This window comes from Parasteatoda tepidariorum, chromosome 3 (assembly GCF_982258835.1).
Source record: "Parasteatoda tepidariorum strain Cologne lab strain chromosome 3, Ptep-v5.0, whole genome shotgun sequence".
Taxonomy (NCBI): domain Eukaryota; kingdom Metazoa; phylum Arthropoda; class Arachnida; order Araneae; family Theridiidae; genus Parasteatoda; species Parasteatoda tepidariorum.
The window spans coordinates 109,761,532-110,895,678 of record NC_141757.1 but is presented as its reverse complement, the minus strand read 5'-3'; the positions used below and the strand labels follow the sequence as shown (position 1 = coordinate 110,895,678).

The 1,134,147-nt window shown below is 29.3% G+C and overlaps 15 protein-coding genes and 2 long non-coding RNA genes across 47 annotated transcripts; 8 read left to right on the top strand and 9 right to left on the bottom strand.

Moving 5' to 3' along the window:
• Window positions 1-32,268: 32,268 nt before the first annotated feature.
• On the bottom strand, window positions 32,269-56,397 carry LOC147814165 (uncharacterized). The gene is made up of 4 exons (XM_087158495.1): window positions 56,129-56,397; window positions 51,287-51,534; window positions 35,198-35,441; window positions 32,269-33,119 (listed from the first exon to the last, which is right to left on the bottom strand). The coding sequence occupies exons 1-3, from the start codon at window positions 56,265-56,267 to the stop codon at window positions 35,433-35,435; spliced, it is 396 nt and encodes a 131-aa protein (XP_087014621.1). The 5' UTR covers window positions 56,268-56,397; the 3' UTR covers window positions 32,269-33,119; window positions 35,198-35,432.
• Window positions 56,398-72,637: 16,240 nt separating this feature from the next.
• On the bottom strand, window positions 72,638-98,171 carry LOC107444498 (endoplasmic reticulum metallopeptidase 1). Of its 2 annotated transcripts, none has more exons than XM_016058648.3 (14): window positions 97,442-98,171; window positions 95,363-95,490; window positions 94,258-94,363; window positions 91,950-92,096; window positions 89,200-89,292; window positions 88,903-89,106; window positions 86,796-87,022; window positions 85,041-85,227; window positions 83,945-84,135; window positions 82,486-82,641; window positions 80,259-80,458; window positions 78,363-78,478; window positions 77,033-77,208; window positions 72,638-74,864 (listed from the first exon to the last, which is right to left on the bottom strand). In XM_016058648.3, exons 1-14 carry the CDS (start codon window positions 98,013-98,015, stop codon window positions 74,694-74,696), a joined length of 2,676 nt encoding a protein of 891 aa, XP_015914134.1. In that variant the 5' UTR covers window positions 98,016-98,171; the 3' UTR covers window positions 72,638-74,693. The 2 variants fall into 2 exon arrangements, with proteins under 2 accessions (XP_015914134.1, XP_015914135.1); XM_016058649.3 differs by having other exon boundaries at window positions 97,067-98,115.
• Window positions 98,172-100,578: 2,407 nt separating this feature from the next.
• Window positions 100,579-113,646, bottom strand: LOC107444499 (uncharacterized). The gene is made up of 2 exons (XM_087159936.1): window positions 113,481-113,646; window positions 100,579-102,722 (listed from the first exon to the last, which is right to left on the bottom strand). The coding sequence occupies exon 2, from the start codon at window positions 102,708-102,710 to the stop codon at window positions 102,300-102,302; it is 411 nt and encodes a 136-aa protein (XP_087016062.1). The 5' UTR covers window positions 102,711-102,722; window positions 113,481-113,646; the 3' UTR covers window positions 100,579-102,299.
• A 3,612-nt stretch (window positions 113,647-117,258) lies between these two features.
• LOC147814164 (uncharacterized) lies at window positions 117,259-117,873 on the top strand. The gene has a single exon (XM_087160237.1). It carries the CDS (start codon window positions 117,259-117,261, stop codon window positions 117,871-117,873), a length of 615 nt encoding a protein of 204 aa, XP_087016363.1.
• Window positions 117,874-121,617: 3,744 nt separating this feature from the next.
• LOC147814163 (uncharacterized) lies at window positions 121,618-159,108 on the top strand. Its single transcript, XR_015432700.1, has 3 exons — window positions 121,618-122,178; window positions 125,861-125,946; window positions 158,875-159,108. It is a non-coding gene; the product is annotated as an uncharacterized LOC147814163 (long non-coding RNA).
• Window positions 138,067-200,967, bottom strand: LOC107444495 (inhibitor of Bruton tyrosine kinase). 4 transcript variants are annotated; one of them, XR_015432698.1, is made up of 26 exons: window positions 200,659-200,963; window positions 199,080-199,392; window positions 197,698-197,908; window positions 196,221-196,317; window positions 194,544-194,668; window positions 193,442-193,645; window positions 188,284-188,479; window positions 186,939-187,110; window positions 186,365-186,488; window positions 181,616-181,980; window positions 180,210-180,315; window positions 178,158-178,373; window positions 169,653-169,759; window positions 168,763-168,849; window positions 168,511-168,631; window positions 168,311-168,407; window positions 167,353-167,454; window positions 165,994-166,111; window positions 164,496-164,556; window positions 162,563-162,853; window positions 161,522-161,700; window positions 160,115-160,225; window positions 158,891-158,968; window positions 157,624-157,715; window positions 153,224-153,395; window positions 138,067-138,298 (listed from the first exon to the last, which is right to left on the bottom strand). XR_015432698.1 is itself a non-coding variant. In XM_087159934.1 (25 exons), exons 2-25 carry the CDS (start codon window positions 199,193-199,195, stop codon window positions 138,170-138,172), a joined length of 3,585 nt encoding a protein of 1,194 aa, XP_087016060.1. In that variant the 5' UTR covers window positions 199,196-199,392; window positions 200,659-200,967; the 3' UTR covers window positions 138,067-138,169. The 4 variants fall into 4 exon arrangements, 2 of the variants coding, with proteins under 2 accessions (XP_087016060.1, XP_087016061.1); XM_087159934.1 differs by lacking the exon at window positions 157,624-157,715 and having other exon boundaries at window positions 200,659-200,967; XM_087159935.1 differs by lacking the exons at window positions 157,624-157,715; window positions 158,891-158,968.
• A 40,955-nt stretch (window positions 200,968-241,922) lies between these two features.
• On the bottom strand, window positions 241,923-706,860 carry Dgk (diacyl glycerol kinase 1). 8 transcript variants are annotated; one of them, XM_087159924.1, is made up of 29 exons: window positions 706,566-706,860; window positions 610,562-610,627; window positions 497,504-497,541; window positions 463,338-463,539; window positions 446,862-446,941; window positions 419,882-420,034; window positions 409,637-409,859; window positions 383,856-383,993; window positions 378,493-378,618; window positions 350,766-350,815; window positions 314,877-314,951; window positions 309,323-309,442; window positions 303,879-303,996; window positions 302,865-302,953; window positions 294,234-294,350; window positions 288,430-288,528; window positions 284,227-284,343; window positions 274,519-274,613; window positions 270,053-270,127; window positions 267,278-267,363; window positions 265,138-265,227; window positions 261,843-262,006; window positions 260,843-260,907; window positions 256,031-256,121; window positions 254,722-254,920; window positions 253,821-253,941; window positions 249,264-249,324; window positions 248,262-248,385; window positions 241,923-242,615 (listed from the first exon to the last, which is right to left on the bottom strand). In XM_087159924.1, the coding sequence occupies exons 4-28, from the start codon at window positions 463,420-463,422 to the stop codon at window positions 248,287-248,289; spliced, it is 2,736 nt and encodes a 911-aa protein (XP_087016050.1). In that variant the 5' UTR covers window positions 463,423-463,539; window positions 497,504-497,541; window positions 610,562-610,627; window positions 706,566-706,860; the 3' UTR covers window positions 241,923-242,615; window positions 248,262-248,286. The 8 variants fall into 8 exon arrangements, with proteins under 8 accessions (XP_087016050.1, XP_087016052.1, XP_087016054.1 ...); XM_087159926.1 differs by having other exon boundaries at window positions 284,254-284,343; XM_087159928.1 differs by having other exon boundaries at window positions 409,664-409,859.
• On the top strand, window positions 690,373-745,085 carry LOC107440374 (uncharacterized). Of its 2 annotated transcripts, none has more exons than XM_087159933.1 (5): window positions 690,373-690,485; window positions 734,797-734,926; window positions 739,808-739,947; window positions 743,021-743,183; window positions 744,761-745,085. In XM_087159933.1, the coding sequence occupies exons 1-5, from the start codon at window positions 690,458-690,460 to the stop codon at window positions 744,975-744,977; spliced, it is 678 nt and encodes a 225-aa protein (XP_087016059.1). In that variant the 5' UTR covers window positions 690,373-690,457; the 3' UTR covers window positions 744,978-745,085. The 2 variants fall into 2 exon arrangements, with proteins under 2 accessions (XP_087016059.1, XP_087016058.1); XM_087159932.1 differs by lacking the exon at window positions 690,373-690,485 and adding an exon at window positions 731,096-731,333.
• A 6,446-nt stretch (window positions 745,086-751,531) lies between these two features.
• On the bottom strand, window positions 751,532-758,921 carry LOC107440356 (uncharacterized). Its single transcript, XM_043038912.3, has 5 exons — window positions 758,809-758,921; window positions 756,516-756,630; window positions 754,588-754,736; window positions 753,092-753,230; window positions 751,532-751,899 (listed from the first exon to the last, which is right to left on the bottom strand). Exons 1-5 carry the CDS (start codon window positions 758,846-758,848, stop codon window positions 751,620-751,622), a joined length of 723 nt encoding a protein of 240 aa, XP_042894846.2. The 5' UTR covers window positions 758,849-758,921; the 3' UTR covers window positions 751,532-751,619.
• Window positions 758,922-800,394: 41,473 nt separating this feature from the next.
• On the bottom strand, window positions 800,395-805,563 carry LOC147814162 (uncharacterized). The gene is made up of 2 exons (XM_087160236.1): window positions 801,537-805,563; window positions 800,395-801,020 (listed from the first exon to the last, which is right to left on the bottom strand). Exons 1-2 carry the CDS (start codon window positions 805,561-805,563, stop codon window positions 800,395-800,397), a joined length of 4,653 nt encoding a protein of 1,550 aa, XP_087016362.1.
• A 73,437-nt stretch (window positions 805,564-879,000) lies between these two features.
• LOC107454789 (SPARC-related modular calcium-binding protein 2) lies at window positions 879,001-906,485 on the top strand. The gene is made up of 8 exons (XM_016072085.5): window positions 879,001-879,315; window positions 884,981-885,082; window positions 887,309-887,414; window positions 893,924-894,000; window positions 898,971-899,147; window positions 901,796-901,976; window positions 905,556-905,647; window positions 906,105-906,485. Exons 1-8 carry the CDS (start codon window positions 879,114-879,116, stop codon window positions 906,230-906,232), a joined length of 1,065 nt encoding a protein of 354 aa, XP_015927571.3. The 5' UTR covers window positions 879,001-879,113; the 3' UTR covers window positions 906,233-906,485.
• Window positions 906,486-907,105: 620 nt separating this feature from the next.
• Window positions 907,106-929,290, bottom strand: LOC107454794 (isoaspartyl peptidase/L-asparaginase). 7 transcript variants are annotated; one of them, XM_071184354.2, is made up of 7 exons: window positions 928,921-929,116; window positions 928,430-928,661; window positions 927,534-927,884; window positions 926,104-926,246; window positions 921,729-921,889; window positions 913,738-913,967; window positions 907,106-907,675 (listed from the first exon to the last, which is right to left on the bottom strand). In XM_071184354.2, exons 3-7 carry the CDS (start codon window positions 927,847-927,849, stop codon window positions 907,455-907,457), a joined length of 1,071 nt encoding a protein of 356 aa, XP_071040455.1. In that variant the 5' UTR covers window positions 927,850-927,884; window positions 928,430-928,661; window positions 928,921-929,116; the 3' UTR covers window positions 907,106-907,454. The 7 variants fall into 7 exon arrangements, with proteins under 7 accessions (XP_071040455.1, XP_015927584.1, XP_015927583.1 ...); XM_016072098.5 differs by lacking the exon at window positions 928,430-928,661 and having other exon boundaries at window positions 927,534-927,734; window positions 928,921-929,290; XM_016072097.5 differs by lacking the exon at window positions 928,430-928,661 and having other exon boundaries at window positions 928,921-929,179.
• A 35,592-nt stretch (window positions 929,291-964,882) lies between these two features.
• On the top strand, window positions 964,883-974,396 carry LOC107454796 (membrane-associated transporter protein). 2 transcript variants are annotated; one of them, XM_016072100.4, is made up of 5 exons: window positions 964,883-965,043; window positions 966,571-967,938; window positions 970,059-970,391; window positions 971,809-971,984; window positions 973,534-974,396. In XM_016072100.4, the coding sequence occupies exons 1-5, from the start codon at window positions 965,007-965,009 to the stop codon at window positions 973,753-973,755; spliced, it is 2,136 nt and encodes a 711-aa protein (XP_015927586.3). In that variant the 5' UTR covers window positions 964,883-965,006; the 3' UTR covers window positions 973,756-974,396. The 2 variants fall into 2 exon arrangements, with proteins under 2 accessions (XP_015927586.3, XP_015927587.3); XM_016072101.4 differs by having other exon boundaries at window positions 964,886-965,043; window positions 966,571-967,836.
• Window positions 974,397-982,766: 8,370 nt separating this feature from the next.
• On the top strand, window positions 982,767-998,972 carry LOC107454792 (uncharacterized). 2 transcript variants are annotated; one of them, XM_071184337.2, is made up of 5 exons: window positions 982,767-982,954; window positions 987,684-989,735; window positions 991,904-992,236; window positions 994,473-994,648; window positions 998,648-998,972. In XM_071184337.2, exons 2-5 carry the CDS (start codon window positions 987,701-987,703, stop codon window positions 998,867-998,869), a joined length of 2,766 nt encoding a protein of 921 aa, XP_071040438.1. In that variant the 5' UTR covers window positions 982,767-982,954; window positions 987,684-987,700; the 3' UTR covers window positions 998,870-998,972. The 2 variants fall into 2 exon arrangements, with proteins under 2 accessions (XP_071040438.1, XP_015927581.1); XM_016072095.5 differs by lacking the exon at window positions 982,767-982,954 and adding an exon at window positions 984,506-985,045.
• A 1,378-nt stretch (window positions 998,973-1,000,350) lies between these two features.
• Window positions 1,000,351-1,131,117, bottom strand: LOC107454790 (uncharacterized). 11 transcript variants are annotated; one of them, XM_087159916.1, is made up of 41 exons: window positions 1,130,855-1,131,117; window positions 1,128,661-1,128,903; window positions 1,127,750-1,127,850; window positions 1,126,965-1,127,116; window positions 1,120,847-1,120,926; window positions 1,115,208-1,115,375; window positions 1,114,417-1,114,521; window positions 1,108,779-1,108,861; window positions 1,105,428-1,105,554; window positions 1,103,811-1,103,945; window positions 1,101,922-1,102,207; window positions 1,099,407-1,099,515; window positions 1,096,446-1,096,668; window positions 1,089,995-1,090,137; window positions 1,071,140-1,072,069; window positions 1,067,245-1,067,353; window positions 1,067,127-1,067,158; window positions 1,064,362-1,064,395; window positions 1,060,297-1,060,340; window positions 1,058,912-1,059,002; window positions 1,050,104-1,052,956; window positions 1,043,686-1,043,769; window positions 1,043,537-1,043,584; window positions 1,043,429-1,043,454; window positions 1,039,918-1,039,971; window positions 1,039,537-1,039,788; window positions 1,035,875-1,036,079; window positions 1,032,294-1,032,462; window positions 1,026,783-1,027,480; window positions 1,025,493-1,025,539; window positions 1,025,097-1,025,145; window positions 1,024,514-1,024,554; window positions 1,021,308-1,021,578; window positions 1,019,705-1,019,870; window positions 1,017,697-1,018,382; window positions 1,012,431-1,012,523; window positions 1,009,617-1,009,654; window positions 1,007,972-1,008,080; window positions 1,005,389-1,006,034; window positions 1,002,850-1,003,064; window positions 1,000,351-1,000,578 (listed from the first exon to the last, which is right to left on the bottom strand). In XM_087159916.1, the coding sequence occupies exons 2-41, from the start codon at window positions 1,128,707-1,128,709 to the stop codon at window positions 1,000,520-1,000,522; spliced, it is 9,810 nt and encodes a 3,269-aa protein (XP_087016042.1). In that variant the 5' UTR covers window positions 1,128,710-1,128,903; window positions 1,130,855-1,131,117; the 3' UTR covers window positions 1,000,351-1,000,519. The 11 variants fall into 11 exon arrangements, with proteins under 11 accessions (XP_087016042.1, XP_015927572.3, XP_087016044.1 ...); XM_016072086.5 differs by having other exon boundaries at window positions 1,130,706-1,131,113; XM_087159918.1 differs by having other exon boundaries at window positions 1,024,514-1,024,551; window positions 1,130,706-1,131,113.
• Window positions 1,076,845-1,086,380, top strand: LOC107454793 (uncharacterized). The gene is made up of 3 exons (XM_016072096.4): window positions 1,076,845-1,077,423; window positions 1,082,122-1,082,611; window positions 1,085,424-1,086,380. Exons 1-2 carry the CDS (start codon window positions 1,077,043-1,077,045, stop codon window positions 1,082,590-1,082,592), a joined length of 852 nt encoding a protein of 283 aa, XP_015927582.1. The 5' UTR covers window positions 1,076,845-1,077,042; the 3' UTR covers window positions 1,082,593-1,082,611; window positions 1,085,424-1,086,380.
• A 317-nt stretch (window positions 1,131,118-1,131,434) lies between the features above and the next one.
• LOC147814161 (uncharacterized) lies at window positions 1,131,435-1,133,770 on the top strand. The gene is made up of 2 exons (XR_015432697.1): window positions 1,131,435-1,131,573; window positions 1,133,542-1,133,770. It is a non-coding gene; the product is annotated as an uncharacterized LOC147814161 (long non-coding RNA).
• The last annotated feature ends 377 nt before the right edge of the window (window positions 1,133,771-1,134,147 follow it).

Here is a 1,134,147-nt window from a genome sequence, read left to right as displayed (position 1 = left end):
CAAATGTTATTACTTCTTTTTAATTTTGATATATCATTTTATATCATATGTCATATGGTAACCAAATTATATATAGACAGAGCAATATTTTCATCAAAGTCTTAATTTTATATTAAATCCATTTTTTGATGTTATCAAACCTACGAAATACAATTTTCAGTGTCTCACTTAATTCCATCATACCCGTCGTTCTATATACCGGATAATAATAATAATCTGAATCAAAATATTTTGGTTTTATTTGATGACCTACATTCTTAATAGCTACTTTTAATTTTTTTTCTTTGAAAGACAATATCAATAGAACTCTTTTGGCTTTAAGATTGTTGTTTTTATCATTTAATTAACTTAAATAACGAATGAGGCATGTTTTATCATCAATTTTCAAGTTCATCATATCCAATTTTAAAAGTTCTATAGTTAATTTGTTTTTGTTTAGTTCAAGTAAAATGATAAAACTATATTATTTAGTCAATCAAAAATTTTTCTAAGTAAATTTTTTAGAATTTTAAAATGTATGTACGAAAAACAAGTTATTTCTTAAAAATAATTTCTGAAAGCTAAAAATATGCAAAAATGATATTAATCATAAAAGTATACATAAAAAATTATAACTTATTTTAAGATTCTGACTGAAAGAGAAAAAATAAGTCCCCGGCGCAGGAACAGACGATATTTTAAATTAGAAATTTTATTACATTAAATTAAGAGAGACCTCAAGCACAAAAATATACTTCCTCTGAATAAACATTTTTAGTGTTAACGAATTTGGATTTTTAATCCTTAAAATATCACAATATACTACTATCATAATGTTGAAGTGATCGCCATGTCAAAAACATTGTTCCAATTGTTTAGTCAAAGTTCCAGTCCTTTTATTTTCATTTTCTCTTTTTTTTTTCATTTTTCGGTGTAGCTGGAACTGTTTAGGCTGATAAAAAATTCCACTAACTGTAAAACTCTTTCTCCAAAAATTTCATGCAAAACATACTGTTATAGATAAGTCATTATTATTTATTATTTAATTTATGCTGGGAAAAGTTTTGTACTGTAAAGTATAAAAAATTTTATGTCATTTTAAATGATGTAATTTCAAGTAAAAAAATCTGAACTAAAGCGTCTGAATTGTTACTGAGGACAGAAATTTCAAAGATATCGGGGTTTGGAAATATTCCCAAACTATTCTGCCGATTTTGCGTAAGTGTTTTTTTCTTCATTTAATAATATAGTTTAAAATAAGATGAATACTTGCATATTTCACTCTTCTATACATTTGTGACTATTATTAATTAAAATTAAGTAATTATATTTATTCTTACAAAGTTATATTTTCTATTAAATTTTCTTTGTATAAACGAGTCTTATAACTGTGTGTACAATTTTTTTCAACATATTAACAACAGTCAACATATTACTTTCAAAACCATTAAAATTGAAACGTAATGAAATTTCAATTACTAAAATCAAAGTAGTGTAGGGTGTTTCGCTTTGCTTTCATTTTATAAACATAGCATTTATACGAAAAGTATTATATACTCTAGGTTTAGAGCTTTAATTCACAGGAAGTAACGCCTACAAAATTGTTTATTACAGATATGTTATTAAATTAAAAACTTAAGTTAGTTTATTCTCTAGTTTTTATTTATTCATTTTAAGTGAATGAGCGGCAAAGAATATTTTTGCTTGGGCTTGGAAATTAGCTTATATAAATCTTGAACGACTTTTTTCCACTTCAAATAATAGTTTCATAGTTCGAAAAATGACACATTTTGGATTCTCCTAAGATTATTTGTACACTTTATTAGCTTTTAAGTATAACTCTGTAACTACTTGTGCACACTCAATTATTATAAAACTTGTTCTCGAGAAAATTGATGTTATGCACATAAAAAATTTATAATACTTAATTATTTCTGTAATTTAAATGGGAAAACTATGAAACAGATATATTTAATCGTAACAATACATACAACTATACAAGTAATTTGAAAATATTAAATCGGACAATCGGGCGGAACTTGGCATCCCCCCCCCCCCCAGTCAAAGAAAAGTTGTCACGCCACTGATTATTAATCTTGTTCAGATGTATTCTTAATATAAAAAGTAAACAATCTCTCTTTTTTACAGTGGTAATTTATCTTTCCTGAAAATTAAAATTACATCAATATTGTTTTATAATGTATATTCTACAACAATCATGTTTACTAATTAATTACAATTATATTTTTTTCTACGTAATTCTATACACTGATAATGTTTTTAAAACACAATATTTTACTGTCAAATTTAAACAAAGTCATATTGTATAAAATTGAGTAGTTTAAAAAATTAACTAATATTAAAAGTCTAGTAAATTATTGTTCCCAAAAATTTGAACTTATATTTTTAAAATATTAATCTTATTAACTGTGTTTTATCTTAGTTAATTTTAAAAATAGTATGGTGTATGTAGACTGTTTCAAAAAAAATGATGTGATCTTTTTTTCTTTGATGAACTACGAGGCCTGAACTGATTGAAACTTTTTGAATTTATATAATCAGATCATGTTTTTTTTTAATTCCTTTTTAGCGCATGCGCAGCATAAAAGAACTACTTGAAATACTCATATCTTGCGCGGTTTTTGGCAATTTTTTTAAATCTTTAAATCAATACATTTTTAATTAATTTTAAATTGCAACAAAAAGTTTGCTTAATTCCATTGAATATTTTTAAAGTTATAGCAAAAAGCCATAAAACAAATAATTTGCTTTTTTTAAATAAAAAAACCATCATATCTCGAGTAATATTTACGCTAGGTTTACGAAATGTTATGCAGTTACTAAAAACAACAACTTAAGTAATTGGTACAAGTTCCAAGCTTATTGCTTGATTTTCTGGCATCTGGCATAGGGTGTTAAAAAACTTGTAATTTTTCATTACTTATTATAGGTTTCTAAAACCTCTGAAAGCTATAAATTTTATAATTATTTAATTTAAAATTATATCCATTCTTTTCTTTTTCTCGGAATTTTCATTTTGGACGCGAGTACTAACACTTGATTTCATGTCAAAAGGTACAAAAACTGAAACATTTTAATAAAACAATGATTTGATGCTGTTAAAAGTTAATATTTGTATCGAAACGTTTTAAAATATAAACAGTTCAATTTCACATTTAACAATAAATTTAAAAATTTTAACAGCAAATTTAAACATTTAGTAATTTTAACAGTTATATGATAGAAAGTTATATTTATAAATTTTTAGCAAATAAAATTAAATCTTAACAAAATGTGCTGAAAAGAGTAACGAGAATTTTAAAAACAAAATCTTTTTTTTAATCGATTTTTAGGAAGAAACAAAACTAAAATGATTCAGATAGATGCATAGGACTTGTTAAACGAAGTGATAGTGTAATGAACCATCAAGTAATTAACAGAAAATTGCTGTTTTATGCTCTACACCCGTTTTCTTTTCTGATACAAGATCAAGCTGTCTTGTTGTTCAATTCCCCATGAAAATAATAGAGGTACTTTTCATGTTTCAGGATTTTTTTTCTCCAAATTTTGAAAAAATATATCCATCTTGATTGCTAAAAATACTATATTGACAACACGTGGTGGTATAATCTTTAGGGGTTGCTAAAGAGATGTTTCATTCGCCAAATGCTTGGCGATGGACATTTGCTAAAATTCAAGAGTCCCCACTTCAAAGATCTATTCATAACAATACATTTTCCCCTTTGACACATTGATGAATCATATCTATTGTTATGACCCTCAACCCCACCTTCAGGTTGGAAAATCCTAGGATGGACAGAGCACAGCCCGAATGAAAGAAATGGTCAAAAGCTGACTCCCTACAGTTTCCCCAGATGGTAAACTCACAAAAGGGTTTAGATTAGCTTTTTACACCATTTCATCAAACAAGTGAAATATTAACATACATTGCAAAATGACAGAATATTTTTTTTTTCTGGTCAACTTATAAGGGTTTTAGAATAGAATTTCATAATACTCCTTGACAAAATTGACTTATTTCAACATATATTCTTACAATATACAAGATAGACAGGTGGTCAAGTTACAAAGGTTTTGCTTCTTTATTATGTAGGAAAATTACCATTCTTGATGATTGAGGTCAACTTATGTAGGTGTAAAACTTACAAGTGTGGTCAACTTGGTAGGTTTCACTGTATAAATAAATCATTAATATTCTTGTTTTTTTATTACTAATTATTAGGAGAAATTTGTATACATAATTTCTTCAAAACGTGTGTTAAAACTATGATTATAAGTTATTTAAGTAGAAAAAAGTCAAATGGAGTAAAAGAACAATTTTTGAGGTGATGATTTTAAAAATAGCACGTTTTTCAAATCTTTTTACAATTTTTTATTTTAGTAGTTGTATAACAAAACAAGGCATATCGAACATTTTCCTGATATAGCAATATTTTTTTGAACTGTGCAAAAGTTGAGAAATCATACAAACAACTTTTAAAGCAAATATTTTCAAATTTTTAAGACAAAAGGGTAACTTAAAAGGGTTAGCGCGCAAGAGTAACTTTGAATGTTGAAATAAAATTGCATGCCCATAGTTTTTTGTTCATTTAAAAATCAAAACAATCTGTTAAATTTTTCCCCTGTGCGCACATACGCATTTACTTTTCATTATTCGAAAAAATAAGAAGCAATAAAAAAAAATAAAATTAATAATTTATCTTCATTTTTCGTAAACAATAGTATTTTTAGTAAATAGTCAGCTGTTCGGCTTCGAATGATATTGTGTGTGATCAGTAGAATATTTTTAATTTCTTAACAAGATTTAATTCTCAGATAGCTGGCAATAATTCTAAGTTTTCTTACAATAAGAACTTAGCAATAATTTACAAAGTAATTTTATTTTAAAGAAAAACATAAGTCAAAGTGCTTAAACGATTGATTAGTATATTATTGGAAAATAATATACATTATAGAATTTAAAAAATTTGCATTAAAATTCAATAAAAAAGTTAGAAAAATAATTCTGCGAAACACGCACAGACAGGTAATTTACAAATTTATTTTAAGATTAAGGCAATATATAAGATGTAAAGAAGTTTTAAGAAACTCTACTCTAAAGTCAGCAGCACGACAGCCCAAGGAGGGCCAAGGCCTACTGTGCCCATCTCAGTTTTCTTGACCTAGGGCTCTGGGTTGCAGGAGCAGATGTTCCGGTCAGGTAGTCAGCCGAACGCGGAACCCCCAGTGTTTAGTTCCCAAGCATGCTTGGTACTTATTTATCGACCCACTGAAGGGATGAAAGGCTGAGTCAGCCTTGCTCGGCCCGAGGATCGAACCAAGGATCCGTGGCACGACAGTGCGAAGCGCTACCGCTCTGCCACCGGGCGAAGTTTTAAGATGATTAAAAATGTTGGCTACGCATTCGTATTAATAATTATAAAATATATATTCAAGAAATTGATAAATATATTATTCCAAATCTATGCATACGTATGTATATTATTGAAATTGTATCAGTTATTAAAAAAGAAAATCAAAAAATGAAAAATAATCACATTAAGTAAGCACAATCTGGTGCATAATCATATTCTATCAGAAGCACGCTTTTATAAAACTAGACATTCCCTGAATAAAGTGTTTTTATTCAAAATGTTTTATTCATAATTTCTTTACTAAATTGCAAATAAATTATTAAATGACTAAAAAAGAAACATCGTATTTTATAATTTAAAAGAAATAAAAATAAAAAGATTAGCAAACGATTATTAGCGAAAAAAATATGAATGAAATTTTACGCCACTCGCGCGAAGTCAAGTTCCTCGCAAGTTTGTCGCATTTTAATATTAATCGCCCCACTTAAATATTTTTTCATTGTCGCCAAATTATTTTTTTAAAAATAATTTTAATTTTTCTCAGCTTCTAATAAATAAAAACAGTTGAAACTTTAGATTTTTCAATTGAAAAATATGTAGATTAATATGGCATAAAAAAATTCACACCTTATAATTCAAAAATTTTTCATTCTCAATTTAATTAACTTATAAAAAATAATAAATAATTATTAAAAATTATTTTTTTCGTGAAATTATCTTTGGGTAAATGAGTTTTATGAATTGGTGTAATTTTTTTTTTGAATTGCTTCATTAGCTTTTAAAATATGACTGAATACGCAAAAAGAGAAATTAACATTAAGGGGTCCAAACTTTGAATGCCTCTCCTGACCAAACTATGGGGACCACATTTCCCAGATTGCGACTACCCCTTATATTTTGAAGATAAGGATTCCAAATATGTGGAAAAAAATATGTGTTTATTCAGAGAAAGTACGTTTTTATGTCTGATTTCGTAACTTAATTATTAGTTACCACTAATTAATTAGCATATTTGAGGTCACCCCCAGGAACCATTAAGATTGACACTTAGATCGTGAAAATCCGATCATTAGAACAAAAGTTATTCAGGGTCATATCTTTCTTTTTTGCGGACTGTACAGTGCATAGAAAAAAAAAACGATCTACGTTGAATAATTTATGATTTAGTGGTTAGATCTTTACGTTCTGGAACTCTCAAGGATTCGAGGAGGTGGCTTCAAAAAAATTGATTAATTAATGCAGACGATATTTTAAATTACGAAATCAGACACAAAAACCTAATTTCCCTGAATAAACATATCTTTTTTTTTTCTACTGATTCGAATTTTTGACTCTCAAAATATAGGGAATAGTCTCAATCTGGGATATGTGGTTCCGATAGTTTGGTCAGGCGAGCAATCCAAAGTTTTGACCCCTTAATATTACTTTTTGCGTATTTCTCCATGTGTTGAGATTTTTTCAGTGAATTGAAAAATTTTTGCACATGATTATAAATTTGTTTTTCCGAAGATAATTCAATAGAACAATACATTTTAGCAAAAATTTTTCACTTTTTTTAATAATTGACGAAAAATATTTTGATAGTACGATATACAATTTTTACATCATTTTAAAGAATATATACATGGCAAAATGCAAAATATGAGTGACCTTGCTCGAATAGTTTCTCAGAAATCAAATTTTAAATTAAATTAAATTAATGAATTAAACTTTAAATTTCAATTTCTCAGGCACTATGTGATCTATTTCACTCAAACTTTGCATTTTGTCATGAAAAATTAAATTCTTTGAAATTATATAAAAAAATTTTATACCTTACAGGTCAAAAACTTTTCGATTATTATTAAATAAAATATTGAAAAATAATAAATGCTCACTAAAAGCTATTATTGACATGGATTTACATGCGTGCAACATGCAATTTTTTAAAGAATTAAATTAAGAAAATATATTTTGCTGATATATTTCACAAATAGTAGTTCTCAGTTTAAATATAGCAATATATTAAAACAACCAGTACGTAATCACGATGAATGATGGAAACATGATCCAGACTGTCATGTTTACTTCATTTATCATATTCTCTACACAATATTCTATAACATTTTTTGAACTAGAATAGTGGATTAGATACAAATACACCACGTGTGATGGAAGGAGAATGCAAATTAAAAACTTTTTATAATCAACCTTTTTTACAAATTCGAAACTAATATAAAAAGTTTATATATATATATATATATATATATATATATATATATATATATATATATATATATATATATATATATATATATATATATTTTAATAAACTGTTGTTTGTTATTTTTTACTTATTATTTCCCCCCCCTTTTTTTCATATGTCTATTATTTTTCTTTGTTTTGTTCTTGATTTTGAACTTATATATATATATATATATATATATATATATATATATATATATATATATATATATATATATATATATATATATATATATATATATATATATATATATATATATATATATATATATATATATATATATATATATACAGGGAGATTCTAAAAAGATGGGCAAAATTTTAGGAAGTGATAGTACACACCCAAGCAAACAATTTTATCAAAGAATGCATGGTCGAAAACAAAACGCAAAACCGCTAGAGGGCGTCAAAGTTTATGTTCTTATATGAGGCAAAAACACACAAAGAACGATGAAGTTAAGATATAAAAGCAAATTTAATGGCATGTGATTACAATAAGTGTTCAAAACAGTGGCCGGCAGCGGCTATGCACGCAGTACAACGGCGAAGAAAAGATAGGCGAACATTCTGAAACACACCAACTTCCCCTGCAGCGGCCGAAAGCTTGGCGACAAGTAACGCAGCGCAGTGACTCGCAACAGGAATGGAGCTTTAACGTTTGCATGAAACAACTTTCCAAATGCGCCAGTACCTTTGCTTTTTGTTTTCGACCATGCATTCTTTGATAAAAATTGTTTTCTTGGGTGTGTACTATCACTTCCTAAAATTTTGCCCATCTTTTTAGAATCACCCTGTATATATATTTAAATAATTAATAACAATACCCTACTTTGAGTACACTAAACTAAATTATGCTAATAGAGCATCATGTTTTCGGTATTTAAAACATCACAGCAGATTAGTAAAACAGATGAAAATTATTAAAAATTGTGCACATGTTTCATTTTGAAAGTTGCTACGAGTCATGTTGTAACAGATCTTACTGTCCCAAGGTGCAATCCCCAATTACACGGTTTAAATAAAATCAAAATTGTGGTCAATCTGAATTAACTATCATTATTTATTAACATCGGAAAATTTTTCTTCCATAATCAAATAAAATTAAGTTGAATAGTTTATTAAATTCTTATACAGATAAATGAAGCTAGAGGGAAGAAATGCTTCGAAATGATGAACGTTTGTTTTTTCTCCAAGATATTAATCTAATGCTTAGGATGCAAGCATTTGCTGCGATTTCAGCCGTTAATTAAGGTTCTAATAATAAATGATAATAAATGCAATTTATATTCTTAGAAATGTAAGATTATTACGTGATGCAGGAAAGTAAATATAAAGCAAATCTAATACATCTAGTAAAGCGAAAATCGCAAACATTTATTTTACGAAGAATGACGCTTGCCACATTTTTTTTTCATAGAATTTATGGATCATATTATTATTTCATAGATCATATTATTATTTTTTCTCAAAACTAGTTCTGTTCCTTGGATAATATAAGAGTTCTTAAATTAATATTTAAATCTGCGATGTAACTTATCTTAAATGCGGAACTTAAAACTTGATTTCGGGAGAAAATAGAGAGAACAACCATTAAGAACGGTGCCAAGCTTCTTCACTCAATCAATCTGAATTGTTGCTTTTTATTTCGCCTTTCTTACTATTGATTACACAGGTTTGAACAATTTGGGTTCTTTTTTCTTGCTTAAATATTAGTATCCCTAATGAATGTACTTTATAATTTTACTTCCGACAAGTATTCTTAAACAACATCAGAAGGGATTACTGAACAATATGTATACTGGCTAATGTTAAATGTACTCGAAAAAAAAACTCGACAACGTTTAAAACTTTGTAAACAACGAAATTAAACGATAAATAATAATGCTTTCATCTCTCTCTATTACTTTAATACTGCCACTTTAACGTATCACAACAGGTCTGACGGATTAATTGCTTTTAAAAATGATACGTAGGTTATGTTTTTTGCCCATAATGGTTTACCATTATTAGTAACATTTAAAAAGAGAATAAGCATCCACTATAAAATAGATTAAAATACGAAAGCTTATTATAAGCGAGCAAAGTGAGCTCGAATTTCTATCAAGTATCGTGGAATTGGAGAGTAGCTACCAATATATTAAAAAGTATTGTTATCACGAAATTTTAGAAGTTTCTTTTCCGCATTGTCAAAAATAATTGAAATATCCCGCAAACGAGCAGTTATAAGAGTGAAAAAGAAAAGCCAAAACAATAAAAGGCTTTTATAAAAATATACAGTTTTAGCATTAATTTATAATTCTGTAATAAGAAAAATATTTTTTTCTCTAACTTCACTAGGAATTTTTAGACACATTAAATATATAAAATGAGGTTGTACTATGTACAAAGTGTAAAGAAACTCCAAAATGAAAACTTTTCGTCTTTTAAGTCAACATTGTAAAAATTCCGAAACAAATTACCGTATAAAATATCTGCATGTCATTGCAAGAGCAGAGGATTAAACAACCTAGTTCTCCTTTATTTATGTTTATAATTAGTGAATCAGGGTGAAAATATTTTTAAATGGGATAATCATTTCTGCACAAAGAAAGTTAGATATAAATAACCAAAAGAGTAATTATAAAATACCACACAAGCGAAACAAGACAGACAAATATGATGATTCGAACTAAGAAAAGTTCGAAAGTTAGGAGTCGTATTTAAGTAAAAAGTTTTGAAAATATGAAAAGAAAGTAAAAATTTCTTTCAAAATCTATGAGAAATAAATTTGATTATGTAATAATAATTTTTTTCCAATTATTTAAACGGGATATTTAAACGCAAGAAAAATCCTATTCTCTTATTCAGTTATACATTTAAATTTTATGCAATAAATAGAATCAATAAAAAATTTAAAAGCATTCACCTTTTTTATGCGATTAATTGATGTCTAATTGAGAAGACTGATTTCATAAAAGATTTTCAGAGAGATTTTCCAACAAGTTTTATCGTCCGAATGGATGGAGGACGAATTGCCATAGAAACCAGTATCCTTCAAGTATAAATCGTGGCGCATCACCAGATGGAGCTGTGTTTAGGAGTAGAATTTAAAGTTTTCATCACACAATTTTCGAGTCAAAAACTTTGTATATCTTTCGATAATATAAGAATTGTATAAGGTAATCTGGCAAACGAATTATATGATACGATGCCTGGAAATTAGCACAGAACTATATGCGTTTTGTTATCATCAGTATGTTTCTTACTAATGAAGGCCATGAAAACATTTGCCGTTGAATAATTCAGTACTGCAACATCTGCTGTAAACAATTTTTGATATTATTCCTTTAGAAATTTTATTTGTAAGTCAAAAATAATTACAAATTTATGATAAATGTGCACTGTAAAAAATGAAACCTATTTTGGAATGTTACCCAAAATGAAATTACACCAAACTCCAATATAGGCTTAATTTGCGAACTTAAGACTGTCGGGGCCCGTAATATTTAATCGGGAGCAGTAATGTGTAATCAGGACCCAAAAAGCAAACACAGATTTCATTTCTGGTCTGAATAAGGACAGCAATTATTTTGCATGTAAATTGCAGAAATTTTACTCAATTTCGATACATAACAGAAAAATGAATACCATTTTTGTAATCAGAAAACATTTTTGTGAATAAACACAATTTTTGTCATTTTAAATAAAGTAGGGTTCAATTTAAATTTAAATTTTTTACAAATACCCCTATCTTTTTTTTTCCTTTTTTAATGGCGGGCACTTGGAGTTTGCCCCATTGGCCACAGAAATGCCAGAACTGCTACTCTCTTCTCGTTACCCAGTAGGCACCTGTGGCGAAGCCACGGCGGTGGAGCAGCGTCACCCACGTCACACAACCACAAACCCATTTATAGGGCGGGTCACATTCACACAAAGGAGAAAGGACATAGAACACAGTGAGAGAAAGAAACATCCATCCCCTGAGCAGGATTCGAACCCGCTGTCAATGGCCCCGCAGTCAGACACGCTAACCACTCTGCCATCTGGTTGGCAATACCCCTATCTTGTGATCTGCAATTTCCATCATCAATAAATTAGTCTTTTGCTTACGTAACTTTTTAAGTCTTAAAAAATCTATGTAAAGTGCAAAACTATAATGTTTTGATGGTGCATTTGCATTAGTTTAATGACTTTTGTGTCTTCAGATTTCATAATCACAAAAATACTGTTAAAACTGCCAAATTTGTTATAATTAGACAAAAGAAAAAGTTAAATATTTGCTGCAAATGTTAGAGATATTTTTTGAAAACTAGTTATCAACAATTTATTTAACATCTTTTATTAAGCTCTCTTTAATTGTTTTTTTCCAATCGTAAAAACCCTCGATTTTATACAACTTAATAGTTGTATGCAACTATAGATTTCAAAAACTCTTGCAAATCTATGTTGGGAAAAAATGGTTTTCTCAAGAAGTATAAATTTGAGATTATTTAATCTTTCGATCTTTATTTCAAATTTACATTATAGAAATTATCATTATTATTGTGAAATTAGTATTATATGTGCAATTAATGACCGGCAAAATTGGAATTTTTCCACTGATAACCAGTTTGATATTAAATTAATGTTTAGAGTTTCCTTATTTTCTGTGAGCAAGTAATTATTCACAAAAAATTTATGTATTACATATTTTTATATTTTTTAAATTATTTTAAAAAGTTAATATCCATATTTCCAAAGCTTGTTTTGTAGTGATTTAATGATGTGTGAAATGATTTATATAAGGCAAAATTAATTTTTAGTCTTGTATTATGAAGTTTTATGCTGCAGTTATTTCATATATAGTAGTCTATCGACAATGGTCAACCTTCATCTATGTTAAAATACTCCAACATAGAATCGAGTTAACATGTCTTATACACCTAGTGAATTGGAATAGTATTTTTGTAGTGGTAGACACTCTACAGGATGCCTAAATATTGTTATGATTTTTTTAAATCAATCTTGCAAGAGAAATTTAACTAAAGACAACGTTTTAAAAGCGTAAACACGTGTAGGTGTCATGTGGATACAACTTCATTAATAAGACAAATGTCAAAGGATGGCAAAACAGAGGTCCTATAATTTGATATAAATTACATCATGCTAATTGAAATAAATATGCAATTTAAGAGAAACAACGTTAAACTAACAAAATTATAATGATTGAAATTTATTTTTGATCAACATTAAAATTTAAAATCGTAATGATTTTTAAATGTGGGAAATATATGGTGCATGAGTAAAATCATTTACAATGAAATGCTAATTTTTGATGCGGATGAAATTTTTCAAAAATCGAGATCAATGTATGAAATGCATTTATATCTATATCAATGCGGTTTGAGCATTATAAATGTATTTCATAATCTGGTTTCTGATTGAGTTTCTAGAAGCAAAAAATGTCCACACTGGGGATAGCAAATTAAGGTAAATTTCATAAACATCAAAAAAGGTTTGATTGGATGTTGAAGTATGACGGAGTTCCTAGCAACCGGCTTTCAACTCCTCTCTGTTTTCACCCACAATCATATCTGCCATGTTGTTTATTACGTACGTTTCCTATACTGTGATTTGTCATTTGTGATTTTTTTTCCTCTGTTAAATAATTATCTGCGACTCTTCAGGTGTGCATACTTTTAGTTTTAATTTTTATTAAGGATTCTAAAAATACATTTATTAAAGTCGCTTAGTACATAACACTCTGTCTAAATACCAACAACGCCCTAAATATTCATACATTCAGTCTTATTAAAATAAAAGACTAAAAAACTGTAATTCATAACTAATATTTTTGACATTTTGCTTTATACGCCACATTATTTCAGAAAAAACCTCTAATTGTTTAAGCTCTTTAAACTATACATCAAACTACTCTTAAATGGAAATTCCACTATTGTATATTATTATAATTGTATTGTTAAATGCATATTATTATAATGTTGAATAATAATCGTATTGCTTTATTATAAACTTAGCCGCCTAAGGCGGCCAGCTGTCCGCCACGCTAAAGGTTTTCACAAATAAAGTTTTTTAAATCATAGCAGGAAATCTGAAGATTAGTGGACAATTAAAGTGTTCCTGTCCTGCAATTTTGTCTTCATATCCAGATGAACAGCAACAAATATATCAAAGCGAAGCGTTCTGTTTACGTATCGAATATGTTGCCGCATTTTTAATACAAAAGTTAAACTTTTCTCCACTTTGATAAATGTAAACTACTGCGAATCTTACAATTAAATTATTAATTCCTTCGCATATTATGGGTTTAAGTTGTCGAAAATTAATATTTCAATTGTAAGGTTCGCATTAGCATACATCTATAAGAATGGAGAAAAGTAGAAGCATTTTTTAATAGTTTTTTGAATATGGCTCTTTGAAGACGAAAAAGCATTGATTTTCTTACAAAATTACTGATAACTAAAAAACTAATCCAAATTTTTGAAAAAGAAAAAAATACTTCTTCATTATTGTAAAACACAATTATGTGCCGAGTTTCGTGCCTGGGCGAGGCTTCTGGGGCGATATATTGTGATTACAGACAGACAGACAGACAAACAGACACACACGCAGCCGCGTTTATTATTATGTATAGATTGTGATGTATAATGTTAGGAAAATTTATCTTTTAACTATTGTAACGGTATAAGGTTTTTAAGGTGCAAGTTGCCTTAATATTTATGTTTTCTATATGATTAAGAAAATACTAATATTGTTTGAACTATTGCTGTTGAAACTTACAAATTTTAAAAAAAATAGCGACTTTTATGTACCGGCTCTAATTTAGAGTTACCGCTCATATACATTGAATTTCTAATTTATTATGGATACCTTAAGGTTTCATGCGAAAAGGCATCACAGTCATCCGAGAACTAGATAAGAAATAGAATTTTGTAGAAACCTGATAAAATCAGAATTGTCATGTCTGCTTTTTCCCAGATTCTTTAATAAAATATCTTGAATTATCGGCCATGCTCAGGCCCCTCTTCCCCACTGGGCACTATGGGCACGTGCCCAGGGCCCCGCGATCGAATGGGGCCCCCTAGTTCCTGCCAGATTACCAAATGATAATCGATACATTATTACCGAAAAACATTAATTTTGAAAAATCTGATGATAATGACTTACTACAATACCTACGCTTATTATATTAGCTTTAGTTTGCCGCATGCGGATAGCTATACCTTGTACAACATAGCTTGAACTTTTTGACAGATGGGTCAGTGATGGGAAACAGAAAATATCTATTGGTGTAAAAAATGTGTTGGCTAAATATGTGGCTGTATGTATGTTTTAAACTATTCAAAATAAATAAATTCATTCGTCAATCAATTTTATTGCACTAGACATAAAAACATTGTGTAGGTAAGAAACCATTGTTTTCAGTTTTTCTATTTAAATTTTACCTCGAAGCAATAAAAACCACTTAAGACTTTCGGAAAATGCTTGAGTCCTTAACAGGTACTTTTATGTTGTGTGTCTATTCTTATGATTATTATCAATTTTTAATATTATTAAAATAAGAAGATATTGTTCGTCGTTGCAAAGTTATATCGATTTCAGATTTGACATCCGTCAAAAAGAAAGATCAAACTAATAAATAAACAGGGTATAATACTCCACTCTCTCTCTCAAAAATGAGTTTTTCCGATATTAGTATGTTTAGGTTAATTTAAATACCTATATGTAAGTATAAGAATACAATTTTAAAAAAAAATATTAAATTAAAAAAAGAATTATTTGATGCGGTGTGGTTTATGTCTTAAAGAAACCTATTCGAACGTCATTCGTAATACCAAAGACAAAAAAGGGGAATTCCCGATTCCCGATCGTCATTTGACTTGACGAACGGGAATTCCCTTCAAGTATTTGTCTGCGATGTTGTGGCGTTTGTTTTGTTTGTAGTTGTTAGTTTGTTACTGACTGTGCTCGAGCTCTGATAAAAAAAATAGTATTGTTTGATTAAATCGTCGTTTTGTCTGTTTTGTGTTAGCGAATATTTTCGTTATAAAATTAATTAAATAGTGAATTATAATATAAAATGTCGAAACGGTCATATCCTAGTGGATCTGAAAAAAGGAAAAAAGCTCTACATCAGAAAGAAGTAATTGAAAAGTTACCAAAATTAACATCATATTTTACTACTACTACTGGAGAAACTTCTGTAAGTAGCAATCAACTCATAAATGTCCCACATGATGACTCAGCTCAATTACAAATTGCGGGAATTTCTAAACCTTCATGTTCCAATTTTGAAAAAGAGATTGAATCAGAAAGCGACTATTCCTACGACGAAAGTGCAACGACTTCAGTGACTTCACTAAAACCGACAACTCCAACTGTGTCAATTGAACAGCAGTTTTCCAACACAGAAGAATTAATATCGCACGATCCCGCCGATTATTTTCACGAAAAGTTTGTTGAAATAAATCGCGAAATTTTAATTCGTAAGGGAACAGTATATTTTCAAAATAAAGATTCTGACTTTTCCGAGGCATCCAGAACATACAAAGATGGTAATAAATTAGTAACGAGATATTTCAACAAAGCATTATTTATTCGCAAATTAAAGAACAATGAAAGCGTCGAAAGAAAATGGTTGCTGTATTCGCCTTCCAAATGCTCTGTATTTTGTTTTTCATGCTGCTTATTTAACCCAACTGATGTTAATCTTTGCTCTCGGAATGGATGTAATGATTGGAAGCATATTAATCACATAATTTTAACACATGAAAATAGCCCAGCGCATAAGCAATCTATGATGACTTATCTGGCACGAAGTAAAGCGGTTGGTAGAGTAGATATAGACTTATTATCTCAACATCAAAAGGAAGTGGATTACTGGAGAAACGTACTTAAACGGATTGTAGCTGTTGTAAAATTTTTGGCATCGAGAGGGCTTCCATTTCGCGGCGACAATGAAATCCTAGGATCTCCAAACAATGGAAATTATTTGGGTTGTGTGGAATTATTGAGTGAATTTGATCCATTTCTTGCAGATCACTTAAAAAAATTTGGGAATCCTGGAAAGGGTAACATTTCTTATTTATCAGCAAATATCTGTAATGAGTTTATTGAAGTAATGGGAAAACAGGTTCTAAAAAAATTATAAATGAAGTTAAATCAGCAAAATATTTTTCCATAAGCGTTGACAGTACGCCCGATCTGTCTCATATTGACCAGCTAACTTTCATCATTCGATACGTAAAAGACTGTGTTCCTGTTGAAAGGTTTTTGAAATTTATACCTATTAAAGAACATAAATCTAAGTATTTAGCGGAGACCATCTTAAATTTTTTAGAGATACATGATATTCCCATAAAAGATTGCAGAGGACAAAGCTACGACAATGCTTCAAATATGTCGGGAAAGTATAGTGGTCTACAAACAAGAATCAAGGAAAAATGTGAATTTGCCACCTTTATACCATGTGCAGGACATTCACTAAACTTGGTAGGTGTCCATGCTGCTGGGTGTGTACCGGAGGCATCACAGTTTTTTGAAATAGTTCAGAAAGTGTACAACTTTTTTTCGGGCTCTACCCACAGATGGAATATGTTAACAGAACATTTAGGTTCAAAAAAAGTTGTTAAGAGTCTTTCACAAACCAGATGGTCAGCCCGAGCTGATGCAGTAAGTGCTTTGCATGGGGGTTATAAAAGAATATTAGAAGCTTTAATCACCATCGCAAACGATACTGAACAGGCACGAGAAACAAGAGACGAAGCCCTTAGTCTGTCTAGAAAAATGGGAAATCTAGAATTTATTATACTGACGGAAATCTGGAGCACTATATTGGAAAGAATAGACAAAACAAGTAATTATCTTCAGAAAGAAACAATAACACTGGACGTTGCAACCAATTTGTTGACTTCACTTTATGATTTTATTACTAACCTCAGGGATAAATTTGATAACTTCGAATCATCTGCCAAAGAAAATAACCCAGAATCTGACTACAAGGATCTATCTCAAAGAACAAGACGTAGAAGCTCACGGCAGAGTTTTTTTTATGGCTCTGCGCCATCAGTCCAATTGAATGGAAAAGAGCGATTCAACGTAGAAACCTTTCTCCCAATAATCGATACCTTGAGTGTTCATCTAAAACAGCGACAAAGTTCATATGAGATCGTCAGTCAACGTTTTAGTTTATTTTTTCACTTAAAAACTCTGAATTCCGAAGAGATACGACAAGGATGCAAAGAATTTTCTCAAATCTATCACGAAGATGTAAATGAAAAAGAGTTAGAAATAGAATGTCAACATTTAAAAGAATACTTAATAAATGTTCAGAGTGAAAATGAAGCATCTAACAGTGTACAGGAAGTATATAATCTATTAAAGCAAAACAAAATTGAAGACACATTTCCTAACGTAGAAATTGCATTGAGAATATTTTTAAGCATGATGGTAACTAACTGCAGCGGAGAACGCTTCTTCTCCAAATTGAAACGAATAAAAAATGAATTAAGAAGTACAATGCTTCAAGAGAGATTAAATAGTTTGTCGCTGATGTCCATAGAATGTGATATTCTCAATACCATAGATTTTGAAGAAGTGATTAACGATTTTGCTCATCTTAAATCTAGAAGGGTACCTTTGCAATCAACATAGAATTAATCTAAGGATTTTAAGTTAAGCGAGTTACTTTTGTAGATTATTTTTTATATTTCCTATTTTTTTATAGCTAGTAACTAAATAAAAATAAATTTAGAACCTTGTTTGTCTTTCTTTATCTATTGTAACTAAATAGTGTTTTCTCAAGGTCATAGGGGCCCCATGATCCTAATGTGCCCAGGGCCTCAAATAGTTTAAAGACGGCCCTGGCCATGCTGGTGTACTTTTTTATTGCGCCTCTCTTAGTTTTTATCCAACGTGGGGTTGTTCTGCCATTTTCTATCAGAGACTCTGCATTTTTTCTGCAATTCACTTTTGAAATCATTTTCAATGGGCAAGAAATAGGATATCTCTGAAATAAAATTAATTTCTCACCTCGTGAGGAATCTCGCATTTCCACGGTTGTATGACGACACATTTTGCTCTATTTTTTGTTTTAGATTTGACTTTTTACACGTGTTTATCCCTTGGATAATTTTTCTCGTTTGTCAATTTAAAACAAATTGGGCGAAAAATAGCTCTTTTTTTAATCTGTCTGGCTTTCCTTTCTTTGTTGTGAAAATAAATAAAAAACTTAACGATTATAACGAAAGTGCTAAAGCAGTGTTTTGTATAATAGGAAAAATTAACATCTGAAACTTCTTATATAGTCATAAAAAATAAAATCTAACTGATTACATAACTCACATTCAATATATATGGTGTAACGAATACAGAAAATGCAATGATAACAAAAATTATTCTTTTTAAAATAAATCATTTAATGAATGCAATAGTTTCAAACATATTTTGTTAATGCATAAAAAATAAATATTGTGGTTATAATAACAAATATATTCATGATATAGTAAATTATACAAAACAGATATGTAATGAATAAACCAGGTTTTTCATTAATACATAAAAAGAAGTAATATTATACGAATTATAAGCATTAGTAAATGATACAAAACATATACTATAACATGAATAAATTAGCGAAGCAATCTGCAAACAAACTGATTACTCGTTAGACAATTGAATGTCACTTCATATACATATACATGCATTGTACAGTCCGCAAAAAAAAAAACGAATCACCCTGAATAACTTTCGTTCTAATGATCGGATTTTCACGAACTAAGTGTCAATCTTAATGGTTCCTGGGGGTGACCTCAAATATGTTAATTAATTAGTGCTAACTATTAATTAAGTTACGAAATCAGACACAAAAACGTACTTTCTCTGAATAAACATATAATTTTTTTTACATATTTGGAATCTAGACCCTTGAATTAGTGGGGGTAGACAAAATTTTAAAAAAATTGGGTGGTAAATTGGGCCGCAATAAATGTTTATATATTTGGCGATAGTCCAGAAAACCGCCAAAAAAAGTCGCCTGCGCAAATAAATATTTTAAGATAACCCATTGACTAATTCAAAAGAGGAGTGCTTAATTTTACTAGGTTGCTACGCAACCAAACTCTGATAGTAAAAAAATTGAAATAATGTTCAGTGATTGCTCGGAGGGGCTTAATTTATTGTTAATAGAAAATATCTCGAAGTTTCCAGGCCATAAACAATTTTTTTAGGGGATTTCTGTCCAAAAAGCAAAAAAAATATTATTTTAATCTCCTTTGAAAAGTAAATTTGAATCGATTTATAAATTATTTATGATAGTTTTTAGAATTTAAATACATGAACTTTTTATCTGATATTGTTTAGATTACACTGTTTTTACTATATTTATTCGAGGATTTTATACTAAAATAAAATGAGCATAACTTATTATAGCTATATACAAAATTTTAGGGATAATCATTTTTACAGTTTTAATCGAGTCTTCTAGGCAAGAAAATTTGAAGAAAAAAAAAGTGCTTGAAAAATAAAATGTAGATTCTAATGCACATTCACAAGGCTTTCTATAATTTACGATATTTCTTTTTTCTATAACTCAAGGAATTGCTGAATGTTTAGTGGCATTTTAAAAAGATTGAAATATGTTATGTTTAAGAATAAGATATTGAAATAATATGTTGCAAATTGTAGGATTCATTGCTTAAAAAATCGCTTCATTCTACTAGATATTTAGGTTACATCGTTTCCTTTGGATAAATATGATCAGCAAATAGCATCCTCATGTTTCGATACATTCTGAAACTTATACGTTCGCAAATTCACCATAAAATGTCGCACAGCATATTCTTCAATTACGATAAGCTACATTTACCACCTAATACTGCTACTATGGTTATTTTTGCTTTCTTAGATATATCTGATGATCTCTTTTTAAACAGAGCTCGTAAGATCCTTAAGATACTGAAATGGGGGCACAAAAACTTAAGAGATAAAATATTTAATTTCATTAACTCAAAATATCTGGTGTCAAAATGTTAATTTTTAAGTTAAATATAACTTTTACAATATTGATGTTCTTACATTTTTAAAGACCATATGAATCCTGATAAAATATTTAAATGAATATGTTTACTTTAACTAGTGTAAAATCCTTATCAAAATAATGATCAAGACCCAAATGTAAAACAGTATAATTGACGATAAAAACTCAACTGGCTTCAAAACATATGAAGAGGGAAGTAAAAGTCGACATGTTTCGAGTTTTCAAATATAATCGCCCATTCTCAAGACTTGTCAGGCTTGATAACTTGTGACTTTTATTATTGGACGCTCAAAACATGTCTATTTTTATTATCATCTATTATTTTTTTAAATCAATGAAGTTTTTATATTTTCGATTCAGTTTCTTGGGATTATCCATTTAGTTACACAACATATTAAATTATTTCACTCGATATTAAAATAAGTTTTACATATGTTATAGGCACAGGTTCTTAGATTGAAAAAATAATAATTCACTACTTTGTAAAAAAATTAATGCAGTAAAAAAATTTTTTTTTTTTTTTTTTTTTTTGCTGCAAGCCTTAACATTTTAGTTTAAGGTCATAAAAAAATTCCGTTTACAATTGAAATTTCAAAAGTCGAATGTGAAAATGGAATGTCCCCTAGTACCAGGAATCGAAATTAAATAGTAACAAGGACAACTTTTTTAAACAAGTTAGCGTTTCCGTCCTACTCGAAGTTGTTTGAAAAGGTATTTTTTATATATCGATTCCAAAGTTTATTCTACATATATTTCAGGGTATACTTTCGGAGTATTTCGATCGAGTTTATTTTTACACCCTTATTTGCTTAAAATTATTAAATAATTTACTTAAAATAAATTATTCAAGCTACATGATTTAATGCATTTATAGTATAATAATAAACGGAGCTTCCGATGCATATCCTTAACCTTAATACCGCTATCATTAAATAAATGGAGTAAGCTTAGATAAATAATAAAAGTTAATTTTTCCCTCGTGTAATTTTCAAGGAATAATATGTTTCGATCAAACAGATTTCATTCTGGAAATAGCGAAATTATTGAGTAGGTCCCTTGTAGCAATATCATTCTTATCCTCTTTTGACGAAATATAGGAAAAATTAGTTTTCACAGTTTCTGTAAAAAGTATGTTAGCCTACTTGCCACGTTTTTTTTTAAAAATTTTTTTTATTAAAATAAAGTCGGAAATTGTGTATTGTGTGCGCAGCTTCGGAATCCTTACAAATTTCAATTTTTAGTATTTCCTGATTAACAAAATAAGGCATTTTCCTGATAACAAATTATACTACAATAATATCTTGGAAATCATGCTAAAGTAAAAAATTAAACAAAATAGTTTAGTATATTATCAGAAAAAAAAATCTACTTGGTATCATAAAGAGTAAAAGATATAATGAAATAATTAGTGAATCACACGTGGTCAGATAATTAAAAATTTAATTTCACAACTAAGATAGTAGGACGACATTTAAGATACTGAGATATTTTAAGACACTAAAAAAATTGGTTACGTATTCCACAGCTTTTTATGTTCGGTATCTTTATCCACTTTGTAGTGACTTATAAAACATCAACACTATTTTAGATAATCTAAGTTGAAGTCACAAGAAACAAAAAAAAGAAGACAATCAATAATTTATATTCTTTTTTCAAAAAAATAGTATGCTAAGTAAATAATCAGCTGTTTTGCATTAAATAATTTTAAACAGCTGAATGTTTTTAATTTCTTAACAAGGTTTTATTCTTAGCTAGCAGACAATAATTCTTTAAAAAAAAACTTGACTATAATTTGAAAAGGAAACCTAAATTAAAGAAAATCTAAATTAAAGTTCTAAAAAAATTATTAGTATATTAATGAAGAAATAATAAACGTAAAATGGAAAAGAATAAGAATTTTAAAATGTTAAAATTTTATTAAATAGTTGGTAAAATAGTTCTGCGATACACTTCCGGAAATTTCTTTTAAAATTAGGATGATATAGGGTAAACCAACAAATGAAGGAGCATTTCATAGATATTTCTTAGAAATAAGATTTTAAACATTTTAATTTAGATTGATTGGTAAGAGTAGCTTACTACCTAACAATAGGAAGTCCTTTAACAATGCATTTAGTTATCTGGTCTTTGAGTCTTCTCTGGAAAAAGTTTTGAATTTGTTAGTATCTGTTCAACGCCTTGTTTCTTTGACAAAATTATAAGGTCAGTGTTTGTTGTTATCCGTTTAAACTACAATTAATTGCATATAATAATGCTTTTTCTTTTCATTGTGAAAAAAAGAATTCAAAATATGGTCATTGAAGTTACGTTTTATTTATTTTAAGCATCATAACATAAGCAAGTACTGAGATTAGGGGGTGTTTATTAACTGGATTACAGAACGATGAAAAACCAATGTATAAACAAGTGTTCCTTTACTGGGATTTTTTCAAGTTAATGAAAATAAAAGAAAAATTTTAATTTTCTTGTAACTTTTGTCATATTATAAATAAAAATTATGTTAAAAATAAAAAAACAACAACTTCTAACCAGTGAAGGAACAGGCATGTTCCTTCACTGAGAATAGATTTCCCAGTGAATGAATAGTATGTGTGAAATATGATTTTACTGGGATAATTAGTAGTTCAGCGACATAGAGGACTCCTAAAATTCAGTTAAATGTTGTATGAATAGTTCCTATAACTATTTCATTTAAATATGCAAATTTAATTGCTAAATTTATTTAAAGAATTATAATAATAATTAATTTATTATTTATCTTTATAAATGTAGTGATTAGTTATTACATCATACCTTAGACTCCTTAATAAACTATGTTTATTAACTAAATATAACAACTAAATATAATAATAAAAGCTTGAATGGAATCTTTGCAGGATTTTGTGCCAATAATTAGCTAAATTATTATCCTATTGCCGTCTTTAATGTCCTAACGGGAACTGGTAGGAAAAATCCATTTAAAGACAATTATCTAGGTGAAAAATGGGTGAAGTTTTTTTAAGGTGACATCCACCGATAACTCAGTGCAATGCGAAGATAATTTCAAAAGGCAAAACTTCCCTTAGAGAATAATATTCGAAATACTGGTTTTAAGAACTTCAGAGAATCTTTAGGATGGAAGTAGCCCTGGCATCCTTTTATAAAGTGATTGTGAAACAAGAGTTGAATACTGCCCTTAAACGGGAAAAATCTGCGGCCTTAAAAATTATAAGGATTTATATTCTAAAGTACCTAGGAAAGAAAAAGTACCTCCATTGGTAGTTTTTCCTTACAGAAGAATTCGTAGAGATACTACAGAATCAGTCCCTGCTACATATTTCATTGCAAAAAAGCTATTCATGAAATGAAACGATGACCGCAGCAACATTTTACAAATATATTGCAAATGTTTCTACCCATGGCTAATTAAAAATGCAATCAAATTCCTAATTTTGCTTCTTCTGGATAGGTATAAATCTCATATCAATTTGAAACTGAGCAAGTTTTGTTCCTCAAAACAAATTTTCTGGTTTAGTTTTCTACGTAATTCTTGGAAATCCCGTTAGATCTTGAAAACAAAAGAATTGTAAAACAATATGTCTAGAAAATTTTACATCCATTTTTAAATAAGATTTGAGGCATCAACTGATGAAGTTAAAATGCTTTTATGAAATGCGATATTTTTTCATTCGATGTAGAAAACGTTGACTGTAACAAATGCATGCAAAACAGACACCAAGAGTTTATGAGCAAGACAACTTATCAACAAAACACATGCTTCGAGAGTAACGATGCGCTATTTCTTCAGAAGCTTGAGAAGGAAATCTCACAAGTTATGTTGCAAATTTTTAAAGGAACATTGACAGAAAAGTTTAATCTCCCAAATATCCAATAGCCTGCGCTTTTCTCAATATTGAAGAATTTATTTCAAAAAGAACAATTGTATAATCAAATTTTGGCTCTGAAGCTGAGATAACTAACATTAATAATGAAAGTATCTTGAAAACCGATTTTGAGATAAGTCCTCTTGAGGCATTGTTAGTTGCAAAAACGATTGGTTTCATAAGTAACTACTAGATATAAGTCAATGAGAGATGGGTTTTACTCAAACTTCGAAACTTCCTTTTTCTCATTTATTATCCAGTGAGGAATTCTGGAAATGGAACTGGAAAATCAAAAGAAATTTCGAAGATACATTTACATTGGCCAAAAATTTGGAAAAAAGAGGAAGGTTAAATCAAAAGAAAAAGAAATAAATTACTCATGACGAAGAGGAAAAAAAATACTTAAAAAGATTTAAAAAAAAGCTTAAAAAATATGAGGAAAAGATTAAACAAAAAAATGATCGAATTATAATAATAATAAAAACGTCATCAGATTACACAATGATAAACATTCATAATTTAGAACGGACTATTAAACTGTGAGAAAAAAATGAAAAACATTTTTTTAAAATTATGTATTCAAACATATTTTACTTTCCATTCCATGACTGAAAAAAAAGTAAAATTTTCCACATTAACTATGGTTATATGTCGTAATTCCAAGAAAAATCTTGTTTTTAGACATTTGTGTGGCCTATGGATTCCTAACGAGCATCAAACATTATCAAAATTAAGTGTTCATTCTCTGAAAAATTTAGTGTTTATTCACTGGTAAGAACTGTTCCTTCACTTGGTCATCTTACTACTTATTATTTAAACCACCAAAAGCTTAAAACAATATTATGTAAGTTATCTAACTTTTTTTACATAATTTGCATTTAATTACAAATATGTCGAAACCATCATTTAGCTAAAATTAAAAATTTTGAAATTTTTATGAATTTTTTTTAAAGGCAAGCTAAGCTTAAGTGTTCCTTCATTGTTTAGTTTACCCTATAAGATGTTGAGAAATTTGCGATGTTGTGAGAGATGTTTAAAAATGTTGACTACGTATTTTTATTAATATTTATAAAATATATATTCAAGAAATTGATAAATATATTATTTCAAATCTATGCATACGTATGTATATTATTGAAATTGTATCAGTTATTGAAAAACAAAATAAAAAAAATAAAAAATAATCATATTAAATAAGCACAATCTATCAGAAGCACGCTTTTTTAAAACTAGACATTTGTTGAATAAAGTGTTTTTTATTCAAAATTCTTTACTAAATTGCAAATAAATTATTAAATGACTAAAAAAGAAACATCGTATTTTATAGTGTGAAAGAAATAAAAATAAAAAGATTAGCAAACGATTATTAGCGAAAAAAATATGAATGAAATTTTATGCTAAGCGCGCGAAGTCAAGTTCCTCGCAAGTTTATCACATTTTAATATTAATCGCCCCAATTAGTTATTTCTTTATTGTCGCCAAATTATTTTTTTAAAAATAATTAATTTTAATTTTTCTCAGCTTCTAATAAATAAAAACAGTTGAAACTTCAGATTTTTCAATTGAAAAATATGTAGATTAATATGGTATAAAAAAATTCATACCTTATAATTCAATATTTTTTCATACTCACTTTAATTAAATAATAAAAAATAATAAATAATTATTAAAAATTATTTTTTGCATGAAATTATCTTTGGGTAAATGAGTTTTATGAGTGGGTGCAATTTTTTTCTGAATTGCTTCATTAGTTTTGAAAATATGACTGAAAACGCAAAAAGCGAAATTAACATTAAGGGGTACGAACTTTGAATCGCTCTCCTGACCAAACTATGGGGACCACATTTCCCAGATTGCGGCTACCCCCTATATTTTGAAGATAAGAAATCCAAATATGTAAAAAAAAATGCATGTTTATTCAGAGAAAGTACGTTTTTGTGTCTGATTTCGTAACTTAATTAATAGTTAGCACTAATTAATTAGCATATTTGAGGTCACCCCCAGGAACCATTAAGATTGACACTTAGTTCGTGAAAATCCGATCATTAGAACGAAAGTTATTCAGGGTGATTCGTTTTTTTTTTTGCGGACTGTACAAATATATGGGGATACTTAAGAAATATTAGTTGTAAAATAGTAAAACACAGAGACATGATAAAAACAATTCAATGGCAAGCAAAATTAAACACAAAAAATAAATATAAAGCCCTAACATATGTAAGATAATGTAAAAAAGCATTGCAAGAGCCTAAGTGGAATTAAAATAAAAAACTAATGAGAATGTAAACGCTGATAAAAGTACCAGACAGCCGGAAATTAAAAAACTTAATAAATTCAGATAGATAATGGCATAGGCGTTTGCAATAAATTGTTTTTGACCAAGAATGAGATCGAAAAAATATTAAAATAAGTAGCCAAAGTTTGCGAAAGATTCCACTTGTAGTGGATGACACGTTAATATGGCGGTCTGATACTCTAAGCCTAAATCAATGGAACATCTGATTTTAAACACTCAAAAATGGAAAAATTGGCCACCCGGAGGCCGGAAAAGACTCACCAGGAATGCCTTGTGGGTTTACATGTTGAATTTAATTAACTTCGGGGTGAAATAATGGATATTTATTTCTTTTAGAAGATGTTTTTGAGGACTCCATAGAAGTTGTTGTTTCGTTGGTGGAGATCTAGATCAACTTTTCTCTATGGTATACTGCCATACAAATCTTTAAGGTTACCATTGGCCTATGGTATACTGCCATACAAATTTCTGTGGTTGCCATAGGCCAATGGTGACGTGCCATACAAATCCTTATGGTTACCATTAGTCTATGGTATACTGCCATACAAATATTTATGGTAGCCATAGGCTTTTGGGGTTTTGCCATACAAATCTCTATGGTAACCATAGGCGTATGGTATCTTGCCATATAAATTTCTATGGTAGCCATAGGCTTATGGGGTTGTGCCATACAAATCTCTATGGTAGCCATAGGCTTATGGTGTTGTGCCATACAAATCTCTATGGTAACCATAGGCGTATGGTATCTTGCCATACAAATTTCTATGGTAGCCATAAGTTGCCATAGATTACCATAGGCTTCTCTATGGCAAATTTTCCTAAGGGATAGGCTAGCATATTGGCCATACCTTTCTTCAGAGGGGGGGGTAAATAAATCAACTGAATCAAACTTGTATGAAACAGTCTCTTGTTGTCATGCTTGATAATTTGTAATGTGGGCGATTCCATGAAAAGTGGTCCTGAGTGACTAAATATTCAAAATTATCGTAAAAACAAAAAGGACAGAATTTTGGAATCTAGAAGATGTAAATTTTTAATTTTTAAGATGTTTTTTTTAATTATGAAAAATATTTATTTAAATTCTAACAAAAGGTGGAACACTCTAAATTTTAACAGGAGTTCTCTACTTTGTCATGTTATATTCTAGTGCAGCTCTGAAAATATTGAAGAGCAATAAAATAGTTTTTAGCAATATATATAGCTATTTTATTCTTTTAACATTGTTTTATATATTTTTTTAATTTGGTCTAAATTTTTTTGAGTGATTAAAAGTTGATTATTCAAGATAATCTAATTTCTCAGTAACAATTATAATTGTGCATTTTTTTCTGCAAAAACTTCGGCAAGATAGAAAATTTTAAAAATTTTTGTTTTATAAATTAAAAAGGCAAGATATTCAACGGAAAGCATCCTCGAATTAAATCTACCAATAGTTGAAGTTTAAGAATTAATTTTATTCAAGGTAAAACACACGTAACAAAAAGTTACGCGTGTTACTGTTATGAGTGTTGGAGGTACTTATACACTTTATTTATTTAAATTTAAAAAAAATTGAAATCACGTTCTTTCACTCTTTATAACCGCCGCCCAACTTCAATTCCACCAAATATGGAATTGTAAGATTCAGATTTTTTTGGACAATCAGGTCGGTATACGCATTAATTAAAAATCAACGTAATCAGATGATAATTTTGGAAATTGTTTTCCTGAACTTCTATTTGTTATATGTTTATTTTTAAGTAAAATATTTCAACTGCATTTGCTAAATTATTATAAAATGGATAGGTTTAAAATCTAGTCATTATCTGGAGTTAAAAGAATAAGAAGATGGAGAAAAAAAGAAAAAAACATCGGATTCTGCACTTCAAAGGCAAGAAAATAAAGAAAGTTAGACTTGAACATTCAAGACAGATTGATAATGATGTAAAAGGTTCACCACTAAGTATTTCAGAGGAACTTAATTATTAATAAATGAATTTTCCTCAAAAGTGAGATTCTTTATACTATGCTTGTATTGAAACAAGAGTTGGCTGTCTGGATCATTAAGGAAAAATCTGGCAATAAAAAGAAAGAACAATGTTTCTAAGAGAAGCTTATACTGCTTTTTGTCAGTTGCATCCTGAACATTGTTTAATTTTCCAAATTTCGTGCTTTATGACCAAAAAATGTATTGCTCCTCTACCATTGCTCTTAGACTCTTATCTATTGCTCTTAGACTTAATGCAAATATCATGAAATTTCTATTCTTTTACTGAAAGGCTAAAATCAAGTTCATGACAATACATGGTGATGGTAAAAGTATTTTTGTAAATAAAGTGAAAGAAATCTTGGATCTAGTTGTTGGAAGGGTGCTTGTGATACTTACAAAAAATTGCTCATTATTTGTCATAGGTTTCTAACAATCTTTTATTGTAGTTTGGTAACGACGGAAAAAAGATGACAATTGCTCATAATAATAAAGAAATATATGATGGTAAATGTGCAAGAAGAATGTTTTGAAATTACTCTTAAAAATTGAACTAACTTTCAAAAATACGTACGAATTAAAAGAATCCAAGGTGATGCTTTCGAAAAGAACATATCTAGCATTAAAATCAGGGTAGTTCAAGTTGACTTTGCAATGGCATATTCTTTTGAATATCAAAACGAATTTCACTCAGCATTATGCTATCTAGCCTCTGTTCCGTTATTCCCAGCATCCTTTGACGATACTTGTTTTTCATTTACAATATCCGATACAAAAGATAAAAGGCACTTTTATTTTGAGATTGTTTCAAAAGCTGTTTAAAAATTATTCTACTTGAGAAGATGAGCTAACCGAAACTTTCTATAGTGATTAGCCAAGTTAAAAATTTAAAAATAAATATATGGTTGAATTATTTCATCTTTTGTGAATCAGCATATAAAAAAGAAATTCATTTGGAAATATTTCACCATATCACATGGTGCTTTGTATGGGATAGGTGTGTAATACAAAATCTTTGAAGCAAAGAAAAAGGTAAAATCAATTTAACAGTAGTGTTGTTATACAAAAAAAAGTTGACTTGTTATACAATGTTGTTTGCAAAACCAATCAACTCATACCTAATACAACAGTATTACATGTTAGCCAAAATGAAATAAAGATTTTAATTGAAAAGATCAATCCATTTCAACTGTAATACAAAGTATAAAATCTATGCACAAGTATCTCTAGATACTTGAATAATATGCATAGATGCACAGATTGTGGCACACAAATAGTCAGTTTGTCAGTTTCTGTCGCCTCCTGATACGTTGTAATCAGAAGAGCTCCTATAACTGAAATTAAAACGAGATGTGCTCTGTCTTGGTCTTATTATTGACGCAAATGCACACGCTTGTAAATTTAAAATACAATATATGCAGAAAATTATTGGAAAATATGCTTATTTTATGTTTCCAGACAGAAATTATTTTGAGGAAATAGATGTGCAAACAATTTGCTATGTTTTACTCTCTAAACCAGAATAAAGAAGGGGTGCAACTTTCTTTCCAAACCATTTACTATTTCATTTGTGAAACTAAATTGTTTTTCTTCTGTTAATTTAAAATAAATAAATGTTTTAGTTTAACATTTACTTTTCAGTTGAAATATTCACAGAGGGTAACAAATATAATGTTCAGTTAACACACGTAACGCACCAATTTCACCAAATAAAAAAGTTTTTACTGTTGGGAAAAAAATTTAAAAATCACTAAACACGACTAAAAAATATCTTAATTTTACACAAAAAATATCTTACCTTTACACATTTATACTTCACAGAATTAAATGAATATATTCAAAGTTTCAAATATAATATTCAAATATAATATTCATTATAAAGGGTAACACACGTAACAAAATTTCAGAATTTTTTTTTTAATCTCCATCAAATTAGTTTGCACCTTCTATCTTCTTTTTGCAAACTTAAAACACATGTAGATTTAACAGCAAATTAAGAAAAACATAAAAAATATATCCAACAAATTTATTATAATGAGTGTTACTACTTGAGTGTTGAAATGTGTCGCGCAAAAGTAACACACGTAACAAAAGAATCACCCCGCTCGCATATAAATGGGAGGAAAAAGCCCCAGAAAAAACACTCTATAACAACCCGAAAAATAAGGCATCGAAAAAAATGGACTGGAATAAAAAAAAGTTGATAAACAGTAATAAAAAAAAGGAATTCATTCGCTATGCAAAACTGAACAAAAATTTAAATATACAGTTAAATATTATTTGAAAAACTAATTTATGTGTAAGCATTAGTTTATAGCTTGCGAAAAAAAAATTTTACACGAAAGTTTAATTCAACTATTAGGAATCTTAAGAGCTTAAAAAATAATCTCAAATCCAATAATTTAATCTATCTTATTGTGATATAATAATCTTGTACAAATAAAATTTTGAAAATTGCCTCGATGGGAAACACATTATCAGTTTTGTTAATAATTTTAATTTAAAACACGGTTGACCCGCTGAGATCACCGTTGATTACTGTTATGATGATACCATCACAAGAGATACGTAATTAAAAACAGATATAATTGTGTACGTAAATTGGTTGTGAAACTAACATACATTTTAAAATAAGCACATTAATACTTACAATTAAATTAATACATCATAACTTTCAATTAATGCATCAGTTTTGCTTTACTGGAGAAAAAAAGAAATAATCTTTTTTTTCCAGTATTGTTTTTTTCGTGTTCTTTTTTACGATGTTAATTTTATCGTCTGAAAATTATGCGATACAAAATATTACTCAGAATTAACAGTGAAGTAAGCAAGGGATTTGCATCGTGTTTATATCTTAGATTATTATTTAAATTAAAAAGAAAAATCTGTATTTATATTTGTGTTTGCTGTATGGGGGTGGGGATTATAGGGTGGGGGTCCGTGTGATTCCTAGAGAGGTTGATAACCCCTGTACACCAAGATAAATGGGAAAAAAACTGAAAATTCTAATTTATTTAACTCTGAATTATTTCATTGTTCCTAAACTTTTAACACATTTATGCATCATTTAAAATTTTTTGCAGTACTTGGTCGAATAAGTTTTAAATATTTTTCAAAAAGAAAATTATTTAAAAATAATAAAAACAAGCAGAAAATTTTTAAATTTATATAAAAATAAATAATAATAACAATTCTTAATAAAAAGGAAATTTTTATTTATATATAATAGCTTTTTGCATAAAATATGACATAGGTTTTAAAAACAACAGATAAATCGATTAGTTTTATTTCTAAAATGATGCAAAAAAGCATTTACAATTTTTCTCTAGTGAATGCGTTTTATAAATTTTTATTTCCTGTAATTTCAATTAACATTCATTGTCAGAATGTTATGAACAAATGAATGGCTGAAGGATACCATGCAGTTATTTGCTAACATAAACCTAAAAATGAACTGCAAACTTATAATCGTACAGATACTTTCTAAGACGTGATGTAAGATTAAATAAAAAACAGCATATTTTGAATGATTTTTTTTCATTTTTATTTAGATGTAGATTTTTAAAGAATCTCAGATTGTGATTGAACCCTTTATTTATTTAATTTTACTTAGATATGGATGCACAATATTATAAAGCTTGTAAAAATATCTATAAATCAGCTAAAAGATTTATTTTTTAATCCACTACTCATTTTTTTATAAAAACTTGCACGTTTATCTGTGGGAACATTAAAGCTTTCATAATTACATAATGTTATCAGATTTATTAACATTACCAAATTTGTTTGGCCCCAAATGATGGAAAAAGCACTGTTAGAAATGTCTCGCAAAAAATGATTAAATAGAAATGTATTTAATTCCTATTTTACCACAATAAATAAAAGCAAACAAATAACCATAAAAGAAAAGATAGTAAGTAACCCTAATTTTATCCATGCCAATTAGAACCACCTTATGCAGCCACTTAGTTCCACTTAGTTAGTTAGTATTTAGCCACAAAATGTTTAGTATTTGCCATTTATTATGAGCGATGGCATTACTAGATAAACTAACTGAGTCACATACCACGATTTACTTGACAAAACACAATTTAACCACAGCATAGCTCTAATACTCATTTGCTCATTGTCTAACAAAAAGCCTGATATAACCTAACTGTCAAATTTCCTTTTAATGGCTTCGAAACAATGCTAGTTGTATATGGTTTCAAAATTGTATAGTTTTGTTTCGCAGCTTTGCAACCATACCAGTTTCAAACCAGTAAAAATAACGAAATGTTCCTCTTATTTAAAAGATATTGAGGCTTCTCTTATAATTCATGCTAGTATAACAGTGTGGAACGCCATTTCTAAACAGTTTTGACAGTCTTCATCTTTCCGTCTGAAAAGGAAAAATGACTATAAGGAAAATAGATCAATAAGTTTTTTTTAGTACCTAACACAATTGAAGGATTCAAGTTTTAATTTATCATAGATATATGACAAAAGATGATTGCTTACAGTAATGTAGCATATGTAAAGTGTAGACTTTGAAGTTTACACTACCCAGGTAGTAAGACTACGTTATTTAACAGAAATATGCAATGTAATACTGACTTGCTAAAAAGCGCTAGACCCTTCAATCCTATCATCTAAATATTAAAGCTAATATTAAAGCTAATATTAAATAGTATTCGATTTAACATTCGAACTTCTAAAACTTATTAATTTTTGGTCCAGCGTAATTTTTTTTTGAGAAAGGGCACCCTATAATATTATTAAGTAAATAATTTATTAATGAAAGAAAACAATAAATTAAAATATTTCTTAAAATATCATTTCTCACCAAGCCAATTATATGCCAGAAAATGCAAGAAAATATTAGTGGAAGTAAATTCGGTTTGATAACAATAAACTGAAAAAACTTTTTAATTGTTGTGTTGCAGCTTCATCAAGATTGTTTATATTGGTCGATAATTGGAATAAATCGCTTCGAGGGTATTTATAATTAAATATTTTTCCTTAAACTTCCAAAATTTCAATGATAGTTACATAAAACATTAAATTAGTATTGTAGGTAGTGTTTTTCCTTCAGTTAAAAATTAGCTAAAGGTGTAATAAAGCACTTCAAAGTATAATGTGTTAGAGAGAATGATGTTATAAAAGCTTTCAAATGTACAGTTTACCAGAAAAGTTTTATATATATATATATATATATATATGGGTCATTCTCACTGAAAAGGTATAAATAGACTAAAAAAATTTCTTGAATTAAAATAATTAAAAATGTGATAAAAATTACATAAATGCCTTTATTTATTTTTGTTATATGTCTTTATAATAATGGTCAAGTTTTCGATTTTATTTTTTGTAAGATTTAAAATATTTTAAATTCTGCCTTATCCACGGAGGAAATGTAATAGTCAACAGAGGAGACATTTTATGTTATAAAATATAATATGTCAATTAGGACTAATTCATTAATTATTGGGTACAACTGATATGAGTTCAACATTAATAAGCAAATAATAAAATATTTCATTATTAGACATAGAGCTACTTCCGATTAATCATGCTGCTATGAAAGGAAACATCCATTTTTAACCTAGGTGTACAATTTTTTAAGTAACTCTTACTGAATATTAATAAATTAAAATGTAAAGACTATTGAAATAAAAATTCAGATTCCACTTGAAAGTTGAGTGTTGAGGATATTCTTTTATGAACATTTTATGCAAGTCAAACTTACTGCCATCCAAATAACGTTTTTGTTTTTTCTCATTTCTTCTTGTTATTGTTTCTTTTTTCCCTGGTCACAAACGGCTTGCTCTATCAATTTCTAGAAATTTCGGTACATTTAATCACGATTTTTCTGTTAAATTTTTTCCTGATACAGATTTTAAAGTTTCTTGCTCTCTTTTTTTACTTTCTTCAAACAACATAGGGTTTTCTTTTAACTTCTGTCTAGCTTGTCTCATACTAAGTTTTTTCTGTTCCCTTCTCTTTTGCATTTGAACATTTGATTGCTTTCTTTTTTTACATTTTGGTTTTGCCTTTTTTTTTCGTAAAATTTGAAGAGAAAAAAAAATGTTAAACATCACAGAAATTATTTAGAAAAATTGCCTGTACTTACTTCTCCGATAAGAAAAAGTTAAACTTAATTGATTTTCTTTAAAAACGCAAACAAATTAACACATTTGTTTCGTTTTAAAAAATATCAATTAAAAGAAAATAGTTTTTTTAATTATTAAAATTGTATTATGGTTATCTAACACATTGTCTCTTCCATTGACTGAGTCTTCTCCTTCGTGGACTTGTTATGTCCAAGGAGAGGAAGTCAACGGAGGAGACAAAAACTAGTTCTTGAATTTTACTGATTTTTGATTTTAAAGTTACAAAAATGCCGCAGTTCTTTTTATTAAATATACTATTTTTGCAATCTAAAATTTATCTATCAAAAATAAAATAACTTTTTCTTACCTTCTTTATGATGTCCACAGAGAATACGGTAAGAACTTTGCCAAACCCCAGTTGAACACAAGGTGCAGTTTTGCAAGATTTTCCCTACCAGAAATACTGATCGCCGATGGAGTTAACTTCACTTTTCGCTCATCATTCATTTGAAAATGATCTAAATAAATTATTTTGCTTTCATTAAAATCCAGTGTCTGTCTTCCTGCTCGGTTCGACTGCATCATTTTACAAGTCGACAGGATTATAAGACCTGATGAAACAGGCACAGGATTATTATAAATGCTAAAATGCTTCTTCAAAATATATTTTTAAAAAGAAATAAAATGAAAGAACACCCTGCTACTACGCTGAAAGATTAAGTCTATTAACGAAGGGATCGAAATTGGACTTAACAGTGCAATGCCAAAAATCATCGGCTGATTTTTAAACTCATTCTTTTCTTCACGGCTACTTCAAACTAGAATAGAATACTGAGCAGTTTATTTCCAATGCTGCGAAAAAAATTGAATTTGGATGAACCTTGACCCTGGGCTCTCGACATTTTCCCCTCCTACTCAGAAATCGAAAGAAAAATCGTCCATAATTTCTCCATCACTTTCGGTGTTAGTTTCTGCGAAGAAAATTGGTTTATTCCCCTATTAACTGTCGTGTTTACTTTTGGATTGGAGAGAAAGCACTAAGAAGAAAAAACCGGCGTTTCGTTTGCTTCACCTTTTCGAGAAATTCATGCCATTAAAAACCTGTTCGACATTTTCGTTTTCCATGTCTATTTCAATATAACAGCAATTTCCAGAAGTTCATGTTGGTGAGTGATGGTGGCACTTTGTTTTTGGCTAAAGTGGTGATGGTGAGTGAGCTTGATCATGTTTATTGGTGAAATTTTGTGAACAAAGTCGGATAAGTGCTATAGAAGGCTTCTTTAAGGGGATTAATATTTTACTTATTTTATTTCAATTAGACAAATTTGACAAATCGTGCTCTGATTTTTTTAATCGCTTTCGAAATTTTTAAACGTGAATGCTTTGAATCATTCACGCTCATATCTTGAAATTTGAACATATAATTTTATGGTTATTGAAATTTATATTTCGAAAATATTTCTATTTATTGATATTATTATTTAATAGTTTACCATATTATTTGTTTAAATTAAAATAATAATACTTAAATTTAGTGTTATCATCATATATTTTTTTTCACTTTTGATTCAGTATGATTATAATTTTTATTAATAATTTAAGGGAACTATTTGCATTATATATCTCAGTGTATATTATATTGATTGTAGAAGTAAAATTTAAATTTTTATTTTATTATGGTGTTTAAGAAAAATATGCTATTCATATATTTAATTTTTTTTTCTTCTAAATGTTCTCTAAATGCTAATTATTGAAATTTGATTATTTTAATGCCCTTACTGAGTGGCAGAAATTACAAATTTAATATGGAAGAAAATGCTAAAACCAATACAGTAATTCTGAAAATGAATTAAATGATAATTTACAGAAATTAAGTATAGATCAAAATGTGCAGGATAAACCAGACATACTAATCTTTGAGTCTGACATTGGTGTTCAATTCATATCCTGGCTCAAACATTTCGAAAAGCAAACTATAATTGCTAAACTAAATGAGGAATTTAAAGTCAAAAAGTTTCAAAAATTCATAAAAGGTTCGGCTTTGAAATTGTATATTAATAACTGCCTAAATTGTAATTCATATCAGGAAATAGCTGGAATTTTTCAAGAGTATTTTTTTCACCTCCCTTTGGCTTTAATGATTTTCAAAATTTAAAATTTTCTGGCCAGGCTAAAGACCTAAATTCATATTTTATCGAAAAGGTAGAGTTAGGTCGATAAATAAATTTATATAATGATCATATAATTGAGGATCTGTCTATAGATTTGTTCCCCCAAATTAAAACACTTTTGGCTTTAAAAGAACCTAAAATCCCGATTGAATGGCTCACAATTGTTTCGAAAATAATACATGATGTACCTACGGTCTTACCCCAAACTGAAACTAAACAAAAATTACCAGAATCCAAATTAAATGGGTATAGACCACAATATCAAAGCTGGACGCCAAGGAAGCTATTCATTAATAACTCAGGTAATCCAAATTATAATCCTCAACAAATTCAAAAATTTTCCCGCCAAGTCAAAGTTATAACCAACAATCAAAATTTAGACCTAGAATTCAAAACGAAAGTGAAAAATTTCAAAAAAATAAACAACAAACAAGTCATTTCACCCAGGCGTCTCAGGAGTTGCCTCCTAAGCCATGTAAATACTGTGGTAAGCTATGAATAATCAATGCTTATCATTGGGGCCAAACCTAACTCTTTTTTGGCTGAGAATCAAACCCAGCCTAAACAAAAAAGTGACCAACCACAAAATTGACAATTAATAGTGTCCGGATACATACAAAATAAAGATGAAAACTATAAAAGTGACAAATACCCGATTATGACAAATAAAACTATCCTGTTAAATATTGATACAGGTAGTACATTAAATATCAGCCCAACTAAACTTTTTGAGAAACTTAATGCCCACAAAGAAAGAAAAAACTTCGTTAATGTAAAACAAACAAAAGGTATTTTGCAACTTAACCAATCTTGTACTTTAAATTTCAAAATTGGAAATATAGCTAGGTCAGTGGAATTTTATGTTTTAAATACTGATCTACCTTATGCCATATTGGAGAATGTGTTAAACGGGTTGTAATGTAAAATCTGAGAAGAGTGATCACCTTTTCTGATTATAAAAGCATTTGTCCTTACACATTTTCCCCCCTGAAATCCTGGTTAATGTTTGCAATAAAAATACCAATAAAGAAAGTGGAAAAAAAGTCTAATTAAAGAAAAACAAAATGAAAATGTTTAAGAAAAGAAAATTTTAGACATGAAAAAAATAAGAATAAAATTAAAATGTAAACTAAGTGAGTTTAAAGAAAAATAAAACAAATAAATAGACTTAAAATAAAGATTTAAGTAGCAAAACTGAAAATAATCTTGAATTTCTAAATATTCTTGATACTAAATGTGATAATGGTATGCAACATTGTCAAAATCATGTTGACGGAATCATGCAAATATAACAATGAATAATGAAAAAAATTCCTAACTTCAGGAATTTTAAGAGATTTTTCAGAGACTTTTGATAAAAATAAATAGGATATAGAGACAATAAAAATTGAACCTCAAAAGGTAAGATTACCATTAGACTTACCAGTGTCATTTTTTTATGAAAATAAAAATACTGAAGTCATAAACTTCAGAATAATGACCATTGTGTCAATTTGCTTTACATTTTATTTTCAAACAAAGAAAACAATCCTGAATACAAATTTCAGATTGAAATTTTTTCGACAAAAAGTGTCAATTTGTATTTTTATATATCATATGACTTGTATTTTCATATATTTAATCTTTCATGTTTTTGAATATTTGCATTTTTAAGAAAATTTTCATAGATTTTCTTATCTAAGTGAAAAGTTTACTTATTGTGATTCACAAGGGACTGAAAAAAACTTAAATCACAGAAACTGTTAAAAATGAAGAACTAAGACTTTAAATTGTTGGTAGCGCTACTTAAATTTTTTTTTCTTCCTCGAACACTTTATGAAAAAAAAATTTTACATTGTGTACAAATGTGTATTTTTTTATAAGTCATATTACTTTATATCTTGTTGATATCACAAATATTTTTTTTTTCATTTTAATTGCGTTATCATAGGGGAAGTTTTGCAAAGGGATAATTTTTAAAACTTTTAGATATTATTAAAAATTTTTCAGTGAGGGGGGGGATATAACATAAAAAGCTTCTATTAACCTTTTATGTTATTTTCCCTGGTATAAAACTTCATCCTAATTAATTATTCAAATCGAAACACTTTCTCATACTTTTAAAAAGCCACATCCTGTTCCTAAATCTATCTTTGACTCAAGTGTGCATAATTATAAGTAAAGACATTTTTCCCTTTAATCTTCATGGGAATCACTCGACCTATTTCATAAACCAATAGTAATTTCTAAGATTTCTAAGATAATATATATATATATATATATATATATATATATATATATATATATATATATATATATATATATATATATATATATATATATATATATATATATATATATATATATATATATATATATATATATATATATATATATGATACTTTAATCAGGAGAGTGGATAAATGTTTGATCCTCTTAATGTTAATTTCGCTTTAGCAATTTTAAAAAAATGCACTCCTTCATGAAACGTATTTACCCAGAGATGATTTCATGCAAACAGTAAGTTTTAATAATTATTTATTTTTTTATAATTTAAATGAATTGTAGATGAAAAAATTTTGAGTGATAAGGCATAAATTTCTTTTATACCATGTGACTCTACGTACTTTTCAATTGCAAAATCTAATGCTCCAACTGTTATTTAATAGAAGCCGAAAAAAATTAAAATCAATTATTTTTAAGAAAAAAACAATTTGGAGAAAATATAGAAATATCTAAATGGGGCAATTTGTATTTAAACGTGGTTAATTCACGAGGAACTTGACTTACGTAAGTATAGCGTACAATTTCATTTATATTTTTTACGCAGATAGCCGAATGATGATCTTTTTTTTTTAATTATAAAATACGATGTTTCTATTAAGACATCTGAAATTTTTTTCGTAATTTATCAGAAAGATTTTAATAAAACATTATATTCAATGAAAATTAGGTTTCATAAGAACATGTTTCTGATATAATGTGGTTATGTATCTTCCTTTTTTAATAGGTTAATTGAATAACTGATACAATTCTTTTTAATAGGTTAATTGGATAACTGATACAAATTTAATAATATACAGACGTATATATTTATTAATTTCTTCCATGTATATTTTATAATTATCAAGCAATTGCAACTGAACTGAAGATAAAAGTCTTATAAAGTGTATCGTTATATCGTGTAATATTGTAAAATCCACGATAATTTTGTGAAATTGTGTTTTGATATTTCATGTAACTATAAAGGGAATAGATATGCTGAATACGTAGCCACCATTTTTAAGCATCTTAAAATTTCTCAACAAGTTATATATCGACTTAAACGTCCTAATCTTAAAATTAAATTTTTAATAATCGAGCTGAGTGTTCTTCACACTACTACTTTACAAACTATTTAATTATATTTTTTCATTTTTCCCAATTTTATTCTGTACACTACCGCATAGATTACTTTTTCAATAATATACTAATATATTTCTTTTAGTATTTTAATTTAGATTTTTCTTTAAACTAAAGGCTCGGTATTAAATTCTTTATAAAAGGAAGCTTAGAATTATTGGTAAATAAACCTTTTGAGAATAAATCCAATGAAAAAGAGGAAGAAAAAAAGTTATCACACAATGTTCCAGTTCAAAAGAACCATAAAGGAACATATGAAGAAAATTTCCACAGAAATTCTTACTGACTGTTAATACTGTTGACTTAGTTTAGACATGTCAATTAATCCTCCATTGTGACTTAAAGATTCTCGTACACAATTTTTGTCCACAATAGACAGATTATTTCAAGAAAATGTTTTCTTATTGCTTACATGTTACATTTCACAAAAGGAGTTCTTTGAAAACTCCCACACAATCGGAGGCGGAAAAGGTAGAAGAAAATAACTTAACAGAATTAAAACTCTTTAAGTCGAATCAGTGATAGAAAACTATTAAATTAAGCCTTATTCTATTTTCGTTTGTAGTTCACAAATTATTGATATTGACTAATATGCATTCATTTAAAAAATTAAATATAGTTAGTATTCTGTCTTAAATGTAGTTTTCAAATGTTTCTTGTGAAGTTGTATGAAAAAGCTTTTTAAATTTCCTATTCTTAGGCAGTTTAATGCAAAAATAAAACAACATAATTTGTTTTTTAATAAAAACATCAATCTCATCTTTATCTTTAATTTGTAAAATTTTCGAATTGTTTGAAATAAATTTTACTTTTATTGGCATAATTAAAATTAAGAGCATTTATCGTGAATTAATCCTAATATAGGACTATTTCCACAAGTAGAGAAATGCTTTTTTAGATGCATAAAACTTAAAAATGCAAGACAATATTACAAAATTCATTGAAATAGTGATCATTGAAAATATTCAGAAACCAAACCGGAGTCAATGTTTGCATATAAAAAAATTTTTGAATTATAATAATTTTAAAACTAATATTTTTTTAAAAAATTTTGTTTGTACTTTTGGAATTTGTTGTAATGAACTAATTTGTTGATTAAATTCTATAATAATCTAATTTTAATTTAAGGAAATAAGTAAAAAAATAAAAAAGTGTACTGGTAACCACTTGAAAACCATTAAATTTAAAATTATATTTTGTTTTTATAAAATTTAAAAAATATTATTCGAATTTTATATAATGAAGTTTTTTTTTATTTTTTTACTTTATTAATAATTAAAAATTTAGCACAAAAGTTTTTATTTCTAAATTATTCAAATAATGAACTAAATGTTTATATGTTAAAAATTGAAAAAGGATAAAAAAATATTTTTAATTCAAATCAAAGAAATAAACCTTTTGAATTTTTTTTTCAATGCTAACTATGATTTAATTAAATGAAGCATATTTTTTATTTATTTTAAGACTTCAATGCCAACAAATTTAATTTTGGTACAAAAAATATTTGGTGTAGTAACATCAAATAAATTATTGAAATTATTTAGAAAAACGCTCATATGGTTGACAAAAATATTGCTTGTCAAAATAAAGAAATGGTTTAAGGTATTTTGCTAATTAAAAACAATTAGATTTCGTAATATTACATAACTTTTTGAAAAAAAAAGAATAAGTGTACGGAATAGAGTACCTATTCCCGTTCTTCGTCTCACACCAAATTAAACTTCATAATATGAACAAGGAACCTCGACCTATGCTTATTGGTTCATAGCTTCCTGTATAAGAAAGAAGAAAAAAAACATAGCATTTCCTTAGGGAATAAAACCTTTTTCTCTACCAAAAGAAAAGTGATACAGCCACTAATCTCAAATCATAAGACCATCAATAGTTCGCCCCCTCCTCCATGTATGGCTTGCCGACTACTACTAATACTAAATATTTCCAGAAAGAAAGTAAGAGCAATCGTGGAAGCAAGCAATCGTGAAAGCAAGCAATCGTGGAAGCAAGCATTCGTGGAAACTCACAGAGACTGAACAGGGTGTCAAAGTACACCAAAAATGTCAGAATAATAATAGCCTTCAAATACTTTAAGATGGGATGAACTTTCTAAGAATTGTATACATATGTACAGTGGCCGAAAAAAAGATATCACCCTGAAAAACTTTCATTCTAATGATCAGATTTTCACGTACTAAGTGTCAATCTTAATGGGTCCTGGGGCTGATCTCAAATATGCAAGTCATTTAGAGCTAACTATTTTTCAAAATTGGACACAAAAAAGTACTTTCTCTGAATAAACATATATATATGTAATACAAAAGTTATAAAAGATACTTTTGTATTAATAAAAGCATTGAAACTTGTACGTGTTCATAAAATGCAGATTTTCTATTTTGGGACTTCAAGGCTAAAAACTTGCCAATGAATAATAATTAGATTTATATTTCAAAAGAGAAGTTATTTTAAGATCTTTCACTTCCATATAAGGAAAGATTAAACGATTTTCTATGAGTAATAAATAATTTTGATGAGGCGTAAGAATACAGAAAAGGCAATAATGACTGGCCTCTTCACACTTTTTAATCATCCTATAAAACGCAGGACAGAATGTTTTTGTGTGTCTTTTTGTTGTTTATAATGCCTAACTAAACTACGTCAGTTTAGACAGGATATGGGTCTCCCTCTCCAGCTTGGAGGGGGCTGAGATGTATGCTTTCACCATCGTTAGTAAATAAAAAAGATTATGCAGAAAAGGACTTCATTTTTCCTGTGATGTGGAGAATTAATCAAATAAATATCGGGGTTGTTGCCCTGTTATTTCAAGCCGCACAGGATTGTGGCTTCGCGGAAGAAACTTAGCAATTCTATATATTGGGAACTAGGCCTAACATGACTGCTACCTCGTCGAGAAGGAAGGATGAGTTTTCACCCCCTTGGATTGAAGAGAAAAACTTCATTGGACTCATGATAGAGATTAAAAAGTTTTCGATTGTGGGGAAAAAGAGAATCGCAGAAGGTTCCCATCCTAGACACCCGGAAGAAATCGCCTAACTCCGTTCTGAAGGATTCCTCATCCTTTAGTCAAAAATCTGTTCCTTATCGCTACTGGAATACTGATGCCTGGAGACAAATCGTTCGCTTTTGTCTGAGTCCTCATAAAGGATTTGTGACTGTCCTTAGTGCCCAAGAAACACAGTTGAAGTGTGCGATTTATAGAGGAGTTTGTGCTTTATTAAAAGTCCTAATCAAGAAAGCGACGTGAAAAAAAAAAGAAAAAGTATAGTAAAGGAACCACCATTTATGTGCGAGATTTATATTAGAAATATTAGAGGAGCTCTTTGCTCCTATGGAAAATTCCTTTATAGGAAAAAGATTTCATTTTCTCCTTCGAAGTGTGACAAAAAGTGCTTTTTTTTAGTACAAAAAATAAATCCCGTGCATATCTGCATTTTTTTTTCTCGTCGATAATGAATAATTTTTATTGCATATTTTAGTAATCTAAATTTTTTATTATTACGAATCTTTGAATGAGTAATTATAGTAGAATATGAAATGCATTTTTGTCTTTTTATTGTTATTTTTTATGATATAATAGTGTATTTATACGGCTTTTAAAATGTTTTTAAAAGAAATAGATGTGGTTCAAACGTCAATTAAAGTAGCGAAGGCAAATAAAATTAAGTTATTATTTAAACTTTTATTTTCCAATGAAATATCACGTTTAAACAGTAACAAAATTCTAAATTTTTCTGAATTTTCTTTTGAACCTAACGATGATGAATTTTCAAACAAACTGAAAGAAATTTGTGATAATTTTAATTTTTCGGAATTAGTCAAAATTTCAGACATTCTAAATATTTCCAGTGAGTCCAATATTTCATATTCCAAATGAAATCGCTAAACATATTTTAAATTGTTTATGTGATTTTAATTACTTAAAAAATTCTATTGTTATTGAAAATCCCTCCGAAGATGAGGAGGAAGCTACTCAGTTTGAAAGTAAACAAACTCAAACTGATTTTGAACCACATTTACCAACTAAAACTTATGTAAATAAATTTACACAAGTTAGTTTAAATTCTATCTGTACAAAAAGTAGTGTTAATGAAGATATGGTATCCTATAGTCAAAGTTCTAGTAATAATATAAATAGGGAAAATGACGCAAAATTAATAGTTAGTTTTTCAGATATTGAAGCAGTTACCCCTATGTTTAATGGAAACCGTTATGGCAATATAAATTCTTGGTTTGAAAATTTTGAAACTCATGCTAATTTATTTAAATTGTCTGATATGCAAAAATGTTTATTTGCAAAAAGATGTTTAAAAGGAAATGCCTTAACTTTAATTTGAAGTGAAACTCAGTTAAATTCGAATGAAAAATTAAAAAATCTTTTGCTTGAAGAATTTGGACTTAGTTGCAATAGTGCAGAAGTACATGCAATGTTGCAAAAAAGAAAACAAAGGTATAATGAAACTCTTCAAGAATATTTCCTAAAAATGAAAGAAATAGCTACTCAAAGTGATGTTGATGACTTAGCTCTAATCACTTACATAATTCAAGGAATACCAGTCCAAACAAATAATAAAACAATTCTTTATGGAGCCAGTAATCATTTTGAATTTAAACAAAAACTTAAACTTTATGAAAAGATTAAAAGTGACTTAGATAAAAATAAATTTCAAGCTAATAAGGGACCATATGTGAAGAAGTTAGAAAACCCGAAATATGACATTAAGTGCTTTTGTAATGCCCCAGGACATAAAGCCCCGGCTTGTCCTAAAAATAAAAATGTAACCCTAAATGGGACTAAACCCAAAATGCATCATACAACACAGGAGAACCCATTAAATCAATGTAAATATTGCTCAAAGAAAGGACTTTTGAATCAATTTCACATGAGCTCCACGTGTGTAAACAACCCTAATAATGTAGTTGATGTAAACATCCAAAATGTGACAAATAACCAATAGCAATTACTAATATCCGGATATAAAGTTGAAAACGAGTACTTAAATGGATATAAAGTGGAAATAAATACCTAAAGGGACGTCCAAATAAAAATGTAAACAAAGAGATATTATTGAATGTTGATACCGGGTCAACATTGAATGTAATACCAAAAGATTTGGTGTTAAAATTAAATATTCCTTTTAAAAAATATGAGGAATTAATAGTTACCCAAACGAAAGGACAACTAACACTTAACAAAATTTGTGAGTTTCTCCTTAAGATAGGCAAAATTGTTAAGTCAGTTAAGTTTTTTGTAATTGATACTGATTTACCATATGCTTTACTAGGGTTGCAGACTTGAAAAGATTTTTGTTTGTTTATTCATTGTTTCGGGCCAGTTGTTACTCAATTTGGTAAGAGATTGATCACCTCTGCTAATTCTAACAGTGACAACTTATCTTTGCACATTAGACAGCAAAATTCTCAAAATGTTAAGGTTAAAAATGTTGAAAAAAAGAAAGTTAAAGATGTTTCAGTAAAAGTAAACATTGAAAAAAATAATGTAAAGGGTAATAAAAATAAAAGAAAGGAAAAATAGGAAAAAGAAAAAATTTCCAAAAATTTCAAATGATTCGAAGATAGATCTAGGTAATGGGTGCGCACATTATCAGGGTAATATCGACGATAAAATAAAAAATGAGAGCGAGATAAAAAATACGGACTTAAAAGAAATTTTAAAAAGTTATGATGATATTTTAGCGAAACATAAACATGACGTAGGAGAAATCAGAATGGAACCGCAAAGAGTCAGGTTAACCTCAGATTTACCTATATCTCTAAGACCGTACAAAACATCCCCAAAACAAAAACAAGAAATTGAATTACAAATAGAGGAATTGTTAAAAAATAACATTATAAAAGAAAGTTCATCCCCTTATGCTGCCCCAGTAACTTTAGTGTTTAAAAAAGATGAAAATAAAAAGAGTCGTTTATGTATTGACTTTAGGAAATTAAATCAAATTACAAAAACAGATTCTGAACCTCTACCTTTAATACAAACTTCAATTGAAAAATTGTCTAATAGTACCGTAAACCGGGGCGAGTCTACCCATTTTTTCAGTTTGTCAACTTTCAAGTGGTCAAACTTTTGTAAATATTAAAGAAAAAATGCCTTTAATAGGTGTTTCGGAATCGCTATTTATCCCTCTTTAAAGCTGTGAAATCGATTTTAGAAAATATTAACAGTTACGCTGTTACTGTATATTTTTATAGAACAGTTGACAAATCTCTCGTATGGGGCGAGTCTACCCATTCTACTAAAATGAATGTTAACATTGTAAATAATCAAATTTTACTATTAAATTGTTATTTTAGTTACTATATAGGATATTTATGAAGTAGAATTCATAACTTTATTATATATTCCATTTTTTTATTCATAAAATTACACAAATTGAGTATTTGATCGATTATTACTTTTTGATCACAGTTTTGTTTTTATAATCATTAACATTATAAAATAACATTTTTTTCTGATTATTGTTGATAAAAATAAATTAAAATTAATATAAATTTACAATTAAATAATTAATAAATAATAATAATTAAAGATTATTAACAAAATCATAGCATTTTTTGTAACATTTAAATCCATTTGTTTTTTTAATATAATTTCGAACCATCTGTAATAATAAATAATAATTTATTTAACTTGCATTAAATAAAAAAAGTTAATTTTGTAATATAAAAATTGAAAAAATAGGTAAAATAAACATATTTTAGATTTACATTTATATTTGACCTATAAATTTTCTTATTAATGATAAATTTATCAATGCAGAATTAAAATAATATACTCAAATTCCGTTAAAATGGCTTAATTTCAATATAAACAAAGTTCTAAATTATATTATTATGCTTTATTAAAACTAAATACGAATGGGTAGACTCGCCCCGCGAATTCTGGCTTTTTGTTTACAGCAGCAAAACTTACATTCTTTTTGATTTTTTTCATATAAAATTAATGTAATTTTAGTCTTAGATAAGTTTATCACCTAACCAAAGTGAAAATAGTAATAATAATAATATACTTACGGAGCACCAACTAAAAGTTTGCTGATTTTCAATGCAAATCTCTCAAAAGACGTTTGAACAGGTCGGTTAAAAAGACACCAAATAAATAAAAACGGATCAAACTAATACAACGCCATCTTCCTTAGAGTCTGAACTAAGTGATCCGTCGGTAAATTTTTTTTTATTTGCAATTTAAAATAGTGAAAATTAAATAAAACTAAAATGGGTAGACTCGCCCCGGTTTACGGTACTTGAATTTCGTTTTGTTTAAGTTCCCTGTCCGCTGCCTGTACCCTTTCTTCTACGGCTGTAGTTATTAAATTTTTGACAAATTCTGAATCATTTTTAAATATCTCAATAGATTCAATTTTTTCTTTTAATTTAACTATATTTTCGCTGCTGTCTGCAATCCCTCCTATTTCCTCTAATACTTTTACTAGGTCTTCTTTCTTTGAGTTTTTATACATTTTAAAAATAGAAAGTTCCTACTTTGATTGAAGAGACTCCCAATATCTAATGGTGTAATACAATGTTTTGATAAATCGTTGATTCAAACCAGATGATTCGAATTCAGGGCTGAAAGCCTATATATAGCAAGACGGAAAAGAGCAAAAACTGGTACGAAAGGCATTTCATTCTAGCATTTTTTTCGAGAAACATTAAATTTCTGTAACTACCGAAATTTTTTTACCATTTTAGCATATACATAAAACAGCTTCTTTCTTTATAGAAAAGTAGATATAACTGATTAATTAAAACAGGGAATAGTTTAACTTCTCCCGAAAACATGTAAAAACTGAAATGGGCTTACTACCAGATTTTCCCATGTTCGGATCTCGCTTCTCTTCTCCACAAATTCAAGGATCACCGCTGCCATTCACGGCAGATTCAAGACGGAATTTAACACAGTTTTCTTTGAAACAACATTCGTTCGAATGTTAAAATAAATCTACTGCTCACACACGAGAGTAGAATTGCACTTGAATGTTGGTTTTTAATCTACTGCTCCTACACGAAAGTAGAATTGCAATCTATTTCGCTCCACACAAATTCGGTTCGTATTCCCGTCACGGGATTCCTAAAGTTACTTAGCTCCACTACAATTTTTGTCCATATCCCCTTCACGGGATTTTAAAGGAGATTTGGTTACACAAATTTAGTCCGTATCCCCTTCACAGGATTTCAAAAGTTATTTAGTTCACAAATTTGGTCAGTATCCCCTTAATGGGATTTCAAAAATTATAGCTCGGTATTTTCACATCCCGGCCGAGCCCCCATTATCTGCAGGAGTTTGTGGAGCAAGAGAGGAAAAAAAGGCAATAGTTTAATAATGAAACTTAGCATTTAATGAAGAAAAAAGGAAATAAGTTTAACAGCGATATCATGAACAGTGAGAGCTGCCTACACGCAGCGTTGCGAGGATGAACAATGAATGCTAAATTAGATTGTTCTATATAAAAAGAGTTAGAGTTAGGACTGGGCTATAAATCGATGTATCGAGACATATCGATTTAACGCATATATCGGCAAGACGATACAGCGACTTTCATTCAAGGCGATGCATCAGAAATCTGATTTAAGCCGTCGAGTAAAGACAACGAGCGCAAAACGATATAGCGATATAAGATAGCGATACGCAAGGATATAAGATAACGATATAGCGATATAAGACTCTCTTCTCTTACGTTCCGATGTCGACTCGCGCTGTGGAAGACGATGTTCGTTTCGTTACGTTGAAATGGCCTTGATTGGTGAGCTGTAGAATCAGAATCAGAGTTTTGAGAACACATATCGCTATATCGCATGTTCCTTTTCGCACCTCTTAGCTTTTTTTTTTCTTTGTCGCGACTTTTCTTGTAGATTATTTTCAGTGGGACTAACTTCGTGATCGCCGATGTTACCTTGTTCTGAAGGCAATCTATTATTGAAAAGAATATATAAAGAAGAGTTTCTTCATTAATTAGATAAGTTTTTTTTTAAAAAAACTTCTTTTATTTTTAAATGTGAAAATTATCGGCAATCTAATTTAGGAGCCCATAATGAATTGAATTTGTTAGGTTATATTTTTAATTTCTATTAATTTATTAAAAACTTTTTGGATGAAACTTCTAATAATTTAACGAGTTTTTATTACTGATTTTAAATTTATAAATCTTGTTGTTTTTATTTTTAGATTAAAACAAAAGAAGTTAGAAGTTAAAACAAAATTTATTTTTGTCATTTGGAGTTAGACATAGGTCGATCAACTTTGTTTATACAAAAAATTTGAAAGGTTTGCGTATTTTATTCATTTTTTTAAATCATTTAGCACTTCGTTTTATTAGAGAGTATAATAATTTTTTTTTAAATATTCTTTTCATATTATTTGTTAATTAGCTAAATATATTATCGAATATCAAATTTTTTTTTATTTTTAAGAAATTAAATCTTACTTTGTTTTTCGGTCATTATTTAATTTAATTTAATTATTTATCTGAAATGATAAGGTCCCGCAGTGGACTGATCGTTAAGACATGGTTCCCTGCAGATCACCGAGGTCAAGCATCACTGGCTGCGATCAGTGTGCGGGTGAGTGATCACTTGGATCAGTCTGCGTAGGGACCGAGGGTGTGCGGTATGGATCCTCGTTAAACTGTTCTACCGTAAAGTGCTCGACTTCGTGTGCAGGTCATCCAGCTACCAAAGCGGGGGTGCCATCCCATCTGCAGAGGATCAAAATTGTGATGGCATGCCTTCGGATCATCCTCAGGGATGTTTCCCAGACCGTCGCCAATAGCCCATTGTGCAGCTCTAGTGTGACATAAATGAACTATAATAGAACTATAATAACTGAAATGATAATAATAAAAAATAGTGTTTTGAAAGCGTTTTTTTTTTCTAAAATTTATTTAGCACTTTGTTTTAAACATACAAATAATTTTTAACGTTTCATTTAGAAATTGAACATTACGATCGAACTTAATAATTATGTAATTATTTATGCATAATAGTACAAGAAAATATTAATTTGTAAAAAACGCTTTAAAAAAGTTTTTAACACTTTGTTTTACGCGTATTATGAACTTCTAAACAAACATTTCAATAAATATTTTAAGTAAGATTTGAACATAGTAGTCAATTTATTTAATATCTTTCTTAAACAAAACATACATATCTTCAAATTTATAAATTGATTTAAACCAATCTGAGTATGAAGTTTTGATAGAAATCTGACTTTCTGTGCCTTACAAGTAAATGAAATTCAAAAATACTATATCGCGATACATCGCTATATCGCGATGCAAAACTGACGATGCATCACGATATATAATTTCCAATATCACCCAGTCCTAGTTAGAGTCATTATCAATTCGGGACTTTTCCCGTCTGGACTCTATGGCACCATTTTATTAAGGTTAATTTATTAAATTTAATGTTTCTAGCATTCATTTTTACTTCATTTTTCATGTTCATTTATTATTTTATCTTTTTACACATTCTCGAACCCACATACTTGTTTGATTATCGAACCTTCAATCATGCTCCATTTGTAACGCTGCGTAGGTTACTGATATTATAGTTTTCGAGTATTTCAACTTGTATATGGAGTAATTTAATTAAATCAAAAAAGTTAGCTTATAATTATAAAAATGTTATTGCCTCAAATGCACTTACCCTGATTGCATGTTTGATTAAATTATACAAAGAAGATTTTTTTTTAAAAAAACTATAAAAAAGCAGTTATAAAAAAATTAGGTTTGATACTTGAAAATCATAAATAATCTTCTTTCCAAACAAATCTTATTTTAATAGAATTCATTAATTGAAATAAAATCTGTGTTGCGAAGATCAGACCTGGGAATAGAATGGGTTAAGGATTTTTTTGTAAATTTTGAACTTACAAAAACTGGACTGTTTGTCGTTAACTTGGCTATAAATCCATGAACGATAATTGCAGTTTTATGATTTGGATTAAAATTGCACCTCCTGAAAGCTTCTTCTGTAGGTTGAAGGTCACAAGAATCCTGCGCATTCGATCGAGTAAAAAGCATGTACTTCAAGTTCGGATCTGCGCCACCAAAAACTGAATAGATCAGACGAGAAAAACCACCGCAAAAACTGAACTTATCATCACTGACTTGGCAAAAACCTGTTTAAAATAATATGAAATTCAGAAATACTGTAATGATAATTATATTCATTCACATAAGAACTGTTCTAAGTTGAACCACAGGATTGGTACCTCAACCATGATACTGTGCATTTTTTTATGTCTGTAATAAAGTGATAAATTGAACCATGCTTCTGAACAAGTTTGACCATAATATCGTGCAATCTTAAATTTAGATGGCTTAAATTGCAGGGTAATAAAGTTCATTTAAGTGATGTATAAAAGTTTCAGATAATGTATCCTCTTTTGCGATTTAGTGTGCTCCAAAATATCTAAAATTTTAATAATTACTACAACCCAGGAACAAAGTTAAGCTGTTGTTCGGTCTTAAACTATCAAATAAAGTTCATTGTTGATGTAAAAGATAAAATAAATATATTAATTACTAAACATTTGAAAAGTGAAGAAATTTCTGCAAGATTTTTAATTTTTTTTCCTTATTCTTTAAAAAAAAACATTGATCGCCATGTAACCAACAGAAATATCTTATGTTTTTGTGTTATAACTCTGAATGCATCACTGACGGATCAACTTACATTTAACGCGCTCAATCCTAATTTTAGATGGTTTGAATGACATGATAATAGAGTTTTCTAAAATTTACAGGTGTCCTTATTTGCGGTTTAGTGAGCTCTAAGAAAGTGAAAAGTATGCACTTCAAATTTGGGTCTTCGCCACCAAACACTGAATAGTATAGACGAGAAAATCTACCACAAAAACACTGAATTCACCATTCCTGAACCAGCAAAAACCTGCTTAAAACAATATAAAATTCAAACAATAAAGTGATGTTAATTATATTGTGTAGTGAGCAATTTAAAAAAGTTAATACATTGAATAATTTTTGATCTAACGATATATTTTTCACGTTGCCATTGCGAATTTTAATGGTTCCTGAGGTGACCTTAAATATGATAATCGATTTATGCAGACGATGCTTTAAAAGAAAGAAAAACAGATTCAAAAACGAATTGATATGTTTTTATGTGTTTTTTATATGTTTTTTTTAAAAAAACTGATATGCTTTAAATCAATATTTTTTTCTAACTGGTTTGGATTATTTCTGAGCCTTTAATTATGAGGGTAATCAAAATATGGAAAACGTGATCTCAAAAATTTGACCAGAGGAGCACTCGGAAGTTTGGATCTCTTAATGTTAATTTTACTTTTCTTATATTTCGTCGTATCTCGAGAACTTATGAAGTGAATTTAAAAAAAATATGCACACACTTATAACATTCGTTTAAGCAAAATTATTAAGTCAAACATGCAACAAATATTTTTTTAATAATTACTTATTACTCTTAGTCATTTTATTTATTGATAGTTTGAAAATGTTTTTAATAGTAAGGTATACAAAATTTCTGCATTTTATAGATCGTAATTTCAAATGGCAAAATACAAAACTAGATTTAAATCAGTTCAATCAAATCAAATTAATCTTGAGAAATATAAGATTGAACATACGACGTTTTTGAAATTTTATTACTCAAAAACTATTCAACCGATTTCGTACAACTTTTGTATTTTGCAAATTAAAATTACATTCTTCAAAATGAAATAAAATTTTGCAAATGTTTGTGAAAATTTCTAAATTTTTGTAAAAATTTATAAATCTTGGTAAAAAAAAAAAGCCAAATTTGATGTAAATACTTAGGTTACAGAAAATTTGTCTTTTATTTTGGCACTCGAGTCAGTCTTCTGCTGCCCATTATAGACATATTTCGCCATTCCATGTCCCGCATTGATGCTAGCCGCTATTTTAAGCAATATTACTGATAATTTTACACACACGTTGGCAGTGTAAGTGGCCATGGTGAGCTTATGCCTGAAATTAGGTATTATCCAGCCACTTCTCGGCACACTCTTCTGTAGAATGCTCTCATAATTTCCAAAAATGGAATGTCCCCTGTGTCTTGCCCAACTTCCATCCTACGTTCAAAGGTTGTTGATTTTCATCTTGCGGTCATAATTACGTCCGAAACATTCTCAGATGAATAACTTGAACACAAATAAAAGTCTTGCACTACACATATATACATTTTGCACGCGATACTACTGCTATATGTATATTGCTATCCCATGACTTTTCTCACCTCAGTATATAGCAGATAATGTGATGTCATCAGCATTTTAAATGGTCCAGTAAAGTAATATTTGAATTGTGGAAAAATCTTTCATGATTTAAAATGGGTAGAAGAGATATCCCTTGAATTCTCTATATTGCAATCTTTCAAACAAATAGCACAGTTACAGGGAAAGATTAATTGATTTGATGGATTCAGAAAATGTGTTCTGCCGGATCATGTGGACAAATAACAGAAAGATTTAATTATCGACTATGTCAACCTTCATCTATCAAAAGGTACCTCATGATTGAATCAAGTTAACATGTCTTATATATTAGTGATTCGGTATTTAATATTTATAGTGGTAGTTACACCACATTACTCTTCTTCCAGAATTATATCTGTGATGGAATTCTATGAATGAATACCACTAGCTGATTTATGCTTTTTTTTTTCTTCCTTCTATTTATTTATATACATTGTTTCTTTTTTTATTAACCGAAAGACTTTTATTACTTCACCGGATTTTTTTTTTTTTTTGTGTGTGTGTGTGTGTTCTGTATTTTAAGTAAATCAACTGTTTAATGTGGTTCATCCATTGATGATGGTAAGTTCTTATCACTTCCGCAGGTCACCATTGAAGTGTTGTTTTATCACCTTAATACAGGTGAGACTTATTCAGAAGGTTAGCAAATATTTATTCACCTAAGCTGTTCCTTCATCTATTAAAAGGTACCACCAAGATATCATGTGTTATATACTAGTGAATTGGTATTTAATATTTATAGTGGTAGTTACACCACAAAGTAATTCATATTTATTTAATCTTTTGCTTTATGCGAACTTATTTCTGTATAAAACTAATGAAAAAATGGTAAAACAAAGTTGTTTTCAATAGAGTGTATTTTATTTTATTTTATTTTATTTTATAAACGTCGTTGAACACCCGGTCCAATTTTGGGTTTACGATTACTAATGTATAACTCCGTAGTAAATAATAATTCCACAGTTATTTTTAAACTTGTCGACTTGTAATTTTGAACCCAATTCAGAAGACAAGGGAACTCCCGGATCAAGTATTGGGAGAAATTTACCTTTGTGGAAGACTTTTTAATTGAACTAAACAGCATTTGCGTTACATGGAGAGGAACACCTCCCACAGTTAGCCTGGTGGGAGGAGGATTCCAACCCAATATCTCTTGTTTTGTTTTTTATGACTCTTTAGATTTTCATTTTAACCATAAATTACTTAGAGCAACTCCTGTGATGTGCAAACTGCTGATATTTGTCAACGCAATTATTAGAGTAGAAACTTTCTAAATCGTTTTAATTTTCAACAATTTTTTTTTTTCTTCTTACTCTTCAAATAGCATTCATTTTAAAGCAAATTTTTTTAAAAACGTTTTGGAGGCAAGCATGTTAAATCGCTATTAAAGTTGTCGTCATCAAAATGGATTCGACAACCGCACGACTTTAGTATCTTTCTTTTAACATTTTATCCCGATAATGAATGATATTGGCTAATAATAAATACGCTATCGCTTATTTAAAATATGTTTTTATTAATTTATTAAAACTTTAAATTATATTATATTAAAACGTGTAGAGTTTTGTTAAAAATAATGTTAAAATACATGCAGAACTTGTCACTTATTTGCAATGAAAACATAAACAAACAAGTAGCAAAAGAATACAAAAGTAATTAAAATTAGACTTAAAATACTCGATTAATATCAACACAATTTATGTTATATTAATACTTGTTTTTGCCAAAAATAAATTAAAATGAAAAAAAGTAGCTAAGAAGTTTTTTTTTTAGAATAAAATACAATTTAACATACATAAAGATTCAAACAGATAACAAAATATTTTTCTTATTTAAGTTACTACTTTATAAATAATGTACACATTTAAATTCGGAAACATTGTAAAATTTACATGGCCACTTTTAATGTCAAATGAAAGTGGTAAATATTAATGCTTGTTCCATCGTATTGAAAGTACTTTATGTTTATATTGAAAATTATACCATTACATAAATATATTCTATCTTTAAAATTCATAATATATATTTAAAGATAATAGTTAATCAGAAACTAGAAAGTATGTCTCGCACTGTGAAAAATTCCAGATCAAATTACGATTAAGTACCGGTACTTACAGTATAAAGTACTAGGTACATCATACGAAAAATCTATTTCACCGTAAAATCCATTTTTTTCGTAAAATAATATGCCGTAATATTTACAAAAATAAAGATTTAATTAGAGTGATTAATAGATTTTACGCTAATCATTACTGTAAAAATTATGGTACATCAGATTTTTTTTGTTCCGCAAGATCTCACCGTAAAAAGTATCGGCACCTTGAGTGCCGGTATTTTTTACCGAAATTTGATCCAGAATTATTTACAATATGTAGATGAATGGCCTGACAGTGCACATTTTTTAATCTATTACAGACTGTAATGTATACACTGGAAAATATTTGAGAATTGTAATTACCTGATGCAAGAATAGTACACAATATTACTAAAAAAAACATCTCTCTCCTTCCTACAGTTATTTTGAAAACCATCTTAAGTGTTTCGTTTACCACATACCAATGTGAATTTCTAATTAAATTCGAATCAATAAATAGCATATGAATAATCCACTTATCACATCTTATTTAATTTGAAAAGCTGAAAAATTATACATAAAATAATTTCGATTCGCTTTACGACTGTTATTGTTTAAACATGCCACGTTACGCGATACGCTGTTTGCTCGTTAAAGTGTAAGCTGAACCAAATTCCAGATAATATTCTACAGCTAGACATCACGCGTGTTCTTATGGTTTCAAGCAAAAAGATAAACATTCCCTTATTCTGTATCGAAATTAGACTTTCATTAAGGCATTATAAAAGGTGAAACAGTTAATCTTCGCAGCGGGCAAATACAGCAATAAAACTAAGATTTTGTCTTTCTGCGTGTCTCTCTTATAATTTCAAAACCGTTTTTGTTAACGTCCCGATATCAGGACTGGAAAAACAATTCTAGATCCTAAAAAACGCTAAAATACGTTCGGCAGAGACGGTTGAAAAATAACTTTTTGATTTAGTATTAGTCATTGTTTTAAATTAAATAAAGATGATTCTAATTTTTTTTCCCAAGTATTTTTAAGATAATATAAATCGTGTTTGCTAATACGGGAAATAATTGAAAAATAAACAATTAAATAAAAATAACACAATAATATTTAGCCCAAGTGAATATAAATTAATAAAATAAATACATTATTTCAAGTAAATAAATATACCAGTTAAACAAAGCGGCAATAAATATTATAAAGAATAATTAAATGACATTTCTAGGAATTGGGGAATTATAATTCGAATATATATTACGTGAAAGAAGTGGTAGTTAATTCAAATCAGCGCATATCAATAAATTATTACAAATTATAATTTTTGTTATAATGTCATATTAAAAGAAATTGAATTACATCATTGTAGGCCATTTCCAACAAATTATAACAAAATTAATTTAAGAAATTACAAAATGAAAAATAAAAGTAATGCAATATTAAAGTTAATTATAAATATAAACATTAAAATTATAAAAAAAAATATTATATATATGGTAAACAATACTGCAGGAAGTAAAATTAAAATTATGAAGAAATATTTGTTTAAAATTTTTACCATTTAAAAATTTTACGGTATTTTCAATAAGTCTTTTATAAACATCACGGAATTTTTACATGCCGTAGAAAGTAATATAATTTTAATTCAATCATTGTAAGGGCATTTTGAGCCATTGCAGTTGTACCCAATTGGAAGTTAATGTAACCGAAACATTTCTGTGGTTAGAAAAATAAATCATCTTAAAGAAAAATAAAGTTAAAAATAAATTTTTATATTCGAATAGTCACGAAACAGAATTATTAAATTAAAAAGTTAGCCATTACATTGATTGTTAAGATAAGAATAAAAGTATTTATATAAAATGTGATAAAAATTCCATAATTGATTTAATTAACTGAGAATAGGATAAAAAATTAAATTTATAAAATTAAATTTATGAAAAATTAAATTTATGTAAGACATTTTAAATACTAGGAAATAAGTAATGGTATCAAAAAAGCATTCTTTTTTATTAAAAAGAATCGAAATGAAGAGTTTTATTGAAACTTTAATCAGAAATAAATTATCAACGCAAGGCATAAAATAGTTTATAAGAATAGATAATACCTTCGATTACTGTAAGAGCTCCTTTATTACAAATTTATTCCACAGAATTTAGATTTGTGTTCAATAACAGCAAGAATGGAGGTAGTAAACGAACCACCGTTTACTACCTCATCCAGATCTAAATAAATAAGAAAGTATGTAATATTTACATGTTGAAAGCGGATAAATACTTAAATCTTAGAACAGTGATCCAAATCACTTGGTTAGAGTCAGTAATCCGGTTCTTGAATCGAATTATTGCCTGATTCAATTGATTCAGACACGTCACTGTGATTCGAGTCATATGATGTGACATTGTGGTTCGAATTGGAAAATTAATCCGAGTCGCAAACTTCAAATAATTCGAATCATGAAACCTGTGTAAACTGTGTTCGCACAATTTAAACATACAAAAACATTGTTTGGCTGTATGTTTTTAAATTATCTTTAATGTTTTTAAAAAATTTAATCTGACCACTTACTTATTTTGAGTTAACTTATTTCGTTAAGTTTATAATTGATTATAATCATTCGTTGACTTTGTCTCATAATACACAATATCCGTCATATGGGACAAAGTTTGGTATTTGGAAAAGTTTTATCATTTAAAAAATAATATTATAAGATTATTTTTTGAGTTTGTAAGCCTTTAAAAAGTAATTGCTTATGTAAAAATATAACTGGACTTACCCCCGTCGGTCGATAATTTTAATTATAATAAAAATTATAAGAAAAATATGAAATTCGATTCAAATAATCTTTAAGAAAGTTTTGTGGCATATCTTATTATTTGAGTTTAGTGGACTCCTTTTCATGGCTGAAGTAAAAAGAATTACAAATATTCCACAATATGAGAAAAATACTAAGAAATTAAATTCATCATTTTTTATGCAATCATTAAAAACAACTAAAAAGAAGTTAGTTAAATTTAGTTAAATGAATTTATTTTAAAATTAGTTTATTGCATTTTTGAGTTTATCATTATTTTTTTTCAGAAAAATATTTCAAGTACAAAGAGCAAAGGATCACATGCTAAAGCTATAAAAAAATGCATTTAAAAAATTTAAAACTTTCTGAAAATTACATTTTTGAGCATAAAAAGTACAAAATTCCGCAATACGTATAAAAGAGTACAATTCTTCAGAGCTACATTGCTATGCGTGATAGTTTATTATTAATATTATGCTTGATAATATTATTAGTTCAAAATACTATACAAATCTTTTTCACTAACATTTAACAGAATGGATTAACTAAAGTTAACATTTAATAACAAAATAGTCATTCATTCACTATTAAAAAAAACGTATTTATATGAAAACGTAATATTTAAAAAATTTTCTTTTTGAATAATTAAACAAGTTTTAGGTATATATGTATGCACAGTCCAGTCACATTAATGTGACTGGACTGATACGTGTATATATACTATATATATATATATCCAGTATATATATGTATATATACCATAGTGGACTAATATATGTATGCATATACAGGTTGTAGACTATATAATGGAAACACTTCTATACTAATGCATTTTTTCATTCATTCTTAAAATAATCATCTTGCAACTTCTGAAGTGGTTGCATCATGCAATTTCTCATACTTATCAATGCAGCTTAAAAATTTTAAAGTTTTGAGGAACTGAGAGTAGTTTTTGAACATTATATGCCAATAAGTATATGCATATTCTATATATATATATATATATATATATATATATATATATATATATATATATATATATATATATATATATATATATATATATATATATATATATATATATATATATATATATATATATATAATATATATATATATATATATATATATATATATATATATATATATATATATATATATATATATATATATATATATATATATATATATATATATATATATATATATATATATATATATATATATATATATATATATATATATATATATATATATATATATATATATATATATATATATATATATATATATATATATATATATATATATATATATATATATATATATATATATATATATATATATATATAGGAAATGTATCACGCTATAAGTAATTTCTCTGAAACTTCAAAAATAAAAAACTCTCATTTAATGTAACATTATTGAAAAATGGAATGTGAATTCAAAATGAAAGTGTTCTTCAATATAGAAGTTTTAAATTCCATCAAGAAAAGCTTGTTTAGAGCTGAAGTCGTAATACTTCAACCCTGTTCTGCAAATCTGTGCAATAAAATGCCAAATTTGAGCTAATTGACAAACTTATATTAATTGGCTGTGCACATTGACCTGAAGGGAAAAAACTCACAGATTATGAAATATATGTATTAACGTACTTTTTAGTTTTGCCTTAATTAACAGAGAGCCGCGATGGCTATAGGAATAGAGCCTTCCAATGAGGTGAACCGGGCTCGAATCCCAGGATGATGGGTCGATGCAAAGCCGCATCCGGCTTGCATCAACCATAGTGCTGACGCGAAATATCCTCAGTGGTATCCTCAGACGTAGTTCCATCAAAAAGTCCTCAACGAAGGCAAATTTCTCCCAATTTCTCAAAAATGTCAAGAATATGTATTTCAAAATATTAATTCGAATTTGATGAATTCGAAGGTAGATATCGAATTAAGTGAGAACTTTTATGTTGATTCAACCAGGTTGGAGCTTCCTGTATTGATGGATTAACGTCAGGTAATTGAGGAATTTCGCAATCCCTGCTAAATAAATTATTGCTCTGATTTTCACAAGTGTAGTTTTTTTTTTTGGTTGGTTGGTCTCAATTCATATCGTAACATTGTAAACACTCAAAAATGTGTTGTTATATTTTCATACAATAACAACTGTAAACACTCAAGAATTTATCGTTCTCTATTATTCATAATTTAACAGTCCTAAATTCTTAAAAATTTGTCATTCGCTATTCATATTATAACAATTTTCTGTACAAATTCGTTGTAAGACAAGGTTTCTCAAAATTAAATAAAAATGTTTTAAAAATAACTCCAAAACTAATGTAATCGAATTCGAAAATCGCACGCATTCATTCTTTAGTATAATGAATTAAAAATTGAAACAGTATTATAATCATTTTGGAGCAAAATATGTAGTCTTAAAATTGATGTGGGGAAGGAAATGAAGTGTGAGACATTGGCTGGCAACGGAATTAGAAAAAAAAGGACCTCCTAGTTCGTAGTAGGATGCTCTAACCATAGTTGTACACCCCAATCCATCGAAAGTTATACAATGGCCGTCCGTCGCAATAACACATCATGACATTCCATTTTCTTAAAAGTTTTTAAGATATAGCGAATTGAGTGAGTAATTAAATTTAAAATTCCGACCCACTGATTAAGCTACTGAGACTTTATTTTTTTAAATTGCAACCCTTTAATCTATTAAAACTAAAATTTAGTGTGTCAAGTGTTGTCATTGTGGTGGTCACTTTATAAAGCTTTTTAACTCTTCCTAGGCTGGGGTGCACAACCATGATGGTTACAGTATCCTTCTTAAAACCTGAAGATCCTTGGTTTGAATCCTGCAGGAAACCATCGTTTTCACATAATTCCCCTTCGACAATGTTTTTGATGCCTTTTGCTCAAAAATGAGTATAATATATTGTTTCAATTTTCATGTCAAATGTACTCAATACGTGGGATTTTCAAATGCAGCTATAGTTGTTTTGTAGCTATTTTGACAGACCCTTTTTTACAGTGTTGTAACAGTTATAAATACCCAAAAATGTATCATTCTCTGTACATATTGTAACAGTACTCAATTGATATTGTAACGGTTGTAAATACTCAAAAATTTTTCGTTCTCCATTCATATCGTAGCAGTTGTAAATATTCAAAAATGTGCCATTTTCGACCAAATCCAATTTTTTCATAATTTTAGAAATCATTTTGTATTGAGTGAAAATTATTATTTATCATTTCATTTACTTAAAATAATTGACAAGATGGGCAAACTAATAAAAGTATTTGAAAACATGGAGAATGTGAATTTAAAAAGGAAACTATATCGTTCTAAAATTGAACTATATCGTTCTAAATTTAAATAAAATATTTGTAGAAATAATCCTGCAACCTATTTTTAGTTTGAGAAGTATGACTGGTCGGGGAAGTAAAATATTTTACCATGATTATAATGTTTTCACTCAAAATATTTGACCTAATTTTTTATTTTATTTTATGCAGTTCTTCAACAAATGAGGCAATTTACAAGTAAGATATATTAAAAAATATAAATAATTATTTAGTTAATGGTTCACTTGCAGTTTAGTTCACATGCATGAGAGTTGAGTCCTGAAAATATGAAACTTGTATTTTACTTTCTGTGACTCTTTTTAAATGCTTTTTTTTATTTTGCATACATTTAATTTATTTGTATTTTTATATTTTCAGGAAAAAGAAGAAGTAATAAAATCTTATTTATCAGAAGCTGAAAAGAGACTGGCTGAGCCTGATATAGCAGCTGTTTGTATCTATTTAATATTAATTAAAAGTTATGTTTTGTAAAATTATTTTAAACGAGTTTCATTGTTAATTTAAATTAATATTGCATATGACTTCATATGGCATGCATTTTTAGTGTTACATGTAAGGATAATTTTCCTATAGCATATATGGTGAATATCTTTATATAACATGCTTTACAGCAAAAATTATGAATGTGATTTTTATTTCCAGTACTTTTCGATCCACACTTCATAGGAACTGTTGCCAAAACATGTTAAACTCTTTTTTTATTAATTTACTTATTTTTATTATTTTTTCTTTTTTTTACTATTTTTTTATAACATTGAAGAAATCACTCTTCCATTTTTACAGGCAGTACTAATATGTTTATGTGAGGCAGAGCCAAGATGGCTCACATAAACTCATTAATACTGCCTGTAAAAAGTAATGCCTGTAATACTGTAGTACTACCTGTAATACTTAAAGACCTGCTCCACCACAGAACTAACAAAAAAAATATCTCTTATGATAAACAAATCATGGGTTAATCTCCCATGTCATTGGGCTGGTATTTTGATGTATTTTTTATGGTTATTTTTTTGTATACAATATAACTGAGAGTTTGTGTACTCAAATTGCTAGGTTATTGAGTTGAACATTGATATAGTCATAAATCTAATGTGGAATAGAATGTGAAGTAGGATGGTTCAAAGGACAGAGAGCTCTATTTACCAATACGGTGACTCATCAATTGAATCTCATCAATGGCTGATTAATTTACGTACTGCTTTGCCCAACACTAACCACAGTGCTGATGTTAAGTAATCCCAGTTGTAGAGAGATTCTGTTTACAGATTTATTATATTATTTTAATAATGTCAGTAATGATTCTGTTGTATACAATAATAAATAAAATATACATTCTAATATGCTCTTAGTCTTAATGATAAAAATTATAATAAATGTTTCTTGTATAGTTGTAAATTACCTAAGGCAACTTCATATAGATGTTCGCTCGTTGTAATATCAGAATTTATTATTTTGCCTATTATTTGTGTTAATTCAGAGATGCCGCTGCCATCGCATTGCTTTTGGTAGTTCCCTTCTTCCTAAAAGGGTTTTTTTTTTTTTAATATTCTAACCGGCAACAAGCAAGGTTGTCCAGCTTAAGATCATCTGTTTATGTTTTGTTAACTAATTTTTAATAAATGTTATTAAGTTTGATTTTGGTGTTTATTCAATAAGTCCATACTCACGAACCGCTGATACTACACTGTCGCACAAGTATAAGATTTGTTATGTATCTATTTGAATAATAATATTCGAGCTGTTTATATTGCTAACCATGATCCAAATAATGTCCGACTATAACTACTGTAAATTTCGAAAGAAATTGAAATCTGAATACTGATGCCGTACTGAATAGCGCGTTTTGTGTGTGAATAATATACTACACTGGTTATCATAAATTAAGGAAAATTCACAAAAATCGCGATAACTCAAGAAATTACACATGGAATTTTATGAAACTTACCCACAATATACAACACATAGTAAGGTATTAAACAACATAAAAAGAAATTATCAGACATTAATAGTAGTATAGAAATTAGCACATGTATAAAATAAACAAATTGGAAGTATCGGTTTGCAATAGAAAAAGTACCTTTAATATGGAATATGATTGCCTCTAGAAGCAATACAGCACAAACAGCGATGTGTGATGCTTTCAATTATGCGGTCTATCAGTTCAATAGGAAGTGAGAGCCATTGCTCTTGTAAAGCAGTTGCAAGCGTGGCAAGGGTCTGAGGGGGCGGATTGATGGCAGATACACGCCTCCCTAGAGCATCCCAAACGTGCTCGATAGGATTCAAGTCCGGGGATCGAGCTGGCCACTCCATGCGAGTAATTGTTTCCTGTTGAAGATAATCATCAACAATGCGAGCTCTGTGTGGTCTTGCATTATCGTCCTGTAACAGGAAGCAATCACCAATTGCCCCGGCATATGGGCGCACATAAGCATCAAGGATGTTGTCTCGATAAACCTGAGCATTCACGGTTCCCCTTGGAAAGACATGGAGGTATGTGCGCCCTCCTAAGGATATGCCTCCCCAAACACAGACACTGCCTCTTCCGTATGCATCTCTTTCACGGATGTTTGATGGATGATAACGGGTCCCAGGTTCTCTCCATATCAAATAACGTCTACTGTCACTTTCTAGACTAAACCTGGACTCATCCGTAAAGAGAACAGGCCTCCATTGATCTGACGTCCAGTGGACATGTTGTCGGGCCCACTGCAAACGGTCTCTCCTATGGCGTGATGTGAGCGGCACGCAAATGGCTGGTCGTCTCGCATACAGACCACCTTCGTGGAGCCTTCTGCGCACAGTTGACGTTGACACCAACCTTCCGGTGGCTACAGCAAGAGAGGATCTAAGATGTGTCGGAGTAGCGGTTCTATTCCTGCGTGCACTTAATGTCAAATATCGGTCATCGGCACTGGTCGTAACAGTTGGCCGTCCTTGACTGAACCTCCTAGATGCCGAATCTGTGGTTTGAAATTGCCTCCAAAGTCTATGAACCACAGATGGACTCACATTTAGCCATCTGGCCACTTCTGATTGACTCTGCCCTGCCTCTAGTCTCCCGATGGCTCTCCATCGTAGTTCTTCAGGCAAATGATGCCTAGAGGTCATTATTACGAATTGGCTATCTCAGATTTTCAATGTCGCAATCACAGTAAAATTTGTGTGCTTTCTCTCAAACTTGGACTTTTATGCTCCAGGCAGATGACGTAAGCCGAGTGCAGCGCCACTAATTTGCATATTGCAATTTTACTCAGCTACTCTTAGTGGACAACATATGCAAATTTTGCACGGTTTGGCTTACTTTTGAAAGAGTTATCGCTATTTTTGTGATTTTTCCTTAATTTATGATAACCAGTGTATTTTCATAACTGTTAGTTTGCGACAGTTATTCGTGACTGCTTAGTCAAGTTAAACCCATTCTTACACCATTACTCATTGTGCTAATTCTGAAAATGGCAGAGAATCTCAGAATGCGGAAAAACCACAGTTTAAAATAAAAAGCAATTGTGATAGTTTTTTAATATTTAAAAAGCAATTCCAACGTTGCCTTATCTGAACTCATAAAAGTTGACTGAAATTGAAAATTATTCATTGATAAATTTAGTCTAGGTGCAAAAATCGCGTCAAATTGGCGATTTTTTTTTTTTAAAGTTTAATAACTTTAAAAATATTTAAGGTATTTGTCAGTTCACTCTAAAGCCCAGATAATTCTTTACAGTGAAATTGTTTTTTATAGTTTAAAATTATATCTTTGTCTCAAGGCACTTAAACTGCTTTTTTTTTCCTTAACGAAAAGGCTTCGAAAAATACATTGTGAAATAACAATATCACGAAAAGAGTAAAGAGAAATAACAATGTCACGGACAGAGTAAAGAGAAATAACAATGTCACGAATAGAGTAAAGAGAAATAACAATGTCACGAATAAAAGATAGCTCCCGAGAATCAAGGAAAAAAAACGAATTTCATACGTGTTGATTAGATTTATATTTCAGATTAAATTCCTATATTAGATTTGGGATTACACTGAATTGCACGTAGAGATTAATAGCAAAAAAGCTGGTATACGAATTTTGGAAATCGAGAAGTCATTATTTTATAAAAACAAACCCTTCACTATTTGAGTTTAGTGAGAAATGTTTTTTACAATCGTAGAAAACTAGCGAAAAAATTTGTAAACGTTCAAATTTTTTTAAAATTTTCAAGACTCTGAAGTGCATGACCTTTTTATTTCTTTTTAAATATGTCTGTTTTAATTATTTATAGATAGTGGAGGAGAAAATCCTTTTAAATCTGATTTATTACATAAAATATTACAGGAAAAGTTTTGAACCACTGAAAAAAACTATTTTCGGAAACAATGTAATACCGTAGTAGGTGTAACATATGTCAAATCAAGTTACTCTGGGCAAAAAAAAAATTTTTGTTTTTTATTGATTTTTAACTGAACATAAATATTTTCGTTTTGTTTATTTCAAATCTGCGAACGGTTTCTCGCTACAAGCTACAGTTTTTATGAAATTCAATAACAAATTCCTAACCAGGATTTTTTTTAAATTGACTAGAGCGAATATCAAGTATCCCCCCCCCCACTCTTCTTACTACCACTCCCCATGAAGCAGATAAGTGGAGACACATAGTATTCACTCGAGTGAATGTTTAAAAAAATGGTAATATATCGTTGAATTATATAAAAACTATAACTCATATGGAGATCATCATACAAATTTGAAATCAGCGACGCTAAAATATCTAAGATCCCTTCAAAACTCTCAGGCAACAAAAAAAAAGTTCCTTAGTGTAATAATCGCTTTTATCCAAAGAAACAAATTTTAAAATGAAACCATAAAAATAAAATATTAAAATAACTCACGAGGTCAGAAAGCGTTATGAGTTATCGATATTTAAACAGTAAATTATACTATTTATATTATCATAAGTAATAAATATTCTTGACCTAATCAAGCTATAAATTAAATTTTTTTTTACTGTTTAATAAATATTAATAAAAAGTGTAAATAGTAAAGTTATCAATGATACTTCAGAATGAAAATACTTACAATAACCAATATCTGTCAGCATTATTCATGAGAACAAGTTTTATAATATAAATACTCTGATACTATTTACTAAAATGAAATGAAAACAGATAACAATAATGCTTTCTTAATTAACCTTTAATCTCTATTGAATTACTTTTGTCATATAAGTAGTGATATGCGAAAAACGAACGAATCGATATTTTAATCAACTCTTTTTTGTGAATCGATTCATCAAGTTCGTTTTTAAAAAATAATCGATTCTTTTTTTTTGTCAATATTTGGTATTCTACACTGTATAAGCTTATTCAGGGTTAGTACTTATACTGACTAAAAACTCGCATATGCGGGTGATTCTCGCGAAATATGACAATTTACAGTCTCTTGCTCCGAGATCTAATACTATACTACTAAAAGAAATTTTTTCGTTAAATTTAAATAAATAGCATTGCTGTTAGCATTTTAAAATGACCTTGTACAGCATAGACTGTTTTGTATATTTATAAAATTTAATTGAATTTCAAAATATCATTTTTCTGCTCGTTAGGGGGCATAAATTACTGTTAAAGTGTTTGAAAAAAGTAAACGGTATCAAAATTTTTTTGGATTGAGAGAGAAAATACACAGGACTTGAAGTAACATTAATAGAAATACCTTCAAGCTTTAACTTTAACAGGTTTTAATGTTCTCTATACCCGTCCTCCTTAATTGTTATTTGACAATTTTGTTTTTAAATCACATTGACCTACTGCTATGAAAGAGTATACGTTTATTGTTCAGTAATAATACAACAAAATATGTTAAGGACGGTCCTTTCGTCCCACTCTGTAAATATAAAATCATGCACGTTCTCTGATTGGTATATTTTTGACGTTCTTATTCATAGATGATTCAGTGTTACACTAAATTAAATGCTGTATTTTTTATAGTCTTGTGTATGTGTTTAATCAATGGGGACTAGCTGACAGCTGGTAAATAAATGCAACTCAATTTATAGTATAATATTTTATTTCAATAAAATAAAGTTTAAAAAAAAACAATTATGACTATAAATTAAATACTTAAACAACACTATCAACATGAACAGATTATAGATAGGAAATATTATTATGAACACTCCTTTTAGAATTCATATGAAAACATTCCTTTTTTAACTTTAAAATAACAGTAAATAGTCAAAATCCTTAAAGTTGATTGTCTACTTATTATTACTATAACATTTGAGAAATAGAAGAAAACCCCATATTAGCTTTTCGTAGAAGAGCAGATTTAGGACAATGCTATATAGGTTGAAACTTTTCTGATTAAATATTTTTAAATGTCTCCTTCATATTCATTAATAACAATGAAAATATGTATAAATATTAAATAATTTAACTTATTCACTACCTTAAAGTCTATGAATTCTGTTTCGATTAGTTGTAAAAAGATTATTTTAGGAATAAAAAATTCTTTTCACTATACGACTTAAATATTCATCATTCTTCAGCTAGTCAAGAAGACATATCGAGTAGTTTATTTTTTTCCTATTTAACTAGTGAGTAAATAACTATTTTACTAATACCTATTTCGGTATAAATTCCCAAGGACTACAAATTTCACTTTGGCTAAGACTGAAATAACAATCAAAAACTAATTTATTAACCTGTTTACATTAAGGAAATTAAGTTTAAGCATGAGATGGGTTATGTGGTTCATTTCTTTTCTGAAAACACGACCAAGTTTATAAGGATCGAGTTTTAATATTTAGAACTAGTAAATAATGATGCATTTGTTCATTTTGCAAGGGTGCCACTCCAAAAAAATGTCAACACTGAACTTTTTTGACTAATTAACACGGTCTAGCATTGCTTAGCAAAATTTTCAGAAATTAATAGCTTATTGACTGCCAAATTTACCTTTCCACAAGAATGGTCCTCAAATCAATGATTTGTTTATTTTTTCTTAAGACAATATTTTTCTTCATTTTATTACTCTATTTTTACAGCAAACAAAACAAATATAACAGTTAACTTATTATATCATTTTAGAGTAATCACTGAATAAATACCTTGAATCCATTCATATCTCTACTTATTTTTCACTTCATCCTTCCCTTAGCTCTAGAAATTTCATAATAAAAACAATCAATCTTAATTTAACTTCCATTAGCATTTCAAAACATCAGAAGGAAAAAACAGCAATAATTATGAAAAAGAGTAATTATTTTTAAAAAATTATTTTAAACAAAAAATATTTGTTACATTTCTTAAAAAATATATATATATATTATTAATTTAAAAAACAAATTGAAAATAGATTTTAATTGGAGGACTAAATTTAGACCACTGACTTTTTTTTTCCCAAGACTAATTTGAGTCCTGAGGACTGATGAGTGGCCCCCCATGCATTTTGAAATTCAATCCATTCAGGTAATAAGCTAAATTATTATTATTATTTATTAAAATACTACAAGATCAATGTTGTATTTACTTCATACTGTGTGTAAATTTAATAAGAAAAAAAAAAAGCAAACTTGCAGAGTTCCAAGTTTTTTTTTCCGAATAGATTATTAAGACAGTTTTGTTCAGCATAACGGATATTCATAACCAGAGATTTAAATAAAAATTTATTTATTTTCCAATGTTTTCATAAAACTTTTTTACTAATTTTTATTTATTTTGTGTACAGTATGGGACTCCAATACAAGAATGTTTGGGATTCAATGATTCCACTTACATGTTAGATGCAAACAACTTAATACGATATGCAATAAAAAAGTATAACTAGAATAATAAACAGGAAGATAATACTCTTTCTTTACTAATCCATTCCTTTTTCTTAAGAATAGAATTATTTTTAAACGTCATTTTTAATTGTTTGCAATGTTTCTTTTCCTTTAGTTCCTGTAATTTATAGTTAGCAGTCCTTGATTACTAGGTTTGGGTTCCTTGTTGCAATCAGTGCAGCAATCACAATATAAACCATAAAGTACAGTAAAATATTAATATAATTCTAAAAAGCATTTTTGTAACAAAAATATTTTGCATTCGCATGGGGCTTTTACAAATCTATGTAGGTCTCAACATAAGGAGTTTCATTATTTAAGAATGTTTTTGTTAAAAAAATATTAACACAACCAGTACATCACATTAAAACACTCTACTACTCATATAAAATAGAGATCTTGCACAAAAAATAAATAATTAAAAATTACATATAACTCTTTGGTATTTATAAAGGTTTACAAATTTAGACAAAGGCACATTAAATAAAATATTTAGTAAACTTTATAAGACAAACAAACATAATTATATTTTTAATGAAAAGAGATTAATACTAGAATAAAGATTTGTAGAAAAAATAATGATATTAAATGCATATTAGCAATTATAAAAATTATCTCTTTATTCTTTACTTTAACTCTGGAAAAAGTTTGAGAGAATTTTTATTCAGTTAATTAATTAAATAAGCAAAAGGAAAATTGTAGGAACATAATTATATTTTTAGCAGAAATACATTTATTATTCCCTTATTTTCCTAACATCTTAAGAATTAAATTTTCAAATAATTATGCATAGCTAAAAACAATGACAAATAAAAAAGTGAGATAAATATTACCCACAATCATAATTAAAAAAAAAAAATATTTCAAGGCCTTGACTTTCTTATGTTTTTTTCCCCTTTACAAAACGGTACATTTTATTGAAAGGCAAGACTTAAATCTAAGTTTTGAAAAAACACAATTTTAAAAAAAAATTCCTTTCAAAATAAAGTTTAAAGAAAAATTAGAAGAAAATATAACAATTATCCTTACATTAAAAAGGAATAATGAAGTTCAAGTGTTGCATCTATACTTGCAAGTAAACAAGTGTTGTATCTAAGCTTGCAAGCAATTTATTTAATGCTTGTGACTATTTTTACATTGGGTTGGCTTTTTTATTATCATCACCGAATTTATTTTTTGTCTTAATAATTAATATTATGTCATCTGTTGCTTTCAATAAAATTTAACACACATAACTTTCTTTACTAAGCTCTGGTTTTAACAATTTTGTCCTTTAATTTATTTTTCTGGAGTCCACAAACCGCTTCATTTGTTTTTGAAAACCGAAAATTAATATTAAAGAAAACATAGATAAGCAATAAGCAACTAAAATTTAGAACTCAAGTTTAATTAAAAAAAAAAAAAAAAGAAAGAAACAGAGATCACGTGATTTATGAAAGCATATGAACCTGTGAAGTTTAATAACAAGGTAAGAGAAGATATTTAATAACTCATTCACTTTATCTTATAATGAATGAATGGTCCCACACAAAGGTTACAACAGAAAATAAGTTGAGCAATTCTGTGAACAAAAGAAACAACGCTAATGACAACTTCTACTAAATTTTTCGTACGTCAATTATTTTGTTTGAAGATAAAAATGGAAGACAGTAACTGTCGGTAAAAAATTCCTTTAGATAATAAAGTAAAGCAAATTTAACACGTCAAGTGTGTTATACATTAAATGAACAATTAAAAAGTTTTTGAAGTCAACAACAATTTTAAAATTAATATTTTAATATATAAAATGTTTCATTCATTTAGTATGAACATTAATTCCATTAGACCCAAACTTATACAGTGAAACCTCCAGGAAAGACCACCTCTGTGTATCGACCACTTTTGGAGGGCATGGAATTTTTCTCCCATAGACTTTGCGTTGAAGAAAACCTCTGCCAAGACCGGACAAACCACTGCACCAAATGCAGAAAAGGTAAAATAAGGAAATATGAAAAAATAACAACAAAAAAAAATACTTACAAAACAAATAAGTGGATTCAAAATATTTGTGAATGGGTCTTTTTTTTTTTCTTCTTTTTTTTTTTGACGATCTTTAAAAGAGATTGACAACCTAATGTTGCAATGTCAGAGTGCACTAAAGACTATTCTATCAAGGATTTATTTTCAGAATTCAAAGTTAAAATTAGAAAAAAAGTTAGTTTATAAAAAAAACTAATCATCTCAAACAAACAAACCTCTTCTCAATTTTTAAAGCTAACTAATTTTTATGATACAAAATTAAATGCAAACTTAAACAAAAAACATAAATGTTTTTTTTATTTAAAAAAGTTCTTCATAATTGGTAAATTGAAATTTTACGTATAATTATATCAGTAAAGGTCAATTTAATTGACGCTAAGTTTTATGCATCAATTCAGTTCTCATGACGCCAACAACAGTGGCATTTCCGCACGAAGAAAATTACAATGAATAAAATTAAAATCATGTGTCTCCTATAACATTTTGAAGTCAATGAAAGTAACTCCCAAGGATGACCAACCTCTATTAACAACCAATTTACTCTCGAACAGAGAGTCATTGCTTCCGAGAGGTTTTTCACTGTAATCTTCAGCTATTTAATATCAGACATAAAACTGTTTATATATACTTAAAAACATGCTCAATTTTTGGAGAGCTATTATATTTTTCATTCCAAATATTGTAATGAGTCATCTAATATAGTTTGAAAATTTTATACATTAGAAGAAAGCATTTAGAATGCATAAGGATAAAAAATAAAATAAAAAATAGTTAATAAATGCCAGCAACAAACTATCTAAATATTTTTCTAGATTTAAAATATTTTTTATAATATCTGGTTATATAATAAAATGAATGCATTTATTTTTTTCACAATTTTAATGTAATGACACTTTAGCGAAATTGCATAAAGACTTCTTTATTAAATCAGCAATTCTCTTTTAAACTGCAGAAAGAGAAACCAACTTGTTAACAGGAAGTAACTAGGTACCAACCTTGAATATATTTTGGGGCAAAATGCAAGCTAACTAGCAAGAAACATAAATCTCTCTATTTAGTACGAAATGCCAAAACATTTTTAAACATAACCTTCATTGCATCAATCGAGTATCACAAAAATGAAACAAATTATATTTCTTACATGCAATCACCTATAATCATAACTTTTGTTTAATGTGCATATATTTTAAACAAGAAAGAAAAGTTAAAGTGCATCTTAAAAGTTGAACATTCATGTAAAATAATAAATGTTAATAAAATTATACTTCAATATTTTCACAAATAAAAAGTAGAGAAATTATTTCTAGAACTGAGATGGCTAGGCCTCACTCTGGGCTGTCATGCCATTGAAGAAGTATTTCTAGAACTTTTTAAATTGTACACAACATAAAAGTACTGTAGTCATTCACAATAAAATAGAACACAATTTATAAAAGAGCAAATGATATATAGTTAGAAGACATTTGTTCCATTTAAATACAGTAAAAAGCACTTTGACCAGCATGTTACCTAGAGCCTTTGTGCTCTTGGTAACATTTTGCATAATTACAATTGTAAAACATTTGCATAATTTTGCAAATGACATGTTCTACTTTATTGTAATGCAGCACAATGACACCAATTGTTATTTAAACCAATAGTAATTCCTTTAAAGAAATCGTTTTAAGTATTTATGGCACAATATATAAAAAATTACATAAAAAAATCATTTGTCTCATGAATCAATCAAAAATTTGTTTGATTCATTGCACATAAAAAAAAAATTTTATGCAAAAGACAATGACATCTAATGAATAACAACAATCAATAAAATTTAAGCTATTAAAACAAATACTCTACAAAGTAGCCAATAAAAAAGTATAACAAAATGTATCATCACAATAAAATAATAAAGATTGAACATAAATCTAATAATTTATTCAGAGATTGATGGCCACTTGACTGGTTAAGTTAGGTCTGTGAGACCTTGTACCAAGTTATTAAACTTAATTATGCCCCTAAGTTGTGAGATGTTACTTTCTATTAATATTTTTTAATTGTTGGATTTTTTATTGGAAAATTTAATTTCTCTGATATTTTAATCTGCGAAAAATAATTTTTTGACGATTAAATAACCTCGTAAAGTAACTTGAACAAACAAGGAAACTGAATAATTTAAACAATATTACTTTACATTACCAAAATAAAGTAATGTAATAATTTTTGCATTACGTATTTGAGAACAAATCAATTAGCGAAAAAAATATATTCATATGTTAGCATTTTTTCTTCTTCTTAATACAAAGCAGAAAGACATCAGTTATTTATGAACTGATTAATGAGAAGTATATAAATAACAAAAATGTTACGTTTGATACTTTAACAAATAAAATTCTTTACCATAATTTAAATATCAAGAAAAGACAATCATGTCAGTGTATACCATTATAATAAACTTGCATTCACCATACTTCAGCAGAAAAGAGTATTACCAGATGCTAAAAATTTAGAGCTTGCTTTCACATGGAATAAGAACCTCATTTGCAATAAGATTAATATCCTCAATTTAAAGTTAATTTATAAATGTGACTTATCAAGTTATTGAATGCAACAGAATTACTAGTGCATCAAGCCTGTCTCTATGAATTACAAATAATAATAAGTGTAGAGTAGTACCAACAATTTACAGCTGATATTTTCAAAGATAGCCCATTTTTCCAATCTCAAGGCGATGAGAGATACTATGAATATACAGTATAAGATAATTTTTTTAAAAATTAAAATTTTGACTTTAAGTTAAAAGTGAGATACAAGAACAAATACCATAAACATATAAAATTTAATAAACATACATTTTGCAGACTAATGGACTTGAAAAACAAAAACTAAAAAATAATGGTTGATGATGTTATTTTGGACTGGGAAAATTCATATACAATGAGAATGAATTCAATTCTATATCTATAATTAACTATAAGGGTCAAAAGACGAACATATCTAAAGTACATGTCCATGGCGTCGCATGTGTCCACGACGGTATTCGCTTCAAAAATGCCGGAAAATCGCCCGTTAGTAGGTCATGGCCATGAAGATAGTGTGTGATAAAACTGACATCAATGAGAGGATTATCTTTTATGTATTCCTTTGATACCTACAAAGAAATAAATTATTTATATTTGGGCAAAAGAATTAACTGAATTAATAAATTAGTAAAAACAACATTAAACTAATTTGTAATGGCAAATATCATGCAAAAGAATATATCTTCTTGTATTCCAATATTCTGAAAGGTGTTTTATTTTATATATATGCAGAGTTAGTTTTTTAATTTTTTCTATTTCAACAATATCTTGTCAAAATTCAGCAATACACAAGGCCATTAAATTGAACAAAAACATCCTTTATAGGGCATGACTAAATAAAATGTATCATTTTAAGTGAGTAACAAGCAAAATATTTTGTTAATTGGTAAAGTTGGTAGGATTGGCTTTGCTAAATTCAGAAATTCGTAATTAATGTAGTTCAATTATTATTAGTTCAGTTGGATCATCATGGCTTCCACTTCTGCTAAAAGCCAGCATGTTATACATGAAAGAAAATCCTAATAATGTGTATAAGTTAAAGACTTTATAAAGCTTGTATAGGAATCAACAGAATTCAACTTGGAAAATCATGAAATCAGCAAACAATTTAGAATTAGGTCTTGCTTCGTAAAAAGAATTTATTTCATAAAGGAGTGAAAGAAAAATGCTATCTGGAGGAATAGTTCAAAGGAGAAGCACAGAAATCAAAAGAATATCTTCAAACCTACTTGACAAAAGTCATTTATTAAAACGTTATATTAAATTAAAGTACTATTATTCAAAAAGAAACAAGCCATGGATTTTCATAATTTACAAATGAAAATAGATTAAAATTGACGTTAGTGCTTTAATTTAAATTATCCAAAATCAGTTCAAATCAAATTATTTTATTAAATCGAGGTCCTACTGAATTTATATTTTTCAAGAATTTATCTTATTGATAAGATATTTAAATCCAAACGTAAATTCAAATTCTTAAGTGAAATTAATTAAACAGGAGGTAGAAAAATAAAAATAACCATAACTACATTAATTCAAATTCAAATTGGAACAGCGCACAAGGCAGCTAAAACCAAATTCAAATCATATAAACTAGTAATAATATAATTTTACTCAAAAATAATTTAAATATAATTTTAAAAAATTTAAATAAAGTTGTGTGTTTACAGAGCAGCACTTCATCAGGGGACACACTGTCTGTAAACACACAGAAGCCTTTCTGTTGTTAGTGGCAAAGCCAAAACTAACAGTGCCTCGAGGCCCCTAATGAAAATACAAGCATAAAGAATAATAATAATTACCACATTAAATAAATATTTACCATTATAACATTCATATAAATTTGCAATATAATCACCTTTACTGAAACAAATATACAAAACACTTAGAAGGCATAAAAAAAAAACGCCCCCAAAGCACATATAAATATTCAAAACAGTTACAGTTAGTAAAAATGAAAAAGAAATTCCTTATATATACCAAATCAGCTCAAAAAATAATGTGCTGACACCTAGATAAAAATCGACAAATTAAAGAGCTATAGAATCCAAGTGCTGCCATCTGTCTAAAAAATCCCAACAGAATATTTTGAAAAAGAAAACATAATCCCAATAAATTTTTTTAAATAAAAACAAAATCCCAATAAATAACAAGATGAAAACCAAATAGTTCACCGTCTAGTCCTGCTTAGACGGGCTTCAATATCGGCCAATTTAATAGGATTTGTTTAAAATTTCTTTAATCAAAACAACAAAATTATTAAAGTTGAAAGGAAATTTATTTTTCTTTAGACTGTTTTTTAATACCTCAATAGCGGTCAAAAAATCTATACGGTTATTACAAATGAATTTGAATCTCAATATTTGACCAAATACAATATTCTTGAAAATTTTATAATAAAGGTTGGAATAAAAAAAAATTTTAAATTATATTTAAATTATTTTTGAGTAAAATTATATTATTACTAGTTTAAGATATTTAAAGTAAGAAAAAATAAGTCTTAAATTTTTACTAATAGCTCATAAAAAGGAAATTATAAATTACGTATTATAAGAATTTTTTGCATTTGTTCAGTGAAAAAAAAAGTTTTTTTTTTTTGTTTTCTTCTACTATTTATGATTTTTAAGAGTTTCAACTAAATAATTTACACATTAGTTGGTGTTGAAACCATACATTCTTACTTCATGAAACCTAAAGCACATCTATTAGGTTAAGATGTAATAAAAAATATGCATACTGTTAAGTCAATTGAAAATGACCATGGTTCTTTGTATTCGCCATAAGAATAAAATATGAAATAAGTTGGTCTGTCAACCCAATCTAAACTGCGAAGTGGTGGTTCCTTAGTCACATTCCATTTGGACAATGTAACACCTGCACGGGGGGAGATAATTACCGTTTGATGATCAGGACCTAAAGTTAACAAAAAATTATTTATTTAATAAACACTTAACTACTGTAATTAAATTGTTCATTTAATATGTTTATCACTAAAGTGTACAGTTATGAGAAATAAATATGTTTTAGATTTAAAGAATTAAAAACAAAAAAAATTGGTATAAACATATAAGAATATATAAATAGATATGTTTCGGTATATTTTATTGTAAGGCTTAAAAAAATTGTGCACTGTACAAACTTCAAGCAAACAAAATCTTGTTTCTTTTGGTGTCAGTTGACTAAAAATATTTTAAGGACGAGGCACAGAGACTTTTTATCATAGGTTCCAAACGTCAATTAATTATTTATCATAAGTTTTACTTTTAATAAACTATTAGGTTTTATCATTTAACAATACTATTTATTACTTATCATAGGTTACAAATGTCAATCTGTCATAATTTACTTTAAAAATGCTTTTTTAGATGCCACTTAAAATTTATAAATTTCAAAAATTTAAACAATGTGAAATAAAGAAATATGTAAAACAAACAAAACCTTTTTTATTCACATAAGTTATTCACTAAGTATTTTAACAACCAATTACAAAAAATAACTATTCATCCTGTATTTCAAATGTCAATTTGTAAGGTTGATTTATTATTTATCATTAGCTCCAAAGGTAATTATTATTTATCATAGGTTTATCATTAGGTATTATCATTATCATTCATCATTAGGTAATTATTATTTATCATAGGTTTTACAATTTATTAATTATTAGGTTTTACTATTCATTAGGTTTTATTACCTAATAAGTCATTTTATTAATTATCATAGCTCCCAAATGTCAATCTGTCATATTTTGTTTAAGGAATACTTTAGATGGCATTTAAAATTCACGAATTTTAAAAATTTAAACACTGTAAAATGAAGAAATATGTGAAACAAATAAAACTCTTTTCATTCGTATAAGTTATTTTTAAGTATTTGTTTAACAACTAATTACAAAAAATAACTATTTATCCTGTACTTCAAATGTCAATTTTTAAGTAGTCGTAGATATTTGGTTTAAAAATGATATAATATTGTAGAATTTGCACAGCTCAGACAAACAAGATCCCTTTTATTCATATTAGTATAGCACAAAAATATCAACAAATGATTACAGAAAATAAATTATTTACCATGTGTTCTAAATGTCACTTTGTAGGTATTTGGTTTTAAGAACACTTTTGAAACTATTTCAAATTTATGACTTCCATGAATTTTTGGTTTTGCAGCAGGCACATAGTAACTTATGCTAGAAAAAAAAAGTAAAATAAACTTAATTTAAACATATTTACAAATATATATATATATATATATCAATCATTTATATTAAAAATAAGTATCTAAGAAATAATATTTTAAAAAAATATCTAACAAATAAACATTTCCTAACTAAAATGAAATGATATTTTAAACTTATACAGCAATGTGAAAAGGTGATTAAATCTTTTATGATTTTAACCTTTTTTAATATGGACATTATGTTAGACTTAACTTGCAAATAAATTTTTTTTTCTTACTATAAGTGATTTTTTAACATGTGAAGAGCTGTTTGTCTCGATTTCGATTTCTGGTCATAGAAAAATCATGGTTAAAACAAAACATAGAAACAAAACAAGCTAACAAAAAAATTTACATTGTTTATTAAGAGCTTATAGTATCTCTTATAACTACAGGCTACTTTTACAAATACAATAAACCTAACAAGAAAAATTCTAAATTTTACAATTTTCAAAAATATCAATATTTAGTAAAAAAGCTTTTAAACTGTTACAAGAATACCATAGCACGATTGAAATAGCATTTGCTACCTAGTTTTAGTTTAACAAAAGATAGTAAAAAAAATATTTTGCATAATAAAATCACTGTTTTGGCAAACAAGATAATTAGTCTTGAAAGAAATGTAAGAAAAACATTGTTCACAAACATGTAACAGTAATTAATACACTAAAAAAATGAATTCTTTACAAACAATTTAAAAAAGAATCAAGCAAAGATATCAACTGTTATGATTTCTGCAAGATATTTTAGAAAGTAATCTAACACTGAATTCTGATGTATTATTTTAACAAGCCCATGAGATAACTAGTTCAAAGTGGCATTTCATAGATATATTTGGAGTTATAATCTGTGGTATTGGACAAAATCAAATTTAAAAGAAATTTACAAATACAATTAAATGTTTAAACATAGAATTTGCTATCACTACAAAACTTTTCCATACAAAGCAGACCCAGGCTGGTATTTTCAAATAAATTGAGGACTGGTAGGGTATTACAATATTGGAACAGTAATTACAAATTAATAATTTATTTCAATAATATTTAAAGCAGTTTAGAAAAGATTCATTTGAAATGTTTAGAAAACTTATATTGCAGATAAAAACATCAACCAGGGCCCGTCTATAAATGATGTCATGCTTGGATGGGTGGGAGGGGGTTTGTAAAATTGCTACATTTTGTGAGTAGGGGAAACAGGGGGTAATAAGAAATGTGACATAGTATCATTACTAGATTATTCATTAAAATAAATTCCTACCTAATCATTGTCATGCTCAGAAATGCCATTAAAACTTAGTTAAAGTTTAACCCACTGGAGGTTTAGAAAATGGGCAAAATTGAGAGAATGTTTCTCCCCAAAACACTATTCTTCTATCTAATAACATAGAAAAACCGGTTTTGTTATGCGGAAAGTTAAATTACAACTTTTTACGCGCAGAACCGTTAGTAGCTTAAATAAAATCTATAATATAACTGATAAAAAGTGTTTTGTTTTTAAACTGCTAGTATATGATTATGCATTAAAACTTGAAAGGTGACAAGGTTGTAGTGGATAAAGTGAAGTATGACATTTCGTGACAAGGGCACATAAATATTGAAACAAAAGTGTGACATTATTTATGGATAGCCTATTAACAGAAGATTTAACAAGGACCTCATCTAAGTACCAAGTGACAAATAAACTTTTATAAATACAGGTTTCATGAATAAAAATATGCTTTATGAAAATTGTTTAATCATATTATGAATTACCTCAATAAAGAAATAACTGGCATATAAAAAGGCATTCCACAAGCTAATTCTTTATCACAATCAATGGGCTCCAAATCTTTTGTTTCTTCTATGAAAGATTTTAACATTTTTGGACCATTGTAATCAAGAGGAACAACCCAATAACCAGAATCTGTAGAAGTTACACTTCCACTTCTGTTGTAAAATGTGCGTTCAGTATGCTATGTAAAAAAAAAAAAAAAAAATTCTTAAAAGTAGAATTTAGGTAAATTATAAAATTTCAGAAACCTGAATATAATGGAACGAATTGTCTAATACAAATCACCCATTATTATATTACCTGGAAATAAACAATAAAAATTGAGTCAACAAAAAAGTAGAAACTTAAATTAAGTAAACAACCTTTTTCTGTAATACCTTTTCTGTTTAATGATAAAAGCAAATCAAAGCAGAAAAACTCGAAAACAGAATTTTCATTAAAACGTCCAATGTCTCCATTCAAAATTTTGATCTTTCAGAATCCATCAATTTGTGATTGAAAGATTCAATCACAAATTGTGGGGAAAGATTCAATCACTATCAAAGATTCACGTGGATAGTTCAACAATTCCTGAAGTTTAAAGTTATAATGTATTTCGCCCCCCTAAATATCATCAAATTAAGTTTTTTAAAGTTAGTATGTTTAACTAAATTTTGTCACATATTCATATTATTTTTATTGATGAATTAACTTTTTATAGCTGTAGATTATTTCTAATATGAATTTTTTTTAAAAATAAATTTAATCTAAGCAAAAAGTTGCTTTAATATTAAAAAGACCCATCGATATCAGTCACTGACTCATGCGGTTTGAGGAAAAAGCGATCACTAATTTATTAGTGATCACTTTTTCAATTAAATATCTATAAAAAAAAGCACATAAAAAGCAATCAGAGCACTTTATAATTAATTAATACACTTCAATTGTGTTAATAAAAGACCATGTTAATTGCAATTTTTTAAAAAGAAAAAATGCTTAGTTTATCAACAAATTCAAATATTTCAAAATTAGTTCAGAAATGAAAACTAGAGAAAAAAAAAATCAAAGGTATTTTTCTAAAATTTATTAACAATCTAATTTGAAGTAATATTTCAGTCAATATAAAATAAATCAGTGTTATATTTATATTTTAAATTACAAAACAGGTCCACATAATTTCTTTCTTTTTCAAACTGTAACTTTTTTAAAAGCTTATAACATAAAGACATTGATTTTGAAATTTCCTAAACATACACTCTAAGAAGAGCTAGACTTAAATCATCTTTAGACTAATGGAATATTTCAAGGAATTTTCAAAAATATGTAATGATTACTTACCAAATTAAACTGTTATTTCACAAAAAAAAAAAAAAAAAAAAAAAAAATGCTTGTGTCACAATATAAAAAATAGTTTGTTCTCACAACAACTCTACCACAGAAATTCGTCTTCGATTAGAATTTAGTTTAAATATTTAATTTAAATACAGTAAAACCACATTCAATCATTTCTAACCATTACTTAAGAATGATAGATACGAGAAAACGATGAATGCGACCCAGCTCAAACTAATGAATAATAATTTTAAAATGTACGAAAATTTATAAATTTCCTATAAGTATTAAAAAATTTTAATTAAAAAACTTGTGTAGATACTGCAAAAATATTTTAAGCTGCAAAAGAAGGAAGTATAAATATATTTAGTTATTTAAAATACTTGGAAATTTTAGACATTTGTTACAGATTGCTGTTCATTTTCTGAAAGTGTGCGTAAATGCACAAAGTTTCTCATTGTGGCCTTCTGCAAATATTTGCTATTGGTGGTTGTGTCAAATTCAGTCTTCATCTGTATCTCTTTGCATTTCTTAAGCTACTGCAACCATTTTTTGAATTGATAACACTACAAGTTTCAACCTTTCGATCAATTAATGTATTAACATCAAACCTGTTGTTTGAAGCATTTTACCTACATGATAAAAAAATTAACATGATAAAAAGAATAAAAATGCATTTTCGAAAAAGGGAAATGAAGCACTTTTTAAAAACACCCAATGAAAAAAGCACCTTAAAGGGCTTTTAAAAAACCAAAATTAAAATAAGGACCTTTAAGCACTTTTGAAAAATGCTATGCACTATGATATGAAAAAACGAAAAATGTGGGAAGGATGGATCGAGGTTTGACTATATTCAGTTTAAAATAGAATATAAAAAAAGTGATTTTCTAAACTTACTAAAACATATAATCTCATAGGAGCTGGACCTTCATTATCACCAGAATATGGGAAGCCAAGTGGAGTGAAAGACACTAGTAAGAAAGTGATAGCAAAGATGAACAGTAATACTGTTATCACTTTACGAGTAGATTTCATAACTTGGATCATAGAGAACTAAAAAAATTACATTTGAAATTATCAGTATGATTAGTTAAGAAAATTTGTTTATTTTTATTTAAGATTTTTATTTTATTGCAGCAAAACTATTTTTAAACTTATATAATTTAGATGGTACACAGGAAGTTACATATGTAAAAACTTATCAGAAGGACATGATTAAAGGTCATTATTAATCTAAGTCCTTATATTCTTGGTCTTAGTCGATAGCCTATATATTATTTGTTTAAATCAACAAATAAAACAGTTTTCAATAAAAAAAATGTTTTGTATACAAACAGTATATGTTTTTCACATTACTTTTTTCATTGTGTATTTTTCTTTAAAAAACATTTCTCGTATTGTCAGGAAAACATTTGGCAGTATGTTATTGTTTCATAAAATGATTTGACCTATTTGTTATTTTATGGCAGAATCATAACTATTAAATTAATAAGATTGCATTATCATGTATAATTTGGGGATATTCTTAAAATAGTGCCTGGTAGCAATATGACATATCCCATTTCTTGAAATTGGTATCTTCCACACTCTCTTCTGTATGCTCCCCATTGTTAGAGGGAAATGGGAATGATTTGAGGGGGGAAATTGAATTTTTTCTAGGCAGACAAGCAAGTCATTGCTTCTGATGTATTTTTTTCAGAATTGAGTGAGACCAATACCAAGAGAATGAAAATAATAGTTAAGAAGTTATAAAGGTTCTATGCATAAAAAGTACAATTTTGTAATTGTACTTATTTACGCATCTGATATTGCTATGTCAATGTATTTACAATTATATTATCTCATTAAAGTTCTTAAACAAATTATTTTAATTTAGACTAACAAGTTTTCGAATCCAGTTAGATACATGATTTTTGATGCATAAATATTTTGAAATTGTCATTGGGAAATACAAATTATCAATGTGAAGAATATTAAATACATTTATCACATTACAAGAATTAAAAATATGTAATTGTAAGGATGGATTTTAAAAATTAAATATTTAAAAAAAAATATTTAAAAATTTAAATTAAATTAAAATGATTAAATAAAATAAATTAAATTAAATATTTAATTACAAAATAATAAAATTAAATATTTTGAAAACTAAATTGTAAAATGGATTTTAAACTTTACAATAAAATAAATGTTTAACAATAAAAACTAACTCTTGTTATTGTTTTCTGAAAAAATAAAATGGATAAAGTTACATAGCCAATACTTAATAGAGAGAAAGTTATTATAATCAAAGCAGCAAGCAATTATAAATAATATATTTCTTTCAAATGTGAAGGTATAATATTAAAACTCCTACCATATAGGTTGTAGACAAGAAAACTAGTGAAGTAGTAAACACTCCAACAAGTATATCAGGATTAATCATTGCACCAATGCGACCCATTATTGGGACAAAGACATTGTACATAGACCATACACAGTAAAATAACAAAGACAAAGGAATAAGCTGCATAGAAATATGAACAAGCAAATGAGTTTCACGTGTTCCTGAAAAAATAAGATTCAAGATTAGAAGAAAGGAAGAAATGTAGAGATAGATGCTTTGGTTTCTCTTAAGAATTAAAACAAAGCAAGCGAAGCAAGATAAATCATATGGGGAAGGCAAAAGATTAAAGGGAATGCCCGTTGCTTTTTATATCTGTCAAATGTATAGCAAAAATATTATCAGCTTTTAAATATAATTTAGAAACACGTGGTATTTCGTTATAAAACATATAAAGATGTATTGCATGTAAAAACAAATCTTTTTATAACATAAAAAAGAGTAAATTGTTTTCAAAATTACCTCGAAAAAATTGAAAATTTTAATTAAGATCATATTTAAATGAAAGGGACACATTAGACTCACAATTTGCATCCAACATTTAACCACCTACCAAAATAATCCTCGTAAAAAAAAGGTAAAAGAATCGTTCTTCAAATATATTGATTGGCATATAAAAAAAGCAGTCTTTTAAATTCTCCTCACATCAGCTATCTGAAAATATTCAGATGGTGTACATAAACAAAAGTTAATGCTATCAATAATTTAGTAAAGATTCCAACTCATTTTTAAACATTTATTTTGACTTATTATTTAAACTAATTTATTTAAGTTAAAACCATAAACCAATCTTTAATGCTTTATAAAAAAAATCCTGATTTATTTTAATAAAATAAAACTTTACAAATAAATTTATTAGCACAAATTTTAGTTTTTGTTATGACCAATGAATTTCAAAATTTTACCTGAAAGTAATAAGTACATTTAAAGGGCTGAAAATGTGACTAATTTATCTTGAAAAATAAATTTCTGAGCTATGCCCAATTTAAATTTTGTTTTTCAGAGAGTATAATCAATCCCTTATAAGACAAACTTAAATTCAAAATGAAGTGAAAAGAATAGAACCCACCTTTTGAACCAACAAGACTAAACATATTGCCAAATAGACCCCGTATCACAGTAGGAAAAAGAACCCAGGCACAACAGATGAATGAAGAATTGAGTCTAGTTAGTTCTAACAGGAGAAGAAACATCATCCACACAAGACGAGCTGCATCAAAATAAACATCCTCTTGAAGCCACTTTGTCCTCAAACTCTGAAAATGTTTTAAATTATAAACATTATTCAATAAAAACTGCAAACATTTTAAAGATACTTTGCTAGAAAATTAAGACGTATTCATTTTTAACAATATAAATTCTAACGAAAATACCATTAAAAAATTTATATAAGTACAATGATAGTCATAAGAAAAAATAGCAGCTGTGTTTCCAGGATTAAACGAAAAAAAAAATGCAAAAAAAAAAATGTCTAAAGTGAACCACGACATGAATAAAGCACAAATCAAGTACAGATACGGTTCATTTCTGTACTAGATTTGTGCTTTATTCACATTTGTTACTTTAGTCAACTGTATCATAATTTTAGACTTAAGTATCTCTACTGATGTTAAATGCAATACAAAGTTAAAATAAAATAAACATATAAAAAAAGCTTTCAAACATCATTTAAAAAATATGATTTGTTACATTATTGTTAAAATTATTGTTACATTATTGTTGTTACACAGCATAAAATTGTGACATTTGATTGTTGCTCAAATATTAAAAAATCATACAAGTAAAATAAATTGCACCTTTTAAATGTCTCTCGAGTGAATAAAAGATTTTAAATTATAAGCTTACATCAACAAAAAGTATAGTTATAACATTTACAGGGGTGCCACTTTAAAAAAATTTCAAGACTGAACTTATTTTTTGACCAAATGATATTGTCTAGCATTGTTTACCAAACTTTTAGAATTTTATAGCTCACTGACACCAACATTTATCTTTCCTTGATAATAGCCTACATATTAAATCAATCGTTTGATTATTTTTTCTAAAAAAAAAACTTCTTTATTTTATGTTTTTTTAGCAAACAAAACGAAAATAACAGCTAACCTTGTATATTTTTACTGCACAATTATGACTGAACAACCTGAAACCATTCATATCTCTATTTTTCACATCACCGTTACTTATTTTTTTGTTCTAGCACTATAATTTCCTTTTTTTTAAATAAATAATCTTGATTTAACGTTGGCCAGCATCACAATAGGTTAGGGTAGGGGAAGCAAACTTGAGCAGATTTAGATTCAGCAATAGTACAAATTTAATTACACAAGTAGATGAAGTTCAATCAATTCCATCTGTCAATAATTTAAGAATAAGATTTAGTGAAGCTGACAAAAAGATAAATAACAGTCCTGACATCATTACCATATCATATGTTTTCATTAAGATATAATTTATTTTTCTTTCTATTTTGTCCAAAATTTTTTTTAAATTTCTAATGAAAAAAAAAGAAAATTTTATTTAATTGATAGAATTTGTCCATTGATTTTTCTCAAGACTGATTTCAGTCTCCAGGACTGAAGAGTGGCACCCATGCATTTATACTTTTATATGCTAAGTAATAAACATATAAGGTTATACCAAATTTCATTTTTATGCCATGGTATTCATGTAATTTAACCAAAGCTGCCATAATGTTAAAAAAAAAAATGTAATGAGACACAACATATGTGTCTCATGGCAGCTAATGTGTTAAAATAATAAAAGAAATGTTTTTTGTATTAAAAGATCTAAGAAATTAGTTAGAATGGAATATAAATATCCTTACTTCATCTTTTCTAACAGCTAAGCTATGAAAATATATAATAGCTGCAGTAGAGGAACAGCCATAGAGTCCAACAATTAAATAAGGTGATCTGTACCATGACATAGCAGCATTGAAAAGATCCAAAAAGGTTGCTATAATAATGCATATCAAAATGGCTCCAACAAAGGACCCAATATGAACAGCAGCAGCCTTCATAACTAAATTAATTCTGGTCTTTAAAGATATCCCTATTAAAAAAATTTATATTTATTTTAAAAAACACATTTAAATAAATAATTGTTAAATTGAGAATCAAAAATAAGAATGAACTCTTCTAATAAACATGCTTGAAATTTTATTTCATAACATTTTAGTGAGAAGATAAGACTAAGTACTTTTACTATTCACTTTTAAAGAGTAAATAGGTTGGAGTATAGAATAGGATGCTCATTGGATTGGATTGGATTTACTGTCTAATTTTACTATTATAAATGTACTATTATTCTGATCCTGGTAACTTCTTATTATAAAATAACACTTTTAAGTAATTTTTATGTTTTCTGTAAGAATATAAAAAGTAGCTAAACTAAGAGGGGCACTAGATTGTAAACTTTTACATCCCCAGCACTAAGCTTAACAAAATTGTCAGTATAACCTCCCGAGAGGAATTAAACGATCACTCGTATTTTTGTAATTAAGAGTTAAAAAGATTTACATTTTCATAAATATTTACTTACTACTATATACTTTAAATTGAAACACTTACTATTAAATATAGCTTTAGCAGAATGAAAACTCTTGTTGGATACAACTATTTACAGTTTACAATAAAGGAATGTGATAGTATAAAATGTGGATTATCACTTTTTATAATGGGAAACCTTTTTATAAGTCTTCTGTTTTCAAGCTCAGATTAATAAGCAAAGTTTCTCCTAACTCTACTTTCAACAGTTAACTGTTATTTTATAAAAAATGGAGTTCAGTATTTACATTTTATACATCGGTTGACCCAACAATGGCAAACAAGTCGAAAGAGTTATGAAAGACAAACAAAAGATAGAAGAGTACAGTTTACTGCATTCTGCTTAGGAAACCTTGTACAATAAGACTTGAGCCCTAATTATCCATTGAAGACATTAAAAATTATTTTGCACATGATCGATCACTGATTTTCTTAAAAGAGTAAATGAACATTTTAGTTTTCTCCTAATCATTTGTTGTTTCAGTGATTTAGACTAAAACTAAAGATTTCTGTTTCATGTTTAAAATATATAAACATGTATAAATACATTTTAAAATTATTTTTCGCATAACCGTCTTGTTTTTTTAATTATTTATTTAATTTATTTATTTTTTGATTATCTGTGGTGCCCTTACATTATAATTCCATGGGTAATTGCGGCTCTGCTGTATTAGTTTTCACCGAGTTTCAAATTTCATTACAATCAATTATTTAAAAAATCCGAGAATCGTAACAGAGTTTCAAAATCAGTTATTTTTCGTGTTCATGCCTTAATTTTTTTGAAGTTTTTTTCGGATTATCACTGATATTTGTTATCTGCCATGCTTCTGTCACCCAATTCCATGAAAAATCGGGGCTGAACTGTTTATTTTCATTGAGTTTCAAATTCAGTAACAAAGTTCATCATCAGATGGAATTGCTGACAGGAAAAACATTGTTTTCTGCTGCATGTCGGCCCATTCCAAATGAAATATTCACATAGACATCTTCTAATTTTGTCCTCAAACTGTGCCACATTGTTGATGAAAACAGAATCTTTTTAATGGATTCTTCTTTTATAGTTTTATCAATGAAAGGCATCATTTGTTAGTAAACATTTAAACTATTTTTTATTTTTTTTAAAAATAAAGCAGAATGCAGCAAGTCGTACATCCCATTCTTCTCTAATTAAATGTTTTGATATTTCTGTGATACCAGGAAGTAAACTTCTTAAGATTTTAATGGTAGTATTGTAAATATTTCAAAAGACTGCATTTAAAACACTTTTTTTTGTCAGGCACATTCTAAAGAAAAAGGGAGCGAAGATACTAAGAAAAACTGAAGCATTTTTAAAATTATTTTTTTAATCCAATTTATAACTATCAAAGAATAACAATATAATTTTACCTGAAATTCGGTTTCTGTAGAGCATGTCAACAAAGGAAAGGATAAGAATTAGAAAATTGATAGCAGTTGCCACGCTAATTCGATAAACCACCATAAAGATTCCCATGAAATCAAAGAACACTAACTGCAACTTCGATTGTTTTTCAACACTTGTCATGTCAGGGGAATTTAAAGCATTATGGATCAAGTTGAGAAGATTTAATCCTGGGGGGGGAAAAGGACAACAATTAAATAGGGACATAGTTATTACAGAATAACAGAAAATACGCAAAAGTTTAAAAAAGTAATATACATTACCAGCCTGCTGTATAGCACCAACAGTTATTGCTTCAGGCACATCGAATTGTGTATGATACACATATCCATTTTTCACATAAGCAAAGTCCAACCCTAAAAGAAAATTATTTTTAATGTCAATATATTCTTTATTTTTTTAAAATACTAAATTAAAGAAAATTTGAAACTTCTTCTTTTATTATAAAAAAAAATATTTAAATACATTATAATATTTCCTCTGGACAATTTAAATTTAGTAAAATAAGTTTAAGTTTTTTGCTTAAAAGAAACAAACTATAACTTTATTCTAGCAATATTCTGCAGGGTGTTTAAATTAGACAACATTGAAGGCTACATATTAATATTGCTATCAATACACCAGTAGATATTAATATAATTATTATTTGCAAATATAATAGATCTATCTTATTATTTGCAAAATATAATAGATCATTTGGGAAAACATATTCAAAATTCAGCATTAACTTTCCAAACAATTAGAAAAATAAAAAACTGCTCAAGCTCTGATTAAATAAAAACTCTCAACTTCTTAAAGATAATGTATAACAAAAACTTTTAAATATTCATTCTCAAATGCCTCCTCTATCAGCTTCTATTTAATATAATATAGATGATACTTGCATAGTTTTGCAAAATCACACTGAGGGTCTCTTTGTCAAAATTAAGAGAAAGTCAAAATAAATAGAAATATGATTGGTAAACAATATGCTAAAGATGTGGACAATTTTTTTTTAAATTTTTTCAAAGATCATTCTATATTCCACTGTTATGAATCTTGCTACATTATTAGAGAATACTGTCAAGTATTTATTGTAAAGAGGTTTTATTAATAAAAAAAAGGTTTATTTTGACTTTACATACCTTTTTCATTAAGCTGTATTTTGTGTCTTCTATCCGCGCTAGCATTTAAATGCAACATTATGGCACACACTATATTTTGCAAGGACCATTATTGTATTTTAGATAAAGTAGTTTAAAAATAATTGCTAATTTTGCTTTTACAAGTTACGCAACAGAGTTTTAATGGAAACAAAAGTTCTGTGCACATTGTAGCATTAATAAAAAACAACAAGAACAGAAGTTTAAAAAGGTACAATTGTGGAAATAGGAGATAAGGAGACAGATTCTTTTTAATTTTACATTCTTAATAGTCAAACGAGATTGCGTAGCATAACAGTATTGTAAGTCATGGATAGTATGGTAAGTAAAATAGATATATTAGTAAGTTGTAAAATCTACTAATCACATTTTTATTGATTAATTCGAAAAAGCTTAGCCTCAATTATTTTTTAGCTAGAGCGATACTTTTAACTGCCTGACTAATATAGGTTTCTGGACAAGGAGAAAAAAAATCGCAATATAAGGACTTGCAAAAGCAATAAAGTTATAATAGTTTAAGTTTACATACTTTTTTAAGCTTCATTTTTATTGAATGTTTTACTAAATATGTCAAATCTATACCTTTGAGCCATGATGGCTAAGGGGATAGAGCGTTCGACTTCCAAGGAGATGAACTTGGCTCAAATCCCAGCAATAGCTGGTCGATACAAATTCCGCACCCGGCTTGCACCGACCACAGTGCTGACATAAAATATCCTCAGTGGTAAACGAATCATGGGTTAGAGTCCCCTTGCCGTCAAGCTAAGCTTGGGAGGTTTTCGTGGTTTTCCTGTCCATGTAACGCAAATGCGGGTTAGTTCCATCAAAAAGTCCTCTATGAAGAAAAATTTCTCCCAACACTTGATCCGGGAGTTCCCCTGTCTTCCGGATTGGGTTTAAAATTACAAGGATACGGAGTTGTACATTAGTAGTCGTAAACCAAAAAAATTGGGTTGGTTGTTCAACGACAGTTATAAAATAAAATCTATACCTTTAGCTTTAAGTTTAGAAATTTTGCAGGCACATGAATAACAAAAAAAGATTTAGAGCTTTCAGTGGATGTCAGGATTAGTAAAATTATGTTATTTCTACCTTATTATTTATTCACTTTAATGTAACAAGGGTTACTCAATTTTTCTATTTATTTCCATGCTACAGTTTGTTTGAGGGATTGAATGTTTAAGGTGATTCGGAATGTCTTTCGAATACATAATAAAATGGTGCCTTGATTTTACTTCTATGATGAAAATAATTACTTACAAAATACATTTAGCAGATTCTGTAACAGCTTCTTCATTTAATACTAGCTCTACTTTAAATAAAATTAAAAGTAATTAACTTTAAGGCCAAAAAGGTTAGAGTTTCAAAAATATGAAATAAAGTCATTCTTTTCTGCCTATATGTGATGCTATACTACTTCACAAGCATGCCATAAATATAAAAAAATGATGATTTTCACTAAAGTATTAATAGAAAAAAAATAAACATGGTAACAAAAGCTAACTTTATAAACCTATAAAAATATATCTAACCTTATAAAAGCTTTTTTGAAAATTTAAAAGAGTATATCTTAAAATATGTATCTATGTACCTGATATGTATTTATGCATAGGCAATTTATAATTTTTTTATTACTTGTAATCAGGTCATAATTTATAATACATATCCCAAATTATGAACATTATAACTTGTATTACAATTATAATAATAATTAAAAACAATTTATTATTAAAGTGGGCACAATGGTTATAAGGCATCGTGATTTATGATTAAAAGTAATCATGACTTCAATTGATTAACTCTGTTCTGCTATAAACAATGTGTAATAAATCATATTTAAAGTGAAATTATATCAGTTTAAATATACTTACCCGGTATTTCTCCAAAATGTTCAAATATCCTGTAATCTGTATCTGATGGAATCAGACCATTCTGAAAAATATCTTGGGCAACTACGGATCCCTGAGGGTACGGTGTATTGTTGGCATAAGCCATTAACAACCATGTTCTTTCCCTGTCTGAAATAAAAATAGATATTTTAAAAATACTACAAAATAAAAATAAAAAGAATTAAAAAAAAAAGACAAATGTTCCTTTGTAAATATAAGATACAAAAAATATATGAAAAAAAAATAATGCTCAAAAATCAGGACTTGGTGTATTTTAGGGGGTGCTGGTATCTCAGGGTAGCTACTGAGATCTGGAGAAAAAAATTCCCTGCACGTATTATATACAATATATTAATAGGTAACTCTTTGGAGCTATATAAGGATAAAGATTACAGTTTTAGCTGCCAGAAAAACTTGGAGAAATAAGAAACAGCTCGACATCTTTAAATATTCTATAAATTGCACTTTGAGATGTCTGCATTTTAAAAAGACAAAAATAAGAAATAAAACTCCCTGATTTTCCCCAGTTTGTAAGGAACAATTCAAAATTCTTTGCATTTTCCCTGTTATTTTAGCTGATTTTAAAATTCCCTGTATTTTCCAGGTTTTTCCTATTTTCCCAGTAAAGTAGCAACCCTGTATCTTTATTAAAAAGAAATGTCTATAGGTAGATATAATTTAATACTATACAATGTGCGCTTATATTGCAATTTCACATAGCCAACTATTCTTAATTTAACACAAATATAATATTTAAGTTAACAATCTGCTATGGCAATGTTGGTTCATTAGTAATTGCATAATATAGGTAGCCGTTTGAATAAGAAAACAAAACGAATTTTAATGAAACACTGATAAAAAAACTAGTTTTTAGATAACATGCTTGCGGAGTTACAGAATGTTCTTAAATAAAACATTTTAACTGGAGAAAAAAAATGGAATGCCTTTGATTATTCTCAATTTGCATGTATCATCGATTACATTATGTGTAATGTTTTGAAAATGTACATAAATTAGCCATAAGAAAATGTGATTATCTCATTTTACTTTTAATTCAAACATTATCAATTATATTTTCTTTCCAATAATTAATAATATATAGGTAAATGAAAGAATTTCATGGTTGGGTAAACTCACATCGACTTTCGGACATAATTTTGTTCAAAAAACTTAATTTGTTCACATTATTGCTTTTAGAAAAACTGAATACTGTGTAACATAATATTTCAAGTAAAACAACCCTATTTTAAGTACTTTGATTAAATGCACGAATTTTTAAAATCTTGTAGGTTAGTTAACACAAAAAATTGTTTTATAAAATACAATATTTATAAATTAAAAACTATATAGAAAAATATCTAATGTAGTATGAGTTCCACTAATTATAGAAACAGATAAAATCAAATATATTTGTAATTTTAATAAGATTTTAATTTTAATTTTTTTAAAAACTAAATAAAAATAAAGAAAGAAAGAAACAAATTTATCCAAGTTATTTGATTATTGCAGCAATTAAGTAATTTACTAAATTTAACAACAAGCAACTTATTGATATGTTATCTTGTTGATATTGATATTTGAAATTCATTGATAGTTTTTTATGAACATTACACAATTACATTTATTTTGATTTAAAATCAAAAATATGTAAAAACAGAATACATACAAATATGGTTTCGTGTATTGAGAGTATGAATTAATTATGCGGAAAGTTTGTTTGAAAGAGTCGCATTGACTGTTTACTCAAACATAGAGAAATAGTAACTTAGAAGTTATAGCCTTTATCAGCACCTTTCTTAAATGAAATACAAAACAAAATACTATTATGTAGATACAGCAAATTTTCCTGTTTAATCATAAAAATGTAAAAACAGATCCAATATGTAAGTTTCCAATATGTAAAAACAGAATACATACAAATATGGTTTCGTGTATTGAAAGTATGAATTAATTATGCGGAATGTTTGTTTGAAAGAGTCGCATTGACTGTTTACTCAAACATAGAGAAATAGTAACTTAGAAGTTATAGCCTTTATCAGCACCTTTCTTAAATGAAATACAAAATACTATTATGTAGATACAGCAAATTTTCCTGTTTAATCAAATATATACACAAAAAATGATAAAAGTATGTCTAATAAATTTTAATTCATAAAAAAATACACCGAATTATAAGTATCAAGTATTTAACTTATAAAAAAATCCCAAAATTAACTTATATTTCCCATATTAAAAACACGTAGCAAAACTAAGATTTTTTTTTTTAAAAATAAATAAATAAGAATAATACCAGCTTGAAAAAGCATCTGTTTGCCCCCAGCACCGCAAGCTTCCATATTTACGAAACCAACAACTGATTTCGCCCATGGGTGTTCAGTTATAAATCCATGAGCAGCCTAAGAATATAAAAGCAGAATAAAATTATTTTGGGAAAAACACTGACAAGCACAATAAAATATATAAATTTGAACAAAAATATATAGAAATAGTACATAAATAAAGACCAGTAAAAAATTATTAATTAAAAAAAATCTTGTCATATCAGTACTGTTAATATTCCAGAAATTCCATTAAGAAGTTACAATTGTAAGTTTAGTAAGAAAAGTTGGAGCCTTGAAAGCTACGTAGAAAAAATTATGTTTTAAGATGAGTTCGAAAAACGGAAACTAACAAACTTTGCTCAATTCTGGTTTACATAAATATATACATATTATAGTAATTGGTTAGATTTTTTAGAAATGCTGAAAAAGATTAAAAAACTAAAATAAAATTCTTTCTGATGAAGGACCAGAAAAATTTGATTACTTGAAAAATTAGAAATTAAGCCTTTGAATATTTTTCACTGACTAGTTAAATTAAAACCCATTAAAATATTCATTATTAAAGCTTGTGAACTTAAAATGTAACTTCCCAACTTCAAACATAATTTATAAATTTAAAGATGTATAAAAAGTTTTTTAAGTAAATTAACATTCTGACACAAAATATTTCTAGAGTTTTGCTATTATTAATATTTATTTTGGATAATGTAGTGCATTTAATTTCAAAAAAAAATTTTAATTTTATTTTTATATCCGTCGTCGAACAGCCAACCCAATTTCGTATTTACGACTACTAATGTTCACCTCCGTAGCCTTGTAGTTTTGAACCAATACAGAAGACAAGGAAACTCCTGGATCAGTACCCCTAGAGGTATGATTTGTTACAAGAGCATGGAGGACTCTGTGACTCGACAGATTTAACGTGCATCAGTCACCATTTACTACACTGGGAGTCTCCGGACGGCGGGGATCGAACCCACAAACTCTTGGACACGGGCCCAGTGCCCTACCAACCAGGCTATCCCGGCCTTTCAACAAAATTATTGAACATTTACAAATATGAAAATTTCCCACCTGCAGTATATTTTCTTCTGCTCCATTGAATAAGAATATAACTTCATTTGGAAGAGCCTGATCATGTTGAGAAAGAGATAGCAAAACTTCTAGCATCACAGCACAGCTTACAACATTATCACTAGAACCTGCACAAATATTTTACATCTATTATTCAAATAATAAATGATCACTAGAAACAACAATAAAGGTAAATAATTTATAACTAAATTGAAATTAAACCTTAATATTCTGGAAAATATTACCTAGATCGGACATTAAAGTTTTAAATAAATATTTTCTTAATAGGTTAGGGAGGTATTTTATTTATGTCGCACTAAAGCTGCACAATGGGCAATTGGCGACGGTCTAGGAAATATGTCTGAGGATGATCCAAGCCATCACAATTTTGATCCTCTGTAGAGGGGATGGCTCCTCCGCTTTGGTAGCCCAAAGACCTGCATGTGAAATAGAGCACTTTACGGTAGAATATTTTCTTATTAATGCAATTTTGAAAACTCTTACATAAACATTTATAGCTAAAAATAGAGTAAAGAAAATTCTTAAAAAAAGTCTTTAAAACCCTAACAGGTTAAAGAGATTTTGAGTGGGAAGAACCATAAATTTATTTTACTACTGTAGAATACTTTTAAAAATTATTTAAACATATAACACTTTTATACTTACAGATTTATAATGAACCAAGAACTGAAAATGTTTTCTAAATGACAAAAACTTACAAATGATGAGTGTAGCTGTTTTTTACATGCCTCGTATTTAGTCTTTCACAATGTGTTTCTATAAAAAAAAAGTGTCTTTTTTTTTTGTCATAGCATAACAAGATTATGATTTTTTTAAAGATACTTTGAGAACTTCAAACACCTTAACTGAAGCTTGAAAAAGTTTCACTATAAAATAACTTAATTGATCCTTTTTTTTTAATTAAAAAGAAAATTACTATTAAAAAGGGAATTTGAACTTATTTTCTAACAGTTTCTTTGATGCCCCATTATGACAATTTACTGTTAATATTATGATAATTTAGATTTAGAAAGGTGTTTGCAATATTAAAATAAAATGTGATTTCAAAAATTGAGTTTGAGAACTAAGAATTAGTATGATTTTGATTATCGTAATATTTATTGTGAAAAAAATCCTTTTCAATAATTTTTTTTACAGATGCATTGGAGTAAAAAACTATGTATTAAAATGTTCATTATGTCCATCATTAACAGGATAAAAAATTAAAAACAATTTCAAAATGTCAGTTAAAAACAGCTATTATAATTCAAACAATAATGTAATTTTGCTAGTAAAAGATTATAAGAAAAAATATAAATGAAACTTATTACACAAAATTACATCTTACAAATAAAATATTTTTATTTAATTTTATTACCCGCACTCAATGATAAAGTGAAGAAAACTGGTTAAAAAATTATAACTTATTCATATTACTTTTAAATAGATTTTAAAAATATTCCTTCATTTTGGCAATAGTGGCTCCACGATTAATAATATTGGCCCTTAGTATGACTTTTACTAGTTTGATTGACTTGGTGTTTATCTGAAAATGATTGAATATCCTGGTATTAATCATTATTAATATAATTCATTATTATTAATTTTATTACTAGCAATTATGACACAAAATTTGAATCTCACATTACTAGTATTTTATAAAATATATTACACTCTTTTTTTTAAAAAAAAATTTATTGTTACCTAAACTGATAATAAAAATTCTTTTGCAGAAATTGTGTGCGATCTGTTGAAACATAACAATTATTGTATCTGAAGTTTGTTTTGTAATGATGAATATTACTTCCACCATACAGAAACTTTGTTTAAAAAAACAGCACAGTATTTCTTTGCATCAATAACTGCTTATTGATAATTATATCCTGGTTGGATTGATTGGCCATTGATAATTATATCATGATCCCAAATCATCCTTAATTTTGAGGCTTACTAATAATGTTTCAATTTGATTATTGGTACAATCAAAGTGTAAAAATGTTGAATAGGGTTTAAATGGCTCAAGTCAAGTCACAAAAATTCCCAGAACAAACGTATTACATTTAATTTAACTATATGTACCTGGACTAGTAGGCACAGAATCAAAATGGCAGTTTATCACAAGGCTTTTACTATTGGCTTTATTAGGTCCGATTTTAGCGATGACATTCTTAACATCGTGATAACACGAAACCATTCCATCTTTGAACGTCAAGGGAAAGCACCCACTGGTTTTTTGAATATCAACTTCAATTTTATTAAAAGGCTTAGAGTGAGTTTTTATGTAATGCAACTGTCTGGTGATATAATCAACAGCAACAACTTCATTTTCGTAGCTCCCGGTAGGTTTTGGACCGATGCTGCTGAGTTCTACAACAAAGTTCCGGGCTCGTTCTTCGCTAAATTGAAATGATCGAAGTTTCTCAACATTTTTAAGTGATGCAACAGACACAGGCGCGGGAAATCTAATTAAATCACTATAGAGTACCAAGCAGAATATAGCTAAATACAATATAAAAATCACGATCCAAGTTCGGTCAGTAATGAGTGGTGGACATCGTTTTTTACCGAAGTCTTCATCGCTGAATATTGAATTCTGAGATGCACCACCCGCTGTCAAAACAGGTCTTGTCCTTTGCCTCACGTTTGTATTCATATTTTTTAATTATTTACATAATATTAAAAAACCAAAAGCGAAGTTGCGCGAGCAAAACTACTTCTTGAGTGTCTTTCCTTCGAACACTACTATCACATTTAAACAAGCAGAAGGAAAAATAGCAAAACTAAACTGTCTGTGGTCACGGTTACGTGTAGATCGCGTTTATCAGTCATGACTTGGAAAAAAAAACTACTTGTGTCAACCTCACAATTTGATTAAACACCTTGAGAGTGTGAGATCAGGCTTATGAGATTTTGATAATATTTTCCAATTCAGTGTAAATCCATTACGTCTCGTTCAAGAAACGTTTACGAAATATTCTGTTAAAAAATATGACAATTTCATAGATAAAAGTTTGATTCCCTGTTCTTGATAAAACTTTGAAACTAAGCTGATCAACTTCCTCGAGAAACTAAAAAACTTGTAGTAAAATTTCTGTACGAATATTTGAAACCTAACTACTTTATCTTTCCAAATTAACGTTCTTTGAATTGAGATTCCTCACGGGGATTCTCCAACAGAAATCCACACACACATATATATATATATATATATATATATATATATATATATATATATATATATATATATATATATATATATATATATATATATATATATATATATATATATATATATATATATATATATATATATATATATATATATATACACGTCACATCAGAGCTGCACAATAGGCTATTGGCGACGGTCTGGGAAACATCCCTGAGGATGATCCGAAGATATGCCATCACAATTTTGATCCTCTGCAGAGAGGATGCCCCCCCCCCGCTTCCGTAGCCCGCCGACCTGCTAGCGAAGGCGAGCACTTTTCGGTAGAACTGTTTAACGAGAACCAATACCGCACACCCTCGGTCCCTACGCAGACTGATAGTGGCCACCCGCCCGCACACTGACCGCAGCCAGTGATGCTTGACTTCGGTGATCCGTGGGACGCGTCTGGTAAGGAGGCCCCGAACGAGACCCAGATTTAATTTTCTGTAAATTGTAATTTTCTCCTTCTTAAAAGTATTGTTTGCTTTAAAAATATAAGTAAAGGTTATTTTTCATTAATTATTTATTCTTAGGTTAATTTTCTCTAAGTAAAAGTTCTATTAAAGATAAAGAAAAAAAGTATGCAGCAGAAAAACCACTTGTTTTGCATTGAATAGAATGAGGCATTTTCCAGGGAAGATCCTTCCTGTAAGGAATAACGGTTCAGGAAAACATCCAACAAATAAGTCAATATTCTCAAAAGGTGACAAGAGAAAAACGAGGGAAAGCGTGACCTTGTAGAATGACTATAAGTTCATATTTTGTGTCAATTGAGCCTGTGTGTCAAACGTTCTCTTAATATAATGTGAATATGCTGATACAAATCTTATTTACTGAGAAAATATTTCTATTCCGTCTCAAAATGTAATTTAAATTCATTCAAATCTCGCCGGATTCTTTTTAAGATATCTTATATAGAAACAAGACTGAAATATCAATTTCCAAGATTAATTACCAAAATCTTAGTAAATTTTAAAGAAAAGTGATTTGACAACAAATTTCCTTCTATTGCTAATGCTATGAAAGCTAAAATAGAATTTCAAAAACTAATAAAACAAAATTTATTTTTGAATTTTTTTTTCTTTTTCAATATGCTGTATGCTGCTAACCATCCAAATAAGTCACGTATATAAAAATCTCAATGTTGAAATTTTTGACACTTACCTTGATTTTTCAGTAGTTCGGCAATATACACTTATGCAATATTTTACATATTTTGTTCGATGTTTTACATATTTTGTTACAATATTTTACATATTTAAAATCATTATTAGAAGATTTTTCTGGGAAACTAAAGACGTTTTGTTTTATTATTTTCTTTAAAAATATTTGCTACTAGCGGGCTTGATAACTTCTTTATTCATCTGATTTATCTAACGTTATCTATTGGCTATCCAGGGTTAAGCCAATATTATTTGCAATTTAGGAGCTCTTGGGTTATAGGATCATCTGTGGGTGACTGCATTTCCGAATTGTCGCCAACAGGAGCATTCTTCACTAATGAGCGATAATAGAAGAATTTTTATATTTCGATGTATTGTCAAAAAATATTAATATTTAACAGTATATTACTATAGTTTATTTCGTTTTTATGTAAACAGATGTTTTCTTCACCCATTTAAAAACTATCAGCACACACAATATCATAAGTGAATGCCACGATTTGCCCACGCTAATATCGCTTGCAGGTATCCAAGTGATTTAGTTGCAGTAATTTTTACTTACAGCAATACCGTCATGAACAATATATCGCACCTTGGCAAGAAAAGTGACAAAAGTCAAAAAACAGTAGTTTTGAGGTTATGTCAATAAAAAATATGTATGACTCGTAATTTATCCAGCTGAGGGCAGTTGTGTCAGTTTTGTGTCTATTTCCGAACAAGTTTTATAGTATTCTTTGATTTTTCTCAAATGCTGCATTTTAGAGTAATGACACTGTTCTTGTCGGGGTGCGATATAATGCATATTTTAAACCACAAAAAAGATTTCAACAACAATTCATATCTGATTTTTTCTTCTAAAATTTATTCATAATGGGATGTTTCAAGATGTAAGAAAATAAATAATTTTGTAATAAAAAAAATTATGTTACTATTACTATTCTCTCAAAATTGTAATAAAGTATAAAACAGGTAATGGCGAACATTTTCAAAGAACTAATATTGTACCATCAAACATTCAAGATAAAAAAAAACTAACTAAATTTCAATACATTGGTTTTAGCTTGCACAGAATTGAAATGATGCAACTTGGAAAGTAAGAAAAAAAAATTGTCTTGAAAGCTTATTAAAGAAATTAAAATGTCTTTATGCTTTTCTCTTTGACAGAACAGGTTTGCCATTGTAGTGGTCTTCTATCCAGTTTTTGCACTACATAGCATTGTGCATAGCATGGAAGATTGAATTTACCTTCTTTAGCATTCGCATATCCGTGGAAAAGTTGGAGCATTTTGTGTTCATAATAACAGAGCCAATACTCGAAGATCAGGGGAAAAAAAATTGGAATATTAATAGCAAATTGCCACTTTCCAATTAGTGTTTTCGATATGGAAATGAATTTAATTTCCTAACGATGACCGTTTTCACAGGAAGAATATTACTCCAATTAATAATCAAAATTAAAACGTATAATATAAAACTGCCAATAAATATAATCTGTTTTGAAGTATTGATAAGGTTTTTAAATGAAGATATTCAAGAAACTCTTGGTGGCTTCAAATTGAGTGTTTTGCGCTCCAGAATAACAGCTCTGACTGAAAACACACTTCCCGCATCTCTGTAAAATTTAGGACATTTACGTTCGAAATTAAAACCACTGTTTCCCTTGTAGCTGCAATGTCAAGAGAACAACTTTCCAATTATTGCTTATGCAATGGGAATTGTTTCGATTTTAGAACGATGGGGATTATAGAAAATAAATATAATACTAATCAATCAAATGATATAAAATAATAAAATTCAATTTGAAGCACAGATTCGAAGCACAGCAAGCAGTAGATAAGAAAACCTTGGTAACTTCCAATCTAGTGTTTTGCTCTACAGTTAACACCACTGACAGATATCAGATCTTTGATGACTTCGAATGACGGAAGTCACTTCACGTAGCTCTAGAAAATCTTGAGGTAATATGTTCGAAATAAAAACCACTGTTAGACTATACCACTGTAAACATTTCGCTTTCATATCGTAAATATTCTCTTTTCCTTTTTTCTTGCTATGCCAAGAAAGCCGCTTTCCAATTATTAGTTATGCGATGGAAATTAATTCGATTTTAGAACAATGGCCATTTTCAAAGATTATTATATACCAATCAATAATCAAATGAAAAAAAAAATCAAATAAATAAAACTGTCAATAAATAAAATCCATTTTGAAATACTGAATATGTTTTTAAACTTAAGACATTTAAGAGAATCTTGGTTACCTCAAATCTAGGGTTTTTCATTTCAGAATTACGGCATTGACAGACTTCTCACATCTCTGAAAGAGTTGGAACAATTATTTTCGAAATAAAAACATATTTGACTGTAAAAATCCATGTTCTAAATTGCAAATCTTCATTTTTTCATTGTTGCTAAGGTGAAAGGGAGGGGAAAAAATGATCAAAATGGCTATTTTCAGAGAATGAATAATGACCAGTTCATAAAATTACACAAGCTAACTGAATTTCGATGCAAAGCAGTCAATAAATAAAAACTTTATCGAAATTGCAATTATGAGAAGGTATTTAAGTAAATCTGGTGAACATTTGTTGTTTAAAAGGCACTATAATTTCTTTCAGGGACGTTTTAATCATTCTTTGAAGAACTTCTCCGGCTATTGTGGCTTCCAATCCAGTATTTTGCATCCCAGTAAACAGCGTTGACAAAAGACGAAGTTTACCCATTCCAGGAAAACTTAAAGGATTTATAATCGAATTGTCAGAACCACTCATTAACGATGAAAATCTGGTTGTTGATTGCATATTATCACCGCTCCATTGTTGCTGTGGTTGTAAGGAGTTAAAAGACTGACCGCCAGACATAAACTGTGGAGATATGCGTGCAGATTCCAATATGGGTATAATAGCTAGTACGATAATGAAGAGCATTTTTATAAACCTGGCAGCCGATGGATTCTTTGCTTGAAAAGATGTCATCTTGACCACAAACTGAAATTGAAAACAGTATGAGACATTAGATGATTATAAAATATAGTTTTTTGTTGAAAGTAAATTTGATAGGTTAAATTTTTTGATTTTGTAATTTATGTTTTTTTATTGTTAAAGTACAGGAAAACTGATGTTCTGTAATCACCACTCTTTAAATATTTTTAGAATTTTTGTCAAAAATAAATTAAAAAAAAGTATGCACATGAAATGTAAAGGGGAAAACAATGTTTTTAAAATCTGATGAATCATTGAGAAAGACAAGAATTAAAAATATCAAAAATAGAATGCTGGAGGAAATAGAGGAGCTGGAATGTGATTATTAGGAACACGTCTTTTCCAGTAGTCAAATTGGTTTTGATAATTTTAATACCGCCTTCTTCAATAGCGATTCTTCAAACTTTGTTTCCTTTCCTAGCTTAAATAATAATTTTCTTTCTCTTAATGCATACTTTTTGGACTTTATATCGTATTTATATTTTATCAAGAAAGCGCGACCAAGTTCATTTTCTTAGTTTATTTTAGTTCGTTTTCTTAATTTATTTTATATCTTATACTGAATTGCAATCATATAATTTTATGATGCTAACAGAAATTTCCAATCTAATTAATACTCATGCTGAATTACAATAATGACTATAATGTAAGCATCAGAAAAGTACACTAAAACTACAATGTTACAATGTAGAAACCATGTAGGGTGTTCCGAAATGACCGCCCTTATACATATTACAAATTAAAATAAAAAATGTATTTGCGTAGGGAGATTCAAATTTATGATTAACTGAGGAACAAACAAAAACGCTCAATAGATCTGTTGAATCACTAAAGAGGAGGGCAGAATGAAAGTTGTTTCTTTTAGGAGGAGACTTGGAGGTGTTTTTAACTTTCGCCTTTCAACATTGTTTTCTCCATGAATAAATAGGTTTCGATACATTCGATCTTGTTTTCTTCATTAGTGAATCTTTAGATTTCGATAGCTTATATTTCGTAGATTAGAAATAATTATTTGCCACTCCGAACATGCATACTTTTCTTCATTTTTAAGTATGATTCTAAAAATATATATTAAGGGTGGTTATTAAGGAACACTCTGTATTTTAAAAAAAAAATGTATTCTAACTAAGCTATTAAAACGGTGATACAAACTAAGTCTGGCGGGGAAAAAAGAAAGGAAATGATCATTGAGATATCGTGGCACCCCATGTTATATCTAAAGAAGGTTAAACCTAGGCCTATCTCACATAAAAGCGCTTTGAAATGGAAGTGAAAGATAAAAATCAGTCAACTAGTTAGATTGCAGCCTTAATTGAAATAAGCTATCCAATTCGGCATGCATTCTGGATAAGCCACTTGGTTTAAGTTGGAATAAGTAATGAATAACCTTGTTCTTCAATTCAAATTCTCAAGGTCATTTCCACTAGAAATGTCTAGAAGGAGTTACTCTGGCAAGTATGTCTTTTAAGTTTTCAGACGCTTACATTTCTTTAAAGTAGTTAGCAATTTAGAAAGAACTATATAGGTAGTTTTTTTTGTGTGACTTAGAGCAATAACCTTCTAAAAGATTACAAGCATTCATGAATAAATGAAAATGTAGTTTGTAGATGTGTGAAAAGTGGGAACAAGAACGTTTATTAGTCAAGAAATTAGCATTTTAACCTTTAAAAAGTAAAGTTAAATTGCGTATACCAATTGGGTTAACGAAATGAGTGATTATGACGAAACTAATGTAGATAAATAAAACTATATGACGAAACTAATGAACTAAAATGATTTAGTTTGAAATTAGAGAAAAAGATGTTTAAAATAAAGTCTTTTAAACAGAAAATTTTTTGTCTTAGAGAGATAGTAATTCTACAGATGTTCAGATTTTTTTTTGGGGGGGGGGGATCTATCGTCGTATCAAAACAAAATAAAATTTTATTGTTGGAATTATGGCCTAAAACCGATTTTTTTCCCTCCATTTTTAAATTCTTATTCAGTGCAAATTCAGATTTTTAAAATTTCGATTATAAGAAGATAGGCAGCCAGATTAAAGATCAAAATCGTAACAGCGAGAAATAGAAATTAAATTGTACTGACATGTTTCTTTCAAACCTGGGCTAAACGCTTTACAGCTCAAGAAGCAGAGTTTCAAAACAAATCATAAAATGTTTTTTTATTTATATATAAAGAATATTAGTGATAATATCAAAGCGTCGAATCGAAGGGCTCGTGTCAACAGTAATAAGCCGCGCTTTTTCCATAGGTGACATTTCTATACCTGTTTCTCAGTATTGTTTCTAGATATCATTATATTTGCCTTAAAACCTTTGCTAAAGTCAAAGGATTCACTGAGTATCGAAAAACTAGAGGCAGATGTACTACTACATATCCAGGGTAACAAATCAAACTGTATGATGAACTATATGTGTTAAAAAAAAGTAAAAAAAAGGAGAAACTAAATTATTATAGGACTCCATTTTTGTGAAAATATTGATTAATTGAATATCAAATAAGTTATTAATTAGAATTTCCTGGACTATATGGATTAAAGTAGGAAATTATTTTGTTTTATTGGAAGCAAAATAGTAAGAAGGCTGGCTAGCTTGTGAAGAAATTCAATTAATTCTATGTAGTAGTTTTGGCTTTGTGCGCTTTCATATATGGATAGTGAAAAGCAGAATATTTGGCATATTTTACTTCTTTATTGTCAAGAAAATATGTGGAGATGTGTGGAGCCAAATCGTGGATAAACCAGAGCCAAAACATTATAAAATTTCGATCCGGCAAAATTTTGATTAAGATGTACGAAGATGCATCAAGGCCAATTTAAGCTGATAAAGACATTAACTAAGACAATAAAGGCATTAATTAAGATTGGCAAATAGCTTGTGAGATTGCTAAGACATTAAATTTAATGAATCATTTAAAAAGCATAAGGTTTAAAAGCTCTAAGCTCAACGTTCTTAAGGTAAGAAATTTTTGCCGTCGCGTCGATGTTTGTAAACGCTTCTCTGATGTCACGAAAATTTTAAATTTTTAAAGCGTATCATCACTGGCGATGAGAAATGGATTGCCTACAACAATGTAGTGGTTTCTACAAAAGTGTTTAGACGGTAAAACATAGCAAACAAATAGTTTAATATAACATAGAACAAACATAACAAGGAAGAAACGTGGCAAAATATTTCAACAAGTACAGTATATGCAAAGCAAATAGTTTATGTTCCTTTTGATTCTTTACTTCAATTAAGGAGGTTTTTTTGCCATCAAAGAACAAAACGATTACGCTTCTGTCAGAAAGATGGCAGAAGGTATTGGACCAGAATAATCAATATATGATTCAATAAAATATTTATTCACAGTAAGAAAATCGCCTTTCATTTTCATTAAAAAAAGAAATTACTATCCGAACAACCCAATAAAATATGGGTAAAAAGGTTGAGAACAGTTTCTATTTCAGTGTAAGTTTTGATTAGTTGCATAATTTATTAATTAAAAGAATTTTCACAATAACGCGAATTGGGGAATAGTTTTTCTAGACTTTTCTTGAAAGCAAAACTGATTGCAATTAAGACGTGAATTATAAACCATATTTCTTAAAACAATGAAAAACAAAAGTTCGGAAAAAAAGTGAGCCCAATTTCTATTCCGCTGAAAGCTTTGGAAAACGGCGATACGATTGCTGCTGAAAGTTAAATGAAGGTTTTCAGCTGTGTGATTTTAACTGATTTATGATGTTAACAAAAACGGAGAAAAAACGCTTCAATCAAGGCTACTACTTTTACACAATAAAATCAATATCTCTTTTTCCTCCTTTATTCTTTCCTCATTCAGTTTATAAAGTTGAGGAATATGATTTTATCTCGATTAAAATGTTATACGTAACTGAAAAAACAAACATTTGAGAGTTATCCACGGGCCATTTTACTGTGTTCGTTTTTTACCCAAATTTCTCATTTGCACAAGTACAATGGAAGTTTTGTTTTTATGTTTACTCTTGTTTTGTTTATGATGTTATGGTTATGGTGATTTCATTGATCCTTACTTTATATATGCAATTATACCGGGTTGTTAGGAGCAAAATTTGAATACTCTCCGAATAATGAATAACAAAAGGATAAAATTATTAGTAAAAGTTCTCATTTTTCTATGAAACAAATTCCATGCTGAATATTGTTCGCATTTATTAGCTCTTAATTTCTTTTTGTTCGTTTTCGAAGAGGCGAAGTTAACATCATTCATTCTTTCTGGAATTTTGTTTTTAAACAGTTTTTGTCTATTTAGTTATCGGTGTTGCCGCTGTGACAGTTGATCGTTACAGAACCCTGGATATAGAATATTTTTTTTTGCTCTCTTTTGTTATTGTTTGGTCCTTTGGTTGCACAAGTACACTTGTAAACAAAGTTACGATAAGGAATAATACGAATGAAAGAAACAAAACAAAATATGGGACATAAATTCTTATCTTAACCGCCCAGAATAGAATTTTCTGAATTGGTTTCCTCTGGAACCTAGAAAAATTTTAACTTTTAAAAATTACCACAAGTAAAATTAACTTTTAAAAATTAAAACATATATATATATATTTGTAGCTTTTTAGAAAAACTTTATTTTTTGGTTCTTTGAAGCTGCGGATGATATTAATTTAGAGTTATTAGTGTTCGAACACTTCTCAATAATGGTAGTTGACAACTTTTTTACAAATTACTGCAAACATATTTAAGACGCTTTGAATTTTTTGCCCTATTCGAGACTTAATGTACAACAATATTAGTGTTAATTGAGTCATAAAGATATCCTAGTCACTAATTGTCAACTCCGAAGGCTTCCCAGCGTCCCACATGGTAGTTCAAAAGGCATTGGTTCGGCATTGAGGTTCAGATTGGTCCATTGCTAGCAGATAATAATTCAGAAGATTCAATTACCAATTCAAAAAGATTCAATTACCAATTCAAAAAAATTCAATTACCAATTCAAAAAAAGTCAATTACCAATTCAAAAAAAGTCAATTACCAATTCAAAAAAAGTCAATTACCAATTCAAAAAAAGTCAATTACCAATTCAAAAAAATTCAATTACCAATTCGAAAAAGATTTAATTTTGACTTGAGAAGAATTTTTAACTCGAATTTTGTTTCATTTCTTTTATTCTATATTCTTCCACTAGTAAGTTCTGTGGTGGTTGATTTTTTAATTTCTTAAAAAGATATTTTGTGGCAAGGAAAAAGTATAAAAAACTCTATTCATTAGTCATTATTACAGAACGAAATTTTTATAGATTAAAATTTCTCGAAATTAGTTTACCTTAATCTATTGCTTCACAAGTTCCGATATTTGATTTTTAAAATTTAGTTATTTATTTTTAAAATGTTTATTTATATCTAAGCGGATTCTGCAAATATTGATTACAATTCCTTCATCTAGTTAATTATAAAATGTTTCGGATATCAAATATTATAAATCTTTTTTTATTATCTTTAATGTAATCTTAAGCGAAAGTTTTATTCAACTAATGTTCTATGACAATTCTCATTTCAAAGTTCATAATACATAGATTGAGATAAGATTTTTCTATAATTGGCAACAACATGAATTTTTTTTCGAATTATTTTTCTTAAAAAACTATTTGTGATGAAGCATTTTAAACAATTAATCGCAGATAACTAAATATTCGTCAAACGGCCTTTAAACTTTTACAAATTTTGCGAAGTCAGATTGCTATTGTAATACTTCAATTTATTCAAAGATTGCAATTGTTAAATTTTATCGGTTATATAATTAGATGTGTAGATTGCAAATGATACTTTTGTTGATACGGTGCAATACTACATAACTTAAAAACTTCAAATTACGAAAGCGATGGAATAAAAAAAAAAGCAATTATTAGTTCAAGTAGTAACTTAAAAACTTTTAGAAAGATTTTTGTAAGTGGTAGGGAAAGAAAAATTAATTAATTTCAGGCAGAAATTTGAATGTTTTAAGACGAAAAACAATAAAATATTTATGTTGTAACAAAAAATATTTGAACAATAAAATTGTTGTGTCGTTGTAGGTATTGTTTTTACAGTGAAAAATACCAGGGGGACTGATCCGCGTACTAAAATGCAAATGCGGAGTTGAAATTTGGCACGAAAAATAAAAAATATTCTCATTCGTTAATTTAACGATATTTTTTTTTCGGAATCCCAATTTGTTCGAAAGTTTTCGGAATTTTAAGTTATTTTATTTTTTATTTTGCTTTCAATATGGAATATTTATCCATTGTTGTAGAAATATTTATATTTCTCTTTCGAGATGTTTATGTTATAAGCTCATGTTTGAGTTATGTCAAAAGTAAAGATTATGTCAAAAGTAAAAAAAAAGATTAGAAGTTACCTGACATAAATCTTAAAATTTTTATCAGCGTTTTTAAAAGCATAAAAGACTCAAGATATATAAACTGTTTCCCGTTATATAATAAAATAATTTGAACTTGTATATATTAAAAGATTATCATTATATATTGTTTAAAATAACTTCTCATTTATTGTTCACAAATGTGTCACATTCTATATTCCTAAACATTTTTTTCCAGCACAGTTGATTATTTTTCAAATACAAGTAATGTTCATTTCACTAAGATTGACATCTTAACAAAAATTCTCGTTCATAAATTATAATAATTATATAAAACAAAATGTTTTTTTCAAAAAAATTATTGACTTTTAAGCTAAAACGAAAATCAAAGATGAATGAGAAGCAACTACATACTAAGGTTAGAGAGTGTATCAACCTATTATTTTGATAAAATTTTTGTAAAAATAAGTAAAAAATTTCCTTATGCTACGCTTATTTGTTCGATATAAATAAAAGGAAACCTGAAAATAGCGTGTTTTCAATTTGTAGTTTACGATAGTGATAGCAGTAGCACTGAAAATTAGTTCATTAGGGTGAAACAAATTGTTTTATTATTTTTATTTACTCTCTCAGCTCGAAGTAAAATATAAAGTTTTAACGAGATAAAAAGTTCAGAAACAATTTTTGTTTTGATTGATATTTGTTAGTAATTTAATGGTTTGATTGCCATCATTATGACCGCTAAGCGTCATCGAAGTTTTTTATTCCTTGTTCCTCAAAGCTTTTGTTTCTTATTAAAACTTCCTATTAAAAACTCTTTCCTGGTGCTCCTACAATTACGCTCCTTAAAGCTGACAGAAAATCGAATGAAATTAACAATCGAGGTTTTAATGAATTACTAAATTTTATGAGATTGTATTATTGGATAATAAATGTGAGCATGTGCCTATGAAAAGTTCTTGCATCCACAATTCGATTGGACCGATAACCATATTTTAAAATCAGCCAGCTGCATGCAGTTGTTATGGAATGTCTGAGAGATAAAATAAATTATGAATGTTTTCAAAGGCTCTTTTATTCGAAATAATTCCTTTTGAGCCTGAACTCTTTGACGTAGACATTTTATGGAACATATTTTCCATACTTCTCTTATTATTTTGAATTAATTTAGGTCAAAATAACCGAAAAATATTTAATTTAGAATTTTAATAATTTATGAAATGCACCGGCGTCTTTGCTTTAAAGTAAACTTAACAAAACACGGCTCCCTTTCAGACAATATTTTTCGAATTTGCACTTTATTTAGATCTAAGAGAAACAGTTATTAATGATTGGAATTTCTTTAATTTTTAAAATCAATTATTGATAAATTTTTGAATGTGAACGAGAAAAATGTTTTTCTAACTATTTATTATTTTTGATTTTATGTATTAGTTCAAATATAATTCCGATACTCTAACAAATTTTTTTAGTAACTATTAGACTGTTTCTTATAATTAAAAAATAACAATATAAAGATATTTTTGCTTATAATTTGAGCGATGGAAAGAATTTTTTTTTTAAGAATTAAAAAAATATATATATATTTTCGCTTGTAATTTGAGCCACAAAAAGAAACATTAAACACGCACCGGTGTCTCATTTTAGTAAAGGGCTAAGGTTTCCAGTATCGCCTGTTAATAAACCACTCCTGACCATAAGTATTTGCAAACTGCGTCTTAAAAAACGCTAACCTAATGGACGCACACAAAACCTTGAGTTACTCGAATACGTAACGGTTACATATAATTTTATGTTATACAAATATTTGTATATGAATTGGATATTACTGAAGTTCAGAAGGTGTTAATCATTACCTAGCTAAGCTGCTGAATGAAACTAGGTTATTACGGTAATGTGCCCATTAACGGTTTCCTCATCGTTAAAGTTCAAAAGTTTGATTCTCTTATTCTGATTTAATTATTTTGACTTTATTCTTCAGATATCAAAAAACAAGTAAATGACATGTTTATTTCATCAATTGCAATAATACTTTAAATCTTTTGATTGGTTGTATCATATTTTCTCAAGTAATTGACGATTGATTCGATTATCCAAAGTGTTGATTGCTCGATTGTAGCCATTTGGTTTTTTAAACAGCGAAAAATAAATAAAATTTTGCTGATTGCGTACAGTAACGTTGCGGTTGTTCCTAAAAAGACCTTATTTTCACTTTAACAAGTGCTTAATAGACAATTTGCAGATTGCCTGGCAAATGATGTGAAGATTATTTAGGTAGTTTTATAATTTTATAATCGTCGTTGAACAGCCGACCCAATGTTCGGGTTTACTACTTCTATTGTTCAACTCGGTAGCCTTGTCATTTTGAACCCAATCCAGAAGATAAGGGTACTCCTGGATCAAGTATTGGGATAAATTTGCCTTCGTGGAGGACTTTTTGATGGAACTAACCCGCATTTGCGTTACTTGGAGAGGAAGACCACGAGAACCTCCCACGGTTAGTCTGATGGCAAGGGGACTCTAACCCATGATCCGTCGCTGATTCGAAAACTGTTCACCTGCACATTGCGTAGATAATTTGTAGAATAATTGATTTCATAACTATACAGATAACACATTTATTTTATAGGAAAATATCTTGAAAACAGGAATCTCACATAAAAGGATGCTGAAAGGAATGCCAATTTTAAAAAAATGAAAATTGTATAATATTGAGTTTTCAGAATATTTAATTCTTCAAAATATAATTTTATTAAAAAAAAGGGAGATTTAACATAGAGTCATCTATTTTTAACCGTATTGCTAAAAAAACTACGCGTTGTAATAAGAGTAGAATTCAGCCGTCAAACTTGTTAAATTAGTAAGAAGTTGACCGCAAAATTTTGATTCATCAAATGAGTAAATTATGAGCATTATATACATTAAAGAATTTATAAAAGAATGCTCATTCTAACATCAGGTTTAATACCTTTAAAAACACTTTTTTGCATTCAATTCAAAATTAAATACTCTTTTATTTTATCTAAAATGTTTATTTCTGAACTTTTAAAATTTCCAAATTTCTCTTCAAAAACCTTAATTTGGTTTCCTTTAATATTAACTAAATTTCTGCTTTATGTTCGGAAGTAATTACCAATAAGAACTCGTTATCTTATAATCAATCACCTTGTATGTTTAGAAATCTTAGAAATAATCTGCGGGGAAGAAAAACAATTCTTGCTCATTTTCTCATAGGTAAATTTTTGTCAGCACTTTAACTTAAAAAATAGCTCAATCTAATTCACTGATTATTTAAACGTACCTTTTAATAATTTTTTTTTTTTGGATCACATAGTATTGTTTATACTTTTATTTCTTATAATTATTGGTAGAGAATGTATATCATTCCCGCACTTTTATTATGTTCAAGTTTCGAATTTTCAAAAATTAATAGTAATCCTCATTTATTTTCGCTAATTGTAATAATTTTTGCTTACACTTTTAAGCTTGAAAATAACTAAATGTAGTACAATAGTTTTGATTTTTTGAGATCGCACAGTATTATTTCTTACTTTCATCTCTATTTTTTTTACTGTGAATATTTTTTTTTTCAAAAATGTTTCAACAATTAATATTTAACTACTTGACTATGTGTAGCGAATTTTTTGTTCTTTTAAAAACTTATACGTGAAAAACTAATGAATTTGATTTTTAAATTGTGTTGTATTTATTCGTATTTTAAGTACATACAAACACCCAGTTAAGTTTTATATACCTTTTAAAATACTTACATTTATGTGCACACGTAGAATTGAATTGAATGATTAGTTTAATTTCTTAAGGACCGGATGCAGCTGTACTGCACCAAACTCAAGGAATGTAAAAATTGTAGTCATTAGTTAATTTGTGCAAATAATCAAATTAATCTTAAATTTAAAAAAAAAATTGAGAAACTTTGTGTGATGGAAAAACAAAAAGAAAATTAAAAGTAAATCTTATCATACGCTAATTTATATAAAAAATGCAAACCTTTTCATATTTACTTCCGTTTACTTCGTAACATTGCCAATAAAAAGCTCACGCACTTTTTGGTGTGTTTAGCACATAAATTTATTAAAAACAATTTTTTATAAACATTGCTTTAAGCCTTTCAAGCTAAAAACAGTATTGAAACTTGCTAACTTTTCAGTTCATAAGCAAAATTAATTTCAAAGTATTAATTTAAACAGAGCAATATATACTCATAGGCTATAACATAAATAATATCAGACACTAGGTTAATTTATTTTGATTTATTTATAAATGAAATATTTTTAAACTTATTTAGGTTGTTGATGAAATTCATATCGAAAGTTCATAATAAGAAAATAGTTACGCATTATAATTAACAAGCATGATTTCTCAAAATAATTTTGTCACAAAACATAATATAAAAGCATAATAACAGTTTAGTTTCACTTACCGTTTTTTTTTATTGAAAACTCTAAAAACGCTAGAACTTACAAAAATTCAAACGTAATGCTACACGAGTCAGGGGCATTGAATTGTTTAATAGATGCACTTCCGGTGTCTCAATTTCATCGATTTGAAACCCTTTACAACGCAAGTTGTAAAGTATCGGAAGTAGAATCGATACTCGATTAGATAATACCTTTCCAAACTTCTGAAATCTGTATTACGTAATAGATTTCCCTGGTCGCACGGTTTTGCCGATCCTTTGAAAGCTCGGCTGAGTGGAGGTAGCGGGTTCGAAACCCACCGCATAACTGGCAGTATCTTTGTGATGTCTTTCTCTAATTAATGCTATCGGTTCTTCTGTTTGCCAAGAACTTATAAGCCGTGCTTTGTATTTCTACCCAAGCCTATATATGAAATAATATAGTCCCGCAGTGGTCTGATAGTAAAGACACGGTTCCCAATAGAACACCGAAATCACTGGCTGCGGTCAATAAGCAGGTGGATGACCACTTTGATCAGCCTGCGTAGGGGGACCAAGGGTGCGTGGTATCGATCCTCGTTAAACTGTTCTACAGTAAAATGTTCGACTTCGCGCACAGGTCGTCGAGCTACCAAAGGAGGGGAGCCATCCCTTCTACAGAGGCTCAAAATTGCGATTTCATGTCTTCGGATCATCCTCCGGGATGTTTCGCAGGCCGTTGCCAATTGCCCATTGTGCAGCGCTAGTGCGACGTAAATTAACAACAACAACAACAACGTCGCACTAGCGCTGCACAATGGGCAATTGGCAACGGTCTGCGAAACATCCCGGAGGATGATCCGAAGACATTAAATCGCAATTTTGAGCCTCTGCGGAGGGGATGGCACCCCCGCTTCGGTAGCCCGACGACCTGCGCGCGAAGTCGAGCACTTTACGGTAGCACAGTTTAACGAGGACCAATACCGCACACCCTCGGTCCCTACGCAGACTGAGCTAGTGCGACGTTAATAAAGTACCTACCTACCATATGTAACAATAAATAATCAAGAAATATTCCGCATTGAAGTTCTAAATTAAGGACTAGTATGTTTTTTTTAAAAAAAATTTTTAAACGTTTTTGTAAGTGCTTATGTTCATGAATGAGTTAGGGATTAAACCTGAAACCGTCTTCGTCAGAGTACGTGATTTCAGACTTAACACCATCTTGACTTTATTCTCAATCAGTCATTCATGAATTGTTCATTCATAACTGCAGGATTGTGCGCTCCATACAAAAAACGGTTCTCAAGCTCATGTCAAATTGAAAAAGTGGCCACCCTTGATGAGTGATCTCAATGTTCCGCTAAAAGCTTTACAGCATGAAGGTAGTGGGTTCAAATCTCATCGCAACCCTGTTTCTATCTATCTTTCGCCTACGTGTGCTACCTATTCTTCAATTTACCTATAAGCCGTACTTTACTGATTACACAAGCCTGTATATTTTTTATAAGAATAAATAAATAGATTGAAGATATCTATTAATAATATTAATTGTGTTCAAATATAGAAATTATTAATTAATTAATAATAATTATGTTTGAAAATTACTGTAGAACATAAAAAAATAAGAAATGCAATCCAGTGCTGAGGTGAGAATCTATTATGCACCCCCCTCAGGGACAGCGGAACCGGGGGTGGGGAGAGGGGCATATCCCTCTCACATTTTATAGATTATGTGACTACGATTACAATTTTTCACCCAATATTTCTGTAATGAAATTTACAATTAAATAAAAACACATAATTTTATTGTGTCTAAATTTGAAAATATAAATAAATAAACGTCTCTATTTCGAGCGAGGTTTAACATTTTCTTGGTGAAAACTGCCATTTAATTATCCCGTACTATCGCCCCCCCCCCGTAGAGGAAATATACATTCCTATTACTGATCGATGGGAAGATTCTTGGTTTTAAATGTCACGGCAAAACAGAATATTAAAAATAAAAAAAAATAAAAAAACAGCGAAACAGAATATTAAAAATAAAAAAAAATAAAAAAACAGCGAAACAGAATAGAAAAAAAATACTGGATTCATCTTTATTACTTAACGGTACAGACTTGTGTGCTCAATTAAGGCTTCTAAAGCTTTGTCAAGTAGAAGGACAAATTACGGAGAAGGTAAGTACGAAGGTACATCCAGGGTAAAAGAGGGATACGAACCCGCTACTTACACGTGGGCGATACTGCTTGGCCAGGCACGCCCCGACGCCTCTTTGTATTTATTTATTGTTTCTCATGCAGATGCAAGCTTGCGTGCTCATTACAAAGCACGGCTAATAAGCCTTTATCAAGTAAAAGACCAAATAGCACAAATTAAAGAAGGACATCAAAAAGACGCATTCAGGGTTACTGTGGAATTCGAACTCAATATCTTCAGATAGCACAGGGATGATTTGGACGATCAGTATCGCCGTCCAGGCGCTCTGTAGTGTCGAGGTAGCGGGTTCAAATCCCACAGTAACCTTGGATGAATCTTCATTCTGTCCTTTGAATTGTACTATATGTCTTAATAGCCTAGAGGACAAAGGCTTATAAGCCATACATATATAATTGAGCACTCAAGCCTGCATGCATGTGTACCAGTAAATAAATAAATAAATTTATGCCTGTCTTTTTCTGTTTGGCAAGGCTTCTTTGTGTAGGGGACAAAACTCCGCATAAGTATATATGAATGAATAATTTAAATTGTATAGATGTGCACAAGTCATCCATGGTGTATATTAATAAAAAGAGATAACTAATTGTGACATTGAGTCACCGAATTCTCAATATTCTGTTGGGATTGTGACCTAAAAATTAGGCCGACCCCCTGACCTCTCTCCTGTGACGCCTCACTGTCTGTCGACCTTCACGCCTGTGACCTTCGGCAGCCTTTGATGTTAGCACCTGGAGGGTGGTTAGCTGCAGTCACAGTTTGTGAATAATTGTAATTTGATTTTTCGCAGTTAGTCTGCGGCGGCACCGCCAAATGGGCAGTAACGCTTAAGATAAGACCGCCATTTGGCGGAGGACTTGACTGTGGCAACCCTGGTATGCAGGGAGAAAAACATTTCTTCCCTCGCAGTCTGCTTTACATATGGCTTAGTGAATGTTCCTGGCGATGTGCCGTACTCTACCATTTTTGTGTTTATTATTAATTAACTAATTATTATGTAACCTTCCTTAGATATTAAATTAAACTTAAATATTATGGCTAGCTGGTGATTTCATATTATTTAACTTAAAAACTTATTTTCTTCTTTTTGGGCACGTTGTACCCCACGTGCCTCATTGGTGACCCTTAATTCTGTTCTCGCTTCTTCTGATTTTTTAATTCGATCTGTCATAATCTTTCTTTAAACGCAACAGCTATGCCTAATTTTCATAAAAATACATTATATAATGAAATTTAATCGCTATCCTCTGTTTATTTTCTTTCCATTTACTAAATATGTGCGCATGGATACACACGAGGATTATGGTTTCATCGCGGAAATTTACAGGTATGTGATCGATTATTTTTTCCTATCTGCGATTGGTCTGTAATTGCGTTATGCTATTTCTATTTTATTATTAATATTTATTGCTTCAATTTTTGGTTATTTATGCATTATTAAAATTTCGCCTAACCTATTTGGTTTCAATCCGACAACGGATTATTAAGCTACTTTTAAATTTCTATTATGATTCAATGATATTATTTAAAGCATTATAAATTTCTCGACAGTAAGGCATAATTTAGGTGTTTTCGGTTATCAATTTATGTTTATATTTCTTAAAAAATGCCCGGATCGGAAGACCAGACAAATACCGACTGTAACGTACCGACTACAGAGTCTCAAGTGTCGCATGTTGCGGTGAAAATTCCGCCGTTGTGGAAAAATAATGTTAAACTTTGGTTTATTCAAGTAGAAAGTAATTTCGCCCTTGCTAAAATTACCAGTGATATCACTAAGTACAATCATCTCATTTCTTCTATTGATCCTGAAACGTTATCGGCTGTTTCCGACATTTTATTTAACCCTCCCGCATTAGATAAGTACGCGGCCTTAAAAGCCAGAATAATAACAGAATTTTCAGATTCAGAGCATGAACAAATCCGCAGACTAATTTCCGAACTTCATTTAGGAGATGACAAACCGTCTCACCTGCTACGAAAAATGAGAGAATTAGGAGGGAAATGTATTACAGATGAATTTCTGAAAACTTTATGGCTACAAAGATTGCCATCCGAAGTGCAAGCGATATTATCTATCAGCACCGAATCACTCGATAATTTGGCGAAAATGGCCGACAAAATTTCGGAAGTGCGCACAACCCCAAATAATCACGTGTTTGCTGTGGAGCGATCTTCTCCTGCATACCCCCCAACCCCAACAATATTTCCTCTCCATTAGGAGAGCTTGGGGCTTTACGTAGCGAAATCGCTGCTTTGAGTAAACAGGTTGAGCGACTATCTCGCGAAAAAACAAGATATCCATTTTCCAGGAATCCTCTCCCTAGGGAGCGCAGTTTTTCCCGTAGCACATCTCGCAATCGAACCACTGGTTATTGTTTTTACCATGCGCGATTTAAAAACAATGCTCGAAAGTGTTGAGAACCTTGCTCTTTTCCTCGAGAATCAACGAATCAGGAAAACTTACAATAGCGACTGTCGATCAAGACTTGTCGACAGTCGCTCGCTCATGCCGTTTACATGTTTTCGATAATAAATCAAATTTAAAATTCTTAATAGATTCGGGTTCAGATGTTTCATGCATACCACCGACGTCTAAAGCTAAAAATATGAAATCTGACTCCTTACAATTATTTGCAGCGAATAACTCAAAAATTTTTACTTATGGCACAAAATTATTGCATGTAAATTTAGGACTTAGGCGGCATTTTTCTTGGAAATTTCTAATCGCTGATGTGCCCGTGCCCATTATAGGAGCAGGTTTTTTAAGAAATTTCGATCTTTTAATTGATTTAAAACTCAGTAGGCTTATTGATAATGTTACAAAATTGTCCAGCACTGGTTCAATTTCTAATCGTGTCAATTACTATTCGGTAAAGCTTATTGCTGAGGATTCACCATATATCAATATCCTTAAAGAATTTCCGGACCTATTAAAAGTGAAAGCTAATTTAAGTAATATTAAGCATAGCACGGTCCACTATATTGAGACGAATGGACCTCCCGTACACAGCAAACCACGACGATTAAGCCCTAAATTATACGAAGAGGTAAAAAAGGAATTTCAATTCATGATTGAGCAGGGTATTTGCCGACCATCAAAATCGGCGTGGTCATCACCTCTTCATGTCGTTTCAAAAAGCTCTGGTGACATACGCCCAGTAGGCGATTATCGTCAATTAAATGCTCGTACAGAGCCGGATCGTTATCCTATCCCTCATTTGCAAGATTTTAATAATACGCTGAGCGGAAGGAAGATTTATTCAAAAATCGATATCGTTCGTGCTTATCATCACATTCAGGTACACCCAGACCATATTCCGAAAACTGCGGTCTGCACACCATTCGGTCTTTTCGAATTTCCATTTTTAAATTTTGGCCTTTGTGGTGCTGCACAAACCTTTCAAAGGCTTATGAATGAGGTTTTAGGCGACTTAAAATTTTGTTACGTGTACCTGGACGATATTTTGATATTTAGTGTAACAGATGACGAGCATAAAACTCACTTACGTTTTGTTTTTGAAAGGTTAAATTCGTATGGTCTAACAATAAATGTTGCTAAATGTGTTTTTGGCGTTACCGAAATCTCTTTTTTAGGACACTTAATTAATGAAAATGGAACTAAACCCCTACCGAACAAAGTCGAGCCGATCCTTAATTTTCCACTTCCGAAAACAATTAAAGATCTTCAGAGGTTTCTAGGTTTTTTAAATTTTTACCGTAGATTTTTACCTAATGTAGCCCAAAATCAGGTACATTTAACGTCTTACTTAAAGGGAGCAAGGAAAAACGATAAAACAAAGCTTGTTTTGTCAGCAGCAGCGCAAGACGAATTTAAGAATTGCAAAATATTAGTTGCGAACGCAGTTCTTTTAGCTCACCCAACGAAAGACGCGCCATTAATTTTACAAGTTGACGCGTCAGATTTTGCAATCGGCGGGGCACTGTCGCAACTAGTTAACGAAAATTTACAACCCCTCGCATTTTTTTCTAGAAAACTTTCGCAAACAGAAAGAAATTACAGCGCCTATGACCGAGAGCTATTGGCCGCATATGCGGCGATTAAGCACTTTAGACATATGTTAGAAGCACGGAATTTTTCATTGCTAACCGATCATAAACCATTGACATTCGCACTCCGTCAGCGCCAGGATAAATATTCACCACGACAATCTAGACAATTAGATTTCATATCTCAGTTCACATCTGATATACGCCACATAAAAGGATCCGAGAATATTGCCGCTGATGTGCTTTCGCGAATCGAGAGTATAAGCATGCCCAGCTCTGTAGATTACGAAGGTCTCGCTAAAGCGCAGCAAACCGATTCGGAATTGAAAAATTTACTGGAAAATTCCGAAGTTTTGCAGTTGAAAAAAATTACCTTACCACATTGTGATTTACCTATTTACTGCGACTTATCAACGGGTACAGCGCGTCCTTTTATATCGCAACCTTTTCGCGAGAAAATATTTGTTTCTCTGCATAATTTGTCTCACCCCGGTATTCGTGCGACTTCTAAGCTAATATGTTCTCGGTTTGTTTGGCCTTCCATCCGAAAAGATTGCGTGAACTGGGCTCGGCAATGTATTCCTTGCCGAAAGTCCAAGACAACGCGACACACTAAAACACCGTTAGGGAAATTTTCAGACCAGTCGCAGAGGTTCGATCACGTCCATCTCGACCTCGTTGGCCCTCTTCCTCCTTCTCAGGGTAATTACTATTGTTTAACAATGATAGATCGATATACAAGATGGCCTGAGGCGGTACCCATATCAGATATAACAGCTAATACCATAGCGCAGACTTTTTATAACCAATGGATAACGAGATTTGGATGTCCAACTGTTATTACAACAGACCAAGGACGGCAATTCGAAAGCGGACTCTTTCATGAACTTTCACAGCTGTTGGGAATAAAGAAAATTCGAACTTCTCCCTACCACCCACAATCAAATGGACTTATTGAAGGATTTCATCGTCCGTTAAAAGCAAACTTAAAAGCCTACGACACTGACCAATGGGCATTCGCCCTTCCAACAATATTATTGGGTTTTCGCTCGGTGTTCAAGGAGGGCGTTGAAGCGACAACTGCTGAGCTCGTCTATGGAAAGAGCATACGCCTTCCAGGTGAATTCTTTGATCCCACTCCTGCAGAGTCTTCGTCCAAGCAACTCCTGGAGGATCTCAGACGACACTTTGCCAGCGTACGCCCGGTACCAACTTCCAGTCATGGTCAGCGAACTACGTTTATTCACCCAGGACTCAGAGTAACGTCTCATGTGTTTGTGCGTCATGACGGGGTCAGGAAACCCCTCCAAGCGCCATATGACGGACCGTTCGAAGTTCTTAAACGACATGAAAAAACTTTTGAGCTGCAGGTTAAAGGGAAAAGACAGACAATCTCGATTGACAGGCTCAAACCAGCATTTTTGGCTGAAACACCTAAAGTTTTAACAAGTTCCAGTGCTAAAACGGACAAACAAACAACCCGTTGTGGTCGGGTGGTGCAAACCCCCCGACGTTACGTCACCTTTCGCTGACACTGCAGGGGGAGTGTGCGGCGGCACCGCCAAATGGGCAGTAACGCTTAAGATAAGACCGCCATTTGGCGGAGGACTTGACTGTGGCAACCCTGGTATGCAGGGAGAAAAACATTTCTTCCCTCGCAGTCTGCTTTACATATGGCTTAGTGAATGTTCCTGGCGATGTGCCGTACTCTACCATTTTTGTGTTTATTATTAATTAACTAATTATTATGTAACCTTCTTTAGATATTAAATTAAACTTAAATATTATGGCTAGCTGGTGATTTCATATTATTTAATTTAAAAATTTATTTTCTTCTTTTTGGGCACGTTGTACCCCACGTGCCTCAAGTCTATTCACTTCAAGTCCCATTTTAGGGAGTTTAACTTCCACTTCTTGCTGTTTCTATAAATATCGCCCATTTTTTTGAGCGGGCGCATTCGAATTAACTTCCGTATTAATACTCTACGATCCCTTAACAGGGATTTTTCATTTTTCCCCCTCCTCTCTTTGAGAGACGGAGTTTCTTTTTTAATTTTTGCAAGTGGCGTTCTTGTTCCGCCATTGCAGCTACATCGACATGTTGGCGATACGATCCTTTATTCTTTCTGTACCGAGGAGTTTTTCAAGGACTCAAAGTTGATTATTTTGGAACCACCTGATCTTCCTGATGAAACATGACATATCCAATTCATTCTTCTTTAATATTTAGTGCTGTCACCCCCCACAGCCTTTTCGAATTTTTAAGCTGTCTCCAGTTCCTCCCACCGGACTTAGTAATGAAAGAAGGCCTGGCCAGTGTGGAATGCTGTCCGGGGTGTTCATCCCTGTTCTGTAGAATCCCCTGATGCTCAACAAAAAATAAAGAAAATCCTTTTTTAGTGAACTGTAAAGTGTGTTTTTTTTTTCTTCTGCTCAATACAGACTCTGTGCGAATTTGGATTTCTCTTTCCCTTTAGGAGTACCTCCATTTTATTGTGATTGTGCTTACCCACAGGTATGTTTTCTTATCTCTATAATTTCATGTAGTTTTTTTAAGTTTACAAGTGTTGTTGCGGCACTTCATGTCTGCCACTATAGTAAATGAGATCATGAGCCATCATAAATGTTTTAAAAACCATATACTTTTCTCTTAAATTTTTGATTTATTAATTTATTTTATACTTTTTAATCTCTTTTCCCAACCTAACACTATGAATTGTTCATAGATTTTTTAGATCATCACATTGCAAAGCAAAACTTCAGATTTTTTGAAAAGACCATATATTGTGACACCGCAGGATTCAACGAAATTTTTACTCTTGAAAACTTAAGAGAAGACATAAACCTCAGGCCGATTGCAGCTCATTTTTGTAGTGACATAATTTTAACTAAAATACAAAATATTTAATTTCCTTTTATTCCAATTACCAGAAAGAACCACCTTAAAGGTTAAATACAAGATGAATGAGAAAAAGGCCGCTAACGGCCCCAGGCGCCCAGTTATATTTCGATGATGATGATGAATATGAATTGTTAGAAATACACTAAACGTTTTGTCACCCTACAAAAATTGTACTGGTGGTCTGTTAGCTATGTGACAAAGGTGAGTGATTAGTTATGAAATATATATTTATTATAATAACATCAAGTTTAATATTATAATAACGTAGTAAAACTAATTTGAGAATCATTATTAGTACTGATGTAATAAAATTTAAATAAATTATATATATATATATATATATATATATATATATATATATATATATATATATATATATATATATATATATATATGTAAAATGATGCAGTCGGACCGAGCAGGAAAACAGACACAGGATTTTAATGAAATCAGAGTAACTTTTATTTGATCATTCTTAGTTGAGTGGGAGCAAAGAAGTGATGTTTACTCCATCAGCAAACAGTCTTTCTGGTAGGGAAAATCTTGCAAAAAATCCGGAAATGCCTCTATTTAGGGAAGAGAGGGAAATCTCAGAAATTACTATTGGTTAATTAAATAGATCACGCGATTCCCACAAAGCTTAAAAGGAAAAATATCTTTATTTAAATTTATGTATAGTTGGTTAAAAATAGATTTAGAAACAGGATGTGGTTTTTTTAAAAGTATTATAAAGTGCTTCGATTTGAAGAATTAAGTAGTAATAAATTAGGAGTTGTTTTATAACGAAGAAACTAACATAAAAAGATTAATTGAAGCTTTTTATGTTTTACTTACACGCACACACACACATATTTATATACACACATATATATATATATATAATATTGATGATTTCTATTTAAAAAATATTAATATGCAAAGAAATTATGAGAGGATTACGGATCGGTGAAGTAATTCTGCCATAATTTGTTGGCATTTTGATACCTTGGAAAAAAAAATCAACATTTGAAGCTTCATGGTTTAGTTTTGACCTGAACTTATTTTTGTACTATACTTAAAATTTGAAATTACTACTACAGTTGAACGTGACTAGTTTCTCCGACAGCGTTTTTTTAAAGATTTTAAAGAAAAAAAAACACCCTAAAAAAAAGAAGTACATGGAATTAGTTAAGAAAAATAAAAAGTCAAATTTATAAAATAATAGTTATTGAAAATGAACTAAGGCAGAATTATAGGGGAAATATGGGAGTATTTTTTTAAAAAAATTTTATAAGCACTTATTGCTAAGCATTTCCACATGATTTTGTAAAGCTCGAGAATTTTAATATGTATTAATACGACATTCGAATCATGCATTAAAATATGCACTTTATTTGTGCATCAAATAAATGGCACACAAATATAAGAAGCACCGCAACTCTAGGAGTTCTTTTTATTTTTTTAATCGTTTTTTCAACAGTTACTGCTACGCTTTTGCACGGGATGACGAAAATCTTGGTATTTTTAATCTGATATTATAACGACTTGCGATTTTCGAATCAGGCATTTTAATGATAACTTTCGACGTGTTTTATTTGTGCCGATTTCATCGTCAATCCAAGTTGTTTTTCAATTGTTTTTCTTCTTTTTTTTATTTTTCAGTTAAGCTTTTCCACATTTTTGCTTAAATTCTAAATGTTTTTAATGCACTATTGTTATAACCAACGAGGAAGGTTATAACACTCGAAATTCGATCACGGGTTTCTAACACTGTTTTTGAACTTAGTTTCTAATTTTTTGCAGCCTAAAATTTCTTTTAAAAAACAGTTTTAAGAGTTAACAATCATAAAATCACTTATAATTCACTAAATATGAATGCCCTAAAGCTAAAAATATACTGAACCGAACCTCAACTCAATGTTGAATCTTATTTAGAGCTATAATGCTTTAGTTTTATTTTAAATAATTTTAGACCCCATACATTGTTTTTAATTAAAATATAATCGCATTTATGTTGTTTAATAAAATATTTATCTATTTTTTATTTTCATTTAAGAACATTAGAGGTAATTGGTTTTAAAATCAACTTTAGTATTACGTACTATGATGAAAAAAAAAAAAAAACAAAAAACAAACATCACTTTTACCCCGTCGTTATATTTTTTTTTGTGACAAATCTGTTCTTCGATTAGAAAGCAATATTTTACTTTTCAAAAGTATAAGTTTGGTACTTTTCAGTTTAAAATAAATTTTAACAATTAGAACAGTTTAATTTCATACAAATATTTTATTAAGTTGACTGATAAAAAGATTTGCGTTAAATGTGTAAAAATTATCATAATTGCAGTAAACATGTCTAAGTACTTGGGCATGCGACTTTTTTTTTATTATCAAGAAAGGGTTGTGCACCCATACATATAAATTACAATAAAAATATTTTTTTTCCTTTGTAAGATATTTTTTAATTCACTTTTCAAATAATAATAACTCTTAATTAAACTTTGATAATATTAATGTAATAAAGTGAATAAATTTCTCGTATTATTATGATGAATTTCACTTAACTGTGGTAATTTATGAAGTGCATGCAATGTTCCACATTAGTACTTTACTAAAATCCACCTTTCAATCGCAATTATTAATTCCTTATTAACTAAAATTAAAATAAAAATAATGATTATAAATACCCGAATGTATCTTCATCGTGTTTTTGTTTCATATTAAAATTTAAAAAAAAGTTCAAGTCTAATATAGGGCGCATTTATAAATCTTGCAAGGGGTGCACCTAAGTTCATGTACGCCACTGTCTGGATCACACGCCAACCTTCATTGTTCAAGAGTAACAGTAAACAGTGCACAGGCGTCGTCATGGCATGGTTTGCTACGGCGACTGCTGCTATATGATAATTTTTTAGGATTTTTTTTTTCAAGAGTAACATCAAACAGCAGCGGTTGCCATAGCAACGCATGCAATGACGACGCATGCGCACTGTTTACTGTTACTCTTGGACACTCATTTATGTAAAAAATGTCCTTCATTGCGTTTATTTATTTATTTTTAGTTCGTTTGTTTCCTATTAACATTTAAAAACTTTAGGCATTGGTAAGTTAAGTATACATACAATGATGATCTTATAATGAGTTAACGCAGAGATGCATACTCCTACTTATTTGAACTAGTCAATGAAAATGTAGCTTTTTTTTTAAAATTTAGAAAATAAAGAATATTTTATTTGTGGATTTAAAATATTTTCAAACATTCTTACGTTGTTATTTAGGAATGTTCTTAATTTTAATAATCTGTCTTATATTTCAGGAAAAACTTCATAATGCCATTGATTACATATTGGAAAGGTTTCGACAAACGAAGTGGGTTTAACAAGCCAGCAATCAAAATTTGAAGTAAGACAGCTTAATTATGATCCTTTTTTTCCCTAAAAAAAAAGGTAAATTGATTCCAATTGCTTATCAGCTAATATTGATACTAAAAATGTTTAAATTGTTCAGTCATGTGCAGCTAAAAATTTATATCGTTTATTGGAAAAACAAATACTATAATATAATTTGTAGCCACACGCTTTCAATTTGACAATCGAGCTCAGAACGCTTTTTTATTCTACTGTTTATGACTGCCATATGAAATAGAGAGTCCGTCGTATGTTTAAAGTGAAATTTATCACATTTTGTCACAGTTTTTTCATGAAAACTTTCGTCGGCTGTAACCGTCATTTGCTCATCACATAATTTTTTCTCCCGCGGAACAAGTGATGGAATGTCACATATATGTGATGCATTACCGAATAATTTTTATAAGTTTAAAATAAGCATAAAAATGTAAAACCTTTTAAAGAAGGATGACTTTCATGGCGTTGTAGCAGTGGAGCGAGAATAAGTCTCCCGTTAAGATTACATTTTAGTTCGAGAAAATCCTATCACTAGATCAAAAGTTATTGATGGTGGTCAATTTTTTAATTTTATCACTGTTTTTATACTGATGTTACTTATGCACACAGTTAAAAAATTCATTTCAACATTAACTAAATTTCGACATAAAGAAATTGAATAAATATATACTCGCATGCTGTGATTTAAAAACTTAAAAATGATAATTTTGAATATTAATTAATAATAAAGAAATCGAGAATTTAACTTTTCTATAGACTGAAAAATTCTTGCCATTAAAAGCTTAAATTGGGATAACTTATTAAGAATTCGCGATCGCAACGAACTATAGGGGGCGTTGTTGTATGAGACGCATACCTGCGATTTCTATATGAACCGTCATTCAGTTACTCTGGAGACGTCTTTAATGTAGCGTGTAACATTGCAACGTTCCTTCTTTAATGTGGCTTATTAAATTTAAAAAAGACAATTTTTTGATATTCTTTCTTATACAACCGAAAACAAGTAGGTATCTCTTTTTTTTTTAACGAAGGAACATCCAAAACACATCTGAAAAATATTTGTAAATAAACAGAAAAAAATATGTATCTTCTTATTAGAGTTAAAACCTAATGCCTGAGAAATAGTTTTACTAAATTTAATGATATAACCTGAAAGGCCTATTTAAACTTTACATTCCATAGTTTTAAGAATCATATTACTTCAAACATTAAAATAAGCAAAAAGTATACATAAGCTTCATAATTTTATGTAATTTAATTTTGTAAATAAAGTTTTTTGACAAGTAATTTTATCAAAAAATTTTAAGTTTTAATAAAAATCATTACTTAGAAACTGAAAAACGTAAAGTAAAGAATGCTTACGATACAAAACAAAACAAAAAACATTTCTAAAAATTCCTTATATTAAAATAAACAACTTTCATGTTTTTTCTTTTTTGATTCATAATCGGACGTAGAAAACCATTCTATAGAAAACTATCATCAAGAAAAAAACTACTTAAAAGTAAAATTTTTTATTTTATAAAAATTAACACTTACCTGCTTTATAAATCAGAAGAATTCCAAAATGATTTGTTCTTCGATTTTTGTTACCATTTTTTTGTGCTACGAAAATGCGTCTTTGGGTTTTGCCAAAAATAGAACAAGATGCAATTTTATTTTTTCTGGAGCGAAATATTTTGCCCATTGTCCACCGAAATCCGATAAACTGCTTTGAATAAACTTTTTAAATAAAGTAGTATTTCGTTTTATGATTTGTCACAAAAATTTTAGGTGTAGATTGGCGGCATTTAAAGACAGTCAAATCTGTAGCTGCTGTGGCGTTAATACATAAGTACCGAATTTTTATTCATACTTTTCTGAATCATATAACTTGAAACATTAGAATATGCAAGAAGTATACATAAACACATAATGTTATACCATTTATGTTTTCAAAAAAAGTATTTTGACAACAATTTTTATCAAAAAATTATAAACTATGAAACGGAAAATAAGGAATTCTTAGGATAAAAAAGGAATTGTTTTCACTACAGCGCGAGAATCTCGCATATTTTTTTCTTTTCTCGCATTAAAAAATGATTACCGCGAGAAATTCGCGTATTCTATAAATCAATTTCAAAATTCGCGAAATTCTCGCATTTTGGAAAAAGTTTCGAATTACGTCATTTAGAATAAAATCCGTTTCACTTTTCTTCCTGGATCTTCATTATTTTCAACACTTGCCCCGTTATCTAGCTTCCCTATTTACCAGTAGGTATTGTTCAGAACCTTTTCGAACAACAGAACACAACCCCTCCGAACCACGGAACCCCTTTCAGAACACATTTCTCTGCAATCACGTGTTTACTGTAGGTATGGTTTTTCAGGGTCTGGTTCATTTCATCGACAATCACTTCATCGACAGGCCATTTCATCGACACCACTTCATCGACAGGCCATTTCATCGACTAGGTCATTTCGTCGACAGGCCGTTTCCTCGACAGGGTTGTTTCGTCGACAGGCCATTTCGTCGACAAGTCATTTCGTCGACAGGGTTATTTCATCGACAAGTCATTTCGTCGACAGGGTCATTTCGTCGACAGGGTCATTTCGTCGACAAGTCATTTCGTCGACAGGGTCATTTCGTCGACAAGTCATTTCGTCGACAGGGTCATTTCGTCGACAGGGTCATTTCGTCGACAGGGTCATTTCTTCGACAAGTCATTTCGTCGACAGGGTCATTTCGTCGACAAGTCATTTCGTCGACAGGGTCTTTTCATTGACAGGGTCGTTTCGTCGACAAGGTCATTTCGTCGACAGGGTCATTTCGTCGACAAGTCATTTCGTCGACAAGTCATTTCGTTGACAGGGTCTTTTCATTTACAGGATCATTTCGTCGACAGGGTCATTTCGTCGACAAGTCATTTCGTTGACAGGGTCTTTTCATTGACAGGGTCATTTCCTCGACAGGGTCATTTCGTTGCTAGTGTCATGCGTAATTTTGAAACTATTTTAGAGATTTAATCTAAATATTTCTATTATTAATTAAAAAATGCACTTATTTAATTTTATACTAAAGTAAAATTCTTTATGGCGGTTTATTGTTCCAATTGCACTAAAAGAAGATCGCTTTTTAAATTAATTAATAGGTAGTTGAGAAGCGTTTAAACGGTTGATGCATCGAAATCTACTTTTCTATATCTAAATCGTAATAGCTCGACACTTATTTTTAGGATAGGTAAGGATTGTCTTCAGAACATTACCAAGCATGATATCCGGACCGTGGTTGCAGTTAATATAGTGTGACGTAAACAATAAAATTGTTTTTAATATCAAATCAAATTAATAAAATATATTTTTAGAATTAAAAGTAATAAAAATATATTACAATGAAAATTTATAGACACTATTTCAAGGAGAGGAAAGGTATATTTATTGCTGTAAAAATTTTCAACATTTTTACATAAATTTTAACAAAAACATAGACATCAGTCGAATTCTCACAGAAATGAAAATAATCATAGACCTAATTATTATATCTGCGTAAGTAGAAAAAAAATTCTAGGTTTTTTATGATGGTAAAGTGATTTCTTAATGTTCACTTTAATTGCAATTTTAAACTTTTTGTTCAGCATCTTTAACATTAGGACAGGAATATGCGTATTCGAACAATCGAATTGAGTCTTAGTTTCGTTACTACTATTAGAGATTTCGAAGAACAATAGGAACACAAACTTGATGTTTAGGTATTTACCGAGGCGGTTGTAGATTCCCACAATATTTAAAGTTCTACTCACCTTACCAAAATTGTTTAGAAGCACGGGCGTAACGTTGCAAGCCTGTTAGTGTTTGGTCTTCACAAAATATGTATTTTCTATGAATAGTGAATTTAATAATAGTATTAATTATTCAATTCTAATCTAATACTATCAAATTATACTATTTTTGAATTATACTATAATTATAATTAAATAATAATAGTATAATTTAATAAGAATAATAATAGTAGTAAGTAAATGATGAATTAATTCATTTTTTATTTGCAGGATTTAAATTAGACACATTTTGCTTAAAAGAAAATTAACAAAAAGTCGAGCTTGGAATTTAAACGTAAGAATAAATAACTCCTACTCTACAAAAAAGAAAAAAAAAATCTTGCAATTAAAATTTGACCAATTTTTTACTAGTATAATTGCTGAAATTTTTAACTGATTTTCTACACAGGATGAAAACACAATTTTCAAACGCTTACTGACCACTATTAGCACGACTTATCGCCAATCAAAATTTTGATTATTTTCTGCCTGAACAAGCCAGGAGACTCAAAACTAAAATGCAGAAAAAATGAAAATAAAAAATGCATATGTATTTAAAATATCAAGTTTGCTCAATAGACTACAAATGAGAAAAACAATTTATAAAAATTTTCACGCATAGCAAAAACCACAAGGGCAAAATTTCACAAAATATTCTATCAACATTCAAAATTCCACTTTTTTCGTTTTGGTAACAAAAATTCACATTTCTTTATCAGGACAGAAAAACATTTTAACATTTGAGTAAAAAAACAAGTTTGCTAAACTTATTTTAACAAAACATTAATGAGAATAAAATCAGATACATATAGATAACTCTCCTCAATTATAAACTCAAAAGTCAATTTATTTGTTATATCGTAGTAAATTGCGTTTTTTTCCCAAATGTTTTAGATCATAAAAACCAATTAGACAGGTTTCCTCCCCTCCTCTGATTTAGAACCATTTTTTATATCATTTCGATTGCATCGCATACCGAGGATGTGGAGTCATTGTGATTTTTATCTCTTTTTTTTTTTTACATTAACGAAGTTTTTTTATAAGGTAAAAAAACTTATAAATGTTTAGGGAACATATAGGATAAAATACATATTAAACTATTAAATGCCAAAACGTTATAAATAATTAATTAAATAAGAAATAAAATAAACTGGAAATGCGAGAACAAGATTTTTGTTTCAAATAATATTTCATTTAAATTTCACAAGAATTATCAGAAACTTCCCTCTTCAGCAGAATAGCTGACAAAGACATGAGGAAGAGGATTAGAACAAAAATTTTTATCAACATTATTTCTCAATATGTTTTCCAAGTTGGATTTTCATTTTATTTTTCCCCTCATGCATTTTTTTCCCAAGATTTTTATAATACCAGGAAGTTCAGCCCGTTGCTCACTTCGCTCGCCAACCTTCGTAATAGCCACTCATACAACTTAGTTTGTTTTTTTCCTATATCGATCTTTCTTTTAAAGAGAAAATATATAAATATTGAAATTTCATGTAAGAAAATTTTATTAATATGTCAATAGTAACAAAATTAACGATTACTTGCATATGAAAAAAAATCAACTGAGCTTGAAAAAAATAAATATCTAAACACAGGGAATATATAAATTTTTGATAAAACAAGAAGTAATCTTACTAGCTAACTATCTAAAAGGTTTGTGTTTTTCGGATTAAATTCTTTGTAAACATCACCATTGTTATCATTGCAAAAGTTAGTTCCTTTTCCTTCTCTTTTTTTTTGGACAAGATTTTAAACTGTATTAATGCGTTTTACTCATTGCGGGGGAACGTTATATAAGTATAATTTTCTTTTTTATCGACAGAAAATTTTTGCAGCTGAAATGGCCTGTTGACGAAAAAACCTTGTTATTGAAATTATCTATCGACCACATGGTTTCATTATCTCACAGATTCATTTTATACCGTCTTTTTTTCCTTCCTAATTTCACCCGTCATTCACTCCCTACATCAAGAATCATTCACAATAGTTGTTGCACTTGCTTTTGCGATGATAATCTACAATAATGTACATTAAAAATTAATCTTAGAAACAAATGTGTTAAATATGATTAGAAAAAAATTGTGTAATATACAACTTAAATGTGTAAAATACAATTAATGTTTCGTTTTTGCAACGTGATATGAATAGAGGAGTAGGCAATTTTCAAATGAAATGCTTTTTTCCGGCAACTTCAACATACTATTAAGATTTTGCATCAGGCTAGGCTTAAAAAATTTCATCAGAAATATACTAAATTACAAAAAAGTGCAAGGGGCATAACGTCTATTGTAAAAGAATCATAAGACTAGTTTCAAAATTACGCATGACTTTGCCTACAAAATAATCTTCTCTTAATATTGTCGACGAAATGACCCCTGTTGACAAAATGACCCTGTCGACAAAATGACCCTGTCGACAAAATGAACCTGTCGACAAAGTGACCCTGTCGACGAAATAACCCTGTCGACGAAATGACCCCGTCGACGAAATGATATGACGATGAAATGACCCTGTCGATGAAACGATCATATCGACGAAATGACTTGTCGACGAAATGACTTGTCGACGAAATGACCCTGTCGACGAAATGACTTGTCGACGAAATAACTTGTCGACGAAATGACTTGTCGACGAAATGACCCTGTCGACGAAATGACCCTGTCGACGAAATGACTTGTCGACGAAATGACCCTGTCGACGAAACAACCCTGTCGAGGAAACGGCCTGTCGACGAAATGACCTAGTCGATGAAACGGCCTGTCGATGAAGTGGTGTCGATGAAATGGTGTGTCGATGAAGTGATTGTCGATGAAATGAATGCGACCCGGTTTTTCATGTAAGACGCTCAAATTTTTTTATGCACTAATGTAAGATGGACAAATACCTAGTAAAGGCAAAATCTTCTATGATGATGCAGCAAAAATATTCAATGCTTTAAAAAATAGAAGACGTTAAAAATGTATTATAATAAAAGAAATGATTTTTTTTCCAAGTCTATTTGTATTTTTTCAGTTTTTAGAAATATCACTTAACTTTCTGAAAACTCACCCTGTTTTTGAGAAAGGGTGAGAAATTCTCACCCATTTTTCTTCTATGATGAAAACACTGAGGATTTTAAGAATTCTTTACATTGAAATAAAAACTTTCATATAGTTTCTTTTCTTATAGTTCTTAATCAGACGTAAGAAACCATTCTGTAGAGAACTATCATCAAATAGGAAAAAAAAGTTTTACAAGCTAATTTTTTATTATAAAAATCATAACACTTACCTTCTTTATAAATCCGTTGAGTTCCAAATGAAATGTTCTTCGTTTGAAAGTTTTATTTTCAAATAATGTGTGCATAGATTATCCCTTTATTACTTTTAGATAACATACCACACATCAAAATTTTATAATTGTAAGATCTCGATATGAATTTGAATATGTAGCTTAAAAACAGAACAGCTGAATTCTAGTTGAAATGATCTATTCTTTCAAAACTAAGAAATACTTACCAAGAAAACGATAAAAAAAATTTATTAATCATCAGCACTATTTCAAGTAATTTGGTTGATTCTTTATTGTTGTTTTCCGAATTATATAGATACAGAAATATATACTGTTCTATAACAAAGAAGAATTCTATAACTATTGCAGTTCTTGACGTTCTGAATTCACATTTCTTTATTGGAATGACGAAAGTAATGTTGACTTCATTTTAATTTGTAATGAATTGAAGACAGAAAAAATTATTTTACCTTAATATACAACTGTAACAGCAAGTGATCATGAAATTGTAAGTTATGTTGTTGGTAATAGAAAGGTTAAAATTATTGAGAAATTGTTCTTCAAATGCTTGGCGTGTTCTGCTTCAATATTTGGCATGTTCTGGTTAGTTTTTTCAAGTTCTTCAGCTGTTCCTTAGGGAAATTTTGATTTTTATTTGCTGCTAAGAAAATGGCGTCCGTCATGGGCAATGATTTTTATGGAACTAAATGAAAACGTGATAAATTAATGTCTGATATTTACAGGCTCCCGATAGAGGGCGTACTCGAGCGTTGCGATCGCGAATAGAAATAGGAAATAGTTTCTAAAAATAAAACTTTAAATATCGTAAATTTCCGAATAATAGCCGAAAAGTTTTAGAAAACTTTCGAAAGCTAAAGTTTGAGAAGGGTCGCCTTATAATTGGGTTCACTAAGAAAAATTTCAGGAGGTCATCGCCACTAGAAATATTTCTTTTATCGAACATTAACGATAATTAGTAAATATCGCGAAACGTACATGCAAAACATAAAATAATAGTTAATAATACCTAAATTAAAAAAGAATTGAAAAAGGAACACATAAAAAGGGTAATTTGTAAGGAATGAGCCGCGATGGCTGGTCGTCACGCATTCCGCACTCGATTTGCACCGACCACAGTGCTGACGCAAAATATCCTCAGTGGTAGACGGACCATGGGTTGGAGCCTCTTTACCATCGGGCTTACAGTGGGAGGTTTCCCTCTCTATGTAACGCAAATGCGGTTTAGTTGCATCAAAAAGTTCTTTACGAAGGCAAAATTTCTCCAAATGCGTGATCCAGGAGTTTCCTTGTCTTCTGGACTGGGTTCAAAATGACAGGGCTACGGAATTGAACATTAGTAGTCGTAAACTCAAAATTGGGTCTGCTGTTCACAACGACGGTTATAAAATAAAATTTGAAAGGAATACTATTGCTTTTTAATCTTCTATTTACGAATTCGTAAGATTTATGTCTCTTTTACCCACAATGCAACCGTTGTTACAAGAGAGGGGGTACTTTTTTTATTTATTTCCAAGCGTACCATGCTTTTCTTTTTTTTTTTTTTAAAGTCTGTTTGAATTTGAACGAGTTGCAAAATTCTACGGCTTATACACGAATGAGTTTATGTTCGGAAATATACGGCGGTTTATTTTAATATAATATTAACAGAAACAAAATAAAGTTATTGTTAAAGCTATACAAATTCTTTAAAATTAATTAAAATAACTTATTTTGTGTCTAAATGTTTGAAAATTCTCCTTTCATAACAATTATGAAATGATTATATTTATAGTTAGTTAAGAGGTTTTTATTTTTGCCCCCAACATTAATTGAACAGCTTGGTGAATGAGCAATGCTAGATAGTATCATAAAACATTCTGAATTTTCGCAACTATACAGCCAGCTGTAAGTATAGAACATTAAGCTGCCGTGACAATAATTCTTTTACTAAAGCGTCTACGAATGGGAAAAAAATATATTGCTATTTCTTTTTATTTTAAAGGTGATTTTTTCCACTTCACTGTAAGTTTGTTCATTCAGTTATCCAATTCTAATAAAAATAGAATAAATAATCTTTAACTCTTAAGTCTAGTACCAATTTTTTTCGACTGCGAAACCTTAAATTTATCGAGCTTCTTTTGGCGTATCCCAGAGACTTAATGAATAAATTTAATTAACAATTGCGAATACATTAATTGGGTATAATATGAAAAAAACACAACTACTTCGATTTAGTAGGAACAACATATGACGCAATGCTAAACGAATGGAATTTAGTTGTTGTTTATTTAGTTATTGTTATTAGTAGTTGTTGTTATTTGTTTTAGTTGTTGTTATTTATTTAGTTGTATTTAGTTTCAATAACTTTTCTTAATAATGCAATAAAATCTGGCGAGCAGCTATTTAAACTATCGAACACTTCGTTTGTTTATTTGTGACTTGAAGTTAGGCTCGCAGAAAATGACGTTCATGGGTTAAATTTAGTAGGAACAACACAACCTGTGACGTAGGCTATATTATACCCAATTAACGAAAGTCTATCAACTATTTCGAAAATATTTACCCCATCAGCAAAATAACTTGGGCTCTTATTGGGCCAACATTCATGAATCTTGGCTCAATAAAGGTTCAAAGGGCCGTTATTTTTACTATTCATCCTATATTTTACAGCCACTTTAGAACCAATGTCGGTCCTATGTAGAATTGTCAGACGCAACCGATATTTTATATCCATTATTTAGCCAATATAGGTTCTATGTTGGTCAATGTAGGCCCTATATTGGCCTTTCTAGGACCCATGTCACAAAATATTGACATCCCAGTATGGGCCCCCCCAGTGCAGTATTGGTTTCTTATAGGATTATTTAAAGCATAACATAACTGTGGCCAAGGAAAAATCGTGACTGAGTAAAGAATGAAATTTTTTCATTATAACAATATTAGTCTTAAAATTGGTTTTTATGTCAGGCAGTTGAATTCGCAGGTCTGGAGCGGCCTATAGTTGACTTCTTAATTTGATTTTAATGGCATGTATAAATGGAAAATGAATGAGCTGAAATATAGTTACCATTAAAATAAAAACGAAGAAAATGAACGTCGAGGAAGATTATCAGAGAAACTTACTTTTTCATTGTTGAATTTGGTTATTTTTTATTTGATTCGAAATACTAATGGAATTTTTCATTATTTACTTATTATGTGGATATAAGAAAAAAAACACTGCTTTGAAATTTCTCTCTTCACAAGCAATTAAATTAAATAATTTCATAAAAATAAACGAAAATATTAAATGAATATTGGAATATAATTGGATATAAATTTAATTACAGGTTTCGAAAATCAATATTGATTGTAAAAAATTCTTAACCCATGTAACCTTTTCGCAGAACACCATTTGGAGAACGCCGGTCTAGTAGACTAAAAACGAATATAATTTTTGTCAGACATGTAACGAAATAAGTAGGAAGCAGAATTTTCGAAAGAATTGCGTGGTATTGATGGAAGTTAATTTCATAAGTGATTCTGCGTTTGACAAAAATAAAATAATTTTCTCCTTTTTAATTCCTTCTAAAAACGCAAATATTATATATTTTTTTTTAGTTTTGTGTCAGTTAGTTCAGGTTGGAAAGGGGTCGAAATTACGATTAGAGATGAATTTTTTGTCGCGGTCAAAGTATCGAAACTGGTTAGTCATCAGACATAAGAGCTCCAGTGGATATTTGAGTATAGTTTGTCTATAGAAAAAACTCCCATCGCCGCAAAGGGACATACATTTCCTCTGAGAGAGGAAAAGTAGGGGAATATTTGGTAGCAGTTTTCACCGAGGAAATGTTAAAACTCACTTCAATTAGAGAAATTTTTTTTCTTTAAATTCAGACACAAAAAAGATGATCTGTTTTTCTCTTAATTGTAAATTAAATGACACGAATATTGAGCGAAAAATTGTCATTTTAGAAGGGGCACTGCCACCTTTTTTTCCTTCATTCAATGTCTATAAGAGACATGGTAGCATTGTCAGTTAGTAATAACCCCTTGAAGTTGAGCTTATGTTTTCCCATTAATGGTAGAACTCCCTCCCCATCCAGTTGAAAAAATATTTAATAAACATAGAATCTTAAATATAGGCGTAATTAACAATTCGAGCCTAAGTTGAATAGTGTACTTCCTCTTATTAAATACTGAATTTTATTAATTTAAAATTTTTTTTTGAACTTGTTTCTTCTGTTATGGTGCATATTTTGATTTTTGAATTTTAACCCCTAGCGATGTGAGTACTTTTTAAATGCTATTTAAATTAATACAAACCTTCATAATTTAAAATACAAAAAAATAAAATATGTAATAACTAAAAATCATAAAATAATGTAATTAAATACTAAGAAATAAAAAGAATTAGTGACTTCTGATGTTCCGTCAGAGGGAACATCACAGAGAAAAGCAGATGTTCCGGTTAAGTGGTCAGCCGAACGCGAAACTCCAGGTGTTTAGTTCCTAAGCATGCTTGGTACTCATTTATCGACCCACTGAAGGGATGAAAGTCCGAGTCAACCTTGCCCGGCCCGAGGATCGAACCCAGGACCTGTGGCACGGGAGCGCTACCACTCAGCCACCGGGTCTGATAACCATTCTCAACAATTATTTTCATCCTTTTTTGTTTTTATTTCGATAATATTTCTGCTCAGTCATTTTTAAATTAATACACACATTAAAATCGAATTGAGAACTAAACAAGATGCAGCTCCAGACCTGTTAATGAGCCAATATGCTGTTAATTCAAAACTAATATTGATACAACTATAGGATGAAATTTTTTTATTTTTCATTCATTCTTTAACTATTTTCCAAGTAATTCTTTCGTTTGTTAATATATTCACAATTGTTGCTCAAGTGCCGTAGTACTGCTACAAGAAGCTCGATCAATTAGCGTTCACAGCCGAAACATTGGCAACTGAGCAGTTCTAGTTTTTTTAAAATTTGATATTACACCATAAGCTGAGATAGTTTAGTTTAAGATGAATTTGATAGTCTAATTAAAAGAGTGACACTGAATTTTTCTCATTTATTTCACTAAAACAAATAATCTTTAACAACTTTTATTAAACATGTGTATATATGTACAACAGAAAATAAGGAGGGAAAACTCAAACATTAATATTTTCTTTTCCAAACTGGACTGGCTATCTCTTCTGGCTGCACTCTAGACACAGTAATCTTTTCTTTGTGGTTTACATTAATATTATACATTGCACACAATTCTTCAATAGCTTGGTCTTCAATCTTTAAGGGGGAAAAAACATAATTTTTTTATAACAAAAACACTTTGGGGTGATCTATTCTAAAATCACTGACCACTGTTAAGGGTTGCATTATATTGAACGAAAAAGAGTCTTAATTAGTTTGGAAGTCTTATTTCATTTCAAACTAGGTGTGACAGGGGGAAAAATAAAAATTTCTGCTGGTGCTTGTAACTATTGAACTTGAATAGGCTGCTATTACACTAACCTAATTTCAACCAATACCACATATCACACAACATAGCCTCATTTTTATGGGCTCTATCTTTAAAAAGGGCTTGGTAGGACTGCCACATAATTTGGAATGCAGTCAGATGATGTGGTCAGCACCTGAGATGGCAACCCTCTCTCTTTCGCACGAGAAGACTTTCAGCCATGCCCATCTTGCTGTGTACAGTCCGCAAAAAAAAAAACGAATCACCCTGAATAACTTTCGTTCTAATGATCGGATTTTCACGAACTAAGTGTCAATCTTAATGGTTCTTGGGGGTGACCTCAAATATGCTAATTAATTACTGCTAACTATTAATTAATATACGAAATCAGACCCAAAAACGTACTTTCTCTGAATAAACATATAATTTTTTTTACATATTTGAAATCTAGACACTTGAATTAGGGGGGGTAGACAAAATTTTGAAAAAATTGGGTCGTAAATTGGGTTGCAATAAAGGTTTATATATTTGGCGATAGTCCAGAAAACCGCCAAAAAAAAGTCGCCTGCGCAAATGAATATTTTAAGATAACCCATTGACTAATTCAAAAGAGGAAAGCTTAATTTTACTAGGTTGCTAGGCAACCATGCTGTGACTATAAAAAAATTGAAATAATGTTTTGTGATTGCTCAGAGATGTTTAATTCATTGTTAATAGAAAATATCTCGAAGTTTCTAGGCAATCGACAATTTTTAAGCTGATTTCTGTCTAAAAAGCAAAAAAAAATTTATTTTAGTGCCCTTTGAAAGGAAAATTTGAATCGATTTATAAATTATTTATGATTTTCTAAGTTTTTAGAATTTAAATACATGAACTTTTTATCTGATATTGTTTAGATTATGCTGTTTTTGCTAAATTTATTCGAGGATTTCATACTAAAATCAAATTAACATAACTTATTACAGCTATATACAAAAGTTTAGGGATGATCATTTTTACAGCTTTAACCCCTTGGGGACGGGTGATTCATGAAAGCATTCGTACAAAATCAGGATGTAAATAAATAAAAAACGGTAGCTTAAATGCAGGCGTTGCTAATTTCTCAGACTTACTTTGCCTTGAATTTAATTATTGTTAGTTTAATCATATATATAATCAATGTTAATTCAAAGTATAACTATATTTTATTTTGAACTAACTAATGGAGAATTAAATAAATGAAACAATTATAACCCCGCCCACAAATAAACTGCTAAAGAATTACTTTGATTACCAGTTTTATCTTTTTACCCTGGTTGATACTGTTTTATGCTGTCACGTATTTGTGACAGTCGGCGCGAAAGGGTTAATCGAGTCTTCTAGGCAAGAAAGTTTGAAGGAAAAAAAGTGCTTGAAAAATAAAATGTAGATTGTATAGTAATTCTAATGCACATTCACAAAATTTTCTGTAATTTATGATATTTCTTTTTTCTATAAATCAAGGAATTGCTGAATGTTTAGTAGCATTTTAAAGACATTAAAATATGTTATGTTTAAGAATAAGACATTGAAATAATGTGTTGCATATTGCATGATTCGTTGTTTATAAAATCGCTTCATTCTGCTAGATATTTAGGCTACATGGTTTTCTTTGGATAAAGATGATTAGCAAATAGCATCCTCGTGTTTCGATGCATTCTGAAACTTACGTTCGCAAATTCACCATACAATGTCGCACAGCATATTCTTCAATTAAGATAAGCTACATTTACCACCAAATACTGCTACTATGATTATTTATGTTTTCTGTTATATATATCTGATACTCTCCTTTTAAACAGAGCTAGTAAGATCTTTAAGATACTGAAATGGGGCCCAAAAACTTAAAAGATAAAATATTTAATTTCATTAACTCAAAATATCCGGTCTTAAAATTTTAATTTTTAAGTTAAATATAACTTTTACAATATTGATGTTCTTACGTTTTTAAACACCACATAAATCCTGTTAAAACATTAAAATGCATATGTTTACTTTAACAAGTGTAAAATCTTTATCAAAATAATGATCAAGACTCAAATGTAAAACAGTATATTTGACGATAAAAACTCAACTGGATTCAAAACATATGAAGAGGGAAGTAAAAGTCGACATGCTTCGAGCGTTCTAATATAATCGCCCATTCTCAAGACTTGTCAGGCTTGAATAACTTGTGACTTTCATTATTGGACGCTCAAAACATGTCTACTTTTATAATCATCTATTATTTTTTTAAATCAATGAAATTTTTATATTTTCGATTCAGTTTCTTGGGATTATTCATTTTGTTACACAACATATTAAATTATTTCACTCGACATTAAAATAAGTTTTGAAAAGGTATTTATTATATATCGATGCCAAAGTTTATTCTACATATATTTTAGGGTATACTTTCGGAGTATTTTGATCGAGTTTATTTTTACACCTTTATTTGCTTAAAATAAATTATTCAAGCTACATGATTTAATGCATTTATAGTTTAATAGTAAACGGGGCTTCCATCGCATATTCTTAACCTTAATACCGCTATCATTAAATAAATGGAATAAGCTTAGATAAATAATAAAAGCTAATTTTTTCCTCGTTTTAATTTTCAAGGAATAATATGTTTCGATCAAACAGATTTCATTCTGGAAATAGCGAAATTATTGAGTGGGTCCCTTGGAGCAATATCATTCTTATCCTCTTTTGACGAAATATAGGAAAAATTAGTTTTCACAGTTTCTGTAAAAAGTATGTCAGCCTTCTTGCCACGTTTTTTTTATTTTTTTTTTATTAAAATAAGTTCGGAAATTGCGTATTTCTTATAGCATTTTTTAAAAATCAGATGACTATAAAATAGGCACGGCTTCGGAATCTTCTTGCAAATTTCAATTTTTAGTATTTCCTGCGTAACAAAATGAGGCATTTTCCTGATAACAAATTATACTACAATATCTTGGCAATAGTGCCAAAGTAAAAAATTAAACAAAATAGTTTTGTATATTATCAGGAAAAAAATGTACTTGGTATCATAAAGAAAGAGTAAAAGATATAATGAAATAATTAGTGAATCACACGTGGTCAGATAATTAAAAATTTAATTTCACAACTAAGATGTTAGGACGACATTTAAGGTACTGAGATATTTTAAGACGCTTAAAAATTTGGCTACGTATTCGACAGCTTTTTATGTTCTGTATCTTTATACTCTTTGTAGCAGGGTTTGTTGATTTAAATCAGCTTGATTTAAATCACGATTTAAATCATGATTTAAATCAAATGATTTTTTTAAGAAAATCATTGATTTAAATCAACAAATTTCTTTGATATATATTGATTATAAAAGTTAAAAAACAGTGTTTTAAATTATTGATACTTTTATTATTTTCTTTTCTTAGTTTCAAAATTTATTTTAATGAATTGTTGCATTAATTAATTTTTGTTAACGAAATTACTTTCTTTCTTGGTGTGTGTTAAATTGCAACATATTTGAAATTACATTTTTAAAAATCTTTTGATTCTTGAGATTGAAAGTATAGATTAAAGTAAACATTTAATGCTGTCTTAATATAGACTAGCATAGCTGTAGAAAGTTATTATTAAACATGAATTTTTTCAAAAAATAATGTAAATATTGTTAATTAAAATTCTACCCTTTGAAAGAAAAAAGCGTGGAATTAAAATCTGCATTATATTTTATTGGTGGAAAATGTATATTTCTTAAACTTGAGGTTATATTAAAAAGAAATTGCCCTAACTTGCCAAAAATAGAAAGAAAAAAAAGGCCAATTCAGATAATTTTTTCCTGATATGTCATTCTTCCCTTTCAAACTCTTTCAAAGTCTATTTGAAGCAGTAGGGTTATTAACTGGTATTTTTTTCTCATAATATGTTTACAGTATCTTTGACATCTGATTTTCTATATAGAAATTTTGTGGAAAATAATTTCTATGAGTGCATTGATTTAAAAAAAATTTTTTTTTAAGCTTAATTTATCTATTTTGATATAGAATTAAAAATGAATATTTTAATATAAAAATATATAGATTAAATATCTATTTATTTTCTGATGAATGACTATATTTATAACACAATCTATTACATTTATTTTGTCATTTTAAAAATCAAGAGAAAAAAAAAGAAATTTTAAATTAAAATTATGGTTTGTTAATTGAAGCTTTGTTTTAATAGTTAAAGTACAGGGGCCTGTCCAAGTGAAATTTACCACCGTTTACCGATACCTTCACAAATTTAACTTTAGGAAAAACGGTAGAATAACTTAACAAAATACTTTTTTCTTAAAAATTTTTTTTTCGTTTCTCGTAAGAAACAATAAATCCAATTTTTTAACGTATTTTTGTTGATTTTTTATTATAATTTTTAATTTTCAGAAATTATGTCTAAATTTTCACAAAATAGTTATCTCTCAGAAAAACCGAGACAGACCCATAAATTATTCCTTAAATTCTCTATTTCAACTAGTCTTAAAATTTCAATCATGCATTTGTTTCAAAATGGTTGCTATGCATTCAATGCTATGTATTATAATGAACTATTATTTTAGTAAGTTAAAATATTGTTCTAAATATTGTTATAATATAGTTTTAATATTAATTTAATTTTGATTAAGCATTTATAAAGTTTTTTTAAATCATAAATTAAAGTTCTTACAGTGAATTTGAATAAAAATAAAAAAAATCTGATTTAAATCAAAAAATCCGATTTAAATCAAAAAAGTCACGAATCCTGCTTTGTAGTGACTTATAAAACATAAAATTATTTTAGATAATCTTTGTTGAAGTCACGAGAAAAAAAAAAGACAATCAATAATTTATACTCTTGTTTCAAAAAAATATAGTATGCTTAGTAAATAATCAGCTGTTTTGCATTAAATAATTTTAAACAGCGGAATGTTTTTAATTTCTTAACAAGGTTTTATTCTTAACTAGCAGACAATAATTCTTTTTAAGAAAACTTGACTATAATTCAGAAAGGAACTTTACTTTAAAGAAAACCTAAATTAAAGAACTGAAAAAATTGATTAGTATATTAATGAAGAAATAATAAACGTAAAAGGGTAAAGAATAAGATTCTTAAAAATGTCAAAATTTACTTAAATAATTGGTAAAATAGTTCTACGAAACTCTTGTGAAACACTTCCGGAAATTTCTTTTAAGATTAAGACGATATAGGGTAAACCAACCAGTGATGGAACACACCCCAGTGAAGGAACATTTCATAGATATTTTTTAAAGATAAGATTTTAAACGTTTTAATTTAGATTGATTGGTAACAGTAGCTTACTACCTAACAATAGGAAGTCATCTAACAATGCATTGAGTTACCTGGTCTTTGAGTCTTCTCTGAAAAAAGTTTTGAATTTGTTAGTATCTATTCAACGCCTTGTTTCTTTGACACAATTATAAGGTCAGCGGTGGTAGTTATCCGTTTGAAGTACAATTAATTGCATATAATAATGCTTTTTTTCTCATTGTGAAAAAGAGAAATCAAAATATGGTTATTGAAGTAACGTTTTATTTATTTCAAGCATCATAACATAAGCAAGTACTGAGATTAGGGGGTGCTTATTAACTGGATTACCAAACGATGAAAAACCAATAAATAAACAAGTGTTCCTTTATAGGGATTTTTTTCAAGTTAATGAAAATAAAAGAAAATTTTTAATTTTCCTGTACTTTTAGTCATATTATACATCAAAATTATGTCAAAAGAACAAAAAACAACTTCTAACCAGTGAAGGAACAGGCAGGTTTCTTCACTGGGAATAGATTTCCCAGTGAATGAACAGTATGTGTGAAATATGATTTTACATGGATAGTTAGTAGTTCTGCGATATAGAGGACACCTGAAATTCAGTTAAATGTTGTATGAATAGTTCCTATAACAATTTCATTTCAAAATGCAAATTTAATTGCTAAATTTATTTAAAGAATTATAATAATAATTTATTATCGTTATAAATGTAGTGATTAGTTATTACGTCATACCTTAGACACCTTAATAAGCTATGTTTATTCACTAAATATAATAATAAAAGCTTGAATAGAAAATTTCTTTGCAGACCTTTGTGCTAATAATTAGCTAAGTTATTGCGGTCTTTAACGTCCAGTCGGGAACTGGTAGGAAAAATCCATTTAAAGACAATCATCCAGGTGAAAAATGGGTGAAGTTTTTTTTAAGGCGACATCCACCGATAACTGCGAAGATAATTTCAAAAGGCAAAACTTCCCTTAGAGAATAATATTCGAAATACTGATTTCAAGAGCTTTAGATGAATCTTTAGGAGGGAAGTAGCCCTGGCATCCTTTTAGAAAGTGATTGCATTTACAATGTGAACGAAACAAGAGTTGAATACTGCCCTTAAACGGGAAAAATCCTTGGCCCTAAAAATTCTAAGGATTTATATTCTTAAATACCTAGGAAAGAAAAAGTACCTCCATTGGTAGTTTTTTCTTATTGAAGAATTCTTTGAGATATTACAGAATCCGTCCCTACTATATATTTCATTGGAAAAAGCGATTCATGAAATGAAACAATGACCGAAGCAAAATTTTACAAATATATTGCAAATGTTTCTACCCATGGCTGATTAAAAATGCTATCAAATACCCTATTTTGCTTGTTTTGGATAGGTATAAATCTCATATCAATTTGAAACTGAGCAAGTTATGTTCATCAAGACCAATTTTGTGGTTTAGTTTTCTACCTAATTCAGGGAAATCTCCCGTTAGATCTTAAAAGAATTGTAAAGCAATATGTCGAAAAAACTTTACATCCATTTTTAAATAAGATTTTGAGGCATCAACTGATGAAGTTAAAATGCTTTTATGAAATGCGATATTTTTCCATTCGATGTAAAAAAAAACGTTGACTTTAACAAATGCATGCAAAACAGACACCAAGAGTTAATGAGCAAGACAACTTATCAACAAAATACATGCTTCGAGAGTAACGATGCACTATTTCTTCAGAAGCTTGAGATGGAAATCTCACAAGTTATGTTGCAAATTTTTAAAGGAACATTGATGACAGAAAAGTTTAATCTCCCAAATATCCAATAGCCTGTGCTTTTCTCAATATTGAAGAATTTATTTCAAAAAGAACATCTGGTTAATCAAATTTTGGCACTGAAGCTGATACAACTAACATTGACAATGAAAGTATCTTGAAAACTGGTTTTGATATAAGTCCTCTTGAGGCATTGTTAGTTGCAAAAACAATTGGTTCCATAAGTAAATGGTAAGTACTGCTGAAGGCCCACTAGATATAAGTCAATGAGAGATGGATTTTACTCAAACTTCGAAACTCCTTTTAATCATTTATTATCCAGTGAGGAATTCTAGAAATGGTACTGGAAAATCAAAAGAAATTTCGAAAATACATTTACATTGGCCAAAAATTTGGTAAAAAGAGGAAGGTTAAATCAAAAGAAAAAAATTACTTTTTTGCATTAACTTCAGAAAAAAAGAACGAAAATTTTAAGAGATTGAATGAGCTGAAAAAAAAGTTAAAGCAGAAAATATGACGAAGAGAAAATAAAAGCACTTAAAAAGATAACAAAATAGCTTAAAAAATATGGGGAAAAGAGTAAACAAAAAAGTGATCTAATTATAATAATAAAAAAAACATCATCGGATTACGCAATGATAAACATTCATAATTTAGAACAGACTATTAAACTGTGAGAAAAAAAAACGAAAAACATTTTTTTTAAAATTATGTATTCAAACATATTTCACTTTCCATTCCATGACTGAAAAAAAAAGTAACATTTTTCACGTTAATTGTGGTTATATGTTGTAATTCCAAGAAAAATCTTGTTTTTAGACATTTGTGGGGGCCTAAGGATTCCTAACGAGCATCAAACATTCTCTAAATTAAGTGATCATTCACTGGAAAATTTAGTGTTTATTCACTGGTAAGAACTGCTCCTTCACTTGGTTATCTTACTACTTATTATTTAAACCACCAAAAGCTTAAAACAATATTATGTAAGTTATCTAAATATTTTTTACATAATTTGTATTTAATAACAAATGTGTCGACACAATCATTTAGCTAAAATTACAAATTTTTATGATTTTTTCTTAAAGGCAAGCTAAGCGTAAGTGTTCCTTCATTCGTTAATTTACCCTATAAGATGTTGAGAAATTTGCGATGTTGTGAGAGATGCTTAAAAATGTTGACTACGTATTTTTATTAATATTTATGATATATATATTCAAAAAACTGATAAACATATTATTCCAAATCTATGCATACGTATGTATATTATTGAAATTGTATCAGTTATTGAAAAACAAAATCAAAAATAATCATATTAAATAAGCACAATCTGGTGTATAATCATATTCTATCAGAAGATCATATCATATCCACATTTATACAACTAGGCATTCCTCGAATAAAGTGTTTTTTATTCAAAATGTTTTATTCAAATTTCTTTACTAAATTGCAAATAAATTATTAAGCTACTAAAAAGGAAACATTGTATTTTATAGTTAGAAATAAATAAAAATAAAAAGATTAGCAAACGATTATTAGCGAAAAAAATATGAATGAAATTTTACACTACGCGCGAAGTCAAGTTCCTCACAAGTTTATCACAATTTAATATTAATCGCCCCGTTTAATCATTTCTTTATTGTCGCCAAATTATTTTTTTAAAAATAATTAATTTTAATTTTTCTCAGCTTCTAATAAATAAAAACAGTTTGAACTTTAGATTTTTCAATTGAAAAATATGTAGATTAATATGGTATAAAAAAATTTATACCTTATAATTCAAAATTTTTTCATCCTCAATTTAATTAAATAATAAAAAATAATTAATAATTATTAAAAATTATTTTTTTCATGAAATTATCTTTGGGTAAATGAGTTTTATGAGTGGGTGCAATTTTCCTTAAATTGCTTTATTAGTTTTGAAAATATGACTAAAAACGTGAAAAGTGAAATTAACATTAAGGGGTACGAACTTTGGATCGCTCTCCTGACCAAACTATGGGGACCATATTTCCCAGATTGCGGCTACCCCCTATATTTTGAAGGTTAAAAATCCAAATATGTAAAAAAAAATATATGTTTATTCAGAGAAAGTACGTTTTTGGGTCTGATTTCGTAACTTAATTAATAGTTAACACTAATTAATTAGCATATTTGAGGTCACCCCCAAGAACCATTAAGATTGACACTTAGTTCGTGAAAATCCGATCATTAGAACGAAAGTTATTCAGGGTGATTCGTTTTTTTTTTTTGCGGACTGTACACACACTGGATGTTTAGACAGGTGGCAGAATTAAAACTCATGATTCCAGCAGTGTCTTAAAAGAACTGTACCATTTGAATACAACCTTTGATATCATCCTACAGCCCAAATAATTGCTCTTACATCTTTTCTCAAAATTCAATCAAAGTATGAAATTGATTTAAGCAAATTTAAAGAAAAAAATAATAAGTAATAATAAGTCAAAATGGAAAAGAGCTAAAACCAAATTTGTCTTACGCCCTTTTGCTTGTTTTTGGTTTCTATCTTTTCATTTAAATTGTCTCAAAAGTAGTATAAAATAAATGGGGTACAAGCTGAACAGATAGACTACAAAGTAAAACTTAAAACTGTTAGTACTTATTCACAGTTAAAGATCATAGTGGAAGAACACGCAAAGTGAAAATTCTAGAGCTTATTTTTTTTACAATTTGGTTTGTGAAATTATTATAGGCATTACATTATTTCCTATCTTTTAAAATATCTCTAATGTCATAAATTTAACCTTTTTTTAATCATTTTTAATAAAATTATAATTAAAATAATTAAGCTTTTCAATTTTTATCACTTTTCATAAAAAGGGAATGTAAATACTTTAATTTGTTTCTTAACAATCAATGTAACACCTAACTATTTAATTCTATAACAAGTGAATTAATTCAGTGATGTAACTAAAGTGAATATCAAAATCTATTTTTAACTTCATTTTTTTAAAAAGCTATTTTATTTCTTAAACCACAGGTTTTCGGTTACAGGGCTATATTAAATTCTCAGTCGTTTGTTGGAGATTAGGCTGTAGCCATGTTTAAAATTTAATATTAATAACATAGGATTGGCTTTGTTTTTGGCGCTATATTATCTATTGATAACTCGCCAGCTTTGGATCTCTTCCCATGCCCCTAAGTGTTTGCTAGTAACTAGTCATTCACTGTTAATTTAAACTCCTTGGGGTCAGGACTAGAGGTTTTTGGATTTTGATGGCCCCTTAATCTGACTAATAATTACAAAAAATAAAATAAAATGATCTGTCTTATAAAATTACTCTCTTTGTCTCGATAAAAGTTAATATTTTATTTAGTTAAAATGGCCATATTTGTTCCTTTTTAAGAATGCTCTCTAAATAAAACAAGTTTGTTTGATATATCACTGCAATAATCCTTCTTTCAGTACAAACGCAATGTACTAGGAATTTACACCACTACTACTACTACAATCCTGTTTCCATAAAACTGAATCCTGGTTTTTGGCACATCCCAAACCCCACCAGTCTTAATGATAAGAATTTTTTATTACAAGTGAATGAATAGTTACTAACGGATACTTAGGAGCATGGAAAGAGACTAAAAAATGGCGAGTTATCAATAGATAATATGGTCAAAAACAAAGACAACTCAGAGTTATTAATATAAAATTTTAAATAATCTATCTACAGCCTAATCACCCGAAAGACTGCAAGAATTTAATATAACCCTGCAGCCTAAACATTTTTGTGGTTAGAGAAACAAAGCAGCTTAATGAAAATAAAGTTTAAAATAGATTTTGATATGAGATTTAGTCAAATTCATGAGTTATACATTTGTATTGAATTAAAAAGCCGTTACACAATCAATAAGAGAAGAATAAAAGTATTTATATTCACTTTTTATAAAATGTGATAAAATAAACAATAGGTTTAATTTAGTTATAACAGTATTAAGAATGATTAAATAAAATTAAATTTATGAAATTAGAGAAATTTTAAAAGCTAGGAAAAATGATAGCATCACATGGTTAATGTCAGAAAGCTTGATTCAAAACATATTTATTGAATACTATCATATTTATGGCAAAATATATTAATGTTCTAAATTTATGGCCAACGACAGTAAGTTCTTTAAATCAGAAACTTTCAACAACTTAAAATTAAAATGAGAATTCAGTATTCATATCTCCTGTTTGTTCTTGAGCAGACTGTCAGGTATAGATGCCAGCATGAAATGTTCCCAACCAGAATAAAAAAGACAAAATTAATAGCCAAATTATTTTAGCAGTTTATTTATGGGTGGGGAAGCTGTTTGATTTATTTAATTCATCACTACTTAGTTCAAAACGAAAATTATATAGTTACACTTTGAACATTGATTAATGTGAAAGCAAAATAAGTTTGTCAAGCTAGAGTTTTTTATTTTTTCTTATCCTAATTCTGTAAGAATGCATTTATGACTAAGAAGAAGGTAATCCACAGTAATGAATTACGGATTAAGCTCTAAAAAACTTGAAAAAAGAATGTTAGAAAGAAAGTTTAAATACAGGGTTGCCACAGGAAAAAAATGAACAAAATAGTTGCTTTTAGTAGTCTAAAGCATGAAAATAGTTGGCTAAATAAGAACAAAAATTTCGCAAAAATAAGACTAAAATTTTATTAAATGACTTAATTGTCATATACCATGATTAGGACTGGGCGATATTAGAAATTATATATCGTGATATATCGTCAGTTTTGCATCGCGATATAGCGATGTATCGCGATATAGTATTTTTGAATTTCATTTACTTTAAGGCACAGAAAGTCAGATTTCTATCAAGACTTCATACGCATATTGATTTAAATCAATTTATAAATTTGAAAATATATATGTTTTGCTAAAGAAAGATATTAAATAAATTGACTAAGATGTACAAATCTTACTTAAAATATTTATTGAAAAAATGTGTGTAGATACAGAATGAAATATTTGCACTTCTTTATCGTTTATAAGGTATAAGCAGTCTTAATTTAAGTTAACCCCTAAAACACCCTTAATGAAAAAAAATATTGTTATTAAACAAAAGTCGATTTTAAAATTTCAAAATATATTTTAATTAAAATAAAAGTTAGATTGACTAAAAGCCGAAGTTTAAAATTAAAAATGTTCGAATTTTAAGCTAAAAAGTAAACATAAGATTTGTAATAATTTCTTAAAATTTTTGTTCTCTGAAAGATTTCTCAGTTTAAAAATAAAAAGGGAATTTTATAAAGATATCTAGCTGAAATTATTGAAAGAAAATTTAAAAAATTAAAAAAAAGCTTGTTAAGAAATTCATTATACACTTAAAACAAAGTGTTAAAAATATTTTTTTTTTTTTAAAAAAAAAACTTTTTTTAACAAATCAATATTTGCTTGTACTATTATGCGTAAATAATTACAGAATTATTAAGTTCGATCGTAATGTTCAAATTCTTAATGAAGAAGTAAACACAAGTTTTGTTATATTTTCTAAAAATGATCACGCAAATAACAAAAGATTTCTTAGTTTAAAAATAAAAAAATAAATAAAAGTGAAATTTATCAATATATTTACCTAACAGCATGGGAACAAAATTTAAAATATAAGTTCGTTAAAAAATTATTTGTATGCTTAAAACAAAGAGCTAAATAAATTTTAGAAAAAAAAATGCTTCGTAAACACTATTTTTATTATTATTTCATATAAATAATTAAATTAAATTAAATAATGACCGAATTATGAACGAAAAACAAAGTAAGGCAAAGTTTCTTAATTAAATTCTTAAAAATAAAAACAAAAGAATTGTGATATTCGGTAATATATTTAGCTAATTAACTAATAATATAAAACGAAAATTAAAAAAAAATAATGATTTTACTCTCTAATAAAACGAAGTAGTAATTGATAAAAAAAAGAAATGAATAAAGTTCGCAAACTTTTCAAATTCTTTTGAACAAATAAAGTTTATTGACTTATGTCCAAAAAATAAGTTTTGTTTTAACTTTATTTCTAAAAATAAAAACAACTCAAGATTTATAAATTTAAAATCAGTAATAGAAGCCCATTAAATTATTAGAAGTTTTATCCGAAAGGTTTTTAATAAATTAAAAGAAAGTAAAAAAATAACCTAACAAATTAATTTACTTTGTAATTTAATTCCTTATGGGTGCCTTAAATTAGATTTCCGATAATTTTCACATTTAAAAATATAAAAAAAGTTTTGTCAGAAAATAAATAAAAAACTTACCTAATTAATGAAGAAACTTTTCTTTATAAATTCTTTTCAATAATAGATTGCGTTCAGAACAAGCTTACGATGGCGATCACGAAGTTAATCCCATTGAAAATAATCTACAAGAAACGATTTCAAATCGCGAAGTTGCGAAAACGAACATGTGATATAACGATATAAGTTCTCAAAAGTGATTCTGATTCTACCGCTCATCAGTCAAGGCCGTCTCAACATAACGAAACAATATCGTCTTCCACAGCGCGAGTTGGCATCGGAACGTAAGAGAAAGTCCTTGCGTGTATCGCTATATCGCTAAATCGTTATATCGTCTTCTTCACTCTACGGCTTAAATCAGATTTCTGATGCATCGCTTGGAATGAAAGTCGCTGTATCGGTTTGCCGATATAGGCGTTAAATCGATATGTCGCGATATATCGATTTATAGCCCAGTCCTAACCATGATACATTTAGCCAAGTTGGTGGCAAATACGATAATTTTTATGTAAACGCTAGTGTTCTAGCACTAAATTTTTAGATAAAAAAATTAGTATATTTGCTGAAAATTAAATACTTTTAATTACTAGAATTCATTAAAAAAAAACACACTTTTTCTAAGAAATTTTCTCCTTCATCAATAATTGATTTAGCAAATATATATATATATATATATATATGGAAAGTGATTACTCAAATTCAAAATTCATGCATTGTATTAAAAATTGGAATTTTTAAAATCATGCAGAATTTCTTAGCAATAACTGTTCAAAAGGCCATCGAGAGATGAAATAGACTTAGAATCTATGCAAATTGAACGCATTAAAAAGATATTACTCAAATTTGCAATCTAAAACTTTTTATTTTTTAATGCTTATTATTTATTTAATTCTTTTAAATTTTATTATTTTTATTTTACATTTCCTAAGAAAAGAAATTCAGTGTCTTCAGAAGATTTCGCGGGCTGCAGGTTTTCAACCCAATTATGCTAAAAAAACATTGCTAGGAGTACAGAAAAGTCTCCTAATAGTCTCCTTTTCCTGAAAATAGTTGCGTTTTTAGTCTTTTCAGGCATAAAAAGTTGCCATAGTCTCCTCATGCTGAAAATAGTTGCATTTTAGTCGCCCGTGGCAATCCTGAAATAGAATCAACTGTTTTTAAATGGAACTTCATGAAAAAAAAAAGCTCTTTAAGTTAATAATTATGCTTAAAAAATCGTTTTCTTTTAGTCATCCATTTTGTTTCAACTTTCTAGAAGTATAGAATAACAAAATTAATCCCTCCTTAATCTAACACTGAAAAAGTCGAAAACATGGGGTGCATTTTTAATGCACAAAGTGGCGACTAACAGAAAATTTTTTGAAACACTATTTTTTTTAAATATTTAGCAGCCCTGTGACCGATGATGACCGTAAATTTTGCCTTGTACAAGGAAACCATACTGACAATACCGCAATGAGATTGAAAAGTCGTAATAATATATATACTCACATTAATAAGATGCAAAGGCTTAATTTTAGGGTTGAGGGTTCGCCGTTGTTTCTGCTCTTCGGCTTTTTGAATATCATGAAGACTTATTACCACATCTTTTGTATTCTCTTGACTAGGAGCTATCTTATTAGCACTAACTTCTGGCAAAGATTTCAGTGGATTGGAAAATGGGCTGCAAAAATTAATACCTGGTTTAAAAATTTATTATTACTATTATAATACTTTTAAAAGAAAATGTGTATATAATCTAGCAATTCAAAAAGAAGCTTTTTAAAAATTGTTCATGAGCTAAAAATCAACTGTAAAAGAACAAGAGAATTGAGTTAACTTCAACTAACAAAATAACTTGTAATTTTTTAAGTTTCTGAACCGTAATTCGTTAAACTAATATAAGAAAAAATGCTGATAAAAATTATATTCATTGATTTATACATAGAGCTAATTACATTTTCGCATACCTACTAAAAAAGCGTTACTTTTTTAGTCATAAAAAAGTCTACAATAGGTAATTTTTTAATCTAAATTGATTCCCATGTTAAACTGTGTAATTTTAACTGTGTGTAAACTTAGATATACAAAATTCATAGATATACGAAATACATTCTTAGATATACAAAAATTTTAGTTAACTTAAATTTGTTCTTCATAGGTACAACAGCCACTTGCAGGCCTTGGTTGCCTCACCCACACACCCTTTTTACTGTCTTTTCTAAGGCAGTGACACTTTTCCAATTTTTATTCTCAATAATTTTTTTGATATGATTCAACTATCCAGTTGGCAGTTTTCTTTCAGCTTGGTAGATCCTTCAGGATTTTAGATCATGGTGGGATTGTTTTCCGAGTTTCCCCAAACATGTCCCAGCTACCATAATCAAAATTGTAACCTGAACTGTGTCTTTTGTGGTTGTCTATAAAGCTTGTACGGTTAAAAGGTATTTAATTTTTATGAAATAATTCATTTAAAAAGGATCATATAAATAATTGCAAAATAATTTTATTAAAAAAATATTACAATCAATAAATAGATTCAAAAAGCTCTAAACATATTTAAAATAACAGTTAAAAATTACTTCAGTAAGCTGCCAATTAAAACAGAATTAACTTTGTAATGATTTGCATATTTTTTTTGGAATATTATGGAGGTTGTGTTTTTTTGGAATATTATGGAGGTATTATGTGTAGCTCGTTTTTATGAATGAAACTGAGAGTTTCTTTCCCAAGGAAAGAGCCGCACACTCTCCCGCTAGTATCGGGCAACTGATACGTATCGATCAGGGAAAGTAACACGGCGACAAGATCGAGTATACTGATCAGGTTTCTTTAAATTGTATGGGAAATCCTTTGGTTGATTCCCTTATGTTGAGGGAGGAGTTTGGATCTTGTTTGGTTCGGATGGACATATTTGAATTGCTGTTTGTACTCTGTAAATAAAAATAGTCTGTTCTTTATCACGTATGAGGAGAGTGAAATGTTTTTCATTTCTCCATCATAAAGAGGTGGTAAAGGTTTTCAAACAGAGTTCCAACAAATAAATATGAGAGAACAATTTTTAAGTTCAGGATGTTAAAAATTTGAGGATTAACAAGATGTGACATAGGTCTTGTTTAAGATCATCATTTAGAGTTGAAATAAAGAAATCACCAGGTAAGCCTAAAGTATAACCATAGACTAGTTTAGCAGGGGAAGCTTTGATTCTTTTTTTAACTGTGGAATGCAAACTGAGGTGAACCGCTGGTAGAACATCTATCAAGTCTGTTGTCGCATTGCAAAGCGACTTTGAGCGGCCAGTGAAAATCTTCTAACAAACCACTGTTTTGTGGGCGAAAGCTTTTCTTTCGGCAGCGTTCAATTCTAAAAAAGTTTGTCAGACTGTGGAATAATGATGATTCAAAATTTATTTCTCTATCATTGCCCTAGAAAAGAAAAATTAGGTGCCCTCAGTATACATTTTGAGACATCAGACGTGAAACTGTAATTTTGGAGTAGTTTAAAAACTACAGTGAGATGCTGAATATGCTCCTATTTGGAATTGTTAAAGACTAAAATATCATCTAAGTACCAATAACAAAAAGGGCGATCTTAAAATATTTAATCCATAAAATGCAGAAATGTCTGGGCAGCATTACAGAGTTAGAAATTTAGAAAAGGAATCTCAAATAAGCTGAAGGGGTGGCTATTGCCGTTTTAGGTATATCAGCCTCATTCACTGGGATATGATAGTATGCTCGAACGATATATTGATTTCCCTTAGACAGTATACGCAAAATCATGCAATGCCATATCTATCCGAATTTAAGAGTCGATAATCTCGAACTGGTCGTTTTGAAATCTGACCTTCTTTGCACATTGTTGAAAATTCGCTCTAACTGCTTTGAAAACTTTCGGATGTCAGATTACAATGAACAAATGGACCTGTCCTTTCGATGTGATGAATGGTAGAATGTTTAATGGATTTCCTTTCTTGTGATGGGTTAGTAATGTTCGAAAATTCTTGTAATAAGTTTTGAAAAGGCATACTATTAGAAATAGTTTTAACTGAGCACTGGAAGAGTGAGCAAAATAGCTGCATGACTTAATAGTGTTTGAATCAATAAGACATTTATTTTTCAGATCAACAAGTAAAGCATAATGCGTTAAAAAATCTGCACCAATAATCGGCGAGGTGACATTCGCGAGAATGAAATCCCAGCAAAACGAACGACCAAGATATAATTTTAAATGTTTCGCTCTGTACGTTTTAATCAGCGAGTTATTTTTGTTATATAAGTATTTGTAATTTTAGTGATGAGTTTGTACTCAATATTAAATTTAGTTCAGGATTGTCACGTTGCAAATCAGCTATTTCGTCACAGTCCACTGCAGTAGGAGTACAAATTGTTTCAACTCGAGATAAAATATCAGCAGATATATTTTCTGCACCTTTAATAAAACAAATGTGGGTGCCGAACTGACTGATGAAATCAAGATTTCGATGCTGACATGGTGAACATTTGTTCCATTTCTGATGGAAAGCATACATTAAGGGTTTATGATCAGCATACATAATGAATAACTGTGCTCCAAACATAGATCTAAAATGTTTAATTGACAAATATACCTCGAGCGATTACCGATCATAAGGACTAATGCATTTCCTTAAAAGTAAGTTTTTTTAGAGAAAAAACCCTGAGAGGTTTTAGGTACCAATTGATCATTGTACCAACTGATTGGCATTGTACCAATCAGTTGGTACAATGCCCCACAAACTGCGAAACTGAGATTTCTTGTGCAAGACGAAGTGAGAATCAGGTGAAGGATGGGCAAGAAGCATTGATGCCTTACAGTTCTCGAAAGTTTTGGTAGCTGAAATCTTCACAATTATTTTCTCAAGGCCGGGATAGCCTGGTTGGCTATCCTGGTACTAGGCCCATGTCCAAGTAGTCGTTGGTTTGATCCATGATCGCCGAAGACTCCCCGTGTTGTAAATGGTGACTGCTGTACGTTAAATCTGGCAAGTCACAAAGTCCTCCATGTTCTCATAACAAATCATACCTCAGGGGTTACTGATCCAGGAGTTTCCTTGTCTTCTGGATTGGTTTAAAATTACAAGGCTACAGAGTTGAACATCAGTAGTCGTTGTTGTTGTTGTTTTTTATCCTCTAATTGTCTGACGAAGTCAGACAAGATCCAGTAGGTTGTTGACCCTCAAAAAGTCGATTACAAGAAGTGGAGAAGCATGTAAGTCCTCCTTGGAAAGGCCCAAACAGTCGAGGATATGTTCTGCTGAGGCCTGCTGGGCTTCACATTTGGAGCAGACTGCATAAGTCTTTCTTCCTTCAAAGTACGAGAGACTATTCGTGTGTCCACTTGCCAGTCTGGAAATAGCTGTTTGAGATGCTCTATCACCTATATGAACAACTGAAAAGCCCGGTTCCTTGGCCGCATACCAATGATGAGAGGGGGGATCCTCCACTTCTTTGATAGATGGCTTTTGATATTGGACTGATACTCTGAAAAGGTAAGGGCTGAGGACGAAGATGTTAAATGACTACAGCCCTCCTTGGCCAAGCGATCCGCTTGCTCATTTCCAAAGATGTCAACGTGGGATGGTATCCACTGAAGATGAACGTCTAGGTGCTTTGAAATAAGTTGAAGTTTAAGAAGGATGGAGATGCTTGTTTTGTCTCCAACTTTAGTCCAGTTGGTAAGGTGTTGAATTCATCAGTAGTCGTAAACAGAAAAACTGGGTCGGCTGTTCAACGACAGATTTAAAATAAAATATAAAAAATTCTTTTCACAATGCTAGACATCTATTTTTTAACAATTAGTTAAGTTTTTTTTTCCAAGGAGGGTCTAAATAAATCGCATTTAGTTCAAACCTTTAAAATTTATGCATATAAAAAAATGTTTATGTTACATACTATATTAGTCTCTAAGTTTGAAACAAGCTGTTGGCTGGTAACGCAGTCATTTTTATTTTCAGGACCAACTTTAAAATGGAACTTCCCGACATCTAGATGAAAAATGTTAAGATTTATAATTTTTTATTATCATGAATTCCAAATGTTTTAGTAAATTTACATAGTCATTTTAACTAACAAAAACCTTGAAACATTCTCTAGAATAACAAGGCTCAAAATTATGTGCAAAGAAAAACAACATTTGAATAAAACTTACGGAGATATTTTTGCATTTGCAAATAATCTCAGCATAAATGTTTATTGGTAACTTTCGGATGTGGTCTGAACATGCCTATCTCGATATGAACTCGCCTAGTTTGATGGATGTGAACAGTTGATTTCCTATTTGTGACTGCGACATCGTCCTCCTTACCCTGTTACTACCCAGTCTCAATCACACACAACAGGAGCATATACACACTCAACTGCTAATTGCAACAGAACAGCGATCACGCCCACAATCATGATCTTAATACAGCTCTCATGAACAGCACTCTAAGTCCGGTGATTTTATTACAATTCTCCCAGCCTTTCGTAAAAATGGCAATGAATCAACTTGTGGTATCCATTCATCGAATGCTATCACAGATAAAATTCTAGTTAGGGAGTAGCGTAAATACCACTACAATTATTAAATTTTTATTCACAAGTACATAAGACAGGAGGTCTACCAGGAGGTGCCTTTTGATAGATGATGGGTTGACATTGTCGGTAGTCAGCCGCACAATATATTATTGCAACAAACTTTATTTCTTTCATTGCAGTGTTAATTGTAGAAAAGATACAAGATTGTGCAACAGCTACAAATTTAATAAATCTTGAATCAAGATTTATTAACTCTTAAGGATTTGAATACATCTTGAGAAACTGTCATATACTTTGCAATTCTTTATACTAAAAACAATAAAAAAAATTTGGGGCATTTTTTAATGAATAAAATGAGGAAATTCTATAGTTTTTGTGATAAAACAATATTTTGCAAACATGATTTGTTTAATTAACTCTGTAATTTGCCCATTTGTAAATCATCAGAAAACTAGGTGTAATAAATCTTTTCATGTGTTAATTGAATAACTATATTGTTTTCATAAAAAAATTACACTATTTTAATTTCATATTGAATTTAAATACATTTACCCAGAGCTATTAGCAATAAAATCAACCATCAACAAAAAGGAAAAGTAATTATTCCTATTATTATCTTATTCACAGAAAATCGATATCATACTTGGTTGAAGGCCATTCTTGTCTAGAAAGAGAATCCCAGAAAGAAGGCGAAGGAGGAGACTGTTCAGGTAATTTTGCCCTAAAAAGGAGGAAAAAAATGACATCAAACGAAGTATAAATGTATATTTAGTCTAAAATGTTTTGTAACATAACTGTGATTTAATTAGTGCAACTGTTTCATACTTTTTTTAATATAAGTAAAAAATGTTACATCAGTAATGAGTATATCTTAATTTTAAAAAAAATACATGAAGCTAAGCTCTACATTGTTCCTTTTTTTTATCAATGTAGGTAAAACAGAAAAGACTATATACACACAAATTACAATTCCTCATTTATAATATAAAAAAGGGAGGCATAACAAGTTAGATAAAATAAAAACAAAGAATGTGCAACAAACTTAAGTTGTTTCTGTCCTTTAGATGAAACTTTGTTATTCTGTATATTATAATAATAATCGTTGTTAAATGGCCAACCCAATTTTTTTTGTTTGGCTGTTTAACAAGTATTGAACGTTAGTAGGCACATAATAACTTTCAACTCCGTAGCCTTGTAAGTTTAAACCCAATCCAATAGACAAGGAAACTCCTGGATCAAGTATTGGGAGAAATTTGCCTTTATGGAGGACTTTTTGATGGAACTAACCCGCATTTGTGTTACATGGTTAGGAAAACTATGAAACTTTCCAAGGTTAGTCTGACGGCGAGAGGGGCTAATGATACGTCTACCACTGAGGATATTTTACGCAAGTACTGTAGTCGGTGTGAATCAGATGGGGGAATTTCAATTGACCAGCCATCTCTGGGATTCGAACACGGTTCACCTCATTAGATGGCGAACCCTCTATCCCTTCAGCCATCACGGTCTGTATAAAGAGAAATGGTCCATAATGTATAGTTTCTGAGGAGAAGTTATCAAGCTTTTCATGAACTCTCTAATGCATTTAGAGCCTCCTAACTCCGGGAAGGAAGATAAAACTTATATCACAAACAACGCCAAGTTGTCTGCGGTCTCACTGCCAATGAGAGTACCTTTTCTAAGTTGTTACTGAGTACTGTTTAATGTGGAGTTTTGGGGAAAGCGGTGTGTGGTAAACAAAAAATGGATTATTATTTCCGGCCAAAATTATACAAGAAGCACATATTTTCATCTTAAAGAAACTTTCCATGTTGTAGTGTGTGTTGTTACAGTTAATGTTATTAAAAGTCAACAAATGGATGCATACCATGGGCATCTACTAGGTGGGCTACAAGAGGTCTGGAGAATGTCCCCGATAGGCTTGGTCATTTTTTTCTGTTTTTGTGACAAATGAGGCATCCGTTTTATAGCTACACTGCTACAATTAAAACATAGAGAATAATGTAATAACATACTGCAATTTTAAATTATTAGTTTTCAAATCATAATTGCCTGAAGAAAATTTTGATAATATAAGAACATAAAAAAGAAAATACATACACAGAGATCGTTTCACTTGTTTGTTACGTTGGAACCTTTTTATAAAAAATTTAGACTGTAATTATTTATTTTATATTTAAAAAAAAAACCCTTTTTTTTACCAAACTCCTTTGAGCCATTGTGACTAAGTGAGGAAAAAATTATAAACTGTAGAATTCTATTTTAATGCTAGTGACGTTAAATTAAAAAAAAAAAAAGAATTTAAAACATAGAAGCAGTTTCAAAGCAAAACAACAAAATTCTTACAATAAAATTGGAAAAACAGTTGTTGGATACTGGCAAAATTTTATAGATTAAAACCTAGTTTGGCTTTTGATTAATTCTCATAAATCTCCAAATTAAGACCTATAATGTTAACTATTTAACTTTGTCAACAATCAAGAACTGTTTTTTATACCTCCCCATGCAAAAAAAAAAAAAAAAATGATGCATTTTAGATTGAGTTTACAACCCGTTTTTTAGATATACATAGTGTTGCATTTTTTAAAAAGGAATTTTTAAATATTTAAGATAAAAGCAGTCTGATCTTATTTATTACAAACTTACATTCCACATGTAGTCATTGTGTTACTGTTTTAAAAAAATATTAGATATTAGCGCTTCGTATATACAATTTTTAATTCCAATTAAATCGACACCAAGTTTTGCCGGTCACAAATTATAAGAGACAAGATATGCTACTATTTGTTTAATTAAAGAAAGCCTGCAGTCTGCTTATGAAACAAAAAAAAACAATTTTCAAAGAAGGGAATTTTTAATATTTTCTTTGCTTCTTTGAGTAAAAACATGTCTTAAATGCTTATAGTATACAATTACTTGAAACAATTAAACCTCGTAACTATAGCCACCAACAATGCTCTGGAAAAAAGAGTTCTTTAGTTGGACAGTCAGTGGTAGATAACATGAGATGATTTTTTCTCACAATAAATCACCAAAATAAAGAAAAAAAAAGAAAAAAAGACTTAATTACAAAACCTTATATAGAACAATTTTAATAAGGGAGGTTTGGAGAGCAAATAGATTTTATACTAAATAAGAAGCAGTTAACTTTATTAAAAGTAAAATAACTTAAAGACTGAACCAATTTTGTAATGCTTACTTGACTAGAATTGTTCATCTTCAATTTTTCATAACATTTCAATGAATAACAATAATCATTATGAATTATGCTTACCTTGATTTCTTCTGAAGGACTATTAATTCCTTTTCTTTTGACATTATCGTATCCAAACTTGCAACTTCTTCGTAGGTGGGGCATTTCATTATCCACTGCCCTTGTTTATCAACTTTAGGACTTATGGGAATCGGTTTAGTTTCTTTGCCATTGGGGGATGGCCAGATAGGTGGTTCAAGCTAAAACGAATCAAAGAGCTTTTATTATTTGACATAATAAATAATTAACATCTAATTGTCAATTATGTCATATTAACAAACACTTTTTTACCTTTTAATATATGAAACTAGGTCTATATAATAAATTATCGAAAAAACAGCATTCTATTTTTCAGTAGTAATTTATAATTTTTAAAAACGTGCATTAATTTTAATATTTTGTTAAAAGAATATAGATATTAAATGAGCAAGAGCTGGAATAGCTTCACTAAGTCAAACTGACACAATTAAGAACCGTTGCAAAACATTTTAATAGCATTTAAAATTTTGTGTCATTCATTAAAATAAAAATTTAACTTCTACCAAAATTTTTAAAATTGAATAATAAACATTACTTTCAGGCATGTTATGTACAAATTCAATTGAATGCATCTAAAAATTATTTAATTGAGTATCTAATGAAAATTGTATAATTTAAAATAAGAACTCATGTTGGAGTAAAAAACCATGTAAAACTAACAATATCATAATCATTATATCATTTTTAGTTCATTAAGCAACTAGATGTTTGAAAATTTCAAATTTTTATTTCTTTTGAAGAAATCATTTTAAATGGAAAACAAGTCAAACTGATATTAATAATTAGAGTTACAACTCTGCTGATATTAGATTTTTTTTTTTATAAAATTAGTCAGAGCATTCTTGAAAAAGAATTGCTGGCAAACAAGAAGGTTATTTTTCTTTTTCACAAACATGACAAAATGGGGTTAATTCAAGTTTGAAAAGAACAAAAAAACTCAAAATTTGAAAAGGTATAAAGTCTATTAACTGTATACAACAAAATGGATGATTTTTCAATGATTATACAAATGAAAAATTGTACCTTATTTTCAGCAGTTTCTGGAGTCACAAAATCGAGAATTATATTCTGATTACCATTAGCTGGGCTGCTATTAGAATTGACACTGTCTTTAGCATGCGGAGCTACTTCTTTAGTTTCTGAGCGCCAAGAGTTTGTCCTACGTCTATTTTTGGTTCTATTTTCATGAGATTCAGATCTAGATCTCTCAAAACTGTACAAGTCACTCACAGGAAACTGCTTTTCCAGATTTACCAGATCTTCACGGGAAGGTGCATTACCTGAGATGAATCTTCTTTTATGCATGCCAGGTACCTATAAGTATAATATAGTGTTTGATACAGTCACAGATGAAAGTAGAATATTGACTAGCAAAATTGTAAAGATACATAAAAATATACATGTTACAGATTAAGCAAGATTAAAAAATAAACCTAAGTTGAACCAGGTAAAGTGAGGATTTCTATCCCTAGTCAGTTAAAGCTTTAAGAATCTCTAAGCCTTAAGAACCTTTAACCAGTTAATACTATGTCTAATTCTATTAAATTATTGCCTGAAGTTGCATGACATATGTTAAAAGAGCAATATATCATTCGGTAATTCATAAATGAACCTTGTACAGTATACTTGTCTGGTCTGTGCTTCTTGTTTAAAAGAATTCACAATGCACATTGCCCAATATTCCTTACCTTGCTATTTTTTGAAGGTTATGGGATAGTTCCTGAAACATTTTTTGCATTATATTATAAACACTTCTAATCTGACAATAAAACAATATAATTTTCAACATATATATTGTAGTTTAAGGAAAAAAAATAGGAAAAAGAAATGTATAATGAACTATGTAAACTGTGCTGCAGCGTAACTGAAAAAACAATGCAAGTGTTTCACGATTGATTCCAAGAAAAGTGGCATGACAACTTTTCTCCTTGATTTGCCATTTTTTAATTCCGCAAGCTCTTTACTACTTCTTCTAAATTTTGCCCCTTTTTCTACTATTTGAACGACCACTATATATACCATTATTATGTTAAAATATTTCAAATTTTGATGATAAAATTATTAACATTTACACTAGTCAAAGAGCAATTTTGATTCTAATCAATGAAATTGATCAAAATGTTTAAAGTCATATCTTAGCCCGTGGCCAAATTCAAATTGAACTGAGGAGTCTTTTCTAAGAAATTGGTTTGTTTGCTTGAATTTTCTTTCCCAGAAAATTTTAAAAACATTTAAAAATAATAATAGTAATAAAGGTAAAATACTCAATGACAAATTAAAAAAAGTGCTTTCTTAAAAAAATACACAAAGATTGGAAATTTTCATATGGGGAAGTACATAATTATTTGTATATAATTGGGTGCTTGCTCTTCAAGAAGACCTCCTATATCCACACATGTGACCTATGACGTCAGCTAATCTTTATCAGCAGAATAGCATTTAAGTTGAGTCTCTCTACATAAGTTAGAATGTTAATTAATGATAAGTTAATTAAATACAGAGCTCTATTGCATATCAAATTAGTTGAAATATAATTCTTTCACTTAGACTTATTATTTGTTTATGTTTTGTGTACCTGGAAACTTCGATACATAATCAGTTTTTTTATGTTTTACCTGTCCTTGTGTTAAGTCTCTGAGTAAATATATAGTGAGAAAATTTAAACCTTTGTGAAAGAATTCAGAATGTGTCCCTTAAGAGAATTGATACTTGACGGGCTTGACTTACTCAAAACAGAATGGAAAGAATAGTTGCTAACTTAAACAAATGCCACTTTTCAACAATCAATCAGTATCGAGATACCCACATTACGTCACTGTTGCTGCTAATGTAACATATAAAAGTAATAGTAATAATTTGCAACTGTCACATACACCAAAATTCTAACAAAATACTGTTAAACTTCTTAGAAAGTAAATTTCATACTTCACTTAAATGGAAAAAAGGGTTTATTTACCATATTTCTGTAATAAGTAGTCAATTCCTCCATGACATCATCACTCAAAACTTCAAGAACTCTGAAATATTACATAGATAATAAAATTTCAGTTCTGGAATAAATTTTTAGTTGCAATAAATAACAATAAGAGATGCATTCACACACAGTGCCAACATTATTTTATAATCAATTTCTATTAATTTTAAAACAATGATTCAGTTTCTTTAGAAGCATTTTTCTTAATTTTGTTTCTAAAAAACGATTTAAATTTTTTTTCAATGGATGCTTTGAATAAAATTCTATTCGTTAACAATCAATACAATTGTCTACATAATTTAAAACAAATCGAAAGAAAATTTGTGCACACAAATGCTTGAATAAAACAATATTTTATGATCAGCATTGAATGAAAAAATGTTTTGTGAGCAAAAATTCTCTTAAAAATCAATATAATAGCTCACATAATTCGAAACGAATATTAGTTTTGCAGTGCAGTACCAAATCCACATGTTATCCAGACAATTAGAAGAATTTTAACAATAACTCCTTAAAAAATATACACATATATATATTTCCATCAAAAGTCTCATAACAAAAATTTTATCAAATTTTAAAATGTTTTCCACCTCTTATTTTTGACAGTTAACCTAATTATTTAGCAAATAAAATTGTTTCTGCTTACTGTACTCATTATTTTAGAAAAAAACAGGGTCTTTAATTTCAGTTACATTTTTAACATCATATTTTCAAAAATAAATTTAAATAACTGGAAATTCATTACATAATTGGTAATTCATTAACAATTACGTAATTCATTCATAACTTGTAATTCATTACAAGTTTGATCAGCAAACAGGATATTATATTGTCAGCTTTTTTTGAGTATATATATAGACAACTATACCTGCCAACTTTGGAAAAATAAAGTAATGGTGATTTTACTAGCAACATTTTTTAGGCTACGAGTAAAGTTTTGATACATCATGTATAATCTAATCATGTCAAAAATAATCGTGTGCATAATCAATTTTTGAATTTTGACATGTGCATAAGTAATTAAGTCAAAAAAGATAAATTCAAAATTGGAAATAATATAAGCACTTACATTTAGTGAAGTAAAAAAAATATAGATGTAATTCTGAATCTAAAGAAGATTTTTTTAAACCATTATTTAAACTATAATCACTCAACATACTGCAGTATTGACTATAGCACTAGCTGTTGAGGAATAAGAGAAGTATTTTTGCCATCAGCAGATATTTTATCTCCAAATCTTTTTTAAAAAATTTCTTCAACAATACGGAGAAATGTGAGAATATATGGGTAAACAGCAGATAGTCATAAAATACAGGAGACTCGGCAGGTATGACACTACAACTAAGAAAAGAAATAGTGTAGAACAAATTTTAAATATGAAATAATTATCCATAAATTAGATTTTTTTAGTGCCTCTTACTGCTTATTTTAGAAAATGGTATAGTTAAGCATTGATAAATACTGAGGGTAATTTACTTACTTAGATTCTATCATAGCAGCTAAATTGAGACAAATAAATTGCATACAAGATCTCTTTAACTGTAAAGCATTGTACAAAGATGAAATTTCTAGAAGCTCTGCAGAGTTTTTTAAGGTAACTAGGAAGAAAAAATATAAGCAATGCATAACTTATTCAAAATTTAATGACTAAATTTAAATTGCTATATTGGAATGAATAGTTCAGTATGGAAGCTCTAATAGACTTTAAAATAACATTGCATCTATGAAATAGCAAATGGGACTTCACGTATTGGTCATTAAAATGAAATGGTCGCTGAAATGGGGTATCATATTAAAGAGTGTAAACTATGTCGAATTCTACTCAATAACTCATGATAAATGTTAAAATATGTAAATATGAGAAACTGAAAAAAGTTGGTTTAGTTTTTTTCCCTATACAAAATGGGTGCTACTCTAAGAAGAATTCAAGACTGAACTTATTTTTTGAAAAATTAATATGACACATCATTGTTTACTGGAAACTTATAGCTTACTGACCCAAAATTTACCTTTTCATGACAATGGCTTTAATAATTTCGTTTTATTAAAAAAATTTTCTTTATTTAATACATTTTAGAAACAAAACAAAAATAGCAAGTAATCTTGTATACTTTTTACATCTATAACTGAATAAAAAAACCACTAACTTTCTTCTGAAACCATTCATATCTCTACTTATTTTGTAACCATTCATATCTCTACCTTTTAATTATCTTGCATTTGAATCACTAGAAATTTTGTTCACATCATTTCATATTTAAGTTTATATTGTTTTGCTTTTCTATGAAAAAAATTCTTTGCTTTTCTATGGAATAGAAAAGAAAATGAAGTTTCAGAATAGTTTGTTGGAAGGGAGAAAGATGACATATCTTAACTTTTTTTTATTTCTTTGTTACCAGATCATTTTAAAATTTTTTTCCCTTTGCTTTTTTTTTATTTCTTTGTTCTATCAGATCATTTTTTTTTCAGAATTGTTAGAGTAGAAACAAAATTATGGTAAATTTATTGCAAACAACTTAATTTCATAAATTTTGGTTAGGGGAAAAAAACTTATTTTAAACAGATTACTATGAATATTGTCAAAAAGAGTTATTTTTATTACTTAATAGTAAGACTGTAATCTTGACTACGAAATCATAATAATTATGAATTAATCATAATAGTTGCACCCTTATAAATATATATACATATTATTAACATTAGGTCTCGGTGGAAAAATCCTACAAATTGTTTGTAATATGCCATATTTAATACATGGGGTTTGACTATTTAATTAAACTGCTATAACCAAAAATGAATAAAAAAACATGAGAAATAGAAATGAAATTGATTAACGTACTAAGTCTAACTAAAGATACTTCACACATCTCTTTTAATACAGGAATGATTAACTGATCAGCAAAAATGAGTGTCTGAGAAAGATAATTAACATCATCAGATGCTGAAAAATAACAAACAAAAATAAGTATATGGCACAAGATATTCATACACTCTTCATTTTGAATGTTTATACTAATTTTCAAACTGAATAAAAACAGTTATGCTTAATACAAATATTCTATGTCATCAGGTGTTACAAAAATGAATATATGTACAACGGTATTAGATTTTAGTTTGTATCAATTGAGGCTATAAGTGCAATAGTGAATCAACCTCTTTTTATACATTGGCTAAAAAGTGTTGAACACAAAAAAAAATATCTGTGAATGTTTTCCGAAGATTCAAAGCGTTTAGTAGTAAAAACATAAACTATGTTTATGCTAGTTAATAACTTTTATTTTGCAACAATATCTGAAACTGATGCATAGCACTGTTCAATTATGTGAGAGGTAATTTTTATTTTGAAACATAATAATCTCTCCTTTAAATCACAAATGCATTAGCCTACTTTTGCACTTATATTACCAACTTAGTAAAACGGCCACTAAAGAATTTAACGGAAGAAAATATTTAGTGCCATTAAAAGAAAATGAATGTCAGAATTTATAAATATATCAAGAAAATGTTTATAAAACCTAATTCAATTTTTTAAAATTGAAAACAACTCTACACATAAAACTTAATCCATCAAATGAGTGTTCAATACCTCCAGTTGATCATTCAAGTTTCCAAAATGTCATTTAATATGTTTTTCAGTTAAACTTTTCAAATTTATTCAAGAGAGTTATGACAAACGTCTTCTTTAATAGTGACATTCAATAATAAAATAATAGTTTTGAAACTAGCAAACAATACTTAGAAAACACTTATTATTTATTTAAAAATATACAATAAAGACTATCATAAAGTTAAAATACCATTGACTTTAGCACTGTCATCTAAGTAAAGGTAGTCTAAAATGGCTTCCAACACTTGAGATGGAATAGGCAAATTTATCTGTTCCAGATTTGCAGTCTGAAAATTTAACATGTCATTTAAACATGTAAACAATTTAAAGTCAGGAACATGGAATAATTATAAATGGAAAAGATCAGTGAAATAAATGAAGTATATTTACCTCAGACCAGCATGTGTTCAGCATACTATGAAAATAGTCAAGCCTGGCTATCAGGATACATTTGTGACATTTGAAAACAACTCCATCAGAAGAGATTAAACAAGCATCATGTAAGGTGGATCTAGGGAGTAAATAAATAAAGACAGAGTAAATAAAGATAATAATATAATAAATAAATGACGTAAATAAATAAAGACAATAATAGATGAATCAGTTTGGAGAAAGGGAAGAACAAAAAAAAAAAAAACTTACAAATAATTTCTTTTAAAGATCAAGTCCTTTGGAGGATCAGCATCAGAGGTATAAATTCTGCCATCAATCAATTTCACATTTTCTAATCTGAAACAAACTGAATTATTGACATGCCTGCAGCAAGGCAGATGGCCACTTTTTTGAGTTGTAAAAAAATTAAATGCAATGACAAGATAGATTAACATAATGATAATAATAATTTAAGAAAACAATAAAATAAATGCTTTGCTTAAAAATGTATGCAACAAACTTAATTCTTGTGTTTCATAATCAGCAAAAAATTTATGCGTGTAGCAAATACTATAACAATATTTTTGTTTAAATGTATGTTCTTTACAGCATGAGAAGAGTCCAAGTTATTTAAACTTTCAACAAGAAGATGAATTGATTACTAATAGTTGAACAGGTCAGTAAGTACATAAAAAAAATCAAATTATCTTGTAATAATGGAATTGTCAGTAACAAAGTTATAACTAAATAATATATATATAAGTTGGGCAAACACTTAACAAAAGTAAAACTGGTAATGAAGGATAAAATATGATTTCCCAATTTAAGAAATAAAATTTTCAGTCATTAAGTTTTTCAATAATTTTGACATTTAGGAAAATAGAACAAAATTTTGCTGTAAATAATAAATTTTAACCAAAAAATAATTTCCACTTACATTTACTAAAAAAGAATTTAGAATTTAATGATTATACATCAATCTAATGGTTTTTCATTTTTTTTCCGCATCCTCTAGATATTATATTATTACTCTCTTCATTTTAAGGAGAATTTAATCAAGGAGTTTGCTCCAGGCATGCCATTGTTTTCGAAATACATTAATACTTTTATTGTCATTATTTTATTTGATTATTATAATCATACATAAGAAAGTATACTACCTTTTAGCTAAATAATTTAGGCCAAGTTTTTTAGACAATTCTAAAAGGATCAGGACAGGGCTGGCAGCTTTCGAAGATTTAGTACCAGATTTCTTCTTCTTTCCATTCTTGAGAGAAAAATTTGAATCATTACTATTGATAAAAAAGATTAATCTAAACTATTTACAAAATATTAAAAAGACTTTTCCAATATGACCTATTAATCTTCTTTAATTATCAAATTATATATAAATTTTTGGCATCAAAACATACAGCAATTTTTACAATGCTAATAACTTATCTCTATTGTCATAATATTTTTGGAGTTTAATTAAATTTATTTTTCAAATATCAAAATTTAAAACCTTTCCTTGAGATTAAGTGAAAAGAATTAAGAAATCTTTTTGCTACTATATTGGCATATTGTCTGTAAATTTCATAGTTTTATTATAGAGCAAATTTTGTAATTTATTTTTCTAAAATGAATTCATAATTGGAGCAGTAATAAAATCTATTCGATAAGGGAAGAATAAAATCAATAACAAGGGACAGTAAAATCTTTTTGAAGCACAAAAAACACCATATTATAAGTTTTTTTTAATTTTTTTTTTTTAAATTGACCCAGTAAATGAATGCTTTAATGCATCAGATGATAATCAGATGATAAGTCCATAAATCAGATGATAGAAAAATCTTGCGATAAATGATTTTTTATTTATTTATTTAATTTTACTTAGAGTTTAAATTTTGATAAATAGAAAACAAAATAAAAATACTGCTTAATTAATAATAAAAAGCAGTTTTTAATTTGTTTTAAAAAGCAGTCTTCAATTAATATTTTTAATGTAGTCTATATAAACATAAACTGACAGTACTCATTTCTTTTCAAAGTTTTTTTATAAAAGCTATACAAAAAAATACAATTATTTCACAATTAAATCTGAAATACACGCATATATTTCTTTTATCATAAAATGTACTTTAATTTAAAGAGTATTTTTATTTTATTTTATTGTGATATTTCATATAACAATAAAAACTGACCATTTTTAGTAGGGATGAGATTGGCCAAAAGGCAAAAAAGCTGAATTTCCAAGCAAGTAAATTTTACATAAGCGCAATCGGTTAATAATAAATTCCAGACAGTTTAAGATAATAAATAACAATGTGTTGACATAAAATTGTGTAGTAATTTATTATTATATAAATGATTACATCGATACTTAACATTTAGTAAAAAGAAAAATTACCAATTGAAAAAATAAAGCTAGAAATTATATTTTTCCTCAGTTCACATAAGAGACAATTATTACTTGAGAAACTGTCTGGTTTAGCAAATTAAAACCACTGAGAACATACATTAACATTCCATTTCTGTTAATAAATACTGTTACATGATTTAAAGCAAATATATCAGTAACATGACTTTTTAAATTATTTTGAAAAGAAAATCAACTTTTACAATTGGAAAATCACTATGTTTATATTATAATCTGATCTAATTAGAGCCCTGTGAAACATATCAATAACTGTGAAGTAGAAATATATAGTAACTCCTAAACATACAAAAATTGCTATTTTAGCTTGAAAAATTACATGATAATCAGCAACTGTTTAGATAATTATTTTTCATTTGATAAGAACTTTGCATTTTATAGCATAAATAACAGCAACATTATTTTTTAAATTTTGCATTTTGATGCTGAGTTAATTAACTATTTTTCCAAAAGTTTCGCTGATGTTGAAACACCTTCATATACTAATAATCGTCGATAGAAAAACAGTCATCTTTAGAGTAACTAAATCAAGAAAAATTTACTTCTTATAAGAATCGCAATAGTTGATCTTAAAATTGCGCGAATGCAAATTGCAATCCTGGATTTTAAAATAGCGTGAATATGAATCACGATTATGGATTTTGAAATCACGTGAGTATGAAACTAGATATACGATTTTGAAAATGACAAAATACAAACTGCGATATAAAATTTTTAAATCGCGTAAATACAAATCACGATTCATAATTTTTAGATCGCGTAAATACGAATCATGATGCGTAAATTTTAAATTGCATAAATAAGAATTATGAGGCATAATTTTGAATGCAAATCCCAATGCCTTATTTTTAAAGCACGTATAAGACGAAAATCGATGTTTGATATTATAACCGCATGAGCGAATCACGAGATTGGATTTTAAACTCTTGTGAATACGAATCGTTACAATAGGTTTTTAAAAAGGCGTACATACAAATCACGATATCGGATTTTAAATCTCGTAAATAAGAATCGCAACACGAAACTTTTAAATCACGTAAAAACGAAAAGCTATGCTTGATATTAAAATCGCGAGAATAAGAATCGAGATATTAGCAGATTCCAGGCTTGCGACTTCTAAAAGATTTGTCTGAAGCAGCGTCGTTTGAATTACGAAAATACGAGCTATCTGGCTGCCGGGTAAAAATGTGGAAAATCTTATCATCTGTGCGTAAAAGCGGAGAAAATAGCTAAAATAAGTAAAAATGTGGAAAGGGTTGGTAGCTTTGTAGTTTGAATTTTCTGTTTACCGTTGAAAATCGGAAATAAAAATAATTATTATATTTCAGTGGCTGAATTTTCAGAAAAAGCGGAATATTTATTTAAAAAAAAGCGAAATTCAAAGAGAATCAGAGTTTCTGATAAAAAGGCAGAAATTCGAGAGACAAAAGCAGTGCCGTAACTTCACCCTTCGGGGCCCTGGGGCTCAAATTTTTGCCGGGGCCCTTTCTAAAACTTTGTATACTCCATCTCTAATCGTCATTTTAGCTATTTATGTATCATGTTGATTAATATATTTATGAAAATAAGTCACTTGTTCACATAGAAATGGGATTACAAAATATTGTAAGTTGTAAATTTAACCCTAGAATGTAAAATGTTACATTTAAAAAAATTAATTTTTAATTACAAAACACAAATAAGTGACTTCAAGGCATCTAAAAATAATTACAAAACACATACTAAATACAGATTTTAAATGTATTTAATGGTTCTAGTTTGGTAGATAGATTTATACACTTAGGTTTGTTGAGAAAGATTATAATACATCAGTTTGCATTAAAATACATGTCTAGAATAAAGATTTCATATTTAAAATTTTACATTAGTTTCAGTTTTTGAAAAATATTTAAAGTAAATTGTAAAATAGATTTCATAGTAATAAAATTTTTTAAAAAAGGTGAAAAGAAATTTTTTTTTATATAAAATAAAAAAAAGTCATAAAATGATATTTACAATTATTAGTACAAAATATAAATCCATCCATAATTTGAAACACAGTCCACTAAATTTGCTAATCTATTATTCATTAATAAAAATTAAATAATAAATTATAACAATTTTAAAATTGCTGAACATAAATCTTTCTAAAATCAGAAATAAAAAATTTCAAAACTTAAAATTAATTTCTCCTGGCCTTAGTTGCCGCAAATTCATCAATTATATCGCTGAAATCAATATTTCGTGCTCTTTCGTTTTCAATAAACAATAGAGTAAGTCCATTCAATCGATCCTGTCTCATCGAACTTCTCAAATAATTTTTCATAAGTTTCAATTTTGAGAAAGTATAACAACAAGTATAATCTCTACACACTGTCACACATACATCCTTAATCCATTATAGTGATTTTTGTTAGTAACTGACAATTTTTAATGTTTTTTTCTTTTCTTATTTCAAATTTTATTGTCGTAATCTAAATGTAAATACTCAAAGTCATTAACTTCTCTGTTAATTTCTTAATTCAGTGAGATTTTCATACAAAAATTTCCTTCAATTTTAGTTCAAATAGGGGAAAAATTAATTATCTCATACACATTTTATAGATAAGCAATTACATTTAAAAGAGATGTTTAACAACTATTTATATTTTAGACTTTCCTTTCCTCCTAAACCAGTCGTTTATCATCATATAGGTCAGTCATTTTAGATATAAAATAAAGTTTCAGAGCTTCCAAGTGTAAAAGTTATTTTTTTTCAAGTGTTACATTAGAATACTAGGAATAAGCATAAGAAATTTTTATGATATAGTATAGTATAGTTACGCTAGAATTTTCTTTCAAATGTTAAAGGGTAGGATATATTAATTTTAAGACATTATTAATATGAGGAAAAGAAAGAAGAAACAAAATATCTCGATTTGACTAAGATTTCTTACATTTTGAGAAACGAACAAACTGTGCTTTTAGAAAAAGATTCTAAGTTTGAATTTTAACGTTTTGTCTGCATATTAAGACATTTTTACGTATTTTCGCTTTTTACATATTCTTGTCATCTAATTTATTGTAACCAAGATTTTAAACGTATGATTACTAGGAAATAAAATTTTTATAATTTATTTTTGGTTATTTCAATAACGTATCATGAATTTCTATCATCTTTAATTAATAAGTTAAACATATTTTTTCATTACATAATTTAAATTCACATGCATTCCTTCATACATAACAAGCTAGATAGTTTTAAATGGCTTTTAAATCACTTTTCATTTTGACGATTATTTATTGATATGTGTATGCAAAATTGCTTGATAACATTTGTTTTATCGAATTAAAAAATAAACTTTTGTGATGGAATGCAAATTAATTTACATTTCAAATGTTTCAAGAAAAGCTTGTAGATATTTCTAGAATTAAGTAGTAGATCACGTAAGGAAAGATTTTCGATCAAAGTTTTAATACATAATTAAATGAGATGTAATTCAAGCTGATAGGATAAATAGTTTTGATGTTTTGAAGTTATGATGGTCTTCTTCACAATGAGTGCATTTCAAAGACAGTACTTTTTGTACACACACATGAAAAAAAGAAACATTTCAACTTTTCAAATATAAGCACTGTTGTTTCGTATTTTGTTTTATTTGGTTCAGTGATTTAAAATACAGACGAAATACTACCTCATTTGTCTGTATAGCATAGCAATGTAAGATAAATAAGTTCTAGTACAAAATGGTATTTGTTGTACAGGGTCCTAAAAATATATTAATATTTTGAGAAGAATTCATTCATGAATATTTTGCCTATCGAAACTTCTGAACAGACAAAATAACAAATAAATATATGTATTTATGATGTCATGTAATGTCATATATGATAAAAAATTATGACAAGAAACTAATATTTTTTAATATTCCAAAAAGGTTTTCTCTTATTTTTCCAAAACGAAAAATAAGAAGAAAACCTTTTTAATGGTTTGTCATGGCAATGAATTTTATCTGATTTGGATTTCTATATTGAAAAATACAATAGCTTTGAACAAAACATTTCAATGAATATCTTAAATATTGGTTGCAAAGAAAATCATATTCACAATGGAAAAAAAAAATTCTCAAAACTAGAAAGAAAAAAAAGTGGAAACTTGAATTAATTTAATCTTAAGTGTAATGTTTTACGCATCTTGTTCCAATATTGAAAACGGAAAATAAAGTAATTCAATTGATAAACAGAAATGTTCACACATTTTGAAGAAATTATTAAATGTAATTCTGATGGTCGGATAAATTCCTTTCCTACATCAGCAATATTTATAGTTTCAGTATAAAAATTTTCAGAAATGTATACTTTCAACTGAGAAAAATAATGCATGAAAAAAGTTCTCAGAAAGTTTTTATCACAAGATAATTACTTTGATGATCCTATAACAGTTTTATTTAAAAAAAAGAAAAAACACTATATTAAGTGCGCTCAACACTACCTCTTTCCTCAAATGTTATGGAAACAAATTGTGCCATTTTTGAAAATATGATTTTTTTTTCTAATTAAAGCTGTTTTTAATAATAATATTTTAGTTAAACGTTTGTAGCAAATATATTTCTTCGTTATTTTAATATTTGAAGTATAAGTTAAGGTTAATTTTTTGTATTAGAATAAAGATTACTTTTGTTTATATAAATTAGTGTTGCAAAAACAACAGAGATAGTCAAATAAATGAGACAGAATAAATGTGCAACGGGTTTGATGTCTTAGCACCGCTCAATATAATGTGGTTATCATATAAGATAAGAATGAAATAGTAAATTTAAAAGAAGATTAATTGCATTCTCAACCTAATCGTGATATTTCCTTGCTTTTTGAATTAACATATTTTCTTTTTTTTCTCTCTTAAGTATATAAAACTAAAAGATGTACCATTTTTGTCAGTGAAACCAAGGAATTTGAAATTAGCTTAATTTTAATGCACTGTAGATAATGCTGATCTTAAAGAATCTATTAAAGTCTCTCATAAAAGTAGAAAGAAATATCAAAACAACCTAATGAAATATTTTCTTCGAAGAACTTTTTTTTTATTGATTGAAAAACAATGGCTTATTTAAACCAAAATACTTTAAATGATGAGATATTTTCAGTTATTCTCAACAAAACAATGTTTATAGCGTTTTATTAAATTAAATGCGATTTTTTAATTAAATTAAATATGTTTTTTTTAAACAAAATCAAAGTTTGCTTTTCAATTTTGAATGAAAGCAAAATTGTTAAAAAGCATAAAAAATCAAATTTCCAATTTTAAAAATTTAATGGTCTTAATTTTAAAAATATAAAATAAGAACAAAATGTATTACATAAAAGCAATTTGATATAGGAATATAAAAAAAGCAATTCCAACAGTACATTAATACGCAGTTTTGAATGTATTAAATAATTTAATGTAAACAATTGCTTACCTCCTTAGAAATCAATTTCCTTTTCGTTTTGATGTAATCCAAAGTAATGACATTTATATTTTAAAAAAAGTTGCAAATAATTTTAATTAGAATCAATTAAAGTTAAATTTTAATTTGAAAGATTGAACAAAATAAAAGTTAACAAAAAATCTATATTTGAATTAAAAATAGTTAACTTAAATGAAGCAATTAAAGAAGCTAAAAATTGAAGTTTAGCAGAGAGTGATTCCCACGTTTCTTTCAGAAAAAATATGCCAACAAAAGTAATCCCCTTCGATCCCTATAAAGCTTGCTTCTGTTTTCCTAGAACATCTAGATAATTGCTTGTTTAAGACAACTGTGACTAAGCGACAAATGCATGGTTCTGGAAATATATGATATTTTATGAAAGGGCAAAAAGCCTAGGGTCGTAAAGCCCAGGGCAATTTAAAGAAGTCAAAGGAAGGACATTTTCCCATGGTGTAAAAGGAGATGCCTATATTTTGAGGGGTCAGATAACTGTCTCGGTTGGTGATCTGCAAGTGTTGAGAGTCAAGGAATGCTTTAAAATATATGTCAGTGAAGGATGCATTTTATTACACCAGGGAAGGGTAAAAGAGAGGCAACTATTTTAGTTTCCTAAACACTTGTCTTATTTTTTTATGCTGAGCCCTTCTTTTGGTTAAATTTAAATTTTAAAATTTTTTCTTAATAAATTAGAAATTGTCATATGTGGAAGAAAATTCAAACAAAACCGACGTATTTGTCTAGGTTGGGGGGGGGGAGTTCTACTTTATTTTTTTATTTGAAAAATAGCTTCAAAAGGTGAAAAAAATAGTAGTTTCTTTGTCTGAAATTGCTAATTCTATTTTATAAACAAAAATTACTTTATTGTAGTGAATGTCAATGTTTCAGACGGAATGACGCTCATCAATTAAATTTACGAGGAAAATAAAGTTTGCTACTTGAAAAATAGCTTAAAAGTTGAAAAAAATGAGTTAAATAATAATTTTACTTTATTTACGTGAATGTCTGAATTACAGAAGAAGCAAAGTACTTTCTTAGATCCCTCGTTTTTATTTAAGAGGAAAATAAAATTTTCTACTTGGAAAATATCTTTAAATTTGCTTTTCCTTAAAAAAAAATTTAAGCAGATTTCTCTTCTTTATTTGGAGGAAAATTAAGTTTTCTATTTGGAAAATAACTTAAATGTTGAAAAAAATAGCTTTTTTCTTTTTCTGAATGTATTAATTCTGCTAGAACTTACTTTTGAGAATGTCTAAATTTCAGAAGGGGTGAAGCACTTCTTTACAATTTTGAAACAAAATAAAGTTTTCTACCCTCAAAAAATAAAGATATTTTCCCACTTTCACTTTACTCTCCCAAATTTCAAAAGGCACCTTATTTGCCCATTCAAGTTAATTTCAGAACAACATAAAGTTTCTTATTAGGGGTATAGCTTCAAAAATGAATTTTCCGTTCCTCTTTTCTGTGAAGCGTTTTTGCTCTTTTGAGGAAGATAAATAATTCTCGGAAAGAGTCGTTCACCCTATGTTAAAGTCGATTGTAACTACGAAAAAGAAGAATTTAGCAAATCTTCACACAATCTCTTTCATATATATATATATATATAGTTAAACTATTTTGAAGAAATGTCGCGTGGTCCCTTCATATGGGGCCCCCTTGACCATCGGGGCCCCGGCGTAGTTACGGCCCTGGACAAAAGTGAAAAAAAGCGGAAAAATCTCATCCCTGTTTTATTCAAACACTTAAAGTAAGTATTAAAGGCATTTATTTTTAACATATGATTAACTCTCTTAGATAACACTAGAAAGAAAAATAAAACAACTAACCTCTTTATTGATTCCCCATTTCACTTCAAATCCACTGATTAAAAAATCACAGTTATTTGTATAAATAAATTTCATAGCGTGCTCAAAAGCTTCAGCTTTTGTATTTTCTAGTTGCATTATGCCATTTACACAAGCCTCTTTATTGAACTGTTTCTTGAAATATTCAGAGCGGGAAGCTAAGATATACTTATGAGCAGCAAATTCTCTTTTATCTACCTGAAAATTAAAACAGAATTAGGAGGAAATCAAACCATTAAAATTGTAATCACTTTTTTCCCTGCAAATAAATTAAATAAAAATCATTAAAAGTGAGTTCTGGAACTTTTGCAAGGGTGATTGTGAGCCCAACTCAAAAATCCTGAAAATTTCTTGAGTAAAATCATTAATGACGCATTTCAAAAAATTTATGTCTCTATAAATTTAAATCATTGATATTTTCACAACATGAAATTCTAAATAAATTATATGCAGCATAATTTAACTGAATAATTACGTATAAGTTTACTTTCATCTCTAATCACATTTATTGTTCTACCAAAAAAATATTTACAATTACTGCTAAATATAAATTCCAGTTCCAATATTTTTAAATAAAATATACAAGAATTTTTATACATAAATGAGATAGATGATTTCTTGAAACTTCTCAAACTTGGATTCTAGGAAATTTTCGAACCTCAGTTGGCAAAAAATCCAGGAATCCGGATTTATTTCGCAGCACAATCATCTCTGCTTTTGACACAAAATACTTAGGTTTTATTTATTATCATAGTTGGCCAGACAGCCCAATGTGGGTCAATGCCTTCCTCTGAAGATTTCTCCATAAAGACTTCCGATTTATCTTTGATCTCCAATTCTTTTCATTAATTGCAAGAAAATCAGACTCCACAGAATCAACCCATCTCAACTGTGGCCTCCCCTGCTTTCTCGTTCCAGTAGGTCTAAAAAGCAATATCTTTTTTACTGTATTCACATCAATCATTCAAATCACATCGGTCATCCAATTCATTCTATTTATTTTTATGTATTTAATAATATCAGGTTGTTCTTGTAATCTTGTACAGTTCAAAGTTAAATCTTATTCTCCAGTTATTGCTTTCACATTCACACCACCATGTATACTCCGCAAAATCTTTCTCTCAAACATTGCGATACAATATTCCACCAGTTTTGCAGTTTTGTCATTGTCCAAGCTTCAGAAGGTGTATGTCAAGACCGGCCTGACAAGAGTTTTGTAAATTAAGATTATGATTTGTAAATTAAATTTTTTCTAGAAAGAAACCTAGATTTAATAAAACTTCTCGGCCTATTTGTCAGATAGAGTAGGTTTTTTATTTCAGGAGACATTCTGTTATCAATAGTAATAATTGATTCTAAGTAAGTAAAACTCCTTACTGTTTCAAATCTATTTCAAGATAGGGGTCTGGGACTCTGTTTCTTGAGAATAACATATCGGTTATATTCATTAACATAAATTAAACTAATTATGGGAAATCAATTTTTTGCTAGCTTAACTAAATAGATTATGTACCCCTAGCCCTTTGGTGTAAGCCACACCTTTAGTAACAGAGCTAGAGTGCTAACATACATGGTTCTTTGTGTGTTATACATGGTTCTTTGCTTACATATGTATGGTATTTGTTATATGTATGGATAAAATCTGAGATAAAACTTAATTCTTAAAAAAAACAACTTTATACTGATAAACGTTGAAAAAAACTTAAGTAAAAATGCCAGATCTGTTTATATTAGTGTGGTAATAAAATAAATACTTTAGAGACAATATAATACATAGTTTTTTAAGTACAAAAAAAAACTTTTGTTTTTAATAGTTTTCTAACAATTTCAAATACTATGACATCGATAATGATTTAAAAATTATAAAAATATATTTTAAAGGTAGGCAAAAAAAAAAAAAATTGAAAGGTGCAAAATATTATTTTAGTCACATCATCGACAATCAGCTGCATAACCTTATTCCAGTTATACAGCAGACTGAATATATTCATTATAACAATATATTCAGTGCATAACATTTACTGTGCACAATACCTTCACAATGATGTCATGGAATTCATCTTGAACATGAGTTTCTGATAAAAGTCTCGCAAAATCTTGAAGCATTCTGGAATTTGAAAGCCACGGTACTTCAATTAACCTAAAAAAATAAAATTAAAAAAAAGTATTACTGGTTACATAAATATTTTCAAGATTTAACACATATACCTCAAATTATACAAATGTAATAAAACCATTTATAATTATAGATAATATAATTTTTTTAAAAATATTTCCTTAAACATTAAATTTTAACATCACATTTTTAAAAATGCTTGAAATTTATAAAAACATTTAAATTATAATTTGTTGATAAAATTTTAGAAAAATAAATTATTTGATTTTTTAATATTAAAAATAAAAACTCAATCGTTTGATCTTTCTACACCAACAATATTTTTCTACAACAAACAGTGAAAACAAAAAATCTTTTATAATAAACACTTTGAAACAGTGATAGAAAATTATTATTATATTGAGCTAGTTTAACAAAAGTATCTTTTACTTAAATAACATTATAAATTAAATAGCATAAACTATGCAAACATATGATTTTGAAAAGGAACAAAAACATTAACTTGCTTTCATTTAATGCACAATAAACAACCCCTTTTATCTAAATGAAAATGGAGATCGCAACTTACGATTGTTATATTGTGAGTGCTAAAATGGCAAAAATGTTTACCTATAATTATATACTAGACCACCTAAAATAAAAATCTAGGGATTTGTTTTTCTGTTCATTCAACAGGAATTCAAGATATTTTACGTATACTATCTGATAACATCAAAATTTTTTTTTGGTATAAATAACTATGAAATCTGTGGCTAAATTAAATGCTTCCTTGCAAAATGATTCTTTAAATGATTCATTGTTAATTTTGTTTCGAAAACAAAATAAAAATTCAGAAACTTTTTTTCAAAATATTGACAACTTAAGCTAAATTTTAGTTGAATGAATGGTTTAGTGCGAATGCTTTAATGGGCACTAAAATGAAATTGCATCTTTGGAGTAGAGAATGGAACTTTATGTATGGGTCGTTTTAATGGAAGGGTTGCTGTAGTGGGTGTGAATACTAAGGAATGTAGACTGTACTGACAGTATAATTTCAAAAGATATTAAGAAAAATGACTGATATAAAACACTTTCTTACAGTTGTAATTTTAATAAATGTAGGAAAATTATCATTGCAATTCGAATTGTCTGCAGAGTTTTTCTGAATAACTAATTTTCATCTGAAATCACCATATTCAAACAAATAATACACCATATAAAACCAACATTTGCAACACATAACATGGGTATATAAGATACAAATTATGATATACAGTACAAGAATTATGAGGTACATTATAAGATACAAGTTATGAGAAAATATATTGCATTTAAAACTAAATACCCCATTTTTGGATTGGATTGCAAAACAGCAAAATTTCTTCCCTTAGAGTCACTAGTTATGGATGTTGCTCGATAAATGTTAGGTAATTTCTTGGGTTTGATAAAGTGACAGTCATCAGTGTCAAGCAGAATGACCAATCCTGAAGAAGCTCGGTTAGAGAAATTAGAAGGAGGGTGTAAAGTTGAAGGTGGGGGAGCGGCTCTTTTCCCCTTAAATGGTACTATTTGTCCTAAATAACCTTCATTTTTTGTAGAAATAAGGCCAACAGAATAGTGGTTTATATGAATATCAGAAACTAAAATTTCTTTTTGAGAAGTAAATATGCATCTTCTTAAATAGGGATCACTTTGTCGCCAAAGATAAACCTAGGAAAAAAACAATAAGCAATATTAGTATTAATTTAAAGCTGAAAATATTTAAACATGTTAAATATCATAAATGAAGTTTTTTAATTTTTGTTTTGTTACTGCCAACGCCTTTTTAAGCATGGTTGGCATGATTTAAATCATGATTTTAAACTACTTGATGTTCGTAAATAAACCATTGATACAAGTCAAAAATTTTTCTCATATAGTACAACTTATTAATACCTTTATGCCAATATTTCTGAAATGTCGAACTGCTATCTATCCATGCTTCATCAATGTAGACCATTTGACAGAGCATTCTTTGACGTTTTTGCATTTTCAAAGAAATTTGCTCAGCCAAAATATCTAATATTGTTATACATGGTTTTTCAATTAATATTTCTCTTTTATAAGCACACTTCTTAAACTGAAAGTTGAATGTAGAATATTTCTTAGATTTTATTTTCCACAATTTAATTTCTCCTTTAACCTTTTCCCATCAAATTCTCTTTTTCCCTGGAGCACAAGAATCAATTTTAGAATGGAAGAGACATTCTTCTCTTTAAGGTAGAAATCATGAATTGTTTGGTGTCATTCGTTTCTCCATTTCTGGATGATTCTTCTTTCCTAAAAAGGGTACAGAGAATGTCACCTTCTCCTAAATAGGAGATTTATCTTATAATATTTTTTTGAGCATAGTTCAACAGACCAGATGCGATGGAGGCTCGTCTTAAAGATAGTTGTTTCCACAGAAAAATATTTTTTCCCCAACTACAGTGCAAATTTTTCTAGTTTGCGAGTTTAATGTCTCACCTTTCTTGAAAAGGAAAAGCATCACAATTAAAACAAACAAGATAAAATTAACAACAATTAAAACGAACAAACAAAAATTAAAAAAAAATTAATGATTAAACAATTAAAACAACAAGAAACAATTTTTAAAAAAATGAAAGCTGTTTTTAAGATAATGAGAAACAAGAGAGTAAAAGAAAGATGAGTTTCTAACAGTGCCACTAATGCAGTCAAACTTGGATAATTTGAAGGGCAAGGGGCCTCTGTGAAACTTCAAATTATCCAAACTTCGAATTATCCAAACAATGTTATTTTTATGTCTTAAAATAATTACTCGTAACAGACATTGCGAGACAAAGATTGTTTATTAATTTTAAATTAAAACGTTAAAAGTTTTAAAAATATTTAGCTATATCAGATTGCTTTAAAGAGCTTGCTTGATTTTTTCTAACAAAATCTTCAAGAATATTTATAGCTCTAAACACAGCTTCACTTACGTCAGATTGTCCTTCTGCATAGCGTCGATATTCTGATGAATGAACGACTGCCTCACTTGAAGTTGGAATTGGCCTCTGTTCTTCTACCTCATCTTCAATATCTCCTTCGTATTCTGTTGTAATATTCTTATTGTTTAGAACTTCAGATAGAATATCTGTATCCGATAACTCTCCACAAATGTCTATATTTTCATCCATACTGACGTAATCATTGAACAGAATGTTGTCTTCCCATGCAACTGGGGGAGGTAAATTTTCTTCATTGAAAAGATCGCTAGGGACAGTGTTCCTGATGAATCCTGCCTTCCGAAAACAATTTGCTATTGTTTTTTGGCTGACTTTGGACCATGCATTTAAACACATTCTTGAAGCATCGAGGAGAGTAATGGGAAGCTTTTGAGAAGATTCAGTAAGGAGGTGTTGAACGACTAGACATCTGTAAAAATGCTTCAGATTTTTAACGATGCCTTGATCCATTGGTTGCACCACTGATGTCATGTTTGGCGGGAAAAAAAACAACCGTGATATTTTCCATAGTGGGTATCGATTTATGAGCAGTGCAGTTATCAATAAACAGGATGATTATTCTGTTTTTTCTTTGGTATGTGCGATTTAGATCAAGTAGCCATTCTTCAAAAATATGCGCCGTTATCCATGCTTTTGTGTTAGAATGGTATTCTATAGGCTTTGATTTGACATTTTTAAAACACCGTGGACTTTGTGATTTTCCAATCATCAGTAATGGTAATTTCTCAGTGCCATCCATGTTTGATCCAGCAAGTAAGGTGATTCTATCTTTACTATGTTTTCCACCACTACATTTTTCACCTTTAAAAGTAAGAGTCTTTGCAGGGGTACATTTGAAAAAAAGTCCTGTCTCATCGACATTAAAAATGTCTCTGTCCTGTGTATACTCAATAATTTCGGCAACTTTTTCCCCCCACTCATTTGCTGCACCTTGGTTCACACTTGAGCTTTCACCACACACAGACTTGAAAGACTTGCTTTTCTTTCCTTAAAACCATCTAACCATTCGGAGCTTGCTTTGAAGCTGCTGTTACCTAAGCTGATAGCAAATTCTTCAGCTTTTGCACGAACAAGAGTTCCACTGAGAGGGATGTTCTTGTCCCGTGCTTGTTTAAACCACTTTGAAACACACTCGTCCACATCAGGATAATCAGGCTTTCTAGCTCGCTTGCGATTTCCATTAGATTTCAAAATTCTTTATTCTTCAAAGAAGTCGAAAGAGTGTTAGGCGCTATTCCAAACTCTTTTGCGATGATGCATTTTTTTAACACCCTTTTCTACTTCTCGAGTTACAGCAATTTTTTCATCGAAAGATAAGGTTTTATACGGGACACGGAGCTTACTAAATGACATGCTGGTACTGAACTATCACTACAAAACTAATATCACAATGTAGAAAACTCAAGTAATATCGACTACAGCCCTAGTGTTTAATGCCATGATTATACACCAGTTTCCCGGAGTCGGATGCAAGGTGATCTCATGAAAAAAATAAACGCACCACTATTGGAGGAACACCTGTCAATCAACTGTCCGATGACCATTGAAGGACGACTCACGTAGACATAACTTTTTTCAAGATCATGAAGACTCGCCTAGCCGGTGACAATTTTTTTCTCCTCCGCTCCGACCAATGCATCCTATCACGTGATTGGAAATACCCTTCCCGTCGTCCTTTCTCCCTCCCCCTTGTCATATCTAAAAAAAATTCCATAATAGCTGAAAATAACCAGAATACTTCTCAAAAATAACTGCATTTAAACTAGATTCTGTCATTTTTGAAAGGGTAAAAACTTTGAATTAAAGAAGTTGGATTTCGAAATAACCAAGATTTTTTAGCATTAACTGAATATACACGCGTCTAGGGAAGTAGAAAAGCTTCAAATTATACACGAATTCGAATTAAAGATGTTCGAATTATCCAAGTTTGACTGTACTAGGAGAACAAAGATTAACATGCTGATTTGTGCCAAGCCTAGATCAAGACAAACATCCACAGCACAACTTTATTTGAAGTTTTTTTTTTTTTTAAAAAATAACGCCTGCCATCGTCTTCTCAGACATAAGGCGTCTTGCAGTCCAATACAATACTGAAGTAGCTCCAGAAGGTGAGAGGGCACAAAAGTCATTAGAGGAACGAATGTCAAGAAGAGAGGGGCAATCAAATAAATGCTCCCCAGTCATAGGCGAAGTGTTACAGAGCACACAAAGAGGTGAATTGACCAAGTTAATTTTAAATAAATGGGCCTGCAAGTAGTCATGTCCAGTAATTAATCTAAGGCAAGCAACTCCCTCAGCTCTGGGAAGGAGGGAAAGGTGAGAGCGCTGCTGGTCATCAAGAAGGCTAGCCCAGGATTTTCCATCAGCTAAGTCCCTAAGAGCAGATATTGTTCTGTGCCTGCATTTGCTCTTAAGAAGCCGCCTTGCATTTTTAAGGGGAACTGGATGAGAAAATGGATGCAGTGCTGAAGCCTCTCTAGCCAACATGTCAGCCCGTTCATTTCCGTAAATGCCACAGGGGCCAGGGATCCACTGGTGGACTACCTCTCTTCCAGAACAAAGAAGAGAGTCAATGCGTTGTTTACACTTAAATTCGAGTTCAGACGGATATAAATTATAATCAGAAATGGTCTGAATAGCAGCCTGAGAATCGACAAAGATAACAATGTTTTGTTCAGATGGTACTTTATTTGAAGTGACTTCCTAACCATAGCCTCGCCACAATACGATACGGCTGTTTCTCCCAAAAGCCGCGCAATAAAGTAGCAGTTTAAATAACAATAACATTCACCACAAAAGGAATCTTATAAGCAAAAATACATAAAAGATTTGCATTGTTTATGCATCATTCTTTTTTATCTTTTAAGTTCTGGTGGTTAAAATTATGAAGTACAACAAAGTTTCAATAACTAGTACAAGAAAATTCGCAAAAAATTGTAAAAAAAAACAAACAAACAAAAAACATATTAAATGCTTACTTTTTGATCAAACATATTTATTAATTTTATCAGAGTTACTAAAAATAAAACAAGTATCGCAACACATAGTGAGGATAAAAAAAATTTTTATATCAAGTTTTTTGTTACTTTTCCTGAATTCGCAAGTAGCAGCACTTTTAGTTCTAAGCCTCCTCCTTCTCTTACGCCTGCAGCATCAACTCGTGAATCCAAATGGCCACCCACAACAGACAATTTCTGGATGTCCAATTGCCTAAATTTAACAGATTATCCAGTTTAAATGATTATATTTCTCAATCAAACTTAGTTAATAAGGTTTTCAAACAAAAATGTCCAAAGTTTTAAAAATATTTAAAATGTTGAGAGAAAAAGTTAAACAAATGCTCTTTGCAAAAAAGTAATATACTTTGCTAAATAGAAGGACATAACACTCCAGATGTGCACAAGGAAAATAAATTGCATAACAACAAAGATTACAACATTTATAATTTTTTTTAGAAATCTTAAGTTTAAGTAACTAAAAGCATTGGGGAAATAGGACATGTTGAATTTTTGTATGATTAAAATTAATACGCTATAACATATAATCCCTAAAAATAAAAACTATTTACAGAGTAGCCTACTTTGTATAAATATTTATTATTTGAATTAATGAGAGCTTAATTATTTATAAATTGTTCAAAAATAGAACTTTAACATTTACCTTGATGCTATTTTTCGTATCTGGTACTCATGGAGAACATAAATTTCACCACGGTTAGTTGCACAAACAGTAGCTCCATCACTCACTTCAACATGAGTTATCTTGCAGTTCTCAGAATATAAACCAGATACCTGTCTGGGATGAATTTGAGTACGGTCTCCCTTTGCATGGCCTGTGTACATAACATATACAGATGATAATTCAATAGTAAAAGATGATGAGAAACTATTTTTACTAAAAATCAAAGCTTTTCCTTATTAATATGAATATGAATTAATATACAACAGTATGAATATGAATAAATATGAATTAATATACAACAGTTTAACCTCGCCATAGTAAGCACTCAGTTGTAGTTACGATTTTAGTGGTCATATCCAAACTTTTATTTAACTAATATGATTTCATAAGCTTATAGAGCTCAGATAAGAAATCGGCAGTTTGTTTAAAGGGGACTTAAATTTTCTTTATGCAGATATTTAAATAAATGTTACAAAGCTTTTAGTTTAAGTCATAAGTTTAAAAGTATATAATTATGACTTTAAATTAAAAATTGAAGTTAATCACATTATAACAAAACGCTTAAATGAGTCATTTTGCTGGAATGAAATATGAGAGAGATATTTCAAAATCAGGCACATGGGAGAGTAAATTAGGGTGTGTAGTCAGATTTTGCAACAAAAAGTAAGCACCTCTTAAGCATTGAAAAATACTTTAAAGCACTTTTTTTGACATAAAAAAACTATAATTAAGTTATATGTTATTAAAGGTATGTGTATTCTATTGTTTTAATCTTTTATACACACTTTACCCTACAATAATTGATGAGACACTAAGTTTTTGATATTTTTTTAAATTTTATAAAAAACACCTAGAGAGTCATTTTATAACTTTAAAGGTGTTTAGATCACGCAATTTCTCATACTTGTTAACAAAGTTTAAAGAGGTTTGATTGACTAGCAATAAATTATAAGGGAAAAAATGAAAATAGTCTAAGCTAAAACTTTATATGAAAAAAGATTTAGCATAAAAAAACTAGAAATATTTCTCTAATTACTATATTCCAAACATAATAAAATAAACAAAACATAGATAAAGCACAATTTGAATTTAATTAATAAAGAATAGAAATTCATACACAGAATAACATAGATAATTTCTAGCATGCAATAAACTTGCTCAAACAACAAAATTATAGTTTCATATTTTTGAAACAAGTTTCATCTTATATAACAATAAATAAAGTTATCAAAAACATGTGACATAGAAAATTATAAAAAATGAACAGATTTATAGAGAGAACAGAAAAGGTAATAATTAATAATGAAATAATATATGAAAATACCCAGTTGTCCAGCATTTAGTCCAAAAGTATAGACACTGTCAAGAGTATAAATAACTGAATGAAATCTAGCAGCCTTGACTCCTATAACTTTATTTCCTTTCAAAAATTTCAGCGATATTGGCTTTGGACTTAAAACTTTGTCAGTAGGAGGAATATGGCCAAGAACATGATAAACATTATGTCCACAACTCCAAACCTTTTTTTACATTAAAAAAACATTAGTAATCGTAAAATTAGATAGAAATTATAATTATAAATTTCTTTTTCAAACAAAACAGTATTTATTTAATGACCACTGAATATACAATTTCTTTGAGTAGAGCTTCAGTTTTAAAATTAACGTTCTTATTTTTTTAATCCATTAACCCACTGGCGGTTAAGGAAATGGGCAAAATTGGGAGAATGTTTCTCCCCTACACACAGTTCCCCTATCAGTTAACATGGGAAAACCGGTTTTGCTATGCAGAGAAGACTGCAGGTTAAAATGCGACTTTTTACGTGCAGAACCGTCAGTGGGTTAAAGAGCAATTTTTTTCAAATGATGTTATGTTAAAATACTTGTGGGATTGAGATTAATCTATAAAACGAAATTTACTTAGCTTACTACCAAATTAATTTGATTTTAAGTAAAGATGCAATGATTAATGATTAGGCAGAATAGTTAAATATTGAATATTTGGCTGAGAAATCATTCGAATATCAACATTTTTAAAATAATATTTAATAAATATTTTTTATACATAAATAAATTAAGTCATTACTGAAAAAAAATCAAAACTTAGTTCTATGAATGGTAAGTTTAAAAAATTCCATATTCCTTTTATATTTATAATACAGTACAATATCCGGTATCTATGTAGGTTCGGAAAATAGATCGTCAAACAAAGATCAAAACTAACTTCATTCAATAAAAAGTAACATTAATATTTAATTCAGTACTGTTTAATTTTTATTTAATCAACTTAAAAATATTCACAAGAGATGGTAAAGGACAAAATAAACAGACGATAATCGGAAAAGAACCTGATAATAATTAAAGCAATCATAATTAAAAATAAATAACTTGAAAAATAATGTAAAACATTTCATAAACTAAATAAGAAGGTTGGAGATAAAAATTCCATGATTGCTAAGTCTTAATTTAACACCCATCATAGCAATCCAGAGTGAAAAACTATGATTGAGTCTGATTATCTTAGTAGCATTTTGCAAGATTTGTTGAAGGGACGGACAATATATGTCAAATGAAATTCTAGTCAGAATTAGAGATGGCTAATATTTTCTGGAACAGGTATTTGTCACCTGTTATTTAATCGTACCTGTTATAAAAATAACAGGTTACTTCCAAAGGCCTGTTCCAAAATACTAGGCAAACAATTATCTTGCCAAAAATTTATTGCTTGGCCACCGTAAGCTCATATATATTGTAAAAATGAAGAATGGCAATAGCGGTTATGTTTTAGTTTCAGTTTCGATTTTGTGATGTAAAGATTATTATTTTGCAGAATAATACGATATGTGCGTGAGTGTAGTAAGTTACGAGTGTACTTATATTATCAATAAATATTGTTTTTGTTTTCTATGAAGATTTTATTAATGTTTATTCAGCAACATTCGAAGCCAACACACGCTATATCGAAACAGCCTGTTATTTTATCACAGGCTAGTATTTTGGAACAGGCGATATTTTGTCACAGCTAGTATTTCGGAACAGGCAGTATTTTGTCACAGGCTAGTATTTTGGAACAGGCGATATTTTTTCACAGCCTAGTATTTTGGAACAGCCGATATTTTGGAACAGGCTAGTATTTTGGAACAGGCGATATTTTGTCACAGGCTAGTATTTTGGAACAGGCAGTATTTTGTCACAGCCTAGTATTTTGGAACAGATGGTATTTTTTCACAGGCTAGTATTTTGAAACATATGGTATTTTGTCACAGGCTAGTATTTTGGAACAGGTGAAGCAGGTTAGTATTTTTGAACAAATTTGTATTCAGGAATAGGCAAGAATTTTGTGATAGCTTTGTCTACTATTATGCAGGTTAAGTTTATTTGTAGGAATGTTGGGTAAGCGATGACCAGTCCCCCTGCCCTTTTGATGCTCGGGCAAGGGGGAGGGGTGCTTATAATTGCATTTTCCTTCTTTTAATTTTTTTTTCTGTGATGCAAAAAGTAGAAGCATTTGAATATTTTTTCTAATTTTTTTGATATTGATACATATTTCCTACATGTAAAATAGAAAAAAATTTCTTACAAAATACGAGTCTTATTGTCTCATTTTTTCTGTCCTTTGTCTTACTCTCTCTCTCTTTCACCTTTTTTTTTTCTTTTTTTAAGGCAATAAATATTTTAACTTTTTATTTCGTTATTAGAAGGATGTGTTAAAATTGTTAAAACTATATTTAGCATGCGAATTCAAGCTATATTTAAACACTTTATTTTCTTTGTAGGCAAACTATATTATCAAACACTATATTTTTTCTCCCTATCTTTATCCTTTTTTACATCTTCTACTTTAAAATGCTGAACTTATGACGAAGCATGAAGGGTAGTTAAATAGTACTCAGAAGATAAAGGGTAGTAGAATATATGTAAATATTTAAGCAAAATATTTTATGAATGTGATTTAATAATGAAGCTTAGTTATAAAGTTTTAGGGGTGATTAAATTTATATATTTTATACATTTAATGAAAAATTCAAAATATGTTGTTTGAAATAGTGAGTTGCTCCCTATAAAGTAACTACGGCCTACATTTACTTAAAAATGCTCCAATCTTTTTGTCTCTTTTTTTCCGCCTACTGTATTTACTGCACTAATTACAATTGTCTTCTGGGGGACATCTAATCAAGTAGTTTACTTTGAGAATCCGGACAACTCTTTACGCCATTGGTCCCCTAACTTTCGGACCATCTCCCTAGCTTTCGCTGCTATCGGCGGCTTTCTTTTCGAGGTCGAGATCGACCGTGACCTTCGAGGTTACAAATTGACTCTATCAATATTTTTACATGAAGGCGTGTCCTTTATTTCCCTCGCAGTTATTTGTTGTAATAATTCAATCAATGTTCTATGTGAAGAGTGATTTGAAATTGCGTTGAATTTCGTCCACTCGCATAGAAATAGATGTCCCTCTGGCATTGCCTATTATTTTGTTGCGTAAAAGATTTATTTACTTTGAATATTTGAAGAAAATAAATAATATACTATTTTTAAATGATAATATTCTGCAGGAAAGGGAAAAATCTATTACAGTTAATTTGGCGTATTTATTTTTTTTCTTCCTGTTTTGAATTTTCTTTTGACATTAAAATTACCATTAAGGCTACATAGTATGTGATATTTTGATATTAATGTGCTGATTGTTTTGAAAGAAAAATATTATTTAAATAATCCAAGAAAAGTTAAGAATTGTTAAAACGACTTGTTTCTTTAAAAATTATGCTAAATTCGCATGCAGTTAGATTATTTTTAGGTATTAGGTTATATTTAATTTCATTTTTGTCAAATTTAAAATTCTAGAAGACAACTAAGCCCTATTTCTTTTCTTTATATAAAATGAAAAAATGCTGTCTATTTTGTCACAGATACAGAATATAATGTGCTATTCTTAAATTGTTTTTATTAAAAAATAATAATACACTATGTTGTATTTTAAGTTCAGAAATAAATTTTTTTTTAAATTTCTAATTTAGCTCAATATTAATGAAGTTCCATTTTTTATTCCTCTGATAGAAATGAAAAGATTCTGGTTATATCGTCAAACAGAATGTAATAGGGAACTCCTATATCCTTTTTATTTAGAAACAAGTAATATATCTTTTCTCGGAGCCTAAACAATCGAGAATAAAAGAGAAATTTATGTGTAACTGCTTTTTTTTTTGTTTAAAAAATAACTAGAAAAAACTTCACGATACTCTTAGAAAAAAAAATATGTATTTTCTAATTTTGTCAAATTAATAGAAAAATATGTATCTGCTACAAAAATACTTGCCAGTCTAAACTATATTTCTGGCTGCTGTCAGTATGCCGGTGGGTGACCACTTGGATCAGTGTGCGTAGGGACCGAGGATGTGCGGTATTGGTCCTCATTAAACTGTTCTACCGTAAAGTGCTCGACTTCGCGTGCAGGTCGTCGGGCTACCGAAGCAGGGGTGCTATCCCCTCTGCAGAGGATCAAAATTGTAATGCCTTGTCTTCGGATCATTTTCAAGGATGTTTCTCAGACCATCGCCAATAGCCCATTGTGCAGCTCTAGTACAGCGTAAATTAACTACTGCAACAACAATTAAATTATCTTTCAAATGTAAAAAAGTTGGAAATTTTTTTCCTTAGACCTGTTATTTTGGAACAGGTATTTGGAACAGGTATTATTTTGTATGGTAACAGCTGGAACCTGTTATTTGAAAATACCTGTTATTGCCCATCACTAGTCAGAATACACAAATGAAACAGAAAAAATAAAAATCAATCTGAAACTTCAGAAATTTTTTTTAAGGCTAAACATCTCAGTTTTTCACTCATGAATAAATTTTTACTGTAACCCACATTTGTGAAAACAAAGTTCTTCATTCATTTTGGTGGGAAAATAGATTCTCATTGACATTTCAAATTTAATGAAGGATTATTACACTTCTCATAACCTTATAAAGCAGTGTTCCCCAACCCCCGGTCCGTGGATCAAATGGTACCGGGCCGCACATTTCATTGAAACTGAATTTAAATTCCTAGGTTTATACCAAAAATTAAAAATATCTGTGTTCCATTATTTTATTTATTTAAAAAAAAGGGCTCCCGAAGGTAGTGGCATAAATTTTTTAACGTTTTAAAACGATTACCCTCAGATGGAAAAATCTCATTGCAAAGAAACAAGCTCAGGGTTCCCATTAATTTATTGTTCTAGTAAATTAAAATGTTAAATCACTTTATATTTATTTTTTGGTTTAACTGTATTTTATTTTGAAGGCATGTTTAAATACAATTAATAAATCAAAATAATCTAAAATATAAACAATTAACGTCCCCACCCCCTCCTACGGGCCGCGGTAAAATTATCAAACGTTGACAGGTCCGCAGTGATAAAAAGGTTGGGGAACACTGTTATAAAGGGTTAAAATACATTAAACTAAAATGTGGAATAAATATAGCAAAATCTGATACCTGTCCATTTTCTAGTAATAAAATCAAATGATCTTGTCCAGTAGCTACTTGAACACAAGAATGAGACCCTAACCCTTTGACAGGTGATGGTACTAAGGATATATCTTCAGTTTCTTGTCCTAATCGACCACCATGGCCATATCCACAGGTATACACTTTACCATTTGTTGATAAGAAAGCACTGTGAAATTTGCATATTTGAACCTATGTTAGAAAAAGAAACATATTTTAGGAAATGTTCTTTTTTTTACTGAGATATATTATACAGTTTTTTTTTTTGATTATACAACATTAGTTTATTATACAACATTATTAAGGGCCATTTTAATTTAGCTTCCTTCAGAAACTTTGATTATTTCAGAAAGTAAATATTTGTTAAGATATGTTTACTTTTTAATATTTTTCTATGCCATCACAAATATTGTTATAAATTATGTTTAACATCAGAAGCATTCTTTGTATAATTAACTATTTATAATGACAACACACACAATACAAATTTAAATTAAAAGCAAAAATGTTGACTTTTACATTTCAAAATTTAATATTTACTAATATTGTTTTTATCATTTGCATTTTTTTTTAAATTTTTCATAGCAGTATTCATGCTAAGTTTAAAACAATTAAGTTGATTTTTTTTGACAAAATAAATCGAACCAAAGATAATAAAAAGGTAAAATTTTTAACACCTTTTTGACAAAATAAAATGAACCAAAGATAATAAAAAGGTACAATTTTTAATACTTGTGCAAAGATAAAATTAATAAAGATATTTAGATTGAAAAAAAAAGGGCTGAGTTAAAATTCAAATGAAAAACAAGAAACACACAAATTCCATTGTATGTACAAACTATAAATATAACAACAATATTTGGAGCTGTTTTGTGCAGTTTTATGCTCTTTAAAATATGAATCTACTGTTAGGAATAGACATAAATCATGCTTTTTGAATAATTGTATGAATATGTAAGTGAAAGTAAAATATTAAAAAAAAAAAAACTTGTATTAAACACAAAATATATAATTTAAGATCTTACTAAACAAACCAGTTTTTTGACAATGAAATTAAATTTTGAAATAAAATAGATCATACTGCACAAACCTGCTTTATGTCAATGAAATCTTTGCGAAAAACTTCTAAAATTTCAGGAGCAACTCTATTTTGAGAATTACCTAAACCTAGGTTGTAGTTAAAATTTAAGCCCCAAGCATAAACATCAGATGGATCTAAAAAAACATAAGAAACTGATTTACTGAAGAAAAAAAATAAACCTCAGAAATTTGCACAAAATACAAAGGTTTGTAATTTAATGTAACAAAAAATAATTAATAAAAAAATTCACAGATGTATATTGTATTTGAAGAATACACATTACAGTCAATGCTTGTCGTTAATTTGGGAATTTGCTAATTTTATGAACTGGTTCTTTGGGCCCAAACATTATAACTCAGAACTTATGTTAAAATTTGCAGTTCATATAATTTTATCAATTTTGTAAACCTAAATTTCTTTTAGAATTGTTTGAGAGAAATAATAATAGTAAAAAATAAATAAATTAATTAAGCTTTTTCCCAGTCAGCAATGCCTGGTTACATGGAAGTGAAATTTTTGTAATAATTTGAACTAGAAACAAATCACACTTAATGAGTAAAAAAACTAAACTCATATTTTCATGAACTTGCCGACTGGGCTCAAACATTATAATACAGAACTTAAATTAAAATTTGCAATTTATACAAAACTATCAACTTTGTAAACATAAATAACTCTAATAGGTGTTTGCAAAAAAATAATAACAAAAAATATGTGAAGCTATTTCTTAGTCAGGTATGCCCGGTCACAAGATAATGAAATTTTTGTCTCACTTTGACCAAAAAGCAAATCACTTAAAAAGTTATACAGTAATCTCTTAAATAAAGATTACCCAGACTGCAGCTATTTTTAGAGTCCAGAATATGCCAAAAGAGGTTTGTTTGTTGAAAGAAAATACATTTTTATTTATAATTTTGTATCTTAATCATCTGTACAATATAATCGGCTAATCTTACCCCATAAAACTATGGAGATGGCATCTTAATAAGTAAAAGACCTGATAACAAGGTTGAATGTTATTCAGTGAGCAATATTTTTTTTATTGCATCATGAATGATTATCCCATTTTCTACATTATACACTAGTGTTATTTATTTGTAAACAACCATCTAAACATTTTTTTGTACAATTTGTAACATATTAAGTCATCTGTACAATTTAATCAGCATATTTTAATGCGGTCCAAACCCCTGAAACAGTGGAGACTGCACCTTAATAAGTAATAATCTGTTAACTGGGTAGAAAGTAATGCAATATATATTATTTTTTATTGCATATTTCTAGTGCACCATAAATGGCACAAGCATTTTGTGCACGAATGATAAACTAGTAGATTATGGTACCATAATTTACAAATATTTAAACATTTTTATGCATAACTTTGTAACTTAATAAATTATGTGTACTATTTAATTGGCCTATAATAATTAGAACACCTAAAATAATGGCAACTGAATCTTAATAAATAAAAATCTTATCACTAGGTCGAAAGTTATTCAATGAGTTACATTCTTTTAATGGCATTGTAATACTGCATATTTTTTTTAATGCACCATTTGTAAATTGTATGCAATGAAATATAAACTAGAGGATAATGGTACCATATTTTACAAATATCTAAACATTAGAAGTGCGCATGACTAATCATAAACAAATATATTAGCAGGTAGATAAAACATTCAGTACCAGAAGGAATATATTCAATGTAAGGAAGGCGATCTTTCATTACTAAATCAAGAGGAGTAAAGCCTTCATGATCTACAGAGCGTAGATTTGCACCATTCTGTAAAAAAAATATATAAGAAATACAATAAACAACCAGTAGAAGAAAACAATATATAATTTATAAAACTAAAGAACGCTTTTAATGCTATGACACTTAAAAGAAGAAGAAAAAAAAGGGGTGGGGGTGGGAAACAGTTCATGTTTTTCCTTCCTTTTTGTATCAGAAAACTTTCGTTAATTTGGTTGCTTCAAAAATATTTCTGCAAATTTGGTTATTACACCAGAATATTTCTGTTAATTTGGTTGCTTTATCATATAATTATTCTGATCCATTAAAATAAAACTGATGTTCAGGTATAAAATCATAAACTGATCAGAAAGTGTTTTCTTTTACAATATTTTTATTGGGTTTAACATTATCTTAAATTCAATAAAATTTATGATATTGTTTGATATTGATATATTCAACATTTCCCCTTCAGCAACTTAACTTATGAATAAGTTTGAGTAATTCAAACTTATGAATAAGTTTAGTAAGTGGTAAGCAATAATTCTCTTAAAAATAAACTGCAGAAAAATAAAAATCTCTCTCTTTTTTCTAAAGTGCTAGATAATTGTTCTCTTAACTAAGCAATGTTCCTATACTTACTAATACTTAACAGTACTGCTTTTATTTTAAGTCTACATGGAAAAACACACTTCAGTTTAAATGTAAGCAATTATTTCATTTATGACACTTATTAGATTTTATATTTTTCGCAAGGAAAAAATCCTTCAAATTAATGTTGAATTTCAACAATTATTTCTGAGGTATAATTCTTTTAATAAATATGTACAGAAAAATTTTCTTGTTTGAAACTAATTGTAAACTTTTTTATATTCAATTTTTTTTTTAATATCATGACTAAGCACATAATTTTGAAATTTAGGCCCAATTATTCATGTACCTCTGATTTGATGTCATGGATTTGCACTAATGATGTTATCATTATTCTGGGTTAAATATTTTTCTAGTTCAAATACTTCAATGATAGGTGCAAGTAAAGACCAATATTAAAATACCCTTATAATAATTACTATTTATATCTAGTCTAAATATAAGTTCATATTAAATATAGAATAATGCGAGTTGTGCAAAACACCATTGTTTTGAATGAATAATATTGAATAAAATGAATAATATTGTTTCAAACTATTATTATTCAGTAACTTTTTATTTATTCATTTATTTTTTTAAAGGTCTGATGCCAGTTAAGTTCTGCCTGTTTGATATAGAATGCTATCTATCAATATTTTGAAAGTATATCTAATTAAAATAATTGATTTTTTAATTATTAGCAAATTTAACTAAAAATACAAGTTCAATAAGCATATTCACACACAGAAAATTAAATGATACAGACAACACAATGTAGGGGAAATAAGTAATGAAACATACCATGCAAAGTACCCTAGCAGAAGCAAGCTGTCCATAGAAGAAACTACGATGCAAAGAAGACCAACCAGATTCATGATCTTTTATATCAAAATCTATATGAACTTGTTTAATCAACCACTCCACAATCTCCCACTTACCATTACTGGAAGCAGCATGAAGAAGATTTCGTCCTAACTCATCAGTGACAGTGGCAAAATTATGACAAAGCCACCTAAAAAAAAAAAATTTCACTTAAAATAACCTATAACAGTCTTTCTTTAAAATATAACGTTTTAATAAAAAAGAACAATTATTTTAGAACAGTTATCAATTTAGCAACTGTCACTGATACAACCTAACACATCAATGACAGTGGCAAAATTTCATATACAGTACAGAACCCGTTATCCGTAAATCAGAAAACCGGAAAACCAAAAAATCGGAACGAAATTCGATAAATTTTCCAGCCTTTTTTTAAATAAAATGTTTTTTTCCTCATAAGATTTTAGGATTTTTCTTTCTACTTTGAAAGATGTTTATCTTACTTTTTTTTTTTGGAAATAATCATTAGTGTATTACTTAATCGTTTTTTCTTCTTTTTAAGATTATTTCCAAAAAAAATTTTTTTAGTTGGGTTTAACAATAAAAAAGAACGGCTTTTTGTAGCGATTCGGAAAACCGGAAAAATCAGTTATTCGGAATAGCGATGGTCCCGATCGTTCCGGATAATCGGTTCCCTACTGTATATATATATTTTAAATAATAAGTCTTCTTTAACTAAAAAATAATAACAAGGATAACAGTTCTTTTAAATACTGTAAAATATATTTTTTAATTAAAAAAAAATTATTTTAGCAAAGTCAGTATGGTAGGTAAAGTCTTAGTCTTAAACCTAGGTTTGATTCTCTCAAGTAAAAGGTTTATATCCGTTTAGATTACTTTTTATCAGATCTTGTCTTAATGTTATTTTCGAAACCAATCTAATACAATATCCATAGTGAAAGACCCACGCACAGTTGCATATATTTGATATTATAGTAATATCATGACTGCATGCTTCAGATTTTATCCTCATTACTCACTTTATCACAGATGCTGCAAATGGTGGCTATTCTAAAAACATTGCCTTATAGTTTTTTTTCCTTTCAGAAAGCAGCACCATCTGTTGATAAATTATAAAACTGATATTTAAACTTTACAAGAAAAATTTCCAGTTCCCTTAGCATAGCATAGCAAACCATAAATTTCTATTTTTTTTTTCTTCAATTGTTTTTTAAAATTACCTGTCACCTAAGAATGAATTCATTTAGCATTTTGGGGACACTTTGTGATTCTCAAACATAAATTCAACAAGCATTGTTGGAACTCTTGGTAATTCTTAAGCATAAATTCATATAACTTACACAGCATACGCTTTTAACTGAGATGGAGTAGCAGTACAAACACATCCTTGAATAAGATTTGCATGAACAAAAGATTTACATCTTGGAGTACAATCCCTTTCTAGCTGATGTTCCATTTATAAATCTGCTTCTTGGAATCTCTTGTTATAAGTATAAAATTGTGCGTTGAAAAATTGGAAAAAAATAAAAATATAATTGAAAACTAAAGAAAAATAATAAAGAAAAATAAAATCATAAATTTATTTCAGCATTCCCCCCATGGGGATGCTGTTCCTAGATCACACTTTTGAAAGCCATAATGGTTGAATTGCACCTATAAAAAATAAAAACTTACAATTAACGAAAAATGATAATATTCAATTAAAATAACATAATTCAAATATATTTTTATAAGTTGACATGAGTTAACAGATTGAAAGAAAAAGTAATATAACGGAAGAAAAATTAATAAATTTCATTAATAAATGCTTTTCTATTTATGTTTAATTATTTTAAATAATATGTTTAAAAAATAACTTAATAATTTTGATATAGCATATAAATTCACCCAAATTAAAATAAAATATTGCCTATTCATATTTTTATGAAATTGCTGCAAAGGTGTAATAGATTGCATTATAAGGCAGTTTAAAAAATTTATAATATTCAACATCAAAAATTTCTAAATTGCCGGATTAAAATTTCGCAAAGCAGATTTAGCACTGATGTTGTATCAATACATCTTATCCATATACATCAGATAAATATTTTCCTGTTCGAACAGCATTTTTTCCTTTTTAATATTAAAAAAGCAAAATATTCTGATATGTAACTTTTCACTCTCTTTATTTGAAAAAGCAACAACCAAAAACTACTGCATAGAATCACTCAAACTTTTTCACAAGCAAACCTAGCCATATATAATGATTATGCGGTTTACATGTCAAGTTGGCAGTAAATAAATACAATTAACTTTTCTGTTTGGAAAAAATAAAATTATTCTTTGAACAACCCAACATTTGTTTCAAATGAAAAATTTATTAATATATAGACATTGGTTCTAAAGTTTCGACCTTACTTAAGAAATAGATTTTAGATAGAGTAGTATAGATAATAAAAATTATATAATAATTAGGTATGCATAAAATATTAAATTAACTTACACTTTTTAATATGAATATAATTAAGTAACATCTTATAAAAGCACTTTAACCAGCAAAATTGCTTAGGATAATAAAAAAATAATTGTTTACACTTTAAAATATTCCAATTATGTGTGATTATATACAGATATATAAACATATATGTGTGTGAGTACATATATCTGTACGTATTGTTTTATTCATTATTATATTTCAAAAAATATTTCAAGTGTCAATCTAGGATTTCTATCTGAGACTTGCCTTATAAAAAAGAAATCTTTACCCAAACAAAAATGACAGACGACACAATTAAATAATTATTTCAAAAAAAATAATAATAAATAAATAAAATAAATACACCAATTAACTAAAGCATAAATCTCGAAAGTAACACTATCTCATATAAATTATTATTTTTTATCAAAACTTATAAATAGAAAAATTGAAATATGACGTACAATTCAGAAGAAATTAAGGAACACGCTGTCAGATCGGTTTGACAAATAAAAATATTTTGCTGGATTAGACATTTTAATGTTTACACAGCTTCTCAAATAAATAAAGAACGAAGATAATAATAAAATAGCTACATTCAATAATGATTTGAAATCTTATCTTAATTCTATTTTTCTAAAATAGAAACTGATGTTATATAATTAGAGAGCAAAATATAAGTTCAAGACTTCGATTTGGAACGATACAAACAAATTGCATCACCAAGATCAATTTACGCGACGAAAGGATCATCGGAACGATTTAGATTGTCTATTTCTTTCTCTCTTTAGAAAGCTGCTTTTGCTAGCCGTAAACTTTTAATATTCCTTAAAAATTTGCAACAGCAATGATTTATAGATGGCGCTTTGCAAAATCTGCCCTCCAAATCATCACTGCTAAATCTGTCAAAAAGAGAAAAATTAAAAATAGCAATTTTGTTTGCTCTAATCTTAATGCCTTAAAATAATTGCTGAAAGTATTGAAATATTGTGTAAATTTTAAAATATAATTTAATCAAGGCTGTTGCTTGGCTGACCGCTTTTTTAATAAATAGAGGCATTTGATTGGTCGATTACATCATCGTTTTCATCGTTATCGCTTAATCGTTTTGTCAGGTTTACTAGAATGGCGCTTTTAGCATTTTTGCTTGGCAGAATTTTAATAACGCGCATGCTCAGTTTGATAATTTATTTAAACCAATCGAAGTACTTCGTAGACAATGAATATAGATGCTTGTATCCTCTCCTTTGCTTGCGTATACTCAAACAAAGACATAAAGATGGAAAGATCAATCACTGTACCAAACAGATGTCAGGGTGAACGAAACATTGGACACATCACCGGTCTCTATTTTTTTTATTTGATTTTCATAAATTGTTATGATAAATAATAACATTCTGTCTCTGTGCCAGAAAAATCTGAACAAATTTTTTTTAAAGATTTATAATTTGTAAATTTTAAATGAAAAAATTAATGTATTTTAAAAAATTGATTTTTATATTGTTCTGAAATTCAAATACTTGAAATAAATATTAAAAAAACAATTTAAGTGCTTATTAAAAATATATAAAAAATATAAAAGTAACTAAAATATAAATAAAATAATTAAAATAAAATAGAACAGTTTTATAAGCAATCTAAGCTGCCCAAAGCATTTAATTTCATGAAGAACAATAAATTGGAAAATGTTAATAATTGCTGAGATAGAGTCTCATAATTGCCTGTTAGCGTTCAGTTAGTTAGTTATTAAAACTTTTTCATGGTTTTCATTTGTGCGTAATCTAAATTCTAATTATTTTCATTCAAGAAGTCTTTCAAAATATAATTTCATTCCTGTATTTAAATTACAAGTAACTTTGATATCTGGGTGGCCTACAAAAATTCAAAAAAGTACAAAAAAAATTTAGAGCATTTCACAGCATTTACTATTTATCAAAGATGATTAAAAAAAAATTATTGATTATTAAAAAATAATTTTATTGCGATAATCAACATTAAGCTGGAAACCTATTACTATTAAGCAATTTAAAAGACTTTTTCGTGGTTTTCCTTCGCATGTAACACAAATTTGATTACTTTAATTTAATCTTCATTAAAATAAATTATTCTTATAACTTTCATGAATATGATTGTATTCTGATACTTAAATTGTTAATTACTTTGATCTCTGAATTGAATTAAGCATAATAAGGGTGTTTCATTACATTCACAAAATAAAAAAGCTCACACTTTGATTTCTGGGTTGAGTTAATAAGAAGAGCTTTTCGTTCTGTTCAGAAAGATGGTACCCTATCTATTAAGGATAATAACAATGAAAAAATGTTTATCTATAATTTTTACTCCGATACTTAAATTGCAAATTATTTTATTTTATATACCAATAACAGCGATCTGAAAAACATTTTTGTCTGTTTTTCATAGCGTGTAACGCGAAATTTGATAATTTTAATTTCAATTTAATCTTGATTATAATTAATTATTTTTACAACTTAATTATTTATTAACTTAATTATTTTAACTTAATTTATAATTAATTAATTAAAATAATTAATTAACTTAATTATTTTAACTTAACTTTAATTTATTTATAACTTAATTATTTTTATAAACATAATTATTTTTATAACGTAAATATGGTTTTATTCCGATACTAAAATAGCGAGTTACTTTGATTTTCGGTTAAAAACTACAAAAATTTGAATAACATCTCGTTATAGTCACAAAGAAGTCTCTCAAAGATGCTGAAAAATGATTCATTATAAAAAAAAATTCATTGCGATTACTGAACTTCTAAATGGAATCAAGCCATCTGAAAGATATTTTCGTGGTTTCCCTTCACGTATAATGCAAAATATGATTGTTTTCTCAAATTTTTATTCAAGCAAGGAAGAAAAATATTTATACCATTATTAACCACTCCAAAAACCAGAGTAAATGCTTTATTATAAAACTGATACGTCCAGAATTTGGAATTATGATGAACTTGCCTGTATAATTTGATTCAATAAACTGATTTATTTTCTGCTTCCCTTCTTACCATTATTATTATTTTTTTTTAAGTGAAAAATGATTCTTCTACATTACTGTTAGAAAATTTGACGGTTCATCAGGTTGTCTTTTGTCAACATCTGAATAAAATTCGAGCAAATAGTATTATATTTGTAATGGCGAAAATATCCAAATGATAAAATAAACATGAACTTTTTTTACAGTGTTAAAATTAAAAAACTTAAGTACTCGGGTTCCTATGATTTTATTATTTTACTAATAACTTATTCTAGTATGTTATATTGAAATATCTGATATATGTTATATTGAAATATCTGATATATGTATTTTGAAATATCTGATATATGTATATTGAAATATCTGATATATCTGGAGAAAAAAAAATTTCTAACCAAATGTTCTTTGAGTCAGGAAGAGACAAAAAATACCTGTTGATTTTTTTGAAATATGCTTTCTATCACAAACGCCTTAAAATTTTGTTCTCGATAAAAATAATTTCAGATGATTTTAATCCTTCATCTCTTATTAACCTCGTTATATCATGCTTTTGATCAAAGTTCAGCAGCGTGTGCGTTCTTTCTCTCCTAAATATTAATTTGATCCCTACACACGTTTTTTATTCCATTACTTATAAGGATTCGTAAAATATATATTAACTGCCCGGATTAGAGAACAACTGAATTATCTTCTTCAAAAATGGCAGTTATTTAATTTAAATTTGATACTTTTGTGTGTGATCATATCTCAGTGTCAACCATATCGGTGTCACGTATCAATGACATCCAATAAAAATCTAACTGTCAATGAACTTAACTGAGGAGAAGGAATTAACTGAATGCTTAATAAAATAAGAGCTTTCTTTGATGATATGTTTTTTAAATTAGTGGTGAAATCGTCTAATAATTATTTTTAAAAATCGTTGCAAGAAAGGTTTGCAAGCGTATTTTTTTTTTCAGACTCATGCGAGTTAATTCAAATCAAATAAATATACTATATGTACTCTCTTTTTCTTTCTTCCGGATTCTAACGAATTAAATAGTATTCATACTTATCAAGGTATTTTACAACAAAGTGCTAACATAGTACAAAGGTACATATACTTGTATTGATTTCTGTGTATAGATTTTTTTTTCCTTCTATATTTGCTTTCGGAAATTTAGCTGTATAATATTTTATACCCAATTATGTAATTCTGTTGCGATCGTAATTTTTCTTAGAAAATTATTATTTAGATGATTAGTTGAATAATTATTAAGTACGTTAAGAAGAGGTTTGGAAAAAAAAGTAATCAATATCATGCGTAAATGCTTTGGTTTTTTTTCCTTCTTTTTTTAATAATGTGTTACGTTTGTTTTTTTAAATCATTCATTGCCACTTATTTAATTTAATTACATATAATGTCAGGATAAAAGCATATCTCAGTTTTTACATAAGCACGTGAGAATGTTTTTTTTTTCATGAAGTTTTCCTGCTGGTTTGTGTTTAGAGTGATAAATATTTGTTTCAAAACTATAATTTATGTATCTGCAACTGTATCTCAGGACTGACGTTTAGCAGTTAATTCAATAACTAGCATTTTATTCAAGTGTTCCACACGCACCCGTAACTCTCTAGAAACTACATTAAGAGGCACTACTCATGCATGTTCGTATCATATGCTAAATGAACACCAGTTATTTATTCTTCTAAGAATATGGTGTTTGTTTTACTTGCAAATTTCAGATCCCCATTTGTAGAGCACCCTGTTGACATGAATGAAATATTGTAAAACTCATATTGAATATAACTGTATGATATATTCTATATAGTGATTAACTCTTCTTTACTTGAATTTTTTTTCTAGTTAGCTAACTCTAGCAGAGATGACTTATGTGTCCTTTTTTTAGAATTGAACCTTTATCAATAATAATGATTTTTTATATGATTGGTCTGGGCATTAAATGAAATAAATATAAGTATATCGATTATCACTAAATGTCAAGTTTACAACGATGTATTGCAAATTTATTCAATTTCTTTTATTCGTTATGCAAGTCAATTTCCTGAAATTTTGAAATTTTTTTTTATTCAAATTGACACTATTTAGCGATAAAAAAATCTTTGGATGCATTCTCAGATGTATAAAACAAGCTTTTAAAAATTTTATATAAATTTTACTCAGGTATTTGATAACTTCTTTAATATTTACATGATTTCGTTATAATTTTTTTCTACAAATAACTAATTAATAACTGTTGTTATATTCATTTAGTAAAGTTAATAAACAGTATACGATTTGATAATTAAGAGTTCATTTAGAGCAGAAAACAGAACAGGAATAAATTTAACTTCATCATAGTTATATTCTCTAAACAATAACTGCCTTTTTTTTTCCGTAAAAAAATCACTGAATTTTAAAAATAAAACTATTTTTTTTAAGAAAATAAGATCAAGGCAGAAGAGATTAGATAAACAATATATAATTGATTTTAACAAATTAAATTTAGATATTAAAAAAAAAACTTATAAGGATGGAAAATTTCTTTCTGAAATTAGATATTTGCGTAGATAAACTATTTCAGCTTAAAAATTGGGTTTTAACTTCTAAAATAAATTGATATAAATTAATACATTTAGTTATATTTTTTAATCAAACCATTTTATGTAAAATAATATGTTTCTTAAAAATCTAGCAAATCTTTTTCGTGCATAACATGACCCTGTTTAATCATAACGAACAACTGAAAATGTGTTTCGCTCATTATAATTATGTTAAGTCAAGCGTTAAGGCTAAATTAAATACTATATAAAAATATTTAAAAAATTTTCGCTTTTTTTTTAATTGTTATGTCTTTCTGTCTTGTGCATATTCCACAATGTGGTTAAGCACTGATTAATTCATTGTTTGCTTTTTTCAGTCCATACGAAGAAAAGGTATTCTGCTCACATGCTATAAATAAAAAGTGAATTTTGCAATCGTTCTTGAGGCACATTTCAGGATTTAAAAAAAAAAAAAAAAAAACGAGTAACTCCTTAAATTTTCAGCGCAGTACAAAGAACAATAAAAAATACATACTCTAAATATTCCTCTACCGGTAATTTAAGAGTTTACGGTCTTCAGTAACACGGCTGAAAAGGAGACATGAAAACCTTTTTGTAAAGTTATATCACAAAAATTTTACTACATTTTTAATTAATACTAGAAAGACTGAAACTTAGTATTACCTATATTGCACTCTGAAAAAGTATTACTATGCATTCTGAAGGAGTAACTAATGCGTAAAAAAATTAATTTATGTAATTTTCACCCATACTGCCCTTTTACCTATAGTATTTTTACCTATATACCTATATTGCCCAAAAGCAGTCAAAATGATTGCATTCTGAAAGAATGGCTAATGTGTAAAAAAATTAATTTATGTAATTTTTATAATTTTTTATATTATCTACAGTTATATAACAAGCTAATAATAAATATTAAGGGAATAAAAATTACTTCACTTGGGAAAAAAATTTATGCATTATTATTCGTACAATTTTTGAAAATGAAAAAGCGGTCAAAATGACTTCCTTAGGCAATCTAGTGTTAAGTAAGATTTGTATATGCATTTTACACGGCATGAATATTACTTTTTTATGCGCAATGAATCTGAAATAAAGTTAATTAAGTTTTAGTGCTACTTAAAGGGAGAAAGAAAAAAAATTTTTAATTAAGAAATTTTCTACTTTACTATTAAGTTATAGTATAATGTTTAAATTTAGGATACATTTATCCTATTAAATATTAATAGCGGATTGTAAATTTGAGATGTTATAAACTGGTTAAAATCACAGAGCTTAAATTAACTTTGTATATACACAGCGTGCGGTCCTCAAGTTTGATTTATTAGATTTTGCTATTTTTACTAGCACTATTATGCGAATAAAAAGATGTTAGATCAAAATTCTAAATCTTTTGATTCTTCAAATCGATTTTTACAAAATCTTTGAATTGATATTTTCTATCAACAAAGATCTTCTGAAGAGATGACTGAAAACTAAATATCAGGACAAATGAGGATAGTTTTATATGCAACCAATTTATCAATTTTGTTCGTATCCATCCTTTTATTATTGTTTTGTCTTAAATTTCTCCTTAAATCATCTTAGAGGCTATGTAAACAAGAAATGATTGGTTGTAGACAAGACATTAATATATAATTTATTAAAGAAATACATAAAATAATAAAAAAATTATTTAAAATTATCAAGATTTCTGGAGAAGTTTATTTTTTATACACTCAAGAGCCAAAACATTATGACCACCCCTACATTTTGCAACGAACTCTCCTGGATGACGTGGAAGGTACGTGATCAGGTGGAAGTGGTATTAACTGTTGCTGGAGAGTTTGAAGAATCATTCTTTCACTTACTTCTGTGTGTGATAGGAAAGGCTGCGGATCTAAGCGACTTTGATAGAGAGCAGATTGTAAGGGCTCGAAGGCTCGGAACAAGTATTTCCGAAACTGCATGACTCGTGGGTTGTTCGCGATCTACAGTTGTTAGTGCTTATGCAAAGTGGATGAATGACGGTGAAGCCAGCAGTAGACGACATGGTGTTGGACTTTCACACGCTATCAAAGAAAGAGGTCGTCGGGGATTGTTTCGCTTGGTGAAGCAAAACCGGAGCCAGACAGTGGCTCAGCTGACAGCCCAATACAATGCAGGGTCAAGTAGAGTAGTATCAGAGCACACTGTTCAGCGGGCACTGTTGGATATGGGGCTACGCAGCAAACGTCCCACTCGTGTGCCTTTGCTAACCAAGCGTCATCGCCAACTACGCCTGCGCTGGGCCCGGGAACATCGCGACTGGTCCATGAATCAGTGGCAGAGAGTTGCCTGGTCAGATGAATCATGGTTTATCATTCATCCCACCGTGGCAGTGTCAGGATACGCTGTCTTCCAGGCGAACAGTTGCTCCCTCAATGTACTGTAGGTCATACACAGGCAGTGGTGACGGTATCATGCTTTGGGGGACGTTCTCTTGGGCGTCACTGGGGCCCGTGGTTGTGGCAGAGCAGACCATGAATGCTACAGGGTATCTGAACATCATTGCGGACCAGTTGCACCCTTACATGGCCTCTGTTTTTCCAGCTAGAAATGGAATTTTCCTACAGGTCAACGCTCCGTGTCACAAGGCTCAAATTGTGCTGGACTGGTTCCAGGAACATGACGCTGAATTCCAGTTAATGTCCTGGCCACTTATCTCACCGGATCTCAATCCGATAGAACACATTTGGGATGTCATGAAACGGCAGCTCAGAGTTCAAAGACCACTGAGTCGCAATATCTCGGATTTGTGTGACCGTTGCTTAAACATCTGGTACAATCTGTCTCCGGCCATCTACCAAGGACTTGTGGCATCCATGCCAAGGCGGGTTGCAACTGTGTTACGGGCTAAAGGTGAGCCAACTCGTTATTAAGAGGTGGTCATAATGTTTTGGCTCTTGAGTGTATCATTACAACGTTAATTATTATACCGGTTGTTCATTCATTAGTTCGATAACGAATCCGTAAAAACTTGTTGCAACATTTCCCATATTTCAATAGCATTTCGGAGCATACTTCTACGAATTTGATATCTGGTCCTAAACTTTTTGTTACAATAAATTTCGGTTGTAATGTAAAATTTAATTTTAAAAGAACAATTTTTTTTAAATTAGAATATTACACCGATAAGGAAATTCAAACATTGATAATATAATTTGAACTTTTATTCCTTAATATTTATATTTTTCGTAGGATGTGAAAATATTCTAAGTCTAATATTCTAACTAATATTTACAAATAAATTCATTCTAATGAAACCCTACATAAAAGGCATTGTATGCTATTTTGTAATATTATTAAAATTTTTACCGTCCCGCAGTGGACGTTAAGACACGGTTCCCAGCAGATCACCGAAGTCAGTGTGCGGGTGGGTGACCACTTGGATCAGTCTGCGTAGGGACCGAGGGTGTGCGGTATTGGTCCTCGCTAAACTGTGCTACCGTAAAGTGCTCGACTTCGCGCGCAGGTCGTCGGGCTACCGAAGCGGGGTGCCATCCCTTCCGCAGAGGATCAAAATTGTGATGGCATGTCTTCGGATCATCCTCCGGGATGTTTCCCGACCGTCGCCAATAGCCCATTGTGCAGCTCTAGTGCGACGTAAATTAACAACAACCAAGTAAAAAACTTTATTTGAATTAAAATAAATAATTTAATTCTTTGTTAAAACATTTAGCAGTTTTTTTTTATAATTCTATTTTAAAACAGAATAGGTAAATCCTACAAAGGTAATTGGACCTTTTTACTCTCATTTAAAATAGTATTGTTACTTGTGACTAATGACATAGATAATGAAATGTTTAAATAATTATTATTAATGGCTTGGTTAGGAATAAAATTTATGGTATTTATTTATGCAGCAAGACTAAACTACAAAAATTTAAGGAAATGAAGACAAAATCAGACGAAATTGGAAAAACCCATTCCTTGAAAAAACCTGAATCGGTTCTTTCAGGGATTCGATATTTTTTTTATTTTTTTTTAAAGTTTTTTAAAGTAATAAATGCATTTATCCAATACTGCATTATTTATAAGTATATTGTGTTATGCCTAAAAGTTTCATAAGAATTTCCATGTTCTTTAATATTAAAACTTTCATTATGTCAAGAGAAAAATAAAACAAGATATCTTTAATTTATAAGTAATTGAACTATATACCTACCCTGGAAAAAGGACATTATATAATTCTGAAGAACAGCATTTTTATGTATAGAACTGAGGAGCAAAGAGCCAGCATAACTCACTCCTATACATATGCTTCCAATACATTTATATTTGTAAGTAGACTTGTTAACACAATGTATAGGAAAAAGGGAAATTTCTTACTTTTTATTAAAATATTAATGGTAGAAAACGTTTTTATGAAATACTTTTTAAATAGTCTAATAAAACAACTTTAATTAATTGCCTAAAATATTTTACCACTGAAAAAATTAAGTTAAAAATTCCCAACCCTGGTTTTTTGCTCCATAATTAGCTGAATTTCATGGCTCTGATAAATTTTTTTAATAAATATTTTAGAACTTTCGTTCAATCATTATGGAAAGAGATACACACACACACACATATATATTATTTAGAAAATAATTTGTGGTACATTGTTAGTATGCATTTGCATTTCATATTAAAATATTGATACTGATAATATTGATATTGAGCTAATTGATAATGTTCATGAAAAATCATAGTAATTGTTAAATTTTCTACACTTTAATTACAGCCTAGCATAAATTTTTATAAATAGTGAAGCAAACAGATTCTTCTAATTAGAAGAAAACGATCACAGTACAGCTTACAAAAAAGTCACTTAAGTTCTAAAATTCCACTCATGAAAAGATTTCTGAAAATTGTAATAATCTGTAAAAAAAAAAAAAAATTAAAAGCATTATATTTATAAAGATAACCCTGAATCAATTTTCTTAACTCAATCAAATTAATATAGAGTCAATATAAAATATACTACTATATAATATATAAATTCTGTAAATAACCCATGCATTATTAAATATATCTTTAAAACTAATTTAAATGTATACTAAATCAATATTTCCACTTCCTTCATAATGTTGATTTGGAGTACCCAGAATTTTTGAAGAATCAAAACTGGAATTTCAACAAGCACTGACCTGGCAATTCTGATAATTCTCAGGTCAGAGTAGTTAAAAATTCAGTGGATGAAAGAGCCTTTTTTTCTACATTTAAGGATGCATCACATTAACTGATGATCATAACAACCTGGAACAAAACTATTAGCATTGCAACTGCATATACAAAACATGAAACACAACTTGTGCTTTTTCAATTATTAAAATTAATGAGCTCTTAATATTAATTTAAAAGTATTATTTATAGTAGTAATGTAATCATAGCATCATTAAACAAGTAATGAAGTATGTAAACAGAAAACTTTAACACATGTAATCTAAATTTTAAAAAGTAGCAATATAATAAAATGTAAAACAATTTTTTATACCATTTGAAGATATTTATACAAAGAAAATTGGTAACTTATTAATGGTAATTTTAAATTTAGGGTGTAATATACTAATTTAACCTTCAAAAGAGGAAAAAAAAAACTGATTTCTTCCCAACCGTGTATTATTAAAGTATAACTTATTAGTCATTCATATTTCCTTTCAAATAATATTCAATATACACAAGTAACTAATTCAAATATGCATATTTTCATACTATTATAAGTAACTATATCCAATATAATAATTAGAAGCACAAAAAATTGCTTTACCCCACATAGATATAATGCAATGAAAAAGACACCTAATTAATTATAATGTAAGAGATTAAAATATCTACAAATATAAAATATGTCGGAGGTGCATACCAATTTTAGATTTATGCAGAGAGGCAGCAACAATAAATGACTAGCAAGTGAAATTGTCACACTAACAATTATTTAGGCAAGAAATGTGACACTTATACTTACTCAGCATCAACACAAGTCTTTGACAGCATGTATTCCAGTAGGTATTTCTATTCCGACAAATTATGGTCATAACAAGCAATTTCATCACTCCCATTTAAGACAAAGACATGCTGAAGGAGCTTTTAAAGGATACACCTGATTAGTTGATGAAAAGAAAGTCTCAACTTGCAACAAATCTAGATATGCAAAACACGAAGACGCACAAATTACAATTTGTGATACAATTGCTACTTACTTGTGCTTCTTCTCAACTATTCAAATTCTATACTAGTCTCTCCATATTATTCTGAACTATAATATTAGATTTAAAAATGTCATTTACAGAAATGTTTAATAAGTAGAATCTTACAAATAATAAAAAACGTAAACACAAAATCTAAAACTTTAATGTATGTAAAATTTAATAAAGGCAATAAGACATAGTAAAAGTACATTGAAATTCTTCATATTTCTTGCAATTAATTGTTTTACTCACTACAACAAAAAATAATTTGGACTTTTAACCACAAAAAATGTGTAAAAAATAATGATGCGACAATAATGAAACAAAATTTGATGAGATACCATATTAATAATTATGTAAGATATTAAAATACATATAAATTATATATACATATATTTTTAATAGAATTTTCTTCATATAAAACTATAAATATTAATAATAGATAAGGTTAATATAAAATATAGTACAACGTAATATATTAACTCCGTAAACAAACCAAGATTAAATATATCTTTAAAACAAATTAAAATTTATACTTATTCAATATCATAACTTCCTTCTTAATGTTGATTTGATAGAAAACTGGACACGACGGATCAAAACTGGAATTTCAACAAGCACTGACCTGGAAATCGTAATAATTCTCAGGCCAGCATGGTTGAAAATTCAGTCGATGAAGGAGCCTTCTCTCTACATTTAAGGATGCATCACAATAACTGATGATCATAACAACCTGGAAGAAAACTAAAAGCATTGCAACTGGATAAACAAAACATGAAGCACAAATTGTGATACAACAGAACTTGTTCTTTTCGATTATTGATTCATGAACCCTTAATATTATTCAAAATTTTAATATTAATTTAAAAATATCATTTATAGTAGTAATGTTATTCTTGCATCATCAAACAAATAATGAAGTATGTAAGCATAAAAACTTTAGCACATGTAATCCAAATTTCAAAAACTAGCAATATAATAAAATCTACATTTTAAATTACCAAGTCCATGATTAATTCCAAGAATTTTTCAAAACTTTACAAAACACAACACTCTGACAAAAACACAACAGCAAATTTAAAAAAGCATTATAACAACATTAATTGAAATGATTGGTATAGCCAAAACTGTTGTAATCTGCATCCTCAGTTGATTTTTAATTTAAAAAACAGAATAAATAAAGAGTTGAAGCAATAAAATAGCTGAAAAATACAAAAGCAATTAATTTCTTTTTTGCAAAATTATATTCTAAAAATACTTCTCTTGCTCATTGATAAGGAAAGAAATACTTGATTTTTCAGTTCTAATTTTAGAATAAAAAAAATAAAAAAATTGCCAATGACTGGCTTGCTTCAACTTGCTAAATCAAGGAAAGTTGATAACTTCTTATTGGTAACTTTAAGTTTAGGGTGTAACATACTATTAATTTAACCTTTTATTCAAAAGAGAAAAAAAGGGGCTTCTTTTCAACTTTGTATTGTTAAAGTGTAACTTAAGAAATAAATAAATAATGGTTTCAAGAGAAATAAATAATGGTTTCTACATCTAAACTGCTAGTAATAAACTGTGCTACTGGATAACTATGCCCAAACTATGTAACTGTAGTTTATTTGAAAACATGATAAATATTTGTGTTATGAATTATGCTAATACTACTAAATCAGCAAGTAAAATTTAAAATAGAATCAAATATTAAAAAACAAACCTCATATTTCTTTTAGACTGCCTCTTATACCACACAACTTGCAAACTTAATTCTGGTTTTTCCGATCAGACAGTAACAGACTGATGGCTGAAATAAGAAATTTTTAAAAAAATAACATAAACAACTAACTTTCTGATACAAGAACTATGTTAACCTTAAAGGGGAAAATACAAATCTTTAAAAAATAACCACAGCATCAAACCAATATTAACAAAAATATGGTTTAATAATAAAAGTTTATAAACTTTTCATTGCTTTTTTTTCTGTTTTCTTCTTTAGCCCATATGTCATTTAGGGAGAAAAAAGAGACCTTACATTACTTTGAAAGTTTTATAAGTAAAAATCAACCATGTTGAATACTTATGCATGATAATTCATTTATTAAGAGGTAAGATTTAAATACTTTTAAAATCTTTCACCATTTTTAGAGATTGAATGCTAAAATAATAAATTTCTAAAATTGATAAAGCAAATAGAATAAATAATTTTTAAAATAATTAATATAAAAAATATATTAATAAATTTATTGTTTAATAATAATAGAGGAAGATAATAACCAGCAAAACATTGACTTTTTCTTAACCTACATTTGATTAAAGACAAATACTGATAAACATTAAAAGATATTTATTTTGACTTTTATTATTTTATTAAAATTTTAATTTGCAAACAGAATACTACAACAATATAGTTGAAGAAAAAAAACTAAAACACTTAAAATGCCACAGTTAATATACAATTAGTTGAATAATCAAAATAAAAAACATTATACTAGTAGCAATAGTACTAACTACTGATACTAACTGAAATACTCGTATTGGCTCCTCTTAATCTGTCTGTCATTTAAGCTAAAAAAAGAATAAAATTAGATGAATCTCTGTGCAATAGACAAATTTTTATTACAGTAATCTCTCTACTTAGTTTTGTATAATGTTACTTTGTATATACCAAATATATTTAAAGTGAAAGAGTATTTATAATTCAGGGGCAATGTTCTTAGCGATCTTCCCTCTGTCCCTCAGGGGCAGAACCACAACCGTTGTGAGAATTAGTACTTAAATTAACTAATAACATTCTATTGCCTCTAAACATTTTTCTCCATTGTGTAAAGTAGTATAAAGAAGAATATCAGGGAAAAAAACTTTCTACTGAATATTTTTCCTTACAGCATCAAACTGCTAAGTCTGATGCAGTTCTTTGACTACTCTCTCTTGTTTGAATGGGCTGAGTTGTGGTGATCAGACTTAAATGTCAAGACAAGAGTACAATGTTTTCATGAATCTAGTTAACATATATATAAGTAAACATAAAGTCGTGTATACATACACTTTCTTTTTAGCAACTTAGTCATGCATTCTTCACAGACTGAATATTGCCCTGTCAGTTTTAATGAATGCCATCTTTGCTAATACATTCATCTGCTAAGGTTAAACATTTAAGAAAACAGTTAAATATGTCACCATGGAATCCCTTAGTAAAAAGAGTAAAGGGGACAGAAGTACAGAAGAAATAAGCAAGGTTTGGTTTACATAGTAGTTTTTGACTTAAACATTAACGGTAAAAAATCTTGGAATTTTGAGAAAATAAAAATTATAGATAGAAAAAAATATAAATAGTTTGTAGTAAATGGAAAATTTAATTTCAAATTAAAATCTAAATAAGTTAATTTAAATTGTTATTAATTTGTTAATATGAGTTATATTCTAAAGAAATATAATAATTTTATATGCATTTGAAATAAAAATTAAATTATGTGTACAAATTGTTTTGCACATAAATGTGATACATATAGAATAAAATTTCTTGATTATAGTATGCATGCTCATAATTTATGTAATAGTTTAGATAATCTAAAAGAATAATAAGAGCAGTAATTGTGAACGAAAATGATAAATATTATCTAAAATTCAAAATAAGAATTTTTCTGTTTCTTTACAGATTCATATTTAGAATTTCTTTTTAACATAAGTTTATAATAAAATTGAAACAAAACTATTTTGAATATGATTTAAGAACTCTCCCCTGTTATGAAGAAAATTCAATACAAAAGCTTCCTATCAAAATAAAATTTAATTAATATATTTTCTAGAAAAAAAATCTCTTTGTATTATGTCTCTGAAATAAACGTAAATCAACTCATCATTTAAATTTAAGAAATTTCATTACTAAACTGCGTTGCTAATTTTAGACAATCTAACTAAAGATTTCTGGAAACATGGAAAAACTTTGATAAATGAAAATTTTTTCTTTTGGTTTATGATTTTCAAAAATACATAAATTTTACACATAAAGGAAAACAAACTATGTAATTTAAATTCTAAATCTTTGCATTTTCAGGAAATTTAGTATGATCTCTTAATATTAACAAAATCTCATGATTTTTTAAAATATAATGCTTTTAAAACATACACTTATATTATAAATCTTTAATTAATAAGAATTACCTGTAAATAAAATTTTCATGATGACAAAATATAAAATCCAGCTCAATCAAATCTAGAAAATGGCTTTGAAAAATAATTTTGTTTATGATATGACAGGAAACTATAGATGCAAAATAACTGATTTCAGTCAGTGATAACTGATAGTTGCAATATATGGGTAGCAAGTAAAAATATCCAAGGCATTTTGAATTAATTGAGCAAATGGTGCAGCTCTTAGCATTCGAAAGAACATTGGAGATAATATAGTAAATTTACAATTAAAAATATGACTTACCTAGCGAATTCGTTTCATTGCTTAATCATTCCGAGTACGTCCAGCTCAAACATTTTCGCCATTTTCAATCACGTTCAAAAAGCGGGCATCCAAGCAGTTGGCGATAGATTTCGTTTGGCAATCACCCATTTCAGCTGATCGCCAAAGTTTAGGGTTATAAGAGGGCGGTCAGCCAAGACAGTGCGTTTAATCAAATCATAAGTGAGATATATCGTGGAAATAAAGAATACAATTTATTAGTTATTGCTTATATGCGATTACCATTTCCATTAGGCACATATACTGAGGAGAAAAAAATGGTATACCAGATTAATATCATTAAGAGCCATCACAAGTAAAAAGAAATGAAACAACACGACTTTGGCATGGATGCATGCTTAAGACCACCCACACCAAATCTCTGCTGGACAGTCCACAATTCGCGATCGCAACGCTCGAGTACGCCCTCTATCGGGAGCCGGTAAATATCAGACATTAATTTATCACGTTTTCATTTAGTTCCATCAAAGTCATCGGCCATGACGGACGCCATTTTCTTAGCAGCAAATAAAAATCAAAATTTCCCTAAGGAACAGCTGAAGAACTTGAAAAAACTAACCAGAACATGCCAAACATTGAAGTAGAACACGCCAAGCATTTGAAGAACAATTTCACAATAATTTTTACCTTTCTATTACCAACAACATAACTTACAATTTCATGATCACTTGCTGTTACAGATGTGTATATTACGGTAAAATAATTTTTTCTGTCTTCAATTCATTACAAATTAAAATGAAGTCAACATTGCTTTCGTCATTCCAATAAAGAAACGTGAATTCAGAACGTCAAGAACTGCAATAGTTATAGAATTCTTCTTTGTTATAGAACAGTATATATTTCTGTATCTATATAATTCGGAAAACAACAATAAAGAATCAATCAAATTACTTGAAATAGTGTCATTTGTGCTGATGATTAATAAATTTTTTATCGTTTCCTTGGTAAGTATAATGAAAGAATAAGAATTTGGTAAGAATAGATAATTTCAACTAGAATTCAGCTGTTCTGTTTTTTAACTACATATTCAAATTCATATCGAGATCTTACAATTATAAAATTTTGATGTGTGGTATGTTATCTAAAAGTAATAAAGGGATAATCTATGCACATATTATTTGAAAATAAAACTTTCAAACGAAGAACATTTCATTTGGAACTCTTCGGATTTATAAAGAAGGTAAGTGTTACGATTTTTATAATAAAAAATTACCTTGCAAAACTTTTTTTTCTTATTTGATGATAGTTCTCTACAGAATGGTTTCTTACGTCTGATTAAGAACTATAAGAATAATAAGAAACTATATGAAAGTTTTTATTTCAATGTAAAGAATTCTTAAAATCGTTTTTTATCCTAAGAATTCTTTATTTTCAGTTTTATAGTTTATAATTTTTTGATAAAAATTGTTATCAAAATACTTTTTTTGAAAACGTAAATGGTATAACATTATGTGTTTATGTATACTTCTTGCATATTCTAATGTTTCAAGCAATATGATTCAGAAAAGTATGAATAAAAATTCGGTACTTATGTATTAACGCCACAGCAGCTACAGATTTGGCTGTTTTTAAGTGCCGCCAATCTACACCTAAAATTTTTGTGACAAATCATATAACGAAACACTTTATTTAAAATCAAAGTAGTTTATCGTATTTCGGTGGACAATGGGCAAAATATTTCGCTACACAAAAAATAAAATTGCATCTTGTTCTATTTTTGGCAAATCCCAAAGACGCATTTTCGTAGCACTAAAAAATGGTAACAAAAATCGAAGAACAAATCATTTTGGAATTCCTCTGATTTATAAGCAGGTAAGTGTTAATTTTTATAAAATAAAAAATTTTACTTTTAAGTAGTTTTTTTCTTGATGATAGTTTTCTATAGAATGGTTTTCTACGTCCGATTATGAATCAAAAAAGAAAAAACATGAAAGTTGTTTATTTTAATATAAGGAATTTTTAGAATTGTTTCTTTTTGTTTTGTATCGTAAGCATTCTTTACTTTACGTTTTTCAGATTCTAAATAATGATTTTTATTAAAACTTAAAATTTTTTGATAAAATTACTTGTCAAGAAACTTTATTTACAAAATCAAATTACATAAAATTATGAAGCTTATGTATACTTTTTGCTTATTTTAATGTTTGAGGTAATAATGATTTTTAAAACTATGGAATGTAAAGTTTAAATAGGCCTTTCAGGTTATATCATTAAATTTAGAAAAACTATTTCTCAGGCATTAGGTTTTAACTCTAATAAGAAGATACATATTTTTTTCTGTTTATTTACAAATATTTTTCAGATGTGTTTTGGATGTTCCTTTTTTTAAAAAAAAGAGATACCATCTTGTTTTCTGTTGTATAAGAAAGGATATCAAACATTTTTCTTTTTTAAATTTAATAAGCCACATTAAAGAAGGAACGTTACAATGCTACACGCTACATTAAAGACGTCTCCAGAGTAACTGAATGACGGTTCATATAGAAATCGCAGGTATGCGTCTCATACAACAACGCCCCCTATAGTTCGTTGCGATCGCGAATTCCGTAAAAGTGCGAACAAGAGGAAATCTCTTCTGAACAAAGCGTTATGCAATGCATCCAAATATGTTCATTGATGCTCTTACCAAGGAATTTAGATTGCCAATGGAAGTGTTTAAAGGCAAAAATATGTTTCTGCAGTCACTGATTCACACCATTTTTCTTCTGTAATTGGATTAATGTATATTTAAAATAAATGTAATAATTGAGTGATTCATTATATATTTATAATATTGGATAATGCACATTTAACATAAAAGGTTATATGTATTTTGTATGTGATGTATTTTGTCACCTGTCGAAATCGAACGACAGGTCAACAATAGTACACAAATGGGCCTTCAGGTCCGAAATCCAATATCAATTTTGGTTCTATTAATAGATCGCATGCAGACACTTTCTGATATTCTTGGTTTAAACTCCGAGATGAATTTGGAAAGGCTGCATATCTTTCACGTTTAAAGATTCACTTTATTCACCGTTATTTTTTCCCCCTGCAGCAACAGGCTCAGAGATATATGTTTTATCATCATCAATATTCACGATTTGGTTTACTCATGAAATGGTAACAAGCAAAAATTCAAATTTTTCGTTAGCCTGGAGATGAATTCAATTTTAATCTATTCAAAAGTCGAAAATTCAAATTTTATCGTTAGCCTGATCCCCAAGAGTGAATTGGAAGAAAAAAAACCAAAAGTTTTATTTTCTAAAATAAGTGCAGAAAAGAAACCTAATGTAAAAATAAGAAAATTGATAAATTTTTGGTTTAAAAATTGGTTAATTTCTTCTAGTCGCGGATCGCACTTTAAATTTTTAAAAACTGACAAAGTTGACCATTTTTCCTAAATTTTTTTAATAGCACTGAAAATTACACAATCGACATGTTATAGTTTCTTATGATTATTGTTTAAAAAGGGAAAATGTTAACAAATAATTTTTTTTTCAATACATGTTAGTCGCATGTTGTGTTTGAAAAACGCGAAACCCAACTTTTCCAAGTTTCTTGCTTTATACCATCGTGGCATATCAGCTGTTATGTAATGAATCAAAAAGGATAATTATTAGACAGGGTTTTGAGTTTCACGTAACTGGGGCAAGGAAAAATTTCAACCACAGAAAATTATCAAAAAACGTTTTTCTTCCCCCGATGCCGTTTTTAAGAAAAGTACAAATTTTCAATTGAAACAAATAGCAAACGTGTCAATTTTTCAAGGAAACCAGGGCACCAGAAAAATAGAGCTATGTATAATGCTGGTGCATCAAAGCATCCCTCTCTACAGTGTCTAACGAATGAATTATTCTATTAATAACTGTTTATCATAGTTCCTAGAAATTCGTACAATTGTGATCTAGACAGTGAATTATTCAAGCTGAAGTTAGTTGTATTTAAAAGTAGAATAATTCTGTTTCGCGGCTTCCGAAACAGGTTTGACACATTTCTCGTATATTGTAAAAAATTTGATGTACATTATTTTTTAAGTAATAAAATGTTATTATCAATATTATTACAATAAGTAGACAATATCAATATCATCCTCATATGCTTTCAGTATAGCCTTGGGTGAGGTTAAAACAGAAAATTACCCCGTAAAATTACTTTAATATAATCTGCAGCATCAAAATTCATTTTAGATTTTACGGAGTATCTTATAAATTTTCTTTCATAGACGAAGTACACCACGTTTTAGAATGCATTTTAGAGTTGCAATCGTAACCATCAGTATATTTTCCGTGTAGGTAAAATAAACAAATAAATAAAAAAATAATGATAAATAAATAATAATAAATAAATAAAAAATATTTCAATCAATTACTGGATTCAAAATTTGAAGTAAATCATGAAATATATAATGATATTTGAAAATCATTTTAGCCACCAATAAAATGTTTCTTTGTTTTTATGTTAAAACACGCATGTATGAGTCATTTCCCGATGAAAGTAACCATTTTTTTTTCTTTAAAATTTTCAGAAGGATTAAACTAATATTAATTACAGCCTAGAAAGCGACATAAGTACTACCAAGGATTCAATGCAGTTGATTGAAATTGTCTACACATACGAATCATGTTATTGTAATTATTTTATAAAAACACTTTACAAGCAGGGATATAAGGAACGCGTGGAACACACTGCAAAAAAGTTGGAGGAATTAAAATGTTTTAATTAGTTCTTACTCCAAAAAATCCCCCCCCCCAAATTTATGGAAATATGTTCTTATGTTACAACTATCGAGCTGAAATCCTATAATCAATGTGAAATGAATAAAAACGAATTAAATTTTAAAAAGCCTTGTGAAACATTTGTCAAAACTTAATTTTTTCAAGACCACAGAAACCCTCTTTAAAGAAATTAAAAACATTGCTTATTATCTCACCAAGAGGTTATCTTATAAGGCGGCCAATGGAAAATGGCGTGAAATTTGAAAAAATTTATATAATTCCCTTTTTTTTAAAGCACTTTGACCAATCTGTGTACATAAAATTAATAATGATATTTAACTATATTTCCCTTCTTTAAACCGTAAATTAGGCATGAGAAACTATAGCATGTTGATTGCACGATTTTAAGTGGCATTCCCCCTTTAACTCAGATGGGACAACAGATGCCCCTTTTATGTATTTTTATTTCTGACGCTCTAATTACAAGCAAAAATATATTTTGGTATTTTTTAATTATCAAAAACAGTCAAATAATTACTATAAAAATCTCTTTTATAAGCCTTTGCACTAAAATAAAAAATAATAATAATAATAAAAAAAAAAAAAAAAAGCAGTTTGAAATTTGTTTTTCAAAAAATGTATCAATAACTGATTTTGTGAACGCAAAGAAATTTCAATGATGAATTACTGTTTTTTTTTAGTTCTAAATGACTTGAAAAATTATTGTTTGGAAGTGAGCCGTGTTTAGAAGATTTTACCTCAAACGCAGAAAAAGACACCGGTGTTTCACAACAATAAATTATTAACGTGTTACTATATTTTTGACTTATTTTGACCTAAATTAATACAAAATAATGAAAATAATATGAACAATACTTATAATAAAAATTCTGCTTCAAAGGGTTAAAAAAATTTAAGAAAAATGTTCACTTTTGTCCTTTTTTAATAAATTTCGAATGCAATACGTGACTGAAAGATGAAAACCGGTTTTAAAACTTTTTAAATGAATTTCCTTCTTTTTACAAAATATATCTTTTCCGCACTTTGTTTAAAAAATAAAAACTTGTTTTTTTTAGGCCTATCCTAATGTCCTATCATTTTAAAGTCGACTATACAACACTACATTTAAACTTAGTTAAATCCTAATAATTTGAATTTGCCATTGTAGCGTGAAAAACCGATCAAATAACTTTGTCAGACAACCGCCTTGTACTCTGATGGGTCGTATATAGCCGTAATTTGCATACGCCCTCTTTTATCAGCTTTTTTGGCTCTTCAATGTATATAACAACGATTGTCTTACAACTCTTTTATTTCGATTTAATTTCGATCTGGTATGAAATTTATAATCATCAAAAATAGGATTCACCTTAAATATTCGATTGTAGAGGTCAATTCAATCTCATATATTATTTATTAGTAAAATTAAAAAAAAAAAAAAATTAAACGTTTTTTTCTTGATTTCGTTTAACTTTTAGATTTTGTTACTTGAAATCACATACTTTAGATTAAAGTAACACAATTTGTGTACTTTAAAATTCAAAAATTTTTTCGATCTTTATAAAACTAATAAAACATATTAAACAAGGCTAAAGCAAGTTAATGCATAATAGTTATATATAAATTTTATATTTGTGTGCAAACATATTTTCTTTTATTTAAATAGTTTCAAAGGTATGGCGAAATACGCAAAAAGTGAGTTTTACATAATGTGTAACAATTTTCAACCGTTCACCTGAATAAATTATTTGATTACAATTTTCAAATTGCAGCTTTTTCCCCTTCTTATGAAGGTAGAAAAAAAAAGTACGTTTCTTTGGAAAAGTACGTTTTTGTGCCCGATTGCGTGAGTTAAAACGTCGTATGCACCAACTGATTGGAATATTTAAGATCTATTCCTTGAATAGAGGGCGTAAAAATTCGATAAATAGATCTAAAGTTATTCACAGTTCCATTTTCTATTTCCTTTTTACATATTTTTTCGTTTCTTTTCATAGTTATGCTAACTTTTCATATTCGATGGAGAGCATTTTTCGTCTGAATAAATTTATTCAGAGAAAATATTCTGAAAAAACTCTATCGATATTTAAAATTTTTTAATAAAAGTTTTCGCACTAGAGAATTTCTTTTAACAGGCATTATTACTTAAAAAAAAAGTAGGGTTTCCCATAAAAGCTTAAAATTTTTCTTTTAAATTTTTACCTTTTCGTCAGCTGATAGTGGATTGTAGTCCTCTCTCTATAAATACCTTTAAACACCCACACATACATACATTGTTCTTTAAAGCTACCATTTTTATAAACAATACTATTACATTTTCTTCAATACAAATATCTTACAAGGGAAACTAGGGAAGTGTGACTCGCCAATTTTGAAATAAACTAGTGGGATGTATGCCTTATGAGGAATAATTTTAGGAGGCAACATTCGTTTCGGCCCATAGAAGGTCCTATGAGAGATCAAAAATAATTCAATATATAGAAAAATCAGTATTTTATTACTTCAATGCAGACTATTAGTTATTGTAATTGTCTCATACTCCAATTAATTTGTAATTAATTGGAAAATTAATTGCTTTCACGTACTATATAATGCATATTTATTGTTAAAATTGATTTTGAAAATTTTATGTATCTGCAGTTTTTCAGAAAAACCTGTTAGGTTAATTTTAAAAAAAAAATTGACATCAAATTTTTTAAATTTTTTTTTCAAAAAGCTTTCTAAATTAATTGGAGTATGTAATTGCAAATCAATTAATTACTTAATAATTTCTGATTAATTTATTAATTAAAAAATAATTAATTATCCAATTAATTACAAATTAGTTGGATTATGAGACAATTACAATAACTAATAGTCTGCATTGAAGTAATAAAATACCGATTTTTCCATATATTGAATTATTTTTGATCTCTCACAAGACCTTCTATGGGCCGAAACGAATGTTGCCCCCTAAAATTGTTCCTCATAAGGCATACATCCCACTAGTTTATTTCAAAATTGGCGATTCACACTTCCCTAGTTTCCCTTGTTAGAGAACTAGATTAAATCTTATGAAATATTGTTATTGTTAAAATTTTCTATAATTAAATTTAAAAAAAAAATGTGCTGAAAAATTGAAAGTATACAGGGTATGGACGTAATTATGGAAACACTTCCATTTTTAACATCCATACTTTTAGCAGCACATTTTTGGAAGATTTTAGATGGTAAAACTGTCAGCACCATTTGAAAGGTCACGCTTGAAGGTTTTAGTAATGATGTCATTTTTACCCATGCAAGATTTGAAGAGTCAAAAACTTTTTTCTAGTTTTAATACCAGAAATTCTGGAATCATTCTATAGGATAGAAATATTTATGGTAGAACGCTTTTTTAGTTATAGTGGCATTGGAAAAGAGAAGAGGATTTTAACTTGCTACATTAATTTAGGATAATGCAAATTTTGCATGTAATGAAGAACGCCTTTTCTTAAAGCTTCAAGCGTGATATTTCTAATTGTTCCAACAGTTTTTCAATGTAAAATCTTCCAAACACTCTTTTCGCTAAAAGAAAGATTGTTTACATAGTTTAAGTATAGAAAGTATTTCCATAATTTTGTCCAATCTTTGTGATTAAATTATGTATGATGAAATGTTAATGTTTTCAGAGAATAAAATGAGTAACAGCATTAAGTTTTAAACAAATGTGTTTTTATTACACTAAAATCTGTAGTCTGCAACAATACAAGTAGAAGCAAGATCAATTTATACAAATATAAAGAAATAATATATTTACAGCGTCTAATTCCCCTGAAAAGAATTTTTTTTTAATAAACATCTGATATTGTAACGAAGTAATTATGTAAAGTGTGTTTTTATTTTTATTGATTGGAGTTTCAAAACGGACAGGAAAAAAATAGGAAAAATTTGTTTAAAAAATTAAAATTATTTTTTTATATAATATTTTTGGAGCCATTAATTAAACTGAAAGTGAGATGAACCAATATTTGTGAAAAGGATATCATTTTTTTTGTTGCTTTAAAGAAAAAAAAAAAACTCATTTTCGTGCTTTCTGAATGTCAGGTAGATACTTGTAGAACATAATTACTTTAGGTTGAGATTAAAAACATTCTTTAGAACTCAAAGTAGTCAGGTTTTTTTTAACAAAAAATAAATAAAAAACATAACAAGAACAAAGCATACTTGAATTACTTTAGAATTAGGTCTAAGGTTCAAAAGATTTTGTAGAATAATTATCATAACAGTTGCTAGTAATTGCTATTAAAACGAACTTAAAAAAATATTTTATAAAACACAAAATGGAGTATATAATTAATAAAATTTTTTAAATTTATTATTCATGAGTAATTCAAAATATTAAGTGGAATGCAAAATGACTATATTTTATATTTTATGTATATTTAAGCAAAAATTTTGAATTTTAATTTTTTAAGTGTATTTTAAAATATCTTAATTTTAATTTCATTTTTTAATATTTTAATGGTTATTTTGTTGATAACAAAATGGCTCATATTAATAAAATAACAACAAAATTTAATATTTAAAAATAACTAAATAGAAAAAACGCAAAATGATGTACGTTAAAGTGGTTACTTACTAAAGTTCCTTAAAGTGGATTGTAAAATAATTTTCTAAAATTCGAGGGTTTAAAATTAAAACATTCTGTATGAATCGAAAAAATAGAAAACTAAAAAAAAGTTATAAAATAAAGCAATATGACTTAAAATCTTTGCACAGAAAAAAAATTTACTTTCAAAGTTTATAATATGACATACTTATATTCAGCTTTTAATGAAGGGTAATACACATTTAATTCACAAAATTTTTAACAGTCTCAGAAAGAGGGTACAATGATAATGCACAAAGTCAATCAGCAATAATGCATAACCTTAATATGTTAGAGGATATGTAGACAATTATACATGTAAAGATGACCAAATACACAGAAGAAATATACAATAACAATCCCTTTCAGTATATTTTCATCTTGTAAATAATCTGCATTTTTTCTCTCCAGTTTATTAATTTAATAGGTTTTTCTCCATTATTTTGTTGCTAAATTGTGCCACAATCACTTCTTTTTAGAGAGTGAAGACAATATTTGACATTTATCTATAAGCATAGATAGGTCAAAAGCTGTTTTGGAAATAAAAGTAGCAACGATCACAATTTGGCATTGTTGTTCATCAACACATTGCATTAGCATTTATATAAGTTTTCATGTATAAGCAGTAAATAGTAATGGAATCAAAGGATTATAGAATTTTAAGCTGCTCCCAAGGTAAATAATAGTAATAACATAAACAAAGTATAATGTATATTTTAAATATTAGGTGTTTCCTATGAATTATGCGTTGATTTAAGAGTGTTGAATACAGGGTGTTCTGAAATCACGGCCATTGATGTTTAGAATACTGACAGTGTATGAAAATACGATGTTGTATTGTATATATTATCATAACGTAATGCATCTTATAGAATGCCCGGTGCTTTAAGACTAAGTATGAATTGTTATATACTTTACATAAGCATAATGCGGAATGAAAATTACTATTTTTACTGAAAATTATTATTGTGTGTTAGGAGATGTATTTTATTTTTAACCTGTTTTTCATTTGGTATTCCACAGATCACATAATGTTTAATCGTTTCATACTTTAATAGATAGGCATATACTTCTAGAATAATTGCAAAAAATATACAAAACATACATACATTAAGAGTATTAAATTAATATTTAATTGGAAAGAAATATCAAAGCGTATAAAAATTTGGGCAAGTAGAATTGATTGCAATCGGCTCAAAATAAAAACACACAATAATAATAATAATGAAACACATTCATTTGAGAATTAAGAAAAAAGAAGTAACTTATGTATATTCGTCAGAGATTGATAACATTTACTTCCACGGTAATTGTGAATACTTCAAGAACCTTAGTCAGAAGGGAAAAAATAATTACCCACCTGAACGCAGTGTCTTGGGAAATGTAGAAAAAAAATTATGAAGTAAAATTTAAGAGATTATGAACAACAGTTATACATAAATGATCCATTTGCGAAAAATTTGCAAAAACGTTTCGAAGAATGAATCTGTAAATATTCATTTATGATACTATTAATAAGTAGTTCTTAAGTCAATATAGAGAATTTTTCACTTTACAGGTAGCGCAGTCATTTTTATTTTACTAAACAATTAATGTTATTTTCTTGGATAAATTTTTTTTTTCTTAGCTGTATTGTAATACACATTTCACATTTTTCATGGGCGTTAAGACCAAAATTTCTGAAAATTTCGAACACGAGTTTGTAAATCGGACAACGTTTAGAATAAAAGAAATTTCAAGAGCTTGCTGATAAGATGTATTGCTCACCTGGAGCTTGAACAAGTCAACAGCTGAACGTTCACAGTGAGTATGAAAATGTGAACAGCTGCCTACATCAGCCTTTAGAGGTCAGTAGGCTATAAACTACAAAACAACAGAACAAAATTTAAAGTAGCAAAAATGAAATGATTTATTGGATAAAAATAAATCTAGAGCTGCATTGACTTACGATAAGAGTAAAAAATATTGTATTATATAGTGTTTTTCAATAGTTAGGCAAAAAATGCTTTGTTAATAATAAATTTTTTTTGTTGCTCCATATTAGGTATTAAGATTATATAATATGAAGCTTAAAAACAATTGTTTCATTTATTTCAAATAGTTAATAAATTAAAATAATTAAAAACGTTGATTAACGAGAAGATAAAGAAAGAAAGTTTAAACTAAATTATTTATGTTTATAATTATTAAAAACTACTAAATTATTTATAATCATTGTAAACTAATAAATTTATCTCGATATATTTATCCCTGTTTTTTGTTTATTGTTTAAATCGCTTTATGTTATTTCAGAGAAAAGCAATGGTTTCACTCATGCCTGATTTCGAACTTCTGTTACATTAGAATCCTTCTCTAAAAAAACTAAATCATTAAAAAAAATATAAAAAATTAAATTAATTATCGTTTGCTGAAAAATAATTCAGCAAACGATAAAAGTTACAGTTCTGTTTTTTTATTTTAATCATTGTATGCTATTTAAATTATAGCTTGATAATAAGTGGCTTTTATTTTAAATAACTAATTTTAATAACTAATTTTCGAGACTGACTAACAGAAAAAAAAGTAATCAAAGTGCTATTGACCACTGACAGTTTTGAAAAAATACGCAAATTCTATTTTTTTAAAAATAAAATTTAGATTAAAAGATAGAACAAATTTGCAAATATAAAATAAAGTTGGTAACATATTTTATATTTCAATGCTTTTATGTTATTATGTAAAGAAGTATGGAGAGCAAGATTTAGATCCATCAGAAATAGAGCAAAATGTTTAAGAAAAAATCTTCGTTTCTTTGGAATTATATCTTAAAAATCTTAAATGTAATGTAATTCTAATTTTCGAATAATATATAGGTAAAAATTATTTGTGTTTAAACTTGAAACCCTATTTTAGCCTCATGTAATTGTATATCAGATTATATTATTTAGTGTATAAAAACATTTTATTCATTGAAAATGTGTTTTAAATATATTAAATACATGTTTAACCATTTGCATGACCAAAATTCAGCAAGTTTTACAAAAAAAAAAAAGAAAAATTAACCAGGTTAACTATTAATCACAAAGTTCATTAAATTCTCAAACAAGCTTCAGAAGTTTAACTTAAAAAAAAAATAGGCTGGTAATTTCATGATTACTTCTCAAATTCTTAAGTTTTTTTTCCAGGAAAGATGTTTAGAAATTTTAACACTCCGCTTAGGCATTTAAAAATTTATATTTTTATAAGTATAATGAAATCGATAATTTTTTAAATATAAAATTTCCTGAAAGTAAAGCAGTATAGGTATAATATTTTGTAATCACTACCCCACCTTTCATGCGAATTTTAAAAATCTTTGTCAAAAATAATGTCAAAAAAAAAATACACACGTTAGGATTTACAAAACATTATCAAAGACATTATAAAAGGAAAACGTTATCAAAATCTGGCATATGACTAACTAGGAAGAAGAGATTAAAAGCATCCAACCTATTTTATTGTCGAGGAGATTGATGGAAGGAAAAAACCGACTATTAGCAACATTTATTTAAATCTCATCTGGTAATCAATTTAATTTTAATATTTTTCAATTCTTCTTCTTCAAAAGTGATTCGCCAATGCTTTTATTGCGTCTTAATTGAAATATTAGCTTGCGACCCCTAACATATATAATTAGGTACCTGCAGCTTGAAAAAAAAGAAGAGTGCTGTAATCAGCTGTTAGGCTCAGTTTATTATCACGCTGAATCAATTTTAGAATCAGATTTAATTGGGTATCTCCATGCGACGTTAGGCGTGGGTGTCGAACCTGTTTGGTTGTAGAATGGTGGCATTAACAAAGGTTACGATTCGGTGGCCAATCAGGATCAACGCACATGCATGACGTCCCTTACAGGTACCCAATTGGCAGTTTTCAAAATCTTTGGTCAACTAAAATAAACGAAACATAATAGCATGCGAATATAAGGAGCAGTAGATAAAATTCTATAAACCGAATAAACATTACAATAACCTATCATTAAAGACGATAACGATATTTACATACGCTATAAGATATAATATATGATTATGTAAATATTAGATTAATTTCCATGTTCTCTACTTATTACATTAAAATGTTTAAAGCAAGCCTGCCTTCTCAAAATCCTATAACTTGAAAGACAGTAAAAGTAGAATCAAAATTTTATTAATAGAACATTTGTAAATAGATAAATTCCTGCACTTCAGCTTATAGAGTAAATAACTTCTTGTAAAAAACGTGATGTAAGGCTTTAATGAACTACAAAAATCTAATGAACTAAAGATAGGTGGGAAAATTTAGGATATTTTTCATTCAGCAGAAGCAAAACATACGAGTTTAGGAGTAAAGAGAATAATTTTACTATTTTTGGAAAATTATAATAGTTTAATAACAATAGTAAATTACAAAAGAAAAATTAAAAGTTGTTCATATTTTTTAATCACTTTAGAAGCAAATTAATAACTTTTATTAGACATTTTTTATATTTATGCCTAGTTACTAATAATAAACATTTAATATTTGTCAAGTTTTAAGACCAGATGAATCAGTTTTAAGAATTTTTCTAAAGGGAAAGAAAACTTAATTTTGATATTTATGAATGCATTTTATTATTCATTTTTCGTAAATTAATTAAAAATAAACAACATAAATTTACCGTTTTTTTTTAGAAATTTTAATAGATACAACTAATGCCATAAGGAATGGTTGACTGAATGTAAACAATAACAAGCTTCCGAAAACCGGAAGAAATTCAGAAAACTTCCGGTGTATCCCTCCGCTTATGTTACGCTTACAGGCTTAATATTCTAAAAAGTTTTATTATTGTGATCTGTGTTTAAATTTTTACGTAAAATTTTACCATTCATAAGAGTTTTCTGTAATTTATAAATTCTAACAGGTCGTAAGCCTGAAACAAATTTAACAAAATTAATATCATAGCATAACTGAAGGGAAAGGTTAGCTATGTTTTGAGTGTTATCCCTTAATAATTATATTTGCGTAAAGTAGCACCGTTTGTTATTTTTTGGGTACCATCATAGCTATGTTGGGGAGTCTTACGAATTCATTTGTCGTTTGTTTCGTTGAAAGTTAGATTGAAAGAACGTGTTTCATTGAAAACACAACAAGTATAATAATATTGGATGGTGCGTTTTTTCAAGCTTTCAGGCGTAAAGTAGTAACCCGAATTTTAACCCCTCTGCGCTTAGCTTCACACCCTCAACCATATGTGTACACGTATTTTTTAAGAAAAACAGTTTATTTTTGATTTCTCTAGATTTGATATTCTAAAAAAGTGACATTAAAACCCTGCCATAATGAATAACTTTTCTAAAACGTGACGTTAGAGTCCAACCATTTAAATAGAGAACAACTCCACAAACAAAAAATGTAAAATCGTTTGCAAAAGAAAAAAAAAAAAGAGGAAAAAAATCAGTCGAACTATTTTTGGATTAAAAATTGTGTAGGACAGTTTGTTAGTTTTGATAGCTATTTCGTGTTGATTTTTTGAAACTTTTATATTAATTTCTTTACCTTAATGCTTTTGCAAACGGTACTAGTTTTAATATCGCAAAACGAATAAGTAAAGGTATGATTTCATCTATAAGAGTTATGAAACAAAAATACACATTCTAAGTGATGTGAAATTGAAGATAGATAACAAACTAAAGAATTGTAGAATAGAATCTCGTATAGTATTAGAGAACGATTCAAAAACGAAATACTTTGTAATCGTGCCAGTTAAATGGTGAACGATTCTTAAAAATTAAAATTTTTTTTATGCTCCATAATTTAGAAAAACATTATTTTTTAAACCAACATTTTTTGAGTTAAACATTGTTGAGGGGAATTGTTAGTTAAGTTCTTACAGGCATTTAGTTTTGCTTTTGAGATAAATTTTTCTTTCTTAGATGGGTTTGCAATAATCTGTTATTTTTACAACGCAAAATGGGTAACCATTGACTATGACTATATAATACATATTTTTTTATGTACCTATAATATTTACGCATAAAATTTAAAAAACTTTAAAAAAACTTAAATGCAGATTTATCTGGTTTTCAAACTAGACATTTCAAAGTGTTATTAATTAATTAGATAATCGTAAATTTTCGTTAGAGCAAAAAGTAAAACCATAGAAAAAATAAAGTAAATATTTATAAATTATTAAACTTGCAAGATTAATGAACTACAGTACTAGTTATAGTAAAGGGTACAATAAAAGTTTAATTATAAACGAACAAGCGTTAGGGTAACATATTTATAAGTATGTACGTAAGATATAAATAAATTGTTAAAACTAATGCCTTACATTTATACGTTAAAAACATTTTACACCTTACAGCATTATTTTATTATGACAATTACAATAATTTCCTAAATTTTCCCGAAATATAAATTACCAAAGCTATCATCTATATATTATTTCCAATGGTTCTTGGGCTTGTATTTACTCTGCCAAAAATATGTCTTTTTCGCAGAATGTTGCGAACAAAACAGAGTCTTTTTGGCTTATGGGCTCTAAAATCTGTAACAAACTGTATCTAAGAGGACGGTATTTTAAAGTTTCTTTCGTGTATACAATTTTATTCTAAATAGGCGGAACTGTAGGATTATCAAACAGGATTTCAAATATTACGAATTTCATTATACGCGTTTACTTCTTTGATTTAACAGAAGTTAATAAAAATAAATGTTAAATCAATGAAAAATACAATAAAAATGAAACTTTTAAGAAAAGTGAATAAATAAACATCAATTCGAATAAAATTGATTTCATTTTCAGCTTGTTCTTAAGGGGAGGTACAAAATTTATAGCCATTTAAGTTAAATTAGTTTTAAGTTTCTTCTATTTTTTAAAAAAAAAAACTTATTATAATATCTTGTTAACAAAAATAAAATTAACAAACATTTTTAATAAAATAAAGAACAATAAATAAAAACTCTTAAACAAAGTAGGACAATAAACTTTATGAAGAAATTAAAATAAATTGTTAAAATTATTTAATTATAAATACAATATAAAGCGTACTTGACACATAAAAAAGATTTACCATTAGAAGAACTTAAAAAAAGAATTTCGAAAGCTTGATTTACCGTATATTTCCGAATATAAACCGAAATGAGTGAGTAAAAAAAAGTTTGTAATACACTTATTTCTAATTTTTATACATTATGCAAATTTAATGACTGAAAATTATCGATATTGCAGTTCTTTTATTGCTATTAATATTATTTTTTTTTAACGGGAATAGAGTCGTTGGATACGCTATTCTGCCACTGGAGACTTGAAGCAATAACATTTTATGAACTTCACATTCATATGCATGTCCCAGAGTAATTGCTTGCCAATGTGCCAGTTATTTCTGAATATGCGTACAGTCAGCAAAAAAAAAAAGATATCACCCTGAATAACTTTTGTTCTAATGATCGGATTTTCACGATCTAAGTGTCAATCTTAATGGTTCCCGGGGGTGACCTCAAATATGCTAATTAATTAGTGCTAACTATTAATTAAGTTACGAAATCAGACACAAAAACGTACTTTCTCTGAATAAACATGTATTTTTTTTACATATTTGGATTCCTGACCTTCAAAATAGGGGGGGTAGACAAAATTTCGAAAAAAATGGGTTGTAAATTAGGTGGCAATAAGGATTTATATATCTGGCGATGGTTTAAAAATATACCAAATTACCTCGCCATAGAAGGGGAAATAATTTATAACAACCATAAAGAAACTGAATGAATGACAAGATGGGAAAAGATAGTGCTTCTCGTTGCTAAGCAACCAAAAGAATTTTTCGCGTTGCTTTCTGGGCTTTTTTTTTTTTTTTTTTAAATCTCCTTTAAAAAGGAAATTTAAATAAATTAATAAATTATTTTTGATTCTCCAAGATTACAGAATCTTTGAATTTTTATCTGACATTATTTATTTTTTTAAAGCTGTTTTAATGTAATTTGTATGACAGTTTTGAATTAAAACCAAATTTTCATAAGTTATCATAAATTTATGAAGGGTTGTAGGGTTAAATGCTTTTGCCCCTCACTTCGAGTTTCTTAGGAAAGGAAAAAAAAAAGCAATCAAGCAAAGGTGGACCTGAAAAAAGATAGTTATTCTGATGCATAATCGCAAAATTTTATAGAAATCACGGTATTTATTTTCGATAAAATTGTAAAACTTAATAAATGTTATATGGCATTTTAAAAGCATTTTGATATATATATATATATATATATATATATATATATATATATATATATATATATATATATATATATATATATATATATATATATATATATATATATATCATAATAAATAAAAACAAAAAAAAAACACGAAAAAAATTACGAAAAATAATAAGTTTTATTTATTGCGCATAAGCTGCAAGTAAATAGAACTCATAAAATAAGTAAATAAGTTCAAAATGTAGAAAAAACTTGGGAAAAATTACAGAACAATAAAAAAGGGGGGAAGAAAAATAATAATAAAAAATAAAACTGCAAGAAACCGGAAAAAAAATTCCGAAAAAAGGATTTATTTTATTTTAGTAGTTGTTTAACAAAACAAGGCATATCGAACATTTTCCTGATATAGCAATATTTTTTTAAACTGTGCAAAAGTTGAGAAATCATACAAACAACTTTTAAAGAAAATATTTTCAACTTTTTAAGACAAAAGGGTAACTTAAAAGGGTTAGCGCACAAGATTAACTTTGAATGTTGAATTAAAATTGCATGCCCATAGTTTTTTGTTCATTTAAAAAACAAAACAATCTGTTAAATTTTTCCCCTGTGCGCACATACGCATTTACTTTTCATTACTCGAATAAATAAGAAGCAATAAAAAAAATAAAATTAAAAATTTATCTTCATTTTTCGTAAACAATAGTATTTTTAGTAAATAGTCAGCTGTTCTGCTTCGAATGATATTGTGTGTGATCAGTAGAATATTTTTAATTTCTTAACAAGATTTAATTCTCAGATAGCTGGCAATAATTCTAAGTTTTCTTTCAATAAGAACTTAGCAATAATTTAAAAAGTAATTTTATTTTAAAGAAAAACATAAATTAAAGTACTTAAATGATTGATTAGTATATTATTGGAAAAAAATATACATAATAGAATTTAAAAAAAATTGCATTAAAATTCAATAAAAAAGTTAGAAAAATAATTCTGCGAAACACGCACAGATAGGTAATTTACAAATTTATTTTAAGATTAAGGCGATATATAAGATGTAAAGAAGTTTTAAAAAACTCTACTCTAAACTCAGCTGCACGACAGCCCATGGAGGGCCAAGGCCTACTGTGCCCACCTCAGTTTTCTGGACCTAGGGTTCTGGGGTGCAGGAGCAGATGTTCCGGTCAGGTGGTCAGCCGAACGCGGAACCCCCAGTGTTTAGTTCCCAATCATGCTTCGTATTTATTTATCGACCCACTGAAGGGATGAAAGGCTGAGTCAGCCTTGCCCGGCCCGAGGAACGACATCGCGAAGCGCTACCGCTCAGCCACCGGGCGAAGTTTTAAGATGATTAAAAATGTTGACTACGCATTCGTATTAATGATTATAAAATATATATTCAAGAAATTGATAAATATATTATTCCAAATCTATGCATACGTATGTATATTATTGAAATTGTATCAGTTATTGAAAAAGAAAATCAAAAATTAAAAAATAATCACATTAAGTAAGCACAATCTGGTGCATAATCATATTCTATCAGATGCACGCCTTTATAAAACTAGACATTCGTTGAATAAAGTGTTTTTTATTCAAAATGCTTTATTCATAATTTCTTTACTGAATTACAAATAAATTATTAAATGACTAAAAAGAAACATCGTATTTTATAGTTTGAAAGAAATAAAAATAAAAAGATTAGCAAACGATTATTAGCGAAAAAAATATGAATGAAATTTTACACTACGCGCGCGAAGTCAAGTTCCTCGCAAGTTTATCACATTTTAAATATTAATCGCCCCATTTAATCATTTTTTTATTGTCGCCAAATTATTTTTTTAAAAATAATTAATTTTAATTTTTTTCAGATTCTAATAAATAAAAACAGTTGAAACTTTAGATTTTTCTATTGAAAAATATGTAGATTATTATGGTATAAAAAAATTCATACCTTATAATTCAATATTTTTTCATCCTCACTTTAATTAAATAATAAAAAATAATAAATAAATATTAAAAATTATTTTTTTCATGAAATTATCTTTGGGTAAATGAGTCTTATGAGTGGGTGCAATTGTTTTTTGAATTGCTTCATTAGTTTTGAAAATATGACTGAAAACGCAAAAAGCGAAATTAACATTAAGGGGTACGAACTTTGGATCGCTCTCCTGACCAAACTATGGGGACCACATTTCCCAGATTGCGGCTACCCCCTATATTTTGAAGGTCAGGAATCCAAATATGTAAAAAAAAATACATGTTTATTCAGAGAAAGTACGTTTTTGTGTCTGATTTCGTAACTTAATTAATAGTTAGCACTAATTAATTAGTATATTTGAGGTCACCCCCGGGAACCATTAAGATTGACACTTAGATCGTGAAAATCCGTTCATTAGAACAAAAGTTATTCAGGGTGATATCTTTTTTTTTTTGCTGACTGTACATAAAAGTGAAGAACAATGTAGATTTTCACGTCGTATTAAGCACGTTTTCGAAGTTCATTGTACGCAGGAGCAACGAAGAACCGAAGCATTTCTGCAATTTTTCGCGTTGCACAGAACTTGCGTGTGGATACTAAGTAAAAGCAAGCTAAATTCATCTATTGCCATAAATCTGAATCATTTTTAGTGTACGTTTAACTTTTTCGCTTGCCTGGAGTTTTGTTAAGTTATTCTTGTTATATTGTTAAAGAAACTGCAGAACATATGTGTGACTGCTTCGCGAAAATGCTAAATTTCTCCATTGATCTAAATCTCAAACATTTTTATTATACGTTCAACTCTTTCGCCTGCCGGATGGTTTGCAAAGTCAATTATTGTAGTTTGGTAACAGAAAAGCTTACACATTATTTGGATTATACATGAAAATATACGGTAATTTGAATGAATAGAATCAAAAATATTGCCATTATATCGGGAATGAAACCCTTTTTGAATGAAACCTTCAGTTCCTCAGTATTAAATACCATTAAGTGAGAAGTGCAGATATCTTTAAAATAATGTGCGTGAAGAAATTAAAATTATATTTACAAAATAAATGACAGAATGAACAAAGTTCGAACTAAATTACTTTTGCCTTTTGCATGATGCATCTAATCTGCATTCTAACTAAAAGATTTACAGTGCTTTTAGACTAAGAAAATACAATAATTCTATGACTATAAAAGTCATGAAAGTTTACTTTTTGAAAGTTTTGCTCCATTGTTCCCAGTACGATTTCAGTTCAAAAATTATTTGTCACAAATGTAACAGTATATCATAAACAAATGATTTCAACATAATACATTACTAATAAAATACATTTAAGATGTACAAGAGCTACTTTCAAGAACAAGGTCATTTGTGAAATTTTGCACTAAAAATACACTCAGAAGCTCTGAATTTGCAATCATTGGAAAACCATCATTAAATATCATGAAATATTAAGAAAATGGTGTTTTTTTAAATGTTTAAAACACTGTACATCTATAGCGATATAAAAATTTTTCATAACATTAACCCTTTTAATACGAATGTTTTTTTTTTCAATTAAAAAAAAAAAAAGAAAAATGAGAATAAAAAAAGACGAGTTCTGTAACATGAAACAAACAGAGTGTGCTCCAAATTTTTCAAACAGTTTAAATCATTGCCATTCGTAAAAAGTTAAAATCTTTTAATTTGTTTAACACCAAAGAGGACATATTTCCCCTTTCTTTTCCATGGACACAAACGAATTAAAGCTCTATAAAATGCTTAAATAACACACTTTTAGCTGTAATGGAAATATAAAGCAGTGTGTTAACTGTATTTTTATTGTAATATTTTTACTGAAATGGAAATTCATTTGAATCTATGCATTGAGAATATGATTGTTGCCATTCACGCAAATCAAATGCAATGGGAATCGACACTAAGTTCCGAAAAATGACGGTTCGAATATTATTACTCATTAAAAATTTCAACCCAGTTCTATCTCTCAGAAATATATTGAAATAGCTTGAAAAAAATATTACAAAATAAAGAATTATGATGGAGTAACTATTGCGGATTCAATCTACAGTTGCAACGTGCGAGAAAAATTGAATTCATTGATAGTTGATTGATTTTTTATTTCTAAATTGATTGATCAAATTGTAATATTTGAAATTCACTATATCCAGCGTTTTGGATTGATACGTAATTTATTATGTTTATTGTAGTAGTCAGCTTTTTTAGTGCTTTATACGTTGTTTCCTAATTCATCCTAATTATTGCTTAAAAGAGCTGACGAGTTTTTTTTTTCTTCTCAAATATAGAACTGCTGTGCAATAGAAAAATCAACGTAAGCGACAAAAAATTAAAAATTGAGATTTTTATATATTTGACATCTCTGTATGATAAACTAGATATGCTGCAAAAATACTTTTTTTTTCTAAAATAAATTTTGTTTTCATCAGTTTTGTAAAATTCTATTATAGCGTTGAAAAAAGTTGTCAAGTCACTTTTTTCGGAATCTATCATGAAGCAAAGATAGGTTGTTTTTTCAATTGTACGGCAGAGATATGGTTCGATTTTTATCGGACAAAATTTGTAAGCAAGTCCGAGATTAATTTTGTAATAATTTTATAAATCTAAAATATTATAAATTTAAAATAAAAAAAATCCTTGCAGAAAATTGACACGATAATATGGTTTAAGGTGCCAGCATTATAGTTCAATGTTGAATCCATTTTTCTGAGAGTGTAGTACTAAGAATAAATAAAAATGCGATTTTCAAGCAAATTTTCTCGATGCGTTAATGAAATTTGTCTAAGAGAATAAAATTAAAAAAATTTTTTTTACAGCAAGTTAGCACGATATTACGGTTCAATGTTGAACCGATTTCTCTGATAATTTAGTACTAAATAAATTGAAACACCATTTTTTGCAGCAAATTTGCACGATATTACGGGTTAACGTTGAACAGGTTTTTCTGAAAGCGTGAAATTTAAAATAAATCGTTGCAACAAATTAGTACGATATTATGATTCAGGTTACAAAATTATGCTTCAGTTTAAAATGTATTTTTCCGAGAGTGTAGTACTCGAAATAAATCAAAACATCATTTTGTACATAACTTCCACGATTATTATGGCTTAGCTTTGAACAGATTTTTCGGAGAGTGAAGATTTTAAACTACATCGTAGCAGCAAATTAGCACGATAGTTTGGACCAGAGTACCAATATTATTGAACAGATTTTTCTGAGAATGTAGTTCTTAGAACAAATTGAAACACCATTTTGCAGCAAATTCGGACGATATTACGGTTGAACCGATTTTTCAGCAAATTTAGTATCAAATAAATCAAAGCACCATTTTCTTGCAGCGAATTCAGACGATATTATGGATTAACGTTGAACGGAGTTTTATGAGAGGGTAGTATTTAAAGCCATTCGAAACACTATTTTGAGGCAAATTAGCATAACATTATGGTTCAACGTAGAACCGATTTTTCTGAGAGAGTAGTAATTAATAAATCGAAGCACCATTTTGCAGCATATTGATCTATTATTATGGTTCAAGGTACCAATACAAAAGTTGAATCGGATTTTCTTTGAGAGAAGGATTTGGAATGAATCGAAACACCATTTTCTTTCTCACTCATCGATATTCAATGATAACTTTTAAGGTTAAGGTTCAAACTATCCTTGGTCATCAAATTCTTATTATATAACAGTCAAAAGTGAACAGTAAGGAATAGTTAAACAGGCATTTAATGTATGGAATGGTCAATTGATATATCAATATTTTGGCACCATAGTTAAAAACTTGAAAATGTTTATTAACAAGCAGTTTAAATATACTTTAGCAATACGTTCTTTTTTTACAGATAAACTTTAACAGAAAATGTCATCTTAAGTTTTCAAGTTTAGTTCGCATTATTTGTGATTACAGATGAATCTGTATTTCATAAGTGCTTAGATAACTCAATAAAAAGTGTTACATAATTTAGATTCATTAACTATCACACAATATGATTACATTGTTATGACCTAGTCATATAAAGGATACTAGTGACTTTTTCTAATGATATTGATATGGTTGGTTTGTTAAATTTAGTTACATTATAATAAAGCAAATTTCAAGAATTATGTTTTTTGGAACAAATACTGGGCTATTATGCAAAAACAGCCATGCAACAAGGTATGTGATCAAAACAAAATATTCCGACATAAGTAAGACTTCACGAGAAAAATATTTACAAAATTGTACCACTTTATTATGATTTTTAAATAACATTCTTTATTAAGGAGAAACCTTATGAGGAAACTTTTTTTAAAATTGTTTTTATTTTTTGCTGCCAAAAATGCAACGCCCAGTGAAGCTTCAACGTAAACAGTGCTGCGATGTTCAAAATCCTATGAAAATTATAAAATTTACAGATTTATTGTTTGATCGATCAGACAATAAAACGTGATAAAGACATTTAAATGTCCTTTATCACTATTTTAGTTTGTCAGTGAAAATTCAAATCGCTCGATCAAAGAATAGACCCGAAAGTATGCAGCTTGCATCTTTTTTTCCTTTTAAATCGGAAAATGAGATTTTTTGTTCGTTATTTGCAGCAAATTTTCTTCAAGAATGCCCTGTTATTAGAAATACTTTCTTCAAGAGACATTCACTTAATTTCCAAGTTTTGGCATCATTTTTATTGCATAAATTGTACTGCCAAATGAAATCCCGTTTTGAACTATTTTCGATATTCGAAGTCATCAGAAAATTATAACATTAACAGGAATATTCTCTGAATAGAAGATAATAAGCATAAGTGCTAGGTTGCGTCAGAATAGAGATTTCTTAAATAAATTAGGTGTGATTTGTCAGTTATCTCAATTTTAAATGTCAGTTATCTCAAATTTAAAGAATAGACCTAAAAGTATGGAGCTGTACGAAATGTCTCGTTCTTTTTTTAAACCGGAAAACAAGTTCTTTTTATCTGTTTGCAAATTTTCTTCAACAATGACTGATTATTACAAATATTTTTTTTCACTGTGTTGTATCCATTCAATTCGGAAGCTATATTAATAAACTATTACAAAAATTGTTTTGCTCTGGAGTGTTTTTTCATAGCAAAGTAAAGGGGGAAAAAACTACATTTCCTCAGGTGAAAAAACACCCAGGTTTTAATTTCGATAAGGCGATTTTAACAATTTTTTTTCAAAAGAATTAATAAAATTATTGGTTTACGAGTAGCGGACTTGCCCAATCAGAAAACGTTCGAGATATGATAGTGTTTAGCTAATACTTCGTTTAATAGCTTTAATTCGTTCATAACCGTGATCACATATACCTGATGACAGGACTCTATCTCCATCTCCCTTTGCAGCTCCAGATATCATATATGAGACGAGTTTTTCCAATTCCAGCGGTCCGTAACCACGCGGACGTGACTTCAATTTCGAACGTTTATTTAAATTTTTAAACAACAATAGACGGCGGTTATATTTTAGAATGTTTCACATGGGATTGATATTCAATCTGCGATTTCGGAACCGAGTAATTTAATTTTATTTGATCCGGGGTATTTAAACATGTATACAATTGTCGGGAAGATGTGATACGTGAACTACTGGGTTTTTGTTTATATTTTGATGGAATGGGAAAGGGATGTTATGCCTATTGGTTTATGTGATATCTTATGGGTCAGTTTCGTAATTCTTTTTAAACATCGTGAACAATTTATGACCGGTTATTATTAAGGAACTATAGAAGATAATAAACTGTAAATTTCAGTATATTTAACCGCAGTATGATTTTATATGAATTTTTAAATGAAATTAAGGTCAACGGCGCTCGCATGCGTACGTATGCTCTCGAAGCATGGTGACCGAGGGGAAGTGCTACTTTCTCCTTTTGCTGGTTCTTAATCTTATTTCGTTATAATCTTGATTTTTGAATAAAGAAAAAAAAAACTGTTTCTAGGGCACTACATCAAAAACACTATTTCTTCATTTTATTTCTTCATAATCTTTACTTCCAAACATTGGAGAAAAAAAAAAGAATGATACAAGAGCACTATTTTTTCATCATTTCATTTCTTTACAATCTTGACGTTCGAATATCGAAAAAAAAAACTATTTCAAGGGCCCAAGATCGAAAAAACTATTTCTTCATTTTATTTCTTTATTATTTTGACTTTCGAATATTGAAAAAAAAAAAAGTCTTTCAAGAGTACTAGATTAAAGCCATCATTATTTTTCTTCCTATTTCCTTACAATCTTGATTTTCGAATATTGAAAAAAAAAAAAAAAAAAAAAAAAACGAACAAGGAACTGTTTCAAGGGCACTAGATTATACAAAAACCCAAATTATGCAAAAATGAAAGTATCACCGATTTGACAATTTTTAAGTTAGGGTTCCTCCTTGACAGTGGCATCGAATGTTACTGCTTGAGTCACACTATTTCTCTATGTCACTACAGAATGAAAGTTAACAATGAAATGGATGAGAATCGTTCACAAAAGTGAATATCTTATAAATATGGTTATTCTTACAGTACATAACAAATAGGAATATAATATAAGGAGGATATACATAAGTGAAGCTATTTTGTACATTTCTTTGTACACAACTATTGATACACTGACCATGAAAAACTTGAATTAAAAGATGATAAAAAAATGAAAGAAAATACTGCTTGTTTCTGAGATTCATGTGCCTTACGCTTGTTTTCATTTATTATTGTAGAAATTGAAGCACTGTCCAGAAATATCTATTGATTTGCTATCTGAAAAGATTAAAAAAAATTATTGAAACATGTAAGACATACAGTATTTTGTGAATTTTTTAAAAATCTATTTTTTCTTCACATTTGCAACATTTGTTCAAGCATATGTTACAGTTTAAGTGTATAAATAAGTTATTTCACTGGTTATCTAGTTAATGTGTTAACTAAGTTAATGTGTTATCTAGTTAATGTGTTAACTGAGTTAAAACTATAATAAGAAGAATTAAACGGTTTAAAATATTATTACAACTAGCCCTTTCTGTGACGTATTTTTTTTCCTCCGAATTTCCGATCTAAAAAAAGCATTTTTTTATTCTTTAATATTAATATATGTTCTATCCTGATTTCGAAAATGTAAAATATGTTTGTCAACAAGGAATTTTTTGCTTGACTTATAGGTGGTGAAATGTTCCGTCCAATGATCTCCCGTTTTCCCTGCAAGGCACCCAAGTTTTGACTTAAACACTCTGGTAACATATTTATTAACTCTATTGCTTTAAGGTGTTTAAGATAAATATCTGCATGAAATAACCATTAAAAAAGAAAAAAATTATTTTGGGAAATAAATTTTACTTGATATATCAAGACTATCATCTTCCGATTGAGAGATAATGAATTCATATTCTCGGACTCACTCTTTGAATATATCATAACTATTTTGACATGCAACAGGTAACACTAATGAAAGCGAAACTACAGAAAGTACAAAATGAGTTTGATTTCAATTCAAGGCGAAAAATCAAACTGCGAAAATTATGAAGAAATTGGGACTAGTTGCGCCGTCTTTTAGTAGTAGTTAGAGATACAAATATAATTGCGAGATTTAAAGAGACGTGTAAGTAGCGACGAATTCAATTTCAATAATGCAATTTTTTTTTCGTCGCATGAAATACGACGTCAACCCTACGGGCACAAAAACGCCAAAAGTATGAGATGTGACGCCGACAAATAAGGGGTTAAAGAAACTAACATAAAGTCATATATTTATTTTTTAGTGTCTAAAGAATTAGCTTAATACAATCAACAAATTAGCTGGTAAAATAAGGAATACTATCTCTTGAACTTTGATATGGACTAAGTTAATGCGTCTATCACCTAGCTTAACAGCGGAAAACATTTGATTCCGCACTTTAATGGGTTACACTAGTCAATCGCTGCAGGTTAGTTAAATAATAGACATATTAATGGCTTTCGAGCTTTAGCGGTAACACATAAGATCATATTTCGTAACGAAAGAGTAGAAATTCCAATGAAAGAGTCAGAAAAGTATATTGGCGAAATAAGCCTTCATAAATTACAATAGTTGTTTTTGCAACAAAAAAAGTGCAGACACCATACCTTTTTCAATTTCTAACCGATTTGATTTAAAATCTTACAGTTATATATGCACTACAATTTTCGCTTGAGGTTGTTGTTTTGATTAAGGTTATAGCTTTTGCCTGTACTGAGACAAACTTAACCTACAAACATTGTTTATACTGCAACGGCCACCAAAAGATGGCGCTGCACGCGCTGATTTACAATCAAAATCACAAACACCTCTCCTTCACATTGGTACGATGTGCAATGTTCCGCCACTATGGAATAATTTAAATTAATATTGATTACAATCTTGTTAAAAAGGACAAACGATTCAATTAAAAGTATGAAGAATTCAGTCATATTTAAACAGGAAAGCGATTCTGAAAACTTATATTGTTAAAAAAATTTTTAAAAGAAAAGAAGAAGAAAAAAATCAGTTTAGTTCACTAATTCACTTGTGATAACAACATTTTTATCATTTAAACATTTTTATTTTAAGCCTTCGTCATATTTCTGCTTCTTTTATTTTTTCAGAGTCTATATTTCTAATTTTTACACTCGTTAACAGGGTTGCTACAGAAAAAAAATGAACAAAATATTTGCTTTTAGTAGCCTAAAGCATGAAAATAGTTGCTGAAAACTATAAAAATAGTTGCTTAAATGAAAATTTTTTTTTTCAATAATATGAAAATTTTATTAAATGACTTGATTGTCATATACCATGATCCTTTTAGTCAAGTTGGTGTCAAATATGATAATTTTTAAATAAACGTTAGTGTTCTAGCACTAAATTTTTATATCGAAAAAATTAGTATATTTGCAGAAAACTAAATACTTTCCATTGCTAGAGAATTCACTAAAAAAACACTTTTTCATTAAAAAAGAAACATACTTTTTCTAAAAAAATTCGTAGTAGTAGACAAAGTAGACTTACAATGGAATCTGAGCAAATTGAGCGCATTAAAAAGTGATGCCTCAAATTTGCAATTCAAAATTTTCAACATATTTTACTTTTTAAGAAAAAAAAATTAATTGTGTTTAGAATCTCCCGTCGGCTGCAGGTTGTCAACCCAATTTATGCTAAAAAACGTAGTTAGGAGTACAGACAAGTCTCCCAATAGTCGTTTTTCCTGAAAATAGTTGCTTTTTAAGGCAAAAAAAAAGTTGAAATAGTCGCCTCAGGCTGAAAATAGTTGCAAATAGTCGCATTTGAGTCAACTGTGTCAACTCTGTTTAAAGATAATGTAAAAATATTTTTATATATTAAAATTATGCGGAAAATTTCTTCACCTCGCTCATAAATAGTTGATAATTATTTTTAGGAACTTAAACTTTTGTCTTCTTTTATAAATACTTCGTAGCAGAGGATAAATAATTTATGACTTTTATCGTTTTTGACCTTTTACATATTTCTAACATTTGAAAGTTGTGCAAAATAATATTAGATTTTTTGATGCAATCTATTATTATGTATTCTTGGGTTGTTTTTATTGTTTCTTATATTGTATGTGTTCGCGTAGTATTTGAGTAATTAAGTAGCAGAAAAATATGCCAAATTTAGCGATAAAAAGCGTTATTTGGTAATAACATTAGAAAATAACGTGAACAGGAGGGAAGAGCCTTGATAATGCTTAAAGTATAATTTACGCCAAGTTTAATTGAATGATAAACTGAAATTGCAATAAAATAGTCGAAAACCCAAAAATTGTGTCAGTTGTTCAACAACGGTTACTAAATATAAAATGAAATTATGCTGCAGAGAGCCGTGGTGGCTCAAGGGATTGAGCGCTAGCCTCCCAAAGAAGTGATCTGGGTTTGAATCCCAGCGATGGCAGGTGGAGACGAATTCCGCATCCGGCTCCCACCGATCACAGTGCTGACGTAAAATATCCTTAGTGGTAGACGAATCATGTGTGAGAGTCCATTTGTCGTCAGGCTAACCGTGTGAGGTTTTCTTCTCCATGCAGCCAAATACTGGTTAGTTCCATCAAAAATACCTCCACGAAGGTAAATTCCCCCCAATACTTGATCCAGAAGTTCCCCTGTCTTCTGGATTGGATTCAAAATGACAAGGCTACGAAGTTTAACATTAGTAACCGTAAACTCAAAACTTGCGCCGGTTGTTCAACGACGGGCTGTTTTAAAATAAAATAAAATAGGTTGTTAAATTTTGAATGTAATTGGTTGAAAATTTAAATACTCTTGTCACTCCGAAAATGATGAAAAAGACTTTTTAAATGTGGAAAGATTTGAATTGATGATTTTCGTGTATTAGTACCAATCACTGGAGCGTCTAAAGTTATTTCAGAATTCTTTTCTTCATCTCTGCTTAGCACTCTTTTAGATACTTTTTAGGCAGAAAATATTGTCCTTCACTTCCTTCTACGTTTTTTTATAGTAAAGGTTACATTTTGATGAAAATAAGCCGATGCCGTCACTTGCAAATTTTGAAATTCTGTAACTGTAGCGGCGAGAGCTGTATAATCGTTTTTAACACTATTTTTGGACTCATACTTTATTACATAAATTTTCATAAAATTTTATTCTATTCTATCGAACGGGAAGCTAGCGAAGAAGTCACATATTAATGAAGTTATAGTTACTGTTATTAACAATGACATTTCTATTAAAGTATTAAGAAAGTTGTTTAAAAACAAACTGAACATAAAAAATTGGAATTTTAATTTTTAAAGTCTTTGTTTATGAAAACTAATAATTTAAATGTATGAAAACTTCGAAAAGACCGAGAAGGATTACCAAGCAAAGTAATTTGAAACTTATAAAATATTGAAACAAATTTAAAAAAACAATAATGCTACTAGTAGAAAAAGACTTAATTAAATTAATTAATTAACTCTTGCCGATAAAAAAGTATGCTTGAAATCTGAAAAAAAAAAGTGGAATTAAGGATAAAAAAATACTTAAAAAGCACGACTTACTAAAGAATTTTCTTATGGAAAGATCAAAGACCTGAAATTTTTTTCTACTATTAAGATCAAACGAAGTAAAAATAAACAAATTCCTGATTACTTTTAATCCGAAATTTTTTTCTAAGGTTGAATTATTTTAACGTATCACATTGAGAGTATGGTATTAACAACCTTAAGGAAAAAAAAAACATTGGTATGATAACATACCCAGCGAATAATTAATGTTTTCAAAAGGAGTTAATTTATATATTTTGAGTTAATTTATATAATAATAAATTGAAGATTTTCTCTATCTATGTGTTTCTTTCATAACTCCAGAACCGTTTGGGCTAGCGTCCTGAAATTCGGACAGTGGATGAAAAGAGCACTTTTAGTCCTCAATCCTAAAAATCATTCTCAAGACACGTTTGTAAAATGGAAACTCTCATTGGCTAGAACTAGACACTGATATAAATTAAACTGAGGATGATTCTGTTTATCGAGTGTTTTAATGATAAAATCAATGATGTTTGCCAGATTAGAACAACCATGAATAAAAAAAAATCGTGCTGAATTATTTTTTTTATCCGTTATGTCATATAAAGTCAATGATGAATGTGAAAGTGCTTAATATAAGTGAACGACGCCCCCAAATGAGCATTTCTGAAATTATAAGAGACTACGTGTTTAATTTTTTAAAAAATAATTATTCCTTTATAAATATTATTTATAGTAAAACTTTAAAAAGAATAATTCCATAAGATTAAGAAAGGAAAACTAATAAGTATAGGAATTTTATAATTGTAGGCAGAATTGTTTCAATTCGCTTAAAAAGTTTTCGGTTGATGGGGAAGTACGCAAAAAGTAAAATTAACATGAAGGGGTCCAAACTTTAAACCGCTCTTCTGACCAATCATATTTCTCAGATTGCGACTACCCCCTATAATTCGAGGGTCAGAAATACGAATCCGTTGAGAAAAAAAAGTGTATTTATTCAGAGAAAGTACGTTTTTGTGTCATATTTCGTAACTTAAAATATCGTCTGCACTTATTAATTAGAATATTTGAGGTCACCCCCCTTGAACCATTAAGATTGAGTCCTAGAACGTGAAGATCCGATTATTAGATCAGAAGTCATTCAGAGTGGTCGTTTTTTTTGGCGCACTGCACACATTACTGAAAACTCTTGATTTTGCACTTTAATAAAGCAATAAGTAATAATAATATGCATAGTGTCAGCTGATAACATGCATTTTATTATTACTTTTGTATTATTATTACTTGAGACAATAATATGCATATTGCTTATTTGTTTTTATACAGCCAAGTAATAAGTAATATGCATACTGAATGCATTTTGAAGTTAAGTTCACGCTATTTAAAATGTCGAGGTTCATTTTTGATGTATGGAAGAAGAAATAAAGGCTATACTCACGGAATATGATGAGAAGTTGGCACGATTATTTCCTCTTCTTGAAAAAGAAAAAAGGAAACTTTGATTTTCGAGTGGGTTGGGGAGCCATGAGCATCGTCATCTGGTTTTTCTGGCTAATGTGAATCTAAAATAAGAAAGAAAAACGTCGCATTTTAGTTGCAGAACATTTTCTTTGGCATTTTTGTTATAAAATATTCGGTTCTAAGGGTTTTGTAAAACAATTTTAATAATTAAAACAACTCTTTCGCAGATAAAAATCGATGCACTTGGAATATTTGTAACACGTTAATTTTTTTATTTCAGGGATTAAATTGTGATATAAGCATATTTTATGGGACATTTTAACTATTGTTTCAATATATCAAATTAGGATATCAATAGTTTTTTTTGTAGCCTTTAGTATTTATTTTTGATTTTTAAACTTTGATATCAATATATTTTTATAGAGTCTTAGAACAATTGGTAATCACGCAATTTAGTAAAATTTAATTTGGAATGAATCAAATAAAATTGGCAATATATTGTGACTCTAAGCATACATATCTATACAAATCCATTCAAACATATAGCATCATACTCTAGTCTAAACACATACGCTAATGTTTAGAAAGATTTTCCCCAATGGTTGTAAAATAGATATTAACTTTGTCCCAAAATTCCCAGTAAGTAATTTGATTTAACCAATACTCAAATTTTATTGTTAAGTCTCCTTTTTAATTGCTTGAATTATTTATATAACGCGATAGTCTCAATCGACTCAAGAAGTATTTATAGAATCTCTCTGGTCCTATATCTCAAAAATAAACACACCAACTTACAGCATAACAAAATTAAAAGTGAAAAAATGAATTCTATACAAATTATCAAACAGCAGCGGTCGCCATAGCAATGCATCCGCACTGCTTACTATTACTCTTGATTATTGCAGTTGAAAAGCGTGATGACGCCATCAAATTCAAACCAAAACCCATTTTGCAAATGGGTAATAACACATATACTTACAGTGCAAGGTGGCTGAATCCAAGGTTCACCGTCTATTTGCATTGGAAAACGTTTTTTCGTCCTGAAAAAAAAGCCCAAAAAACTTTAGAATTGATATACATCGGTGTTAAAAAATAACAGAATTTAAAGATCTCATCAATCATCACTAGAATCATTGCAGTATTCTATGATATTGATATTTTTTTTATAGGGGCATGCGCCTTTCACCAGAATTAACGCTCTTCCAATTGCGCATGCGCAATTCTTACATACGGGAGCGTACAGAATGCAAATTAAAAGTGAGAAATCACCCTAATATTCTTTCGTTCGGTTTCTCTTTTTTTGATTTCATGGCTAACCTCTGTTATCCCAATGTATTCTGTTATCATAATGTCATAGTCGAATTTAGAATTCTCAGACTTGTCTCCAATGTCAGGGGTCAATTACATACTGTCCATTGTCCGAGAAATCAATCTTTATGACAGTGACAGTTTGAGGGTCTGAGTAGACAACAAGTTGGATAGTCGCATACCAATAAGGGACATAATTTGCAAGTCTTAAAACGAGTCACTGTCCCTGATGTGAGGCATAAGGATAATGTCTTGGAAAAGAATGAAAATGGATATTTCAAGATTAAGCTTCGTTTTCATGGTCAATTTTGGTTTACCAGGAGTGTTTTGCATTAAATCATGATTTTCTTTTAATGGATAACAACGCGTTGTCACCTAGAGTTTTTGTTTTTTTCAATCAGGGATTTTTTGGAAACTGGAGATAGCTAAGAAATGAAGAATATATAATTTCGGTCAGGTACCCAGATCTCAACCCTGTAGAGTATGTCTGGTACGCTCTAACAAGGAGGGCAACAATAACTCACAACTCCCTTCTCTTGATCTTTAAGGGTTTAAAAACAGCAGTACGAGTAGGATCAAATGCGACAGAAAATCTTAAACTGTCATAGATTCTTTATTGAATTACGGTAGGGGTCTACGAATCACTGAAAGTACAGCCATGCTCCCGATTAACTCATTTTTCTTGTTTGATTCTGTTACGAATATTCCCTACCTTCATACTCCGAAGAGTGGTGTTGCACACGATCATGTTTGAGTATTATAACTGTTTAATTGTTATTTTGTTAGTATTGTATCAATCCTATCAAAATTAATTTAAGGCTGTTTTTCGAAGGCTCAGTCGCGTTTATTGCAACGTTTATATAACGTTTTATTGTAAAAAATATGTTGTTTTCGTAACTGCCATGAGTTTGCACAGTTGTTTATGACTGACAGGACAAGTTTAATCAATCTTTAGTCGGGGTCCTCGAAGATAGTTCTGAAAATAGAGCAAAACGTCACTATGTTTTCATTTTATTTTATAACCGTCATTGAACAACCAACTTAACAAAAATTGTTTTGATGGTTTATTCCTGACAACCGATAAGAATTCCCATTAAACCATCATGGAAATGTATAGTTTGTTGGGCAGCCGATCCAATTTTGGGTTTCTACTAATGTTCAACTCCGTAGCCTTGTAATTTTGAACCAAACCCAGAAGACAAGGAACTCCTGGATCACGTATTGGGAGAAATTGACCTTAGTGGAAGTCTTTTGGATGGATCTAACCCGCATTTGAGTTATATGGGGAGAAAAACCACAAAAAACTTCCACGGTTAGCTTGATGGCATGGGGACTCTAACCCATGATCCGTCTACCACTGAGGATATTTTATGACAGTGTAAGCCGTATGCGGAATTCGTATCGACCAGCCATCACTGGGATTCGAACCCGGTTCCATTGGAAGGCGAACTCTCTATCCCCTGAGTCATCAGTTCTCAAATGTCGCGTTTGTGATCTAATTTTGGTACTTTTCAGTTAGACAGGCGTTTCATATGACAAATGTGAAATCATTTTATAGAAAAATGCAATACTAAATTTTTTTATAGTAAGTAATGTAAAATCGTTTTTAAGATAAACTATACGCTCATATATTTTTGAAAAATTTTAATATTAGTATTACAATTTTATACACTTTGGTAACAAAAGGACATTTTTCTAAGTATCTTACAGAGTCTTAATGTCATAAAATTTGCCAAAAAACTATTCTTAAAAACTTAAAATAGAAAGTGATTCTCTTATTGAACATTTAAAAAATAGTTTGATAGAAAGATCGCATTTTGTTTATTTGTTTTCAAATACTATAAAAAAGAGTGCAAAAAACCTTTATGGAGAGGGAAAGGTTGTAAAATATTGGGTGTACAAATTAGTTCGGCCCGTTTTTCTTGTGATCAAAAATGCATTTGTTTCAGAACAAAATGAGTGAACAGATTAATCAAAGTATTGTCCATCGCTGGCTACTACTTTTTCCCACCTCTCAGTCAAATTTTCGAATTCCATCTCGAAAAAATGTCTAGTCTTTTGAGGCGTTTGGTGCCAATTTTCGATTTCTGTGAAAGAAGTAAACTGGTGACCAGCCAAATCGTGCTGCATCCGTCGGAACCACCAGTAATCAGAAGGAGCAATGTCCAGCGAATACAGCGGGTGTGGTAAGGCATCCCACTTGAACTTTTCTAAATAATTTTTAACTACTTTTGCGACATCAGGCCGACCGTTATTAGGCAGAAGAATAACTTTGACATGTCTTTGTTCGTATTCCGGCCGTTTTTCTCGTAATGCACGGCTCAAACAAATTAATTGTAGCCTATACCGATCGCCCGTAATGGCATCACCAGGTTGTAACAGCTAATAGTATACAAAACTATTAACTATTCTTCCTTCACCATTCTTGAAACGTCGAAACCATTTCCTATATGATTTATCAGTTGGAGCATTGTCACCATAAACTTCTACAAGCATTCGATGGTGTTCAGCTGTACTTTTCGTCCAATTAAAGCAGAAGCATAAAACCTCCCGCAAAAATCCCGCTTAGTTACCACAAAACTTGACATACTCAACAAAGTAAAAAACAGTGTTTTTGTATGAAACTCAAAGCGATATAAACTGAATAGTATTGACAGATGTTTAACCTCTCTGAAACCACCGAAACCAGCTGCCATCATGAAACATTTATAACAGCAGAGCCATCTCTTAAAAACGGACTGAACTAATTTGTACTCCCAATAGCTCTAAGAACATTTTGTAAAATATGAAAACTAATAACGATAATTAAAAAGGCATACAATTATGTTAGTTGAATTGGTGGCGAAACGTTTAAAATAAAAAGGAAACTAATAAGTAAGGCTGAAAGAATTGAAATGGCAGCCAAAAACATATTCAGGAAAATTGCATTCCAGACTTATTCTTAGAATGCTTTGGAGCGTGACATTCTTTTGTCAACCAGTCAGCTTTAATTCCTTTACCCAAAATCGATTACAAGTAGTGGTGTTAACTTTGATCACAATAGCCTTAGAATCTTTTGTAAATCTAATACGAAAACATGTTTATACATACTGATTAACACATCCAAAGGCATCTTGAATAAATATTTTTGGCACAGCAGACAAATAATGAGATTGAACGAAATAACCAATCTTATTTTCAAAGTACGAAGATATTCGAATAGATTATTTCCAGAAATGCATGAAAAAAAAAGAAGTTTTTTTTTTCTTCGTCCTTTTATTGTACAATAATGGGGTGTTTTTAAAAATCTGCTGCTCCTAACTTATTTTTTCCCTAAAACTTTGGAAAGACAAAAATGTTTCTTAAATTTAAAACATTATTAAACATTCTTATATAAAATTTTTTTTTTAAAAAACAAGGGTGCAGGTTTTTTTTTCCTTCTAAGCTGTTTTCATCGTAAAAAATCAATTTATTTATAAAAAAGTGTCTTATAAGTTAAAAAAACTATTCAGTTAAAATAAGCTACAAAAGTGTATATAATATAAGGGTATTTTTTGAAACATAAACGTTCTTTAAATTTAGTGAAAAAAATAGTAATTCACTTATTTTATTTTATGATTTATTTGATTTATTAATTAAAAAAAAATGTTGGAAAACTTCTTTAAATATGTTTTAAAATTTATTTATATCCAGGTTGATTTCTGACTACGAAATACGCTTAGTTTCATCAGATACCATTTAAAGCGTAATTTCGTTTAAAACGGAGAATTTCCAAAGTTCTAGAACCCAAAATTAAATAATATTAATTTAAATTATATAAGCTGGTCTCAGTGGGAACGGTAAGTTGAAGATGACAGTAAAAGATGTGAAAATATGTTTAAGATGGAAATGTTTTTCTGATTTATGCAAACTGCCTTTGCAGGAACACTTTTTGTGCATAGAATGAATATGAAAAGTTAAATAAAATTCAGGGAACTTGGAACATAAATGGATAAATTAATGCAGAATAAAAGTAGACTTATCATGTAACTGGATAAACCAGTAAAAGGGTGGGTTAAAATAAAAAGGTGGAATAATAAAAAGGTGGGTTAAATTAAAAGTAAAATTAAAAAGTTAGTAATTTAAAGGTAAAAATAAAAAGGTGGGTTAATATTGATTTTTCAATTAAATGTCTCAAACTTTTTTCAATAAACTTTGACTCGTATGTTAGTACGTCAATTGACACTATAAGTGAGGAAAAAAGATTTACCTTATCACAACAGAGGAACACTGGGCCAGCCGGCGTCCCGAAGCGCGAAGACCAGCTTTCACTTGACCTACATGCATACAATTTTCCAATCCTATTACTTCAATCATACGATCTCCTATATCTGCAAACACATAGATTGCACATGATTTGACATAAATCAGTGAATCTTAAATTCATTTTAACAACTGTTTGTCTTTGAGTCTATTTTCGCTATTACGTTATGTGTTTTCAGAAGCATTGCAATACATATTTCATAAAAATAAATAAAAGTTAAAAAAATTTTAGTGTTAAGTTTTGCTTAGAATGACATTACAAATCTAAAACAATCTTTATAGAACTTCTATGTGTAATGTTAGGTGGATGCAACTTAATAAGTTGATGATTCGGAACTTTCTGTTAGACTGACGACTTTCCTTAGACCAACTTTTCACCTACACCTATTTGTTGTCGTGTAACCAGATAGCTGTTTAAAAAAAAACTGAAACACGGATTAACCAACTTCATTCACAGAATCTCGTCGAAAAACAATCAGAGGGTTACTTCAATAATCTTTCACCGTTTCAGATGTCATTTTCTCCATCTTCTAGTACAAAATATGTTAAATTCCTGTCCCGGTCCTGCAACTGCTTGTCAGCAAGAAAGGATTTCAAGTGTTTGAAAAGATGAGTTACCTGGTTTCGAGTTTCGAGGTTTAGGGGGTGGTGGCAAAAAACTTTCCATTGCAACTCCTAAGGTATTGTTGTCTGTCACGCGCAGTGTGTAGTTGTGCATTGTGAAAAGTAACCAGGAAATTAAAGAAATTCCAGGAAAGCGTCGCTATGGTGAAATTGTATTTTGTTTAAAATTTTAGTGTCATAAACTAATGAATAAATGACTCAAATTGATTTAAAAAGAGACTTACCTTGAATGGCTGAACTGAGATCAATTGAATTAAAACTACTGGAAGAGTTCTCTCTATCTTTTTTACGTTTGGACCGAGTTCTTTTTTTCTGGGCACTGTCTCCCCAGAGATTGGACCCTCCGTAAATACTTGGGATGTTTAGAACAGCTATACCTTGCAGAGATGGTCCATTTGCCAAGTCTAAGGATACGCCATCACACTAAATCAAATAAATTTACTTGCAGATCCATGTTTGGGCATAATATTAAAAAAAAGTAATTACATTTAAAAAAGTTGAAAACGAATGTAATAAGTCAAAATATGCTTAACACTACATCTACTGTATATATATCGCTGCTGAATTTTCTATTTCGAAAATATACGAATTGTGCACTTGAGGTAGGTGCTTTTATTTACGTCGCACTAGAGTTGCACAATAGGCTATTGGCGACTGTCTGGGGAACATCCCTGAGGATGATCTGAAGACATGCGATCGTAATTTTGATCTTCTGCAGAGGGGATGGCTACCCTGCTTTGGCAGCCCGACGAACTGGGTGCGAATTGTGCACTTGAAAAAAATGAAAATAGTTTAAATACGTGCCTAAGAAAACGGACATATCTTAATATGTGCTTTTAAAAAATGAAGAAAAAAAGTGAAGTTTCAGATGCATATAGAATTTTTTTTCAAAATGCGCGTTAAAATGGTTTGGCTTTAAATAAAAAAGATATGACTCGCATTGAGAAAATGGACAAAGTGTTTATAAACTACAGTTATGATTATCGCATTTTATTTTGTAACCAGTGTTTAACAGTCTACCTAATTCTCAGTTTACGACTATCAATGTACAACCCCTAGCCTTGCAATTTTGTACCCAACCCAGAAGACAAGGTGAACTAGGACTGGATCAAGTATTGGGAGAATTTGGCCTTTGTGGAGGAATTTTTGATGGCACTAATTTTTCGAACGCGCATTTGCGCGTTCGAAAAAACAGTTTTTTTTTAAATTTCTTTTTTATAAATTTAAATCATGCAATAATCATAGAATTAAGTTGAAAGTTGGTTTAATACACTGTAAAAAAATCCATCCCTATCCATTCACAATCAAAAATTCATCCGTAAAATCCATTTTTACCGTACAATATTATGCAGTAATTTATGCAATTGCAGTAATTTATTTCCATAATTATGCAGTTATTTATGCTGAATGCGAGTTAATGAAATCTCACATTTATGTTGAATTTAAATCTAATTAGTTCTAGTTCATTACCCAGTAATCTGCTTATAAAAATATGCTTATTAATTTAATAGTTTTGAAAAAATATTCACTTACCATAATATCAACATCTTCGTGTAAGTTTTTACAGGTAGCAAAAAATGTTTCGGATGTTGCAAATTCAAAATACCACATTTTGTTCTTCATCCTAAAAAGAGAAAATTTTTGAATAAAATAGGAGTAACACAGATAAAAACATAATAGGTATGGTCGTTGACTCTTCTTAGGCACTACAGTCGGTTACCGGTCAAGGCCGTCTCAGTCAGTTTACCCCATCTAGATCTATTTGATGATCTATCCTCTATTAACTGTCAAGTCCCTTAACCACTTCTCTACTCTATCTAACTATCCTACCAACTAGGTCTTCCTCTTTTTCTTTTCCCCTCTGGTGTTTTTAAGGTTATTCTTTTAAACAGGAATTTAATCGCTTATACAACTCCAATTCAAAATATTAGAATAATGATAAATAAAGCACATAGTGGTTTGAGATATGCATTTATTTTGGTAAAAATGAATACCTGAGAATTTTGAAGTGTGTTATCACATTCTACATGTTTTGTAGATGAACATAACATAAATAAATTATTATGATATTGCAAAAGTTCTTACAATGAATTTTTTCTAAAAATTCTAAAAATTAGAATAATTTTCACAGTAGTTCAAAAAATTAGAATAACATGAACAAAAATAGCATAATTCATTTAAATTAAATCTGCATGAATGGTTAATACTTAGTGGCATCTCCCTTAGCTTTAATAACGTCACGCAAACGATTTTGGATACGATGCACTACTTTTTTGCAGTCATCTTTGCTGATAGTTGCCCAAACGGATTTCACGCTTTCTATGAGTTCATTTTTGTCCTTTGGAGCTAAATCCTGAAGACGTTTCTTCATTAAACCCCATATATTCTCTATGGGGTTCAAATCGGGTGAATTGGCCGGCCAAGGAAGTAATTTGACTTTATTGTTAGTAAGCCAAGTAGTGGTGGCGTTTGACGTGTGGCAAGATGCAGAGTCTTGTTGGAAGATAAAATCATCCTCAAATAGATCTTCCGATGACGGAATCATAAAATGTTCAAGTATCTCCTTGTATACTTCAGAATTTACCCTTCCTTTCAAAATGCACAGCTTTCCTAAGCCCTCAGCACCCATACACCCCCAAATCATTACAGAAGTGCTAAACTTCACTGAGCCTTTCAAGCAATCTGTGGTAAAAGCTTCTTGCTTGCAACGCCAAACACGGACACCCTGATGACCGTGGGAAACGCAAAACATCGATTCATCGCTAAAAAGTACGTTATTCCAGTCCTGAATACCCCATTGCAATCTGTCTTTGCACCACCTCACTCTGGCTCGTTTTTGTTTGCGTGTAAGTAACGGCTTTTTCTTGGGCACACGTGATTGAAAATCAAGTTCATGGAGTCGTCGTAGTGTGGTAGATGTTGAGGCATCCACTCCTTGTTCTCTCCACTTTCTACTTATGAATCTCAAGCTCTGGAAGCGATTTTTAGTGACGACACGTTTCAGCATTCTGTCTTGTCTCAGTGTGGTTATTCGTTTACGACCACTATTTGAGCGATTATTTTTAAAACTTTGATTTGTAGAATAATCTTTTAAAATTTTACTTACAGTTCCTTGAGAGCAATTCACTTTTTTGGCAATCATTTGTTGACTAATTCCCTCATTGCGTAGAGTCACAATCGCTGTCTTGGTAGTGTCCGGTATGTCTTTCGTTCGACCCATTTTAACTCCCAACTAACTAAATCTGATTTTCAAACGAGCCTTTTTATACGCGTACTAGCTCTACAGTGGCGCAACTTATGCAAATTTTATGATTAACGTTGACCAAGCATACAATTTTACAGATATTCTAATATTTTGAATCGCCTCTGGAAATATTTTAATATTTTGAAAAATTTCAATATTTTTTTATAAAATCTCTAACACTTCTTTAGGTGCGTGTGAACAATAATATTATACGTCAACTAATTGTGGACGGTTAATAATATTTCCGCTCGCCACCGTTGTTTATTTTTAAAGATATCACGCATTTTATAAGGTAATACAATGCCTTTTTTGGTTATTCTAATATTTTGAATTGGAGTTGTACATGACTAGCCACTTTATTTGAAAAACCTAGATCATTTTAACTATGTAAGGTTCTTTGTATTTTAATTGTAATTCATGGTTGTAAAGAATTCGGTTCGGGTTTCTCTAACTGCACCAAAAAATTTTGTTAACATTTGTGTCTCGAAAGCTATCCGTTTCTTTTCGTCTGCTTTGCTAATTGCTCAAAATTCGCTGCCCTATAAAACTACTGGCCCTACTAGTGTCTTGTAGAACTGTATTTTTGTTTCACAATTTATGTATTTAGATTTGAACTGGTTTCTCAATCCATGATAGCATCGGTTCGCCATGTTGATTCTATTTTTGATTTCAATTTTTATGTCATTATTATTGCTTACTATAGTACCTAAATATTTAAATTGAGTCACTTGTTCAAACTCATATTTATTAATTTTTAGTGGTTGCAGATTTGTGATTCTATTTGCTAATGCCATGAATTTAGTTATATTTTTGCTGACTACCCTTCCATATACTATAGGTTTATAATAATTTTTATTCATTCACAAATGGATTTGTCCATTCACGTATCATAAATTATCAATATAATAATGCACACATTTATTAATACAGTGAAAACAGTTAAGTTGACAAATTTTGTAAATTCACCACCCTTGTAAGTTGATCTTTATTGTCAAGAAATGAGTTTCTTGTGTTATAAAAAGAGAGCAAAATCTTTGCTATCTAACCACATACTTGTTTTTTATGTTGACCAGTGAGATCAGTCAAATTCATTTCTGGAGTTTCATTATCTGGCTCTTCAAAACCTTTAATAAGTAGAGCAGAAAAAGGATATTTTCTATGCTATATTTTATAGTATTAGCCTTCGACTGAATTGGTAAAATAGACTTCAAAGTTATTCTAATCGATTTTGAACCGTATGGAAAAACTATCGAGAGTTTTTGTAACTAATAGTTAAGAAAAAAAAATTAAATTTCATGCCATAGAAATGGTTAAAATTGTAATTATTCTAACAGTATATATGTTTTTCGTATACTTTTTATAATAAATAATTAGCTAAAACAAATCAGTATATTTTTAAATTTACGTATCTAACTTATTCTGGTTCCAAATCTCATTTGTTAAGATTAATGAAATATTTGATAAATAAAATTTTAAAGTCACGTGAAAAAGTTTTGCCCTTTGATTGGTGGATACATAAGAATTGTATGAATAATATGATACACACAAGCATAATATGATTTTTATAGGAATGACATAATGTAAGAATAGATTGAAAAAACGATTCATCTCTCTAAGAGAACAATATACACCAATCAGTGCACCAAAGCAGTGCACACCAGGCAACACGTGATCAATTTACACTGGTTTCATTTTACTACGATTTATGGATTCATTTATGTACCAATTTTCAAATTCCATTTCTTTATTCCATCAATATTTTTTCCTTCATTCACTAGCTATTTAAAAAGCATTCCTGGTAACGATGATTGCAAGATAAGCAATTCATAAAAATATTAAACGACGACAGTTAATGAATGACGATATCTTAACTTCATCTCCTCTTACATTAGACTCACATAGGTGAAAAAAACCTTTTTATTAACTGCCAGCTGCGGTATACCTTTACTTAATCTTCCGAAAGGTTACCCACAGGGCAATTTCGTACTGAATGTTTTAGCTACATGTATTATATTCTTATTAAATAACAGTGATAAAATCTGCTCATTAACAAGAAATAACCTAACAAAGCAGTCTAGTAGAAGTGCGAAATGTCAAATGTTAAAAAAGAGAAAAAAGGCATATATTTATACTTTTAATGTTAAATTGAGTTTTATCCAATAATGTTTGATTAGAAATTTTGCCCAAAGAGCGCTAGAGTGAACATTTTATCCATGAATAAACATCAAAGCACAGCGATTCCCTATGAGTGTTCAGTGGACAATTACAGGGGTTCCGAAAGTTAGGATTCTTTATGATTAACTATAATTATATTTCCATCCAATCATTAATCTATAATAAACTTAATATTTTGGTTGTTTATATGAATTTATGTAAAATGCCAATGAAAAAAAAGAAGCAAAATATATTGAATATTGAAATATATCACTAACAGTATACTGAATATTCTATGAAAAGAACATGTATTTATAAAAAAAAATCAGTAAGTATTTCTCTTTGAGCTTTTAAATTCAAAATAAAATAACTATATTCAATAATGAAGAATTACATTTCTCTGATAACTATTCTCAAAGTTTAGAACAATTTGTTTATGAAAACCGTAATTTAGCGTATTTTATTCATTTTCATCATATTATGCACCTAGAATAAATTCGTAATTTCATACTTCACATTAAATATTTTCAGAGCAAACAATGTTTTCTTTTTGTTTTCTGATTAGTATATTCACAGCACCTGATGAACTTTTTTTTATAATGCTGGGAGTTGTTCATTTAGGGTTACATAGACGAAAAAGTGAGCGCTAGAGTGAACGTTTTATCTAATTATAAACGTTAGAGAAATTTTTTTCTCCATTACGGAACGTTAAAAGAAAACTTTTATCCATTTAAATTATTCTGTTTATTCAGAGAGGATTAGAAATATATCCAAAAAAGAACGAGGCATTAATCTTATTCAGACAAGAGCTTAAAGTTGTAATAGATATTTAAATATTTAAAAAATACTGGTTTACCCACGGAAAACTACATACTGCACAAAGGTAGTGCATTAAATTAAAGAAGTCAAACAAAAATTAAAAATAATTTAATATTTATTATACTTACCGACTGTTAAATTTCTCAGGATGCTTTTCTCTTTCTGAATGAAACTTAATTGCTATAGACGCATCCTGTAACATATAATGAAAAGTTGATTTGGCAACATTGATTTTTAAAACTTAAGAAACAAATGCTCACCATGATGACTTTAAAATTGTTAAATTGAAAGTTTTGCTTCTAAAACATACTTTCATTTGTTAAAAATAAAAAAATTCTGGGAGTAAATTAAGCAAACTTATATTTTTCAAATTATGAAAAAATTACACTGAACTTAGATGAGAGAAAAAAGTTTACAGATACCGAAACAATTCAGAGCCAAAAACAGTTGCATAAATAAAATAAAAGATTTGAAGTTCATAAACAATTTAGTAATATACGTTTGTGTATATAACTGATTGACAACTAAAAGTAGTAAACAAGAACTATATCTTTACAAACTAAAAAATAAAAATATTTAACTGAACTTTAAAACATACTGTACAGACACGTAAGTTTATAAAAGTATATTTCATTAATTAAAAAAATATGTAGATCATATTTAAAAATTTTTCAGTTTTTTGAATAAATTTTTAAAATAAATTTTAAAATCATTAAGTATTGATAAATAATTTTGCATAAAAAATAATATGGTAAATATAACTCTATTGAAGTATTTATTGAGTTAAATTATAAAATAATTGTTCACTTTTGATTCTACAATGATAGTAAGAATTAAAAAAAATAATATCAGATTAATATTCGTACTTACAATATTAAGCAATTACCATAATCATAAGGGTATTAAGTAATTATGAAATAATGATATCAAATTATAATCATGCAAAAAGTAATATAAAAAAGCAATCAGAAAATTAATAGTATAAACTAAGAATCAAAAAATAATAATATCAAATAATAATCAAAGTATTATTACACTAACATTACGAAATACTTATTGAAAATTGCTCGGTGCAATTGTTTTAACAATAATCGTGATAATTTAAAGATTGAAGAGCATCACACTTACCACACCAATGGAAAAGTAATTATTGAAAATGGTGCACGGTATGGGATCTCCTTTCTCTTCAGTACTTCCGCAAGAACTAATTTCAATTTTCCACCTGTCCATAGGACATGGAACGGATTTTTCTAATTTCTTTAGAATTTTAGGAAGACTTTCATTTTCATAACCTGCATAAACAAAATAATGCACTCCAGATATAGCTACAGGCAACTTTTTTGAGTGTAATTGGACATTCGTGAAAAATGTTTGTGATTTAAAATTGTTGTGTAATACTTTTGCGAATTATAGAAGCTTTCATTAAAAATATACCATAAAAAGTTTTAGATACGATTTTGCTACAGATTTGAAAACAATCTCTATGTCTTAAGGAATAAAGCGTTTGCTTTTGGTAAGATAGGTTACTATTAGGAAAAATCGTTATTGCTTAAAATTGCTACAGAGATGAAATACACAACAAAACAAAATGAATTTGAAATAATGCTTTCTTTTACCATAACAATACTTTAATAAATCAATTAAATATTACAATATTACAAGTTATATTTATTTTTAGGCAGAAAAAGATACGTAGGAATAGAGCATTAAAGAAATCTAATTACTACATTAAAATAATTGAAAAATGAATTAAATGCATTAAATAATTAAATTTTTAGAGTATTCAATTATAACAAAAGTCTGACGCCTTTTCTTGACTGTAAGACTAAGATACAGATGAAAATATACTACTAATATAACAAATAAACATTTTAGGTACCTTTATTATTTTTTTTAATGCTGATTCGCAGAAAAATATTTCTTTAAGGGCGTCGGGGACATATTTTTAATTTTTTTTTAAAAAAAATTCTTAAAACTCATTTTTTTGGTATACTTGTTCAATTTAATAAGTTTACAAAATTTTTAAAAAATGGTGCTTTTAAAATTTGATATAATTAAAAATATTGTGTTTCAATAAAAAAAATATGAATTATTTTCTTAAAAAATTACATTTGCGCAAGCATTAATAAAAAAAGAAAAGAATATTTCTATTTCTTAAGAAATCGTATATTTTATTTTCGAATCGAATATATATATAATCGAAATTTCTGAAATTTTAAAAAAAGTAGGAAGTTACATTGTCCAAATATGCAATATCAAACTTTCACTGAGTTATCGTTTTTAATTTTTGACATATAAATTAAAACAATTCTTTTAAAAAACTAAGCAGCAAATTGTTTCTGTAAAACGGTTAGAAAGGCAGAAATCGTTTTGAAAAAATCATTTTGTAAAAATAATTCCGTACTAATTAACTTTTGGAATAGTTTCCTAAATTCTAAATATAAACTTTAAGAGCTATAAGCAGAACAATTTTTAACTGACGATAAAAATAATTATACCTTTTAAAAAAAATCACGATCTATAATACTTTATAACGATCCACTCTGAGGTCATCACAACGCGTTTCTCTTGTCCCAACTGCCTACAGAACCCTATAGCAACGCTTAATGAAAACGGTTAGTTGATTCAGCAGAGGTGAATAGTTGACACTCTATGGAATATTATGTAGTTTCTTTTTCATATTTTTTATTTACTTCTGTACGCTTATATTTGTGTTATAAATAAATAATAATTATTCGTGATTTGTTGTTTTAAAATTTAGTTTTTAGACTTTATTTCAATCAAAATTAAGATTAAATTGCTTGAATTAATGTTGCATAACATTTTTTAATCAACTCCGAATTTTTTATTTTACATTTTAGATTTATAATACAAGAAAATTATTTAGCCCGGTGTATTAATACTCTTTCATATAATAAATTTTACGATAATCAGAGAGAAGAAAAAAATCTACATTAATAACGTTTTTCTGTATTTATTCTTCCATTTGTTTAAAAGGAAGAATAGAAGAATTAGAGAATTCTTCCATAAAAGAGTTAGAAGAAATCTTCCATTTGTTTAAAAGGAAGTTTATTTTCTGTATTTATTCTTCCATCGTTTCCATTTGTTTTGTTAATAGTGCATTTCACCCATGTTGGTACGAATTAAATTCAACACTGAAATAGATACTAAGAACAAGAAAAATGACAAGAAATTGAAATATTTAAATGAAATCGTAATTTACTTTGTAAAATGTATTTTTGTCTTAATTAACAAACAACAGTTTTAACGAATTATCATCAAAGCAATTCATTGCTAATAAAGAAATTGCATCCTAATAAAGAAATTGATTAATAAAAAAACAAATGACCAAACGATTGGAAAATTTTATAAATTGAATTAAAATTAATAAAAAATAACGATAAACTTATTAAATTATCAATCTAACAGATACCATTGAGTGGAGCTAAAACAATTTGGGCCAGACAATTGCCATTTTGGCACTCATCAATAAAAAACACGTTGACTTTTTACATGCTCTGACGTTAGAGTTGGAACTCTTTATATATTTCTTTGTGTATAAAATATTTGGCGTAAATCATTAACATCAGTTCAAGTTTAGGTGTATGTTCTCTTTATAAATAAAAGAAAAATTTCACAGCAGAACAATTCTAACGTGACAGTAAAAATATGTAAACTTTTTTGAAAAATATTAGGCGCAAATCAATCAAGTTTAAGTGTATGTTCTCATTACAAAATAAAAAAAAAAGAATGCTTGCTAGTTTCAATTAGCAAATAATTTCCTCAATCGAAAAAATTTACTCAACGATAGATTTCTTCAACTAAGTTTAATACGCAAATATTGTTTTAAAGTAAGTCATTCATTAAAATTTGTATGTAAGAAATAATTCCTTAAAAACTCAAACGATTTGATAACTGACACACTTTTGGAATAGTTTTCTAAATTTTATTTAATTATTATTAGCAGACGTTTCTGAAGTGTGACGTGATAATAAAAATTCTCACTTTTTTTTAAAGCAGAATTGTTGTAAATCATGAACGTCAATTCACGTTTATCTACGCGTTCTCTTTACAAAAAGAAAAGAAAAAAAGCTACTGCTTGTTTTAACAATCAAATGATTCGTATGGAATGACTTCTACAAATATTTTACTTCCCCTTTTCGTTATCTTTGTTACATCCATCTGTTTACACAGCCTGTTCCAGCCTATTTTTTTTCTTCCCTAAAGACATATTTGAGTACTTTGAAGGAATAGGAATGTGGAATTTCTTTTCTTCCCTTTCCTAAATTTACTACATTAGTCTGAATAACAGGAAGAAAGAATTATTGATTGGGATAATGCAGTAGGAGATTGTCTTCTTGTGAAAGTAGAGATTTTTTTGAGAATAGTTTTTGGGTAAAAAACATGTTGAATTGGTACATACCTGGACCCCAGCCTAAGCATCTGGCTAGATCATTACCAGTTCCCAAGGGCAAAATGGCAAGAGGAGGCGGGCTAGCGAAATTCATTTTGTCTGAAATAAAGGATTCATATTATTTACATTTGATGGCAATAGAGAGTATGAAACATGTAACAAAATATTGCTATTTTATATATGCAGCTGTTTGTTCATTTGATTTGAATGATGCCGCAAATGACATAATAAAAATGAATCGAAATTATAGAAATATGAAAATAAATTCAAGTGGTATTTCAGAAAATTTAATTTAGAAATTTTAAATAAATAAATAAAGATCATTTTCCTTTTTTTAAAATTCTTTATGAAAAGAAATTAACGGAACTGTTGTGGGGAATTATAAATCAACTATGTCAACCTTTATCTATCAGAAGGTGCCTCATGATAGAATTAAGTTAACATGTCTTATACATTGGTGATTCGGTATTTAATATTTGTAGTGGTAGTTACGCCACATTACTCCCCTTCCAGAATTATATCTGGGGTAGAATTCGATGAACGGATACCACTAGTTGATTCATGCTGTTTATTTATTTATAAAATTTTTGCTCATTATACTTTTTCTTCATTTTTTTGTTTATAGCTAAATTTTCTTCCTTCATTTTTCGTTTATAGCATTTTGCTCATTTTTTTTTTCTATATTGTTTATTACCGAGAGACTTTATTTACTTCACCGGATCTTTTTTCTTTTCTTTGAGCACTTAATATTAAGCAAATCAACTGTTTAATGCGGACCATCCATCATGTTAGCTAGTTCATGTCACGTCCGCATGGCACAGCTATAAAGTATTATCAATATTTTATCAACATATTTTTTTCTCATTAAAAAATTACTGCGATTCCTACATTGTAGTTCAACAACTACAATTTTATAGGAGTATACTTGATTTATTGGACTTAAACGGATTACCTCGAATATTTTTTTAAAAAAATATATTAATTTTGTAAGAAAAGAATTGTTCATTTGGCGAGAACTTTCCCTCTGAAATGTAAATCAGTATAATCAAATAATAATTCGAAGTTTTTATACATTTTAAGAGTCCAAATGATGCAGGGTTAGAGTAATTTTTTCATATTAAAATGTTAGATACAAGTGATTTTAGTTTTCTCTAATGCGTTGCTTTTCCAGCAGAAAGACATTTTCCGTCATTTTGCTTATTAGAGAAAATTGTGGCTAAAGAAGGTCAAACTTAACCTTCCAGTCTTGAGTTAAAGTTATTGTTATAAAGTTACAAAATCTTCGAAAAAATACGCTAAAAAGCTTCTATATTAAGACGACATCGATGTTGAAAAAATGCTTTCATTGGATTCACTTCAAGAAGACCTCGCTTACCCACGCATGTGACGTCAGCTATTCTTCATCTGCAAAATGGCGTATTAAAGCTGATCTAAGTTTTTCTACATAAGTTAGAATGTTATTTAACGATAACTTAAATGCAAAACCGTATCGCACATCGAATGAGTTAAAATATAATTCTTTCTCGTCTACTTCATTTAATTAACTTCAGATTTATTATTTGTTTATGTATTTCATTGTAACCGTGATATATTTTAATTTTGTGTACCTGGCAACTTCGATGCATAATCAGTTTGCTTAGATTTTACATGGCTTCATACCTGTCTTTGTGTAAATATATAGTGAAAGAATTGAATTCTCTGAGAAAGAATCTTTGTGAAAGAATTTAGACTTAAGAGAAATAATACTTGACGAGCTTGGCTTACCCGGAATAGAATGGAAAGAACAGTTGCTAACGTAAACAAATGCCACGTTTCAACAACCAATCAGAATCGAGATACCCACACTACGTTACTTGCAGGTATCGCATTGAGAACACGACTGCATAAATAATGTCACCGAACACTTTTTAATTTTATGAGTTATTTTTTGGGCATAATAAGAATTATTATCAAAGAACTGTGCAGCAGGAAAATTTTGATAATTGTAAGATTCATAAAAAAATTTTATCACAATTTTTATGAAAATTTAAATGCGAAGTTTATATAAGTTCTAGAAAATAACAGGTTTTAATGCTAAGTTTTAATTTTAGTTTAATTTATTAATTAAACTAAATAAGAAAGAAAAATTAAAAATTTTAATTTAATTTACCTATTGTATCTAACACCCAACCGACAGTTCCATCTCCACCACAGCAAAGAACCCTGAAATTTTGCACATCTTTGTACATTTGCAGCCTGAAATAAAATAATATATCACAGGAAAATAATTAATTTATTGTGAAAAACATTAAACAATTAAAACATTAATTCAAATATGAATGAAAACATAAAATTGAACAAACAAAACGGTATTAAATATGAATTAATTCATAAATATCATACTCCACTAAATCACAAATATTTTTTAATGCATTAACATGAATGAAGGTTAAATTTTATTTCATGGCACAGTAATATAAAAAAAAATTGGGTAAAAATGTAACAGTTTTGCAGATAATTTTTTTAACGAGACTAATCGATACTCGCTTAATAAATAACTGACTCTTTTAGTAAGTATAATGTTACACCCTTAATTTGATTATTACTCATTTGCAGAGTTAACCAAATTTTCAACTTCGTGAAATAGATGTGTATGGAAGTAACATTGAATTCATAGTCTCAGAGCATTCTGTTTTCTCTGCCAGGTCCCCAATCGTTTTACGAATTTTTTGCAGAATTCGGCTTAAACGCTCTTTATCTAACTACTGAACTTGACGATCAGAACGAGGTGTTTTTAAAATTTCCAATTTTAGATTTGACATACCGATCGTGTACAGTTCTTTCAGTTTTTGACACATTATATACATACTAGTTGCTATTCACAACCACAAAATTTACGATAATTGATTGATTTATTAAACTCAAGGATGTAGTTCAGCCTCTGACTTGGACATCTCTTCTCTATGATAAGTAGCCACGCTTAATATAACAGTATTTAAATTCAAATTTTATATATAATTTGGATGTTTATAAAGCTCAAAGAAATTTACAAAACAAATTGTGTTTTGGTAATTAATGAATCTTATTTTGCTTATGTTTTGGTTCACCAAATAATATCTAAAAATATTGTGTTATTTTTATTTGTATCCTCGTCTACTTTTTTACATGGGCGTTGGTGTGGATACGCGTTGGTTCCACTCAATAAGAAATGGGCGTTGGTTCCACTTATAGCGCTATATGTTGTTGGTTCCACTCAATAAGAAATGGGCGTTGGTTCCACTCAATAAGAAATCTCAAAAAATACCTCTCAATATTTCAGCCAAAGAAGGAAAATTTTCTGTGTATTTTAATGCCGTCATCCTCAAAATCTGGATCCCTGCGTTACCCATGCTTTTGAAATAGCTTAACTCCTCAGTTGCTAAATTCGGATGTTTTGACTTTAGGAAACTAACGTTTAAAATTTAAGAAAATTTGTCACAAAATTGACGTTTAGATAAAAAATCAACAACTGAAAATATTACATATTGAAATGTGTTCTAAGACCAAAGAAATAGATTTTTTTTAAAAACTTTTTTTAAAACTAACGCCCCCTGATCGCTAACGCTCGCCAACCCCCGAAAATTGCTACGCAATCTTATATGGTTTGCTTCGCAAACCAAGCTCGCTTCGCTCTCTACTAACTTAGGTACATTACAAATGCACAAAATTCTAAGAATTCAAAACAATCATTCAAATCCATATAAAAACTTTTTTTAAAAGAAAATTACTTCTTCTAAAATCTTTTTAGTAAATAAGAAGTCATTAAAATAAATTTGAATTCAAATAAATGACATGTAATTCGTTAAAGCTATTAGAAATGTGCTATAGTATAATTCGTGATATAAATCAAAAATCGTCAAATAAATTCGTAATATATAAATTCGTGAAAAAAAGCGCTTTCGACAAAATACTAAAATAGAGATCTATCGACAAAGACTACTCACTTCTGCCTAGCTTAATAGTATGAGATTGCAGCAGCTGATGCCCTCTGGTTATTTCAGTTTTCGGTTTTAAAAGAGCTATATGTTAAGCCACCTCAGTAGATTTGGCATGTGACATTTTTAGCGGCAATCATTGGTCGATTCGCCGTGTAAGAGAAATAGTAACGTAAACAAAAGAAAGCAAACGTTGCCACCGGCGGAAAAGGAATACAGCTAAAATTTGGGAGCCACGTAAGAGAATTATACATATTAGATGATATTTGTCCATATCACAAATATCACGAATAAACACTGATACCGCTAAGACAAACAAAGTCTTTCGAATCATCTAAATCAATACGTCAAAAACATTGTATGATCTTCGAAATGATATATTTTAAAAAAATCAAAGGGAACTTAATTGTTAACTCAATAAATAAGATAAATTAATTTTGTTGCTAGCGACAAGTAATTTTTTTATAAAAGTGTTATTGGATACAATAGACAATCTATTTTATATTTTACTTAAACAATGTTTGAGTAATGTAGTAAAAGCAACATAATTGAGTTATGATATTTATTATCACATTAAAATTGGAAAAATAATTTTGACTACCCATGTATATTTCGCACTCTTTCAAAGTGCTGCTCAAATATACTGTTCATAATTTGCTTTCAAGAGAAAAAAAAATAATTTTAATAAAAATAATTTAAGAACATATTAACATTAAATCAAGATATAAGTTAATTTTTTAATGCATATATCTTGTCGATAATATTTTTTTTATCACTCACTTATTAGCTAAGATTTTAAATGACACACGTAATAAGTAATTAAGAATCTCACAGGAAAAAAAGAGCAATGCTTATACAGCATTCCATAGATAATTAGGATTTCTAGAAAATATCAAGCTGTCAAACCTTATCAGGCAAATAAATAAAAATAAAGAAAAAGCAAACAAGTTAAGGGAGAGAGATGCACTTACCCAGCCATAGGGCCGCCTTTAGCTAAATTGTAAACTTGCCTAGGGTTAAGTAAATATTGGAACTTTCGCAATATCCTGAAATGAGAATTTGAGATATTAAAACGGATGCAATTTGAAATTCTTCTCGATAGTGATATATTAGAACAAGTTTCTCATTAAAAAAATTTCGTATGATTTCTTGTCACTAAGCTAAGTAGTTACATATATTTCTGGAGAATTTCGGAAAACAATAAAGGATGTTTTTCAGCGTTACTGATATTTGCAGTGTCCTTAGTTAACCAGAGAATTTGTATGATAAAAATAATTTGGAGAAATATTCACACTGCATGTTTACTTTGGATTGTTTAATCATTGTACTGAAAATGTAAAAATCTATAAATATCTATAGTTGGTTGTAACACATAAGGAATTGTATCTTAGCCTAATAAATCATGGAAAATGTTAAACTTCTTTTTTTAAATATTTGACGTTTACGAACATTAAGAAAATGTATGTTCAAAAAAATATTTGACGGTCATGAACATTAATTAAGAAAGTGAAATTTCAAAAAAATATTTAACATTCATGAACAATATTTAAAAGTAATATTAAGCCTGGGAATTTGTTTGATAAATAATTTGGAGAAATATTCACACTGCATGTTTACTTTGGATTGTTTAATCATTGTACTGAAAATGTAAAAATCTATAAATATCTATAGTTGGTTGTAACACATAAGGAATTGTATCTTAGCCTAATAAATCATGGAAAATGTTAAACTTCTTTTTTTAAATATTTGACGTTTACGAACATTAAGAAAATGTATGTTCAAAAAAATATTTGACGGTCATGAACATTAATTAAGAAAGTGAAATTTCAAAAAAATATTTAACATTCATGAACAATATTTAAAAGTAATATTAAGTCTGGGAATTTGTTTGATAAATAATTTGGAGAAATATTCACACTGCATGTTTACTTTGGATTGTTTAATCATTGTACTGAAAATGTAAAAATCTATAAATATCTACAGTTGGTTGTAACACATAAGGAATTGTATCTTATCCTAATAAATCATAGAAAATGTTACGGGTTTTTAAAAAAAAAAATATTTGACGTTTTGAAACATTAAGAAAATGTATTTTCAAAAAAAATATTTTATGGTCATGAACATTAGTTAAGAAAGTGTAATTTCAAAGAAAATATTTAACATTCATAACCATTAATTAAAAAAATGGTTTTTTTCAAAAAAAATATTTGACATTCATGAATATGAATTAATAAAATGTATCATTTGTGTAGTATAAAATGTGTTTTTTTTTAAGTATTGGAGACATTTCTTCGTGTTAAGGTTTTTAAACAGTTGACGTTCGTGACTATAATTTTAGGAAATGTTTCTTCTTATGTAAAATATTAAATTGGGAAAAATAGCAGCTTTTTTAATTTTATATTTGATGTTCCTGAACATTACTTCTATAAACTTTTAGAAATTCTATCATTTTCACGAAAGAACAGCGGTATTTTGAAGAAAAAAATTATTTCACGTTACTGCAAATCAAGAGAAATTTAAGATTCCTATTAATTATTTGCTACATAATTATTTTATGAAATTATTTTTTATATAAATAGAAAAATGTTTTAGAAAAATTGTTGATACTGTTTTTTATATAAATAATATTTTAAATATTTCAGAGTAAGAAAATAAACACTATTTTTTATGCAAACGATCATATAAATCATGCATTTTTGAAGTCATTCTCTATTTTTCAACTTTAATTCTATGAATAAAAGAAAAAATGTGACATTTAAAGGGTGATAAATTATTCTAAAGCCACAATTTGTAAGTAATGAAAAGCTGATTTTATCTAACTCTTTATCAAAAGGATTAAATGCTTAGTTTATTTAAGATTTAATCATTCTTTCTTAATACAACGCTTTCTAACCGATTCAGCTTGAGTTAAATATAATTGTTCGTTTTGTTTTTTAAAAATTTAAATATCTTTAAATGCTTCTTTAAAAGTATCAGTAGAATCTTATAAAAATATCTATTTTATTTGTTAATTAGTTGAGAAAGATTTATATTTACTAGATATTCGTATCATTTAACCGTTATTCGGCAGATTTTAAGAATCAAGATTTGTACGCAAATTAGATTGGACAAAACATTTAATTTATTATTATTATTTTTTAGATTAAAGCGGAATTCTTTACTACGAAATGTTTTACATTTTAATCAAATGCTGTTAATTCAATTGTTTTAAAAATAAAATGCATTCATTAATACTTTTAATTGAATAGTTTGTCTTAGTCAGAAAATGCGCTTTGTTTTCAAGTCAACAAACAAATTGGGCTTAAAAAATATCAATAATATCACCACTGCAATTTAACTAATGGAATTCATTATTGAATGACATTAATCAAAAATTTCAAAACGTTCATTGAACATTTTAAGAGACCTTATTTTAAATAATTATTATGATATGATTTTTCAGTCATTTTTAGATGCATTATTATCATGTTATATCAAAGATATAAAAATGTTCTCTCAATTAAGATGACAAAAAAATTTCCTGAGTAAAAAAAAATCAGTTGCAAAGCTTAAAAATTAAAAAAAATAATATTTGTTTTGTTTGAAAGTAATCTTCATAAATAGCATTTAAAATAATTCAGTGATTTTTAAGAAGCAGCGTTAAAATGAAGATCAATATGCATTTGACAGAGCAAATTATCTATTAAAAAGTAAATAGTTAACTTTACAGTTATAAAATTAATATTATTTTTTTAAACAGTTATGAAATAGTTTTTAAATTTATTGTTAATATACGTAAGACATGCGAACCTTAAATAAAACTCACAGTTATTTAAAATTAAATTTAAGGTACAATTAATGAAAAAAGCTACAAGAAAAAAGAAAGATATTGATTTAAATTTATTGTAATTTAAAAAAATAAAGTATTTGTAATTTATTAAGTAATTTAAAAATAATTTCATTCATTTTCAAGTAAATAAAAAAGGAAACAAAAGTTTAAAATTTACAATAAATAACTTCTTGAAAAAGTTTCCTTTTAAGAAAAAGGATTATAATATAAATTAATGAAAGCAATTTGAAATACAGTAACAAGTGTATTCTTTATTTTAGAAACCTTCTATTACTTCATTAAAAAATGAAGATTTCGTAAAATTTGTGAAATAGAAAAAAGTTTATGCATAAAAAATTTAATTAAGGAAATATAATTAATGAATTTTTTTTATTTTTAATCGTATCTTTTTAAATCAACTGAGGGAATTAAGATGACTAGTTTTTTTATTAGTTCTGAACAATAGAAATATTTGGAATATTTTTTGAAATAAAATTAAGTTTTTCCCATTTCAGGATAAGTGATTAAAAACAAACATAATGCTTGGAAATAATGATACACCTTCTTATTTTTTTAGAAAGAAAAATATTAACTGTTTACATTATTTTAAGGAAGTTTTTTTACTGTTTATTTGTTTCAAAGTAATTTATCGGGTAAATATATTAAAGAAAAATTATTAATTTTCAAACGCATTTTAAATTTTATGATTTAAATGTAAGGTGATCAGAATATCATATAGTATATTGAAAAAAAGTAATATAAAAACATTAATAATTCTGATGAAATAAAAGTTTATTTGTTTAAGATCTGAGGTTTAACGAATAATATTTACTTTCAATTTTTATTTATCACCATTAACCTGTTTAAACAACATAAATGGTTTAAACATACAAAAGCAATTTTTTATCATGAATTTTTAAAATTTTTTTAAACATTTTTCGTTATAGACTTATGTTTTTGGTAGTTTATGTTATGAATTTGTTCGCTTAATACATTGGTATTGCGTTGCAGAAGTTTGAAAGTGTTTATAACACATGGTCGCGTACATTGCAAAAAGAGTTGCATTTATGTTTCTTTAACATTTGTAATTTCCCTCAAAGGTAACATAACTTATGAATGCTTTCAAATACAGATTTTTGTGATGTAATCTGAGAATGCTAAAAAATAAACGAAACATTCTTAAGATAAGATATTATATGAAGTTTAAGAAACATAAAGGAACGGTTCAGACTAGTGTTGCAATAAGTGGTTCGCAACGTTTTAGGAATGTTTAAGAAAATATTATGTTTTACAGACTAAATAGAGTAGTTTCTGAGAATGTTTGAAACTTTCTACTGCTTCCAATGCTTCATAAAGCCGCTATCAGTGAACCTTTAAAATTTGAAGTGTACTACTATGTATGATATTGATGTATAATACTACATGATCAGTATGATTTGATTGAGAGTATATATATATATATATATATATATATATATATATATATATATATATATATATATATATATATATATATATATATATATATATATATATATATATATATATATATATATATATATATATATATATTACTTGACCCAGTAAGATTTGTAGTAAAGAACCAATAAGATTTAAAATTTACTTTACCTCATTCCTTGTCTCCCACCACTTTTTGGATTGATGAGAACAAGAAGAGGATGTGTACTTGGAAGAGAGGTGATTTGGAATGACATAGCGGAGCCCTAAAATATATTATGTAAACTTTAAATAAAGTGCTCCAAATAAAGAAAAAAGTATGATATATAATGCCATAAACCAGGGTATATTGCTTAAAAGAGTAATAAAGCTTTTTAAGTGGAATTTTGATACAATGCATATGTTAGGCACCATCTGGACATTATATAGATGGTCAATTTTTTTAAAAAAAAGATTAAAGATTAAGAGGGGTTCAAAATGTTTCTAATGATGCTTTAAAGTTGGACATTTTAAGCAAATAATTTAAAAGAATTTATGTAGGAGTGAATGGTGCAGAGAGCTTTTGACACTGGTTACTTAAATTTGAATTCCAATCATAGTTATAGCCGATTAAGTTACAAGCCATTTCTGTCAAGTATACAGTGGAGAGGTTTTGTGGTTTTTTCCTCTTTTATCAGTGATCGTCAAACCGTCGATCACATGTTACCAGTAGCTTACGGGGATATTTTTGGAACCTTTCGTTAAATTTATTTTATACGTTCCAGAAATGTTAGTTTGTAGGCATTTAATGAAATGTAATATTTTGTTTTAAAAAAGTTGGGAAAGATTTTGTTTGGTACTACTTCAGAGCAGGATTTAAAAAGGGCAAGGTAGTTCATACGCTTGTATATGGTACACAAATGCCAATTAGTTTCACATAAAAACGTCCACCAAGAAGTTCAGTTGCTTCTGAAAATTGTATCAAGAAATTACTTGTCTTTTATGTCGGGCACAGTATTACAATATCATGATGATAAACAACAGTTAACACTTAATTTGTTGCTTTTTCAATGGGTGGGACAAAATGTTTCAGTCACTCCTTCACATCAACAAAAAATAACAAAACAATGAAAAAGATATTTATAATTGATTTTGTTACCCATGACATTGTTCCAATACAGATCCTGTTTTGTCCCAAGTTTAGTTTTCAATGTAATTGTAATTTCGAAACGTTGTTAAAATGTTTGAAATGTTTTTTAAAAATAGCAACGTATAACAATGTGTCCAGTTTTTTTTGTCCATCTATAACAATGTGTCCACTTTTTGTAGGAAAAACCATATAATGAATTTAAGCATCTTAAACCTTCGCATAAACTATAAACACACTTCGCCTTTTAATTTTTCCCTCTTAGTTTCCAAATGTTCTGAACCCCCCCCCCCCACCTAAAAAAAGCCAAAACTTTTACAGAACACAACTTAATGCATACCATTCTACAAATATACATGTATACACTCTTGTAGGTAATTAAGAGTCTTGACAGTAAGTTGTAAGTAACAAATTAAATAAAAGTTCTTTAAGAAAATCGTTTTGCACTGCTCAAATTGATTTCATACGGACCTGGAAGGACTAATTTTTTCATTAAACTTTATGCCAAGCATTTTAGTAAAAGCAGCTTTGGTGAAAGGGGACTATTTTTATGCCGGTAGGCAATTTAATTAGAGACCTAATCTGTTATTAGACTTAGCAGAGCTACTGCATCAGGCACTTAAGCTAATTTTCCCTTCGCAGACTAATTTTTTCCCTACTTCTCTCGGAAATCCTAAAAGAAAAATATCTGAGGACAGAGATTATTAGATTTTCCCCAGTCTTGCTTTGATTATATATGCAGGTTGATTGTCACATCCAGGAGCAGTTATTTTTTGCATTGCACTTTAAAAAAAAGGAAGCTTTTTTTTTGCTGAGGAAATTTAGTTTTTAATAAAATATGGTGATCTCTCTCTCTAATTTAGCGCTTATTTAATCTTCGAGATACAGCCGAAAATCAATATGTAGAAAACAAATTTTAACTTTGTAAAAACCAATATCTTTCTTTTTGACTAAATCAGTGAAATTATAGGGAGAAAAGCGTAGTATGATGTCATATATTTTGTATTAAGGATCCCGAAAGGAAATTGATTTTTCCCCCTCAATCTCCTAGGTGATGATGAAGTTTAAGGAATTGATTTTGCTTATACCAAATTATTATTATTAATTTTTTTGAGAACTTGAAAGTACAAGAAACTTTCTAGCACTTTTTTCTTGAAGAATTGTGTGGTCTTAAAAGAACTTAATAGCATTTTTATTTTCTCTCTAGTATTAAATTTAATTTCGAAAAACTCTTTTCTCAGAAATGTTCTAGTGATGATGTTAGGAGCCATGAAATTTCTTCTAGTGAAATAAAAATTTACTCGTAGGAAATATATATCTTTCAACTGTCGACAGAAATTTCCAGAAGAGTTCAGTCAATAGAATTATTTTGGAAGGATATAAGAAATAAGAAAGGTTGACAAGTGGCAAATGGAACATACTTTTTTGAGAACAAAAAGTTACTTCTGTATTAACAGACTCTCCGAAAGATCAGAGCAACATTGAATCATAATACTGATACCATGAACCCTAATATGGAGAACATTTTACTAGAATTCAGTAAGTTAAATTGAACATATCTCCGTCCAAGTTGAACAGTACTATTGGGCAATCAATTTAAGAAAATTGATAATATAGTTCACGTTTGCTCAAATACGAGGTTGCAATAACTTTGAACAATATTATGGTTCAACATGTACCAAAATTCCTAACAATGTAAAAAAAAGAAATTGAAATTATTTATTTGACGATAATTTTTTTTCATCAGGATAGCACAAAAATCACAAGTCATGCACCGTGGATAAACCCGTCCATAAACACTTCTTTACACGATTAATATGTTATATATATATTCCTCACGGATTTTTTTCCATCTTTTTTCTCACACGGCTACTGTGGTTTTTCTAGTTTTATTCATCTTTATTTTGTTCTTATTTTTCGTTGGTAAACTTTACACTTTATATTTCAAATCAATTTTGCTTCTTCTCATTCACGTCTGGTAAGTCTTGAAAATGAGCGCCTTTCTTTGAGAGCTTGAAACACATCGACTATTGCGTCAGTTTCTTGAGATCATTTATTTCACGTTCAGGTTGTTTGCATGTAGTGGTGGAAAAATTCGTTTTTTTTTAATTTATTGAATCAATTATAAAATGTTAAATTGAAAAATTTACCTTAATATTCAAATTAAAATGTTCCAATAAATCAGAACAAGATGGCAGGTATGGTAATGTATTTCGATAACTTTCCATTTGACCGTCATTGACCATAACAGTTGCATTAAACTGTTATTCAAGTTTTCAATCAATAAGGTTTCTCTCGAGCATAGTAGTTTCACACGGTTTGAAGGAACATTCTCTCCTCACTAAAAAGGCACACACGCCTTTAAAAACGATTTATATACCTCCTAAAAATTTTTCTTCTCACCCAAAATGTCACCATGACTTCGAAAAAGATTCTTTTGCTTTATAAAAGGTTACCTCTAGCTTAAAAGTTTTATATGAATTCAAAAAAGGATTCTCTTTTACTTTAGAAGCTCATCATTTGCCAGAAATGTTTAAGTTCCTTTCGGAAATGTTTCTTCTCACGCAAAGAGAATTCCTTTTCTTTACAGGACTCACAAGCTTTTCTCACCAATGCCATCACATACTTACAAATTTGCGTGATAGTTATTTGTATCATTAAGTTATTATTGTATCATTTAATCTTGTTGCATGATTATTTGCATCATTAGGCTTATGTAAAAGATTGTTTTCCACAGAGTTGGTCACAAAATTAGTTCATAGTTATGATATCGACTATAGTTATTGATAGTTATGATATAATGTAGACTTTAATGAAAACCTAGAATTGATTATATTACTCCGAACAACAGAGCATTCAAATTCGCGATAAAACTAATTTACAACTTGCACCCATTTAAAAAAAATCACATGGTGTTATGAGCGATTGACCAGAAAAGACTAAAGTTATGTGACTTGGCATTTTATCGCTGGTGATACTATTTTCTGTTTAAAGCACTATATTGTATTTCTTTTTCTATAAACATGCTACAGCACTTGGATGTGTATCCTTGGACAGGATGAGTCAAATATGAGTGATAGAGTTATTTGCATTATAATAAAATATAATCTGGATGATCGTCATTTTTTAATTACAAATTAAATATTGCTGGAGTAATTTCAGACGTCGTTAAAATGCAAATAATAAAATATGGAATTAAAGTTAAAACGCAAATTAAAAAGAAGAACAATATAAACTTGTTAACAATTCAAACTAATCTGTAATTTAAACTAATATAAAATTTATGATAAAATGCATTTTAAACTAATATACAAGTCAAATTAGATTATATTAATTATGCAATAAAATCATTAATTCATATTAGATTAATTATGCAATAAAAGATTAACATACGAGAACAATTATACAATTTATATTACGTTACAATTAAAATTTATGTACAAGTTAAAATAGTTTAACACTTTAAATGACTGCAGAGTTTAAATAAATATAATTATTTAAAAAAAATTTAATTTTTCAAATTATAACTATTTTAAAAGAAATAAGCCTTAAAAATATTTTGACGCCAATAATGTCCTAAGCCGGATTTCACAAATTTACATTAAGCTGAATAACAAACTGACATTAAGTTTAATTTGCTTGACTCTAACTATAATTGAATTGTCACATAAAGAAAATATATCTTACACGCTTTAAGAGTAGTTTCTTTTATTGTATAACTGAAGAGACTATATTCTAATTCTCATAGCACATAAAAATTTAAAATGAGTCAATTAAATTTAACTAAACATATATATTCTAAATATAGCCGTAAAACCTATTATTATACAGCATAAAAAACTTAACGACAAGCAGTAAAGGAAATTGCATGCCAAAAATTCTTTCATTATTTTAACTTTTTTAATTAAACAAATGAAATGAGGTTCGTAAATTGAGAGATGACGTTCACAGAAGTATATCATTCATCATTTTTGTAGTAGTAAAAAACTTAATTAATTTCAAAAGTAATTAGATTTTTGTTGCAAAACATTGCTTATAAAAGTTGAAATAAAATATTTGCGATTTTTTTTGCGAAGAATAAATAGATAAATTAAGATTAACAACTTTAACAAGACACACAGCATTTTTAAAGATTTTTTAAGAAGATATTTTTGTAAAAGAACTTCTGTAATTATGTGAAAAGTGGATTGATAAATTTTGGAAACGAAAAATATATTTCAAGCTTTCTTAGGTTTTTAAATTGTATTTTAATATCAATTTATGAGTAAATTGTAATTAAACTAGAAGTCGATAGTTTTCTTTATGAAAGTTCTTTTGTATTGAAAATATAGATTTTAATATTTAAAACTAATGTAATTCCATTGAAAAAACTTTTAATATATTAAATATGATTAAAACTAATAAAAGTACAAATTTTAAAACGCCATTGTTTTTACACAAGTTTTTAAGAGAAAGTAAATATAATTTTTAAAATATATTAATAACGAAATTAATAAAATAAGTTAAAGAATGAAATGGTTTAAGTGGAAAAAAATGAATAAATGAATTAATTGGTAAAGTTTTTCAGCATAAAAGATAATTAAAATAAAATAAAGCATACGTCTTCAAATTCCGGTGCTTTCCTTTCATAAAAATAGTTAAGAAAAAATACATATGATTTTTAAAATTTAGTAGTAACAAAATTAACAAGTTAAAAAACGATCCGGCGTTGTAAAATTAAATGGTTCTTCTTTAAAAAACTGCAATTAAAATAGTAAATAGAAATTTTCAATAATAAAATTAATAATTAGAAAATTGCATAAGAGACAAATAAAAGTAACAGATTTAAAATTTAATAAATTTGGAAAGTTTAGAATATTTAAACTGAGTCGCCGTCTATAAGATCACGGAACATAATTTTTGAAAAAACAATTATTTGAAATCTAATTTCATTATAAAAATTTTCAGAGGGAATATAATATGATAAAAATATATATATTTTTCGAGATGGTATGAGATATTACGTAAATTTTAATTTGCTTCCGTTATTCTTTCGTTTAACACTATTTATGCAAGAAAATGCTAATGGCTACATCGAAATAAATAAAATGGTACCATTCAAACATGGGGTATTACTAAAAACAATGGGCTTTTACTGATGAGCTGTACATAAATTGTATAACTTTACAACCACTACATGAATAAACTGTTAAGTTATGTTACCGATGAACCTTACATTCACAACATGAATATAGTTGTTAAACGATGAACCTTATATACCCTACATGAATAAGCTGTTAATCGATAAATCTTACATTCACTACACGTATTAACTGTTAAACAATGAACCTTACGTCTACATGATAAGCTGTTAAACGATGAATCTTACATTCACTACATGAAAAAAGCTATTAAACGATGAACCTTACACACCCTACATGAATAAGATGTTAACAGATGAACCTTACATTCACTACAAGGATATAACTATTAAACAATGAACTTTACATGCCCGTACATGAATAAGCTGTTAATCAATAAAACTTACATTCACTACATATATAAAGCTGATACGATTAACTTTATATTCACTACATGAATATAGCTGTTAAACAATAGATTTTACATACCATGCACAAATAAGCTGTTAAACGATGAACCTTACATTAACTACACGAATACACCTGTTAAACAATGAACTTTACATACCCTACATGAATAAGCTGTTAAGCTGTGTTACCGATGAACCTTACATTCACTACATGAATACAGTTGTTAAACGATGAACCTTACATGCCCTACACGAATAAGCTGTTAGCAGATGAGCCTTACATTCACTACATGAATATAGCTGTTAAAAGATTAACCTTACATTCACTACGTGGATAAAGCTACTGAATGATGAATCTTACATTAATATAGCTGTTAAACGATGAACTTTATATTCACTAAATGAATATAGCTGCTAAACAATGAATTATACATATCATGCACGAATAAGCTGTTAATCGATGAACTTTATATTCCCTACATGGATAAAGCTGTTAAACGATGAACCTTACATTAACTACATGAATATAGGTATTAGACAATGAACTTTACATAAATAAGCTGTTAATCGATGAACCTTACATTCACTACATGTATAAATCTGTTAAACGATAAACCTATATTCACTACATGAATACAGCTGTTAACCGATGAACCTTACATTCATTATACGAATAAAGCTGTTAAGCGATGAATCTTACATCCACTACATGAATAAGCTGTTAAACGATGGTAAGAATCAAATAGCGTCGTTGACCGTTGGTAATAATGAAGGTTTTATAATTCCGTAATTTTTAAAAGTTAACTTATAAATGTTAAAATCCTGGTTATGTTTCTGGAATATTTTGTTAGATAAAATAGTTCTTACCGATTAAAAATATGCAATAATAAATTTTGCAGATTATCTAAATAAACTTAAATTAAAAAATAAATTTTTCAAAAAAAATATTAAGCGGACGCCTCTATATCGGAAAAAAAAATTATTTTATTTAGATGGTGCCTCTATGCATAGTTGCATTTTCTTCAAATAAATAAACTCTAGAGTAAGCAAAAAATATATCGTGAATAGCTTTTGTTTTAATTATCAGATTTTTACTTACTAAGTAAACTTAGTGATTCAAAGCTTATAAGTAAGCTTGAATTACTAAGCTTACTAAGTAAGCTTAGTTATTCAAGCTATCTAATTTTAAATAAGTAAATATAAAAAAAATCAAAGAAGTCGGACGAATAGTTTTTGAAAAATGAAAATTTAAGAATACAGTTTTTTGGAAATCTTATGGTTGGATATCAATTCGACAGATTGTGTTTTTAAAAGAAGATTAATTTTTCCTTTTTATTATCTTTTAAAAAATATTATATCGTGACATATTCAGAATAAAAATAATTTGTGCCATGGGGAATATTTTATTTTATTTTATAACCGTCGTTGAACAGCCAAACCCAAATTTGAGTTTACGACTACCCAATGTTTAACTACGTAGCCTTGTAATTTTTTAACCCAATACAAAAGACAAGGGAACTCCTGGATCAGTACCCTCAGAGGTAATGACTTGTTATGGGAACTTGGAGGACTTCGTGACCCCGACAGATTTAACTTGCACCAGTCACCATTTAATATACGAGGATTCTTCGATCGGCTGGATTCGAACTCTCGTTCCCAACCAGGCTATCCCGGCCCTTTATGGCGAATATTGCTATCTTGACAAAAAGATAGATTTATTCGAGAAAGGATACTATTTATTTTTTTATTCTATTGTAAATTATGGCTTGCCCACTATGCCAAGGACACAAACTGCACTATTTCTCAAACCAACAATAATAAATCCTCATCAATCTTACAAAGGTTGCTACCCAGAGAGAAAATATTATTTTATAGAATTGACGTTCTATAACTTCCGGTATTCGTTACCTGTAAAGTTAAAATAACTATAATCGTGATCTACATCTATACAATTTACATGCCTGGTTTCTACTTAGTAGCTTTGAGCTTTTTTACTTGTGCTATACATTTGATTCCTCTATTTGCTTATCATTTATGCTAAAATTGAAAATGTATCTACAGGGTGAAACCAGAACAGGAGTCCGTAATTTCTTTGTTGCTTTATACTTACCAGTTTTTTTTGCATGAAAAATTTTCTTAAGTTCATTTTAAGTTGAGACCTTCGGAAAGTTTCAAAGGAGTAAAAGAATTTGACGTGAGTTAAAAATGTGTTCAAAAAATTCATAGAAAGATTGATACAGGTTAGGGGTGAAATTCCAAAAGAAGTAGTGCGAGCGAACAGCTGTAATGAGTTTTACCAATCATTTGTTTAAAGTTATAAATGAAAATGGGAAAAGATTTGAACTTTCATGCAATAAGTCAGTAGCATAGATCTGCATTAATTAATAAAAAACAAATGTAGAATATCTCTCTTTTTAATTACTTAAGACTTTATTTTAGAGACGCTTATTCTGGTAGACCCTGTACAATGGATACAAAATATCTCTACATTTCAGATAATTTACAAAGCAATAGCCTGTTAGCACATTGGAGTTTAACATCATACATCGAATAAATACCAGGTGTCCCAAAAATTATTCTTGCATTGAAAACAGTAGGAAATATAGATGTTTCATTTAGTTCTGAGTTCCGTTAAAGAAACTCTATTAATTTTTTCTAAATATCAAACTTAGTTATAAAGTTCGTCAACAGATGACGCTGCTAACTAAAAAAACTGTAATATAATCTATTTAAACTGACCCCTAATTGCAGGAACTACGTTTTGCAGTATGAGGACACTCCAGCAAATATTTAATTTTAGTAATCTGATATTTAACTAAAGACATTATTTTACAGTTTTTCTGGTCGGAATCCTTATTTTGAAGCACCATAACTATTAATTAAACTTTTCGAGAACAGTAAGGTTTCTTAAGCAGAGCGCAGCAAAACGTACTTTACAATTTCCTTCTGTTCTTACTTGAATTGACTTTTAAATCGTCGATCATTTTTGAGACTCCTGGTAGTTCCTAGTGCAAAGATCAATTTTAAATAACTAAGTGCGAAAGCTGTTAATATTTAAAGCTGGCATTCGAGCAATGTTAGTTATTGAGAGGATACAAAAGCAGTATGAGCATACAGATGCACTAAAGTGAGCAACTTTCTGTGATCAGCCAACCAACAAAAGCTCGTGATTCCAAGTTATCTACAGGCAGGCGAAAGCATACATGATATTATGTAATCTTACTTCAGGTGTTTCAGGTAGTAAACTTACAGCTCCTTGGTTGTTTTCGCCACCAACCAGACTAGAATCCGTTCGGCTAAGATTCTTTTTGTGGCCCGTTGAAACGCTTCGCTGCCGTTCCTAAAGAAAAGAATCATAAAACTATTTCAAATACCGTATTTTATGATCTTATTATGAAGTATGTCATATATGAATATTATGTCATATATGAAAAGCACCAAAAATGAAATTTATATTGAAGTGTTGCACATTTGCGACAATCTACAAACTTACACACTGTCGACATCAACACAAATTACAGAGCGTTGTGAAAGCACTTAAAGTATGCAGGAATCTAAGGCACCAAAACAATATTTTTGTACCCTAAAATTCAATTTATTATAAAGCATATTGTACTGTATTGTAACATGATCATTGGGAGAATTATATTGGATTTACAGTAAAGCATTGTGACCAGATGAATTATTGAATAATGGGTGTCTCACGAAATAACAAGTCATATGCTTAACATATGAAAATTAAAATTTTATTATAGTGTTAATTAATTAACTAATACACTTAAGACAATGCAGTATTATACGCTTTGTGACATTAACACAAACTAACTACATAGACTTGTGCAAGTGTTTAAAGTATGCAAGAATCTAAGGCACCGAAACAATATTTTAGTGTTTAATAAGTACACTAAAATTCAATTAATTATAAAGCATATTGCTGTATGATCATTGGGTGAATTATATTGAATTTACAGTAAAGCCTTGTGACCAGATGAATCATTGAATAATGGGTGTCTCACGAAATGACAAGTAATTTGCTTAACATATGAAAATTAACATAATTCATGAAAATAAATGTATTATAGCTTTAATTCAACAAATAACACACTTACAGCAATGTATTATTAGACGTTTATAAACTTACACTTTTGCGATATAGTATCACATGCAGTGTTATACAAATGTTGAAAGTATGCAATAATTTAAGTTATCAAAACAATATTTTTGATGTTATTGAGTTCGATAAAATCCAATTTATTATAATACACATTACTTTATTTGTGTGAATTACGTTGGATTTACAGTAAAGCATTGTAACCAGATGAATCCTTGAATTATGGGTATCTCACTAAGGGTCAAGTCATACGCTTAATACGTAAAAATTAAAATTGTATTATAGTCTTCATTTACTAACACACTTACTACATGTAGTATTATATGCTTACAAATTTACACACTTGAGATACAAATTAATACTCGCAGTGTTATGCAAACACTTAAAGTATGTAGAAATTTAAGGCATCGAAGCAATATTTTTGATCTTAGTGAGATACAATTTAATTTAATACAATGCACATTAGTTTATTCCGGATAATTGAGTGAATTACATTGGATTCAGAATAAAGCATAGAGGTCACGAAATGGCAATTGATATGCTGAAGACTCAAAAATGAAAATTGTATTTTAGCGTTATTTCATGAAAAAATACACTGAAACAAACAACACTCCTGGGAACATCAGTAGTAGTTTCAAATGTATAATTCAGAAATAAAAAGTAGTTTTTAATTTTTATGGATTATAGGTACAGGATTCAAAAAATTTCCTTTTTGTGTTATTTTTTATTACTCTATTTTAAAATAGGTTACACTGCATTTTACTAACGTGTTTTGAGTTAAATAATTACTATTTATATGCGTTTTATTTAGGAATATTTTGTGAAATTCCTAAAAGTAAGTTAAGGTTAAGTGGTGAGCTTGAAAATTAGATTTAAAATTGTTATTATTTGTAGACATTCCTTTCAATAACGCATTCTTTAAACATTATTCAACATAGTTTTATTTCTGTGGTATTAATTAGTAAAAAAGAAAAAAATTATTAAAAAGAATTAATGTAAATTTTAATCAAAATCTAATTAAGTCCATACTTTCAAATCAAAATCTAATTAAGTCCTAACCTAACTTTATGCTTCTTATTCTCATACTAAATATTTAATTCTAAAATTAATATTCTCTTTACAAAATTATTTTAATATGTTCTTTGACTATAACAAAATTATTTGTATTTTGGTTTTCAATATCAATAAAATTTAATGAAATAAATTCTTTTGAAAGATAAGTAAAATATTTCATTACAATTTTCAAGATTAAAATTGTTCTTATCAATTTTTTAAAGAAAAAAAAGTGTTTTTCATCAAATGATTTTTAGTTACAAAGAATAACGTCTTTTTTCTGGCTTGATATTTTTTTTTCATTAAGGGCTATTTTGTTTAAAAACAAAAAAAAATTTTTCCGCTTAAAATCTTATATTGTTTTTTTTCGAACTCAGTATTTAAATTAAACTGTTCTTTAAGAACTACACTTTTGAGCAGAAGTAATATTTTTATTTTATTTTATATTTTACAACCGTCGTTGAACAGCCGACCTAATATTTTGGGTTTACGGCTACTCATGTTCAACTCTGCAGCCTTGTCATTGTGAACCCAATCCAGAAGACAAGGGAACTCCTGGATCAAGTATTGGGAGAAATTTGCCTTCGTGGAGAACTTTTCGATGGAACTAACCCACATTTGCGTTACATGGAGAGGAAAAAAGCAAAAACCTCCCACGGTTGGTCTGATGGTGAGGGGACTCTAACCCATGATCCGTCTACCATTGAGGATATTTGTACGTCAGCACTGTGGTTGGTGCGAGCCGGGTGCGGAATTCGCATCGACCAGCCTTTGCTAGGATTCGAACCCGGTTTACCTTATTGGAAGGCAAACGATCTATCTCTTTAGCCATCACGACTTTGCAGCAGAAGTAATATGAAAGATTTGTAGTAAATGTAAGATTTCATTTATCGGATAACATTGGAAAATAATGTTTAACAAGGAAAGCACCTGTACTATCACGCACTATTCAGGTTGGATTTTTTTTTATGATTTTAAATCATATATTAAATTTAATCTCTATCGAAGCAATTATTAAGCTTTAAATTGCATAAAACTGAAGATTTTAAATTAAATTTCCAAGTTTAATTCCTACAGTCAACGAAGAACAGTGTCGAATAAAAAGGTTACATTATGCCTTTTTTTCTTAATCGAAAAGTGCATTGCACTTAACGTAAAACTATGGTTTAAACTATCTATACATTTTTAAAAACTTTTGGTGTTGAAAACATTTTGTAGAGGGAATCTAAAATTGTGCATGTAGTCCCATTTTCCTTGTTATTATTTTATTTATTTGTTTGTTTACTTACTAACAACACAAATTTCTATTTACATTCGAAACAATTTATGGCTTAATCGCAAAAGCATTTTCTTTCGATAAAACAAAGACATTTTTATTAATATATTTACACTAATTCTTTAAAACAATTGTTATTTCGTCATTTTTATATAATTCCTTGCAAGATAATTACATTTATGAACTTTGTAATGTATTTAGTTTACCTCAAACCAAAAATGGTGGCAACTATACACCAAATTATTAGAATGGCATTCAATCTTGCATAAAAGAATTATCATAGCTTTAAAATGGATAATTGGTTCAAATGTTATAAAAGCTATTAAATATTTTTAAAAATTGTCTCACTGACGTTATTTTTCACGTAGAAGAAAATCAACACTTCTCTATTTTTGCGAGTCTAAATAAGATCGTTCTAAATATTTTAAAAATTGGATCACAAACGCGCTCCTCGTTTTTTTCACGAAGCGATTTCATTTTCCTCATATTAACGTTTTGTACTTTGCTATAAAGCGTTGACCTAGAATAGGTTAAACTTAACCTAACATTCATGAATAACTATTGCAAACTGACAGGTGTAATAAAAATACCAGATTGTTTGGAAAGGAAAAAAAAGACGTTATTTCATGTGACGACATGCACTGTCAAAAATTCTAAATCAAATTACGGTAAAAAGTATCGGCACTCAGGGTACTGGTACTTTACACCAAAAAACCATTTTCAACATGTTACGGAACAAAGAATCTTATAAACCGTAATTTTTACAGTAATATTCACTTAATTAGAGTGATTCTGTGATTTTACGGTAATTGGTAAAAATGTATTTTAAGGTGGAAATAGATTTTACCGATAATATAGCCAAAGTGCCGATATTTAATACCGTAATTTGAACCGGCATTTTTTATATCCTTAAAAATAGATATTTTGTTTTTAATCATTTAACGTAAATTAAAGTAATAAGCGTAAAGTAAGGGTTGCATACTTACGAGTACTATGGGGCATATGCATGTAGGAGGTAAGATATGATCCCTGTGTTCTCCAAGAGTACATTCAGGCTTTACCTGTGAGGCACAATGGTTGTGGAGCTAATAATAAAAGGCATTCTTTTAAATTCTATTACGTGCCTGATACTCTATTTTTTAAACTCATAAGTAAAACTATACAAAGAAATAAAACAGTCGTTCACGAATTGATTGAAAAGTTTTCAAAATTGTTCAATTAGAAAATGAATTTATCCTCAGAAAGTTAAGAATGATTCAATAAAAAATATCAGAACAAACAATTAAAAAAAAATAGTTTTTACGAAACAATTTTTAACATGTTAAAACATGTTTTAAACATGTAACATGTTCTATTAAAAACTATACTACTACATGTTATAGTCATCACATGGTATTACTTTCGGCTGTTTATATTTTAGAATATTAGCATCTGTATGAAGTGTTTTGTACAAGGAAAATAAAAACAATTCAGTGAGTTTAAAATTCGAAATGAAGATTTAATTCCAAACCTAAGATGTAGCTGAAAAGTTGATTGAAGTATAAGACAGAGACATATTTGAAAGATTTAAAAAAAGTCTACCCTTTTTTCCTTCTTTAAAAAAAAGCCACTTGAATGAGATTTCTCAATCTAATAAAAATTACTATAAAACAGTGAACAATTCTCAACATTTGAGTATTATTCTGTGCTCAAACAATGTGCTTTAGAGACGTTTCAACTTTTTTAAAGGAAATAAATGATAAAAACGTTTAATTCTTACTAAACTGTAGCATTTTTTCTTACTGATTTTTAAAATTTCGATAATTAGCATTATTGAATGTTAGTCAACTTACAATAGTTATAAAAATCAAAGTTGTATGATATGATGCATTTTCGTAAAAAAATAGAAGTATTTAAAATCAGTCAAATAAATTTTTTTTATACTATTTTGATATATTTTCAACTATTTATAAAAATATGAACACATCTAATAATGTTTTTTTATTATTCTCAAAAGTGGCATTGAGACACATAGTTTGAGTTTAAAAATAAAGATTGATATATAATTTCTAACGTAGTGCTGTTACTAAACAGCAGGTATATGTTTATGTAACATTTCGTGGCGAGTGACAAAAGCCTTTATACTGAAATAAAAAAAATTAGTCAAATTGAGTTTATAATAAAATGTAGAAAATATCTGCAATGAATCATGCAAAGCATTTTTATCACATTTTTACATGCGTTGTAATATTAAACATGCACATTTTGCGAACAACATGTTGCTTTTACAAAACTTTATAATAAACCATCGATAAAAGTGGGTTCTTCATTTCATTAAAATAAACACACGATATCTGTATTTTATCAGACAAAGATGCTCATAGATAAAGGAATAAAACAAAAAAGTTACGTACGTATTCATTTAATTTGAAAAAAAGGCATGGAGTTTTTTGACAATGAAATTGTTATGCATTAGTTTTTTATGAAATAGAACTTAACAGAATACAATACAAAATTACTAATATATATATATATATATATATATATATATATATATATATATATATTTAGCCTCCTTGACAGTTAATAAATCACCCTAAAATAGAAAATGAATTTAGCAAGGGAAAAAATATGCTAAATAAATCAATAGATTTTAATCTTTAACTTATTTTATAAATCTATCCATATTTAAATAACGTCTGACGGAAAAAAATCGAAACCTGTTTGATTGCTGGAAGAGATAGATAGGAATTTAAAGTGCCTTCAAGTTTCACCAAGGAATTCAAATTGGTTTTAATTATTCATCTTTTTCACTGTCACTTTGACAGATTTCAACAGCGGTTTTAATTTTTTTCTATTATATATTAATTAGCGCCCCAGCCCAACTTTCCATACTTTTTGACTTCAATTTGGATAAGTATTCTAAATATAAACAATAAAGGATGAATTTTAGAGAATACCTTTGCAAGAGGCTTTTAGAATTCAAATCATAATTTCAGATAAAAAATGTAATTTTATTGTAATGCAATATTACATAACTTTTATAATCTTAATTCATACTTCATTCAAATCTTTTAATATATTGTTGCTGAAAATTTATGAATATAGAAAAGTGGTAATTTTGTTTTTAAAACTGTATGGAACTTCTTTTTACCCTGATAGGCAAAAGAAATATTTATTTAAAAATACCTACAAACTAGGCAAGGTTTTACGCAGTAACTACCTTTAATATTTCTTAGAATTCTTATTAAATATTGTAGTAAAAAACACTAATCATATTAGAATAGCAAGTTAACATTTAACAAGACAAAAACAAAAAAGATATTGAAATCAGAGAAATCACTATTAAGAAAGGTGGGACTGAAAACACAAATACACTGTTTGATTGCTAGATGAAACACTGAAGTAGTTTATATAGTAATTTTTTCAATTTCTCTCTGTCTCCTCTAACAATCAAACACGCTTAACTATTTGTGTAATCATTAGAATTAAACTAAAAGAAGAAGGCATTTTGGCAATGTGTTATAACATAAATTGTGTTATACCTATTCAAATTTAAATTTGAAATAATCGAATAAGAATTTGTATTAAAATCATTAAATTTGATTTGATTCTTATGAGCATTTTAAGGACTTCTCCATGCAAGTTGAAACAATTCATGCAACATATATTTTCACGAGATTTAAAAGAAAAATTATGCATTTATAGAAATATTTATAGCGTGAAAGTATTTCAAGCATTATCCACTTTGAAAGTATAATATTTTATACCTGTTATAATGTACTCATTAGCAGAATAATCAGTTACAGTAACGAAACATGCGAAGAAAATTTCTCGAAAATTCTTTTTTTTTTTAATTGTAGATTTAAAATAAGAAACATTGAAAAGTATACATGAAGCACGTCAGGAAATATATTGGTGTCCAAAATTAAAATTACAAACACACTTTTTGGAATAAATTTTGATGCTATGCACCGTTATGTAGATTATATCACCGTTATGTAATATTTTCACCGTTATGTAGAATAACGGTGAAAATATTTACCAAGTAAAATTCGTAGATAACGCAAAAACAACGGAACAAGTTCATAAATATCTAGAGATGTCGGAAATAACGCGGAAGAAAAAGAAAAGCTTTGATATGACTGAAGTTTAAAAGAAGGAAGAAACGATTAAATAAGTCCAGAAATGTCTAAAAATTTAAGAATAACATAGAAAGAACAGAATCAACACAAATAAAATCATCTTATGCAAATCCTTTCGGGAAGATAAAAATATTTACCCATATAAGCATCCACATTGGATGACAACATTACATTACATTATTGACGACATTATTTTTTAAAAATATAATCTAATATTATTTATGGCCGTAGACTCGATACTATAAATAAAATATCGAAACATTTTTGGTAAATAAAATGTTTCTACAAATCTTTTTTTGTAGAATAATACATCTATTTCCCCTTCGTCTCGTAAATCGAAGAAATAAAGGAAGTTTGGCAAATTTCTTCCAGATTCAGTAAATTTGTGTCTCAAGTAAATTTGTGTAAATAAGTGTTTAGTCATAAGTTTTGTTCGTATGAAGGGCTAACCCATAATTATCTGTCTCATTTCAACAACGCAATCAAAATGCTTAATGCATGCGAATAAAATTATTTATGCTGTTATACTTGCTCAAATCAGCCATAGTGCTGGCGTAAAATATCTGCATAGATCATGGGTTTGGAACTTCTCGTCGTTGGGCAAACCACGGGAGATTTCGAGATTTTCCTCTCCATGTAACGAAATGCGGGTTAGTTTAATCAAAAAGTCCTCCAAGGAGGCTAGTTTGTTCCAATGCGAGATCCAAGAGTCTTCCATTGTCTTCTGGATTGGGTTCAAATTGATAAGGCTACGGAGTTGAACATTGATATTCGTAACCTCAGAATTGGGTTGGCTGTTAGAGGCCAGTGTTAAAATAAAATCAAAACATCATAATTCCAAATTGCATGCGTTTTATATTTTAGTTTTGGACACCAAGTTAGTGGAATGAGTTTTATCTTTTTTAAAGTTGAATCGTTTAGTCCAGAAACCTGCTTACTAGGACATTAAGGATGTTTTCACTAATTAAAATAAAAAGAAATTATCGGTTGAGTTACTTAAACTTGAAGAAAAGTTTTAATTGTAAGTTAAATGCTATTTTTTGCTGAAAAGAGTTTAGTGGCTTTCAAGAAAAATAATTTACTTACTAAATTTAAAAAAAGTGCCAATTTGGCAGGCATTTTTCCCCTTTGATAAAAATATTTAAAATAAATGTATGATTCTCAATTTTTCCATATTTTTATGAACTCAAACAATGCAATGAGGTAATTTTTCAAACATTATAATAATAAGACCACAAAAAATTTTCAATTTTAAAAGAATTATCTTTTCTTTAAGCTGATAGTTTTCGCTATTTTCATAATCAGCATAGCACTTGTTAGCGAGGGAAAAAAATTAACCCATTAATATTGTCATTGTTATAAATTTATAACAGTCATAAAAATAACATAATGTTCGTTAAGAAAATAACATTTGAAATATAACCTAAAAAAATGTCGGCAGGTTTCTGAATGAACTGATTCACTTGCTTACAAACAGCGGATAAAATAGAAGTCATCATATTCCATGCAAGGCACATTTAAACACGAATTCAACAGCATCGGAATCGAATCAGGCCACGATATCAAACAATAACCACACAAAACAGTGGAAATGAAGAATCAATCATACTGGATGAATCCATGGATCTTGGTTCCTTTTTGTTTCAACTTCAGTTCAGACCGTCGACGACTTGAAGAACCCATAAACTATACGACTTGTTCGACAACTTTTGCGTTATCAACCAAGTTGTTGAAAAGTCGTATAGGCTATGAACCCGTTATTCGTTGAAATAAAGAAACTTCTGCGAGCTGCTCAGCTTTCTGGTGTACGCAACAGCTCTCTGATGCACGCAATATTAAAGCAAACTTTGGTACTGCCAGCTTTTATTGAAATTTATTATGTACTGCAACAGTACCATTGTGGTAGTTTGTAACTAATGAAGCCGGAGCTGCATGGAGCGGATCTATTTTAGTTTTTAAGAATACTTCATACAGATGAAGGCATGGTCATACTTATTATAGTATAAATGAAAGATTTATTGGGCAACAATGACAAACCAACCATTTTTCTGTTAGTTTTGGACATTTATTTGAAAAGCAATTATGCAACAAGCCACATTTTTTCACAAAACTGGTGTTGTATTCCCTGCAGATACAGTTTTCGTTCAAAAGATGCCTTATAACACTACCCGTAATAAATAATTTTAAAATTCTTTTCAAAGTTATACAAATTTGAGCTTGTTAATTAATATGCGAATAAGGGTAAAAACAATATCAAAATTATTAGAAAATGAACGGCATATCTAATAACTATTTTTGTTTCAATTTTATTCAATAATCAATATTTTTATGTCCTTAATTCTGCCTTTCACAGTGATGAATCATGATAATGATTTGTAAAAGTTTGATTACCTTTTTTAATTTTTTGCATGATAATTTGCGAATTTTTGACAAGAATTAAAAAAATGACAACATCCTGAGGAGTTTTCTTGAATAAAACTCCGAGTATAAATAATAAAAAATAAAGCACTAAGAAAAGAAGCTAGACATTTTTCAAGTGTGGCTTGTCATTGTTTTCCATTGGACCTATCAAAATAATTGCCTGATTGAAGTGTATATAAGAACTGAAACAATCGACAAATGTTTAAAATAAGTTGTTAATGTAAAAGGCTAAAATTATAACCTACAGTCATGTGGCACCAACGGCAGTGTAGTCCAGTTATGCCATTATAGGATTTTATAGGCTTCTTGCATTTACTGCATTTCCCTATGCAGTTACCCTCCGTCCAATGGTGAGTCAATGTCTAAAAATAAAAATTAATATATTTTAGAAGTTCTCTAAAAATTAAAAGAACTAATAATTTACTTCTTTAAAAACACCATAGAGAAGTGAGCGTAATAATTCTATTAAACAGATGATTTGGAAAACAATTATTTATGGGAATTAGTATGTAATACATTTTGTTTCTCCCTTCGATTTCAGGGTACAGATCCTACCAAGCTTTTATGGTTATTGACAATTTTTTTTAAATTTCTTTACCATATTTGAATCAATGAAGTAAGGAAATTTCTTGTTTTATTCTGGTCTTCTATTCGTAGCTGTTCGTGATCTTTTTAACAGAAATAAGTAGTTCCACACTGTCGTATGAAGAGCACGGCGAAACAAGTCTGAACATCCTAATATTGAAAGTGAATTAGATCAATGAAATTTTTAATAAGCTCGTTGCTCTATAAAACAAGTTTTTAAAATAAATATTAAAGAAATAAATATTTTTAAGTACTATATACATTAATAAAATGCAAAATAATTTTCAAAGACTTTGCATGATCGTAATAAAATGCAAAGCAAAGAAATAAAGTTTCTCACAAAGAACTCTTTTCCTGTTTATATTAGCCACCATAAAAAGATCGAGGGATTTTTTGGTTCGATTTCAGAGGGTGGAAAATGAAGCCTGAAATCGAGAATATCTTAGAAAATACAACAGAGTTGCACATGCGAGTGCAAGAATCCCACCGAACCCGCTCAGTATATGCACATGCGGACTTCCAAATATTTCATCAGACATGTAACATGATTAGTATACATTACGAACCGATGGTAAATGATTGTGGTTGAATGAATTGTAAAAACGTTGAATGGAACTATGTAAAGACTACGCTTTTGCATAATACGCAGCGAAAATCGACATGGAAAAAAAAAATCTCATTTACGAAAAGGGAACACTCATGAGAACACTCATTTCAGAAAAACCCCATGAGAGAAGCACCTTTAAGTTTTTTAAAATAACGAAAATTGAAAATAAGCACCTTAAAGCACTTTTCAAAAACGCTACGCATCAGGATTGAGTATTTTGCAATACTCAGTCAAATTGATTGTTTTATTGGTGTGATATTCGTTGATGTAGTACTAATGATTTGGTTTATGTACTATAGTGATGTGCATTTACAGCTAAACAGTAAGGCCTATCAATAATGTCGCAAGGGAAAAAAGTGTTCTATTGAGAAATGTAAGGAAAATATGACAACATTATGTGAAATATCCGTAGTACCGTGAAGCGTCCAGGAAAGACCACCTCTACGTAGCGACCTCTTCTATTTACGACCACTTTCGGGAGACATGGAATTTCTTCCATAGACTTTGTGTTGAAGAAAACCTTTAGCGGAGACCATTAAAACCTCTCCCAGAAACCGGTAAAACCTCTGCGCCAAGTGTGGAAAAGATCAAATAAGGAAACGCGAAAAAATATACATATAAAGAAAATATTAACAAGACAATTAAGAAGAATAAAATATATTCTAAATACTTGTGAGTGAAGAAAACCATTAGTAGAGACCATTAAAACCTCTGCATCAAATGTGGAAAAGGTCAAATAAGGAAACGCGAAAAAATTTATATAAAACGAAAATATCAACAAGACAAATAAGTAGAATAAAATATAATCTAAATATTTGTGAGTGACGAAAACCATTAGTAGAGACCATTAAAACCTCTGCATCAAATGTGGAAAAGGTCAAATAAGGAAACGCGAAAAAATTTATATAAAACGAAAATATCAACAAGACAAATAAGTAGAATAAAATATAATCTAAATATTTGTGAGTGACGAAAACCATTAGTAGAGACCATTAAAACCTCTGCATCAAATGTGGAAAAGGTCAAATAAAGAAACGCGAAAAAATTTATATAAAACGAAAATATCAACAAGACAAATAAGTAGAATAAAATATAATCTAAATATTTGAGAGTGACGAAAACCATTAGTAGAGACCATTAAAACCTCTGCATCAAATGTGGAAAAGGTCAAATAAGGAAAGGCGAAAAAATTGATATAAAACGAAAATATCAACAAGACAAATAAGTAGAATAAAATATAATCTAAATATTTGTGAGTGACGAAAACCATTAGTAGAGACCATTAAAACCTCTGCATCAAATGTGGAAAAGGTCAAATAAGGAAACGCGAAAAAATTTATATAAAACGAAAATATCAACAAGACAAATAAGTAGAATAAAATATAATCTAAATATTTGTGAGTGACGAAAACCATTAGTAGAGACCATTAAAACCTCTGCATCAAATGTGGAAAAGGTCAAATAAGGAAACGCGAAAAAATTTATATAAAACGAAAATATCAACAAGACAAATAAGTAGAATAAAATATAATCTAAATATTTGTGAGTGACGAAAACCATTAGTAGAGACCATTAAAACCTCTGCATCAAATGTGGAAAAGGTCAAATAAGGAAACGCGAAAAAATTTATATAAAACGAAAATATCAACAAGACAAATAAGTAGAATAAAATATAATCTAAATATTTGTGAGTGACGAAAACCATTAGTAGAGACCATTAAAACCTCTGCATCAAATGTGGAAAAGATCAAATAAGGAAACGCGAAAAAATATACATATAAAGAAAATATTAACAAGACAATTAAGAAGAATAAAATATATTCTAAATACTTGTGAGTGAAGAAAACCATTAGTAGAGACCATTAAAACCTCTGCATCAAATGTGGAAAAGGTCAAATAAGGAAACGCGAAAAAATTTATATAAAACGAAAATATCAACAAGACAAATAAGTAGAATAAAATATAATCTAAATATTTGTGAGTGACGAAAACCATTAGTAGAGACCATTAAAACCTCTGCATCAAATGTGGAAAAGATCAAATAAGGAAACGCGAAAAAATATACATATAAAGAAAATATTAACAAGACAATTAAGAAGAATAAAATATATTCTAAATACTTGTGAGTGAAGAAAACCATTAGTAGAGACCATTAAAACCTCTGCATCAAATGTGGAAAAGGTCAAATAAGGAAACGCGAAAAAATTTATATAAAACGAAAATATCAACAAGACAAATAAGTAGAATAAAATATAATCTAAATATTTGTGAGTGACGAAAACCATTAGTAGAGACCATTAAAACCTCTGCATCAAATGTGGAAAAGGTCAAATAAGGAAACGCGAAGAAATATATATAAAAAGAAAATATGAACAAGACAAATAAGTAGAATAAAATACATTCTAAATATATAGAGGGTTTTTCTGACGATCTCTAAAAGAGATCGAAAAATCTCATATTGCACTCAGAGTGCACTAAAAACGATGCTATCAATGATTTATTTTTAGAGTTGAAAATAGAACATATATAAAGATAGAATATATATAGGAAGATATATAAAGATAGAATGTAAAACCTAATTGTTTTTTCAAGAAGTTTCATTAAAATATAATTATTATTACTTTGTTATGGCAGAAGTAGTAATTTCTGTAAAAAGAAAATATTTCCGCTCAAACTGTCACGTAAGTGCAAATTGCAATTTGAGTTTCACGCTAAATACAATATTGCAAGTAGATATATAATCATTGAAGTTTATTATAACATTACGGAGTAATAGTCTAAAACTCACTTCATTAAGATGGATTGGAGCTCATAGAGTTTAGTAATCCGTTCAAAATCGGAATTAACGGATATTAAGGGTTAATTATAATATCAGAATTACTGCAAGGTATCTTATTTTCTATGACAGATTTCTGGACGGACGTATTAAAACCAGCTTTGATTTCTATTATTTGCTAACTTTCTAAGCCGAATTCATTATATTAGTAATACGAATTCAAACAGTTTTTAATTAAGTTTGAATTCAATTTATTGTATTTTAATTAAAATGAGTTGTAATACAACAAGACAAATAAGTAAAATACGCACAAAAATCTTAATTTTTTTTTTGTGAAAGTTTATAAAAATGTGTTTTGTTTGGTTAAAATTTTTAGAAGTCGCAATGACATTTTTATTTACTACTAGCTGAATACCCGTTCTCTGCATGGGGTAAATCAGTGCTGCGAAAAACTGTAAAATAATGCTCTAAACTGAAAGGCATATACCGACACAAAAAGAGCTTGATGGAAGAACCATGCAAGTGACATTTTTAGGGGAATTAATGAATCAGAGAATATAGAAAAAAGTGGTTGTATAAATATGGGTATGTTTAATGTAGCAGAACTGTTTTCGCCCTCACTTTAATCTTAATATAACTAATCCACATTAGATTTTAGAATTATTGCTTGGTAGTGGTAAATAAAATAAAGCAAACAATTATTAGTCCCGTATTCTAATAAATTGGTAGTAATATAGTTCGGTTACAACTTTTTTTTTGTTCTGAAAATGTCGCTTACCTAGTTCTTTCACTAAGCTTTTCAAATAATATAGCTAAAATAATTTTTTTTAAAATTCAATATTAATCGTTACTCTTATTGGTAGCTTTACGTTATTGAAGTAAGCAAAACTTTTGCAGTTCATCCCGTTAGAATAAAGACAAAATGTATTTAGTATTACTTGGCATGATGCTATCGCTAACGGTAAACTCATGATAGTCAACATTTACCTCTATCAAGTAATTTTCTCCTGAACATATGCCTTTCAAGAATACGTAAAACACTTATATCCAAAGCATCAATATTAAAACTGCTTAGTATTGGTGAAGTTTTTATAATCACCAAATATTACAATGTAATATTTCGTACATATATTAGAATATTTGGTACTGGTTACATTATCCTTCAACAATTAAGTTTTATGCAACATGCATTTGTCAGCTGCAGTCAACGAAAGCCAGTATTTAAAAAAAGAAAAATAGATTTCTTATTAGTATTTGATAAGGAATTTCGAGCAGGAACTTTTCTCTATCTGATCCATATTTTGCCGTTAAATTATTTATAAGTAGGGGTGGAAAAAAGTTCTTTTAATTCGAATTCTTTAAAATATTAATAACCTATTTTTGCGACCATTGGAAAAAAATATTTTCTGAAACTACAGAAAACCTGCAGTAGAATACTTATTAAAACTGCACCAATTACCATAATACCAGTAATACATATTACCATCGATGGTTACTTCCTACGGTTCTCCTGAATGAATTTCCCATTAACCTTTTCTCCATTAATTTTGCCTTTTAACACATAGTTTATTTTATTATTAAGCATTAGTGTTAATAATAATATGGCGATTTCTTACGGTTCCCCGTAACAAATAAGTATCCTATTTGCCATTATTTTTGCTTGTTAGTACGTCTCGATCCTGATTGGTTGTTAAAACGTAGCATTTGTTTACGTTAACAGCTGTTCTTTCCATTCTATTTCGAGTAAGTCAAGCCCCTCAAGTATCAATTCTCTTAAGCGACACATTCTATATTCTTTCACAACGATTTCAATTTCCTTCTCTAAATCTTACTTAACACAAATACAACCATCAAATCATGTAAAACACAAACAAACTAATTATCGAAGTTACCAAGTACACAAATCAAAAATATGTCACTGTTACAATGAAATGCATAAAAGAAAATTATAAACTTAAGTTGAGTAAAAGACGTAGAAGAGAAAGAATTATATTTTAAGAAACTCGATATGCGATTAGGTCTTGTATTTAATTGAATTCACGATAATTAACATTCTAACTTATGTGGAGAAACTTAGCTTGACTTTAACGTGCAATCTTGTTTATAAACCATCAGCTGGAGTTGAGGACATAAGGGACACACCCACCCACATGTAGACAAACAGTCATTTATTTATATGTTGTTGTTGTTAATTTGCGTCACACTAGAGCTGCACAATGGGCTATTGGCGACGGTCTGGGAAACATCTCAGAGGATGCTCCGAAGGCATGCCATCACAATTTCGATACTCTGCGGAGGGGATCATTTATATATATATATATATATATATCTTTGAAATATCAAAAAATTCATTACAACCTTTATTAGAGCCTTACAATTACGTTTCTGCAATAAGAAAATGTCAAGTTATTTCATGAATTTTGAAAATAAAAAGACTAAAACATAAGTGAAATGCTTTGTGTTGTATTTGTTAATGAGTAAATTGGATGGTAAATTATCATGAGATAATAAATGAATAGAACTATAAGTTAATTTTAATTTTTTAAAAGTTTTAAAGCGAATTTTTCTCAAAATGAAAGAAAAAAAAAATGAGAGTAAATTAAATAATTTCAAAATTTTGTAAGACATTTTGATTACGAACAAGCCCCATAGCAATTAAAGGAAACTAATTAAAAAAAAAGGAAGATATTTTTTGATTGAAAGTAGAGTTAATTGAAACTCAGAGAAACGAATAGGCAATTTCCTGCAATCATATCGCTTTTTCGAAATCCAATTAACTTTTTTGTTTTTGTTTCATTTCTAGTGCATATTTTAATCCATTCCCACTTTATATTATGTCCTCTGAATTAAAATGAAATGAATCGTCGAAAATATATTACATTGTATACATGTCTCATTTCTTAACTTATAAAAATGTGATATTGAATGGGCTTTTAATGAAAACTGAAGGAATATTTATTACATTTTGCTTCAAAAAAGTATAACGCACCTCTTAAATTAAATCTAAAACCTGAAGTTGAATAGATTTTTTTGCATAATGAAACGCCATTAAATTAAACATAGGTATTTAAAAAAATATCTATACAAAGACACTAGGCAAAATAAAACTTTTTCGATTTAAGCATCATTTTAGAGACAGTTTCACTAGTTGTCAGTTACTTTGATTAGTTTTCGGCTTTTTTAATTTGCCAGTTAAAAGAAAAAGATTTGAAATTATGCAGAATTTTTGAAATTATTCAACAATTTGAAATTATTCAACAATTTTGTTGAATAATGCATAAATGGGTATAAATGAGTACTTAAAAACATGGCGTGAATGCTGTAGAGAGCGCTGTGTAGGGCAATCGAAACAAGCCGATAGTGCAGGAAGCTGATCGTTGCCGCTTATCGTCACGAGTGGAATGGTAGAGGTGAACCTGTTCTATGGCCGCTGCAATTACCAGATCTGTTTATTCTGCATGGATTTCTTTCAGTGAAGTTACTTAAAAGCATCATCAAAGATACCCTTCTGAACTCCGACGCCAATCTCGTTCACAGATTGACTTAAAACGTTGCTGGAGACATTTATGGAAGGACCGAAAAGTGGCGCCTGAAAGCAGTCTTCTGACGTCATAAGGTAGGAAAAAGGCTTGCCAAATCTATGCACATATACAAATCTATTGCTTGCCCCCTTTACACGAGGCCTGTCATCAGGCTCTAGCTTGCTTTAAAGCAAACAACTTCGCCGAGCTAAGACAACTTCGAATCTGGCTGGAATTCAGGCGAGTGATGATTGGGTCTTAGCGTCACGTGGTTATTTTTCGCTCATCCAGGTAGGGTAGTTAACACAAGGAATGTTGTTAATTTTACAAGCCTTTTTTCAAGCTTGTGACGTCAGAAGAGTGCCTTCAGATTCCTTTTTTTTCAGCTCTTGTGTTAATAGGTTGTAAAAAGTTCATCTTGCAAAGATAGGCGAAAATTTACCACGTGACGCTTGGTGCCAATCATCTCGCACCTATTTTCCGACCTGTCTTGGCAAAGTCTTCACCATACAAAGCTTGTCTGAAAGCATTCTAGGAGAATTGGTAGCTAAAAAATCAGATTTTCGTTCTTCTTATGACGTCATGCGTCTGATGTCAGCCCTCGTGCAAATAGGGAGTAAGTTATTCCTTGTGGCTGACGATGCCTTATGATGCGTTTTCGCTTTTTAAGCATTTGCTGTGACACGTTCATTTAAAAAAAAGAACTTGTTATAGCGCGGCTTTGAAGGGAACTTCTCCAGACTAAAAATCTGGAGCTGCCTGCTATGGTAACAAGTGAGAGTACATCTCTAATGGGGGTTAAATGGCGGAAAGAAGGTGTCAATTGGTTTACTCACGCCGACCTATGTCAAGATTCAGACAAAACTATTCACCCTTATTCGAAGTGTCCTTTCCTCGTAACCATAGTACCTGCCACGACGCGAGAGAGGTGTCTGGAGAAGGTTCTCTTGAAAACCGCACTATACATTTGTCTTTGTCCCTTTGGTTTATTTTTCTACTTTTTTTACTCTTCAGGATTTTCCCTCTGCTTTCCAGGGATTTTTACCGCGAATCATTTCTTAATTATCCTCTCTTATTAAATTTTGGTCAGCTATTTTCCAAAAACACTTTATATATGTAGAACTGACTGACCCCTTACTATTTGAAAATTTACAAATTTTGGCTTAACAGTTCGGTTTGCTTTTACTAAAAGATATCATTCAAATACGATCGGCAATTCTTTTGCCAAATCAATATAATAGTCCTGTAGGTAAACTAATATGTTTATATAATTTGTCAAGAATAAATACTTATGTTGAAGGTTTTCATTGATTTGCAAAGATAGAATAAACATTTGTTATATGCTGAAGTTAGCTATATTATTTGCCAAGATAGAGTAAACACTTACGTGGGAGGTTTTCTTTGATTTGACGTATGTGCTTATGCAAGAAGCAGGAGCTCTTTGAACGCATCTTTCATGTACGGTATACTTGCAAACTGTAAAACAAAAAATAATGAGTATACGTTTCAGAATAAGAAAAATAATTTAAAAATGTCTTATGAGTGAGTATGATAATAATTTCAGCTTATAACAATGGTAATTTTTGATAACAAATGTTTTAAATGATTAATTGTGACAAAAGTAAAACTTCTTGCACTTTGATACTTGACTATTTTTTAAATAGAAAAAAATACCCTTCTCTCCTAAGGAAGTCGAATTAAGCTTATTACGATTATCATTAACTTAATTCTACAATTTGATTTTATGAAGAATTTAATTAACATTCAAAATAATCTTAGCAATTGCCCGGCTGTATGGTGGTCAGGGAGCTGACCTCATGCCAGAAAGGTCCTGTGTTCGAATCCCAGACAAGGCAGCAGGGATATTTTTACTTTCTTTTTACTGTACTATCTGCCCTTTTTACTGTGCGAGCAGCTTTGGTCCACCTAATAGGGTGCCCCTGAAAAAGTGGTCAACATATTTGTCTTTCTGATACTCGAGTAACGAATGGCAATATCCGTTTGGGCATTGAAATATGTTAGCAATACAGGAAAAAAAACAAAAATATTAGCGCAAATATTTAATCGGTTTCTAAACGTCGTTATTAGTTTACAAAAGATTAATTTTTTTACAATTAGAATCAATTCGAGTTATTTTATGTAATTAATAATTGCATTAATTACCAGAATTAATTAGCATTTGTTGCTTTTGAGCAGCTGAGATTGCCAAACACATTGTGCTATAAATTTTAATAATCACTATTCTATATTTTATATTTATCCGTACTAATGTGATAAGAAACTAAAATGCGAGTATGTGATAAACAGTTGCAAAGTAAAATTTTTTTATAAAGAGAATAGAAAATAAATAAACAATTCTGAATTTTAGTTGAATTGCACAACTATAAATGTGAAAACTTACAGATGCAACACAGTCCTTTCTTTCCAAGACCAACTAGCATATTGAGGCATAAATTACAATAGGCAGGTCTGTTGAAATGTTTAAGTCGCCAAACATGATTTCCATCATCTTTGACATTCTACAAAAAATAATATGCATTTCAATATGCAACTTAAATTGAATTACGCATTTTAAAAAGTGCAATGCATCACATAATATCATATACATCATAATATGCTTTGTGAATCTTCAAATGTATTATACTCTTAAAATACGTATTTTACTTCTTAATGGATTTATTTTTTAAAATTATATAAATATGTATTTTACAAAACATGCATTTTCCCTCTTAAAATATATTATAGATTTTAAAATATACTGTACGTCTCCTTTCTTCATGGTTTACACAGCTTTACTAATTTTAAAATAGAAACAATCTAATTTATATTTGTCTAGGAATATTTATGAAATGCTGGAAAATGAGTCCCAAATAATGCAAGTGTTATTTACATAATCACTGTAACGGAACATAGATAGTATAAAATAAAATAAAATTTTAAGCATAAAATAAAATTAATTTTCGAGTTTATTGTTTCAAATAAGTAATCATACTTTTTCAAAAAGAATTTATTTATTCCTTATAAGCAAATATAATAGCACAAAAGAATAATTTATTTGAAATACAATGTTTGTGTATTAAAAGATTAATTACATAAAATCGTTTGAGACTAGAATTTCCATGATTATTTTTTAAAATAAATCATTGTGCTTCAAAGAATGGCAATACTTTTGGTAAGGTAAATAACATGACAAAAATTTAACTATTACTTAAGATCTGAAAAGCAAGGGTTAAATAAATTTTGAAATTTGTTTAAAGATTTATAAATTATTAAAAAAGCAAATATTTCTCAAAAAGCAAATTATTTCGCTTAACCCATATCGATAAAGAATACAGATATATTAAACATTCGTTATTGTATCTTTAAAATGACTTCATGATGAATTGAGGAATTTCAAATTAAGCTAACCTATTGTAACTTGAGTAGAAATGTGAAAATGTCATTGTTTTTTTTTTTTAAAAAAATAATTTATTTTAAATTAATGTTCCTAATAATTTATTATCAAATGGTTATTAATTGATGGTGTTAATGACTATTGATAATTAGAAACGTTTTAACATTTACTTTAAATTTAGAATATTTCAGACGTAATACTTAAAATTCAGATAATTCGTATTCAAATAGTATTTTGCCTTTTCAGTGCTTTTTTTTTAAAGTTATTAAAAATTTTAACAAAAAAAATCTAATCCAAAAATCTTATTTTTCTGTTTGGTACAATTTTCCAAAAGAACAAATTGGGGAAATTGGTTGAGTAAAATACCTCTAACGCTTTGATGGTTAATGTGTTTTTATCTGAGTGAAACACTATTTAGTATTTTTGCAGCCATCAGCGATACAATTATCTGCAATCGAAAATAAAATTCATACTTTCAATAAGGGAAAATTGAAAGTATGAATTTTATTTTTGATTCCAGATAATTGGGTACATGCAACTCGAGAAGAAGAAGACAGCTAAAATTAACTGGTTGTGTATAAACAAGATGGCGTATTACAGTTATTAGGTTTGGTGTATTATCCCGCTGAATCAACTTTTGAATCAAATTTAATTTAGCTGCAGATTAGGTTCGGCACCCACACATGGCATCACTTACAGGGTCACATATGATAATAATTGTGATAATAAAAACTTTATGGTATTGATCCTTATGATTTTTAACTATTTCAGAAGGTAATTAACTTCTAATTTAAAGTCATATAGGATAAAAAAGACATGCAAAATTGTGGGGTTTGATATCCTTTTATTTTGCTATTTATAAGCAATACACTAAAATGAAAGAGATATATTTTTAAATTTTTTTAAAGAGTTTCGCAATATTCATTAACTTTCTTGGGCATTAGTAAAGAATAAAATTTTAATGAGCTTTATATATTTTTAAAAAAATTTAAGTTATTTTTAGACTTTTACTTACTTATTTGTATTTAAAAGTGAATGTAATGCCATTGTGACCTTTTGTTTTTATCTAAAAACCGATTTCATTAGTCCATTTACTTTGTTTCTAATCTTTTAAGAACTTTGACTTAATCTTCAAAACATCAGGAAGTCCTTAATGATGTGGGAAAAAAGTTATGAAGCTACTCATGTATTAAACACAAAATGGTTAAAAAAAGTGTCTCAACTTCAAAAAAATGCTCTGATGGCAAAAAAGTTCTGATGGCGTTAGGAAGCTTCCAAGAAGAGAAATGATAAATAAATTCACCTGATCAAAACTTTTTTCACGGAAATAAAATGCTGAAAAATGTCTTTCTTGTTATAATTAGATGTTATATTAATATATTTTTTTCTGACTTAATCTTCAGAACTTTGTGTTTGACTTTTACGCAATGATGAGAAAAAATAATGGCGTATTTTTTTGGCAGACTTTAATTTATTTATTTTAATTGAGTATAAAAATTAAGCAAGTTCGTATTAAAAATTACTCAAAAGTTGAAAAAAAAGAATTTTATTTTATTTAAAGTTTTTTTTTAAAAAAATCTAATTTATTACTTTCACATTTTTTTATTCATATTGATGAAAACAGTGCAATTGATTAGGTGATTTTATCCCCTTAATTAATACAGGGGATGCGGTTTTATTACAGAAAAATAAAATTATGAAAAACTAGCCATCGTCTATAATAGGGCCTAAAAATAAATAACGCTTCTCAAAAACGCCACTACAAACTTATATTTTATTTTATAACTGACGTTAAACTGCCGACTCAATTCGGAGTTTACGACTATCATTATTCAACTTCTTATCCTTGTAGTTTTGTATCCAATCCAGAAAGTAAAAGAACTCCTGTATCAAGCATCGAGACAAACTAGCCTCCGTGGAGGACTTTTTGATGAAACTAAGCCGCAGTTGCGTTAAATGGAGAGGAATAGCTCCCTCGGTTAGCCGGACAGTAAGAGGATTCTAACCCATGATCCGTCTACCACTGAGAATATTTTATGCAAGCACTGTGGTCGGTGCGAGCTGGGAGTAGAATTCGTATAGCCCAGCAAATGCTGGGATTCGGACCTGGATCATTGGGAGACGACCAAATAATAAGGACTTTTGGGGGACATTGTAATTGTTTAGAATATCTCTATGTTTTTGAGACGCTGTAGATTTCGCTTTTTGATTGAGCTTTCGCCTCCCAATGAGATGACCCAGGTTCGAATCTCAGCCGTGGCTGGTTGGTGCAAATTCTTCTCCCGACTCTCACTGAACATAGTTCTAACGTAAAATATCATTTGTGGAAGACAGATCATGGGTTGGACTCCCCTTACCGTCGGAATAACCGTGGGAGGTTTTCGTGGTTTTTCTCTCCATACAACGCAATTGCTGGTGAGTTCTATCAGAAAGTTCTCCACGAAGGCTAATTTGCCCCAAAATTCAGGGATTCGACTGTCTTCTGGGTTGGGTTCAAAATTACAAGGCTACAAATTTGAACATCGTTAGTCGTAAACTCAAAATTGGGTCAGCTGTTCAACGCCGTTTAAAATAAAGTATTTCTATGTTAAATAACGTAGATTTTTTCTTTTTTTGGAAAATTCGATGTTTATTGGAAATTTCGGACAGCCTGCACCATTCGTTTAAAACTTATAACATTGAGCCTTGTAGACACTTTGAAGAGTGACGTCAGCAGTTTGCAATAAACCGTATTTTCCAATTAGCTTACGACATATAGATCTAGCATAGATATACATTCATGTTTCAACTATTCCACAAATCGCATAAAATTTTGAATACAGGATGTAGGATTTAGATATAATAATTTTCTAACTGTTTAAACAATCATGCAATTGAATAATAATCAGTATCGTTACAGTCACTAAATATAGAGTACTATATTAAACATTCATTACAGGGAGAAGTACATACTCTATTCTCGAATGCCAGATTAAATATTTCAGATCCAATTCCATTCATAATCCCAACTTCTAGCTTGGAGGTGAATTAGAGCAATTAAAATTACAGCATGATAAGTTAGCACCAATTAGACGGGGATTTCCATTTTCTACACGAGAATTACGATTATGACGTATTTACAGTTCTCCACCAATCATTCGGAAAGGCATCGAATTTTGCCCCGACTACGAAAACAGAGTTGTGCAATTAATTTTGCATAATAACGCTTGACGCACAAACTCAGCAACCTGGATTGGGTTACCTCATTAGTCGATTAATAATAACTAAATTAGAGGCGGTAATGCGAAATATGGAAGAATTTGTTTGAGACTTCGGATTGATTAATATCCTCTTTCACTTTAATTGATATTCTAAAACGTCTTTAAAAGATGAGTCTGTTATGGCGAATATTGATAGCAATAAAAACAGATAATCTGAAGTGGAAATAATTAACCAATCATATTTACTAAATTAATTGACATTAAAAAACAACTATTCGTCTAATAAAAAGCTGCACCTAAAGATTTAACTGTAAATTACTATACACTGTGAAAAAATCTGGGTCAAATTACTGTGAAAAGTACCGATACTCTAGGTGCCATATCTTACTGAATCCAATCCCAACAGTGGATCTGAACAATTAACAATCTGAAGTAGAAATAGTTAACCAATCATATTTCCTAAATTAATTGACATTCAAAAACAACTATTCGTCTAATAAAAAGCTGCATCTTAAGATTTAACTGTAAATTACTATACACTGTGAAAAAATCTGGGTCAAATTACGGTGAAAAGTACCGATACTCTAGGTGCCATATCTTACTGAATCCAATCCCAACAGTGGATCTGAACAATTAACAATCTGAAGTGGAAATAGTTAACCAATCATATTTCCTAAATTAATTGACATTAAAAAACAACCATTCGTCTAATAAAAAGCTGCACCTAAAGATTTAACTGTAAATTACTATACACTGTGAAAAAATCTGGGTCAAATTACGGTGAAAAGTACCGATACTCTAGGTGCCATATCTTACTGAATCTAATCCCAACAGTGGATCTGAACAATTAACAATCTGAAGTGGAAATAGTTAACCAATCATATTTCCTAAATTAATTGACATTAAAAAACAACCATTCGTCTAATAAAAAGCTGCACCTAAAGATTTAACTGTAAATTACTATACACTGTGAAAAAATCTGGGTCAAATTACGGTGAAAAGTACCGATACTCTAGGTGCCATATCTTACTGAATCCAATCCCAACAGTGGATCTGAACAATTAACAATCTGAAGTAGAAATAGTTAACTAGTTAACCAATCATATTTCCTAAATCAATTGACATTCAAAAACAAATATTCGTCTATAAAAAAGTGTACATAAAGATTTACCTGTATATTATTATACACTGAAAAAAATTTTAGGTCAAATTACGGTAAAAAGTACCGGCACTCTAGGTGCCGTATCTTACCGAATCCAATCCCAACAGTACAAGCAGCGGTATAGTTGTCAATCCTCCTCTTTTCCATTCGTCTAAGGAAACGGTGCCATCTGCATCGTAATCTATCTCGACCATCATATCTTGCAAAATCTATAAATATCAGAAAATTGAATTTTACAAAAATAAAACTATTCACAAAGATGCACTTTTTATGATTGATTTTAAAGGAGGAGCAAATGTTGCGAATATTATATGAATTACAGCAGTGAATATATACCATTTAAAAAGATACACTTGTTTAATTATTGATATTAAAGGAAAAGCAAATGCTGTGAATATTGTATGAATTTCAGCAATAAATATATACCTTTTAAAAGGAACACTTGTTGAGATTGATATTAAAAGAGAAGCAAATGCTGTGAATATTGCATGAATTTCAGCCGTGAATATTGTATTCATTTCAGCAATGAATATATACCGTTTAAAAAGATGCACTTTTTATGATTGACATTAAAAGAGAAACAAATGTTGTGAATATTTTATGAATTTTTGCAGAGATAATGAACCATTTAAAAAGATACACTTATTATAATTGATATTAAAAGAGAAGAAGTGTTGAATTTTTAATTTGAAATGTATGAATATCAGCAATTAATATGTTTATTTATCTACTCGTAGTTAATGAAACCGAAAATGATAGACAAATTAGATATTATATTTAAAATACTATAAATATATTTGGGTCGTACACAAATCTGCTGCGGCAGTTTACCATTTACAGGGCAATGTTTTCTAACTGCTACGTCAAAATATTTTTGGGATTGAGAATGATTTATTAGCAGAAATTAATCTAGCTCATTTTCTAGAATTAATAGAATTTTTAAGACTACTTATTAGGTGAGAATATAAAAATTCTATTTACTGTGAGAAATTGGCTATATGCTTATAAATAGTTATAAATTCTTATTATTATTCTGAAGTTATAAATTCTTTGTTTCAAACTACAAATAAACTTAATGAGAAATGATCAAACACAAAATAGAAAATAATTGCCCGTTGATGGCTTTCTTCTTGACCCCATGTTTACCTTTACAGTTAGCCACTATTATGCAACAAAACCTTTCATTGAATTTTTTTTGTTGCATTTTTTAAAGTTATAAGAAGATTTAATCTCACATCATAGATGGAAAAAGACATCTAAAAATACACATGGATAATTAACAATTAATTTGGTTAGTGGAAAGTACGGTCTCATAAAGGGTTAACGAAAAAAAGTAGTAAAAATCATAATATCTATTTCTACTTTTCATGCATTTTGCGTGAAAGTTATTCATTTAAGATTTGAAAATAACGTGCAAAAAAACTTTTATACTGATTTATTGTTTCGTTCTAAATGTTCCTAAATAAATAAAAACTTAAAAACTACGTTTGAAACCCCTTAGTTTCAAATGTACTCTGTAAATGTTCTTTCTGCTTTTTTTAAACTTTCTTGTTAGAAATTCTTTTAAAGATGCCAAACTTTTCTTATAAAATGATTTAACGATAGAAGAAACAATTTTCTTCAATACTGTGATTCAAGAGCATTTTTGTGAGTAAAAAATTATAGTTCAAAAATCTAGTAAAATAATTCAGTGGATTATATTCAACTGTTCAATGCAAATACATTGATGTGCTGGAAAAATACAAAAATTGGAAAAGCTAATTTAATCAGATGGCTACACTGTCGGCAAACAAAAAATCTTAACAAGATCAATGCAACCAGCGTTAGGTTTTTTTTGTTGCCGGTACTTAGTCCTAAGTCAATTATAGTACGGTTAATTATTCCATGAATTAAAATTTTGGCAGACCTTAATTAAAAGCAAAATGTTTCTAAAAATATTCTAAAGCAATATTTATACATCTTCAGCCTTAAAGCGAACTTTTTTTATTTTTGATTAACCTGATTTTTTAAGTTCATAAATAGGTTATTTTATGCCTCAAGTTTCATGAAAAATAATGAAGGTATTAATTAAACATCTTTTTATTTACACGAAGTTAGAATGCTCCTTAGAATATAATAATTTTAAATAATTCTGATAACTTTCAATGTTTTTAACTCTATAATCTCAAATTTTATGAACCTTATATCGATATACAAGATACCTTATGTTCCAAGCTTCATTGACGTAATATTTAAAACTTTAAGTAATTATTAATAAAAAAACTATTTTTTTTATCAAGGGTAATTAAAATACTCTTTATAATATAATAATTTTAAATAATTTTATTTATATTTAATGTTTTATTACAATTGTTTTTTCAATGCTTTAACCTAATTTTCATCCATATCAAAAATTCCTTACTGTACCAAATTAATAAAAAGTAATATTTAAAATTCCAGAAGATATTAATTAAAACAGTTTACAAGTTCACGTAATTCAATATTTTGAATAATTTTAATAAATTTTAATTTTTTTATAGCTAGAAATCTAACATTCTGTACAATATATTCATAAACAAGATGTCTTGCATACCAATTTCATAAAAAAATAATATCGAAAATTTAAAAAGTTATTAATTAAAAAATCTTGTTTTACAAAACGTAATTAAAATTTCCTCAATAATACAAAAGATTCTAATTAATTTTTAATTTTTATTAGAATTTCTTTTCAATGCTTTAATCTAAATTTTGTGCATCGTATGTGTATATGCAAGATACCTAATGTACTAAGTTTCATAAAAAATATTTAAAATTCGAGAAGACATTAATTGAAACACTTTTTTAATTACACGCAATTAAAATGACCCTTATGCAATGATTTTAATAATTTTAATGCTAGAAATCTAATTTTGTGTACAATATATTTATAAACAAAAAACCTTGTGCACCAACAAACATACAAAATATTATTAAAAATTTAAAAAGTTATTCACTAAAGCGCTTTTTTAATTATATATAATTACGATGCCTATTTTAATGAAATGTTTAAAAATTAGTTTAAAATTTTTTTTCTAAGTTTTAGTGACAAATACTATTTCTGTTAAAATTTTACATCAAATGTTTATAAAAATACGTAGCACGGCAAAAAAAAGAAAAAAAAACAAGTTTGAAAGGTCACTACAATTGCGAGTATCGGCACTATGTAATCACGAAAATTTAAAAAGAAAAGGAAGGCATTTACACTTTAATTTGCAATCTTTAAACACTGCCCCGCCCTCATCAAAAATACCTTCCGCATTTTAATACTTTTTTTTTAATGTGTTATCATGCTTGTATGATGTTGCACTATCTTTATACATAACACAAATGCAAATTAGAATTAGTAACATATGTTCCTTTTATAATATAAAATAAAGAGAAATAAATCACATGAAAAATCATTTCATTTCAGATATCAGCGTAAGAAATTGAAAAGCATTGAAAAAGCATGCGCAGACTATTTTCCCGGATATGACGGTTGAAATTGCACACCCAATCAAAACCCAACGCGAACCTTGGAATTAAAGCCCGGAGCTTAGCAAATAACCGTTGCTTATGGGCAAGAGCTCAGCTTCATACGATAAAAAATAAAATTTAAAAAAATATGAGCTACAAATCATTAGAATTTGTCAACAAACAGTACTAGATTAAAGGGAACACAAAGCCAAAATCAGCATTTTCAAACAATTTGACAGTTTAAAAGAAAAAAAAAAAAAAAAAAAAAACATTTATATCTAGCTTTACAGACAGAAAATTTTGAGTAAATAAAAAAATCTATATAAATTTATAGTTTGTTGTAATATGCATAAAAAATATAATTTATTTATGCAATAAACGTTTTGTCCGGCATACTAATTTTTATCCGATTTGATTAATATTTTTTCATACATTTAATATAAGCTAATAAATTAAGGGAATTTTAGTCTCAATGAATGCAGTCTCAATTGTACAGTGTGCAAAATAAAAAACGGACTACCCTGAAAAACTTTTGATCTAATGATCGGATTTCCACGTTCTAGGACTCAATCTTAACGGTTTGTGAAGGTGACCTCAAACATGCTAATTAACTAATGCAGACAACATTTAAAATAACGAAATCAGTGACAAAAATGGAGACACTATTTCCCATATTGCGACTACCCCATGTAATCTGTGAGTAACAAATCCGAATCCGATGAGTAAAAGATATGTTTATTCAGAGAAAATACGTTTTTGTGTCTGACTTCGTAACTGCATTAATTAATTAGCATTTCGGCTACGGAACCCTAAATAATCAACCTTCTTTTAGTGGAAAACAAACTTTATAAATTGGCTTATTAAGGTGATTGTAAGCGTTATAACCTTAAAAAAAATACCGTTTTTAAAGTATTTAATTAGAAAAATGAAGATTTTTCATCGTTTTATCATTTATAATCTTAAATTAGATTGCATGTCCGACAGTAAAATTTGATTTGAAAAGCGAATTATTGGAAATATTAATGGAATATTTAATAAATGCTTGTTATTGACATAATTTAATTCAATTAATGTTATTAGAAATTAATATTTTCCTGTAAAAAGTGTCATTTCTATTTCAATGGCATTTTACTTGAAATAATTTATAAAGGCATCCGCAAGATTAAATAAATTATAAATTATTGGGTTTATCTAAATATAGACAGTGGTTTCAAAACTCATTATTGGAACCCCTTAACTCTTTCAGGGATTTGGGGAACACCTTTTGGGAACCCCTAGAACGTGAAGATTCAATTATTAGATCAAAACTTATTCAGGGTGGTCCGTTTTTAATTTTGCACATTCTTCATAATTACATAAAAACTGGTTTTTTTCCCCCTTTCTTTTTAAAAAAAGCATTTGCGGTTGCACCAGCTTTTAAAATGTGTCATAGAAAATTCTCAATTTTGATAGTAACTTGAGTTTATTTGTAATGAACCAACTTACACAATTATTGAGAATGTAATTTGGTTCAATATATATGATTACACACTACATATGCTTAATCATTACATATGGGCCGGGATAGCCTGGTTGGTAGGGAGTTGGACCCATGGCCAAGAGGTAGTGAGTTCGATTTCCTCCGGCCGAAGACTCCCCGTGTAGTAAGTGGTGACTGATGCACGTTAAATCTGTAGAGTCGCAAAGTCCTCCAAAATTCCCATAACAAATCAATACCTCTGGGGGTACTGATCCAGGAGTTTCCTTGTCTTCTGGATTGGTTCAAAATGGCAAGGCTACGGAGTTGAACATTAGTAGTCGTAAACCCAAAATTGGGTCGACTGTTCAACGACGGACATAAAGTAAAGCATAAAAGTACTTCTGAGGGTACTGATTGGGAGATTGATCGTTCTCTGGTTCAGGTCTAAATTACAATCTGTGGGAGAATGAATGGATGTATGAATGGGCCAGCCCTTTGAAACGGGCAGTGACGTGTGTGTGTGGCCGAAGTCGTATTGTTGGCCATTAGATAGTACTACTGAAAAACAAGAAACGCCCCCTCTGCTTTAAATTCGCTTGGTTTAACCAGGCAGGTTTGCTGGCATTTGCAAGTGGCATTAGAAACAACAACTTACTTCATATTATATCTAAATTATTAATAATTAAAGTCTGACATTTATTATTACTTACAGGCTTTAATTCAGTGACATCCCAGCCGAGGTATTCTGCTACTGTCATCATTTGATTAACTATGCAGTCCATTTCCTAGAAGAAAATATAAGTTCTATAAATTAATCGTATTTAATCGACATTTTTTATTAAAAATGATTTTTTTTATCAGGCAAGTACATCTGTTTAAATCAAAGGAATTCTGCAAAAGTTAGTGAGTTAAAAATTATAGACTTATGTTTTAATGTAACAAAGAAAAAGAAAGAAAAAGAAAAAAAAAAGTAAAAAAAAAGCTTATATTTAAATTTTCAGTATAAACTTTATAATAAAATTTATTTAGTATAAAATTTATTTTAGTGCAAAATTTAAACTATAATAATATTCGGCCAATTTCTTATAAATTTTGTATTATATCATTTGAAATTTCATGGTTTGAAAATTGTCAAATTCAAACTTTTCGCCTGTCGTATAGAGAAGTAATATAAAACATAATATTCAATAAAAATATTTTTTCTTACTAATTGATAAAAATACTATTGGGAAAATGAGTTTCATAAGTGGGTGTAATAATTTTTTGAATTTCATTCTTAGTTTCAATGATTCGACCAAAAAACACGAGGAAGGAAATTAACATTAGGGGCCATAACTTTTGACCGCTCTCCTGACTAAACCATTGGGGCCATATTTTCTAGAATATTTTTATGGGCCAAAATCCAACTTTCATGTTTATTATAACAAGTTTGTAAAACAAGTTTTGTTTATTATAACAAGGGTCCTTATATATAACAGGGGTCGCGTAAATGTTGCGAGAAACTTCAAAGGGACTTAAGGCACATCATCATGTTTAAAACTGCATAGGAACCCATACTCGGAAATGTCGTCATAAGCGGATAGAGGCTCTTTCCTATTATGACCTGTTCGAAAGCGCCCCTAGTGGCCTACGACGACATTTCCGGGAATGGGTTATTTTGCATGTGCATGGATGGGATGGAAATACGCATAGAATGTGCCCTAACTTCCCTAGAGGTTTGCCGCGGTATTTACGTGACTCCTGTTATATATTGCGCTTTTAAAATTTTACATTTAACGTACATTAAACTGTACATTTTAAATAAACAATTTTGATAAATTTTTATAGTGTAAGGTAGCTTTTACATCATATTTACTAAAATCAATACTTTTAATGACGAACATATTAATGAAGAGTGTTAAATTGCAAAATGAATAAAATTATACCGAGTTTATCCAAATGATCAAAAGTCTTTTTTAAAAAAAAAACTAAATCTATGCATTTTAACTTTATGTGCGCAGTTAATTCTTTTTGATAATGTCTTTATCTGAACATTAAAAGAACAAGTCTTTACTTAATGCATATCAAACTATTGAAAAAATGTTAAAAGAAAAGCTTAAGCTTAGAAATTTCAAAAGCGATAAAAATTTCGGTGCTATTTTCTTCTTTATTTTCATTCCGTATTCTCATTCCGTAAATTAAAAACGAAATTTTTTTCAACCATATTAATTTTCTCTTCTTTTGAAGAATCTTATATTCACTAATTAAGAAGGTTATTCGCCAAGACAAACTCGATTAATAAAGGAGACTTATGACGTTTTGTTTCTTATTAATTAAATTCAGCTATAACATGGACGTCTCGAATGCTCTAATTTTTCGAAAAGTGAAGTATATTGATGTTTTATAAAGATATCAAAAAACATATTTTCAAGATTTTAATTGCTTTCGGAAAAAATTGTCTATCACAGCTTTAGTTTAAAAAGAATCAAGTAACATGAAAAATACATAAAACTTGTATTTGAATTTTACATTATTATGAAGATAAGAAAATAAAAAGGAATCTTTTACTAGAATGTATTTTTATTGTTAATGGGAAATTGATTAAGGCTTACCTTTTTGAACTAATTGGATATTACTAATGGATTTACGAAATTATAATTCATAGGTTGTTAATAATGTAATTTAATTAGTAAAAAAAAACGCAGTAGTGAAGATAATTCGATTCTATTAAATAAGAGTTTTGTGGTGAATACTGTTCGGATAGTTAAAAATCGTTTAAGCTTTGCTCGATACTCTTAAAACAATTTATAAATTAAAAGACTGTTAAGATAATATCGCAAAAGAAGTATGCACAATATAGGAAGAAAATATTACTGTTTCTTTTCTGAAGTTAGCATTCGAGGATTCCACATCAAAACTGCTTCAGGTAAAGAATAATTTTGTAGATTAATTGTATATAGAATGTTGCAAGGTTTTAATTTTCACTAGCTTACACAAATGTTTATTTAAGATTCACAAAAAAATAAACATTTATTTAAGCATTTTGTTTAGTGAATTCGCTCTTATAGTACAGAAAAATATTATTCAAACCTGACAAAACAAACCTACCTATAGTTTGTCTACGGTAAGAACTCCCCCCGCTACAAAGTCTGAGGCCATCTGCTGTTATGGAAATAAGAATAGCGCATTCCAGGGATGTAAGCTTCTCTTTACTCTAGGGCTAACACAATAAACTGAAGATTTCTCTCTCCGACCAGTGCCAAAACCTGTCCTAAACAATGACCCCACACCCCTGATTGAAATAGTTATACCTCGTTACCATAGTCACCGCCACGGGTCCAGACGAATGGCTAGGGGAGTTCTTACTTCATATAAACTATAGTAAAATGTAATTAAGTACCATCCTCTAAGCAAATGGTAAAAGGCTGCACGGTACACACCCTCGAGCATTGAGTTTTGGAAAGATGAAGCGCAGAAACTTAAATACTGCAATCCAATCCAAAAATAGTGAGTTATTGTTACATGTGCATTTTCGACGAACTGAATGAAACTAAATTCGAATTGATGTAATATATTTTTTTGAAAAGTGTATAGGAAAGCAAATTAAAAATACATATTAACCCTCCGACATCTAAATTATTCACAAATAGCAGGCAACCTCACGGCAAAGGTTGTATTTCCATTTTCATTTGGTTGGTATAAAAAGGTTAAGTAATTTATCCTTTTTTTTAACAATAGTCGAACTATTAGTCTGACGAGCTTGTTACCTTAAATATTGAATTAAGGCAAGCAGAAAACTTAACAAAAAAAATTTTTTTTTTATAAAAAACTTTCACTGTAAACCTTGTTTTTGCCTTTTTTTCATTCTAACTTTGTTCAGGCTCCAAATGGGGCAGTATTCAACTTCATATCTATGGGAACAAGCTTGTTTGTGAAGTACTCAAAGTATTGAAATACACAAAGTTAGTATGGGAAATATAAAAGCCCACTGTTGTCCAAAAAGTGACTGATGATTTAAAAAATCAACTAAATAAAAGTTGCTAAAAATGTACGTTGCATTGAGTCTTAATTAAAAAACTAGAGAAATTTATACTCACTAAATTTCAAAATTAATTAAGAAGTTTGTCAACAGTGGGCTCTGCAAACTGAAGAAAACTATTAAACAGTGTTTTTAAATTAACTCCCTTTTTCGAAGAAGTAACATGGTGCAGTTTAAGGAAAATTAAAGAACAAATGTGCAGATATTTCACTATGAATATTCACATATGCTGCATAAAGCATTGATTAATGCTGTTGAACAAATATTGCTCCATCTACAGAACAAATTTTCGACTCATTTTGAAACTTCGCTAGATAACGACCTGGTTTAAGATAATAGTTAGTCTATTTTCTGATGGTAATTTGCAACTAATTAAAATTAATATTTAACTGAAAAATATCGTAACATAAACTCACAGTTATTTTAAGAACTATAGGTGAGTTTTGCAATTTTCAAATTTATAAAATAGGAATTTTCGGAAAAGCAATTTTCAAAAAAAGAATTACTATCCTTAAAAGAAAACTACATTGTAAAAAGATTTTAAGAAATTATTTAGCTGATTATAAATTGAAGATTAGAGTACTTCGCGAATAAATACATACATACTGTTTTTACACATAACATTTAACATGTATTCTAATAATCCATTTATAAACAAAAAGCTGTTACTTCCTCCCACATATAAAGTAAAATTTAAGTAAGTAAAAAAAAAATCTAAAATCTGACGATTTATGATAATTTTAAAGGAGAAGTTAAAGTCATCAGGATCACTTTCTTTGTCATATTAATTTAATTTGCAGCTACTCTAATTTTAACTGGTTAGGATTGTAAGAAGGACAGAACAACGACTTATTAAGTTCAAAATTTTTATGCTAGCTCTAAATAGGTGGGATATAGGAATCATCGTACCTTAAGATTTTGAATTTCACTTTTAAATACCTGTTTGTGTTTTACTTGAGTAAAATATTGAATATTAAAACTGTATGTCCTGAACGTTGTTAGAACAGCAAGGGCATTATAAGAACAGAACACCCTATGTACTGTGACGTCAATTTTAATGATCCTGCAAATCAAAATTAAAATAACATCAAGGGTAGAGGGTGAAAAATGGTTCCTTTAAGTTCCCTGGCCAAATTCTTATTTTTCTGTACTAAATTTGGAAATTTTTTTTTCTTTTGTCAGACTGTTATTTTTTAAATATTTCATTTTTGTTTTAATTAACATCACCAAAATATTGAAGATTTTTTTTATGAAATTCGTTTCATAAGATATCTTGTATGTATGTAGAAGGCACACAAGAAAAATAGGTTTCCAGAATCAAAAATATAAAAGTTCGATTTCAAGTTTCACTCTCTCTTTAAGTTTTAGACATATGATCACGTTTATTAAGTATTCGTGTCATTGTTTTAATTTCTAAAACTATTTTATTTTATTTTGTCAGCTTAGTGAAAGCAGAAAATAATAACTAACAACAATAGTGCTCTAGCAAACAATCCAGGTTTTGCCAATTTGTGATTTAGCTCTAAAGAGTTCAAACCAGTAGAAATTTCCCTTATGCGGAGCTTGAAAGATTCATTATCTCGAGACTACTTAAAACTGTTCCATTGTTCCAAAGTTCCCTAACGAGAGGCATTCCTCTTAAAATGAGCCACTTTACCTGAGAAATACGGTAGGGATTTAACCCCATGAAAACAAAAACCCCAATCCTTATCCCCTTCATTAAACTTCATCCGCTGCAGAGGTCAACAGAGAGGTGGATGAGGGAAGAAGAAAGCCCACATTGACTCTCTATAACAGAAACAAGATTCTGATGAAGATCAATGGGCTGTAATCTGTTGGAGAAGACATGTTGCTGAAAACCCAATCAAGGGGTTGCTTGTAATCTTCCACTTGGACAAAACTAAGCTCCATTCCCCTCCCCAGCTACTCATTGATCTTCAGAGGACACGCCTCAGTGAAGGTCTTGTCTTCCGTTAGTAAGTCTCCCTGTCCATTCTCAGTCAAGAGATATATATATGTCTGCACAGATAGCAATAAAACATTCTTTTTTGTACCTTTTTTACGTGCTCAGCTTTTAAGTGTTGGATATTTATGAAGGTGTTCAGATGAATTCGTTTAACATTGTTTTTATGTATACATCTTTTTTCGATTTTTCAATATATATATATATATATATATATATATATATATATATATATATATATATATATATATATATATATATATATATATATATATATATATATATATATATATATATATATATATATATATATATATATATCCCTGGCCAAATTTCAGAGAAGCACTATAAGATTACATGCAAAATCTCAATTATCAGATGATACTATACCAGGGCTAAAGAGAATAGAAGGGCTGGTTCACTCCTTTGAAGTATCTCTTGCCGCGCCGATCCTCCGACGTCACTCTAGTGACGTCACTTTGGCGCAAAGCCCGCACTTTTACTTCAAGAACGGAGCGTTTGGCCTTACTAGTTCTAACTAATATTGGATCATTTCTTTTTGCGAGATATTCTAAGACATTTGTTATTTTCTATAATGACTTTCCTCTGTTTTTGCTGTGAATTTACAAGAATTTAAAACTATTATCGAAATGCCAGTTTGCGCGATTGCAACTTGCAAAAATTCTGATATAAAAACAAAAGGAAAAAGTATAATTTTTCGCGTGTTCCCTAAAGTAAATGAACAACTATGTAAAGAATGGATTCCGAAATGACACAGTTAATATAAAACCGCAATACGTTTATTCTGTCGTAAAGAACTTTTATAAAAATTCATTATCTAAATAGAAACAGCCTCGTTACTTCATAAAGAAAGGCAGGTGAAAAGAATTAAAAAATAGATAAAGTCAAAGAAAATTAAAATGTAAGTAAAAAGTATAAATAAAATATATAGTATATAGTTGAAATTCTCCTAATTTCATAACATATTTTTTAATGTAGTTATTCTAAATATTTATGATTTTTTTTAAAAATTATATTCTCTTCAATTTAAATATCTATATATTATATCATCGTAAATTTAAATGTCTATAAACAATTGTAAAATTTCTGATGTCATTATGAACCTAAATTATTATTTTGTTTCAGTAATTAGCGTTTAAGGTTGATGTTTCCTAATGATTAAGTATGAACAAATTGCTATTAACGACATATTTTAAAATCAGGGATTCTAAATTTAACTTAACTTATCCTTATAAAAGAATATGTAGATAAAAAAAGTGTCGATATATGCCTTCATTTTTCTTAATAGTTAAAGTTAAAACTGAACTTTTTAAAATAAAGTATTTATAGTGTCATTTTCACCAACTAGCAAAACATTTTTATAAGTTTAAAATGGTATTTTTTTTAATATAATAACCAAGAAAGTTTTTTTTGAACTATGTTTATGAACGGAAATAATGTGTTAATTACGTAAAGTTTGAAAGCTAGAAAAAGTCTAACTTATTTTTACAAAGAGAAAGATGCAAAGTTATCATAATATCTTTGCTTGCGATCTCCGAGATCTGTGGACACAGTGACGTCATGAGGAGGGAAATCGTAGCTTCAGCTCTAAGAGCGGAGTGAACTAGCCCTCTCTTTAGGCCTGATACTATACAGCTTTATTGTTTTTACGCGACTGAAATCGGTTTGTTCTTGTTTACGTTCGTGTATAAATTGCTGAAATGAGACGATATACAATATAAATTCGACAATTGGATAAATTAGATGATATATTATATAAATATAGAATCATATTATAAATATAGAATTATATTATATAAATATTTATTATGTCAGGTATTATATTAGTATATTATGATAATTAGACCAAATTATTAGACGCACTGTAGTGTTTTAATAATTGCATGGTTTTGCACGAGTTTGTATGCAATACTCTTATACATAAACATAAATGTAATGGGTTTTTATCGATGAGATTTTTTATATACTTCCCATTTCTATTTATTTTTAACGTATTGCATTGCAATGTGTTAACCAATCAATACACGAACATGAACAAGCGTAAACCGGTTTCAGCCGCGAAAAAGCACTAAAGTTGTAGAGTATCACCTAATAATTAAGATTTTGCATAAAATCTTACACTGCGTCTAATAATTTTGCCAGGAACTGTATATATATATATATATATATATATATATATATATATATATATATATATATATATATATATCTTTATATATAAGAAGAGAGTGGAATGATAACACACAGCCAATCACAGAAGGCTTCTGGTTAGTAACGCACAAGACAGCCATTTAAAATTGAGAACGCATGTGTGTGAAAGGTGATAATTTTTAATAATGCTGCCAAAAACTAGAAAATACAAACTGACCTCAAATAAAACTCAAAGGCCTTCAAATCAAATAATTAAGAAAACTCTACTATTACGTTTATAAAAAGGAAGATTTATTAACTCAACAACAAAATTATAACATCGCCATTCCAAAAAAACAAACAAATCTCACACGTTACGTAAAGCTATAAGAAGACCAGACGATTATTTATGCGAACGATTATATATGATTATTATAATGAACTAAACTTTATGCACACGATTTTTATGATGTCATTAGATAAAAGCTTCATTAACGCAATATTATCCAGTGTTTATTAATAATTTTGAGGGGCAATGTAAAAAGATAGTTGTTTTAAAGTTTTATAATAAAATGTTTGTTTTGATAGAACGCAGTTATTTATTTCAGAATTACAATATATTTTAATAGCTTTGATAAATCGGGTAGAGTTATTGGAAGCACGAATTAACACTCTATCAGAAAAATATTTACATTCCAAATTATCAAAATATATTGAACAGAGTTTACTTTAAAATACTTATATCTTATGTAAAAAATAGATCACCGTGAATATCTTACGCGATATCAACAGCGACATATAGCTGAACATAATTTAGCAGCACAAAATTACCGGGAAAATAATCGTAGTGCTATCAATACGCGACAGTGGAATGCGCGGCGAAGAAACGTTGAGAGTCAAGATGTTTAAATGAAAGCGAATATTATGGAAAAGAAATTGATAAAAAATGTTGTATATAAGGAGGTTTTAATTTTCCTTACTTTTAGTTGTTTCTTACTTACTTTCAAAAAATCGTTCAGCCGGAAATGTTAATTAACAGTTCATATATGTTTGAGATATTTCTTAAATAAAGCATAAAAGTGCAAATCATTGATACACAAAATAATGTGAAAAGAAAAATTAATGAAAAATGTACATATCTAGGTTTTGTGAATATTCAGAGATCTATTGTAAATAATTTTTAACTTTATTGTTTTCACCTTCTTTTTTATAACATATCAGGCAAAAATGTTTATTGATCATCGATAACATAATTATTTCATTTCATATTTGTTTTTTTATTAGTATTCAGTATGAGAAAAAAATTAAATTGCTTAATTTAATTTGTCGAATTTCAGTTACATATGTTTCTATTATATAATTTGCTTTTTGTCTGATTGAAACTAAAATATTTTGTCAGTTGACAGTATTGAAGTTAATTGGGCAATTACTTGACATGGTATTTGCTTGAAATATTACTCAGCATCAGCTTATTAATATTACATGTTTTAATTTGCTTGGCATATTTTAAAGTTCTTTTTTCATAAGGTTTCAATTTTTTTCAGTTTAAAATTTAAATTACTGGGGGGGGGATGAAGCACCATATAGGGAGCTTCCGGCATCCTATAAGATCATCAATGATTTGAATTAGGCTCTGCCACGCGTGCTTCGAAATCAGAAATTGATTTCCTGCTAATGCCCTATAGTAATGTGTTTAATAATATTGTTTCTTCGCTTTATATAAGTTTATAATATTGTTTGTATTAAAATTGCTTTATATAAGCTTATAATGCTGATAATAAGCACCTCTGAGATTTTACAATCCTATCATATTCTCTCTTTGTGATGTTGGTGTAAAAAAATTGCCAGATAATCTCCAGGAAAACGACTTTAATTTTGTTCGCGAAGCAAACAAAAATGTAATAGCGTAGCAATTATCGGGGGTTGGAGAGCTGTAGCGAGCAGGGGGCGGAGCCCTCTAGAATATATATGAATTGACAAACGGTTGATAAGGTGAAGTCGATAACCGGCTTTTTACTCATGTATATAGACTCTGACTTATAAACAGTCACCCTATGAATAAAGAAAAACCAGTAATTTTTTTTTTTAACTTTAGAATTATTCAAATAATGAGCTTTAAGGTTGTTCTTTGAAAGGTTTAAAAATACTAATCTTATTTTACTTTATTTTCAGTTTAAATCTTTTTTGTTTTGATTTATTTAACTTTTTTAACTTTATTTCTTATTCTGGACAAATGGTTTTAACATTCTTCCAAATATAGAAGGCAGCACTAATCTTTAAATTCCCATAAATTTTATTAAATCTTTCCATGCTAAAAGCTGACTCTATTTTCTCCTTTACAAACTGTTACTGTTAGTTTAGTCAATCTATTCTACATGATTTTTTTTATTTTCCTTTGTTTCCTTCTTTGTTTTACTTTCCTTCTTGACTAACTTACAATTACAATATTATTTCTTTTTTTTTAGGTATCGTTGTATTATGAAGAGTAATTATTATCGTAGATTATAATTACTCTTCATAGATTAATTAGTCTTTATTACGAAATACCTCATTTTCGGAAAAATAATGCAACCAGAAAAAAATTTAAGTGTTGGAGGTTCATGATGGTGTAGATAAGCATTTTTAACCTCATTTTAAAGTAAATATTTTGAGACTTTTAGATCGTTTCTCAAATTATTAATAGTTTTACGTAAGGGGATCAGTTGAAATAATTTTTTAATACAGGAATTATTTTGAATATTGTAATGCCTGGTTTGCCCGAAAGAGGGAGCTAGGAAAAACTTCACCCATGATCCTCTCGGATTCTTCTGTAGAACGTTTTGTTTACAAGTAGATGTGTATATGTAGTACGAAAATGTTGTTTGATATTTGTTAGTGTTGTGTTTGTATTTTTTATATTAATTAAAATGTTATAAAAATAACATAGAGAGCTAGCCTGGTTTATTATAGTGGCGGCCCACCTATGGGGCCCGAAGTCGTCATTTTTATGCCTTCGGTCAAGAACCGAAAATAGTGATGTAGTGCAAATTTGCATCGCTTTCGTTTTCGTCATGATTCGTTTTCAAAATAGTTTTCGTCGAAATACCAAAGATAGGTAAACGTATACCTAAATCTGTTGCTCTTATGAAGTTCTACAATGTGAATACGTTCAATAAGTTAGGTATTTCCGAATTAGAAATCCGAAGCGGGGATTTCGAAAATAATGATGCAGAATCAAACCTGCAGAAATTAATGCAGAATCAAACCTACAATTATTAAAATATGCAAGTAATGTTAAATATTTAAATTTTGGGCCGGCCGGCCAAACCAAAGCAAAGTAAAAAAAAAAAAAAAAAAAAAAAAAAAGGAAGATAGGTTCTTTTTTTTTCAGGAGAAAAGAAAGAAGATATATCTATTAAATAAAAATTTGCGGTTTGTTCTTTTGAATGATGACGTAATGTTTTTGATGCTTTGTTTTGAATATTTAAAAGAACACTAATTTTTAAAGGAAATTTATTTTGTAGATTATTGCTATTGATTTTATTTATATTGTTGGTATTGATATTATTGGTATTATTTTGTAGATGATTGGTATTTATATTGTTGGTATTGCTATTATTGGTATTATTTTGTAGATGATTGGTATTTATATTGTTGGTATTGATATTATTGGTATTATATTTGTTCATTATTGGTATTGATATTTTAATTTGTTTAAGAATTAATTTTATTATGAGTACTGTTTTATTGCTATAAAGATTTAGTAGTTTATTATCTCAAGATAAAAGTGTGAACTGTTATATAATGCACAAAATTATATATTTTATATGGTAATTAATATTTAAATGAATATTAATTAAGGTGTTAATTTGAAATTAAGTTTGTTAAATATCTTAATGAGTGGTATAAATTTCACCTTTTATTAGTGAAAAGTAAATATTATTTTAGGCACTGAATGTTTTATATCATGTATTGAAATAGTTAACAAAGCTCATGGGTGAAGGTAAGTTTTAACGAATTTTTAGTCTTTTTCTCATGTTGTTATTAGAGGATTTTTAGGGAAAATAATTTTTTTTGTCAAAATGTCTGAAATTGACAAGGCGCGTAAGGATATTTTATATCAGGTAGCACTTGAGATGGAATTGGACGTTCTACCAACCATGAAAGTTGCAAAATTGCGCGAGCTTATAAAATCCTCCCCTCTGTTTAAAGACGAGGTCTTCGTAAATTCACTGGTCAAAAATATAGTTGAATTACGTGAGGAAGAACAACGTAAGGCAGACACCGAATTGGAAGAGAAACGTAGACAACAAGAATTCGAGTTAGAAAAACAAAAGATGGAAATGAATTTTGAGTTGGAAAAACTCAAACTGCAAGCTACAGAACCTAAAGGTGCGGAGACTGGAAGCGTAGTACATCCGACGTCTTATTCTGAGACCAGAGTAGATATTCAAAAGTTACTGCCTCCATTTAAAGCCGAAACTGATGATATTACCCTATTTCTGATATTGCTGGAAAGGCAGCTAAAGTTGGCAAAAGTGCCTGAGCAACTTTGGGTTTCCCACCTGTTAAGTCTGATACCAAGTTCGATTTCTACCCTCATAGCCCGTGAGTCTGAAGAAAATGCTTCAAATTTTAACTATGTAAAAGATTTGCTTCTCAAGCGTTTCAAATTGAGTTCCGAGAAATTTAGGCAATTATTTTTTGCTCATCGCAAGCAAAAAGAAAGCACCTGGCGTGATCATTATTTTGAACTGAGAGCTTATTTCGAGAATTGGTTGAATGAGCTGAATGTTACCACTTTTAAGGATCTTCAGAATCTGATCATTGCGGATCAAATAAAAAGAAGAGTTCCTCCTGATTGCAAGGAACATCTGTTGGATGAGTGGGAACAATTAAACTCGCCAGATACTTTAGCTGATAAGCTTGACGCCTACGACAACCTTAGATCCACTTATGTAAGGAAGGATACTGCTGTTAAAAGTAAGAGAGAAATCTTATCTCAGGATAGTTACTCGAAATTAAATAAGCCTAATTATGCAGTAAAAAGAAACGAGTTTTCCTCGAATAAAGAATCGAAGATATCTTGTTATGGTTGTGGAAAACCAGGGTTTATAAGAAAGAAATGCCCTAATTGTTCCGTTGCAGAACAGAAAGAAACTGTTGAAGCAAGGAAGGTAATGCTCTATAGTTGTAATACTTCGACCGGGTCAACTCCGAATATACCTATTACGATCTGCAATAAGGAGGTATATGTCTGTGCAGACACAGGAGCAAACCGTTGTATTGCAGGTGAACGCATGTTTGAACTATTCAAGGAAAATCAAGTAGCATTGAAAAAGCACACTCATAATGTTACATTAGCTGATGGTGTGACCCAATCTAGAGAAACTTTGTCAGCTGTACTGCCAGTAACTATTGAAGGTAGAATTATTGAAACAGAATTTATAGTTTTACCTGAAGCTAAAGGTAACAGAACCTTGATGGGTATAAATTTTTTAAAGAAGGCTAATATAGTATTAGCAGCATCAACCAAGTCTTGGTATTTTGGTGATAATCCTAAGAAAAGGTATTCACTAGTTGAGGATTGCGAATCCACTGAACGCATTCCTGTAGCGAAGGTTGAAGTTAACCAATTTGCTTTGCGTAAGGATGAAGGAAAAGGTCTTACGCCTGATCAAAGAAATCAAATTAATGCTCTTCTTAAAAAGTATGAAAGATGCTTTCAACTAGGGGGAGAAGTTACTCCATTCGCCGAACATCATATTGAGACGGGAAATAATCCTCCTGTTGCAACGCCACCATACAGAATGACGCCTGTTAAAAAAGAAATTCTCAGGAAAGAACTAGACAATCTCTTGGCTCAAGGTGTCATTGAAGAATGCGAGTCACCATACGCTTCACCTGTGGTTCTTGTGCCTAAACCGGATGGTAGCATGAGGTTATGTATCGATTACCGCAAACTTAATTCCCTCACTGTACCAGATACATATCCTTTACCATTAATGGATGAATTATTGCATGAGGCTAAGCATACACCTTATATGTCAACATTAGACCTTAGATCTGGTTATCACCAAATTGCAGTTTATCCACCAGATCAGGATAAAACAGCATTTGTTTGTCCCTATGGAACTTTCCGGTACTTAAGGATGCCGTTTGGTCTACGAAATGCTCCAGCCACATTCCAAAGGTTGATTGATCGTTTCAGAAGAGGCTTGAAGGATATATTAGCTTTATCTTATCTTGATGACATATTTGTTTTGTCAGACACTTTTGAGAACCATCTCTCCGATCTTCAAGCAGTGTTTGAGAGGCTCATCGAATTTAAGCTGAATGCTAAACGAGAGAAATGCCACTTTGCTTGCGAAAAAGTAAAGTACTTGGGACACTGGATAACGCCTAATGGATTAGAACTTGATCCTGCTAAAGTGGAAGCTATAAACAATATACCCCAACCGAAAAATGTAAAGCAAGTGCAATCCTTTTTACAATCTTGCTCGTGGTATCGACGTTTTATCCCGAACTTTGCTGATATTTCGCGGCCACTCAGTTATCTAACAAAGAAGAGAGCCATTTGGAATTGGGGAAAAGCAGAACAACAAGCTTTTGAAACTCTCAAGAAATGTCTTGTTACTCCTCCTGTATTGAAACAAGCTGATTGTAAGAAACCATTCATCTTAAGAACTGATGCTAGTAACTATGCCTTAGGGGCAGTGCTTTTACAAGGAGAGGATAAGACAAATGAACATCCTATAGAATATGCCAGTCGACTTCTCACAGCAGCTGAAAGAAATTACTCAACCACAGAAAGAGAAGCATTAGCTGTCGTGTGGGCGCTTGATAAATTCCGCGGTTATATAGAAGGCCAAGAAATCACTGTAGCGACAGACCATCAACCATTAAAGTGGTTGATGAATTTAAAGTCACCGTCTGGAAGATTAGCCCGCTGGTCCTTGAAAATTCAACCTTATAACCTAAAGATCGAATATTTTCCTGGAAAATCGAATGTAGTAGCTGATATGTTGTCTCGACCTGTCTGTGATACTGAAGTAAACAATACAGAAATCTGTAATTTTGTGAGCGTAGATATGCCATCAAGAAGTCCTGCTAGCATTCGTGATGCTCAGCTAAAGGATGAAAATATTAAGAAAATAATCGAATGTTTTGAAAATAATAAGAAGGATGAAGATTTTGTGAACTGGTCAGATAAAGGAAATTTGATGAATCAAGGGATACTCTATAGATATGCCCCAGACTCCGATGCAGAAGAAGCTCAACTTGTAATACCTTCCCAAGAAAGAGAAACTATCATGAAATTGCATCACGATTCTCCTACTGCTGGTCATTTTGGAGAGAAAGGAACTTACCAACGTATTTCTCAGAGATACTATTGGACCGGCATGAGATCTTATATTGAAAATTATGTCAAGAAATGTCCTGAATGCTGTCGTTTCAAAGCAACCAATCAAAAACCTTCTGGACTCCTAAGAACTCCGGCGTACGCTCAACGATTCGAGACTTTGAGTATAGATTTATTTGGACCGTTACCAGAAAGTAAAGAAGGCCACAAGTGGATCTTTATTATTGAAGATTGCGCAACTAAATGGGTGGAACTGTTTTCTCTTGTCTCAGCCACTGCACATGAGTGTGCAACTAAACTTATTGAAGAAGTTTTCCTGAGGTACGGAATCCCAAGGAAATTAATTAGTGATAATGGCCCACAATTTGTTAGTGCTGTGCTGCAACAGGTTTGTTGTACACTGGACATTGATCAAATCCTAACTCCACTTTACCATCCACAAGCAAATCCAGTCGAAAGAAAAAATCGAGACTTAAAACCTCGTCTTGCTATCCTTGTGGGAGATTCACATGATTCTTGGTCTGAAAAACTACCAAGCATTCGTTTCGCTCTTAATTCTTCTAAATCAGATACAACTGGACATACTGCTGCATATTTGCAGTTTGGGCGTGAATTGAGGACAATTGATGATGTAGCCTACGATCTAAAAGCTGTTCTGGACAATGATAACTTTGTTCCGGAAATTACGCCGTACTTGAAGAGATTGGCCTCAATCTCTAAGACTGTTAAGGAACGCGTTGAAATGAAACAGGACCAGAGAAAGACTTATTATGACCGGAACCGTAAAAAACTGTATTTTACTCCTGGCCAAAAGGTTTGGGTTGCTTTACATCCAATTAGCAGAGCTCACAACAAAAAAACAGCAAAATTTATGCCAAAACGCGACGGCCCTTATGTGATCCTAACTCAAAGATCACCAGTTTCATACGAGGTGGCCAGTTTGGACAGTCCTAAGACACCTATAGGAACTTACCATGTTTCGGCATTAAGACCGTTCGTTGAAATGGAGACTACTCCAATTGCTCCTCTGCGAAAAAGAGGAAGACCGAAGAAAAATGCTGTTTTAAAAGCGAGACGCTAATTAAAACAGAGGGGGAGGATGTAATGCCTGGTTTGCCCGAAAGAGGGAGCTAGGAAAAACTTCACCCATGATCCTCTCGGATTCTTCTGTAGAACGTTTTGTTTACAAGTAGATGTGTATATGTAGTACGAAAATGTTGTTTGATATTTGTTAGTGTTGTGTTTGTATTTTTTATATTAATTAAAATGTTATAAAAATAACATAGAGAGCTAGCCTGGTTTATTATAATATGTTTTTAACAAGCAGGAAACATAATCTAAAACTGCTGACAAATCTTCTATGAGACATTTTAAAGAAATTCAACTCGAAATTGTTTTAAAAAAAATGTGACTTTTAGATTTTTTTTATAGTTGAACATTTTTTTAATTGGTTTTTTAAATCAAATCATCCGTCATTTTTTAGACAACTATGGTCTTTAGTATTCTGTATAAATTTTCCAGTTAGAATATTACTAATTTATAATCTTTAGTATATATATATATATGTAACATAAAAAGCTTCAATTAATCTTTTTATGTTAGTTTCTTTTATAAAACTTCATCCTAATTAATTATTCTAAACGAAATACTTTCTCACACTTTTAAAAGCCACATCCTGTTCTTAAATCTATTTTTGGCTCAAGTATGCATTTAATTAAGAGCAGGACATTTTTCCCTTTGCTTTTGTGTGGGAAACGTTCGATCTATTTCATAAACCAATAGCAACTACTAAGATTTCCCTCTTTCCCTAAATTAAGACATTTTACGGATTTTACTTTGCAAGATTTTCCCTAACATATAACCAAGGAGAGCAACTTTTCGTGTGCACTTTCACTCACTCTCATGACTGCTCTTGTCTAATAATTAATAAATAAATTTTGTACGCTCCTTCCCGACCTATGACCTGTTTTAATCCTTCCACTCGACAACGACGTTATAAGTCGCCAGGATTTAACGATCGGGAAGGGGTACAGTTCGTACGGTACATTAAAGATATTTAATATCTCATTTGAAATTAAATAAATCAACTTCGGAAGAGGGTACATCAAAAATATGGAATAACTTCAAATCATTTTTTCAAATGGACATTTAGTAAATAAGCAGTCAAATTCTTCTTCAACTTATGGCAATAATTAATTCATCTAGTATCTTCATCAAAAAATAAACTCTTCAAAACTTTTTGTTTATTATAAATGATACCTACGCACAGTGGAACTAAACGATCATCGGTTTTCCATATGTCTATGCTGCATATTTTGTCTACGTTCCTGAGACTACTAGAAAGCTGAGCTTTAATTTCTTTCCTTGGACTAAAAAGAAAAACTGCATCGAACTCCTACTGATAATTAAAATGTTTTTATTGAAACCCTATCCTTTTGAGAAAGCATTGATTTTGCCACTCTTAAGTGCTGAGCTGGATCTTATCGTCGATGAATTGTTTTCCCACCCCGGAATGGTTTACGATGGTCTCCTTAGATCAGTGTGTTCCAAACTGTGGGGCGCGCCCCCCTAGGGGGGCGCGAGACTATTGCAGGGGGGGGGCACGCAGCTGATTCCAAAATATCATTTTCGAATACAAACCAAAAAAGTCGAATATGTGTCAAAAAAATTAACCAGAAAAACGGTTATACGTAATCCACAATCCTCGCCGCGAATTTCTCGGGTATAAATGCTAAAAAATCCATCCATACTCTTGCTGGAACGAAAACATCTTGCTTTCCCGTTTGGAGCCGAGCGCGAGGAAACACTAGACAAGCACTCGGATCATCCCGGGTATTCTCGGGGTTACTCCCGCCAAACTTCAGTAAACAGAAGCAGGCAGCAGGCCCCAACAAGGCTTATGAGCCAAGGCCGTCGTTAATTCGATGACGTTAGCGCTCATTACATCTGGTGTGGAACTATCATCAATTGCGCGCGACTGCGGGGTTTTTCAAACTCGGACGACGCGACTACACCTGGATGCGTGCGCCCAGACGAGAACAGACACGCGGCATTTCGTTAAGAAACGTTGGTTAAACTCGACCGTTTCCACGCAGATTGTCTACAAACTCGCTTTGGTACACTTCTAAATTAATATTGAGGTAAATTTCAAAACTGTTATAAAGTATTTTTATTTGATTTAAAATAATAACCCTTTTAGATGGATAAATACGTAACTGGGTTGAAAAGAAAATTGAATGAAGCAGAAGCAGACGGCAAAAGAAGAGGTAACAAAAATAGCGGAACATCTTCGCAAAATAGTAAACCTAAATGTAGAAAATATGATCCAATGTACTTATCATTTGGATTTACATGTAAAGTCATTAATGGCCAAGAACGACCAATGTGTTTGCTGTGTCTGAATACTTTGGCCTCAGACAGCATGAAACCAAATAAATTAAAACGGCATCTCGAAAACGTACATTGCAGATCACGTTGGCAAGACAATAGAATTTTTCCAAAGAAAATTGGAGAATTTAAATAAACAAAAAGAAATGTTTTCAAAGACCATGTCTGTTACACAAAAAGCATTACTTGCGTCTTATAAGGTTTCTTATAGAATTGCTAAATGCAAAAAACCCCATGTAATAGGAGAAACTTTAGTGCTACCTGCAGCTATTGACATGGTAGCTACGATGCTAGGTGAATCATATGCTGATCAACTTAAAATCATTCCACTTGCAGATAATACGGTGGGAAGACGAATATCCGATATATCTGAAGATCTTTGCGATCAATTAATAGAAAAAGTAAAACTATCTTCTTCCGCGTTGCAAGTAGATGAGGCTACAGATGTTCTTAAGGATGCACACTTGATTACATATGTAAGATTTGTTGTGGAAACTGATGTTAGAGAAGACATGTTATTCTGTAACCCTATTGAAGGCAATACTACAGCAAGTGAAGTTTTTAATATGATTGATAAATTTTTCAATGAATATAACATTCTGTGGGAGAACTGTGTTGGACTATGCACAGATGGAGCTCCATCTATGGCAGGAAAAAACGCTGGTCTACAGGCACTAGTTCGAAAGGTGGCTCCTCGGGCAAGTTGGACGCATTGCATGATTCATAGACAATCACTTGTTTCAAGAGATATGGGTGAAGATTTACTAACAGTATTTCAAGTTATTATAAGAGTTGTAAATTTTATCAAAAATAGCCCATTAAGAGGAAGGCTTTTCGCAAAATTGTGTAATGACATGGGTTCAGAATATACATCACTTCTATATTATTGTGAGGCACGTTGGCTTTCTCGTTCCAAAGTACTTCAAAGGGTGTTTGAGCTAAAAGAAGAGATCGCCATATTCCTTACTGATAATAATAGAGATGAAGCAAACTTGTTTTATGACACGAAATTCCTTGTAAAACTTGCGTATTTAGTGGATATTTTTCTAAGACTCAGTACTTTAAATAAATCAATGCAAGGGCCTCAAATTCATGCTTTTGTCCAGAAAGACAAGGTTACTGCATTTATGAGAAAATTGGAACTGTGGATAATAAGTTTGAAAAATAATAACTTTGACATGTTTCCCACTTTTAAAATTACCTGTCTTGCAGATGAAATAGAAGAAAGTAAAGTTTTTAATTATAAACACTTGACCAGTTTAAGGGAGCAATTCTCGTTTTACTTTAAAGATCTTGACATGTCCAAATATGAATGGATTAGAAACCCGTTTGTGATTGAAAAATATGATGATTTTGGCCTTACGACAGCAGAGCAGGAAATGATAATTGACTTATCTAGTGACAGCACATTAAAGCAGATGTTTCAACACGAAAATAATATTGTCACGTTTTGGTTACGAGTAAAGGACGAGTTTCCTACTTTAACAAATAAAGCTTTAGAAATTTTATTGCCCTTTGTAACATCTTACTTATGTGAAACTGGGTTTTCTGCAGTAGCTGTCTTAAAGACAAAGTATCGATCTTGCTTAAAGATTGAAAAGGAACTGAGAACCGCGATATCTTCAATGATACCACGGTTTGACAAAATTTGTGCTGAAAAACAAGCTCACCCTTCACATTAAATTTTTATAATGTTGTATTCTATTTTTTGTACTTTTCTAAGATTTGTTTTTATTACATTATATTATTATTTCTTAAAACAGATAATTATTTTTTATGTATTTTTATACATAATATTGTATATTATTTTGTAGCCCATTAAATAAATTACAATATCAGATGAGTGTTTATGAAATTGGATTGCTAGAAAAATTAAGGGGGGCACAACAAATTTTTTTTCCAAAGAGGGGGGGGCGCAGGTACAAAAAGTTTGGAAAGCACTGCCTTAGATGTTTGACATTCCTCTCCCACCTACTCAGAACTCAAAGAAAAATAAGCTTCAATTTCTCCATTCAATGTTAATTTACGATTCATCTTAACGAAGAAACAAATTTTTTCCCTAGCAGCTCTCGTCTTTGGTTTTGGAATTGTGTTCACGGAATTTCAACGCACTCTCATCTCTGATGTTGTGATTTTCAAAATATCTTGGACTAATTCGAACTTTTTCATGTATCCTTTTGTGTTTATTTTTTTTTACAATTCTCATAAAACAATTTTTTGAATTTTTATTGATTATTATTTTAATTTTTTTTCATTCTTGATGTTTCAATTGAAGCAATTATTTTTTAAATATTAATCGTATTTACTGTTGAAATTTTTTTTCTTGAAATATTTATTTTCAGTGAATTGATTGTCATAAGAATTGTCTCGAGAAATTATTTTCAAATTTATTGTTTTATATGTTACAGCTTCTATGATTTATTGATTAGTTGAATTTATGTTTTTGTTTTACTGTAGTGTTTAGGATTAAGATGAAAATGCCATTTAAATTTTTTTCTCTTCGTAATGCAACTGCAGTAATTATTGAAATTCAATTTTGATATATGAATGCAATTACGGTGTGGCAAAAATTAAATCAAGAAATGTTAAAACTAATACAAATAGTTTGGAAAAATGAATAAAATACTTGTTAGAATTTAAATTGAAATGTGAAACCAGACATTAATGCTTTAGTTCAACGTTGGTAATTAGTTCATAGCTCAGATATGTCCATAAATAAACAAAGTCTCTTATTGCTGAGTGACAATTCCAGCATACAGATAGGAAAATGATCAAACACAAATTGAAAAGTATTAGTAACCAAATTCACTTCTAAAACACGTTAGAAATAGAAATGAAAATATTTGAATTCCCTAACAATTGTGACAAATTAAATTTTCAATTAAGATCTATGCACAAAAATTACTTTAAAAAATATCCAAACTAAAATTTTGAAAAGAAAAAGAAATATTTATGTCCAAGAAAAAAGAAAGATAGAAACGAAAAAAAAAAAAATCCAAATATTTTGCTATTAAAGTGACAAAAAATGAAAGGTAAATAAAGTGAAATAAAGACAATACTAAAATCTTGGACTTGACAATAACAACCACTGTGTCATTTTTTTTATTTTGTTTTCAAACAAGGTAAACAATACTCAAATCTAATTTCAGATTGAAATTTTTCCTGTATAACTTTTTTTTGTATTTTGTGTTTTACATTTTAAATTATACATTTCTAACACATGTTTATAAATTTTTGTCATCTTGATTGAAGAGTTAACTTAAATATTTTTTTTATGAAGAATACTTCTTATAGTGAAAAAGCTGTGTTTTGATTTTTAAACAAAAGACTTTTGAATCTGAAAAAACTGTTAAGTCAAAAAAACTGTTGAAAAGGAAAATTTTAAATTAGCTGATGATGCTACTACAGATTTTTAATTGTGTTAAAATTTTTACAATGAGAACATATGTAAATGTTTTATAAGTTATATTACTTTTATATATTGTTACCATTACAAATTTGGTTATTTTATTTGTACTTCTACCATAGGGAAGATTTTGCAAATGGATAATTTCAAAATTTTTGGATTCTAATTAGACAATTTTGGCGAAGGGGGATGTAACATAAAAAGCTTCAATTAATCTTTTTATGTTAGTTTCTTTTATAAAACTTCATCCTAATTAATTATTCTAAACGAAATACTTTCTCACACTTTTAAAAGCCACATCCTGTTCTTAAATCTATTTTTGGCTCAAGTATGCATTTAATTAAGAGCAGGACATTTTTCCCTTTGCTCTTGTGTGGGAAACGTTCGATCTATTTCATAAACCAATAGCAACTACTAAGATTTCCCTCTTTCCCTAAATTAAGACATTTTACGGATTTTACTTTGCAAGATTTTCCCTAACATATAACCAAGGAGCACAACTTTTCGTGTGCACTTTCACTCACTCTCATGACTGCTCTTGTCTAATAATTAATAAATAAATTTTGTACGCTCCTTCCCGACCTATGACCTGTTTTAATCCTTCCACTCGGCAACGACGTTATATATATATATATATATATATATATATATATACACAAATTAACATGAAAAACATGAATAAAATAAAAATAAAAGACTAAATGGTAGAGAAACAAGAATGGTATAAGCAAATAGTCGTTGTCAAGACACATCTAATTGCCATAAATAATGCGATATTTCTGAATAAAGAATAATTATCCTAAGATAAAAATTATTCTTTATATGTGTCGATATCGCAAAAAACCTTATTTTGAAAAAAATCATGAAATAAAAGAAAAATGTAATAGGAAATCAAACTTACCGGCGTGAATTAAAACGCGGTTTAGGTTTAAAAGTACAATAATAAAACAGTTAACAAAAATCGCGAAGATGTAAAATATTGCTTATAGCTTGAATCGAATATAATAAAATTTAAAAAAAAAAACATTTGATCGAAGAAGAAGAAAAAAATGTTTAGGTAAAATATTAGTGCTGCCATCTATGAGAAACAATTAGTAAAAAGGTGATAATAATAATTGTAGATATATATATATATATATATATATATATATATATATATATATATATATATATATATATATATATATATATATATATATATATATATATATCTACAATTATTCAATTCCAATTCCCTAGAATGTGAGACATGTTAACTAGCTTCTATCTGGAGTTACCTTTGAATAGGTGATGATGGTTGACTTGGTCGGTAGCTTAGCCCCACAAGGAATATTACTTTTGAAATAGAAAATTTATTCAAAGATACTTGAATTTCTAATGGAAAAGTACTTTTTTTGCTATTTGCACAACTGCTTTACGCATCACTTTATTGATTGAGATTCGAAATAAATAAAGAAGAAGAAAAAAAGAAGCTGAGAAGATGAATGGAAGAAATCAGAGAAGAAATTTTGTTTTGCCCGAATGGAAGATTACATGCTAACTCATTATAAGCTAAGCCATGATTATATTTTGCAACATGAGACATCCATAGATCTCGATTCCAGTTTGTAGCTGAATGAGTTTCTTGTATTCATTTCCTTTTTAGGCCTAATTTTTTCTTATAACTTAAGGCTTCTATGATTTCTAATAAGAAAATATAGAACATTTTTGTTTTAATATTTCCTGTTTGCTAAAAGTAAGCACGTAAGCCTATTAAACTTAAAATTTCACAATGGCATTGTATATTTCGCGAGAAAAAGGTTAAACATAGAATTTTTATTAAATATTTTGTTGTTTGAATAGTTTATGCTTAGTACATAGAACTTCAATTAAAATTTTCACTATAAATCTGATACTATTTTGCACTATAAATCTGATACTTCAAACTTGATATCACCTAAGTTTTAATTCAAATACCTTAGAATGATACTTCAAATTTTAGTTCACAGAAAATTCAATGTAAACACTTTGTTTTATAAATACCATACACAAATTTAATATCTCGCAAACTTTAATTTAAATGTTTTCCATTGAAACTTGATATTTCAAATTGGATGCCCTGCACTAATTCAAATGCTAAGCGCTATAAATCTGATTCTACAAATTTGATGTCCCGTAAATAGGGAACGCTGTAAATCGAATGTCATAAATTTTAAACTTAAATGTTTTACTCTTTGAAACAGGAATTTGAAATTTAATGTCAAATGAGTCTTTAGCGTCATAATTCAACTAATTTGCTCTTTAAATCAGATACATTTGATATCATATAATTTTAAATTTAAAATACTCTACGTGGTATACCTCGCAATAGCATGAAAATTTATACTAAAAATCACATAAAATTTTATTTGAATACTTTAATCCATAAATTTAATTTTTATTTCTTGAAATTTGATTATCAATAACCTTTCCAGTTAGTTTAAAATTTAGAAACAATGTAGGAAATTTTTTTTATAGTAATACAAATAATTGCCGTCAGATTTTTAGTATTCTAAAAGTACAGAAAGGGAACTACAATTTGAATGTTTTTCCATAAAAAATAATTGATTGAACAAACCATTCTAGCATACATGTTATTTCTCCTATAATAAAGTAATTTAAAACTGTCACTGGTTTCTATTATTTTCAAAAAAAAATTATCTCATTTCAGAGTGAAAATGTCCTGTTAATTTCAAGCTGAAAATGATCCCTTTTTATAGAGATAAGTGTTCTATAATTTTTAAGGTGAAAATTATCCCATCTTATAATGAAAAATGCTCTGTTAATTTCAAACTGAAAATGATCCCTTTTTATTGTGATAAGTGTTTCATAATTTTTAAAGTGGAAATTATTCCATTTCAGAGTGAAAAGTGTTCGGTTAATTTGAAACTGTAAATGATTCCTCCTGATCATTTTGCTAAGTGTTTTAAAATTTTTAAAATGGAAATTATCCAATTTCACAGTGAAAAGTGTTATGTTACTTTCAAACTGTAAATGATCCCTTTTCATTGTGATTGGATGAAATTCATTTTTATTCTCTAATTTTCAGTGTAAAAAATATTTCATTTTAAAGTGAAAATCGTATACTTAATTTTAAACTAGAAATGAAACCTCTTCATTGTGATTGTTCCATTATTCAAATACTGCCTGATTGTTTATTTATTTCTGAAATATAAAGTGTTCGATTTCATTAATGAAAAGAGTTTTATTTTTTTCAAAGTAAATATAATCGTATTTTAAAGTAAAGAGCATTCTATTATTCTTATAAGAGAAAAATGCAATGAAAAGTGTCCGCCTTATAGTGAGGATTATATAAAACTATCATACCATATATTTTTACTTATAAATTTTTTAATGAAATTTTTTTATTAATTTTGATTAAATTTAATAATAGTGAATCATTTTTTCATGTAGTTTAATATTTATGAATCATATTGCATAAAATGTAACGCCAATTATTTTGATCAAAGTGAAAACAGCGCAAAGTTCAAATAATTGCCATCTTAAAATTTACGTAGTTTTAAAACCAAGTGCAGTATACACTACCTCAATGCAGATAAATTTCTCTTAAATAAAATGCTTAAGCTTTATTCCTGAGTCCTCATGATGAAAATATAATAAGGATGCAGTTAAGGACTAACAGTATAATTATACCATAGAGAATTTAACGGGTTTGCGATTACTAACTTCGTTAAAGTAATGTAACCATTAAAAGTTCCCATATGGGATGCAATTTAAATTAAGAAATTCAATTTTTGCGCCTCACATTTAAATTGATCCTATTAACTAAATTAATCATAGGGGTTTTCAACTTCCTACTAGATTAGGAAGACATCTAACTAATAATAGTTAAGCCATTAAACCGAAGACGCTGCGTCGTAGAAGAAAATTGCACCAATACGATTTCCTCGTTTTGCTATTGGATCAACAGAAATGTGTTTTACTTTTATGGTTTCTTTACCTAATCTTCATTCCAACAAAACCTAAAAAGAATAATATCGATCGTATAAAACCGAGGATTAGGAGACTCTTTCGTTTTCTTCTTACTTGGAAGAAGAGAGAAACCGAGATTTTTCGATAGTTGATTGGATATTACGTAGTTAGAGGTAATGACGTCATACATCAGATTGAAAGGAAGTGAAGACATATTGTTCCCTGATTGGTTGACCATCTGTTCATTTCCTTAGTTCTGATATAGGATAATAGAAGGTTATCAGAAAAGAATGCATTTAGGGACAGAATTGGAATTTATATTAATATATGTAAACAATTTTAAGGGTACAGAGCTCAAAGTTTCCCAGGTATTAAAAAATCGACGAGGTTAGGGTAGAAAAGAAAAAAATAATTTGATTTAGGAATATGTTAAGCGGAAATAAATGAGTGATTGATAAACAATCGAATTGCTTGGTATTTGATTTATAACTGTTTTCTGGAATTATGTTTCCCATGCACTTCTTAAAAGAACATTTCAAACAATGATAAAAATAATTTTTTGAGGTGTAATTTTTTAACAATAGATATAAATTAAAATTTTTGTCCATAAATCTGTGAAATAATTTAATATGTATTTAAAAAAAAACTTACTTGGAAAGTGTATAATGGTTCATTATTACTCTATTCAAAAACCAGTTTAGGGCTTTGATTTTTTGGAATTTAAACTATGACTTAACTTAAATAAAAAAAATTCAGAGAAACGGGAGTATTTTAATAAAAATTTCATTCGTTTCCTAAAGATACAAATTGGAAATAGCAGTTGACATGTTTCAATTTTTTAAAAACAGGCGCTTAGCTACTGTGTTTTTTCTAGTTTTGCTTCTCACTTTATTTTCCACTTTTACGTAGACAGCTTTACATTTTATGTTCCAAATCAAGTTTGTTTCTTTCTTTTCATGTCTGGTAAGTCTTGTAAACGGGCTCCTGAAGATTTTCATCAAGTAGTATGGCCAACTTAATTGAACCGAGTTAGCACAAATTCGATGTTTTTGCAGATATTTCACTTTACTTCAGTGCCCATTAATAAGGGCCGGGACAGCCTGGTTGGTAGGGCACTGTGCCTATGTCCAAGAGTTCGTGGGTTCAATCGCCACCGGCCGAAAACTGCCCGTGTAGTAAATGGTGACTCATGCACGCTAAATCTGACTAGTCGCAAAATTCTCCATGTTCCCATAACAAATCAATACCTCTGGGGGTGTCTTTGTCTTCCGGATTATAGTCCATTGTGCAGCTCTAGTGCAACGTAAATTAACAACAACAACAAAATCTTCCGGATATGTGAAAAATTACAAGGCTACGCAGTTGAACATTAGCCGACGTAAACCCAAAATTGGGTCGGCTGTTCAACGATGGATATAAAATAAAATAAAAATACAATGAGCGAGAAACGAAACTAAGGAAAAAATATATAAAGTTTTTCTTTCCAACTACAAATTTTCGATGTGTGGCTCCCCCTTCTGTTACATAAATAACAGTTAACCTATATTAAAATGCGTCCCACACATTTTAAAATTTCACAGAGTCAATGATTCCTGGTGTTTCTCAAACAAATTTTTTAAATTTGTGCAGAGGTTTTGTCCTAGATAGATCATAAGCTGTCTCTTTGATGTAACCCCTCCTCCTAAAAAAGTAAAAAAAAAGGATGCGCAAGGTATGAGGTTCTTTTTAAGGGCCCTTTTTTGGAATCACTAATGCTGAAATCTCAGCAAGAATGTAAACGACATACATGTGTAGATTAGGAGCCAATTGAGGGAAACTACAAAATGTATTGAATGAGTTTTAGTACAGATTTGAAGTTAGATGTGTTACATATGGGTCATACGTCGGTACAGAATTTTTTTTAAAAATATTTTCCTTCAATTTTGCATATTACTTATTGTGATATGTGTAGTAGTTTTGAAAATGTAAATGTTTAAAATCAGGTCCTTTCATCACTGTAATTTAAAAGTGTATCTATCTTAGGGACCGTTCACACTGCATGCGAAAAAAATCGCGTATACAAATTCGAAGACGCAAAAGAAAACCTGATTGATGAAATGTATTGACCCATGAAAAACTTGCCAATAAGGTTTTCGTTCGCATTTCCGGATTCGTATGCGTAATTTTTTCTGCATGCAGTGAGTGGTGGTTTTTAAAAATTTATAACGGCAAAATGTTAAAAAAGTCATGTGACAGGGTATGAATTTTATCACCCAGATTTCTAGACGTTAGCTTAATGTTTTTCATAAGGTGGCTCTGCAGATATTTAACGTTTAAATATAAGAAAAATACTTAAGAATAATAAATTTGAAAGTTTTAAAATATTTTAACGAAGGAAAATGTTATTTTAAAGTTTTCGAAATGTCCACCATCAGCAGTGAACCGAGCTAAATCCCGAAAAATAAACAATCGATTAAAAGAATAGCTGTACGGATGCTCGAACCAGTCATCATTCGATCATTACTCGAACTCACTATCATAAACACTCATGTTACATAAAAACAATCTAACACATGCATCAAAACGCAATGGAAAGAACAGTCGAATGAATTTGTAGTGCCATCTGTTGGACATTTTTTTAAATTTAAGTAGGAAAGCTAGCAAAAATAATTTATGGCCTGCCACATGAATTTGCTGTAAGAATGTAAGCACCTTCAGAACTGAAATCCCAATACTTCTTTAATCCGTTTTTAATATTTTCTGAAATTCATGAAATATACTACTTAACTTAAAAATTTAGTTTGAATGTACCGTGTACACAAAATCCATGATATAATAAAAATAGGTCAGTCTGAGCTATTGCTCGCGTTATAACTTTTCAGCAGATTGTTTAGTAAGTATTGGATAGAAATTTTACATGACAACTGATTTTTAAAAAATCGCTCCGAATTGTGGATAGCGATTTAATATTAATAAAAATCAATTAATTGGATTTATAATTTGAAAATTTCTGTTCAGAAAAACCGATAGATCATTACTGCAATAAATTTTTAATGAGAAAGAGCCTATATATTTTGAGATATTTAGCATCAATCTCTCTTATAAAATACAATTAGTTTATGCATCTTTAATGGTACGAATTGGAAGCAAGCAATAAATCTTTTTAGTGTAAAGTGCTGACAACCAAACGAAAGAAGCAATATGAGTGGAAAACAAATAGTTTGTCAATAGAATATTTCGAAATCACTGTCTTCGATATTTATTTTTAGGATCTAAATTAACAATGAAATTATTAATCATAATTATTAATAACAAGGAAAAATTGTTTTAAATTCAACGATAAGCTCGTAATTTATAAAATTTTTTCTGATTTCGCACAATGATGAGTTGGAGTATTTTTTTAAACCATTTAAAAATCAGATCACAAACGCTTTTCATTTTCATAAAACTGTGGCGTTTCTTCATGATGATACTTTGCGCCATTTTCATAAATTGCGTAGATTGTGTTGGATAAAGATAGACAAATCCAAACCTAATAGTTGCGAACAGCTGCTAGAAACTCACAACAAATGTGAAAAAAATACATCCACACTCTGAGATTTTTCTTAAAAAAGCTTTATTTAATGTGACGATAGAACCTTCGGAAAAAAACCCATAAGTGCGAACCAAATCAGGATTTTTTCCTTTCCCAATTTTATCCAGTAGAGAGATAAACAAAACTTTTAAAATAGATGAAACAAAATATTAAATCCACATAAAAATAAAAAGCTATTATAAACTAATTCTTTTCGATAACATTTTACTGCATTACATCATTAAAATACCTCTAACGGTGTATTTAGGAAAAACAGCAAAACAATACTAGTATCTTACAGAAAATTGACAAAAATATTACAAGAGAGAACCTCTCCTTAAGTACAGTAAAAACTGAAAAAGAATAAAAGCCACGAGATTCCAGACGGCTACTCCTGCCTCATCCAACCAAAAAGAAGAGAAAGGCTCTGAAGTCAATAGATGTCTACGAAATGAAGTGATAGTTCTTCATCTATTTCTTTAACATAGCAACTATATCCGAGGATTGACGGAAATATTGCTTTGCTATATAATCTTGTCGTAAAGAATTACTTGGGGTTCAGAAGGGATGAATAGCTAATATATTTTACAAAGTAATGAAACTTTTTTTTTAAAAGTCGCCAATTTGGTGTGACTTTGCTACCTATATAAAATGCATTAAAATCAACACATAATTCTCGTTTTTTTTTTAAGAAAATTTAATGGATCCAGACAATGCAGTGTTGGAGTAACTTATGAAATAGTTTATTTTATAACCGTCGTTGAACAGCCAACCCAATTTTGTGTTTACGACTATCAATGTTCAATGCCGTTGCCTTGTAATTTTGAATCCAATCCAGAAGACAAGGTTACTCCAGGATCAAGTATTGGGAGAAATTTTGCCTTCGTGGAGGACTTTTTTAAGGAACTAACCCGCATTTGCGTTACACGGAGAGGAAAACCACAGAAACCTCCCACGGTTAATCTGACGGCAAAGGACTCTACCCCGTGATAATATGAAATATTAAAAAATAAGAACAAAAACACTTTTCATTTTCACCTAACAGTGGCTTTTCTTTACATTGGCATTTTGCCCCATTTTCACAATTTGCACTGGGGGACAATTGCACAATTTGAAATATAAGCACATTTTAACCAAACAGTCAAGAAACACAGTTACACACTCTTCAATATAGCATGTTATTTGCTAAAAAGTATTATTTTTCGCGTAAGCTTTCGAAACATCTCCAGCCAATCAAATTGGGATTTATATTTCACCCAATTTAATGCAGAGCTTTATCCACAACCCTAAACAAAACGTTTGAGCAAAATATTCGATCCACATTGAAATAAAAAGCCATTGTAAAGTAATTCTCTTCCGTAAACATAATACTCCTATTATATCATTAAAATACCCCTAATGGTATATTTAGGGAAAGCAACAAAACAATATCTGACATATCCGAGTATCTTACAGAAAATTGATGAAAATAGTACAAGGAAAATAAAATACCAGAGGGAACTTCTACTTAAGTACAGTGAAAACCCCAAAAGAATTAAGGATCCCGGAGACTTGATGGTCCCGCCTAACTCATCCAACAAAGAAGGGGAGGGAAAACTCTGAAGTCAATAAACGTCCACGAAATGAAATGATGGGCCTTCATCTATTTCTTTGCCGAAGTAAATATATCCGTGGATTGACGGAAATATTGCTTTCTAGTACCGTGGCTCTTCCTCCGGTTTGGGAGGAAAAAACAAGTTTTTTTTTTAGAGGAAAGCTTGCGGGTGGTAAAAAAAGGAAGTTTTATGGGCAATTATGCCCTGAGAAGGATTATCTTAAGCAACAAATAGCCTCGGAGAGAATTGATTAAATAAAAGCGATATTTGCGCTAAATGCTTGATTGATAAAATATAGCCCTTTGATTTAAGAAAAAAAAATCTTCACAAAGAAGCTTTTTATGAGTGTTTAGAGAACTTAGAAAAATATTTATCTATCAATTAGCTGCAAGAATAAAGATTGTCAGTTTTAAAACTATTATTATTTTTTTATGCTTAAAACTTAGGTTATATTGTACGAATTGTTACTATATATTAATAATATTAATAAATATTAATATATAATATTAATATACATTGTTAATATATGTTAATATATACTCTATAATTCTGGTACGCAATTGAATAGTATATGATACTGTGAAATATTCAAATAATACTATAATTTTAGATTATTTTTCACGTAGATGGGTTGCAAATTATCACTAAATTTGAAATCGGTGAAATAAAAGAACCCTTTAACTGTAAAAAATCAAGTCACGTGTAAAAAATCAATCAAGATCAAGTCACGGTGAAAAGTACCAGCACTTAGGGTCACTACTTTTTACTGTAAAATCCATTTTTTCAGGAACATGCTACAAAACAAAAATCTAAAATAGCGTAATTATTACAGTAATAATTACCGTAGAATCACTGAATCAGTCTGATTAAATGAATATCACTGTAAAAGTTAGGGTATAATATTTCGCGAAAAAAATTAATTTTACGGTAAAATGGTTTTTACGGATGATGTATTAAAAGTGCCGGTTCTTTGTACCGTAAGTTGATCAGGAATTTTTTACAGTGTACCAGGTTTGAATCATAATTACTCGATTTGTGTCCTGCTTCGTACCGACCACCTCGCTCCAAATGCACACTTATCATAAGAAGTAGTAAGAACAATCCCGAGCTTGATTGTCGTGCCAAACATCGCATTTTTTCAATAATGGTAAACGATTCTTTAAGTATCTATTTAGACTTGTTTCCTGATTCACACATGTTCATTAATTCCACAAAAGTGAAAATCAATTCTCGACAGATTCATGAGTTTCCCAAGAGTACTTTCCGTTTGAAATCGAAAATCGCTCTGACATCCCCCAAAATTTTACACTGCTCGAGAAATTCTGTCTGAAATTTAAAAAAAAAATTAGTAATTGTCTAGATGCCGAATAAGCTTCAATTTGTAAAAGAAATCTTCTGTAGTTTAAGCTACAAAAAAACATTAACTTTTGAACCATTAAAAAGCTGCCTTTAATCAAAAACTTTTTCTTTCACTGTTGCCAAAGACAAATTTCATAGAAATCTTAAAAGTAAAGAAAGCTTCTTTTTATTAGGGGACACAAAAAAACTAAACAGTTTAATACATTTTTATTAACAAAAATTATGATGATTCCGTGTGAACATAGTCAACAGTTGATTTGCTATTTGTGATTGCAACATTGTTCTCCTTGCGCTGTTGCAAGTCAGTCTCGAACACACACAACGAAGGCCTGTACACACTAGACCGGTAATAGCAATATAGGAAACAACGCACACAACTATGATCTTAATTCAGCTCTCACCACCAGCTCTCAAAGTCCCGTGATCTTAATACAACTCTCTCTCGGCGTCTAAAAAAACAGCTATGAATCAACTAGTGATAAAGATTAATCGAATTTTATGCCAGATAAAATTCTGGTTTGGGATTATTGTAGCGTAGCTACCACTGCCACTGCAATGATTCAATTCCTATTCACTAGTGTATAAGACGCATTAACTCGATTCTTTCTAGAGGTACCTTTAGAGAGATGACGGTTGTCTAGCTCCACAAAGTAAGTACATTGTTGGTAGTCTAGCCTCACAGAGAAACCCATTTCCCAAAAATACACTGCTCAAAACAATTAAAGGATATTGAGGTAGAGGGTAAATCTTGCACCAGGAGAATTATTTGAATGATGAATACATTATCGACAGACGTAGTAGGCTATACGAGATGAAAATGACATTTGTTTGGCAGAAAAAAATGTGTTTTGTTCAACATTGGGGTTCAGAAGGAAAAAGATATGATTTGTGCATATGAGAAAAAAATAATAAAAAGGTGTTTCCTGAAAAGAAAATCGTTTTTAGTAGGGAGTATGGTTTTCCCGGATAAAGTTGAATACCTTTGATGCATCGAGTTAATGAGGTGATTAATGAGGGGCTGGGATATTCTGTCCCTCTCCTCCAGAAGAGCTCTTTCCAGTTCTTGGAGAGTTTGTGGAGGTAGTAGGCGTCCAGTGATTCGTCTGCCTAGGATGTCCTAAAATTGTTCGATTGGGATCATGCTGGCCAATCCATTCATGTGATTCCTTCCTCCAAAAGGAAACCATTCACCAGTTAGAACGATGGGGCCTGCAATTGTCGTCCTTTAACATGAAGTCATCTCCAATTGCTGCAGCTTAAAGGACTACAGTAGATCTCAGTATCTCATTATTATGTAGGAGACCGGTCAGAGCTCCATTTCAAATTATATGGAGATCAGTGCGCCTATCAATGGAGGTGCCAGTATAAACTATCACACCCCACCGCTAAATCTTACACATTCGTGCACGAATGCAGGATTATTTCAGTGCCTCGTTGTCCCAGATGAAAATAAGCCTATTATCTGTGTGAACAGAAAAACGGGACTCATCAGAGTATAGCGTGAATGTGGTTTCGGACAGTCTGTGTTGAAACTGTGGTGCCAGTAGTCAAGCGAAGGTGTTGTTGAAAAAGAATGGCATACACATTTCGGTGACTCCGAGCCGTTAGCGCAAATAACGGTCTTCATTGGGATTTGTTGCACGTCTACGCCCTTGACCAGATCTTCGGTCTGTATTTCCAGTCTCCAAAAAAACGTTCCAGATCCTGAAGATCACATTCTGCGAAACTCCAATTGCTTCTGCTGCTTCAGCTTGTGTTTGGTCTCTCTCTAACCGGCCAACAACTCTTCAAGCTTCTGATTCGGTGAACTAACTTCGTTGAGACATTGCACTCATCGTAACAACAAGCTTTCTGCACGTCGATTATTCTTTTCCGCTTTGTCTTACATTAAGTTGAAAGCCAAATCAAATTCACTGCCGCTAAAGCGTCGTCTTCGACGTCGAACTCAAAATTTGCATATTGCGAAATTAGAAAATAGGAAAAATTTGCATTTGTGACTCACTTCGATTTCATGCAAAAAAAATAGCTTGTGATGATGATATCACAATACCCTCAAGTTTTAACCTTTTGGCATTTGTCTAAATTTATAATGTCCCTTTTGCGACGGTACCTTGCACCCAGTTTTTCTTAACTGCAACCGTGAGCTTGGCTAAGCCGGTTGCCCGGATGGACGCTAACATTCGATTTGTGTTGGTGCTCGAAGTAAGTGAGCGGGAACCTTATTCGCTTTCTTCTCTGCATGCTCAGGAGATAATTCTCTGCATGCTCAGGAGATAAAAGTTTATTCTCTATTTCTAAATATTTATGTGTTACTGAAACTGGGCATTTATGCGAATTTAGTAATTCGAATAGATTTACCAATTTTTATACATTGATTTTTGGAGATTAACGGCATAGCATGCAGAGAAGGGGAAACGTGCTATCTTCGAAGCTGCAGAGTGTTTTTATGGAGTAGTTCCAGTGCTTCATAGTGCCTTTAATTTGTGATCTTCCTATAAATAAAAGAAAAAATGATGCCGAAGTTGTTAGTCATCATTTCCATTCATGACCAGTGAACCTGAAGTTTACTGCACTATACCACGTGCCTGATGCAGCTGATACGACATCGCTTATACCGTTATTTAATACATGACTTACAATATCTATTAACTGTTTTGAGCAGTGTATTAACATTCGGCATCCTTGTTTCCAAATACCATTATTTAAGTGAGTGTTCACCCCGTCTGAGAACTTAACCTTCACTTAAATGGACAATAAATTTAACGAATTATAATTATAAATGAATAGCATGAGGAAATTTCACTCTCTTTTAATGAATTAATTCTATCTTTCCCCTCGCAGACACTTGTAAGTCCGACATTACATGGTTAAATTTATTTGCTATCATGGTGACAGTATTTTCATAGTACATTCAATAATTATCGGAAAAATTTACCGTATGTTTAAAAAAAGCGAACCACAGGTCCTGGGTTCGATCCTCTGGCTGGGCAAGGTTGACTCAGCCTTTCATCCCTTCAGTGGGTCGATAAACGAGTACCAAGCATGCTTGGGAACTAAACACTGGGGGTTCCGCGTTCGGCTGACCACATAACCGGAACATCTGCTCTTGCAGCCTAGAGCCCAAGGTCAAGAAAACTGAGATGGACACAGTAGGCCTTGGCCCTCTATGGGCTGTCGCGCCAATGAGTTTAGTTTTTTCAGCCATTAAAAGGAGTTTGAACCCGAGACAAGCAAGCTTTCTTTATAAATCTAGCACCCGACTTAGTTTTAAAAAGACAAGAACGATCATAAAATCCCGGACGAATGAAAATAAAGTTTCTATGGCTTTCCACTAACGCACTATTGAGATTTTCATATACTGATAAATCAACGATTACGTGGAAAGGTTAACATCCGTTTTGAAGGCGGAAACTGACCTGTCGACTTTTTGACAGGGGTGTTAGCTAGAAGAAATATGATATTCATTCTGCTGCTAAGTTGAAATGTGTAAAATATGTCATCCGCACTTAATCTGTACTACACCCCTATTATATTGAGGTTTTTCCACTCACCCTTTTTGACTGCTTGCCAGTTTCCCATATTATACGTTGGCGATCAGCAATTTATTGTAAAAATTAAATTATGCCGAAAAAAGAAACACAATTGACAGTAATATTTACTTTAGAAGCTCCCTGAATTTTTTACAGCAGCAGTTTACTCAAAAATAAATCCTTATCGGAACTTCGCCTAATAAATTTAACGAAATCAACCCCGTTTTTAAATCATCATGTTGCTAATAAGTTATGAACATTAAAGAAATATAAATCTAACATCATCAAAATCATATCATTCTTTACACAAAAGTCATAATCAAGTTACTTAAGACTTCACTTACATTGTTATCTAGATAGCCATTTCCATCTGTATCGTAAAGGCGAAATGTAACTAAAAAAGAGAAGATAATTAATGTCTCAGGCACAAGATAATATTTTAATTTCAATGAATTTATTAAATATTCATAAAATACAAATTTTTTTTAAAAAGAGATATGATTTTATCCAACACAGAAGGAATTCTAAGAGGTTGTTGTGTTCGTTGAAATTTCATAGAATAGAATTTATTATATAGGTTAAATATACTAAATGAATATTTTTTTGTTAATTTTAAGTTACTGGTCGGAAAATTTTTTAAATGGGCTGTTTCACCTTTTTTTTCTTTACAAAACCCTTTGATAGGTGGATCAACTCTTTTCGATACAGAAATTAAAAACTGTATAAATGGGATATCCCAATATTTTTCCAGTGGGTCATTTGATGACCTCCGGATTATGGGTTGATGACTATCGATATTTACAGCAAGTCTTAGTTTCCAAATGTTTTTTGGCTGTGGAACCCTAAATGATCGATCTTTTTGGCGGAATCCAGATTTAATAATTAAAGATCATTAGAAATTCTAAACACATTAACTAATAAGACTACTATATATTTTGAAAATATTAAATGTGAGGAATGTAATGTTTTGATTTTTTTAACCAAGGGTTGTCTTAAAATTAGGTTTTATGTCCGGCAGTTGAATTCGTAAGCTTAAAACGGCATTTAGTTTAGTTCTAAATTAACTTTTGTTGTATATATAAGTTGAAAATAATATTAAACAAATAATAAGTAAAAGCTGATGTTAAGATAAGGTTATGGTTTCGTTGAACTGAAAACGAAAGGGAATTTTTATAAGAGCTGAGAATGGACATCAAAGAAGCATATTTTTTAATCATTGAATTAATTTTATGTTGAACTGAAAATCTCGACGAGGAAAATATAAATTTAATTTTGTATAAATGCAGATACTTTACAACTCATTGTTATTAATAAAAAATCTATAAATGCCTATTATATTATTAAATTAAGTTATTTCTTTTTTTTGGGCAATTTTCTTTTTCTTTTTGCATAAAAAGAAACGTGAAATTAAATAAATATTGTGTTTTTGATCGGATCTAAAAAATTAAGGGTTCCGAAAATCATTGCTGTTAAATTTTTTTTAACTCCATGGAACACGTTTCGGGAACCTCTGGTCTACAGGTATGAAGACCAGTTTTAATCTAATATGCTTCTTATTTCTACTAGTCAGCGGTGTTCCGAAAAAAAAACTGCTTTAACCACCCGTAATTTTTTAATAAATGTTTTAAAATAAGATTTAAATTCTTACACAGCTTAGCAAAACGTTGCTACAAGATCATTTTTAAGACAAAAAAATGTAATTATGTTTAAGTAGATCACAACTTATAGAGCTAACGTTTCTTAATCTCAGTTTAGAACTTGTTTTCCAATTTCGATCAACTAAAGACGTCAAACACTCATTTGAGATACAACATGCTTTCAAGGGATTCATCTAATGACCAGATTTTCTATTACAAAGATGGTAAACTCAATGAATTGAAAAGGTAGTTTTAAAAAGACTTTCCAGCAATGAAATAAATAACGACACCTAAGTCAAAATTCTTGATGCTCCCATGAATACATTTTGATGGTTCATGTTTGTTTCAAGGAGTGCAAAGTAGATCTACCTCCTCGTAGTGCACTCCGGGCAACGCTCTGCGGCTAAGTGATCTACAGCCTTCAGCAATTTCTTGCTACAATGCAGTTGCAGCCTTCCGCTTATATACAGGCCACGATTGTCTTTCTACTCACTTATACCGCATAGGCCTTTCCACCACGCCTTTTTGTCCACTTTGTAAATCTGGAGAGAAATCGGGCAGGGACCACCTGCTTCTATGTGGGCCCCTTCATGGATACACTGAGTCCTCAAGATATTGGGAAGCAAGAGAACTTTTAAGGGAATGACTTCGGTCTTCTTTCTTTGTTATCCTACGTACATTTGTATTCGTTATTTATTTCATCTTTCTATTTATACCTTTTGCCTTGCCATTAGAAATAAAAACAATGTCTGTTTAAATGCGATTCTTGATGGTCCAACATCATTTGATGGTCACCATCATCCAACATTTTCCATTACGCATTCATGGTTTTTGATGTGCCAACAAACTTCCATCATTCCATGATGGAAAATGCTACTTTAATACTATGATGGTTAACCATCAAGAGACCAACGATACATAGACCAATAATTCATGATGACCCGTGATTGTTCCAACTATACATTTCCATAATATTTTAATGGTAATTCTTGTTGGTTCTTTGGAATGTACCATCAAAACAATTCGGATTTTTTTTTATGTTGGACCATCATAAATCAGTACGAATTCCTACATCGGGATGATGGTTGTTCATGATCGCTCCAACGTTTGATTTTTAAGAAACTATGATGGAAATTTCTGATGCTTCAGCATGAGCAAAGGATCAAAACAAGTTGCTATTCTTATATTTGACCATCATAAATCAATCCGAATTCCTACATTGGGGTGATGGTTACTCATGTTGGTTACCATCAAACAATATAATGGTTCATGACGGAATTATTGATGGTTACCATTAAGACAACGTTGGTCCAAGCTCTGAGAAATTCGCAAAAGAATATTGATAAAAATATAAGTCCTAATACATTGCAGTCTGTAATAAAAAAAAGCTGTTTGTGTGTCTGCCTGTGAATGTGGCTCTTATATAATTCCAGAACCACTTTTGCTTGAATTTTCATCAGCCGGAGAAAAGGACAATTTTAGCCCTTTTTTCCTGCTGTCAAAATCCTTTAATCTTAAAAATCATTTAAAAATTACAAATAGTTGATTGGAGAGACAAGTTTAAAAAATGAGTTTTTTTATTAGGTTTAACACTAAGCATTGTTACAAATAAGACTTCAAAAATATTTTTTTTTCCTTTCCCAATTATTTAAAAGATAATATTAGACACGCTTGTTTACTTACATCTCTGTTCATTCGAAAATTGATTTTATTGCTTGATTTATTTAGTGATGATAATTTAGTTAATTTTTTTTATTCGTTATGTCAGTTAAAATCGAGGATAAGCATGCATGGTACGTGGTGGTTACGTCGCCGCAGTAGTATTTTTAAGGTTATCTGAAAGTTTATTTAGCTATTTGTTTAACATGGTTACTCGAAGCTCTTTCGCAAAGTAAAAAAATCCATAGTTTAAGCGTCTCATATATGAAGCAAAGCTATAATTTTAAACTATGCCATCTTGCCATAAAACTGGGCTTTAGATCGAAAGGAAGTAATTAAACTTTTTTTAAAAATTGCAAGTCTGAGACATTTTCCAAACTAGATGAAAAATATCAAAATAATAGCATTATTCACATATTTTTGCAAATTTTTATAAGTGCAGATAATGCAGCATTGGAGTAAGTTTTTAAATAATATAAAAATTGAACCACAAATGCTTCTATCTTTTCAAAACTGTGACTTTTCACTCGATTGATGTTTTCCATTTTGAGAATAAAAATAGAGGGCGCTGTTTAAAGATAGGCTAAACTTCCCCTAACAGTCCGAAATAACTCTTTCAAACTTAAAGCAGCTATAAAAATAGCATATTATTCGCAAAAAAGCATCATTCCATGCGAAGACAGAGCCTTCGATGTATTCTATATAATAATGTTTAATATTCAGTAGTTTAATTATTATATTAGAATAACAGTAAAATGCATACGTACGTATGTAAAGTAACATAAAAAAAATGAAGCACATTTACTTATCTTGTTTTGTAATGTTAAAAATAAAACACAATTTCCTGTTTGTAAGGGGGAAAAACCAATTTTCTCTCGGATTTCATAACTTAATTCTTCGAGGATGAACTACTATATAATGAGTGAAATTTTCATGAAAAATAAGTATTTATCATAAATAAGTACTTTTTTTTGGAGCTTAATAAAACACCACATCATTGTTTATTAATTTTTAATTAACAGCATCCATCATTCTAGTTCGATTCTTAATATTACTTTTTACGTTATATGGATAAAAAAGATCTGTTTCACAAATCACAAACGTTTTCAATATAAATCCTTTTAATTTTCTTTCAATTTCTATTTTTCACATTGTTTTAAATATGAAAAAGTGTTCAAAAAGAAAAGAAAAGTTTTGTAATGTAAGTTTCGGAATCACTTAAGTTTAATGACAAGAAAAAACGAAACAAATAATCCTGTCCTCGAGAATAACGCATTTCATTCATCCTTTTATAGAAAAATAATAGCATTATTTCTTTATAAATAACAAAGAAAGTCCCGAAATCTTATAACTTTTTGTTTTAGAAACCCCATTTAAAATAGTCCACTACACATTTTTAAAAATATCAAAAGTGTAAGTAAAAGCAGACATATTTGTTACTCATTGCTTCATAGAACAAAATTAAACAAATTTCTCTCTATTTTTTGTTTGTTTGCTTTCATTAATAAAATTTTTTATCAATATTCTTGCGCAAACAACACCTGCCAGTATATTCTAAGCATTAAGAGAAATAAAAAAGTTGTGTTACATTATTGAGTTTAGCTTTTCGCATCTGCATCGCTTTGTATTTATACTTTCCTCGTATATCATCAGTTAAAAGAGTTGGAAAAGTTTCTATTCGCACATTTCAGAGAGATATAGTGCACCTGATCCCCATAAAAATGCTAGCTTTTATTGCTTTTACAAGACCTTATATTAGCACCTTTTTCCGAACATCCCATTAAGATGACTGTCTCATTCAAACATGAGAACAGAAATAATTTTATTCGTTTGAAATACATTTAGTAAAGATTTTTTAATTTTTTATAGGAAAGATGTATTACGTCATGTAATCATTCATTAACACACTTTACAAGAAATATTGAGGAAATATTGAGGCAATTTAAGGTAGTATAGGATAGATAGATAATGTCATGCCATACTTTATTAAGATACTGTATAAAAAAATATAGTGAAAATATTGAAATATAGAGGCAATTTAAAGTAATAAAGGAAAGAAATTATATTATGTCATCCTTTATTAATACGCTGTATAAGAAATATTGAAATATCGAGGAAATTTAAAGTAGTATGGGAAATATATATTCTGTCATGTCATAATTTATAAATATAATGCATCAGAAATATTGAGGAAAAACTGAGGCAATTTAAAACAGTATAAAAAAGATATATTAAGTCCTCATTTATTAATATACTGTATAAGAAATATTGTGGGAATTTAAAGTGGAACAGGAAATTTATATTATGTCATGTTATCATTTATTGATAAACTGTATAAGAATTATTGAGGAAATTTAAAATATCATAGGAAAGATATATTATGTCATTTATTAATCTTGTTAGATTACTATCATGTTATCATTTATTAATGTACTGTATAAGAAATATTCAAGCGTGAATATATAGATATTCCATTAATTTAGATAGAATTAAAATGAGTCATGAAATATTACTAGTACAATGCGTAAAAAAAGCAGAACACCTGTGATAATGAATCGAACATTTAATAATAAAAATAATTATCAATTATAAAAATTTTTTTAATGTAAATACATTTGCATAAATGAATTATGCAATCGGAAGCAAAAAATTGCATTCTTTGTTATTGTTGTTGTTAACTAAACATGTTGATAATCAAACATGCTGAAACAAGTAAAAAGTAAAATTAACAATCAGTGGATCAAACTATCGAAAACTCTTCTTACTTAGCTATTGGAATCATATTTTTCAGATTGCGGCTAATCCCATGTGAAAAGTTAAATAAAACAGTAAATAAAAGTTAAAAAAACCAATAAACAATAAAATTAGGAATAAAAATTAAAAGTATAAATATACACAATTATAAACTAATATTGAAATAAACACTTTCGGAGCTGACGAATCACCATAGAGGTTAATTAGAACAATTGTTAATTTAAAAGAATCACTATCTTGTCAAATAAAACAGTGTCTGACAATGTTAATCTCTGAACACCAGCAGTTTGTTTTCTTTAACAATCAAACTGGTACGATATCTTTCAATTTCACTTATCTCGATAAAGTATTATATGAGTTGGATAACATTTTTGTTATATTATTGAATATTAATATGAAAGCTTTATGCGTACAATGCTTGCAGAGCTTTTCAATAAGAGAGGTTATTTTGATGAATGCTGTATATTTTTTCCATTGTATTTTTAACAAATCTCTTTACAATTTTTGCAAGCAGAATAGAAAATTTATATAAATCATAAAAAGTCGGCATGGTTTAAGGTTTTGAACGCTTGCCTAATATTGAGACATCACAGGTTTAGAATTTGTTGATAAATACTCCCAGTTGACACCGACCACATTATTTACGAAGAATATTCCATGTTGTAGACTGATCACCGGGTTAGAAGCCTTCATTTATAGGCTAACACCATGGAGAGGCTTTTCGTGGTTTTCTCCTCTTTACAATTGAGATCCGGGTTAGCTCAATCAAAAAGTTATCCACTAAAGCGAGTAGGTTCTAATGTCAGTTCTCTTGTCTTATGGGTTGGGTGCAAAATTACTAGGCTTAAAAAATGATAGCTGTAAATCTGAGATCAATCAATATGGGGAATAAAGCATAATATATATATATATGTAATGTTAAAACAATTATATATTAAATATAATCCTTAAATAGAGCATTTATCCAACGCGCAAACGTTTAAAAACCTTTCCCACAAGAAAGTAATAATATTGATCTAATTATCTCAAAAAATGTGATGATGTGGCTTTAGCAGCTTGGGAAATTGATCAGTCCCACGCTACTGAGACCCATTAACATTTAAGTATATTGTCCAGAAAGATATAAAAACCCTCTTTCCAAGGTCAAATGTGCTATTCTATACCTATCCACCAGCATGTAAGGTTGTCATTCTGGGGCTCTTGCCCTTACTTTAATAAAATTATATTATGATTCCTGCATTTTCCTGTATCTTTTTCAAGAAGCACCGGCCACACTACGAACTTACAATGTTTAGGCTTTCAAAGCGTAACAGATAAGTCGGCAGTGATAGTTTCCTGTCGTGAAAAATTATTATTGAAAACTGAAAATGATATTTAATTTAAAAATGGAATACATCTTTTAATGATCTACTTTCTCTTCGAAAATGATTCGTAACCTTGGATTAGAAATTCGAATGCGTGGGTGTGGTTAAGAAGAACGAGGACTGTTATTTCTCTCTTTGTTTTGTCTACTTCTTGCTTTAATCACCGATTAGAACTTTATTTTGATGACTTTGGAGTTAAGAAACAGAAAAATTAAACGAACAATGTCGGATTCTGAAGAGAAACAGGTGGACGCTCCAGTGCGCGTTAATATTTCTCCGTGTGAGGATAAAAATAATTTTACCAACTGGATCAAGTATTTCAATAAAAAATGTGAAATTCTACATTTGGAAGGAAACTGGAAAATAAATAACATATCTGAATACCTGAAAAAAAAATTATTTACCTTCTACGTAAAAGAATGCATAGAAATGGAAGAATAGACCTACTCCCCAGCATCGGTACAGAATGGAGCAGCCAAGGCAGTGGATTCCCCAAAATCAGTACAGAATGCAGCAGCCAAGGTTTGTGAATTCTTTTAATTGCTATGGAGTACCCCAGCATGATTCCCAGCCTCCGCAACCCAGCAATAACAACAGCTGGCCATCAAATGACTATTTATGTGTGACATCGCGAGTGAACAATAAGAATTTACTAACTATATTGGACACAGTATCCAACATCACTATAATTCCGAAACATTTTATAGGACAATCAAAAAAACATTTGAACTCTACTAGGATTTTAATTTCGCAATTTCAAGGAAATATCAAAGGAAACCTCCAAAAGGTAAGTGTTAAAATAGGAAGCATTACAAAAGTAATAACATGCGCCTTTATAGACACCCCTCATTCTGTAACTCAATTTCCTCCTGCTTATTTAATGTATGGAAAATTACCTTGTGATTCTCTTGTAAATCAAAATATTTATTCTCCAGTTGATGAAGCAAGAAAAATAGCTGCTCAAAATACCCAAGAGTTTTTTAAGAAAACCAAAATTCGTTATGACACTCATTTTTTGGAACCTAATTTTAAAGTTAATGATTTAGTAATTTACGAAGAATTCCATTATCCTAACACAAGGAAATTAAGTTCACCATATTCTGGTCCATACAAAATTTTAAAGAAATTATCTGAGGTGTCATTTGAAATTGATAAACCTAATTTTCTCACTAAGAAAGAATCAGAAATAGTACATGTAAACAAATTAAGGAAATTTTATCCAAGTCAACAGTTTCAATTGTATGTAAAAAATTCACAATAGCTTTTCAATGCTGGTATTCTCATATGTTTTTCATTTTTTATTTTCTGCCCCTATTTTTGGAGTCCCGTTATTTTTTTTTAATGCATCTATGTCTGAATTTTTTTATTACATGATGTTTGAGAGTTACTTCGGAAAATTTAGGTAAATTTCCTAAATTTTATTTTGCAAATGAAATATATAGAAATGGTTTTTTGAACCGTGGGACTCCTCACATAGAATGTTTCTTTACTGATGTTTTCTCCTCAATTAAGGATCAAGCATGAGTAAACAAACTTAAAACCCTATTTTTTTCCGTCTAGTTTGGAATATTTTACCCAACTTAGACTATCAATTGTTATCAATGGATAACGCTTATATTTTTATTATTTTGGAATAAAGCATATCATTTTCAACAAAGATTTATTATGCACTTTGTATGTAAATTTTTATGCTATCGAAGAATTTAATTATTATGTGGAAAAGTAAACATTTTAAACTAGATTGCTTATATTATTTGTATTACTTGTATTATTTTATTTGTATTGATTTCTTCAAGTGTATGTCATATGTTGTGAATAATTCTACACAATATTTGTGAAAATACATAATTACTAATGAGAAAGTAATAAAAACCATGTAAATGATAAGTGAATTTTAATGACTTCATGAATAATAATTGTTTTAAGAATGAAACAATGATGATAAAGACTGCAAACATTCTTTTCCTCTTCTTACATGGACGAATAATTCAATAAATTTAGGCCTGAACAATGGATCCAGTTTATTTCAAGAGAAGAACTTTTCAAAAGTTGTGAAAGTTTGGTTTGATTTATATTTATTTTAGATATGTCATGGTATATTTTGTTTTAGATATTCTAGAGTTGTTTTGATATTTTTTAATCTTTTCAACAGGAAAAGGAAAAATGTACATAATCATTATTAATTATTATAAAGTTATTAATTATTGTTGTTCAAAGTTATGCAGAAATATTTAGTTACTTTTATAGAAATGTTGCTGTGTAATACTTTACTTATAAATGTATAATATTGGACAATATACCAAAAATAATAAATTTTAATTTGAGGTCGCGTGAAGGGGGAAGTTCTGACCAATAGGCTAGCATATTGATCAGACCTTTCTTCAGAGGGGGGGAATATTATGTAATGTTAAAACAATTATATATTAAATATAATCCTTAAATAGAGCATTTATCCAACGCGCAAACGTTTAAAAACCTTTCCCACAAGAAAGTAATAATATTGATCTAATTATCTCAAAAAATGTGATGATGTGGCTTTAGCAGCTTGGGAAATTGATCAGTCCCACGCTACTGAGACCCATTAACATTTAAGTATATTGTCCAGAAAGATATAAAAACCCTCTTTCCAAGGTCAAATGTGCTATTCTATACCTATCCACCAGCATGTAAGGTTGTCATTCTGGGGCTCTTGCCCTTACTTTAATAAAATTATATTATGATTCCTGCATTTTCCTGTATCTTTTTCAAGAAGCACCGGCCACACTACGAACTTACAATGTTTAGGCTTTCAAAGCGTAACATATATATATATATATATATATATATATATATATATATATATACAAAGAGAGAGAGATAAAATGTAATTTAAAACATTCCCTAGAGACTGATCATTTAGCACCTTAACAGTGAAATAATTTTCAAAGTATTTGTAACTAGAATATAGAAATTTTACACGGCACAAGAATATATTTGAAACAGAATAATTAAGTGGCATCATCAGACTAAAGCATTGCTCTTCCATGGTGTCAAATAAAGTATAGGATTGAAAAGTTCTGTCTAAGAGGGTTAGGAAAGAGTTCTTTCTTCAGATTATTCTCGTGGAAATAGAAGGTGCGGCTGAAGCGCTTCACAAGGCTCACTCTAATTAGTTCCTTGTTATCTCTTTCACCAAATGGCCGATCTAATCAGCAACGTCTGATCTGTGAACGACTCAGAGATTCAAAGAATTTTAGAGAATCTTAAATCTTTCGGATTCTCTAGTGATTATAGTTAATTTCTATAGTGATTTTGCACGCGTGTCGGGAAGAAATTCGGTCGTTTCAAACAAATGGTTATTGACTTTTTTCTATTGAACGTAAAGAATAGTGTTAAATTTCTTTTTTGAAATTAAAATTGTATATATGGAGTGATAGAATTAAATGGTGTTTAGCAAATGGGGCTTAAAGCGTAGTTGGAAATAGTTAAGGATATTAATTTGTAGAGAAGGAAAAAAACATATTTGAAAACATATGCATGATCTTTCGAGAAAACAACAAAAACAGAAACAAAATCTAATGAATCCACTGTAAAAGGTTGAAAAATATAAACAAGTTAAAACGGCGGAGTCATTATTAAATGAAGATGGTCAGAAACACTTCATCAAACAATCGAATTCATATATATTTTTTTACATATTTTTTTCTTCTTTGACAAATATTCTTAAAATACATATTATGGGCTATGATTAGGGAACACTCTGCATTTTTAAGTTTTTAAATAAAGAAGTAATTTATAAAATTAAGGGATATTAAGTTAAAGAAAAAGTGATTAATGAAATGCGATAATTAGAAAACACTTTTATTTTTTCTCAGTCAAATGAATTCATGCATCCTATATTATTTGATTTTATTTTTGACAAAGATTTTCAAAGACCATATTATGCTTTAAAGAAGTAGTAATTAATAAAGTGATTGATATAAGTTGTGGATAAAGCTAATGCCATTGTCACGAGTCGCTATAGCTCAAAAGATAGAGCATTCGACTCCAAATCAAGTGATACAGGTTCGAATCCCAGTGGTTACAGGTTGATAAGAATTCTGCACCTGGCTATCAAGGACCACAGTGCGGAAATGAAATCTATCCTCAATGGTAGACGGATCATGGGTTAGATAAAATACCCTTTCTGTTGGGCTAACCGTGGGAGGTTTTTGTGGTTATCATCTCCATGAAACGAAAATGCGGGTTAATTCCAACAAAAAGTCCTGCACGAAGACTGGTTTGTCATAATTCTAAACCCCGGGAGTTCTCTTGTTTTCTGGGTTAGGTTCGAAATTACAAGGCTACGGAACTGAACGTTGATACTCGTAAATTCAGAATGGGGTCTTCTGTTCAGCGCCGGTAATAAAATAATATTGCCAAAGGTCACGGAGATTAATAGAAGGCGATGATTAAGAAAAAAAATTACCAACTTTTCTCAGACAATCGAAATTATGCATCAACTTTTTTTTGACTAGGGTTTCGAAAAACTATATTGTGGGTGGTGACTAAAGGTCTGGTTTCTTAGGACAAGCGCCTTATCTGGGCGTCAGCGGGACGTCAACGTCCCGCTGCCACCAACAAAATACTGGTTTGTTAGCTCAAGGCCTGGTTTCTTAGAAATAGCGCCTTATCTGGGCGTCAGCGGAAAGTTGACGTAGAGCTGACGCTAAAAAAATACTTTTTTGTTAGCTCAGCGTGAGCAGTCGGTCCAACGCAGACATTATCTGTCATTGCGCATGCGTTAATAACGTAAACAAATATTTATTTTGAATTTGTATTGATTTTGTTGTTGTCGACCAGTGTTTTAGAGAACAAATAATGACTTTATCCAAGAAAAAACACATTATAGCTGAGCTAAATGGAGAGTGCTATATTTAATGAAGAAGCTATGTTCAATGTCAAAATCAAAATCCTGGCTGATTTCAAGGCGCTGTTGGATGTTGTCCGCTATTGCTTCTGTGGTTAACGTCACGTTGTAATCCAACTGCAGTTGAGTTGGACGACTATTGTAGTTCAAGATGAGCGTTCGATGACGTATACTATCAAACTCACAAATGGACCAATCAGAGGTTAGCGCTGATTTCCAGCTGACGGCGTCCTGTCCTAAGAAACCAGGCCTTAAGAAAGACTCTGTATTTTTAAGTTTTAATATAAAGTAATTAATGAATTAATTGATATTAAGTCAAGGATAATAAAGCTTTATAATGAACGATGAAATCAGCGATCATTATAAAGACGAAGAAAAAAGCAGTTTCATGTATCATCCTTTTTTTTAATTCATTTCTAATAAGAAATTAATGTATATATATATATATATATATATAGAGAGAGAGAGAGAGAGAGAGAGAGAGAGAGTGCTTTCTGATATTGTATCAATAAAGCCAGAGCAAAATATATTAATACAATAGTGTGAGGAGAACTCAAAAATTTTTTTTATAAAAATTACAACAAATAAAAAAAAACACAAAAAGTAAAAATAAGTAAAAATAACACGTAAAAACAGAAAATAAAATAAAATAAAAAGAAAAAACAGTAAAAATAGACTATAAAGCGAGTAGCGAAATCAGAATAGACCGCATCAGATCAACTTACATGGACGGAAATTTTTCAAGAATGATTTAAAAATGTTTTCACAGAAATATTGCCAGATTACAAAATATGAAAACAAAAGCGCAAATCGAGTGTAACAAGAGGGTTTTAAAGTGTCGTTCTTACTGCATTGCTGAAGTGATTTGTTATTCTGTGCATTGATTTGTTAGTTGCCAAGGATGGGCCCGAAATGGATGTGCGCAAGGTAATATTATACTGGATAAATTTAAAAATTGACCATAAATAGTTTTAGAAAATAGATGTTTATTTAAGAAAAAATATAAAATAGAAAAGAGAAACATAAATTGCCTGTTTCGCCTTTGCCTGCGTAAATTGCCTTTTTTTTATTTGATGTAATTTTTATAAAAAATTTTTTTGAGTGCTCCTCACACTATTGTATTAATATATTTTGCTTTGGCTTTATTGATACAATATCAGAAAGCACTCTGTTTTACGGATATAATCGTGTGGGCTGACGAAAAGATTATATCTTTTTCTTTCCGTTTTTTTTCTAGTTTTTTAAATAAAATACCAGCTTTATTATTTTTTTTTAAACTGTTGTTTGTCATTTTTTTACTTATTATTTCCCCCTTTTTTCATATGTCTTTAATTTTTCTCCGTTTTATTCTTCATTTTGAACTTATCAAATTTGTTCTGCTTACTTGCAGCTTAAGCGCAATAAATGAAACTTATTGTTTTTCTTAACTTTCTTCGTGTTTTCTTGTATTTATTTATTTATTATATATATATATATATATATATATATATATATATATATATATATATATATATATATATATATATATATATATATATATTATTGGCGGTGACTAAGGAACTTCCTGCACTTTTATGTTTCAATAAATCATATAGATCAAAGAAATATATATTAAATTAAGGATAAAGGTATATGAAGCTAAATTGCTAAGTTTTTCTGTAATTACCTGTAGGTATACATCAACAGGTAAGTATAGAAAAAAAAAAAGAAATATAAAAGCAAACGAAATTCCAACTGCATCTAGAATTTCGTGAAAAAGTGAAGCAACTTATACTTATTTAATCTCTCCGTCTAGCTATTGGTTGCCAGTTATTTTTCTCCACTATATTGGGTGGGTGATTGAAGGAAAAAAAGAACAGACTGATGAAAACATTCCAGAATACTCGAAAACATTCGTAGAAATAAAACTCTTGTCTGAATATATGTTTGCAATCTTCAACAGCCAGAGTAGAAAAAAAATTTGGCTTATTTTTGGGGGTTTAAGTTGTTTTTCTGCCGAAATTGTGCTTCCAAGGGAATTTTATAAAACTAAATATGTGAAAACAGCTCAAGAATTTCGAAAAGAAGGTTGATATCAGAAGAATTCCTTTCTCAATAGCTAGAAAAACAACAATTCCAAATGTCAATCATTTTATTAAAAATGAATATTTATATTTTTCATTTATATGCAAAGCTGAAGCAGTCTCGATCAAATGTCCCCTTAAAAACATCTATATATTAAGAACGTCTCTCTCACTCTCTCTCTCTCTTGCTATATATATATATATATATATATATATATATATATATATATATATATATATATATATATATATATATATATATATATATATATATATGTAATAACAGGGCTACAACCCTGTTATCAGTGTTGTAGTTAGCTTGAAATAATTGCAGTCTTAAGCCATCATACGTTCTAAACAGGTTTATTTAAATGTAGGCTGGTATTGCTAACAATTCACGTCCCCACTCCTGCAAACGAGGGGGAGTGGACAAGAATGAAGCAATTCCGGAACAGCTTATTTGGATCACATCATGATGAAAAGGACACGCAAAACTATGCGTTCTTACGTTTTATACCAACACAGATTTGAAGCAAAAAGGCACACTTCGTACATTCCTTGTAACCTTACGCATTAAGGAAAATCATTTCTACTTCCTAATATGGAAGTGAAAAAGGGAACGATTCTAAAAATAACTCATCCTTTGAAATAGAAATCTATTTATATTTCAATGGTATGCTTTCAGCCTTGAATTCCCAAAATAGAATCTCTCTACGCTTATTCTTTAACAAAGACAAAAGTATTTACTTTTTGTATTATATATATATATATATATATTTATATATATATATATATATATATATATATATATATATATATATATATATATATATATATATATATATATATATATATATATATATATATATATATATATATATATATATATATATATATATATATGTATATATATATATATATATATTGTTGTTGTTGTTGTTAATTTACGTCGCACTAGAGCTGCAACGGTCTGGGAAACACCCCGGAGGATGATCCGAACACATGCCATCACAATTTTTGATCCTCTGCGGAGGGGATGGCACCCCCGCTTCGGTAGCCCGACGACCTGCGCGCGAAGTCGAGCACTTTGCGGTAGCACAGTTTAACGAGGACCAATACCGCACACCCTCGATCCCTACGCAGGCTGATCCAAGTGGTCACCCACCTGCACACTGACAGCAGCCAGTGATGCTTGACTTCGGTGATCTGCTGAGAACCGTGTCTTAACGATCAGTCCACTACGGGACCTATATATATATATATATATATATATATATATATATATATATATATATATATATATATATATATATATATATATATATTTATATATATATATATATATATATATATATATATATATATATATATATATATATATATATATATATATATATATATATATATATATATATATATATATATATATATATATATATATATATATATATATATATATATGTATAGGGTGATTCTAAAATATAGGACAAAATTTTACGAAGTGATAGTACAAACCCAAGCAAACAATTTTTATCAAAGAATGCATGGTCGAAAACAAAACGCAAAGGTGCTGGCGCATTTGGAAAGTTGTTTGATGCAAACGATGCATTTCGTTCCAGCAAAACGCAGCACCAACTCATTACGTTCAAGAAGTGCGAAACAATGTGGATGTAACCTTTCCAAACCAATGGATTGGGCGAGGTGATCCTACAGCTTGGCTACCGTGCTAGCCAGATCTTTCATGTCTGGATTTCTTTTTGTGGGGACAGCTGGATCCTCTTATGCATTAGACTCCCATTGAATCTGCAGAAGAACTTGTCGCAGAGCTTTCGGCCGCTGCAGGGAAAACTCGTGATATGCCTGGTGTGTTTCAGAATGTTAGCCTATGTTTTCTTCGCCGTTGTACAGCGCGTATAGCCGCTGCCGGCCACTGTTTTGAACACTTATTGTAATCACATGCCATTAAATTTGCTTTTATAACTTAACTTCATCGTTCTTTGTTTGTTTTTGCCTTATATAAGAACATAAACTTTGACGCAATCTAGCGGTTTTGCGTTTTGTTTTTGACCATGCATTCTTTGATAAAAATTGTTTGCTTGGGTAAGTACTACCACTTCCTAAAATTTTGCCCATCTTATTAGAATCACCCTGTATATCAGAGTCACCCTGTATATCTTTTCAGAGTAGATAAACTTTCAATTTATTGTAAGTTTATTTGAAGTAGAAAAGATTTCGATTTGATGTAAGTCAGGCAAAGTTTATTTATCATTTTTTCCATGCGATCTGGCTGCAGTGTCTTGCGAAAGAAAATATGTAAATGACAATCTTTTAATGATTAGTTTTGCAATAATTAAAAACCACTCATAGATCCTTAAAAATCCGTTATTAGATGAAGTGCGTTTAACGTAGCACCTTTTTGATATATGAAGGTAAATGATATATCTATAAAATGTATTTTAATAGTGTAGAATTTTAGTTGTTTACGTTTATGTTAAGTAAACATTTAAACATGATATAGTTACATCTTCACGAATACATTGTTTCCTTAGAGTTGCGATAAATAATAACTGTCGTTGTTTAATTTTATATGTTTTTAGTGAAAATCATCATTTTCAAAATGGAAATATCTTACTATGGTACATACATTATTTAAAATAAGAAAAATCTGCGTTTCATAGTGGAAAGTAACCATCTGAATAATAGAAAACAATGATTTTGTAGATAAAAAAATACTAATTAGTTATAAAAAATGGTTGACGGTATTCTCCTTAATACTACAAAATGTCCGTTTATGATTAAATATAGAAAGTGCCCGTTTTATAATTAAAAATAATTAGAATGACAAACCTTTTCTTGTGTGCATATTTTCAAGCACATTTTTTACTATTGAGAAAATTACTTTATAGTAAAATAATTCTTTTTATTGTATATGGTTTAGTGAGCAAAAAAAATTTTTTTACCAAAGAGAATTTAAGTGTAAATGTAAATGATCCAAATAAAACTATTTCAGTTAACTGTATAAGACTTAAAACAAAAATAAAAGTGATAAATTGAAAGTCTTGTTAAGTTAAAACAACTTCCACTCCAGTATTTTAAATCGTTTTAAAATTTAACATCACAAAAAGTAAAAACTTTAACGTTACGAAAAATTTTGCCTTAAAGCAAATTTGGGGATTATAAAATCTAAATGGTTATAATAAAAGAACGTTTAAAGTACAGTTAGTTACACTACGAATTTTCAAGTTTAGGTAATTTTAATTACACATATAAAATAGAAAATAATGAAAATAAAATAAATAAAAAAAAACGCTCAGCATAAAGAGTAACTAGTAGACGGATTAAGATGATTTTACAAAAATGTACAAAATTAACATAAAATTCATTTTAAAGACCTTTCATTTTTAATTTATTTTAACGTACTTGTAAATATTGCGAAATAAATTAAATTGTCAACAGTCATTTTATTTTATTTTATAACCGTCGTTGAATAGCCACCCAGTTTTTTTGGGTTAACGACTACTAATGTTCAACTCCGTATCCTTGTAAGTTTAAACCCACTCCAGAAAACTCTTGGACCAAGTATTGGTAGAAATTTGCCTCAATGGAGGACTTTTGGATGGAACTAATCCACATTTGCATTACATGGAGAGGAAAACCACAAAAACCTGACTACCACTGAGGATATTTTACGGCAGCACTGTGGTCGGTGCAAGCCTGATTCGTATCGACCAACCATTGCTGGGATTCGAACCGGGTTAACCTCATTGGAAAGCGAACACTTTATCCCTTTTGTGAATGTCTCTTAAAATGCCCAACTAAGCGTGGAAATTAATCTATCAAACGAAAAGTGTTAAGAAGCTTGAAATTTCTCTCGAGCTATATTATTATCATCTGATGTAGTCTTTATGACGTATTAAAGAGAAGATTGTTGTTGTTGTTGACGTATGCCTGTTGAGGCAGAGGGGAAGCGATTATTCTTGTTTTCCAGTGGCGCCATCTATGGCCAAGAATTCGACTTCTGCCACACCATACGTCACACCCGTTTGCAGGGCGGATCCATTCAAGTTGTTGTTGTCTAGCGGAGCTAGACCAGGTTCATGAGTCCATTCATCCTCAGGAAATCAAAAAACAAGACCGGGTCTAGCAGAAAATCCTCCTTTTCAAAATCCACACAGCTAAGGAGGTGGGCTGGGCTGGCTGCACTGGAGAAACATTTGTTGCAGGTGGGATAGACCTTTCGCTGCTGTTCATGACTCATGCACTTTATGTGACCGGTGATGAATCTAGAGAACGCGGTCTGATCGCCTCTATTATCTCTGAAGGTCAAAGCACGACCCGGCTTATCCCTAGAGTACCAGATATGTACTGGGGGAGTATTCCAGACAAGCTGGACACCTTTCTTTCCAATGGAGTGAATTTCCGAGGATGTGAGTGCCAAACATTCCGGCAGAGGTTCATTTGTGCCAAGTTTTGATAGCGAGCCAGCGATCTCATTCCCGTATAGACCAACGTGGGAAGGAATCCATTGCAAATAAATATCCCGCTTCACGGAAAGTTTACTGAAAGTTGTAGGATTGCCGTTTCAGCGCTATCGCCGACTCTGGGCCATGCACTCAAATATTGGATCGAGCTTCTACTATCCGTTAGGATTCAGATAGGGTCTAGCAGCGAATCCTCTTCAATTGCATGCAGTCCTGCCTCTATAGCAAAAAGCTCCGATCGGAAAACAGAACAAGAATCCGGGTTTCTCATTTTAATGTTGATATCGCCATCAGGTCTCTTGATGTAGACTCCACTTCCAGTACGATTTCGGTCGTCCCAACTACCATCTGTATAAGCGCAGAGGCCCTCCTCTGGGATGTTGTTAATTATATCGAGAGCCAGTTGTTGCAGCAATTCAGGAGCGTCTGAAGTTTTATTTGTGCTTAATGCCAAATCCGGACTGAAGTGTACTCTTGGAAACCCACGTGAGGGGTCAAAGCAAGTCTTAAGGGAATGTTGTTCGACTTCTAATTAGACTGTATTTAGGGAAATTGCACGTGAAAAAGGGCTATCTCTTCTTAGTCCCTGATTATTGGTTCAATGTAGGAGGTAGTCAGCTGTTCTTTGCTGGGCCCCATAACTAAGTAGTTTACTAAAATATTTAATTAGACAATTCTCTCTTCTTATATTTAATGGCGGAAGGTTTGCTTCAAATAACACAGTTTCACCAGGTCAGGAAACATCCATTCATTCATCCACACATCGTAATTTTGACTTGAATCAGAGAACGATCGATCTCCAATCCAATACCCCAAGAGGTATTTATTTGTTATGGGAACATGGAGGACTTTCGCGACTCGACAGATTTAACATGCACCAGTCACTTTACTACACGGGGAGTCTTTGGCCGGCGGGGTTCGAGCCCACGAACTCTCAGACATGGGCCCAGTTCCCTACCGACCAGGCTATCAAGGCTATTAATTATTCATAATCGCTAGCGTGTGATCTCTTTGAATATCCCGCTTTTATTTAGAAATATTCTTAAAAGAAATAACCTATTTAATAATTGAAAGTGTCCGTTTTGTATTAAGTTTTTTTCCTACTAAACACTGTAAAATATCCGTTATACATTGTAAAAAATCCCAAGTTATGAAAAATGTCCGGTTGCTAGTGGAGAGTAATTATTACAAATTAGACAATTTTTTTTCGATTGCATCAAATAAAACATTATTTTAAGTTGAATAAAATTAATGAAGTAGTTTTTCTATTTTGTTATAAAATAATATGCTTGTTATGAGAGTAAAAAGAGAATTAAAATGCAAATAAAACGAAACTAAATAAAACTATTCTATATTTTAAACTGAAGTGCAAGTTTAACTGCGTCAGATGATAAAAATGCTTCCATCTAGAAAAGACAACTAACTTAAAAAGTTTTTGCAAAATAAAACACTCACTTAAACTCGAGTATTTCAAATCGTCTCTAAGTCCAAATTGTAAATAGCAAAAAAATTAAGTATTTAAAAGCTTTTACGTTACGCAAAAACCGAAAAGCTTTGCATTCAGGAAAATTTGTGGATTAAAGTAAAATCTAAATGTTTACAGTAAAAGAACGCTTTACAAATTAAGAGATTTTAAAGTGGAACTAGTTACGCTGCAAATTTTTAAGCTTCGGTAATTTTAATTACATACAAAGTTAAAAATAATAAAACTGATAAAAAACACTCTTAACATCAAAGTAATTACTAGATAGATATTATAATTAATTTTTAAAATGGCTTTACGAACACTCAAAGAAATAAACGAAAATACGTTTCATTTTAAAGACAGTTCGTTTATTTTATTTTAACGCACTTACGCGTTCGCAAACACAGCTGGATAAATGAAATCAGTAACAGTCACTTGAGAATGGCTCTTCAATGTTCAGCTAAGCATGGAAAATCACGCATTAAACGATAAGCGTTAAAAGGTTAGAGATTTCTCCGGAAGCCATTATTATCTGATGTAGTTTTTATGATGTATTAGAGAGATGATTAATTATTCACAACTGAAAGCATCTCTCTTTGTGGATTTCCCTTTTGCTCTGAGCATGAGTTTAAATATTTTGTTTCAATATGGAATAAGATGGCAGGCGAGTATTGTTAGTATACTTTTGGGAGTTATTGATGAAGAGATTGGGTAATGAAAACAGTTTTTATTTCTGGAATCAGCTGTCAAACACTACTATATTTGAAGAAAATATTCAACAGGTTTTATTCTTAGGACTGAATAAAAGCAAATTATAACTTTGTTAAAACAGAAAATGAACATAAAAGACTAAAGATAAATTTTTTTATAGAAAGTTTAAATATTTGTTGCTAAAACTCGGTTAATAATGTTGTTGCTGTCGTAGGCCATTTAGGCAAGTGGTGCGATAGTTATAACGCCACCTATGGCGCCACCTATGGCCAAGAATTCGATTTCTGCCACACTCATACGTCACAACCGTTTATAGATTCATACATCAAGTAAATTCATCCGAATATAGTAATTTTGACCTGAATCCGAGAACTATCCATCTCCAATTCAGTACTCTCAGAAATATAATTAATTATGGAAGCATGGAGGACTTCGTGACCCGGCAGAATTAACGTGCATCAGTCACTATTTACTACAAGGGGAGTCTTTGGCTGGCTGGGTTCGAACACCCGTTCTCACGAACATGAGTCCAGCTCCCTGCCAACCAGACCTCTGTTACTAATAAATCCATTATTACATCAATATTTTTGCCATAAGTTTTATTTTACGAAAATGTGATTTTAAGAGCTGTAGGCAATAATTGTTTGGGGGGGGGGGCCTTTTCTCTACCAAACGTATGTTTTTAAATATCTATACTATTTAATGTTACTGGTTTTAAAGATAATTTAGTAATCTATATAAACTTAAAAATAATGTGGAACTTTGATGAGCAAAATTCTTTCAAACTTTCTTAATTTAAATTTTTGGGCTAAATGAATTGGGGATAAATAAAAACTTCAGATAAAAACTGAAATAAAAAATGGGAAAAAAGAACTTATCTAATTTCGTTGAAAGCATTAATGGCTAAAAAAATTACTTTTCACGCTTAATTTCTGAATTGTTTCTTATAACGTGAAAATTTAGTTCTATTTTCACCAGAAGCTTGAAGTTTCAGCTATGAGTTTTTTAAAAAAAAGTTGCAGTTTATTTTAGAATTATATGGCACTGATTTCTTTTAGAAAATATTCCATGTCCAAAAAGTATAGATTTCAAGGAACCAATTTGTTAGATTGTTTTTTTTTTAATAATTTCATCAAACGTTAAGCGATTTGATCAGACATTCATAATCTTTGTCCCAATTTCAAATTTGTGTGATTATGTCAAAATCAGTTTCTTTACTGGCCAGACTAACTTCAAATTCCAGAAACATTTTCCTCCAAAATCTGATTAGAAAATGAAATCTGATGCTTCGAGAGCGTGTTTTGACTTTTTCTACGGTGCAAATGTATAGGATAAGTTTATTAAGTGTCAATGTAATAATGTTATAGCATAACTTTCAGTAAAACAGAAGGTTTCGACTGTTATTTTAAAAACTAAGTCTAAGCTCAATTCCAAAGTGCGTGACACCATTTAAAAGTATGACTTTTGAAGAAAATATTGAAGAAAATATAGTTATTATGAATATAGAAAAATATAGGTATAAATGAATATTTAAAAAATATAGGTTTTGCCGATTAAATTTTAGAAATATATATCCTTGAAACGTCAAAATTTCAGTCCCATCTTATACTTCAAATATAATAGATCGACTATGTGGTTTGTGGAATGATTTAAGTCTGAGTGATGATAGTGCAAATGAGAGTGATATATTTCTAAAGCGTTAGAATTAAGTTTTAATTTATATTAAACATACCATTTCGACCATCATTTACGTAGTAGAAACTCAACTCTAAAGTGTATGACACCTTTTTAAAGAATGACTTTTGTAGAAATGTATTCGCGAAAATATTAGTTTTAAAAATACTGCTGAGGTTTTGCGATGCAAATTTGAAAAATAAACTCACCCTGTGACGTTGAATTTCAGTCATATTTTCGCCAAAAACATAATATTTCGACTATCTCGTATAACGTAAAATTCCAGTCAAAATTTCGCTTAAAATATATTTCAACTATTCTGTGTAACGTCAAATCCCAGTCACATTTTCGCATAAAACTTAGTATTTTGACTATCCTTTGTAACGCTAAATTTCAGTCACATTTTCACTTATAACATAATATTTCCACTATCCCGCGTAACGCTAAATTTAAATTACATTTTCACCTTAAACATGATATTTTAACTATGATGAAATATGTTTATAAAGCACCTGTGCAAAAGTTTGCTTAGTTTTAAATTTAAGCACGAGATTTTGATTATCATTTACATACAAATAAAAGTGGCGCTCAACTTTAAAAGTACTTTATAATAACATTTTATCGAATGATCGATTCACAAATAAGCATGTCACCAATTTTAAATGGAAAGTACTAAGATTATGTAAAAAATGACAAGATTTCACACTGATTGGAATAATTGCTTTAAATTAATTAAAACAGTGAAAGATTTCGAACGCAAACGAAAAATAATATGAAAAAAAGGATAAATATTAAACTATGTCATAAAACTCAAATTACTAACTATTCTCCAACGAATTCTCTTCTCTCTTCAATTTTATTCGAACAGAAAATGTAACTCATTTTCAGTTCTTGTTCGAAAACCTTTTGAAAAATTTGACAAATAGGAATAAAATCTCTTCTTTGATTGGTTCAGGCTTGCGAAGGGAAAATATTCTCGTCTAAAGAGGATGTTCCAGTACAAACGGTAAATGAAATTGCATTCCTTTTCTCATGCTTTCTCAAATAAAAGGTAAAATGTCACCCTCTTCTTCGAGAAGAATTCTCTCGAAGATTCTTGCCATCTTTTAGAGTAGAATTTATTCTTTCTTTTATTTTGTGTCATTAAAGGTGTCTTCAATCAATGGAAATATCGGAAGAATATTTACACTTATTACTTTTTTTTTGTTGCTGTTCTATGCATTTCGAATAATGGAATTTTTATATTTTTAATAAACCCATTTTTCATATCATTATTTGAAAAGTATATTTTCAAAAGTAGATTTTTTTCAACGACTTTCGAAACGAAAATGAATGTTTATCAAAACTGCTGTTAATGTTGAGAATATTTTGATATAAAATATCTTTTCTTATAAATAGTTTTATATATAGTTATATTTTATGCATATAGTTACAGAGTTACATGTAGCTTTAATTTATGCGTTTTTCATTCAGAATTAATCTGAATATAAACGAATTTTAAATCAGAGTTTGGGACTGCAGTAAATACATTTTCAAATGTAATATCATATATCTTTATACAAGTTTTTTGAAGCTTCGTATTTTCTTTCTCAAACTAATTTATTTTAAAGGAATGCAAATAACTTTGATTTTAGTATTTGCATAGGTGATTACATTTAATGCATTGTATGTTTTCATGGAAAAAAATTGAAAGCATTTCATGAAATAACATATAACCAGCAAATGCTTTACAAACCAATACATTCAAATTGTTTCACCAATATAATGTTTTTTCTCTTCTAAAATACTAAATTAAGTCATTAAAAGGATGCATATTACAAATTAAATGACTGAGGTTTAATTGAATGTTATGTAATGGAGAACGAAAAGTTTTCTAGTTTAGTAGTAGTTAAAAAATACTTAATGCGAATTCTCTCCTCCCCCCCTCCGCTGTAGAAAACAAACATTTATATATTTTTCACTTTTTTTGCAAACGATTTAGAACGGACTAAACAGTTTCGGAACTATGCGCCATGCAGTTCCTAAGACTGACATTTTTTCCCGTTTTGTTTTTTAAATAGTGAGCATTAGACATGGTTTAAAGATAAGAATAATCAAATCATTCTTAAGTCGGGTAAATTAGAAATCAAAATTTAAAGCAGGTCAGACAGTAAGTATGAATGTTTCATTTCAACTACAGATAAATATCTAAAGATATTCTACTCTAATGTTAGAACTTGTAAAAAAGCAAAGAAATTAAAGCAGCGACTTTTCCCTAACTATTAACTACTAATTGAACAATGAGTGTATCGTTTGCTTTTACCATTTTTGATTCCATTAATAAAATTATCTTTAATCGTTTAATTAGTTGTTTTATTTTAATTCAATAAATATTCGTCCTTTAAAAGATTCGGAGTGTTAGTGACATAGAATGCATCAACATTTTTTAGCGTAAGAAACTATTTGATTTCAATGTTTGAGCCATAAGCGATAATGCCTAAAAACGATCCACTTTGACATCATCATGACAGTTTTCTTGAAGCTTCTCCTGACCATACTGACCACTGCTCCCTCTAGTAACATTTAATGAAAATGGTTAGTTGATACAGTTGATTAAAATAGTTGACACTCTACCACTTCTAATTCAGTCTATGTCATATTTTTATTTACTTAATTCGATTATGTTTTTGAATGAATAAACAGTAATTCTTTGTGATTTATTGTCTTAAGGCCTGGTTTCTTAGGACAGGACGCCGTCAGCTGGAAATCAGCGCTAACCTCTGATTGGTCCATTTGTGAGTTTGATAGTATACGTCATCGAACGCTCATCTTGAACTACAATTGGCGTCCAACTCAACTGCAGTTGGATTACAACGTGACGTTAACCACAGAAGCAATGGCGGACAGCATCCAACAGCACATTGAAATCAGCCAAGATTTTGATTTTGACATTAAACATAGCTTCTTCATTAATCATAGCACTCTTCATTTAGCTCAGCTATAATGTGTTTTTTCTTGGACAAAGTCATTATTTGTTCTCTAAAACACTGGTCGACAAAAACAAAATCAATACAAATTCAAAATAAATATTTGTTTACGTTATTAACGCATGCGAAATGAGAGATAATGTCTGCGTTGGACGGACTGCTCACGCTGAGCTAACAAAAAAGTATTTTTTTGGCGTCAGCTCTACATCAACTTTCCGCTGACGCCCAGATAAGGCGCTAGTTCTAAGAAACCAGGCTTTGAGCTAACAAACCAGTATTTTGTTGGCGTCAGCGGGACGTTGACGTCCCGCTGACGCCCAGATAAGGCGCTAGTCCTAAGAAACCAGACCTTTAGAAGTATAATACTTTCTGATCTATTTCAAATGTTTTATTTTAGATTTCTGTTCTATTATAAGCAAAAAGTGTTTCTTTCATGTTTTTTTTACTCTTGTCTATTCACATTTATGTAAAATTTTGCTATAAACAGAGAAAAGATAAATGTATGTTAATAACGTTTTCCGTATTTATTCTTCTAAATTGGTTTGAAGGGAATAATTGTGCATGCTATCCATGAAATAAATATAACAAAAAGAAAAATGATAGAACTCAAAATATTTGAAATAAATCGTAATTTACTTTACAGTATGTACTTTTGTCATCAAAAACACGCGACATCCTAAAAGAATTAACATATAAGCATTTCACAGAAGTAAAATAAAATTGATACCCAAATAAATACAAAGAACTTCATAAACTCGATCAAAAACAAAAAATGAAAGCGATAAGTTCATCATTCTAACTAGTATTGCCTTTTGCCGTAAGATAGCGCTAAAAACGTTATGGCCTAAGTGTTGCCATTTTTGCACGCATCCGTAAGAAATCTGAAAAATCATGTCGCTTTTTTATATGCTCTATCATTAGAATGAAAACTTTTGATATCTTTGTTTGCGGTTTTATTTTTACTATTCTTTTCTTGCTTTTAAACTAATTTTTTTGGTTCATTATGAAGCATATATGTTTGATAGGCACGATTTTAAGTAAAAAAAAAAAAAAAAACGTGTTATTTCGTATAATTGATAAACCCGTTTTGCATATTTACCAACTTTAAACTACATTTTCATTTTTGTTTTTAGTAGAATTAATCATTGCCCATTGTTAAGGAAAATAAAAATAAATAAATTAACAGTAGTAAATAACATAAGATATTTATTAAGTTGTAGATTTTTTACTCATCAAATCTGCACAGTAGAGCGTCTTTAAGTGTTATTCTTCTATGATTTAAATATATTTTTTTTAAATATTTTATTTCATAACTGATGTTGAAAAGCCAACCCAATTCCAAGTTTACGACTTTCGATGTTCAACTACATTGCCAATAATTTTGAACCCAATCCAGAAGACAAGGGAACTCTTGGACGATGTATTGGGAGAAATTTGCCTCCGTGGAAGACTTTTGGATGTAACTAATCCGCATTGCATGGAGAGGATGAAAACAAAAACCTCTCACGGTTAGCTTACGGCAACGCGATTCAAACCCATGATCCGTCCACCACTGAGGATATTTTAAAGTCAGCACTGTGGTTGGTTCGAACCGGGAGCAGAATTCATATATATCATCCACCGCTGGCATTTACATCTCCTCATTTACAGGCGAACGCTCTATACACTGAAATAAGGCGGTTCTTATATTGTTAATTTTATTTTATCTTATAACAGGCATTAAACAGCCAACCCAATTCTGAGTTTACGACTATCAATGCTCAACTTCGTAGTCTTGTATTTCTTATTCCAACCCTGAAGACAAGGGAACTTGCCATTGGTGAACCTATCTTCGGTGAACCTATCATTTATCAGCCATTGGTGGAACCTATCTTTCTTTCGTGGAGAACTATTTAATGGATCTAAGCCACATTTGCGTTGCATGGAAAGTAAAACCTAGAAAACTAGCCATTGACGGGATTCGAACCTGGGTTAACTCAATGAGAGGCGAATGCTCTATCCCCTCAGCCACCGCGGATCTTATATTTTTTATAGACAGTCTTTCTACTTGTTGATTCTACGCAGAATGAAAGAAAACAATATTTTAACGCATATTTATGTACAAACCTTAATAAAAAAATTTTCAAAGTAATAAAAAAATACATTTAAACTTATTAAATTGCTTGAAAAGACATTATTCTTCACGTGGAAAGTTCAGAATTGAAAATAAAGGTACGTCTCGTAACTTATTCTTCCCAACGTAAATGATCCCCTTTGTTTTTTTGAGATAACCATAAGTGTACTTTAGTGGTAATCATCGCAATAAAAAAAATGTTGGCAATATTTCTAAAGACATGGAAAAAAAGTGGATCGAGAAGTGTATTTCATTCTAAATTGAGATTAGTGGTGGGCAATAAAGTGAAAGCTTACATTCGAGTTTGTCCTCGGGGCGACCTCCTTCTAAAAGTGAAAGATAGCAAACGATATCCTTCAGAGGAACACGCAAGGAATATACATCAACATGACTGCTGGCTTTCCGAAGAGGTTTCAATTCCACTAGAAGAAGATACATTTGAAAAGATGAAGGAATTTGTTACTTTACGAACACACATTTTTAAAATACATTAAATGAACATTTGGGGAATTTTAGATAGAAAGATTATGAATCTAACAAAGTACTATTTAACCAGGGATCTGTCCAGACATTTTGTGAAAGGTCCTGTTTTCGTAAAATTGTGAAAAAAACTATTCATAATTTGTGAATATAAAATAAGCGTTAAGTCACATTCTTTCAACCAGGTTCCTGATATTGTGAATTTGTGCAAATAGGGTCCAGTTATTGCAAAAATTGCTAAAACCCTTTTCAAGAAGTTTTTAAATTGTAAATAGATACAAGATTCTGCTCAACAATTGCTACCTTTAAATTAGAGATGCAACATACAAATATTTGGTATTTAGCCTATACGCAGAATATTCATTTCGGGCGAATAATGGAAACAAAATCATTCACATTTTTAATAATTTCAATTCACATATTTTAAATAACACAACTTAGTAATGTATCACTTTTAATGTGTTACGTATTAAATAAACTTAAACAACTCTTAAATTTTTAATATTTTATTTAAAAAATTGCCAGAAATTAATTTTTATGCGCATAATATTCTATTAACTAATTTTATGAATAAACATAAATGGATCAATTGTTTATTTACAAAAAAAAATTATGATTTAATATTAATAAGAATGTGCACACGCTGCTTGTAAAAGTAGAATCATTTTCTTAGAATACTACTTTTGGAATTTAAACTTAGGGAAACTTAGTTTGTCTCGAACCGTCTTTCTCTCCCCCCCCCCCCCGGGAAGGGTTTATTCGATTAACAAAACAATAATGAAGATAAACAAATTTGTGAAGGGTCCGATTAAAAGGTAAATTATTGTGTGAAGGGTCCGTTTTTATGAAAATATATTTTGTGAAGGGTCCGTTAACGGACCCAAATTTCTTCAAAACAGGCCCTTGATTTAACTGAAATACTGTGCTGATATATATTACATTTCCAAGTTAACACTACACTATCGGATTAAATTACGGTTTCAACTACCAGCAATTTGGGTGCATCATCCGTTGACCGCAAAATTATCCATTTTAACCGTCAAGTTCATTTTTACCGAAATATACTATACCGTAATTTGTACAATAATATTTATTTAAATAGAGTGATTCAATGATTTTATGGTAATTATTATAGTAAAAATTACGGTACATTAGATTTTTTGTTTCGTAACTTGTTTCGGCACAAATGTATTATTAAGGTAAAATTGACCGACACTCTGAGTGCCGGTACTTTTCACCTAAATTTGATCCAGAATTTTTTATAGAGTACGTTACAGTTGTTACACGTTATAATAAAGATGTAATATACTAAAGATAATTTTTTCCATTTTTACTCATTATAACATATGTTGAAAGGTATAAATGCGTTTTGTTATTTGCAGATATTTTGGAATATAAAAAGCTAATACTTAACTTTGTACAAAAACTCTTTATCCAACTTTATCTTTGAGACCTGGGTAATGGGGGCATAAAAAAACTCGAACGGTAATATTCGTAAAATCTCCAGACAAAGCATTTTATAATATATATTTTTTTAAATGGTTCCAAAAAAAAGAAAGAAAAAAAAGACAAATTCATAGTAAAGAAAAAAAAATTCTTGGCAACAAGGGTGAGTTTAATAGCAAAAAGAAATCGAACATCGTAGCCCAGGTGTTCGATTCGCCTTTTGGATTCTTTCGGTTAAAGTTAAAATACGACCAAAGATCTAAGATTTTCTTCTTCTTTTTTTGTAATTTTATAATATTATAAAAGTGCGTTATTTTTTCACAAAGCACTGGGTTTCTATCGTGATGCTAGTCCACTTTGGGAGAGTTTGATTATTAACTAGCATCTCTTTCGAACTTTCAAACATTTTCAAAGAAAACTTAGGAACTTTGGTAAGATGAATTAATAAACCTAAATCATACTTAATGTATTTAAAAAAAACTTAAAACTTTGCGAGCTGTTAAGATGCAATCATGGTTTATTTCATGGTTTATCGTGACTCAAAATTACTTTTGGTCTAAAAATATCTCGACCTATTTGAAACATTAAAAAAATTTCAACACGTTCCAAAATATAACATTTTGTAATGTTTTTGAGAAAATATTGTTATAATATTTGTCGGAAATAGAAATAAGAATTTAATAGACCATACATTAAAGAGTTTTCATTTTAAACAAGTTACTTATGAAAACTTTGTTATTAAATCCAATTGAATTTCATCCATATGCTTTGAAAAATAGATACTCAAAATTCACGAAATATTCTTTGTTTTTAACGAAACGTTACCAATAAAATGCTTTGATTTAATATTTTGTTAAATATAGATAATTACTGTTTTCACTAGTTTGATCATAAAAATCCCCTCCCTTAAAAATATATACATAAAAACTATTGATTATGAAATACTATTCAAAATAAAAGTAGAATATTCGAACGAGTTCTTAGTCATCACCACACTGTAAACAATTCCTTATCAAATTTCGGTAAAATCCCTTTTTACCAAAACAAACAACAAACAAAAATCTGATATACCATAATTTTTGCAATTATTATTACAATGATAGTACAATAATTATTAAAATAACTAAATCACCCTAATTCAATAAATATTACTGTAAAAATTAGAATAAAATATTTTATGATCAAAATTGATTTTATAGATGATGCACCCAAAGTGCCAGTATACTTTATACCGCAATTGATCCGAAGTTTTATGAAGATGATTTAAATTTGGGAAACATTTGATTAAAAAGTACTTTAACTCCACCATCCCGTAGTAAAGTGTAACCAGCTTGTTATGAAATAAGATTAAAAAAAAGTTGGAGAATTGCTAGATTGCACTGACATGGCATGTAAGTAAAAAAATATTCTTCTCCAAATATTTAAGAGTACGCATTGCATGAAAAAATAAATAACTTCGTAATGGAATAATTGTTATAAAAACAAACTACAGATTGAGGATTTGTGAGTTTTATTTGCTGGAAGTTTAATTGACATTAGTTGTAGATTTTAAATTACGAGTACAAATTTAAATTCATTCTGAATAAGTTGGTGAAATAATTTCGATTTTGAAACATTTAATTGTCATAACAAAATACTGAACACTTGAATGGAAATTCTGAATGCTTAAGTAGCTAACAAATAACTTTGAAAATAATCCTTTTCACAACTAATTAAAGAAGCTTGTTTTAAGTATTCATCAATTGTGTGTAAAATCAAAAACACGATAGTCGATCACTTAATTTTAAAAGGTAATTAAGTTTTCGCACTTTAATACTTCCTTAATTAAATAACTTGAGACAAAATAATAAGCTATTTTCCGTCAGCTAGCTATGAAAGTTACTCTTAATTGGCATTTTATGAACGAAGTGGTTTAAAAAGTCTCGGAAAACTATCAAAACTTTGACACTATATCGTTGTTATTTAATGGAAGTAGTTTTTGAGATAGCTTAAGGTGAAACATATGGCATGAAAATGAAAGAATTTCGGGATTTTAAATCCGTAATTAAAGTTCTAGATAAGTAAGAAAATTATTGATAATAGAGTAAGTTTTACTACACACTATGTGACGCAATTTTTCTATATAAAAGTTTATTATTATCTGGAAATTTTTTTTTAAAATCCATAAATGAATGGCTGAAAATGAATCAAACTTCGACATCATTCTTTGTCGATTCTTCATCTCGAAGAGAATTCGTTATTATAGTTTAAGGATGTAAAAGAATCGCTTATTAAAATCAGCAATTCTGCACTATAATATTTTTTCTTTTATAAATACAATAAGCAATCAAAATTCTATTTTTGTTAAAAAGATATTTGGAAGAATCTTTTTTGGAGCAATTTATTATTTTGAGCAATATATTTAGAGCAATTTTTTTTGTTCCAATTATATTTATTTGCAACACCCTACCAGATAAAGTGGGAAAATAAAACATTATAAATACGTAAAATAAAACGCAATCCGAATAAATGCATTTTACAAATTAAAACAATCAAATTACATATAACTTTGGAAGAGCATTTTAAATAAATAATTCCAAGAAACTGAAGCAGTAAGATATTACCTGATAGAAAATTTGATAAGGTTCAAAAAAATATTTTCAGTCTTTATTTATTCATTCATTTTTTTGAAGCGTATCAAGTTTTCTATCAGGTAATATGCAAATGCATGTTATCTGATATGCGATGTAAAAAAAAGTAACGATTTAATTTAAAAGTTTCTGTGCGAGATGTCGTAAATTAAAGTTGCCATTGCTCATTTTGGAGAATAACTTGACAATTATCCAAGCTGCACCACAAAATTTGGTCTAACCTTCACACAAACAAAATTTCTGCATATATAGACCCGGTGAAACGAAACAAGAACTCTCAACTTTTCAACTTTTACTTCAGATATTATGAAAATTTCTCTCAAAAAATCTTTCTAAATTTTTTATTAATTATGCATTTTTTATTGTGTTGGCATACCTAATTTTATTTTATTTGCTTCGTACAGAAATGTCCAGGCCAGAGGTTGCTGTGCCTAATCACATGGTTGGCGTGTTAATGTTACATCCTTTTTTGGCTCAGTTTTTAATCATACTTAATCAATTTTCGAATCGGATTTAATTGAATACCTGCAAGCGACGTCATGCGTAGGTGTCAAATCTGATTGGATGCTGAATCGTGACATAAAGAAATACCACGATCCAATTATTATTCAATTAATTGGATACCTGCAACCGTCGGTAAATCGTGGAATTTTTCGATTTGACCCACATATGCCAATCAGGTTCGACCCATGCCCGTGACGTCACCTAAACGTATTCAATTGAATTTGATTTCAATTACAGGAATGGCTACAATTGTCACACTTCTTCTCGAGTTGTAAGTACACAGTTACAGCTAAAGCTTAGTTGTCAATGGCAACCAGTTGTTTGCACTATTCTACTCTGAAATGAAACGTATACCAATCGGTTCCTACCAGTAACTTAATTGACCACTGATAAATTTTCAGTTGGTAGGTAACTGAAGTTACATCAGCTTTGAGATATTAATATAAGAAAGAATTATTTTGATTGCTTACCTTATTTAAAAAGAAATAATGAAAGAAATAGTGCAAAAGCTTTGAAAAAAACAAAACTTAAACACTTAAAGAAAAAAAAAAGGCTTGCAATAATGTAATTAAAACTGACAGGCTCTGTTCGGTACTAACCATTGTGAACCAGTATGGAACTATTAGATTTCCTAGAGGAATTCCTAGAGACTTGGCTGTGGTTTGGAGAGGAGTCTGATGATTTTTGATCAGTATAGTTAGCTGTGACCGTAACCATTGGGTGAACAGATGCACTTCCTGAAAAAGAGGAAAACGTTTTATGCTAATAACTTCTTCTAATAGCCTTCAATGAAAATCTATTTCATATAATATATAAAAATTTCTTATTCAAGTATGACTAAGAATTGGGTACTTGAGCTTCAAGAAGATTACTGATATCCACACATGTGACATGTCAGCGCCATCAGATGGCTTATAAGCAAAATGGCGTGTTACAGTTCAGCTAAGTTTCTCCACAAGGCACAGTGGGCCAGCATCCAAGGTTTCGTGGTCAAAATTAGTATTTCGATAAAACTTGTTTCAAAATTTGGTCGGTTTTATTTAGAGATTTCATGTGCAGGTAAATTAAATGCAGGCGAACAAAAAATATACATACATACATACATACCTACATACATATATATATATATATATATATATATATATATATATATATATATATATATATATATATATATATATATATATATATATATATATATATATATATATATATATATATATATATATATATATATATATATATATATATATATATATATATATATATATATATATATATATATATAAGTTCAAAATGAAGAATAAAACAAAGAAAAATTAAAGACATATGAAAAAAAGGGGGTGGGAAATAATAAGTAAAAAAAAATAACAAACAACATTTTATTAAAAAAAAAAAAAAAAAAATAATAAATAAATAAAATGTTAATTAAAAAACCGGAAAAAAAGCCGGGAAAAAAAGATATAATCTTTTCTTCAGCCCACACGATTATATCCGCAAAACAGAGTGCTTTCTGATATTGTATCAATAAAGCCAAAGCAAAATATATTAATACAATAGTGTGAGGAGCACTCAAAAAATTTTTTTAGAAAATAACTACATAAAAATAGATCATAAAAAGTAAAAATAACATGTAGAAACAGATCATAAAATAAAATAAAAAGTAAAAACATTAAAAAGGGGGGACTATAAAGCGAGTAGCAAAATCATAACAACTTACTTGGACGGATATTTTTCAAGAATGATTTAAAAATGTTTTCGCAGAAAGATTGCCAGATTACAAAATATGAAAACAAAAGATGAAAACAAAAGCGCAAATAGAGTGTAACAAGAGGGTTTTAAAGTGTCGTTCTTACTGCACTGCTGAAGTGATTTGTTATTTTGAGTTTTGATTTGTTAGTTACCAAGGATGGGCCCGAAATGGATGTGCGCAAGGTAATATTATACTGGATAATTTTAAAAATTGATCATAAATAGTTTTAGAAGATAGATGTTTATTTAAGAAAAAATATAAAATAGAAAAGAGAAACATAAATTGCCTGCTTTGCAAATAATTTTAGCCGCGGATTTGCACGATATGGATTAGCACATAGAAAAATTATTTAAATTATCAAAGAAAGAATTTTAATAGATAATTTTAACACAGATTTGGCCGAAATGGATTTGCACATGGAAAAATTAACAAAGAAAAAATTTTAGCAGATAATTTTAACCACGGATTTGCCCAAAATGGATTTGCACATGGAAAATTGTATAAATTAATAAAGAAATTTTTAGCAAACAATTTTATCCACGGATTTGCCCGAAATGGATTTGCACATGGAAAAACTGTATAGATTAACAAAGGAAATTATTTAGCAAAGGAATTTTTAGTAAATAATTCTAACCACAGATTTGCCCGAAATGGATTTGCACATGGAAAGATTAACAAAGAAAAAAATTTTTAGTACATAATTTTAGCCACGGATTTGCCCGAAATGGATTTGCACATGGAAAATTGTATAAATTAATAAAGAAATTTTTAGCAAACAATTTTATCCACGGATTTGCCCGAAAAACTGTATAGATTAACAAAGGAAATTATTTAGTAAAGGAATTTTTGGTAAATAATTCTAACCACATTGTTTTTCTTAACTTTCTTAGTGTTTTCTTGTATTTATTTATTTATATATATGTATATAACGAATATTACTATAACTCGATTTTTTTATGAGGTCCCGACCCTTTTATCTTCAATTTCATGCTAATTATTCTCGATTACTCGAATTTTACTCCCTTTAACTCGATTTTTTTGGGATCTTTTAAAGCAAGAAAAAAAAAAAACGTTGGAGCTGATATCTTGCCCCTTCTTTTGCAACACACACACAGTGTCTTTCGCACTCTTCATGGAGAAGCTAAAACTGTCCCTCTTGAAGTATGTGAACAGTGGTTAAATGAAACGTTACCAAATTTACTTCAAAGATAGTTAAAATAATGTTTTCAATATTGATGAAATGGGTTTATTTTTTAAATGTCTTCCAAATAAGACTATGATGTTTAAGGATGAAAACTGCTCAGGGGGTAAAATGAGCAAGGAACGTTTGATTGTCCTAGTTGGAGGAAATGCGTCTGGGACAGAAAAATTGCCCTTACTTGTTATCGGAAAATACCAAAATCCCCGATGTTTCAAGAATGTAAAAACGTATCGCAACGCAGTAAAACGAATGTAAAAACGCAGTTTTGGATGACATCAGTTTTATTTGAAGACTATGTAAGAAAATTGGATCTGAAATTCTTCGCAAAAAGGGAAAAGTGATACTCTTTATGGATAAATGCACAGCGCATAGCGATCTACCTAGTTTGAAAGCAGTAAACTTGCAGTTTCTCCCGCCAAACACAACAGCAAAGTTGCAGCCGATGGACCAGGGTATCATAAAGTGCTTCAAACAGTCTTCTCGTAAATGGCTTGTCAGAAAAATGATCTTAAATATTGTAAGCATTCAGAAGATTTGTAATTAATAAGCATTAATTAAATTATCCGACAATATTTTAAAAGTCCAAAATCGAAACTAACGATAAGTCGAACTTCCGATATGTCGAAGTTTTTCGTCAGTCCTATCAGATTCGAGTTATCGCGAATTCACTGTATATATATATATATATATATATATATATATATATATATATATATATATATATATATATATATATATATATATATATATATATATATATATATATATATATATATATATATATATATATATATATATATATATATATATATATATATATATATATATATATATATATATATATATATATATATATATATATATATATATATATAGTACGTTTAAATAATTAAATATAGGAATGAAAATATAATAATTTTCGTAATTTTATATTAAAAATGAAAAGCAAAATATATTTCCGAAGTAATATTACAAAATAACGCGAAAACATGAAAAATGACTTAATTTTTGTTTTTCGGTATATTTAGTCCACCTTTGCAATATGGGCAAAATGGGGCAGGTTTTTTCGAAAGAAGAAACATCAAAGAAGACAACAACAAAAAAGTTTAGCTAATTACCTCGTGGAACTTTTTGGAGATAAGTTTCGAAAGTGATTCAAACATTGTAAAATGTCAAATGATAAGATATAAACTATAAGTTTGTCAAGAGTATTAACTAATCCAACAAATTGAAAAATTGCACTATAATTTCAGACTAATTACTCTGATAAAAATGCAACAGAAAGGTGAAATTCCTATATATATTTCTGAAATATAAATTTTAAAGTCAAATTAAAAAAGAAAAAATTAGCATATTTTTCACTACATTGTACTCTTGTCGGTCCGAAAAGTAAATTATAATGTTTGGAATGATTATGGATACTTAACTTGGGCGAAATTAAAGCTGTCTAAACATATTTTAGATGAAATTTAATTTTTGACTTTTTGAAAGATCATGGTCTTCTGGTCTACTGTGCAAGGGTTAGAATTAGTTAACGTGAAGTTAATTAAATGCAGTGCTGCATCGCACATCAAATTTGTTAAAAAAATTCTTTCTCGTCTAAGTCTTTTACTTAATTTAGATTTATTAGTTGTTTATGTATTTTATTGTAACCATTATATATTTTTATTTTGGATATCTGGCAACTTCGATGCATAATTAGTTTGCTTATGTTAAACATGGCTTCGTGTCTGTCTTTGTGTTAAGTAAGAAATATTTAGTCAAAGAATTGAAATCTGTGTGAAGGAATATAAAAGGTGTTATTTAAGGGAAGTTGTACTTGATGGGCTTGGTTTACTTGAAATAGAATGGAAAGAACAGTTGCTCGCGTAAACAAATGCCACGTTTCAACAACCAATCAGGATCGAAATACGCACACTACGTCAATTGCAGGTTTCCTATTAGGTGCAAATTGTTAAAACTAGTAGATTCTTTTTATTTGAGTATGCGTAAGTTGTAAAATAAAATTTGTTCTATAATAGCGACATAACAGTCAACGACACAGATTCTAACATACAATTTACACATACTCAAACAACAAATAAATAGAAACAAGGCAAAGTAGGTATTTTATTTGCGTCACACTAGAGCTGCATAATGGGGTAATGACGACAGTTTAGGAAACGTCCCTGAGGATGATCCGAAGACATGCTTTCACAATTTTGTGATGGCCACTACCTCATTTTAGACATATATCTGAAGGGGATGGAAATTTTCTCCAGACCCATGATACTGCTTGGAAACCGACCACAGGACATTCAATTTAACAGATTTTCCTAGCACGTATATCGCATGTACTCGGTGGCTCTTAGGAAAGGCGAGAATCGAACCCCGGTCCATCCGGAACACTTGGCTACCACGGTCCAGTGGTCTGACACACAAGTATCACACCAGTATTATAACTGATGACGCAAGTAAATAAATTCTTGTATCCACCTATGGATCTTATTTATCAAAAGTTAGTTTCATGGAAATAAATAGTTTCTAAAAATAATTTATTCTTCTTTATCATTTCATTTAATAATAGTTGAAAAATATTTTAATTGTAAGACACACAAACTTTTACACCAGTTTATATTACGTAATTTAAAATTATAAGACTAAAAATTTGAATGAAATTGGTTGAACAGTTTTTGAGTTATATAGTTTCAAAGGAGTCGTAATTTTAATTTCTGATTAATCACAAATTGTTCCACTCAAAAATCGCTCAAAATTAGTATTTTATCATTTAAAATTGCGTAATTTAATAAGGTGTAAAAACTTGCCCACCTTAAAATCCAATTTTTTATTAAAATTAAACAAAAAATAAATATTTTTTTCATGAAACTATCCTTGAGAAAATGAGTTCCATAAGTGACAGCAAGAAATATTTAAATTGCACAATCAGTTTTAAAGATATGATAAAAAGAAAGAAATCAATGTTACTAAACTTTCGTATATTCTCATGGCTGTTATCGGCATCATATTTTCCAAATTGAGAATATATTTTGATGGTTAAAAATCTAAATCCATCAGAAATTACTTATTTTGTGCCTTATTTTAGTAACTTTTTTTAATAATTAGTGCTACTTAATCAGTTTAAGATAAACTCTATGAACATTTAAGATTTGTTCTAAGCATGTAAAAATCTGTTCATTAGAACAGAAGTTATTCGGGGTGATATTTTTTTTCCAATCACTTCTGAACACTTCATATTTCATTGTTATGTTTGGGCTATTTACATTTTTTTCAAAAAAGTTGGATTTTATGTTATATTGTTAAGGTAGTTTAAAATGTTTGTCAGAAAGTCTGAAAAAAAATAATTGAAGTAATTAATTTTTTTTCTTTTCTTTTACTAGCAAAAAGGATCACACTATTTATTGTATTCTATTGATACAATAGTGATATTGATACAATAGTGAAACTCACTAATAGTATTATATTGATATATTTTGCTTTGGCTATATTAATGGCTTTGGTTAGAAAGCACTCTATTGCGCGGATATAATCGTGTGAGCTGTCGACGAGAATATATCTATTCCTTATTTTGTTTTCTGGCTTTTCAATATTTCAAAAAAAGCTTTTGAAACGAATTTTAATTATTTCAAAATAATTAAAATTATTTTTTCCAAAATCTCGATAAAAATAAACTAATTAAAGCAGGCGAATATATATATGAAATTTAATAACTGTTAAATTAATTAGATGTAGAATAATAATGTTGACGTTTCATTGGCATTTACAACAAAGGAAAGTATTACGACAAGTGATAAAAATAGCAATGCGAACGAATGTTTGGGGCTCTGTGAGGTCCAAACTTATGTTTTTCTAGAAAAATATTGGGAGTAAATTCCAGAATTATATTTAATTAGCTTGAAGGTGACTTTTAATGCAGCTTCTAAAAATATGAGGAACTTTCAAATAACGGTGGTTGGACTGCTCAATTTTTTTGCAACAGCTGGGCCTGAAATTTCTGGCACGCCTCTTCGATGATTTTAACTCTGCATAACTTGTACCCAGGGGCCCCCATCAGGGGGGAAGGTGGGCGCACGATGCACCCACTTAAAGCTGGGGGGGGGAATTTTTACACTTAATAAAACGAATAGTTTGGGGGGGATTTAGACGAGAGATTTTTTTTAAGTAGATAAATAAAAGAAGCAACTGGCCATTTTCAGGCATACATAACTTGATAAATTTTTTTGGGGGGGATGAATGCTCCCAAGAGCATGGGAGCCGCTTAGATGGGGGCCGCTGCTTGTACCTTATAAAAATTCTTCTCGAATAGGAAAATATTTAAACTTTATAACTATTAATACAATTAATTTGCACTTAACAAGTGTTAGTATTAATTAATACTGTTATTAAGAAAATTTTAATTTACATGCATATATTTTAATGAACACTTAGTGGAATGTAATATATTATTTAATAAAGCATTTTTGTAGCAATACTTAAAGAAATAAATTTCAACAAATATTATTGCACGGAATATCCAAATCGCATTGAAATCGTTCACAAAATTCTTGTATAGGAGCTGCATATGAATAATACATAAAATAAATATACATAGAATTATATTTATGAAAATATATTTCTTGCATATTTACGAACACATTATAAAATAAATTGGTTTGTCTTTCTCAGTTAATATCTTCAATAATTGCAACTTAAATAAATAAATTTGGTTTTGAAATTTAAGAATTAAAATAATTTTAATGCACTTATTTAATGTTTTCCTATTGATGAAATTTAAGGCGCTTAACTTTAATGTTAAAAAACTCCTTAAAAGATATTTTTGAAACGAAATAGAGATAGTTTAATAAACGATGCAGAAAATAGGGTCTTTGAAATTCTAAAAAGTAAATAAGAAATTTTAAAGTAAAAAGTTTAAATGAATTGAGGTAAAAAGTTTAAATTTTTGTAAAATCTTTTTTTACCAAAACGTGACTTATGCCTTTTAAGCAAATTAAGGAAGAATTAAGCATAAATTTACAAAATTTTTAGGTTGTTTGAAGTAAAATCTTACAATAATGTTCATTCAACCGATTTAGTGTCTTAAATCGCTATATACATTAGTTACATCTTAGATTTCACTCATTAATTACAACAATTTGCTATAAGTCATTAATTTTTCTCTGCCTTCTTTCTACAGTTAAAAAAATTAAATTTTTAAGTATAGTAATAAGGAAATGTGATTTATTGCTCTAAATAGTAAAAAAACTACGCCTTTTTTTAAAAAGTAGTTAAGCTACGCATTGTATATTTTTTTAAATAAAATTAAGCTTTGCATTATTTTTTCAAAAAGCTTAAGTCACTCATTGTTTTTAACAATAGTAAACCGGACAAGGCACTGTATCTTAATAAAAATTAAGACTTGCATTGCTTTTCACAGTTAGACCACGATTTGTTTTATAAATAGTAAAGCCACGTAATGTTTTAAATAATAGTTTATATATATATATATATATATATATATATATATATATATATATATATATATATATATATATATATATATATATATATATATATATATATATATATATATATATATATATATATATATAAAAGTTCAAACTGTAGAGAAAACATGGAAAAAATTATAGAATAATGAAAAGAGAAGAAGAAAAGAAGAAATTATAAAAATAAAATGAAATAACATAATAACATAACTTAATAACATATAATAAATAAATAAAATAAAATAAAATAAAATTTTTGAAAAAATTTATAAATATCCGGGGGAAAAAGATATAGTCTCTTCATTAGCTCACACGATTATATCCGCAAAAAAAGTAGTGCTTTCTAATAATGTATCAATGAAGCCAAAGCAAAATATATCAATACAATAGTGTGAGGAGCATTCAAAAAACTTTTTGAAACAAAATAGAATACAGTAAGTAATAAATATCACGTAAAAACAGAAAATAAAATGTAAAGAAAAAAAACAGAACAAAACAATAGAAGAAATCTATAATTTCTTTATTAATAAATTACTATAATTTTACTATATTTCATGAATAGGAAAATAAATTTTTTTACATTTTATTTTATGCTTTTTCGTGATATTTATTGCTCAATGTGTTCTATTTTGTTTCAAGAATTTTTGAGTGCTTCTCATGCTATTGCATTGATATATTTTGCTTTTTCTATATTAATACAATATTAGAAAGCACTCCTTTTGGCGGATATAATCGTGTGAGCTGATGAACAGATTATATCTTTTTTCCCCCAGATATTTATAAAATTTTTATTTTACTTTTAACTTATGTTATTTTATTTTATTTTAATAATTTTCTTCCATATATATATATATATATATATATATATATATATATATATATATATATACAGACGTGCCAACCTAGCAAAATTAACATTCAGGAGTTTCCCTAACAAGAATTCAGGAGATTTCAGGAGGGGTAAAAAAAGGTGCATGGTATGCAACATTTGGCACTTCTAAGGAATTTTAAGTAAAAAATTTATTAAATATAAGAATGCAAGAAATTTTACACACTAATAGAGCAATAATTGTTTAAAAATATTAAATGGAAATAAAATAATTAAACACAGATTTAGCAACACAAAACTATATTAGGTAGATACTTTTTAAATAAATACCATTTCCTTAATAAAACATTATTCAAAAACCCGACACTGTAATAAAAATACACAAAAACTTTTAAAAAATAAACAAATTGAATAAGTATTTTATTTTAAAAAACCAATTCAATACTAATGTCTGTACAATAAAGAACCAATTATCCGGGATGCTCGGGACCATCGCTATCCCGGATGTCTTAATTTCCCGGTTTCCTGGATCGACAAAAAAGTGTCGTTAATCGATGTTTTATCAAACCCAAATTACAAGGAAAAAATGTAAACACATTTTAAAGTAAGAGAAAAAAGAAAAGCACTCCTAAATCTAAAAAGGAAAAAAATTGTAGAAAAATAAAATTTAAAAGAATAAAAAAATTTGCAAGTTTAGACAAGAAAAACAAGTTTAAAAAATAATTACGATTCCTAAATCAACTAATAAACAAAACCAATGATTAAATAACGCAATATATTTCATGGGGGGGGGCGAAAATAAAAGGAAAACCTATTAATCTAAATAAAAACAACACTTGAAAATTATCGAACCGAAACGATAGTTAAAAAACGGCACTAGCATAAATATTAAAACCTAGAACAAGGCAAGATCAACGGACTTTAAAAAAAAAAAATAAAACTAATGAAAAAATTTGGTAATACAAATAATTTTATTGAGTGCAAAATTTATCATGAAAAAGAAAAAAAAAACGTAGCGGAATCAGAAAAACGAAACTGCAATCTGCTTCATAAAATAATTGAATGCTTAAATTAATAAACAATTCTCCTTTTTTTTTTTTTTTTTTTTTTTTTTTATAAAAACGCGATTTTTAATTAAAGCAGGTGTGATTCCACATCAAGAAAAACTTGCGAATGATACCGCACTTCCAAAGAATCAGAATTTATTCAAAAGAAAAACATTTTATTTTTATTAATCGATGTCAAATAGATAAATATATTTTTCTCTTTCATCTTCTGTTCACTGATATGCATGTGCAATGCATTTTCCCCACCCCCTCGTAAATCAAACTAGCAAACGAAATCATCATGCCACTCCTTTGAGTTTAACGACCTAAAAGAGAATAAAGATCTAAAATCTTCAAGGTCGCGGAAGAAATGACGTTTCTCTGGGTAAACGGGGAAAAAAATTCTTCCCTTCCTCACATTTTCCTCTACTCAACTTCAAGGATTAGTCCAGTTTCCGCTTTTTTTTCTTCATATCGTTTTAATTCAAAATGGCGGGAGAACCGAGCAAATTTTTTTTCCGGATTATCTGGATACCAGATAAATGGTTCTCTACTGTATGCATGAAAAAAAGAGTTGCAGACTTAGCTCTCCGCAATTAAGTCTTGCTAAAGTCATTGGTACATGATTTGTTGAAATTGATCCATACTTCCGTTTCGACTTAAGACATCCTTGAATTATTTTTTTTTAAATATACGAAGACTAAACGAATAATTGATATCACGTTGCTAGTTTACGAGCTTGTTGCCAACCGTGGAAAAATACGCATTAAAAACTATAAAAACAGCAAGATACAATATCAATTCCAACTATCGAGAGTACGAGTTTCCCCACTCCTGAACGGACGTCACTCGATAACGACATGTGACGTCATTGCATTCAACTCCACACGAAAGAAGAGGAAGATTTCACCCACCCCCAGTGTAAGGGGGCGGGTGAAATAGGAGTGTTTTTAGAGGTAACGTTGAAGAGGGGGGAAAATAAAGCATGTTCAGCTACGCTTCAGGCAGATGGTAGTTTGATAAGAGGGGATGGAATTCAAGCTGAAAGAAAAACTTACCTTCGCACTCGCGGAAAAATTAGGTAATTTTGAGTTTGGCCGTCGATCGCAGTAAAATTCGGGAGTTTTTCAAATCAATTCCGGAGGGCGGGAGAATAACTCAAAATTCGGGAGACTCCCGCAAAATGCGGGAGAGTTGGCACGTCTGTATATATATATATATATATATATATATATATATATATATATATATATATATATATATATATATATATATATATATATATATATATATATATATATATATATATATATATATATATATATATATATATATATATATATATATATATATTAAATGGGCCTTATTGTAAAAATTAAAGTGTAAAATTTCACAGCAATAATAGATGGATTTCACGAATACTTCACCCAGGGTGCCAGTACTTTTTACCGTAATTTGATTCAGAATGTTTACAGTATAAGTAATGGTTTTAATAATGCATAGTTAAACCACGCACTGTCTTTATAAAATTTGATAATATTTGTAAAATTTGAAATTAAATAATTATATGCTTAAATGACGAGTTGTTGAAAAAAATTTCATGAAATAGCAAATAAAAGAATGCATTTCAGTCAGACACAAAATCAAAGCGTTTAAAGCAAAAACGAAAGCTATCTTTTTTTAATAACATTAATTTTAACTTTCTTCTCAGTTTATTGATTTTTTTGCAAAACAATTTTAGCAAAATTTAAGAATGAACCTTCTAATTTAACTTGCTAAAGAAAAATGAAACTAATTTATTATTTATTATGTTTTACAGTTTTATTTTTGTTCTTTTTCCTTACCAGATAAAGTAATTTGTTACGTTCGAGAACAGAGAAGGAAAAAAAACAATGACGATTTTACTAATTAATGCCAAGTAACAACTATTTATAAAATAAATGAAAGTGACTTGATATATGTGCCCAGAAGGTGATAATTAATAGCCCTGAGATCGATGAACGGGTTTAACTTCTCTGACCTAAATCACGTGATTAATTAGTTAATTAATTCCACTCAAGATTCAGTTAGTTTCGTTTTGAAACAGACATCGATTCGATTACACAGGAGTTTCATTAAACAAGATATCTACATTCAAATTAATTGGGAATTTTTATCTTAATTACTTGATAAGAGGTGTTCTTTCCAAGAATAAATATCTGTTCCTACTAATATTTGCTATTATTAATAATCGCAAGTTATACATTGTTTATATATTTCTGAATAAATATCATGTATTCTTTGTGGGATATAAACAACTATAATTATAGCTTGTTTTGTTTTATAGCTGCGTTCAAACCAGTTAATTTGTAACACTGGTCAGTATTTGACAACAGCACTTTAATGTTCATAAAGAACAACAAGTGTTGTAAATATGTGATAACATTTCTGTTAGACAAATATACAAGCCAAACAAATATATAATTTCTGTTCTGCCAAACATACAAATCTTAACCATTTACGGGCCAATACCGCTCTATAAGCGGTATAGCACTATGACATACTGGGTCCAATGCCACGTAAATGGTAGCAAAAATTATATTATGATTTTATGACATTCATTTTGGTAATAAATAAATTTTATTATAAATAATTATATTATTAAAATTGTACTTCGTGATAAGTGAACGGGAAACCTTGGACTGTTGTGGGTTAATACCCAGATTACCAAAAAGGTTAATACGAGTATATATATATATATATATATATATATATATATATATATATATATATATATATATATATATATATATATATATAAAATTTGAAGTTTCAATGACATTAGCATTTTTTTTAAAAAAAAGTAACGTTGAGTGAAAATAATATGTATTTTACCGTTTTATACTTTTATTTCAAAACAATATTAACTATGCTACACAATTTATGTTACAGTTTTCAATTTTAACAATGGACAGTTAGACCATAGATAGAATATTAAACTGTTCTTTGCCAGTAGTAAAAAATCTTATATGTTATGAGTTCGTTGCTTGCATGTTATTTGCAATGTAAAGATAAGTTTAATATATACGGTAGTTAATTTTCTTTTATTTTTAAAAGTATAACCCCTTGACTTGCTAAGAAATGTTGCAATTGCTTAAAAAAATATATATATATATTGTTTTAAATTCTAAAAATTAATGAGTGTACTTATGTATCATAAATTTCACAAAATGAAAAATTGAACATAATGCATTTAATAGATTGCAGTTACTTCTCAAGATCAAAATTTCAAATCTTTTTATACAGTGAAAATAACACGACTTTCCATTTTGTCTGGAAAAATGTGCTTTGGTCTTTAAACTAACGCATTACAGGAAAAAAAAGAAAAATAATAAATGAGAAAACTAAAAAAGAACGAAAGAAAAAATGAATTGAAAAACAGAATAACGGAATATATATTTTGGGCGAAATATAACACTGGACCCTGCGCTGAATTCTAAAATTTAAGTTGAAGTATTATAGTAAGTCCTTTATTTTATACGTGGTGAGCATCCTTTAAAAAGAAATAAACTACAGTATTTCAGAAAAGATAAAAATTTATAAACTAGAGTATTTACACGGAAAAGTTGCTTTGGTATTAGGTGGATAGAAGCATTTTTATATAAAAAGGATAATAGGCTTCATTTTTTTTAATTAAGAAATATTGTCTTCATTAAATTATAACTCTGCAAAGTGTTTTTGCTTTGAAAATATTAAGTAAATGCTACTATATTGTTATCATATTTACTGCATTAATAACTATTCAGTTTTTATAATTCATGTGAGAAATTTTGTTAAAAAATTAAAAAAAAATTTTAAAAAAATCATAATTGATACAATTTAAAAAAACGAATTTTCTTTATTGCTAAAAATATAATGAAAACAAAATAATAATAATAAAAAATATAAATATTAATTATTTTTAAGAAGTTAGGGAGTATTTCAGTACAGGAGTCTCCAATGAAAATTTTAATATCAATTAATTGCAATACTTTTTATTCCATTTTCATGAAAACCTGTTGAGATTATGTATATAACAGCTTATCTAATTAAAAAGTGTCCTCTTAAAAAAAACGCTATAAAACGCATATAACGTAAGTAAAAAATATATAGCGCTTTTAAAAACTAGTTTATGGTCACTTTAATGGCCATTACGTAGTAAAATAAGATATTTTACACACTCTAAATATTTCTTTGTTAGATTAGAGTTAGTTATCGGCAAAAAGAGTTTTGGTGACTGTAAAAATAATATTTCACCCGTAAAGCTATCATGACCTTAGAAATACATGTTTTATCTTATAATTTTCCCGTACAATACAGCAGCTGGCCGTAAATTAACTTTATGCTTGTGATAGTTACCTACATTTCAGCCTTAACGTTGTTTGAGAATGAGATGATTTGCTGTTCAGCTGGGGAACAAGTCTGAGAAGTGTAGTGCTGTCATCTGTGGAGGAGCGTGGAAATTACATGTTCGTTGCCCGTAGCCTACCAACGTGGAGGGAATGCGAGAAAGATGATCTTAGATGGCAGTTGGGATTGAATCTGAGATATTCGGGATTGTCGAAAAATGTAACCAGCATGAAAAAGGAACATTAATTGTACATCCCCGAATAGGGCGAGTTAAAACGATTTACATAGTAGCCTCGGCAAAATGAAGTTTTTTGAGATCCAACTACTACTAATAAGACTAATTTATTTCAAATAAACAAAATGTAGAATTCAGTTTTGATCATAGAATACTTTGAGTTTAGAAGTCGAATAAGTACTATAACTTCAAGTAAAAGAATAATTTTTAAGTACAATAATTTCCTTAATTTATACTTCATTCTTATGCGTGCAAACAATTGTCGTTAAGGCAAAGGTAAAAAGCGATTAATAAAAATATATTTAAATTGGAAATTGCAAAAATACAGATTTATTGAACAACAAAATTTTTAGCAGAAATTTAAATAACAAAATTGGATCAAACATTCCACAAAAGGAGATTTTTGCCACCCATGGTGAGAATAGCCTCCATAAAAGTGTAAATTTACTAAAAATAGGAGGTGCCTCTGCCTCGCTCGACAACTAATTTGAACCAATGAAACCATTTAACAATGAATACCATTATTTTGAAAAATAAAGATATACGTAAGTGTAAGTTGTTAGGTGCTCACGTTTCGTTTTAATCGTTATTTCAAAATTTAATTCAAGAAAATCAAATATTTAAAGTTTATTTTGAATTTTTATAATCTATTTTAATCGGATCGTTACAGCTTCTGGGCTTTTACATTTACAGTTGATTCAACTATTTAAGTGAACAGCGCGTACTACAAGGATTTTCTTAGTTGATTGTAAGTAATCATTTCAAAAATATATAAATAATTGCATTGTACTTAAATTATTAGTTGGCATTATATTTTCTAGAAATGATGCCTGTATGCAGAGATGCCAACTGCTAAGATTTCTCCGAAATATTTTATTAAGCCAATTTCCGAGAATTTACTAAGCAGACTACCGAGAATTCTTTCTAGTTATTTATAGATAGATTTTGGGTAAAACTACTTGTAAAAGTTCGATTTCGTTTTCTTTGAATGGTTGGATTAAAGAACATATCATCTGTTGTTGACATTGTTTTTCTGTACTCTAAGTCACAGAAGTATTATTCCCTCATAATTTTTATTATATTTTAATGCTTTCAGTATAAGTTTCAATAATCCTATACTTACAATTTGGAAAACAACGATCTTTTTTAATTTATAAAGACATGTTTGTTTTTTATTTTTAAATTGCATTTATTTAATATTTATAAGACTTTCTTCGAAGAATAGAACACATTTCCGCAGCAATTCGGACACAAAATTTCGCAATATTTCTCCTATATCTTTCCGTTTATTTCAGATTGCATTTTCTTCCATTTTTTAAAAAAAAATTAGATTAAATTGTTACTATTTTTTAAACTTAATAAGTCTTTTACTATATATATCACTTACATTACACTTACAACACTACATATCATATTACTTTAAAAAAAGTGTTATAATGTTTTTAAAGGGTTCATAAAGTTTCCTTTACTTATAGATTATATTTGTTTCTTATAATCAAAGTAAAATGGTAACACAAGAATATTAAGGATATAATATGTAGTTTATAACGAACCATTGCAACAGTTTAGTTTTTCAAAGAAAAGTAGTATCATTAAAGTGACATTAACAGTAATTTTTTTCACTAAATAATTAACTTTATTTTAAGAATAAAAAAAACAATAGGCATCATATTTGACCTTATTTAATTACGAAGCATACGCATTCGTATAACGTATACAAAATTCTCCAAATATTCCAATGATTTATATTTATCCTTTTCTTTAAAAACAACTATTAAAACTAATTAAATTTAAATAGTTTCAAAAAGTATTTTTTTTTAAAAAGAAACTTCTTATGCAGGTTGATCTAAATTCCTATAGTTTGAATACGGAGTTCGGATTCCTGAAAAATCGAAATTTAAAAAAGTCGTATAATTAAAATTTCAATTCTCAGGAACTACTCGATCAATTACTAATTTTGTATGTATGCCTTACAATTCAAATTTTTTTTCTAACCATTATTAAATAAAATATTAAATATTTACGAAAAAGTTATTTTTAGACAATTTATAAAATAACATACGGCCTTTATAATTGTGCGTTAAATTTTTTCAATCCACTTGAAAAGCTCTCTAGTCATTTCTCTGATTCCGGCAACTCCCTATATTTTGGAGTTCAGAAATCCGAATCCGACGAAAAAATAGCAGGTTTATTCAAAGAAAGTGCGTTTCCGTGTCCGATTTGGAAACTTAAAATATCACCCCTGCGCTTTTAATTAGCATATTTGAAGTCACCCCTTTGAACCATTAAGAATGAGTCCTAGAAGGTGAAGATCCGATCATTAGATCAAAAGTTATCAGGGTGGTCATTTTTTTTTTTTTTTTTGCGCACTGAACGTCTGAAAATTTATAATTCAAATCTGTTTATTTTTTGTGTGCTTTATCTCTAATTTATTCCATCATAATGCGAAGAGGATCCTTCATAATTTGATTTTATTAAATAGAACAGAATGTATTCTGATCTATTTCTTTACTCTTTGCCTTTCTTTCACTGTTATCAAATTAATTATTCCCAGATATTCTTAAAATAAAACATCAACTTCTTCTAAATTATTTCTCATTAAAGAATGTATTTTTGTCTCTATTTAGTACAGAATTTTGTACGAAAATATAAATATATATATATATATTTTCTTATTATCTGTTATTATATAAACTTTGTAAAATTTAATTGTATTAAGAGCTTTGGTTTTTTATTGAACAGATAAACTAACAAAAATGTTTAATTTATTGCAGCAATTTTATTTGTAATTGCCATAACGAATCGTGATTATTTATACTGTGATCCTTAATGAATTTATTATATCGCTATGATTTTATTGTTTTGATGTTCGCAAAGCATGAGTAATTAAAAAAAAATAATTTTCCTTCAGTTTTGATTTTAAAAATATTGTGTAATCATTCGGTTATGTTATAGTTCTTCTTTAAACTAGAGCTACATTTGTTGTGTGTGCGTACTTTTGTTACCAAAATTATATTTGTAAAACTTTAAAATATAATTGTGCTTAAATTGTCAGAATTTTTATTGACAACTGAAAAAACGCTATAGAATCTTCTATAAATATGATAAAACAGACTTTTTGTTTCTAATCAATGATGATTATGAATACACTTGAATGCATTACAATTAAAAAGAGATAATTTTATTGAAATAGTTAATCTTTATTTATTTATTAATCTATCTTTATTCAAATACAACGCAATCTTTTTGCAATATTGCCAAAAGGGTTATATACTTCAAACAATATTTTTATTTCGTATTGTATAACAAAAGAAAGAGAATATAAATATTTTAAGAAGGGCGCCAGGACGAGACTTGCCATAGGCTCATCTTTCCATAGACACGCCTATGTTCATGCTGGTTATAACATCAGACTACGGGCAAAAAACGCATCGGTGCCATGTCTCTCAAACACTTTCTACGTCAATGAATACGTAACTCTTTCAATCCTCGACAAATGGCTGCACTACACTAGATCAATTCGTTTCACAATTCGCCTTGATTCGATAAACAAATCAACCGAGTTTAAAACAACGTCAAAACCCGAATTAAAGATTATTCATACGGGCAGAAAGATCATTTACGGTAATCGACCAAAATTTAAGGGAAGACTATTTGCTTTACGGGCATTCAGTTATTTTTACGGTCAGAGACTGAATTACTTTTCATCGGTCACTGACCGTAATTCAGCTGTGAGAGTAATTGAGAGAGAGTGCCACGATCGCACTTTCAGTGTTTGCAATAAATGTAGCTCTGAGTATTATGAAATTTTGAATCGTAAAAAAATTTCATGTATATCGTTTTTTTTTTTTTTTTTTTTTTTTTTTTTTTTTTTGAAACGTGCAATGAAACTTTTCGTTTAAATTCTAGTTAATTTTCTTCTTGAAGTTTAAATCTTTGAAACGAATTTTACAAAGAAGAATTTTTTAAGGTATTTCTTATATTTTATCATACGTTAAAGAATCTATAACCAGGAAAAGTACTGATTTTTCAAATAATATGTTCTTTTAAAAATGACTTTTTAAAAATTCGTGTCACACGAAAAAATACTATTTATTTTTTGTGTGGATTTTTTTCAAAAAAAAAAAACTTATCTAATAATTAACGCAGAAAAACAATTCGTTCGCTATTTCAGCTGGTTTAAATAATAAGAAAACTCGATAGTTCATTAAATGATTTCATGTAATAAAAAAGTTGTAAGAAACATGCTTGTTAAGTTCCAAATTAACTGAATATTATTTAAAAAGTACTGCTGGCTTTAATATATCTATTCATGTAGAGTTTTAATGGCGTATTACATAAAATGCTATTAGTAAATGAAGAAAAAGCAGAGTAAATAATATAGCAAACAGTAGAGTAAGAAAAAAATAAATAGGTAAGCAATATGGTCAGTAGTAATGTAAGTGATATAGCAATTACTAGTGTAGTAGTTTACCGGGCACAGTAAGTAATAGTGTAATAATGTAAGTAATATATTAAATAATAGTGATGTAGTGTGAGTAAAATGAGTTATAAAAGATAATCATGTCTGGAATCAAGTTTTATTACTGTCGCGTATTCCTTGATAAACGCCCAAGTCTACGGTAGTCTTAAGCTGGAACCACACTATCGATTTGATGTTTGATTAGCGGCATCAATAAACAAAATTTTGCTTGAAAATGTCAAGTTTCTAGTATTCGTTTGCTTCAAACTATTTTTATATAATAGATTTAACTGGAGTTCATATATCTAAAGATGTTGTGATAGTCAGTTCCACAACTCACTAGTAGATTAGTTCACAGGAGAGAATGACAGCGGCATTAGTATAGTTGGCTTGGTTCGCTAAAATATAGCTTTCACACACCACATCAAAATCCTATTCATTATATTAAATTTCGTTTCTTTTTTATATAAAAAAAACCCCGAGAGGTGGCATTCAATTACGTTAAAAATGCGCAAATTATTTCTTCTTCATCTTTTAACTTTCCTTTCGTACGTTTGAAAAAAGTTCAACTAACAGCAACTTCTTAACAACAAGAAAACTAACAGAAGATTTAATTTTTTTTTAAAACTTGTATTAACATAAATGACTTAAACTAACTGGCTGGTACATCTATCATATCTATCATAGTTTATAAAACGAATTATTTCACAAAATATAGAAATAGTTAACACTTAGTTCGTTATACACACAATACCAACAATTATTAGTATATAAATTCATAAATCTAAACACATAGAGGAGAGTGGGTAGAGGGTTGAGACCGGGTACCTCTATTATGTCGAAATTAATTCTGTGATCTAGAGGGAAAACTCTGAATTACACTTTTCTAGATCAGAAGAAGAATCTAATATATTGGCGCTTTGTTGTTGATTCATTCACGGTGCAATTGTTGATAAGTTTGTATCACTATGTCGACTCTCAAATGTTCTTTTTTTTTAAAACTAGCCTTATTTATGGGTTATTACAGTTATAAAAATTATTTTTAGTCCTTCTTATTATACGTTTACTAAAAATTCATACCATAGCAAACATAAGGATTCAGTCTAAGAGTAGCACTGTTCTGTTTCGCTTCAATAAGCTCTACTCTCGATGTAACACTGGGTACTACCCATTCCTGCACCGAGTACTATCTCACCCAGTTTTACACAGAGTCCGGGTACTATTCCACCCTCCTTGATGCTGCTGATGCCATAAAAGTTCCATTGCTACGCGGGAGGAAAATAACTACCTCACATACAAATTACATGCATAATATTCTTAAGTTATCGCATAAAATAGAAATGTCTGCCACTTTTTCACCGAAGTTCTTGTATTTCTAAATTTTTCATAGAGTCCCCCATATGCACCCGGTCTTACCCGAACCACTAGTCTCAACCGCTCTGTTCTACTACTAGTGGGGTAGACAGAGTGACTTTCTCCTGAAAAGAAATCATTAATAAAAAATGTAGTACCTCTATGACTTTTAAGGAATGATATTTTCTACACAACTAAACAACTTTATTTGTTTCTGACAATTTCTATTTCGAGCATTTTAGCTCCGACAGCTTTTCGAATCTTAGCTACCCGGTCTTAAATGACTTTTCTTTATGTTGTTAATACATAAAGTTTAAAGGGAAGTTTAGGGATGCATAGGGAAACTCTGTATTTACATTTTCCATCAAAATTAAGTTAAAAGTGGCTGTAAAAGTGTATAGCACATTTTCTTCACACGATTTTCAGTTTCTTCTGTAATTCTTAAAATAGTTCTTATAGAAATGTGAATGCATAGTATTAGTTCTTAAAGAAATGGTAATGGATAGTATTAGTTCTTATAGAAATGGAAATGAAGAGTAGAGTAGTTCTTAAAGAAATGGGAATGGATAGTAACAGTTCATATAGAAATGTGAATGCATAGTATTAGTTCTTATAGAAATGGGAATGAAGAGTAGAGTAGCTTTTAAAGAAATGGGAATGGATAGTAATAGTTCTTATAGAAATGTGAATGCATAGTATTAGTTCTTATAGAAATGGAAATGAAGAGTAGAGTAGTTCCTAAAGAAATGAGAATGGATAGTAATAGTTCATATAGAAATGTGAATGCATAGTATTAGTTCTTACAGAAATGGGAATGAAGAGTAGAGTAGTTCTTAAAGAAATGGGAATGGATAGTAATAGTTCTTAAAAAAATGGGAATTGATAGTATTAGTTCTTATAGAAATGGAAATGAAGAGTATAGTAGTTCTTAAAGAAATGGGAATGGATAGTAATAGTTCATATAGAAATGTGAATGCATAGTATTAGTTCTTATAGAAATGGGAATGAAGAGTATAGTAGCTCTTAAAGAAATGGGAATGGATAGTAATAGTTCTTATAGAAATGTGAATGCATAGTTGTTATTACTGTTGTTACTAATTCCCATCTGGTCTGACTCCGTCAGACCAGATCAATAAATCCGTCGACATTTAGGAAGTCCGAAACTAAAAGGAGAGAGAAATGAATGACGTTCCAGTTCAGCCATAAACAGTTCAAGATATGCTCAGTTGATGCCTGGTTTTGTTGGCATTTAGGGCAAGGAGGAAAGATCTTTTGATTGGCAGAAAATGTGAGACTTTTCAGGTGTCCACTGGCCAGTCGAGATAAGCAAGTGTTGGTCTGCCTGTCACCAGGAAGAGATACAGAGAGTCCTGGTCTTTTGCTTTATACTAGTAGTGAATAGGAGGAAGCAGCCACATTTGTTTGTTCTGGGCCTTTTTCCTTGCTAAAAGTTCAAGGTATGTAAGCTCTGAGGTGGAGGGGACTGGATGATCTAGTACCTTCTTTGCAAGAGTGTCTGCCAACTCGCTTCCGTGGATATCGACGTGGGACGGGATCCATTAAAAGTGGACATCATGCTGCTGGGAATCGAGCTTTACTTTTTGCGAGATCGAAAGGCCCAATTTTTGAGGTGCTGAATTGAACTACGGCTGTCGAATAGTATCCAAGCATTTCCAAAGTGCCCTTCACTCAAGATTTTCTCTAGTCTCCTGTCGATTGCAATTAGTTCGCTTCGAAAGACGGAACAAAAATCAGGGTTGTGTTGATGAAGAGTGTAGGTGTAGTTCTCTCGAGGTGTTTCAATAAACGCTCCACTGCCTGTCTATCCATTTTACTGCCATCAGTGTATATTTTGATGTCGTTTGGAGGGATTTTATTGATGATTTCCAGGGACAATTGTCTGAGGAAGTCAGGCACACAGTCTTTCTTATCAAGTGTGGTAGGGAGGGTTTCATGGAAACTAACATTGGAAAGATCCAAGCAAGTACTGAGATTGCAATGAAGATAAAGAGGTTCAATGTTTTCAGCGATTAACAGTTGTAATTATCATGACTAAAAGGACTGTTTTTCTTTAGCCTTTGATTGCAGGTCCAATAATTTATGTAGATAAAGCAGTTAAATTGCCTTGGTCTAAACTGGAAAGTGTATTGAAATATTTCACTAAATTAGCTTGCCTTTTAAAGTTAAGAGGATGCAGATCTGCTTCGTAAAGGACGATCTCTGAAGGACAGCTACGTTTCAATCCAGTGATGATGCGAGCGGCGCTCAGTTGAACCTTTTCCAATTTGCTTAAGTTAGATTGAGAAGCACAGCAGTAGACAGGATAGCCATATTCTAGAATTGGCCTAATAAGAGCCTGATAGGAAGTCCTAAGAGTAGTTGCATCTGCTCCCCAATCCCTACCAGCAATACACTTAATAATATTTTGGCGCTTCCTGGCCTTCGAGACAATATAATCAATATGTTTGTTACTTGTAAATTCGGGATCGAGAATGTATCCCAGGTATTTTGGGTGTTTCGCGTAGGAGAGCTTCTGGTGTTTGAGAAACAAGGATGGTTCATATTTATTAAGTCGCCTATTGGTAGTGAAGAAGGTGGTTACCGATTTGGTTGAAACTCAATTTGAGTTCATCTGCGTACTTGGATAGAGCTTCTAATGAGATGTTGAGTCTCGACTCAAGCTCGACAACGTCATCCCCGCTGACCCAAAGAGCAATATCATCAGCACACATTCCGATGCGAGACCCAAGAGAAACAGTTTTCTCAATTCCGGTCATGTACAGAGTAAAAAGAGTTGGACTGAGGACAGTTCTCTGGGGGACACCCTGGCTGAGATGAACCGAATTTGAGAGAGTTCCATTGAACTTCACCCTGATATGGTGAATGTATAGTATTAGTTCTTTTAGAAATGGGAATGAAGAGTATAGTAGTTCTTAAAGAAATGGGAATGGATAGTAATAGTTCATACAGAAATGTGAATGCATTGTATTAGCTCTTATAGAAATGGAAATGAAGAGTACAGTAGTTCTTAAAGAAACGGGAATGGATAGTAATAGTTCTTATAGAAATGTGATTGCATAGTATTAGTACTTATAGAAGGGTATAGTAGTTCTTAAAATAAATGGGAATGCACAGTGGAAGTTTTTATAGAAATATGAATGTATAGTACAGTGGCGTACGCAGAATTTTTTCAAGGGGGTGTTCATAATTTTCTGAAACTACTAAAAGACATTCGAATCTGTTATAAAGCACTATTATTTCCCTAATTTAGACAGCTAGACAATTTTGACTTTTTATTTAGACAACATTGTTTAGTTAAATTTTGATTTGATTTTTTAAGTTTAAGAACAAAATGTAATATTTTCAAAAAAAAGTTTAATATCATATGGGTGGAAAGTAACACTTTGAGGGCCACTTTCACATTCATCAGATTTTGTTATGCTAGAAACGTTTTCTTCAACGGAAGTATCACATTTCTGTACAACAGAAAAACTTACATTGGTACTAGATGCTGTCACCTCACTAATTTCAGATCGTGATTTTGTCTCAAAATAATTAAAAATTGCTAAATTCTTGCGTTAAAAATTGTTAAATCCTAAAGATCCAAGAACAGCAAATATACGTATATATTGGCTCAGAAATATCCGCTATGCTACGATCTCAAAGTTTCGAGCTGGAATGAATAACTTCAACGAGCACAGTATCTCTGGTATTGTTACTGATTTCTTCATTAGTCGAAATACTGGCGACGACGGTTTCGACGACTGAATGAACATTTTGTTAAGACAAAACAAAACAGATTTAGCGACAAGCTCCAAAAGACAAGCGGCAGAGATAACTCTTAGTCTGACTAACTAACTCCACTGTACTCCGTTCCCCCTTTTATATAATTTTTCACCGCGTCTCCAAAATTCTCGAATTGTCTCAAAGACGACAGAATGTCTAGGATTCCAGAATCATCACGTAAAGACCTCGCGAATGACAGCCAGTCTCGAAAACTATACTGGCAGGACAGAAAGGAACCAGTTCATAACAGTATCACGTCAATTTGGTATCAAAAGTACAATCCTATTATAGTAAATGTTTTTTCAGTATTCTGAGAAATACCGTGAGAAAAAAAGAAGGGCATAAGGTTAATAAAAATATATAGTCTTAAAAAATAATAGCTCGCATAATTTCTACTAAAATTTTATTTTTGCCATTTTGTCTGAGCTCAAGGGGGGTGTTTAAACCCCTAAACCCCTCCCTTGCGTACGCCACTGGTATAGTATTATAGTTCTTATAAAAATGTGACTGCATAATGGTAGTTTTTATAGAAATGGGAGTGTTAGGTATATTAGCTCTTTCAGAAATATGAATACATAGCAGTGGTTCTTATAGAAATGGTAGTTCTATGAAAACTAGAGAGTAGTAGCTCGTTAACACTTTGAAGCATATGGGGCACTGGTGTCCTTTTTACATATTTTTTGTAACGCTCTAATTACATGCAAAAATATATTTTGGTGTTTCTTAATAAAAAACACAGTCTAATAGTTACTAAAAAAATCTGTTAGATTATCGGAATTATATTTGTACAAAATAAAAAATCCAAAAAGGGTAGATTGAATTTTTTTCCCGATCCTATACAAAAATTTATCAATAACTGATATTGTAAATTAAAGAAATTTCGATGATAAATAAATGTTTTCTTACATCTAAATAACTGCAAATAAGCGCAAATTTGAAAAATTATTGTTTGGAAGTGAGCCGTGTTTGGAAGATTTTGCCTTAAAAGCAAAAAAAATAGATTAGGTGTTTGTTTCATGCTGTATTTCATAACAGAAAGTCATTAAAATGCAAAATATAATATTTTTCTCTTAATCTGACCTTAATTAATTGAAAATAATGAAAAAAGTGTGAAAAATATGTTTAATAAAAATTCAGCTTTAAAGGTTAAGAAATGTGAGGTCATAGTTTTTGTTTTTATAGATATGAGAATGTAGGATATTTCAATACTTAAAAGAAATGTAAATACATACTATAGTAGTTCTTACAGAAATGTGAAATTTGTAAAAATTTCTGCATTTCCATAATAAAAGTTCTTATCGAAATGTAAATGCAGGGAATGAAGTTGTTCGTGTAAAAATGTGAATGCATGGTAGTAGTTTTTTAAAACAAAATGGAGAATGGAGGGTTTAGTAGTTCTTATACAAATGTGAATGCAGTATTTCCCTCATACTTTAATAATTAGGTGACTTAAAAGAAATGCAAATGCATACTAGTAGTTCTTATAGAAATATGAAATATGTGGAAAAGACTATTTCTATCGTAGTAATTCTTATAGAAATGGGAATGTAGGTGTATAGTGGTTCGTGTAGAAATGTGAATGCATAGTTTTTTTTTTTTTTTTTTTTTTTTTTTTTTTTTTTTTTGGTTTTTATAGATATGAGAATGCAGATATTTCAATGCAGGATGCATAGAAGTAGTTTTTTTCTAAAATAAAAAATGGAGAATGTAGGATAAAATAGTTCTAATAGAAGTGTGAATGCATAGTTGTAATTCTTATAGAAATCGGAACGTAGGGTATAGAAATGTGAATACAGTGTTTCCCTTAACAATAAGGGGGACATTGGAAAACACTCATAAAATAGAAATTGTTAGAAACCTTCACTACCTGCTCTACCTCGGGGATTAGACTCACTGTCACATCTGTGATGTCCCAAAGAATGGAGCTTCTCCGTAAAAGATTGGAATTTTTCAGCCAAACTGCTCAGGTGCTTCTCTTCTTTTACGGGGGTGTGGTCTTTGGCAAGCTCAGGGAGGGAGCCCCCACCTCCTCCCGCCGTTGTGTGGGACGTGATGGGGGCGCACGCAGCAGTCGACGTCACCGCCGCCATCTGCAAATTCAAAATTAAAAATATTTAAAATAAATCAATATGTTAATTTTTGCAAAAGTATTGAGAAAAAATTGATAGGGTAAAAATAGTTTTGATTATTTTTTTTCCAGCTAAGCTTTCCGTTTGATCAAAAAGAAGCTTTACCTTAAAGTGGGACAGACAAGTGGTACCGTTCTTATACCCAGATCAGTGTTCGGTAAATGGTGGCTCACGAGCCACACGTGATATTTTTGTTGTTTGAGAGCTAGTACTTCGATTAAGAATGTTTGATAGAGACTTTGGAGCACAGTTTTCTAAGCACTGGTCTATATGTCAATCGGTAAATGAAATTGCTAAAGCTGTTACTTAAACAAGTTCTTCTAGTTCCAATAACAGTACACCAATGATGCATAATTAATTATGGTAATAGGTACAGATTAAAACACGGAATAAGTTTTGCATTTAAAAGTTAAATTAATGGGGGAAGTATTTTTAATAAGTTTTAAAATATGCTTGTATTGGTACCAAGATAATTTCCATAGGTATTGTGAAAAAAAGTTTTTACGACCCAATGAAAGGGATGAATACCGGAGAAAATTGTTGATTATGATAATTTTTGATTTTCAGAAGTTGATCTCAAGCTATAGTACTATTTTAAATGAAATTGGATATAATTAATTTTAATTTTGGAGGGAAGGAACGAACATATTTTGGTTAAAATAATCACATGGAGGGCAACAAATAAAAAAATTGAGTGGAACTGTTTTATCGAAATGAATTATGTCGGTAAATGTTCATCAGTTTTGAGCGTAATTTTGTAGTATTAATAATACAGATTTATAAATAACGCACTTTTTTTTCTCCCCGTTCGAAGAACGAGTATTCAGCTAGTCAATAATATAAATAAATCTTGCTTGTTATTACAAGATATAATAACAGATAAACGTAATAATAAATAGACAAAATAACAGACAAACATAATAAGTTATAGATACAATAACACAGCTAGTCAATATTATAAATTAATCTATACTTGTCATTTACAGGATACAATAACAAACAGATATAATAACACAGCTAGTCAATAATATAAACGAGTCTATGTTTGTTATTACAATGCATAATAATAAACATATATAATAACATAGCCAGTCAATAATAAAAATGAATCTGTGTTTGTTATTACATATATATAATAACATAGCTATTCAATAATATAAATAAATCTATGTTTGTTATTACAAGATTCAATAATAAACCGATATAATATCATAGTCAGTCAATAATATAAACGAAACTATGTTAGTTATTATTCAATAACTTCTAAAATCAATGGAATAAGTATATCATTGTTTGTGATAGAAAGAATATATTATTACGTCTACAATAAAATCATTTATAGATTTAATTATTTTCTTAATGTATAAATTCCAAACAAAAAATACCTTTTTAGCGTTAATTTCTTTTATTTCATTGAAAACAATTTTCGCTATCAGACAATATTAAAAAAAATAATAATTATGAAAATACCCAAAACCAATCCCAGATCATTTAATTGTTACTCAAAATGGACTAACAATTAATTTCTTTAGAAACAATTTTCATTCGTATATTCTCAAAACTAAATTATTTTTTTTTAGTAACAGCAATCCCCGATTTCATTTTAAAAAAAAGAAGAAAGAACTCAAAGCCATTAGATAAAAGGAGTGCTTAAAACTAAAACCGCAACAAGAGTAAAAAGAAGAAAGAAAAGAAGAAAAAAAAAGAAGAATTTGTCGCGAAATTCTCTTAGTTAAGAAAACTAAATTAGCAGGAGTTTATGATAATCTTTTCTAATGAAGGTTTTCCCAGATAATGGTGTGCCTCTAAAAAAATGTGCCTTTTACTCTTTTAAAGTGAGGCATTTTAAAAGTGGATGAATGCATGTATGAGACACTGACATAGTCAAAAGAACTTTTCGGTCTGTTAATTTTTTTTCGATATTCTAATTTCTTTTCTACAAAGAGAGGAGTTAGTGAAAACACCCCTTTGTGTTAATGAAGAAAAGAAAAAAAAGAGATTACACAGGATTTAATTGTATTTTGTTTAGAATAATCAATTGAGCTTTTTAAAAAAATTGCGATTCTTCCCTTTAACGTCGTTCAGTAAACATGGATTTCAATAGAAGGTTTTCTTTCATGATGTTAGGAAGAAAAAAAATCTTATTTTAGCTGCATTACAGTATTTCCTAACTGTTCTATTGTTGTAAGTCAACCAATATCTATCGGAGCCTAATGGCTTTTGAACAATGTATTGCGTTTAACTTGTACGCAAAATTATAAATGTGTCATATCGATTTGTGGGACAAGAATAAAGTCCCTTCAGCTGAAGACTATAAGTTAAGCGACGGAATTTTTTGCGGCATAATTTTTAAAAGTTGAAAAGTCCATTCGGAGCTAAGTGTCGTTTATTATTTTTTTTACGACTTTAATAATCATCATTTCATTTTAAAATTTAATGGAATTATAGTATTAGATTATGTAATACAAATACTCAAATGAATAAACTTACGCTAATATTTTTAAATTCATTCCAACACTAATCCTTCAATATCTCAATATAGGAAATATGACTTCCATAGGAATAGAATATATTGAATATGGGTATAATGTGTAAGTATTATTTGTTCTAATATAAAGACCATAATTATTCATTGTTAATACTGTTTTTCAATTGGTGTTTGTTTCATTTGAACTAGCACAATTTAAAAAAAAAAAGCTATTCCTGAATATTTGGTAGACATAGCCATGTTTAAAGCAGCGTCTTCCATACTAATAATTAAAATGATGCAAAATTTTAATTTGAAAGTGAACTATTAAATGAATAATCCCAAAAAACTGGAATGGAAAGATATACTGGGTGATTTAAAAACGTTCTTTACTTCACAATTATGAAGATGGAAACAAAAGTTGTGTTACACATTGTAACAATAATTTTTGAGGCACTAATAAGACTTTGAATTCTTCACACTCTTTATTGATAAGAACTTTTCACACTCCACGGTTTGTTCTACTTTGAATTCTTCACACTCTTTATTGATAAGAACTTTTCACACTCCACGGTTTATTCTAATAATGTTTTTGGACAAGTCTTCAGATTCTCATGACTATGGTTCAGGATTCTAGGAGCAGATAGAGCCGAATTCCAACTCGAGGGCAGAGACACCTACATCGAGATTTTGGGAAGGAAGTATTGGAATGGTGGCAACGACAGTGAAGAGTCCCTTTTGAAGTAATTTGATACCTCAGTCGATGATGTGAGTTGGTGAGGAGCGGAGGCTTCGGCCTGCCGTTGTTCTCTCCAAGAACGTGGAGCAACGTTTGAGTTTCAATGAAATGAAATTGTGATAATTTTCAGGATCCATCTTGATCCGTAAAGTTTATAGCAGAATACAATGATCTAAATTAATTTTTGATTTCTATATTAATGTAAAAATATTAGAAATATTCATTTTTCGTGTACTCGTGACCTCAATTTGTTATGATGGAATAAATTTGTGTAAGTAAATCTTTTGTCGTTTTCTTAGGATTATGATTCTTTTTTATTTCAGCTTAATTTACTTATATCTAAATTTAATATATTTATTTTCCAGAGACTCTTTTTAGCTTTGTACTACCACTAAATTGTTAAGTTAACCACCACGTGTGGTAGTAAATTTAATCAGTTAATTGCTAGGTTGTTTAGGATGATTGTATCCAATATTTTATCTAATTCTATTAATACGGCTAATTTGATTAAGTTTTATCTAATGATTTTCTCTTTGTTCATTAATGATATTCTACTTCATCACCATAAACTTTAATTCTTTTTTTACACCACACAGCGCATAATAAGTTGGCATGTTTGGGAGCTGCTTTCATGAAATGTTTCTTATCGAATCATGAAAACCGGCGCTTATTTTTGAGCTCTCAAAAAATGCCAACTTTTATTATAATTTTCATAATTTTGAAGGAATTAAAGTATTATCAAGTATATAAAGGTCATTGTCATCCAGGATACGTGAACTGTTACGATGCTTGTGATGCAAAAAGGCGATAATCGATAACAATGAAGCAAACTGCCAATATTATATACCGATGTTGCAAATGCGAAACAAATGGGTTAATCATTAAAAAAAAATCAAATTTTGTTTTTAAAACCATGAGACTGCAGCTTTCTCTCCAAAGCTCAACTCTAATTTTGCGATTTTTGGAAAATACTAAAATTTTTATTGTGATAGAATTATCCAGATTAAACTCAGAATGTTGGCCAACGATTCAGCAATTTCTTCTTAGTTTCTTTACAACATTTGTCGCCAATTCAAATGATTTTTAATTTTTTTGTTTAAACACTTAACGTGAAGGAACATGTGCAAAACAATAGTCGTTTTAATTGAGCATTAAACTTACATTATGGAATGTAGTATTTTTTAAACCTCAGACGTACAAATAATACTAAGTACATATATTACAAAATTCGGTTGAAAATTAGGAAGTCCATAATTTTTACGATGATCATTTTATAATGATAGTGGACGAACAGAAGTATTATTTGTGGTAATTTAATGTTGAATTTTAATATTGTCAAAACGGCAACATACATTGACGTGTACAGTCAGATTCTCGATGTTACATTTACAACCTCTTTTGACAACTATAGTACAATATAATTTTTGCTTAGACCTATTAGACTATTTCATTTTTGTAAAGCTAAACATGGGTAATAAATTTTTAATTATCATTGGCATCTCAAGGTCACATTTTCTACCTTCGTCTCCCTGAAAGTCAACAACGTTACTCTTTTTATTCACACGGCAGTTAAGGAGTATCTGCAAACCAAAACTGAGCAGTGGTGGTGAGAGAGAGCACTCGCCTCTCATTGAGGTCACCCAGGCCAGGTTCGAATCCCAGCGATGGCTGTCGACACGAATTCCGTACCCGGTTTGAATCGATCACAGTGCTGACGTAAAATATTCTTAGTGGTAGACGGATCATGGGTTAGAGTCCCCTTTCCGTCAAACTAACCGTGGGAGATTTTCGTAGTTTTCCTCTCCATGTAATGTAAATGTGGGTTACTTCACTCAAAAAATCTTTCCCGACCCAAATTTCTTCCAATACGCATAATTATACATATACGAATATTATATGACAAGAGAACTCCAGGCGTTTCCTTGGATTGGGTTCAAAATTACAAGGCTACAGAGCTGAACATTGGCAGTCACAAACTGAAAATTAGGTCGGTTGTTCAACGACGGTGATGTATAGATAGATATAACCCATAACTTTATGTTATTATAATGTTATAATAATAAAGTACTGCCGTGGAGAAAAAGTCAGATTAGTGGATACCATGGTAACGCCTGTATTATATTTACAAAGAACATAGTATTTCTATCTTAAAACTGCAGACCAAATGAGTCGTACCTGAGTATAAGCTAACCATGGTACATTTTTTTAAAAGCTACCCTAACAATTGCGTAACCGGGATATCTCTCCGATCTGTCGGCAAAATGTTAATTTAATATATTATAGAATATTTTAGAGTTTCCAAAACGGGTTTTTAAAAGGATTTGTTTTACTCCATTTATATTTACCCCTAATTAAAATAGTTTCTCAAAATAACAGATTCCATTATAATTATTTCTTTTTTCGAATCTAACTTCTCAATCTGGTCAGAAATTCGATCGATACTGCTTATAATAGAGTTCCCTGCCCCACGAAAGTGCAAAGAAAAAAGAAAATTCATTTGCTGATCGGAACGGTAAAGGAAACCGTTCTTCGTTCCATTTCTGATTCAGAGAAAAAGCAAGCGATACGCCTCACACGTCCTTTTCAAACTAGTTTCTTCCGCCATCTTAATGGAATCACGAAACGACACGTGATGGCTCTAAGAGGGAGCAGAATAAGTATACGAACGACTATTAAAGAACTTTTTTCTTTTTCGTGTGGTTTTAGTGAACCTAATCGCAGATATACACAGAGACTTCACTTCTCCATCGATGGGCTATAATTTCGAAGGTTTTTCTCTGATACTTTTTACAGTCATTACTTCCGTACTTCGGGAGTTGTTCTACGAGTGTTGGAAAGTATTTTCATTCGAAACTTTATTTTACCGCATTTCGAGTCACGTTGAAACTATAGAACACATTGAATGGAAAGAGAAACATTTTAAACAACGATTCGAAAGATATGAACCGTGTATTTGAGTTTTACAGATATACTAAACAGAGATAAGCAAGAGATTTAGATAGGTGAGAGTGATTTTTACTGACAAAAGAAACTCAAACACTTAAAGTAACTTTTTTTAAAATTAAATCCCTTGGACACTAGAAAAGGCTTTAATAGTTTTAATTGCCATCACTAAACAACTCAGAGAAATTTTTATGAAAATGTTCTCAGAAAATCTGAAAACATTTGACTCACTGTTTTAATCTACTTTTTCTTCAAATTCTCTATAAGCTTTATTTTCCACAGAAAATCTTCAAAATGAATTCTCCAAATTTTCTGCAAAATTAGGCTTAAAAAGTGGGTCAGATAAATTCCGATTTTTCCTCTAATTTTATTGATGATCTATTAAGTCTTTAAAATAACTTTGTCTATGAAAGATTTTCGGATGTTTCAAAGGAAAATGACTATAACCTTTAAAATAACTGGGAAATGTTTACGAATCTGAGCACATTATAAGTAAAAGTAAATGCAAAATTTCCGAAGAAACTCTTAAAAGTATGACATTTTCTGAAGAAACACTTAAGATATTTTGTAGAGAGGTAGAACAAAGGATAATTTTTAGGAATTTATCTAATGATCTGAATGGTGCCATTTCAAGATAATATTTCATCACGGAGAAATAATTTGGAAAAAAATATTCCGTGATTAAATATAATCTTTCTCCAAATAAATGGTTTCTTAGAATAGGCTTGATTCAATAGATTTAAATGCAAAGGGATAGATACTATAAATAAATTTATAAATTTATCTAATGATCTGGATGATATCGCTCCATGATTATATTTTGGAAATCATTACCCCATGACGTTTCCATGACTACTCTATTTTCTTCAAATTACTATTCATCAATCCACTAGAACAGGTTTCAGGACATTTAGAATTAGATAGGTTAATTGTATATCTAATCTGCATGATGCTAATCTAGAATCATAGTTCACAGTTGAAAAATTAATTTGGGAACCAATTCTTGAGGCTTCAATCTAAAGTTTCTTCATTGGACCACTAGAACAGGTTTAAATACATTTAACCCTTTTATTATTTATGGTAGTCCGCTCCGCTGAAATGAATTCACTGAACGGTGCACCACGTCGCAAAGTGTGCACATTGCACGTCGGTAAGCTAATATTTGGATATTTGGAAATTTGAGATGACATTTGGAGATTTTGTGAAAATTAAATAAAAATACAATTCGGAATAATTCAGAAATATGACAGTAATTTAATTCAGTATGATAAATTTTAAAACAAGGGTCCTCAAAACTATATTACTGTTTCACACTCATACTTAGATTTTCGTCTTTTGTCTTTTGCACTGCAAATGACGCACTTTCTATTTCGGTTTTTTTTCCTACAGATCTATAACCGAAGGAAAATGTCTTTCCGACTTAAAAAGACTTAAGCGCTTTCAATTTTATTTTATTTTATAACCGTCGTTGAACAGCCGACCCAATTTCATGGGTTTACGACTACATACGTTCAACTCCGTAGCCTTGTAATTTTGAACCAATCCAGAAGACAAGGAAATTCCTGGATCAGTACCCCCAGAGGTATTGATTTGTTGTGGGAACATAGAGGACATGGAGACTCGACAGATTTAATGTGCATCAGTCACCATTTACTACACGGGGAGTCTTCGGCCGGCGAGGATCGAACCCACGACCTCTTGGATATGGGCCCAGCGCCCTGCCTACCAGGCTATCCCGGCCCTGAAGCGCTTTCAATTATCCATATTATTGATCTGATATAGGCCAATGGAATATTAGACAGTAACAGTCTGAAGCAAACTGTTGGTTATTAAACAGTATCACGCTGACGCAGGCCAAATACAGCGCTCCTACGCATGCAATTCGTCACGTGGATGTGGGATAATTATGGCGCTCATACACGCAGGACTTCAGCGTGATGCAGGCTATATACGGCGCTCGTACCCAACGGAAACACGTGTATGTTGGCTATATATGACGTTCGTACACACAGGACGTCACGTGGATGCTGGCTAAATACGGCTCTCGTACATAAGAGAAAAGAGTGGATGTTGACTAATTACGACACTCGTTCACACAGAGCATTGGATGCCGGCTAATTTCGATGCTTGCTACGAAAGGGTAAGAAGTAAAAAAGCGTTCAGTATGAGCGAATATCTCTAATGATCTGAGTGATGTCAATTCAGAATTGCATTTCACCGGTGAAAAATGTTTGGAAACTTATACTTCATGTTTTAATCTAAATTTTCCTTAAGTTACAGTTCGATAGACCACTAGAACAGGCTCCAATAATCTACTTTTACGTTTAGATTAGTGGACAATTTTAATGATCAGAATTGTGTCACTCAAATTTTCCAGTTTAGTTTTTATAGTTGAAAAATTATTTTAAAATAATACTTTATGTTTTCTTCAAGTGTCCTTGACTAAAAATATTCCGAAGAATATTTATCTTCCCAGATTATTTTGAAAGATGAAAAATGATTTAGAAAATGGTACTCCAGGTCTACATATAACATTAAAGATACAAAATGATTTGTATAAAAGCACTTTAGGTTTTGACACACATCTATTAAAAAATATCAGTAGTGTAACGTAGAGAAAATATCATAAATGTAGATTACACCCATTCGTGTTTGCATATGACGTTATCATTGATAGGATTGGATGTTTGACCTTTTAGAGTAGTCTGGAATAGCAATTATCGTTTGTTTTGGTGCAATTTAGAAAATTACTTTCTCACATTTTGAATAGTTAGGAGTGAGAATAGTTAGGAAGCAATCATTTTGCTCATAAATGCAGATTAAGAGTACAATTCGAGAGAATTAAAGGAGAGTTAGAACGGATTAAGAGCTTAACGTTTTTATTCTTTAAATATATGGCACGCTTGAGATCATTGTGTGTTGCAGCGTAGGTAATTGGTGAACTGTATTCACTTAAAAGTGTATCTTTCTAACACTCTATAATATAAAGTTGCAGGGTAAATAGAGTTTCAAACTGATTCAGTGGATATAACTCGCAAAAAATGGTTATGCAACCGGTACTCTCTACGGTCCTATTGACCCCTTTAGGACCGGCGAAAATAAAAGTACTTCCACATCCGCATACTCCGAGAGTATACGCAATAATGAGTATGCATACATACTAATTCGACATGCGAAACGAGAGGACCGTATTGAGACAGGTCCTTGTCATCTTAAACCGCTAGAGTCAGAAAGACTCGTTTTATGCATGGTACTGTGATCATGGTATACTCATAATAGCTGATAAGATAACATCTGATACTCATAATATCTAATCATAATGATATCTTATGAATTTAGGTAGGTACTGAACTTTCGTTCTTCACCTCGGAAGATTACGTTAACGTTACCCAGTGTTCACCTGTGAGCCTAAGTCACGGAGGCGAGCGACATTATCCACGCCACACTGCGACAAGTGCCCGTTCATAGGATAGGCCAAATTCCCACATCACACACAACAGAGGGTAACACAGAGATAAACATTCATGCCCTGAGCGGGATTCGAGCCTGCAGCCATTGGTTTCACTGTTAGGCACGCTAACCACTCGGCCACCTGGTCGTCAGGAATTAAAAGTGAGTTATATTTCTTCATATTGATTAAAAGTAGACGTATATAAGAAGTAATAAGATTTCGCAAGATTGCAATAAGTTTCAATTTGGCACTTTAAGATTGAGGAGAATTCGGACGAATTTAAAGCTCAACGTGACTTATATGTGTATCAGGGATTCATCATACTTATCAAAAATAAAAATAAAAACAAAAGTTATCTTCTGAATTAAAAACAGAATCCTTACTTTAAGTAGCCTTCCGTCGACTGTCTGCATAGCTTGAGTATTGTTGGTGGGCCTCTTAACAAAGGATAGGAAAAGTCGGGTGACCAGGTCTCTGGGAGTTTCAATCTCCAGGTATGAATCCATAAACTGTTGAAAACCCTCATAGTCAATGTCCTGGAATAACACACAATCATTGTTTTGATAACAGTAAAAGTTTCACAAATATTTAATTTATCATCGAATTCAAGAGGAATTACTTTATTTTGTTTTATAACCGTCGTTGAACAACCGACACAATTTCTCGTGTTTGTGACTACTAATGTTCAACCCCGAAGCCTAGTCATTTTGAACCCAATCCAGAAGACAAGGGAACTCCTGGATCAAGTATTTTAAGAAATTTTCCTTCTTGGAGGACTTTTTGATAGAATTAACCCGCATTTGAGGAAGACATGGAGAGAAAAACCACGAAAACCTCCTACGGTTAGTCTGACGCCAAAGGGATTCTAACCCATGATCCATCTACCCCTGAGGTTATTTTACGTCAGCACTGTGGTCGGTGCAAGCCAGATACGGAATTCGTACCGACCAGCATCACGGCTCAAGAAGTATTATGTGGTTTAAAATAAATTTGAAGTTTTCTGAGATCTACTCCCTGTTTTTGGCTAGTATAAACACCATTTGGATGACCTCGCTCGGACGTGCTTGGTATGCTGCTGAGTCCAGTGGACTGTCATTGCAGTGCCCCGATCCAAGACTTTATCAGACCACTCTATCTAGACTTAGGACTGGTCACATTAAGAGTCTAATTTCGAACGGAAATGAGAAGACTTATGCTGTTCTGTCATTGCTTCTCCCTCTCATATCTTAGATTGTATTGGTGCCTCTATGGGGCAGCTGTTGACTGAGGGGGATGCGGTTTTTGATTTAATTTTGTGACATGTTCTGCAGGACTTAGTTTGTCAAAGCCAAGAGGGATAAGCAACAACAAGTTTAAAGTTGCGCAAATCAAAGTTAAATGGTCCATAGTTCAGCAAAACTATCTGGATTTCTATTTCTACCTGATAGATTTCTCTACAGATTTTTTTTGAAATACCTTTGCAATTCGTGACTTTCTCTTTAGAGAATTTACTTGTAGAGCGTTTGTAGTTCAAGAAAGCATTCATGGAACATGGTGTTTTATTAGGAATAGCTAGAGTGTTAGTCTCATACATTTAGTTAGATTTGCAAGAAAAATCCTAAGGCAGAAGTACCCAACAATTACAATTAGTTAGCCATTTTATGACAACTGGAATTATGGGATCATTAGCTGCTAGGAAAAGAGTCCTTCTTTAGACGACGAAGAAGTGAGATAAGCGAAAACAAAGTTTCTGCTCTCGCTTACAAAAACCCAAGAAACGAACGAAAAATGGCCCTTCCAATTTGAACAAGATTGATGGCATTTTGATCACGTTTTGAAACAGCTAAAGTTTGTTTTCTCTGATCTGGTAAAATAAACAGGGATAAGTGGGAAAAAAAGATGTTGATTATTTATTTTAACATATGAAGTTCATCAATATTAAAAAAAACTTCATTTTCATTCAATTTCTTAAACTAGTACTTTTACGGATCGTAAAGCTTTGGAGTGCACAATTTTAAACTTACCCTTTACACAACCTTACTTGTTTTTTTGTTTCTAAGCATGGAACAAAGTTCGTTACCAGCTACACTTAAACAGTGCGCCAACTAAAATAAGAAACAAACATGATAGCACCAAAAAATACCTTCTGCTCTAACGATCGGAATTTCTCCAACTAAGTACCAATCTTTATAGTTCAAAGCGGTGACCTCAAATATGATAACTGATTGGTGCTAACGACTGATTAATTTACGGAATCAGACTTTGGAAATGAGCTTTCTCTAAACATCCATGCCTTTTTTTAGACTACTTTGGATTGGTTCGAATACGTAACGATTTCATCTTATTTTGCTGAATAAGGAAAAAATTCCCAGTCCCCATTAGGGAAAAAAGCGTCTTTTTTTTATGTTGAACAAGATAAAGGCAAATATTGGCGTTTCGGCTATAAGGTCGGTATACTATAAAGTTGTAAGGTATATATTTCGCAAAAAATGAAAAAAAAAGTCTGACGTTGTCTATTTATTGCGTTATAAACATACACCAATGAATGTTGTAATTCATGTAATATTTTTCAAAGTCATAAAAATATCGATCGGTTCTCATACGTAACGACTTTTTTAATGCAAGAAAGAAATTCCCACTTTTTATCCCCCACATATGGGGAAAAAACTATAGCTTCTTTCGATGGGGATCAGGATTGCGGCATAGTTATGTTTTGGCTATAAGGTCGGTTAACAGTCAACTTTGCAACGTCAATTAGTAAAAAAAAATATCCGGTATTGTCTATTTATAGCGTCATTAACATTCATTTGCGAATGTTACTATCTATACAATATTTTTAATACCATACGAATATCAAAACAAAAGTCAGATACAACGCAAGTTTAGTTTTAATTTTTTTCGCTGACACAGAATTTTTTTTCTCTCAATATTTTAGGATAAGGAAAAGTAGAATGGAAAACCCATTTAATAGATGTGAGAAAACCGAAAGATCCGTTAACGACTTGTTCAGATCATTTTTATGGGTTTTTGGCCGGTCATTCAAGACCTTTATTTCGAAACAAGTTCCAAAGGGGGCAAATGAATTTTCGAAAGGAGATAAAATCAAGTAAAAAATACACTTTTACGAACGATTCCTTTGATCTTTAGTTAGATAAAAGCCAACAAATTTATAGTGGAATACTTTAATTCAGCAATTCATTTTATAATAAGGAAATTGCCCTGCGCTGCGAATTTTTTTTCTTCTTTTCAGATTAGGGCTTTATGACTTAAGTTTAAGTACTGAGCAAAATCCCTTTCACTGTTGTAAAATATAATGACATTCAATAAAGTTATTTCGTGGAGATTAGGAACTAATGTAAATAATAAAAAATTTAAATGCTTTGAAATACGATTTTCGAATTAAATTTAAAAATAAGCTACTTTGTATTCGGTTCATTAATTATAACGATCACCCAATCAGCCAACATTGAATATTGAAATAGTTAATCTCGAACTCCAATATAATTTGAAAAATAGTTTATGTGAAGTATTTAATGAACAAATTAAAAATGCTTTATTTTTACACGTTTTGCATATTCTAATCTAATGCACAAAAATTTTTTTTAAAAATACTATTTATTTTAATTTGACCACGAATAATGATCAAAATAATTTTAACTAAATTTTTAAATTCAATTTTGCACCGAATGAGAAAGAATTTATTTAAAAGAATTTGCTTATGGATATTGTTACTGCAATTCATGCGATTATTATCTTACTGAAACTCACAAAATAACCGAAAATTTGAAAATTCGATTAAAGAAAAACGATAAAAGATGGAAATATACGGTTTGTTACTTGATGCTTAGGAAACGAAGCGCAAGTTTCAAGATTCATCACAATGTTAGTCAACAGATGGCACTGCAAACAGAGTGAACTTGATAATTACTTTGAAAGCATTGAAATATTTAAATTAGTGATTAGTATATTAACCGTTGATTTTTGTAGATTCTGTCGATAAAAATTTTATGATGCTATAAGACTTTCTCTAACACTTGAATACCATTTAAAAATTAAGTTCATGATAATATTTTATGGAAAGAGTTTATCGATAGAACAAAATAGACAATTACAAAGAAATAAATAAACAAAAAAAATTTAATAGTTTTAATAAGAATTTTTTTTTTCCTCTTGCTCTCTACAAGTGTTTGGAGAAAATAAAAGAGTAGAAATGCAGAAAAATTTTGAAAAACAATGAAATAAGCACATTTTCTTAGGGCACAAACATTCAATTGCAGATACAAAAATAAAGCAAAATAATGTCTCACATTTAGAAGATGTATTTTTATTACTTTACGGTAGAATAAATAAATTTGGAATAGCGCTGCCTAAAAGTAGGTGACCCGGAGAAAAAAAACAGAATCAGGAAAATGAGCTTACGCGAAAAACGTTTAACACCTGCGACATTTTTGCCTGCTCCAACGACCACAAGGAAAAAAAATCCTAATGTTTTTGTGGTAGGGGGTGAAACGAGGGAAAAAAGTACACACAATTCCTTATCACGTTAAATGTCTTGCTGTTCCCCTCCCCCTTTTATGAAGATGGTTTGTTAAAAAAAAATAAGAATGGGGATTTTATACAAATTAAAATGTTTTATATCTTATATTCTTATTCAGGAAATGTTGTCAGTGATGGTCATTGATATGTGGTAAAAGTATAATTAGGATTGAAACATAAGGTGTGAACTGAAGAATTAAGTTATTATTGGTCTCAACTGTTCTGAAAATGTCCTTCATTCACACAGAGAGTTAAAAAAATTTTGAGGCTAGCACTATGAAATGAAACAGAAATAAGAAATCAAGGTTGCTTTATGTCTATAAAAAGTTCGCATAAAAAACTGGCTCTATAAAAAGTTTTGTTGCATAAAAAGCTATCGGAAACTCAAAAAATTTAATTGCTCATAAGTACTAATTTTTAAATCAATAAATGTATGAAAAAAAAATGTTAAGTGATTCACTATGAAGACCCGGTGACAAGACGCATTAATATTCATACAAATTGCATCATCTTTTATGTACATGAAGTTTATGAATGGCTGCAAGTAGTTGAACATAACCATTTCAGTAAACCTTAGGATCTAGTCTATGTGCAGTCCAACTATTATGCAACTATCACCAGATTGAATAGTACCTTGTTGACATTTTGGGTCCATGAGTTCCTGGGGCCTGTTCCACACTCACCACATCAGCTCTGACCACCTGAAATAGTGACTTATCTGACCAAGCTACAGTTTTCCAGTATTCTAGTGTTCAACTAATATGGTCACGAGCACAGAGAGGCACTGGATGGGATGTCCTCCTTTTAGCAAAGACACTCGAATCGGTCTTCTGCCGTCATACAACAAATGTCATAACAGACACGTACATTTCATGCTCGGCATTGATGCTTGCGGTTATATCACTCAATGTTACTTGTCTGTTAACACTGACAACTCTATGTACATGTCGGCGGTCGGTGGTTAAGTGCATGCGGTTGGCTACTGCGTTGCACATGGTGGGAGGCTATGTCTGAAATTGGGTATTCTCAACACTCCCTTGACACTGTAAATTTTACGAACGTTAAATTTTCTCACAATTTCCGAAATCAAATGTCCTATGCGCCTATTCCAACTTCCATTCAACGTTCAAAGTCTGTTAATTCTCGTCTCGCGGTCATAGTTATATCAGAAGCATTCTCAGATGAAAAATTTGAACACAAATGGAAATCCTGCCAGTGCACTATCCATATATGCATTTTGTAGGCGATACTACTACCATCTGTATATTTGCATAGTGTTATCTCACGCCTTTTGTCATCTCAGTGTTTTCCCTTAAAAATTCTACGTAACCGAATTTTCTAAAAATACCTAATAATTTAAAAAATCAATTTAAGAAAAACGGGAAGAAAATGTACAGCTTGTTGCGTTCTGCTAAGAAGGAAAGCTTTTATTTATTCACGCAAAAAATCTAAATTACTTACTAAGTTCGTAATCAGATGGCACTGCTTATTAAAAAGCTTTAAAATAATGTTTTCAAGATGATTACTCCTTGCAATAACACAGTGACGTAGTTAGATGACAAATGTGCTATGCTAATATTTCAATTAGAATGGTGTTTCATGAGATAGAGTACATAGCTATATAGTTTTTTAACTATAGGTGCCATCTTCTTAAGTACTTAGTAATTAATTTTGAATTGTGATGAAAAATATTATTCTGTTCATTAAAGCAGAACTCATCTGATCATGAAATTCGATCTCTTTTCCTTAATTGGTATTTAAAACCGGTACATCGACCCATTTTGGGACACCCTTCGCATTATTTTTAAATTAACTACAAAGAATATTTCTTTAGATCATTAAAGCATCATTGGAAAAAAAATTGCAAGAAAAATAAAGAAGAATTTGAAAGTAAATTCTTTAACAATATTTCAGTTCTCAATATGCTATAATTACAAATTTAAAGGTTTACATCAACCAATTTTTCGATAAGTAAAATATTTAAGGTACTTATATGGCATTATTAAGGTTGTGTGGCAAAATAAAAAATAATTAAAAATAACCAGTAATCCAGCTCATCTTTCTATCACAATTTATTATTTTTTCAATAAATAATTTTCTATAACATTTAATCTTTTGTTATTGTTTATTGTACTGTAAGAAATTAATTTGTCTTTTTCTAAAAAAATGTTAATCCATCATTACGAACTAAAACAAAATCGAAAGTTTTTATTTTATTTTTATTTTATGTAATATTTTCTTAATTTATAATTTAAGAATTTGCAGACGATATATTTATAAAACAAATTATTAGGATTTCCTTCCATGCTATGGATCAGTTTATCAGATCCTCAAATAACGTACAAATTCTATCATTTTTTTCCCTTATGCTTAGAAAAAAACAAAAGAAAAAAACAAGTAGAATTTTAAAGGGAATAAATTGAAATTCAAAACGAGTTCTTTCTATTCTCCTTAAATAAACAACGTAGTATGTAGTTGGTAATTGAATTTTTGATGATAAATTAAAAAGAGGAAAGAGGTTTACTCTTGTAAAGGTTTAGAGTTTTATTTTGTTGTGTTTCGAAACACAAAAAAAGAAAACAAAATTAAGTCTTCTTTTATGTAAAAGCATATTTGAGTTATGTTAAAGTTCTGATAGAATTCTAAGACAAAAAATATTTATTTTATTTTTATTTTAATAGAATATACTTGCTGTTAATGGTAAGAAAGTATACCTTTGGAAATTAAATAATACAAGTTTTTATTTAAGTTCAATTTAATTACCTAAAAATTATTAATACATTCGATATAACATGTAATTTTTAAATAAATAAACTGATTTTGTACTCATTTGTACTATTTTTGACTTAAACCTATTTATACGTCTGGCATAGCCTTTTAGATTTGTCAACTAGACATTGTTTTGTAGGTACTTTTTATGCTAGGTATAATAAAATCAAAATAGTTTATAAGAAATTTGGTTTTACGTATGAATGTTCTAATTGTTGACGCTCAACAGAGATAACTTTTGATCCAATAATCGCATTTTTACGTACTAAGAATCAAGCGTAATTGTTTGGGGCTCTAATATTAAATAAAAAAAATTTATAATCGCGTACAAAAAATTTTCGATTCATCTATAAAATTCTCGAGATATTGCGAAATAGGCAAAAAGTAGAAGTAACATTAAGGGGTCCATCGAAATTATTACCGAATTATTAATTTTTAGTTTATTGAATTTATCACAAAAAAATTCAATCTATAAACAATACTTCACTTGTGTAAATAGCAATGAGTAAGTACAAAATTGCACTTTCAAAACGCAGAAACTCGTATAAATTTTAAATTATAAGTTTCTTCGACTTTGTTCCCGTTTCTCCGACTAAACGTGAAAGTACATGGAAACATTCCTAGATAGATTTGAAAACAAAACAGTACCTTTTTTACACAGAAAATCATAGTAACTTCGAAATAATTAGTCTTTTTTTATCGCCTTGACATCAAAACTGGATTGTGTGAATTTTTCGAATTTTTTTTATCGCCTTGATATCAAAACTGGATTGTGTGAATTACCGTCAGTATTTTAATTTTTCTTATCGCCTTGACATCAAAACTGGATTGTATGAATTACTGTCAGTATTTTGAATTTTTTTTTTATCGCCTTGACATCAAAACTGGATTGTGTGAATTACCGTCAGTATTTTGAGTTTTTTTTATCACCTCGACTTCAAAAGTAGATTGTGTGAATTACCGTCAGTATTTTGAAATTTTTTTTTATCGCCTTGACACCGAAACTGGATTGGGTGAATTACCGTCAGTATTTTGAAATTTCTTTTATCGCCTTGACACCGAAACTGGATTGCGTGAATTACCGTCAGTATTTTGGACTTTTTTTTTATCGCCTTGACATCAAAACTGGATTGTGTGAATTACCATCAGTATTTTGAATTTTTTTATTGCTTTGACGTCATAACTGTATTGTGTGAATTACCGTCAGTATTTTGAGTTTTTTTTATCGCCTCGTCATCAAAAGTAGATTGTGTGAATTACCGCCAGTAGTTTGAAATTTTTTTTTATCGCGTTGACACCGAAACTGGATTGGGTGAATTACCGTCAGTATTTTGAAAATTTTTTTATCGCCTTGACACCGAAACTGGATTGCGTGAATTACCGTCAGTATTTTGGACTTTTTTTTTATCGCCTTGACATCAAAACTGGATTGTGTGAATTACCGTCAGTTTTTTTGATTTTTTTTATCGACTTGATATGAAAACTGATTAGAGTAAATTTCTGTTAATATTTTGAATTTCATTTTGCACTATGCATTTTAGTAGAATCATAAAATTTCCTAATCAGTTTCAAAATTTTTACCCTACATTTCAGTCCTATTATTCGTAAACAATGTTTCGATCATATTTTATTTACTTCTGTTTATTTAATTCTGACATATGATAAATTCTATCTTAAACATAGGAAATAAAAATTCGGTAGTGATAAATTATTGAAAATCATTCATATGGTAATCAAAACTATTAACACTTATCTATAGTTGTTTTTATACTAGTTCAAAAGGATTAATGATACAATTTTCCTGCATGAATACATACTTTATTGGAAAACATGAACATAAATTTAATTACAAGAAAAACTTTGAGAAATTAATATATATATAAATTAAATCGCATTTTGCTCTACAAAATACTTTTTTGTCTTCTTTAACACACGGGTTCCTTAAAGAGTTAACATCTAAGCATTTTATGGAATTAAAATAAAATGAATAACCAAACGATTACAGTTAACTTCATTAATTCAATTAAAAATATTTCATTTTATAACCGTTGTTGAACAACTGTCCCAAATTTAGGTTTAAGACTACCTTTGTTCAACCCCGTAGCCTTGTCATTTTGAACCCAATCTAGAAGGCAAGGGAATTCCTGGATCAAGCATCGGAAGGAAATTTGCCTTCGTGAAGGACTTTTTGATGGAACTAACCCGCATTTGAGTTATATGGAGAGGTAAACCATGCAAACCTGTCACTGTTAGTCTGGCGTAAAGGGAATTCAAACCCATGATCAGTCTACCACTGAGGATATTTACGTCAGCACTATGGCCAGTGCTTGCTGAGTGCAGAATTCGTATCGACCAGCCATCGCTGGGATTCGAACTCGGCTTACCTCATTGGAAAGCGAATGCTCTATTCCCTGAGCCACCGCGACTCAATTGAAGTTATTAAGAATAGAAAATGAATCGTTTTCTTTTAATTCAAAATATGAAAAGAAAACGATTTATTTTTTGTCTGAATAATAATTAAGCTTCTAACGATAGCGTGAAGCTGAACTCATCTGAGTCTTATCAGATATCTTTTGTTTGACAAAAATAAATAAATAAAAATTCCGTTTTTTTTTACTTGTTCTAGCACTAGAGTAGTAAATGGGTATCTTCCGCGAATTGAAGCTTGTGGATTTCGCTCCAAATCTCTTCAACTTTAGAGAATTTTCTCGTACAAATGTTGACCGTTGTTATTCTTTAACGGCTGATGTTTCGATTGATTCCAGTCACAATTTTTACCTGCCGAAATTATTTTTTAGTTAATAATAATTATTTTAACACTATTTTAAATATTTTTTCTGAAAATTAAGCTAAAATGAAGTTAAAAACTTAAAGAACAATAAAATACAGGGCACGATTTTTACTAACTAGTGAACATTTTTACTTGAATGTGGTATGATCGTTCTACTTTATATGCACGGATCAAATTCTCAATTTCTAAATATATACCTTACTAGAGGGCTCCGCTCCCTGCTCGCTACCGCTCGCCAACCCCCGATAATTGCTACGCAATTACACTTTTGTTCGCTTCGTGAACAAAATCAAAGTCGTTTTTTTTGGAGATTAGCTGGCAATTTTTCTGCATAGAGAGAATATGATAGGATTGTAATATGTCAGAGGTTCTTGTTATCAGCATTATAATGTTATATGAAGCAATTTTAATACAAACAAAAATTTAAACTTATATTAAGCGAGGAAGCAATATTATAGCAATAACAAATTACTATAGGGCATTAGCCGGAGATTAATCTCCGTATTCGAAGCACACGTGGCAGAGCCTTAACTCGGGTAGACTATATTTAAGGGTGCCCCTTGATTCTCACCAAGTTGTAATAGCGATTGATCACCAAGCTGGGCGATGTTGAAACCCAATCGTGATTCTGATTGGTTTAGATTTTAGCGTTATTTTTAAATGTTCAACGGTATATGTAATTTCAGAGGTCCGCTAGTTCTAAGTTGGATACCGGCTGGTAAGATTACTTTTTCTTCTGGTCAATAAGATTGAAGGTATGTGGGAAGTCATAAAAAGGGACTTTAGAAAAAATGTCATCGCCAGTCGGGTACCACAGACGCAATTTTCGATTCGAATTTCGCCGAATTTATGTGGCGATGAAGGTACACAGATTATATTCATGATAAATTTAGACAGTATCTAACTGCTATTAGAGAATTCGGTGCACCTAAATCTGAGGATATTCAAGCTTAAAGAAGAAGTGAGTTGTTTTTTTCCTTTTCTTTCTGTGCTTACTTCATTAATTTTTGTTTCGATTCAAAATGCATTTTCTTGGGTTTATTAATTTTGCTCATATCGGGTTCATTGCAATTTCATAAAGTTTTGGTCCATGTTTTGTTGAAATTTTCCAATGTTTTATTGAAATATCATTATATTTTGGCAGTCATTCCTGTTACCACGGTGTTCCGCGCAATCAGGAATGGCGCCAAACATAAGTCGCCAATTTCGCTAAGGGGAAACCCATATATATTTTTACCCCTTCTAACTCAAATCATTGTTGATCTTATAGGATGCCGGACGCTCCCTATAGGGTGCTTCATCTCCCCCCTACAGTAATTTAAATTTTAAACTGAAAACAATTAAAACCTAATGAAAAAAACTTCAAAATATGGCAAACAAATTAAAACCTGTAATATTAATAAGTTGATGCTGAGTAATATTTCAAAAGCAAAACCCATTGCAAGTAATTGCCCAATTAACTACAATACTGTCAACTGACAAAATATTTTAGTTTCAATCAGACAAAAAGCAAATTATATAATAAAAGTATATGTGACTGAAATTTGACAAATTAAATTAAGCAATTTAATTTTTTTGTCACATTGAATACTAATAAAAAAACAAATGTAAAATAAAATAATTATGTTATCAATGATCAAAAATTTTTTTGTCTGAATTGTTATAAAAAAATAAGGTGAAAACAATAAAATTAAAAATTATTTACAATAGATCTCTGAATATTCACAAAACCTAGCTATGTACATTTTTGATTGATTTTTCTTTTCACATCATTTTGTGTACCAATGATTTGCACTTTTATGCATTATTTAAGAAATATCTGAAACAAATATGAACTGTTAATTAATATTTCTGGCTGAATGATTTTTTGAAAGTAAGTAAAAAACAATTAAAAGTAAGAAAAAACAATGATAAAATTAAAAATTATTTACAACTCCTTATATACAACATTTTTGTATCAATTTCTTTTCCATATTATTCGTTTTCATTTAAACGTCTTGACTTTTCAACGTTTCTTTGCTGCGCATTTCGTTGTCGCGTATTGTTAGTACTGCGATTATTTTCTCGGTAATTTTGTACTGCTAAATTATGTTCAGTCCTATGTCGCTGTTGATATCTCCTAAGATATTCACGGCGATCCATTTTTTATAAGAGATATAAGTATTTTAAAGTAAACTCTGTTCAATATATTTCACACATTCAATACAAGATAAAAATCGCAACTAGATTTAGCTGGTAAGTTTAGTTGTAACATTTCTGCAGACAGCATTATTAAAAATTATTACCTTCACACACATGCGTTCCCAATTTTGATTGGCTGTTTTGTGCGTTACTAACCAGAAGTCTTCAGTGATTGGCTATGTGTTATCATTCCACTCTCTTCTTATATATAAAGACATGAATTTTCATTTTGATGAAAAAGTGACGAAAATTAGTGTCAGAGCAGCGTCGCAAAGTATTTTGTATTAAAATGAAAAATTGTTTTTCAGAAACATTTGAGATCTGCATAAAATCGTTTATTTATAACAGAGAGAGAAGGAATGAATATCTCCAATCTTCTCTTAAGATAAAACCTGATTGAATCTTTTAGTCTGTTTTTGAACGACATCTTTATAACAGTTTGTAGCCGGCACCAAAAGCTCGGTGTTGGGAAACTGACCAACTTTATACTTATTTCGATATGAGTATGATGAAAGCTTTGTTTCATCATGGTTGCTTAGCAATATAGAATGTAATTAGATTTGATTCTATTAAAATGTGTTAGTTTTTATTAGATGGTTATGAGTGTTGTCTCTTATTTGAGCGATTTAAAATTAAACAATTTCTTTTTTAATCTTAATTTTCTCTCTCATTGTTTTAATTTTTCTTTTTGCAATCGTTGCGAGATAAATACAACTGGTGATAATCGTATTCAGTCTTCCAATTTGATGCGCGTTCAATATTTTAGCAATGCACCGGTTTTTGATCTTTCCTGCTTCTAAAAGATATGGAAGCAATAAACATTGATAAAAGTATATTTTGTATCATACATTAAAGTTTGAAAGTTGTTGAGACACATGAAAGGAGTTTTTCTATGAAACATTAAGCACGTATTTCAACATCCATAAAATTCGCCATTTTTCAGTACATTCTAAATGTTTTTTTTTTCAAAGCTGAAAGCGATCTATCGTAAAAATAGCAGTAAACGGATATCAAAAATCTAAACATGTTTATTCCTGATATGCAGCATAAAATAGCAGCACTTATAAAAGGGGAGCTTCCTGTTTTGTTTGTTCTAGAAAAAGGAATAGTTTAGAAGGTTTTCGTATCAGCTCAACAGACGATAGGGATATGCAAATTTTGGATTTATATTCTAAAAGATTTATTTTGATAAAGTTATTGGAGATGTAAAGAGGATTTTATCACAGCACAGTTCGCTTAATAACAAATTTGTATAACAAAAGCTCTATTTATGTGTGTCTTCTTTTTTTTTCAAACACCGAGTTTGTAATGAATTTCATAAAGGCATGCAAAATAGAAAGTTTCAGTAGAAATAAATTTTAATAAAAGATGGGAAAATATTCATGACTTATATTTGAATAACTGACGAAACAGATGCCTCTCATTTGAGGTCTGATATTTTGAAAATATGTGATAAAGATTTTCCAAGAAAATTAAAAGCAATTTTTCAAAATTTCATGCATGAATTCATGTGTATACAAAATATTTCCTGATTTTATATTTAATATCATTCATGTATTCAAAATTGAGAATAGTGAAGAGCTGAAATGTTTTTGCTTACTATTGAAAAAGTATAAGAAAATTCTGTGTTTATACTGAGGGGATTTTTATTATCGACTATGTCAACCTTCATCTATCAAAAGGTACTTCAAGAGGGAATCAAGTTTGTTTGCCTTATATGCTAGTGAATTGGTATTTAATGTTTATAGTGGTAGTTACGCCACAATACCTTCGTAAAAAAAGTGGGATGAAAACTGGCAGAATGCGGTAAAATTTACCTTATTTCTGTCTTTATGGAAACATCAAAAAGATTAGTTATTTTTACCGAAGAGTTTTTCTAATGATTTTGGTATAGTTAACAAAAAATATGGTTTAATAATATGTTTTAAAATTTAGTAAATGTGGTAAAATTTGGACATTTTATTATCATACCTTCGCATAATATAGAAACCATTTATTCGTATGAATTTACTTTTCAGTTTCGTACTTTTTACGAAACGCGTGGTAATACGAACTATAATTTTAAAAATCAGAATTTCCGTTAAACTATTACCGTGCTAGCAAAAAAAAAAAAAAAAAAAAAAAAAAAAAAAAACTACCAAATGAATGGTTTAAATACCGTATATTTTGGGTTTTATTAACAAAATTATGTTTTTTTTTGTTATTACCAGAAATATTCTTACCATACACTGTATGGTAAGAATATTTCTGGTAATAACAAATTATTCTGAAAAAACTATCTTACTGTATGGCATACAGTAAGATAGTTTTTTCAGAATAATTTTCTCCTTGTGATAACTAATTCGCTATGAACAGCACATACTTTATACGTACTGTTTACCTAATTCTGAACAATGATAGTCCTGTTTGAAAAAAGAATCTATCACTAATTGTGAGGAATAATTTTTTGATTTGAAACATTAACATTTATTAACATTTGTCTTAAGATAGAATATGCAGAAAGCTACTTCTTTGCAAATTGTTCTACACCGACAGAACTCGAGTGTTAAAAAGTTCGAAATCTAAGATTTGCAGATTTTTTTTTGTATAAAATAACGTATGAAACGTTTATTACAAGTTAGTATACCTGGCGTCTCAAAATTATTGAATCGAAATGATTGACCCAATGATTTGAAAAAATGTTATAAAAAATGCGACAAAAATTTATGGTTTGTCGTATTCTGATTGTGGATCCAGAGATTTATTCTAACCAGCAAAAAAAAAAAATAAATAAATAATAATTACTAAGTCACAGTCGCTTCCGACTAAAAAAAATTCGAGCACAGTGCTTCCTGCTGAATATCAAACCACTCCAATGGAAACATTTGCAGCGAAATCTGTTAATTTTGTTCACTGGTTGGTGCTACAAGTTTTGATCATTGGTGAAGGGTGAGCAGGGACTAATATTTTAGAGAGTTTTTATCGGTGAGCATTGCGAGTATCATCTATTTGCAAACTTAGTAACTAATGAGGAAGCTTGATGAAAATAGTTAAAACTTTTCCATCGCAGCAGATATATAATTTTTTAAATCAGTTTTATATACAGCTCTTATTGGTTGCCAGTAACACCTGTTGATTAGCTTTGAACTTATTTCATAACAGGATGAAAAAATTATGCCTTTTATAAAATTTTTTTCAATTGTTTTCGTTTTTTTAAATCATTGACAATTTCACGGGCTTTTTAGAGCTAACAGACAGTAAAGATTTAGTAGTTAATGCAATTTCTGGCCAATGTCTCAATTTTGTTTTCCCATTTTAAGGGTAAAGGTAAAAGTTCATTTCATTTGTAAAAATAGAGTACTGTAAGGCATTTATAAAGTTAGAGAGGAAACAAAATATTGAATATAATAGGCGATATATAAAAGGAAAATATTGCAACAACATTAAACAGGAATAAATTCTATTAAGATTTAAAATTTCCCTTCACTAAAATAAATTTCTAAATAAATTTCCCAAAATAAAAAAGTTTTTTTGCCTTAAATATCGTGATTTTCATGCAATTCATTGAATAAAAAAATCAAACGGTTATAGCAGAAGAAAATTTGCACAATTATTTTACAAAATTAAGAAAAAAAATAAGATTTAAATTTTTTGAATTTGTATAAATATTGAAATTGTTACAAAATTAAAAAACCTAATAAATTATACCAAGTACATGCGAATAAGATTACAATTAATTAAAAAAAATATGCTGCAAGGGAAGAAAACAAGTGCATAATTTATAATTGAAATTTTACGAATTCGTATAATTATTGAACTCGCCACAAAATAAAGAAATAAAGTACATACGAATAAGATTCCAATTCATTAAAACATTTAAAAAAGATACTACATAGGAAGAAAACACGGTAATAATTTGTAATTTAAATTTTACGAATTCCAATAAGCATTAAAATTGTTATAAAACAAAAAAAGAAGAAGAAAAAAAAATTATTCTGAGTACATACGAACAAAATTGAAATTTATTGAAAAATAAAAATAAATTCTTCATTGGAAGAAAATGGTACAATTTTTTTACAAATTAGAAATAAAAGAATAATTTACAATTAAATTTTGTACGAATTCGTATGTATTTCATAATCTTAAAACATGAAAATAAATATTGCTTTAAATTTCAATGGATGGTTAAATTTTTTTAATATATGAATAAATTAAAATAGATAGAATGAAAACCCTAAAAATGCTCTTATATGCAAGATTTAAATTTGAAGGAAAATTCATGTCTATAACTCATACAAACTTTATAAAGCAAACCAGAAGTAACTAAATATACAGCAAAACTTTAAAATGAAAAGAATAACTTTTTTTCTCTTTATTCAGGAAAATAAAATGTTCCTCCAAAAATTCTAGCGTCAGAAAAGGCAGGCGAAATATGTGCATATGTTTCGACTTTTTCCTGCCTTTTTCTTCGATGGAGGATATATTTGTTATTCACGATCCGTAATATTTTACAAGTTTTGGTCCTTTCACTTTTGATTTACATATCTATTTTTTCGATGCCTTCTATTTTGAAACTTGAAAATATGCGAGAAATGACACATTTTGAAGCTCCTTATATATTTGCAGCGCTTTAAATCTTTTATTATTGCATTTTAGCTCGAAAATTTGGGTTTCTTAAAAGATAAAAGGAAAAAAAGAAGAGATTTCGCTCCCAGGTCATTTTTAGCGGGGAAATGTATGTTCGAATTTATGCCTGGAATAATATTTTATTCGAAATATGTTATTAACGATGAAGGATAGTATTAATCTAATCATGTGTTATAAATTTTAGGACCTAAAGAAATATTGTTAAAGCATAAATCTTTGGGGTAAGTGTATTTTTGTCACATATTTTATGCTAGGATGGAATGAAGTAAATAATTTTTTTTTATTCTGAGCAAACTATTCTTGTTCTTTCGATATTTTCGATATTTTATCTAAAATGAAATAGGTTTCTTCTTTGGGTGTTTTCTCGAAAATTTAAATTAAGGTTTTGAATGATTTAAAAAAAAAACTTTCTAATAATAAAAATAAATAAATTCGAAGCAATGGAATCACATAGCTATTATTATTATTATTAATTTAAATGCATCGAAAGAAAATTTTAAGAGAACAGTGAACAGCAAAATCATTCAAAACGTCTACTATTTAATCATTTTATTTTTGGATTTTTCTTGAAAAATACATTAGTTAATCAGTTTTTACAAATTTAAAGTGCTTAAAAAATGAAGTAAATTCTTCAATAGTTCAGTTTGAGTTGAAGTGGCTCAGAGAATAGAGCACTCGTCTCTCAATGAGGTAACCCAGGTTCGAATCCCAGGAATAGCAGGTCGATACGAAATCTGCTCCCGCTAGCACCAATCACAGTGTTGACGTAAAATAATTTTAGTGGTAGATGGCTCATGGGTTAGAATTTCCTTGTTATTGAACTAACCAATGGAAGTTTTCGTGGTTTCTCTTTTCAAGTAATGCAAATGAGGGTTACAGTTCCATAAAAAGTCATTCATGAAGGATAATTAGTCTTCTGGTTAGGGTTCAAAGTTCAATAGCCACAGAGTTGAATACTGATAGTCGAAACTTAAAATTGGTTCGGTTATTCAACGCAAGTTTTAGATTAACATTAAATAAAACACTTCAGTCAACAAGCATAAGCCAAAAAAGGCTATCATGTGATTAATTATATAAGTTTGTGATACGTTATAATTTAAATAATTGTCATCACATTCATGCGAACAATAGTTCTGTTTACATAATTATAAACCCTTTTATAATTATAAATCCAGTTTATCTTTTAACCTACAGTACTTTTGATTAACTGGAGTTAAAGCAAATAGTTCTTCATTCCAAATCCAGCAAAATTTTCTTCCACTGTAATTGTAATTCGACACCACCATCCTGGTTTCGAAACAGTAGAAAGTGCTTCACTATAGTGTAGACACGATCATAAGTTTACTTATTAAACATTATAAACGCTCTTATTTCCGTTGCTTTTATTTTATTTCTCAATGCCTAAGCCTGATAAATAAAATCATTTTAATTTTGAATTCAGAAATTGAAATCGTAAAGAATTAGAGGGTGAACATAATACTTTGTGGTAAGTAAAACGTTTTCGATTCAGAATTATGGATAAAGGGTAAATACTGTTGTACTTTAAAAAATGGGAAGCTCTGAGAGGAAAAAATAGGTAATTAAAATTTAAAATCAGATATAGCATATCATCGTAATTTTTTTTAAAGAAATGTTAATAGATTCATTAAACAAACAACGAGTAATTTTTAGTCCAAAAGCTTCTAAATCCTACAGTTACACAAGAAATAATTTGAAAATCAAACGTGTAAAAGTTCTAAAATAATCAGTCTAATAATTCTGAAGAAAAAATAATTCTAATCTGAGAAAAAAAAATTTCATTACGTAGGCGTTTGATACTAGTAATTTAATAAAACTTTAATGCTTGTCAGAAACTTGAATATCGAAAAATAATTAATCAAAGTCATCCCCGTGTATTGCTTTTTGAATTTTGAAAACTTTTCTTAAGTTTCTTCGTGAAAAAAATTAGAACTCTTAATATTTAGATGGAAATTTATTTTTTTTTAAAAAGAAATTTTACATCAATTCCTAATTACACTTAAGAACTACTAAAAAGTAACGAAACACGGAAACATAAAAAATAAAAATAAATTTATGTTAAAGAAAGCACGTTATATTTGCAGATATTTCATTTAAATGAATTGACTAAATGAAAATATAATATCTTAAATTTCTTGCAAATGCGACGAAATCAAAATTTGAAAGATTCGCGCTTTAAACGAGAAAAACAACAATGAAGAAAGGAGAGAAATTTCGACCCATATAAACTGCGCCAAGAATAATTAGCATTTTACTCCTTTTTTTCTTTCTTTGCTACTTTTTTTTTTTTGCCCACGCATGCAACTATGTTCGTCAAATAATTAGAAACAAAAATAGTGTGAGTTTACCACAAACTGATGAAGTCAAAAGAAATAACTGAGATATTATTATGAAGATTAATTAATAATCCTTAAATTCAAAGAATTAAACTCTGTTGGTTCTGAATTTTAATTGGGAGCGGATAATTAGATGTCATTGGGTATCCGCAAGTTAGGTCATCATAGATAAACCGTGGTATTTGTTGATTCAGAGGCCAATCAGGTTCAACATACACGCCTGACGTCGCTTACAGGTATCCAATTAAATCTGATTTAAATCACGTGGTTAGACATAATTCACTTCACTTCTTTTGTAGCAGTAAGTACCTAATTGCATTGGCAAAAGCAAAATTCAAAATAAGCGTATTTTTATTTTAAAGAAGTGGAATTTCGTTTATTCTGGTTGTATATTCTAGAACTCAAAGAATTCGTTTGAAGAATTTACGCAGAAACCATATTTATCTAAGCAATAAGAGAAATGTAAAGTGATACATTTTTAAGAGAATTGTCCAATTGGTTTCCAAACATAGTTTTAAACTATCCTATTTTAATAACAACATTCCGAGAGGTATGCATAAAACTTCGTTACAAATTGCATAATATTTATGTTTAGTAACATCTAATCTCTCTCCTACTTAATATTTTAATCTTATTTTGACGTCAAACGAGAGTTTATATAAAATGAAGACTTCGAGAAAGATAAATATGTATTTCTACGGCAAATAAATAATTACTTTTTAAAACTAAAAAGCAATAAAGTTATTTGCAAATAAAGAACCTAAAATTGCAACAGTTTCCGAATAAATTAGAATTTCAAAAAAAAAAAAAAAAAAAAAAAAAAAAAAACTCGAGTTAAATTCATAAACAAAAAATGCTTCTTTCATTACGTCGAACTTCAAGCCTGTAGTTGCGAAACAAAATGTAATTAAGTTGATCACTCAAAACAGAGGCGATGCTTATGATTTTTCAATACATAGAAAATGTCTCTTATTATTATGTACTTTAAATACTAGGGTATCAAGGCTGTTTTTTTTTTTGTATCTCTTTTTATATTTTGGAATATATCTTCTTCCTTTCCGATTCTAAATCGGAAATTTCTCGACTTCCAACTCGACAGACTCAAACAGTTATCTTTCTAAATTCTCCAGAGAGATGATGATGCCGAAGCTTAAAATGACATTTACGTCGAGGCTCTATCTTTTCGAGGTAGGTCCCCTGTCTTCTCCGTCATTTAAAAAAAAGATCCGTGGTCAAGAAGCCTTCGCCATATTTACCCTGAATTGCAAGGAGACGCGGAGTCATGTTTACCATGCTTTCTGAGAGAAACTCCAGGAGATAAAAAAAAAAAGCCCATCTTCCAGAGGAATGGCTTAGAAGAGGGAGAAGTAATGGACATAAAAGTAAATGTTGCCTCAGGACCTGACAATAACGCATTTTTTTATTTAAATATTTTAGGAGGCAAAAGGGGATTTTGCTGTGAGGATGTTTTTTCCTTCCAGGGCTGTTTGCAAATACAGTTCTCCTCGCATTAAAAAGCAAATATATGGGAAATATATGAATACCTTTATATGGAGAAGGATGACAATTTGGGGTTGAGTAGTCGTAATATGTTCACACAACGAAAGGGTATAGGCACAATTTAATAATGCATGCGTGTATTATGTGCGTAGCTATTTTTCTAATTTATTTTCTTTTATGTAATACGCGATAAGAAATTTATTTTACTGATATCAATATCACGGTGATGTTTTTGACTATTTATTATCTTGTAGCAGTTTGTATTATGAATTTCAATTGTTTTCAGATCCATTAAGAGTTGCAATTTGGTTTTTTTATGCGGTAGTGTGTATGTTTAAAATATTAGACATCAGAATAGTTTGATTTTGAAGACAATTGAAGTGATTGTTTGAATCTAAATAGAATTTAGAATTAGTTTTTTTCCCATAAGGAACTATTTTATTTTCTATTATATTGTTTCGGTGCAAATATTGTACAACTTGACAACAACCAATGATTGTTTAGGAACAATGATTGCTTAAATATCTTTAAAACCAATGATTGTTAAGTTCAATGATAAGTTAAGGATTGAATGTATGAATAGTTGGTGATAGAAACAAGAAGAGATTCGAGCATTTTTGAAAGAACTTTATGTCTTTTATGAAAACCTTTAAACTTTTGACGCAGAATGTTTACTAAATATATTTTCATACTTTTTAATTACTTTGCATTAATTTAGGTCAAAATAAGTGAAAAAATATTACATTTAGTATTTTAATATTTTATGGTTATGAAACACAGGTGTCTTTTTTCAGTGTTGAAGGCAAAATCTTTCAAAAACGTTTGACTTCCTAAAATTAATTTTTCAAATTTGCATTTTTCTGTTATAAGAGAAACAGTCATTAAACGTTGAATTTTCTTTAATTTTCAAAATCAATTATTGATAAATTTTTAAATATGAACAAAAATATTTTTTTTTTCAAAATACTTTTTTTGATTTAATATTTTAGCACAAATATAATTCCGATAATGTAACAGATTTTCTCAGTAAGTATTATTCTGCTTTTTATAATTTACCAAAATACGTTTTTACTTGTGATTAGAACATCAGAAAAAAGATATAAAAGGGAAACCGGTTTCGCATCTGCGTCTAAGAGTTAAGAGCAACATCTCTGGTTTTAAGTTGAATTTTAATATCCATTTTCTCAAGTTTAATTTTCTTTTTCGACTCTTGATTAAGGGTATCATTGTGCAAATTTTTTTTTAAAAAATTTAGAAAGTAAATAATTTGTTTAACTTTGGGCTAAGTAGAACTTCTTCTAATTTCCACCCCCAATACTTTAAGAAAGAATATTGCGATTATTAGTTTTAGATATTACACAATTGTATGCACCTAAATTTTAAAAATTTACTTCTATTTTTGTTTAAAGTAATTTGAATGAAGTTATAAAACTGTTTATACTTAAACCAGATTATAATAAACATATTTTCTTTAAATACAGAAAGAACCAACCGAAAAAAGCATAATAATAAATAAGATTTTTAAAAATACTGAATGTTGAACTGTATTGATATAATTTTGTTAAAGAAAAACGTTAATAGATTGAAATACCTCAAGCTGTATTTTATTGACAATGACTGGGCGTCGACCTTGTATAAAAATGTATAGTCAAAATTATGAGAATATGGTAAAATGTACCGTGTTTCTGGTTCTATGGGAACTTCAAAAAGCTCGTTAATTTGCGATTCGGTAGTGATTTTGGTAAAATTAAATATGCTTCTATAATATGTGATAATGTTTGGTAAATGTGGTAAAAATAGGTAATTTTATCATGAAACCTCATTATATCCTTTATCATTAGAGAATAGCATAAAAACTTTTTATTAGGTTAAATTTAATCTTCAGTTTTGTATGTTTTACTAAATATGTAGTAATAAGAGTTATAACTTTGATAACCATAATTTCCCCGTAAACAGTTACCATATGAACGGAAATACTGCCGAATGAATGGTTTATTCTACCAGAAATGTCATTGTCATATTACACGGTAATTTTAATATAATTTTTTCATGTAGTATAAAAAATGCAAATTTTAAATACATCTGCGAAAATTAAATAAGGGCGGTTAAGAATATATTTAATTTTTTCCTTTCCATCTATAATCCTTTGACGGTTGAGTTCGGTCACGAGAAGAAGAAAGAGGCTATTTTGTAATTTGGGGCATTAAATAATCAGTAACATGATTTAACAAAAAAAAAAAAAAAAAAAAGAGTTACAGTAAAATTGTATCTTCCTAATGAAAAAAAAGCTGAAAATAATTTCGGAACAAACTTTAAATGCTAGAAAATAAAATAATTAAAAAACTTTTAAAAAAACACAAGATTTAAGAAAAACATTATCCATATAGTTATTAGATATTTTGAAATTTGCATTTTTTTATTACATTTAATTGCATATAATTACATTTCATAAATACCTTACAAATTCGTCATAAATATTTACAATTTTTAAACGCGACTAAAAATAACTTTGTTATTTTACTTTAAAATCTTTTCATTCTTTTAGTCCATTAGAATTTAATTTTACACTTGAAAAACTTTTCGCATTATAAACCACACAGGATTAAATGAGTTTTCATAGACAGTATCAGCTCTAGGCAATTCTTTTTCTTCTATTCATCGTTAATAGGCAATTTGTATGCATCACTCTTTACCTATTATTCAGCGATAAATTAAATTTATAAATAGCGATCGTTAAAGTTTATTTAAATTAGTTCAGTTATCGTATCACTGACTTATTTGCATATAGAAAAAGATTTTTTCTAAAAAAGCTGGAATTCAATCGTTTTACAGAATTTTATCAAGCAAATAAAATTTAGCAAATACTATTATTTCAAATGGAATTACTGCCTTAGGAAAACTAATTTAAATAAATTATTCTGAATTATTTAGTAATTATTGAGAAAATTACGATTTTAGTTGAATAGAAATATAATGGCTTTCAATAATAAATTCAAGATCTTGACAAATATGAGAATTTAAATTATGTTTTCTAAATCATAGGATCGAATAGCTACAAGCGAAATTCAAGAATTGTATATTTCCTTAATTAAGCAAATGTCGCAATATTTCAGCTCATTTCTACATGTTGCAATATTTATTTGCTAACGTATCTAAGAGCGTATTGAGTATTAATATTTCTTAACGTAATTATAATAGGAAGTTAAAATTAATGAATATAATTAGCCAAGAAAATAAATTCTATTTATGAGATATTGTTTCACAAATAATTACCCTTTGTGATCAATGTATTGTAGATATTTTATGTTTTTTCTGATTTATCATCGAATTTCAGAATAACAAAGAAATTTATCTTAAATTAATACCCAGAGAGAAATAAGTGATGTGATTACTGGTTTCTTATAATCTTGAAATACAAACAAATTAAATATGAAACGAAAAACCTTTATTACCTTCAATAAATTAACTTAATTTCCTTTAATCTGATTCTCTTTAATTAATATCCTACTTAGTTATTTCTTTCTTAATTTTCTTTCTCTACAGTTTCTATAAAGATGTGTAGTTTTAAGAAGAATTTATTTTCAATGCTGTCTGAGCTGTAATGTTAATTAAAACTGTGCTTGTGTCATACAAATGTGCGGTAAAAATAAATGTAACTAAGATTAATAATATTGTAAAAGTGTTTAAAATAATGTAAAATAAAGTATGCGGCAAAATTATGGCAGCAATTGTAGTTTAAAGTTTCACGGAAACGACATAAAATATAAGTATTTTTAGGGAATACATATTAAAAATGACGCAAAATAAATATTTTTTGAGATAAATGTCATTATTTAATTTTGTAATTTTTTTTCCTCAAATTTATAGTGTTATTTCAAAAAAGACTTTTAATTGGTATTTCGATCATTAGAATTTTTAATAATATTAAATCTTGCGAATTCCACTTAATTTTATTTTCAATACAATTACTAAATAATCTTCATTAATCTAATTGTTTCTCACTATTTTTCAGAAATATAACTCTCAAATTTGACGATTTTAGTAATCCAAAAGCTGCAATTCCTTATAATTGACTATCGTTTCGTCAAAAAAAATTTTTGATACTATAAATAATAATTTTGAGACTATTCTCAAAAATAAAACTATGACATTTGATGATTTAGCAATCCTTGAGCTACATTTCGTTAACTTAGGGAATTTCTTCGTCACAAAATCACGTTGTTTGTGACGAAATGGGAACTCTCACATAATAAATAACGAAACTGTTTCATCAACTTATCGTAGTGCATTTTGGGAGATAGTTAACTAGAAGGACGAAACTAAGATGAAGACTAGATGATTGAAAATAAAGAACCGAAATAAGTCGATCAGTCTGAAAGTCAAGCAGGTGATCTCCTCCTATCAGGAAGATTCCGGGTTGGAATCCCGCTTAGAACATGGGTCAAACATATCTCTCTGTTATATTTCTCTATCTGTTATATATATGACATTCTATTCTCTTTATCATTAAAGTAACATTAACTTAGCTTTATAATGCCCACGATAAAGTGATTATTAGAAATTACTCTTGACGAAATTCGTTTCTTCGAAGAAGTGAGGAAATTTATTTTGTCACTTTGACGAAAAGCTCGCTCGAAACATATACCAAGAAACAGTTTTGTTAAAATCGAAATTGAGTATCCATTTTTTACAGTGATATTGTTAAAATTTGTAATTTTTTAAATTTAAAATTTGTAATTAATGAAATTTATAGCATTATTCTAAAATATATTATTTTTATTTTTTGCGTGTTTTTATCATTTATCATCTTAATAATGCTAAGCCTTTTGTGAATTCTACTAAAATTTCTTTTACAATACACGTGCTAAATAACCTTCACTAATCTAATTGCTTCTCTCTGTCTCTCTCTCAAAAAAAGAACTCTGATATTTAACGATTTAGTAATCCAAAGGCTGTATTTCTTTATTTTTGACGATCATTTTGCCACAAGATCACGTTTTTTTCTGACGATATGCTCGTATATGATACTCTGATTAAAATGCTTCGTCAATTTTACGTTTCAATTTCTTTCGAACGATTTTTATTTGATTAAAAACTTTCTTTGTAAATTAGATGGCACTGGGGTTAAAGAGATGGCTCGTTTCCCAGATTTGAATCTTGATGATGAGTGATAAATTATTACGTATAACTCAGTTTATTTCGGGTTGCATTTCCTAAGCAATTTGTGATTCGATGCATAACGTAAGAACTATGATTTCTGATAAATCCTCGAAAAAAGTGAAGGCAATAATTTCCTTAATTTAAATAAATGCCTTTCCTTCATTTAAATTTAAATAAATGTTCATTCAAAGCATTTTCTAGAAAATGATTTTGTCAAAAATGTACAGTATCCATTCTAAATATATGTCACATCTTATATACAAATATCAAATAAAGTAACAACATATTTTTAAAAAAAAAATTCGTTACTTATTTATAAAATTTAGAACTATGGCTAATTTGAGAAGCTGTTCACTCGAAGAATTTCCCGAAAAATGTTACAGTATCTATTCTAAATATATATCATATCTTGTATACAAATATTAAATAAGGAAACAACATATTTTTTTACAGAAATTTGGTTCTTTTTCTTATAAAATGTAGAGCTATGGTTAATTTGACAAACTGCTCACTCGAAGCATTATTCAAAAAAGAAAAAAAATGGTTTCGTCAAAAACGTGTAAAGTATTCATTCGAAATATATATCATATCTTACAAATAAATATCAAATAAATGAGCAACATATTTATTAAAGAATTTTCGTTCTCATTTCTATAAAATCTAGAACTCTGGCTAATTTGACAAACTTTTCACTCGAAGCATTTTCCACAAAATGGTTTCGTTAAAAACGTACAGTATTCATTTGAAATATATATCACATCTTACATACAAATATCAAGAAAGGAACAACATATTTTTAAAAAAATGTTCTTTCTTTTTCTTACAAACTTTCATTGCATTAATTAGAATTGAAGAGGAATTCAATTTCAATGAGTTGCAAAAGAAAGAATGAAAAAAAGAAAGGAGACAAGATTAAAATAGTCCCAATGTTTTTTTTTCTAAAATTAATTACTTAAGGAATAATCATAGTAACTCTAGATTTCATGGGAAATCAAATTTAGAAATAAAGTTTATTTCATCAGTTTGAAGATAAAAGAAAATCAATGAGAGCAATAAGATGAATTCAGGGAAAAAATTAAACTGTTTTATTACAATAGTAACATTTAGATTAATATGAGGGACAGGAAGAATTTTCGAGCTACTTTTTCTCAGAAACTGTATCGCACTTAACGAATTTATTAGAAATTAATTTAGCTAAATAATCAGTTACTGTTTATTTTAAAGAGCCACCTTTTCTCGGAAACTGTATCGCACTTAACGAATTTATTAGAAATTAATTTAGCTAAATAATCAGTTACTGTTTATTTTCTAAAAGGTTAAACAAACAATTCCAGGTATAAAACTACCGTTTGATAATCATACATGTCTTTCGAAGAAAAAGTGTATAAATGACGATTCTAAAAGTAAATAGTTATATGTACCTTATAAGTTTAGAATTTTTTCTTCGAAAAGGAAATAAATACTTACTCCTTCAGGGTTGTATTTCGACAAGGGATTATTTTCTTCTTTGAATTCCTTGAGGACATCTGATAATTTCTTCGAGGAATCTGAAATTTATAAATCTAACTTTAAGGACAAAATATAAAGACACTAAAGACATAAAAAATATCCGACTAAACATTCTATTGAAAAATTATTTAAAACTATCAAAATGAATTTGATTTTGCTGATCTGCGTGCAGATTAAGTTAAAGTTGAAGAACAGAACAGAAATAAAGGATCGAAAGAATTTCATTCCTCTTCACCGATCCACTAAGATCTATCACTTAATTATTAGATATAGTAAATAATGTGTGTAACGGTTTTTAAATATAGTTTGTTTAATTATATTCAAAAACATTGTCCATAATTACTTAGCCATTTGTTTGATTGCGACATAACCTATGAAATACTCGTAAAAGGCCATTGTTTGCGATCAGGATCAGTTGCGCCATACACATCTAGACTACAGGGTCGGAACTTCCCATTTGAATTTCTGAAGAAATTCCTTAAGTACTTTGTGGTATGGCATTGTCACGTAACGTGATGATTCCACTTACTTAGAAAACTTACTAGCAAATTTGATTTAATTGCCTTTCTGAACTTTGATAACATTTACGATAATCATTGACTCTACTTTCAGGAAGCTAAAAAGAACTGAACAATTGATCTGACTGTTGAATGTTGTTTTCAGAAACATAATCATTGAACCGACAGTTGCTCGATTATCATCCTTTCATTATTGCTTGCGCATCTTTTTGTAACGCTAACGTCAAGTCAATCGCCATTTTTGTTAGATAACATGTTTGTGCTTAATGGCCTTTGTCTCTTTCTTTATTTTCGGTAGTAAACAGATCTACAATATATATATTTAAAGTTAGAACTACTGAAATAAAAAAAATAAATCATTGATTTAATGGCATATGCCTCCTTATTTATTGACTGTACCAAATATGTATATCTAAAAAGAGAAGGCTTAAAATCATTGTTTGTGAACTGGATGTACCGCATCGGGTTTTTTTTTCAGCATTTGCTTAACATATCTATAGTTTAATGGCATTTGCCTTTTCATTTTTTTACTGTACCAAAAGGATCTAAAAAGCGAAGGTTTAAAGTCATTGATTGCGTATCTTATGTATCGGGTTGGATGTTTGTTAGCATATCATTGGTTAAATAGCATCTTCTAATTATTTATTGACTGTACCAAATAGATTAAAAAAGTGTAGGCTTATATTGATTGTTTGTATATTGGATGTATGTGATCGGTTTTATTTTTAGTATTTTCTGAACATATCGTTGGTTTAATGACATCTGCCTCAGTATTTATTACTGTACTGACTGTACCAAATAGATTTAAAAAGTGTAGTTTTAAAGTCACTGTTTGCGCATCGGATGTAGCGGATCCGGTGCTATTTAGCATTCACTTAACATATCATTGGTTAAATGGCATCTGCCTAAGTATTTATTACTGGACTGACTGTACTAAATAGATCTAAAAAGTGAAAGTTTGAAACCATTGATTGCGTATCCTATGTATCGTGTTGGATGTTTCTTTTATCATATTATTGGTTTAACGGCAATTGCCTAATTATTTATTTACTGTACTGTAATTATGTATTACTGAACTGACTGTACCAAATAGATCTAAAAAGTGCAGGTTTAAAGTAATTCTTTGAGTACTGGATGAATCGGATAGGGTGGTTCTTAGCATCTGCTTAACATATCATTGGGTTAATAGCATCTGCCTAAGTATTTATTACTGGACTGACTGTACTAAATAGATCTAAAAAGTGAAGGTTTGAAATCATTGACGCGTATCTTATGTATCGTGTTGGATGTTTCTTTTATCATATTATTGGTTTAACGGCAATTGCCTAATTATTTATTTACTGTACTGTAATTATGTATTATTGTACTGACTGTATCAAATAGATCTAAAAAGTGCAGGTCTAAAGTAATTCCTTGCGTACTGGATGTATCGGAATGGGTGATTCTTAGCATCTGCTTAACATATCATTGGGTTAATGGCATCTGCCTAAGTATTTATTACTGGACTGACTGTACTAAATAGATCTAAAAAATGAAGGTTTGAAATCATTGATTGTGTATCTTATGTATCGTGCTGGATGTTTCTTTTATAATATTATTGGTTTAACGGCAATTGCCTAATTATTTATTTACTGTACTGTAATTATGTATTACTGAACTGACTGTACCAAATAGATCTAAAAAGTGTAGGTTTAAAGACATTGTTTACGTATAAGATATATCGGGTCAAGTGTTTTTTAGCTTTTGCTTAACATATCATTGATTTAATGACATCTGTCTAATTATATATTGATTGTACCAAATAGATCTAAAAAGTGTATTTTTATAGGCTTTGTTTTCGTATCGGATGTATTGGATTGGAAGATTTTTAGCATTTGCTTTACATATCATTCGCTTAATGGCATCTGCTTTATTATTTATTAACTGTACTAAATAGATTTACAAAGTGTACGTATAAAGTTAGAGATAGAACTAAAATTATATAGAATCGGATGCTTTTTAACACTTGCGTAACTCATAATTGATTTATTATTATCTGTTTTATTATTTATTGACTGTTCCAAACAAATCTACACTGAGAAAAAATATTGTCAAAACTGCCAGAATATGGCAAAGTTTACAGTGTTCCTGGCTCAATAGGAACACCAAAAACCTCTGTAAGTTTTACCTTAGTTTTTGAAAAATTAAATAAGGTTTTATAATATGTTTATGATAAAGTTTGTAAATGGGGTAAAAATGTGATAATTTTAGCATGAAACCTTAGAGCATCGCAGATGAACCATTTATTTGGTTAAATTTACTTGTCAGTTTTGTTTTTTTGCTAAGTGTGTAGTAATAAGAACTTTAATTTTGAAAACCATAATTTTCGGTAAAACTGCTACCATATGAAAAGAATAAAGTAAGATCTTGTGCAGTCTGCAGAAGTAGATAGAGTGGCGCTTAAGAATTGCTTCTTAAAATAATATTTCTTTTATTTCCTTTGTCTTAGTATTTCTAGAGTGCATCCAAACAGATCGATATATTGTCTTCTAGTGCTTTTAAAATTATAGTTTCGCGTAGTCTTAGTAACTGATGGAGTGCTTTATAATTTTTTCGAATTCCACCATCAACTTGAAGCAATGATTTATGTTAAAAAAGATTCACAAAATATCGCAACTTCTAATGTGATATATATATATATATATATATATATAAGTAAGTTCAAAATGAAGAATAAAACAAAGAAAAATTATAGACATATGAAAAAAAGGGGGTGGGAAATAATAAGTAAAAAAATAACAAACAACATTTTATTAAAAAAAAAAAAAAAATGAAATGTTAATTAAGAAACCGGAAAATTTTTTTTTCTTTTTATTTCATTTTATTATCTGTTTTTACATGTTATTTTTACTTTTTATGATCTATTTTTTTGTAGTTATTTTATAAAAATTTTTTTTGAGTGCTCCTCACACTATTGTATTAATATATTTTGCTTTGGCTTTATTGATACAATATCAGAAAGCACTCTGTTTTGCGGATATAATCGTGTCGGCTGAAGAAAAGATTATATCTTTTTTTTCCGGTTTTTTTTAATTAAAATTTAATTTTTTTTTTTTTTTTTTTTTTTAAATAAAATGATGTTTGTTATTTTTTTACTTATTATTTCCCACCCCCTTTTTTTCATATGTCTATAATTTTTCTTTGTTTTATTCTTCATTTTGAACTTATTTAATGAGTGCTGTTTACTTGCAGCTTAAGCGCAATAAATGAAACTTATTTCTTAACTTTCTTAGTGTTTTCTTGCATTTATTTATTATATATATATATATATATATATATATATATATATATATATATATATATATATATATATATATATATATATATATATATATATATATATATATATATATATATATATATATATATATATATATATATATATATATATATATATATATATATATATATATATATATATATATATATATATATATATATATATATATATATATATATATAAATATATATATATATATATATATATATATATATATATATATATATATATATATATATATATATATATATATATATATATATATATATATATATATCCTTGCTACGTACCTAATCTTGCCAGAATCTATTGTTCAAAGAAGAACATTTCTAGTTAAAATTATTCTTGTTATGGATGATCTGAATTTACTTTTGTCCTGTCCAACATTCTCGACATCTCTGCTGTTCTAATTATGCTCGACACGATTAATACGGCTTCAAAAGACTTCTAGATCTGTTAGAATACATTTCTGATTTATAAGATTTTAAGAATATTTGTAGTATATAAAATATTTGTGCCATCTTTAAATCTAATCGTTATTTTTTAGTTTATATTTTAATAGGAATAGTAAAATTCTTCTGCTAAGCATATTTTTCACAGTGCTAATTTTAAATAAAAAAAAGTTGAGCTTCAAACTTAAAATTTTGACTTTAATCAAAACTTTGATTGATTGGCAAAATAAGCATCGTGCTTTACATATTGGTACAATTTATATGGAATATTATGAAAACAAAACAGTTCAGAATTTCTATGGTATAAACCTTAACAATTCACTTGAATATAATTCATTCACAGAAATCACATCAAAAAATTAAAATATTGTTAAGCATAACCTTTTATCAACAATAAGTCATGAAAATCAATGACTGTAAAGGACCAAATGCCATTACAAAAGAATTAGTTAAAAAAAAAAAAGAAAAAAGAAAATATATATATATATATATATATATATATATATATATATATATATATATATATATATATATATATATATATATATATATATATATATATATATATATATATATATATATGAAGAATATGATATTATATATGATATATATCATTTAATATATATACATGATATATTCAAAATGAAGAATAAAACAAAGAAAAATTAAAGACATATGAAAAACAAGAAGAAAAAAAAGAATGATAAGTAAAAAAATAAAAAACAAGTTTCAAAAAAAAAAAAAGGATTAAATTTTATTTAAAAAACCGGAACTTTCTTCGTGTTTTCTTCTATTTATTTATTTATTATATATATTTATATATGTATATGCAAATTCTAAATATAGATTTCGTATCCTCACAGAGCGAAAATAAAGTTATATTAATAACGTATATAAAATAGAAATATTATTGATACAATAATTATTCGAAATATCATGTGTTTCTATGTATAAAATAAAATATTACGAAAAAAAATCGGAAAAAGTAAAGATATTTTTCACAGTAAATATTTTCCCTTCACTGATAGATATATCTGGTTAAGTCCTTACATAGTAACTATACCATTTGAGGTAAAAACCCTTTCTAAAATCAGTCTTTTCGCTCATATAGTACCATCCAGCAATAAAATACGACACAGTTCTAAGAATAGAAATTTTATATCAAGACTGCGAAGAAATAAAGTTATCTTTAGCCAATACAGATTTACATAAGATAGTGATTCATACGAAATTATTCATATGTTCCTATGTTTTAACGAATAATTTAAATAACTAGTAAAGGTATTATCCATAGTCATCAATTCACCATTTCAATATACATACACGGTAACAATCATGTACGGTAACATCAAAATATACAAGCTAAAATCGATTCCCAAATCAATTTTATTGCTCAAATAGTACCACCCAGCAATAAGACACGTCACAATTCTAAGAATAGAAATTTTATGTCACCAGGGGAAAATAAAGTTATATTTAGCCAACATCGATTCATATAAGATAGTAATTCATACGAAATCCCACATGTTCCCAAGTTTCAACATCTAACCCACGTAAGAAAAAAGTTAAAGAAAGAAGTAAAAGTATTCCCTGTAGTTGCCAGAAGATGAAGGAGATCTGTCAAAAAACAACTATGGGCGTGATATCAGGAAATGCATTCAATTGGATATCATTTCCGATATTCTACAGCGTTTGGAGCAGGCAGCGGAAATGGATCTTAAGTCGGAAACGATGAACCGAGGATTTTCAATCGCTTTTCATCCGAATGAAGAGATGCAGAAGTGAAGGAAAAATGTGTTCTGGGCAAGCTATAAAGTACACAAGGGGTCATGCTGTCATTTCAGAAAAGTTTTTGTCAGGATTAGATTTCATTTTTAAAATGAATAGTTATATTTTATTTAGATTAGATCCTTAAACATATGCAACACTCGCTTAGTTGACTTTTTAGATGACGATAGTTTATATAAACCCAGTTCAATTATGTTAACTTTATTTATGTTTTTTGCAACCCTCTAACGAGTGAATTTGTATTTTGACCCACATTTTTTCCCTACATGATAAAACCAGTTTACCCATAGACTGAGAAAAAATGGCTAAAAATATATTTCCAAAAAATACAGTGTGTTCCCCACCCTTAAATTCACATTTTCAGAATCCTTGTAAAAATGAAGTAAAAAAGTAAACACGTTAGATGCCGTAAATAAATAAAATTGCTAAGCAAAGGAAATACAAAAATACCTTCCAAATACCAAATTTTACAAAATTTGCCAAATTTTATCACATCTTATAAAACTATATATATTTTTAAATTACAAAAGGCCTTCGGTGAAAGTAACTGAGCTTTTTGTTGCTTCCATTCTGCCAGAAACACGGTAAATTTTTCAATATTCTGGCCGTACTACTTTTCTCAGTGTTAACTTAAAATAAAATTTTAATGTTTATATTAAGCTTTAAATACATTTAACTTTCTAATAAATTAAAACTATCAAAACAAACTCCAGAAAAGAAATGTGAAAGAAAAGAATTCGAGAGGTAAAAACACTATGAGCGTTAGATTCGGGTTAAAATATAATAACAGCAGTTTTTTTGTTGAGGTTTCTGAAAAAAGAAGAAAAAAAACCTTTCCTTCTTATAAAAATCCATTTTCAGGAAAAAAGATAACCTACTTGACATAACCTACTTCAAACATTATATAATATTTATAACAGTGGTGGATTTCTAAAATGCATAAGAATTTTACTGAAATAACATTTTTCTGGTCCATTATATAATATCTATTTTATTATATATGACAATATGGTAGATAAATGAATAACTTGCATCGCGTTTAGGGATTGACATTAGATTACATTCAACTACACAGAAAAAAATTCAACCCCTGCGTATTCTAATATTTTAAACTTTTAGAAAATTCCGATTTAATGAAGACATCAATTTTACAACATTCTTGTTATAATGCGTTTTAATCTAATACTTTCTTACCATTTATTTTAGGGATTATGACTATTAAAGCTCAACTCCGCAACTTTTCAATTTCGAACTCAAACCAGACGACAAGGCAGCTTCTGGGCATTAGGGCTAACTAGTTGCCGTGGAGGACTTTTAGATGGAACCGGCATTTGCGTTAACCGGAGAGAGTTGTTGCTGTTAATTTACGTCGCACTAGAGCTGCACAATGGGCTATTGGCGACGGTCTGGGAAACATCCCGGAGGATGATCCGAAGACATGCCATCGCAATTTTGATCCTCTGCGGAGGGGATAGCACCCCCGCTTCGGTAGCCCGACGACCTGCGTGCGAAGTCGAACACTTTACGGCAGCACAGTTTAACGAGAACCCATACCGCACACCCTCGGTCCCTACGCAGACTGATCCAAGTGTACCCGGAGGGAGAAACTACGAATTCCTTTCATGGTTAGCGCGACGGCCAGGGAATATCAGCCCCTGATCCGATGAGAATATTTTACGTCAGCACTGCAATCTGTGCGAGAAAGAAGCAGAATTCATATTGATGGACCATCGCTGGTCTCCTCATTGGAAGGCGAGTGCTCTATCCGAACAATTGTATCTCTGTTATTCTTAATTAATTTTATAAATGGTATCAAACTTAACTGATAGGTGGATAATTTAGAAGTACGCATTTTGAATTGAACTCAAAGAAAAAACTTAACAACCGCATACTGGTTCAAAGTATCTTCTAAAAATGTAAAAAGTTCACATTTTTAGTCAGAGTCGTGGTGGCTCAGTGGATAGAACACTCGCCTCCCAATGAGGCGACCCGGGTTCGAATCCAAGCGATGGCTGGTTGGTATGAATCGCGCCGACAATAGTGCTAATATCCTCAATGGTAGTCGGATCCTGGGTTAGAGTCCCCTTGAAGTCAGGTTGAATGTGGGAGATTTTCATGGTTTTCCTCTCCATGTAACGCAAATGCATGTTATTTTCATCAAAAGGTCCATCATAAAGGCAAATTTCTCCCAATATTTCATCCAGGAGTTTCCTTGTCGTCTGGATTAAGTTCAAAATTACAAGGATACGAGGTTAGACATTGGTAGTCGTGAATTCAGAATTGTATCGGATGTTCAACGAAGGTTATTAAATAAAAGAAAAAAAAACTTTTAGTGAAAAAGTGAATTTGTAAATCAATCGAAGTTTCCGATCGAGGCAATATACTTTCTAAAACTTTCATTTTTAAACCGACTGAACTGTTTTTGCTTTAGCTTTTGATTCGTCATCGTTTATTGAGCAGAATCCCTAAAGATAAATGTTCTAAAAGTGGAAATAGCGGTAAAGTTATTCGAGAAAGAAAAAAAAAACACTGATGGTTTTACTCAGAAAAAAAGAAAAGCTTTAATATATTTTACAGCCGTTTTTCTTTATTAAATTCATTAGTGGAATTTCTTAAGACATTTGTTTTAATTAAAATAATTCATCAAGAAAACAGTTCTCTTTTTTCAAATAAAGTTTTTCTGCAATTCATTAAACCGTTTCGAGAAAAAAAGTTATAAATAATCTGAATGAAGTAACACATTAATTTAATTAATTCATTAGATTAATTGTGTAGTAAATAAGATTGTTTAATTTATTTAATTCTAAAAACAGAACCCACGAACCCACTTTTTCACCCACGATTAAACATTAAAAAATACATATAACGTCGTTAAAATAGTTCTAAAAGTATTTAAAAGAGGGATTCTCTTTCTTTTTAAAATTAATAAAAGTGTTAGCTTCATTTAAAAAATTAATAGAAAGTATTGTTTAAATATAAATGAAATAACTTGAGATAAAAATGTAAATTAATTGATATTTCATTTCGTATATCCACAAAATAAATGATCAATAAAATATCATCAATGTTTAAAACAAAATGGTTTAGAAACTAAGAATCACAACTCTGTTCTATATGTGATATAACTATAAGTAAAAGAATTATTCTAAACAAAACATAACGTATATCTTTTTAATTTTTATAAAAGCCAATATTTTCTTTTTTATCTTAAATGATAATTATTTAATAAATTGGATCAAACTATTACATACATATGAAAGTTTTTACGTTTTATTCGTAGGACTTAATATATTTTTTCAAATCGGGAAATACTGGAGGAGTTAAAAAAATGAAACATTAATAATATGAACAATTGGAAATAATTATTTTTTTCTTCAATCGTGTTTAATAAATTGGATCAAACTATCACAAGCACATGACATTTTTTACGTTTTATTCCAAACACTTAAAATATATTTTCAAATTGAGAAGTACTGGAGGAGTTAAAAAAATAAAACATTAATAATATGAACAATTGGAAATAAATTTATTTTGTTTAATCATATTTACTATCTATTTTTTAATTTTGCATACAATGATATTGCGTAGGAATTAAGGTAGGTCTGTTAAAAGCAGTAGCACAAACTACACACAGTGAAAAAACATTCTGGTAAAATTACCACACTGTGTGGTAGAAACATTTCTGGTGAAAAAAACATAATTCTAGTACTGAAATCAAAATACACTTTTTTCTAAACCATTCATGTAGTAACTTTTTCTGTAATATTTACGGTAATAATTAACCGGGAATTCTGGTTTACAAAATTAATTTTGTCACACATTAAAAATAAAATATAAAACTGAAAAGTAAATTTTACCGAATAAATGGTTTTTATATCTTTCTCTGAGCTATCATTATGAAATTACCAAATCTTATCACATATTATAAACTATATTTTAATGTTAATCTTACCAAAATTATTATCAAAGCCATTCGGTAAAAATTACCAAGCTTTCTTGTGTTTCTTCAGAGCTAGAAACACGGTGAATTTTACCCTATTCTGGTAAGTTTGAAAGTGCCCTTTTTATTCTCAGTGTACATATTTTGAACGAGATATGCTTTAAATAAAAACTTGACGTATCTAAAGAAATATGTTTCGAATTACGTATGTAAGCAGAAGCGTTTTGTATGAATTGAACATATTCATTCATAGGTTTGAATATTACAATGTATATAAGTAAATTAATTTGGATAGTTAAACACTGATACACGTTATTTTAAGTAATAATTTGATTTCATTAGCATAATCCGCGTAAGCCAATAATCTCAAAAAGCGAATGTACCAAATGTTTAACTAAGTATTGATCAAAGCAATTTGCTTATAATATTGTCAACTGTGTGTTATACAATTTCAGGTTTCATCAAAGGTCAATAACGTATAAGAATAATAGCACGATCATGCTTCATCTAAATTATGTTTGTAATTAGCTCATTTGCATATTCAATAAGCGAGCCACTCCAAAATCTAGTTATTGAATTTAAATTTTCCCAGGATATTTATTATCTTTTCAAACAGTAAAACACATTTACCCTACCTAATGCTTTATGCATGGAAGCATTTCTTAATGGGTTGGATTTAAAAATATTTATTTGGATTTAAGCATTAATTATTTTTATAAAGAGTTTACTTTCTTTTTAAGCATGATTGAATAGTTTAAACAGTCTGAAGCGTTTCCAACCCGTAAAGGATATAAAATATTTGTGCGAGAAGTCATTTTCTCATTTTTTCTTAAAAAGTAGAAAAAAATATTTCCCAGATATGGGAATTTTAATATTTAAATCCTTTACAATTGGGTACTTCAAGAAGAAGAAGACCCCCCATACCCACAGGTGACTTAAGACGTCAGCGCCAGCTTTATCTGCAAAATGGGTTATAAAAGTTGAGCTAAGTTTATCGACATAAGTTAGAATGTTAATTAACGTTAAGTTAATTAAATACAGAATCATATAGAATATCGAATGAGTTGAAACATAATTCTTTCTTGTCTACTTTTTTTACTTAATTTAGATTTATTAGTTGTTTATGTATTTTATCGTAACCGTGATATATTTTTATTTCGGGTATCTGGCAACTTCGATGCATAATTAGTTTGTTTATGTTAAACATGGCTTCGTGTCTGTTTTTGTGTTAAGTCTATGCGTAAATATAAAGTGAAAGAATTGAAATCTTTGAGAAAGAATCTTTGTGAAGGATTATAGAATGTATCACTTGAGAGAATTGATACTTGACGGTCTTGGCTTGCTCGAAATAAAAAGGAGAGAGAAGTTGATAACGTACAGAAATGTTACGTTTCAACAACCAATCAGGATTGAGATACCCATACTAAGTCATTTGCAGGTATACAATTGAATTCTCAAGAAAGTATTCTCAACAACGTCTCTTTATTTTCATGAAGTCAAGAATAGTGTGAATGTTATATAATATAAAATAAAGTTGAAAAAGATAATTTTCATGAGACTTGAAAAGAAAATAAGTAGAAAATGCTTTTAATTTAAAAAAAAAAATTATAAGTCTGAGTAAGTAAGGTGGAGGAAAAAACTTTACTAGCGTATTGTACAGTGCTTTCCGTCATATAACCAAAATCTCGAAAAATCTTATCTAACATACGTCTAATCTTGCTAAATATTAATCAACAAATAGTTCAAATCTTGGTAAATCGTATTCAACACGTCATCTAAATCTTAGTGAATCTTATCAACAATATGCTTTAAATTATGGGAAATAATGTGTAATATATAATCTTTAATTGCAATCTTGTAAATTTATTTACCAACATATTCAAAGATTTAAATCTTGTGAAAAACTGCACAACATCTAATATTTTAGGAAAACTTATCCTACATATATAAAAGTAAAAAGAAATAGATCAAATGATATTTGTATTGTGATTCGAATTTTTTTAAAGTAGTTGGGAAATGGATACAATATCCCCCCCCCCCAAAAAAAAAGTGCGGAAAGAAAATTATTGGGTCAATTTGCATATAATACTTCTTATATGTAACAAAAAAAAACACACACACTTTTTCACTTTCAGTTTTCAACAACAATAAAAGAAGAAAAATTATTTTAGTACAAGAATTCTTTTGTCTCTTTACACAAACAGTGTACATGGCTTTGACAAGACTAACAAGTTGACTTAAAACTTTAAAAAAAAGTAATAAAAAAGAGACACTCTTTTTGTTCTGAGTCTTGTCTGGTTAAAGAATATAGTAATTAGGACTGAAAAAAACTAGGCAAGGAAAAAAAAGTGTGATTCGAGTTTGATACAATACGACCAGTACATAATGGACAAAAAAACTTTAGTGACATGTTTTTTTTTTATTTTGAAAAATACATATATTTATAATTTTTAATTGAAAATGTTTCTCTCAGATTAAAATTACAATCCATGATTATAATAATTTTCGATAATCACTCTTTTTTTAAGATTCAGTAATAATATATTTTTATTATATTCACTTAATGTGCAACGGGTTCAAAAACTCATTTTTATGCATTAATTAAAATTTAATAAGCTGTTCTGGCAAAAGAAAAACATTAATAAAGATTTTAATGCCCTCATTAAAGACGAAAAAGGCTCTCCTTCTGCACATAAATTCTCCATAAATCCTCCCTTTTTATTCATAAGGTATGTTACTTTTGAAGAGAGTGATTTTAGTTTTATTCAACTAATTAGGTGCTCTTTGAGAAGAAACTAAGGTCACTATAGAATTTCACATCTGTATTTTACTTTTTTTTGGGTTCATTGGAGAAAGAATTTTATAGTAGTGGTTAAGAAAAACTATACTTTTTGTAGTTAACTACTTTAAAAAAAAACGAAAAAGTGATTTTCTAACTTTTTTTGAACCGTGATCATCACTTCACTACTTTTCTGAGTTTCATGTTGCTGGAGAACTTAATTTACACCCATGTTCAAAATTGTTTTGAATATTAAATCAACTTATTTAAACATGATGAAACGTTAAGAAATATTAATTCATGTTTGCACGAACCAGTTTGTTATTCTGAACAAAATTTTTTTTTAAAGATTTGTTCCAATTTCTTACACCTGTTACGGTAGCGTATATTTATTTTAAGAAAGCTATGGAATTTTCAAATACTTGCGATTTTGTTAAGCGTTTAATGCTTTTTTTTATTTCCTCTAAAAAATGAAGGACATCAAAATTTGAGAGAAAATATGTTTTATGACGTATATACCGTTGAAAATAGTTATCAGGAATCGCTACAAACTACTGTTTTTTACATAACCCTACTAGCTATACTCCTTTAAAATATAGCATACAGCACTAAAGACTACGAAAGAACTAGCCACTACTGAAGTTTCGCTACACTGTAAAAACTGTGGTGCAGTACCTATCCAAATTTAGTGTTGAAAAACTCTAAAAATTGTGTGAATGACTACTTTACTTTAAATGAATACTGAATCGAACGCTATTCCACTCTTCAAAAAGTGCAGTTAAATCTTAATACCATTGATTTATAAAGTTTATACCCATCTGCAGCTCGTTGGCGAAGAAAGTTGTGTTTCTTGGAGCTAAATTTGGCGAATCATTATTGTATATTTAAACTATTTAACAAAATTCTTTTGTGAAATGATTGTAGCAAGCATTAAGCGTATAACTAAGGCTTTTGGACCATTATTGGAAGTTTAAAGGCAGCGAATAATTGTGAAATTTCAAGAAAGTGACGAGATGGCGGTTTGCTTACATGTTTACTGGTGAAATTTGATTTATTCTTGTCGGATTGAAAAGGCAAGCTGGTCATAGCTTATTTAATGACAAATAAGCTTCAAACCTATTTTCTGATTAAGAATATCGATTATGTCAATTATTTTCCGAATAATTTCATTCTTCTTGCCGAATAAATTTGACAAACTACTCATATAAACTGTTATAAAATGCATGTATGCTTTTAATTTTATAATAAAAATATTTATGTTCTCATAAGACCTACATAAATCTGCATATTGTATAAAGTAATTTTATAATATTTAATTTCTATTTTTTATGGTTTTGTTCAAATTCATAATAATATTGCGTCTGTGGTGTGTATATGTTTGATTAACAAACTGATTTTATTCTAAGAAATATTGTATGCTTGCATCCTAAATCTATGATCCTTGCTTCAAATTGAGGTAAAAGCATCTCTACTGATTCTTATGCGTATCACATCATACTATATAATTATAAATTTTAGTGTTACTGAATGACAAACATGGTGGTGGCTATTTTACACCAAATAGTGTAAAAAACATTTCAGGGTGTTTCTCTATACCAGGAACTGTCCTCTGTTTTGATGTAGTGGAACTCCTTTTTTAGTACTCAGATTAGATACACGATATACTGTACTTGTAGCGCGTTACTTCCGATTGCTGATAGATTATTTGGATTTTTTTTCTAACCTTACTGATATTGAGAATATATTTGATTCAAATCAAGGCTATATTCAAAAACATGTACATTTCAATCAATTTGTAACGAACATTTTTATTAATAGTGCAATTTATTAAGTAATTGTTAGACTTTTGGCAATTTTATAATTCTATTTTCTTACATGGAGTCTGATACTATTTTGGAAATTTTAGATTCGATTCGCCATACTCATGACAAGCAAGTTGAAAAAAAAATAAAAACTGAAAAATTCCGTTTAAAAATTGTTAAGAAGCATAAATAGTTTTTATTGAATTAAAGGAAACATAAATGGAAGTAAATAAAAAATTAAGAAAATCTTAATGTATTAATAACGGTTTTATTGAGTTGAAGAAAATTCAAGGAAAAAAAAACAAAAGCTGAAAAATTCTGTTAAAATTTATAGAAACTATAAATTATCTATTAAACTAGGGAAGATTAAAAAAAATTGAAGTCAAAAAAGTCTTCGAAAGGCAATTGTTTATTGTTGTTTTATTTAGCTTGACAGCATAAAGAGGAGATGCAAAAACTGTTGCTAACTATTTCTCATTCCTATTTATGAAAACAAAACTTGATTATTTGAATAATTACTCCTATTTTCGTGTTTCGCTTTTTAAAGGGACGCTATACAGCGGAGAAAAATTCTTTGAAAATTCTCCTTAACCTACATAAGTAATTTGAAATGCAACATATAGAAGAAGTGAGCTCAGGTAAACGTAGAGTAATCCATGAAGTTTCAAATTCATCAGAATTTGCTATTGAAAAGTTTCTCTCGTGGTATAGCGTCCTATTGATGGACATACAAACATTCCACCCATAACAACAGGAAAACAACATGAACAACAATTCGCCATTTAGAGAGTCCAGGAAAAGATTAAGAGCAGACGTCGACAAACAGACGTAATTTAAATGCCTATTGAAAAAAAATCTACTAGTTTAATTAACATTAAAAAGTTATAACCATAAAGATATCACAATGTTTACCACTGAAAAAATTTAGAACTAACGTAGTTTGATTTACGGACACAGAGAAACAAAGTATAATCGAAAGTAGCAGAATATAGCAACATGTGTTTAGCTACGGGAACACTAAAAAGCTCGGTAAATTTAAATAAACAATAAAACATTTTTTAATGTGTATTAAAACTTGGTAAAATCTGATAATTACTATCGTGATACCTTACCTTCGAGTATGACATATAAACTATTTATTCGGTTAAATTTACTTCATAGTTTCGTATTTTTTTATATATAAATACGTAATTATATATAATGTTTTTTTATACAATGTGTAAACCATAATTTCCTATAATTCGTTATTGTATGAATAGTTTAAATACCGTATGTACTATTTTTATTACCAGAATTACATTTTCTTACCCGAAATGTCTATACGATACAGTGCCAGAATATTTCTTTCCAGTCAACTTTTATAATAAAATATAGACAAGATTTCTCCACCTACGAAAAAATTAGCAAAAACACTGAATAATTCTCTTAATTTTCGCAAATTCTTACGAATCCAGGTAATGCAGCCCTAGCATAACTCTTCAAATAGCTAAAAAAAATCAGGAACTCTTTTTATTCTCATAACACTGCCTTTTCTTCATTTTCAGAATTAGTGAGAGCTAAGGACACGCTAAACTTGACCTAATAGTCGCGATCAACTGTTGCACCCTCACGGCAGTTAAGAAATTAGCATATAATTTAAAAAATAGCGTTACTTCACGCGATAACAGAAACTTCAAAAAACAATATGAAGCGACTGTGCATTTCATTTTCTTTTCTTCAAATCATCAGTTCAATTCATTTCATTAATATCGTTTTAAGTCCTAATTGTAGTGGTTAATATATTAAAATCTAATGTTTTTGGTTGTGATGATCAAAGAGAGCTAGAAGTATACTTACATTGAATGTAATCTTGTAACTGCTGAAACTCTGCTGGTGAGAGTTTTTCCCACTTCAGACTCGTAGGTGGGGCTTGACTCGGCATTTTCCTTGAAGTGTCACCCACACTTGTGTTTCACCCGAAACGGACGGATGAAAACGCCGAGCATCTCCGAACCAAAGATTTGTGGATGCTTTCAAAGAACTGGATAATTCTCATTTCCTGGAAGATAAAAATTAAACATTTGATGCGGATTTCGATTAAGATTTTCAGGAGCAGTTTTTGACACAACTTAAAAATTAAATAAAGTTTACGAATGAATGAGTTTCATTAGATTTATAATTACTTTTATTATTTGCAGATTTATTAACTATGCCATATTTTAATTTACGATATCTGTCAGAGATAGAGTTAAGAAAAATGCAATCGAGTAAAATTATTTGCAATATCTATTGTTATTAGCAAATATTAACTATTTATTTATTATATTATATGACCAATTATTTGACGTTTTGATTACACCTTAATCAAAACACACGTAATTAACACGCACGTAATCAAATCATTGCACATAATCAATTATCTGCAATTTTGATTATGCACACGCGTCATCAACAATTTTGATCGCACGCACTTAAATCATTACACTAATCAACAAAAACGTAACAAAATCATTACACGTAATCAACAATTATTTGCAATTTTGATTAAACATCATGAAATTTTAAAATGTAAATAAAACAAGTTTGATTACACGTAATCAAAACACACGTAATCTAATCATTAGACGCAATTAACACAAACGCAAGCAAATCATTAAACCAATAATTATTTACAATTTTGATTACACATAATCAAATCATAACACATAATGAACAATTTAGATTACACTTAATCAAAATACACTTAATTAAGCCATTACACGTAATCAACACATCGATAATCAAATATTTATATACGCAATCAATAAATATTTGCCATTTTGATTACATATAATCAAATCAGAACACATAATCAATAATTTTGATAACACACAATCAAAATTAACAATCGTGAATCCCATTTACATTAGATTAATCATAATTTGCAATCATAATTCAATATTTTTTTATAATGATTATTATTGTGATTTGGCAAAATATGATTATTTATAATCACAATTTAGAATTGTAATCGCTAATTATTATTACTTTCACGTTTAGAAGAAACTCTGGTAATGGTAAAATTAAAGCATATTTGCGTAGTGCATCTGTAAAGACATATTTTTTTCCTAAATTTGGAAAGGAAAGTATTATATTTCAAAGCACGGGAAAATTACTGATGCAATAAAATTATTACGCTAAAAAAAAGTAGTTGACTAAATTGAGAAGAATGTGAATGATTAAACTTTCAAATTATGTAAGCTTTGGGATAATATATTTGCCTATTGTTTACACGTATTTCCCATTGTAGGTCATTTTCATTACTGATGCAACGTATGGCTAGATACCTGTTTTGAGCAATCGTAGTTTTTTTTTTAAAATTTCAAAAATTGGGACTTAATAAAAAATATTTCCATAAATTATTTCCTCCTGGATATAATCAAAATCGGAAACACTTCATATTCATCAACTTTATGGCAGTAAGATGAATCCCCATATACTTCAGAAAATCAATAAGTAAAATACTTCAATTTCCTTTTTAACATTTAAAAAATATTTATAAACCCTTAAGGGTATATCAAAAATTAAGAAGTATATCAAAAGTAATTTTACCCTTATAAATATAGGGTAAAATTTTAATTAGTGAATGTTAAAAAAAAATTAATTGTATTTTGGATTATTTTTAATCAAGTATGTATTTGATATCACTATATACTAATAAACTGACTAATTAATAACTTATGTGCTATTAGCAAATGAAATTTATGCTGTTTTATTTCTGATTCATTAGTATATACTAATATCCAAAAGTAGAAGTTCATTTCCACCCATTAGCAAAATGGGTGTTGTTTTGGGTTTGATGGCGTGCGCACCTTATTTGTACGTCATAACACTTTTTAACTGTGTTCAAGAGTAATAGTAAACAGTGCGCATGCGTCGTCATTGCATGCGTTACTATGGTGACCGCTGGTGTTTGATAATTTTTTTAGAATTCTGTTTTTGATTTTAAATTTTGTTATGCACTAAGTTGGTGAGTTTATTTTTGAGATATGGGACTAGAGAAATCCCATAAATATTTCTTGAGTTGTGAATAAAAGAGAATTTCATCATTTGAACGATATTTTTTTTTTCTAATTAAAAATCAGAAATTCTAACCTACAGCTCAAACTGGATCGTTTTCAATATTAATTTAGGTGAATATCTCAAATAATGAGAGTCCCAAGTTGATCGACACGGTCCCAAAGGTTAAAATTGAAGCAAGAAGAAAAAAGACGATGCCAGGGCCTAAACTAACCGAGGCTGAAAAAGCTAAAGATAACGAACGTAGACTGGATAGCGTTATACACAAACGGGAAAACGAAGGGATTCTGTTCATAAACGCAACCGTAAAGCCCGTTCTTCATAAAACAAAGGGGATCATGAAAATGAATGGAATCGTAAACGACGTCACAAGAAGCGTCATCTCACAGACTTGAATGATACTGCCCAAGTTCAGAGCCTGACAAAAGCAGGGGCATACGGGGCAGTTGCCCCGGCTCCACATCAGAGGGGGCCCCAAAATCGAATTGAAAGTTTATTTTAGGTTTATTTCATTAAAGAACTTTTTTTAGACAAAATATCAGTACAGTGTAAAATCCGTCAGTTTTATTTTAGCCTCTTCATTACTCTATCGTGCGAACACAAAAAATCTGTATTTCGAAAATCCATGGCTTTCTAGTGCTGAATTCAACTAAATTTTTGCAATTACGATGGACAAATTTGGCCAATCAAAAGCCTGTATTTTTACATCTAGCAATATACGATATGTTTACAAGAATACAAGCTTCTGATTGGCTTGATGGAGCCTTCGTATTTGCGAACATTTGGCACGATGGACATAGAATTGTCAGAAAAACAATAAAATGGACAGAACGATATTTCGTTCGATCATTGGAGGATAGGGGGGACTTTATAACTATTTTAGGTTCCAGTACATTTTCTAGTTATCTATGTATAATGAGGTGAAAAATTTAGATACCTACATAAAATTCAAATCTTCACTACTGTGAGTAATGAAGCAGAGGGGGCCCCAAAGAATTTTTTTGCCATGGGCCCCAATTAGGCTAAGTCGGGCCCTGCCCAAGGTACAGGTGCGGAGGACCAAAAACATGAAAGCAAACGGATAAACGGAAAAACTCGAATCGCAAACGCATGCGTGAAGCCCGTTCTTCACAAGACTACCTGGATTTGAAAATGAATTGAGGCGTAAACGTCGCAAGATGCAACAAAGCGAAGATTTAAGTGATGATGCCCGAGATCCATACTATATCGTCCTTGAGAAACTCATTTTTAAGGAAATTGAAGATGTTCCAATACACCAATGCCATTGTTGTGATAGATTGTGGTTTTCAAAACAAATGACAAAATCTCCTAACAACAAAATTAGACAACAACCATTTTGCCAATGGGTAACCTGTGAGCTATCACAGTTTTTTTTCCTTTTGTCTTGATTAACCTTTGTATGCCAAGCCACAAAATGTGGTGGTGCATATTCATCTACACATAGCGGGTACTTTTTGTTGTTTTGATTACACTTTTAATGCTTAATAAATAGTTGATTTTCATACAAAAGTATAATTTGATGTAATCGCTTCTCTGTTATAATTTTCATTCTAAAAAACCACGGTAAATGAATCAACAGCAGTCCCATTTAATTAACCGTGAAGTTAACTGTAAAGAATATTTTTTTAAAGAATTATTAGAGTAACAAAAAATATTGATTACAATTCTTGCAATACAATACATTTGCCAGAAAAAATAATATAGTAAAGAATACGATGACGATTATTTAAATCACATAATGAAAAATTTATATGTTCTTAAAATACAAATACCATTCACTAAATTACATTTATTTTCAACCTCTAAATTATGTTAAATTATGCTAAATTAGATACAATTTATCATACATACCTACGTCTGTATGATAAATTATATCATTTTAATTTGTATGTTTGCATTTTGAATTATTATATATTTGAATTATTATATATTTCATTTATATTTCTTTTCAGATTCTGCTTGCTGATTTAGTTTTCAAAACTTTAGAATCAGGAATTAATAATGGAAATTAGGTTTTAGTAATGGAATGAATCAATGTGTAGTTATAACTTAATCAATTATTAATAGATTAATTTCATAAGTCGAATGAATCAATTATCAATATATAAATTTGTAAAATTAAACGGAAATTTGTTTTAAAGAGTTATTATACTGATAAGATATGATGAGAATTTTCAGGTATTCAGAAACATTCATAACTGTGATCAATAAACTTAAGTAAAACTGTTTAGAAAATAAATAAGCAATGCCTTCAAAAATGTGTTGGTTGAAATAAACAAGAAACCTGAAATCTATAATTCAATAAATTCAGCACGAGTAAGCTCTGGGAATTTTATGCGGAATTGGAAAGAAATAGACATTAACTTATGAAGTAAACAAATAACTTTAAAAAAATTGGATATAGTTAAACGACAAATGAAAAGATCTGCAATATTGCAACGTTATGGAATCATATAGAATTTTTCTTATACAAACACGACATAAACGAATATATGCTTAAAAAGCTACAACAAATTAATGCTACACTGAGAAAAAACAACTTTCGTAAAATTATCGTACTGTATGATAATGGCATTTCTGGTTAAAAACAAAAAACCTGACGTAATCCTGATTTATAAAAACGAAATAAACGGTACTTAAACCATTCATTTGGTAATTTTTCCGTTCATGTGGTAACGTTTTACTGGCAATTTTTGTTTTCAAAATTAATGTTCATATTATCAGAAGTTTAGTAAAAAAAATACCAAAATCAAAAACAAACTTAACCAAATAAATGCTTTTTATGTCATGATAAAATAATCAAACTTTTCATGTTTACCGTATTTTATCACATATTATAAAACCTTAATTTATCTTTAATTTTACCAAAATCATTACTAAACCCTTTCAGTAAAAGTTACCGATATTTTTCTCAGAAAGCCAGAAACTCAGTAAATGCTACCATATTCTGGTAGTTTTGACCATACTTTTTTTTACAGTGTATAATTAGCTTCTAGGATTTAAAAGTCATAATTTTACAGTCGAAAAAAAACGTAAAACTTAAGCATATAAGTTCATCACAAATTAAGCTTGAATCACGTGTTTTTTTGGCAACAAATAGTGATAGCTCAATAATTAAGATAAACACTTACTTCGAATATTTTAAAATGTTTTACATAAAAAATATAGTTTAGTTTTGGAAGCATAAAACAATATGATTATTGATGAGATAAAGACGAAGTTTCAGCAAATATATACTTCGATAATTAAGGAAATCGCGTTAATTCTCGTAAATCACAATCACACGAATTTCAGAAGCAAACAAGGCGAGTGGAAAAAAAAGCTATTTGTACAGTATTAAAAAAAACGAAATCATATAACCTAAATCTCAAACGTCACACTAGTTAATACCACATATAATTACAACTAGGAATAAACAATCCATCTTTTTAAACCCTAAATACATCAAGTTGATGTATCAGTTTAATCATATTTACTTTCGTAGTTTATCATACGTCAAATCAAAAAATATCATTAACTATGGCACGTTTCAACAAACTAACATTTTTCTCAAAAGAAAATTACGTAATATCAAATCTCGATAAAATGTAGAAGAATAAATGAACATTTTGAGAGCATAAGGTTTCTATTTCTATATCTTAAGCAATGAGATAGGAAATTCTCGAAATAAACATACCTCCAGAGGCTAAGACATCAATACTGTTTACCACAGAATATGTCAAGCTGATATATTGACTTACGAATACTTATTTTCATGATGCCTCTAGAGGCGAAGGATTTGGCGAAATAGATGATTACATATGAGAAAAGGAGTATCGATTGGCACTCTTTTTTTTTCTCAATCGAAAGCGTTTAAGTTCCTTGCGAAATTCATTCTTTCCCCTCGGAAGGCAATACGCTTTTTAATATAAGCTCCATGATGCTAGAGGGCAAGTTCATGACGTTTTTAGTTAAAATTCTCACGCCAAAAACTGCATTTTTTTTCTCCGTCAAATATTGCTTTAAATAAATAAAATATGTTTTGTTTCCTACTTTTTGAGATGAGTTATTATCGAGCAAAATATATCTTTTAAAAAGTATATTAGGAAAACTATTCTAATTAAAAAAGCACAAATTAAATCTTAGCGTTTACGTTATTAACAGATCGTAAATGCTGCAGAGATAAAAATTTTACAGATAAAAATCAAGATAACGTTGATTTTCTATCAAAGTAAAAAGAGTTTCAGTAGCAAAATTTATTATTTTTTTTAAACTGTTCATTTCCCTCAAAAAAGCAAGTGTTGTCGTCAATATTCTGTGTTTATAACCATATAATTTATTTATTTAAAAGTTAATGACATTATTCATTAATAAGCGGCTCAATGATTCACTTATTTTTGATTCATTACTTCCTCAATATAACATTTTTCTCACCTATAAGTACGTTAATTCACTAATTCCATGATTCACCCGTTCTCTAATACACTCATCGATGATTCGTTTATTCACTGCTTTGTTCGATTTCTACCCTCTAAATTTAATTCATTTATTCACTCAACATATCAATAATATAGTATAACTAGGAGTAGATCAGATCTAGGAGATCAATGAATGAATACTAATATTATTCAATCTCAAAAGGTTTTAAAAATCGAGCTATGATTTTATTTTTATTCATGTCAAAGACGGATGTTCGTCTTTGACATAGTTTATGATTTATGTCAAAGACGGATATTTTGGTATGGGTTATTTTGTCACAGTCATTTTCAAGATGGAGTAAATTAATTGTCAGCTAATCTTGAAGTAAAGAGGTTTTTTAATAATGCTGCTGTGAGCGAATTATGGCCGAACAAAAATATTACGAAAAAATATCAAATGTTACTTTTATATTAGCATGTTAATTCTATGTTAACGAAACAGAGAAATAAATTGAACGTGGAGCGAGTTGTGATTGAAACTAACAGATTTAGAGTCAAACAAATACCAGATAGCAGTGTAAGGTTTATTTCATTGTCAGCAACAATCCCAAAGCCCAACAAGACTTTTAAATTATTAGAAAATAAACCTTGCAAGCTTGAAAAAAAAATAATGTTGCTAGTTTATGCGCTATGAGGTTCGCATTAAGCTTCCATAAACAATCCTTTTATATCGATATTGAATCTGCCTTTACAAAACAAGGCTAGGAAAACCTTCAGATATCGAGGATAAATCATCATTTGCACACCAAAAGTAGAAAGAGCTCTCAAACCGTGGATAAATTCGCCCTCTCAATGTTTATGTTAGATTTTATGACCATCAATATAACAAGGTTTATTAGCATAGGCTTTCATAAACTTTTTTTTTGTGTCAAATGGCTGGTCCTGAACATATGTTCTTCACCTCGGAAGATGCCGGAAGTGTTACTCATTTGACGTTACCCAATGGGCATCCGTGAACCTAAGTCACGGAGGCGAGCAACATTACCCACGCCACACTGCCACAGACACCCGTTTATAGGGTGGGCCACATTCACACATAACAGAGGACAACACGCAGAGAGAAACATCCATGCCCAAAGCGGGATTCGAACCCGCAGCCATTAGCTTCGCAGTCAGGCACGTTAACCGCTCGGCCACCTGGCCGGTGTTTTTATAAACTTTCTTTACACTCTTAAAGTGGAGATTGGTCTGATTATTAAATTTTCAACACAATGAATTTAGATGCTTTTCTTAAATCTTTAAGGAAAAAAGCTTGGTATACTAATATTTCTACTAAGTTTTAAAAAAATATACAAGTCAACGTTTTAATGCAAACCAAATTCAAATGGAAAACGTTGTCGTAATACGTTGGTCGTAAGGTTGCCTGCTATCTGGAATTACCTATCTAGCACACGCTTCTCATTTATTATTGTAAAAATTTGATTTTGTCAAAATAAAATAATTCATTTAAGACACAGGTAAGTTTTTCTTTTTTCAATCATATTTTATGTGAAGGGGTTCGATCAGAGAATAATAAAATTTTGGGGCGTCGATCATCAATAAAGTTTGGTTGCCCTGCTCTTGACTAACATAAGTTGATAAACTTAGAAATAGAGAAATGGAATAGGAAATGGGAAAAAAAAACGAAGAATGAATAGGATAGAGGCTTCGTATACTATTCATCACAAACTATTCATCATTTTTTTTCATCCGTGTCGCACTTTTTATTAAACTTAATATATTTCTAACTAATGATAGTTAGGATACGTTGGGATCCAATCCCTTATTATTATCGCACTGAGCGTTAATATCACCATTGTTGAACCACCTGGAGATGTTTGAACCATCAGTTGTAGTTTAAGCGAGTCGGAAACTGTCAGAGCAGAAAAAAAAGGAAGCTCTTAATTCTCCATCAGAAAAACATTTTTCACTAAAAGACAGGTTTTTTCTTAGAACAATGTTTATTATATGTTAAAGCATTTTCAACCATCGCAATCTATTTCAAATCAAAGAGTATCTAAAAAAGCAGGAAACTGTCTTGTGGATCTTTATTGAAATATGAATGCTATTGTTACTGACTTACTGCTACTCTTTTGATGTTACGTTTAATATCTTGATTGTTAACGTCACATTGCAGCTACATTAAAGGGTCTATTTTAGACGATTTGTATTGGTAGTTCTAAGTTGGGATATATTATTGTACAACTTGAATTTGATTACACGATACTAATCAGCATGAATAAAACATGGTTTAAGTAAATTTAACAAATCATTAATGTTGCAGCAAATTCGCTGGTTCAAGCTACCGAAATTATGTCATTGTAATCAATTAGTTTCTAGCAGCGACCAATAAGAATACGTTATTACTGAAATGATAATTAATAACATCCAATGGGAATAGTATAAATAACTGGTTGCCATTCACAATCACAAAATTGCGGAAATTGATTTAATTATACTAGGCAAGTGAAATAGTTCAGCCACTGGCTTGGACATCTCTATATTTTGTGTTACAAATGGGGCGTCATTGGCTCTGGGGACGGTGGGTGCATGCGGCTCTCCATAAGTAAAAAAAAATCAAAAAGTGTCCTAACACCAATATTTTTTTTAAAAATGTTATTAATCAGCTTACTGTTCTTAGTTTTGATTATTTAAAACAAATTAAGAAATTAAAAATAAATTATTCAGCAAATATTTAACAGATAGAAGAAATTTTAATTTTTCAATTTTTTTTCTTAAACGATAAAATTTTTATAACAATTGCAATTATATATTTGAATTTTGTCTGTGACCGCCAGTGATGTTACATATGAAAATAAAAGTAGACAATGAAACAGAAACTCACAAAACAAACATAGTTTCGGTTCGACAATGCAGAACCTTCTTCAGTCACCCAACTCAGAATGCGATTCGTTCTCTCAGTCCTTCTGTGCTTCAACACTGACAAATGTTCTGCATTGTATAACCGAAACTCTAGAATGTCTATTAATTATGGTTTTATTTGTTGCTTTATTCACCTTGTCTGACTTTAATTTTAGCTTAGAAGAGCTTGAAAGTAATAACTGGATTATAACTTGTAACCATAATTGGAATAATTTATTTAAGCAATTTTTTAAATAATTAAATACACAATTTCAGAATGAATTCTCATTTATTTATTCAAGTCATACAGCAACCCGTAGTATCGTTACACTCGAGATAAAATATCCAACTGATAGTCCAGCACATGACGACGTTCTTTTTATCAGATCATGGAAAGAAATCGAAGCAAATTAAAAAAAAATAATTAATGGTTTAGTAAAACAAATGCCAGATAAAAGCGAATTTTTAATCAAAATGAGACCATTTTTTTCAGTTCCTCAGTATTGCCCAGAGATTTGTCAAACGTAATGAAATTCTATGAAATGTCTTAAATGACAGAAAAACATCGTATTCCCATTTTCAATCAATTTATCATTGGATTTTTAATGAATGCCAGAAATAATTACCAACACGACATTTCTAACATAAAAACTAATTACTTTCTCTTAAGCCATAATTAATTTCTTAACGTCATAACTTACTATTGACAACTTTTAACAATAGACAGAAGAACTTCCCTTTCGAAATCTTCTCAAACAAGAGATGAAAATCCCTACAAAAAAGAAAAGAAATCCCTAAGTATTTTCTCGCTTTGACATACCTAAGTCCATTCTAGCAGAACTATAAGTTATGCTTTTATGTGCTTTCAAAGCAATCTTCCAGTCAATAGCAAAAGGGAAAAGACATTCACGCCCCCTTCTCTGTCAGGGAAAATTAATGTCTTCAATCCGGTTTCTCTTCGAACTTGTCCCTAAGGGAATAGATTTTCTCTCTCTGTGGTCGTGTTTTCCCCATGACCATTTCGTAAGTTGGGGTCTTTTAAGATCTGTCCGCACTTTTAAATAACTTGGCGAGAGAAAAGGTGGTTTAAGAAAAAGTATTTCACTTAAACATTGATTTCACACGTAGAAAAAATAAAACATTTAAAAAGGATTTAATCTGTAAGCTCTGAAACAAAAGAAATATACATATATAATTTTAAAATCCTAAGATAAATTGAAATGAAACATGGGAAATATATTTAATTTCATACTATGAGAACTTCATTTACTTTGAAAAAGGTAGTAAGAGTTGACATGGTTTAAACACTCGAAAATAGGTGCCCATTGTGAAGCAAGATGCGAATGAGGAAAACAAAAAAGATTTAAAAGATGAAGTATAAAATTTCTAACGAAAAAAAGGAAAATAAATAATGGTGTAAAGCAAAACTAGATAAACTGTGGTAGACGAGAGTTTTTTATTTTATTTTATAACCGTCGTTGAACAGCAGACCCAAGTTTAGGTTTACGACAACTCATGTTCAACTCCGTAGCCATTTGATCCATTTTGAACCCAATTCAGAAGACAAGGAAACTCTTGGATCAAGTATTGAGAGAAATTTGCCTTCGTGGAGGAGTTTATGACGGAACTAGCATTTGAGTTGCAGGAAGAAGAAAATCACGAAAACCTCTCTCTCTTAGCCAGACGGCAAGGAGACTCTAACCCATGATCCGTCTACCACTGAAGATATTTTACATCAGAGCTGTGGTCAGTGCGAGCCGGGTGCGCAATTCGTATCGACCAGCTATCTCTGGGATTCGAACCAGGTTCACCTCAATAGAAGGCAAGCGCTCTATCCGCTGAGCTGCCAAGGCTCTTAGCCGAGAGTTAATCGTTTTCGTTAGCTTCTTTACGTTTTATGTTTCAAATCTCTTTCTCATTTACACCTGCCCAGTGTTGAGAATGGGCGCCTACTTTTGAGCACTTTTAAAGCCTTCATATTATTTTTTTGAAGCAAATAAAGCTTTCCAATTCTCAATCATATCTTTCCGCTTCAGTTTCTTGAATTTTTCCTTTTATGAAAGCAATTGTTCTAAAAGCCTTTTGGAATCTAAAATGGGATTTTGCAGTCATTTTCACACGATTAGTTTTATCACAGTTGATAAGTTCTTCATAAGAATTGGATTTCAAGCAAAAACATATGCTTGCTTAATTTTTCAATTTTGAATTTTTCTCTGAAGACAAGTTAATCTTCGTCACGCAGACAATAGAAAAGATCATCCGTATGGACACTGGAAATGACCTGCACAAAAGCATCACCGTGGTAACACCAGGTGTGAATACTTGGATAAGATCGATGACATCGCAGAGTAAGGGTGGACAAAGCAAGAGAAGAAGTTCAGTTTTTCGAATAATTAACTGGCTAGGTTAACAGCTCAGTATCGCCATGTAATACCAGACACAACATTTTAAAAGGAGAGCAACTTACTCAGATGTAACAGAGCATCATATGCGCATTAGAAGAAGTGATAATTAAGAGTCTGAACCGGTTGTCGTACGATTCTAAGCATGAGTTCAGTTCTTCCCACCTACCGCCATTTTATTATTATTTCGTTCCTTCTCAAAATGTACTAGCAGTTTTAATCCGTGCTATTTATTAATATCTTAATGAATAGCGCAGTGTTGTTTATAAATAGTGCAAAAATGTAGCAGCTAACCGATCACTAATGAAAAGAAAAAAACTTTATTTCTCTTCTCTTTTCCCAGTAGTCCTTCGGTGGAGAGGTGGAGGTAATTTAGTTTTAAGAGCCTTTGTTGCTGTTCACTTAAATGACATTTTTTCTTTGTACATAGGTAACATACCAACCATTGATAACCAGTTTACGTTATGTCTATGAAATCTAGCCTTCTTCCACTATGCATATTCTTTAGGCAAAGGAACTGCTACACCCATTCTTCAGCAAAATACTCTTAAGACAAGATAAACTAGTAAGTCCATGGACAACGTGTGATGGGAGGAACCTCGTAACTGCTTCGTTCTTTTTGCAAATATTTACTTTAAGTTTTGTTCCTATTCAAAACCAGGAAAGAGGTTCACCCGGTTCTGTTACGCAACGAGCTCTGGTTGTTACATTGTGAGAAGTGGACCAAGAAACTTCAAAACCGGTATTTGCTGAGGTTTAGAAAAAAAGTTAAGGCAACTATTTACATATAGTTTATAAGCGCGATAAACAGTTAACTTTGCTGCTTCACAAAATAAAAAATACTATCATCTATCCATCGAGATCTAATAGCGAATGGCAACAAAGCACACCTGACATTACATTTTACCAATTGACGCCTAAGTTATAACGAGCAATGTGGATAATGACCAATGGTAAGTAAGAAAAGATCAACGGATTAAGCGATTAATTGGCAGATGTAGGTAATGATAACGATAAGTAGAAATCCTAAATGTTTACTTGCACTATCAGTTCTTGTTGAGCAGACCGTAGTGGTCCATTATAGAGAGCGTTGAAGAGAAATATCACACGAAAAGTTCCAAAAGATTAAATGGGGCGCAAGGAATTTACAATCAACCTACCACGAGTTATTTAAATATTTGCTCAGTCCTTGGTGAGGTCTGGAAGAACTATAACAAGCAACTAGACATCACAATAAATCAAATACGGGTTTCTTGTGTAGCGAAACGTTCATTTTTCTACAACACTATTATTTTTAATTTGTAACTAAATATGTTTACCAGATTCGTTTCTTAGCACACATCAGTTGCATTAGCTTAGTAAACGTAACAGATTCTTGCTAAACTTAATTGCACACTAACGCTCCTGACATCTTGATGGTTGGGAAAAATATATTTTGGACAATTTCCCAAAATCCTTTTACTTCTTTAATACATGTTTGACAACAACAGATCCTTTCCTTTTCCCTTCACTTCCAGAATATAGGTGCATTGTTACAGGTAACTATAATATGGGTACCCTTAAGAATTTATTGCGATCTCAATAAGTTGCTTAACTGAACCATATTCCCGTTCTCGTTAAACATAGTATTATTAGACCAAGTAGATAATAAGGAACACATTCAACTTAACACCATTGCAGCAAATGTACGATACGTAACGATATTAGCGTTCGCAACACTAGTATGACATTAGCGTTCAATATTTTCCGAAATTCCAAATAAGTTTATTGGGATTTCACTAAAATATTTTCTTGAAATATATTATAACAAATATAGATATGATGTTTTAAAACGGAGGAAGTTAAAATGGTTTTTAATATCAATATCATGTTTCAAAACCGAAAACGTAAACAATTCAAATAGTTGACCACTTGTTTAAGGAAGAAAATCTCTGTAACCTGATCATCTGTCTATCTCGTGTCTCAACAAATGAAATAAATCCTCCTCGGGGAATTATCGAATGTTATCATAAACCCTTTGTAAGTTGATCGGAAGAAGAAAAAAACTTCTTCAGCAAATTTTTATGCCAATATGTTATGTATTAGAATTACGGAAATGGTGAAGTTGAATTAAAAGTCAACTTAAACTGCTTTGTGACTTGATGACATAGAAAAACTATTATTGATTTTGTAACAATGATGCATAATAAATGTATAACAAAATAAATTTTCAAGTTTAAATTAATATAGTATTAAGCTAACTTATTACATATATATATATATATTTGTGCATTGATATTGAAAGAAATATTGTTAATAGTTTATAACTGAAAAACACTTAATTGTTACTGTATACAACTATATGATTAACGCAGTGTATATAAAAATAACATTAAGTTGATCACCCGTTGATTCCTAAAAGCAATTTCACAGTTAGTGGTTAACTTACACATGTTTCACTATATAATTAATAACTGAAAAGCCACATTAATTGGTGAAGCATAAGAATTGTATGGATAGCTTGATGTATATAAGAACAGCCTGATAAAAAAATTACTATCAATAATAACTATGAATCTATAAGATGACCTTCCGTCTAGGTTGATCACTAAAGCAATTGTACTGGTTGGGGTCAACTTAAATAGGTTTTAATATACATCATTCGAGCATTGAAAAAGAAAAACTGAAAAACAATTAGACTAGATATGGTTAAATGATGGATAGTTAAACTTGCCTTTGCTCGCAGAATGTTTTCAATTTTTGAAAAAATATTTACTTGATATTAGGATTTTTCATTTTTAATGATTTAGTTGAAAAATTTTTTTCTCAACGAAGTTAAAAATTCTTACATTTTTAACATCATTTAAACAACTCATAAGTAATTTTGCATTTTAATAACAAAAAAAATTAAAAGCTAATATCTTCTGCACTAAATCAAAAATGATATTACTCAATCCCAAGAATTAAATATTAAACTTTAAACATAAAAATTTTTTGTTTCGAGGAGCAATTGAAAAAAAAAATAGTAATAAATTTAGAAAGTAATTTTTGACGTAAGAAATATAAACAAAACTTTTACTTTATCAAACATACAAGCAGCTACTTTACTTCAATTTCAGCTTAAAATTGCTTTATTCAGTTGAAAGATTATGAACGCCAACTACAAAAACTTATATCGTAAAAGATTAATCAAGCCCATTACCGGATTGAATTTCTTGATGCAAGTTTATATTCAACCAACTTTCTTCACAAAATACCTCCTCTAGGGAATAAAAAGTACTTCCTTAGTATGTTATTCATTAAGACATTATGAACGGTTTTTCTTCTGAAAGATGTTCTTGTCATGTAGTATAAGATTTCAAGTACCACGGCTGTTTTATTTTGTTTATGTAAGTGGATTGAACAAATTGCAGAATTCGAAACCCTTTCCCATTTATTGTAAGTAAAAGCCCCTTAATTATCAATGTTTCATCATTAAAGTATCATTATGGGATTCTTAAAAAAAGATAAATTATTTAACAAAAAAGTCAGAATGATTATTTTTGCACTGTGGTAAAAGGACTTTTTAGAAGTTATCTTTAAAAATATCATAAAATCGAGTAAACATTAGAATATGAATGCCAAGTCTCTTTGGTATGAGGAATAGATGCATTTTCAAAAAAGGTTTTTGATTATTTATTACGAATAGATATTTGATATAATGTCATTAATGTATCGTTATGTATTTATTGGGCATATTTCAAGCAATATTCGTGAAAATTTTTAAAATACCGTTAGGAAATTAGAAGAAATTTGAATAAAAATATCGTTAAAATTTTGCATGGTGAAAAGTTAAACTCATGATGCATTAAAAAATTTGCTACAGCATACTATAGCTTAGTTTAAAAAAATACGTTTTCGTTTACCACCTTATTAGGTTGTAAAAATGTGCATTGATAAAAGGTTCAAAATATTATTATAGGGTGTAGTTATGTTTCAAAGTTGAAGTGTTTGCTTTCCGGGTGAATAATATATGAAGAAATTGTAAGCAACTTACTTGTTTTAACTGCACGGAGAAAAAAATTTAGGTAAAAATACAAAACTGAAAAGTTAATGGGTTTTATGCCATGCTCTAAGGTATCATTAAATTATCAAATTTTACCGCATTTTATAAGACAATATTAATCTGTTAATTATATCAAAATCATTACCACAGAACTTTGGTAAAAATTGCCGTGCTTTATGGTACTCCCATAAAGTCAGAAACACGGCAAATTGTGCCATATTCTAGTAGTTTCGACAATACTTTTTTTTTCTTAGTGTGAGAACTTGACGTGACGGTAAAACTTGTGTTTTAATAATTAAAATCAAAAAAATGATTATCTTCCTAATAATTATAAATGTAACTGATTTTATTTATAAGATTTAAATGTAACTAAATCTAACTAAAAAGTGCTTCTTTCTCATTATTGTTAATTTTTCGTAATATAAATGATCATATCATAAAAAATAATGTTTAAAATTTTAAGTTGAAAAGAAATCATTCTATATTTGAACCATTTAATTAAATCTTAATAATTTCAATTGCTAATGCATTAAAACGAGATTGGGTAACTTTTACTTAATAAATAATTCGATTTAAAGGCATTTCCCTGTTTTTAAACGTATTAAAAAATAAACATATTCACACCCATAATAATTTACATACAAAACTCCTTAAATCGAACATAAATTTAATTATTTTAAACACAAAGTTGAATTTTTTGAATTTCAGTTTATTGGATTTTCATCAGAAAAATTATCTCCAAAATAAATCGCAGTCAACCGTTGTAGAGAAATCCGAAAATCTCATAACTTGTCGCATTTATTGAGAAATAAAGGAAACCTGTTTTGCGATGTCAAAGTTAATGCTTTCTGACAGACACTGGGCTCTGTAAAGATTTGTCTTTAGCTCCTATTTTTCAGGCTTTTATCCTGAAAAGCTATCTTAATCTCATTTTGACAAATCCTCAACTTGAAAGATTTCTAAAGAGAGTAAAAGATGAACGGTGTAAGGAAAAAAAAAAAGCAGATTATGATTTTTATTTTTAGCCCCCCCCCCCTCTCTCTCTGTTCATCTTTACGCAAATCTTTTTATCTCATGTGTAAAATACAGCGGTGCATTTAAAGTGTCTTTGATTAAATAGAACAAGACAGAGAATATGGATTTTTTTTCTTGAAAGAAAATGCAATTAAAATATGTTTTTATTTTATGCTAAATTTAAAGTTATTAGAGTTTTGTGAAAAAACGAAAGTAAATCTGATTTACATTTGGGGGAAACGTGCATTTGCGTTGACAAACAGGTTGTTCTATTTTACGCGCAATATTTTCAAGCCAAGGAATGTTAGATATTTTTGAAGCTTGTTCATATATAATGTCGATCAAATTTTATACAATCTTAAGTTGATGCGAAATTTAACAACAATATCGTTCAAATTCTATACAATCTTAATATGTTACTAAATGCAACTACCTAGTACAAATTTTGTACTATCTAAGTTTAGTATTAAATTTAAACATAATGTTCGTCAAATTTTATTGATACTTTTTAATTATAATATTGCTCAATCATAAAATTGTACAAGCTTTATACAATATTAATATGATGTTAAATATCACTATATCATCGTTAAAATTTTACGCAATCCTAATATGGTGTCAAATTTAATTATAATACCCCTCAAATTTCATACAATCTTAATGTATTTATTAATATAACTATATCGTACAAATTTTGTACTGTCTACATATAATATTAAATTTAACCCTAATACCGCACAAATTTTATACAATCTTAATATATTGCAAAATCTTAACTATAATATTGTTCAAATTTTATAAAATCCTAATATGGTGCTAAATTTAATTATAAAATCGAACAAATTTTATACAATCTTAATATAGTGTTAACTATATCGTACAAATTTTATACATTCTTAATATGATATTAAATTTTTAAAGAGACTATCGTTAAAATGTTTAGCATTCCTAATATAATACTAAATGTATGTACAATATCGTTCAAATTTTATACTATATCTTAATATGGTACTAGATTTAACCATATTATCTTATTTCTTATACTTGATTATATGATATTATGTTTCATTGTTGAACAGATCCCTCTGAGATTGTATGAGGTCTATAGCGAGAAATATAACAGGTTTATAATTTAAGTAACACTATCGTATAACTTAAACTTAATTACTCGATACCAAAATTTTATTTGAGAAGAAACATAATTTAACACCTCAGGAAGGTTTCACAAAACAACTTGCATTGCATTATTGTTAAAGCTTACCATATTAAGGGTTCAAAATTGAACAGATTGTATGAACGAATTAATATGAGGTTTGGAAATTATATAAATAAATAGAATGTTATTCCATTCGTAATTCTAGTTTACACAGTAAGAAAAAAGTCTAATGAAAACTGGAAAAATATGGCAAAATTTACCGTGTTTCCGGCTCTGTGGAAACATCAAAAATCTCAGTGATTTTTACAAAAAAGAGCTTTGGTAAGATTAACAATAAAATATGGAACACATGAAAAAAATTTGGTAAATGAAGTAAAATTTGGTAGATTATCGTGATACCTTAGAGTATGGCATAGAAGACATTTATTCTGCTAAGCTTACTTTCCAGTTATGTACTTTTTACTAAATATGTGGTAAAAAGAACTCTAATTTTGATAACCAGAATATCTCGTAAACCGTTACAATATGAATGGATTCGTATATTTAATACCGTATATTTGAAATTTATTAACCATTTTTTTTATACCAGAAATGTTATTACTATACAGTGAGATAATTTTATCAGAATTTCTTTCTCCGTGCACAAACAGGCAAGCAAAAATTCGTTTTCATCATTAATATGTTTAAATTTAATTTGTTTGTTATGACTGAACTTAGATATCTGATGGAAAAAAAATAATATTGATTGAATAAAGAGGGTATTTTCTGCAGCATTACTTTTTTTATTAACGGTTTTTTAGTTACTAAAACAAATTTTAAAGCAAAGAATTTTCGAATAATTCAGCTAAAACACTCCAAAGATTAAATGCGTTTCAATGAAATTCTTCGGCAAGTCAAAGCATATTTAATTTTGAAAATTAAATTTTAATTCTCGAAGAGTTCTCAGAAAGTAGAATCTTATCACAAATTTAAGTATTTTACTCCGACAAATAAGTTTAAATTTAATGTTTAAAGAATTTTGTTGAACACATTTATAATTCTGTCAAATGACAGGAATTACGCTTCTATTAGTACTTAAAACATTTGTTTATTTGTTGAAAAAGAAGTAAAAAAAAAGAATCAGTTTGGAGAGTCATGTTGCTAACGGGCCAATGTAACAATTTTCCTTCATTTTTATAATAGTTCCTAGATGTTCACAAAGGAAAATAAAAGAAATAAACTTTAGTAGGATTATTTAAAAACATACTTTACAAATGATAGAACTAGTTAAGTGGTATTATATTGCGTGAAAAAATTGTGTAAAAAGTAATCCATTGTTTTGTTGCATATCAAATAAAAATATCTAAATAACAGCGCAATTGTAACGATCCAATTTCAACGATCAAATGCTTTCTTTTTAAAATTTTCAAAATTGTAATTTTAAAAAATTTAAAATTTTGTGAACTTTTGTCATTTTGAACGCTTGGTCCTTTATGTTGTTAAGAATAAGAAATACTGAGGCAAATACAGCTGAGCAGAAAATACGAAATATATAATAACTACAATTTTAAATTTTAAAGGTATCAATCTTAAAAAGAAATACCAATAAAATTCAAAAATAAATATAAATTATTTTTGAAAAATATATATATCATCGCTAATTTCTCAGACGACATATTTATAAGGAGAGCACATATTTTAAGAAAAGCACTTCAACATTCATAAAAGCATAAGTATACAAAATACCCATAATTTTTTATCAAGAAACTAAAAATATTTCTTCAATTCCTCAGTTTAACCGCCTTAAGTATATAAAAGATGTTCAATTTTTGAGATATTTCTCAGAAATAGAGACATCATTAAGCATATAAAAAATCTGAAATAAATAATACACAATTGATGGTGAAATATTTTTATGCGAATCTCTAACAATGCGCTTTCAATCGCAGAGCAGGAGAATCATTTAAAAGCAATAAAAATGTTTAAACTGAAATGTTAGATACACTTGAATAAATACTAATAGAAGTGGTGCAATCGTTAAAATGACGATTCTTGAAAAAATGCATTTATTTAAAATGGAGAAACGTGTATGTAAAATCAGAAGAGGATGGAAGAAAAAAAAAATTAAAAATGAACTCTGGGCTGCGTTTCAAAAAAGCTCAACGAGCCTTAAAATACATAAAATGGTTTTTTTCCCCTCCTTTTTTATATTTACTTCGGTATGCAATAAATTGCAACCTTTAATTTTTGCTTTTCGTTTTGTTTTTTGTTTTGTTGGTTTTAAGTCGGTATAGTATTTATTTTGTATAACTTTAAAGGTAATTATTATTTATTTATTTGATGATTATGTTTTTAGTTTGTTACGATAATATTGGTTTGTTTTAATAGTATTGATGCAGTGCGTTTTTTGAGCTTCAGTTATGCGTAATAGAAAAACTACCAAGACTTCTTTGGGGCTGAGATAGCCTGATAGACAGGACGCTGGACTCACTCTTGTGAGAATGGGAACTCGAATCCATCCGGACAAAAATTCCCCGTGTAGTAAAATGGTGACTGGTGCACGGAAAAGTTGTCGAGTCACAAAGTCCTCCATGGTCCCATAACAAGTTATACCTTAGGAGGTACAGAATAAAACATTGATCGTACTCTGGGTTCAGGGCAAAATTACGATCTGTGATGAATGAATAGATGTGTGAATGGGTCCACCCTATAAAACGGGTGTGATGTATGGGTGTGGCAGAAGTTCAATTCTTAACCATAGATGGCGCCAAAGAACAATCACACACCCTCTGCCGAAAACAACAACCAAGACTTCTAATGTAGTCGCAGTCTATATACTAAACCGAAATAAGAACAGTCATCATTGATAAATTGTTGCGCTTTAATAGCTTTGCGGTGGCACTTATTGGTTTAGTACGATATTAAACAACTGAATTCCTCCTTATCGTTTTAGAATAGGTTTTTTATGTTGAGATTTTGTCTGATGCTGCGGGTTTTGATGTCATCGACCTTTTAATATGCAAGGTGTTTCGTAAAGACTGTTCTTAATATGTATTTCAAGAATTCTTAACAAAATTGAGGAATGTATGTTCTTTGTGCGTCGCGCAAGCTTTGTATGAATGAAACGTTTACAAAAATCACAATCGAAATCTGATAAATCACAAATGAGGAATGCAAATCTGTAAAGCTCCAAATCCTGTTTGATTCCGGAAGGAAACTGAGAAGAAGTAAAAGATTATTTGAAAGTCCTCAAAATTTTAATCTACAATCAAAATGTTTTTAAATCCTCTGTTCATTAGTCTTTTTTAATTGTGATTAGGTAGATTTAGATAGCATTTTTGATTTTCTCCGCTAAAACATTACATGGAGCCCAAATGTATTTTGTCATTATTTTTGATAAAAATTCTAAAAATATATACCACGATTGTTTTCTACGGATTACCTTGTCGTAAACAATAAAAAGAACAGAATTTCATTTTTTAAATACTTTCTTCACATTTATTAATGATCTTTGGTACAGGGTGTTTAATTGATTACTGATTGATTTTGGATTTAAAAATTTCGGAAACAAAGGATTATAGAGGAATTAAAGAAACGTATGTCTATTGTGAAGGCTGTAAAAATTTTGGAACTTAGTTACCAACAGGTGGCGCTGTACGCCGCACAGATTTTTTCTAAAGAACACAAATACCGTAAAACTGTAGTCAAATTGTAATATTCTAGTACAAGAAACACACTTTGTTCAATAGAATACACGGCTTTAACCTCCTAAACCTGGAAGACTATCTCTTTTCACGTTTTAATAACAGATCTGATCTTACTGGTCATTGATTGCTTGACGGGTCATCTGTTGTCAAATTTTGTAACTATATTCCAAATTTTTTTACTAAACTCACAATTTTCAAAATAAAAAAACATTGCTTGTTTTATTTTTCTTCGCCCTTCTTTTCCAAGTTTTTTTAATTTTGAAATTAATTAGTCATACCCTAGGCATCTTGTATAAGATTGATTTAGAATGATAGTAAATATTTAAATTTTTAATATAGTCTAAAAAAAGTCGCTAATTTTTCTGATGCAGTTGATAGTTTATTATTTAATTCATACTAGAAAAGAAGAAAATAATTTTTGTTCTTTTTTATAAACTCTCCAAACTTTATTACTTTTTCATTGCTCTCATTGCTGTATTCATTAACTTCCGTTAATTTATGCCCTAAACTAAGTTCTAAACTAAATTTTGTTTTTAAATTCAGATTTCAGATATGTTAAGGAGATTAGAAACTTATAACTATAAATCTTAATTTATATATACTCAAAAAGATTTTGGTTTAAACGTTAAAAAATTTCTAAAATTCTAAACCCATTTTTTGATAGATGTAAATAAAATAAAAACATAGTAGTAAGAACAAATTGAGTTACGCAATTAAATTGCAGCTATATTGCTTTAATTTTTTTTGAAAATTCGAAGAAATATTTTAAAAATATCATATTAAGTATTTTTGAGTGTAAAAATATGTAGCGTTAATTTTTAATTTTCTCGGTGCCTTAGAATAACATTTTGTCTTCGAAAGTTGGTAAAAGAAAAGACGCAAAAAACAAAACGGCTTAGATATACCACTTTTAAAAAAACAACAACGAAATGTTGACAACCGCAAGTTAGTCATTTAATTATAAATGAAATATACTCGACGAATTACGGATTCTTCATGTTCCTGGATGCTTTCCAAGAAATCATTGGCTTAGGAAACAATCTGTCTACTATAGCAGATCACAAATCCAACCAACAAAATTCTAAAATGGCTAATTTTATCAAGCAAACATTCTGCATGGAACACAATTTCCAGCTATCAAATTTTATTACCATCTCCTGTTTCACAAATGCGTGAAGAAACGGGAGTTGAACTGGAGATGTCGAGTAGAATCGGTTCAACCGCTGTTGCACAAAACCAGGACAAGTTTCTAGTTCAAATTGAACTGAAAGTGTTTCTTTTTTTTTTTCAAACTGAAAACTGAAATAACTGGAAAAACGAAATAAATTTACGATTGCAAATGGCAGAACATTTTCTCGGATAGAATTCATTGGTATTATCGAAATAGAAGTTTTATAGTTGAGATCAGAATCGCTTGCGACATGTGAGAAAAATATCTTTGCAAATTCCGATTTACAGTTGAGCATAGGATGTGTTTTGGCACGGGAACTTTTTGTTGTTGTTTTGTTTTGTTTACTTCTCAATGACGGACCAATTGAAGAAAATGTTTTCCTTTTGTCTCAATAAAATCTGAAATAAAGTTTTTCATTTGTCTCTAAGGATTTGGAGCTGAAAAAATAAAAGTTTGAAGCTTACGAAAAAAAGAGCCATCACTACGATGCCAACAGCAAACAAGATTGCATTTTACAAAAGAGATAGTTTAATATGTTACGTCTAAATTCTCTAGAGATAAAGAGGAAACTATAAAATGTCGCAAATCTGCCTATATATATATATATATATATATATATATATATATATATATATATATATATATATATATATATATATATATATATATATATATATATATATATATATATATATATATATATATATATATATATATATATATATATATATATATATATATATATATATATATATATATATATATATATAACGTCGTTGCCGAGTGGAAGGATTAAAACAGGTCATAGGTCGGGAAGGAGGGTACAAAATTTATTTATTAATTATTAGACAAGAGCAGTCATGAGAATGAGTGAAAGTGCACATGAAAAGTTGCGCTCCTTGGTTATATGTTAGGGAAAATCTTGCAAAGTAAAATCCGTAAAATGTCTTAATTTAGGGAAAGAGGGAAATCTTAGTAGTTGCTATTGGTTTATGAAAGAGATCGCGCGTTTCCCACACAAAGCAAGGGAAATATGTCCTGCTCTTAATTAAATGCATAGTTGAGCCAAAAATAGATTTAAGAACAGGATGTGGCTTTTAAAAGTGTGAGAAAGTATTTCAAATAGAATAATTAATTAGGAATAAAGTAGGAGTTGTTTTATAGCAAAGAAACTAACATAAAAAGATTAATTGAAGCTTTTTATGTTACATCCCCCTTCGCCAAAATTGTTCAATTAGAATCCAAAAATTTTGAAATTATCCATTTGCAAAATCTTCCCTATGGTAGAAGTACAAATAAAATAACCAAATTTGTAATGGTAACAATGTATAAAAGTAATATTATTATAAAACATTTACATATGTTCTCATTGTAAAAATTTTAACACAATTAAAAACCTGTAGTAGCTTTATCAGCAAATTTAAAATTTTCATTTTCAACAGTTTTTTTTTCTGAATTAACAGCTTTTTCAATTTCAAAAGTATTTTGTTTAAAGATCACAACACAGCTTTTTCACTATAAGAAGTATTCTTCATAAAAACACTATTTAAGTTAACTCTTCAATCAAGATGACAAAAATTTATAAACATGTGTTAGAAATGTGTAATTTAAAATGTAAAACACAAAATACAAAAAAAAGTTATACAGGAAAAATTTCAATCTGAAATTAGATTTGAGTATTGTTTACCTTGTTTGAAAACAAAATAAAAAAAATGACACAGTGGTTGTTATTGTCAAGTCCAAGATTTTAGTATTGTCTTTATTTCACTTTATTTATTATTTACCTTACATATTTATCACTTTAATAGCAAAATATCCACAAAAATTTTTAATTTTATTTTACTTATTTTTTTTATGTCCAAAATTTGCCTTCTTTAACAATTTTGCTTTTCCTCTCTTATTTTTCTTTTCTTTTCTCTTTTATTTTTCTTTTCTTTGTATTTCCTCTATATATTTATTTATACTTTTTCTTTATTGGTATTTTTATTGCAATTATTAACCCGGATTTCAGGAAATATGTAAAGACAAATTGCTTTTATAATCAGAAAAGGTGATCAGTCTTCTCAGATTTTGCATTACAACCTGTTTAACAACAATCACTAATTGAAATCCAAAACAAACTTTCAAATTTCATATGGTATTAAGGTAAATCAGTGTTTAGTTTTTGACTGATCTAGCTATTTTCCTTATTTTTAATCTGAAGGGCAAGCTTGGTTAATTTGCAAATTACCTTTTTTTTTTTTTATCATTTAAATCTTTCATTCTTTCTTTTTGGACATAATTTTTTCTTTTTTTAAATTTTACTTCGGATATTTTTTTAAAGTAATTTTTGTGCAGAGATCTTAATTGATAATTTAATTTGTCACAATTGTTAGGGAATTCAAATATTTTCATTTCTATTTCTTACGTGTTTTTGAAGTGAATTTGGTTACTAATACTTTTCAATTTTTGTTTGATCATTTTCCTATCTGTATGCTGGAATTAAACATCAGAAATAAAGAAACGATTTGTTTATGGAAATTACTGAGCTAGAACAGAGCTATGAACTAATTACCAACGTTGGACTCAAGCATTAGTGTCTGGTTGAACTTCAATTTAAATTCGAACAACAAAATTTTATTCATTTTTCCAAACTATTTGTATTAGTTTTAACATTTCTTGATTTAATTTTTGCCACACCGTAATTGCATTCATATATCAAAATTGAATTTCAATAATTATTGTAGTTGCAGTACGAAGAGAAAAATATTTAAATAGCATTTTCATCTTAATCCTAAACACTACAGTAAAACAAAAACATAAATTAAACTAATCAATAAATCATAGAAGCTGTAACACATAAAACAATAAATTTGAAAATAATTTCTCGAAACATTTCTTATGACAATCAATTCACTAAAAATAAAAATTTCAAGAAAAAAAATTTCAACAGTAAATACGATTAATGTATAAAAAGTAGTTTCACTTTGAAATATCAAAAATGATAAAAAATTTAAAATAATAATCAATAAAAATTCAAGAAATTGTTTTATGAGAATTGTAAAAAAATATAAACGCAAAGGATACGTGAAAAAGTTCGAATTAGCCCAAGATATTTTGAAAACCACAACATCAGAGATGAGACTGCGTTGAAATTCCGTGAACACAATTCCAAAAACAAAGACGAGAGCTGCTAGGGAAAAAATTTGTTTCTTCGTTAAGATGAATAGTAAATTAACATTGAATGGAGAAATTGAAGCTTATTTTTCTTTGAGTTCTGAGTAGGTGGAAGAGGAATGTCAAACATCTAAGGAGACCATCATAATTCCGGGGTGTGAAAACAATTCATCGACGATAAAATCCAGCTCAGCACTTAAGAGTGGCAAAATCAACGCTTTCTCAAAGGGATAGGGTTTCAATAAAACATTTTAATTATCAGGAGTTCGATGCAGTTTTTCTTTTTAGTCCAAGGAAGAAAATTGAAGCTCAGCTTTCTAGTAGTCTCAGGAACGTAGACAAAATATGCAGCATAGACATGTGGAAAACCGATGATCGTTTTGTTCCACTGTGCGTAGGTATCATTTATAATAAACAAAAAGTTTTGAAGAGTTTATTTTTTTGATGAAGATACTGGGTGAATTAATTATTGCCATAAGTTGAAGAAGAATTTGACTGCTTATTTACCAAACGTCCATTTGAAAAAATGATTTGAAGTTATTCCATATTTTTGATGTACCCTCTTCCGAAGTTGATTTATTTATTTTCAAATGATATATTTAATATCTTTAATGTACCGTACGAACTGTACCCCTTCCCGACCGTTCAATCCTGGCGACTTATAACGTCGTTGCCGAGTGGAAGGATTAAAACAGGTCATAGGTCGGGAAGGAGGGTACAAAATTTATTTATTAATTATTAGACAAGAGCAGTCATGAGAATGAGTGAAAGTGCACATGAAAAGTTGCGCTCCTTGGTTATATGTTAGGGAAAATCTTGCAAAGTAAAATCCGTAAAATGTCTTAATTTAGGGAAAGAGGGAAATCTTAGTAGTTGCTATTGGTTTATGAAAGAGATCGCGCGTTTCCCACACAAAGCAAGGGAAATATGTCCTGCTCTTAATTAAATGCATAGTTGAGCCAAAAATAGATTTAAGAACAGGATGTGACTTTTAAAAGTGTGAGAAAGTATTTCAAATAGAATAATTAATTAGGAATAAAGTAGGAGTTGTTTTATAGCAAAGAAACTAACATAAAAAGATTAATTGAAGCTTTTTATGTTACATATATATATATATATATATATATATATATATATATATATATATATATATATCTATATATATATATATATATATATATATAAACTGCTGTTTGTAGAAAATGCAACACCATGAAGGAATCATCAGAATCAAATGAAATTCGCAGCAAATGTCAATTATAGGATATTATGCAAATTAATAAAGTTTCAGAGCCATCGCGCGTGCGTGGCGCGCGCAGCGCCCTCTGAATTGATGCTGAAAGCGTATAAATAAAGTGCTGTAGCGGGACGTTGAAAATAGTCTATGATTATTTGTTAGTGGCAAACGTTTAGTGAGACCTGAGTATGACTCCACGACGGAAGAATAAGAAATTCAAGCAACTTACGGAGTTTGAACGAGGGAGGATAATCGGCCTTCGAGAAGGAGGATTTTTCTATCGCGCAATAGCAGCTCGTATGCAGCGGAACAGTTCCACAGTGATGCGAGTTTGGAAGCAGTGGACCGACGAGCACCGAACAACTCGAAAAACAGGCACTGGACGACAGAAGGTGACGTCAGAGCGCGATGATCGACACCTGCTCCGCATGGCGGTGAATGATCGCACAGCTTCCTCCAGGCAGCTGGCAGCACATTGGTCTACTGCTACAGGTGTACAATTGTCGGCTTCGTCAATTCGTCGTCGTCTGCTGCGCCGTGGATTGCGTGCAAGGGTGCCATTATACAGGATTCCCCTCACGGCGGATCATCGACGGCTGCGTCGGCAGTGGGCTCTTGAGCACAGAGACTGGCGAGCTGATTGGCACCAAGTTGTCTTTTCAGATGAATCACGCTTCAATTTGTGGACCCATGATGGCCGTGTTCGTGTTAGACGTTATGCCGGTCAACGCTGCCTTCCTGAGTGTATTATTGAACGACATAGTGGTCGAACACCCGGAGTTATGGTCTGGGGTGCGATTTCGTATCATGGACGATCCAATTTGATACGAATTGAGGGTAATCTCAATAGCAACAGATACGTCCGTGAAGTGCTACAGCCCGAAGTCGTTCCTTTCCTTCAAGGCATCCCTGGAGCTATCTTTCAGCAGGATAATGCACGTCCACATGTTGCGCGGACTGTTAGAGACTTCTGTTCAGCACAACGCATGCAACTTCTTCCTTGGCCTGCTTATTCGCCGGATATGTCGCCTATTGAGCACGTGTGGGATATGGTTGGTCGGCGTCTCACTCGTGATCCGCGTCCTGCAGTTTCCAAAGACGAACTTTGGTTGCGCATACAAGCGATATGGAATTCTCTTCCTCAAGCAGATATTCAACATCTGTTTGACTCCATGCCACGTCGTATAGCAGCACTTATTGCAGCGCGTGGTGGCTGCACCAAATACTGATTTCGGACGCTTAATTTGTTTCTTTTGTTTTGAAAATTTCATCATTTATTTGTATCAGTACAAGTCGTTTCTGCATTAAATTTCATTTGATTCTGATGATTCTTTCATGGTGTTGCATTTTCTACAAACAGCAGTTTATATATATAACATAAGAAGCGTCAACTAATCTTTTTATGTTATTCTCTTATCTAAATCGTTTTCTTAGTTTATTATTTAAAACGAAAGTTTCTTTCTCACACTCTTTAGTTTTCACATTCTGTCTTTTAATCTATTTTTATTACAAGTATGCATTAATTAGCATTTTAACTTTTATACCTCTAACTAGTTGAAAAGCCTTCTTCCCTCAACCTATTTAATTGACCAATATTAAGATTTCCCTAAATACTCGAGAAGAAGTAAAGTGATTACTATGCATAATCACTTTACTTCTTCTCGACTCAAGTACCCGATTGACACTCTGATCATATCTGGCAGAATCCTATCAATTTATAGCTGGAATATAGAGCTGGGGGGGGGAGGTTGTGAGAAAAGATTTTTGTTCTGTATTAAATTTCTATATTAAGACTTTATAAAAAATTCACATATGTACACCAGAGTATTTCTTTATTAGTTCAAACACATATTCTCTACCATTTATATATTTGATATTAAACATATATTATTTACCTGTAAATGAAAATATAATGGAATTTATGAATATAAACAAAGTTTTTAAAGACAAGAAGGTGGGTATCAACAGCGGATAGAAGCACTAAACGTACATAAATTATATAGATTTGTACTCACATTTAAGACTTAGATCAGTAAGTCTGAAATCCTGGATCTTAATAATATGAAAAATTTTTAACAGAAAAAAAATCTAGTTGATAAATTTAAATTCCACTTTAGTTAATATTTAAATGTTTAATACGAATGTAAATACCGAATTTAACATTTAACATAAGTACTTATTTACTTGGTTATTCTGCGTCAATAGCTTCCTAAAGTTAAATTACTTTATTTTGATTTTTTTTAGTTCAAATTGTATTATTTATTTTTTTAGATCTGCGTATTCCTTTAACCTAAATAAATTTATGGCAGTTAAATTATCTCTCCAAGTGAGGTTTCTAATAACGTAATAACGTTAATACATTATAACGTTAATAGAGCTTACACATAACTTAATAACGTTTCACTTCGGCGAAATGAAACGGATAATAAATAAGTAATATTTATATTTATTATCTTATAAATAAATCTAATTGGCTCGCAATAGATCGTTTTAATTTTTAACATAACGATAATCAATAAAAGCGAGTAACTAAGTAGATCGAATTCAACGAAGTTGTTAATTTGTTTTACTGTCCATCGAAGGAGTTATTGAACTAATTAGCATATTTTACTTGTTTAAAATATTAGTATGCACTGTACTGAATATTTTATTAACAAATCCACCACGATATCCTTTTTCATCAAATCTGAAAAATTGAGAATAAACGTACAAGATCTGAAAGAGCGAACATGCAAGAGTCGAAAATTTAAATCACTCTCACTTGTCAGTATGAGTTTATACATATATATGTTTTTGATTGTACAATTTTATTTTTCGAAGCACTTGAAATTCTACTTATTTAAAAATACAGATGGGTCGTCGGAGGTGGCTAGTAGGGAATATAATAAACTTTTTTGTTAATTCCCTTCTGAGCTGGTACTTTTATTTAACAAAATTGACTTCATAAATTATTACCTTCATGTCAGCTAATTTTCGAAAAATGCATTTAGTTAGGCTTAGAAATAGCTGTTTTTATCGTAATGAATGACTTGGCGACTTACTTGGAGAGCTTGTTCCCAAATAGTAAAATTACGATAAATTTTAATTATTTTAAATAAATATTATTTCTAACAATTCTAAATATTCCAAAAATTCTAAATAAATTATTTCTAAGCCTATTTGTATGAAATTTTTGATAGTTAGAAAACATAAAGTTAGCAATAAGCTAACATGATTTAGATAATTAGAAAAAAAAACTAATAATAAATTAATATGATTCAGATTATTAGAAAATATAAACTTATAAGCTAATATGATTTAGATAATTAGAAAAAAGAACTAATTGTAAACTAATATGATTTAGATTAATAGAAAACTGAAATTTATAAACTAACATGAAACAGATAATAAGAAAACATAGAATTTATAATAAACTAATATGATTTCGTTAATTTTAAAATAGAAAATTAACAACTAGAAAACGTAAAATTCAGCACGACGTCAAAGGCAGGATCCATAGCCATAGGGAGGAAAACTAGCGGCGATTACACCCATGAGTTTGCTTTACAATTACAATTTTCATTAATTATGATGTGTCTTCACTCGTATCATATTTTATCAAAACAATAATGCAAATAACCAGGTTACAAAAGTAAAATTAGGTTTAAAAGTGATAGTAGAGATATTTAAAGGAAAAGAGTTTGAAATAATAGTTTTACTAGTCTTAAAGAAATCTAGTTTTTTTAAAGGAAAAAAATAAGAAAAATTGAAGATAAATGTAAAGAATGGCTAATATCTTAACATGGAAAATAGCTAGTAAGATAGAAAACAAGTAAATATAAAAAGTTAAATGTGGTAGATAGCACTTTCGGTCTTGCAGACAAAAAGATTTATCAGAGTTAAGACGACTATTGTACTGTTGACGTTATGCAGGTAGCAGTTTCAGAATGAAGCTTGAGAAAAACGTTAGTATTTCTCGACAAATGATTTAATTCAAAATTTCAAGTGTATCATCTGCCGCATTTTTTCAGCTTTAGACTGATTGGGTTTCCTATTCATCAACCGTATTAAGAATAAAACTTGTTATATGTATTTTATTTCTAAAGAAAAAAGAAGAAAAAAAGTAATTCATATCATTTTAATTTATAGCTTTCCATCTAGTTTCGCAAAATAAAATAAAATTTTAGGCTTATCTTTCAAGACTGGATAAAGAAACTAATAAAATGAGAAAAAAAAACAACACTTTTTGAGTAATAATCGCAATATTTTATTAACCCAAATTTTTCCTTTTCATTCATTTAAAAAACATATTTTTCATAAAAATTTTTTATTTTTATGCATAGTCAGACATGATAGAGTGCATAGATGCAAGCTTACGAGCATTTGGAATCATTAGAGCTTTCAAATTATACGTTTAAGAGCATATCAACAAATGTTAATTTTTGTGATGTATTTTATAGTATTAACAAAAATTTATTCGATAAAAAATAAAACTAATATGGAAGGATAAAAGAAACATATTTTTTTACGAAATGAAAGATGCGTCTATTTCACTTTATTTGTTGTCTGTTGAAGTATCCGCTTTCTTTAAATAACTCATTTTTATTACAAATTTTTTTGAAGGTCCACTTGTGTTTTTTTTTTTTTCAAATTTTATCAGGCGTAATAGTATTGATTAAATGGCTTAGATAAAAATCTATCAAATTGTTTATTTAATTAAAAAAATTATTGAACTGTAAAAACAAAATACAAGCGTGATTTATTTAATTTTGAGATTAAAATAAAAGGCTTTAATTTGATATACGCAGGGAAAAAAGAATAATTTAAAAATCGTCTGCTTATTTGATCTTATGAGTATTTTATTGTTTCTTGCGTAAAATGAGTATCTCTTCAAGTGAGCCTACAAAGCATTAATAATGCATTGTCAGAGTATTTCATTGTTTACAGAGCCAAATGAGTATATCTCCAAGTGAGCTTACAAAACAATAATAATGTATTGCCGAAGTATTTTATTGTTTACAGTGCCAAATGAGTATCTCTCCAAGTGAGCTTACAAAACAATAATAATGTATTGCCGAAGTATTTTATTGTTTACAGTTCAATAAGATACTATAAGAGTAATATAATGTAAAAAATGAGAGTAAGTAAGATTACATAAATTAATTTCTAGACATGAGATTTAAATTTTCATCGGCTCATAAAACGCCGGGGGGTATTATTTCTTTAACAATGTAAAATATAACAGAATAAAATTTAAGACTTAATAAATGAGTTTATATATGAAACTTTTTTTCTCTTAGATTAATACTTCATAATAATTTGACTAACTGAACAAGTTTTGTTTATACTCATCAGTAATTATGCGGCGTGTTATTCTTCTTCAAAGAAAAAAAAAGAGAATAATATAATGTAAAATTATTATGTGAATTACATAAATTAGACCAATTACTCATATTTAAATTGTAAGATTATATAAATTCATATTAAAGTTGAGTTAATATTATTGTACACCGAGAAAAAAAGTATGGTTAAAACTACCAAAATATGGTACAATTTACCGCGTTTCTGGCTCTATGAGAACATCAAAAAGTTCAGATCGATAATTTTTACTCAAGCCCTTTGGAAATAATTTTAGTAAAATTAACAATAAAATATGGTATTATAACCTGTGATACAATTTGGTAATTGTGGTAAAATTTGGTAATTTTATTATGATACTTTAGACAGCATGGAATAAAAAACAGTTATTCGGTTAAAATTACATTTCAGTTTTGTGTTTTTTACTAACGTGTGGTAATAAGAACTAATTTGAAAACCAGAATTTTCAGTAAACCGTTACCAAATAAACAAATTACTAAATGAATGGTTTAAATACCGTATTGTTTGGTTTTATGAACCAGAATTATGACTTTTCTTAACAGAAATGTCATTACCATACAGTGCGGCAATTTTAGCAGAAATTTTTTACATGTTATATGTTCAAAAATGTACATTGTTTTGCATATAATTTTAACTTAAAAACAAGGCAATTAAAAATTATCTTTATAAAATATTTTATGAATAAATTACTGAGAAAACGAATATTTGGTATCGTACAGTATTTTGCGCACCATTTAGGAAATTAAAGTAAACCGCAGTTTAAACCTTGTTTTCATAACAATCTTCGTTCGAAAAGTACACAGAAAATTAATTAAAGCTCCTTCACTGAACCCTACAAGGAAATACAATCCCATTATACACTTTATGGAATAGATTGTGGGCATAAACTTTTCAGAAATAAAATAGTAAGTCCTGTTGGTGTACAAGATTTTAAGAATCTGTAAAAATACGCCGCAGCAAACAAACAAAATTAAACATGTAAAATGAATTTATCATTTATGTACTTAGGGTTTTATTTTAAAAGAGTCCTATTTTTGTAAGAATAGGTTGTTTAAACATGATCTTGAAACCTCCATTTAATGCAGACACAATATATTTAAAATGAGAATAACTTTTTGACCAAGAAAAGTTGAGTAATGATTTTTTTTTTATTCAAGTACATATTTTTACGATTTCCAATTTGATATCATGACATATGATATGAATGACAATTTCTTCGCAGTAAACAGAGAGTCAGTGAAATATAGCTCGAGATTGTACATATGTATGTCGTATTGTTAGCTATAAATAAATGTTCGTAAATTGTTTTTTAATTTTTTTTTTTAATTTTATAAAAATTATTTCTGTATTCAAAATTATCACAAATGCTTCGACAACTAACAAAAATGTATGAACTAATGAAAAAATTAAATCATTATATAATAAAAAAATCATTAATTACCTACTGATTTCGTTGAATGTCAACATTCAAAACTCTACCTGGAAAAGAAATTTCTATGATTATCATTTGAACATTCATAACACTACATAGTATTTTCATTAACTAGTCAATTCTAATGGAATATAAATTTACTGTACTATAACAGTAAAGAAATAAGACGAACATCAGATACAGTATTTATAAATTTACTACCAACTCGTATTGATAAAATTCCTACATGAAATTTACTTACGCAAAAATTTGTTTGAATTTTATTTGAATTTAAAGAAATAGGCAATGAAAAATAAATGGACGGTAATGATTTCAAAAATGCTTCTTTCATAAAGTTTAAATTTTATTTTGATAAAATTGAAAAATTTTGCAGAATAATACGTTGACATTTTTAAGAATTTGAAAAACCATAACTTCAGAATACACAAATATGACAAAAAATTGCTTAAAAACTTTTTTATTTTTGCATTTCAATTTAAATAAACATTATGAGCTTTATGTACAGGGTGTTCCTCGAAGTTCGCATTTAATATGTACTTTTGTAATACTTTGCAGAAGTAATGGATGAAATAGATTAAGGAAGAATGAAATATAAACCTACTAGGTGGCTTCGCCCCCTGTTCGCTGGCGCTCGTCACCCCTCGGAACTGCTTTCGCAGTTCACTTCGGATTGCTTTGCAATCCGATGCTCGCTTTACTCGCTCATTGGATACGTTCCTAACGTCTAGCTTTTGTATACTTTTTTGAACACTGAAGTTCCGAAAACTTTTCACGGTAGAAAATTCTAAACCTGTGCATTTCAATATTAATTTGAAATTGCAAACAGTTCACATATTTTTCTTAATCACACTATTCTAAATTTCAGTTGTTGAGAAAAGTGACTGTTGTAAGTTTTGTTTTAAAGTCTTTCCCACCAGAGGGCTAAAACCATGTGTTGTAAAACAATATGAAATAGTACTGAAAGCCGGATGTAAAGCATCAGCTTCGATGAAGATAATTTTGTGCGAAATTTTTTGATAATTCGATGAGAATTCACCCGATTAGACATGATTCTCACTACGCGCTCTTGCGCGCCGAAGCCTATCGATTAAAACGTATTAGCGTTTTATATAATGTAGATTAGCCCATATGATGCTCACTACGTGCTCTTGCTCGCCGAAGCCCATAAATTAAAAATGAAAACTGTTGCCAACGCGAGAAAAGAAATATCATCGGTTTTATTGATACATACGTATTAGCGTTTTATATAATATAGATGCTTTACCAGTTCAAGTTAAGAATCGCTAATTTTTTTCTGTTATAACTCGAAACAGTATGTCTAATATTATTCAGACATTAGCCGTTTTCGTTGAAGAAAAACTTTTGAGTGTAGGGAATACTGAACAATTGTATATTGTATGTTTTCCCGCAATCTTAAAAAAGAACATTCATGTAGGCAATGCCGGACATTAGCTCTTAACCCCGGAAAAAAAAAACAATGTAGTGAATGCTAACACCGTACGCAGTTTGTTCGGTACTATACCAAACAAGGGTTAGTTATATATTACTTAACAAAATAATGCTTTATCAAAATATCTAACTCTAATTTTGGTCGTTAGCAGACTAATATTGATTATAACTAGTTTTTGCTGATTAAGTGTGGATAGGTAAAATATATTCCCGGGCTTTAACCGACTAGGAATACTAATTATGTTAAATCTAGGTTTACCTCTCGTTTTTTCCCTCCAAAACATGCCTATTTTTTCATTTTTTAAAATTTATTTTTTTAGTGACTAGCAAATTCAAAAGCTAAATAAAACATTAGTTTTGTGAATAGCATGGGGAAAGCTATTTATTCAGCATATTTAACCTCTTTTAGTATAAATATATATATTAAGAATAATCTTAGATGCAAATGTAAACTATTACGTCTTTAAGACTTGAGATTAAACATTGTATTACAAATAATGAACATTATAATCCGTAAAATTGTTTCAGCTCGTTTATAGGAATATACAATGAAGCTAACACATAAAACTACGTAGTTGGTTATTAAAATAACGCGTAGTAAATACTACCCTTTACAAATGCTTTGAACTCCTTACATTTCGAAACAAACAATAAACAACCGTATTCATTCCAATTATCCTAAATGCGTAATAATTTGCATTTGCAGAATAATTAATTCAATCAATTAATTCTACTGCTAAATAATCATTGATATCGCGTCAAATAATATTTAATCTAATTTTTACAAACACCAAATCCGAGAATTCGGTACGGAAACTCTAGAACGGTTTTTATAAGTCCAAAGATATCCTTCGCTACATCGTCACCAGTTAATTTAAAAGAACGCAAACATGCGATTGCTAATAAAGAACAAACATTGGCCGTTCGTATTATTGGATTGTGGAAAATTGAATTTCGTAATTTTTAAACACACATCTGGAGACACTGTAATTAATTATGGAAAACTTAATTTCTGGAACTAAATTAATCAGATAAAGAGGCGTTTCTAGAAATTAAATTCCAACTATTTCAACAGAACAAGGAATTTTTGTTTTTGGAGGGAAGGAGAATCATTGTAATGAACATTGAGAGAATGAATGTTTATCAAACTGAACAAATCTAAATCTTCATTAGTGTCGGGAAATCTTTAAAATACACTCAAGGGGGGGGGGGAGGTGCTGACGTGAGTTCTAAAATTCAAGAGAAGCGCACACCTTGAATAAATTATTCTGCGAAATACGAATGCAAAAAGGCGTGAAACAAGATACATTTTAACAATTACATTTGGTAATAGCATTTTCAATTTATGCAGAATTGAAATTTGAAAATCTAAATTTGCGACACTGTAAAATTAAATTCTGGTAGTTCCGTCTTGTATTTCAAATATGACTTGCAAATTTGTACCTGCGTAACTGAATTCAAAAATAGTTAGTTAATAGTTAGAAAATGTTTACGCCGAATCGATTACATGAAAGTAAAACTAATAGTTTAGTTCAAAGGATGTTTTATGCATTATTATAATTTTTTGATTTAACAATGCCAAACTAGAAGCTTAAATGTAAGTAAAAATTTTTATACTTCATACATAAAAGACTTTTACACATTGGTTTTTTATTTTTTATTTAGTGAAATAGATATTTTATATGCATTTATTATTTAAATTTAGTGCCAAATAAGTTTGCATTTTTTTTCTTTGCAAATTTCATAAGAAAAATGCTTTGAAGAGTTGTGTCATAGAAACAGCCATAGCAATGCATAGTTAAATTTATTCAAGCGTATTACCTCAACTTGTATAGAACTATGACTTTAAAAATAACAATACGGTTCATTTTTTTTCTAACACTGTTGCTACAGCTATGTACAAATATAATATTTTTTACACATATTCAAGGAGTACCTGGATATATTGAATACGCTTATTGCATATGTTATTTCTAAAGTGAAAATAATTATAAAATTGGGCATGTGCCACTGCAATGCATAGTTAAATTAATTTAAGCGGATTACCTCAACTTGTATATAGCTATCTGGTTTAGAAATATGACTTTAAAAATGACGATGCGGCTCAATTTTTTCTGACACTGTTGCTTCAACTATGTACAAAGACAATATTTTATGACACATATTCAAGGAGTACCGAGATATACTGAATACGACTTTTGTATACGTGATTTTTGAAATTAAACTAATCATAAAATTAGGCAAGTACTATTGGCTTTTCTCTAAAAATAAATAAATAAATTTACACAAAATTTTGCAACATGTTGTTAAAAAAAAAGATACCTCTTATTGCATGGTGGTGAAAAAAAGCAAAGACTTCAAATTTGTTTCAAAATTTAATGCTACTACAAGAATATTGCTGTTGGTTTGAACAATAATTAATTAACGGTTTTTTCCTAAATTACAGCATTATCTCTAAATTTTTTAATCGGCATCTAGAGCACCGTCTTCAGCTGTAAGGTTTGGGATTCTACAGCAGTTTCATTAACGATTAAGTCTGTTCTAACTTAAAAAATTATCGACGGATTTTCAAAAAAAAAAAACGCAATATCTAAACAATTTATCGACGGCTTTTTCAAAAGATAACGATGTCATACATATCCCAAAGTTTTTTTTAATAAGAATCATATTCACAAATACTAACTTGAGATCTCTAAAATTTGAGATTCCATTGTAGTTTTAAAAGCGATTAAGCCTATTTTGAAATAATTTATTGACAGTTGTTTCAAAAGATAACCCAATGATTAAGTGTTTTTATCAAACATTCACATACTTACCTAGGATCTAAGGTTAGGGTTTCTATAGCAGTTTCATGAACAAATAAGCCTATTCTGACAGAGCAATTTATCGACGGCTTTTTCGATAGATACGCTATTTTTTGTCTCTAACTGTTTCAATAAGAATCATATTTAGAAATATTTACTTAAGATGTAAGATTTGGGATTCTATAGCAGTTTTATAAGAGATTAAACCTATTCTGACGTATCACATCATCATTTCTGACATAGCACTTTATCGACGGCTTTTTCGAAATATAACTGCTATGGCATGTTCTTATATGTTTTAATGAAGATCATAATCAGAAATAATGTGAAGTTTAGGATTCTATGTGCAGTTTCTTAAATGATCAAGCTTACTCCATGCATTATCATTACTATCAATCATGAGTTCATTTAACGATCCAAATTTAATATTAAATCTTAAAATAAATACTAAAGGGAAATACACAGATACACTAACATAAAGAGAATTTTTTATTTAACTAATACAAAATATAGTTTTTAAGCTAAAAATAAAATATAAAAATAGCAACTAACTGGTCCTCTTAAATAGAAAGCGGTTAAAAATATTTTAGCTCCCAAGTTATTGAAACTCTGGTCATTTCTCGCGAAATATATTTTCTTTTGGAGCGAGGATAGAAAAGATTACAGAGAAAACAATAATAGTCTTCTTCTCTATGATGTACGATTAAGTTTCGGAAAAAAGAACCTACTGTAGCGAAGACAACCAACAATTTATTATGTATTTCATTTCTTTTTTGCCAACAGCAACTCAAATCTGAGAACCACTTAGGGAAAAAAACTACTTATTTGCCGTATGAAGGGATAAAGAAAATAATATGGGGAGAATATTTTCTAAAAATGTTTACTCTCTTCTCATTGAAACTTTTGGAGCATGAAATTTAGAAAAAAAGAAAATAATGTACATATTGTAACAGTGTATAAACGAGTCAATTCTGTGGGTTATTTTTAAATTCGGCACATCTCAGTCTCTAAAAATTTATGTATTAGTTTTTAGTAAGGTAAAATTGTGTGTTTACTTTAACAAATGATGAAGTATGTATTTGATAAGGTTACAAACAAAATTATTCCTCGAAATTGAGTTGTATGTTCTTGTCAGTAAAGATACTGAAAAAACTATACCTTATTTAGAAGCACATAAAAAATGAAAGAAAAATAATACGTCAATGCTGCTAGCTATTTTTGAATTTAGCACAGTAGTTTTAAAACTTAGTTTTAGTAGTATAAAATTGTGTGTTTCATTTTTTTAGCCACTGAGCCATTACGGCTCCTGAATTATTACTGTAATTATTAATTTTCTGAAATCACGGTTTGTAATCTTACAATTACAAAAATCGAATACCATTCGTGTTTATAATTTATATTTGTATGAAAAGGTAAACAATTAAAAAGTCATAGTTTTATTTTCGTAATAGTTTAATATTAAAGATAGCCGCAATTGAAAGAAAGATGAGAAATATTCCATTAACCGAACAGGTATTTATTGGTTTGAAAAAAAAATGAGTCACATATTTAGAATTATAAAGAGTATTGAGATATTTTATCAGAAATAAAGTAAAATATATTTGGAAGTTCTAGAATATTTTTTTTAATTCTTCACTGAAACCTTTCAATGCATAATCTAACATAATCATCAGTTTATTTCAATCCGTGGTTGAAAATATTATACGAAAAAAGGATCTTTTCAAAAGGAGGATAACTTGGGGCAAAAATTAAAAGGATGATAATTTTTATTCAGCTTCCTTAAAAAGAAATAGGATTCAAGAATTTAATGAATATTTAATCGCAAGAAACTCATATAACTGCGGTTGAACACTTTGCATATTAATAATATTCGACAATGAAAATTTTATACCAATGAGGATATAAATTTTTATTTCGCTGAAGAACGCCTTTAGGCTCTGATTCATTTACATATTTCTCGTTTCGAGATAGCACAGAAAATGTGTTTACTATATTAAATTTAATGCGCGGTTTAATTTATTTGAAAAGAAATTCATATTAAGATGAGATCACAACTGAGATTTAATATATTATAATTCAATAATTATTAAAAGATAAAACACTTAGAAAACCACAATATTATTTATTATTTTTGTGATTAAATTTTAATAGTAATTGAACTATTGAGAGTAAAAATATAAAGTTAACGCATTGTTGGACTAATCGTTTTCTTACAACTACAGCCCATAGCAGGCCAGCCCAACGAGTTCCTTCCAACTGATTAAAATTCCTGTTCTTTTTTTCAATAAGTTACTTTCAATTTTTTTCATCTTTTTCAATGTCATCAAGCTTAGCTGTGATGGCTATGGGGATGTAGCGTTCGCCTTCTAATAAGGTGAAACTGATTCGAACCCCAGCGATGCCTGGTATTTAAGAATTCCGCATCCGGCTAACACCGACCAGAGTTTCGTGGTTTACCTCTCCATGTAACGCAAATGCAGGTTAATTTCATCAAAAAGTCCACCATGAAGGCCGATTTCTCAAAATACTTGATCCAGGATCTTCCTTGTCTTCTAGATTAGGTTCAAAATTACAAGACTACGGAGTTGGACATCAGTAGTTGTAAACACAGAATTGGATCAGCTGTTGAACGCCGGTTATGAAATAAAATAAAATATTATCAAGCCACTTGAGTGGTTAAGATTTCTTATTCGGGTTCACGTGGTGATTTGTACTATATCTAGTAGCCTATATCGATTATAAATTTCATATTGTGTCGAGATTTCGCCAGACATTATTTTCTTGGATAGCTCGGAATATTTTGTGCAGTATTTTTCTTTAAAGAAAGAGTAGCTTGGATAAAATTAGTATCAGTAGTCCTCTAAGGTAGCTTTCGCTGCTATAGACCCTTAGGAAAATTTGCCATAGGTTTGCCATAAAAAATGCCATGGGATATTCCTATGGGGTTTTGCCTATGGTAAAGTTTTGCCATATACGAATGGCAAAATTTTGACATACATGTATGGCAAAATTTTACCATAGGCAAAACCCCATAGGAATATCCTATGGCATTTTTTTATATGACATATTTTTGCCACAAAACTAAGGTCTGCTAAAGGAAGAAATTTTTCCATAGGCTGGTACACCTTTGCCATGCAGCTATGGCAACATTTCTCCATTGGTATTTTGCCATAGAGTTATACATCCAAAAATAATTACCATTTAACTGCAAGAATCTTTTGCAGATCTATGGATATTAAAAAGGAAAACTTAATGATTGCAAAATAAATATATATCCCAGCTTGATTGGAAAACTTTGGCAAGCAAAGCTTTTTTTTATTTGCTTTCTTCGTATTGATAAACTTCCCCATTTTCATAGAAATATAATTGCAGAATGCCTTCTGAATGCTGTTCTTCAGATAAATTTTTAACAGTTAGTAGTTCGGCTTTAGACTGATCCTTTTCCAAAATACATTTTTCAAATTTGATTTGCTGATTGCTTGGCGAGGAAATTTCCATACATAAAATTCTAAATATTTTCTTTTACTTAATACTAGTTAACAATCCTGAAAAAAATTTCGTAAAATGCTAAAGAAAATACATTGTTTAACTGTCGTTATATTGTCGAATCATTGTTAAATTAGCCTAATCAAAATTATAATGATTTAGGCCTAAATAAAAAGAAATTATAAAAATTTGTATATTTGTATATTTGTTGCATTATAAAAAGAAATTATAAAAATTTGTATTCAATAGTATCTAAAGATTTTGCTTTTTTTCATAGGATTTTCGATTCTTTTTCATCGACTCATACTTTAGTTTGTATGCATTTGGTACTGTTTTCAGTTACATCGGGAAACTTGCTTCGGACATATAACAAAAAAATCGACCCACCAAGAAGGAGTTGTTCGATTTAAACTAAATTTGGTGAATAGGAAGACAATGCACAGAATAGTACATGATTAAAATTTCAGAACAATTGAACAATTTATTGAAGAGTTACAATAACAAGTTCAATAAGGTGTTGACCCGCCTCTAGCCTGGATACAAGCTGCCACACGGCATGACATAGACCGATAAAGCTCCCGGATGGTCTCTTTCGGTATTTCCTGCCAAATTCGATCCAATTGTCGAACGAGGTCATCAACATTCCGGGCCAGATGCAATCGCCTTCCCATCATATCCCAGACATGCTCGATGGGAGAGAGATCTGGTGATATGGCAGGCCAAGGAAGAGTTTGACAAGTTTGCAGACAGTTCATAGCAACACGTGCCGTATGTGGTCTGGCATTGTCCGGCTGAAAAACCAGCCCAGGGAGCTGCAAAAGGAGCGGTAACAAAACAGGTCTTAGGATGTCGTCGATATACCGCTGTGCAGTATGTGTACCTCTAATGACGACCAAAAGGGTCCGGCTGTCAAAGGAAATGGCACCCCAGACCATAATGCCTTGTTGAGTGCCGGTGTGGTGTGCAATAGTGAAGGCAGGATCCCCCCTCTGCTCTGTGCGTCTCCAAACACGTCTTCGATGATCGTCAGGACACATTTGGAAGCGGGATTCGTCGCTAAAGACTATACGTCCCCAGTCGGCATCATTCCAGCCTGATCGCGTCTTTTTTTTACAGATTTTGCGCGTCTTAGTGCGTACTTGGTGCGTCGATTTTTTTGTTATAGAGTGTATAAACTTATAAATTAAATATTCTTGAAACAGTTTAATTGAAAAACTAGAACAGAAGTAAGGAAATTATTCAAGTTTCTGCTTAAATCTTCTTTTTCTCAATCACAGAAAGGCCGAGTGAAAAATTTTCATTGCAAAAGATTAATGGTATTGAGACACATTCAAGGCAGATGAAAATGGAAATACAAAAAAAAAATTTCAAATAATTTTATTTTTTCTAGCATAAATCATAGGATCCTTAAAGTAAAATCTAAATTAAACAACAGCCCAAATTTTTTTTCAAGTACAAATTTGAACTAAACTATTATATAATTGTCGAGTTTTTATTACTTCATAACTTCGAATCATTACTTAGAAATTATTTATTACTTCTTCTATACTCTCTTAAATACTATACTTATCTACATTAAACTTTTTAAAATCACCATTCTTGTGGTGTTGTTAATATTTACAAGATCTAGTGTCAAACCTCACCTATGATACTAGATTTAATATCTTAAGAGAAGAAAGAATTATCAATAAAAGGATTTTGTTCATTAATATTAAAGGAAAGCTTATTTTCTGAAAGAATGTAAATTTCTAATTAAAAATCACTATGTTATTTTTTAGTAAGTGGTGTAAAAGAACAAAATAAAGAGACCACAATAGAACGTATAAGGCAAGTGTTGCCACTTTAGATAGATAAATACTATTGATTTATTGTGACTAGTGAGACAAATGTATATGCAGATAGTGTAGGTCAATTACCATTTTTAATTGTTAGAGAAAACCAAAGAATTTTAGCAAATACACAACAAAATGCTATCGCTGTAAGTCACATACAGAATCTCCATAACTCCACCGCTGTTTAACGCCAAATTTGCATTTTTATTTCCAGTACAGCGCCATCTGAATACAAATTATCTCTTGACAATCTCATGTTTTATTCAAAACTGGTATCAAGTTCGAAAACTGACGAGCAGGGATTAAAATAAACAAATATAGGAAGAAAAGGATAAAATTTCTTAACTCTAGTTTTCGCCATCATCACTCCTCATCTTTAAGACGGTGAAATCTGCAGAACTTGATGGGCTACTTCTGCAGATAGGTTCCAAAAGCAGTTCATTTTCTCTCATATAAATGCATCACGTGATTTTAAGGCTTCATGAATTGATTCAGACTTTTAAGACGTTCGTGGTGGAAAGTCTTAAGATAGAGAAGTTTCGGTTTTATTCGCACTGCTTGAACTTGTGCTTAAAGTTAGAGAGTATTTGATTTTAAATAAATTTTTTTCCCTGAAGAAGTACAATTTTTTTTAAAATCTAAACGTTTACAGCCTTTTTGAGAGTTTGATTTCTGTACTCTGTGCTAATTTTGAAATTAAATACAATCGAAATGTTTTATTTTCTCTCCACTTTAGCACAATTCAATTATTTTAGGTTTCATATTTTTTAATACTATTTAATAATAAGACATAATTATAAATAAATAATAATCAATCTTAAATATAATAATCAATTCAACAATAAATAATATAATCTGACTTTTAAGAGAATCGTGGTGGAAAATCGTAAGAATGAGAAGTTCCAATTTTATTCGCATTGCTTGAATTTGTGCTTAGAGTTTGAGAATATTTTATTCTAAATATCTTTTCCTTAAAAAAACAACAATTTTTTTTAGAATCCAGACACTTATTTTCTTCTGAGAGAGTTTGATATCTGTACGCTGTACAATATTTGAAAATATATAAAAACTTATAATCGAAATGTTTGTTTTCAATTCACTTACAGCACGATACAATAATTATAAATTTCCTATTTTTTAATACCTTTTAATAATAAGAAATAACAATTAGTAAAATAATAATTAATCTTAAATATAATAATCAATCCACCAATAAATAATATAAACAAATCAATATAGAAGTAATAATCGATCTTCAGCTTCTCCTCAAGGAAAAAAATCTCATTTACTATGTTAAGTTCATTTTGTAATTAAAACCTAATTTTCACATTTTAAATATTTAAATAACAATCTATTCCTTGTAATCGAAAACAAAAACTACCACTCTGAAACGCAAGATTGCAAAACAATACACGTACTTGATCGAACACCCAAATTTGTAGAATTGTTTTCGAGAATGAAATTTTAAATATACGAATTTTAAAAATAGATCATTCCAAAATTATTCGACTGATTTTGTTCAAATTTTAAAATTTTTCATTTAAAGTTACATACAGTAAAAAAGTTGCAAAAATTTGAATAAATTGCCATTAAAAATGTTTCAAATAATTATTTGAAATTGTCATTTACACGGAAATTTATCTGCGAATAATCGAACTTTATAATTGCGTGCAAAAATATTTCGATTCGTTAAAAAAAATTTCAGATACAGCGAAATAAGAAAAAAAAAATGAAATCGACATTAAGGGGTTCAAATTATCAACCATCCTTTAGAAATCAATTTTCTAGATTGCGACTGCCCCCTATTTGAGTATCTCAAACCCATTCATACCGAAAACAAACGTACGTTTATTCGAAGAAAAGTATATTTTTGTATCTGATTTCGTAACTTTCCACCAAGATCAAGATAGGCCCTTAAAAAGATTGAACCATTAAGATTGGCCTTTAAAATTCCAATCATTAGATCAAAAAGTATTCATTCTTTTTTGCAAACTGTACCCCTTGAGACGTGGTGGCTCAGGGAATAGAGCGTTCGCCTCTCTGTCAGGTGCCCTGAGTTCGAATCTCAGCGATCACTGGTTGATACAAATTACGCATTCGGCTCTCACAGACAACAGTGCTGACATAAAAGTATCCTCAGTGGTAGACGGATCGTTGCTTGCAGTCTCTTCACCATTAAGCTAATCGTGGAAGGTTTTCATGGTTTTCCTCTTTGTGTAACGCTAATGGGGGTTAGTTCCATCCAAAAACGCCTTCACGAACACAGATTTTACCGAATACTTATCCAAAAGTACCCTTGTCTTCTAGGATGGGTTCAAATTACAAAGCTACTGAGTTAAACATCGGTAGTTTTAAACTGAAAATATCGTCGGTTGTTCAACGACGGTCATAAAATAAAACAAAAAGGGGGAGATTTCCGGATTGTGATCTGTGGCAGAATAATCGCTAAGTCTGGGCAACTTCCGGGCAGTGGCCCGCGAGAAACCAAAAAAAAAAAAAAAAACATCATAGAAATGAACCAACCCAACTCGAAAGGTATAACTTGTAGTCACCCTCAGACAAATATCTAGATCAGGGATGGCGAACCAATGGCACGCGTGCCATTTATGGCACGCGACACAATATTTTGGGCACTCCACCGATCACAATTGTTGTTACACTATGAATTGTTGTTACACAAATGTTATTACGCTATGAAGCATATGCAACAATTAAATTAAAATTCACAAAAACAAACAAAATAATAAACAATCATCAATAAAAAAATTACAAATTAATACTAAAAAAACAGTTAATAACCGTAAAAAACAGGCTAACAATAAATAACTAGCAAAAAAAATCAACAGTCGTGCTTAAACTAACTTCTTACAACCTAATATAAGTAAGTTATTGGTCATCTAATCTGCAACAACAGAAGTCACACTGATGTTACTTTAAGTTGAATTACGTGTATAACTGAGACATTGCAAAATGTATTTTCTTTTCAATGTAAATAAAGAGTTTTGAGTTGATAGTATTTAGTATTATTATTTTCCCAATAATCATGAAGTCAAAATTATCTGACGGCACGTCTATGACCTCATTAAGCAATTTTTTTAGAGAAAATGGCACGTTGGTGTATAAAGGTTCGCCACCCTTGATCTAGATATATATTTTTTTTTTAAAGTTCTCAAGTTTAAAATCTATTTGGCACCTTGGCGATTGTAATTGGCGCGACAGATCACGATACGGAAATATCCCCATAAAAAGAAAGCTTGTCTGGAGCTTCAAGCGTGGCATATTGCCAAAAACTGACCCATCATCGTTTCTTTCGGTCTTGATAAATTAAAGCAAACCTAGCACGTGCGCAAATGCTCGGAAGGTCTCTAGGCATAAAAATACATTGAAAATGTAACTGATACATAATTAAAATATTCGTTTTTAGATTGTTTTAAAGTAAAATCAATCCAATCACATATAAATCGTTAAAAAATGCTTTCACAATGCAAACAGTAAACTTAACATAAGAAACGGGTAACAAATATAAACGCACAAAACACTAAGAAGAAATTAATAAAATTTACAAACATGATAAATAATCCTTTTTTAGGTTATTCTTTTTGTGCAATTCCAAACAAATAAGATAACATTAAGTACGAGTATCTTCATTAGTTTTCATTTAATTAGAAAAAAATTAGCTACAATTTAGAGCAACACAATTGTCGTATTTTCCTTTTTGCTAATTCAATAAAAATGAATATTTTATTCGAAAAAGTAGAGTTTATTAATTAATTCTAATAAAGTTAGATAAATATTAATCAAAAAATGAATAATTAATGAATATAAAAATTAATAGTGATATAAATATTAGAGTTATTGACTTAAGTCAAAAAATACAACTTAATTAATAAAAATTAGTATCATATTTTACCTTATATCAAAAAAGAAACGATTTCTCAGTAAATGAATTGCAACAATGCATTGATATTCAAATTCATTAACCTTAGAAAATAATGGTTAATTCTATTAACCTAATGCTAACTGTAATTAAACAAGAAAGAAAAGTCGATTTGGGGGAATTAGATATTAATGCACGTGTAAAAAAATAGTTCTGAATACGTTTTTTTTATATGATTTATTTATTTGATTATGTTAGATATATACTAGGGATTACATTATAAGAATTGTAATTAACAAATGACAGAAAAATAGTTCAGTTAAATATTACAAAATAAATTATTCACTTTACTTTTAACTAAAATTTTCAGTCATTTCATAACTTTAAAATACATTTCACTTTAAAGTTCTTGTTTCTTATATACCTACACACTCAAAAAATCAATAAATAAAACTGTTGTACCATGGTATAAGTACCTTTGAGTCATATTATTTTTCAACACGAAGTAAGTAAGGCATGTTCTTTAGGGGAGAGTGGGGTCAATTGTAACGGGGTACGATTGTAACACAGCAAAAATTTCGAGTTCTAGATTTGGTTCCTAGGTGGTGCACAAGGTGTATTTAATAAATCTACATGTACACCCCTGCTGGCAACCATTTTTACGTACTTTTGAAAGAGTTAGATCACAAAAGATATTTTCATGCTACGTATGTACTTTTTTTGGTATTAAAATATTATATTGTAACAAAGTAATTTTGTTTAAACAAATAAAAATTATTAACCGAATATGGAAGCAGACATCTTAATTAAGATTTCAATTAAAAAACAATTAGTTTTGTTAATTAACTAGCATTGTTTTTAACAAATGAAGCTGAAATGGCGTCTTGGGGACGATGGTAACAATAAGTAAAGCGACGATTGTAACAGATGAAAATAAATAGTCTTATGTTTACAAACCAATACTTAACTCTTTAAGAACCACCAATAGTTTCCTATATCATTTATGTTATGTTGCATGTGCATTATTTTATTTGTCACCTTTCACAGCATAAATTAAAATTTTTAACCCCTTAAAGTTAAAAGTTTAACCCTTTAGGTCTCTGCTCATTATTATTTTTACTCCTAAAATATCACTACTATTTTGATCAATAAAAAAATATATCACAACTATGATAATATGTATAATTAACTATGTTTTAGTTGAATTTATAAACTGTTACAATTGACCCCGTAAGTGGGGACAATTGTAACAAGTGCACGATTGTCAAAAATTGTTAATAACTAATACAATAACATTTAAAATAAGGTATTTATCTATTTTTCTAGTAGAGGATAGTCTACTTTACTCGTCTGCCAATTAATACTATTAATATATTGGATTTTTTGTTAGTTAAAAATAGTTAAGTAAAAAATTTTACAATTGACCCCACTCTCCCTTACTGGTCAATTTTTAGAAAATTTTTAAACGTAAATTTGAAATTGACGCTTATCTTTTTAAACTAGTATAGAGCAATATATATTTACTTTCTTAAAACAAATGCTAGAGCAAATAGTTTTTTTTCTCATATGCAATTAAAATATGACCCTTTCTTTTAAATATTATTAAAATTCAAGAAATTAAAAAAAATATTTTTTATAGAGATTTTTTTTAGATTTTATTATACATTATTATTTGCTACAGTAAAAAAAACTTACTTTTTTGAAATGGACTATAATTTTAATATTTAGATAAAACGCAATTGTAATGATGAACAGTTTTTTTTATGCTCTTAATCTGCAGAAAGTGATTGCATCTTCAAGCAAAATTAGACGCGTAAAAGTTTAACTATTTTCGATCGTTCGTTTTCAAGATTCTACTAAGATCCACTAAAATAAATGTGTTAGTTTAAATAGTCTAAATTTGACAATCACCAACTTTAAACTGCATCTACAAAGGTTTCATACCAACAGAAGTTTTAAATGGTTCTATAAAAGTTGAAAAATAGTTTGAAATGCACCTCGGAGTTAAAAAGAAATCGCAATTTTCGATAGATAATGCCCAGGGCTAAAGAGAAGATATAGAAGGGCTGGTTCATTCCTTACTCAAAGCTGAAGCTACGATTCCCCACCTCATGACGTCACGCGGCACAGATCTCAAATATCACAACTCTAGGATATGAAAATTTTGCTGTTTATACTTTCTGCAAGAAATGAGTTAAATGTTCGACACTTTTCTGATAAAAGCTGTCAAACTTTACACTACTAACAAATTATTTTTGTTCAAAAATATGGTATTCAAGCATTTTCTTGGTATTCCTAATAGCATTAAAAAATAATATTTTGAAGTTAGAAATATATCTAAATGGTGGTCGTCATCGTTTCATTATTGTTTTCTAATTTTAGTTTTTAACTTTTACTGTTAAATTAGAGAAAGCATATAAGATCACTTACATAGTAACATATTGTCCGATAACAATATGTAACTGTAAAAGTGACCTTATAATGTGTTAATTAGGATACCTAATTTAATATATTTTCCTATATATAATTAAAATAGCAAAATTTTTGTATACATTATCAATAAGAAACAAAAATCTTAAATGCTAATTACTAAAAAAAATAATCTTTGGGCATATAGTAATGGAAATATTACACTTGCTCATAAATATTTAAAATTAAAGCGTTATAATTAAAACTTATAAATATTTTGAATAATGGCATTAAATAATGTAAAATAATATTGGAAGAGTTTTTAAGCATCAATAACTTTTATTTTTGAAGTTCAAGATTTTATTTTCTTTGAACTTGCATATTTTTTTTCCTGTTTTCTGTTTAAGTTACCAGACAGTATCGATTTCAACGACGAAATTAAAAGTTCTTAAACTTCTAAACGAAAAACGTAATGCTTTTTATTCACAGCGAGATAAATTTTATAATTCATTTGATGTCACATACATTTTACATTCATACATTCATTTTATGTCACCTTTATATTTTCTTTATATTCTAAGTAAAACATAAAAATTACGTTTTTTAATTTTATGTTCTATATTAATTATCTTACGGGAGGCTATATGATTTTTGACTACTACAGTAAATTTTTGCAATCAGGTGAGAAGAATATCACTTCAAAGTAAAAAAAAATATAGAAAACAATGAACGTATTGAAATAAGTTTAAAAAAAGAATACTAGTCGCATGCGAAAGAATTCATTTTTAAAGCAAGAAAATGATGCTGAGCCGCCGTGACGTCACTGAAATGAAATCAGAAGCTCGGAGCGGCACGAGTCTCTTCAAAAGAGTGACTTATGATTACATGGGGTTTTCAAATTCGACTGTTGCTTGTTTCGCAACTATTTTGACACAGTTTTGCTCAATTTTGAGAAACACTGTTTTACAATATATCCAAATTTAACTCGCGTATACTTACATTATGATTCATTGATGGCACCGTAATTTCAAAATGAAAAAAAAGGCAAATTGCTTAAAATGGATGTATCTCAAAAATACACGTCAGAATAAAAAAAAATAAAAATAAATATATATAAAAATCTATATTTAATGACACCAAACTCGAGCCTACTGTCGGTATACAGCTACAAGACTGGGATATATATATATATATATATATATATATATATATATATATATATATATATATATAATAACAGGGCTACATCTCTGTTATCATTGGTGTATTTATCTTAAGAAATGCAGTCAAAGCCATATTAAGTTATCAAAAGGTTTATTAAAAGATATGCTGGTGGTTATAACAGTTCACATCCGCCCTCCACAAGGGAGGGGGAGTGGACAAGACTCCGGATGGTTCCGGCAGATGTTTATTGGAACACGTTATTCAGCAATAGACATGCGAAAACCTTCGGTCTTGCATTAAAAAGTACAGAGATTGGTGTAATTAGGTTCCCGTCGTACATGCCTTAGTAACTGTACGCACTATGGCAAATCATTTACTGTTTTCTAATATGGAAGTGAAAAAGGGACAAGATTCTAAAAATAACTCCTCCTTTGAAATATAAATCTAATTATTATTCAATGGTATGTTTTCAGCCTTGAATTCCCAAAATAGAATATCTCTACTCTTACTCTTTAACAAAGATATTTTATAAAACTGAAAGAGTTTTAATTCTTTTATTAATACAAAAGTATTTATTATTTCTGTATTATATATATATATATATATATATATATATTATTATACCTCACGGCTTTTAACCGTTAACTATTTCTACACTTCCCTGACTCGCTATTATACTCATGCGTATTTTAAAATTTTTAATTGGATGCGTATTAAACGCACGCTTTCAATCGTTCGCCTCTTTCATATCTCAAACACACTGTTTAAGTTTTATACAATATGATTTGGGAAAATTCTGAAATATACTATGAAATTTAAGTATATAGAGAAAGAAAATAAAAAATAACTTTACGTTCCCCTTTTAAACTCTATTTCAAAGATACTGCTCGGTAAATCCTAACCGCGATGGAACTTTCATTCCTAACCAAACCTTTCATTGGCTGCAAATCGAATTGAATATCAAAACTCCATCTTGACAGGCCGTGGAACAACTCTACAATCATCTCTGCGAAAAAATACGTATTTCTTTGGCGTGTAAGTTGTTAAAGCAATATAATTCAATATATTTTACTTTGAAATCTTTTACTTCTGATACAAAATCACCCTCTAACAATACAAAAGAGATAAAGTACCCAGTCTCCTTTTTTCGGTCTAAATGGAAATATAAGTTGCAGTTCTGTTCATTTTTTTTTCTCTAGTCCCACAAAGAAGCGTTCTAGAATTTCCAAAAGAGACACGTTCTTTGGAATGACGTTCTATTGCAACTCTAGCTCTACCATTTGGAAACCTCGTTAGCGATGTCTTTTTTATTTTGCCTCTTTTGATATTTCTGCCCCACATTTTTTTTTTCAAAGAAAGACATTGTGGTGGTATTTGTAAAGTTGTTTCAATTTCTTTTCAGATCAAGTATATTAAAATGGTAGGGATTCTTCTATGTTTCTTTCGGGCTATTTGATTATAAAATCGTGACGTGATAAGTTAAAGGTTCTCATTTTTTTTATTTGAAAAAAAAACGAATCTAAAAGAAGCTTTCTACAATTGTAAATGCATCTTAGCGCTCGACCATTGAATAAAATATATAAAAAAAATTTTAATTTCGCAAAAGTGAACAATTAAAAGAGTCATCGTATGAAAAATAATTTTTGTTCTGATATTAAAAGCTTCTTTTAATAAATAAATTGTGCGCTTAACCCTTTGAAGCAGATGGAACACCGGTATCCCTTTTATATAAAAAAATTTTCTGATACTCTAATTACAAGCAAAAATATATTTTTGTATTTTTTAACTAAAAGAAAACAGTCTGATAGCTACGAAAAAAAATTTGTTACATTATAGGAATTAAATTTGTACAAACATATAAAAGACAAAAAAAAATTGTTTCCTTTATATTCAAAAATTCATCAATAATTCATTTTGTAAATCAAAGAAATTTCTATGATGAATAACTGTTTCCCTTAGATAGTGTAAATTTGAAACAAAAACATTATTTTTTAGAAGTGAGACGTATTTGGAAGACTTTACCTTTAACACAAAAAAAGACACTGATGGTGTTTCTTGCTGTATTTTATGATCATAAAGTATTAAAATTCTAAACATAATATTTTCTCACTTATTTTGACCAAAATTAATACAAAATAAAGAAAAAGTATAAAAAATTTTCTTTAACAAAATAAATTTCTGCTTTAAAGGGCGTTTCAAAACTCGCGTAATAAGTAGTTTTGATTAAAAAAAATTCATTTTTTTTTAAATGAAAAATTGATTTTCGTTTATTCATAAATTATACAATCTAAGATTGTATATGAAATGGCGTATCAAATAAATTTTTTGACGGTTTTGTTGGATCATACATATTTTTTTAAAAAAAAAATCCAATAATCTTTTTGGCATTCCATAAAATAATAAGCATTTTAGTTTTCAAATTCATTATTAATACCATAAACGAATCGAGTTAGAAACTAAAAAACAAAAACTAAAATTAATACATAATGTGATTACTCGTAATGGAAAAGAAATCAACGTAAAAAGTAAAAACCAACTATTAAATTTCATTCTAAAAAGACGTACGATAAAATGCTTTCAAGAATATTAAATTAATGTCACCGTAAAATTCTTTACATAAAAATTTTCTAATTTCAAAGCTGCTAAAAGAATGAAGACAATTTTCTCATGTTTCAATAAAAATATGTTATTTCTCGAAAAATGTCATTCGTTAAAAATGTTCTTTTAATACTCGAAAAATGGTTACATTTAAAAAACAGTACCATCGTTAATAAAAATCCCCTAGAGACAAAAAGTTCTTAAACCCATTTGTTTTTTTCCCCCTAAAACTAAAGTTAAGAATCCCTACAAAAGGGAACGTTAAACTTATTACTTTATATCATTACTTTCTTTCAATGTGGGGAAGAAAAAAAAAGAATATCGACTTTCTTTCCCTACTTAAGCTAATGGAAGACGTTCTGTTTCAATTTTGAGAAAGCAATTAACGTATTTAGTTGTTGAATTCCCGTCTCTCCTCATTAAAAAAAGAAAAGAAAAGATTTTGTTCTCATTTACTTGAACTCAATATCTTCATTCATGTTAAATACTTGTTTAACTAAGAACCTTATTCTCCGTGTAAGTTAGTATTTGTTTTCGGTGAAAATGATGGTGTGTTCGGTGCTAATCATTAACAAACTCCTTAAACAAAGTTTTAAGTACCAATTCTTTCCTCTGATAATGAACTCCCTTAAAATATGCTGAACTTTTTCAATTACAAAGATTATGGAAAAAGAGAGATTTGCTTAAACTGATGGTAAGTTGAAGTTATTGATACATTGTCAGAGAGTTAATACATCTGGGATGGGTTTCGTTACAAGATGTGTTTATTTGTATCCATTATGCTTTAAAAAGTTGTCAGCAGGAAAATCTGGATTGAAAAATAATTGTAAGTCAGTTCTTATATTTTGACAATATCAAAATATTTTTTGCATACATTATTTTGCTTTCTAAAAAGTTTTCTTTTCAATTTGTTTCTCAAAATTTAATAGGCTTGCTTTTATGTCCTAATATACGTATATTAAATACTGAAGATTGAAAATGTATTAATATTAAAGATTGGAAATTTGTTAAAAGAAAAGATTTTGTTCTCATTAACTAGAACACAATATGTCCATTAAAGTTAATTGCTTGTGTCGTACCTTATTCATCCAGTAGTATTTGTAAGTATTAGGTTTGGTGAAAATGATGGTATGTTTCGTGCCAATCATTAACGAACTCCTTAGAGTTTTAAGTACCAATTCTTTCCTCTGATAATGAACTACGTTAAAATATGCTAAATTTCTCCAATTACAAGGATTGTGGAAAAGAGAAATTTGCTTAAACTGATGGTAAGTTAAAGTTATTGATACATTGTCAGAGATTTGATACATCTAGGATGAGTTTCGTAACAAGATGTGTTTATTTGCATTCATTATGCCTTAAAAGGTTGTTGTTGGATTGAAAAATAATTAATAGTTAGTTCTTACATTTTGTCTAAATCAAATGCACATATTACCTGAGATTCCATAAAATGTTTTCAATTTTTTTAAAATAATTTTAATGGGTTTGCTTCTATGCCCTGAAATACGCATATTAAATATCAGAAATTCGTCAATATTAAATATCGAAGATAGGAAATTTGCTAAAAGAAAAGATTTTGTTCTCGTTAACTTGAGCACAATATCTTCATTAATGTTAAATGCTTGTTTCATTAAGAACCTTATCCCCTCTACCTTAAAAGGCTATCTGCGATGAATTCTGGATTGTATAATAATTGTAATTTAGTCTTCATATTTTTTTTCCAATCAAAAATTGTTTGCATGCATAAATTTGTTTCCAGAAAGTTGTTTCGCTTTCAAACTGCTCATGATTTGAGGGGTTTAATTTTCTGTACCGAAATCGTGGGTTTAATATTACAGATTGAAAGCTTGTCGAAAGATTTTGTCCTTGTTTACTTGAACTCAATATCTTCATTAATGTTAAATGCTTGTTTAAATAAGAACTTTATTCATCCTTTATATAATATTTGTTTTGGTGAGGACGATAGCAATGGTTTTATGCACGTCATTAACAAATTCCTTTCACGAAAATTGAAGTTCGAATACTTTCACAGATATTAATTACTCTGATAAAATCTGAAGAATTTTTCCAATTGCAAATATTATTTAAAATAAAGATTTGCTTCAGCGGATGGAAAATTAAAGTTATTGAGATAGTCAGGAGATACATTTAGTATTGAAGTGTTTATTACTATTTATTATGTCTTAAAAGGTTGCCCACGCAATATTTTAAATTGAAAAAGAAATTTTTGGCTGGTTCTTAAACTTATTTTTTTTTATTGAAACGCTTTACATTGATAAATTTTTTTCCCACAAAGCCTTCCTTTAAAAATTGCTTATAAAATGAGAGAGTTTTTTCCTATCTCCCTCCGCTTATATGACTAAAAATTTGCATTCGACGTAAGTCTGGGAAATTTATTAAATTAAACAATAGTTTGAAAAACATATTTCACATTTTAAAAAGTCTAAACACTGGGGAGATAGCCATAAAAGGCATTTTTTTCATCTGGCCTAAAGTTATTAAAGAATAAAAGCAATTTTTCTTATACATTTACTTGAACCCCTGGATTCGTTTTTATCTATTAAATCATCCTCAGAAATAAGTAAAATTATAGAATAGCAGAGCAGAATTGTAATATATATATATATATATATAATATAATATATATATATATAATAATATAATAATATATATATATATATATATATATATATATATATATATATATATATATATATATATATATATATATATATATATATATATATATATATATATATATATATATATATATATATAATAATATATATATATGTGGGAATCCAACCTCCACTACAGCAGCGCCAACCCACTTATGTCAGATTCCAGCTAAACGCTCAGACGGAGCGGTTGTGTTATTTCCATTGTTGTTGTTTTTTCATTAAATTTGTTATTACAAAAGCGTAGTTATTTCAACTATACCTGACGTCAACCTCCACATATATATAATAATATAATAATAATAATATATATATATATATATATATATATATATATATATATATATATATATATTATAATTCTGCTCTTTGCAAGCAACCGCTTTCATTTTACAATTGGTCAAGCTAGTTTTCTTTTTTTACAACCGAATTGAATATCCATCCCAATTTTGAGTTTACGATCAATTGTGTTCAGCTATGTAGCCTTGTATTTTAAAACCCAACCTACAAGACAAGGGAACTTCTGGATCAAACATTTATATAAACTAGCCATGGTGGAGAACTTTTTGATTGAACTAACCCGCATATGCGTTGAGGAAACCCACGAAAGCCCAAGTGGTTAGTCCGACGACACATGAATTCCATTCCATGATGCGTCTTCCACTGAGTTTGGTTCGACCCGGAAATAGAATTCGTATCCACCAGTAACCTGGGTATCCTGGTCTAACAAATCCTGGCCAAACTAATTGGAAAAGTCTTTATTATTTTATAATCAGCCTGAAAATTTCTTATTCTAAACCTTTCATTTGAAATCACATTTCTTATTGTTGTAATTTTGTTTTAAATTAACAAGAATGAATGTTTTGAATTTTGGTGAATTCACAATCTGTATTAAAATATTTTTCGTGTGTCACCAAGTAAGGATTTAAAATTCCCACATCATTGCGTATATCTCTATTTCATTTAATTTAGTTAACTCAAGTACATAGCGCCTTAATAATGACTATATGAATTTTCTTATTGCTGCTAATGGCTTATTAATACTTTATTTACTTATTTCAGTAATACATAGTTTATTATAATTGACTTAGAATTTTTCACGTTATTTTTAACATGTGTATTTGAAAAAATGAGGCAGGATTATTATAAAATTCCTACAATATTATCTCATCTCAAGCTTCACAGAGGCTACGGACCTATGACCATTGTAGAAAAGTGAATTTTGAAAGAGTAATAGAGTAATAATTTGTAGAAACTTGCAATAAGTTTCTTAATAGACTATCTCTTAAATTTTTTCAGAGTGAATTATATAAATGAATGTTTTGTAACAAATTTTTTAACTGTCGTTGAGCAGACAACCCAATTTTGAGTTTACGACTATTGATGCTCAACTCCGTAGCTTTGCAATTTTGAACCCAATCCAGAAGACAAGGTAAATCCAGGATAAAGTATTTTATTTTTATTTTATATCCGTAGTTGAACAGCCGACCCAATTTTTGGTTTACTACTACTAATGTTCACCTCCGTAAGCCTTGTAATTTTGAACCAATCCAGAACACAAGGAAACTCCTGGATCAGTACTACCAGAGGTATGATTTGTTATGGAAATATGGAAGACTATGTGAGTCGACAGATTTAACGTGCATTAGTCACCGTTTACTACACGGGGAGTCTTCAGCCGGAGGGGATCGATCCCACGAACTCTTAGACACGTGCCCAGTGCTCTACCAACCAGGCTATCCCTGCCTGGATAAAGTATTGGGACAAACTGGAAGACATTGATAGGAACTAACCCGCATTTGCGTTACATTGAGAAGAAAACCAAGAAAAGTTCCCACTGTTCGCCTGTCGGCAAGGGTATTCTAATCCATGATCCGTCTACGACTGAGGATATTTTACGTCAGCACTGTGGTCGGTGTGAACAGGAAGAATTCTGCATCGGAATTCGTTGCTGGATTCGTATCAAACAGGCACCCCTGGGATTCGATCATGGGAGACGAACGCTCTATCCCCTGTACTAAAAAAGATATGAACATTGAGCATTGCGAACATTTAAATTAATGTTAAAATACTCAGAATGAACATACATTTTCTTATTTTAGACACGCTATTTGATCTGAGCACAATTTTTTTTTAAATTTTTTTTTAAAGTAAAGTTATGCATTGTTAAAGCGTACTGTAAGTTATTTAATTAAAGAAAAGTAGCTAACACTGTTTTGCGGACTAAGTGTTAATTTGTTTGCTGAATTAATTATTTTCAATTATTGTTTCAGCATTGAATATCTTGTGCATTCAGATTTGATATTGGAATGTTCAAAATTAATCTGTAGTTTTCCAACAAAAAAAAGAATCTTATAAGAATCCTCAAACATTAAAAAATATTTTAGAAAAAATTTGAACCTGGGCGACGTATCGTATTTAGTAATCATTTAAATAAATCAAGAGCATTGATTAGGACAGGGAACTGTCCTTACATCAGAAAGGTCCTAGGTTCGAATCCCGGGCAAGGCATGGATATTTCTTTCTCTCTCTGTGTGTTCTATGTCCTTTCTCCTTTGTGTGTGAATGTGACCCGCCCTATAAACGGGTTGTGGTTGTGTGAATGGCTTGGCAGAAGTCGAATTCCTGGCCATAGATGGGGCCACTGAAAAGCAGGAACAATCACACCCCCCTGCCTAAACAGGCATACGACAAAAAAAAAAAAAAAAAAAAAAAAAAAAAAAAAACAGGAGTATAGATGTCCGTAATATCTTAGAAACAATACTGGCAGTGTTTAATTCTTTGTAAAATCATGAAGAAATTTAATTTCTTTAACATTTTATTATGATAATACCTAAAACTAATGCAAAAATATTAATAGTCAAAATTATTCCTAAAACACTTTCTTAAACATGATATAAGGGAAATTCTAATCTCAAATTGATTGATATTAGATCAGAAGGAACGGAATGCATTGTTAAAATATAAGTTGATGAAAACCAGATGCCCAAAAAACCCAGACGCTTGTTCATCAGTTGCAACAGCTATTGCAAACCAGGGGTCATGAACTAATCGATCAGCTTATCAAGATGACTCGTGACTACCTAGGGAACAGGAATCCAGGTTTCACGGTCGTACTCCCGTTAAATTATTTCATATACGAAACTCAACATAAGCTTACGAAAATCGCGATCTCTAAAGTCCGTGATCTACAGTCTCTTGCCAAATCAATCGACGCATTATCAGATTCTATGTAAAATCTTAATTATCAGCATTTACTAAACAGCATTATTGTTTACTAAACAGCATTATTGTATTAAAATGAGGCGATATATAATATAAATTTGACGATTGGATAAACTAGACGATATATTTGATAAATATAGAATATTTATTACATCAGGTATTATATTATTATATTGTAATAATTAGATCAAATTATTCGACGCACTGTAGTTATTTAATAATTGCATGTTTTGCACAAGTTTATATGCAATACTTTTATATTCAAACATACATGTAATGGGTTTTTATTAAGGAGATAATTTATAAACTTCCTATTTGTATTTATTTTTAACGTATTGCATTACAATGTTAACCCATTGATACACGAACGTAAACTAGTGCAAACCAGTTTCAGTCACGCAAAAATAAGAACGCTGTATAGTATGACCTGATAATTAAGATTTTACATAGAATCTTACAGTGCTTCGAATAATTTGGCCATGGACTGTATAAAACATTAAAGTGCGTCGATTAGCTGCAAAATCTAGAGCAAACACTGGATAACAATTTTGCCGATTATTACTAACCGTAAACAACTGATGCACGTTAAATCTGTCGAGTCTCAAAGTCCTCCATGTTCCCACAACAAATCAATACCTCTGGGGGTACTGATCCAGGAGTTTCCTTGTCTTCCGGATTGGTTCAAAATTACAATGCTACGGAGTTGAACGTAAGTAATCGTAAACCCATGAAATTGGGTCGGCTGTTCAATGACGGTTATAAAATAAAATAAAAACCGTAAACAGAAGTTAAAAAAATTCAGTGTTCATGAATCCTGTAGTTTTCTAACTTGTTTAAGTCGGTTGATCATCTTTAAGTCCGTTGATTCAAGTCTTTAAATTCGTTGGTTAATCTCAATTATAATAGCAAACAAGGGGTCATGTGTTACATTATTTACATTGTTTCATAGTAAAATGGACTTAACATTATGTGCATTGCTGATTAGTAAGTTTGACTCGAAATTGTTTGTTAGTTGAAGTTAAATTAAGATTTTATTGCCCCATGATGTAGTAAAGGCGCCTTGAGAGCAGATTTATTTTCTTTTTATAAACTTTGAAACCAAATTATACGATAAAAAGAAGCTCGTATTGTTTTACAGCGAAAGATAAAATAAGTGGTTATGAATAATTCTATTAACTGAGAAAAATTGAACTAAATTAGTGAGATCTTATTAAGTAAATTAAGGACAAAAGCAAAGCTTAAACCACTCTGTTTCAAAACTGAAAAAATGAAAGATTAAAGTACAGTAAATCATCATTATTTAAAATTCTACGACAGCAATTTGTAACAAAATTCCCAACTTCTCTGAAACAATTTTCATAACTTTAACGGATTAAAATAAATCTGATAATATGCTCTTTATTTCATTGCGAGGAAGGGGGAATTTATTATCGATGCATATTGTTTTACAGCAACAAAACTGTTTGAGAGGTAAAATAATGAACTGAATTATTAACATTGAATACGAGACATAGTAGATTTGATTTTTAAATACAAAAAAAATATCTGAGATAAAAACTATTTTGAATTATTTAAATAAAGATTACTATTTGTTGATTTTTTTTAGAAATTTATAATATTTAAAATGCAATTTAAAATAAAAGCTTCATATAAAGTTACTACTTAATGCGGAAATTGTATACGAGCACTGCAATGGAAGTTATAATTCGAAAGAGTTTCTCAGAACAAACAACAAATTAATGCCTTCTTCCAAAGAAATTCCACCTACGCAAAATCGAAAATACGATCCGCATGAAGAATTCCAGTTCTAGGGAATTTGATTATTTTGAAGAAAATTGTGCCTTTTTTTCTTCGGTCGCTTCTTTGAAATAGGCTTGGTGAATTCACTGGAATTTTTGTGATCAAATTCTAAGATATTTATTTGAAAACAAGAAAAAGAATCCCTAGTTTTATAGAGCTGTACCACATACTTCCAACTTATTTTCTTTGAAAAATTTTTTAAAGCTAACCTTGAAAGCTTAATAGATAAAGAAAGCTTAATAGATCTTCGGCTTTTAGAGCTTTACCCCATTTCTTTCAAGTTATTTTCTTTGAAAAAAAACGTAAAAGCTTGTTTTGAAAGCTTAATAGTAAAAAAAATCTTAATAGATCTTTGGTTTATAGAGTTGTACCATCTACTTTCAACTTGTTTTCTTACAAATAAAATGTAAAAGCTTGTTTTGAAAGCTTAATAGGTATGAAAAGTTCCGAATATGGGATGATAGGAGAAGTTTGGCCAATTTTCATAAATATGGGGTAATCTGCAATAACCGCCTTTGATATACCGCTTTTTGAATCCTTATGAAAAGTGAAGGGGAAAAATACGCTTACTAGAGATGGCGAAATAATATTTTTGCGACTGAAAGACAATATTTTGTCTAGCGAAATCTGTCACTTTGCTAGTGAGGATGTCGGTATAAAAACATCAAAAGCAGTTTGATTGTTTGGTGAAACTTAAACTTGTTTCTGATATTTGCCTTTTAACCCATCTCTGTTTAATAAGGTAATCTAAACGGTTTCAATATTTTTAGTTCTGCCTTCCTCAGTTGTGGTTCTTGAAATTTTGATAATGTTTTATATGCTCCTTTCTTAAAGATTAATTTGTAATATTTTTTATCTTATAACCGTCGTTGAACAGTCAACCCAATTATGAATTTACGACAACCAATGTTCAACTCCGTATCCTTGTATTTTGAATCCAATCCAGAAGACAAGTGAACTCTTGGATCAAGTATTGGAAGAAACTTTGTCTTCGTAGAGGGCCTTTTGATAGAACTAACCCGCATTTGCATTAAACGGAGAGGAAAACCTCGAAAACCTCTAATGGTTGTCCTGACGACAAGATGACTCTAACCCATGATCCGCCTACCACTGAGGATATTTCACGTCAGCACTGTGGTCGGTGCGAGCCAGGTGCTGAAATATATCACATATACAAATTTTTAACACTTGATGGAGGAAAGGGATTGTGTACTTATTTTGCAAAGATAAAAATGTTGTTTTATTCCGATGATTTTATTTCCTTATTGATTAGCATAAAACTTAAAGAATTCTCAAAGAAAAGTTCGTGTTCAACGCTGATTTTAAATCCAATAAATAGCATTTTTAGTTTAAATACAAATACACTTTTTTGTTATATATAATTCCGATAACGAGTTATGATTATTAATCCGTTGGGTGGATTTTAGAGTTTGAATAGTAACACACTGTTTAATTATACGTAATTCGTGATTATTAATCCATTAGGAAGGCTTTTTAACTTGAACACTAATACATTTTTTCTATTGTATGTAATTCCTATAATGACTCACGATTTTTAATCCATTAGATAGATTTTAGTATAATTTCTAAGACTTTTTTATTATATATGATTCCAACAATTCATTATATCGATTTCATAGTTTAATTTCTAATATACGTTTTTATTATCTGTAATTCTTCTAAGTAATATTTAATACATATGAAAGATCTTATTGCTAAAATCTAATACACTCTTTTGTACATAGTTTACAGAATCATCAAATGCGATTATTGATCCATTAAATAGGTTTTGCAGCTTAACTAATAAGATTTTATTTATTTTATATATTCCAATAATCAGTTGCGTTTAATTATACATTCTATAGATTTGATAGATTAAACACTAATCTCTTTTTTATTACATATATAATTACTTTAATCAGTTCGATTATTTACCCGATAGATAGATTTTGCAGCTTTTAACACTTATACACTTTTTTCGTTTTATTTATGATTCCCATAAACAGTTACTATTATTAATCCATTACATATATATTTTAAGACTTAAACTAGTTTATAACTGAAACACATAACAGCACTTTTTTATATACTATATGATTCCTTAAATCAGTTGCTATGTTTTATCTATTACATTTCATAGGTTGAATAATAATAAAAAAAAATTTCTCACTCAACTTTTATGAAAATAATTATAATAACATTCCTAAATACAGAATAATTCAAAACAGACATATATTCCTTTCTAACTCATAATCACAATTCACCTTCGACCTTAAACTTAAAAAGCAATTTTTACAAAATCATTTTAAATCCCACAAAAAATAAAAAAGCTGCATGTTCAGCAAAAATGAGTAGTTTGAATGACTTTTCTAAGACCTAATTTACCGTAAAGCTGAACACGCCAAATGAACCACCACCACCACACATGTACCCGGATTTGTTGCAGAAAATATCAAGCTGGGGCATTACGATCACAGTTAAGTGAAACGAACGCCTCATTTAACGTTTATGAAGAGTAATGGGAATCTCAATTCAGAAGTTTTAGGTGCGAGTTAAGTATGGATACTGCCCATATACGTAATGCTGGTCATACATAGGTTCTGGAAGTATTTAACACCCATATTTCACATATCCGCTTAATGTTACGAGAAAGCGTAAGGGGTAATGGGGATACTTCTACATCGCGACTTCGATTTCTTTTCGAAAAAGGAAGCTTATCGTCGAGTAAAACGGAAATTTGCCGTTTGTTTTGTGTCACTAAATCGAAGATGGTATACATTTTACTTTCATAATTTGCGATAATTTAATTCATTAAATGGTATCTATTTAAATTATTTTAATTATCATTATCCATCTAAACTATTTTATCTATGTATTTTTTCTTTAATGTATGCTGTCAAACTTGTTGTTGGCAGTTCAGGATTAATAATATAACAAAGTTAATGAAAAAGTTTTCTCTTCTTTTTTCTTTTTAAAAAAGGGCTGCTTGATTACAAGTTGAAAAGTTTCTATAAAAAGCCATTGTTACAGGCTTGACATAGATTTAGCGAGTAATTATTCATAAACTTCTTAAAAATTCTTTTATTGAAACCATTAAAAAAAAATTCATTTCAAATTTTTAAAAACTTATAGTAAATAAGTGTTAAATAATTGCAAAATCTTTAAACTTTAACGCAAAGGGGAGCGCCCATGGAACACAAAGAATTTATGTAAACACTTAAGCACTGTGGGCAGTCACCAAAAAGTTAATAATAAATATATCTTTGATGGTTTTCTTGCCATGTCTGACATTGTTATACATTCAAATGTTAGGTATTTAAGTGAAGTAGTTGGATAAATCAGCCAACATACGTTTGCTTTTCCATTTCAAATATTGTTAGGGTTCAAAATGAATTTCGAACCTTCAGACTCTCTGATTTTGCAACAGTGTTCCAAACTGGATTATGGGCTATCTACCAGTCAATAACAAGGATTTTAACACAAAGCTTAACAGAAACAGTAACACTTTTTTCCGATTCACTATCAAGTCTACAGGCCCTTGAGAACACTGACAATTCTAATTACATAACTGATGCAATCAAAAAGATATACAAACCAAACATCCATCTTAACTGGATAAAAGCGCACGTGGAAATGAGGGTAACGAGGCGGCTGACCAACTGGCCAAATCCGCGTGTGAAGAACCCTATATCGACATTCATGAAATTCAAACGAAAGGGACTACACTAGAAGGGAATTAACAAACTTATTGATCAACGAATGGCAGAGAAGATGGGACAGTGAGGAAAAGGGTAGACTTACCCATCAATTAATTCCATGAGTTAACACCAACAAAATAATAGCAAATTCCTTTCTTATTAATTCCTAACAAATCACGGGGCTCACAGAGAGCACCAGGCTAGATTTTTTTGGCAAGGAAGCACTCTGTGACTCCTGCAATACTTTTAAAAATTTGCAACATATTTTAATAAATTGCGGCAAATTTCGAGACCTTCGACAAAAAAATTTTCCTGGACATTTAAATTACACCCGACTTAAATTATTTTGGAAAGCAGGTGAAAGTCAAACAGGGAATCATTAAAATAATGGAAAGCCTTTTCCTTACAAGGGAACTTGACTAGACGGCGTCAACAAATGTATGCTTTACAATTAACGAGTTCTACATTTCATGAGATGCATTAATTGTATCTTACTGTTAACAATTTTCTGTATGTTAACAGTATTATTACTATTTTTTTAATATATGTATTTATTTATTTATTTATTTTTATCTGGTAACCTTCGCAAATACTATATTTGTTTTCGTTAGAAATAATTTTCGAATTTTTGATTAATTTATTGTTCAAAATTTTGTCAAATTTTCTAACTTTTCATGTTTTGAGTTTCTTCTTGTTTGTGGATATTTCTCTACGGCTGCCTCGCACTAACTCTTCTTTTTGAAATTGTATCTGTTTTCATGGGCTTTGGACAAATTCTGGTACTTTTCATCATCATAATATGTTTGTCACCTTTTTTCAATGTTTTTTATTTTTTTTATTGATGCCTCGCCTATTATGTTTGAACACTCACGCCCCTAAATTTTATTTTCTGAGTAACTACTTTTGTTAATTTGTGGGCGACGCTGCTCTACCGCCGTGGCTTCACCACAGGTGCCCACTGGGTAACGAGATGAGAGTAGCAGTTATTAGGCATTAGAGGCCAATGGGACAATACATCCCAAGTGTCCGCCATTAAAAAAAAAAAAAATTTAAAAAACTTTTGTTAATTTTAAGATTTCTTTACATTCTTTGAGGCCTTCTGGTTGGGGGCAGGGAATCTTTGGATCTTGGGGAGGTCGCTGCTCATCGCGCGGCGCCCAACCAACATCAACCAGGGTTTTCCCTGGGTGTTGCTTCTGCCTCCCTTGCCCATTTTTCCGACGTGTTGCCATGGATCGCCACCAAGCCTACCTTTTTTAATCCTCTTTTTCTTTTGCTGAGAGGTCACGTGCGCGCACTATGTGCGAGTCTACAGTATTTTCCGGATGCCCCCTGACGGGGGTGAGAGGGGGTTAAGCTTGGTTTTCAAATAATGTGCATTGTATGTAATCAATAAAGAGTAAGAAAATTGAACTTGCACTTTATCGTGCAATTAGTTGAGTTATGACGCTATTGATAGAGAGCCAAGGAATAACTAAATAAAAAGTGGGGTCATTCAAAGAACTAAATTGTTGCCAAGCGAACCATTAAATAGATTTTAACTCATGTTGCTCAGATGCCTTCCTGTAATTAATATGTGTCCGTTCAGCTTTTATTAACGTTTTGCGTTTCATTTATTTTTTATCATATCTTTAATTTTAAAAATGAGAAAATTATATGCCTAAAAATTATCGAAGAGAGGCACGAGAACAAAACGCTACCAAAACTCATAGTTTCTCATAGCAGAGGAAAATAATAATAGTAATAATAATAAATACTAGTGGGCTGTGCCCCCTGCTCGCTAACGCTCGGCAACCCCCGAAAATTGCTACGCAATGTTATATGGTTTGCTTCGCAAACCAAGCTCCCTTCGCTCGCTACTAACTTAGGTACATTGCAAATGCACAAAATTCTAAGAATTCAAAACAATCATTCAAATTTATATAACAACTTTTTTTTTAAAAAAAAATTACATCTTTTTAGTAAATACTAAGTCATTAAAATAAATTTGAATTCAAATAAATGACATGTAATTCGTTAAACCTATTAGAAATGTGCTATAGTATAAAATCTTAAGATAAAATTTCTAAAACTGATATCTCTTTAAAAAGGTTAAAATTTTGGCTATAATTAAGTATATTAAAAATTTAAATAAGAGAAATTGCAATGGAAAAACCCTGCATAAACAAAACATTGAATTTCGGAAGAAATCTCGCTTGGTGAGAATGCTCTCTCTTGTCAAAAAATACAAAATAAACTGACCTCAAATAAAACTCCAAGGACTTCGAATCAAATAATTAAGGAAACTACTGTCACGTTTAATATAAAAGGAAGGTTTATTAACTAAACAATAAAATTACAGCATCGCAGTTCCAAAAAACAAATCTCACACTCACTCAAAAAAACAATTTACCTTCTAATTAGTCACCATAGCAACCACAAAACTCTTCTCGTTACCATCTATAAACTGATATATAATAAATAAATTATTTAACAAAAAGTACGATGCGCATAAGCACATAATATTTTACACTCTGGTTATTTCAGTTTCCGTTTTTAGAAGCGCTATATGTTGAGCCACCCAAACTAGATTTGGCATGTGACATTTTTAGCGGCAATTATTGGTTGATTTTCTAGCGTTGCCATTCGGAGAGTTGCAATGAGGCTTTTTTTTTATCACCGTGTAAGAGAAATATATATATATAGAAAATAAATTATTTAACAAAAAATACGATGCGCATAAGCACATAATATTTTACACTCTGGTTATTTCAGTTTCCATTTTTAGAAGCGCTATATGTTGATCCACCAAATCTAGATTTGGCATGTGACATTTTTAGCGGCAATTATTGGTTGATTTTCTAGCGTTGCCATTCGGAGAGTTGTAATGAGGCTTTTTTTTATCGCCGTGTAAGAGAAATATATATATAGATACTTAATCTGAAATTTTGGTAATTTTTCAACTCTGTTTTAATTATATTTGTTCCATTTGAAGGCCATAAATGAAACTTTCATTAAAAAAATTATTAAGTAATAAAATACGATTCCCTACAAAATGAAGAAAATTGTGATCACCGCAAGACTATCACAGGTTACACAATGGTTGTGTTCACACAGGTTGCCCACAGGTTGCCAAACGGTTGTGTTCTAATTTTTTTGGGAGAAAGAAACTTTATTGTGTTTTCACCTTGGACATCTTTAACTGTTAATCCTGAACTGCTCGGTACACAGTTTCACAGACATATTTAAAAGCAGCTCAGACGCATTTTGTGTAAATTCTTTTGATGACTGAATAGACATTGAGCAGCCAATCGAGATAAATATTAACATTTTCGGATGGATACAATGGTGTTTGATGGATATTGTAAGCTGCATCAGACACCCGTTTCGGATTCACAAGTTCATACATGAAATATGATTTGAAAGCTAGGCTTTTTTTCAATTTCACATGAATAGTGAATGAATCATTTATATGGCATGAAAGACATTCAACGGTCTTGTGCAAGTTTTTGGGTACGTTGACAATGGATTATTTTATCCCCAACTGGTAATCAACACCCAGTTCTCGTATTTGCATGAAAGGGGTTCGGAGAGTCACCATTCGCTCTTCGGTAGGGTTCAATTCTCTCAACCACTATGGTACTTTTGTGAGGGACGAGCTTCATGCTTACGTTTGCGAAAAGAATCCCTTCGTTTTTCCCTTTGTGTGTAACGCTTAAGGTATTCCCGTCTACACTCTTTGGTTTTGGCTTTTTCAGTCTCGGTAAGTTTAGGCCTTGGCATCGTTTTTTTCTTGCTTCAACTCTAACTTTTGGGACCGTGTCAATCATTTTGGATCCTCTTTATTTGTGATATTCACTTGAATTAGTCTTGAAAACGATCCAGTTTGAACTGTAGGTTAGAATTTCTGATTCTTAATTAAAACAATAAAAACAAAAATATCGTTCAAATGATGAAATTCTCTTTTATTCACAACTCAAGAAAAATTTATGGGATCTCTCTATGGTCCCCTATCTCACAAATAAACTCACCCACTTAATGCATAACAAAATTAAAAGTGAAAAAAACAATTCTAAAAAAATTATTAAACAGCAGCGGTCGCCATAGTAACGCATGTGCACTGTTTACTATTACTCTTGATTATTGTAGTAGAAAAGTGAGGACGCCATGAAATACAAGCCAAGGCCCATTTTGCCTGCTGGTAAAAAATAATAAAAATAATTAAAGGTTAGCCAATCATTTTTGTGCATTATTCTTTTATTTTTGATAATCCTACCGATTTGGGTTTAGAACGCAACCTCATATAACGAGTAAAATGATCCCTGCTTACCTTTATAAACGGTTACGACTAAATATTTTTTTTTCACCATACGCCGAAAATCAATTTAGTTTCTTATAAATAAATAGTTTCGCATTTTGAGTTTTTAGAAATTAATTTTCATACAAGAGACTAAATAAACTAAATTAAAAGAATATTTTTTTAAAAAATTCAATTAATCGGTATGGAGTTTCATGTTTATTCTATTCCTTTTTATTATTAAAAAAATGGAAAACTATGTTTTTTGGTAATATTAACGCCTATTTTCCCGATTCATGTGTTCCTAGTTGAGGTAGGAGAAGGAAATAGTTTCATTTCAGGCGATAGGGGTAAAATGATCACTATTCCCGTGAGATGGTGATTTCATATTTGATGTTATAAACTAATTAAATTTAAAATAAATGATTTTAAAATAAAAACTATAGGTCCAATATAAAACAATAAAATATTTTTATTTAGAAATATTCTTTTTTTTATTAGTTGGTATGAATTTTTTTTTTAAAAATTAGATCTTTTTTATTACGATAAAAAGCAGATTAAGGTAAACATCAGTGCATGGAATAAGAATTATTTTTGACACGGTTATTATTCATAATTGTACTGAGGAACAAATTTTTTGTTGCATTTATCCAAATATTCTCTCTTGACAAATTAATGATGGCAGGGATTCAAATCCCCACATTAATAAGTTTTGCTAACAATGCTACAGATTTTTTTAAATAGCATATTAGTCCATTGTTTTATCGAAATGTGCAAGTTTAAAAACGTTGTAAGTAACAGGGGGTCGTATAAATGTTACCACAATCCTCTAGGCCATCATCAAGATCATCTAGAATTATCAGAATCAAAATTGGATAGCAACTTATGCCCAGAAAGGTCGTCGTCCATGGCAATAAGGAGCGTTTTCTTATTATAACTTGTCGCCATGAGTTGTAACTGGCACCTTTAGCCATGTATGACGAAATTATCGGACATATCTCGTATCTATGCAGTTTTATTCCTGATGATATGCCCTAACTCACTAGATGTTTGCTGCAACATTTATGCGACCCCTTGTTATATAGAATGTTTTTAAACGTATGCATTTCAACAAAAAATAGACTAAAAAAGTGATTAAAAAACTATAGCGTGGATATAAAAATCGATTACTGATTTGAAATCAATGACGTAAAAATATGCAAGATCCGTTAAAAAAATTTAATGCAGCAAAAAGAAAAGAAAATAAAAAGATTAATAATAATATTATAATGATTTATTCCCTAGTAGTATTAATAAAAATATTATTAATCCGGATAGGAACAAAATAATAATGAATTTGCCTTTCACTGTCGACAATGGGATACCAGCACATGACGTAGCGAGGGTATTTCGATCCTGATTAGTTGCTGAAACGTGGCATTTGTTTACGTTATCAACTGCTCTTTACATTCTGTTTCGAATAAGCCAAGCCCGTCAAGTATCAATTTTCTCAAGTGTCACATTCTATATTCTTACACAAACATTTTAATTATTTATATTTCTTTACCCAAAGACAGGCAGGAAGCCATGTAGAATATAAACATACTGATTATGCATCGAAATTGCTTGGTACACAAAGCAAAAATATGTCACGGTTACCATAAAATACATAAACAATTAATAAATCGAAATTTCAATAAATTCGATATGCACTATGGCACTGTATTTAATTTATTCCACGTTAATTAACATTTTAAATTATGCGGAGAAACTTAGCTCAACTTTAACACACCACTTAAACGATCAGCTGGCGTCATGGGTCACATGTGTATAGTAATCTTCTTTTTGAAGTGCAAGTCCCCCAATTGCCTGTTATTCCTTACACTGGGGTTTTAACAAAGTGCCGGTATTTATTTATATTGTTCATTTTTTAATATTAAGTGATACTTCTCGTTATTGTCTACCCTGGTGCAACGTAATCGCGTATTGATATAATAATAACAATCAATTTTTAATAATAACCCATTAAAGGGACATTTGTGTTTAATAGAAATGATTAATTTACCGAATCGAGAAAGAGTTATTCTATTTGCTCTTTAACTTAGCAATATTTCTGTAAAAACTGAAAATTTTTAAACCAGTCATGGAAATCTTAAGACTCATCACTTAGAACTAAGCAAACCAACAACCCCTTTCTACCTCACCTGTTTAAAGCGGACAATTTTAAATTGCTGCCTCAAATCAGGGCTAAAAAGAATAGATTCTATTCTCTTTAGCCCTGTCCTCAAATAAGGTCACTTTTTCACTACACCGATTTTTTTAAGGCTAAGAGCCAATTCCCGTTATTCCCTACCTTGATGTTTTGCCAATATACTCTAATATACTATAATATCTTTTCCTTTATATAAGTGCTTTTTTTCAATTAAATATATTTTTTTAATGATTTGAACTCATTGAATAATTCTCAATTTATAATATAATAATATATGATCTAAAACGGTTGCAAGAGCAGTTTGTTACGATTTTCTGTCTGATCAACAGAGGGCGCTGTAATTATTAACAATAATTCTTCTTCAGTATCACTTGTATGACAGGCAACGAATTAGAATGAAAAGCTTATTTAAAAGCCTTCTAAATGTCAAACCATCATGTTGTTTTGTTTCATTGTTCAAATTTGTTAAGTTTGATTGTTATTAAAATTGACCTATTTATTCATAGCACCATTTTACACTGAACTGTTCTACAATGCAGTTTTAGAAACTGGAGGATAATCGCAAGCTGGCGTAATAGTCTTCGTAAAAAAAAAAAAAAAAAAAAAAAAAAAAAAAAAAAAAAAAACGAAACATAACAAAGAATTGAATAAAATTACATTCTAAATATTTCTGGAAATATTAAAAAAAAACTTTCACATTTAATTTTCCAAAAAATAATTTTACATTTTAAACTGTCCTTTTAACATTTTATAGACGATTGAGTTTCCTCATAAAAGCTAAGAAATCAAAGCCCAGAGAGGAAAAAAAATAAAACCGTATCTTGAAAATATGACACTAAATTAACTTCGATGCAACTCGGAAATAAATACTCAGTATCCAATAAAAATGAAGCTTCTTTTGACTGATTTTCCCGTTTCTGCCGTTGTCATGGAAACCTCATCGACACTGACAGCGATAGACAGGTCAGCGTCCACAAGGAAGTTGACGCTGTCAATGCTACGTGCTTTTCTAACATCAACTATTCCACAAACTACCCGCTTGCAGGCCTGTCAAATGCTTTTCCAATAGGATATGAAGTTTTTGAAGTAAATGCTGGGAGGCTTGATCATGGAGTTAAACGAGGAGAGAGTTTAGCATGTTTCTGTAATATAAACATCAGATGACGTTTAGAAGTTCAATCTATCCATCAACTGAACTTTGTTCTAAAATATCGATTTGAGAACAGCAAATGTGATGAATATTTTTGGCGTAACCAGCATAAAATGTAGCACATAAACTGATATTGGGTGGTTTAAAATGACTTATTATTTAAATATGTATTGTGTGGTTGCTTGATCGTGGAGTAAATGAGGAGAGAGTTCGTCGAAAGTTTAGAAGGTTTCTGTAATATAAACAACAAATGGCGTTCAATGTATGCATCAACAAAACTTTATTTCAAAGTTATGGTTTGTAAGGACTCGAAAAAATGTTTTTAGCAACATCAACTATCTTTTGTTCTAAAATAAGAGTTTGAGAAAAGTAAATGGGATGGATATTTTTCTGTAACACTATTTGTGTTCAATGTACCACAAACTGATATAGCGAAAGTTCTAACTAAACGTTTCCATATGTATTGCATGAATGCTTGATCTGGAAGTAAACAAGAAGATAATCAAGCGTGTTTCTGTAATATAAGCACCCAATGACATTTGTAAGTTCAATTTATTCATTAATTTCTATTTGTTTTAACCATTTTGCATTACCTGCTGCTCTTATCGACGCTCGGCTCTAAATTTGATTATTAGCAGAACCAATGCTCTCGATGTTGACCATCATCTTTACGACTTCATTTCCCTTTGACTGAATCTTAGCAACTGTCATGTATGTTGCAGCAACTGACATAGTTATTTCCGCAACCTTTATTTATCTATCGTTTCTTTATAGAAAACATTTGACCTGATTGATAATTATGATTCTATTTATAAGGATCCATTGATCTGTTATTCTTATGTTATTATTAATACTTTTTTTTTTGCTTGTCATTTAGGTAGTATTTTGTAAATTGGGATTTTTACTTTTAGTATCTCACTTTGAATGTTCAGGCTGTTACCGAAGAGAAATAAATGTATCTTTTGTTTTTAAATAAATGCCACGGTGGAGCTTCACCGGGTCCCACGGCCGTTACGGACCCGTGTCCCCTCTCCTGGGAGGATCTTTCAAGACGACGGGTCTGTCATTCTCCTAATACCCCTTTAAACGGGATGGCTATTTTTAGTATCAGCAACAAAACTTATTTCTAAAGTAACAATCGTCGCTAGCGGTGTACCATGACATTTTCGGTCATAAGTAGCTATGCAGTTCTCAATTCTTTTGATGCGTCGACCTTCCTTTAAAGCTTGTATCAATATTTATGGAATAGTCTAAATAAAAAAAAAAATTAAGGTCCTCAACAAACTGGTTTCTTTTTAATGGATATTACCCAAAATATTTAATCTGACTCTCTGATTTGAGGCACTTGGTGCAATATTGTTTATCTAACAACGCGTTCTGTGAAAATATCATACTCTAAGACTAACGGTGAATTCCCAAACATATTAATTAAATTAAAAATTCATGCGCTATCATTTTAATAACAACAAAAGCCTCACCCGCATCATGAAACATATTACAAAGAAGTAACTCCATCTTCATTTAATTTTTAATGGAATTTCTTTTGTTCTTTTAGCTTTAAAAATGCAACGCGCCATTTTTACGAAATGTGACACACTGAAATTGCATGAAACCTTTTAACGGGGTATTATTAATTTTACGAACAAAAGGCGGAAATTCAGAAACTGAAGACGCAGAAACAAAAGGACAAAATTTTCAAGAAAGTTTTGTGTCGTCTTCTGATTTGAAAATAAAAAAAGAAGACAAAAGCAAGGATATTGAATAAATATGAATTCCAAAGTAAATGTGCTGCAACCCAAAGTCTCGGGGCTATTCGTTCAATTTGAATTCCTAATATGGAGTGACTGGAATATTGCAGGAATACCGCGAATGGTGATTAAATATTCAAATAGGTTGTAGTCAAGATGATAATACAATTTGCAAATTGAATTTTTAACTAAAGGCGGAATGTGCGGTTGTGCTTCTTACTCTTTTAAAGTACTAACTTGCAGTTGTTTTATTCGCTTAATTTTTCTATTTTATTTTACTCTGGATGTAAAATTTGCAATTATATTGAAAAATGAACCAGCGTACGATTTTAATGATTTTTCAGACAGAATATTTCGCAAAGTGAAAAATTTTTCATATCGATCGGGTTAATTTTAAAATATCTTTTATCTATTAAGAGTTCATGGTCTTAAAGAAAAATATAAAAACCATTGTAAATATTTTGTTTGAAAGATGCTTATCCTTCTTTTATTTTAAGCATCTTTTATTTTAAGTATCTTTTATTTATCCTTAAATATTTTTGTCTTTAAGTATTTTTTGTTTTATTTTTTGAAGTATTAATCTTTAATTTCTATAGAGTTTTTTTAAATTTTATTCTTTGATATTTTTAGTTTTTATGTTTATATGTATTGAACAAAACAAGAGTTCATGGCCTTAAAGAAAAATATAAAAATTATTGTAAATATTTTTTTTGAAAGATATAGCTATGTTTGAAAATATCTTTTATTTTAAGTATCTTTTATCTATTTTTAAATATTTTTTTCTGTTTCTGATGTATTAATCTCTAGCTTCGACAGGGTTTGTTTATTTTCTAGTTTGATTTTTGTTAGTTTTAATATTTATTTATATTGAATGAAACAGTTCATGACTTGAAAGAAAAACATAAAAACTATTGCAAATATTTTGTTTATAAGTCTGAAATATGCTTATAAGTATCTTTTATCGTTTATTTTAAGTATCTTCTATCTAACTTTAAATAATTTTATCTTTAAATAACTTTTTTTTGTTTCATGATGTATTAATCTGTAATTTCTATAAAGTATTTTTTTATTTTCTTCATCGATATTTTAGTTTTTATGTTTATATGTATTGAACAAAACTAAAGTTCATGGCTGAAAAGAAAACAAAAAAAGAATTGTATATATTTTGTTTGAATTATATAGCCATGCGTTATAGAAACCAAATACATTAAATCTTTAGTTTATATAAAAACATTCATAGATTTCACTCATTCAGAGATTTAAAATAAATAACGACATAAAGAAGTAGATCGATTGTAACTAATAATTTCAACTCCGTAACCTTGTAATTTTATTCCTAAACCAGAAGACAAGAAAACTCCTGGAACAAAGTATTGGGTGAAACTCGCCATTATGGGAAACTTTCGGATGAAACAAAGCCGCACACCTGCAATTGCGTTACATAGGCAATACATAGTAAAAAACCATACCATATGGTTATCTGAAAGGTTAGGCGATTCTAACGCACCATCCATCTATTAATAATAACACTATACATAAGCATGGCAATTGATGCTAATCGTCACTGCATCGCCGGGATTTGAGCCTGGGGCAACTAATCTGAGGCGAGTGGAGTGCACTATTGGTCTAATTAGATTGGAAAAGTGCCGAGTTTGAATGGAAAGGTAAAACAACAAATCGAAAATTTTGGTACAGTTTAGAGAATAACTTTTACCGTCAGGTATTTTTTCCGAAGAAAAAGAAGACATTAACGGTATACAAGTTATTCAAATATTAATTTCCTTAAAGTATAATTTTAGATTCCTTAACATTTATGAAGATAAAACTCCATAAACATTGAGGTCATAAATTCATATTTAAGCAATGAAAAAGCGAAAACATTATGAAAAGCTGAGGAGTTCACTATTGGAGAATATGAAATAAGGTGAAAATTCATTATCAGAAATGGATTCTACGAGTAATTTTCTCCATATATCAAGCTGCTTTCGAAATTTTTTTTCTCGTTTTCTCCAATAATTTCTTATTAAATTTTTTTAGCTCAACAAAAATATTTCAGTATATCTATTAAAGCTAAAATAATGTAGGAAAAGTGAATATTGTTTTTGTATTAAGCACTTGAAATTAAGTTTTAATTTTACTGTAATTATTTTGACTGCACCATTTGTTTTCCGAATTACTTCGATTCAAACTCATTGAAAAAACAATATAATGGTGAGTTAGTAAAAATGACTCAAATAATTTTTTATATTTGAATTAGATGTCGATTTCTCTAGAACGAGTTCAAATTTTTAAAAAGGATTAAATCTAAGCCAACTGAATCTTGAGGCGATTAAATACTATTAAAATGAAAACTTATGTTAAATATGATATATGACGAAGTAACTTAAGTTTAGTCCCGGTGTTGACTGATTGTTAAGACATTGTTCCCAGCAGATCACCGAAGTCGATCATTACTAGCTGCTGTCAGTGTGCGGGTGGATGACCATTTGGATCAGTCTGAGAAGGGTCCGAGGCTCTGCGGTATTGGCCCTCGTTAAGCTGCTCTACCGTAAAGTGGCTCTCAGCTGAGGACCACAATTGTGATGGCATGTCTTCGGATCATCCTGAGGGATTTTTACAAACCATCACCAATAGTCCATTGTGCAGCTCTGGAGCGACGTAAATAAACAACTTGAACTACAAGTAAAACTCCTCATAGAATAAAACTATTAAAGTTATATTAAATAACTTTCACTCTAATTATTTTTAATATCATTTTTTAATCTCTTAAGATCACTTCTACCTCTTCTGTTTCATCTCATACAAAGTCAAAATAAACATTGGTCAAAATAATCAAAACAATTCAGTACTCCAACTAAAATAAAAACGAGAAAAACATCTCTATTTTTCTCCACAGATTATACATTCGTTTTGAAGTAGATCAACTGAATCTAAAGGCGATTAAATACTATAAGAATGGAGCTTCTTATTAAATGTGATATATTGCAGAACAAGTCAAGATCATCATTGTATAAAACTATTAAAATTGTGTTAAATAATGTTTACTTTAATTTAAAACCATTTTTTAATCTCTTCCGAACACTTCTACTTCTTCTGTTTCATTTCATACAAGGTCAAAATATACATTGGTCAAAATAATCAAAACAATTCATTTTTCCAACTGAAATAAAAGCTCTCCGAAGAGGATGATGTAGGCCATCTGAATGTTGAGGCGATTAAATGTGAGGATGAGACCAAATAACCGGAGAAAAGCTTTTAGGCTAGGGATCGGAAACATGCTGTTCGGGTCTTACTTCCTCTTCCATTAACATTAGAAGGGTTGAAGATATAAGACCATGTACAACTCAATAAACGTCTTGCTATTGAACAATAGGAAAGCACACTTTTAGCTAGGTTATTTTCTTCACGGAATGTACTCTAACGGAAAATGTTAGAGAAAATCCCGAGTTGCTAATAACGTCAGGCTATTTTCTGTAACAGGGACCGCAATACATGAGTACAAAAATTGGTTTCATTTATTTAGCTACACATCTGTAAGAAAATGCGATTTAATGCTCTAAACTGTGCTATAACACATAGATTTCATCTTACAATTTACCCAAGGAAACTAAACATTATATAGATAATTTATAATTTTTTTTAAAAAATAATTAAATAATTTAAATAATTAAAGTAAGATTGGATGGTTAAACAAATAAATTATTATTGCACGAAAATGTAATATAAGTGGAATTGTTTATTTTACACTTATTTTATAATAATTTGCTATTAGTTCTTTATCAATTTTTTATTAAATAAAATATTTATACATGGTATTACATAATCACAACTCTTAATGTATCACTATTTATTAATTCAACTCTATTTTAAGAATCCTTGTTAAAAATAAATTGAAAGACATATGCATACTAGGCGTCTCAGAATGATATTTAGAGATGGAAAAGAAAAACAAAAGAGGTATCGATATTTGCCGAATTATTACAGAGGAAGACGAGATTGAAAATTTCAAATCTTGTTCGATTGGAAGAAACAGAGAGTAGCTTGAAAAACACATCTGAATTTCTTCGCAAAGCTGGACCTCGTTTTGATATTTTTTTATTCTCTTTCCGTCACTAGCCATTATGTAGATTGTGACAACGGTTTTTCCTTTTTTTTCAGGCTTAAATATTAATTTGCAACTGTCTATAAATAAGCTATTTTGCTTTTATTTAAGAAAGGGTTCTAAAAATCTATATTTAAGGGTAGTCATTAAGGAACGCACTGTAATGTAAATTTACCTAACGTTTAACAAGTTAAATTTTGAAAAGGGATTATAATATGTTTTTAAGTTTATGTGTTATCCTTTAATTAACTTTTTGTAATTAAATAAATTGTTTAAGCATGTAGTTTGTTCCATAGTAGGGTAAAATTACACATCTGCTTTTCAAAATAAATAAATAGCTGAAATATAAAAGATTATAAAATAAATGATTCAAGTGCACTATTTATTTTATGCTTCACAGTTAAGTTTTTGTAAGAAAATGGTTTTAATTAAATTTCTCGCTCTTCAGTTACAATTTTCATCACTGGGAAAAAAGGTGTAGTCGAAATACCAGAATATGATAAAGTTTACCGTGTTTCTGTCTCTATGGGAACAGCAAGGAGCTCAGTAATTTTTACCGAAGCCCTTTGGCAGTAATTTTGGAAAATTTAAGGTTTTATAATAAGTGATAAAATTTAGTAATTTCATCATGATGCTTCAGAACATGGCATGGAAACAATTTATTTGGTTAAATTTACTTTTGTATTTTTTGAATAAATTTGAGGTCAATAAATACTATAGTTTGGAAAACTTGAATTCTCGCCGAGCTGTTACCATATGAAGGCAAAAAATACCAACTGAATGATTTTTATGAATGAACTGAATGAAAGTTTTATTACCACACAGTACGGTAATTTTACCAGAATTTATTTTCCACTAAGCGTTATTTTAATGAAGCTAAAAAAAATATGTATTCTGATTTTTTTCAACGTATGTTCAGTAAAATGATAGTAGGAAAAAAATCATATTTGGTAATGTGAAATAATTATATATAATGTTTAACCGTTATTACAGTGTCTAAACCTTAATACAATGGCAAGTGAACCAATTTATTGTACTTAATAAACTTTAACATATGATTCCGTGGTTCATTTTGTACAAAAAAAAACGGTTTAATTTAATACTGTACCGAGCACAGGGGTTTGTTTCCATTGGAAATGAATGAAACTCCTTAAGAATCCAAAATTTTATTGGTAGAAAGTTTCCGAAGATTTATAACTCTCAATTTCAGCTCAAATAACAGCGTAACACAGCAAAGCACAGGCCTACAACCTCAGACGCGTCAATGATTTTATTCCGGTCAGAACACTAGTACAGTCACAAGCAGATGACTATTCTCAATTGAGGTACACTCCTATATATATAGGGTTGGCAACGAAACAGCAAAACTTTCGACATGATTCTAGGCGATTCTCACAAAACTTGGCAAATATTGGTCCCTACCGCTTTGAAACTCGTAGTTTTCAAAACAATTATTTTGTCACCAAAATGCTCACCAAGATTATCGCCAACTAGGCAAAAATTTCACCAAACCGAGTTTTCCATAAGAAATGCATTAGGCGTTATTTTTTTCTTCTAAATTACGTTAGGATTCCGCATCTTTCTTGCAAATGTTTTAATCAAAATGCTTATTTAGAGACCTTCTGTGATATTTAGTCTCATAAGAAAGAATATTTACGAAACTACGCAAATATTTATACATTTGTAAACATGTCTTATAAAATTTGTAGTGAATTTGTCCCATATTCTGAGCCTTTCAACAATTATGCTTTTCCCCATATTATGTTTCGACAATCAAAAGACTTTTCTTATGGTGTATCGTTATTGTATTTTTGAGTATCGATGCGCAATGCATTAAAAAGCTTTTATTTTAAATCATTCAAACCATCTCTTTTTGTTCTAAACAAAAAAAATATTTTAAAAATATATATATAAAAAGACGAAAATCATTCTCAAATAAGAAAAAAATATCTTAAGATAATTTGCCCGGAGTTCTTAAAGCCATTCTTTATCTTTCCATTTAAACAGTTAAAAATGAGCGCTAATTACTGGCATCGCTTTATCTACCTGAGTTATTGCTTACAAAATGAATTAGAAACTTTAGAATCTATTTCATTTCACTTTAAAAAAGATGAATGCTCCTTAACCCTCTTAACAAGAAATTAAAAAAGAGCAATGTTCATATCTTTTGAAAGCAGCGAAACCTATTTGAGTAATTGTTAAAATATATATAATAAATCATCTTTTTATTTTTTCTCCAGCCGAAAATTCTGAAACATTTATAATGAAATATTTTTAATAATATATTAGATTTTACCAACACAAGAAAAGATAATCGCGTAAAGTTATGTTCCCGTTTATGATGCCTGATAATAAATGTGCATAATTATGTTCACTTACTTTGGAAAGGCACATTGATGTATCGTTTATATTTAGTATAATCAGTTAAACTAAATCATCAGTTAATGTTCCTATCGTTTGTTGTTGTTTCTAATGACACTTGGGCAACCACAAAATACACTTGCAGCTATTAGTCTTCAGAAATTCAGCAAATTAAGTCAAGAAGGCGTACCTTTCTTTCGACAAGAGAGCACCGCATGGGTGAAAGTACGTCTTGGTACAGAATCCCACGGATAAATGACAGCAGCACTCATTCTTCAATTAAAATATATATCAAATGAGGAAAGAATATTTTTCCAGATCCCTGTACCCATGGTACTGTTCAACGACGTACCACAGGACCGATTCCATAGATTTTACGAACACGTATATTACATATACTCTGCGGATCTCAGCAGCTGAATCGAGGGTCGAATTCCATCTCCTTCAAACCGGAGCCCGATTCTCTAACCACTGGGCAACTAAGGTGCATAAATATCTAATTCTGAGCCATGGTGGTTTAGGGGATAGACCGCTCGCCCTCTAATGAGGTGAACTGAGTTCGAATACCAGCGATGACTGGTCGATTCGAATTTCGCACCCGTCTAGCATTGATCACAGTGCCGGCGTTAAATATCCTCAGTGGTAAACGGATCATGGGGTAGAGTCCCCTTGCCTTCAGGTTAACCGTGGGAGGTTTTCCTCTCCAATGCAAATGCGGTTTAGTTTCCTCCGTGAAGGAAAATTTTCCCCCTATACTTGATCCAGGAGTTCCCTTGTTTTCTGGATTGGGTTCAAAATTAAAAGGTTACGGATTTGAATTTCAGTAGTCGTAAACCCAAGAAATCGGGTCGGCAGTTCAATGACGGTTATAAAATAAAATATCTGATTCTAATTATACGAAGAAAATACTCTATCATTTTGTAGGCAACGCCATTTTTCTTTAAATTTCCACATTCCTTATGCCATTTAATGTTTTTGATGGTATGTCCTAGGAAATATTTGAAAAAGGATGTTTTTGTACGAGTAAATTTATATTAATTTTCATGCATCAATGTAAACCAAATTAACTCATTTTTTTTGGTTTGATAAAATTTATATTGATTAAAAAAAACAAAGTTTATATTATAGTAAATTTTGTTTGAAAAGAATAATTTTCTATGAGACAATAAGAAAACACTATAATAAATAATTTGCATTATTTCATTCAATTATTTATCTATTAAAGAATGAGAGCTCTCAAGCTTTTATATTTAAGAATAAAATTGATTTATTTTACGTGATCGAAAAAATATTATCAATAATGTATCAAAAACCCAGTTAATATTTAAATTAGAAAAATTGTTTTTTTTTCTTTTAATATTTACAGTCACAATTTTTTTAAAGCATTATTTCTGTAGACGAATTTGGTAATTTGGTAATGAAAAACGAAAAAAAAAGCTGCTACGGATTTAAAATATTTATTATGAAATAATTAAGATGATAGAAATTTTAAAATGATAAAGTTTTTCTTTAGTCTTATTACACTTGCCATTGTTAGCGTTATACTTACAGATTTATCTGCAAAGAAACTATAACTTTCATATTTGTTTGCCAAAATTTACTATTTCTGTTAATAAATATTAGTTAAAATAACTAATCCTTATTGTTCCTAACAATGTTTTTACTCCATTTTGAAAATACAATCTGTTCAAAAAGTGTGCCTGAAAATTTATATAAGCTTTAAAAAAAAGAACAAGTGCTAACATTTTTAAAAATGAAAACACATTTCGAGACAAAATAAAAAAAATTAAAAAATATTTTCTGTTAAACTAAAAAACTCTCCTCTAAAGTTGTCTTCAAGATTTATATGCAAATTAGGACCATATTACTGTTTCAAAGCTACCAACTTCAAAGCTATAATATAAACCATAAAAGCAATTAAGCAGCTGAAAATACATGAATGATAATTGAAAATACATTGTATCTCTAAAACTGTTCACAAACTTTACAAATTACACACCATTATTAAAATTTTCTAAAAAAGAAAAATATTTTCTATCAAAATAAATTAAAAATAACAAAAAATTAATATGTTTTTTTTTTCCAAATATACTGAATTGAAAACATAATATGATAGACAATTAATAATACGATATTCGAAAATTAGAACCATGTTACTGCTTCAAAAGTACATATCTGGGAGCTAAAATATAACTTCATTATAATTAGCTAAAAATAACTCTTTTTCCTAAAACTGTACACATATCTTACAAAATGCAAGTACAAAAATGCTGACATTTATCGAAAAGGAAGCATATCTTTAACCGAGAAGAAATATTCTTAAAAAGTAAAAAGATTATTTTTTGCTTTGAAACTAAATTAAATTAAAACATATTTAAAATTCTACATAAACCTTACAAAATAAACGCAAACACTAAAATTTTCAAAAAAAAAAAAACATTTTTTTTTTTTTTAAATCGACGAAAAAAATTAAATATATCAAGAAATTAATACGTTTTTGCTGGAAAAAAAAATTAACCAAAAGCATAATATCGTGGAAAATAGAAATTATGTTGAGCTTTAATAATACCATATGCCTAAATTAGATTCGTGTCAAAGCTACATATTTGAGAGCTAAAATATAGCTTCATTCTAATTAGCTCAAAATGATTTTTTTTTCCTAAAGCTGTACACATATTTTGCAAAATGTATTCTCACGAATGTTCACATTTACCAAAAGGTAAGTATATTTTTAACCGAGGAAAAATATTGTTCAAAAACAAAAAGACATAAATATGTTATTGTTTCGCAAACACAACATCTAGATTAATCTAGATTAAAAACATAACATTCATAAATAAAAAAAATGCTGCATTCCCTTAAATTTATGCGGAAATTAGAATTATGTTGATGTTTCAAAGAGAAATTTTGTTCATTTATGAATTCCGTACGTAATTCCATGCATAATAATGTTAAGGATCGGGAACATGTCCAAGAAACGTGTTAAACTTCTTTTACATAAGAGAGCTATGTTTTTGGAATTTATTCGAGATAACAAAATAATATTTTCCCTTATTATCATTCTGCTTTGCTTTCATCAGTTACGAATTTCTCTTTTGCTTCAAAAAACCAAATAAAGCTTAAGTTTTGCATTCATGTAATGTAAATTACTTACTTAAAATTAAAATATACTGTTTATCTTCATTCCATACTATCAAATAATTTACACTTGAATTAAACTTACAATTTTAATACTATGTCGTCAAGCCTTTCATCAGTTTGTATTCTGCATACATACATTTAGAAGCATTTTTTTTCTTTCTGTTTTTTTTACAGAAAACAGTGTCAAAAATTGAAAACGTTTTTTCTCATTCTTAAACTTTACTTTTCTTAAACTTCAAAATTCCAAATTGAGAATAGCAATTTTTCCAAATCAGACTTCAAAATGTCAAAGAGTTAGAATGTTTTTCCTTTTTCTACTTTGTTCATACACTTGAAATAAGTTTTCAAATTTTTTTTTTGAAAAGGCATAAATTATGTTACATTACATCTGTAGAACTAGATGATATGAATATATTAGATTACATTAAAAGTATCGTAAAGGTAACAATTACACATACACACACATGCATATATATAAGTTCAAAATGAAGAATAAAACAAAGAAAAATTATAGACATATGAAAAAAAAAGGGGGGAATAATAAGTAAGAAAATAACATACAACAGTTTATATATAAAAAAAAGGATGAAATTTTATTTAAAAAACCGGGAAAAAAAGATATAATCTTTTCATCAGCCCACACGATTATATCCGCAAAACAAAGTGCTTTCTGATATTGTATCAATAAAGCCAAAGCAAAATATATTAATACAATAGTGTGAGGAGCAGATAAAAAAAATTTTATAAAAATTACAACAAATAAAATAGATCATTAAAATTATTTATGGTCAATTTTAAAATTATCCAGTATAATATTACCTTGCGCACATCCATTTCAGGCCCATCCTTGGTAACTAACAAATCAATGCTCAGAATAACAAATCACTTCAGCAGTTCAGTAAGAACGACACTTTAAAACCCTCTTGTTACACTCAATTCGCGCTTTTGTTTTCATATTTTGTAATCTGGCAATCTTTCTGCGAAAACATTTTTAAATCATTCTTGAAAAATTTTCCGTCCATGTAAGTTGATCTGATTTTGCTACTCGTTTTATGTCCATTTTTATTGTTTTTTCTTTTTCTTTTCTTTTATTTTATTTTCTGTTTATACATGTTATTTTTATTTTTTGTGATCTATTTTATCTGTTGTAATTTTTATAAAAATTTTTTTTGAGTGCTTCTCACACTATTGTATTAATATATTTTGCTTTGGCTTTATTGATACAATATCAGAAAGCACTCTGTTTTGCGGATATAATCGTGTGGGCTGATGAAAAGATTACATCTTTTTTTCCGGTTTTTTAAATAAAATTTCATCCTTTTTTTTAAAATTGTTTTTATAAACTGTTGTATGTTATTTTCTTACTTATTATTCCCCCCCCCCTTTTTTTCTTCATATGTCTATAATTTTTCTTTGTTTTATTCTTCATTTTGAACTTATCTAATGAATTCTGTTTACTTGCAGCTTAAGCGCAATAAATGAAACTTATTGTTTTTCTTAACTTTCTTCGTGTTTTCTTGTATTTATTTATTTATTTATATATATATTCACATTCTTATATGCTTAGTTCCAAGAATATATATTTATTATAAACGACAATTTGGAGGGCAAATTAATCTTTTATACATATAGCTGATTTTATCCAACCTAGTACACAAAGAAAAAAAGTTCTAAAAAAATTACATTACTGTATGGTAATGACATTTCTGGTAAAGAAAAAAAAGCATAATTTTGGGACTAATAAAACAAAAATACACGGTATTTAAACCGTTCATTTGGTTTGTATGGTAACGGTTTACCGGAAATTCTGTATTTCAAAATAGTTCTTATTACTACACATTTCGTAAAAAATACAAAACTAAAATCGCGACTTTGGGTCTCAATATTAAGTAGAAAAAGTTTCTAATTTAATTTATTGAGCCGTGATGGCCCAGGGGATAGAGTGTACACATTCCAATAAGGATAACCGGGTTCGAATCCCAGTGATGGCTGCTCAATACAAATTCCTCATTCAGCTTGTAGCGACTACAGTTCTGCCATGAAATATCCTCAGTGGTAGACGGATCATGGCTAGAGTCCCCTTGCTTTCATGCTAACCATGGTTGGTTTTCGTGGTTTTCCTCTCCATGTAAAATACTTTTGATATATGGAAAGTTGTGGTCATAGGTTTTACTGTTTCTATGTCATTTTAATCAACACTTTAGAGAAGACAGGTTTGTGGTGAGTATCTGAGAAAGGCACTTTAATTGTGGTGAAACGATATTTGTGAACAAATACATAATTTTGCGAAATAAATTTATTTTTCTAATAAAATACGTAAGTTAGTTCATTAAGTAAACCGAAGTTATTCTAGTAAGTATACTGTAGTTAGTTTGGGCTTATTTATGAAATATCTGAGAATGACATCTAAATTGGTTAGAAGATAGTTACGACAAAGTACATAATTAAGCTAAACAAACTAATTTTTTCACAATAAAATACTGAAATTACAGAATTATACTAAAATTAGTTTATTAAGTATACCTCAGCTAGTTTGTGTTAGTTTATGGAGTATCTGTGAAATAAATCTCAATTGGAGTAAAAACAATAGTGACTAAATATATAATTTAATCAAATAAGTTTCTTTTCCTAAAAAAATACAGTAGATTTTAGAAAAAAATATCCATTTGAAATTTAAAATTTATCTATTACCAGCCACTAGTTACATATAATGGAAATTTAATAAAGATAATCGTATTCTAAAAAACTTAAATAAAAATATTGTGATACTTGCACTGATATTCAATGATTTTGGTTTCTGGACTAAGTATAAGACCAATATAGAAGAAACTAACAGATGTGAAACAGAAATTTATACTTGTAACTACATGATGTGTCTTTTTCCAACGACAACTTAAAAGATAATTTAATCGATATCGGATTCAATTACCATCTTAAAGGCAGAAATACTTTTCAGCAACCATCATTCCTAATGACGAATTTCCGAGCTAAATTAACTCATCTCGGAGAAAATCTTGAACCGTGTAAGACCGAACACATCTCAAGTTTCCGAACCAGAATACAACGTTCGAAATCTTCTCGCTTTTAATTCTAATCTAGCTAAATTCTAGAAATAAGTTGTAACATATAATTTCTCTCCCCGGCGGCTAAGCGGAATTAGAAAAGCGGAACTTTCTAAAGGAGGGGGTTGCAGACGATACTGGATGTAATTTTTATCATGAAAACTGGCAGTTTCAGAAAGATTACTAATTATCAGGAGGAGTTTAAGCCACTAGCATGTAAAGACCAAAATCTCAACATCAATAATAAATCTTCCTGACAGGCTTAGTTAGTTTTTGAATATGTATGACCTGATTTACTAACTCATTTAGTAGCGTTATTTGCTAAAAATATGTTATTTGAGAGCAGTTTAAAAGTTAAAACTGTCGACTCTGTTAAAATGTATTAAATATTTGAAGGCATTATCTGAGCAGAAGGTTTACTCCATCTTTGTTCACATCAGTGTTCACTTAAATACCCGTTGATTTAATCATCGGATTTTCACTAAGTTCTACTGTAATGGTTTGAGAGACTCATCTTTACGCTGATATATTATAGAAGACGACATTTTGATATGAGAAACCAGACAGAAAAACAGGGACTGCGGAATCGGGGGGGGAGAGGTTTCACCCCCTCACATTTTGTAAATGAAAGGTCACAGTCCCTTCTAAAATGTATAATTTTCACTCAATATTTGCGTAATTAAATTTATAATTTAAAAAAAAATCGATAAATTTTTTTGTGTTCGAATTCTAAAAAAAAGTTCTCTATTTCAAGGGAGCTATAACATTTCCTTGGAGAAATTACTACCACATTATCCCTTACTGATCCCCCTCCCCCCGCAGGTGGAATATATGGTCTTATTGCTGACAAATGGGGAATACTCTAGGTTTCAAGCGAAGAGGATGGAAAAAAAAGTGAGAGATAGATAATTTTAAGGTAAACAATTTCTTTTATTAATTTTATTTTGATCTTAAAACAATTTGAATCATGAAGTTAAAATTGCAAGTTCGAATTTTTTATTGCCATTTTGTGAGTTCTGGTTATTTAAACCCGGTAAATAATAATAATAATAATAATAATAATAATAATATATATATATATATATATATATATATATATATATATATATATATATATATATATATATATATATATATATATATATATATATATATATAGGGGGGCCCCTCCCCCCACTTTAGAGATGCTTCCGTGGTCACTGCACAAAAATAACTTTATCTGAAAAAGAACACGCATTTTTTTAAAGGATTTTTGACCATTGAAATATGAAAGTTAGCTACATTCTTGAAAATAGGGTCCAAATAGTTAAGATAGGATATTACTTGAGAATTGGGGACTCTTAATGAAAGCGAAAAAATTCCAACCACTTTCCTGTCTAAACTATGGGGATCATGTTTTCAAGATTGCTGCTACCACCTCTATATTGAACGTCACGTATTCAAATAAAAAAAAAAAATGAAGTAAGATGAAAGAAGGACATGTTTACCCAGCGAAAGTAAGTTTTTGAGTCTGGTTCCGTATCTTAAAATACGATCTACATTAATTGACATATTTAAGGCTAGACTCTAGTAATTGATGCTTAAATGCGTGAAAAACCGACCCATCGATCAAAAGTTATTAAGGTGCTCGCAATTTTTAAACCCTTTACGATGTTATCCTAAAGTCTACTGTCGAGTGCATAGTTATATCTACTCCTACCGTGGTTTATTTAGTTCGTTTACTATATTGGTTGAAAGTATTTCGATTACATTTATTAAAATGCACCCAACCATTTACAAGGATCTAAAAAATTACACAAATTAATTCAGCTGTTTGACACATTTTGAAACACAGATTAAAAATATCTAAATTGTCAGAATAATTTTGTAATGAATGCTTTTCGAATCAGTGCATCGACAAAATAATTAGACGAACGAGTTGCTGTTTCTAAAATTGTGACCTGTAACAGAAAAGTTAATTATGTTTCATCTGTCACACAATTTACTTTATATACTTATTCATTATAAGCTCCTTAAAAAAATTTTGAAGACAGCTTTTCTGTTTGTTTTCTAAAGAAAGTCCAAAATGTATGCAAGATTTGAATTTTTGAGCTAGTTGCGTAACAAAAAGTTGCCAACGGAAAAACAACAGAGGAGCAGCTGACAATTTCATAGTTATCAAAATTATTTAAGTGTAAAAACATTTGAGACTAGAGCGACCCACCCTCATAAAATTGTCTGGCAACTTAACTTACCAAAAAATGTATCCAAAAAAACATAATAATCGGGTAGAATATCATTTTGACAAAAAAAGTGATTTGCAATCTTGTTTATAGCATGCTTGAAACCATAAAATAATTGCTGAAAAGTAAGAGCAAGCATGGAAACTAGTTGTAAAATAATTTAAAAAACGATAAAGGTCGCACAGTGAGCGAAACGGAATGGCAAGAACTAGACATTTAACTGACTGTTTTAGTCAATTAATAATGAGGGTGAGAAACTGAGAAAACTCGGTTTGTTAATAAAACAGCTTTACACCGTCAAATATACAGAGAAAGTCTGTAAAAAGAATGGACATATTTTCCGCACGAGAATAATGGTTAAAAACAGGAAAAAAATCTGATTTTTCTTTAAAGCTGATTTTTTACTGCTAATATGTAATTTTTTTCTGCAGAAATTAGAGTTAATTTTTACAACGGTCATACTCTTATATTGTATACTTAATGGATCCATAAAAATTAACAATTTTTAATTAAAAACATCCGTCTTCAATGAGAATGGCTAGTTGCGTAAATTTCGGAATACACTATATTTCTAAAACAATTTTATTTCATTCACAAAAAAAGAATTTTAAACTAAGAACATAAAGCTAATCTGTTTATTATCATTAACTTAAAAATCATAAATTCATATCTATGAATGTTGAGCTATTTTTGTCAACAGAATTGAAATCAATTAGATTCAAAAAGCGACTAACGCTTGGCTAATGACAACTTATAAAAAATGACCACCCTTTCCTGTTTATGACCTCTTCGTGCTTGAATGAAATATCTTTGAAGGAAAGAAAAGGAAAAAAAAAATGTTATTGCTTTTGTTTCTCTTTTCTATCATTGAGATGTGGTCCGAAAGCGAGGAGGGGGGAAAAAATAGAAAGGGAAAGTGCATCATCTACTTCCTATAATACATTCTCTTCATTTATCAAACTCAAACGAGAAGCATTGCATTGAGGTGACTAGTGATATATTTTCTATCATCTTCTTCATTTTCTGGCGATCGAAGATCACTCGGAAAGAAATGGAGTTTATGAAACGAAGTAACAACTGAAGGCGGTACACGTAATGAACTAAAAAGCAATAAGAATTTATATCTGTTCATGTTACCCGGTTGCGGTTATTTTTGTTGGTTAGCATTTTTATCGTTTTGCTTATAGAGAACGATAATTGAAAGCGTAGTTGAGTTAGAGAGCTTAACGTGATTTTTCGTAGATCTTTCGCCTAGGAAAGTAAAAAAAAAAGACGCAGTTTGAGTGCCTTATACTTGAAGCGAAGCTATAATTTCGAACTATATATGCTGCGTTATCGTTAAGAATTAGCTGGGCATCAAAACGGGTCAATAACGCAAACATCTTAAAAAATATTAAACTTTTTCAAAAGACGCCAATTTGGCGATTTTTTTCCCCCAACCAGATGATAGTTATTAAAATCAGTACTTTATTCTCCTTTTTTGCAAATTTTTATAAGTCCAGATAACACAGCATTAAAGAAAGTTTTTAATTATTGAAACGGCAGACCATAAACGCTTTACATTTTCTCAAAACTGTGTCTTTTCTCCATATTGACGTTTTGTGCCATTTTCAGAATAAACATGGATGACATTGTCTAAATATAAGGTAAATTTTGACAGTCAAGTTATAAGTGATTGTCACTAACTCACGGCAGTTTTGAAAATGCATGTTATCCGCAATGAAAGGCATAACTTAATACATCGAGAGAGCCTTCAAAAAACAGCTTTTTTAGTGTAAATGAATGTTCTATATGTTAAGCGCTCTATAGATTTAGATAGTGAGCAGATTCACTAGTATGATTCGTTAAAGTGCCAAAAAATGCTTCATTTCACACATTATCTAGGTAATTTGTAAACTACCTAGATAATCTGCACATTACCTACTAAGCACTGGTTAAATTGAAAATAAAATCTTTGCTGGAGCAACAGCATCAATAGGAACATTTTCAATACTCTTAAATTAACATAATGTTCCTCATTTATTTTTTGCTGTATAAAAAATCAAGCTACTATAATCAAACCATCAACACATTAGGTAATAGAATCAATCATCAATCAGTTTTAGAATTATAATACAAAGAATCAAACTGTTTAAGCTATTATTACAATTAAGAAAATTAACGCAATATCATGCATTTTTTTTTCGATGTCTAAAGAATAAAGTCAAAACAATCAACAAATTAGTCGATAGAACCGGAAAAGCAAGTTTTTGAACTTCAACGATACGGAAGCCGTTAATAATATGCACATATCATATAGATAAAATGCGGAAGACTAATGAGTCTGCACTCTATCCAACAGATCTGCAGATTAGTGAGGGAAAGTGCACATTAACCGATTTTGAGCTTCAGAGGTAACAGTTATTTTGTTGAATATAGTAAGCAATGTAATATAAAGCTCGATTTATAATAAGATGTGCTAAATAAGCTTTACCATAAAGGGATCGCTCATAAATGATGTCACGTTTGGAAAAGAGAAAGGGGATTCGCAAGGGAGAGTGGGTGGGTGTTGTTGGTGGGAAGGGAGTAATCAGAAGTGTAACATCTCACATTTTGGTTAAATAAGACATTTAAAGTCAGTAAATAAAATATTTTTTCATCAAAATAATTACATGTGTACTACTTATTATAATTATGCTTACACACATCATTAAAACATACACTCTATAACAAAAAATCGAAGCACCAAGAAGGAGTTGTCCGATTAAAACGAAAATTGATGGATAGGAAGACAATGTACAGAATAGTAAATGATTAAAATTTCAGAACAATTGAATAATTTATTACAGAGTTACAGTAACAAGTTCAATAAGGTGTTGACCCGTCTCTAGTCTGGATACAAGCTGCCACACGGCGTGGCATAGACCGATAAAGCTCCCGGATGGTCTCTTGTGGTATTTCCTGCCAAAATCGATCCAATTGTCGAACGAGGTCATCAACATTCCGGTGCCAACAATCGTCTTCCCATCATATCCCAGACATGCTCGATGAGAAAGAGATCTGGTGATCTGGCAGGCCAAGGAAGAGTTTGACAAGCTTGCAGACAGTTCATAGCAGCAAGTGCCGTATGTGGTCTGGCATTGTCCTGCTGAAAAACCAGCCCAGGGCCCTGCAAAAGGAACGGTAGCAAAACAGGTCTTAGGATGTCGCCGACGTACCGCTGTGCAGTAAACGTACCTCTAATGACGACCAAAGGGGTCCGGCTGTCAAAGGAAATGGCACCCCAGACCATAATGCCTTGCAGAAGGCCGGTGTGGCGTGCAATAGTGAAGGCAGGATCCCCCCTTTGCCCTGTGCGTCTCCAAACACGTCTTCGATGATCGTCAGGACACAGTTGGAAGCGGGATTCGTCGCTAAAAACTATACGTCCCCAGTCGACATCATTCCAGCCTGATCGAGCGTCGATTTTGCGCGTCTTAGTGCGCTCTTGGTGCGTCGATTTTTTGTTATAGAGTGTAGTTGAAATTTATGAAACATACACAATAACATACATTTGTTTTTGAACAGCAAATATATGTTTATGTAATAGATCGTGACATGTGACAAGATGGGGGGATGTATGGTGAAGTGTGACACTATGTGACAAAAGAGAAAAGGGGAAACGAAATATTGAGGAAGAGTGTGATATCATTCGCGGATTATTCCTAAAATAAGTTCTTAAATTTTACACAACCTACTGATTTTACTGTAAAATAAATATACAGTTAGTTTACATTTTCCATAAGATACGATAAGCCATTTTATGTGGTAAGCTTTAAATTTTGTAGAACTTTCTGACTCTTCTATAGAACAAATCTATAGTAAAATAAAATTATATTTTCCTCGATATAGTTAAAATAAAGTTATACATTAGAAAATCTAGTGACTTCTTCAGTAAATAAATTTTACAATAGACATATTAAATAAGATTTCCTTAAGATAAGCTTCTAAATTTTGTACAAATTACTGATTCAATTGTAAAATAAATTTAATGTAAATTTACATTTTACGTGATAAATATTAGATGAACTCTTTCCTTTTCAAACGTTTTCTTTTACTGAATCTACATTTCAGTAAATTCGATTGAAGAATTATCTACTTTAGAATAAAAATGTTATTTAAGAATTCTTGATGTCATGAATGAATTTACGAAATGAGATTTTAAAAAGTTTATTGTTTCAATGTATGATTCTAAACATAAATACTATTTAAAATTTTAAATGCGTTGGATAAAATTTACGACATATTTTTAGTTCAAAAAATATTCATCAATAATATATAAACTGGAAAAAGCTAATTTTCAATAAAAACATAAATGTAGTTTTTACATATGCACTTAAAATGAACGAGCTAAAATAACCCAATTTGAGTTAAATTCATTCGAGTCTACTGAAATAACTCATGCTTGAGTGCATAATTGTGCATAATTTTAACTCGAACTTGAGTGAACTTCAGTCATATCTTATGGACCATCAGTATTATTTGAGTGGATAGTTTTAACCTGAACTTATTGAATTTCAATCATTTTTGATTCATAGTTAGCATTCTTTGAATGATTTTATTTGAATCATACTAGAGTTATTTCTATAATTTTTTTTTAATGTTTTCACTTGAACGTCATTCAAATACATTTATGTTAAAATTCTTCCCTTTCAGACTATTCATTGAATCCATTATTGCCTATCATAAATAAGATTAGAAGGAAATTATTTAAAACATGAGTCGCAGAAATAATTTATCAGTATTTCTTTGCCTTAAATGTTATAGATGGTATGTTCGGTAATTAATAAATTTCTATTCTTAATTTTAAAACTCAACTGTGAAAGTCAAGAACAAAAGTCAAAGCTTAGTAATTCATTTGTTTTTAACAATTAATGTACTAAATATAATCGCAAAATAAAGCTTTTCAGATCTTAGATTTTGGTAGTTTTGTGACAGATTTAAGTACAAAAATTTAGGAATTTTTACCTTTTTATGACAAAAATTTTGTAGTTTTTTATTAACAGTTTTCTAAATGATTTTTCATTTCTTATTTGGATACAAATAGTAATTAAAAAGATTTCTAAGTATGTTAAATCGTACTTAACCATTTCAATCCTAGCTCTTTAGAGCATAACTTTGATAACAAAAACAACCGTGTCCCCCCAACCTACATTCCCCTTTACTTGGATCCAAATTTTTCTTGTTATTACTTCTTTTATTAAAGGGTTTGCAAATTTATACTTATAAAAAATGTTTAGATATTGGTAAAAGGCAAGAGCAGAAAGTAATTTTTATCATTCAGTTGCTAAGATGTAATTTACAAATGGACTGAATGAAATTTAATTATAATTAAAATATCTTCGGTAATTTTAACTTGCTTTTACATAACGTTATATGCACGTGTAACAGAACTCTAAAAATCACAATAAGTTATCAACGATAGTTATTAAAAATATATAACTTTCATGTTAGGCTTGTTTCATGTTCATTGTAATGCTTTGCGGTCATTGTCTATTGACACTCAAAGGCAGAGATGCCAATATGCTCCGCTTTGTGGATTTGAATAACAGTCGCGTTGCTCATAGCGACATTTAAATAGTTCAAATCTATATTACTTTGCCCATGCCGCTTTGCTCAAATTGTTTTAAAGTGAGCCTTGTGAAACATTGGTGAAGAGAAACAATTTGATACAGGTCTTAGCTTTTAAGTCTTTATCACTTTATAAATTATTATTTTTTTTACCAGAAGTGGTGCAATCTCTGCAAAAGTAATTGGTGCCTGAGAGCTATGATACAACTACAAAGGGTGAATACTAAAAAAGGGTGACTTCTAATATAAAATTACATTAGTGAATAGAACAGGAAAATTACAGAAAAAAAGACATTTTATTTCATACATTTACTCTAGAGAACAGAATAGTTTAATTTTCGACAGTACCGTTAGAAGCACATTATTATTTAGATCATAGAGGAAGGAAAAGGAAGTTGAGCTTCCTTTACTGTGGATGACCTTAAAAAACAAAGTGATTCTTAAATAATGAATCAATGGCTCTTATGGAGCGAGAACTTACATCATCAATCACCTTTTCCCAAACGACTTTGTCCGAGTCGCGATGGCTCGGGGGATAGAGCGTTCGCCTTCCAATGACGGAATCGGGGATCGAATCCCAGCGATGGTGGGTCAATACGAATTCCACACCCGTCTCGCACCGACCACAGTGCTGATGTGAAATATCCTCGGTGATAAAAAGGATCGTGATTTAGAGTCCCTTTGCTAACAGGCTTACCGTGGGAGGCTCCGGGGGTTTTCCTCTCCATGTAACGCAAATGCGGATTAGTTCCATAGAAAAGTCCGTCTTCACTAAGCAAAGGGGAAAATGTCTTACTTTTAATTAATGCATACTTGAGTCAAAAATAGATTAAAGGACAGGATGTGAATTTAAAAGTGTGAGAAAGCGTTTTGTTTTGAATAACAGATTAAGATTGAGAAAAGGATTTACATAAAATTATTAATCGAAGCTTTTTTTTATTATATATATATATATATATATATATGTATATATATATATATATATATATATATATATATATATATATATATATATATATATATATATATATAATAACAGGGCTACATCTCTGTTATCATTGGTGTAATCATATTAAGAAATGCAGTCAAAAGCCATCATATGACATAAAAGGCTATATTTAACGTTATGCTGGTGGTTATAACAGTTCACATCCGCAATCCTCAAAGGAGGGGGTGTGGACAAGACTCCGGATGGTTCCGGCAGATGTTTATTGGAACACGTTATTCAGCAAGAGACATGCGAAAACCTTCGCTCTCACATTAAATACTACAGAGATTGGTGTAATTAGGTTCCAGTCGTATATGCCTTTGTAACTCTACGCAGTATGGAAAATCATTTACTGCTTCCTAATATGGAAGTGAAAGAGGGACAAGATTCTAAAAATAACTCCTCCTTTCAAATATAAATTTAATTATTATTCAATGGTATGTTTTCAGCCTTGAATTCCCAAAATAGAATAGTTCTACGCTTACTGTTTAACAAAGACATGTTATGAAACCGAAAGAGTTTTAATTCTTTTATTGATACAAAAGTATTTATTATTTTTGTATTATATATATATATATATATATATATATATATATATATATATATATATATATATATATATATATATATATATATATATATATATATATATATATATATATATATATATATATATATATATATATATATATATATATATATATATATATATATATATATATATATATATATACGTAAATAGCAAAAAAGAAAAAAATTAGAGATATTTTAATGTTGTATATTGAAGTGTTACGTAATTAACATTGAAACAGATCAGATTCAAAACACAATAAAATCATGCCGAATCACACTTTAAGACAGTAACTCTCTTTTTCAATTTCTGACTTTTCTTCTTTGAAAAAAATATATTTGAAAGGAAAAAATATTATTGCTTATGTTTCTCCTTCTGTCTCAGAGATGTGGTCCAAATGCAAAAAAAAAAGAAAGGAAAAGTGCTTCTTCTGCTTGCTATGATGCGTTCTTTTCATCTATCTAACTCAAACGAGAAGCATTGCATGAAGTGACTAGTAATATATTTTCTACCATCTTCTTCATTTTCTATCTTTTGACGATCACCCCTAGTGAAATGGGGTTTTATGAAAAGAGGCAACAGCAAAGACGTGGAGCGTGTAATGCACTAAAAAGCAATAAGAGATCGCATCCGTTCGAGCTAAAAATGTGCCATTTCTTTCATAGTTTGCATTTTTTTTCCCGTTTTTAAAAGAGGGACTTTAAAAGTAGTTTTACGCAATACCGTTTAGGGAATATGGTCATGAATGAAATTTAAATTTTTTTTCTTTCTCTGGCGTACAAAATTTCGTAACAGTGTGTGTTTAAGTGAGTTTTTCGAATAAAAATAAGTTATAAAATAACCTTATCTAAACAGCAAACGATTTTATTACGAGTCATAATGTTTAATTTTTTTGTTAATAAAATGAATATTTTGAAAGCCGTTTATATTGATATCATTTAATATGCTAATAAAATTAATAAAAAATAATTTTCTTCTTAGGTTGAAAATATAGTTATTGTGTGTTTTACGCGAAAAAAATTACTAAAAGAATATGATTTCTATAACAAACTATAGTTTTTCTCACCTTTACTTTTCTTTTATAGAACGTACGACACTTTGGGAAAAGGAACTATATTTTATACGGAAAATTTTATACGCTATATAATTTCATTTTTTTTTAATTTATAAAATAAACATTAAATGTATTCATATCATATGTTTATGAAATTACTAAAATTTTATTTTCCTCTAACGTGGGAATTTTTTTTGCTGTTTTTTTTTAAACCGAAAATAGAATTTCTAAACCATGCAAAAGTTTTACTAATCTATGTTTTTTTCATTTTAGTTTCTTTTTAATTTTATTTGGAAAAAACAACACTATTTTATACAGCTTACGATTATTTTACAAGTGTAGAGTTTCATTTTTTTCTGCTTATAAAATAGACTTTATATGTGTTTCTTCACATTTATAAAATTGAGAATATATCCTTCTGAACTCTATTTTATGCAGCATACGATAGTTTTACAAGTCGTCAACAGTTTCATTTTTTCCGTTTATAAGTTAAACTTTATATGTGGTTATGATAACATTTCGTTTAAAAACATATATTCGGGAAATTGATATAAATTTTCCCCCCTCTAATGAGGAAAATTTTGTTACCTTGCATCTTATTATAATAAGCTATAAAAATACACGATATTTATAACATACTATAGTTTTACTAACCTATATTTTCCATTTTTTTCTTTAATAAAAAGAAGGACTTGAAAGTGGATTTATACTGCTTTGAGGAACACGCTAATAACTATAAGAGACAAAACAATTTTATAGTTAATAAATTTTGAATAGTTTTGCGAATCTACAATTTTAATTTAATGTTCTGTAGACTGAAAATTTCGATAAGAACTTCGTAGCATCATGTTCATGAATTTAGTTTTTAGCAACGTGTTTATAAATATAATTTAAACTTGTTCTCTTATAACCTGAAAAAATTGTAATTTCAACAAAAAAAATATAGGGGCGATTCTTTCGTTACGTGTGTTACTTTTACACGACATATTTCAACTTTAACACTTATTATAATAAACTTGTTAGATATTTTTTATGTTTTTCTTAATTTGTTGTTAAATCTATATGTGTTGTAAGTTTACAAAACGAAGATTGAGGGCGCAAATTAATTTGATGTTGAAAAAAAAAATTTCTGAAATTTTGTTACGTGTGTTACCCTTTATAATGCTAGATATTTGAAACTTCGAATATATTCATTTAATTCTGTGAAGTATAAAGGCAAAAAATTAAGATATTTTCCTTTATAGAGAGATACAATATCGAAGCTGTGTTTAGTGATTTTTAAAAGTTTCTTGCAACAGTAAAAACATCTTTATTTTGGTGAAATTGGTGCGTTACGTGTGTTAACTGAACGTTACGTGTGTTAACTGAACGTTACGTGTGTTACCCTCTGTGAATATTTCAACTGAGAAGTCATAAATGTTGCACTAAAACATTTATTTATTTTAATTTAGCGGAAGAAAAACCATTTATTTTAGCAAATAAAATAGTTAATGATCTGGAAAGATGGTTGTAGCCCTTCTTTATACTGGTTTAGAGAGTAAAACATAGCAAATCCTAGGCACATCTTTTCCTTCAAAATCATTTCTGTTTGGAAACAAAAATATGCATATTTTCCAATTATTTTATGCAAATATTGCATTTTAAGTTTACAAGCATGTGCATTTGCGTCAATAATGTTCCCGAGATAGAGCATATGTCGTTTTAATTTCAGTTATAGGCGCACTTCTGATCAGGAGGGAACAGAAATTGACTTACTGACTATTTGTGTGCCACAATGTGCATCTATGCATCTTATTCAAGTATCTAACGATACTCATGCATAGATTTTATACTTTGTATTACCGTTGCCATGTATTGATCTTTTCGATTAATATCTTTATTTCCTTTTGGCTAATATATAATACTGTTGTATTAGGCATGAGTTGATTGGTTAGCTTTGCAAACAACACTGGATAGCAAATAAATTTTTTTGTATAACAACACAATGATATAAATAACTTTGCTTTTTGCTTCGCTTTCAAGATTTTGTACTACACATCTATCCCATAGAAGGAACTTCTGCATGTGATATCGTAAAATATTTCCAAATTAATTTCTTTTTTTATATTTTGATTGACAAAATATGAAATAATTCAACCATATATTTATTTTTGAATTCTTAACTTGACTTATTACTATAGAAGGTTTCTGTTAGCTCATCTTCTGAAGTAGAATCGCTTTTAAACAGTCTTAAAATAAAAGTGTAGACATTGTTTCACCTTTGTCTTTGCCTTAGGAAAATATTGTAAAGGACTCTATTTTAAACTCTTTAGGAGAGTATCGTCTAAGACAACAGCTGCTGTGAATAACGGAACTGTGGCTGGATAGCATAATGCTGATTGAAATTCGTTTTGATATTCAAAAGAATATGTCTCTGCAAAGTCAACTTGAATTTCCCTGGTTTTAATGCTAGATATATTTGTTTGGAGAGTATCACCTCGGATTCTTTTAACTCTTACGTATTATTGAAAGTTAGTCCAATTTTCAAGAGTTATTTCAAAACATTCTTCTTGCACATTTGCCATTATATATTTTTTATTTTGAGCTATTGTCATCTTTTTCTCATCGTTACCAAACTACAATAAATGATGGTTAGAAACCTATAACAAGCAATGAGAAATTTTTGTAAGTACCAGAAGCCCCCTTCCAGCAAATAGATCCAAAATTTCTTTTACTTTATATACATAAATACTTCTACCATCACCATGTATTGTCATAAACTTAATTTTAGCCTTCCAATTAAAGAATAAAAATTTCATGATATTTACTTTGATTCTAAGTTTTACAGTAGCAATAAATTTTTTAGTCATAAAGCACTAAATATGGGAAATTAAACAATGTTTAGGATGCAACTGACAAAAATCAGTATAAGCCTCTCTTAGAAACATTGTTAGATAGTTCTTTCATTTTATTGCCCGTTTTTCCCCGTAATAATCCAGAGAACCAGCTCTTGTTTCAATACAAGCATAGTATAAACAATCTAACTTTTGAAGAAAATCCATTTATTAATAATTAAGTTCATCTGAAATACTTAGTGGTGAACCTTTTACATCATTATCAATCTGTTTTGAAAGTTCAAGTCTAACTTTCATTATTTCCTTATTTTCTTTCCTTTGAAGTGCAGAATCTTATGCTCTTTTCTTTTTTTCTTCATCTTCTTATTCTTTTAAATCCAGATAAGGACACTATTTTAAGCTTATCCATTTTATAATAATCTAGCAAATGCAGTCGAAATATTCTACTTAAACATAAACGTATAACAAATAGAAGTTTGGGAAAACAATTTCCAAAAGTTTCAAAATTATCGTCTTATTATGCTGTTTTTTTATTAATGCTTATACCGACCTGATTTTACAAAAAACCACAATCTTACAATTCCGTATTTGTGGCATTGAAGTTGCGTGGCGGTTATAAAAAATGTCCGAACATGATTTAAATCTTTTATTGAAAATAAATAAATAATTAAAGTGTATAAGTACCTCTAACACACATAACAGTAACGCGCATAACTTTTCGTTACGTGTGTTACCTTGAATAAAATTAATTATAAAATTTTAACTATTGGCAGTTTTAATTCGAGAATTTTTTCCCTAGCATATCTTGCCTTCTTAATTTATAAAACAAAAAATTTTTAAATTTTCTTTTTTACTAAAGTTTTTACAGAAAAAAATGCAAAATTATGTTACGTGTGTTACTGGGAAATTAGACTATCTTGATTAATCGACCTTCAAACAAGCAAAAAAATTTAGGCCAAATTAAAAAAATACATTAAACAATGATAAAAGAGTAAAATAGTTATATTTATTACTAAAAACTATTTTATTGTTCCTTAATATTTTAAGAACTCCATTGGAATATAACATAACAAAGAAGAGAACTCCTGTTAAAATTCATAGTGTTCCACCTTTTGTTTGAATTCACATAAATATTTTTTGTAATTCAAAAAACTATCTTAACTATTAAAAAATGTACATCTTCTAGATTCCGAAATTGTGTCATTTTTGATTTTACGATAATTTTGAAAATTTAGTCACTCAGGACCACTTTTCGTGGAATCGCCCATAGTGTGAAATAGAACAAGATTTTTATGGCATGGATTCTGAAATTTTTTAATTTTAACATTCATTTACAAAGTTTCAATTGTCTTTCTTTGTTTATGAACAAAATATGATGCACTAAAAACAGTTTATGCATTTTTAAATCTCGTTAAAATGTTTTAATCAATGTATATGGGCAGGATAAAAGACAGAACGCCGTGTTGCAGAGAGTGTTGACCTCATATTTGACAATTATTCTAAAAATATCTTGCTAAATTAAGGATGTCACAAAACAAAATCCATATAGGCTAAAAAAATTCCAGATCAAATTGCAATGAAAAGTACCGGCACTCTGGGTACAGGTACTATTCACCGTAAAGTCCATTTTTACCGAAATACGTTAAGGAGCAACAGGTTTGATACAACGTAATTTTACGGCGAAAAATTACTGAATCACTGTAATTTAAATATGGGAAAAATTACGGTATAATATTTACTGTAAAAATGGACTTTACGGATGATGCACCTAACGTGCTCTTACTTTATACCTTAATTTGATTCGGAATTTTTTTACAGTGTACTACGTTGCGTTTTGTATGGGTAATTATTTTCGAATATATATATCCAAGTCGTTAGGAATTTTTGTGCTAAGGAATAATAAAATAAATATTTTATTGAGTTCGTCTTTTGCTTAAATCGATGTCCATCTCCTTCTGTCTCACGAACAACGTTTTGCAAATTAGAACGTTTTTCAACGTTTCAGAAATTATTATAATTTAAAAGCTGCTGATTAGGGGAAAACATTTGTACTCTAAATAATCCATTGGTTAAAAATAAGAATTAGGTAAAATAAAGTAGCTTCACGGTGGAAAAAAATTAACAGCATGTTTTTTTTTTCTAATAAAGAGTCAACATTTTAAACTCCTCATCTTCAAAACTGAACATATTTACAAAAATGAAACAGTGTTTCTTTTTGGAATTATTGCTAAACGGCAATAAATATCCCCTTATAGCATTAGGTTGAGGACTAGTAAAAATATTCCATTTTTTTTCATTATTATTGTATGATTTTTTTGAACAATTTTTGTCATGATCTACTGAAACTCATGATGGATGGACTTCATGACGACCTTTTATGTCTTCGGTAATTTTTTGATTTTTTTTTCTGTGGCGAACGTATATCCCCGTTCGCCACTATCTTTTCGCCAATTTACGTCCTTTTCTGAACTAACTCAATAAACCAATCTCTACTTTTTGTGCCCTTCTTTCCTTTTATTAAAGGCCACGAGGTCTGGTGTATCCTAAGTTTTCGGAGACAAGCCAGCCTGGCTAATAAATATCCAACGGCCAGATTCTCGTAAATTAATCTTCCTGATAACGCAAGCTAGGGAAGATGGTTTTCATCATTTTATTACGCTGGTGTCAGTGTTGAGACCACAAATAGTGTTATAACTTGTGTTCAGTTTTGTTTTCTTTAAAAAAAATAATGATAATAGAAATTTTTTGCTACCATTCCTCCGCTGCTTTATAGCTTTTAGTTCTCAAGCTTCTTCCGAAATTAGCCTGTTGAATCAACATAGTGCAATTGATATTATTCAGAACTTTTCTAATGTGTCTACAACTTGTTGCTTAATTAGAAAAACGTTTTCTTATATGGGTTTTGTGTAAGGAAAATTAATGAAAAATAACGTCGTTGACTGTTATATCAAAATAAATTATAGATTAACCAGAGGAACAATTTTTTGTTGCATTTATACAAAAACTTGATTTTGTTCTCAAACTTCTTCCGAAATTAGCCTGTTGAATCAACATAGTGCAATTGATATTATTCAGAACTTTTCTAATGTGTCTACAACTTGTTGCTTAATTAGAAAAACGTTTTCTTATATGGGTTTTGTGTAAGGAAAATTAATGAAAAATAACGTCGTTGACTGTTATATCAAAATAAATTATAGATTAACCAGAGGAACAATTTTTTGTTGCATTTATACAAAAACTTGATTTTGTTCTCAAACTTCTTCCGAAATTAGCCTGTTGAATCAACATAGTGCAATTGATATTATTCAGAACTTTTCTAATGTGTCTACAACTTGTTGCTTAATTAGAAAAACGTTTTCTTATATGGGTTTTGTGTAAGGAAAATTAATGAAAAATAACGTCGTTGACTGTTATATCAAAATAAATTATAGATTAACCAGAGGAACAATTTTTTGTTGCATTTATACAAAAACTTGATTTTGTTCTCAAACTTCTTCCGAAATTAGCCTGTTGAATCAACATAGTGCAATTGATATTATTCAGAACTTTTCTAATGTGTCTACAACTTGTTGCTTAATTAGAAAAACGTTTTCTTATATGGGTTTTGTGTAAGGAAAATTAATGAAAAATAACGTCGTTGACTGTTATATCAAAATAAATTATAGATTAACCAGAGGAACAATTTTTTGTTGCATTTATACAAAAACTTGATTTTGTTCTCAAACTTCTTCCGAAATTAGCCTGTTGAATCAACATAGTGCAATTGATATTATTCAGAACTTTTCTAATGTATCTACAACTTGTTGCTTAATTAGAAAAACGTTTTCTTATATGGGTTTTGTGTAAGGAAAATTAATGAAAAATAACGTCGTTGACTGTTATATCAAAATAAATTATAGATTAACCAGAGGAACAATTTTTTGTTGCATTTATACAAAAACTTGATTTTGTTCTCAAACTTCTTCCGAAATTAGCCTGTTGAATCAACATAGTGCAATTGATATTATTCAGAACTTTTCTAATGTGTCTACAACTTGTTGCTTAATTAGAAAAACGTTTTCTTATATGGGTTTTGTGTAAGGAAAATTAAAGAAAAATAACGTCATTGACTGTTATACCAAAATAAAATACAGATTAACCTGGGAAAAAATTTTGTTGCATTTGTACAAAAACTTGATTTCGCCTAATTCGAGTATGGAGATTTCAAATCTGAAATTAACTTTGATCCTAAAGCTACAGATATTTTTCAAGAATGACATTTTTAGTATATTATTTGTCTAAATGCATAAGTTATAAAGCGTTATATATTTTATTTCATTTCACAACATTTATGCTATGTAACATGGACGGCATAAATGTTGTGACAAACTTCTAAAAGAGTTTGTGCATATCATCAGGATTAAAATTGCATTATAATCCATTCCCGGAAATATCACCGAACGCAGATAGGAGCACTTCCAAATTATAACCTGTTCAAAAGCACACGAAGAAACGGTTCTTATTAGGGAATCCCCTCTAGTGGCGTATGACACCCTTTCCAGGTGATGTGGTGCCCTAAGTTCCCTACAAGTTTGTCGCAACATTTACGTGACCCCCGATTACATATAACTCTTTTAAATTTATACATTTCGACAAACTATAGACTAAAAATGTCATTTTAAACATAAACTATATCTTTAAAAGAGAAACCGATTGCAGATTTGAAATCAGTGACACGAAAGTATTTAAGATCTATTAAAAAAATCACATGCAGTAGAGAAAAAATATTTCCCCAATTGATATTAACTATTTTTATGAACGATTCATCTATTCAATAGTACGCTTATTCATTGATTAGCATACATACTGCTTTGACTATTCATTAAATTATATTCTTCGGTTTTCCTATTTACTACTTATGCTACCAGTAAGTGATTCGCTTTGTCATTCGTTTATTTATACGCAAATAGACTGAATAGGTAACACACTGATTCACTGAACAGCCGGTTTCTTTCTTTATTCATTCGCAATATCAAGGATTATTTATAGCGATTAAACGACTATAGTTAGGTTTTTCCTCGTAATAATACGGATAAAAACTAAGCCTTGAATTCTGTTTGAAATATTCAATTTATTTTGAAATATTAATTAAAGGTAACAATAAAAATTAGTACAAGAGTGAAAAATTGCAAAATTATATTTTTTTGCCCAAACAAAATTGACACAAAATATAACACTGAACAACAGCCCATTAACGATATAACGGTAAACTGGCTGGCATCAAAATGGATCGGTGTTTTGTAAAATGACTGCGTCCGTTCGAACATTTTTTTTTTTATCACAACAAGGGATCGGATTGAATCGAATGTAAATTTAGTAACATAAAAGCCGCATGAGTCAAAACAGTGCTGACTTCAAGATCGATTTTTTTTTTTTTACATTAGACGTACTATACACTAAATATCGAAATGAAACTGGAAGCTACGTCTGATATATAATGAAAATAAAAGAGAAATGAGGGGAGGGGGGGAAACAAGGAAGGGGAGAAACGGATTATTAAAGTACATCAGAGCCATAGAAAACTAACGTATCCAAAAGAGATAAATGCCACATTGTAAAAAATTCTGAATTAGATTACGGTAAAAAGTACAGGCACTCAGGGTGCTGGTACTTTTTGCAAACAACACAAAAATAAAATCTGATAAACCGTAAATTTTATAGTAAATAAAATCATTACATTCACTGAATCACTCTAATTAAATAACTTTGATTGTAAAAATGGTGGTATAATATTTTATAGTAAAAGTGGATTCTACAGTAAAATGGAGTTTACGGATGATGCATGGAAAGTGCCAGTACTTTATACCATAATTTGTTTCGGAATTTTTTCCAGAGCGTAAGAGGGAATGTTGAGGATGCAACTCATTCATCAGCTTAGTTTTAAATTTGAAATTTGCAAAATAATCCTTTTCAGATGGAATGAGTTTTGTTTTTCGCCATTGTATTATGGAAATTTTCTCTAACAGAGAATTCAAGGGAATGGACGCGTCAAAACAGAATAAAATGTTTTACATAAATTTGGTATACATTCAACACTACTAAACTTGCAACCACAGAAAGATCATATTGTTTTGTTTTTTTTTGAAAAAAATATTGTTCAGGTATATCTAATGAAAGCGTTAGACAATTTCAATGGGTCATACTTTTTAGAATTGTGATTAATAGTGAGGTTCATTTATATTAGGCTTAAGGGCAGTCGGTAGGGCATATACCAATAATGCTAAAACTTACCTTTTTTCGATGTAACTTTTCACAGCATCTGAACATGATATTGCTTCAATTTTTTTGACAGCATATTTACACATACATGTTTATTCTGTGATAAATCTTAATACATATCTTTGGCAGAAATTTTTTTTAACAAAAACATGAGCTGAGAACTTTTAATCTTTTAAAAAGTTTTATTAAAAATCTTTCATAACTCAAAAAGTATTCCTGTTGACTCAAAAACATTATCACAGCACTTTTCACAGCATCTGAACAAGATATTGCTTCAATTTTTTTGACAGCATATTTACACATACATGTTTATTCTGTGATAAATCTTAATACATATCTTTGGCAGAAATTTTTTTTAACAAAAACATGAGCTGAGAACTTTTAATCTTTTAAAAAGTTTTATTAAAAATCTTTTATAACTCAAAAAGTATTCCTGTTGACTCAAAAACATTATCAAGGCACACAACTGATAAAATCGCTATATTTCGTCAAAATTTTTAAAAGCGATATCATGCGTAATTTCCTAGAAAAGTTACATCAGAAAAGGTCAGTTTTAGCATTATTGCTAAATGAAAAAACCTAAATAATCCCAACATTTCTATCAACATGTCTAACATATTTTCATATTTATAAGATTAAAATGCAACGTAGCTTTTTGAAATGGAAAAATATTTTCATAATTTAATAAATAAGAAAATCAAGCGTGCAAATTTTTACGACTGCATCAACTTTCAAAATTTATATTTTCAGCTACATTCCTGTTACTTATGTAGAATATAAAACTTCGAGTTGCGAAAAAATAAATTTATTTTTTCCTAACGGCCTTCGAGTTTTGAATTTCAAACTCAAAATATGAGTGCATTTCAGGAAAAAAAATATTGGCAAGTGGTAATTCGAGCTAGAATTTTACGATGATTATTTTCTAACTTGGGAGTAAGGTTTATGTTCAAATATTCAACTTCTGCGCCCGAGAAAATTTCTGAGAAATATTTTTTGAGGAGAGATAACAAGAAACGAATTGCGTATTATTTCTATTCTTATGTATAGATTAAATGTAACTCTCTTGTGCAATTGAAATGTGAAAGCAACTATATAACTATTTTTAATCAACTTGAAAACTATAAATAATATAATGGTTTATTCATTTTAAAATGATTTCATTTGTTGTAATGAAGAAAGTTTGGTCAAAACTACCAGAATGTAGTAAAGGTAATCGTGTTTCTGGCTCTATGGAAACAGTATCGGTAATATTTACTGAATCGGTAATATTTACTGAACCGCTTTGGTAACGATTTTGGTAAAATTAACAATGACATATGGTTTTACTATGTGTGATAAAATTTGATAAATGTGTTAACATTTGGTAATTTTGTCATGATAACTTAGAAAATGGTACAAAAATCATTTAGTCGGTTAAATTAAATTTTCAGTTTCGTATTTTTTGCTAAATGTGTGTTAATATGAAGCTTACTCTTGAAAACCAGCATTTCGGTAAAACGTTACCATATGAACTGAAAAATTACCAAATGAGTAGTCTAAATAACGTATATTTCAGTTTTTAATACCAGGATTATGTTTATTTTAAACCAGAAAAGTAATTACCATATATTGCGGTATAAATATTTTTTCCACGTTTCCAAAAGATTGATAAGTTTTTTGGTGTTTCCATAGATCTAGATACACGGTAAATTTTACCATAATCTGGTAGTTTTGATAATACTTTCTTTTCTCAGAGGAGTTCTCAAATATCATTTTATTTTAATGTATTCCCTATTTAAAGAAACTATAAGGGTTCAAAAATAATATTTATTGCATCATTACTTAATAATAACATTAAGGGATAAATAATTAAGATTAGGTGTAATATTTGAGTTTCGATAACCAAGGTTCTTGGATGGGTTAACATTCTTAGCAACAATTTTACCTTGGCCTCAATTGGACTCAAAAATGACTCAATACAAATTCTAAAAGAACACATGGACAGAGGAACCAATATCGGAAAGTCTAGATTTTTTTCCCTAGGGAGCCGTGGTGGTTCAGGAGATAGAGCTCTCGCCATCCAATGAGGTGAACCGGGTTCGAAACCCAGCGATGGTTGATCTATATGAATTCCGCATCGGACTCACACAGTGCGGACGTAAAATATCCTCAGTGATAGAAGCATCATGATTTAGAGCCCCCTTGCCGTCAGGCTAACCGTAGAAGGAATTCGTGGTTTTCCTCTCCGTGTAACGCAAATGCGGGATAGTTGCATCAAAAAAGTCCTCCTGAAGGCAAATTTCTCCCTATACTTCATCCAAGAGTTCTCTGGTCTTCTGGATTGGGTTCAAAATGTCAAGGCTACGGAGTTGAACCGTAAGTTAATAGCCGTAAACCCTAAATTGGGTCGGCTGTACAACGACGGTTATAAAATAAAATATTGGTCCTAGAATGGCCTATATAAGGAATATAAAATATAAGGAGAATCTGATAAAATATCGGATGAATAGGACAATACCATATGGAGCCAATATCGGAAAAATAACTATTCTTGGAACCCTAATAAACGACTTTCCAATAAAAAATTTATTTTAATCTACGTAGTTTATACAAAATGTAAAATTTTTGACCACCCACTTACAATCTCAAGCTATACATTGTTACTTAATATATTTACAGTTTCAAGATACACTTGAAACACATTTGAAAATAAATATTATGTTATTACCTAAATAAATATGAAAAATAAATTGCTTATTTATCTATTTTGACATTTTTTATTCATTTATTTTTAACTTCCATTAAATCTTTCTCCATAACTGCAAACACATTCTTCTCACAAACTCTGAATTTAAAACTATATTAAATAATTTATTTCAAGTATAAAAACACAAACAACACACACGAACAAATGCAAAACAGAAAAAACGAGGAGAATAATTAGATTTTCTTTACATAAATAGATTAAAATTCAAAATAAGAACTTTCACACGTTGTTTCATTTTCTAAAGCTCTAAGAAAACTAAAGACCTAATGGAAAAAAAAAATATCGAATGAAGGGGAAAAAAATGCTTCTAAAAACACTTCAGAAATCATTGTGTTAATATTTATCCGTTTCCTTGACAACGCATCCCCTTTTTCATTCTATATTGTTTCCCAGCGGAGGGTATTCAAAGATTAATGTAGGTGGGTTCAGCGAAAATGCGTTCAAAACAAAATTGATTATTTTTAGTTCGGTTCCTTTCGATATATCAATATAATATTGCGACTAGATTTATTTATATAGTGTTTAATAATATTTAATTTAAATCTTTTTAAAAACTATATATATATATATATATATAAATATATAGTTTTTGCGGTTGTAATTTATTGCTGAATGAGTTTTTAAAATGAGTATAATATTTAGAATAAATATTAAGAGAATGAATTATATTATTTTTTTATATACTGTTTAATACTTTTTATAAGAGGCCGGGATAGCTTGGTCGGTAGGGTAGGTCGGTATATTATTTTATTTAAATTCTGCTTAGACTACTCTGCGCTATTGGAAGAGACATTTTCAGTTTTTGAACCCTATACTAGACATGAAATATCCTCAGTGACAGCATTTAGTCTAGCTATGGGAGATTTTCGTGGGTTTCCTCTCCATGTAAGGCAAATGCGGGTTAGTTCTATCGAAAAGTCCTCCACGTAGCAAATTTCTCCTTATTCATCCAGGAGGTCAGAATTTAAAAATAGATGTTTGAAAAAAATAAAATATAATGAAAAGTTAAACGTTTGAAGTTCAGAGATGAAACGTTAAAAGTTAAAACGTTTGAAGAAACATCGGAAAGTAATGAAAAGTAAAGCCTCCCGTTTCAGAGTTTCCGACAACAGTCGTGATAGTATCCCACAATAGATTATTTCTTCTCCATCTCTGTTTTGGCTACAGTTTAATGCATAAAAAAAATCAGGTCGCTAATTTTCCCACATTTGTTGCATAAGTCGTCCTTCCCTCGATTTAGTAACTTAATTCTGATTCTTTTTTGTTAAGCTTTCACTGTAAACGGTGTTAAAGTTAAACAAAAGAAAATATATTATACTATTGAATTATGAAAAACTAAAAATAGATAGAGCGATAAATAATGAATTGGTACTTACAGAAAATAAGCCGATCAGTCTTTTCATTTGAATTCATATCAAACCACCTTTGAACAAAAATTTTTTTTTTGAAAGAGAAGAAGATTCTCGTTTGACCTTTTGATCAACTTGCAGGCTATAAGATAATTTTGTACCCAAAATTGTTAAGCAATTGAAAAACAAGTTACATTTTTAAAAAAAAATAATATTTATTATATTTTAATTCATAAAACGATTCTTTTAAAATCTGACGTTTATAGAAAAGCTTAATTAAGAATTAAAAGCCATAATATTACAAAACTTATACATTTTCGTACATTCAAAGTATGAGTAAAACTTTTGTTTCTCTACACTTAACGTCAGTAGAACACAGCTTGAAAAGTTCGTGATCGTGAATAATCAAAGCAAATAGACATAAAAAATGAAAGAAACTTTTATTGTAGATTCAAACATTGAATGTTAAAGTGCTTTTTCGTGCTTGATAAATATTATTTCGAAAGGAAAAAGTGATAAAAATTATGAGTTAGTGATTCCAATGAATATCTTACACATTATTTTGGACATAAATATTTAGAAGAAGCACCTCTTCTTATAGACAAAATAGCCATCTTTTCTCGCCATAAATCTTAGACGTAAAACAGTTTACCGAAAATCAGACGATTTAGTTGAGGGTCGTCCTTCAAAATGTAAATATATAAGTCTTGGGAAGAAACCAGAACCGTAACGTCAAGTCTGCTGATGAATAATGAAAACGATTTTTCTTAAGTAATAGAACACGAGGGATTTTGGAGGAAGTTAAATTAGATTCTCTGCGACATGTTTCGGTCTTCAAATTACCGTACATTATTATTTCAGTCTCAAGTTTAAGATTCAATCATTTAAGAATAAATTTTCGCCGAAGATATCTTAGGCGTTAAAACGTGAGGAAATTATCTATTTTTGTATGAAATATAGATTTTTTTTACACCAATTAGCCAACTGCGCGAAATACTGTGCGCTGAGAAAAAAGTATGATTAAAACTACCAAAATATGGTAAAATTTACCGTGCTTTTGGCTCCAAATACCTTGATAAAAGCGGAAGAACTTGGGTAATGATTTTAGTAAAATTAACAATAAAACATGGTTTTATAATTCATGATAAAATTTGGTAAAACTGGTTAAATTTGCTGATTTTATTAAGAAACCTTAATGCATGATATAAAAACCATTTTTTCGGTTCAAATTACTTTTCAAATTTGTATTTTTTTAATTAAATGTGGGGTTATAAGAATTACAATTTTGAAAGCCTGAATTTCCAGTGAACCATGACCATATGATCGGAAAAATTATTAAATGAATGGTTTAAATATCGCATATTTTTGTCTTATTAACCCCTGTTACGGTTGTTTTTTTTTTTTTTTTTTGGATAGATTAAAATTGAGGGTGCCCCTTGATTCTCGCCAAGTTGTGATCGCGGTTGATCACCAAGCTGGGCGATGTTGAAATCCATGCGTGATTCTGATTGGTTTAGATTATAGCTTTATTTTTAAATGTTCAACGGTATATGTAATTTCAGAGGTCCGGCAATTCTACGTTGGATACCGGCTGGTAAGGTTACTTTTGCTTCTGTTCAATAAGATCGAAGGTATGTGGGCAGTCATAAAAAGGGACTTTAGAAAAAAAATTTCATCAGTGCCACAGACGCCATTTTCGATTCGTATTTCGCCGAATTTGAGTGAGCCGGTGATGGAGGTAACGCAGATAATATTCATGATAAATTTAGACAGTATCTAACTGCTATTTGAGAATTCGGTGCTCCTAAATCTGATGACATTCAAGCTTAACGAAGAAGTGAGTTGTTTTTTTTTTTCCTTTTCTTTCTGTGCTTACTCCACTAATTTTTGTTTCGATTCAAAATGCATTTTATTGGGTTTATTAATTTTGCTCATATCGGGTTCATTGCAATTTTATAAAGTTTTGGCCGATGTTTTGTTGAAATTTTCCAATGTTTTATTGAAATATCATTATATTTTGGCAGCCCTTCCTGTTACCACGGTGTTCCGGGCAAACAGGAATGGCGCCGAACATAAGTCGCCAATTTCGCCAAGGGGCACTCTCAAATATATTTTTACCGTTTTTTTTTCCTTCAGAAATATTAATACCATACAGTACGGTAATTTTACCAGAATTGCTTTTCTCCGTGTAGAGAAAATTAAAGAAATATGCTAATTGAATATTACTAATTATTACGCTGCTCAATCTGTCCAAATTAAAATCCCTTTTTTCAGCAAATTCGGATAGATCTTCTTCAAACATATCCGATCTATTCATAGTTTTAAATTTTATTTTTATTTTTGTGCGTTTTCATCCTTAAAATTACAACTTAGTTCTCTGAGTGTTAATAAGAACGTATTGTTCAGAAAAGTTTAGATATTTTCACTCGAATAAGAAACTGCACATCGTTTTCAATTATTGTTAATAAAAATAATAAAACATCGTTTTCAATTATTGTTAAGATATTTAAAGCATTGTTTTCAATTATTGTAAAGTAAAAACTAAAATATTGTTTTCTATTATTGTTTTGAAAAAAAAATTTAATATTATTTTCAATTATTGTTATAATATTAAAACAAAATAAAGGAAAATAAAACTAAAAAATAAATGAATGAGAAAATAACTTTATTTGCTTGTGCCCGGTTGGCAAAAAAAGTAAAAAGTATCGGAAGGTACTCTTCGGTAATTTGGGTGCATGTAAATTAATTGTTTTCATTTTTTTTTTTACATATTTTCCTTTACCTTTCCTTTAACTTTTTTAGCAGCGACTGCCATTTTGCTTTCTGCTTAAAAAAATTAATAAATAAATGAAAAACAATTCAAAATAAATAAATAAAAAACAGGGCCCGGCTAATAAAAAAAAAAAAAAACATCAAATAATACAGTCTATGCTGTATCATTTTACCAGGCTTTATATTTGCGAACAGTTAAATTAGACTTACGAAGCATATTTGAAAAACCATTTAATGCATTAGAGAGAAAAAAGGGTTCGAAATTGATGAAATAACGATATGTGATGAAAAGACGAAATATCAGCTGTTTCATTGGCGAAACCACGAAAATAAAGAAAATTGATTGGAGGACGAACATTACGAAGTTTACCAACCAGATTTTTATTTTCTTTAATAAAATTAAAGCAATAAGTTACAGGAAATTGAGAAAAATCAATTTGAAGCTAATCAAAATACCGTTACAATGGTGTAAGTATTTAATTACAAATTTTAAAAAATAAATAAATAAATAAAAATACAGTTAACAGGTTTTGCATCTGACCTACTCATACAAGTTGCCTTCTAGAATACAATGTATGATTTCCAGTAAGTGGATAATGAATGAGTTTTTTTTAAAGCTTTTTTCCGCAAAAGCAGAATTAATGAGAAAATGAAAGGAAAAAAAATCACAAACGATGCTGCCATACGATCCTTACAAGATATTCTGTTATAAGAAAAATTAATTTATATTCTAATGAGCTTCATTTATTCCTTGTTAAACTTCACTTTTGAAGAATTATCCAACTTAATATTGAAGTAGAATACGTTCATAAAAATGAAAACCGCTTTGAAAGACTTCAAATAATTGGTTTTAAAAAACTCTCATAAATGGTAGAAACAAAATAGATTCGATGTTCGTAAAGTAATGGATTTAGAAACTGATCTTGTTTGTAATATCTTCTGTTTTTTTTTTACTCATGAGAGATTCTACACCTGTTAGGGTTTTTCTAGTTACGATCCTTTCATATTGAGTTTTCTAAAAATAAATATTTTTAAGTGAAATGACTTGCAATGGTGGCTTAATGGTAAGGTCATCCGTTTAAAATGTTGCACGCTGTACATCAACATTTTATCACCGTACATCTTTTGCTGGAGTAGACCCTATTGTCGAATTCGACAAGACATGAATTGTCAAATTATGAAAGGAATTTGATCATCTTTATATGAAATAATTAAAAATAGTTGTCGAAGAACGCTTAATTTAGAAGAAAAGTAATGAAAGTTGTTGAATAAAGGAAAGGCATCAAAACTCGTATATGTACCATTTCCTTTTTCGATTTTAAACCTATAAATCCGAAGACGAAAATTAATAAGATTATATAGGCATACTTGTTAAAGCCTATTTTTTTTTTTATAAAATGCATGTTGAAATCAACGTGAAATTAGGCAATTCTTATTTTATATCGGGAAATTTCCTTCTCAATCATAGTACAACCCTAATTCTCACTCATTCCCTTAGTAACTCAGAAAATGCCAAGTTATCGACCGTAAGTTACTGTCTCATAAGGTCTTAAATAATGAATTTTTTTTTTCGCCCAGGATCATTGAATTCAATCAACTGATGTTTTTTTTAGAAAAATCATTGATTTAAATAATATGATTTATTATTTTTTTTTTGAAGAAATCATTGTATTAAAAATTTACACGGCATTTCAATACAAATTTAAAGTTTAAAGCATTAAGTTAAAGATATATATATATATATATACAGTGGGGGCCAAAAGTGTGGACACTTTTTGAAAGTTTCATGTTTTTCAACTTTGTGTGCTTGTAGAATATATTAATTTTCACTTAAAAACAAACGTTTATATATCAAATTGAAAGTAATTTAATGTAGAATTTAATAATAAATACAGTATTACAATATCTGTATTACAAAAAAAGTTATGCAACTAATAGTAAGATCTATCTTAGATTTTCCTTTTTGTTAAGTGATACTTACACAATCAATACTTAGTAGGATAACCCTTATTTTTTAAGAAGCGTCTTTTCATCGAGTGAACGAGTGTTTGGAGTTCATCTTTCGTAATCACATGGTGCCAAGAATCAATTATAGCTTCACTTAGTTGTCTTTTATTGGATGGACGCTTTTTTCGTACAAGAATTTTCAAACGTCGCCACAAATTTTCAATTGGATTAAAATCAGGGCTGTTTCCTGGCCATGGTAATATATCTATGCCTTTATTTTGAAAGCATGCTTTCAAAATTAGGCAATTCTTATTTTATATCGGGAAATTTCCTTCTCAATCATAGTACAGCCCTAATTCTCACTCATTCCCTTAGTAACTCAGAAAATACCAAGTTATCGACCGTAAGTTACTGTCTCATAAGGTCTTAAATATTGAATTTTTTTTTCGCCCAGGATCATTGAATTCAATCAACTGATGTTTTTTTTAGAAAAATCATTGATTTAAATAATATGATTTATTATTTTTTTTAAAGAAATCATTGTATTAAAAATTTACACGGCATTTCAATACAAATTTAAAGTTTAAAGTATCAAGTTAAAGATAAAGTTTTTCTTGATTTTCATGGTTTTAAAATTTATTATTAACTAGCTGAATGCATGTTTTCTGCATGGAGAGAAAAAAATATAACTTTCAATAAATTAGTACTGGACAACACTACGAAATCATGAACAAAACTGAAAGACATATACCAACACATTTAATAAAGCTAAAATATTTAAAATATTTTATTATTTATTTTGTTTCATAGAAATGCGTTTTAAAAACATAATTAAAAAAACCAAACACGTGGTTTAAGATTACTTTAGAAATACTAATTTAGTGACGTAGTCCGCCTATGCTAGCACTTACACGATGATCTTTGAGTGTATCTATAACGAAAGAAAAATGATTAAATATCAAAGAACATGCAATAAGCTCCCGTTCTGATTAATGAGAGATTTAAGCAAGCAAACATCGCAGATGTCCTCTTCCAAGAATTTTAAGAAACAGAATCGCCTGCTGTTTCTTTGATTTTTAAACGATTTTTAGTAATGAGTGCTAATATTGCCTCTATCAGCCATTGTCTAAATTACAGGATGCTAACATAAACGGTTCTGAACTTTTAAGAAAGACAGAAAAACATTCACCCAGAAAAACACTTTCTTTATTCATGACAGATATATTATTGCGTTAACACATTTCAATTAGCATATATACTGCACTATTTAGTGCGAAATGAATTGCAACACTTTTGAATCGATATTTCAAACCTTTCTGTACTTCGGGGCTTTTAAGTATCACTAATATTATTTAATATAGAAGTGAAATGGAGCAAAATATTCCATAGGAACTACTAAAAAAAAAAAAAAGTCTTGAAATATGACTTTCCGTTTATTATTGATAATTTAAAGCGTAGGATTATTTGAAGTTGAACATTACCTGTCGAACTATTTAGTTGCTGATATTTCGTGCAAAGAAGCCATTTCAAGATTACATAATTTCATTCTTAGCTATCTATCTCGATCAATTTTGCAAGTAAGTCTTTAATTTTTTTATTGATTTATTAACATTTTTAACTATTTATAACAAGTATTAAATATTTAAATTTAATTAAAATTTTATAAAGAATTTTGAAGAAAAGTTAGTTAAAAAATAAAATAAAATCTACTAATTTTTGATGTCATTGTACAGCCGACCCAATTCTGAGTTTACGACTATCAATGTTCAACTTTGTAGTCTTGTAATTTTGAACACAACCCAGATGATAAAGGAACTCCTGGATCAATTAGGATAAACTAGCTTTTTCGAGGACGGCAAATGGATTCTAACCTATCATGATCAGTCTACCACTGAGGATATTTTATGTCAGCACTGTGGTCGGTGCGAGACTGGTACGGAACTCGAATCGACCAGCTATCGTTGGGATCGAACCCGTTTCACCTCTTTGGGAGGCGAGCGGTCTATCCCTTGGGCCACCACGACTCACGCAAACTAATTAGCACTTCTCGTACTAATGAGACTAAAAGTTAATATCTCAAACTCTAATTAAAACTAATGCAGGTGTTCTGCTTTTTATCTTGCTCTCTTTGCTTTACTTCGATGCAGAAAAATCTTAAAAATCGATGCTTCGACTCAAAAAATCCGAAGGAAAAATTGAAGAGACATATACGAACATAAATTTAAATGGGGCTTTTCTAAATGTTCCATGCAAAGCTCAAATAAAAAGCACATCTAGGATCGAAATAAATGGAAAGGGAACTAAATAAACCCCCTCGATGTTATGTGAGGAGTATACCATAATTACTGATTTAAGTATATATTTTTAGAATTTACGATTTTTTGTGAAAAGTGAAGTAAAAAAATTTTTTTTTACCTTAGAGAGATCAAATTATCATTTAACTTATGATAAAAGAAAAGCTAATAAAATTTAAAAAATCATTACTGAGAGAGTCGGAACGATAAACATCAAAAACCTGTTTGATTTATGGTTGAAAAAGAGAGTCGATTCTTATAAACACCTCCAAGTTTCAACAAACTGGTTTTGGTGTCATTTATATTAACCAAATCAATTATCTCTGCTTTTTCTCACTTAAACACTAATTTTGACCCCCAAATTGTTTATATTTTTTTCCTTCTTGATAAGGATTCTAAAAAGTATATATTAAGAGGGAACATTAGGGAACACTCCATTTAAACTTTTTTATGGAGGGTTTATCGCTGAAGTAGCCCTTCGAGAAAATGAATGAAAATTATCATTTTTACATTTTTTATAAACTTATTTCATTATTATTTTTAAAAAAATAGAATAAATGCATAAACGGTAAAAGAAGCAAACTTGCGTTTTTATATTTGATGAATAACTGAAGCTTTTGGGTTAAGATAACAAAAAACTTGTTAATAAACTGTTGGTAAAGAGTTATCTTGGTGCCATTAAAAAAGAAATATACTCCCACATAGGGTAAAAATCAAAATTGTTTACTTCCCAAAGCGAGTAAATATTTTTATAAAGAGACCATATAAATTAAATGTGCTTTTTTCATGTAAGATATATCTTATGGTACGGCAAAATATAGAACATTAAATTTTTATGGTTAATAGAATGGAAGCAATAAAACAGAAAACTGAAAGTTTGAAAGATAAATAGCTAGAATAGAGACAAATAAACTGCAAAAATAGAAGATAAACTATTTCACTTCTTTCTTTAAGAAATAAAATATAAAAATATAAAATAAAGTATACAACAAAGAAAATAGAGGATTAAATAACAGAGTAAAATTATAAATGAAGGTATATCTTCTAAATTTGGTAAATTTTTATTTTTAAATACACAGATAATAAAATTTCAACAAAGTATTTTTTAAATTTTTTTAAAAATATTTAAGCATTGTTTTACTCTTGAAACAAATTTCAAACGTTCAATGAAGTAGTTTTAACAATTTTCAGGCATTTATGGCTGTAATTTATTCATAAGCAGAAAAAAATGTATCCTATTCTCTCTGCATTATTTAAATCTTTTTTTTTTCAAATGCTCTGTCATCACAATAAAATAACGCTTTTTTGCAAATATGCTATTTTCATAACTGCTGTAATGATGAACAGTTTTATTCATGGAATTTTTTCAAGTTAAGCCTATTTTTAGCCACCGCCTTCTAAGATAATTTTGAAAATGGAGCAAAGCGTTAAAATGCAGAAATGCTGCAGTTCTTTTAAATAAATTTTTTTTAATACTCCATTAAGAAGTATAAAAAATGAGAGAACATTGCCATAAAAATATCAATACTGCTTAGTAAATTGTTAAAAATAATCATTTGAGAAATATTTCGTGGAACATTTTAAAATAATAAAAATAACCACGTTTTCGAATAAAAATATAGCTCATTAACCACAAGGAAAATATATTATTATTTAAGATTTTAAGAACCAAAACGATAAAAATAAAAGCAATATTTTAAACTGAAACAAACATAACATATACAATACATTTAAACAGTATTTTGAATCGAACGTTATAAAAGAAATCAATTTATGAAATTATACCTTTATTATATATGCTTGTTAGAAATATAGAAACATGGAAATCAGATGAAAACATTATCATTTAAGATGGATATTGGAATTTAATCTGTTCGATTAAATAAAATAAGAAGGATTATAAGAAGGATATTAGAACTTTCGGAAATCTAAATTTGATAAACTGAAAATTTATGAGAACAAAATTTATTGAGGAAAAAAAATTACTACATTAAAATGTATAACTTTTCTCTCCACATTTTGGAACATTTTAATAAGTAAGTATGCCCTAATAACTGTGCTTTCTTTTTACAAGAATTCAGAAATGTTTTTTTATTCAATAAAAGTATTTAAATTTATTTAAATCACGATTTCATCCTTTTCCTCTTGAAGTACTTTTTTCGGCAACAGTTTTAAGATAAAATAAAAATCATTGCTTTTACATTAGAACATTTTGTGTTATTTTTCACTGACAAAGAATAAGTATCAAATAAAATAATCGGTCGATAGGCCTATTCAAAACGTTAAAAAAAGTTTCGAAAGATTAGAAAAAAGAAAAAAAATAATAATTGCGTTTTTTATTTTCCTGCTTAAGCTTTGTCTGAATGATTTCTTCAATATTTTATTCAGATATTACGATCAAACGCATTTAGTTGTGTATGAGTAAAATGATATAAAATGTGACAAATACAAAAATAATATTAATTTAATATATGTCAAACATAATGAAATTTCTGTTTAAAAAGTGTCAAAATTTAAAATATATCATATATTTTGGGAAGTTACCTTAATAGAATTTGTTGAAAACAAATAAAATCATCTAAATAATTTTTTTTCTCTATAAAAACACCACCCACCTCCCTACATTAAAAATTAAAAGAGACGAAAACGACGATATTTTGAAAATGTCTCAAAACGTCAATATGTAGAAAAGCCACAGTCTTGTGGAAGTGAAAAGCGTTTGTGGTCTAAATTCTTTAATGCTTAAAAACTTACTCCAATACTGCACAACCTGGGCTCATAAAAATTTGCAAAAACTAAGTGTAAGGGAGCGATTTTGATAATTTTCATCTAGGTTGAAAAATGTCACCAAAATTTCGATTTTATAAAATGTTTAATAACTTTTAAGATATAAAAGTTATTTGTCTGCCCAAAAGCCCACATAATTCTAAGACGTCAAGATTATATATATATATATATATATATATATATATATAGTTTAAAAACATCACATTGCTGCAAGTGTTAGGCACTTTAACTATGTTTTTTTTTCCTTGGCGACAGGGCTGCGAAAAACAGCGTTAATCCCTGTCTCTGTGTTTGTCATTTCTGCCATTTTATCCTACTGATAAAATTGTACCATATAACATTGAAACGGGTATAAGTTTTAGTAAGTTTTACTATTTTTGAATTTAAACTTTGTTTTTACCCAATTATAATTTTATAACAAAGGGCAACTCCCGAATTCTTGTATTTCACTAGTTAAACTCTAGTATACCTATTTGCGTGCCATTATTCGTGCTTTATTTATTCACGTTATAAAGGTTTAATCAATACTAAACATTCTACTGAATTTTATTAACAATAATATTCTTCCAAGTTACTCTATCGTGATAATTCTAAGCCCGTGAACAACAATACTAATTCGTTGGCAAGTTGTTGACTATAGTTCTTTCGTTAAGAGTTTGTATTTTAGCTATCTTACAGAATTAATAAATTTTATTACCTCTGTATACAACATGTTCTAAAATCAGCCTACTTAAAAGTTACAAAAAAACGTAGAAAAATAAACAAAACATTTTTTTAAAAATCACATAGTTATTCAGAGAATTTTATAACTCCAAATTTTTTTTACTTACTAAAGCTCGCCTACTTTTAAGAAATATTTCTCAATTAAAATAACTCTGTTCTCCGGACAAAAATGTCACCATTTTTTTGTTGCGTTAGAGTTTTTAAATTAAGAAAAAGGAAACCAGGAGTCTATTCCCGTTGGAAATGTTTAAATTTTTCACTGCTAACGTAAAAATTTTTTCCCTTTCACTTAAATAAAGTTGTTCGTAAAGTGCATAAGCAATTCATGCTCAGAGCGTTCTGGAACCGTAATAAGCGAAAGTTACTGATTTAAGTTGTAGTTCTTTCAGTTTATATTTCTTTCTTTTTAAAGAATTATTTTTTTAAGTAAAAGTCTCAGTGCATTTTCGAAATTTTCTCTAAACATTAAAATAAAATGTCTTTTTTTTTGAAAATCTTAACTGATTTTTTTTATTTGTACAAATCCTTATAAGCAAGTCTCAATTTTGAAAAATATTTTGCATGTTAATATTTAAATTCTTTAAATCAACTGAAAAATTTAAAAAAAAAAATCGGTGAAGTTTCGAGACAGAATGCAAAATCTTAAAAATCTACAAAATTCAAAAAATGTACAACACTATAAAAAAATTTAGTGCATCCTAAGACTAAAAATGATGGAAACTATTTTACACCTAAGTGGTGCAGTGAGGCGTTATGGATCTAGATTTTTCACACTACTTGGTGTAAAGTAGCCGCCTCCATTTTTGTTATTCAGTAACATTAAAATTTATAATTGCTATGAAATAACATACACATACGAGTCAATAAAGTTATTTCTACGCAATAATATAAAGCAAGTATCAGTAATTTAGAATGCATATATGTACACTAATTCTGAAAACAAAATTAGTTTGTAAATCAAACATAAGCATGACACAGAATCTTAAGACTAATTCAAACTAGTTTTAACAGAAGGGAAGCGGGTAATTTTTATTATAAAATCCATTAATACAGTGTTCGAAGATTTTAAAATTAAAACATAATTATCCTTATTTTATTTTATAACCGTCGTTGAACAGCCGACCCAATTTTTCGGTGTACGACTACAAATGTTCAACTCTTTATCCTTGCAATTTTGAACCCAATCCAGAAGTCAAGGGAAAACATTTGCATTCGTGGAGGACTTATTGATAGACCTAACCCGCATTTGTGTTACATGGAGAGGAAAACTACGAAACCTTCCCATGGTTAGCCTCACGACAAGGGGATTCTAACCAATGATCCACCTTCCAATGAGGATATTTTACGTCAGCACTGTGGTCGGTGCAAGTCGGGTGAGGAATTCGTATCGACCAGCCATCACTGGGATTCGAACCCGGTTCACCTCATAGGAAGGCAAACGCTCTATCCCCTGAGCCATCACAGCTCAATCATCCTTATTAGACAACTAAAATATACATAAATATGTAACAACAAATTTTTGTCACTTTTAATGAATAATAACGTTAATAGAATAACAAAATCTTGCGCTCCAGATTGTAAGGAAACTACTCGCGATATTCTAGTTGGCGATTGTTGAATTTTTGATACTCAAATCACGCCAACATTGGTGTTTTCGGAAGTGAAAATAATTCTCGAATGGCGTGAAAGCGCGAAATCAATTATTGTGCTGTTAATAAAAGTTTACATCGCTTTATTTGATATCGATCAATTTAAGAATTATTTTGTTTTTAACAAGAAATGTATTCTGATGAAAAAAATCGCAAAAAAATAAATAAATAAATATAATCAAATGAACAAATTTGTCGAAGGATTTTTTTTCGAAGTATAACGTTTAAAATGTTATTTGAAAAAAAAAATTTGCCGAACGATTTCATTTGCTCAAGAACTTGTCGAATTTTTTAGCAGGAGAGTTCGGTTAAAGTAAAAAATCGGATAAATGAGCCAGAAACTACTATAAATTTTAATGCTAATAAACCGTTAATGGAGAGTTAGTAGTTTGCAGCTCTTTACTTTCATATTACCAAATTATATCTTTTGCATATACTTACATATTTTTACGAAAACTTTTATGATGTATCAAATTGTGAGGAAAGAATAGAATTGCCTTGGAATTACCTCTTTCATGCTTAAAAAAATAATCAAAGATTCATATTCATAATCATTAAATTCTGGGAAGAAAAAGCCGCTATCGTAATCTAACAAATAACAAGTTGGGAAGTCAGGAAGAAAAACATCAAAACCAGTTTCTTATTAAGTGAAAAAATTTTAGAATTGGTTCTAAGGATCGCCTTTTCACTCTTAGAAGTTAGTAGCACCCGAATGGCAACAAACAATTGCAATAAAAATATTGTAATTCGAAACTACGACATTACACATGGTACAAATCATAAGGTACAAAAAACTGCATCTTCTGTTTTCCTTTAAGAGAAAATATAACAAGACTGAGAACTACCCTTTCCTACTAAATATAGGTAGTTATGGAAAGGGAAGATCCGCTTAGGACATGTTTTGAAATAATTTTTACAAGTTCTTCGGAACAGCGCAACAGATGGAGTAACTGTTATCTACTGTCCCTAGCAAAACAGCTGTTTCGAGTACAGACGATTTTCACGCCTGTTTTCAAAAAACCGAAACAAAGAAAACTATAACAAATTGTAATGCTGCCAACAGTTTTGAAATGAATGAGTTAGGAGTTGAGGTAGAATTCAAAGTGATTCATGTTATCTTTTTACTATCGTTTGCTTTTCTTTTTACTATAGTTTGCCTCTATTTTCATCGTTGTTTTTTTTTGTTTTTTTTCACTATCGTTTGCTTTTTTTTTAACCAACTTCAAGTTCCCGCTTCGAAAAAGTTAGAAAGAAAAATAAATAAAGAAAACAAAAAAGTAAAAGAAGAGTCTCCGTGTAAAGAAAACGCGCTGTTTACGATCTGTGGTTATAAATAGGACTTGGGTCTCAGAATAAAAAGAATGATTTTTCTGTTAGCATTTTATTCTTCTTTTATTTTTTCGCGTGGAATTGACATCCTTCAACTTTATCCCTTGAATAAATGCATTAGTGAAAAGAATTCTATGATATTGCCAAACGACAAAAATGAATCATGCAGAGAAAAAAATATAGCAATTGTAAGTTATTGACCCATTTTGTTGCATAACGGTTTTTCGATTATCCTATTATATTTTTAGCCAACAATCTATGAGCTTTTGGGGTTCTTGTTTCGTTACATATGATGCTGAAATGAATAACTGATGAAAACGGTGTTGAAAGAATGATTGAAATTATAAACGTTTGTAATTAAGCTATTGCTTCATTTTGCTCCAAAACGATTTTCTTCGATTTCTCAATCGCCTAGCCAACATATACAATTCAAGTAATTTTTTTTTTAACATTTTGTGCCATTTTTATATTTAGTCTAAGGGCATCTGACAAAAGAGGTATCTAACTTAACAGTCAAAAATAACTGTTATAAACTCTAAACAGCTTAGAAAAATAACATATAATTCTTTGACTAATTGTAAAATGTATTAAAATGAATGATTAATACATACATATTTGGATATCATTTAAAAAGTACTTTATAATGAGAAAATTGACCAGAAATACAAAAAAAAGACATTTTAAGAAAAACTTAGACCACAGCTAAAATTATTGACCAACTGTAGCAATTATGTAGGATGTGAAAGGCTCTTTTAAACATGTTCTTTAGAAAGAATAAGAGTGTAAAGTTGCCATAGAATATATTATTATGTGACATTCATTTTCACATCATACCGTTACATCTGTTACATAATTGCTAACAAGGTAAATATAATATTCACGTGAGTAATCAACTGTAAATTAAATTCACTTCATTGAGTCATCACTTCATTGTAAATTCGAATCACTCTCAAAAATATCTGGATTTGCAATTATACAAAACTCTTTCCATAAATCTTATACCAAACACTTATCTTTATACTTCTATAAGACTTTGATTAATATTCAATACGATTTTCAACACTATTATTTTTACACCTTCATTAAAGTTTGAACCAAATATTTGGGATTTTGCCCCAAATGAAAACAATTTATTGATGTTTAATTTTAAAGATAGTACGATTCACGCATATGAAACCCCGATGACCCTTTCATATATTTTTTTGACGCTCTAATTACTAGCAAAAATGTATTTTGGTAATAAAAATGAAATAATAAATATAAAAATATATTTAAATTTATAAAAAAATAGTCTGATAGTTACTAAAAAAATCCGTTAGATTATGGGAATTAAATTTGTACTAAAATATAAAATCCATAAAAAGTAGTTTCTAAAAAAAATCTCTTTTTTTTCATTCATATTCAAAAATTTATCAATAACTAATTTTGCAAATTAAGGATATTTAAATAATTAATAACTGTTTCTTTTCGAACTAAATAACTGTAAATAATAAAAAATTTGAAAAATTATTATTTGGAAGTGAGCTGAGTTCAGAACATTTTACATTTAACGTAAAAAAGACACCGATGTTTTATTCTGTATTTCATGACCATAAATTATTAAAATACTAAACATTATATATTTCACTAGCCGGCCAGGTGGCCGAGCGGTTAGCGTGTCTGACTGCGAAGCAATAGGCTGCGGCTCGAATCCGGCTCTGGGCATGGATGTTCCTTTCTCTCTTTGTGCTGTCCTCTGTTGTGTGTATGATGTGAGAATGTGGCCCACCCTATAAAACGGGTTTGTGGCAGTGTGGCGTGGGCAATGTTGCTCGCCTCCGTGACTTTGGTTCACAAGTGCCCATTGGGTAACGCGAAATGAGCAACAATTCTGGCATAGTATAGGCAAAGATTCAAATTCAGTGCCTGCCATTGGAAAATATATATATATATATATATATATATATATATATATATATATATATATATATATATATATATATATATATATATCACTTATTTTGACCTAAATTAATACAAAATAATGAAACATATATTTAATAAAAACTCTGCCTCAATGGGTTAATACAATTATTATAAACTGCTTTTCAAAAGCGCAACGCAACATCTATCTTCATGTTTCAACTAAAATCACTTTATTCATGTTTAATTTCAAGTCTAACAATGTATAAAATTTTTATATAATTGTTTAAAAGTGCGTTCTTAAAAATTTAACAAAATATTTATTTTTGCATTGTAATTAAAATAATTTTATTCAATCTTCATTCCAAAGATTACAGGACGCATAATTTTAACATTTTTTATTTAAAACTGCTTCATAAAATATAAATCAACATTCATTTTTATACTTTAAATTTCATCACTTTTAATGATGATCTGTTTTAAAGATAAATAAGACCCAAGATAATTTTCTATAGCTCTTCTCATAAAATTTAAGAAAAACATTTTATTTGTTTTTTACACCAGAAATTACTTTATTAATATTCAATTCCAAGCATAAGCTTGAGTAGCAATATAAGAGAACTGCCGTTTCTTGAAAATTCAAATCAAACATTTATTTTTATAGTTCATAATTTCAACTTTCATTTAGATACAAAATATTTGAAGCTAAGCATTCACATATTCAATGTTATTTACCTTTAAATAATAACTAATCCCTTAAAATAATTGAAATATCGACACTTTTATAGTCTTGAATTAAATACAATAAATAATCATGAATATTACTTTCGAAACCTGCAATTAAAGTCTGAGATGACATGTTTCAGTTGAAACTAATTATTTTCGATTTGAGTGACGCGGAACGGCAGTACTTCACGAACTGATTTAAGAAAACCAGTATTTCCAAAACTATCCGTTTCTAATCAATTTGTAATTAAGCTTCTGGGTATTAACTTTTGAGAAAACTAAAAATAATAATAAATATATCATTGAAAAGGGTCTCTCCACAAGGGATTGGGTTTAGTATAAGGTAATTTGGAACAAAGTTCCAAATATCTTAATTGCTTTCCCAAGGAAGAAGCATTTGTTTTAAAAGATCTATTTTAAGAGTGCCCTTTCCAAAAGCGTAGCGATGCACTCTTTATTTCTTTGGCTGTCTTAACTCTTCTCATGGCGATCATTGGCAGGCTTTTTGGAGAAAAAGTTATACAGCTAAGAAAGAATCTCTTATACTCTGTTGGAACACGAAGAATTGGATGAAAACTTTGATTTGTGAGAATATCTTATACGTTCGGCTAATAAATTTGTTCGAAAATATTTCTTTAAGCAAATTTTATTTAGAGATACTGGTACAGTGCTCAAAATAAAAATGATATCTTAAATGTTTTTTGTTCAAATGATCGGATTTTCACGAATCTTAGTGATTTTATGGGATTACCTAGAAATAGCTAATTAATTAGGGTAAACTATTTTTAACCTACGTAATTAACACATTACGTGTCTAAAAAAATAAATTTTTCGTAAAGGATTTGTAATTTTGACCATCAAAATATAGGTAGTAGACGCGATCTGAAAAATATGGTCGCAATAGTTAAGTCAGGAGAGCGGTCGAAGGTTTAAACCCTTTAATGTTAATTTCCCTTTTTGAGTATTTCGCCAATTCTTGCAGAGTTTTTTGAATATTATAAAACTTTTTGCATGCAATTATAAAATTATTATTTTATTATTGAAATTTATTATTAAAATAATTATTTTCATAATTTTATATAATATGGGTCGAAATTTTTTTTTAATGTCAGGTAATTCATATTTTTACTACATTTTAAACTGCGTAATTTATGGTTAAAGACAAATCGCGAACGAAATCGGTCATTCAGTTGAGAACTGAATTAAAAATACAACTTTTTCGAAATGTTAGACTGAAAAACTACATCCAAATTTATTATTTTAGGATTTAAAGCAGAAAAATTTATAATTATGCAAAAATGTGTATGCTTTGAAGTTTATTTTTTGACCCTAATAAAATAAAATATAATTTATTAAAAATTTTTTTTAACATGAAATTGAATGTATAGATAAATGAATTGTTTAATTGTTTGCAATTTTTTTTTCTCACTTCCCTGAAAAAGTTCCCCAGTAATGACGAAATATACAAAAAGTGAGATTTAGTTTAAAGGGCCCAAACATTCGACCGCCTCACTATTGCTACCGTATTAGCCAAATTGCGGCTATCCACCTTTTCGGTAACCAAAAATCTGAATCAAAAGTGGAAAAAGGTAATTTTATTTAAATAAAGTGCGTCTTTTGGTCTGATTCCTTAACTTAATAAAAAGTTAGCAATTTGCAAAAAGTTAGCAAAATTTTGCATACTTTTAGTCGGTCATTCACATTAAACGTTAAAATTTACACTAAATTCATGTAAATCCCAGAATTAGAAGAAACGTTATTTAGAGTGATATATTATTTTTTTATTTTGCGCACGTAACACTGTATTAAATAATAGGTTTCTAAACAACTGGAAACTGGATAGTGATTCATATAAGTGACAGCAAAGAATTACGTAAAAAAAAATCAAAACGAACGTAAACAAAGCACCGGAAAAAGTCATTTTAACAATTTTTTTGAATTTAACAACCAATTGAATCCAACCTATGCGAACTATTAGTGTACTTAAATATTTACGAATAATTAAATACTTACAAATGTAATAATATATATATATATATATATATATATATGTAAAATGATGCAGTCGGACCGAGCAGGAAAACAGACACAGGATTTAAATTAAATCAGAGGAACTTTTATTTGATCATTCTTAGTTGAGTGGGAGCGAAAAAGTGATGTTTACTCTATCAGCAAACAGTCTTTCTGGTAGGGAAAATCTTGCAAAAAATCCTAAAATGTCTCTATTTAGGGAAAAGAGGGAAAACTCAGAAATTACTATTGGTTAATTAAATATATCACGCGATTCTCACAAGGCTTAAAAGGAAAAATATCTTTATTTAAATTTATGTATAGTTGGCTAAAAATAGATTTAGAAACAGGATGTGGTTTCTTTAAAAGTATCATAAAGTGCTTCGATTCGAAGAATTAAGTAGTAATAAATTAGGAGTTGTTTTATAAGGAAGAAACTAACATAAAAAGATTAATTGAAGCTTTTTATGTTACATCCCCCCTCGCCGAAAAATTTTTAACTATTATCAAAAATTTAAAATTTACCTTTTTGCAAAACTTTCCCTATGATGACACAATAAAAAAAATCAAATTGTGCTTTTAACAAGATTCCAAAGTAATATGAACTATCAAAAATACATATAAGCACACAATATAAAAAAAATTTCATGAAAGTCTCGAGAAAAAAAAAATTGATGTAGCGCTACCATCAAAATGAAGTGTTAGATCTTCATTTTCAATAGTTTTTTGTAATTTAAGTTTTTTCAGTCCTTTTTGAAATCACAGTAAATAAAGTTATTACTCATACTAACACAATTAAAATAAACTTTTCACTATAAGAAAATTTATAAAAATTTTCTAAAAATGCAAATATTAAAAAACATGAAAATACAAGTGATATGAGATATACAAATACAAATTGACACTTTTTCCAAAAAAATTTCAATCTGAAATTTTTCTTCAGGATTTGTACATCTTGAAAATAAAATGTATAAAGAAAATTTTGACACAATGGTCTTTAATCTGAAATTTAGGATTTCAGTGTTGTTAGGGGAAAATTTTTGCTGGATTAGGGGCTGTATTCCCCAAAAGGAGGAAAACAGTCCCTAGTCTCAACAATGATGTACTGGAAGATCCTAGTTTCAATAGATGCTTAAGTTTAAATATTTTTGGTTTTCACCACAGAGAGAAACTACCATCGCCCCATATCCTTTTAGATTGGGTAAACATTGAACTTGAAGAAGAAAATTTGAAAGGTCGGATCTTCCAGAAAAAAGGGGACCACATGTTCATTGAACCATGTGTAATGTTGTCATATTCGGTGTTTTTAATTTATTTTAACAATGAAAAATCATTAAATTTAATATAAAATATAGTCAATTCCATTTAAATAATTACATGTTTTTTATTCGTGACATAATTTAAGTTTGTCAGGTGGGTGGTACCTTCGCAATTTTGATATATGAACTATTTCTGAATTTTCTTTATTATGAATATTCTTTTTATTAATTTTATAATTAACATCAGAAATTTTTTCAAGAATTATATATGGACCGGAAAAAGTTGGGGTAAGTTTCCTAGTATTGGGATATTTAAAATCTTCATACATTACAGTATCATTTGGGGAAAATTCAATATGAGTGAATCTTGCATCATAATAAATTTTATTTTTTTCATGATATTGTTTAGTTCTTTCAACTGCAATTTTCCTTGCTTCTACTATTGGTGGATAAATTTCTTCGGATAAAGGATGATTAAATGGGAGAGTGCCAAACATTAAATAAGCTGGTGGGAATTTAGTTACTGAATGTGGAGTTAAATTATATTCTTCAGTTACTTCTTTTAATAATTTAGGCCAAGGAATTTTTTTAGAAGAATCATTAATTTTGCATTTTAAACGTGTTACAATGGTTTGTCCTAAACGTTCAACTTTTCCATTAGTTTCAGGTCTATGGGCTGTAGTTAACAATTGTTTGATTTTGCTATGTTTAAGAAATTTTTTAAAGTGGGAAGAAGTAAACGCGGCATTTCTATCACTCAAAATACTGTTAGGGGTTTGAATTTGAAAAATTTGGTGCAAAAAATTTACATAAGTTTCCGTAGTTATTGATTTAGATGCAAAAGACCACATATATCGAGTGTGATGATCAATTACTAAAGTTAAATATTTTTTGGTAGAATTGTAATAATTAAAACCACCTACACTATCGATTGCAATTATTTCAAAAGGTTTGTCAACTGGGGGCATTTCCTGAAGTAACCCAAATCTTTTCTGTCTAGGTTTTTTATTAATTTGACAAGTATGACAATGTTTGTTAAAATTTGTAATGTCCAAAGTAATATTTTCCCAATAGTAAACAGGAGTAAGTAAATTAATAGTTTTTTGAATTCCGGGATGGCCAAATTTTTTATGAGTAATTTCAAGTAATTTATGCCTTAAAGAAAATGGAACAACAATTTTGGTAAAACCCTTTTTACGTATACACAAAACATTATCTATTTTAATAAAATTTCCAGTTAAATTATCATTTTGTTGGGCTTCGCGAATTTCATCTAATTGCAAAAGATGTGAAAAATGGCTTACATTATTTAAATCAACATCACTACTGTGTTCAATATTGTCAGGAATATCTCGGGATAACATGTCAGCTTCAAAGTTTAAGGTGCCTTTTGTGTATTTTATATCATAATCATACATACTCAATAGTAACGACCAGCGGAACAATCTACCTTTCAGATTTTTAACATTTTTTAACCAAACTAAAGCCGCATGATCTGTATGTATGGTAAATTTATTTCCAAATAAATAATGATAAAATTTGTTTAATGCATCAACAATAGCAAGACATTCCAGTTCTGTGATAGCATAATTTTTCTCATAGTCTCTAAGAGAACGAGAATGGAATGCTATTGGATGTAAGACACCTGAAACATCTGGCTGTTTCAAAATTGCTCCAACACCACTTTGACTTGCATCAACAAAAATATGACATGGTAACTTAGGGTTAAATATTTTCAAAATTGGTTTACAAACTAAAGCATTTTTTAAAAATTCGAATGCTTCTTGACATTTGGGAGTCCAACACCAGGGTGTATTTTTCTTTAAGAGATTATTTAAAGGTGCTCTAAGTTTAGCATAATTATTTATAAATTTATTATACACATTTATTGAACCTAAAAATCGTTGAAGAGATTTAACATTAGTTGGAGGTTTCAAGTTTTTAATTGCTTCAATGTTGTTGTTATCAGGAGTTACTACACCATTAGATATTTCGTATCCCAAAAATTGAATTTTAGTTTGCAAAAAAGAACATTTAGAAGCTTTTAATTTTAAGTTTTCAAATCTACATATTTCAAAAATTTCCTTTAGATGATTTATATGTTCTTCAAAATTATTAGAATAAATTATGATATCATCAAAATAATTAGCTGCAAATGAAACTTTATGTTTAGTGAGTATTCTACGTATTGTTCTTTGAAAAATACTAGGGGCGTTCTTCCACCCAAATGGCAATCTTAACCATTCGTATAACCCACTATTGGTGACAAAAGCAAGTTTTTCAGTGTCCTCAGGGTTGATTGGAATTTGCCAATAACCACTTACCATATCAAGTCTACTAAAATAAACACTGTTCCCTAATTTATCTATAAGAGTTTCTATAAGAGGTAATGGTTCTGCATCCGATTTAGTAATTTGATTTAATTTTCTGAAGTCTATACACAATCTACTTTTTTTATTTTCATCTTTTTTATAAGCTAGAGTTACTGGAGCAGAATAGGGAGAAGAGCTTTCTTTAATTATATTATGCTTTAACAATTCTTCAATTTGTTTATCTATTTCCTCTTGTTGTTTTGGGGAAGTTTTGTATGCTCGTAAGGATACTGGTAAGTCTGATGTTAATCTTACCCTTTGAGGTTCAATTCTTATTGTCCCTACATCATATTTATCTTTAGCAAAAATATCTGAAAAATCTTCCAAAATTTCCTGAAGTTGGGAATTTTTTTCATCATCTTGAATTTGCATAATCCCGTCAACATGATTTTGACAATGTTGCGCACCATTATCACATTTAGTCTCAAGAACATTTGAAAATTCAAGATTATTTTCAGTTTTGCTATTTAAATCTTTATGTTTAAGTCTACTTTTTGCTTTATTTTTCTTAGAATTCTCTTTGTTTACCTTTTTATTTTTGTTTATTTTCACGTCCAAAATTTTGTTTTCCTTAACTATTTCTTTTTGTTTATTATTATTTGATTTAACATTTTTTCTTTTATTTCTACTTTCCTTATTTTTATTCTTAGCTTTATTTTCTTTGTTGGTATTTTTGTTGCAATCATTAACCTGGATTTCAGGAGAAATGTGTAAAGACAAGTTGCTTTTATAATCCGAAAAAGTGATCAGTTTTCTCTGATTTTGCATTACAACTTGTTTATCACAATCAATCACAAATTTAAACCCATTACATTCCTTTAAACCCAATATGGCATAAGGTAGATCAGTATTTAAAATATAAAATTCCACTGACCTAGCTATATTTCCAATTTTTAAATTTAAAGTACAAGTTTGGTCAAGTTGCAAAATACCTTTTGTTTGTTTTACATTAACAAAGTTCTTTCTTTCTTTTTGGACATTAAGTTTTTCAAAAAGTTTAGTTGGGATGATATTTAAAGTACTACCTGTATCAATATTTAACAGGATAGTTTTATTTGTCGTAATCGGGTATTTGTCACTTTTATAGTTGTCATAAGTATTTTGTATGTATCCGGATACTATTAATTGTCAATTTCGTGGTTGGTCACTTTCTTGTTTATGCTGAGTTTGATTCTCAGTCATAAAAGAATTAGGTTTGTTAACACAATTTTGGCCCCAATGATAAGCATTGGTTATACCGAGCTTATCACAGTATTTACATGGCTTAGGAGGCAACTCCTGGGAAGCCTGGGCGAAATGACTAGTTTGTTGTTTATTTCTTTGAAACTTTTCATTTTGAATTCTAGGTCTAAATTGGGATTGTTGGTTATAATTTTGATTAGGCCGGGGAAAATTTTGATTTTGTCGAGGATTATAATTTGGATTACTTGAGTTGTTAAAGAATGGCCGCCTTAGTACCCAGCCTTGATATTGTGGTCTATACCCATTAAATTTAGATTCTGGTAATTTTTTAGTTTCAGTTTGGGGCAAGACCGTAGGTACATCATGAATTATTTTCGAGACAATAGTGAGCCATTCAATTGGGGTTTTAGGTTCTTTTAAAACCAAAAGTGTTCTGATTTGGTGGGGCAAACCAATAGATAGACCCTCAATTATATGTTCATTACTTAAATTTATTTTTCGACCCAACTCTACTTTTTCGGTAAAATATGAATTTAGGTCTTTAGCTTGGCCCGAAAATTTTAAATTTTGAAAATCGTTAAAGCCAAAGGGAGGTGAAAAATAATGCTCTCTAAAAATTTCAACTATTTCTTGATATGAATTACAATTAAGACAGTTATTAATATACAATTTTAAAGCTGAACCTTTATAGAATTTTTGAAAATTTCTAACTTTCCATTCGTCATTACATTTAGCATCTAGAGTTTGTTTTTCGAAGTGTTTGAGCCAGGATGTGAATTGAACACCAATGTCAGGCTCAAAGACTAGTATGTCTGGTTTATCCTGTACACTTTGATCCATACTTAATTTTTGTAAATTATCACTCAATTCTTCTTCAGAATTATCTGTATTGCTTTTGGCATTTTCATCCATTTTAAATTTGTAATTTTTGCCACTCCGTAAGGGCATTCAAATAACCAAAATAAATTTTAACAATTAAATATAGCATTTAGAAGTAAATTAAATCTCATAGTTGCTTATTTATCGTTACCTTACGATAAACACTAAAGCAAAATTTAAAAAAAAAAATATTCAATTGATCATATATTACAACACATAATATAATCAAAACGAAACTAAATATCCTTTAACATTTTTATGCTAATAATATTAAATCAATTTAATAATATAATATTCCTCGAAGAATAAGTAAATTTCAATAATTATAAGTTTTTGAAAATGCATAAATAAACAATCAAAATTAAAACAATGAATAAAAATTAATAATCATGAAAAATTCATAATCATAAAAATTAATAATCATCACAATGAAATATCAAGAATGAGAAGAAAAAAAATTTCCGAATATAACCAAAATCTATTATTATTTTCGCTGTTCAAACACCCCATATTTTGATAATCAAAAAATATTTCGAAATTATATTATCAAAGCAAAAGCACGGATCGAAGTAAATTTTCATTATATGAATACCATTGAAGAATTTTCCATCGAGGATTATCACTAAACACTGGGAATCACTGCGCGAATCACTGTATTATCACTAAACTGCACACGCGAACAGAATCGTAGCCATTAAGATGAACTTCTGGAAATGTAGAATCGCTGTCACTTTGAAATAAGCAGGAACTCACAAATATGGAACAGATGGTCTTTAGAGGCATGGAATTCTCGAAAAGGGTAAACGAAACATTTTTTTTTTTTCTTTCTTAATGTTTTCTCCATAGTCGCACCATTCCAAGAGTAAACACGAGAAGAGTTAGTAGAAAAGGGGAATAAACCATCTTCTTCGTTAAGATGAGTCACTGACTAACACCGAAATTGATAAATTTGCAGACTAAGCTTTCAAGGTTCATTCAAATCCAATTAATTTCGCAGCATTGGCAATGAACTGATAAGCATTCTCTGTGAAGTCTTCGATCCGTTCGTTAAAAGGCTCAAATCTTCCATCATAGTAGAAGTGTGTTCTTTTAGTTAATTTTTTATTTTTATGTTTTGAAGAAGCATTTAATATTATCCTGCGCCCGTTTCATCAGTTCTTAATATCCTGCCGGCTTGTAAAATTATGCAGTCGGACCGAGCAGGAAAACAGACACAGGATTTAAATTAAATCAGAGGAACTTTTATTTGATCATTCTTAGTTGAGTGGGAGCGAAAAAGTGATGTTTACTCTATCAGCAAACAGTCTTTCTGGTAGGGAAAATCTTGCAAAAAATCCTAAAATGTCTCTATTTAGGGAAAAGAGGGAAAACTCAGAAATTACTATTGGTTAATTAAATATATCACGCGATTCTCACAAGGCTTAAAAGGAAAAATATCTTTATTTAAATTTATGTATAGTTGGCTAAAAATAGATTTAGAAACAGGATGTGGTTTCTTTAAAAGTATCATAAAGTGCTTCGATTCGAAGAATTAAGTAGTAATAAATTAGGAGTTGTTTTATAAGGAAGAAACTAACATAAAAAGATTAATTGAAGCTTTTTATGTTACATATATATATATACATATATATATATATATATATATATATATATATATATATATATATATATATATATATATATATATATATATATATATATATATATATATATATATAGTATTACATTTGTAAGTATTTAGTATTTATTACAATATTTTTATATTTATATTTGATTATGTACCTCATATAGAATAGTATTATCACGCAAATTGTATCAATTTCAAGGATTCAAGGAATTAATCTTGCGAGAAGAAAAAATATTAACAAAAACAATAAAGTGAATTACTTTAATACAAAATTTAAAAAAAGTCCCTAACTTAAAAAGTATTGCTTACATATAATTATTATTAAATATTACAAGTGTGTGATACTAGTAGTTTAGAAAATTTTCAGAGCTATTTCAGAGTTTAAATTACTTATTTAGAACGTGTAACAAAGTTCTTTTTATCAACTTCAAAATAATCATGCGTATTAATTAATTAAAAAAACACTGATATTGAACTAGCGAAAGAGAGTTATATGAACTTTCCCGTTCCGTTGGTCAATAATGATTGGAACAATATTTTTTTTCTGACAAATACAATAAGAAAATGGATTTTTTTTAAAAGAATAATGGAATAATTCAGGAACCATAGCAGTAGCCATATTCTAACCATATTCTAATTCAGTGATTCAAAATTTAAATGGGAATTTTTTTTTGATATTTTTGATGTCATTTTTCAGTTTGACCCAAGTTTCATTTTTCTTTGCTTAAGTCAAACAATACAAAAGGAATAAATACAATTATTCATCATTTAAAATCGATGCCACTGGGATCTTGGATGTTTAACACACATCACTTAATCAATTGAAAGCATTATTCATGCACCATTTTCCTGTAATTATTTTAGAAATATATTAGAGAAAGAAGTAATTAACCGTCATCTAACTCCTATTAACACAGTTCCGCCATTTTGAATAAATCATAGCATATTTAACTGAAGCAGAAAGCCTGGTTAATTGATTCTAAGGCATATAAACATTCCATTTGATAAAAGGCGTAACCATAACGTTCTTTAAACTATCAACTGAACTTATTGAAAAATGAAACTTAAAAATGACTTATTGAAAAATAATCTGGTAGATCATGATATTTCAGAGAATGGGGGAATTTTTTTCCCCGAAGATCTAAATTTACTTAATAACTTCAGTAAATGTGTGGGCAACGAGAACTATAAATTTAATTTGGAAATCCCAGAACTTCCGATAAAACGATTCCATAATAAATAGAAAAATTATCAAGTAAATGACTTGAATGATGTAAAATTTGGTGCTTAATACTAAAATGTTAAATATTTTCTTTTATCAGAAACAACTTTAAGCTAAAAATATGTTTTTTTAAGAATTTTTTTTTCTCATTACCGGTTTAACGAGAAAATTTTCAAAAAATGAATGGTTTACAGAATAAAAAGCCTACACAAAACTGTTAATTTAAATGAGATTTAATGAGAAACCTTTCATAATACATTGCAAAATTATGTCCTTTAAATTTTCAGAGAGCAGTATTTTTTGTTTGTTCATGAAAAGTTTACTCCACTACTAAATGTTTCGAACCCTTCCTTATTTAAAATGTTCAAAATATGCATGTATATTACAAATGGCGAATTAAAATATCAAGTCTTTAATTTGTTTTGGCCTGAACCATGGAGTTATAGCTGTATGGATGAATTAAAAATTGAGTGTAATAATTGCAATGGCTTAAGAATCTCTTCAATGTAAGGAAAAAAACGGCAAAAATTAACAGGCATTCAGTGTGCCGGCACTTTTTACTTTAAAATACATTTTTACCGAAACATGGAATATTCTGTAAATCATAATCTGATAAAAATCTGATATGCCGTAATTTCTACAGTAATTAAAACATAAAATCCCTGAATCACTCAAATAAAAAATACATCTGTAAAAATTATGATATATAAAATCTTTTGTTCTGTAGCATGTTACGGTAAAATGGACGTACTGGTACTTTATACCGTTATTTGATGCGGAAATTTTACAGTGTTGTTGCTTCCATTGCTTTTTTGTCATGTATTTTGACACATAAGCAATGAAAATTCACCGAATCACTCAATTAAATAACTATTACTGTAAAATTACGGCATAATATTCCACGTTAAAAATGGATTTTACGGATGATGAACCCAAAGTGCCGGTGCTTTATACCGAAACTTTCTACAGTATTGTTGATTCTTAACAACAAATAATAGCAATAAGCTTGCTTAATAACAACTAAGTTACTAACGTTTTGAATATAAATAAAAAGCTATAACTTTTCTGCCATAAAAATAGCAACATTTGATGCAACAAAAATCCTATGCATGGTCCATTTATAAAATATTTTACAACCAATGCACAAATGTCTTGATCTGAGCACTGCTTCATAATTTAAGAAGTGGATGATCATACATTTCCAAATCGTAAATGTAATAATTAACGTTGCATGGTGAATAAACGTTATTACACGCTGATACTCATCAACTACACAAACAAGCAATGTTTATTTACCAAATGAATTAGCTCACCAAATTGCCTCTCATCTTGACATTTAAACAAATGAGGTATGTTGAAAGGCGAGGTCACCATTTGTCGGAAGTATTTCTACTCCAGTTATATCGTATCTTTTCAAGATATGTGGTCAAAGTGACTACTCCCTATTAATATATTATATTTTAAATAGTGTGCATTTCATTGAATTGCCATTCAATTGCATTGACATAACCTGGTTCAATTTTCATAATGGAAAAGAAGCTTAAAAGCTTTTTAATCAAACTTCGTTATTAAATTAGGTGAAATTAATCTTCTTAAATAAAAAAGATTCTTGATAAACCTTTTTAAAATGTAGCAGCGAACTTTTTACACATTTCTAAATTAATTACTGATATTTGAGTGCTATGTAATACACTGTCTTAAATTAATAATAAAAAAAATAATGCTAAAAATAAAATAATTGGGACTTAGAATACGAATTAAAATAGGTAGATTTTGAACTATAAATAGAATAAGTGTTGATCCAACAACTTTTTTACGCAGAGTGATTAAAAAATATCTATGCCGATATATGAACCTTTGCCTAGCCCTTGATATGCGTTCAAGAAAAATGTCAAAAACGATTTATTAGCTTTATGCTTACGGTTGCAGTGACAGAATTTCTTAAATTTGCAAACGACTAGATGCTCTACACCGCACACGCGTCTTCTGGGTGATGGCCTTGTGATTTCCGTGTCCGATGGGCCAGGGTCCTTCGGGATGCTGGGGACGATGATTTAACACGATGGATGTGGGAATAAAGTCCTCCTTTCCCAATAAACTGATCCAGGCTTGAGTAGCAATGGTCCCTGGTCGATTGAAAATATACACTAGGTCAGAGTGGACGGATCATGGGTTGGAATCCCCTTCCAGTCGGGATAACTGTGGGATGTTTTCGTGATTTTCCTTTCCATGTAACGCCTATGCGGGTTAGTTCCATCAAAAAGTCCCAAAAGTTCACTTGTATTCAGGGTTGGGATCGTAATTAAAACGTTTGGGCTACGGAGTTGAATATTGATCGTCGTAAATTTAAGAATGGGTAGGCTGTACAACGCCGGTAATAAAATAAATTAGAATGGCAACGGCTATTTTTTTAAATAGAAACAGTAAAATAAAACTTTGAAATTTGAGTGCAGTTTTAGCAGGAGGGGTAAAAGGAGAGTTGACGAAAGAATTTTGTAAATACTGCTATAGATTAACTATACGGCTTTATGTTAGCGATACTGGTAATGAAAATGAGAATGAAATTGTACAGTGATCTAAATATTATATTTTGGTCTTTAGACTTGAGAAATATATTACTAACACCGAAAAATCGAGCGAAATGACAAAGCCTTATCGCCTGGCTGCCAATTTTATAATCGGCACATGCGTGATCCGACTGTGTTGTTTTTCAATCTCTGCCTAGGGTCGCTACTGTTCGTTCTAAAAATATTCATTCAATTCCATTTTAAAATTCCAGTTCAAAGGTCCCTACAACTCAAGTTTAAGGAAAAAAAGTAGTTGTTGCCATTCGATCATTGTTGCTGTCATTATTTTAGGAAATCCATTACTGTAATAATGGGAATATAATTTGTCTTATTCTTGACTACGTACGATGTTATACATTTATAACAAATTTTATTACATTCCCCTCTTCCCAGGTGATAAATCGTCAAAGTTAATTTCTAATAACACTATATTTCTAAGTATGAAATCGAAACTCTTAAGAGCAGTAAAATGATAAGACTCAATAATAAGATAAGGCAGATTTTCAAACAGTTTGGTAGAGCCTATTTCGGTGAAAACACGATTTTCATATTTCCAATTAAATATACTGTTGGTCATTCTGTTATCTCGCAGAAATACAAGAAACGGTGTATTTAGTTATAATACTATGTACGAGCTCAGTTTGAAGTGGAAACTCCTTTAAAAATATTGCTTATATTGGTTCAATAATTAATTAAATTACAAATTATTTATTATTGTTTCAATCTTTTTTTATTTCATATCTCGCTAATTAAATTACAAAACTAAGCGGGAACGAGAAAACAGGAACAATATGATCGGAATTAAATTAATGTAAAACCTTAATCTAGGGATTATAATTCCCATTATTAAATGTCTCGGTTTGCAATAAATTTTATAAAATACGTTAAAATGAAAACATGTAGAATTCAGATTAGTTCCCAGGAACGCAAAAATAGGAATAACGAAAATTGGTATATTCTTTTGAAGTTAACTAAAGACTTGAAGTGAAGAGAGATGTTTTGGTGAATTACATAAGAACCAATGGCAGATGATTTATCTAATGCATTAGCAATGAAATAAACACATCATAGCTTATTTGTTCTATTTTGATCCCTCGAAAATAGAACGTTGTGGGAGGATTACGTGGGCGTATTTTTGATCGATTTCTGTAATGAAAAACATATATTTTTAGACATTTCTTATTTACTACTAATTTCATTATTACTATTTTATAAAAATATGCTATAGTGGAAGTAATTAACCGGTGATTTTGTCTAATTACTAGTACTTATCTCTAATCACTATTAACTAGAGTTTATATTATCCATACATGCTTCAGTGGAAAGGATTAACTAGTGTTTTTGTATAATAACTAGTTAGTAACTATAATCACCAGTAACTATGGTTGATGTTTTACTTATATGCGACAGTGGAAGTGATTAAATAATGATTTTGCATAGTTACTGGTTATTATCTACACTACGAGAAAAAATATGGTCAAAACTACCAGAATATTCTAAGCCATGTTTCTGGCTATAAAAACACCAAAAAGGTTCGTCATTTTGGCCGAAGCGCTTTGGTCATGATTATGGTAAAATTGACAATAAAATATGGTTTTATAATGCTTGATAAAATTTGGTAAATGTGGTAAAATTTAGTAGTTATATCATGATACCTTAGAGTATGACATAAAAACCATTTATTTCGCTAAATTATTTTCTGAGTTACGTATATTGTACTAAAAGCGTGGTAATAAGAACTATAATTTTGAAAACCAGCACTTCCAGAAAACCGTTACTGTATAAACGGAAAAATTACCAAATACCATTTATTTTAATACCATAGATTTTGATATTCATTACCAGAATTATGAATTTCCTTTTACCAGAAATGTCATTACTATACAGTTCGGTAGTTTTACCAGAATTTTTTCTCCGTGTATAATCACGAGAAAATTGTTTATATTATACATACTAGCGATAAACTAGTGATTTAGTATCAATGTTATTTATTCACTATAATCACAAATAACTATGGTTTGTATTATACATGCGTGCTTCGATGGAAGTGATAAACTAGTGTTTTAGTATTAATGTTATTTATTCACTATAATCACAAGTAACTATGGTTTGTATTATACATGCGTGCTACGATGGAAGAGATAAACTAGTGATTTAGTATTAATGTTATTTATTCACTATAATCACAAATAACTAGGGTTGGTATTATACATGCGTGCTACGATGGAAGCGATAAACTAGTGATTTAGTATTAATGTTATTCATTCACTATAATCACAAGTAACTATGGTTTGTATTATACATGCGTGCTACGATGGAAGCGATAAACTAGTGATTTAGTATTAATGTTATTCATTCACTATAATCACAAATAACTAGGGTTGGTATTATACATGCGTGCTACGATGGAAGCGATAAACTAGTGATTTAGTATTAATGTTATTTATTCACTATAATCACAAATAACTAGGGTTGGTATTATACATGCGTGCTACGATGGAAGTGATAAACTAGTGATTTAGTATTAATGTTATTTATTCACTATAATCACAAATAACTAGGGTTGGTATTATACATGCGTGCTACGATGGAAGCGATAAACTAGTGATTTAGTATTATTGTTATTTATTCACTATAATCACAAATATCTATGGTTGATATTGTGCAGACATGTTGCCGTAGAAGAGAGTAACTAGTGATTTTGTATAATTACTATTTATTATTGGTCTTATATAGGATGATAACTCATCTGATAACTAATCAGGATTATAGGTAGTTACTTGAAAATTATCCACTTCCACTAATTCGTTACTATAATTCTTCTAATGGTAAATATAATAAATATCATATCTGCAACTGAAATGTGCGTGCAGAATAATAGGGTGTTAATTGGATCTTGGAGGCTTAAAATAATAATAATAATAATAATAATCTAGAAGAAGTCCTAACACTCGAAACGCGTTTAACTCTTCCAAGGAACCCTAGTGTTCCGTGGAACACTTTTTGGGAACCGCTGAGCTAAATAATCATTTACTAATTTCTACACGTTAGCGGAGACAGTTTGTGTGCAAAATATTATTACCCATTGGCAAAATGGGTCTTGGTTTGGATTTGATGGCGTCCACACACTTTTAAACTGTGTTCAAGAGTTATAGTAAACAGTGCGCATGCGTTGTGATAGAATGCGTTGCTATGGCGACCGCTGCTGTTTTTGTTTTTATTTTCACCAGCAGGCATTTTTTTATGTATTTACATAATAATAATTTAAAGTATTTTATATTCTATTTATTATTAACGTATAATTACTGGCTTGACTGTGATTTTAATACAAAGTATTTTGGATTTTAATATAAAGTAGAAGGGAAAGTATGTTGCGACGTCTTGAAACACGTACATAGGCAGGATATATGAAAATCAATCCGACGACAAACATCAATTGAGACAGTTTTTGCAACCCAAGATTTGAAATTTTGGCGTTTAACGGAATCAATCCAGAAGGAAAAAGCATTTGACCAATGGGTAACCAGGGATCGTAATACGGCGATCACAACTTTTTTCTTGATTTTGTTTCTTATTTCATATTTTTATGCCAATGCATACTCATAAATCTTTCACTGCACATTCTTTCATGTAGAAAACAACATAATTTTAGCTCATAATATATTTAATAAATTTATTAAGAATATATACCATTGCATATATTTACTTTTTTAGTAGTTTTGTGGCGCAACTGCTGTTTACGTAGCAAACCACATTAGGATTGATTTATTGCTCGTAATTTTTATTACCATTTTTTAAACAAATTGTAACACTGTATTAATAAATTGCGAACGAAAAAAAAACTGCCACTAAAACAAAGACGCATCATTCATTGCGGCGTGTTTTCATTTTTCACAACCTAAAGTCTTTTAAAAGTCCTTTCAAAAGAAAAGGAGAGATAACGTTCTCCCATTTCTTTTTCGATCTTTTTCGCTTTAATGAAGCTATCTCCGGCAGAAGAAAAAAAATTGCACCTATAAATTTCCCCTTGGAGAACACTTACAAGGACTGAATGTCGCTCAAAGGTCGGGGTTCAACTTCTGAAAATATTGCCACTTTGTGAGTTTATGCTTTTTTTTATATATATATTTTCTTACTCCCGTTCAACATCAATTCATTAGGTGAGTTTTTTTTTCAGTAACACTTTTGCTTGTAACTCTCAATTTTTCGAAATGATATTATTTATTTTAGATGCATTTTAAAAGTATTTTCAATTTTTCATTATCGTATACATTCTATATCTTTGTTTTTCTGCTGTGATAGTTTTAGACAATTTGTATTTGAACTTAAAATATAAAAATGAACCATGCCACACTTTATTATTTATTTCGCGTCGGAGGAAAGATCAAGAGAAGTTTAGGATGTGTAAAAAACGTGTTATAAAACAATTTTAATTTGTTTTTATCTCTGTCCATAAAATATTAAAATATCAATATGGCAACACAAAGAAATTTTAAACTTTGTAAAATCATAATCAGTTCGAAGTTGAACCGCAATACCAATCAATATAATCAAAAAACGGCACAAATTTTCAACAACTTAAGAAAGGTTTTAAATTGAACCCTGATCCGATTCAAAGTTGAACCCTAATATTGATCTCTTGAAATACAAAACAGTGTAAATTTTCGGCAACCTTAAGAAAGTTTTAAACTAAACCATGCTCCGGTTCAGTAAGGACCATAATACCCGTCTTGTTAAACTATAAACGATGCATTTGCTGCACTTTTCAGGATTTAAATTGAATTATGTTCTTATTTAAAGTTCAAATGTAATATCAGTATCTTAAACGATAAAACGGTGCAAATGTGCAGCATTTTACATTTAACCATGCTTATATTTAAGCTGGACCATAATATTGATCGGTTGGAACATGAAACCGTTCAAAATGAATGCAACCTTAATAAGATTTTAAATTGAATCATACTCCAGTTCAAAATTGACCATAATATCCGTTCTCTGAACAATAAAACATTGAATTAACTGCAACTTTAATTAGGATTTAAATTGAATTATAATCTTGTTTGAACCAAGTTCTGTCGTAAATTCAGTGGCAGAAGACATTCACTTATAATTCTAATTTTTTGTACATTTATTTTTATAAAATAATTGCAGCTTTAAATCGCTATACTAAAAGGCGATCCATCAATCTCAGAAAATGTGTAATTGTTTTGAATTTTTAACATTTTTAACATTTTTAGAACAGTTTTCTACTCTTGATCCATTGAGGAAAAAGAAGAAGAAAATCAATTCAGAGATATAAGATTTCACATACTGCATAGTTTTAGTAATCGTCATGCTTTTCTAATCATTTGTATAAAGATTTAAAAAATTTAAACTTTTTCAGCCTAGTCAACTTACCTGTCTAAAAAATATTTTGGTTGACATATGAAACTGCTTTTTAAACAAGGCTATTATGTCTTTTAATATTATTTTCCGTAAATAAAATATTTCAATACAGTTATATCAACTACTTACTTGTTTTAGTTATAACATTTAAAATTATCTATCATGTTAGCCCATATTTTAATTATGTTTTCTCCTTATTTTATAATTAATCGATACAATACTTTAATCATTTAAAAACTTCATAATTAAACAATGTATTTTTATTGTTCGTCTTGTAAGTTTCGTTATATTTATATCAATCATTAGTTTCATTTAAAAAATTTATAGTTATTACCTCTCAAACCTAGTTTTAATTATATTTATTCAAAATTTATAATTATTCCACATACAATTTTAATAAATTTAAAATTTCGTGCAAATAACGTATTTTTATTACTTTATTTGTGAGCATTTTTAAATTTTATAGTAAATACTTTGCAACAGTTAAAATCAACTCATTTATTAAAGAAATTATAAAATAAATGCATCTAAAAACTATCATTTGATAACCAGCTGAAAAAACCGTCGCTCAAAAAATATAAAGCAAATTGTATAAAAATTTCACTACAAAAGTACGAAACGAAATGTATAAAAAAAAATCCTTTTTGAGTCCGTGCTGTTTTGCTATACAAAAATGAAGTTCTATATGTCCTACCAACAACCTCTTAAATTATTTGTTGGCATACATTACTCATTTTTAAGTAAATGAAACTTAAAGCTTAAAACCTTAACTAGAAATAAATGTATCAAAACATCATCATTTTGTAACAAATTGGCAAAACTTCACTTCAAAAGTAAGAAGAAAAATGTATTAAAAATGATCATTTTTGAGTCTTTGTTGCTTTGCTATACACCATTTGCTATGCATATTGATACATACTATGAATAACCTCTTGGATGATGTGTTGGTATGCATTATATATTTCTGAGTGAATGGAATTCTAGGATTAAAACCTTAAGTGGAAAAGCCATTTCGATGAAATAAGCAAAGATATGAGACGACTCGTATTAGGCATGCATTGAAATCTTTATGGGGGATGTACAGCCATTATTGCATTTGGATTATATTTTAAAGTGAATATAGACAGTAAATAGGACATTAAATGGAAAGTTAGAGTTTCCAAAGTTTTATGCACTCTAGAGATTTTAACTACTGGAATTGAATTTAAAATTGGATGTACATTTATTATACGCCAATTGATCCCCTAATGTTATACATGAAAGGTAAAGAATATTGACGTTTTGAATGGATGAAGTTTTAAGTATATGTTAAAAAAAGAAAAGAGGAAAAGCTAAAATATAAAACTACATAAATAATTAATAAAATTAGTATTTTTAAGTAGAATAAGTCAATAACGCATCTTAATATAAAAAATATAATACTATGAAAGTATTAACTGAAGAAACTTAGCAATATTAAACTTTTTGTACTGACAAAGAAAAATAAAACAAGCTAAACAAAACCGTATATAAAAAAAATAATAATAGAAAAATGGATGTATTCTCATCCGCCTATTTTTACTTTTTATGTCTTCTTACTCATTCAATTTTAAAATTTTGCTGATATATTGTTTGTATATTTACTATTTACTAATATATATAATTTGAGTATTTAATATTTAATAATATATTGTTTGTCGACATCATTTGTATATTTTTACAAACTGAAAATGATATAATTTGCTCGTCATCAATAAAATGAAGTATTTTTCATGCATACATAGATTTACTTACAAAAACGCTGTTGTAATCTCGTCAACCGCAATCCACAATGTTTATAATGACTGAGCTATTCGGGCCCTGAAACGGCAAAAAATCAAAATAAATAAACATTTATTAATTTTAAGAATGACAATCATGAACATTGTATTCATTTTTATTTCTTAAATTCCAATATTAAAAAATTTTATACATTCCAGACATGTTCGTTAAACGTTGATTTTGTTGCAGTTCCCGTAAATGGTCCGAAAACAATAGCACGGCATTTCAATAGCCAGTTAAAACTTATATGGTTGTAAAGATATAATCTGTAAATCTTGATTTCGTCACAAAACTGTAAGTTAAGCTGTTTAAAAGCAATAGTAATGTAACAATACATAGATAAAACTTATAAGACTGTCATAAAAGGTATATGTGTATACTGTACAATCGAGACCTTAAACAATATGATTTTGTTGCAGTTGCTGCAAATTATATTTTCGAAAACCAATAGTAATTTAACTAAACCTCATTAAAACTTTCAAGAATTCACGCATAAAATCTTTTATAGACAATACTTTCGACATAATTGCTATGACTTTTAAAGTCGAAAATGGCATCGAGTTTTAGGCAGAAGTTAATTGCAGTTCTAAATACTCCAATAATTTTAAGCTGGCAGATACATAAAATTAAAATACGATTGGGGAGTTACACTCAGTGTATACCTTCATTGTAAGGTATAAACATTTAAAAAATATTTAAAAAACAAAATTTAAATTTGAAATCTGCAAAAAAATATTTTTTTTTTGTTTCATTATTTTATTTGTTCACTAGATTCTATAATTTTTTTAATATCTATAATATTTTTAATATTTTGTTGATTACTGACTTTTGTTAACAAAAAAGAGCTGTTTTTACATCTTTTGTACAAGCAGTCCTTTTTGTTATATACTAGCTCTTCATGTATTCGTGACTTATGACAACAAAGTATGTCAACAAAGTATGTCAACAAAGTATTAAGTAAAAGTGGAGTAAAAATTCGAAACTATCTCCTCGATTCTCAATTGCATTTTGTTGCTTTAAACATTGTTAATTTAAAAACGATGTTTACATACTCTGAATTATTTAATTAATTAATTAATTAAAATAAATTTCCTTTTTTTTTTCTTTACCGTAAATTTTTCCAGGCCACAAGCTTTCAATTATCCAAAAAACGTCTTTTTTTTAAAAAAAAAAATACTCTTTTCCAATGCATTTTTTCAGTTAAATTAGAACTAATTCTTTTTTAATTATTTCTAAATTTAAAAGTTTTTCTACAAAGGTTTTGATTTTTGAATGTGAATTAAATTGGGCAATTATAATGATTGTTATCTTTTTAAAACTAACTAGTGGGCTGCGCCCCCTGCTCGCTAACGCTCGCCAACCCCCGAAAATTGCTACGCAATCTTATATGGTTTGCTTCGCGTACCAAGATCGCTTCGCTCGCTACTAACTTAGGTACATTGCAAATGCACACAATTCTAAGAATTCAAAACAATCATTCAAATCCATATAAAAAAATTACATCTTTTTAGTAAATACTAAGTCATTAAAATAAATTTGAATTCAAATAAATGACATGTAATTCGTTAAACCTATTAGAAATGTGCTATAGTATAATTCGTGATGTAAATCAAAAATCGTCAAATAAATTCGTAATGTATAAATTCGTGAAAAAAAGCGCTTTCGACAAAATACTAAAATAGAGATCTATCGACAAAGACTACTCACTTCTGCCTAGCTTAATAGTATGAGATTGTCGCAGCTGATGCTCTCTGGTTATTTCAGTTTCCGTTTTTAAAAGCGCTATATGTTGAGTCACCTCAGATAGATTTGGCATGTGACATTTTTTGCGGCAATCATGGGTCGATTCGCCGTGTAACAGAAATAGTAGCGTAAGCAAAACAAAGCAAACGTTGCCACCGGCGGAAAAGAAATACAGCCAAAATTTGGGAGCCACGTAAGAGAATTATATATATTAGATATTTAGATCTATTGGTAAACAGAAGTGATTTTTCTAAGTAATCATTTTTTTAAATAACATTTATGTTGTTATAACGTTATATTGTTGAAACAAATTTGATGAGTTCACATCCTTAATTTAATATTTTCACTTACCAAGCGGTAGAATATATTAAATACTTTTTTTTTGCCTGCATCTCATTGTGCATGAAGCTGATTCTTAAGTTCTAAATCATTTAACAGATCTCTTTAACTGTAATTTATAACAGTATATTAATGTCATTTGCTCAAAAATAATAATTGTTAGACCACCTTTCTAAATAACTTTATCTTAAAATGTAAGGCAGATTTACATTATAATACTAATAAAAAAACAGCAATTCTCTTAGTTTTAAACTCTTGAATTAAAAGCGTAATAATAGCAGTACAGGAAAATAACTTTAAGTTAGGGATTAAAAAATATTTATAGAAAAGCATGACTTTTATTAATTTTATGCTGACTACAACCAAAACAATAAGGAGACGAATGAGGAAAAACTGGATCACACCACGTGATTTTCTGGCCAATAAAAATGCACCGACAACAATGGAAAACTGCGACACCATCATTAGAATTTTATATATAGTAAGATATCTTAAAAATTTACGTTTATATCATAATAATAATTTTATAATATAATAGTTTGGATCGTTAGTTTATATTGTTAGTTTTTTTTAATGTAACGATAAGATTACAAAAATGATTCTACGAAATTTTTGAAAAGCTGCTATTAAAACCCCTCAAAACAAATTTTCACATTTTCTATCAAAGCACTGGAAAAAATAGGGTCAAAACAATTAGAATAGGGTTAAAATTTACCGTGTTTTTGGCTTTATGAGAACACCAAAAAGCACGGTAATTTTTACCGAAGCGTTTTGGAAATATTAACAATACAATATGATTGTATAATATGTGTTAAAATGTGGTAAATGTGATAAAATTTAGTAAGTGTTAAAATGTGGTAAATGTGATAAAATTTATTAATTTAATTACAATACATTACAGCAGTGTTTCCCAAACGTATGACTTTTGCGCACCCTTTCTAAATTTTTCGTAACGATTCGTAAGATTTCATGCAAAATTTAACTTTTGTTAAGCTTTTTAATAGAAATTAAGAACATTATCTGACCTTTAATACATCTGCTTAAACTATTTATAAGAAGTGATGGATAAATTTTATTATATAGTTTATTTAAATATTAAGACATTACCTTTTACACCATTAGGAAAGTAGATTTCTGAAACTACGAAAATTCCGCAGTAATTGGAAGATTTAGGTTTTCAAATCAACATTTGAGTAAAAAGGAAGAATAAATATTCCAATTTCTGACGAGTCACTGATGAAGTCATTAAAAGTTAAAGGTGGAATTAAAAGTCTCTGGTTTGAGATTGTATTTGACAATGAAGTTTAACGACGACTTTGAAGCTCTAATAGACAAATAAACCGCGCTTGATGACTTTAATCGCTAATTAGCTCTTCTCGATCGCAATCATTATTAACCCTTTCAAGACCAGTTTTTTTTTCTTTAACACACTTTTAAAATTCAATTTAAGAAAAATAACAATATTCTGCCAAAATATTAAAAAAAAAATTCTGTGTGTATTATTGGGGGACTGGGACAAATGTGACCTATCGGAATTTTTAGACGGGACACATATGTCCCAATGGCGTTTCTGTTCTTTTACGACCGAAAAGGTTAAACGATTTTTTTTCTTTTTCAAAGTGCTTTAGTAACGTTCAATATGCGTAAGGTTTTTTTTGGAATATTTTCAAAGAATTCTAGAACTATATATTTAAGCCAGGCATTGCCAAATTATCTTTAAGTAAGACTCCTAATTCCCTGCATAAAGGGAAAATAAAAGAGAACAATCCCGTAACACTTTTCCCTAGAGGGAAAATGAATAAGGAGTTATTTGTTGACGTGGTTAGCGCTGCGTATAAACTCGCCTAACTATATTGTTATTCTTATTACGTGAATTTTATTTTTATATACTTTCATGAAATTCATGTCTTTTCGAAAAGGAGTTTTCTTTGGCTCTATGCTATTTTTTTCTATGTGTAGGGAAAAAAATCACAGTTTTTAAATAATACGAATACAACAGTCAAACTTAAACGAAAATTCAAACATACAAAGATATTTTTCTAAGAAAAAAATCGTAAATCTAATAAAAAAAACATTTATTGCTAAATACGTAAACAAGTATGACTAAATTAGCACCGAAACAATAAATATACACTCATTAGAGTTTTCACTTAATGCTAACTCAGCAACCCACATTAAACGGAAATTCGAAAACATCTTATTCTAAAAGAAAAAAAAGTATTCTAATAAAACACTTGTCACTAAACATGCTAATATGCTCTAAATTAGAAATAAAATTCAGGAGATTTGCACGAATTACAATTTTCAACTAATGCTAACACAACGGTTAAATTCTGATGGAAATTCAAACTCCCAGACGAAGAGAAAAAAAATGGAATCAAACAAAAAACCACTTATCATCAAATGAGTGAAAAGGTATACTCAAATTTGCAAATAAAATACAACGGTTACAATCTTATCACATTTTTTAATAAGAATAACACAGCAACGCAAAGTGAACAGAAAGTCATATACAATAATATATTTTTCTGGGGAAAAAAATAGAATCTGGTAAAAAAATACCTACAAATAAATGCGTGAATAAGTTTGCTCTAAATTAACAATAAAATATAATAGTCATACTCTAATTGCAACTTCTATGATATACTAGCACAACAACCCAAATTAAGCGGAAAATTAAAAACCATATTTTTTTTCAGAGGGGAAAAAATGTATCAAATAAAAAAACACCCATTACTAAATGTGCAAACATGTATGCTGAAATTGGCTGTGAATTATAACAGATAAACTCTCATTACAATTTTTCAGTAATGCTAACAGAGCAATCCAGCTATAATGTAAATTCAAATAGACAAGCGTCATTTTCTAAGAGAGAAAAATACTGAATCTAATAAAAAAAAACACTTATTACTAAACGTGTGAATAAATAACCTGTAAAATGGAAATAAATTATAAAAAGTTTGTTCTCAGAACAGTTTTTAAGAAATACCAACACAAATAAAGTTAAACTGAAAAACATTTTTTACAAAGAGAAAAAAGACTGGATACAATTAAAAACAGAACACCTATCACTAAATATGTGATTAAGTAGGTACTAAATTCGCAATAAAATACAATACATATACTCTCATTAAAGTAAAGTTTCTAAATTGAAGAAACATCTAATCTCTTGGCAAAGAAAACTGCATCCTTTCTTATAAGGACAGCTTAAAATATGAACCAATACAATATATTTACGTCTCTGGGATTAGAGAGCTGCGGTCGTGACTTCGGAAATCCGGACTACAGAGAATAGAACTTCCTTTTTTTTTTAGAAAAAATCTTTGAGTTTAAAGAAAGAAAGAAACTGAAACCCAGAACAATTCTTTTCCTTTTTTATACTTTGGCCTTGAAAAAATAAATACAATTCTTGAAGGAATGTTGAAATTTGAAATTCTTTTTTATTAAATGCAACAAATAGTTTTCTTTTTCCCAACATATGGTTATCTTCTTTAACATGATACAACAAGAAAATATCCTCAAATAATATATATATATATATATATATATATATATATATATATATATATATATATATATATATATATATATACACTAGCTGGATATCCGTTCTTGGTACGGGGTGAAGAAAAAGCATCGATTTTTTAGCGCAGAAAAGCTCTACAAAATCATGCACGGAACTTTTAGACAAAAACCAGGTATAATAAAAGATAAAATGACTTCACTGTGTTTTTTTATTTGTTGCCTTCTCGGTGACTTTACGTTATTAGATTTTGGAAAACACATTTTTAGTAGGTCATCTCATCAAAATAAGGACTAACTGTATTCCAAATCATCTGGCATAATGCTGCTTCTTAAGGCAACTCATGTTATTTAAGATTTACCATAGTCATAGCTACTTTCTCTTGTACTTATGTCTTCGTGGAAATATATGAAATCTATCATAAAAACATAAAGTATTGGCGCAGCTTTCATCGGTATCAAATTTAGTCCAAAATACTAAGTGTCTATATAAGATTATATTAGGTACCTATTAAAACTGAGTAATTATAATTACTGGCATCAGGGTATACCCTGATGCCAGTTATGTCCATTACCAAAATTAGGCATCATTGGTGTCAATATAGTGACTTTTTGCTGTACTACATATCGAATAAGTGTATTTTTTCCATTAATTTTTCTTTTTAGTTCAAAGAGTATTTTTTTATTTCAATTGATACTAATGAAATAAAAAAGACGCCATTTTCCTCTTCATGTAACGTAAATGTGGGTAACTTCCATCAACGAAGTCAAATTTCTCCCAAATATTTTATACTGATGTTCCCTTGTCTTCTAAATTTGGTTCAAAAGGACAAGGCTTTGGAGTTGAGCACTAGTAGTCGTAAACCCAAAATTGTGTCGGCTATTCAATGACGGTTAGGAAATATAAAATAAAAATATTACTATTGGAGCCATGGTGGCCAAGAGAGTAGAGTGCTCGCCTCCCAATGAGGTGGCCCGGGCAAGAATCCCATAAATGGCTTTTATTGATGGGATTCTCACCGCACCCGGCTCTCATCGACAACATTGTTGATGTAAAATATTCTCAGTCGTAGACGGATCATGGGTTAGAGTCCCCTTGACGTCAGGATAACGGTGGTTTTCGTGGTTTTTCTCTCCATGTAACGTAAATGTGGGTTAGTTCCATCAGAAAAGTCCTATAAGAAGGCAATTTTCTCCCAATACTTGATACACGAGTTCCCTTGTCTTCTGGATAGGGTTCAGAACTACAAGGCTACGGAGTTGAACATTGATATTCGTAATCTCAGAATTGTGTCATCTGTTTGACGCCAGTGTTAAAATAAAATAAAATCATGATGATTTCAAATTGCATGTGTCCTGTTTCGGGGCAGGTGGGTCATTTGGGTAAAGGTTCTACCATTTCGTGACTGTCAGCACAATATTGGCAATTTGGTCGCCGATTTTACTTCCTATACAACCACCTCATAACAACTGATCTGAAGCTGTTCGAATTTCGAGCCGGTTCCGAACTTAAAGCCGAACTCCATCTTTCCCAATGACCGATTAGTGCCTTAAGGCTTAGGTCATCGTAGCTCATTTATTAAAAATAATATAAAGAATTTATATTAAAAAAAATAGAGTAAATGCTTTTTAAAAACTAGCATGAAAAATTCTAAAAAATATCAAAATTTTAAAACATTTCAAACATTCTTTAAATAACGTAAATATTTTAAAAATATAGTCTCAAAAATCAAACAAAAATCAAACAATCAGACAAAATACTAATTATATATTATAAAATAATATCACAACATATTTTACAAAATCAAATCCTTTCACTCGTTCGAGTATTATTCCAAATACATATTGTTTAAATATTTTATCAGTGAATTGCCGCCAATAATTTAAAGCGATAGGGAACGGGTGCTTCAAATTTCGAATTGAACACGACTTCAATGCTTTGTTCTCAATTTTCCGTTCGCACGAAAACGACTCTAAACGATTTACTGTTTTAACAAAATTATGTTGAGAAGAATTGCCTGCTAGCTATAAACACTCTCCTTTAAAAATCCCTTTACCGTAAACAGAAAATGAATAAACTTACTACTTTCAATAGAAAATATTTTAACAGCGATGCAAATAAGGTCTTAACTATATTTCCCAGAGTAACAGTATAATTTTATGCGTCTTGTATTTTGGATCATATTCATTTTAAAATTTAAAAACGGAATGTGGAAATTCAACAGATATTTGATGAGTTCCAGCTATTTTATTGAAAATCACGCAATTCATATGGAAATAAATCTATGAAATTTTAAAATAAATATGGAGTGTAAGAATAATAGTGACCGACCTACACCCGGAGGAGTTTTCGGAGAAGGGTTCGATCCTTCGTCACGTGAGAACCAAACATTACAAAGTTACAGTAAAGTAAAATTAAAACTAACAAAGATCGATACACTTTAGAAAATATCAGAATATCGATGACGTGTAAATTTAAAACAATAAATCAAATATTTTAAACCATGTCGGAAAGTAAAAAATACGAAGTGGATAAATGAACGCAAAATGTGCCCAAGCAAGAACAGATAGTTCAGCATCCCCAATAAGATTTATAAAATTGAGTGCAACTATAAAATTGTAATTGTTTTTTTTAAATCGTAAATGGCACATATAGAATGAAAATTGACAAGTATTAAATAAAAAGATATTTTAAGGAACAATATAAGTGTATGTGGAAATTGTATGTTTGCTTTTTTGGGGGATAGCAAAAAATATATAAATAAAAATTAACTAGCCCTTGTTTATATTATTTCTGGTATTTAAAAAATATTGGAGTAAATTCTAATAGTTGTAAGTGAAGCGTTAAAGAAATGGATATACTTATTAAAAATATTATAGTACAAATAATTTTAATATTCTTGTAAATCAATACTTTGCACATAATCAGAAATGCTATTCGAGAAAAATATAGTAAACTGTATAAGAATGACAAATTTAACAACATTCATATAATGTTAAGGTGGAAAAGGTTAGATGTTTCGAGTGTTCGAAAAAAGGAGCCTATACTCAAGACCCAAGAGACTTAAAAGCCGTTTACGATCTTGATAATGTTTTAAGCTAATGAAGTTCAAGTTTTTATTTTATCAAGTATATCTTTTCGTAGCATTTTATGTATAATAATGATCCATAAAGAGCAAATGCAATTTTATTTAACAACCAAATAGAACATTTTATTATGTTTTTTTTTTAAATTTAATTTATCTATTAAACTTAGATAGTTTTTAAATGGCTTAGTTATATTCTGAGGTTTTCAAATGAAAGTTAAAAGAATATGTTCTCTTAAACTTCTGAAGGGGAAAAAATAAAGAAAAAGGGGTTGTTATAAAACGACTGAAATAAATCTTCGAAATTATTTCAAACGATAATTTAAAGAGTATAATTTTTATTTATTCTTAATTAATTCATGATTTAGATAATGCAATAAAATACCAATTAAGAACTATTTAAAAACTGTAAGCAAAAACAAATTAAGCTTTTGTATGAAAATGTTTAGTAAAAAAATGCATTATTAAAATTTTAAAAGTAACCAAAAATAAATATCAGGCTATACTTTTTTGAATCATGTAACATAGCACTGATGTTTGAAATCATGAAGAAGAAAATAAGATAAACAAAAGAAAAAGGTAATCTTTCGAAAACAAAGAAACCGTAATTCGACACAAAAACCGATCAGAAAGAGACAGAGCAATATTTTTCCAAACTAACCAAAGGATTATTAGAGAAAATAGGAAAGCAATGTAGGTTAGAGTTATGGAAGAAATATTAAAGTATCCGTGTTAAAGATTGAACATAGTGATAAAATAGTCATTTAACTCTTCTGAAACAAGCTGTTTCTTTAAAAATATGCTTAGCGTATTAAAGTTGCTCAAATTTTCTGATGAAATTTGTTTTAAAAATGTTCTCAGAACAATGTCTTAACTGTATTTTTTGAAGATCTTTCGACAAACAAAATAACCAAAAAACCTAAACTAAAGTGCTTTACGCGTGACCAATATTAAAATTTTAAATTATATTTTTATATATGCATCATTTTGCTATAAAAAATATTTGAGCTTTAAAACAGGGAAAAATCTAAAAAAAATTTTTAAATTATTGACTTTTTTTTAAAAATGCCAAAGTGGCGATATTTTTTCATCCAAAATGAAACCCATAAACATGGATTTTCAAAAATGTTTCGCGAAGAAAAAAAAAAAAACAATTTAAATACCTTACACTTAAAGCAAAGCTATAATTTAAAACAATATATGCCATCGTGCCGTGAAGAATTACAAGGATTTCAGAACGAACAAATAACTTAAAATATTTTAAAAATAATTAAACTTTTTTGAAAAACGCCAATTTGGCGATATTTTACTACCTTGATGAAAATTATCGAAATCAATGCCTTATTCTCAGTTTTTGGAAATTTTAATGAGTCCAGATAAGGCAGTAGCGAAGTAAGTTTTTAAATATTTAAAAATAAAACCGCAGGTGCTTTTCATTTTCTCAAAACTGAGGCTTTCTCGCTATATTGACGTTTTATGCAATTTGCAGAATAAACATGTGGGTGCTGGCTAAAGATAGCCTAAACTTGACCTAACAATTTTAAACAACTGTTACAAACTCACATCAGTTAAAACTCGACTTACTCATAAAAACTTTAAAAAAAAAACATGTTGTTCTTCTTATCATAGATAAATTAGAAAATAAGTCTTCACATTTATAGAGGACTTACACATAAAACATAATATGAGATATTCTAGTATTAGAAAATAATATTTATTTACTCTGTTTTGATGATCATTTAAGCAAAATCCTTAAACTCAACATTTCTCATACATTAAGATCACTAATATTAAGCATTTAGGCTTGACAATATTTTGGCTTATCTGATGATCAGTTACACTACGCTGCAGGATTAAGTATGGACTTCAGTGTGATTTAATCTCAGGCAATAAGAGTAAGCATTATCAGCTCGTACTATTACTGTTTGCATTTGAGTACGTGCTTGAATTTAAGTGTTATACGTACGTGATACGTGCTATTTAAACGTATTTAAAAAACAAAAACATTTTGATATTTTTTATTTTAATAAATTTCTTTGTAATAGCATCAAGTAGGACGAAATAACCCAAAATGGTGGGAGGCAACCAAGGTTCGAATCCCTTCGATAACTATTGCTTCGCATACTGCTTCTGGTTAGCGGAGAACATGGTCTTAACGGTGGTTGGGAGGCCTTTAAACTACGACTTTCATAAAAGGCAAAAAAATGCATATTGAGGGTGATGATTGTGAATCACCTTTTACATATTTCAAATATCTCTAATGCGCTTGAAGTATAAAATTATAATATTGCCATTCTAATGCCTCGCTAATTTTCCCTTTAATGAGAAATTAAAGCTATTAAAAAAATTTTCGGACAAAAAACTTAAGTTAATCTGTATGTTCCCGGATCAGTAAAAAGCGAATTTATTCTAAATGAATTTATAAACTATAAAAATGGGAGCATGTAATAGAATACAGTATTAATAATGCGAAAGCATTTCCAGGAAATAAAAAAAATATTTTCCCGAAACTAGAATACATTTTTAGAACGAGGGAAATTTTATATTTACACTACAATACTCAACAATGACAAGAAACTATTATATTCAGGAAACTAAAATAATAAAAATAGTATTTTGTATGTATTTCCAACAAACAATACTAACCACCTCTTTTTTTACAATTTTACGAAAGTCTGTTGAATACGCTCGCTCTTATTCTATTCACTCCCTTTAACAATAATAATGAGTGCACTTTAAACATTTCTCTGAAATCTCATCAACAAAGCCTCACGTGTACTTCTACTGACTTTATTTTCTAAATATTAAGTATTATGTAGTACTTAGACCCTTAACGATCTTGACATTTTCAAGAAAACGGTCATAAAAATACCTATTACTTTTATTCAAGAAAATTATATAAAAAAGGTGTATCTACAATGTACGTATTCATTTTCGGTTTTAAAATTTTTATTTTAGCTTGAAATAAAAACTCGACATTTGCTCCATATGTAGTATTTATGTCCATGTAACACTGATTCCATAACGTACGCGATATTAAACATTATTTTATCACAGAGCACAACTAAAGATAACTTATGAGTTGAACAAAACATAACTTAACGTTAATTGAGGGACAGTGACCATATATATATATATATATATATATATATATATATATATATATATATATATATATATATATATATATATATATATATATATATATATATATATATATATATATATATATATATATATATACTACTTGAGCAATATTTACGGGTAGATCTGTATTTTTAGTGTCATGTTAGCTTTGCAGGCATACATTTATTTTTATGGTGATTGACTGTAACACTTTTAGCCAGTCACTGACCGTCATCAAGTAGTGAAATGTTTTAGAAAGTTACAATAAGGTCTTCATTCGAGTTTTTTTTTCAGACAACAAAGGATTTCTATTTTCATTATGCTAGAATTTAATTACTTTATTCAATCAGACACTAAATTCTTATTTTTGAATATTTTCTGTTACATTTCAGGTAATGAAATGAAACAAACCATTTTACTAAATATGGATTTGTTAAATAAATAATTCTAAGAAGCTGAATCATAAAGATATTACTTTATTCAAAACTTCATTCGCTTCGAAAATAGACTGAATGGAAACAACAGTTGACATGTTTTAAACGCTCAAAAATAGACCTCCTTTCAAGATTCTCTAGACGTGATTGGTTTTTATTGAAATTACATACATTTGCTGACTTGTGTGCTCAATATAGGCTTATAAGTCATTGTCAAGTAGAAAATATAGATAGAACAATTCAGAGAAAGACATCACGAAGAATACATCCAAGGTTACGGCGGGATTCGAACCCGCTACCTCCACGCTTAACAGAGCGTTCTAGACGTGAATGAGAAGAAACAAAAGTGTTGGTAAAATTGCCATAAAAAATGGAAAAATAAAGGTGTGAAACGAAACTAAAACGAATAACAGCCGAGAGAGAAAAAGGATGAAAAACAGAACAAGAAAAACTACTGCCAGGCTAAAATGTATTTCCACGCGTCATGGAGAGGTGGTGAGGAATAAATGTCGTTAACAAGGGAATCGGCAATCACCTGAATAAAACAAGATTCTAGGATAGTAAGATGAGTTGATGTAACTAAGATGGAATTTTTTTTGGTATTGTTGAAATTGAATTTATGCCCAAGATTTGTGGTTTTTGTAGTTCTGTTTCTCACCTTTATTTTCCCACTTTTTTCCGTTTTTATCACTTTTTTTCTCCTCATTTTCGTCTGACAGGCCTTGAAGATGGGCGCCTATTTTGAAGCGCTTGAAACACTCCGTCATTTCCAGTTTGCATATAGATAAGTTAAACTTATAAACAAGGTTTGAAAAACTTTATAATCAATTCTTTTCGTAGCTTAAGATGACCCTTAATGTGAAATCTCGAAAAAGTAATAAAAATTAATGACTAAATATTTACAAAAAAGGGAAAAAAAGAAGTTAAAAAAAATGAAGAGGCGAAAAAATTTAAATTCTCAAAAGAGAATAATTACATTTTAAAAAGAAGGATAAAAATAAAATTAATAATACGATATACAAAAGAATAAAAGAAACCATTACGAACCGGAAAACAAAGCAATAAAAATAGTTTTGCATTATTCTGAACAATGCAAACAACCATCCTTTTCAGAATCTTACAAAAGGGTGCAGCAGAATCTGCTGATCTTTTTTATTAATATTATTCAGTTCTTTATCTCTCCATCTAAAGTATTTAATGAGTGGGAGTGTGGAATTCTATTGGAATTTCATAAACTTAATCGAAAACGCAGTCCATCGACTTGAAGTCGTTTTTCTATGATAAACGTTTTTTTTTTTTTCCCTAAAAAAAATGATGGATTTGTTGATTAGTACAGGAGAAGTGAGAACAAGTCCTTCCAATTCGAGAATAATGTTCTTTTTCATTTCGAAGGAAATGACGAAGAGGAAGTTTATATAACCCGGAATTCGAAATAAATCGATTTTCTAGCGCTTTGGGACTTATGATGGAAATTTATTTCATAGTTTTGAAATGTCTATTGGAAAAGGTAGTTTAAGTTTGGCTTCCCTTACTGCTGTTAATAATGGTAGCAGACGCTGTTAGCGGCGTTGTTAAGCGCCTAATATTATCGCTTAATAGAAGATGGAATACAAGTCAAAAGACATCACGTTTAAATTAGAAAAAAAAATAGAATGAGGAACCAACATGGCTGCGGGAAATATTTCCGCTATTCGCGGCCGGAAATAATTCCGGTTTACTTTACTTCTCTATTTCTTCACAAAATTTCCGTTTTGAAATTTTTCTTAGTCTTACTTATAAAACAATTATCTTTGCCTTCTATATATTTATATTAAAAATTTCTTAGCATATCCGAAATTTGCAAGATGCAATAGCGAGCAAGGATGTAGCCTCTAATCTATTTAAAAAGAAAATATAAAATGGCTGAAGTATATAAAAAAATTTCATAATATAAAAGAAATAAAAAATGACGTATAATAAAAAAAGAATAAAAATGCTAGTTCCAGAGTTGGCAAATAAACAGCGAGCTTACTGCTGGGACTATAATATATATTATAAAAAAAAGTGTACAAAAATAGTTAAAGTATGAAAGCTGTGGTATTGAATAACTTAACCAAAATAAGAGTGCATAGTGAAATGAAAGTAATAGCGAGTAAATTCTTCAGTTTTTAGAAAAGTTAAGTAAATATGAATGTCTGACCATCAAAACTTGGCCTAAATCATGTTATAAAGCAGTGTTCCCCAACCCCCGGTCCGCGGACCGGTACCGGTCCATGGATCAAATGGTACCGGGCCGCCCATTTCATTGAAACTGAATTTATACCCCAAATTAAAAGTATCTGAGTTCCATTAAAAAAAATATTATTTAAAAAAAAGGGGGCCCCGAAAGTAGTAACATAAATTTTTGTAATATATCATTGTCTCCGATTACCCCCAGATGGAACCGTCTCATTGCAAAGAAACAAGTTTAGGGTTCTCATTGATTTAATGTTCTAGTAAGTTAAAATGCTAAATCACGTTATATTTATTTTTGGTGTAACTGTATTTTGTTTGGAAGACATGTTTAAATACAGTTGAATTAGTCCCGCAGTAGATCGTTAAGACAGGGTTCCCAGCAGATCACCGAAGTCAAGCATCACTGGCTACTGTCAGTGTGCGGTTGGGTGAAAACTTGGATCAGTCTGCGTAGGGACCGAGGGTGTGCGGTATTGGTCCTCATTAAACTGTGTTACCGTAAAGTGCTCGACTTCGCGCGCAGGTTGTCGGACTACCGAAGCGGGGGTGCCATCCCCTCCGCAGAGGATCAAAATTGGGATGGCATCACTTCGGATCATCCTCCGGGATGTTTCCCAGACCGTCGCCAATAGCCCATCGTGTAGCTCCAGTGCGACGTAAATTAACAACAACAACAATTAAATTAAAATTTATATGATGTAAATTAATATTAATATATGTAATTAAAATATTATATATTAAAATTAATATATGTCATTAAAAATTATCTAAAATATAAACAATCAACGTCCCCCCCCCCCATGGGCCGTGGTAAAATTATCAAACGTTGACAGGTCGGCGTTGATAAAAAGGTTGGGGAACACTGTTATAAAGTTAAAGAAAAATTTTTTTTTAAAAAATAGGGAGAAAAAGATACACTTTAAATTAGCTAATCAGCAGGAACAATTTGTCAGATCTACCACTAGGGTCTCCTCGGTGCTATGAATAGTTTATTCGTGCGTATTTCAAAGAATACATTTATTTCAAAAATATGCAGATGGGAATAAAAGACGACATGTTTCAATTGCTCAAAAATAGGCGCCTATTCTCAAGATTTGCTAAACGTGAATGACGCCTGGTATATATTGAATCAAGATATATACCATTGTTCTAAGAATCAATAAAAAATTGCCGATTTCCAATAAAAATAACGTTTTTTTTCTTTCTTCAAAATTAGCTTTTGCTTGAATCTTGATTACATTAAAATTTTGATGAATTTTGATTAGATTAAAACATACATTACAAGAAATACTCAAAGTCTGGTAAAACCTACATTTTACCAAAGTGGCTTACTGTAAGTCAGAAGCTTTAATATGGTTTCATTTCAGTCTTTGACAAAACCTCTGAGACAACTAACATAGTAGTTACCCAGCCTTTTTGGTAAAAATTAGGTTTTGCCGGTAAGGCCTTTTTCTTTTACCAAAGTGGCTCGATAAAAGTTCGAAATATTCTTTAATATGATTCCGTTTCGGCCTTTCAGAGTAAAACCTAGGAAATGCCGAGCCATTTTTATGATTCCAAAGAATTACTGGTAAAACATAGAATTTATCAGACTTCGTGCTTTCACTGTAACATTTACACTAGCTTTTATTTTTTAAAACTTTATTATTCTTCAGATTTAAGAAATATATGGGATCCGGATCTAAAACAATTTCAAAAGCTGAAATAATATTTAGATCACGTTTTTTCCAAATATAACTTTTTTATATTTCGTGTTTTATTACCGGATGTTCATTTTACCGTTCGATGTGATGTCTACTAATTCTATTTTAGTGATCCTTTGTTTACAAACAAAATTACCAGTTACTTTTTTTTTCTAGCTACAAAAAAAAGAAGAATCAACTGAATATTTCTATTAGATATCCTCTTAAACTTAACAGAAGCATCAAATGCTTTTTTTTTTAAAAAACTTATTTTACATTTTTTTTTCTCCTACTATATATTAATTTAAGAGTGCAAGAGTACAGTTCATATAAAAGTTTACGTTTCTTAGCAAAATTCGTTTCGAAAAGAAAAATATAAGAAATAAAATTTTCAATTTAATTCGTAAAAGTGGGTGGTATGGTTTTAGAGTAAAAACATCAAGCGAGTAAAGAGAAAAATGCTTATTTTTTTACGAGGAACAATTTTAATAAAGTTTCCTGAAGAGTAGTTCAAGAAGAGAAATAAAAAATAATTTTGTAAATTAATTTTTCAAACTAAACAACTTCAGAATTTTCATATTTTCTTTAATTTTAAACAGCATATTTTCTCTCTTTTTAATATTTTTGTTTTTATTTTGCTCAAAATTTAAGTATACAGAAGAACAGCATTAAGTAATTCTATATAAATTTCCAATAATTCCAATATTTAAATGTTCACTGGTTGTGAACAGGTATTAACACTAAACCAATAATATCAGTACCTTGAACTGCAATTCCCAAAACATTTCCGATAATCCTAATGAGATGATGCTTTCAAATTTAATCATATTATCATGCATCATTAATTATCAAGCTTAGGGATGATTAAGTAGCATGATAATATGGTCCAATTTCATCAAAAATAGGGTTCAATGTAATCCAAATATTTCAACGATGTAGGATGTTCCAGGTTAAAAAAAGGCACAAAGTACCTTCAGATCTAGAACATTTATTTTAACGTAATAAAGAACCATTTCAATGATTTTCCATTTCGCTTCCATCGAAATGGAGGATTGAAGTTTCACCCTCTATTTTTCGTGCCCGTGATTTTTCTGAACTGAGAGTTAAAAAGTATTGTGCCAAAAAGTTTAAAAAATCTATTTCTTATGACCGGAATCAAGTCTATTTCTCAATCTATACACCAGATGGCAGAACCAGACTATTTGTGATGTATTTAGAGATAGTTAATTTTAAACTGAATATCTGCACTCATGAAATTAAAAATGAATACTATATTGCACTTACATTTAGTTTTATATAAGCATCTTGAATTTAAAAAAAGCACTTTTATGAACATTTTCTTCAAAATTACGTAGCCATTAAGGGGTTAAATATGCTAAAAAAGTTGAGCAAACGAAATTTTAAGTTACATTCTGTTAAGTTTTCATTCTGTAATTGCATTTCAGTGGGCAGAAGTTCACATATGGTATTTTTTAAACAAGTTTGACTGATGATCATTCGCGAAAATTCGCTCAAAAGCACTTAAAATTACAAAACCTTTCAAACAAAGTAGAATAAAAAAAATACGTTTCAAGTTGATAAATAAAAATGTCCCTTTCGGCTCATCGAATTTCAGGTCTGTACTTGCAATCCTGGTGGTATTTGACAGTTAGTAGTTCTGATGACTAAACATCGAAGGTTTACTTAATTTATTCAATGGTACTTTTTGTCAAATTTTTCCATGCAGCTTCCCAATCTTATAAAAGGTGTGCGTTAAAACAATATTAAATATTTTATTTCATAAGCATCGTTGAAAAACCGACCCAATGTTGAGTTTACGACTACCAATGTTTAACTCCATAGCCTTGTCATTTTGAATTCCATCCAAAAGACAAGGGAATTCCTGAATCAAATATTGGGAGTAATTTGTCTTCGTGGAGGACTTTTTGATGGAACTAACCCGCATTTGCGTTACACGAAGAGGAAAACTATGAAGACCTTCCACGGTTAGCCTGAGAGTAAGAGTACTCTATCCCATGATCTACCTACCACTGATTAAATTTTACGTCAGCACTGCGGTCGATGCGTGGCGGGTGCGGAATTCTTATCATATCGTTGGAATTCGAGCCCGGGTTCACTTCATTGAAAGGTGAGTGCTCCATCCCCTGAGCCACTACAGCTCAATATTAAGTTGAACCCCGAAACTGACAATTTAATACAGATAGATTTTTCAATAGTTTTTTACGTATTTCTTGTATTTAAAGCATGTCATGACGCTAATTAGCCATTCATGCTCTAATACAAAAAACCATAACAAAAGTTGTAGTATTATTGCGGCGTATTGTAGTATTAATAGTATTTCAATTGAAATTAATTGAAATACTATTTTGATAAATATCAAAATCGATTGCTGTCAGACGGATAAAAAAAAAAAAAATAACACGAATGTCTTGCAAGTTGATAGTTTTCGATGTTTCGTGTTTTTTTTTTTCCATCCGGGTTCTTTCTTATTATCAAGATTAATGTAATGTACACACACCACCAAGAGCATTATTTTCTTTTCTTATACAATTGTCCGGCCGGATTTCCATTTACATTTCCCATCCTAATACAAACAACCATTATTTCCGTTCTTCCATCATGGACTTGTCTTATTCTCCAGATAATTATTTTTTTCTCTTTTTTTTTTTGATCAATGACATGAATTTCATGCGATCACTTCGACAGAACTGCAACATAGTTGGCCAGAGAACTTACCAGGCAAAGATCACCCAAGTATCTTTCATAATAAGTAAATTTAATTCGGTTTCATATTTGCTATCAGTTTAACTTTTCAAATCCAGTTAAACCTCATTTACACGAAATCGCTTAACATGAAATACTGCTTTACGTGAAATATACCTTTACATGTTAGGTCTCGAGAGAAAGCAATCAATTTATATTGTGTATTAAATGTTTAACATGAAATTTTCAAGATAATTACCTCTTAACATAAAAGGAAACTGGACGCAGTAAAGATAATACGCATGTGAATAAGGTGCCAATTATTTATCTTAAGGAATGTTATTTCTATTTTTTCCCCTTTGTTAGAAGTAGTACGTAATATGTATTAATAGTACGCAATAAATTGTTTTTATGATCACGCAATAAATTGCTTTTAAGATGATGATGCTAAGATAACCTTGGTATCCTTGAAAATTCTACTCTGAGAAAAAAAAAGTAGGATCAAAACTAAAAGAATATGGTAAATCATGTTTCTGATTTTATGCGAATACAAAAAAGGTAGGAAATTTTTAGCGAAACATTTATTAATGATTTCGGAAAAATTAACAATAAAATATGGTTTTATAAAATGTGATAATATTTGGTGAATATGGTAAAATTTGGTAATTTTATCATGATACCTTAGAGCATATACGGTTACATTTACTTTTCAGTTTTGCATTTTTAATTAAATGTGTGGGTAATAAGAACTAGAATTTTGAAAACTAGAATTTCGGTAAAGCGCTACCATTTGGATGGAAAACTTTATAAATGAATGGTTTTAATACAATATATATTTGTTTTATTAACCAGAAATATGATTTTTTTCCCACTAGAAATATCTACACCATACAGTACCGTAATTTTATCAGAATATTTTTTTAAAATTTAACTTTAATTCAATAAAATATTTGCTTTTATCTCTGTACCAACGTTTCGTGCGAGTCTATAAATTAATACACATTTAGTAAAAAATACGAAACTGAAAAATAAATGTAATTAAATAACTGGATTTTATGATATGCTCAAAGATATCATGACATGTTACCAAATTTTACCACATTTACCTAATTTTATCACACATTATAAACCAATATTTAATTGTTAACTTTACCAAAATCTATACCAAAGAGCTTTTATAAGAATTACGGAAGTCTTGGGCGTTCCATTAGAGCCAGAAACACGGCAAATTTTACCATACTCTGGTAGTTTTGACCATATTTTTTCAGTTAACTGTCAATTAATACAAATTCTATTTTTTTTAAAGCTGCGATGGCTCAGGGGATAGCGCGTTCGCCTTCCGATGAGGTAAACCGGGTTTGAATCCCAGTCGATACGAATTCCGCATCCAGTTTGAACCGACCACAGTGCTGACGTGAAGTATCCTCAATGGTAGATGGGTTACAGTCCCCTTGCCGTCGGGCTAACCGTGTGAGATTCTCGTGGTCTTCCTCTCCATGAAACGCAAATGCTGGTTAGCCATCAAGAAGTCCTCCAAGAAAGGCAAATTTCTCCCAATACTCGATCCAGGAGTTCCCTTGTCTTTTGGATCGGGTTCAAAATGACAAGGCTGCGGAGTTGAACATTAGTAGTCTTAAACCCATAAAATTGAGTCGGCTGTTTAACGACAGTTATAAAAAAATATATACATAAAAATTATATTTTTAATGGACTGTGTAAGACTAAACATTTGATAATAAAGAGATATTTGAATCAATAAAACAGAAAGCATGAAAAATGATAGACATGGGTTACTTATGCTTAATCACATATTAATATCCCTTTGACACAGATAGGACAACCGTTTACATATTATGTTTTTTTTTGTGGATGCTCTATTTACAAGCAAAAATATATTTTGATATTTTTTAATAATAAAAAAGCAATCTAATAGTTACTACAAAAATCTGTTAGATTATTAGAATTATATTTGTACTACAATATAAAATCCAAAAAAAGTAGTTTGAATTTATTTTTATTATTATTTAAAAATTTATCAATAATTGATTTTATAAGTTAAAGAAATTTCAATAACGATTAACTATTTCTCATCAATCTAAATAACTGCATATAAGTGCAAAATTTAAAAAAAATTTTTTATTTGTAAGTGAGTAAATATTTTTCAGTGTATAGTAAGTGATATAATATTTTTCACTCATTTTAACCTAAACTAAAATGAGTGAAAATATTATATCACTACACATAAGAATACACATAATAAAAAAAAAGTTTGGAAAATATTTTACGTGGAATATCAGTGTAAGTGAATTTTTTTTTTTTGATTTAACTTATTTGAATCAAGTAGACGAGAAGCTCAAATGATCAATATAATGTACCTGATTAGGTCACTTAGGGATTATTTTTATTTATTTTTTTATTTTAAGGGCACTTTCTGAGAAATAGTTTCTCCTCAGACTATTAAGTGATTGAATCTACCGTGAATTGCTTACATAATCAGGGAAATGATTTCGGACGAAATGAGATTGTCTTCCGTGGAATTTTGATACATTCATCCATTTATTTAGATATTCCTTAGAAAAGGTACAATATAAAAATATATTTCTCATGTAAGTTCTTGTTTAAATGCGATCAAACCAATTTCTCCTTGACAGAGCAAACGAAAAATACCGATTTTTCCCTTTAAATTTTTCTATAAAAGAATTTTTTTTCCAGATATTTCAAATGTATTGTTGCTTGCTTCGTAGGTGGCTATCCATTCGACGTGGTTGGTAGAATATCGCCTGCCGTGGCTTCGATCAGGGATCACATCTCTTGGTGTCGGGAAAATTTGTTCTTAGTGGCTCAAATTCGATTCTAATGAAAACTCAAAGAAGGTTTCGGAGAAATAAAAAGACTGGTTATCAAAGAGACGTAAAGTAATTTACAGAGTTTGAAAAATTTTATTTCCGTAAAATTACTGAGTCTCCTGGGAATCTTTTCCGTATTTTTACAGAAGCTTTCTGTTTTTAATTCCCCGTAATTTTGTGCGTGAATCCTGACGCAACTGATTTCCAATTATCAGGAAACTTTCTATTTTTGTATCTGTTTTTAATTCTCTGTAATTTTATTTGCGAATCCTGACGCAACTGATTCGCAATTATCAGAAATTTTCTATTTTTACAGAAACTTTATGTTTTTAAGTCTCTGAAATTTTACATAAGAATCCTGAAGCAACTGATTTCCAGTTATCAGGAAACCGGGGGGGGGGGAAGCGGAGGGGTTATAATTGATATTTTAGTCAGTTTAAAAAAATTAACTTAAATATTTGCATTGATATTAGAAAATAATGACTTTGATTTCCCCTCATATCTCGTTATCAAGCTTCCAATTAAAGAAATTTAAAAAAATTATTGAAAACATTATTTTAAACTGTTCGTGCCCCAACGTCAGCACTCCTAGCTTTTTAACTTGATTCTAAAAGACAGGTTATCTAAGATTAGGAAATCGGTAGTTAGTTGATAGTTTCAAGCCGAAATTTCTTCCACTTCAAAGATACTCTAAATCTGAGGGCTTAAAGTATCTTCTTTATCAAAAACTTGTGGATTTTTATAGCAAAATGTTTTCCAAAAATCTCAATTTTTTTCACAATTTGTCACTTGAAAACTTCCGGTACTAAATACTACACTTGTGCCACGGTTTTATATTTTAGGAAAAGTAATGCGGAAAATTTCTAAACTTTGTGGAATTTAATGGCAAAATATTTCCTCAAAATCTGAATTTTTGTTCAAAATTTTTCGCTCAGAAACCTCCGGTACTAAATACTTCAGTTGTGGTATGGTTCTATATTTTTAAAATAAAAAAGGCTAACGTATTTTAAGGGACGAAGTGAAGAATTTAATCACTTTATCACTTCATTCAGTAAATCACCCTTTATCTTAAATCAATTTTTAAAATAATAATAATTTAAATTTATTCATCATTAAGCATATTATATCATTTGTTCGAAGTCTAATTGTTATTTAATCCATCTTCTTATAACTTAATATTTGTAGAAAAACAAAATAAAACTTTATTAATTCGCTTAACCTAATTATTAAAACACATTTGTCCGCTTGCATAATTCTTCTATCAGAAATAAGGATTCGCAATTTATTTTATTTTATTTCAAATCATACAAATGTTTATGAAACTATCTGGTAGAAATAAAATTTTCAGCTGAAGCAGGTACTGTATTTTTTTAATTCGAACACAACTTTTAAAGAAGATTGATACTTATGTTTGATATGCATCAAAGACGTGGAAATTATTTTTATTTGAAAAATATAGGGTGATTGTAAACTTGAAAATATCAAACATAAAACAACTCACTGTAATCTATGAAACTAATGAATTCTACAATTAAAACAAAGTATTTCCGTATTTATTCCAAGTGTTTCCAGTTTTAAATACAAATTGAATATTTCCGATCATGTAGTTAAAAAAAATCAAAATGTGTCACTCAAAACTTTTGCAAAAAAAAAAACAGCCAGAAAGAAAAATTCAAAAAAAAAAAAAAAAACAATGAAATTTTTTTTATCATGTAGAGAGAAAAAAAACTCAATTTGAGAACTTTCGTATTCTTTGAGAAAGTAGGCGACGTGGGAAAAAGTGGTTTAACCTTTTCCTAACACGTGGGAAAGTAGGTGAAAAGTTGTATCGATTCTTTCGTAATCGATAGATAGTATCGGAAAAGTGAAGGAATCAGTTAAAATTATTGGGTTTAAAAATACATGCAAAAGCAGATTCTTTAAAAAGAAACGATTCGGTAAAATAAAAAGAACAGTCTCCTACAAGTTAAATGTATATAAATCTACATTTAAAAACTATTACATATTGGATATCAATAGACTTAAAGAAAGCAATACGTATAATTGTAATCTAAGAAATGCTGATTTATGACGTGAAATAAATACATGGATATTATTCTATATTGCAAAAAAACTGATTTATGTAAAATAAAAATATGGATATTAATCTATATTGAAAAACAACTGATTTATTGAAAATAAATAAATGGATATAAATCTATAACTTCAGAATTATAGATTTATAAAAAATATAAAAATAGATATGTATAAAAATTATCGATTTATGAAGAAAGAAATTTTATTAATATAAAAATGTAAAATAAAATTGTTGAATAATAAAAATATCTGCACCATAAATCTACTGTTTTAAATGTAGAATTTGGTAGTTTTAAAGATTAGAGTGAATTGTTTTATGTTTGATATTTTCAAGTTTACAATCACCCGAAACATTTCAAATAAAAAAGGTAATTTTGAACACATGTTTGGGGGAATTCCCACGCTTTTCATGCATATAAAGCATAAGTATTAATCGTCCTTAAAAAGTTTTGTTCAAATTCAAAAAATACAGTACCTGATTCAGCTGAAAATTTTATTTCCACCAGACATTTTGTATGATTTGAAAAAAAAACATTTGCGAATTCTTATTTCTGATAGAAGAATTATGAAAGCGGACACATGTGAGCAACATTAATTATTATTTGTTTACACCACCTCCTGTCCAAGATTGTATAGTACTTTTCCCCCATAAAACTCACACTTGCCTCAAAATGATGGGTCATTGTGAAAGCCGTCTCTTGGTAAATGGGAATGAAACATTGAATAACTAATATACGTCTTGAAATATTTATAATTTTATTACTAATCCAATTTTTGCTGCTCTTTCCTTTTAGTAATAAATTTCCATCAAATACTTTACATGCATTCATAGTTGCTCGCATTGACTCTATAGATAATGTTAAAGATTACGTTTGCCACAAATATATTTCTAGTGATTTTTTTTATAACGAGAAACTTCATAACGATGGAGCATGAATGCAAGAATACATCATTCTAAACATGAAAGCTAACTAATAAAAAAGTAGCAATAATATCTTTAGTTTTCTGAAAACTGATTCCTATTGTCTATAAGTAATTATATTCTTATAAAATCATCAGCTGAATATCCATTCTTCGTTAGGAAAAATAGTAAATAATAAATCTATAAATAGCAATAATACGACATCATGCATAAAACTGAGAGGAATATATTGACACAATTAGCCAATTTCAGGATCAGCAGCAGAAAGACGCATTGCGGGCTCATTTGTTTACTATTGTGGGCTATGAAGGGAGAATAGCGTCATCTATTTGTAATGGAAAGTCATCTGAATGTGATGACGGTTTTGAAAAGGTAAATAATGTTACATTTATCCGAATTTGTATTATTCATTATCATTTACTTCCTTTTCAAGTGACTTTGGGTTATTAGATTAAGCAAAAACAAGATTTAGAAGCTAATCCCCTTAAAATAAATATTTACAACATTCATTATCATTTAACATAACAATTGATAACTCACGATAGTAAAAATATACCACAATTATCAGCTATTTATCTCTTTCTGGGGGCGTGGAGGCGTAAAAAACTATAATAACAGCACATAGGAAATACCTATATTAGTATATTTTGGACCTATAAATACAGCAACTATTACCAAAATACCATTAACAACTATTAGCAAAATTTATGAATCATCATTGGCGTTAATAATAGGAAAAAGAATTATGAAGAAATGGAGTCGAATTTTTACTGTCCATCGAAATCTTTTATCCATTAATTTGAATCTTTATTGCCTAAATTTTACCTTGGCCTTAAATAACTTTAGAAATATAATACAATATATATATATATATATATATATATATATAAATCGCTCATGGGCTGCAATAACGGCACAACTCAAAAAATCATTTTTTGAGATAAATGGGATTAAAAGTTTCCTTGCTAAGGAAAATGCAAAAAAAATGCTTTAGTTTGCTTAAACGAAGATTACCTTCAATTTGACTTATGAGCTACCTAGTATTGCTGCTAAAAAGAACGTGTATTTTCATATATATATATATATATATATATATATATATATATATATATATATATATATATATATATATATATATATATATATATATATATATATATATATATATATATATATATATATATATATATATATATATATATATATATATATATATATATATATATATATTAGCACAGCGGATCCCAACTGTTATGAATACGAAACCCTAAATAATCAAACTTCCTCTAGACGTAATTTTAAAAAAAATGTATAAAGACGACTATGAATGCATTACCTAATGAGAGATTGTTTTATTTTGAAAATGTTTAAAGAGAGGATTTAAATGTTTTCATAGTTTTATCATTAATAATCTTCAATTAGGTTTCATGCCTGGCAGTTGAAATCCTGGAGTAAAAAGTCGAATTATGGTTTTCGTTGAAATGCCACGAAGAACTGCTTCATTAAAATAAGGTTATTTGGGAACCATATTTCCTTCTGAAGGGGTTAAATTATTTTAATTTTGATTTGAAAAGCACAATGACAAATTCTAATGCAATTTTTTTATAAATGCATGACATCTTCATAATTTTTTAATACCATGTCGTCAATGATATTTTTTAAAAAAATATCTTCTCTTTTTCTCTGACAATTTGCTTTTAAATAACTTCATGAAGATAACCAAAGTCATTAATAAATGATAGGATATTGATTGGATTCAAATATAATTAAGTTTAAAAGATGTTTAAGAAGACCGCTTAAAACTATCGGAAATCCTTTATCAGAAATCCTAGACCAGGGATTGCGAACCTTTATGCACCAGCGTGCCATTTTTTCTAAAAATTGTTTACTGAGGTCATAGACGTGCTGACAAATAGTTTTGACTTCGTGATTATTGGGTAAATAATAATATTAAATACTATCAACTCAAAACTCTTCTTTTTACTGAAAAAAAAAGTACATTTTGCAATGTCTCAGTTATAAGCGTAATTCAACTTAAAGTGACATTAGTGTGACTTCCATTGTTGCAGATTAGATGACAAGTAACTTATATTAGGGATATAAGATGTTAGTTTAAGCAGAACTGTTAATTTTTTTTGCTAGTTATTTATTGTTAGCTTGTTAATTTTTTGTGAATTTTAATTTAATTGCTAATGTGCTTCATAGTGAACTTTGTGATCGGTGGCGTGCCCAAAATATTGAATCAAGTGCCATAAATGGCACGCGTGCCATTGGTTCGCCATCCCTGTCCTAGACCATTTGGTAACCGCTGTCTTAGCAGCTTATTTTCAACATTTTGTTATTTTTACGAAAAGAAAACAAAACAAATTCTACAATTTCGAAGTTGATGTTTCCGGTTATTTAAAATGTCGATTACTTTGCTATTTCACGAAATCATTTTACACTTTTCACATTTGCAAAGCTAAGGCCGGATAGCGTTTTATTGCACATACAATGTAGGCTAGAAAATGTTGATAATTAATATATAAAAGCACTATGTTCCAATTTCCTATTACAGAATTAGTAGATCTTAAAATTTGAGGTAAGAACTTGTGTGAGACACCATTGCTAGACAAATAAATGTAATTAAAATATAATTAATTAAATTAGGAAATCTGCCTATTTCGATGAAATTCAAAGCGACTAGTCATTACTTATTTCATTTAAACCTTTTAGAAATCAATGAATTCTACATCCGACTTCCATCTGTAATGACTTGTTATGTGAATACCATATGTTAATTAAGATATGTTTATTAAGTAGGCATTGCACGGAATATTCATAATTCTTATTCATTGAAAGATATTCATTAGAATCTACCTTCGATGATTACAACGCGAACTTTGGTTGTAATTATTCATTCGTAAATTCTGACAAATTTAAAGTTTGATTAATAATTTATAATGATGTGTGAAATTAATTAGTGGCAATTAGTAGACGCAAAGACTAGTGGCACAGATACTTTAGTTCACATTAAAAATTAATTTTGAATATTTAAAATGAAATTCGAGTATAAATCCAGTTTCTATTGGCTGTGTATATTTGTGATAATATTTGCTTATATATATATATATATACATATACATATATATACATATATATATATATATATATATATATATATATATATATATATATATATATATATATATATATATATATATATATATATATATATATATATATATATATATATATATATATATATAAATACAAGAAAACACGAAGAAAGTTTTTTTAACTGTTGTTTGTTATTTTTTTACTTATTATTTCCCCCCCCCCCTTTTTTTTCATTTGTCTATTATTTTTCTTTGTTTTATTCTTCATTTTGAACATATATATATATATCATATTATACATTATTATATATATATATATTATATTATATATTTATATTTGTTTATATATATATATATATATATATATATTATATTATATATTTATATTTGTTTATATATATATATATATATATATTATATTATATATTTATATTTGTTTATATATATATATATATATATATTATATTATATATTTATATTTGTTTATATATATATATATATATATATATATATATATATATATTATATTATATATTTATATTTGTTTATATATATATATATATATATATATTATATTATATATTTATATTTGTTTATATATGTATATATATATATATTATATTATATATTTATATTTGTTTATATATATATATATATATATATATATTATATTATATATTTATATTTGTTTATATATATATATATATATATATTATATTATATATTTGTTTATATATATATATATATATATATATATATATATATATATATATATATATATATATATATATATATATATATATATATTATATTATATATTTATATTTGTTTATATATATATATATATATATATATATATATATATATATATATATATATATATATATATATATATATATATATATATATATATATATTATATTATATATTTATATTTGTTTATATATATATATATATATATTATATTATATATTTATATTTGTTTATATATATATATATATATATATTATATTATACACTCTTTTTTGCGGATATAATCGTGTGGACTGATGAAAATATTATATCTTTTTTTTTCTTTTTTTTCCGGTTTTTTTAAAAAAATTTCTTTTTTTTTTATTTATTTTTCATTTTATTTTATTTTTTAATCAGTTGTTTGTTATTTTTTTAATTATTATTTCCCCCGCCCCTTTTTCATATGTCTGTAATTTTCCTTTATTTCATCTTCATTTTGAACTTAAATAAAATATATGAAAAAATAAAATATTTAAGGAAAAATAAATTAAAAAAATATATTTTAAAAAGCCGGAAAACATAAAAATATGATGTGGATATATATACAGGGGATGAACAAAATAATTGTAACTCTTCTACATTAATACATTTCTTTCATCTTTCTCAAGAAATACTAAAAGAATCACTTTATAACGTCAGACATGTTTAGATCAGGTGATTTCTCATACATATCAGTGAAGTTTAAAGCTTTTCTGAGGTTTAGGGAGCCAACAATAAATTACAAACGGAAAATAAGGTTTTTGAACCACCTTAGGCCAAAAAATTTAATCATATATTTGTAACTTGTGACAGTTATTTTGTTTCTTATATGCAATAATTGAACAAATTTTCGAAACCCTAGCTTAAATAATAAAGAAGGTATGGATATTTTGATAAAAGACTCATTTTTATGTCCGCGTATTTTTAATTATATTTTTTGCTATAACTTTAACACTATTTAAAAAAAATTGACAAAATTTTGGGAGCAATTTAAAATTAAATACAAAATAAAAGCTTTAACAATTGAGAAAAAATCGTCTAAAACTGCGCAAGATGTGAATAATTAAAGTAGTTCTTTTATACTGGTCATGCGCAGAAGGAAAAAAAATTTTCTTCATAATTTTGTAGTGAATCCTATTTGGCAACTAATGAAAAAAGTCCGATTTGACTATCTTAAAACTTTAAAAAGTTTCAAGCAAGTTTTAGTTTTTGTACTAGTTAAAAGAAAGCTCAAATTGCTAAGGGGATTTCTACAAATATTATTTTGCATTATAAGACGAAATTTAATTACAAATGGTAATAACAAATACTTTTTTTAATTTTTTCCACGCATGCGCAGTATGAAAGAATTATTTTAATTAGTCATAGCTTTTGCAGTTTCAAACGAATTTTTCTTAAATATTGAAGCAATTATTTGGTATTTAATTTTGAATTGCTCCAAAGTTTTGTTTCAAATTTTTTGAACAGTTTTAAAGATGAAACGTATGACAAAAAAAAATAGTTTTTAATAAAAATGTCCACATTTCCCTAAGCAAGCTTTACGAAATTTTGTGAAATTGCTGCATATAATAACCAAAATAACAGTCACAAGTTGCAAATTTTATTTTCTAAAATTATTTATGGTCAACTTCTTTAAATTATCCAGTAAAATATTACTTTACACACATCCATTTTCGTTCCCATCCTTGTTAACTAACAAATCAAACGCACTTCAGCAATGCAGTAAGAACGGCACTTTAAAACAAAACTCCTCTAGTTACGCTCAATTTGTTTCATTATTTGTTCCATATCTTTTGTTTTCATATTTTGCAATCTGGCAATCTTATTACGAAGATATTTTAAATCATTCTTCAAAAATTTTTCTTTCATGTAAGTACATTTGAATTCGCTACTCGCTTTATAGATTATGTTTTACTCTGTTTTTTCCTTTATTTTATCTTAATTTCTGTTTTTACGTGTTATTTTTACTTATTGTGTTCTATTTTATTTGCTGTAATTTTTGTAAAAAATCTTTTGAGTGCTCCTCACACTATTGTATTGATATATTTTGCTTTGACTATATTGATGCAATATTAGAAAGCACTCTTTTTTTACGGATATAATCGTGTGAACTGATAAAAAGACTATATCTTTTATTTTCCGGATTTTTTAAAAAACTTTTATCTTCTTTTTTTCCCCCAGTTGTTTGTTATTTATTTTTTCATAATTTTTTTTTCTTCCCCCCCCCTTTTTCATATGTCTGTAATTTTCCTTTGTTTTATCTTCATTTTAAATTTATCTTATGAGTTCTGTTTACTTGCAGCTTATGCGCAATAAATGAAACTTATTTTTTTTCTTAATTTTCTTCGTGTTTTTTTGTTTATTTATTTTGCTATATATATACAAGGTCCGGCTATTAATTTCCAGGACTGACGTAACTGTAGGAGAACGAAAAGCCGGAAGATGGCGCTAATGATTGCATATTGAAGAGTGTTTTCTTGCGCATGTGCAGTGCAATCGGCATCATACTGAAGTAAGTGGTTCTCGTAGAAAGGCGCATTAAAACGTAGCTCTTAAATTCCTGTTGTCGAAGTGAAAATGGAGCAAGAATAGACATTAAATGTTGCTTCAAATTGGGCAAGACAGCTGCGGAAACCTACAAATTGTTAAAACAAGTTTATGGCGTGGAAGCATTATGTCGCTCAAGAACTTTTGAATAGTTTAAAAGCTTTCTGGACAGCGCGAAAGCGTGGAAGATGATCCACACACAGGTTGGCCGCAGTCGTTACGCACGCCCGAAGCAATTGAAAAAGTTCGCTTCCACACATTGCGCTGCCTGTGAGGCTATTCTTAACCCAGCATGGTGTCGTTAAGATGCAGCATCCACCATACTCTCCAGACCTAGCACCCGCAGACTGTTTCCTAAGCTGAAAAATTCGCTGAAGGGGACAAGATTTCAAGATGTCGAAGCCATCAAGAAGACTGTTACGTCACTATTAAAGAGCATTCCGAAAGGGGACTTTAAAACTTCTTTCCGAAATTTGTACAGCCGAGCACAGACGTGCATTACGGCTGATGGGGATTACTTCGAATAATATTAAATGGCTATGCGTTTAATTTAATTTTTTTCTGAGTTATTCTATGAGTCCTGGAAATTAATAGCCGGACCTTGTATATATATATATATATATATATATATATATATATATATATATATATATATATATATATATATATATATATATATATATATATATATATATATATATATATATATATATGGGTCATTCTCACAAAAACAGTCATTTTCATGTCCCCAGTATATTTTATGTTTGTTTTACAACTTACGAAAAATTTTTTTCAGGGAAAGTGTCCTTCAGAATGCAAGCTAACAAAAGAATGAAAATAAAATTATCAATTTTTATTTTTTATTAATTTTAGGTAATAAAAATATACCAATATGTCATTCCCTCACTTGTCCCCACTGCTGATTTAAAAAAAGAAAAAAAATTGTTCCGGAAATAAAAATTTTTTTTTTACAAATTTGGGTTTTTTATTTGAGAATATTGAAATATAGAATTCAGAAAATAAATTTTAAATTTAATTTCTGATAAAAATATTAACACAGCACTATTTTAAACTTTGTCCCCAGTGTTTCGCGTTATTACCTCACAACAATGTTCTTATCACCTGCAATCATCTTAGAATAAAAATATTTTAATAAAAACTTCAGAAGTTAACAACTGGCATCATAGAACAAAATTGCAGTATGTTTCCATCTTCAACTTAAAGAAGCTTTGCTGTGGAATAAATTTGAATGAATCAAACCAGGTAAAATTTTTTACATTTGTCATTCCCTCATGTCGTTTTTTAGAGTAAAATAAAATACAACTTCATCGAGAAAGTGGATAATTATAAGTTGCTTTCTTGTATGAATATAATTGTATGTGATTGACTTCAGAAATTAATAAAGCCTAACTGCTATTTTTAAATTTTATTGAATTCGTCATTCCCTCACTAGTGTATAAAGTGAGGGAATGACGCTGAAGTGAGGAAATGATTCAAGATGAGTATATTATTAAATTTTTTTTTTTTGTTCAATCGTTCCAGCCAATTTTATTTCCCAAACCTGTAAAAACTATTAAATATATAAGACTAAATTATAATAAATATCAGATATACTTAGTATGTTATCATTTTCAGACTTTAGGTAGATGTAACTTAAATAAAAACATGTATTAAAATAAAATATCATTCCCTCACTATTAGTGTCAGTCCCTCACTTTTTAAATAGTGAAAATAATTAATTTACTTATTAATTAATTTGAAAAATAAATTAATAAATTGATTTATTAAACTAATTAATTTATTTATTAAATTAATTAATTAATTATTAATTATTATAAATTAATAATTATAAATTAATTATTTAAAAAATTAATTAATTTAAATATTAAGTATAATTTATAGGATATATACTTTCTTTATAATGCCATTACATATTTCTATTAATATAGAAAGTTTCAGAGCTTTTTATTCACTTTACTTTTTTGGGATTTTATGAACTGAAAAATGACAGTTTTCGTGAGAATGACCCATATATATATATATATATATATGTGTGTGTGTTTGTGTGTGTACATAATTTCAATATTAAGTTTTAATAAAAAATTAAAGCAAACTTTTGTATTGAATTTGTTTCAATATACACTGCTGGACAATTGCTAAGGACGGATCACAAATTTGCAATGTAGCATAACATTAAGCGGGACATGAGGCCTAGTAGGATAAAATATAGTTGCCACACTGTTTAGACGTTAGAATAAAGAATATTCATTGTTCTGGAAAGTACAAAAGCTATGAAACACCTGAAAGAAAAAAAATGTTCATTTGATGCTGCACACGAAAAAATGGAACAATGCACCTAAATGTCAGCAGGCAACTTGAAGAAAGGTGTCAGTACGGGATATGTCCACCGTGGAATGTGATGCAACATTCTATACGTCGTATCATACTTTGCACAACATTATCCAGCAGCTGCTGAGGCAATTTATCCCATTCCTCTATCAGTGCACGGATAAGGGTGTTCTTGTTTGTCGCAGGATAGTTTTGACCAGCAAATTGCCTCCCCAAAGCATCCCAAACATTTTCAATGGGGTTCAGATCTGGAAAACGTGATGGCCATACGAGGCGTTGAATACCCTCGCTGTCTAGACAATCCTGAACAGCGAGTGTTCGATGACATGTTGCGTTGTCGTCCATAAAAACAAATTTATCACCGACAGCACCACGGAAAAGACGAATATGAGGATGTAGAACTTCATCAATGTATCGTTGACCCGTCATAGTCCCATTCGCAACCACATGTAGGCGCGTGCGGCCAATGATAATGATGCGGGCCCACACCATGACAATGCATGTCGGATATCGGTCCCTTTCCTGGATATTTTCTGGACAATAACCAGTACTACTCTCGAGCCAGATCAGTAGGCGTCTACAATCCGATGACAGACTGAACCTACTCTCATCTGAGGATAGTACGCATGCCCAGTCCTGTTCAGTCCAATTGTGATGCTCACGACACCATTGCAAACGGGCCGTACGGTGCTGTCTGGTCAATGGGACACACACAACAGGTCTGCGGGCGTATAGTCCTCCTCCCCTCAAACGTCTGGCAACAGTTTTTCGGGAAATCTGCTTTCCTGTGGCAGCAAGAAAGTGATTTGTTACCTGCTGAGCTGTGGTGCTCCTGTTTCTTTTTGCTGATAGGACGATGTATCTGTCTTCTGCAGGCGTCGTACTTCTAACACGACCTCCCCCGTGCAGCCTACTACACATTCCAGTAGTTTTAAATGATTTCCACAGCCGTGAAACAACGCTTTGAGCGATGTCGAACTCCCTGGCAACATCTGTTATTTTTCGCCTTTCTTCGATCTTTCCAATAATTCGGTCACGCTTAAAATCATCTTAGTGATACCGGAAAGACATGCCGAAAATTTCAAGTTTGTCAACTAAATCTTTCCTGTAAAACTTTGACTTGAAACAACAACTCTCCACACGCGTCAAAACCTTTAAAGCTCTTATTAGCGCTATCACGTGATGAACAGACGTGGAAAAAAATTTTGCATACGCATACCTCTTCTTACTACATCCCGCACTTATTCTAATTTTCAACATTTTGCTTCCTTTCATTTTGAGGTTGGTATGGATGATAGTGTTATCCGTCCTTAGCAATTGTCCAGCAGTGTATTATTTTCTGGTACTTTTCTTAGTAACATACAATAGTTTCTTAAGAATCATATCTCTTCCGTAGGATTTAATTTTTAACAAATTTAATTTTTGTTTATTGTTCTGGGATGTTTTATTCCCCTAAACCATCTTTAGCTGCACCATTTCCTAACTCTCGTGCATCAAGTTCTCTCTTTATATTAAGAGAATTAAAATGAAAAATAATGTTGCATCTGGTAGGCGAGAAACGCCCTCGTTGTAAGTAATGGTTGAAGCTGCGTGGTACTCTATTCAATATATTTCTGGTTATATGTGGACAAGGGCAATTTCTGAATTGTATATTTGCTTTAAAATATAAAATGCGATTTATATTTTCATAAATTATTAGTGTCTATCAATTTAGTTCATAAAAGTCCCATGATAATTCGAAACCTACTATGATAGTTCGAAAATCGTTTTACAATTACAGTAAAATATTCCAACGAATAAAAACGAGAATTCTGAATCGGTGTTGTTTATAAACCGAACTGAAATCCAGAAGAGCTAACTTTAAGTACTCACATATCCAAACTTTAACATTTCAGAATCATCAACTACCAAGTATTTGCAAATAAAATAAAAAAATTGCTCCTCCATTTTTCCTTTTTCGGCAAACGCACATTTGCATTCACAAGAATAGCATATAAAAATCTTTAAAAGATGATTCACGAGATGTTTCGTTAAGTTCCTCAAAAACGGAAGCCACTTAAAATTCTTGTGCTGCAACAATACCATTTTTTTTATCAGGAAAACTCTGCTTTTTTTTTACTTCTGTCGTTGACTTCATTTTCCGGTACATCTTCCAAATGATTTATGTTGCCAAAAATGTCAAAGTACTACTGGAGACATTAACTTCGAAGCCAGCGCAGTCCTCCCGAAACTGAAAGAACGCATGACAAATTTATTCTTTTTGAGAAACGGAAATTTCATAAGTGAAAGTGATCGTTTGTCCATTAAGGACATATGCGGAGAGATTAAGAAATACTAGGTTTGTTTTTATTCAGACAGTTTGATTTCTCATTAAACGAAGTCGGTTTTAACGACGCTCGTTTCAAATAAAGGATCTACAGTCGTTTGAGAAACATTTACTTTCACTTAAGTTACGTCATTTTTTTTAACCTTATTTTGTTAAATATTAAAAGATGTTTATGAATTTTATTGTATAAATGACGTTGAACAGTTTACGAGTTTATGACTACCAGTGTTCATTTCCGTAGCATTGTAATTTTTAACCCGATTCAGAGGACAAGGGAACTCTTGGATCAAGTGTTAGGAGAAATCTGTTTTCGTGGAAGACTTTCTGATGGAACTAACCCGCATTGGAAAGGAAAACCACGAAAACACCATAGTTTTCTTTTGCCCAATAGCAAGGGGATTCTTACCCATGATCCATCTACCACTGAGGGTACTTTACGCCAGTACTGTGGTCGGTGTGAACCGGGAGCTAAATTGCTATCCATCAAACAGCGTTGGGATTTGAAGATAGATCATCTCATTTGAAGGCACACACGCTATCCCTTGGAGTCAACGCGGCTCTGTTCATGTATTGTTTATGAAAACTCCAAGTTAAATACTTACATACTTAATTAATTTTTTAAGTAAGAAGTTGTAGGTGTATCTTTTGAAAGCAACAGGACATGAAAATTATGTTTGATAAAAAAAACAGAAATAATTAGAACAAAGAAGCAAAAAAAAGAAAAATAATGGAAATGCCACAATGGAACCTTAGGGTAACGGAAGACTCATTTGCCAGTAAAAGGTAAATTCGTTTGTATACTAAACATCTATTATAAAAAGAGATATAAAAGATAAATCAGTAATTTATAAAGGAAATAAGTCTTGTTCACTAATAATATTGTACATACAAAAGTTTGAAACAATGCATTCACAGGTGAGACCGAATAAAATCATTCCAGAAAGCTATAATAACATATTTCATCAGAACGAATTATCGTTATGTATTGATATTTTAAGTACATATATTCTATGTACTCTCAAAAGATTGTTTTATATTGAGGCATAACACTGGAACCTTGATGTTGTTGCTGCTGTTAATTTGCGTCGCACTAGAGCTGCACAATGGGCTATTGGCGACGGTCTGGGAAACATCCCGAAGGATGATCCGAAGACATGCCATCACAATTTTGATCCTCTGCGGAGGGGGTGACACCCCCGCTTCGGTAGCCCGTCGACCTGCGCGCGAAGTCGAGCACTCTACGGTAAAACAGTTTAACGAGGACCAATACCGCACACCCTCGGTCCCTACGCAGACTGATCCTAGTCACTCTTCCGCACACTGACCGTATCCAGTGATGCTTGACTTCGGTGATCTGCTGGGAACCGTGTCTTAACGACAGTCCACTGCGGGACTCTGGAACCTTGAACAATAATATGGTGCAAATTTTCTGCAACCTTAATCAGTCAAATTATAATATGTTTTTGTTTTTCATACTATAACTTGGTATCATATCAATAACAATCACATCATACCATACCACTACTTCATAAGTCAGACTCAGAATCAAACCGGTTACCGAAGCTTTAAATTAAAACAATGGGTTACAAAATGGAAGTAAATCGAAAAGTGAGTAAAATAAAAGAGATGCAAAAAATCAGAAAAAATAATTCACTCCTTCTAAGATTAAATAGTGTAAATAATACATGACAGAAAGGCAAAATTTAGGTCCGTTAATGAACTCTCTTAATAAATTATTTTATCTTGAAAACAGACCCTTCAGAGTATTCTTTTCATTTTATAATTAGACCCTTCACGAAATCCTTTCTTTAAAAAACGGAGTCAATTATTCATTATTTTAAAACTAAAACTCTCGGAAAAACATGGTTTCTTAGTTTTTTATTTCAAGAACGTTGTAATATTTTTACATATTCTCATCATGGAGTTGATGATGTCATTAATTTATAATTTTATAACAAATAAGGTGTTTTGAGGTGTAAAAAAATATACATGAGGTAGAAAATGAGGTTACTTTTTGCACCAAAGTTAACCTCATCGATAAACCTCAATTTGAACCTCATATATAGCTCAACAATAGTTTTAGTTGAAATTAAGTGAAATTATTTACAACACAAATATTTTCATCTGCTTAAAATGTAGAGAATTAGAATTACCTGTACACCTCTGTAAGTTGTTTGCTCAAATGTAGATTTTTATCATTGTGAAAAATCCTCAAATGTGAATAAAACAGCTTCATACACCTTAATGATAAACCTCGGAAGGTTGATGTTTTAAGGTTACTTTAGAAGTCAACTTAAAATCAACCTTAACTCCTCAAATAAACCCTAAAAACACTATAAATTTTTGTAAAGGATACTCTCTGAAAAATATGTTCTCGAATTTTTTTTTAATTTTTGCAAAAACGTGGTTTTTTTTTTTTTACCTTTTCTCAAAAACAGGTCACTACACTATCAAAAAAAAAAAAAAATTCATTTTTGTTTTAGATTTAAAAATTTATAAAAGTAGATTTTTCTCAAAAATCTGACCATTCACAAAAAGATTGAGCGAACTATCGGTTTTTGCGTTTTTCCACCAAACACGAAAGCAGGAAGCCATTTTCCCAAGTGCACAAAATTATTAGTAGATTTTTTGCAAAAACTAGAGACTTTTACAAAAAGTCTCATGTTGTCTCCTGCATAATCAAAGCATTTAAAGATTCGAAAAACAGCAAAATTAATGCAAGCAATAACAAAACTTAAAACACCACAGATGAAATTTTATTCAAGGATATTTTCTGTAATGAATATTTCAATATTTAAATCTTCCCCATCAAGAACATGCATAAAAATATTAAATATAGCCGGAAAGCCTTTTTGGTTTATTTCTGTGGAAGATTTATATTGAATTAATTATAGTGCGGTATTGAGTTAGTTACCACAAGACACTTTTGAAACAAAAGCCTGTCTCTCACGTGATCAGATTAACCCTTTTATAATGCTGCTTTTATAACAATGTATGGCTATTCCAACCCACACCCCTCCTTATCTTAAATGTAACCGAGTTTATAGGTTCATAAAAGTGCCTTTCAAGCCTCGACGCCACGGAATTGTGAGTTATTTATATCCTTATTTGAACGGCTGATGTGCCGCAAGAAATAAGAAGTGTTTATAGTTTATGAATTAATATTTTAGTATTACTCCAAAAGTAGGTTAATAAATTATATTTCACGGAGAGTTTTGAACGTTTTAAGGAACGGTTTTGTTTACTTTGGACTCTTTTAGATCTAACTTTTTGAAAGCAATGTATTAATTAATAAAAAATTTTTAAGCAATGTGAGCAAAATTATTACTAGGAACGATATTATAATTTATTGCGTAAGATCACTATGTCGAATATTTTTATGAGGTTTTCTTTAAAGCAGTGCTTCCCAACCGTTTTATTGGACTGATAGTAAAGATACAGCTCCCAGTAGAACACCGAAGTAAAGCATCACTGACAGAGGTCAAAAAATGGGTGATTGACCACTTTGATCTGACTGCGTAGGGATCGAGCGTGCGCGGTATCGATACTCGTTAAATTGTTCTACAGTAAAGCGTTCGACTTTCCGCACAGGTCGTCGGGCTACCAAAGCAGAGGATCCACCCCCTCTGCAGAGGTCAAAATTGAGATGACATGTCTTTGAATCATCCTCAGGGATGTTTCCCTGACCGTCGCCAATACTCCATTGTACAGTTCTAGTGTGACGCAAATAAAAGTACCTACCTGCGTTTATTGCCCTGCACCGGCCAACGCTGGTCATTTTATCGCGAACCGGTCAACGTTTGATACTTTTACAGCGGCCCACTTAGGTGAGAGGTTGATTGTTCATGTATTAAATTGTCTCGATTTGATAATTCTAATATAATGGCACTTAAACATGCCTTCGAAATAAAATACAATTACATTCGCGGATTTGGAGTGGCTTTACATGACGTTTCTCAGTTCTCGGTTAGCTTCTCGTCCAAGTTATACAAACTCGAGAGAAATACACAACAGTTAATAAAATGGAAATAATTTAATGTTCCGTGCGAGACCCGCCATCACATGATCCACGGTAGTTGGAGACTACGGCTGTAAAGAATATCTTTATATAGAGTCATGTGAAGAAAAAAATTCTAGTAACACTGCCGGATTGTATGGGAATGGCAATTTTAGAAAAATAAAAATGCATAATTTTGGTTAATAAAACCAAACTATACGGTATTTAAACCACTCATTTGGTAGTTTTCCATTCGTATGCTAACGGTTTAATGGAAATTCTGGTTTTCAAAATTAAAATTCTTATTATAACACATTTTGTAAAGAAATACAAAACCTGGAAGTAAATTTACCCGATTTTTATTCCATTCTCTAAGGTATTATGATAAAATTACCAAATTTTATCCAAATTTACCAAATTTTATTATTGATTATAAAACTATATTTTATTCCAAAGCTCTTCGGTAAAAATCGCATCTTTTTGGGAGTTCTCATAAAGTCAGAAACACAATAAATATTACCATAGTCTGGTAGTTTTAACCCTATTTTTTTTCTCATTGTTTGAATCCAACGGTTTAAAATATTATTGCAATTAAGGAAATTAGCATAATATCATTTGTTTATTTTCAGTAAAGTCAAACAATCAACAAAACGGCTGATAGAATAAGAAAAACAAATTTTTGAACTTCAAGGATACGATAAAGCCGTTAATGCACATTAACGTAAGTGAATTGCAGAAATCCATTGATTCCACATTTCAATGGATAACCCTACTTAATCTACATATTAGCTGAGTAATGCGTGATACACATTAACGGCTGTCGAGCTTTCGAGGTAGCATATCTACAATATATTCACATTAAAATTTCTTACATCTCAATAATATTCACAGCGCAGACGAACAGCCTCTTAGGAAACAGGTCGTAAATGTTTAGAGAAATCATGAAATCTTGCATTCCTCTTAGCGATTCATTTATAAAAATTCCAAACATAAAAGAAGATGAAGTATTTTCTACCAAAAGAGAAGAAAGAGAAAGAAACTATCTTCCCTCCATTAAAAATACTGTTCGTTAAGTATGGTATAAAATGCCTGCAGAGCATAGAACAAAAATAAAACATATCTCAGATTCAACATGCATTAAAGATAGTACATCAAAAACGAGTCTTCTTTTTTACTTTTCTGGAGTAAGAAACTTTAATATTCTCTTCCTTTTTCCAGAGAAACAGGGTTTGTTAGCGGCCTAAAGTGACTTCGAACAAAAAACAAAAGTGACACTTTTTCTATGTCTTCTTAAAATGAAGGGTCTTTTTTTACTTAGGATTAGTTAACTACCAAGGAAATGGTGTCGAATGGAAATTTTCTTGAAAAAATTAAGAAAAGAATAATATTTTTTAAAAAAAAATTCCAACTTTCGATTGTTTTATTATTTTTCCACAAACTCTAGTTACGAAAAATATTAATCAATATTCTCAGCTTTACAGATCGAAATAGGAAGTAAAAAGATAAAAGAAGTTTAAAAATCAGACTTGGGAAGAATGAATTGCACGCACCTTGTTGCCAGTGTAATTATTTGCACCACTCAGAGGAGAGATTTAGCATTCAATGCACGTTGTTGATACGTGTAACAGCAGGTATCATACGTGTAGCAACTTGTAACAAAAAACCTACATTATTAGGTTTGAAAACAGAACTAAAGTAAATAAGTACAAAAATGTCATTCTCTTTGAGACTGAATGTCAGTTTAAAAAACTATATATACATTTGTTAGGCCTAACAAAATCGCAAATGTGAATGCTTGTTGAACCTTGGAACCGTCTCCGTATTGTTCTTTGTACTAGCCCGAGGTTTGTACAATAGGCCCAGTGAGTACAAATAAGCTTCGCAGTATACTATGCTATACACAATATCTGAAAAAACTTTATAACTTCTTTGCTTTTACGTTTATTAAGTCTTTGTTATTACGTTTATTAAGTCTTTGTTATTACATTTATGATCAACTTGGTACATTTAGCTTGTACAGAAAATTGAACGATTGCTAAAAGTAACCCTAATTTTCAAAATTTAAACTTTTAATTTAAAAAAAAATGAATTTTTTGTAAAGGTACTTTTTGTATCTGATTTATAACAGCGGATGTTAGTAATTTCTACAAAATTTAAAAGGTAGTTTTACTTCCTTTCATCAGAAATACGTTCCATTAAAGTTGGTGAAAGGCTCAGCCAGGGTTGAAACACGATGCAAAAATAAAACAACGCCATTAAAAAATAATGTGACATACATAAAAGATTAGATTATATAACAAAAAACAAATTCTTCTATTCCAGAATATTAAATATAAATATTTTTATCCTCATGCTTGGGTAAAAGGTTCGTTAAAAACCTTAAGCGGCTTCGAACAAGAACGTTGTCTCTTAATATTAAATCCTCTCTGAGGAGGGCTTTTATCAACTTAATGGTTAAAGATTGTTTAATCATTAGTGAATTGGTGCTTAATGAAAATCTTTTAACGAAAATAGCGTCTCAGTGTGTATAATTTAACTAAAAATCAAAACTAAGAAAGAAAAAAATAAAATTTTTAGCAAACGATTCTGATTTTCAAAATGACACACATTCAAAATTGTTTTCAATACTTAAAGCTTTTATTTTAGAATATATTCATATTCTAAAATAAAAGTTATTCTGAGTATTATAATAAAAAAAATTATTCTGGGTATAGGATATAAATTATTGTAAGATAAAAGTTACCCATTCGTTCAAAACTTTAAAAAAAAAAGAATAAAAATCCAACGTTTAATAGTGTAACATGGATTAAATTTAAGTGTGAAAAACGGGATTCTTCTGCGTAAGAATCAATATTTAAGTTTTATTTTTGAATAAATTTATATTCTAAACTAAAAAATTATTCTGGGTATTTTAATATAAAAGTATTTTGGTTTTGGGATATAAATTGTTGTAAGATAAAAGTTATCAATTCGTGCAACAAAAAAAAACTAACGCTAAATAATGTAACATGGATTAAAGGTTAAGCGTCAAAAACGAGATTCTTCCATGTAAGAATGAAAGGCTTCCGATACTTTTTTTTAATCCTTTTTTGGAGGAGAAAGGCTCGTTAGCAACTTAAAATGACTTCGAGAAAGAAGACTCATCCTTTCTAATTAAGTTTTCTTCTTAATCGAATTCTTTTTATTTTATATTTTTAATTGACTATAGATTAAAATACCCGTTAATTGGTGTTCAATGACATTTTTTCAAGAAAATATCGGCTAAATATATCTCATTTTAGGGAGACTCCAGTAGGAATAAAAATCAAAACATATAAATTTGAACAAACTCTTATGATTCTTTAAAATAGCTCATTTTCAAAATCGTTTTCTAATTTAGAGCTTTTGTTTCAAATGAAATGTGATTTCATAGATTTTCTGCGTTGAAGTAATATATTGTTGTAAAGAAAAGGTTACAATTTCTTTTCCAAAATTTAAAACCTATCTTAAATCCTTATTTTAGAAGTGCAATTAATTAAAAATGGCGTACAAAACCATTGAAAGAAAAAACGCAATAAATTACACAGTCGAAAGCTAAAATATCTCACTAGAAAATAATATGCCGTGGATTTTAGTTAACACATCAAAAACAAGACATTTTTGTTTCCTAGAATAAGAAGAAATTTTAAATTGTTTATTCTTTTTCTACTGAAGGAGGGTCCTTCGGCAATTTGAAGCGACATCAAACAACAACATTATTATTATAACAAAACATTATTATTATAACAATTACTATAACAAAACTTATTCTTTCTTATTTGTCATCTGAATGTATGCACATTTCAACTTATTTTTTTAACTACTAGTGAATTAGTACTTAATAAAATCAGTGAAGAAAATAACATTACAATGTAAGTGTGCAGAAAAATACGTATCACCCTGAATAACTTTTGAGCTAATGATCTTATCTGCACGAACTAAGACTCAATCTCCATTGTTCGAGGGAGTGACGTCAAATATGCTAATTAATTATTTATTGATGATATTTTAAGACCCGACACAAAAATGTACTTTCTCTGAATAAACATGCATATTTTTTCGACGGATTCGGCTTTTTGACCCTCTAAATATAGGGGGAGGCTGCAATAAGGGAAATAGGGCCCCAATTGTGGACACAGGAGAGCGATCTAAAGTTACCCTTTAATAATAATTTCACTTTTTGCGAATTTCACCATACCTCGAAGAATTTTCAGCGAATTGAAAAATGTTTGGGCAAAATTATAAAGTTCGTTAATCCAATGATAATTTTACGGAAAAAAATAATTTTTAAGAACGATTTTAAAATTTTTTTTATTATTTTAGGTAATAATAGTCAAAAGAATTTTGAATTAGGAGAGATATGAAATTTTGCATTAAAAAATATAATTTTATGTGTCAAAATACAAAATTCAAAGGAAATTGGATGAATAGTTTCAGAGAAGTCGAATTTTAAGCATAATACTTCTTTAAAACGTTTCTCTGATTTTTGTAACTTAAAATATCGTCTGCTCCAGTTAATTAACATATTTGAGGTCACCCCCTCAAATTAGTAAAATTTAATTCTAGTGCATGAAGACCCAATCATTAGATCAAAAGTTATTCAGGGTGGTCTATTTATTTATTTTTATTTTATTTTTTATTTTCGTACTCTTCGTCATTTTACTAAACATAAAAAAGAGACGGCCTTTTTAAACAAATGATTCCGGTTCTAAAAAAGGGCAAATTGCCAAATGCTTTTTTATAGTTTTCAAATGTTAAGCTGTTGTTTAAAAATTAAACATGATTTAATAGGGTTTCATGGTTTGTGTTGTAAATTAGTAATTTATTAATTGTATTAAAGTTACAAAACTTTTAAACAAACTTCAAAGCTAAATTAAATACAAATACGAATCAAAACTAAAACAATTTACCAGCATATAATATAACACAAATGAAAGATTATGCATCAGAAACAAGACTCTTCTACTTAAGAATATTTTTATTCTCCTTCAAGAAAATAAGGGTTCGTTAGCAACCTGGAGTGACTTCGAATAAGAAAACTGATTCTTTTTGGTAAGTCTTCTTATAGAAAGCTTTTTTAGACTAAAGATTATTTTACTGCTAGTGAATTGGCGCTTAATAGAAACCTTTCAAGAAAATAAAAGAAAAAAGATAGTATTTAAGAATTCTTTTACCTTTTCATTTAGGTGGATTGCTTTATTCTGGCTCCTTTGGTGAATAAATTGCAGTTATAACATTTTTCTGTTTTGTGAATTTTAGCAGAAATTCGGAAAATACTTTAAGACGAATATTTTTTTAACACTAAACATACCAACACTTAATATATACCTACTTCTACCATAGCCGGTCAAATGAACGGACTTTATGTTTCTTGATTGAATGTATGAAATATGGATGTTAGGAAGGAAATAAAAACAAAATTGTATATTGCCATATTTTATGCATTACAAACACAAAGAATAAGAATTTTTAATTCATTGCTCGAAGCATTTTTCACATATACTATAGGGGAGAGTGGGGTCAATTGTAGCAGGGTACGATTGTAACAGAGCAAAAATTTCGAGTGTCGGGTTCTAGATTTGGTTCCTAGGTGGCACACAAGGTGTATTTAATAAATCTACATGTACACCCCTGCTGGCAACCATTTTTATGTATTTTTGAAAGAGTTACATCACAAAAGATATTTTCACGCTACGTAAGTATTTTTTTTGGTATTAGAATATTATATTGTAACAAAGTAATTTTGTTTAAACAAGTAAAAATTATTAACCGAATATGTAAGTGAACACCTTAATTAACATTTCAAAAAAAAGATTAGTTTTGTTAATTAACTAGCACTGTTTTTAACAAATGAAGCTGAAATGGCGTCTTGGGGACGATGGTAACAATAAGTAAAGCGACGATTGTAACAGATGAAAATAAATAGTCTTATGTTTACAAACCAATACTTAACTCTTTAAGAACCACCAATAGTTTCCTATATCATTCATATTATGTTGCATGTGCATTATATTATTTGTCACCTTTCACAGCATAAATTAAAATTTTTAATCCCTTACAGTTAAAAGTTTAACCCTTTAGGCCTCTGCTCATTATTATTTTGACTCCTAAAATATCACTACTATTTTGATCAATAAATAAATATATCACAACTATGATAATATGTATAATTAACCATGTTTTAGTTAAATTTATAAACTGTTACAATTGACCCCGTAAGTGGGGATAATTGTAACAAGTGCACGACTGTCAAAAATTGTTAGTAACTAATATAATAACATTTAAAATAAGGTACTTTTTTTCTAGTAGAGGATAGTCTACTTTACTCGTCTGTCAATTAATACTAATAATATATTGGATTTTTTGTTAGTTAAAAATAGTTAACTAAAAATGTTACAATTGACCCCACTCTCCCCTATCCTTTACTTTATCCACTACTTTTTCCGCAAACGTATTTCTTCTAATTATTATTATTTCTATGATTCTTATAATTATTCCTATAACTAATATTATTTCTTCTCAGAACTTGTGCTGTCTTGATTGTTTCAAACTTCTGGGTAAAAACTAACAGTTAGTTAAAAATGAAGTAAAGCTATCAAAATAAAATATAAGCTACTTACCAAAACATTTAGTTTTTGTCACTTTTTCTGATACAAAAATACCAATCTAAAATTTTAAGTACTCTCTTGAAATTTGAATACACAGTTATTCTGATTGAACAGTCTCTGCAGAAATGTGCAACTCATCGAATGCAATACGTTGAACACGCATTACATCGTCATTTCTGATCCGATAACCTTATAAAGCAATAAATTGTTCTCCCGGTCAAATGACCGGTGGTGGTAGAAATAGGTATATGACAAGTAGTATTCGAGACAAACAAAATATAAAAAATAATAATAATAGAATATTAGCTGTATATAATTGTTAGAATAAATCATGAAGTCAAATGTGCAAAAACGATAAGATGATAGGCGCATTTTCGATGCAAAAGTTCTTAAACCGTAATTTGATCGGTTATGGTATGTTTAGTGTTAAAATATTAATGCATATAACCCACAAAGAGAAGGCAGATGCTTGAAACTATAATGGGGATTATTTGTAAACTAAAAATGTTGATTTAAAATTAAAATAGACCACAGAAAATACATTAAGAATGTCGCGAATTCAGTGTTAATCTCTTCCTTGGTTTTATCAAAACCACTTTTTCGTCAATTTTGGGTCGTTTCGTTACAAGTCATTTCGTCAACAGGTTCATTTTGTCTACAGGGTCGTTTCGTTGACAGAGTTACTTTGTGGATAGGGTTATTTTGTCGACAGGTCATGTCCCTGTCGTCATGAAATGACCTGTCGTCAAAATGACCCAGTGGACAAAATTATCATGTGGACGAAGATGTGTCGATGAAATTGCCTGTTAATGAATTAATTATCGATGGAATGGACCAGATCTCATTGAAACATTATTTTCTTATGTAATGTCCACCTATAAAAATTAATCAGATCACTATCTGATTATAGATTTAATGCTTGCTTAAATCAGATACAATGGCATTTTATTGCACAATACGAAAATTTACAAAATATTAGACTCAATAGGATTTTTCACACACTCAATCATATACGGAGAAAAAATTCTAGTAAAATAAACGTACTTTAGGGGGATGACATTTCTGGTAATAAAAAAAAAACAACATAATTCTGATTTATGAATCCAAAATATGCGGTATTTAAACTATTTATAAGACAAAGATTTATCAGAAATTTTGGTTTTCAAAACTATAGTTCTAATCACACATATTTAGTTAAAATACAAAACTGAAAAGTAAATTCAAATTAAGTAGTAAAATTACAAAATTTTATCACATTTACTAATTTTTATCACACATTAAAAAACCATATTTTATTGTTAATTTCATTGATATAATGTTAATTATGCGGTAACGGTGTTCCCATAGAGCCAGAAACTCTGCAAATATTACAATATTCTGGTAGTTTTAACCATACCTTTTTTTTTTCTCAGTGAACAATTTAGTAGAAGTATTATTCCATCTTTAAAATGCAGAAGAATTGAAAAACTACAATTTCTGATATTTTTTTAAATGTAAAAGGGGAGTATGACCTCGTATCCTCTTTCGGCTGATTTTTTGTATACAAATGAATACAAAAAAAAGGTCAAATTCAGTCAATAAGCCAAGTTATCAGTCTCAATCATCCAAATTATCAGTCAAAAAGATATCCGCAAGAAGAAAAAAAAACAGTTATTAAACCACAAATTACTTGTCTAATACGTTGAATTCAAGAATCAACTAGAGAATGATGACGATAAAAATGCACTGAAAAAGATCTTAAAATGAGTGAATCTGGTGTTTAAATAAATGAAATTACGGGTAGTTTCATGAGCTCATGAGACTTTGCACACAAATACAGATAGTTTAGATAACTTGCAAAACAAGCTTTACATACAAATACAGATAGTTAAGATGGCTTGCCTAACAAGATTTAAGCATAACACAAACAAAACACGCTTATAGCATAGAATCTTTACACACTGTTTAACACAAACAGTTCTTAAACAAAAATTTCCGAGGACTTTCACATTAAAAAAGTGAGAATATTATAAATGTGATACAATTCAGAATTGTGTTTTAATTTACGACGTTACTACTATGAGGTTAGTTCATTGAATCACGTAATTAAATTAGGTAATTCACTATTCAATTTTTTAAACTACCAAATATCACATTAAAGAGAAAACCTCAAATAATTAAAAATATCCACTATTTGTTTTATATTTATATTTTGATTATTTTTTTTTATTCTGTTTAGTATTGTTTCTTTAAAAAAGTTAAATTCTGTTATAAAAGAAATTGATCATGATATTTTATCAACTTTAATTTCAAGATATTAAACTGCAGTGGAATTCTAATTTCCTTCAATGCGAATCTTAAAATTCTCAGTAAAAAAAAATCGACTTTACGAACTTCTAGAATACTAAATTAAATTTGCTTGACGTGTTTTACACAACGCCACTTTTAATCACATAAATTTCTCTTGTCATAGTTAAACTCAATGCAGTATCAGTAGCCATTGTCTAGGCCGTCATCTAATTAAATTAAATTCGAATTTACTTCGCGTCCTATAGTTGTTTTCCAACTTCTAGTTATCCTAATGCAATAAATGTGTTCAAACATGGATTAGCATGCCTGGGCACGTATTGAAATCTTGTTACCAGCTTTGATCCAGTCTTGAGTTTTGCGTTAATTGATTAAATAAGGACACAAAGTATTTTCTCCCATTAAACTTCAAGTTATTGTATTTAGTAACTGTCAATATCTTGTATTTTAAAACTTTCGACGAATGATATTTTTAATTTTGAAGTACGTTTCAAATTGTCCTTTTCTTGAGGGAATTTTTGTTTTGGTTTATTCTCTAATGCATTTCTTTAATTCAAACATCGATTTTAACGTTTCAAATTTGAATTTTAAATATAAGATTTACATTTTTGAGCTGAGGATTTCATTTGCAGGCTGTAGTAGTGTGTTATTTACATGCTCAACCCCTAACCTGAAGTACATTGCAAGCTAACCGTTGATGGACCATAGAGCGTCTGATCAAATTTATTTGCTTATTGGCTTATTATTATGTAGCTTATTGAGATGACCCTCACCTGTTGCAGGCTGTAGTGCCATAAAAGAAGGAATAAGTCTTTGCATAAGGCATATTTTGTACTATTTTAATAAATAACAAATCACACAGTTTCTTCAATTTATGCTGCTGCCATATTTTCTTTTTTCACGAAAAAGTTTCTGAAATTTTATTATTTCTTTCGGAAGATTATTTTGTATAACTTTATCCTGAAGATTGAGTAGCATATTCATAATAGATTTGCAGTTAATAACGTTTAACTTCGTATGCTTATAATTTTGAAACCAACCCAGAAGACGCCTGGATCAAGCACTGTGATAAACTTACCTTCTAGGAGTAATTTTTAATGTAAAACCACCAACAGTTACCGTATTTAACACACTAATTTGGTACACATTGGTATATTTGATACGCATTGCCCGGATCTCTCAAATTTTTGTTTAGTATTATTTCCTAAATTTGAAAATCGTTAAATCATCCAATGATAAAATCATGATATCATTATATTTTATTTTTTCACTAAATGCATTACATCAGTATATTAATACTGCACTTTGTATGCAACAGAAGAAAAAAAATCATGTATGCCAATTCATTCTTAAAACTGATCAATCATTTACCGATTCTAAAGAATGTGTCAGCGGAAAAAACTCGATAAAATATCTTATTTTAAGTCATTCCGAAATGTACGCTGATTCAAAGGGAAAAAAGGAAACAGTTTTTCATTTACTTCCGAGTCATTTGGCGGAATCCGGTGTTTTTTTTTCTTCTTCTTTTTGGCGGAATTTCTTTTTTTTATCAATTCACGTTTTGGCAGCTGTTTAGGGAAGATGACTCAATAGCGTCCATTCCATCATTTTAACGCCTGTATTTACTGACAATTGTGTATACACGTCCAACTGGCTCAAAAACAACTCAGTTGTAGATATGATACGAGTAGTGTTTGTGTGTGAAGAATTTTGCAAGTTTGAAGGGGATGCCAAGGTTGTTGGGTGTTTTCTGACGTCACAGACAGCTGCCAGTCGTAAAAAAAAAAGCGTATGTTTTCAACTGTCACACTATGAAAATTGTATTTGTTTTACGAAAAAGGGGAAAGACAACATTATAATATTACCTGTTTCTGTTTAAATATTTCTTAAACAAAAGAATAAATTACTACAAATTTGCCTTTTCATGTTTTTATTGATTTTGATTAACATGTTTGTAAGGAACAAATCATTCTAAATAGCTAACAAGCAAACAAACTAAACACACGATTGAGAAGAGTTATTATTGTAATGATAACATATCTCCAAGTTGAAGCTTTAATATCATAAATATATTTTACAATACACTTAGGAATTCTTAGTAATTTATTCTTTTAAAAATATTATCTGATATTAATCGAGGAAAGACCTAAAGAGTTAAGGTTCAATGTCTAATTAATAAAAATAATGTGAATTCAACGAAGGAAGAGAACCTAGTAAGTAGTACTAGTACTGTTCCTATTACGAAACTAGTACTTTTCCGGGTTTACTTCCAAGAAACTATTACGAGTACTGGTACTCTTCCTATCTAGAAGTAGTAGTAGTAGAATTTATTACGAAATTCCAAATAAAGGTAGTTGCAAAGTTACGTAATTTAATGTTTCAAAGTTAAAACTAGTGTTATCATTGTTACGAATAAACAATGTAAAAATTGCTTAAAATCGATAAAATATTTTTATCTCACATTTGTACAATAACGCCGATACGATTGTGTAGTTTAGTATCAAGAATTCGACAAATATTGCTGGAATCATGTTATATTATAATAATCTGTTATATTTAAAACGGACCACTAGATTTTAAATTAGGTAACAAAGAAAAGGTTAGAAAATACATCATTGCATAAATGGTTATTCTTTATTAATAAATTTATGTATTTTTGTAATTAAAAATGAGTTCCTTTTATTTAAAGAAATACTACAAATTATGTTATCACAAATGGTATGATTTTATTATTATTTGACAATCTTAAAAGGAAATGTTGCTATAAAAGGAAAAGTGGCATGTTATTGGGATACACAAAAATTGAACAAAATAAAAATTTAAAACACCATCACGTTACTATAACACAAGTAACTTACAAGTTAGATTCCAAATACGCTTAGTTGTAAAGTTATCTAGTTTTAGCAGTTCAAAGCTACATCTAGTGTAGGATAATGATAAGTAATGTAGCTCGAAATCGAAAAATATTAAAATAGCTAGTTTTTGCTCTAGAATTTGAAAATCATAGTTGAAACCATGTCATATTATATTAATCAATGTTTTTTCCCAAAAAAAACTTATTTTAAATTTGGTGCAAAATATAGGTTAGTAATAATATTGTCTTTCTTGATTATCTTTTATTGATAAATTATTGGATTTTAGCAATTAAAGAAAGTAATAGAATATATTTTTTATTTAAAAAATAGTAAAAATTATATTATCAAAAATAGTATAATTTGGTTTTGATTTGAGGATCATAAAAGGTAATGCCTTTCTAGAAAGAAAAGTGAGATGTTATCGCGATAGCTAAATGGTGAAAAAGAAAAACTAAAAACACTATCATGATATTATATTATAAGTGAAATCATATAGTAATACAAAAACTAGTATTTCGAATTATCGTAAACGGCAACTTCAACAGTTTACACAGTTCTTATTTATTACCCATTGGCAAGATGGGTCTTGTTTTGGGTTTGATGTTGTGCGCACTTTATTTGGACATCATTACACTTTTCAACTGCGTTCGAGAGTGATAGTAAACAGTGCGCATGCGTAGTCATTGCAAGCGTTGCTATGGCGACCATTGCTGCTTGATTATTTTTTTTTTTTATAATTCTTTTTTTCTTTTTATTTTCACCAGCAGTCATTCTTAATGTATTTACATAATAATAATTTTAAGTATTTTTATATTCCTTTAATTATTAACTTATAATTACTGTCTTGGCAGTGATTTTAATATAAATATGGATACTGAAGAAGAAAAAGTATTTTGTGACGTCTTGAAACAAGTACATTGCCAGGATTTGAAAACCAATCCGACGACAAACATCAATTGAAATATTGTGGCACTTAAATGTATTTAATTCTAACCGTGATATGTATTTTTTATTTATAACACAACGTTCAGGCAACATTAATTTAATCCAAGGTTACATGCAATTAATTGTTTACTAATTCTGCAAGTTGCCCTTTTTACAAAACAGCCTTTTTACATCACATATTGAGCAAAACTGTGGATAACATAAAATAATATCGCAGAAAGTACAAAACTATTGATTAAAAAGAATGTCAAATGATAATAGCTTTATTAGCAACTGCTATAAATTTCCTTGTAATAACAACTTAACATGTCAATAGCTATTTTGTTCTTTGAAAAGTCATCCCATGTGATTTATCTCTCCAATAAGAATGCCGGATCCGGTTAACTGATTCATCAGATATTTATGTATATTGTCTGACGTCAAAAAGATACATCTGTCCTACCCTATCAAAGGATTAATACTTAATTGAATTTACCTTAAAAATGTCTGAAATAGCATGATGACGATTTTTCAGAAACTTAAAGATACCCTTTTGAATTTTTAAATTCAACAGCATAAAATTTTCGAGAACTTCATGAACTCATTTCCTGATTTCAAAACTAAACAACTAAAAGGTAATTTCCCAATTATAGCATTCATTCTAGTTTGAAAACTTATAATTCGTAACAAATTATCTGCAATAAGGTAAATTTTTTTTAAAAATGTTAACAAGTTATTTTGTTTCATGTGTTTACTTTCGACTATTAGGGAATTTAAACATAATATTTTATTCATTCAAAATAGCTATCTCTTTAAAGCTTGTTTTGATTCCGGAATCATATCTACAACACTTTTAGGGCAATAAATTGCAGCGAGATAAGATTTAAAAATAACGATCTAAAATAAGTCTTATCTTTACGACAAGATTATTTTGTAGTTTTAAATTTTACATATGTGGATAAATGTTTATACGTTGTTTTAATTTAATATTCAATGGAAACTCATACATGTTGTAGGAATATGTGTTAGTGAATATTTGGAATTTTGGAAACAAAATATATTTTTGTCAAATTAACTCAGACTTGAAATCTGAAATTTTCAACCTCAGTATTAAATTCATTTGAAGTTGAACAAAATGGGCAAAAAAAAGCGTTAATATATGGTATGCAAAAACCATGGTAATAAATAATGCAAACGATTTGGATTATATTATCGGAAACTTAAGTAACCGCTTGTTTTAAAAATGAAAACGATTTAAAATATTTTTCCTTAAATTATAAATATTATATGATTCTAAGAATGCATGTTTAATGTAGTAGCCAGAGTGATCATACAAAATATTCACGGAGAAACACATTAAAAAGAATTTTTACCTTGGGCAATGTTTTCATCTAATTTCATCTAGCAGATAATCAGCATTTATCGATACAACTTTGATCTTATGATTTGTTAAAAGGGAATAAGATGAAAGAAAAACATTCTAAATCGTTTAAATCTTCAAGACAGGCGGATATAGAGATGTATAAGCTGACGTCACCTCACTTCCCTGTCCGCTAGCAATTCATCAATGATCAATTTATTACAGCCAATAGGGATCCGTTTCTATTGGAACATGAAAATGAATCGTCCAATAGAAATGGTACAAAAAACAAATGATTGAATCATTTCACTAAGTGATATAGTTCAGCCACTAGCTTGAACATCTCTATTCGCGATCGCAACGCTCGACTACGCTCTCTTGCGGATAGGTTATTTTCAGGCTTTTATTTATTAAGTTTTCATTAAGTTCTATCGGAATCATTAGAAGAGTAGGATGCTATTTTTTAGCAGCAAATAAAAAGCAAAATTTCCTTAAGGAAAAGGCTGAAAAAACGACCTAGAACATTGGTAAATCTTTCTTAAACAGAACGCGCCCAACATTTGAAGAACAATTTCTCAATAGTTTTTACCTTTCCATTATCAACAACATTACTTCCGTTTTCGTAATCGCATGCTATTACAGATGTGTGTATTACGGTAGAATAGTACTTTTTTCTGTCTTCAATTCATTACAAATGGAAGTGAAGTCAACATTGCTTACTTCATTTCAGTGAATAAATGTGATTTGATTTCAGAACGTGCAGAACTGTAATAGTTATAGAATAATCTTCTTCTTTATAGAAAAGTATATATTTCTGTATCTATATAATTCGGAAAACAAGAGTAAATAATCATCCGAAATACTTGAAATAGTATCATTTGTGTTGAGTATTAATAAATGTTAATCGTTTTCTTGGTAAGTATTTTTAAATTTTGAATGATAAATTTGAACTGGAATTCATCTACTCTGTTTTTAAGTTGCATATTGAAATTCATATCGAGATCTTGCAATTATAAAATTTTATTGTGTGGTATGTCATCTTAAAGTAATGAAGGGATATAATCTGTGTATATATTATTTGAGAATAAAGTTTTAAAACGAAAAACATATCATTTTGTAGTTCTCTGGATTTATAAGTGTTATGATTTTTATAAAAAAAAACATTTACTGGATTAAATAAGTGTTATGATTTTTATAATGAAATATTTACTTGTAAATAATTTTCTTTCTAATTTGATGATAGTTCTCTATAGAATGGTTTTCTACAATCGATTAAGAATTTTAAAAAATATGAAAGTTTTTTTTATTTCAATGTGAGGAATTTTTAGAATCGTTTTGTTTTTCGTAAGCATTCTTCATTTTGCGTTTTTTAGTTTATAAATAATGATTTTTATTGAAACTTAAAATTTTTTGATAAAAATTGTTGTCAAAAAGCTTTTTTTGCAAAATTAAATGATATAAAATTATGGGCTTATGTGTACTTTTTGCATATTTTAAAGTTTGAGGCAATTTGATTCATGAAACTATGGAATGTAAAGTTTAAATAGGCCTTTCATATTATATCATTAAATTTAGTAAAACTATTTCGCAGGCATAAGGTTTTAACTCTAATAAGAATATACATATTTTTTTCCCGTTTATTTACAAATATTTTTCCGATGTGTTTTGGATGTTCCTTCTCTAAAAAAAAAAAAGAGATACCATTTTGTTTTCGTTCGCATAAGAAAGAATATCAAACATTTTTCTTTTTTAAATGTAATAAGTCACAATAAAGAAGGAAGGTTACAATGCTACACTCTACACTAAAGACGTCTCCAGAGCAACTGAATGACTGTTCACATAGAAATCACAGATATTCATCTCATACAACAACGCCCCCTATAGTTCATTGCCATTGCGAATTGCTCGCTTATGTATTCTAAATTGTTTAAAATCATTACAACATGGTTATGATTTTGAGATAAAAACCAGTTTTTTTCTTGTGAGAAAGTATAGTCAACTTCAACAGAATGTTTCAAAACGAACGCTTTAATTTATATCTTTAGAAAATGGGAAAGAGGATGTCTAAACATCGTGGCAAAAATACAGCAAAAAAATCGCAGTATTATAGTAAAAACTTAACCTAATCTAGAAAAAGAAGTTTTATTAAAATCTTATGAGGGATACGGAATTAAGAACATTAAAACCTCCTTGATTATTGTAGGAAACAAAGAGAATTATTAAGAAGATTGTTGGATACATCTTCAAGTTTAATAAGACATTCAAATTCAATTTGTTGTTTTTAGTTAGTTTTACTTCCTCATTGGCGATTTGTTAGATTCCAATGGCTTTTCATTTTCTTTTTAGCTTTAATATTAATTTGCGAGTTCTAACGTGCATACTTTCTTGAAACTACTTCTTTCATTTTCTCAAGATATATATATATATATATATATATATATATATATATATATATATATATATATATATATATATATATATATATATATATATATATATATATATATATATATATATATATATATATATATATATAGTGCTAAAAGCTGTCAATTAATACCATTCACGATTCAAATCGAAATCGCAAAAGAAAACTGATTAAAATATTTGTTCAGTTGTTTCAATTTAAAAAATTCCTAAATTAAGTAATCACTTACTAAGAAGCTATTCGATTAATTTCTCCTGTCACTCGAAATCAATCAATCAATCAATCGATAGAACTTCTTCACTTTCGCTTTAACCACATAGAGGGTTAAAAACAGAACACTTTGCTTCTGAAAGCAGCCTTTTGTCTTGACCCAGTTTCTTGTTGACCAAACTCTCTCGGTAGAACAATGGATGGATAGAATAGAGAAAGGGGTGGGGGAAGTTAGAGTTAAGTCAAGCTTAGGATGACAAAGAAAGATTAAACGCATCGTGACGCAATTGGTCTTGCGACACTCCCCTTTAGATACCATGTTTTTACGACCTTTTATCATGGCATCTCTTCCTTAACAACTGTTCCGAATGAAGTGCGATACTTTTATGCTTAAGCCCCCTGTTACTATTTTTTTTTCCCCTTTCGTTTTTTGCTGTGAGATAGCTTTTTTTAATAGAATTCATTTAAGCTGTGTTTAAATTTTGATTATTATATTTTCCTGAAAAATATAATATAATAGATTGTTATAAACTTTAATATCTTTTTCTTAGAAATAAAGAAATAAAATTAATCTATCTCATTTTTAAAAAATAATTACCTTTTAACCATTTTTTTTAAAAACTTAGTAAGTAAAATAATAAATGTTCAAATTGTTTTTTTCTACTGCTAGATTATTTTTTTTATTGTTTTTTTACTTTCTCAATATTGGTTTATTTGTAAATAGATAATATAATAGTTAAATAGTTAGTGGTATAATATACTGATTGTTCCAAAAGAAGAAGTAACAAAAGAGCTATTATGATAATCAGTACCAGCCATACGTGCGACTCCATGAGCAGCAGGGTAATATTTTGTCGCATTACTACAACATGCGAGTATGTTTAAATCATCATTACAAAACACCTTTTATAACGGTTGATATTAAACATTTGTTTAATATCAACAAATGTAAAATAATTTGTATAATGGTTGATAATAAACATTTGTTTAATATCACCAAAATGCCTAATGTTTCACCAAATGCCTAAAATGCCGTTAATTTATATTCAAATTCTAATTTCTATTGAGTCATTGAAATGCCTTAAGATGTAAAAATTTATATTGGTTAAATTAACCCATCCTTATACAATTTGGTAATGCTAAATAACACAAATAAATATAACATTTACACATAACAACCACAATAGACCCCATTACGCCGTTCGAATGTTAAAAGCGTTTTTAAAACTCACCCATGAGATAACGTCTTTTTTTACAAGATGCATATAAGTTCCAAAATGAATTTTCACGGCTTGTAGGAAATTTTTCCTCACATTTTTAGTTTATTCGATTATTGACTCAAATTTCTTTCATATTTCAAAGAGATTTTAGGCTCTAAAAGAAATTTGTGAAAAACAAGAATTAAGCATAGCGTAAAAAATTTCAGTATACCTTTTCCTTATGACTGGTACAAAATGCGGAATGTTGAATAATTCACCTGAATGATGGGCTTCAGCATATAAAATTGAGGTACCAAAGATTGAGGCATTTTGCACCAAAAATGGTGTAAAGAAACAACTAAGGATAGTTCGTGGTGTAGTGAAAAAAACCAAACCTTCCATTATACTTCTTTTTAGGGTTAAGTAGTTGTCACTATTTTCGGTGTTTACTTAAACAATAACTTCTGAAAACAAAGCAGGAAAATAAGATATAATTCGCGCATGAATCAGTAAAAATATTTACACTTATAGCAAAAACTCTTAATTCAATAAATATATACTCAACGATTCTTGATTTAAAATTTGATCATCAACTAACCTTACGTACATTAGAGAATATTAGAACAAATTCGAATTGTGCTTCATGGAACAAATAGGGAAAGAGATTTAATATCATAAATTTATTCAATATAATTAACAGATTTATGTCAATATTTTCATGAGAACAAATCTTAATTACACAATGCTAGACAATATTAGTAAAATAAGCGATTTAATTCGATATTTTATTAAGTGTGAATCTGACGCATCTAACATATCAGAAATGGGTGTTTGTCGTAGAAAACAACATTTAATAAAACTCACAACAGTAATCGAAATAGTATAATATTCGTTAAAAAAAAAGGAAAACTTTACTTTATATGACGGAAGAACACTCGAAAATAATGCTTCTCCGAAACTTAAAAAAGTACTGAAATACACAATGAGAAAAGTCTGAAACATACGAGTGCAAAAGCAAGAAATGCAAAAAAGTTGAAATGTTTTAATATTCATAACAGCTTATTTTAAGAAGAAAATGCATAATAGGAATTATATTAGACTGAATCAAGCGATTTCATCTAGATATCATATTCAAGCAGACGATTTTCACTGAATTCATTTTTAAAAAAAGTAATAAAAAATAAACGTTGTAAATGCGTTAGACCAGCGATTCCCAATTTTTTTTCGGATATGGAACCCTAAATAACCACAGTTCTTTCCGCATAACCCCTATTTTATAAATAAAGTTTATTAATATATTTGCGAACGTTAAAACCTATAAAAGATTATTTTCAAATTTTTGATTAGAAGTGTTAAGATTTTAAATTGTTTTATTGTTAATAATGCTAAATTATATTTTATGCCCGAACTCTTGAATATGCAGTCCTTGTGATATATCTTATCTTGTAATGGATTTGTTTTTTTTTATGTATATGCGTAAGCTGGAAATAACACAAATGATGGTTTACTTCGAAACGGAAAGTGAAAAAAGCTACTAGAAACGTTGAAAATGGTTATAAAGGAGACATATTTACTTATTAAAGATATTAATTATTTTGTTTTGATTTGAAAAGCGTAATGAGAAATACTAGTGATATATTTAATAAATGTTTGTTCTTTTTATTATATGTTCAATATGTTGTTATTAGAAACATTGCATATTTTTTTAAAATGTCATTTTAATTTATTGGCATTTTACTAGAAATAATTGTATTAAAGCAACTGAAAAAATAAATTAATTATACATTCTAGGTTGGATCTAAATATAATCTGAGGTTTCAAAATTATCGCAAGTGATTAAAATTACTAACTCGCGGAACCACTTTTACTCTTTCATGGAGCCCTAGAGTTCCGCGACACACCAATTGGAAACCACTGCTTTAGATTTTTAAATCTGGCAGCATTATTTAGAAAGCTAATACATGCAGACGATTTTCATTGAATATCTTTAAATAAAAACAATTTAAGCGTTCTAAATGCGTTGGATCTTTAAATTTGGCGGCTTTATCTATAGATCTAATTCAGGCAGACGATTTTCACTGAATATCTTTAAGAGAAAAAAAAAAGTTCAAACGTTATAACTCCCCGAAAAAGTTACGTCTGAAATATTCTTTACTACCTCTATAAATTAAAGAAAATCTTTTGAAAGGATTTTCTATTCAATTACTTATTTCAAAATACCCAAACTCTAGAAATAGGGAAAAAAATTTATTGCCAACATATTATGAAGAAAATTTTCTGTCAATACCTCTTTGCGATAATTTCTACTCGCTTTTAAACAAGGATAAGGAAAATATTCGAAAATTCTAGTTAATAAAAGCTTATTTTTATGTCTTTTTTTCTGTTCCAAAAAGAGCAATATAAAGCTTCCAAGAAAAATTCGAACATTTCCAGAATATTACTTTAATTTAGTTTTTATTGAAAACGTTTTTTGAAAAGCGTGGAATTTTTGTCTTTGCCGCACAAGTCTCAAAAGACGGAAGAAAATAAAAAATAGAAATATTACTCAGACGACAAAAAATGTGGATGAACTAGGGGTAATTTCGGAGTCTTTTAGTATTATTATTTCTTTTCGTTCAAAAATTCTTTTTGTTCTCAATTAAGAAAATTAAAAAAAGTAGCTGTAAAAGATTCAGGAAAATATTTTAGTTTGAGTGAAGCAATTAGTTAGAAATGGAGCAATTGAAGATAAAACAAGACAGCATTTTTAAATTTTCACAGAGCTCAAATATTTATATTTTTAAATCTCTTAAAAAAAAGTGATATTTACGGCAATGTTGATAAATGTTAATTTGTTTCAGCAATGTTTCTGGAAATCCAGACATCACTGAATTATTTTATCTATTCCGTATTTATTGGGTTGTTCGAATATTAATTTTTTTAATTAAAATTAAAAACGATTTTTTTTATAGTGAATAAGTATTTTACTGTCCATTCTCGGCCAATACCTTTTACCAATTTTAAATATCAACTCACTATAACGCATCATAAAATGCTTGTTTTTTTCCTAGCAAAGAACTGATCCATGTGATTTTTGACCTTTTCATAAAGGTTTTGTCGTCTAATTCAGTAAACTTGTAAAGCCTTGTAAAAAGTTTAGCAAGATTGACCGAAAATCTGCAACTTTTAGCTAATAGTTCTTTACAGTTTCTTGTTTTATATATTCTGTTGCATTCAAAGCAGATGCCATCTCCGCAAACAGTGGCGTACGCAGAATTTTTTCAAGGGGGGGGGGTTCATAATTTTCAGAAATTATTAAAAGAAATTCGAGTATGTAATAAAGCACTATTACTTACCTAATTTAGACAGCTAGACAATTTTGACTTTTTATTTCGACAACATTGTTTAGTTAAATTTTGTTTTTATTTTTTAAGTTTAAGAATATAATTTTTTTTATAATAAGAGGTAAAATATTTTATTTTTATTAAAAAGTAGGAATAAATCAAGCCAGACAAAACTACTCATACTGTAACAGCTACCTAAATAGTAACCATATAAATGTGAATATTCCATAGAAAACCAATGAATTTAACTAAAAAATGACTTACCAACAAATAGGGAATTAAACCAGTATACAAACACGCTAAAAATTTATTGATTTATACTGTAATATCCAAACGACGGGTTTTTTTTGCAAGTTCGTTTAAAATGTCTTCGACAGCTGGGGTAAATTTTCTATGAATGCTTAAGAGCGCCAATCCATTCATTCTATTATTTCCCGTTGAGTTGCGTAAATAAGTCTTCAAACGGCGCAAAGTCGAAAAGGATCTTTCGTTTGCACTCGATGAAACAGGTAGAACGACCAATATTTCTAGGAGTTTGAAAATGTTTGGTGTTATATCTTTATTGCACATTCCAAGAGCATCCGCCGCAGTTTTTGGAACACTACCTCCGTCTTCACTAATCCTTTTTAATCTTTTATACCAGAGTTTTAGTTCAGACTTAAGGCTTTCTTTACAGGTATCCAAATCTCCAGCGTGAAATTCCACTAATGCTTCAAAAGCCTTTTTATGTTTGAAGGTTGGCAAATGAAAGGATCGGCAGGTAGAAGACACTGAAATCCTTTCAAAATATCACGATGCGATACAAATCTTAAGTTTATTTGTGTTATAAAATTTTCTATAAATGGAATAAAAACACTAACTCTGAAATATGTTTCCGGTGTCGATGAGGGAAAATTATCGCGATTTTTCTGTCTTCCTGTTATTCTAGGGATTTGCATGAAAGTGGAAGATCCAATGCTTGTTAGCATAAAAGAAGAAGAGCTGAATGTTTCAGTGGCATTTTCACGCATTAATTTTAGATCTTTAATGACATCTTCTGCAAGACTCACTGCCTCTATCAAATCTATGCTTGTTTTTTGTAGGTATCTACAGAGATGGATTGTTATGGTGAAAACTTTGTAAATGCACAAAAGAGACATTACGAACTGGCAATTAGATACTGTGCACAGTAAAGAATTAGCCTGGGTAGCTGATTCCTTATCCTTCCATTCTGATATTTTTTGTAGTGTTTCGGCGATAGGCTCGAAAAGTTCCACCACAGCGGTTACTGAGTCGTATCTTTCCATCCAACGGGTTTCACATAGCTGTTTAATTTTCTCCCTCTTAGAGCTGGTTTCCATCTCCTCTATTGCTGAAGATAGGACATACTGTCTTTTTGGCGTATTTAAAGAGTCGTATAATGTTTTAATTGTCCCTAAGCAATTTCTAATGCCAGTTATTTCGCATGCATTTGATACAGCCAAATTGAGGCTATGAGCAGAGCAATGTACATAGAGTGCTGATGGGACAATACTTCTTACGTGGGCATGTACACCATTAATTTTTCCACTCATTGATGCAGCACCATCGTACCCCTGTCCACGTAACTTTTTTATATCAACTTTCATAGACTATAATTGGTCTAATATTGTTGTTGCTATTGCTTTTCCGGTTAAGTCATGCACCGGAATGAATTGCAAAAACTGTTCGGTGATGTTAAAATTTTCTTTATCGACATATCGAACGCATAACGATAATTGCTCTATACCTGCAATATTAGTTGTTTCATCTGCAAGAATGGAAAAGCAAGTTGCATCATTAATCTTGCTGACTAGTTTTTGCAGGATTAAAATATTGCAAACCTCAATAACTTCGTTCTGAAATCGTGGGCTGGTATACTGAGCATTTTTTCTGCTTGACTCTAAAATGTTCTTAAGAGTCGAATCGTTCTTACTCCGGAAACGAAGCAATGTCCGAAAATTTCCGTCGTTCTCTTGACCTGGTTGTTCAGCAATTATTCCCGAATCCTTATGTCCTCTTAGAGCGAGACCTTGATTTCCACAAAATAGGATGGTTTCAATGATTGGAGTAATGTTTTTTCTATTTTCTAATTTTCTTCTGCTTGCTGCACTATCAACTTGTTCATCCACAGGTTTCATCTTTCCAAATAAAATATCGTTTAATGTCCCAGCAGCTTCGGTCGATTTTTTGTGATAAAGACATTTCTCGTGTTCAGAAAATCGCTCTACAGCATTTTTCCAGTTGTCAAATTTTACATTGCACAGTTGGCCTAAAGGTTGCTTTCCAGAACCGGCACCACTTGGGGCGAAAAGTACACAAAATTTGCAAAAAGCACCACCCTTAAGCTCTGAATATGCAAGCCATTTCCAGCGATAAAGCCATTTGTACTGAAATTTCAATTTTCATTTTCTTTTTTCAGGAAAAACAAATGCTGGATTGGGTTCCTAAACATTTTTAAGTATATCCAGTTTTTTTTATCCTCGCATGTATTATCTTCTGAAAAAAGTCCAATGTCATATGGGTGGGAAGTAACAGTTTGAGGGCCGCTTTCACATTCATCAGATTCTGTTACGCTAGAAACGTTTTCTTCAACGGAAGTATCACATTTCTGTTCAACAGAAAAACTTACATTGGTACTAGATGCTGTCACCTCACTAATTTCAGGTCGTGATTTTTTCTCAAAGTAATTAAAAATTGTTAAATTCTTGCGTTTAGACATCCTAAAGATCCAAGAACAGCAAAAATATATACATATATATTGGCACAGAAATATCCACTAAGCTACGATCTCAAAGTTTCGAGCTGGAATGAATAACTTCAACGAGCACAGAGTCTCCAAAACAAAACAGATTTAGAAACAAGCTCCGAAGGACAAGCGGCAGAGATAACTCTTAGTCTGACTAAAATCGAAAATAAATGTAACCCCCTTTCATATAGTTTTTTTTAACCGCATCTACAAAATTCTCGAATTGTCTCAAACACGACAGAACGTCTAGGATTCCAGACCTCGCGAATGCCAGCCAGTCTCGAAAACTATCGCGACTGGCAGGTCAGAAAGGAACCAGTGATTGGGGCTCGCCCGTAACAGTATCACGTGAATTTGGTTTCAAAAATACAACCCTATTATAGTAAATGTTTTATCAGTATTCTGAGAAATACCGTGAGAAAAAAAAAGTAGGCATAAGGCAAATGAAAATATATAGTCTTAAAAAATAATAACCCGCATAATTTCTACTAAAATTTTTATTTTTGTCTGTATTATTTTGTAAATTCACTTTGTCTGAGCTCAAGGGGGGGGGAGGTTTAAACTCCTAAACCTCCCCCTTGCGTACGCCCCTGTCCGCAAATGATCATGAATGGTCAAGTTCAATCTCCCAGCGATCTCACGTGTTGCCTATTCACTGGTTGACACCAATTATTAGCTCTAAACCTTTCACGCAGAATTTTTATTCAACATATTTTTAGCAATTTTTTTGTCATTATTTTGCAATAATTTCAGTTAAAATAAATGAAAAATATCATATTTAGCATCGTAATAATGTATGGTTAGGAACAACAGCATGAAACACCGGGGTGTCTTAATCTTCGTTAAAAGCAAGCGTGTCTTCATCAGCTTCCACTGGCCTTCTAGACCGTGGTACATTTTCAACCTCAAAATTATTGGTTCAAGATTTTTCAAACCAGTTTTTGATCTGGTGTACTGTCAATACATACTCTCCGCACACATTTTCACGATTTTTTTCGTTAGTAATTTTATAACAATTGATTCTATTTTTATAGTGATCTAACTATTGCTGCAAACAATACTTAGCTTTTTTTTAATTAACGAGAAATCAAACATAATAACAATGTATTTTTAGCAATTTACTAAGCAAGCGTAAACAGTTTCAAAGAGCTGCAACTTTATTAAATCAATAACTTTTTCTCAAACAAGAAAAAAAAACAATATATATATATATATATATATATATATATATATATATATATATATATATATATATATATATATATATATATATATATATATATATATATATATATATATATATATATATATATATATATATATATATATATATATAAGGATAAAAATAAATGAGAGAAAAAAGAAGAAAATTAATAAGTTTAATTAACTGCGCATAAGCTGCAAGTATATAGAACTTATAAAATAAGTTTAAATATTGAGAAAGCATGGAAAATAATAAAGATTAAAGAAAAGAGAATAAGAAAAATTATTAAAATAAAACTGTTAAAAAAACATATAAAAATTTTTTATGTATCTTAACGAAAAAAAAACTTATTAAAAATCCGGAAAACAAAATAAAGAAAAAAAAATATAATCTCTCCATCAGCTCGCACAATTATATCGGCAAAAAAGAGTGCTTTCTAATATTGTATCAATATAGCCAACGACAAATATATCAATACAATAGTGTGAGGAGCAGTAAAAAAAATCTTTGAAAAGAAAAATAGAACACATTAATTAAAAACTACATATGAAACTAAACATATCAAGTAAAAAACAGAACATTAAATGTAAGGAAAATATGTAACACGAAAGGAAATCTGTAAGGCGAGAAGCGAATTCAAATGAACTTACGTGTACCGGAATCTTTCAAGAATGATTTATTTGTAATACGATTGCCAGATTACCAAATATGAAAACAGAAGCGTAAATAAAGTGATCTCTTATGGCTCGTTTTTACTGTTAAACGCTCTTCAACATTACTGTAAAAACGTGCCATAAGAAATCATTTTATTTACGCTTCTGGTTTCATATCTTGTAATCTGGCAATCGTATTACAAAAATATTTTAAATCATTCTTGAAAGATTCCGGTACACGTGAATTCATTTGAATTCGCTCATCACCTTACAGATTTCCTTTCGTGTTTTGTTATATATTTTCCCTACATTTAATGTTCTGTTTTTTGCTTGATATATTTTATTTCATATGTAGATTTTAATTAATGTGTCCTATTTTTCTTTTCAAAAAATTTTTTGAGTGCTCCTCACACTATTGTATTGATGTATTTTGCTTTGGCTATATTGATACAATATTAGAAAGCACTCTTTTTTGCGGATATAATCGTGTGAGCTGATGAAAAGATTATACATTTTTTCTTTATTTTGTTTTCCTGATTTTTAATACTTTTTTTCCTTTAAGATACATAAAATTTTTTTATATGTTTCTGTTTTTTTAATAGTTTCATTTCAATAATTCTTCTTCTTCTTTTTTCTCCATATTTAAACTTTATATATATATATATATATATATATATATATATATATATATATATATATATATATATATATAAATATATATATATGTATTATTTACTTGTATTCATTTATTTATTTACTTGTGTGTGAGGGTTTTCAAATTTTCTAAAATATTTTTGAGAAGGAAAAACCAAATTTTGCATTAAATTATTCCAACATAACCTGAAACATTTCAGATTATTAAGAGACACTTCTGCATAAAATACAAAATTTTATAATACATTTATAAATTTTTATGAGTATAGAGGAAAGTTACCAGAAAATACTCACTTATTGTAAAAAGTCTCAAAAACATTTGCCAGTGTAATAAAATATATTAAATTAACATTATTTTCAAATACTACAAAGAAACATATTTAATATTTTGAGTATGATATAAAGGTAACACGAAAACTTCTCCTCCACTTTTTTTTTTTTAAAAAATTAGACCTCATTTAAATTGCTATTTAATGAACTCAAAATGTTTTGAAATAAACGAATGATTGCATCACTAATTAAAATTAAGTTAGTATTTTTTATAAATAATAACTAATTACATTATTAGCTAATGGCTAAGCATAATATAAATTTTAATTTCTAAAAATAACAAATAAAATCTCAATAAAAATGAATCTTATTGTTTGTTAAATACTACACTGAGAAAAAAAGTATGACGAAAATTATCGAAATATGATAAAATTTACCGTCGTATTTGAAAAAACAATGTTAATTTTTATCGAAGCACTTGATTTTGATGTGTGGTAATAAGAACTTTAATAGTTACCATATGAATGGAAAAATTACGTATATTTTGATTTTTATAAAAGTATACTTTAGGTAAATTAACCAGAATTATATTGTTTGTTTCTTTTTAAACCAGAAATGTCATTACCATACAGTACGGTAATTTTACTTGAATGTTTTTCTCCGTGTACAAAATTGTTTAGAATTATTATTTGCTGTATTAATTAAATTTGGATAAAAATTTAAAGTGTCAGATATTGAGAGAAAAAAAAAAAGAAGTCCAACTCAACAAATTAACAATAATATAAATGTTTGGCTGTTTAAAGAGATACCTTAGATCAAAGCTACACTAAACATTTCCACCTAGTCTGGAGTATTGCCAAAGAAATGCAATTAGAACCTTGAAACTTGGCAAGTTAACATTTGGAAAGAGTTCCGGAACACAAAAATTACATGTTTGTTAAAATTTAAATTTCTGAAATTTTTATTATTTGGAATTTTCTATTTTCAGTGAATATGAATAGGAAATAACAAACCAACTCTTGAATTAAAACTATAATTGCCTGCTTAACAAGTTTAACTGTTTTTATTTTCATAGGTAAATATAATGTGATAGGAACATTCTACATAAAAAAAGCATTATCTAAATTACTCGTAGGGTTACTCGTAAATTATTTGTATTTCTGGTAAACAAAAATCATAATAATGTTTAATAAAATACTGGATTTAAATCATTAATTTAATAATTTTTCCGTTCGTATGGTACTGCTGAAAATTCATGTATTCAAAATTGTAGTTCTTATTACCACACATTTAGTGAAACATAGAAAACTGAGAGGTAAATTTAACTTAATGGTTTTTATGCCATGCCCTAAGAACCATGATAAAATTACAAATTTTTTAACATTTACTAAATTGTATCACAATTATATAAAAGTATATTTTATTGTTAAATTTACAAAACTCACTATCAAAGCGCATGGGAAAAAATTACCAAGCTCTTTCGTGTCCCCACGGAGACAAAAACAAGTCAAATTTTACCATATTCTGGTAGCTTTGACCATATTTTTATCTCAGTGTAATTAAGTATACCATTTTCGAATGTTAAATCAGGGAAACAGAAAACCTTTGCTTTTCGTACAGGTATAACATCAATAAATCTGTATTAACCAACACTACGCAGTAATACAAAAAACATGTGCCACCACTAATAAAAAAAAAATTAATAATTTCAATATTTTTTTGTTGTTATTTTTTACTTTTCTGAGATTAGTTATTAAATTAGTGACACGTTTTCAAAAGTTCTATTCACAAAAATAATGGTGGTTAACAATATTCAGTACTATTCGGCACAGCAATGGATGCATATTGTTTGCATATTCAAAGATAGACCCTCGAATTATAAAAATTGACTCCAAGTAGGTGAAAATTCAATCATTGGATCGAAAGTTATTATCATTGTTTTTTGCACACTGTAGATAATTCGTTAAAAAAACAACAAATTTAATATTTTTTATGCCTACATTTAATTATTAATGCCGACCGGACTGTGTAGGAGGCAGGGAACTGGCCCTTCATTAGAAAGGTTCTGGGTTCGAATCTCGGACAAGGCATGGATGTTCTTTCATTCTCTGTACTATCTGTCCTTACTGTGGGAGCCACGTTGGCCTACCTTATAGGGTACCCCTGAAAGAATGGCTAACATATCTGCCCTATCAAATGCCTGAATTGACGAAATGTTAGGTGGGGTTTTGAAATTTTAAAAAAAATATTAATTACATTACTATCAAAGAGTTTCAAAGGGTATAACTGAATTAACATTTGAAGTTAAATAGCAAAATTCCATTATTCTAAAAAAAATGTAATTCCCAACTTTTTTATTTTAGGCTTTAACTTGGAATTAACTAAAATAATTTCCATATCCCAATTAAATATGCCTTTTATGTCGATTTTATGAAAATGAATTGCCGCCGGCGGCACATAGACCACATCTTCCGATAATAGTCTATAACTTTCGGAGCGAAGCAAATGAAATGTAACAGTTTTAGTAACACAAAACCAGAACAAATAAGAAAAACCAAAGCAATACATCAACGTAAAAAAAAACTAAACGAGATAAACTCGTCAAGAATGATTGCGTTCGAAAACTCATTATCGAAAATTTCCACCCGTTTCGATGGTTATGAGAATCAATCGATGTTAGACCCATGAATAAGGAGATGTATTTAAGTTAAGAATTAATGTTTTGGAACTTTGACATTTCCAATTCGGGATTTATAAATTCCGGAGGGTAAAATGTCTTTTCCCTCTCCATAAATAGCTTGCAAAATTGCAATAACCCCTTTTCAAGGACATTCAAACCCGGAGTGGTTAAAACTGGCCGGGAGATAAGATATTCTAATTATTGTCCGAGTAAAGACAGCGAGGATGGGCATGAAATGTCCCTAAAATGGCTTAAAAGCTTGGCGGCATAGGCGTGATATCTATTTCGGTAAAGTGGATATCAATCATTCCACTTCTCTGGAAGCGTCAATATTTCTGGCGGTATTGATTGGCGACCGAAAATAAATCGGTGTAGTTTGAAAAATTGTAGAGGGAGTTGTACGTATGTCACAGTTAAAATTTTAAAAGGTAGGATTTTGTATAACCTTATTTGATAGCGTCATTATTTAGGTTTTATTCTATGGGATTTTTTTTAAACTGTTTCATTTATTGATCTAACATAACAAGATCGTGTTTACGGTTAATTTTAAAATTATAAATACAAGAAATCCGCATATATTTGTGTCATATTTCTTTTTCCTACTCATTTTTTTAAAAAATTGCAATGCCAAAGCTTTATTGCTCTGTAAACAAATGAGATGACTTGTAATGAAACAGGCATTTAGTAAACAAATATAAAACGAGAAGAGATGGAAAAAGAATGTAAACAAATTGAACTAATATTTAATAATGTAAACCTTACGAAGTAGACGAATGGTAAACAAATAAAACGTACAATAAATAAATGACGCGTTTTTATCTACAGCAAAGTATGATTGGAAAGGATGTTGTTAACTAACTTTTAACATCGACAGTTTTCATTCGAACGCGTTTTTTCTTTGTGCGTATTAATAATACTGGAAAACAATTTTAATTTTTGGTTTTGTTGCATGAGATTTTTGAGTGAATCCTAGATATATTTTCACGTTGCTGATTTCAAATCACAGACGCTTTATCTCTACAAGCTCAGTTTTTATGCCATTTAATTATACACTCCTAACCCGTATTTCTTAAAAATTCTTACGAATATAAGAACTGAATACTAAGTCACCCCACTTTTCTGCTACGTAAGGAGTGGTAGGAAGAAGGCAAGAATACATTTCCATTTATCATGCGATACGTTAAAGTCATGTTTCTTTTCTTCTTTTCATTTTTGGTCTTAGCTATTTTATAAAGAGAAGACAAGAGTTTTGGTATATAATAATGTGTGTAGAGGTTTGTGTATTTACGGGAAGATACCCCTAAAAAAGAGTAGTGGGGCAGAAAAAAATCTAAAAAAATTGGAATAATCCAAAATTATTATAAATTTTTTAAAATTATTTATTATTTAAAATGTATTATTTATAAGAATAATTATTTATTTATTTTTAAATTTATTATTAATTTTATAAAATCAATTTTGTAAAAACTTTTTCAGGAAAATGAAAGTAAAAATTATTATGTAGTAATTCATGATTTCAAACAAACATGTTCTTAAATTTTTTTGTAAATGAAGAATTATTTAAATTTTAACAACCGAAAAATTTATTATTAAATTTGTTTAAAAATCATGTTTCATTTATCACAAAATATTTACCCAATAAGAAAATTAATTCGATGATAAAAATAATCGCAATAAATTTCAAGTTTTAATATCTTTAGACGTCGAACGGGTTTAAATTTGAATTTCCTTTGATAGGCTGGGATGAAGAACCGTTGTCGCACTCACCCTTACAGTCCATAGTCCTTTTCGTACCTATTGTCTTCTGTGTTAGAATTATGTTGTATCATTGAATTCCAACTATTTTAATTTTTAAAAATAATTATTTTTAATAATTTAATATCATTTCCAACTTTATTCATTAAAAGATATTTAATTTAATGATCTGTAGTAGGGGTCGAAAAATAGATTTGATGTAAAAGACTCTTGGTGCAAAAAATATGAAGTAGAACATAAATGTAAAAAAATAATAAATAAAAAACTTATTTAGATGACGTCATCGTTTATGATGGGCTTCGCCAGTTGATCTACCTGAAATTGATTAACTCCACCGATGAAGAATGTTTCAATGCAAAATAAAAACGATATTGCATTAGCTAATGTATTAATGACAGAAAGTAAACTTCAGTTATAAGTTGAAAGTCAGTTGAAAAAGGAATAGCAAACGAAGTAATTTAATAATCATAACCGATTTCTCGTTGAAAATTGAATACTTATAAATTTTAGAAACACAAAATTAGTAAAATGTGTGTAAAATGGATAACTATGGGAAAAATTATATGAAAGCATTATTTAACAAATCTTATTATAGTGTAAAAAGTCACACATAGTTTTTGGGTTTTATATACCTAGTGGAATTGGGTAACTCGAGAAGAAGACAGTTAAAACTAGTCAGTTGTATCTAAACAAGACGGCTTGTTAACGTTACAGCTATTAGGGTGGAAATAATACGGAAAAACTGTCGCTAACGTAAACAAAGGAGACGATTACGCAGCCAATCAGGTTCGACACTCACGCGTGACGTCACCTACGGGTATTGAATTAAATCTGATCCGAAAAGTGATACAGCGAGATAATAAAACAAGCCTACTAGCTGTAACGTTAACACGCCACTCACAATCACGTGGTTAGACACAATTATGTGTTTTCAGTGGTTTTCTTCTTGAGATGCAAGTTAACAATTGACAAAACATTGCAAGTCTGCTGATTTTTTTTGTTTTTAGATTTTGTAAATGCTATTATACAGCTATAAAATATTTTTATGCAATTTTAATAAAGCAAAAAGTCAAAGCTTATTCTTAGCAACGACTTTGGAAAGCTAAAAAGATGAACATAATATTAAAAATTTTGAAAACATATCCCTGATTTATCTTTTCAATTCAAAATTCCTAATTCTCAGAAGAAGAAATTTCTAACAGAACTTGACTTTAACTAAAATGAGGAAGATCAAGTGGCGACTTTTCGAATTTCGTTACAGCAACTTTTTAGATTTTAAAACACCCTCGTATAAGTATGCTACTTATAATTCCATAACATAGTGGATCCATAAAATTGATTTTGAACTTTTATAGGCCTCTTAATCGCATTTATATAAACGTCGAAGATCATCAAGATATTGTTGGCTTTTTAGTTCAGCCATTATTTTAAAAACATAAAAATTTTAAAACTCTTTATTTCTTAACATTCAATTCTGTAATTTTGTGATTTTAAACGCAACCGGAGAAAAACCCCAAGAAATTCTTGGGTCAATAAATGGAAAAAAGTATTTCTCGAAGAAAACTTAAAAGAATTTACTTAAGGAGATGTTTTGCGTCATTATTTAGATCGGTAAAAGAAGGTGGCATACAAATCAATTCGTCAAATTGTTCTAACTTTCATTTTTTAATGCGTTTATCGTCAATCAAATCTATTCTGAGAAAATGGCGATTGGATACTCTAAACGAATTACAATATAATATGCAACTCATTGAAAATTTATAGAAACAATTCTAAGACTAATTAACTATATCATATTACAGTGTATACAGAGTGATTTAGTACAGCAATTACTCAGAAACATGAGAACTGAGAATATCCCTGGCCGAAAATAGCATTGTTTGAGGAGGACTGTTCGTGCGCATTTGCGATGGTAATTTTATTTATCTAAATAAAATAAATTTTATGTTGATTTAGTGTTCCTCATCAATTATTGCCTAAAATTATATTCAGATTATACCAAAATGAGCTATTTTACGTAATTTAATAATTAGGACATTTAGCTTTTCAAACGCATAAGGTTATAATAATTATTTCCGACAACAACTACTAAAAAAACGTTAAATATTTATATTTAAGTTATTTAATATTAAAGAAAACTTAAAGTAGTAATATCAAAGAAATTATGATAATCAAATGTGCCGTTTCCAATGCACACAAGCAATTAGTTCATAACAGGGCGACTACCCTTGCAGCATTTGTATCGAGGCGAGAGCTCTATCCCCCGAGCCACCACGACACTAACCTCGAAGTTTATATAAAAGGCAACGGAAATCTTTAATCAAGCATGGGGATAAATTTACCTTCTTGGAGGGCTTTTTTTCATGGAACCGGAATTTGCGTTACATGGAGAGGAAAGCCACGAGAACTCGGTTCACCTCATTGGAAGATGACCGGTCTACCCCAGATCCGTCAGGGTTCGAACCCAGAAGTTTGTAATCATTGAACTCAATCTTATAATAGAAAACGCATGAAAAAGAGTTCTAAAAATAAAGAATTATAGATAAATAAATTTTAACGCAAAAAAATAGTACTAAAACTAATGAAATATAGATAATTATAAATTGCAACGTATAAAAATATTTCTAAAACTAATGAATTATAGTCAAAATAATTTACAGCGCATAAAAAAATTCTAAAACTACTGATTACATAAAACTCAATAATTGAGGAATAAATTATAAATAAAAAAATTTGCAACGAATAAAGAAAGATCTAAAGCTAATGAATAATAGATAAAATAATTTACAATGCATAAGAGAACGATCTTAATAAATACGATATAAACAATTAATTAAAGTTGGTTTTCTCAAATAGAAAGTGTAAAAGTTAGAACGTTAAAAGAAATCAATAAAGAATAAAACATATAGAGAGAGTTGTTAGAGGAATTCTTGAATCATTTTACTTTTTTTATTAAATTTAAATGTTCTTTTTAATGTTATTTTACTCAAATTTTCATGTAACAAAAATTAAAACAGATGAAAACAATTTTAATCACTTCAACAAAATTTAGAATGATTGCGTAGTTTTCTAATTAGCAAAAATAATACCTCTTAAAGAATAAGACGATACTCTAAAATTAAAAAGATGTTTTAATCTCATTTATAGCGTACAAGAAATAACATTTCTCTAACAAGAGATTGAACGGAAATTCGATTTCCTTTCCGTTCTTTTTGTTTGTAGATCTATGTTCGAATCGATTAGAAAAAAGAACACACATTGCGGAATGGAAAGAGAAACTACAGAAAAGGATTCTAAAAATCAATAACTATCATTAAGTTCGAATTTCATTCCAAAACTCCACTTCAGTTCGATTATTTTTATTGGAAGAATTTTATTTTACGCAGATTTTTATGTCATCTAGTGTTTTGTGGTTTTTAATTTTTAACACATTTTAAGTGACGTTGCTGGTTTGTATTAAACACTTAATTTTTATTTAAACTTAACAACAATTGAAACTATGCTTAAGTGATCGATTATGTTTTGATTTTTGTAAAATTATCCCCTGACCGTTTTATTGTTATGCGCATGACTCATATTTTATTTTTAATACAAAAATTTTTTTTATACGAAATCTGACATTTTTAGATAGCAGGGAAAAAAACGAAACAGGCTGAAAGCTTTACGAAACATTTAGTAACTATTTTTTACATTTATTATTTTTATTTCCTTTTCAATTTTATCATAAGTTTTCGTAAAAAGCTTTTAATTTTTTTTTTTTCATTCTTCATTTATTTTCTAAAGTGCTAAAGACATTTAATCCCTTGAAATTTTCTCGAAATTGTAGAATTCGTAATGTGAGATTATTTTTGATTTTCTACTATTTCTTTTAAATATATGTTATATCATTTTATTCGAAGTCGTTATATTATATTATATTTTGGGTATTATGTATTATATACATATATATTATTATATTATGGACAAGTTTTATGATATTCGAAACTAGTGTATATTCACTTTGTAGCCATCTAATTTTTATTGCTATCAATTTTAAACCTTTCGAAGGCCGTGGGAAGTATACTTACCGCCACTTTTTTACCACTTTTAATTTAGGTTTCCAATTGTTAATAACTTCAACTTTCTTGAATTTGTTAATAAGTTCAGCTTTCTTGAAGTGCGTTTGAATAAAATTGGTAACCATTTGTTAGTTTAAAAAATTTATAAAAGTTATAAAACACATAATTCCTTTTGAAGTTTGTAGCATTTATAAAATTTATTTTATAAATAAAGAAAAATAAAAGTCAATAAGTTCCTAATAGGTCGTGTTAAATATATTTACCACCAAAGAAATGGCACTTTTATAAACTAAATGAGTTTTTTTTTCTTACGCCAATTACTATTCTTATAACAATTTCAATTCCTAAAATACTTTAAGTTACCTTTTCTAGAAATAAATGGCCCAGTAAAAGTTTATTTTAATAAGAGGAGTGCGGACTTTTCTTTTCACATGCAAACATATATTAATTCTCCTTTTCAAGTTATGTGGCCCATAATATACAAGGATGTATTAAAATCTCAAAATATTTATTTAATTGAACAGTATTTCGGTTTCTAGAAGATACTTTACTGCTCAGCAGAGATTCATTTTATAATTATCTTTCTTACTAATTAACGACAATTTACAGGGGAAGTCATTCTTTTATTATCTGAAAAACATAATTAAAGTTTCTCATTTGTTAAGAAAGAAAAATCTATAATTAAAATATATTTCCTTTCAGGTTTCGGTTTTTTAGATCCCTTAGTTCTATTTAGCTATAATTTTAGATGCTATATGTATTTTTATTTAAAAATATATTACTCAGGGTGATCCATTTTTTATTTTGAGCACTGCACATCATAGACATTTGAATCCAAAAAACATTGAAAATCGCTATTAAAAATATTTTACGCAACTTAAACCAAACTTTAGAATTCTCACCCGACTAACAATTAAGCATTTAGAAAAAACCTTTAGACATACTATTAAAAATAACTATCCTTAATTCTTTAAATGTATATTTCGAGTAGGTTTTGAAGTATTTTAAGATTTTAAACATGCAACTGAGAATATTTATCTGAAAGACTTGAAAAATATAAATTAAAATTTTAAGAAAAACAATAAAGAAATTTGTAGTTAAAATCCCACAAATTAACGTTTAAACACGCATAACATAAGTTCTTTAAATTTGCATCTTATAATTCTCATCCAAACAATTATGTATGCCTTTAAAATTTTTTAACTCAGAGCATTCAAAACGTACTAATAAAAACGTTTAATTTAAATATACACCTTAGAACTCTAATCAAAATAATCAAATATGCATTTAGAATTCTTAAGCACCAAACTTTCTATTACATCGAAATTAATAATTTTAAATTCTTTAAATAAAAATATAAGAATTTTTATCAAAATATACCATCCAAGGGTCTTTAACTCAAAACTTTCAAACAGAATTTATAGAATATTTAACTCAAAGACATTAAATATCTATTTTAAACTCTTATCAAAACATGAAAGTACGTATTTAAAAATCATTAGCTCAAAGGCATATAAATTATTTAAATAAAGCTATTAAGATTTTCCTATTATATATCAAATATTTTATTTTACAAGTAACTAAAACAGTAGAATAAAATATCGGAAATCGAAATAGCCAGTTTTTTGTGATGTAAATAGGACTCAAAATATCTTTTATTGGGCTTATTTAATGGGCAAGGATGTTATTTTAGACCTAATCACTCAGTGATATTTGATGATTGAAGAACTTAGCAAACACGATTGCAAATATCAGCAAAAGAACAACCATGTTTAAAACACGAAAAAAAGCTGCAACGCTTATTTTATTTACACACATCATAATTATAATTGAACTAAACTAAGCAGGACCAGTGTTTTTACTAAAATGCACTGGTTTTCAGTTAATGTGTAATTACTTGTAGATTTTGTTTTAAAACTAATACTCCAAAGTATAACCTAAAGGATCAAAAGAAATTGCTTTACTTGAAAGAAAAAGTCTAGCAGGTGTGTTTGACATTTATTTTGTTCTTTTGTTTTGTATTTTATTAACTTTTAGTCTCATAGTTGTCAAAACTTCTAAGTTTATGATTTCTTTTCAATCTTTTTTTCTTTCTTTTTTATTATCTTTTTCTAGAAAACTATAGAGTTCAAAAAAGCACGAATATAAATATTGTAAATTACTAAAAAAGTAAAATCAAAAGGCTTACGAAAAATTTTAAGAACAGTATTCAAATGAAACAAAATTTCAAAAGAATTTTAAAATCTCATACTTAAAGCATTGGCGGTTTTATGCTTTAAATGAAACTTTGAATTTTCATAAATCTAAAGGTAATCGATGAAGCTTTTATATAACAAAGCAATTTTTTTTTAAATCATTGATCAAGGACGTGGTGACTCAGGGAATAGAGTGTTAGCCTTTCAATGAGGCGAGCCGGGTTCGAATCCCAGCGATGGCTAGTCGATACTAATTCCGCACCCAGCTTGCACCGATTACATGGTGACGTAAAATATCCTCAGTGGTGGACGGATCATAGGTTAGAGTCCCTCTGTCATCAGGCTAACCGTAGAAGCATTTCGTGGTTTTCCTCTCTATGTATCTCAAATGCGGGTTAGTTCTGTCAAAAAGTCCTCCACGAAAGCAAATTTCCCCCAATACTTGAACCAGGAGTTCCCTTGTCTTCTGGATTGGGTTCAAAATTACTCCACGTTAAAATTACTTTGAACACAATCCAGAAGACAAGGGAACTCCTGGTTCAAGTATTGGGTGAAATTTGCCTTCGTGGAGGACTTTTGGAGTGGAGCTACGGAGTTGAACATTAGTAGTCGTGAGCCCAAGAAATTGGGTCGGCTGTTATACGATGGTTAAAAAATAAAATATCTTGTATAAGTAAACTATCTTGTATCGTGGTGACTCAGGAAATAGAGAGCTCGCCTTCCAATGAGGTGACCCGGATTCAAATCCCAGTGATGGCTGGTCGATTCTAAACTTCTCCAGCATGAGGTTCTTCCAACTTCTCAATGTCAGTGAGGTGAGAATAAACTTGAATTTCGCCCGTTCTGCCAACACAACATCCCCTTTTTCATTAAAACGATTTGCGCTAAAATAGATGGGGAATTAATCTCCTCTATCTCCACTTCAAAACTTTTATTTCTTTTTTTCTTAAGGAAATCTAAAAAACATACTGAGATGTTAACACATCTGTTGACATAGATTACAGTTTATCTGAGATGCACATCTTTGCTAATTCAATTCATCTTTCTTCAAATATCTCAAAATATTGCTCCCCGTTCTTACTTTATGTCAACTGAAAACTCGCAAATCTAAGAAATTTATGGCTTTTGAAATACAACATTTTATAAGACAAAACTTATTCGTAGCTCTCAATATTTGGCTACCAAAGGCGAACTAGCAAGAGGAAATTTCGCCCCCTGCTGATACTAAAATATATTAAATATTGGTTACAAAGTCAACAAATTGAGCTACCCAATGAAGATCAACAAATGGATCGGACCAATCTCATTTAAATATATTTTCACGAGAATTTGTTACATTTACTCTCGGACTATGCCAAGTTTCTGCTTTAAATGTTGGCTACTTAAAAAAACTGTTCTTAAAGTTTTTCTCTGCGAACAGTGCCATATGTTGAAAAATTACTAATTTTGAAACTTGCAGGGAATAAATTCTCGGAAAAATGTAAAGAAATTATACATTTCTACAACTTTCCCGTTTTCTTAAGTTCATTTTCCAAATCGTTGGACAATTTTTAGATTTCTCGATGTTATCAGTGGCATAATAACTATAAAATATACATTTTTCTTACATTGATTCTTCAAATGGCATTTTTGGATACTCTCTGTATTTTCAGTGACTTCTAGAATATCAAATACATATTTTTCTCAAATTTATTTTTCAAATCGTTGAACATCTTTGGCTATTCAGTATTTTCAGTGATATACAGGAAATAAAATACATAATTTTCTTAAATTTATTTTTTAATTTGTTGGACATTTTTTTGGCCATTCGGAATTTTCGGTGACATATAGAATATCAAATATATATTTTTCTTAAATTTATTTTTCAAATCGTTGGACATCTTTGGCTATTCAGTATTTTCAGTGATATACAGAAAATAAAATATATAATTTTCTTAAATTTATTTTTTAATTTGTTGGAAATTTTTTTAGCCATTTGGAATTTTCGGTGACACATAAGATATCAAATATATAGATTTTTTTAAATTGATTTTTCAAATAGTTGGACATCTTTGGACACACTGTGTATTTTCAGTGATATAGTAAGTACCAAATTATTACTGTCCATATAGTCAGATTAGAAACAAGAACCATTATACTTATTATCCTCACCCTAACCTTATTACCCGCTGTTTCTGCAACTGAAGACATGTCCAGTAATATTCTCACGCGGTTCCATCTAACCTATTTACAAAGAAATTAATTCGGTACAATCCATTGACGTAATGGGACAGCCAAACCTCTTACAATCAAAACTCCATCGTGATGTCGTTACATATAATGCGCGTGTTATAACTAAAAGAACGATGGCGTCATTTTGGAAAGCTCACACCTTCTTTCATTAACTAAACAGAGGCCATTTCCAAGTTGCTTTCGTTCCTGTTAGTGGAAAATTTATCGCGCGCTTTTGTGTCATTATGATATGAAATGAGGCAACTTGTTCCATGTTCACTTATCCGAAATAAAAGGAGTTAACGGAATTCTCTTTGGATGAACATAATGATATATTTCCACGTGGTTCCAAAAGATGGAAATTAGAATGTTGGCTCAATCTCTGGAAATTACTAAAGTGCTTTAGAGTTCCGTTCGCTTTTCGTTTGTTTGAGATAATCGTTAAAGATTGATGAAAATGAAGTGCTGCTCCGGAAAAAGTAAGTATCCTGTTGTTGAGTTTGGTGAGAATCGTTAAACTACTCTAATCACATTTAGCTTTTTATTTTAATTTATAATCATCATTTAGTCGTATCTTAAGGTTGATTTAAGTGAAAAGATGGATGCAATTTAAGTTGCATCCGATTTATAAAGAAACTTATCTATAGTGCGCAAAAGTGTCACTCATTAAGATGGGTATTAGTTTTATTTTAAGCATTTTAAATACTTTTTCAGCTCAAAATTATCTGATGTGCGATTAAAATGTCTGATATTGTTTAAATCAAGAGAAGGGAAAATAAATTAATTTAATATCTGTAATACTAGGAACTTAAATTACATATAAAACTTCACATTTAAAAATATGTAATGATAAGTTGAAAGTATACATTATCAAATGAAATGGTTAGCTGTTTAACTATAATATCGGTTCTTAAAACCCTAATAGGGTGCAAAGTCGATGCAACCTTAAAGTACATATTGTTAAACTGAACCAAATTTTCATTAGCAAATTCAATTCCTAAAATAAACTTGAAGAAATAAGATTATATGGTTAAACTTAGCATCATATTGAGGGAGAGGAAATTTGAATGATTATTTGGTTAAACAAACTTATAAATTTCTGAACAATAATTAATTTTTATGGGTGGTTTAATTATTTACTTATTTTACTTAATACTTGATGATATTTGTTTCGTTTTAAAGATAAATCCACAGAATATGATTTAACATATTCTTGTTCTTCTGCTGAAGAATTGGGTATCTATATTATATAAAACGCTAATACGTACGTATGTATGTATCAATAAAGCCGATGATATTTCTTTTCTCGCGCTGGCAACAATTTTCATTTTTTTATTGATTGGATTCGGCGCGCAAGAGCACGTAGTGAGCATCATATGGCTAATTCATGTTATATAAAACGCTAATACGTTTTAATTGATAGGCTTCGGCGCGCAAGAGCACGTAGTGAGTAAAATTGCCATTTTCTTATGAGAAATCTTATTGTCAAAAACACAACTTTGTTAACATATAAACAGTTTAATTTTTAAAATGAGCGATGATTTTATAGAGTCCGCCGACATCTACAGCTCCATAGACTTTACTGTAAATGCAGTTCAATTATATATAGAGTAGCTGTTTATTATTTGATGAGGGAAATAAGTTTAGGCAAGTACAGATTGATGAAGTTAGGACTAAAAAGAACGGGAAGGAAATAAATGAAGTTAACGTGAAAAACGGACATAGGATTGTTTCAATGCTATAAGAAAGCTTATTCCTTAGTGCTGAAACACATGATGGAAAAACAAAAATATGCGGGAGAAATTACCAAAAAGTTGAAAAAAGTATTGGCTAATGGGGTTTAGAGAACAAGTTCGAACAAGATGGTTAACATCAGTTGATAGAGAATAAAGGAGCGTTGAAGGGGGGGGGGGATCGAGAAACTTGCATGCAAAGCTTAAAAATTAAAAACAAAACAAGATTTACAAACATTTGGTAAAAATGGGATGCAAAAAAGGTCATTACATGACATTAGAAATTTACTAAAAATTGTAAAACAAAATTTACAAAAAGTACGTAAATTTAAGATACCAAAAAGATCATACACTAAATCATTAGAAATTTACAATTTCACTTTTTGCTTATTTCGCTATATCTTACACTGAGAAGAAGAAAAATATATGGTCTAAAATATCGGAATATGGTAAAATTTACAGTGATTCTGGCTCTATGGGAACATCAAAAAACACGATATTTTTTTACAGAAAGATCTTGGTAATGAATTTGGAAAAATTGACAATAAAAAATGGTTTTGTTATCATGCTGTTGGATACAAAATGTGGTAAAATATGCTATTCTTATCCTGATACCTTAGAGGATGGCATTAAATGCAATTATTCGGTTAAATTTAATTTTCAGTTTTGTATTTTTAGTAAAGGGGTGTTAATAAGAACTATAATTATAAAAAACTGAATTTCCGGTCAGCCGTACCATACGAATGGAAAAATGATCAAATAAATGGTTTATTTACTTTATAATTTGTGTTTATTACCAGAATTTTTTTTTACCAGGCATATCATTAACATTGCAAGTATAGTAATTATACCAGAAATTTTTTCTCTGGGTAAAAACTTCCAAATGAATGGATAGTATTCTGTGATGTGTCATTGTGGCGGCCATTGTATAAAGCTTTCCTACACTGCCTTGACTTTGGTGTACAATTTGGTGGTTAGAGCAACGTACTAAACTCTCGGAGGTCCAGGGTTCGAATCCTGCCGATAGCTAAAGCACATCTCTCTTCCATATGCCTTCCTCCATATCACTTTTAAAACTATGCACTTTGCTCAAATAATTATTGTATTGTACCCCATGTATTCAATTTTGAATACATGGGATTTTCGAATTTGACTATTCGGAATCATTTTGAGTCATTGTTGCTCAATTTTGAGAAAACTTTTTTAAGATTTAGGAAGTCCAGAAATGAAAAACGCTAAACAATTTGATTTTGATCATATTTTTCACGCTTTTTTAGTCGAAATTTAAGAGCACATTTGTCATGCCTCATATAATCACCAAAATATTGACAAAAAATTAGGTAAAGACACCACCCAATATTGATATAAACGCGAAAGAAACAATTTTAAAAATATTAAAAATCCTCGCTTTAAATAATATAAAAAAAGACAAACGATGAAAAAAAAATTCTATCCCTCTAAATTGCTCTATTTTAAATTTTTTTTAAATAAAAAAAAGGTTGGGAAAAAATCACTTTTATCATCCATCTTTACAACAAATGAACTTTCATACGTCACAAGATAAACAATTTATTTCACTAATTTCCAAACACTCTCGCTTAAAATCTCTAAACTTTCAGCAGATATTCTTTTGTCTCATTAAATATTAAATCTCTAACACCTTTTGCTAAGTCACGCTATGGCAGTAGCCCTCTTTTCGAGTGAGCTACCTTTAAGAAGCTATTTATATTTTGCCTTCAACAGGCTATTTCGTGCTGCGAAACCATTAATAATCCTTCCTTCCCCAACTCTCTCTCTCTCTCTCCTTTTAAGCGTTTATTGAAGGATGATTTCTGAAACACTGTGTCAAACAAGCCTTTCTCATTTTGTTATTTGAAGTTATCATCATTTTTATTCTATGAAAGTCAGACGATATCAATTCACTTCAACTAATATGAAAATGGTTTCGTGATTATTCGAACGAGACAGGTATACATTGTTTCACAGATGGAACAAGAATTGATACGATGACTTTGAACTTAGAAATACGTTTGCATTAGTTTTCAACTTTGAATCTATAAAGAATAAAATTTCTCTTACACTTATTAAAAAATGCGCTAAAATAAGAAATATGCTCTTCGTTTTTATGTTCGGTGCGAAATAAGTTATTTTGAGAAATAGACTCTGTATTCAATAAAATTAGACATGTTCCAAGACAAATGCGTTAAAGTAAGAAAAAGTCTCTGTTTTTTATGTTCTAAATGAAGCTACTTAAAACAAGAAATACGCTATGCATTTATATGATCCATGAGAAATGTGTTAAATGTAAAACTGGTTCTACATTTTATACGTTTCATTGAAAATACATAATAATAAGAAATATGATCTTCATTTAATAAAATAAGAATTGAGTTCTCTATTTTTATAATTCATAAAAAATATGTTTAAATAAAAAATATACTCGGCATTTATTAAATTAAAAAATGCATGTTGTATTTATATAATCCATAAAATATGAAATATGCTCTGCGTCTATTAAAATAAGAAATGCTTGAATCAGTACTCTTGAATTAAGAAATGCTTGAATAAAAAATGCTTTCAATCAGTACTCTTCCGTACTTGTATAATCCATAAGAAATAAGTTAAAATAAGAAATATGCTCTGCATTTATCAAAATAGGGAATGCGTTATGTATTTATATAATTCATGAAAAATGCGTTAAAATAAGAAATATGTTCTGCATCTATTAAAATAAGGTATACATTTTGTATTTATATAATCCATAAGAAATAAGTTAAAATAAGAAATATGCTCTGCATCTATCAAAATAAGGAATGCGTTCTGTATTTATATAATTCATGAAAAATGCGTTAAAATAAGAAATATGTTCTGCATCTATTAAAATAAGAAATGCATTTGATATTAATATAATCCATAAAAATACGCTCTTCATTTATATATTCCATCAGCAATATTATGTTATTTATCTTTTGTCTTAAATAGTCCATTTCGTGATGTGAAATCATTTATCATCTCTTTCCTTTCCTCGATTTCGTTCTAAACAAAAGAGTTTATTGAAGGGGGATTTTTGAAATACTGTGTCAAACAAGCCTTTCTCATTTTGTTATTTGAAGTTATCATCAGTTTTATTCTATGACAGTCGGACTGTATCAATTCACTTCAACTAAAATGAAAATGGTTTCGTGATTATTCCGAACAAGTATACATAGTATATTTGCTCGTTCGAACAAGTATATATTGTGAAACAAGCATACATTGTTTCACAGATGGAACAAGAATTCATACGATGGCTTTGAACATTGATATACGTTTGTATAGTTAAAAGAAATACGCTCTGAACTTAAACACTTCTTTCAATTAAAAAAATAGGCTTTGAAAATAAGGCCATAAGATAAACGTTAAAATACGAAATATGTTTAGCTTTCATATATTTACGGAGAAAAACAGTTAAATAAGAATGCATGTTCTGAATCTTACGTTAAAATAAAGCAAACTATGTTCGCAATTCCGACATTCTATATGAATATTCTGACTTAGAATTCTGTGTGAATGACTTAGTTACCTACACAGAGAAAAAGAAATTCTGGTAAAATTAACCGACAGTTTCGTAATCTGGTAAAAAAATATATAATTTCGGTTAAAAAAAATATATATGCGGTATATAAACCATTCATTTGAAATCTTTCCGTTCATATGGTTAAAGTTTAACCGAAATTCTAGTATTTAAAATTATAGTTATGGATCTTTGACTGGGCTAAAATTTACTTAAGTAAAACTGGGAAGAAATAACTTGCATACTTCAATTTATAAATTTTCAACTCATATTTTCTATTTACTTCTTAAAAGAAAAGAAAAAAATCAGAATCATTCAATTCAATTCAATTTAATTTGGCGTTTGTTACTCTTCTAATCACTACAACGACACATTATCTCACATTTAGTAATAATTTATAAAAATTAAAAGTAAATTTAACCGAAAGAATGATTTTTATGCCATACTTTGAGACATCATGACAAAATCCCCAAATACTGCCAAATTTTACCTCATTTACTACTAAATATACGATGGAAAAATCTTTTATACGGTAAAAAAAAAAAAACATATTTTACCAAATTCATTATCAAAGCGCTTCGTTAAAAATTACCGCAATTTTAGTGTTTCCAAAGAGTCAAACACCAAATACCAAGTTTTAAACCAGTTTGTTAACTATTAACCTAAACACCAGTTTGTTAATTAATGTGGAATAGCTCGATAAGTTACAACTCGATCATTTAACAAACAAATAACAAATTAACAATTGGAATATCTCTGAAAACAAATAGTCTAACAGCTTACAAAACACAGGATAGCAGTTAATTCCAACACAGAAAAGTGCTCTTAGCAAAAAGAAATCGAATAGATGTACAGACACTTGTTAGGGCTGTAGTAGGCTTATCGATCGATCTCATTGAAAGTCAAATCGGAAGTGTCGTCCAAGAGGAAAACGAGAAAGACTGCCTCATAACAAAAGGAACTGGGTTGAAGTCCCGGGAGTGCCCTTCACTATTCTTTGAAGGAATAGAAAGGAAAAAAAAAAACTAGAAAAGATATCTTAGAGAAAAATCAGAGTTTCCTAAGGATCACTACTTATAGGATATCAATAAATCAATACCTTTACGGTCAATTTACTGTTCGAAAAGTATATAATTTCTTAAGTATCTGTGTATATTAAAAGAAAAAGAAATGAGATACTGTAGTGTAAAAGATTTAAAACTAAGGATTTGTATCCTTAATTTTAATTAACTTAAAATTAACAAAGAAATTTGAGATATTTTAAATTAAGAATATTAAAAATAACATTGAAGTATATTTAGTTTATAATTTCAAAATAAATAAATATGAAATATTTGTACCTTATTTAAAAAAAAAAACGAATTTTTTCAATGTTAACCTAGTGGCATAGCTAATGTTGTTCAGAGAACAGAGATAATTTTAGAACATTTTGTTAATTTTAAAGATTATTCAAAGAATATACATGGATAAAATGAGTTTTAAAATTAATACTCTTACAATGAAAAATCAGAAATAAAATATAAAAGGATTAGAGATAAAAATTTATTTTGCATTATAGTCTCCCGCCACTTTTAGTCAATAAAAGATTAGCTTTAAAATAGCTTTACTACTTCACTCAGAAAACCTTACTTTGCAAAAGTTAAACGACAAACGAAATGATTAAAGGTACATACGAAGAGAAATGAAAAAATGTTAGCTTTATACAAATGGCAAAAATATGATTAGTTTTATGTTTTTTTAAGCCATTATAGTAAAAATCCTTTTACCAGAGCAGCATTTTTAATATTCATTGGAGAATAAGAACATACAAAAAATTATTTTAATAGCAATTTCTATGATATAGTTAAGCGTTTTTTCAATGACCTTATTTTCAAAGTATTAAAGGAATTAAAATTTCAGAAAAATATAATTTTTACTTTTAGATAAACCAATCTAAAGGGAGCGTAAACTGTCAAATGCACATAGATTTTTGACATATTTTCGAGATTTTTATTAACAATGAATTGCAAAAACATTGCTTGCACTTGAGCGCTATATCTTTCATCACTCATCAAAGTCAAGAAATAAATTATGAATATTTAATATATGAAAAAGGTTTCTCCGACTTCTCGCTTTGCAACCTTCGTTATTGCTTTTCATTATTCTTTCATTCTTTTCTCAAAATTCGATTTGTTTAGTATAATGAAAAACATTTTATGTAAGAATTTTATGTAAGATATGAGCTATGGTATTACAAGTTATGTCAATAATCGTAACGAAAGGCTTAATTGTATAAAATAATTACCAAACTTTAAAAACCAGTTTAAACGTAAAAAATAGATTGTGACTAAATGCGACGCAACAAAGGATAATCAATAGTGCTCGTTACCTTGTTTGTGGTAGTTTTTATCTATCTTGAATTAATCTTTATATGCATATATTTTTTTTCAAAAATTCAATATACATTTTAATCCAGAAACTATTAAAATACCCCTCTTTTTGTTACTATTGAGTGCGAATTCAAATAAAGAAATTCGAAAGAGGTTAATAAATGTTTCTCAACAATGGATAAATAGTCAGAATTTAAAGCAAATATGAGAAAAAAGCAATTAAAATTACAATAATAACTTTCAAGCAATTTTTAATTTCGATAAATTATTGTATTAAGTTTTAAAAAAACTGATACTTTTAGAACATGCGTGCAGCTGCAAACTACAATTTAGAAAATATAATGCTTTAAGACAATCCTGCTTAACGAAGGAAAAGACTGATTATTACAGAAGCATTCCGAGAAAAAAGTTCCTTTCTTTTCAACATATTTTTCAGACATAGTGTATTCTTAAAAATAATGTCTTCAATTTCATTTCTAAATTTTAAAAAATAAACTCTATACATTATAAAAGACGTTTTAAAGTGTAAAAATGTATATATTTATAGCAATTTAGATGCACTTTTTGCTGTTGGTGCCTTATTAAAATAGCTCATGATAGCAACCACAATTTTAAAAGATAATGCTTTAAAACAATTCTGCTTAATGAAGGAAAAGACTGATTATTACAAAAGCATTCAGAGAAAAAAGTTCCTTTCTTTTCACCATATTTTTCAGACATTATGCATTTCTAAAAATCCTGTTTTCAAGCAATGAAATTGAAAAGTTTTCAAACATATATTCGGCAAAAAAATACTCTTATTAAATATAAAAACAGAATCTTTTATTCATACAATTTAAACACAAACATAAATTAAGTTACATATCATCTCTGAACTCATGAATAAAATAGCGTAAAGCAAGATTTTGAAAGCCAAAAGAGAAAATATCTTTTTCAATCCCCATATTTCTTTCCTAATGTTTATGAAGTCCATTGAGAACATAGAGTCTTTGTGAAACCCAAGCTAAGGATTAAATAGCAAGAAGCCATGGTTCCATTCTGAAATTTTTCCTTGACCTTGTAATGGATAAAGTATGACGGATAAGTCAAAAGATTTGCCCATAAAAGAATGAATATTGCTACACCATGACCATTTCGAATGATGGTTACGACCAGTTGGAACACTGGATATGAGATTATAGGTGTTCTAACATAGTTATTATTATGTAGCATGATAAAGTGTGAAAAAGATAATAATCCTCTGTACTGTGTGATAAAATATCGTAAAAGTTGTATCGTTATGTACGTGCATACTGCTTCATAAGAATACTATATATTTGGTACAACGTATTTGTTTTATGTGAGATATAGAATACGTAATACATTATACATCATTGTGTTCACACGCAGTGCCATCTTAAAATTAGAACAATGTGGAAAAATATCGTTTGGATAAAAAATTTTATTAACTGCCACTACCATTGTTTTTAGAATCATTTTCGTTTAAATATAAATATTCGATGAGCAGTGATTTTAATTTAATTATTTAGAGTAAAGGTTTTTTTTAAAACCTTTTTCGTACACATGAATTCATACTAATCGCAAACTGCTTTCAATCTACGTTAGTAGTATTCTTAGAAATAGAATTTTAAACACTTAGCTCGTACTATTTCAACTATTGATTTAAGTATTATACTATTTTTTCTACTCATTAAGCTAAGCTCATAACTAAGCATTACATTAGACTACTCAATCAAGCATAATACTGTACTGCCCTCCAATAAAGTATTATAGTATTTTTTTTTTGCCTGTAAACTGAATACAGAACTCTTATTTCTGCTCATTTTAATATCATATTTATTCTTCTTTTCAGTTAAGCACTATTCTATTTTTACTATTTAATTAGCTTTCATATTATTTCATCTATTATTTTAAACTTAAACTATCTTTACTAATCAATTAAATATTCTACTATTCCTACTTTTAAGTTAAATATTATTCTCCTATCTTTCAATTAAATATTATACTATTTAAGTTTTTCAATTAAATATTACACTACTTCTGCTAATTAGTTAAGTATTATACTCCTTCTACTGTTCAGTTAAATATTCTACTATTCCTACTTTTAAGTTAAATATTATTCTCCTATCTTTCAATTAAATATTATACTATTTAAGTTTTTCAATTAAATATTACACTACTTCTGCTAATTAGTTAAGTATTATACTCCTTCTACTGTTCAGTTAAATATTCTACTATTTCTATTTTACAATTAAATATTATACTCCTTCTGCTGTTAAGTTACATATTCTACAATTTAAATTTTGCAATTAAATATTATACTCCTTCTACTGTTCAATACAGTATAATATTCATTCTGTTGTTCAATTATATATTCTATTTTTTTTTGAGAAACTTCTTCTGTTGTTCAGTTATCTACAATATTATTTCGCCTGTTCAATAAAGTATTTTACCATTACTACTATTTTGTTAAGAATCGTGCTACTTCTACTATTCAAATAAGAATTATAAAACACCGCTAGAAATTTCTATGAAAAAATGGTTACAAAATAATGTATTTATTTGTTATTTTACCATATTCAAACAAAACAGTCAAGTAACCATAAACAATATGGTATTCAAGTTATTAACTGTGGAAAAACCATTTATTGACTGGTTTCCCTTAATATTGTGAAACAACTAGAATTTTATCGTACCAACAAAGCACACCTAATGAAGCCACTTAGTTTCTTAAACTTATTATACTTGTTATAGTAGTACTTATTATAGCAGAGATGGCTAATCTGTCAATCTCATGACCTACAGAACGGGGGTTCGAGTTCCAGCGTTGATGCCACAATATCTCCTTCGTTCACTTCATTACATGAAGAGTTTCTAGTGTCCTAGTTTCTTTATTCACTGTTTAGAAACCATTCTAGTTGTAAATCGTTAAAAAACCGTATAGTTTTGTTTTAGTGATTTTTTAACGGTTTCAAAGCCGTAAAAAAATGTTCTTTGACATAAACTTTACTGTTAATTGCATGGACAGACGGCTACCGGTTACTTTACCACAATTTTGGAATGAAATTTCGAACAGTGAAGGTATACCATTTAATGAATGATTTTTAATGATTAATAGTACAAAACCCTTTCTTTTTAAATAGAAACTAGTACAAAATATTCACTTTCTAAATAAATTTTAAAAAATATAGTACCAAAGAACGCAAACATTCAACTGAAGAAAAACTCGAAATTTGAAAACCTAATACGAGCAGGAGGATTACTCACAAAGAACTTGGAAATAGTTGTTTGTAGTATTAAGGTTTATCCTGAGTTTAGAATGTAGCTAGAAACATGGTTTCTAGAAACAGTCAAATTACAGTTAAACTTATGTTCGTGTGAAGCGAAACCACCGATTCCCTAATGCCTGAGAATTTGATACAGAAATTCCATTCATTTGTAAAAGCATCGTGTTGCATACATTGTCCCATCTACAAAGGAGCGCCATCTATTTCATTCAATTTTGGAAGAGAATATTGAATCTCTGGGTAACAATATACTCTTTGTCCAGTACTGTCATTTGAATATATCTACATTCGTAGACTTTTATACATTAATGTTTCAGTTTTTTTTAAGAAAAGGAACAAAACCTTGTTGAAGAACGTGTTAACGGCTTTTGGAAAACTTGGAATGTAAGCAGAGATTTCATTGCGAAAATTCTAGATGACGAAGTTGTTATATGTCTTATTGAAAATATTCAATTTTCTGGAATATAAGTATACACTGAGAAAAAAATATGGTCGAAAGTACATGAATATGGTAAAATTTACTGTGTTTCTTGCTCTATGTGAGCGGCAAATTTTGGTAATGGGGTTATTTTTTACAAAGCACTTTGTCAATGGTTTTGGTAAAATTAATAATTAAATATGGTTTGATAATCTGTGATAAAATTTAGTAAATGTGGTAAAATGTATTGATTTTATCATGATAACTTAAAGCATCTCATCAAAACCATTCATTCGGTTAAATTTATTTTTCTGTTTTGCATTCCGTACTAAATGTGTAGTAATAATTATAAATTTGAAAACTAAACTTTTTGGTAAGCTTTAACCAAATCAATGTCAAAATTACCAAATGAATAGATTAATATCGCGTATTTTGGTTTTTATTGAACTATGATTTTTTTTACAGAAATGTCATTATCATACAGTACGGTACTTTTACCAGAATTGTCTTTTCTCCGTGTAAAATTTATTACAAGGACTTCAGTAGAAAAACATGTTAAAAAGCATTCCGAATGCATTCAAATTTTAGGCATGTAACCAAAGAATTTAATATATAATCAATAGTGGAAGAACATGCTTAATAGCTTTCTGAAAACTTTCAAATTTCAGATGTTTAAGGTTAAAATTTAAATGGAAAAATAACGTACAGAAAGAACATGTTAAATGGCATTTTGAAAACTTTCAAATTTGAGGAGTGTAAGTAAGTAAGGTTGAACTCCGACCCACCCCAGGGGGGTATACGGAGATAAAAGTAAAATTATTACAATAAAATTTCTCTAAAAACTAAAATTACAGTAGAATTTCGCCAAATGACAGTGGTGGTGATCAGTTAAAAGTGGATTAACAATAAAGTTTGACAATTAAAAACATGTGTTAAAGGCAATGAAACCCAATAGCGCCGGTGTAAATGTCGAGAATTAAATGATTATAATAATAAGGAAACAAGAGATAAAAAATCTCAAAACTAAAATCAATGAAAGCTAAAAGTCCAAATAGTAAATGTCTAAAAGTAAAAGTCTGACTAGAAGTCTATGAAGTCTAAAATCAAAAGTAGATAAAAATTCAAAATGTAAGGCTAAAAGTTGATTAGTAAAAATTAACGATGACATGCTCTATTGTTGGTTCATGACTGGGGCCAGTTGATCTGGGGCTAGAATGTCCTCGAGGGTTTGTTTAATAATTTGAGTCACAATTTTCCTGCAGGTCAATATAGCGAAGAATTGATGTTCCTCTTCGCAATTATTCATGTGGGTTCCACGAAGTGCCCGGAATCTTGGACAGTGCTTAAGTAGATGATCAATGTCCTGTCTCACTCCACAGTAAATGCATGAAGCTGATTTTTTGAAATATTTTTGTTGATAGGTCCCGAACACTCAGTGGCCAGTAAGGAGCTGGTTTAAATAAAAATTGGCCTGCAGGCGCTTTATGCTTGGGTCTTTAAAAAATTTATAGGTTTGTCTTCCCTTGTCACTAGATCTCCAGTCATTTCTCCAGCGGTTAAAAGTAATGTTCTTAATGTAAGATTTAATTTCGCATTTTTCACCCGGGATCTCGAAATCAATCTGGCCAAGCTTAGTCTAAACTTTAGGAGTAGTCTAGGAGTGTAAGTCTAAACTTTAATACAATGGCCATCATTGATGCTAGATGCATCAAAGATGGCCATAAGCTTCTTGATGCACCAAGGATGCCCGTAAGCCGCTAGATGCACGATAAAAATTTATATGCCACCAGACGCAAGCCAATACTTGTCTTACGGTTAGAACTGTTCATATACACTTCTGACTGCATCAAGTACCTCTAGAGGCATGAAAACTTGCGGATAGATACATCAAATGTGCTCACATGCCACTCTATGCATCATACGAATTCATATGCAACCAAACGTGTGCCAACAATTACGGCTAGATTCATTATAGATGGCTGGTGTAAATATACATGCTCGTAAACCTCAAGAATTGGAGGAATGCATCTGTCATCAGACGCATGGCAACACTTATAGTTAGATGCATCATAGATGCTCATAACCCATCAAATGTGTTATAAGAATTCATGAATGTATAAATTCAATGCTGCTAGATGCGTCACAGAAATTCATGCAGTCAGGTGCATAAGAAGGACAAAAGTGTCTTTGATTTGGATTAAAAATATCTCTCCTTCATTATTTTAATTGAATATTATATACACTGAACAATCAAATGGATTAAAGGTTACACTGTATAAACTTCTGGATCAAATTATGGTAAAAAGTACTTACACTTCCGTTGCTCATTCGTAAATTCCATTGTATAGTAAAATCCATTTTTAGCATTAAATATTATACCATAAGTTTTACAGTAATATTTATTTAATTAGAGTGATTCAGAGATTTTACGTTATCATTGTAAAAATTACGGGATATCCGACTTTTCCTTTCCTAAGACGTACGGAAATAATGAATTTTACGTTAAAAAATACAGCCACGCTGAGAGTCTGTACTTTCTACCGAAATTTTATATGGTATATTATTAAATATCAGCGACATTAGATTTCATTTAAATTAAATCTTATATCTTTCTTTTCTTTAATAGATTTCAATTACTTATTGCAGTTATTTAAAGAAAATTATTATATTAATATACGTATTTCAATCAGTCAATACATTTATTTCAACTAACTATCTATGTATTCGACTATACGTTTTTAAATTAAAAGTAAATCACACTACAAAAAAGAAGAAAAAAGAGAAATTTTCTTAGATATGTCAGATTGGCTAGTTTTATATTCGTTGAATTTCAGTGTATTCTTTCTAATTTTTATAGCCTTATATTAACAAACGCATTTATTTTAATTTATTATTTTATTTTATTTCAGACAGTTAAAATATCTTTTCGTCTACTTATAATTTATTTGACCTTAAAATAAACACCGACGGCAAAATATTTCAAATTAAAATTAGATGCAAAATTGGAAATTTCTGATATTCTATTTACTATTAAAAATGCACATTATTATTTTTTCCCCTCGATAATCATAATCTAGACTCGTAAATGAGTATTTTGCTAACAACTTATCCTTTCCTAAAATAAAATGTTTGACGTTTTCACTCGACCCTGAAAGAAAGTCTTTAAAAACGCTACAAGCTGCGCTTTCTGATACAAGACAGCACTTCTATTTTTTCATACAAAAATATCTTTTGCTGACAGGCCTAGTCATTAGTTTTCTGAGTCTCGGTCAGACTTTTACCCTCGCCAAGACTTTGAGTCTGAGCGATGTTTTCTCCGAACTGTTTTGTCTTATGATACTATTAATGAACTATTGGAATACTATGCTTTCAGTTTCGAGTTGATTAAAATATTTAAGTTAATTAATCTTTTAGTTATGCTTTTTATTTGAATTTTTTTCAGTAAATTGTGTATAGAAAATAACATTGGTAAAATTACCGTATTGAGTGGTTTTGTCATTTGAGGTAGGAAAAAATACATAATTCTGGTATTAAAACAGTATTAAAATCGTATTTCAACTATTCGTTCAGCACTTTTTTTATTCGTTTGTTAATGGTTTACTTAAAATTCTTATATTCAAAATTATAGCTTTTATTACTTTATATTTAGTAAGAAATGCAAAACTGAAAAATAAATTTAATGGAATAAATTGTTTTTGTAACATTCTTTAAGGTATCGTGATAAAACTACCAAACTTAACCCCATTTACCAAATTTAATCACGTATTATAAAACGATATTTTATTGTTAAATTTACTAAAACCATTATCAAAGCGCTTCGGTAAAAATTATCTACCTTTCTGGTTTTTCAATAGAGTCAGAAATACGGTAAATTGTGCCATGTTCTAGTAGTTATGACTATACTTTTTTTCCTACTGCAGAAATGTTTATGACATATAATTTATGCAAAATTAGTTGTTATAGTATTTATTTCAGCATATTGCTTCAGTTTTGATATCGGTAATAATTTTTAATGTTAATATAAATTAATATTGTTATCCAATCTCAATTTAAAATGTAAAAATAAGCAATGAATAATAAAGTTATTTTATTATTTTTATATTTTGTATATACATGAATTCATCAGAACATTTCCTGTTTATTTTATTTATCCATAATCATATTTCCATATTTCCTATTTATTTTATTTTAATAATATTTACCTATCCTATAATAATATTTACTCATTTAATCTGCATTTAATTAAATTGTTTTAATTTTGATATCGCAAATAATTTTTAATTCTTATGTAAATTAATATTATTATCTAATTTTAATTGAAAGTGCAAAAAATAATCTATTGATAATCATAAAGTAAATTTATCGTTTTTTTTTATATATATTTCACTTCATGAACACATTCCCTGTTAATTCTATTTGTTTTAATTATCTTTACTTTTTAATTAATATTATTTATACCTTTTTAAAATCGTACTTCTTTCTTCTGGCATAATTTTTTTTTCTTTTATTTTCTATGCATTTTACTTTATTAATTGTTAAATAAAATCCTTATTTTTGCTAATGAAATTGTAGGAAATTATTCCATTATCCATTTAATGTCAATGTAAATTAGTAACAAGCATACTAATGGATACAAGAGGAAGCTTTTAATTTTTAGTTATAATCAAGTTATTTTTAATTTTTATCAATTCCTCTTTTTCAAGTTCTACTTTGCATACTTTATAAAACATTATTTGATACTTATTTTGATACATTTGAATTGTATATTAAGTCACATGTGCAACATGGAATCGTGTGCTACTTAGAAAGAACTTGGCTGATATTTTATTCACTTTTTTGGTTCGTAGTAAAACTTAAACGTAAGTATTATTTTCTAATAAAGTGCTATTTCTTGAACGGTTGAAAAAAAACTGATTTGAAACCATTTGTAATTTTACATAAAATTAGCATTCATATTTGTTTCATTAAAATAAGAATAGCCATTGCTCAATATATTATTCAAAAATTGAGTTATTTACGAAGTTCTGAATATTTATTTCCTTCGCAAAAAAATTATTGGAAAGTAATTTTGTATTTAAGAAACAAACATATTTTTGGAATATTACGTAGTGTTCCTGAAAAAAAAACTCATTTTGGATAAACAAGTCAACACATTATAAAAAAAAAAAAAAAAAAAAAGACACTTGAAATATTATTTACCTTATTTTTCAAGAGTTGTCTCGCCCATGACTGACACCCAGATGTCTTTAAAATGTTTTTATTAGATTAGTCTTAACCTTTAAGATTCAAAACTAAAAATCATTCAGCGTAAGAAGCCAATTCGCCAAATTCAATTCATTTGTCCAGTATATTTGGCGAAAAAGGACAGATTTTTATTCAACATAGTCCGATGGTCAAGGCCTTCCCAGTTTTCGTGGTAACAATAATAAGCGCGTTTTACCGCGTTCGATTCCAACGAGGAGCTGTGCTCCTTTGAATCAAGATTACGCAAAGCGGAGGAGGATGCCAAGAAGCCGCCAATTGTGACAAGCCGCCAGAACTCCAAAGGATGTCGCCAAGTGACCGTAGAGAGGATGCGGACGATTTAGCATCCGATAACTAGGTTTTCATTTCTCTAGGGATTAAGAGGAAAAGGATAAACTCGTGGAAGTTCTTATTTTGATGAAAACATTCATTTCACTTAAGAATTGACTTGTTTCGTTGTTCGTTTTCGACCATGTTTTTGTTGTTTAACAACTTAAATAAGATATCTGTTTCGTGCAGGCATTAATTTATATTTTTTCCCCACAAAACACGCAATATTCTGTATCCAATTTACTGCTAATTATCTTCCTTCCATTAATGGAAACAAGTATACAATTAGCGCACGTTTTAAGAAAACTTTTTTCTTTAATGTTCAAAGTAATTATTCAAAATATCTTTCCTTTTAAAAGTTAAAACAGTGGTTACCAACTGGCGGCCCTCATCCGGCTCACGAAGCCTTTTTTTGTGGCCTGCGAACTAAAATATATTAGTTGTCATTTTTTTGCGGACAATTTTCGTGAAAAATCTGTATGGGTTTAAAATACTTTTCTTGTTAATAAAAAACCTAATTTCTTCGTTTCTGTGAAATTTACTATACCAACGGTGCAAAAAAATTTACTTCTCAGATTTTGCATCCAAGAAAATATTTATTCAATTACAAAAATAATCGTGTATGTTGCTCTTTTTAATTTCGTTTTTTTTTTTTTTTTTTTTTTTTTTTTTTTGTATTTTGTGAATATAATTTAACATGTGCGCATCAGAAATTTTCTCGAAGAAATTCTCCGATTTAACTTTTTGAAACCACTCATTTTGGACGAAATTATTTACATCTATAAATTTTAAATTTTAAATGTAAATATCTATTCTCTGGTAGTTGCAGCAGACAAACCTCAATTCTCTCATTGAACATTTTGTGTGCTACTATGTAAGTTTTAATACCAACCTTTCTAAAGTTTTATATCTTAGCAATTAGATATCTGTTGCGCATTAAATGTTTAATACATAGGTGCACACTAAAGTTATTATAGCCAGAATTTTTTAATATGTAATTAAATATTTTTAAAAATCTATTTCTTATTTTAATTTGTAATTCAATACTTTTGTTTGGTACAGCTTGATAAAAATCTGACAGTAATATTTATTGTTCCGTCAAGCATAAAAAGAGTCCTATATAAAATTTTGATAAAGTTGCGGCCCGCCATTTGATTTGTGTTTTTAATTGTGACCCCTGGCCTCACAAGTTAAAAATCCCTTGAGTTAAAGTATGCTGCTGATATATTTACTTTTTTAACGCTAAATTTCTTTTACAGAAAGGTTTCTTTAGTAGATTCAATTTCCTTTTAACATATAGTAAATTGTATAAACGTAATATCTATATTGAGTAATTAGTTCATATTTTTGATTTTTTTCCTTCATTTTTTATACAGGGAAATATGTTTTAATGAACTTAGTAACAAAAGTTTAAATGTAAATGCTAAGTATTTTTAAAACTCTTGTTAAATATATTACAATAACTTCGAAATTTTTCTAAAATAATTACAACCTTAAGATTTAAAAACTGGTAACTAGGTTCTATTGAACACATTCTAATAAAATCTTAAAGTAATATGCCTTCTTGAACCTAATTACGGGATTTTAAATTTTTAGGTCAAAATTGCCTTTTAAAATTGCCTAAGAGCTTTGAAAATTTTTAAAAAAATACTTACAACCTTAAGAAATTTTGGAACTAGGTTCAATAAAATGCATATAAATATGTTATATCAGTCACATATTATGACATATCATATTCATTAGGATATCAATTCAATTTGTTGAGTTGAGCTAAGTTTTGAGGGTTTTTTTTCCTTTCATGAGACTTTTAATATACACTCTATAACAAAAAAATCGACGCGCCAAGAACGCACTAAGACGCACAAAATCGACGCTCGATCAGGCTGGAATGATGCCGACTGGGGACGTATAGTCTTTAGCGACGAATCCCGCTTCCAACTGTGTCCTGACGATCAGCGAAGACGTGTTTGGAGACGCACAGGGCAGATGGGGGATCCTGCCTTCACTATTGCACGCCACACCGGCCCTCAACAAGGCATTATGGTCTGGGGTGCCATCTCCTTCGACAGCCGGACCCCTTTGGTCGTCATTAGAGGTACACTTACTGCACAGCGGTACGTCGAGGACATCCTGAGACCTGTTTTGCTACCGTTCCTTTTGCAGAGGCCCTGGGCTGGTTTTTCAGCAGGACAATGCCAGACCACATACGGCACGTGTTGCTATGAACTGTCTACAAGTCTATGAACTGTCTACTTGTAAAACTCTTCCTTGGCCTGTAAGATCACCAGATCTCTCTCCCATCGAGCATGTCTGGGATATGATGGGAAGGCGATTGCATCTGGCACGGAATGTTGATGACCTCGTTCGACAATTGGATCGAATTTGGCAAGAAATACCGCAAGAGACCATCCGGGAGCTTTATAGTTCTATGACACGCCGTGTGGCAGCTTGTATCCAGGCTAGAGGCGGGTCAACACCTTATTGAACTTGTTACTGTAACTCTGCAAAAAAATTATTCAATTGTTCTGAAAATTTTAATCATTTACTATTCTGTACATTGTCTTCCTATCCACCAATTTTCGTTTCAATCGGACAACTCCTTCTTGGTGCGTCGATTTTTTTGTTATAGAGTGTATATTATAATGACTTAGAATTTTTCAAGAGAAATTATGTGAATTAAAATTTGGTAACTAGGTTTAATAGAAAACATTTTAATGAATAAAATAAAACGAAAAATATTCCTAAATATTAAGCGAATTATACTCATAAATTATGTTTCGATTAACGTGGAAGAAGAATTTTTCTATCTTAGAGTGTATTCATATGAATCTAAGACAACAAATACAAGTTAAATGTATATAAATACCAGTTAAAATATTTTAAACCCTAACATACTTAAAATTAAGCATGAAAAAAGATAAAAAATACATTTTTAGATTTTAAGGTTTAAACTAATAAATTGCAGAAAGAGAGAAATCACAGGGACTAAAGTCGGAATGTCATATCAATATGTATTTAAAGTACAGCTACTTGATGTTTTATATTTAAATACTTCTACCCTGTTTATAAAATTCAAATAAACAACAAGGAATAATTATTTTAATATGACTGGAAATTGCACGATACCATTCGGACTTTGCCTCTGAAAAACACTGCAACAAATTTTTTTGTTGCATTTATACAAATACTTGATCTTGCCTAATTCGAAAATTGGGATTTCAATTCTGAGATTAGTTTTGCTTCTTAAGATGGAGATTTGTTCTGAAATGACGTTATTCAGTCTATTTTTTGTCGAAATATGCAAGTTTAAAAAAGTTATATGTAACAGGGGGTCAAGTAAAATGTTGCGACAAACTTGCAGGGGAGTGAGGGCACATCATAAGGATTAAAATTGCTCAGGAACCTATGCCCGAAAATGTCGTCGTACGCAGCGAGGGATCCTTTCCTAGTAGAAACTGCTCAAAAGCGGACTAAGAAACAGTGCATAATGGGGAAGCGTCCCTAATGGCGTATGACAACATTTCCGAGCATGGGTTCCTATGCAGCTTTATTACTGATCATGTTCTCTTAACTCTCCTAGAAGTTTGACGTCATATTTATGCGGTATCCTGTTATACATACTTCTTTATAAACTAGAGCATTTCTACATAAAATACTCTTAAAACGTCATTTAAAAAACTGTGCTTTGGAGAGAGAGATCGATTGCATATCAGAATAAAAACTGTTCCTCAGTGTAATCATTAATTTGAGTGCAAATCATTAGCTGAAATGAACTATTAAAACGAAAGAAAAGAAAATACAGAAGAAAACAAAAAAATTCAAGAATTAAATAAAAATACTAAAAAGAATGGCTTTAAGAATTTAAATTAAAGGCAATTTTACCACAAAAATTTTTTTTCTCTTCATCATTTAACTCACACTGCTCTATCCACAAAAATTAGAACTTTCTGATAATGTATTATTGTATTTGATAATGTATCAAATACAATAATGTCATAATGTTGTATTAATATATTTTGCTTTCGCGATATTATTACAATTTCAGAAAGCACTAGTTTTTGCGAGCTGAAGAAGATGTTACATCTTTTCTTGTTTAATTTGACATTATTTCAATTTATATTTTAATATTTGAATTTATTTAATTAATTTTTTTTCTTCTCCTTTAATTAATTTTCTTCGTTTTCTGCGCTATTTTCTTCATTTTTGGGTTTATCTACTTACTAGCTTTGAGGGGGAGGAACCCTCTCATATTAAGTTGAAGACAACTATGACGAAAATCAAACAACATTTATTACCAACGAAAACATGACAGGATAAAAACAGAAAAGTAAAATTAAGTATGAGTGTGCACAGAGCAAAGTTCGAAGCTTCTTAAATATTGAAGAAGGGTTCAAGGTGATCCTGTGAAAGTCATCCAGATGATTCCTTTGGCGACTACGCACCATGCCTGGCGCCACAGCTTATTTACCGTCGAAACATAGTGCACAGTAAAAAATATTCGTGAGCGCGTTCATCGTAACTCCATAAGTGCACCAAAGTGGTGTTTCACCAAATGTTGCAACTACACCAAAACCAATGATAGTTTCTAGTGCAGTGAAGCACTTAGAATGTTCTTTTACACTTATTGGTGTAAAGTTCCTGATCCCATGTTAGTTATTCAGTAACACTAAAATTCCTAATTACAGTGAGATAAGAAACGCATAAGAGTCAGTAAAATTGCATTTACTATATAATCGAAATCAAAAATCATAAATTTATATAGAAAGCGCAATATTTCTAATGCACGATGAGGAAAATCAAGAAAACCTCCCATGGAGACTTAAGCACATGATACATCTACCAGTGTGGATATTTTACGTCAGCACTACTGTCGGTGCGAGTCGGTTTCGGAATTCGAATCGACCCACCATCGACGGGATTCGAACTAGGGTCAACTCATTAGAAGGTGAGCGCTCTATGCAAATACTACACCGTAATCAATATATTTTATCAATCAGTGAAGATGACTGAAACTTACTTGGGATTCAGTGGGCTATGTCCAGTTTGTTAATAAAGTTAGACAAGAAGAAGTTATGTTTATCCAGTACACTGCCTATAAGCATATCTCCATCTTGGTCTCCATACTGTCACTACCTTGAACTTGAGCTATTATTCGCTTTTAAACTTCCAAAAGCTTTCGTTATTCGTTCAAAATATGCATTACCATCATTCTACCTCGAGAATTTATCTAGTTAAACAGATTAAACACTAACGATTCGCCAAATTGATGGAGCTTCAAATATCACAGCCTTCTTCTCCATCGAACTGCAGATTGGTTTAAACTAAATCAATTATTGGTGTTAAGATTTAACGACAATCTTTTAAGTGAATCAGAATACATTATTTTGTATTATTTTGAAATAAAATAATCTTTTACACTATCTTCAGAGTTTTTCAACATCAAATTTATATAACTATTGCATCACAGTTTTAACAGTGTAGATTACTTGATTCGGATAGTATTTCATTCGTTATATATGGTTTATATGTGTCGCTTCCAGAAAATATATCCATATACATATATGTAATGAAAACTGTATATTCCCATTTGGTTAATAAATACCCTTTTTCTTGAATTTCATTTTATGTTTGTGCTTTTGAAAATATTCATATTTAAATGCAGTGAATGGGAATTTTCAGTAAGAAGAGAGAGCTTTTTATGCATTTTCTTGCTTTCAGAGTTATGTCATATCCATTTCTACAATGAAGAAATGCAGAAAAATGTCGCATCTGACAAAACAATTCTTCCTTATCCATTGTCTTGATAATGCTTTTCTCTAACATTTCGGAAGGATTTGATGTAAATATTTTTCGACATTGTTGAAAAAGCATTTTTAAGAAATACTTCAAATATTTGAGCAGCAAATTTGTATTTCTTATGCTTGCATTACTTCGAGTTTACGTTCAAAATATTTAGCAAATCATTTTTTTCTCTCTCTTTTGTACTTTATTTTCGTCTCGAAAGAGCTTAAAATTTTAAAATTCTAATTATAACGCGTAAATAGGATTACGCCGGAGTTCAACAAAACTATTTTTCCCCCTCTTGAACTCAAAGCTATAAAAAATATGAATAAATTTTAAATTCTGCTGCAAATTCCAAAAACAAAACATTTATATAATTTATTATTCACAAATTAATGATGCAAAAGAAATTAAAAATAATTTTTACGTAAATACGTATTGAGCAGGAGCTTTTAAATGAGAATTATGAGAATTGAGTGAATTGAGAATTATCTATTTTCAACATATAGATACTCAATTTACTGTCTTCCTAAAGAAAACTTTTGATTATTGAAATCTGGTGATCCAAAAAATTACAGACCATTAAATCGATCATCCAAAGTAAGATGAAAGGAGATGCTTTTTTTTTTGTTGCGTTCTGCTGAAGAAACCAGATTTTAATGCAGTCTCTTAGGAAAAACTTAACAAGACACCCCTGCAAAAGTTCTAGTTGGAATGGTCTGAAATGTTACAGAAAACATTTTTTTACAGTTTGTTTTGAGACAGCAGTCCTTTTTTCACGAACATTGCTACTAATTTTAAAATTTTATGAAAATAAAACCTATTTTTTTAAGATGGATGTAGCAAGCTGAAAGTTTAGACCTGATATATATATATATATAACAATCGAGTTTTTAAAACAGAAAAACGACTGAATAAAATGTATACATAGTTGATAATGAAATGAATCCTAGTTGTATGCAGAATATTTTCTTATTAACATTATTTATTCTCTAAAACATTTCCCCTCCGTTTGTTCCAAGATCTAGCCATTAAACTAAGGATTGAAAAGCGTGTATTTTTTCAACCTTTGTCAAATTTGGCAAAATCAGGTAACAGAGGAAAACTGTTCTAGAAAAGGCAAGACCGCCCTTAAAACATACACATTAAGCGTCAAAAAATGGTATTTAAGCGGTTGAAAATAATCTTGAGTGAAAGAAATATTTTGAAGATCAATGACTGAAAGGAAGTAACTAAATAAATCAGAAAACTAAATACGTTTTTTTATGAAATTGAATGGTGTTTTCTACTCTAAAAGCGAAAATATTTTATTTTCATTTGAAATATAATATATACTGGTATATACTGGTTTTATATTTACTATACTGGTTCTTGATTAATTGAATTCCATCTATGATTCGTTCGAACCGCGAAATAATTATTTGGATTTTGCTAATTTTTTTTTCTCTCAAATATTAATTTCGCGACTATGTTTATAAGTTTTTTAAAACATTTTTTGTAATAATTCTTTAAATAGTATCAGTTATGAATATCATAGATGATTTTTGTTGGAGTTTAAAGTACCAAATATTGCGAAATTTAAATTTGTTTATACGATTGAAAATTTTTCTGGTGTCTTATATAAGCTATTTGCCTGTATTCTGCATATATACTGGTTTTAGAGAATGTTATGACAATATGAATTCTATTTGCGATCTGTTTACTCTTGATAACAATATATTTTATGTATTCGTTCCGTTGTTTCAAATAAGGTATCACTTATGTTCCCAACCAATTCGAGGATTCTGCGTGCAACGTTTCAAGCATAATTTTTTGTTCATGTCGTTATTTCAGAAAAGTTATTCATATAATAAAGGGTAATTCAAAATGAATATAGCTGTTACAAAACAGCTATAACTGTTTAATGAAAAATAATTTATCGACAAGATTAACATAGAAAGTAGATGGAACTCTAAAATTTCTTTACGCAAAGACGCAGGCGCAGTGAAGCGGAATCCTGCGCATGCGCGAGTTCATGAGTGAAAATGGCGAGTTTCGTCAGTGTTAGAATCAATTTCAATCAGAACAATCAACTCGTTACTTACAAAACAATTATAAAGGGCCGGGATAGCCTGGTCGGTAGGGCACTGGGCCCATATCCAAGAGGTCGTGGGTTCGATCCTCGACGGCCGAAGACTCCCCGTGTAGTAAATGGTGACTGATGCACGTTAAATCTGTCGAGTCTCAAACTCCTCCATGTTCCCACAGCAAATCAATACCTCTGGGGGTACTGATCCAGGAGTTTCCTTGTCTTCTGGATTGGTCCAAAATTACAAGGCTACGGAGTTGAACGTAAGTAGTCGTAAACCCATGAAATTGGCTCGGCTGTTCAACGACGGTTATAAAATAAAATAAAATAAAACAATTATAAACGTGGTTGAACAGCCGACTTGATTTTGGGTTTACAACTACTGATGTTCAACTCCGTATACTTGTAAATTTGAACCCAATTCAGAAGACAAGAGAACTCCTGCATCAGGTATTGGGAGAAATGTGCCTTCGTGGAGGACTTTTTGATGGAACTAGCAAACATTTACGTTACATAGAGTGGAAGACCACGAGAACCTCCCACGAATAGCCTGACGGCAAGGGGATTCTAACCCGAGATCCGTCTACCACTGTGGATATTTCACGTCGGTACGAGCAGGATGTGGAATTCGTATCTACCAGACATCGCTGGGATTCGAACAAGGTTCACCTCATTGGAAGGCGTACGCTCTATCGCCTAAACCACCACTACTCTAAACTGTTCCGCTGTAAAGTACTAGACTTCACAGGCATTTCGGCGGGCTGACAAAAAGGGGGAGGCATCCCTTTCGCAGAAGGTCAAAATTGTGTACGCATCATCCTCAGGGATGATTGTCAGGCCATCATCGATAGTCCATTGTGTAGCTCTAAAGTGACGTACATAAAATGGCTCTATTACTGCTATAAAAGGTTGGAGATAGTAGGTTCAATTTCCATCTTAACTTAGGGCTCTAAGTACAACTTTTTTGTAAATACTTTTTTATTGAACAAATGATGAAAATTTTTTGAAACTACTAATGAATGGTGAAATGTACGAGTGCGCCAGCATTGTCTTCAGATCATTGGTGATGAATTACAAACCATCATCAATATTTCCTCAGTGCAGCTCTTGTGCGATGCTAACAACCGAACCAAATTGTCCTAGAATATTAGTTTTATTTATCTCATGTATTTCTGTCCCTTCAAAATTAAAATAAAAAGTTAAAAATTTATTTTGTGTTACATAGTCTTCAGTTCCAGCGTTTTAAATTTTGTGTAGCCATTTCAAATTGAAGATCATTGATGTTCTTCGTGAATGTGATATTCAATGAATATTTACTAAACAATAGTTCAATAAATATACAAGTAAACAAGAAAAAATAAAATTGAAAGAAAAATAGAATACCTCTATATCTCTATATTTATACAAATACTACATCAAATGAAATTGTGAAGACGTGAAACGTCTATAATACAAAAAATTGCAGCTAGTAAATTTTTATTTTCGATTATAGATTGACATCGCTACATTTTTATTTTGTTTTATTTTTTAAAATCTCTTTAACACTTCACTTTAAATTTTTTGGAATGAAAAAGAAAGATTCATTTATAAAAATTTTAAAAATTTATTACTTTAAATGAGCAGGAATTAAATTTTATAGCTGAATTATTATGTAAAGGTTATAGACATTATAATTGTGTTAAATTCGATAAAAAGAAACATTTTTTACAAAAATTAGAATCTATTTGAAAGACTTGTGTTTTTTTTTAATTCATTCATGAAGCTTGCACCTTTTATTGTTTTCAAGTCACTTACCGTCGCAATTACCGTCTCAATTTTATTTTACTAGGTCAACATCTTCATTTTACGCCTGAAATGGTACACTGCAAAACATAATTTTGATAAAACTATAAATGAAGCATGTAGTAATATTTTATGTGCCAGAATTAAGTATTTGAGGTGTTACTTTTAAATAAAAAATATTTCCTAAAATTTTTCAAATTCTAAGAAATAAGTTTCATTAAATAAATAATGGTTAAAAATGAGGATTATCATAACTATCCCCAAAATTTCTGTTTGAGAGCTGAAATATCGGTTTGAACATTCTTTCATTGATTTGGAATTTCAGTCATTTCAAATTAATCATTAAAAACAAAAATTTAAAAACAGTACAAATATTTAATGTAAAAAATGAACTCTAAACTTTGTCGCCAATTTTCGCCAAAACGGCAAAAAATAGCCAAAGTCACAGTTCAAAAGTGCATGAATGAGAAAGAGCATAGCAACTCCAAACAGAAGATGAAGAAGAGGTGGGATGCTGAGATGATGTTATGCGTGATGAGAGATGCGCCGTCTTAAAAAGCTTCGGGGATTTTACTTCCCCCAACATTTTTTTTTTCTTTCTCTTCTTTTTATACTTTTCACTTTCTTTTCTCTTTTGCCCAAGGCTTGGCATTTATTGCCAAAGATTTTTGAACACATCACGGCATTAGTGTCATGGAATCAAATATTTTATCCAGCACTATTTTTTACTATTATTGTTATTTGCACTTGAAGTCGCCAATTCGGAATTTGAAACAGCTTATACTTTGCAGACTGCGGGCTTTAGAGAAACCGGTTGCTCTAGCATACTAAAGGCATAAATGTTGAGAATTTCTTTCCTTTTATTAACATTTTTTAAGTCCTTGGGTTTAAATTATTTTTCTGTGGTATTAAAAAAATATATTTTATTGACTTATACATGAAAATATGGGGCATAAGTAGTTATTCGTGAAAGTTTTTGAAGCAGTTTTCAAAATATGTATAATATCTATATAAGCATGTTTCTTTGTCACAAAAGAATTAAAAACATTAAATATCGTCCATGAAAACAAACAAATGCTACTCATATAAATCATTAAAATCTTCCTTTATAAAAGAATGAGAATCAAATAAATATACCCCCCAAATTTTGTGAGTTATGTCTTTACAAACATACTAAAAACAAAACATAAAGATTTATCGAAAAACAAAAAGGTGTAACGTATAAACTTTAGTGCTCATTTACTCAAATTCACTAAAATGTCACTTAGCCGGTTCTTCCACTTAGCTTTTCAAATAATAAACAAGATATCGGAATAAAAACGAAACACGGCATGATTGTGTCATTAAAAATTATTACACAGGTATATATTATAAAAAATTAAAATATTATATTATTATTAAAATATTGGTTTCTATTGAAAAGTAAATTATTATTGAAACGGGAAAATATTTTTCAGGCCACTATCCTATTATTACCATGCTTAAACAATTAAAAACTGAATCTCCTGCATTTATGCTTTAACAATGGTCTTAACAATGATCACTCTCTTGGAGTATTATCAATGAGGAACATTTGAAAACAAGAACTTTTGAATTTAAGCTCCATAGTTGGTTAGGGTTAATATCTTGGCATGTTATCATTCTTAAACAATTAAAATCAAAAGTTTCTGCATTTGAGCAATTATTGTCTTGAAAATCGCCTATTTCTAAGAATATTATCAAAATTAAAATCAAAAGCTTTTTTTAAGCTTCAACAATGATTTTAATAATGATCACTATCTTGGTATATTATCTGCGTTGAAAGTTTGAAAACAAAATCTTCTGCTATTAAACCTTAAGAATAATCTTAAGTTTATATAGAAATACCTAGAACTTCTTATAGACCAAAATAGTTTAAGCAACAGAATACGAGATAGTAAACTCAAGTCTACATCAAAAATCAAGTTTAGTTTAAGTTTAGTCAAGTTGGTAGGTAAGTATTAACCTTTAAGCAACACGGCCTAAATGTATTTTTCAAAATGTATTCTACAGAGATTTTAACTGTCTTTTAAACTTCAAGTACTTCTATCAAGGCTTTTTACTAAAAAATGAGAATTTGTAGTTTATTTTTATGTCACTAAAACTAGTGTTACTTTGAACACATAGATCAAAAACATTGACTACGATTTAAAAGTTTGTTTTTAATTTAGTTTTAGATTTTTTAAATTTAGTTTTATGTTTCATCTTATTTTAGCACTTTATTTTTAAGATTGAGTCAAACAAATTTGCATAGATTAAGGAATATATTCCTACCTTCTTAGTAAATCACGCAACGAATATAAACTGGAGCGATTACAAACTAAAGCGAACACAAAGTAAAAGGGTTGCAAACTAAAGCGGTAATAAACTAAAGCGATTTCTAAGTAAGAGGTTACGAACTAAGGAGGGTTACTCACTAAAAGGGTTAAAAGCTAAAGCTATTACTAACTAAAGTGATTGCAAACTAAAGTAGTTACCAACTAAAGAGGCTGCAAACTTAGATCATAATAATTAAGATGGCATGGCGGCTCATAGCGACCTCTTCCCTGCTATGGACTGGCTATTTGTGCGTATTTGAAACGGTACATTTATGAATCTAAATTATGTTAATTATATGATGTCTAATGATTATTGTTAAAAGCGTTTCTAAATTTCCATCTAGAAAAATAATAATGAAATCAACCGTTTTCGACCCTTGGACGTGTTCAAGTTTTTACGGAGACAATTCAAATTCCAAAACAGCCTATTGGACAAATGTTTGTGTCGCTAACTCTAGTCTCTCAAAAAACTCTAGTCCTAAAAGACGAAAGCTAACATTTATATTTCCAATTCAAATGTTTTAAATTATATAATTAAATTATCAAATTATATCATTAAAAAAGATGAACTTTTTTAATGATATAATTTGATTGTATTTTTGTGTAATGATTTCATTAGATAATTTAATTCATTAAACAAATTAATCATTACTGAAAAAATCCCTTTAAGCAAAAATACAAGATGACTAAGATATTAAAAAAATGATGAAAAAGAAAAAATAATATTTTTTCAGTCTAAAAATATTTCTGGCAAACAAATGTTTGCCAGAAGTATTTTTAATTAAAACTCTTTAAAACTCTTTATAAAATATCGAACTCTTTATAAAATATCGAACTATATTAAAACTCTTTATAAAATATCGATAAAAATTCCAAAAGGGAAATTTATTTTAAGGGCAATTTATTGTATTTCATCTATAAATCCTATTTATCCATTTTTAAATATTTCATTATTTCCATTTTTTTTAAATGAAAAAAAAGGAGAAAAGTCACTTTTCTTATAAAGAAAAACAAACTCAGAACATTTTGTCAGAGAAACGTGACAGTAGATTCATTTAAAATGATTCTCTGTATTGAATTACACTTTATTTATTCGAGGAATTTCCAAAATCCTCATTCTTTGAGGAATATAAAATGCAGTGAAACCGACCATCCGTTTTTAATACAAAAGATGCATGATTAATTCCTTCCTGCGGTTAGTTTAAAATGAATTTTCTTCTCCTTCTAATGTTAGTCATTTGAAAAAAGTCGTGAATTTATTCCACTTCTGTTTTGAATTGAAAGAGAAATTTGTTTCTTTTTTATAAAGGCACGAAAACTACTATTGTTTGAGTATTAATGACAGCGTGTGTTATTCTTATTGCATTATTTCTCAATATTTTATGGTTGTATTGGTTAAAAGCAAAATACGACTGTTACGCAGTTCTAGGGATAAGAGAATACCAAGTTTGATTTATCTATTACAAATAAAAGGAAGATTTTTTTGTGTCTGTTTATTTGTGTGTTTCTCTTATAACTCCAGAACCGTTTGTGCAAGCCTCCTGAATTTTGGATAAAGAAAGCAAGAGGTAAATTTAGCCTCGATCCTAAAACTTGTTCAAATATTTAAATTTAAAGAGACATTTGAAAAATAGAATTTTCTCAATGGTTTACTATCAGCCATTATTATAATTTAAACAGCAGTCAAATCTGTTTTTTCTTCTTCATATATTTAATAGATAATACCAGTGATGTTTGTGCTGCTTAAAACTCTGTTTTCTAAAATTAATTATTAAAACTTTAATTAATAAAAGTAATTATTAAAACTCTACTAATACAATTAATTATTAAAACACTAATATAATAATTTATTATTAAAGCTCTATTACTACAAAAACTTATCAAAGATATTTAATAAATTAATAACAATCTCTTTAATTAAATTAATTATTAAAATTTAAAAAAATTATTCTTAAAACGCTATTTAATAACATTTATTGTTAGAACTTAATTTAATAAAATTTATTATTAAAACACAATTTAATAATTAATTTTTATAAAATCTATTTAAAAAAAGGAATTATTAAAACTATTTTATAAGATAAATTACTAAGACTTCTTTATAAAATAAATTACTAAGACTATCTTATAAAATTAATTGTTAATACTCTATTTAATAAAACTAATTACTAAAACTCTTTTTAATAAAATTAATTATTAGAATTGTATTTCATAAAAGTAATTTAATTATTCTTATTCGTTTTTTTTTAGATGTGATCAAAGAAAAACATGGATGGCTGCAATATCTCCGAATAAGAATTTACTGAAATCACGTGTTTGGTTTGCTTAGAGCTACGCTTTTGAAAAACATTTCTATAAAATTAAATAATTTGTGATCAACGGTACTAGAAACAAAAACTAGTTGCGTTATAAAAAACAAAATTGATGGAGAAAAGGTATTCGTTTCACAAAACCTTAAAAAATTGCCAAACTATTATTGGCAACAATGATGCTTAATCAATTTTGGCAATTAGTACTACTGGTCCTGTGATAATAGGCACTGTTATGCTAAAAACCGCAACTGTTAAAATACGACTTATATTTGATTTCGTGATACTGTGTAAAAAAAAGCATAGAATCTCTTGTCCAGGAATGGTCAACGCGTGTTGAGGAATTAGTCAGAAATAGATCTTTTTTTACACATTTTGTATACTAAAACAGTATGGTTTTTAAACTATTAGTCATGATAGTCAGCTTTTATCTCCTTTCGATTTGGCACAGTAAAACACGAGGCGAATCATATCTAACTTTCTCAGATAGCAACTTCGGACGCGTGAAAAAATGTTAGGCAAAAAATCGTACTTTTTTACAAATAAAACCAGTGGGGATCCAACACTATTAGTTTTATCTACTTGTTTTAGTTCGACGTAAAAAGACTTATGTAACAATGTATTATTTGTCTACAATGAAATTTTTATAGATTTCCTCTTTTGACTCCTTTCTCTATTTATTTATTTTGATTGGTAAAATTTTCCTGGAGGAGGGAATTGTGCAAATTACAGAAATCCATGCTAAACAATATTTTTTAAACAATATTTTCACCTCATTATTTCCCTTTTCGAACTTTTCTTTATTGATTCTAGAACTGGCTTATTTTATTTTATAGCCACATAAATTTTTTAAACGTTTTAATTTACTGTGCATTTGTGTACACGCACATGGGCAACAAACAAAAGCATTTAAAAAATTCTATATCTTTGAAGTTTTTTATCTATGTATTTGCAACATAAAAATGCTTGTAAATATGTAAAAAAATTTACAAATGCATGGATATTTACATAAGACACAAATTACAATTAATTTGCTCCAAAAAAATTCACTCACATATAAACATCGTGATAATATTAAAAAAATATCGGCTCATTTTCATATAAAAAATTTAATGAAACATTATAAATAAATAAATCATTAAATTTAGTATTAAGTTATAATTTTTTCGAAACTTTTTTTAACCTCATTTTAAGGAATACTTTTTTTTAAAAAAAGAAAAGAAACCAATCAGCAAAGAAATCAGCAGAGAATTCAAGAAATAAATGCATACTGACTTAAATGTTTTACTTAAAATATGCAATATTGCGATTTTTTGAGACAATTTTTGAATGTTACTTAACATAGTAATTAACTATCTAATTTTCTTCTGAAAGCGTTTTTTTGCGTTCAAGTTAATAAATATTTCTTATGAAGTGAATATTTTTTTTCTTTTCTCGTTCTGATTTTAATTATATGAACAGAAATTTTTTCTATGCAAATTAGTAATACTTAAAAGACTTATTATACATTATTTTTAACCAATTAAGCTTATTTACTGGAATTGCTTCCGTAAAAAATCACTTTAATATTGTTTTTAATAACTTTTTTTTCCTTGTAAAAAACAGAAAAGAATAAAACTACCCATAAAATATGCAAGAAAAGTAATTTCGATGAAAAAAAAATTAGGATTTGTAAATAAGACTAAAATAAAAATTCAAGGCATTCTTTTAGAAAAAAATACTTGCAACTTTTAGCACATTTAGAGTTATTTAAAAAGAATCTTGATTTCGTACTAGCTAGCATTCTGTTGAAAAAAAAATTTTTTTTTATCCCATATTGAATATTTATGTTACGAAATGTTAAAAACAAATTATAAGTTTAATATATTTATTTTTAAAATGTAAATTTAAAATTAGAAAATATAAAATTTTTTTATAGGCGTTTTGACATTGGTTGTCAATAATTCTTTCATTATTCTTCATTGAAAAATGAAGTATTAATTGAAGTATCACTTGCTATTCAGTTTCGTTCAATCTCGTTCAATTTCGAATTCAAAGTGAAGAATTTTATTTTTATTTTATAATCGTCGTTGAACAGCTGACCCAATTTCATGGGATTACGACTACTTACGTTCAACTCCGTAGCCTTGTAATTTTGAACCAATCCAGAAGACAAGGAAACTCCTGGATCAGTACCCCCAGAGGTATTGATTTGTTGTGGGAACATGGAGGACTTTGAGACTCGACAGATTTAACGTGCACCAGTCACCATTTACTACACGGGGTGTCTTCGGCCGGCGAGGATCGAACCCACGACCTCTTGGATATGGGCCCAGCGCCCTACCGACCAGGCTATCCCGGCCTATAAAGTGAAGTTATAAGTTAAAGTTATTCATCGTCAAAATCTAGTTCATCGCAATGTGGATCATGTATTCATCCTGTATCATGTATTCGGAGAAATTCGCCTTCGCGGAAGACCTTTTGAGGGAATTAGCCCGCATTTGCGTTACGTGGAGAAGAAGACCACGAGAACCTCCCACAGTTAGCCTGACGGCAAGGGGACTCTAACCCATGATCCGTATACCACTGAGGATATTTCACATCAGCACTGTGACTGGTGCGAGCCGGATGCAGACTCATTTCTTACTAAATGCGTGGCAATAAGTACTTTGATTTTGCGAAACCAAATTTTTCGGTAAACTGTTTCCTTATCAACGGAAAAATTGCTAAATTAAATGTTTTAAGTACCATATATTTCAGTTTTTAGTATTTTAATTATATTGCTTTTTTTAAACAGAAATGCCACTACTAAACAGCACGGTAATTTTACCAGAATTTTTTCCTCCGTGCAAAACAACATACCCAAATTTTTAGCACCTTCAATTATCTTAAAAATGGCTTGTATCAAGTCAATTTAAAAATTCACTTTCATCGTAAGTGTATTATGGTCTACCAGTGTGCTCTAATTGAAGAAAAAGTACCCAATAAGTGATACATCCCTAATAACGACTTGCCTATTGTAGACGAAGAAGATGAGAAAATCAACAAAATGCTAGACTACTACTTTATGTATTCTTTTTATCATTAATTTTATCATAAATAAGCATGTCCCATGCTGCAAGTTTGTCGCGGGAAAAAGGACCCCAAATTCGCGGAAAAATCGCGGGAAATTTTGAAAATTACACAAATTCTAAACATAAAAAAATTTATTACATAAATGATGCAAAAGACAGAAATTGCGCAAATAATAAAAAAAGCTTAAAAATACACAACAAAAGTATTTCTTTGAATTTAAAGCAATATTAATATTTTTATTTAAATGAACAGAATTTTGGTACAATGTATTGCACATTGTCAGATTATTCTCATTTATCCTTCGTCTTTCATCACTTAATACATTTTTACACTTAGAAAACGATCTTTCTGCGTCAAAGCTGTTTTTAGGCACCGACAAACTTCGAATTGCCACTTTTGAAGCTTTCGGTCTTTTGATTTCCAAAACTCGATCAATTTTCCTTCGCCAACGCGCAATTCATTTACCGTTGCTTTGTAAGAAGTAATTGCTGTGAAAACTCAAACATTCTACATTCAAACTACTAGATACAAGTCCCTAGTAACTACTACCCCCCCCCCCCTTCATCTAGAAACTGATCCATATTTAAGAAATCACAGGAAGTCGCCTAGGAAAAATTAACTGGATATATAGAGAGGCCGTAGAAATTTCATTGCCCAGTGCAATAGCATGTATAAAAAATCTTCTGTCTAAGATTTGATTTATAACATTTTCCTTCTTTTGTGATTCTAATTTCTTTTGTACTCTTACTGACTTCAGGAAGGTAATTACCCTCCTTAGGTGTAGAAAGACCACCTTAGTTGACAAGATTGTGATTATCTCTTGTCTCTGAACTATTTTCATGTCATTTTGCTATTGATTCACTCCCCTAAATATCTAATCAATTTCACATGTTCAATTTAAGGTTCAGGAAAATAAAAAATTCTGTTTAATAAAAATAATAAATTTAAAAAAATCACATTTTAGGCAATTTTCGCGCAAGTCAAGACATATTGAGAAATTCGCGGATTTTAGGAAAAAAGATGACAATTTCGCTGAAATCATCGCGGAAATTCGCGCCGCGACAAACCTGCAGCCCTACCCATGATTAATAAGAGTAGAACTATTTAACAATTTAATTATAAAAAGAGCAGAAGTACTCAACTCTTTTTTGGAACTACTACACATGAAGACACCTATTCTAGATTTGACAGATTTGTTATAACAATTTGCCGTGCGATATTAATTTGACAATCGTATTTTTTCCAATTGTTGCAGTTCCAGTTATTCATGTCTGCGTATGAAACTGAGTGCCATTCGCGTGTTTGGAAGTGGAAATTATCTCATTTTGTTACACTTTTTTAGTGAAAACTCTCGACAGCTGAAACCGTTATTTGCTCATCACTACATTTATTTTATCTTCCCAAACAAACAAGCAAAAAAATAGTCAATACATTATCTGGAATATTATATCTTTTTAATGTATTACTGACTAATCAACAAATCAATGCATTTGTTCATTTTGTGCTAATTTCGTTAATGATGTTTCTTTTTTTTTATTAGTAGAAAATGTAGGATGGCTATAGTCGTCATTTGCTTATATATTGCCGAAAAATGCTTAACTATAGCCATCATTTGCTTATATATCGTTATAAATTGAATGGCTATAACTGTCATTTGCTTATATATCGCTAACATTTGAGGGGCTATAACCGTTATTTACAGCATGGTGTTAGTAGTTTTATCTTTTGAGGAAACAAAACAGTCTTCTTAAGTTCTTCAAATTTCAAAAGTTCTTAAGGATTAACACCATTCAACTTTACATTAAATATTAAAATACAGAGCATCTGAAACCAACTGACTCAAACTCGGATTGGTACTGGATACGAGATTCGTGGATTCCCCTTTCACATTGGGGAAATTCCCTATGCAGCGTAAGTAGAGTTTTTACCAATAAATACTAAGATTTTAACTCATACAGGCAAGTATAAGTTACTGTTTTATAAAACCATAATTGTTTTCTTGCGTGTTTTGTATTGTAAACTGATTAAATGTTATATGCAACACAATATCGTCTGAAGTTATTCGAAACGCCCTAAAAATATGATCCGAGATGATAAAATAAGCTTTTCGCTTATACATCATGATAACTATTATGCCCTAATCTAAATTTATACAAAACGCCTCCTATTAAAAATGGTTTGTCTACTTTTAAAATAAAATATACTTAAAAGTTACCTTAAATATATAATATAGATATATATAGATACATTATTTTCTTACTGGCTCAGGGGATAGAGCGCTTGTTTCCAATGAGGTGAACCGGGTTCAAATCCCAGCAAGGACTGGTCGATACGAATTCCGTATCCGACTTACACCGACCACAGAGCTGACGTAAAATATCCTCATTGGTAGACAGATCATGGGTTAGAGTCCTCTGTGATCAGGCTAACCATGAGAAGTTTCCGCTGTTTTACTCTCCATGTAACGCAAATACGGGTTAGTTTCATCAAAAAAATCCACCACGAAGGCAAATTTCTACCAATGCTTGATCCAGAAGTTCCCTTGTCTTTTGGATTGGGTTCAAAATGACAAGGCTACGGAGTTGAACATTAGTAATCGTATACCAAAACAAATTTTTTAATAAATCAGACATTTGCCAAATCTGTAACCAAAGACAAACCATAGAGCATCTTTTATGTAATTGTGATCGGTACCGAACACTCCGAAAAAATTATTTCTTCCAAAAAACAGACCAACAAATTTTTGCAGACAAGGTCTGTAGAGAAATTATTAAGATTATTATTAAAACTACTCTTGAGGAACATATGGCATTAATAAACGAAATTGACAATAACTAAAATTTTAACCTGCTTGATCTAACCACCTTGACAAAACTTTTTTTTTGGACCACATTGCCATTTTAGTGTTTTAACTTGCCTTTGCATTTTATACATGCTTTAGGTTTGTTTACAACCTTTGGATTTTAATACATTTGGTATTTTACATTGCGATTGCATTTAATACACGGTTTTTAGATTGTTATACACCCCCTTTTTAGCTCTTACCTTTTAGTATCTATTGGTATTGTATCCTCTGTATTTTTTTTTTGTACTTTAATTGAATTTACTGTGCTTTACTTGTTGTTCTTCATTTTAACTACCTGTTACTACTTCACCCTCACTATTTTGGTTCTACCAGCATGATTCAAGCTGGCTTGATTGGCTGGATCCTTTCTATGCCCTATTGGCAAGTGTATACATCTGTGATTTTGTCTCAGTTTTAACCTATCAATTTTAGCACTGTATTCATTTATGTTATTTTATCCTTTCACCTTTTTGGTGGTTTTATGAGTTCTATTTACGGCTGTTTTTTGATGCAATTGTTGGATTTTTTGTCTTGTATTGAGGGATCCACCAGCTCTGGCTCACAGCTCACTCAGTTTTTGCTGGCTGTCTCAGGGTTAATAATTTTTGTATTTTATATATATATAATTTTTGTATTTTGTTCATATAAAGGTTAATAATTTTTGTATTTTATATATATATAATTTTTGTATTTTGTTTATATAAAGGTTAATAATTTTTGTATTATATATATATATATATATATAATTTTTGTATTTTATTTATATAAGGGTCTGTTGACCTATTTCAATGATCCATTGTATTTGGCGTATGGGCCTATTGGCCTAGGCCGCTGTATAATTTCAAATTAGTAATCGTAAACCCAAAATTGGGTCGGCTGTTCAACGGAGGCTATAAATATAAATTTTCTTAAGCGCACTTCTTACGGCATATACATCTGCTCAAAATAAGCATTTCAAATTATAGTATTTTTTTATTTATACAAAAAATAGACATATATTGAAATACGTGCTTTTTTTTAAAAAAAATTTATATTGCTCAAGAAGCGCATTTAAATAAAATGACTACAGCAATTGATTTCTTTTTTAAGCGCATTTCGAAATGCAGCCGTTTTTGAAAACACACATTTTTTTTAAATATGTGATTTTAGTTACATCCAAAATAAAAATTTCATTTATGATAATTCGATTATTATATCAAAAAGTGTTACTAAGTGTTAGTGTTGTCTGTTCCTCAAAACTTTGAAAACTTATTCGGTAATAACTCTAAGATATAAATTTACTATGAATGTATTTGATGTAATGCAAAACTGCGTGTTTCTTTTAATGCTGCTGATTCAGGTCATTCAAAAAAACAAAAAAAAATAGGATCCATATTACAAATTAGTCCAAAGAAAATTTATCCAAAGAAATGCTTAAGTTAAAATTTACTATTCGTCTAGACGCTTTTAATGGAAACAATGAAAGCCTTAAAGTTTAAGTACTACTCATTCTTCTTAACATGAATTTTATTTTGGTATTCTGTAGATATGTTTAAAAACTTTTAAAGGAATTATTAGTTTTTTGGGAGTATAGTTATTTTATATTTTAAACATATTGAACAGAAAAAACTTTAGAATTCCAACTGAAATATTTTATTTTTAATACTAGCAAATAAGGTTCCCAACAAAGAAAAAAGATTTAATTTCCTTTTATATTAACCTACAGAGAATATGTCCGGGAAATCTTTATTTATTCAGTCATCAATTTTTCTTTCAGTATTTTTCAGTAAGTATTTTTTAACATTTTTAAAATTTTTCTAAATTCAAATTTTAAAATTTCTTACGATCTTCTTACGATCCTAAAATCTTTCTTACGATCCTAAAATTTCTTACGAAGAAACAAGAAAAAATTATTATAGTAATTATGTAATGATTGAAATCAAAAACTGATTACATTACAAAAAATTTATTGTAGTACGATGAGCTAAGTAAAAATGAAGAAATATTGTATGTCATAACATATAATATTGCTATGTTATAGTAACTTCACATATTTTAGCTTTCAGTAATGATAAAAATGTTCATGTATTCAGAAATATGTAAGAAGAATTGCCTTAAACCTAACACGTAATTCTCACCAATCCAACAATGAACATTTCAGCTTGCACACAGATTTACTTTGAATACTACACAAATGCACAATACTCCGATACAAGTTAATTACAATTCTCAAATTAATTTGTAGACAACAATTGATTTAGAAGTGGAGTAAGACAAAATTAGTAAACTTTCAAAAAAACGAAATTCAAAGTTTGTAAGTGTGTGGAATCATATCGGTGTTTATGTAATTTTGAATTGCAGAAAATTTGTAACTTTGATGTCACTTTGATGTTAAATGTCCAAAAAGAAGATATATCAGAATATTTTGAGAGCAACCAATGAAGGAAAAAAAAAGTAAAGTCAATGCAATCGCGGGGTTGTTAAGTGAAGCGAGAAGGGGGCAAGACTGCCTAGCCATCCATACAAATATGTTTCATCCTTTTTCTTCCACAATTGCACAATATTCTTTCAGAAGTAACAAAAAAAATTGAGTTATGATCCTGAGGCAAATGCGCAATAATGTATCATCAATAATTTAATCTCAAGTTTTCTGGCAATAAATATCAGTCTCACGTACAATACTAGGAATTGAATTTTTCAGTCAAACTTATTTCATTTTATTTTTCTGAGAACATAAAAAGCTTTGTTTCACGCTTAGCACAACTGCTTGTTCTTTTATTTCTACTGTCACGCATTTCAAGAAAATACTTTTTTTTTATCTTAATTTTTTGAGTTCTAAATTTAAATTTCAGAAAACTCTCTACAAGATTTGGAGAAAATATTCTGTTGAAATGCTGTTGGCCTTGAATTTAAAATATATGCTAAGCTTGAGAATCATTTTTTTTAAAATTATGTTGCATTACGTAAAATTGAAATTCCTGAAAAAAGAAATTCTTGATCAAAATGCAGTATAAAGTACTGAGACTTTGAGTGCATCATCCGTAAATTCCATTTTACCGTTAAATTCATTTTTATAGTCATTCAATAATTTCTGTAGTAATATTTATATAATTAGAGTGATTCAGTGATTTTACAGTAATTATTTTCGATAAAAATTACGGTATATCTGATTTTTTTGCTCCGTAAATTATTTCGGTAAGAATGGAATTCCGATACCCTGAGTACTTTTTACCGTCACTTAACTCGAAATTTTTCACGGTTTTCAATAGCCTCTTAATTTCAAAATTACTATTTAATTTTTAATAAAATAAAGTGGAATTCTCAGTGTCTAAAATAAACCTTTTCTACCACATGTAATTTAAGCAAAATAGTAACGTTTGTACGTTTTCTGATTGTTCTTTTTAAATACACTGTAAAAACTTTCGGGTCAAATTACGATAGAAAGTAATAACACTTTGGGTGCATCATCCGTAAAATCCTTTTTTACCATAAAATAATAAACCGTAATTTCTGCAACAATATTTATTTAATTAGAGCAGTTCAAGGATTTTACGGTCATTATTGTCCATAAAAATGACAGTTTATCAGATTTTTTGTTCGGTAACATGTTAGGAACTATGGGGTAAAAAGTAACGATACCATAAGTGTCAGAACTTTTTACTGTAATTTGATCCAGAGTTTTTTACTGTGTTCAATAGCATGCTAATTTGAAAATTACTGTTTCATTTCTAATAAAATAAATCGCATTGAACTATTTTACTTTTCTTATTTTCTTAAATTAAACTATTTTACCCAATCTTTTTTAAACAAAATACCAGTTGTTCAATATCTAACTGTTTTGTTTTATTTTTAAAAAATAGCATTTTAAGACACTGTATTACAACAACCTTTAAAAGTACAGCGGTAGTTGAAATCTTATTCTCGTTTTAGATTATCTCGCTTCGTCTATTTTATGCCTCACTTTAACAAATCATTAAGAAGAAATAAAATAAAAAAGAGCTCCGGTCATTTAGCGTAGGCAAAACGAAGCATTTTTATCTCGTTTCGAACACATACCTTATTAAAACATTCGACCCAAGTTCCTCTTTTTAATGAAAGGAAGAATTATTTCCTGTGCTAAATCAAACTTGTGACTGAAAACTCCCCTTTCGAAGAACTTATGTTACCATTTCTCAAATTATCGTTCGATTATGTTTACGTTTTCCATTTGTTACGTTGCCGTGTTTACTTGGATTGCAGGTAAGGAAAAATCTGTTGTTTTATAGACGTATCTTTTTTTTTGCACTTGTATTTAATAGAGCATTGACTTTTGCAATTGATTGAGCTTCCTGTTCTAAAAGGTAAATGTTTCCTTGAAAAACACCAATTGCATATCTCAAAAAATATACGAAAAATGTAAATGTTTTGTTGAACAAATATTTACTTAACTGAACAAATATTTGCTTTTGAACGAAAAGGTGTGGAAACTGACATTGTAAATTAGTTTGTAAAAAGTAATATGTATATATATTAGGTGAACCAGAAAGTAATGCCGTATCGGCGAATTAATTATTCATTAGTCTTAAAAAAACAATTCTTTTTTTTCTCGATCCATTTCGATTTATTTTCGATCTGGCATTGAAAGGATGTTGCTAACGAAGGTGAATAAATTATTGATTAAAAATGAAATCTTAATAACAAATATCAAATGTACCGAAACGACACACAAAAAGAGAGTTATGCATTTAGTAAGATAGGAATAGCAATAGGCAATAGGCTTAGTAAGATAGGAATAGGAATAGCAATAGGCTTGAGAGCGATACAAATCCGTTAAGAGACGGAAGGACCTAGGACAGGGGGGGGGGGCTAGAGTGTGGACATGGGGCTAGAGTCGACATCTTAAATAACTATTTATTTCAAAATTTCCTCTGTGAGATACTGTAGATTGAAAACACTAATGATATACCATGTGTCAAAAAAAAACTGATCAACCTGAATAACTTTTGATGTAATGATCAGATCATCATGTTTTAGGACGCAATTGTAATGGTTCGAGGGGATGATCTCAAACATGCTAAGTAATTAACGCAGACGATATTTTAAATCACGAAATCAGACACAAAAACGTATTTATCTCTGAACATACCTTTTTATGATGGATTAAAATGGTTGACTTCTAAAATATAGGAGGTTTGAGGGGGCTGAGTTCTAAAATATAGTCGCAATATGAGAAATAGTGTCCTAATAGTTTGGTCAGGAGGGCGGTTCAAAATGTTGACCCCTTAATGTTAATTTTGCTTTTGTATATTTCGTCATATCTGAAGAATTTTTTAACCGATTTAAAACACATTTTTCACACAATTATAAAAATCATTTATCCAAATATAATTCCCTGAAAAAAATAGCTTTTATTAAATGTGTGATATTTTTCATTTCTTAATTTAATATTGGTCAAATATATTTTGATTTGTAAAGTGTACAATTTTTTACATCATTTAAAAAAATATAAAAATATATCGAAATGCGCAAAAAGTAAGCTTAACATTAAGATGTCAAAACTTTGGACCTCTCTCCTGAGCAAACTATTAAGATCCTATTTCACAGATTGAAACTACCCTTATATTTCGGGAATCCGAGATTTGAATCCGTCATAAAATGGTGTGTTCATTCAGAGAAAGTACGTTTTTGTGTCTGATTTCGTTAACTTAAAATATCGTCAGCACTAAATAATCAGCATATTTGAAGTCAACCTCTCGAACCATTAAGATTGAGTCCTAGAACGTGAAGATCTGATCCTTAGATCAAAAGTTACTTAGGGTGGTTCATTTTTTTAGCGCATTGTACATATTTAAGTGTAGCTGCATAACCATACTAATGTAGACACATCGTGGTGGGCTTAGTGTGGACATGTCCGCTCTGACCCTATTCAATTTCTAATGGCAGAAATATGAATGGACGTTATTTATTTTCTAATTAGCTAAATGTAATTTATTAGAATATGTCTTAACAAACAATATTTTTAATCTGAAATAAAAAAATTAATTTAGCAGTCTTTATAATAATCTACTCTTTAAAGCAGAGGTTTCACCAAGTTTATTAAAAGAATATAATTTACAAATGAATTAAAGTAGAAAACATATTTTTTAATATCCATTTATTTGTTTGTCCTACATTTAACTGAAACAGAACAATACCGTTTTCTCTTTTGCTACTTGTTTACACTGCCCCAGTGACGCAAAATATCGCTTTAAGCCATAAACTTTGAGTGTTGTCCATTCACGCAGTTTGATCAACAAGTAAAAACAGGTTATTATAATTGATTTAGCTTAAAATTCGTTTTGTGTCTGTCAGTGTAGCAGAAGTAAACTATTTAAAACGTATCTTAAACCCGCAACAACAGCTACGCGTGTTGTTTTCGGAGAACGTGAATGACAAAATTACAATAGAAACTTCGTTACGACATTGAATTAATACAAGTTAACGAAATTTTATTTTATTTTATAACCCTCTGTGAATAGCCAATCCAATTTTAAATTTACGACAATCACGTTTAATGCCTTGTAATTTTGAGCCCAATCCAGAAGACAATGGAACTCCTGGATCACGCATTGAGAGAAATTCGCCTTCGTGGCGGAATTTTTGAAGGAGCTTACCCGTATTTGCGTTACGTTCAGAGGTAAATATGCAACAACCTCCCTCGGTTAGCCCGGCGGAAAAGGGATTTTAACTCATGATCCGGCTAAAACTGAGGATATTTTTCGACCTATAAAGTCGGTGCGAGTCGGGTTTGGAATTCGGCATTCATCAGCTATCGTTGGGATTCGAACCTGGAACACCTCCTAGAGGGTTGAGCGCGCTAGTGTTCTAGTCAAGTTTACAACGTTGTGCATTATGTTGGTATAGTGGAAGTTGTTTGTGAATAGTGGCTCAAAATTGTTTGTGAATAGTGGGATCAAAATATTAGCTGAATAGGACAATTCTATATAGGGCTTACATTTTCTAAATATTGGCTTTAAAATATTGATTGAATTGAACGATTTTATATAGAACTGATATTTGCAAAATAGAATGACCCCATAAAACTTATTCAACAAAAATTAATGAATACTTGGTCTAGTGCCGGTCCATTTTGTTACCGATGGCTGAAATATTTAGAATTTAAATATAAAACAGCAGTTTACGTGAACAGATATCTAAATAAGAATAAATTTAATTGATTATTTTAAATTTTAGAAATTTTATGACCCGTAAATTATTTCGATCTATATATTTTAAAATTTTGCAAAATTCGAACTGTTTAAAAATAATATTGCTATAACAACAGAAATTTGGAATTCATAGTAGAATATTTCAAATTTCTCAAAAAATTAATCTACAATTTAAAAGATTACACAATTTTATTTAGTCTTAGAAATATAAAATTTAAAATAAAGACGCTTTTTTGCAAAGTGAAACCGCAGATAAATCGCGTAAAAATTTGCTATGAATACGTGAATTAGTATAACGTCCTAACCAAACAAATAAGTAAAACATGTTAATAAGCTTAAAATATATAAATTTGTAATATTGCAATTTAAATTTTTTATCGCATTTTATATAAAATGTTAAACGTTTTTCCTTTCAAGAAATTAGTTTTGTTTATTGTTTACGTCACGCTAAACCTACACTAATGAGCTAATGGTGGCGTTACTCCAGACACTAAGATTTCCTTCTTATATTTCAGTGTCACTTGTGGAAGCTAGTATATGTGAGCATAACGCGCATGGAAGGTTTTGTCATAAGCTTTTCCCAACTTCTGATATCAAAGAATATGGGTTTGTACCTAATGAAGAAGAACTTTCTCAATTATGCCCGTAAGTTGCATCATTTTGCCATTCATTGTTGTGAAAAATTAATCTTAATTAGGCACTCGCACTTCAAGAAGAAGAGCTCCCATACCCACACATGTGACCTCTGACGTCAACTAATCTTTATCAGCAATATGATGTATTAAAGTTGAGCTAAGTTTCTCTACACAAGTTAGAATGTTAATCAATGATAAGTTAATTAAATACAGAACCGTATCGCACATCGAATTCATTGAAATATAATTCTTTCTCGTCTACATCTTTTATTTAACTTAGATTTATTATTTGTTTATGTATTTTATTGTAACCGTGATATATTTTTGTTTTGTGTACCTGGCAGCTTCGATGCATAAGTTTGTTTGTTTCACATGGCTATATTTAGTGAAAGAATTGAAATTTTTGAGAAAGAATCTTTGTGAAAGAATTTAGAATGCGTTACTTAAAAGAATCGATACTTGACGGGCTTGGCTTACTCGAAATAGAATGGAAAGTACTGTTGCTAACGTTAACAAACGCCAAATTTCAACCACCAATCAGGATCGAGATACCCACACTACGTCACTTGCAAGTATCCCATTAAGAAGGAATAAATGACAACATAAGGGGAGACATGAAAAGTTTTACCAACACTAATTTTTTGTACTTTAAAAATGCACGAATTAAAATATTTTTGTATTTCAAAAAATTATGCTCAGCACCAAATTAAAGCCCATTTTTTTCTGTTTATTAGATTAAAAAAGTTAGTAAAAATCACAAGTGATATACTATGAGTGCTTAGGTTAATGTACAGTACGAAAATAAACATGAAACAACCTGAGTAAATTTTAATCAAATGATTGGATATGCAGGTACCAGAACTCAGTCTTAATGTTTTAAAGGAGTTACCTGAAATATGCCAATTAATAAATGCAGATCCATTTTGAGTCACAAAATCACCGAAAATCACTTGATGTCTTTTTTTTCGACGTATTTGTATTTCGCACCCTCAAAACAAAGGAAATATGGAAAATATGGCCCTAATAGTTTGGTTTGAAGAGCTGTCTAAGATTAGGATCACTATTGTGAATTTTATTTTTAGCGTATATATAATACGTATATATATTTAGCGTAATTTTATTTTTAGCGTATAAAACATATTAAGCCTTTTAGAAAATCGCAATATACACGCCAATGTTTAAGAAAAATGCAACACTATGAAGAAATCGACAGAAATTTATAAAATTTAGTCATCATGCTATTGATAGTGGTGCAAATAAACGATCAAATTCACATGACAAAAAAAAGAACGGCGGAAATCAGTATTTTATGTGTAAACCACGCTGGTCAACGAGGGCCTGCGTTCGTCGTGACATTGAATCAAGCAGGTTCTGAATATAATTTTTGGTAATTGCATTCCATGTGGTTTTGAACTGACGCCAAAGTTCAGTCTTACTGTGTGATTTACTGTACATGACTTATCAGCTGTACGAGCAAGAAGCCGACCGTTGAAATCGAAGACATGTTCAACGGATGATATATCTAGGGGATATGCGGGCCATGGAAGAAGCGATACCAACTGTTCAGTAAAGAAGGCTAGTGCAGTCTTAGAAACACTTGCATGGTCATAATCCTGCTGAAATACAGCGGTTCCTGGAATGCATCGAATAATTGGAAAGACCTTTGGATTCACAATTTCCCTTATGTCATGATCATTGTTCAGGTTGCCCGCAATTTGCCACTCAATGGGATCGACAATTATACCCAATAACTTCTCAGACCATAATGCTGGCGTTTGTGCGATATGCGGTTGCACAATACACTGTGGGGGCTGACGTTTCCCTCTGTAGCGTATGACGCGTACACTTACATCATTGCACTCTAGAATGCAGCGAGATTCGTCGGAGAAAACAATTTGATGCCCTTGAGCACACTATGGACTGTGTTGCTGACCCCATTGAAGTCGGAGGAGCCGGTGATTGAAAAACAGAGGAATACTGGGAAGAGAAATCTTTTCACGCAGTTGATGCTGCAGCAGATAGCTACGAGCAGTCAAACTTGAAAACAAAACACCTGTAGCTATTCTCCAGCGTTTTGCTAATCTACGAAAAGACTCTATACGGTCCGTCATAGCGATGCGGATGAGGTGTTTATCATCCCAAACTATTGTACAGTGGCGTAAGTACTACTACAATTATTAAACATTAATTCACATACATATAATATATGTTAACTCGATTCCATCTTGGAGTACCTTTAGATGGATGGAGGTTGGCATACTCGGTAACCGCTCCCCCTACATAATACCCCGTGATATGAACTCGCCTACATCGAAAGTAACCCCAAATTCGATTAATGGTCCACACTGAACAGTTGACTTGCTATTTGTGACTGAGTTATCATCCTAATCACGCTGTTACAACTCAGTCTCTGTGACACACAGCGGGATCCTACACACACTAGACTGCTACTAGCAACACAGGAGTGACTACAAACACAACCAAAAACTTAATACAGCTCTCACCACAAACACTTAAAATCCGGTGATCTTAATACACCTTTCCCCAAAATTACATTGTATCAACTAGTGATATCCGATCATCGAATTCGATCCCAGATAAAATTCTAGTATAGCAGTATTGAGGCCATCAAATACCATTACAATTATTAAACATCACTTCACTAGTGTATAAGACACATTAACTCGATTCTATATTTGGGTACCGTTAGATAGATGAAGGTTGGCATAGTCGGTAACCTTTCCTCTCACAGAACTATTGCGTTCTCCACTGCCAGGTTCTCACCCTGTTTGTGTTTCCTGTGTTCCCTTTTTTCCAAACAGGCACTGCTGTTGAGGCATTACACAGCGTGTTGGCTGCAATTCCCGATACGAAAATCTTTACAGCTTTTATTTTTAAAGCTTTTTTATGTATAAATGGAGCAAGCGACTGATAAGAAGTCAGATCTCGCTCCGCACATGCGCAATCGCTTTGTAATTCTAATCACTTGCCTCTCTTACCTCACTTTATATTTCATGTAAATTGGATTCAATTCGCATAACTCCTTCTTAGTGTTGAAGTTTTCATAAACATGAGTGTATTTTAACTCGAATATAAAAACTATCAAAACCAATTATGTTTCAAAGATGAAAAAATTAAGTCGCAAATGCTTTTTATTTCCTCAAAATAGTGACTTTTCTTCATATTGACATTTTGCGCCATTTTTAGAATCAATATACAGGTTGCTTGTTGATTATTCATGAATAACTGTTGCACAAATTTACAGCTGTTTAAAAATTAGCTTATTATGCGCTAAAAAATTTTTCATTTGACAATTTTTCATGTTTGAAGAAACTTTTAGATTAGATTTGTTTGTTTTTTCCAACAGTAAAGAAATATCTTATGATTCCTTAGATTCAATACTTGTTTGTAACGTTCCTTTATACATTTAGTTATTGCTGTAAATTTTTAATTATTCTTTTACTTCTCATTGGTCTAACTTCCGTCATAGTAGGACAAATAACCGGCAAGTGAGAAGGTTTGTCCCCGTGTGTACGTTGACAATATATAATAAAAAATCGTAGTTTAAGTAGAAAGTAATAACGTTAACAAATGACAAAAATTATAATTCATAAAATAACGAAAAACTAAAAATTTTATATTTAAAGAACATAAATGTTTTTTGAAAAACGATGACAAAAAATCTCTGTAGTTTCTAAAATGAATTTTATATTATTCCATGTGTTCCAAAATGCTCTTTAAAGAAACATTTGAAAACGGTTAACTCTAAAAAACCAGTAATTTTCATTCGATCATCTAAACAATAATACAATTGCTTTCGAGAAACCAATGCTTATAAAATAAATAAATAAATGCTTAAAAAATAGCAGATATCAACATTTTGTTGATCGAAACTCCATTTATTTTGTTTTCATACACGTTTCAAAAAATAATCATTCAAAATTTAATTCCCAATGTAAATATCGAAAATAAGTTTTACTCAGTCTTAAGGCAATTCACTATTTTTTTTCCTCTGTTAGCTCAATATTTTTAGAAGCTTTAAGCTGAAGCTTTTTTATACTGTTTCATACATAATAACATAAAAAAGCATATATTCGCAAACTTTGCCTAAATTTACATAAAATTAGTTTACTGCAGTATTGTTTTACATTTATTTTCAAGAAAATAATTTTAAAAACCATTTTTGCAAACTTTACTTAAAAACGAATAAAAGAAGTAAACGGCAGAATTGTTTTTTGTATATTATTTCAAAATTAATAATATCGAGAAAAAAAACTCGCAGTCTTTAAGTACATAAAATTTTCAATTCACGTCTTGATTAATTTTGTTTTGTTTTATAACCAGCGTTGACACATATTGAATTTATGGCTGCATTAATGTTTAACTTAGTAAACTGCTAATGTTAACTTCGAATTCTACTCAGGAAACAGGAGAACTCCTATATCAAGCATTGGGGTAAATTTTCCTACGTGAAGGCTTTTATAGATGGAAAACATTTTCGCAACTGAGAGAAAGGAATGATTTGAACTCCCACTGCTTGACCGACCGGTGTAAGGGAGGAGCAGTATACTAATTGACCGTCCATTGCTAAGATTCGAACCTGGGTCGTATATGGAGAGAAAAGTTCTCCATGCTTTGATCCATCACGGGGGCTAACTTTATTTTGACTGTAAAACCCGGTTTCAAATTTTAATTACTACGTCAAATACAATAGCGGTCAAGCATATACGGTTTCAAGATCGAACTTATTTCCATAAATCTCCTGAGAACAGAAAATTTAACTGCATTTCTGTGGTTAAGTTTGTTATAGTTTGTTGTAGCTATATTTCAATCGCTTAATTTAGACATGTTTGCTTCTAAACTTTCTAACAATACGTTATTCTATTGACAGGAAAGTCTTGCTTTACTTTGATTGTTTAAAGAGCTTCATAGTAATTTACTGTCCGAATGATTCTGGCATAATAGAGTCAACATTTTCAACACACGCTGTAGCAAGAGAACTTTGCTCAGTTCAATCAAGGTTGCATAAAGGTAAATATATCGCAATTCTTGCTTTAAAAATATTTAAGCATTCATTTAATGACATTATTTACTTACGTTTAATTTTTTTTAGATATTTGAAAGCGTATTGACTATAACATTTTAGCAATACAATAATTTCTTAAGAAGTTAGGCTTAAAAATAAAATAAAAAAACATCTTCTCTCCACTTCTGACTCTAAGTTCTTATTGATGCCGATTATCTGGAAAATGATCTCAATTCTACCCAGCTTCGGCATTGCGCATGGAAATTTATCTTGTTTTGATTTGCCTCCTATTGCCACCGCAGCTTAACTAAGTAATTTAAAATTTTATTATTCACTTGTCGTCCACGCTATTGTGAGCGTCGTATTTTGGGCGTTATATATTATTACTAATAATGAGCAATTAAAAAAAAGAGCACTGATACATACTCACATAGAATAATCGGATTCTGATCTCCAGACTACTTCAATTGAAAAGGGGATTTCCTTTAAAAGGTTTCTCCAGTGAAGGTAGGTGTAAAGATGCATGTTAAATTAAAATGAGTTCAATATTTTTGATGTTTTTTAAAAGTGAAAATGTACAGTGCTAAAAATAAAAAGAAGACCACCCTGAATAACTTTTTTGATCACATCTTCACATTCTAGTGACTCCATCTTAATGGCTTGAAGGGGTGATCTCAAATATGCAAATTAATTAGTGCAGATGATATTTTAAGTCATGAAATCACACACAAAACGTACTTTCTCTGAATAAGCATACCTCTTTTTTCAACGGATTCAGATTTTTGAACCCCAGAATACAGGGTAGGGTAGCAGCAATCTGGGAAATATGGTCCTCATAGTTTGGTCAGGAGAGCGATTCAAAGTTTGAACCCTCTAATCTTAATTTTATTTTTTGCTTATTTCGCCATACCTCGAAAACTTCTATAGCGAATTGAAAAATCCTTGTGCATAGTTATAAAATTCATTTTTGCAAAGATAATTCCATGCAAAAAAAATTTAGTAAGTGTTTACCATTTTTTATTATTTTATTTAATAAGAGTCGTAAAACTTTTGAATTATGAAGTATGTAAATTTTGACAGAATTTTCAAGTATCTAATTTTACATGGCAGAATACAAACTTCAGCGAAATCGGTTGATTAGTTCCTGAGAAATCAAATGTTGAATATTTTACTTTTTTTTAAATTTAATTTCTCAGGAACTATCCAGCCGATTTCTCTTAAATTTTTGTATTTTGCCATGTAAAAGGAGATACTTTAAAGTTATGTAAGCAATTGTATACCTTACAATTCAAAATTTTTTTTCGACTATTGCTATATAATATAATGAAAAACAGTAAATATTTACTAAAACTCGTGAATTTATCTTTGGATAAACGAATTAATAACTGCGCTCAAAGAATTTTCAATTCTCTTAAGAAGTTCTCGAGATAGGACGAAATACGCAAAAAGATAAATTAGCATTAAGGGGTCAAAATTTTGCTCCCCTCTCCTGACCAAACAAACTATACAGACCCTATTTCCCAGATTGTGGCTAGCTCCTATGTTTTGGGGGTCAAAAATTCGAATACGTCGAAAAAAAGACACGTTTATTTAGAAAATGTACGTTTTTGTGTCTGATTTCGCAACTTAAAATATCGTCTGCACTAATTAAGTAGCATATTTTATGTCACTCCCTCAAATCAAACCTCATCATTAGATCAAAAGTTATTCAGAGTGGTCCATTTGCTCCAATAATTAAAAAAAAACAGTGTTTTTTTAAAAATTGAAGTAGAAAAACTATTTGAAATAAGTTCTTTAATTTACGTCAACCAAAATACTGAAACTGATACAAAAAGTGAAATATTTTTCTTCCATTCTTTAAATTTAATTTGATAAAGAATACAAAAAATGTGCGGCCATTATGAAGTGTACAAGAAAAAGTGTTTTCTCGGGGGGAAATGACTAGGCAATAATGCAATACAATAGTTTCTTCAAAAAGTAACATCGTTATTGTAGCCGATGTTCGACTCAACCTATACCACCTAAAACACATGTAAAGGTGAAAAACAGAAGATTTTAGTATGATTATGGATGGTGTTCGAAAAAAATCTCATTTGTTGAGTTCTTAAGATCGCCATTTATCTAATTTTCAATATAAATCGAGAGAATACTTTATGTTTTATGCACTCTTTTTTTTGTAATAAATTGGTCTATGAATAACCACGATCCAAGATTCTTAACATTTAATATATTATGGTACTAAGTTATTTAATATGTTATAGTACTGTTCCAAACCAGGACTCTTTTTTAGATTGTTTCAATTTTTATTTAAATTTCATTTTTTTTTTAATTTTATTTATTCAATTTCCAGATAACACTGTTGTGCTTCTGAGTCTTAAAAATTTGACCGACCTCTAGTGATTTATACCGGTCACATTAGATGTAATGACAATTAACATCATTATAATTGTCATCATGGAGCGGTGATGGCTCAAGGGATAGAGCGTTCGTCTTCCAATGAGGTGAACCGGGTTCAAATCCCAGCGATAGCTGGTCGATACGAATTCCGCATACGGCTTGCACCGACCACCGTGCTGATGTAAAATATCCTCAGCGGTAGATGGATAATGAGTTAGAACCCCTTGCTGTCAGGTCAACCGTGGAAGGTTTTCGTGGTTTTCCTCTCCATGTAACGCAAATGCGGGTTAGTTCCATCAAAAAAGTCCTCCACGAAAGCAATTTTCTGACTATACATGATCCATGAGATTCCTTGTCTTCTGGATTGGGTTCAAAATGACAAGGATACGGAGTTGAACATTAGTAGTCGTAAGCCCTAAATTGGGTCGGCTGTTCAACGACGGTTATAAAATAAAATAAAATTGTCATTATTACAATTGTTATGTTCTAGTCTCTGATTTAAAGTACGTCTTACATTAAATTAAAGACTTTTTCTTTAATATTTCCAAAATTTTGTTTTAATTTCCTTTATAAAATTTAATTTTGTTATAAAAATTTTGCACGTGCGTATGAAAAATTTACATTGTATACTTTACATTTTATTGTGAATAAATTATAAATTCATTATTCAATTTCATAAAGGATATATTAAAAGTGTTCCTTGTTACAAGAGCATACAAAAGCTCGGAATACCCTCCCAATGCGGTCAAAAGGCGGAAACTGTATACAATGGTTACTTACAAGATGCCAATGAGGATTACGATGTGTTAGAAGATTCTGATCGAAATCGGCATAGATATTGTATGTAAGTAATACCCTATTTAAATAAAATATAAAAACCTTTATATTAGTGATAAATGATAGCGTTAGAAGATTTTTTTTATCGAAATCGTCATAGTATACGTAAGTAATACCTTATGTAAGTGAACATCTTTCTATTAGTCAAATAGTGTTAGAAGATTCCAATCGAAATCGTCATAGACATTGTATGCAAGTAACGCCCTATTTAAATTTTAAAAAGAAAACCTTTATATCAGTGATGGATGATAGGTCTAGAAGATTCTGATCAAAATCGTCATAGATAGATGTACGTACGTAATATCCTATTTAAATAAATATGTGTTAGAAGAAAGAGAGTTAGATAATTCTGATCGAAATCATCATAGATATTGTGTGTAAGTAATATTCTATTTACATAAAAAAAACTTTATGTTAGTAGTAAATGATAACGTTAGAAGATTTTTATCGAAATCTCCATAGTGTATGTAAGTAATAAAACAATTTTAAGTAAATATCTTTCTATTAGTCAATAGTGTTAGAAGATTCCAATCGAAATCGTCATAGACATTATATGTAAGTAATATCCTATTCAAATTTTAAAAAAAAAGAATTTTATATTATTGATGAATGATAGAGCTAGAAGATTCTGATCTAAATCTTCATAGTGTTCGTACGTAATATCCTATTTAAATAAATATCTGTTAGAAGAGAGAAAATTAAATAATTCTGATCGAAATCATCATAGATATTGTATGTAAGTTATACCCTATTTAATTAAACAAAACTCTTTCTATTAGTGATAAATGATAGTGTTATACTCCGTTTCATCTCAAGTTGGCCTTGAGCAGAAAGGCAGATAGACCGATAGTTAGTTGGAGGCATAAGGTAGCAAAAAAGGAGAGAAAGTGGCCAGTATTGGCGTTAAAGAAAACAAAGGGTCGATTTTTTTTTTCTTTTACTAATAATTACTAAAAATTTTTACGAAATACAGAAAAGAACAAGATTTAAGATTTTTTTAGAACATTTCTAATAATAATTGATTTGAGATAGTAATTGAAAGCTGATTTCGTATTATGATTTTTAAAAAACAGATAGTATTCCTATTATTTTTTAACTAAACGAAACTAATTCTAAACGAAACAAAATTATATTTAAAAAGAATTTTTTTTTATTAAATCTAAGTTTAAAAAAATACACAGGTGCTCACAAATATTTTACTTTAGATATTTATTTTTCTATGCAACCTTTTTTTTATAGATTATTTTGTCGATATTTTTTATAAATGGATTATTTTTATAGATAGATTATTACCTCATGTAGAAACTAAGAACTGAATTGTTCTAAATGTCCATTGTCGAAGGAACGTTAAGTTGAGAATTAAATCAATCTTCATTTACTCCATGTGGTATAAGTCACCCAATTTCTTTTCTCACAAAGATCTTACAAATACTTTACAATTAGGAAAAAACATTTTACAATTGTTTTTACAATTTTAAATCTGTAACAGTTGTACGGCTTTCTTGTTGGTAATGAATCGAAAAATTTGCACAAAGAGTCTTGTTTTTCAAATACCAATTACTTAATCTAAATAATCTGTTTCAGTGAGGAAGCATACAAGATGGCCTGCATTTCTCAAAATATATTTGAGGTTTGTGATGAAGCTGCCCAAAATACATTTGATGAACTGATTGTAAAGTCTAAAGCTCTAAGAAGGGTATGCACACAAGCCAACATTGTTGAACTACGTACCGATTTTATAGACTTTCTGTTCATTGATGAAGAAGATGAAGACCATTTACGAACATTTTTTGATTTTTAGAAAAAAACTTAATTCTGATCACTAATATTAGCACTAATATAGTAAATCCTATCGCTCTAGCAAATAAGCATTTCTTCATCAATTGGAGAATAAATCTATAAATCTGTAGCATTTTCTCTTGTTTTATAAAATACTGCATTTCCATGCAAGTGCTAGATCGTCTGTAAAATTTTCTCAATTACTTTTTGCTTTTGCATTTGATAATTACATGGGCAGAATCATTTTTTAGGCAAATAGACATCAACTGCATGTTTGAAAAAAAGCCTGACTGACGCTATAAGGGTTAAATGCATTTTACAGCATTACAAATCATCCCTTAGAATAATAACTCTAACTTTACAAAATAACAGGTCACTTTATTAGGTCATTTAGGATGCATACATATACTAACTGTTAAAATAAAATTAGTTTGTAAATCAAACATACGCATAGCAGATAGAGTATTAGGGTGAATTCGAACTAGGCTTAACAAAGAAGGAGTAGATGATATGGTATTTTTTTTTATTTACGTCTCACTAGACCTGCACAGTGGGCTATTGGCGAAGGTTTGAAAAACATCCCTGAGCATGATCCGAAGACATGCCATCGCAAATTTTGATCCTCTGCAGAGGGGATGACTCCCCCGCTTTAGCAGCCGGACGACCTGCCCGCTGATTCGAGCACTTTACAGTAGAACAGTTTAATGAGGACCGATACTGCGCACCCACGGTCCCTACACAGGCTGATCAAAGTGGTCACCCACCCGCTTACTGATCGCAGCCAGTGATGCTTGACTTCGGTCTTCTACTGGTAACCGTGTGTTTATAATCAGTCCTCTGCGGGATGAGCAGGAGCAGACAGAAATCATACATTATAAAATTAATACAGTTTACAATATCTAAAAATTAAAATATCCTTATTACAAAACTAAATACAGAGATACATATTTCTAACGTCGAACTTACGGTTATGCAGATGAAAAGCAACATCGAAGACATCCTCCATTTCTCTCCAATTCGTTATCGATCGTAAACAATTAAAGACGAAATCAAAACGAGCCAACGTTTTGATTTCGAGTCATCAAAACGAGTTTTCGGAAGCGAAAATATTTAACTGATGGTGTAAAGTTGAGTGATCTTAGTGTCAACTTTTTGTACTTTCGGTGTTTATAGCTTTCATGCACGCTTTAAATTGTATGTAAAAGTTTGACTTGGACTTCAAAAAAAAATTTTCTTTCACGCTCAAGAAATTCGGAGAGATATTACGCCACAGATTTTACAGTGTATTCTCCCAGTTTTCAATGGTTAGATTATTTGAATTATTTATTCAGACACAAGTAAACAAGTGGGGTATTATTTCCAATATGTTGTTTCACGCTGAACTGAATCAGATTATTCAAGAGTAAAAATCGAATAAAAAGTTCGGAAGATGAAAGAGTTTTTATGTATCTAACGTACTTTGACATGTATTTATGTACAAACCTTACATTCTTATCTAGGAACTATCGAAACATGCAAGTTATTGTTTCTGATACAATTTTTTCACACTGAATTAAATGAAACCAATGCCGAGGCGATCAGACTAATAGCGTATAAATTATAAGTGCTTCAATCACAAAAATTTAATTTTGCACTTACACTTATTTCCACATCTACATTGCTATTTCGACAAGTGAAGTATTGTTTCCTGTGTATTTTTTTTTTCTCGTTTAATGGAATGGGGCCAAACATAAGTCGAAAAGTTACTTAAAATACTTTTTTTTCCGATCAGCCCGTGTAAGGACGTGGTGTCAATCCTCGTTAAACTGTTCTACCGCAAAGTACTCGACTTCGCACGCAGGTCATCGGGCTACCAAATCAGGGAGACATTCCCTCTGCAGAGGATCAAAATTGCGATGGTGCGATGGAATGTCTTCGGACCATCCTGAGGGATGTTTGCCAGACCTTCGCCAATAGCCCATTGTGCAGTTCTATCGATGGCGCGATGGAATGTCTTCGGACCATCCTGAGGGATGTTTGCCATATCTTCGCCAATAGCCCATTGTGCAGCTCTAGTGCGACGTCAATAAAGTACCTACCACTTTATTTTTTTCTCATAAAATTTATTATTTTTGAACTGCATTTATAATGAAAAAAATTCTTATACTTTCGAAACTACTAATCATATCAACTCGAATTTTATCCCATTCTATTCTGTATAAAAGTTTTCATCAGAAAATAAATTTCACATGTTAAGCCTTAGATAGCAAAGCAAAAAGTCTACATAAATATGTATCAAAAATTGCACCGTTTATGCACGAAAATACTAGACACTTTTTAATTACATGTTCTATTCAGCATAACAATGATTCACCAAGAAAAACGTCCTGCGTGCTTAAATAGATATACCGGATAAGGAAAGATGTAGGTACAAGGTAAGGTAAAGATTTGCCTCGACTCACCTTATTAAAAGGCACGCGAGGAGTATTATCAACCTGCTAAAGGTTATACAAAAAAAGAACATCAAAAATTAGTTATGTTCAACGTCTATACAGCTGTGCACATATCAAGCCATGAAAATTCTCAGAGTATATAAATATTTAAAAAACTCATAAAAATAACAATAATGGAAATAAGATCACAGAACAACTGAAGTCAATGTCATTCATAAATCATAAGGTCAAAGAACCCTCATAAATTTAAAATGAATAAAACCACTCAAGATATAAAAATCCAAGACCAAATTATACAATTTAAAACCAGTTAATAAAAAAACTCCGATCAAAAGGGATCGCTAAGGTCAACTGGCCCTTATAAAAATTCAGAAGACCCTTATAAATTTAAAACCCAAAAATTAATAAATATTACACATTAAAAACCATTAGTAAAAAAATGCAAAGATGTAAACTTGCTAAGATAATAAAGATAGGAGCACATGATAAAGAACTCTGAATATCTCAGATAAAAACTGCAAAAAGATAAAGTTAAAAGTTAAATCACAAAAGGGAAGCTAAAAGTATGGTATTGTAGAAGCAGTAGCTAAAACAACATATTGTAAAAACAATAAAGGTTAAAAATGTACAAGGTAAAAGGCTGAAGGCTGAAACCAATTAAGACCATTAAGAGAGACACCCAAGATGGAAATCGCAGGTTCCGAGATTATGATATGTTGTCGGCCAGAACATCCTCTAATGTATTTTTGATTTTTTTTTTAATGATGTCTCTACTCCAGGTCAACTTAGAAAACTCTAGTGTTGAGACTGGCTAATAAAGTGGTTTCTGCGGAGTGACTGTTAGTAGGTGCAGTCCATAATTAAGTGTTCGATTATTTGATATTCCCCACAATAATGACAGTCTGAACTCTTATTAAACATATTTAACTGGTATTCTCCAAGCACTCCTTGGCCAGTTAAGAATTGATTCAGGTCTCTTTGTAGCTGGGTCCTTAGAAAATTTAAATGTTTGTCGACCTTTCTCGGTACTCTGCCATTTCTGTTTCCATCTCCTCATATTATGGGTTTTAATAAATTTTCTGATCAGGGCTTTCAAACTTGGGACCTCTGAGTCAATTTGACCGAGATTGATGGCCCTCTTGGCCGCTTGATCCGCTTTCTCATTGCCCTGTATGCCTATATGAGCCTTGACCCAGTTACATTCAATGTTTGATCGCCATAGTCATTTAATGTGTTCGATGAGGTGTGAAGTGGGTGTTGGGTCAGCTAATGCCTGCAGTAAGGAGAGTTAATCAGAGTAGATAACAGCATCAGGGTAGTTCATGTCGGCAAGCCAAGAGAGAGCATGTTTGATTGCCATCATCTCTGCCATAAAAACACTACTGTTATTCGAAATTCTGTTGGAGGCCGTCTTAACAAAATTCCATAATTTTTAATTACAATCCCAAAACCTGTCCTGTAATGGTAGTTTTTCTCGCTTATTTCATTGGCAACCTCCATCCTAGAACCGTCTGTAAATATTTCAACACCACTGTTGGTTGGCAGTGATCTACCCCAGGGCACAGACATAAATTGTGGTTGGTGAGGCCTGTCTGGGGGTTCTATTAACTGGGTGATTTGCATGTACTGATGTATAGTTGGATAAGGATCAGTCATTTTCTAACCCCATTTTACACTTTTGAAACAAATGTCCTCCTGAATTTTTAAGTGGATAGGCTACACCCCCGCCAGTATCTGGAGAGCCTCTGCGTTGGTTGTTGAATACGCTTTTGTAATAGTTATCAGAGAGGATCAAGATGTAGGTACAGACAAATTTGTACTTTTTTGAAATAAGCCATTATAACTCCTAAACTATTGATCAGATTGTCTCACGTATGGTCGCGTTCGCCTGCATGTGTATGAGTCCGATTCACAGTGAATCGAAAGTTCAAAAGTAATTTTTCACACTGCATTAGGTAGGTACTTTATTCACGTCGCATTAGAGCTGCGCAATGGGCTATTGGGGACGATCTGGGAAACATCAATGAGGATGATCCGAAGACATGCCACCTCACTTTCACATTGCATTAGGAGTTTTTAACGCTATAATAATGCCTCACTTGTCTACCCAGAAAGAAAATCAATTCTTCTCTTCGAATTATTTCCTTTTTCCTCAAAGGGAGAAGCGCACAGAGAAAAAGTTATTTATGAGGACACAAAGCTTTCTATGAAAAAATCTTAGGAATTGTTTTTTCCCAAAGAAAAATTCTAATTTTGCTAAACTGTCTGCTCTATTTAACAAAAGGTTACAAGTCATTGAAAGCAAGCCTGAACGTAATGTATGTGTACAAATGAAGTAAAGCCAAAACCCAGAAACAGTACATATCCAGTATGTGCGAATGGGTTACATAAAGTTAAGCAATAAATGCTACCAAGAACAATAGCGAGGTTAATCTAAATCAATTAGACTTTTATACTGCCGAAGTCTTAAGTTTTCCGATTCATATCGATCAAGGTCAACCTGGAAAGAAATGAACAGGGGTGGTAGATATTTCTACCGGGTTCGAATCTTAGAAATGGCTGATTGATTCGAATTCCGCACCCGGCTCGCACCAGCTACAATGCTGACGCAAAAATATCCTCAGTAGTAGACGGATCATGGGTTGGAGTCCCCTTGCTGCCAGGCTAACCTCTGGGGATTTTCATGGTTTTCCTCTCCCTGCAACGCAAATGTGGAATTGTTCCAACAAAAAGTTCTTCACGAAGGCAAATTTCTCCCAATACTTGTTCAAGGGTTCCCTTGTTTTCTGGATCTGATTGAAAATTACAAGGCTACGGAGGTAAACATTGGTCGGCTGTTCAACGACGGTTATGAATAAATATACAATTACATGATACATATACATGAAATATATTTTTAATAAGTATTTACTATTATGCATATATCTGTTTTACTTTAATGGAAAAAGCGAATTTTCTTTTTATCTCCCTTAATAATTTAAAATCATTTCAAACTTAGATTACTATTACCTTGCTATTCAATTATTTCCTTGACAATTCATTTTTCAATGAATAATGATATTGTGGATTATTTTTCTATTACTCAACCTAAGTATTAGTCATTTAATTATCCTAACATTCAATAATTCATTATTAGACTAATTTTAATTTAGTCATTAATATTTTATTAAATTTGTGGCTAAAATTCAAAGTTAATGTTATAAATAAATGAATTAGAAAGTTGTTGAATAAATGACCCACATGAATTAAATTCTTGCAAAAATTATTGATTTTCACTAATTATTCGGTTTTATTCTTTTCCCTTGAGTATTAAATAGTCAAAAATGAAATACATGTTAATTTTTACTTCTCGAGATGATTGTGAATCGTCCAGAAATTTTTTGTATTTCAAGATTGCGTTGCTCCCCCCCCCCCCCGCTTTACATACACTCTTTATATATTATTATTAGAATTATACGAACAATTAAATGCTTGAGTTACTTTCTAAACGATAAACAAGATGTACAGAAATCAACAAGTTTTGATATATTTCTGGAATACTTGTCAAAAGCTAATTCGAAGAAGTATACACATTATGGATCAAAGTTTAAGCTAGGACAAAACAAAATCTTTATCGAAAATCTCTAGTCACGCGTGAGAAAACTAAGTTATGAAGCAAGATATATTTGGTTGCTTCATTAAGTAATTGGGTGCAAATAATAATCTGCTTTAAACCGATAAAGCGCTATTAAACAGTAAATGTTCACATAATCTAGTTTTGATCACATAATCTAGTGCGAAATAGTAACAAGTGGATATTTCACTTCACTATATAAAGAACAGTCAGTCTTCAACAAACGTAGACGAAGTTCATTTTCTAAAGCAGGATGTAACGCTGAATCTGTTCAACTACTTCCCTATATCAAACAGGTTTGATATTTTAAGTGCTTCCTTCTTCACTAGTGATTAAACAGACTTCGCGTTCTTATTTTTACCTTGTGTAAATATTAGCAGTTTTCTGCCTCTAATATGTAGTATTCTACTCAATTTTTAACTCGAGCGATTCTAGAAACATAAATTAAGAGCTGTCAATATGATACATCCATGTGTTTGAAGCTTCATTCACATACAAAGTGTTTTTTTTTACCACACATAAGAAACTAAATGGGAAGAAAAGTTTTATTTTATATTAGTTAGGTAAAAGCATCGAATTTTAACGTTAAAACATTGATCGTTCTTCAACAAGCAAAATCCTATGGATCTATATGGTATCCACCTCCAGTCTCCATTTCAAATTTACGAACTTCAACTGCATAATCCATTTGGAGATCTCTGTTCTTTATCTTTCCTGTTACAATACCTTCCAGTATTTGTGCGACGCCTTCCAGAGACTTCTGGTGATGTTCTTCAGTGTTACAGTATAGAAGATAAAAGTGAGATCGGTTGATGAGGTCATTGTACAATCTCAATCCATCTGCTCCACAAAAGTCTTGAACCAAGTTCGAATATCTGTGCAGAAGTTGAGTACCAGCTCTGGAAAGAGAAGCAAAATTTGAATGGCTTGTCGAATATTCCCTCTATCAAATGTAAATTTAGAACAATCGAATTTATCCCTTTGACACAGAAATTTTATTAAACATTTTGTTTCATTATTTAGCATTAATTTATTTTTAACAAAGCTGAGAGTTATTGTATATATTGTTATAAAATACGGTATGAAACATGGGTGTTTTTTCTGAGTATAAGGTAAAATCTTCCAAATAAGAGTCACTTTTAAACAAAAATTTTTCAATCTGAATTTATTTAGATCTAGAAGAAATTAAATTTCTTTAATTTACAAAATAAATTGTTACAGTTTTGAATATGAATAAAAAAAGTTTTTTTCAAACAATTTTTTGGGGAGATTTTATATGTTTGAACAAATATTCGATTTTTATTGTCTATATTTGAACCTTATTGGCTCGTTAAATCTCTAAATTTTTATTCTCAGGTCTTTAAAATCGAAGTTAGTTATTTTTTCGCATGCTGACTGACGAAACAACTTTAAATTCATTTTCAGAAACCTGTTGATTTTGAGGAAATCTCTTTACGCGCACACACATTGTAAAAAGTTTAGTATAGAATTCATCGAAACTTTGTAGATTTTGTATATTGTTAGGTATGATTTGAACTAAAAGCTAGGGTCTAAATTAATACTATTTTAGCATGCTCTGGTAAGAATGCTGAAAACATTTCTTTAAAAAAAAATCAATCTTGAACAATATATTTAGTTCCTATTTCATTTTATATTTGAAATTTGGTGAAAAGATTTAATTCAAAATACAGATAACCCCAAAATTAATCTAGAAATCTTTTTTGATTTTTATGCATTACTTTTTGTTGTTTAGCTGTTTTGCTTAAATTTGTCCTTGCTTTAAAAAAATTATGAAGTTTGTTAAATTTGTAATTTTCGGACCAAAAATAAATTTTAATTGCTGCAAAGAAATGTGTCAGACAAAGTTTGATACCTTAACTACTTTCCACAACAAAGTTATGATCTTTATAAATTTGTCATTTTTTTTCCAGATTGCGCGTCTTTTCACCCATTCTCCATGTTTTTAAATAACTTTTTTTTCAAAGCAAGTAGCGAAAAAAATTAAAATATTCTAAAAATAAAACTATTAAAGTTTTATCGAACGAAATCTAGATTTTTATCGTAATGAAATGATAGTAAAAAAACACTTACATGCAGAATTTCAAACTTTCAGCTTTAGCTGTATTTTCGGCTACTTTATAATACAGACTAGCCATTTTTCTTGCAGAATACTCACATTCGTCGTAGTATATTGTCACGTGACTGAAGCAGGGGGCATGTTTCAGATACTCTAAAATTACAAACAAATGAAATGTAATCAGCATGTCAAACATCAGTATCTTGTTAACACTGCTATATAATTGAAGAATATGAAACAATGACTTTAACAAACTGTTCCTTTATATTTTTCCACGTAGGTACTTTACAAGCTTAAAGACATCCTACTAAGTAACATCACAATGCGCGAAAGAAGCTCATTTAAATCCCCGTGTTTTTAAATCAAAAATACTCTTATTAACAGGCTAAAATGGTAGCTATTTTATTAGCTTAGCCGTTCAATTAAGCGAAAAAGCAACAGAAAGAAGCTTTGTTTGAACAAAAATAATTTTGTGGAAGAGAGAGTTACGATTTTGAGTAAACCATTGCATAGATTATCCCGCAAATATTTTCTAAAACTGCAGTAATAATATTTCTTAAAATAAACTGCTGTCATTATACTTGAAAAACAGTTTAAATTCGTACTGATATGAATAATTACCGTAGCAAACTAGAATTGGATTTTGTATTATACTAAAGCGATTGAGGTTTATATTTTAGCTTCATTTTATTTTAGCTATACCTACGTATGAAAACCTTATTTAACACGAGCAATTTCAGTTGTCCATTTAAGGCACTAGGGGTGCGATTGTTTGTTTTCCAGTAGAGTCATCTATAGCCAAGGATTAAACTTTCGTCATGCCCATGCGTCACACCCGCTTATAGGGTGGAACCATTCAAACATTCATTCATCCACAGATCCTAATTTTGACCTGAAACAGAGAGCGATCAATCTCCAATCCAATACTCTCAGCGGTATAATTTGTTAGAGGGGCATGGAGATCTTTGTGACCCGAAAGATTTTACGTGCACCAGTCACCATTTACTACACAGAGTCTTCGGCCAGCTGAATTCAAACCCCAGTTCTTATGAAAGATTCCAGCACCCTACCAACCAGACTATCCCAGTTCAACGCAAACAATTAAAAATTAAATATAATTCGGAAATATTCCCTCGAATAATATTCTATCTTCGTCTATCTGCCTACATTTATTTAATGTTAATTTAATATTAGGTTAATGTTTGTCTCAAAAGTGTAGATTTTTCGAAAGCATCGATTTTTCCTACATCAAAAGTTTAAACAAAGCATACCAGCAATATATTACTGCCACCTAGTATTTTATTTTCAAGCAACAAACAACTGTATTCGTAAATGTTAGTTAACTTAACTACAGTATGTTACTACCAAGTATCTGCTTGCAACAAAGCTACAAACAGTGTCCGTACATATTACTAACTTGGTTACTACAATATGTTACTGCCAAATATTTCCTAGCAACAAAGCTACAAACAAATGTATTCTTACACATTGATGAACTTTGTATCTTTACCTTTGTAGAGTTGAGTATCCCTGTCGCATAACTCTTCCAGTAGAGGTTGCGCTTTCTTCAGTACCAAAGCATGTCCACAAAAATCTTGCTCATCTGGGGGAAATTCCTCTTCGTGCTCTTTGACGCATTTGTAGTATTTTTGAACATTGCTTCAAATAGACATTTTATTACATAGAATATTTAAGGATTGATTTAAAATGGAAACTTGTTATATGAATCATGATCATAAGCACAAAAAAATGCAATACTTCATGTATGGTTGGTTGAAAATTTAGTGCATAAATTGAAAGGGGGGGGGAAGACAATAGAGTGATGAGCCAAATTTTTACCACTTTCACATCAAATTGTTCTTTATTACTTCCAGGTTGCCCCAAGTTTTTTTTAATTATTGAAATTAACAATGAATTAAATTTATTGTTAACTTTAAAATACTTGATTTATAAACTTTTCCTCATAATTTGATTTATAAAGGTTTTCTTTTCCTAATTTTTGTCCCAAGTTTTTAACAACCGATTGAATGAAAGTGAAATATGTTAATGCTTTTTAGTTTTAAGAGGTGGAAAAATTTGTTTTAGAAAAAAAGCTTTTGCTCAAAATATTGCACACTTAACTTTAAGTAGATGTGATAAAAATTTTATTCAGTATTGTGAATAGTTTGGCGAAACGCATAGTAGCATTAGAGCATGATGCAGCGATGCGAGCACCAAGCACAAGTTCTCAATGTAACGAAATCAAAAATTATCAAACTTAAAAACAAGTTGGGCGTTTCGTGAAAGGGAGGATCAATATGATGCTCTGTTTTCGTAGAGTAAGTAAATATGTAGCATAAGGTATACATGATACATTTAGAAATCATTATGGACTTTTATGCCAGAAACTGACACAAAATCATTAAAATAAATTTGATTCAATTCCTTAAAAACCTCAAAATACGCATTTTCTATGTGTGAAAGCATTTCACGTGTCTCTTTGAAAAGCGGAAACAGTCAAGACTTAAAAATTCAGCGATGACTTAAGTTCAAATTACACGTTCGCAAAAGTGAACGCAGCCGTTTACGAAAATAAACATAGCTTTCGAATCAGTTTTTAAAATTAATTATTGTGATTATAATTCTTTCTTTTTACGAATAAACTATTAAATCTTATTTCAAAAAATATAGTCTATTTAAATAAACCACTTAATATATTTCATAGAATTATTACAAGGTTGTTAATGGGGCTATAAGTTTTAAATAATGGTAGTAAATTTGCGCTTTATGAATTTAGGGTTCTAAAACTCATTTTACCTTTTGGAGTTCTGAATTTGAAGACTTCACCTAAAATTATCTAAAATATACCTAACCAACAAGATCCCAAAGTCCAAGATTTCGGTCCTGTAATGATTAAGCTTAATGCTTAAATAGGTAAGGAAAAATAAGCATATAATTCCTCACTCAGTAGTTAAATTTTGATTAAATCGGCAATCGGAGCAAAAAAAATTGGTTTGGAACATTAGTTAGCAATTCACCATCAAGATGTTAAACATGCAATTTTTTCCACCAGATTCACCACAGACAACATAGGTAAATTTATCCCAATACTTGACCCGGAGTTCCCCCTTGTCTTCTGGATTGGGTTCAAAATTACAAGGTTACGGAGTTGAACATTAGTAGTCGTAAACCCAAAATTAGGTCAGCTGTTAAACGATGGTTATAAAATTGCAGTAATGCTTGAAATTATGCTTGCTTTAATGATTAGAAAAAAAGCTTTCAGAATTAACGATTACGAACTACTGAAAATAAACTGAAGACTTTAGAAGCAAACAAATTAGATTTTTCAAATGAATCTAAAATCTAAAGCAAGCAGCATATTGACATTATACCCAAAATTTATTTGTATCATTGTAATTTGGGATTCCCAGAATTAAGATTTTCTGAAATGTTACTTACTAACAAAACCTTGCAAGTTGAATTTCATCAAATGGGACATACACTTTAGTAATGTCATATTGACAGACATCGATTGGATCTAGACCACCGCAAGATTGTAGATCTGCTTTTAGTGCTGAAAGAGAAAAAATATCTTATTGAGTTTGTTCATGAAAACGGACAATATGTTTATGGTTACAGTTACTTTACTTAAGCACTTGCAATTAATGTCATTTTTTTAAATTTCGCTCACCGTACACCTTAATAACTTTTTATCCAATGATCCAGATTTTCACGTAATGAGATTCAATTCTAATAACATGAGAGGTTACCCTTAATTATATTAATTTGTGATATATACATTTTTAATTATGGAATTAAACATTTTCTGAATAAACATTTTTTTCGATGTTTTGATTTTCTACACCCTCCAATCTGGCAAATATTAGCAAATTGTGGTCCATTAATGCATTTTTTGCGTATTTTGCAGCATCAAGGGAACTTTTAAAATGATTTGAAAAACGCCTGCACATCATTATAGAACTATTTTATCGAAAGAGAAACTCCCGAAAAACTCTTTTACATTCATTATTTATTACTTAATATAAAATTGCTCGAAACAATTTTTAATTGCAAGGAACTAATTTTTAGTTAACGGTCTTATAAAATCATAAAATAACATAAAATACGTTATTTCCTATCAATTGCATTAGTTTTAAAATAAATATGAAAAAAAATGATCTTTCAAAAAAAAATATCTTAAAAACTTCGAAAACGTTGATAACAATTTTAGCATATTGGTACCAAAATAAAGCACCAAAGTATTTTTAAAAGTCTTACCAAACTATAGTCATAAAGACTTTTAATGTTAAAATACTGAATTGATGATAACTTGAAATAATTAATGAACTTAGTTAGGTAGACTTTGTGAAAAATCTAATAACCATAGTGAAATTCTGAAATGAAGATATTTCATTGATTTGTCCTTATTTTTATTATTTTCTTTAAACCACCAATACATTTGCCAAATATTACGTTACGCAAATTAATTCATTAATTTCACAAAATGCATGGAAACTAAATAAAAGCATAAAAATTTCAGATATATTTTGCAGAACAAGTTTCTGCTTTAAGTTCTCATGCACGCAGTGTTTGTCTTTTAGATGAAAAAAAAAATGCAGCAATTTTAACATCAAATAATGATAATAGGTTGAAAAATAAAGCTTTGGAACACATTCCGATAAGACTACGTAAAAATAAAATACCAACTAGTTCTTTTAAAAATTCACTATTACTACACGTACGTTTGAACAAAAAATTTTTTAAAGAGAATAATGAATACTAGTTTTGTACATTGCCAGACATTAAAAATAGATTAAATATCGCTTGTTACTTTCTAAAACTACTATATTTTGTATAAGTTTAAAAATACATAAGAAAATGCATGTTGAAAAGTATTCAGTAAATAGTTCGCAAATTTGATTCTTCTTATTTCATTTTATGTATTTCCAATATTAAATTCAATTTTATACAGTTAGATAATGTAGTTAAAGTAACTATTCGTAGTCATAAAAGCTGCAGTTAGATAAAAAATAAAACAATTTTTTAAGTAATAGTTATATATTTTATAACGCTTTTTGTAGCTTTTACGAATCCGTTTAAATCAACCTTTTTATGACCATAGAAAATTATTAATCAAGTTAAGCTACGAGTTGATAAAATTAGCATTTGCTTTTAGAGTAAAAAAGGTTATCAATAAAAAAGGGTCCATAATAAATAATGCAAGCAGTGAAGGTTAAAAATGAATTCCTTATTTTTTTTCAAAATTTTGTTTTTCGGAAATAAAGCTTTCTCTGTTAAGGGATCAGTATGGTTGAACCGAACTATTCTGTGTTTATTGCGTTGAAATCATTTATAAAACGCCATTTTGTATTTTTGACCACGATTCGAATGAATATTTTTAATTCATTGGGCAACTAATTTATAACTTAAAGAATTCTGTTACGGAGTTGTTAGGTCAGATAGCTTGAATTAAGTTCTTTCATCCGGCGAATTTTGATTTATTATATTGAAGTATCGACAAGAAATTAAGCAAAGAAGGGCTGAAATTTAACAATTACTAAAAATATCAGGAAAAATTTAGATTTAAAACAAAATAGGAAAAGGAGGTTGTTTTAATATTTTGATAGCTTTTAATTGAGAAATGTATAAAACTGAAACATTGCTTTATAATAGACAAATTTTACTTTTAAATAAGTATAATCTAATTGATGAAAATAAATGATATGCGTTAACACAAATTAAAATCTCAAACCTTTAATAACAAAAAGAAGGAGTAGACTTGACCAAAACATCTTGATTAAGTAAAAGAGAAGGTTCGGAAAATTTTAACTGCACTAATTTATACTTTTAGATTGAAGTTGGAGTTATAGTAGGGAGATATCACTCGCTTATTCTTTGTTAGTTTCGTCGGGCCAAGGAGTTTTGTCCTTCCATGAAAAGCTTTGAAAAATTAAGATAGTAGGTTCAATTCTCAATGTTAATCTGGGTGCATTATTGTGCTGCTCTTCTCTCCCTTATGCAATTTATTCATTCATTTGACAAGATTTTATAAGACAATATTTGTATTGAGCACATTAACCTGTACATGTTGTATATGTATATAAACAAATAAACAAGTAAACGGATTTAATTACATCGCTGGATTGATTGGTTTGGTTACTTAGTGCATCTCTGTGCAGTCCTTCTCTCATTTGGCTATGATCAACACGAAAACCTATTCAAAAATTTAGTGCTCTTTTTGGGTTTAACTAAGTGATTCTAGTCCCCAACCTACTAATCTTAGACGTTCGTAAATACAACAAATTTCAAATTTATACAGGTGTAGCCTCCCTGGTCGCCTGAGAAAAAAGGTGTTTCTGTTAAGGTTGGTTGGTTGGTTGTTAATTTACGGCTACTTTAATCACAATGGGCTATTGGCGACGGTCTGGGAAGCATCCCTGAGGATGATCCGAAGACTTGCCATCACAATTTTGATCCTCTGCAGAGGGGATGGCACCTCCGCTTCGGTAGCCCAACGACCTGTACGCGAAGTCGAGCACTTTACGGCAGACAGTTTAACGAGGACCCATACCGCACACTCTCGGTCCCTATGCAGACTGATCCAAGTGGTCACCCACCCACACACTGACCGCAGACAGTGATGCTTGACTTCGGTGATCTGCTGGGAACCGTGTCTTAACGATCAGTCCACTGCGGGACCTGTTAAGAGTTTTTATCTCTGACGGATGTGTATCTCCAAAAGTGTTTGAATCATCCTTATCTGCCTTATCTTCCTTATCTGCAAATTAAGCATCGAAAAAGCTCTGTGTTCCCTTTTCACAATCATCTTGTAACTTCACTTCTTTGTCATCATCAAATCAGCAAATCCCTGAATTCAACTCACCCCAACTCAAAGCAAAGAGGATAAAAGGCAAGTAGCAAAGATCCTCTTCATAACCTACAACTCATCTCAACTCAGTTCTCTCATTTGCGCTATCTGTTCATTAATTTGTATGAGTTTGAAGGACATTCTTCAAAAGACCTCGCTTCCCGAGATCATTGAAAATCTTCTCCTGCTCAATCAACAGCTGCCTCGAGGAGACTCCTAAACAGTTAAGAAGTTAATCAGGACTGGCAGGAAGGGAGCAAGGAGAAAAAAATCTTTTCCCCATTCTGAAATTTCATGCATTTCAAGTCACCACTTCAGAATCTTGCCAAGGCTGAATATAGCGTCCTGGGTCAGCTGCATAACAGATACAGGTCCCGACTCTTTTCAGTGTGCCAGTTATGAACTGGTGTTAGGCACCAAATTAAAAGTAAATTACTTTTGTGGAATGAATGGATTTACGAAGGAGTTAGCTCAAATGAATTGGCGATCGAAAAATCACAACCATTTCCAGTAAAAGTTTCTGCAATCTCATTACCGCACACCCCAACGAGCAAAGGAATCCACTGAAGGCATACCGATTTCTTCAGGCCTAGCTCGGATAGAAGTACTAGAAAATCTTCGTCAGGTTTATCATATATTTTCGGCCAATTTTTCAGGCATTGGGTGGCCCTTTTGCTGCCAGTCCTTTATACTGTTAAAAATCCAAATACTGCTATAATCAGTAGTAAGGGCAAACTGAAGAGCCTGCCCTAAAAACTGAGCAAAAGTCAAAGTTACGGATACTAAATTTAATTTCCTCCACGGAGTTGGCGATGTAAACACCACTCCCATCTCTACCGTCTTCAAACTTGCTGCCATCCGTGTAGATGGTAGGTAGGTACTTTAATTAACGTCGCACTAGAGTAGCACAATAGGCTAGCGATGGTTTGGGAAACATCCCTGAAGATGTACCGAAGACACGCCATCGCAATTTTGATCCTCGGTAGAAGGGATGACTCTCGTGCTTTGGTAGCCCGACAACCTGTGCACGAAGTTGAGCACTTTACGGTAGAGCAGTTTAACGAGGACCAGAAACGCACACCCTTGGTACCTACGCAGGTTGATGAAAGTGGTCACCCACCCTCTCACCGACCGAAGCCAGTGTTGTTTGACTTCAGTGTTCCACTTGGAACCATGTCTTTACGATCAGTCGAGTGCGGGACCCATCCGTGTAGATAGCCAAGGCCTCAGAAAGGATATTATTAATGACCTCGAGAGCAAACTGTTTTCGAAGTTCAGGATGATTCCCTTGCTTACTAGCACGAGATTTCAAATCCTCCTTGAATTATTGATTACTTAGTGTATCTTAGTGTATAGTGTGGCTGGCTTCTCTCATTTGCTCTACCTTTTCATCAACTTTACAAGATTTCATAAGTAAGTCTTTGCATTGAGCACATAATCCTATATATATATATGTATTGAATAAATAAACAAGTAGATTAGTTTGATTATTCGGATAGACTTAAGTTATATGACTGAAACATGAACTCGACTCCAATTCCAATACTCATTGTCAAAATTTATGGAGGATAAAGCCTTTTTCATATCACATCCTTTTGCAAAGGCGGTAGCAGTAGTATTTTACTTACATAGCACTAGAGTTTTAAATCGAACTATGCGACGCCCTGCAGTTGTAAATCACTGTGTGAAGGTAGCGAGTTCGAATCCCGCTATCACCCTGGATGTATCTTCGTGCTGTCCTTCTCTGTAGTGTGCGATCTGTCCTTCTACTTGACAGAGGATTGTAAGCTTTAATTCAGCTCACAAGCCTGCAAATGTATGTTGTACCAATAAACGAATATGAAATATCAATGATAAATCAATCAGTAAGTACTTAGAATGTTATTGAACATACAGACCTACATGCATGTGTACCCATAAATAAATAAATAAAATTAGCAAAAAACTTTTCTTAATTATAATTCAATGCAATCTTATATGTGTTGTTGTTTTTTTTAATAGAATTTTGTAAAAAGAGTAAATGTAAGTAAGTATTATCGTAATTTATTTTGCTGCGTTATTAGTTACTATTTGTTAAAATAATTATTCTCAATATTTATAATTTTTTGTTAGTTTTGAAGAAAGAAATCCTTCTTGATTTTGTGACAAATACCATTTGTTATAAATTGGCATCTTAAATACGCACATAAATACTTTTTAAACATTAAGTGCATGAAATAAATAATTTCTTAAAAATAACTTCTTCATTTACACAAATTCTTCTTTTAATAATTTCTTTTTTGCTCTTTTACTGTCTGCAATTGTCACAACTTTTATTTTGTTGTTAGGTTTTGTAAAGAAAAAAAATTCTCAATCTTTATTTCGAGAAAGTAATTTCAAGTTTGTTGAATTTGCTCGTAGCAAGTTGATTGTTTCTTCAACATTTACAAGTTTTAGCAAGTTTAAACTTTTTATAAAGCACCGTTATCACTAATTTTTTTCAAAAATTTGAAATTTATTATTTGCTATTCTATTTGGATTCTTACTGGCCAGCTTACTACTACGCTTTCAGTAAAATATTTATACAGTGGTAAACATATAAAAATCAAAGCTTTTATAATTTTTGCTAGCTTTACACACATTTTAAAATCCTCAATACGAAAGAGCTGGATTAAAGTGGCGTTGCATATGAACTTTAAAATCATTTATAAATAGTGGTGTGGAAAATAAATTTAAATGGAAAGAAAATGATACATTAAAACAATTACTTACCTACCACCAGAATAAATTTTTACAAAAAGCGCAAAAAGTCAGCAGCCATATGTTCTTACTATTTCTTAGTGAAAAAAGTTTTAGTTACTTTCAATAAGTATAGGGACTTAAATAATCATTACCTTCTATACAAAATATGTAAATTTAATTAAATATGTAAAAGTCAATTTTTATTTAAAAACGTTCTTAATTTGAAATCGAATTTATTGCGGAAAATTTATACTCTACGTGAACTACGCCATTAAGAATAACCTTGAAGATGATTTTAGAATATTGATCTATTTTGACTGTTATTTAATGATAACATATTCATTCTAATTAAGTAAATGAAGTTCTTGAATCTCTAAATCTTTATAAATTGTTACTTTGTTATCGTAATCAGAACGTATTTGTGTCTACAGTTTCTCAGAATAACGAATACATATGAAAGTGAACTTTCAACTTTTGGGAAATGACTTACAATGTGTGCTTACAGTTGCTTGTGATTTTCGAGTTTAAATTCACTGTCCGTAAATAAACATTTATTAGAGGAAAGTCACTATTTAAGATTAATGTTAACTTTCACGGATGTTTAAAATGTTATGAATTTATAATAGTTCCAAAATTATAGTTTATTGGCGCTACGAACGAACGTTATTGGTCAACGAAACGACATGAAAGAAAGGAAGTATCGGAATTATGTTAAATGTGCACGAGTCAAGTCATTATTAAATACTTTAAAAATATTTTAAGAAAGATAAATAACAAAATCTAACAATATCTAATTATATATATATATATATATATATATATATATATATATATATATATATATATATATATATATATATATATATATATATATATATATATATATATATATATATATATATATATATATATATATATATATATATATATATATATAAATCTAATGATGATGTCACAATTTACTATTGTTGTCAGTACTAAGGCTCCTATAGTGGGAGTTGAACTGTCCGCCATTATGGAGCAAACAAGTTCGCTAGTTACGTAGTGTAAACAGCGTGAGGATTTAACGCCCATTTGGATACTTAAAATTATTGGGTTATTGTGCAGCGATGAATTGGATAAACAGTTAAAAAAAGGGACTTTCTAACATTAAGATTTCCATCAGATATTGAAAGAAAGAAAAAATGGGTAATAAATTGGTAATAAATGGGTAAACATAACTGGCAGCCTGGAAATGGGGCTCCCATATATAAAATAAATACTCATTTATTGATAATTTATTGAATTTATTTACTTATATGTGTAGTATATAAACGAATTTAAGTTGTTAGAATTTGTTTCTGAATGCTTGTTTTTGTCTGTTACTTAAATTGTTCAGTTCTAACTATCGATCAAATATAAGAATTTTCATTGAAAATTGCATTTCTTAAGTAAATATTTACTTAAAATAAGATCTTTAAACAACATTTAATATATTATTTAACAATTTTGAGTGTTTGCGTAGTATAAAACCAAGTAAATAAAGGCAAGAGATTGGCGAATACTTACGTATTCAGCCAAACTTATATCAGAATCGCCAAGTTTTGTATTCACTTTTAAGTATTTCCTTTTGTTTTGCTAAAAATAAATATCTCCCTGTTTCTAATTCTATTTCATTTTGATTCACTAATATGTCAGATAGTTAGTTTTTTAATCCTGGCTCATTTATTTTTTTTTAGTTACTTATGGTAACATATCGCTTAAAGTTCGAACGGTTTATTTACATTTATTTATATTAAGAAATCTATTTAATCTGTGATATTTTACGCGTTTTCGGATTCATGAATGTTGTTTTATTTCTCTTTGCCCCATAGGATTACATGCATTTGCAAGCTTTTTTGCTCAATTTAAGCTTATAAACCTTTCTCGAGTAGAACGACAGATAGAACAATTTAGAGAAGGACATAACAAAGAATACATCCAGGGATACGGCGGAATTAGAACCCGCCACCTCCACTCCTCTTACAGAGTTTGGCGTTCAATACCACTCGGTCATCGGATGCTTGGTCCTTAAATTATGGAGAATTTCCACAAGCTAGAAATTATTGTTATTTATTAAAGTTCAGTCGGGAGAGTGCTCGAAAATTTGAATCATTACTGGACTCGTTTATGAAGGGTATATTATTAAACACATATACTATTAAACACGTAAAAAATATTTTTTATAAATGTTTAGTATTTTTTATAGCCTAATAATCAGTGCTTATAAACCAGGGTGAGGGGCATGAAATTGAAAGTAACAGAGATATAAATAAAAGTAAAGCACATTTTGCTCAATCTCAAAACAAAAGCATATCGATGGTTTATAAAGATACCGGCACAAGTGCAAAAAATGACTTTTTGAGTATTTGGTATCAAAATATTTGTAATTTTATGCTCTATTTTACTAGGATAACGACAGTTTTGTAACTTCAAAAATGTACCTCCTGGAGGCACTAGTGTCTTTAGTGTTTTTAATTTTACGCGCGATTTTGAGCCTATACCAGCAGCCGATAGTGACGCTTTGTCCGTTGTGTCAGTCTTTCGCAAAACATTGATGGGAGAAGTCACGCAGCTGGTGAGTAAATTTAACTAATGGTTGTTGTGTCATTATCTTTTTAAAGTCTCTCTGTATATTGATATTGTTTTTATGCTATACCGACACTTCTTGCAAATATGTCATTATACGTTTCAATTTCCCCCTTACTATTAACATTGAATAACTTAATAACATGGAATACATCGGTACTAGATAAAACTTGCCTCACTTACAGGGCAAAACTTTAAATCTTATAATGACACATCTGCAAATATTTTCAAAATTTAAAGGTTTATATGAAATTTGTTTCATTTTCCTCGTAGATAATGTAGAAATATAGGTAAGTGCAAAAAATTATACAGATTGAATGAAAACTGAATGAATAGGAGCATTTTTACCAGGAGAGTTTTCATTAATAACTTTAAATGAATCAAATCTCAAAACTATAAATTTGCAGATGCGCCGGTATCTTTATAAACCATCGATATGTTTATAAGAAATAGGATACAATTTATTTGGAAATTTAATGAAATTGGAAGTTTATAATGTAATACTGCTTACTTTTTCTTGATATCTGTAAAATAAATAAGACAGTTGATTTTGTTTTACTACTAAAAATTTCGCCGGATTAAGAGGTAGGAGAGATTTTTCCTTTTAGCCCTTTTTTAAGGAAAATATCCCTTTTAAGTTTTGTTTATTAGTTGAGCACAAGGTATTAAGTTTGAGTATATCTCCATTTATTTATTAGATGAGTTATTAGAAATGCCATTTTAGAAAAAATTCCAACTAAGTCTAAATTAAGATGAAAACTCAGCAGAAAAGCTGTTGGGAAAAAAATAAAATAATGATACATTTTTATACATGTTTTTATTGACCTAATTATATCACAGTTGTGATATTATTAAGTTAATAAAAAAAACTTCACAAAATATTTACATTTTGGAGAAAAAAAAGTTAAACTTAAGTTTAAGGCGGCTCGAAATAATATTTTATTTAATTCATAGGCAAAGAAAGAATTCTAACTTCTTTATTTAGCACTTTTATTTGAAATAGGTTCTTTCCAACTTAAAAACTAGTTTGAAAAGAGAGAAGAAAGAAAACAGTATTGTTAAAGTTGTGTTTGTTTTTTTTAATGCTGATAGAGTTCTTTGTCTCATGCATTAAACTTATTCACAGCACCCCAGGGTTTTCTCTCACCTTTTCGAAAATTTTCGAATTCGAAATTGATACTGGCTTTCGTATTGCAGTTTGTGTTATTTCTTTTACCGAAGCAATTCCCCTGTTTTCCCGTTTCTTAAATTTTTCGATGAGACAAATAGGGATTCTAAATTCGATCTTTGCAAAGCATGCTAAAAGTTAAAATTACGACTCATATTTTTGTTATTTTCCATTTTAATGGAACTACGGCAAAAACATAGTGTATTGAACGCCTCGGGTAACATAATTCCTTGTTTAAAATATGAAATGTTTTTAGTAAAAATAAAATTCAGACATAACTTTGGAAAAAATTTCTCTGTTAAAAATCATTTTAAAGTATTTTAATTAATATAATTTTTCCTAGCACATGGAAAAAAGGAAGAAAATTTCGTTACTTAAATATTTTTTAAAAGATTAAAAAAACCATGCGTGAAATATATATATTACATTAAAGTTAAGAATGTATAAAGTTACTTTAAATTGTAAGGGGAATTTACTTTTCGACAAAGCATTACATATAACTTATACTATCTTAAATTATGATTTCTTTTGAAAAATAAGAAAGGAGATAGTTATTTTTAAACAATCTTAAACTGAAAAGAGGAAAAAAGTTATGAAGTTAATTTAGTCCCACTTATTGATCCAGAGCTCCCTTGCCTTCTAGGTTGGAATCAAAATTACAAGGCTTCGAAGTGGAACTTTGCAGTAGCCTCAAAGCGAAAGTAGATAAGCTGGTTATAAAATAAAATTGTTACTGTTAAGCCATATAATTTTATATAATAAAGTTGTTAAAAATTTTAAAAAAATTCTTATAAATCACGAAATACTTTAAAAAATTACTTGAAGTTATAAAACAAAATTGTTTTACCATAAATGAATATCAAATAAAGGGAAAACTTACTTACAAAAAATACTTTTTTAGTAGAACAAACATTATCACGATATAAAGCACCATTGATATAATTAAATTAATAGAAAAATGAACTATTAACTCTATAAATTATTTACATTTCCGAAAAATAAAGTTATACTTATTTTTAAAAAATCTCCAGATAATTTTTCATCTAATGCATAGGTGGAGAAAGAATTCTAACTTCTTCATTTACCGCTTTTTTTTCGAAATAGTTTTTTTTTTCAACCTAAAAACTATTTAGAAAAGAGGAAAGAAAACATCATTGTTTAAGTAGCACTTTTTTTTTAGTTTTATACTCAAAGAGTTCGTTGTCTCGTGCATTAAACTTATTCACAGCACCCCGAAGATAACTCTCACCTTTCGAAAATTCTCGAATTCGAAATTGATACTGGCGTTTGTATTACTTCTCTTACCGAAACAATTCCCTTGTTTCCCCGTTTCTTATATTTTCGATAGGAAATACAGATAGAAGTTCTAAATTTGAAATTTGCAAAGCATGCTAAGAGATAAATTTACAGCTGATATTTTTGATATCTCCTATTTTAATGGAACAATGGCAGAAACCTGCTCTATTGGATATCTCAGATAAAATAATTCTTTGTTTCACAGATACAATGTGCTAAATAAAAAATATTAAAATGTTAGAACATATCTCTTTGCTAAAAATTGCTTAAAATTTTTTTCTGAGTCACGCAAAGTGAAAAAGAGGCAATATATGTTGAAATACAAGTATTTTTCAAAAAACTAAAAAACGCTATAATATATATTTGAAGCATATTTACACTCTAAAGATTATTATATCTTAAGAATATTTGAAAACAATGTAAAATTTCATGTTGAGACAATTTTTCAGTTTTTTTATTCAGCAGCGCCATCTATTTATCAACTTTATTACTAATTTCGAAATTTGGAACAGGATAAATAACTTGTTTCCTCAGCATACATTTTCATTGGCTTGCAGAAATGAGTAAATGACAGGGCTAGCTCTTTAATTAGATGCCTCTGTAAAGAGTAGTGTAATTAATAAATGCCAATTTAATTAAATAAAACATGGCATTGATATGTATCTTGAAAAAACTAAATCCATGTTTTCAGCTCATTTTTGTGTAAATATTTCTGGAAATTCGTCTGCGGAAAAAAAATGCATGATTTTCAACAAAGTATTCAAAAGTTTCCCTAAAATATAAAAAATATTTAAATCTGAATTACTCAAGACCATACATGGCAGTACTTTTACTTTCGTTACTTGTACCGCCGGTACAAATAAAAAGTACGTACTTTTACTTGTACTTCGTTACTTTTTAAATTTAGTACTTTTACTTGTACTTTCGTTACTTTTTTAGGGAAAAAGTAAAAGTATTTTTAACGGAAATATCGAATGAAATCGTTACTTTTTTCTAAAACTCGGTAAGCTGTCTTAAAAAAAATTTTAAAAAATAAAAAAAAAAAGCTGTGAATGCAATATATATGCATTCACACCTAACTTCGTGTTTAAATACTTTCTGTTTCAACTTATACTACACATTCAATTATTTTTTACTAGCTCAAAGATCACAAAGCTATCTGTTTGCTTTGTTTATGTTTGTGTTTATAAAACGCGTTTCTAAAGAGTAAAACAATTTTAAATTAATGGTAATTTAATTAAATAAAAATAATAAACTAAAATTTAAAGTCAATAGATAAAATTTCTTTTTCGTGCAAATCCATAAAAAGTTTGATATTAAAATTATATTTGATTTTAAAATTATATTATACGATTACATTATAAAATTATATTATAATATTCTTGCGAATTTAAAAATAAATTAATATCCATAACTCTCAAAATTAAAAATAAATTAATATCCATAACTTTCAAAATTAAAAATAATTAAATAAATACAACAATTTTGCAAAAACATTAAAGAACATAAGAATATAATTCTATAAAATTTTAGGTTACTTTGAATTTTCGATTTCCTAGAAATGTACTTTTAAATCGTTACTTTTTTTGTTTAGTACTTGTACTTTTACTTGTACTTTTTACTCGTTATTTTTTAAAATAAGAACTTTTTACTTTTTACTCGTTACTTTTTTTAAAAATACTTGTACTTTTACTCGTTACTTTTTAAAAGTAACGTTGCCATATATGCTCAAGACTTCATTGTTACAGCTGTTTAAAAATCATAATTTTTTCTTTTCTTGAATATTTCATTTCAGCTAGATATTCAGGTAAATATGCATTAAGAAAGTTAATTTCATAATCGAAACAATAGAGTATTATCTATCAGTCCGCACTCCTACTGACAGCAAACTAACAACATGAACTAACCTCATGATAACCAGATAGTAGAAATAAAGTTTTAGGGTCGCTGGTAGACAAATATATCCTTCTTTTGGTTGTATGTTTAGTCATTGTCGTCAGTCTCTTTTCATGCCATTGTAAAAGTTTATCTCGTTCTGTTTTTCTGCATGTTTTTTTAAACTGTTGGTTACTTTTGAGATATCCAGTAAAAGTAATGCTGTTCTGTCTTTTATACATATATATATATATATCTTTGATCGCAACAAAATACATTAATTTACATTTCATTCAGCACTGTGGATACTAGTCAACCATCAATGAGATAATAAAATTTTCATGTCGAGCTCTATTCTCATTGAATTATTTATCCGGGGCACATTTTTAATTCGTTGTAAAATCTGTGTTCATTCAAAATCAGTGTAGTTCTTTTCCAATAAATATTTTAGAACTTTACAAATAGTTATAGATGTGAATTTCACCACTCAAACATAGTGCTGAGATAGTCATATTCATTGAAAAAAAAATACTTATTGATGATTAATTCAAATAATAAAGTATGTAATTCGACTGTGAATAGGATCGACCGGCCGGTATGGTGTTCAGGGACCTGACCTCACATCAGGAAGATCCCGCGTTTGAATCTTGGTCAGAGAAATTGATGTCTTTTTCTCTCTGTACTATCTACTCTAATAATGGGAGCAACATTGCCCCACCTAATAGGGTGCCCCTGAAATAGAGGTCAATACATCTGACTGTCTCATATCCGAATGACAAATGTCAATATATACGGGTGGGATTATTGGGAAAAAAGCATATGAATATGCTGATTTATGTTCGATTTTTACGATTAATATTGCATGAACATTCCTCATCTTTACTGAATAATTAAACAGAAACTAATACCTTTGTAACTGAGTGATTAGGATTTTCGAATAAAGTAGGCGAAATAAACTCTGAACTCGATTGAAAACTATAATAAACACGTAGCGACAGTAATCAAAAATAAGAGAAGAGCGGGATAAGGACGGGTAGTTGAGTGAGACCGGGCTCTCTTTTTTAGAGATTTTTCTCTTGGCTGTACTTGGTAGCAATTATAATGCATGCTTTTAATTGTTTAACAATTTGTTACCAGAACAAAAAAAAGCTCAAAAATCATGTTTTTCCTTGTTTAAAAAAATGCTAAACAGGTGAGCAGTTTGTTAAAAGCTGGATTGGAAAGTCTGAACCAGATCCCCGATTGTGTAGAAATTAGTTCGGTTTTTCAGCGGGGAAACTAAGAATTAAACTTCACTAGTCATGAAGGACATACCATATAGTCATAGTGTTGTTGATTAATTAACGACGTCTGTGCAGAAAGGTTTGTTTTACTATGTCAACTCTCTACTGTTCTTTCGTATTTAGACTAGCTGTATAATAACAGTAGTCATAATAGTCATAAAAATTAATTATAGTCAAGTTTATTATACGCTAACTAAATACTCGTACTCTAACAAACAATGAAGAATTCGTCAGATAGTAGTAATGTTCTGTTTCGTTTCGATAACCTCAGCTCTCGAGATAAAATTGGATTTCCCCTTTCAGGTGTCTATGCTGAGTCCACGAAATGTGCAAGTTCAGTGAGACAACCACATCCAAGGCTTAACGAATGTTTTATGGACAAAATTTATTGCGGAGCCCCTTCTTCAAAAGTAAAAAACAAGCCTTATTTTCATATTTTGTAGAACAAATTAGACGAAATTGTTGTTTGTACAGAGATAAAAAATTCTCTGCAGTTTTCTTAAAAATAATAAAATAAAAAAAATTATAGTTTTCGTTAGGGTCGGACCCTCAGCAGTCCTCCAGGATAATTACCCCGCTCTCTCTCTCTCTCTCTCTCACTCTCTCCTAATTGAGTACGAATTTAACTTCATGTAAATTGTAGGTTTAATTTTCTCAAATTATCGTATAAAATAGAAATAAATGCTACTTTTTTACTGAAATTCTAGTATTCCTAAATTTCCTATTGAGTTAGTATGTGTATCAGATTTTACCCCACTAGTGGGGAAAGACCAGGTGGTTTGACTTTTTCTTGAGAAAAAAAAACCATTTTTAAAGAAAATAGTACATCAATGACTTTTCAGGAATTATATATTGCTCACAACTAAACAGTTTCTTGGTGGAATGGTTAAGCTTCAACAGGTTTTCGAATCTTAGCAAGCCTATTTTCTTCTATAAAATAATTTTAATTGAAATCCTAGAGTGAAGTTTTAGATATATTGGAGAATTTGTAACAGCTATAAACTTTAAGCAATCCATTTTTGTCAGCTCCATTGAAACAGAATTTAAAATAAAGCGATCCAATAACACCTTGTGCGTAAGTCACGTAAAAATGCAATTTCGTAAATCTAGTGCATTTATTTGTAATTTCTGCGATCGCACAAAAGTTTGAAACCTGATACAAAATCATTTTTATTTCACTTTGTTTTTGCGGGAAATAGAAAATAGATTCTCAGTTTTCAATTCGATATTACCACGAATATGAATTATTCAGAAGACCTATATTCAGTGCTACAACTAGTGGGTGTAATAAATTTTTAAATTGTAACTGTAGCTAAATCGATAAGTATACGTCTGCTTTTATAAAATCCTGCCAACCATTTCTTTAGGTTTGAATTTATAAAAATCAATTTTTTTAAAGGAAAACAAATTAATAAGTTTATCCGCATGCAATGCGTTAAATGCAATCTCTCTGAAGTTCTAAATACGCATCTTGCAAGAGTAGGAATTTTAGACAATTCATTTTTGTCAATTTCTTATAAATGTCAACTGCATGGCTTACTCAATTTTGGGTAAAACTAGATAAATTGATGCCAGTAAAATTGGAAACGTTTCTTTCAAAATTCATTTGAAGCAAAAACATTCCTATTAGGACGCTGTTTTTTGTTTCTTAAGACACTTTTGAAAGCCAAGCATACCAGCCATCGGTCTTTTCCGTACTAAATCAGTAAGGTGCACTTTGCATTTGACAAGAAAACACCGCAAAGGTGAAAATACGCCCTAGCTCAGAAACCCAATATAGCACTACTCATTAACGAGGTCACTTAGACATGGATCTGAAGAGGAAGAAAATCCATGTACCTATGATAACGCTCAACGACCAACTACAGAACTTTTGATTCCTCACATTTTACGAGCACGTATATCGAACCCGTCGAGTCTTAACGGAGTCAAAGATCGAATACTGGTCCTTGGGGACTGGAGTCCGATTCTCTAACCACTGGGATACCACTGAACATAGAAAGCTTTAGTAGTAAAAGGAGAATTACTAGTTAACGTATTGCAACCTCAATAAATTTTGTTCAAATGATCGGAGTTCCACATATTAAATGCTAAACTTGTAACAGTTCAGAAGGTTGACATCAAATATGCTATTTGAATAGTTCTAACTATTGATCAAGTTTCAAAACCAAACACATACACGTATTTTCTTTGAACAAACATACTTTCTTTTATAGATTTAGATATTTAACGATCAAAATAGGAGAAGTACCACCATCTGGAAAATACGATAAAGGTATTTTAGTTAGATAGAGTGATAGGCAAATTTCGCCTACCTTATGCTCATTTTCATGGGCATTGCTTGACGGAGGCACAGTTTTTGTATTTAGAAAACTTGATATATTTTAAGTTATAAGTATTTAGGCATTTTTATTTTTATATGTGTAGACTTACATATAAATGTAGGTATAAATCTTAAAATAGACGAGCAGTTTTCTATAAACTAAAAGTTTGCCACCTCACGCTGCTCCTATGCTAATTTTACTTTCTAATTGTTTCGTCATATCTCGGGAAATTTTCAAAACATCTACTAACTTATGTATTATCCAGATAAAATTAGCGAGTAATTCCAGTAAAAATGACTAGTTAAAGAAAGTAACGATAAATTTGTTTGTAATTTTCATATCAGTCAATTGATCATTAATTATAATCCATCATAATCATTAATTATAATCAATCATATTAAGCCTAACAAAAACGTTTTGCAAACAAAAATGAAACTCATTCATACAAAGAAATCCTTTCAGTTATAGAAAAGGCACAATGCAAACAATATTTTTCTAGCAATTTTCAATTATTTTTGAATTTTGTTTATTTTATTAAACAATAGTCGAAAACTTGTCGTAAAATTGAACTACTTTGCCATATTTTCCAATTCTGGCTACTTCCCGTACTTTAGTAATCTAGAGTCCGAAACTTTCAACTCTATTATATAAGGCTTGAGGTTTTATTTATATATATATATATATATATATATATATATATATATATATATATATATATATATATGCCATTTTTTACCCTCTGCTACACCAGGGTTAAGGAAAAATCACTCAAAAAGTTACGCATAGATATTAATGAAAATGGCACACATTATAGCGATGCACATAAGAATGCATAAAAAGTATAAACCAGACTACTGTGGTGTTACAGAAATCAGCATGTGTATGAAATGAATAAGTCAAATGAGATGTATCAGTTTAAAATAAAAAAAAGTACCTTCAGTATAGAGTATAATAACCTCTAGCAGTAACACAGCACGCATACATCAATGTGTGAGGCTTGCAATTATGCGGACTACCTGTTTCGTTGGAGGTGCGAGCCATCGTTCTTGCAAAGCAATTACAAGCGTGGCGAGGCTCTGAGGAAGAGGATTGAGAGCAGCTACACGTGTTCCTAAAACATCCAAAACATTCTGGATAGGATCGAAACTGGTGATCAAGCTGGCCACACCATGTACGGAATTGTTTGCTGCTGAAAATAGTCATTCACGATGCAAGCCTTGTATCGAGTTGCGCTTTCATCGTGTTGCAGGAAATCATTACTAATTTCAAATGCATAAAAGAGCACATAAACATCAAGAATGTCATCTCTATACCCGTCAGCATTCATGGTTTCACGTGAAAAGACATGAAAGTCTGTGCGCGGACTCAAAGATATATCATTCCATGCACTCACTGCCTCCTTGGTCTCCATTTCTTTCACTGATGTTTGGTGATTAATATCGGGTTCCAGATTCTCTTCGAATCAAGCAACATCTACTATCATTTTGGAAGCTAAACCTAGATTCAGCTGTGAAGAGAACATCATATAACTGGTTAGCCGTCTAGTGGGAAAGTTTCTGCACCCATCTCAAACGTTTCCTTTTATGGCGTGATGAGAGAGGCACACAAATGGCTATTCACCTAGCGAACAAACTACTCTCGTGAACCCTTCTACGCTCAATAGACCACGCCATTCATCTTCCGGTGGCTGCACTGAGAGAGGATCTGAGCTGACTCAGAGTTGATGTTCTATTCGATTGTGCACATTACGACAACTATGGGTCATTGACGCTCGTCGTAGCATTTGGCGGACTTTGAGTATGCTTTCCGGATGCCAAATTTGTGGTTATAAATTGTTGATAAAGTCAACGAACCACAGAAGGACTCACATTTAGCCATTTGGTCACTTCTGACTTTGTTTTGCCTCCTGTCTTCCACCAGATCTCCATCGCAGTTCTTCAAATAAGTGATGCCTGGAGATCACTGTTATAAATTGACTATCTCATATTTCTAATTTCAGAAACAAAGCGAAATTCACAGGCTTGCGATTAAACATACAATCTTTCTTTCATTGTAGATGACGTCACTATATTGCAGCGCCACTCATTTACATATTGCAGTTTTACTTAGCAACTCTCTTTTGACAACGCATTCCAATTTTATTGGGATTACCTTAGTTTTGGATGAGTTATTGCTATTTTCGTGATTTTTCCTTAACTTATAATAACCACTGTATTTAAAGAAGAATTCTTACTTAATTTGTGTTGTAAAGCACTGAATTATCCTATTACTCTAACAAGCCATGAAACTTAGCAAAATAATTTATGCTCTGGTTTTGAATAAAATATAGGATTTCGTTAATTAAGCTTCCTTTAACAAAAACTCTATATGATAGAGCTCAAAAGAAACAAACAACCGTCATAAATTTCCTCTTTGAACAAATTTCGTATGTGCCTTTCGGTTAAAAGTTTTAACAAATCCAACTTACTACACAAAACAAAGCTACTTATTAAAAGTTTCTCTTAACAAAAGGGCGTTTATAATCAAAATTAAAACAAACAAAACGCTGTTCCGTTTATTAAATTCCAAACCCACATATAAATCATATTAGCTGAAACAAAAGATTCCTTCTTAATAAATTCCTGCCAGGTCGGAGAGCTAAAACTAAGGAAGCGTAATTATTTTCCACGGCTGAAAATTTCATTGCCTCTGCAGATGGAAACGTGACAGCCATTTTGAAAAGAATGTGGCGGTTCATTAATTCAATAATCTGTGTTACGTGGAACAAAGTGTGTAAAAGATAGTTTGATTCGAGAAATTCAGCTAATATGTCTCAGAAAACGTAAGACCTTCTATTGTTAATTCTAAAATTCTCCTCCGAAATCGGGATGTTTCTTTCGCAATTTAGATTGTTGATATTAAATTACTTGAGATTTATTCATTGGACATTCGAGTGCTTTGAAAAAGTCATCATTTACGGAATGGAAAAACAATAAAGTTCTGATTTTCTGATTTAATTAAAGTTCTGACTTTTTGATTTATGTTACTGTCTTCTAGAAACTGTTAGTTTTTTAGTTCAAATTCTATTTGATTGTTTACAAATTTGTGTTTTTTAAGCATTGTATTTTTGTAGTAACTTGAAACTTACGACATAAAGGTATTACTGGAGGCAGCTATTTTAAAAAGAATGTAGCAGTTTATTAATTCAAAAATCTGTATTGCAAGGAGAAAAGTTTGTAAAAGGGTAGAATGTTAGGAGATGGGATTCAGTTTTCCCTCATTGACTTCTATATCATTTGGTTGTCCTCAGCATAAAATAAACTCATAAATGTATTATTTTCTTTGGAAAATATTTTTGTATCTAATTTAAAGTATTTACCTGTAACATATTTTATCGTTATTTATATATATTTACACATGTGATGTGTAAGTTTTACAGAACAAAATGCAGGGGCCGACCGCACTGTGTAGGAGTCGTGGAACTGGCCTTGCATCAGAAAGGTTCTGGGTTTCGATCTCGGACAAGGCATGGATGTTCTTTCGTTCTCAGTACTATCTGTCCTTACTGTTGGGGCAACGTTGGCCCACCTAATAGGATGCCCCAGAAAGAGTGGCCAACAAACTTGCCCTTACATGCTCCTGAATTGACAAATTTCAACCCAGGTGTGCATTGTAAAAAATGTGGAAATAGATTTTACGGATGCTGTATTCAGTACTTTTTTTCTTAATTTTATTCGGAATTTCTGACAGAGAAAAAACCCCAATTATTGCGAGGCAATTGTCACGATTGGTGAGGGGCTGAGAACAGGAGATTGAACCCCTAGCATATATATGGGTCATTCTCACAAAAACAGTCATTTTCATGTCCCCAGTATATTTTATGTTTCTTTTACAGCTTATGAAGAAAAAAAATTCAGGGAAAGTGTCCTTCAGAATGCAAGCTAACAAAAGAATAAAAATAAAATTATCGATTTTTATTTTTTATTTATTTCAGGTAATTCAAATATACCAATATGTCATTCCCTCACTTGTCCCCACTGCTGATTTAAAGAAAGAAAAAAAATTGTTTCTGAAATACTTTTTTTTTTTTTGCAAATTCGTGTTTTTTATTTCAGAATACTGAAATATAGAATTCAGAAAATCAATTTTAAATTTAATTTCTGATAAAAATATTAACACAACACTATTTTAAACTTTGTCCCCAGTGTTTTGCGTCATTCCCTCACAACAATGTTCTTATCACCTGCAATCTTCTTAGAATAAAAATATTTTAATAAAAACTTCAGAAGTTAACAACTGGCATCATAGAACGAAATTGCAGTATGTTTCCATCTTCAACTTAAAGAAGCTTTGCTGTAGAATAAATTTGAATGAATCAAACCAGGTAAAATTTTTTACATTTGTCATTCCCTCATGTCATTTTTTAGAGTAAAATAAAATACAACTTCATCGAGAAAGTGGATAATTATATGTTGCTCTCTTGTATGAATATAACTGTATGTGATTGACTTCAGAAATTAATTAGGCCTAACTGTTATTTTTAAATTTTATTGAATTCGTCATTCCCTCACTAGTGTATAAAGTGAGGGAATGACGCTGAAGTGAGGGAATGATTCAAGATGAGTATATTATCAAATTTTTTTTTTGTTCAATCGTGCCAGCCAATTTTATTTCCCAAACCTGCAAAAACTATTAAATATATAAGACTAAATTATAATAAATATTAGATATACTTAGCATGTTATCATTTTCAAACTTTAGGTAGATTTAACTTAGATAAAAACATGTATTAAAATAAAATATCATTCCCTCACTATTAGTGTCATTCCCTCACTTGTTAAATAGTGAAAATAATTAATTTACTTATTAATTAATTTGAAAAATAAATTAATAAATTAATTTATTAAATTAATTATTATAATTTAATTAATTATAAATTAATTATTTAAAAATTAATTAATTTAAATATTAAGTATAATTTATAGGATATATACTTTCTTTATAATGCCATTACATATTTCTTTTAATATAAAATGTTTCAGAGCTTTTTATTCACTTTACTTTTTTGGGATTTTATGAACTGAAAAATGACAGTTTTCATGAGAATGACCCATACATGAATATTTAATAGATTTCGATTTATTTATATCCCAGTTTATTTATTCATAAGCATTATGATTATTACCCGACTATTTTTACCCTTTGCCATTTTTTACGTCATACTTAGTTTAGATAGCGAATAATATCGTTTTAAGTTTGGAACACAATAAACTATTCTGCTTTAAACACTTGATTTATTCTAACCTTTACAATATTTTATTAAAATAAGTAACAAATAATTTATAAACTTAATCAGTTATATTCAATGATTTTTGCATACTATGAATAAGATTGCTCTTCATCTACTTTTTCTGTTAGGCGAAAGATATTTTTTAAAAAGTTATTATTCAAAGATTTATGCACTTAAATAAAATACATGCAATGACACAAAAACACAAAATTATTTGGCCAATTATCCAGAATGAGAAGTCTTAAATCAAATACGATGTTGGCCTGTAGGATGGTGGTTTCTCAGATTGAATTTCAAAATATGTTCCTACCAACTTCAAGTTAACAGATTTTTTTATAACAGTAGTGTGAATTGTTGAGTAACCAGGCAAACATCTACCAAATATTCTTTCTACATCTTCAGAAACATTGAAATTGGTATTAAGTAATACTTGTTAAATAATTAAATACAGACTATTATTTAGCAAATATTACAGCAGTTGAAATAACTAGACAAATTATACAAGTTACAACAATAGCTACATCTTTAGAAACATTGAAATTGGTATTTAGTAATACTTGTTAAATAATTAAAGACGGAATATTATTTATCAAATATTACAGCTAATGAAATAACTAGACAAATTATACAAGTTACAACAATAGCTACATCTTCAGAAACATTGAAATTGGTATTAAGTAATACTTGTTAAATAATTAAATACAAACTATTATTTAGCAAATATTACAGAGGTTGAAATAACTAGACAAATTATACAAGTTACAACAATAGCTACATCTTTAGAAACATTGAAATTGGTATTTAGTAATACTTGTTAAATAATTAAAGACGGAATAATATTTAGCAAATATTACAGCTGTTGAAATAACTAGACAAATTATACAAGTTACAACAATAGCTACATCTTTAGAAACATTGAAATTGGTATTTAGTAATACTTGTTAAATAATTAAAGACGGAATATTATTTAGCAAATATTACAGCTGTTGAAATAACTAGACAAATTATACAAGTTACAACAATAGCTACATCTTTAGAAACACTGAAATTGGTATTTAGTAATACTTGTTAAATAATTAAAGACGGAATAATATTTAGCAAATATTACAGCTGTTGAAATAACTAGACAAATTATACAAGTTACAACAATAGCTACATCTTCAGAAACACTGAAATTGGTATTAAGTAATACTTGTTAAATAATTAAAGACGGAATAATATTTAGCAAATATTACAGCGGTTGAAATAACTAGACAAATTATACAAGTTACAACAATAGCTACATCTTTAGAAACATTGAAATTGGTATTTAATAATACTTGTTAAATAATTAAAGACGGAATAATATTTAGCAAATATTACAGCGGTTGAAATAACTAGACAAATTATACAAATTACAACAATAGCTACATCTTTCTAAATCTTTAGAAACACTGAATTTGGGTATTTAGTAATACTTATTAAATAAATAGATACCGACTATTATTTAGCAAGTATTAAAGCGGATAAAATAACAAGACAAATTACAAAAAAAAATGTTTGTTAGATAAAAATTTCTACATAACTTTTCAACGACAACAAAATTAACAAAAACGGTTTTTTTAAAAATTTACACATCCTCTTAGTTAACTTCTGTCTTTCTTGTTGTAAGATATAACTATCATAAATTATTAAACATTCAAACTTAAAAAGTATTCATTTTAAAACAAGTAATGGATTTTTCCTTTTCACTCTCATTACATACTGAAAAAAATCAAAGAAATGTTACTTTCGTTAATGTTTTCTTCAAAACTCGCACTCAACGGAAGCAACTAGAAATGTCTTTTCCTCGATTGAGTCTTTAAGTAATTTAATACGAATAATAATTAATACGAATTTAATACGAAGTAATTTAATACGAGTAATTTAAATACGAATTTTAAAAACGATGTTTTTCAAGTTGGAAAAAAACGAGTTAATTTTTTTTCACAAAAAAAATTATTAGGATTATTAGGAGTTTTCAGTTTGTTATGGAAGTTTATCATGAAAATTATGTGCCCATGTTTATGGTTTTAACGCAATAAAAATATGTTCTTCTTTTTGAAAAACATAGTTTTAACCCCATGCCTGTAAAATATATTTGAGAAAAACGTGCCTAAAATGAAAAAAAAATCTTTCATTTTGTTCCTTATTAACTTTAAAAAAAGTTTAATATATTATTTTAAAACTATAATAAACGACCTACGAATTCCTTTACCTTTAGATAGATTCCTTTGAATTTCAGACAAATTCCAAATATCTGACTTCATGAGGGAAAATTTAAAAAGATCCATCTATTGGGAAAATGGTAAATTATATATTTTGCCCTTTTTCTTGCTCAAATTCTGGTCAGGCATTCCAAATATTGATGCATTTGCTCAACATTAAAGTTAAGAATGTTCAAACATTACAGACAAAGGTTTTAAAATTTTTTTATTTCATTTTATTTTTCCTTTTTTGTTTTTAAATGTGTTTTGAGAGAGAGTGACTGAAATTCCGAAAAAAAAGAGAAAAAATTCGCCTGCAACAATTAGATGACAATTCGATACCTGCAAGTGACTCAGGGTGTGTATCTTGATTCTGATTGGTCGTAAAACTTGGCATATGTTTACGTTAGCAACTGTTTTTTGTACTATATTTCCAGTAAGCCAAGCCCATGAAGTATCAATTCTTATGTGACTCATTCTATATTCTTTCACGAAGATTTCAGTTCTTTCACTATATATTTCTTACTTAACACAAAAATAGGCAAGAAGCCACGTAGAACATAAACTAATTATGCATCGAAGTAGCCAGGCACACAAAACTAAAATATATCAAGGTTACTATAAAATACATAAACAAATAATAAATCTAAGTTAAGGGAAAGACGCAGACGAGAATTAATAATATTTCAACAAATTCAATGTTCGATACGGTGCTGTATTTAATTAACCTCACTTTAATTAACATTCTAACTTATGTGAAGAAACTTAGCACAACTTTAACACGCCATTTTGCTCATAAACGATCAGGTGGCGCTGACGTCATAGATCACATGTCTAAGTATCTGTGATCTTCTTCTCAAAGTGCAAATACCCAATTGAAACTTTCATTGGTACGTTTATTTCAACGTTTCTTTAACGTTCACTATAAATTTTTTTCTAGCCCGAAGTGGTGATTTGTCTTCGTCCTTCTTTAGTTATTTAATAATTTTTTTTTTATTTCGAATTTTATTGCAAGCATACCATAAAAAAACAAATCCCAGAAAAATAGAAAAAATTAAGAGAAAGTCTCATTAGCTTATCTCTCATTAAAACCTAAATGAAAGCTTTTTAAAAATTTTATTTTAGCAGGAAAAATTCAAATAAATTTTTAATGAAATCCAGTCACTCTAATCTCTTTCATCTGGTTAAGAAAAGAAAGTAAACTAAGCTAGAAGTTAAATGCAACAATTATTTACTCAATTATCATTACTTTTTATGAAATTATTAAGAACATCGGGAACATAAAGCTATAAATGCCAGTGCTGAAAGCAGTATTAACATTCGGTACACATATCTGTAAATTCCAGTATTGAAATCAGTATTAACTATGCGATTTTTCTAGAAAACGCGTGTTTGAAACTGAATTTTATATAGCAATTTTGGCCAAATTTTGAACATAAGGAGGAATATTTTTTAAATTTTGATATTATTTATTTCAGTATTTACTGTTGGAGTTCTCTAGACTAAAATGAAATTCGTTATTTTTGGTAATTTTAAACAAGTCGTAGGTAGTTTAAAATGTATAATTTAATGGATCAGAAAAAAATATATTTCTTAACAATTTATAAAACAAATTATCATTTCCTTAAGCCCATGTCTCGTGTTTCAATGCATAGATAAGTTTGCAAGTTAAAGAGTTAAATTTACTAAATTATTTTATTTTTAGAGCTTGCAATCGCGATTACCAATTTTAATTTTATAAGGGACTATACAAGTCGGAATGCTATACGACTGTGATTGTTGTTTTCAATTCTTTAAATAAAATCTATTTATTATAAGTCTTAATGCTTCTAAGGTTTTAAAAAATTTTAAAAAATTTAAAACTTAAAAAAATTAACTTTCAAGATACATTAGGATTATAAACCCCATTAAAAAAAAGTTTTTTTTTCTGTTTATGTAAATTATATATCTACTATAAAAATGTCCATGAATTATATTTTCAAAACTAAATCAGGATTAATATTTATACCAAATTTGAAATATATTACATTTAAAAATAAAATAGATTTCATTTAGAAAACTATCATAAAAAAAATACATCTATATTACATTGCGAATACATTTAGTTTCAAAAATACTAAATTTAATCTTTCTATGATTCTTTCTTCAACATAGAAACTATTTTTCGAGTGGAAAAAATATTATTGAATTATAGATCTGACGCATAGAAAGATACTTCATTTCAGTTTGGACTGAATAAACATAATTCTATCTCTTTCTATCCTTTTTTTTTCTTCTTCTTCTGATGTAGGAAAGCAAACAGAGATACATCGAAAAACATGTTTACACATGCAGTTCTTTGTAGTTGAATTTACGTTCCCAAAGGCGAGATACTTGGCAGAATAATCTCCATAACTTCCACTAGAATTTATTTTCGAGAATTTGTAGGGCAGTAGAAATGAGGAAAATAAAAAAAAAGGAATCCTTTTCATTATTTTCAACGGGTTTTATTATTTATGATTTAGTCATTGAAATATATTAAGAATAAAATTGAAATATATTAAGCACATGCTTTAAGAATCTTTGAGACAAATGAAGTAACAGAAACATGTACGTAGGAGAACTCAAATTTCTAAGAATACTCGCTCACTGACTCAACATTACGGTCTGGCAATCACGGGGTGAACCCCCGCTCTCAAGCAACCAACTTGTGGTAGACAGGCAATAGTTTCGTCACTTCGCTTGAAGTTTTTAAAATTTCTTTCGAAGAACAAGAAAGTTCAAAAGCTAGTTAATCAGAAGAAGAAAGCTAGAAATCTCATAGACAGACGAACCCTTAACGTTAGAAAACTCTTTACAATAAGAAGAAAGTCATAAAGCTCTTTGACACACCAACATTATTGAGAACATGCGTTCTTGGGAACCATGTTCTCAATATATAAAAAAAAACTTTAAAAATATTCGTTTCGTTATTTTGTAAATATTGGGGTTATTAGCCTAAGTCACTGTAAGCTGAATAAAAGTTTACGAAAGGGATGAAAGTCGGAAATTTTGATCATGTGTTCCTCTTCGAATAATGAGAATTACTGAAAAATGTTGTTGTTGTTGTTAATTTACGTCGCACTAGAGCTGCACAGTGGGCTATTGGCGACAGTCTGGGAAACATCCCGGAGGATGATCCGAAGACATGCCATCACAATTTTGATCCTCTGCGGAGGGGATGGCACCCCCGCTTCGGTAGCCCGACGACCTGCTCGCGAAGTCGAGCACTTTACACAGTTTAACGAGGTAACACAGTTTTTACGGTAGCACAGTTTAACGAGGACCAATACCGCACACCCTCGGTCCCTACGCAGACTGATCCAAGTGGTCACCCACCCGCACACTGACCGCAGCCAGTGATGCTTGACTTCGGTGATCTGCTGGGAACCGTGTCTTAACGATCAGTCCACTGCGGGACTGAAAAATGTTGACAATGACAGAAACGTCATAAATTCCCAGATCTTTGGAAACTAATTCAACTTTTCAACTTTCGTATCATGTGACCCTAAACTTTATTGCCAGTTGCTGAGAAATTGAATATAGAAATAATTAAGAAAAATGTTTTAGAAGTTGCGGCTTAGGCCCAATATGGGTGTCTGAAGTTTGAATTTTTTGAGGGAGAGGGAGTCAAAGAAGCTGAAACTTACACATAGGCAAGTGAGATTTTATTTTCGATTAAGTTTTTTTAACGTTCAATCAAATAAAACTAAACTGATTGAAACTTACATTTTTAATTATTAGTCGATGAACTAATAGTTAAAATTACAAAAATACTTTGTATTTAAAAAAATACAATTTTATTATTTTTTTTTCTACTGGCTTTCTTTACTCATATTAACGAATACTGACTTTTTTTCAATCGTATTAACAAATACTGTCTCTTTTTTACTATATTAATGAATTTTTACCAACGAATTTAGCAAATTATTAATATTAAAATCTTTACAAATAACGAATTAACAATTTTCAATCTTCAGGATTAATTTTTTTAGGCAATTCCTTGAAATTTTAACTAGTTTTAGATCCACAGCAATGACTAACTAAAACTGACAAAAACTTTTCATTGTTTTTGGTATTTTTCACAAACAAAATTGTTCTCAAAATATTTTTTAAAAAAACTATTATTTTCCAAAAATATGCTTATAAGTAAAAAACTATGTAAATAGAATCATTAAAAATTCTCCAAAAGAATTTCTTTTTCTTCTTCCTTCAACAAAACTTTATATTAATGAATTTAAAAACATTTTAAAGCAGTTAAGTCAAAACAAATGCCTCGATTTTAAAAAAAATGGACCACCCTGATTAACTTTTGATCTAAGGATCGGATCTTCACGTTCTATGACTCAATGGCTCTAAGTGGTATCTTAATGGCTGAAAGTGGTGGACTTCAAATATGTTAATTAATAAGTACAAATGATATTTTAAGTTACGAAATCCGTCACAAAAACGTACTTTCTCTGAATAAATATACCTTTCAGATTTTTGACTCCCAAAATATAGCCGCAATCTGGGAAATACGGCCCCAGTACTTTGGCCAAGGGAGAGCTCCAAAGTTTGGACCCTGTAATTTTACTTTTTGCGTGTTTCGCTATATCTCGAGAACTCTTTAAGCGAATTGAAAATGTGTTGCACACAGTTGTAAAATTCGTTTATCCAAAGATAATTCCATTTGAAAAATAACTTTTAGTAAATATTTATTAGTTTTTATTATTTTATATCAGAATAATCATAACAATTTTGAAATGTAAGGGGATACATACAATAGAGGGGACTGGAAGTTCAATCGTTATCATTCTTCTAAAACAAAACGGGCGAAAACGGATTACCACTACGGTAGATTGGTCACATATCTACCACAGACAGTACATTTTTGCCCTAACCACCACCATCCCCAGATCTCATTCTTTCATGAATAAAGAATCACTTGTGTGTGCTTTCAGGTCCAAGAACCGTGACTGATTTCAAAGCCCAGTACCCAAGCTAACATCGCCAGCATCGATAGAGACATACTGCACAAGTCATATAACAAAAGGAGCGAATATCACCAATTTTGAGGAGTATATTTAAAACGTGCTTCAGGTAAACTCTACATACTGTGTGCATACATCTTTAATAAATATATTTATTAAACTCTACGTCCATGAAAAAGGGACATTCATTTTGATTTATCATGTATGATTATTTAAAGAATGATAAAAGCTCTATTTATTATTTTACAACAAAACAAGTAAGTATAAGGAAAAAATAGAAAGTTATAGTTAATAAACTAAATATATTAATAGTTTTTTCAACCATTTCCATGTTTGTATACATTAGTTTATTCCCTTTTGATAATTATTGCTTTTAAATTACTCGAGTTACGTAATAAATTGATGGCGAGTTCCTGGATCGTATTATTGTATCATGTGACACAAAAAGCACCCGTGGGGCTGAGAATTAATGTAGAAATAATCCTTCTCAAATGAGATAAGAAATTTGCTTTTGGCTATATATCCTATTTCATTTTTCACATTGCTAACGAAAAATGAAAGATTGTATTGATTTTTATAAGACATTGCATTTTTCATACCAAACAAATGATGAAGTCATGATTTTTTTTCTAAAAAGTAATCTGAAGAAAACAATTTTTCAAATATTCTTCTCATCATCAGTTTCAGATCTGACGTGTTAAAAATACATGAACTCAATCTGTTATTCTTAGAATCTGCGTAATTACATACTTGTTTGTCAATAGCAGCTAATGAAATAAAATTGATTAGAACTTTTTTTAGGTGTGACATAAATAGAATTATTTTCTTTTTAAACTAGTTTAAAAAAAGTAGTTTTTAAAATTTTTTATTTTAGTTCATTATTTTTTTAAGGTTTTGTTTTCATTAAAATTAGTGTGGAAGTAATAAAACTAAATAATTTTTCATGCTGTGTTTACCGCCTGGCACAAAAAAAAGTTTGCCCAAATGACCTTCAATTTTTCAATTTAGACCTCTCGAAAAAAATTTTGTGAAAATGAAAAATCACGTGTCCGGTAGTTTCACTTAAAGAACGCAGCCTAAAGATTCAATATATATAACTGCCTGGATTTTTTTTTCTTTTCAAATAAAATGTTTCTTACGTTGAATCACTGAAAGAAAAGAAAATATGTGCTTATCAAATAAAATATAAATAGTTTAGAAGTGTTTTTTATTACTTACTTACACTCTAACAAGAATAAAGTCACAACTCTAAAAACATTTACAATTTTGCAATTTACATAAAGTAAAGTACACTTACATCATTATGAAATCAGATTCCGAATAGTTAAGAAAAAAACAATTCTTGCAACTTGTGCCTTTTTAATTTAAAATTTGAAATACTTACACTTTTTATGATTCATAGATTTAAATTTTACATCCAAGCATTTTGCGAGTTTATTTCCCCCGGGGGAAATTAATTACCTAATGAACAATAGTTACGTTGTGTTTTCTCAAGAAGAAAAACAATGCAGATTTTTTTATTTTATTATTTTCATTAAAAGTGCACGTAGCCCCTATAAATCAAATGACATCACCAATTTAAGCTTGTATTGGAGAAAACTGCATCATCAATTTACGTGCATTGTTAAAACTCTATATCAACCAGTGAATGACATAAATTTTTTTAAATACATATCAGACTTATAAATGCATGCACTGTTAAGAAACTGTAAAAGAATCGTTAAAAATCCACTACAAACAAACATCCACTGGTAAGAAACTATGTGAATTGTTAAGAACTACGTGATACATTTTTAAGAAACTATATAATTACTAATTTTTGTATATAATGTGAAGAGATTCCATTTACCATAAAGATTAGTTTAAGGATTTTTTTTCTTCTTCTAACGGCAGGTACTGAACTTTCGTTCTTCACCTCGGAGTATACTGTTGCTCGTTTAACGTTACCCAGTGGGCACCTGTCACGAAGGCGAGTAACATTACCCACGCCACAAATACCCGTTCATAGGGTGGGTCACATTCATACACAACAACGGTCAACACATAGATAGAAACATCCATGCCCAGAGCGGGATTCGAACCCGCAGCCATTGTCTTCGCAGTCAGACACGCTAACCGCTCGGCCACCTGGTTAATGAACTAGATCATACATACATTCTTAGAAACTATACGGAGTTAAACATTAGTAGTCGTAAACCCAAAAAAATTTCGTCGGCTGTTGAACGACTGTTATAAAATAAAATACAAAATCTCAAGAATAACTAATTATGTTTCTCTGCATGGTAACCATTCTCAATGTTTATAAGAGTTCTTTTTCGAACTAGAGAATTCAGAACTAGATTAGGTACCACTCTAGGTCTGTTAGTTCAACTGTTCAACATAATAACTATTATTATATGAGTTTTATTGATAAAATAATTATGGAAAAAAATATTTCATTATTCGAATTAAATATTATCGAAATAATCGAGTCTTTTATTTATTTATTTTTTTGATACTATGCTCTCAGCTCTTAATATATTTTATTTATATATCTGGGTTTCTGTTATTGATGTTTGGGTCCCGTAGCCGTAAATTATTGGGATCTGCTGACATGCATTATTACATTTCCTTTTTATTTTGATTCAGCCTTTAAAATTCATTTTTCAGACAGCTTTCACGCATGTTAACATAGAGTATAACTGTAGTTCCAAGTTTTACAGAAAATCATTCATCTCTAAATTAAATGTTCTTAAATTGGTCTTCATTAAATGTCTTTTCTTGAGAAGTGGCTTAAGGTACCTCCAATAGATGATACGTAAAATTAAATATCTCTGAGCAAACTGATATCGCGGAACTTTTAAAATAGTTCCAAATAGCATACGCAAATGTAGAGTTTATTAGAAGGTAAAACAAGTTCAAGTTGACCACTTGTGATGTAACAATTTGATGATCCTCTAAGAAGAGTGGTCAATTTATAAAGAAATAATTTAATTGTTCTTGCTAGTTTGGTTTAGAATCAATGAAACCAATTTAGACAGGTTTTACGGAATGATGATGAGCGACATTTTTTCAAAGGGTGAATTTTTTTTCTCCATCGAACTTTTATTCAGTATTATTTCCAGATAGGCACTTTGGATTGGAGAAACATTTTGTTGCTTGTTTAGAAATTGCGGTATTTTTTTAACAATTGCTCGCCAGCCCAAAAGAATATATACAGCGTAATTTAAAACTTCTTAATTATTATAATATTATTTAACTTTAAATTACCACTAAAATTATTTATGATTAAATGAACTTATTTATTTTAAATACTTTATTTTAGTTCAATTCAGTGCTTTTAATGATGTAAAAAATTCATTTGCTTCAAAAGTTTTAAAGTCAAAAAATTGACGACCATTTTTAAAAAAAGAAAAACGTGAATGAGGAAAACAGATGAGATTTTAAATAAAATCTGTACAGTTACTACGAAAAAAAAAGGAAAGTAAATGAAGGTAAATAACAAAACTATGAAATCCACTGTAGCTAAGATAAATCAAGAATCGCAAATTAGCTAATGAACAAATGGAAAATAAGTAAAGCTAAAAGACAAAACTAAAAGAAAAACTGCAATGGCCCAGAGAGACATTTCAGGGCAGAATACATTTCTTCGAGCTATGCGTCTCCATTACTATCTACATAGCATGAATGATTGATTTTTGCTTGATTTGCCTTTCTCGGTCCCTGCGATTTTTAGATATTATTTGTTTTCCTTTTCTGTTATCAAATTTCTATTTCAAATTTACTTTGATTTCCTCATTCACGTTTGGTGAGTCTTGAGAATGAGCACCTGTTTTCGAGAGCACAAAACAAACCGACATTTTCCACCGAAATAGTTTTTGAAGCAATTGAGGTATTTAAGTCATCAAATGTTTTTCACCGCTTCAGTTGCCTTACGATTATTTATTTTATACAATTCCGTTTACTTTTCTTATAAATTGCGTATTTTTGTTAATTCGAATTTAGAATAACTTGAATATTCTTCGGTATGATTTTTAATCCAATTTTTTAAAAAAGTAAAGTATTAAAATAAAATTATTCGCTTCCGTTTTTCTTTTTACGCTGATTGTAAAGCTCTGCTTTATTAAATCTCATTTTTATCATTTGAAACATGTTAGTAATAAAAAGGATTTTCGATGAAAACAAAAATTATTTTCCTACCTGATACGAATAAAATGGTTTCTGTCAAATACATATCCTATTTCTTTTCCATATCTCTTCCGATAAAAAAGATAAAACTTTCTGCAATATCAATTTCAGAAGACATTAAGCTATCTCAAGTTTCAGCTTAACTAAAAAAGTGAAGCGCTGTTCTGTAGGAAATACGACATTGGATCATATAAACAAATTTTTTTCTTCCAAAAATAATTGCGCATGATTTTAAAATAGAATTTCCACGAAGCGCAATTGCATATTTTATTGTACTTAAAACAATATTGTAATATTTTTTTCTTTTTTTTTGTGCATATTCATTTATTTTTGTATCTGTAAATATGGAATCTGGCTATCTTAATGCTGATCGAGACTCGATAGGTTACTTAAATCTCTGCTTTAGTTTCGACAATGCGAGTTCCAATCATTTCTTAAGCTTTATCGCCAAGTCACCGTCATTTTATCGTCAAGTGTAATTTATAAACTAAAATTATTTTAACAAATCCTACGCTGCATTTCTGTAGAGCGACCCACGTGCTATTTTTTAATAGAAATTTCACAAATTGATTTAATTATCGATAATAGAAATTTGATTTAATTACCAAATGTTATTTGAATTATACTCCCTGTACATATCTGCTCAGTTCTGTACTTTCAAGTTCCAAAACTTCTATAGTTTTTGTGCGAACTGAAGTGGCTCAGAGAACAGAGTGTTTGCTTCCCAATGACCCAGATTTGAATCTCAGAGGTGGCTGGTTGATAAGAATTCCGCTCCCGGCTCACACCGACAACAGCGCTGTCATAAAATATCTTCAATAGTAGACGGATCATGAATTAGCATCCTCTATTAGTCCGGCTAACCGTGGGAGGTTTTCGTGGTCGTCTTCTCCATGTACCCAAAATGCGGATTAGCTCCATTAAAATGTCCTCCACGAAGGATAGTTAATCACAATGCTTGATACAGAAATTCCTTTTTCTTCTGTGTTAAGTTCAGGGCTACTGAGTCAAACATTGATAGTCGTAAACTCAGAATAGGATCGGCTGTTCAACGAAGGTTATAAAATAATGTATAGTTTATGCGCAGCAAAACGAAATGTATAGTAAAATTAAAAGTCTACGAGGTAGAGTAAGTAAATTCTTGGATTAGCCGCCTACATCCAACCCAGGTGTTAGTTGGAGGTAAAATATTTTTTTTCGGAAGTCAGCAGCATTAATAATGAAAGCACACAGCTATTGGAAATTTATTTTTGGCATTGTCGGTGTAAGCTGCAGATCATTTCTGACAAAGCAAGTTTTCTGTTCGCCGGTTTTGGAAATGACGTCATTAGAGCAGCGCGTTCGAGAAATCGTGGTTGCGGAGAGACGAATAACTATATGGATAATAACTGTATGGATGCTTGGAATCTCCCATGGGGAGAGTTCGCAGTATTCTTCGTGATGATTGAACATGCATCTGCATGTTCAAATCTTTCTGCACTTGAATCGTCATGCAAGGAGGATTTGCACATGGTTCCAAAAATATTATCCTCTGAACAAAAAGAAGTGAGAGTGGAAACGTGTACAAGTATTTTATTGACGTGGCTGATGAAGATAACAGCTTCTTGAAGAAAATCGTAACAAGTGATGAGACATGGTGTCTTCTTTACGACTCTTGGACAAAACGTTAGTCAAGTTGCTGGAAAGCATCACCAAGGAAGAAAAATTTCCCATATACAGAAGTCGATAGAAAGTGATGCTGGACGTGTTTTTCGATTACGTGAGCCACACTACGAATTTATTTCTGAAGGGCAAACTGTCAATAAATAAATTTACCTGGCGCCTCTAGCAGCGTATGCTGACATTTCCAGGCTTGGGTTTTCTATGCCATTTTAATCCTATTTAATGTGCCCTAGAAGTTTGGCGAAAACTTTATGCGACTCCTTGTTATAAATAAGGCTTAAAAACTTTCTATATTTCGATGAGAAATGGACTAAAAATATAATTTTTAAAATAAGTCAGCAGCTTTTGAAGCAAAACTAATTTCAGGTTGAAATCCCATTACTGACTAAGGCAATATCATAAATGCAACAAAAAAAATTTCCCCCGCGTTATCACTAATCTATTATTAGGTGGGTAAATATTTTTTTGCTTAGATTTATTTAAGAAAAATAGCGCCGAGCATTCAAATTATGTTAAATTACAAATCTAATTACATTTTTCAGTTAACAACAGCACAAAGGGAATTTTGTTTAAAAAACTTAAATGTGAAATTTATTTACTTAATAATTATAATTACAAGCATTTATATTTATGCTGACATAAAATAAATATACTTATAAATTTGTAATAAGTAAATTTGAAAATATGAAAATGAAACATACATGCTTCAAGAGACTTCAACCTTCCTTTCAAACAAAATATAATACAAAATTAACAATGAGAATGCTTTTTTTACAAATTAATTATTTTAAAAAAAAATTATTTTTCGAATTTTTTCGTAATTAATAGAAGTGGAAAAAAGCTTTTACGTAGGATGTAGATAAAAATCTACGGTTTAATCTAGTCTTCTTTGAATCCATGAAACGAAGGCTATTTTCCCGACCTAATTTTATTTGGTATTTGTTAACAATAAAATGCACTGTAGTGAAAATATAAAGTGTGAAACATTAAATATTTAAAATATTTTCAACAGGACTTTGAAAAAATATCTTTCATTATCTTATTTTAAAATAATTCTGATTTAAGAGCGCAGACTAATTTTTTCAATTTTTATTCCTATTTCACTAATAAAAATAAATTCATTGAGTTTTGTTTAAATTTCAGTCAAATATGAGATTTTACTGACATTTTAAAGAATCGAAATTATTGAAAGACAAACTTGAAAATTTCTTTCATGGCTTGAGAGCTTTTGTGTTAAGTAAATTCATGAATGCTTTGTTATTTATTTCAAACTTTACAACTTTCTCTCACATAAATTTAGTGAAAAGATGCGAGTACATGACTTCAGGGTATATAAATTGTTGATTTTGCGAACAACTTTACTGACGTTTACACTATATCACGAGAAAATTTAGAAATGTTTAGGTTATGAGGTATATTTGAGAATGTTAAGAAAAGAATAATCTAAGAAAGTTCCACTTACTTAGATTATTATTTGTGCGTATGAATTTAAAATTAATACATGGTTCATATATTTTTACTTCAATACTTTCTGCAATCAAGGTTTTTTCCGGCAATAAACGTATATTTTTTAAAAAAACATACATTTAAAGAAAAATTTCGATAGGTTGCAAAAAATTTGTATTGTTAGGCTCCAACAAACAATTTGCAAACATGTATATATCTTTGTGAATATTTTTTGTTATGAGACTGAATATCCCCGACAGACCCTAAATAAACAGTTTAATTTTAAAAAATGGTAGGGATTTGTTTAAATGTAACGTAATTTAGAGAGAAAGCAACTTATAATTTATTTTTTATGGCAAACTGACTCAATTTAGCGATGTTTTTGCCGGCTTGGTGATAATCTTGCTGAATTGACAATATTTGGCAACCATTTTGGCTACTAAATGATATTTTTGGAAAATTCGAGTTTCGCAGCGATATGAGTAAAATTTACGGTAATGCGAGAAATCCTCTATAATCAACACTTCCTAGATAAGGAAAGGCCTCTAATAGGATTACCATAAGCGAGAAATCCGATCCTTGAGCAGTCCAAACGTAGTAACATATTTCGTATTTTTTCTTCACTGCGCAGTTTAGTAGCCCAAACGTGGTAACTTATCTCGTATTTTACTGTACTGCGCAGTTTATGTTCCTTTACGTCGGACTGCTAAATTGATCCGTGAGGATGCCTTAACTTTTTCAAGAAGGTGTTAAACGAACCCATGTGCTCGGTTCAATATCTGTCCAACATAACGCTCTCAAAATAACTCGGAATGTTCTTAAACAGGGTGCTTAGCATTTTTCAAAAGTACTTGAAGGTGCTTATTTTCGTTTTTTAAAAGCCCTTAAAGGTGCTCTTTTCTTTGGGTGTTTTTATAAAGTGCTTGATATTCCCTCCTTCAAAATGAGATTTTTTCTTTACCATGTTGATTTTCGTTTGGAATTATGCAAAAAGACACAGTTCACATTGTTCTATTCAACGTCTTCACAATACACTCAACCCCAATCTATTTCGGCGTACTGTCAGTCTGTAGCATATGAAAACGCCATTCGTTTTGCATGATTCAAAATTTCATGATTTTTGACAATTGTCAAAAACGATGCCAAAAGTTTTTTTTTTTTTGACACGACGGTTAAAGCAAGATAAAACCGTCAATTGTCAAAAACTTACCAACCCTGCCAAATTATGACATGTTTTTAAAGTGCTTAAAAATAAAGTGCTTAAAGTGCTGACTGCTTGAAAAGTGCTTATTTTTTGTTGAATAATTTGGCTACGCAGCCTGTTAAAAATTGCTCCAAACTTTATTTAGTCTAAATTTTTTTATTTAGACATTTATAATTTTATCACCCTGCACTTGATGGTACAATTCATGATTAATTCATACATATTTATGGAACAAGAATAGTTCAAGCCGAGTGATAATTAAACCAGATAAAAGATAGAACTATTTGTCATTTAAATTCAAAATCCTAAGGCAAGTTCTCATTAGCATTTTAAAGATAATCTTCTATATATTACGAAAGAATGAAGAAATAAAGTAAGACATATTTGTTTATTTTGAGTACCTTATTTTTTCGGTTATACAAAATCCTTATTCAATTATTTTTCAGAATCGATTTCTTAACTTCAACTTTGATTCTAGAGAAAGGCAGGATCGATATAGAATCAAAAGATTTATAATATATTCATAATACCTGTTTTGAATAAACAAGCGGAATTTCTTTAGTACAGTTAGTTTTTCACTGCGATGCACAAAATTACTTTCATTTTTGCAGTTGATTGAATAAATTTAACAACATACCCTAAAGCAATTAGTTATGTAACGGATATTTTACGGAAAAATTTTCAGACGTAAGCATATTTTTCTATTCATTTAGATTCAAATTCTTACGACGTGTTTGTCAAACATTTTTAAAAAAAACATTAATTGATTCAGTTATTTTCTGAGATTAACTTGCGATGATTTACTATTTATCAAATAAAGCAATTATTGAGTAATGTGGATTTATTCATTTTTCTTATTTCCAATCTAGTTATATGTGACAAAAAAAGTGATATTCGGAAAATTCTGTCGAATAGTTCTAGCGAATTAGGTATAAAATGTAAGGAATTTTGATAAATTTCACTTCCCTCATTATTCAATCAATTACTTTCAGAATTTTTAAATTTCGCTTGATTTCTTTTAGCAAACTAAAAGACGTCAATCAGATTTTAACATTTTTATTTTTTTTCTTATGCGTTTTATTACACATTTGATTCTAGAATAACTTCTCAATTGTGTAATGGAATCTGTCAAATTTTTTAATATAGACTTTATTTAACCCTTGGAAAACGAGGTATAAACTTTATAGGCGTCAGCCTATGTGAAATAATTTAGTGACCTTATTAAAACAATCATGTATTTATTTTGTAGAATGAACAAAAAGCGAAACTTAGCCTTTATAATTAGTATTTAATAATGTACACAAACATAGAAAAAAGTGGAAAATGTAATGCAGCAAAATACTTCAAAAATAAAATAAGGAAAATTTCATTTTCCGAATATAGTTTTTTATTCTTCTTCTGAAGTAAAACATTTTAATTATTGCCACTCATCGTGATCATTGTTTTCATGATTTTCATAAACAAATCGATAGTACTTACTATATTTATTGGTTGCCTTTGTTATCAAATGTTCTAAGGCAAATGTTCTAACTTTCTTTCCGAATTTCTTATTAGGCTGTTTTAAGATATTTATGATCATAGGGGGTCTTTTAGTGACCCAACATCAAAATGTAATTTTTTAATTAATATCTGTATATGTTCATTTGTCAGTCATTTCAGTAATTAATTATTGTATTAATTTAATTAATCAATGTTCCAACATTATTCTCCTATGTTAATAATACTTTCCTGCATAATCCTTTACATGGCTGTTTTAAAGACATTGACTCTATCAAAATAAAAAAAGTTTACTTTACGTGTGTTTATGTTAATTTTCAGTAATTAATCATTGAGATAATTTAGTTAATCATCATAATAGTTTAATTAATCAATTAATCATTGTTCCAACATTCCACAACATCAAATTTTAATCGAATTAAATATTTAATATTTATAAAAAAAATGACTTTGAAACACTAAGTAGACACTAAATGACCCCTCTTGGTATTACGAAGTTAAAAACGAATTCGAAAATAATTTAGTATTGGGGCTATAGGCTGCCTTTTACTTTAGATAGTCAGTTTTAGTTTAGATAGCTTAGTTAGATATTTCAGTTAGATATTAGTGTACTTAAGATAGTAATGATTCATATGTGCTCTGCGCATTTACTAGTCATGCTCATGTGCAGGTCATTATAGATTTGTCACCTTTTCAATTTTTGTTGACCTTACTTTATGAATTATTTTTGTCTTGTTAAAACAGTCAATTTTGCTCCACCTATTATAAAATCGAACAACAAAATGACAAATTCACTATCATTTTATGCTAAAATTCGTTATAACTATCCGTCCCCTTCAAAGTTTCTTTTCTTAATTAAATGTTCTGTCTGTCTCAGTTTGACCTGCACTAATAGCTTCTCTAATGGTTCTTTCATGTTGTGCTATAAATAGCTAAGTCTATCTCCCTTATCCAAAGTCTTCTTTTATGAAAAGATAAATTCATGTGAAAATGGTCAATTCATTTGAATAATGATGCCTTTAAGCAATTCAAAAATTGACTAAGTCCTCTTTATTTGTTAATACTTTGTTTTTTTCTGACTAGACAAAATTAGTAGCCTTAGAGAAAATAAACTCACAATGACATCATTACATTTACCAATAAACGAAAGGATTTATGTAAACGCATGATACGTATGAAAACAAGTGCGATTGCTTTTAAAACAATTTATTTAACGGTGCACATTATCAAGTAATACTTAATGGTAATCAAAACTGAGTCCGTATATTGATTTATACGGTAATTTTTTATTATACAGAAACACTCATGGCTACAAGATTTATCATCATAGATTTAGCATGATCGTAAATACTGTTTCAAATATACAAGGTGTTGTGTTACGATCACCTTTTATGTATATTTTAGATTCAGCATGATTGTAGATATTGATCCAAGGATAAAGGATACTGGTACATAAAAACCACCCTTTGATTATATTTTTAGGATCCTTTTCAAAAAAGAAGGGGGGAAAGTACATACGTGAGTGGATCACAATTTAATATTTAAGCGAGAAATAAAACTGTATCTAAAGAAAGTGGATGTATAAAACTAAAAAAACCTGTTTCATTGCAGGTTCAAATTTGAAGCTCTTACTTACAATCGGCTTTCGACTCATCTCTGCTTCCAATCACAATCTAATAGGTTTTAACATTTCTTACACACACCTTCCTCAACTGCGATTTGTTAAATTTCGATATCGTTTTTGTTCTTTTCAGAAACCGGAAAAGTCTCCTCACAGAATATAAATTTATAAGACGAATCAGTTGATTGTCGAAAACATTCAGTTGCCTTTACAATTTTATTAAAATAAATTAAAAAATAAAAATAAGAATTTTAAAGCTTAAAAAAGTTTTAAATATTTATTTTTGAAAAGATTCATTCCAAAACATCTAAATATTCTATTCCACTAAATTTGCTATTAATTTACAGTTTTTCAAACTAAAAGATACAAATAACATCTGACATTTTCAATTACCTTAACAAGTTGTTGCTCCTAAGGGTTTACATAACATCTTTTCTTTTCAAAGATTTAGAATAAGCAAAAACTTCAAAACAACTAAGATTATAAACCAACTCTGAAATGTTCCTTTTTTATTTCTCAAACAACATATAAAAACCAAGAAAATAAAATGTTGAACTATCCAAACTTCAAAGTAAAAATAATTTTGATTTTCCATTTCACTTTTTGCAATTCCAGTAGTTTATTCCTCCAAAATCAAAAGATTGGTACAATATTTATCTAAGGTCTTCCGATGTTGATTCGTTTGAAAAGTTTACAGGCAAAACTCCAGATGCTAAAACTCTTTTAATAATAAAAGAACATAGATATTTTCGATACTTTTTTTTATTGCGTTGAAATACAATGAACAAAATCCTTTTTCGTCGTATCTTTGACATCCTTACCACCATAAACTTTTACTTACTTTCTGCTTTTAATTGAACTTGCATTATTTTAAACTTACATTTATTGTATTTTTAAATACAATAAAACAATGAAAATGCATACAAATTTATATCAGATACGAATACATATTTTATAAATTATAGGAACACAAATGGAAATTGACGTTTAATAATAAAAACTGCCTTAAAATAATTTATGGCCACCGAGATGTTGAGTTTCGTCATTCGGGTAGCAGCAGGACAGATTTGTTGACCACTCTTTCAAGGTGGCCAAAATTCTCCCTTAATAAGAAGGACAACTAGTTCAAAAAAGAGAAGAGAAGAACACCCATGCCTTATCCTGAGTTCGAACCAGGGACATACATCATGACCATCATGTAGGCCCTAAATTTATTGGAAGATAAAGGAAATTTAAAACAACTATTTAAACAGATTCACTTAAAGAATAAGGTCATTCATTACACATAGTTAAAAAGGAGTGTAGAGTATACTTTGAGCAACGTAAACGGACACCAAATAACAAAGTAAATAAAGCGCAAACCATTAAATTAGATTTCTATAGCGAAGCATTGAGATAGATATTAGGCATAGGTAAGAAAGGTTATTGACTAAATTATTCGAATTTTTAAAATAGGAAATGATTCCTAGAAATCAAGATCGGTTGATGAAGAGCAGTACTGAATAAGAGAGAACCACTAAGTTGCTACCACTTAGGACGATTATTTAGATTTATATTTCAAAGGAGGAGTTATTCTTATAATCTTGTCCCTCTTTCACTTCCATATTAAGAAACATTAAATGATTTTCCATAATGCGTAGAGTTACAAAGGTATGTACGACTGGAACCTAATTACACCAATCTCTGTAGAATTTAATGCGGGATCGAAGGTTTTCGCATGTCTCTTGATGAATAACGTGTTCCAATAAACATCTGCCGGAACCATCCGGAGTCTTGTCCACACCCCCTCCCTTGTGGAGTGGGATGTGTACTGTAATAACCACCAGCTTAACTTTAAATAAACATTTTTATAACGCATCATGGCTTTTGACTGCATTTCTAAAGATGAATACACCAATGATAACAGGGATGTAGCCCTGTTATTATAAGCCGGCAGGATAATTCCTTAGTGGAGGAAACTTCTATCTAACGCATTTCTATCTCAGAAACTAAGCTTAGCGGAGACCGGCTGTGACTTACTTCGAAAATCCTCATACCAATCACCCACCGGGGGAAAAACCTCATCCCGTCACCCACCGGGAAAAAAGTTAAAGGAAGAAAGGACGATTTTCCAACAGTATTGCCTGTACCTCGCCGTTTTCAGAAGAGACGTTGGCTGGAGTTAGACACCGCAGAAACCATTTGATGTGTGCCCCATCCATAGAGTGACCCATGACTACAATTGTTGTGCTCAAGTTGTGAAAACACGATTTTAGTGCGCGAATGATATTTTTTTCTCTTTGCCTCATTCAAGGGGAAGTATGATTCCTCTTAAAGCAGAAATTACTAAGAAACAAATTATTTGTTCCTATCAAATTTCATCTGGTGTTGCGGTTTTCGGAATGTCTTCTTGGATTGGTTCGAACTTTTACTCATATCCTTTTGCAAAATTTTTACAGTTCTCATAAAACAATTTCTTTAATTTTTAGTGATTAACAAAAAATAAGAAAATAATTCATGTAAATAACAAAAATCATAGATTATGATTTTAATTTTTTTCTCAGGCTTGATGTTTCAATTGAAACAATTATTTTTTATACATTGGTTGTATTTACTGTTGACATTTTTTTTTCAGTGAACTGATTGTTTTGATTGGCATAAAAAATGCTTCGAGAAATTATTTTCATATATATTGTTTTATGTGTTACAGTTTCTATGATTTATTGCTTTGTTGAATGTATATTTTTATTTTACTATAGTTGACCAGTTTGGTCAGATCAATAGCTCACACACAATAATTGGACTGTATTTATTTTATACTCTTTTATTTTGTACCAGCATTACGGACTCGCTCGTGAGCCCGTTACTCATACACATGACACATACACATACACTGCTGCTTCCAGCACTCAGTTCTACAATTAAATTCAATTTACGCTTACAGCGCCATCTATATGTTTAATGGGAATTAACACTCCCCACGATTGAAATTGCAAATTTCAATAAATTTTACACAATTAACAATATAATGTTATACAGAGAAAAAAAAATATATACATATGAATCATACAAATAACATTGTGACATAAAGCAGACATTGAGATATAAACTAAAGCTAATTTTTCATTTGCACAATTACTCTATAGGAAGAATACAAATGTCACGAATATTTCTTTGAAGTTGTTTGCCATTAGGTAAACTTAACTTCACTACTCTTATTTTTGTGTCACGGCCAGGCATCACCTCAAAAATTCGTCCTACTAACCATTGCGTAGATGGTAAATTCTCTTCCTTTATCAAACACAGGGTTCCTATTTCTACATTATTCTTTTCAAATTTCCATTTATTACGTTCCTGTAAATTATTAAGGTAATCCCTTTTCCACAACTTCCATATTCTCTGACTATACTTATTAATCTTTTGCCAGTTAGAAAGCCTATTCTCAGTTATATCTATTAGTTGGGGTTCAGCGAGTGAGGTGATGGGCCTACCTATCAAGAAATGACCAGGTGATAGAGTTTCAAATTCATCAAACTCCGGTGATAGTGGAGTGAGAGGTCTGGAGTTCAAAACACCTTCGATTTCAGTCAAAATTGTCAAGAATTCTTCTAAAGTTAAATTTTGATTGCCAATTACTCTTTTTAGGTGGAACTTAAACGACTTCACACCAGCCTCCCAAATTCCCCCGAAGTTTGGTGACCTTGGTGGGATAAATTTCCAATCAATCCCTTCGTTAGTAAAATAACTGGCTAACGTCTCATCTGGGGAATTTATCAATTTCCTTAACTTCTTAATCTCAATGTTAGCACCGATAAATGTTTTTGCATTATCGGTCATAATTTTTGAACACTTGCCCCGTCTCCCAAAAAAACGTTTTAGACTGGCAATGAACGATTGAGAAGTTAAATCAGTTACAAAATCTAAGTGTATTGCCTTGGTACACAAGCAAATATAAACAGCAACATAAACCTTATTTGTGACCCCTTTTCTCTGGTTTTTGAACTTAATAGAAAATGGGCCACAAAAATCAATTCCCGTGATGTTAAATGGATAATTAGGTCTTGTACGCTCTTTTGGTAGATCAGCCATTATTTGATTACTCATAACAGGTTTGTTTTTAAAACATGTGATACAACTATGTACAATTTTCCTATAATTATTTCTACCGTTAAGAGGCCAGAACTTTTGTCGAACTTGATATAATAATGCTTGTGGTCCCAAGTGCAAATATTTTAAATGACAATATCTCAAAATTATGGTGGTTAAAGAATTCTTACCCGGTAAAATGATGGGGAACTTAGAATTAACAGGCAAGTCAGACAGAGATAATCTACCACCAACTCTCATCAGCTTATTTTCATCTAGAAAAACACACAATGAAGACAACTTACTGTTCCTCGGAACAGGCTTACCTTTTTCCAAGTTTTTGATTTCCTCTGGGAACTCACTTCGTTGTAAACATTTTAACAACCAAATTTCAGCTGCATTTAATTCACTTACTAACAAGGGACCAATTTTTCTTGCATCTGGATTTTTACAATTGTAAATGAATCTGAAAAGAAAACTCAATACATGAATAATTTTAGTATAATTGTTAGATAAGGTAAGAATTTTCTCAAAAAGGGAAGCATTATCTATAGAAATTAATGTCACTAAATGGGAATCACAGTTCTTTTTAAGTTCAACTTGGTACTCTTCTTCATGAACAGTTTGCTCCTCATAAGCGTCAGGAATGTTCTCTTTCAGGAAGTCAGGACCAGACCACCATTTCGCACTGCCAAGAAGAACGTCAACAGTCACACCTCTGCTTAGCATGTCAGCGGGATTGTCTCTACTAGCACAGTGGTGCCATGATGTCTGGGCTGTCAATGCTTGAATCTCTTTTACACGGTTTGCCACAAAAGGTTTCCATCGTTTGGTTGAACTCTGAATCCAGTAGAGTACGATTTTAGCATCAGTCCAGAAAAAGCTTGTTGATTGATGTTTTTGGTCGATTACTTTCTTCACCTCTTTAGCTAATCTTGCTGCTAGCACAGCACCCATGAGTTCCATCCTCGGTAGTGTAATCTTCTTCAAGGGTGCAACTCTGGTTTTAGAAGACACAAGATTGGTAATGATTTGATCTTTGACTCGTATTTTTATGTACACGGCGGCTCCATAGGCCTTGATACTAGCGTCTGAAAATGTGTGGATTTCGACACATAAATTCTCATCACCTGTAGGACTCATCACATGTCTAGGAATTTTAAGATCTTTTAGTTGAGAAACTTCTGTACACCACTTCTTCCACGTTTTTGCAATGTCGGGTGGCAACTCTTCATCCCAGGTGATTTTCCTCTGCCAGATCTCTTGAAATAAACATTTAAATCTGATGGTGAAGGGAGTGAGAAGACCTAAAGGGTCAAATATTCTTCCTGCAGCCATTAGCAAAAATCGTTTGGTATTTTTATCCTGTTGAAGAAATTCAAGCAAGCCATCTATCTCCACGGTGATAAAGTCACTAAGTGGATTCCAAGAAAGGCCTAGGACTCGATGCAGACTTCCTTCGAGGTCCTCTGGGTGTAGTAGATCAAATCTTTCTTCATTCAATTTTGTCATAAGATTTTCATCATTCGAAATCCACTTCCTTAGGTTCATTCCAGCATCTCCCATGATTTGTTTCGCTCTTTTAGAAATTTCAAAGGCTGCTTCTTCACTGTCCTCTCCAGCTATCAAATCGTCAACGTATAAACAGTCATCAAGTACTTGTACTGTGGATGGAAACTCTTTACGGTATTTTTCTATATGCTTTTTAATGGTAGCTGCCAACAAAAATGGACTAGAATTCACTCCAAATATTACTCGCTTGAATCTGTAGATCTCTATATGTTTTAGATCCTTTCCAAAAAGAAATCTCACAGCGTCTCTGTCTCTATCACTCAAGGATATCTGGAGGAATGCTTTCTCGATATCAGCCAGAAATGCAATTCTATTTAAACGAAAATGGATCAGAAGATAAAAAATATTTGGATTCAGATTAACCCCTTGAAACAAACAATCATTCAGAGATAATTGTCCGATTCCATGTGCACTAGCATCGAAGACTATTCTCATTTTGGTGGTTAGCCTCTCCTTTTTATTGACAATCAAATGGGGCAAGTAAAACACAGGCTTATCGTTTGGTTTTGAATGATCCAATACTCTCTCAATTATTCCTTCTCTCAAATAAATTTTTAAAGTTTCGCAATATTCTAAGTATAGTGAATTATCACGATTCATTCTTTTAATCAGAGAGTCAAGTCTCTTCTTTGCAATGTTGAAATTATCATCTAACTCCTGCCAGTTCTTCTTCCAAGGTAAGGCTACCTCGTATCGCTTGTTTTTAAAGCTCACCGTGTCATTAAAGTTCTTAAGGGCTTCGTTTTCGTCAATGTTTTCATTCTCGTCATTAATGCCAATGGACTCTAGCTCCCAAAATCTACTAATGGACTTTTCTAATTCCGTGTTATCCTTTATTAATCCGCAGTGAACCCTATCATAATTTTTTGTTGGTATGCTCCCACTTACAACGTAACCGAATACCGTATTTTGTAAAATTAACTTTGTATTAGGGGGTTGTATTTGCCCTATCCTCATAATTTCATAAAAATGCTCCGCGCCTATAAGTATATCAATAGGACCTGGCATGTTAAAACTTAAATCCGCCAATTTCACATCTCTTAATTCTGGGAAACTGCATTGAATTGGTTTAGATGGGGTAAAATCCATTATTCTTGGAACAACTAAAAAGTTTAAATCTAAATTAAAATTTCCCTCCTCATTTGTAATGGTAGTACTCACTCGTGATTTTATTTCTAATGACAATTCATTTAATCCTGACACTGAGGCATTTATTTTTTCTTTCCTTAAATTAAGTCTATCAGATAATCTTTTGCTGATAAAATTCGAATTCGCACCCACATCAAGCAAACCCCGGCAAGGAATTAAATTGTTTACATTATCTTTTATGTAACAAATAATCGTACTAAGCAAAACACATTTTGATTGTATTGAATTCGAATCGAAACTCGCAGCCGCAAAATATTCTTCGTTTTTGTTTTGATTAACTTCCGCACTTCTAGAAGGATTGGTAATAAATTCAGCTGCGGTGGGGGAAAGCACGCTTCGACTAGCAGTCGCTGATGCCTCATACGGTTTTTTCTCAGGAGAGAAATGCAAAGTCCCGTGATGACGCCTTTTACAATTCTGACAAGAATACTTAGATTTGCAATTTGATACTCTGTGGTTATTTCCTAAGCAATTAAAGCATAATTTATTAGTTTTAACAACTTCTACTCGATCATTAACGGATAAGTTTTTATAAGCAGGGCAGTTATATAATGGATGATTTTCACTACACGATAAAACACATTTGGAAATTTTAGCATCTGACAAGAATACTCGCGAAGCATTTTTTGAGTGGGGATTTTTTACGTTTTCTAAACTATTGACTAATTTTTTCCCACGCGATGTGTAGTATAGATCGATCTCTTTCGATAATTGAGAGGGTTTGAACCAATCGTCTCCCTGTTTCATACTTATATGATATGCGGTATCTTTGTCAAGTGTTTGATAGATTTTGTCGGATACGATTAACTCTTTTAATGTTTCGAAATCCGACACCTTCCTTAATTTCAAATAATAATCATAATTTGTTATCAATCGAGACGCGTATTGTACGTGTGTTTCGTTTGGTTGTCGGAATGTATTTTTGAAATGTTCTAAACACGATTGAGGGGTGGGCTCAAACTCTCTTATTACGATTGATTTTACTTTAGAATAATCATTTAACTCGTTATCTTTTATATAAGTAATCACGTTTGTGGCCTTTTCTCCTAATAAATTTAACAGAATTTCTGCCTTGTATTTCTCGGGTACACTTTTAGAGTTAAATGCCCTTTCTAAGGATGAGAAAAAATAACTCCAACCTTCAGGTCTACTAGGAACTTTAACTGTTAGAGTCCGGACACTTTTGACGAGTGAATCCAGCGATTCAGTACTTTCGGAGTTCTCAAATTTGTTTTCGTTTCGCAGTTTAGCAAGTTCTAATTCTGCTTTTGTTCTCTCAAACTTAAATTTTTCTAACTGTAACAACGATTCCTTTTCTGCTTTTCTATCATTAATTATAGTATTTGCTATGTCAGTAACAAGTTCTGGCTCTTTAACAAATGTTTCGTTGTTTTTTATTAAGTTCGTTAGCTCAATAATAGTCATAGTCTCAGTAACATTTTCACCTAACTCAATGGCAATTTGCCTTAAGTCCTCTTTTTTCGCTCCTTTAAACATAGTTTATATTTATATATAGTCAATATAAAGTCAATGCACAGTTTATCTCAATCAAATTTCAAAACTGGTACATACCTTTTAAGTGATGAAATTCGTATTTTAATCCATAGGTTTTAACTCACCTCCGGCTCGACGGACCATTTGACCAGTTTGGTCAGATCAATAGCTCACACACAATAATTGGACTGTATTTATTTTATACTCTTTTATTTTGTACCAGCATTACGGACTCGCTCGTGAGCCCGTTACTCATACACATGACACATACACATACACTGCTGCTTCCAGCACTCAGTTCTACAATTAAATTTAATTTACGCTTACAGCGCCATCTATATGTTTAATGGGAATTAACAATAGTGTTTAGGGGGAAGATAAAAATGCCATTAAAATATTCTTATTTTGAATGCAATTGCGGTGTGGTAGAAATTATAAATTAAATCAAGAAATGTTAATAACTAATACAAATAGTTTGGAAAATGATAAATACAAATTGAAATGTATTAGTAACTGAATACACTCAAAATATTTACAAAATAAAAATAGAAATAAAAATATTAGAATTTCCTAACACCCTATTGTGACAAATTAAATTACCAATTTTATGTCCAAAAAGAAAAAAAAGAGATTTGTAATTCTTTTACTTTTTCGGACTTGGTCAAAACTAAATATTCCGTTTAAAAAAATGTGAAAACTTATATGTTACCCAAACAAAAGGACAATTAACACTTAACAAAATTTGTGAGTTTCCCTCATTACGATAGGCGAAATTTTTAACTCAGCTAAATTTTTATACTTGATACTGATTTACTGTATGCTTTAGTGGGGTTGTAAACTTGCAAAAATTTTTGTTTGTTTATTAATTGTGTCGGGCCAGTTGTTACTCAATTTGGTAAGAGACTGATCATCTCTGCTAATTCTAAAAGTGACAACTTATCTTTGCACATTAGACAGCAGAATTCTCAAAATGTTAAGGTTAAAAATAATGAAAAAGATGCATCGAAAAAATAAAAGTTAAAGATGTTTCAGTAAAAGTAAGCATCGAAAAAGTTAAAGATGTTTCAGTAAAAGTAAGCATCGAAAAAGTTAAAGATGTTTCAGTAAAAGTAAGCATCGAAAAAGTTAAAGATGTTTCAGTAAAAGTAAACATTGAAAAAAATAAAGATGTTTCAGTAAAAGTAAACATTGAAAAAAATAAAAAGAAAGAATGTCCAAAAAGTTCAAATGATTCGAAGATGATCTAGGTAATGGATGCATTCATTATCAGGTTAATATCGACGAAAAAATATGTAAAGGGTAACAAAAACAAAAAGAAAAATAGGAAAAAAAAGAATGACCAAGAAACTGGTTAAAAAATAAATAAAAAGAAATTTAAGTAAACAAAATTTTGAAAAAGTGCATGCATCAAAGCTTAGGAAATATCACAACCCACAAATGTTGAAATTAAATCATGAATACGTCTAAAACAAAAGAAATTTTTTTTTACTTTCTTCAACGGAAGAGGTAAAACCTTTTTTTTTTTGGCAGATCCGAATCGCGTGTGGAGATGTGTACCTCTACGCCATTTGGATGTGAGGGCGATGAAAGTTAACTTTTTTTCTCAACAAAGTGTAAAAATTTTTATAAACTATTTTTGTATTGTCCAATCTGGATCTCTCAATTTCCCTCTGCTTCATGAAATTCTGTTTTCCTCCATTTTAACGGGGAATATAGATTTTCATCAAGTAAATAACCCCTTTAACCACACAGAATCTTAAATTCTGAATAAATGAAGAATGTTGTCCAGTTCACTTGCATAAAAATTTTGTATATTTTTGTGTGTAAATTTTGGAAAATTTTAGTAGAATAGTTATATAAACATGCTTCATTTTTCTTTCTGTTTAGTTACTAAACAGATAAATTGCATTATCATGTTTTTTATATTTTTGTGATTGTAAATAATTTTTTTTCTTCTCATAATTGAAAAGATGTTACTTGTAGTAGGGAAAAGGAACAGTCGTACCAACCTAAATTTTAGAAATTTAAAGTATTCTAATTTTTTTTATTTCGGCTTACCAAATTTTTTTTTTTGGGGGGGGATGTAATACAAAAATAATAAATACTTTTGTATTAATAAAAGAATTAAAACTCTTTCGGTTTCATAAAATGTCTTTGTTAAAGAGTAAGCGTAGAGATATTCTATTTTGGGAATTCAGGGCTCAAAACAAACCATTGATTTATAATTAGATTTATATTTCAAAGGAGGAGTTATTTTTAGAATCTTGCTCCTCTTTCACTTCCATATTAGGAAGCATTAAATGATTTGCCATAATGAGTAGAGTTACAAAGGTATGTACGACTTGAACCTAATTACATCAATCTCTGTAGTATTTAATGCGGGACCGAAGGTTTTCGCATGTCTCTTACTGAATAACGTGTTCCAATAAACATCTGCCGGAACCATTCGGAGTTTTGTCCACACCCCCTCCCTTGTGGAGTGGGATGTGTACTGTTATAACCACCAGCCTAACTTTAAATAAACATTTTTATGACGTATCATGGCTTTTGACTGCATTTCTAAAGATGAATACACCAATGATAACAGGGATGTAGCCCTGTTAATATATATATATATATATATATATATATATATATATATATATATATATATATATATATATATATATATATATATATATATATATATATATATATGTAATACAAAAATTAAATACTTTTGTATTAATAAAAGCATTAAAACTTCATTCCTTTTCATTAAATATCTTTAGTAAAGGATAAGGGTAGAAATTCTATTTTGGGACTTCAAGGCTAAAAACACGCCAATGAATAATAATTAGATTAATACTTCAAAAGAGAAGTTATTTTAAGATCTTTCACTTCCATATAAGGAAAGATTAAACGATTTGCTTTGAGTAATAAATAAATTTGATGAGGCGTAAGAATACAGAAAAAGCATATGACTGGGACCTCTTCACACTGTTTAATCATCCTATAAAATGCAGAGCGCTAATTTTTGCGTGGCTTTTTGATGTTTATCTTGCTAATATAAAATCCGTCAGCTTAGACGGGATATCTGTTCCCCCTCTCCCGGTTCGGAGAGGGGTTAAACTGCTATTTCGCCATCGCAACTTAATAAAAGAAGATTATGCACAATCTGGACTCTTCAATCATGTTGCTCTCAATACTAATTTACTAAAAAATCGTTAGAAGCCTCGCAGGATGTTTGCTTTGTGCAGGAAACCCCTTAAAAGAAAATTTTTGTGCAATGCTATTGCGAACTATACCTAAACTGAATGCTACTTCGTCGCCTTGGAAATCCCTGTTTCACCCTCTTTGTTTGAAGAGAAAAAGCTTCATTCAACCGGAAGAGATCGCCTAACGCCGCCCTGAAGGTCCTGAAGGATTCCTCACCCACCCGGGAGAAAAATTGCTTCATCGGTGAATTTACGGTACCAGAATGCTTCGATTTTGCCTGAGACTGTGACAGCCATGAAAACGTTTGTGTTTACAATGCCTGTTAGTGCCCTCAGAAACAAGGAAGTGTGCGATTTATAGTGTTTTAGAAAAGTCCTAATCAAGTGTGCGAAAGTCCTAATCATGATGTTGTGAAAAAAAGAAAGAAAAAATTGTGTTGTGAGTCGGCACCGAGTGATAAAAAAAAAAAAAAAAAAAGTTTTGCGAAATCAAAACAGAAGAAGTATGTGCGCGTTTGTTATATGTGCGCGTTTTTTATTCGAAAAATTAGAGGAGCTTTTGCTCCTATGGAAAATTCCTTTATAGGAAAAAGATTTTTTTTTTTTTTTCCCTCCTTCGAAGTGTGATAAAAGTGCTTATTTTTTTTTTATTACAAAGATAAATCCCGTGCAAATCTGCATTTTTTTTTCCTTTCTCCTTCATAATAATATGAAGTGCATTCTTGTGTTTATATTGTTTTTTTTTATTTTTATGATAAATAGTTTAATTATTATGATATAGTGCATTTATACTGCTTTTAAAATGTTTTTAAAAGAAATAGATGTGGTTCAAACGTCAATTAAAGTAACGAAGGCAAACAAAATTAAGTTATTATTTAAACTTTTGTTTCCAAATGATTTGTCTAGATTAAACCGTAACAAAATTCTTAATTTTTCAGAATTTTCTTTTGAAGCTAACACTAATGAATTTGCAACCAAACTGAAAGAAATTTGTGATACTTTTAATTTTTCGGATTTAATCAAAATTTCAGACATTCTAAATATTTCCAGTGAAGGAAATAAGGAGGAAATTGCCAAGCATATTTTAAATTGTTTATGTGATTTTAATCACTTAAAAAATTCGATCGTAAAGGAAAATCCCTCCGAAGATGAGGAGGAAACTACTCAGTTTGAGAGTAAACACACTCAAACTGATTTTGAACCACATTTACCAACTAAAACTTGTGTAAATCAATTTACACAAGTTAATTTAAATTCTATATGTACAAAAATTAGTGTTGATGAAGATATGGTGTCCGATAGTCAAAATTCTAGTAATAATATAAATAGGGAAAATGAAACAAAATTAGTAGTTAGTTTTTCAGATATTGAAGCAGTTACCCCTATGTTTAATGGAAATCGCTATGATAACATAAATTCTTGGTTTGAAAATTTTGAAACTCATGCTAATTTATTTAAATTGTCTGATATGCAAAAATTTTTATTTGCAAAAAGATGCATGAAAGGTAACGCATTGACTTTAATTAGAAGTGAAACTCAGTTAAAAAATACTTTTGTATTAATAAAAGCATTAAAACTTCATTCCTTTTCATTAAATATCTTTAGTAAAGGATAAGGGTAGAAATTCTATTTTGGGACTTCAAGGCTAAAAACACGCCAATGAATAATAATTAGATTAATACTTCAAAAGAGAAGTTATTTTAAGATCTTTCACTTCCATATAAGGAAAGATTAAACGATTTGCTTTGAGTAATAAATAAATTTGATGAGGCGTAAGAATACAGAAAAAGCATATGACTGGGACCTCTTCACACTGTTTAATCATCCTATAAAATGCAGAGCGCTAATTTTTGCGTGGCTTTTTGATGTTTATCTTGCTAATATAAAATCCGTCAGCTTAGACGGGATATCTGTTCCCCCTCTCCCGCTTCGGAGAGGGGTTAAACTGCTATTTCGCCATCGCAACTTAATAAAAGAAGATTATGCACAATCTGGACTCTTCAATCATGTTGCTCTCAATACTAATTTACTAAAAAATCATTAGATATATATATATATATATATATATATATATATATATATATATATATATATATATATATATATATATATATATAAATACACTCTATAACAAAAAGATCGACGCACCAAGAAGCAATCATCCGATTCCTTTGAAATTTCGTATGCATGAATGTTTTGAACAGATATGGCTGGAATGATGCCGACTGGGGACGTATAGTCTTTAGCGACGAATCCCGCTTCCAACTGTGTCCTGACGATCATCGAAGACGTGTTTGGAGGCGCACAGGGCAGAGGGGGATACCGCCTTTACTATTGCACGCCACACCGGCCCTCAGCAAGGCATTATGGTCTGGGGTGCCATTTCCTTAGACAGCCGGACCCCTTTGGTCGTCATTAAAGGTACACTTACTGCGGTACGTCGACGACAACCTAAGACCTGCTTTACTACCGTTCCTTTTGCTGCGCTCTGAGCTGGTTTTTCAGCAGGACAATGCCAGACCATATACGGCACGTGTTGCTATGAACTGTCTGCAAGCATGTCAAATTCTTCCTTGGCCTGACAGATCACCAGATCCCTCTCCCATCGAGCATGTCTGGTATATGATGGGAAGGCAATTGCATCTGGCACGGAATGTTGATGACCTCGTTCGACAATTGGATCGAATTTGGCAGGAAATACCGCAAGAGACCATCCGGGAGCTTATCCGTCTATGCCACGCCGTGTGGCAGCTTGTATCCAGGCTAGAGGCAGGTCAAGACCTTATTGAACTTGTTACTGTAACTCTGCAATAAATTATTCAATCGTTCTGAAATTTTAATCATTTACTATTCTGTACATTGTCTTCCAATCCACTAATTTTCGTTTCAATCGGACGACTCCTTCTTGGTGCGTAGATTTTTTTGTTATAGAGTGTACAATTCAAGATACAAATTCGAAAATCGTGAAAATTTAAGAAAAAGATAAAAGACATAATTTCAGGTTCTGTTAAATTACGTTAAAATATAATCGAGTGCCTTTCAATATTCCCTTTCATCATATTAAAGTTAAATTATTTTATTTCGTTATACTATTAAGGTTAAATATATATATATATATATATATATATATATATATATATATATATATATATATATATATATATATATATATATATATATATATATATATATATATATATATATATATATATATATATATATATAAACTTTTTCTTCCTTAAAAACGAACTATTTCTCTTTTTATCTTACCGAATAAACTAAGAACAATAACAATTAAAATTTCTAAACGAATTAGTGTACAGACTACAAACTAAATATCTGTTTTTGTAAGAAGGCACCAGATCTTAAAAATATTTTTTTTGCTGCAATTACTCGACTAAAACTACTTTTAAAACAACATCATTAACAATTTAATCGAAAAAATTCTATTAAGTTTTAGGGTTCATCTTAAATGCGTTCAGTAGATGGTTTTCATCTTCTCTTAATCTAAATGTCTCTCACAATTTTTTTTCAATTTTAAATGCAGACTCTTTCTAGATTAGTTATTTCACTTGCCGTCGTAGAATAAATTAATTTTTGCTGTTGTAAATTAGCTTCGTTTTTTTTTCCATCTTTCTAATACATGAAGCAATTTGTTTATTTGAAAACAATTTTTCTAGCAAAGTGTTTGACAATAAATCAATATTAGAATAGGAATAAGAATAAATTGAATTTTTATAGTTTTAATATGTTTCACTCTACCGAAAAAGTTATTTATATAACCAAAAATGATATTATTTTGTTTTGAACATCAGTTTTTACTTTCATTTTACCTTTTAAAGTCAGTATGCAAATAAGTGTGTATCATATATTAAAAGTATGAATATTTCTGATTTTTGTTTTAAGTAACACATTCTTCTCATTATTTCATTACTATTATGTAACTTTTCTATGTTATATGTAACTGAAAGCAGAAACTTGGAGGAGGTAGGGGACATAATAAGAAATCATAACTGTCAGCAACCAATAATCAAAAATTTCCTCTCACGTCGTAAGAAATAAGCACGCATTATAAGTTAGCTATTCGCGTGCATTATAAAATGCTTTCTACACATTGAGGAGGCTAGCAGTAAAAAAGAGACGAATACCTATACTTTTGTGTAAGAATGCGCAGAGATGTGTGCATGTGATGCAAAAGTATGGGAATTTGTTTCTCGTGTGTTCGTTCCCCCAATAAATTGGACACCAGAAAAATTATTTTCTCGCGTATACAACGATAATTTAGAACAAACTGAGCTGTAAGATGGGAGGAACTGAAAGGGTAAAAGCGAATAGTTCATGTCAACAAACATAGTGATCTATATTATGTTTTAATTATACTTATGCATGTTCAATTACAATAAATCAAAATTATTAATGAAATATTAATCAAAGTTATTTTTATTCTTCGAAAATTTAGTATTAGTCGTGCTGTGGTGTTTTTTAAGTATAATTTTAAAAAAAGCGTACTGGAAATGGAAAAGCAGAAGAACGCATTGATGGCAGAAAGATGTAATATTGAAAGAATGAGTACGAAACGTGCAGGGGTGATTGTGAGTGCAAGTCAAAATTCCGAAGGAAAAAAAAACGGTATTAATTGAAAAAATTTAAATAATGTTTTTTTTTCTTCCTTTTTTTCAATATTTCTTAGGTAACTTAAATTATATTTAAAATTTTACACATACCTATACCAGTTGCACATACATATGATGACCTGGAGAAGTAATTAAAATTTACAAATATGTCTTTCGTTCTTGAGTTTATGATTATTACAACTATTTACTGATTAAAAATGAATATTAATCATGAATATAAGCTTATAAAGTATCTCTCTGGCTCTCCCTTATAAACAAATAAAATAAACTGTGTTTTTAAGTTCTACCATTGAAAATTTGATTTCCGGAAACTTCTGTGATCAATGATTTTTTTTAAACGTCTGGACCTTTGATCTCCGGAAACTTCCGGATATCAAAGCGAAAATTCCGGAGATTCGGATTAGCGAAAATTCCGGAAATTCGGATTTTTTCCGGAGCACAATCAGCCCTACCGTGCTGTTTTACATGTTGTTTTTTTAAAGCGTAAATATTGTCGGATTTAACTTAGTAGCGAGCGAACACGATTTGCAAAGAAAACCATATCAGATGTCACAGCAATCTCCTGGGGTTGGTGAGAATTTGCGAACAGAGGGTGAAGTACACTAAGTATTTGGATTTTATATTAGTATTATTCACAAGCATAACATAAAATCAAAATAGCTTAGAACCAATTTAACAAACTCAGAAATTCATAAGCCAAATTATGAAACCAACTATTTTTGAACCTATTTGGATCCAATTTTCAACAATAATTGATAAAAAACATGAAATGAACATAACTAAGATAAAAGTTCCAAATCAAATGTGCATTAACAGCCGGCCCGTAATGCAAAGCCATCCTTTGAGACGTACAGTGCAATTCTATGCACCCTTCTTATCCACTTTCTACAGAGCCGGGATGTTGGGCTCGTGCTCGTGAGAACAGGAGTTCGAATCTCGCCGGAAGAAGAATCCCCGTGTATTAAATAGTAGCTGGTGCACGTTAAATCAGTCGGGGTTACTAAGCCCTCCAAGTTCCCATAACAAATCAATGCCTCTGGAGAAACTAATTTGGAGATGGATCGTTCTCTAATTCATGTCAAGGTTACGATTTGTGGATGAAGTCGTATCCTTGGCCATAGATGGTGCCACTATAAGAACAGGAAACGCATCCTCTGCCTTAAACATTCGTTTAATTTCAAGCAGGCAAGTGGCATAAGTAATAACAACTTTTTCCAAATTTGTACGTATACTTCAGAAACATCCAGAATAAATATTTATTGATGTTAAAAAAAACTCATAATATGAAAAACCATATTCATTAAAGCTATTTAGTAACTCTGCTGATTTCTGGAACCAATCCTATATTCTTTTTTTTCTTTTAATGAATATTTCTTCACCCAGCAACCAACTCCATTTTTCTAATCTAATAATACACTGTTGACCCCTTTGATAATTGGGGGACTTACAAAATTTTTATTGAATATGGTGCAATCTATATTGAAGAAACCAAGCACGCTTTTAATAATTTTTTAATTGCCTCAAAAACCCCGGAGAAAATTACCGTTCATCGATTGATCGACATTAATGGTCGAAAAATCATGAATTGCAATTTGATTTGACTGATATTATTCAAAAATGCATTCTTTTTTTCTGGTATGGATCATTTATCGCCAATAATTTGTATGAGAATCGTTTCCTTTATAACTTTTACTCACCAATCGTTATCGCTTTTGATGCAAAAACAACTTTTAACTTCTTTTTTCTCATCGATTACCTAATTAGACTCGTTAGTTTTTTTTTCTTACATTTTCAAATTTTCTAGCTAAATTTCAATGAGCAAAACAAATTTCTCAACATAATTTTCGTATTGAGCATAGTTAAATCTAAATTAATATATTTTATGAAAACTATTTAATTGAAACCATTGGCACTATTTAATGGAAACTTTAAAAAATATACATAATATATTTAGAGTAATTTTAAATTGCTACGCTTGAAGTAACAGAATTATGTACTATTTAATTTTTCTTTCAACATAAAGCTGTTTACGAGGTTAAAATCATTAAATTCACTCTATTACAAAACGCATAGTTCGGGGAATAAGACTTTTTTTTTTTAAAGTAGTTTTTTTTTTCCCTTGAAATTCTTTTGAAAGATGGGTGAAAGCTTTTACTAATAGCTAAGGATTAACACCGATTACTGTGTCTCTTTCATAAGCCAGAATATTTAAAAAAAATTGTGCTTGCAAAGGATAAGAAAAGCCAAAGGATTCCCTCACTTAAAAGTTTTTTAATTATCTAAGATGTTAAATGGGCATATTTTTTATTAATAAAATATTCTATATAAATATATTTAAGTGAATACAGCTTTAATAAATGTTATTTTGATTTTATTACCAGTACTAAATAATGGACTCTTGTCGGATCAATACCTCCTAAAAGAGAGAAGGCCTCAGCACGGGTTTCATCGACATCGCAGTTGATGTTTGTTACGTCGGACTACTGAATTGATCAGTGCTGAAGCCATCTCTGTCTAAAAGGTATTAGTCGGATGCACAACTTTCAGCGCTCAATTACTTAATTCTGTAATCTGGAAGCCAACCCAGAAAACACAGGAACTCCTGCTTACCTTCGTAGAGGATATTTTGGTGTAACTAATTTGCATTCAACTTACATGTAAGGAAAAAAAATCTCCTGTAAGCCTGACTGCAAGGAAGAATCCAATCTATGACCTGTCTACCACTGGGAACATTTTACGTCCTGGCCGTGGATGGTCAAGCTAGGAGCAATATGCAAATAGACCATCGTGTTTTGAGCCTAGATCGCATCATTTGCAGGTGAGAGCTCTACCCCTGAAAAATCCCAACAGGATTTGACAAATGGCGTTTTTACAAGATGTTTCGTTATAACCAATGTTTATTCCCAGCAAAATATTAATTTGAAACGTCTGATGTGTATTTTTTATTGCATTTGTTTTATTTTATTTGGTTAATCTTTCAAAAATATATAAATTAAGCAGTTAACTGTTTGGGGAGTTGATCTGACCTTATTCTCTCAAGACGTGGGGCATTAAAAATTAAATTTTTGTGAAAAACATACAGAAGTCGTGGTGGTTTGTGAGATAGGGCATTTTGCCTTTCAATGAGGTGACCTAGTTTCAGTGAAAATAGACCCTGATCGATACGAATTCTATTCCAACCTCTCACCAAGCACACAGAGCTTGCGAAAAATGTCCTCAGTGGTAAACGAATCATGGGTTGTAACCTGCTTGGCATTGGGAAAACCATGGAAGGTTTTCCTTGTTTTTCCTCTCTATGTTACGCAAATCTGGGTTAGTTCCATCGATAAGTCCTTCCCAAAAGCTAGTTTGTCACAATGTTTGATCCATGAGTTCTAGATTAAGTTCAAAATTACACGACTACGAAGTGAAACCTTGATAGTCGTAAACGCAAAATTAGGTCTGCTTTTCATCGCCAATTATAAAATGAAATAATCGAGGAGAGCAGGTTTTATCAGATACTTATACAAGTGGATAGTCATTTTCTAATCTTTAGTTACTGTTTACTTAATAACTTGTGATCTAAAGTTCAGATTTTCACGTACAAATATCCAATCTAAATAGTTTAGGAAAGGACCTACTTAATTTCTGCAGGTGATAAATAAGCTATGAAACTACTCCACCTAAATGTGAAGAAACCGTATTTGCGAGGAGTTGAGATTTTTGATTTTCAAAATGGGTAAGGGAAAATATGGTTTTAATTACTTAGACAAAAAAGCTTCGGAAGCTTGAATCCCTTTAAGATCCGTTACATACTTTGCCATCTATATTACAGATGGCAGAATCAGAAACAAAATTATATGCAGTTATTAAATGTAATTCCAAATGAAAATATTTTTCAATATTTTTTTTAAAAAATTTTTAAATGTAGGATGCACGAATTTTTTCATAATTTTAAACTATGTTAGAATCAATAATAAAATACGCGCTTAGAAAGAAATAGATCTAATAGTTTAATTAATAAAAAAATTTCAAAAAAGTCATATTTTAAAAAATTCCACTTCTTTTATTAAAGTCACTTTTATTTAATTTGTCATTAAAATTATGTAATTTAAATTTACGCAAACGCTTTTGTATTCTACAATTTAAAAAAGTATCGATGATTATTTAATTTAAAAATGAAAAAATATTAAATATATAACTTTAAAAATATTTTTTTCATTCATTTGGATAAACGTTTGTTTTAATTGTGTGTGCAAAAATCTCTTAAGGTACACTATAAAAAATTTCGAGATTTTTTTTGTTCGGTAAAATGCAATTAAAACACGGACCTTTCAAATGTTCACCGGTAGTAAATTTGGCGGAAAGCTATGCTGCTTAAGATTGCCGTATTTACCGCTTATTTGTCACTAGTATTGCACTTTCTGTGGGCATAAAATAGATGTATCTCCTTGTTTACTGAAAAAGGGCTAATATAAATTCTAAAATATTTAATTATTCATGCAACGAATAGAGTTTCCTAGAAGAAATTTGAAACTAACTCTTTCAGAACAGAGAACAAAATTTTTAAAGATTATATGAAAGAAATGAACTGTAATTAATGCAAATAAATGGGAAAAGTTTACTACCTGCAAAAGAAATAGACGATTTCAAAGACAACTTGCATGAGATGATAGCAAGCTTCAACAACAAAATCGTCCATCAGTCAACAGTTGCAACCTAAATAAAACAATTTTTCATTTAACCAATTTATGATACAATTAGACACTTTACACCAAGTATTGGTTAAACATTTACAGAGATTTTTCACAGTGTAGATTAAACTGTTAAGAAAAGGGCAAAACTGTAAAATGTAAATTGAAAAAATAATAAAGCATAAAATAAGAAAATTACAAAATATATTTATAAAATTTTTTTCTATTTAATTAAATAAGGATTGAAAAGAATATTTTCTTACAGTGTATGCTAATTTGAATATTAAAAAATGCGTAATTTTGTTTAAGTTTGAAATTTTGCTTGTTTTTGAAATACGCTGAAAAATGAGTAAAACAATGAATATCGTCGATAGTTTATTAATTTTTTTTTTTAATTTTGCATAAAAACTTATTTGCGTATTTTATATTTAATTAAAGTTCTTTAATTTAACATATTTTTTAAAACAGATTTTAAGACATTATTAAAAGTAATTCTCTTTTATCTTTTACGAAATGCGGAGAAATTTAATTTAAACAAGTGTAAAATAAATTAATTTCTTCTTTTTACTTATTTTATTTTAATATAAATTGTACAATAAAAAATACAATAAAATATTATTTCGTATTTTAAAAATTTGGAAAAACATTTATGAAGGATGGAAAATATTTAAACACAATATTTTTGTCAATGTTTTTTCATGTGTCTAGACCTAGACATTAAAGCTTTAGAAGATGTAAACAATTAAATAAATCGTGAATCTCGAGCACTGTTTTTATATATTATTATTTAATTTAATCTTAATTTTAATGCATAAGACATTTTATAGTGATTATTAATAAAAGTTGAAATAGTTTATTTTAGTTAATTGCAAAAAAAAACTCGCAGAATAAAATTACAAATTATTTGCATTTTGCACGAATAATAATAATATTAAAAAGGTAATTTTTAACTTTAAAAGTCTAGGTAGGTACTTTATTTACGTCGCACTAAAGGTGCACAATGGGCCATTGGCGACGGTCTGGGAAACATGCCTGAGCATGATCCGAAGACATACCATCGCAATTTTGATCCTCTGCAAAGGGGGTGGCTCCCCTGCTTTAATAGCCCGTTGGCCTGCTCGCGAAGTTGGGCATTTACGATCGAAGAGTTTAACGAGGACCGATACCACACACACACCCTCGCTTACGCAGGCTGATCAAAGTGATCACCCACCCGCTCACTGTCCACACTAAGTGATGTTTAAGAGTGTAGAGTAAAAATTGAGATACTTTTATCCTCAATTCTTGCGTTTATCGTATTTATTACAAAATGTTAAAATAGTTTTTTTTTCTTTTAATCGCCAAATATGATGAAATTATAAATTATTTGCATTTCGTACGATTAATAATTACTATAATAGCAAAATAATATTTTATTTTAAAAATTTAGAGTAAGTAGTGAGATACTTCAATTTCCTAGTAGTGTTGGGAAATATTGGAATTTTAATATCGCAATATATCGTTAAAAAATATCAATATTTTATATTATGTCACGATATTTTTCTAATTTAACGAATGCGCTACATTTTTATAATGATCAATATTACCGTTTAAACACTCACGATTCGATCGAAATGTGTATTTATTTCATAACCGGCGTTGAATAGTAGAACCAAATCTTAATTTACGACAATCAATGTTAATGTTGAACCTGAAGAGAAGAAAGCTCTTTTATCAAGCATTGGTACGAACTAGCATTCGTGGAAGATTTTTCGATTGAACTAACACGCATTTCAGTTACACAGAGAGAAATACCACGAAAACCTCCCACGATTAACCAGACGGCAAGGGGATTCTAATACATGTTTCATCTACCACTAAGGATATTTAACGTGAGCGCTGTAGTCGATGCGTGTGGGAGCAGAGTTCGTAACAACCAGCCACCACTGAGATTCAAACCTGAGTCACTTCATTGTGTGGTGGACACACTATCCCCTGAGAAACCGTCGTTTAACAATTATCATTTTATTTTATAACAGACGTTGAACAACCGACCCAATGTTTTAAGTTTACGACAGCTAATGCTCATCTCCGTGGCCTTGTAATTTTGAACCCAATCCAGAAGAGCAGGGAACTCCTGGATCAAGTATGTATTGAGAGAAATTTGCCTTCGTGGAAGACTTTTTGATAGAACTAACCCGCATTTGGATTACATGGAGATGAAAACCGCGAGAATCTTCCATGGTTAACTTGACGGCAACGGGACTCTAATCCATGATCCGAATACCACTGAGGATATTTCACGTCAGCACTGTGGTTGATGAAATCCGGATGCGGAATTAGTATCGAGCAGCTGTCGCTAGAATTCGAACCTGGTTCACCTCATTAAAAGGCGGACGCTCTATCCCCTGAGCCAATGTGGGTCGAAGAATTATCATTGTTGATAATAATTAAAATATAACCATAGTATATTTTTATCGTTTCTCACAAATTATTGTCATATTTATCACAGTCCATAATGTTCGCAGTAATATCACATTGATTATCTTATTTTAAATATTTATCGAAAGACGTAGTATTCCCGATATATAGTAAGAATACTTTTAAAAATATAGTTATTGCGATAGATAACATCACTTTATTCATGATATGTCGATATATTGCTCAACTCTGCTTTCTATACACAATTTTTATTCAACTTTTTTAAGCATAAAAGAGAATGCATTTGTATAGAAATTTCTGTTACAAAACCCGGCCAGGTTGTTACAAACTTCAGTTCAATTCCACAACTCAGCTCCAATAATCATTTCTGCTTTTGTTTATACATTTCTCCATTCTTTCTCTTTTGTTATCGTTAATCTTAGTTTTTGAAAGTGTTAAACAAAAAAATTTTAATTTTGATTATATATTAAATAAAATATGTAGTAAGTGTTTAATAATGATTAAATATAGAGGAAAAGATGTAAATATGGGCACCCTCTTTTCTTTTTTGGATAAAGTTACTTTCAATTTGAAAATTTCTAGATTTTTATCTTTCATTAACAACTATAACAAGTTTCCTAAATGCGAGAAGGCGAAACAATGATTAACATCAATTATTTCATTTCAAAAACGACGATTTTCAAAAATCTTTTAAAAAAGCACCAAAAAAATGGGGTGTAAATATGGGCCCTCTTCAAAAAAGCCACCAAAAAGAGTTTAAAAACAGGATAAAATAATACAAAGTGGTAGAGAATTTATTTATTACCGGAAATTTTTTTTTTTACAGAAATCGCAAACATAACTGGCTCTTTCACCTCCGGCACAGTGCCCACATTTGGCACATAACGCATCTTACACACCTCTTCTCGAGTGTCTTCAGAGAACTTTCCATCACAAAAGCTGCAAGTTGCATTGCTTGAGTCTGGTTTATCCCCACCGTTGACATTTATTAGATTTGTATCATCATCGCTGTAGATAAGAGGAAGGTCATCGAGTCTGATGAGTCCGATGATGAATCGTATCCTTGCGTGGGCCGAATTTTCTTTTTTTGAAGGCCTTTCGTCTTCCCACCCTGCCTTCTGGCCGGTCTCTTACCCCGGGAAAACTCAAGGACGTCTTCTTGAGAGCACTTGTCAAGCGTCTTGGTCAACTGATCCTTGTATGGTAATCCGGTGATGAGGCTGGACCTTGCTGCTTTGCGTCCACGAGTAGTGGTTATCTTCTTAATGTTGGGAACAGGAGATATGTCGAACTGAGAAATTGCACTTGAAGTTCCCGGGGAACATTGAGGTATTTCAGCTGCCTTATTAATTGGCATAACTAGAGCCTGATGTGCTAAACTCCACTAAAAAAAGTTGGCGTAATTATGGGCACCCTTTAAATGGGGGCCCATATTTACACCAACCCCACCTAAGAAGGATGGCCACTATCACAAGTAACCTAAAAGCGTGCGTGACTAAAGGTGTGCTTCAAAAAATAGCTTAAGATCTCCGCTTTCCGGATATCACTGTCAAATTATTTTTAACTGAACATAAGTACATGAAAAGAAAACGATTTCACATACCTCTCAAAAGTTTGCAGTCCAGAATAAACACCAATTTGCGCAATAACTCACGCTGCATCCACACTACTTGAAAAAATGGTTTCAACTGCTCTGTACAATCTTATATTAGCAACTGGCGCCATAAACAGTCCTTGCCGACAGTCTTCAGTACCTCCCATAGCTACTAGGGAGGGGTGCCCATATTTACACCTGTGCCCATTTTTACACCTTCTCCTCTAATATTAATTAAATAAAAAATAAAAAATTTTCATTAAAAAGTAACATTTTTCCTATTTATCATTATGTATAGAAATTTATATTATAAAACCCCATCAGGATGTTACAAACTTCAGTTAAAGATAAATTCCAGAATTCAGAGATGCTCCAATAATCATTTCGGCATTTGTTTATATATTTCTCCATTCTTTCTCTTTTGTTTTATGGTTAATCTTAGTTTATGAAAAGTGTTAAATAAAAATTTTTTAATTTTAATTCTACATTAATTAAATATATGTTATAATATATATTAAAACATATAATATAATTAAAATATGTAGTAAATAATTAATAATGATTAAATATAATATTAATTAAATAAAAAATAGAAAATTTTCATTAAAAAGTAACAATTTTCCTATTTAGCAATAAATATTTATTTCAAATTTAATTTTTTGTTTCACAATTAATATACTGTTGTAGATGTTTATTTTTTGAGTGAAGCAATAAATAGAATGAAAGATCAGCTTAACTTTATTCATTAAATTCTAACAAAGATATCTTTTTTAAATATTAAACTAATTCTCTCAGCTTAAAAAAATAGCAAATTCTATATTCCAATTTAGGTTTTCCTTTAATTCCTTACGAAATTGAATGTTTATTAAAATTTCATTCAAGTTTTTAATTTGAGTTGATGTTTTCTATACATTCGCAAAGTTAGTGACAAAATTAAATTTCCGAACAGTGATATAAACCGGCTTAAAGTATATTAAACATATCAAACATTCTTTTAACAAGTATTAGCAATTTATACTATCGAATTTAGATATTTAGTATAAAAGTATATTTAATTGATTTTCAAGAAATATTATGAAAATTGGATATTTTTATGTGCAACGTATATTTTGATTAGTGAAATAAAGCTCTTCTATATTAAAGAAGCAATTAAAATACTTTATTAAAGTATGAAAATTTATTTCTATAAATCTGTGAACTTATTTTGAAATAAAAATAATGAAGTTATATAAATGACAATGATATTTCTATTTTTTTTTCTTTCGACGGTGTTTTTCCAATCGTTCTATTTTGAGTCTAAAATAGTTACCTGCTTCGTTTAGGGTTATAATAATTATTTTCGACAGTAAAATTTTTAGTGAAATTTTAATTTTTTTTGTTTCCAAATTTTTTTTTTATTCCACGTTTTTTTTTTCAATCTTAATGTTGAATCCAACATAGTTACCAGTATCGTTTACTTTTGTAATGACTATTTTCGACCATTAAATTTTCCCAGTGATTAGTGTTATTTCTATTTTTATTTTGTTTCCACGTCCTTTTTCAATCTTTTAATTTTGAATCCAACATAGTTTCCAGTATCGTTTATGAACATAAATGGCTATATTTGGTCGTTAAGCTTCCCAGTGGCATTTCCACTTTTTTCACATTCTTTTCCTTTATCTTTTCTTTTCTTTCCATAATCTTTTAATTTTCAATCAACATAGTTACCATCATCGTTTTAAGTTAAAATAATTATTTTTGAGCATTATTTAAGTTTATATTAACTATTTTTGACTATTAATTTTTCAGAGTGACATGTTCAATCGTTCAATTTTTTAATTTCGAATGAATCCAACATAGTTTCTAGTATAGTTTATGTTCTTAATGGCTATTTTAAGTCGTTAAATTTTCCCAGCGGCATTGAGACTTTTTTCACGTACTTTCTCATTTTTTATTTTTCAGGCCAACATAGTTGTGAGCATCGTTTAAGGTTATATTAACTATTTTTGACCGTTAATTTTTCAAAGTAACAATTCCATTTTTTTTTGCTTTCGCAATTTTTTTTTGATCTTCTAATTTTCAATCCAACATCGTTACCAGCATCGTTTACTTTTGTAATGACTTTTTTTTACCATGAAATTCTCCCAGTGACTATTGTTTTTTTCCATTTTATTTTGTTACCACGTTCTTTTTCAATGTTTTAATTTTAAATCCAATATACCAGCATCCTTTACAATTGTAATAGCTATTTTTGACCATTAAAGCTTTTCAGTGACAATGATTTTAGTGACATTTCCGCATTTTTCCCTTTCGTTCTTTCTTAATCTTTTAATTTTGAATCCATCTTAGTTTCCAGCATCGCTTAAGATTGTAATGAATCTTTTTTGATCGTTGAATTTTGTAACGATTTTACTCAAGTTCCATGCAACAGCATATTTGTTATGATACTTTATATTCAACCCTATAAGGTTGTATTAAAAAAAAGGTCCATTGCAAATAATTTAGAAAATATCACCTTTCTCCTTTTTATCACGTTTAGACTCGCATTGGTATGTCGCAGATATTTTGAACAACGATTTGTTTTCCTCATATCTTGTTCTTATTTTTTCCTTCTTGTTTTTTTTTCTCTTTCATGGTCCGCTTAAATTACGGATTTCAGCCTGCGTGTTGAGAAAGTAACAATGATTTTCTTCACTTCCATAGTTCTTTCGTAAAATATAAATTCAAGAGTTAAACAAATAGACAAGTTTTTTGGTGAACTAAAAAATGCTGACAGAACAATATTATTTGAGATATGTTTATGGTTTGTAAGGTATTATTGGATAAAGTGTAATCTTGCATCCGCATTTCTTTCAAGTTTCAATATTTTCCTGAGCATGCAGATTTTGCAAGCTCATTGTTTTACGAATTTGTTCAATGATCACTTTCAAATTTCACAGTACTCATTTACTTTTCGTTTGTTTTGTAAATGTATTCCTTTCATATCTCATACACACTCATGCCTTTATACCTTTTTTATTTAATTTTAATTTATTTTATTTTTTTTAGTCTTATGTGAATATTACAGGGGCCGGGATAGCCAAGCTGGTATCACGATATTTTTACAAGCATTAATTAATTACGCTTATATTGAGTATTTACCACTGCTGGGCTCATGTCCGAGAGGCTGTGAGTTTGATCTCCACCGGCCGAAAACTCCTCGTGTACAAAATGGTGACTAGTGCACGCTAAATCTGTCGAGGTCACAAAGTTCTCCATGTTCCCAAAGCAGATCGATACCACTGGGAGTACTGGATCGGAGATTGATCATGCTCTGGGTTCAGATCAAAATTGCGATTTGCAATGGATGGTGTGTGAATGTGTCCTTCTTGTAAAATGGGATGTAACGTATGTATGCTGTTTCCGGATCATCCTCAACGTTCTTGGATGTTTCCCGGAACGTCATCAGTAGCCCATTGTGCAGCTCTAGTGCGACATAAATGTATGTACCAATACCAGTGTACTCATTACAAATTGACTAAGTTCAAGAACAGATAGCACAAATTAGATCAAGACATATGCAAAGATGTCCCACAAGGAACAGATCGTAATACACGAATCTCAGTAGAACACCGAAGTTAAGCATCACTATCTGCGGTCAGTTGGGTGACCACTTTTATCAGACTATGGAGGGATCAAAGGTGTGCTGTAGGGTGATTAACGTGTTGGCTTCGTACCAGGAAGATCCCAAGATCAAATCCCGCTTCGTGATTGGGTGTAATTTATTTCTCTGTTCTATTTGTCTTTCTTGTGTTGTTAGGGCGGCATTGGTTCACGCATATTACGCAGAAAAATTAGATACTTTAGACACTACAGTTTTGCTTTGCTAAGAAATAGAATGACGAAATATTTATTTAATTTAGACAAAATTCATTTCTTCGAAGAAGTGACGATAGTTATTTCATCACTTTGACGAAAAATTCGCTCGGCATATAATACTAGGAAATGGTTTCGTCAAAAACGAAAAGAGTTTTGTGATATTTAAGTATCAACCTTTTACAGTGAAAACGAAACATAGTAATACAGAAGGAAATAACTACTTTAACCTGCTAATTATGACTTTTAAAACCGTGTAGCTTGACAAAAACATGACCTTATTAGTTAATAATGAATTAACGTTGTTGTCGCAAACATCAAAAGGAGTTATTTTGGTTGAAATCACAACATTATTTCCCAATTCACTAATTCATTTTATTCGTACATCTCAAATCATAAGCAGGTCTGCAACTAATTTTTAAATTTTAACTATAAGTAATATTTTCAAAAATACTTTAAGTTAGTAAAATTCCTTTTATTATTTTTTCCAATCATCTTAATATCATTGAAATACCATGTATGGTTTTTCCAACGTTTTTTCTCTTATTTTGCAAGTAATACTGACAAAACAAAGTCTACGGTTTCTCAGAATTAATGCACAAATAATACCATCTCTTCGGAAGAGATAAGACTTTTTCTGCCAGGTGCATATCCCCTTTCGTTTTCCATATTCCATTTTCCAAATGATAAAGGAGAGATATATCGTAAAACTATTGATTTCATCTTCTGTGTTAGACTTTCAAAAGTTTCTTTTTTCAACAAGTGAAAGAGGATATATTTTTTTAGATATTAGAAAAACTTAATATCTCACGTGGTATTATGGATGTTTCGACAAAATTGAACTTTTGTGTGGCTGCTCCGCCTTTGTAGTCCTTTTGTAATCTTTTTTCTTTATTTTCTAGTTTTGGTAAATATCATCTTAAAAGATATTATTTGTATGGTATTTCATGAGAATGCTAACTTAAAAGAAAAAAAAACACTTATTATGGAATTCATCTTTAAAAAAATAAAATTTACAATACAAATAACAAGGTCCCGCAGTGGATTTAATCGCCAAATGAAATTTATGAGCTGAAATTATTCTTACAACTCCTTAGCTTCAGTCCCGCAGTTGATTGATCATAAAGATAAAGTTTGCAGTAGAACACCGAAGTCAAGCACCCCTGGCTGCGATCTGTAAGAGGGTGGGTGACCACTTTGAACAGCTTGCGTAGAGACCGAGGGTGAGCGGTATCGGTCCTCGTTAAAATGTTCTGCCCCGTAAAATGCTTGTCTTCGCGTGCAGGTCGTCGGGCTAACAGAGTAAGGGGGCCACCCCGTCTGCAGAGGATCAAAATTGAGATGGCATGTCTTCGGATCATCCTCAAGGATGTTTCCCAGAAAATAGCCAATTGTGCAGTTGTAGTGCGACTTAAATAAAGTACCTGCCTACCTAGAAATAACAAGCTTTATAAAAAAGCATTTTAATTTATGTTTTTAAATCAGATGTGATTGCGTGGTTTATAAGAAGGCTTAAAATTGGAAGAGCATATTAGGTAGACGTAGGCAGTCTCTGGCTAATATCCTCTTCCGATGTGTTGTAAGCTAGTCTGATGCAGAGGAAGGTATCAATCTGTAGCAATTAAAGTAGTAATATTTTAGAATTTTAATTTGTAACATTTAAAATAGTAAACACTAACTAGATTAATAATTGGCAGTGGTTAAGATAGAAAACTAGTAACTAGGTTCAATATGAGCAGTAATTCAGAAAATAAGTTGTAATTAAGATAGATATATGCAGTAATTAAGATAGTAGTAATTCAGAGATATATGGAGTAATTGAGATAATAAGTAGTAATTCCGATTTCAATTTGCGGCGATTTAGATAATAAGTAGTAATTAAGTTATAAATTAGAGTAGTTAGATAATTAAGATAGTAGCCAATGACTCGTAAAATTATTACACAAACAATACTGTCTCTGTGGAAGTGAAGACTGCTTTTGTCAGGTGTTATCCCCTTTCGTTTTAAATATTCCATAATCCAATGATAAAGGAAATAACTATTGATTTCATCGAATATATTATACTTTCAGAAGTTTATTTTACCAACAAGAGAAAGCGGATATTTTTTTTTTTAATATCAGAAGAACTTTATGTCCGCCGCGATGTAAGGGGATGTTCCGACAAAATCCAACTTTTGTGCATCTGCACTGCCCTTATCGTCATGTATGTAGTTTGTTTGTAACTCTTTTGTGGGGCTTTCTGGGGGGGGGGATAGAAATTTTTTAAAGAGATATTTTACAGCCTTTACAACGAATACCGTTGAAAACAAAATTCCTTTTAAAATTATTTGTATTACATATTGCAGAAGCAGTGATGGCTCAGGAGATAGAACTCTCGCCTCCTCATGAGGTAAGCGGATTCGAATCCCAGCGATGGCAGGTCGATACGAATTTCGCACCTGGTTCCCACCGACCACAGTACTAAATATCCTCAGTGGTCGATGGATTATGGGTAAGAGCCCCTTTTCTTTCAAGCAAGCTGTATGATGTTTTCGTGGCTTTCCTCTCTATGTAACGCAAATGTGGGTTAGTTCCAGCAAAAAGTACTCCACGAAAGCAAATTTTTTCCAATACTTGATCCATTAGTTCTCTTGTCTTCTGGATTGGGTACAAAATTACAAAGCTATGGAATTGAACATTGGCAGTCGTAAACTACTCAAAATTAGGTCGGCTGTTCTATGACGGTTATAAAATATGAAACACGAAATAAAATAATAAAATTCATATTTCAAGTCTATTTAAAAAAATAAGTATTTTAATTTATGTTTTTAAACCTGTTGTAATTGAGTAGTTTATAAGAAGACCAAAAATTGGAAAAGGATATGAGCCAGAAGTAAGTGAAAATGTAAGCAAGTTCAATACAGTAGTATTGGGCTAGCTTATATTTTGTAATTGAAATTAATAGTTTAATTTTAATCACCAAATATTATAATTAATAGATATAAATATTTGATGATTAAAATTGTAAGTTTTATTTCAGAATTAAATATTTCATAAGGATAGTATACAGTATTTAATAAGATGCATTAAAGGAAGTAAAAAAACCTTTATTATATCTTAACTATGCAGCATCTAAATTAGTAGTAATTAAGCAAAAATTAATCTTGTAAGTTGTAATTAGGATAAGAAAAAACAATAATTTTTGTTTGAGATTTTAGCAATTAAAATAGTATGAAGCAATTAATTTATAAATTTTCAGTAATTAAAATTATTAAGATAGTAAAATTATATAAATTTCCTCCGGTAGGGTACACTAGTACCCTATAATATAATACGTGGCCCTACTTGAATATTATGGGTCAATATTAAGAGATATACGGCCATGTATGAATACAGTATATCAAGCTGGAATTTCCTCATTTTAACGCTATTCAACACGCTATTATATATTTATACATACATAGTATCCTATAGGGGCCACATTGTGGGCCCCCTAATTGGTTTATAATAATTTCCTCTGGTAGGGTATACTAGTATCCTGTTATACTGCACTAGTACCCTGTAATATAATACGTGGCTCAGTTTGAATATTATCAGTCAATATTTTGGTTTGAGTTTTTAGCAATTGAAATAGTATGAAGCAATTAAGTTATAAATTTTCGGTAATTAAAATAATTAAGATAATAGCGTATGATTCTCAAAATTAATACACAAATAATTTCAGCTCTGTGAAAGAGATGCATTTTCTTCTACCCGGTGCATAGCCCTTTTTGTTTTCCATATTCCATTTTTCAATTATAAAAGAGAGATAATCACAAAATTACTGATTTCATCTCCTGTGTCAATCTTTCTAATTACTTTCAACAAGAGAAAGAGGATGTTATTTAGATACCAGAAAAACTTAATAGCTTTCGTGATATTATGGATATTTCGACACATTGAAATTTTGGGCAATGCCATTGCAGTCTTGTATGTTGCTCTTTTGTGTGTGTGTGTTTTTTTTTTTTAATTCTTGGAAGAGAAGTGTTTTTTTTTTCATTTAAAAGATAATTTTTTAAATATAAATATAATTTAAAACAAAAATTAATTGAATTTTGTGGAAAGAAAATATTTTTTTATAATTCAAATCCTCTTTTTAAAACAATTTATAATGCATATTAAATAAGCAGATTAATCTATGTTTCTGAAACTAGTAATTTCTCAGTTCAGAAGACCTAGCTTTTGACCCGATAAATGAACGTGCACCGTTACCATTTACTATATGGGGAGTCTTTGGCTGGCTGGATTCGAACTCCCATTCTCTCAAACGTGAGTTTAGTGCCCCACCAACTAGGACCCATTTTTCTATTAAATACATCATATGCTAAATCCTTCTCTTCAGATGCACTTCCTTTCCCGACTGTTGAAGGGATATGGAGGGATGGGAAGGGAAAATTGTAAACATGCTTTTAATCCTTTTCATTTAATATTCACAAAAAAAGAGAAAGCGATGAGGGACTCTAATTAACGGTATCTTTCGATTCATGTGAAATATTAATCCGTCACCCAATCAGAATTTCAGACATAAAACGTTCGGTATTTTTGATTCTCCATAAATTTTTTCTCACAAAATTATGCCTATACAATTCTGTAACAAACAGTTTTTGAACGACATCTAAATATCAAGCAGTTATTAATTTTTAGATATTTGATAAGCATTTTTTATGCAGTTAATGTTAAAGAAATTTTTAGCGTCATTCACATCGCTTTTCATCAGCCTAAAACTCAAAACCATAAATCGCATTATTTTATTGCCTTAAAGTTTAATGGAAAAATTCATAAAAGATCTAAAAATTATTAAATGCTATTTCTCCTAATCTAATAAAGCGATCCTTTTATTTTCCATCTTTTTTAAAGCTATTGCGATGTCTAATAATACTGTATCATTAATGGTTTGTTTAGTACAGAAAAAAAAATTTGAGAAAAAACAAACGACACATTTAACCTAATATGGCTAAGGTAGAGGACTCTTAATAATCCTTCAAATAATAAAAAGCTAATCCTAATATCCTTTAATTTTTTTCAACTTTTTTTAAGCGTTAAAAGGGAGAGAACAATCCATTTTTCTCCACCAATCATTTGACGTGAATTTTCGTGAAAATTAATCGTTCTTTGTCCATCTCAACTGAATGACCAGAGCGAGATCCATATTAGAGATATCAAAATGTTCCTTTTCAAACTTGACATACCCATCACGACCATTTTGTTTCCAGTTATGGCAGCCTCTCTTTACACAACACAAATGTGACGAGCAGCATTTGCGTCATCAGAACTTTTCTTAAAAGCAAAAACAAGGAGATCTTCATTTTGACATTCGATGAATAAAAAGTTCAATGGAGCTTGACATTCCAGTTTAATAATCTGAAAATTAAGAAATATTTGCTCGTGAAAAGAAAAACTCAAATTTCGGTAGAACATTATTTTTTGAATGATATATAATATTCTGTCAAAAACATTTAATGGCATACGAAATTAAAATGAAAACTGAGTTGCCAACTCAATATTTACTTTTTTTAAAGATAACAATAATGCAGCTTTAAAAATAGCAAATAATAAAAAAATAAATAATGTCTTATAAATATTAACAGTTATCATAATTTGGACGAAGTAAATGATATAAACAAGTAAAGATATAAGTACATTTTTTTATTTTTACAGAATACGCTGTAAATAGATTGCTGAAAGTTTAATTTCCAACAAAATAAGAGAGAAAAATCAAGCAATTTCATTAAAAAAAACAATAAAAGTATTTTCGGAAACATTCTTATTCTCTTCGCAAAAGTTCTCATGCTTCATCTTCCATTTAATTAATTGAACCGCGTCTTTTTTTATCTGTATCGACTATCATTTTTCAAACCTTAGTACTCAAATGAATGGTTAAATTGATTATATTTTATTTTTCAGATTCAGAAAAATACTGTCCAACTGTAACTAATAGGAAAATAATCACTTTGTATTGCCCTTATCTTTAAGCTTTAGAAATTTCTAAAAGAGACGATTCAGATTTGCGAATTTGAACCGAAAAAAATAATTGAGCAAATAAATTGACAACTTTTTTAAAGATAATAGATAATTGTGTCCTTCACTGTAAAAGTGGTGTACTTTATATTTTAAAAATATTTCTTCTTTTGCTAAATTGCTTCTCATTTAGTTAGTATTTTTCACTACAAAAGCAGAGGGATTCCAATTACTATACGAACTATAAAAAAACTAGATAACACACACTGAATTTGTATTTTTCAAACATGTAAACTTTTAATAATCTCTTCCTTTTGTTCAAACTTAATTACGTGGAGATAATTCACTTTTACAAAGAATAGCCTAATTCTAGCTTGATTAAACTTTACGCTAGTACTTTTCATCCGGTTTTACTATACGTCCTAATAATATAAGAAAGTGGTCGATTTTCCAACAAACTACTTTACAACTTGTTTTCAATAGACTGTTTCATTAACTCTTTTTGAACTATTTGTATTAACAAAACTATTTCGAATAAGCTTGATTATGAATTAGAATTTACTTTTTTTATTGCATTAATTGAAAAATAAGCAATGGCAAAAATGAAATAAATTTTTACTATTGGTCTGAAATTTATTGTGAAATTACGTGCACATAGTTTAAGCAGCGATAGACATTATGAGCAAGTCAAAAACCATTCAGCCAATTTTGTTCAAGTTTTGGATTTCTTCATTTAAATTAACACTCAGAATAGTCTTGTACTAAAAGTAAAATGAATAATTCACTGAATGCTTTGCACACAATTTACAATCAATAGTTTGTATTAAAGAAATATTTGTATTTTAAAAAATGTGTAAAATTTCTAAATTTTAAGCTCTTAAGGCACTTTTATTATGGCTTATACTTCCAAACATTGTTTACTTAGTAGTTGTAATTATCACCAATACAAATATTTGCACTTATTTGCTTTCATATAAATTAGGACATTATCCATGGTTAGTTATGCGAAATATTAAATAAATATATTAGAAAAATATCTACCAAACACGTATAACAAGCTGTGAAAATTTTAATTGTTCTTAAAATGCTTATTCAATGCAAAATTATTTCCTTAATTAGATCATGATGAGCGAAAAAGTTTGCCACACAACTACGCCTTCGATAGAAGAATAATTCCTTAGGTATTAAAATAACATTTAAAAAATAGCAAGTATGGGAAATATTTCTCTAAAGGCTTTATTTCTATGGGAAAAAATAATTGAATTTTAGATTTAAATCATTCATAACTTTATAAATGAATTGCTTAAAATTTTTGTTGTTTAAATTACATGAATTTTATTTAAAAGTGAGAATTCCCGATACTTTAGTCATTCGATTGAATCGTTCAAGTTAGTGTAAAACTGTGTGTACCAAAGATTTAATCAGCGTGTTTGAGCCCTGATGGCTCAGGGCATAGAGCATTCGCTTTCCAATGACGTGAACCGGGTTCGAATCCCAGCAATGGCTAGTCGATGCGAATTCAGCATCCGGCTTGCACTGATCACAGTTCTGACGTAAAATATCCTCAGTGGTAGACGGATCGTGGGTTAAAGTCCCCTGGCTGTCAAGCTAACCATAGGAGGTTTTCCCCTCCATGTGACGCAAATGTGGGTTAGTTCCATCAAAATGTCCTTCATGAAGGTCAATTTCTCCCAATACTTAATCAAGGAGTTTCCTTGTCTCCTGGATTGGGTTCAAAGTTACAAGGATACGGAGTTAGTAGTAAAAAGTAGTCGTAAAACCAAAATATTGGGTCGGCTGTTTAACGACGGTTATAAAATAAAATAAAATCAACGCGTTTATAAGTGTGTGCAAAAGTTTTTTTTTTAACCAGGCTCAAATCCCAACGATAGGAATTCTGCACCCGGCTCGCACCGACGAAAGTGCTAAATATCCTCCGTGGTAGATGGATCATGGATAAGAGTTACCTTGCTTTAAGGCTAACTGTAGGAGGCTTTCGTGGTTTTTCTTTCCATATAACATAAATGCGGGTTCGTTCAATCAAAAATTATTCCACAAAGGTTATATTTTTCCAATGCTTGATCTGGAAATTTCCCTGTCTTTTGGGTTCAAAATTACAAGATTGCGAATTCGCACATTGATAGTTGTAAAATTAGAATTAGATCAGCTGTCCGGTTATAAAATAAAATAAATAAATAATTGATTTGATTAAGAGAAAGTGTGTATTATTGTCTGATTTCGAAAGTTAAAGTATTTAGTAAATATTTAAAGTAAATCTTCTCCCTCAAACGAAAAAAAATACTATGTAGCAACGTAAAAATCTGGAGCATAGATTTATTATCAAAAGTAATCCATATGTTCCATACATCTGATTGACTTTTTTTATTTTTTGTTTTTATTACTTATTCGGTAATTCTTTCATCCTGTACAATTATATTTTCTCCTAAAATAAAAATACAAGGTATACCGATTTTGTTTCCTTAACTACAATAAACTTTCACTAACGCAACATGAATGTTATAAATGAATACCATGAATATTATGGGTTATAATATATAATGAACATGAAAAACATGGAATATTACTTTCAAAATTTACTAATGTGTTCTACATGTGTGCGTAAATGTGTTCGTGACATCAGTTACTTTTAAAACTAATATAAAGTTTCATAGTATCCAACAAAGTATAAATATTTGTAGTAAAATACGTAAGACTTCTGTGTCTTATAATAAACTATGTGTAACTCCTTTGAAAAGACGTTTTTATTGCATATAAGGTGTAAAGTATTATATCAGAAAACTATCGTTTGCATATTAAGCATAGGTATTATTTAGAGTTTTTTTTATAGCTATTATCATATTGTTTGCATTATTTTTTTCTTATCTTTCATAGAATTCAAGTCAAAAATTGATTTAGTCCAGTCTTTGTTTTGTTCTATCTTTTACAAGGTGACCTTCTGTTTGTTGTTTTCCATCGCTTACAAAGTAAGCATTTCTTTCGAAACATAATAAATGGTTGTTTCTTATAATAAATATCTCTTAATTGTTTATCTTAATTGTACCTTTAATTGTTATTAATAGCCTGTTAAATGTCTTTCAATTGTTATGGTCTTAATTGTTAATTTGTCTCGTAATTGGGTATACTATAGCCTACGTCACAGGTTATGTTATTCCTACTAAATTTAACCCATGAACGGCATTTTCTGCGAGCCTAACTTCAAGCCACAAATAAACAAACGAAGTGTTTGATCGCTTAAATAGCTGCTCGCCAGATTTTATTGCATTATAAGGAAAAGTAATTGATATTCGATTTTTGATTAATAATTGATTTATGTGGATAGTGGCATAGAATTTAGCATTGCGTCATGGTAAATGTTATTCCTACTAAGTGGAAGTAGTTGTGTTTTTCTTATATTATACCCAATTGTTAAAAGTATTTGGATCTCTTAATTGTTGTAATTGTTATGAGTATTGATAGCTCTTAATAACTGTTATTCTTATTGTGTGTTCCATTATATATCTCTTAATTGCTATATTGCTATAAGAGCTGAAAGTTTTAACTTAAATTTTAACATAAAAAATTCTAAATAATTTAATCGAAATAATACTCATTTTTGTTAATTCAACTACTTATCGCCCGCTATATTTTGATTTTTCAAGGAATATTTTAATTTTTTTTCATTTGTTCTTAATACTGCAGTACTGAGCTAAGAATTAGGGAAAAGTGCTTTTTTTAACAAAAAACATTTGCGTGACACTATAAACTTTAAGAGGAATTATGATTTTAAATAAAATGCAGAAATGTAGTATAACGCTTCAAGCCAAATCCTCCGCTACAAAAATATCCGATCATATTCAGAAACAACCAAAAAACGACATTTTTTTTTTTTTTGAATCCTCTAAAATACTTTCAGGAATGCTTAGTACATCACTTTCCAAATCCTTTTCTTCCCCTACCAAAATCTAATAAAATCTTTCTTCTCTATGGAAGTTGCTCTAACATTGCGTAACATAGTAAGAATTTTTTTTTTCCAAAAAGAAAAAAAAAATCACTTTATTTACTTATTCTTATTTTGGAGTTTATATTTACAAATTTTATTCATATGGCAAAAACAATACATATTTTTTATAGAAAAAAATGAGGGACAGTAAATTTTTATTTCGTTTTAAATCTCGTTTTACTTCAAAAAGAAAATATGTGCTCAAATAAAATAAAGGCTAATGATTTCTAGTAAGTAAAATCATCCGTGATTTTTTTATTCTGGACTCAACTCAAAATACGAGTTTAACCCTTTAATGAATGCGAGTAAACCTGATGGGACATATATGTCCTATCAGCCGTCCCAGTTTACATTTAGATTTTAAATGTTGAATTGGTTGAATATATATATATATATATTTATATATATATATATATATATATATATATATATATATATATATATATATATATATATATATATATATATATATATATATATATATATATATATATATATATATATATATATATATATATATATATATATATATATATATATATATATATATATATATATATATATATATATATATATATATATATATATATATATATATATTCTGTACATACATTATCGGCATCGATTCCTCGATGAGTTAAGAAATAGATACCAATATGACCAGGTGCGCATTTGATCTTTCTTCCTCTCATTCTGTTCTTATTACTCTCCTTTACTCTTTCTAGTTTATACCAGCATTTGATTAGGGCAGTATAGCCACTTCGTTTTATATTTGAATCTTTCGTTCTTTATTAACCATATCATTTATTCTTGAATTGAACATCTATTTTCTTCTTTTTAGTCATAAATGATTTGGTGCCGATTTACCCCTCATATTGTGACAGGTTATGAGGGGGAGAGGGAATCTAAATTAGAAGAAGCCAAATTCGAATAAATAATTACAGAGAAGAATAATTTAATTTTATAATATTAAATAAAAGTATTAAAGAATAGTATTAAAGAATAAATAATCATAGAGAAAGCCAATCAGGACAGCCTTAAATATTTAGTTACTTAATTATCAAAATGTTTCTAACAGTTTAGGTAATTTTACAAAATTGTTTGACACTTTTATTTGTAGTTAAAGGACTATACTTTTGATTGTTAATTTTTTCTTCTTTCAAGGAACTACAGCCCGTTATAGGCCGAAGGTGCTTAAAATAGTCTTCGCCATCTGGTCCTATCCGCAGCAGGGTTTTTCCAGTTTCTCTTAGCCACCGAGTCAAGATACCTAATTGATAGCCTTCCTCGTATTCTGTTTCCCATTGGTTTAAATTCTGTTTATGTTAAACTATTTGGGATTTCTGAAATAAACAGCTTTATAAGATAAGTCTGGCCACCCTACGCCCAACCTCCAACTTGGAGGACAAGTGCGCTACTCTTCGTCTTTTGTCTCACCAATGACCTGCCCGGCTTGGGAGGGCTCTATTTGTAGCCAAGTTACTGAATAAAAATAGCACATAGCAAATTAAAAATAAGTAAAATAGCATAATAAAAAATCGAATAAAAAATCGCGAATCAAAAATCGAAGTTTTTAATGCAAAAAGCAGTTTTACACACGAGCTCATTAGAACAATCATTTGATTACTTTACAACTGCCTCTTTGGTTTAATTAACTATATCAGTTTGGTTCAAGTAAGATAGCTAAAAAAAAGAGAATTAGTTTGAGGATTGAAATACGAAGAATTTATTTGATTACAATAAATGGCTCGATCTAAAATTTCATAGAGTAATTTATGAAAAAGGGCTAAAAAGTAAAGCATTGCAATAACTACTCGTAGTGATCCATAGTCCATTAATGTTAATGATCCACAATTTCGTAACCAATGGACAGATTCCTGAAATTTGCATTCTTCAATAAAGTAAAATTCCAGTAAGAAAGAAAGTTTGGACTATGATTATTGCAATAATGACTTAAAAGTCCTAGTTGAATAGCATAGCCACATAATCTTTAAAATGTGATTACGGATTAATCGTTACATTACGTTCTGAATAGCTTTTTCACAATTTTTTTCGAAAAGGATTCTATTTGCAAGAGATTTTTTTGTTGCATCAATTTATTTTTCAATGCAAAATTTCAGATTAAAATAAATTAAAATAGTAATCACTTTAGAGATCTTTTTTTTTTAACCATTTGCTTCATTTCGAACTTTATTGCGGTTTACAATTTACATTTTTAAATTTATAATTTCAATGTTTAATAAGAAGAAGAAGCATTGATACATTAAAGTTATCTCACGATGTAAACAAAATTCAGTATTATGCTATTTTATGCATGCCTCAATCATTTACAATTTTCACAAACTTCGCAAGCAATCATCAAAGCAATAACTCAAAACATACAATTTGAAAATCACATTCATTCGCTAACTGTAACCTTAGAATAATATTTACAACTTGGAATGAAGTAGTTCAGCAGTTTGAAAGCCACTGTCATTGTTCATAAACACAACGCGTCAAATAATAGTTTCGGGTAAACCACGCACTCGGACTTTATGTACATATTTTGATTGCGGAGTTTAGTTAAGACAACAAGGAATCTCTTATCCTGTCATCCATATTAAAAGCTATTTGTTTGTCCATCATCCATTGTTACAAATAAAGGATTCCGAGGCAATTATCATGCGTTGTTTTAATCGATAACATAATCGTTTAGATTTCATTCAGAATGGTCCATCTCAATTGTGATATTTAGATTTGAAATATATTATCTGCCTGGCTGTATTTAATTTTATGCTAATAAAATGAAGATAGTTGATTTTTCCAATGTTTAATATTTTAATTTATCAAGTTTCTGTTCGTCTGCATAAAGGCTACTGTTCGAACGCTCTGTTTTCCCATGATATAATGATTTCACTAAAATCGTCAGTGAGTTTTTTTATTCTGGACTCAGCTGAGAATGTGAGTTTAATCCCTTAAAACCAGATGGGACATAGGAGAGAGTCGGGTAGCCCCGCTCACTTAAGGAGTATTGCTTATATTTCTGTATAATACTGAGTAATAATCAACATTTTTGTATGTTTCTATTGTTTTATCATCTAATTAAATAATGCAAAAAGAATATACCAAAAAAAGAATAGTTAAACTTAAAAAAATAGAAATTTAAAAAAACATGTTTTTCAGCTCTTTTCAAAATGCGTCGGGTAGCCCCGCCCAGTTACAAAAATTGTGTTTTCTGGCTATTTTTTCAGATGTAAATGAGAATGACCAATGTATTGACAATAGATAAACCTTATTTATCATTTTTATCACAAAATTAATTTATTTATTACATATTTATATACTTTTAGTGAATTCTATCATTTAATAACAACAAATGTCATACTTTTTTTCATTATTAATGTACATTAATATATTATAATATTAATATATATTTATATTAAATATTTAGCTAAAATAATTTAATTTATGTAAAATTAATTAATAACAATAGTTTTTTTCAATATAAACTTATTTGGTTGATCTCTTCTTATAAACTTAGTATAAAATTCTTCTTACAAAATTACAAATTCACTTTTTATTTTGATTACATTCAAATGCTTCTGTAGATTGATTCGTTCACAAATAAGTGAAAATAAATAAGTAAGCAAATAACTTATCATAATATTTATGATTTCTTGATATTAAATTTAATTTGGATATATCAATTACATTTTAAAAATATTTAATTTTTCATTTTTAAATATATAAATTTATGTTTCATATAATATTAAAACATATATTTGTTGTTAAAAATGAATATAACATTCAAATTTGAAGCAATAAAATAATAATCTTTACAACCTTACATTTATCGACGAAATAAAATTGGGTGGTGATACCCGACATTCATGTGAGCGGGGCTACCCGAAATCCAATTTTTTTGTAAATTTGTAATTACTCGAACATTTTTTTTACATACAAGCTTCTTTCTTTGTGCAAATTAAACTTAAGACTACATACTTTAATGCTGTATGTATAGAAAAAATTATTTTTTTAGTATTAAAATGAAGTTTAATCGAAACATTCAACCAATTTTTCTTAATTTCATGACTACTGTATTCAACATATTTTCAAAACTATTGTTTACCATGTTAACAACTGCATAAATACTTGAAACTTAGAAAATAATCTTTTTTTAATACAACAATTCATGTCCGATGGCCCATTGACTTGAAAAAATATTGTATACATATGAAATTGACTATGGGCGGGGTACCCGACTCTCCCCTATATGTCTTATCAGCCGTCCAAGTTGACATTTAGATTTTAAATGTTGACGTTGGGACATGATTGCGATATTCAGATTTTAAATATGTTGTTTGCCTGGTTGATCCGGTGAGTGGTTTTTATTTGATATGCTTATGAAATGATAATAGCTGATTTTTTTAATGTAAGTTTCTGTTTGTCTACATAAAGGGTAGTGTAAGAAAGCTCTGCTGTCATATGAAATAACTCATTCTATTTAATAATGTCGTCGGTAAGCTTTTCATTCTGGAATCAGTTTGAATAGCGAGTTAAACCCTTTTGAACCTGATGGGACATATATGTCCCATCAGATGTTCTAAGTTGAATGCTGGGCTAAATAAATGCCGTTTTAACATTAGAATTGCACATTATACTCTTTTAAACTTCTTTCTATTGGGAAGGCTGACAGCATTTGTAAAACTCTCATGGCGACATAGCTTTGAAGAAATTATCATCATTTGGAAAAGAAAATAATTGAAATAGAACAAAGAAAACATGAGTGCTATAATATAAGTTTTATTAGTATCTTTTTACATTGTTTTGAATCATAATTTGCATGATTTTTAAAGTTTTTTTTATTTTATTATCATCTGTTACCGTTGGATACTTGTGGCACTACATATGTTCCACTCAGAAAGACTAATGGAACATCATTGCCAAACTGCCGAACAGCAAGATGTAAATCCAGACGTTTAAAAAACTAATTTCTAACATTGTCAATGCTTAAGAAATAATGCAATAATTAAGCTGCTAATGCTTAAGAAATAATGCTGCTTAAGAAATAATGCAATAATTACGCTTAAGAAATAATTAAGAATACAAAAAAACACGAAGAAAATTAAGAAAAACAATAAGTTTCATTTATTGCACATAAGCTGAAAGTAAACAGAACTCATAATATAAGTTCAAAATGAAGATAAAACAAAGGAAAATTACAGACATATGAAAAAAAGGGGGGGAGGAAAAATAATAATAAAAAAATTACAAACAACTGGAGGAAAGAAAAAAAAGGATAAAATTGTTTTGATTTGATTGTTTGAAATTGTTGTACAGATATAATCTTTTCATCAGCCCACACGATTACATCCGCAAAAAAAAGCGCTTTCTGATATTGTATCAGTATAGCCAAAGCAAAATATATCAATACAATAGTGTGAGGAGCACTCAAAAAATGTTGTACAAAAATTACAACAAATAAAATAGAACACAATAATTCAAAATAACACGAAAAACAGAAAATTAAATAAAAAGAAAAAAGAGAATAAAACATAAAACATAATCTATAAAGCGAGTAGCAAATTCAAATGTACTTACATGAACTGAAAATTTCTCTAGAATAATTTAGAATATTTTCGTAACACTATTGCCAGATTGCAAAATATGAAAACAAAAGCGCAAATTGAGCGTAACTAGAGGAGTTTTGTTTTAAAGTGCCGTTCTTACTGCATTGCTGAAGTGCGTTTGATTTGTTAGTTACCAAGGATGGGCCCGAAAATGGATGTGCGCAAGGTAATATTATACTGGATAATTTAAAGAAGTTGATCATAAATAATTTTAGAAAATAATATATTTATTTAAGAAAAAAATATAAAATAGAAGAGAGAAACATGAATAGCCTGTTTTGCACGTAATTTTAGCCGCGAATTTGCCCGAAAAGGATTTGTACATGGAAAAATTGTATAAATTAACAAAGGATAATTTATACAATAGGATTTTGAAAGTTTATAACGAAATATAAATTATCTAAATTTTTCTTTTTATTTGGCGAAATTTTACTAATTTTGGCTTTTGTGAGATCGAAACAAAGAATTTTGAAATGTAAACTAATAAAATAAAAGTTAATAATAAGATCGTAGAGCTTATATACATCATAATTCTTAAGGGAGAAGACAAAATCTTTAATTGGTTTAATGTTATAATGTTTATTAAAATCTTTTTCCTTATTAGAAAGAAAATTTATATTTAATTTGTCACTATTAGGAGAGTTTCCATTACTTCTTGAAATGAGTGACTCATATAAACAGTTCTCGTGTTAGCCAGACAGTACGAGGAGAAACAACAGACAAATAAATCTAAAACAAAAAATTTCCATTACAATTAAAGTTTAGTCACAAAGACGAGCCTGTAACTGTTCTCTGGCTGTTAGTATAAAGTATCTGTTATAAACAATGGTGAAGGACATTCATTGTTCGATAACTTTTGCATGGAGCACATATTGATGAATGCAGCTTTCCAAATCCGTACAAATAACCAGCAACAAAAACATCACGACATTATATTCAAACTTTTTTTTATGTTCGAAGATAATATTTATTTTATTTTTAAGCTCATTTAACTCAGCAATTTCCGTTGCAGTGGATAGAAATTGCCACTTCGTTTTCCTTAAGCAATGAGTCTTCTTTTTTTTTCTCCGTGAAATATTAAATTTTGTTGTTTTTTTAAAATGTTAATTAACTTTTTAATTTAATAATGTTATAAATATAAATTTTCTAAAGAAAAAAAATAGTTCTAATATACACAATTGCAGAAAATTTTCTGTTTCTTCATGAAACGAATGTTTTGAATTCCATAAGATATTACGGACTCCAAATATCCGTCGTTCGTTACAATTTTCTCGTCTTCAATGGAAATTTTTTTATTTCTCCTTTTATTTTTTTATTTCTTATAAGAAATAATAGTAGTGACCCACATATACATTATATATATATATATATATATATATATATATATATATATATATATATATATATATATATATATATATATATATATATGCAATACAAAAAGTAAATACTTTTGTATTAATAAAAGAATTAAATCTCTTTCGTTTTCATAAAATGTCTTTGTTAAAGAATAAGAGTAGAGAGATTCTATTTTGGGAATTCAAGGCTGAAAACATACCATTGAAATATAAATAGATTTATGTTTCAAAGGAAGAGTTATTTTTAGAATCGTTCCCTTTTTCAATTCCATATAAGGAAGCAGAAATGATTTTCCTTAATGCGTAAGGTTACAAGGAATGTACGAATGTGCCTTTTTACTTCAAATCTATGTTGGTATAAAACGTAAGAACGCATAGTTTTGCGTGTCCTTTTCATCACAATGTAATCCTGATAAGCTGTGCCGGGATTGTCCGGAGTCTTGTCCACTCGCCCTCCTCTGCAGGAGTGGGGACGTGAATGGTTAGCAATACCAGCCTACATTTAATAAACCTGTTTAGAACGTATGATGGCTTAAGACTGCAATTATTTCAAGCTAAATACAACACTGATAACAGGATTGGAGCCCTGTTATTACAAGTCGGCAGGATAGTTGCTTCTTGCGGAGGAAGTTTACCCATTTTGACTGCTTCGTGGAAATATTCCATCAACCCCGGAGGAGAAAAAAATCGGCAGTGAAAAATACGTTGAAGGAAGGATGGCGATTTTCCACCCGTACTACTTGTACCTCGTCGCGCCTGAAAAGCTGATGTAGGAAGGACGATGGCTGGAGATTGTCCCCTGAAACCAGTGAAAGTATCCCATCCGATGACCCTACAATTCCATAGTGCCTATAAGTTGGAAGAAACATCATCCAAAGTAGTGATTCGACACCGAGTGATCCTACAATTCTTACTACTTAAGTTGTGAAATAAAAAGTGTATGTGCGCGAATCTTAATCATGAATATTCATGAATTGCTACGATTTAAGTGCGCGAAAGAAAAAGAAAAAAGTGAAAAATTTTTTTTCTCTCGTCAACGGAAAATGGATGAAGGTCAAAAGAAAAGTGACAAATGAAAAGGATTGACTGTAGATATATATATTTTTTTTTTTTACTCTCTCATTTTTACTTTCTTTCTCAATGTTATGATTAAATATTTTAGTAATATTAGATATGAGTAGTAATCTAAATATTTTATTTTGAATAATGGAATAGAGTATTATTAAGAGTTAGATTGTATTTCCTGTATTTATATATATATTTTTTTATATAATATTATGATATAGTATTGTATTTATCGTGCATTTTAAAATATTTTTGAAGGGAAAAAAATGTGGTTCAAACGTCAATTAAACTAGTGACAGCAAACTAAATTAAGTTTTTATTTAAAACTTTTGTTCCCAAATGATTTTTTAGATTTAACCACATGAAAAATTAAATTGTTCAGAACTTTCTTTTGAACTTAAAAATGAAGAGTTTTCAAAAAAAAAAAAAAAAAAAAGCTTAAATAAAGTGTAACACTTCTTTTACTTTTTCGGACTTGGTCAAAACTAAAAATTCCTATTTTAAAAAATGTGAAACCCAAACAAACGGACAGTTAACACTTAACAAAATTTGTGAGACTCCCTTATTACGATAGGCCAAATTTTTAACTCAGCAAAGTTTTATACTTGATACTGATTTATCATATGCTTTAGTAGGGTTGTAGACTTGCAGGGATTTTTGTTTGTTTATTCATTGTGTCGGGCCAGTTGTTATTCTATTTGGTAAGAGACTGATCATCTCTGCTAATTCTAAAAGTGACAACTTATCTTTGCACATTAAACAGCAGAATTCTCAAAATGTTAAGGTTAAAAATGGTGAAAAAGATGTTTAAAAATAAAAAATAAACATTGAAAAAAGAAAAGAATGATGTTTCAAAAAAGTAAGCATCGAAAAAATGAATGTTAAGGATGTTTCAGTAAAAGTAAACATCAAAAAATAGAAAGAAAGAATGTCCAAAAAGTTCAAAAGATTCGAAGATAGATCTAGGTAATGGATGCGTTCATTATCAGGTTAATATCGACGAAAAAATATGTAAAGGGTAACAAAAACCAAAAATTAAAGGAAAAATAGGAAAAAGAAAGAATGACCAAGAAACTGATTACAAAAACAAAATAACTAAAAAGAAATTTAAGTAAACAAAATTTTGGAAAAGTACATGTATCAAAGCATAGGAAATATCACAAACCACAAATGTTGAAATTAAATTCTGATTAAATGACACTTGTTGTCCAGTTCATTTGCATAAAAATTTTGTATATTTTTGTGTGAAAAATGTTTGAAAATTTTGGTAGAATAGTTTTGTTTCATCAAGTAAATAATCATTTAACCACACAGAATCTTAAATTCTGATTAAATGACACTTGTTGTCCAGTTCGTTTTGCATAAAAATTTTGTATATTTTTGTGTGAAAAATTTTTAAAAATTTTAGTAGAATAGTTATATTTCACCAAGTAAATAAACATTTAAACACACAGAATCTTAAATTCTGAATTAATGACACTTGTTGTCCAGTTCGTTTTGCATAAAAATTTTGTATATTTTTGTGTGAAAAATTTTTTAAAAATTTTAGTAGACTAGTTATATTTCATATAGTAAATAATCATTTAACCACACAGAATCTTAAATTCTGAATAAATGACACTTGTTGTCCAGTTCGTTTCCATAAAAATTTTGTATATTTTTGTGTGAAAAATTTTTTTGAAAATTTTAGTAGATTAGTTTTATAAATGTTTAATTTTCTTTCTGTTTATTTACTAAATAGATAAATTGCATAATCATGTTTTTCATATTTTTGTCATTGTAAATAATATTTTCTTCTCATAATTAAAAAGATGTTTGTAGTAGGGAAAAAGAAACACTCGTACCAACCTAAAAATTTTAAATTTAAAGTATTCTAAATTTTTTTATTTTGGCTCACCAAAAATTTTTTTTTGGGGGGGATGTAATACAAAAAGTAAATACTTTTGTATTAATAAAAGAATTAAATCTCTTTCGTTTTCATAAAATGTCTTTGTTAAAGAATAAGCGTAGAGAGATTCTATTTTGGGAATTCAAGGCTCAAAACATACCATTGAAATATAAATAGATTTATATTTCAAAGGAAGAGTTATTTTTAGAATCGTTCCCTTTTTCAATTCCATATAAGGAAGCAGAAATGATTTTCCTTAATGCGTAAGGTTACAAGGAATGTACGAATGTGCCTTTTTACTTCAAATCTATGTTGGTATAAAACGTAAGAACGCATAGTTTTACGTGTCCTTTTCATCATAATGTGATCCTGATAAGCTGTGCCGGAATTGTCCGGAGTCTTGTCCATTCCCCTCCCATAGGGAGTGTGGACGTAAACTGTTAGCAATACCAGCCTATATTTAAGTTAACCTGTTTAGAAAGTCTAATGGCTTAAGACTGCAATTATTTCAAGCTAAAGACAACACTGATAACAGGGTTGGAGCCCTGTTATTACATATATATATATATATATATATATATATATATATATATATATGTAATAACAGGTAGTATATATATATATATATATATATATATATATATATATATATATATATATATATATATATATATATATATATATATATATATATATATATATATATATATATATATATATATGTAATAACAGGTAGTATATATATATATATATATATATATATATATATATATATATATATATATATATATATATATATATATATATTTGTAGATTATGTTTTATTTTGTTTGTTTTTTTATATTTTATTTTATGTCTTTACGTGTTATTTTTACTTATTGTGTTCTATTTTATTTGTTGTAATTTTTGTAAAAATGTTTTGATATTTTGCTTTGGCTATATTGATACGTAATTAGAAAGCACTCCTTTTTACTGATATAATCGTGTGGGCTGGTGATGAGATTATACCTTTTATTTTCCAGATTTTTAAAAATTTAAAAACATTTTATCCTTCCCCCCCCCCCCAGTTGTTTGTTATTTTTTATTATTATTTTTCTTTTTCCCCCCTTTTTCATATGTCTGAAATTTTCCTTTGTGTTATCTCCATTTAGAAAATCCACAATGTTTTTAATCTATGTAAACCATAAAAAAGCAAAATAATAATTTGCTAATTCTCTAGGTGCATTTTTTTTAAAGTTATTTTAACTTGATAACTTCCACCTACATCTAGCCTATTTTATCAAATGCCAACATAGTTCTTTTATGAATAATTCAAGAACCCCGTTTATATCTAGAGCTTATCTATTGTGCCAACGAAATAAATGAAATGAGTTTTGTATGCATTTTAAAAATTGAAAGTCGAACTTTCCTAAATTTCGAGAATTCTATTTACTTTCGACGTACACTTTTATCTACAAACTATTTACAGTTTTCTACGGCTTTTAGCATTTCATTTTAATGCAATAAAACAATGTGTTTTTAGTTTTTGTCTTAAGAATCATTTATTTTTTCTTTTATCTAAATAGTTTTATTATGTTTGGAAGAAAACGCCAACATCAGAAGAAAGGAATACCTCACACTCTTCTTTTTAAATATGTACAAATTATTTATTTTTTTATCAGTTTTGAAATTGAATCTGTCTGGAAACTTTATCTGTTTCAATAAACTGAAGTACATAAATCAGTAATTATGCGGACTAATTAATTAATGTGCAGATTAACTAGAGTGATTCTTTAAATTGCTGAAAATCGTTCTATTTCTCAAGATATCTTGATCACATAGCTTGATCACATATCTTGATCACACACAATAACCTAGATAATCTGCGCATTACTAATAGACACTCGTTAATGGGATGACATAGGTTCGAATCCCAGCGTTGGCTGGTTGAAATTATTTCTAAAACCGGCTCGCGCCTCCTCTGCGCTGACGTAAAATATCCTCAGTGATAGATCCTCAGTCCTCAGTCATGGATTACGGTCTTCTTGCTGTCAGTCTAACTATGAGAGGTTCTCCTGGTTTTCCTTTCCATGTATGTTCCATGCAAATATGGGTTAGTTCCGTCAAAAAAATCCTTCACAACGGTGAAATTTCTCCCGATACTTGATCAAAGAGTTTCTTTGACTTTTAGATTGGGTTAAAAATTACAAGGTTACGGAGTTGAACATCGATAGTCGCACTGTCAAAAACTGGTTGGGTTGTTTAATGACGGTTATAAAATGAAATTTGAAGAAATTAAAGTGAAAATGAGATCTTTGATGAAACAGCAGCAACGCTTCTGTATGCTTGAATTAACATTATGTTGTTTAGTTATTTTTCGCTATCTAAACAAATCGAGTTACTACAATCAAATAATCAACACGTTAGTTGATAAAATCAATCATCAACCAATTAAATAACATCAATAAAAAATCGAATGGTTTAAAAAAATTATTTAAACTAGAATCCTGAGAATTAAAGGAGAGTATTATTACTAGAGAATGAGCTAAACAAACTTTTAAACCTCAAAGATATGAAAGCCGTTATAATGCACATTATCCGTGTAAAGTGCAAAAAAACTTTAGATTCCGCACTTTAACGGAGAAAAATCAGTTTACATGTACTAAACTAAACTCAGCTGCGCGACAGCCCACGAGGGCTAAGCCCTACTGTGCCCATCTCAGTTTTCTTGACCTTGGGCTCTGGGGTGCAGGAGCAGATGTTCCGGTCAGGTGGTCAGCTGAACGCGGAACCCCCAGTGTTTAGTTCCCAAGCATGCTTGGTACTTATTTATCGACCCACTGAAGGGATGAAAGGCTGAGTCAACCTTGCCCGGCCCGAGGATCGAACCAAGTTTACATTTACAGTGCGCCAAAAAAAAAACGGATCACCCTAAATAACTTTTGATAAAATGATCAGAGCTTCTCGTTCTAAGACTCATTCTTAATGGTTCAAGGGATTGACTTCAAATAGGCTTATTAATTAGTGTAGACGATATTTTTAGTTACGAAATCAGACTTTAATTTAGAGAGCTATTTAATGTTTGGCCCTTTAATGTTAATTTCACTTTGCGAGTATTTCACCATATCTCGATGACATTTTAAGCGAATTAAAAAAATTTTACGCAAACTTGAAAAATTTGTTTATCCAAAGAATGAAATGAAAAATAATTATTTTATTTTTCATTTCATTCTTTTATTTTCTCTATGAAAAATATAAATTTTAGTACATATTTATTATTTTATTTGTTAAAAGTCGAAAAAAATTTGAATTTTAAGTTATGCAATTTCGTTCGTAAAGTATGTAATTTTACGTGGCAAAAAAATAAAATTTGTGCGAAATCGGTTGAATAGTTTCTGAGAAATCGAATTTTAAATCTATGACTTCTTTAAAATTCCGTTTCTCAGGAACTATTTAACCAGTTTAAGCTAAAAATATCTATTTTGTCATGTGAAATTACATACATTAAGATTATGCAAAAAATTATCTGTCTTACAATTTAAAATTTTTTCGACTATTGTTAAATAAAATAATGAAAAATAATAAATATATACTAAAATTTTTCTTTTTTTGCGTAGAATTATCTTTGGATATTCTAATTATACTTGGATCTTATGGTGTAATACGCAAAAAGTAAAATTAAAGTTAAGGGGTCGAAACTTTGTACCACACCCCTGGAAAACTATAGGAACACTATATCCCAGATTGCGGCTACCCCCTACATTTTAAGGATCAGAAACCTGAATCCGTAACGAAAAAGGTATGTTTATTCAGAGAAAGTGCGTTTGTGTGTCAGATTTCGTAACTAAAAATATCGTCTTTACTAATTAATTAGATATTTGAAGTTACCCCTTCAAACCATTGAGAATGAGTCCTAGAAGGTAAAGATCCGATCATTTGGTCAAAAGTTATTAAGGTTGGTCCTTTATTTTATTTTGCGCACTGTAAAATGAAAAAAAAGGGTTCGAAATTCAATTTGAATGAGCGAGCTTAAAGATCCTTCAAACCCTCTTCGCAAAATATTAAATATTATAAAATGCTAGCGAGCTTTTCAAATAAATTAGTTCATTTATGCAGTGTTATCAGAAAGTATTCTTTAGTATTATTTACATAAAAAATGTATAAAAAATAGCATTATTTTTTCTAAATATACCGTATATATACGTATTATATACGTATTATATGCGTAAATTTCAGATGTATTTTGATTGAAGGTAAAAACTCGTGTTTTTTTTTATCTTCTAAGCTCTTTTTGGAAACGTAGCTTCTAATTTATAACTTCTCCGCGTTCTATAAACGATAATAATTTCGTTAATAATCAGATAGTTTAATAATTTCGAAATCCTAAAATCTCTCAACCTCGCCATTTAACCTCGTATTATAAAAATCGTTTCCTGAAAATTCAAAAAATAACTTTTCTTATAAAACGAAATAATTTCTAAAATTTCTCTAAAGATTAAAGAAATTTTAAAAACTTAAGAAATAATATGAAAATAATTGTAATTCCAACAGATCAACAATTTATTCAGCGACTTCCGGCCAGTCTGAGTCTTTATTTTTTCTGGTTATTATATCTATAAAGAACAATGTAAAAATATTTCATTATTTTTTTTTCTCAATGAACTATTTGTTTTTGCCTTCAATCTATTTCTTCAAAATGACATAAAAATACATTAAAAAAAGAATTTTTTTTCCTCTAAATTGTTTTTAGAGCGCATTAACCATTATTAATATTTGAAACACAAATGCTATTTAAAAAAATAGAGTAATGAAATTTGAAAAAAAAATTTCAGGCTTGAACACTTTAACAAAAAAATCATTATCTTCCTCAATTAATTTAATTTATTCTTAATTAAAACTTCGCATTAATTATTATCAACTTAATTAAAATCCTAAAACGCACATACAATCGTAAAATAAAACCCGCTATTCTTTTAAAAATAAACAATAAATTCCGTTTTCCCTCTCATTAAAATAAAATGAAATATAACTTGAAAAAATAAAAAGTAATCGTATGAATAATTTAAATGTAAGTTAATTAAAATATTTATTTTTGATGCTTTATTTTTTTGTACACTCTTTTTACAAAGCGGAGTGACATCAGCAGCAGCTACTATGACGTCAACGCCTTAACATTCCAAAACCAATAGTCATATTTCTTTTCATTAGTTAAGGTCATTTAGACTTTTCAGAAACTTAAGACTAATTTATTCGCTTTATTTATTTTAATTAAGGACTCGCATTGGGAGAATTTTTTTCTAAATGGTTGTAAATTTGTAAACCCGCGAAGTTACAATAATTATAATTATAATTAAGTAATAATTTCTTCCGTGACTTCGGGGCAGAAATGCGAGATATTTAAATGTCATAGTCTGTTCTTTTTTAGCTGCATTTTCTGTAAAGTACATAGTAACAATGAAGAAGCGAATATATTTTTTCTAAATAAATAATTAGTCGATCTGACTTTTGGAAATTTGCTTCCTAAATCACGCAATTAATTTTGCCATTTACAGATTTAACGTTTTTATTTACAACTATGGGTAATTACATAGTTTCATACATTGATAATAGTCATTTTATAATTTGACTAAAATACGTTGAATAAGATTGACCACATACGCCAATTTTAGTAACAAGAAAATTTAGCTTTTCTGTTTTTACTAATTAAAAATACGAGTTCAAATTAATTATTTTGTTACAGTTTGTCATTTCGTGACCTACTTTTCGAATTTATTAATTTATTTTTGTTACTTTTTACAATTCAATTAAAACATATCAATTCTAAGGCTTTTTATAATAATTATACTATTTCATTTTTCTTTGAAACTTTATTAGGAATAAAAATTATGCATTAACGTTTACGTTAATGCATATTCTTTAGAACGTTTTTTTTTATATATATATGAAATAACAGTTGAAGTGTTTGGGATAATATAATGATAAGCCACATTTTCGGAACAGAGTTTTTGGGCAAAAAACTTCGCTGTTTCCTTATCAACATACGATGTTTTTGTGCATTGTGTATTGAATCTTGTGAAATTTTTGAAAACGTGTTAAGTACCTATTTGGAAACGATGCTCGGAACAATTGATATCACTTAAAGAAAGCATAGCTTATCATAAAAGAAAGCATAGCTATTATCACTATTTTGCATCTACCTTTGTTAAAAAGTACTTTATTTCACAATGTCAAAACAACTGTGAAATATCTTTGAATTATCTGTTTCAATGGCAAAAATATTTTATCAATGATATTGATGTCTTGTTTAAAAAACTTGGCTAAGCCTTCTTTCTAAAATATTGCTTATTTTCATTTCGTCGATACAATTGTTATATATTTTTGATTAGATGTCGATATGGTACCTAAGCTAATAAATAATAACAGTAATCATTCAGTTATAGTTATCTCGCATTATTATGATAAACACTCATCAGTGCCGGAAAAGTAAGCAGTCTTGGTTGCAGGATCGAACAGAAAATTAATTTCAGTCATGATCCCATCTTATCGGTATACAGGCTTCATTCTAATCCCTTATCTTATTCTGGACGTTTAGAAGTTCTTGCTGCAATTGGTCCCCCCAAGCTCAGCTACTTTCAGAGTCAGAATGAGTTTCAGAAGAAATTTCCGATCTACAATTGCTGTCAATGGGTTCAGGTTTGGATATCTGACTGGCCAATCCATCCGGTGAATACCTTCCAGATAAATGCTGAATATGTTATCTCTATTGGGTCATTCGATATCATCACTGATTTTATTTGCTTTGGCAAATGATAGTTCTTTCTAATTTTATTTGCTTAGGAAATGATGATGACCAGAATTTATTTGCTTAGGGCAATGACAGTTGCCCCTGTTTTTATCTGCTTAAGGCAAAGATAGTTCTCCCTGATTTTATTTAAAAAGGGTAATCATAGTTGTCCCTGATTTTATTTAAAAAGTTACCGACTACTCACATCTTCACCTCACATCAGTTACAGTGCTTCTTTCAAATGTACGGAGGAATGAGAGGCCGTCCAATGCTTATATGCCTCGTTTACTCGAGGAAGGATACTCTCGTTGCGCTACCTCTATTATTTTGTAGATATTCACAGCTCTGCGTCGACTGTTGATTATATACTTTAAAGAAGTTTAAAGAACTCCATCATGATCGTACGTTTATTCAGGTAAAAACGAATTCCCTGTACAAGAAAGTGTACATTTTGTACTCTTCTTCTATTTTTTTTTTTTTTTTTGTAAACAATAAATGGATATTAATGAAACGTTTATAGTGTTTTAAATGTTGCTGATAATATTTAAAACAACGTTAATCAATGTTATTTAACAACTATAAACAAACTATTGTTTTCTTTGCGCGATTGCATTATAGGCACTACATATTCTCTAGCTTTTTGAATTTCTTTAACTTTATAAATTTGATCCAATTTTAAATAAATTAAACTAATTATTGAATACATTTTATAAAAAACAAATATAAATACATTATTCTCTACTTAGCAATCAATGTAACGTCTAACTTTTTTTTAAATTCAATACAAATGTATAACTTATCAATTCACTGTCACGACTAAATCGAACATCAAAATCTATTCTTAACTCTTTATTCCTTTAACTACTTTATTTCTTTAAACACAAAAATGTTTCAATTACATGGTTATATTAATTATCCCGGTCTTTTTGGTAACTAAGTTGTAGGCAAATTATTTAAAATTTATGATAAATCACCAACGAAGGATCTCTTCCCATGCTCCTAAGTGTCTGTTAGGAACAATTCAGTCATTGCTTATTTAAAATTCTTAACGTTAAGACTAGGGGTTTTGCTTATTAATTTACCATAATTTCACCATGTTTAAAAATGTATCCCTTCATCTCTATTATAGGCGATGCTGCTTGATATATGCATTTATTTTTAGTTGAAATGGCCATATTTGTTTAACTTTAATGATACTCCATAATAAATCAAGCTTTTGTTTTAATATCATCTTTGCAGTAATAACTCTTTCATCACTAGGACGCAAATGTACTAGACATTTCCACTGTACCACCAAATCCCCTCGACATAAAAGTGGAATAATGTCTCCACACTTAGTTATAACAGAATTTACGAACGTAATAGTTACATGCTAGTTGTAGTGAATAAGCTGTCTTAGTTTCCATAAATGGGCTGTTTGCAAAATCGAGCAGGTTGCAAACAGCTTACCTTGTGTAATAAGCTTTGAAAATAACATAACTTTTTTACAAATTGCGTTATTTTCAAAGATACATAGTACTGAGCACTTATTTTAGATTTCCTTTTTATGCTGTTAGATACATGTGCATACATAATGTTTTACACAAAATTGAGTGCTATACACAGCATTCCCCGTATGAAGGAAATTTTATTAATAGTTACAACCAATTTAAAATACTTACACAAATTTGCTTTTACGCAGACAGTAAGTGAACATATCTTTAAAATTGCGATTTGATACTAATAATATTTTTAAAAATATAGAAGTTCAAAATAACGTGTGCAATTCCAAAAAAAGCACAAAAATGTTTTTTTTAAAAAAAACCATCTCTAAAAGCTGAAAATATAATTAGATTGCTCTCTCAAAACACGTTGAAGGAAAAAAAACTAACCTGTAGGTTATTTACTCACTATCAACATTTGAAAGAAACTTTTTTATGTGAGTTACACTAGTTTAACAGAGCTTTCGGCAAAATTTGAGATATTGATAAAAATTATTTTACAATTCAAGCTTTTAACAATCAGGGCATTTTTCACTCTTTATTTAATTGAGCAAACATAGTTCCTGAAGATTTAATGATATAATAATAATCATTTCTCTGTTGGCTTTAAAACTTATGTGTTTACTTAATCATTGAAGCAATTATTTAAATTGATGCTATCGCTTATATTTATAAATATTTAGAAAATATGGTACTCTGGTATAAATTAAAATGGTTATTTCATCTCAAAATGTCAAATGTCATGTCTCAAATGTCTCAAGATATTAGTTATTTTATTTTGATTTAAAAAGCTCAATTACTAATCAAATACTTTATGATTACTCTTTTTCATAATTTGTTTAATATGTTGTTATTAGAAATAATATATTTTCCTTTTAAAAAAAATGCCGTTTCTATTTCTTTGGCATTTCACGTGAAATAATTTTATAAATGTAACCGAAAATTTAAATAAACTATGAATTGGTCGGATCTTAATATAATCTGATGTTTCAAAATTCATCAGTGGTTATAAAAAGTAATAACTCGCGGAACCCCTTTAGCCCTTCCACGTAACCCTAAGGCTCCGTGGAACACCATTTAGGAACAGCTGTACCGCAGATATATAACTGATCACTGAATTATACATTTCATTCCATAATCCCATTTGTATCTTTTTCCCCAATGTCTCTTAAATTTAAGAACACAAATTAAATAACTCATTCTGGATATATTCCATGTTCACTTCTTGTTAAATCTTTGAAGCATTCATACAATTTTAATGCATTTTAAAGTTTATTATCGTAACTTCTCAACTTTCAAAAGAAATAGACAACAAAGAAATAAGCATCGCATTCTTTTCTAAGGAATAAAATGAGATTTTATTCTTTATCTCTGATGCCGAAAAAAGAACGTTTTCTTTATTATGTTCACTTCTTCAATTCCAAGTTGCTTTGAAAATGCAACAACAACAAAAAAAAATCATTAAAAAAAAAACAATTTGGCACCCACATTTCTCAAAAACGAAATAATTCAACATGCGACTTTTTCATTTCTTGCAGTTTAACGACAATAGAAGTACTAGAATAAAGAATCTTTTTTATTGTTGTACAACAAAAACGCTATCAAGTATTATTTAAAAGGGTATATTTCTTTCTACTTGACATAAATTGATAATTTCTTTTTCAAGTTGTCTTTCAGAATGCACTTGAAATTTTTTGAAATGAATTTAACTGCTAAAATATTTAAATTTCGATATTACTCAGCTACTATACTTTTTAATACAAATCCTAAATCTACTTCAATGTAAAGTTAATTTTATTGTCAGTAAACTGAAGTAAAAAAGGCTTTGTTTGGTAGCTGTTTTGTAAATTTGAGAGAATAAAAAGGAGATTATTTTAAAAATAGATAATGAATTACTTGCTATGTGAAATGAAAAAAGATACATTTAAAAAACAAAATTTTGAAAAGGGAAAGAGTATATATTTTATTTTGAATTAATGCCATGTTTAGTTCCTTTGTGAGTAAAATGAACTTATTTAAATGTTCAGTGTTTTTTTTTTCTAAAATAACTGTTTGTAAAATTAACCTCAAGTAATATATGTCTAGAATTTTTTGTACATAAGTTCTAGACGCGAAAAAATTGAAACGTTTTATAATAAAAATAAATTGAAAGACTTGTTTTTTACTTTGTCATAAATCTGACATATTTGTTTGCAATTCAAGAAATACGTTTTTTATTTCAATTAAAAAAAGTATTCATATAAATTAAAAATAGATATTTATTGTAAATAGTTAGAAATTTAAGAGATAAAAACAATCATACACACTGAATAACTTTTGGTCAACAGATCAGAATTTTACGTAATAACATTCAATTTTAATGATTTAAATCATAATTCTTAAATGTTTACCCTTTTTTTTTCTTAAGTTAATTAATCTTAAAGAAAGTAGTTAAAAAATATATCCATGATTTTTGTATGCATGTACATATGCAGAGTTGGAATTTGGAGTGCTTTATGATAGAATTAAATTCAGACTTTTAATTGACTTTTTTTTTGTAATTTTTAAGTAGGGGAGAGTGGGGTCAATTGTAACAGGTTACGATTGTAACAGAGCAAAAATTTCGAGTGTCGGTTTCTAGATTTGGTTTCTAGGTGGCGCACAAGGTGTATTTAATAAATCTACATGTACACCCCTGCTGGCAACCATTTTTATGTACTTTTGAAAGAGTTACATCACAAAAGATATTTTCACGCTACGTAAGTACTTTTTTTTGGTATTAGAATATTATATTGTAACAAAGTAATTTTGTTTAAACAAACAAAAGTTATTAACCGAATATGTAAGTGGACACCTTAATTAACATTTCAATAAAAAAATTAGTTTAGTTAATTAACTAGCATTTTTTTAACAAATGAAGCTGAAATGGCGTCTTGGGGACATTTGTAACAATAAGTAAAGGGACGATTGTAACAGCTGAAAATAAATAATCTTATGTTTACAAACCATTACTTAACTCCTTAAGAATCACCAATAGTTTCCTATATCATTTATATTATGCTGCGTGTGCATTATTTTATTTGTCACCTTTCACAGCATAAATTAAAATTTTTAACCCCTAAAAGTCAAAAGTTTAACCCTTTAAGTATCTGCTCATTATTATTTTTACTCCTAAAATATAACTACTATTTTGATCAATAAAAAAATATATCACAACTATGATAATATGTATAATTAACTATGTTTTAGTTGAATTTATGAACTATTACAATTGACCCCGTAATTGGGGACAATTGTAACAAGTACACGACTGTCAAAAATTGTTTATAACTAATATAATAACATTTAAAATAAGGTATTTATTTTTTTTTCTAGTAGAGGATAGTCTACTTTACTCGTCTGTCAATTAATACTAATAATATATTGGATTTTTTGTTAGTTAAAAATAGTTAAGTAAAAAATTTTACAATTGACCCCTCTCTCCCCTATAGTTCGTTCACCAGGAGTTGGCACTTGGTTCCACCTCCTCGGACGGAGAGTTCATTTCATGCGCGCCCAACACAAAAAATCACTTCTTTTTCAGTCACTTACTTCGCTTTATCATCTGCTATTATACTCTTCGTTTCTCTAGCTAATTAAATATACTTTAAATTTAAAAGCAGCTGTTTTTCCAGAAAATTTCTCAAAAAGGACAAACTATTCACTCAAAAGAGAGAAATATAACAAATGGAGCGAAATATCATCACATTTATGAAATATTTAATGTTAAAAAACTGCAGATAAAGTTAGCGAAATAAATATTTTTTGCCATACGATCGCCAAACAGCAGCCTTGTTTCAGAATTGTTCACAACCTTCTCCCAAAAATAGCGAAATAGTATAGTCGCATACCACGTGATGAAGGCGAAGCCAAGTGCCAACTCCTGGTGAACGAGCTATACATAGCTGGTGTCTGAAATTGGTGCACATCTTAGTATAGTATAAACGTGTTACATTTGTAGTTCGTATTCAATTGCGTGTATAGTTTCTAAATGTTATTTTATTTTATAACCGTCGTTGAACAGCCGATCCTATTCTGAGTTTACGACTACCAATGTTCAACTCCGTAGCCATTGAACCAATCCAGAAGTCAAGGGAACTCCTGGATCAGGTATTGGGAAAACTTTGCCTTCGTGGAAGACTTTTTCATGGAACTAACACACATTTGCGTAACACGGAGAGTAAAACCACAAAAATCTCCAACAGTTAGCTTGACGGGAAAGGGACTCCATCCCATGATCCATCAACCACTGAGGATATTTCACGTCAGCACCGGTTGACCTCATTGGGAGACGAGCTCTCAATCATCTGAGCCTCCACGGTTTAATGTTATTGTTGTTTTATCGTTATTATTGTAATTATATCGTGCTATTTTTTTTCGTACTCGAATGAATTGTTGGGCGTCTTATCACAGAGCGCTGATGGCAGTTAGGAGACTTTCTGCAACACTGCAGAAGCCACGTTCAACCAGCGCGACCAGTGTAATAATTTTGAGCTATTACATCTGAAGTTCGGACTTAGGGAGTTCTCCACATTGTTTAGCTTGGTCTTTGGGCCATTTTACGTATAAAAAAAAGAAAGAAAGAAAAGAAAATCACTTTTTTATTTTATTTTTTTGATTCATTTATTTTATTTATTTATTTATTTCATTTGTTTATTTATTTATTTATTTATTTATTTATTTATTTATTTATTTATTTGATACTTAATTCGTTTTCCATTTCTAGTCCTCAAACGCCTGAATGCTTATGGAAACAACTTTTAAATAAAGTACTTCGTTTGTCATATATTCGCATTTTCGCACTTCCATTTGAATCGCCCTCATAATTTGAAACATAAAGCTGAGTGATTTAAGATGGGATCTAAATTCAGGAGAAATTCAGGAGTTTATGCTCCAGGACAAATTTCCTGGAGGATGAAGTCTATAAATCCTGGTAATAAAAGTATGTAGTCATTTCAAAACTAATTATTTCTCATATCTATCATATTTTTAGAATAAAGTGCACAATACTTTAAAGACTCGTAAACGAATCCTCCAACATGTAAATAATTTTTAAATCGATTATTTCCGTTACCGAAATTTATTCCAAATTTCAGAAATGAAGCATTCATCATATGGAGTAATATATTTTCCCTACAAATAGTTGAAAAATCTATGAAATTATTTTATTAGAACAATCATATCGGAAAAAATGGCATAAAATATTCGAAAGAAAAAGTCATTAAGAAATGTAAATAAAATCCTGTTCACCGTTGAGAACTATTCATTTGCTAATAGCCATAATTGCACACGATGACGTAGGAAGAGATTAGTATGACGTCAATACATTATTATACATAAACGGAAGTCTCTTCTTTCTTAAATGCTGAAGGCACTTTTCGAAATTAATCTAATTCCTTTGTCCATTTTGTAAACTAAGTATTAAATAATTATCTTGGATTTCAACTGTAAGAGCTATTTGCAAACTGAGAAGGGATGTGAAAACTTTTAATATTTATTTCAAAATTTTTGTTTTAGGTCTTATGATTGAAATTGTCTTTAATAAACGTAATAATAACTTAAAATAAATTTAAGAAATCTCAGCGCTAACCATCTACATTTCAGGAACATTTTTACTCTCCCTGATACATATCGAAATCTCAATAAGTCTTTAAAACTATTTTAATGATTCTATCATGGTAAATAGAACAGTAGTAAATCGTAAATATATGGTAATATCATGGTAAATGGTAATTAATAAATAGGTGTGAAGCGATTTTTGTATCATTTTTTGAACCGTCTCAATTTGAACGTGAATTATTTCTATGATAGCATGACCCGTTCTCGTTTCTATTCTATCGTCAATTGCTCTGTTGTGTAAAAGTCAGAGAGTTCATTCCCCCCTTAAGCCCCTGTGTATTTCATCTCTTTATTTTGTTACATTCTTTAAACTTACTGAAGACATACTGCCTGAACTTAAATAAAACACACAAGTGGTTTAAGTTTCCATATATTGAACAGCTATAGCCATAAGCAAAGCAGGCAAGAATCGTGCGAGCGTTTGCCATGTTCCATACATCTACTCTGTTGCTAGTTAAGAAAAGACCATTGCGGTATAGGAACTAAGTAATCATCCGCGACTGTATATAGTCCCGTTTTTATTTAGCTATAAAATTATGCAAATATACTTTAAAAACAATATGAAAGCTTTTAAAAGTTAAATTTATCAGACAGAAATTTAATACGTGCTGTTTTTTATAAGCAAAAGGAAGGCCGTGCTACGTCGTTTCAAGAATAGGCGATGTTGATGTTCGTTCGCGCTTGGAGCTAGGCATCCATTTGGCATACACTTAGATGCAAACAGGCTCTCTCCATACGGATAATGGTTTTTTCTTAACTTGCAGAGTATAAATACCTACATCGCATTAAACATAAATTATGAAAATTGCCTAATTTCAGGATTTTTAGTTCCAAGTTAAAAACTTTTACCAGTTTAACTTTTTTACGAAGTTTTACTTACACGCTTTTTGTATTTGTTTCATTTGTATAGTATGAATCTCATCCTCATAATTTCATCAGATTATCTTTAGTCAGGGCTAAAGAGAATAGAAGGGCTGGTTCACTCCTTTGAAGTAGCTCTTGCCGCGCCAATCCTCCGATTTTCTCTAGTGACGTCACTTTGGCGCAAAGCTCGCACTTTTACTTCAAGAACGGAGCGTTCGGCTTTACTAGCTCTAACTTATATTGGAGCATTTCTTTTTGCGAGATATTCTAAGACATTTGTTATTTTCTATAATGACTTTCCTCAGTTTTTACAGTGAATTTACAAGAATTTAAAACTATTATCAAAATGCCAGTTTGCGCGATTGCAACTTGAAAAAATTTTGATATAAAAACAAAAGGAAAAAATATAATTTTCCGCTTGTTCCCTAAAGTAAATGAACAACTATGTAAAGAATGGATTCCGAAATGACACAGTTAATATAAAACAGCAATACGTTTATTTTGTCGTTAAGAACTTTCATAAAAATTCATTATCTAAATAGAAACCGCCTCGTTACTTCAAAAAGAAAGGCAGGTGAAAAAATTTAAAAAATGGATAAAGTCAAAGAAAATTGAAATGTAAATAAAAAGTATAAATGAAATATATAGTATATAGTTGGAATTCTCCTAATTTCATAACATATTTTTTAATGTAGTTATTCTACATATTTATGATTTTTTTAAAAAATTATATTCTCTTAAATTTAAATATCTATAAATTATATCATCGTAAATTTAAATATGAATTAATAATAATTAATATAATAATGATCGTAATTTAAATAACAATTGTTAAATTTCTAATGTCATTATGAACCTAAATTATTATTTTGTTTCAGTAATTAGTGTTTAAGGTTGATGTTTCCTAATGATTAAGTATGAACAAATTGCTATTAACGGCAATTTTAAAATCAGGGATTCTAAATTTAACTTAACTTATTTGTTATAAAAGAATATGTAGATAAAAAAAAGTGTCGATATATGCTTTCCTTTTTCTTAATAATTAAAGTTAAAACTGAACTTTTTAAAATAAAGTATTTATAGTGTCATTTTCGCCAACTAGTAAAACATTTTTATAAGTTTAAAATGGTATTTTTTTTAATATAATGGCCAAGAAAGTTTTTTTGAACTATGTTTATGAACGGAAATAATGTGTTAATTACGTAAAGTTTGAAAGCTAGAAAAAGTCTAACTTATTTTTACAAAGAGAAAGATGCAAAGTTATCATAATATCTTTGCTTGCGATCTCCGAGTGAACTAGCCCTTCTATTCTCTTTAGCCCTGATCTTTAGTGCTTAAATTTAAACTGGAGTTCTAAACTGGATAAAAACAGAGCCCTCTACAAAGCAGATTTAGGAATACTTTAACTCCAATTGAAATTTCGGCCACTTTGCGATCGAAACTAACGAAAACTGAAGTACAGAAAACAATAACTTTATAAAGGCATTTTAAAAAAGTCATAATTAATAGAATAAATTTATATTGAATAGATGTAATGGATGGAATTAATAGCCTACGAAACATATTTAAGTAGATGAGAAAATTAAATGAAATTGTTTGCCACAGTACGAAATAAGGTGTGTATTCAGCATTGGATTCATGAATTTTAAAAACTTTGTAAATTAGTTTTAAATACTTTAGATATGAATCTTATATAGTTTTAAAACATGTAAGGGAACTTTAGCACCATCTAAAACTGTTACGTTTTACATTTTTCCCTTTGAGGGTAATATAAATTTATATTTATTAACTTTTAAAATGTTGCTTGTAAAAGATTTTCTTTAGTTTATACTTAAATCTATAATTAATAAGATAATACTCAGACTATGATGTGTAACCCTGAACGAAAAATTAATCAGTTTTTTTTAAAAATTAAAAAAATATTTTTATTATTTTAAAACGGCTTGCGACGAGCATGCATAACAAAATTACTAGAAATTTCACTGTAAAAAACATAACGGCTAAATCTATAAATTTGAAATGCAAAATTTTCATAAATACATTTGTATTGAAATTGTGAAACGTACAATGAGGTACAATGTGCAAAGTAAACGGACTGCCCTGAATAACTTTTGATCTAATGATCGGATCCTAACACTCAATCTTAATATTTCGACCTCAAATATACTAATTAATAATACGATAATTTAAGCTACGAAATCAGACACAAAAACGTACTTTCTCTGAATAAACATGCTTTTTTTCCAACGGATTCAGATTTCTAACTCCCAAAATATGTAGCTGCAATCTGAGAAATAGGGTCCCAATAGTTTGGTCAAGAAAGCGGTCCAAAGTTTTGACCCCTTCATGTTAATTTTACTTTTTGCGTATTTCGCTACGTCACGAAAACATTTTAAGCAAATCGATTTTTTTTTTTTTTTTTTACATAATTATGAAATTCGTTTGTCTAAAGATCATTCCATGCAAAATAACTTTTATTAAATATTTTTCATTTTTTATTATTTATTTAATAATGGTTGAAAAAATTTTGAATTGTAAGGCATACAATTTTTTGCATTATTTTAAAAACTGTAATTTTGCATGGCAAAATACAACATCTGATCAAAATCGGTCGAATAGTTCCTAAGAAATCGAATTTTAACTATCTCACTTTTTTTGAAATTCAATTAATCACACGTTAAGTCTGTTGTGGTCACTAAATCCTCCAATCTTCCATAATAAATCAAACCACTGGGGGTACTGAATTGGACATTGATCTGAAGTGTTGTTTTATCGCTTTAATAAAAGATGACATATTCAGAAGGTTAGCAAATATTTATTCACCATAGCTTTCTATTTTTCATCCAGACTGTTGCCATCCAACATATAATAAATAATTTATAATCATCTTACTTAATCGATTAAGAATAATACTACAGATCGTTCTCTGATTCAGGTCAAAATTACGAACTGTGGATGAATGAAAGGAGTATCATTGGGTCCTCTCTGTAAAATGGGCTGTGAAATGTGTGGGGCTGAAGTCGTATTCTTTGCCATAGATGGCGCCACTGAAAAAAGCAAAAAACGCACCTTCTGCTTGAAAAATTTCCCTTAATTTCAATCAGGCTTGCTGGCATTGGCAACGAGGCATAAGTAACAACAGCAACAAAAAATTCAATGAACAGCAACAACAATATATTCAACAAATATCTATAGCTAGAGCTTAGTCTTTCCTCGTATTCCCTGTTAGATTTTAAAGAAAATTTTTGCACACTTTCAAGTATAAAAAAATAAATATTCTATAGATTAAACATCGAACTTATACATTAATTCATCAATTTATCGTAAGTTATAATTCTAAAGATACAAAAAAGTAATTTTTAAATGGCTTGCTTATATTTTCTGCTTTGGTATTATTTGTGTATACTTCAAAGAATAAGGAAACAAATATTTTCAAAGTAAATGCTTTTACTTTCTGTTCATTAATTTTTTAAGAAAATATTTCCATCGCAGAAATAGCAAATTTGAAATTATAAAGCTTTAGAAATTGATATACGCCTGAAATACAAAATTCCTTTTTCGTTAAATTCATTAATAGTAGTAATTAGTAAAATTTAATTTCTGTTGCACATTTCCTGTGTTTCATAATTTTTTGCAGCAGATCAAATAACGCATTACACGTATTTTTCGAAAATATTAAAATGAATACTGAGAATGGAATATGAAATTAAAATGTAAATAATATTTGTAATTCTTCCTTGTCGGAAAATTAAAATCGTTTGGTTTAAAACTGAGAAACGAGTTTATTTGATTACCAAGAATTTATTTATTTATTTTATTAAATTTTATAAAAATTTGTTAAAATCAAAATAATTAAATTTTTCCGACAATCGCTCTGAGAACTAGATATATCATTTTCTTGCAGGAAGTCTAGAAAATGTTTAATTTTTGATGAAAAGTTTTAAAATTAAAAGAATGAAATCAATTAGGTCTAAAAAGAATGAAACAGAAGGATATGAAGTTTTATAATCTAGTAACTAGTTTCAAACATATTTCAATCAGTAGTGGGTATTTGTACTGGGTTTTTTTTCTTTTGTTCTTCTATCTTTTTTTTTTTAATATTTGAAATCTTAATTGAGTTTGAAGTGTCAAAATAGTTCGAGAGTCTGAGCTTGTTAATTCCTAAGACTTAGTTGAATTGAAAGATATGTTAGAGTTTTTGAGAATGCAATATGAGATCTGAAAAAATATAAATTCGAATTCTATAGAATCTAGTAAGTCATTACGACAGCTGGACTTAGAAAACTTTTCAAATTCTCAACTATAATTTTTTTAGAGTTCTTAGAATCTGAAGAACTTAATCTGGACTTGACTTGAAATTTTTCGAAGTCCATAAAAATATTGGCATTGGCAGTAACTAGAAAAATTTTAAGATTTCGGTTTTAAAAATATTTTACACAGTTCTGCTTTAAAAATAAAATCTGGGGAAAAATTTTCATATTCTTAAAAAATATTTTTAAATAAAACATGCATTATTTTATGCGCAAATTTGTAGTAAGCATTTGCTACGTGTAAAGTCTAATTCGATCAACTGTTCTGAGATGGCAATAAATAATGCTCTTCAGATATGACATCGGTCATGAGACCACAGGTCTAGAAGTGCCAATACTATAGTTTAGCCCTAAAATGTTTAGTACTTATCACAGAAAAAAAGGTATTCATGACTTGCGAAGCTATATAAAAATAAAACGATCCATAACTATAAATCAAAAATCTTTAAGTTTGTTACCTTAGCGAGGGAAAAGCAGATAACGTCTATTTCAGAATACTTGTGGCATTGATGGGAAATAAAATTATGGCAAAAATTCACATCAATGAAATGTAAAAAAAAAAACTATGAAAAAGAAATCATTACAATTAAATATAAAAAATATATGCATGTTTTAACCGATTTTTTTTCCTGTTCTATTGTTATGTTTATGATGAAATAATTTAAAACAAATGTTATTCTACCTTGTATTCTATTTTTTTAAGTTTTGCAACTAATAGATTACGTAACATTCGTTTACAAGTGCTAGGGCTCTATATCTTGGAGCAAACCAATGGGCACCGATGACAACCTCAATTCGGTATCTTTCATTTCTAAGCCACTTATTTTGATTATCGATACAGGTCGTAATCCGAACAGATTTTTGATATATGTTGTGAAGAGTGTTATTTTGTGGTAGGTGCGTAGGTACTTTATTTTCGTCGCACTGGAGCTGCACTATGGGCTATAGGCGACGGTCTGGGAAACATCTCTGAAGATGATGATCCGGAGACATGCCATCGCAATTTTGATCCTCTGCAGAGGGGATGGCTCTCCTGCTTTGGTAGCACTTTACGGTAGAATAGTTTAACGAGAACCGATACCGCACACCCTCGGTCCCTACGAGGGCGGTCACCCACCCGCTTACTGACCGCAGCTAGTGATGCTTGACTTCAGTGTTCTACTGGGAACCGTGACTTTATGATCAGTCCACTGCCGGACAGTATTATTTTGTGAGCCAACTATTTGAGGCCCAGAACACATTAAAATTGTGTGAGTTTAGTACTCAGCAGAAAGATATTTTAAACTGTCAACGAGATTTGTATTTTTAGTTCTGAAAACGAAGGCTTCTTGTGTGTTATTTATTTCAGAGAGCTAGGAGTTTTCTTCGAAGGACGAACCTGAGATCAATGGCGTGTTCGAGAAAAGGGCAATAAGGGAATCCATGTGACCGGATATTAAGATTTTTAAGCAGATATATATTCGGTTCAAGCGAATAAAGTATAATTTCCAAACAAACTTCATATTCAAGTTTCAGGCCTTTAAAAATTAAATATACCCATGTAATATAGTCTTCTTTTTATCACAAAAGAATTTCGACATATATTTACATTAAAATAAGTTTGAAATATGGATTTTTATTTTTCTAATAACGTAGGCTTTTTTGAACATTCAATGATTACGCAATTATTTTCAGAGGCATCTAATCGGAAGGCCAGACCCGAATCTTGTCTTCTTCAGTAATTCTTCTGCAGGCTTCAGATAGGTTACAGGCCAGTTAGTTAATACCTACAGTAAAGCTTCGTAGCCGATTTTTTTCTCGCTTTAATATTAATTCGTGATCCTTAATGATTATAATTTATCTTTATTTTTCACAATGAGTTCGAAAACTTAAATATAAGCTCGATACATTGAATATTTATATTTTATTTTACAAATGGTACTGAACAGTCTACCTAATTCTGAGTTTACGACCAACAATTTTCAACTGAGTAGTCTTGTAATTTTGAACCTAACCCAGAAGACAATTGAACTCCTGGATCAAGTATTGGGGCAAACTAGCCTTTGTGGGGGACTTTTTGAGGGAACTAATTCGCATTTGCATGTCATGGAAAGGAAAACCGCGAAAACCTCACACGATTAGCCTGGATACACAGGGACTCTAACCCATGACTAGTCTACCACTGAGAATACTTTACGATGCTATACTATATGCTATTGAAATCAGCATTCTGTGTTATCAATGATATCAAAAGCCGATATACTCGTTTCGCCTAGAACGAAATAGATTCTTTGTGATTGTAACATATAGTGCTATTTTATGGGATATACCCTGCAAAATATTGCGCTTTATGTTAACCACATGTTTACAATGCATTAATATTATGTATTGAAACAGCTTACTATTAAAGCATCAAAACTTGCTATTGAAATCAGCATTCTGTGTTATCAGTGATATGAAAAGCTATTGCACTTCATATTGTTTTTTTTTTTTTTTTTTTTTTTTTTTTTTTTTTTTTTTTTGCTTAGATCTTGCTACAAACTAGTTGAAAAATCTTGTTACAAGCTTTTTGAAAAATCTTGTTACAAATTTGTTGTTGAAAAATCTTGTTGCAAACTTGTTGTTGAAAATTCTTGTTACAGACTTGTCATTGAAAAAACGTGTTACAAACTTGTTGTTGAAAACTCTTTTTACAAACTTTTTGTTAAATCTTTATTTAAACTTGTTAAAAAATCTTGTTACAAACTTGTTGCTGAAAATTGTTATTAAAAAAAAACTGTTACTAAGATTTCCTCCAAAAAAAAAGATATAATGCAGGCATTGAAAACATTTGGACAATTTAATAATTCCTCAAATATTTTTGTAGCATTTCATAAAATTTAGAGTTATTTATTCACATTCTTTAGGCAAAAGCAGACAATCTAATCCAGACGTGTATTTTAAGCAAATTAAAAGCTCAAAATAAAAGGAAAAGAAATCTGTGATTGTGGTTTGTATTTATAATGAGCTTTTGTTCTGTATTAAGAGGACGCCACACTGCGGGAGAAAATTTTCATCGCAAATTCTATTTCGCCAACTTAACTAATTTAAAATTTAGACAAAGTGAGTTCAGGCAAACCTAGAGTAAGGGATGAAGTTTCAATTGCTGAAAAAAAATTGAAAACATCAAAAGGCAAATAAATTATTGGAAGAGAGCCTTCCCATTGCATAATCCAACGTAATCTTCTCATAATTTATTTTCATTTTGATATATTGAAAATTTCTTTTAAGTATTTGAAACTTCATCACTTACTCTAGGTTTTTCTGAACTCATTTTTTCTATACTTTATTCCTTTCGTGACGAGTTTTTTTTTTCTTTTTTCTTTGCAACAACAATTTTGGTAGCATAAACTAAGAGCATTATGTACGGTAGCGCCATCTATGTTCTGTGAATGAAAATACCTTCAAAAATATTGGCAAGACTGGTGGGAAAGTCTCCCATTAGACAGGGAAGGGCTTCTGTCCCAAAAGATTTATTTGAAATTTGCTTGGGACGTATGTGTCTCGTTAGGTGCAAAAGGGTTAAATTCAAAATTAGTTAAAGGGGTGGAAAATAGCGAGGAAAAGTTTCTCTGGTGGTATAGCGTCCTCTAAAGAGCAGTCATTAAGTACAGTAATAGCTGTATTAAAGAGATTGAGTAATTGAAATAAGTCCGGGTGAAACATTTCTCAATGTATTTCATACAATTAAAGAATTTTTTAAATCGCAGTTTTTACGTTTCTTTTAAAATCATATATAAGGTTTAGATAAGGTCATATGTAAGGTTCAGAAAACGTAGTTATATATCTTTAAATAAAGTGATCCACTGCACTTTAAGTTTACCTTTAAGCAAGGTAAAAAAAAAATCTTTAAACAATTTGGCGTAAATACTTGAATGCCTGCAAGCGACGTCATCACGTCATCACGCGACGTCATCACGTAACCCACAATTTCGAAGACAGATCGGATCATTACAATCACGTAGTGGGCTGATCGTTAAGACACAGTTCTCAGCAGATCACTGGCTGCTGTCAGTGTGCGGGTGGATGACCACTTGGATCAGTCTGCGTAGGGATCGAGGGTATGCGATATGGGTCCTCTTTAAACTGCTCTACCGTAAAGTGCTCGACTTTGCATGCAGGTCGTCGGGCTACCGAAGCGGGGGTACCATCCCCTCTGCAGCGGATCAAAATTGTGATGACATGTCTTCGGATCATCCTCAGGGATGTTTCCCAGACCGTCACCAATAGCCCATTGTGCAGCTCTAGTGCACCATAAATGAACTACAACAACATCTACTGATCATTAGAACAATAGTTATTTGGGGTGATCCGGTATTTTTTGCGCATTGTACAATTAAAAATTTCCACAAATCAGCCCTACTTACATGTTAGTACTAAATTTGTAGGATGAAATGATTTTTCTTCCTTAATAATTTGGTTTTTACATTTTAAAATTTATACATAAAACGAAAATTATTTTTTTCTCTATAAATTTTAAAATGGACAAATCTAAAAAGAAATGTGTTCTTATTATACCGTTCACTATGTTTTCGTGTCCACAACCTTTTGTCTACTTCTTTTGATTTTAGGATATAAAGCGAATTCAAAGAAATTCCATTATTTTTCTCAATATTTATTCAAAAGTTAACTCTCGCATAAAAAAAATTACTTTTATCACACAAAGGAGAAAGAAAAATACCGACTTGTTTAATTTAAATTATTTCCTTTGAAGTGTTTTTAACACTTCTCTTTATTGTTTACTTTTCTATGAAAGTAGATTTTGAAACATTTTTTTAAAGCTTAAAAAAATATAAGTCATTGTTCAACGATTTAATTTAAAGAAGTAAAAACTATACTGACTTTAAAGAAACCTCAACCCTTTTATGGAGATGGGATATCGATGTCCCTTTTATATATTTTTCTTTCTGAAGTTCTATTTACAGACAAATATATTTTGGTATCTTTTAATTATTAAAAAAAGTCTAATAATTATTGAATTTGTTAGATTATCGGAATTATATTTGTACTGAAATATAAAATCCAAAAAAGTTTTTCACTTAGATTTAAAAATGTATCAATAATAGATTGTGTAAATTAGAGAAATTTCAATGATGATTAACTATTTCTCATCATTCTAAATAACTGCAAACTAAGTGAAAATTTGAAACATTGTTTGGAAGTGAGCAGTGTTTGAAATATTTTACTATTAACGCAAATAAGGACACTGACGTCTTATCCTGTATTTCCAAACCATTAACTATTAAAATGCTAAATAGAATATTTTTCATTTATTTTAGCCTTATTTAATGCAAAATAATGAAAAAAATATTAGAATATGTTAACTCTTAGACGAAGATAAAAACTCTTAGTTTCAACCCTCCTTAGTTTCAACTGTTTGTTAATACGTTAATTTTAGAAACCACTCAAAAATCACATTTTCTTTACATATTTATTCACAGTTGGAATGAATTTGTTATGAAACCAAAGCCATTCGCTTTTACAATCTCATAATTTCAGAACCGACTCAGAAGACCAAAGAACTATTGAATCAACTCGACATTATGCAATAAACTAACTCGCATCTGCGTTGTGCGAAAAAATAAACCGCAAGAACCTCTCATGATAACTCTGATTCAAATCCTAAAACCAATGCGGATGTTTTGCGTATAACAGATGGGAGTAATAAGTTAATCAACACGCAGCAGCTAAATTTGAGCTCGTGGCGCCATCTATGCCAGAAACACTATTCACGGAATCATACCGACCGCATTAACTTTCACTTTTACTAATTATTTAGCATTGTCATTTTCTATGATGAAATTATTTATTATTTATAAACCATTTTTTCAGTTTTTATACAGTGAGCTTTCATAACTTATGTACTGGTATTTTTAGTTTTTATAATGAGATCATTTAGTATACTTGTACTGGTATTTTTTTCACCTCGTTCGAATATTAGAAAATTAAGGCAGTGGATTTACTGAGTTTAAGAGTATGCATCCATATTCTGTTCATATATCATCTTATTTCATTTTATTACCGGCATTGGACAGCTGACCCATTTTCAATTTTGCGGCTATCGGTGTTTAACTCCATAGCCCCTTTGATTTTGAACCCAACCCCGAAGACAAGGGAGCTATGGGATCAAGCGTTGAGACAAACTAGCCTTCATGGAGGACTTTTGGAGAGAATTAACCCGCATTTGCATTACATGGAAGGGAAAACCACGAAAACATCCCACGGTTATTTTTTTACGCTATATTTTTTTTTATTACTATGTTTTGTGTTTTGCGTTCAATTGCAAAAAAAAATTTAATCTTGCAGTTTATATTATTTTGTAAGTGTTAATTATGTTTATATTTTATTTTAAAATCGTATCGAACAGCCGTACCAATTTTGGGTTTACGACTACCAATGTTCAGCTCCGTATCCTTGTAATCTTGAACCCAATCCAGAACTCAATCCAATCCGATTAAGCAATGACAAAAAATAACCATCGTAGAGAACTTTTTGGTGGAACGAACCCGCATTTGCGTTATGTGGATATGAAAACTATGAAGTACGGCGGCAAGGGGATTCTAACCTTTAATCTGTCTTCCACTTGAGGATATTTTATGCTAGCATTGTGGCCAGAGTGAGAATGGAGCATAATTCGAATCCATCAAGTGTCTTATAGAAAAGCGAATGTTCTATCTTCTAAGCCATCGCGGCGCCATACATCATTATGGGTTCATCATTCATGTACTGTTACTTTCAATTTCTATGATGTTATTATTTATTATATATGCACCTATATTTTTCACTGCATTTGACAATTAGCAAATCAGGGCAATGAAATATAGTTTAACACTCTCTGCGCTTAATTTTTCTTTTATCTAAAAAAGTTCAAAGGCTATGTTATTTTTTTATTGCGTATTTCAAATCTGCATATACTTTCGATTTAAAATACATTAAATTTTCTTGTCAATTTTTTTTTCAATATAGAATTCGAACATAAAAAAGGATAAAAGTTTTCCATAATGAAAGCTGCTCCAGGATGGAGCTGGTGGGATATTTTGCTTATCAATTTTGTACCGCTGTCGAACGTTTTGAATCGAAAAAAATTCTTCAGATTCATCGCTATCCGTAGAGGAATCAGAGAAATTCTCATCAGTTTCGCTATATCCGTGTTTAATATGCTTGAAATCTGACTCAGAACTGCTATCAGTGAAGGAAATGTTGACAGGAATGTAGTTTGTATCACTCGTAAAATATTTCCCGCCAGAGCTTTAAAATAAACGCTCAAAACGCTACAAAGTAAACTTGTAGATTTCGTAGAAATATGGCCATCTATTAACCCAGATATGAATAAGATATGAACCACAGAAAAGTCGAAATGAAATGATGAACGAAAAAAAGAGAGGGTGGCACATTAAAATAGAGGAAAAATAGGGATCCCCACATAAATCGCTGGCTGCACAAATTTTATAACTTCTGCGTTGTCCTGGAAATCACAGGATACGCAGCGAGAGGGTTTAAGTATCTTCATCCATACTCTTATAGTTTTGTTGTCCAATACAAAATAAAGTCTAAAACAACACAAAACCCAAGTTATTATAAAAGAAATTTTAAATTTATTCATACAATTTTAATTACAACACGATTGTCCAAGGTTGAGAATTTGGTCCGCTTAGCAGTAATTGGAAAAAATGATATCGATAAGGAAAATGATATCGATAAGTAAAATCAAAGAGAAAGAAACGAAGGAAAATTTTCCCTTCATGAAGAATTTTTGACTAAATTCCCCATAACATCGTGAAGTGTTTCCTTATAAGTAGAGCCCGGATTTTGATGACCTAAAAAATCTCAATTAATGCCCTTAAAAAGTGCAAAAAATGCCCTTAAAAAGTGCGAAAAATGCCCTTAAAAATACGAAAATTGCGCTAAAAATGCCTTATGACATGACTTAAATAAAGTAAAAATATTAAACTAAAACAATGTTTTACTCTTTAAAATTATTATGAGTCATTTTAAAAAATATAAAGCAATGCAATACTTGTTCTACGTTCATTAAAGTTTGAAAAATATGTTTTACATCCTAAAATAACAAAAAAAAAGGAAAATATATTGACTCCAAAACGTTTTCATTTTGTATAGAAACTTTAATGAATATAACAACTTCCATCTCATAATATTACTAAATACCAGAATTACATTGGATTATTAAATTTTTTTTGATATTTTGAAATGTAAACGAGCGTCTCTTGTCTGAAAGTAAATTTTTATACCTGGAGAAGCTTCTTTCAACGTCTACTGATATTATTGGCGCGTTCTTGAAAAAGACGGTCTCACTTACTGACAATTCTTCAATTTGAAAAGATGTTGCTTCACCTGTTAATAACCTAGAGTTTCTTCATTGTTTGGAAGCCAGTGTAATAATAAAAAATGATAAAAAAAATAATAAAAATTGGAAAAAATTAACAAAAAATTTAAAAAATGCTTTAAAATGCAAAATAAACCAAAAAATTTAAAGAAAAATGTAAAAAAATGCTCTAAAGGACAAAAAATGTCCAAAAATGCAAAATAATGCAAATGTCATCAAAATCCGGGCCTTACTTATAAGTCATCTTTAATTCCATTTGGGAGGTTTTTCTGTAGTACCGAGTTGCAAGACTCCGAGATTATAATCTTTACTTCCTTCACTTATTCTTTTCTGTCCCTCATTTGCGTCAGACGCAGTTAAAAGTACTGTATAATTCTATTGTTTTAATTTTGCTGCAGAATTTTATGCTTCACGAATAAGTATTCGACATTACAGTTAAAACATAGCTGAAATTTGGTGAAATTGCTGTACATTTTCGTACACACAATTGCTGTACATTCGGTGATATTGCTGTACATCGCTGAAATTGACTGTACATTTTCGTATCATCAATCAATCAATGATCCTTAATTCATCAATAATTCAACCAATCAATCATCTTTATCAATCATTTAATCAATCAATCATTAATTCCATTCATGTACCTACATTTGCACATTCAACCCATCCATTTGAAAAAATTTAACTTTTTCAAAAAGGCTTAGATTAGGTTTAGAATTTTAAATCCTTATCTATGGAGTTTGAAAGTTTTTGAATGTTTCACATATTTAAACCATACTACAAAAAAACCTTGTTTCATATTCTTTACGTTTCCCATGAGTGATTTTCAAAATGAAAAGGAAATAGAGATTCTTACGTAATAGCACAAAACAGCAGATTATTTAAATACATGTTTGAAAAGATCATCCTAAAACCTAATTTATTTGCTTTGATGGAAATATTTATTTTTAAAAACCCTTATTTATTCTGAAAGTAATTTTTTTTCTTTTTTTTTCTTCTTAAGAAATTCCTTCTGTTTCTGCATCTCTGAATATTCGAAATCCTTCTTCATTATAAAGGGATGCTGAGATATTACAATGAGCTATATCCACCCACACAATACATTCCAAATGAGGGATTTAAAGCAAGGGAATGTGGGGGGTGGATTCCCAGTACCTCCCCATTCAAAAGAGGTCGATGACATCGTCTCCCGCATACTAGAGAGAAATGAAATCCAGAAATTGACCTTTCCCTTTCTTAGGAAGAATATGTAATGAATAGAATATTTTGAAAAGAAGGATTAATGCATTTTTTTTTTATTCCCCGAACTGATTGATATTCACATAAATCTTCCTCCCATAGCATAGAATGCTTAAAAAAATGAATTAAGTTGTACAAAAGCAGAAGTCTCTAGAATGAAAAAAAAATCTAGCCGAAGTTTTCTTATAAGCTTAAAAGTCAAATACTTTGAGTAGCAAAATGAATTTTCCGCTGTCAGTCTTTTTTTTCTTCTTTTAATTAGATTTAATGGACTAAAATTGCTGTTGGAATAACTTTCTGTTGTATTTATTTTAAGTAAAAGATATGATCTTTAATTTTAATTACTGTTTCCGTTAGACGAAATCGTATAATCACAGAGAACCTCGTTCATTGTACGAGACTTTTAATTTGCGTCTTCAGTTCGTTATTTGTAATAAGATTGTTACTTTAATCGGATATTTAGATCGTTATTTGTACGATCGATGATTGTTAGTTTTATTTCAGATCTAGATAGTTGATTGTACGATCGATGATTGTTAGTTTTATTTCAGATCTAGACAGTTGATTGTACGATCGATGATTGTTAGTTTTATTTCAGATCTAGATAGTTGATTGTACGATCGATGATTATTAATTTTATTTCAGATCTAGATAGTTGATTGTACGATCGATGATTGTTAGTTTTATTTCAGATCTAGATAGTTTTTTTGTACGATCGATGATTGTTAGTTTTATTTCAGATCTAGATAATTAATCGTAAGAAGATAGCTATTTTAATCGTATATCTAGATCGTTAATTATGCAATGATTGTTAGTTTAATTGCAGATATAGCTTGTTAATTGTAAGAAGGCTGTTACTTTAATCAGATATCTAGATCGTTAATTATACGATGAGTTTAATTACAGATCTAGCTTGTTCATTGTAAGAAAATTGTAAGTTTAATCGGTATCCATAGATCAGTGTTTCCCAAAGTGTGGTACGCGTACCTCCAGGGGTACGGGAACAGTTTAGCGGGGGTACGCGCTCTTATGCGAAATATCTTGCAACGTATGAAAATTTTAAAAAATTTTATTTAAAAACAAAACTAGTCATGAAAATTTACCTACGATTACCTATTTTTCTATTGGCTATTTTTTGCAGAGTTAACAGTCAATAATTAGTGGTGTCAACAGCCAGTTGTGATTTTTAAGTTTTGTGCATTTTTTATAGTAAAAAATGCATTCATTTTTTTATTAGGGGTACACAGCGCTTCGAAAAATTTAGAAAGGGTACACAAAATTCATAAGTTCGGGAAACACTGCTATAGATCGTTAATTGTACGATGATCGATAGTTTAATTGAAAATTTAGCTCGTTAATTGTAAAAAGAATCCTTCAATCGGATATCCATAGATCGTTCATTGTGCGAGTATCGTTAGTTTAATTGCAGATTTAGCTGATAAAATATACGAAGATCTCCGACTTGGTTGCGTATATTACTCGTTAATCTTACGAATATTGTTGATTTTATTACATATCTAGTTCGTTAGTTTAAATGCACTTCTAACTCGTTAATTGGTAGAAGAATCAGTACTTTGATTGCATATAATACTCGTTAATTATAGGAAAACTATTAATGTAACTAATCTAGCTCATTAATTGCAAGAAAATAGTCAATTTAACAGCATGTAATACAGGTACTTTGTAAATACGGGTTCTACAACCTGGAGGCCCCACTACGTTCTTTTGTATTTTGTGTCATAGTTTATAATACCATATTATTTTTTACCATAACTACGAATTGCTGTTTTGGTCTAGTATAGCATAGCCACTTTCGGCTCATGTATTTTAAAACTCTATTTTGCATGTTTAATCCTAACTCAGCAGAATTTTAAATAAAGATAATAAAAGAAAAAGATTAGAAAAATACGATTCACTGCAAAATGAAGAAAATTGTGATCGCCTTAAGGTCTGGTTTCTTAGGACAAGCCCCTTATCTTTGCGTCATCGGGACGTCAACGTCCCGCTGACGCCAACAAAATACTGGTTTGTAAGCTCAAGGCCTGGTTTCTTAGAACTAGCGCCTTATCTGGGCGTCAGCTGAAAGTTGACGTAGAGCTGACGCCAAAAAAATACTTTTTTGTTAGCTCAGCGTGAGCAGTCGGTCCAACGCAGACATTTATCTTTCATTGCGCATGCGTTAATAACGTAAACAAATATTTATTTTGAATTTGTATTGATTTTGTTATTGTCGACCAGTGTTTTAGAGAACAAATAATGACTTTGTCCAAGAAAAAACATATTATAGCTGAGCTAAATGAAGAGTGCTATGTTTAATGAAGAAGCTATGCTTAATGTCAAAATCAAAATCTTGCCTGATTTCAATGAGCTGTTGGATGTTGTCCGCCATTGCTTCTGTCATTAACGTCACGTTGTAATCCAACTGCGCAGTTGAGTTGGACGGCAATTGTAGTTCAAGATGAGCGTTCGATGACGTATATAATCAAACTGATCTCCAGCTGACGGCGTCCTATCCTAAGAAACCAGGCCTTTACGTCGATCACAGGTTACCCATTTGCAAAATGGTTGTCGTCTATTTTTTTTTTTTTTTTTTTTTTTTTTTTTTTTTTTTTTTTGTTGAAGTTATACTTCTTATGCGACTTCCAGCAAGGTTGCTTTAAGCGTTTAACGCTACATTTTTATTGGCTGGGAAATCACGTGGTAGGATCCAGTTTTCCCTCATTCATTTCCATATTGTTTTGGTTCTCACAAGCATAAAAATAATAAAAGTCATAAAAGTATTGTTTTTCTATAAATACTTTTTAAGTTTGATTTGATACACATATAATTTAATAGGATAGTATTTTTTATTTTCAAATTTAGTGGATAACAATTGTAAAAAATGAGTGAAAACAATCCCACGGATAATGCGACGGATTTAAGGTTATGTCAAGGTACGTCTCTTGTGAATATCAATTGAATGTTAGGTTTTCTCTTTTGAAATTACATTATGACGCATTCACTTACGTTATTAATACAAATACATTTTCCATGGCGAGACGATGAGGCAACCACAAGCACTTCCACTGGTTCAAGAGCTCCACAATGGAAAAATGCACAATATTACCGTTGTTAGAGAGCACGGAAGCGAGCGGAGCAGGAAAAAGAATCGTTGAATAGAACTAGTGATCCTTCTACGACTGCTGATTCTTCTACAATTAACGTCGCAGGTTACGAAGTTTAACTTCTTCCGAGCGGAGGGACTCCACGCACTATTTTTTTTTCTTTTCGGAAAAGCAACTTTATTGTGTTTTCATCTTGGACATCCTTAACTGTTAATCCTGAACTGCTCGGTACACAATTTCGCAGACATATTTAAATGCAGCTCAGACGCATTCTGTGTAAATTCGTTTGATGACTGAATAGACATTGAACAGCCAATCGAGATAAATATTAACATTTTCGGATGGATACAATGGTGTTTGATGGATATTGTAAGCTGCATCATACACCCGTTTCGGATTCACAAGTTCATACATGAAATATGATTTGAAAGCTAGGCTTTTTTTTTCAATTTTACATGAATAGTGAATGAATCATTTATATTGCGTGACAGTCTACGGTCTTGTGCAAGTTATTGGGTACGTTGGCAATGGATATTTTTATCCCTAACTGGTGATCAACACCCAGTTCTCGTATTTGCATGAAAGGGGCTCGGAGATCCACCAGTTAGGGTTCAATTCTCTCAACCACTTTGGTACTTCTGTGAGGGACGGGCATCATGCTTGCGTTTACGAACGGAATCCTTTCGTTTTTCCGTTTGTGTGTGACACTTAAGGTATTCCCGTCTACGTTCTTTGGCTTTTGCTTTTTCAGCCTCGATAAGTTTAGGCCTTGGCATCGTTTTTTTTTTCTTGTTTCAACTCTAACTTTTGGGACTGTGTCAATCAGTTTGGATAAGTGTGATATTCACCTGAATTAGTATTGAAAACGATCCAGTTTGAACTGTAGGTTACAATTTCTGATTCTTAATTAAAACAATAAAAACAAAAATATCGTTCAAATGATGAAATTCTCTTTTTATTCACAACTAAAGAAGTATTTATGGGATCTCTCTGGTCCCATATCTCAAAAATAAACTCACCCACTTAATGCATAACAAATTTCATTGTAGTTGAAAAGTGAGGACGCCATGAAACCCATACCAGGACCCATTTTGCCAATGGGTAAAAAAAAAAAACTTTCTTTTAAACTCGCGATAGAAAATAAAGCAAATCTAATTTTCTAAAATATTTCCTAACAGTAATTCGCATCAAAGGTGCTTTTCAAGCTTAGAGAATAAATTTCCATAAAACAAGTTTTGAAGAATATGAAATTTGTGACTAAAGCTTTAAAAAAAAAATTTGACAAATTTCATTTAAACTCCGAGATCAAAGGTAAATAAAACGTCAAAGGAGTGAAAGCGAAAACAGACAAAATAGATATGAAATATACGCATATCTCGAATTATCTATTAAATTTTTTGATAACCTGTCATGAAAAAAAAAATGCTTTTTATGACGTTAGAATGTGATAGCTGGACTACCAGGAGGGATCATTTGTTATTCTTAGATGATAAGAATTTGATGTATTTGAATGTTGTTTGAAAGTTGTTTGAAAATGTAGAAATGTTTATTCCTAAAATACTGTTCGTGTGCAGCATAACTGCATTTCTTTTCTTGGATGTTTTTGCTCAGTATCGTTATGACTGTGACGAACATTTCTGTTCGAAAAGTGTTAAATGTCGAGACACTGAGTGTAGTAAAGGTTTCAGACTGATAAAAAATGCCACCAAGTGTGGATGCTGTCATGTGTGCGTAGAACAGCTAAGTATGTAGACATTTTAATTTTATTAAAAATTTGTTTTAAGCTCAAATTTTTTCCCTGAATTCAAAAATAGATTACATTTGTTGGTTATAAGTTCCTTTTTTTTTTTTTTTTTTTTTTTTTTTTTTAAACGAAAGCGATTCTCAACTATTTTAATTTATTTCTGTTTTATTGCTCCTATTTGCCCTTTTAATACAGAATGCTATAGATTCAGAATAATGTTGCCAAAAGCACAAAATTACTTCCCACTGAAAAAATTTTAAAATATAACAACACCAAAAATGGGGGCAACTACTTTACACTAAAGTGGCGTACATGAAACACCATAACTATTGCTCCTGGTTTTTCACTACACCAAAAAGCAAGGCTAGTTCTATCTGCAAGAACTTTCATCTACACTACTTGGTGTAAAGTAGCTGCAACCATTTTTGTTGTTCAGTAGTACTAAAATTTACAATTACAGTAAAATATGTTTCTCTGTTAAAGCTGTGGCGCAATATCTCTCCAAATTTGAACAACCATAATATAACAGTTGTGTGAATGAACACTTTTTTTCAAGTCAACACCAACTTTAGTTTTATTTATATATATATATATATATATATATATATAATATATATATATATATATATATATATATATATATATATATATATATATATATATATATATATATATATATATATATATATATATATATATATATATATATATATATATATATATATATATATATATATTTATATATATATATATATATATATATATATATATATATATATATATATATATATATATATATATATATATATATATATATATATATATATATATATATATTTATATGTATATATATATATATATAATTAAAAGGGTGTCTGCAAGTTCCAAGCACCAAAATGCAAAAAGAAATTGCACCAAGATCCCTCGCCTTTCCACCATACACTAAATATTTTCGCTTCCGAAAACTAAAATTTTGGCGCTTTTTGATAATTGTTGACAATCGATAGCGAGTTGGCGAGTGTTTGCAACTGCCTTCAATAATGATTTTTGTCTGTAGAAACAGCACTCCGTCGTTAAAAATATGTAAGTTTTTAATTGCTCAATAAGGATAATAGAGCCGAGATGGCTCTGGGAATAGAGCGTTCGCCTTCCAATCAGGTGAACCAGGTTCGAATCCCAACGATGGCTGGTCGATGTGAATTCCGCATCCGACTTGCACCGACCACGGTGCTTACATAAAATATCCTCAGTGGTAGACAGATCATGGGTTAGAGTCCCCTTGCCGTGAGGCTAGCCGTAGGAGGTTTTCGTGGTTTTTTTCTCATGTAACGCAAATGCGGCTTAGTTCCATCAAAAAGTCCTCCAGAAAGGCAAATTTCTCCCAATACTTGATACAGGAGTTCCCTTGTCTTCTGGATTGGGTTAAAAATTACAAGGCTACGGAGTTGAACGTTGGTAGTCGTAAACCCAAATAATTGGGTTCAATGACGATTATAAAATAAAATAAAATAAGGGTATTTATACTTCAATTTTCAAGCATCTATAAGCTGAATTAAATAATTTTATAATGTATAATTTATATGCGCTCTTGCTCTGTTAAGTACAGCGCAAATTCCTCTTAATATTCTCTCTGCTACGCGTATATGTTTGATTAGCAAACTAATTTTATTTTAGAATTAGAGTATGTAATATATATGTGACCTAAATTATTGATTTTTACTTTAAACTGTCTCATTAAAATAATTTTACTTATTCTTATGTGTATCATATCTTACTGTAATTATAAATTTAAGTGTTACTAAATTACAAAATTGGTTAGTCAACTGGTGAAAAAGGAATTTACAAGTCTTTTAAGCATCAGAATTTTTTTTAGGTTCTGATGATGATTGGGTTTTGATGATGATTTTGATTTTCTTTGGGTTTGGCAAATCATTTCGGTGTAAAGCAGTTACCACCATTTTTGGAGACCAAATTTATAGTAATTTTTTACATAAGAATCAGTAAAGTTCTTACGATACAATTTAAAGTAAGAATCGTTAATTTAGGTGCATATATATATATATATATATATATATATATATATATATATATATATATATATATATATATATATATATATATATATATATATATATATATATATATATATATATATATATATATATATATATATATATATATATATATACTAACTCTAAAAATGAAATTAGTTTGTATACATAACAGAAAGAGAATGTTAAGATGAATTCAAACTAGGCTTAACAAAACAGAAGCGAGTAGCAACGAAGTATTTTACAATTGACACATTTACGTAAACCTTCTAGTGAGAACATAATTATTTTTATTACGCAACTAAAAATTTGCTTGCTTTCTATAACACAGTTGACTCTTGTTTCTGTGAAACGTTCAGCAGCGCTTGGAAGCGTTTTACCTTTTCGTGCTCGATTGCAAACAATCTACTGTTGTTATAGGACAATTTCTAAACATAAGCCGAAATTGGCAAAAAAAAATTCATGAATGATGTAAATACATATGAGCTTGGTCCAAGCTTTTTCAATTATTGATCTTTTAGATTTAACTTCGCCATTTAAAGTGAGTGCGAACACTAGATTGGGTTTTAACTTGAAATTAAGTATTCATTCTCAAATTTTACTTTACAACATCAAATTCGGATTGGTATTGCACCGTAATTTTTTACAGAGCGAAGCGGGAATCTCGTGTAGGCTTACCAGTAGGTGGTTCATTGTTTATCTATTTTTAACAAATAAAGTTAACGCCCATCGCCAATATGCATCTTTTACTCAATCGGTTAACATTCATTAATAATTGAGTACGTCTATAGTTAATATCTTGCTTATACACTATTGGTATGCATCTTACCCTCTCAGTTTTAAAGCTTCCGCAGTGGATTGATCGCAAAGACACTGTTCCCAGTAGAACACCGAAGTCAAGCATCACTAGCTGCGTCACTAAGCAGGGGTGGGTAACCACTCTGTTCAGCCTTCGTAGGGACTTAGGGTGAGCGATATCGGTCCTCGTTAAACTGTTCTGCCACAAAGTATTCGACTTCGTGCACAGATCGTCGGGCTACCAAAGCATTGGAGTCGTCCCTTCTGCAGAGGATCAAAATTCCAATGACACGCCTTCGAATCATCCTCAGGAATGTTTCCCAGATCGTCGCCAATAGCCCATTGTGCAGCTCCAGTGCGGCGTGAATAAAATACCTACCTACCAACCAGTTTTGCAGAATTAAGAGGTATTTAAAAGATGTAAAAGAAATTTTTGATAATGGAATGTTTGTTTCCAAGAAATATACGTAATATTCTTAAAAATGTCTCAAACTCGTAATCCATATTTTTCCACATTACTATATTTATTTATTATTAACAGAAAGATTAACATTCCTTATTTGCTGTGTTAGAAAAAATATTTACTTGTCTTAGCTATTTGAATTTCCGCATATTATGCCTCGAATATTATTCTATTTAAGATGCGAAGGATATACAAGCTTCCATTCTAATTTAAAATTTAGTTTCGTAAAGTGTAATGATACACTAGCTAAATCAAATTAGACATTTCTAAGATCCATTAAAACATTGAAACTTGTAAGTAAAGCAACTTAAAATTATAATTTAAGACGCTTAATTTCAAAATGCTTTTAATTAAATCAACGTAAAGAATCTAAATCTTTGGTGCTCTTACTAAATAAATAAACTCTTTCCTGATTTAGTAGTTTGTATTTACTAAATACTATCTAAAGAAACTCTTTGTTTACATGTTTGAGTTCACTGAATATTAAGTTAATAAAAATCCATCTCCGTTTGTTAGTTTGTGTTTGCGAACACTAAAGCTTCAGAAGAATTACTCCTGAAATTGCGAATTAAAATAAATGCAATGGCATTACGATCTTAAATAAATGCACAATGTTTATGTTTAATACCAAATTAAAATAAATTTTAGAGGTTCTAAAAAAAAAAAAGAATTTCTCGGTAAATGTTTTTTGTCTGATTAAATTTTATGTTTTTATAATATGATGCTATGTAATTAAATAGTAAGTTTTAAGTAAATTAAAATTATCTTAATATTTTAGTTTATATGGAGATAACTTTTATTTTTATGAAAATTGAAGTTCTTAAACTTTTTAATGACTGAAATAATTTTTAAATTCATTTTTTGTTTTTGGATTATCCTAGTTTCTATTTAACTTCAATAAATTTTTTTAAAGTTGGTATTCGGAAATTCCTAAAATTGTGACTTTTGGTTTTTAAAAAAACTGTGAGCTCTCTCATGGGTTTTTTAAATAATTTAGCAGAAAAATAAATTAGCAATTAACCTGACTGCATCATAGATTGAATATCCAGTCATTTCTTTTTATAAAATAATAGAATAAGAAATGTTGAAAATTTAAAAAATAAATGTTTAAAACAAACATCGTAAACCAACAAATCAATTTAAAAAAATGTTATAAGTTATTACATAAAGAAAAGAAAGTAATAACACAGAAAATGAAAAAGAATATTATTTAAAAGGATTATTAAAAGAAAAATTATGCAAAATAATTAAAAATATATATATATAATACTATGGTCACTATAGTTAATAAGAAATATAGTTATAATTGACTAACAGTGCAGATTGTAGAGGGCGGTAGTGATTCGGACAAACCACGATCTGATGTTCAAATAACATTCTTCTGTTATTTGCCAATATCAGCAAGCCTGCTTGGTGTAACCAAGCAAATTTAAGCAACACCTCCAAGAAGAAAGAAGGCCTCAGCATAGATCAATTTAGTAGTCTGACGTAACGAACATAAACTGCGCAGTGGAGGAAAAATAAGAAAGATGTCATTACGTTTGGACTACTAAAGTATCAAATTTCTTGTTTATGGTAACCCGTGCTGAGGCTTTCTCTTTTCTAGGAGGTATTGATTTAAAGCAGAGGGTGCGTTTTCTGTTTTTCAGTGGCGCCATCTATGGCCAAAATATATGTCTTCAGCCACACAGCCGGTTTATAGGGCGGACTCATTCGCACATACGTTCATTCATCCACAGATCATAATTTTGATCCTGAACCAGTGAACGATCCATCTCCAATTCAGTACCCCCAGCGGTATAATTTGTTATGGGAACATGTAGGAACTTGTGACCCGAGAGATTAAACGTGCACTAGTCACCATTTACTACAAGGGGAGTCTTTGGTCTGCGGTGATCGAACTCATGATCTCTTGTATATGGGCCCAACGCCCTACCAACCTGGCTACTCTGCAGATTGTAGAGGGCCGGATAAACCGCTATCTGATGCTATGACAGAAGAATGTTATTCATAACTGTGATTTTGAGTGTGATTGGTGTGGAAAAATCTGATATGCATCTTCAGTTCAGCCCTCTTCGATAGTATTCATTAAACTTTGATGACGTTTTTGTTTTCCTTACTGTGCTCAGAATTTTGATTCCCATTTTAAAAAGTGTTATAAAGTTATATATTAAGATCAGGGATTACAGAACACCTTACATTCCAAAAACTGAATTTGTAATAGAAATCTTTAAATCTCCAATATTGTAATATCAATGTAAATAATTATTTACTAGTTTGAACTTTCTCGCCATTTTTTTAACTAAACGTGCTTTGTTTTTGTAAATAGTAAAATAATTTATTTTTTCTTTAGAGGAAGGAGATGCGTGTAAAACACAAGAATTATCAGTACTTCCCAGACAAGAATGCGGAGAGGGTTTAATATGCAGCCAAACTTTAGCAAAATGCGTTCCAGGTAATAACGATAATTTTGAAATAGTTCAATAACTCCTTTAAGGCCGTTTTATTTCATCTCAATTGAAAACTTTTGCGCAATATGTTCGATTAAGAAAGATATTAAAAAGAACTTCTGAAATTTTCCCAAATGCAAACAATTCTATAAATAAATGTTTCTGGAATCAATTTCTCTCTTCCGTCTTAAATTTTCGCTTTTGAATAAATAAATGAATTTATATTACACTTCTTGTTTCACAGCAACAGAAGAAAAAAACTAGCTTGTACCTTTTTGAACAAACGACCTTATAAATGATTTTTTCTAAATTCGTTTCCTTGAAATTTCGTTTTTAAATGAAATGAACGTTTTGAACGAAAAAATATTATTCGACAGTCAAATAGGACAGCATGAAAATTTTATATTATAAGTAATAATGTGTCGATTAGGGCATGTACCTTTTTTCAGCAAAAGAATAAATTATTATTTCTGAAATCATTTTTCACTTTCCTTCTTAAATTTTCTTTCTTTTTAATAAAATTATAACGCTTAGAATAAAATCAAAATATTTTATAGTCAAGCATAAAGGCTTCATATTATGAGTAATAGTTTGTAACGTAGAGCTTGTATCTTAGTCTGGGAATATATTTAAATATTAGACTGTTATTTAAAATTATTCACAAGTTAAGTAAACAGAAAAATTTAAATTTGAGATGAGGGCGAAAGACTGAAGTTCAGATACAAAACGGTGAAGGAAAGTTGAAAAATCAAAGGAAGAAGGGGATGAAAATGTACGGTTGGCTGCGGGTTGTTTAAGAAACATGCCCGTTTATTTTTCATAAACGTAAAAATTCGTAACAAATTTTGCAAAAAGTAGTCTCTGCTAACTCGCAAAAATTATAAAAAATTGTTTTCAAAATACCCACTTTCCGTATAAACAACTTGGTTCTGCCTAAAAAAATTACTAATTAACACTCAGGCAAACATTTCATGTGAAATGTTTTAACATGCAGCAGAAAAATATTGTCCTAGTCAGCAGCGCCATCTTTTCTTAAACTTTGTTACTTATTTTGAAACTTTTGGAGAACAATATTAGTTTCGTAGTCAGAACACAAAAAGCTGTATATTTTTATCTCTTTCCTTCAAACTTTTCTAACATTTTCGAAACACAAGGCAAGTAAATAAAGTGATTTTGCTTATCGAAATCTTAAAAATTCGGAAATTAAGCTTATGCAAATAACCTTATAACCTGTTATAACCTTTTCTTATCCCAAGAAATGAGTGTGTTCCACGTTCGATTAACAATTATTTAGTGAGCTCTTTAATTATTATAAGGGTGGTCAGTAATGACCACCTTTCATATATAATTTTAGAATCCGTGTTAAAAAAATCAAAAGCTTCACATCAGAGGTCTGATGAGAAGAAAAACTTTAAAACAGATCAGAGAAAACTTTAAAAACTCATCATCTGCCTGAAATCAATTTCTAAACGACAAATATTATCAAAAGATCTAAAGAATTATTTCTGAGATAGTTAGGTTGAAAAAATCTGACCAGTTCGGTTGGAAACAATAAAGAGGAGTTGAAAAACGATTATTAGAAACCCCCACCTCCAAATTCCTTCCTGCAATGAAACTAGTTTTTATGTTTTTCATTCCCGCTTTCCTCAGCTATGATTCGTTAGATTTTAATATCGTTTTTGGTTCTCCGTCGCTTAAATATTAATTTGCAGTCCCTGAAAAAATGAAAAAGATCCAATCACTTTGCAGTTTTCATTCAAATATTTTAATTTTTCATTTCCCCATATTTGACGAAGCTAATTTAAACTCAAAGATATTATAGGTACGAAATAAATTATTTAAATATTGCATTAAGTACGATTGTTTATATTCATATGGTTTTATGAACAAATTAAATGGTGTGCTTATTACTGATATTTTTCAGATTATTAAAATAAAGTATATTGCGACTTTGAGAAGAATTCCTCCAGACTGAAAGTCTGGGGCTGTCTGCTGCTATGGTAACAAGCGAGAGCTTATTCCTAATGGGGGTGAAATGGAGGAAAGAAGGGGTCGATCAGTTTACTCACGACGACCTACGCTAAGATTAGGACAAAACTATTCACCCCACACCCTTATTCGAAGTGACCTTTCCTTGTAACCATAGTACCCGCCACGACGCGAGACGGGTGTATGTAAGAGTTCTCCTGAAAGCCGCACTATACATATTCTCTTATTATTATTATTTACAGTCGAGTCAAAGTGCACAAAAGAAAGAAGAAGAGCAAGAGCAGGCGATGTGATAAAATGTGACGAATTTGGGTTTTATGAGCCAGTTGTTTGTAAATCCGGAGTTTTGTAAGTTTTGATTAAATTGTTTTTATAAAATCTGTTGTATTAAGATATCGTTCATAAATCCAGAAAAATCTAATAGAAGATAACTAAAATGTACCATACTAAGATTTACAAATTTTATAATGTTACAAAAATTATATTACCTACGTGTTTATTTCATAAAAAAGACATTGATTGTCATTTCCTTTAAAAAGAAATAATTGCATATAGAACAAAATAAAAAAAATTAAGTGCATAAATATGGCATGTTCCTACCGACATTTTAAAAGGTTTAAAAATTGATTGAACTAGTTTTTGAATAGAAATATATCAGTTTAACGATGGAATTTAATTATATTTTAGGAGGGCTTCTACTCACTTGTGCTTACCAATCGAAATGTCCTGCAAAAGTCAAAATTTTTGTCCAATTTGCTTTTATTCAATTGAAAAATCCAAAACCATAAAATGCCAATCTATCATTAATGTATTTGTATATTCTAGGCATTATAAACTTTTCAAAAAATTCTTAGAAATTAAAAAAAATGAAGCCATTTTCTTTGACCAAATTCAATTCTTTGTCGTTGAAACAAAGTGTGTAATAAATGTGTATTAGATACACATGAAATGTAACAAGCAAAGCATCCTTGGTCTTATTCTGTTCGGTATTTATCTATAATTTGATGTTCATCAAAATAAGATTAAAAAGCTTATAAAAATTTATTGAACATTTCTGGCTCTATCAATTTTGCTACAATTTCCCTTCAATATTTTCTTATTAACTTATGAATTCTTAGAACTAAAGAACAAAATTGAATTTCGTTTCAAATAACCAAATTCAAATTTTTTTCGTTGAAGCAAAATAAGGAAATTGCTTTGTGACATTAGTTATAAATTTTAAAAAAAACATTTTTGTCTTTCACTTTGTGCAATATTTATCCTTAATTCGGAGTTCGTAAAAATAAGATTAAAAAGGTTAGAAAAAAATTTTGAAATTTACTGATTTTACATTTTCGCTGCAATTTCTTTTCAATACTTCTTTAGATTTATGATAAACTCCTCAAGATTTCTTAGAAATGAAGGATAAAAATAAATTTGACACTTCGTGTAATTAAATTCAATTATTTTTAAAAGAAACAAAGTAATTAATACGCTTTATATAAATAAATAAAACATGTCTGTTATTTTCGTTCTATTGCAATTTTAAGTTAATAATTCAGTGTTCATTCAAATATGATTAAAAGTTTACAAAAACTGGTTAAAAATTTCTAATCATACCATTTTTATTAAACCCTGCCGTCGATATTTCTTTATATTCCAGACATTACAAACTCAAAAATTCCTAAGACTAAAAAAATAAATTCGCCACTTCGTAGGACCAAGTTCAATTATTTTTCCAAAGACACGAAGCAATAATTATGTTTTATGGAATTAATTATAAATAAACAGAGCATTTTCTGCTCTATTCTCATTTTATATCAAAATTCGATGTTCGTGATGATATAATTAAAAAAAAATTATTAAAAACTGGTTGAAAATTATTTTTCCAAGAAACAAAGTTTAAAAAAATTTTTTATGGTATTATGTATAAATGAACAAAAGATTTTCGTTCCTTTTATTCTGTTCTCATTTTATATTAATAGCTCAGAGTTCATAAAGATATAACTAAAAATAGTTTATAAAAATTGGTTGGCTTCTGAATATACCATTTTTGTTAAAAATCTGCGCTCAATATTCCTTTTATTCCAGGTATTATAAACTCTTCAAGAATTCTTAAAACTAAAGAACAAAAATAAATTCACGTCACATGGCTTAATTCGATTCTGCTTCTTAGAAACAAAGTTTTAATAAATAAAGATTAGTAATTTGGCTTTCAAACTTACGGCAGCTTTTAAAACTCATTTTTCTTTCTAAACTTTTGCTTCTCTCCAAGGATTTCGACCGTTAAAGTTTTAATAACGTACAAAGTACGCTCCCATCCAATACATTAGATTAAAGAATGTAATTCTGCGAATTTCAAGAAAAACAAGTGAAAACTTTTAAATGGAAACATGCTTGTCTAGGGATCGAAGAAATAATAGGAGGTAAATATTCTGGAAAATTTTGATATGCTTCGAATTTTTGAAATGAGGAATTGGAAGAAAATATTCACTGAATTTTTATGGTTTCCTGCATTTGGATTTATATCACGTAAATATTAGGCTTAGTTCATTAAACATATCAATATTCATTCTTTTTTTCTTTTGTTAAGGAGTTTTATCGTTTTCGTCATGTGGTATCGTATCAGATCGTATGAGATACGATATCGTATCAGATGTCGTAAGATATCGTATCAGAGCCGTGACGGCTCAGAGGACAGAGCGTTTGCCTTCCAATGAAGCGAACCGGGTTCGAATCCCCCAGCTATGGCTGGTCGATACGAATTCCGCATCCAGTTTGCACCGACCACAGTGCTGACGCAAAATATCCTCAGAGGTAGACGGATGTCGGGTTAGTCCCCTTGCCGTCAGGCTAACCATGGGAGGTTTTCGTGGTTTTGCTCTCCATGTATCGCAAATGAAGATTAGTTCCATCAAAAAGTCCGCCACGAAGGCAAATTTCTCTCAATGCTTGATACAGGAGTTCCCTTGTCTTCTGGATTGGGTTCAAAATTACAAATCAACGGAGTTGGACGTTAATAATCGCAAATCTAAAAAATTAGGTCGGCTGTTCAACAACAGTTATTAAATGAAATTTAAAAAAATAATAATAGCATTGTATCAATGTTTTAATGTGGGCGTAGATAAAGGATACATCTAGCCTTAAGAGAAATAAAAAAATCCCAGATTTTATAATTTTTACGTAAAAAAAGAAAGGTAATAATAAAAATACCCACTATTTATAACTGTTAGCTCACGTCTGTCAATTATATATATTAATTTTGATAACTATAATAGGATTTATTTTTCGTAAACATTAAAGATTTAATTCATTAAGCATTTCAATATAAAATTTTTTTGTTAAGGCGTTTCATAATTTTCGACATGTTGTATAATATCGGACAAATGTTTTAACATGTGCGGAGATGAACGATAGACTTTAAAGGAAAGGAAATAAAAAATTCCAGTTATATAATTTTTATGTAAAAGAAAAGAAATATGATAACAAAAATACCGACTATTTATAACTTTTTGTTTATTTCCTTCAATCAACTATACAAGTCAATTATACAAGTTAATTATAATCAGATTTATGTTTCATAATTATTAATGGCTTAGTTCATTAAACATTTCAAAAATCAATTTTTTTTATAAGGAGTTTTATAAATTTCGACACGTGATATAATATCTGGCAAATGTTATAATTTATGCTTAGACAAAAGATAAACCTCAATCTTTAAAGAAAATGAAAAAAATTCCATATTTAAACTTTTTATGTAAAAAAAAAAAAAAGAAATGTAATAGCAAAAATAACTACTATTTATAACTGTTTGCCTATCTTTTTCAATCATGTAAGTTAATCTGAAAAAGTATAATAGGATTTTTTTGTCGTAAATATTAAAGGGTTAGTTCATTACACATTTCAATAATTAATTTTTTTGTGAAAGAGTTTCATTATATTTGGCAAGTCATTTAATGTATTCAAAATGTTTGTAGTTAAAATATAAACCTCTAGTATTAAATGAAATAAAAAAGAAATCTATATTTACAATTCTTTGTAAAAAAAAAGTGGAATTGTAAAAATGCTTATTTTTCACTTAGCCCATTTTTTACGAATTTTTAAGTGAATTTTGAAAATTGTTTGTAAATATTAAAAGCATCATTAATTAACGATTCTTCTCTCTCTCTCTTTTTTTTTTTTTTTTTTTTTTTAAGGTCTTTTATCTTTGACTTTTCATACAGCTGAAATGTATTTATGTGTGTAAAACAAATAATGTGTGCTTATAAGATAGATCTCTAGTTTCTAAAAGTACTATATCTACAGTTCTTAGCTAAAAAAAATAAATGAATTTGTTATTTTTTATAATATAAGTGTTTGCCTACTTTGCTTACTTTCGTCAATTATTAAAGTAATTTGAAAAATTTGCTTTTGAATTGGAATTTTTTTTTCTTCATAAATGCTACTTAGAAATAAAATTTCATAACAAATAAAAACATAACAAACAATATAATGAACAAATAAAAACATAACAAACAAAATAAAGAAAAGTAAGAGAATTTAATTAATAAAAAATATGTGCAATTTGCTTGCATAGTATAAAATAGAAGTTAATAATTAAATTTGTTTACAATGCGAGAAATAACAAGTGGAATAGTTCTTTAAATTGCTCGTTGAATTTTTAAAGATATTTTTAATGTAATATTTTAAAATCCTATAAAGCTTTTATATATACTATTATTTTATTTTTATTTTGCTTGATTAATATTATAACTTGTTTCTTTTCTGATAAAAAATATTTATTTAAATATGTTTTTGTTATTGAAAAATAACTTTGCAGATTACATTTTTTAAGAAATATAAAACAAAAGCTGCTTATTTAAATTCCGTTATTTTATGAAAAAAAAGGTTTATTTCATTGTATTTAAATGAACATTAAACATTTGATAACTTATTATACTAAATGCTGGGTGAGTTATTGTGAAGATAGTTAAGAGGAGCTTTTTATATTTATGACCATTTGTCAAAAAGCAATCTAAAAAATATCAAGATGTTTGAATTAAAACTAGCTCAATCAAAATATATCTAAAATTAATATTATTTTTAATTTTTATAAAATTTTAGGACCTTTCTTTTTAATAATACTTTTTATTTCTCTATCAAAATTCATTAAGAAAAATATAAATACTAAATGTTAAATTTAAAAAACAAATCTAATACTTTTTAGGCGTCTCATAATAATATGAAATTTTGCTTTGGGACTTGAGAATAAATACCCAATAAATAATTGACTATAAAAAAGTAATAAATATTTTATTCGTTCATATTTGACATATTCGTTCATATTTTCATATTCGTTCATATTTTATTCTCAAGATCTGTTATACCTACCTAAAGAGCTGTGCAAATATTACTTAAGCATATTTTTGGCAATTTCGAACTCCCCATTTCCCCTTGCTAGGTCAGCAAAAATAACAAATCATTCTCCCTCTGATTTTTGCTTTGACATTTACTTTGACATTTTGACATTTTTATATTTTATTCGTTCATATTTGACATATTCGTTCATATTTTCATATTCGTTCATATTTTATTCTCAAGATCTGTTATACCTACCTAAAGAGTTGTGCAAATATTACTTAAGCATATTTTTGGCAATTTCGAACTCCCCATTTCCCCTTGCTAGGTCAGCAAAAATAACAAATCATTCTCCCTCTGATTTTTGCTTTGACATTTACTGAAGTAATCTAGTTGGAAATTCTAATGGAAGAAATGAAACTTAACATTAAACGAAGTTCCTGTTTTATTTCATTTTGTTTTATATTATTTTATTTTATAATCGTCGTTAAACAGCCGAACCAATTTTTTGGGTTTACGACTACTAATGTTCAACTCCGTAGCCCAGTAAGTTTTAACTCTATCCAGAAGACAAGGGAACACCTGGATCAAGTATTGGGAGAAATTCGCCTTCGTGGAGAACTCGTTGAGGGAACTAACCAGCATTTCGTTACACGGAGAGGAAAATCACGAAAACCTCTCACGGACATCCGGGCTGCAAGGGAACTCTAGCCCAAAGAACCGTCACCCACTGAGGATATTTTACGTCAGCAAGCCTGGAGCGAAATTCGGCTCGACCCGTCATCGCTGGGATTTGAACCCGGTTCACTCCCCAGCGATCCCACATTGGAAGTCGAACGCTCTATCCCATTAGCCATCACGGCTCTAAACTAAACTCAGTGGCGCGACAGCCCTAGAGGGCCAAGGCCTACTGTGCCCATCTCAGTTTTCTTGACCTTGGGCTCTGGGGTGCATGAGCAGATGTTTCGGTCAGGTGGTCAGCCGAACGCGGAACCCCCAGTGTTTAGTTCCCAAGCATGCTTGGTACTCATTTATCGACCCACTAAAGGGATGAAAGGCTCAGTCAACCTTGCCCGGCCCGAGGATCGAACCAGGGACCTGTAGCACGACAGCGCGAAGCGCTACCGCTCAGCCACCGGGCGTCACGGCTCAGTCATCATTAAAAAATTTTCAAGAAGTAATTTTTTCTTACTTTTTTTTTATTTTTTTAAGAAACATTTTGAAAGATTTATAAGTTTTACGTAAGCTTCCATACTCCACTTCCTCGCCCCTTGTGAGCAAAAATAAGAAAATCACACACTTTCTCCAACCCTGTCAGGTGCTTATGTCATTTTTAAACGGCCAATAATATATTGCTTTCTACATTTAAAAATAAAATAACAAATCATTCTTTTTTCAGAATATTATGCTAATTTGTATTAAACTCTGGAATTATTTTTCACTACTTAATTTAGTTGTAAAAAAATAGGTAATTTGTAGGCCATAACTCGCAAAAAATATGTGCCTTTGATCTAAATGTTATTTCTTTTTATCCCTAACAGATGTTATTGCGTAAATAAAAATGGAAAAAGGATTTTCGGTACAGACGTAGCTAGTAAAAAAGAGTTAATGAACTGTAGTAAGTACATGGATTTACTGTATGTAATATTTTCATTATGCATAACATCTCACTATCAATAAATTATACATTCAACCCATTTTGAAGTTCGATGGTGTTTCTAGAACTTATGCAAAATTTTCTCATTTGCGGGAGTCATTATTTCACTCTTTTAATTGCTCAGCAATTGATTTAATTGCTCATTATCTCAACAAAATGATACTTCATTGTGTTCATAATAAAACCAATAAACTGAGCAGATTTACATAATGAATGCGTTCTTAATATAAATGCGCATAGATGAGGATGCGTATTCATTCATATCTACTGTCATTCCACCGAATAAAATGAATATTATGCAATCATTGCTTACACAAATGATTATAAAATGGGACAAGCATATGTAACATTTGTCACTTTTCAATACATGAACAGTGCGCAAAATAAAAAAAGTGAACACCTTGAATAACTTTTGATCTAATGATCGGATTTTCGCATACTAAGAATCGATCTTAATAGTTCGAGGGTCTCACTTTCATTGTGCTACCTTATTGGTGTAGACGATATTTAAAGTTACGAAATCAGACTAAAAACAAACATTCTTTGAATAAACATAATTTTTTTCCACGGATCCGAATTTCTGACCCTAAAATTTGGGAATAGCCGCAATCTGGAAAATGTGGTCGCAGCAGTTTAGGCAGGAGACGATCGAAAGTTTGATCCGTTTAATGTTAATATCACTTTTTGCCTGTTTCACTATATTTTGAGAAGTTATTGAGTGAATCGAAGAGTTTTTGCGCATGTAAAATGTATCGATCCAAAAATAATATGATGCAAAAAATAACTTTTATTAATTATTTTTTTTATCTTTCTATTTAGCAGTCGAAATCTTTTCGTATTATAAGGTATATAAATTTTTATAACATTTTAAACTACATAATTTTAAATGAAAAAATCCAAATTTTTTGAAGGAAATCTGTTTTATACTTCATGAGAAATAAAAATTTAAAGATAAAGCTTTTTTTTTAAATTTATGAAATTTTTTTTAATCTTTTTAATTCTTTATAATAATAAATTAAATAACAAATTATATATAATGCAAATTTTAATTTATAATATTCATACATTAAATTTTATGACAAATTTCAATTATATGCCGAAGGTAGTGATCAGTTATTTACAACCATAAAATATCTTATACATTTATAACAATGCCATTATTACGAACTGTATTTACGCAATCCTATCGAACTAATCTTCAAAAGTTTATCTGACTGGCTTTTTTTTTTTAAATTTTATATTTTATCTATTAATAAAATCTCAATCTACTTTTATCAAACTTTTATTACCGAAAAATAATCAAAAAAGTTTAAACCTTTTAAATTTAGTTATTGCATTGTAATAAAATTAGAAAAACTTTGCAATCCTAGGTCGAAATATACGCAATGAATAAAATTGAAAAATTGGTTCAAATAAACTTTCATTTCATTCCTTTAAAAGCTAAACATTACTAAAGTTTCAGATGATTTTTTGACATATCATAACTCAGTTGCCCCTAAGCTGTAAAAACGCTACAAACAAGATAGCTAAATTTTACGCCAGCTATTACCAACATAAAATAAGCCCTCAACAAAAGGCACTCAGTTTATGGCGCTTAAACCCTGGAAATATGATAATAACCCCAGCTAAGAAAAGTCCTTCCGCCCGGATTAAAAGCCATAAACCTGAACAGCCATTAACTCTGGGTCCGTAGTTGGCGAGGAACCATTTCATCGACGCCAAATGACGTTTTTGGAATTAACTTGCATAGAATGAAATGAAGTTGAGACAAAAGGCAGCATTTCGACGAATGTTATGTTGCAATTTCACTTTATGTAAGTTGTTCAACTGCTGCGCTTCTGTCGTCCAGAAGATATTAGCTAAGCTCTCTCTATTGTCTCGTCCTTAAATGTCGCCAGAGGTTGAATCTGTGCAATAAGTGGACACTACTTTGATAATTTAACTAAAAGCTATTTCATGGCTGTAACAGTGGCGGAAATGTACTGTAAATGCATTAAACTATCAAACAATAGTAAAATTGCTGGTATAGTTTCAGTAAACATACTTATAAAGCAGCTTTTGATGAAAAACTAGTTTTTTTTTTCTATGTGGTCTTTTTTTTACACATTGTTATCGATTATTTAAAATCATAATTTAAACCGGATTCGGTGTTTTAGATGTCTACACATCTGTTTCTCCGCATCTCATTTCTAATAGTTTGATTGTTCGTGGAAAAAAGTTCTAAGTGAATTTTTTGAAAAAAAATGGAAATTTTTGGAGGATAGCTTATTCACTGCTTTTATTACGAGTGATTACTGAAATTGCATGCTAAGCAATACCATGGGTGCAGGGATCCGGAGAAAATTTCCTTCCTCTTACCTGCGTCTAAATTGAGGAAGTGGCCTTACAAAATTGTGATGGCATGTCTTCAGATCATCCTCAGGGATGTCTCCCAGACCGTTACGAATAACCCATTGTGCTGCTCTAGTAAAGATCTCGACGTAAATATAGTACTTACCTACATTTTGGAGGCGAAAACTGTTCATGTCTACCAAAGTAGCAAAATAAAATAAAGATATAGATGGCTTACATTCTAAAGGTATAGATAATTAAATAAAGATAGTTTGTAAAAAAATTAGCTATACGCTAGATATTTACCGGCTAAACAATTATTACTTTTCTCGTGTCATACTAGCTCCCCGCCATGGCCTTGAATTGAACTTTATCCATCAAACAGTTGTTCTCCTTCAATAGCCTCAACAGATCAGTAACTTCTAATCAGGACTAAGCACCCACCGATTACAACCAATTGAAAGACCAAAAAACGATCTTGCTTGAAAGTGAATCAGCTCAGATGACGAGGAGAGGGATGAAATTCAATGCATGAACTTATCAGGCAACTGATACGACATGGGCATACAAGAACTATCAAAACATCAACAAAGTGCACCGTCCAAACTGGCGATTATGTATAAAATAGACGAATATTAAACTTTTAAAATGGTGTTACTGTCGAAGCCTAATTGGAAAATCCAGTTCTTTTAAAACTGCAGATATCTTATGTTAGGCTCATTGCAAAGATCTGTGTTTTCAAAATTAGCTTGCGATATGAACAGAATTTCGTATTTAGAAAAAAAGAGATTCCTTGATTTTGACACTTCCGTCATACGTATTATGTGTGAAAGTGTAGACTAATTACCGAATACCTGCATAATGCGTCACAAAAAAAAGACATCATTAATCAAATCGAAACCAATCCATATTTAAGTTAAATAAATAATCCCAGGAAACTACTTAATTGAAAAACTTCACTCACTTCAAAAATATACAGACTGGAAATAATAGTCAACATATTTCAAGCTCTCAAAAATAGGCGCACATTTTCTAGACTTGAATGAGACGCTTCATACATGTTGACTGGTGTTTCCAATCTGTATATTTTTTGAAGCGAATGAATTTTTTTAATCAAGTAATAATCCATATTTACACAAAACATGCGTAAGACAAACTTCAAAGATAATGCCTGATACAAAAGCTGAGAGTTTGCATTGTTTATATGCAAATTAAAGTAGCGCGTATTAACTATCGTATTGAAGCCACCCATTAAAAATTGCCACTAATAAAAAGACATTATTTTATTATTATTATTTTTAGAAAAAGTTATTTAAAACTCAGTTCAATCCGACTGCTCCCAATCAACAAAAAGTCAACGATGATTAAATTGTCAAAAGAACAAGAAAGTGATCGTGGATAATTTATCAATCATTTTTTCTTTTCTTTAAAATAAGACCAAAAAATAACGAGACAACGTCAGAACCAAAATTGAATTCACGAGAAGGTATTTGAAGTGATAAGTATGATTTATCTCAGTCATAGAGGGAGTTCTAAAACTGACTTTTGATCGATTAAAATGATGAATAGCCATTTAATGTCACAAAATTGAAGATTAATAAATAGAATAAATCGTCACCTTGCTCGTCAAATTTTTTTTTAAAAAAAAAATGTCTCCAAAAAATTTTCTAAACAATCCATTTCAAACAGTTAACAGTTGCTTGTCTTAAATTTTTACGTATCCGCAGTTTAACTTTTGATACGATTTTAAAGTTTTTCAGGAGAGCAAAACAATTTCTAATTCAAAAGATGTTTAGGCAGAAAACCATAAAATATTTCTGTATATTTTGTTGCCATTGAATAAAAATTCTAAAAAAAAAAAAAAAAAAATTTAAAAAATTGGAGAAGTACGTGTCTAAGGAACAGGTTAAAAAAGAAATATCATCAAAACTAATGGCTAACCACTATATTATTACAACCCCTTCATTGTTAGAATTTACTAGAAAAACGTGATAAATATAGTTTATAGTAACTGCATGAATTAGTTTCCTACATTTCATAAAAAAAAAAGAAAAAAAATTGCGAAGGATTTTCAAACTTCGTGAAACAGAAATATCGGAAATTGAAACTGTTTACACATCTAGAAAGACATCAAAAACCATACGGAACACCTAAATAGCATCCCAAAAAAATCGCTTTGCTTTTTCTTATAGCTTTAAATATTAATTTGCTCAAGTAATGAGGTTCAATTTACCCAACGTACATTTATTAAGTATTAATAGTATTCCTTCCCATTTGGTAAAAATGAAGATTATTTGCAGATTAATTTCTTAATTTTATTTCTTGAAATTTATTACTTAAAAATATTTATTACAATCCAAATAAATAGTATGATAATTATACTTCTCATTATTCTAACAGCTGATACTAATTTTGTTCGGAAATAACTATTCTCATCGCAAGAATATGCCTTGAATTAATACAATATTAAAGTTTGTAGATATTATAGCAAAAAAAGAATAAATAAAAAAATAAAATAAATGAATTATGTAAATAGCTTTTAAATCAATTATAACGAACTATTTTTTTTTTTACAATTTATTTATTATTTGTATTTGTAGAGTGCTCCAGAGATTACGATAAATTTCCTAGAAAAGTTCCAGACGGCAATTTTTTGCGCTGTTTGCCGAACGGAAATTATGATCCGATTCAATGTTCTGATGAGTCTTGCTACTGCATGGGAGATGAATTTCACACTTTTGGCATCGTTGCTAAATCAATTAAAGAGCTATTATGCTGTAAGTCATAAATTACTTTCCTTATTATTTCATTATTGATTATTAGAAACTAACAGGTTCAATAAACAACTATGTAATATCACACTGAATTTAAATGTTAAGGTATCGCGTAGTAATTGTGTGAACTGACACGAAATTAATCAAAATAATTGCGCTTATAGAAGACAGTTCTATTAATCCCTATAAAGTACTTCGGAAAAAAATTTTTAGTGCTAGGTCATCACTGTTTAATTTGACACTAGAATCTCGGTAGAAAAAAATGGGCCTCAGTCTATTGATTCTCATGTTTTTGTGTCAATTGGTAAGTCTCCCCCCCCCCCCCAGGAGAAAAAAGAAGCACCACTGGACATTTGAAAATGCATTATAAAAACGAGCCGGCTATTTAAAATGAGGCGAAATCATTTTAAATAGCTGTCCAAACTGATGCTGCCATCTTGTAACAATAATAAAAACTATTTTTTTTCTTTCTCCTTTCGAGAATAAAATATTTAGAATTTGCCTTTATGCTATTGACGATTCATTGAAATAGTTTTAACCTCTTTTTTTATTGGGAGGGGAAGGGAGCATACTTTATAAAGAAAAAAAAAATTATAGAATAGTAGATCGAGTCAATCAAGGAGTTAAAAGCTATACAGAATTGACTATACATCTGTTGCCGCCATCTAGTGATGATAATAAAAAGTAAACGCCCACCATTATTTACTTGAAGAATATATACTCTATAGTTTTTTATGCGACTAACATATCATTTATTTGGTCATTACTTTTTTGAGAGATACGAAAATGAATACTTTTTCGATTAAGATTTTCCATAAATTTGAAATTGTAAAATAGAACCTATATGATATCAAAGAGGTTACTACTTTCCATTATTTACATCGTAATATTTGTTCCGTAATGTTTGTTAAAAATGTACTTTTGGGAAAATTATGTCTAAGAGTATTCGGTTCGAATGTTATTTACTTATTTTTCATATGAACAAATTAAGCAGCGTGTTAGTCTTTAATGGACCACTAGTCAAATCTAAATTTTGTGATGTAGCTAAGATAACTTTTAACCGAGATTAAAACCAAAAAGTAATTTTTTTTTTCTTCATAAAGGCCTCACATCTTAGATCTGAATATAAATAAAAACTGATTCTGCAAAGTGTGAAGACCACGTTTTTCAAGTTGACTTAAAAGGAGTAATTTTTCACACCTAAGATAAAAAACATCTTCGCGACCTAAAAGTTTCACGTTTATTACCGCTTGACCTAAAAGTTCTGTGGGTGCGCGATTATCATCCACGTGAAACTGTTATACCATAAAGAACCATTCTCACTGATTGCGGTGACAACTTGATTGGTGGAAATTATTTACCCGAAATAAACCTGCCAGTCAGGTTCTCGTTCACATGAGGAAAAAAATAACCTTCAATGAAAATGGCGCTTAAAGTGCTAGATTTCGCTAGCACTTTTCTCCATGGATAGCCAGGCTACCTAAGCGGGAGCGCCATCCCTTTGCTGGGGATCATAATTTTGATGGCACGTTTTTGGATCACCCTCAGGGACGTTTCTCAAACCGTCACCAATAGCCTATAGTGAAGGCTCAGAGGATAGAGCATTCCCTTTTCAGTTAGGTGAACCGGGTTTGAAACCCAGTGATGGCTGGTTGATACAAATTCCACACCGACTCGGCTCGACCACATTGCTGACGTATCATGACTAGACGGATCATGGGTTAGAGTCCCTTTGCTGTCCGACTAACTGTGGGGCGTTTTGTGGTTTTCCTCTCCATGTAATGCAAATGAGGGTTAGTTCCATAAAAAAAGAAGTCCTCCACGAAGGCAACATTCTTCCAATACTTGATCCAGGGCCGGGATAGCCTGGTCGGTAGGGCGCTGGGCACATATCCAAGAGGTCGTGGGGTCGATCCTCGCCGGCCGAAGACTCCCCGTGTAGTAAATGGTGACTGATGCACGTTAAATTTGTCGAGTCTCAAAGTCCTCCATGTTCCCACAACAAATCAATACCTCTGGGGGTACTGATCCAGGAGTTTCCTTGTCTTCTGGATTGGTTCAAAATTACAAGGCTACGGAGTTGAACGTAAGTAGTCGTAAATCCATGAAATTGGGTCGGCTGTTCAACGACGGTTATAAAATAAAATAAAATACTTGATCCAGTAGTTCCCTTGTCTTCAGGATTGGGTTCAAAATTATAATGCTACCGAGTTGAACATTAGTAGCCGTAAACCCAAAACTGGGTCGGATGTTCAATAATGGTTATAAAATAAAATAAAAATAGCCCATAGTGGATCTCTTGCGCTACGTAAATAAAGTACTACTACTACTCAGTGAGGCCGGGATCGTCTCGTTGGTAGGACTTCGTGTCCATGTCCTACATGATCATGAGTTAGATCCCAGTCGGTCGAAGATTCCCCGTGCTGGTGCATGCTAAATCACCAGCACGGGGGTCCTCGTAAAACGGGATGTGACGTATGTATTTTGCTTCCGGATCATTCTCAGGTATATTTCTCAGACGGTCACCAACAGCCCCTTGTGTAGCACTAGTGCGACGAAAATAAAGTACGACTACTCATTTTATTCGCAAAATTGTTAAACAAAGTAACACTCTCCAGAAATGCTTTTTATTTTAATTCCTCTTACCATAGATGATAAACGAAGCCACCGTGATGATGATGAAATGTTACGCAGCAAATGTTGGCACGAACAAAACTTTTTGCAACGTCAAATTCAAAATTATACAGAAAATGGAGTTCGAGTGATAGGAGCATACTTACCAAAGTGTGACTTGGATGGAAGTTATGCGCCAGTACAGTGCAAGAAAAACGAGTAAGTATCCATTCGTCTGAATGTTCGTTTAAGAATATTCCTCATTCAATCAATTGTAAGGAATTTGAAATCGTACTTTTTGAATTATTCAGAACAAACCCCAAAGGGTTTGACCTTTTTATTTATTTATATTATGGCGAGTAACATGAGTACTACCATCTCTCAATCCACCCCCAGACCTAGAGATTCTACTTAGTTTAACATTTTATTTCTAGTAATGTTATGTTTAAATATTTTTGAGATTGATTTATAAAAATGAATTAATTGAGCTTAATACCTAAAATACATTTTTAAGGCTTTTTTTTTTTTTTTTTTTTTTTTGGAATTTTTAAAAATCTGTGAGGAATTGACCATAAACTCGAGCTTCTATGTTAAAAATAACCAAATTTATAAATTATGTGTTGATGAATAAATTCGATGAGAAATGATCAATTGAAGGAACACATAACGTACAAGAGAATATAGTGTTAGCCTCTCCTCTTGACCCCACGCTAATCTTTACTATTATCCACATTTATATAAACAAAGCCCTTTTATTGGAGAGTTATTCGCCTCGTATTTTCTGATGTTATTAGCAGACAGAAGTGGGGAAAATAACTTCCCATCGACATTTAAAAATTAATGATATTTCTGAAGGTGCCCATGGCCTTATGAAGGGCTAAAACACCGCTATTTAGAGTCAGTATTATCGTATTAAGGTTTAGTAGCATGCCGATCACTCGTACAGTGGTTACTGTACTGGACTACGGGGTCAGTGGTTGTGGGTTCGAATCTCACTGTACGCATGAATGTAACTTTCTCTCTATGTCCTTTCTTCTGCGTGATTGTGCGAATGTAACCCACCCTATAAACGGGTTTGTGGTTGTATGACGTGGTCGACGCTACTCCGCCGCCGTGGCTTAGTCCCAAGTGCCCATAGGGCAGTGTTTCTTAACCTTTTTGATACAATGAACCCCTTTTAAAAAATTTTAAGAAGTCACGGACCACCCCCCTGAGAAAAAAATTGCAAAAAACGTCAATTTTTAGTATTTAATTAATTTTAGCATTAGATTTTATGATTTCAATATTATACAAAATATTTAAAATTAAAGTTTTTAGTCTGAAGGTTGTTGCTGTGTTTCCTGAATAAATTGAATAGAGGGATGATTTTCGACAAAGCAACGCGCATAACGTGTTCAACATTCAATCGATAACGATGCTTTGTTTTTATTGTCACAACTGTAGATAGTCCGGCTTCGTTAAGATACACTGTAGCTAACGAAATTATAGCTGAAATAGCTCGCTTTACAAGCAATGGGTAGGCTTCTTTCACAGAAGACCAGAACTCTCCGAGTGTTTTTGAATCGAAATCCATTTTTAGCAAGGACTTTGTTCTAAGATCAATAAGCTCATCTTTGGCAAGGTTCATATCATCGATGCAGTCAATATCACAAAGAAAAGGATGACGAATCCACAACTCATCTTTTATCTTTATCTCATCCAAATTAAAATATTTTTTCAATGAAACTTGAAGTACTTCCAGGTGTTCACAGATTTTATTTTTTAAGTTATTCAGTAACAAATTATCTTGCCGAGATCCATTTTGAGAAAGCACTTCGTCCAACATTTAAAAGTTTGCATACACCTCATTTTGAATTCTATTTTTTTCAAAGTGGCATTTTCAATTAAAATGCTTGTAATTTCTAAGTTGCATCCATAATGGTGATATCGGGTCCTTGAATTAAAAGACTTATATTGCTCATGTGGTTAAAATTATCAGCCAGGTAAGCCAATTTATAGCTAAAATCTTTTTTGTTTAAATATTCGAAGAATGAATTATCTTTTTCTTCTAGAACAAGTGATAATTCGATCTTCAACATGAAAAATTGTTTCAAAACCTGCCCTCGTGACAGCCAGTGCAATTCCGTGTGGTACAGAAGTACCTCATGTTCTGCGTCCATTTCTTGACACACCGTTTTAAAGAGACGATGATTAAGAGCTCTACGTCTAATGAAATTTACAGTTTTAATAACTTTTGATAATGCTTATTTTAAGCTGGTTGGAAGAGTTTTTGTAGCCAGAGCGTGTTTATGTAAAAACCAATGAGTAACAAGAGCATTAGGAGACTTTTTTTTTACAAACAGGGCAAAACCAGATTTATTTCCAAGCATCACATATGCTCCATCTGTACGAAGTGAATGAAGTTTTTCTTTCCAGCCGAAGTCTTGTTTGGTAAAGAAAACATTTAACATTGCTGAAACATCAACTGCCTTTGTAGTTTGCAAAAGAGACTCACAAAATAAAAATTCTTCTTTGATAGTATCAAGAGACACGTAATAAAAACAAGAAGTTGACTATAATTCGAGATATCTGTAGTTTCATCCAGTTGCATATTAAAGGGAAATGGCGATACTTTCAATTCATCGATGATCTTTTTCAAGAAATTTCAACTGTTCTTGAATGTGTCACATCATTTGAAAATGGAATTGCCTAAAGTTTTTTTTATCTGTTCCAATCTACAAACTAATTCAACCATCTCCAACGCACATGGCTTAATTAACGTCTCTCCAATAGTATGCGGTTTCTTGCTTTTAGCAATGTGATATGCAACTTTGAGAGATGCCTCAACCAGAGGCTTTTGTGGAATACCAAATCCAAGTTTGTCTAATGTTCCAGATTTCAAAAACTGAGCTTTCTTCTTAGCAAAAAATTCTAGATCTAGTAACCTGAGTGGTGAGTAGATCTAGTAACAAGGTGTCAGATGTACGTAGCTTGATAGGGGATAATAAAAATAGTGCAGCTGACGTCATCAGGGTGTTGCCCCTGATGGTGCAAACTGAAAGACGGTTAGTGGAGGATGTTAAAAATATGACGGGGATATTAGAGGGCTGCGTGCAGTCCGTACTGAATTTGGGGTATCTCGATCACCTAGTTTCAAATATGTATGTATTTTCCCCTTTTAGAAAGAAAAAAAGATCAATATTATTTAAATATTATTGATCCAAACGTTTTAAAAATTAGGAGTAGTCGCTGAACCCCCAAAATATAACCCATGGACCCCTAAGGGGTCCATGAACCACAGGTTAAGAAACCCTGCCATAGGGTAACGATAAGAGAGCAGCAATTCTGGCATTTCTGAGGCCTATGGGAAATGAACCCAGATGCCCACAATTGAAAGACGGAGAGAAAAAAAGTTAAGTAGAATCACCTCATTCTGGCTTTTAACTCTGGATTCATCCATCAATCAAGACTCCAAATCTTTGTAAACACTCGATACTAATTTATTTTTTTTTAAATTGGCTAAGCCACAAGAGGAAATTTGAACTTTTTTTTGTTTCAACATTGAAACTTAAGGTGAAGAATATGAACAATATCTAAGAAAAAAAAATGGAAGTCCAGCTGAAAAAGTGTAGAAATAGAAGACTGGAAACTTCTTGATAAACTCAGCGGTCTTGATTATGTGAGATTATTACACTAGATTGATAACATGTTTGCGCTTAAAATAAAATTTGAATTAAAAAACTAAAATACTAGCTATCATTTTTTAATGCTATTCATTATTAATAAGTATAAAAAGAGTAATTCAGTATTATTTAACAGATGCTACTGTGTGAAAAAGAATGGTGAATTATACCATAAAAGAAAATACAGAGTTAAAAGGACACCTGATAATGTCAAAAACATGACATGCAGTAAGTATACAACATTCTTTATGTTACTCATCTTTACATATATGTTCGGTGTTCCTTAGTAACTGCCCTTAATATATATTTTCGAATCCTTATAAAAAAATGAAGACAAAATTAGAGACACATCCAAGATTACAAAAATTTTTAAGCAAAAATTGAAAAAAATTATCCAGTTCTGAAAAATTAATTGTGATAAAGGCTGGATTAAAAACATGAAAACATTATTACCCATAAATAAAACTGATTTAGTAATGTTTTTAATTCCGTCTTCCTATATACTTCCTTGGAAAGATTTTAATAAAATTGTTCCTAGCTTAAATAATTTGAGACATTTAATGTTGATATACTTTCAACTTTATTCTTGAAAAGAATTCTAAAGATGTATATTAAGGGTAGTGATTACAGAGCACCTCATATAAATCTTTTGAAATGTTTTAATATCCATAAATTTCTAATTCAGGATGCATAAGAGATCATGAGATGTTGATGGAATTAAAGACGGATGAAAAAGTTAAAGCTTACCTAGATAAGAAACCTTGCGATAATGGAGAGTATAAAAACATTGGTGTCATTGAAATTAAATCCTAAAAGGCAACACTCAAGCTACATTTGAAAAAACTGAAAACTATTTAGCATAACTTCACCTTGACTGACATAGTGTCTAACTTAGAGCTATTGAACATCAAAGTAGCAACTGGAGAAAATTGAACTTGTTTTGATTCACTAGGTGGTAAAATATTTCTGAAGTCCATACAAGCTGTTGCATACAAAGACAACTTTACTGTTAAAAAATATATCTTCCAATTTCTTTTATATTACATAAATTATATATATTAGTAAACATACTTCTTTACTGTAGACTCTAAACATTATACAGACTTTTCTATTTTATGCACAAAAGTGATCCGCAAAGAACATTTTTAAACAAATCTAGATCAAAAATTTCCAAGAACACAAATTTCAAAAACTAAACTATTTAGATAATGATCATAATAAATTTTATAGCTCAGCTTCTGGTGCTCCACTTTAAATGTTCCCGCCTATAGAAATTCTCGATAATTACGTCAAAATATTGAGTCATTTTTGTTCAAGCCTATTTTATATTACCTAGACAGAAAGTGCAAAAGTAGCAGTTTGAATAGTAAAAAGCTATATATGATTAAAAAAATATAATAATGTATTTAAAATGTTCTGCAATGACTGCCCTTAATGAGTGTTATCAAAACTGCAGTGAAAATAAGTATCTATAAAGCATTTTATTTCACCTTACTAGAGATTTGGTAGATTCCAAATTTTTTTTTCTGCTCTTTCCTCACCTACTTTGTCATGTAAATATTAATTGTGAAATGAGCAGTTGTAATGGATATAATTTTGGCTTCCTTTTTACAAGGATTCAAAAAATATATATTAAGGGAGGTGATTGCGGAACATCACTTACAAATATAAAAGTATTGAAAACACTTTTGAACTGATTGAAACTTTTATTAAACATTTCAATGGACTTACAATTTAAAAATAGTAGACTGACATAAATTACAAAATGAATCATTCCATGCATATCTAAATCATCTAAATAAGATAAATTCAATTGCCACGTGTCATTACTAAAGCTTGTAAACAGTTAAGATGAAAGTTAGATCCAGCAAAGTAAATCACTCTTTTACTTAAATATTAGAAGGAAGGCAGAATAAATAATTATGTATATGATATAAATGGGCATATATCTCCTATATATAGTTTTCCAAAAATAGCTCTGCTACAATATTTGCAATTCTTGTAAAAATTCTAAAAGTTCTTTTATAGTTTTCTTCTATGGTGAACAGTCTATTTGTACTACATCTGATATATCTTCATTGGGTCTCATACCGAAATGCAATATATTACCTTTCCTATAGGCCCATGGCATCATGTCAGTCGTAAAGTGAGTACCTATTTCTCCATTGTTGCTAACACAAATAGCACCACCATAGCCTTGAACTCTGTTTTTCATGTACTCCAAACCAGCAACAACAGCATCTTGCGCAGACATGCCTGTTATAATGAATCAAAATGTCAATACAAGTTCTTCATAACGCTTTGCATTATGTAGAATTTTGTGCCAGAGAGATCAGAGTTACTCAATTTATTTATTAGGACTGGTAAAATATTTCAATGTTTTATTGTGGGTTAATAAGATTATTAATTTGGACAATCGACGTAATCTTTACACAAACAAAATTGTGGTACTCAAAAGAACTTTCTGATCATTCACAAACTCTCTACAATGAAAAATATTTTGAGCCTAAACTTTGTTAAATATAAAGTTTATATGAATTTTAATTGAAATATTTATTCGTGCACTAGTGATTGTAAAATATTGATTTAGATAAATTCACATATCATTGCATTAACCAACTAAACATGACAATATATCCGTAAAGCAGATCAATAATGCTTTAAAATAGTTTTTTAAATACTTTAAAACACAAAAATATGCCCTTAAGTAATTATTAATAACATTAGAAATAAAATCCAACAACTTTATCGATTTTGATTTGCTGCAGAGATTATTAAGTTAATACAGTATATGGAGAATTATGTGAGATCTCTTTTTGCATATATTTAAAATAAAGATAACTTGGTCAAATATTTGCATTACTTATTGTTCATCAAAATAATTTATTTTCTAATCCATTATATATCTATTGAACTAAGTTCAATAGAAACTAAGAAACCTTTATTGTACAAGTGTAAAAAATGAACTGTAATTTAGATTAGCAATTAGCCTCACTTGTGGTCTCAGATAGATAAATATTATTGTACTATGAAAGTTTTATAGTTACTTACAAATTATCATGTTGACCATTTTTGCCAACATCACACCAAAGTCACTTTGATATCGTTCAAATTTATTTTAATATAGTAATTGAGTTAGTTATATTTGTGTTTTGTCAATTTCTTTATAAAAAGAAATTGACAAAACACAAATATAACTTATTGCATGCAAAAAAATTAAATATTTAAATTTGAACCATTTCCAAATTTATTTTCAGATTTGGCATAATAAAAAAATTCTAAACTATAGCAGTTTAAATATAACAAATGTTTTGTATACTAGTGAAGCTTCATAACTAGTGTTTATATAAATTTACTTTACAAGCAGTAAATCATCTTTACAGGCAGCAAATAATCTAAACACAAATGCTTAGGAAGTTGTTCTTTTATGCTTTGTATGCCTTTTTATAACAGAAAAAAAGTTCTCTGATTCTTAGGAAAAAATTTTAATTTTGCAATTTACTAAGTATAATGTAGATGTAACATGTAGCTTTAAAACATGTATAATGTAGCTTTAAAAACAAACCAAAATTGAACGAATTTCCTCAGTAATATATTTTATCTCTGATTTGCAATATTAAATTACTATGAGATCAAGGAGTCATACTCAACTAATTTACCCAAAGTTGAGTGATACACATTTATATGCATAGAAGTGTAATAAAATGAGGCTCATCAACAATTGTAATTTTTAATCGCTCTATCTGAAACTTTACAGAACTTGGCTTAACAGATTTTAGTAAATGACCATAACATACAGATAACATGAAGTGCACAGTTATAAAATAACTATACATGACTCATTTTAAAAATTTCTCTCTGCTATATTCGTTCTAAACAATAATGAGCATAAGAGTTTTGATACTTAGTATATTTTAATGCTCATAAGAATCTTTTAAAGTCATGCACATCTACGTAATAAGTTACATTTTGAGCTTATTCATAAAAAGTGAACTGTAGAACTAATCATAATTATTATTTTTAAAATGGTTAAAATACAAATCAAAACCAAGTTTCAAGCTAATTATTGAGACAAATTTAAATGCACATTAAAGCCAGTATTTAATTGGGTTGACGAAAAAAAAATTTGATTTTTTAGTGTGATAAAAAATCAGATTTTTTTAATACAAAAAATAAATATTATCTATTCTGTTTCAATATGTTTTGCCATTTTACTGGTAACTTCAAAATCCTATGCTCACAGAGCTTCTAGTTTGCGGCAAAAAAGTCAACTGAATAAGATTTGAAGTTATTACTGAAACTTTTTTCATTTAAAAAGTTTTGTAAATCAATGATAATCTGTTGGTGCAAGGTTGGGACTATAAGGGTCACTTGCCAAGCTTCAATAATTCTGTACATGTTGCTGATTTGTTTGCCAATTCTGGCCTTTTCTCTTTGATTTCTTTCTCCGCTTTCATAAGTTTGTCGCCACTAAACTGCTGAGTTAATTGTTTGATTGCTTGAAAATAGCTCGAAATACACAAAAACTTTAATCCCATTTTATTGACATGATCTTTTCCTGATGCAATTCAGCTTTTGCCATGGTTTGTCCTGAACCATGAATATTATTGGATATTATCCATTTTTCATCGCCAGTGACATTCTGTATTTAAAAAAAGTTCAATTGCATTGCATTTAAAAAGTGTATAAAAAAATATTAACTTGCTGTGTTAAGTGAATTTCTTTCAATTTGAGCTTCTTAACAAGTCCAAGGTGATTTTCAATTGTTGTGTGTGATATATTTAACTGTTCTGCAATCTCTCGTACAATTATCTGACAATTTCATACATATGGCTTTCATTTTGTCATCATCAACTTCAGAAGTTCAACCAGAACGTAGGTCATATTTCAGTAAAAAAATCTCCGGAATAAACATTTAAACCAACTCTGATATATGCATTCTTTAAACACTCAATACCATAAACTTCAGAATATAACTCCGTCTACTGTTGCGAACCAAAATTACTTTCTTGCCAATCCAATATAAAATGCATCAACAGATTGACATAAATTATCCCAAGGCTTCTGCATAGTTAACAGTTTTGAATAACTTCTCATCTTAGGATTGGATTTTCACTTACTATGCTTAATCTTAACTTATACTTAATAGTTCATTATACTTAATCTTAATAGTTTGAGATAACAGACCTTTAAAATTGAATAATTAGTGCATACCATAACTTAAGTAAATAAATTAGCATATTTTCAGTTACTACATACTTTCAGTTTAATCAAAATCTGGAAAATAAAAATTGAGCTTAAAGTCTGAGTTTAAGAGAAATTTAAAATTTGGGTTTAATGTGTTTTCTGTATTTTTCAACATATACTCTAGAACAGTAATTCTCAACCTTTTTTTTGTGGCGGCACACTTTTAAAGATTTCGAAAATTGACGGCACACAATGAAAAAAATTAGTTTAAAAGTTGTTTAATTACCTATAATGCACTGTGTTAAATAGTTTGTTATAATAAATTTGAATGTGAAATAAAATAATATGTACTACAAAAGCACATTTAGTAAGGGATTAATTATTTCTTTCGACTAATTTTTTATTAGTTAGTAACAGTTTTTTTTTTGCTAGTTATTAATTGTTAGCTTGTTTTCCATAGTTATTAACTGTTAGTTTTTTTACATTCATTACTATTATTTGTGATTTCTTGTTAGTTAGTTTTTTGCTAATTATGTTAGCTTATTTTTTCTGCTAGTTAAGTTATCCTTTGTTAATTTGTTTTTGTAACTATTAATTGCATAGCTTACTTTAATGATTAGCTTTTATTTTCGCTTGGAAGTTAGTATTTAGCTTTGTTTAGCCTTTGTTTATTAATAATTTTAATAGTCATTAAATTTCCTACTAATTTCAACATTATTTAAAATTGTGTGTCAAAGACAATTTAAACACTTCCTTCTTATTTTAAGATTGTCAGAGACAAGACAATCACCCACAAAGACATGTTCACGCGGTTAAAGCGTGGAAAAATTATAAAAAGTATATATATAATATTATATATCTATACACTTTTCTTTAGTTTAAACTTTACTTGTAATAAAAAGAGCATTAATTTTTATTGTATCATTTCTAATATTTGGCGGCACATTTTAAGAATTTGGCGGCACTCAAAAGTGCCGCGGCACAGTGGTTGAGAATCACTGCTCTAGAATTAATTGAACAATAATAAGTGCATACCATAATTTAAATAAATAAATTAACATATTTTCAGTTCAATCAAATTCTGGAAAATAAAAATAGACCTAAAAATTTGAGTTCAATGTATTTTTCACCATATACTCTAGAATTAATTGAACAAATAAAGTTCTTGAACTCATTTGCATTTTCTAGCATAATTACATATATTACTGTTTAACACACCAACGGTTTCACTAATGAGCAAATCTATAAAAAAAATCCATTTAATCATGTGGAGACAATATTTGCTATTCAAAGAAGAAATTTGGTAAAAGTACAGAACTGCCAGAAAGTTTATAATGATAAAAAATTTTTGAATGCAGTTTCATAAGTTAAAAAATATAATTTGTAATCACTAAATAGTTCAATGAAATAAAAATTTTAAAAATCTTATCTTTCGTTATTATTACTAGTGATGTAAGAATTACACATTATTATTGAAAGATTTTCAGATTTTTCAGATCGATAGGAAATCAAAAGTATTAAAAATCATTCTTTCCATAAACTATCTTTAAATAAATATCTTTAAATACAATTACATCTGAGTACTATGAAAATTTTTTCATTTGACAAATAGTCATTCAGGATATTTTATTGTTTAGCCTTGCCAACATAACTTGAGTTAATTGATGGTTTATCTGTATATAGACCCATACTTTGTTCAAACATTTTTATGAGAACTAATATTTTGTGCAACAAAAATTCTATTTCATTCACATCTGATTAGTTGTATTTTAAAAATATTCCATGAAATTCACTTACAAAATAAACATTTTTTACAAGCAAAGTTTCACTAACGTGATAGCCAACTCTAATAATGAAACATGATATACATTTTTACAACTATACCTGTTTGAGTATGATGTTTTGTAAAATTAATTATTGCACATTTAAGATTAAAAAAATTACATACTAATACATATTTGGTCACCAGCGGATACAAAAGGGAGGTGGTATTATGGTCTGCGATGTTAAAGACTGGGGCCTTTGTTCTAAATTGCTGTTAAGCTCAACACAAACATTGATTACATTCTTCTGGATAACAGTGTTTTTTTGATATAGTGACAGTTTTATTGATTGAAACCCTAGTTACTTCTAGGGTTACAATACTAGCTGTCACATTGCAAAATTTTCCATGCATTGATATGGTGATCATGGGGTCAACAGAATGAACTTCAGGAGTAATTGTGAGCCTAACTCAAAATTCCTGAAAATTTCTTGAGTAAAATCATCATAATTACGCATTTCAAAAAAATTTATGTCTTCATAAATTTAAATCATTGATATTTTCCAGCATAGTTTAAACGAATAATTATGTATAAGTTTACTTTTATCTCTAATCACATTTATTATTCCACCAGAAAAAAATATTTACAAATGAAAGAGATGCCAAGCATAAATAAAATTTAAAAAAATATGAAGTAGGTGGACTTGGAAAAAAAAATAAAGATTAAAAACTTCTACATTATTTTTATAACAGCGAAAAATATTTTTAAAAATGTCCAACCATATCAAGTTATTACATTCACACATAGCAAGATAACATGTTCTGAAATATTTAGCTACAGTTAGGCATTGCAACTAACTAATACTTCCTGTTTTAAACTTATATGGTAATGCAATTTTTCTGCTTATAAAAATTTTTAGCATAATAGAGAAAAGAACATAATAATAATTTAGATTTGAAATTTATATGTATTTCATTCTGTATACATTTATCCAGTGCATCAATCTACCTTTTATTTTTTTACTCAAAAATAAGGGATTTAGGATATGTTCGGTGTTTAAGTTGACAACCGATATCAAACATGTTTACAGCTGTCCTTATAAATGATTTTTTGAAAAAGCAAAATATTCCAGTAAATATGGTAAATCTATCCTGGAAAACAGCTGAAAAAAATTCTTAAAGCCCCAAATACTAAGAGAACAACATTAAGATATAACATTAGTTTTTTAAGTACTATTAACACCAACAATACATTTATTTTTTCAAAAAAAGTATAGATGAAGATTTAAACTATTTCGTAAAAAAAAACAGCAACAAACACAAACATGAATAAAATGCTAATCAAATTTATTGAAGGAAACATAGTTACCCTGTTGCATAAGCCCCGTAATATGACGAGACAAAGAAACTCTCATAATGGTCTCTCCGTGTCCCGTAGTTGAAACAGCACCGACAAAGTCATCAGCAAATCCACCAGCTCCAACAACAGGGGTATCACCCACACGACCAGCGCGTTTGGCAGTGATTCCTCCCGTTGAAGTAGCACAGGCTACATGACCAGCTGAATCAATTGCAACAGCTCCCACTGTATCATGATCACTATTAAAAGATTCACACTTTAATGGAAAATTGCAAAATGAGGGAGACTAATTGAAAAATATAGAGGAATAATACATTCCATACAAAATTTCTTCTTGGTCTAGTCATTATAAAACTGTCTTACTATTCTGAAATTATATGTTTAGTCCAGTGGTCACCAAACTTATAAAGCTTTTAAGTTACTCTACTGTTTATTGTTGAGAAACTGATCTGAAAAGTTTCCTTGTTCCTTGTAATATTTTGTAATCGCCCTGACATACTTTAGGATCCGGGAAAGTTCACTGGAAATAATAACTGCAAATAATAATCAAAAAATAGTCTTCTCAGCCGTCCGCTCTGCTATCTCGTTATTCTATTGGACGTTTACCATCGTCCTTCTACTTCCTTGTATTCCCCTATAAAAGGGATGACACAATTGTAAAACCTCACTTCTTAGCTAACAATAAAAGCTTTTAAGTCAAAATCGATCTCATGGCCTATTCCGTTTATATCATTATTTCTCAACAGCAGAGCGTGGTTTACCTCAACTGGGCCCCTCTTGCTTAATCTTCCGTTTTGACTCCGCAATGAGAGCAGCTACCGTAACTGGGTCGAAACTTCTTCCACTGGAGGGAGATTAAGGTAATGACTCGAAAAGACAACTTCATTCTTTGAGAGAAAGGATGTTTACGTAACCTAGCCTGGAGGAAGAAGCTATCCTCATCGTACACCCTCTGTCCCTCAACTGATTGATTGGAATAGAAGCGTGCTGAAAGAGAAAGTAATCTGCCCTCTCTGAAAGAATCCTGAGAAAAACAAGAGTAAAAGAAGCCGTTTGCGAAGATGAATAGACCAGAAGTGCTGATGCAAGTACAAAGGAATCTTGGAATTCGGGATAGTAATTCTGGAACAACGATGATAAATTTATTTGATGGAAACAATTATCCTATGTGGAAAAGGCGAATCAGAGCTGCCCTGGAAGCCAAAGATTTGGATCAATATCTGGATGAAGAGCCAGCAGAGACTGATGCAGAAAAACTGCGGGGCAAAAAGGCCTACGCAATACTAGTACAGTATATTGGTGATTCTGTACTATCAACCCTTCATGCTGAAGAGACTGCAAAGGCCATTTGGAGCAAGTTGAAAGCTCAGTACGAAGAAGGAAGCAAAGGAACCGTTAGCCAAATCCTTGCCAGGAAGAAACTGATGACGGTGAAGAAGATGCGAGACGTTCCAATGCGGGAGCATTTGGATCACATCTCTAGGCTGGCTGCTGACCTAAAATCATCTGGAGCCACTGTAACTGATGACGACTTGGTGGTGTATATCCTGATGTCGCTGCCAAAAGAATACGAAGGGATAAAGACTGCCCTGGAAAACCAGCCTTCCCCTGGAGTTTATGGATTTGATACTTTGGCTCATGTCCGAGCCAGACTGATAGATGCTGAAGCCTTGATGACAGAATCCAGAAGCGAAAACTCTCCTCGCCGGACCAAATGTCTAGGAGATGCAGCCGCTTTCAACAGTGTAAACAAAAGAAATTTTTTTTGTACTGCATGCAAGAGAAAAGGACATTCAGCTCGTTTCTGCAGAACCAAAGTAGTCTGCTACCGCTGTGGACAGCGTGGTCACTTTCAAAGAGATTGCTCACGCAACAGACCACGGGAATCACCACAGGAGAATGCGTCTTCTGCTGTGACTTTCGCGGCTGGAGAATTTAATGAAGAAACCTTCATCTTGGACTCAGGATGCACTCAACATATGTCTTCTAGAAAAGAATGGTTCACCAGACTGAGACCGCATACAGGAGTTGTAAAATGTGCATCGAAGGAGGACACTCTAGAAATAACTGGCATCGGCGACATTGAAGGAAAAACGTCTAATGATAAGGAAATAATTCTGAAGGATGTCCTTCTCGTTCCAAGGTTGAATGGCCAGTTGGCAAGCGTAAACTGCATTGAAAATGCAGGTTTTTCCATTGTCTTTGAAGCTGAAAAAGTCGTCGTAATTTCTGAATCGGAAAACATAAAATTTGCCGATAAGAGAAGCAATGGCCAATACATTTGTGACTTTATTCCAATTAAGGCAACCGCCATGAGTGCCACTGCACAAGAAAATGGAATGCTGTGGCACCGTCGTCTAGGTCACCCCAATAAGATAACGCAGAAAAAGATGTCTTTTCCTATCCCGCACGATTTTTGTGGAGTATGCCCAGCTGCTAAGCAAAGTGCGACCCCAATTGGAAAAGGTCCAAGAGGAAGAGAAACGACTCCTTGGAAGACTGTCCATACAGATTTATGTGGACCCATTACTCCTGAGACCCCTTTAGGAGCCAAATATTTTTTGACTTTCACCGATGACTACAGTCGCTTTACTGAAGTCAGACTCTTGCGAACCAAGGCCGAAACAGCCAAGGAACTGATACATTTCCTCAAATCGCACCCATCGGTGACAAAAGTAAGGTGTGACAACGCCAAGGAATATTTTACGACAGAAGTAAAAAGTTTCACCAGACGAATGGGGATAACCTTGGACCCTTCTCCACCATACGTACCGGCCCTAAATGGAATATCGGAAAGGGTTAACAGAACCCTAGTTGAAAAGGCACGAGCAATGCTTATGGATGCAAAACTTCCCAAGACATTCTGGGGATATGCAGTACAAACTGCAGCTTATCTAAAGAACCGGACACCCAGCAGATCCATAGGAAACTCTACACCATTTGAACTGATCAATAAGAGAAAAGCAGAACTCAAATATCTAAGAGTTTTTGGAAGTGAAGCCCATGTTTTAATACCTAAATCTCAGAGAAAGAAAATGGACAGCCGTTCAAAGAAGATGGTTTTTATAGGATATTCAACCATGGGTTATCGACTGTTGGATCGACAAACAAACCGCATAACCATCAGTCGAGATGTCATTTTCAACGAGCATCGTAAAGAAAAAGAAATTCCTTTCACAACAATCGAATTCCCTGAGTTGGAAACTGCCATGGAACAAGAAAGTGAAAACACGGAAGAATCTCCATCCGCTGACCCAGTGACCTCACCTGACCCCACCGAGCGGACACGCCCCACGCGAGTGAGGAAACCCCCTACTAGATACCCCAATGAGGAAGTTTACGCAGCGATGACGTCTGCGGAAGAAACTCTCACTTTCAATGAACTTTGCTCCCTGACCGCACCAGAACAACTACCCTGGAGGCAAGCTATGACGGAAGAAATCAACTCCATGAAGAAAAATGAAGTGTGGAAGTTGGAAGAACTTCCCCCCAACGTAAAACCAGTTTCGAGCAGATGGGTATTAAAGAAAAAGGGAAATGGAAAGTATAAAGCGCGCCTCGTCGCCCGGGGATTTCAGCAGAAGCAAGGCGTTGACTATAAGGAAACCTTTGCCCCCGTAATCAGCTATCCAGCTCTACGCATGATATTTATTCTCATCTTACTACAAACTCTGTATGTTAAAGTTCTTGATGTGAAAGCTGCATTTTTAAATGGTGACTTAAATGAGAAAATCTACATGACTCAACCAGACGGTTTTGATGATAACTCCGGAAGAGTTTGCAGACTTTTCAAATCCATTTACGGATTGAAACAGTCTCCAAAAATGTGGCACGAAAAGTTCTCAGAGCTAATGACTAAACTGGACTTTGTAGCCATGGAACATGAACCCTGCATCTTCATCAGGTCTGTAGATTTAGTTAATATTTATATTGCCCTATACGTGGATGATTTGTTAATCTGTGGAAATAACTCGCTAGAAATTAACAAAATTATTGATATCATGACCAATACCTTTGAAATGTCTAGATCTGGTAATTTAACTCAATTTTTGGGTATAAATATTGAACTTACTGATAATACATTCTCAATGGATCAGGAATCTTATATTCTGAAACTAATTACTAGATATAATTTAATGGATGCTAAAATTCATGACCTGCCTATTCAGCCAAAGGCTACTGCGGCAGATTTTCAGAATGGTGAAAATTTTAATTGTCCCTATAGAGAACTAATAGGCTCACTTTTATATTTGGCTTTGATAACCAGACCCGACATCTCATTCGCAATTAATTGCCTGAGTCAACATCAAGAAAAACCAACCGAATCAGCTTGGAATAATTTAAAAGGTGTTCTTAGGTATCTTAAGAAAACCTCAAATTACAAATTAACATACATAAAGTCTGAGAGTCTTCCCAACCAACTATCGCTTTATGTGGACTCAGACTGGGGATCGGATTCAAAAGATAGAAAATCGATAACAGGATACTTTGTCAAATTTTATAACTATCCCGTCATGTGGAATTGCTCTAAACAAAAGGTTATTGCTCTGTCATCCACTGAGGCAGAAATCATCGCCTTAAGCAAAGGCTTACAAGATCTTATATGGTTGAAAAATATTTCAACAGAAATTGTTAATCAAAGTTTAAATCTAACCATATACGAAGATAACATGTCTTGTATTAAATACTTGTCTAATGATAACAATCAGGGAAGACTTAAGCACTTGGATATCAAACTTAAATTTGTTAGGAATGAAGTCAAAGAAAGCCAAATAAAACTGAAATTTATCTCCACAAACTCACAGATAGCTGACATATTAACTAAATCCTTGGGAAAAACCAAGTTCTATCAGTTTTTAAATTCAATTGGACTTTTGAATAAAGACTAATTTTTTTTAAGGACCTATTTATATTATTGTCCTTAATTTGACTGTTAGTGATCAACCTTTTTTTTTATATATGTCAATTGCCAGAGTTATCTGTTTATGTTAACAAAATAATTAATGCTTTTGTTCAAAATGAAATGTACTTTGTTAATTAACATTTTAATTGTTTGCATTTATATTATATCACATATCTGTCATTACCATGAGATTGAGGGCGGGCTTCTTGAGAAGAACTGAAATTGTTTTTATCCCGTTTAACCATTTTTGCAGTCTAGTTTTGCATTTAACAGTTGTCTTTGAGCTCAGTGCGATTAAGGGCGGGTGTTGAGAAACTGATCTGAAAAGTTTCCTTGTTCCTTGTAATATTTTGTAATCGCCCTGACATACTTTAGGATCCGGGAAAGTTCACTGGAAATAATAACTGCAAATAATAATCAAAAAATAGTCTTCTCAGCCGTCCGCTCTGCTATCTCGTTATTCTATTGGACGTTTACCATCGTCCTTCTACTTCCTTGTATTCCCCTATAAAAGGGATGACACAATTGTAAAACCTCACTTCTTAGCTAACAATAAAAGCTTTTAAGTCAAAATCGATCTCATGGCCTATTCCGTTTATATCATTATTTCTCAACATTTATAAACCCTACTACCAACAAAAACAACAATACATTTTTCTTTTCAACAAAAAAAACAACAACATACATATAGTTTATTAGCAAAGTAGGGGAATCAATGTTAACCAACTGCAGCGACCTATTGATAATGTCACCGGCAGCTACTAATATGGCAATTCAAATCATAGGTGATCTACTGTCAGAAACCACTAAATTCTCCATTGTATTCGATGAAATAATGATCATGGGTCCATGGGACCACCCATTCATCTGCCATTAATCCATAACAGAATGACAGCATGATCATTCAGTTGGAATGGTACAATAAAGGTTCGGGTGTGACGGAATAATTTTGCATTCTTACTTTTTTACATTTTTAAGAGTTAAGCTCCACATAGAATTATTTAAAGTTTGACACACAAAATGTGATTTTTAGGAATGAAACACTTAAAAAAAATTTTAAAAAAACAAAAGGAAAGAAATGAAAGGAAAGAAAGGAATTAAAAAATGTATTAAAAAAATGTATTAAAAAATTTATTAAAAAAAAAATAAGTAGATTCTTGTAATTTAGAATCAGTGGCTGACAAATTACAAACAGCTAGTATTCGATGAAGGAAAATAACAAAATATATTGAATAATGGGCATTATTATTTAATATTGATGTTTATTTTTCTGAATTTTATTTGGATAATAGCTGCACTTTTGAAAAACGTTTTAAAAGATATTTGAATGATAATTTTTTCCCCTTTTGAGCAACAAAAGGCAAAAATACTAAACAAAATTCTGTTTAAGGTTACTAGGGCTTGTAGCACAGTGCAAGATCATTTTAGTAATTACTTAGGTTTCCTTAAATTATAGTAACTAAGACAATTTTGAAAGCACTATTAAAAATCACACTAATTTTACAATGTAAAGAATTTGATAATTTAGAGCTTAATTAGTTTAACCATATTTCAAAAATAGCACATAATTGTATGAGAGTCACAAGCAAAAAAGAACCTAATTATTGACCAAAATATTTAGACCTCGAGAAATTCCAATCACATTTTTTAAAAAAAAAAACAGTTTGAAAAAACACATTTGACAAGAATAATGGAAGAATAAATAATGTGATATTTTGAAGAATTTCAGAAAATTGAATTTAAAATGAACATGGACATCAAAAATATTTTTACGAACACCCTTTTCTATTGAAAATTGACTCCTTCATGAGTTTTGGTAACATGAATTGATGTATGCATCTCTAAAATAGATCTGTTGAAGGCCCACCAATTTTCTCAACTTTTTAACTTATTTAGTAATAGATAATTTATATACTTTAAGAATGCATAGGTTAGAATCGATCTCTAACAGATGCATTTTATTTGTCATTTAGCATCTTTCATTTCATTATTTAATCCTTTTATTATTATAAAATGAAGTGTTTTTCAAAATCTTAATCATGTTTTTTCACTAGGGTCTTAAATTGTAATCGAATCAATCTCTATCACGATTTAAATTATAAGATTTAAATTGCAAAATGCAGCTTGTAAGATTTAAATCTTGCAATTTTTGCAAATAAAGAAGTACTTGATTACAGCAGGAAATTTGTTTATTTCTCTGTTAGCATAACACTTTTTAAGAGGAGGGGGCCTTTATATTTTTTATCTAACTTTTTATAGCTTGACATGTCTAAATGACTTTTTTTTTAAAAAAAAACTAAAGGATTTGAAAGCTATTGATTGCAAAGATTGATTACAACAGTTTGATAATGCTTGCATACATAATTTGCATCATTTTCTAAAACAATGTTTTAAACCAGTACTTAACTCCAAGTTCAGTAGGACACTCATGTTGAGTCAAAGAAACTTAATATTTTTAGAAATCTTATTTAAAACAACAGTTTAATATCATATGGTATTTGAAAAAAATTATGTTTTCTTTACTTATTTGATATTTTTAGTAATTTTTCTTTGAAAATTATAAACAAAAAAAATCTATATAAGTTTAACAAGTTTTTTTTTTTTTTTTAAAGAAAGTGAGAGAGAACATATACAAATTAGATTCAATTCCAGCCCATAATTTTGGATTTTAAGTTTTGTATAACCACTAAACAATAAGTTTTAAGAGAATTTACTATCCAGGTTGTCTTTTAATAATTATGGCAATAATTAATAAGGAAACTATTCGGAGTTTTAATATTAACAGGACAACATAAAAACAAATTTCAGAAATCCATAATTTTCTATCAAAATGCTTTCAAAAAACACACATTTAAGATGTTGTATAGATGCCTAACAGTGTAAAATTACACCGTAATAACAAAGAGCAGAAACCAAATAACAGCCAAACTACATTCATTTTTTTTTTTTAAATTTTAAAACTCATTTTAGGCAGTAACTAAAACATTTCAAATTACCATATTATATATAAGAAGTTATAAATATTATACATAAGAATAACAGTTAATATACAACTTTCTTTCTTTATATTTTGCAGCACAAAATATAAAGAGCTTACTTTAAGGTCATAGATGATTGTACAGCATTTGTAAAGGTTTTGTATTGTTGTAGTCTTTCTTGAGCCCAATTAGTAACTAGTTGTTGAGACTGAATCAAAGGCATCCCAACCATTTGAGCAAATTGATGAGCTCCAGAACCAATCATAAGAACATGTTCACTCTAAAAGAAAATAGACATTTGTTTATTTTTAATATGTTAAACAAACCATTTCAACTACTTTATAATAACTAAAAACAAATCTTTACCTAGTTCATACTAAATAACTGAGATAATCGGATAAGTACTTAAATTTATAAATGTATCCACAGTAGTGTTAATCATTTGCATTAATTACATGAAACCAATGCTTGGTAACAACTCTGTTTTTAGTAAAAAGTCATTACTTCTAACATATTCTTTGTGCCTAAATTTGAATATGAAATGCAAGGGAAAAGAAACTCGGGAATACTATAACAATTAAGAGCTAAATAATTCATTTTTAGCAGAAGATTATTATTTATATCCACTTACGTTAGCTTTTATAATTATACAATGTCCTATGATGCAGTTCAGAATGGTAAGGAAAAATAACCAAACTATGGATGGTTAACCACATAAAGCTAAGTACAGATGGTGCTAGGGGTTAAAAATCGCCGTAAGACTTCAGAGTTACTACTTCCGATTGATTTTTACGCCTAATCTTTAAAAAGTGAGCCATCCAATATTACTATACTTATAGAGTAAACACGTTCTTTCAATTTAAATCTCAGCAAAACTAACAACGAATGAATTTGGGAGACTGTAAACATGCAATAGTGCTATCCGAAATAAAACAAATGGCAATGTTTTACACTAATATAGCCAATTAAGGGATAACACTCAAAACATGACAAACAATAGAGTTCTTCTGGTGTGAGGATGTTTGTCATTGTTTATATTCAGTCAACCATCCATTAGAAAGTATAAAAAAAATGCATAAAATATTATCCTTTTACATTCTTATTTTCAGAATTTTTTTCAGTTCAAGAATTGATCAAAAGTCTGACTTATCATTGTGTTATTTTTCAAAAGAGGCTGTCACAACAAAGAAATAAAGAGAATTTCAGAATTATTATGTACACATAATTCTTTTCAAAAGTAGCAGCAGAATTATTTTAGGATATTCATTTATAAGAGCAAAGATGGAACCAGTTTAATGCATGCAAGGGTGTCATAATATTTACAAACATTTATTCTCAATAACTTTAATAAGTTTTGCCGTTCCAAATGTTATTTTAAGTGGCTAAATATGTAACTTTCTTGACAGCTCACAACAAAACACTTTTATAAAAATCTTAGATGCAGAAACATTGAATCAAAAATGATTAATTTTAAATACATTTTCTGAAAAATTTTCATGTTTTTTTTAATTATTAATTTTTTAAATAATTTTAATATTTTCTTAATTACTTGTTATTTAAACATAACATCTTTTTGATATATATTTTAAATACTTTCATATTTTATAAAACTTGGCAGAAATCTTATTTCTTAACCTCTTAGAGAAATAATTTTACAATTTAAAACTAAATTGTTTTTAAAATGTTTTGATGAAAGGTCTTCTTACAATATCTTCTACTATAACTCATTTTAAAAATAGATGCAACCATTAAAAAAAATTTCATTCAAATTATATAACAGCATCAGAAAGTAGTTTCAAGAGTTAAGCAAATAGATACTTATAAAAAGTTTAAATATTTTAAGTAAACTATATTACATGCACTCTTAATGAATTTAAGGCTGTAAACTAAATTCTATTAGAAAAATAGATAATATATTATAAATCAAAAATGTTACAATTTTCAATGCAAACTGTAATGAATGTAACCGTATCAGAGGAGGATCAGATCACTCAGCAAAATCATTGGATGGGGCAACTGAAAGTTTTTTTTTTTTTTTACTATAATAAATAACCAAAATTTAAAGGAACTACTAACAAACTAATAAAAGAATCTTTTTTAAAAAAATTAATAAAACATAGAATAACCACAACAAACTGGAAAGTTTAGAATGCAAAGAATCAATTTAATTTTCTCTATGAAACTGTTTTAGCATTTTCAACTAAACATAAATATACATCTTTTGGTTTAAAATAAACATTTGAATCATGTTTGTTTTTGCCAATCACTGGTTTAATGGTTACTGTACTGGACTACGGGGCCAGGTGGGTTCGAATCCCACCGTAGGCATAGATGTAACTTTCTTTTTGCGTTCTATGTCCTTTCTTCTGTGTGATTGTGTGAACCGCCCTATAAACGGGTTTGTGGTTGTATGACAAGGGCGATGCTACTCCACCGCCCTGACTTAGCCACAGGTGCCTACTGGGTAACAATAAGAGAGTAGCAATTCTGAGGCCAATGGGAAATAGACCAAAGTGCCCGCCATTAAAAAGAAAAAAATCATGATCAAAGTTTTATCAATTGTTTCAAATTTCTCAATAAAATTAGGATTTCTTTGTTATAATTTAAATGTTTTCTTCCTTTGAATAATTTATATATTTCATCAGAGTTAAAAACTTCAAATTGAAAAACATATATATATATATATTTATAATTTAATTGAGCTATTTTTAAATTATTTTTCAGCTAGAAGAGAAAAGCTGCATTTAAACATTGTCAAGGGTCTAAACTAAGACTTATCATGATACTTTATGGGTAATAAATAATTTTAAGTCAACATTTTGTAACTTTTAAACCCTTAATTAATTACACAGCTTAAAGTATTTTGTTGAGCAAAATAAGACGTGCCAAGATACTTTATGTGTAAAATATTATTTTACAATGATATTTTGTAAAACATAAAGTTTTGATTTAACATACACAACACATTTAACAAAAAATTATGAAAGCAGTTTCCTTGTAATTTAACCTTTGATAAAAAATAGTCTGGCAAGGTTGCCACTGAAATCTCTAAAAAAAATTCACTGTGTTTTTCCCGTAAATATTATAAACAATTTATTAAGAGAAAATACGTAGTCACTATGCTCTTGCTTTAGTTATATTGGGTTAGTTATACTAGTTTTAATTAAGTGCTGGAAAAATTTAGAGAAATAAGGAACAGCTCAACATACTTAAAACAAATAATGCTATAGTAAATGAAATAGTTTAGTATAGCTGAAATATCATCCTTACATATCCCATAGATTGCGCTTTGAGTGATCTACAACTTTCAAAAGACGAAAATAAGAACTAAAATTCCCTGTATTTTCCCAGTTCGCTTGGAAAAACTCAAAATTTCCAGTTATTTTAGGGGATTTTTAAACTCCCTGTATTTCCCAGGCTCTCCCTGTTCTTCCTGTGGAGTGGCAGCCCTATCTGAAATGCATTGTTTAAAAAAAATTTTAACTTGTTAAGTTTTAAAATTTTACCTCAAAAAAAAAAGTTATATTAAATGTTAAAAATAAGAGCCAAAAACATTAATTTTATTATAAGTTAGAAATTAAATAAAGAACTTTATTGACTTTATTAAATTTTTAAAAAAAACTTATAAAAACAAAAAAAGCAATTTCATAAGTTAACATTGTACAAAAAATTTTGGAATTTTAGGAAGAGGCCGTAAGGCTAAATTGGGCTTTAGGACGAAATAATTAGCACATTAATTCAAAGAAACTCTTAGCAAAACTAATTTAATTTATTCAATTTTCTGAAAACCTCTATTTGAATTATTCTACGTTAAATAAAAAATCTGAAAAAGGTTTTATAAAACTCTCAAAAATCTTGCACTTAATTTTTTCAATAAAAAACACTTGTCAATGGAGAAGAAGACTATTTCAATATTTTTAAATGTGCATAAATTAAATCTTCTATTTATAATAAATTCTTCAACAACATTTGCTTTTAAATAGCATAATTTTAATTTTACTTTTTTTTCTTCAAATTTGTGAATTAGAATTTCTGAAATTAGGATTTCTATGTTCTTAGATGCTTTGTCAACAATTTATTAAAAAAAAATTTTTTAAATATTATGTAATTTTTATGAAACTTTTAATTTATATTTTTGTTAGAAACAATGGATGCATATAAATCATTTGGCCTTTGAGACATCTACATTATAAAAAAAAAAATTATGAACTACATAGGTAATAGGGTTGACAGGTGCTCAGCTCTCTTTTTAAAAAATTTATAAATAGTTGAAAATTAAAAACAAAAACCAGCAGTATTTTAGTTTATTACAAATATTCCCCAAGATAACACAGGTGTTTTAAATGAATTTTTTAATCATTTTTATATATCGGTGAGCAAAAAAAAAAAACTCTAAATTAAATTTGCTAAGCCAAAAAACATACATAAAAAATGAAGTTTGTTAGTGGTAGAAAAATTTTGCCCACAAAACAGAGCAAGAGGTGAGTGCCTTACTTGTTCCATCACTCTTCTAGCAAGAGAGACTGGACTAGAAACTCTTGCGACTGCACCAACAGCACCAGCTTTCATTCTAGTGCCTTCCATTACAATTGCATCCATTTCTACATCACCATTTATAGTTAAAGATGATCCAAACCCTATAAAGTACAACAAACATTTTAATACATCATAAAAAGTATCTTAAAAACAAATGTTTACAAAACACAAGATACTGGAACAGTTTTACAAATCATCACTGCTAATGGAATTCATAAGAAATTTAAATCATCTAATTAAGCCAATACCGCTTGAGACAGGTAATCCCATCATAGAACAGTGTCAGCTGTGCAATTATCATTAAAGATTTGCAAAAATTTCAAAAATAGTAATTTTTCATTAAACTTTCTGAATTTAAACTATTAAATATGAAATTGTCCTTTCTGTTTTAATCGTACTTTAATAAGTCTCAATAAAATCATTTTAACTCTTATCTTAAAATTTGTTTCATGGAACATCATTAACTGCCATGAATCCATGACAATTTACAGTAAGGGCATATGCACTTAAGTATTTGGTACAGTGGAAGATCTTTATAACACAAAGCTTGAGATGGAAAGTTTATTGTTTTATAGAATTTTTTGTTATAGATCATTTCACCTACCGATAAACTTGTCTACGACTAGAAGTATAAGTACTAATGGCAATATTAGCTTAGAACAAATCAATCTTAATATGTTTTTAAATATTTTTTTAGATACAAATACTTTTAAACAAAAAAACATACATTTAAGTATTCCTTATGTACATAAAAAATCAAAATTTTCCAGATCATTAGAGGTAATTACAAACAAATTAATCAGTTCTCATTTGCTTAAATTTTTAATAAACTTCTTAATTAATTTTTTAATAAACCTCTAAATTACTTAGATTCAAGCCTCTTAGTAAAGAATTAAAAAGTTAATAGTTCTCGCTTAGTTACATCAATTTCTTGACTACAATTTCCATTGTTTAAACTCGCAAAGTTGATGTAGTTTATGGAGAATTGTCGTTCATAGAATTGCGTCATATAGATCTTCTATTGGATTAATAAAGAGAAAAATAAATTTTCTGCATTATACTTAATTAAAAAAATATCAATATTGGCTTGGCTATTGAAATTGTAAACTCCTAGCATGTAATGCAAAAAGTTAATAGCTCTTGTTTAGTTATATGCATTTATTATTCTATAACTTTCACTATTTACATCCAAAAAAGTTAATATGGCTCATGGAGAATTGCGGTTTAATGAATTGCATTATAAAGGTCTTCTACTGAAATTCCATCTCAATTCGAGACTTGAAATCATTATTCTGCATAACAAGTTTTAACCTAACAAATTCAAAGGATCAACAACAAGGATAATGCAAAAATTTGGGCAGGTAAAAGATTCTTAAATTTTTACGTACCTGCATTAAAAACAGGGTCATCCTCCATTACTTTAACAGCAGCTTCAACCGCATCGAGAGCCGTACCTTCAGGTGACAACAGTACGTCATAACCTTTATTAACAGCACGTTTCACGCCTTCTATTTTCAGAGGTTGAAAATCTGGTGGCACAGTTGCTGCTCCCCCGTGTACTACGATAACTGGCATCATTCTTCTTTTAACTGTGGGTGAACGAATGTGTTTACGAGCAAACCGAGGAGAACTACGTGGTGACGGACAAGGAGAAGAACGAGGAGAGTTCAGAGGCGATGGACGAGGACGTACCGAGGTAGACATGTTAGTATAGTTTTAGTAGGTGATTGAGGTGATAGCTGAATGAGAAGAGGATGAAATTGGGAAGGATAGAGAGAAAGTAGCTTTAGAATTTTTTAAAAAAATAACATCAAAAGTTTTGAACAATATTTACAAAAAGCAAGAAAAAAATTTAAGGTTTAGAACATCTATTTCATTAAGCAAGCAAAATCTTCTTAAAAGTAAGCAAAAAACAGAGTTAATTTATTTTAATTAATAAAATATAAGGACTTCATTTAATAGTTCATCATTTCATATATAATACAATTAATAATCTATAACAATTGTTAAATTGTAAAAAAAATCATCACAAAAAGATACAATTTTAAATTTTAGCACATGTTTTTAGTCATATGCATAGAACAATTATATCAATTGAATTTTCAACTAGTACTGCTCAATAAAATAATGAGGGAAAAAAAAGAAAATGCCGGATAGTCAATCAAATTAATAAAAAATTTTTAAAAAAAAGAGAGTATAGTAAAATTAAAAAGCTATAAACATTTTAAACCATTACAGAATTTTTTTTTTTAAATTTAAATATGAAATTTAAATTTTTAATTACCTTACACTAGAAGTTGCTGAAATTAAACAAGAAAACGGAGATCGACATCAATTTTACTATTAAAACTACAAATTCAACTTTAAAAACTGATATAGAAAGTAAAGTTAGTATGGTTAGTTTAAAAATAACTAATTATTATGTGTGTTAAGTAACTGCATCGCTCCAGATTTTAAGATACGGATTGATACATTTAATGAACATTCCTAATGATTCACAATTCAGTAACACCAACCTATAATCAAAAAGAGGAAAGAGCTATTTTAAAAATGAATATTTGAGCATCAGAAAATAAACAAATCATTCACACCTTAAAATAAAAAACAGTAGGTAATATTGCATTTATTAATACTCATAAACATTAAAAAATTCCTACAAAATAATAACTTGAAAAGCAAAAAAAAAGATAATAAGGAGTTAATTTTTATCTTTTTCATTATCACAGGGGGGAAAAAATCAAATGAAAACAGATAATAAAACTAAGGTCTGCTTACAATAAAGTTAATGTTTCACAATATCTTCTAGTTGATTTTGCACTTGCCGAAACTTCCTTTCTAGAAAATTTCGTTTTTGTTTTAAATATTTTAATCTCCACTCTTTAAGCTTATAGCCACAACCAACTCCAACAAAAAAGGAAACCGAGATAATAATAAATAAAGATTTTTCTGAAACAGTAACTACCATTGCTTTAATGATGTCGATAAAAATTATGATATAAAAATCTCAAAAACCAAAAAATTTCCGAATAATTATGCCAAAATTTTCAAGACCACCGTAGCCCAGAAATAGTTGGCATTTAGCTTGGTTGCTTAGGAACCATTCATACTGTTAATGCCATCAAGAGAAGAAGGCAACTTGAGAGGGAGGGTGGCACCTCACGGTCGTCAGACCTAAGAATTCGGTTTTTTGTGACGGTCTTATTTGTTTTCGGTCTTATTGATGAAAAGGCATATACCCTATATTAGTCCCTAATGCTAATTAAACTAGTTGATGATGCTATTGATGATGATATAAAATGCAGGGAACTTATGGTGTACTAATTGACTGATGCTAATAAGCTATATACTAGTAATAAGCTATAAGAATTGTACCGCTGTAATTGCTTTGGATTTCCGCATGACTTAAAAAAAATATATATTTTTGATATGACATTACAATGCGCGATTTTTAAATTAAATTTTAATTGATTTATAATCACTTTTTGACTCGCTTTATTTTTACCAATATCATCATAAATCCAATAGTTTTTCGATCTTTTTTTTTTTTTTTTTTTTTTTTTTTTTTTTTTTTTTTTTTGCAGTCATAACTATTGATTTCCATGTGGCTTTTTTAAACCTATTTTTATTTAGTACGATATTAAAATTCGTCATAAATCGCGCATTTAATTGATCAATTTTTGACGCACTTAATTTGCGCCTATTTTATCCTAAATTTAAATGGTTTCTTCTTTTTTTTTTCCCCCTAAGGTCGATATTGCTATGCTTCGCCACGTGATTTTGAAAAGCCCGCATTTTTACAGTTTATACAGTGTTGCTACTTTACAGGTAGAACTGGGAAAACCTGGAAAATACAGGGAATTTAAAAAATCACCTAAAATAACAACTGTTCCTTATTTCTTGAAGTTTTTCCAGCAATTAAAACTATTATAAAATAGTTACCCTAAAATAGCTCACTCAAGAGCTCAGTGATTGTGTGTTTCCTCTCAATATATTGTGTATAATATGTACAAAGAAAACAAGGGGAATTTTTATTCCAGATATGAGTGGCAACCCTGAAGAAATTATTACGATACGCAATTTTCTAAATCGCGCATTTAAACAATCACTTTTTGACATCCTTTGTGACGATTTCATCATAAACCCAAATTATTGTTCGACCATTTTTTAGGAAGTTATTGCTCTACATGCTCACGTGGTTTTAAAAATTCCGTCTTTTATTACAACATGCGAATTTTAAATACATTTAAATAATTATTTATTGACGCGTTTTATTCGTGTTGATTTCATCGTAAACTTTTTGTTGTTGTTGTTAATTTACGTCGCACTAGAGCTGCACAATGGGCTATTGGCGACGGTCTGGGAAACATCCCGGAGGATGATCCGAAGACATGCCATCGAGGATGGCACTCCCGCTTCGGTAGCCCGACGACCTGCGCGTGAAGTCGAGCACTCTACGGTAGCACAGTTTAACGAGGACTAATGCCGCACACCCTCGGTCCCTACGCAGACTGATGCAAGTGTTCACCCACCCGCACACTGACCGCAGCCAGTGATGCTTTTACCTCGGTGATCTGCTGGGAACCGTGTCTTAACTATCAGTCCACTGCGAGACTCATCGTAAACTTAAGGCAGTTTTTGTTTTTGTTTTCTTTTCTTTATTTTTGCACTTATTACCATGTTTTATTGTTTTCCCACGTTATTTTGACAATCCCGTCAATTTAACTACGATATTATTGCTACATGCGAGTTTCTAATTGTGCTTTAAATAATCGCTTTTTCATACGATTTTGTGCCTATTGCATCGTAAATCGAAATTATTCTTCGACGATTTTTTCGTCAATTAGCACCATACCATTTACTCGTGGTATTTAGAATCCAGATATTTTAATGCAACTTGAGAAATTCGAAAAATGAAGGAAAACCTGAATTTGTTAACAGCTTACTGTTTGTAATTTAGGTTTAAATTTTTCTGTACAGTTTAGGTAATTTCTTTAGGAGAAAAGCGAAAATAAGAAGGTTTCTTTAAAATTTGTTAAACCTCTAATAATTCAAAAAATAGAAATAATATCTGAAGTATGAATCAAAATGAGAGAGCATTGAATCTTATTTTGTATTCTAACGGTTTTGTTTTAATTTTTAGTTTCTGTTTAAACCTTATAAATTATCTTTAATTTAACATTTGATTTGAATTTATATCACTCGAAGATATGTATTTCAGGACCCGATTATTAGCCCGTAAATTAGCCAAAGGGCCAAGCATTAGCAAATTTTTAAAATTCTTAGCTAAGAGCAAATCTTAATAATATTTTATCATTGATTTTCTTCCATAGAAAATTTTTTCTCAAAAGAAATGATTTTTTCTCAAATCAAAATACAAATTTGCAATATATTGAATTATTTTATGAAGTTCAAATTCAAATAAAGATTAATTTTGCAGTTGGGAAAGACTAAAGGGGAAATGAATGGAAGAGAGGGAATGAAAACTGTTGATGTTGTAATATTGCCTATGAGGGGAAAAATAGGAATTGGTTGGGGCTAATTTTTGATAACTTCTTAGACTAAAGTAAGTAATACATGGCATGAAAAAAGTATAAGAACAAAATTAAAATGAAGGGAAATATGCTTTATTTTCATTGCATCTAAATGAAACCTTTATATGTTTGATTCCTGTTACATAATTTTGTAATAACACTTATAGCACATAAAAAATAAAATTTGGCTTCAAAATATGGATTTAACAAAAATTGGCACTAGAGGAAATACGCTCGAATACGTCATCTGGGGAGAGACCGGTTTCATGCTTTTGGTCCTTCTCCCTTCCCTCTGCTCCTCTTTTCAGTTGTATAGGAATGTACTACTATATTTTCCCTTTTCTTAATATTTTTCCTTTTTATTTAATAAAAATATTTCTTTAAATTTCCGTGATGCTTTTCTTTAGAACTATGTTTAATGTAGTTTTCAGTTCCATATAGTTTTCCAACTTAAAAGATTTTAATCTACATAAAAATCAAGACAGAAACTAACGTACTTCCTTCCTCTATGATTCTCCACACGCTATAGCAAAGTAAGTGTTGCCATAGGTAGAGAGTTCTGCTCCACGCCACCTACAGTCCATTTCGATCGCCTCGCCAATAAGGACATGTTCTAAAATGCTTAAAATTTACGTCAATAATCAAGAAAAATTTCCTTCTTTTTTGTCAATTACTAAGCCGTGTGGTCATGGATCCAGAAAGATCTCTTAAGGGACCCACAGAAACTTTTTCCCAAGCGTCTTTGATAGTAAAGACAAGATCCCGTTTTCATCGATAGTGTGTGCCATTTTTATAAACTTCTCGGGCTAGATGTCCTCCTAAGTTTTCAATTGTATTAAGATCGGGACTCCTCACCTGCCAATCAAATAAATTTACAGAATTAGCTTAAAACCAGATTTTTACTCTCCTGGAAACGAGTCATGAAGCATTATGATGCTGTAACCAGAAGTAATTAGTGGCGCTATAGGTTACAAACTTTCTCCTAACATATTAACATATTTATAGGAATTTATTTTAATGTTGGTAAAGACTGTTGATGAGGTTTTATTTGCCGCAATCGTGCTTTAAACCATCACTGAGCCACCACTATATTGACGTCTTGAAAGCACTACTTTGGTCTTTCGTGCATTACACCAAAAATAATGAAAACCATCAGGTTCATGAAGGTTGGATTTTTTTTCGTCAGAAAAAAATGACGTCAGTCCATTTTTGACAGAAAAATATAGGAATTTTCAGAAAAGATGACGCTTATATTTTAGCATGAAACCAGATTTTAAAAAATGTTCGTTCTACAATTGCTTTAATATTTAAGCTGCAATTATTTTGTTTTGGAGAAACCTGTTTTTCTTTTTCTTCTGTAGCGCTACAGCTTGTTGTAGACCAAGGCTGTTTCCAAAAGTTTCTTCGATCGAGAATTATCCCCTGTCACAGTTCTTCAACGGTTAACCCCAATTTCGTGTAACGTTTTCATCACTGTCAGTGGCGTAGCGAGGGGTGGGCAAGGGGGGGCATCATGCCCCGGGCGCTACTCACAAAAGGGCGCAAAATGGTCCGCAAAACAAAAAATTGCTGGATAATTTTTTTTATTATAACTGATTTCTGGAAAATATATTTTAAATTAGTGCCAGTGTAATATAATAAATGTTAATTCATAAATATTATTCATAATATTTAATATTTAATTCATATTAAATATTATATTAAATTCATATTCATATTAAATATATTTCAATATTTAATTCACGTCCTTGTCATCGCGCTCTGCTTAGAATAAAAATGAAATGTTATTAAATGTTGTATATAAGTTTAATGTCAGCATAAATTATATTGTATATTTCACTATGTTATTACCTTTCAAGTTCAAGGCATTCTTGGTAAGTAATAAATCAAATAAGATTACTTACTACAACTATTCGACGATTCTATTATTAAGTGAATAGAGTATGAAAAAATTTGTTAACAGAAAAATTTGTTGTTCTCATATTTGTCACCACAGATTCAAAATGAATTCATTCATCTTCTGGCATCTACAGTTCGAAATCAACTAATAAACGATATCAAAAGAAATAAATATTATGGACTTTTGCTTGATTCAACTCCTGATGTCTCTCATCGAGAACAAATGTCCCAAGTCGCTAGGTATGTAGACGCTGATTTTATCAATAAAAAAGTTTCCATCAAAGAATCTTTTTTGAATTTTATTGAAATACATGCTAAAGATGCAGCCTCGATCGAAAATACAATTTTAGAGAAATTAAATTACGATGAAATTTCATTAACAAACTGCAGATCACAATGTTGCGATAATGCTGCCGTGATGGCAGGTCACACATCTGAAACGCTATGGAGTGCCAGAATAGAAGCGGTTATCGTTATCATCTATGGGCTATAGAATATAAAAGAACTAATAGAAAAATTAGCAGAGCACACTACCACTACAAGTGACAACAGAAGTGAAGCTACACTTCTATTGCAAAATATTACTAACCTTTAGTTTTATAACTTTAGTTCATTTCTGGTACGAAATCTTAAGAAGGATTGATCGTGTGCAGCTCAGATTACAAGATCCTAGATGAATTTCAGAGAAGTGTTCCATAATCTTAAATCATTAGCGACTGAACTAGCCGAAATTTGAGACAAGCTCTGTAAAGAGGCAATAGAAAAAGCAGAGCCTATTTGTGAAAAATGGGATATGGATACAATAATACGTGCCTGGAGAATTGGCTATGGTGGTCTTTCCGCAGAAAGTGAAATTTCTCGCGTTATGAAAAGCACTTTTGATCGTCTCCAACAAGAAATGTGTAAACGATTAAGTGACTTTAATTTCAAATTTGGATTTCTACCAGACGTTGAAAATTTATTAAACAAAGATAATGTTGATAACGACATTGAAAAAAAATTATAAAAATCTGGGTGAATGTTATAATACAAATTTCAATGTAATAGAACTTTTTATCAAAATATGTGACAGCAAAATGTTACTCCGCAGTAGAAAAGAAATTAAACCTAAAACTCCATTAGAATTTCTTACTTTTATAATCAATCTCGAATGGAGAAGATGTTTTTCCCAATCTGAGAGCGGCATTTCAAATACTCCTGACTATCTCAGTATCAATTGCTAGCTGCGAACGTTCATTCAGCAAATTAAAATTAATTTTGACAGATCGCCTAAGTGACCTAGCATTTTTAAGTGTGGAAAGAGAAAAATTTTAAATGATCAATTTTGATGATATTATTGATATATTTGCTTCATCAAAAGCACGGAAAATTTAGACATAGTAATTAGTTTTATTAATGTATCATAATCATATGATTATTAAATATATGTATCTCCTTAGGATAATAAATATTTACTTTTTTATTGTTTTGAAACTGCGTGTTTTTAAAATATTTCTTTATAAATATGTAAAATAAATAATAGATATCTTTTGAACTAATTCTAGATGATCATATACATTTCAAAATCTAGTCTTGTTCTCTCAACTACATTTTTTGTCTCAAATTTAAAGCCTAGCTTAAGTCTATGACTTTATTTATTTTATTTTATTTATTTATTTATTTGCGAGTATATTTTACATATAATATTATATGGTTTTCGAATGGGGGGGGGCGCTAAAAGGGTATTGTGCCCCGGGCGCGAGTTAAGCTCGCTACGCCACTGATCACTGTATCAAACCATCTGTTGTAAGGTCTATCTCTTTTCCTTTCACATTTTTAAAATGTCGTGTCACTTTTTCGTTGGGTTTAAATAATTTTATCTGCAGATATGTCCAGTTTATACGTAGGTGGAGGGGCTAATCCGATGATCGCGTTTCCAACTTATATCAAATAGTTTCCGGGCAAAACGGTTTCGCCGGTATATATCCCGTAGTATAAAATATCAAGAATGTATAAAATATAGTATAAAATATCAAAATATGCAATAAAAAAAAAAGATTTTTTGAAATCTTCTACACCGGAAAACCCCTTACAAATCTACTAAATTTACATAGGGTATAATTTTGTTTTTAAATTTTATTTTTATCTAACATTGTTTTGTACGTACTCAACAACGTCACTTGAATAAATTTTATAACTGTTCGCTTATTAACTTGAGAATACAATAGAAATTACACAGAGAACTAAAGTAGGACGAAAATATCTCTCAATCTGTTCTTAAAATTGTAGCGTCGTAGAACTTTCGAAAATAAAAGATATTTACCGCTAATTGTTTCACTAAAATGTATTTAATGACGTTGTTTGAACTAGAATGACTTGGCTACTATGTAAAATAGCGCAAATCACGACAATAAAAAATGCTGCAATACCATTTACTCACACCTTTGAGAGTAAATAGCTTACATTTCCACTTCTTTTAAATTACTATATATAGCTCCCTATTATCTATAATTTTAATATAGCCTAACTAAAAGCTTAAGTGAATCCTTTTTTTTATCCCGCTATTATAAAGGGAAATTATACGTTAAACCTTGTTTCATATATTACAAATATTTCATGCATATTTTATTTTGTTTTAATGGTGCCTAATACAGGAAATTTTATCGCAAATAGAAAAAAAAAACTTATATGAAGCAAATAAATGATATCAACACTTTTTTTATCTTTACGACAGCGTTCACGGGCAGTAAATGAACTTCTCTTCTATTCAAGAAAGCTAATGAACGAAGATATTTATGACGTTTTAAAATTAATTACAAGAATATCTTTGCTCTCAATAATAAATTTTGTAGTAATAAAAATAATAAAATTTCAATTATGAAATTTGAAAGTAATAAATATTGCATTTACTTTTAGGATGAACAAAGAGTAACTTGAATCTGCATTTACTGCTTTCAGAATTTGAAAAACTAATAAAAAATTTTGATGGATGCTTTTTTTAAAAACACTGTGCAGCAGAAAATTCGTTGATTGTTTGTTATTCCCTCCTTCTTTCTAACATAGCAAACCAAAAACCATCTTTCACCCATTTTTTTCCCCTTAGAAATTATGAATCAATGGTTTCTTGTGAGCAGGCCAAAGTTGTACCAGTATTTGCAGTTTTCCATTTTTCTTCACAGAAAAAGCGCCTACCTTCAATCAAATCGAATTTTTCTTAGAACATTGTGGGAGGTGAAATTAATGAAAGCAAGTTGACGTCTCCCCGCCCCCAAAGAGTTTTCTCGAAAAAACGTTAAAGGAAACCGCGTTTTTCCTTAAACTTTCGCTTCTGCAATGCAACTTGGTTTATTTCGCAGTTTAAGGTTAAACTTCGTTCTGACAATTCAGCCACTAGGTTTAACTTAGACAAGGCTGAACTAGATCTTTAGAACTGCGTTTTTCCTTAAATTTCGTTTCTGCAGATCGTTTGCAGACATCGTAAATTATCTCAGGACAGGTTGTTATCGACACTGATTGAAAGACATGGAATGCTACACAGTTATTTTGTTGCAGATATATTTAAACATTTCAGGAAATTAAGTTCATTTAACTTTAAATTTTCAACAAACTGGCGAAAAAAAGGCCTTTTTTTTTTAAAAAAAAAAGAAGTGTAAAATGTTTTTTTTTTTTCCCTTTGCTTCTATGCTTATGCTATACTTATATGCATAATATTATTAGAATTTGCTATTCTTACCTATTTTTCGAAAAAAATACTATTGTGTATTCTAGACAAGATTTTGAATATAATTATTTTATTGCAAAAATAGTTAATATTTTAAAAAAATTCGAAAGTTTTGCGAATATTTTGGAATTTTTTTAAGAAATGGGAATTTTTTAATTGAGACATGGATTTTGAAAATCAAAAACGCGGCATCTCTAAAAAGAGCTCGAAATCGAAAAGTCAAAGTTCAGGTCCAGGGCCCAAGTTCACTGACTTCTACGCACGGTTTTACCCGATTTTTTTTGTTGATTTTTTTATTTTTTAACCCATTGGCAAAATGAGTCTTGTTTTGGGTTTGATGGCGTGCGCAATCTATTTGGACGTACTTTTCAACTGTGTTCAAGAGTAATAGTAAACAGTGCGCATGCGTTGTCCTTGCATGATACTAATGCACATTGCATGCTATGGTCACCTTAGCAACTAAGGCGACAGTTGCTGTTTGATAATTTTTTTAGAATTCTTTTTTTTTTTCACTTTTAATTTTGTTACGCATTTAGTTGGTCATTTTATTTTTGAGATATAGGACCGGAGAGATCCCATACATACTTCGTGAGTTGTGAATAAAAGAGAATTTCATCATTTGAATGATATTTTTGTTTTTATTGTTTTAATTAAGAATCAGAAATTCTAACCTACAGTTCAAACTGGATCGTTTTCAATACTAATTCAGGTGAATATCACAAATAAAGAGCGTCCTAAGCAGATTGACACGGTCCCAAAGGTTAGAATTAAAGCAAGAAAAAAAAAACGATGCCAAGGCCTAAGCTTATCGAGGCTGAACAAAATATTTGACAACAATTTTGCCAATGGGAAACCTGTGATCGCCTTTCGGTGATCACAATTTTTTTAATATTTAATTTACTTATTTATTTATTTTGTATTAAAGTAATTGTCTTATGAGAGACAAACATTAATTTTTTGTGATACCAAATTCCTTTTGTCTTCAACGTAAAATGTCTCTCAACATAACATAACATGTCTTTTAAATTATTAAACACTTTTGGGACAAAAAAAAAAAAAAGAGAGAGAGATTTAGGGTACAATTGTTGCACCAGCCGTCAGGAAAAGGTTAAGTGAAATGCTCACAGAATTTCTCCACGTTTATATATCAGTCCCATACCTTTGTAATCTCACCGGCAGTGTTGCCATATTAGGGGTTTTCCCCCTAAATTTAGGGGGATTTTTTATCTTCAGTGGGTATTTTAGGGGAATTGGTTTTTAGGGGTTTGCTTTAGGGTTATTTGCGAATTTTACTAGTTTCACTTTGGTTACCTTCTAATATCAAATTCTATAACTGAATGTGTGAGATAGTAATATGAAAATCAATATGTTCAACCAAAACAAAAGATTAAGATATAATTTTAGACCTTTACCCCTTTGTTGAATGTAGTTGGTAATTACTTAGCTCGATCAACCAGTACGTTTGGAGAATTTGAATTCAAATTATTTAAAATTTTTAATGTGCATGGTTTAAAACTAATGCCAAAGGATAAAGAAAAAAAGAAGTACATGCAAAGGTACAAGAAAGATTGGAAACACGAAAAGCAGTTTAAAGGTTAAAAGGTAAAGGATTTTGTATCTACTTCTTTTATGTTAAAAATGTTTAACAGCGAAAACATATACAAATCAGAAAGCATTGACGAAAATATGTTGGATATTTAATCAAAAATTTAAGCATAATGTTAGAATTAAAATATTAAAAAAGACTGTATCGTTGATAATAAAATATTTATGAAAAAATGTGCAAGTCAAAAAGTATTGAAAAAAATGTCTTAAATATTTTAGTAGAAATTAAAGATAATGTAACGATTGAAATTTAAAAAAGATTAATTTGTTGATAATAAAATATTGAAAAGTATTAAAGCAACGTGTTCTATACATTATTTAACTTTTGTTCTATTTTTTAATACTTGCAGATTAAGTTAAAAATTTTGGGGTTTTTTAAAATTTTTTAGGGGATTTTACAACGCCATCTGGGGGTAAAAGGTTATCAGCACCTGGCAACACTGCTCACCGGGTACGTAAAAAAAAATTTATGCATTTCATTTCAGGCTAAGATTTTTGTCATCATCTGATATTTAATAGTTTATTTACTAATTTCAGATATCATTGGTTCAGCTTATTTCCAACAAAAAATACCGATTTTGTCTTTAAAATAAATAGATAAATAAATAAATAATAATAAAGATTTCAATGTTTTATTTCAATAAAACAAAAATAATCTGAATTCTCTTGAATTTATTAAAAGTAGTTCCAGTAAAAAAACAAATGCTGATGAATATCTATTAGGCTGACAAAGCGTAAATAAATAAACTTGTAGAAAAAAGTGTAACAGTAAACGCGTGAAAAACTCTGCTGTCACAAACAGTTCTAAAATGTACTGTTTTTTTAAAAAAAATTTTAATGAGTACTCTGTCGAACCTTTGTCGAGCTGAAAACTTTTTGGCAACAGTGTACCTTTCGCAACTAGATTTTTTTTACCGAACTTTTGAGCCGTATAGACATATAAATTGAGCTAAGCATGAGTCCTGATATCGAATATAATAATGGTAAGTACAAAAAAATTGCACGCTATCAGAGTATTTAATTTCTGTACTTGAGGAAAAAGACGCTCAAAACGTGCTTTTATCAATTTTTTAATGCAGCATAAGAAAAAAAAAATCATTAATAGCCTCCGGAACTGTCCAAGTCATTTTGAGAGTTTAATGTCTATGAGTCACATTTTCACATATGCCTATGATTCATATTTATGTATTCACATTTTCACTTATCTATTTATTGCAAAAAAGTAAAAACGTTTTTGATTTCAACTGCAAACTCTGTTTTCTGAACTGTTGTGTAAACATTATAATATATTCCTAAAGGTTATTATAAGAGAGAAGGTATTTTAGAAGAAGAAAAAATAATAGTACAAAAATAATAACATAAAAATAATACTATAAAATTTGGAAATTGGACTAATATTGGAATTCGAAAGAAATTTCTTTCCACAGCGATTAACAAAGGTGACTGTAAAGCTACTAGTGTACGGATGCTGGGAAGCGAATCGAGCAGAGTAACGGGAGATTATGGCCTCCTATATTGTATAGAATCGCATTGAAGTGGCAAGGTGAGGAGAGAAACAAAATGATTCACAATTGATTCAAATGACAATTCAAAATTTAACTATTAATTAAACGCTAAATCCTGATTTTTTATTTTATTTTATTAGAAGTGCAATGAAAATTGACGATACTTAAATGAATTGCTAAAAACTTAAACTCTGATTAATGAGCCCGATTTTATACAACTAAATAAGACAAAATATCTCAAATTAAAGCTTATTTTTTTTTAATTTCAATTAATACGTATTACCAATGTTAATTAACCATTTATATCAATAATAATATGGCGAATAGAAACATAACCAAAAAGTATCTTTTCACCATTTACTTTGATTTTTGAACATAGATTACTTTATTTCAATAGCTGGTCGATACTAATTCCGCATTCGGCTCGCACCAACCACAGTGCTAACGTTCTATATCCTCAGTGGTAGACGAGTCGTGGGTTAGAGTATCCTTGCCGTCAAGCTAACCGTGGGAGGTTTTCGTGGTTTTCCTCTCCATAAAATGCAAATACGGGTTAGTTCCTTCGAAAAGTCCTCCACGAAGGCAAATTTTATCCAATACTTGATTCAGGAGTTCCCTTGTCTTCTGGATTGGGTTCAAAATGACAAGGCTACGAGTAGTCGTAAACCCATAAAATTGGGTCGGCTGTTCAGCGATGGTTATAAAATAAAATAAAATACATATTATCAACATTAATTAGGCATTATTGTAGTCAATAATAGTATGTCAATTTGTAACGGCTCCTCTAAGCGAATAAGAACCTTTAATTCATTAATTTTGCGTTTTAGTACACAACTAATTTCTTCTATTTCAATATGCATATATTACCTGGATTAATTAACAATCATTGGTGACAATATTAGTATGGCGATTTTTTACGTTTCTTCTAAGCGAATTAGCACCACTTTTCCATTAATTTCACCTTTGAATATATCACTAATGTTTTTCATTTCGATTAACGTTGATTTTAAATTGCTTAAATTTTAGAGTGATACATTTTAAAAGAATTACTATAAACAAAATAAACACGTGGTTTCAGATAATTTTAGAAATATTAATTTGGTGACGTAATTCACGAATGCTACCGCATTAATGTTGTTAATTGAATTTATCTGCCGTAAGGAATAAAAAATAATTAAATTTTAAAGTTTATGCAATAAACTTTTTCACATCAATTTGAGGTATAAACTAGAACATATCACTGATGTTATCTTAAAAATATTTGAAAAACTGAATCACTGAAAGTAAAATTTAAAACAATGAATAACGCTATACTAGTCAGGTAATTCTGTTTCGATTTTGGCTCATTCCATTCGAACAGCTTGTCGTTGAATGTTCTAATGTCAACAATGACCTATCTCGTGCTTCAAATTACTTGTAAGCAAAATTTCATTGCTTTTGGACCATCGGATGGTTTAAGAGTCTATAAAGGACACACAAACCGACATTTATTCATTTATATATTCAAAATCGTGAATAAAATTTTCAGACAAATACCGACACAAATAATAAAGTTAAAATGATTTCAATGCTTTTTATTTATCATTATTTGTTGACTTTCTCAGTTGCTTTACATTATCAGATTAAGCAAAGCATATGTGTAGTAGTTTATTCCATCAAAATAAAGGCTAACTGTATTCAGCAGCATCTGGCATAATGCTGTTTCTCAAGGCAACTCACTATTTCGAAAATTTACCTCAGTCAAGCTACTTTCTTCTGTACTTCGAGGGGTTTATCTTATAAAATTGCACAGTATTGGTGTCAATAATAATATCTATGGTATCTCGTAATGTCTTACGGTATCCCGTAACGAATAAGTACATTTTCTTCATTAATTTTTCTTTCTAGCTCGTAGTATATTTTTACGTCATTTAGTATTTATAATCAAAATCAATTAAGCATCATTGACATTAAGAATAGTTTGCTGATTTTTTACGCTCTCTTAAACGAAGTAATTAACATTTCTCCATTAATTTTGCTATTTATTTCATAGCTTATTATTGCATTTTAATTAGTAATTTGCCAAAATTAATCATCCTTGGTGTCAATAATAATATTGGCGTTTTTTTATGCTTATTCTTCAGCGAATTAGTTCCATTTTCGGGAGAATTTTCAGCTAATTATTTCAATTACCGCCAATTTTAAATTGCTTAGTTTTGTAAAATCACGATTTAAAAGCATATCTATAAACATAATAAACACGTGGCTTCAGATAAACTTAGGAATAATAATTCGGTGATGTAGCTTGCTTCAGCTACCAGAATCTTGTTGATCATTCAGATAAGCTGGCAAAATAAAATAAAATATAAGTAAGTATAATAATAAGCGCAATAAACAGCACTTTTTTATTAGAGCTATAAGCAATATCTTTAAAATATTTGAAAGAACTGATTTGTCCATAGCACTGGCTTCCCTTAAGTCAATGAGAAAATTTCATTTTCAAATATCTCTGAATTTAGAACGTAATTCAAAAAAACAAAATCGGGCTTCGTTATTCGTTTATAAATTTACTTATTTAAATTCATTTTCAATCTCGTATTTTCACCAGTTTAATAATATAAAATTCAGAAAATGGAATAAAATTTGAGTTTAAAAGAAATTTCTTTTCACAACGAGTAATAAAGATGACTGTAAAGCTAGTATGCTAGTAGATTCTGGGAAGCGAATTGAGAAGAGTAACGAGAGATTATGGCCTCCTATATTGTATATGATTGCATTGAAACTGGAAGTGGTAAACTGAGGACAGGAAAAATGGTCCACTTGATCAGAAATGGCAGGCTTCAGTACTTAAAATTAAACTATTAATTAAAAGTTAAATCCTGATTTTTTTTTGATTAGAAGTGCAATGAAATATGAACATGCCGAAATGAATTGCTGAAAGCTGAAGCTTTGTTCAATGTATCCGATTTTATGTAGCTATATAAGACAAAACATCTCAGATTAAACTACAATACCGTAAAAAAAAACAATTTAAAATTTGAATCAATATTAAAAGGAAACAAATGCATACTCATCTGTCCCCCCCAAAAAAAAAATAATGATGCAGAAGCAAACGATAAGAACATTCATACATATCTTCAGTCTTAATTATTGAATATATTTACAATTCAAAGTATAACAACAAACAATAAACCTATTACCGAAGCATTGTCAAATTCTATTTATCAACTTCGTAACGTTTGTAGAGAATACACTTTATAAGTTAATGCATTAATCGAAAAGCATCCCAAGTTAATTAATTAGAAACTAAGTTTAATCCATAATTAATTATAAAAAGAGAGTAATATTTAACCAACATTATTTAAATAATAGTAATTGCGTGTACGGTGCACAAAATGGAAAGCAGTAAAAACTGATCACTGGCTATCTGTCGTTTACATAGTTACAGGCTGGTCTGATGTTAATTTGTTCCAATAGGTTGAGCCAAAGCTGTTCAAAATTTGACTGACAAATTCAAAAGGGTTATAAAATGTATCAAGGAAATTAAATCTTACTTTGAATATAAATTCCTTGCGATTATAAAAATCAAGAAAAAGAAAGCGTACAGGTTCTAATATATCACAGAAAACAGCTACAAAAGATGCTATAAACTTTTTTGTTACAATAAGATTTATTTGATTAATTATCAATAGAGTTGTTCAAAGTGGCTCCCATTCATTTCAATACACAGTCCACAACGACATAAAAATGATTCCCGGACCCTTGACGTACTCGAATGGTGCGTTTTTGATGTCTGTCGAAGTGACGTTGTGAGATTTTTCAGTAGATTCAAAGCCTGCATGCGTTTTCCACGATTTTCCTCCACTAAACGAGGTTTGGGGGTCCATGTTCTATGGTAAGATTTCTTCCCCTCACTACCTTTTATAAACCCACCGAATTTGTTGGCCAAATTTTGGAATTATAGGAATTACCTTGATTAATAGGAATTGTATAATACAAATACGATAGTGTATAAGTTCTGTATTTGATTATTGAAACATTGGATTTAAAATACAGTCATGAATTGAGTGAAATCATCTTAAACTCATTGGGCAGTTTTAATTCGGCGGTAATCATGGTGTAATTAGTATGGAGCTGCCTGTATGTCTTAGCACTTACCAGTGTATCGGGAAAATTCTTATCCGTTAATTTTAACCATGTTTTATTAGAGCAGCGATGGCTCAGGGGATAGAGCGTTCGCCTTCCAATAAGGTGAACCGGGGTCGATCCCGGCGAAAGCTGGTCGATACGAATTCCGCATCCGGCTTGCACCGACCACAGTGATGATGTGAAATATCATCAGTGGTAGACGGATCATGGGTTAGTGACCCCTTGCAGTCATTCTAACCGTGGGAGGTTCTCGTGTTCTTCCTCTCCATGTAACGCGAATGCGGCTTAGTTCCATCAAAAAATCCTCCGGGAAAGCAATTTCTCCCAATACTTGATCCAGGAGTTTCCTTGTCTTCTGGATTGGGTTCAAAATTACAAGGCTACGTAGTTGAACATTAGTAGTCGTAAACCCAAAAATTGGGTCGGCTGTTCAACGACGGTTATAAAATACAAAATAAAACCATGTTTTATTGAGAGGAGATATTTTTATGGTTGCTGTTTTTTCATGTTTAAATGGAGGAAATATGTTTACTAACCTTGAGAAATAAATGAGACAGCTATATAATGTCTAGCTATAGTTTATGTACAGAAATAAAAATTGGAAATAAAACAGGTTATTTTTCACTCAGTTATCGAATTATATCAACCAAAATTTTCATATAAAGATATAATTCTTTAATTTAAAACGTTTTTTGGAATTAAGGATATATTTTAGTTTCATATGATAATGATATGATAATGATTGCTTTCAATCATACAAGAAATATTAAAAGTTAAACTAATTAATTATTTTTTTACGTAACTTATATTTAATTTAATAAATCTAAATACACCTCGATGCTCAACTTTTAAAATGTTAACTTACTAGCTGAATGCCTGTTCTTCGCAAGGAGTGAATAAAATAAAAAATTATTAATCAGAACTAAACACACGCTATGAAATAATGCACAGACTTGACAGCACGACACAATTGAAGAGTTTAGTGGAAGAACCAGGTAAGTGACATTTTTGGGACATTTAGGAATTAGTTAAAATAACAGTAAGCGGTTGCATTAATATGAGTATGTTTAATGTAATAGTTAATGTTATTTAATGTAATAGTTAATGTGATTTGATGTAATGTTTTAACAAAACTAAGACACTTTAGCTTTTAGTAAACTTGCACGATTTCTTTTTCTTTTTTTAACTTAGGCAGTGGTAAATAAAATAAGGATAAAAACTATTTGTCCCGGCATCTAATAAATCGGTTAATTTAAGAGTTCGGAGACCAATTTGTTTCTTCTTATCCTGATTATAGCCTCTATGTGTAGAAAATGTCCCTTTTCTGGTTTTCTAAAACTCTTTAATTTATAATTTTAAAACAATGTCATTTCTTTTTGTATTATTGCTTGTTGCTTTTTCCGGTGGCTTTACATTATTATATTAAGCAAAACGTGTTTTTTCGTAGTTTATCCCTTCAGAAATTGACTGTATTCAGCATTACTTGGCGTGATGATATTGCTCGCAGTTAACTCATGATAGCCAAAATTTACTACTATCAAGTAAATTTGCCTGGAACATGTCCCTTTCTAAAGGCCGTAAAACACTTGTTTCCAAAGTATCTGTATTAAAACTGCTTAGTACTAGTGCATTTTCAATAATCAGCAAATATCTAAATATAATATTACTTTACCAGTATAATTAGTACTTATAGCACAATCCTTCACTTTTGAGTTTTGCATGCATTACATTACATTTATCAGTGGCTGCAAACTAAAGTCGAAGTTTCAAAAACAAATAGATAATCTTATAAGACCTTTGAAGCATGAAAATTTCTTTATCTGACCTTTAGTTTATTGTTAAAATTATTTATAAGTAGTGGGGGAAAAAGTTCTTTTAATTCTAATTTACTGAAACATTAATGCACTAGCTATCACTAGAGAAAATATTTTCCTGAACTACTTGAAAACCTGTAGCAGAATTCTTATTAAAACTGCACCAACTACCATAATACCAGTACGAGGGTTGCTATTTATATTTCTGGCCTAATAATGAAAAAACAAGCATGTAGGATCGAAATTGGTTTTATTGTTTTTCAAAATATTCTCCATGATGATCAATACACTTTTGCATGCGTTTGAACCAATTTTCAAAGCACTTTTTCCAGTCCGATTGAGGTAACTCCAAAACATGCCTTTTGAATGCATCAACCGCTTCTTCGGGGATCGAAAATCGTTGTCCACGTAATTTATTTTTGATGTGTGGGAATAAGAAGAAGTCATTGGGTGCCAAATCAGGGCTGTACGGCGGATGACCCATCAGTTCGATCTTTCGCTCCGTCAGAAATGCCTTTGTTTGAGTTGATGTGTGAGAGCTCGCATTGTCATGATGATGAATGATTCACCTGTTCTTCTGCTTTTTTCGAATTTCTCCGATGACTTCTGGCAAACAAATGGTCGTGTACCATTCAGAATTGACCGTCCTGCGTTGCTCTAACGCCACTGTTGCAACATGACCGTTAATGCCGAAGAAACAGGAGGCAATCATTTGCTTCGATGTGCTTCTTCCTCGAACAACTTTTGTTGGTTTTGCCTCGTCTTGGAAGACCCATACAGTTGATTGCTGTTTTGTTTCCGGCTCATATGCATAGATCCATGATTCGTCACCTGTGTAGATGTTATACACAGCCTTTGATGTACCTGTAACGTATTTTTCCAACATTTCCTTGCACCAATCGACACGAGCCTTTTTTGAGCGTTTGTCAGATTATGCGGGATCCAACGCGAACAATTTTTCTTTACGCTCAAATGTTCATACAATATTTTATTGATGCTAGTCATACTAATGTCCAAAGACGCCTCTATCTCACAGTATGTCAGATGACGATCTTGCTTTATCAGTTCACGCGCAGCATCGATCTTTTCTGGCACAACAACGGATTTTGGACGACCTGCACGGGATTCGTCCTGGATCGAACATCGACCACGATTAAATTCGTTATACCAATTTTTTACAGAGCTGTAGGATGACGCTTTATCGCTGAATAAAGAATTAAGTTCATCGAAGCACTCTTGTCTTGACAATCCACGTCGAAAGAATAATGGCACGAAAATGTTCACGATTCAATTCCATTTTTTGAAAGAGAAGAACTTTTCAATTTACTGTCAACAACACAAATGAAGCTTTTATGGTAAATCGTCTGCTGAATTTATGTTTAAAAATATCAAACTTCCGAATAAAATCGTCTGCGGTCGCCTAGCAACACTTACTGTTGCCAAGGCCAGAAATATAAATAGCAACCCTCGTAATACGAAAATTAAGCGTCATCTGCGTAAGGCGATTTTCTATGGTTCCCCTAAACGAATTTCCTATTAACCTTTTCTTTATTAACTTTGGTTTTAGCACGTAGCTTATTTTTTAAATTTCAATTAGTACATATTACCAATAGTAATTGACCATTTATATCAATAATATCATCCCCCTAAAGGACTAAGTATCTTTTCTCTATTTACTTTGATATTTAGTAGATGGGTTACTTTTTATTTCAAATAATACATATTTTCAACATAAATTAGGCATCATTGTCGTCAATAATAGTATGAAAATTCTTTACAGTTTCTCTGAACGATTAAGAGCCTTTAATTCATTAATTTTGCCTTTTAGTACATAGCATATTTCTTCTATTTTAATATGCATATATTACCTGAATTAATTAACAATCATTGGGATCAATAATAGTATAGCGATATTTTAAGTTTCTTCTAAGCGAATTAGCACCACTTTTCCATTAACTTGCCTTTGAATACATGACTAATTTTTTTTATTTCAATTACCGTTGATTTTAAATTTCTCAATTTTCGAGAAATACATTTTGAAAGTATTACTATAAACAAAATAAAAACCGTGGTTTCAGATAATTTTAGAAATATATAGTTTTATAACAAGAAATAAATCTATCATAAAAATAATCATCATCATAATAATAAAAATATCATAAATAATAAATCTATCATAAAAATGTACGGTATTGTTGCAGCTGTAATCGGCCCCGAATTTACTCTAAAATAAGTTGAACCTATTTAAGAGTATATTTGGTACTTATCAAAACTTCGCCTATTACCATAATGCCAATAGCGCCCATAACCAAAATTAAGTATCATTGGTATCAATGTTGTAGTCAATATATGTTGACGGTCCTCCAGCTGACTTCTCAAGGCAATTCATAGTATTGAAAATTTAGCACAGTCAAGCTACTATCCCATGTACTTATATCTTCGAGGGGCAGTAGGAAATTTCTTATAAAAATGCACAGTATTGGTGACAATAATAATATGGCGACTTTTTACGGTATACCGTAACGAATAAGTACATTTTCTCCATTAATTTTTCCTTTTAGTTCTTAGCATATTTTAATGTCATTTTGTATTTATAATCAAAAATAATTAAGCATCTTTGATATTAATAATTGTTTGCTGATTTTTTACGCTCTCTTGAACGAGCTGAGTAACATTTCCCCATAAATTTTTTCTTTCAGTAGATAGCTTATTATTGTACCTTAATTAGTAATTTGCCAAAATTAATCATTCTTATCATCAATAATAATATTGGCATTTTTTTATGCTTATTCCTCAGCAAATTAGTTCCATTTTCAAATAATTTTGTCTTTCAGTACAAAACTTTTGCTTTTATTTCACTTTCCGTCGAGTTTAAATTGTTTAGTTTTACAAAATCGCGATTTAAAAGCATGTCTATAAACATATCTAATAAACACGTGGTTACAGATATACTTAGAAATAATAATTCGGTGATGTAGCTTGCTTAAGCAACCACGCTCATGCTGATCATTCAGATAATCTGGCATAACAAATAAAATATAAGTAAGTATAACAGGAAGCACAATAAACAACTTTTTTTTATTAGAGCTGCAAGCTATAAGTTATCTTTAAAATATTTATAAAAACTGAATCTTCTATAGCTTACTTTAAAATACTGGCTTCCACTAAGTCAATGAGAAAATTTCATTTCTTAAATGTCTCTGAATTTAAAATATGTTTTTAAAAATCAAAATCAGGCTTCGTAATTCGTTTATAGTTTTACTTATTTGGATTCATTTTTAATCTCGTATTTTTTAATCTCGCTTACGGTATATCCGCAATTGGTATATAGACACACAGACACAAATTATTTATAATAAAACACATTAAATAAAACACATTTTAATAGCTCATCCCACCAAAATAATAACTAACTGCATTCAGTGTATATATATATATATATATATATATATATATATATATATATATATATATATATATATATATATATATATATATATATATATATATATATATATATATATATATATATATATATATAATAAATTGAAATATATAATTTAAGATTTTAATGGAAAAGGTAAAAAAGGTAATAACATTCTGAAAAAGCGCAAAATTTAGGGTCTTGAAAACATTGTTAAGATTAACTAGGTATATAGAATTTAGTTTTTTTATGCCATGTCATTCAATAAAACATTTTTAATTAGAAAATGTCTTTCGCAATCAGATTCTTACAATTGCTATAACTTCGAAATCTGACATTCCTAAATTCTTTAAAGCGTTTCTGGGTTTTAGATCTTCACCAATTAGAACTCGTAAAACAGTCATTACTTTAATGGTTCGAAAATTTTAAGGGAAAAAAATTTTTTTTGGATTTTTTAATTGTTTGGAAAATACATTTACGTTTAATTGCTAAGCTTTGTAACTATGCATGCGACGCATTGCTCATCTTTATTTCAATATTATTCCAAATAAATATTTGACTACGTTCATCTAATCAATCTTCCTCGGTAAAGTGGTTCTTTGGTTATGAAGTGGGTGAATAGAATAAGTCGACTTTTCACAAATTTGTGTTGTTCTCGGAAATATCATGGAGAAGAGATTTGCAGTGCATCTGCAGATTTCATGTATGGAGATGGAACTTGTAGCGCAGCTGCAGAGTTCGTGTATGGAGATGGTATTTGTAGTGCAGCTACAGATTTTGTGTATGAAGGTGTGATTTTTAATACAGTTAGCGAATTAGTGTATTTTAAGATCAAAGCAAAAAATGGATCAAAAGGAACGAAGAGAAAGAGGTGCCCAGAAAAACCTCCTCGACCTTCAGTTACCATGATGGTGGGAATATCGAGACATTTTGAGGGTCATCAAATATCTGATGTACCTCCAAGAAAAAGGAGGAAGGTTGCTCAGTAGCAACTGAATTCAACTATAATCATCAGTTTCTGTGTTGTGAGTTTATTTCTGTCTTGACCCTGGTTCTGAAATATAATGGCTTGGTTACTTGATTGAACCTTGACAAATGGTACCTGTTAATGATACTTGAATTTGGCAGATTATAGCACTTGCTGCATTATTTGATATCTAATTTTGACATCTAATTATAATGCTTGATTGATCCTGATGAAACCTTTTCTTTTTTATGATGTCCAACTATGACAGTATTTGATTGTAATTGTTGAGTATCAGTTCACCCGATGCTATGTTTTGGTTATAAGCTTGTTGTTTGTTCTCGTACTTTAAATTGTAAATTTGCAAGCATATTCAATTATTTCTCAATGCATGTACGTAAATGAAACTTTACATTCATGCTTCAATTGTTCATTAAAACCCACACTCATATCATACAGTTATTATTATACAATTTCTATTATAAAATCTCTAGCGTAACCAAATTGTAACCGTTTTTATGGCAGATAGACGGCGATATCGATTAATGTGTTCCATTTCTTGTCTTGCCCATTGTACGCATAATTACTATTAAAATTATATTGATTGTGTTATTATGTATTAATAGTAAGAGAAGAATAATTGTAAAGATTTTTTACTTTTTCAAAGCTCCAAATACGAACATTTATGTCTTTTTTAGAAATGTGGTTGTACTAAACAATTATCTAGAACCAAAAGCTAATTTGTTATTTTTTTAAAATTATTTTTCGTGCAAAAAAAAAACTATATTAACGTTATTAATTATTCAAAAGCATCCTAAATTGGATAATATTTTTTCTACAATGATGCACCTTGTCATTTTATAATGGCATTCCATGCATTATTTACTTAGCAATACAAAAATACTAAATAAAATTATATTAGCGAATTCTGCTACCATCCATTTTCCTCCGTCCTACTCCAAAGTATATCTTTCAATCAGCTGATTTTTTTTTGAATATTTAAAATTATTTAAGAAATACTATATCGCAACTTTTATTGATATTTTTTCCTTTTCATCATACAGGTTTTCAGACAAATTTCATACCGTTAATAATTTTCAAGTCTTTAATTTTTAAATGCATTCTTAATTTTTTTTAGAAATGAGCCTATTTTATCAAAATCTCAACTGAATTTGTTAATTTGTATAATATGCATTATAAAAGTCGTAACTTAAGCCATTTGTAATTTGAAAATTATCATTCACTATTTATATTCTGTAATTATATAATAAAAACCACACTGCATAATTACTAAGTTAAATTTACATTTGAATTGAGCTGAAATTTTACCTTAAAATTTTTTCCCTTAAAATATAGCTATATATCATTCATTTCCAAAAATATTAAAGCAAATTTTTGAATTTTTGAATTGTTATTTTTTTAATAATTGAGGCAATAAAGAAATTTCAAAAATATTCAAATTACTTACTTGCATAATTTCTTTCACTTCTTTTTCACTGATATTTAATGGAAAAATACTTACGTAACTTTATCCTTTTGGAATCTGAAATTTTACCTATCAGAACACTGAAAACAAAACCCAAAGGCACCCGTAGAAATACTTTAAAGGAGTGAAACCAGGAAAGCCTTTAGTTTTAATTAAAAATTTGCCATTAATTTTTTATAATGTTAAAATAATTTTACATTGGCACATCAGAAATTTTTGACGATTCGATAATTAGTTAAAGGTACTATGTATTAACCAACAATTTTAACCACGAAATTTAGGTAAGATTCAAATTTCGAATCCAAAAAAATTAGTAAATATTGTATTTCATCAAAATTAAATTTGCACAAGCATTTAATTGTATACAAGAATGAAACGAAAAAATATAACATCTTTTTTTACTCTAAGTTGCCATTAGTATTAATGATCCAAATTTGACTAGCATCAGTTACTTTCATGAGAATGCTGCTATCACAAAAGTTTCGTTCACAATCAATCAATTCCATTGCTTGAATTTCGCTGATAGGAGACCATGCATTACGAACATAGTAAATACAAACATAGCATTATATGTAAATGTCTTAAATCGGACTTTTTAAAAAAAGAAGATGCAATTAATTGTACATCATGTTTTCACAAAGAATATACAAGACCTTTCAAATGAAAGTTTAAGCAATATTCTTTTTTACATTGATTGGGAATTTTTAACATGTAAATGTAAATGTTATTCAGCTTAAAGTCAAAGAAATTTTTACGATTATAATTATTTTATAATTATATTATTTTAAGCATAAATGTAAAAATTTCTGAAATTAAAATAATAAACACAATGCTGATAATAAAAATACTCACAAGTTTGAGATAGACTTTAAAATCAACGTTAAAAGAAAATTGCTTCCGATATCATACCCAAAGATTAAAAGTAGCCAAATTTTAAATAAATTCAACTGTTTTCATGACACTTAAGCACTATCTACTCTAAGGATTTTCTAACGTTATATTTTATAAAATTTTATCATTGCAAATATCATACCAGACAAATCCAATTTTTTAAAATTTATAACAAGCTGTAGAAGAAATTACACAATACAGTAATTAAGAAGAAAAAAAACATGATAAGCATTACAACTATTTCACAGCAAAATAATTTTATTTAAAAACAGAACACACTATAAAATAAACTTCATGCAATTGTAAATGCAATACATTACCTTCATTGCTTAAAATAAACGTCCATAACCATTGGTTAAACGCAAGTTAAAAATACATAATCGTTAATAAATAAAATAATTTTTTTCCTTGACTTTAGAAATAATTGACACAGTTTGAGTTTATTCCTCCAATTGCACGTCATTATTTACTTGAAAATATATTTCCAAGCAGTCATTAAATGCTTTTATGAAATGTTCAGCAATAGTTAATAATGTGTGTACTACACAAAAGCATTAAACCGGGATGAATCTCACAGGTTTCCCACTTTCTTCAAACTTCAACACCATAATCAACATGACATTCCTCCATGGCAGATTTAAAGTGGACCTTGCTGAATATCCACACTGGTTTGCTTCATTTGCTGTAAGGATTAAACTTATAACTCCAGCTTTCCAACAGAGTGTGAAATTTCCATTTGTAGTATTCAATAGCCCCTTTCAAAATTGGATTCGGCTCTGGGAAGAAGTTTTTTGCAGTTGAAAACTAACAGTATCTTTATAGTAGATTTTCTTGAAGATGAAGAGCTGTAGCTGAAATTATAAATGAAAATAAATTATACAATGCAAGAACCAAATTTAAAGCTATTAACACTGAATATTTATTTGAAACTTAAACTATTTAATTTGAAAATGTTTTCAAAAAATTGTAATATCCTTTGCAATGAAATTCAATGGGTAAATTCCGGAGCGATACCTGCTTCGAAAAATCTCTGTAGAGCCACACAAGAAACAAAAAACAAGAGAGAGATGAACTAAAAGCTCAGAAGCACTCCCAAGTAAACTGTTAGAACTATTAAAAAAAATTTCATACTGCAGAACGCTTTTAACCCTTTTTTTAGACCTAAAAATAACTACTCACTAAGTAGCAAGTCAACCAAAAAAGAGGCAAAAAGTATTAAATAAACAACTGCTTATTTTCTTCGATTGCTTAGTTTTAAAATCGTTTTAATGTAAAAGTGCATCAATATAAAAAGATACTCTGGGAATTCAGAATCCATCAATTCGTGGTTGAAAAAATCATGTCGAAGGAGAATTCTTAAACAATTCACATTTTTCAAAGTTGTAATATATACATTAAATCTACTTGCCCCACTCCCAATATTTTTACATATAGTCCCTTAAAAGTCAGTATGCTTAACTAAATTTTATCACATATTTATTATTTTTATTGTTTAATTAAATTTTTACAGTCTTAGATTATTTATAATAGGATTTTTTTTAAATATAATTTAATTAAAGTAAAAATTTTTTTGCAAAAATGTCACTTTTAAAGGTCTTAAATGGCATCTTTTTGGACCTCTTGATATCAGTCACTAACTCATTAGGTTTAAGGAAAAAGTGGTTTCTAAAACATTATAGTCTACCAGGCTACTTGCCGAAAATTTAAATTTTCAGGTCTACTTTTTAGTTGGAGTGAACATTCAGGCATTTTCAGATACGAAAATATATCAAATTAAATGCTTTTAATTTTAACACATCGCACAAGCTTATATGAAGCTAACAGAAAGTGTTCGCATTTTTTTTAAAACTTTCTTAATAAAAATTGTACCAACTTTCTAACTTTGCTCTTTATTGACCGTTTGCAACATTTACCATGAACACCGTTTTTAATAGACCATATTATTGCTTATTTCTTAATCGCTTACAAATTAATGTAAATAATGATGAATAAAAACATACAAACCAGTCTATATTTAAAAAATTTGAAGAAAAATGTTTTATTCATTGTTTTACAATAGTTTAAACATGAAATATTATAATATTAGTAATATTGTTAACAATATTGTTTGTATTAAAGTTTAAACATTCTACAATGTAATGGTTTTAACTGAGATAAAAGTAGCAGATTATTAATTTTTATTTATTTTAACATGGCAAGCAGATAAGTATTCTTTTTAATCTTTTTTATTGTTGCTGAAAATTTTTGTCACAGACTAAGCAAACATTTTACAAGCATTTTCTGAACTAATTTCAGTACTTATTATTTATAGTTAGACAATACGTTTAAACAGAGAAGTCAACTACTACGTGCTGTCAATAATGATCACAATTCATAATATTTACTGACTTCATTAAATATATGATCATTAAATTAATTCTTAAAAGTTTTGATTAAGTGGTCAAGATTATTAAGTACACTAATTGCTCCCATAACATCTTCTTCTCTAACACATCGTGCTTTATATTATTGTTCGAGCTGTTTTTTAACTAATGGAAAAGCATTACCTACGATACTACTTTAATGTTTTATGTAACTATCATTGAAACTTATAAAGTTTATTAAAAATTGCTAAATTATAAATACCTTAAATATGAAACGATTCATGCTAGCCGCCGACCGCGAAGAAATATAACGATGTAATGCAAAAAATCATGAAGAAGTTACAATTCAACAGTTGAAGAAGTTTCCCCAGCTTTATATCGCGATGAGAATTTACTTCCACCAATATTTTCTTGCATTTTCTGGCATAAGATTGCAATGGCTAAAAATGATATTTTTAAGTAATATTTAATTCATTGATTTCTTTCATAAATAAATGTTTACTTATTAATAATAAACACACAAAAAAGTGGCGCTGGATCAAAAATAGTGAAATAGATGATAATTTTAAAAGTTTGAAAATTAGATAGAGCACAATTTAATGTTATACGTATAATATATTATATTTATTAAATTAATAATTAATTTAATATTATATAATATTAGAAAATAGGATTCAGAAGTCTAGCTTTTTCTAGCAAGGGTGTATTATATTGCATCTTTCTAATGTTAGATAATATCATTTTGCTACCTGAGGTGGTTAAAGGCGATGAGCTGTCATTGTCGCCCCCCAGTTCACTCGCACATTAGCATCGACTCGGTACCAAAAAAAGCAAGGTACTTATTTGGGAAGCAAGCGAGGAGGCCCCCAGTTGTTGGTAGACCATTGGTCATGAAATTGTGGAGCATTAATCTTCAAGACCCTTCTGCCCCAAAATGGGCATTCGCGGAAATGCTTTACTTCCTTTGTGTGTTTACTTTCATAAAAATAATTTTATTGAATTTCAAGAATTTTTTATTCTTTATTAAAACCATATGGTTTTATACTTGATACCTTAAAACTTCCTTTTCCCATTTAAGAGTAGGCATTTAAACTTCTTTTGGGAATTTTTTAATAATACTTTTCAAGTTTCACACACTCTTAAAATTATGCAGAATGCAATATATATATAAGAGTATTTATTTTATCAAAATTGTCTATTTTCACTTTTAAAAAAAATTGTATCTAAATGCGGAGAGGAAGCGAATTTGTGAGATGATTTTTAATATTTCTCAATTGTTTTTTATTGTGTATCTAAATATTGAAAAAAATGAACAGCTAAATATATGTATTAATTTTTTGATATTTTAAAGAATTTTTAGTTAAATAAATTATTTTCAAAAAAAACTTTTGAAAAAAATTTGGAAGTCAATGTTTAAAATATTTATTTTCCAAAATATAATGAAACGTTCTTGTATGTACTTTAATAGAAGCGTTGACCCTTAAAGTTCTTTATTCATCAAAAATTGTAGTTGTAATACAAATATAATAAAAAAAAAATTTATTACGCTCATTTTATTACGATCTAAATCAGTTTAGCTCTTAGAATCAGAACGAGATTTCACTTAGTAAGATTTATTATAGGTAAATATTACTTCATTTTTATTTCCTACTTCATTTTTACAATATCGTAAGATGAATATTACTTTATTTTTAGTAACAGTTTCTGCCAAAGTAAATTGTAGTAAATAGGAAATATTGATGATAGGTCAACGCAATTTACTATAAAAATGCCAAATCATGTTACTAGTTTGAGAACTAGTTTGAGAAAAATGTGATTAGAGTTTTGAAAATTTTAACAACACAATAGTTTATTTATAAAAAAAAAAAGCCTTGACTGTGAATGACATTTTTCTAGAATCTGAGTTTACATCTGTCATAAACTGTACTGGCGGGGGACAATCGCTAGAGAACTTTCTAGCCATAAATTGAAGTCTCACAGCCGTCAACACATTTTTGGACAAACAGCCATCAATAAAAACATTTTCAAAAGTGGGTATTTAGCTATAAATTAATGAAAAATTTAGACAAACTCTTTTAAATATATGAAGTAATATATAATTCAATTCGTACACGCTGACGCAAAATAAATTTCACTTTCACTTTGTAAGTTTGAAAGTTAGTTTTCATTTCTTCACAAAATATGAAAAATTATTTTTTCTTGAAAGGAAACTTTAGTGAGCTATATATATTTTTTTAAACATGATTTTTAGAAGTTGGAAAAATATTAAAAATTTTGAAATTGGACAAATAAAATTAAAAAAGGAATCAAACAATAATTTCGTTACACAAGGCGTTTAAATATCTTTGTGTGCTAAATTATACATTGAAATACTTAACAGAATACACAATTTAAATAAGGATAATTTTGAAAAGAAATTCACAATTTTTTGATAAGCATTACTAGTTACTATCGGATTCTCACTTTTCTAATCTAAAAATTGTATCTACAGATCATTTCACATAAAAAAAGCAAATTTTCCTTGTGCCCACTCAACGGATAAATAAAAAAAAGAACCCTGCAAACTGCAGTGAAAAGAATGATAATTAAAACTAACTAACTGAATCTGCTTAAAGTATAATATGGGAAAATAAAAAATAAAACTTAAGTTGGTAAAATTTCGCGAATTCTTAAAAATTTGAGATTTGACTGTAACTTCATCAATGTATTCAGTAATTTAGATAACCACGTCTTATTCTTATATAGTTATTAATGCTTTAAAGTTATTAAAGTTATACATAGTTATAAACAGATATATATATTCGCAAAAAATGAGTGCAGGCCCTAAATCTGGAGGAGACGAAAGATTCAGGTCAGACCCTTTGCATGGCCTCCGCATTACACAGATTCTACTCCTTTTTTTTTCCTTTCCTCCAGACGTGGACACGTACCTAGGTTTGCAAAATCCTTACCCGTATAGTCCACGTCTGGCTACCAGTCCAGCGCACCACAACCCGGTGAGCTGGCCTGAACAGTGGGAATTTATTATAAAAAATTGCATGTTACATAATACTTATAAAAAATTTTACAATAAAATTTAGTAAACAACATTGAAAGTCTTGCAGAAGACAATGAAGTGCAACACATTTGTTTAAAAGAAAAAAACAATGGTTGAAACAATAAATGAAGTAAAAAGAACATGAACAATAAAAAAATGAATTTTGTTATATACATAAAAATTGTAAAAGAGAAATGAAAAGAAAAAGAATAAAGAAAGTGTACATAAATATAATGTATCATGTTAGACAGAATAAATATTTTAAATACATGAATATATATATTTTTTATGTAAGACAAATATTTTTTTTTTAGTAGGCAGTCCATAATCTTAATGAGGTTAACATTAAAATTTTATTAATTTATCATTAATGGATAAAAAATGCATTGTGTTTTTAAGTTTAGTATTTAATGTCTTGTTAGTTAGGAAGTTTTTCTGCCATTTGTAAAGGTTAGATTGATTCGGCGGACGGGTATGCCAAGAGGCAGTGTAAATGCATTCAGTAAGATAGTGCTCTGGAGTACCCAGTTGGCCGCATGAACATTGATCAGTGTCAGTTATGTTTAGGAATTTGAAATATGTAGGGAAGTAAGGAACCATATTTCTTGCTTTGTAGGTATAGATTTAAAGTAGTTCATTTTGGGAATAATGTTATAAAGTCTTCAGTCTTTGTCGGTGTTATCCCAATATATTTGCCAGCTTTTATTGGTTGAAGTTTTGAGTTGTTTCCTGAGAAAAGAAATAGGATACGGATAGAAATAGTTTTGTTTATTAGTCGTGGATAATTTGGCGAGGGCATCTGCTTGTTCATTACCTTGTCTGTTTTGATGAGCTTTAATCCATGAAAGTTGTATATTAGTGTTAGATAAGAGTGTTTGGATTTTAATCGATAGTTTATTATTAGTACAAGAATTTTTTATTGAGAATAGAGCTGATTTCGAATCTGACCAAATAGTATATTGTTGAGTATTGTTGAAATCATTTTGATTTTTAATATGTAGAATGCATTCAAGAATGGCTAGTAATTCAGCTTGGAAGATGGAATTATTTTTGCTAAGAGTGAAATTTTTTGAGAAATTTATGTTGTAAAATGCAAAGCCTATACCTGTCTCCATTTTAGAACCATATGTAAAGTAATTGTGCATATTTAGATGATTATAATTATTGTTTTCTTTAAGATTTATTACATTCTTTAAGTAGTTTGAAGGATGAAAGGCGGGGATTGGTTGCTTAGTATTGAAATCATTGTAACAATATGTTATATTATCATGTATTATGTCCTTTTTCAGTTGAGTAAGAGCAGGGCCGGCCCCAGGGTAGGGCGATCCGGGCGGCCGCCCGGAGCGCAATGATCTAGGGGCGCCAAAATGATAGTTGACAAGATTGAGAGGCGCAGGCGGAATTTATCATTTTTATTTCTAAGCACATAATTCAAATAATATATTATATTTAAACATTAAGGCAAAATCTAGTTGAATCCAATTCAACATGACAAAACCACTCAACCACCGCCTTTCAAGAATTGACAAGTTTTTCGGCCCCTGGAAACTACAATTTTGAAACCAAGCGAAACAAGATCTAACAGCCCTTTTTAACTGCATATAAAAAGGAAGTAGACTTAAAACAATGCATTATTTGCCTCTAGACTTCGGCTGGTGCGAAATAAAATAGTTTGTTTAAATTGTTAGTGCAAAAAAGCTTTAAAAAAGTGCCTGTGCAAATTGTCCAGTGCGTTTGGCTTCTGTGAAGGAAAGTGTTTTAATTTTTTTTCTTTTCATTTTTAAAAACGAATAAATCCATCGGACATAAGCCAAAAAAAGGGTGGGGGGTAGATTTCAAAAATTGAGAGTTTAGCTCAAAACATGGCTTGTGTGGTATCAAATGAAAGTAATTGAGTCTGGAATTGAATAAAATGCATTTAATTTTTTTAAGCCAGTGGCGCACAAGGGGGGGGGTTTCAAAAATTAGAGTTTACATCAAAAAATGTCTTGTGTGGTATCAAATTTTTTTTTTTGCCAGTGGAGGTACCTACAATGAAATATTATGATTTGGTGTTAATCGTGTGAGCTTAGATGCCCATAAATTGGCAGAGTATTTTTCATTTTGTTTGTCCTTCGTATTAAAAAAAATTGGGTAGTTATATATTACAAATAAAAAAATAAAATGTAGGGAGTACACTCTAAAAATAGGCTTAAAGTAGAAAACATGCGCGGTCAAGGGTATGACAATGGTTCCAATATGAGAGGAGAAAAATCGGGAGTACAAACAAGAATCAGAAATATAAACCCCAGAGCATTTTATGCTCCATGCAGCAGCCATTCGCTAAATTTGATTGTAAACGATATGGCAAAATCCTCGTTTGAGGCAGCTCCTCGTTTGTTTAAAAGTTATATACATTTTTTTCTTCCTCTTCTTTTCGTTGGGCAATATTACGGAAATATATTGATACTTACACCCTAAAACCATTGAGTGATACGCGATGGGAAAGTCGAGTCAACTCATTAAAAGCTCTGCGGTTTCAAATTGGTCCAATTCACGATGCTTTGTGCAGCATATATGAAGATTCAGAAATCGATAATATGATCAGAGACGAGGCTAGTGGATTATTAAATAATTTGAAGCAGTTCAAATTTATATGCTCTGTTGTGATCTGGTACAAAATTTTGAGTCATAGAAAACTTTTGCAAACTGTAAATTTTGATAGGTCACGAGCTATTGATATGCTTAGCAACTGCAAACTCTTCTTTGAAAACCTGAGATCAGATTAAACTTTTGAAAGCATCATTTTAAAAGCAACCGAACTTTCTTCAGAAATTGACCTGGAAGCTAATTTCGAAACCACCACACCACGTCATCGTGTCAGAAGCAAAACAAGAACGTTTTTGTATGAGGGCCCGGATGAACCCGTTCAAGACCTCAAACAAAAATATAAAATAGATTTTTTTTCACACTAAAGATCAAGCAATAAATGCCTTGGAAACCAGATATAATTAGCTAAATACTTACAGTAATTATTTCAGCTTTTTGTATAATATTTTTGGTCTAAAAGACATGCCCAGAAATGAGCTACTGGCTCATAGCAAAGATTTGGAAGTAGTTTTAACTGATGGAAATTCAAGCGATCTTAACGCCCTGGAACTAGCTGATGAAATAAGCATTGTTTCGTCATTAACAAAAAAGGAAACTCCTGTTGAAGTTCTCAAGTTTATCGCTACACTTAAATTCGCACCAAACCTCAGCAAAGCATTAAGAATCCTACTTACATTGCCAGTCACTGTGGCTTCAGGGGAAAGAAGCTTTTCAAAACAAAAAATAATAAAAATCTCAAAACGATGCAGGCGCAAAATCGTCTCAATGGATTGGCAATGATGCTATAGAACACCAAATTAGTGACAAATTAGACTTGAAATCACTGATTCGTGAGTTTGCCGAATGAAAAGTTAGAAAAAGGGCATTTTAATTACTTTGGTTCGTTATAATTTATTTATTATATGGGATATTAGTTTAGTTAGCATTACTACACTTTAATTTTTGTTATTTTGCCTTAAGTGCTAAATTTCTTATCTTGTTATCTGATGTTTGAGTTTTAATAAAACATTTTTTTTTATTAAATTTTTTTTCAATGTTTTCTTGACTTTCTGATATGGTCGCATGAGATTTACTTTAAAAAAAACGGAGGGGGGGCGCAAAATTAAGGTTTTGCCCGGAGCGCCAAAATGTCTAGGGCCGGCCCTGGTAAGAGATGCCAGGCTGGAGATCAATTCAAGCTGTTTATAAAGAGGGGGGATACCACATAGAACTTGGAGTGCGGCTATGGAAGTTGAATGGTAGGATCTAGAGATATTTAATAGAAATTTCCGTTGGATTGTTTCAAGTGCTCTCATAATTCTTGGGGACATATTGCTTGCCCAAACACAGGATCCATGAGAGAGGGAAGGGAGTATGACTGTCTTGTATATAAATTTTCTTGCGGTGTGATTGATGCCCCAGGTTTTTGTATTTATTTTTGCTAAAGAGTTTAAGAGGTTATTGGATTTGTTTTTAAGGATTTCAATACGGGGACCCCAGTTTAGATTTTTATCCAAAATTACGCCGAGATATCTGAAATGGTTTTTTTTGTGCTATTTTTTGTCCGTTAATTCTAAAGATGGGGCCTCTGTTAGATTTCTTGAAGTGTATGAAAACTGACTTTTCTATTGAAAGCGTTAGTTTATTATTAATCAACCAATCATGAATTGTATTAAGTGTGCTGTTTGTTGTATTTTCTAGATCTCTCCTCGAGTTCGCGTAGTTAAGAACTATTATATCATCAGCAAATGCCTGTATTATATGACTATTGCTAAGAGTAATAAGAAGATTATTAATAACTAAATTCCAGACTGTTGGTTCAAAGCATGATCCTTGTGGACAACCTTTGTAGATTTGTTTAAATGTGCAACCTTGATTGGTTGAGAGAATGGCTGTTCTATTTGTGTTGATGTTCTCAATGATGACCCAGATTCTATTCTGTGTGATTTTAATCTATGGAGTCACCTTATATCACTAGTTTATGCGAAGCTTTTGTACACATGAAGGATTTCGTAAGAAATGGCGCCAAACATCAAAAGCACATATTCGACTTCCAGGAATCGTTTTTGGGTTGTTGTAGACAGTACATTGAAATCAACGGTTTAACTGACTCACTCATTGCATTAGAAGTTCCTCCTCCATACACAAAATCTTCAGTTGCAGTACAACTACCATCTCTATATACGAACTGCGTGACTATCTCCATACATGGAATCTGCAGATGCGCAACAAATCTCTTCTCGATGATACTTTTGATAAGAACAACTATATTTTTAAGAACAACGATGCAGTATATTTAACCTCTTTGCAACGTGAAGTTAAAAGTTGAAGTTTCCCCACAGAAGACTGAATATACAGGGTGTGGTAAATAAATAATCGGTCTAGTCTTGAAAGTTAGCTTTATTAAAAAAATTTTACACGTACTTTTTAGCAAGTAAATTACACTCGCATATGGAGTATCTTAGGGCAGCTGCAATCGAGGTGACTGAATCACGATGATTTCAGTCACTGTCTGCTTTGCTGTGAAGCACTGAATGATTCACTGGTAAAAAGAAACAAGTTCCGGTGTACCGTCGAATATGACATCTTAAGGACCTTGTCTAATAATAAACTGTCTATTATAGCTGCATCACTGCAAGTTAAAAACAATTTTTTTCACCAAAGCCATTTCTTAAATTTGAAGAAAAGAAGTCAAATTAAAATATTGAAGAGAAATGCAATAAACACAAGAAAACTATAGATTGTTGTTGTTAATTTACGTCGCACTAGAGCTGCACAATGGGCTATTGACGACGGTCAGGGAAACATCCCTGAGGATGATCCGAAGACATGCCATCACAATTTTGATCCTTTGCAGAGGGGATGGCAGGTAGCACCCCCGCTTCGGTACCCGGACGACCTGCGAGTGAAGTCGAGCACTTTACGGTAGAGCAGTTTAACGAGGACCAAAACCGCACACCCTCGGACCCTTCGCAGACTGATCCAAGTGGTCACTCTCCCGCACACTGACTACACCCAGTGATGCTTGACTTCGGTGGTCTGCTTGGAACCGTGCCTTAACGATCAGTCCACTGCTGAAGAGAAAATTATAAAAGTAAACAATTTAGTTTGCCAGATGCTTAAAGTAGACTCATATGGAAAATCACCGGTGCCTTGCCAGATATTTTAAACTTGCCGAATATCCACATCCGTCACCGGTCCGCCCACTTCGGGGACGAGCTCGATATCAGTGGTGACTTCCAGTCGTCACTGAGCCAATCACGGTACCCCTTCAAAATAAATTTATAATAAATGTTAAAAATATATAAATAATATAGTATATAACTTCTGTTGCTTTAGTTAACTCATGAATACGTGTTTAGACAGTTGACAAAATGACAAATAAAAAAAATTTGCATAACTACAAATTATGTGTGTAAATATCTGGTTTATATATCAAACATATCGGGTAAATTTATTCTAATTATTTTATGTTTACTAGACTAATAAGCAAAAGTTTAATCAAAAAGTATAGTTATTAAAGATTACAGTGCAGTCTATATTAATCTGCTTATTTTGACTGCTTGAATCTAGTTTGCACTTTTATGCAAAAGAATATTCTATTTTACATCTAGGATATTATAAAAAAAATTTACAACACCTGGGTAAGCCATCATAAATTTTAAAACAATTAACATCATAAAAACAAAACAAAAAATGCTCAGGATAATATTAAGATAAATGCTTTTATCTTAAAATTATCTAAACAATAAAATATAGCTGCAGCTACGGAGCTCAGCTATTGGCTAAGAAAAGGGATAAATATTTTAATTTTAATAAGGGGTAAGACAAACAAAAAAGATACATTTAATAGTAAAATATTCCTAAGATTCTTTCTTTTCTCAAGTTATCATCGAAGAAAACTGACAGCTTAAATAATTTTTATCGCAATTAAATTGAATTAAACATGAGTTTTGATAATTACAACGTGGAAGGCAATGGTGGTAAGTAAAATTTAATTGCCCGATATATTATTTTATTTATTTATTTTTGAAAATTATTACTTTAGTTTGATTTTCAGTATTTTTATCTCAAACCCAAATTGTTCCCGACCTTTTATGTTTCAAATTGAATTGAACGAAGAGTTTAATTGTTGGGAGTCCACGATATAGTACCACCTTTATGTTTAGATATTACTCGGAAAAAAGTAAAATATTTCCACAACAGCCTATTGTAGATCAGAGGGCTATGTTGATTCAGAGGTTAAAGGCTCAACAATTTCCTGAACAATGACATGATTGGGGCAACGTGGTCACCATTGCGCACTGATTGCCTTTGATGATCTGGTATGCATTGATCTGATGCTAAGTAGGCTTCAAGCCATCATTGGGGGATCGAACCTCAGTTTTTCATTATGAAAATCCAATGCCTTAACCACTGAGCCAATGACGCTTAAATATTATTTATATTTACAGTCAAATTTTTTGTTGAGAGCAGAGAAAATTTACGAATGAAGTCCTTAAAATTTTAACCATACATATATGCATTTCATAAATTACACTTACAAAAAATCATATTAAAATGTATATTTATCAGTTGTACGGGTGCTCTTCAGGAAGGAAAAAAAGAAAAGTCACCAAATTGAATTAACAGTTTATTTATTTCTCTAATGAAAGAGCATGGTTATGAAACTGCGCTTTGCTAAAATCAATGACACAAATCAGAACACCAAAATTTGCAACATGTTTGAAAGGAAACACATTAAATCTTGTGGTGTTACAAGTTTTATTTGCCTAGTCCATTTGATAAAAATATATTAATTTAATTATGCAACTCCAATTCCCTAGTTTTTAGCTGTGAAGTTATTTTGAGATGTTTGTATTTTTAACTATTATTTTGACTATTACATAAAATCTTTGTTTATCACATTTTAAGTTTGTCTGATTGTTCAGTTCTTATGGTAACTCAAGTTCATTTATCTAGAACTGAATATTTCTGAAGCTACGACCAACATTATAATATTATTTTAAGTACAAGTTCTGATTTAAGTAACCTAAACAGCAGTTACCTAAAAACAACGATAAATGATAGTCACTATTAAGTATGAGATACCAGTTTTGAACACATAGAAAATTAGGGCTCTTAAAACACCATTTTTAAACATTTGAATGACAGTTTAAAGTTCGGTATGTAACAAGACAAACTCTAAATACCATGCTTAATAACAGATATGTATTAAATGTTAACCTACTTGCAAATTGTTGGGCTTAGTTTAATAGCAAGGTACGTCCTGATGCACACAATGTTGGGGAACAGCCAAATAAAATTTAAAAAGTCAGTAGGTTTTCACTGTTTCCTCTTTTATTGCTTACCACAAAAGAGAGGATTCTGCCCTATTCTTGCACTAATTGTAGCAACTTTGTTATTTACCCTCAGAAATGTAATGAAATAAAAACTAAACTTATCTTGCTATTGCATCTTATATCATTTGCAACACCGAAAATAAATTCTATAATTGTATTTATTTGCAGGTGATAGAAAGAAAACTCCAATGACTAATGGCTTCTCCACAACAGAGAGCACAGGAGAGTCCATACTAGAGGGACAACATTCAACTATACTCACTGGCGGAAAAGCTGTACAAAAGAATATCGCAACAAAAATTAAAAACTTCTTTGTTTCTACAGACACTGTTACCTGCAAACACATTCCTGACAAATACAGTCACACTTTTAGACACAAGAGTCGTTGGGAACACATAAAATTAAGTGGTGCTGTGTGTGGAATTGAGTTCTGTTATGCAGCAGAGACTGCTTTTGTGACCCCTATACTTTTAAGTCTTGGCTTAAGTATCAAATACGTCACAATTATATGGTGCTTAAGTCCGTTAGTTGGACTCATTCTTTCACCTATATTAGGTTCCATGAGTGACAGTTGTCAATCAAAATACGGTCGTAGACGACCCTTCATCATCTTGTATTCAATAGGCATTTTATTAGGTCTCATTTTAGTACCAAGTGGACATCACATAGGTGTGGCTCTTGGAGATATTGGACGTAACCATGCCTCGATCGGTAACCCATCTGGTACTCTTGATGGGAGAAGTAGTACATTTAAAATTGATGTGGAAACTAATAGAACTTTAAATTTTACAAAAATGCAAGAATTATCGACAGAATATTATCTCGCTTATTTTTCAGAAAATTCAACTCTAATCAATCAAAATAGTTCACAAATAGACTTAGAAACTTATAATAAACTATTTAAAGAATCTCAAAATGACCAAATTTTAGAAAACAATTCAAATCTTCAACCATGGAGCATTGCATTTACAGTCATTGGAGTCGTTTTACTAGATTTTTGTGCTGATTCATGCCAGTCTCCCGCCAGGACATATTTGCTAGACGTATCAATTCCTTCAGATCACGCTTCTGGCTTGAGCACATTTACAATAATGGCAGGACTTGGTGGATCACTTGGATACGCCATGGGTGCGATAGATTGGGGAAACACGTGGATTGGAGATCTTCTTGGTGGACAGATTCATGCTGTTTTTACAATTAATACTATAATTTTTCTCATCTGTCTGGCTATATCATTGAACAGTTTTTCTGAATTACCTCTGCCTCTCTTAAAAGATCCAGTAATGTACAAAGAGTACAAAGAGAAACTTCACCGAAATACTGGAGACAAAAATTCAGAAGAAATGGATGTAATAAGCGTCGACCAAAACCTTAATGAAGCCGACAAGAAAATTCATGGAGCTGATAGAGAAAAAGAAGAGATAGATTCAAAAAGTAAGAATAAAGCTCTCACCAATGACAAAGAAAGTTCTAAAAATTTGAATGAAAATGTACCAGATAAAAATAAAAGCTTTAAGGATTTAGATAAATCACAAAGTAAGTTCGAAATTATATATATATTTAAATATCCTTTTAATCCTATCTTTTCATACCCAATCTTAGTCAGCATGAACCAGAACTGAATAGATTATCTTACTTAATAAATATTGTACTCTTATGCCCAGTTTTGTTTTCATGGCTGTCTCAGAAAAAATAACCTTTGTCATCCTTTTAATAAAATAAAAAAATGTACATTTCATTTTATAAAACTAGTTACGAGTCTTAAAATACCTGCTTCAATGGGGTTAGGAGAATTAGAGAGTTATAATTCTACATTGGTTTTCAAATTATTTCTTATCAAAAGTATTCTTTAAGTTCCTTTTTTTAAAGGAAAAAAAAACTATTTTTATAAGGCTAGGACCATAATTGCATAATTTAAAAGTGATGAATGTGTGAATTAAACATTAAGTTTCAATTTTTATTATTTCCTATTTTATAAAAACTCTCTACTTTAATTGTTTTAACATTTCATACTTTTTACGGAAGAATATATTAAAAAAAATCAAATAAAAAAAATAATTTTTACTGTGTTGGTAGCTAAAGAGAGAAAACTATGTTTTCAAAGAGTAGTTTTTCCTCTAAATTTAGTGTTTCATTAAGTATAAACTTCATTAAGTATATTTAGCAGAGTTTTATTAAGTATGTTTATTACATTTTTTATACTAAATTTTATTGTTTTTTAGTAAAAAGAAAGATAATCAATTTTTAGTTTCTTCAAAAGTTTCACACTTTTGACAATGTAATATTTTGAACAGAAACTTTACAAAAAATTTTTACCTAGGAACTTTAAAACAGAAATTTTTAAGGAATAGCTTTTCTCATAATTTAAAAACAATTATTAGAAAAGTATAAAGTTATAAAACTTTTAAACTTGAAAATTACTATTTTTGACTTTTTTTTACACGAACAATTGCTAAAGTAGAGAAACTATAAACAAAAGCAACGATATATAATAATTAATTTTATGATTTCTTTTAAATACTTTACTACAAAAATTAAATGTGAACATTTGTTTGAAAATAAAAATAATTCTAAATATTAAACTGTTGAAAATTTTTTGAAAGATCGGAAATATAATCAATTACATATGTTAAATTAATATCTATTATATAACAATATACAATATGTTAACGATATAACAATATGTTAACGATATAACAATATGTTAAATTAATATCTATTTTCTATATCAAAATGTCAGAAACAGATTAAAAATACCTACTTGATTGACTTTGTTAAATGTAAATTTTATTTGTTAATGAACTAAAGTACAGAAAAAAGCGCATAGTTTTATTTTCTTTGAAAAAATGAATTGTACTTTCAATAAATTTTTTTTCTCAAGTTCAATTTTTATTGTTAGTGTTTTATGAAACTAAAGTGTGCTTTGAACTTTTCACCCACTTAAGATTTTCATTCATTTTTAATGAAATATACTTGTCATCTTACTCGTAGGCTGAAGTCTAAGCTTTTATCTTTCTTACATAGACATTTCGAGTACTGTTTACAATTTTTAAAGTTATAGTTCTCTAAGCAAATTTCTACAACTTAACTCTACTTTTGAAAATTTTATTCACTCCTTATATATATGAGAAATTTATGAAGATTTTCCATCTATATTATTTTAAATTCCTACGCATTACAAATACATTCCGAATATTTAGACTTGTTATTGCCTAAATGAGACTCTGTATATCCACTCGACTCACAGAAATTTGTGCTGTTCATTTATATTTTATTTAAGAAATACTTTGAAATTACTTTTAAATTTTGCACAACATTTGAACATGAGCAATCGATATAAATTAATTTGTGCGTAATGAAATAAGGAAACTAAATTTGACATTAACGGTACTTAAAATTAACTTTTACAATTCATTTAATTAGCTTCTCCTCTGAGAAACTTCGACCTTTCATTTATATTCTATTTAAGAAAAACTTTGAAAGTACTTTTCAAATAGAGCACAACCTTCGAACAAGTTATGAAGATTAACTCATTTAAAATATGGCCACAAAACTTTACATTAAGGGAATGTTAAATTTAAATTATATATAAGAATACTTAAAAAAAGTCACTATTCATTAGATCTAAACAATTTGTTTAAATTTTATATTTCCAGATGTAGAAATCAAAATTACAAATGAGACAGAGGTTGCAAAAGACAGTCCGAAATTGAAGGAATACCTCCTATCTATCGTTCACATGCCCAGGTCACTTCGCATTCTTTCATTGACGAACCTCTTGGGGTGGATGTCCTGCATATGCTACATGTTATACTTCACGGATTTTGTGGGTGAGTGTGTGTTTGGAGGTGACCCTCAAGATGCACAGGACTCAACAAAATATGCAACATTTCAAGAAGGTGTTCAGTTTGGATGTTGGGGATTGGCACTCTTCTGCATATCATGCTCATTCTATTCACTCTTTGTTGAAGCTTTGGTAAAGAAAGTTGGTAAGTGTAAAACCCAGCTGCTTAAGAAAAATGTTTTGCTTTTAATATCCTTTTTAATTCAATGTAAACGAGTTCGATTCCTTAAAAATTTCCGATTGATCATGGACATTGTTCCTGTTAAGTATCCTGTTCAATGATTGAGAGGAATGATCATAATTATCACCGGTCACTTTACAAGTGACTCCATAAGAAAAAGACAAGGTACAATTAGGCAAGCTCATAACAATATCTTTTTCACTTCAAAAAGTGGGCCCAACTTTTATTAGGTGCATTTACCAGATGATCGGGAGATCATTTCGCCTGCTTCATACTTTATATGCTGAAAAGAAGTGGTTCAGGAGATAGAGCGTTTTGCTTCCCAGTGAGGTGACCCGCCAGGTTCAAATCCCTGCGGTTGCTGGTTGATACGACTTCTGCTCCCTATTCGCACCGACCACAATGCTGACGTAAAATATCTATAATTGTAGACGGATTATGGGTTAGAATCTTTTAATCTAGAATCTTAGGTTAGAATCTTTCTTTTTAATAACTAAATAATCATTTAAACTTTCTTTTACTAAACAAAATTATATTCCTTGATACTTCGTTTTCTTATGCATAAAATCATGCAAAAGCAAGCACAAAAAAAAAAAAAAAAAATATATATATATATATATATATATATATATATATATATATATATATATATATATAATAATTCCCTGTCCACTATCTCATCTATCTCCACCCTGGGAAGTTTATTTAAATTTATGAGGAAAGTAGAAACTTTTACAAGTAGTTTCAATCGAAAAATTTTTTAATTTATCCAAAATTTTGAGGCATATTTGAGGTATTCGAGGAGAAAAGAATAACACATTTAGAAAGTTTATGATTACGGAGGAAACCCTCTCTAAAGGATGTGAAACAGAAAAAAAAAATTTTTTTTCAGTTGAAAAACTTAAGCTAGGTACTAAAAAAATTTAAATGCACAAATCTTGGAGGGGTCAGGTATTTTTTCATGTTCTCAGTTTTTTTCACAAAAATCAAAGTAAGAAAATATTTATTTATTCAAAAGATGTCTTTTATTTTAAAAATATTTCAATAAGTTTTATGGCAGGAAATATTCAGTATAGTTTTCTATTTGTTATATATTTCTTCGTGCATTTACTTTAAACATAGATATAAGTTTAAATTTTCTTTTGTAATATGTAAACATATGTAAGCATAATTTGATAATGGTTTTATTTATAGTTAGTTGTAAACCAATTAAACAAAATTGAGAATTGGTGAGCTGTAGAGAAAGGAAGACGAATAGTTATCTCGTCTTTTATGAGTACTGTAACTTAATGGGTGAATTTAAACATCCTCAAATTAATATATTTTGCAGTTTTAATGCCTTTTTGTGATTTTTCTTAATGGAGATTGTTTTGTAATTTAGGTGCCAAAGCTGTTTACATTGGAACTCAATTGGGATATTCCGTGAGTACCATAATAATGGCCATAACAAAACACAAGGTGGCAGTTATCCTATTATCGCCAGTAGCAGGAATAATGTACTCTTCTCTTTTGACCCTTCCATATCTCTTGGTTGCTGATTATCACAGTAAAAATCAAGTATGTATGGAATCTTAGTTTCATTAAGCAGAAAAAAGTAAGATAATAATGCGCAAAAAAGAAAGAAAAAAAAACAGCATAAAAAACGGAATCAATGGATTTAAAGATTTTACTTTTACGTTATGAAAGCAGAGTTTAGTAAAACTGTAATCAATGTAAAATAATCGATAACTATTAATTTTTCTTGTAATCATGATTAGTTGCACTCACAACAAAAAACAATGACAAGTAATCATGATCTATAATTACAAAAAAAATTCCTCGCATTTTCTTTTATCAAAATCAGCTTTTTTATTTTTTAAAAAAAAATTCTTTTATTTTTTTTTTAAAAAAAGAAAGAAAAAGGAAAATCAATGTCGAAACAAATCTCCTTCAGCAAAAATTTTTTGTCAAGGATTCTTTAAAAAGGTTTTAATTTAACGAGTCGATTTATTTTTAGAAATTTCCCTAAGCATGAAAATTAGACAGGTAGTACCCAAACAAAATCAACTAATAAAAAGAAGAAAAAATCTGTCCTCATATCCAAAGCAAACTTTAAACAGTAAATTGAACTATACTGTAAAGCATTCTGGATTAAATTACGGTATAAAGTACCGACACTTTGGATGCATCATCAATAAAATCTATTTTATCGTAAAGTATTACACCTTAATTTTTACAGTAATGTTTATTTAATGAGAGTTATTCAGTTATTTTAACTTAATTATTACTTTAAAAATTATGGTACATTAGATTTTTTGTTTCGTAACATGCTCTGATAAAAATCGTAATTTCTTCCTAAATTTTTTTCAGCGTATCTTAAAGATCGAAAGTAAAAGAGGGATCGAGTTTGCCTAAAAATATTTACTTCCGCATTTTTTTATCTTGTAAAATTACTGAAAACTGATTGAACTGGTTTGGAAATTAAAAAAAATCACATGATATCTGTTAACGTAACTAATAACTATAATCACTTGCAGTAGTTTCATTGACTAATGATCTTAGTTGTGATTATTACTATTTAGATGCTCTTACTGATTTCCTAAACTTTTGCACAGTAATTGCCACTTTTAATCCCAGTATAAATTATTAAAACCTTTATTAAAATATAAAAATGATAGTTTTTTAAAGAAAGACATGCATATTAAAGGTCACAAATTCCTATTTAAGTAATAATAAGAAAAGAGCAAAAAACGGTACCAAATAATTTAAGTCAAGGTGAATCACCGTAAACGTGTGATTTAAAATATCAATACTAATTTCTTCGTTGGATATAATTTAAAAGCTATGATTAGAAACGCCTCTCTGTTCCATCTGACGAACGAATTTCTATTGATGTTTTGTAATTCCTTCCTCCCAATGATTGACCTCAGCAATCATTCTTAAGATATTGATAACGTTTTGATTTTCTCACATACTTATTAAATTTCAACCACAAATGTCTATATTTGTCAGATTTATTTGTGAAAAGAATCCTAGTAGGGGTGATTTTTGTAACATGTAGCATACTCTTTGTATAGTAATTCCTTTCTTTGGTAAAACCTTTTAAACAAATTTTTTTTCCTTTTAGTTTTCCAAAAAGAAAAAGCTCGACCCAAAGAATGCACGAGGCATAGGTACAGACGTAGCTGCTATCAGTAGCATGATGTTTTTAGCGCAGCTTTTATTATCAGTAACCATGGGCAATGTTGCAGAAGCGATTGGCTCAAGTGCTGTTCCCATTTTCGCAGCAGCTATACTCAGTGCGTGTGGAGCTATATCTGCCACTCAAGTTACATATCTCAGTATATAATGAAGACGAATGAATAATATATGAATTTCAATAAAGAATGCCGGTTTAATCGGTTTTCACCAAAATATAGTAACATTAGAGAAAGATGGAACTAAATTATACTGAATATGGAAAGGAAAATTGCCTTCAAAATGAAAGTATTTCATATGGTTGAGATCTGTTATGTCTTAGGTTAACGCTTTGTTTGTCAACTCAAGCCATATTTGGAAAAATGCTTAAATCTTGTACCAAGTCCAAATTGTAAAAATACGTAATTATGAATTACTTGGTTTCTTTTCTATATGCCTTCACGATATTAAAAGAGGTCAACAAATAAGAGAAATTAAACACTTTATCATATTAAAAAAAAACTGAAACAAACGTTGAAAAAAAGTCTTTCAACCGCATTTAACACAGAGTTAAAAATATTGTGATACTCTTTTGCATGACTGTTGTAATTACAAATTAATTTATTGTCATACACTGCTTTAATTACGTGTGTTTGTTGCGTGTATAACTGTAAATATATATTTAATTAAAACTGAATTCATGTTTCAGCATTACTTTGCTGATGAATTAATTATGATTTTACTATTTTTTTACAAATTATCAAAGTTTCTCATTTAACTCTTTTGTAACAATAATAAATTATGATAACTAAATTGAAAGCGTTTTGTTTCTATGTTGTTTTCTTATCTAATAAAATATTTCATATTTAATAAAAAAGATATATCTATAGTGAAAAAAAATTAAATTCCCTAGTCTATTTTGCTAACAATGTTTCGAAATTTACAAAATATTTGACAAAGATATAAGCATATTAAATAATTATATTAGAACTGTACTAATAGAATAAAAATTTTTATTAGAAATAATTATATTACATTAGAACTTAGTGGAAAATGTTGAGTCACATCTCAGTGAACTTGATCAAATTAAGTTTTGAACGTAAATAAGTACCAAGTTTCTTTAACTCATATTTAACTGTTTTTACTGGTCAAAAATATAACATATTTTTTCCTTTTTTTAATTTAAACTGATTTTAATATTCACTTCTTAACTTGAAACCTACATAAGAAAAAAAGTTTTTCTTTCTTTTGTTCTGAAAAAAGAAATAACACGTCCATGAAACTGCAACAACAAATCCATATTTCCCTAGTTAATGACTAATAAACAATATTTTTTCTTGTGTTAAAAAAAATAATAAAAATTTAACAATTTTTTAAATATTAAGAAAAATTACCATGATTTCAAACTTTATTAAATCATGGTAATTTTTCTTTATTCTTGCTCTTTATTGAATTCTGCTGTTCTTGTTTTCTAAAGAGTAGTAGAATACTTATAATTAAATAAGCAATTTTTAGTTAATAAACGTTTGCGTTAAAAACCAAGTTTAAATAATTGACAAAATCGTATGCTTTAAGTTTAAAACTATGTATAATCATTTTATCTCACATCTTACATTATAATGGAGTATTGTTTATAATAATATATATTTGCCGTTAAGTAGAACATTAAATATAAAACTGTTGCATAAACGAAAAGTTGTTTTCTTCCTCTGAATATTGAAGCCAGAACAATATTACGAGCCCAACTTATGGCATTTCATAACAATTATGAACTGAAATGCAAAAATTTAAAAAAAATAAAAAAAACTTATACTAATGTAGTTATAATGATGGTTTTTAAGTTGCAACTTTGTAACTGTTGATTTTTAACACTAGGTTTACAGGGCGCGTCATTTTGACGCATTTCGAATTTTATAAGGAAAATTACAAAACCCTTTAGCATTTTTATTTTATTTCTTGTAATGACTTTTATCCATTGATCGAGGTAAATATATATTGAAGTCTATTTTCTTCAAAAGTGTTGAAATATTAAAATTCTCCTTATGGTATACCTACCTCTACGGATATGCGTCAATTTGACGCGATCGTAATTTAGACAAAATTTTGAGTAAACATGCAAACATCACATCAATAATAAATAGGAATGTACAGACAATACTTTGATCCGTTATCCGATATCGTTATCTCAAATGAAACAAGCGATAAACTGTTGCCGATAAGCAATGATAGAAAGAAAAAACGCAGAATATCAATTGACGCCTGAGTGTCAGATTTTGAAGGTTTCAGTTGCTTAGTTCGAGTATTGAAAAATAAAATACTAGAATATTTCATAAATATATATCTCATATTTTCATTTTTTTTCTTATTGTATATAATTACATTGCTTTCTAAGTGCAGAGATGCCAACTGCTCCGGGCACGCCAAAATAATTTAAAAAAACGGTAAATAACTACTAAGTAAATTTTGCAAGTATAAAGTGGTGAATTATATAAGCCTACAGATTATTTAGAAATAGTGGTGGATAAAAATCTAGTAAATTGAATTTATTAAACCAAGTATCATAATTGATAAACTACCACTTTAAAATATATATTTGCTGTCTGGAGCAAGTTGGCTATTATATTATATACTATAAATTATATACTATAAAGTGCTATTATATGTATTCGTTCATGCGTCAAACGCGTGTTCATAAAGATAGGTTCATAAGAAACGTCCGTAAACTTAGTGTTAATGAAATCACCTCAACAAGTTCTAAAAAGATAACTGTTAGTTATTGTCTAATAGTCAATATTTCCATTAATCCAAATGCAAACAAACAAATCATTTCAGTAGTTTTTTTTATACTTATCTTAAGATTTCAAATCTACTTTCTTGATTTGGCGTGATTAAAAATTTTTAGAATAAGTATTAAATATGGTTAAGGGTTAAATTTTAATCTATTCTACAACAATAGTCTTGCCACTGTTTGGAAGGGAAAAAGTACAAAAGCAAAAAGAAAGTGCAGAAAATCTTAAAATACAAATTTAGGACCAAGTGATAGGAATAATTTTTGTTTTAGATACTTTCGATAAAAAAAAAAGACATAGATTAATTCTTCTTCCTAGAGGTCAGAGTAGAGTAAACTACTAATTATGTATTTTAAAGGACAGTAAAACATTTAAATGAATTTTGGATTTCGCTTCAAAAATGTTCCTCTGTTCTGTTTAACTTGAAAACGTACGAGCCCCATAGTTAAAGAATATGTACACATTAATCCACTTACATCATCAAAATTTCGCTCAATAATATTTTGTTTCACCAAGTAAAAGCCATCAACATTTGAATACGGTCTTGATCATTCATCTCTGAACCATATATGTAACGTATACTTCGCCGGAGGAAAAGCCTTCTCAGAATATCTCCTAATACATGTCGACAGAACTTTTTGTTTGGAATGATCTTATCTTTTCTTCAGGGGTTAGCTACTCATTAATTATTTGTATGTAGGAAATAGGCAGCCATGAGTCTTTTCTTTTACTTTACATCCACTGCTGTAAGTATTTCACACACGCATAATGCAATTTTTTTGTTTTAAATTAAGGGAATTCGACTAATGGCTACAACATTTAATGACATTAGAGAAAAAAAGAAGGTGGGGGCATAAACAGTTTGTAGGCCTAAGTTCTTTGTGAAAAGTATAGTCATAAAGAAACATTTCTTATACATAAAGAGAAGTATTGGTGCTTAAACAGCTATTGAAAATTTAATTTAACATCGTAAGTTGTCAGCAGTAAATGTGGTGAAAAAAGTGATTTAGTGAGCTGGTGGGTAATCCCAAGAACTTTTGTAAATGATGTAATGCTCCAAATTACATGTAATAATGTGGATTTGGCTGTGACACAAAATAGTTTATTCAGCAGAATTGAAACTATTGATTGAAACACTGATGCAAAGATGGAAATATTTGAGGTGATAATGTAGGAAATAAAAATTGATTTCGTCTTTTATTTTCGTAGATTCATTTTCAGTTGCTCGGTGACTTCATCTCGATATCGATAAATCTATCGATAAATCTCGAAATTCGATAAATCTAGATAATTTCAGTATATTCAATATTCCGTCATGTTACGAAATTACTAAGTACGATTACAGCTCGATTATCAAGTGACATCATGATATACATGCATCAAGCAGTTTTCCAATTCTGCGAAGTAATACGATGTCCCATTAAAATACCACGTAAACAAATTGCAACATAAGGCTTCCTACATTCTCAGTGAACATAAATCTGTCAACATTTATAATACCAGAGAAATCCCCGAGCCACGAGAGCTATTATTCAGGCTCGTGCCGATTTGAATAAAAAAAGGTAAAAACCCCATTGAAGTTATTGTCAAGAACGTTTTATGGCTGTATGCTGTTCGGGTGGAAAGAAATCTTTTAGTGGTAGCGGGCAGACATTAAGGTCTAAATCAGTGGCTCCCAACCTTTTGTGGACCATCGCCCCCCTCTTGGGGTTGGCTGACACATATCACCCCTTTCTCTTTTTGCTTAAAAAACCATTCATTGTTGCTTGTGAGCAACCAAGCACTGAAAATATGCTATGTTATTTGATTTTAATTTAAATTGTAATGCAAATAAGGAGGCATATTTATCCTGTCATTTTTATTAATTAAAAAAAAATTTTGCACCTTTTTTTTTTCAAAAAGAAATGATATTTAAAACGGAATAATCAAAACAAAAGAACATTTTTTTAAATTAATATTTTAATGTAATCAAGAAGAAGTTAAAACGTTAACAACTAAAATTTGAGAAAAAAAAATGAAGAGGGGGAAAATACATTTTTACCACCTTAATCACTGCCCTGTGCTTGGTGTATTTCAAGTAAAAGCTTGAATGTCAGGCTTCATACTCGTCAGATTTAAACGCGGGTCTCCTTTGAAGCAAATGTCCAACCTATCTCCTTGATTTGTGAGCAGCTGGAAGACAGAACTAAACCCTCTCTCCACTGAATAGGTTGACGGGAACGAGATGAGAAGCGGCTCATTTTGTTTCCACAATTGTGGATAAGTGTCCATAAGCTTTACCCAAGCTAACTCGTAACCGTATTTTTTAAAGACGACTTAAGCCTCACAGTCATTCTTCAAATCTAAAATCTCAGTCTACAAAGAGGAAGTGAGCTTATCCACAACTTCAAAAGAGAAAGGATCGAAAATCCAATCCGGAATTTCTAATTTCATCAAATCTTTAAATCATGATTCCATAACTGTGATCAAGGTGATCAGTAAAAATTAAGATTTTATTTTCGAGGATCTCGATATCTGCCATTGGACACTTTTTAAGAGTAGGAAATTGCATTAGCTCTTTGCGACCAATGTTTGACTTGTAGATATCGAACTTGGCGATGAATGAAGACATGATTCCCTTAGCCTTGATAATGTTCATCTTATTTCCTTGAAATTTTACTTGGATTTCGTTCATTTTTTCGAAAATATCCGTGAGGTACGCAGTTTCCAACGAATCCAGCAATTCGAAGAAACGGCTCAATTTCCTTTTTAAAGCCATCTCACAGCTGTATGTAGGAGCAGGAATTCGAAATCTTCATCATTTTCATGGCAAAGTTCTCGGAACAAACGGTTATTAGGAGAATTAGCTTTTATTTTATTGATGCCAGAAATAACCAATTTTTCGCAGTCAAAAGTTGACGATGAATGACATAATGAATGGTGAGATAACTTCCGGTACTTCTTTTTTAAGGTGACCCAGAAACCCAGTATGACAACCAGACATGGTTGGAGCACCATCTGTTGCACAAGCACTTACATTTGTGAAGGGAATTTCTTTTACCTCAGAATAATCTTTGACCAATTCAAAAATCGACGATCCTTTTGTATCTGTGTTCAAAGTTCTTGTAAACAACATTTCCTCGTTAATCTCCTTACTCTCATTTATGAATCTCGCGTAAGCTAAAACAGCTTTGTTATCTATCACAATTGATTCATCAATCTGCAACGCAAATTTACCTTCTTTCAGAAATTTGATGAGTTTTGATTCAACGTCGGCGGCCATCTCATCAATACGCCTGGAAACAGTATTATTGCTCAGAGGAACAGAGTGACTTATCAGATTTCCGCCTGCGATACCAAAACGTATGACGAAAACGATCCTGCACTTGAATTTTTTTAAATTTTTAACTATCATAATTCTTTGTTTACACTAGAACCATAGGTTTCATATATATTTTCAATTTCAATCTCAAATAGCTTCTATTATTAATATTATTAGCAATTTTTATCTTTTGAATACTCGTCGCCCCCTGATCACCCCCCTAAGGATTATCACCCCCTTTCGGGCGATCGCCCCCAGGTTGGGAACCACTGGTCTAAATGTTCTGTTTATTTTGTAGCACTTTTATTTTAAAACGGTATTTGAAGTATTACAATTCCAATGGGGTATTTAACTTGTTTGTATAATTTTATCATTTAATGAATGACTCAATGGATAATAGCTTCCGTTGGTGAGATATTATCAACTTATTCTTGCATAATATTCCAATTCTAATAATTAATTTATAGGTTCACCATCAAATGAACAATTTAACAATTCGCGATAACGTGAGATGGGCGTAAGCGTCGTTAGAACCCACCTCCATAATGAGAATTGATTCACTCAGAACCAAAACTGGGCAGAATATATAATCCATTATGAGAAATCAATTAAAACTTGTAACCAAGGCAACCTCATGTAATCACAAAACCATATAATAGTAGATCATTATTATTTGTATCAGTTGATTGTGATCAAGCTCGCAATTGGGCAATTCCATTAAACAACATGACTGATTATAATTAAGTTTCCTTTTTATTAGAGAGACTTTTATTTGTTTGTCAATTATGTAAAAAATGATTTAAAAGAAGTAAATAAAAACGTCATGAAGCAGAGGAAAAAATGCTCATTTGACTAAAAACATAAAAGCAAACGATAATTATTATTTTTAGTTTTAATTTGTTAATAATGTTTTAAAGCAAAAATTATAAAAATTATAAAAAAAGTTCCCACTTTCCCTAAATTACACACTATTTTTAACTTCATTTCGTCGCTTTCAAATCTATGCCAGATGACTTCATGTTACAAACGTGGTTAGTGAGTTCTCTCATGTAACTGGAAATATATTTTTCATCAGATTTTTAAAAATTTCTTAGAAAAAAAAATTATGCATTGAACTTTTTAAAATATCTATTACGCAAATTAAATCACTAAAATTCATGTGAAACTAATTGTTACCTTCTTCAAAAAATTTTATGTGTACCTAACTCATATAGTTGTAAGTTTGTTTGTTTTTTATATAAAAAAGATTATTACGAATCATAAAATGTATAAAAACCCTTAGGATATTTTTTGTTTATGTTTAACTAAAATAGACTATTTGAAATATGTAAGATAGATCAAAGAATCATATTAACCCTTAAATTTTTTCGAAAGGATTTGTAACCTATATATGAGTTTGGCAATTCGTACTCCATTCCCTTCCATTTGATTGGGTATTCGTAATATGGTAAGGCGGAATAGATAAAGGGTTGCAATATAAAAGTCCGACACTCAAAAACATTTGATCAAGTAATTGTGTTTTACTAATACTTATGTAACGTAAAACAACTTTTTTATTTAATCCTACTCTGAGGAAGAATAAACCATTTCGTAAAGGTATTTTCATTACATTTGAAGTTATTTATTATGTATTACTTGTTTTAAATCGATAGTAACCGACTGGGTAAAAATGGACAATTTTGATTTTTAAAAAAAAGAATTATTATTATCTATATTTAAGCTTTAGTTCATTAGCTTTTCAAAACCCTTTAAAATTTTTATCACCGATTTTTAGAAATGAAGTTACAGTTGTTTTTCCGTATACTGACAGATGAAACCGAAACCGGAAATAAACCCACGAAAACGAAACTATAATGTTTTTTGTTTTACTTTGAGTATTTGAACCTTTATTTATTTGAATGAATTATATTTTTTGGACAAATAAAATTCTTTTTCAAAAATTTATTTTCGAATTATTAATTTTTTTGGGGAGATATTTTTTAATGCTGAATTTTTTTGAAAAATGTAGATTTTCAGAAAATTTCTATACCCTAACACACATTACAAAAAAAATTTAAAAAACTTTAAAAAAAAAACTTGATTCGATAATAATGAGCTAATGATATTTTTTAATGCATTGTTTATTGAATGAATGTAGCCTAAATAAAACTTAAATTGCTGTTTTCTTTTCTTTTTTTTTTTTCAAGCCAAGTTGGCAAAACTATTTTTCATAAAACTTACGTGCTTTTTTAAAACTTATTTTAAATGCTTGATTTTTCTCTTATTCGATTATTATTGATTTAAATATAGATAAAAATAAAAATAAATAAATTGAGAAAAAAATGGTACCTTTTTTAGCAATTAATTTTACTAATATCGCATATTCTTTATTAAAAAATAATAATTTATAAGCATCTTCTTAATAATAATAAAGATATATTGCCTCAAATATTAATAAAAATGGAATTAAAAAAATTTAGAAAAAATTACCTTCTTTTAGAAATTAATTTTACTGAAATCGCATGTTCCAAATAAAAAAAATAATGATTTGTACACACATTTTTTTCATAATTATTGGGAGATAAACCGACATACTTATTTTCGTTATACCTCCATAAATAATAATACTATTCAGTAATTTAATACTATTTTATAGTAACATTAACATATTTTTCAGAGTTCGATTGTTTTACTGCTAGCAAAGCATTCGAAAAAAAAACTACCTGCTATAACTTTTTTAAAAAAAAGAAAAACATGCTACAATAAAAAGAAAAATACTTTTATGTGTTTCCTTTTTTTTTCCCCCCAATATTGCTTTTCTAAGATTCAAAACTCGTTTTTTTTAAATTTATTATTATTATTATTTTGGAAAAGAAACTTTTCCAGCTTTAACTTTTATAAGTTAAAAAAAAAATATTATTTAAGTAAAAATACATACTTCCTTATAATTTTTTTCTAGTCTTACTTTCTTATTCTTTCGGAAAAGAAATTTTCGTGAAAAGAAAAAAATAATAATCCCCTCGTATTTACGATCATGTGTCCTCATTATTCACTTCTAGCATTAAATCTTGTAAGGATTCTCTTATTTCGTTTCTTTAAGATCGCACGCCATTTGAAGAGATAAACTTATGCTTGTGAAAGGAACAACATATGAAGGCCTAAGAGAATTTTGTCTCTTAGGTGGATCATAAACTAATGATAACTCTGATTTTAATTTCTATTTTGAGAGTTAGAAGTAAAAATAATTTCTCGTTATCTTAGTTTGAATAAGAAAAATTTGAAAGCATTTGCCGCCTTTGAAGGTAAATATGTTTCATAAATGCATAACTTATAACTTTAACTTTATTTCCTATTATGGGAATCATAAGAAAATACATTTTCTGACAATTTTAGTTTAAGAAAGAAAAAGTAAAAGCAACTGTAGGGGAATCACTATTGCAATGCTTATAAATAAGCCTGTTTCTCATATATATATATATATATATATAATATATATATATATATGTGTGTGTGTGTGTGTGTGTGTGTGTATATATATATATATATATATATATATATATATATATATATATATATATATATATATATATATATATATATATATATATATATATATATATATATATATATATATATATATATATATAGCTCCTCTACGCAAGTTTGATTGCAGTGTACAAATTACAAATTGTAGAAAATGAATTACAATCAGCTATTCGACCATTACCACAATTTCACACTGTAAAAAAGGGTTTCTCCAAATTGAGCGATGTGTCAAAATAGCTCCGAAACAGTTATAGTTGAATTTAAAATCCCCACGTACCCATCACTGAGTATAGTAACATGCTCAAAATTCAAACAGTTTTGAGATACCGTCTTCATTTGCAAATAAATTGTATTCATCAAACTAATTTCAGATAAAAAGATCTTAATAACGTATATAATGACATGTGACATATAACATACGACATATCTTAAACATACGACACATCATAACATAACAACATAATAACATATATCTTGACATGTAACATATGACCAGATAGAAAAGTGTTGATTACCGACATGAAGACATCTTTATTCGTGAAACGTATGTAGAAGAGAAACGTATTTAGAATGAAGGTAAGTGCCATAAACTATTATCGAATTAGATTTTCTTTTCGAATATTTGATATTTATAAACTAATAAAATTTTAACTTGTCTCATTTAAGGAGTATGTGTTATTTTTGAGACGATTTAATTTTGAGGATACCACTGTACTCAATAAGTACATATGGCTTTTGAAATTCTACTATATTTGTTTTCGGAGTTATTTTGACGCATTTTTGCTCTATTTTGAGAAAACCTTTTTTTTACAGTGCAAGAACTGGAATATGGACGGGAATTAAAATGACTTTTTTTTAAAAGAAAATTTCAATTTAAATAATTTTTTAAAGCATAGAATACATTGTCGAAGAAGGGGAACAGTTGTTAATCAGATAATCACTCAAACTTAAGCTTGTTAAATCAGTTTTATAATTAATATCTCTCCATTTAGCATTTAATCCGCCAAATATAGAAAAGAATATAAAGGGGATAAGCTTTTACTCTTAACCCATTAACATATTGACAGCAGTTGATTTGTTTTAATCTACAGATTATCTATACAGAACATAAAATGTATTAAATTGATAAAACTTTTGAAAGTGCCCCACTAAAAAAAAGATTAAATTCATAAAGCCATTTACAACATTACATTATTTACCTTTCCATTCTTGATAGAAGAGGTAAAAAAAAATATTCTGCTTCATACAAATTCCAATTTCTAACTTTGACGTAAGTTTATTACTATTGAACACTTACTCTGTGGTTTAAAGAAAAATATGCCTGACGCAAAAGACAGAAGAAACTAAATACTAATCCACAGCGAAACACGAATGAAGTGCCATTCAAAATGTGAACAAATAAACGGGCATTTTGTTGTAGGAATTGTTAGTGAAATGATCAAATCACGACAATTTATATTATTTCCTTTAATAATAACATAACAATTTATGTTATTATTTCGTAACATTGCAGTTTATAACCAGATACCTCTTCCATTCCATTTTTAAAAAAGAGTTAAATCATTCATAATAATTGGTTCGTGGTAAAGTTTGACAAACAAACAAAATTATTAGTAGAGTTTGATTTTGATCTTTAATCATTTTGGTATTATCTTAAAAATAAAAGATTACGAACACATTATTGTTGCAATTCGAGTCAGATGATTTCGAATGTTTTTGTTCTTCGAGTTTTTGAATTGGGGAAGTTGTTCTGTAAATGCCAAATATTGAATACAAATCTCAAGCCAAATTAAAAAAAAAAAATTTGAAGTTTACGTCCAAATCGTTTATCATGAGTGAAAATAAAGGTAAGTCACATTTTAAATTTGTTCTATGGTAAAAGAGAAATTAAATTTGAAATATTTTTCAATTTTTTAAATGGTAATCATTAAAAGCAAAAATATAAAATGAAAATATAAACATGTATGATGCTATATTTTATAACCATAAATTATTAAAATTCTAAATACAATACTATTCGCTTATATTGCTTAAAAAATGAACTATATTACAAAATAATAAATATTAAATAATGGAAAAAGTATAAAAAAATATGTTTCTTAAAAATTCTGCATAAAAGGGTTAATAAATTCGTATACGATTTTCCCATGCTTTACTATTTTGCTGTCTTCGTATTTCCTATATTTTACTTCTTTTATTAGAATTTTTTAATTTTATGCTTTTAATAAAAACTTAAAATAAATGATTTTTAGATAACTTTTGCATAATATTTGATGCATTTGAATGAGTTCTTTTACTAACTGCAATTGTGGCATTTGAAAAAAATGCTTTTTTTTAATATACATATAAAAAAAAAACTAGATACTGTATTTGTATGTTTTAATTCACACGTTTTTAACATATTTGGGACACAATAAACTAGCAGTTACTTGACTTGCATATTTGAAGCAATTTTTAAATATATTTAGGACTTTTTTATGCAATTTTGTTAATTTTTTATCCATTTTATTGATTTATTTTTACTTTTTACTTATGGATAGATTATTAGCATTTGAAAATATTGAGCTTGTAGCATAATTCCGGTGTTCTGTTTAAAGCCTCTAAAATTATTTTAAAAGAGTTGACTATTTTTGTTGAGAACAGTTGTCATTCTTAAATATACAAAAATTTTAGACGTAAAAAGAAACGCATTAAAGATATTTAAATTCATGCTATAAGATCGTTATTCTTTCATAGGGAAAAGGCATATTTTGACAAAAGTATTTTGTGTTCTATTCTGAAAGACACTTAATCCAATTGCATAACGTCCAAAAGCATAAATTTAATGTCAAGAAATTTTAGAATTTTTAACATTTTTTTTGGGCAACTGGAAGCAATAAGGTTGACAATACAGCAACAAACTCTTATTAGAAATTTCTGAAATATAGATGATATCAAATAAATACATTGCAATTATACTGGAAATAGATTAGTGAACTTAAAAATGAAATTTTTTAAAAAAGAATTTAGACCATTCGAAAAAATCTCATAACACCAATTTTTGTGTCAAAATTATTATCAAATATTATACAAGTAGGTAGGTATTTTATTTACGTCGCACGAGAGCTGCACGATGAGCTATTGGCAACGGTCTGGAATACATCCCCGAGGATAATCCGAAGACATGCCATCATGATTTTGATCCTCTGCAAAGGGGACGGCCCCCTTGCTTTGGTAGCTCGGCGACCTGCGCTCGATGTCGAATTCTTTACGGTAGAACAGTTTGACGAAGACCGATACTGCGCTCTCTCGATCCCTACTTAGGCAGATCAAAGTTGTCACCCATCCGCTTACTGACCGCAAACAGTTATGCGTGACATCGGTGTTCTACTGGGCCCGTATCTTTATAATCACGTGGGACTATTATACAAGTAAAAAGCTAATGAATTTCGCCTTAAAAATAGTTAAATAAATTTCACTTTTCAATTTAAAATAAACCTTTAAGTCGTTTAAATTTATACGCTTATGATTATGAAAGTCTTCAACTTAGTAACTTTGTATTAATGCAAAAGAAAATTCATTAGTTCTTAAATTAATTATGATTAGTTTCGTGAGTGATGACTTAAAAGAAATCATAAGGGCAATTATTATTTTTTTCTACTATTTTATTTAAATACATTAAATATATCTAAACCCCACCTTAAAACTATATTTTTTGTATCCTTCCTAAAAATGAAGCAATAACATTCTACACATTACGGACCGTTTACTACTATTTAAGTGAAAATAAAATAAATAAATGCTAGGAAGTCTTAACGAACCATTATCGAGGTCAATCACAGTAAAGGTGGTATTAATTTAATCAAATTAAATTGTTTATTGAAGGTAACTTATAAATGCTCATCACTAACATCCGTTGGGGACAATTTTAAAAAAATGTCATCAAACTATATGCAATGAAATTTCTTTTGTATGAAACAGTTTATTTCAAGATGAGGTTAACCTGTTTCTAAAATACTTACAAAAGAAACAAAATAAAAATGTATAACATTATTCAAGTCAACGATTATAAATAAATCCATGACGAAATGATTATTTTTAATGTCATGACATATTAATTTTTATGCATAAAAATTCATTTGAATCAAGCGGATTGTGATATGTTGTCTAAATTAGGTTTTAAAAAGCTCCCTTTTAGATTTTTTGTTTTATTTATTTGTTACTTGAAGTCAAGCTGTTTTTTAAATTCATAAAATTGATAAAGAATTTAAAAAAAAAAACATACGATCAAAAATATGCATACTTACAAGAAAAATTAAGTTACTGAATCATAGATAAAATATCGTTGTTTTTTTTTTTATTGAAATTTTTACTTTATTAGTTAAAAAAGAGGGCACATTTAGAATTGGTCATTTCTGCTAGAAGGCCAAATTTATTTCTGATCGTTTTAAGAGCCGCATTGCTGTATCATACTTAATTTTAAAAAATACACATTTTTCTTTTCAGAAAATTCTCCTGCAGACATGCAGAAGACGTCAACCTACTTCCGCACTATTGTTGCTTTCCATAACTTCAGAGATCGAGCCAGAGAAACAGCAGAATCGTGGCAAGAGCGAGGCCTCTCCGACAGACTTCAAGACGGATGGAACAACACTAGTCGAACAGTTGCCACCAAAACTAAGAGCTTCTTCAATCATCCAGAAGATGCACGTTGTGAATACATCCCTGAAAAATACAACTATATATTTCGCCCCAAGAGTCGTTGGGAATTGATACTCTTAAGTGGTACTGTGTGTGGCATTGAATTCTGTTATGCAGCAGAGACAGCTTTTGTGACGCCTATACTTCTTAGTCTTGGATTAAGTATCAAGTTTGTTACAATGATTTGGTGCTTGAGCCCCTTGATTGGACTTTTTCTAACTCCGATATTAGGATCTATGAGTGACAGTTGTGAATCTAAATTTGGGAGAAGAAGACCGTTTATTATTATGTATTCGATTGGAATATTATTAGGACTTATTCTTGTACCGAATGGCCAACATATAGGCTTAGCCCTTGGAGACAAGGGATTTGAGAATATTTTATCTAGTGAACATACTGCGGTTATCTTAAATGGGACTAGTTTAAGTGGTGATAATGTGAAATTGAACCAAGTAGGCGACTTAAACAAGGGATTTTTGAAAAATGTTTATTCAGATGACATTGATGAAGTTAGCAAAAATGGCATGACTTCTCAAAATGGTATAAATTTAAATATTAAAAAAAGAACTCTATCGGGAGAAAATGTTCCTTTAGCTATTCCGAGAAAAAAAGATGACTATCAAAATAGTGATGCTATAATTAATGAAGATGAAGCGGAAATGATGGATGAGTTTTCTAAGTTAGTCGATGCAAGTGATGTTTCTTACGAAAAACAAAATGGCATCGAATCTTTAAGCAATAAAAATAAATATTCTCGAGGGATCGATGACGCAGATGTATATCCGAGTCTTCATTTTGGCAAAATGAATATGAGAAACTTAGACCCAGAATCAGAAAAAGATGACAAATATACAAAAACAGAAAAGCTTAGTGTTCTTACAGATGATTTTTCAAAACTAGTAAATAATAAAAAAATTTATAGCGATGAGTTGTCATTCGAAGCAAATCCTAGCATTAGGCAGAGGAAAAGCGCGCTGAGATATACTTATTCTCGAGAAATAGATGGAGGTGATGTATATCCGAGTTTTTTGCATGGCCATAACAATAAACCTACTCTCAATGAGCTTCAGTACGGAAATAGAGCAACGCCGGAAAAATCAGATTTTACATTATCACCAAAAAGTAAAAGAAGTTCAGAAAATGAAATCGACAAAAATCAAAATGAATTAGAACAACCCACTGCCAGTGACCGAAATGGTCCATTTTTTCCTGATGAAACCGATAAAACTTCAAGTCACATACAAACTTGGAGTGTCGTGTTTACAGTCATAGGTACCGTTTTATTAGATTTTTGCTCAGATGCCTGTCAGTCACCATCCAGGACATATCTCTTGGATGTAACAATACCTTCGGATCATGCAGCTGGATTGAGCACATTCACAGTAATGGCTGGTTTCGGAGGAGCAATAGGATACACAATGGGAGCACTAAACTGGGAAGCAACATACATCGGTCAGCTACTCGGTGGGCAGGTGAATGCTGTTTTTATGATTGTCACTGTGATATTCATAATATGTCTAGTGACAACAGTGACTAGTTTTCCAGAAATACCTTTATGCGCGCTAAAGGATCCGAAAATGTACAAAGAGTACAAAGAAAAATTTCAGCTGAATTTTAGTCCTGTTAGTGGCGATGAATTGGAGCGCATAAATACTAAACCGAAACGCTATGGATCAACGGATGAAGATCTTAAGACGGATAGGGCTCAAGAAGTAAAAAGTGACGGGGATGAAGTTCAAAACAATGAATTGACGATTGAAAATAAGTCAACAGAACATAACGTCAAATCAAAAGAAAAAGATTTGTTTGAAAATATTCCTGATGGGGTCGACAATAGGGAGATAGCAGTGTCAAAAAGTGAGTTACATCTTTATCATTTATAGTTCCGTGTTTAGATAAAAGTTTATAAGTGGTAATCTCTCGACTTTGTTGTGATATAAACAAACTTGTGTTTACTTTCACGCCTCGAATACATAAAACTTTTATCTTTTTATAAAACTGCTAGAGATCATAGTCTACATCTGATTTTAATAGCTTTTTTATCTTTAACAAGAGTATTTTAAGCAAAAACTCGCTTTTTTTTAAATAGAAAATAGTAGTTTTAATCTCCTTTTTTCTTCCCAACGCAAATGTATTTTGCTTAAAATTGAAAAAATATTAAAATTATTCTAGGTAAAAAATCAAAACATTTTGATAAAGTATCACCATAAGATTTTTAATTTTATTTTGATAAAAATAAAAATGTAATTAAATTGTTAAACTTAAAATATTGATTAATGAAAAAAAGGAACAATTGAATTAAGTTAAAATTAATTTATAATTAATTTACAATAATAATTTAAAATTATAATAATAAAAACAATTAATAAATTAAAATTGATTAATAAAATAAATTAAACTCAACTCAAACATTATTGCTAGTAGGAAAAATTATTTCTAGAAGAATTTATTTATAGGAAATAATTTCTTCGAGAGAAATATTCTTATAAAAATTTATTGCTAGAAAACTAGAAAAAAAAATGTTTTTTACTTTTGTTTTTAGATTTTTTTAAAATGACACAAAAGTTTTAAGACTTCTGGTTTTTGTCGTTATTCTTTTCGAAATAAGAAGAAATGAGCTAAATAAGTAAACAAATAATAAGTAACAGGAAAATATTTAACTTGATTTGATTGCTAACGTCTCGTCGTTACATTAGAGAACTTTTAGAGATACATGGTCTGGGATTCATTCTGCAGAATTTCTATTTTGTTTTCATAAAACCAAATACAAATCTTATTTTAAGGTATGTGTAATACTGTCGATAAAGAGACTGTTATCACATTATACATGAGTCGAAGTTATTATTATTTTATTACTGCTTTTTTTTAAAAAATCTAATTTTTTTTTTTTTGAAATTTAGTTTTGGTTATAAAAGATGTAAGTAATTACAGAATTTTGAATAATACTATCATTCAAATAATCTTCTCTACATGTATTGCACAAAATACATGGTCAGGAATTAATTCTTAAGGTTTCCTTATTTTGCTTTTATAAATTCGAATAATTAAAATCTTATTTTAATGCATTAGCTATACTGTTGATAAAAGAAAAAGAAAAATTATTATCATGCGATACTTGTTCAAAAATTAATTTAGTACGACTTTTTTTTTCTTTCAAAAAGCTTTTTATTTTTTAAATTTAATTTTAAGTTCTAGTTTTGACTATATAATTAGGAAGTAGTATATTACTATATAATCAACAAGTAACTATATAATTAACAAGTATTGCGGAACCTTGAATTATACTCCCATGGAAATAATTTTTTTCATGCACGACAACTCATCATAAAAGAAGCACTTTCAACTCTTTTCTGGAAGTACGAGATCAAGAAAGAATGGTCAAAATGCCATTGCAGTAATTTAAGAAATAACTTTGCTAGGTATAACTACTTGCGACAGAAAAATTACTTGAGGTAGCACACAAGTAATAACAGGCCGCAATAGCAAGCATGTTAATTACAATTTTCTTTTATAAAAATAGTAATAGGTTCATGAAAATTGAAATAAAATTTACTTGCATTGAGGAGAAGCTGTGAAAAACTTAATAGGCTGATATATTTGATTAATTTCCTTCTCAGTAGAATGAAAATTCGTAAGCAAATTTTAGTAACAAATTTTACCTCGACAATATGATTTTTAAACGGAAATTTTTATTTATTTTTATTTTATTTTATATATTTATTTTTTGGTCAAGATTATCGTTATCTAACCCTTTCAAATAATATAATACTTCCGGACTTGATGGCTGAATTCTTTTTAAATACTATTAATTTGTGAGTTGAATATTTATATTAATTTGTGAGTTGAATATTTATATTAATTTGTGAATTGAATATTTATATTAATTTGTCAGTTGAATACTATTTATATTAATTTGTCAGTTGAATATTTATATTAATTTGTGAATTGAATATTTATATTAATATATAAGTTGAAACAAATATTGCTTGAATATTGAATAAAACCGTCCATACATTTTTTTTCAGGCATAGAGATTGATGTGGTGGATGAACTAGGTCGTGCCAATGAACGTCCGACACTAAAAGAATACCTCAAATCCATTATTCACATGCCTAACTCCCTACGTGTTCTGTGCTTGACGAATCTATTTTGCTGGATGTCACTGGTGTGCTATTCATTGTACTTTACTGATTTTGTGGGTGAAAGTGTTTTCGGAGGGGACCCCAAAGCACCAGAGGACTCGGAAAGTTTTTTGTCATATAAAAATGGTGTTCAGTTTGGATGTTGGGGAATGGCTTTGTATTCCATTTCATGTTCCATTTATTCACTTTTCATCGAGTCATTAGTCAAGAAAGTGGGTAAGATTGATGTTATGTACTAAAAGCCAGAGATTTCTTTTTAAAAAAAAAAATAATATCTTTACAATATTTTCTAAGGAATGTAGATAAGAATATTTTCTCAATAAATAAATAAATAAAAAAATATTAAAAATTCGAGAACATATTTTGGTTAAGGAATATTTTGATTTCGGAATATCTTATCACCGTGTATTTTTCTTTCTCAAATAAACATTAGTTTTCAAAGATTCTAAAGATATATATTAAGAGTGCTTACAGCGGAAAATCACTTATAGATAGAAAGAGAATAGATACTTTTATGACGTAACTGACGTCGTATATGCAAAGCTGAGTAAAAAATGAGAAACAATGGTTTTAAAGTTTAATAATTTCGTATAAGTAATGTTAGGAAAGATGGCTTCAAAAAACTTATCCCTTTAACGTACGACCTTTAAATCTTAACATTAGCTTCACAAGTTATTGGAAAAATAATAACAAAGACGTAATTTGATACAAGTGCAACGACAGTATACATACTGCAAAGTTTGCGCATCCGACGCGACATTAAATGTATACTGTCGATTCGTATATACATGGGAGGTTCTGCAATCCCCACATTTTATAAATATATTTAATATACTTAGAGCCGGTATAGCCTGGTCTGTGGAGAGCTGGATTCATGTTCCTAAGAGCGGGAGTTCGAATCCAGCCGGCCGAAGACTCCCCGTCATAAATGGTGACTGGGGCACGTATAATTTGTCGGGTCCCAAAGTCCTCCACGTTCCCAAGACAAATTATACCTCTGGGGGAACACCGTGAAAGTTCGGTAGTTTACTGAGTTATCAATGACAGAATCATTGGTCATTTTCCTCAGTAGTTATTGCCGGAGCCCTATAATTTATACAGACATATTTTAAAAATTAGGCGATAAGAAGGCAGCAATTCGAGAAAAAAAATTATAGGGATGATTTAGAAAAAAACTCAATTTGAAAGAAAAAAAAAGCACACTTTTCCTTTTTTGTTTTAATTATAATTTTTCACTCATTAGAGCATCGATTTAAACTAGATTGTCTTATATACATATTCAACATCACAATTAAAATTTGTTGAAGTGAAATGAAGTTAGTCCAGAAGCTCATTTTGGAACATTTCTTCAAAATGTGTCTTTGTTGCGTTAAAATTTAAGCGTAACAAGGATGCAGCCCTTTCTCATTCTACTGGATTAAACTTATGTTACTGCAGTCCGTTCCGCTGAAGTGACATTACTGAACAATATGACCTACAGCCAATCGCATGTCGGCAGGATGACGTTCGGATTTCTTTACTTTAAGTGTTACATATGGCAATATATATTTTTCAAGTATTATTAAGTAATGCTCAGCGATGGCTCAGGGGATAGAGCGTTCGCCTTGAGGCGAACCGGGTTCGAATCCCAGTCGATACTAATTCCGCATCCGGCTTGCACCGACCACAGTGCTGACGCGAAATATCCTCAGTAGTAGACGGATCACGGGTTAGAGTCCCCTTGCCGTCAGGCTAACCGTGGAAGGTTTTCGTTGTCTTCTTCTCCATGTAACGCAAATGCAGATTAGCTCCATCAGAAAAGTTCTCCGCGAAGGCAAATTTCTCCTATTACTCGATCCAGGAGTTCCTTTGTCCCCTGGATTGGGTTCAAAACTACAAAGCTACGGAGTTGAATATTAGTAGTCGTAAACCCATAAAATTGGGTTGGTTGTTCAACGACGGTAATAAAAAGTATTATTAATAAGACTGCAATTTAGGATAATTAAAAAAATTCCTTGCAATTTAATTCCTTATACTGAATTTTAAAAATTGATAAAGTGCAGGTTAAATTTTTTTTTTTTTTAACTCATTCCTTTTATGCGGCATACAAACAATACCCGGTAGAATCAAAGATTAAAAGTTAGAAGTTGACCGTCGGTCCAAAGCGATAGCCATTTGCTAAAAGGACTCTTATAATTTAAAAAATAAATATTATTTGGAATATCTGGACTATTTTAAATTTCCTATTTTAAACTATTTTATTTTTCAGCTTCAATCTGGCAGGATTTATCGGGACCATTCACTACTATATTTTTCTCAACTATTACTATTTTTTTCATTCTTTCTTAAACTATTCATAAATGTGTCACAACATAAATAGGTTGCTCATCAAATATGCCTCTAATCAACTCATATGACTTCATTAATATTTATGTCCTCTGTGTGTAAAAAAAAGACTTTCTTTGTATTGTAGGTGCAAAACCAGTTTACATAGGAGGCCAATTAGTCTATTCATTTGGAATGGTGATAATGGCTTTAACCAGACATAAAGTTGCAGTTATTCTGCTATCACCGACAGCTGGAATTATGTACTCAACGCTTTTCACCATGCCATACCTTTTAATAGCACACTATCATTGCAACAATCAGGTTAGTAACACAGGTGAAATTATTTGCAATATATTTGATTTTATATCACATTCTTTACATCATGTTAATAGAGTGTACAGAATTTCCACTCTCTTTTGGCGATCAAATACTTAAGGTTGGTGAGGAGTTAACATTTCAAGTGTGTAGTTTTAAACTAAACGATATATACTTACAGGGCGGCCACTTTCCAGACAAAACCAAATTCTCTGAGCTTTCCAGAAGAACATCTAGAGAATTTTCTCACTTTCTCTGTTGTTTCCTTAGTAAAATTGGAGAAATTTCTCGAATATTCTGAGATTTCTATAGTAAAATTAGAGGTTGCCGGAACTCAAATTAACTTACTTCTAACTACAATTTTAAACTTACATATGTATTTACACACATTAATTAAAAAAGTAAGTCAATGTTTCATACCTAAAATTTTCTCAGTATTAAATTACATTTTCTTTCTTCTTATTTCTATCTAACAAAAAATTGTCGTATTAGTTTTATCACAGGCTTTAGATAGATAGAAATTGGTATCATAAAAATGTTTATAATCCTAATCTAATTAAATGCTCAGGAAAATGATATTATTGATTAATTTTTAATTGAATTGTTAGAATATCACTGTGACGATAAGAAAAGCAAATGAAAGTGCTAGTGGTTAAATATTAAAAGATGTTGTATAAAAATAAAAACTAACAGATTGAACAAGAATATTTGCAATAAAATTATAAGGGAATTGAGTGAAGTGAAGTTCAATAGAATTTTCCCGGGCGTTTTCGTTATTAGTTTAAGAAAGACACACTATTTAATATTGCTTATGGACTTTAAAAGTGAAAAATTAAGACAACAAATACTCATCAGTAGAAAAAGGGCTTTCAAAATTTAAGTTCCAAAGTACTATATCAGCATTTCTTTCAGTAAGCAACACCAGCTTTCTTCTGTACAAAGATTTCTTTAAGAAAACGTTAATCTATAAGCAGCTGATAACTTTTAAAATAATTTGACAACGAAATGTTATCTAGCTCTTTTAAGCTTTAAGCAAGTTTACGTTTTCGCAACAATTATGGTTAATTAATTACGCATCCATCCATTTCAGTAGAATTCAAAAAACGCACTGGAACTTTCAAATATGCAAACGAATGATCTGAAGTCAGCAACTTTAATACCAACCCTTTGATATTCTTCCTTATGCAAGCGAACACAAAATAGAATCGCTCTTTCTTAGAGAAGGAACATCTAAACACATCGGAAGAATAGTTGTAAATAAACAGAAAAAAAATATCTTATCTTGTTAGAATTAAAACCTATTGCCTGTAAAATTGCTATATTAGATTTGATAATATAAAAGGTCTGTTTAAACTTTATATTTCATACTTTTCTGAATCATATTACTTCAAACATTAAAATATGCAAAAAGTATACAGAAGTTAAAACATTCAATTTCGCAAAAAAAGTTTTTAACTATACTTTTTATCAAAAAATTTAGTCTCAATAAAAAATCATTATTTATAAAATAAAAAAAATAAAATTCGCGTTCGCAACGCTCGAGTACGCCCTCTAGCGGGAGACTGAAAATATCGGGCATTAGTTGCATCATAACCATTGGCAATGACGGACGCCATTTTCTTAGCAGCAAATAAGAAGCAAAATTTCCCTAAGGTAAAGATAGAAGAACTTGAAAAAACTAACCAGAACACGCCAAGCATTTGAAGAACAATTTTTCAATAATTTTTACCTTTCTATTATCAACAACATAACTTCCCATTTCATGCTCACTTGCTGTTACGCATGTGTGTATTACGGTAAAATAATTTTTTCTGTCTTCAATTCATTACAAATTAAAGTGAAGTCAACATTGCTTTCGTCACTCCAATGAATAATGTGAACACAGAACTGTAATAGTTATAAAATATTCTTCTCCTTTATAGAATAGTATATATTTCTGTATCTATATAATTCGGAAAACAACAACAAAGAATCACCCGAATTAGTGGGTTTTGTGCTGATTTATAAAATTTTTTTATCGTTTTCTTGATAAGTGTTTTTCAGTTTTGAAAGAATAATTTCAACTAGAATTCAGCTATTCTGTTTTTAAGCTACAAAATTCATATCGAGATCGTACAATTATAAAATTTTGTAGTGTGGCACGTTATCTAAAAGTAATGAAGGGATAATCTATGTATATATTATTTGAGAATAAAAATTTCAAACGAAGAACATTTCATTTGGAATTCTCCGGATTTATAAAGCAAGTATAAGTGTTATGATTTTTATAATAAAAAATTTACTTGTAAATAGTTTTTTTTCTCTAATTTGATGATAGTTCTTTACAGAATGGTTTTCTACGTCTGATTACGAACTTTAAGACTTAAAAAAAAAAAAAAAAAAAAAAAAAAACAATATGAAAGTTTTTATTTCAATATAAGGAATTGTTATAATCGTTTTTTTTTTTAATTTTTGATAAAAATTGTTGTCAAAAAACTTTTTCTTCAAAATTAAATCGTATAACATGTGCTTCTGTATACTTTTTGCATATTTTAATGTTTGTAGTAATATGATTCAGAAAAGTATGGAATGTAAAGTTTAAGTAGACCTTTCGTATTAGATCATTAAATTTAATTAATAGAACGATTTCTCAGGCACTAGGTTTTAACTCTAGTTACAAGATTTTTTACAAATATTTTCCGATGCATTTTTGATGTTCTTTCTTTAAAAAAAAAGATATTCCATTTTGTTTTCACTTGCATACGAAAGAATATCACACATTTTTCTTGTTTAAATTTAATAAGCCACAATAAAAAAGGAACATTACCATGCTACACTTAAATCTCCAGTGCAACTGATGATCCTGTTCTGCTAGGAGGAATTCGTCTCAAATAAAACGCCCCCTGTAGGTCGTTGCATTCGCGAATAATGATAGATGCTTATTTTTTAAGGGATGCGTCATACGTTTCAGGTGCGACAAAAAAAATTTTTTCTCCGTTTTAGAAAATGCAGTTTATAATATTTATTTTATTTTCGATTTTTTAGTTTCGTGAAATATTTCTTTGAAAGTAATGAAAGAATTTCAATCAACGATAAATTTTTTTATTTATCACTTATGAAACAATTGTAATTTGTATTGGCACCTTTGACCGAGTTTAGAATTTGAGCAGCTAGCTTGATTAAAGGTGATCGAAATTTCCACTGACGATAAATTCTGTATAGAAGTAAAACGGCGATATAAATTCTTTTTTCAATAAGTGTAGGGCTTGAGGTTTGAACATTAAAGTTAATCGGCGATTAGTTTCAATTTCGATTGATTAGAGCGCCTACCTCAATAAGGTGACCTAGGTTTGTTCGAATTCAACAGTACTGACCTAAAATATCCTCAGTGGTGGACGAATTATTGGTTCAGAATCCCCTTACCATTGGGGCTACCAAAAAAGAACAAAAAAAAAAAAAAAGTTAATTAAAACGTAGTGATGGCAGCCGATTGCTCATTTAACCCTTTCGTTTCTAGCTCATATTTAACCGGTGACAGCATGATATCGTTTGATAACTGCCCTGGCTATTAATTGACTAGAAGTATAATTTGAATGTGCTTAATATGTATAGTAAGTCGAAAAAAGTTTCTTCTGTGTGTTACATTTATGAGTGAAGTATTTGTTAGGTATAAAAGTAAAATATAACAAGAAATCTACTTTGAAGTATTATAAGAAACTGGAAAAAAGTTATAATATTTCAAGGTTTGAATCATTTATTTGTAAAATTTTATTTCGAGCCTCGTTTAGTTTGTTTTATAAAATACTTTTACATCCTTGTAAGAATGCTACAGAGTAGGTCAAAGTAGTAGATAGAAGCCCTGCAATCCGAACTTCAGCGTACCGGCATGATATGCGTACTTTTCGTGACACGGTGCACCATTCAGTGGCGTCACTTTTAGAGGAAAGGGACTGTCGAAATGAAAGGGTTCATATATATTCTTATCACTTTTCAAATGCTTCTTCGTATGAAAATGTCAAATTTTAGTTTTCAGATGGTAAAAAAGGAAGTGACAGCAACACTCGAGGTATAGGTACAGATGTGGCAGCAGTTAGCAGCATGGTCTTCCTCTCACAATTCATTCTCTCTCTATCCATGGGAAGTATTGTAGAAGCCCTCGGATCTACAGTTGTTCCTGTTTGTGCTGCAGCTATACTTAGTGCTTGCGGAGCTGTGGCAGCTACTCAAGTTACTTATCTTGATATATGAAATGCATCTATATTATAAATAATCATTTTGCTTTTATTTGTTACATTATTCTGTGGAAAAATATGTTTTATTTTGACTAAACAAATAAATGTATTACTAGAAATCATTTGATTTCATTATATCTGTTCTTGATGCTCCAATTTGTTTAAGCAAATTATGTTGTGTTTTCATAACTACATGAACATGAGATGTTACTAAAATCTCATTTCTGTGACCTTCCACTAGCGTGGGGGTTAAGGGGGAGAAGCGTATGTTTTTACACAGAATTTTATGACATAATACTAGAGATGATAGGAACATAATTTGATTAAAAACTTTTATAAATCACAAATAGTAAGAATTTTAATTAAAACTTATACACGTTTCAGAATCACATTAATACACATCCGTTGCTCGGGCGAATAGCAGGGATGAAAGAAACAGAGATCATATAATTCATATCAGGTTATGCTGCATTAAAGAGATAAATATACAGTTAAGAACTTTAACATCTTTTCAACCTCTCAAAAAGAGGCCTCCTTAACCTCTTTTTTCTCATGTTATCTTTAATTTTTAAAAATTTCACTTTATTTAAAATAAAATATTATTATTATTTTTCTTCAATTCCTAGTTAATGCTGGCATGCGTTTTAAACATATGGTGGAATGAAATATAGATGATACATAACAGAAAGAATCCATTCAATGAGTTTTATGCATGTTCCAAAAATCTAATGGAAATGAGATCTCCCCAAATTGAAATTGTTTTGCTTGTATAACTAATTGTGCGCTATCGCATAAGAAAAAAATTAAAATTAATGGGTTTTCAAATTGCAAGAAAACAAAACTATAAGGATACAGAAACATGGGCAGTGTGCAACGAAATGAACGAAACACCCTGAATAACTTTTAATCCAATGATAGGGTTTTCATGTACTAGCACTCAATCTTAAAATATTGTCTGCACACATTAATTAACAAATATGAGATCACTTCCCTTGAACTATAAAAATTTAGTTCAAGTACAAGAAAATTTAATAATTAGATCAAAAGTTATTTAGGGTGTTTTTTTTTCTTCTTTTTTTGCACTGCATATATTTTAATTTACATCAAATCTAAGAAACTAAGTTTGAAGGATGCCAAACATGCAAACATGGAGAGACAAAAATAAAAGTACTTTTTAATGGCGTTAAAAACAGTTTGAATAGTTATGACTTTCCAAAGAGCTTGTACTGATCCTGAATTGATTTTGTTTTCATCCACATATTTCTATCAAATAAACAATATCAAAGCAACAAGATAAAGAAAAATTTAAATTCAGAAATAATGATAACAAGATAGTTAGCTCCATTTCTAACACAATTAATTCAATATTTTAACATTTGAGCATCTATTTATTCCCAAAGACCTAAGAGTTAACAATGACGAAGAGACAACAGAGAATGCATGATCTGTAACTAAAACCACGTAGTATTGAAGATCAACAAGAAATAAATATGCAAATTAAGAATAAATAATAAATATTTTATTTGCCTTTAACAAATAATGATGTAATATTAAATATTGAAATGTGTGAAGCTGTTCCCAGCATAATATACATTTTTTTTTTTTTTTACAAAAGACTTTTTACATATATTACAAAATTGTACCCTAATACTGTATTAAATAAATGCTAAGATATTTCAGCATGATAAAAACAAGTTGATTTCCCACAGTGCACCATGTGTGTTGCTAGAAAAAAAAAAGAGAAATAAAATATTTCATTTAAAAATGTACTATGATAATAAAAAATAATTTTATAAGTCAAAACAAATGTATATCTCTGCATTTTATATTTTCTTTTTTTGAATTAAAACAATTGTTATAAACTTAGTAGAAACTGATGATTTGAACATTTTTATCGAAAGACTTCTGTTATGATTTTTATCTCTGATTTTTTTTTTAACCATCTCATATGAACTAAGCATTGTAATCGATTCCCCAACAATTGCAAGCCAGAGTAATAAAAAGAAAAATCCCTTAGATAATATATAACCTTCATACATAAAAAGTATTTAGTTTCTTTTTGTTTAATTATTTTTAGTTTAAAATTAATGCAATTAAACATAAGAGAAACATAACAAATTAAAAAAAAAAAAATTCAACAAAAATTTACACCTTTAAGTTAAAGAGAATGAACTTTTAATAACTGTTTAGATTTTTTGCTAATTTAAAAATGTTATGGTTTAAATAATTTAGGGCAAGTTTAAAATGTGATTTTAATTACTATTTCTAATACAACAACTAAGAAAAACTTACAAAGTCTAACAGGTAGAATTTTAAAAATAAGTAAAGTTGCTGAAATTTATAAAATAACACTTGGAAAAAAATAATCAAACAAAGAATTTTTCTCTATGACACCTATTTTTAGAGATACTATTTCATAACCAATAACCATATTTTCATAAACTTTTTTAGTGTGTAATTCATAAAAGTGTGCAAAAAAAATTTTTTTAAAGAAAAATTATGTTTTTTCTTTAAATTTAAACTAACATTAATGTGATAACGTTTCAACATACAACAATATATATTAACTGGCTCAAACATAAAATAAATAAAAATTTCAATCTCAAAAAAAGAAATTTGTCTTGGTAATAATCACATCAGTCTCAAATGGCAATTTACATAACAGAGCAACTTATGAAATTTTCTGCACCAAAAATTTTTTTTTAGAGTCTTGTAACATTTTGTCGATCGACATACTACAAAGCATTGATAGGTTGAAAAAGTAGAAGGGAAAAAAAAAGATAGACTAACGTTAGTTGTCACAATTTGATTACTTCGAAGGTTTCCGTTTATATGCCTTTCGATAATAGGCAATAGAGCTGTTGTATCAAAAGAAAAATTAACACTCATTTTTATTTTTAAGTACAAAGTTTAATTTTATGAGTTAGTATTTGACATTAACTTAATGTAGGTTAGTTTGAAGTCATAAGACAGGTGTTTGGTGTTTTAACTCTTCCTTGTAGCGAATAGAAACTACACCACTTCCATGTTGAGTCCATCCCACATGACTCAACATGGAAGTGGTTGAAGACCAAAGGAGTAGAAAAGAACTGGAAACCGTTGTCTGCCATTTTCCCCTCTTGGAATAAAGAAAATGTGACCCAAGAACTGACACAGGTCAAAAGTATCTCAGCCTGGGAGCCTAGAGAATGACCAAATAGGATTACGGAGACCCGCAGTAAGACTTATTTATTATCAGTTAGTGGATGTTAGCAGGCAAAGATTTAAAAAATTGGAAATACATCTTGGAAGGGCAGACTGTGAGCGAACTGGTACATGCCTCAATGAACTCTGCTTTTGCAGTCGACGAGATCAAAGCTATACTGTAACTAGATGCTAACAGATGCGGTACCTATATTCTCTTATTTCTGACATATTAATAAAGATGCACATTTTTTGCGAATAAATAGTTTTTATGTGTTATTTGATTCGTTCCTGTAGAGTACACTACAATCCTTTAACCTCTGGTAGTTTGGGGGTAACCACAGTAAATAAATCATATTACTTTTGCGACAAAGAATAAATATTATTTAAAGTCATACCTGCCAACATTGGAGGAAAAAAATAACGGAAATTTTACTGGCGAAATGTTTTAGGCTACGAGTAAAGTTTTGATACATCATGTAAGTCAAAAAGAGAAATTCAAAATCGGAAATAATATAAGCACTTACATTTAGCGAAGTAAAAAATATGTATATTAATCTTAGTCTAAAGAACTATTATTTACAATTACTTAAACTATTAACACTCAACATACTGCAGTACTGGCAATAACACTATCTGTTGAGGAATAAGAGAAGTATTTTAGCCAGCAGCGGATACTTTATCGATAATTTAAAAAAAAAAAAATTTCTTCGACAAGTCGGGAGAAATTTTAGAATATATGGGTGAACAGGAGACTTGGAAAGCAAGTATGTAAAGTGATGCCAAAGATAATATTTAGAATATATGACTTACCTAATTTGTTACCTATATTAGAGTGAAAGCCACATGCACAGTAATAAGAGTCTTGCAATGTGATGACTTTGTGCAGCCCATATTGCTCCTTATCAGTCTGGTTCCTACGAGGCATCCGCTTACCAAATAATAAATATCCCCTATGTTCCATGAATGAATTGCAACAAGATGTAGTATACACAGATCTTTTACAGTCCATACAAAGAAATTGCTTCCTGAAAAAAAATATATGTCAGCTTTACAACACATATCGAAAGACAATCATTGTATGATCATTTATGCAGCTTTATAAATACACAATATTGTAGAATCCTGATCATACAAAACATCAGTTGAATACTGCAACATCCAATGCGTTTTAAAAGTGTTTGCAGGGTGCGTAGCCAAATCTTTGAATCAAAAATAAGCACTTTTTAAAAACTTTTCAAGCACTTTACAAAACTTTTCAAGCACTCAAAAAATTCATATTCAATCAATGATATTATTGAAAAACAAAAACTTTTTATAAAGAGTTTTAGCGTTAAAAAAAACCCAAAAAGAAACGGACGTAAATCAAAACAATCAGTACTTTCCCACATCACCGAGTGAATTCAACTTCACCCTGAACTCAGAACAAAAGTACCCTTACCCCCTACGTCAAAAAAGTGTTAGAAGTAAAATAAAATAAACAAGAATAAAATTAAATTAAAAAGAAAAACATATCATAAGGATCTGATATTCTCGATCCGAATTGGAGCACTCGGGTTTCGGTTTTTAAGTGTGCGCGCATGCGCAAGTCATAACGTGGGTACGACATGAAGTCCGCGCGAATGATTACGTAGCAAACACCCCATTTTTCGTGAAATGCATGGGATCCACCAGATATCACTGAAGAAAAAAAACATTTTTGTGGAAAAAAAGCACTTTTTAAAAACACCAGCTGAAAAAAGCACCTTTAAAAGCTTTTAAAAACGAAATCCCCCAAAAAGCACCTTTAAGCACTTTTTACAAACGCTACGCACCCTGTGTTTGACATGCATTTCACGATTATTAGATTTGGTGTTAAAAATTCAGAGACTAAAAAATAACAATAAACAAAAATGCAGCAATTGGTGATTTTTTTCTTCATGACATGTTATTTGTGACAGAAAAATAAAATAAGTGCTTTCCTTATTTTATTCTGGTAGTTATGAGCACTTTTACTTGTTGTTTAATGTTTTAACAATTAAAAAATTAAGGGAAAAGGCTGTTTGATTATTTGACGATTTTGGATAATAGAGTTTTACTGTGCATATCACATTTCATGAAATACTCGCCAAAAAGGTGGCTACTATCTATTAAAAGAACTTTAGTTTTGAAGACCTATGTTTTAAAAAAGGGACTGATTTTATAAATAGTTAAAAATTAAGCTGAAAAGAAATTAAACTTTATAAAACACCTGCACACTAAAGGTATTACTATTACAGCAGATTCAGATCTAACTATAAATAATTAGGGCCACTCTTGGTTTGGATTTTTGAAAACTAGGATTCGTGTCATTTGACTGCCATAATAGAGTTCTCAATTTTTTTTCAATCATGTTGCATCCCAATATATGTCTAAATGATTTTTTAACTAAAATATTCGGCTATAATTTTTCTAGGTTCCACAAACAGACATGTCATTAATGAAAGAAGAAATTATCTGAATTTTTTCCCCCAATGTGTAGTTTTCTTAGTACCTTTTCTAGCGAAGGATCTTTTAAATGTTTGTCATTTCGGTAATACATTTTAGATTATCAATTGTATACTTTGTGTTTGCCTCAGTAGTACATTAATTCTAGCCAAAGTTGCAACACATTTTTTTTTTCTTTTTAAATATAGTGTTCTCGAAGTGTATCTGAAATTTCATTTTTCTGTAACAAATCTGAGTAAAAAAAAGTCCTGGCTCGTCAATAAGAACCTAGGAAAAAAAAGAGGGCGCTGGTAAAGGCAGAATAAATGTCTCGTTAACAAGAATGGCTAACCAACGAAATGTAAATCTTAGATTAGTGGAACTCTGAGAAAATTTTGTCGGAATATAAATTGTTCATGTGAGGAGAAGGCCACGAATCGACTGTCTTGAGATTCCAAAATTCTGTGAATTAGCGGGAGAATCACATGCCTGCACAAATCCATTACCTGAACCTTGTTTCCAACATTAGTTAAGTAAATTTAAACCAATCATGTTATTGAGATATCACCATTTAACATTACATTATTCATTTATTAGTTATAAATCATTCAGATGATATACAAAGCACACACAAACATTAAAGCTTTAATGATTATCAAAATGTGAGATTTGCTTAAATAATGTCAATTTGAGCAACAGTTTTAACAAATCTTGTTGAAGAGCAAAAGTGCGTCATTCTACTAATCAAGCTATATCCTGTTTAAATATTCCCTAATATTTTAAATTGGCTTTCAAAAAACTGTTGTTTTTAATTTGTAAAAAGTTCTAAAATCTAGAATTTTTAACAAGTCTAAGTAAACAAAATTATTCATCAAAAATTAAAAACATTCTAACAATTTATACTTACATAAAATGATCCATACATATATTTTTCCCACACTCAACACAGATTAATTCTTTTTCTGTATCTTCTTTAGGTACAATTTCTGTCTTTTGCACTAGATTTGGTGTTATAGTTCTTGGTATTACAGTTCTTTGTTTTAGATTTCTTGGTGGCATACTTCTCTGTGAAACAGTCCTTTGCTTTACAGTTTTCTGAGCTAAACTTTCTATTCTTGTTTCTTCTGGTTCTATTTTTTCTGTTTTGACTACAACATCTGGTTGAGCTAACTTTTGAGATCTTGTAGTGTAAGGAATTTCACTAACTTCACAAACACTGGAATTTGAAGACATACTAAATAGGGAGTCATTTGAATGTGATGATGCATCGTCTCTAAGATCTCCATCCACATCACTATCTTCATTTGAGGATTGTCGTCTTCGTTTTCTGGAGCTTTCTGACTTAGAAAAACTTTGAAGCCTTGAATGCGACTGTTCTGACATTGGCTGAGATTCATCAAAAATGTTTTGCCATTTACCATAGGTCTTTGGATTTTTGCAACTTACTTTAGACTCACAGAATTTGTAAAATACTTTTCTAGAGGGATCATGACGAAATTTTTCATAGCTTGATGTTCTACCAAATTCTTTTGCAGCAAGAGATGAACGATTACCTGGAAAAAAAGAGGAAAAAGTATAATGGGAGGAGCAAGTGAATAAATATTGAACCAAGAATAATCTGTTGTGACATTACCAATTCATCACTAACACATTTTGATAAATGATTGTTAGCTTTTCTCTAAATCAAGATTTGATTCTTTTAAAAAGAAATTTTAAATGATAACTTTAGTATGGTTTGAGAGATTAAAAAAGCTTTCAGGTTAATCCCTTTTCTGAATTATTAATTAGATAAATAATTAATATATTTTCAAGTAAGGCAAACTACTCCAATAACAATATTTTAAAATTCTCATTAACTCAACTTTTTTATTTCTCTTTTCTTTTTTTGTATTTCAATGTGTTTCTGAAGTTGATGAGATAATTTATTATTTTTATATTTCAGAGCTGAACATTCATTTTTTCAATAATATTTCACAATGGAAATCCACAAGGTTAACTAGTGATGGTCATCAGCAATTGCCTTTTCCAAATTTTTAAACTAATTTGCATTGCGCACATCTGCACGAGTTAGAACAGGATTACACAGTATTCATTGAAAAATCAATCTGGTAAAAAATCTTCCATTTCTTTTTCAGAACAAGTTTAAGAAGTGACTCAAGTTAAGTTAAATTCAAGACAATCACTGAGAGTTCTAGTATCGTGATTGCATCCAGATTTCCCACTCTAGAAATAACATTTCCACATTTTCTAGAAAAATTTGAACAAAATTTCAGAATTTATACAGTAATATTGCATCAAAAATATACCGTATTTAATCCTACAAGCAACAAGTCATATTTTTTAGCACAAAATATGCTAAATATTACATTTTTAAGAAATAAAATTTCTTTAGGGTAAGATTTTTATACATAAGTATAAAAATAATAAATATAAGCAATATTTTGCGCTTATATTCGAAGGAATTTAAAACTTGATTTGGAATTTAACTTACTTACAGAGTCACATCAGTGATACAGCCATTATAAGCTTGTAACATACTTGGAATTCAGAATAAAAAAATTATTTTTTAAAGAAAGCTTAATTTTTAAACTAATTTATTTCCAGCCATCAGAGAAAAAAAAATTTGAAAGAACAATAGGCATTTTGTACAATTTATATTAATATTTTATTACAGCTAAGTGCATCTGAATTTGTACAAGAAATAATTCAGGGTTACCACTCAAATATGGAGAAAAAAAATTCAATGTGTTTCCCGTGCAAATATTATACACAATATAGTAAGAGAAAAAACACAACCACCGTGCTCTTGAATGAGCTATATTAGGCTAATTATACCAGTTATAATTGCTGAAAAAACTTAAGGAAAAAAGGAACTGAACATACTTAAAGCAAATAATGCTATAGTAAATGAAATAGTTTAATATAGCTGAAATATCATCATTAAATATCCCATAGATTACACTTTGAATGGTAACCATTTTTTAAAAGACAAAATTCCCTGTATTTTCCCAGTTTGAAAAGAAAAACTCAAAATTCCCTGCATTTTCGCTGATACTTTAAATTTTCTGTATTTTCCTGCGTAGTGGCATTGTAATAGACCTAAAAACTATTTTCTTTCACCTTTATTGGTCACTTATTCTAACCATTAATTTTAAGATAGGAACTTTCCAAGTCTAGTTACATGATTTTTTAAATTTTTTTATTTGCCTCTTCGACAATTGCAGGTTTCAATGATTGTGTTAGAAGCTTGTTTAGAATAAACAAAATTAAATCAGTGCCGCAAAAAAAAAAAAAAAAAAATAATAATAATACATATAGTGAGGCTCTTTTGCGGCCACATATATATTTTTCTGTAATAATGGATATAATTATATTAATTAATTTTAAAATGCAGTATGAAGCTTAGAAAAATTTGATTATGTAACATGGTTAATGAAAATAATTTAAAAATAATTTAAATTAAAAAGATGAAGAAAAAAAAAGTACTTACGCAAGTAGCCCCAACAATCATAATATTTTAAGACTTCTTCTGATAGACGCTTCAGGACAACCCGGCACTCAGGAAGCTTTGTTAAATCTATTTGGATTTCAGTTGTTTTCTAAAACATGGAATACATTTTAACACAAATAATGGAAGAAATTAAGATTTGTTATAAAGTTATGCAAATGGATAAACAAAATAACGTACATAAAAAGTAAAAAAAATGAGCACACTGAAAAACATTTTATCCAATGATCAGAATTTCAATCAAGTACAATGAACCAAACTTCTTTAGTTTATGAGTTAGATATGCAAATTAATCAAGGCATAAGTAGATAGCATGTTATGTGCATTAAATTCAAGGAATGAAGACTCATAACACATGTAAACACGCCAGTATTGGCAAAATTCTAAAACCATTAATTCCTTAAAATTAGAATAGAATAAAAAGAAATGAATAAGACCCTTATTTTAAAAAATTCTCATGCTTATATTAATCTAATATTTAAGTTGACCCTCAATTTTTGCAAATATCTGTAATAAATAAGATAGCAAATTTTTATAAGTTGAGTATTTAAGCCAAGCAATTAGAAAAACCAATATAGAAATTCCTAAGATAAAAAAAATATATAAATGATTAAGTCTACAACATTGTCTGAAGTTAAAAATATTTCGTAATAAAAACTGTAAATTTCCACCCTGCTCTTACAAACATCATGTGTTAAATGACACTTGAAGGGTGGCAAAATGTAATTTCAAATGTTATTGTTATAAAAACTTTTTAAAAAGTGGGAAATTTCAAATTCTTCTGATACAGGTGAAGACAATTTTTTGTAACAGTCAGATGAGGATTATGTAAAATCCATTGCACAGCTTGATCCTTCTGTCGACACTACTAATCTTATTGAATTCGACACAGATGATGTTTTGGAATCTTTAAATTTGAAACTTTATGATATATTTTAAAATTTTTTATCGTGCGAAACTCTTGATTAAAGGAATCAAGAGCTTTTAATATAATTTAAAGTATTTTTTTTTAAAAAAACCTTTACATGTAAAGAAAATGTGAGAGAAAATGCCAAATTAATTGTATATGACATATTAAAAATAATTTCTGAAAGTGGTAAATTGATAAAGAGTTACTCATATCTACTTTATTGTCTATGATGCATCAATATTTCATGATCAACGGATGTCCGATTTTATTAATGGTGCATAAGTCAACTCTCAGATTCTCATAAAATTTTTGATGTTTAAAATGCAGACTTATACACGATATATAAGGTTTACTACGAAAAGCTATGATTTTTTTCAAAGAGCCAAATCAAAAGAATATGGTATAACTAATTCCTGCATTTTTAAAATTTTTTATGTTTACAACAAGTAAGAAACAAACCAATATTTTGTACACAGATTTTACGATTTTAATTCACATGATTCATTTTATCCACAGTTATTTACAACTTAAAAAAATTTGTAGGAAAAAGCTACTTTATTTAGCTAAATAATTTTTTACGTTAAGCAGAGACTAAAAAGTTTGGATAACTCAACTGATTAACTTTCACATAAAATGTCATGTATAATGTTTGTTTTCATTTACTTCATCAAAATATTCACAGTAAAAAAAAATTTGTTTGAATAAAAATAAACTTACATCATTTACACAAGTTTTACTTTCATGCGAAGGCCCATCTGAAAAAATAAAAAAAAGTTATTTATTATATCAAATTTATAAAAAGTTAAATTACTGAAGTAACTCAATTTTCTGTAAACTAGATCAAAAGCTTTACAAACGGAATATATTTGGTCATAGTCTGGCCAAGAAAATACCTGGTGTTCAAAAACTTTATTTTCTTTGGAAGAGTGAACATTGAATTGGTTAAAAAATCAAATCTAATTTATTTTTTACAAGCTTTCATTATTTTACAGCCAGCTGAATGAAAATAAGAAATTATTATTAATTCAAATTACTAAGGAAATAAAACAACGAAAAATAGTTTTAATAGCTCATGATTCAATGTTTAAACTAGAAGTAATGTAATATTTCTTACTTTAAAAACAAAAATTTATGATTCTTTTCTACAGGCATTCTAAATTTTAGCAACAATATTTTGTTAACTTTAAAATAAATGTAATTTTTGCCTTGACTATTCCCAAACTAGAAAAGTAACTACACTATAGACATTACTTTGTGAAATATAAAAAAAAGTACAGGATACATTCTGAAAAAAATATAAGCATTATTTTACACAAGATATTATCGGCATCTAATGATGTTAAAAGTGAGGAATGATAATCTTATTGTGTACTAATATTAACTGGATTTCACATTTAAAAGATATCCATACATGCCAACCAGGAAAGTTCCAGCTCCCTTTAAAATGATAACAAAATAACAAATAAGTTTAATTTAAGTTATTTTATCCGAGCTCAAAAATTTCATAGCACAATTATACAGTTTTATATGTTGGTTTAAGTTGCTTAGATATAGTAGTGGTTAAACTAATTGTAAATCAAGCTTAACAAGTCATTATAAAGAATGAATCAACTATCAAGACCAAAAGCAGGTGAAATCGGCAAATATGGATGGCAAAAAATACATTCATACATTTTTACCATTTTAAGAAGAAAGAGTGTAAAAAAATTTCAATTATTCTACTTATAGCCACAGCAAATCAATTTTTACTCATGTCATTTATTTTTTTAAAAAGAAAGATACAATTTAGAAAAAAAATTCTACAAAACGGTTTTGGAAAATTAAGTAGGATTCAAAAATTTCCACTGAACTTGAAAAATAAAACAGATGACCAATAAATTTCATTTGTAAAATAGTTTCATAATAAAAAATATATAATTGTATCCCCAGGAGAGTTATGCCCCTTTCATTTTCATTTGCTTAAATCAAATTTTTTTTATTAATCATCTATTCTATATTTTCTACACCAAAAGTTTTTTTTTTTGTTGTTGTTGTTATTTAGGTACATATTCTTAAAATTATGACATACTTCACTTTTAAATTAATAAGTACTCTAGTTTTCAAACAAATAAAGCTTAATTGTGTATAATTTGCTAGGTTCATTTAATGAAATTCAAATTAGTCTCAAATGCAATAAATTAGCTTCATAATTGGGTAGTGATTTCAACATCCTAAATAAATAGCACACCTGTTGTATGTAAAATCTAAAAGTGTTAAAACAGACTGCAACATTTCCAGTCTCCAGCTTGCCATTAGGGACTAAATATTTAGAGCTGACAAGTAAGTTTAGTCTTGTTAAACACAATGCTCACCACCCATTAAAATCACACTCGTTCTGAAAGCATTTGATTTTATTAAGCGGCTGATTTTATAAGCCGAAATGTATGTACTTAGGGAAAATGTTTCAAAGTTCACAAATACGCTAAAAGCTAAATTAATAAATACATTTATATTTTATTTAAACATGATATATATATATATATATATATATATATATATATATATATATATAAATTTACAAAAGAGTTCTAAAATTAAAGACTTAAGACATTTTGAAAGTTTATATAAGTTCTTGCAATTTTCAATATTTCCTTTTGATCTTAAGATATGAAGTACTTTTCTGACATCAATTGAAGATATTTATATTATTGAATGAGTGATGAAAAATTTACATTGAATGACTATTCTATAACCTTTCTTAATTCCAAAAATAATTTTTTATTCGGATTCTTTTATACTCCTAGTTTCAAAATGTTCTAACTCTTACCCACAATTTTTCCTAAATAGTGTTATCCACACTTGTCTGTTGGGGGCATAATGAAATTTGTTATTTACACGCTTTTAATACTTGAGAAAATAGAAAGGAAAAAAAGACAGTGTTTTAAATTATTTTAAACACAGTTGAGTTTACAAAACAGTTATCATAATTTTATAAAAGGATGCTTTTATTATTGCAACAATTCTGTTCATGCAGATATAATTTCAAAAAACAGTTGATTCTATAATCCAGCGATTTTTACTAGTGGCGGTCACTTTATTGGGCTTTAAACTAACATACTTTCCCCAGAGTTTGCTGTAGACAATCATTAAAAATAATAAGCAAAAGTAAATTACATCTGTTAAAATTTTAAAACTTGTTCACATTTTTCATGAAAATATATGGGGGCAAAAAGTTTAGTCTGGCTAGTACTTTCAAAACTATAATTTCATCTCCTGCATTAAGAAAAGGAAATAAGAAACATTAAGTACAAATATATGTTTTAAAAGTCAAGAAGAACAAAATTATAAATCAAAAATAGTTCTTTTTACCATAAAGATATTTTATAAAGAGTTTTAACAGTAATGGGAAGCAATTAAGTCAAAACAGAAAAAAAAGACTAGAAAATAACATATAAAAATTTAAAATAAGTTAACAGAGAAGTTGAAAGATTGCAGGTTGAAAGTGCATACAGTTTATGCATTGAAAATTACTGCTGATAATAGGAAACCTACTTTTTTCTGACCGGACTGCCAATTTGTCAAACATGCAAACATTCTCCTTTTGCAAACTAGAATGATTATTTATGTTTAAATCCACAGGTTTATCTGCAAGTAAGTTGATTAATAAGTTAACTTCTAACTCAACAGATCCCATTTCAAATATCAATATTAAAATTGTACAATAAATGACTGAAAATAATGAGGCATTTTCACACATTATAACAATTTTAAAGATATTAAAATCATAACTGGGGGCCCCAATCCCAGTTAGCGGTGCTTGCTAACTCCTAAACATTGCCTATAACTAAACCTTATGCAATTGTTTTTTGGATACTTATGCATTTTAGTCTAGCTTTGTATGTATGCTGGAACTCATTTTAAAATTAAGTTTTAAAAATATTCAACATAAAATCTTTAATTTATAAACATTTCATTCAATTTATATACGTTACTGTTTGATTTATATACATTTCAATGCTACTTGGAAATTCCATTAGGAACAAAAAGATAATAAATGCATAGTTATAAATTTTAATGGTTAGAGACCTTAGTTTAAGCCCTTTATTTAAACATAATACTTGTATAAAAATGAAAAATAAAGGTAAAAAAGTGGGGAAAAATTAGGTTGAATCAACGAGAAAGGTATTTTTGTACGATTTCTGTAGATGAAAGGCATTTATCTCCAGTGTTAAATATTAAATATCCTTAAAAGTAAAATAATTTCTCTAAATTATTATGCCACCTATGTAAAGTGAAATACATAATTAAATAAAAAAATATGGAACAGTAAGCTTGTTTAAAAGAACTGTTCGCTTATAACTTGTCATTTTTGTGGTTCATTAAACACTTCAACAATTACAAATTTTGCCCCCTTTGAAAATAAATAGGAAAATTGATATAGTTTGTTAATGATGAAAAGTTAGTTATAAGTGTAAGTATGTTCATAAATTATATTTACTTAAAAAATTAATAATTAAACAAAAAAAGATTTAAACAGAAAATACAACAAGTTTAAAAAATATTTCAAGTAACAAGACGAACAACTTTGCTTTCAAATCTTTCTAGTGATATTTCAATAAGAAGGACCACGTTCACATTCTGGCCACACGGAGCCCGATAATCTTCAACTGACTTTTCCTGATTGATGGGTATGATAAGGGTTACCCCTGATTTAACAGGGTTGCCACTCAAATACGGAGAAAAAAACTCCTTGTGTTTTCCCTGTACACATTATACACTATATATTAAAAGGAAAAATACAATCACTGAGTTCTTGTCTGAGCTATATTAGGCTAACTATACTAGTTTTAATTGCAGGAAAACTTTAAGAAATAAGAAACAGTTTAACCTACTTGAAACAAATAATGCTATAGTAAATGAAATAGTTTAGTATAGCAGAAATATCATCTTTAAACATCTCATAGAATGTGCATAGAGTGATCATCACTTTTTAAAAGACGAAAATAAGAAGAAAAAAATCCCTGTATTTTCCAGGTTTTCCCTGTGGAGTGGCAACCCTGTTGAAGCACTCAGATCCCCTGATCTTAAGTTATTTGACTTTTTTGCAAAGGGCAAAATGAAAATTTTTGTGTACAATTATCTCTGTTGAACGACTGAAGGCATGATCATAGCTGTTGTAACACCCAGATGAAAAGGTATGTTTGGTAACTGAATTGAACAATGGCATCTCTATGCTGCTATGCAAGGAAACAGAGTACTACAAAAAGTCAAAATTTCTAAGAGCCAGCGTATTATGTAATGGAAAATAACACAGCAGTGTTTTGGTTTCATAAAACTTCACAGACAATTATTATTTTTAATTTAAAATTATATAATTTTAGTATAATATTTTCCAAACGTAAGTAAACAAAATGTGTAAAAAGTACCTGCCAACCTCCGAAAGTAGGTATTAGGAAGATTAAAGTTTCAAAATAGGAAGGTTTCACTAAAAATTGGAAGATCTTGTAACATAAATGTTCTTCGTTGAAGTACTTAAACTTTAAAAAATCCTTTAATAACCCTTTTTTATAATTTTTTTCTGGGTAATAAAAAAAGAACATATTTGAAACTTAGAAATTCCTTTCAATGAATTTTAACTTTGCTAAATGAAAGCTAAAATAGGAAATTCGTTTTTCTTGAAGTACCTTTTTAGTGTTTAATTAATGTAATAAGCTTTAAATAACATTTGAACACATTTCTATATCTATGAAACATAAGCAAAAACTCAAATATTTAAAAATAAACATTAGGAGTTGTAATAACAGAAATTCAAAAAGCTGTAGAGATGAAAAATACAAATTACATTAAATTTAAGTTAGTTTCTAATAGCAATAATAAAAAAAAAATGGATAACTAAAATAACATTATAATGAATATATATAGAAGTTTTTCTATATAACAAAGATGAACTTTAAAATATTTCACATAGCCATATTTTCAGGCTATTTTGGAACCGGGAGAAATAATATTTCAGCATGGTCAGAGGTGGTATTTGAATATTATGTTCATTTAGAATATAGGAGATAAATAGTTCAGCATCCATAACTGATTTTTGCTTCTCATCTAACAAATTTCAAAAATAATTAGATAACCTTTGAATCGGCAAATTTTGCTAGTCTTATGCGAAAATCCAATCTGCTAACAGTGCGATATGCATGACTGGATCCAAAAGTGATGATCTAGTTTTGATGGGTGATCAACTAGTTGCTATCAAGAAACTGCAGTACTTTTCTACAAGGGTCTGATAAGTCATGTTTTTTTTTTTTTTTTGACCTGTTACAGTACTAAAGTGCACTAGGAACACCAGGGCTAAAGAGAGAATAGAAGGGCTAGTTCACTACTTTGAAGAATCTCTTGCCGCAAAACCTCCGATTTTCGCCTGTGACGTCACGGCAGTGCAAAGCTTGAACTTTTACCTCAAGAACAGGGTGTTCGGTCTAACTAATAATGGAGCATTCCTTTTTGCGGCATATTCCAAAACATTCGTTGCTTTCTATAATGATTTACCCCAGTTTTTTTAAGTGAATTACAAAAAATTAAAATTATTAACGAAATGCCAGCTTGTGCTATTGCAACTTGCAAAAATTCCGATAGAAACGCAAAAGGACAAAATATAATCTTCCATGTGTTCCCTAAAGTAAATGAACAACTATGCAAAGAATGGCTTCAACATTGCAAACCAAATGACTCAGTTAACATAAAATATGCACAAATAATAATTGCAGTAAGCATTACTGAAAAGAAGATTATGAAGATATGAGAAATTGTTTGCTTGAATTGCCGATTAGAATGATTTTAAAATCTACTGCAATACCGAGAGTAAATTTTCTTCTTTACGAACAATTTCTTCTCGGCAAGAAGGATTGTATAAATGCAAAGTGTCGATTCCTGGTTTGTTTATTCGCCATCTAAATTGAAACCACCATGTTACTTCAAAAAGAAAGGCAGACCAAAAAATTAAAAAATTCAAAGAAAATAAGAACTTAAATGAAAATCATAAGTAATTATTAGTTTAAATTCTCCTAATTTCATAACATAGTTTTTAATGTAGTTATTCTAAATATTTATGACTTTTTTAATAATATTCCTTTTTTATAAAAAGAATATTATTAAAAAAATCAAATTTAAATATCTATAAGCAATTGTAAAATTTCTAACATTATTATGAACCTAAATTATTATTTTGTTTGAGTAATTAGCGAAGATTGTTGTTTCCTAATGATTAAGTATCAATAAATTGTCATTAATAGCATATTTTAAAATCAGGATTCTAAATTTAATCCAACTTTATAAATTATTGTCATCGAACAATATATAGCTAAAAAAGTGTCGATATATGCATTAATTTTTTTTAATAATAAAAATTAAAACTAAAAATTTTAAAATAAAGTATTTGTAGCTTCATTTATGACACCTAGTAAAATATTTTTATTACTTTAAAATGGTATTTAATTTAATATTATGGCCAAGAAAATTTTTTTAAACCATGTTTTTGAACTTAAATAATACGTTAATTGTATAAAGTTTGAAAGATAATATCAAGAAAAAGTCGAACTTATTTTTACAGAGAGAATGATGCAAAGTTTTCATATATCTTTGCTTACGATCTCAGAGATCTGTGTGCGGTGTGACGTCATAGGGAGGGAAATTGTAGCTTCAGCTCTATAAAAGAAATTAACTAGCCCTTCTTTCTTCGCTTTAGCCCAGTATGAGCACAACGTATTCCAGCTTTAAAGCTGAACTACAGCACAAGATCAATCCACTATTGTTAGGACAAACATCCAGCTGTTTGCTAAGGCAATATCGCAATTCTGTAAAATTGTTATTTTATTTTATAACTGTTAAAAAAAAAAGCCAACCCAATTTTGAGTTTATAACTACTAATGTCCCACGCTGAAGCCTTGTAAGTTAGAACCCAGTCCAGTAGACAAGGGAACTCCTGGTTCAAGTATTGGTAGAAACTTGCTTTCGTGGACGACTTTCTTGACGGAACTAATCTGCATTTGCATTGCATGGAGAGAAAACCTCTCACGATTAGCTTAATCGCAAGGGGGCTCTAACCCTTGTTCCGTCTTCCACCGAGGTTATTTTTTTATTGGGACTGTGGTCGGTACAAGACGGGTGCGGAATCTGTATCGACCAGGTATCGCTGGGATTCAAATCCTGGCCCACTTCATTGGGAGATGAGCGATCTCACCACGGCTCAAATATAGATGGTAGTGTAAACAATTACTTTATAATGGTTAATAAGAGAGGCTAATCTTAAGAATGCTTTGAATGGATATTACGATATACAAAAATTCGGTTTAGGATTATTTACTTTAAAAATATTAAAATATTTGATGCCAGCTGCTGTTTTTCATGTCAAGACAGTTGTAACAAAATTTAAGAAGTTGCAGATATTATGAAAATGCCTAACAATGTTCAATTCAAGTTAGTTTCTAATTCGCATTAGAAAACAAAATAAATAACAATAAAATTAATATACATAGGACTTAATAATGGATACTTGGGAATTTTCAGCCCTTGCAGAGTGGTTATGATAAACTCTAATGAACCTATGATATACATTTTGAATTTTATCTTTGCCTACAAATAAGTTATTTTCCCTAGAAGTGAGTTGTTTTGAAAACATGTCATATATGAAAACAAAATTATCCTAAGTTACAGCAAAAACCTGAAATAACATATTAGATATCAAAAGAAAAAACAGTAGATTGGTATAGTACATCAGAAGCAAATATTATTTAGAACTGACTTTGAGCTTTGATGACCTCACCTTTAGTTTCCAAATCAAAAATATCTCCTAATATATTGTAAAATGTTTCACTGGGCATTCTTCCGTAACGTTCTCTCCACATCAGTTCATCTAAATAAATTTGCATAACTTCTGCTCTGACATCTTCAGCCTTCAAATGTCCAAACATGGAGCTTACGTGTTGCAACAAATATGTTGTTATGTTCAAGACATGGAAACCAATATCATTAGGGTCAGTAATAGAAGTATTAGCAACCATTATGTTGTATTCAGGAGGCATTTGAACATATTTGGTGGCATTGATAATAACAAAAGATAAAGGTAGTATCCACTGGGTCAATATTTTCAGGAAAACTGGGATCTGTCCACCGAGATCAACGTAAAATGTTCGCAATAAAGTATACTTTGTTCTTCTTTCCATTGCACCAAGAATGTACAATTTTCCAAACTGCACCATGGCCACTTCTACCATTTCACCCTCACCGCCAAGCCTCACTTTTTTTCTCCTCAAAGACGTGGAACAAAGTACTTGGAATGATCGCCAAACGTGCTGCAGTTTAGAAATTTCCATGGGTGCATCAGATGTGATGCGTGAGATCTCAGAATGTACTGTCCAATGATAAACCATAGCATTCATGTGGGCTATAGGCAGCATAGGAAAACGAGCGTAAAAATGTGGTCGTTTGAAGATGTTCTCAAACTTGCAACTGGAAGAAAAATAAATATATCTTAATTTAAGAGAATTTTATTTGGTATTGATAGAAAGATAAATAAACAGGGTTGCCACTCAAATCTGGAAAAAATACACAATATATTAAGAGGATACACAAAATCACTGTACCCACCGGTGAGCTATATTGGTTTTAATTGCTGGGAAAAAAAGAATAGCTGAACATACTTAAATAATGCTATCGCAAATAAAATAGTTTAGTCTAGCTGAAATATCATCCTTAAATATCATCATTTTTTATAAAACAAAAATAAGAAACAAAATTTCCAGTACTTTTCCAGTTTGTAATGAAAGAAAAAATCAAAATTCCCTGTATTTTCCCAATTTGTAAAGGGGGTGGGGGGAATCAAAATTTCTTGCATTTCAAGGGATTTTAAAATTCCTCGTATCTTTCAGGTTTTTCCTATTCTCCCTGGGGTGGTAACCTTGATAAAGTACAAAACTTTTTCATTATTAATATTGAAATTTTTTAAATCACATCAATGTAATGCATGATAATGAAAAATAAAATTATTATCCATGGTCAGCATTCTTGAAAAAAAAATCAATGGTGAAAATCAATCAGAATCATTAAATTTAGTTTTACAAAACTGCTTAAATAACTTTGGTCAATTTAGTCACTTAGTCGAATCAACTAAATGCTATTAACTCTAACTTAAAGGAGGTAAAAACAAAAATAATGAGTTTTTAATTTGCATAGAAAATCTTAATTGCACAAAACTTGAAACACAAATATTTGCTCTCCATAAATCATTTCACACACCTACAAATTTACCTATTAAACATAGCACTATCTGTTGAGGGATAAGAGAAGTATTTTTGTCATTAGTGGATATTTTATTGTCAAAATTTTAAAAAAAAAAATATTTTCAACAAACATGGAGAAATTCGAGAATATACGGGTAAACAGGAGAAAGTTGTAAAATACAGGAGTCTTCGTTAAAAAACAGGAGACTCGGCAGGTACATATAAAGAATCCCTCCTAATTTTTAAAATTTTTTATGATAATAATAAAAATATTATAAGATTAAATATAATTAAATTAAAATAATTGCAGCCGAGTTTTCAGAATAAAATTATATCATTTTCCTAACATATAAAAAGACACATTAAAATTATATACATGTGATATAACAGAAAAGTGTTATAAAGCATATTAATTAAAACTACTTTCTAAAGTAGCTAGCGTATTGTTTTAAAATAGTACTAATTTAATAATATGGCTAATAGTAATTCTGAAACTCTTAAATGTCTAACAATTTGAATAAATGATGGCTAACAGAATAAAAAAATAGTTACCTTGGCCACTGACATAACCAAGAACAACCATCTTCGTATTTAGGGTTATCCCTCAAAAATGATGTGTTATGACACACATAACAAGGTGCCTTGCTTCGAATAAATCCTTTCTTTACTAACCACCGGACTGGACTGTTTATGAAACCTTCAGCACTCAGGCGAAGACCTGAAAAATGTAAATTATATTATTATTTGAGTGTTGATAATTGGTTAGAGAGAGCCGTGATGGCTCAGGGAATAGGATGTTTGCCTGCGAATGATGTGAACTGGGATTGAATCCCAGTGATGGCTGGTCAATACGAATTCCGCAACTGCCTCGCACAGACAGCAATGCTGACGTAAAATTTCCTCAGTTGCAGACGGATCATGGGTTAGAGTCCCCTTGCCGTCAGGCTAAGCGTGGGAGGTTTTCCTTCCCATGTAACACAAATGCAGGTTAGTTTCATCAAAAACGTCCTCCACAAAGGCAAATTCCTCCCAATACTTGATTCGGGAGTTCCCTTGTTTTCTGGATTGGGTTCAAAATTGCAAGGCTACGAAGTTGAACATTCATAGTAGTAAAACCAAAATTGGGTTGACTGCTCAATAATGGTTATAAAATAAAATTGGTTAGAGAATAATTTTTTGTCTTCTTAAGAGTACTGCTTTATTTCTCACTTAATAAAACAAAACAATATCAATAATAAAAAAATCAAATGTAATGTATCTCTAACACTTTAAATACACTGAAGTAAAACCAACAACATCTAAATTTAAAAAAAAAAAAAAAAAGCTATAGTGTTTACAAAGTTATTATTTAAATGCTAACTAGAATTAATTTCATTCCTTTAATAAATTGAAATTCAGCAGCAAGAAGAAATGGGTAATAAATTGAGGGGACATCATCTGTAAATAGCTGAATCAAATTTTATTCTGAAATTTACAGTTTCTCACTTCCTTTTCCCACAAGATGCTTTATTATTTTTAAACTTTAAAACTTTTTTCATTTAGCTTAAATGGTTAAAATACTACAATTTTCTTTTTCGATAATTTGAATTTTGTCAACTCATTCATGATATTGTATATGCAATTTTACAACTTAACAGGATGTATTGAGATACTTGTTTCACAGCAATAAATTGCATGAAAAAAATGCGCATTTAAAAGAATTACATATTGTATATTTTAACATAAACAGATGGAGAAAAAAAAACTGATTGAATTGAATATAGATAAATGGCAATAATAAATGTCCTTATTTGTGTGGAAAAGGAATATTTAAAGAGCCTTTTATTCAAAAAAAAAAGTTTTCCTCATTTAAACACCAGTACAAATAAGTGCAATTTGCTGAAATATACAATAAGATTTAAACAAACATTACACAGATCTTAGAGATTAAATAATAATAAACAGGTGCAAAAACCATTAAAAGTTTTGCAATAAATTTGAAATAAATAAGGAAAAAAGAAAACATAATAGGTAATAAATAACTTCCTTTAAATAGGGAAATAAATTATATACACAATTATATAACACACCAAATTATATGTTGCACAATAAAATAAAATTTAACACACATTAACATTTCATTTAAACAACAGCAAAAGAAAACAAAAATCCTTACCCAAACTTATGGATTCTGCCTTATATTTTTCAAGAAAGTCTAGAGAGTCATTTAAAACAATTTTTATCCCCAATAAAACTTTGGGAGTTACTAAAAGTTCACCACCGGGTACCTCTGGCAAATCCTGAAATAAAATATTCAAAAAGCCATTATCTCGTAAAATTCGAGATATCTTCACTGCATTTGAAGTTTGTGTGAAGCTTTTCTCATAGGTTTTTTCAGGCACTTTCTCTTCAATTTCTATCTCAGTAACTAGACTCTTTGGAATAGTCTAAAACACAAAGGAAAAAAAAAATATTCAGATAGGAGAGTGAAAATATAAATTATAATAACAATATTTAATCAAAATTTCACACAACGTGTAGTAAAAGTCACTAAATTTTCATGCAAGAGTTAATAAATTGTCATGCAAATGCAAGAGTTTAAAAAAATTAAATCAATAAAAAATGTCAAAAATATGTAATAAATATACACCTCTTTTAATTTAATTACAACAATTATTTTGATTTATTTTAAATACAGAGAGTATGGTAAATATGCAGTCCACAAAAGTTACTTTTTAAAAACTGGGCAGCAGAATTTTAAAAATAGAATTTTTCTTTTAAAAGGAAGATAACTTGGCCGGTGATCATTCACATGTTTGCTTTATAAACATAAAAGGGATAAAGTTGTTAGAAGGAAATAAGGTGCAATTCCTGTGACAAAACTGTCGAGCACTAATATCCTTCTGCAAGATACTTTTTAATAATAACAAACATACATGTAACTAATTTAAAATAATAATAGCTTCGTTTACAAAAAAACTATAATTTTTTCTAATTGAACATACAAGAATTTTTGTATTCTAATATTATGTGTGATATTCTTGCATTTTGTTGCGGTGGGTTGGTAACGCACAAATTATTTCCTTCTTCGCACTTTGTAAATAATCATTGAAATAAAAAAATAATTAAAAATCATGTAATCCATTATCGAAAAAAAAAAAGATCAACGACGAAATCAAGCGAATTGTACTCCTCAAAAAGGGGTTATTCAAACGCATAATAAATAATTGTAATATTTGTATAAAAATTTCGGATTTAAATATTGAGAAATCAATAGCTGCCAAAAATTAGATAAAATCATTGCGTTAAAAAGTAAAAACTCAAATGCACGATTCCAATTTTCCATATTGTTTGAAATACATCGTGGTATTTAAAAACCACGTGAAAATCAATATCAATAAACTGCTGAAAATACAATGGAATCATTGATTTATGATATCTTCGGCGTAAATTAAGCGCGTCAAAAAGTGATTATCTAAATGCATGGTTCAAATATTACGTGCCAAGAAATCCAAAAAATTTTTACTTTTCAAAAGAAAAATCTTTCTGCTTGAACTCTGTAATGTTCTGCGACAATGTCGCCGTGATTCTGCCACGGGGGGTGCAATAATTGTTTTTCACTTTTCTGTATTGATACTAGAAATACTGTTTGCCCTATGTTATAAAATCAACAACAAACAAAATTGAAAGAAATTACTTTAAAAGCTTTTTTGCTACCAAGTTCAGCTTTGTCTAATTTTAGAGACAGATTTACAAGAATCCAGTAGTAAGGGAGCTAAAAAAGCTCAATTCAGAAAAAAAACTGCCAGAAAAGGGGGATCTTTTTTTTGTTTGTTGACGACTTTGATAATGTCTAGATAAGTTTTCTCCTACTAAGGAGGTGAGCATCGGCACCTGGATAAAAAAAAATTGTTACCAATAGGGTGTTGTTGATAACAGTCTTTTTCAACACCCTTTACAAAAAAAAATTTCTCATAAATTTTTGAACGATTAAGAAACTAAAATATTCGAAAGAAATTAAAATATTTGAAGCTTTATTTAAATTTAAAATATTGATTTCTTAATTGCAGTTGAAAACTCTTCCTTCCAAAATTATTTTTATGGTCCAATTTGAAATATTAAAATTGATAAAAAAATATTAGGTGAGTGAAATTTTTCCTTTTTCTGGGAACGAGCCATTCAATAAAACTTACTATTTGAACACACATGTAATTCATTAGGATGTGCAATTGAAGGTATAAAAGTCAATAACAAAACTAAAAAGAGTAGTGCAGTTTAATCAGCATTTGAGATTTATCATGGATGTCAAAAAATTTTAGTTGGTAATGAAATTTGATTTATAGGGAAAACCAGAATGAGTTAGTTCAATTTACAGAAATTTTTCTATTGAATATTATTGTAAATAAATTTTTAGCAATCATCATTACTGATTCTTAAGAAGGTACTATGCTCATTATTATGTATTTATTGAAATATATACCTTAATGGTTAGCTGTTTGTATAACCAAGATAACTCTGTCATCAGATTGCAATAAAACTGCAACAGTCACAAATACTCAAAATTAGAGTCACATATGGTTTTTGCGGTGTTGGTGTATAGGTCAAAAAAGGTTTCAATGTCCGCCTTTTGAGATGTCACTATGTGAGGAAACTGTGGCATATTTACGACTCTACAGGATCACAATGTGACTAAGTTGAGACATAAATATTTCAAATCTTTGTTGCACTCACTATGACGTTAAAGGGCTCGTTTTTGTCATGTTTACATCGAAATAGGACACCTCCAAAGACAGACAATGCTACCTTTCTTTACCTATGCATCAGTGGTGCAAAAACTATACATGATTTTATAAATGAGTATCAGTGACTGTCACATTTTTATTGCAATCTGGTAATGGTGCTATTAGGGTAACTGCTAGCATATCTTAATTTCACCTTGAAAAACCTTACCTAATACATAAACTTAATAATAAAGAATAATTAAGTATTGAATAATGGTATTTGTTTTATAAATCATCTCTTAGGTTTTATAAGAAATAAAATCCTAGAGCTCATAAATCCATTACCCTTTTTCGTTCCATAAATTTTTGCAAATTTGGTAACACCCTAATAAATTAATTCTACTTAAAAATTATGTATATTATGCATAATTTCAAATATTAATAAATACTTTCAAAACACTACCAAGATGAAAAAAAAATGCATTTACTCTACATTTCCCAAAAATATTATTTAAAATATCAAATATATTTCATATGCACCAAAACTTTACAACTCAGAACAAAATAATACAAGCATTGCTGACATATTTATAAAAATATGCATTCATCAATTCATATTAATTATAGATTTCATATTAAACTATTTGAATAAATTACTTACATCAATGAAAGGTATGTCTTCATTTTCTTTAACAGCTGCTGCTATAAAGATTGGAATTTTTTATGAGATATAAACTAAACAAGAATTAAATAAAGAAAAAGTTAAAAGAATTAAAAATAATAAATCCTAGATATAAAAACTTTCAGTTTTCTCAGTAAAATCTAGAAGACTAAACAATAGTTTTTAACAATCAGAGAAAATATAAAAAGTGATAGCATAAATGTTTGTAATCTGTCTATCTGTGGTTTAAACAACAAGTTTGAACACATTTTATTAACTTCTGCCAAGTTTGAACTTTGAGCTGAAACTTAAAAGATATGACTAAAAGTTGAAACAAATCTACCCCGTTAATCACACATCTACTCTTGGTAGCAGGAACCTACAAAGTCTTTATGGTCTACTTTTTTTTCTTTTGAAAAATATTCTGTTAACTTTATACTTTGCCTCGGTAATCAAATAATTTTCTTAAGTTCTGAGTCTGATTTAAAATTATAGCCAAATTATGTGGATAGGAATAGCATCAATAAATAAAATCATAAACATTTTTAAAAAAATATTTTTATATTGGTAGAAAAAAGCTTACTTGTTTTTACCCTCCCCCATCGGGCAACGAGCGCAGGGCTTAAATGACTCTGTAATAGAAAACAAAAATATTAATTTAAGATGTAGTTAAACACTAAATAAATAAGCATGCATTATTGGTGTACTCCACAATCTAAACTTTATATTTATCAGTAATTTCATTAAAAAAAAAAAGAACTAATGACTCTGATTGCCCAAAGGGTTCAACAAAGTAATATTATCATAATGTATTTTATGGATATACATTTAACTGTAGATAGTAACAGACATGAAATTGTTTTCTAACTTCTTTTGCAATCATAAATTAAATATAAAGTTAGCAGCAAAAGAATACTTGATATAAAAATAAATATAGCAAAAGAATACTTGATATAAAAATAAATATAGCTTGACTTACACAATCATTGTCCAAAGTCCTCCCTCTATTTACAATTACAGGATTAGCTAAAAAAAAAGTAATAATAATAATTATTATTATTTATGTTATAAATATTGTTAACAGTTATATGTAAAAAGTCACTTATTCAAAATTGAAGAATCAAGCTTAAATTAATTTCTGCTTACGTTATAAAAAGCATGAAAAGGAATTTGAAATATATGGAGTGAGATTTTTTTTCCAGTTTTTTACTAATTTAAATGGCTTCCTTCCCCTGCAGTTATTTACCCCTCATTTTTGAAGGGGTATTTATTCATCTAAATTCTCTATTATCAGTGACATCGAAGAAATTGGCATTGGATAAAGCTACTTTAACTCGGGAATTTCTTTTTTAAAGAACCCAACCTCCTCAACATCGAGAAAATTAAAAGAATGAACTGGGCTAGTATAATAGGATTGGTTTAATGGGTCAAAAAATAGGCCTTCCTGGTGGAATCTTCAGCAGAGGGCCTTGGCATACCCTGGTGCCAAATGCATAGCTGCCAACATCATAAAAACAAAATTAGAGAGGATTTTGGGGGAAAATGCTATTTAAAAAAATGCTATGCTAGAAATTTATAGCACAAGGATTTTTTAAATATTTAATAGAAATTTTTCAAAAAAAGAAAACATAATATACACAAGTATATAGTTTATATGGAAAAAAATCTTACTTATTAGAGAAATAAAAAGAAAGAAAATCTAAAAATATGTTTATGTATTAAAAAACTAACTAAAACTATCTATTAAAAACTAAATCTAAGATAACATTAAAATCTTCACCTGAATAAACAAAGTATAAAATTACATCTAATATGAGCTTATTTTTACACAATGAAAATGCAGTAAATATTTAGTGTAATAAAAATGTGTCCTTTATACAAATATAAGAAGCAATTATGCATTCTTCAAAAAAAAATAAATAATAATAATCAAATATCTGCATACACAATACAGGCTTATAATATTTTTTGAGTACAGAATGACTTTATTACATTACAAAAAAGACAAAAATCATTTAACTATTTATTCCTGGCAAATATATATATATACATGCCCAATAACATTAAGAACATTTGAGGAAGATTAATTTATACTGATATAATTTATTACTGTTTGCTCAAAACATTTTGAAGAGGATAGATATTGCAACAAAACACTTGAGAATTATAGACACTAATGCATAATCTCTACAATAAATATTGCTGCAACAAAATATTTAACCATGCATGCAATTAACAATGATAGGAAGAGAAAAAAAAAAACACTCACGTTGCACCATCGTCTCACGATCTAACTTCCCTATGTCTATAAGTATGTTCCAGAATGCTTGATCAAAAAATTTTCCATTCCTGTCTCTCCACATCAGTTCATTCAAAAAACCTTGTACTATTTGTTGGTGCAAAAACTGAACTTTTACTTTTCCAAATATACCTATCATATTGCGCACTAAATACCTTGAAATGTTCATTATATGGTAACCATTACTTTTTGAATCCGTAAAAGTAGGATCAGAGCTGACTTTATACACATTCCTTAAAAACTCGTCCGGTATTTTCGATTCACTTATGAGAACTGAATTATAATTCAACCACTCTTCTAACAGTTTCAGGTGCCTATCAGTTTCAAATGCTTCATTGACTGGAATTACTTGAAGTCGTGTGAAACGATTGAACCTTTCTAAAGCACCCAATATAAAATAGTTCCCCAACTTCACTACAGATGTCTCTATTCTAGCTTTGGGGCAAGTCCCTATCTTGCCACTCTTAATCACAGCATTATGACAAAGTTCTTGAAGAGCTTTATAATAATTCCAGATAGTTTCAACGTCTAAAGACACGTCTGCCAATATTTCTTCGATATCGGACTGGCACGCCCAGTGAAATGTTAACAGTAACAAATCTTCCAATGTAAAGAGCTGGAAGCGCTCAAAGAATTTCGGCCTCTTAATAGGTTCCCTTGCGAGGCAACTGCAAAAAAGGAAAAAAATATATAGAAATTAAATCACAAAAAAAAGGTTAATGCAAAAATAAAGCACTAAATCTACATTTGAAAGGAATAATTATATTATTGTTATTAATATTTTGCAAATATCTATAAATAATCATTAAATTGTACATTCAGAATTATTATTTTTTTTGTAGGCTTTTCAATACTTATAGAATTCTTATTAATAAGAAAATGAAATTTAAAATCCAGACAAAAAAGAGAGAGAATGTCGCAAAAAAAGAAAACAATTATACAGTACAGAACCCGTTATCCGGAAATCAGAAAACCGGAAAACCAAAAAACCGGAACGAAATTCGATAAATTTTCCCGCCATTTAAAAAAAAATTTTTTTTTTTTTCCTCATAAGATTTTAGGATTTTTCTTTCTTTTTTGAAAGATGTTTACCTTATTATCATTTGGAAATAATCATTAGTGTATGACTCCATCGTTTTTTCTTCTTTTTAAGATTATTTCTAAAAAAAATTTTTTTTTTTTAGTTGGGTTTAACAATAAAAAAAACGGCTTTTTGTAGCGATTCAGAAAACCGGAAAAATCAGTTATCCGGAATAGCGATGGTCCCGATCGTTCCGGATAATCGGTTCCCTACTGTATTTGAAAACAACATAAATATTATTAATATTTTAAAAAATCAAGATCACTATCTTTATAATTGTATATTGAGTATTTCATTTCTTTGGTAAGGCTTTTCCATCACTTCAGAGATTATTTTTTTTAATTAATAATAAAAATAATTGAATTTAAATATTTTTTTGGCAAAAACAAAGAATATTGGAAGAACGAAACACTAAATTAACATTTCACAAAAATCCTTGAACATGAATGTGAATTTTTTTTCGAGTTTTAATCTTTGGATGAAAAAAAATCGTTCTAGAATTGAGGTTAACCATATATAATATATACACATATGCGACGGAAAGAGCGATTTTATTTTGGTATCAGTTTCCCACTGAAACCAATACAGCTGATACAGATCAATCTTAAATTTAGGTATACATTAATAAAAGTGTTATAAAATTATAAGCCCAACATACACTGCTAAGCATAAATTTTTATGCTATTAAAATTCAAATTTTGTCCTTAAATAAAACACCAAGTGCTTTAAATTTAACACTAAGCTACAAATGGTTAGTTTAGAATAATAAAATATTTAACATACATTCATTGTTAGAAAATTCAAAGAATAAAAAATATTAATAATCTGTTCTATAATAAATAAATATCTTTTAATTTTTGCAAGTAAACATTAAGTAAACATAAGAAAAACATTAAAATATTACATGACTAATTTAATGCATTGAGAAAATGCAAGAAAAAAGTGTAATAAACTCATTTTGAATAGAGCTGCATTTTTATCTGAAAGAAGCTGCTTTAGACATCAGTTTAATTTGTATCAATATCAACTCCTTGAATCAGTTTCAAAAATGACTCATGCATCCGAACGAGTCAGGTTACTCTGAAGTAGGTTCAGAAAGCATCTGCTACCTTTTGAACTAGGTTCAAAACTGCTAGTCAAAACTCAATTCGTGTTACTGGTTCGAATTGAATTCAATACTACTGGATTCATTAACAATTGATAAATGTAAACGATACAAGTCTTTTATATGCTACCATCTACAAATTAAACTTTTCAGATATAATTTTCATTTGTAATAAGTTCTAAGAGTTTACTATACTTAATATTTTAAAATTTTATACTAAATGTATTGGTTAATTTCATTAAATACATTAATACAAATCCATTGCAAATATGTTATATGCTCGCTTATGTTTTCAATAATCAATAGGGAAACACTATTTTTTATTTTTCTTTATTTTTGCTCTGCCGTGAGTAATTTTTTTTAGCTACTATATTAGAGGGGGATTTTTGCTATTTTGTAATCCATAAAATGCAAGAAAATGTCAACATAAAAGCCGAAGGAAGTGACAGAAATTCTATCGTAATATATCATTCAAAATCCTCTGGTCTAGCTAAGATTTTTTTCTTTTAGAAATTCTAACTTTTTTGTCAACATGCTTTTCTTCAAGAGTGATATATTTATTCCACTGCTCCTCTAATACGCTACTGCCTTTTTTAAAAAATACAGTCCTCTAATATTTTACAGTCCTTTTGCTTATAATAGGCCTCAGCTTCCCCAATAATTTCTTCATTTGAGCAAAATTTCTTTCAGTGGAGCATTTTTTTGAGGCTTACAAAAAGCCAGTAGTCGCTGGGACAGGTCTGGAGAGCACAGTGCATGAGGAAACAACTTGAAGTGTAATTTACTCAATTTAACTATCATTTTCATTGACTTGTAACAGAGGGCACTGTCTTGATGAAACAGAACTTTTTCCCTTCACATGTGAGGCCGTTTATTCTTGACTCAGTTGACCCAATAATGCCACGTAATATTCGGTATCGATAGATTCACTTTTCTCGAGATAGTTGACGAGCAAAATACAATGTGCCTCCTGAAATATGCATTTTATAACCTGGCCAGCAGACTTTTAAGAGTTTAGATGGTTTTCACTAGCTGCGACTGACTCAGCTGATCTTTTGAATACAGTTGTGCAGTAGTGAATCCATGTTTCATCCCTTGTTCCATACTGAAACAGAAATCCTTAAAATAGCTCCAAACAGCATCCTGAATTGTCAATGTGTTATTTATGGTCCAGTGTGAGTAAATGTTGCTTCCATTTCGAAAGCAGTTTATGCCTGCCGAATTTTCGTGTCAAATTGTAAACACACTTTCATGAGTGCCACTCTAAAAACTTTTTGACCAATTAACAAGGTCTATCATTGTTCACCAGAATTTTCAGAGATTTATAGCTCACAGCCTTCAAAATGTACCTAGCTAAAATAATAGCTCAATGATCATATTTAATTATTTTTTCTAAAACATTTTTATTTTGTCAATTTTTTTATAGCAAACAGAATAAAGATAACAGCTAAGTATATACATTTTTTTACACCAATCGTTAAATAAGTAACAGGAGAATCATTAAATAAACCACTAATTTTCTCATGAAGCTATTCATATCTCTACTTATTCCACCATTGTTTATCTTTTGTCCCATCACAATTTTTTTTCTTCAAAAAAATAATTTCAATTTAACTTGGCTAGCATTGCATTTCAAAATGTTGAGGGAAAAAAATGAAAACTGAAGCAAATTTAGATTTAACAATAGTAAAAATTTGGTTTAAGAAGTACGATCTGAGATTCCATTATACCTGTTCTTTAACTGCATTGTCACATTATTACGCGATCATTTTGCAATAATTATGAACAATAACAATGTTTAATATTTTACTTTTTTTAAATAAAAAATATTTATTACATTTTTAGAGAAAAAAAAATTTAATTTGAACAGCAAAGGGGGAAAAGATATTAATTGATAAAAGATAGCCTACTTTGAGCTAATTTTTTTTTTCAAGACTGATTCAGTCCTAGGACTGAAAAGTGGCAATCATGACGCTACCATCTGAAATCTTTAAAGTTATCTCACACAACTTCACTTTACAGTCTTTCAAAACTATTGTTTGGACTTGTGTATGTTTACAGGAGGATTTGCTGATTTTGGACAAGAGAGATCAGCATTATCAGTCAATAATAGATTTCTTTAGTGCAGAGTCTTCATAATGCATATCAAGTCACTGTTTGATTTGAACAGTATTTTTTCCCATTAAAAAACAATGTCAAATCAACCCACAAAATTTATGCTTTATCTGTTGCTTAAAGACTTACAAAACTAGTGTCTCTAAAACCACTGATAACCTCTAAACAAATTATCAGAATGTCATGAAATTTTGACATACATCGTTTGAAGGTTGCTACTATCCAGAAATCATCATCCTCTGTCAACTACGTTGCCATCAATTTGTTAGATTGGAGACTTATAGAGTGATTTGCTAATATACTGATTATATCAAATAAAATATGTATTTAATTGTAAGAGTACAATACTTGATATTATACATAAATGTTCATCATTTATTTCTTACAAGATTCTTATTATTATTTCTTTTGAAATTTTATAATATTTTATTATGTTAACCTACATTTAAAAAAAAACATTCTGAATGTAAGTTTTTGATTTTTATGATTGGATGTATTAAACAAAATTGCAAATTTAAAAATGAAAAAAACTAGGTAGGTGATAAAAATACATTTTTACTGACTAACAATACTTTTCAAATTCCATCAGCCTTTTTATCAAAAAAAAAAAAAAAAAAAAAAACACCTATAAATGATTTATATTGGGCATTGTAAAAAAAATCAGGACAACATATTTCAAAAATGTTAGGGTATTTTTCGAAATTGTTTAATAACAGACTACTTTAAAAAAGTTTAAATGTATGAACAAAAAAAGTTATAACTTGCTCTATTTAAGTATAATAAGTATATTTTATCGAGAAAAAAAAAGATAAAATATACTAATTTTAACTTCAGAATAGGAACTTTTAACAGTTTCCAACATAATTTTATTAATTATGAACTGAACAATTCATAATAGTTTGAGATCAATATACAGAAAATTTTTATAGCACAATTTCTTTATCCAAAACGTTGTCAATTTGTTAATATTCTATCAGATCAATATTTAATTAAAATGTTTAATCAAGTTTAATAAATCCTTGAACTATTGAGATTGAGCCCGAGTGTATGACAATCTCATCATTAGATCAAAATTTACATAAGATTTTTTTTATTATTTTATTTTTTGCACACTGTTAAGTATTTGTACTGCATATCAGTTTTTATAACAATACTCGACTTTTTACTGAAATATACTTACTTTCCATTTCTACAAATCCAACAATATTTATCATGAAATTTATCGTCACGCTCTATTAGAAAATCCCTAGATCCACATAAGGTACAAGGTGGATTCATAGGTAGATAATGATTCTGTATAAGCCACCAAACTGAATTTGTTATATAATCTTCAGCTTTCAGCCTGGTTCCTAAAGGTAAAAAATAGTATATAAAGTTTTTAAAGCATTCCAACAATCACAAAAACACTTAGTAAGTAACAAAAAAATTAAAATTCTATTTTATTTTATATTCCCCACACTAAATTCTTAAACTATTACCTTAAAATTGTAATTTAAACTGGGAAATAAAAAAAATTTTAAAATCTAAGACTTCATTTACAATTCAAAACATTAATTTAAAAAAATAGTAAATAGTGCATTTATAAAAAAATATTAAAATTTTTAGAGTTTGAAAAAAAAAATAATAAAAAATAGGCAATATAATTTTTAAAAAAAAGGTAACAACAGCAGACATACACTATCGTCTATTTTAATAGTTTTTTATTCATAGAATCTGAAAGAAGTTTCACAATATCAAGTCTCTAATGTTCTTTACTTATTAACAAAAATAGTTTATTTGGAACTGTTAATCTTAAGCATATTCATATCATTAATAAATAAAATGTTATTGTACATCGCAAGCTTATAATTTTTCTTTTATGATTAGATAAATATCATATTCTCTATCCAGCTTTAAAAAGATGGTAGAGAAAATATTATGTTCTCCTCCTATGATCCAATCAAGTCCCAGAAAGAAAAAAAATTCATCTCTCTTCTTCAGTTTATCTCATAATAGAAATATGTCATGAGAAGATAATTAAAATAAAAAGTATTAGTTCAGAATCCATATTTTCATACAATATATAAATGTATTTATAGTTATCAAAACTCTTATATTTTGTTTGTGACTTTGAAAATAGTTTCGAATTTTCTTTTTGTTTCTCAGGTAGTATTAGCATTCCTGATTGTAGGTTTGGAGGAATAATATCAGAACATTCAGTTTCATTTTGTCCAGTATTTACTCTTTATAGTTTTTCAAATGAGTCTGCACATCAATCACTTTCTTTTCTGCTTTTTCAACAAATTTTAATAGGTTTGGTTTCTTCCACTTCTTTGTAATATGAAATTAAATTTCCACTCTTTCTGAACTTCAAATTAGTATGAAACATTCTAATTTTTTGAGAAGAATACTGCTTGCGAGTTTTTTGGAAGAAAAAAAAAATTATGCCTCACATGCCTTTCAGTTGTGATTACGTGTTGGATAAGTTAAAAATAAGGGGGGAAAACAAAGTAAATAAATAAAATAGGTCTATTTCTACAAATCAAATTTCTCACAGTTTTTTGATAGTTATAATAATTTTGGGGCCGTTTCTAGGAAATTTTTAGAATTCTGATATTTTTATTATGGTGTTCTGAAACATGGATTTTATAATATTTCCGATGTCACAACACTTACGATTGCTTTTCGGCAGTTATTTATTGTTTTCCTCTCCAGCTATTCCACGTGAATTTGAGTAATCCTTTTTTTCTGACGGCTCCATTGTAAATACCCGTTAATTTTCAATAGTTTTTATTCTTTTTAGCTGCTATCAATCATTTGTTCAGTCATTCAAATATGCTTCTCAAATTTAGATGTTTTTAATATAACGTTATTATGACTCAGGTATTTTGAACTAGAGTTTTCACTTTTTTGATGTGTTCAATTTGCAACGATTTTATCTTAACATCATTTTCTGATTGTTTTTTAACCTTTTAAAAGTGTTTTTCTTTTCTTTTAAGTTCGAATATTTTAATATGTTAAAGCAAAGAGCAAGTTTGAGTAATCACTTTTTGATGCTCTGAATTCGAGAATAATCCTTAGTGAATCCCCATCGATTTCCAATAGTTTTTTCAGCATCTATCTATTGTTTCTTCCCCCGATTTCTGATATTTTTATTACAATTATATTACAACTAGCGAATTTCAAAATTGATTAATTATATTTTGACACACTCCATCGGTAGCGATTCAGTCATAAACTTTTGTGTTTCACTGGTTATTTATCCTTTTTTTTAAAACAATACCCACTTGTTTCCCCTTTAAATTCCAATATATTAACATGCATTGCAAATTTTAAATAATTAATTTCGAAAGCAAATTAACACTTTTTTGGCGAGTTTGGTTTGCAACGATTCCATTACACATTCACAATCTTTTTCAAAGGTTTTTCTACAGTTATTATAATTTTTTCGGTCATTCCCAGATAATATATATATATATATTTTAATGTTATGTTCTTTACATGATGTAACAATGTGCAATGTTATCAGTTTTAATCATTCAGTTCGTAATGATTCCATCATAGATCCAAGTCCTTTTTCGGTAGTTATTCATTGCTTCTTTGCCATTTTCACAAGAGTTTTTTGAATTTCGATATTATTAATAGATTTTCTTATGATACACTAATTCTGAATTTGAGTTATCATTTCCTGAAGAGCTTGAGAAGGATAAATTTCCATTTAAAAAATCGGGACTTTTCATAATTTTTGTGATCTTTTTTCAAAAGAATTACTTTCATGATTTTCCTGACAGGTAGACACTCTGTAAAACAAATAATACACATAAGAGCTACGAAGAAAAATATAAAAGTTAAACCTTATATAACCATAAGCTTTTAACAATTTAATCATGAGGGAATAAACTATGGTTGAAAGTAGGTACAAAATGCACATCATAAGACTTCTGAGTTTGAAAGCTGAAAATGATAATAAAAGAGAATGTTAATATGCAGAAAAGACTTTTTCTTAAAGGAAAAAATAAGTAAGGACTTCGGGTTTTGTACCTAAGTGCAGTCATATTTAATAATAATTTCGAATACGAGTTTAGAATTATGTTTGTTTAATCTAATTAATTCTTGTTTTCTTAGTATAAAATAGAAATAATGGAAAGTTTACACTTATATGGACCACCATATGGACTCAAGTGGAAACTTTCCATATAAGTGGAACCTTATATGGACTGCCTTTTTTGAATATCAATAAACATTTATTGATTTTAAAACTACAATGTGACAAAGATGAACATACATAAATGAATGGAATGATTTATGGTAATTAAAAAGGTGATGAAGGGATTAAGCAAGTTAATAGCGGCAAGCTGCTTCTCGGGTTACATTACAACATCTACTTCAAAGTTTTTGAAAACAAAGAGTTAATATTTTCTTCTGCGCTCACAGCGACATTTGAAGACAGTTTTTGGGCTTGCGACAATTTATTCTCAATTTAATGCCACAATTTATTTTTAAGAAACACTAAGCATTATACTTAACATTATCTATTTTGAAACTAATGCTCAAAATATCATCATTAAAGTGAGATTATGATATATATTTAATAATGACTACAAATGCATGTTCAGAAATCTGTTGAGCTCAAGATAAAAATAACTTTCAACAAGCTTTTTGTAACAGACACTGAATTGCTAGATAGGCTATGGTCCAGTAAGGAATGTAATGCAAAGGAGTAACAACATTAGTTTGTAACAAATGAAATGAAAAATAATGATTGAACATAAAATTACTTACTTAAACTTTGTACTGCTAATTTGTTTCTAGTCGTATGAGTCTTAAGAGAAAAGAGATTCCGAGTATCTGGAAAAATTTCCTGTCCTTCCGGAATGACCGGAATAGACTTTTGCAGAGTGAAAATAGAATGTTTGTGCATGACTTTAGGAAAAGACTGTAGAACTGAAGGAGCATTTTTAGATACTTTCACATTCTGGATAATGTTCTGAAATTATAAATAAAAAAATCTGATTGGAAAGATTGTCCAATAAAAATCAAGGTTAACAATGAATTATTAACTAAAAGGCAGGGCTCGAAAAAACTCAGAAATTTTACCCGTCCCCGTTGTCCAACAATGTACCCGTCCTCCTTTGAAATTAACCCGTACCTTCTAAATAAATAAAAATAAAATTTTCTCTTATTTATTACAAACATTTATATAAATTGCACAATGAATTAGTAGTTACTAGGATTACAAATAGGATTACATTATACAGTAATAAAAGAAATACTAGGTTACTAATAGTAACCTAGTATGTATTTCTTTTATGAAATAATTTAAATGACAAAGGTCAAGTTATCTGGAATGTCAATTTATCCGAGGGTACCGCGTTTTTTAAATGAATCAAATATGATGTTTGCCAGTTCCACAATCAAGTCAATGATTTACAGAGGTTTTTGCAATTTGAAAGGGGTTTTCCATTTAGGTAGATGTTCATAATTGCGTTTAACGCTTCTTGCTTAAGACCAGTACGTAATGTGTTTTTTTGTAAGTTGAAAAGCCTGAAAAGCCCCTATCAACCGCTGCAGTACTCCCAAACAAAGAAAACATCAATTCCACCATGCGCAGTATGTTGCTGTAGTACTAGATTAGAGGGTCATTTTAGAGGTGAGGCGTTAGACTATTGAAAGATAACAAAAATTGAAAATGTATCACAAACATAAACGGGAAGATGGCCGCCCGCGGCGGGCGGCGGATTCGAGAAATTCGTTGTTCGCAGGGAATTTTTGATCGCCGAGGACGGACGGGCCATTTTTTGAGCCCTGCTATAAGGCAATTCTTTTACTTATAAATGTTGTATTTGCAGACTTTAAAAAGAGCATATAACTTTGAGGAAAAAATTCTAGCAGTTCAAATAGTTTTTGAAAAGTAAGTCTTGAAATCATTTACACTTGCTTTAATATTAAGTAACTTTCAAAAGTTTAAAACTTTTGTTAAAATTTTAAACTCAGTGTTATGGAAGTAATACAATATCTGAGTTGCCAAACTAGCTATTTGTAATCAATAATACATATAACCTTAAAAAAATTTAAATTAGTACTACTTCAAAGTAATTTAAATACTTCTTAATTCTTTACAGGCATATAACTAATATTAATGATGTTATCAGGGCTCATTGTAGAAAAAGTGACTAAAAGTCTTTAAAAAGTGTTAAATAATAGTGACTTAATTAAAAACAGCATTAATATTCAGGCAACATCCTAATAACCTTAAAAATATACAACTTAAAGAGAAAAAATTAGTTTAGAATCATTTATTGTTGTATACTGCTTTAATTTACTGCTATTGAAATTTTTTTTTAAAAAAATTAAATAATAAATATTTTTTAATTTTTCCCAACTAAAAAAATAGTTGCATGTTTAACTTTAGCAACTATGGCTTAAAGTATTATATTAAAGAAGCAATGAAAGTATACAACAATAATATTGCTGTTATCATGTAAAGTCAACACATAATTATTGAGACGTGCTTCTCTTCAGGAGTAAAAAAACAATATGTTTTTAAATACAATTCGAATAACTGAAAAAACCTTAAAGAACTATTATTGCAGAAAAAAAGTACTTTTACAATAGAAACGGCGCAAAACGAATGTGGCAAAAAGTGATTAATGAAATAAAAAATAACAATATCGTATCAAAATTGGAAATATATGCGACACATGTGATCATTGTCCTAAAGGGGTTACATTTGAAATATGCATAGGCAATAACTTTGTATGAAAAATAAAAATGGTTGAAAAAACTCTCAGGGAAAAAAAGGAGGATCACAATAGAACCGTTAAAAGTGATTTTTGAATAAATCATTGACAAACTGTCATTACTGAAACCTAAAAATTTGAGAGTCAGAACTGTCAGAAAACAATATTAATTTACAACATAATTGCTCTGAATCAAGTGTGTAAAAAAAGTTAACTTTAAGGTGAAAAAGGCAAGTAGTAATAACATCGTAATAAAAAAATCACGAGGAAAGAGCTGAAAAAATTATAAAAATTCCCAGGAGCGCCTAAGATAAACACTGGAAATAAAACTATAAGAAATTACGGTGAAATCAAATAAGTCCGAGAGCGATTTTCGAATAAATCATTAACAAATAGTTGTTACTGAAATATATGTAACATAATAAACATTGTATTAATTAATATACGGAAATTTAAAAAACCATGTGAAAAAAAAATTAGCGGAACTTTGTGAACTCATGTGACTAATAAAACGATTATAAAACCAAGTAAATTTAAGGTGAATTAATTTGAAATTCTCTAATTTAAAATTTGTGCGTCATAACATTGTATAAAAAACAGCACAATTTGAAAAATCAATTATAAAGGACTGAAATTCTTAATAAATACTAAAATCAAATATAATTTTTTAAAAATATCCAACAGTGGGAAATTACTCAAATTCACAGGACATAATAACATCTTATTAAAAAATAATCAAATTTTTGAAAAGGAAAACAAATAATAAAAAATATAATATAAAAGTAAACATTTTATTTACGCTTTTTCTTTTGAAGAAAAAGTAAGAGCTTTTAAAAGTAAAATAAGAACTTTTAAGAGTGCTTAATTTCTATGATGCAAAATTATGCCCTACTAAGCACATTTAAGGTACATATGAAGCCTACAAAAAAAGGAAATTCAATTCAATGAGAAATACACAAAATTTCCTGTTCTGCAGCTCCACAGCAGATAAGAAATCGAAAGTTAAGTTAGATCATGAATAAAATCATTCCTTGATACAATGAATGGCTCTCTTGCATTTCAAGGGGAATTCATTTGAAAGTGGAAATTGTCTATTTTTCTTCACATATTCAATCCTCTTCTATGCCCCATTCACTTAGATGAATCCTTTTTTACTAGAGCAAGAAGATTGTAATATCATGGGTTTAGGAAAAAGTGAAATCTTTCTTTTGATTGAAATGGGTGAAAATTGTGAAATTTAAAAAAAAGTGAGATAAGTGACTAAGCCTTAAAAACAGTCAATAAAAGTTACCATTTTTTAAGATAATGAGAAAAAGTGACTCATGCCTAGCCCTGTGTTATGTATGAATTTAATATTAAATAAAAAAAGTAACACAGAAGTGTTACTTTTCCTTGAATATTCACTGTAAACAACAAAATATTAGAATCTTTCATAGTTAAGGGGGAAAAACTTATTTTTAACAGATTCTTGGGAAAATTCTCAAAAGACCATTATCCTGACTATGAAATCGGAATAAAATTCTAATTTTGCTTCTAAAAGTTTTTAGAAATTGGTGTAAATGTAAACCTATTTTCCAAAAAATTATTAGAAAAGGTAGAGCATTTTTAACTGAGTTATATGCTTTTTAAGGTTTGCAAATGTGACATTTGCAAATGGCGGAGTTGCTCTATAAAAAAAGAATTTTATAAAAACATTTTATGTACCAGAGTTTGATTTTTAACTTTTTTGCTAGGATCATCAACCACTTCTGAATCATCAATCGCGCTTGGATTAGACATTTTAGAACTCTTTGCTGTTTCATCACATGCATAAATTGCTTGGCCACCATCTTTTGCACTCATGACATCAACAATAACAGGTAAAAAAGAGCCACTTTCAAGCGGCTGATTAGCTGTTGTTGGTGACGGAAGCTCAGGAGTCTTTGGACTTTCTTTTGACATTTTAGACTCAATAAACTAGAGGGGAAAAAATAATTAGAAAAATGTCAGGATGGAGAAAAAAAAATATTTAACAAACACACCACATCAATATCATTCTTAAAACCATTTTTATCATGCACTTTTTTATATAGTAGATGAACTTACCATTCTTTCTCTATTAAATTGTACTTCACATTGATTATCCAGAGCATGAAAATCCTTTTGATAAACATTAAAAAAGAATGTGAGAAAAGTATAGAAAAATGTGAACTTGTAAAAATAACAGTCAAAATGTGTGCATGCAGAAGAAATTCTGGAGAAAAAGAAAATGAAATATAGAAATCACATGCAACAAAATGAGTGAATTTATTTTGGCAGCAACCCAAGATATCTTTGGAAACAGTACATTCTATGAGAATCCATATGGATCTTTTTAAAAGCAGAGTGAGGTTTAGCAGTTGCAGCTGATTCTTTTTTCTTTTTTAAACAAAGTTTTGCTAATTATTTTTTAAAACAGAGCAACGTAAAGCAAGAAGCTGCTGAAGTTTTTTTTTTTTTTAACCCCATATTTACAAAGTATTTTCAAAATGCAACTAAAGGATTCTTTTAAAATCAGTTTTACAAAATACAGACTTTTTGAGGGCATTATAACTTTTTAGAATTAGCTGCCAACATGGTTAGGAAAAAATCCAGTAGATTTTATGAAATAAAAATTTCATAATTGTCGCATAATGTGATGAATATTTTACAGTTATGATTGACATTAAAAAAACTTGAAAATGTCGTGTATTATGTTAACTCATAATTTTGAATAGTAATAGGCATTTAATTCATCAAAGACAGCTATGAGATTTTTTTAAATTAATTTAAAAGGGGAGTTCTGAATAAAAATAAACTGAACATTTTAGAAAAAAAGAAGCTTTAGACTGACTTACTTAAATGAGGCATGTTTCATTATGCATTAGCAATATACTTATTTAAATATTCAAGCAAGCAATAATCTGTGCAAATATTCCATTTCAATAGGGATTTTTTTTTTTTTAATTAACACAGTTTTAGGGCATTTTCTAAAAAGTACAAAAACCAAGAGAATTTTTATTAAACCAGTAGACCAGGAAAAACAGATAAAATTCAGTAGCCTACTGGGAAAATCCAGCAGAGTTGGCAGCTATGGAATTGTATACAGGGAGAAAGGTTTGATAAAAAAAAATATATATCCATTAATAGTTTTATGCCGGGCACAAAATAAATGGTTGAGTACCTTTAAAAATAGACTTTAACTCTTATGAAATAATCAGTGGTCTTCTAGGCTATAGTCAAGACTATAGTCTAGGTCTATATAGTCTAGGCTATAGTAAATTAATGTCAACTCTGAATAAAGGGTATGGTAATTTATTTTTTAATATGTTCTATCACAAAATCTTAGGTGAATATCATACATCTAATTGTGTATATTACAGTCCTCGTAATTTTTTATCCAGATTAATAATTTTTCTTTTTACCTTTAATGTTTAAACATAGTGCTCTACTTATCGCAAATATGCAACATTAAACTTGTTTACTAAAAACTTATGATAAAACTTCAATTAGCAAAGAGCATCATTCATATTTTTTTAATCAAATTGCAAAAATTTAGAAATTTATACTGTTTAATTTTATTTTATTTCATCTATAAATTATTCATTTAACAGAACAGGGTGTTTTAGTTACTGTTTAGTCCTTTAGACCAGCATGTAAGTTTTCTTAATTTCTACCCCTATAAACATGTTTATCTTACTGTATATATCTTTATTTTATATCTAGTTAAGAAAATCAGTTAATATATAAAATATAATGTCGACCTCTTTCTTACTAAAGAAAAGAAACACATAAATCCTCACAATTATTATCCAAAATTGGAATTAAAAAAAAAAAAAAAGGATCAGAGTTTGTTGAGTACAGTTAATACATAATATCAATCAGCAGTTGAAAGTCGTAAGGGGTAAAAAATAATTTATTTACATCAAAGTGAACATGATCATAATTTTTTTCCCAATTGAACATTTGAGAGAAAAGTTACAAGTTGTAATAAGATTTAATATGCTTGATATATTGTTGTAGTACTGACAAGCTAACCCTCCTAGTGTCTCAACTCCGAAACACCAGAATTTTTCCGGTCACTACACACTAGTACTTTCTCATGCAAGGAAGAAACCAATCTCTCATAGCAGGAAAGTTATGAACTGACTTTAAACATAGAGCTCCTTACTTAATTTTAGATATAAAAATCTTCGACATTTCCAGGCTTTTCAGGAAATTTTCAATTATAGTACAGACTATATATTAACTACACACAATGATTTTTCATTAAAAAAAAGCACATTTTTCAATTGGTGGGTCAAATCAGACTTACTAAGAAATAAAATAACACCACGTAAAAATATCCTGAAAATATCAAATTGTGATGAATTTTTTTAAAAGTAATTTAAGTTTGAAAGAATGCCAGGGTCATTTTCTACAAATTTGAAATATTTTTGAATCATAAAATGTTAAAATTCGTTTAATGATAGAATTATTTTACTTTAATGTATAAACACATTATAATTCTTCAATTTTTCACCATCTAACATTAATACTTTTTACGCCTGTAAAAAAAGGACATAGTTTGAAATGAAAAGAAATAAACTGAAGTTCTTTAAGATATTCAACTAAAAATGCACTTATTAAAACTAATTTACAATTAAAAGTAAGACAAAATATCAATTAGGCAATATTAATTCATTACTGCTGTGTTTTCGAGTTTTTAATGACAAAATTCATTTGAAACTCGAAGCGTTTTTTTAATCACTTCATATCAGTGATTTCACTTACAAGCTATAATGCATCAAATATGCCAAAAATCATAAAAGAAAGGTTAAAAAAAAGTTATTACACATCTCCTGGAACATCTGATACCTTATTTTTTTATAAACTTACACACAAAATAAAAGAATATAGTGTGGGCAAATATATATAACTAACGATAATAAGGGGTAAGAAAAACTTAGAATACACGAGGAAAAAAATATAGTGAGGGCAAAATTACAACCAAACATTAAATATATAAACAAAAAAAAATTTCCTTCTCTAATAGTAGCTAAAGAAAATTACAATAATTTTGAGTACATCATCTCTTTTTGTTGATTCACGAGTTAGATCTATTTAAAAACCTTGATTGATCAAATATAACTCTTTTATTGCTTTAAAATACACTGTTTTGTTTCTTAATAGATAAAATAATTATGAATGGGCGCATTAATAGATAAGAGGCAGAGAATTCATATTTAAAATAGGGTTCCGCTTTTAGTTAAAATGAACTAAAATGAAATGAAATTTGGAAGTCCTGGTTCTTAAGGACCTGCACTTTCCAAAGTTAAGCAGAATCACTTTAATATACTATAAAGATGATTCTCATAAAGATTTGACATTGACACATCAATGTAACATAAAAATTTTTTTTTAAACAAACTGTTAATTTTGAATATAAAATTTATACAAGCATATTAAAATTAAGTTTTTTAAGAATGAAATTTAAAATATGTTACGTGCTTAATTTTCCAGAAAATTAAAACTCAGTTTTTGTCAGAGTAATATATATAAAGTATTTAAATATGCAGTTTGAAATTAAAATTTTAACACGAGTGCAACATATACGTACCTTTTTTAAGATGGATATACTGTTTCCTAAAAAGAAAAAAAAATATTTAAAAAAAAGACTGTCATGGCTATTAATGGAAAACAAATATTTTTACTTTTATATATATACCTCTTATGTATTCGTTAGATCCAATTTTTATAATTTCTGAGTTTTCACCTACAAAAAAAAACCATATTGACATACAAAAATCATTAACTTATTTAAATACAATTTCAATATTAAGTAGATAAAATATTTTAATACAAAAAATAATTTACCTCCTTGCTTGTCATTTACATGGAATGACCCTTGACCTCTCTGGTATTCTTTAGAACCAATTTTTACCGTTTCTGAATTTTCATCTGTAAAAAAAAAAAAAAAAAAAAAAAAAAAAAAAAAAAAAAAAAAAAACTCTTTATTGGTATTAAACATCAATTTTGTATTAAATTTTTAAAAAGTGGAAATGAATATTATTACTGAAAATATATTCATACATAATAAAAAAAAAGAAAGAAAAAAGATAAATGTAAATAAATGTTCTTATTCTTCAAATCACCTTTAACTATCTTGATCTCTAAAGTCATATGCTGTCTTTTTTATTATTTTATACCTATTAAAATTTTTGAAATTTTCTATATCACAAATTTTTATAGATCAAACATTTTTAAGGTTAAAAATATCAATATTTGAGGATCAGTTTAAGCTGATTCCATGTAAAATAAATAATTCAGATTTTGTAAAAAGATTTTCTCAAAAATTAGACAATCTGTATTTATAAGAAAAGAATTTAATACTAGAATATTTTTATTGATTTCTTGAAATAAAAAAAAAAAACTTTTTCATATAAAATAAATATTCCAATTATTAAAACTCTAATCATCCACATCCACTGATGACTAGAAATATATAATGACCTAAGTCCAAAAAGAGACAATCTTTAGGGAGAGTTGGAAAAGGAAAAACACTCACATCTAAAATGGCGTTCTTCATTTCATCGGGTTCGTAGTCAACAACACCTTACTAAAATTATTGTTATTTTTATCGGAAGTTATTTGTTATTTTTATTGTTATTATTATTACTTTTATAGTACAGAAACAAAATGCTTGGCGACTGGTCACTGATGCCACTTAGGAGGTACTCCACTTCACTATGCATGTCACATTTAGCCAGCACAATCTTTCAACACATTTTTGGACTATTACTACCGGAGTTAGCACTTTGGGGGTTCTTCACTTTGATTAGATTGGTCTTTAGGACATTTTTCCGCAAAAATATGATCTTTGACTTTTCTGGGACTTAGGTCGTTTTCCATTTCTAGTCCTCAATTAAAATCTTTTTAAAGGAGGAAAGTTAAATAATGGACAAATATGGTTACTTTGAAAAAAAATTTTCAGAGTTGTGCCATTTGTTGAAAAATTTGCGAATAATTTTGATACTTGTCTTGAAATGAACATTTTAAAAAACTTTATGAATTCTTTCAACGAAAGCACAAATACCCCCCCCACCCCACCCATTAATTATCAGAATGAGGTGTGGTAACAAACAATATTGATAATTGAAGTTCGACTACTTTAACAGGGTGCATAGCCAGATTTTTCAACAAAAAATAAGCACCTTTTAAGTTCTTTTTACGCACTCAAAAAATATTTTTAATTACTTTCCAAAAAAAACATCATAATTAGGATCTGCGAAGTAATAATTTTTTTTCCCTATCGTTTAAAGTTCTTAATTTATAAGCATAAAATCAATAAAATTTAGAAACATTTTCAGAGACTTTACATAATCATGATAAAATAACTAGTTTCTGATAAATATTGCAGAGAAAATTGTGAAAAGCAGGCATTTTTTAAAATTTAAAACGAAAATCGATATGGCAAAGAAAAAAAATACTGTTAATAGATAGAAAATTAAGCATTTTTTACAAACTGCAAATTAAAAAAAAAGCATCTTTAAGGGCTTTTAAAGTCGCAAATCAAAAATAAGCACCTTTAAGCATTTTTTAAAAATGCTACGCACCCTGTTTTTAAATTTCAAAAACATAGGACGAAGCAAAAAATAACATAACAGAGAAAATGACATATAAAATAATTTATGAAGCAAATGTAAATTCATAGCAAATTAATAAATTCAATGTAATAATATTCATCATGTTAATAAGTTTTTATTAATTAAAATTTATGACTTTTGTTTTTTTTAAGGTCATCTTAAATAAGTAGAAAAATTGACAAAATTTAGAAACTAAAATATGGCTAAAATCGGGAGGGTAGACAGTTGAAAAAATTGCCAAAAAAATAAAAGCAGATAATAAATCGGAAAAAAGTAGAAAAGTAACATATAAGCTGTATAAGAGTTTAATAGTCTGTTTTTAATGAATACTAGTATCATTAAAAATTACTTACTAATTACCAGAATTTTTTTTACTCATCTTTTATTTTAAGTAAAAAAAAAAAAAATAGAGCTCAATTAATACTATATATACATAGTTATCTTAACCACATTAAGGATTTAAGGTAAATGCACATACAATATAATGTGAATAGTTTCAATAAAAAAATCTAAAATTATTTTTAAGAATAAATTGTTTTCTTTTTGTTTTTTCTTTATTAAATTTTTTAGTACTACAGGGTGCGTAGCCAAATCTTTCGACAAAAAATAAGCACCTTTTAAGAACTTTTAAAGCACGCAAAAAATATTTACAAAGTACAAAATTAAAAAAAAGTTTACAAGGCAAAAAAAAATTTAAGCACTATGTACATTAACAAAATGCAAAATAATTTTCCAAGACTTTACATGATCATGATAAAATAACTAGTTTCTCACAAAGAACAGTTTTCTTGATTATATTAGCCATTATAAAATGATCGAGAGATTTTTCGGTTTGATTTCAGTGGGTAGAAAATGAAGCTTAAAATTGAGAATATCTTTTAAAATGCACATGAGAGTGCAATAATCTCACTAAACGCAGCTCACTATACGCACATGCGAACTCGCAAGTATTTCACCAAATCATTAAAATGATTGGTGCTTTCATACGCCATAGACAGATGGTACACCGAAATGAATTATGAAATAGCTGAATAGAACAATATGAAAAGTACGCTTTTGCATAATACGCAGCGAAACTCAAAATGGTAATGAAAAAAAAATTTTCATTTTTGAAAAGGGAAAACTAAGCACTTTTTAAAAACACCCATGTACTATACTCTTAACCCCTTGCCAGTGTCGCCCGAATCCAGTTCAGGCAACTACGGTGTGCATTATTTGTGATGCTCGAATTGACATCGGGCAGGAGAAAAATTAACGTTTCTATTTAGTGAAGTCCGAGCTGAGTTCGTTTCTACATTAGGATACTTAATTCACTATTCTCCTAATAGATGGCATTAGTGGTCCTAGTTTTTCATCGATTATGACTTCAGTCGAGGGAGGGAAATGCGGGTGGGGGTTATGGGATATACTATACTGTAAAAGATTTGTAAAATTTATGTATTGAAAATCACAATGAGGTGTTTTTATATTATATTTAGCTTCAAAATTTTCTTTAATTTGTTCTAATTGAATATAACAAGTGTGGGTAATCCATTACTTTTTAATGTTTATGTAAAAACTATAAATGCAGTAGTCATTGCATTTAAAATTTTATTTTTGTAACAAAAAACCATTTTTGAACTTTTATAATAATATAAAGGACAAAATTAAACAGTAAAAAAAAAATTCTGTTTTTGGTTCATTTTTCTGAAGTATATATCACTGTTAAGAGGTTAAACAACTTTTATAAATTTTTATCACATGCTTTTACAAGGTAAGCAGAATTACAATGTTTGAATTCGGAAGAAGTTCCAGAAAATGATTTTTCGACTAGCTTACGGTCATACAGACAAGGTCAAATATGTAAAGAAATTTAACTAAAAAAAGTTAACTTTGAGCAACTAAGAATACCTAACAAGGGATTGATGTTAAAATTAATTATTAACTTTAAATAAAAGCTAAATAATTGAAGTAAGTTACTGTTTTTAGAGCATTCAATACTGTCATGAATGCCTATGCCTTATAACATTGGAATACAATAATATCTAATAGCATGTTACTATTATCTTTTTAAATTATCATTTTCATACAAACAGTATAAGATAAATCTTATAAAAAATGACTTATTATTCTAGCTATTCGAAAATATAATTTGAATAAAATTCCCTGTATTATAAAAATTAAAAGAGTAGAAAAAATATTCGTACAGAAATTGAGAATTATTTGGTCTACTTTGTTAATTAAAGGCAGTAGAGGATCTTTATAATTCTAACCTTGAAACATGAGGCTTTGCACAAAACAGAAGCTTGATTATAATGATTATTTTGCATATCATTAAATCTACCTACTAAACATCACAATATATATCTGGAACAGATGAATAAAAGTAATTTTGAAACACTTTAGAACACAAAAACAAGCATTTAAGTACTTATTATTTACAGACAAAAATTGGAATTACTAAGCATTAAAAATAGAATGCAACAGAGTTCTCCCTAAGAATAAATAAAGGCACTCCCCCACAGAAAAAAATTACTAAATTGTGTAATAACTGAATTTAATCATCTAGTTTTTAAATTACCCTTTAATACTAATTTATGTATATAATTCAAAAAGTCATTATCATACATTATCCAAAAAAGAGAAAAATTTGTAGTTAATAAAAAATAATTAAAGAGATGCTAAAAGACAATCTCTGAGCATAAATTTTTTTCAGAAAAAAAATAAAACCAAAACAAATGTTCGATAAACTTAATAGCTTTCTTCTAGAATTTAAACTGAAAATTATGAAAAAATGGACATTTAAAGGTGCATTTAAAAAAAAAAGGTGTTTATTTAAAAAATAATTTTAAAATCCCTTATTCATTAATATACCCCCATCCCTGAAAAAAAAAAGAAACTTATAAAAATTTAACCAGTTGAGAATAATTTTAACAAAGTAAATATTTGTAATAGGAAGTAGAGTTAAACTTAAAACTAAAACACAGATAATTTTATGAGAGTAATTATTTAAACAGTGAGTTATTTACTTTTAAAAATAAAATAGGAGTGAAAAGGCTAGGTTTTTAAAGGACTGCGGCTTATTTTTATAAAAAGAGCAAAGAAGGTGCATTTTAGTGATCAAAGGCCAGATAGGGCAGACCGCCCTTCTAAAAACGCTTAGGGAGAACACAGCAACAAATTCAGTCATTTTAGTTTGCTTCAAAGAATGTAAATTTAATGTGGCTTAGAGAATTGTGTTATACATATCTTCTAATTTACTTACAGGTAGGTTAAAATAAATGCCCCTATCATCAATAAAGATCAAAATAAAAATGGATAGAAAAACATTCTCAATAACACTTTACCACAATAGTGGATTGGTCGCAAATCTAATGCAGACAATACACTTTTGCCTTGACCACAACAATCTCCAGATCTCACCCCATGCGATTTTTTCCTGTAGGGTTCGTGAAAGATCGTATGCATATGCCACCAGGTTGGACGAACGTGGACGATTTTAAAGCCTGGAGCACAGATGTTATTGCAAGCATCAATATAGACATGCTGCTGCATAAGATTACATTTCAGACTTGATGTATGCATTATAACAGAAAGAGAACTTATCTAACATTTGTAAGGAGTACGTTCAAAACTTGCTTCTGCATGCATATACATTTTGCTTTGAACACCTATGAAATTGGGGCATTCATTTTAACTTACCCTGAATATATAAATACACACAAAATAATAATATGAATAATAAGCGAAGTAAGTTATATTGCTCATAGATGTCACAGTACATCAGGAAACTACTTTTACGTGGAAAGAAACCAACAGCAAGAAGAATACAATGAAACTACACATAAAATTACAAGAGAATAGAAGCAATACAAGAAAATTATATGTGTGTAAGACTTTATATTTCAAAGTAACATACAAAAAAAAATAATAAAAATAATTACTATCTTTTTTTATGTAAATTTTAATAAATGTTAAAGTAGTCTAAATAAATTTTATTCACTTTGCACAAACGAATGTTGTTTGAAGATTTCAGAAGAGTGGGAAAAGGCATAAAAAGGTGAAAAACTATTAAAGAACATGGGATCACTAATCAAATTGTAAAGATGAAAATAGAGCAAAAAATATGTAGGTGTAGACATCATGCTAGGAAACAATTATAAATTAAGGTATACAAAATTTATTTGATTAATTTATTAAAATAAGAGTTGTTAAAAAAGGAGCATATTGACGTTTTTGCAGTCTACATTGACCTAAAAACTATTTCAGGACGCACTCGCATATGTCAATCGTCTTTTAGTTAGTGGGGACAATCCTTGCATGGCTTTTATCTATCACCACCTTCACCTTTTAGTCTCTTAATATTTTCTACTTCAATCAACAATATTTTCAATATGGTTTACAACCTTATGTTCTATTATAAGATTTAAGCCTCTTGATCAATTATCTCACCCCTTCTGAACTCGTTGATTGAATTTTGGAACAACAAATAACTTAAGATCAAGTATTGTTTTCATTACTTAAATTTTTAAAAAAAAGAGAATTATTATTTTCCAGAGAAAATAAAGCTAATTAATTTTCAGACAATGAAAAAGGGGAAGAAATGCCTCTTGAAAGTCCAAAGACCTCTGCTAGATATTATAAAGATAAAGCAAAACTTGTAGCCTGACCTTGTTGAGAAAAGATTTCAGTAGAATCAGTAGTTAGATGATCTACGGCCTGCTGAAATTGATCAGATGCTTCTAAATTAGGAGATTGAACACTAGGTACATGATTTTCAATTTCATTATACTGAAGTGTGGATTGAGGAACTACACTTTCGTCAAGGTCACATGGAAAAGGTCCAAATGGATTGCCAGAAGTACCCTTAGGAATAGTCATATTATGCACATTTCTGCAGTGACGCCTAAGATTATAGGGAGAATAAAAACATGTATTGCATATTTTGCACCAATTGTCTGTATCTTTATTAATAACTACATTTTTTCCTTTAATAAATATCCCTTTATCTTTACTATCACAGGACAAATCAAGCTCAGGATCTTGATAACATATAAGCTGTTCAGAAGTTAAAGATGGTACACTTGGTACATCGTTGTCAGTTTCATGACTCCTCGAGGTCGATTGCGATATTGCACTTACTTCTTTAGCTATTTTTTCAATATGTGGTGAAGTTTTATTGCTCACGATAGAAGCAGCAACTTGACGATGTACAAGCTGATCAGAAGTTATCATATTAAAAGATAGAACACTGGGTACATCGTTTTCAGTTTCATGACTCCTCGATGACGATTGACACATTGAACTTACTTGTTTAACTAATTTTTCAATATGTTGTGAAGTTTCTTTGTTCACAGTAGAAGCAGCAACTTGATGATAAACAGGGTGATCAGAAATTATCTTGTTAAAAGATGGAACACTAGGTACATCATTTACAGACTCATGACTCCAAGATGTTGATATTGCACTTACATGTTTATTTAACTTTTCAATATGTGAGCTAAGAATAGGAGCTTCCAAATATTGTAAGCTACTTTCATGGGTCTTATTTTCATAAGAGAGTAGTGAATATAAAATACTTGATGGATTTTTTGAATAATCACAAAAAGACTCAGATGATTCAGAATCATGCGTTGGAAGACATGCAGTTTTCAAATATGAACTTTCTTTTTGCTGTAGGTGATTTAAAAGAGATCCAAATGAAAGGTCAGAATCATCAATTTTATGCTTATTTTTATAATGGCTCAATAAAGTATGCGCAGACAAAAAACTTTTTTTACATACTTCACACCAAAAATCTTTCCGATTTAATATATTCTCTCTTTTTCCTTTTTCAACAGTCTTATTATCCCTACCACATGATAAATCAATTTTAGAAGACATATTGAGGTTCACATTTTGAGAAACTTCATTCTTTTTAGAAACTTTAATAATGCAAGGAGTAGTCACTGCACTTTGGCAATCGTTAAGCAATGATTCCTGATTAAAATTAAAGTCAGTTGTAGATTGGATAGTGGGCAAACTTACACTTGGAGTTAAAGTTGCTTGTTCATTTTCATCATTAGAGCTATCATAACCAGACGAGGAACTCTGTAAGTTTTCCTGCAGTGACACAAAATCAGGATTTTCGGATGAATCAGTTGGATAATTGCTTGCCATCAAATAAGTCTGATCAATTTGGTATTGATCAGACATATTTGATGGCGAAAGATAGACCTGAGATGATTCGTTTTTCAGCATTGAAGGTAAAGCAGTTTCAAAAGATGAACTTTCACCTTGATGGCCAGGTATATAAGGTTCAAATAGACAACTTTTAATCACATCTATTTTATGCACATTTTTACAATGGCGCTTTACATTATAAGCAGAATAAAAGCCGTCTTTTAGACACAGTCTACACCTAAACTTAATGGCTCCGCGATCACACGGGTCTTCCTTTTTACCCTTCCTAACATCATCATTAACACATTTTAAAAAGTTTACATTTTGTGAAGTTTCAACCCCTGCATCTTCGGAACACCAGGCTGCGGGCTGAGATACAGGACTCTGGCAGTGGGCTAACTTTTCTGACTGAGAATCATAAGAAGCCTCAAACCCTTGCAATAACTGATCAAAATTTACATCAGTGGTAACAGCAGATTGAGGAGAAGTCAAAGTTTCAGCTGAAGTTGAGGCCACTTGCTCCAGCTCAACAGAAGTCTCAAATTCTTGTGATGACTGATCAAAATTTATATCAGTGGTAACAGCAGATTGAGGAGAAGTCAAAGTTTCAGGTGAAGTTGAGATCACTTGTTCAAGCTCAACAGAAGTCTCAAATCCTTGAGATGACTGATTGAAAATTATATCAGGGGTAATAAAAGATTGGGAAGAAGTAAAAATTTCAGGGATTATAAGAGATTGGGAAGAAGTCAAAATTTCTGGGATGTCAGTAAATAGGGAAGACGTCAAAATTTCAGGGATATCAGCAGATTGGGAAGGAAACACAATTACAGGTGAAGATAAAGCAGCTTGTTCAAGCCCCAACGAAATTTCGAACCCACGTGATAAATGGTTAAAATTTTTATCAGTTATAATAGGAGATTGAGTATAAGTCAAACTAAGAGCTGAAGTTGAAGTATCAGAATTATTATCATAATCAAGAGAAGTATTTTCTGAAGTTTCAGGTATTACTAGAAAGGGCTGAAGGTATATTCCAAAATCTGTGAAACCATCCTTTTTCATTAAATTGGAATTCAGAGCATCACATATCAAATTAGACTCAGTTTGTTTTGTACTTTCTACAGTTTTCACAGCAGCTATAGTGCCATCAAAACTGGTTAGATGTATTTCGCTTATTTCGGCATTCTGTTCAGCGAACTTTGGGAAAGAGTCGATTTCTTTGAAGTCAGAGAGGAGTTCAGCAAATGTCGCTCGATCCAATGTTACCACTGTAGAAGGCTTTAAACTTCTTAGTTCATCAACTGAGTCAAATTTTATAGCAGGCCTGAAGTCTGTGCAGAGACCAGTGGAATTTATGGAATCAGCTAGGAATCAAATTTTCTTTGATTATGAAATTTGGAATAGTTAACTATAATAAAATTACATGAACAAACACCTTGAAAGGTGAAAATAAATTCCAACTGATGATGATGATGATGATACTAAATAAGAATGATAAGAAATAAAATATTGCAAAAAGCTATGTTAGAGAAAATTCAGATTTAGTAAATTAAAATACCTAACTAAATAGTAAAATACATTTTACTATGCATTGCATATTTATGTTCAGCAAAATGCCCAAATAACATATTACTATTAAGCTCAAAAGTCATAATACAGTGTAAATGGTTTAAAACAAGATATTTAAGGACTTTGTGCTATATAGACTAAAGCAAAAAAGAAACAACAAGAAATAAGACATACTTTAGTTTTGATTTCGTAAATAAGAACTTTATTCAGTGTCTAAAGACCAAATGATGGTATAAAAACTCAAGAGACAATGCAAAGTAGTTTAACAAGGGCAAAGTAGACAAAGGAACATAATTGAACAAAATAAAAAAATAGAAGGGATAAAAAAAAAAACAGGCGAGAGGGAATTTGGGAGGAAATCCAGGGTGCAACAGATTAAATTAGAATACCCAAATTCCAAATATTGGGAAATAAATATTTCCCAATATTTGTCCCAATATTTTAAAAACGATGAGATACTAAGAAGATCATCTACTATATTATTAGAATTTTTCAAAATATGGAATGACTCCAAAAATTAAGATGAAGATCAGTGTTGAATGATTTTAGCAGAAAAAAACTTGAACCGGTGGTTAGAATTCCAACTATGTAAAGCTACGTAAGAACGGTTAAAGTCTTAATTTTGGATATATCTTTCTGCTCTTTAAGTAGAAGTTTAAGGATACTTTTAGTTTGTTCAATGTATGTAAGACTACATTAATATGAAATAGAATAAATACCCTAGCTATTAATATCAGCAATAGGGTCTTTAAGGTTGGAGAAATTTAGTTTATTTTACAGGAAAAAAATGAATTTAAACTAAATTCAAAATCTTAGCAATTTTACTGTACTATATGAAGCTACAGTATGTCCATTTCTGTACTTTCATTTGTGCTTTATGCAAGTTGTTTCTTTTTGCTTTAGTAATAAATACATTTACAAGAATAGTAAGAATACAAGTAAGAATACAAAAAATAGAGAGTATAATGCACAAACACAGGCAGAATTTTGTTATTCATACAAACATCAGAAAGTTAAATACAAAGAAAAGCAGCAGAGAATAAAATATCCTAAGCACACAAGAAACATAACCAACAAGAAAGAACAGTTATAAATAGTTTATATAAGGATTGAGAAGATTCTGTTACTAATTACATAAATTAACATGGACAATAAATACAAATGGTAGCAAAAGTAGAAAAGAAGGGATGGCAGATTTAGGGAGCAAGCTTGGAATATTAAAATTATTTTTATACTACATCAAATGCTGCAAAATTGTATCTTCATGATGACTAAATTATAATTGTAAATTTGATTTAATCCTAATAATGTGGTATGAATTTAATCAGTTAAATCATAAAAATTAAAAGCTCTCTATAGAATAATCTATATTAGAGAGATTAATTTCCAGCTAACCAGGGCCGGATTAACCTATAGGCACACTAGGCACGTGCCTAGGGCCTACGAAAAACTTGGGAGAAAAAAATTTGTTGACAAAAATAATTTTTTTTTCAATTAGTAAACATTTAATCTACCTTGCAAATTTATTTATAAATAATTTCAAAAGATTTACTTTTGACAATGTTAATTTCCTTCACTTAGTTATCATAGTACTCGTAGTATCATGAGAACTATGAAGCTATTTGTAGTATAAATATTTCTTGTAATTAATCTCACTATCAATTTCACTGTTTTCTTTGCTGGTTTGTTGTTGTATTGTTGACGTGAAGTGTTTACATAGTTATTGATCGAATTAATCATAATGGTATTATCGATATCAACTGCAATATCAGCAGTATGTCGGTATTGCAGATAAAGTTCGATAAACAAATTTGTAAATTAAAATCCATATTAATAAAAATGTAAAAAAAAAAATATGCAAGAAAATTTTAGCATATATTTTGAAAAGAGGGGAGGAGTAGGGGAAGGAGGGGAGGGCCCAAAAACAACTATGCCTAGGGCCTACGAAAGGTATAATCCGGCTCTACAGCTAACTAATAGACTGTTTCCAATTAACTTATTACTAAACCAGCAGTTCTCAACTAATGTTCTGCAGAAACCTAGGGCTCTGTGGAAGGGTTGTAGGAGTATCTAGAGTTAGGAATTTTTTTAACTAAAAATAATTTGAGAAACCTGTAATAAAATTTACATCTAATTAATAATCCATTATTTACTTGATATGTCCATTATTATTATGAAATTATTTAACTGAAATGCTTGAGAAGAAATTTTTTTTAAAGAAACGATTTTTTTAATAACAATATAATAAATGAACTATGAAAAATTCTATTAGAATTTTCGCGCCTAATAAAAATAACCAAATTCAACAATTAAAAAATATGTTTCTCTGATTAGCCTTCTCAAAATTTTTTACTTTTTTCCCCTTTTATTCTAAAGTTAATCATATTACAGATCTTTCATTTTCAGTTTATGTGTGCTTTAAAATTAAATGAAGAATTCAACTAGTACTCCAGACCTGTGAACTCAACTGTCAGACATAAAAACCAATTTTAAAACTAACATTGATAACAATTAAATTAAATTAGGATTTGCAAATGCTTTTTAAAATATAATAAAATTTAGATCATAACATATTTTTAAAACAATTAATTAGACTTCTGTTAATTAATGTATTCACAATTGCTAATTATTCATTTAATTTCAGGGTTTGGTCGAAAAAAACTCGATAATTTAGGGTTCCACAGCCGCAAAAAGTTGGGAACTGCTGACCTAGATCATCAAGGAATTGCCTACCTGTTCTATTTATTAAAATTGCTTTAAGCCCTGAGATTTAGTTCTGACAATTTACAGAATTTGTTTACAACACTTTTCACTCAAATACATCTTAATATTTAATTTTAGATATAATCTGTCCTTCTTAAGTTCATAACAGTAACAGGAGAAATTCTTAAAAAAACTCGTCTATAGAACCAATGAACTTGATAACATATTGGACTGGTCTGCTTAAAGTTAAACAGTAAAATGCATCCATCACTTAAAAAGCTTTTGTTGGTGTTTTAATATGATTAAGTAACTTTGTTTTGAGAACCAACATAAACTCTGAATTTACTTTAGATTAATAACCAAAAACATAGCAATAGCAAAGATTAAAATACTGGGTCAACTGAGAGTTTCATCTCATTTAAACATAACACAATTTGACTAAATTGTTTTTGTTTTTTTTAAATAAATTATTTATTGTATATAAAATTTAGAATTCAGCAAATTATTTATTTACTACAAAAAGCCTTTAGCTGCTAAATAAGTATTCTACTGAGCTCATTCCTTTCATACTATAGAAATTACAATTAAACATAATTTAAATGTTGCGATACATATTTTCTCAAAGCATTTAAATATAGAAAAAAATATTTCACCAAACTGATATGAAATGCTACAGTCATACATTAGCGTTTGAACACATTTTTTAAAATTATTATATAATCTATAATCTTCTTTACAAAATTTATTAATGGCAAAAAAGAAACTTACAAATTTGTATCAAATAACTTTTTTTACAATGAAAAAAAAAATCTTTACTTTTATTTTAATAAATATAAGTGGTGATATTCCATAATATCTTCAGAATAAATATATGTGGTGATATTTAAAACAAAGACTTTTGCGTGGTACAGTAGGGAACCGATTATCCTGAACGATCGGGACCATCGCTATTCCGGATAGCTGATTTTTCCAGTTTTCTGAAACGCTACAAAAAGCCGTTTTTTTTTATTGTTAAACCCAACTAAAAAAAATATTTGGAAATAATCTTAAAAAGAAGAAAAAACGATGAAGTAATATACTAATGATTATTTCCAAAATAATGGTAAGGTAAACATCTTTCAAAAAAGAAGAAAAATCCTAAAATCTTATGAGGAAAAAAAAAATTTTTTTTTAAAAAAAAAAAGATGGCGGGAAAATTTATGGAATTTCGTTCCGGTTTTTTGGTTTTCCGATTTACGTATAACGGGTTCTGTACTGTATTACTCATTCAGGTTACTGCAGAGATTATGTATTTGATAATTTCAATATTTCATGGATCTATACCTCAGATAAGTGCAATTTTTTTTTTTTTCAATTTTTAAAAAATAATGCTTATAAGTCCAAAATATATTTTTTTTCAAGTGAGAGTTTCATCTCATTTAAGCATAACACAATTTGATTAATTTTTTTTAATTAAATTATTTATTGTACAAAAAATTGAGAATGCAGCAAATTATTTATTTACCATGAAAAGCCTTTAGTTGCTAAATAAGTACACAATTAGCTCATTCCTTTCATATTTTGATATCTATTATAATTAAACATAATTTATATGTTCTGATACATATTTCTACAGAGCATTTAAATAAAGAAAAAAGGTGTTTTACCAAACTGGTATGAACTGCTACAAACCTATAGTTTTTAGCATTTGAACATATTTTTTAAAAATTATTATATAATCAATGCTTCCTTATGAAGTTTATTCATAGAAAAAAGAAGCTTACAAATTTGCATCAAATACATTTTTTTACAATGAAAAAAAATTACTTTTATTTTAACATTGTTCTTCACAATAAATATATGTGGTGATATTTGATACAAAGACTTTTGTGTGGTATTACTCATTCAGGCAACGGCAAAGATTATGCATTTGCATAATTTCAATAATTCAAGGATCTATAACCTCATATAACTGCAAAAAATTATTTTTCAAAAACAATACCCAAAAGTCTAAACTAATTTTTTTAAAACCTATTTCTTACATAAATTAGTGACAGCAGTAAATAATACATTAGAATAACATATTAACACATTAAGCACTTGAGCAACAATTTTGTATTTCTTTAATTGAATACTTAATGGTCAAATGTCTAACATCATTGTAAATAAAAATCACTATAAATCAGTTGTCTTTACTAAAAAAGAATGTTTCTTTTTTACATTTTTGATAGTTACTTATATGCATTTACATACTTTATCCTCTCACAATTACTTCCAGATTTTTTATAAACAAATAATAAACAAACTAATTTTACCATTTTTCAACTGCAGAAAAATAATAATCTGTTGCATGCTACATAAAAGCAATAATCTGTTGCATGCTACATACTGCTTATCAAACCAATTTTTGAAGTTATAATTAGAGAAATTCCAACAGTAAATGTCTTGTTTATGGTAAAAATAATTAATAAAAATACGTCACAAAAAATAGGCACAATATTTATTTTTATAAAAAATTTTGAAAATAATTGGGTTATCACACTCATAGCAAATCTTAAAAAGTCTAGATTTTAAGTTGACATAAATTCTCTCAATTTACAATAATAAACAAAATACATGTTTGTAAAATTAATATTAAAGCCAAGCAATCATTTCATCTCTAATACAATAACGTGTTTTCAATTACTCTTCTGAAAAACTTAAAGAGGATTTTTTACACTAAAAATTTGTTTTTAATGGGGCAAAAAGCATATGAGTACAATAATATTATTCAAATTTAATAAAAATAATATAACAGCTATATATATATAAAATTTTATGCGTAAAATGCATGTATCGTCTTACCCAGTAAAAAAAAAAGAAAAAAAGAATGTTTTAATAAGCAAAAATACATAAGCATATTTTGGAGCAATTAAAAAAAATAAATAGGCTAACAATAAACAAGTCATTAAAAAATACTAAAAATCAAAGATTGATCATGAATTTTTTTAACTATACTATACTCTAAATTTATAATTGAAATATATTAGAAAGATAATATAAGTGAAATAAATTAAACAAATGCTTACCGTTATTGCATTGAACCGGGATATTTATCACAGTATTTTGCTCAGAACTTGCTGAATTGGGTATAGACTCATCATCATACACAGTCGTCACCTATCAAAATGATTTGTTGCACTCAATGAAAAAAAGTTAGAATTAAGATAAATAAAAAAAAATCATACTTATTTCTTAAACTATTAAAATAGTAACACAAGGAATTCTGTTTAAAATAAGTCTCTAAAACAAATTTACTAAATAAACATAACACACTGGATATAAAATTTTAAAATGAGCTTTTAAAAGTTAATCTTTTAAATGTTGAACACCTTCAACAAATTTGTACAAAAATTCCTAGATATTTGTTCTAAAATAGTAATGCACAAGCAAAGTAATTACTTCACACTTGAGCAGTGGTGATCAAGTAAAGGTGAATAAATAATTAACTGAATCGTAAAATTTTTCTATTATAGAGTGTTAAAAATAAGGAGGAAAAAAGAAACATAGCATGTTATACGATTAAAGTGTTCATATGTTGTTCAATACAGTAGTTTTATTTTATATTATTATGCATTCATATAAATATGCAGTTTAACATTGTTTTAAAAAAAAGCTAAAGGAAGAATTTTCTTCAGTTCAATGGTTAATTTTTTCAATATAAATCTTTCCTTTTTCCCCATTTTTTAAAAAATATAATTTCAATCAAATATATTTTTGAGTCATTTAAAATATACTTATCATGTACTTAAGTCACAACTCTCATACTTAAATTAACCAATTAAAACTAATTAAAAACTAAACTCAGTGGCGCGACAGCCCATAGAGGGAAATGGCCTACTGTGCCCATCTCAGTTTTCTTGATATTATGAGATAAGTTCACATGTGTTTTTACAATAGTGATTAAAAGTAATAAAAACTTGAAAGAAAAAATCATGAAATACTTCAGATAATACTTTAATATATTTAAAAAATTTTAAAAATAATCAGGCATTTACAAAAGTTAATTTTTTAGATTTTTCATTTTCTAATATATTTTAAATTCCTTTAGTAATCTACATGGTTAAAAATATCCTCGGGTACAGATAATAGAAACCAAAATAGTATCCCTCTGCAATGAAAAATAAAAGTAGTTTATAAAGATGAAAAAATGTAAAGAAAGTACTAAAAATATATAATGCAAGGTACATTATGGCAGGATTTTCCACTCTATTTGCCCATGCAATGCAATAAAGAAAAATTTTTAAATTAAAAAATTTCAGCTTAAGTCAAATTATATAAATAGTGAACTTATGGAGTCTAAATTATTTACAATAATCTGTTTCAATGCAGATTTAATGCTGACTTATACAAGAGTTCAATCAAAAAATTAAATTGTTTTAGAAGAGCAAAGTTAGTTACATAAAATACTCACATTACTCAGATCAACATCAACCACAATTTCTTCTTCTTCATTACCTTCACAAATATTTACATTCATTATTATTTTTTTAAAAAAAGATATATTTGTAAATGGACAATTACAGCACATCATAAATTTTTTTATTTTCATACCTAATTTATTGGAAATTCTCCCCTGAAACCGAAAATCTGATTGTTTTTTGCGGCAAATGTTAATTTATTTAGTTATTAAACATTTAAATTGCCACAAAAGGCCTCCGTAAGTGATGCAATCAAAAACACCCCTGATTGGTTATGACGTCAAATGTGCCGAAGGGAAACGTGCCGTCTCCATCCACTAAAGCTATTTCAATGATCTTTTAGTTTTGATATCACATATATCGTATGAACATCCTTTGTAAATTATCAGTAAAAATTTTGTGAATTAAATTTACGGTTCTGAGAGTGTGTGAAAAATGAAAGAAAGATTTTAAAACTTCAAACGTTGTTATTTATCATTAAAATATCTGAAGAAATGATTATGAATGATAAACTCTTTACAGCCAATCAACATTTCTTTTCGGCTGAAATCAGTGGTGTTAAAGTTCATAGAAAATACTATTTTATTCCATTTACTTTTAAATTAAAATAATGCTTCATTACAACCTAATTACATAATTAAAATAAGTCGCAGATTGGATAGAAATTTTATACATTTTGATATAGGATGAATGATTTTATAATTCGTTATCGCATTAAAACAAATCAGTATTTTCATAAATCTAGTCCATTGAAAAATATCACTCCATCATCGTTACAATCTATGTGCTAATGATCAAAAATTCAAATAATGTAATTTAATGTTGCTTCTTTAATTTATTTATTTATTACTAGAGTTGAAGGATTTTCTTTTTAAGTAAATATTTACTAATGCAGTTTATGTTATCTTTTTTTTTTTTGTTTCACTATGCATTAAATATTTAAATACACATTAACGCTTATATTTATTATTCCTAGCTTAAATAGGAATTCCGTTACAGTTCAAAATTATTTTTATTTTTAAATTTATAAATTTTAATTCCTTTTTCTGCAATATAGTATTTATAAAGTATGGTTAATATTAATTTCTCTCCTTATTTTTGCAAGCTATTTGTCAGTGCTTGCAATAAAGAATTCTAAAATAGTAAAATTAATACATTATACATTTTCAATTAAAAAAAATTTAATAAAATAGTTTTAAAAAAATATCAGGTTATGCATACGGTATAGCCAAAAACGTATCAACACTTTCAAGAATCTAGTCCATTGAAATATATCTGACCATCAACATCACCATAATCTAGTTATACTTAAAATTTCACTTAATTTCTCATTTATCCATATCTAATTAACTTATTTATCCACAAAATTTCAGCGAATATCATTAAGCTGGAAGTTTTTGTTTCACTAAAGCTAGAGAAGAAAAATAAAAAATTAACTTATACAAAATGGAAAGAAATTCTAATGCACATTCTTAATAATTTATTAAATAATTAAAAAATAAACAGTAACGTTGATATTTTTTCTCAATATTTTTATTTTTTGAGTAAATAGGAACTATGCTATGGCGAAAATTTTTTGTATATGCATTTATGAAATTTTATTCCTATTTCTGCAATAAAGAACTAAATAAATGCATATGCTTGATTTCAAATACTTATAGCATAGATTAAGACAGTTAAAGCAAAGTTAATAAAATCTGCAGGAATATATATTTATATATATATTAAAGTTTTGCTGGGATCACAAGTTTTTTAAGAGGCTACTGCTGTGAAGACAATTACATGCTTTGAATTCACGCTAGAATAAATAGATAAAAATTATCAGTAACTTATGCTGTCCTACATTTTAAAATCTGAAACTATTTATTCTACATAAGAAATTGATCCAACATTTCTTTCACTTAAGATGAAAATAAATCTTCCAAAAGAACTTGAAGTATACATTAAAATTAAGATTATAGTTAAAAAATGAAAAAACGAAGTTATTTTGTATTTATAACGCATAATTTATAAGCAATACCATGCACTTTTTTTATTGAATTAAAAAATCTTAAATATTCCGAGCTAGAAAATTTCGTCAAGTATTAACAATGTTTCAGTGGGTACCACTGAAATGTAACATTATAAAAATACGTTATATCAAATCCAAATTTTTATTAAGCGATATTAAGGTTCAATTTTTTATACAGATAGCTTTAGACCATCTAAAATGGTTGGATTTAATTAGAAAATTTAAACGAAAGCAAGAACGTATTGGTTTTCACAGCACAGCTATTGTAAGTGAACGGCAGATGGACACGTGTGACGTCAGTTCGTGAATAATCACGTGACTCCCCGTTTCAGGCGAAAACGAAAGTAAGCGTTTTCTGATTGAAAATAACTAAATAAATAGCCTTCTTAGAAAAGTAATAAAATGTTTTCTGGGAGTTTTGAGGGATTCTGAATGCATTAAAATTATAAAAAAATTTGACTGTAATTGTCCATTATAAAAGAATTAAGTAAAGAATATACAAATATAAAAATACATATATACATTAAAGAACAAAGTCTCGCATATCCTGAGATCCATTTTCCAGGTTTCCAAACCCTTTTTTAAGAATCAAAATAAACAAATATCTTTTTTTTTTATTAAAAAACTCAACTCCCCCCCCCCCCGAAAAAAAAAGAAAACACTTCCATAAATGGAATAAACTATAGACTAATAGTGTTTGAAAGAAATGCAAGCAGACAGGTAAATTTTGGTTTAAATTATAAACAGATTAGTATAAATTTTAAAATCGTATTTCTCTTAAAAGTAATTTTTTTCATGTTTTAAATATAATATCTTCTTTCGAATTGTTTTCATAAAAAAATAAACTAAATTCTATTCCTCGATTAATATTTTTTATATGATCCATTTTCATTCATAATAAAGAATTATTTTTTAAAGAAAAAGTTAATCTTAACCTCTGTTTACTCATTCATTTTAATCTATTAATAACATTTATTTTATCAGACAATTTTAAATTAATTAAATGTTAGACTTTCCACTGTATGATACACACAAGAGTTATTGCATAAACTCATTCATATGTATATAAAAACGTAAAATAGGTTTTTTTAGTAAGGCCATTTGATATTCATGTGTAAAAATTATTTTTATCAAGAACTGTTGCAAGTTACACAATTATTACTCTTTGTTAAAACTGTACTTACTATGATCTTTTTTCTATATCTCTTTAAAATATTTCCAACACTTAACAGTTATTTTCTCTCACGTCAGAACAAAAAACATTTTAAGAATTCTATTCTTAACTAAAAGAAAATCAAATTGTCGAAGAAATAAAGATTATGTCTTGCAATTATTTCTTGAGAACAAGCTTCCAAATGGCAAAATCAATAAATCTCTAATATACATTTAAACAATTCCCCACACTTAGTGTTTGCATTCTTGGAACTTTAATAAACTGTTAAAAGAGAGATTCTCTAACGGGCCTGGGACCTTTTTGCATGATGAAAAGGCTTTAGGTTAGTAACTTAGAGCTTCTTCACATATATATAAAGCTAAGTAATTGTTTTCAAAACTAAAGAAACAGGCTAAACTATTGTTTTCTAAACTTTTTTGAATAAAAACTCCCATTTTTTATTTATTTTGACATTTTTAAAACAAACATTTGCACTAAAAATATAAATTCAATTAAATTAGTTACTTTGAAAAAATAAATGAATCATCTCTACAAAAAAATAAATAAATAAAAATAAATAAATCTAACATGAAGCAATGAACAAGACTACATAATATTTAATATATTTAAAAAAATACAAATGTTTCATATGAAATTTAAAACACAAAATATTATTCTCAAAAAAATAAATGTTAGGCAACCTCTTTTCAGTTTTCTTAAGAGGCTTTTGGATAAAAACCCAAGATCATCATATATTAAAAAAATTACAAATAAATTTTAATTTAAAGTTTTAAAATATATGCTAGCAAAACAAATCTCAAACTCAACTTTTGATCTACAATACATATCAAACTTTTACAAATCTAACAATACATATCCATATACATAACATACCTGAAGGAGACGGCGAAGATGCAGACAACAGTACCTGAAACATAAAAAAAAAATAATAAATATAGTGCGGCTTACAGGAGAATTCCTCAAGACATCAGTCTCGCTTCGTGGCGGAGGAAAAGTCACTTAGAATAGGGGTGAATCGTTTTGTCTTAATTTTGGCATAGGTCAGCGTGAGTAAACCAATCGACACCTTCATTCCTCCACTGCACATCCCCATTAGAAATATGCTCTTGCTAGTTACCATAGCAGCAGACAGTCCCAGACTTTTAGTCTGGTGTAGTTACCTTCAAAGCCGCACCAGACATAATATTGTAATAGAAAATTCTTTTTAAAAACTAGATATATCTTATCATAGAATTTTAGCAATGACTTGAAGAAATTAAAGGGCAATTCGAGAAAAATAATACAAAAAAAAGTAGTGGGATAACACTAAAAAAGATGTTTCAAAAGCAGGTCTGAATTTATAAACACCAACGCAAAAATATAATTTGCAAGGTGAGTAGCCAAATCTTTCAACAAACAATAAGCATCCTTTAAGTACTTTTTAAGCACTTAAAAAATATTCTAAGTACTATATACATTAACAAAATGCAAAATAAATGCTTATATTATAGATTATATTAATTTTTATAAAATGATCAAGAGATTTTTCGGTTCGATATCAGAGGGTGGAAAATGAAGCCTGAAATTAAAAATATCTTGCAAAATGCAACAGGGTGCAATAATATTATCGAACCCAGCTCAGTCGACGCACATGCGGACTCAGAAGTATTTCATCAGACATGTAAAATGATTTTCGCTTTCATACTCTATGAACCGACAGTAAGTTGAAATCGATTGTGGTTGAATGAATTATGGGCACTTTGAATAGAATAATGTGAAAAGCACGTTTTCGTATGATACATATCAAAAATTGACATGGTAAAGAGAAAAATCCCATTTTCGAAAAGAGAAAATTAAGTACTTTTTAAAAACACCCAATGAAAAAAAGCACTATTAAGGGCTTTTAATAAACAAAAATCGAAATAGGCACTTTTGGGCACTTTTTAAAAACGCTATGCACCGTGATTTATGATCATGACACTGATAACACAAATACTTTAAAAAAAATGGTTGATTTTGAAATATAGAACTTTCACACTAATAAAGTAAAAGTGAAGTTATTTTTCACTTAGGTTTAAGATCATAAAAAACATGGACACAACACTTATTATTAAAATTCTCTTTTTAATTTACTATTGTGAAAAGTTTAAACTGCTGAAATTAAAGCCATAAACAGATCATTATAATAATTATACATATATATTAAATTACCAAAAAGAAAGTTTGAGTGAGGTACATAAATCCACAGATTTTAAACTCATGTGTAAATACAAAGAGGTTTTTAATCTCAAAATGTTCTCAACAGCAGAAATTGATTAATTAGATTTTTTTTAAAAATAATTTTAAAAAAAACAATTTAACATCAAAAATATTATTAAAAAAAAAAAACATTTTATTCTAATTTCATGCAAACAAACATTAATAAAAAAAATGACTGAATGAGTTTTTGGCTCCCTGTTTTTGAGCTCTTATTCTCACGAACGTAAGTCCAACGCCTTGCCAACCAGGTTATCCTGGAGAAAAATATTTAAAATAATATTTACTTAAGGAATTATTTTATAAACTAGGAGGCTTCCCCCCCCCCCTGCTCGCTGGCGCTCGCCAACCTCCGGAACTGCTTCGCAATCCAATGCTCGCTTTGCTCGCGCATTGGATACGTTCTTAACGTCTAGTTTTTGTACACTTTTTTTAATACTGAAGTTCCGAAAACTCTTCACTGTAAAAAATTCTAAACCTGTACATTTCAATATTATCTGGGCATTTAGAGATACAACACTTATAGAATTGAAGGATTTGTTATGTCAAGCACTCAGGAATCATAATTTTGATCTAGTTGCGCTTCTATATCATTTTGATTTATGTTGCTAAGTTAACTTTCAAAAAATTCTATGGCTGGCAACAGCATTTTTATTTTTTAAGTTGTTCATTTTTATTTCTTTTAGAATTCGTTATTTTTTTAGCGAAATGTTTTTTAACCTAACAGAATTCTTTGCCGACTGTTCTCTGTATATATGAAGAAAATAAAGTAAATATTTAAGTGTTGTGAAAAGAATCTTATTTAGTTGTACAAAGTATTTCTTTTAAAATGAAAACTGTTGCCACCGGCGGAAAAGAAATACAGCCAAACTTTGGGAGCCACCGTAAGAGAACTATATATATATTAGATTATATCTCTATGGCTAAGAATTCGACTTCTGCCACACCCGTTTTATAGGGTGAACCCATTACAAATCCGTTGTTGAATGAATGGATTTACAAATCCATTAATTCAACAACAGATCGTAATTTTGACCTGAACCAAAGTACGATCAATCTCCAATTCAGTACTTCCAGAGGTATAATTCGATATAGGAACATGGAGGACTTTATAACCCGACAAAATTAATGTGCACTAGTCACCATTTACTATATGGGGAGTTTTTTACATTCTTTTTTTTTTTTTTTTGAAGTTCTATTCTCACAAACGTGAGTTCAGCACCTTGCCAACCAGGCTATCCCGGAGTAAATATTAAGTAAAATATTTAAGGAATTATTTTATAAATTATATAGCCCGTGGCTCAGTTTTTTAATTCAGAAAAAGTTGAGCTAAAAGGAAAAAAAGTATAAAATCACAGAGCTTTGATTTATTTAAAATAGAGGACAGGAAATGTAATACTTACACTATCTGATAATATTGACTCTGTCTCTCCTGCTATAAAATTAAAATTAATTAATGTACAATTGCTACAAAATAACTTCACTTATTAGATATGAAATAATTATAAATATAAAGCTCACCCTTATCTTTTGGCAAAAGAGGTAAAATTACTTCACCCTTAGGGGTCATCCTATCAGCAGATTCATCTGCTTTTTCTAACCTCATCGGAATCGCTGTTTCGTTAGATGTCTATAAAGTAAAATATTCAAAAGATTAAAAGTTAATCTGCACTTTAAACGTTGAAAATTAAGTTTTGCAAAAGTTTAAAAACATCTAGCGTACCAAAACTATAATACAATACTTTTACCAAAAATATACTACATTATCATATTAAAAGAACATTATATTAACAGAGATTCAAGGAGATACAATATTAGATTGTTATTTTGGAAAACAATGCTCATAACTATTTTGTAAAAACTTAAATGCGCTACAGAACAGTCTGATGCCCTTTTTATGATAGTTAAAGAGGTTTTTTTCTCATTAAACAAAATGCAACATATTCTGACTAATATTGCAAAATAACTTTTTCTTTCATTACGACTCAGTAAACCAAAACCATTTACATATCATGTTACATATCATGGGGAAAAAAATTCACTTTTTATTTAGGATTGTTAAATTTATAAAAAAGCGTAATTTCTGAATAAGGAACTTAAATGTGCAATGATGAATTCTAAATAATATGAGGAGTAGACCATAAATGCTAAAAGGAGTGTAAAGTATGCTTTTTAAGCAATGAAATCAGATAAAAAAAATTATTCACATTTTTTCTGAATGAAGAAACCTCTTTTTTTTACATATACATATATATTCTCTAATTTTTTTATCCCATAACATAAGCTGCAATTTAGAACAAGGTCAGGCAAAAATTCCAAAGTTTTAACCTCATATTATTTGTATTTCTACTTCTTTTTTGTAGGATATACTGAAATTACAAATACAACTAAATATAATGACTAAACAATAAAATAAAAAAATTAATAAATAAAATAAAATAAAAAAACAATCTACAAAATGCTAAGCCTTGCTTTTCACAATTCAAAATTGAACTGATAATTTTTATAAAAATAGATTATTAACATAATTCTTAAAGCTACAACATAGAAATATAAACAATTTTAAAACATACATTAAAATCAGATATGAATAATAAAGAAATTAACAAATTCATTCAGTTACTATTATAATTTTTAGAATTCCATTTAGCAAAATTTTTAAATTTTTGACAGTTACTTTATCAAATTTTGTGATGAAAATATGAATAAAATTCTTGCTTTAACACTTGAATAGAAACATCGACGGTTGATTCAGCAGACCATGATGATTATTGTCATGTTTTAGTGGTCTCAAGCAGGACTGGCAAGTATTTTGAAACGACTGTTTTAACCAGTTCCCCCCACAGTTTTTACTGTCTTGTCAAAAACCCAGTTCTTTGGTGACATTGTAACTTAAATTTAAAAGCATTACATTTAACCAAAAAAGTTATAAAAGAAATTCGACGAAAAATGACTTAATATTATTGATAAAAATATAATGTACTTCTATAGCCAGGTAAAAAAGAATACAAAAACATAGACCATTGCATGCTTCGACACAATGACCTTGATTATTAAAAATGCCATTTTGAATACAATTGTGGTTTTAATTAAACAAAATAGTATAGGTTTTTCAATTAGTATACCTTTAGTTACAAATTTTGGAATAATATCAAAAGATTAAGTACTGATAATCAAGTGTATTATTAAAAATATAGATGCTAAATGGATATCATTATTAAAATAAATTCTCTAAGGGGCACAAATTTGTTAAGTATATTTGTCATATTTTACAAAGAGCAAAATGTTAGTTTCAAGGCTGCTTCTAAAATCTTTTAATCATTTATGATTGAGTCGTTTTGGCTCAGGGGATAGAGCGCTCGCCTCCCAATGAGGTGAAGCAGGTTCAAATCCCGGCAATGGCTGGTTGGTTTGAATTCTACACCCTGCTTGCATAAACCACAGTGCTAACGTAAAATAACCTCAGTGGTAGACGGATCATGGGATTGAGTCCCCTTGCCATCAGGCATGTGAAGCTAACCGCTGTCAGGATTTCCTCTCCATGTAACGCAAATGCGGGTTAGTTTCATCAAAAAGTCCTCCACAAAGGTAAATTTATCTCAGTACTTGATCCAGAAGTTCCCTTGGCTTCTAGATTGGGTTCAAAATTACAAGGATATGGAGTAGTCATAAACTGAAAATTCGGTCGGTTGTTCAATAATGCTTATAAAATCATTTATGACTGATAATACATTAAAACAATATGTAGGGCCCTAAAGCAAAATTTTTCCGGGCTTTCTGCGACATGCCTCTCTAATACTTATATTTTTCCGTAAGATATTTTCAGAAATAACAAATATACATATCACTAATTTAAAGTAACAGAAGTGTCAACTTCAAAATTAAATTAATTAATAACTTTTCGGCTAAATTAAAACAAGATAACTTTATTTGAATATGTAGAATTTTTTAAATTCTAATATAATTGCCGATATTCTCGCATTTTGTAGGGGGAAAACACACTAATTATTTCCTTTTTCGTAAATCATCATCGTGTTGGAAAAAAAATATTTTTAAAAAAAATTTTAAATCCGTAGCTGTAACTATTGAAAAAAAAAAAGATTGACGGCGAAATCATGCGAGTCGGAGTATTCGAAAAGGGGTTACTAAATGTGTGTTTTCATTTCGAGTTTCAGTTGCTGTAATAAACAATATTGCATTAAAAATAAAGGATTATAAAAATTATGTGGAAATCAATAGCAATAACTCCATAAAAAAAATAAAAAAATTTCAGCAGAAAAGAAAACCAAAATTTTTTACTTCCCAAAGAAAATCTTTCTGCAAGAGAACTCGGTAACATTCTGCGACAATGTCGCCATGATTCTGCCACGGGGATGTAGAGTTCACACCAGCAATGAAAATTTAGTGATCCAATAGGAATTTAGGTATTCATTTAGTGGTTCAAAAACTTAATATGGCAAACAAACATGGGAAAAAACTCAAACTTTACAATTCATGTTACATCAAAAATTACAGAATTCATATACAACAAAAATTATTAATTGCTAAATATAACACCCTAAAACTAATTAGGTTTATTACTCCATAACGATTAAAGATTAGTATTTATTAAAATTCAGTGGAAAAAAAAGCTAAAATATTATTAGTAAATAGATTCAACAAAGAGATAAAGAATAAATAAATGAGGAAAACAGAGAAAGGAAGAGGTGACATAATATTATATAAAAAATATTAACTTTTATATTAAGTCAATTCTAAAAGAGTAAAAAGTATTATTTAATTGTTGAACAATTATTGAATGCAAAGGGTAGCACAACATTTAAATTTGAAATTTCAACAAAACTTTTTGCACCAGACATCTGTTATTTCATTTGAATACTCGCATTTGTACTTCATAACACTAGTAGCACACTAAAACTAGTACAAATTTTTTTTTAAATTGAATAGAATAAGACAAAGAAAAACTATCTTTCATAACTATTTTGTAAATTTCAAGCATATTTCAAAGACATCAAATTTGTTGCAAATGTGTATGATCTTAGCGACATTTGTCGCCATAATAGTGTGAACCCTAACAATATTTTTAAAATATTTAAGAATATTATATTTAAATTGTTATCTGCAAAGAAAATTGCGTAAAGTTGTTAACTGCAACATAACATAAAGAATAAAGTACGGTTTTGAGGGATGCCATGTTAAAAAAAAAATTTTGACATCAAAGCCAAGCATGGTTTTAAGACCAACCAGCCACCTATGAATCTGACAACTTATAAATAACATTATCTTGAATCCCACCCAGCTTTAGATCAATGGACACCAGTTTGCATGGAAAGAAAAGGCAGTTTATGTGACCACAATGCTAAAATCATTACATAGGTCAAGAAATTTGATAACATAAAAAAAAATACAAACTTACATTTGTCTGCAAAAATGATGGTAAAGATGGCACATCATTGTCATTGAAATTCATTAAAACGTCACCTCCCAGTAGAGATGAACTTTCAACAACCGGTTGATTGTTTGCTACTGTAGCAAATCCAGATGCAGGGACTCCTACAGGTATTTTAGCTGTTTCGTTCACAGTGACGACTTTCTGCTGGCCTACAGTAGCTGAAATAAGCTGTAAAGTTTGGTTGCCTATTTTTATAATCTGAGGCATTACGCCAGTTGGTGGATTAACAATTTGAATGTTTCCAGTAGAATTTTCAGTTCTAAGTCGCAGAATCTGTGGTGCACCTGTAAATTTAGATGTTGTAGCAGTTTGCGCTGCTGATTGTGGTGGTACAATCTTAATGAACCGAGGTCCTGAATTTGAAGTAGATTGTGACAAACTACCCTTTTCAATCTCTGGAATTTTAAGTGCGTAGGTTTTGTTGGAAGGAGCAGGTGAATTTGGAAATGGATTAAATTTTATTAAATGCTGGTTCAACGAACTTGCAGGTATAGTGACGGGCCCCCCAGATTGGAAATTTAAAGGCTTTGGTAAAATGGTTTTCGGGGGGCCTAACTTTTCGGGACTTATAATAGTTATTGTCTGGTTTGATGAAGGTTCTTGTGCCTGAGAAGTGTTGAGAACTGAAGAAATAGTCACATTTTCAACCTCTTTGGTAAATGCATTCCAGTCTGTGTCGTTTGCAGATAACTGTGCAGCACTTAAAGTTTCTTCTTCACAATCTAAGAAAAGTTCCCCTTTCGCAAGTAAATTGGAAGGTGTAACTTCCCCAACAGCCTTATTTGGTAAAATAGTAGCTTGAGATGGTGTGAAAGGTATCGTTGGTACAAAACCTTGAATAATTTTTGCTCCACCGATTGTGTTAGACACTGATGGCTGAGGTAGAACAGGATTCTAGAAGAAATTAATAAGGCAAAAATTAAAATTAAATACTAGAAAGATAAGTGGGCTTTTCTGGCCCTACTCGTTTTTTCTTGCTCTGTAATTCAAAAAATTACCTGTTGAAAATGTTGAGCATTTCTGATTTTTCAGAATTTGATTCAAATTAAAGATTTATTTAATCGATAATACATAACCTTATATACGGAACCTTATACCTAGAATGACAGGAGATGCAAAAGTGGTCCTTAAAATGTTTTAGCAGATACCCCATAACCCCAGGTAGATTTGAGTATAAGGAACCTTACCCTTTATTAGAATTAAGATATCCCAGTTTCATTAAAAAACATGAGTATTTCAAGATATCTTCAATTATTATTTATAAAGAAAAGGAAACTCGAAAAAAGGAACCTGAGAAACTAGTCTACAAATATAACAGACTTTTTTACAGGAAACAGATTTTTTTATATACAGATTTTTTTTATGTTTAACAACCAAATCACTTAATACATTTACAATACTAAATATTATTTAGAATAGTTAATATTTCCACCTAATACATTTAAAAATATTATTTAATTAAAACTATTCATCGGTTTGGTACCCTAATATGGTAAAGACAGGGAAGCAATTTGTGAGATATTCAAAGCAGAATAAAAAATTAAAAAAACTTCTGTTCAGGTAGAGCAAGTCTTTCTTCATTATTGATTACTAACAACATATTTAATAAGTTTCAAAAATCTAAATTGGTATATAATTTAAAAATGTTTTATACTAAAAAAATACTTGCTGCTTATAGCTAATGAAAACTTATAATTTAAAATTTCTACCCCACTCATATTACATTTTCATCTCTCTTTTTAATTTATTTTTTGGTTAGTCAGCTTTGAAATACAATAATTTGCATTCATTCCCCTTTCATTATTTCCTTGGATTAAACCTTCATTATCAATGTAATCAGACATGCATAATGTTAAGATAAGAATATATTTATAATTTAAGTAAGAGTTAGAAACCAAAAAAGAAATTCTAAAGATATGTATGTTAGCAGAAACAACATTTCATCAGGGGACAGACTGTCTGCAAACACTACAGAAAGGCTCCCATGTGCCCCCTGATAAAGTGCTGTTTTTGCTACGTATCTTAAGAATTTCGTTTTTGCTTTCCAACTTTTTATTTAAATTGTTCACATAAGACAAATTTAGTTTTAGTGCTTTTCCATTTTGACTTATTTTTATTTTTAAGTTTTTTTCCTACTTAATTTCATACTTAATTGAATATATATTATAAATAATAATTTTTATAAAAGTATTCCCGACTTAATGATTTACTTAAAAAAAAAAATTGTTTAAACCAATGATTTAAAAAAAAAAAAAATTATTAATATGTCAAATAATAATCTTAATCATGTCAAAGCTTTAAAAAAAATGTCATATAAGTTTAAATGAATGAAAAATTAAAAAGAAAACTTTATATTCAAGGAAACGGAAACACAGATTAAACATCAAAACGAAATACCAAATCAGAAAATATCAATATACTATAGACAGAGCCGGATTATACCTTTCGTAGGCCCTAGGCACAGAGCCGGATTATACCTTACGTGGGCCCTAGGCATAGCCGTTTTTGGGCCCTCCCCTCCTTCCCCCACTCCTCCCCTGTTTTCAAAATATATGCTAAAATTTTTTTGCATATTTTTTTTTTTACATTTTTATTAATATGGATTTTAATTTACAAATTTGTTTATTGAAGTTTATCTGCAATACCGACATACTGCCGATATTGCAGTTGATATTGATAATACCATTATGATTAGTTCAATCGATAACAATGTTAAAGATAAACTTGTGCATACTTTTTCTAACGTTCACATTGCATTAAGAATATATTTGTCGATTCTTGGATCAAATGCAGGAGAAAGATCTTTCTCCAGATTAAAATTGATAAAAAATTATTTGCGCTCAACAATGATCGTTTGGCATCGCTCGCTCTTATGTCTATAAAATATGACATTTTGCGTAGTTTTGGAATTCGACAGCATAGTACAAGATTTTTTTGAATCCAAAAATCGCGAAAAAGTAATATATTAGATCATAAGATTCTGCAAAATAATTTATTACCGAAAAATATTATATTTTTATTTGCATCTTCATAATTTTGTGCAAAATACACTTGTTGTTTTTAAAGCTAAATTATTTTTGTCAACAAATTTTTTTCTCCCAAGTTTTTCGTAGGCCCTAGGCACGTGCCTAGTGTGCCTATAGGTTAATCCGGCCCTGACTATAGAATGAGGATTTGTCTGAGTTGGATTTTAGCAGTTTCGGGCCAAAAGATCATCAATAATTTAAAGTCTTGTCTGATATTGTATGATAAAAAAACAACTAAAATACTGAATAATTAACTTGCATTGTTATTATTATTTTGTTATTACAAAATGGTAATTGAAGAAAAATAATCAGTTATTTTATTCAAAGTCAACAGCCTCCCTAATTTCTAAAGAAAAAGATCTCTTCATTTGATAAAGAATTTGTCAATTCAATATCAAATGAAGAATAAAACATTGTAGAAATAAAAAATTTTGAAAAGTATAACTTGCAGCCACCTCTGCGCAAACCACTATTAATATTTAATTATTTTATTAATACATTTTAATTATTGAATAAGCGTCATCAATTGCTTTATACTCAACTCATGCATTTGTAAAGAAAAATACTTAATTTGTCAATTCCATAGCAAATTAAGAATAAAACATCACAGAAAGAAACCAACTTGAAAGGTGTAATTAAGTACCTGGCCGGGAAAACCACCGCATAATTTTTTCAAATATAAATTTTGGCATAAAATTCTTTGGGTGGTAATAGTGATAGAGCTACCTAACTTCCTAAAATAAATTACCACCAATTTCAAAAGGAAAAAAATTACATAATATGTATTTTTAAAAACCATTTTGTAATGTTCAGGATACATCATCAGTTTTAATAATAAAACAGACTGTAATTAATATTCCATATCTTGATCTGTGGCAGAATAGTAGCCAAGTCTTGAAAACTACAGTGCAGCAAAAAAAATAATAAATAAATAAAAATTCAAAGGATATAACTCATAACTGCTCCCAACAAACATCTGTATATTTATTTACTTTTTTAAAAAATTTACAAGCTCAAGATTTATTTGCACTCTACGGGTGTAGTTAGCCCGAAAGTTCACAATTCAAAAATACCCCTGAAATTTGTCCCTTGCAAACCCTGAGTCTTCTGTACACTAAATGTAAACATAACATTTTAAATGAAAAGGTTTTTAGAATTGAAAAATAACATTTAAATTTACAATTGTTTACTGTTCCTTTTACTGGTGCATTTTTCTATATCTGTTCTCTGTTTACATACTCAACTCTAACATAATACAGTTATATCTTTTTATCCTAAAATTGGCAGGAGTATCATAATTATTTCATGTTAAATAGATTTCACCTTATCCGATACATCATGAAAATTATTACGTACTATTAATACATATTACGTACTACTTTTAATAAAGCAGGAACATATATATAGCATTCATTAAAATGAATAATTAGCACTAAATTCACATGTTTATTAGCTTTATCGTGTCTAGTTTCCTTTCATGTTAAGTGATTATTAGCTTGAAAATTTCATGAAAAACATTTAAAACACAATAATAATAATTGATAGCTGACTCTCGGGAACAAACATGAGTTTCATGTAAAGCGATATTTTACATTAAGCGGTTTCGTGTTAATGAGGTACAACTGTAATTCAAATATAAAATCGAAAGTGGCATGGAATTAAACATACATATGTGGCTTGATATTGTATATATAAAAACAAAATATTCGTTTTTAAAAAAGAATTTATAAGATATGAAAGTATCATTAATAATATGGATATGAAAAACTGTAACCATCTTGTAGTATCAAAGTTATTTTAAACTGTACCTGTAGAAAGATGGGTTGAACTGCATTATTGTTAACAGATGTAGGAACAAACTTAGAACCATTCTGATTAATAATTATTGTGAGAGGAAGTGGCTGCTGTGAAGTGGTAGCAGGTGGATTGGCCTGGTTCAGAAAATATTTATATCGGAAGTGAAGACCACATACGCGCGTAGAATCGTTGTCACGTACACTGTCAGGTATATTCAGAACTTTACACCACAAACCTCTTTCATATAAATCTTTCGGTAAAGGATACAGATCGACTGCCGCAGTAGGATCTTTATAGTTTCTACAAACACTTATACAACAGTACAGACTATTATTACCTGGACCTGGTCGAATAGACTGCATAGTTTACCAGGTTATTTACCTCCGTCGAACAGTTCATACATCACATCGAACTGTCAATTTCATTTTTCTACTTATCTATGCTATAGTTATGCTTTTAGACGATAAAAAGAGATAAAAATAAGAAGTACTTATTGTCGTATTAAGTAAAATGTTTTCAGTGTTTTATATGAGCAAAAAAAAAAAACCTACATAATATCCGCAATCAAATAGAGAATTTACAACAAATAGAGGCAATGTTGAATATGAAAAACTACTTCACACTCAAAATTTATTAAAGATATCATCATAATGTTATGATGCTCGTAAATTTTAGCACATTTTAACACAAAAACACTGTGTACTCTCCGCCAAAAGCAAAGTTGATGTAGAAAAAGATGTCATGTTTTCATTTTTTTTATTATGGTTCTGCAAGCTACATTTTAGCCTTAAAATAATAATGCCATTTATATTTATTTATTTCACGAATGGCAACAAAAAATACACTGATATCGATGCTTAAATATCGATATAATTTTAATATTATTATTAAGCTATAAGCTAATCGTTCAAACTTAACATAAAATTTAAAAATTGTTTTTATTTTTAGTTTGCAAAAGCCAAGCGCAAACGACATAATTTTTCGAAAATAAACAATAACTTTTATATTTTTGTATTATGCATTTCACAAATACTTCTTAAAATCATGGCTTGCGCTGTTCGATCCTGTCGAAATGAAACTCATCGCCGTCCTGATTTGAGTTTCTTTAGTCTACCTACTCACCAAGATGTTAGGGAAGAATGGTTAGAAGTTCTAGGAGTCGAAAGGTTTGACCATATTAGAAGATTGAAAGTTTGTGAGTTGCATTTTAAACCAAAAGATTTTTGTGAAGGGAGGAAACAGTTAAAATCTCATGCTATACCTGTTTTGAAATTGGGTACCGGTAAATCGGAGCTACTGGACAGCGATGATGAATTTATGGAGTATAAATCAGATAGTGACCAAGAAATCGTTGAAATTTCCAACGCTAAGCCAACAAATGGAAAAATAAAGCAAGAAACACCAGCGAAAACAGAAACTGATGAAGTGATTATTTATTTCTTTTAAATACATTATTTTACATGAAAAGTATTGTATTGGGTATCAATTTAGATAATATTTTAGTGAAGGATAGCAAGCTTAAGATAAATTGGGATATTTCCTTATCTTGATCTGTCGCAGTAATAATATTCGCCAGATAATTTTTAAGCTTGCAAGTTATTTAAAAAAAAACTCAAGTTTAGGGGTGGCTACGAGTTGGGCCTTCTAGTGAGCTACAGCTGGAAGTTGCCATGGGGATATTTCTGAATTATGATAATGCTACACTAACTACAAATGGGATTTTAAACGGTAAAAATGAGAACGAAAAATAAAAGGTTTGCTTGGGGGTGGCCCCTTTCTATGATGTTTTTTAATGGTTTCTCATGGGTTGCTTCTCAGAAGTTGCCAAGACTTGGTGATTATTCTGCCACAGATCATGACACAAAATGCTTCTTAAGTAAATTTTGGGCATGATTTCCATATCAGTAATATTTGTGTCAAAATAATTACTTAGTTTGAGCAACAACTAGGCAAAGACAGTAAGTTAAATCTGTAAAAATTCATGATTCAATCTCAAATTTCATTATAATTATCATTACAAATATTAATTTTAAATAAAAATAATTTGGCTTATTTTCTTTGATGTCAATTATTTTTTCTTCAATATCATAATTTTAAATCCCCTCTTACCTATTTTGTTAATAAGAATGACAACTGATTTTCCTGGTAAACTCCTTAGACTTCTATTTCTACTTATGAACATATTCAAACTTACATAGTGTGTCAGTCATGTAATTTACGATTTTAATAATGTGTAGTGGAGTGGACATTCTTGGAATCAAAAAAATTGTCCATTAAGGACAAATTTACACTAATAATGAAAGCTAACACTATAAATTGCTTATAAATTAATTCTTACATTACAGAAACAAATAATCTGTAGCTATTTAGGGAGATTTCTATACCATGATCTGTGGCAGAAGGAGAATGCATGTAAAGACTTTACTTTTATTAAGAAACTCTACTTATTAAAAATTGGTGTTAATTTCACTTTTATGTTCAAATAAGTCTGTTCTTTTTTATTTATTTTAATGAAATAGTACTCCTAAAACTTTTCAATCTAATTTCATAGGTTGTGTATGTCAAACTAGGTTGAGAAATCAAGTTAGTCAAACTCTGTAGCTGTATTATAGCTAAACTTTTTTTCCTACCTGCAGCTTTATACGTTGGTACATGGTCCAACCAGAGCCGGATTATACCTTTCGTAGGCCCTAGGCATTGCTGTTTTTGGGCCCTCCCCTCCTTCCCCCACTCCTCCCTTCTTTTCAAAATATATGCTAAAATTTTCTTGCATATTTTTTTTTTACATTTTTATTAATATGGATTTTAATTTACAAATTTGTTTATCGAACTTTTTGCGTAGTTTGGAATTCGACAGCATAATACAAGGTTTCGTTGAATCCAAAAATTGCAAAAAAGTAATATATTAGATCATAAGATTCTGCAAAATAATTTATTACCGAAAAACATTATATTTTTATTTGTATCTTCATAATTTTGTGCAAAATACACTTGTTGTTTTTAAAGCTAAATTATTTTTGTCAAAAAAATTTTTTCTCCCAAGTTTTTCGTAGGCGCTAGGCACGTGCCTATAGGTTAATCCGGCCCTGGGTCCAACCTATGTTAAAAAATTTATACAAGTTCACACTTAGGTTCCTCTTTTATTTTGATGAATTTCTATGTTCCTATAGAAAACAGTGAAAATTACCTTGAGATTTTCAATTTATTAGAAATCAAGATAGAAAAGTATGAGCTCTAAGGTACATAGCCCAATCCCAAATTCATCCTAGTCTACACTTGACTGAAAAATTATTCGTGAAATATTTTTTGGAAGAATTTAAAGCAACCCAATGATTTGGAAATAGAAAATTTAAAACTATGTATTTATAAACTCGGGGACTTATTAAAAATCTTATTAGTTAAATAACTATCACATTATTAGTATAGCAATAAAATCAATTGTATTATAGTAATTTTAAAAGAGAGACTACTGTGACTGTCAATTAAGTATGCAAAAATAAACCATTGGTTTAACTTTATTTGGCATAAAATGAAATCAATTGTTTGTTTACTACCGGAAAAATTGTTCTTAAAGTAAAGAGAAAAATACATGAAAATAAGAAAGATTCTGTGCATTATAATATTAGATTGTAAGATACAACTAAAAATTGTGAATTTTTATGTATTAAAAAAAAAATGTTTTTCAAAGTGGATATAAATGTTTACTCAATTTAGATAATCAAACACTATGTATCTTATTAATTTAGTTTGCATTACATTGTTTAATCAAGTTTATAATTTTTGACTAAAAGAACATTTAATTTAAATAGTTTTAAATTAGTAGTCAATTTTTATTTGATTTATAGCAATGTTGAAATTTTTTTTTTTTAAAAAAAATACTACTGTGTGTTAAAAACTACAATAATAAAAGGATTCTGAAATTTTTTATTAGTGAATTGTATAAAAATTGAAGGAGAACTGAAAGATACACAAATATTTTTTACTGACTTTCAACACAAATTTCTTTTACTGTTAAAGTACAAAAAGATTCAAATAAAACTAAAAAAAAAAAAAAAAAAAAAATTAAAAATTTTTTTTAAATAGTATTTGAATTACTGAAGATGTCCATCAGATTTAAATACATCCGTACTAAAATCTCTTTCATTAAACTGGCTTTCATGATGTCTAGCAAATCAGTTGATCAACTAATATGCCATTTTTATGAGAACTAATATGGTTGGTCAATAATTTATTTACAAATTTATTTTTCAATAAAATCATGAACATAATTACAAGGGAAGCAAAGTTCAAAATTTTCAATGAACTCTCCAAAGGCTGGAAAGATCCCAAAAGGTGAAATAACTTTATTTGGCACTAATTAATGAGAGATATGAACAAAAAATGCAAATATATATTATATTTATATATCTGTTAGAATAAGAAGAGTCTCAGAATAATGTTATTTATTGGATGAAAGATGACATTAAAGGTGTATTTAAAATGAAGAGAGGTTTTTTTTTTAATTTAGTTATAGGTAGTTAACATTAATTTGACCCCTCTATATCTAACTAACCAAACCCTAATCATACTTTATTTAAAAATAAAAATAATAAAAGCATAAATTTTTTGAGAAGCTTATTTAATAAGTAGATTTTTGTAAACATATTTTCAAATATTGTTACCTTATCAGTTCTTTATGGAGGAAGTTTGCTTTAAAATTTACATTTTGGAAACAAATGATTATTTTATTTGCATATAAATTAAATGCTTTATCATTTATTCTTTGGAAAATCTTCTACAATTAAAATAAGTTTTTTTTTCTTTCTTTCTTCCATCTAAAATCCCTTGTTTTTAAGAAGGGACAAAGGATGATTTCTTGAAAAATGTTATGTGTAAAAGGGGAAAAAAGTTTTTGTAGCATTTGAAATAGCTAAATATTTATGCTGTTTTAACGCAACATTTAAAAAGTCATTAATGTAACAAAAGAAGAAAATTAAGATAAACTTTAGTTAGAGGAATAAACAATGAATAGTGTTTGAAATAAACACTTATAGATAGTTTTAATTTAAATAGTTAATATTTTTATTAAAAAATATTCTCAATTTTATCCCTTAGTTTATGTATATTTATTTATTTAATATTATTAAATCGGCTTATTTGAGTTTGTTTTTTAATGTTATTTTTATCTGAATATCTTCACTGCAAATTCTTCAGATCAAACTTAATTGAATAACTTAGATTCCTGAGATTTTCAGATGCAGGAATTTCTTCTGTACATTAACTTTCATGGAGATTCAAAACTTACTATCCCAACCTTTGTTAAAATGACCAACATTAATGTTTGATGCTTCACTTCAAAAAATATTGAATTACTTTACAAAAGCTTTTTTCGTATGTGTGTTTGTCTTTCTTGTTGTATCCTATGCCATAACAGGAAAGGATTCTGCAAAACTCCCAGCAATGGTATGCAAGAAACTAATAAAAAACAGAAAATGGAGGAAACTGAAAGGATAAATTTTGTAGCCATTTTTAGGCAAGTCATTATATCTTTATATTACTGGTGCAGTGGCATTTTAGTGTTTCGACATGACAATTGATGTAAGCAGGATCGAATACAACCTGCTACGGCTGAACTTTCAGCACTTTGATTTGTTTCACTTTTGAAAACTTGTCCTGGCTCGGGTTTTATCTACATTTTGAGCTAATAATTTTCATACATAAAAAAAAATGGAATCCCTTTGAATGTATTTGTAGGTAGTACACAGCAAAGAAAATTCTATGCAATTTTACTAAAGAGTATTAGAAATTAAATATCTTTTGAGTGTTGAGAAATGTTTTATAAAAAGATTCATTTTTAAAAATTAGTAAAATTAAACAGCTAAAGAAATTAAAACAGAAAAAAAAAACTATTTTAACGTAGCCTAAAATAGAGCATCCAATTCCCTTAAGAGCAAAAGGCATTCATAGTAGTCTAAAAAATATTACATACGTAAAAAAAAATTCTCAATTCTATTTATGTTTATTTCCTTACTCTAAATTTATTGTGTGGTTTTATTAATTATCCTAATAAATTTTGTGGATATTAAACCACACATAATTTGATAATTTTTCAATAATTGATTCGAATTGTCTCACATAATATAGGAACCAACTGAAGGTCGGAGACCATCTAGGAGAGCTGCCCGTGAAGCCGCAAAGAAGATTTATAATACCGTACGTAGTTTCATGCCTAAAGCTGAAGATGCAGTATATACACCACCATCCAGTTCACCAATCACTTTTTCCAAATATAATTCAATAAGTCGTACAAAAAGACGCCCTAGTTTAAAAGCAGCCCAAATAGAAATAGATTTGGTAATGGAGTGTCATGAGGAAATATTGAGTCCTGTGCAAGCTGAAGCGCTTCTAAAATCTCAACTGGAGTACAATATGGTAATGAAAACTCTGAGATCTCTAAAAGCAAGCAATGCTAAAATTATATTTGCTAAAGAACCATACTCTGCTGGCGTACCTACTACAACGGCAGCACCTACAGTACCTAGTGCAAGTGTAGTACCACTGAAACTGGCCAATAATCCTGCAATACAAATTACAAAAACTACTTTACCTGCTTGATTCTGCAAAATATTGTTTGGTTTGTTTCTTTCATTACATCTTTTTTCTGCATTTTTCAAAATATTTTTAAGTTAAAACTTCGTTTTGTATAGATATGTTAAAGTTGTTATGGAGACCAGGACTTCTAAAACCGTGGTCAAATAATACAATGACTAAATAAAATTCTCAAAATAATAAGGATACAGAGTGAAATCTAAAGAGAATGGTACAAATTAGGTAATGTAAGTGGGACAAGTTGATATATTATAGCCCATGCAAAGAAAACCAGTCCATCTACAAGTGAATATGAATATAATAGTCATAATGTTAGATTCCACTCAAAACTTTATTTTCTAGAGTGATATTTACTCACATTTTTCGTTTTAGATTTACAGTTCCTATTTCTTTTTTATATATGATAGATGCCTGTTTCTCTAAATTATTTACTTTCCTTCTTTTGACGGAACATGTATACTTAATGAATAAAGTTCGTTAGCAATTGCAGAAACATAAACCAATAGTCTTCTATTTAATTTGAAAATTTTTAATGTGAATAATGAATTTTTTCATCGTAAATTTTTTTAATACCAGTCTTAGGTTTTAATTCAGACAGTTGAATTCACAAGTGAGGAGGGGCGTCTAGTCTAGTACTGAATATGGTATTTGTATATGCATAAGCTAAAAATAAACTTATTAAATTATGGTTCTATTTGAAATAAAATAGGAAAAAGATTAAAATAAGCATTGAGAATGGTTATAAGAAAAACATATTTCTTTAAAATTGAATCTGTTAGTTCTATTTTAAATGAAAAGGTTTAAAATACTTTTGCAAATTTTTATAATTGCCTTTTTCTTTTTATTATTCATTTAATATATTGTTATTAGAAAATATTTATTTTTAAATGTTAATTTTTCTTCAATCTTCACTAGCATATTACTTAAAAAAATATAATGTCAATAACAGAAATATTAAATAAATAACGTATAATTTGTTTGATGTGAAATTAAAGGCTTCGAAAATCATAAAAAATAGTCCACCGTAGAAACCCCTGTAACTCTTTTATTGAATCCTAAGGTTCTGCAGAACATATTTTTAGAATATGACTGGAAAGCAAAATATTAAACTGCTCATTGAAAAAGCAAAACATATTCTATTTGCAGCAATTCTGGATTTCTGATCAATGCTGCTACTAAAACTTAATACAGAAGCTGCCTTAATACTTGATCTGATCAAATATAAAATATTATGTTAACCAAATATTGCAGGAAACAATCCCACTCTTCTCATTAATGCAACTGATGTGATGTCCCAAGTATTATTTTATAATTTTGTTTGTTTTGTCATCTACTCATTTCAGTGTCTTAAATTTAATTTTGTTTCCTGAATATTGAAAATAAAGTTAAATTTGTCAATTATCTACTTAGCAGATCTGACTGAATGCCTTAGAAGGGTGATGAGGGCAATTTCATATGAAATAATTTTATGGCGTAACTCACTTTTATCTTTTATTGGCAAAATAATGGCATATTTAATGACCTATAACTTAATTTTGATCAATAATTACAAAAAACACCGTTTTTTGTTTGGTAATAAACTTTTTCCAAAATGGTGAAATTAAAAATATCCGTGAAACATTTTAAGTGTTTATTTTTATCTTAGTCAGAAAAACTACTATATATATAAATTAAGTAAAAAAAAACTCAATCACTATGTGTGTCAAGTTTATGATAATAAGGAAATTACAATAAAAAAAGTTTTTTTTTCTGATTTGTTATTTTTTTTTAAGTAAGCCTAAAGTCAAGATATTTGATAACAGTTAAGAAATATAATGTATAATTTTAATAGTTATGTTTAATGGCATTGATAAATTCATCATTCTGAAATAGAAGGTTTTTAATTTACCATTGTGAAGATACACTAATGAAAAACAGAAAGAAAGAAAAGAAAAGAGCTAAATAGTGGTGTAAGACAAATGGTTTGTGTAGTTAAATCTTGATTCCTGTGGAAAACTGTCTTAATTATGTCGTTTGTGTTAAAATTGAAAGCTGTTACTTAAAATTCCAAAGGATGAGCATTTTAAAAATGAACTTGATCATATTAATTTTACTGTTTTATTCAGAAAGAAAATATTATTTGTATTAATTTTTAAAAAAATCTTTTCTATGTCATATTTTGATTTATACAAATTTTACTTGATTTACACAAATTTTTCATAACAAAGTTTATTTACAAGAAACAATACCAAGTTTTTATAGAGCTAAAGTTTAAGAAATTCTCTGAATTTTGCACACAGTGAATTTACACTGATTAGTAACAATTTATATTAAACTATTATTCGCAATCTAAATGCTTGAATACGCCACCTGGGGAGAAGACAGGTACCATGTCTTGACCTCCTCCCCCCCTTCCCTCTCTTCTTCAATCTATTTGAAAATCAAGACAAAAACTAATGTACTTCCTTCCTCTATAACTCTCCATACGCTGCTAGTGATGAAAGCATGCAAAGTGTTAACATAGGTAGAGAAATCTGCTCTACGCCACTTGTAGCCCATTTCAATCGCTAATAATCATTTTTTAGAACAGTACAAAAAAAAGGGGAAAATCTATCTTCAGTATGCACCAATTTTTAATTTTATATTATAAAAAGTCTGGGAAGCTGAAATTTATATTAAAGTTTTATTATTACATTAGGAAGGAAAAAATTAAAAGTTCTTGCAAAATTGAAAAAATTAAAAAATGTAAATTATTTTTAACACTATTTTTTTCATATTTAAATATGTTTTGTTCAATAATTCATGTTTTGTTTTCTAATAATGCTATTCTTATATATAATCTTTCACTATTATTTCAGGTTCATGAAGAAAGATTGGAGAATTTTTGTAAATTTTCATCTTTAAGCCATCATCATATCAGATCTTATGAAATATTTAAAAGTAATTTTGACTGTAATTCCTATCATAAACTGCAATTCAAAATGAGATACTGTATATTTCTATTCAAATCTATTTATCATTGTAATTATGAATAAAAAGTGTTTCCATCTCCTGAACAAGCTATAAATCTATGTATAGTTGAATATGCATTATTTTTTTTTTTCAGTATTTGTCCATAAACAAGTAATTTTTTAGTTTACAAATAAAAGTTAGTGTATTAAAAAAATTTAAATTTAAGTATTTATTTTGTAATGCAAAAATATTTTAATTACGATATTTACACTTCACATGTAGTTTAAATCAATAAAGACTTATTACACCATGTGATGGTTTAACTGAATTTTTACTGTAAAGTTATAATGGATTAGCAGTTTGAAGAAAATTTCAAATGCCAAAAAATCAAAACTTTTGTATTACGTATGGTTTCTCCGTGTCAGCTATGGATTATTAATAATATTTTTCAAGGATTATATTTTAACAAAAATGAATGACTTACAATTAAAAAACAAAGAAAAAAGAAGTTTAATTTGGTGCACAAAAAACAACAATGCCGTACAAATGTAAACAATAAATTACATAACTTCTTTTGCCCTCATATTTTTTCTGCCATGAATTCAATTTTGGCACAAAAATATTAACTTTATTACTGATTTAAAAACTAGTCATAAAAATCTGAATTGTATGAATAATTCTTTACTTTCCTCTTTTAAATTGAAGTGTTAAGTGAATTAACGTATCTCTGTATTTGTTGATATAAACTGTTTTCCTGTGTTTTTTCCATTCAATATTTTATTTTATTAACTTGTATAATTGTTTAATTGATGTTATTATGCTTTTTTCCATTTCGTTTTTAATGCAATAAATTGTTATAATAATTTTGATTGTCTTTACTGAGTTTATCTTTGGTATGTTGTATGTTTGGTTTGGTAATATGTTTAAAGATTATGATTTAATTTATTGATTAAATTATAGATAAAATTATATGACACTTCCTTTTCTGGGAAAACTAACGCAAATTTTTATCACAGAAAACAATTTCATAAAGAACTAACAAAATTATTTTGTAAAGCTCAACTATCTATAGCTTTAAAAAAATTCACAAGATATATTAAAATTAAAACAATTATAATTTATAAATAATAATTAATGCCCTTGTTTAAGGTAACAAGGGACTTTCAAATTATTTTTTTTTTGAAATTATCAGAATACATTTATATTGTTAAAAACAATTTTTATTCAAAATTTAAGAAATTTAAATTTTTGAATTTTTTATGTTTTTTTATATTACTCCTCACGTTTGAAATTCTGTCAAAATGACAAAGTTCTTTTAAAATATTGCATATTAGGTAATATTGAAAAAATTGTTGGGAGTACTTTTTTCATTATGGAAACAAATAACATTAAAAAAACATTGAAAAACCTACATTTTTAGGAAAAAATCGTCATACCACTATAAAATATCATGCTTAAAAAAATTACTATTCACTTAATTCAAAAAACTTTTCCAACAAAATGTTAATGATATTCAGAAATATATAGCATTAAATTCTCAGGTCAATAGAATGAAAATTCATTACGCTGGAACAGTTTGAAAATTGTAAATTTGTCAAAAACGACATTTTGAAAAAAATGACTTTTACTACTTTTTCATTGCAAATTTTACTTCTGAACAAATATTTCTTGTTTTTAATATAAATACCTATAAATATTTTCTAATGAACTAGTTTAATAATTATATACTTTAATTTATTTTAAAAATAATAACAAAATATTCAACTAATTTTAACAGTTATCTGCAGACAAAAAAAGGTAAACAAAGGGGCGTGGTCAAAACTGAAATGGCCATAACTTCATCAATTTTGCTCTTATTCCAGAATTTTCTTTTTTTAAATTTTCAGTTAAATGCCTAGATTTCAAAGATGTAAAATATCGATTTTTTGACAAATTTTTGCTTTTTTGAAAGTTTCTTGTCACCTTAAAAATCAGATAACTTTTTTATTGACAAACCATATTCATTGTTGTGATTGTCATTTTAACATAATTTTTAACCCTTCACTGCTATTTTACACATGCATTAGAACTTCTGAACTAATACACCAATTTGTTCTTAAATGAAATTTTTTTAAAAATATATGGCTTGATATACAGTCGGACCTTTATTTTACGAAGTCGCTAAATCCCGATAATGAGTTCGTTATAGGGAAAATTCGTTAAACAGAAAATCACCTTTTAAATTACTTAAGCAACACAAAACAGGTTTTAAATTCATAAACGCTAGGCATAATTAAAATAGCAATTGATGCACCTTTATCTTGTAAACTAGTATCTACTATTTATTTTATAAATCTTAATCATAAAAGAAATTTGCAAGCAAGAATAGAGAAAAACCTTATCCAGGGTTACACAATCATGCTACATTCATTTTCAACCAAAAAAAAAGCTGAATTTATGTATAAAATTATAGTTGCATTTATTATAACAATAATTTTAAACTGCATGTGCGTTCTTAAGTTTAATTGTTACTGATAAAATCCGTTCATTTGGACTGAGTTTTTCCTTTGCAATGCAAGCAAAAAGGGATATTTTACTGCTTTCTCTAAAATAACTTTTAGAGAAAGCAGTAAAACATTACATAAAAGCAGTGACTTCGAAAATTAATTCAAGTTCATTTCCCCCATAAAATGCGTTAACAAGTTTGAAATATTTTGGAAAATAGGGAAAGAGAATCTTGTAGAAAAGTTCGTTAAATAGAAAATTCACTTCGCGTTTTGGAACTATTTTTAATAACTTGGTTCAGGTTCAAAACCAAATCATATAGGTTGCATTAAAATTGCTATTTATAAAACTATGTTTTTAAACAAGAGAGTGTTCTCTCTAATTCAAAAGAAGTGCTTGAAATGGAAGGAGGATATGTCATATTAGTGGGAAGGTTTCTAAATTTGTGTCACAAGTCGGTCGTTGCATTTTTAAAAAATTTTATTGTGATGGAGAAGTTGTTTTGAATAAAATTTAATTACCCAATAATGAATTTTTCTATGTCATATATTTGTTTTTTAAAAGACAATAACACACTCTTAACAGACTGCATTTTCCATAAATTAAAAATATGTAGTTATAACAAAGCCCAGACTCTAACCTGGGACTATTTCAACCACAAACACACTTTCATCTTATACCAAAAATAAGCTAATTCTAATGTTGATTTTGTAAGAAGGAATTGGTGTTATGTTTTCTGAAAGTACCCATACTTGTCTCAAAATTTTTATCCAGCATTTTAGAAAAAATTAATTTTGCCCAACAAAATGATCTGATTAGTGGAAAATGTCTCATGCAAGCGATTTATGATTTTCTAGTAATTTTTTGCTCTGTTAGATTCGTTTGAAAATAATTTTATATCAATAAATAGTTTAATAATTTCCCAATAAATCCATTACACGTTTAGAAATATTTTATTGATTCCCCCCATCAATCCGTAAAAACAGGCAATATAATACTTGACCTTTAATTACTCTCTTAATTTTGCTTCCTGGGTTGTCAGGTTAGTGAAAAAAGCGAGAAGAGTTAATGTCATAAAAACAATAAATCAATCGTAAAGATGATTTTAAAAAATGCGAAAAGCAGCAAATAATAAGGAATAACAGGATAAAAAGAAGTACCGAAATAATAGGAAAAAGCTTTATTTTTTTTATAAAAATGTTCCCATTTTTATGAACAAGAATAATTTAGCAATTAAAAATAAATTATTTTCAATTTTATTTACTGTGTGGAAAAATTGTTTAAGTTATTTTATTTTTCTTTCTTTCTCTCTTCATTTTTTAATTTTTTTATATTTGATCTTTGTGTTTTTTCTTTTCCTTGTTTAATTGAATTTTCACTTTCCTACTGTGCATTTTCCTCTCATTACATTTTTAGTCTTTCTTTGAGAAAAGAGGCTTAGTCTAAATGAAACAGTTTTTGTTCTTCCTCCAGAGCCTTTAGAAATCTTAATAAATATTCACCAGTTTTGATTCTTCAATAGATAAAATTTGTTATACAAGTGCAAACTGGAAAATGTGAGGAAGCTAACCAAATTGGTCCAGCGCAGAAGAGAAAATGCTCCACAAAATAAAATGATTGCAATTCAGGCTTATAAAAACTAATGACAAACTGAAATGAAAGGTGAAGGGGCATTTATCGAAAATTGATTCGTATTTTACTGAGCATTTTCGAAAATTCCAATCCATGCTATGGAGAAGAAGAAAAAAATCAGAAATTTAAAATATACCAATTAATTCAGTTTCCTAGATAGCTGGACTTTTGCAGTATCTGTTAATTGTAAAACAAAGATTGTTTTTTTTTGTAGTTTGAAATTTATTTTTTCAGTGAAGCAAATTTTTTTTTCTGCCATTTTAAAAAAAGTTAACAATTTTAAACTAAATAAGTTATTCCTAAGATTGGAATTGTGGGATAAATTGTCATAGATTTATGAGAGAGAAAAAATAACACTAACCTGAAAACGCAATAAATTTGATAATAGAAGTGGAGTTGAACAACTTTTCTCATCAAAAATATTCAGATTTGCCTTAGCTTGAATAAGAAGTTTAACACATATTTGAGACTCCTTTTTGACTGCTAGCTGCAACGGTGAGAAACCTAAATAAAATAAATTAAAAAAAAATAAATAAATTTAAATAAAACTAAGAAAAATATAAAAAACTGAAACAAGGCAGCCTAATATGTTCATTGTGAATTTCAATTTAAAGGGTTAGGAAGTTTTACAAAACGGTTGGTTTTGGTATGATGTTAAAAAGCCTAGATAAAACTATTGTCACAGGCATAATTTGAATTTATTAAGGAATTTTTCATAAACTTCTTGAAAATTAATTTATTGAAGCTGGGAGAAAAAGTACAACTGTTTGTGGATATTTCATTTGTCAATCGATAAAAAGTATGTGAGATTTCTCATCTGCCTTATATGAATCAGAAAACCAGCTATAGCTATAGTTATGCATAGCTATAGCTAGAAATACACGGCTTTCTTCCCTGTCTCATCTCTTACTTGTCTTCAGTATATCTTTTTCTATCCTCCTTCTCTCTCAAATATAGTACCTATCTTAATCATTACAGTACTGATATATTTATCTCCGAAGAACCAATTAGTGATGCGAACCATAGCAGATGCTGAAATCGTGAACATATCATAAACTCAAAGGTCATCTGACTCGGGGCTTAACGAGCTTTGTTCCCTATGTTTTCGTTACAGACCGGTTAAACTATACTTAAAAAAAATGAAATTTAACAAAATTATGATACTAAAATCAACATAAAACAACTACTAATACCGTGCAACCAATTTTCAAAAAGTTCCTACAACTGAGATAAATCTATGATAGATACCAGTGTACAAGTCAATACATTGTTTAAGTCGAACTCTCCTATTTTTGATTACACATTTGCGAATTTTCGGTATGTCTGGTGTTTAAATCGACTACTGAAAAAAAATAAGAAATAAGAAAATTTTAAAACTAAAAACAAACAAAAAATTATTAAGTCTACAGAATTTTTCAAGTTAAATATATTTTACATTGTTCTCTCTGATACATTTCAACTCAAATAACTTTATTGAAAAATCTTTCAAAAAGTACGAATTTTTTGAATGGAGATGAAGATTATTTTTTGTGAAACTCGGCAGTTTGTAGTGTAGCTTTATGTATGTTTTGAAAGTTTTCAATGTGTTATATTTTTTGAAATACTCTTGAATATCTCAACAGTTCATATTCTTTTTTTTTCTGAACGCAATTTAAAATATGATTTCTAAAAAAACCTTTATATGTAAAAAAAAAAAAACACATAATTAAAGAAAATGCAAAGTTAATTTTTAATAACTTATTAAAAATAGTTTTTGAAAGGGACAAATTTATATGAATTCATCGGGACCGGAAATTTTATTCGTTAAATCGGGGTCATTCGTAACATCGGGGGTTCAAAAAAAAAAATTTTTTTTGTACATATGTATTATTAAAAATTACTAGTTATAAACGACTATCTAAGATAAGAAAGGAATTTCCTGTTTGACTCATAGTCCACGTGACAAACCCCCAGAAAATGACCTTGCAAGTGTAACGTCTTATTGACTCTGCCCACCTACCCACGACGAATTTTGTTTTTCCCTGTTGCGGGCTTTTCTTTTGTTTGAGACGAATATGCACTTTTTCTATTTTATTCCTCCCAGGAAAGATTTTTTTCCCTTTAGAATCTGCCAATTACAAAAAAATGCAATATTTTTCTGATCAAAATTACTGAAAAATATTTTTTCCGGATGCTGAAATAATTCGTTAATTCGGGGTTAATTATTCGTTAATTAGGGGTTTTTGACTCTGTTTCTGCTGGGGTTGAAAAAAAATTCGTTAAATCACGAAATTCGTTAAATCGGGGTCCGACTGTATATCTATTTCATTGTTTATAATGCATGGATATTTGTATATATATATATTTAAGAAAAAATCTGCTGCAATATTAATCAGCTTCCAGTTATCACTAATCAAGGAAAAAATTCAAGTGGAGAGGATTTATTATGTATCAAAAAATAATAATAATGTTAAGTGATAAAACAAATATAACATGATAGATATAATGTATTACATTAGATAAAATTTAAAAAATTATAAAATAAACAATACAAAAATAGCATTGTATCAAGAATCTAATTAGGGTAGAAACACCTAATTAACATAGTAATTAATTGCTATGTTATATAAGGCCCTAAAAATGTACAAGGAATTTCTTAAATATTTTGTGATAAATTTTTTAAATTATGTGTCGTTCACCTAGAACAGGGGTCGGCAACCTGTGGCTCGCGAGCCACAGGTGGCTCTTTTGATGTAAAGCTGCGGCTCTCCAGTTCCATACGAAAAAATTTATAAATTGTTACCAAAACCCTTAAAAATAAGAAAAAATATTTTTAAGTACCTAATTTCTCAAGAGCTTTCTTTTATAATCGTTAATTACAAACCGCTACGCTCAGGCCCGTCGTTAACGGGGGTTAGAGGGGTGTCTCATTCCGACTCGATTCCGAGTATTCACCCAGAAAAGTATCAAGTCTGTTGTCTGTTTGAGCATGCCGTTACCAACACTATGAAAAGGCACAAAAAAAGGATGATGCCCGCGGCTCTGATCTTGTGAAACAGCAGACAAAACCCCGGAAATTTTTGTCAACTTAAAAAATCCAGGGTGTTTTAAAAGTATTTAGCTAGAAATGCCTTTTTCTCACGTTTTCTCTTACTCTTTCTAAGAATAAAGACAATATCTTTGTCCATGTCGTTAAGAAGGGGAAGGAAAGGGCTCAATGCATATACAGCTGTGGTTTTCTCTATATGACTGTCGTTTCTTTTCACTCAGTTACTCCAGTTTCTTTCCAGTTACTTCACTGACCTGTCCAGTACCAGTTTACAAGTACTTAGTTACTCAAAGCGTATTTTATAAATTAATATTATTATTGAATGTAAGTATAAATATTTTACGAATATTTACTATTTGCAGTCTTATTGTTTAAATATTAAGGTAAAATTAAATTGCATTAAATATGTTATTTTCAAAATAAATTAATTCCTCAATTATTGCTTCAAAATTTAGGTATAAGACTTTTTTTCAAAAAAGAAGAAAAAAATTATTTTTTTAAAAATATATATGGGTAAAAATTGATTTTTCTGAAGTAGATAAAAAAATTTTAATCTCTTTTCTTCAGTAAAATGATTAAAAGAAAGAAAAAAGAGCAATTAAAAATTTTTTATGTTATTTATATTCCTTAGTAGGAGCTTGAGATAGAAATAGATAAATCACATTTGAATTCTAAATATAGGAATTCTTTTTCCTTTTTCAAAACAGTTATTTACTAAGCTTTTTAATTTTGTGTTTGAAATAGCAATTTACTTTTAAATGTAATTTTTTCAGTTGAGATAATTTTTTATAGATCTTATTTGATTGAAATTTCAAAAATCAAATTCTATATTTGTTCGTAGTATTTGTTTTTATAATAAGTTCAAACTGCAATCCTTTATGAACAAAACTATACTAATGCTTATTTTATTAAAAATTTAATGCGTTTAAAAATAGAAAAGCTTCAGTTTTTTAAAAAATCTTTTTTGTTACTACGTTGATGTATTTCGTATATATTTAATGTTTTTTATATTATATTTTAGACTTAAGTTAACAATTTTCCATTTGTTTAAGTTAATTATTAGTATAAAGAAACTTAATATTTTTGTAATTATGTAAAAACTCTATTCGCAGTTTTGTATTAAAAGGCAGGATAATTAACAAAATAAATAATTAACAAAATTGTACTTTAACTGCCTTAACTAGAAAAAAATTTTTTTTGCGATTTAAGGGTATTTTTTTTTATTTAATATTTAAAAAAAAAATTAAACGTTCTTCGGTAAAGCATTATTTACAAATCATCAAATTTTACAAATATTTATTTATGATTTATCATGTTACAATGTTTGAATACATAGTTAAATTTTTTTAAATTTTATTTATTATTTATATAGTGTTATTTTCATATAAAGAAATATTCGGATAAAAAATTTAGCATTCTACAAATTATTTAAGGCAAGAATGCATGAAAAAATTTATCTGTACTTCCAAAACTAGTTCATCCCCCCCCCCTAGAAAAAAAAGAACTATTTCTATATCCCCATTCAAGATTTTAATCACAGCTCTTATATTAATTACAATGCAAATTATAAAATGAATAATAAAAATAAATAAATTATTAAATAAAAATGAAAAATAAAATTTTAGTAATAAATAAGCATTAAAAATAATTGTTCGCAAATAAGATTACTAAAATTAAATAAATACGCATATAATATTTGAAATGCATAAAAAAGAATCCTACTTAGATTAAGAATTTTAAAAAAAATGCACGAGTCATAATTGATGTCTGATAATTTTTCAGTTTAATGAACAAATACTAATTTAATTTTCATCTACATTTTTCAAAGCCTTTGATATGTATCACATGTTATTATTATGTAAAACATGATGTTATGAAAAGACCACCCTTAATATAAATTTTTATAAACCTTGTCAAAAATAAAGATAAAAATCTACTTCAGCGGAAGTAGTAAATTAAAATTTAAAAGGGAAAAAACAAGCATATGAATTTAAAAAATATCTAATACAATACATTGATAATAATCTTTGTAATAATAACAGGCCTGTTTAATTGCCAGGTGAATGTTAAAGTTTTTAATTTATAAAGTTATTTAATTTGGTAAAAAAATCGTTAATCGCCTTTTTACACTTGCCTTCCTCAATAGTGATTAGTTTGTTTTCGATAGTTAAAATTCCAACGTGTGACCTCTATCCTTTCTTTTTCGCGTTCACTTGAAACAAAATTTCTTTAAATGCATATTAAGAGCCGTCACTCCGAATCACCTGCATATTATTAAATTTCATAATCAAATACATTAATGTTGTAATTTTGCGTATAAAAGATATTTAAAATAATAGAAGATCGTTATTTTCAATTACTTTTATTAAATTAATTTTTAAAAAAAATGTTAAATTATTTGAGTCAGAAAGCTCGAGGCTCTATAAATTTAAAAATTTTTTACAATAAATAGAAAAAGTATGTGACCATCGTTTCTAGCACTTCATCATAAGTCGATTTAACGCTTGCTTTGACAAAAAATTTTTTTAATTTATTTAAATGTTCAATAATTAAGTGCTTAAAATTTTTTTTTAACAATTACAAGAATAGACGGTACATATTTCTTAAAAAAGGAAAATTGTGAAAAAATTCTGATATAATATAAATGAATATTATTGCGGAATTGCTATGAAAAATTAAAAAAAATTTTTATAAAATCTATCTGATAAGATTGTGTTTCGCTGCACATTCAATAGAAAAAAAATCGCGTTTTCTGTTAAAAATTTGACAAGAATTAGTAAGAAAACTTACAATTTTCATCGAATTTTAATTAACCAAGTATTCTTATCCCCCCCAAAAGAAATAATTTAAAAAAATTAAAAATTAAATGAAAACTAAATTTTAAAAAAATTATTAACGTATTTTAAAAATAAAGAATAAATGTATTCAAAACCGTTTTTTTAATTAAAAATTAAATATACATAAAAAAATTCTATAGTATTAAATCAAATATTTTTAGTGGCTCTTTAAACGCGGGAAATTTTGTAAAATTGTAACTTTTGGCTCTTTCATTTCAAAAGGTTGCCGACCCCTGACCTAGAAAATAACTAAAAAGAAGATTTTAACTCGGTGAAATCCATAAAGTTAAAACTAAGTTGAATCCTATCTTAAATCCATAAGCATGACAGCAATTTTAAAAATTATTCAAATGAAGTGAAATTAAACCAGAAGGCGAATAGTCTTTAAAACTTTGCCAATGTTATGTAAAAAAATTGGCCGTAACAGAATACAGCTCTATTAAACACTATTGAATTGTATAGCCAGGCATAAGTTTCTAAAAAGATTATTAGAATTGGGAGAGAAAAGTAAAGTTGCTGGGGGAAATAACTGTTAAGAAAAGTTGATTGATGTAATTTTGCTAAAAAAATAAATAAATTATTTACTTATTCAATGACTATGGACACAATAATAAATTATACGATTTTCAAATCGTTGCACAATTGATGTGCATCACATCGTTGCACAATTGTGATCGTTGCACTCCCAACAATGTGATATTTTCGTTCAGTTAATTCAATCAAAAGTGAGCACTAAGAAAGACATTGTTTTCCAGTGTCATTTAAAAAAAATAATAAGTTAAAGTATGTGTTCATAGTGAAAAGGAGCACCTAAGTTAATTTGCAGAACATAAATTTACTGAAAACAGTTTATAATAAATATAATAAAAAGCTTAATTATAAATTAATACTAAGTAGGATACAATACATCTATGTTTTAAGAAAATAAATATCAGTAAAACATTTACCCTCGTTATTCAAAAGATTTACATTTGGAAGATGTTTTCTTTTCTTATCTTTTACTAGTAAGGGAAGCAAAATTTCACTTAAACACCATGGAAAATTGTGCATTGCAGCTAAGTGTGTGCAAGTATTTCCATTTGTGTCTTTAATATCAGGATTAGCACCAGCCATCAGAAGAATTCTCACTACTTTCCAGAGTCCTTTACTGACAGCTACATGCAGTGGAGTCTGCATAAGAAAAATAAATGCTGCAGTTACTTCATTAAAATTATTCAATACAATTTTTACTTAACTCAGGCATTAGGCTGAGAACACTTTTGAGGTTGGTGTGGGTGACTAATTGAAATAGAAATGGTTTTTGTTGATTATAGCAGAAATCAAAATTAATGGAGTGGAGGATGATACTAAATTGCAGGTGACGAAAATGAGATGTTAATCAGAATAAAGCTTTTATTTCATTAAAGAATAATAATAATGCAGAGCTCATAATGCAAATAAAAAGATTATTTTTATACAAAAATACATTTTAATCGAAATAATAAATTTTGAATAATTTTAATCAGAACACGCCGTGGGAGATAAGTCCCCCTTGACCTGCCTAATCGTGAGCCAATTTAAAAGTTAAAGCGTTCAATTGACACTTTGTGATACAGGAGAAATCCATTATAGGTGCATTATTGGAAAAGAACACTGCCAAAAGTCAAGCCGATTCAGCCGACACCACGATATCTCATGATAATTATTAAATAATTTGGCTGAAGATTGAAAGCTGAAAAGTTCTTTAGAAATTCTCATGTTAATATTTGAATAATTTGGTGAAAGATTAAAGGTTGTGAAGTTTGTTAGAAATGAAAGTAAACCTAATAATGTATATGCTCATGTTTTATGTGGATGAAGAAAGAAAGATTAAAAATAGATTTTGTTACTTAATTGCTGAGACACTGAATAATAATTAGTTCTACACTTGCATTTAAATAAATAAAAGTTAGCCGTTATAATTATCAAGAAATAGAAAGATTTCCAATCGCTCTTTATAAAACTGAATAAAAATCAAATTATTTATCTAAAGAGACATTAAGTAAGATTAAATCTGCGTATAAATTTATGAAATAAAAAAAATTATATGGTCAGAAAATATATGAAGCCTATAATGGCGTGAGAGAGACTTCCAAAAAAGAAGAAGAAATACACATGAGATAAAACAAACAATAAAATAATATAATGCATTTGTAAAACAATATGTTTTTCAACAAACAATATTTCTGTTAATAGGATTTGAAGCAGGGCTCAGAATCAAGGTTGGTTAATTGCAGCAGGACTAAATTTGAATTGAACGATCATAAAATAATAAAAGGCAGTCCTCCAGACAGATAATTGATGTAAAGGCAATATCAAGTGTTTTTTGATGTAGCCTTTACATCCAGTAAAAGCTACATGACATGGAGTATACTCTTTTATCTTTTTTGATTTTCAGTTTCATATTTTGGTCTATGTGTTATTGTCACAAAATAGCATATTTCATCATAATTAATAATAAACAATTCACTTTCTTTGTATTGCAATGTTTCATTTAGATTCACTTTATTAAATTTTTTTTTTTTAAAAAAAGGGCAATAGATATGCGTAAATAGATAGATCAGTGAAAACGTGCTCTTAATTTCTACCTCTAGGTTTTAGTATAAAATACTGAGTTTTACAAAAATAAATCTGCGTACATTCTCTTAATAAGCTTCATTGCAAAAGTAATTTGGAAGTGCCTGATTTCGATCTTAATAAATCAATAGATTTAAAATTTTAAGTTTGAAGTGACTTTTTCACGTTTCACAATTCAGATTAATATTTTTAAATATTTTACAAATTAGTTTAATATTTTTTAAATTCATCATTGATTAGTAAGAATTTTCAATAAATTAACGATATGATAAAAAGTGCACCATATCAAAAATAAGGAAATCATTTACATTTGTAAATTTTAAAACGCATAAAGAAGGTAATGAATATCACATTTTATTTCAATTCTTTGAATTGAATCTGGCATGGGCAGAAAAGGAAAAAAATTAATTTCAGAAAAGAGTTTTTTTTTTAAATAAAATATTTAATAAGTGCTTGCAAAAAAATGTTTTTTTGAAGGGGAGAGAAGAAAAATATTTCACTTGAAAAAAGAATTGGGAATCTATGCCTTAGTGGATCGATACTTATTACAAGATTAAAGCGAAATATGTTTTTATACATGTCCGTTAAATGAATATAGATTATGTATGAAAATTTTGTTAAAGGTTTGGGAAAAGTAATAATTTTTATTTCATATGTAATTAAATATTTTAATGTGTTTTCATTTTTAGAAACTATGTTGTAAGTACATCAAAGTAAGCAAAGTCTAAAGTAGAGATTAAAAGCACTCTTATGAAGTTAAATAATAATAGAAGTTAGAGTTACAATATTAATTCAGAAAAAATATTTTTCTTAAAGAAAATGATAAAGGATGATAAATGAATATATATGTAAGAGAGAAATAACATTAATGTAACAATAATAACTATAATATAAATTTATAGTAAAAATAGAATTTATTCTGCTAACTAGAAAAAAAAACTAGATTTATTTGCATGGTCATACCTTAAAAAAATAATACAAACTTTTTTTTCGCCTGTTAGTCACAGAAATTATATAATCCGTTCATAGATATACAAAAAGAATCCGAAAAATACCAAAAAGTCAACAAAACACAAAAATATTAATACTGAATATGTTTAAACTAAGAAACTGAAGTGGAAATATATGCTTGTCCATCAGTTGCTTCATAGTTCCACTTTAATTATAAGTAAGTAAATCCCTATCTATTTAAGAAAGCTTTCAAAATCATTTTGCCAATGAAAAATCCTCACTAACTTTAAAAGCAGGCTTCAATAAATAAAAAAAGTACAAAACAAACTTTTAAAAAACAAAAAAAATTTTAAATTATTTACCATTTTTGCATCATTAGTTTGATTTATGAGACCAATTGGAGCTGCTTTTATGATTTTTACAAGCAAATGTAAGTTTTCACTTTTTTCAGCTACCACCACATGAAGCAGCCTGCAATTGAAGAAATAAGGAATTTAAATGAAATAGAAATTTTAAAATTAGACTTGAGAGTAATTTTGTATGCCATGATATTCAGATGAACAAAAAAAATTTAAGGGATAGGACGATACAGCGATACTTATTCCAGAAGTGATATTTTAACATCAAACTACTCCTTAGTATTATTTCTAAACAGGTACTTTAGAAGCTTAGAAAATTTCCACAAGCACAATATACAGCTATTTCATAATTCCTACATGGAAATTGCGGTATTTTTATCTGGAAAAAGTTTCAAAAAATGCTTTCTTGAACAATTTTAAAATGTGGCTTATTATATTATATGAAGCCTTTCAGATTAAAAATTCAACATGATATTTTAAATTTTGTTAAAGATTTAAATTAAACTGACTTTTTTTATTGATCAACTATCGATATTTTACAATTTTTTTAAAACCAATTATAATTTTATGAATTCCAATTTGGTAAATAACACACTACATTTGGAAAAATTTTAACTCAAATAATTATGATCAGTGATAAAATTTCTTTATAGAGAACATTGAGTCAAACCAACACTTTATTTTGTGTGTGTGACAAGGCTATTTACAGGATCTTCATAATATTAATTATACGTAGAAAAGGGGAGAAACTTTGAGAATTCTAAAAGAACTAACTGTCAAGAACCAGAAATAATTTCAACTGGCATTGTGGCTCACATATCAGAAAAATTTGAATCACCAGTAATCTCGTAAATTTGGATCTTAAATCGGAATTAATGGGAACATGCATCTTAAACATATGAGAAAAGTTTCTTATAAGTGGCTCACATATAAGAAAAATTTGAATCACCAGAAATCTCGTAAATTTGGATCTTAAATCAGAATTAATGGGAACATGCATCTTAAACTACAATGGTATTTTGAAAATCCTGATAAGTAATTCATAGGTTATTTAAATGTGAATCCTAGTGGGTGATTCATAATTTACACTTATACAAATCATGCTGCGTGATTCATTATACATAGTGAATCATTATACAGTGAATGATCATTAAGGTTATTTCTTCAGATTAACATTGGAGTTAATCTGAAGAAATAACTTTTGCCCATAAGCAGTAAAACTTACAAATGAAAAATTAATTATAAATGATAAACTAATACCCCATATTAATTATAGTAGTAAGATAGTGAAATATTGAAGAGATTGCTAAACTTAATGAAGCATAATTTTTCATACAAGGTTGAATTAAGAATAAAATGTTTTCCGTGATTTTACTTTATCTTACATTATCTGTGATTTTACATTGTTTTCTCATCATCTTGAAGCTTTAATACATACATCTGTAAATATTTCTTTTTGTTATGCATCATTTATCACGCTTATATTTTCAATGCAAAAAATTGATTTCATTTTTATTACCTCCTGATGTAATTCATTAATCTGAAATAAATACTATTTTACATTGAGCTGATATAAAAGTTTTAAAGATAGTAAAATTAACATGCTGTGATAATAAAGTTAAAAAAATTAATTAAGCATTCAAATAAACACCAACATAATGATGAAATGAAACCCACGTACAAAAAAATTCTTTGCAGAAAATAAACACAAGAGTGTTATCAATTACAAAGATCAAACATCAGCTCAATGAATGAAAATCTGATACATTTTGGAGGCCTATCATATTTTGGTAATCCTAAGAAGAAAAGTTACTTCTGTCCTTCTCTCTTACACTTCATTTTTCTTTGCTCATCAGAGGCTTTAACAGGTTTTACTGAAGATTCAAATTTCTTTATAAATTAACCTTTGATAATATTAAAAATTATGTCTATTAGAAATTACCAGATTTTGGTAATGAAAAGGAATAGTTTTTTTTCATGTAATAGAAAAAATGGAGAAAAAAATAAATTCGTTTTAGGAGATTAGAAAAAGAAAATTTTACTTCTTCCTAAATATTTAAAAGCGTAAAAAAAACTCTATTAGAATGCTGGAACAAAAAGGAATTCAAAATATTTTGTTGCTTTATACCTGAAATCAGTATGAGGGAAGAGTTAACGTGACGATATCACTTAGGATAGTATACCCCTGAGATGCACAGGTGAAACGGATAAAAAGGAAGAGTGCAAAAAGTTACTTGACAGTTTTATGAAATTAAAAGTTTTTTTTAAATTATTGAAAGTACTTAGCAAGAATTGAAAATAAAAGTTACCCAAACTTTGCTTGTTTGCAATTAAAAGTTCAAGAAACGTAATACACATTTCAAAATGTTTAGTTGAATAGAATAACACTGCAATAATTTAGAAAATGTTCTAAAAGGTAAATCTTATATTGGAATCTATCATGAGATGGTTAAATGGAGGAAATAAAAATAAATTGAAAATATTATACTATTGAAAACAATGATTTAGCTAAACTTACGAGTTTCCATTTTCATCTTTCATGGATAATAGAGCAGGCAAATATTTTAAAAATGCTTTGCCTTCCCTGAGAAAATTGATTATATGGGATCTTAGTATTTGAACTGACTTAATTTCAGGACAGCTAGTATTTCTCCATTCCTGATTTGCATACTCTTTCTGAGCGGCAGGTTCTGCTTGGCGTAGGAAACTTTCTGGGGTTACAAGTGGCAATCTATATTCAGTTTCTTCAATTTCAGGTGCATCAAATTCTGAATTATTATAAGTTTTAAGGAACTTTATAAGACCTGAAAAAAAGAGAAAGAATAAGTTTATAAATAGTAAAAATAAACCCTAAATTTGCATTTCAGCAATTAGTTACGTTAGAGCAGCAGTCTAATACTTTAGGATTAATTGGAGAAATAATTTTCACCAAAATAAAATAGTAGTAATAAGAAATTAAACTGCCATGGATATATTATTCAGGATGCATTAAAAAAGCACTACAAATTATTGATCTATAATACAAACTTATCGAAAATGAAACTTTTAACTCCCCTTAAGGAAAAAACACTTTTTTCAAGAGTCATAGAACAAAAATAAATAAGTAAGGCACACTCAGCTTTAGAATTTATTGGTTTCGAAATTAAAAAGAACAAAAAATTTTAAGACTTAAAAAATTGGCACTATTGCACTCTCAATAATTGATATTGAGTGATAACTCAATACATATTACTGTTACTCAGTAGTACAGCTATTGAGTTAAGAGTTATCCTAACCCAAATAGGTATTCTTTTAAAAAATACAAATTTACTCACACTCTTCAAATATCTCTTGAAAACCCATTCTACATTTACATCCAGTTACGATAATAAAAGACAATTTTTCATTTAAAGGAAAGGGGTTAAAATAGATTTTAGCTTCCCAAAATTATTAATCTGTACTGGTATAAGTTCAAAATCTGTGCTGATTTTACAAATTTTAAGTTCAATAATCATACTTTTTTATGTAGAAAAAAAGAGATATTGCCTTTAACAGGAGTGATTGTGAGCCCAAGTCAAAAATCCTGAAAATTTATTGTGTCAAATCATTAATGACGCACTTCAAAAAATTTATGTCTTCACAACATGAAATTCTAAATAAATTATATGCAGCATTATTTAAATTAATAATTATGTAAGTTCACTTTTATCTCTATTCACATTTATTATTCTTCCAGAGAAAATATTTACAATTGAAACAGATGCCAAGTATAAATTCTAGTTCTATTATTTTTAAATAAAATATGCAAGAATTTTTATGCATAAATGTGATCAATGATTTCTTAAAACGTTTGGACCTTGGAATTCCTGAAATTTTCGGATCGCGGTTAGCAAAAAATCCGGATTTTTCCAGAGCACTATCATCTCTGCATTAAACAATGAGCATTTTTCTTGAATTCATACGTAAAAAAGTGCTAGATTTAAATGAGTTAAGAATTAGAGTGAACAATTTTGATTATTAATAGTTATTGGAAGTACTGTTCCCTCCCCTTAAAACATTAAAAAAAAAATTTTTTTTCCTTTAAATTCTGCTTCAATTTTCTTAAAAGAACTTAATGCACAAAATATGGAAGACAGAGAAATATGAGGTGAAAATTTAAGGTTTTAAAAATAAAATTATACTTAGAAAATTTATGGGAAGAGGTATCTATAACCATCTTAAAATGGCAAATAGAAATTATTCAATTTTTAGAAGTTTCCCCAATAGCAGAAATCATATAAAACTAAAAAATACTATATTTTAGAAACTCAGTTTTTAAGAGATTATTATAAATACATTTTTATTTAGTTAAAAAAAAAATTAAACTTTTCTTTACACTGGCAATTTTTATTAGTAGTTTAAATAAAACATTAATAAAATAATAACTACCATTCAAATCTTGAAAATTTGGGTTATGAACATCTGGTGTACTACTTGGTTCACGCTTTATTGCTGACATTGGCATGGAAATACAATCAGATGGGTTTGGTTGTTTTTGCTTCAAAGGTAAATCTGCATCATAATCTAAAACATACCATAATATAAGATTATCATTACCTTTAAAAAGATATAATTTCAAAGCCGTTCTGCATTTAAAAAATCACAATCAAATTTTATTTCATTGAAGAACGTATCTATGAGGTATCATATTCTCAATATATGGAAGAAAGATTGGGATCAAATTCCATACATTTTACTAACTCTCAAAAGTGTTATACTATTCAATAAAATATATATAATTACAAGAAAAATGGTCATTTTTCGTGAGATCAAAACTTTAATTTTTTAGATATCTTTCTACTCTGGTTTTGTTTGTTTAATACTTAAAGTTAATTATGATATTTTATATTAAAATAATTTCTTAAAAGGTTAAAAAAAATTTCTACAATGAATTAATAAATTGTTGTTTGTCTAAGGTCGAATGAACTTGTAATGGAGGTCTGATTTTAATATATATAAACAACAAAATAAATAAATACAAGAAAACACGAAGAAAGTTAAGAAAAACAATAAGTATATTGTTTTTCTTAACCCTTTCTTTTCTTCATATGTCTATAATTTTCCTCTGTTTTATCTTCATTTTGAATATATATATATATATATATATATATATATATATATATATATATATATATATATATATATATATATATATATATATATATATATATATATATATATATATATATATATATATATATTTATATATATATAGATAGATAGATAGATAAATGTTATGTGCATGCGCATACATATAGATGTTTACTTGACAAAAAAAAAGTTTTAAAAAAAATCATGCTTTAAATGCTTATTGAAGATTTCAGTTGATCTCCTAGTTTAGCATGCTCTTAAGATTCTAAGAATGGTAAAAAACAAAAACAAATATAAGATAAGTTCTTATGATATTTAAAATGAAGCTTATTATGTGTTATTTGCGATGGTATTGCTACATTGTATAGGTTTGATAATTTTACAGTTGCCTGCTAAAAGGGGTGAGGCATTGATTGTTTTGCTTTAATTTAAATTTAATTATATTTAAACTAGCTTCAAAATAAAATGCAATTATAGGTGTGGTATCAATGTGGCTTTAGGTGATGTCTCTAAGCTTGGAAAATTGCACTTACCCAACAGAAATACACCACAGTAAATAAAATGGAAATTATTTAATGGTCTCTTAAAACTAGATTCACCAATAAGGAAAAATACATAAAAAGGGAAATCAACTTTTAACTACTCTCCAGATTAAACAAGTGGGACTAAATTTTCCAGATTGAGGCTTTATCCCATGTTTCAAAGGTCAATAATCCATATCCGTCAAAAAAATTATGTTTATTAATTAAAAGTATGTTTTTTGTGTCTGATTTCGTAATTTAAAATATCATCTGTAATAAACATTTAGCATATTTCAAGTTAAGCCTTGCACCTTTAAGGTTGAGGCTATACAGAAGAATCCCATAGTTAGATGAAAAGTTATTAAGGTGTTCCTTTTCTGTGTATTGTACTTACCATCACATGGCATATAACGAAATTTCATTGGCACTCCAGTTTTCCCATCAGATTTTCTACATAATTTTATTGATACTTCTTGTTCATAATTTTTTGGAAATCTTGGTGTTTTGATGGGAATAGCAAACTATAATAAATGAAACATAAATGAATTTAAATAAATAAAGAGGCATTATTACACTTGGCTTTTATAAAATTAAATAGTCTCTTTATGTATGTATAACTAAATTAAAAAGAATACAAAATTGAGATTCTTTTGGTCCAAAGGATTTTTTTAAAAATGTAAACACTCTAAGTATTAGGAGTAAAATAAAGCATTCTCGCCAACAGCCCATTGTGGGTCAGGATATAAAGAAGGCTAAGGCTTCACAATTTCATGACTAATGGCATGATTGTGCCAATATGGGCAGCATTACAAACTGACTGTATTTACTTCCCAGACAAGCTGGTACCCATTACTCTAAAGCTGAGTGAGCTAAAAGCTGCTGTTAAAAAATTAAACTTAAGTCCTTCACAATTACAGCACATTGCTTTAACCATAGAGTCATTAAGTATAGAGTTTATTTAGGCAAAAACTCCTCATCTTGAAAAAATCATTCTCTAGATTTTAATTTCATAAACATGTCAAAAAATATATTTTTAAGGTAAATTTTATTTAAATATTTATTTAGTTTTTCCTTTTTCAGTATACAGATACTTTTATGTTAAGAAACAAATCTTTCTAATGATCTTTTAATATGTGTCATCTATTATAATATCATTTATTTGGTTAATGGTTTCTACCTTTTATATAGCAGAATGCTAATAGAAACAAATTTATATTTAAAACTAATCTAAAAGTAACACATACAACCCATTTAACAATGCCAATTTAAAATATTACTGTTATTTCATTTGTTCAGATTTAGAATGATACTCCAAATGGGCAAAAAACACAATTTTATAAAGCTTTGAAAGAGTTCCAATGCTAATTTATATGTATTTTAGTATTAAATAAAATCTTGGATGTAAATAAAAGCAGTGGAACGTACGATTAATAAAATTATTGCAATTATTTGAAAAATGAACATGGTAAAAGAATTACAATTTTAGTTTTAAAAATAACCATAAGTTTCTGTCTTGATCTTGATAAACTAATTAACACTAGAAAGACTGAAATACCTATATTGCCCAGAAGCAGTCAAAATGACTGCATCGTGAAAGAAATTTGCTTGAAATTAATTTTTAATATTTTTGATAATATTTTCAGTTCTATAACAAGTTATTAGTAAATATTAACAATAAAAAGGATTATATGTTGTACAAAAAGTCACAAAATTCTAAGAAATTGTGTCATCATTGTTTTTCTAATGATACAACAATGATCACAGTAATGATTAACAATGATAATCTAATCCTGTCTAATCAAGTTTGTGACAAATGTATGTGTCTAAACAATGAGAGAAAATTTAAAACAATAACAAAATTAAAACAGTTTCAGAACTGTTACTCTCTGAAAAGTACATTAAATTTTTTTTATACATAACTTATTTTTATGAACAAATAATTCAACTCATCAAAACGTGAATTTATATAAAAACTTTATCTAAATTTAATTAAAATTTTTTTACTTAAAATAATAAGTTTTTTTGTTGTTGCTATTATGCCGAAGAATTTGATCGATAGTAGAATGCTCTATTATGCAGAAAATATTTGAAACAAGAAACTATTAATAAAAAAAGTAGGTATATTGTGCAAATTCTTATTTTAATCAATCTAAGAAAACAAACCACGTTGCTATGCACTTTTTCCAGAAAAAAATGAAAATGTATGCTAGTTTCATTTACCATAACTACATTGGCTAGCTAATGTTATAGTAAATTTTAAGAGTTGTCTTTTTAGGCTTGTTGCAAGACTTTTCTAGGTTATGACTAAACAATGCAACAAATTCAAATTATTGACAATTTTAGGTTTTCCAGTCCCAGTAAAAGACCTGAATAGAATAAAATCAATGATCAATGCAGCTATTCATTGCATTGAAAACTGTGATAGACTATTTAATAAGTAATTAAGAGTAATTCAAAGAAAGATAGAGAAGAAAGAAAATTTCTTACCCGCTTTACTTAATTTGAGATGTTTGTGAAAGAAAGGATTGAAAAATTATACAATAGTATCACAAATAATTGAATCTTTATGACAAAATACGTAAATAATCATAAAATTATAAAAAGTTTTACTCTTCTTTTTTTTAAGATAGGTAATATAACAGAGGATAAGGAAAGGATAATCACGTATTTTTACTTTGTACTATGATAAAAAAATAATTAGTTTTTATTACAATACAAAATATTAAAATAAAGAAATGCTCTAAGAAAATAAATGAGGGGCAACTAAATATTATGAAAAGGCTTAACAGGAGAAGGAGGTTTGTGACTTGTTTATTTTTGCTAACAAAGTGGTAAAAGGGATATGAGTAATGCTAACATTGGGCATCAAATTCCTCTTATTTTTACATCTTTTTAAATACAAAAAAAAAGAAAAAAATTAGCAAATAAATTGCAGTTCCAATTAAAGTCAAATTAATTCATAACACAAATGAATAAAAATTTCAAAATCGGAATAAAAGTTGAATTCAGGGAATGAAAACATTTCATTAAAGAATTTCAGCAAACTTTTACTTATATACTTTACACTAGAGCTGCGCAGTAGGCTATAGTCTGGAAAACATCCCTGAGGATGATTTGGAGACAAAATACATACATCACATCCCATTCCACATGGAGGACACAATCACAAATCATCAATCTTTCCATTTACAGATCGTAATTTTGACCTGAACTACAGCACGATCAATCTACAATTCAATACGTCCCAAAAGGTATTGATTTATTATGGGAACTTGGAGGACTTTGTGACTTCAAAAGATTTAATAGGCACCGGTCACTATTTTGTACACATGAAAACTTCAACCGGCAGGGACGTAACTCATGACCTCACGGACATGGGTGCAACACCCTACCAGCCAGGCTATCCAGGCCCTCAAAGAACTTCAGATGTCAAGAGTTTAGACCACAAAAGATTCCTAAAGAGTATTCTACGCAAAACTTTATAAAACAAATTAAAGAATAAATTTTATTTTATGCAAAGTTACATATTTTATTTGAATTTAATCCTAAGATTAGGTTACTACAGTTAAAGCAATAAACAAGGGGTGCTGCGAATTTTTGAGGAATAAACAAGGGATGCTGTGATTTGCTTGATTTTTTGATAAGAGGAAGGGGATCAAAATTGAACAAAAATTTGCTGATGTAATATTTGAACATCCCCATGGTACATCTAGCTTTATTTTATTTAAAAAAAAATTATATTAACCTGGTAATGGAAGTCAGCAGGGTTTAAGTGTGCTCTTGCACTCCAATCCACGCACAGACAGGAGAAAATAACTTCAACATCATCTAAAAATATACCATAAATAAAAAAAAACAGTTCATACACAATTAACAAGCTCACTGACAGTGCTGAGCAAATTCATAACAATCACTAGACTAGCATCCTGCAGTAGCACAAGATCAGTAGAAAACGTGTTAATCAAATAACAATGACTATGCATTCAATAAATAATTCAGGAAACTGAAGTGGTAAGATATTACTTGCTTAAAAACTTCATTCACTTCAAAAGTAAAGAAATCGGAAATGACAGTCAAAATTGGAAGTAATAGTCAGGGTAATATACCCTGATTTGCTGCTCTCGGCCACTGTGGTTTTTCTTGTTCTTTTTTTTTTCTCAGCTATTGTGGATTTTCTAGTTTGGTTTCTAACCTTTATTTTTCCATATTTCGTTGGCAAATTTGTTTTATATTACAAATCACCTTTGTTTCTTCTCATTCACGTCTGGCAAGTCTTGAAAACTAACATCTATTTTGAAAATTTCTACCTTGGTACATGTTAACCGTTATCTCCAATTTGCATCGTTTTGAAGCAAATGAAATTTTTAATCAAGCAATGACTATGACAATTTAAAATAAAAATGTTTTAAAAATTATAAAAAAGAACATTTCTACTCCATCGTTAATCACTTTATCAACTTCAACATTTTAATATAAGTGTTAAACATTTATTTAACAAAAAATAAGAATGTTGTTGAAGCATCTTTCTTTAAAGAACATAATTTATTGCTAATTAGATCAATTATATAATGCTACTGTTTGGATTTAGAATATAGTAAACAAAGAAATTGAGAAAGAGTAAAATGCTAGGAATCCCTTCTTTATTCAGGGTGGCCACTCAAAACAGATTTCAAACTTCCCTGATTTTTCCAGGTTTTCCAGGTAAAAATCTTAAAATTTCCAGGTTTGTTTTTTTCCTTTTTTTCTTATAAAGTGTAGGATGTGTACAAGAAAAGTGTCTGTATTATAAAATATCTTATTCAAAATGTCATTTTTTTAAACATATCTTGAAAAAAAATTTATTTTGTTACAAGATATTTTTTCATTATTTTTTAATGTTCTGGTACAATATAAATTTTTTAAAAATTAGACGTGGAGAAAATAATATGTTTAGCTTGCAGAATATATTGTTTTTATTGAATAATTTTAATTGTTTTTTAGTGAATTTAATGTGTTGCTTTAAGTAGTATTTGCTCAAAGTGTACCTAAAAATGACAAAATCAGAATAACCAATAAAACATTGGATAAGTATTGTTTAATATATTTTCATTAAGGAAAAGAAAACCGTTTCAGGTGATTATATATCAATAATTTTTAATAACAAAAGTGCTCACTCACTTATAACTTATATTGAAATAGGTAATAAAAATTCAATAATTAAAATGAATATTTCACAATGGGTATTTGATAATAAGATGTATAATCTATTCTTAGCAAAACTGCACAGAATATTTTAAAAACAAAGCAAAAGTTAATTTTTTAATCAAATAGTAACAAAAATGTTACCCCACGAAAGTCATCGTACATTTAAATGTTTTGGATCTCTGAATTAAAATTATCGTCAATTGCTTTTTTTATTTAATTATTTTTCATTAAATTTTTCATTTCTTTATTAGCAATTATAGTATCAAACCTATAATAGCAAAATTATATTTTAATTTTTGCTTGTTAACTCCGTAATATTTTATTTTATCATTTAAAAATGACTTGTGGTCGTAATAAAATAGACCAAATTTGATTATTTGTCTTCATAAGAGGTAAATCAGTAATAAATATGTTAAATTAGTTTACTGTATTCAATTGAACTGTGCAATGTGTGATAAAATGCTTAAAAGAAGGACTTCAAATCAGAGATTAAAATTATAAATTTTGTGGAAAAATTCATAAATTTGCAATTGAGTGTTGTAAAAGTTTCTGTAAAAATTTTAAAAAAATATTCTGCACAAATTTCACCTGACAAAAAAAAAAAAAAAAAAAAAACTAGTTACACGTATTTTCAACCTTTAAAAGCTATTGTAGATGCTAAAGGAAACTCCACTAAATGTTAATTTAACGAAAAATTAGATTACTAATAGACTGAGTTTTTTCTTTAAAAGTGTATGATGACTTTTGTGGAATCAAGTTTTTGTCACTTTTTGATGATTGATTCCTTAAAAATAAACTTTTCCTTTGTTTTTAAAATACTTCATATTGTCATTTAAAATATTTCAGTTTTGTTAAGATTAGAACACATTTTTTATCATTAAATATACATTCTGAAACATTCATTTTAATTAATGGATAGTCTTATTTCATTGAAAGTCATAAGTGTATCAACACGTTTGTGACTCACTGTAATTACAATTCAATATAAAGCTGTGCTGTATACTGCATTATACTGTATTTCATCTTACCAGTGCTTTTTATAAAATTCACTTATCATATTTTCCTTAAACCAATATCTCAAGTCAAATTTTTAAATAATGGTATTTTGAAATAGCATTTTTATTTTAAGAGATTCAGTATAAAAAAATAAATGTCAGAAATGTAAAATTGTCTAATTTTTAGTTCTATACTCTATAAAAGAAAAAAAATAGATAAAATTCCTTAAAATTTATAGTTTTTTGATTTTTTTTCTTATTTGAAATTAAAACATTTAAAGAATTCGAATCTAAACACACAGTTTTTTAGTTTAGCATAGTTAATTATTTTTGTTTGAACAACTGGAATCTTGTACAGTACAGAACTAAAACACTAAGTTTCGTTTTCCTTCTCCTGACTAAACACATATGAATAAAAAAAAATATATTTTATGTATATATATCATTTAATATGTTTCCTATATATTCCTTAGTCATTGTCAGATTTTTTAGGTTAAAAGAGAGTTTTGAAATATCATCTCTGGAATGCAAGCAACATTTACGAACTTTCGATATTGTGATAACTATACAATTCGAATTTTGAATAAAAAAACTAATATATACCAACAAAACCGTAAAATTTGATATTAATATATAATTAGTTCGAAAAAAAACTTTTTTCAAAATAAAAATATACTATAAAAGGTTAAAATGAAATAGAAAAAATTAGCATTAATGCAAGAATTGTAACAATTTGTCGACAAACATTGCTGTTAGTGATGGGGGGAAATGCGTTATTGGTTGGTTTGCTGAGAAAAAATAATTTACAGATTTCTTTGAATGGGAGTTGAAAAGCTTTCAGAAAAAGAGTGCAATATAAAATCCATTATTATTAAATTATAACTAACTAATTTTTAGAGAATTTAATAAAGTTAAAAATACAAAAACATTTTGTCAAAATAGAAAAAAATTACCACTCTCAATTGCGAACAAACTTGAATCATTGTGTGAACATGGACAGAATTTAAAAACCGAATCCTAACCCCGTCTTCCACATCCGCCATAATCTTTGCCTTTCCTAAATTGCACAGTCTGCATAGAGATCAAAGGTTTCTACATTTGCATGGGAGAATTTTATGTTGTATTCTAGTTTAACAGGGCTATAATAGAGCAAATTTTGAGGAAGGCAAAGTAAGTTGATGACATTTTAACTGTTGGGAGATACATTTCCGTCTAAAAAATGTGGGTATAATGGATGAAACAATTTAAATTAAGAAAATTATTAGCAAATAATTTAAATTAGTGAAATTAAAAAAATATATATAAGCAAAAATTTCCAGGTTTTCCAGGTTTTTATCCATATTTCCCTGATTTTTCCAGGTTTTTTCCAGTATAAAAAAAATTCCCTGATAATTCCAGGTTTTCAAGGTTTTTCAGGTGGGTGGCCACCCTGTTATCATAAAGAAACACATAAAAGCTAAAAAGAAAATATTTTTGTTTTGTATTTTAAATAATAACAAAAAATATCAGGAATTTTTTTAGTTTGCAAAATCAGAATTTAATGCATTACATGAAGATATTTATCCAGTAATAATAGTGAATTACGAACAGAATTTGAAAAACAAAAACATTAAAAACAAGAACTATACATTTAAAACATTAAAAAATTAAATAATTAAAACCTAAAAATTAATGTAAATTACTAGAAGTGAAGAAATAGAATGCTCGGGACACGAGATTTCTGGCCATCCAATACCATTGGTAAATGCCTCCTCTATGCTCTCTATGCTTAGTTATGGCCAGGACAGACTAGTAACAGCTACTTACTTATACTGGTAAATAGGTTATATATTAGTGGTTATACATAGGTTAAAAGTAAGTATGTCAATTCTGTTAGGGTGTGTTGTCTTCTTTTACTTTCGTTCGCTGTTTGCTCTTCGATGTGGCGATGAGTCAAGTTGAGAATGATTTCAACAATAAATTTAATTAAGAAATAAAAGAAAACAAACTACTCCAGCAGCCGAGTACATTGCTGCTTCCAAATTGTTTCATATTAAAAATCTCTCTCTTACATTTGTAAACAGACACAGTAGTTGTGGCGCTGCGCCACCTGCTGGACAACTCACTATTAAGGGGAAATGTTAACAGGTGTTTGACCAAATAGTTATGTAATGTACTCCAGGGTGTGTAGCCAAATCTTTCAACAAAAAATAAGCATCTTTTAAGTACTTTTTAAGCATTAAAAAATATTTTTAAGCACTATATACATAAAAAGACGCAAAATAATTTTCAAAGACTTTACATGATCATGATAAAATAATGAAAAACATGTAAATTGATTGGCGCTTTCATACGCTACAGATCGATGGTACGCCAAAATGGATTGTAAAAACGTTTAATAGAACAATCTGAAAAGCACGCTTTTGCATCATACATGGCGAAAATCGACATGGTAAAGAATTAAAACATAATTTTTGAATAGGGAAAATTAAGCACTTTTTAAAAATACCCAATGAAAAAAGCATCTTTAAACACTTTTAAAAAACGCTATGCACCATGTACTCATAAGTGTATAGTAAATAAGAATAAGTATGGTTAAGGTGTTTGGCTAAACAGTCATGTCATTTACTCATGTGTGTACTGTAAACAGGAGATAACTTAGAAGTAAGTATATCAATTATGTTAAGGTATTGGGTTAAGCAGTCAAGTTATGTACTCAGAGTTCAAAATTGCTACATTCCATGACTGTAGCTGTGACTGAACTCTTTCCAATCAACATTAATTTTTTCTGGGTTTATCCTTCAATTTAAATGATAGTTCTGATGTCAGCATAAAATTTAATCATATACTTCTCCTAAGAGCATTCCTCTGTACCAATTCATCCGTTTTCTCATTACCATCGATTCCAACATAGAATAGTATCCAATGGTATTTCACTGTTTTACAATTCTTATTTTAATTCCATGATAGTCTGTTATTTTTATCACAAAAAGAGATTCAAAGTGATTTTTCCAATTATTATTTTCTTTTTAACATATTCTTCAGCCACACATTCTTCATATAACAAAAAAACAGGAGTAATTAGAAATCCTTGAATTAATACAAAAGTATTAAGGTTTTTTAAAAAACCTTTATGTTGTTACAAATAATTTGTATATTTTGGTAATATTTTAAATTAAAACATATTTTTTTAAAGAAAAAGGAGGAATAAAACAATTATGATACCTTTGTGGACTTTGTCACACAACAAAATAATATCTTCATTTCCTTTTGTTAATCCAGAACACTTCGATAATTGTCTTATTCTCAAATCTTCAGAAACCCCAGCTTCTAAAAATTGGAAGAAGAAAACACTGTTGTATAGTTTGTAGATGATCCACAATTCAACATAATAAAGTTCTGTCAGATGGGTAAGGGTAATATTGTAGATTTGAGGAAGTGGTACGTCTGTATATTACATTTAGTGCATAGAAATTCCATTAGAAATGAAAACATAAAACACATAAACTTAAAAAATTATAGTAGAAGATCTATATAAAATAAGGCCTTGTGTTTTAATGAATTTTGTGTTACATAGATCATTTTACATATTTTTAAACTAGCCCATTAAACATGGCAATATTAGTCAAGAACAGATCAATTTCAAAATAATTTTTATATATGAATAGTTAAAAATACAAAAAAAAAATACTCTGAAAAATTTATTATTTACAGAAATTTTTTTAAATTATTTTTGAGCATTAAAACTAATAACAAATTAATTGATCAATTTTGGTTTGATTAGCTTCTAAAATTGTAACCTCATAACAAATAATTAAACAGATAATGTGAAAAGTTTATTATTTCAAGTTAGAAATTTCTTAACAGCATTTTTCTTGTTTATTCCTGAAAAGTGAATGTGGTTAATGGAAAATTGCAATACATAGATCTACTTTACTTATACTGTCTAAATTTAAAGTTCATCATCATTTATAAGAAAAAAACTACATTTTTAAGCAAGCATTAACTTTACTTACTTTGATTATAAATAGGTTGTGATAAGATTTTTTGACATACAGGCTGACGTTCATCTTTGCAATAAAATGCTTCAAAGCAAAGTATACCACTATTTAAATTTAATGTTTTCATTCTTTCTCGAACTTCTTTTACTAAATCCTTCACATCATATTGTAATTTCTTTTTCTCTAAAAAGGAAATGACAGTTGGGTAAAAGGATAATTGATAGAGGTGGCTTATTTACTTGGAAACAAAATTCATATTTCATACAGAAGTTTGAACAAATATTTAATTTTTTGGCACACTTTTTACCAAACATAGGTCTGTACAGACTTATTGTGAAAAGTCCTGTGTTTATAAAGTCGAGAAAAATTTATGATATTATTATTGTTATTGTAAATTTTAAATTAAATTCAAGTGAAATTTTGTTTTTCGGCCAGGGCCCTTTTTGTTTTGCTTCTTATTCTGTTTTTTTTTTTTAAAAAAAAAAGAAAGAAATGAAAATAGGTTCATATTTTCTTGAATTTGTAAAGGTCCTATTCCTTTGATTTTGCAAACAATTGCAAAACGATTGGTCTTTGAAGTAGAAGTCTTTAAGTTGTAAATAAATAAAAGATGATAATGTGAATAAATACAATTTTTATTTACATGATGCGCGATTTTAAAATTGCATTGTTTGTATCATTTACCAATGGCTATGTATAATTTTCAAATTGAAAATCACTTGAATTGAAAATTGCGATATGTGATTTATAAATAGCAATGAGTCATTTACAATTTCCAGAAATTAAGAATCACAGAGCGAATATTGTACATCCATTAAATAACGGATCACTATGTACATTTTGCAAGTCCAGAAAATGCAAACCATGATTTGTTGAAAATTTCCGAAAAATAATAATGAAGATTTCTTTTATTCAAATAAAATGATTTTAAAACATTTTAATGAACAGCTATACGAATGCGGAATTTGTGATGGTAATGATAAGAAAAAATCAGTTAATCAATTTAATATCATTTAAACATATTTGTATCATTGCGACAACATTGATATTGTACCGAAATGAAAAAAAATCAAGTTGACTTAACAGGGATGAGAGTAGCCAGAAAATAAAAAAGAGGAAATCCAAGAATATATATACATATAAACAAAAATTTGACCAATAAAGTGCGATTTTTAAACTTGTAAACTATGTGATTATAAATCCCGATATGAGGCTTTTAAATCAAGTTAATATGAAACTCTACATCGAATTTAAAAAATGCGAAAATACAAATCATGATGTGTAATTTTTAGATCACGATGCATAATTTTAAAATTGCGCGATATTACAACCGTAAAAACGAATCACGACAATGGATTTTAAGCTCGCGTAGCTACATAGGGTTTCAAAAGCTTGTAAATACAAATCCCGATATTGGTTTTTTAAATCTTGTAAATAAGAATCGCAATGTACAATATTTAAATCGCCTGAATAAGAATCGCAGCGTTCAACTTTTAAATCAGGTAAATACGAAAATCGATGTTTGATAATAAAATCGCGATTTTAAAAATGCATAAACAAAAAACACGATATTGGATTTTTAAATCTCGTAAATACGAATCATAATGTACGATATTTAAAAAGCGTAAATAAGAATTGCAATGCGCAACTTTTAAATCAGGTAAATTCGAAAATCGATGATTGATATTAAAATCGCGTGAATAAAAATCGAGATATTTGCAGAGTCTGGACTTGGGATTTCTAAAAGGCTTGGTTGTATTATTTTTTGTTTAGACATAATAAATAAAAATTTAATAAAAATATAATAAATAAAAATTTACAAGATTAATTGAATGAGCAAATAAGTATTTTCACCGCAAACCCACCTCAATTTTTTTTTCTTCTTTTTCTTTGTTTGCTTTCACTCCAGAATACAAGAAGCAGCGACGTCTGAATTACAAAAATACGAGCTATCCTGCCGACGGATAAAAAATACGGAAAATCTTATTTTCTGTGCGTGGAATCGGAGAAATAGCTAATATAAGTAAAAATGTGAAAGGTCAGCAGCTAGAACGTAGTTTGAATTTTCTGTTTTTCTTTGAAAATTATAAATAAATATATTTATTTTACTTCAATAACTGAATTTTTTTTTAAAAAAGCGGGATATTTATTTTTAAAAAAAAACGAAACTTTTAGAGAATCGAAGATTTTGATAAAAAGGCTGAAATTCAAAAGCGAAAAAAATCTCATCCCTGTATAAAGGTCAACCAGTTTTATCCCAAGGAAATGATTTTTAGAGAAACTTCAGAAGGAGGAATGAGGACTTCAATAATTTCGCTCCACGGAAAATTAAATTCCTCATAAAATATTTAAACTAGTGGGGAAAAAAATTTTCAGCGGAAATTAGCGGAAAAAATGGTAAAATCTGAAAAAAAGCGGAAATCCGCGAATCCGCAGAAGAATCTCATCCCTGACTTAAGAAGATAAACACATCCCTGTGTAGATCCCCCACGTGTAGGATCCCTTTTTAATTTTGTAGGATCCAAGGATTTTGTGGGATCCATTTTTGAAGGACCCAAGTATTTTGTAGGATCCACTTTTTTAAAAAAAAAATACCACTAAGCGTTCGTTTTAAGGTAAAATATTTTAAGAAGGATCTATCTTATGAAATAATTTGTGAAGAGTAACAAAATAATTTGCATTAATAGACGCAATTTTTTTACAACAGATATCTTCACCCATGCAAAAAAATTCTACAAAAAAAGCGACTGATTAAATACAACATTGGGCAATACAGAGATTCATAGGATATTTAGAATGCTGTAATAACCATAATAAGAACATACTGTTTAAATAAATATTAAAAGATAACTTTAATGAATGACGTTTTTATTTTAAATCTTATTTTTAAAAGTAACTTTAATATTCTACAACTGGCAATTAAGTCATAAATAACTATATTGCATTGAAATAAGGCTGAAATAAATGCAAATTAGTTTAATTAATAATTTATTTAAATGTTAACACTTCTGTCTCAGAAAAACATATTCGATTGAATTAATGATCCAATGCAAATAATATATTTTGCCCTAACACAAAAAATTATACAATTGTATATCAGTCAAATAAAAAAAAAATGTAAAAATCAAAATAAGATTTTTTTTAGACCAACACAAAAAATGAACCAATTGCATTCATTCAATACATTAAAAAAAGTATAAAACTAAAATTACAATAATATTAATAAGCATACATTATCAATACATTGATTAATATTGACATTTAAAATTTTATAGGTTGACAAAAACACTTAAAATCATGTTATTGATTGTTCATATGCTTTATTTTACTAACTAGACCATCTGATTTATCTAACACTTATTCACATTTCTTGATTAATATAAAATAAATATACATAATATAGTTATAGAAATATTGCTCAGTAGCCAACTAACTAATTTCTCTCCAGCACAAGGAGTTAAGCCTTTCCTTTCCGTCTCATTTCTATATTATTTTATAGAGAGAGAAAAGTCATTCTCCTACACCACTCCTTCCTTTCAAAATAAGGGACAATATTTCCCTTACATCACACTCACTGACCTTCAGGTCAGCGGTGTGATGCAAGGGTCAGATCGCATTTGCATAATATCAGAAGTGACATCTGCAGATGAGTCAGAGTCCTGACAGTGTTTTAAAGCCTTACTATTTTCTTCTTTTTTTAAATTTTTTTATAATTAATTTCCAATGAAAAAAATCAACAATGCTTTGAGCATCCTTATGCAGTAGATTTAAGACTATGCAGTAAAAAAAAGTTTTTCTTTTTTTTTTCCTTCTTTTAATCCAACAGAGAGCTATAGAAAGTGCAACAAGTAATTTATTTATGATTCCAATTAAAAAATATAATGACTTTTTTTCCCAATTGATCTTTACTCATTTAGAAAATTCAAACAATTTATTAAAATATCATATACAGGGTATCTGCTACATTTTAGATTTTCAAATTCATGACTTTCCATGATTAATTCCAGGAATTTTTCATGACTTAATGAAGTTACTATTTTCTCTGACAAAAACACAACAATAAATTTAAAAAAGCATTATAATAACATTCATTGAAATGATAGGTATAACCTAAACTGTTATACTCTGCATCTTCATATTTACTCATTTTAAATTTAAAAAACAGAGTAAAGAAAGAATGAAGCAATAAAATGGCTGAAAAAAATACAAAAGCAAATAATTTTTTTTTCTTTTTTTCAGCAAAATTATATTCTAAAGAAACTTTTCTTGTTCATCAGAAAGGAAAGAAATACTCCTGATTTTTCTGTTCTCATTTCGGAATAAAAAAATTCGCCAATGACTGGCTTGCTTCAGCTAGAATTTTAAACTGATAGAATAAAAAAAATAAATAATAAAAATTCTGAAATCACATAAGTTTAAAAGATAATTAGCTCTATTTTTCTTTCATTTATTGAAAGAGCACCATAATTTTTAAAGAACACGATAAAAACATTTTATATTTTAATCAAATATGACTGTGAGTGGAGATTTTGTTACAAATTCAGATATTCGGAACACCATGAAATGGGGGGGGGGGAGAATTCAATTTAAAAAATTAGATTTTTTGGCGACCTAAATACATAACTTTCCATGATTTTTTTTCAAAAAAATAGTTAAAATCATGACATTTCATGACAAATTTTGTTCAATACTGAAATTCATGACTTTCCACGATTTTTCACGACTTTCCAGGTGCGCGGATACCCTGCATATAAAGAAATAGCAAATTTTAAAGAGTTATTTCAACTAAATTTCTCTCCATATTTTAAAAAAAAAATTATATCACTGAGATTAATTTTTAACCCTACATATTTTTCAATCTCATAAAACAAAAACTGTTACATATTATGGATAAAATAAACGAAATTTTACACATTTTTAGGGAAATGCTTAAGGAAAATTCTAGCATGAAAATGTTATTAATGCTGACATTTGTTTGGGAGGGTGAGCAATAGCGATTATAATGCAGAGTTCTTTTATGAGAATAAATTAAAATAATCAGTCAAAATTTTATGTATTAGTAAATATAACTCTACCAAAATATTTTAAATTACGATTATTTTATGAATCAGTAAAATTATTTGTCAACAATATATTGTTTATCGTTTATTATACTTGATTGTGATGACATCGATTATTTGTAATGAAGTCACAATTCAAAGTTTTGAAGGGAAAACAATGATAAGGGATTTCTGAAATATTCAGAATTTCTGAAATAAAAGAAATATGATTTATTAATATATGTGCACTTAAGTCTTTTATTTGTTATTCAGATTGTTGGATACAAGAAAATTGCATGGGAATATCAAGGATAATAGTACTAAATAAAATACTTAATTAGTGTTCCTAAAAATTAATAAAAATTTTTCATTTCTTTCCAACAATATAAAGCATAATTTTCTTCATAGGGGATTCTTAAATTAAATAATGTATTAAAAAAAAGAAGGTTTGTTTACAGACTGGTGGTAACGAGATTCTATTCTAAACTATGTTTGAAATTGGTAATAAAATCATAACTACTATAATTTTACTACCACATATCATTTATAACAGCTATAATACACTATATATATACTACTATATATTTATAAGTACTAAAATTTTACTCAACTTACTTAAATTTTGTGCTACTTTTTCTTTCAATAAATCAACCAGTTCATCCCTCTTTTTTATACAAATTGCCAAAGAATCAAATCTAAAACATTAATAATATTTTATAAATGAAATTTCGTTTCAAAATTTTAAATAACAATGATAAAGAAATAATTTATCTGTCAAATACAGTAGAGTCCCGATTATCCGAGTTTCCACTTAAACCGAGCTATCAAATATTTAAAGGATTTTTTATGTTGCAGTTAATTTTTTTTTATTTTTAAAAATACTGCCGAAACAAATTCTAAAATTTGTCTTCCAAACACTCACGGAAACAAGCTGACGGTCAACACGAGATTACCGATGAAATGATCAGTAATATCGCCAATAATGAAAATGAATCCAGCAAAGATGATGAAGACAGTGATGATGAAAATTAACATATAAAAAAGCAGATAGACTAAAAGCTATCAAAAGTGCTACTGACTATATAGGATTACAAGAAGAGTCTTTCTGTTATCTGTAAAAAAAATGTGGAAACAATCCTGCAGAAAAGTTCCAAAGTAATATAAAACAAAAAATGATTAAGGACTTTTTTAAGTAAAAACTCTAAAATTCTTGTAAAGTATACTCTTTAAGTGTTTTTAAGCAAGATTTTCAATTATAATATGAATTGTATGTGGTGTACTCGTATAAATTTTGTATTTGTTAAATATATTAGATTTATACCAACCTTTCCTTTTTTATACTCTCTGATTTAACCGAGTTTTTCGGTTATCCGAGTTAGTCAGGGCAACATTAACTCGGATAATCGGGACTCTACTGTAATAAGAATTCTATTTTCACTAATAATTTTTAAAGAAAACTCATAATAATTTTCTCTTGTTTATAAAAGAATGTTACAAAAAAATTATAACTTTATACTTTTAGTTCACATTTCTATATATAAAAAAACTTATGTTTTTAAACAGTCCTAGCTCATTCTACTTTTATTATATTTTATTTTAAAATATTATAATCAGTTATAAATCATTTTGTTTTCTTTCTTGTTTCAATACAAAAATATCTAGTCTGGATACAAGAAGTACGGTTCTGAAACGAATTTTTCCCCTCAATTCCAGCTAAGTCAAAGTCAAAAAAGAAAATGTTAGAGTAGTGTGTAGTAATTTCAAGGTCAGGTCAGAAAACTAACTGCTGAAAGTACAGACTGATAACACAGTAATATTAAGCATCAAATTAACAATGACAATACATTATCAAAATTTTTATTTTTACATTGACTTTTCAAACATTTTCAGTTTTATGTTTTTTTAATTATATAAAAATTTTCACTCATCTTCTGAAAGATGTATAAACAGTGCTTCACTGTACAAGTGCGGAAAACTATTTTTATACATATATTTTATTTACTGCAACAACATAAATTTGAGTTTATTGCCTTTTCTAGAAGTCATTCTAAATTCAGGCAATACTACTGATGACAACATGCAATATTTTTCTATGATAAAAGATAATTAAGTTTATGATTTAGTACTGGCCCAAAACTTTTTTTAAGCTTTCGTCTAACAGATTTTTCTATGAGCTTCAAGCCTAAATTGAAAAAATTCTTAATACTCTTGAATAAACAGTGCCTGCCTTAAACTCACAAATAATGTTCTATTTCATTCTGTAAAAAACATTCTTTGGCATTGGGCTTTAATTTATCTTTTTAAAAAACATTAAACTAAGTTAAGCTCACAGTTAAAATTAAAAGTGCCTTTACAAAAAGGCCACAATCACTCAAAAAAATTCTTTGACTTTCTCTGATTTTTTAAAACTGATTACGTAAATGTTATTGTTCAGTTTTCAATTAGGCCTAATTCTTATACTACATAAAATCTATTACAAATTACTTATACCAGCTAGAGTTGAAAATAAACATTTGTTTTTTAATTATGACAAGACATATTTTGATGAATTGATGGATATTTAAGTATATATTATATAATAGGGGTGCTCAACCTGCGGCCCGCCAACCATCGATGTGCGGCCCGCGGCCGCAATCTGAACAAAATGAAAAAAAAAATTAAATATTTGTTTTTTAAAAATAATACAAAAAATTCGGCAATTTAAATTTACAGTTTTAAGTTTTTGACGCACCCAATCTCAATCAATGTAGTTTTTCGATGGTTAACGCTACGGATTTCAGCATAGTTTTAAAAATCCCAATATTTTTAATGCATCATTATTACGATTTACGAATTTTAATTACCACTTTTGACACTTTTCGTATGTGCCGATTCCAATGACTTTTCGGTAGTTATCGCTACCCATTTTCAAGTAGTTTCTGAAACAGCGATTTTTGAAAGTTATGAAACGCTTTATTTGTGCAAACTTCATGGAAAATCTAAATGACTTTAGATCCTTTCTTCAACAGTTATTGCTGCACATTTCCGTCCGGTTTTTAAAACTTCGATATTTTAGCATGATATTATTACGAATCGCGAGTTTAGATAACCATTTTTTGACATGGCTTATTTGTAACGATTTTATCGCAAATCAAATTATTTTACAATCGTTATTTTAGAAATTATTGCTACAAAGGTTTTGAAAGTACCGATATTTTTTATACGCTATTGCGACATTTTAATTTCAAATCTCGCATTTAAATTACATAAAATTTTGATGGACTTTATTTACTCCAATTTCATCTAAAATATTAAAGTATTTTGGTTATTGTTTTAGTAGTTATTACGTTTTCCCCGTGATTTAAAAAGATTATGATATTTTTAATACTTTGAGAGCAAGCGAGTTTTGAATTGCGTATTAAAATAATTATTTTTTACGTGCTCTGTTTGTGCCGATTTTATCATTTGCGTTGTACCGATTTTAACACGAATTTTTTAAGAGGTTTTTCGAAAGTGTTTTTTCTTCTTTCCCGTTATTGCTGCATTTTTATTTGTGATTTAGAATATACCTGATATTTTCACACAATGTTACAACTCGTGAAATTCGATTCAGCTTTAATTTTTTTTCGTAACTTAAAAAGTAATTACGTATCTTAGCCAAATCAACGGTCCGTTTTGCAAAAAAAAAAATTCAAAAAACGGCATAATTCTTTAGTCCCATGAACACGTGCAAGTTTAACAACCCACATCGAACCTATTCTTTTTGTTGTCACATGTAATTTAAAAGTCATACATCGTAATTTGTATTTACGCTATCTGAAAATTGCGCATCGCATTTCGTATTAACATTAACGAAATTTAAAAATAATCCATCGCGTTTCGTATTTACGGGATTTAAAATCACATATCGCGATTCGTGTTCTGGCGTTTAAAATATCATCCATTGTTACTTTTCTCGCACGCGTTTTAAAAACCATATATCGGAATTCATATTCATGCATTTTAAAAATCAAGTGTTGTGAGTAGTCCTTTCGCAATTTAAAAGCCACACGATTCGTATTCACGCGATTTGAAAAACAAGCATCGAGTTTATTATTTACGCAATTTAAAAATCACACATGGCAATTCGTATTCAAGCAATTAAAAAATTACACATAGCAATTCGTATTCAAGCGTATTTCCGCGATTTAAAAACCCAGAAAGGAAGAACACCATCTAGGACAAATTCCAAAACTGATTATGTTATTTGCTCTAAGCTTAATACTGCCCACAACAACAGCTTTTGTCGAAAGACTGTTTTCCAGAATGAATTTGGCCTGTTCAAAATTACAGAGTAGTCTTTAAATACAATCATTACATTTTCATTTAATGGCTCAAAAAATATCACATGATCAAGTATATAAAATTATCACAATACTCAAAAATTTTGCAAATTACAGTGTAACCATTAAGAAATTTTTTAAACCATTTTCTATCTTCTTGGAGCATTTTATATCATTTATGATTATATGCTGGGAAATGATTTGTGTATCATTAAATTTTAACTGTATAAAAAATTTAATCAAGATAAGTTTTGAAAAGTAATGTAAATTTTATTGATTGTTAATTGATTGTGTATTAATTGTAAATAGTAAGTGTAATGTTAAAAATATATCCGTCATAAAAAGTTGTTAACAAGTATCTTAATATTTTTTTATTATTAAGGAATATAGTTCCTTAAAATTTAATGTGTTTTCTTCTTTCTTTCTTCCCTCTCTTAGCCTCTTATTATTAATTTAAAATAAAAATGTCTGAAAGATAAAGTCCATTCCCTAATAAATGCTAAGTCTTATTTTCCACTTAAGGGGTTTAGTTTTAATCATTTTTAACCCTATAAACTTTCTTTAAATCAAAGTATTTAACTTGAATTTATATTAATGACTAGAATATTTATTTATTTGAAATTTAATTCTATGAAAAAAAATTAACGTTAAAATTTATGTTTAAATGAACTTTTGTATTTTGTAATGTGATAAAAAAAAATTTCAATTTTTCCATAGTTTTTTAATTATTTCAATTTATCTAAATTTTTTCCGATGAATTGATTCTGATTTTCGAATTCTGTTTTCCTTCTTAAGTAATCAGTTTTGCATTTTCTAATTTTAAACGTTTTAAAGTATTGTATTTTCTGCAAAGAGATTACAAGGTTAATCGACAAAAAGAATTTAGTGTTATATAAACAATGATGTTTATATAACAATCACCACCAACAATTGCTTTCAATATGTCGGTCTAAACACTTTGGCATGCGGCCCTTCATTGGTCAATCTGCTGTGCATGTGGCCCTTCACTGAAAAAGGTTGTGCACCCCTATTATATAAGATATTAGATATCTATTAATTATTTTTTTGGGTTATATATTGAATATTTAAGTACTTGAAATTTAAATAAATACATTTTTTTCTGACTTATTGAGTAATTTAATTAAATTTCCTGACATTTTCCTGTCCTGTGGCCACCCTACCTTTTTTTTCTATAAATATTTAAAAAGAAAAAAAATACAAAACAGATTTTTAATTAAAATAAATATTGAAGATTAAGAAATGTAAGAAAGTTGAAACTAAAATTTTGATTAATTTGATTAATACAAAATTCTTTTTAACTCTTTGTCAGAATTATTTTAAGGAGATATAATTATCAAGTAAGTTAATCTTCAACTATCAAAAGGTACCTCAAAATGGAATTAAGTTAACATGCGTTATATACTTGTGAATTGGTATTTAATATTTATAGTCGTAGTTACACTGCCTTACTCCCCTTCCAGAATTTTATCTGTGATAGAATTCGATGTGCCAATACCATTAGTTGATTAGTACTATTTATTTTTTCTGCTCATTACTATTATTATCATATCATTATTATTATTTATTTATTACTATTTACTCATTGGCCAAGAGAATTTTATTTATTTCACCGAATTTTTGAGCACTATTTTATGAGCAAATCAACTGTTTAATATGAATCATCCATCAATATTATCAAGTTCATATGACATCAGGTTACCAATACAGGACGATAATAATTGACAGTGTCAAACCTTCATCAATCAAAAGGTACCTATAGATAGAATCAAGTTAACATGTCTTATATACTCGTGAATTGGTATTTAATATTTATAGTGGTAGTTATGCCACATTTTCCCCAGATGAATATGACACTTTGTAAAAATGATAAGCATGAATTTTTATTTTTAATTAAAAACATACTTTTTCAAGGATACTAAGTAAATTGGGAAATGCCTACAGAAATATCTGCCACTTTAAAAGGTAAGCTTGCAAAATTTAGGATAATAGTTTTAAGTTCATTCGGTATTTTTTTTATATTGACATGACTTATTTATAATATTTAGCCTTAAATAATTGAAATTTTATATTATCATAATATAAAAATATACTAATATATTCGTTTATGTATCATAAAGTAAATGATCAGATATGCTTGTGGTCCCACCTTTAAACAGGTTAGATCAACAGAAACAAAGATACAAGATTGTATTTGGTGCGTTGCAGTTTTTAATTTTTTTTTTTTTTTTTAATTAAGTAAAAGTTATTTTACACTCATTTAAAAATATTGCAGTTTCCTCCTTTTTTATAGAAGGTTAAAAAAAAGGAATTAAATATTGAGATGCTAAACATATTAATAAGAAAATATATATAATGAGTTAGATATTTTAAAACAACACTTTCTTAAAAAAATATTAAATCAAATTAGTTACCTGGCTGTAAAATCCTTAGAAAGTTGTTTCCAACCAACTCCATCCTTACAATCCTTCCCCTCAAGTTCCAAACAATGTAGAGTTGGATTAATTCCACTAGTATACAGTGTAGCTTTAATCCATATATCATTATAACTTTTATATCCATGCAACTATAAAATTCATTTAAAATAAAATTTTAGAGAAAAAAATTAAGGTATTTACTAAATAAGATTCAAAATGATAATTTCAAAGTTAATAATATATCTTCAGCTTGTTTTAGTTTGGAAAATAATTCATGTATTCTTTCTTTTATTGCAAAAGTGGTACAGTCAATGCTCCTTCGTAGGATCCCTCATTTCTGCAACCTTAACTGATTCACAACTACTGATTTACTAAGTCATGTTATACATATTAATTGATACATGAGGTCTCTTTTTTTGTCCTATAAATGCAACATTATTTTAACATCCATTAGAGGGCTTGAACTGAGCTGTTTATTCAAACAGAGCATCAGAATTTTTTAAAATTTTTTTAATTCCACGAAAATCAATCTAAAGACACAAGTTAAATATTTTTGCATGTTTAAAAGAAAGATTTTTCAATCACATTGAGTCAATGGATAACAAGTCTGGAAGAAATTACTCAAACCACAATTTCCTTTTATACAACTTGAATTCTCTATGAATAAAGAAAGAGAGATTCATGTGTTGTGTGGGTAAAGCCATTGGAAGACCTCTACTACCGTACAGTTTTTTAACATATTGTAAAATAAGATAAAGAAAATGAACAATGGAAAATCTTACTTTGATAACTGGTTTTAATCCCCCATGACAGCCTTTTTCGCTCTTATAACGAAAACGAAGACTGTCTTTTAACTCTCCTTCTATGGTTAATTTAGGCTTACCTAAAAGATACAAAGGATACATTTAACAGACTTTGGAAATCATTAACACAGGTGGCCAAAGATTTAAGTTAAATTATTATAATCTCCAAATCAAATTATTCTTTATAAAAAGAATTATTTTACTTAAATGCAATAATTCTTTCTATAAAGAATCATAAAGGGTACAATGAAATAAAATAATCTAGGTTTTTAAGGAGAAATTAAATAGTAAAAGAAAAGTAGAATCTTTCTAAAATAATAAAGTAATTTAAAATTTTTTATGCAAATAATATCATACGGTAATGACTAATAAACATATGACAATAATTTGCATTTAAAAAAATGTTAAAATATGCAAGTGTTACTTATTAAATGACTTTCTTAAACTTAGAATTCATATTATTGTCAAAATATATATTTTTTTAAATATAGTTTGCCGATTTTATGAGAAAATTATTATGTGAAAATAATTCAAAAGTTTAAACTTAAAAATTACTCTTATCTAAATTTTTTAAATCTGAATTACACTATATAGAAAGAATTAAAACTTGGTAGTAATTGGCTTTTTAGCAGATGATATCTATCCAAAAATTAAAAAGTAATATGATTAAAATGTAAAAAAATTTCTAATTTTTAGATTTAAAAATCATTCTTTTGTGTATTTTACACTTTTTCTTTGCCTGTAACTAACATAATTGTTAAGAATTTGTTATGGGAAAAATCAAAGAATCGAAATAAATATTCAACTCTTAAATATAATTTATTGGAAATTTTCAGAGAATGTTATGTAATACATAGAACAAATTTTCTAAGGAGAGATAAAATACTTACAAGAAGATGTAGAGCTTACAGATGCAGTGAATGAACTTGAAATGTCCATAGTTAATGAGTATCATAGATTAGTATAAGATGGTGAAAAGGAACTGTCATATGTGTCTAATTTTAGCTGAAGATAAAAAAGCAAGTTCATTGCCATTTGAAAATTTATAACAGTCATTTGTATTCTTCATAACATTGCTAGCAGTCATGATCTTAGAGCGGTTGAACTAACTGTACGTAGGTATAAATATATGTCTGGAAAAGAAAGAAAAAATTTTAATTTGAAAATGTAATCAGAGACACCAGCATTCCTGAAAACAACAAGTAAAAAGTTGATTTTTTAAAGAATGATGAATCAACAACAATATCATCAGATAAATTTAACATTCTCTTAGGGAAGAAAAAAAAATTATTAATAAATAATTAATTAAATAATTAAAACAAATAATATTTAAAAAATTTATCCCAAGTAGTAAAACCAAACAGTAACAATTGGCACTTCAACAATTTCAGTTGGCAAAAACGGGTACCAATATAGAAATGGAAACACTTTTTCCAGCATTTATTTTAATTTAATAAAAGATAAGTATAAATAAAAAAATATTAGAAATGACATCACTTTTTAAAGCAAAACCAATATTTTAATTAAAAAAACAAACTAATATGAGTCTAGTTATAGTCTATTTTGGATGTAAGAAAAAATTAACAGCTGCAAATATACAGTTTTTTATGCTTATTCGAAGACAAGGAAATGTTTTTCTCATTTATGTTTTGAAATTCACATCAGTTACACAGTCAAAAGACATAAGTACTCAAAAATCAAAATTAAGAAATATAAGAAGAAAAATTGCTCAGCAAGAATTGATAACAAAAGTGAACAAAGGGGACGATTTACGCATTCTGATCTGTTGCCAAGTCTTGGCAACTTTCAGGCAGCGGCCGGCGAGAAATTTAAAAAAAAAAATCACAGAAAGGGACCAACTCGAAATGTTTAACTCCTACCCACCCCCGGGCAAATATCTACATGCTTTTGCTAAAAAAAAATTTAAGTTTAAAATCTATTTGGTACTCTGGCGATTGTAGTTGGCACAACAGATCACGATACGGAAATATCCCCGCACAAAGCCCTGTTCAGTGACATGCTGAGAGTGGGCCAAAGCCTCAACATCCAGCTGATCAACGCCTAAGTACACCAAAACTTTAAATCTATTATGATTATTTTAATTATGAAATTTAATTGTTTAAACAGGAAAATGTTTAATTCAAGTATTTTGTAAGAAAAAAATTTAATTTTCTAACAAATTTATTAATATAATTATAGATCATTAAAATGTAAATATATTTTTTGCATTTAAGAAAGAAAAACTACAAATATTTCATTGTGAATACATTTTTTAACTTAATAATTTTCATTTGATTTTACATCCTTTTCAGGTAGTTTTTATTGTAAAGTAACTAAAGAAAAGTTTTTGAAATTTAAAAAAAAATCACAACATATGCATTTTATGTGTTTTTTTCATACCATTAAATTTAAGTCCTATCTGATAAGTAAAATAAACATGTTTGCGAATTGAACATAAAACATATTTTTCAGGTGTTAACTTCTGAATGAGGGTAATAAGAAAATGTTTTTTTTTTATTTAAATATTTTCATTGCAATTCTATATAACTCTTTTCCTTTATGATAGCATAATTACTACAACCATTTCAGAATAAAATTTTATTTAATTTTATTCTGAATTTATTTTATTCTTTTAAATTCTGAATTAATTTTATTCCTTTAAAAGTTTAAATCAAATTATTAAAAATATATTTAACTTGTTTTAGTATTAGTGAAGAAAATCAATGAAAAGAAATTGATATTTTATAAGAAATTATTTAACAGTATGATTTAGTTAGAGTAATTCCTCACAATTTCCTAAAAAATAAATTTATAACAATGTATTTCAATTTGTTATGAATTAAAGCAGTAAATCGGATTTAATTTTAAATAAGATATGGAAAATTAAAAAAATAATTAATGTTTAAAATGAAAAAAATACAACTGGAGTGCATACTTCTATAAATATGTGATTGTTTCTGTCATCAAATCTAACTCAAAATATAAAGAAACCTTTTATTACTTATATATTCTGCATAAAAGTTACAAAATTTTCTTGTCATAATTATAGAGAGAAAAAAAGATAATCTTTAAGAAATCAAATACCCTAATAATAAAATTTCATTATTCGCTCAGCATAGTATGCTTGTTTTAAATATTTGTGCTACCAGTAAGAGATTAATTTGGACCTAGTGATTTAAAAATAAATCGATGTCACGGTCATAATCAACAATCATATTAACAGATAAACACGGAAGTAAACAAATTAATTAATATGTGAATTATGTAACTAAAGGATGCTGAATGATCAACTGTTGATAGTAAACAATAACACGATTCTTAAACCGGAAATTCTTCCGCTTATGTTTGTCATTTCAAAGCATAGATGGCGCTAAACTCGGGTCTCTATCTTTTAAGGAATTGGTAACTAATTTTAAACCATAGTTTCTACTACAGAATGGCAACAAGGAAATGATAACGTCGGATCAATGGGCTTTTCGCATTGTGATTGGCTGTTGACTATCACTCATGGTTGCAAGAATTTGGGAAGTTATCGCGTTTATTGTGAATTAAAATAAAAATTTCAATAATTTTGTGCACGCCTGTCTGTGTTCTCGCGTAATCTCGTATTTGGTGTAATGAAACAATTGGTTCATTGATGGATTGTGTTTACATTTATTTCGTAAACAGACACTGGAAAAGAGGAGATTTGTGTTTAAAAAAGAAATTAGGCGAAAATGTTTTCGAATTTTTAGATATTTATAAATGTAACAATAAAAATGAATGTTTTCTTTGCTATGTTTATTATTTGTTTTTAAATAAAAGTATGTCATTTTGATATTAAGAGTATGTTCTTAATACTTTGCTCTTAATACTTTTAAATTAAGTATTCTCTTATAAAAGCTTAGCTGCAATATTTATATAATTTTCTTACATTCTGTTGTAAGGAAAAGAAAATTCGGATCTAAATTAAAAGAATAATTATGCGATGTAATGTCTAATCATCCTATGCATATTTCCTAACATTTGTACTTAATTATTAAGCATTATAATTGTAACATAAAAAATAATTCTGGAGTAAAGTTCAAATTGATGTTTAAGTGTTTATATATTATGTTTATTCGACATTAAAAGTGTTTCTACTTCTAACATTTTATAAATGAATTAGTAACCCGCAGTTTTAATAAAATAAAATTATCGCTAGTTAATAAAACTATGGCAAGAGAAAAATTATCGGTAAAATTTTTATGTGGTTATCAGTTATTATATATTTATTTGGAAGTAATGAAAAGTAATAATATATTTGTGAATCTAAGCACATCATGATAAGCAATAGTATTGAAATGATAAAAATTCTGTGGAAATAACAATAATATTGGAAATGAAAAAAATTCATGTTACATGAAATTTATTTTCGAATAGTTGACTACTTACTTTCATGATGATAGATTAGATTTTTGATTACATATTATTTACTGCTGTGTATTAAGAGTTAGGTCAAATGTGCATCAAGTGGCAGTATAAAAATGTTGCTTTTTTTAAACTTACCACTGCTTTATTAGAAAAACAATTTTGTAACAATCAAATAATAAATATATAAAAATCTATATTTGAAGCATATAAGAGTAAAATCTTTTATTTTTTGATTTAGAAACTATCAATCAAAAAGATCCTTTAAAATTTGAATTATATTTATATAATAAGTAGAAAGAAATATTAGCAAAGGAAAAATTTCATAATGAGTCATTGAACAATATATCAATCACTTTTGAACTGACCCCCCTACTATTTTAATGAAATTTGGTGGAACATGCACACATGATAAAGTAAACAATTCGAACAGTTTTTAATTTGAAATTTGTCCAAGTTATAAACACTTGAAAAAATAAAATTTTCACTGAAAAAACCACTAACTTGCATACATATAAATAACTGTATTTTTTTTTTACTTAAAAAAAGTTACTTTAAGAACTTTTATTTTATAAGTTACTTTTTTTTTACTTTAGAAGAAAGTAAATGGTGTTTAAAAAAAGATTTGAAACACCATTGCAATAAACCTTTCATTTGATACCTTATATGACTTTCTGAGGCTAGGTCAACTTTCAAAGCAACCTGATTTGACCTGTGATATGTGGTCTCAAAGAATTATGAAAGAAATATTTTTTTTTAACTACAACATTCTTCTACACCTTTCAAATTTGTAGCATAGAAATTGAAATTTAAAAAAAAAAAAAAACATTAATTATTGCAAACCAAAATTTTTATTAATTGAAAGTGGTATGCTGTACAACTTTTTTCCCCTTTAAGACATTTCATACAATATACAGGGAAAACTGAGTAAAAAGCCTAAAATTCTTAAACCAATATATAAATCAATGATCATTCATACCAAAAGTAGTATTTATCCCATACTTTTGTCTCCTAAAATGTATCGAAAATAACATTTTTATTTTTAGCAAGTGTATTATATTTTTCTTATTAAAAAATGGTTTACCTTTTGATATGCAAAAAATATGTGAAATAGTTACAAGATATGAATAACATTTATTTCATAGAAAATATTTTTTAAAATTATGATTATTATCTCTGTTACAATATGTTATGAACAGAATTAGTAATTTTTTAAACATATAAGCATTATAAAAATTTATGAAATAGTTAGGAATGATGTAGTGCTATTTTTTTGTTAATTATTTTTATCTCATTAGACGGTATGAAAAAATCTTAACCTGTTGTTGTTAGTACTTCAACCTTCTAATTGATCTGTGATTTATTTACTTTCAATATCAAAGGCTTCTGTGGGTACGAGTATGACAGTGAGGGTCCATGAGGCTGTAGAAAACGTATCTTAACTTCTTCGTAGTTTATATTTACATCTGAAATACATCGTATCCACCATTGGCTGTACTGCAAAATTACAACATACCCTCTAATATCTTCTAAGAGCAGTTCTAAAGGATGTAACACCACTGACTGGATCTTACTTTCAGATGAATTTTAATACATTTTCGTTTTAATTGATGTGTGGCTTTCGTGTCTGTTTTCATATATTTTTTTGTGTACCGGAGATTGTGTGCTTTTTCAAAAAAGTGTCTCTATTTCTCACAATCATAATATGATTTTATAATACACAAAATTTGTTTATTGAACACAATATTAAAAAGTGTAAATAATTTACTCTAATTTTTATTTCATAAAAGTTTTTTTTAAAATTTTTTATAGGATTGTTTTGTGTTGAATGAATATCTAATTTAAATTGGTCTAAATGTTGCTAGCATATATATATATATATAGATTTTTTTTTCTGAAAAAGTTATGTATGAATGCTGAAACATGAAGGAAGAAATTTTTTTTACAATACAACTATCGTTTTATGTTAAAAGGGCATTTATTTTTTA

Bases quoted from the DNA above. Each gene is read 5' to 3' on its own strand.
- LOC147814165 (XM_087158495.1), bottom strand. From the start codon at position 56,267: ATGCTATTTATTGATTCGAATTTAATTAGAAATTCACATTGGTATGTG. The intron at 51,535-56,128 runs GTAATTACAATT...TATTTTAAACAG, and splicing joins GTGTACTATTCTTGCATCAG to GTTTTTGCCAAGTCAGTGAT.
- LOC107444498 (XM_016058648.3), bottom strand. From the start codon at position 98,015: ATGAATACAAACGTGAGGCAAAGGACAAGACCTGTTTTGACAGCGGGT. The intron at 95,491-97,441 runs GTACATATAGTT...ATATTTGTGCAG, and splicing joins TTCTGTGCCTACTAGTCCAG to GTTCTAGTGATAATGTTGTA. The intron at 74,865-77,032 runs GTATGCATATTT...ATTTCTTTGTAG, and splicing joins CATTTTCAATTGACTTAACA to GTATCAAAGGAATACATAAA.
- LOC107444499 (XM_087159936.1), bottom strand. From the start codon at position 102,710: ATGACATCTTTTCAAGCAAAGAATCCATCGGCTGCCAGGTTTATAAAA.
- LOC147814164 (XM_087160237.1), top strand. From the start codon at position 117,259: ATGCCCGGATCGGAAGACCAGACAAATACCGACTGTAACGTACCGACT.
- LOC107444495 (XM_087159934.1), bottom strand. From the start codon at position 199,195: ATGGAACATCAGCTAGAAAGGGATTGTACTCCAAGATGTAAATCTTTT. The intron at 187,111-188,283 runs GTATTTTCATAT...TTATGTACACAG, and splicing joins ACTAAATGCTGGACAACTGG to GCCATGCAAAGGGAGACCGT. The intron at 181,981-186,364 runs GTAACAAAAAAC...TTTTTTTCCTAG, and splicing joins TACTTGCGAATTCAGGAAAA to GTTTATCTTTGGCGACAAAG.
- Dgk (XM_087159924.1), bottom strand. From the start codon at position 463,422: ATGCCGAGTCAAGCCCCACCTACGAGTCTGAAGTGGGAAAAACTCTCA. The intron at 294,351-302,864 runs GTAAGTGTTTAC...TTTTATTTTTAG, and splicing joins AATCAAAGAAAACCTCCCAC to ACATTGACTCACCATTGGAC. The intron at 270,128-274,518 runs GTAAAGTAAATT...TTCTCATTTCAG, and splicing joins GGTGGGAGACAAGGAATGAG to GATATTGCGAAAGTTCCAAT.
- LOC107440374 (XM_087159932.1), top strand. From the start codon at position 731,285: ATGTTTACGTTTTCCATTTGTTACGTTGCCGTGTTTACTTGGATTGCA. The intron at 734,927-739,807 runs GTAAGTTGCATC...TTCTATTGACAG, and splicing joins GAACTTTCTCAATTATGCCC to GAAAGTCTTGCTTTACTTTG. The intron at 739,948-743,020 runs GTAAATATATCG...AATTTCATAAAG, and splicing joins TCAATCAAGGTTGCATAAAG to GATATATTAAAAGTGTTCCT.
- LOC107440356 (XM_043038912.3), bottom strand. From the start codon at position 758,848: ATGTTTTGGTCAAGTCTACTCCTTCTTTTTGTTATTAAAG. The intron at 756,631-758,808 runs GTTTGAGATTTT...TTTCTCTTTCAG, and splicing joins CCTTCTTTTTGTTATTAAAG to CACTAAAAGCAGATCTACAA. The intron at 753,231-754,587 runs GTAAAGATACAA...TTGTAATTTTAG, and splicing joins GGATACTCAACTCTACAAAG to AGTATCTGAAACATGCCCCC.
- LOC147814162 (XM_087160236.1), bottom strand. From the start codon at position 805,563: ATGTTTAAAGGAGCGAAAAAAGAGGACTTAAGGCAAATTGCCATTGAG. The intron at 801,021-801,536 runs GTAAGAATTCTT...TAAATTCCCCAG, and splicing joins GTTCCCCATCATTTTACCGG to ATGAGACGTTAGCCAGTTAT.
- LOC107454789 (XM_016072085.5), top strand. From the start codon at position 879,114: ATGTTTATTCCTAAAATACTGTTCGTGTGCAGCATAACTGCATTTCTT. The intron at 887,415-893,923 runs GTAAGTTTTGAT...TATCCCTAACAG, and splicing joins GTTTGTAAATCCGGAGTTTT to ATGTTATTGCGTAAATAAAA. The intron at 894,001-898,970 runs GTAAGTACATGG...TTGTATTTGTAG, and splicing joins AAAAGAGTTAATGAACTGTA to AGTGCTCCAGAGATTACGAT.
- LOC107454794 (XM_016072097.5), bottom strand. From the start codon at position 927,849: ATGTCTACCTCGGTACGTCCTCGTCCATCGCCTCTGAACTCTCCTCGT. The intron at 926,247-927,533 runs GTACGTAAAAAT...TGTACTTTATAG, and splicing joins TGACCCTGTTTTTAATGCAG to GGTTTGGATCATCTTTAACT. The intron at 907,676-913,737 runs GTAACTATGTTT...TCATTATAACAG, and splicing joins TACGGGGCTTATGCAACAGG to GCATGTCTGCGCAAGATGCT.
- LOC107454796 (XM_016072100.4), top strand. From the start codon at position 965,007: ATGAGTTTTGATAATTACAACGTGGAAGGCAATGGTG. The intron at 965,044-966,570 runs GTAAGTAAAATT...ATTTATTTGCAG, and splicing joins CAACGTGGAAGGCAATGGTG to GTGATAGAAAGAAAACTCCA. The intron at 967,939-970,058 runs GTAAGTTCGAAA...TTATATTTCCAG, and splicing joins GGATTTAGATAAATCACAAA to ATGTAGAAATCAAAATTACA.
- LOC107454792 (XM_016072095.5), top strand. From the start codon at position 984,955: ATGCCAAATATTGAATACAAATCTCAAGCCAAATTAAAAAAAAAAAAT. The intron at 992,237-994,472 runs GTAAGATTGATG...TTTGTATTGTAG, and splicing joins GTCATTAGTCAAGAAAGTGG to GTGCAAAACCAGTTTACATA. The intron at 994,649-998,647 runs GTTAGTAACACA...GTCAAATTTTAG, and splicing joins ACTATCATTGCAACAATCAG to TTTTCAGATGGTAAAAAAGG.
- LOC107454793 (XM_016072096.4), top strand. From the start codon at position 1,077,043: ATGGCTTGCGCTGTTCGATCCTGTCGAAATGAAACTCATCGCCGTCCT. The intron at 1,077,424-1,082,121 runs GTGATTATTTAT...CACATAATATAG, and splicing joins CGAAAACAGAAACTGATGAA to GAACCAACTGAAGGTCGGAG.
- LOC107454790 (XM_087159916.1), bottom strand. From the start codon at position 1,128,709: ATGGACATTTCAAGTTCATTCACTGCATCTGTAAGCTCTACATCTTCT. The intron at 1,039,972-1,043,428 runs GTACGTATATGT...GTTTATCAAAAG, and splicing joins GTATATCCATCTTAAAAAAG to GATTTTCATGCTCTGGATAA. The intron at 1,021,579-1,024,513 runs GTAAGTAATTTA...TTTGTGTTTTAG, and splicing joins AAGACATACCTTTCATTGAT to ACTATTCCAAAGAGTCTAGT.